This window comes from Syngnathus floridae, chromosome 5 (genome assembly GCF_059516105.1).
Source record: "Syngnathus floridae isolate MCC-2025c chromosome 5, RoL_Sflo_1.0, whole genome shotgun sequence".
NCBI lineage: Eukaryota > Metazoa > Chordata > Actinopteri > Syngnathiformes > Syngnathidae > Syngnathus > Syngnathus floridae.
This window is the reverse complement of record NC_142417.1, coordinates 17,541,550-18,461,690: the sequence shown is the minus strand read 5'-3', so window position 1 is coordinate 18,461,690 and position 920,141 is coordinate 17,541,550. Positions and strand designations below refer to the sequence as shown.

The 920,141-nt window shown below is 45.1% G+C and overlaps 7 protein-coding genes, 5 long non-coding RNA genes and 2 pseudogenes across 22 annotated transcripts; 6 read left to right on the top strand and 8 right to left on the bottom strand.

Moving 5' to 3' along the window:
• Positions 1-79,487: 79,487 nt before the first annotated feature.
• Positions 79,488-121,227, bottom strand: oclnb (occludin b). 4 transcript variants are annotated; one of them, XM_088377378.1, is made up of 9 exons: positions 121,172-121,227; positions 106,422-106,498; positions 103,639-104,347; positions 102,530-102,688; positions 100,945-101,060; positions 92,801-92,902; positions 92,462-92,633; positions 80,150-80,191; positions 79,488-80,035 (listed from the first exon to the last, which is right to left on the bottom strand). In XM_088377378.1, exons 2-9 carry the CDS (start codon positions 106,472-106,474, stop codon positions 79,937-79,939), a joined length of 1,452 nt encoding a protein of 483 aa, XP_088233504.1. In that variant the 5' UTR covers positions 106,475-106,498; positions 121,172-121,227; the 3' UTR covers positions 79,488-79,936. The 4 variants fall into 4 exon arrangements, with proteins under 4 accessions (XP_088233504.1, XP_088233503.1, XP_088233505.1 ...); XM_088377377.1 differs by lacking the exon at positions 121,172-121,227 and adding an exon at positions 117,343-117,459; XM_088377379.1 differs by lacking the exon at positions 121,172-121,227 and adding an exon at positions 115,612-115,674.
• A 1,418-nt stretch (positions 121,228-122,645) lies between these two features.
• Positions 122,646-201,209, top strand: gtf2h2 (general transcription factor IIH, polypeptide 2). Of its 3 annotated transcripts, XM_088374959.1 has the most exons (16): positions 122,646-122,807; positions 128,072-128,135; positions 128,223-128,300; positions 144,014-144,050; positions 147,110-147,196; positions 147,278-147,328; positions 151,402-151,456; positions 158,693-158,798; positions 158,885-158,975; positions 175,675-175,873; positions 180,754-180,817; positions 180,997-181,100; positions 181,548-181,650; positions 196,801-196,840; positions 198,864-198,977; positions 199,684-201,209. In XM_088374959.1, the coding sequence occupies exons 2-15, from the start codon at positions 128,080-128,082 to the stop codon at positions 198,942-198,944; spliced, it is 1,152 nt and encodes a 383-aa protein (XP_088231085.1). In that variant the 5' UTR covers positions 122,646-122,807; positions 128,072-128,079; the 3' UTR covers positions 198,945-198,977; positions 199,684-201,209. The 3 variants fall into 3 exon arrangements, with proteins under 3 accessions (XP_088231085.1, XP_088231084.1, XP_088231083.1); XM_088374958.1 differs by having other exon boundaries at positions 198,864-201,209; XM_088374957.1 differs by lacking the exon at positions 198,864-198,977 and having other exon boundaries at positions 122,647-122,807.
• Positions 196,999-206,453, bottom strand: LOC148398439 (uncharacterized). Of its 2 annotated transcripts, none has more exons than XR_015858448.1 (2): positions 205,803-206,453; positions 196,999-199,802 (listed from the first exon to the last, which is right to left on the bottom strand). It is a non-coding gene; the product is annotated as an uncharacterized LOC148398439 (long non-coding RNA). The 2 variants fall into 2 exon arrangements; XR_015858447.1 differs by lacking the exon at positions 205,803-206,453 and adding an exon at positions 205,637-205,793.
• On the top strand, positions 204,737-245,421 carry dhfr (dihydrofolate reductase). 2 transcript variants are annotated; one of them, XM_088374962.1, is made up of 6 exons: positions 204,737-205,149; positions 207,216-207,265; positions 212,014-212,119; positions 217,336-217,459; positions 225,506-225,621; positions 240,902-245,421. In XM_088374962.1, the coding sequence occupies exons 1-6, from the start codon at positions 205,058-205,060 to the stop codon at positions 240,915-240,917; spliced, it is 504 nt and encodes a 167-aa protein (XP_088231088.1). In that variant the 5' UTR covers positions 204,737-205,057; the 3' UTR covers positions 240,918-245,421. The 2 variants fall into 2 exon arrangements, with proteins under 2 accessions (XP_088231088.1, XP_088231087.1); XM_088374961.1 differs by lacking the exon at positions 240,902-245,421 and adding an exon at positions 235,644-235,765.
• On the bottom strand, positions 224,519-225,274 carry LOC148398438 (uncharacterized; annotated as a pseudogene).
• pdzd2 (PDZ domain containing 2) lies at positions 240,120-533,891 on the bottom strand. The gene is made up of 20 exons (XM_088374954.1): positions 533,498-533,891; positions 524,876-525,025; positions 503,857-504,317; positions 501,805-502,309; positions 493,861-494,006; positions 430,338-430,470; positions 415,428-415,527; positions 414,919-415,070; positions 404,261-404,380; positions 396,042-396,156; positions 386,284-386,357; positions 373,695-373,917; positions 367,127-367,244; positions 364,249-364,381; positions 352,187-352,274; positions 352,014-352,087; positions 324,249-324,405; positions 317,400-318,172; positions 313,357-313,501; positions 240,120-245,575 (listed from the first exon to the last, which is right to left on the bottom strand). The coding sequence occupies exons 1-20, from the start codon at positions 533,567-533,569 to the stop codon at positions 245,517-245,519; spliced, it is 3,798 nt and encodes a 1,265-aa protein (XP_088231080.1). The 5' UTR covers positions 533,570-533,891; the 3' UTR covers positions 240,120-245,516.
• On the top strand, positions 303,023-306,907 carry LOC148398436 (uncharacterized). Of its 2 annotated transcripts, XM_088374956.1 has the most exons (3): positions 303,025-303,487; positions 303,627-305,590; positions 305,703-306,907. In XM_088374956.1, the coding sequence occupies exons 2-3, from the start codon at positions 304,154-304,156 to the stop codon at positions 305,715-305,717; spliced, it is 1,452 nt and encodes a 483-aa protein (XP_088231082.1). In that variant the 5' UTR covers positions 303,025-303,487; positions 303,627-304,153; the 3' UTR covers positions 305,718-306,907. The 2 variants fall into 2 exon arrangements, with proteins under 2 accessions (XP_088231081.1, XP_088231082.1); XM_088374955.1 differs by having other exon boundaries at positions 303,023-303,487; positions 303,627-306,907.
• LOC148398435 (L-threonine 3-dehydrogenase, mitochondrial pseudogene) lies at positions 416,059-430,055 on the bottom strand (annotated as a pseudogene).
• On the bottom strand, positions 473,820-483,198 carry LOC148398434 (uncharacterized). The gene is made up of 2 exons (XR_015858449.1): positions 478,880-483,198; positions 473,820-477,367 (listed from the first exon to the last, which is right to left on the bottom strand). It is a non-coding gene; the product is annotated as an uncharacterized LOC148398434 (long non-coding RNA).
• LOC148398433 (uncharacterized) lies at positions 497,330-505,885 on the top strand. 3 transcript variants are annotated; one of them, XR_015858450.1, is made up of 3 exons: positions 497,330-497,765; positions 502,082-502,269; positions 503,851-505,885. It is a non-coding gene; the product is annotated as an uncharacterized LOC148398433 (long non-coding RNA). The 3 variants fall into 3 exon arrangements; XR_015858452.1 differs by lacking the exon at positions 497,330-497,765 and adding an exon at positions 497,782-498,085; XR_015858451.1 differs by lacking the exons at positions 502,082-502,269; positions 503,851-505,885 and adding an exon at positions 498,985-499,629.
• An 8,137-nt stretch (positions 533,892-542,028) lies between the features above and the next one.
• On the top strand, positions 542,029-545,611 carry LOC148398431 (uncharacterized). The gene is made up of 2 exons (XR_015858808.1): positions 542,029-542,977; positions 545,200-545,611. It is a non-coding gene; the product is annotated as an uncharacterized LOC148398431 (long non-coding RNA).
• A 3,703-nt stretch (positions 545,612-549,314) lies between these two features.
• LOC148398430 (endogenous retrovirus group FC1 Env polyprotein-like) lies at positions 549,315-551,249 on the bottom strand. Its single transcript, XM_088375371.1, has 3 exons — positions 551,229-551,249; positions 549,460-550,408; positions 549,315-549,352 (listed from the first exon to the last, which is right to left on the bottom strand). Exons 1-3 carry the CDS (start codon positions 551,247-551,249, stop codon positions 549,315-549,317), a joined length of 1,008 nt encoding a protein of 335 aa, XP_088231497.1.
• A 5,552-nt stretch (positions 551,250-556,801) lies between these two features.
• On the top strand, positions 556,802-560,336 carry LOC148398429 (uncharacterized). Its single transcript, XR_015858807.1, has 2 exons — positions 556,802-557,702; positions 559,925-560,336. It is a non-coding gene; the product is annotated as an uncharacterized LOC148398429 (long non-coding RNA).
• Positions 560,337-564,038: 3,702 nt separating this feature from the next.
• LOC148398428 (endogenous retrovirus group FC1 Env polyprotein-like) lies at positions 564,039-565,973 on the bottom strand. Its single transcript, XM_088375369.1, has 3 exons — positions 565,953-565,973; positions 564,184-565,132; positions 564,039-564,076 (listed from the first exon to the last, which is right to left on the bottom strand). Exons 1-3 carry the CDS (start codon positions 565,971-565,973, stop codon positions 564,039-564,041), a joined length of 1,008 nt encoding a protein of 335 aa, XP_088231495.1.
• Positions 565,974-920,141: the final 354,168 nt, after the last annotated feature.

Below are 920,141 nucleotides of genomic sequence, written 5' to 3'. Positions count from 1 at the left end.
TGTACGGAATTATGTGAACTTTTGGCTGTGACATCATCAATTTGTTATTGATTATGCAAAATTCTTACTCACCACTTACCATGCATTTGTTTGTTTGTTCTTTTGACACTATCTTTTGACACATATCTTTTCATTGTTAGGCAAAACATTTCCCTCTGTCCAGAACGTTCAGTAGTAATCCAAACCTGACGTCTAGCATTAATCAAAACACAAGATATAATCAAGTACTGAACATTTTTAGACAACTTTGGCAGTGTCCGTGATGTAGAAAATCATCAGGCATGCATTAAACAGTTCCTTAAGGGTGTCAAGCTACATGGTGGATAGGATGGTACAAGATGGTGCGTGAGTGTGTATTGGATTTGGCCCAGACGAATTGGCTCAGATGAAATTCCAAATTTCACCAGAAACTGGTGACAAAGCTTGACATGGAAGACCTGAAGAAGGGGGCCTGAGTAAGGGTTACTTAAAAGTTAGTTCTTCAAAATTAACTATTATTAAATTGGTAAAGGGGAGTTTGTGGGTTAAACCAGTCAACCTCCATTCCTGTTTCAAATTTTACCAGAAGATGGTGCGAAAGTCAGATTGACCTAACATAGTAAATTGATAGTTTAAAAAATCATCGGTTAGATGAAGACTTGTTCTGAAACACAGCAACACACAATTTTGGATTATGTTATATTATAGAATATTATATTAAACATTGAATAATACTTTATATTATTTTGTTTTGCTATAATATACATACTTTGAAACTGAGTATTTTAATTTGCTAACTAGAGAAGCCCATCCTCATGGTTAGGTGATGAGAATGAGACATGTTAATCACAGTTAGAGTAAGCTGCAATATACTTTATTTTATTCTGCTTTGCCATATTATATAGTTCGTAGCAACTTGAGCAGCATCATAGCACTGATGTTTCATTTACACAAGAATGTATTAAGAGTTGAGTAAGGACGGGGGTTGACAGATACTGTTGGTGGAAGACTGCGATCCCACGCTTGAGCTTGACCTGGAGGTCACCAGCTTGTCAAAATACGTTTTGAAGCTGCTTGAGTATTATAATCTGCTAACTAGGAGAACCCACGATCATAGTTATGATTATGTGTTAAGTTGACTATTGTGAAAGTACGTGTTGTTATTGTCACGATGTTAATTACTATCCAACATGTATGTAATATTGATGTTCCATTTACACATGAAGTATAAATGTGAGCAGAGACAAGGAGGCGGCAAGGGTTAATGGTGATACTAAGTGGTGGAAGGGGGCAAACGGAGCATTGTTCTCCTTGCGCCCCCTATCAGTACCCGGGCTTGCCCAGGGAAGCAAATGATCCTACCAGCAGACTAAATTTTGAGAGACGACGCCTGAGAGCCAAGTCAAAGAATCCTAGTCAAGTCAAGTTTATTTATTGATGGATGGCTGGTTTCTGTAAAAAGCAGGGACTGTATTTTATAGATAACTGGTCCTCCTTCTGGGGCTGCCCTGACCTGCTGAGGAAGGACGGCCTTCACCCTAACCGTGAAGGCGCCTTCACTCTTTCTAGGAATATAGATTACTGTTTGAGCCACTCATGACAGGTCACTTTAGAGCAGGCCAGGGCACAGGTGATTAGACCACCGGTGATGATGGGTTTGGAGTCTGTTAAGTTAAAGTTAACTAGCGCTAGGCTAGACTTTCAGCATACACATAGCTCCTCGTGTAGACTAGAGCGCGACAGTTTGAATAGTGCTCCAGTACACATAAACACACTTTCTACTGGGGTAGTAGACAAATCCAATCACTCCGTCCCGACCGGTCTTGCTGATGAAACGGTGCCTGTTTTAGATAACTTTACATGTGTAACAAATATTCACCATCAAATTCCCACGGTCGTTTCATCCCACCGCGCTAATAAACTTTTGAGAGGTGATGTTAGGCCTAGAGAACACAATTTTACTCGCATCCCGTTTAAAAATCCTTCGATAGATACGCACCCTGATCGGCCGATTACACTTAAACTCGGTTTTATGAATATTAAATCGCTTCATACGAAAGCAGTTCTTGTTAATGACCTTATCACGGAACATAATCTAAACGTTTTTGGTCTTTGCGAGATCTGGTTAAAACCTAATGAACTGCTGCCACTTAACGAGGCCTCGCCTCCAAATTTTGTGAGCTCGCATGTGGCGCGTCCTCGAAAAAAGGGTGGGGGTGTCACCCTCATCTCAAATTCTGAGCTTAGATTTAGGCCTCGCTCAATTCACGTATTTAAAACATTTGAAGTTCTCATTGTGCGATCCACTGCTTTACCGTCATTCTATCTTGCTGTTATTTACCGTCCACCCGGGGCTTACTCTGGCTACCTGGATGAATTTTCAGAATTTGTGGCTGATCTAGTGACAAATGCAGATAATATAGTTATCATGGGTGATTTCAACATCCACATGAATTCACCGTCAGAACCACTGACTTCGGCATTTCAGACTTAAATCGACACGTTTGGTTTTACGCAAGCCGTACAGGCAGCAACGCATAAGAATGAAAATACCTTAGATCTGGTATTATCCCGGGGACTAGCAACCTCAAATATAGCAGTACTGCCATACACTACTGTTTTGTCTGATCATTTTTTAATAAAATTTGAAATTTTAGTTCCTTGTCAAAGACAAGAGAGCAATCAGAATTATAGCAGCCGTAATTTTAACTCCATGACTGCAACTGCGCTATCTGAGTTACTGTCGCCGGCAACCGCCATGTTTCCCGCATACATCGCCCAATCTTACAAATGAATTCAATGCGACATTATTAAAAGCCATCGACTCTGTGGCGCCGCTACGTCTGAAAACTTGCCGTAGATGGCCAACTCCGTGGTTCACAGACGAAACATGTACGCTTAAACAATTATGTAGAAAGCATGAGCGCAGATGGCGTTTAACCAAACTTGAGGTTTTCCATCAGGCATGGAAGGACAGCCTCCTGAAATATAAAGATGCGCTTATCTTAGCAAAAACTCGTTATTTTTCGCAAGTCATTAATGTCAATAAAAACAATCCTAAATACCTATTTGATACAGTGGCAAAGCTAACTCTGCGCCGGCCGACACCCGATAGCTCCATCCACTCAGCTGACGAGTTTATGAAATTTTTTGCTCAAAAGATTGAGTCCATTAGGGACGAGATCAAGAATACCATTCCAATCGCTCCGCCGGTTACTGGCGTTGGGGATCATGCAATAACCCTCTCAAATTTTAAAAGTGTGTCCCTTGAAATGCTTACACAATTGGTTAGTGCGGCTAAACAAACAACATGTTTACTCGACCCGCTTCCAGCCAAACTACTTAAAGAATTATTTCCAATTTTAGGATCGTCCGTCTTAAATATAATCAATCTGTCTGTTTCCTCTGGGATAGTGCTATTGTTAAACCGCTACTTAAGCGAGCAAATCTTGACCCGAACTGTCTCAGTAATTATAGGCCAGTTTCAAACCTCCCATTCACAGCAAAACTTCTTGAAAAAGTAGTAGCGCAGCAGCTTATTGATTACATGGTCGCTAATAATCGATATGACTCTTTTCAGTCTGATTTTAGAGCTAATCATTCCACAGAGACAGCACTTGCTAAAGTGACTAATGATCTCCTCATAGCTATGGATTTAAATACGTCGTCTGTATTGTTATTACTCGATCTTAGTGCTGCCTTTGACACTGTAGACTTCGATATTTTATTAGGGCGTCTTAAAAGTTGTGTTGGTATCTCAGGGTCAGCACTAAGCTGGTTCTATTCCTATCTATCAGACAGGACTCACCGAGTGGTCCATGGCAATACGTCCTCTGAGCTCTATAATGTTATGTGTGGTGTCCCACAGGGATTGGTACTCGGACCGATTGTATTTAATATTTATATGATTCCGCTTGGGGACATAATACGTAAATATAATATTAATTTTCAATGCTACGCGGATGACACCCAATTTTATATGCCGTTATCGATGACATATCCGCGGGACTGTTGTAATCTTGAGGCGTGCCTTGCGGAGATCAAGCAATGGATGTCTCTCAACTTCCTTCGCCTTAACCCAGATAAAACTGAGATGTTGATAATTGGTCCTACTCGTTATCAACACTTATTTAAGGAAACCACTATATACTATATAACCGTACTATCACTCAGAGAGATAGTGTAACTAATCTCGGGGTAATATTTGACCAAACGCTCTCCTTTCAAAAACACATTAAGAATATAACCAGGATTGCGTTTTTTCACCTTCGTAAGATTGCTAAGATTCGTCCGATCCTCTCGACCGGGGATGCGGAAACTATTATACATGCGTTCGTCACGTCGCGCCTGGACTACTGTAATGTATTATTCTCTGGTCTTCCTAAGTCCAGTATCAAAAGTCTACAGTTAGTGCAAAATGCCGCTGCGAGGCTGCTCTCACGGTCAAGAAAATTTGATCACATTACCCCAATATTAGCCAACTTACATTGGCTCCCGGTCCATTTAAGATGTGACTTCAAGGTTCTTCTACTAACCTATAAATCACTGCATGGCTGAGCGCCTTCATATCTCATCGACCTAGTCGTTCCTTATGTTCCGTCTCGTAACCTTCGTTCGCAAAACGCTAGTCTTTTAGTTACACCGAGGGCCAAGAAAATGTCTGCAGGTTCTAGAGCATTCTCTATTTGGGCTCCAGAGCTTTGGAATGTCCTACCGATGGATATTAGAACTACTACCTCAGTAGAAACCTTTAAGACGTAACGTTTAAAGACACATTTCTATGAGATGGCCTTTAACTAACTTGTAGTGGCCGATTCGGCCGGAGTTTGTTTTATTCTCTCTGCCCACCCCCTCCCTGGCTGGGGAGGGGGTTAGGTGGCGCAAAAGCTGATAGCGGCTAGCTGGATTCTCTGGGACCAATTCAAGATGAAGAAACTACAGCTCAACCTCCTTGAAGACACTGCCAGGACAATCGAGGGCACCTCCGACATCCATTTTTTCATTGATTTTCATATTATGTATTACTTGTGCCCTCTCTGCATCCATTACAACCTGGTGATCCTGAAAGGGGGATCCTTCCATCTGTGGTCCCTTCTCAAAGTTTCTCATTTTCCCCTGGCAAGGTTTTTTTGAGTTTTTCCTTGCCCTTTTGGGAGCTTAAGATCAGGGGATGCTTTGAGAATAATTGTCAATTTTTGGCTATGTGAAGCCCTGTGAGACTGTTTGTGATTTAGGGCTATACAAATAAACTTGACTTGACTTGACTTGACTTGACTTGACTTGACTTGACTTGACTTGACTTGACTTGAGTCACAGTCCCAAAGCCAATAGCAAACAGCTTCAAGAGCACCTCACGGTGGGAACTGCCCTTCGAATACTGCAACAAAAGCGAAGCCTTATTGAAGTCCTCACCTTCCAACACTCGATTGACGTTATCTGCCTCCAAGAGACTCACATTGGCACAGAGGAAGCAGGCTGCTTCACCATCAAAGGCTTTGACCTCTTGTGCCACACCCCACATGCCAAACATGGACGGGCCACCTATGTGCGCGCTGACATAGTTGAAGCAAACCACTTAACAACAACACATTTCTCTGACACCATCACTATCGGTGGTTTCAATATTGTCAATGTGTACAAGCCCCCTAGTGCCAACTGGCATCTGCAGGTCCCACCCACACTAGCCCACCCTGCCATCTACGTGGGAGATTTTAACAGCCACCACCCTGACTGGGGATACCCAGCAGCGGATAGCAATGGAGAGGCACTTTCAGACTGGGCATCTAGAAATGACCATGCCCTGATACACGATCCCAAACAAAGAGGAACCTTCCACTCCGCCAGGTGGAAGAAAGACTATTCTCCTGACCTGTGTTGGGTCAGCTCTTTGAATGGAACACCCTATCCTGCTCAGATCCTCATCCTTGACAACGTTCCACACAGTCAACACCGCCCCTTGCTCGTACACGTTGGCCTACTGCTCCCAGTCATAAACAGCCCAAGGAAGATGCGCTGGAACTTCCGCAAAGCCAACTGGAAGAAATACAGTGAAACTCTGGATAGGAGTGTTGTCACCATCTCACTCCACACCATCACTGTAGATGAAGCCACAACCGCTTCTGCAGCACCATCTACAAAGCTGCCCACTCAGCCATCCCACGAGGCTACCGACCCCTGTACGTCCCATGCCTGGACAAAGAAAGCGCTGCACTCCTACGAGCCTACAAAACATCATCCGCCGTCTAGGAGCTGCACAAAAGCCCCCCCCCAGCCAAAACTGAGCATCCGTCACACCCAATCAAGTTGCATCACACCTACTGTCTATTGCAAAAGTAACTCAAGACAAACCCACCAGAAGAGTAGTTTCATCTGAGCTAAAGAAACACTAACAAGTGCTCAGAGAGGATAGAATTCCAGAGCCTTTTGAAGTTGCTGAACTAGAGAAAGTCCTGCAGGGCCTGAAATGTGGAAAGGCAGCAGGATATGACAACATCTCTCCAGAGTTCATGAAACACCGCGGCCCCAGAGCCCAAACCTGGCTGACACGATTCTACACTAGGATTGTAAAAACAAACTCAATCCCGAAGAAATGGCGGACAGCAAAAGTTATTGCCATACCAAAACCTGGCAAAGACCACAAACTGCCAGCCAGCTACCGCCCAATCTCCCTACTCAGCGTTGCTTTCAAAATAGAATAGAATAGAATAGAATAGAATAGAATAGAATAGAATAGAATAGAATAGAATGCCCTTTATTGTCATTTTACAACTTAGTTGTACAACGAAATTCGGATAGCTGCTCCCTTCCTAGTGCAAACATACAAAATTTTAAAAAGTATAAAACGAAGTCTGAGAATAAAAGTGAAAGATCTTATTTACAGTATAGCTATTAGAAGAATGAAGGTTAAAAAATCTTATTTACAGTATGTTCAGTGTGGGAATATGAATGAGGTTTGTACAAAAAGTAAATAATAAATAGTAAATAGTTATTGCACGTAGTTTTTAAAGGAGTGTCGTTGTATTATAGCTGGTAGTGTTTTCTCTCAGAGTTCAGAGCGGTGATGGCTCTTGGGAAGAAACTGTTTTTCAGTCTGGTAGTCCTTGAATGCCTCTGTAGCACCTCCCAGAAGGAAGCAGTTTAAACAGCTGGGAGGCGGGATGTGTGTTGAGGATGTTGTGAGCTCTGCTGACGCACCGGGTGTTGTATATGTCCATCAGGGAGGGGAGAGGGGAGCCGATGATCCTTTGCACTGCTTTGACTGTCCTCTGTAGCCTCCCTCTATCTGCAGCAGTGCAGCTCCCGTACCAGGTGGTGAGGCAGTACGTCAGCAGGCTCTCAATAGAGGAATGGTAGAAGGCGAGCAGAAGCTTCCGATCCATACTGCTCTTCCTGAGGACTCTTAAGAAGTGTAGACGCTGCTGAGCCTTCTTGATGACAGCTGAGGTGTTGCGTGTCCAGGAGTGGTCATCAGAGATCTGGACTCCCAGGAATCTGATGTTGTGGACCCTCTCCACAATCTCGCTGTTGATGCATAGAGGGGGTGGGGATGTATTTTTTTCCTTCTGAAGTCCACGATGAGCTCCTTTGTTTTCTTGATGTTCAGAACCAGGTTATTTGCAGAGCACCAGTTCGTGAGCTTCTGGACCTCCTCCCTATAGGCTATCTCGTAACCATTCGAGATCAGCCCGACCACTGTGGTGTCATCAGCAAATTTTACAATCATGTTGTTGCCGTGAGCCGGACTGCAGTCATGGGTATAAAGACAGTAGAGGAGAGGGCTCAGCACGCAGCCTTGTGGTGAACCAGTACTCAGTGTGCGTGGAGAGGAAAGGCCAAGTCTCACCGTCTGGGGCCTGTTGGTCAAGAAGTCTTTGATCCAGGTGCAAGTGAGAGGGGGGAGGCCCAGAATGTCCAGCTTTGTGACCAGAACGTTTGGGATGATTGTATTGAAAGCCGAGCTGTAGTCCACAGAGCATTCTCGCATAGCTCTGCTGCTGTTCCAGGTGTCTCAACACAGCATGCAGAGCTATGGTGATGGCGCCCTCTGTGGATCTGTTCGCCCGGTATGCGAACTGATGTGGGTTGAGTGTGGGGGGAGGCAGTCCTTGATGTGTTGGAGAAACAGTCTCTCGAAGCACTTCATTATTACTGGGGTGAGGACAACAGGGCGGTAGTCGTTGAGGCTGGTTGGGGGTGAATTTTTTGGTAAGGGGATTATTGTGGCTGACTTCAGGCAGGTAGGAATGACTGCTTGTGCCAGCGAGAGGTTAAAGATCCTGCAGAAAATTGGGGACAACTGGTGGGCGCAGGCTCTGAGCACTTTGCCAGGTACTCCATCTGGACCAGGAGCCTTCCTGGGGTTTACTGCCTGGAGTACACGCCTCACCTCCTGCTCCTTTACAGTGAGTGGAGGGGTGCTGGGATCTTGTGTGGATTGGGGTGGGGGGAGGGCTACAGCAGGTGAGTGAGGCTGTGGTGATTCAAAGCGGGCAAAGAAGCCGTTGAGCTCCTCTGCCAGCGACACACTTGGGTCTGACATTACCTCACAGTCCCTGAAGTTGGTCTGGATGCCCTGCCACACCTCTCATGGTCTGTTGCTGGCGAGGTGGGACTCCATCTTCCTCATGTACTCCGCTTTGGCTTATTTAATCCCTTTCTTCTGGTCAGCCCAAGTTGAGCTGTCAAGGGCTCTGTTGCCTGACCTGAAGGCAGAGTCACGGGCCCTGAGGAGTGAGGGGACCTGGCTGGTCATCCAAGGTTTCTGGTTGGGAAAGACCCGAATGGTTTTGTCCACACATACGGTTCCCATGCAGAATTTGATGTAGTCCAGGACTGACTCCGTGAACATGGCCAGGTCTTGGTGGTGAAATAGGTGTCCGTGTTTTGAAGGCAGTCCTGGAGTTGACCGAGTGCATTTCCAGGCCAAGTTGTTACAGTCCTTATGGTGGGGCTGGATCTGCGTCTGAGAGGAGTGTATGCGGGGATGAGTAGCAAGGCGAGATCAACATATTTCGCCAAGAGTGGAGGAACTTCTTTGTGTGGATCAGGCAGGTTTCCGCAAGGACCGCAGCACAGGAGAACAAGTACTGGCCCTATCCACCTTCATCGAAAATGGTTTCGTGAGCAGACTGAAGACAGGGAATGTGTTCCTCGAGCTCACGGCCGCCTATGATACTGTCTGGCACAAAGGCCTCCTACTCAAACTCAAAAGCGCTCCCTGCCTGGGCAATGGCAATAATACAAACTCTGCTGACAAACAGATGGTTCAGAGTTCACCTCGGTCAGAACACGAGTGCATGGAAAAGGCAGACAAACGGGCTACCACAAGGCTCAGTCCTAGCTCCAACATTGTTCAACCTCTACATAAATGACCTACCCACCACCAAATCCCGGATATTCATCTATGCAGATGACATCTGTCTGGCATTTCAAGCAGCAGACTTCGACCAACTGGAACGGGTGCTCACAGAAGATCTTGTTAAACTGGACCAGTTCTGTAAAACCTGGCGCCTAAAGCCAAGCCCAGCAAAAACTGTATCCAGCGTATTCCATCACCATAATGCAAAAGCTGCCAGAGAACTAAACATCTACCTGGGTGGACTCAAGCTGAAGCACGCCTCCAACCCAACCTACCTTGGAGTGACCCTTGACCAGACCCTATCTTTTAAGGAACACCTAAAGGGGATGGCAGCCAAAGTTAAATCAAGAAACAATCTGCTCTGCAAACTTGCTGGTGTGAAATGGGGGGCAGCAGCATCCATGCTGCGCACCTCTGTTCTTGTATACGCTGCAGCTGAATATTGTGCTCCTGTCTGGTCAAGGTCCCCCCACACTCACTATGTGGACACCCAGCTCAACACAACCAAGAGGACCATAACCGGGACTGTCCGCTCAACACCACTCCCCTGGCTTCCTGTCCTATCACGCCAAACACACACATATCTGGCGAGAAGCATCCACTCATAAGATGCTTCAAAAGATCAAAGACTCTCCCCATCCACACAGACATCTTCAACCCACCCACTGCTCGACTCCCGTCCAGATAACCAATCTGGAAGAACACCCCACCAACCGACTTCACCATCCAGTTGGCTTGGAAAACGGAATGAGAGTCCAAGAAGGTCCCAAACAAACACTTGGTGCCAGACCCCAACCATCAGGTCCCTGGCACCAACCTCTCAAGAAGGCAGTGGTCCACACTCAATCGTTTCAGGACTGGACATGGCCCCTGCTTGGCCAGCCTTCACAAATGGGGCAGTAGCCCCACCCCACTGTGTCCTTGCGGAGAGGAGCAAACCATGGAACACATCATAGAAGTTTGTCCTTTCCACAGACTTAAAGGAGGGTTAGTCACCCTCCATACAGCTAACCAGGAGGCAACTGCTTGGTTTAGGGACTTTGCAGTCGCTAAATTTATAAGTGGTGGAAGACTGAGATGCCACACATGAGCGTGACCCGAGGTCACGTTCATCCAGTTAAGACCCAAACAAAATGCTGTTTGATGGAACACAAGTAAGAGAAAGGACCAATTGCAAATGTCACGTTGACACAAGTTGACGGACATCACATGCTAAATTGAGCATCAGAAAATTTGGAAGTGGGAAAAAGGATGAAGCATCCCTGAGAAAACGGTTGCAACCCTGAGAACATGGTCACCTCATCTGGTTGAATCTGGTTGAGACCGGCTGAGATGCACTTGGGAAGCACTTCTGGAAGCACTTGGGTCATCTGGGGACAATGTATGACGTCGCAGAAAAAAAACTAATACGTGACCAAGCGGGCATAGGACCCATGGACTGAACCGGTATAAAAGGTTCGTTCTGACAAAGAGCGGGGCTCACTCTCTCTCGGGCGACTGCCCGTGGGTCGAGAACGCCGATTAGACAAAAATAGTTTTCATTCTTTCTGAAATTAACCCAAGGTCTGTTAGGATGAATTTATACTATCTTCAAATTGGGTTTAGTCAAATTTTAGGCTTAAAGAGAGGCTAGGAGATGCAGACCTCGGTGCAGGAGAGAGGAGCCATTTTTAGGGCGTCGTCATCTCCCTTCTTTAGGCCAGCCTGTTCTTTTAAACAGAATTCGGATTTTTGGAACAAGGAGAACTGATCACTCGACTTTTCCACCAAACAGTACTTTAGACCTCTAGCCTCTTAACCTATTTTACTGTATTTTTGAGTTTTCAATTGAGAGAACTTCGAGACTTAATAATTTTTGCTCTATTGAGAGTGGTGAGTGGAATTATTGTTAGTTGTTCGAACAGTTGAGACTTGTAATTCTTTTTCTTGCTTATTCATTAAATTTCTACTTTATTATCATTTAATTTCGATTAATGATTATTTTGACCTTTTATGCTTTAAATCTCTTTTGTTTCTCTATCATAGTCACACTGTAAACCGTTCAGTTATTTTTTAAATGAAGGCATCTTTAATCCTTGACATCAGGGAGTGCTAGATCTGGTTCGAAACAGTTAACTTAAGCTCAGCTAGTGTGGGTGCACCCTAGTGTAAATAAACAAGTTCCCGCGGTCTTAACAAAGACAGCTAAATCTATTCTGAGCGGTTAACAAAAGCCCCAAATCTTATAGGAAAGAAGAGGCGCTAAAACGGCCACGATCAATTTGATCCCGGGTCTCGAAAAGGAAATTACTCAACACTGGGGTCTTTTTGCTTTAAAAGGGACTGGCGTCCGTAAATGATGGAATTAATCTAACAATAGATTGGTTACCTGAAAAGCAGTTAGACTCGGAACGAATCTTCTTTCCGTACCGGCTTAAATAAATTCTCGTCTCCCCTGCACGCTGCGTTACAGCGGAGGGGCTAAAGTACAGAATTTTGCCCTTATAAATGGCGAGCCGGTCACTTACATTAGATAAGTGCATGATTTGACAAGGGTCATTAAGCTATTCAGGCAATATATCAAAAAACATTTGTTATTTCAAAGTGCACAGAAATACATATCAGATCTTATAAAAACCTTTGTCATTACCACCAATCAAAAATGTCTAGTTATGTCTTCTTTATTGATTTGGTGTGTAGGTATATTTATATGCTTAAAATGTTTCTTTTATTGATTTAATATGTGAACATACTTGTCTGCTTATGTACTTTATTCAATGAGGTTTGAGCATATCTGTTTTTATAGCTAGGCAGGACTTTTTGTATTTCGACCCCATTTCTTCACTCCCTGTGTTGACCTCACCAAAACCGTTGATACTACCAGGGTCCCTCTGTTGGCACACCACGTCCCTCTGTGGAGCCGCTTCAAGTCCCTCTGTGGAGCCGCCAATGAGTGAGAAAAATAAATATAGATAAAATTCATACCCAGATATTTGTAAAAGATGGAGAGTGGAAAGGCAATTGGCCTAGACGACATCCCAGTGGCAGCATAGAACTATCAAGGAGCGATGGCAGGTGAGATTCCTCAGAAGATGCCTGAGGAAAGGTTCCTATTTTTTATTTCAGACCACGGCGATGCGCAGAACTGCATTAGCTACAGAGGTGTTATGTTGGTCATGCAAAGCATGAAGTTATGGGAAAGAATGTTAGAAGCAAGGCTTGGAAATCTCTACTGGCCCAAATAATGGAGAGTGTGGCAGAGATGAAGATGTTGCATTTTAATTTTATAGAAGTGGTGCGGGAGGACATGCCGATGGTTGGTTTGACAGGACAGAAAGATTTGGAAACGATTGCTCTGCTGTCCCGGCCCCAAACAGTAGCAGCCGAAAGAAGAGGAAGAAGAGGAAAAAAATGCGAGAGAAAAATACATTGTTAGAAAAATTGTATATATATGTTATCATGCGTTCTCTAATGAGTACTTATTCATAATGTTACTGTTCAGTATGCTTGCTGCTTTGCCTTGCTTATTCTTATCTTGTGTAACAGAACAGAAGGATTACGGCTGAGTCAGGGGCGAGATGACGGTTGTGTCAAACAAGTTACTGCTGACTTCTCAGCAGAAAAACGACATCCACCAGAACAGATCACATCAAATGATGCGTCATGAACCTTCTGATTTTCCTTAAAGAACATCACTTTCTCTTTTTATCTCTCGGAATATTGCTTAAACTGTTTTGCTGATATAGCCATATCTGCACGCAACACTTTGTACGTTACTTTTTGTTTCTTTTCTTACGAGACGAAGCCACAATCTCTTCCCCCCCGCCCCTCAAGGGCTAATCGTCTCACACTGTGGGTAGGGCATTCTAAATAAAAAGAGCGAGGTGTGTAAACAGATTTTTAGTGTAGTTGGATTGCTGTAAGTCTGAATGCACTCCTCGCGAGAAAAAGACTCAATATTCTACCTCACTTGTTTTTTTTGTCTGCTGATCCTTTTCTCTTATTCAGATATTCAGTTAGCACTTTGAACCTAACAGAAATTTGGGGGCTCGTCCGGGATTCTCAACAGACCTATTTTGGGGTTCCAGCTGACTTTTCGACGCAGGACAAGTCCTTGGCCAAGGCACATAAAGAAACCCTTTTCACGGGGCTGACTCGATCAGTCAGCTGGACGCCGGAGTGGTTGACGAGAACATCCGAGGAAAAGAACCAGCAGACTGTGAGTACGAATATTGATTCTGTTAAAAGGAATCAAAGTGCGGTGACAAGAGGTCACTTAAAACCTTCACAATTCTAGACCCTATCAAGTGCAATTAGAAACAGTTAAATTCTGCATGGGGTGGTGGAGTCCCCTGACGTAAAAGTCAGTTAAATTCCACGGGAGGGCGGACTCCTCTGTTTTCTAAAAAAGTACAGGTAATTTGGAGCAGTTAAATTCCACTGAGGTGTCGTGGGGCCTCCTAACTTAACCTTCCTAATGTGTTAGCTTTCTGCTGCCATCTGTGGTGTTTTTCTTAACTCTTGTTTAGCTGGTTTGGCTCCCTTATCCATGAAAAGATAGGTTTTATATCTACTTCAAGAAAAAGGCAAAATAAGTTTTTTCTTACACAATAGGAAGGTTAAAGAGTTTGTTAAAATCCACTGGAGGGTGGACTCCCCTGCTTGCCTGTGAGACGATAAAAGTGCGCATTGTGTGTGTGTGTGTATGGTTTGACTGAGAGTGACCTCATTTGAGCTCTCCTCTATATAAACACAGGATTGTAAACAGTGGCTTTGTGTGGATGAAAGCAAGGACTCTCTGCTTCCTCTGGGAAGGTGAAAAGAGACTTGCCACACATCAAACATTTAACCACTTGTCCTGTGAATAAAGTTGGCTTTAGGACACTGTAGGTGCCATTCGAATTGCCAACTCCGAAATTTAGAAAATAAACCATGGGAAAATCAAATAGCAAACAAAAGCCGCTACCCCGACATGAATTAAAATGCAAAGATTGGAAATTGATGGAAGAGGTCGACCCTGAAAATGTAAAATATCTTGACAAATGGATAACCGATTACAAATTTGATGGTCAGCTGAAAACGAATTCGTTGAATAACCTAAAGCAATCAATTGATGCTAAATGTGGCGTAAAGAAGAATAAAGACGGATATTATCTAATAGTACAATGGGAATTGGAAGCTGAGAAGAGAAAATGTGGGCAGATGAGAGGAAAATTGAAAGATAAGGAAGACGAAGAAAAGATAAAAAAGAACTTGCTGTTGCACAGGCAGGAAGATGATGAGACAGTGTCAGCGCGGGCTCGCTTGAAGGCCGAAGCTGACAATGCAATGAATGAGGATGAGAAAAATGATCAAATCAAGTTCAAGTTCAAGTTTACTTTATTGTCAAAAATTCTATGTAACAGGGTTAGCACAGAAGTTTGAAATTGCGTTTGACCAGTCTCCAATGTGCAGTTTAACTAAAAACATTTAAATAAGACATTGACATAAATCTCTTTCTTTCTCACACACACATACACACAACACACACAACACACACACACACAGCTAACTTACTCATACTGAATTTACAATTCTTTCTCTGACATATTCATTCACAACATAAACACAGACAATGCACACTTACACATTGCAGTCATTCAGACACTAACATGCTGATAAGACATGTGCAATACTATACAATAAAATACTCTCTCTCACATTCACACACACGCACACACACACACACACACACACACACAGTGTGTAACAAGAGTATTGACATAATACAGACATAACACACAACCCCCCCCCCCCCCCCACACACACACACACACATACATACACAGCAGCAGAAGTACAATCAGTGGTCATAGAAGTAAAGTGAAAAAGTGTAGATCTGTGTATAAGGTGCAAGAGTAAACTGCCAAGTGGCATGGTGACTTTGGAATGTTCAAGTGGTTTTCCTCAGTGTGTTCATGAGTCTGATGGCTTGAGGAAAGAAGCTGTTACTCAGTCTGCTTGTGCGGGACCGCAGGTTGCGGTACCGCTTCCCTGATGGTAGAAGGGAGAACAGTCTGTGTGCAGGATGAGTAGTGTCTTTGATGATGTTCATTGCCCTCTTGGAACAGTGTGAAGTGTACAGTTCCTGAATGGCTGGAAGGGGTGACCTGATGATCTTTTCTGCTGTCCTCACCACCCTTTGCAGCGCCTTTTTGTCTGCAGCTAGGCAGCTGCCATGCCAAACAGAGACGCTGCTGGTCAGGATGCTCTCAATAGCACCTCTGTAGAAGGTGGTGAGTGCAGAGGTGGGGAGGTCGGCTCTTCTCATCCTTCTCAGGAAGTGGAGTCGTGTCTGCGCCTTCTTGACCAGCGCAGTGATGTTGGTAGTCCATGAGAGGTCATCAGTGATGTGCACTCCCAGGAACTTTGTGCTTTTCACAGACTCTACTGCACTGCCGTTGATGATGAGTGGGATGTGTGTTGGTTGTTTCTTTCTGAAGTCCACAGTGATTTCTTTTGTTTTGTTTACGTTGAGAAGCAGATTGTTCCTATCACACCAGGTGATGAGTTGCTGTACCTCCTCTCTGTATGCTGAGTCATCGTTGTCTTTGATGAGGCCCACCACTGTTACGTCATCTGCAAATTTGATGATGTGATTCGTTTCAAATCTGGCAGAGCAGTCGTGGGTCATCAGCATGAACAGCAGGGGGGATAGCACACATCCTTGCGGCACCCCGGTGTTTATGATGGTGGTCGCTGAGGAGTTGTTTCCGACTCTGACTGTCTGCGGTCTGTTCGTTAGAAAGTCCAGCAGCCAGTTGCACAATGAAGTGCTGACGCCTATTGTACTCAGCTTATTCACCAGATGTTGGGGGATGACTGTGTTGAACGCAGAGCTGAAGTCAATGAACAGCATCCGTGCGTGACTGTTTTTGTTCTCCAGATGAGCCAGGCAGAGGTGGAGTGCTGTTGCTATGGCGTCATCAGTGGAGCGCTTGGGGCGGTAGGCAAATTGGTATGGGTCCAGAGTAGTGGGGAGGGTGGATGTTAAGTGGGCCTTCACCAGTCTCTCAAAGCACTTCATCATGATGGGAGTGAGTGCTATGGGTCTGTAGTCATTCAGTGATGATGCTGGTGGCTTCTTGGGTAGTGGTACGATGGTGGTAGCTTTGAAAGTTGCTGGTATGATGGCTTGGTTCAGAGAGGTGTTGTAGATGTCTGTGAGGACGTCAGTAAGTGAGTCTGCACAGTCTCTGAGCACGCGCCCGGGTATGTTGTCTGGACCTGCAGCTTTCCTGGGGTTCACCTTGAGTAGGGTCCTCTTCACGTCCGCTGGGTCCAGTTGAAGTGTTGTGCTGTCTGGGTGTACTGGGGTTTTTGTGGGTGTTGTGGTGTTGTTTTCTTCAAACCGGCTGAAGAAGGTGTTGAGAGAGTTGAGGAAGTCTGTGTTGTCCTCACACGGTAGGGGGGATGGTTTGTAGTCTGTGACTGACTGGATGCCTTGCCACAGGCGTCTTGGGTCCTTTGTGTCTGTGAAGTGTGAGTTGATTTTTTGACCATATGCACGCTTGGCTACTCTCACGCCCCGGTGCAAGTTGGTCCTGGCAGTCTTGAGGGCCTCCTTGTCCCCAGACTTGAAAGCAGCGTTGCGTGCCCTCAGGAGCTCACGTACCTCCCTGGTGAACCAGGGTTTTTCATTTGCTCTCACTGTAATGTCTTTGGTGATGGTTACATCTTCCATGCACTTCGTTATGTATCCAGTTGCAGAGTCTGTGTAATAAATTATAAAGACGGAGATTGCAGCACGCCAAAGCGAACCAATTTTTCCGTTTCTGTACCCCAAATTACCAAGCACAGATCATCCTCCTGAGTATAGTGATTCTGCTCGTGTTATGTTGACGCGGAGCCGTGCTAAGTTGGGTACCTCGGCTGACGCATACCCGATGATTGAAGTGGCCAATCCTCATGATGATGGAGGACCCACAATTTTAGTATACAGAACATGGACCCAAGCTGATATAAAATCAGCAATTGAGGGCATAGCGTTGCCCACTGAAGATGTTGATCAATACTGTATCGACATGAAACAACTCATTGCTTCCTATAATTTGAGAGGCGATGAAGTACAACAGGCTTTCATGGCATCTTTAACCAAACATTGGGCAAGCGTTAAAGGCACCTGGAATCCCTTTGATTCCCGGGGCCGTCCATTGGAATGTAACGGGTTGTCATTACAAACAGAAATTGACCAACTATTGGGCAGGATAAAAATAAAATTCGAACGTAGAGCAAATTACACAGACATTGGCCGAACCAAACAAAAAGAAGATGAGTTGTTTGAAGACTTTAGACACAGACTAGAAAGAGTGTTCAAAGCCAATAGTGGCTTGGAGCATGGAACTGATGTTTATGACCAACAACTCAAAAATGCTCTACATGCAAATTCGCGACCAGCAATCCAAAACTGGATCACTAAACATATGATCACTTTCCCGACATCCACCTTGCCACAGTTCATTGATCATGCTATACACGCCGAAAAAGTTGTCAATTCAAAAAGAGCAAAAGAGAAAGGGAAAACAGGCACCATTTTTTTGGTTAATGGAGAGCAGTCTGAAATGTTCTATCAAAATAAGATCTTCGAACCACGCCTAGGGGGGCGTGGTCGTGACAAATTCCGTGGCAAAGGTAGCGGGGGGTATAGTCGTGGTTCTCCCAATTATAAAACAAATGACCAGCCCGCCTCAGGTCAGTCAAAACGATACAATGCTGAACCTCCTATTTGCTGGTCATGTGGGAAAAAAGGCCATATAGCAAGAAACTGCCCAGGCAAGGGCGAGAGTAAACCTCCCTTATGACTAGCCAACAGTCAAACTACAGTTGAAACAACTGCCTTGCCAACAGCTCCCCCTGTTGATGTAGATTTGAACATTCAAGATTTGTTGATGAACAATATTGAGAAGCCAGTGATAACTCTAATGGTAAACGCGACATGTCGTGACATACCTCCAGATGTGCAAAAAAGCGGTAAAACTTTTTGGGTGAGAGCAGCAAATGGGCTGGCAACCCCAGTTCCCCAGTCTCGACCAGTTTGGATACGGGACCCAGAAGGGGGAAGTTGTTGCATTCCCATTTTGCTGATGCCCAGTTGCCCTATTAATTTGCTAGGTAGAGATGCTCTCACTGCCCTTGGGCTTTCCCTTGTGTCTCTTAACGATCAAATTGTTGTCAAAAGGCGACACCAGTTACAGATTTTTGGTCAATTTCACTGCTACTACTTTTATTCATTGGATTTGGCTGATGCAGAAGTGATGGAATTTGGTTCCCCTCTTTTGGCCCGTGTGGCCACTCTTTTGCACTGCCCTGAACAGGCAATGGAAGCAAATAAACTACACATAACTATGTGGCATAAAGACACACCTGGTCCTGATCACAACTACGAGAACATGCTTGAGGCTGCTACACCTGCCACTTTGACAACATCTTTCCTTCTACATGATGGTGAAAGCCGTGCTTGTGTAGTCATACAAACGGCTCCCCCTGCTGTTCAGAAGTTGCACGTGTCTCCCACTCCGCTCCACATCTCTCTCTACAGGCCTCACACTGCAACGTGGCAAAGTTTGGGGTTTTATGGCTGGTGATGCCTTGGCACCTTCTGACTGGACTCAGGTTAATCCTGACTCCTTTTATAGTCCTTCCACCAAGCTCTTCAAACAAAATATGACTCAGGACTTGTCATTTATTAGTGGAATCCACGCTGATTCTTGTGTTGAACAAACACCCTCATTTTGAGATTTTGTGTGATGACGAGCACATCCTCGCTGAGGTCCCAAGTCATCTTTGGTCTACGGGTCCTTCTGACGTTGGTTTAGTGAAAGGTGCGCTTCCTGTTGTCATAAGACCTCGAACTGAATACCGCCCTTGTGTGAGGCAGTATCCTTTAAAACCTGATGCTTTACAGGGTATTGCACCTGTTGTTCCTTGCCCTGATTCTCCTTGCAATACTCCAATTTTCCCTGTAAAGAAGGCGCCCCCTTCTGTGGGGTGGAGAATGGTGCAGGACTTGCAAGCTGTAAACAATGCTGTTATTCAGAGAGCACCTTGTGTCCCTGACCCACATACCTTGTTGAATTCATTGACACCTGATGCGAAAATCTTTACAGTGATTGACATTAGCAATGCTTTTTTCTCTGTCCCTATTGCAGAAGAGAGTGAGTTTTGGTTTGCATTTACATATGCTGGCTCAGGGTACACCTTTACAAGGTTACCACAAGGGTACTGTGAAAGCCCGACAATTTACTCGCAGGTGATGGCAGCCAGCATGGCTAAATTTGTCCCGCCAATGGGAAGTCAAATCTTGCTCTATGTTGATGACATTTTAATAGCATCTCCTGATTTTGCCTCTTGCCAGAAAGACACACTTGCAGTGCTGCATCACGTCGTCACTCGCGCGAACTGGAAGCCGTGGCTGACGGGGGCTGTCCTCAGACTGTTGAGGGCCAGGGACAAGGCTTTCAGAGCGGGGGATGAGGCTGGCTTGAGGACAGCGAGGGCCGACCTGTCCCGAGGCATCAAAGAAGCGAAGAAGGCGTTCTTGTGCAAGGTCTCCACCCACTTCAAGGACAGCAAGGACGCACGTAGCCTTTGGCGGGGCATTCAGACCATCACGGACTACAAGCCCGCGCCGAGGAGCTGTGAGGGTGACGTCCGTCTGCTGAACGATCTTAACCGCTTCTTTGCTCGCTTCGACGCCCCGAACAGCACTTGCCCGCTGAAGACCACTCCCCCCCCACACGAGCAGCCCCTGCGCCTCTCTGCCAACGGTGTGAGGAGGGCGCTTGCCGCTATTGACACCCGTAAGGCGGCGGGCCCTGACAACATCCCATCGCTGAAGGACTGCGCTGGGGAGCTGTCGGGTGTCTTCACGGACATCTTTAACATTTCCCTGCAGCAGGCCATCGTCCCCTCGTGTTTCAAGGCTGCCACCATCGTTCCTGTGCCGAAGAAACCTGCACCGTCCTGCTTCAATGACTACCGCCCCGTGGCACTGACGCCCATCATCATGAAGTGCTTTGAGCGGCTTGTCATGGAGCACATCAAGTCCGTTCTCCCCCCCACCATTGACCCTTTCCAGTTTGCGTACCGTGCCAAGCGGTCCTCTGAGGATGCCATCTGCTCTGCCCTCCACTCGGCCCTCACCCACCTGGAGAGAAAGGACTCATATGTGAGGTTGCTGTTTGTGGACTTCAGCTCTGCCTTCAACACCATTGTGTCGCAGCGACTCATCTGCAAACTCGACGAGCTGGGCCTCAGTACCTCCCTCTGCAACTGGCTACTGGACTTCCTCTGTCAGAGGCCTCAGGTGGTGCGTGTTGGCGACAAAATCTCCGCCAGCATCACGCTGAGCACGGGGGCCCCCCAGGGCTGCGTGCTCAGTCCATTGCTCTTCACCCTGCTGACGCATGACTGCACTGCGACCTACAGCGACAACCGCATAGTGAAGTTTGCTGACGACACGACTCTGGTGGGTCTCATCACGAAGGGCGACGAGACTCGGTACAGGTCGGAAGTCGACCTTCTGACCACGTGGTGCAGGGACAACAACCTGCTGCTGAACGTCAATAAGACCAAGGAAATCGTTGTTGACTTCCGGAAGGGTCACACAACACACCTGCCGCTGATCATCGACGGTGCTGTGGTGGAGAGGGTGAGCTGCACCAAGTTCCTGGGGGTGCACATCAGTGAGGACCTCTCCTGGTCCGCAAACACCTCGTCACTGGCAAAAAAAGCTCAGCGCCGCCTGTACTTCCTGCGGAAGCTCAGGCGTGCATGTGCTCCTCAGGCAGTCCTGTCTACATTCTACCGTGGCACCATTGAGAGCGTCCTCACCAGTTGCATCGCTGTCTGGGGTGGTAACTGCACTGAACAGAACTTGAAGGCCCTGCAGCGCATAGTGAATACGGCTAGTAAGATTATTGGTGCTTCGCTCCCCTCCCTGAAGGACATTTACACCTCCCATCTCGCCCGCAAGGCAACCTCGATTGCCAGAGATGTGAGTCACCCGGCTTACTCTTTGTTTGACCTTCTGCCCTCTGGGAAGAGGTACAGGAGCCTGCGCTCCCGCACCACCAGACTCGCCAACAGCTTCTTTCTCCAGGCTGTTAGTGCCCTGAACTCGCTACCCCCTTCTGCGTAGCGTGCGGCACTGTTGCGCTATTTTTGGGAATGTCTGCTGTATGCGCACTTGCTCCTTTTTTTTTTTTTGCTCCTCTTATTTATTTATTTATTTGTTGTGTTATTTATTCATTATTTATTCAGCACGCTTTTGTTATACTTGTTTACTTGTTTGTCTGTTGTGAGCCATGTCTTGTCACCGTGGGATAGGGGGGAACGAAATTTCGGTTTCTTTGTGTGTCTTTGGCATGTGGAGAAATTGACAATAAAGTTGACTTTGACTTTGACTTTGACAAGGTCAGCAAGAACAAGCTTCAACTGTGGTCCACTGAAATTAAGTATTTAGGCCACAATCTAAGTTCCCAAGGTCAATCTATAGTTGAGAGCAGAAATGCCTCTATTTTGCAAGCTCCTAAGCCACTCACAAAGAAACAAATGATGTCTGACAAATTTCGGTTTCTTTGTGTGTCTTTGGCATGTGGAGAAATTGACAATAAAGCTGACTTTCACTTTGACTTTGACTTTTTTGGGTCTCACAGGTTATTGTAGAAGCTGGATACTTGATTATGCCCAAATTGTTGCTCCTCTGTCCAAATTGATGTATGTGGAAAACATCTCAATGTCCACTCACTTAAAATGGACTCCTGAAGCTGAGGAGGCTTTTGTGTTGATCAAACAGACTTTGGTATCCAGCTCCACTCCAGCCTTACCCAACTATGATAAGGCATTTGTCCAAACTGTTGACTGCAAAGATCATTACATGACCTCTGTTTTGCTCCAATCACATGGCTCAAAGTTGCGACCTATTGCTTTTTATTCCTCTAAACTGGACAGTGTTGCATGTGCTCTCCCACCATGCGTGAGGGCCGTGGTGGCGGCCTCCATGGCTGTGGAGAGCAGTGCTGGTGTTGTGTTGTTTCATCCTTTAACACTGAAAGTTCCTCATGCTGTCTCGGCCCTTCTGCTACAGACTAATATGACCTTTCTGTCACCTGCACGTCATCTTTCTTGCATGGCTACGTTGCTGTCTCAGCCGCACCTGACCATTGAAAGATGCACGACACTCAATCCTGCCACTCTCATTCCCCTTCCTGACGACGGCGAATTCCATGATTGTGTCGATGCTGCCCAACAGATTGCAAAGGCTCGGCCTGATTTGGAAGATACGCCTCTGCCAGATGGTCATGTGGTTTTTGTTGATGGGTCTTCTAAGAAAAATGAATCTGGTGTGACCCTTACTGGGTATGCCATTGTTACTGCCGACGAAGTCTTGGAGGCTGCTAAACTGCCATCCTATATGTCAGCACAGGCCGCTGAGCTCATTGCTTTGACTGGGGCCTGCAAATTGTTTGCAAACAAGTCTGTCACTATCTGGACTGATAGTCAGTATGCTTTTGCTACAGTGCACGTTTTTGCTCAGCAGTGGAGCAACCGTGGCATGATAACTTCTACAGGGAAGCCCGTCACCCATTCCACATTACTAACTCAACTTTTGGATGCTGTCCAGCTACCTTTAAAGGTGGCGGTTTGCAAATGTGCTGCTCACACTGCAAGATCTGATCCTGTTTCTCTTGGTAATGCTTTTGCTGACAAATCCGCTAAGGCCGCTGCAGAAGGCCTGCTCCATGTCCTCTCGTCTCTCACTGATCATGATTCGATGTCACACATCTCCCCTGATGTGTTGCTTGACATGCAGTCTCAGAGCCCCTCCCAGGAACGACTCTCTTGGGAAAAACGGGGTGCAACTAAAAACACTGATGGTCTTTTTGTGTGACCTTTGGGCAAACCTATCTTGCCTCGTAACTTGTTCAAATGGACTGCTATTTCGAGTCATGGGGTCACCCATGTCTCGACGGGGGGTATGGTGAAACAAGTTGAAGCTATTTATACAACATACGGCTTTGCAGCTTTCTCACAACAATTTTGCAGAGCGTGTTTGATCTGTGCTAAACACAACCCACAAGGCAATTTAAGACCTCAGAGAGGGAAATTCCATTGTATCAGTTTCAGACAATACATATGGATTATATTCAATTACATAAATGTGAAGGGAAAGAATATTGTTTGGTCATAATAGACGCATTTTCTAAATGGGTAGAAACATTTCCTACCAAACATGCTGATGCACTCACAGTGGCAAAAGCCTTATGCAAAGACATCATTCCAAGGTACGGTATTCCAGAAAAAAATTACAGTGACAATGGTCCACACTTTGTAAATCAAATTCACATTGGGAGAATGTTCCACATAAATTTAAAGAACCATTGTTCTTATCATCCACAATCAGCTGGCCTTGTTGAGAGATCTAACGCGACTATAAAAAACAGATTAAAGAAATGTATGGAAGAAACCAAACGACCATGGATTCAGTGCTTATTACAAGTACAACAGGGCTAACTCCCTATGAAACTATGTTTGGAAGACCTTACAGGCTTCCTCAGTTCAAGAACACATGGGAGATCCCCGAGGAAGCCACATTAGCTGATTACATGAGAAAAATGTTGGAACGTCAAAAGAATCTAACCAATAATACTGATGATGAACCCATTTCTCCGCAGGAAGACCCCAAAGTGGTACCGGGAGACTGGGTTTTGATCAAGAGTATCAAGAGGAAGAATTGGCATTCACCCAAGTGGGAAGGTCCCTTTTTGGTACTACTCACGACACCTAATGCTTTGAAAATAGCCGAACGCAACACATGGATTCATTTATCTCATTGTAAAAAGTTGATCTCCGCAGACCCAACCTAAGTACGGAAGGTGAGCAAAGTCTGGTAATAGTGCCTGATCCTGGTGCCAAGATCCAGGGTTGACACGAAAGCTAGCAGAAGCCAATTTCCAAGACACCAACCCGAAGCTCAGGGTGTTGACTCTGAGGAGATCCAAAAACATGAGCATTAGAGAGTCATTTGGTGAGTGCTTTAATCGGGCTGTAGCCTGTGCAAAGTCTACCATGCGCTTTTGGTTGCTTTTGCTGATTTGTGTTACCATTATATTTTTTCGGGGGTTATTTTATTCGTATGGATAGAGTACAATGAGCCTCGAACATTCTTCTCTCAGGCAACTACCAACACTGATTCTAATCAATATGGCTCATGGGAAAAAATTGCTAGACATAAGCGCAACACAAAATCCCCTTTCGATCATGTTGTTTGTACACCAGAAACCGTCCGCGTTCCAACTTGCGTACCATGGCTTTTGTCTTGGACTTACAATAACTCATTAATGTTTACTGTGGCTCCTAATACATCTTCTATTATTTTACCTATGAAAAGTTTGAAAGGTTTTCGAAATGGTCACCCCACTACTGGGGATAAATGGCTCGGATATTGGTGGTATTTAACTGGTCACCCGGTTAGCACCGACTGGGGCACCCTTGTCACCACACAAACGCAAGATTTTTGGCCCTCTGGTTCCAGTGAAGAGGCTGTGTTCTTTGCTAAACGAGTAACTTTGAAGAATCAGGGCACAAGCCTCCTTTTGACTCTTACACTCCCTGATGGTCAAATTCGTCCTCCAAATGCCACTTTGTTTAACACTTTTTGTTGGGGTTTTCAACTGTGGGCTTGGTCCTCTGGAATCGATCCTCACTTTCCTATTGCTATTTGCATTAACAAAACAATGTCGATCGCAGACCGTCCCGTTACAAATAATTACACCCTGTCAGCAGGAGCAAAAATCACAAGTATGCTCCTCACTGATGTAGACAGCTATTTTGTAGCCTCCACAGGAATAAGCGGTCAAACCAACAACTGGCTTCTTATGGCTGAGCAAGCCGCAAAGATGGCTAACACCAGTTGCATTGCATGTATGGGTCCAAGACCTCTTTTGAAAATCATACCTGCAAATATAGTTCCTAAGTGTGCTGTTGTTTTAATGTTAAACTCATCCATTTCACCCACTCATGATTGTTTTAAACGGGATAAGGTTTACCCTGTTGCCTCTATGACAAAATATAAACCCCTTTTTTCGTCCGATGTCGCTAAGGGTAATTTTACATGCATTAGATTACCTGGTACCGGTGAGAAGCTCGGCGCCCTACCTACTCCATGGTGTGGGTCCATGACCAATGTCACTGCCCCTTTTTTGCCCATTGCTCGTAGTGATATTTGGTTTTGGTGTAATAGTAACAAACTTTATGATAGGTTGCCTTTAAACAGCTCTGGAATTTGCACTTTGGTAACCCTATTGTTTTCTGTTCATTTGATACCAATGTCCTCTTATGATTTAACATCTTTTGCTAAGTCCGTAGTGCCCGAATACTGGCCAAGAACGAAGCGAAACGCTGAATGGCAGGGCGCAGCTAATCCAACTTACATAGACGCCATAGGTGTTCCTAGAGGAGTACCAGATGAGTATAAGCTGGTGAATCAGATAGCAGCTGGTTTTGAATCCGCCCTGTGTTGGTGGTGTACTCTTAACAAAAATGTTGACAGGATTAACTACATCCACTACAACGTGCAGAGGCTTGGAAACTGGACCGAGGCGGGTTTCAAGGCGGTCCACTCCCAACTGGCCGCTACTTCCCTCATGGCTTTCCAGAATCGAATGGCCCTTGACAGGCTACTCTCAAAAGAGGGCGGTGTCTGCGCCATGTTTGGTAAGCAATGTTGCACATTTATTCCAAATAATACTGCAGCCGACGGAAGCCTGTCTGAGGGTCTGAGGACCTTGAATGGGAGGATGAAGGAACACAGTGGGGTGAACACGGAGGTTTGGACCGACTGGTTGAACGTGTTCGGAAAGTACCGCACCCTGGTTTCCTCGGTCCTGGTCTCCATTGCCGTTTTCTCTGCCATTTTGACCCTGTGTGGATGTTGCTGCATTCCTTGTCTCCGATCCTTAATCAATAAGCTAATTACAACTGCTATCTCTCCACCAGCTGAGACTTTTCCGTTACTCCAAAGGGATAACCTTTCGATCGACGGGAGTTCTTTCTCTAGTGACGACTCTGTCAGCGAATCTACTGTGGTAAACCTGTCCGATTTGTTTCCTGACTCTGGCTTTGACGATTAAGACTCAATTTCCTCCCAAGTGTAAGTTAGTTCTTGCGAAATGTGATCCCTTGGCTGAAAATCTTTTGAAGTGGCCATATGGGTGATAAGTTAGTCCCCGAGAACTTATGATAAACAGGGGGGAATTGTTAGAAAAATTGTATATATATGTTATCATGCGTTCTCTAATGAGTACTTATTCATAATGTTACTGTTCAGTATGCTTGCTGCTTTGCCTTGCTTATTCTTATCTTGTGTAACAGAACAGAAGGATTACGGCTGAGTCAGGGGCGAGATGACGGTTGTGTCAAACAAGATACTGCTGACTTCTCAGCAGAAAAACGACATCCACCAGAACAGATCACATCAAATGATGTGTCATGAACCTTCTGATTTTCCTTAAAGAACATCACTTTCTCTTTTTATCTCTCGGAATATTGCTTAAACTGTTTTGCTGATATAGCCATATCTGCACGCAACACTTTGTACGTTACTTTTTGTTTCTTTTCTTACGAGACGAAGCCACAATCTCTTCCCCCCCCCCCCAAGGGCTAATCGTCTCACACTGTGGGTAGGGCATTCCAAATAAAAAGAGCGAGGTGTGTAAACAGATTTTTAGTGTAGTCGGATTGCTGTAAGTCTGAATGCACTCCTCGCGAGAAAAAGACTCAATATTCTGCCTCACTTGTTTTTTTTTGTCTGCTGATCCTTTTCTCTTATTCAGATATTCAGTTAGCACTTTGAACCTAACATACATAAATAATGAAACACATACATACATATATATGTACCTATAGACAGACATCAAACGATCGCCCACTCAGTCACTTGGTCTCGGTCATTCTTTCATTCGGTCACTCAGTCATTCAGTCAGTCAGTCAATCAATCAATCAATCAATCAATCAATCAATCAATCAATCAATCAATCAATCAATCAATCAATCAATCATAAGTGTTAACTAATTTGTAATAGTATTGCAATCAGTTTAAACTCTAATGGAATATGTGAATGTCCATATCAGTTTAATCAAATTCTAAACCTACTTTACCTTTGTATAAGGGATAGCCTTCTCAAAGCATAGTCATTGTAATTTATTCAATTCGTGTTTTTACTAACATTTAATCATTGATCAAGCACGTATCTTAAATCATGCTTTTCCTCCACCGAAGTGACTATGAACTTCAAACCCAAACGCCACCATTTTATAGGGAAAGAAAATTGTTGAATTTATTTGTTTGTATGTTCATTCATTTCTCTTTGTCTCATGTCCCAATCACGGCACTGTTTAAATGATCACTTATTTTCGACATAATACTCCTGCAGTCATCTTAAATTTGTTCAATTTATTAATCCCTTCCATTGTTTATTCTGCAAATAAATCACGTGAATAATGTGTTATTCAAACTTTAATGTTCAAAAGCCGCTTTAAGTTATCCACCTGTTCCCAATTCGTTTCTAGTCTGTATGTTATTGTTCCAATTTTTTTTACATTTAATACTCTCCCACCTATTTTATCCTATCTTGTAAAGGTCTACAATATATTATAAGCTATTTTAAAACTCTCCCCACTTGTTACCAGGCTTTGGCTCCATTTCACGATGTTGTCTCCTGTTCACTTCATTTCTGCCGAGCTGCCACTTCTCCTCCGTTTAGCATGTTGAAGACTTAAAAAGACTTAAAAACCATCAAATCTGAAAACACTTAAAATCTCACAATTCTCCCTTTTGTTTTTTTAGGGGGTTTTATTTTTTCCCCTCCCCTTTTTGACACATTCTAAAAAATGTGTGACTATGGATAAAAAGTAAAACTAAACATGTCCATGGTAACATACCCATTGCCAAATGGACTTCGATGTACCTCCAGATGCCATCCTGGCCTAGAATCACCAATTCTCAGTCCCTGAAACTTGACTGGCACCATCTCACATGGCTGTATGAACAAAAGCCATCACCCTCCTGTTGCTGTGCATGCAGCTCTCCTTACAATAAACATCCATAATACCAGAAAGTAAAAGTAAAATTCACAATGATAAACAAAAGATAATCCACACACAGACGCATGTCAAACATATCAAATTTAAAACTGGAGCCTGCTGAGCCTGTCCTGAAAACGATCACATTTACAAACTCATTATGAAAAGTAAGGGGTTAGTGTTAATGCATTCACAGACATGACACAAAATGCTCCAAGACTGCAGTTGACAAGCTGCAAAGTAAACACCAGTTTAACAAATAAAGCACAATCTGCTCCCTGGGTTGCTGTTAGAGGCTGCAATACAATTAGGTAAAACAGCAAAACAAAGCAAGTCATCACAAATTCCGTCACATACATTTCGACACACTGTCAGGTAAGTCCAGAGTTGTTGTCATGCACTGTCTTGGCTCAGAGTCTTGATGGTAAATTCTGGTATAGTCACGTCTGGTCACAATCTTGAAATGGGCTTTCTCCATTGAACTCTTTTGTTGTCAATGGTGCCCCAGAGTAAACCTAAACCCATATTTAGTCCAAAATTAGCCCTGATCAATCTTGTTTTTTCAAATCTGTAGTATCTATATATTTTTCAGGTGAGAGGAATGTTATCCTCTGCTGTGGTCACATCACCACAACTTTGAATCACTTTAACCATTCACATTACACAAACACCACACCACAAGCACAGACTTGACATTCATACACCATTACAGACAAACTGTCATCCCACAACACAAAAAAACCATACAATATTAAATTGTAAAAGGAACCCATTCTTACGCAAAAGTTTCTCCTCAATAAAAATTTCCCTTTTTTATTTTAAATCCAAAATTAATATCTAATTGTCTGGTCTCCTGTCTTCTCATTGCTTGCCAATATGCATAATGCTGGAACATGATTTAACTCCCCATTTAGTTTGCTCACATCTCACACTTAGACTATTTGACACTTTGTGTTGAGCCGTAACTTCAATATTTCCACCTTCCCATATTTCTTCCACTAAAACATTTCCATTTTGGTTTCAGTTTAAATTCATCCCTCCAAATCACGACCTCTGGCAAAGAACCAAAAATTTATAGAACACTCCCTTTTAGTTTTACCTCGTTCCTTCATTCATCTCCTCACACGCATTACCGACCCTCCTCCTAAAAAATAATGATGCTAAAAATAATGTTTAAAAAAACAATATACACAGTTTCCTCCTGCCACTTACACTATCACTGTCAGGTTCAGAATCAGCAAAAGGATCAGCAGACAAAACCAGTGAGGCAGAATGTTGAGTCTTTTCTCGCGAGGAGTGCAATCAGACTTACAGCAGTCCCGAAATACACTAAAAATCTGTTTTACACTCCTCGCTCTTTTTATTTGGAAATGCCCTACCCACAGTGTGAGACGATTAGCCCTTAAGGGGGGGGGGGGAAAGAGATTGTGGCTTCGTCTCGTAAGAAAAGAAACAAAAAGTAACCCACAAAGTGTTGCGTGCAGATATGGCTATATCAGCAAAACAGTTTAAGCGGTATTCCGAGAGATAAAAAGAGAAAGTGACGTTCTTTAAGGAAGATCAGAAGGTTCATGACGCATCGTTTGACGTGTTGTTTTCACGATCTGTTCTGGTGGACGCTGAGCTGTCAGCAGCATCTTGTTTGACACAACCGTCATCTCGCCCCTGACCCAGCCGTAATCCTTCTGTTCTGTTGTACAAGATAAGAATAAGCAAGGCAAAGCAGCAAGCATACTGAACAGTAACATTGTGAATAAGTACTCATTAGAGAACGCATGATAACATATATATACAATTTTTCTAACAATTCCCCCCTGTTTATCATAAGTTCTCGGGGACTAACTTATCACCCATATGGCCACTTCAAAAGATTTTCAGCCAAGGGATCACATTTCGCAAGAACTAACTTACACGTGGGAGGAAATTGAGTCTTAATCGTCAAAGCCAGAGTCACGAAACAAATCGGACAGGTTTACCACAATGGATTCGCTGACAGAGTCGTCACTAGAGAAAGAACTCCCGTCGATCGAAAGGTCATCCCTTTGGAGCAACGGAAAAGTCTCAGCTGGTGGAGAGATAGCAGTTGTAATTAGCTTATTAATTAAGGATCGGAGACAAGGAATGCAGCAACATCCACACAGCGTCAAAATGGCAGAGAAAACGGCAATGGAGACCAGGACCGAGGAAACCAGGGTGCAGTACTTTCCGAACACGTTCAACCAGTCGGTCCAAACCTCCGTGTTCACCCCACTGTGTTCCTTCATCCTCCCATTCAAGGTCCTCAGACCCTCAAGGGCCTGGGACAGGCTTCCGTCGGCTGCAGTATTATTTGGAATAAATGTGCAACATTGCTCACCAAACATGGCGCAGACACCGCCCTCTTTTGAGAGTAGCATGTCAAGGGCCATTCGACTCTGGAAGGCCATAAGGGAAGTAGCGTCCAGTTGGGAGTGGACCGCCTTGAAACACGCCTCGGTCCAGTCTCCAAGCCTCTGCACGCTGTAGTGGATGTAGTTAATCCTGTCAACATTTTTGTTAAGAGTACACCACCAACACAGGGCGGATTCAAAACCAGCTGCTATCTGATTCACCAGCTTATACTCATCTGGTACTCCTCTAGGAACACCAATGGCGTTTATGTAAGTTGGATTAGCTGCGCCCTGCCATTCGGCGTTTCGCTTCGTTCTCGGCCAGTATTCGGGCACTACGGACTTAGCAAAAGATGTTAGATCATAAGAGGACATTGGTATCAAATGAACAGGAAACAATAGGGTTACCAAAGCGCAAATTCCAGAGCTGTTTAAAGGCAACCTATCATAAAGTTTGTTACTATTACACCAAAACCAAATATCACTACGAGCAATGGGCAAAAAAGGGGCAGTGACATTGGTCATGGACTCACACCATGGAGTAGGTAGGGCGCCGAGCTTCTCACCAGTACCAGGTAATCTAATGCATGTAAAATTACCCTTAGCTACATCGGACGAAAAAAGGGGTTTATATTTTGTCATAGAGGCAACAGGGTAAACCTTATCCCATTTAAAACAATCATGAGTGGGTGAAATGGATGAGTTTAACATTAAAACAACAGCACACTTAGGAACTTCGGACGAATTTGACCATCAGGGAGTGTAAGAGTCAAAAGGAGGCTTGTGCCCTGATTCTTCAAAGTCACTCGTTTAGCAAAGAACACAGCCTCTTCACTGGAACCAGAGAGCGGGGTGACCATTTCGAAACCTTTCAAACTTTTCATAGGTAAAATAATAGAACAAGATGTATTAGGAGCCACAGTAAACATTAATGAGTTATTGTAAGTCCAAGACAAAAGCCATGGTACGCAAGTTGGAACGCGGTCTGGTGTACAAACAACATGATCAAAAGGGGATTTTGTGTTGTGCTTATGTCTAGCAATTTTTCCCCATGAGCCATATTGATTAGAATCAGCGTTGGTAGTTGCCCGAGAGAAGAATGTTCGAGGCTCATGGTACTCCATCCCTCCCAATAAAATAACCCCCGAAAAAAAAAAAAAAATACAATGGTAATACAAACCAGCAAAAGCAACCAAAAACACATGGCAGACTTTGCGCAGGCCACAGCCCGCTTAAAGTACTCACCAAATGACTCTCTAATGCTCATGTTTTTGGATCTCCTCAGAGTCAACACCCTGAGCTTCGGGTTGGTGTCTTGGAAATTGGCTTCTGCTAGCTTTCGTGTCAACCCTGGATCTTGGCACCAGGATCAGGCACTATTACCAGACTTTGCTCACCTTCCGTACTTAGGTTGGGTCTGCGGAGATCACCTTTTTACAATAAGATAAATGCAGAAAACAAATAAATGCAGAAAAAACAATATTCTTTCCCTTCACATTTATGTAATTGGATATAAACCATATGTATTGTCTGAAACGGATACAATAGAGTCGGGAACTTTCCTCTCTGAGGTCTTAAATTGCCTCGTGAAAAAGCTGCAAAACCGTATCACTCACTCACTCACTCACTCACTCACTCACTCACTCACTCACTCACTCACTCACTCACTCACTCACTCACTCACTCACTCACTCACTCACTCAATCTGACAATCAATTAATCAATCAATCAATCAATCAATCAATCAATCAATCACACAGGTGTTAACTAATTTGTAATTATATTGCAAGCAATTCCTAATCCTACTTTACCTTTGTATAAGGCACAGGTGTCAAATTGTGCTTCATATTCATGTCATTACTCGAATTGCAAATTATCTTCCCTCTTAATAATGTTGTAAGTTTCTATATTAGACCAGTTCGTATTTGTCTGATTTGAAAGCGAGTTACTCGTCAGCTTGTTTTGCAACTCCCACAATATGAGGCGCTCACACATCTACTCGGGTATACCAGTCATACCAGCCCTCCAAAAGAAGCCATGACTACACCGCGGCCCGCGAACAAATGAGTTTGACACCCCTGGCACAAGGGATAGCCTTCTCATTGATCAATCGCGTATCTTAAATCATGCTTTTCCTCCTTTGAAGCGACCATATACTTCAAACCCAAACGGCACCATTTTATAGGGAAAAAATTTGTCGAATTTATTCGTTGTCGACATAATACTGGTCGCAAATTTGCATGTAGAGCATTTTTGAGTTGTTGATCATAGACATAAGTTGAACACTCTTTCTGGTCTGTGTCTAAAGTCTTCAAACAACTTATCTTGTTTTTGTTTAGTTCGGCCAATGTCTGTGTAATTTGCTCTACGTTGGAATTTTATTTTTATCCTGCCCAATAGTTGGTCAATTTGTATTTGTAATGGCACCCTGTTATATTCCAATGGACGGCCCTGGAGATCAAAAGGACTCCAGGTGCCTTTAACGCTTGCCGAATGTTTGGTTAAGGATGCCATGAAAACCTGTTGTACTTCATCACCTCTCAAATTATAGGAAGCAATGAGTTGTTTAATTTGGGGTACAAAGACGGAAAGGATGGTTCGCTTTGCCGTGCCACAACATCTGTCTTTGTAATTTGATCATTTTTCTCATCTTCATTCATCACATTCTTAGCTGCGATTCTTAAGCGAGCTCGCGTTGACACTGTGTCATCATCTTCCTGTCAGTGCAACAGCAAGTTCTTTTTTATCTTTTCTTCGTCTTCCTTATCTTTCAATTTTCCTCTCATCTGGGAAAATGAGAATGTAATTTTGCTTTTTAATTTTTAATTTTAAGTCTTGCAAAATTGCTATATCCTTACTGCACCGAGATAAACTGTTAAACATATCTTTAAACAAAAACAATCTATGCTCCTGCAGAGACTCTTCAAAATGGGACCCAAATGTAAGATTACAAATCAAACCTCCTTCACTCTCACATTTTTTGATAGAACAGTCTACTTAGCTAGACACTGTCATATCATACTAAATAATGGCCTGCAAATTAAATATAGTGTTGTTGCTGTGGTCCCTCAAAACATGTGACTAGAATTCGGACAATTACTAACCCCCATCAATTGATAAATTATCTCCTCACTAAAGTCCTAGCCTGTTAACCTATCTGCATCAAGAAGACATTTGCAATGCAGGGGATTAGAGAATAATAATGACACCATTGATTTCTAATCATTAACCTAATTTTATCCAGTTCTACAATGTATGTTTTCTCTTACTCTCACATTTTTATGAGGGTTGGGCACTCTCCTCGTCGGATGAGTTTCTGCCCACAACCGTCATATTATTCTATAATTTCTAATTTTTACATTTAACAATGCAAATCTGATAAACCATTGTCTAGCACACCGTTTTCGTGCACCAATTTAACGCAATTCCAACCTTTATAACGAACTGATACACAAAGACAAACATACACAGAAACAAACACACGGGCCCACAACATAGACATGACAATCTTCCCAGCTGATAACAAGGGTGGGGGGAGCAACTGAAGTGCGGAGAGCCTCGCCACCGCCACGTCGCATAATGCAACCACCTCTGTCCAAAATATGCATTTGTCAAGATATTTTATATTTTCGGTGTCGACCCGTTGCATTTTAATTCATGTCGGGGTAGCGGCTTTTGTTTGCTATTTGATTTTCCCATGGTTTATTTCTCTAAATTTCGGAGTTGGCAATTCGAATGGCACCTACAGTGTCCTAAAGCCAATTTAATTCACAGAACAGTGGTTAAATGTCTCCTTTCCTCTACTCTCACAAAACCACTGTTTACATAAAGGAGAGCTCAAATGAGATCACTCTCAGTCAAACCATACACACACTCACACAATGCGCATTCTTATCGTCTCACAGGCAAGCAGGGGAGCCCGCCCTCCCGTGGATTTTAACAAACTCTTTAACCTTCCTATGGTGCAAGGAAAACTTATCTTTACCTTTTTCTCAAAGTAATATAAAACCTATCTTTTCATGGAGAAAGTAGCCAAACCAGCTAAACAAGGGTTAAGGAAAACCCACCACAGATGGCAGCAGAAAACTAACACATTAGGAAGGTTAGTGAGGAGGCCCCACGACACCTCAGCGGGATTTAACTGCTCCAACTACCTGTACGTCTTTACTTCTTTAGAAAACAGAGGAGTCTGCCCTCCTATGGAATTTAACTGACGTTTACGTCAGGGGACTCCAGCATCCCATACAGAATTTAACTGTTTCTAAATGCACTTGATAGGGTCTAGAATTGTCAAGGTTTCAAGTGACCTCTTGCCACTACACTTTCATTCCTTTCAACAGAATCAAGATTCGTACTCACAGTCTGCTGGGCCTTCTCCTCGGATGATCTCGTCAACCACTCCGGTGTCCAACCGACTGATCGAGACAGCCCCGTGAAAAGGGTTTCTCTATCTATATGCCTTGGCCAAGGACTTGTCCTGCGTCGAAAAGTCGGCCGGAACCCCGAAATAGGTCTATTGAGATCCCGGACGAGCCCCCAAAAATCTGTCAGGTTCAGAATCAGCAAAAGGATCAGCAGACAAAACCAGTGAGGCAGAATGTTGAGTCTTTTCTCGCGAGGAGTGCAATCAGACTTACAGCAGTCCCGAAATACACTAAAAATCTGTTTTACACTCCTCGCTCTTTTTATTTGGAAATGCCCTACCCACAGTGTGAGACGATTAGCCCTTAAGGGGGGGGGGGAAAGAGATTGTGGCTTCGTCTCGTAAGAAAAGAAACAAAAAGTAACGCACAAAGTGTTGCGTGCAGATATGGCTATATCAGCAAAACAGTTTAAGCGGTATTCCGAGAGATAAAAAGAGAAAGTGACGTTCTTTAAGGAAGATCAGAAGGTTCATGACGCATCGTTTGACGTGTTGTTTTCACGATCTGTTCTGGTGGACGCTGAGCTGTCAGCAGCATCTTGTTTGACACAACCGTCATCTCGCCCCTGACCCAGCCGTAATCCTTCTGTTCTGTTGTACAAGATAAGAATAAGCAAGGCAAAGCAGCAAGCATACTGAACAGTAACATTGTGAATAAGTACTCATTAGAGAACGCATGATAACATATATATACAATTTTTCTAACAATCACCTTGAAGATTATCGTTCTCATTTTTGTTGATGCCAATTCTTAGAATTAAAAGGAAATGCTTACTCTTGATAATGGAGTCACACTATATCACAAATTTTGAAAACCTTCTTCCACGTTCCCACTTTGTACCTATAAAAAACAATTAGAAAGATTTTTGCTGTCATGATCATCATTGTGGCATTAACACATGTTATCCCTGTACTTTAAATTGTCCGTTTTTGTACATTTGAAGCCCTTTGAGACTTGCTTGTGGGCTATATGAATAAACTTGACTTGACTTTATTATTATTCAACTTCTTCTGCATTCTTCTGCCTTTTATCTTATTTTTTTTATCTTAACTACTTCCACATACCGTATTTTTCGCACCATAAGGCACACTGAATTATAAGGCGCACCCTCATTGAATTTTTTATTTTAGAAATTATTTCATATATAGGGTGCACCGGATTAAAAGGCGGATAAAATAGAAGCTATACTGCAACAAACTGAGGTTGACTAGGGTTGCGGTACGCATCCACTAGCCAATAACCAATGCGCCCTCTGTAAACAATCGCGTTTCTCAAACTATCTCCTATAAAATGATCGGAACTGACTAAAGTTCGATCTAACACATTGGTACTGCTTACTTCTGTTTCCCTTCCATATCGATCCCTACATTTACTCGAAACATTAACAGAGCATCCTATTTTGAAATGAAATAGCCTCGTGCGTATAGCAGCTCTCATTATAGCATTAGCAGCCTGCAAACTCCCATGAGCCTCAGCTTGCAGACTCCCATGAGCCTTAGCAAAGTGTCGTGGCAGCCCCCTGTAAACAATCATGTTTCTCAAACTCTCTCCCACAAAAGTGATCGGAACTGACTAAAGACTGATTTAACACATTGGTGCTGCTTATTTATGATTCCGTTGGATATTGATCCGTAAACGCACTCGCAAACATTAACGGAACAGCCTATTTTGAAATGAAATAGCCTCGTGGGTACAACAGCTATTCAGTGACGCCTCCTGACCACGGTTGCCGTAATGCTGGGAAGTGATGTGACCTTGTAATTTACTAGTCATACTAAAACGTACTGAAACATTTTGGCAGAGAGTTGTGTACAACCAGTATGAATCAACAAATTCATCAATTGATCCATACATAAGGCGCTCTGCATTATAAGGCACACTTAGGGTCTTTGAGTAAATTTCAAGTTTTTAAGTGCGCCTAATAGTGCAGAAAATACGGTAATTCATCTGATTTACTCCATTCCACTTTTAACGCATTTCAAATATTCATGCCAAATATTCCAAATATTTACTTTTTTTTTGTTGAGAAATTCACAAATTTTAAGCCAAAATTTTATTCATTCTTAATGACACATTCAACATTTCTCATTTTCTTCCACATAATTCATCCAATTCACCTTCTTTCATTTCCTAGATTAAAATTTCACATTTTCACTTTTGACATTACAGAAAATTTTTGCAAAATTTCATTTAATTTTTCCCTTCTAATTTCTAAGTAACATTTTCATCGACTCAACCTGTTTCAATTTTTAACTGTTCATTTTATGCCTACCTATTCCAAAACTTCCCACTTGTGAAAAATTTCAAATTTTCAACTTTAAAATTCACGCCCAATTTTACAAAATTATTTTTGTATTTTCATACATTTTCCGACCAATTCAACACGTTCCAAATTCAAACATAATTTTGTTGTCAAGATCTGTCACAGTTTGTTTCCTTGTTTTAAAGTCTTAGTTTCGGTTCGCGTCTGTGTGCTCGCCCCTCCCCTCCTGTGTCTGCTTACAATCTATGTAATCGCCGTCACTTGCCTCTCGTTACCTGTCATGTATTTAAATCCTGTCTGCGTGTCAACCCCTGTCGGATTGTTCTCGTCTCTCGTCTCATGTCTTCTTGTTTTTTTTTTTTTTAGTTCCTGTCTTTGCCAGTTCTGTTCAGTTATTCACGTCCCTAGTCGAGCATCTATAATTTGTCTTTTGAGTTCGTCCAATAAATCCTGGTCCAAGCTGCATTTGGTTGCTGAGCCCCATTCCCTCCATGACATTTGTAGCATTCACCGAATTTTTATTCATCCCTCTTCGCCTTCACACGCAATTTCCACAGAAATTAATAATTCTAGTTATCATTGTTAATCCTACGTGACCCCCGTAAAGACAAGCCGCACCAATAATGGATGGGTGGATGGATTGTTAATCCTAACCCCAAGTGCCTATCATAAATTGCCATTTAAATTAATTGTCGCAAGGGTAATGTCAATGTACAGGTAAACCTCGGTTTTCGAACGTCCTGGTTCTCGAACAAATCGGAATTCGATCGAAAAATTCGAGATCTTTTTGCTTCGGGTGTCGAACAAAATTCGGGGGTCGAACCTCGCGAGATGAGCCGAAAGGACCCGAGAAAACCCGACCGCGCGGCCCGGATGCCGACTGATCCCGTTCGTTATTGTATTTTCGTTACTTTGAGGATTGTATTAACCCCTAATCATGCCTCCAAAGAAAGCAAGTGGGAGCAGTAAAGCTATCCTAAAACACAAAGACGCTCTTAAAGCAATGCGACAGTGAGTGCCCAGCGCGCTGCGGTTGCGCGATCGGACCAAATTAAGCTCCCAGGTCCACTTAAATTTTGGAAAGTACATCAGGACTTTAAAAATATATTCTAAATTTCAGCGAAGGCTCTGTCACAATAATGCAACCAGCGCGGTGCAGTTGCACGGTCTGCGGCGCGCTACTGTTGCGCGTTCGGCGGTGCGCTGCAGTTGCGCGATCGGAAAAAAATTTGCAAATGAACAGAAACAGATTAAAATTGTTTCAATTATTTGTAATGGGAACAATTGATTTAGAATTCGACCGATTCTCTTCTCAAACCGCCTTCTGGAACGGATTGTGGTCAAAAAGCAAGGTTTGACTGTATTTGTTATTTAAAGCCCTACTGTATTCTTTTTGAATTAAGTATTGCCCTGTATTACTATTTAGCTGACTATCGAGAATTCCAAATTTCTTATGGCCCCTCACCCCTTCAAGCTCAAATATGCATCCCATGAATCAGTCGCAATTGATGTGTAATTAAATCGTTTTGATAAAGGTCAATTAAGTTTAGCAATTCAGCCTCCTGTTGCCCGAATCCAAATGTTCACTGGTCCAATTATAATATTTCATTATTTCAATTAGATTCATCATGTCTTTGAAATGCTTTGTTACATATAAAAATTTTATGATTCAAATGATTTAATTTCTATTGCACAATGTCCACTTTGCAAAGTTTCTAATCACGCTGTCATGATTTGTTATTATTAGTGTATCTTCACTGTCCATATCTATGTATTTTGGTTTTTATCCCTGTTTTAGTGTCAATAAGCAGACTTATTATACGCTCTTTTATCAAAACTCCTCAGTTATGTCCGTCCCAGCACCCAAACACGCTTCCATCCCTTTTGTCCCATACTTCACCAACTTTGTAATGCTTCAGCAGTCTGTAGCAATGTGTTCAGTTTGACTTCATGTGACTCGTGCAAGTCTTCAGCAGCCTCTCCTCTTAGATTCTCATGATGATGATTCAGGGCTGGACCGCCCGCCACTCTCAAATGCGTCCATCTTTTCTTTGTTCTTTGAGTCCATTTTCTTTTTGATCTGCAACTGTGTGTATTCCACCAACTGTATGGTTCTTGTCCTGTGTGAAGAGCTGTGCTTGCCCCCTTCAAGCATGATAATAGTTCCTGTTGTTCTCTCAAAGGTCAAAGGTGTCTCATGACCAGGGACAGTCCTCTGTTGCTTTTGACATAGCGAGTGGAGTAATAGGACTCAGTTCAGGAATTGTGCCACGCACTAGGGCAGAACACACTGGGACACAAATTTCACAAAACTATCTTTTTGTTATCAGTCTTCCTGTGTAGCATTTGTTTATTACAACCCAACTCCTCCTATTACCATTTGTTTTCTATCAGTTGGGCACACATCACACAATAGAATAAGGTACTATGGTTTGATGTCTATTCATATGCAAATGAGTTAGGGGTCATAAAATTTTATGACCTTTTTATGACTTGTTATGGTATCATAAATCACCCTCTTTTGAATTGTGCCGGGGTTGGAGGCATCAAGATGGCGCCAGTCGTGACGGCGCCATCTTTGACTGTCGCCATTTTGGTTTGCTAGCACCATTTTTTTTAAGATGTGGATATGTATGGGTATGTATTTTTATGAATCAAAACAGGTGCAGCACCTGAGCTAGCTTTGCTACCAGCCCTCTGAGCTACCTTTGCTTCCGGCCCGTACGTGTGAGATTGAAGGGGACCCTTTTTGTTGAGAAGCCGAAGGGGAGGGGGTGTTTGTGATTGAGTGGGGGGTCACGAGAGGGAGGGGTCACGAGAGGCGGCATTACAGGTGCCAATGTTGGCTGGAAGAGAGTCGCATATAGTTTGAGAAACAATAGCTCAGCCAAAGTTATCTGAAAGCGAGAGACGCATGTAATTTGACAAACATTACTTTAGAGGATCAAGGGGGGTTTGTTGAGAAAATCACATTGTTACAAGTCACAAGTTATCTGTAATGTAATTTGACAAACAATAGTGGAGTCGGCATTACTGGGTCCAAGGATATGAGGTAGAGACTGTTGGAACCGTTTAATTTTGGAGGGAGACAGACGAAGGCCTCTGTTTTTTATGAAGGCTGTCTAAGTTTAAAACATATCCTGATTTAAAAAAAAACAAAAAAAAAAAACACGTGATACTCAGAGGTGTGGTTTGAGAGAAGGGCCGGACCTGTTGTTCGTATATTTACGCGAGAGTATCGTGCTGATAGTTCATAGAAAAAAGAGCTAAAGCCGTGGTGTTAAACTGCAAACCTGAAGCTCAAATCATGATAGCAGAAACGCCGGTCAGTATCCATCTTTGCCGCAGAGGCCCCGATGGTTTGCTAGATGCCCCTAGGAAGAAACAAATGTATCTAAGTCGTATGCAACAAAGGCCTACAGAAAAACTTGAGCGGAGCTGGCATCTAACAACAGAGACTCTATGGGGATTTAATTTTTTTTACGAGACTGGTGAGTTGTCTTTCTTTATGAGAAACCAAGAGAGCTCTGGATCAAACAACAGCAACTATGAGCAAGCCGGTGCGTATGGTACTCTGAACTCGAATGACTGGGGTGTTTTAAATCAACTCCTGCCAGAGGTTTTGACTGAATTTCTCAATGAATACGGGTTAGAAGGTGAGCTGAATGCAACTTGGATTTCAAAAATCACAGCCGGCGGGAGATGTTTTTTCCGGCTGAAAGTTTCTCCTCAAACTGTTGATGGGGCAGAAGATGGAGAGCTAATCGATCTAATGTTTCTAAAACTTGAAGTGTTTAACAGCGAATGCGGCCTTTTCCAGACAATTTTGAATATACCATTAACAGAGTGGTATGAAAAGATGCAAGCATATGGTGAGAGTATTACGGGGCTTTTTCTATCAAGCCGTGTCTGGACAAACGTCGTCGGAGTGAAACGTAAACTGGCTTTAGATTAACCCTTACTAAAAAATTAAGTTTAAACCCCTGGCCCTCTTCAGCACACAAGACTGTGTTCCTCCTCCTACCCCCTCCTAGCCTCCATCTTTTTCTCACCTGCAGTCACAGAAAGGTGGGGTTATAGTCATTAGCATAACTATCTAAAATGTATAAGAGCGGGCCTGCAGACGTCTCTTTCACACACGCACAAGAGAGAAAGAAGATGGCTCAAAAAATGCTTGCCAGAAGACTTTTACCACGTTTTGTACCTATGGGCAATGAGCCGGGCATCTAATAGGGTCCAAAGTAACACCATCTATGTTATCTTCATTCATGCGTTATGTTAAACCTTAGGGTTTATAGAAAAACATTTTTTTACCATGTTTTTATTTTTACCATGTTTTATACTTGTTTCTGTTTATTAGTAATGTTTTTTAAGAACTAGTTTGATTTTTTTCTGTAATAAACTATTGTGACCGGAAAAGTGACTGTTTCTCTGTGTTTATTCAATGGCGAGAGATGTCTTCAGAGACTCTATTATTGTGCTAAGAATCCAGCTAGTTTTGGGGGAGAGACACGCCTACACAGAGGAAAAAAGCCAAATCGAAAGCGAAAGTCCGCCCAAAGCAGCAGTGCGTTCGGACCTCTCATCTCGCGCATTTACTAACTTCTCGACTTAATTCCCCGCTAAAAATTTGAAATAATGCCCACTAAAAAGGGGCTCGTGATGGACGCGCTGGAAAACCTGTCCAAGGAAAACTTCAAAAGGTTTGTTAAGGCTCTGGTGGACCGCCGCGGTAACGTAAAGGTGGCGAAAAACAAGGTGCAAGATAAGGACTTTATGGACGTAACCGAGGTGCTGGTGTCCACTTTCACCGAGGACAAAGCTCCAGCCGTGGTCTCCGAATTGCTCATCTCCATTAAGTGCGCCGACGAGGCCGAAAAGCTCGGTAAATAATCGGTGTGTGAGTCAGTGTGCGTGTGTGAGGACAAAGGGGGGCAGCTAAAGAAGTTTAAAACTCTAATGGGGTCCAAAGTAACACCATCTATGTTATCTTCATTCATGCGTTATGTTAAACCTTAGGGTTTATAGAAAGACGTTTTTTACCATGTTTTTATTTTTACCATGTTTTATACTTGTTTCTGTTTATTAGTAATGTTTTTTAAGAACTAGTTTGATTTTTTCTGTAATAAACTATTGTGACCGGAAAAGTGACTGTTTCTCTGTGTTTATTCAATTCAAAATCGCAAGATATCATTTTATTAACAGCGTCACAATCTGACATCCAGCAGAACTTAGCTAACAATGGATGGCAATAGGTGTCTTCAGAGACTCTATTATTGTGCTAAGAATCCCGCTAGTTTTGGGGGAGAGACACGTCTACACAGAGCAGCGGCTGTTAGCTGTAAAAACATTAACATTAAAAAAGTGAAAGCTTTTTTATCCGATCAAGATGCTTACACTTTACACAAACCAGCCAGAATAACTTTTCCTAGAAATAAAGTTTTTGTTCGAGGTCCTATGAGACAATTCCAAGCAGATTTATGCGATATGCAATCACTAGCACGCTACAACGATGGTTATAAATATTTACTAACCGTAATCGATATCTTCTCGAAACGTGCATATGTACGCGTTTTGAAAGCTAAAACAGGTACACAGGTCACCAAAGCATTTGAAGATATCCTATCAGTTAGCGGTTCACCATTACGCCTTCAAACAGATAAAGGGGCGGAGTTTTTTAACAAACATTTCCAGAAATTAATGAGAAAGCACAATATTACACATTTTTCCACCGTCTCAGACACTAAAGCGCAAACGATCGAAAGGTTCAACAAAACGTTGAAAACGCGCATGTGGAGGTATTTCACAGCTAAGTACACACAACGATACGTGGATGTAATTCAGGATTTTATTGTCAGTTATAACGACAGTTTTCACAGCAGTATAAAAATGACACCGAACGCTGTAAACGAAGGGAATAAGGATACCGTTTTCACCAACCTGTACGCCAAAAATCCTTTCCGACGGGGGTACAAGTTCCGGTTCACACCGGGTGAAACTGTGAGAATTTCCAAAATAAAAGGCAATTTTGAAAAAGGTTATTTACAAAGTTACACGGATGAAATTTTCAGAATAAGACAACGTCTCCACCGCGTTCCTCCCGTCTATAAAATATCGGACTTGGATGGTATGCCTGTAGAAGGTAGCTTTTACGAAGCGGAATTACAAAAAGTAAAAGTAAAAAAAAAAAAAAAATTTCGCATACAGAAAATTCTTAAATCACGCACCGTGTCAGGTAAAAGCGAGTCCCTCGTCCACTGGGTGGGCTGGCCAGCCAAATTCGACAGTTGGGTACCCACAAAGAGTATTAAAAACATCTGACGATCTCTAAAACGGCCATTCTGTGGAAATTACAAGATGGGTGAACACCAGAGAGAATTCTACGTAACATTAGCGTCAAATGCTAGTATACATCTATTTAGCTCAAACGCCCTCACAGAATTTAAAACCGAACTGGCTCAACATATCGATTTAAAAGGTTCGTGGGAGGTCGGTTTATGTGAGATTTCATACATCAACTCAATACCCACCATTCCTGAGAAAAAACGGAATTTCTATCTAAAACATCCTAAAAATCCGCTCCCTAGAGGTGATACGTTTCAAGATGAGTCAGAAGTCCGGACCATGCTCAAAACAAGAGGCGGGGTTTATCAAAATCATGACTCGTTAGCTTTGGACATTCAAACTCTATTAACTAAAGCGAGTAACAAAAAGATTGACGTCCGATTTGATCAACATAAACAGAGGTTCATGTTTTCGGGCGAAGAAGGATTGAGAATTATGTTCAAGAGCCCCCTGGCGTACATTGTCGGAATGAATCCTGAGCATTGGCTCTCACTCAAACCGGAAGGCGTAAACGCACAACATCCTGCCGACAGACGGGCCGGATCATATTTCATGTTCATCTACACTGACGTCATACATCATCAGACTGTTGGTGATGCCTACGCCCCAATGCTTAGGACCCTGCCTCTTGAGGGTAACTATGGCGACGTTGTAAACAAAACTTTTAATCCTGTTTACTATTTAGATGTGTGCAGAAGCCATATTGAAACCATTTCGGTTTACCTGCGAACAGACCAGAACAATCCGATAGATTTCGAATACGGGAAGGTCATTCTCACTCTGCATTTTAGATCGAAATAATAATAATAAAAAATAAATAAATAAATAAAAAATGACGTCATCGTCAATGCATCCCAACTTATATCGTTTTGTTGATTATTATGAAACACAAGTGGGGGGCTCGTTTCAAGGTTATGCAGGGGCGCCAGTGCAATACGGGCGTGGGATAGGGTCGATTTTTACAAAATTATTCCGTTTTGTGATGCCTATGTTCAAAAACGGGTTTAACTTGGCGAAGCCGCATCTTCAAGCCGCCGCTAAAAACATAGCAACGGATGTAGCGGGGCGCGTCATTCAAAGAATCCACCAGAAACAATAATTAAAATAAAAAAAAATAAATAAAAAAAGACGTCATCGTCAATGCATCCCGACTTGTATCGTTTTGTTGATTATTATGAAACACAAGTGGGGGGCTCGTTTCAAGGATATGCAGGGGCGCCAGTGCAATACGGGGGTGGGATAGGGTCTATTTTTGCAAAATTATTCAGTTTTGTGATGCCTATGTTCAAAAACGGGTTTAACTTGGCGAAGCCGCATCTTCAAGCCGCCGCTAAAAACATAGCAATGGATGTAGCGGGGCGCGTCATTCAAAGAATCCACCAGAAACAAGGCCCCAAGCAAGAAGGTTCCAGGCTAGCTGTATTGTCACGTGGGGGGCTACATCCTGGTGGGCGGAGAAAAAGGAGCGTTAAAAGGAAAAGGCGCTCCACAGGTCTCAGGTCAGTCGTTAAAAAAAAGCGAACTAGATGCCGGGTGGATATTTTCTCTTAAAAAAATGGCCCTTCTACATTTTAAAAGTCAAGAGGCGACGTTATAAAGTCTTGACCTGTTTACGGCACCTCTGACGCAATTCTCCATAGAAGATAGCTCATATGTCGAATTTCAGCCTTTGTCCGCAATTGTGGACCAGGGGCCCATAGAGCTTTTTATACCCGGGGACGGCTCAAAATATTTAGATTTATCCGACACTTTACTACATCTCCGTGCAAAGGTGACGCGTAGGGATGGGACAAATATTCCACCGCAAGAACAAGTTGGCATCGTGAATTTTCCTATAAACACAATTTTTAGTCAATTAGATATTTCGTTGGGTGGGCGGCTAATCTCACAATCTAGTGCCACACACGCCTACAGATCCATCATCGAGCTGCTGTTAAACTTTTCAAACGATTCTTTGGAGTCACAATTCACAGCAGGAATGTTCGCAAAAGACACTAGGGGGCGTATGGACTCCATCGCTCTCGAAGGGGCGGGGGCCAACAATGGTTTTGTGCGGCGCGCACAGCAGATTGCAGGCTCACGTGAATTCCATCTAACGGGACCGCGTCATGGAGATATTTTCTTTTCCGAACGCCATCTATTGAATAATGTGGATCTGCGTCTAAAGTTAACTAGAGCTTCTGATGATTTCTGTCTCATGAGCGCTCCAGACAGCGATTCGTGTCTCAAAATACTAGGAGCATCCTTATTTGTGAAAAAAGTATCAATTTCACCGGCTGTAGCAATAGGTCACGCCGCCGCATTACAGAAAGCTAACGCACTGTATCTGTTAACTCGCGTCAACATGAAGACCTACAGCATACCACAAAACTCACGAATTTGTCATCAGGATAATCTCTTCCTCGGACATATCCCCAAGCAAATTGTAATAGCGCTCGTAAACCACAACAGTTTCATGGGACGGAGAGATTTAAACCCGTTTAATTTTTTGCATTATAACAGAGTATTTAGCTCTCAGCCACGAAGGTCGACAGATTCCTGCCAGAGCTTTTCAGCCCAATTTCGAAGCTGGGATATGTACACGTGAATTTCATAATTTATACACAGCAACAGGGCGTTTTCTGAAAGATCTACCTCTCTGTATCGATCAACAGGATTTTAGTCAGGGCTACTCGCTTTTTGTTTTCAATTTAAGTCAGGTAGATGACTCAGGCGCGTTAACGCCGATCAATAGCGGGGTCCTGAGACTCAATTTGCGTTTCAGAACCCCGTTACCACACACAGCCACTCTTATTGTATACGCGGCTTACGATTCGCTTATTGAGATTAATGCTAAGAGGGAAGTATTGATGGACTATTATTAACGCTATGAACGGTCGTGAATTGGACATGATTATGACCCGGATGCAGAGAACCTTATTTGGAGGCGTTTTCGCATCGGATGAGTTAGCTGACGTCAGAGACACGCCTCCAAAATATTACATCGTCAACACGCATCCAAGACATTTACCCGGAGAGCACTGGCTCGCTTTGACTTTAGAAGCGAACGGTTCGGCCACATTCTTTGATCCTTTTGGTTTTTTTTTTGATTTTTGAAGAAGCATTCTAAACGGGTCGAATATCAGAACGGGCAGGTGCAACACGAGCTGTGTGTATTATTTAAGCCAACGTGGATGGAGGCTCACCTATCGTGAAGTGCTGACTCATTACAATTCCGATCCTCTCCATAACGACGCCATGGTTAGTGAGTTTGTCAAAAAATGTCGAAGACCGGACCGGATGTGCGGCGGGCAAACATCATGTTCATTGCATAAATTTAAAAAATGCCATTGTCTGAAACCGTGTTAATGTTTTATAAAATCTCTTTTATTCAATAAACATTGTTAAAGAGAGTTACAGAGTCATGCGTTTTTTTTCACTAACAACAATAGAGTATCATCTAATAACTAACCCATTTTACTACCGGCGATGTCCTCTTTCTTTTTTTTTTTATTCATCATGCTTACATCTTCTACATAAGAAACATCCCCATCTTCACCTGTAGCGTATTTCAAACATTTAAAATCTGCGCGAGCCAAGGTGTTGGAGATGCTTGTTTCCGGCAAGTTTAATCGGGCTAGCGTCCGAAGAAATTCACTCCATCCTACCGGTTTCTCGTTGATTTTTTCCCCACTCGCACACAAATGTCTCAACAGATCGCTCATATGGGAGTCTTTGATAGTTTTTCCTCTAAGAATAAATTCACTTAACGGCGTCCAGCTTACATCTTCTGCCGACAGTCTTTTCAGCACATAGTTGTCGTTGCGCCGGAAACGTGGACCTATGGCGTCCAAGATATCCTCATAGCGTCTACCTGTCACCTCGATTGTGATCTCATCTGCGGTCTTTCTTTCACCCCCCTCATTGGCTTCGTTGCGAATCGTAACAGGAATTTGCTCGGAGTCTTTTTGTTTGACCAACCCCATGTAACGCTGCATTAAGGTTTGATAAATTTTGATCTTTTCATATTGATTTAAATTTTTATTATCCAAAACCTGTTTCATCTCTTCATCCAAAGAATGCTCTGCTGTATCACGGATGGTCGGAGCGGGTCGATTCAGCCTCTCGAACTGATAAGGTGAAATCAGGAACATTTTCTGAGCCGTTTTCAAACTCATTTTATGATTTGCTCATAAAGCCACTAATGACACTTCCGAGAACAGGTGCGAAAGCGGCCAGTAACGGTAATATAAAACCACCTTTCTGAACTAACACAGCTCTTTTCTTCTTCAAAGTATTTTTCTTATCAGCCAAAAAGCGGATATTTTTCTTTTGCTTTTTAAGTCTCTTGTAAAGTTTTGATTTTAAGGGTACATGTCCTTTAAGAAGATTTAGAGCAATCTCACATAACACTTTCACCAAACTACTGGGGCCTCTGAGTAGCAAATGCTTACGTTTGGCCGGTTTGGATGTAAACAGAGATTTGAGTAACGGTGCGTTTGTTTTTAAAAGCTTCGTCATCGTTTTATTGTTTGGGTATATGAACGACAGGCCACTGGTTATGTAGTACACCTGTACGTAGTCTATATTGTTCTGGACATGAAGGTGTCAAATCTACCAGTAAATACCCATGCGGCTCTCTTGTAGCATCTTCAAAGCATTCCAGGAAAAACTTCCGGTTGCTGGGAGAAATTTGATTCGCCAGGACACTCACCTGCAGTTTATCGCGGGGGTTTTTGAACAAAATCAAATAATTACTGTTTAAACTAATAGTACGGCTGAATTTGCCCTGATGGAATACATTCTGCGTTAGCATTATAACGCTTAAATTTTTATGATGTCTATATTGGGTGAATATTCGGACCACTTCCGGGTTATCCGAAGCTTGGAAGATGACGTCATCCAAAATCAGTAGATGGTGCTGCTGTGGCGGGAACAGCTTCTCGTCATCAAAAGATTCAGGCAGCCCCTTGATAAAAACAATGTCTTTATTCAGGTTTTTGAGCTCATCGTACATTGGTTGATATGAAGTATAAACCCAGACAATATTATCAGGTTTTTTTCTCAGAACATGTTCAGGATTTTGTAATACATTTTTTACAAAGAAAGTCTTGCCACAACCTGAAGGCCCTGCTACTAGAGATGAAAAAGGAAGTTCTAATCTGGGGTCGAATTCAATCTGATTAAAAGCCATTTCCGCACACAGACACACGTATGGATAGATAGAAATATCAGTAGCCAAACGGTTCAGTGGTGCCTCGCTCTAGCAGCCTTCTTTTATCGTACACCACACGAAGCCGCTTGGAAAATGACATATTTCTGAGATGAAACCCTCTCTTATCGCGAACGATATTATGTTGGGGAGCGTATAGCACATCTGAGGTTGCACCTGCTGTATCGATGTACCCTTGAACCAAACTGAGCATGCTATCGAGATTGATGCTCTGACCGCTTTCGTGACTTTGTGTGATACCCTTCACTTTCATGACCGTCTGAGATGATCCTCGTGTTTTGTAAGCGTATGTTTTGGGACCGGCTGAGACAATTTCTAAAATGCTGTCGTTCGAAAGCTCATCTGTCAAATCACCCAGATAATCACCTAGAGGGAGAACACTTTCACTTGGCTTCACAGTGTACACGAGGCTGTCTGTATCGGTGTAAAGGACACGCCTCTGTAAAATTTCTAAATAGCTGTACATTTCTAGGCGTGCATAGGCTGTTGTGAAACACGCTGCAGCCCCGTTTGATGTTTTTGAGGCGGGGATCTCATTGTTTATGTTGATACAATACTGCACAATTGAGAGCTTCTCATTGATAAAATGGAAGAATTTCACATTGTACAGACCTGAAAACAGAAGTTCAAAAAAATCCTCTGATTTTGTCACAATTTTTGTGTTTGTCATGTTGTCACGTTGTGCGAGTTTTCCCCACAGATTGTTAAGACAGAGTTTTGACACTTGCCTTTTGCCAGGGTTTACAGCAATTTTGGAAGGGTCTAGTTGGATACCCTGATGAATGGCATACCCTTCTATGTATCTTTCTCTGTCAGCCTGGTTGACCACGTGAGCCGTATAACCTGAAGATTCCTGTTTACCTTTTAGAAATGTTCGCATGTAATCACGGAAAATTGTGTCGCTCGTTCTTGTGTAATGCCACACTTCTGTAATTTCTGCAACCGTGTACCTGAGATCAAGTGCCTTAACAAATTCAGGGGTTGTCCAAACACCTGTCAACGATCTTTGCTCATCACTATGTGTACACGCCGTCTGCTGGTTGTTACACTCGGCGCATGTACGGCACAGTGTGAAGACGAGTTTACCTTTAGCTGTTTTGAACGGTAGAACGGGAAAATACAAACCACGGGGTGGGTTGACTGTGGCGCTGATGAAACCAAAATACGACCTAGGGTCTTTAAAATCACCGTGGATAATCGTTGGATAGGGTAGGTGCCTGTACTGTTGATGAAAGGGTATAATGACGTCACATCAACATACAACACACGCTCGTTCGGCTCTGCCGTGTATCTTAAAACGAATGCGTTTGTTCGGCCCCCGAAAAGAGCCTGTCTCGGTTTGAGCGGTGTAGGAAATTTGTTTTTTTTAAGGAATTCCTTCACCTCTACATCCATCTTTTTCATTTGCAACCATTCATGCTCCCACATAATTACAAGGTGCACATCCTGTCTAAGCTGTAGATCCTGAATTTTCTTTTGTGTTTTATCAAACCTCTCCTGAAAAGGGCGTTTTGTTGTCGGGCATATTTTAGAGAGGTCGAAGCATTCTGCGCAGCCGTGGTGATAACAACCAAAATACTCAAACACTATTTTTACGCCCGCAATTTCACAATAACCATCTACAGTGTAGTTGCCTATCCTAACTTCACCACCGTTCAATGCATGTCTAATTTGGATATTTTGGCTGTGCATGACCCATTGCATGTACTGAATAGAGTCGTGCGAGAAAGCTTTGTGCTGACGCATATAGTTGTCTGATGGTGTAATGGCAAGTGTTTGCGGGGTTAGAAAATTAGCTCGAAAAACTTTCATGCACGCCGGCGCAATTGTTACCGCATTGAATGGATCTGTTCCGGTGGCCTCAAAAAACTCGCTCCTGAATTTTTCACACCCTTGCATTAACAGATCAACGTCATTCTCGCAGTAGGCTATTGCCTGTTTAGCAAAATCAAACACATTGTTAGCTTCTTTGGCATACCACTCGTCAAACTTTAATCGTTGCGAGGGTGACATTCGCTCGGTACCGTAGTACGCGGGGTCAGGGTGAGACCCGACGTAGATTAGATGCTCTAAAGAGCTGAATTTGTGTGGGAAGTAACCCTTTGATTTGTCTTCAAACCCCAGGGCCTTAGGCATTGCACTTAGAGGCATCGTCAAGAATGAGAGAGAGTCTATGAATCGAGATTTTGTGTCTAAATCGACAAATGATAGAACTTTACTCCCTTGCATCAGAATGTCAAGTTTGAGACCTAATTCAAGCGTTCTCCTTATCAGTATGTATGAATCAAAACCTCTCGCATTATGTGCAACAAACGTAGTTTGTTTAAACCGTGGCCTTCGGAAAAATCTGAGAAATTCATCAACACAATCTGTGCCATACCAATGCTTCGCCAGTCTATTCGATTTGCAGCAGATGAGAAAAGGTTTGTGTAAACCGTCTGTGTCTACATAGGTTTCGAAATCGTAGTAGACTACATTTTTGCACGGTGGTTGAGGCCTGATGGGCTGAATGTAGCACATGTGGGGGTTCAGCAAGGCGTCATCTTGATTTATGATCTCATCACACACTGTGCACTTTTTAACAGGGCAGCGATGTTTAGCACCGGTACCATCAGCTTTCACATAATACTGAAGACCACACTGTAAGCATTTTTTGTATGAAGCGCAGTTGCTCACACGATTTATTGATCGAAACTGTTTATGTTTGGTAAAGCATTCTTCATTACGACAAGTTTTGTTACAGTCGGGGCAGATGACAGGTTTAATCCGCCGTTGTTTACAACATGGATCAAGACAAACGCTACAGTGTCCTTCACACTGATGCTGTTGCCAATTCTCATGCCCTTTGTAACAAAGTCTGCAAAAGAATGCATGGCCAACGAATGCCTCAATCGCTTTCACGCCGTAATAATGACCCTCAAGGTGTAAGACAAATAAAGTGTCATCTGTTTTGGGATAATGCGTGTCAAAAAAGGTCATGGGGCGGCAGTCCTCTTTTCGATACATTACAGTTATTTTCCGTTTGAGGACTTTCTCAAATTTATGGACATCGCCCAGACTCAGTTGTTTGACAATCCAATCCTACACTCTCATGTAAGAGCCGTGCGTGTCTTGTGGCCTGTTTTGTTGTGAGTGTGTCATTTAGCAGATAGGTTAGTGAGAGAGCGAAACACAAATTATTGTCTTTATTACGAGGTATGTGTAGGTGTCGTTTTTTCAACCTCAAAATCTCTCTGTTGGTAGTGTTCAACAGCCTGCGACGCATTCCACCGCGCAATGGAGTGACTATTTGTACAATGAGCTCTAAGCCCTCATCAGCCAGAAGCTCTGTATTTGATTGGGCTAAACGTTCAAGCATGTCTGATACATTATCTCTGATAGAGTTTATACCACTAGTTTGCTGGTAGATGTGAGCTCTATCGTTACCAGCCACTAGCTCTATCTGAATTACATCACCTGTTTGCGCCCTGCTAGCTACCTCTTGCATGACATCATCTATTTTATCTTCAATCTGGAGGTAGAAGGTTGCAAAATCATTAATGTTCTGTTGCGATGGTATATTTAACTGTCGCCTTACCTCTACATTATTGAAATGCGGCCTATTGATTACAACAGAACCGCCGCGTTGGTCAGCTAATACAGAACCGTTGTTAGATTGCTGGGGCGTGTGTTGAAATGCTGGTGTGTTGTCATCAATAACGTCTATTTCGTGATCAATTATAACAGAGCAGTTGTTAGGCTGAAATATCGGTGGAACGTCGTCAATAGCAACCGGTGATGAATCGACAGTGTTATTATTATTTGTTATTATTATTATTATCATTATTATTGTGAGAAATGTAGTAAAATGACTTACCTTTAACCATTCTCGAAAACAGCTTTTTGACACGCTTCAACTCCGTTGCTCAGAGCGATGGCTTGTCTTGTCTTGTCTTCTCCAAAATGATGCTCGTCCATACGAAACTTTAAATTCGGCGGGGATAAGACCACGCCATGGGCTCACGTGTCGCGGGAAATCGGATAACTTTGGCCGTATGTTGATGACGCATCAAAGGGGTCTACCGCATATCCTTGGACCCAGTAATGCCGACTCCACTATTGTTTGTTAAATTACATTACAGATAGCTTGTGACTTGTAACAATGTGATTTTCTCAACAAAACCCCCTTGATCCTCTAAAGTAATGTTTGTCAAATTACATGCGTCTCTCGCTTTCAGATAACTTTGGCTGAGCTATTGTTTCTCAAATTATATGCGACTCTCTTCCAGCCAACTTTGGCACCTGTAATGCCGCCTCTCGTGACCCCTCCCTCTCGTGACCCCCCACTCAATCACAAACACCCCCTCCCCTTCGGCTTCTCAACAAAAAGGGTCCCCTTCAATCTCACACGTACGGGCCGGAAGCAAAGGTAGCTCAGAGGGCTGGTAGCAAAGCTAGCTCAGGTGCTGCACCTGCTTTGATTCATAAAAATACATACCCATACATATCCACATCTTAAAAAAATGGCGCTAGCAAACCAAAATGGCGACAGTCAAAGATGGCGCCGTCACGACTGGCGCCATCTTGATGCCCCCAACCCCGCCACAATTCAAAAGAGGGTGATTTATGATACCATAACAAGTCATAAAAAGGTCATAAAATTTTATGACCCCTAACTCATTTGCATATGAATAGACATCAAAGCTTAGTACCTTATTCTATTGTGTCACATCATCTTGTATCAAGCCGCCCTTATAAAAATGCTTTCTCCTTTTCCTTCTGAGTAATCCGTCTACCCATTAACACGGCTAAAATCCTCATTCTTCTATTTTTTTTCTTTCTTCCAGTGTTTATCATAAAATAAAGTTACGAAATCCTTTGTAATAAACTGTAATGTAATTTAACATTCTACCAACATGGTTTTATATGCGGAAAATTTTATTGTTCAATCCATAGGTCATACAGTGCCTGTGTTTCAAATATGACACTCCTTGATTTAACATCTCATAAGTTATTGTTGTCAGCAGCGCTGAAGGATAGTGCTTGAAAGTGAATGTCTTATCGCCCAATTTAAAACACATGCCACATTTGAGCTAGTATCTATTCATTTATTTATTTGCCATCCTCATGTTAGCTGGCATATGTCAGAATTAAAATGTAATTTTGCTTTTAATTTTAAGTTCTTTAAAATTGCTATATACTTACTGCACTGAGATAAACTGTTAAATAAATCTTTAAAAAACTAATAAAAAACTATCTATGCTCCTGCACAGACCTTGCATGTTGACTCTTAAAAGTGGCACCCAAATGACAGATTACAAATCAAACCTCCTCTTTCACGCTCACAATTTTTGATAAAACAATCTACTCATCTAGACACTTTCATCACATACTAAATAACGACCTGCAAATTAATCATATTGTTGCTGTCCCGCAAAAGATGTGACTAGAATTTACACAATTATTAACCCTTATCAATTGATCAATTATCTCCTCACTAAATTCCTAGCCTGTTAACCTATCTGCATGAAAAAGACATTTACAATTCAGGGGATAAGAGAATAACAAGGAACACCTGAACCCTAACCCAAGAACACAAGGAAAACCTAACAATAAACAAAACAAACCCAAACCACAATCAAAACTAAATTAACTGGGACCATGACATATACAGGACTGTCTCAGAAAATTTGACTATTGTGATAAAGTTCTTTATTTTCTGTAATGCAATTAAGAAACAAAAATGTCATACATTCTGGATTCAGTGCAAATCAACTGAAATATTGCAAGCCTTTTATTATTTTAATATTGCTGATTATGGCATACAGCTTAAGAAAATTCAAATATCCGATTTCAAAATATTAGAATATCGTGAAAAAGTATACTATTAGGGCAGTGTTTCTTAACCTTTTTGGAGGTATCGAACCCCATCAGTTTCATACGCGCATTCACCGAACCCCTCTTTACGGGGGGGGGTGTTGGGTGGTACCGAACACCATCAGTTTCATGTGTGCATTCACCGAACCCCTCAATAGGGGGGGGGGGGGGGAATGACATACCAGTGTAACTTCTGCTGTTGCTTTTGCAAGACCAGTTCAGATATGCGTTATCGCGAATTTACACGACATTCAGGTGTGTTCGGCCATCCGCGGGGGGGAATGACATACCAGCTCTGCCGAACCCCTGAAGCCGACTCACCGAACCCCTAGGGTTCGATCGAACCCAGGTTAAGAACCACTGTATTAGGGTATTCAACTAATCACTTAAATCGTCTATTTAACTCGAAACACCTGCAAGGGTTTCCTGAGACTTGAAAAACACTCAGCTTGGTTCAGTAAACTAAATCACAAGTATAGGGAAAACTGCTGATCTGACTGCTGTCCAGAGGACCATCATTGACACCCTTCATCAAGAGGGTAAGATACAAAGAGAAATTTCTCAAAGAGCAAGCTGTTCACAGAGTGCAGTTTCAAAGCACAACCACAAAAAGTCTGTTGGAAGGGGGAAATGTGGCAGGAAATGCTGCACAACCAAGAGAGCAGCATTGTGAAGAAGAGTCGCTTTCAGAATTTGGGGGAGCTTCAAAGACAGTGGACTGAAGCTGGAGTCCAGGTATCAAAAGGCACTGTTCACAGACGTGTCTGGGAAATGGGCTACAAGAGCCGTATTCCCATGGTCAAGCCACTTCTGAACTCAAGACAACGGAAGAAGCGTCTGACCTGGGCTATGGAAAAGAAGCACTGGACAGTTGCAGAGTGCTCCAAAGTCCTCTTTTCAGACGAAAGCAAGTTTTGTATTTCATTTGGAAGTCAAGGCGCCAGTATCTGGAGAAAGGCTGGAGAGGAGCAAAATCCAAGTTGCTTGAAATCCAGTGAGAAGTTCCCACAGTCAGCGATGGTTTGGGAAGTCATGTCAGCTGCTGGTGTTGGTCCACTGTGTTTCCAGTCCACAGCAAATGCAGCTGTGTACCAAGAGATTTTAGAGCACTTCATGCTTCTGTCTGCTGAAAAGCTCAATGGAGATGATTTCATTTTCCACCATGATCTGGCACTTCCCACAGTGCCCAAACCACCAGTAAATGGTGTCCTGACCATGGCATTACTGTCCTCGATTGGCCTAACAATTCCCCTGACCTGAAGCCCATAGAGAATTTGCGAGGTATTGTGAAGAAAAAGCTGAAAGACACCAGACCCAACAATGCAAATGAACTAACGGCCGCTATTGAAGCATCCTGGGCATCCATAACACCTCAGCAATGCCACAGGCTGATTGCCTCCATGCCACGCCGCATTGATGCAGTAATCCGTGCAAAAGGATTCCCAACCAAGTACTGAGTGCATTAATGGACATTTTCAAATGTTTGATTTCAAAGTCAAAGTCAGCTTTATTGTCAATTTCTCCACATGCCAAAGACACACAAAGAAACCGAAATTTCGTTCCCCCCTATCCCACGGTGACAAGACATGGCTCACAACAGACAAACAGTAAACAAGTATAACAAAAGCGTGCTGAATAAATAATGAATAAATAACACAACAATAAATAAATAAATAATTAATTAAGAGGAGCGTAAAAACGCGTACAGCAGACAATCCCGAAAATAGCGCAACAGTGCCGCACGCTACGCAGAAGGGGGTAGCGAGTTCAGGGCCCTAACAGCCTGGAGAAAGAAGCTGTTGGCGAGTCTGGTGGTGCGGGAGCGCAGGCTCCTGTACCTCTTCCCAGAGGGCAGAAGGTCAAACAAGGAGTGAGCCGGGTGACTCACATCTCTGGCAATCGAGGTTGCCTTGCGGGCGAGATGGGAGGTGTAAATGTCCTTCAGGGAGGGAAGCGAAGCACCAATAATCTTACCAGCCGTATTCACTATGCGCTGCAGGGCCTTCAAGTTCTGTTCAGTGCAGTTACCACCCCAGACAGCGATGCAACTGGTGAGGACGCTCTCAATGGTGCCACGGTAGAATGTAGACAGGACTGCCTGAGGAGCACATGCACGCCTGAGCTTCCGCAGGAAATACAGGCGGCGCTGAGCTTTCTTTGCCAGTGACGAGGTGTTCGCGGACCAGGAGAGGTCCTCACTGATGTGCACCCCCAGGAACTTGGTGCAGCTCACCCTCTCCACCACAGCACCGTCGATGATCAGCGGCAGGTGTGTTGTGTGACCCTTCCGGAAGTCCACAATGATTTCCTTGGTCTTACTGACGTTCAGCAGGAGGTTGTTGTCCCTGCACCACGTGGTCAGAAGGTCAACTTCCGACCTGTACCGAGTCTCGTCGCCCTTCGTGATGAGACCCACCAGAGTCGTGTCGTCAGCAAACTTCACTATGCGGTTGTCGCTGTAGGTCGCAGCGACAACTGTCATAATTTTTTTCTTGTACTTAGTCTGAGGAAATATATAATATTAAAATAATAAAAGGCTTGCAATATTTCAATTGATTTGTAATGAACCCAGAATGTATGACATTTTTGTTTTTTTAATTGCATTGCATAAAATAAAGAACTTTATCACAATATTCAAATTTTCTGACAGTCCTGTATAGACCAACACAGTACTCCAAATATTTTCTCATTAAAATTTTAGCCTTTTTGTGTGGAGCACCATTGATTTCTAATCATTGACCTAATTTCATCCTTAATTTAACCCCAATCACGAATGCCCCCTACTTAATACTTCACTTGGTGTTCTTTTAATAAAAAGTGCCCCCTTGCAATGTCATTTTTATTTGTTGTTTTTAACAGTAAGTGATTCAAATCTTTGACTTATCCTTTCATGTAACCTTGTATAGTCTTATGTCATAATTAATAATTCCTCCTAAATTTAACATCTGCAATCATGATTCAATTTTATCCAATTCTACAATGCATGTTCTCTCTTATTCTCACATTTTTTATGAGGGCTGGGCACGCTCCCCGTTGAACCAGTTTCTGCCCACAACCCCCAGATCATTCTATAATTTCCAAGTTTCACATTTAACAGTGCAAATCTGATGAACCATTGTCTCGCACACAATTTCCATGCACCATTTTAGCCCAATTCCATCATTTATAACGAACTGGTACACAAAGACAAACATAGATAACACACAGGCCCACAACATAGACATGACTCACAACATGGCAATCTTCCCAGCCGATGACAAGTGGAGGGGGGGGTGTCAGCTGAAGTGCGGAGAGCCTCACCACCACCACGTCACACAATGCGACCCCCCTCCTCTGTCCTAAATATGCATTTGTGCCCACATGACTGTTTGGCCCGAACTATAGAGCCACACTCTTTTGAAAACAAAAATAGTTACCCACCAGGGGTGGGCAATTAATTTTTACAAGGGGCCACATGAAAAACCTGAGTTGTGTCAGAGGGCCACACCTACGATAACTTAAACCTGCTCAATTTTCTTCCATTGTAAAATGCACTAAATTATTTATTTTAAATAGTTGGTACTGGTAATTAGAAGAATACAATTATTCTGTTTATATTTATATTAAGCTATGTGAAATTGTGGTGTAAAGGTGAAATAAAAAAACAATTATTAATCAGTACAATTTATTCTTAACTTCTTTAACTTTTCCTCAAATAACAAAGCCGCTCCATCTCTGGGTGTGAAGTTTGATAAAAAGTCCTTGTTGGGCTTGCAGTTTTGCTAGCAATGCATCAGCCTCTGATGCGCCCTGTTTATCAGACACATGTATTTTTTCTCATGCTTGGTCGTGTAGTGGCGAAAAGATTATATTCTTTAAACACAGCAATCTGTGTACCACAAATCAGGCACATGGCTTTACCTTTCATTTCTGTAAAGAAATACTTGGCAGTCCATGTCTTGTTGAAAACGGCGCTCCTTGTCAACTTTTCTTTTCTTCGCGTCAGCACACATTTTGAGGGCAGCATTACTTAGCGCTGTTCACCTACACGCACAGCTCACATGCACGCACGCTACACGGAAGTGCGACGCCTTTCAAAATAAAAGCGAAACAGTTGTATTGTACGCACGACACAATTTTTATTTTATTTTTTTAAAATCACGATTGGCCTCATGCGGGCCAGACAGGGACGTACAAAGGGCCGGATGTGGCCCGCGGGCCGTAATTTGCCCAGGTTTGCTCGAGTGTGACGCCCTGACACAGAAAGGTAAACCAATTGCATTTGGTAGCAGGGCACTCACATCGACTGAAAAGGGCTATGCTCAAATAGAAAAATAATGCTTGGCCATAGTGTTTGGAATGGAAAAGTTTCCTCAGTATTGTCAGGTCTAAATACCATCAGGCATCAATTCACACAATGAAACAAAGAAGAGAAGACAACCAGTACTTGTTTTACTCGCGAGGAGAACCAGGGGAACGCTCAGCCACAGTCTCCGACAACTCTGAGTTCTTACTCTGCGTTCTCCTCTTTTTAATGTTTTAGGTTGCCCTGGTTACAAAGGCGTTGGTACACTAAAGGGAGGGGAGATTGTGGCTGTAGCAACACTGATTAGCTAACGAATGTTATGTGGTGCGAGGCCTTGGCCGATTCGTGACTCCAGCAGTGCAGAGACTGTCCTGTTACTCCTCAGCTGGTTGGCAGCCGGTTGTCTGACTCGTCTTTGATTAGATATCTCAAAGCGTGTTGAGTGCCATTTTCCTGTGGAACAACGCAACTAGACTTTCTTGCTAAGTTTCACACAATAGTAATGTTGAGTAAATATGGGATAACTTATATGCAACTACTTCAACAGATATGTCTTTTCTGTAACACTTACAGACGAACAGTCTCGATCAACAACAATCCATAGATAAAAGCGACAGAATTGATTAAAAGAGAAAGAAGTTCCTTTGAACTAAACTGAGTAGTTTTTCAGGTACGAGGGAGCTCTGCTCATAGCTAGTGAGATAAGAAAGGAAGTTAAAGGAATTCTCTGGAGCTAGCTTCGTTGAACTAACTCCAACTCGTAAATTATGAGGCCCTTGGTCAGGCCGACCATCTGTGTTCATTATGTCTTCAGTACTAATAGCCTTTTGTTTTCATTTGTTCAGGCAAAATATGTAGGTCTTACCTTAAAACGTTTTTTGACAGTTTCGGCGGCAACTTCCGCCTTCATCAGGGCACACAATCCAACTATTACGCATAAACTATGGAGAAAAATGCGTCAAAGACGTTTGCCAAATTGAAAACACCCTTAAAAAACGAGCACGTCATAGAAACTACCTCAGATTTAACCTCCGTTGTCGAGATGAAGGTATCATCCCGAATAGCCTAAATATAAAAAACCCCATCCCAACAAAAAACTCTGAAAAAATAATAAGCAAAGTGCGGATGACTCTGGTAAAAGAAAGAATCAGGTGCACAACGAACAAACTACACAACATTAACACGGATTTACAGCAACAGCTGGAGGACTTCAAACGCTGTGTTAGGTTACGGATTCTAGTTATTGATCTGACTCCAAATTGCGATCAACACTTAACACATAAATTGCTATGTCCTAATCCACACACTGGCGCACCTAACAATTTTGCGAGTTCGTTCTGTCAAAGAGAAGACCAGTAGATCAATCAGACCAAATTTACCAATTGTTTATTCCTGACAAAGCGCACTAATACAGGCCTGGGTCCCGGGTCCCTCACACTAAAACTCGTGCGTTTTTGTGACCACCAAAAGACGACACATTCTTCCGGGTTGCCCAGTTTTAAAGAAACACAATATGAATATTAAAGCATGCAAAATATTGTGAGATGATTGGTCGATGGCCATCTCCTCCCCGTCCAGGTGTTGCTGAGGTCAGGCGGTTGGGTTTTCCCCTCGAAGCCCGGTCTCATAGACGTGCTGTTGTTCTCATTCGTCACCGACCTTGAGGTGGTCTCCTCCGGTACTCCCTATCCGGGCCTATTCCACAACACTTCGAAGAAAACAAGTTCATGCAGTTTGCCTGCACATTCTTCGGCCCCCACCAATCCACACGAGCACTCCAATACTAGATATTAATATGATTATAAGTTTAACACAACCTTAAAAAATATGTTTGCAAACTCCCAAAAGCACATTTCCCTTTATTCCCTCTCATGACCTCATTTATGAGGTCATCACCCGTTACCCTAGCAAACAGCTACCAGCGCGCTGTCGGTCCTTCCTTCCCCCCGCTGCTCATGTTGAGTCACCAGGGTATATTGGCCCATCGGTGGCAACGGGCCAACGGTTTTCTCGATCAACCGGACAGTGAGTGACCTAATACATGGAATACAACAACAACTGTATAAAATCATAACTGTAGTAAAAATAGCCACAGCAACAAGCACAGACATGATGAGGCTTTTCTAGCTTCCAAACGTTTTTATCCAATCAGACCAAATATCGGTGTGTACACCTGAATGATCTTTCATCTTTTTGTTCAGTGTCCTTAGTCCTTCCAATGCCTTGGTCAGTCGGCCTCCTGGTGCCGTGTTGTTTGGGATGAAAGTACAACATGCATCACCAAACATTCCACACACATCATGTTCCCTAGTCAATAGCCTGTCCAACGCAATTCTATTTTGGAACGCCATTAACGACATTGCAGCCAATTGTTCATGAACTGCGGCAAATGATTCAGCTGTATAATTACCCAGTCGTTGGACATTGTAATTAAAGTAATTAGTACGGTCTACATTTTTATTGGGAGTGATCCATAGGAAGATACTTTCGAATCCCGAGAACACTTGATTAACGAGTTTATACTTATCTGGAACACCCGGGGCACTCCTATAGTGTCAATATATGTTGGATCGTCGTCGCTCAACCACTGGGGCAAAACGTCTCTTTTGCTTGCTTCAGGAGCCCCGCCAGTGGGGACTCCAGGTTCCAATTGAGATTCTGTATTTAAATGGGGACAACCACCACAGGCATTATCAACGACACGAGGGCACAGATACCTGATGCATTCTTCGGCAAGCGATCCTATAATTTGTCATCTCCACACCACAACCAGATGTCACTGGTCTTCCTCTGCTCCTTCCATCACTGCTGGGTGAATTCTGGCATGTCCTGTTAAAGCTTGAAAGCAAGTGAATTTGGAAAAAAACTTTGTATATCACAATTACAAATTGAAACCTACTCACCCATTTCTATTTTACCACTCCCCCCCTTTGACACATTCACCCAATGTGTCATTACGTATCAAAAGGAACCTGCAAAGCGTCCCCTCTCATCACCACACTCATTGTAGCCAGGCCCGCGGAACCTCTAGTTACCATCTGGGCCCCGGGACCATCACCCCAAGTCCTTGAAACTTGACTGTCCACCACACACACTCGGCAACACAAACAAAAATCATCGCACTCCTGTCAGTGAGCTTATAGCCCGGCTGACAGCGGACATTTGTACACACAAAAACAGACATCAAGTATCAAAATAGAAACAGTCATAAAATTAATCCTGGCGCCCACGGATCATGTCCTGAAAACCACGTCATCAACAAGTTCATCATAAAAACCAAAAGGGCAAGGGTTAACATATTCTTGTAAATCCAACACAAACTTTCCACGAATGCAATCGACAACCTGCAAGAAGGAAAACAAGTTACGCAAGCAACGCGCAATCCGCTCCTTGGCTGGTGGCTGATGCTGCAAAAAAAAATCAAGTCACACAGAAAAACAAAGCAGAGCGTGCTATTGTCGCAAACACGTTCAAGCGTCAAACAATTGGTCACTGTCCACCTAGTCCATCACCCCGTCGGGTGAGCTCAAAGTCGTCACACTCAAATCGTCCAAAGTCTTGCTGTTCGATACTAGTTCTGTCTTGTCTGACCATATCACTGAAATGGGCCTTCTCCATCACACCGTTTTGTTGTCGATGGTGCCCCTGATTGATCATTGAGCCATGGTTACGGTCAGAACTCATCACTTACCAGTTCCAGACCCTCCAGTCTGTACCACCCCTTCAGGTGAGAGGAATTTTATCCTCAATTGCAAACACATCACCCCAACTTCAGACCTCTCTGGCCAATCATACTGCGCACACACAGTCATAGATGATCTCATGCGCACGCACCCATACACACACTCACAGACACACACATCCGTCTCTATCACTCAGCTCTCCTCCCACACTAAGCAAAGTTAGCATGTTAGTGTGCAGGCAAACATTGACTCCTAATAGTAACTCTTCACATTTGGACATACTTGTCAACATGACCTATTGTAAAATCTCCAATTCAATTTTCCATAAACTCGCCCATCAGATTCATCGCAAATTGTCATATATGTCTATCTGGGGGGGGACGACTGTGGGACCCGCGTGTCAGGGGAGCCTCCATAACCTCAGATTGCTCCTACAAACTCGATCTCTATTAATTATCCTAATTAAATTCAATAAAGATGGGTCCGACTATTCCCTCTGGATTTTTACGTCATCATTTGGCTCTCCCCCTTTTTCCTGTTGTCTAGCTCAAATATGTTTCTCAGTCTGCTTCTCTTTATTGCCCCTCTTGGCGAGTCTCACTCCCCCCTTTTTCTCTTCCTAAAAATCCTGCCTGTCACACCATCCAGCACCTCTCCCTGCTTCCTTAAATCGTCACCTATTTCCACTCCTTTCATACACTCCCTCGCGCGGTCTGCCCCCCTCTGCAAAGCTGCAGCTCCACACAGGGAGCGCCAAGCCCTCTCCCTAGAATGGGCAGTTTTTAATGTAATTTACGTCATTACTGTCCAGATCTTCTATCCTCAATCTCCCTTGCTGTCAATCCCTGTTAAAATGCCAAAATGCCCCTGTTCCTCTTGACTGAATCCACTTTAGTCCAAATGTCCTATTCTAAAATGTATCTAACTCGACTTCTACTTCTTAAGCCTGACGAGCCAAAATATCAGATCTCGCTCTTGTTTCTTACCGTTTTAGCCTATTTGTTTTATCCAAATCTGTTCAATCTCTGACTATGATGCTTTTCTCTGTAGCGCTACGCATTATTCATTTTTTTATCAAATCTCCTCAGTTCTGTCAATTTCAGTGCACAACGAAGCTCCTGTCCACCTTGACCCAAGCTCCACCCAGTTTGGTAACGCCACAGCAAGGAGTGCGATTTGGCCGTCGGACACTTCCAACACCCCTGCGTCCCAGAGGCCACACAGAGTGTCTTCCATGCCTTGGTCCGCCTCTTTCGGCCAACGATATTGAGGCCGTTTGATAGGCTGCGTCTCATCTATTTGGAGCTCAATAGGGGCCACCGAATGACAAAACCCGACATCCAATGGACCCTGGGACCACAGTGTGTCGGGCAAGGCCGCCAGCATTACTTCAGCGTCCTCATGATCAGTTAACTCCCTACCGTGTGTGCGGGACACCAACATCATCTCCAGCAATCCTGTGTCTGCCATGGGTTGTTTAATTTGGTATGCATTCTGAGACTCAGACCAGTACAAATTAGGAATGTGAGTTTTCCGCCAATCGGTCTGTTGCAACAACTGCTTGACCATTGAGCCCAATTGTCTGGCCTCGTGTCCTGGGGCAAGAGCCAGCGAAATGTGTGGCACCCCTTTCTCTGTCATTTTGAACCACTGCATTTGTTCATATGTCAATTCAGTTGCCGCTGCGACTCCCTCTTTACCAATCAAAATGGATGATGAAGTGAAATCCCACATGTGCCCTTCAATTTCTTCAAACAAATCATCACTTTTTCGGTCATAATATAGAGTGCAATGCAAAGGATCAACAGGTGGGTGGTATGGCGCCAGTGAGCAGATCCAGGGCTTCCACAGTAGGTAGGTCGAGAACACACCGCCACCAGCAGGGGTCTCTGGCTCCAGCCTGGCCCAGTAGATGGTTGCAGTTTCTGCTTCTGCCGGTAGGGGCGCCATCAGCCACTGACCATGTTGTTGTAGCTGCTGTGAGCACTGGATGATGACGTCATCTGGAAATTAAATAATCACTCCCTCTGGCCCACACAGAATTCTGGCTTGAACGGCTGACAGCAAGTCCCTTCCCATCAAATTGATCGGAGTGTCTGTGGAATGGATGTATTTGTGCCACAGTCTACACCCTGTCCGGGTGATCACAGTTTCAAGTGGTTTGGTAAAAGGCAGAGTACGTGGTTGTCCCGAGAAGTCGACTAAAGTCGTTGTTTTCTTTGACAGTGAGGATACAGGAAGGGCAGTGTTTATTGATGAATAAGTTGCTCCCGTGTCCACCAGCATCTTCACAGGTTTTCCTTCCACTGTCACATGAAGCATTGGCTCCGCCGGGCCACTGCTTTCCTGGCTCCCCGGGCAGCCCTATTCAAATTGTCCACACCAGAGATCATCATGTTGGTAGTACTGACCTCCGTGCGTTTGTGGCTGTTGCCAGGGCCGTCCACCTGATGGAGCTGTTCCTGCCTGTTGCATCGGCGCCCTGGGTTAGTATGGCGGGCCTCCGGCTGGGCGGGTGGCTCCGCGCGGTCGATACTGTGGGCATTCTTTTGCCCAGTGATCGGTTTCGCCGCAGATGAAACATGCGTTTGTTGAATGGGGCTTGTATGTTGCCCTCCCCGGGTAAGCAGGTGCACTCCCTCCCCGGCCTCTGTATCCGCCCCGGAACTGGCCCCTTCCGCGCCCCACCACCTGAAGAGCCTGTGACATTTGCATTTCCTTTTTCTGTGATTTAGACTGTTTAGCTTCACCATGCATTTTTGCCAACTGTAATTTCAACAACTGTTTAGATAATGCATCTGTCTCGTTTTCAACTTTAGCTTGTGACTCAGTGAACATTCTGCAGTGATGCAAAAGATGACGTTTAAATCGTTCTTCGGCACAAACCAGAATGTCAGGATATGACATTAGCTGCTTCTTCACATCTGGCGGAAGTCCATCCACCAGCGCCGTTCGGAAGAGCACCTCTTCCTCGTGCGTGAGAGCCGGATGGCGACCTGTGGCTTCAATCCAACTCTCCACACATGTTACATAATGTTGTGCAGGTGACATTTTCACATCTTAAGGAAACATAGTGGGGGCCAGATCGGTGGGTTGTGGGAAAGTCAATTTAATGTTTTCAAACAGGGGCGCTGCTACTTGTGGCAAGGGCACCTCCCTCCCCAGTCTCGCTGTGCCTGCTGCTTCCTCAATCGCCTGCAATTGCACTAGGGAGCATGCTCCTGCCAACATCTGGCGCATGTCACCGAGTGTTCAGCTCTGACCACTCATCAGAGCCAAAAATTTGCTCAGCCACACCTTGCCTCCTCTGTGAAGTGGGGGCATCTTTTCCATCATCGCGGTCACATCACGGAGCACCATGGGCTCGTAGTGCTGACCGCCCGATGTGGTCACCAGCGGACACATCAATTCATTTTTCTGCACCTCGACCTGTGTCATCTGTCCCTGACCACTCCGCAAATTATATTTTCTCCGTGTCTCTCTCTCTCTCTCTCTCTCTCTGTTGCCCATTTTAACATCTGCGCTTCCTGTCTACGCTGCTCATCGGCTTGATCAATTTTCTTTTTTAGCTCCTCATTCTTGGCAGTAAGTCATTGCCAGCTTTCTCCTTTTGTCACATTGAACGGTTGAGGGCTCGGACCGGGGGTGGAGGTGTCCACGCGGGATGTATCCACGCGGGAGGTGTCCCCCTCCCGGGCCCGTCGCCTCTCTTTATTTACTGCTTGTTCAATCAACTGTACAATACTCCGATCCGCCCTTTCGCCTTCGCCCTCGACATCCACTACCATCCTGCCACCCAACGTCACCACCGGAGCCATTACTCCGGGGTCGCCGTACGGCGGCGGTCCAACATAGCTCTCTCCGAGTGTCGGGGCACTCGGGTGTGTCACATCATGCAAAGATGGATAAATGCCCTTGTATTCATTTCTTTCCTTGTCTATTTTCACCGCTTTCTCTACCCTTCTTTCTCATGCTCTTGTTAGCCTGCAATTGTCCAAATCAAAAATGTTATTTTCTTTTAACTGTCTTTCTTTTGAACCTCTAAATCGCTCGTGTTGCTAACCTAACCTAACCTTAAAGAAAGGACAAACAGATTACTCCCAATAGCTCCTCATTATTTACAAGTTAGCCCCCCTTTCTTGAACATTCTCTGATCCATGCCGTCTTCCTCCTCACACGCCTGCACCCACACAGGGTGTGCACATAAACGCACACACCGAGCGCGCACACAACCGCACGTACACACACACACGCATCCGCACGCACGCACACACAGACCAAGGGATTCGAATCCATCTCTCATGTAGCTTCTTTGCCACTTTCTATCGGTCAATACCACTCACAATTTGCGCTTCCACATCAGCATACACATTCCTTCAATCTCACTGCTTCAAACATTCACTGAGAAACTCACACTGTCCCTGCCCCGCCCGGGCCATAGCACCCCCCCCCCCCCCCCCCCCCGTGCGAGGGGGGGTCGCGACATCAATGTTGACCGGTTACAGGCTGGCCATTTCCTGCAACAATCATGATGCCGGCCCACCACCCGCACGAGCATAGCACAGGCCCACGCGCACAGCCCAGACCCGCGACTACGCGCAAGTGCAGGCACGCTCATCAGTCTCAACCTCTCAAAGGGCAGGCCAACTTTGCTGTTGCGCCCTTCATCATGTTCACATTCGACATCTTTCAATGTCTTCTACACAACATTTGTTGTCTCTTATTCTCATCCTATCAAGCCACCGTTCTAGTAACTTTCTGTCACACGCCTTATTTTCTCTACTGCCACACCTTGCTCATCTTAGTTTCTCTAACCAACTTAAACACACCATTGTCCACTTCTCAATTTCCCTATTATCGCTCAAAAGCCTCCTAAACATTCTCCATTACTGATTTCTTCCATAGAACACACATCTCACTCACACACACTGATATACACACCCACTCATGAGGATCCTCTGCGCGCACACACACTCTCCCCCCAATTTGGTTCATTTTGGATATTTTAGCGGTCTGATCTCTCACAGGAGGAACTGTTACCACCGGATATTTTTTTGAGGAAGCCTCACTTCCCCTCGGGGATCTCTTTATTAACCCCAGCTATTTGAATACGATCGTCACCGCACCCTTGTCCGCCACGACGAAGCACTAGGTCCCTGACCTATCCGTAGTACGCGTAAGTCTCTGACTTTACCGTACACGTTACACACGTAAGTTCCAAACTTGTTCACCGCATGTATCTTAACTTCATGCACATCTTATTTGATCTGAACGACAGTCTCCCCTTAAATTTCCTCTTTCAATTTGCAGCATTTCGACTTATAGTAACAGGTATTTTGCTTACCTTATCGGTGATGAGCTCAGGGCAGAGGAGACGTCGTGCCAGCTCAACGTTGTGCGCTTATTCCAAACGGTTCGCCGACCGGGAGACAGTGTCCCTGACACTGTCCGGTGTCTTGGCTAAAGACCACGAGTTGTCAATTACCCTTCTCTTGACATCACGTCGGGGTCACCAAGAAATTGTTAGGCTACGGATTCTAGTTATTGATCTGACTCCAAATTGCGATCAACACTTAACACATAAATTGCTATGTCCTAATCCACACACTGGCGCACCTAACAATTTTGCAAGTTTGTTCTGTCAAAGAGAAGACCAGTAGATCAATCTGACCAAATTTACCAATTGTTTATTCCTGACAAAGTGCACTAATACAGGCCTGGGTCCCGGGTCCCTCACACTAAAATTCGTGCGTTTTTGTAACCACCAAAAGACGACACATTCTTCCGGGTTGCCCAGTTTTAAAGAAACACAATATGAATATTAAAGCATGCAAAATATTGTGAGATGATTGGTCGATGGCCATCTCCTCCCCGTCCAGGTGTCGCTGAGGTCAGGCGGTTGGGTTTTCCCCTCGAAGCCCGGTCTCATAGACGTGCTGTTGTTCTCATTCGTCACCGACCTTGAGGTGGTCTCCTCCGGTACTCCCTATCCGGGCCTATTCCACAACACTTCGAAGAAAACAAGTTCATGCAGTTTGCCTGCACATTTTTCGGCCCCCACCAATCCACACGAGCACTACAATACTAGATATTAATATGATTATTAGTTTAACACAACCTTAAAAAATATGTTTGCAAACTCCCAAAAGCACATTTCCCTTTAGCTGGTACCCCAGAATAAGGAGACGGAAGAAAAAATAGAAGAGCACCAACAAAACACACGAAGACGAATTCATAGCCACAAAAACACGACACATAAAGAAAATAAAGAAACTGATGGAAAAGACACGAAAACAAGTACAACAAAAAACACCCGTTAACAACAAGTGGATACACAACGCATCGGAGCATACCCTGACAACTTTGCCATCACACCAAAAAATATCCCATACAAAGACAGTTGACATCCTGGCAACTGAACTCGCTTGTGAGAAAATACCGGACATGGGAAAAAAAGCCGCACTGCACAACAAGGTGACAGGCATTTTAAAAACAGTGCGACCACCACCCAGCAACATTACCAAAAAGGAAGCAAGAGCCATTAACTCATTAACAAAAAAACGAAGAGATCACTATTTTACCGGCGGATAAAGGCAGAACCACTGTCATTATGGACACAAAAAACTATGAAAAACAAATGCAGGACATGTTAAACGACACCAACACCTACGAGATCCTCAAGAAAGATCAAGTCAAGTCAAGTCAAGTTTATTTGTATAGCCCTAAATCACAAACAGTCTCAAAGGGCTTCACATAGCCAAAAATTGACAATTATTCTCAAAGCATCCCCTCATCATAAGCTCCCAAAAGGGCAAGGAAAAACTCAAAAAACCCCTGCCAGGGGAAAATGAGAAACCTTGAGAAGGGACCACAGATGGAAGGATCCCCCTTTCAGGATCACCAGGTTGTAATGGATGCAGAGAGTGCACAAGTAATACATAATATGAAAATCAATGAAAAAATGGATGTCGGAGGTGCCCTCGATTGTCCTGGCCGTGTCTTCAAGGGGGTTGAGCTGCAGTTCCTTCATCTTGAATTGGTCCCCGAGAATCCAAGATCCAGCAGAAGAAAACAAACTCAAGGCAACATTAAAACCACTACTGACCAACAACAAAATAAATAAGCAAACATACAACCATCTCATACCCACAGTAAACATTACACCACGCATATACGGCACAACAAAAATCCACAAACCAGGAACACTACTACGCCCAATAGTTGACAGTATCGGTTCAGTCACCTACAATTTATCAAAGGCTATCACAGAAATAATAAAACCCATACTAGGACAAACAGAATAACACTGCAGGAACTCAAAAGAACTGGCAAAAGAACTAAAAATCATTAAGGTGGGCAGGGGGGAAATATTCATATCACATGATGTCATTTCACTTTTCACCAAAACACCAGTACAAGCAACATTAAAAATAGTGCAAGACCAACTTCAAAAGGACAGGACTCTCAAAAAACGCACTAACCTCACCACCCGGGACATAATACAGTTACTACAGTTCATTGCCACATCCACATACTTTACATTCAGAAAACAAATTGACAGACAAAAAGAAGGCTTTGCGATGGGGGACCCACTGTCGGCCATCATGTGCAGCTTTAATATGGAGGACTTAGAGGAGAAAGCCATTACAACAGCACCCGAAGCACTCAGGCCCACGCTGTGGAAAAGATACGTAGACAACATCCTAGAAAAAATAACAACCGGTCATACGCAGCAGCTCACAGATCACCTCAACACAATAGACACCACCAGAAACATATAATTCCCCCACGAAGAAGAAACAGACAACACCATCGAATTTTTAGACATCAAAATACAGCACACAGACAGCGGGGACATAAAAACAAAAATCGACAGGAAACCCACCCACACCGATCAATATTTATTATGGACATCAGAACACCCCACAGCACACAAATGTCAGTCATCAGAACACTATATGAACGCGCAACAATAATCACGGACCCAGAAGACAGAACAACAGAAGAGAAGCACATTCAACAAGCACTGAAAACATGTCAATATCCACAATGGCCAATAAAGGAGCAGCACAAGTCAAGAAAAAAGAAACTGAATCAAAGAAGAAGAAGAAACCCACCAACGAGACGGAGAACAGAGGAATGGTGACGCTACCGTACATCAGAGGAGTCACAGAAAAAATACAGAGAGCCATGCGCAAATACCATATCAACACACCGGTCAAACCACAAAAAAATGAGGCAGTTATTAGTACACCCCAAGGACGAATTAGAACAAAACAAAAAGTACAATGTAATACAGTGGAGCCTCGGTTTTCAATCACAATCCGTTCCAGAAGGCTGTTGGAGAAGTGAATCGTTCGAATTCCGAATCATGTTTTTCCCATTACAAATAATGGAAAAAAACTAATTCGTTCCAAGCAACAAAAAACCCCCCCAAAAAACGCTTTTTTTAAGCATTTTTTCATTTGTGCATTTTTGTCCGATCGCGCAACTGCAACGCACCGGCGAACGCGCAACTATAGCGCGTCACCGACCGCGCAACGTCACCGCGCTGGTCACATTATTGTGACAGAGCCGTCGCTGAAATTTAGAAAATATTTTTAAAGCCCTGATGTACGTACTTTCCAAAATTTAAGTGGACCTCAGTGCGCGGGGAGCAAAATTTTGTCCAATCGCGCAACAGTAGTGCAACAGTAGCGCAACTGCAACGCGCTGGTCGCATTATTGTGACAGAGCGGTTGCTATAATTTAGAAAACATTTTTAAAGTCCTAATGGACTTTCCAAAAATTCAAGTGGACCTCAGCCAAAGGCAGCTTAATTTGGTCTGATCGCGCAACCGCAGCGCGCCGGGCGCTCACTGTCGCATTGCTTTAGGAGCGTCTTTGTGTTTTAGGATGGCTTTACTGCTCCCACTTGCTTCCTTTGGAGGCATGATTAGAGTTGATGCAATTCTCAGAGTAACGAGAATGTAATAACGAACGGAGTCAGTTGGCATGCGGGTCCTCTCGGCTCATCTTGCGACGTTCGACAACCGAATTTCGTCCGACATCCGAAGCAAAAAAATCTCACATTTTTTATTCGAATACCGATTTGTTTGAGAACTGAGCCGTTTGAAAACCGAGGCTCCGCTGTATATGAAATACCCTCTCAATCATACGATAAAACATACATCAGAGAAACAGGAAGGAGCTTCAGGACAAGGTAAAAAGAACACCAAAAGGAATGTGAGAAGGAGACGGGAAAAATACATACAAGAGCAACAAAGGAAAAGGCACTGCAAGAGACCCACAAATCAGCCATAACAGATCATTGTAAAAGGGAAAACCACATCATGAACTGGGACAGAGTCATCCGCACAGAAGAAAACCGACACCACCGCTGGATTATGGAGGCTATAGAAATCAGAAAACATGGACAATCCACAATGAACAGAGATGAGGGAGCATTCATGCTCTCACACACCTGGACCAGCAATTTGGAGCGGCGAGAAGACAGCAAGGGACGTGACCCACATGTCAAATCTGACAGGTGGGTCATGCCCTCATGGTAACGACAGCTGAAAAAGACATGACACACACCATCATGTGACACTCCCTGACGAAGGCGGAAGTTGCTGCCGAAACTGTCGAAAAAAGTTTTAAGGTAAGACCTACATATTTTTTTCTGAACAAAAGTGAACACGATTAGCTACGTACCTACCCATTTCAGCAGAGAGGCTGAACGCCATCAGGGCTGCAACCAAAGAGGACACAAAACTACAGAGTGTGGCAAACAGAATACTGGGGTGGCCTATGAGGAAAAAGGACTTACCAAATGACATACGGCACTTTCACAACTTCCAAGATGAACCGAGTTTGCAGGATGGCATAGTGTTCCAGGGAGAAAGAACTGTGATACCAGGTGCTCTCAGGGTAGACATGACACACAGAATTCACCCCTCACACCTGGGAGTGGAGGGATGTTTGAGGAGAGTGAGAGTGTCTATATTGCCTGGGGATGAACGAGGATATCAAGACGTTCATCTCGAAATACGACATCTGCAGGTCAGTGGACCCAAAACAACAGAAAGAGACACTACATCCACATGATATGTCCAGCAGACCCTGGGCCAAGGTAGAAGCAGATTTTTTATTTTTTTATTTTTTATCTTCCTGGGGGTCTGTTCAGGTAGTGTGGCAAATTTGAACATGTTGCCTCATTTGTAGCCCAAGTTACAGGGGGGGAACACATCCTCACGGGGTGCCCCGTGAGAATATGTTCCCCTCCCCCATTTAAAACGGTGTATATGTAAATACCGTAATTTTCAGACTATAAATCGCTCTGGAGTATAAATCGCACCAGCCATAAAATGCCCCAAAAAGTGAAAAAAAAACATATAAGTCGCTCCGGAGTATAAGTCGCATTTTGGGGGGCAATTTATTCGACAAAATCCGACAAAAAAGTCATGAACGAGCAACAACAGACTAAACGATAGCAACAACAGGCTAAACGATAGGTATGCTAACGTGACAAACACAAACAAAGATCTGAGAACGGGCCTGACGTAACATATAGAGTTATTAAAGACAACTATTACATAAATAACATGTTTATAAAACCATCTGTGTCACTCCAATTCATTAAATCCATCGATCGTTCAATACGATAGCAACAACAGGCTAAACGATAGGTATGCTAACGTGACAAACACAAACGAAGAGCTGAGAATGGGCCTGACGTAACATATAGAGTTATTAAAGAGAACTATTACATAAATAACACGTTTATAAAACCATCGGTGTCACTCCAATTCATTAAATCCACCGATCATTCTTTATCAACAATGGGTGCGCGCGGCTGACGGCGCTTGCACTTCAAAATATTCCACAGGCCCTTATAACGATATATAAATTATATTTCAAATAACTATTATATAAGCAATATTATCAAACCATCTGTGCACTTTAAATCATTAAATCCATCGATCAAATTCCTCGTCCTTTGTCAACAACGCCGCGCGTGCGTCCTGACGTCAGCCTCGTCGTTATTCCACAGATCTACTATATAACTATATTGTAGCGTTAACAAAGTACAAGGAAAGATGTGGGTTTAGTAAACGGCTCTTTATTTAACAAAACAAACTTCCAAGCGTGTGGTGGCGTGGACTTCCAGCCACCGATGTAGAAGAGAGCTCCATACAATAGGACCGGGCGTGCGTAAAAGCCATGTCCGAGCCCCATGTACCGTCCGCGGACAGCTCAGTAGAGTAGGACCGGGCGTCCGTAAAAGCCATAATAGTTTTTCAACCCTTCTATGTCACTCTAAAACAGGGGTGGCCAATTAATTTTTACAAGGGGCCACATGAAAAATCGGAGTTGTGTCAGAGGGCCACACCTACGATAACTTAAACCTGCTCAATTTTCTTCCATTGTAAAATGCACTAAATTATTTATTTTAAATAGTTGGTACTGGTAATTAGAAGAATACAATTATTCTGTTTATATTTATATTAAGCTATGTGAAATTGTGGAGTAAAGGTCAAATAATAAAACAATTATTAATCAGTACAATTTATTCTTAACTTTTTTAACTAACTTTTCCTCAAATGACAAAGCCGCTCCATCTCTGGGTGTGAAGTTTGATAAAAAGTCCTTGTTGGGCTTGCAGTTTTGCTCGGAATGCATCAGCCTCTGATGCGCCCTGTTTATCAGACAGATGTATTTTTTCTCATGCTTGGTCGTGTAGTGGCGACTCAAATTATATTCTTTAAACACAGCGACCTGTGTACCACAAATCAGGCACATGGCTTTACCTTTCATTTCTGTAAAGAAATACTTGGCAGTCCATGTCTTGTTAAAAACACGGCGCTCCTTGTCAACTTTTCTTTTCTGAAGGTCAGCACACGTTTCTCGGGCAGCATTACTTCGCACTGTTCACCTTCACGCACAGCTCACATACACGTACGCTACACGGAAGTGCGACACCTTTCAAAATAAAAGCGAAACAGCTGTATTGTACGCACGACACAATTTTTATTTTATTTTTTTTAAATTACGATTGGCCTCATGCGGGCCGGACAGCGACGCTCAAAGGGCCGGATGTGGCCCGCGGGCCGTAATTTGCCCAGGTTTGCTCTAAATCCTTAATTCCTTCAATCTCTGCGTCCTCCGTGTCACTTCGAAACAAACCCGCTAATGATGCCGGCAGTCCTTAGGTACGTTTGTCCTTTATGTAAACAACCGCCGCGCCGCGCCGTGCCACTGACGTCACTTGAAATAGTAATCCCTTGGTACATCACGGTTCTCCAAACTTTCTTTCTGCTGCTCGATTACTGTTTTCGGCTGCATATTTTACAACTTGAAGTTTGTTACGTGCAAAATATGAGTTTCTTTTTGGTGCCATTTTTCTTAAGCCCTTCCAATTTAGAGCGCCCTCATCCAGTTTCGTCTGAAAATATATATTTTTTTCAGATGTAGTTTTTGGTTTTGTTTATTTGGTTGTTTCATCAAAGTCAAAGTCTGCTTTAGTGTCAACTTCTTCATATGCCAAGACACACAAAGAGATCGAAATTACGTTCCCACTATCCCACGGTGACAAGACATAGTACACAATATGCATACAAGTAAACAACAACAACAAAAAACCAAGAAGGAACAAACAATGAATAAAGAGTGATGAATAAATAATAAATAAACAAATAACATAATAAATATAAGAGGAGAAAAAATGGAGCAAGTGTGCATACAGCAGACAGTGGACTTGGATATGGCGCTTTAAAGTGTTAATTGCTTTATTTGATTTTTTTTCTATTTTTTGTTTTGAATATGTTCAAAATAAAGATATAAAAGTAAGTGTAAGTAAGTGATGTGTTAATGATCAAGTAAAAATTTGTGAAAAAAAACATATATAAGTCGCTCCTGAGTATAAGTCGCCCTCCCACCCAAACTATGAAAAAAACGCGACTTATAGTCCGAAAATTACGGTAAATGATATGTGCACTGATAACTTTACAGTATTGGATACTAAATAAATAAATAAACAAATAGATAATTTTGTTTTCCTTCTTTTGGTCAAACAATATTGTCTTGAATTCAAACTTGTCACCGAAGCACCCATTTTATCCCACCATGCGCACTTAATGTCATTTTGCCATTTCTTTCCTGACAACAATACGCTGCCGCACAATGGACCCAACTATTTACCAACAAATTATTGCCTACAAAACAAAACGTGAATACCCAAATGGTATTACGAAAAAGGAGAAGTATGTTATGAGAAGGAAAGCTTCTTTTTACAACATTGAGGGTAAGATACACATCGTACGTACAGAAATCAAGCAAATTAGATCCAGAGACGCACCAAAAATCCACATTGCAGAACCTGCTAATTTCTACACGAACGTCAGAAACTTAAGTTTTAGAGTAATTACTCTATAAGACAAATAATTGACTCATAAAATGTTGAATGCAATATATATTTGAATGCGACCTGACCCCCCGGATAAGCGGAAGATGGATGGATGGATGGATGGATGGATGGATGGATGGATGGATGGATGGATGGATGGATGGATGGATGGATGGATGGATGGATGGATGGATGGACGGACCGATGGATTTTAGACTCAAGGTCCAATAATTGTTCACAAAGTAGGGCATCTCAAAACTATGTAAAATTAAATCCTAAAGCTGCCGCCCAGCACAACCTGACCCGGATAAGCGGAAGAAGATGGATGGATGGATGGATGGATGGATGGATGGATGGATGGATGGATGGATGGATGGATGGATGGATGGATGGATGGATGGATGGATGGCAATATATATAACACACCGCACTATGAAGGAAATTGTTGAATTTGTTGAGTGCAACTCAAGCTAATGTTTTTTTTCAAGTAACTGTAGATCTATTGAGTAAATATTTGATAAATTATCAGGGAAGTACTATTGCATTCCTTCTGTCTTTGTTTTCACAGATGATTTATCTAACTTATGCTTTTTTGTGGGGAAGCTACACATGACAGACAACAGATGGGTAATTATGTCAGGTCTTGTTAACTAATGCATGTGATGATTAAGAAATATATTGAATTACACATTCATTGTAAATTATTGTCTGTTGTTCTATGTTTTCAACAGTACGCATTTTGATGTTTTTAACTTCCTAACGTGTAATATTTTAAAATGCATGTGGTGCATTGTATAATCTTGCTTTTTTCTTTGTTTACCAGATTCAGTGGGACAAGTGTTGCAGGTGGTTCCATCTTGTATGTGTCGGGGAGCCTCCAACCGAAGGCTCTTTTTTGTGTACAACATGTACAGAGATTGAATGCTAAATATTTTAAGCTTGCTTGAAGAAGATTTTGCTTTTTTTCATTTCTTAATAAAGTTTAAAGTTATTATTTTTGATGTATGTTATATGATTAAGAAACAAAGTTGTTTGACCAAAATGAGGACAACGAAATTGATAAAGTGCAGTAATAAAGGTATCACTGCACAAATCATTTATTTATTTTTTCTTCTCCGTTATTATTAAGTTCGAACTGCACAATGCATTCAATAATTTCTTCACTATGAGTACTCAGTCATACAACAATTAAAAAGAACATTTGTAACCCCCTCCTAAAATATTTATTGGTTTAGTTTTTCAAACATGTAAATCGAAGTGCACCTCATTAATTAAACACACATACACCGTTTCGAATGGGGGGAACACATCCTCACGGGGCCACCGTGAGGATGTGTTCCCCCCTGTAATTTGGCCTAGGAATGAGGGAACCTGTTCAAATTTGCCACACTACCTGAACAGACCCCCAGGAAGCCAGAAAAAAAAGCCAGTTGGAGTCCAGGACTCACCATTCTCAAAATGAGGGGGGGGGGAACATTTCCTCACGGAGCTGCTGTGAGGATCTGTTCCCCCTCTGTAATTTGGGCTAGAAATCAGGCAACCTGTTCAAATTTGCCACACTAAATGAACAGACCCCCGGGAAGACAGAAAAAAAGCCAGTTGGAGTCCAGGACTCACCGTTCTCAAAATGTGGGGGGGGGACATATCCTCACGGGGCCGCCGTGAGGATGTGTTCCCCCCCTGTAATTTTGCCTAGGAATGAGGAAACCTCTTCAAATTTGCCACACTACCTGAACAGACCCCCAGGAAGTCAGAAAAAGAGGCAGTTGGAGTCCAGGACTCACCGTTCTCAAAATGGGAGGGGGGGGGCATATCCAAAAGAAGGAAAACAAAATTATCTATTTGTTTATTTATTTATTTAGTATCCAATATTGTAAAGTTATCAGGGCACAAATCATTTATTTACATATACACCATTTTAAATGGGGGCAGGGGGGAACATATTCTCACGGGGCACCCCGTGAGGATGTGTTCCCCCCTTCTAATTTGGCCTAGGAATGAGGGAATCTGTTCAAATTTGCCACACAACCTGAACAGACCCCCAGGAAGACAGAAAAAAAGCCAGTCGATGTCCAGGACTCACCGTTCTCAAAATGGGAGGGGAGCACAAATTGTCACAGGTTGACATTTTTTATAGAGTTCCTGTTACAATTTTTATCCCCCCTACCCACCACCTATCACTTTGCTTGGAACAAAAGGAGCCAAACCCCGCGTGTGCGCACACACACACACACACACACACACACACACACACACACACACACACACACACACACACACTTGCGCGCACACACTAATCCAGTGGTTCTTAACCTGGGTTCGATCGAACCCTAGGGGTTCGGTGAGTCGGTCTCAGGGGTTCGGCAGAGCCTCCATTGAGGACGTCCGAACAAACCTAATTTATTGTGTAAATTCTGATTTCCCAGTTTGTAATTTGTTGTGAGTTCATGCATTGTGTTGATTTTGTTATTTGAACAAGGGGATGTTCATGCACGGCTTATTTTGTGCACCAGTAATAAACATCGATGTCTTGAATTTAAAAAAAATAATTTTATTTTTCACTAAAGAGGGGTTCGGTGAATGCACATATGAAACTGGTGGGGTTCAGTACCTCCAACAAGGTTAAGAACCACTGCACTAATCCATCCATCCATTAATTTTCTGAACAGCTTACTCCAATAGCAGGTCACACGTAAGGGGCTTTCAGACCACAGGACACTACTCAGAAATTTCCCCATTTACCCTGGTAGTTTGTGTGGTTCTTGTTCACAAACACGCAACAAAGGTTCCGGTTCTGGAAGGTTCCACCAGGGTCTTCCTGAGTACATACTCGCTGCCAGGGTCTTTGTTTAACTTCCTGGATCAGTTGAGGGGACATGCTGTGGCCGTGCTGTACTAACAAACGCTGCTTGGTTTCTTCAACTTGGGGGTGAGTTGTTTTGGATGTGGGTTGTTCTCATTACAAATATGCACAATTGTAAAACTTTTTTTTTTTTCATGGGTGAAGCCACAGGGCAAAGAAAATCGGTTAAGAAAACCAACTCCCTAAATCTTTCCCAAAAGAAATGATGGTACATTCTTAATGTGTGTCGTGCTAGTATTCCACATTTGATTATCATAATTTGTTTTCTATGTGTGCGTTTAGTTAATCGTTTTAACTTAATTTTCTGAGGAAATGAAAGCTGAATTCGGCAATATGATTTAAAAATCCAAGTTGACAAACAATTCAACAGAATCTAGAGAAACATTTTATTTCACTTATACTAAAAACTATTAAAAACATGTACAATTGTAAACTAAATATTGTTTACAAGAGATGAATGATTTTAAATGCTGTAATTAATAGAGTAGATGGCATGTCACCTTTGCTTTTAAGAAAGTGTTTTTAAATTGCTTTAAAAATAAAAAGCGGTATTCATTAAATATTGCTTGAAATTAAATCAGATATTTATATTTACAGTACTTGTAAAAAATTGACATCCTATTCTCAATTTTTTTTCATAGTTCAATTTAAAAAAAATCCATAATCAAGAAAAGCCACACAAATCCCTGCTACCTTGACTCCGAAAAGTATATTATTTTTTGTATCCACTTGTGATGAGTCTTGAAAAATTTGAAAATCGGTTGCGAGACACTGCAGGTTTGCATCATTCACTGGGATGCCAACTTGAGATTCAAGGTCGATGATCATAATCACTGATCATCCTTTTGATGTGGGACAGCTTGGACCTGAGATACTTGCACCGCTTCCTATTGATCAGGTAATCAGGGGACTGAAGGAAAGGAATGAAAAAACAAAAGTGAAACAATATCAAATTACAAACAAAAAAACTGAAACAATATCATATTACAAACAAAAAAAACCAATGGCATTTTTAATGACTTACTTTCTTTAAGTTTTTTAGTCTGGTGTACTGTTCCATGGCATCCTGTAAATGAAAACAAAAAAAAAGAATTTAAATAACAAAAAAGAATTAAAGGTTTGACCATCATACAATCATGTGCACGATGAAATTGCCAATTCACTACGGTTCCGTATATTAGCAAGGACTAACCAACATAATTTTCTTCATACACAGGTACTGTAGCTATATTTATATTTATATTGTGCAGCAGCTGCATTTATGGGTGTATTATTTTATTATCATGTTGTGCAATCAAGCTGCTTTTTTCAGCAGCTAAGGAGAGAGTAAACATAATTAGATTTGACATTTACCAGCTTGTACCTTTCACACAGCAATGCATTCTACTACTGAATTTTTAAATTCGCAAATGTACTTCTAATATTTAGGATAAATTCATTTCCTAATATATTATTTATTTATTCTTGAGTTAATAAGGCCTCAAAATGTTGATCTTCTGAAGTAACAAAGAAATTGACTACACCCAACCCTCTTCTAAGTCAACTGTCCATATAAATTTGAGAAAAATACTGAGGCTGTTTCTTGCCATGAGTCGATATTTTACTGACTTTATCTCACCACAGAATGTAAGGCCCATATTTCTGCTTTTTAATAGTAATTATCATTGGACACAGACAACGGCATCCAATTTTCTTTTTCAAAACATGTCCACTGTGGAGTGTGGCCGGGTGCGTCACAGCAACGCCAGAGAGACAACATTCTACATTCTGTTTTTGTACTTCCCCTCACTCGCGTCCTAACTTTTTACTTTACTATTGGGAGTCTACTATCTTTATCTTTGTAAGCTGCAAACCATCAATCCTTGCCAGTTTCGACCACGTCACTGCTTGCAATTCAGCGGGGCTCCGTGACTATTTGTCTACTGTCGTTCACCGGACATTAACTGCAACATCACGCTTAAAAGTCCAGGCACGGTAATGTGTGTTCCTGAAGCCAGAGCACCTGACATTGAAGCTAACCTTAGGAAGCTGACTCGCAAAAGGCCTAGTCAACAGCAAAGCACCGACACTTGTTATTCAAACATAGTGATACACGTCGGCTCCATTGATACTAGGATAGGCAATCAGAGATCACAAAGAAACATAGCGAGGGCTTGCAGTCTCGCCAGAAAGATGAGTCGGCATCGAGTAATTATCTCTGGCCCTTTGGCTGCAAGAGGCAACGATGAGAGGTTTAGCAGATTATTCTTGCTTAACCGGTAGATGGCTGGTTTCTGCGAAATTTAAGGATTGTAGTATGTCGATAACTGTTCCTCTTTCTGGGGCTGCCCAGACCTGCTGAGGATGGACAGCCTTCACCCTAACCATGAAGGCGCCATCACTCTTTCTAGAAACATAGATTACTGTTTGAGCTGTTCATAACAGTCCACAGTAGAGCAGGCAGGGTCACAGGTGGCTAGGCCACCTGTTAGAATGGTTTGGAGTCTGCAAAGTTAAAGTTAACTAGTGCTAGGCTAGAGTCACATAATGCACATAGCTGTTTGTGTAGACTAGAGTGTCGTGATTTGCCACACTTTCTGCTGAGGTAGTAGACAAGTCTAGTCACTCCTCCCTGACTGGTCTCATTGATGATATGGTGCTTGCTCCCAATAACGCATGTGCTGAAAATTAACTATCAAATTTCTACGATTGTCTCCTCTCGTTGCGTTAATAATATAATAATAATAATAATAATGGATCGGTTTTATATAGTGCTTTTCTAAATACTCAAAGCCGTTTTACGGAGAAAATTCACACGCACACACACACACACACACACACACACACACACACACACACACACACACACACACACACACACACACACACACACACTACGAGTTAGGGGTTATATGCAGAGTTGAAGAAGTGGGTCTTGAGATGGTGTTCGAAGGAGTGCAGGGAGTTAGCATTACGGATGGTCAGGGGGAGAGAGTTCCACAGAGTGGGGGCAGCAATGGCAAAGGCTCTATCCCCAATGGTCCGGTATTTGGTCGAGGTAAAGGGGGTGAGCAATTGGTGTCAGCAGAGCGGAGTCGGCGGGTGGGGGTATAGCGGTGCAAGAGTTCAGATAGGTAGGTGGGGGCAAGGTTGTTTTGGGCCTTATATGTGGTGACAAGAATCTTGAAAGGTATGCGCTGTTTTATGGGGAGCCAGTGAAGATGATGGAGGACAGGGGTGATGTGCTGTCTGCTGGGTGAGCGGGTGAGCAGTCGGGCAGCAGAGTTTTGAACATATTGCAGTTTGTGAAGGACAGTTGAGGGGAGACCGTACAGGATGCTGTTGCAGTAATCCAGTCTGGAGGTAATAAATGCATGAACTAATGTCTCTGCTGCAGGGGTGGAAAGAAAGGGACGTAGGCGTGCAATGTTACGTAGATGGCATAAGGATGCTTTGGTGACGTGGTTGATATGTGGTTTGAAGGAGTGTGTGGGATCCATATAAAGTCCAAGATTTCTGACTCGAGGGGAGGGAGTGACAGAGTGGCCATCAATCCAGAGTGTGAAGTTGTGGTAGGTGGGGAGTCTGGATTTAGGACCAAAGATGATAAATTCTGTTTTGTTACTGTTTAGTTTGAGAAAGTTTTGAGTTATCCAGTCTTTAATGTCTGTGAGGCAGCGAGTGAGAGTGGAGAGACTGGCAGGGGAGATAGTTTTGGTGGAGAAGTAGAGTTGAGTATCATCAGCGTAACAGTGGAAATTGAAACCATGGCAGCGGATGATGTGTCCTATGGAAGCATGTACAGAGTGAAAAGAATGGGGCCCAGAACTGATCCTTGAGGGACTCCATGTGCAACAGGATTTGTGTTGGTCAATGGTGATGTAGTGAAATCTGTCAGACAGGTAGGATTTGAACCAGGAGAGGGCAGTGTTGGTGATGCCGATGGATTCGAGGCGGTTGAGAAGAATGGAATAGTTTACTGTGTCGAAGGAAGCACTGAGGTCAAGGAGGAAAAGGATAGTGAGAGAACCAGAGTCAGAGGAAAGCAGTGGCTTGTTAGTGACTTTAAGTAGGGCCGTTTCAGTGCTGTGGTGTGTACGGAAACCAGATTGGATTGGTTCATACAGGTTAGTTGAAAGGAGGTGGGTCTTGAGTTGAGATGTGATGGCTCTTTCCAGTAGTTTTGATAGAAATGTGAGATTAGAGATGGGTCTGTAGTTGTTGGGGTCCTCAGGGTCAAGGCCGGGTTTTTTGAGGAGAGGAGTGATGGCTGCACGCTTAAGGGGTGAGGGGACTGTGCCAGAGGTGAGGGAGGAATTGATGCGTGAGGCAATGGGGGTGAGGCAGTCTTTACCTAATTGGGATGGCATGGGGTCCAGGGGGGAGTTAGAGGATTTCATGGTGGAGAGTATTTGGGAGAGGTCAGCAGAAATTATGGGGGAAAAAGTTGATAGCCAGGGGACGGATGATGAAAAGAATGTCGATTCAGGTTGTGAGGTACTAGAGGGGGAGGATAAGAGCTGGTGGTAGATGTTTTCTATTTTTGAGTTGAAAAATGACTAAAGAGTGTCGCATTTCTCTGGGGTGAATGATGATGAAGTATTGTCGTGAGGTTTGAGGAGTTTGTTTATGGTCGAAAACAGGGAACGTGGGTTTGAAGAACCAGAGTGGATGATACCAGAGTAGTAAGATGAGCGGGCTTTGTTGAGGGCTGATTTGTAGTAATGCATAAGGTCTTTGTAGGCGAGGGCATGGACTGTGAGACCGGTTTTCTTGCATAGTCGTTCTAGCTGTCTAAGTTGTTTAAGTTTATGGAGTTCCGGGTTGAACCAGGGTGCAGAGTGAGTTTTGGTTTTCAGAGGAGGCACTGTGTTGAAGGAGGTAGACATAATATTGTTTTAGGAGTTGACAAGGTCCGTGGGCGTTGGGTTTTCCGGGGGGGGGGGGGGGGGCGGAAAGGGTTTTTGATATGCAGGTGGAGAGAGTGTCTAAGCAGATGGACTTAAGGTTGCGAAAGATGATTGTGCGGTTTTGTTTAGGTTCGAGGGTGGGGGTGTCAATGTCAAATAAGATAGCGAGGTGGTGAGGTCGAAGCTAGAAATGTTGTGGATGTGGAGGCCAGTGCTGCAGACCAGGTCTAGGGTGTGTCCATGCTTGTGGGTAGGGAAAGTAATGTGTTGAGTGAAGCCGGAGCAGTTGAGGAAATCCAGGAAGTCCCTAGAACAGTGGTTCTTAACTTGGGTTCAGTGAGTCGGCTTCAGGGGTTTAGCAGAGCTGGTATGTCATTGCCCCGCCCCCGCCCCGACGTGATGAAGAGGGCGATTTTCAAGGGCTTTTTTTTTAAGGCTGTTGGAGAGGTGATTGCGAATGTCAGGAGGTTGAAAAGGTTCGCAAAGGACGAGTTCTGATGACGTGGGTTGGTGTGATGACGTAAGGAGGAAGTGTGGAAGGTGTGGAAGCTGTTGTGTGAGCTGCGGTCAGTCCAAATTGTTGGAATACATTTTTCAGTATTTGAGGTGTAAATGAATTTTCGGCGAGATCCGCAGTGGATGTAGGGGGATTGGCGTAGAAGGGCAAGATCTCGGAGTGTGCTAACCAACTCCCTGGAAGGAGGGAGTGCGGGAACGAGTCGGCGAAGTTCGGCGGGCGTGTAATGGAGTAGTACCATGACGAACGTGGGGAAGTGGCGGATCCTGGAGATGAGTGGGAGCGTTAGCCGCAGCCGAAAGTTAGATGGTGAGTAGTGCGAGCGGCAACGACATCGTCCTTGACGGCGGCGCGCCGGGCAAAGGCCTGGGGGCAGGAAGCCGCGGCAGCGCCGGCCGGCGATGCAGGGCCACCAAGGAGCCCACCTCGTCCAGGTCGCGTCGATGGCTCCCACGCCAAGCCTCACGGCACCAACAAGTCCAGCCAGCACACAGCAGACACAGATCACGCCGAGGTTCTTGAAACTGTAACCTCGGTATTTCGGCGGGTAATCCGGTTTGAGATCGAGGTAGAAATCTGACGAAGTCGGCGCAGCGAGAAGTGGCAGCCAGGTGCGCCCGAGTCCTCACGCATGCTCAGTCAATAATCATTTCAAATGTAATGTGGGACTTGGACAACGCATTCTCACTCAAATTTAACCTAAAAATTCTCTCATGGGTAAGAAATCTCATCAACCTTTTAGATTCAAACTCTGTTTTATTAATATGAGATCACTCTCCACAAAAGCGCTACTAGTTAATGACCTCATAAGAGACCATAATCTTAATGTGATTGGTCTTTGTGAGACCTGGTTAAAACCTAATGAATTGTTGCGGCTTAATGAGGCCTCGCCTCCAAACTTTGCAAGCTTTCATGTTGCGCGTCCTCGTAAGAAGGGTGGGGGTGTAGCCCTCATTTCCGATTCTGATCTCAGATTTAGCCCTCGCTTGAAGGCATTTAAAACATTTGAAGTTCTCGTCATCCGATCCACAGCCTTACTGTCGTTTTATCTTGTAGTTATCGACTGTCCACCCAGCGCCAACTCTGGCTTTTTAGACGAATTTTCAGAATTCATGGCTGACTTGGTGACCCACACAGATAATATATAATTATTACTAATTATTATCAATTATTAATAATGACTCCGTAGTACACGGATGAAACTCGCACACAAACAATTACCGTATGTGCCGGTGTATTGGTCGACCTTTTTCGATCCAAAATCGACCGAAAAAAATCGACCTCGACTTATACACCGAGTTATAAAATTTAACTTCGTATTCATCGCTTCAAATGTGATGGTAACCAAGGCCATTTCTCATGCATCTCATTGTGCGTTGAACCCGGGCGGCGTGCGCGAGTGCATGGCCCGCTGGAAGTCGAATGAGGCTCCGCGATCTCCTCCGCGATGCTTATAAACAGCCGATCCGCTCGGCGGGGGCTATTTTCGGCCACTTGGCGCGTGCGCACGGCCTCCCGGATGTGCCGGGCGGGTGCGCGAGCTCGCCTGCCGCTGGAAGTCGAATGAGGCTCCGCGATCTCCTCCGGGGTGCTTATAAACAGCCGATCCGCTCGGCGGGGGCTATTTTCGGCCACTTGGCGCGTGCGCACGGCCTCCCGGATGTGCCGGGCGGGTGTGCGAGCTCGCCGGCCGCTGGAAGTCGAATGAGGCTCCGCGATCTCCTCCGTGGTGCTTATAAACAGCCGATCCGCTCGGCGGGGGCTATTTTCGGCCACTTGGCGCGTGCGCACGGCCTCCCGGATGTGCCGGGCGGGTGCGCGAGCTCGCCGGCCGTTGGAAGTCGAATGAAGCTCCGCGATCTCCTCCGCGGTGCTTATAAGCAGCCGATCCGCTCGGCGGGGGCTATTTTCGGCCACTTGGCGCGTGCGCACGGGCTCCCGGATGTGCCGGGCGGGTGCGCGAGCTCGCCGGCCGCTGGAAGTCGAATGAAGCTCCGCGATCTCCTCCGCGGTGCTTATAAACAGCCGATCCGCTCGGCGGGGGCTATTTTCGGCCACTTGGCGCGTGCGCACGGCCTCCCGGATGTGCCGGGCGGGTGTGCGAGCTCGCCGGCCGCTGGAAGTCGAATGAGGCTCCGCGATCTCCTCCGTGGTGCTTATAAACAGCCGATCCGCTCGGCGGGGGCTATTTTCGGCCACTTGGCGCGTGCGCACGGCCTCCCGGATGTGCCGGGCGGGTGCGCGAGCTCGCCGGCCGTTGGAAGTCGAATGAAGCTCCGCGATCTCCTCCGCGGTGCTTATAAGCAGCCGATCCGCTCGGCGGGGGCTATTTTCGGCCACTTGGCGCGTGCGCACGGCCTCCCGGATGTGCCGGGCGGGTGCGCGAGCTCGCCGGCCGCTGGAAGTCGAATGAAGCTCCGCGATCTCCTCCGCGGTGCTTATAAACAGCCGATCCGCTCGGCGGGGGCTATTTTCGGCCACTTGGCGCGTGCGCACGGCCTCCCGGATGTGCCGGGCGGGTGCGCGAGCTCGCCGGCCGCTGGAAGTCGAATGAGGCTCCGCGATCTCCTCCGCGGTGCTTATAAACAGCCGATCCGCTCGGCTTGGAGCTATTTCCGGCCTCCCGTTGGTGCCGGGCGGCGTGCGCGAGCTCGCCGGCCGCTGGAAGTCGAATGAGGCTCCGCGGTCTCCTCCGCGGTGCTTATAAACAGCCGATCCGCTCGGCTGGAGTTATTTCCGGCCACTGCGCATGCGCACGGCCTCCCGGAATTTGAACACATTTCGTCAATACATTTCGCATATTTCTGATTGAATTTTGAAGTTTAATATAATGCAACAATTGAGCTCGACTTATACAAAGGATATATCATAAAATCGTAAATTTCCGTCGAATTTTAGGGGGTCGACTTATACACCGAGTTGACCTATACACCGGCAAATACGGTACTTCGGAAGCATGAGCGCAAATGCCGTGAAAATAAAATTTGAGGTCTTCCGTCAGGCATGGTGTGACAGTCTGCTGAAATACAAAGAATCGCTCGTTTTAGTAATTTTAGTTATTTCTCTTGAATTATCGGTCTCAACAACCCTAAATACTTATTTTATACTGTGTCTAAGCTAAAGCAACAGCAGTCGACCTCCGACTGCTCCCCACACTCAGCCGACAATTTCATGAATTTTTTTACTGCAGAGACAGTTCCAAAACCACAGTCAAGACCTACGATTACCGAAGTTAATATAAATACGGCTGACAATCATGTGACAATCATGTGACAACCCTTTCCCATTTTCAAAACGTGTCTCTTGAAAGTCTTACAAAACTGGTTAGTGCAGCAAAAAAGACCCGCTTCCTGGCAAACTATTTCAGATTCTAGGACCTTACTTAAATATAATTAATTGGTCAATCTCCTCTGGAAGTGCGCAAACAGCCTCTAAGCTATTATTCAACCACTAATTAAGCGACCAAACCTTGACCCAGAATGTCTCAGTAATTATAGGCCAGTTTCAAATCCCCTGTGCATTGCAAAAATTCTTGAAAAAGTCATATCACAACAACCTAATGATTATATGGTTGCTAACAATTGATTTGAACCTTTTCTGCCTGGCTGACCACTCTACTGAGACAACCCTTGCTAAAGTGACTAATGATCTCCTCTTAGCTATGGACTCCAACACTTCGTACAACACTGATGAGCTCCTCTTAGCTATTGACTCCAACACTCCATCAGTACTCTTCTTACTCGATCTCAGTGCTGCCTTTGACACTGTCGATCAAAAAATATTATTAGATAGTCTTGAAACATACGTTGGTATTTTGGGGTCAGCACTGTCTTGGTTTAGTTCTTATCTCTCAGCGAGGACCCACCGTGTCAACATGAGCTTAATAATGTTACATTTGGTGTCCGATTCAGTGATAGAAAAACTATGTACTTAATTATTGTAATATTTTGTTTTCTGGTACTCCTATGTCTAGTACTAAAAGTTTACAGTCAGTAAAAACAAATTTCTATGCTATAGCCTTTAATTAACCCAGTGTTTCTGAACCTGGGTTCGATCGAACCCCAGGGGTTCGGTGAGTCGGCTTCAGAGGTTCGGCAGAGCTGGTATGTCATTGCCCCGCCCTCGCCCCCCCGTCCGCAGATGGCCGAACACACCGGTACCACCCCCTCCCCTCGTCTGCGGATGGCCGAATACACCGGTAGCACCAATGCACGATATAAAATTGTATTTGTAGTTTTAGTTGCAATTTGTAATTACGTATATTGTAATTTGTATTTATATTGTGATTTGTATTTGTATTGTAATTAGAATTATTTCTATTTGTATTATTATATGTATTGTTATACGTATGTATGTATTTGTATAGTTATTTGTATTGTATTGCTATTCGTATCATTTGTATTGTATAGTTATTCATATTGTTATTTGTATTGTATTGTCATTCAAACTGTATTATTTATATTGTATTGTTACAGTAATCCCTCGCAACATCGCGGTTAGATTATTGCGGCTTCAGTACATCGCAGATCCCCCCCCAAAAACATTCACAAATTCAAAATAAACCTTCTAAATTGAGGAATTATGGCACAAAAGTTGCCCATACGCCAGCAGACGGCAGGGAGTGTCCACACCATTGCAGTACATACACTTTTTATAAAAAAAGTTGTTATAATAAGAGACCTAAAAACATTTTCAGTATTGTACCTTGTTATAAAAAAAATTATAATAAAAGAGTTCTAAAAACATATTTACAGTATGTACACTTGTACCTTGTTATAAAAAAGTTGTTACAATAATAATAAAAGAGTTCTAAAAACATATACATGTCACACACACACGCGCACACACACACACACACACACACACACACACACACACACACACACGCGCACACACACACACACACACACACACACAGGTATCATATTTAGATTATTTATACATTATTTTCTGTATGTCCTTTTGTTAGAAAAATTGTATATATATATATATATATATATATATATATATATATATATATATATATATGTGTGTATATATGTTATCATGCGTTCTCTAATGAGTACTTATTCATAATGTTACTGCTCAGTATGCTTGCTGCTTTGCCTTGCTTATTCTTATCTTGTGCAACATAACAGAAGGATTACGGCTGGGTCAGGGGCGAGATGACGGTTGTGTCAAACAAGATACTGCTGACATATCAGCAGAAAAATGAGGTCCACCAGAACAGATCGTGAAAACAACACGTCAAACGATGCGTCATGAACCTTCTGATCTTCCTTAAAGAACGTCACTTTCTCTTTTTATCTCTCGGAATCCAAGAAAGTTATTGATTGCTTAAACTGTTTTGCTGATATAGCCATATCTGCACGCAACACTTTGTGCATTACTTTTGTTTCTTTTCTTACGAGACGAAGCCCACGCGCTTCTCCCCACCCTTAGGGGCTAATCGTCTCACACTGTGGGTAGGGTGTTCCAAATAAAAAGAGCGAGAGTGTAAACAGATATTTAGTGTAGTGAGATTGTAGAAAGCAATCTGAACGCACTCCTCGCAAGAAAAACTCAATATTCTGCCTCACTTGTCTTTGTCTGCTGATCCTTTTCTTTTATACAGATATTCAGTTAGTACTTTGAACCTGACACCTTTATACTACGTATTAATGTAGTATTTACATGTTTGAAACTATTATTTAATGTAATAACATACCGTATTTATCAGACTAAAAGTCGCTCCGGAATATCGGTTCCATTAGCCATAAAATGCACAATAACGTGAAAAAAAACATATATAAGTCGCTCGGAGTCTAAGTCACATTTTGGGGGAAATTTATTCGACAAAACCCAACACCAATAACAGACATGAACGAGCAACAACAGGCTAAACAATAGGTATGCTAACGGGACATAAACACAAACGAAGAGCTGAGAACGGGCCTGACGTAACATTCAGAGTTATTCAAATAACTATTGCATAAATAACACGTTTATAAAACCATCCGTGTCACTCCAATTTATTAAATCCATCGATCGTCTTTTATGTCAACATAAATGCGCGCCGCTGACGGCGGTTGCACTTCAAAATATTCCACACGCCCATATAACGATATATAAATTATATATCAAATAACTATTATATAAGCAATAATGTTATCAAACCATCTGTGTCACTCCAAATCATTAAATCCATCGATTGTCCTTTATGTCAACAATTCCGGCCGGGTGCGCGCAGCAGACGGCGCTTGCACTTCAAAATATTCCACACGGCCATATAACGATATATAAATTACATATCAAATAACTATTATATAAGCAATAATATTGTCAAACCATCTGTGTCACTCCAAATCATTAAATCCATGGATCAAATTCCTCGTCCTTTGTCAACAATGCCGCGCGTGCGCCCTGACGTCAGCATCGTCGTTATTCCACAGATCTAGTATATAACTACATTGTAGCGTTAACAAAGTACAAGGAAAGACGTGGATTTGGTAAACGGCTCTTTATTTAACAAAACAAACTTCCAGGCGTGTGGCGGCGTGGACTTCCATCCCCGGAGGTGGCACTTCCAGCCACGGAGGTGGAAGAGAGCTCCATAGAATAGGACCGGGCGTACGTAAAAGCCATGTCCGAGCCCCATCCACCGTCCCCGGACAGCCACCGGGCCGAGCGCCGGCCCCGGACTTCCATCCACGGAGGTGAAAGAGAGCTCCGTAGAGTAGGACCGGGTGTGCGTAAAAGCCACGTCCGAGCCCCATCCACCGTCCCCGGACAGCCACCCGGCCGAGTGCCGGCCCCTGACTTCCATCCACGGAGGTGAAAGAGAGCTCCGTAAAGTAAGACCGGGCGTACGTAAAAGCCATAATAGTTTTTCAAACCTTCTGTGTCACTCCAGATCATTAAATCCTTCAAACTTTTCGTCCTCCGTGTCACTTACAAACAAAGCCGCTAATGATGCCGGTAGTACGTGGGGCCCTTCGTCATCCCGTGATGGAATCTTTGTCCTTTATGTAAACAACCGCCGCTGACGTCACTTGAAATTCAAATGACAATAATCGCGTGCTACATCGTCGTTCGTTTATCGCGGTTTTACCTTTTTTTTTTTAATTTTGAAAATTTGCGAAGAAATTCACATACAAGTCGCTCCTCAGTCGCCCCCCCCAAACTATGAAAAAACCCGCGACTTATAGTCTGAAAAATACAGTATTTAATTATATGGTTTAATGTACACTGATTGATACACAAACAATGTTAGGGTTTTTCAGATTATCCTTATCGTATGATTATGTTGGAATGCAACCGGTAATAAATAAGATAGCTGTCCCATCCTACACAAGGTCGTAAAACACCCCCTGATATGTTTTGACTAGAGCACAAGGGTTTTCCTATTCAGCCTACTCTTCCCCCCACTCTGTTTCTCTCTTAATAAATATGTCCTTGCAGTTGGGAGAGTTTAGACCTCCATTCGAACATCGCTGTACGCACAGCGACGAATGGACTCTCCACCTGCAGGTGTCTAAAAGGACTTATTTGTCTCCCGTGTGGTTCTTGCAAAATAAGTTGGAGTGGGCGAATCTCTAACAAACAATGTCTGTGAAAGGGTGACATTACTTCACGGATTTTCACATATTGCGGGGTGGTCTTGTTACCAATTATCCGCAATAAATGAGAGATTACCGTATTGTATTGCACTGTACTGTACTGTACTGTACTGTACTGTACTGTATTGTTTTAAACATGTTATGCCAGCTGTCATCTTCTATTTGTCTAGAAATATGGTAATTCTAATACAAATTAAAGATAAAAAGAAAGTGGATGTATAAAGTATATTTTTTCAAAGATGATAGCTGACGTAATCCATGTAAAATTAGAGCAGGGTCCAGATAAAATTAGCCCAGGAGCCAGACTTTGAGATGGGCTGGAGTAGCCTTACCAGAAACTGAGGGCTGCCATCTAGATGTTTGTCCAGTTCTCGATCCAAATGAGCAAGTTTCTGGTTTATATTGTCCAGCTCAACTTGAATTCTTTTGTACTCATGGTAATCCTGCTCAAATTCGTGTTTGTAGTTCAGACGCTCCTCCTCATCCACAATAGAAGGAAACAGTCTACAGAGGGAAGGAAGTTATATGCACATATTTTTAGTACATGGAAAGTATGCTCCAGAAATACCAGGAATAGGCCGCCTGCAATCAGTATAATGACTGAAGTTCTCAAAGAAGCCTTCAGTCATATTAATAGAAAAAAAAAATCCAAATATTGTCCATGTACTAACTGGCTAAAGTTCTCCTCAAAGTCATCTCCTGAATCTGGACCAGTGTCATAATCGTTCAGTCTGGGCTTTAGGCCATCCATGGTGCTGGAGATATCGGAATTCCTGCAAAGAAAATTCACATGTATATTTGGCTTTTCCATCCCATTAAGAGATAGATGATTGTACTTGGGTGTCCAAACTATGGCCCCATTGTGGCAGAAGAGAGGAACACGTCTTTATTCCATGACTGTCTGCCAACAACGATGGCTTGAGACAATTCACCAAAGAAACAAAGAGACATGACATCACAAAGGACAAACATCACCCCACCACTAACTGTAGGCCTGCTGGGTGAGAGGCCTGATACTGAGGTCTGCCACAGAGCGCCCCCCCCCCCAAAAAAAAACACACACAAAAAGCATCAAAGAAACAAAAAGACATGACATCACAAAGGACAAACCTGACCCCACCACTAACTGTAGGCCTGCTGGGTGAGAGGCCTGGTACTGAGGTCTGCCCCCCCCCCCACCCCCCCAAAACACCCAGGAGGACACTCAAAACACACAAAAAGCACCAGGATCCGACACTATCCCTGCTTAAGAGTACAAGGCAGGAGGCCCTGCTATGATACAGAAACTGACTTTGCTATTCCGGTCTTTGTGGCTTGAGGAAAAGGTCCCACAACAGTTCAGGGATGCCAGTGTCGTCTGCATCTACAAGAGGAAGGGTAACCGCCAGTCTTGTGACAACCACAGAGGTATCTTCCTCCTGTCTGTAGCCGGGAAGCTCTTGGTTCGAGTTCTGCTCAACCATCTCCTGCAACACCTAGAACAAGGACACCTTCCAGAAAGCCAGTGCGGCTTCCGTGCCAGTCGTGGGACAGCGGACATGATATTTGCTGCGCACTAACTCCAGGAAAAATGACAAGAGCAACACTGCGACCTCTACATGACTTTTGTCGACTTAACATAGGCCTTCGATACAGTCAGCAGGGACGGCTTATGGAAGATCGTGGAGAAATTTGGCTGTAACTTCGGTCTCACAATCATTACCAAAAAGACTGAAGTAGTATACCAGCCTGCCCCAGGAAAGCAGTACCAGGAGCCTCATAGGCTCAAAGCCAAAGGGCAGAAGCGACAGGCAGTGGACAACTTCACCTATCTAGGCAGTACCCTCTCACGAGCGGTGAACATCGACGTTGAGGTCAACAACAGGATCGCTAAGGCCAGCGCTGCTTTCGGGTGACTCCGTGAGAACGTGTGGGAGCGAAGGGAACTCGATCGGTTCACCAAGTTCAAGGTCTACCCTGCAGTGGTTCCAACCACCCTTCTCTACGCTAGCGAGACCTGGACGGTCTACAGCAATGCCCGACCATCTCCACCTGAGTTGCCTCCGCAGACTCCTCTGCATCAGATGGCATGCCCAGCGTCTACACCAGTGGTTCTTAACCTGGGTTCGATCGAACCCTAGGGGTTCGGTGAGTCGGTCTCAGGGGTTCGACAGAGCCCCCACTGAGGAGGTCCGAACAAACCTGTTTTATCGTGTAGCTTCTGATTTGCCAGTATGTAATTTGTTGCGAGTTCATGCATTGTGTTGGTTTTGTTCTTTGAACAAGGTGATGTTCATGCACAGCTCATTTTGTGCATTAGTAAAAAACATCTATGTCTTGAATTAAAAAAAAAAAAAAATTCACTAACGAGGGGTTCGGTGAAGGCGCATATGAAACTAGTGGGGTTTGGTACCTCCAACAAAGTTAAGAACCACTGGTCTACATGCTCTTGCAGAAGGCACAGGTCAGATCTCAGCTGATGCAGATTGGTTCATTGATCAAGTGACATTTGTCCGGATTTTTGGCACGAATGCCATCGGACCATCACTGTAGCTGAATGCCATCTAGCGGTGTGCCAATTTACATATCCAGTGCACTAATACTGACCAGGATAATTTACTAAAATTATACAGTCATCCCTCGCTATATCACGGTTCACCTTTCACGGCCTCGCTGCTTCACGTATTTTTTTCACTGTACATTGTGTTATGGCTTCAGATGAAAAAGACACTGCAGAGTGGAGTCAGGCTGCAGAGCTGCATTATATAGTATGTACTTTGTATTGATGATTAAAATTATTATATTACTGTAGTTATCTGGAAGAAAGTGTTTACTTCTCTTTGTTGAACAAATGTTTGGACCCGAAAACAAGTTTTATACTTTGGTTTCAATGTTATACCTGCATAATACTACTATAATACTACTTGGATTTCACCTATCAAGGGTTCTTTTCGGAACGGAACCCCAGCGAAAAACAAGGGATTACTGTATACACTTCTGTTACGTCCAATTCAGTCTGTTAATGTTAACCATTTAAATGAACGTTAACAGGTGTGATGTTCAGCCGAATAACTTAAATAATGACCTTGAAATTTACCCGTTCTATTTTCACCTTTATCTCTGTAAATCTTATGTCGAAGAAGAAATCTGAGGCTGCTGTTCTTAAAATGAGGTACACAATTTTTTTGTAATAAATCAATCATCCATCCATCCATTTTCTGTACCGCTTTGTCCCCACGGTGGTCGCAGGCATGCTGGAGCCTATCCCAGGCATCATTGAGCAGTAGGCGGGGGACACCCTGAAAAGGTTGCCAGCCAATTGCAGGGCACACAGAGACAAACAACCATCCGCACTTGCACGCACACCTAGGGGCAATTTGGAGTGCTCAATCAGCCTATCAAGCATGTTTTTGAGATGTGGGAGGAAACCGGAGTGCCGGGAGAAAACCCACGCGGGCACGGGGAGAACATGCAAACACACGGAAGCCCGCACCCTCCTAACTGTGAGGCGGACGTGCTAATCAGTGCGCCACCGAGCCGCCAATGAATGCAGTGTTGAATTTAATTATATTCAACAGTATAACATATTTGACCACTTAATTTACATATTTTTCCAAGTTTAATACTCAATAATAATAACTAATTATACTTTATAATTTAATAAAGTTTAAAAAAGTTAAGGCTATACCTAATTTCTGTTAAGTACCCCACCTGTATATGTTTATGCATGTGGCCCTCATGGAAAAAAGTTTGGACACCCCTGTTATAGTATGTATACTTGCCTGAACTAACTATGTAACCTGAGTTGTTAATCATGAATGTTGATACTGGTTTGTAATACAAACATGCATGTGAAATTATGAATAATTATTGGCTACAGTATCATTGTAGTAGAACAATGTCTATATTATCATACAGTCAAACTAAAATATGAGAAAGTATGCACACTACTTGACAGAAGTTTGGGGAGCTACACCACTATTTAGTACATTGTATTCAAAACGTCTACACACCCATGATCAAAGGCTAGGATTTCATGGCATATATTTGTGAGCCCATAATAAAGCCTTTCAAAACTTTCCTCCTGAGGTTTTCTCAGGCTAAATGAATGAGTCTCTTCAGCGTGTCGCGGGTCCTCCCCAGAGCCTGCTCCAATGGAAAGTGTCCAGGAGTCATCCTAATTACACCCGAGCCACCTCATCCTTACTTGGATGACTTTTCACTAAAGAGCCCAGATACTCTGCAGAGTAAAACAAATTTTGGTTGTTTGTATCCGGGATCTTGTTTTTTGTTTCACGACCCACAGCTTGTGACCATAGGTGAGTGTAGAAACGTAGATCAAGCAGTAAATCAATTTTTTCACCTAACCCTAACCGTTTTCACAGACTGATACAGAGTCCACATCACTGCACTGATCCGCCTGTTGATAGCTTGCTCCATTCTTCTGCATTTGTCACTCATACATAAAGCATCAAAACATCTGAACTCCTCCAGTTGGGGCAGGATCTTCTCAACATGTAAAGGGCACTCAACCTTTTTCCAACTTTGCACCATGATCTTAGATTTGGAGTTGCTGACCCTCATCTCAACAGTTTAACACTCAACTGCTAAACATTGAAGAGCTGTAAAACACAGTGAGATGAAGCTAACAAAGCCACATCGTCTGCAAAAAGCAGACATAATACTGAGGGCACGAAAGTGGACACTCTCAACACCTCGGCTGCGCCTAGAAATTCCGTCGATATATATTCTGAACAGAATCAGCGTCAAACCGCAATCTTGGCACAGACTCACTGGAATCAAATACAACTTGCTGGAATACGGAACAACCTCAAACACTGGTCAAACTGGGTCCAAACAGCTCATAATCAGGGCTTCAGCACCCCATACTCTCAAAGTATTACCCACGGAACTCTGCAAAGAGGACAGTCAAACGTCCACAAAACACAAACTGGTTGGGCGAACTCCCATGCACCCTTGAGGTTTCTGTCAAGGGTATAGAGCCAGGCTACTGTTCCACATCGAAGACAAAAAACACACTTCTGAATCTCAGTTTCGACTACTCTTACCACAAAGGCTGATGAATGCGATGCCCCTGGAGTTTGAACACCCCATCCGGTCCCCCTTCTTAAAAAGAAGAACCAACTACCAAACCAGAGACGAACGACACCCACATGCACACCGTCACTAAGCAGGTATTGATCCCACTCGCCCGCACACAAGTCAGGCGAGTGTACACCATCAGCGACACAATTTTTTATTTTGCATATATGTAATATGATGAGGTTATTGAATGTTTAGATGGTTTTAAAGTCATAACAGCCCTTTGACAGAAACCACAAGTATGTTGCTGCCAACAAAAATGAGTTTGACAGATCTGTCTCTAAGGACTGGTTTCGGTTTACTGATGCAAGGAGTACTGAATTAGCCTGTCATGTCAAAGGTATGCGATGTCTCTTATGCAGCTTTCAAATTTTTGTTGTTGTTTTTTTTCCTAATATCCTCGGTGTAGGCGTGTACTTAGGAAAATTCTGGTTCCCTTGAAATTTTTGACTTGCTGTTGAACGGCTGATTTATCCTTCAACCTCAGTGGTTTCACCACCACTGGCCTCAATCTATCCCCTATAGGTGTCCCAGTGCAGGGATCCCTTTCCAGCTTCACTTCTTGCTTTAAGTTATTCACTACAAATGGAATTTGTCTTTTCAGAATCCAGCTATCCAATCATAGTATTTTTATATATATGGTCCATCGTTCTACTGGGTGACTTCAATGCTCTATTCTATTATTGGACTTCTGTGCTCGACACGGATTGTCTATAATGAACACCATGTTCAAACATAAGGGTGTCCATGTATGCACTTGGCACCAGGACACCCTAGGCCGCAGTTCGATGATCGACTTTGTAGTCGTGTCATTGGATTTGCGGCCGCATGTTTTGAACACTCAGGTGAAGAGAGGGTCGGAGCTGTCAACTGATCACCACCTGTTGGTGGGTTGGATCCAATGGTGGGGGAAGATGCCGGTCCGACCTGGCAGACCCAAACGCTCTGTGAGGGTCTGCTGGGAACATCTGGCAGAATCCCCTGTCAGGAAGAGCTTCAACTCCCACCTCCGGCAGAGCTTTTCCCACGTCCCTGGGGGAGGCGGGGACATTGAGTCTGAGTGGACCATGTTCCATGCCTCCATTGTTGAGGCGGCCGACCGGAGCTATGGCCGTAAGGTCAATGGTGCCTGTTGTGGCGGCAATCCCCGAACCCGCTGGTGGACACAGGCGATAAGGGATGCCGTCAAGCTGAAGAAGGAGTCCTATCGGGCCGTTTGGCCTGCGGGACTCTGGAGGCAGCTGACAGGTACCGGATGGCCAAGCGGAACGCGGCTTTGGCGGTTGCTGAGGCAAAAACACGGGCGCGGGAGGAGTTTGGTGAGGCCATGGAGAATGACTACCGGACAGCTTCGAGGAAATTCTGGTCCACCATCCGGCATCTCAGGAAGGGGGAGCAGTGTCAACACTGTTTACAGTGGGGATGGCGTGCTGCTGACCTTGGCTCGGGACGTCGTGAGTCGGTGGGGAGAATACTTCGAAGTTCTCCTCAATTCCACCTACACGCCTTCCATTGTGGAAGCAGGGCCTGGAGACTCTGAGGTGGACTCTCCAATCTCTGGGGTCGAAGTCACCGAGGTAGTTAAAAAACTCCTCGGTGGCAAGGCCCCGGGGGTGGATGAGATCCGCCCGGAGTTCTTAAAGGCTCTGGATGTTGTGGGGCTGTCATGGCTGACACGCCTCTACAACACTGCATGGACATCAGGGACGGTGCCTCTGGATTGGCAGACTAGGGTGCTGGTTCACCACTTTAAGAAGGGGGACCAGAGGGTGTGTTCCAATTACAGGGGAATCACACTCCTAAGCCTCCCTGGTAAGGTCTATTCAGGGGTGTTGGAGAGGAGGGTCTGTCGGGAGGTCGAACCTCGGATTCAGGAGGAGCAGTGTGGCTTTCGTCCTGGCCGTGGAACAGTGGACCAGCTCTACACCCTTGGCAGGATTCTCGAGGGAGCATGGGAGTTCGCCTAACCAGTGCACATGTGTTTTGTGGACTTGGAGAAGGCGTTCGACCGTGTCCCCCGGGAGGTTCTGTGGAGGGTGCTTCGGGAGTACGGGGTGCCGAGCCAACTGATAAGGGGGGTCCGGTACCTGTATCACCGATGCCAGAGTTTGGTCCGCATTTCCGGCAGTAAGTCGGATTCGTTCCCAATGCGGGTTGGACTCCGCCAAGGCTGCCCTTTGTCACCGATTCTGTTCATAATTTTTATGGACAGAATTTCTAGGCGCAGCCGAGGAGTTGAGGGGGTCCTCAGCATCGCGTCTCTGCTTTTTGCAGACGACGTGGTGCTGTTGGCTTCTTCAGGCCGTGATCTCCAGCTCTCACTGGAGCGGTCTGCTTCCGAGTGTGAAGCGGTCGGGATGAGGGTCAGCACCTCCAAATCCGAGACCATGGTCCTCGGTTGGAAAAGGGTGGAATGCCCTCTCTGGATCGGGGATGAGATCCTGCCCCAAGGGGAGGATTTCAAGTATCTTGGGGTCTTGTTCACGAGTGAGGGCAGGATGGAGCGCAACATCGACAGGCGGATCAGTGCAGCGTCGGCAGTAATGCGGACTCTGTACTGGTCCGTCGTGGTAATGAGAGAGCTGAGCCAAAAGGCAAAGCTCTCGATTTACCGGTCGATTTATGCTCCTACCCTCACCCATGGTCACGAGCTATAGATTGTGACCGAAAGAATGAGATCCAGGATACAAGCGGCCAAATGAGTTTCCTCCGCAGGGTGTCCGGGCTCTCCCTTAGAGATAAGGTGAGAAGCTCGGTCATCCGGGAGAGACTTGGAGTAGAGCTGCTGCTCCACCATATTGAGAGGAGCCAGATAAGGTGGCTCGGGCATCTCGTTAGGATGCCTCCTTGACGCCTCCCTGGGGAGGTGTTCTGGGCATGTCCAGCCGTTAGGAGACCCTGGGGACGACCCAGGACGTGCTGGAGAGACTATGTCTCTCAGCTGGCCTGGGAACGCCTTGGGATCCCCCGGGATGAGCTGGATGAAGTGGCTGGTGAGAGGGAAGTCTGGGAGTCCCTCCTAAAGCTGCTGCCCCCGCAACCCCACCCCGGATAAGCGGAAGAAGATGGATGGATGGATGTTTCTTTACCTAAAAGCAGAAACTACATGTGTGCATTAACAAAACCCTTCAAATGTGCTGAAGCCAAAATTGAACTTTTTGGCCAGAATTCCAAAGGGTAATATTTGCTAGTGAGGCAGTTAACATTGAGTAAAGCCTTGTTTTTTTTAACCTTGTATATAATGGGAAAAGTTAACTATAAGTAAAAAATACTTAAATGTTTACATGTTAAATCCCTATCCCACTGAGAGGCAAAAAATTGTGACTATTGGTGAAGGAAGCAAAATGCACGTTCACGTCAGTTTGTCTGGGTTTGTTCCAGGTCGCAAATTTTCATGTTCGCAGCTCAACAGGATAAGGGGCTTTTGGATACATCTTACTGACTAGAAATAATACATTACTATATTAATAAGTGGGAAGAGCTACAACAAATACCCATAGTGACCTGTAACATATTTTATTTGTCGCCACAATATGTTCTTTCCTGTTCAAAACCAGTTATTACAGTGGAAGCTACCATTAAAAGCACTTTCATGTTAGATTGGGACATGATTGCTACTTATTATTGTTGTTTTCAGTTCATCAACACAATTATTATGGAACACTGACAACATTCTGATTTGGAAACTCTTTTTTTTTTTTTTTCAATGTGCTCATTATAATGCAAGGCTTACCCTGGCATGTAAAGAGGCTTGTTTTGTTCCATTTGGTCCATGTCACTCTGAGGTGCCCCGACTTGATCATTATAATCATTCAGCATTGTTTCTGGCTCGCCTGACACATTTTTCACCTGGAGCAAGAGACAATGTCACACAATTGTTTATACTACAGCATTTTTTTTACTCCTGAGATGGTAGAAAACTTGTTCAGCAAGTCAAACATGTCCCATTGCTCCACACATGTCTGAATACCAATGCACAAACATGTTGCCAAAGAGAGCCATTACAGACATGTAAATGTCAGCTTTGGGCTTTTTGAGTGGGATGAGAAATCAACCAGGCAGGATAAGTACATGAATGGAAGTATTTTTGTGTTTATACTTGAATATAAATCAAAGTTTTTTTCTAATTACAGAAATCATATTGTTCCAAGCATGTCCACACATAAAAAAAAAAAATCTCAATCGACCACGCCCAGAAACTGCTCATGAAACCACTTGTATATCACTCTCTGGAAACAGAATAGCATTTTAGACTCCAAAGCACATTGCATAAACCTAAAAGTATAACTGAAATATAAAAAAACAGGCTAAAATGTGGTGGAATGCCGGGATTAAGAAAACATTTAGGGCAGGAGAGCTAAATTAAAACAACAACGTCAAATATTTTTTACTCAGAAAGGCATATATCTATCCATATATACACTACCGTTCAACAGTTTAGGGTCACTAAGAAATGTCCTTATTTTTTAAATAAAATCACCTATTTTCAATGAGGATAACATTAAACGAACCCGGAATACACTGTATCCATTGTTAATGTGGTAAATGACTATTCTAGCTGCAAACGTCTGTTTTTTGATGCAATAGCTAGGTGTATAAAGGCTCATTTAAAGAAACCATCCATCCAGTTCTAATGGTCCATTTTGTTTGCGAATTGTGTTAGAAGGCCAATGGATAATTTGAAAACCCTTGAAAACCCTTGTGCAATTATGTTATTTTTCATGGAATACACTAAATTGTGTGCGTGTGTGTGTGTGGGGGGGGGGGGGGCGTGAACAGTGTGGATCAGTGATAATCTGATGACATACCATCTGGGGACCCCTGAGTTGGGCTCAGATGAGGAAGAAGTGTGAATCGCTTTGAGGTACCAAAGGTGGAAAAACGCCATAAACCTACAGCTCTTTATCCACTTAATACAGACATATTTTTGTGAGAATAGGCTTCCCTATATTGAGCAATGTTTTTTTATTTTACACCCCATGCCCTAAAAACGTCCGTGTGTATTTTTTTCCTGTTTCTTTTTCTTTTTTTGAACATGCAATCATTATCTTTCCACCATCATCTATGCCAGTGGTTCTTAGCCTTGTTGGAGGTACCGAACCCCACTAGTTTCATATGCGCCTTCACCGAACCCCTCGTTAGTGAAAAATTAATATTTCTAAATTCAAGACATCGATGTTTTTTCCTAATGCACAAAATGAGCTGCTCTGTCGAACCCCTGAGACCGACTCACCGAACCCCTAGGGTTTGATCGAACCCAGGTTAAGAACCACTGGTCTATGCCATTCTGATTCTACCATACAAATTTATGCACTCACCCACTCTCCAATGCTGTGACTATCGTTGACAACCTTAACCTCCTCCCATAGAATACGGTCTCTGCCCCAGCGCCTGATGCTGGAGCGTGTCTTAACAGCGAACACCAGAAGAATGATGAGGGCTATAAACACCAGGAAGCCCAAGACTATTGCTATAGCCTGCAAAAAAAACAAATAACCAATTGTCAGTGTCAAGCCAATTCTAACCCACGTCAGGGATTGTTGAGACACCTGAACCTGGATTTTGCACGCTTCAATTCCATGCTGTCTAATGCAGTTTGGTCATGTACCCCAATTTTTTTCATTTTAAATACATTTTCAAGTAGTATTTTAAATTGATGATATATGGACCGTAAAGCTAAATGACTAGCGCGTAAACCTTAGCACTAGTGATTTGATGAATTTCCGTGACCAATATAAAGGCGTTTTATAATAATAAGTCATGCTGTTTGAGCTTCATGACTGCTTTATTACAGTGTTACGGATAGCTAGGATTGTTTTTGATTCGGAAAGGGGGAAGTTTGTGGAAACACCTCATCCACACAGTCACTCTCAAGTAAGAGCGTGGCCGGACACAGTAGTAGAATAACTGACTGCTTTATTCTCTCTTCTTTCCAATTCACAGAGCATCCAAAGGATTTAGTTAATCTGCCTGAGATTGTCATCTGCGTATTGCTTCTCTTTTAATAAAATGCCAACAGACTTCGATGTGTGGGGAGCATTCACGGTGACATATGGCTGCACAACAACATGCCTGATGTAAGTTAATGTGACACAGGACCCCTTCAGCTGCCTAAAAACATGCATTTCTAAAAAGAAAATACTTTCTATACAACTCGCTTTCGGGGTTAAGGCAATTCCCAAATTCTGGACCCCAAAGTCCGCGTAAAATCGAGATTTTGGTGTATCTTGCACAACATTAAATTTCTCTATATTCCATTAACTGAGGAGAGGCAGAGCCATAAGCATTCCAAAAGCATCAACTTCATACAAACAATTCATTTTAATACTCGTTCGAATTTCAAACAATGTAAGCATACACACTTTACACATACTGAAAAAGTGCTCACGAAAGCTTGAGCTCAAGCACAACAATGACGGTATCTCACCTCTTGGGGTTCCACCACACAGTAATGGTACAGATACTGGTTGAGAAAAATACCCTGGGCCTGGTTCTGGTTTTGATATTGAGCACACAGCTGTCGAACTTGATTGTAGTAAATAGACCCTGAGGACTGGGCGGTTGGGTTTACGGCGCACAGGTACACAATAGTGGCGATGATCATCAAAAATGCCAAGATGGCACAGATGATGATTGTTGCTAGGTAGAACTTTGGTGAATGAGCAGCGCGTTGTCTTGACACAACCAACACAAAAATGATGAGCACAGCTATAAAGGTGATGGCAGAAATGGCAATAATGAAGCCTTTTCCAGCAACAGGATCTATTTGTGTTGATCCTCCATAGCCACCGTAGCCACTATAGGAACCGCCAATGCCTCCTCCAAAGGCGCCACCATAACTGCCACCATAATTGCCACCGTATGCACCACCGTATGCGCCACCATATGAGGAGCCATAGCCTGGCAGCAAGCTGCTGCTCCCACCCAGACCAATGGCATTCATATCATAGTCCCAGGCAAGGGTGGAGGCTACACAAGCAAACACAGCCACACACATGATGATGATCAAGATGCAAAGTATCTTCATCACGCCCGGTGGTGAACTCCAGCGATAGAAATGTAGCATGGTGTCTGCTGGATGGTAGGAAAATGCAGGATTGGACATGAGCTCACTATGCCTGTGTCTGTTGCTGTGGCTGCAACAAAAGAAAACAGAAATTGAGATTACATTTTGCAATATTAAAGGAGCAATATGAAACTACATCCCCTTTTTTTAGATTTTAGCAATGTTAAAATGCTAATTCTTCACTAAAGTGGTGCTTTCCTCTATTCACTCATCTTCGAGCATCATAATGTGAAGAGCCACCCTGTGCCACCCCTGCAGACTCAACACACGGCCAGTTTCTCCAAGCAGCTGTCCCTGCAACTTGAGTTGACATGCAGCTGTTCTAATTTTAATGCATCAAATAAATTATAAAATATTTTCAGTGCCTGCTTTAATGTGCTCAAGTACAAGTCATTGCACTAGATGCCTTAAATGAGATTTTTTTAATTTTACGTAGTTTTGAGATGCCCTACTTTGTGAACAGTTATTGGACCTTGAGTCTAAAATCCATCAGTCCGTCCATCCATCCATCCATCCATCCATCCATCCATCCATCCATCCATCCATCCATCCATCCATCCATCCATCCATCCATCCATCCATCACCTAATTTACTTTAATCTCTATTATCCCAAATCAAACACTGGCCAAGGACAGATCTCAGTGTGTCTTTTACCATTGAGTCATTTGCTCAACTGGCTATTGTTTTGGTCCAATTGTTAATCTATTGTGTTGTACAATTTATTAGTGTAATGCAGTGTTTCCCAACCTTTTTTCATTCACGGCACACCTTTTCATTGGAAAAAATCTCGCGGCACACCGCCAACAAAAATCTGTTAAGCTCCTACATTAAAATCAGTTATATTACAACGAAAGACGTGAAGTCCTATTCCTATATATGTATGGAGAGTCGAATAACTTAATAGAAATAAATACTAAGTATTCTTTAAATTGTATTCCTTTTTTAAAATTAAAGTGACAGTTTTTTTAAAAAGGTTTTAGACGGTGTAAGAAATAAACTATTTAAAGTGATTGTGATTAAAATAAAAGAATCAACGTGATTTTGTTTACCGTTTTATACTAGGTCTATAAATATTGCAACAATAAGAAAAAAGTCACTTGCTGTTCTGACAGCAGCTCAGTGGCTATCACAGTCGAGGTGTCTCAACTTGACTGTTTATTTTATGTATGTGAAAAATAACCAATCCAGGTTCTCCGGATGAACTGTATGCTCTGATTTCCATTGGACCACAAACGCACCACAACCCTCATAGTTGTCTGTCACTGTTGGCAAAAGCACACATCATAAACTGAACATGTGCCGATGCAATACAATCAGACCGAGACAATATGAAATCTCAAGATTCTCCGATTCTCGATTAGCAAGTGGCTGACCAGGCCTTGCGCGAACTGACGAGTGGTTTGGCGATCCTGTTTACAATGCGCTCCATAATTAATATTGGACAATCCCACAGTGGTTGGGAAACACTGTCCACGTGTGTCCTTGCTCACTCCAGTGATTTCCCAATAGTGATCAATTTCCCTTTAATGGCAACTTTTATGTAAGCCTCTTCGCTATATGAGTAGGACGCAGGATTTCCTAGTAGGAAGCAGGTCTACTGCCATTTTCCACACAGGCTGGTCTGTAACTGTCTGATGACTAGTGCTAACAACAAAACAGCAGTTCTTAGGGCATACCATCTCATCCCAGTGGTTTTAGTAGTTTTTATTCTCATACATTAAGAAATACAATAGATTACAATATAATAGAGTCTGCAAATTATAAATCGATTATTAATATGCCAATATCCCAATCCAAGGAGTAAATTCCGACTTATTTGTGCACAGCAAATAAAGGTATATATTTTCCTGTCATAATTAATATTTTCTCCCTCATTAATTCATAATGAATAATGAAACTGGGGACCAAATGCAAAATAGTAATGTGTATAGGGAGCTGCTCTCATCTTCGCTTGACTAAAGGCCTCTTTATACTCGCACGGGCGACTAAGGCCGCATTGCATCATGTGACCAGCCATGGCTGGGGATGAAAACCCTCTGGGGGCCCACCGCTCTAGCACTGAGCCACACCACCCAATCACATTCCATAAAATACGTATTAGTATATCATATATCCTGTTATATAAAAATAATAATACACTCACTGTTTGTTGCCACTTGGCTGGTACGGAGGGATGCTGACTTTATCGCGTGGCATTGTGAAATCCACTTAGAATGCACTCTATAACAAAATCACATAGGTTCACTTCAAGGGGAACGAACTCAAGGCAAAGATTTTCTTTGAAATAATATACAAGTGTAAACATGTATTCTGGTTAACATCACATTTATGGACTAATAATTAAGCAGCTTAATCCATCCATTTTCATCAGTAAGAGGGTGCTGCCATTTTGCTCTGCACCATCCTCTGTTTTCAACTGAAATTGACATCACATGACCAAACACAGAAAACAGATATACAGTGACGTTTACAATGCGAATTCGAGGGCACCTTTACATATGTCGATGTCAGGCATGTTTGATATATTATTGCAAAAATAATGAAAGCAGTTTCCCTTTTAAAAAGGGAAAAACAGTGACTATGTCAACAACACCAAGCAACTTTAATGACTCCCTGAGCTCTAAATATCCCTTTTATCAACAAATAAACATCCATAAATTCAAAGATGACAAATTGTCCAATATTTTGACTCCCATATTTCTAACTGAGACAATGCAAATATGAAAAGCACCTGCAACATGATACAGCACAATTTGACACCACTGTAAACTATAACCACAATAATAAACAGTGAAACCGACTGTTGGTTGCCCATTGGTAGAGCAGATGTATCATCACAGGTTCATGCTCAACTGAGTTTAAGTTTTGTATATCATAACTTTATGATTCACGGTACAATAAAAAGACACTGTTTGATTTACCTTGTCTCCTCGATTAATGTCCGGATGTTACTTTATTGAAATCTTTGACCATGGCCAACAGACTTCGATTGACCATGATTTATATCTTGTTATACTCGATTTAGCAGTATTGTGAGAGAAAGTAATTTTTATAAAGGGGCAATTGAAACTGAGGTTATGAAACAATGGAACTAGAGCATGGCCAGTATTTTCATGAAATCAGACATGAAATCACAGTGGACTGTTTGTGGCATGCAGTTTTTTTACTTTAACCCAGTAGCTTCAAATCCAGCTGGCTCTCCTTTTCATTCTTTTTATTGTTATTTTAATCATGCTTGTATTACTTTCTAGCAACAAATTGTGCATACTAGTTGATGTTATTGTTAATGTTGTTAAAGTAATGAGAAAAAGTAATGGTGTTCTGTGCACAGGGACGCAGCCTGCATTTCAGAGGTAGGGCAGCGAGGGCGTACAAATGGTCAGAAGTAAACCAACTTCTGTGAGAAAATGATCATCCACTCACATTGAACTGCTACTTTCCATAGTGACCCAAAAAACTCAAAAACCGAGCTGCTTGTCTGGTTGAGGTAAAACACTGACATCAATAGTTGGACAATTAAATGACCAAGGCAACAATTAACACAAAAATTCAGTCACCGCCCTCTTTCAAATAAACTAATCTAATCTAATTTAAAACCTAATTACTGCCACGAAATGGAAATTAAGCGAGATGTGTAGGAACCCTTTTAAAATAAATAATTGATTGATAATTGAATAAATAATTCATATCTCAAATGTGATTGTCAATGCCTTTTGATTTCCTAAATCCTCCGTAAAAGCAGACATGTTGTCTTTGCCTTACCATACTTTCTTAGGTTTTACTCCAGTCATCTGAAAACTCAGAGTCACATTCCAGTCATACACTTAGCCCTTGTATTATGTGGAGAATAAAATACATTTATTATTTTGCGGGTCATTTTGAAGTGGTGAACTATACTTGTAAGTAAGTGATGTCTTAATGATCAAGTAAAAATTTGTGAAAAAAAACATATATAAGTCACTCCTGAGTATAAATCGCCCCCCCACCCAAACGATGAAAAAAACCACGACTTGTAGTCCGGAAATTACGGTACCTAAATAAAGAAGCGAATAATTAAAATATTAAAATACAGTACTATGAAGAAGAAATCACACAATTTACTGACTGCGAGTATTTCATAGCACAGATTTTATATATTGCAATCAATCACAGCTTTATAATTCTTAGATTATAAATACCGTGTTGGCCCGAATATAAGACAACCCTGATTATAAGACGACCCCCTCTTTTTCAAGACTCAAGTTTGAAAAAAATACTTTTTGAACACCTAATTAAATTTGTAAAATGATTACAACTGAAACAAATGATTACAACAATATATTCGAGAGAAAAAGCATTATTTTGCCTCATTCAAATCATGGAAAAACTGTCTATCACATCTTAATATCTGAACATTTCAATATGTAAACTGAAAAGGGAGCAGCAGCAATGTCTAAATATTCTATATTAATTCTATATTAATTTATACAAACATAGTTGCTCCATCAGAGCACAGATACGGCACACACAGCTAACTTTTGCATGACACATAATGCAGAGCTCATTAACGTCATGACACATTGATACAAAACATTCAGTAGATAACAAGACATTCTTATGAGCATATGTTTTTCCTTCTTTTCCCCTCCCTTTTCTTCCCTTCCGTATCCGTGCTTGCAGAGAGTATAAAACCTTCTGATCTGGAGTCTGACGTTGTTGTTCTCACCTGCTGAAGTGCACTTGTACTGACTGCCGTGAAGCAACCCAAGATCTTTCAAATAAAGTACCAACTATTACTCCACATCTTTGTTTTCTTTCTCAACGATGGATATCTTGAACAAAACGCAACAATTGGTGACCCCGATGTGATGTCCAGTTAAGTGGTTTTAGGACTTCTGTGGGGGAGAGCTTCTTCTGCGGTCTGGAGGCCCTATGCCCCACCTTTGACAAGAAGGCTTTTTCCTTCATAAACTGTGGCCTCCGCACCGTAGAGGAATTGTGTTTCCTGACCCCAAATTTGATACTTTAATGATTTATGTGGAGGTGGTTGTTTCTTTATGGTTTTCTTTCTTCCGTGGGGGAATCTGGAGTTTTCTTTCTTTTGTGTTAAAACTTCCGAGGGGGAATCCGGAGTTTTATTTCTAATGTGTTAAAACTTCAGAGGGGGAATCCGGAGTTTTCTTTTTAATGTGTTAAAACTTCTGAGGGGGAATCCGGAGTTTTCTTTTTATTGTGTTAAAACTTCCGAGGGGGAATTCGGAGTTTTCTTTATATTGTGTTAAAACCTCCGAGGAAGAATCCGGTTTTCTTTCTATTGTGTTAAAACTTCCGAGGGGGAATCCGGAGTTTTCTTTATATTGTTAAAACTTCCGAGGGGAAATCCGGGGTTTTCTTTTATGTTATGTCATTTGTGAGTGTTTTTGTGCTGTTTGTATTGTGGAGGGCGGTCGGGTGTTGGCTTAACCCTAACCCTTGCTATCAAGCAGAGCAGACATATTTAGGATGTTGGCCCTTGAATGTTTGGTTGTAACATTGTTGCAGTTTTTTTATTCATAATTGTTACAATAGTTGTTTTTATTATTATATATTATTAATAGTATTCATTTGGATTAATTGTGAGAACGGAAGGTGAATTTGATTGAGAGAAGGATTGGTTTGATCTGAAAGCACTCCCATTGGCAGATAAGAGTGTGAGAGATCAACTGATTGCCACTGTTGCAATTCAAGTGGAAAACATTCCGCCAAAAGAGCGCGATGAAAAACGAAAATAAATGACTGATTGGATTAAGAACTTTCAAAGATCTGGACACTTCCCTACTGATAATCACAAAACTGAAGCTAAATTGGTTGTCAGATTGGAAGAATTGACTGCTGTTATGTGTTTGTGCGTGATGTCTGTGAAATTTTAATGTCAGTCTGTTGTCGTCCTATTATGTGTTTGTCCTCATGAGTGGGTGTGTATATGAGTGTGTGTGAGTGAGATGTGTGTTCTATGGAAGAAATCAGTAATGGAGAATGTTCAGCAGGCTGTTGAGCGATAATAGGGAAATTGAGAAGTGGACGATGGTGTGTTTAAGTTGGTTAGAGAAACTAAGATGAGCAAGGTGTGGCAATAGCGAAAATAAGACGTGAGTGGCAGAAAGTGACTAGAACAGTGGCTTGATAGGATGAGAATAAGAGACAACAAATTTCGTGTAGAAGACAGTGAAAGATGTCGAATGTGAACATAACGAAGGGCGCAACAGCAAATTGGCCTGCCCTTTGAGAGTGGGAGACTGATGAGTGTGCATGCGCTCCTCCCCAGGCATGTGGCCTGGCCTCTGCGCGTGGTCGTATGCTGTGCGCGCGAGGTGGAGGCCGGCGGCATGATCGCTACAGGGGTGGCCAACCTGTGATGTATCAATGTTGCAAGGCCGGGCCCTCTCTCACTTGGGTGGGGCTGTGGCTGCGCGCGGGGTCGGGATGTGCCCGCTTCGGGGGCTGTGTGTGATGGCGAGTGAGACTAAGACAGGATGATGAGAGAATGAATGTTGACGGGCAAAGAATTCATACACAACATTGACTATTGAAAGCGCCGCCCAGAGAGATGAACGTTTAACTGCTTGCCAACAGGTGTGAAAGAAGCATGCTTGGACTAATCATTGCAATACTATGTGTAGCTGTGGGCCTAACGAACGCCCACATGATATATATTTTTATATAATGCGATACAATAATAATTTCCAAAAGACGGTTAGATAGGCTTTTGCAACAGTAATATATAGTAGTAGTAGAGAGGAAGGGAGGAATCAGATAAGAGCTACAGCTCCGGCTGGGAGTTCAAGGAATTTTCTGGAGCTAGACAATGAGCTGAGTTGGAGCAAGTGGGGGTCTGCTCGTGAATTGCAGCACAAATCCAATTGATCTATCTATCCTATTGATATCTGGAAATATTAGGCAGTAAAGAGTTGAAAAGAACAAATTAATACTACATTTGGAACACAGACGCAAGATGAGTTAATTGACTAGAAAACCGTCAGCTACAATGTAGCTTGAAAACAGAATGAGTTTGCAGAACTTACAGTATGCAAAAGAGATCAATGTCACTAGGGGAATTTGATAAACAGAAGTTATTTGGGAATGAATGGCAACTAAATTTGTAGACAATCTTATGAGTTTGGTGTCCCAGTCTGTCTCTCCCGTGCCCTGGAACTCGGTCCCAAAACTCCACCTGCAGCCTTGACCAACAAGATAACGGTCCCTGGCTTTGAGCATTGCAAGAACAAAGAAAGAACAAAGTTTTTGTGCTTGGGGGGAGGCAAGCACTGTGTTCTGGAAGAAAGACATCATCCTCAGAGATAGGTACAGCTGTTGAGAGGTGGAGGAGCTCACAAGATGAAAATGGACATTTTGGAAAATTGACTCAATCAAGAGTGTTGGACAGGTTGGCTCTGAGACGACTAAAGCAGAACTTGAGACAGTGAGGTGCTGCGAAAGACACTTGAAACATGAGGTGTCCAACAACCGAACTGGACTCCTTGCTGAAGCATTGCCAAACTTGGTGGGGCTTGGGTCAAAGTGGATGGAAGCTTGTTTGGCACTGAGTTTGACATAACTGAGGAGTTTTGATAAAATGGGAATTATGTGTGGCATAGATTTGGATAACACAGATAGTATACTAAAACAGTAGGAAACAAGCAGTGGGATCAGATATTTTGGCTCGTCAAACTTAAAAGGAGTTGAAATTTAGCCAATGAAAAGTTTTAAATTATAATAAATATAATAAATAAATATAATAAGAGAAGCGGCTCGGTGGTGCACTGGGTAGCATGTCCACCTCACAGTTAGGAGGGTGCAGGTTCGATTCCACCTCTGGCCCTCCCTGTGTGGAGTTTGCATGTTCTCCCCGGGCCCGCGTGGGTTTTCTCCGGGCACTCCGGTTTCCTCCCACATCCCAAAGACATGCTTGGTAGGTCGATTGAAGACTCCAAATTGTCCCTCGGTGTGAGTGCGAGTGGTTGTTTGTCTCTGTGTGCCCTGTGATTGGCTGGCAACCGGTTCAGTGTGTCCCCCGCCTACTGCCCGATGACGGCTGGGATAGGCTCCAGTACGCCCGCGACCCCCGTGGGGACTAAGCGGTTCAGAAAATGGACGGATGGATGGTAATAAGACATTTGGACCCAATTGAATTCAGTCAAAAGGGGGCTAGGTTGCTCAATGTCCCTCATCAATACAATAGTTATTAGTTAATTACACCTTAGTGGAAATTATGTTGTCAGAGAGTTGTGTCCATTAAGTTAAAAGTGCCGTAAGAACTTTTGACCTTTAATTATGCATAAAAGCGACAGTTAAAAACATGCCAAAGTAAAACATCAGACAAAGTAAAGAGCCAGAGGAATTAGTCTATTTGTTTTTAGTTTTTGATGAGAATAATTGATTAGGATAATTTTTTTGGGAGCCATAACAGACCCATACTTAGCCTCTCGAGTAGAAATATTTATTGATAATTTTATTGAAACCAGCTCAGTGGCCTAGTAGTAGAGTGTCCGCCCTGAGACTGGAAGGTTGTGGGTTCAAACCCCTGCCGGGTCATACCAAAGACTATAAAAATGGGACCCATTGCCTCCCTGCTTGGCACTCAGCATTAAGGGTTGGAATTGGGGGGTTAGATCACCAAATGATTCCCGAGCGCGGCACCGCTGCTGCTCACTGCTCCCCTCTCCCCCAGGGGATGGATTAAAATCACATGGGGATGGGTTAAATGCAGAGGAAAAATTTCACCACACCCAGATGTGTGTGTGACGATGATCATTGGGACTTTAACTTTAACTGGGAAACTTGGATTGATGTATTTATGAAAGATTTAATAGGGGAGACTGTCCAAACAGGTAGAATTATTTTTAGGATTCAATGTTTGCTTGCTCACTTACATACTAAATTTGCTTGTTGTGGGATGAGATTTGAGCTGTAAGGGTGAATGAATGGGCGCCCGTATGTCTGTGAGTGTGTAGGTGTGTGCGTGCGCAATATGATTGGCCTGGATGGTTTGGAGTTGGGGTGTCGTTGTCACGATGGGGGATGGAATTCCTCTCACCTGAAAGTATAGTACAGATTAGAATACCTAGGATTTGATGATTGATCAGGGGCACCATTGACAACAAAATGGTTCAATGTGGAAGGCCCATTTCAGTCCTATGACCGGACAGGACTGGATCAGCTAGTCCAGCTATGATCAGTTATGGCTTCTGGTTTTTGAAATGGAAATGAACCAATCTACTGAGATAAAACAAAATTGCAATAACTGCATTAACCATTAAAGTGAAGTCTAACTGTAACTGAAGTCTTGAAACAAATCTGAATAAGGAAAAACATTGCAATAAAATAATGCAAACTGCTAGCGCTATTGTTGGGGAGCCTGAGAACTGTATAGGGCAGGTATGTCCAAAGTCCGGCCCGCGGGCCAAATCCGGCCCCCGGTTAGATTTCATACGGCCCGCAGCTACGGTCTTATAATGTATTATTTATGGCTCGCCTGCACTGTCAAATCGAAAACAAAAAATCATGGAACTTGAAACTATAATTCATCCTATTACCAAAAGTTGGCAGCACCACCCCTCTCCGCTCATTTCTCCCATGGCGACTGCAAAGAAAACGAATCAAGTTGATATTGAAGGCCGTTGCTTTCAAGAGAAATGGGAATTACAATACTTCTTCACTGAAAATCAAGGCAATTGTGTTTGTCCAATTTGTAAAGAGACAGTTGTCTTGTTTAAGGATTTCAAGCTAAAGAAACATGTGTTAGCATGTTTAGTCTAATATATTAGACTAAACATGCTAACACATACGATAAGCTAACAGGGAGTGACCGAGCTGATAAAGTGAAACAGCTCCAAGCTGAACTGGCATCACAACAGCGATTCTTCATTTGGGGCTGTGAGTCAAAAGTAAATCAAAAGTAAATATTACTTAATATGGGCGGCTTGGTGGGCACTGGGTAGCACGTCCGCCTCACAGTTAGGAGGGTGCGGGTTCGATTCCACCTCCGGCCCTCCCTGTGCGGAGTTTGCATGTTCTCCCCGGGCCCGCGTGGGTTTTCTCCGGGCACTCCGGTTTCCTCCCACATCCCAAAAACATGCTTGGTAGGCCGATTGGAGACTCCAAATTGTCCCTAGGTGTGAGTGCGAGTGCAAATGGTTGTTTGTCTCTGTGTGCCCTGCGATTGGCTGGCAACCGGTTCAGGGTGTCCCCCGCCTACTGCCCGATGACGTCTGGGATAGGCTCCAGCACACCCGCGACCCCCGTGGGGACTAAGCGGTTCGGAAAATGGATGGATGGATATTAATATTAAATAATTCGAAGTGGCCATGGTACTGTTGATGTTATGAACCTGTAGACGTGACACAAACTATTACTTTCTGAAAGATATTGTAAATGACAAGAGCAAAATTCACTTCTTTTAAGTTTTAATAATAACAGACAACTTTGCATTACTTATAACTCCTGTTTAAAATGTTCATGAGGCAAAAATAATTGTACAGTCATGTAAATTTAAGGTATTACATACAATTTGTTCAATGTTACCTGACTCTTCAGATATGGATGAAAGGCAGAATTTGTGTTTTTAGAGTTGTTCACATCTGCCTGAGTGTCTTGTATTTGGTTATTTTGTCATTTAAAAAATAAAAACTGTTGGGACAGTGAAATTTGTTTTCATGCATTTGCATGAAATTTTTGTGGTTAAGAAATGTCCGAAAAAACTATTGGCCCCCAGGCCCCTTCACTTTATCAAATCTGGCCCTCCTTGCAAAACGTTTGGACACCCCTGGATAGGGGGTTGGCTCGGATGGTTATGCTTTTTTCGCCCCCAGGTGTCGGTCAGAACACAGGAGGGAAGACATGGTTCAGTTGTGATTGCTTTACTGAATTATTGGCAAAAAAAGTAACAGGCACTGTGGCTCATAGGGGCATACAGGCAAACTGGCAAAAAGATTTTGTGTGAAGCGTGTGAAGGGTGTGTGTGGTTTGTGGGGTGTGTATGTGTGGTTCTTCAACAGACAGAACGTTAACGCTCAACTTCTGACGTCACACAACACTCGTAGACAGCACACATTACATAACTAACTGCGCGTAACGGTTCCGCTATACTAAATAACCATACATGAAATACTCTCTGCAACACACCAAACCTAAGTCATCGAGACAACAAAATACATTTGCTGGCGACCGTTAGCCGCCGTGCCGCTGCGTAACGGCTACATGTACGATGCGAGGAGCGCGCCGGAGCTGTCAATCAAACGGCGCGCACACGAAGCAAACCGCGATCGGACAAACGGCACAACAGTGGACAGTAGTAACAATGAAATGTATATACTCACTTTGTGTGAAAGACGCACACGATCACAGCAACATACTCAGTCGATACCAGCAACCTTTAATTTACCGCTGCACACAAGTGAATGGGTATAATGTCTAGACCCCGAATGTAAGACGACCCCCACTTATTTCAATGCAAAAAACATCGTCTCATATTCGGGCCAATACGGTACTACATGTAGTATAGCACATGGTGTTTATGACGAATGTGTAGAAATCTGAAAACAGATGAGAACACATTCCAAGAAGAGAATATAGGATTATTTTGTAGCATTAAAATTCTATTTTTTTCCTATTTCTTCAATGTGATATATTTTTTAATTGGCTATGAGAACAGATTTGTGTCATAATTATTCACACAAATATTGTACATGAATTTCACATTTTTAAGGTCGACAAATGCATCTGTGATTTTCACGTGTTTTCAAATCCACAAATACATGTGTAATTTTCACACAATTCTCCACAAAAATATGCGGAATGTTTCTTTTATTGTTGTGTGTGCATTTATCATGACTTCCATCCATCCGTCCATCTTCTTTACTGTTTGTCCCCACGGGGGTCGCGGGCGTGCTGGAGCCTATCCCAGCTGTCATCGGGCAGTAGGCGGGGGACACCCTGAACTGGTTACCAGCCAATCGCAGGGCACACAAAGACGATCAACCATCCACACTCGCACTCACAACTACTATGGGCGATTTGGAGTGCTCAATCGGCCTACGAGAAACGGGAGATGGCTCGTCCCCGTTCAAATGGAGACAGCAACACTGCCTTTTAACAAATGAAGATCTGAGACCCATCTGTACGTGTGCATCTGTGTGAGTCAAAAATGAATGCGCATTTCTGCTGATCCACAAACGCACAGTCAGTAATTCAAGCACATACTTGAATATTTTCAAATGATAAAGTCATGATAAATGCACATACAAAAATAAAAACAGCATGTGAAAATCGCCCATTTAATTTTAGTTACCACATGTGAAAATCACGAATATATTCGTGGATCTGAAAAACGTGAAAATCACAAATACGTGGATCTGAAAAACACATGAAAATAGCAGAAGTATTTGTGTGAATAATTTTGACACAAATCTCTCCTCAAACGTTGCAGTTACTTAAATGTTCAATTGCCCCACTGTTTTAAATACAAAATTTTAGTACAGGCTACAGATCAATCAATGGTCCTTGTTTGTCTGCTTCAGTTCGCAGAGACAACTGCGCACCACGAATATAGCTCAATAATTTGGTAGGAGTTCGCAAATGATAAATTAGGTGTCGTGTCATGGCGTTAGCAAACAGCTGATTAACAGCTCAGTGGACTAGTGGTAGAGTGTCCGCCCTGAGACTGGAAGGTTGTGGGTTCAAACCCCGGCCGGGTCATACCAAAGACTATAAAAATGGGACCCATTGCCTCCCTGCTTGGCACTCAGCATTAAGGGTTGGAATTGGGGGGTTAGATCACCAAATGATTCCCGAGCGCGGCACCGCTGCTGCTCACTGCTCCGCTCTCCCCCAGGGGATGGATCAAAATCACATGGGGATGGGTTAAATGCAGAGGACAAATTTCACCACGCCCGGATGTGTGTGTGACGATCATTGGGAATTTAACTTCAACTTTAAACAAGCGAAAAAGAGCAAGTTAGAAATAGCATCCTTGAGCGTGCTAAAACAAATAGATTTTTATTTCTGTTAAATTGAGATTATCCTTATGAAGGAAATATTTTTAAACTCACCTTTTAATGCTCTATATCCGAATCACAACGACGTCGTGAAAAATGATACCTGTTCTTTGTACCTGAGGGAAAATAAGGTTTCAAGGCGTGTGCTCGTGACACTTGCTCCTCCTTAATGCTACTGGACTAACCTGTTTGTCCCTCTCTCATCGACACAACAGCACACTGCTTTCATAAAAGCATAAGTACGTACTTATGCTTGCATTTCACCAGTAGCTCTCATTTCTGAGTGTGCTTGGTACTTATGTTTGCATTTCACTAGTGGCTTTATCATTTCTGATTTTTTTTTTTTTTTTTGCCCAAAACATTTCCCCAAAACTGTAATTGTTATATTAAAAACAAGAACAACAACATGCAACATCGTCATTATCATTTCCAACATGCTATTTGGCATAAAAAAAACTACCTAAATAAACTAACTCAGTTTGTGTCTCTTTCAGAACCAGTTATTAAGGCTTTTACTATCAGGCCGCCCCCCCTCAAACCTTCCTCTGAGTTGCCACTATCTTCAATGACAACAAGTGTGGTGCAGTACAGAATGGAGACATCCACCCAACAAAACAAAAATATGAACTATACTATGTAGTGGGTGTGTGTAATTCATTGGTGTACCCGGTGTGAACGATGAAACCTGTGGAGCACATGAGCAACCTAAATCAACAAACCATATCTTAATCAGTTATCGTGGATGCTAAAGACTTTCTCAATGTCGCTCTCTTTGTTGAATTCCTCCAGTCAAGGAACCCCGGAGGTTCCTCCCACACCGGGTGGCCTGGTAGGCCGGGTGTCCCCCGTGATTGCCCACCGCAGAATAGATATTCCTAATAAGGCCATCATGCCAGCAACAAAAATACAAACATGCCTGACACTACACCTATGCAATTAGTCAGTTATGGTCGCCATTAAGATGACTATTATTGCTTTTCTTTCATTAAAATCAACTCAGTAATAACATCTTTCTATGGGTAAAAATTCCCTGAGCAATTTTCTTCAGTTTGTTCGCTTATTCTCATTGAAACTGATACATATAAATAATTCAAACTCCCATCCATCCATCCATCCATCCATCCATCCATCCATCCATCCATCCATCCATCCATCCATCCATCCATCCATCCATTTTCTGTACCGCTTGTCGCGGGCGTGCTGGAGCCTATCCCAGCGGCCATCGGGCAGTAGGCGGGGGACACCCTGAACCGGTTGCCAGCCAATTGCAGGGCACACAGAGACGAACAATCATCTGCACTTGCACTCACACCTATGGGAAAATTGGAGTGCTCAATCAGCCTACCATGCATGTTTTTGGGATGTGGGAGGAAACCGGAGTGCCCGGAGAAAACCTACGCTGGCACGGGGAGAACATGCAAACTCCACACAGGGAAGGCCGGAGCTGGAATCAATTCCGCACCCTCCGAACTGTGAGGCGGACGCTCCACCGAGCCGTCTCTTAGCCTATTATTCCTTGTCAAATCTTCAACCAATGTATTGTGGCATCACAAGAGGGCAGGTGGTAGAGGGCTGCTACATCCCTGACAAGATGGTTGCCGCAGGGTAATGCTGATGGTGTAGTGGTACACTTGCCTGTCTTGTGTGCAGGCACCATGAGTTCGATTCCCACATATGACGGTGTGCATGTGTGTGACTTAAAAAAAAGAAAAAAAAGATGGTCGCTGCATACACTACACTTCCCAGAAGACGTCACTGCTCTGACAGGTGTAGGTGGTTAGGTCCCTTGATTAAGGCAGCGGATAGGAGATCAGAGAGACAGCGGTCAGATAGCAGGAGGTGCTGGAGGTGGAAGGAGCTGAATAGCCACTGCCAGAATGAAGCCATCAACAAGGAAAGTGATTTAAGGAAAGAAAGAAAGACAGACATGTTTTGTTGGGTATTTGTTTGCGTTCTGGGGAGTCACAGGATCCTCCTCCTCCTATGGGAGTGTTTTCAGCTGGACTGAAATGGGACTTCGCGTGGAAGAATGAACGGCCTGCATTTGATGTGTGACTCTCGCTTTTTTTTTTTTTTTCCCCCATTCCTCCAACCTTACTTGCCTGGGTTACCTCACAATATGCTTTTACTTGCAAATGAATATTTAGTAATTTATTCAGTTTTTCTTTTTTATTAGAATAACAATAAAAAAGAAATACTTGAGGCAAGTTCTTTCCACAAAGGAGTTGAAGTTTACCCACTTTGGGCTGGTATGGGGTGCAGTCTGTTGTGCAACTTTGCATGAAGCATCACTGAACACAATACTGTTTTAAAAAGATCTGTTCTTTTTTTTCCAATTCAGGTATTGTAATCTTGTTGTGCAACCTGGGCTGCAGAGAAACGGCACATTTGCACTGCTGTTATTGTGCGTCAACGATACTCTAAAGCAGTGGTCCCCAACCTTTTTTGCGCCACGGACCGGTTACGCGTCAGAAATATTTTTGCGGACCGGCCTTTATATAAATAAATAATAAATTTATATAAATGAATACTACATGTATAATGAATGTATAAACATGATTAAATAAAATGTTATGACTGGCATAAAAACAAGTATAAACTACATAAAAATAAAACTCACCATTACGTTGAATTAGTGGGAGCACTGAGCTCGTTTCTCAGAAACGTGCCGGCCCCATCTAGGCGTAATCGGAAACAATGACACCCGAAGTGGTTAAGGTTTTCTGTTAATGCAGGATGCTTGGTCTCCATGTGCCGAAGCAGTTTTGAAGGCTTCATTGCCTCGTTAGCTAGCCTGTCGCCACATATGCCGAGCGCGCTTGGCGCCTCAGAGTCACCTGTGGCGATAAATCCATATTTTAAATACGACTCCAGAAATGTTCTTTTAAATGCAGCTTTTCTTTTCTTAGAAGTGGTAGCCACTTCTTCTTCAGTCTCCTCATTGGGCTTTTTTCCCTTTCCAAAGCTTTCCGAACTTCCCTGTTTCTTGCTCAGTTTTGCTTGCCTCGCAGGCTCGACTGGGGTGACATGTCACGTGACCGAGATGAGCGTCTTGTGTCAAGGGACACAGCGACTTTTTAAAATAATTTTTATATATTTTTTCAAAATAAATTCTTACTGATTTTTGCAGACTCGACTCGGAAAACATATCACGTGACCGGGACGAGCGTCTTGACCAGAATGAATAGTCGATTAAAAAAAAAACATTAAAAAAAACATTAAAAAAAAGTTTTCCTTTTCCTGTGCGGCTTGGCGGCCCGGTACCAAGTGACCCACGGACCGGTACCGGTTCATGGACCGGGGGTTGGGGACCCCTGCTCTAAAGAATGGCTTTCACAAAACATCTATATTAATGTAGGAAGAAGTGACCACCACCTTCCCCATCAGCAGCAGCACAGACAGCACCTCCACCTGCACCAGCAGCACAGGTAGCACTTCCTTCACCAGCAGCACGGTTCCTACCAGCAGCACAGACAGTACCTCCACCAGCACCAGGATCACAGACTGCACCTCCTCCATCACCAGCAGTACAGGCAATACCCCAACCTGCACCAGTAGAACAGATGCCACCTGCAACCGCAGCACGGACAGCACCTCTACCTGCACCAGCAGCACAGACAGCACCTTCTCCATCACCACCCGACCCCTGTCTGTCACGCGCCGGTGTCATCCAGCCACGCCCCACCAATCACCGGGATCATTCTCACCTGTCGCGTGCTCATTGGGAGCATTATATTAGTGCGGCAAGCGCTACAGCCCGCGTCAGTTTGTCTCGTGATGTCTCCGTGTACACCGGTCCACGTAAGCTTGACTCCCCGTTTCTTTACGATTCGGTCCTTCTCCTGTCTGTCCAGTGCTACCTTGTCAGTCCGCAGTTGCTCACCTCGGAGATCACCCGTCTGCCACGTCCAGTACTCGCTAGTGAGAAGTCCAGCCGCCAGCTCCTTCCCCTACCCACACCCGACGAGCGCAGCCTCGCCCGTTCCCCGCTTCAGCCCTCCACCGTTCCCCTCCACAATAAAGTCTGCTTCGCTTTGCATTTGGCTGTACTGTCCAATCTCGCACACTGACAGTAATACTTGGCTCTGTAGCACTGATAGTCAACATGACTGTGTTTCAATGTAGCCTCTCCATTTGGTTTCATTTAGTGTTTACTCATTGTTTTTTAAGTTATGTTATTTTTTTGTTTATTGTTCAGTTTAGTTTACTGATGTCATCAATGTAAAATAAAGTTATCAATATTGATGTTTATATTAAACATTCATTTATTTATCTTCAATGTACTTTTCAATAGGGCTGTATGTCTGTCTATAAATATCCTCATAATCCATGCCGATATTTAATTCCATGAGACAAAATTACAAAATAACTTGTAATTTTCCTTTCTCAAAGAAATAATTTTAGAAAAACAAGACTGGTACCCCAAACTACATAATCAATAATGCATACAAATAAAATAATAAATTATAAGTTATTAGTTCATTAATTATAAATTATTTCATTAATAATATTGATAGCCTGAAAGTGTTTCAGAAACCTAACCTACTGTATCTGATCCCAAGATGGGGGATTACAATGCTGCAGAAGTATTATGGTGACAATATAGGAATAAACTATACATTCAAAATAGCAATGCAAAATGTAATATTAGATGGCATGGGGCAGGAAAGATTATAGCCTGCGAGGACATTGTGTTAGATATTTGTTGAGGAAGGGACATCGGCATTAATAATCTTGCCGTTGATGTGAGTATTCAATTTTGATAAACATTCTAAGGCTTATTTATACATGAAATCTCTTTGTCCATCTGACCTAGTGTGGTTATAGAAATTAAATAGAAAATGCAAAAGGAGAACTCAATTCCTGGCCGCATGCTTCCCTGCCCAGGTAACGTGTCTACTAAATGCAATAAAATGTACAGAACTTGAAAACTACTTGTCTGCTTCATTTATCACCATATTTACCAAATTAATATGATTTGTAAGCTTATTTTGTACGTGAAATGCAATTCTAAATACTCCCCCATTACCAACAAATAAAAAAAGCGTTTAATACAAACAATTTATAACAGTTTAACCTTTGTGTGTGTTTTTTAATTATTAAAAGTATTTTCAATAAAAATAAACAAAAACATTATTTGCTCGACTAGATTGTGTAAAACCAATAAATAAATAAATAAATAAATAAATAAATAAATAAATAAATAAATAAATAAATAAATAAATAAATAGGCGGAACTGTCTTTGATGAAAAGTGGGCGGGATTGATTCTGGTGGGCTGCACTGTTTCTAGAGCAGCTCCATCTCTCGACTCAACGGCGCTGTCCTATCCTTGTGTCGAGCACCTCCTACTGTCGTTTCTGGCGGTTGGCATGTTCAGGCACAGGAGCGGAATCTTGTTTCGCCGTTCACGTTTCGCACGGATTATTGAAATGAAGCACTCGTTGTTGAATTTGCCGAACACGCTCGAGAAAGGTACCAGGGACAGATGCATACTTCCATTGCGTTGTTGAATTCTAGGTATGTTCACTGTTTTTTCCCCGCCTCACCAGAAGTAACTGAATATAATAATAGATGAGCTATATTTATCCTCAGACCCCTCAATTCTAGGCTTTAACACCAATGATAGCTGAACAAACGATTCCACAGACTCCTACTTTGTACTTGACTAGGTAATTAGCGGCACACTACGGCTTGAATTTACAGTTTAGCATCAATGATAATTTACTCCTGACTGAATTGCACTTTTTGAAGTCTATTGTGTGGCCCCATTGATACTGTTGACTTGAAGACAAACAGAAACGTGATCTTGAACTTGTCCCACATATGGTAAAAATGCTCACTGGTAGGTCCACATGCACCTTCCTAAGATATTTTAATACAAATCTGCATCAAACAGTTTGCATTTATTGAGATGAATGTAATGAATGAAAGTATTGAATGGTATATTCAGAGATGTACAGGGTCCGGCAAAATGATCTGACACATTTGTAGGTTTAACAAATTAAATTAATTAGCAATTAAATTAAAGAAACACAAAAGTTATTTTTTATTTTCGAAATGTGCAAAATTCCATTTTGTTGTGGTTTGTTTTCGTTTCATTTTATTTTCGTTTCGTTTTCGAATAATGTACCCTGTATATGATTTTCAGCAATGGAGAGTAATCCATATTGTTTCAAGCTGAGAAATGGTTTTGTGTGACTTAATTCGCTAGGTGAGAGTGGAAAAGTCACTCGCAGATACATTTACAATTGAACAAGTTTGCAACTGAAATATTGCAAGCCTTTTATTATTTTAATATTGCTGATTATGGCATACAGCTTAAGAAAACTCAAATATCCTATCTCAAAATATTTGAATATTTCCTCAGATCAAGTAAAAAAAAAAGATTTATAACAGCAAAACAAAATCAAACATTTGAAAATGTCCATTAATGCACTCAGTACTTGATTGGTAATCCTTTTGCACGGATTACTACAACCAATGCGGTGTAGCATGGAGGCAATCAGCTTGTGGCATTGCTGAGGTGTTATGGATGCCCAGGATGCTTCAATAGCGGCCTTTAGCTCATTTGCATTGTTGGGTCTGGTGTCTTTCAGCTTCTTCTTCACAATACCCCACACATTCTCTATGGGGTTCAGGTCAGGGGAATTGGCAGGCCAATCGAGGACAGTAATGCCATGGTCAGTACACCATTACCTGGTGGTTTTGTCACTGTGGGCAGGTGCCAGATCATGCTGGAAAATGAAATCATCATCTCCATAGAGCTTTTCAGCAGACGGAAGCATGTAGTGCTCCAACATCTCTTGGTACACAGCTGCATTTACTCTGGACTTGATGAAACACAGTGGACCAACACCAGCAGCTGACATGGCTCCCCAAACCATCGCTGACTGTGGGAACTTCACACTGGATTTCAAGCAACTTGGATTTTGCTTCTCTCCAGCCTTTCTCCAGACTCTGGCGCCTTGACTTCCAAGTGAAATACAAAACTTGCTTTCGTCTGAAAAGAGGACTTTGGAGCACTCTGCAACTGTCCAGTGCTTCTTTTCCATAGCCCAGGTCAGACGCTTCTTCCGTTGTCTTGAGTTCAGAAGTGGCTTGACCATGGGAATACGGCTATTGTAGCCCATTTCCCGAACACGTCTGTGAACAGTGGCGTGTTGGCGACAAAATCTCCGCCAGCATCACGCTGAGCACGGGGGCCCCCCAGGGCTGCGTGCTCAGTCCATTGCTCTTCACCCTGCTGACACATGACTGCTCTGCGACCTACAGCGACAACCGCATAGTGAAGTTTGCTGACGACACGAAGGGCGACGAGACTCGGTACAGGTCGGAAGTTGACCTTCTGACCACGTGGTGCAGGGACAACAACCTCCTGCTGAACGTCAATAAGACCAAGGAAATCATTGTTGACTTCCGGAAGGGTCACACAACACACCTGCCGCTGATCATCGACGGTGCTGTGGTGGAGAGGGTGAGCTGCACCAAGTTCCTGGGGGTGCACATCAGTGAGGACCTCTCCTGGTCCGCAAACACCTCGTCACTGGCAAAGAAAGCTCAGCGCCGCCTGTACTTCCTGCGGAAGCTCAGGCGTGCATGTGCTCCTCAGGCAGTCCTGTCTACATTCTACCGTGGCACCATTGAGAGTGTCCTCACCAGTTGCATCGCTGTCTGGGGTGGTAACTGCACTGAACAGAACTTGAAGGCCCTGCAGCGCATAGTGAATACGGCTAGTAAGATTATTGGTGCTTCGCTCCCCTCCCTGAAGGACATTTACACCTCCCATCTCGCCCGCAAGGCAACCTCGATTGCCAGAGATGTGAGTCACCCGGCTCACTCTTTGTTTGACCTTCTGCCCTCTGGGAAGAGGTACAGGAGCCTGCGCTCCCGCACCACCAGACTCGCCAACAGCTTCTTTCTCCAGGCTGTTAGGGCCCTGAACTCGCTACCCCCTTCTACGTAGCGTGCGGCACTGTTGCGCTATTTTCGGGAATGTCTGCTGTACGCGCACTTGCTCCTTTTTTTTCTGCTCCTCTTATTTATTTATTTATTGTTGTGTTATTTATTCATTATTTATTCAGCACGCTTTTGTTGTACTTGTTTACTTGTTTGTCTGTTGTGAGCCATGTCTTGTCACCGTGGGATAGGGGGGAACGAAATTTCGGTTTCTTTGTGTGTCTTTGGCATGTGGAGAAATTGACAATAAAGCTGACTTTGACTTTGACTTTTGATACCTGGACTCCAGCTTCAGTCCACTGTCTTCGAAGCTCCCCCAAATTATGGAAGCGACTCTTCTTCACAATGCTGTTAAGGCTGCGGTCATCTCTCTTGGTTTTGCAGTGTTTCCTGCCACATTTCCCCCTTCCAACAGACTTTTTGTGGTTGTGCTTTGAAACTGCACTCTGTGAATAGCTTGCTCTTTGAGGAATTTCTTTTTGTGTCTTACGCTCCTGATGGAGGGTGTCAATGATGATCCTCTGGACAGCAGACAAATCAGCAGTTTTCCCCATACTTGTGATTTAGTTTACTGACCCAAACTGAGTGTTTTTCAAGGCTCAGGAAACCCTTGCAGGTGTTTCGAGTTAAATAGACGATTCAAGTGATTAGTTGAATACCCTACTAGTATACTTTCTCATGATATTCTAATATTTTGAGGTAGGATATTTGAGTTTTTTTAATTGTATACTGTTGGATTTTGTCCACAATTTAGGGAGCGCGCTATCTGCGCCTCACGGCAAAAGCCATTGCCAATCACCTGTTATCCAATTTACTCACTGCGTGCTCGTTTGATTTCTTCAGATTTAGGAAAATGTTAAGACACTGAAGCAAAAATTAGGCTTACACAGCTTGGTTGAGTTCAATCACAATTCTTGTTCAGAAAGCTCTGTCTTCAGGAAAGTACAATACAGCGCTGGGCCCTTCAAGAGCGGAAAGTGTCCATTTAGAAAAGGCAACGTTCAAGGTTCTTTGGTCAGCTTATATTCAGTCGGCCAGTGTGGGCCGAGTTTGATGGGTGATGAGTCTTTGGGGCGGGGCAGGTTCGCAGGAGAGTCTGATTCCATGGGAGTGGGTGCTGGTTCGGTGAGAGCTGGTTCCGTGGGGTTGGGTGCTGATTATGGGCGATTCGATGTGTGGGGTCTGTTGTTTTCCTTTCCGTCCTTCAGCCTTGATGATCATCTTTGGCTGGGCTGTCTACCTCTGGCACCTGCTGGTTTTATCTCCAAGTGACCTTCCTGCAAACATTCTCCTCCATTCTTGCACATACACTGTTCCACCTCATCTATTCATCATTCTTTCAATTTTGTCATTTTGTACGGGATTATGTGAGTTTTTGGCTGACATCATCTACGTATTTATTAATGTTCCCTGACTATGTAAAGTTTGTACTCAACATGTTTTTGTTTGTTTGTTCTTTTGATCTCCATGTACTTGCTTACGTCATCATATTCTTAGTTTAATCATGCTTTCAACCATATCTTTTCTTTGTTAGGCAAAATATTTCCCTCTGTCCAGAACGTTCAGTAGTAATTGAAAACTGGTGTCTAGCATTAGTCAAAACATAAGATACAATCAAGTACTGAACATTTTTAGACGACTTTGGCAGTGTCCGTGATTTAGAAAATCATCAGGCATGTATTAAACAGTTCTTTAAGGGTCATTAAGCTATTCAGGCAATATATCAAACAACATTTGTTATTTCAAAGTGCTCCGAAATATATAGATCAGATCATAAAGTTATAAAAACCTTTCTCATGGTGTAAATGTTTCTTTTATTTATTTAATATGTGAATATACTTGTCTGCTTATGTTCTTTATTCAATGAGGTTTGAGCACATCTGTTTTTGTAGCTAGGCAGGACTTTTTGTATTTTGACCCCATTCTTTCACTACCATAATCAGCAATATTAAAATAATAAAAGGCTTGCAATATTTCAGTTGGTTTGTAATGAATTGGCCTGCCAATTCCCCTGACCTGAACCCCATTAGAGAATGTGTGGGGTATTGTGAAGAAGAAGCTGAAAGACACCAGACCCAACAAGGCAAATGAGCTAAAGGCCGCTATTGAAGCATCCTGGGCATCCATAACACCTCAGCAATGCCACAGGCTGATTGCCTCCATGCGACGCCGCATTGGTTGCAGTAATCCATGCAAAAGGATTACCAATCAAGTACTGAGTGCATTAATGGACATTTTCAAATGTTTGATTTTGTTTTGCTGTTATAAATCTTTTTTTTTTTACTTGATCTGAGGAAATATTTAAATATTTTGGGATAGGATATTTGAGTTTTCTTAAAAGGCTTGCAATATTTCAGTTGATTTGCAATGAATCCAGAAAGTATGACATTTTTTTAATTGCATTACAGAAAATAAAGAACTTTATCACAATATTCAAAGGATTCCCAACCAAGTACTGAGTGCATTAATGGATATTTTCAAATGTTTGATTTTTGTTTTGCTGTTTTAAATCTTTTTTTTTTTTTTTTAACATGGTCTGAGGAAATATTCTAATATTTTGATAGGATAATCGCATTTTCTTAAGCTGTAAGCCATAATCAGCAATATTAAAATAATAAAAGGCTTGCAATATTTCAGTTGGTTTGCAATGAATCCAAAATGTATGACATTTTTGATTTATTTAATTGCACTACAGCAAATAAAGAACTTTATCACAATATTCTAATTTTCTGAGACAGTCCTGTATACCCACAACTATACACAGTAAACATAATTCTTCAGGAAAAGTATGACTTTCATACCTGCAACCGCTTTGTTTTTTGTAGGAGTCATAATGGATGAAGAACCAGAGAGAACTAAACGCTGGGAAGGTGGCTATGAAAGGACATGGTAAGACGTGCACTATAAGACCATTTTAAAACATGCTTCTTTCTTAATGTTTTTGCTTCTTTTTTTTTTTTTTTTTATTTAAAACAGGGAAATTTTGAAGGAGGATGAATCAGGATCACTCAAGGCCACAGTTGAGGAGATCCTTTTTCAGTCCAAAAGGGACAGGTATGTTTTTGAATGCTAATCGTCCACCAAATATTCATAACATTTTCAAAATTTAATTTATTTTAACATTCCTCATCGAAGTTTAGAATAAAACACAGTTGTAGGTGTGTCAGTAAATTTCACCTGTCTGTCATTATTCAGTCGCCATCTGCTGGCCTGTCAGTTTGTCCGTTAATATTTCAAGCCGGCTTAGTGAAATTGCTCTTTCGTCATCTCTAAAATACAGTTCTTCGCTGCTGTTTTGGGAGGATCAAAAACTGTTTAACTGGGTAACAGCACGCACATTTAGGCTATGTTCAGACTGCAGGCCTTAATGCTCAATTTAGATTTTTTGGGTGAAAGTGATGCAAAGCAGAATTACCACATCACTGTCAACTGTGAGCACCGTGAGTGCAGCGGTTCATCACTTCCTTGTTGTGCTTTGTTACTCAGGTCCTCCCCGAGTCTCTCATGTTTAGATTTGTACAACTTAACTCAAGTGTGTACTCTCTGCCTTTTGTGCCTCTGCCTATACCCGTTGGTAATGCGTGGCCAAGAATGCATATGTAAGAAAACATTATGCTTCGCATCATGGTAGGAGGAGAAAGGGATCATGCACCAGAGTGTTGTTTGAAGCTAATGCGAGCCAACAAGTCATCACCACACCTATTTTAGCTGTGGTGCAAGTTTTATAAAATGATGTATTTCTAACAAACATAGGATTAAAAAAAAAAAAAAGTAAAACACCTTTTTACCAAGTAACATAGATGGGGCTAGTCACTATTTCAGCACATTGACGTCCAATGACACGTTAGTATATTCTAGTTGGAACTACAGTAAAATAGTACAGTACCGTATTTTTTGGACTAAAAGTCGCTCCGGAATATACGTCGCATTAGCCATAAAATGCACAATAAAGTGAAAAAAAACATAAATAAGTCGCTCCGGAGTATGAGTCGCATTTTGGGGGAAATTTATTAGACAAAATCCAACACCAAGAACAGACATGAAAGAGCAACAACAGGCTAAACAATAGGTATGCTAACGGGACATAAACACAAACGAAGAGCTGAGAACGGGCCTGACGTAACATTCAGAGTTATTCAAATAACTATTACCTAAATAACACGTTTATAAAACCATCTGTGTAACTCCAATTCAGTAAATTCATTGATCCTCCTTTATATAAACGATGCCGTGTATGCGCCGCGCCGCTGACGTCGGACTCGTCGTGAGTTGCAGTTCTAAATATTCCACAGACCCATATAACGATATATAAAGTATATATCAAATAACTATCATATAAACAACAATATTATCAAACCATGTGTCACTCCAAATCATTAAATCCATCGATCAAATTCCTTGTCCATTGTCAACAACGCCGCGCGTGCGCCGCTGACGTCAGCCTCGTCGTTATTCCACAGATCTAGTATATAAGTATATTGTAGTGTTAACAAAGTACCAAGAAAGACGTGGGTTTGTAAACGGCTCTTTATTTAACAAAACAAGAGTTCAACGAGCCAACAACTACTGAACTGTAACGATAAAAACATATGGAGGATTTGCACTGACGTCACAGATCGGGGCGGCCATTATTGTTTGGGTGGCAAAAAGCCTCGTCCGCTGCCACTAGACTCGTGAGGATGGCGGCCTGGGTGGGTGTTGTGAGTGATTATTTCATCCAGTTGGACCAAGAAGGCTGCAACCGATACATTGAAAAGTTGAAAAAATATACGTAACATTCGTGTTGATCCGCTGTGGAAACCAAGAACGCCACCAGCTCAAGCGTAGCAGGAGCAGGGACAGCAAGCTTTTGGTCCTCTGATAAGGCGACTTTTCCGCCAGTAACATATCCTGACATTTACAACTATTTAATAGATTGTTCAAGTCCATATACCAAGGAAGACCTCAGAGCCTACAAGAGTTTGCGACGATACCGTTACCTGACTGCTGTTTATGTCCATTCCGTTGAGTCACAGCCAGTGGAGCGAAACGGAGAAGATGCCAGCCATGGCAGCACATAATATAATAGTGTATTTTAATTGTAGATATGTGAACAATGTAATTATTAGAAACTAGCAATTGGACAAACATACTGTAATGAAGCTGTGTAAATATGCATTCCTTAGGTCATGGCCGAGTAGCAGCAAGAAAAAAGGAATATCCGAGCAATAATAATAAATTTTATTACAGGCTCTTGGCCAACAGGGTAAAAAACAAACATCACATACATTAAAATAAATAAAAAGAGTACATTTCAAATGTTATGAGAGGCACTCATGCCAGCGTCCTCTGATGGTGGATGTGTACCTTATAGCACTACATCCAGTATACCTCACAGATGAATGTTGACGTCAATAAAACAAAATTACGTACTTCCTACTAAGTGATCTGAGCAGATGTAAGAATGGATAGTTGGCTTCCAAAGCTTGGAGCTGTTGCGGCCATGTTCCGCCCTACGAAGCGCCGCCACCCAGCTATCCTTTCTGGTCTGGTCCGCAGGGAACCGATATAACTTTTTGGTATCGCTTTTTTGGAAGCGATAAGCACACGCTATGGCACAACAACTCTTCACAGTGGTTTAAGTTGCCTACGTAACACCTCCGCCACGATCTGCAACCGATAAACTGCTAAAAAAATGCTCCAGTACCAGCCTTGGACCTATTCGCGTCTGCCGCTTTTTGCCACCCAAACCAACCGTCGGCCGGTCTCTGATGTCACGTGCATATCCTCCATACAAGTTGCTACCCAAAATAAAATATATCAAATAACTATAACATAAATAGTTCACCGCCACACGGCCCCAAGCACCGGCGTCGACTTCCAGGCGTATGGCGGTGTGGACTTCCATCCCCGGAGGTGGCACTTCCAGCCGCGAAGGTGACTGGGACCTCCGTAGAGTAGGACCGGGCGTGCGTAGGAGCAGTGTCCGACCCCCATCCACCGTCCTCGGACAACCAGCTGCCGAGCGCTGACCCCCGATTTCCAGCCACGGAGGTGGAAGAGAGCTCCATAGAATAGGACCGGGCGTGCGTAAAAGCCATCTCCGAGCCCCATCCACCGTCCCCGGAAAGCCACCCGGTTCGTTTATCGCGGTTTCACGTGAAAAAATTCACATATAAGTCGCTCCTCAGTATAAGTCGCCCCCCCACCCGAACTAGGAAAAAACAACGACCCCAAACACACCTCCAAGACGACCACTGCCTTCCTAAAGAAGCTGAGGGTAAAGGTGATGGACTGGCCAAGCATCTCCCCAGACCTAAACATCTGTGGGGCATCCTCAAACGGAAGGTGGAGGTGCGCAAGGTCGCCAACATCCGTGATGTCATCATGGAAGAGGATTCCAGCGGCGACTTGTGAAGCTCTGGTGAACTCCATGCCTAAAAGGGTTACGGCGGTGCTGGAAAATAATGGTGGCCACACAAAATATTGACATTTGGGTCCAATTTTGAGATTTTCAGTTAGGGTGTACTCTTGTTGCCAGCATTTTACACATTCATTGTTGTATTTTGAGTTACATTGAAGTAACAATAAATTTACTTTGCTATCCAAGCTCTACAGTGACTATTTAACATTAGATCAAAGTGTAATTTATTCAGTATTGTCCCATGACAAGATATAATTAAAACAATGCAGAAATGAGAGGGGTGTACTCACTTTTGTGAGATACTGTAGATGTGACGTTCTGTTGTTAACCTTGGTTAAACAGGGACCTCTAGTGGTCACAAGTTACCATAGCAGCGCTATGCGCATTTTGGAGATGTATATGTAGATGTAGCTAAAGTATACATTCTGTAAATATGATGTTAGGCATCTTTTATTATTATAACAACTTATAACTAACTACAACTATAACAAGGTACAATACTGTAAATATGTTTTCAGAAGTCTTTTATTATAAAAACTTCTTTTATAACGAAGTACAACACTGGAAATATGTTTTTAGAAATCTTATTATAACAACTTTTTTTTTTCTTTTGGCTGGAAAAAATCCGCGATACAGTGAAGCCGCGATAAACAAACCGCGGTAAACAAATGTGAAATTTTGAATGTGCCATTAAGAATAAATGGGGAAAAATTTGCCATAAATTTGCGAATTTTGCGAAAACGGAATATTTGTGGAATGAGAAAAATGCAAGCGCTCATCTCGTGAATATTTGGAATACCTCAAAAGATTCAAGATTCAAGAGTTTTTATTCGCCATGTTTGAGCGTGCCAAACAAGGAGTTTGACTTCGGTACATCACAGCCTCTGTTCAACATTTAGTGGAATGGAGTGAATTGGTTGCATTACTATGTGGAAGGAGTAGCAGGACAGACAAGTGAGGAGAAAATAATATAATAACTAGAAAATGCAATTTCTGGAGAAATTGCGTGTGAAGGCGAAGACTATGAATAACTTCTTGGGGAATGCTGCCGAATGATGTTGAAATGAGTTGAATTGCTTTTGAGAAATGTAGAAAATAGAAGTGTAAAACACAATTTTGTAGAATTTGTGGTGAATTTCAAAATTGAAAATTTGTCATTTTTGGTAAGTGGGAAGTTGTAGAATAGGTAGGAAAATGATGAAGAGTTGAAAGTTGGAACGGGTTAAATTGGTTGCAAAAGATCAGTGGCCTAGGAGGAGAGTGAGACTGGAAGGTTGTGGGTTCAAACCCCGGCCGGGTCATACCAAAGACTATAAAAGTGGGACCCATTGCTTCCCTGCTTGGCACTCAGCATTAAGGGTTGGAATTGGGGGGTTAGATCACCAAATGATTCCCGAGCACGGCACCACTGCTGCTCACTGCTCCCTTCTCCCCCAGGGGATGGATCAAAATCACATGGGGATGGGTTAAATGCAGAGGACAAATTTCACCACACCCAGATGTGTGTGTGACGATGATCATTGGGACTTTAACTTTAAATGTAGAAATTTGAATTTGGCGTAAATTTCAAAATTGAAAATTTTGAACTTTTGGTAAGTGGAAAGTTGTGGAATAGGTAGGAAAAAGATGAACAGTTGAAACTTGGAACGGGTTGAATCGGTTAAAAAATGTAGATGTTTGAGTAAATGATGATTGCCTTATAGAGAATGAATGGAAATTTAAATAAAAATTGCGCCCAAAATTTTGAAAATTTGGAACAAAACAAAAACTACAGGTTCAAGAGGTTCACTTTGGAGTTCAAAAGTTCAAACGGGTTGAATCGGACAAAAATTGTAAATATTAAAACAAATGTTAAATTTAGGTCACTTCTGGTTTCATTTAGGGCACTTTTTGTTGAAATAAGGTCACTTCTGGTTTATTTAGGGCACTTCCGGTTTAGCGGAGGTCACTTCTGGTTTATTTGGGTCACTTCTGGTTTGATTAGGGGCACTTCCGGTTTACTTGAGGTCACTTCCGGTGTATTTGGGCTCACCTTCGGTTTACCTGAGGTCACTTCCGGGTTATTTGGGGTCACTTCCGGTTTGATTTGGAGCACTTCCAGTTCATTCAGAGTTCATTGGGGCACTTCAGGGTCAATCCAAGATGGCCACCACACTGGAAGTGGGGTTCAAGAGTTGAATTGTGTAAGCATAGTGGAAGTGGGGGTGAAGGGGGTGAATATGGTAAGCATGAGGTGAACAAAGTGAATTAAGTTGGAATGGGTTGAATCGGTTGAAAAATATAGGAATTAGAGTAGAAAAATGAAATTTTTGAGAATTTGGTTGAATTTCAAATTTGAAAGTTTGGAATTTTCGGTAAATGAGAAGTTGTGGAATAGGTAGACAAAAGATGAAGAGTTGAAAGTTGGAATGGGTTTAATCGGTAGAGAAATGCAGAAATTAGAGTAGAAAAATTTAATTTGGGAGAATTTGGTTGAATATCAAATTTGAAAATTTGGAATTTTTGGTAAATGGGAAGTTGTGGAATAGGTAGGCAAGAGATGAAAAATTGAAAGTTGGAATGGGTTGAAAAATGGAGAAATTAGAGTAGAAAAATGAAATTTTTGAGAATTTGGTTGAATTTCAAATTTGAAAATTTGGAATTTTTGGTAAGTGGGAAGTTGTGGAACAGGTAGGCAAAAGATGAACAGTTGAAATTTGGAATGGGTTGAATCGGTTGAAAAATGTCAAGTCAAGTTTATTTGTATAGCCCTAAATCACAAGCAGTCTCAAAGGGCTTCGCATAGACAAAATATTTGACAATTTTTCTCAAAGCATCCACTGATCTTAAGCTCCCAAAAGGGCAGGGAAAAACTAAAAAAAACCCTTCCAGGGGAAAATGAGAAACCTTGAGAAGGGACCACAGATGGAAGGATCCCCCTTTCAGGATCACCAGGCTGCAATGGATGCAGAGAGGGCACAAATAATACATAATATGAAAATCAATGAAAAATTGGATGTCTAAGTCAAAGCGAAGAGCTGCCGGAGGTGCCCTCGATTGTCCTGGCAGTGTCTTCGAGGAGGGTAAGCTGCAGTTCCCTCATCCTGAAGTGGTCTACGAGAATCCAGATAGCCGCTGTCAGCTTGGGTGTCACCTAACCACCTCCCCAGCCAGGGAGGGGTGGGGGGAGAGGGGATGGGGAGAGGGGATGGGGAAAGGGAGCGAAAACAAACTCCAGCCGAATCGGCCACTACAGGTTAATTGAAGGCCATATCATAGAAATGTGTCTTTAAACGTGTCTTAAATGTTTCTAGTGAGGTAGCAGTTCCAATATTCATTGGTAGGGCATTCCAAAGCTCTGGAGCCCGAACAGAAAATGCTCTAAACCCTGCAGACATTTTCTTGGACCTCAGTGTCACTAAAAGACTCGCGTTTTGCGAACGAAGGTTACGAGACGGAACATAAGGAACGACTAGGTCGACGAGATATGAAGGCGCTAAGCCATGCAGTGATTTATAGGTTAATAGAAGAACCTTGAAGTTTCATCTTAAATGGACAGGGAGTCAATGTAAGTTGGCTAATATTGGGGTAATGTGATCAAATTTTCTTGTCCGTGAGAGCAGCCTTGCAGCAGCATTTTGTACTAACTGTAGACTTTTGATCCTGGACTTAGGAAGACCAGAGAATAATGCATTACAGTAGTCCAGGCGCGACGTGATGAACGCATGTATAATAGTTTCCACATCACCGGTCGAGAGGATCGGACGAATCTTAGCAACATTACGAAGGTGAAAAAACGCAATCCTGGTTATATTCTTAATGTGTTTTTGAAAGGAGAGCGTTTGGTCAAATATTAACCCGAGATTAGTTACAGTATCGCTCTGAGTGATAGTACGGTTATCTATAGTTATAGTGGTTTCCTTAAATAAGTGTTGATAACGACTTGGACCAATTATCAACATCTTAGTTGTATCTGGGTTAAGACGAAGGAAGTTGAGACATCCATTCCTTGATCTCCGCAAGGCACGGCTCAAGATTACAACAGTCCCGCGGATCTGTCATCGATAATGGCATATATAGTAACATTGAAAACTAACATTATATTTATGTATTATGTCCCCAAGCGGAATCATATAAATATTAAATAGAAATGGTCCGAGTACCGATCCCTGTAGGACACCACACGTAACATTATAGAGTTCAGAGGACGTATTGCCATGAACCACTCGGTGCGTCCTGTCTGATAGATAGGAATAGAACCAGCCTAGTGCTGACCCTGAAATACCAACACAACTTTTAAGACGCTCTAATAAAATATTGAAGGCAGCGTCGAAGGCAGCACTAAGATCGAGTAGTAACAATACAGATGAATTGTTTGAATCCATAGCTATGAGGAGATCATTAGTCAGCAAGTGCTGTCGCAGTGGAATGATTAGCTCTAAAACCAGACTGAAAAGATTCATATCGATTATTGGCGACCATGTAATCAATAAGCTGCTGCGCTACTACTTTTTCAAGACGTTTTGCTATGAATGGGAGGTTTGAAATTGGCTTATAATAACTGAGACAGTCCGGGTCAAGATTTGGTCGCTTAAGTAACGGTTTAATGATAGCGGTTTTAAAGGCTGTTGGCACTATCCCAGAGGAGACAGACAGACTATATTTAAGACGGACAGTCCTAAAATTTGAAATAATTCTTTAAGTAGTTTGGCTGGAAGCGGGTCGAGTAAACATGTTGTTTGTTTAGCCACACTAACCAATTGTGTAAGCCTTTCAAGGGACACGCTTTTAAAATTTGAGAGGGTTATTGCACGATCATCAGCGCCGGTAATCGGCGGTCTCGACTGAGCGATTCGAATGGTATTCTTGATCTCATCCCTAATGGATTCAATCTTTCGAGCAAAAAATTTCATGAACTCGTCAGCTGAGTGGAAGGAGCTATCGGGGGGTCAGCTGGCGTAGTCAAAGTCAAAGTCAAAGTCAGCTTTATTGTCAATTTCTTCACATGCCAAAGACACACAAAGAAACCGAAAATTTGTTCCCCGCTATCCCACGGTGACAAGACATGGCACACAATAGACAATCAAGTAAACAACAGCGTGCTGAATAAATAATGAATAAATAACATAACAAATAAATAAGAGGAACAAAAAGGAGCAAGTGAGTGTACAGCAGACATTCCAGAGAATGGCGCAAAAGTGCAGCACGCTACGTAGAAGGGGGTAGCGAGTTCAGGGTCCTAACAGCCTGGAGAATGAAGCTGTTGGCGAGTCTGGTGGTGCGGGAGCGCAGGCTCCGGTACCTCTTCCCAGAGGGCAGAAGGTAAACAAAGTCTGAGCTGGGTGACTCAGATCACTCACAATGTCGGTTGCCTTGCGGGTGAGATGGGAGGTGTAAATGTCCTTCAGGGAGGGGAGCGAAGCACCAATAATCTTACTAGCCGTATTCACTATGCGCTGCAGGGCCTTCAAGTTCTGGTCAGTGCAACTACCACCCCAGACAGCGATGCAACTGGAGAGGACGCTCTCAATAGTGCCACGGTAGAATGTAGACAGGACCGCCTGAGGAGCACAAGCACGCCTGAGTTTCCGCAGGAAGTACAGGCGGCGCTGAGCTTTCTTTGCCAGTGACGCGGTGTTTGCCGACCAGGAGAGGTCCTCACTGATGTGCACCCCCAGGAACTTGGTGCTGCTCACCCTCTCCACCACAGCACTGTCGATGATCAGCGGCTGGTGTTTTGCTTGACCCTTCTGGAAGTCAACAACGATTTCCTTGGTCTTGTTGACGTTCAGCAGGAGGTTGTTGTCCCTGCACCACGTGGTCAGAAGGTCAACCTCCGACCTGTACCGAGTCTTGTCGCCCCCCGTGATGAGACCCACCAGAGTCGTGTCGTCAGCAAACTTCACTATGCGGTTGTCGCTGTAGGTCGCAGTGCAGTCATGCGTCAGCAGGGTGAAGAGCAGTGGACTGAGCACGCAGCCCTGGGAGGCCCCTGTGCTCAGCGTGATGCTGGCGGAGATTTTGTCACCAACACGCACCACCTGAAGCCTCTGACGAGGAAGTCCAGTAGCCAGTTGCAGAGGGAGGTACTGAGGCCCAGCTCGTCGAGTTTGCAGATGAGTCGCTGCGGCACAATGGTGTTGAAGGCAGAGCTGAAGTCCACAAACAGCAACCTCACATATGAGTCCTTTCTCTCCAGGTGGGTGAGGGCCGAGTGGAGGGCAGAGCAGATGGCATCCTCAGAGGACCGTTTAGCACGGTACGCAAACTGGAAAGGGTCAATGGTGGGGGGGGAGAACAGATTTGATGTACTCCATGACAAGCCACTCAAAGCGCTTCATGATGATGGGCGTCAGGGCCACGGGGTGGTAGTCATTGAAGCAGGACAGTGCAGGTTTCTTCGGCACAGGAACGATGGTGGCAGCCTTGAAACACGAAGGGACGATGGCCTCCTGCAGGGAAACGTTAAAGATGGCCGTGAAGACACCCGGCAGCTTGCCAGCACAGTCTTTCAGTGCACGACCCGGGATGTTGTCAGGGCCCGCCGCCTTACGGGTGTCAATAGCGGCAAGCGCCCTCCTCACCCCGTCGGCAGAGAGGCACAGGGGCTGCTCGTGTGGGGGGGAGAGGTCTTCAGCGGGCAAGTGCTGTTCTGGGCGTCGAAGCGAGCAAAGAAGCGGTTAAGATCGTTCAGCAGACGGACGTCGCCCCCACAGCTCCACGGCGCGGGCTTGTAGTCCATGATGGTCTGAATGCCCTGCCAAAGGCTCCGTGCGTCCTTGCTGGCCTTGAAGTGGGTGGAGACCTTGCAAGAGAACGCCTTTTTCGCTTCTTTGATGCCCCGGGACAGGTCTGCCCTCGCTGTCCTCAAGCCAGCCTCATGACCCGCTCTGAAAGCTTTGACCCTGGCCCTCAGCAGTCTGAGGACAGCCCCTGTCAGCCACGGCTTCCAGTTTGCTAGAGTGACGACGGATTTTGAGCGAGTCACATCATCGATGCACTTCACGACGTAAGAGGAAACAGAGTCAGCATACTCCTCTATGTCCGTCCGATCGTTGTAGGTGGCCGCCCGCCTAAACATGTCCCAGTCAGTAGTACCAAAGCAGTCACGAAGGGCATCGGAGGCACCCTCAGGCCACACCCGAACCCGCTTCCGAACCGGCCTGGATGCCCTTACCAATTGTCTGTATGCGGGCTAAAGCAAAACGGTGAGATGGTCAGAAAGCCCAATATGGGGGAGGGGGGTGGCTTTGAAAGCTCCTTTATGCGCAGAGTAGACCAGGTCCAGGAAGCTGTCTCCACGTGTCGGAAAAGTATCATGCTGGTGAAGCCTCAGGAAAACAGACTTCAGGTTGGCATGATTAAAGTCTCCAGCGAAGATGGTGAAACCGTCAGGGTGCGCTGTCTGTTGTTCACTGACAGCCTGGTACAGTTCACCAAGCGCCGCGATCCTGTCGCCTTCGATGTTGGAAGGCGGGATATACACCGCGACTAGCAGGGTCGCAGTAAATTCCCTCGGCAGGTAAAAAGGACGGCACTTGATCACAAACTCCGCTAGTGGCTTTGCCACTGTATCAAATAGGTATTTAGGATGGTTTTTATTGAGATTAATGACGAGGTTTTTGCTAAAAATAAGCGGATCTTTATATTTCAGGAGGCTGTCATGCCATGCCTGATTGAAAACCTCAAGTTTGGTTAAACGCCATCTGCGTTCCTGCTTTCTACATAATTGCTTAAGCGTACGTGTTTCATCTGTGAACCACGGAGTAGGCAATCTATGGCGAGTTTTCAAACGTAGCGGCGCCACAGAGTCGATGGCATTTAACAATGTTGCATTGAATTCATTTGTAAGATTATCAATAGAGCCGATATATGTGGTAAATATGGCAGTTGCCGGCAACAGTAACTCGGATAGCGCAGTCGCAGTTACGGAGTTAATATTACGGCTGCTGTAATTCTGATTGCACTCTTGTGTTTGACAAAGAACTGAAATTTCAAATTTTATTAAGTAATGACCAGACATAACAGTAGTGTATGGCAGTACTGTTATATTTGAGGTTGCAAGTCCTTGGGATAATAACAGATCTAAAGTATTTCCATTCTCATGCGTTGCTGCCTGTACGGCTTGCGTAAAATCAAACATATCAGTTAAAGTCTGAAACGCCGAAGTAAGTGGATCTGACGGTAAATTCATGTGGATATTGAAATCGCCCATGATTATTATATTATTTGCATTTGTCACTAGTTCAGCCACAAATTCTGAAAATTCATGCAGGAAGCCAGAATAAGCCCTGGGTGGACGGTAAATAGCAGCAAGATAAAATGACGGTGAAGCGGTGGATCAGACAATGAGAACTTCAAATGTTTTAAATACGTTAATCGAACGAGGCCTAAATCTAAGCTCAGAATTTGAGATGAGGGCGACACCCCCAACCTTTTTTCGAGGACGCGCCACATGCGAGCTCACAATATTTGGAGGCGAGGCCTCGTTAAGCGGCAACAGTTCATTAGGTTTTAACCAGGTCTCGCAAAGACCAAAAACTTTTAGATTATCTTCCGTGATGAGGTCATTTACAAGAACTGCTTTCGCATGAAGCGATCTAATATTCATAAAACCGAGTTTAAGTGTAATCGGTCGATCAGGGTTCGTATCAATCGAAGGATTTTTAAACGAAATGCGAGTAAGATTGTGTTCTCTTGGCCTGACATCACCTCTCAAATAATTATTAGCGCAGTGGGACGATACGATCGTGGGAATTTGAATAGATTAAGAATAAATATTTGTTACACATGTAAAATGATCTGAAACAGGCACCGTTTCATCAGCCATACCGTTCGGGTGGAGTGATTGGATTTGTCTACTACCTCAGTAGAAAGTGTGTTCACGTGTACTGTAGCACTATTCAAACTGTGGCGCTCTAGTCTACACAAGGAGCTATGTGCATGCTGGAAGTCTATCCTAGCGCTAGTTAACTTTAACTTAACAGACTCCAAACCCATCCTAACAGGTGGTCTAATCACCTGTGTCCCGGCCTGCTCTAAAGTTACCTCTCATGAGTGGCTCAAACAGTAATCTATATTCCTAGAAAGAGTGAAGGCGCCTTCACGGTTAGGCCTTCCTTCCTCAGCAGGTCAGGGCGGCCCCGGAAGGAGGACCAGTTATCTATAAAATATAGTCCCTGCTTTTTACAGAAACCAGCCATCCATCGATTAAGGGAGACTAATCTACTAAACCTCTCATCAGTGCCTCTCCCAGGCAGGGGGCCAGAGACAAATACTCGATGCCGACTATCTTTCTGGCGAGATCACAAGTCCTCGCTATGTTTTTCTTTGTGATCTCTGATTGTCTCATCCTAACATTATTGGCGCCGACGTGTTTCACTATGTCCGAGTAGCTAGTGTTGTTGGAACTACGCTGTTGACTAGGCCTATTGTGAGTCAGCTCCCTAAGATTAGCTTCTATGTCGGGTGCTCTGCCCCCAGGATTACACATTACCGTGGCTGGATTTTTAAGCGTAATATTTCGGGTAATGGAGTCACCTATGACCAAATGCGAGGGCCAGCAGACCGAGATGACTTTGGACGGCTATGCGTCTTACCTGGCTCATCGCAATTAGCAAGCCGCTTGGGGCTAATGCTAACTGGGCTAGCGGGCTACAGTCCGCGTCTGTGTCCGTCACATCTACTGTTATCACACTATTCTGCTCTAGCTGGCGGACACGTCCCTCTAGCAGGCACAACCTCTCTAAGAGAAGGGTGCAATTGGTGCACGAAGCCGTACAAAACCTCATGATCCGCAGCCATACTTTGTGTCCGAAGATCGACGGTAGACAAATGGCCACAAAGCCTCCGCTCTCTCACTCCCTCTGAAGAAGCAGGAAATGCAGAAATTAGAGTAGGAAAATGAAATTTTGGAGAATTTGGTTGAATTTCAAATTTGAAAATTTGGAATTTTTGGTAAGTGGGAAGTTGTGGAATAGGTAGGCAAAAGATGAACAGTTGAAAATTGGAATGGGTTGAATCGGTTGAAAAATGTAGAAATTAGAGTAGAAAAATGAAATTTTGGAGAATTTGGTTGAATTTCAAATTTGAAAATTTGGAAATTTTGGTAAGTTGAAAGTTGTGGAATACGTAGGCAAAAGATGAACAGTTGAAAGTTGGAACGGGTTGAATCGTTGAAAAATGTAGAAGTTAGAGCAAATGTTCAATCCCCATAGAGAATGAATAATAATTTAAAACAAAAATTGAGGGAAAAAATTTTGAACAAAACGAAATATACGGGTTCAGACGAAATATACGTGTTCAGGAGGTTCACTTTGGGGGTTAAAATGTTGAAACGGGTTGAATCGGATGAAAATTGTAAAAGTCAGAACAAATTTAGTTATTTAGGGCACTTGTTAAGTTCACTTCCAGTTTATTTGGGGCACATCCGGTTAAATTTAGGGCACTTCCGGTTTATTTTAGGTCACTTATGGTTTGAAAAGGTCACTTCCGGTTCATTTGGGTCATTTCCAGTTTGATATGGGGCACTTCCGGATTGCATTAGGTAACTTCCGATTTAATTTACGCCAGTTTAGCTGAGGTCACTTCCGGTTTATTGGGTCACTTCCGGTTTTAAAAGGTCACTTCCGTTTTTTTTGGGGTCACTTCTGGTTTGATTTGGGGCGCTTCCGGTTCATTCTGGGTACGTTGGGGGCACTTCAGGGTCAATACAAGATGGCCGTCACACTGGAAGTGGGGGTCAAGGGTTGAAATGTGTAAGCATAGTTGAAGTGGGGGTGAAGGGGGTGAATAAAGGACCAAGATTCGATCACGGGAGGATGAAGATGACGAAGGGCCCCACGTACTACCAGCATCATTAGCAGCTTTGTTTGTAAGTGACACGGAGGACGAAGAGTTTGAAGGATTTAATGATTCGGATTCGGATTTTACGCACAACCGGTCCTATTCTATGGAGCTCTCTTCCACCTCCGTGGCTGGAAGGGCCACCTCCGGGGATGCAAGTCCACGCCCCCACACGCTTGGAAGTCCACGCCGGTGCTTGGGGCCGTGTGGCGGTGAACAATTTATGTTATAGTTTTTTGATATATTTTATTTCGTGTAACAATTTGTATATGTTATCATTGCAGTTCAGTAGTTGTTGGCTCTATGAACTCTTGTTTGAATAAAGAGCCGTTTGCCAAACCCACGTCTTTCCTTGTACTTTGTTAATGCTACAATATAGTTATATACTAGATCTGTGGAATAACGACGAGGCTGACGTCAGGGCACACGCGCGGCATTGTTGACAAAAGATGAGGAATTTGATCGATGGATTTAATGATTTGGAGTAACACATGGTTTGATAGTATTATTGCTTATATATTAGTTATTTGATATATAATTTATACATCGATATATGGGCCTGTGGAATATTTTGAAGTGCAAGCGCCGTCAGCTGTCCGCACCCGGCCGGCATTGTTGACATAAAGGACGATCGATGGATTTAATGATTTGGAGTGACACAGATGGTTTGATAACATTATTGCTTATATAATAGTTATTTGATATATAATTTATATATCGTTAAATGGGCCTGTGGAATATTTTGAAGTGCAACCGCCGTCAGCGTTATGTTGACATAAAGGACGGTCGATGGATTTAATGAATTGGAGTGACACAGATCAATGTGTTTATATGCAGTAGTTATTTGAATAACTGAATGTTACGTCAGGCCCATTCTCAGCTCTTCGTTTGTGTTTATGTCACGTTAGCATACCTATTGTTTAGCCTGTTGTTACTCGTTCATGTCTGTTATTGGTGTTTGATTTTGTCGAATAAATTTCCCCCAAAATGCGACTTATACTCCGGTGCGACTTATATATGTTTTTTTCATGTTAATGTGCATTTTATGGCTAATGCGACCTAAATTCCGGAGCGACTTTTAGTCAGAAAAATACGTTCATAAAGGACAGGAATAACAATAGTGTGAAGGTCTTCACCTTCACTCTAATAATGAAGGACAGGAATAAAAATAGTGTGAAGGTCTTCATCTTCACACTAATAAAGTAGAATATTATATGTCTGAAGGCCATCACCTTCACACAATAATAAAGTGAATGGTGTAGAATAACATGTGTGAAGGCCATCGCCTTCACACAATATTAAAGTCAATGGTGTAGAATATTATAAGCGTGAAGGCCTTCGCCTTCACACTAATTATGCCAGAAACAAACTCCCTGCTGGCATCCCCTCTGAATAGCTGAATGGAATGACTGAGAAGACTGGCAGTCTGTGCTTCTCTTTTTAAGCTACTGCCCCTGCGACCCGATCCTGAATAAGTGTAAGAAAATCAAAGGATGGATGATTTACATATTTAAATTGTGTTTAATTTCTTTCTTCACAGGATAATAAAAAGCTGTGGCCAAATAAGACTCGGAATGGTGAGTGGAACTTTTTCATCTTCCCGATATTTATAGTTCATGAGAATCTTTAAAATAAATATTCTTCATTTCTACTTTTAGATCATATGTTAGATTGTGGAATTTCTTCACAGTTGTTCACAAATTTGAATCTTCACTTTTTTTAATATTAGGTGTTACGTTGGCATTTGTTCTGAAACAAAACTGATATTTTCACATAATTGGTGTTGTTATCCTCTTATCAAGTCTGAAAAGTGAAAAATCTAAAAGGAAATAGAAAATGGGTAATTTCTACTTGCACTTAAAGTAGAGCTGCAGAGACTTTTTGTCGGTCATGGTCTGTTACATTCCCGTATGTCTCCAAATTTTTTTGAACCATTCAACAATTTTGTTCAATATTTGTAGAGGGTGCAACTACCGTATTTTCCGGACTATAAGCTGCTTCGGAGTACAAGTCGCACCGGCCATAACATGTATAATAAAGAAGAAAAAGACATACAGTAATCCCTCATTTATTGCGGATAATTGGTTCCAAGACCATCCGCGGTATGTGAAAATCCGCTAAGTAGTGTCACCCTTTTTTTTAAACATACATACATTGTTGTGTGAGACACATGTACGTATATGTACCTAAAGTATACATACTATCATGTTTTTAGAACTCTTTTATAATTACAACAACTTTTTTATAACAAGGTACAAGTGTACATACTGTAAATATGCTTTTAGAACTCATTATTATGACAATTTTTTATAACAAGGTACAATACTGTAAATATGTTTTTAGAACTTATTATTATAACAACTTTTTTTATAAAAAGGTACAAGTGTATATACTGCAATTGTGTGGACACTCCCTGCCTTCTGCTGGCGTGTGAGCAACTTTCGTGCCATAATTCCTCAATTTAGAACAGACCTGGGCAAAATACGGCCCGCGGGCCATATCCAGCCCTTTGTGTGTCCCTGTCTGGCCCGCATGAGGCCAATCCTAAATTATATTTGATTACAACTTAATTTAAGAAAAAAAAAAATCTGTGTCATGCAATACAACTGTTTTGCTTTTTGAAAGGCGTCGTACTTCCGTGTAGCGTACGTGTATGTGAGCTGTGCGTGAAGGTGAACAGTGCGAAGTAATGCTGCCCTCAAAATGTGTGCTGACGCGAAGAAAAGAAAAGTTGGCAAGGAGTGCCGTGTTTTCAACAAGACATGGACTGCCAAGTATTTCTTTACAGAAATAAAAGGTAAAGTCGTGTGCCTGATTTGTGGTACACAGGTCGCTGTGTTTAAAGAATATAATTTGAGTCGTCACTACACGACCAAGCATGAGAAAAAATACATCTGTCTGATAAACAGCGCGCAACAGAGGCTGATGCATTGCTAGCAAAACTGCAAGCCCAACAAGGACTTTTTATCAAACTTCACACCCAGAGATGCAGTGGCTTTGTCATTTGAGGAAAAGTTAAAGAAGTTAAGAATAAATTGTACTGATTAATGATTGTTTTTTTATTTGACCTATACACCACAATTTTATGTAGCTTAATATAAATATAAACAGAATAATTGTATTCTTCTAATTACCAGTACCAGCTAGGTGTGGCCCTCTGACACAACTCAGGTTTTTCATGTGGCCCCTTGTAAAAATTAATTGCCCACCCCTGATTTAGGTTTATTTTGAATTTGTGAATTTTTTTGGGGGAAAAAAATCTGCGATGTACTGAAGCCGCGATAATTGAACCGCGATGTAGCGAGGGATTACTGTATATAAGTCATACTGACGTATAAGTCGCATTGTTAGGGGAAATTTATTTTATAAAGTCCAACACCAAGAACAGACATGTCTTCTTGAAAGTCAGTTTAAAATAAAAATAGAATAGAGGCAACAACAGGCTGAATAATTGTAGAGTATGCTAACGTTACATGACTCATAAACAACGAACTGAGAACGTGCCTGACGTAACATATTAAGTGTTATTCGGATAACTATGGCATAAATAACATGCTAACAAGTTTACCAAACTATCCGTGTCACTCCATACCACTAAGTCCAATAAAATCTTCATCCTCTGTCATTTTTAAACAACTCCGCTAACTCCGGAAGTAGAAAATACAGCGCATCCTCTTCTACGTGCCTTACGTCAGATTCAACGTCAGGTGCAATTCCAATTATTCCACAGGCCTAGAGCAACCTCTTGTGGTTTAGTGTGAAAATAACGTGAAATGATATAATAATGTGTTCAGAATTTCACATATAAGTCGCTCCTCAGTACAAGTCACACCCCCAGCCAAACTATGAAAAAATTGCAATTTATAATCTGGAAAGTACAGTAATCAAGTTTTTGCAATAAACCCATTACGTAATGATGAATTTACCAGGTGGAATGTGTGCACCAAGTTTCATATGTTTTCAAGAACGTGAAGACCATCAAAATCCATTCATTTTCTCGGTTGCGGGCGTGTCTCAGGGTGGTAGGCGGCATACACCCAGAACTGGTCGCCATCAACAACCAACCATACACAGTCACACCGGCGCACAAGTTGGAGAAGTTGATTGGCCTATGTGCACTATGGGTGTCTTTGGAATTTGGGAGGAAACCCACAGGGAGAGCATGCAAACTCCACACAGGAAGGCTGGAGGTGGAATCAAACCCGGCACCTCAGAACTGTGAGCCAAACAATAGTTTTTAATGATGTATCACATGACTGGGAAGATAGCCACAAGGTGGCGCAAATTTCCCAGCAAAGACTACAAAGCTGTTGTCTCGCATCCAGTATGCTGGACCACTAAAGGGATTGTGGGTGACTTGCACCACCTTGTGGCTACATGCCCGGTCATGTGATGCACTTTAAAAACATTCCTAGAGATTTGAATAAAGTCAAACATTTTATGATACAATCATATCTGTTAGCTCAATGAGCCAGACAGTCGCACAAAATAGGCATTTTAAGGAGTATTATATACTTTTCAAGTGTTTTACAGGTTGTTATTATTAAGCAAGTAATTCCTCACTGTGTCATCAGTGGTGATTGTTTTGTGTTGTCTCGTTTAAATTTATAATCATAATGTGTGTCTTGTCTCGTAGATGCGACATCTTTTTTTAGTAATTGACTGCTCTAGAAGTATGGAGGATCAAGACTTAAAACCAAACCGCCTCACTGCAACTCTAAAGGTTAGTGGTTATGAGTTCTTCACACATTTCTGCAGTGACTCAAATGACTCAGTTAAATGAATGTCATTCCTCTTGCTTCAGCTGATGGAAGCTTTTATTGAAGAATATTTTGACCAGAATCCCATAAGCCAGGTGAGTGATAATAATGACAGCTCTATTATAGTCAATTCCATGTGTCAGTCACTGCACAACTATGGCAACTGTTGCTTGCAAGATGGTACTGTGAGGAGATGCAGCTTTTTTTTTTTTTTTTTTTTTTAATGTGCACAAATGCTTATGGTAATTCGTTCTGTATGTGTTTTGCATATGGCTGTTGGGCAAATGTCTTTCTAACTTTTTCCCTTGTACTTTTGGTTTTTGCGCAACCGTGTTAAAAGGATTCGTTGCACAGATCCTCCGTTTGGGATATATTGCACTTAGGATGCCAGATATACATCCTCTGCATGACAATGTAATGGTTAATCATTTAGAAATGATAGTCAGTGAGGCACTGCTCTTCAAGCCAGGATGCAGTTGGACATCCCACCTGGATGCAGCAGCCATTCATATCGCTGCAGGGCAGATGCAACGGCCAATCATATTGCAGTGGGGCTTGTCCTGCAACTAAAGTTGCCTTCCTCCTATGCTCATATGTACAGTAGTGTTTGGAATAATAGTAGTGATATGTGACTAAAAAGATTATTCCAGGGTTTGAGTTCATTTTTATGCTTACATGGAAAACAAGGTACCAGTAGATTCTCCCAAATCCAATATTCATATGCACATTCATTCGTTTGTTTGTTCGTCTGTTTTTTCGTTCATTCATTCATAAATTCATAATAGGTACTGGTATTGACCCCAAAAACGAACAATTATTATGTTCAAATTGCTGTTTTTGTTTTAGCAATCTGTGAATCACCGAAGTATTATTTAGGTGTGTCAACTCAGTTTTTAATGACTTCTTCTCGGGCTGCACAATATTGGAAAAATATGCGATATGGGTGTTGGATTTTGTGATATCAATATTATTGCCCATAAAGAAATTAAACTTTTACCATCTGTTGAAATATATTGTCTTTAGTGCTGTCAGACAATTACAGATATCTAATTTATTACAGGATTTTAATTAATTTACCAAATTATTCGTATTTCAATCTCATGACTGATAAAGATCCCAAAATAAAGATTTTGAATTCTAGGACATTACAAAATTTTAGCGCTTGACTAATATACAAAGAAGAGAAGATTTGAATGCCACATTTTTATTGGTGAAGTGTGCTTGATGAATGAAATTCAAAAGAAAAAAGGTCAAGCACATCAGCTAACTAATTAGGCCAGGTGCATTTTTCAAAAAACACTGAAATAAAAGCTGACTCGATACCGCAATTCAAAATTCTGTGAAGGAATGGGCAGTACAGCCAAATGCAGAGCGACGCAGACTTTATTGCGGGAAAGGAAGGGAGCAGTGGCGCGCTGGAGCGGCGATCGGACGGGAGGGTTGTTGTCACAGGAGAGTGGCTGGATGACGGACGAGGCGGAGTAGCGTTCAGCTGCGCTCCTCCGCGGGACGGCCTGGCTGTGGGCTGGGACACAAGTAAGATGATCGACCGTGCAAACGGGCGATTGAGGCAGACGGAACAAGGAACGTGCCAAATAGGCAAGGAGAGTCAGATGTACGAGGACCGGTGAGCGAACTAGTGGCGTCACGAGACAGACTGACAGGGAGTAACCGGATGACAGGGTTTAAATAGAGGGGCTAACAGGTAACAGGTGTGGGTGATTCAACTGATACTGGAGACGTGGCTAAGTGACAGGCCCGATGACAGCGCCGGACACAGGCCAGGGCCAACGGGCACGCCGCACTTCGCTCCTGGTGGGTGAACAAGGGCGGTTGGTACCCGAAGACGCAGTGGAAGGGCGAAAGACCCATGGCTGAGCTGGAGAGTGCGCTGTTTGCATACTCCACCCAGGGAAGTTGTTTGGCTCACCTGTGCTGATCTCTGGAAGCCATGCACCAGAGGGACTTGCCCAGCTCCTGATTCAAGCGCTCCGCTTGCCCGTTAGACTGCGGGTGAAAGCCAGAGGAAAGGCTGGCCGTGGCGCAGAGGAGTCGACAGAACTCCACCCAGAAGGCGAAGGCGAATTGCGGACCGCGGTTCGACACAACGTCCTGTGGGAGACCGTGATGTCGAAACACCTCCCGCTGCAAAATTGACGCAGGGGAGCTTAGGCAAGGGAATACAATGTGCCATCTTGCTAAAATGGTCCACGACTGTGAGGACTACTGTGTTCCCTTCTGAGGACAGGAGACCCGTGACAAAGTCGACAGACAAATGGGACCAGCGACGTTGGGGAACTGGCAAGGGTTGAAGCAGCCCAGCCGGCAGACGGTTGGATGATTTAAAGCGGTTGCAGACGGGGCAGGCCTGGGCGTAATCGCGGGTGTCCTTCTTCCAGGTGGGCCACCAAAAACGTTGAGCCACCACGTACTTCGTGGGGGAAGCCCGGGATGACAGGCGAGATGGGAGTCGTGCACCCACTGGAGGACGGATGCCCAAAGGTTTTCAAGGACAAACAGGAGACCCTCGGGCAGTTGCTGGGGCCGGGTTGGTCACGTGAGGCTCTCTTCACCTGGCGCTCAATGTCCCATGAAAGGGTAGCGACCCGAACTGAGCTCGGGAGGATCGTGGGAGCCGGCCCCCGCTCCTCCTCCCCTCCAGGAAATACTCGTGACAGAGCGTCCGCTTTCTCGTTGCAGGAAGCCGGTCTGTAAGAGAGCAAGAAATTAAACCGATCGAAAAAGAGAGACCACCGAGGTTGCCTTGCATTCAGTCTTTTAGCTGTTTTCAAATACTCCAAGTTTTGGTGGTTCGTCCAGACGATGAACTGGTGGCGCCTTCCAGCCAATGTCTCCGTTCCTCCAGGCCCAGCTTAACTGTGAGGAGTTCTCGATTGCCGATGTCGTGATTTCGTTCAGCAGACAACAGGTGGCGAGAGAAGAAGGCGCACGGGTGGAGTCGACTGTCCTGGCTGCTTGCTGCCTGGCTGTACAATGTTCACTTGTACGGTGGGGCGGGGCTGGTAAGGGCGGTGAGAGGAGCAGCCACCGTACTGTAACCGCAAATGAAGCAGCGATAAAAGTTTGCAAAACCCAAAAATTGTTGCAGCCGCTTGCACGCCCCGGGGACAGGCCATGACGTGACCGCCCTCACCTATCCGGGATCCATTTCGATGGACCCCTCCCGTACCACGTACCCAAGGAACTTGACCGACGGGGCGTGGAACTCGCATTTCTCTGCCTTCACAAACTGTGAATTTTCAAGAAGACTTCACTGTGATTACCAGAAAGGAGTAACCGGTTCAGTGATGGAGGTCACTTTGCCGATCAGCCGACCATCAATGGCACGGGCCGGAATGTAGGTACTTAGAGGCAGGAACTTGATACACCACTGATGGGCCAGACCGATGTCCATGAGGTTGCCCTCCGCCCCGGAGGCCACCAGGGCTGCCACGTTCTGGTCGCCTGCCGCAAGATGGGCACACGCCTGCAGCGTGAATGCACTGGGAATGGGGGAGCTGGTGCCGGTCGAGCTCACGCAAATTCACCCGACACGGTGGGGGCTCTGGCCCTTTAACGAACACTTTTCTGCCCGATGTCCTTCCCCTCTGCAATACAGACACAAGCCTTGTGTGAGGTGTCGAACGCACTCCTCAGCGGGAAGGAGAGCTTGCCGCAGCTCCCTGTTCAGTCGGCGGATCTTGGACAGGTGGGAGAGGGTGGCTGTGCGAGTCCCGCTGTGATCTCCATTCACGATCGCGCCACCGGTTTCGGATCTGTCGATTCACTCAGGCTGCCAGGTCCATCGCATCCTCCAAGGTCCGCGGACGCTCATAGGACACCATTTTGTCCTTAATATAGTCGGCGAGCCCGTGGAAGAAGGTGCTCACCAGCGCCGGGGTGTTCCACTTGCTGCTGCCAGCCAACGTCTGGAACTTCAGGGCGTACTCCGCTACCGATCGGCTGTCCTGACGTAGAGTGACCAGTTCTTCGGCGGCCACTCAAAAAATGGCACTGTCCACTTTGGATAGTGCTTTTTCTAATTGTATTCTTTTTAATATATGAAAAGTTTTGACATGGTGTAATTTTTGACAACAAAGTACAACGCTTCTAGTCCCAGTACCCGTATGAAGCCTACTGACCAATATTTGTGTTTTATTATTTGCAGGTGGGAATTATATTTACAAAGAATAAGAGAGCCGAAAAGCTCACTGACCTATCAGGTAAGGCCAGGATGACAATGACAAGCTTGTGTGCAAAGAATTGTAATAAGGTGTAATATTTTCATTTCAGGGTTGAAAATAAAAAAAAAAAAAAAACATAAAACAACACAAAACCTATTTTCAGGACTATAAGTCACTCCGGAGTACAAGTCACATCAGCCATAAAATGCATAATAAAGAAGAAAAAAATATTTAAGTCGCACTGGAGTACAAGTCGCATGTTTGGAGGAACTTTATTTGACAAAATACAACACCCAGAACAGACATGAATAGGCAACAACAGGCGAAACCAGGGGTGGGCAAACTTTTTGACTTACAGGCCGAATTGGGTTCTAAATTTTGATAGGGGGGCCAAACCAGGATATAATAAACTATATATATCAAATAACTATAATATAAATAACAAGTTTATCGAACCATCCGTGTCACTCCAAATCATTAAATCCATTGAAATCTTTGTCCTCTCTGTCACTTATAAACAACTCCGCTGACTCCAGACGTCAGTGGATGGATTCAGTTTCCTCACCAATTGCAGTTCCAATTGTTCCACAGTCCTAGAGCGTGTCCCTCCAAATCATTAAATCCATCGAAATCTTCATCCTTAGTGTAAACAACGCTGCTTCTGCATGTGGCGCTGACGTTGGACTCGTCGTCAGTTACAGTTCAAATTATTCCACAGGCCTGTAAAAATATATATAAACTATACATCAAATAACTATAACATAAATAACAAGTTTTTCTAACCATCCGTGTTACTCCAAATCATTAAATCCATCGAAATCTTTGTCCTCTGTCACTTATAAATAACTCTGCTGACTCCAGAAGTCGTTGGATGGATTCAGATTCCTCATCAATTGCAGTTCCAATTATTCCACAGGCCTAGAGCGCCCTCATGCCGTTCCGTGTGAAAATTACGTGAAGTGATCTACTACGAAGTTAGTAATGTGTTAATGATCAAATAATAATAATGTGTTAATAATTTCACATACAAGTTGATCCCGAGTATAAGTCGCACCCCCGGCTAAACTATGAAAAAAAACTGCGACTTATAGTCCAGAAAATACGGTAAAATAAAAAATATTTTTCATTATGAATTTCAAATGTACAACAAAACTTGATTTAATTTTATATTTCCTCATTCATGAAGTTTTAAATAGTGAAAGACCCCATTCTTAACTGGCAAAAAAGTAACTGCTGACTTACTATATTGTGAGGTGTCCTCCAGGTTATGCTATACAGTGGAGCCTCGGTTTTCGAAAGTCCCGGTTCTTGAACAAATCGGCATTCAAACAAAAAATTCGAGATTTCTTTGCTTCGGATGTTGGACGAAATTCGGTTGTCGAAGTCAAGTCAAGTCAAGTCAAGTTTATTTGTATAGCCCTAAATCACAAACAGTCTCAAAGGGCTTCACATAGCCAAAAATTGACAATTATTCTCAAAGCATCCCCTGATCATAAGCTCCCAAAAGGGCAAGGAAAAACTCAAAAAACCCCTGCCAGGGGAAAATGAGAAACCTTGAGAAGGGACCACAGATGGAAGGATCCCCCTTTCAGGATCACCAGGTTATAATGGATGCAGAGAGTGCAAAAGTAATACATAATATGAAAATCAATGAAAAAATGGATGTCGGAGGTGCCCTCGGTTGTCCTGGCCGTGTCTTCAAGGGGGTTGAGCTGCAGTTCCTTCATCTTGAATTGGTCCCCGAGAATCCAGCTAGCCGCGATCAGCTTTTGAGCCACCTAACCCCCTCCCCAGCCGGGGAGGGGGTGGGCAGAGAGAACAAAACAAACTCCGGCCAAATCGGCCATCACAAGTTAGTTAAAGGCCATCTCATAGAAATGTGTCTTTAAACGTGTCTTAAATGTTTCTACTGAGGTAGTAGTTCTAATATCCATTGGTAGGGCATTCCAAAGCTCTGGAGCCCGAATAGAGAATGCTCTAGACCCTGCAGACATTTTCTTGGCCCTAGGTATAACTAAAAGACTAGCGTTTTGCGAACGAAGGTTACGAGACGGAACATAAGGAACGACTAGGTCGACGAGATATGAAGGCGCTAAGCCATGCAGTGATTTATAGGTTAGTAGAAGAACCTTGAAGTCACATCTTAAATGGACCGGGAGCCAATGTAATTTGGCTAATATTGGGGTAATGTGATCAAATTTTCTTGACCGTGAGAGCATCCTCGCAGCGGCATTTTGCACTAACTGTAGACTTTTGATACTGGACTTAGGAAGACCAGAGAATAATACATTACAGTAGTCCAGGCGCGACGTAACGAACGCATGTATAATGGTTTCCGCATCCCCGGTCGAGAGGATAGGACGAATCTTAGCAATATTACGAAGGTGAAAAAACGCAATCCTGGTTATATTCTTAATGTGTTTTTGAAAGGAGAGCGTTTGGTCAAATATTACCCCGAGATTAGTTACCGTATCACTCTGAGTGATAGTCCGGTTATCTATAGTTATAGTGGTTTCCTTAAATAAGTGTTGATAACGAGTAGGACCAATTATCAACATCTCAGTTTTATCTGGGTTAAGACGAAGGAAGTTGAGAGACATCCATTGCTTGATCTCCGCAAGGCACGCCTCGAGATTACAACAGTCCCGTGGATCTGTCATCGATAACGGCATATATAATTGGGTGTCATCCGCGTAGCATTGAAAGCTAATATTATATTTACGTATTATGTCCCCAAGCGGAATCATATAAATATTAAATAAAATCGGTCCGAGTACCGATCCCTGTGGAACACCACACGTAACATTATAAAGCTCAGAGGACGTATTACCATGGACCACTCGGTGCGTCCTGCCTGATAGATAGGAATTGAACCAGCTGAGTGCTGACCCTGAGATACCAACACAACTTTTAAGACGCCCTAATAAAATATCAAAGTCTACAGTGTCAAAGGCAGCACTAAGATCGAGTAGTAACAATACAGACGACGTATTTGAATCCATAGCTATGAGGAGATCATTAGTCACTTTAGCAAGTGCTGTCTCTGTAGAATGATTAGCTCTAAAACCAGACTGAAAGGAGTCATATCGATTATTAGCGACCATGTAATCAATAAGCTGCTGCGCTACTACTTTTTCGAGAAGTTTTGCTATGAATGGGAGGTTTGAAACTGGCCTATAATTACTGAGACAGTCCGGGTCAAGATTTGCTCGCTTAAGTAGTGGTTTAATAATAGCGGTTTTAAAGGCTATTGGCACTATCCCAGAGGAAACAGACAGATTGATTATATTTAAGACGGACGGTCCTAAAATTGGAAATAATTCTTTAAGTAGTTTGGCTGGAAGCGGGTCGAGTAAACATGTTGTTTGTTTAGCCGTACTAACCAATTTTGTAAGCATTTCAAGGGACACGCTTTCAAAATTTGAGAGGGTTATTGCATGATCCCCAGCGCTAGTAACCGGCGGAGCGATTGGCATGGTATTCTTGATCTCGTCCCTAATGGACTCAATCTTTTGAGCAAAAAATTTCATAAACTCGTCAGCTGAGTGGAAGGAGCTATCAGGGGTCGGCTGGCGCAGAGTTAGCTTTGCCACTGTATCAAATAGGTATTTAGGATTGTTTTTATTAAGATTAATGACTTGCGAAAAATAACGAGTTTTTGCTAAAATTAGCGCATCTTTATATTTCAGGAGGCTGTCCTTCCATGCCTGATGGAAAACCTCAAGTTTGGTTAAACGCCATCTGCGCTCATGCTTTCTACATAATTGTTTAAACGTACGTGTTTCATCTGTGAACCACGGAGTTGGCCATCTACGGCGAGTTTTCAGACGTAGCGGTGCCACAGAGTCGATGGCTTTTAATAATGTCGCATTGAATTCATTTGTAAGATTATCGATAGAGCCGCTGTATGCGGGAAACATGGCGGTTGCCGGCGACAGTAACTCAGACAGCGCAGTTGCAGTCATGGAGTTAAGATTACGACTGCTATAATGCCGATTGCTCTCTTGTCTTTGACAAGGAACTAAAATTTCAAATTTTATTAAGAAATGATCAGACAGAACAGTAGTGTATGGCAGTACTGCTATATTTGAGGTTGCTAGTCCCCGGGATAATACCAGATCTAAGGTATTTCCATTCTTATGCGTTGCTGCTTGTACAGCTTGCGTAAAACCACACGTATCGATTAAAGTTTGAAATGCCGAAGTCAGTGGTTCTGACGGTGAATTCATGTGGATGTTGAAATCACCCATGATAACTATATTATCTGCATTTGTCACTAGATCAGCCACAAATTCTGAAAATTCATCCAGGAAGCCAGAGTAAGCCCCGGGTGGGCGGTAAATAACAACAAGATAGAATGACGGTAACGCAGTGGATCGCACAATGAGAACTTCAAATGTTTTAAATACGTGAATTGAGCGAGGCCTAAATCTAAGCTCAGAATTTGAGATGAGGGCGACACCCCCACCCTTTTTTCGAGGACGTGCCACATGCGAGCTCACAAAATTTGGAGGCGAGGCCTCGTTAAGTGGCAGCAATTCATTAGGTTTTAACCAGGTCTCGCAAAGACCAAAAACGTTTAGATTATGTTCCGTGATAAGGTCATTAACGAGAACTGCTTTCGTATGAAGTGATCTAATATTCATAAAACCGAATTTAAGTGTAATCGGTTGATCAGGGTGCGTATCTATCGAAAGATTGTCGAACCTTGCGAGATGAGCCGAGAGGACCTCCATGACAACTGACTCCGTTCGTTATTACATTCTCATTACCCTGAGGATTGCATCAACTCTAATCATGCCTCCAAAAGAAGTAAGTGGGAGCAGTAAAGCCATCCTAAAACACAAACACGCTCCTAAAGCAATGCGACAGTGAGCGCCCAGCGCGCTACGGTTGCGCGGTCGGACCAAATTAAACTCCCTGCGTACTGAGGTCCACTTAAATTTTGGAAAGTCCATTAGGGCTTCAAAAATATTTTCTAAATATTAGCGACCGCTAAATAATCACAATAATGCGACCACCGCAGTGAAGTTGCCCGGCCGGCCGCGCACTACGTTGCGTGTTTGGTGGTGCGCTGCAGTTGCGCGATCGGACAAAATTAAGCTCCCTGCACACTGAGGTCCACTTAAATATTGGAAAGTACATCAGGACTTTAAAAATATTTTCCAAATTTCAGCGACGGCTCTGTCACAATAATGCGACCAGCGCGGTGCAGTTGTGCGGTGGGCGACACGCTACGGTTGCACGTTCGGCAGTGCGCTGCAGTTGCACGATTGGACAAAAATGCGCAAATGAAAAAAATGCTTAAAAAAGCGTTTTTTTTTTGCTTGGAACAGATTCATTATTTTTCCATTATTTGTAATGGGAAAACATGATTCGGAATTCGAACGATTCACTTCTCGAACCGCCTTCTGGAACGGATTGTGGTCGAAAACCGAGGTTCCACTGTACTTGAATAAAGTATCTTGATAGCGTTATTGAAATGGTACCATGGGATGTAACACATCACTAAAAAGCTGTGGAATTATAGTTCACAGTTTTATGACTCAACATTATTTTTATCTCTTTTATTACATCAAACAATTAATATAAAGATATAAATACATTTGCTAAAATAAAAGTTTCGAAAATTTTAGAAAAACCGAAGAGAAAATATTGGATTCTTTTTTTTTAACATTAATACATTTGTTTGTTTATTTTTTAAGCCTTCAGGCAATATAAAATCTCAGTGACTAGTTAACATTTAACATCTAGTTAACATCCCAACCATGAATACTGGGACAACTTGAAGAATAGGGGATGGAAGCCCGGTGATTTATGTACTTTACATAACATAGGTGACCAGATCGACCATTGATTGGAATAAAGTAAATAACCATGTGATTTCACCCTCATCCTCATTCTTGATACATGTCAGTTTTCCTAGAATGTTGGAAAAACCCACTTTGTTTGGATATTTTTTTATATTATTATTTTTTATATTATATTATGTATTTAAACAGCTCAATGGACCCTGGATTGCACAAAACATTTTTGAATGCCCCCATCTCTTGCAAAAAAAACAAAAACAAAGTAGTGAGTGACTGCCACGCTGAAACAAGCGACTCGATGAGGAGAACTGTGCTTTTCTATGAATGCATGAAAAATAAGGATAATCAAGCGCTTTCACAAGAGAGAAAGTGGCCAGGGTCTCTGAAGGACAATGTTCCATAGCATGAAAATACTGAATACCAAAGACAGGTGCACATTTTCTATGATACTGGATTTTATTTCATGTGTCGTCACAACAAGTTTGCCCTTGAAGAGCTCACCCCTAAGTAACATAATTCATTTGATTTTTAAGTAGTTGGACTAAGACACATTTAGCAAAAGTACAATGAATAACCCAATCGAGTTGATGTAAAAAAATTTTTATTGTTGACACAAACAGCAAATGGGGCACATCTGGACCCTCCTTTTAATCAATAGTGTGAAAGTGTAAAAAAGTACAGAGACAACAAACAACACGGGCAAAAACAACTCCACAACAGACCCACACGATGCACAATAAACACCAAGCAACAAAAAAGGATGGAAAAGCACCATCAGGCATGTCATCATAAGTATGAAGTAACTTCCACCCCTCACATTCATAAACTTTATTCTGTCAACATATTTTGCTTTGAATTTATATTATAAATTAATCCTTTGATTTAGATGTTTTCTAATTTTTCTCAATACTCGGTTTTTCTCATCAAACAAGTCAAATATAGACCGGATCAAATGGAATAAAAAGAAAACAGAAAGACGAAACAATATACTGGGGTCACCAGAATTACACTGGGATCACCAGAATTACAAAATCAGAAGGATCAAAATAAGTAAACACCGAGTTGGAAAACAGCATCAACAACATGAAAACAATTATTTCCACTCTGGAAAAGTTTGACAAGTTTGCCAGTCTACTTTTTGAAATCTTGGATTAAAAATCAGTTAGATTGCTTCATCTCTTCTGCTTTCTATTGGGGCCCAATGTCCCAAAAGGAATTAACACAAGTACCCAAAGAATCCGTAACTCAACAAACTTCTGTCCTATTGCTATAGTATCTGAAAATAAAAAAGCAGTGCCAATATTTGAGAAGAAATAAACATTATGCTAGGCTAAAGCAAATGTTCCATTTATTCTTCGGGTTAACTGTCCCATTACTTAGAAAAATAAAATGACAAGGTCTCAAGACGAAACAGATTTTGATGGATTATGGCTTGCCATAATTTATGTCTTTGATTGACAAACAGGGAACCCAAAGAAACATATTGCTGTTTTGAAGAAAGAAGTGGACACTGTGTGTGTAGGAGAACCGTCCTTGTACAATTCCCTGAACTTGGCCTTACAAACCCTGAAGTAGGTCGCCCGACTGTGTGTGCATTTGAATGAGCTTTTCTAGTGACGTAATTTACAAGTTAGCTCTTTTGTTTTAATAAATGAAGACACATGCCTGGACACACAAGTCGAGAGATTTTGATCATCCTCAGCAGCCTCACCACATGTGACCCAGCCAACATCTATGAGATGATTCAGGTGATATCATACTGTATCATTTACTCGTTTCTACACTGCAAATTTGCCAGTGTTAAAGGTTCACAACATATGTTGTCGAGGATGCAACAGTCTTGAATGGTTAAAATGCAGTCAGGTGTCACCTGGATTTGACACTCATTATACTATTTGAAATTATACTATATTTCAAATTGAAACCACATCCTTCGGTAAAGATTGAAGTTGACTGATTAGAATCGAGACCATTTCTTTTAGCATGTTCCGCTTTGCTTGCAAGTTGGAATCAAACTTGGCAAAACCTTCAGATGTATTTGATAAAGAAATTGCTTCATTGGTTTCCACTTGATTTTTCCAGTTAATATTTTTTAAAGCAAATTGGCCAATAGTTGAATTTCTTGTGATGTCACGTGCTCACTTGGGCTACAACACCAATTAGGTTCATTCATATGTTTTGGGTGATGCAGGTGAAGGCAGTTGGAGTGATGCGTGCAGCTGACTCCGTTCAGTCTATTGGGTGTCATTTATCAGATGCTTGACAAACACAATGCCTTTTCTCCCAAATGTAACATGTAAATATGATATGCAAAGCCAAGTGTGCTTGAAGGAATTTCATAGCAAGTGTTTGTGTTTTGGAAGACAATCCCTCACCAACCTGTGTGAGTATTGAGTTGCAGAAAAAAACACTCAGGCTTTCTCATTTGATCAGGTAAATGGACTTGCCTTGTTTTGTGTCCATATTTTTCTGTTTTGCTGTGATATAATTTTGAAGATGGCCCGACTGCAAATACCACTCATTATCTGAACAGCCATCACCTAATTAAAGCTTGTCCATGATTAAATGTAAAGGCAACATTTTCACACAGAGAGATGCTACACGATCTAGACCAAGGGGGTATTTCAGAAAGCGGGTTTTTTGAAAAATCTGAGTAAATTAACCCTAAAATGAGGGAAACTCCAAGTTATCCGTTCCAGAAAGAGAGGTAACTGAAACTCTGGGTCAGTTACTGCGGTAACTTACTCTTTGAACATAACTTGCTCGCTGGCAGGTTTACTAAAAGAGACCCAGAGTTTCTACCTGTCTCCTCCCACACAAAGAAAGTGGTTTATCATGGATTGGCCGCTCATTCAAAATCTGATCGACATCGAAGCCGTAATAATTCGAAACGCTTCACATCACGAGAGAATCTTCCGACCCAGATTAGACGTTTTATCATTTCTAGAAGAATATCTTTTTTGAATGCTACTACTTTTGTTTGAACAGTATAATTCATCTCAATAACCTTCTCCGGCCATGGAATAGCTGATGGTGTAGAGCAGGGGTCTCAAAGTCCAGTCCTAGGGGGCCGCATTCCTACATGTTTTCCAAGTTTCCCTTGTTAAACACACCTGATTCAATTATCAAGCTGCTGCAGAACGTGAGGATGAAATGATGATTTGAATCAGGTGTGTTTAACAAGGGAAACTTGGAAAACATGTAGGAATGCGGCCCCCGAGGACTGGACTTTGAGACCCCTGGTGTAGAGGAACACACATCTGTCTTGTGTGCAGGTACCATGAGTTTGATTCCCACATATGACGGTGTGCGAATTATTATTATTATTTATTTAAACCCTTTTCCGGCCATATTGCTCCAACCTCACACACCGTGAACGAGCACTCACTCCAGAGCAAACTTATGCATAGCACTAAGTTTTTTTGCAAACGGCATTTTCTTTAGAATATCAGGGATGCAGAGCATTTTTGTCTGTTGGCCGAGCTGAACTCAATGTTTGTTTTAAAATAGTATTTTATTGATTGTTGGTGTAGGCTAAAGCGTCACATTTTAAATGACTTCAATACCGTATTTTCCGGACTATAAGTCGCTCCGGAGTATAAGTCGCACCAGCCATAAAATGCCCAAAAAAGTGAAAAAAAACATATAAGTTGCTCCGGAGTATAAGTCGCATTTTGGGGGGCAATTTATTCGACAAAATCCCACACCAAAAACAGTCATGAACGAGCAACAACAGGCTAAACGATAGCAACAACAGGCTAAACGATAGGTATGCTAACGTGACAAACACAAACAAAGAGCTGAGAACTGGCCTGACGTAACATTAGTGATTAAGGACAACTATTACATGAATAACATGTTTACAAAACCATCGGTGTCACTCCAATTCATTAAATCCATTGATCGTCCGATACGATAGCAACAGGCTAAACGATAAGTATGCTAACGTGACAAACACAAACCAGGAGCTGAGAACGGGCCTGACGTAACATATAGAGTAATTTAGGACAACTATTACATAAATAACATGTTTATAAAACCATCGGTGTCACTCCAATTCATTAAATCCATTGATCGTTCGATAGATAGCAACAGGCTAAACGATAGGTATGCTAACGTGACAAACACAAACGAAGAGCTGAGAATGGGCCTGACGTAACATATAGAGTTATTAAAGAAAACGATTACATGAATAACACGTTTATAAAATCATCGGTGTCACTCCAATTCATTAAATCCATCGATCACTCTTTGTCAACAATGGGTGCGCGCGGCTGAGGGCGCTTGCACTTCAAAATATTCCACAGGCTCATATAACGATAGATAAACTATATTTCAAATAACTATAATATAAGCAATAATATTATCAAACCATCCGTGCACTTTAAATCCATTAAATCCATCGATCAAATTCCTCGTCCTTTGTCAACATCGCCGCGCGTGCGCCCTGACGTCAGCCTCGTCTTTATTCCATAGATCTAGTATATGACTATATTGTAGCGTTAACAAAGTACAAGGAAAGACATGGGTTTGGTAAACGTCTCTTTATTTAACAAAACAAACTTCCAAGCGTGTGGCGGCGTGGACTTCCAGCCACCGATGTGGAAGAGAGCTCCATGGCATAGGACCGGGCGTGCGTAATGGCCATGTCCGAGCCCCATGCACCGTTCGCTGACGGCCGAGCGCCGGCCCCCGACTCAGGAGAGTAGGACCGAGCGTGCGTAAAAGCCATAATAGTTTTTCAAACCTTCTATGTCACTCCAAATCCTTAATTCCCTCAAACTCTTTGTCTTCTGTGTCACTTAGAAATGATCACCGCTAATGATGCCGGTAGTCCTTACGTGGGTACGTTTGTCCTTTATGTAAACAGACGCCGCGCCGTGCCACTGACGTCACTTGAAATAGTAATCCATTGGTACATCACGGTTCTCCAAACTTTCTTTCTGCTGCTCGATTACTGTTTTCAGCTGCATATTTTACAACTTGAAGTTTGTAACCTGCAAAATATGAGTTTCTTTTTGGTGCCATTTTTCTTAAGCCCACCCAGTTGATGAGTCACGGCCAACGGTGAAATTTAGAGCGCCCTCATCCAGTTTCGTCTAAAAATATATATTTTTTCGGATGTAGTTTTTGTTTTATTTGGTTGTTTTATCAAAGTCAAAGTCTGCTTTATTTTCGATTTTTTTTCATATACCAAGACACACAAAGAGATTGAAATTACGTTCCCACTATCCCTCGGTGAGATAGTACAGCATACAAGTAACAAACCAAGAAGGCACAAACAATGAATAAATAAGAGTGTTGAATAAATGATAAATAAACAAATTATAATAAATAATAATTACAAATATAAGAAAAGCAAAAATGGAGCAAGTGTACATATAGCAGACAGTGGACTTGGATATGGTGCTTTAAAGTGTTAATTGCTTTATTTGATGTTTTCTCTATTTTTTATGTTTTGGATATGTTCAAGATAAAGCTATAAAAGCATGTGAAGTGGTCAACTATACTTGTAAGTAAGTGATGTCTTAATGATCAAGTAAAAATTTGTGAAAAAAAAAACATAAGTCGCTCCTGAGTATAAGTCGCCCCCCCACCCAAACTATGAAAAAAAAACGCGACTTATAGTCCGGAAATTACGGTATATACAAAAGGACCAATTTTGAATTAGAAGGATATAATTTCAACTTTGTGAATAGGGCAAATAAAAAGGGTGGAGGAGTTGCACTGTATATAGACAGTAGGTTAAAGTATAGGATTGTAGAAAGCATGACAACTGTTATTGATGACTTATGTGAATGTATTACTGTTGAAATTGATATGGGTAAAATGAAGAATGTCATTGTTAGCTGTGTTTATAGAGCACCCAACTCTAGTATTGAAAATTTCAAAGAAGTATTTGAGGCCATGGTTTCAAACACCGTGCAGAAGGTAGCCTTTTTATGTGGGGACTATAATATAGACTTCTTAAATCCAAATAAAACACCTGCGATAGAAGATTTTATAGATGCAATGTATAGTAAAGGCTTATATCCTACCATAACCAAACCAAGCAGAATTACCACCCACTCGGCATCAGTAATAGACAATATCCATCCGTCCATCCGTCCATCCATCTTCTTCCGCTTATCCGGGGTCGGGTCGCGGGGGCAGCAGCTTTAGGAGGGACTCTCAGACTTCCCTCTCCCCAGCCACTTCATCCAGCTCATCCCGGGGGATCCCAAGGCGTTCCCAGGCCAGCTGAGAGACATAGTCTCTCCAGTGTCTCCTGGGTCATCCCCGGGGTCTCCTACCGGCGGAACATGCCCAGAACACCTCCCCAGGGAGGCGTCCAGGAGACATCCTGATAAGATGCCCGAGCCACCTCATCTGGCTCCTCTCAACGTGGAGGAGTAGCGACTCTACTCGGAGTCTCTCCCGGATGACCGAGCTTCTCACCCTATCTCTAAGGGAGAGCCCAGACATCCTGCGGAGAAAACTCATTTCGGCCGCTTGTATCCGGGATCTCGTTCTTTTGGGTGACTTCAATGGTCACGTGGGCAATGACAGTGAGACCTGGAAGGGCGTGATTGGGAGGAATGGCCCCCCTGATCTGAACCCGAGCGGTGTTCTATTGTTGGACTTCTGTGCTCGACACGGATTTTCAATAATGAACACCATGTTCAAACATAAGGGTGTCCATGTGTGCACTTGGCACCAGGACACCCTAGGCCGCAGTTCGATGATCGACTTTGTAGTCGTGTCATCGGATTTGCGGCCGCATGTTTTGGACACTCGGGTGAAGAGAGGGGCGGAGCTGTCAACTGATCACCACCTGGTGGTGGGTTGGCTCCGATGGTGGGGGAAGATGCCGGTCCGACCTGGCAGACCCAAACGCTCTGTGAGGGTCTGCTGGGAACGTCTGGCAGAATCTCCTGTCAGGAAGAGCTTCAACTCCCACCTCCGGCAGAGCTTTTCCCACGTCCCGGGGGAGGCGGGGGACATTGAGTCTGAGTGGACCATGTTCCGCGCCTCCATTGTTGAGGCGGCCGACCGGAACTGTGGCCGTAAGGTCGTTGGTGCCTGTCGTGGCGGAAATCCCCGAACCCGCTGGTGGACACCGGCGGTAAGGGATGCCGTCAAGCTGAAGAAGGAGTCCTATCGGGCCGTTTTGGCCTGCGGGACTCCGGAGGCAGCTGACAGGTACCGGATGGCCAAGCGGAACGCGGCTTCGGCGGTTGCTGAGGCAAAAACCCGGGCGTGGGAGGAGTTCGGTGAGGCCATGGAGAATGACTTTCGGACGGCTTCGAGGAAATTCTGGTCCACCATCCGGCGTCTCAGGAGGGGGAAGCAGTGCAACGTCAACACTGTTTACAGTGGGGATGGCATGCTGCTGACCTCGACTCGGGACGTCGTGAGTCGGTGGGGAGAATACTTCGAAGACCTCCTCAATTCCACCTACACGCCTTCCATTGAGGAAGCAAGGCCTGGAGACTCTGAGGCGGATTCTCCAATCTCTGGGGTCGAAGTCACTGAGGTAGTCAAAAAACTCCTCGGTGGCAAGGCCCCGGGGGTGGATGAGATCCGCCCGGAGTTCTTAAAGGCTCTGGATGTTGTGGGGCTGTCATGGCTGACACGCCTCTACAACGTTGCGTGGACATCGGGGACAGTGCCTCTGGATTGGCAGACTGGGGTGGTGGTTCCCCTCTTTAAGAAGGGGGACCGGAGGGTGTGTTCTAATTACAGGGGAATCACACTCCTCAGCCTCCCTGGTAAGGTCTATTCAGGGGTGCTGGAGAGGAGGGTCCGTCGGGAGGTCGAACCTCGGATTCAGGAGGAGCAGTGTGGCTTTGGTCCTGGCCGTGGAACAGTGGACCAGCTCTACTCCCTCGGCAGGATCCTCGAGGGTGCATGGGAGTTCGCCCAACCAGTCCACATGTGTTTTGTGGACTTGGAGAAGGCGTTCGACCGTGTCCCTCGGGAGGTTCTGTGGAGGGTGCTTCGGGAGTACGGGGTGCCGAGCCAACTGATAAGGGCGGTTCGGTCCCTGTATCACCGATGCCAGAGTCTGGTCCGCATTTCCGGCAGTAAGACGGATTCGTTCCCAGTGAGGGTTGGACTCCGCCAAGGCTGCCCTTTGTCACCGATTCTGTTCATAATTTTTATGGACAGAATTTCTAGGCGCAGCCGAGGCGTTGAGGGGGTCCGGTTTGGGGACCTCAGCATCGCGTCTCTGCTTTTTGCAGATGACGTGGTGCTGTTGGCTTCTTCAGGCCGTGATCTCCAGCTCTCGCTGGAACGATTCGCAGCCGAGTGTGAAGCGGTCGGGATGAGGGTCAGCACCTCCAAATCCGAGTCCATGGTCCTCAATCGGAAAAGGGTGGAATGCCCTCTCCGGATCGGGGATGAGATCCTGCCCCAAGTGGAGGAGTTCAAGTATCTTGGAGTCTTGTTCACGAGTGAGGGGAGGATGGAGCGTGAGATCGACAGGCGGATCGGTGCAGCGTCGGCAGTAATGCGGACCCTGTACCGGTCCGTTGTGGTGAAGAGAGAGCTGAGCCAAAAGGCAAAGCTCTCAATTTACCGGTCGATTTACGCTCCTACCCTCACCTATGGTCACGAGCTATGGGTCGTGACCGAAAGAACGAGATCTCGGATACAAGCGGCCGAAATGAGTTTTCTCCGCAGGATGTCCGGGCTCTCCCTTAGAGATAGGGTGAGAAGCTCGGTCATCCGGGAGAGACTCGGAGTAGAGTCGCTACTCCTCCACGTTGAGAGGAGCCAGATGAGGTGGCTCGGGCATCTTATCAGGATGCCTCCTGGACGCCTCCCTGGGGAGGTGTTCCGGGCATGTCCCACCGGTAGGAGACCCCGGGGACGACCCAGGACGCGCTGGAGAGACTATGTCTCTCAGCTGGCCTGGGAACGCCTTGGGATCCCCCGGGATGAGCTGGATGAAGTGGCTGGGGAGAGGGAAGTCTGGGAGTCCCTCCTAAAGCTGCTGCCCCCGCGACCCGACCCCGGATAAGCGGAAGAAGATGGATGGGTGGATGGATGGATAGTAGCTATAGCAGATCCCATAGCACATATCTGAAACCTTTCGCTGAAACTGGGCTCCTTTCCCACAAAAATGAAAATAGCCAAAGTCGTTCCCATCTATAAGGATGGTGAGAAGAATTTTTACACCAACTACAGGCCGGTCTCATTGCTTCCTCAATTTTCCAAAATCTTGGAGAAGATATTTGCTGTTAGATTGGACAGTTTTATTGATAAATGTGAGATATTAATTGATACTCAATATGGTTTTAGGCCAAAGCGATCTGCATCTTTAGCTTTAATTGACTTTGTGGAAGAACTGTCAACAAGCATTGACGACAAGAAGTTTGCCATAGGAGTTTTTGTTGACCTTAAACAGGCCTTTGATACAATTAATCATGACATTTTGCTTCAAAAACTGGAAAGGTATGGGATTAGAGGAATAGGGTTCAGTTGGATAAAAAGCTACTTAGAACAGGCAACAGTTCGTGCAGATGGGAGAGTTAAAAAATCAACGCTTTTAAATATAACCTGCGGTGTTCCACAAGGATCAATATTGGGACCAAAATTATTCATATTATATATTAATTATATAATTAACACCTCTACTATTTTGAAATTCGTCATTTTTGCTGATGACACAAATATCTATTGTGAAGGAGAGAACTTACAGCAACTAATGAAGACTGTCTCTGATGAGCTTGCCAAGCTAAAACTGTGGTTTGACTCAAATTATCTCTTAACATAAAGAAAACCAATTTTAGGATTTTTGGGAAACGAAAAATCCCAGAAGACATAACTATTGAAGTATTGTGTGATAACACCAGATTAGATACTTACTAATACTTATTACTGATTGTAATAGAATAGATATGTCACTTGTTAAAAATATTATTGAAAGTGTGGTGAAACCCCTAACACATATTTGCAACCAATCCCTGACAAATGGTGTTTTTCCGAGTGAAATGAAAACAGCTAAAATTATTCCGATATATAAAGCTGGGGACAAACACATATTCTCAAATTACAGGCCAATATCTTTACTCCCACAATTTTCCAAAATACTAGAAAAAATATTTCATAAAAGGCTTGATGATTTCATCACAAAACAAAATATTCTATGTGACCAACAGTATGGATTTCGGAAAAATAGAACCACCACAATGGCTTTCTTAGATTTCGTAGCTGAAATAACAACAGCTATTGAAAATAAACGATATGCTGTAGGTGTCTTCTTGGATCTTAAGAAAGCTTTTGATACTGTAAATTATAAAATACTGTTAACAAAACTTGAGAGATATGGCATACAAGGTATGCCACTCACTTGGTTAAACAGTTATTTATCAAACAGGAATCAATATGTGCAATTAATGGACTTCAAATCAAAACTAAAGCAGGTAAAGTGTGGGGTTCCTCAGGGCTAAATATTAGGCCCCTTGTTATTTATTTTGTATGTTAATGATATGTGCAAGGTCTCCAGGTTACTCAAGGCCGTAGTTTTTGCAGATGACACGAATCTGCTCTGTAGTGGGGACGACCTGGACCAACTACTGGATACTGTGGGTATTGAAATGGAAAAATTACAGAGTTGGTTTGACACAAATAAACTTACATTGAATTTAAGTAAAACAAGGTATATTATATTTGGAAACCGTCCGACAAACACAGACAAAATTCTTACAATAAATAATATAGATATTCACTCTTTCTAGTGAATGAAGTAAAATTTCTTGGAGTGCTCATAGATAAAAAATTAAGTTGGAAACCACATATAATGTATATCAAACTAAAGATCTCAAAATCACTGGCAGTATTGTATAAAGTAAAAGATCTTATAAACCAAACATCATTATATTCCTTGTACTGCTCCTTCATACTCCCATACATTATGTACTGTGTGGAGGTGTGGGGCAACACATACAAAACAAACACAGATCCAATCTACATTCTACAAAAAAAGCAATACGACTTGTAAATAATGTTGATTACAGAGAACCATCTTACCATCTTTTTGTAAAACTGAATGCACTGAAATACAATGATCTAGTCGATTTTAAAACCATCCAACTCATGTACAAAATAAAAAATAATCAATTACCAAACAGTATCCAGAGGTTGTTTGAGTGGAGGGAAAGTACCTATTATTTAAGAGGAACACTTATGTTTAAAAAAGATTTGGTGAGAACAACTTTAAAGTTGCATTGTATAACAGCTAAAGGTGTGGAATTATGGAACACCAGCAGTGACGAACTAAAGAATTTTAGTACTTTACCTCAGTTTAAAAAAATGTATAAAGGCAAAATACTGATGGGATACCGTAGCATGCTGTGAGGTATTTAAACTGCTTTTGTATTTATCTAAAGGAGGTGTATGTATGTATAAGTGTGTGTATGTATAATATCTATATGTATGCATGTGTGTGTGTGTGTGTGTGTGTGTGTGTGTGTGTGTGTGTATATGTATATATGTGTGTAGTATGTATGTGTATATGTGTATATGTGTATGTATGTATGTGTACATGCATGTATATATGTATGTATCAGGGCTGTGGACTCGGGGACTCGGACTCGGTCATTTTTGCCGGACTCGGACTCGGATTCGGGGACTCGGACTCGGTCGGACTCGGTCATTTTTGCCGGACTCGGACTCGGTGCTGATTTTGACCGAGTCCATCGAGTCCGCCAATAAAAAAAAATACGTTAAATTTTATTTTCATCATGCTGCTGAGAATGCGCGTAGGAATACTGTCCACGGCCCTGCTTACGATCAATGCGGCCACGTTGAGTTGCACTTAGGCTAATGTTTACATTATGTACCAATGTCAAGGATGATTATGTCACCCAGCTTATATCATTATTTTGATTTTGATCTAAATTAGCCTTGAATAAAGACTAAGCAGTCACATGAATTAACAGAAAAAATGGACAGCCGGACTCGGACTTGGACACGGACTCGGTGGTCAAGAGGCCGGACTCGGACTCGGTGCAAAAATCCGACCGAGTCCACAGCCCTGGTATGTATGTGTATGTATATATATATATATATATATACATATATATATATATATACATGTATATATATATGTATATATATATATACATATATACATGTATATATATATATATATATATATATATATATACATGTATATATATATATACATGTATATATATATATATATATATATATATATATATATATATGTATATATATATATATATATACATGTGTGTATATATATATATATATGTATGTATATATATATATATATGAAAAAAAAAAAAAAAAAAACTTTTCCCCACCCCCCGTGGGTGGTCTCTTTTTCCCTTCAAGCTCGGGTCCTCTACCAGAGGCCTGGGAGTTTGAGGGTTCTACGCAGTATCTTTGCTGTTCCTAGTACTGCACTTTTCTGGACTGAGATGTCAGATGTTTTTCCTGGGATCTGTTTCAGCCACTCCTCCAGTTTGGGGGTTACTGCCCCTAGTGCTCCAATGACCACAGGTACCACTGAAGTCTTAACTCTCCAGGTCTTCTCCAGCTCTTCTCTGAGCCCTTGATATTTCTCAAGTTTCTCATGTTCCTTTTTCCTAATGTTACCATCATTTGGGATGGCTATGTCAACCACAACGGCTTTCCTCTGCTCTTTGTCCACCACCACAATGTCCGGTTGGTTCGCCATTACCATTCTGTCTGTCTGGATCTGGAAGTCCCAGAGGATCTTGGCTTGGTCATTCTCTACCACCTTTGGAGGTGTTTCCCACTTGGATCTTGGGACTTCCAGTCCATACTCTGCACAGATGTTCCTGTACACGATTCCAGCTACTTGGTTATGGCACTCCATGTATGCTTTACCTGCCAGCATCTTACACCCTGCAGTTATGTGCTGGATTGTCTCAGGACCTTCTTTGCACAATCTACACCTGGGGTCTTGTCTGGTGTGGTAGATTTGGGCCTCTATTGCTCTGGTGCTCAAGGCCTGTTCTTGTGCAGCCAGGATCAGTGCCTCTGTGTTGTCCTTCAGACCAGCTCTTTCTAGCCATTGGTAGGATTTCTGGATATCAGCTACTTCAGCTATGTTTCGGTGGTACATCCCATGTAGGGGCTTGTCCTCCCATGATGGTCCCTCCAGCACCTCATCTTCCTTTGATGCCCATTGTCTGAGACATTCACTGAGCACGTGATCCGTTGGGGCCTTATCCCTGATGTACTTATGGATCTTGGATGTTTCATCTTGGATAGTGGCTCTCACGCTCGCTAGTCCTCGGCCTCCTTCTTTACGGCTAGTGTACAGTCTCAGGGTGCTGGACTTGGGATGGAACCCTCCATGCATGGTTAGGAGCTTCCGTGTCTTGATATCTGTGGTCTGTATATCTTCCTTTGGCCACCGTATGATTCCTGCAGGGTATCTGATTACTGGTAGGGCGTAGCTGTTAATGGCTAGGGACTTGTTCTTGCCATTGAGCTGACTTCTTAGGACTTGCCTTACTCGATGGAGGTATTTGGCTGTGGCTGCTTTCCTTGTTTCCTCGTCAAGGTTGCCATTTGCCTGTGGAATTCCAAGGTATTTGTAGCTGTCCTCAATGTCTGCTATTGTTCCTTCTGGGAGTGAGACCCCCTCTGTGTGGATTACCTTTCCTCTTTTAGTCACCATGCGGCCACATTTCTCAAGTCCGAATGACATTCCGATGTCAGAGCTGTAGATCCTGGTAGTGTGGATCAGGGAGTCAATGTCCCGCTCGTTCTTAGCGTACAGCTTTATGTCATCCATGTAGAGGAGGTGGCTGATGGTGGCCCCATTCCTGAGTTGGTATCCATAGCCCGTCTTGTTGATTATTTGGCTGAGGGGGTTCAGTCCTATACAGAACAGCATTGGGGACAGAGCGTCTCCTTGGTATATACCACATTTGATGGTCACGTGTGCAAGTGGCTTGCCATTGGCTTCAAGTGTGGTTTTCCACTGTTTCATCGAGTTGGCGATGAAGGTTCTCAGAGTCCCATTGATGTTGTACAGCCTCAAGCATTCAGTGATCCAAGTATGTGGCATTGAGTCATATGCTTTCTTGTAATCAATCCAGGCAGTGCTCAGGTTGGTACGTCTAGTTCTGCAGTCTTGGGTGACTGTTCTATCCACCAGGAGTTGATGTTTTGCTCCTCTGGTATTTTTACCAATCCCTTTCTGAGCAGTGCTCATGTATTGATCCATGTGCCTGCCGATCCTCTCTGATATTATGCCCGACATCAGCTTCCATGTTGTGGAGAGGCAGGTGATTGGCCGGTAGTTGGATGGGACTGTACCCTTTGATGGATCAGGATCGTACGCCCTTGGGTTAGCCATTCAGGGTGAGTCCCATCCCTTAGCAGCTGGTTCATTTGTGCTGCCAGGCGCTCATGGAGAGTTGTAAGTTTCTTGAGCCAGTAGCTGTGGATCATGTCAGGGCCTGGTGCTGTCCAGTTTTTCATTCCTGAGACTCTTCTCTGGATGTCTGCCACTGTGATGGTTACTGGGTTCTGTTCAGGGAGCTTGCTGTGGTCCTTTCTCAAAGCCACCAGCCACTGTGCATCCTTCTTATGTGATGCCTCCCGCTCCCATATATCCTTCCAGTACTGTTCAGTTTCCAGCCTTGGTGGGTCTGCTCTGCTATTATTCCCCTGCCACTGAGCGTACACTTTCGCTGGTTGTGTTGTGAACAACCTGTTTATTCGTCTGGCTTCATTCTCTCTTGTGTACCTCTTTAGGCGGCTGGCCAAGGCTTGGAGTCTTTGTTTGGCAGTTTCGAGTGCTTCAGGTATGGGCATCTGGCTGTATTTCTTGGGAACTTGCTTTTTCATTGCACCTTTCTGGGCCTCTGTCATTTGGCTCACTTCTCTCCGTGCTATCTTGATTTTGGCCTCCAGCCTTCTCTTCCATGGTGGGCACTGTTGTGGTCGCATATGGTCATTCTTCTTGTAGCCAAGCATTTCTAGGATCACTGCTGCTGAGGTGTATATCAGCTCATTGGTTTCAGTGATGGTAGCCGTAGGAATTGTTGTCAATGCTGCATTCACATCCTCTAGGAGACTTTCTGAGGGTACTTCACTTAGCCTCTGCAGTGTGTATCTAGGTTCCCGAGCATTCATTCTCACCGTGATCTTATTCTTCAGGTCAGTTGCTGCCTCGTTCAGCTTGATTGTGCTTATTGGGGTTTCGTCCTCAACCTCTGGACTTTTACATGGATTTAACTCGTCTCTGACCTGGTGCTCTGGTTGGCCTTCGCTATGGCATTTGTGTTGTATCTCATCAATCTCGAGGTGTGATAGCAGGTGCCGTTTATGGATATTGGAACATTGAGCTACTAGTTGCTTGGCCGATAGTGTTGACTGTGGGTATTGAAGTTGCCATTGTTCCCGCATTCTCCGCATGTAACCCCTCTCGCTCGGGTTGCTGGAGTAGTAGCATTCCAACAGATCCTTATTCTCGCATCTCGCCCATTTGTGTCTTGTTCCAGTAGCCCATTTTTCATCAGGGTGCTCTGCTTCCCCAGCACCTGACGCAGACCTTGTTTGTCCGGGCGACGTCTGAGCCGGCATGTCTTTCGTTTCTTGTACTCTCATTATCTCTGAGGTAGGCGGTATCGTTAAGGGTCTTGCCTAAGGACCCACACTGACTGTTGGTAAGGTAATCGCTCATTGCTCATATTGTGCCCCTGCCGGGAATCGAACCCGGGTTTGTAAGTCATGTCACTTACTGATTGAGCTAGTCAGCCGTATATATATATATACATATATATATATATATATATATATATATATATATATACATATATATATATATATATATATATATATATATATATATATATATATATGTATACATGTATATATATATATATATATACATATATATATATACATGTATATATATGTATGTATATGTACGTGTATGTGTGTATATGTGTATGTATATATATGTATATATATATATGTATATCTTTAACATATCTGAAAATGGACAAATCTTGACGGAATCAAGCAAACATGTGGTTACAAGGGTTAGAGGTAGATAAGCCTAGGCTTCCTTCTACTCCCTTTTGAACAAATAAGATTCTTATGATAAAGTGAAAATTTATAACGCAATGTTTTTTTCTTTTCTTTCTTCTCTATTGTACTATGGAGTTATTATTTTCAGTATTTTTTACTTTCTCTTCTTGTATTTCTTTAAATGTTCGAAATAAATAAACAAACAAACAAACAAAGATAGAGTTTATGAAAACTCCTTTCTGGGAGTAATAATTGACCACAGTCTCAGCTGGAAACCGCAAGTCAAACGCATCTGTTCAAAATTGGCAAAGACCCTGTGTACTGTAAAGTCAGACGCTTACTGAACCAGAAAACAATGTACGTACAATTTATACTGCTCGCTGTTTCTTCCTTACATGTCCTATGGTGTTGAGGTATGGGGTACCTCGAAAAAACTAATCAGCAACCATGTTAAGAATTATGATGTATAAAAGGGGTAGGAAAAAACAAGCAATAGCTTCTTCCTTCTCCCTTTTTGAACATGTTGATTTATTTCTCTTATTGGCATAACATAATTATGTGAAAATGTGAAAAAAATTATTTTGTGTTTGGTCGATCTCATGTTTAAAAATAAACTTCAACATTTTTCAACCGATTCAACCCGTTCCAACTTTCAACTGTTCATCTTTTGCCTACCTATTCCACAACTTCCCACTTACCAAAAATTCCACATTTTCAATTTTGAAATTCACGCCAAATTCTCCAAAATTTCATTTTTCATTTCTAAGTTCTACATTTTTCAACTGATTCAACCTGTTCCAACTTCAAACATAGCATTCCCCAAATATTTATTCAGCTTCTTTGCCTTCACACGCAATTTCTCCGGAAATTGGATTTTCTAGTTTTTATTACCGTTCATCTTTTTGAACTACCGTATTTGCCGGTGTACAGGTCGACTCTGTGTATAAGTCGACCCCCTAAAATTCGACGGAAATTTACGATTTTATGATATATCCTTTGTATAAGTCGAGCTCAATTGTTGCATTATATTAAACTTAAAAATTCAATATGCGAAATTTATTGACGAAATGTGTTCAAATTCCGGGAGGCCGTGCGCATGCGGCTGTTTATAAGCACCGCGGAGGAGATCGCGGCCGGCGAGCTCGCGCACGCCGCCCGGCACCAACGGGAGGCCGGAAATAGCTCCAAGCCGAGCGGATCGGCACTTTATAAGCACCCCGGAGGAGATCGCGGCGCCTCATTGGACTTCCAGCGGCCGGCGAGCTCGCGCACCCGCCCGGCACATCCGGGAGGCCGTGCGCACGAGCCAAGTGGCCGAAAATAGCCCCCGCCGAGCGGATCGGCTGTTTATAAGCACCGCGGAGGTGGTCGCGGCGCCTCATTCGACTTCCAGCGGCCGGCGAGCTCGCGCACCCGCCCGGCACATCCGGGAGGCCGTGCGCACGAGCCAAGTGGCCGAAAATAGCCCCCGCCGAGCGGATCGGCTGTTTATAAGCACCGCGGAGGTGGTCGCAGCGCCTCATTCGACTTCCAGCGGCCGGCGAGCTCGCGCACCCGCCCGGCACATCCGGGAGGCCGTGCGCACGAGCCAAGTGGCCGAAAATAGCCCCCGCCGAGCGGATCGGCTGTTTATAAGCACCGCGGAGGTGGTCGCGGCGCCTCATTTGACTTCCAGCGAGCCGCGCACTCGCGCACGCCGCCCGGTTCAAATTTTCTAAGTGCAACGCACAATGAGATGCATGAGAAACGGCCTTGGTTACCATCACATTTGAAGCGATGAATACGAAGTTAAATTTTATGACTCGGTGTATAAGTCGAGGTCGATTTTTTTCGGTCGATTTTGGATCGAAAAAGGTCGACCAATACACCGGCAAATACGGTATTTGAAGAAATTTTACTAGTCTCTGATTTCAAAACTAGTTATTCATCAGTTTGTTGTGTAGCCGTTGACGTCATAATGGCCCTTCAAGGGAAACTATGACTACAATGCGGCCCGCGACACAAATGAGTTTGTCACCCCTGCACAAAACGGACCAATCACGAGAGATAATACACAGGGTATACCACAGGCCGTGACAATTTTTCACGTGTGCGCTTCATGTCATATGCGTCTGTCATATGCGTCTGTCATGTGCGTCTGTCATGTGATGCAATGCAGCCGTTGTCATTTGCAGGATTATGAAATGGTCTTTGCGGAATGTGAGGAGAAAATCATAAGAAGTGCAGCAAGAATATAGTCAAATATAAATAACTCCTCTTGGTTGTAGCTGATAGTTCTAAAATAAACTGATATACCATGTGAAAAAATCCACCTAACATGTCTGGTTTAATACATGATTTTTTTTATTTGAATTTTCCTATGCCATCATTTGTAATTGTGGTTTTTTTCCCATTGCTGTTTCATGCCATTGTCAGACCATGAAATCACTGAAGGTTCGAGTGTCTGTAATCGGCCTGTCTGCGGAAGTTCGGGTGTGTACTATATTGACGAGGGAAACTGGTGGGTCATACCATGTCATCCTGGATGAGAGCCATTTCAAAGAGCTGCTACTGACGCTGCATGTGAAGCCTCCCCCTGCCAGCTCCTCATCTGAATGCTCATTAATACGTATGGGTTAGTATACTGATGTTTACCTTTGTTCATTTTCTATCTTGTCTCTGCTGCAAATGAGAATATGTACAGGGTCCGGCAAAATGATTGGACAAATTTGTAGGTTTAATCAAATGCAAATAAATTAAAGAAACAAAAATGTTTTTTTTGAAAATCATGAAATTTTTTTGAAAATAATAAAATAATGTTATTTTGGTCTTACCGCTGCCACATTTTCTGGAGTTCTGGAAGTGCGAGGTTGGCCAGTTGATTTTGTTTCAATGCTGATCCACTGGCTCTGAAGTTAGTAACCCACAACAAGATCGTGTTTCGAGCAGGTACGGGGTCATGTCTACTAAGTCTGAAGCGTAAACGGAACGCTCGTTGTGTTGCAGCTACAGATTCGTTCTTGATAAACGTTTCCACAATGAAAGCGCGATGCTCACCGGTCCAATTCATGGTAGCAACTTAAAAGAAACAAAATAACATTATTCAAAAAAGAAACGAAAATGAAACGAAATAAAACAAAATGGCATCATATGTACTTTTCGAAAATAAAAAAAAACTTTTTTGTTTCTTTAATTTATTTGCATTTTATTAAACCTACAAATGTGTCAGATCATGTAGTTCTAGCTAAGTCCTTATAGGTCTACGTAGCTAATTACTGATAAGCAGTGAGGACAATTTGTCCAGTATATACATTTGCAATAACTATAATTGTTAAAAGGGACGGCATGTTGGTGCACTGGTTAGCACGTTCACCTCACAGGTCAGAGTGGGGTTTGCATTTTCTCACATTGCCTGCATGGGTTTTCTCTGGGTACTTCGATTTCCTCCCACATTCCACAAACATGCACGGTAGGCCGATTGACCTCTCCAAATTGTCTGTTGGTGTGATTGTGAGTGTGAATGTTTTACCCTGTGGTTGGTTGGCGACCACTTCAGGGTGTACCCCGTCTACCGCCCAAAGACCACTGTGATAGGCTCCAGCACGTCCACAACCCTCATGAGGCGAAGCGGTATATCGTGGAAAATTGGTTCCAAAACCACCCCGTGATAAGTGAAATCTGCAAAGCAGGGTCACCCTCTCATCTGTACATTTTTTGTGTGTCAATAACTGTATATGAAACCATTTAAGTGCATATGTTATTATTAGAACATCAAATAATAGTTTCAAACATGTAAATAATACATTAATAGTATAAATAACATATGGAAAATATTGTATAAATATTGAAAATATAAATATTATACAGTATCTCAAAAGTGAATACACCCCTCTCATTTCTGCAATGTTTTAATTATATCTTGTCATGGGACCACACTGAAGAAATGACACTTTGATCCAATGTTAAGTAGTCACTGTAGCGCAAAGTAAATTTATTGTTACTTCAAAGTAACTCAAAATACAACAATGAATGTGTAAAATGCTGGCAACAAAAGTGAGTACACCCCAACTGAAAATGTCAAAATTGGACCCAAATGTCAATATTTTGTGTGGCCACCCTTATTTTCCAGCACAGCCGTATCCCTTTTAGGCATGGAGTTCACCAGAGCTTCACAGGTCGCCACTGGAATCCTCTTCCATGGTGACATCAAGGAGCTGGTGGATGTTGGAGACCTTGCACTCGTCCACCTTCCGTTTGAGGATGCCCCACAGATGTTTAGGTCTGGGGACATGCTTGGCCAGTGCATCACCTTCACCCTCAGCTTCTTTAGGAAGGCAGTGGTCGTCTTGGAGGTGTGTTTGGGGTCGTTATCGTGTTGGTATACTGCTCCGCGGCCCAGTTTACAGAGGGAGGGGATCATGCTCTGCTTCAGTATTCCACCGTACATGTTGGCATTCATTGTTCCTTCAATGAACTGTAGCTCCCCAGTGCCAGCAGCACTCATACAGCCCCAGACCATGACGCTCCCACCACCATGCTTGACTGTAGGCAAGACACTTGTCTTTGTACTCTTCACCTGGTTGCCGCCACACACGCTGGACAGCGTCTGAACCAAGTATGTTTATCTTGGTCTCATCAGACCACAGGACATGGTTCCAGTAACCCAGTAATCCTTAGTCTGCTTGTCCTCAGCAAACCTTTTGCGAGATTCCTTGTCCATCTTTTTTAAAAGAGGCTTTTTTCCTGGGACGACAGCCATGCAGACCAATTGAATGCAGTGTGTGGCGTATGGTCTGAGCACTGACATACTGAACCCCCACCCCTTCAACCTCTACAGCAATGCTGGCAGCACTCATACGCCTATTTTCCAAAGCCAACCTCTTAATGTGACACTGAGCGCGTGCACTCAACTTCTTTGGTCGACCATGCCGAGGCCTGTTTTGAATGGAACTTGTCCTCTTAAACCGCTGTATGGTCCACCGTGCTACAGCTCAGTTTCAGGGTGTTGGCAATCTTCTTGTAGCCTCGGCCATCTTTATGTAGAGCAATAATTATTTTTTTTAAATCCTCAGAGAGTTCTTTGCCATGAGGTGCCATGTTGAACTTCCTGCGACCAGTATGACAGTGAAAATACCTAATTTAATACACCTACTAGTCGCATTACACAGGGAGGAAAAATGCCTAATTGGTTCCAATTTTGGCTTATTTTGAGATTTTCAGTTGGGGTGTACTCACTTTTGTCGCCAGCATTTTACACATTCATTGTTGTATTTTGAGTTACTTTGAAGTAACAATACATTTACTTTGCTATCCAAGCTCTACAGTGACTACTTAACATTGGATCAAAGTGTCATTTCTTCAGTGTTGTCCCATGACAAGATATAAATAAAACATTGCAGAAATGAGAGGGGTGTACTCACTTTTGTGAGATACTGTACGTGTGTGGGTGTGCAACATACAGTATGTAGACGTGACGTTCTGTTGTTCACCTTGGTTAAACAGTGACTTCTAGTGGGCCCAAGTTACCATAGCAGCACTACGCACATTTTGTAGCTGTAATGTAGATGTAGCGAAAGTATACATACTGTAAATATCATTTTAGGACTCTTTTATTATGATAACCATTTTTTATAACAAGGTACAATACTGTAAACATGTTTTCAGAAGTCTTTTATTATAACAACTTCTTTTATAACAAAGTACAACACTGCAAATATGTTTTTAGAACTCTTATTATAACAACTTTTTTTTGGCTGGAAAAAATCCGCGATGCAGGGAAGCCGCGATAAATGAACCGTGAAGTAGCGAGGGATCACTGTAATCCTTTAATCCTGTTACTGAAAATACACACAGGGAATTTCAAGTATTTATATTCAGTGTGTTTACAGTATTTTCTGTACACATTAAAACAGTCCACCACCATTTCCCTGGACTTCGTGGTGTTTAGGTGCACGTGGTTGGAGCCACACCATCGCCGAAGCACCGGACCAGGCCCCTGTACTCCTCTTCCTGTCCACCTCTAATACAGCCAACAATGGTAGTGTCGTTCCCAAACTTCTGGATGGATACAGGAATCACATGAGCCCATTCGCAAGCTGATTCTGCCTCCTCAATTGCAAACATCATCTCCCTTTCCCCATACCTGGACCAGAGTTTGGACTGCACTGTTCACCCAACTTTGTTCAGTTTGATGTTGCAGTCCTCTATGGTCTTTGCCAGGTCCATCTGTTGCTGCTTATCCAATGTCACTTCTTCCAGTTCACCCAGTAGGCCGAGTTCATAGCTGTCATTGATTCTGCCTCCTCAATTGCAAACATCAGCTCACTTTCCCCATACCTGGACCAGAGGTTGGGCTGCACTGTTCACCTAACTTTGTTCAGGCTGATGTTGCAGTCCTCTATGGTCTTTGCCAGGTCCATCTGTTTCTGCTTATCCAATGTCACTTCTTCCAGTTCAGCCAGTAGGTTCATAGCTGTCATTGGTACGGTTAACATCCCGTGCAAGTGAACTGAGAACTTGTCAGGTGTCCAACAGCTCTGTTTTTTAAGTTGGCCTGCTTGGAGAAAGCAATTTTAGCTGAGGTTCTCTCCTGCTTCAGCTGCTTGATTGTTTTACCACTGGGTTCTTCCGGCATACTAGCAGTTGTTCTTTGCGTTGACTGCGTTGACTTAAGGCCGTTTATCCTTTGTCTTTGCTGCCACACTGGTGATCAACTGTCAAGTTGTCCTGATTTTCCTTAGTTCTTTGCCCAAACTTGAAAAAGGGCCTTGGTCTTTTGAATGCAAAAACAACTCAGATCTTGCTCTTTTCTTTTTCCTTTTGCAGTTTATTGCACAATTAATGAGAGGGTGATTAGTTAGGTTGATAACCAGTTGTGTGTGACCAAGAACTGAGGAGTCGCTTTGTGTTTCTTGTCTTTGCATTCTCTGTTTAAGTTTTCTTTCTTTCCCTTCCCTTCTTTGTTACCCAGCTCTTATACTGGTCTCTAGGCAATATGGCCGTTCCCTGGCACCTGACAGGAGGTTTGGTGAATAGTGATGTGGCTGTTTTTTTTTTCTGCCCCCTGCAGGTCTGGAGGGGAACTAGTGGATATTTTGTCTGAATGATCTCTGAATCTGTTATTTGATGGGACAGTGGCTCCAACCACCTGTACTTAAACACCGTCAAGTCCAGGAAAATAGCGGTGGACTTCAGGAGGCCCAGGCCTCGTCCTGAGCCAGTGACTATCAATGGAGACTGTGTGGAGATAGTGCAGACCTGTAAATATCTTGGAGTGTTGCTGGATGACAAACTTGACTGGTCTGCGCATGTGGACGCTTTGTGCAAGAAAGGGCAATGTACTGTACTTCCTCAGGCCCCAAGCCAGTCGTTTAAAATCCGAGCCAGAGCACCACATTGGGTACTTAAGTCTTAAAAATAAAAAATAATTTGATATGATGTTAATGATGACGACATCTTGATGAACTGAATATTTGTTTAACATTATCATTTAATCTTTTTCCTTTCTTTAATCAGGGTTCCCCCAGCATACCTTTAGCTCTTTGACTGATCAGAACGCCAAACCCTCTTTCAGCATGGCGTAAGTAAACCACTTGAAACAAGATAATACAAGAGAGCATGTACTGTACCCATCAAAACACATTAATTTATTGCCCCCAAAACTATAACTATGTTCTAATTCAGGGTCTGACTTTGTGTAGTTAACGAACCTTTTCACCAGAATTTAAAATCTTGTAATGTCAGTTGTTTGTCTTACAGTCTGTTAGATGGTACCAATGATCGAGGTCTCTCTTTGGGAGGGTATCTGTGTCCGCAGTGCCATGCAAAGTACTTGGAGCTTCCAGTGGAATGTAAAGTCTGTGGTATGTCTGGCTGAAGCTATGTGTTATTAGGTTACATGATTTCAATTTTATAATGACGAGACAGTAAGAATGCTAATGTTAATGCTAAGGCTGCATGCTGCTTTTGCATTATAAAATCGCAGTGTCCAATATCATTTTCAGTGATAATAACGGCTTGTTATGTGTCTGTTGGCAGGCAGCATTGGGACACATGCTGCCTTTGATGGTTGTCATTACTGCTTCCTTTATTGCCATCACTAGTAACCTTAGTGGTAGTCATCAGTAAAAGAAGACTGTGGCGCTTGCGCCCAGTTTGGTCATGGACTGTACTGGGTAAAATTCCAAACTCCACCAATTTTAGGATGTTTGACTTTAGTGATTCCACTATAGCCACGTATATATTGCTTTAAATATGTTTAGGCTTAAAAGAAGCTCATTATTTTTATGTCATGTTATTTTGTCTCCAAGGTTTGACTCTTGTGTCAGCCCCACACCTCGCCAGATCCTTTCACCACCTCTTTCCTCTACATGTCTTCATTGAAACACCAGTCGAAAACACCCCAGAAAAAAGGTTAGTTACAAATTGTTAGTGCCACAATTAATACCGGTATTTCTATTCACCCTCTCTGAGAAGCTGTGTATGTTGTTCCCAAAGTCCAACACTGAGGCTTTGTCTGGTACTGTTCGGTTATTCGGTGTGAACCAAAATAGGAGTGCTGGGATGCGCTCTAGAGCAGCGGTCCCCAACCTTTTTTGTGCCACGGACCGGTTACATGTCAGACAGTTTCACGGACCGGCCTTTATATAAATAAATAAATAAATACATTTATTGGAAATATATAAATACGATGAAATGCTCAAACATGATCAATAAAGATTCTTGAATCTTGAATTAAAACGATACGACTGGCATAAAAAGAAGTACAAACCCCATAAAAATAAAACTCACCATTAAGTATCTGCTCCGTAGCTTTGTTTTGGCTGCTGTAAAATCCCGCTTCATAAAAATAGGATGTTGGAAAGGGAAGCAGGGTTTTCAGTGCTTTTGTGGCGATCTCTGGATATTCTGCCTTGATTTTAATCCATCTTTCTTTTTCTTGGAAGTTGTAGCCTCTTCTTCTGTCTCCACATTGGGCCTTTTCCTCTTTCCAAAGATGTTTTCCAAACATTTCTTTTTCGTACTCATTTTTGCTAGCTTCGCGGGCTCGACTGGGGTAACATGTCACGTGACCGGGACGAGCGTTTTGACCTGAATTAACCTTTGTCAAGAAGCACAGATGCACCGACAGATGTAATTGGGAGAGAATCCCCAATTTTTTTACATTTTTCAAACTAAATTCATACTTAGTTTTGCTAGCTTTGTGAGCTCGACTGAGGAAACATGTTACGTGACCAGGATGAGCGTCTTGACCTGAATTAATTGATCATTGATAAAAAAAATATATATACACATATATTTTTTTTCTGTGTAGCTCGGTACCAAATGACCCGTGGACCGGTCTGCGGCCCGGTGATTGGGGACCGCTACTCTAGAGCTCCTTTTCCATTGTATCTGTTCTACCCCAAAACAGCCTAGTTCTGCCCTGCGTAGTTGCTTCTTCATTACACTGTTTTGGGGCCATGCGGTTACTACCGTAATTTTCGGACTATAAGTCGCTCCGGAGTAGAAGTCGCACCAGCCATAAATTGCCCCAAAAAGTGAAAAAAAAACATATAAGTCGCTCCGGAGTATAATTCGCATTTTGGGGGGCAATTTATTCGACAAAATCCCACACCAAGAACAGTCATGAACGAGCGTTTAACAACAAGCTAAACGATAGCAACAACAGGCTAAACGATAGGTATGCTAACGTGACAAACACAAACAAAGAGCTGAGAACGGGCCTGACGTAACATATAGAGTTATTAAAGAGAACTATTACATAAATAACACGTTTATAAAACCATCGGTGTCACTCCGATTCATTAAATCCATCGATCATTCTTTGTCAACAATGGGTGCGCGCGGCTGACGGCGCTTACACTTCAAAATATTCCACAGGCCCTTATAACGATATATAAATTATATTTCGAATAACTATTATATAAGCAATATTATCAAACCATCTGTGCACTTTAAATCATTAAATCCATCGATCAAATTCCTCGTCCTTTGTCAACAACGCCGCGCGTGCGTCCTGACGTCAGCCTCGTCGTTATTCCACAGATCTACTATATAACTATATCGTAGCGTTAACAAAGTACAAGGAAAGACGTAGGTTGGGTAAACGGCTCTTTATTTAACAAAACAAACTTCCCAGCGTGTGACGGCGTGGACTTCCAGCCACCGATGTGGAAGAGAGCTCCATACAATAGGACCGGGCGTGCGTAAAAGCCATGTCTGAGCCCCATGCACCGTCCACGGACAGCCACCCGGCCGAGCGCCGGCCCCCGACTTCGATCCACGGAGGTGAACAAGAGCTCAGTAGAGTAGGACCGGGCGTCCGTAAAAGCCATAATAGTTTTTCAAACCTTCTATGTCACTCCAAATCCTTAATTCCTTCAATCTCTGTGTCCTCCTGTCACTGAGAAACAAAGCCGCTAATGATGCTGGTAGTACGTACGTGCGTACGTTTGTCCTTTATGTAAACAATCGCCGCGCCGTTCCGCGCCGCGCCGTGCCACTGACGTCTCTTGAAATTCAAATTACAGTAATGCTTTGGTACATCACGGTTTTCCAAACTTTCTTTCTGCTGCTCGATTACTGTTTTCGGCTGCATATTTTACAACTTGAAGTTTGTTACCTGCAAAATATGAGTTTCTTTTTGGTGCCATTTTTCTTAAGCCCTTCCCATTTAGAGCCCCCTTATCCAGTTTCGTCTGAAAATATTTTTTTTTTCAGATGTAGTTTTTTTGTTTTATTTGGTTGTTTCATCAAAGTCAAAGTCTGCTTTATTGTCGATTTCTTCATATGCCAAGACACACAGAGATCGAAATTACGTTCCCACTATCCCACGGTGACAAGACATAGTACACAATATGCATACAAGTAAACAACACAAAAACAACCAAGAAGGCACAAACAATGAATAAATAAGGGTGGTGAATAAATAATAAATAAACAAATAACATAATAAATATGAGGAGCAAAAATGGAGCAAGTGTGCATACAGCAGACAGTGGACTTGGATATGGCGCTTTAAAGTGTTAATTGCTTTATTTGATTTTTTCTCTATTTTTTTATGTTTTGAATATGTTCAAGATAAAGATATAAAAGCATGTGAAGTGATCAACTATACTAAAAACATGTGAAGTGGTCAACTATACTTGTTAGTGATTTGTTAATGATCAAGTAAAAATTTGAGAAAAAAAAACATATACAAGTCACTCCTGAGTATAAGTCGCCCCCCCCTCAAACTATGAAAAAAAACGCGACTTATAGTCCGAACATTACGGTACATTGGTTACTGTTCCTGTGAATGAAACAAGTGAAGCTTGTGGTAAAGACTTTTGCAAGCCGTATGTACTTTGCCATGTCCATATTGAGCAAAGCAAACGAGAGTGAGTTTCCTCTTACCAATAAATGTACAAATTACCAATGAACAATACTAATTAAGCTCAATGTAAATCAACAACATTTTGCATTTTGCAATTTTGTGAATACCCTGGACATGAGCTCATAGTTTCCTTATTTAAGACTTTTGCAGAAATCTCTGCAAATACATTTCCATATTGTCATTAGACTGTCGGGTGTTGTGTATAGAATGTTGAGAAAACAAATTAATTTACCGTATTGGCCAGAATATAAGACGGCCCCGATTATAAGACGACCCCCTCTTTTTCAAGACTCAAGTTTGAAAAAAGACTTTTTGAACACAAAATTTTATTTTTATACAGAAAATAATTACATCTGAAACAAATGATTATAACAATGTATTCGAGAGAAAAAGCATGTTATTTTGCCTCATTCAAATCATGCAAAAACTGTCTATCACATCTTAATATCTGAACATTTAAATATGTTTTAAAGTGAAATCACATTTGTAAATGAATGGCTTCTGGTTTTTGAAATGTAAATAAGCCAATCTACTGTGATAAAACAACAAAATTGCAATAACTGCATTAACCATCAAAGTGAAGTCTAACTGTCGTCTTGAAACAAATCTGAATAAGGAAAAACATTGCTGTTAGAGATTTGCTCACTCCAACTTATTTTGCAAGAACCACACGGGAGACAAGTAAGTCCTTTTAGACACCTGCAGGTGGAGAGTCCATTCGTCGCTGTGCGTGCAGCGATGTTCGAATGGAGGTCTGAAATCTCCTTCCTGCAAGAGGATATTTATTAAGAGAAACAGAGTGGGGGTATGAGTGGGCTGAATAGAAAGCCCTTGTCCTCTAGTCTAAACATCTCAGGGGATGTTTTACGACCTTGTGATAAGGAGGACAAGGTAAGGTATTTATTACCTGTTGCATTCCAACATAATCCTATGATAAAGATAACCTGGAAAACACTAACAATTGCAATAAAATAATGCAAACTGCTACCGCTATTGTTGGGGAGCCTGAGGACTGTATAGGGGGTTGGCTTGGATGGTTATGCTCATTTCGCCCCCCGGGTGTTGGTCAGAACACAGGAGGGAAGACGTGGTTCCATTTTGATTGCTCTATTGGCAAGAAAAATAATAATAAATAACATAAATGAAATACTCTCGGCAACACACCAAACATAAGTCATCAATCGAGACAACAAAATACATTTACTGGCGACCGTTAGTCGCCGTGCCGCTGCGTAACGGCTACATGTCCGATGCGAGGCAAACTTAAAGGAGCGCGCCGGAGCTGTCAATCAAACGGCGCGCACATGAAGCAAACCGCGATCGGACAAACGGCACAACAGTGTAGAGTAGTAACAATGAAATGCATTTACTCAATTTGTGTCAAAGACGCGCACGATCACAGCAACATAGTCAGTCGATACCAGCAACCTTTAATTTACCGCTGCGCACAAGTGAAAATCGGTATAATGTCTCAACCCCGAATATAAGACGACCCCCACTTTTTCAGTCTTATTTCAGTGCAAAAAACATCGTCTTATATTCGGGCCAAAACGGTAATCCTTAAAGCTGTAAACGAACAAAATGTGGATAGTGCTTTTGACCCACTGTGTATGCACACTAATCGGGATAATGAAATACCTGAAATACTGTAGTCCCATGGAACTCCACTGTGTGCAGAATTATTAGGCAAGTGAGTATTTTGCCTGTATGATCATTTTTTATGAATATTTTCCAACTTCATGCTGTATAAGCTTGAGCGTTTACTCAATACAAGCATAACAAAGTGATGTGTATTTGTGTTATGAGGGATGGTGGGGCAGCAGCAAATCAACACCCTATATCACCGTGTGCATAGTTATTACGCAGCTTGTTTTCCTCAAGTAAAATGGGACAAAAAATAGATAAAGTGACTGAAAAATCAAAAATTGTAAAATGTCTTTTAGAGGGATGCAGCACTCTTGAAGTTGCTAAGATATTGGGGTGTGATCACAGACCCATTAAACGTTTCAATGCAAATAGTCAACAATGTAGCAAGAAACGTATTAAGGAAAAAAAAGACGCAAATTAACTGCCAAAAATTTGCAAAGACTCAAACATGAAGCTACCAGGAACCCACCAACCTCCAGTTCTACCATATTCCACAACTGCAATCTACCTGGAGTGCCCAGAAGTACCAGGTGTTAAGTGCTCAGAGACATGGCCAAGATACGGAAGGCTTGACACCTGACCACCATTGAACAAGACATGCATGTTTAAACGTCAAGACTGGGCCAGGAAATATCAGAAGACACATTTTACAAAGAGCTTATCGACTGATGAAATGCGTGAATCTTGATAGACCACCTGGACACGTGGCTGGATCAGTAACGGCCACAGAGCTCCACTTCAAATCAGACGGCAGCAAGGTGGAGGCGGGGCACTGGTATTGGCTGGTATTATTTAAGATGAGTTGGTTGGACCTTTTTGAGTTAAAGGTGGACTTAAAATTAACTCTAAAATTAAAACAAAAATTAATTCAAATTAACTAACTGCCAGTTTTCTAAAGACACTTTCTTCAAGCAGTGGTACGGTAAAAGTGGGATGGTAAAAGTTTTTTTCCTTTCAAGAAGACCTTGATTTTTATGCAGGACAATACTCCATCACATGCATCAAAGTACTCCACTGTGTGGCTTGCCAGTAAAGGCCTTAAAGATGATAGAATAATGGTGTGGCCCCCTTCTTCACCTGACCTAAATTCTATTGAGAACTTGTGGGCCCTTCCTAAATGTCTGGGAGGCTTTGCTGCACAAAAAGTTCATCTTCAACAGATCAAGAAGCTGGCAAACTCCATGAATGGATGTCTTATAACTGTTATTAAAAAAAAGGATATAGCGGTCACTAAATTTTGAGTTGTTTGTTTTTTATTCTCACTTTAACAAATGAATAGAAACCGAATAGGGAAAATATCTGATTTTACTTTAGTTGCGTAACAATTGTGCGCACACAGGAATTTTCCCAAGATAGACAAAATCTCACTTTGACTCTCTTAAATATTCAAGATAGACAAAATCTCACTTTGACTCTCTTAAATATTCAAGTTTAAGGTTTATCAAGATTTTGGTTGACCGAGAGCACTGTCGTTGAAAAACAAAGTTAATCCTCAAAAATACAATTTGCATACTAATTCTGCCCACAGTGAAATAGTTACCAGAAAATTCAAATTCTTTGAAAATTTAGCCTTAATTGTTCTTTTTGAACAAGAACATTTGGGGCGGAGGAAATCATCTTCCACATACGTATGTCTTTTGATTATTATATTTGATGCATCTGGTTACAATGCCTCAAAATAAATTTTCCCACAGTAATTCATAGTACAGTATTTTCCGCACCATAAGGCACACTTAAAAGGCTATAATTTTCTCAAAAACCTTAAGGTGCGCCTTGTAATAAGGTGCGCCTTTTGCGTAGGCCCAATTCCAAAATCTATATGATGCTTTGGTTATTGTGAACATGGTGGTGATGTGTGATGTTCAGTTGTCGTTTGTAGATAATGTATCTTTGTTGTATATTAAACTGTCTTGTTAATATTGTACAGCTTGCATATTTTCTAAAATATACACATTTGGTAAAATATACTTTTGTAAATATTTGTGATTGTACTGTATGCATGTGGGTTAGGGGCGGCTCCTGGGGACTGAAAAGAGAGCTGGGCCTTTTACCACCCCAGCGTCGGGGGCTGGAGCTTGCACCCCCACCAGCTCAGTGGCCTAATAGTAGAGTGTCCGCCCTGAGACTGGAGGGTTGTGGATTCAAACCCCGGCCGGGTCATACCAAAGACTATAAAAATGGGACCCATTGCCTCCCTGCTTGGCACTCAGCATTAAGGGTTGGAATTGGGGGGTTAGATCACCAAATGATTCTCGAGCGCGGCATCGCTGCTGCTCACTGCTCCCCTCTCCCCCAGGGGATGGATCAAAATCACATGGGGATGGGTTAAATGAAGAGGACAAATTTCACCACACCCAGATGTGTGTGTGACGAGGATCAGTGTGACTTTGGGACTTTGACTTTGACCTGTACCCTAAATTTCTCGGAACAAAACAACTAAAGCCATTTCCAAACCCGCTCCGAGGGAGTACCTCTGATGTCAAACTCTAGCGCCGCATGAAGGCGGCGGGTCAAAGCCTTCGGGGACCCCTGCAACCTAATTGGGGGAAACTTCGGAGCAGCAAGGCTAGTGTGGGTGCGGTGTTGCGTTGCGGCAGTGCTGAGAAGTCGCACACAGGATCGCGAAGCCCTCGGTTGAACCTGAGGCGTCCGATCTGTGCAGCCGCTTGGAACATGCTCTCACTCAAGGAAGACTCCGACGTGCCTTACTTGTCTGCAGAACTCTGCAGGTTGTGCATTGTGGTGGCGGCCTTCTCTGAGGTGAGGCGGCCTCGTTCGGCCAAAACCAGAGTGGGTGGTTACATCTACTACTGGTCGGACCGGAGCGACGGCCAGCACCTCCAGGGGTTGGCCTTGGTGGTGGCCGAGTGGTCTTGCAGGTGAAGGAAGTTACGCCGGTCTCGGAGCATAATATGCGACTGCACCTCGCTCACTCGTTGGGCATGGTGTCGTTCGTCGCAGTACAAGCTCCCACCAGGGTGTGTGAACATAGGAAGCCTTCTATGCCGAGCTCAACTCGGCAGTTGTTAGGGTTGATAGATTAGTTTGATTCTATGCTTATGTTGGAATGTAACCTGTAATAATTAACCAAACGTATCCTGTCTTAACAAAGTAGTAGAACAAAGTGCTAAGATCCTTTGAACTGATTGACCAGCTGCAGAGGAAGCAATCTAAGTTGTTCTGTTTCCCCCGACGTTGTAAAGTACCCCCTGCTATGCTTTGACCAGAGGCCAGGGGTTCACCTCCACCCTGACCACTCTCACCCCACCCTGCCTTCTCTCAATAAATACTCTCTTGCAAGAATCCAAAGTCAGACTTCATTCGATCATCGCTGTATGCACAGTATCGAACAAGCTCTCCACTTGCAAGTGTTCAAAAGGTATACTGTCTCCCGTGTGGTTCTTGCAAAATAAGTTAGAGTGAGCACCACTCTAACAGTGATGAATCTGATTGTCCTTGGGGACTTCAATGCTGTCACAGGCACCTCGAGGAGTGGTTCAGGGGCGGGCATCTGTCCTCATGGCTCTGGAACATTCCCCGACAGGGAACGCGACACCAACTCCTCCCTGATGCTGGGCTGGGGGATGGTGGTGTTGGACTTGACATTCTAATACCACACCACGAAGGAGATCGACCACATTAATGGGTCGATGGTCCCTGCTGCGGGCCTGTCAGGTGTTCCGGGGTGCTCAGTTCTTCGATAATGACCACCGGCTCCTCGTTGCTATGCTACAGCTTCGTCTCAAAGCCCCGAGAAGGGCGGTGCTTGGCCAAGTAAGGCCGAACGACGGCCGGCTATGGGAGCCTGACTTGGCTGCGGCATACGTTGCGAGTCTGGCTGGGAGGCTTGGGGGGCTGGGCTCCCCGGGGGATCCACAGGTGCTGTGGGAGGGGTTCAGAGTCAATCCTGGGGCCGCGAAGCTCAGTGGTGCGGATGGTACAGTCCTGCCAAAGAGGACAGACTGAAGCGCTGGGTCGAGTATTTTCAGGGGTTGTATCGAGTCGACGCCCCCAGCCGCGAGATATCCACAGATGGTATCCAGGCCACAGCGCCTTTCCCCTCCCATCAGCACTGATGTGCCCAGCCTCAAGGAAGTCCAAAAAGCCCTGGGCCAGCTGGGGGATGGAAGGGTGCCGGGGAACTGCAGTGTCTACTCGGAGATGCTCAAGGCAGGGTGGAAGTCCGCCCTCGAAGGGTTGCACTCCCTGCTCTGCTCTGTGTGGAGCTCGGGTGTCGTTCCAACCGACCGGAAATGTTGAAGGGGAAGTGCGACATCCGGGAACTATCGGGGGGTTACCCTTCTCTCAGTGGCTTGCAAAGTCTTCGCCCATGTACTTCTGAACAGGATGCGCCACCACTTAGAGCACCAGCGACCTGAGCAATCCGGCTTCACGCCAAAGAGATCCATCGTCAACCGTATCCTCGCTCTTTGCGTCCTGACAGAGCGCCCCTGAGGATTCGATAGAAAGCTGCCAGCAGCCTATATCAACTTCAAGAAGGCGTTCGACTCGGTTAGTTGAGATGCCCTGTGGAGACTCCTAGAGCTCTGGGGGATCCCGTCTGCTTCACCTTGGCTCTGTATTCCGGTACTGAGAGTGTTGTGAGGCTCTGACTTCTTCTCAGTTGATACTGGGGTGATGCAGGGGTGTGTGCCCCCATACCTGACCTGACCTGAGTATGCATGCAGGATGTGGTGAAATAGCTAGGGGAGAGTGGGGTTAGTAGCAGGGATGAGAATCTTCCGCGGATTTCCATGTTTTTTCCGTCAGGAGTATCATTTTCGTGAATCGTGTAGATCCGTTGAGAAAATTGTTTTTATATGGGGGGCGGCTGGAAGCAGTATTGCAACAACAGCCACCTTTTTTTCAGCAGCATTTTGGCGCTACTTTCGTCACATCATTTGCCTAATCATTTGCTTAATTAGCAAACGTTTTAGCCAGCATGGCGAAGGTTTTAGAGGTAAAAGACGAAGATCGTGCCAGGTAAATAGACAAGTCGAACGGGGTCAGGAACTGCTTCAGATGGGCATAGCTCGAGAGCAGTGTCATCTTACAACTCGGAACACAAAGACGCTCTTAAAGCAATGCGACAGTGAGCACCTGGCGCGCTCCGTGATCGGACTAAATTAAGCTCCCTGCGCACTAAGGTCCACTTCAATTTTGGAAAGTACAACAGGACTTTAAAAATATTTTTTAAATTTTAGCGACAGCTCTGTCACAATAATGCGAGCAGCGCAGTGCAGTTGCGCGGTCGGTGACGCACTACGTTTGCGCGTTCGGCGGTGCGCTTCAGTTGCGCGATCGGACAAAATTAAGCTCCCTGCGCACTTAGGTCCACTTGAATTTTGGAAAGTACATCAGAAATTTAAACTTATTTTCTAAATTTCAGCGACGGCTCAGTCACAATAATGCAACCAGCGCGGTGCAGTTGCGTTGCCGACGACGCACTATGGTTGCGCGTTCGGCGGTGCGCTGCACTTGCGCGATCGGACAAAAATGCGCAAATGAAAAAAATGCGTAAAGGCTTGGATCGGATTAAAAATGTTTCCATTATTTGTAAATAGATTCGGAATTCAACCGATTTGCTTCTGGAACGGATTGTGGTCGAAAACCGAGGCTTGACTGTATTGTATTCACCTTGGTAGCCCACCAAGCAAGAATATTCTTTTAACAAAACTGTTGAAATTGAGTGATGAAAATAATTGTTTTGGGGTTGCTTTACTGCCAAAATCCAGGAGTTTCCAGGGAACTTTGCCCCCTGAGCCCCCTCCAGGGCGTTGCCCCGGCCCCCTGCGGCTCCCAATGCGGGCCTGTGGGCCCTGTGGCCCCCAATAGGGGCCTGTGGCCCCTGGCCCCCTGCAGCAAGGGGCCCCAGCTACTTTTCAGTGTTTTTTTTCATTTGCCGTTCTCATTCCTGAAGTAGTGCCAATTTTTACTTAACGTGCCCTTAAAGCAAGGGGATAACAGTAATGCCTCCAACTAAGATATGTACATATAGTTTAGGATGTTGTGCATCCCTGGGAACAATTACTTTGGATTTTAAACAAACTGTTTGAGAAATACAGTTTTAGAAAAAAAAGTGGTTTTGTGGCACAACCATACCTGGGGCAAGTTGTGCCACAAAACCACTTTTTAGAGAATATTAGCTATTAGAGAAAATACACTGGGATAAATTGTGCCATTGATAATTGAAGTAAAACAGATCATTTTAATCTCAAATGATACTATATAAAAGAAAGACAAATTCAATACAAATTACTTGTTTAACTTTTATTTAAAGTTTTAGCAACATCAAAGGACACTTTTCAATAACAAGGCCTATACAGTCACATGAACACCTAATTGAGTCTTGGAAATATGAACTTCTGCTCTTTTCTGGCTGTACCACCAAGTTTTGTGGTGCGGTGTGAACACATAGGCTACTCAGAACCAAATCAAAATTCCAAAATGAGCACCTAATCCTCTGCAGCTGAATCTCATCAGATCCGGCCTACTACTGAACATCCCACGAGTCAATGCTGGAGGGGAATGTAAATTTATGCTCCCTTCTGTTGTTGTGGTGTGGGTAATTTCTTGAGCACATCACCTCTAGGGATGACATGTCAAGTCAAGTTTATTTGTATAGCCCTAAATCACAAGCAGTCTCAAAGGGCTTCACATAGACAAAAATTGACAATTATTCTCAAAGCATCCCCTGATCTTAAGCTCCCAAAAGGGCAAGGAAAAACTCAAAAAAATCCTGCCAGGGGAAAATGAGAAACGCTTGAGAAGGGACCACAGATGGAAGGATCCCCCTTTCAGGACCACCAGGTTTTAATGGATGCAGAGAGGGCGCAAGTAATACATAATATGAAAATCAATGAAAAAATGGATGTCGGAGGTGCCCTCGATTGTCCTGGCAGTGTCTTCAAGGAGGTTGAGCTGCAGTTTCCTCATCTTGAATTGGTCCCCGAGAATCCAGCTAGTCCGCTATCAGCTTTTGCGCCACCTAACCCCCTCCCCAGCCAGGGAGGGGGTGGGCAGAGAGAACAAAACAAACTCCGGCCGAATCGGCCACTACAAGTTAGTTAAAGGCCATCTCATAGAAATGTGTCTTTAAACGTGTCTTAAATGTTTCTACTGAGGTAGTAGTTCTAATATCCATTGGTAGGGCATTCCAAAGCTCTGGAGCCCAAATAGAGAATGCTCTAGAATCTGCAGACATTTTCTTGGCCCTCGGTGTAACTAAAAGACTAGCGTTTTGCGAACAAAGGTTACGAGACGGAACATAAGGATCGACTAGGTCGACGAGATATGAAGGCGCTAAGCCATGCAGTGATTTATAGGTTAGTAGAAGAACCTTGAAGTCACATCTTAAATGGACCGGGAGCCAATGTAAGTTGGCTAATATTGGGGTAATGTGATCAAATTTTCTTGTCCGTGAGAGCAGCCTCGCAGCAGCATTTTGTACTAACTGTAGACTTTTGATACTGGACTTAGGAAGACCAGAGAATAATACATTACAGTAGTCCAGGCGCGACGTGACGAACGCATGTATAATAGTTTCCGCATCCCCGGTCGAGAGGATCGGACGAATCTTAGCAATATTACGAAGGTGAAAAAAACGCAATCCTGGTTATATTCTTAATGTGTTTTTGAAAGGAGAGCGTTTGGTCAAATATTACCCCGAGATTCGTTAGTGTCACTCTGATAGTACGGTTATCTATAGTTATAGTGGTTTCCTTAAATAAGTGTTGATAACGAGTAGGACCAATTATCAACATCTCAGTTTTGTCTGGGTTAAGACGAAGGAAGTTGAGAGACATCCATTGCAGGATCAGACGAATCTTAGCAACATTACGAAGGTGAAAAAACGCAATCCTGGTTATATTCTTAATGTGTTTTTGAAAGGAGAGCGTTTGGTCAAATATTAACCCGAGATTAGTTACAGTATCGCTCTGAGTGATAGTACGGTTATCTATAGTTATAGTGGTTTCCTTAAATAAGTGTTGATAACGACTTGGACCAATTATCAACATCTTAGTTGTATCTGGGTTAAGACGAAGGAAGTTGAGAGACATCCATTCCTTGATCTCCGCAAGGCACGGCTCAAGATTACAACAGTCCCGCGGATCTGTTATCGATAACGGCATATATAATTGGGTGTCATCCGCGTAGCATTGAAAACTGAGATTATATTTACGTATTATATCCCCAAGCAGGATAATATAAATATTAAATAAAATCGGTCCGAGTACCGATCCCTGTGGGACACCACACGTAACATTATGGACCACTCGGTGCGTCCTGTCTGATAGATTGGAATAGAACCAGCTTAGTGCTGACCCTGAGATACCAACACAACTTTTAAGACGCCCTAATAAAATATCGAAGTCTATAGTGTCAAAGGCAGCACTAAGATCGAGTAGTAACAATACAGACGACGTATTTGAATCCATAGCTATGAGGAGATCATTAGTCACTTTAGCAAATGCTGTCTCTGTGGAATGATTAGCTCTAAAACCAGACTGAAAAGAGTCATATCGATTATTAGCGACCATGTAATCAGTAAGCTGATGCGCTACTACTTTTTCAAGAAGTTTTGCTATGAATGGGAGGTTTGAAACTGGCCTATAATTACTGAGACAGTCCGGGTCAAGATTTGCTCGCTTAAGTAACGGTTTAATAATAGCGGTTTTAAAGGCTGTTGGCACTATCCCAGAGGAAACAGACAGATTGATTATATTTAAGACTGACGGTCCTAAAATTGGAAATAATTCCTTAAGTAGTTTGGCTGGAAGCGGGTCGAGTAAACATGTTGTTTGTTTAGCCGCACTAACCAATTGTGTAAGCATTTCAAGGGACACACTTTTAAAATTTGAGAGGGTTATTGCATGATCCCCAGCGCTAGTAAGCGGCGGAGCGATTGGAATGGTATTCTTGATCTCGTCTCTAATGGACTCAATCTTTTGAGCAAAAAAATTCATAAACTCGTCAGCTGAGTGGAAGGAGCCATCGGGGGTCGGCTGGCGTAGAGTTAGCTTTGCCACTGTATCAAATAGGTATTTAGGATTGTTTTTATTGACATTAATGACTTGCGAAAAATAACGAGTTTTTGCTAAGATAAGCGCATCTTTATATTTCAGGAGGCTGTCCTTCCATGCCTGATGGAAAACCTCAAGTTTGGTTAAACGCCATCTGCGCTCATGCTTTCTACATAATTGCTTAAGCGTACATGTTTCATCTGTGAACCACGGAGTTGGCCATCTACGGCGAGATTTCAGACGTAGCGGCGCCACAGAGTCGATGGCTTTTAATAATGTCGCATTGAATTCATTTGTAAGATTATCAATAGAGCCGCTGTATGCAGGAAACATGGCGGTTGCCGGCGACAGTATCTCAGATAGCGCAGTTGCAGTCATGGAGTTAAAATTACGACTGCTATAATTCTGATTGCTTTCTTGTCTTTGACAAGGAAGTAAAATTTCAAATTTTATCAAGAAATGATCAGACAAAACAGTAGTGTATGGCAATACTGCTATATTTGAGGTTGCTAGTCCCCGGGATAATACCAGATCTAAGGTATTTCTATTCTTACGCGTTGCCATCTGTACGGCTTGCGTAAAGCCAAACGTATCGATTAAAGTCTGAAATGCCGAAGTCAGTGGTTCTGACGGTGAATTCATGTGGATGTTGAAATCACCCATGATAACTATATTATCTGCATTTGTCACTAGATCAGCCACAAATTCTGAAAATTCATCCAGGAAGCCAGAGTAAGCCCCGGGTGGACGGTAAATGAGGACTTCAAATGTTTTAAATACGTGAATTGAGCGAGGCCTAAATCTAAGCTCAGAATTTGAGATGAGGGCGACACCCCCACCCTTTTTTCGAGGACGCGCCACATGCGAGCTCACAAAGTTTGGAGGCGAGGCCTCGTTAAGTCGCAGCAGTTCATTAGGATTTAACCAGGTCTCACAAAGACCAAAAATGTTTAGATTATGTTCCGTGATAAGGTCATTAACGAGAACTGCTTTCGTATGAAGCGATCTAATATTCATAAAACCAAGTTTAAGTGTAATCGGTCGATCAGGGTGCGTATCTATCGAAGGATTTTTAAACGGGATGTGAGTAAAATTGTGTTCTCTAGGCCTAACATCACCTCTCAAAAGTTTATTAGCGCGGTGGGATGAAACGACCGTGGGAATTTGATGGTGAATATTTGTTACACTTGTGAAGTTATCTAAAACAGGCACCGTTTCATCAGCAAGACCGGTCGGGACGGAGTGATTGGATTTGTCTACTACCCCAGTAGAAAGTGTGTTTATGTGTACTGCAGCACTATTCAAACTGTCGCGCTCTAGTTTACACGAGGAGCTATGTGTATGCTGAAAGTCTAGCCTAGCGCTAGTTAACTTTAACTTAACAGACTCCAAACCCATCCTCACAGGTGGTCTAATCACCTGTGCCCTGGCCTGCTCTAAAGTCATGAGTGGCTCAAACAGAATTATGTAGAATTTTGTGAAAATACAACAATATTAATCCTGCTCTGATTTCAGGTTCTGTGAGTCTTGTCAAGGAGAATTAAAAGATAAAAGGGTAAGTGCTGCCTGTTTATTATATCAGCTCTGTATTTCTGTTGTAGTTACTATGAATTTGCCTCAGGACAATAGCATAATTCAAATTTGATAATGTTGGGTCTAAATACGATTAGACATTAAATCACTCGCTGGAATGAAGAGAAGAAGACAACCAGAACAGGTTTACTCGCGAGGAGAACGATAGAGAAAGCAATCTCAGTTACAACCTCCATCAGTTCTGAGTCCTTACTCCACGTGCCCCTCTTTTTAATGTTATGGTTGCCCTGGTTACAGAGGCGTTGCTACACTAAAGGGAGGGGGGATTGTGTCTGTAGCAACGCTGATTAGCAAAAGAATGTAGTGTGGTGTGAATTAGCACTTCGTTGTTGGCTCGTGACCCCCCGCAGAGGCCGTCCCCAGCTGTCTTCCCTCACAGTTGGCTGACTCGTCGTCGACTGTGATCAAATACCTTGAAGCACGTTGATTGCCGCTTTGCTGTGGAACAAATGCAACTAGACCTTTGCTAACTTTATCTACTTCGTAAAGTAACACATAATAATAAGTAACTTGTCCTAAACACTTCAACACACATTAAGCAAATGTGAGGTAACCGGTATGCAGTTCCTTAAACAAACATTGAGTAAATATGGGATAACTTTTATGCAACTACTTCTAACTGTATGTAACCTTTAACAAAGAAAAACAGGTCTGATAAACTACAATCTATGAACCAAACCTATATCTAAATGAAAAGGAATGAAGTTCCTGTGAATCAAACAAAGCCCATGTCACCTATGCAAAGAAGCCCTGCTCATTGTTAGTGAAGGCCTCTTACGGGAACCAAAACACACAGACAACATAAGGACAGGAAGGATACAAATGGCTGACAGGGATCAAAAGACATCCCTATCACTAAAAAGGAAGAACCTAGATAAAAGGAAAGATAAACTCGTAAAGGCGAGGCCTCCAGGTCTGGCAGGCCAAAGCTTCACTTAAAATTATTCCAACAGATAATTAACCCATGTATCCTGAGCCTTAATATTAATGAGTAGCACTTCTAGTGTCATCATCAGTACATGCTACAACCTATTATGCGGATGACGCAGGTTTGGTTCCTGGTAAGCGCACCAATTCCTGGATCAAAAAGGCTGGGTTCCATCAGGTATGGCTGAATAAAATCTGTGCTCCACAAATCATGCGAGGGACTTAACTGTGGCGATTCCCTGACAGGGAAAAGCCAAAAGTCACATCTTCGTACCCTTAACTGTTCAATGCAGTATTTTACTGCACAACCTTTTGATGCAATAACTGTCATCAAACTATTTCTATAACTCTCATTTATGACCACAACTTCTCCAGACTGTATTTTTCAACTTCTTTGACTGATGTCCAATCGTTTTTTTTAAATCAGGGCTCCTCTGAGTTGTCCATCAGTTTGTTCTTTACCCTTTGTTAGCCATGTGTTTGTGATTTTATCCTGTTGGAAGACACAAGACCCATTTCATTGACGCAACAAGCGTGCCAACAGTTTTCCCCGTGTCACAAGTACAGAATAATCATAATAATGCAGGATGTGCTGAACAAGGTAGAATAAAATACAAAAACATAGTGGAGAGGACACTGACTTCAGGAAAGGCAAGGCAATAGAATGATGGACAGGTTTGCCAAGCCGGAAACAGCTGTCTGTCCGGACCCTGGCTCTCTTACAGGGCAGCTATGGAGGTCCCACATTGAGGTCTTGCTGGAGAAAGGGACCAATAATGGTTCCACGTTGAGGTCCTGCTGAGGAAATTGATCAATCATGTAAGATTTGGTCAATATTTGGTGTCCCCATTTTTGTGTGTAGTCTCATATTTGCCAAAATACTCCCCCTCTCTACCTTTAATGGCGCCATGTTGTAACGGGTGATGTCATGTAGTTGACAGGATCCATTTCACCTACCTGCTCTTGAGTGGATAGCCAGATTGCGTGCCTATAAATGGAAAACTTTACTTTCACGACGTGATATTATTTTCACTAGGTGATTTTAATATTTTCAATAGATGACTTATGAGAGAGAAAGTCCACTGTACACCAGGCAGGCCGCCGAGCAAGCTCGTCACCACTGCTGCCACAGCACCTAATTCCTCGATGGACCCAAAATCCACACAGTCCAGGCAGTAGACAACATTTAGTTTCGCAATTTTGCAGCGTCAATATTGACGAAAGGTTCGTCAAGCTGTCATTGAAAAGCAGCCGCACAAAAACAAACCCCGCTGCCTGCCAACTTGTAGGCGCTGCCATCACAGTGCTGCCGTCACTGCGTTGCTGTGCCACCTCGTTCAGCATGCCCAGTGTTGTCTACACCCGATTCCAACGGGTTATTAAAAAAAAGGTCTCTCAATGTTGTTGTCAATGACGAGCTCTTTCTGTCTGAGTGTAGATCACACGATCAACAAGGTCTCAAATGAATTTGTTATTTATTCCTTGGACCTCCATTCAACGTGACTTGGATTTATTATTTACTCCTTGGACATTGAACGTAGGATCTCGACTTGGGTGTATTTATTACGCATGCCGGGCTGATTATGTGCTGCACCTGTTTGATTCAGACAGCGTGACAGAGAATGAGCACGCCATCACTGACGCATTGACAGACCCTCTTTCAATATTGACACTCCAAAATCACGAGAACAGATTAAGTTATTTAATAAATGTGTATTAAATAGATAGCCCGTCGCATTGATCAGCACCTTTTCTAAACCTAAAACGTTGCAAAGTTGCTATAACTAGTAAATGTTCACATATATATTATTTCTCATTCAAATATGTAAATGTTTGTTGCAGTATTTTAAACTTGCTGTATTTCTCTTTTGTTTCTAGATGTTCACCTGCCCATCCTGTCGCAGTGCATTTTGTGTAGACTGCGATCACTTCATTCATGATACACTACACTGCTGCCCTGGTTGTGTTCATTGTCAGCGCACCCCTTAAAACCACACCTAGAGGAGAAAAGAGAAGGAAAGAATTGATGATAATTGTAATAGATCATGATCAAGAGGAGCCCTATAAGATATGTACAAAGACCATGACCGATAGGAGCCCCATAAAATGAGTACAGTAGTATACTTTGCAGCATTTAAGCGATGGGTTCTTTGGTGATCTAAAACATCTTGGGCTGCGCCCCAAACACACGAACCAATCCATAGATTAGGTTGTTCTTTAAAGCAATTTTTAATATTTGATGTTGATTAAAGGCTATAGTTTACATTAGTAAATCTGACACAAAAACTGTGCCAAAAAAATCATGCTAGTAACTTGCTGTCGTGACCCCTGACAGGAAAATCCCCCCAAATCAGTCCTGTCCTGTGCACGGACATTTATATGAATGGACTAACTATGCCTCTTACTTGCCGTCATGTAGTCAGTACAAACCACATTTTGTCACCTTTTGTCATGTGCAGTTATTTTCAATGACTAAATTAGTATTATAAATAAAGCTAAATATATGTTAATGATGTTGTAACTTAGATTTTGCCATTCACGGACTGCATCTCCACGTGGTCGCCATTGTTGAGTGTGACATTGTAGTTTGTTGGTGAACTCAGGGTCTTTTTTTTTTCTTCAAGTTTGCAACTCTTACACCCGAGTTCAAAGTAGTGCGCTTTTCCAAGTTGGACGTTTGGTAGGTCCAACTTGTCACTCAAATGCAGCAGTAGTCCATTCATATGTTTGTCCGGGGTCTTGTGGGTGGCATACTTTGTGTGTGTGTGTGTGCGCGCGTGCGTGCGCGCGTGCACGTGTGTAATATAAAAACTTTGAATGGCTGATTTGGCCATTAGTTCACTAACAGTTACTGTTAGAGATTCGCTCACTCCAACTTATTTTGCAAGAACCACACGGAGACAAGGCAAGTTCTTTTAGACACCTGCAGGTGGAGAGATCACTCGCTACAGGAATGAAATCTAAAAGTCTCCTCCCTGCAAGGGCATATTTATTAGGAGGAACAGAGTGGGGGTGGGAGTGGACAGGTTTGGTGAACCCCCGGCCTCTGATAAGATCAGAGCAGGGGGTGTTTTACACTGTTGTGGGAAACAGAACAACTTTGATTGCTTCCCCTGCAGCTGGTCAATCAAGCAGAGGAAGCAACCACTTCATCTTACTCTGCATTGTGAGGGCAAGACAAGATTGATTTAATCATTACATTGTGAGGGCAAGACAAGATTGATTTAATCATTATAGTCTACATTCCAACATAATCCTACGATAAAGATAACCTGGAAAACCCTAACAGTTACGGTATACCTGCCTGTTGTTAAAAACTTTCATCTAAGCTTCCGTACAACAGTGCATCTAGTAACCATCGTGATGTGACATCAATTACAATGAATAAAGTGGAAATGGTTTAATTTCTTTGAGTTTGGTGCAGTCTGATTTTCAGATGTTTTTTTTTTTCAACCTCATGCCGATGTGATGGTGTTCAGACCAGTGTCGTGTGGTGTGGCGCGTTTAGGATGTGGGCCTTAAGTGGGGATTTAAGGGACCTAATCCACTTAGCAATGCAGCCATTTTTTTATTATTTGTTTAAATTAGATTTTTTTTATTTAGGCAAGTACAACACACCCTAACCCTAACACTACAGCTTCATTTCACATTTTGTTTTACATGACTTGTCGAAAAGGGATGCGGGTTGAAGCAATTCTGCTTATCTAGTCCCGTCCCAAATACAAACAAGGTTTTTACTGCCAGACACACAATCTATATTACTACATACAGTACTACTTATAACATATAGTATGTTTTTTTCTTCTTTATTGTGCCTCTTATGGCTGGTACGATTTGTACTCCGGAGCGACTTATAGTCCAGAAAATACGGTACATAAATAATATTGTGGTTGTGGAATGTAATTGTTGAGCGTATAATACTTAAACGAGAGTGAGTTGCAGATCCCCTTACGGCAGGAACAGGCACTTCCCCAAATGTATCATAAGATATGGATCTCCTGAGCTGGAATTATGGTATAAATCGCACCGGGGTACAAATCTCATTTTTGGGGGGGACTTTATTTTTCTTAATCCAACACCAAGAACAGACATGAATAGGCAACAACAGGCTAAACAATATAGTATGCTAATGTTACATAAACAAACGAGGAACTGAGAATGTCCCTGATGTAACATATAAACAGTTATTCAAATAACTATAACATAAATAACACGATTATCAAACCCTCCATGTCACTCCAAATCATTAAATCCATTGAAATCTTCGTCCTCTGTGACACTTGAAAAAACGCCGCTGCTGATTCCGGAAGTACATGCAGTGCTGACGTCGGGCTCATCGTCAGTTACGGGTCCAATTATTCCACAGGATGTTGTGGGGCTGTCCTGGCTCACACGCCTCTACAATATTGTGTGGACATTGAGGACGGTGCCTCTGGATTGGCAGACTGGGGTGGCGGTTCCCCTCTTTAAGAAGGGGGACTGGAGGGTGTGTTCCATCTAAAGAGGAATCGCACACCTCAGCCTCCCTGGTAAGGTCTATTCAGGGGTGCTGGAGAGGAGGGTCTGTCGGGAGGTCAAATCTCGGATTCAGGAGGAGCAGTGTGGTTTTTGTCCTGGCCGTGGAACAGTGGACAAGCTCTATACCCTCGGCAGGATCCTCGAGGGTGCATGGGAGTTCGCTCAACCAGTCCACGTGTTTTGTGGACTTGGAGAAGGCGTTCGACCGTGTCCCTCGGGAAGTTCTGTGGAGGGTGCTTCAGGAGTACAGGGTGTCGAACCAACTGATAAAGGCGGTTCGGTCCCTGTATCATTGATGCCAGAGCTTGGTCCGCATTTCCGGCAGTAAGTCGGATTCATTTCCAGTGAGGGTTGGTCTCCGCCAAGGCTGCCCTTTGTCACTGATTCTGTTCCTAACTTTTATGGACAGAATTTCTAGGCGCAGCTGAGGTGTTGAGGGTGTCCGGTTTGGAGACCTCAGTATTGCATTTCTGCTTTTTGCAGACGATGTGGTGCTGTTGGCTTCTTCAAGCCGTGATCTCCAGCTCTCACTGAAGCGGTTCACAGCCGAGTGTGAAGCGGTCGGGATGAGCACCTCCAAATCTGAGTCCATGGTCCTCAGTTGGAAAAGGGTGGAATGCCCTCTCTAGATCGGGGATGAGATCCTGCCCCAAGTGGAGGAGTTCAAGTATCTTGGGGTCTTGTTCATGACCGAGGGCAGGATGAAGCATGAGATCGACAGGCAGCTCGGTGCAGCTACGGCTGTAATGCGGACTCTGTACCGGTCCGTCATGGTGAAGAGAGAGCTAAGCCAAAAGGCAAAGCTCTCAACTTAACGGTCTATCTACGGTCCTAACCTCACCTATGGTCACGAGCTATGGGTCGTGACCGAAAGAACAAGATCCCGGATACAAGCGGCCGAAATGAGTTCCCTCCGCAGGGTGTCCGGGCTCTCCCTTAGAGATAGGGTGAGAAGCTTGGTCTTCCGGGAGAGACTCGGAGGAGAGCCGCTGCTTCTCCACGTTGAGAGGAGCCAGATGAGGTGGCTGGGGCATCTCACCAGGATGCCCCTTGGACCCCTCCCTGGGGAGGTGTTCCAGGCATGTCCCACTGGCAGGAGACCCCGTGGACAACCCAGGATGCGCTGGAGAGACTATGTCTCTCAGCTGGCCTGGGAACGCCGAGGGATCCCCAGGATGAGCTGGACGAAGTGGCTGGGGAGAGGGAAATCTGGGAGTCCCCTCTAAAGCTGCTGCCCCCGCGACCCGACCCCAGATAAGCATAAACAGATGGACGGATGGATAGATATTCATGCTGTTTTTTTTTGTTTGTTTGTTTTTAAATCAAAATGAGGCAGCATGACAGAGACCATTTCCATGGCTGCAGGTGGTATCAGCTCTTCTGTGATGCTGTGGTTTATTTTAGTTTTGTTTTTTTCACTGAGATTGTTGGCAATATTCAGCAAGTTTTCGCTGAAAAAACGTAAGAATCTTATCAGCGCAATTGGTGTGCAATGTCTTTAAGTGCCGCCTTAATATTTTTTGCTTCATACTGTCCGCTGCCAACAGTTTAAGGCACAGTAAACACACCGGTCTTTCCTCGTCTACCACCGTAGTCACACTGAAGCCGAGTGCTACGTACGCTTCGTCATATTTCCTTGTCTTAGCTTTCGGGTGACTCTCATTTCTCTCATCTCCGTCACTCTCTGCCGTTCTTTTCAACCCTGTTAAATATTTTTCCATGGTGTCCCACTGCACTTTTTATCGCCTGCTCTGTACTGCGTGCTCGCATGTTCCGTGCGCTCTACACTATAGCGCAAATACTCCTTGCGCACACTCTTACAATAATACCGCCACTCCCATCTACTGCCGTGGATGTCTAATCACCCTTTACTCTAGTACATCGGGTCCGATGTTTATATTATCTATCTGTTTATTTACATATATAGTAATTCATTTATTCTGCTGGCAACTGAATCTCCCCCTGGGGATCTTTGAACATCAAATTTTTAAATGAAAAAAAAACTCGAGCTGAGTTATGCTTTCAGTGCACATGTATGCTGACTATAACACAATGTATTTATTATTATTCTCCTTTCCTCCAACCAAAACCACGACAAGATGACTTTTTTTTTTTTACTTAAACTAATTACTGCTGACTTCTCTACTTTTGCGTCTAATACCACGACGGCATTGCTACAATAGCCCAACCCGGTGGTCACCCGGCTACAGCACATTCATCGGACAGTATGAAAACCACAAAAAAATATTTTTAAAATTTAATGATAATGACATGCGATCTCATTTTAGAAGGGCATCAAAAACATGAAGCAAATTTGGGTGGGCCGAGTTTGGAGGGACTCACGATGGCCTCGCCCTATAATCCACCAATCCTCACGGTAGCGGTGATGCGGCTAAATGCTGTTTGCCAGCCGTTGCTTTTCAAAGAAGACGGGTCATCAGCTGTTTGAATGAGACGCTGCATACAATGGGCAAACATGTTGATGGGAAATGTGAGCCTGCGATAGGGAATGTTCAGGGCCAGTTATTCGAGTTCCTTGAGAGAACCGAAGGATATAGTTTTTTTTAATTTATTTATCATCATTATTATTATTAAGCATTTAGTCTGTAACTGCCGTATGTCTTGTCATCACCTTCGACCCAGCAACGCCCCATAGATCAGGAGGTATACTGCCAAAAAAAAAGGAAAGAAGAAGAAGAAGAAGAAGAAGAAGAAGAACTGTCGATACAATAATATGCCTCGAGTATTGAACGGTATTGTGGCAATGTGTCCAGATCTGGGAATAGGCAGAGACGGACATCTCCCATGGCACCCTACAAGACTAAAGTAAGTGGGGGAAAAAACTGTGTGCGGATCTTTGTAGTGTTAAAAACGCGTTCCCATGGCACCCCACAAGATTAGAGTGAAAAAAAAAAAAACTGCGGATCTTTGTAGTATTAAAAACGTGTACACAGATTGAGTGAACGATGAATGTATAAAAATGATTTCGAACTGACAACAAAAGACAAAGAAAGAAAGAAAATAGCCGTTTTAACGAGATGTGAACTAGCCGACCGCTCACCCCCTCTTTTCTTTGTTCCCATCGAAAAATGAGTGTCCGCTCCATGAATGATTTTCAGAGAGACAAATGAAATATTTAAACTAGTGCCGTAATAATAAACGTGACACGTTTAATAAAGTTAATATTATTAAAGTTTAGTTATCGGGTATAATACAACCTGCATCCGAGAACTCTTGGAAAACCATGTTTCGTTTGCTTGATGGGTGACTTGCACAAAATCCATGATACAAAAGTAGATACAAATATACTTACTGAGGAATAGTGAATGAGTGAATCTCCCAGCCTTAATGCTACATTTTCTTCATCTTTTTGGGTTATATCTATTCAAGATGAAAAGGCGCTTGCCTTCCAACAACAGCTCTGTTTCAAATGAAGGCGACACACACAAACACATTCCAAAAACATTCTATTTACTCACCTACTTGGACAGTGAGCAAATGCTCAACGCTTGCACTTGCTTCCGATCGGAACCATGGAGACAAAACTGACAACTTGCTTTGTTTTGTTGTTTTAAATAATTTTATTGCAGCCCCAATCGCAGTCCAGGGAGCAGATTATGAGTTGTTTGTGAATCTTGTATTTACTTTGCAGGTTGATGATTGCTGTCTGGGAGAATTTTGTATCATGTCTGTAAAAATGTGTTAATGCTAACCCTTTGCTTTTTGTGAACGGGATGGTTTTCAGGCTCCAGTTTACAATTACTGTAATTTCACAACCATAGGGCGCACACCTTTAATTTTCTCGAAAAATGAAGGTGCGCCTTTAATGTGGACCAAATTAAAAAATTCGTAAAGTTGTTTTGTGTGGCTTCCGTAATATACAAGCGTAGCTGTAGCTCGGGACAAAAAAAAAAAAAAAAAACATCAGAGGACGAGACGTAACACGTCGAGGTGTACATACCTTTGCCGCCATTGTTTAGTGTGGCTTTCGCCACATAGATCAGGACAAAAAAAAAAAACAATCACAGGACTAGACGTGTCACGTAAAGAGTACATACCTTCGCCGCCATTGTTTTGTGTGGCTTCCGCCACATAGAGACATAATATACAGGCATCCAATGAACCAATCAGAGGACATTACGTTTTACGTCAGTTGGGGCCGTAAACCAATCAGACGACTGGATGTAACGCGTAGAGGAGTACATACCTCTGCCGCCATTGGCCTCTGCTTTACAGAGACGTGATATACAGGCACCCGTTTGCTTACGTTTACGTTTGCTTAGGAGGCACATTCAGAGGACTGGACGTGACACATAGAGGAATACGTACCTCCGCATAGACAGAGACATGCTTACGAGGCACAATTCAAGCTTCCTGGAAAGCCGGGATCATTGCCGAAGAGCAACGTGACAACGACAAGATAATGACAAGGGAAATTGGTGCGCCCTATGTGTGTGAAATACAGTAATGGCACACATAACTGAGACTGCACCTTTTAGTACGGGTGCACCCTTTGGTTGTGAAATTACGGTAACTCTGATTGGATATGTTTGAGTGTCCTTGTATAGGTTGTATTTTGTGTAACATTGTAAAATTTACTAGTACACCTATACCTCGATAGAGCACGCTTCGATTCTTTGTGACTTCCTGATGTACATAAAGAAAAAATCCACTTCCATTGTGTCAGTATCCCACTGTACTAATAGCCCAATGTTACCAGGGTTGCCTTTTATTATTGCTTTTTAAAATAAGAAAAACTAAACCCGAAACCCTTTTATCAATAAGATGCCGTCTTATATTTATATGCAGAAGCTGGTGCAAGCTATGCACTTTGTTTTAAAATAATGTGTATGAATTAATATATGTCTCCAATAAATGCTTTTCTTTTCCAGTGAAGAATTCAAATACTTTCGGAAGATGACTGCCATGGCATCTGTGGAAGGTAACTATCAAAGTCTTCAAGTGTAAGGGAGGGCCCAAGGGATATGAACACGTAGACGCAGAGAACAAAGAGAGAGGCGCTCTGTGCATTATAGCAGCTGAGGTCTCTTTAAATATTTTCTGAATCAGACTGACGTGACAGCAGAAGTAACTACATTGTACATACACTATAATGGTATCATATATTATTTGTGTTTTCTGTGTAAATACAATGAAAACGGCAAAGCTAGAGATTGTATACCAGAGGTGTCTAAATGAATGAATGGATCAACAACTAATCCATTATCAAATTAATTGAGAACCATTTGAATATTTGAGTAATGGTTCAGACTCTAAACTTTAGATCCATAGTTTATTTTCAAATTTTCCAAATCCTCTGATTTTAGCCTCTCAACAGCAACAATTCTCAGATTCTTTTAGTCCTTCATAAAAATTGGCAATTGTCTTTTGTGTTTAATCACACCAAGACATTTATGCAATATTCACTTTTACTTTGGAAAACAAGACCAAACCTGTAAGTTGATATATTTCAGAAAGTTTGGAGTACAACACAAATCCCTCTTGTGTGATATTGCGTTTTGTTGTTTATCTGGTCTTGTTTGGTGATTAAAAACTACAACAACTAATTAATGGTAATCAGGAAAAGTGACTTGGTAATACATATTGCCAAATAACATTTTGTCAGATAATCCAATTAATTGTTGGAGTAATTGATAGGGGTCAATTAGTGGTGCTCACAGTTCAAAGTCAACACAGTGAGTGCGTGCACACACACACACACACACACGGGCCAGGCAGGAATAACAACCGATAGTCGAATAATTTAACCCAACACAGACAAAAACTATACAGTAGTCCCTCGCTACTTCGCACTTCACCTATCGCGGCCTCGCTCTATCATGGATTTTTTTTTTAAACAAATATTGCGGATATATTTGGTGCATCGTGGAATTTTCTATTTTTTTTTGGTCTGCCACACTCACCCACACGCTCACATGTTTCTGGCAAATGAAGGTGCCAATGCACCCCGCAAGAGGAGGACTGAAAAGGAGCCCTTTTTTCTTTTCTTCAAATGCTGAACCGATGGCCGTATTTTGTCTTTTTTTACTTAGTGTACCACTACAAAACTAAAAAATGTCAGTGTACATATGTTTTTGTTAGTGTGTTTTTGTTATTGTACATATGTTGTGTATTATTTGGGCCAATAAATGCAATTGCTATACAGACACCATGTCATTTTTGTCACAACATCCACCGATACACCGATGAATCCCCCCGGCCCCACATAAAAGGTGTCCTCTTTTTCAGAAACCCAAATCTTGTCAACCTATTTTAACACTTTCAGAGACTCTAATGGGGCTGACCATTTCTATCATGATTCAGGAGAGGATGATGGTTACAGCTTCAGATTGTGCATTTTCATGCATGAAAATAATTTTGCAATGGAAAGCACGCTTTCCTATTTTTGTACCATGATAGAAATTGGTAATTCAGAATCTCCACATATACTTTAGAGAGGTTATTTTAACACCAAACTAAATACTAAAGCATAAAGGGGATGACCATCTCGCTCCTCATGATTCCAGCTAAAAACTGGACCTCCTTTCTGACGTCGTAGCCCAATTGAGACATGATAGTAAGGACACCTACCAAGCATCCACCACTTCTTCCATTTGGACCATCCGGGGTTGCATGGCACTTAATGGTGAACAAGACAGTTCGGAAGTTAGTCTTCATGTATTTCTGGGCCCGCTGTAGTCACTTCTGTTTGTGAGCATTGGATAATGGTGGCCAAATAGAAGGTTCATGCTGTTTATGATGTTTATTTTTATTTTGTTCATGGGACTCCAGAGGCACCAGCAGCTTCAAACACCTAGCTTCTTAATCCAGTGCAATTGTCTGTCAGAAGCAACTCTCATTTTTCCTTTAGCTCAACGAACCTGTGTGTGTGTTCTAAATCAGCAACAAATAGCTTAATTGTACAATGAGCCTGCTTTAGTTTCTTTTCATTATCTATGGTTTCATACCTATTTTTTTCTGCTTTTCAGCATCAGAGAAATCCTTTTTCTTTACCATGTTGCTTTAAAATGGTGATCTGCTTAATACAGGACTGTCTCAGAAAATTAGAATATTGTGATGAAGTTCTTTATTTTCTGTATTGCAATTAAAAAACCAAAACTATCATACATTCTGGATTCATTACAAATCAACTGAAATATTGCAAGCCTTTTAATATTTTAATATTGCTGATTATGGCATACAGCTTAAGAAAACTCAAATATCCTATCTCAAAATATTAGAATATCATGAAAAAGTATACTCGTAGGGTATTCAACTAATCACTTAAATGGTCTAATTAACTCGAAACACCTGCAAGGGTTTCCTGAGCCTTGAAAAACACTCCGCTTGTTTCCGTAAACTAAATCACAAGTATGGGGAAGACTGCTGATCTGACCGCTGTCCAGAGCGGTGTTTCCCAACCACTGTGCCGCGGCACACTGGTGTGCCGTGAGAGACGTTCAGCTGTGCCGTGGGATTGTCCAATATTAATTACGGAGCGCATTGTAAACAGGATCGCCAAACCACTCGTCAGTTCGCGCAAGGCCAAGACTTGCTAATCGAGAATCGGAGAGTCTTGAGATTTCATATTGTGTCGGTCTGATTGTATTGCATCAGCACATATTCAGTTTATGCTGTGTGCTTTTGCTAACAGTGACAGACAACTATGACGGTTGTGGTGCGTTTGCGGTCCAATGAAAATCAGAGCATACAGTTTATCCGGAGAACCTGGATTGGTTATTTTTCACATGCATTAAATAAACAGTCAAGTCGAGACACCTCGACTGTGATAGCCACTCAGCTGCTGTCAGAACAGCAAGTGACTTTTTTCTTATTGTTGCAATATTTATAGACCTAGTATAAAACGGTAAACAAAATCACGTTGATTCTTTTATTTTAATCACAATCACTTTAAATAGTTTATTTCTTACACCGTCTAAAACCTTTTTAAAAAAAACTGTCACTTTTATCTTAAAAAAGGAATACAATTTAAAGAATACTTAGTATTTATTTCTATTAAGTTATTCGACTCTCCATACATATATAGGAATAGGACTTTACGTCTTTCGTTGTAATATAACTGATTTTAATGTAGGAGCTGAACAGATTTTTGTTGGCGGTGTGCCGCGAGATTTTTTCCAATGAAAAGGTGTGCCGTGAATGAAAAAAGGTTGGGAAACACTGGTCCAGAGGACCATCCACCCTCCATCAGGAGGGTAAGACACAAAAAGAATTTTCTCAAAGAGCAAGCTGTTCACAGAGTGCAGTTACAAAGCACATCCACAAAAAGTCTGTTGGAAGGGGGAAATGTGGCAGGAAACGCTGCACAACCAAGAGAAATGACTGCAGCCTTAACAGCACTGTGATGAAGACTTCCAGAATTTGGGGGAGTTTCAAAGACAGTGGACTAAAGCTGGAGTCCAGGTATCAAAAGCCACTGTTCACAGGCGTGTCCGGGAAATGGGCTACAATAGCCGTATTCCCATGGTCAAGCCATTTCTGAACTCAAGGCAGCAGAAGAAGTGTCTGACTTGGGCTATGGAAAAGAAGCACTGGACAGTTGCAGAGTGGTCCAAAGTTCTCTTTTCAGATGAAAGCAAGTTTTGTATTTCATTTGAAAGTCAAGGCGCCAGAGTCTGGAGAAAGACTGGAGAGGAGCAAAATCCAAGTTGCTTGAAATCCAGTGTGAAGTTCCCACAGTCAGCGATGGTTTGGGGAGCCATGTCAGCTGCTGGTGTTGGTCCACTGTGTTTCATCAAGTCCAGAGTAAATGCAGATTTTAGAGCACTACATGCTTCCGTCTGCTGAAAAGCTCTATGGAGATGATGATTTCATTTTCCAGCATGATCTGGCACCTGCCCACAGTGCCAAAACCACCAGTAAATGGTGTACTGACCATGGCATTACTGTCCTCGATTGGCCTGCCAATTCCCCTGACCTGAACCCCATTAGAGAATGTGTGGGGTATTGTGAAGAGCTGAAAGACACCAGACCCAACAATGCAAATGAGCTAAAGGCTGCTATTGAAGCATCCTGGGCATCCATAACACCTTAGCAATGCCACAGGCTGATTGCCTCCATGCGACGCTGCATTGGTTGCAGTAATCCATGCAAAAGGATTCCCAACCAAGTACTGAGTGCATTAATGGACGTTTTCAAATGTTTGATTTTTGTTTTGCTGTTTTAAATCTTTTTTTTTTTTTACTTGGTCTGAGGAAATATTCTAATATTTTGATAGGATAATCGCGTTTTCTTAAGCTGTATGCCATAATCAGCAATATTAAAATAATAAAAGGCTTGCAATATTTCAGTTGATTTGTAATGAATCCAGAATGTATGACATTTTTGGTTTTTTAATTGCATTACAGAAAATAAAGAACTTTATCACAATATTCTATTATTCTGAGACAGTCCTGTAATGTGGAACAAACTTCTAAAGTACTTATTCCTTAATTTCTACTCACCTCTCAAAATAATTCGCTCAGGTGTCTGAGATTGATTTCAGCGAACCAAACTTTAACTGACAAGATTTTACTTTTATGAACACAGTTTGTACTATAACTAGCGACACAGTGTAATTACAATGACACTTGAAGTCATGCCACAGAATTCTAAAAATATTTTGAAGGTTTATGAATGACAAACAGTGCTGTATTGAAGTGTCTTTTCATAATCTGTTGTCTACTGCAGCTAAGAAAAATGTGGTGATAATGGGCAGGAAGACATGGTTTTCCATCCCAGAAAAAAACAGACCTTTAAACAAAAGGATCAACATCGTCCTCAGTCGACAACTGAAGTATGTTTTGCACACACACACGCACACATTTACCGTATTTTTTGGACCAAAAGTCGCTCCGGAGTACAAGTCGCATCAGCCATAAAATGCACAATAAAGAGAAAAAAAACATATATGTCGCACTGGAGTTTAAGTCGCATTTTGGGGGAAATTTATTTGACAAAAATCCAACAAGACCAGACATGAACCAGCAACAACAGGCTAAACGATACAGTATGCTAACGTGACAGGAACACAAACGAGGAGCTGAGAGCAGGCCTGATGTAACATTAACAGTTAACCAAATAACTATAACATAAATAACACCTTTATTGAACCATCTGTGTCACTCCAAATCATTAAATCCATCGATCAAATTCTTCCTCCTTTATGTAAACAACGCCGCATGTGCGCCGCGGCGCTGACGTCGGACTCGTCGTCAGTTGCCGTTCAAATTATTCCATAAGCCCATATAACAATATAGAAACTAAATATCAAATAACTATTATATAAACATTATCAAAACATCTGTGTCACTCCAAATCATTAAATCCATCCATCCTCTTCCGCTTATCCGGGGTCGGGTTGTAGCGGCAGCAGCTTTAGGAGGGACTCCCGGACTTCCCTCTCCCGAGCCACTTCATCCAGCTCACCCCTGGGGATCCCAAGGTGTTCCCAGGCCGTTCGAGAGACATAGTCTCTCCAGCGCATCCTGGGTCGTCCACGGGGTCTCCTGCCGGTGGGACATGCCCGGAACACCTCCCCAGGGAGGCGTCCAGGAGGCATCCTGATGATATGTCCGAGCCACCTCATCTGGCTCCTCTGAATGTGGAGGAGCAGCGGCTCTACTCCAAGTCCCTCCCGGATGACCGAGCTCCTCACTTTATCTCTAAGGGAGACCCCGGACACCCTGCGGAGGAAAGCTCATTTCGACCGCTTGTATCCGGGATCTTGTTCTTTCGGTCACAACCCATAGCACGTGACCATAAGTGAGTGTAGGAGCGTAGATCGACCGGTAAATTGAGAGCTTTACCTTTTGGCTCAGCTCTCTCTTCACCATGACGGACCGGTACAGAGTCCGCATTACTGCCGACACTGCACCGATCCACCTGTCGATCTTGCGCTCCATCCTGCCCTCACTCGTCAACAAGACCCCAAGATACTTGAACTCTTCCACTTGGGGCATGATCTCATTCCTGATCCGGAGAGGGCATTCCACCCTTTTCCGACCGAGGACCATGGCCTCGGATTTGGAGGTGGTGACCCTCATCCCGACCGTTTCACACTCGGCTGCGAACCTCCCCAGTGAGAGCTGGAGATCATGGCTTGAAGAAGCCAACAGCACCACATCGTCTGCAAAAAACAGAGATGCAATGCTGAGGTCCCCAATCCGGACATCCTCAACGACTCGGCTGCACCTAGAAATTCTGTCCATCAAAGTTATGAACAGAATCAGTGACAAAGGGCAACTTTTGCGGAGTCCAACCCTCACTGGGAATGAATCCAACTTACTGCCGGAAATGCGGACCAAACTCTGGCATCGGTGATACAGGGACCGAACGGGCCTTATCAGTTGGCTCGGCACCCCGTACTCCCGAAGCAAACTCCACAGAACTTCCCGAGGGACATGGTCGAACGCCTTCTCAAAGTCCACAAAACATGTGGACTGGTTGAGCGAACTCCCATGCACTCTCGAGGATCCTGCCGAGGGTGTAGAGCTGGTCCACTCTTCCACAGCCAGGACGAAAGCCACACTGCTCCTGAATCCGAGGTTCGACCTCCTGATGGACCCTCCTCTCCAGCACCCCTGAATAGACCTTACCAGGGAGGCTGAGGAGTGTGATTCCCCTATAGTTGAAACACACCCATTGGTCCCCCTTCTTAAAGAGGGGAACCACTACCCAAGTCTGCCAATCCAGAGGCACTGTCCCCGGTGTCCACGCAATGCTGTAGAGGGGTGTCAGCCATGACAGCCCCACAACATCCAGAGCCTTTAAAAACTTTAGGCGGATCTCATCCACCCCCGGGGCCTTGCCCCCGAGGACTGTTTTAACTACCTCAGTGACTTCGTCCCCAGAGATTGGATTGTCCACCTCCAGAGTCTCCAGGCCCTGCTTCCACAACAGAAGGCGTGTCTGTGGAATTGAGGAGGTCTTCAAAGTACTCTCCCCACCGGCTCACGACGTCCCAAGTCGAGGTCAGCAGCACGCCATCTCCACTGTAAACCGAGTTGACGGTGCACTGCTTCCCCCTCCTGAGACGCCGGATGGTGGACCAGAATTTCCTTGAAGCCGCCCGGAAGTCGTTCTCCATGGCCTCACCAAACTCCTCCCACACCCGGGTGTTTGTCTCAGAAACCGCCGAAGCCGCGTTCCGCTTAGCCATCCAGTACCTGTCAGCTGCCTCCGGAGTACTGCAGGCCAAAACGGCCCGATAGGACTCCTTCTTCAGCTTGACGGCATCCCTTACCGCCGGTGTCCACCAGCAGGTTCAGGGATTGCCGCCACGACAGGCACCAACTACTTTACGGCCACAGCTCTGGTCGGCTGCCTCAACGATGGAGGCACGGAACATGGTCCACTCGGACTCAATGTCCCCCGCTTCCTCCAGAATGCAGGTAAAGCCCTGCCGGAGGTGGGAGTTGAAGCTCTTCCTGGCCGGGGACGTTCCCAGCAGACCCTCACAATACGTTTGGGTCTGCCAGGTCGGACCGGCATCTTCCCCCACCATCGGAGCCAACCCACCACCAGGTGGTGATCAGTTGACAGCTCCGCCCCTCTCTTCACCCGAGTGTCCAAAACATGGCACGGCTACAAAGTCGATCACCGAACTGCGGCCTAGGGTGTCCTGATGCTAAGTGTACACATGGACACCCTTATGTTTGAACATGGTGTTCATTATTGAAAATCCGTGTTGAGCACAGAAGTCCAATGATAGAACACCGCTTTGGTTCAGATCAGGGGGGCCATTCCTCCCAATCACGCCCTTCCAGGTCTCACTGTCAATGCCCACGTGAGCATTGAAATCACCCAGTAGAACAATGGAGTCCCCAGAAGGAGCGCTCTCCAGCACTTCTTCCAAGGACTCCAAAAAGGTGGGTACTCTGAGCTACTGTTTGATGCATAGACACAACAGTCAGGACTCGTCCCCCAACCCAAAGGCGGAGTGAGGCTAACCTCTCGTTCACCGGGGTGAACCCCAATGTGCTGGCGCCCAGCCGGGGGGCAATAAGTATACCCACACCTGCTCGACACTTCTCACCTTGGGCAACTCCAGAGTGGAAGAGAGTCCAGCCCCTCTCGAGAGGGCTTGTACCGGAACCCAAACTGTGTTTGGTGGCAAGTTCCACTATGTTTAGTCGGAACTTTTCTGCCTTGCACACCAGCTCGAGCTCCTTTTCAGCCAGAGAGGTCACATTCCATATCCCAAGAGCCAGCTTCTGCAGCCGGGGATCGGACCGCCAAGGTCCCTGCCTGTGGTTGCTGCCCAGCTTACACTGCACCTACCCCTTTGGCCCCTCTCACAGGTAGTGAGCCCATGGGAAGGGGGACCCACGTTTCCTTTTCGGACTGTGCCCGTCTGCGCCCCATGGGCAAAGGCTTGGCGTCCAGACGCTCGCCTTCGAGCCCCACCCGCCGCCAGGCCTGGCTCCAGATGTCGGCCCCAGTGACCCGCGTCTGGGCGAGGGAAAAAAAGTCCAGTTATGTTTTTCTTCATAAGGGGCTTCTGTGAGCCGTGCATTGCCTGGCCCCTCACCTAGGACCCTTTTGCCATGGGTGACCATACCAGGGGCATGAAGCCCCAGACAACATGGCTCCTAGGATCATTGGGGCGCGCAAACCCCTCCACCACGATAAGGTGACGACTCACGGAGGGGATTATTAAATCCATCGATCGAATTCTTCGTCCTTTATGTAAATAACGCCGCGTGTGTGCCGCGCCATTGACGTCGGACTCGTCAGTTGCAGTTCAAATTATTCCACAGGCCCATATAAGGATATATAAACTATATCAAATAGCTATAATATAAACAACAATTTTATCAAACCATCTGTGTCACTCCAAATCATTAAATCCATCGATCAAATTCTTCGTCCTATATGTAAACAACACCGCGTGTGCGCCGCGCCGCTGACGTCGTCAGTTGCAGTTGAATTTAGCAAGTAATCCCTCCCTACATCGCAGTTCGTTTATCGCGGTTTCACTACATCGCGGATTTTGGAATTTTGAAAATTTGTGAATAATTTCTCATACAAGTCGCTCCTGAGTATAAGTATCCCCCCCACCCAAACTATGTAAAAAGCCGCGACTTATACTCCAAAAAATACGGTATTCTTTTTTTCAGTGCCTTTAAGTGATGTTAAAGTCAAGATGGTTAATTTTTTCATGAACAAGCCCAATTTCTGTATTTTTTTATCAGGAAAATTTAATAGGTTAGCATTTTCCATTTTATCCATTCGTTTTGGACAAATAATGAAACAATGAATGCCTTTAGAAAAGCCCACTTTTAATGAGGAATAGGGCCACACACCCCATCCCATGTTTTGGTTGATGACGTCACAGAAGGAAGCAGTCACAACTTCCTCATTTAAAATGTCCAAAAACAGCTATCAATTGGCACCCAAATTTACATAGACATCTCAACATGACTACTTCAAATATCACAAGTATTAGCCCCTTCGTGGCTGATTTAAGAGCAACAAATGAGAAGTCCACGTATGGGGTACCACCTCTACCGCCCAGCCGAAAAGTTGGCGCTTTAAACGGCCACACTCATCTGAAGGGTCGGCCTACTCGCTGGAAGTCACATGCTCCCAGTCTTCCAACTGGGGATTGTGACGCAGTATGGGGTGAGCCTTGAGCTGGCTGACACTTTTGTGTTTTTGGACATTTTAGCGATAGTCTGTACATTAATTTCCAGTGAGGAAATTGTGATCGATCGTGATGTTGTTGATAATTAGTTATATTGACTTGGGTTGTAACAAAAACTAAGTTGTCACAATCACAATGTCCCATCACTGGGTAACTAGTTTTAGAACAGGTCAGCGAGCTATTCCCGTGGTCCTTGGAGTTTATCCTGTGGCTACGGGCATGTTGGTAACCCCTGCGTTAGGAGCTTAGGGTTAAGTAGCTGCTCCAATTATGCAATGATTAATTGCAATGATTTGGTTTCATATAGTACATTTAAATGTAATGAACCTTTCTCAGTTTCAACAATAATGTTTCTTGACCGTCAGGGTTCCCCCTACTGGTGCCCATCATCTGGCTCCTGATTTTTGCTCAGCTCTCAGGCTGATTGACACTGAACTGTCAGGCCAGGCTGATCAGGTCTGGGTTATTGGAGGTAGCTCACTGTACAAGGTAACCATGTTCATTTGATGGGTTTAATTTTTTTGCTGTCTTTCCGGGTGTGGGTCTCGGTGCAGGCAAAGTGATACACCCTCTCCCTCTCGTCATTGGTGCGAGAAGCCAATGAGGGGTACATAGGCTTGGCATCGCGCTGCTCATTACTCTAACTCAAAGTGATGTTAATATATTATTATAACCCTGTCTTGAAATGAACATTTGCAACCATCAAGCATTAATGTGTCAAAAAAATACCATAGACTCTATAATGAAGCAGATAACTAGCATTGAAATTTTCTGAGAAATAATCACTGTTACTGTTGCACTCAGGTTTAATTTACTTTTCCTATTTTTCTTATTGCTGTGGCTTCAATTATGTTTTTTTACAGAAACGTATCAAAATTAAACACCCAATATTTTTTGCTCACGGTTATCATAACTACAGTCAGCATTATAATACAAGTTGAAGATTCAAGTCAAGTTTATTTATATAGCCCTAAATCACAAGCCATCTCAAAGGGCTTCTCATACACAAAACAAATTGACAATTATTCTCAAAGCATCCCCTGATCTTAAAGGCCTAGAGACATCCCTTTTTTTTTTCAATTAGAATGGAATTTGATAGAATGTATAAAGAGAACACATTTGCCGCATTGGAAATTAAAAATGGACACAGATTACTAAGCTTAAAGCTAAAATTAAATGCCAGTTTATCGATCGGGTTCCACACGCAGCCACACTGGTGGCGCCATTACTGTGACGTCACAAGTTGTGCATCCGGATCTCAACAAACCCAAACAACATGGCAGATGATAGCGGCAGCTCCATTTCTAGCGGCAATATTAGCATCATTTTATCCGATTCAGAAACCTCTTTTGACGCAGAATATGATGAATCTAGCAGTTCACTTGGGCTGGGCTGAGCACGTTTTCTGAATTGTGCCCCTCCCGTCACTCTGGTTAGGTTGGCATCGTAAAAAGTGCTCTTGAGGGCTTTAGAGTGCCGAGTTGATCTCGGCACATGAAGAACTGCAACATTTGGTTTAGGTTTTATAAGCATTTTTAATTTTATTGCTTAAATCGCATTTTCTCGACGAGCTGAGCACGTTTTCTGAGATGTGCCTCTTCCGTCACTCTAGTTAGGTTGGCATAGTCAAAGGTTCTCTACGGGGCTTTAGAGTGCCGAGTTGACCACGGCGCATGAAGAAATGACCATCTGCAGCGTTTGGTTTAGGTTTAAATCGCATTTTTAATTTTATTGCTTAAATCACATTTTCTCGACGAGCTGAGCACGTTTTCTGATTTGTGCCCCTCCCGTCACTCTGGTTAGGTTGGCATAGAAAAAAGTGCTCTTGGGGGCTTAAGAGTGCCGAGTTGACCACGGCACATGAAGAAATGACCACCCGCAACGTTTGGTTTAGGTTTTTTGCGTTTTTTAATTTTATTGCTTAAATCGCATTTTCTTGTCGAGCTGAACACGTTTTCTGAATTGTGCCTCTCCCGTCACTGTGGTTAGGTTGGCATAGTAAAAAGTTCTCAGGGGGCCTTAGAGTGCCGAGTTGACCACTGCGCATGAAGAAATGAACATCTGCAGCGTTTGGTTTAGGTTTTAGGCGCATTTTTAATTTTATTGCTTAAGTCGCATTTTTTCGACGAGCTGAGCACGTTTTCTGAATTTTGCCCCTCCCGTCACGCTTCGACATACTTTTCAAAGTCAAAGTCTCAAAGTCAAAGCCTCCTTTATTGTCAATTTCTCCGCATGTCAAGACACACAAAAAGATCGAAATTACGTTTCTCACTATCCCAGGGTGACAAGACAGAGTTCACAACGCACATACAAGTAAACAACACAGGAAAAATAAAACAAGAAGTCAACATCAATGAACAATAAGAGTGATAGCACGCTAGCCGCTCCCGATGCACAGCAGAGTCCGGAAAGATGACAGTCAACCAGGCCACTGTGAACACGAGCACACAGCAGGCACGCACTGTCCGGTTCGTGGATCCTATCAGGCGAACGCAACCCATCTTGTCGTCCCGCAAACGAACGTTCACCAGGAGAATGGAAGGCACGGCTGGGCGAGTTGAGTTGGCCGCAAGCCTGGCCCGACGTCTCCGCGCTGGCCCCTCTTCTCTTTTTGTTTACATTCCCTGAAGCTAAACGCGAACAACTTGAAACGTCACTTCCGGCTTCTTCGCCAGTCTAGAAGGAGGCGGCTCGGTGCAGTCAAAGTCGTCTGCGCAGCAAATTTAAATTATATTTTTCAGAGCAACAGCTTCCTTTTCGTTGTTTCGATCGTCAATTTATACTTATAAGCCCATAAGCTAACTAAAACCGATTTATACATATACCGGTGTCTCTGGGCCTTTAAGCTCCCAAGAGGGCAAGGAAAAACTAAAAACAAAAAACTAGTAGAGGAAAAATGAGAAACCTTGAGAAGGGACCACAGATGGAAGGATCCCCCTTTCAGGATCACCAGGCTGCAATGAATGCAGAGAGGGCACATAAAATACATAATATGAAAAAAAATCAATAAAAAAAGTGGATGTCCAAGTCAAAGCAAAAAGCTGCAGGAGGTGCCCTCGATTGTCCTGGCAGTGTCGTTGAGAAGGGTAATCCGCTGCAGTTCCCTCATCTTGATTTGTCCGCAAGAATTCAGACAGCCGCTGTCAGTTGGGTGTCACCTAATCACCTCCCCAGCCGGGGAGGGGTGGGAGGGATAGGGGGAGGTGGCGAAAGCACAAACTCCAGCCGAATCGGCCATTACAAGTTAATTAAAGGCCATATCATAGAAATGTGTCTTTAAACATGTCTTAAATGTTTCTACTGAGGTAGCAGTTCTAATAACCATTGGTAGGGCATTCCAAAGTTCTGGAGCCTGAATAGAAAATGCTCTAGACCAGCCTGAGTTGTGTCAGAGGGCCACACCTACGATAACTTAAACCTGCTCAATTTTCTTCCATTGTAAAATGCACTAAATTATTTATTTTAAATAGTTGGTACTGGTAATTAGAAGAATACAATTATTCTGTTTATATTTATATTAAGCTATGTGAAATTGTGGTGTAAAGGTCAAATAAAAAACAATTATTAATCAGTACAATTTATTCTTAACCTCTTTAACTTTAACCTCAAATGAAAAGCCGCTCCATCTCTGGGTGTGAAGTTTGATAAAAAGTCCTTGTTGGGCTTGCAGTTTTGCTAGCAATGCGTCAGCCTCTGATGTACCCTGTTTATCGGACAGATGTATTTTTTCTCATGCTTGGTCGTGTAGTGGCGACTCAAATTATATTCTTTAAACACAGTGTACCACAAATCAGGCACATGGCTTTACCTTTCATTTCTGTAAAGAAATACTTGGCAGTCCATGTCTTGTTGAAAACACGGCGCTCCTTGTCAACTTTTCTTTTCTGAGGGTCAGCACACGTTTTTCGGGCAGCATTACTTCGCACTGTTCACCGTCACGCACAGCTCACATACACGTACGCTACACGGAAGTGCGACGCCTTTCAAAATAAAAGCAAAACTGTTGTACGCACGACATTTTTTTTTTTTTTTTTTTTTTTAAATTACGATTGGCCTCATGCGGGCCGAACAGGGATGCACAAAGGGCTGGATGTGGGCCGTAATTTTCCCAGGTTTGCTCTAGATCCTGCAGACATTTTTTTTGGCCCTCAGGGTCACTAAAAGACTAGCGTTTTGCAAGCGGAGGTTACGAGACGGAACGTAAGGAACAACTACGGTCGACGAGATATGAAGGCGCTAAGCCATGCAATGATTTGTAGGTTAATAGAAGAACCTTGAAGTCACATCTTAAATGGACCGGGAGCCAATGTAAGTTGGCTAATATTGGGGTAATGTGATCAAATTTTCTTGTCCGTGAGAGCAGCCTTGCAGCAGCATTTTGTACTAACTATAGACTTTTGATACTGGACTTAGGAAAACCAGAGAATAATGCGTTACAGTAGTCCAGGCGCGACGTAATAAACGCATGTATAATAGTTTCCGCATCACCGGTCGATAGGATCGGACGAATCTTAGCAATATTACGAAGGTGAAAAAACACAATTCTAGTTATGTTCTTAATGTGCGTTTGAAAGGAGAGCGTTTGGTCAAATATTACCCCGAGATTAGTTACAGTATCGCTCTGAGTGATAGTATGGTTATCCATAGTTATAGTGGTTTTCTTAAATAAGTGGTGATAACGAGCTGGACCAGTTATCAACATCCCAGTTTTATCTGGGTTAAGACGAAGGAAATTGAGACATCCATTGCTTGATCTCAAGAAGGCATGCCTCAAGATTACAACAGTCCCGCAGATTTGTCATCGATAACGGCATATATAATTGAGTGTCATCCGCGTAACACTGAAAGCTAATATTTACGTATTATGTCCCCAAGCGGAATCATATAACTATTAAATAGAATTGGTCCGAGTGCCGATCCCTGTGGGACACCACACGTAACATTATAGAGCTCAGAGGTCGCATCACCATGGACCACGCGGTGCATCCTGTCTGATAGATAGGAATAGAACCAGCCTAGAGCTGACCCTGAAATACCAACACAGCTTTTAAGACGCTCTAATAAAATATCGAAGTCTACAGTGTCGAAGGCAGCACTAAGATCGAGTAATAACAATACCCATGAAGTGTTTGAATCCATAGCTATGAGGAGATCATTAGTCCCTTTAGCAAGTGCTGTCTCGGTGGAATGATTAGCTCTAAAACCAGACTGAAAAGATTCATATCGGTTATTGGCGACCATGTAATCAATAAACTGCTGCGCTTCTACTTTTTCAAGAGGTTTTGCTATGAATGGGATATTTGAAACTGGCCTATAATTACTGAGACAGTCCGGGTCGGGATTTGGTCGCTTAAGTAGCGGTTTAATGATCGCGGTTTTAAAGGCTGTTGTCACTATCTCAGAGGAGACAGACAGATTAATTATATTTAAGAAGGACGGTCCTAAAATTTGAAATAATTCTTTAAATAGTTTGTCTGGAAGCGGGTCGAGTAAACATGTTTAGCCACACTAACCAATTGTTTAAGCCTTTCAAGGGACACGCTTTTAAAATTTGAGAGGGTTGTTGCATGATCATCAGCGCCGGTATTGGCGGTCTCGACTGAGCGATTGGAATGGTCATCTTGATGTCATCCCTAATGGATTCAATCTTTCGAGCGAAAAATTTCATAAACTCGTCAGCTTAGTGGAAGGAGCTATCGGAGGTCGGAGTGTTACCTTTGCCACTGCATCAAATAAGTATTTAGGATTGTTTTTATTGAGATTAATAACTTGCGAGAAATAATTAGATTTTGCTAAGATTAGCGCATCTTTATATTTCAGGAGGCTGTCACGCCATGCCTGATGGAAAACCTCAAGTTTAGTTAAACGCGATTTGCGATCATGCTTTCTACATAATGGCTTAAGCGTACGTGTTTCATCTGTGAACCACGGAGTAGGCATACTACGGCATTTAACAATGTCGCATTGAATTAATTTGTAAGATTATATAGAGCCGATATATGCGGGAAATATGGCAGTTGACTGCAACAGTAACTCGGATAGCGCAGTCGCAGTTACGGAGTTAATATTACGGCTGCTGTAATTCTGATTGCACTCTTGTCTTTGACAAAGAACTGAAATTTCAAGTTTTATTAAGTAATGACCAGACATAACAGTAGTGTATGGCAGTACTGTTATATTTGAGGTTGCCAGTCCTCGTTACAATACTATATCTAAGGTATTTCCATTCTTACGCGTTGCTGCCTGTACGGTTTGCGTAAAACCAAACGTATCGATTAAAGTCTGAAATTCCGAAGTCAGTGGTTCTGACGGTGAATTCATGTGGATGTTGAAATCACCCATGATAACTATATTATCTGCATTTGTCACTAGATCAGCCACAAATTCTGAAAATTCATCCAGAAAGCCAGAGTAAGCCCCGGGTGGACGGTAAATAACGGCAAGATAAAATGACGGTAAAGCTGTGGATCAGACAGTGAGAACTTCAAATGTTTTGAATACGTTAATCAAACGAGGTCTAAATCTAAGATCGGAATTAGAGATGAGGGCGACATCCCCACCCTTTTTTCAAGGACGCTCCACATGCGAGCTCACAAAATTTGGAGCCGAGGCCTCATTAAGCGGCAGCAGTTCATTAGGTTTTAACCAGGTCTCGCAAAGATAGAAAACGTTTAGATTATGTTCTGTGATGAGGTCATTAACGAGTACTTCTTTTTAATGAAGTGATCTAATATTCATAAAACCGAGTTTGAGTCTAATCGGTACATCAGGGTTCGTATCTATCGGAGGATTTTTAAACGGAATAAGAGTAAGATTGTGTTGTCTCGGCCCAACATTACCTCTAAAACAGTGGTTCTTAACCACTTCACTGGTTTCTTTTATATCAAACAAATTGTTTTAGGTTATTCACCTGACATGTTTCGGCGGTTTCTTCCGCCTTCATCAGAGTGTCCGAAAAACAAAATGAACTTAGTACAATTAGTGGTTCTTAACCTTGTTGAAGGTACCGAACCCCATCAGTTTCATATGCGCATTCACCAAACCCCTCTTTAGTGGAGGTGGGGGGGGAAATGACATACCAGCAAATCAGTGTGACCTCTGCTGTTGCCTTGCAAGACCAGTTCAGATATGCGTTATCGCGAATTTACACGACATTCAGGTGTGTTCGGCCCTCCGCAGTGGAGGCTCTGCCGAACCCCTGAAGCCGACTCACCGAACCCCTAGGGTTCGATCGAACCCAGGTTAAGAACCACTGCTCTAAAATATTTATTAGCGCAGCGGGCAGATACAGCCATAGGATTTTGATAGTCAATATTCGGCAAATATGTAATATTATCTGGAACAGGCATCGTTCCATCAATGAGACCGGTCAGGGTAGAGTGATTGGATTTGTCTACTACCTCAGTAGAAAGTGTGTCAATGTATACTGTTGCACTATTCAAACTGTGACGCTCTAGTCTACACAAGGAACTATGTGCATGCTGGGAATCTAGCCTAGCGCTAGTTAACTTTAACTTAACTGACTCCAAACCCATCCTAACAGGTGGCCTAGTCACCTGTGACGCAGCCTGCTCTAAAGTGACCTGTAATGAATGGCTCAAACAGAAATCTATATTCCATGAAAGAGTGAAGGCCGTCCTTCCTCAGCAGGTCGGGGCGGCCCCAGAAGGAGGACCAGTTATCTATAAAATACAGTCCCTGCTTCTTACAGAAACCAGCCATCCATCGAGTAAGGGAGACTAATCTACTAAACCTCTCATCAGTGCCTCTCGCAGGCAGGGGGCAAGAGACAAATACTCGATGCCAACTCATCTTTCTGGCGAGATCACAAGTCCTCGCTATGTTTTTCTTTGTGATCTCTGATTGCCTCATCCTAGCATCATTGGAGCCAACGTGTATCACTATATCTGAGTAGCTAGTGTTGTTGGACCTACGCTGTTGACTAGACCTATTGCGAACCAGCGCCCTAAGATTAGCTTCTATGTCAGGTGCTCTGGCTCCAGGGATACACATTACCATGGCTGAATTTGTAAGCAAGTTTCGGGTAATGGAGTCACCTATGATCAAGGTGCGAGAGCCAGTAGACCAAGATGGCTTAGGACGACTATGCGTTTTAACTGGCTCATCGCAGTTAGCAAACTACTTTGGGCTAATGCTAACTGGGCTAGCGGGCTGACTACAGCCCGCATCTGTGTCCGTCACATCTACGGTTATCGCACTATTCTGCTCTAGCTGGCGGACACATCCCTCTAGCAGGGACAACCTCTCTAAGAGATCTCTAAGATCTTGTTCAAATCCGGCAAATATTTCCCAGCTTCAGCGGTAGCTGTCTTTGTATTGCAACTGTGTCAATTGTCTGATTTGAAAATTGGATTAGACAGCCAAAATAATGTCAAAAGTTGAAAACCTTGTTTAATTCAAGCAGCTCACTTTTCAGGAATACTATTGGTAGTGCACTGTGGAATGTCCTGTATTAAAAAGACCTGTAAAAAGTTGTCTCACTCGCTAATGTTGCTTTTTATGATAATGTTGTAGGAGTTGATGCAGAGCCAAGGCACCAAACGGTTATTTGTCACGCAAGTCCTGAAACAGTTTCCATGTGACACATTCTTCCCTGAATTCTGCTCAGACAAGTACAATCTTCTACCTGGGTAAGATGAGCATGGTAGTTAGCACTTCGAGATTTCTTTAAACTGTAAAGGGCATTATAAATTAAATGTGTTATATATGTATTATTTTGAATGTGAAAGATGAGGTTGGTCATTTTTCAGTTGTGATAAATTCCAACACAAGGCTTAAAACATTATTTTTTCATTGCACCGCAGTTTTGCAAATCAATGACTTCTTTTGAAGCAAGTTTCTAATTTTGGAGAGCATTATTTCTTGCAGGTTAATCCCAAGAACCTGAACCAAAGGTCTTTATTAAACAGTAAATACAATACTGTTTATTTTATTAAACAGTAAATAAAATACAATACTAAGAACATGTCCGGTTGTGGCAGGTGAGGCACGAAAAGCGGAGCTCCACAGACATTTTACTAATACTAATTCCTGGTATAGAAACAATTTTGATGCGAGAAAAGATGGAATACAAAATGGAATAGTATAGCAACTAAAGTGACTTGAAGTAGCACTATGACAAAAGGAAGGAAGGATACAAAGAATGACAATCCGATGGACTGGTCTTGTGCATCTGAGGACGCACCTGTGACTAATCAGTGCCCGCAGGTAACAATGGCAACATCAGAAAAAAGTTTCATCGAAACTCAAAGTAAAATGCAGATTACTATGAGAGCGATCATACGGGAGGAAATTACTGCTGCAATTAATGCCATCCAGCCGCAAATTACAGCAGTGAAAGCAGAAGTGAAGCAATGTAACAAAAGGCTCACTCACGCTGAGGAGTGCATTGCAGCGCTTTGAGACCTCACAGGAGCAACTTCAAAGAGAGAATGAGAAGCTGAAAGATAAAGTGGAGAAACTTGAAGAAAAGGCTGAAAAGTTGGAAGCACATAATCGTGAATATAATGTGCGAGTGTTTGGACTGAAACAGAATGTGGAAAAGGGCAACCCAACTGAATATGTGGCACAACGTTTCAAAACAATCTTTAAGGAGAAACTTCGAAATGAGCCGGTGATGGAAGTAGCCCATAGAGTTGGCCCAGCCGATCCATCTGGAAATAGAACAATGATTGTCAGATTGCAGACACAGTTGTCACGAGAAGCCATTGAAATAATGGCAAAAGAAGAAGGAGAAATTGCGTTTGAGGACATGAAAATAAGGATATTCTCTGATCTGACAACTGCAGTTGCCAAGCAGAGAGCCCAGTTTACGGATATAAGGAAGAAACTACGAGATCAGAACATCAGAAATTGAATAATTCATCCAGCCACTCTCGTTGTCACCTACAAAGAAGAAAATAAATACTTCAAGGATTACGAGAGCGCGGAGAGATATTTCCACACTGTGATCAAGCCCATCTAACACTGAGTGTCGGTGTTTGTAAGTGCTACCCCCTCCCCCTTCTGTGCCCAACTTAATCCCCTTTATCCTCTGTTCATCTGCAAACATCGGTCAGAGACCACCCTTACCTCCGCCCCTCCCAGCCCTGTCCCATCCACTTCACCCTGGAACTGTAAAACAATGGAAGAGACGATTGAACTTGGCCAAAAATATCTGACTGCTACCCCCGCCCCCCTTCTGTGGACAATTTCAAGAAAGAGCGATCCAGGGCGCTTGTGTGTGTTGGCTCACATGTTGAGCTTGATTTGTGAAATAAATAGCCGGTTACAAAAACAACGTCTTGCCTAGTACTTTGTTAACGCTACAATATAGTTACATACGTAGATCTGTGGAATAATTAGAGCCGCTAACTGACAACGAGGATGACGTCAGCGGCGCACGGAGGTCCGGAATCGACAGCTGTTTTTTTTTTTTTGTTTGTTTGTTTGTTTTTTGATATATGCAGTTATAAACAATATGGAAACAATATCCGAAACACATTTAGATTCGACATTTGAGGATTCAGCATTGACAATGCAAGGATATAACATATTTAGAAGAGATAGAGATGCCTTTGGAGGAGGAGTTGCTTTTTATATACAGGAGTCAGAAAATCACCTCTCTGGCTGGAAGTCACCTCTCTGGCTGGAAACGAGCCCGAGCTGGTGTGCGAGGCAGAAAAATTCAGACTAGATATAGTCGGACTAGCCTCCACGCACAGTTTGGGTTCCGGTACAAGCCCTCTCGAGAGGGGCTGGACTCTCTTCCACTCTGGAGTTGCTCACGGTGAGAGGCGTCGAGCAGGTGTGGGTATACTTATTGCCCCCCGGCTGGGCGCCTGCACATTGGGGTTCACCCCGGTGAACGAGAGGGTAGCCTCCCTCCGCCTTCGGGTGGGAGGACGGGTCCTGACTGTTGTTTGTGTCTATGCACCAAGCGGCAGCTCAGAGTACCCACCCTTCTTGGGGTCCCTGGAGGAAGTGCTGGAGAGCGCTCCTTCTGGGGACTCCATGGTTCTACTGGGTGACTTCAATGCTCATGTGGGCAATGACAGTGAGACCTGGAAGGGCGTGATTGGGAGGAACGGCCCCCCCGATCTGAACCCGAGCGGTGTTCTATTGTTGGACTTCTGTGCTCGACACGGATTTTCAATAATGAACACCATGTTCAAGCATAAGGGTGTCCATGTGTGCACTTGGCACCAGGACACCCTAGGCCGCAGTTCGATGATCGACTTTGTAGTCGTGTCGTCGGATTTGCGGCCGCATGTTTTGGACACTCGGGTGAAGAGAGGGGCGGAGCTGTCAACTGATCACCACCTGGTGGTGGGTTGGCTCCAATGGTGGGGGAAGATGCCGGTCCGACCTGGCAGACCCAAACGCTCTGTGAGGGTCTGCTGGGAACGTCTGGCAGAATCTCCTGTCAGGAAGAGCTTCAACTCCCACCTCCGGCAGAGCTTTTCCCACGTCCCGGGGGAGGCGGGGGACATTGAGTCTGAGTGGACCATGTTCCGCGCCTCCATTGTTGAGGCGGCCGACCGGAGCTGTGGCCGTAAGGTCGTTGGTGCCTGTCGTGGCGGCAATCCCCGAACCCGCTGGTGGACACCGGCGGTAAGGGATGCCATCAAGCTGAAGAAGGAGTCCTATCGGGCCGTTTTGGCCTGCGGGATTCCGGAGGCAGCTGACAGGTACCGGATGGCCAAGCGGAACGCGGCTTCGGCGGTTGCTGAGGCAAAAACCCGGGCGTGGGAGGAGTTTGGTGAGGCCATGGGAAATGACTTTCGGACGGCTTCGAGGAAATTCTGGTCCACCATCCGGCGTCTCAGGAGGGGGAAGCAGTGCAACGTCAACACTGTTTACAGTGGGGATGGCGTGCTGCTGACCTCGACTTGGGACGTCGTGAGTCGGTGGGGAGAATACTTCGAAGACCTCCTCAATTCCACCTACACGCCTTCCATTGAGGAAGCAGGGCCTGGAGACTCTGAGGCGGATTCTCCAATCTCTGGGGTCGAAGTCACTGAGGTAGTTAAAAAACTCCTCGGTGGCAAGGCCCCGGGGGTGGATGAGATCCGCCCGGAGTCCTTAAAGGCTCTGGATGTTGTGGGGCTGTCATGGCTGACACGCCTCTACAACGTTGCGTGGACATCGGGGACAGTGCCTCTGGATTGGCAGACTGGGGTGGTGGTTCCCCTCTTTAAGAAGGGGGACCGGAGGGTGTGTTCCAATTACAGGGGAATCACACTCTTCAGCCTCCCTGGTAAGGTCTATTCAGGGGTGCTGGAGAGGAGGGTCCGTCGGGAGGTCGAACCTCGGATTCAGGAGGAGCAGTGTGGCTTTCGTCCTGGCCGTGGAACAGTGGACCAGCTCTACACCCTCGGCAGGATCCTCGAGGGTGCATGGGAGTTCGCCCAACCAGTCCACATGTGTTTTGTGGACTTGAAGAAGGCGTTCGACCGTGTCCCTCGGGAGGTTCTGTGGAGGGTGCTTCGGGAGTACGCGGTGCCGAGCCAACTGATAAGGGGGGTCCGGTACCTGTATCACCGATGCCAGAGTCTGGTCCGCATTTCCGGCAGTAAGTCGGATTCGTTCCCAGTGAGGGTTGCACTCCGTCAAGGCTGCCCTTTGTCACCGATTCTGTTCATAATTTTTATGGACAGAATTTCTAGGCGCAGCCGAGGCGTTGAGGGGGTCCGGTTTGGGGACCTCAGCATCGCGTCTCTGCTTTTTGCAGATGATGTGGTGCTGTTGGCTTCTTCAGGCCGTGATCTCCAGCTCTCGCTGGAACGGTTCGCAGCCGAGTGTGAAGCGGTCGGAATGAGGGTCAGCACCTCCAAATCCGAGTCCATGGTCCTTGATCGGAAAAGGGTGGAATGCCCTCTCCGGATCGGGGATGAGATCCTGCCCCAAGTGGAGGAGTTCAAGTATCTTGGAGTCTTGTTCACGAGGGAGGGGAGGATGGAGCGTGAGATCGACAGGCAGATTGGTGCAGCGTCGGCAGTAATGCGGACCCTGTACCGGTCCGTTGTGGTGAAGAGAGAGCTGAGCCAAAAGGCAAAGCTCTCAATTTACCGGTCGATATACGCTCCTACCCTCACCTATGGTCACGAGCTATGGGTTGTGACCGAAAGAACGAGATCTCGGATACAAGCGGCCGAAATGAGTTTTCTCCGCAGGATGTCCGGGCTCTCCCTTAGAGATAGGGTGAGAAGCTCGGTCATCCGGGAGAGACTCGGAGTAGAGTCGCTACTTCTCCACGTTGAGAGGAGCCAGATGAGGTGGCTCGGGCATCTTATCAGGATGCCTCCTGGACGCCTCCCTGGGGAGGTGTTCCGGGCATGTCCCGCCGGTAGGAGACCCCGGGGACGACCCAGTACGCGCTGGAGAGACTATGTCTCTCAGCTGGCCTGGGAACGCCTTGGGATCCCCCGGGATGAGCTGGACGAAGTGGCTGGGGAGAGGGAAGTCTGGGAGTCCCTCCTAAAGCTGCTGCCCCCGCGACCCGACCCCGGATAAGCGGAAGAAGATGGATGGATGGATGGAATCAGAAAATCAGAAATTATTTGATGCCGTTAGAAGTAGAAGCGTTATGGATACAAATAGTTACCTCATCTAAAACCCGTGTTAGTAGGATGCTACTATAGACCACCGAGCGCTAATATTTCATATTTTGAAAATGTATGTGAAATGTTAGAAAAACCATGCGACTTAGGTGTAGAAATGTATTTCCTGAGGGATTTGAACATAGATTGGCAGGGGATGTGCCCAATGAGAAATAAGCTTCAGGCTATGGCAAGTGTGTGTAAGGTAGTAAATAAAGCAACTAGAATAACGATGAAAAGTGATGGGACGCAAAAATTAACTTGTAGTGATCTTATTTTTACAAATGTAGCTGAATTATGTTCATCAGTAACTGTTGGTTGCAGTGATCACAATGTAGTGGCCCTTGCTAGAAAAACAAAAATGCCAAAGCTGGGTGCTAAGGTAATTATGAAAAGATCATACAAGAATTTTGATCAGCTTAAATTTAGAGAGTGGCCTCTGCTGGACACATGTTTTAATGGATACCAATCCAAAATCAGCGCTGATGACGCTCAATGATGTTTTCATGAAAGTGGTCGAAAAACATGCGCCAATGAAGAAGTTTACCGTCAGAAGTATCAGTATTAAGGAATTTTGTGAGCAAATTAAATAAAAAGAAAAAGAAATTGTTTTATGAAGAAAGGATAGATGAAATAAAGAATGACAGCAGGAAAATATGGAGTACACACAACAATCTCATGGGAAGGAGTCAAAGAACTACATCATTCTTGGAGACGCAAGGTCTTTTTCTTTCTAAACAAAGGAGGTAACGAACCATTTGAATAATTACTTCATTAAAAAAATAAATGATTTAAGAAACTACTTTAAACAAATGGATAATGAATCATCATATTCATTAATAAAGGAAAAAATCATGTTGGGTAAAAATTGTACATTTAATTTTGATACTGTAAATGTTATATGGAAAAAATGTTGTTAAATTGTAAAGATAAGCCACCAGGTATGGATGGATTAGACCAGTGGTCCCCAAACTTTTTTGCGCCACGGACCAGTTACGTGTCAGAAATATTTTCGCGGACCTGCCTTTATATCAATAAATTATACATCTATATAAACAAATAATACATTTATGATAAATATATGAATACGATGAACTAAAATGATACGACTGGCATAAAACAAGTATAAACGACATAAAAATAAAACTCACCATTACCCTGTAATTAATTTTGAATAATTACGAAGGCTATTTAATTCTCTAAAATTGTTCAATGTTGCTTTTGACGCGGCCCGACAGAAATGGGAACGGGCCTGCGCCCTTCAAAGAATTAAATTACTTTCAATTCTACACCAATACAATAATTTGATTTAAACACCTTCGTTACTTTTATTTATTACGGTCTTATTTTATACCATAATAACCACCCGTCCATCAATCAAATTGTCAAATCAACCCCAAACAATCGATTGCACATTCCGTACAGATTGGCGCACAACAGAGTCGATGAATATACAAGACACATTTATTGAAGAAACATGAAATAGAATTACAAATCTCAATTACTCCAAAAACTGAACAACTTCACTCACTGATACCCATGCTAATAAAATCATTCAATCCCAGAGCAATTCGACTGCAAGACACAGTACTATTTTTTGGTGGAAGCAAAGTCGAGTGATCAGCTCGATCTTACTTCTAAAATCCAAATTATGGAAATAGGTTGGCCTCGAGAGGACCAACGACCCGATGACTTCCCCCCCCCTCGCGTAAATACAGAAAAGTCGTTCCCCTCTCCTAGTTCCTCATGCAAAGTTGTCCAGTCCAATTCTTTTGAGTAAATCCAAGTTAATCCAAGCAAACGGTCCTGCGTCTCACACAAAGATCCTGGGACTTGGAAAAATCTTGAAACTCCTTTGGGCTTCTTCACGTATGAGCGCTCTTTGGGGGGAAAAGCCGTAGCTGCCCCTGCAGGTCTTTTTATAGACTTCTCTGCCTCCCCCCCCTCTTTCTTCTGGTACCTATACCACGTGACCGAGACGAGCGTCTTGACCTGACCCGATGGATGTAATTGGGAAAGAATTGCCTTTTTTTCTTTTTTCAAAATAAATTTTAAATAATTTTTGCTAGCTTTGCGGGCTCAACTGGGTAAACATGTCACGTGACCGGGACGAGCGTCTTGACCTGAATTAATTGATCGTCAATAAAAAATGAATAAATAAATAAATAAAATTCTGTGCGGCTTGGTACCGTTCGGCGGACCGGGGTTTGGGGACCACTGGATTAGACGGTAGACTGCTGAAAATGGTGGCAGATTTGATTGCCCCGGTTATTTGTCATATTATTAATCAAAGCTTAATAAAAAAGTTGTGTCCACAAAAATGGGAAAAAAAAAGCAAAAATAACACCACTGCCAAAGAATGCAAAACAGTCATTTTCTGGACCAAATACTTTTGTTGAGCAAAATCATGGAAACTGTTGTTTGTCATCAAATCAAATGTTATTTTTCTTTGAATGATTTAAACACAGAATATCAACATGCATATAGAGCAGGGTTCTCCACAGCTACAGCCCTAACTCAAATGACAGATAATTGTTTGATGAATATAGAAGAAAGGAAATTAGTTGGAGCAGTTAGATTTCACAGCAGCTTTTTAATTAAATTTGGAATGTTATGGTTTCTCACATGCACATGCACAAGTGTATTTCAATGGTAGTTATTCTGATGAGAGGGAAATCAGCTGTCCAGTGCCTCAAGGGAGTTGTTTGGGACCTTTATTGTATACTATCTTTCCAAATGACTTACCACTGGTGTTAAACAAAGCCTCAATATCAATGCATGCTGATGATTCTACTGTATGATTGTCATCAACTAAATGTTCAGAGATAAATATGTACTTAAAGTATGAAGTACAATCGATGGTGGAGTGGATTAGTAAAAACAAGCTGGTTCTTAATGTCTTAAAAACAAATTGGATAATATTTGGCACAACCCATACCTTAAAAACAACAGCCTGAACTAAATCTCATAATAAATAATGTAGGTGTGAAACAAGTACAAGAAACAAAACTACTTGGTGTTGTGTTAGATAATAAACTGTTGTGGACTAAACATATTGATATGATGGTATCAAAAATGGGCTGTTTCTGTTGTAAGAAGATGTGCAGCTTTTACGTCATTAAGGTTAGCTGGGATAGTGGTACAGTCTTTGGCTTTGTCTGTTTTAGAGTATTGTCCAATGGTATGGTCTAACACATCACAAGAAAACATAAAAAAAATTACAAATTGTGCAAAACAGAGCAGCAAGAACAGCCCTGCATTGCAATTATAGAACAAACAAGAGTTATGCATGATCATTTGGGCTGGCTATTGGTTAAGAATAGATTATTTTATTCACTTATGGTTTTCTTTAAAAACATTCTAATAACAAAAAAGCCATCAATCATATACAATAAGTAATATTATAGTTCCGATAGACATAGCATGAAACGAGACATGCTATGAGAGGTAAGTTTACACTACCAACAGTGAAAACAAATGCAATTAAACAAATGGTAACCTATAGAGCGATGAATCAATGGAACAGATTACCACATAGTATAACAAGAAAATAGTAAAATCATGTTTAAAAAGTTAATTAAAGCATAACCATTAAACATAATGGATAAGTATAAGTGTATAACATCTTAGAACAGAAACAGTTCTTTGTAAGTAATAATGTTGTTGTCAAGTCTGTATTTGTTCTGGGCCAGATTGATCTGGAAATTATGATGGTAAAATATATATACTATTGGGCTGTTGAGGCGTGTAAGGTATGTGAAAGAAAGAAAAAAAAACATTGAATGAGTAAGAAATGTATTATGTAAATTGACTGAGGGAGCTCTGTGTTGTTTGTTTAGTGTGTTGTGTAACTATGTATCTTTATTTTAGTTTTGTTAAGTTATGAATGTGACTGTGTTGTATTTGACTATGTGAAGAATGGTTTAAGGACCCCAGGAAGAGTAGCGCTGGCATTGCCAGAGCTAATGGGGATCCTAATTTAAGCAAACAAACAAACATCAGTGTAACAAATGATTTTTTTTTTTTTTAACTATTTGTATTTCTTAAATTCATATTGTGTATAGCAGCAATATATGGGGTGTTCCATTCTTGGGCACATTTCATGTAGTCGTATCTGCTGAACTAAGAATGGTAATAAGATACAACTGCTACCATTTTAAAGCTATTTTTTTGTAATGCCAATGATTTTCTTATTTTTAACATCCAGTTATGGCGTTCACTCAACCAGAACAGGCATTTTGCATGTGGCCAATGGTGCTCACATTGAACAGCTTGAGATTGCAAGCGTTCAAAATTTTTCACATGCATTTTTATATTCTTTATAGTTTTCGACATTCAATGTGGCCAATACTTCTAAAACACCCCATATTATTATTTGTATGTAGAAAAAAAAAATTTCCTTCATTTATTTAACCAGATAAAAAACTCATTGAGATTAAAAATCTTGTTTCCAAGAATGACCTGGCCATTTTTCAGTTTAGACTCAGTATTTCTGAATGTGTTTTATGGTACAGTAAACTGAAGTTGATTTAGAAAAGTCAATTTAGTCAATTTATTTTATCTCTGCAGTTTGTCTGAAACATTGTAAGCAGTGAAATCTGGTAACTAATTGTAAATGGAAGAAAATACTGACTCTCAAAGTTGGTCAGCGTTTGACTATTTGGCTTGACCATGCTTTCTGAAAAGAACCGAGGTCTAGTCTGCAACTACAGGAAGCATTTTTCTGAGGTCATAGCTGCCAAGCGGCTGAAGCAGTTTAAAGACACACATTTAAATTTTTCCACACTGCAATTTACTTTTGCATGTCATGTTCAGTAAAAATACGGAAACATTCAGTAAAAACATGGAACTGTGTAATAAAATTTGATTTCTTATATGAAGCCTCTGCAGTCAGACAGAAGTTGGAACTATTATTTCACAATATAGTACATAAAATGATGTGCATTTTTGGTATAAACCCAGAAGTATTTCTATAGATTTTTTACACATTTTCTGATTATAGTTATAAAGGTTAGTTGGATTTTAAAATCGATATGAAATCCTGAGTGCAGTAAGTTTTATTTTGCTTTCAGGTTTCCAGGAGTGCCACAGGGCCTGCAAGAAGAAAATGGTATCCAGTACAGATTTGAAGTCTATGAGAGCATTGCACATTGATGTCAATTATTTAGTGAATAAACCTCTGAAAAGCTGAAAATTCATCTTTGTACTTATTATAACTGTGTATTCTGTTATAAATGGTAATTTTAAATGAAATGAAAAGTATTTTTTGCAGGTATGTTGTATGATTTCCACAATATACTGTATTTTTCGGACTATAAGTCGCGTTTTATACTCAGGAGCGACTTATATGTGTAATTATTCACAAATTTTACTTGATCATTAACACTTTACTTACTAGTATAGTTGATCACTTCACGTGTTATTTTCACTTTAAACCACATGAGGGCGCACTATGGCTGTGGAATAATTGGAGCCTCACTGACAATGAGTTCCATTCACTGACTTCCAGAGTCAGGAGATTTTATGATTTGGAGTGACACGGATGGTTCGATAAACTTGTTATTTATGTTATAGTTATTTGATACATAGTTCATTTAGAGTAGCAACGTCTACGTTGTTACGTATATTTCAGTAGTTTCCAATTGTCTAGCAAGGCCGTGAAGGCAGCGAGGGGAGGGGGGGGACGGTAAGTGAAGGCAGCAGGGGGAGGGGGGTACGGGAAGCGCGATCCAGGGCGCTTGCTTATAGCACTGTGTTGGCTCATGTTGAGGTCTTGTTTTGTAAAATAAAGAGCCGGTTACCAAACCCACGTATTGCCTGGTACTTTGGTAGCACTGCATATAGTTATACACGTAGATCTGTGGAATAATTGGAGCTGCAACTGACGACGAGGCTGATTTCAACAGCTGTTTTTTGTTTTTTGTTTTTTTTAAGTGATACAGCGGATTAAGATTCCGATGGCTTTAATGATTTGGAGTGACATGGATGGTTCGTTAAAATTGTTTATATTACATTTATTTGATATATCGAGTCTGACGTCAACAGCTGTGTTTTTTTTTATTTTAAGTGACACAAAACAAAGATTCCGATGGATTTAATGATTTGGACATGGATGGTTCGATAAAATTGTTGTTTAAATTATTGCTATTTGATGTCGTTTAAATATTGTTATATGGGCCTGTGGAATAATTTGAACTGCAACTGACGACAAGTCCGACGTCAGCGGCACGCCGCACGTGCCGTTGTTTACATTAAGGACGAACAATTTGATCAATGGATTTAATGATTTGGAGTGATACAGATGGTTTGATAAAATTGTTGTTTGTATTATAGTTATTTGATATATAGTTTATTTATCGTTATATGGGCCTGTGGAATAATTCGAACTGCAACTGACGACGAGTCCGACGTCAGCGGCGCGCCGCACATGCGCCGTTGTTTACATAAAGGAGGAAAAATTCGATCGATATTTAATGATTTGGAATGACACAGATGGTTTGATAAAATTGTTGTTTATATTGTGGAATAATTTGAACTGCAACTGACAACGAGTCCGACGTCAGTGGTGCGCTGCACACGCGGCTTTGTTTACATTAAGGACGAAAAATTCCATCCATAGATTCATTGATTTGGCGTAACAGATGGTTTAATAAAATTGTTGTTTATATTATAGTTATTTGATATATAGTTTATAGATCGTTATATGGGCCTGTGGAATGATTTGAACTGCAACTGACGACGAGTCTGACGTCAGCGGCGCGCCGCACACACGGCGTTGTTTTCAGAAAGGACGAAGAATTCAATCGATGGATTCAATGATTTGGAGTGACACAGATGGTTTGATAAACGTATTATGTATGTCATAGTAATTTGAATAACTGTTAATGTTACGTCAGGCCCATTCTCAGCTCCTCGTTTGTGTTTGTCACGTTAGCATACCGTATCGTTTAGCCTGTTTTTGCTGGTTCACGTCTGTACTTGGTGTTGGATTTCGTCAAATAAATTTCCCTCCAAATCATTAAATCCATCTGAATACCACTGCTGCGGCTTGGCCTTCTCAGGCAACATACAGAGACGCATGCAGGCCAAAATTTACAACACTTTGTTCAAAAAATACCTTTTAAATGACTTTATTTGCAAATCACATTTATGATCAATATTAAATACATTGTAAACAAAGCTTGAAACACATCACGCATGCTACATTACAAATATCAGGTAATGACAATATGGAGTAAAATCACACAAAATTAGACATTTGGATAATAACATTATTGTTGAGAAAATACCATTGGCTCTACTACTTAATTTTGTAGTATTCAGATTTCTTTCTTGAGAGAGTTTAAAATAACTTTCTACACATTACAGCCAGGCACCAAGCTTGCGAATGACAAGATGAATGGGCCCTTAATGAGTTGCTTTAATGATTTTCCAGGCATCATGATGCTTAAGACCTTCCACGGAGAATCCATTTATTGACAAAACCTCATCACCAACCTCCAGTCGACCAGACAGCTCAGCAGCCCCTCCTGTTGTGGAGTGCACAGCAATTCAGTGTAAACCTGTATTCCCAAATTTGAGCTCCCCCAAATTAACTTTCAGCTTCCAATAACACCCCTCACCCTTCCAAAAATAATAATGATAATAGAACTAATCACCTTTAAAGATGCATTTTACAGTAAGTGGTTAGTCCGGCCATCCAGGTTGAAACCCAAGCCAGCAGTCGTCTTGTGAAGCTCAACTTTTAGAACGCCATTTGGACCTAGATTTTTAGGTATTAACAGGACATGCTGAATTAAAACATTTTGAACAAGTACAATAAACCCCCCTCCATCATGGGTTCCTTGTTTGCTGTCCCGGTATTTTGCATTTTTTTTGTAAGCGTTACCACAATAAGTGTATTTTTGCAATTCACCAGAATTAGGTGGTGTAGTATTTTAATCTGGCATGTCACGATAAAATACCCTCATCTACTGATTCATCCAATCAAACCACCGCTATTATTTATAATCAGATTAGTTATGTTCTGTCAGTAAACACATTGCACACTGCTCACCTTGCTTATCACTTTGGCATTCCCCATGCTGTATGCAACATCATGTTAGCAGACTGGCATCTTGACATATGCTATGTACAGCATTGGTGAAGTACTTGCGAGTGTGCATGTATACAAAAGAAGAGAAACAGCCAGCCAACAACTGCTCATAACAATGTTCGCAACAACAACAAAAAAAGAAGTCACTGATGATGAATGGTTGTGGCCATGTTAATGTGCAATTTTAGTATTATGCTCATGCAATGAAATATTTTTGATGTTCGATTCCAAAACATAACATGTTTGGTGATTTTTTTAGGAGACACTTCAGCATTAAAACAGGAGTATTGTATCATGGCAGCTTCATCATCTTACACTCACGTTAAAATGTGTTTGTCCATCCATCCATTCATTATCTGGACCGTTTGTCCCCATGGGCGTCGCAGGCATGCTGGATTCTATCCCAGCCGTCATCGGGCAGTCAGCGGACACCCTAAGCCGGTTGCCAGCCAATTGCAGCGTACACAGTAACGAACAACCATCCGCACTCACACTCGCACCTATGGGCAATTTGGAGTGCTCAATCAGCCTACCTACCAAGCAGGTTTTAGGGACGTGGGACGGAATCTGAGTGCCTGGAGAAAACACACGCAGCCACGGGGAGAACAAGCAAACTCCACACAGGGAGGGCCGGAGGTGGAATCAAACCTGCACCCTCTGAACTGTGAGGCGGACGTGCTAACCAGTGCTCACTGTGCCGCCCTAAATGTGTATTTATCATTTTAAATGCTATAATAACATGTAGTATGTATTTCCATATCGTGCTCTTGCTGGACGGGTGTGAGGGTTTGTAACGTAATCCCCATGATGGAGGGGAATTTACTGTAATCGTGACAGGTGACATGCAACGTTATGATTTTCGGCATCTTTGTGAGTAAAGAAATGACACATTTTTGCTGTTTGGCTTAAGTCTATCATATGGACCATGAATTCATGTACTGGTAGTTTCATTATTACCATTAGTGTAAATCAGTTGTCAAAATCCGTTCATCGAAGGCCATTATTAAGCACATTTTAAATGTTTCCCTTGTTCAACAAACCTGATTCAAATGGTCAGCTCATCAGCCGAATCCTGATCCTTTCAATCAGGTGTCTATGAGGGAAATATCTAAAACATGCAGGAAAGTGCCCCCTGAGGGACCAGATTTGGACACCACAGCTGTAAATGTAAATCAAGATCTTACCTGTATTCTTCTCCAACGGCATCTTAGTGGCAGAGTACTTCATCTGTGGCTGACTAGCTGAGTCAAGCTTTTCAAGCATATTCTTTTCACTGACCGTGTGTCTGAAAATAACTACTAAGGCTTGCTTGGATAGTTTAGCCCAGGGGAATCCAAACTTTTTGCAAGGAGGGCCAGATTTGATAAAGTGAAGGGGGCCGGGGGCCAATAATTTTTTCGGACATTTCTTAACTACAAAAATTTCATGCAAATGCACACTGTTATAAAACAAATTTCACTGTCTCGACTGTCTTTATTTTTTAAATGACAAAATAACCAAATACAAGACACTTAGGCAGATGTGAACAACTCTAAAAACACAAATTCTGCCTTTCATTCATATCTGAAGAGTCAGATAACATTGAACAAACTGTATGAAATACATTAAATTTACATGACTTTACAATTAATTTTGCCTCATGAACATTTTAAACAGGAGTTATAAGTAATGCAAAGTTGTCTGTTATTATTAAAACTTAAAAGAAGTGAATTTTGCTCTTGTCATTTACAATATCTTTCAGAAAGTAATAGTTTGTGTCACGTCTACAGGTTCATAACATCAACAGTACCATGGCCACTTCGAATTATTTAATATTAAGTAATATTTACTTTTGATTTACTTTTGACTCACAGCCCCGCATGAAGAATCGCTGTTGTGATGCCAGTTCAGCTTGGAGCTGCTTCACTTTATCAGCTCGGTCACTCCCTCTTAGCTTATCGTATGTGTTAGCATGTTTAGTCTAATATATTCGACTCTAGTGACTCTTTAGGTTGAAATCCTTAAACAAGACAACTGTCTCTTTACAAATTAGACAAACACAATTGCCTTGATTTTCAGTGAAGAAGTATTTCTCCCATTTCTCTTGAAAGCGATGGCCTTCAATATCAACTTGACTCGTTTTCTCTGCAGTCGCCATGGCAGAAATGAGCGGAGAGGGGTGGTGCTGCCAACTTTTGGTAATAGGATGAATTATAGTTTCAAGTTTAATGATTTTTTTTGTTTTCGATTTGACAGTGCAGGCGGGCCATAAATAATACATTATAAGACCGTAGCTGCAGGCCGTATGAAATCTGACCGAGGGCCGGATTTGGCAGCGGACCAAGAGGTATGTACGGCTTCGTGCACCAACTGCACCCTTCTCTTAGAGAGGTTGTCTCTGCTAGAGGGACGTGTCCGCCAGTTAGAGCAGAATAGTGCGATAACAGTAGTTGCGGCGGACACAGACGCGGGCTGTAGTCAGCCCGCTAGCCCGGTTAGCATTAGCCCCAAGCGGTTTGCTAATCGCGATGAGCCAGTTAAGACGCATAGCCGTCCAAAGTCATCTCGGTCTACTGGCCCTCGCACTTTGGTCATAGGCGACTCCATTACCCGAAACATTACGCTTAAAAATCCAGCCACGGTAATGTGTATTCCTGGGGGCAGAGCACCCGACATAGAAGCTAATCTTAGGGAGCTGACTCGCAATAGGCCTAGTCAACAGCGTATTTCCACCGCCACTAGCTACTCGGACATAGTGATACACGTCGGCTCCAATGATGTTAGGATGAGACAATCAGAGATCACAAAGAAAAACATAGCGAGGACTTGTGATCTTGCCAGAAAGATGAGTCGGCATCGAGTATTTGTCTCTGGCCCCCTGCCTGGGAGAGGCACTGATGAGAGGATTAGTAGATTAGTCTCCCTTAATCGATGGATGGCTGGGTTCTGTAAAAAGCAGGGACTGTATTTTATAGATAACTGGTCATCCTTCTGGGGCCGCCCCGACCTGCTGAGGAAGGACGACCTTCACCCTAACCGTGAAGGCGCCTTCACTCTTTCTAGGAATATAGATTACTGTTTGAGCCTCTCATGACAGGTCACTCTAGAGCAGGCCAGGGCACAGGTGATTAGACCACCTGTGAGGATGGGTTTGGAGTCTGTTAAGTTAAAGTTAACTAGCGCTAGGCTAGACTTTCAGCATACACATAGCTCCTCGTGTAGACTAGAGCGCGACAGTTTAAATAGTGCTGCAGTACACATAAACACACTTTCTACTGGGGTAGTAGACAAATCCAATCACTCCGTCCCGACCGGTCTTAGTGATGAAACGGTGCCTGTTTTAGATAACTTCACATGTGTAACAAATAGTCATCATCAAATTCCCACGGTCGTTTCATCCCACCGCCCTAATAAACTTTTGAGAGGTGATATTAGGCCTAGAGAACACAATTTTACTCGCATCCCGTTTAAAAATCCTTCGATAGATACGCACCCTGATCAACCGATTACACTTAAATTCGGTTTTATGAATATTAGATCACTTCATACGAAAGCAGTTCTCGTCAATGACCTTATCACGGAACATAATCTAAACGTTTTTGGTCTTTACGAGACCTGGTTAAAACCTAATGAACTGCTGCCACTTAACGAGGCCTCGCCTCCAAATTTTGTGAGCTCGCATGTGGCACATCCTCGAAAAAAGGGTGGGGGTGTCGCCCTCATCTCAAATTCTGAGTTTAGATTTAGGCCTCGCTCAATTCACGTATTTAAAACATTTGAAGTTCTCATTGTGCGATCTACTGCGTTACCGTCATTCTATCTTGTTGTTATTTACCGCCCACCCGGGGCTTACTCTGGCTTCCTGGATGAATTTTCAGAATTTGTGGCTGACCTAGTGACAAATGCAGATAATATAGTTATCATGGGTGATTTCAACATCCACATGAATTCACCGTCAGAACCACTGACTTCGGCATTTCAAACTTTAATCGATACGTTTGGTTTTACGCAAGCTGTACAGGCAGCAACGCATAAGAATGGAAATACCTTAGATCTGGTATTATCCCGGGGACTAGCAACCTCAAATATAGCAGTACTGCCATACACTACTGTTCTGTCTGATCATTTCTTAATAAAATTTGAAATTTTAGTTCCTTGTCAAAGACAAGAGAGCAATCAGAATTATAGCAGCCGTAATTTTAACTCCATGACTGCAACTGCGCTATCTGAGTTACTGTCGCCGGCAACCGCCATGTTTCCCGCATACAGCGGCTCTATTGATAATCTTACAAATGAATTCAATGCGACATTATTAAAAGCCATCGACTCTGTGGCACCGCTACGTCTGAAAACTCGCCGTAGATGGCCAACTCCGTGGTTCACAGATGAAACACGTACGTTTAAACAATTATGTAGACAGCATGAGCGCAGATGGCGTTTAACCAAACTTGAGGTTTTCCATCAGGAATGGAAGGACAGCCTCCTGAAATATAAAGATGCGCTTATTTTAGCAAAAACTCGTTATTTTTTCGCAAGTCATTAATCTTAATAAAAACAATCCTAAATACCTATTTGATACAGTGGCAAAGCTAACTCTGCGCCAGCCGACCCCTGATAGCTCCTTGCACTTAGCTGACGAGTTTATGAAATTTTTTGCTCAAAAAATTGAGTCCATTAGGGACGAGATCAATAATACCATGCCAATCGCTCCGCCGGTTACTAGCGCTGGGGATCATGCAATAACCCTCTCAAATTTTAAAAGCGTGTCCCTTGAAATGCTTAAAAAATTGGTTAGTACGGCTAAACAAACAACATGTTTACTCGACCCGCTTCCAGCCAAACTACTTAAAGAATTATTTCCAATTTTAGGACCGTCCGTCTTAAATATAATCAATCTGTCTGTTTCCTCTGGGATAGTGCCAATAGCCTTTAAAATCGCTATTATTAAACCACTACTTAAGCGAGCGAATCTTGACCCGGACTGTCTCAGTAATTATAGGCCAGTTTCAAACCTCCCATTCATAGCAAAACTTCTCAAAAAAGTAGTAGCGCAACAGCTTATTGATTACATGGTCGCTAATAATCGATATGACTCTTTTCAGTCTGGTTTTAGAGCTAATCATTCTACAGAGACAGCACTTGCTAAAGTGACTAATGATCTCCTCATAGCTATGGATTCAAATACGTCGTCTGTATTGTTACTACTCGATCTTAGTGCTGCCTTTGACACTGTAGACTTCGATATTTTATTAGGGCGTCTTAAAAGTTGTGTTGGTATCTCAGGGTCAGCACTAAGCTGGTTCAATTCCTATCTATCAGACAGGACGCACCGAGTGGTCCATGGTAATACGTCCTCTGAGGTTTATAATGTTACGTGTGGTGTCCCACAGGGATCGGTACTCGGACCGATTTTATTTAATATTTATATGATTCCGCTTGGGGACATAATACGTAAATATAATATTAGCTTTCAATGCTACGCGGATGACACCCAATTATATATGCCATTATCGATGACAGATCCACGGGACTGTTGTAATCTCGAGGCGTGCCTTGCGGAGATCAAGCAATGGATGTCTCTCAACTTCCTTCGTCTTAACCCAGATAAAACTGAGATGTTGATAATTGGTCCTACTCGTTATCAACACTTATTTAAGGAAACCACTATAACTATAGATAACCGTACTATCACTCAGAGTGATACGGTAACTAATCTCGGGGTAATATTTGACCAAACGCTCTCCTTTCAAAAACACATTAAGAATATAACCAGGATTGCGTTTTTTCACCTTCGTAATATTGCTAAGATTCGTCCTATCCTCTCGACCGGGGAGGCGGAAACTATTATACATGCGTTCGTTACGTCGCACCTGGACTACTGTAATGTATTATTCTCTGGTCTTCCTAAGTCCAGTATCAAAAGTCTACAGTTAGTGCAAAATGCCGCTGCGAGGCTGCTCTCACGGTCAAGAAAATTTGATCACATTACCTCAATATTAGCCAAATTACATTGGCTCCCGCTCCATTTAAGATGTGACTTCAAGGTTCTTCGACTAACCTATAAATCACTGCATGGCTTAGCGCCTTCATATCTCGTCGACCTAGTCGTTCCTTATGTTCCGTCTCGTAACCTTCGTTCGCAAAACGCTAGTCTTTTAGTTATACCGAGGGCCAAGAAAATGTCTGCAGGGTCTAGAGCATTCTCTATTCGGGCTCCAGAGCTTTGGAATGCCCTACCAATGGATATTAGAACTACTACCTCAGTAGAAACATTTAAGACACGTTTAAAGACACATTTCTATGAGATGGCCTTTAACTAACTTGTGGTGGCCGATTTGGCCGGAGTTTGTTTTGTTCTTTCTGCCCACCCCCTCCCCGGCTGGGGAGGGGGTTAGGTGGCCCAAAAGCTGATAGCGGCAAGCTGGATTCTCGGGGACCAATTCAAGGTGAAGGAACTGCAGCTCAACCCCCTTGAAGACACTGCCAGGACAATCGATGGCACCTCCGACATCCATTTTTTCGTTGATTTTCATATTATGTATTACTTGTGCACTCTCTGCATCCATTACAACCTGGTGATCCTGAAAGGGGGATCCTTCCATCTGTGGTCCCTTCTCAAGGTTTCTCATTTTCCCCTGGCAGGGGTTTTTGAGTTTTTCCTTGCCCTTTTGGGAGCTTAAGATCAGGGGATGCATTGAGAATAATTGTCAATTTTGGCTATCTGAAGCCCTTTGTTTGTGATTTAGGGCTATACAAATAAACTTGACTTGACTTGACTTTGAACATGCCTGGTTTAGCCTGATGCAGGCAAGAAACAGCCTCTCCATGGGTTTTACCATCCAGACTTGTGCCATTGATTGATACAATTCTGTCACCTCTCAGAATTGTGCCTTCTTGGCTCGCTGCACCTTTGCTGACGACTCGATGAACCTGTTGACACACACAAATACAATTTTTCACCTTCACAAAATAGCTAATACTGCATACCACTTCAACCGTATGCTTATGGAGACATGAGTATTCTAAAATTTCTGACCTGCATTATAATGGTGTTTGTGTGTGTGTGTGTGTGTGTGCGCGTGCGTGCGTCTAAGTCAGTGTTTCTTAACCTTGTTGGAGGTGCCGAACTCCACCAGCTTCATATGCGCATTTACAGTGAAACCCCTTTATAATGAAAAATAAAACAATTTATATTTCAAATTCGACATAGGTGTTTTTTACTGGTGCACAAAATAAGCCGTGTATGAACATCACCTTGTTCAAAAACACAAAACCAACACAATGCATGAACTCATGAACAAAATAATGACTTCACTTGCGTCTTTCGTGACGTGACTTTTCCCCAGCAAAGGCTTACTTGGGACTCGCTTGAACCTTGAAGACTACGACTTGAGACTTGCCTGTATGTGATTTACCCTTGGAAGGTACCAATGCCATTCAATGGAAGTGCATTTGATACTTCTTTATATCACTATATGCTTCTGGCATGGATAGTCTACCAAAGCCATATTTCTGAAATACGTAGATATTAACAACAAATAACGTTTATTAATACGTCTGAGAATCCGTCGTGTGCATTCTTTCACTTTCTACCGAACAAAATCTGTGTATCAAACCGAACCAAAAACTACAACAAAACTGAGAATCAAATATAACCGTATATACTATATAGTACACATAGTGTCTATACAAATTAAAAAAAAATAATGATGAGATTTTTATATTTAGATGCATGAAAGGTGTTCTTGTGGGGAAATTAGGATTAGGCCTCTCACACAGCAGGCATGCAGTTGGAGGCGGGTTTATACGTATGTTCTTCATTGTATAATATTGTCTTTGTTCGCTTGTGTCTGGACTCACTTGTTTGCAGGCAAGTCAGAAATTAAAATTATGCTTCTTACTTTTCTTTCATATTGGTGACTCTCATTCAAGATTCAAGAAGTTTATTGGCTATGTTTGGGCATGCCAAACAAGGAATTGGACTCCGTTAGATCTCAGCCTCTGTTCAACAGTTTAGGTGACTGACAACATTTAGGACACGTGCGAAAATTGACAATTATTCTCAAACATCCCCTGATCTTAAACTCCCAGGAGGGCAAGGAAAAACTCAAAACTCCTACTAGGGGAAATGAGAAACCTTGAGAAGAGACCACAGATGGGAAGATCCCTCTTCCAGGATGACCAGGCTGCAATGGATGCAGAGAGGACACAGTACACAAAATATGGACAATTCAAAGATAAAGCATTGAGAGCAGGCTCTGAGACTCTGAGTGGTGTGAGTTCATCAGAACAACAGCCTGAGGGAAGAAGCTGTGTCTGTGTCTGCTAGTTTTGGCGTACAGCGCTTTGTAACGCCGTCCGGAGGGGAGTAGTGAGAAGGGTCTGTAGAGATGTTACTTGCACGTTTCCTGGTCCTGGACAGGTACAAGTGTTGGATAGATGGGAGGTTGGTCCCGATTATCTTTTCTGCAGTCCTGATTGTCCGTTGCAGTCTATGCTTGTCTTGTTTGGTGGCCATATTGGTAACTTTTGGCCATCTTACTTTAAATCGCTGGTGTCAGGTAGAATCCTCATACCTCCAAATTAATCAGTTTTCAGGAGACTCATACCTCCAAAATAATCAGTTTTCAGAAGATCCCAAAAACGTCATATTTGTTCACCCATTAACATTGCATCGTCAAAAGTGTATGTCAGTTTTAACATTGCAAATTGGTCAATAATTTAGTGTGGACTGACCATTAGTAAAGATCAAATTATATGCAAATTACGACACAGGAGGTTTCAGCACAATTGCAGTGACCTATGTTACCTCAAGCATCCAGTGTTAGATATTTTTTAAATGTTTAAATTCATAGAAACAGCAAGAGTTGCTGGATGTTTTAAGATCAGATGAAACAGACCAGGCATGGTGTGCTGGGCACAAATTCTGTTGATGTGGATTAATGTTGTTTCTGAATGTCAACATATCCTTGAGTTTGAGTGGATACCCAGTTGACGCTGATACTGTCTGTTGGAATGTGGTAATTTAGTAACGTATTATCTTCTGTTCAAGGTCACTCCCACCAGCAATACTAAATCCAAGTCCTGAGCCTTCTTCTTCATTAAGGACCACAAGTTTAGCATCACTTTTTACCTGTACAAATCAGTCAGGGAAAAAATAATTAAAAGGGCTAGTAACTGTGCATGCAATAATATGAAAATAAGCTTTTATGTGATACCTCTATGAAATCATTCATTTCCTGGAGTTGTGCAGGAATGCTCATCAAAATTTTCTGAAATGCTTGCAATTTACTCACAGGAGAAGCATGTAGATCTTTTAACCTGAACACAAAATATATTTAATTTACTTAGTTTTCATCCTTTAACAATCCTACTAGGGGAATTTTTGATATCTTGGTACCAGGGGCACTTCAACAATAGACGAACCACTATGATGCCATTCTATCCCTTCGGGCGTGCAATTTGTTTCAGTCAATTTGATGGCAGTCTAATTTATTAACGGGGGCAAGAGTCTGGACTTCTCTGAACAATAGTTGTGAGTGTGTTTGAAATGGAATTATTTGTTTTGATTGAGGGATTCAAATGACAATGGGAAGAACCCATAATTTTGTCACGAGCCAATATTTACCTGGGTTAGTTTTGATTCATGCATACTATTGAATGCCTGTTTTAGGGTGTTTTTTTTTCTTCGTGTTGATTTTTGAGATATTTAAATGACTATGTGGGCTGATGCGTCAAATCTAGCCTACTCCGCCCAAAAAGTGGGTGTCAGTAAGTGTATCGCCCTTATCTTCCCAAATACCGTTAAATCTCTTTTTTTTCAGGAGGAAATGTAGCACTGACATAATTTTTTCAATACAGTTCTATCACATAAGTGCGAATGTTGGTCACCTGATGTCTAAAGAGACGTTCGTATTCTGGAACTACGGTATAATAGTATTAAGGTTGGTTGTACAGTACATAGTAAACAAAGTGTTTTCTACTCAAAAGAGGAAAAAAATTGCAGCGGTACAACTAATGCAGGAGATCCCTGGATTTTGACTTGCAATATTGTGTCAACTTTTTATTTTATTTAAGTTTTTTTTTTTTGCATTTTTGAATAATGCACCAGGTTTACCGTAATTTCCGGTGTATAAGCCGCACCCGTGAATAAGCCGCACCAGCTAAAATTCGGGGATATTTTAGTTTTTTTCTTACATAAACCGTACCGGACTATAAGCCGCACGTGCACACGAGTTTTTTTACAAAGAAAGACAGTACACAGAAAGCCTTTTTGAAGTTTGAATAACATGCTTTAACGTGCCTTTCTAAACATTGCCTGTGACGCAGCAGTAGTACCGCAGCAACACGGAAGTGTGCACGCGAGTTATTAACAAAGAAATACTGGACACAGAAAGCTTTTTTAAAGTTTTAATAACAAAACTTAACATTTCTTTCCAAACACTGCCTGTGACGTGGCAGTAATACCGCAGCAACACGGAAGTAACACAGCACTAATAGGGTTTGATTAAATAAAACATACTGGTAAAAGTCACTGAGACGCGGCAGTAACACAGCAGCAACACGGTCGCACAGCACTAACAGGGCTGGTTAAAGTAAAAGTAAAAAAAAGAGCTTCACCGTCTTCATCTTCTTCCTGTGCACTGAAACCATCGAAGTCTTCCTCCTCACTTTCCGATTGGAATAGCGTTAGATATCCTTCGCCACACACTTTATCAGTATCTCTTTTGTCGTCGTTTTTATCCATTTCTTCTAGCATTTTCCATGATGAGGGTCTGTTCATGCTAATCTTATTCATGCACAAAGCGCTAAATTACATCAAACTAGCAAGCGACACGTATAGCTCCAGAGTAGACGGGACCACGAAATAAAGAAAAGGGAGCCGTAACACAATGTCATCAACATCGACTGCCTTTAGCTTAAAAGCGGCATCATATGCATTTCTTTTGTCCCCCATAATGACGGTTTGTGTATAAAAGCTTCCTTTCAGTAATGTCCGTCTTGATCGCGTTCTGCGTGATGCGCGAAATGTTGTAAACACAAACTAGCACGTCTTCTTCGGCGCATTATCTCTTCTTCGCCTGTCTCACTCTTGCTTCCTGCTGGAGCGCACCCTGGAGGCCGGAGGCCGTAAAAATCCATAAGTACGCCGCGCTGCAATTTAAGCCTCAGGGTTCAAAGTAACCTTCTGAATAAAATGCATTAAAAGTTCACATTCATTACAACTTGTTTTTGGTGAGCAAAATGTCAGAAGAATTGAATTTAAATGCTGATTGATTGGGTTTTAATACAATGCAGATGGTCCAAACAGCGTCACTGCTTTGTGTAATCTCTGAGTCACATGGCAGAGTAAGAGAAAGGGTTTAGAGGACAGGTGTCAAACTCAAGGCCCGGGGGCCAGATACGGCCCGCCACATCATTCTATGTGGCCCGCGAAGACAAATTGTGCATCAAATTCGTGTGTCATTACTAGAATTGCAAATTGTCTTCACTTTTAATACCTTTTTAAAATAATATTTGACCAGTTTTTACTCGTCTGATTTGAAAACGAGTTATTTGTCAGTTTTGTAGCTTTTACTGTATATAATAGTGTTAAGAGTAAAAGTGATCAAGTCATCACAAAAATCACGAAAAAAATCTTATATAAGCCGCACCTGACTATAAGCCGCAGGGTTCAAAATTTTGGAAAAAAGTCGCGGATATTCCACCGGAAAATACAGTAATTAGTTGGCTGATGTGATTGACCTTTTTTCTTTTAGAGTTCATTGTCAGTCACACTTTATTAATAAAAATGTGGCTTTCAAATAGTCTCATCTCTCTCATTCAATTGATTGTGTTTTTCTTTTGCATTTTTGAATAATGCGCCAGGCTTAATTAGTTGGCTGATGTGCTTGACCTTTTTTCTTTTAAATTTCATTGTCAGTCACACTTCATTAATAAAATTGTGGATTTCAAATATTCTCGTCCCTCTCATTCAATTGATTAGTCATGCACTATCATTTTGTAATGTCCTAGAATTTAAAATCTGCATTTGTGGACTTTAATCAGGTATGAGAATAAAATGTGATTAATTTATTACAAATCTTGTAGTTGATTAGCTTATTTTCAAGTGTCTGATAGCACTCGTTTATATATTAAATAATGTATAGTTTTCATTTCACAGTTTTTTTTAAACAAGTTTATTGATTAATCTTTTATTCCCCGGGTCTAAAGTGTCTTTCTGACTCAAGCGAGGCCCCGTTGAACTGCCACAGATGAAACACCGTGGCTTAAATTAATTGCAGGCAATCACGAGTTAAGGTGGGCTGCAAAGGCTTGCAAACAGGCTGTTTTACAAAATGGCATGTGGTGGCAGCTGCCACTCCTACCAAATGTTTTGCCACTCTACTTGCCGTCTCGTTGGCAATTATTAATACTATCGTATCAATACTAAATAAAAAAAAAATATGATCAATGTTCCTTAAATTTTCTCCATGGTGTGCAGAAATAGTGGGTTTAGAATTTACTCCTACTATGATGTACCACCCCCTTTCAAAACAAAATGCTTTCATCCTACACGCCACGTATAGAATTCTGAAAATCACGTGACATCCATGTTTATTGCTCATAGTGCAAGTGGGCATAGTGAATACAATAGTTTATGGTTCTAATTTCAAATACACTAAATTTAAACAGCTAAAAATGTTAAGGCCACAGTATCGCCTTCAATTTAAGTTGCACGATCATTTACAGGTGGCCAGTCAACTAGCAAAATAATCATTTGTGACAGTAGTAGGTGAGAGTTGTTCTTGAATAGCCGACAGGGATTGGATTAATGCTCAAAATTAATTTGTTATTCACATTACATGCACAAAATGTGTTACGAAATGCAGAATATGATACCTGAATTAGAAATAAGTGTGTGTTAGAGAGAGAGAGAGAGAGAGAGAGAGAGAGAGAATTTATTGATCCCCTTTTTGATGCCCTAGTGGCCAACTGGACCAAGCTTGTGATGTTTAAAGTCTTACTAGTAATCTAATAAGATACAAAAGCGGCTACATGTTTACTTGTCAAACGTGAATTGATCTCACATGTGAACTGTGTGACCTGTGACTTTTTGTGCCAGTTAAATAGTGAAAACTGTAATAACCACTTAGATAAAAAAGCATAAACACTGACTAGTTTACTAGCGAAAGCCCCTTAAATCTGCCCAAAATTTTTTTTCTAAAAAGGTGCATATTTTCTGGGTCCTTAGGTGTCCCTAAGTACGAATATACTGCTTCTTTGGTTATGACGTCGCGTACACGAGATATGCAGCATCTATATATAGACTATGGGCTGACACGTGCACAAAAATCGGAGCATTCTGACGATTTACAAGTGTAACGTGATGTAATTTATTTGAATGTTCAGAGTTAGTTGTGTTTTACACGTAACAGCTGTCTGCAACATGAAAGGGACCATTTCCGCAATTTTCAATGGGCATGCATGTGCAACGCCTCCAGTCAACGGCGGCCGCCATCCCCAGGGTATAGGGACCAGTCGTAAGAAAATGCCAAAGTTTCTATGAACACAAGTTGGCTTTCATAGCCGTATGTATTTGCAACAAACTTTCAGGGAAAACGGTACAAAACCACGGTACAATAAGCGCAGTGGACTGAAGATTGCGGTACCATAAACGCAGTGGACGGCCGTGATTTGTAACTCAGCAGTGATCATGCTCAGCCTTGCGCCGCCACTTCCGGTCAGAAAACGGATCACGCGACCAGTGCTTCTCACACATTCTGTTCCGGCTGGTGGTAACCACGGAAACACTTCATGCACAGTGCCACGCGGCACTTGGAGCACGCACTGGACGGACGCAACTTGCAAGACGGGAGTAGGCACTTTCGGCCTTGCTCCGCCACTTCCGGCCAGTGCTCCATGCCGTTGAAGCGGGAGTCATCAGCAACTGCGCACAGGCGTGGTCTGCCCACTCTCCGAGCTTGAGTGACGCCTGGTGCTGCAAGCAGAGTTCGGGCCACCTCGCGTCGGAACTCAAGCAGAGATATCCAGCTGTGCTCATCCAGCCGGTGCAGCACCCATGCATTGAAGACGGCCGCGTCCAGCATCCAGGTGAATATCGGCCACCACCCTTCTTCCGGCGCATGTTGATGCGGTAGAGCCCGATGCTCTGGTTGGCGCGGTCAGTGCCGCCCATGCTGCGGTTGTACAGCTGGACAACAAATGGCTTGTCCACTGCCACCCTCTTCTTCTCCTTCGCTGACCAGCGTGACGCCTTCTGCAGAGGATGCTCGGCGGCGAGGGTGGAGGCGATGGTGACCACGGCGTTATCCTATCACCGAGTGAGCGCAATCTTGTTTGCCGTGTCGTACACGACAGACACGGCACCACGCGGCTTGCTCTTCATAGCCTTCTGATCTGCGATCGGGTAGAAGCGTGGGATGCGGTTTTCTCGGATCGTCCCCGTGCAAGCGTAGCCCCGCCTGTGCAGCTCTGCAACTAGCGGTAGGCTGGTGAAGTAGTTGTCGATGCAGACGCGTAGCGGAAGTGCACGCACAGCATCGGTGAGGTTGTCCAGAAGTCAAAGGAGCGTGCCACCGCCCTTGCCGAACTTGCGTTCCACTTCAGAGGCATCTTCACTCGCCCCCTGGTAGATGTCGAAGCGGAGCAGGAAGCCGTTGGTCCCACTTTTCAGGCACCAGGCCTTGAAGCCGAACCGCACCGGCTTGTTTCGGATTGCTTGCTTGCATCCGTGTTCCAAAATATTCAATCATTGCCTCGTCCAGATCAACATTGCAGTCCATTGGATATGCCTCCCTGAACCGAGCGTTGAGGATGTCCATCATGAGAGGCAGCTTTGTCATCCGGTCGCTGAGGTTCAGGTGCGCGTTGTCGGCGCAGTGAATGTAGCGGATGATCTCCTCGAACCTGTTGCGTGATATGGCCCCAGCAACGAGGGCGCACTGGAGATCTTCATCTGTGCTCCAGTAGTGTCGGCGACTGGGGAGAGAGTGGTAATCCGAGAGCACCGAGATCCCCAACGCGCTTCAATTCTCCGATGGTGAGCTGGAAGTTGGAGTCAGTCACCGCCGCATACTTGATGGTCTCTCGAACAAGGTGAGGATATACATCAGAAAGGAAGAAGTCCAGCTTCTGATTTGTGCTCTTTCCGACGACAATTGTGGGGGCGGCGAGAGGCCTGGCGTCCGGGAATTTTGTCAGGCGCAGACTCCACACTGACCGCGGGGGGAGCAATGAAGATTTCATCCACAGCTGCGTCTTCATCTTCACCTTCGATTGCATCGAGGACATCCAGCACCGATTTTGTACCCATAGACGCCCATAGTCTATATATAGATGTTTTGCATAAAATAATACATGGAGGAAATACGTCAGGGCGAATCATCACTGCAATCACATCAGTCAATAACCATTATATGATAATTGTTCCCTAAAGGTTTCACCGCCCTATCTCGAGTCTATCATAATATCCCGGAGCTCACCTTTGATCATGTTCCATCGTGAATCGCAACCGTCCGGCTTCACTCACCTAGCACGACTGACTCATACACTGGGCAGATGGCGGCGATTCCAGTTTCGATAGGTCAAAGACTGGTTGTAACTGTATACAACTGGCACGAATGCTGGTCGTCATTTGAGGACGACAGATGTTACGGAAATTGGAGCATCTATATATGCAAGTCTAGCAAGTCTAAAAAAATGTTACTTGGTATGCCCCAAATATCCACAAGAACATTAGTGTGACATTTTGACTAGTCAGATCCAAAATGTCCACTAGTAGAACTAGTAGATGCCGACCTGCTTACTAGTAAAATAGTCAAAAGGCTCTTTTGATTTAACTAGTTAACTAGTGATGCCCAAATGTTCACTCGTAGAATAAATAAATTGAACACTAAAAGACGCTTCACTATTGTACTCAGAGCACACCCATTCACACTCTAGTGGTGGTAATCTTCATGTGTCGTCACAGCTGTCCTGAGACAGCCTGGCAGAGGCGTGGCTGCCAGTGCCCCTCTGACCTCCATCTAACAGTGTGAGTGGCACTGGAGGTAAGGTGTGTAAAGTGTCCTGCCCAAGGACCCAACGACACGTGACTCGGACAGAGCTGGGTGTAACTCTCACCTCCAACAGAACTTTTCCCACATCCTGGGGTAGGCGGGGGACACTGAGTCTGAGTGGACCACGTTCTATGCCTCCATTGTTTAGGCGGCCGACCGGAGCTGTGGCTGTAAGGTGGTCGGTGTCTGTTGTATCGGTCCGTTGTGGCGAAGAGCTGAACCAAAAGGTGAATCTACCTATGGGTCAAACCGACCTATGAGTCATGACCAAAAGAACGAGCCCGGATACAAGCGACCGAAATGAGTTTCCTCCGCAGGGTGTCCGGGCTCTCCCTTAGAGATAGGGTAAGAAGCTCAGTCATCTGTGAGGGACTCTGAGTCAAGATGCTGCTCCTTGACGTTGAGAGGAGCCAGATGAGATGGCTCAGGCATCTCATTAGGATGCCTCTCACCAGCAGCAGACCCCGGTGACGACCCAGGACGCGCTGGAGAGACTGTGTCTCAGCTGGCCTGGGAATGCCTTGAGATCCCCCGGTGTTAGAGTTTTGCACACTCCAACTTATTTTGCAAGAACCAAACAGGAGACAAGTCCTTTTAAGCACCTGCAGGTGGAGAGTCCATTCGTCGCTGTATGAACACCGATGATCGAATGAAGTCTGACTCAGGCCTCTTGCAGGACCATTTTTATTGAGAGAAACAGAGCGGGGGTGAGAGTGGGGGTCAGAGTTGACAGGATGGGGCCGAAGCCCCTGGCCTGCTGATCAAAGTACAGCAGGGGGTCTTTCACGATGTTGTGTAAACAAAACAACTTTGATTGCTTCCTCTGCAGCTAGTCAATCAGTTCAAAAGATCTTATCACTTTTTTCTACTACTTTTGTTAATTAGTAGTTTAATTATTACAGGTAACATTCCAACATAAGCATAGGATCAAACTAATCTATCAACCCTAACACCCGGGATGAACTTGACGAAGTGGCTGGGGAGAGGGAGGTCTGGGCGTCCCTCCTAAAGCTGCTGCCCCCGCAACCCAACCCAGGATAAGCGGTAGAAGATGGATGGAGTTTACTTGATGGCGTGCGTCATCACCTCGGCTCGCCTACAAAAGATCGTCGCTTGTGAAAATCAACAGAACAAAACACAGACACAGCCCTACCTTATGTTTTATCACAAAACCAATTAATTTGTTTACATTATGAGGTTGGGTTTTCTCCGGGCATTCCGGTTTCCTCCCGCATCTCAAAATCATGCATGGTAGGCTGATTGAGCACTCCAAAATGTCCCTACGTGTGAGTAGTTCTTCGCCTCTATGTCCCCTGCGATTGGCTGGCAACCGGTTCAGGCTGTCTTCCGCCTGCTGCCTGATGACTGCTGTGCTGTCCACCACGCCCGCGTCCCCGTGGGGACAAGCGGTATAGAAAATGGATGGATGGTTGGATGAAGTGATGAAATCACAAATTTCCAGTATGTACAAAAGATTCACATAGATGAAAAATTAATTACATGGCGAATGCACAGTATCATTAATGCAATATTGAATAAACATATTCAACACAAAATAAGTGTTGTACACGTTTTGTCTTTATACAACTGAACAGTACATCTACTTTTTCACCCCATTGTCTTTCGAGAGAGATAGATTGATCATAAGTTTTTACATAACCACTATTCTCTGCAAGTGTTACTGGCACTTAAGGGTTTAAGTTTCTAGAATTGTCAACTGAATATTGACATATCAAAATTATTGTCCCGTGCTGGTGTTTCAATCGCAATAACGCCATTGGTGGTCATATCTTACAGATTTCATGTTGACTAGTAAGGGCTGGTTGCATCAGTTAAGTTTTTTCCTGATTCAGGTTTAGAATTGCTTACGAGTTCACGAGTAAGGTATAAAATTTCCTGTTAAACCTGCAATATTTATTAAAGCGACCGGCCTCCCATGAAAGGGTTGAATAAGCCGGGGGTGAAGGGACTCGTCTGAATGCTACCCACCTTTGTTAAATTAATTCTAAAAGAATCAATATAATCTCTTTATGACGCCAATCCCTCTGAAGTCAAACGGCGCTCGTGCTGAGTGATTTAAATTTGAGGCATGTCGTCAGAATAACCGCGCCATACTGATGGCTCCCTTCGATGATTTGAGGCTTTTGTTATATTTCGGATATTTTTAGATGTTTTTGTTAAGACCTCAGGGATTTGTTGATCTAGCGCACACTTGCCCTAGTTGTGCCGCAGTAACTATTTATATGGGTCAGCTCTACTTCATTGTCAAAGTAGCGGGCCTACACGTCTTCATTCAATGAAGAGTCTAGTTTATGGAAGTATGACAGTAATAGTATTTGAGAGGAAATTTGATACATTAATCATTAATTCTAACCGTATATAAACTCCTTACTGTTGAAATGCTTCAAATAAATCAATTATTCAAACGAATGATATTTTCAAACGGTTTAAGTATTTAGACAGAATAAAATTATCCTTCAAATAATTTTGAAGGCGATTTAATGCGTCAATGGACCAAGTTAGAGTTAAGCGCGGCCCGACAAATACAGAACGGGCCCGCAGCGGATGAATTACGTAATTGAAGTAAATATTTAAACGAATTAAATATTTAAGCGGAATTAGATTATCCTTCGAATAATTTTGAAGGCGATTTAATGCGTCAATTGTCCGAGTTAGACTTAAGCGCGGCCCGACAAGTACAGAACGGGCCCGCAACCAACGAACAATTGAATGGATTTGAATCCAACAATAATCCGACTAATCTAATTTAAACGTGTTTATTAATTGTATTTATCACGGTCCGATTTTATACCATAATAAGTACCTGTAACCGAATCGAATTGTCAAATCAAAATGAAACAATCGATCGCACATGCCATACAAATTAGCGCACAACAAATTAAATTATTATACAAAGCCACATTTATTGAAATAGAATTACAAATATTAATTCCTCCAACAACTTGAACAATTTCACTCACTGATACCTGTTCAAATAAAATCATTCAGTCACAGAGTCTTTTTGATTATAAAACAAAAAACAGTAGAGTAGGAAAAGGTAGCTACAAGTTGTATGCTATTTTTGGTGGAAATAAAGTCGAGTGATCAGTTCGCTTTTATTTGTAAAATTCAAATTTGGGAAATAGGTTGGCCCTGAGGGGACCGGCGTTCGCCCCCACGGCTGTACTCCCCCCGGGTTAAACACAGAAAAATCCGTTCCCCTCACCTAGTTCCATGTGAAATGTCGTCAAGTCCAATTCTTTGAGTAAATCCAAATTAATCCAAGCAAGCGATCTTGCGTTTTACACTAAGATTCCTGAGGCTGGAAAAGGTCTTGGAACTCTTGCGGGCTTCTTCACGTATTATTGCTCTTTGGGAGAGAGAAGCCCCGCAGTTGTCTGTGGTGGCTTTTTTAATAGGCCTTTCTGCCCCTCCCCTCTCTTACTGGCATCTATACTTCCCATTGCATAGGATCGCACAATCTCAGTTGATCAGTGAGGGTTGCGCAATCCCCTCCTGCCTCTCAGCTGGGAACTACTGCTGGCTCAGCGTCCTTGCTTTGGATTGCTCAATCCATGTTTTTCCCACATTGTGCAAGCCTGCTGCCACCCTGGCAGCTGTTTCCGCTCTTTCATTTTCCCCAAAAACTATATTCCACCAAAACTATGGCTAATAACCTTCTGAGCCTCAAAACACTTTTCCATGAAAATAAAACTTCAATAATGCATGTCAATAAAACATAAAATCATGAATCATTGACTCTGTTAGGGTTTTCCAGGTTATCTTTATCATAGGATTATGTTGGAATGCAACAGGTAATAAATACCTTACCTTGTCCTCCTTATCACAAGGTCATAAAACATCCCCTGACATGTTTAGACTAGAGGACAAGGGCTTTAGCCAGTTTACCCAAACCCCCACTCTGTTTCTCTTAATAAATATCCCCTTGCAGGAACGAGGGTTCAGACTTCATTCTGGAGCGAGTGAACTCTCCATCTGCAGGTGTCCAAAAGGACTTACTTGTCTCCCGTGTGGTTCTTGCAAAATAAGTTGGAGTGAACAAATCTCTAACATTTTGGTGCCGTGACCCGGATCCCTCATACCCGCTATCTGGCTGACGAAGGAGGACGTGCTGCATTGTCGACAAGCCAGCGTCCATTTGGAGGACCTGGAAAAGAAAGTCCTGGGAAGAGAATTCTTCGCTGGGCCAGCATCTTAGGTCTGCCTTCGTCTGACAGAGGTGGATTGACGGGACCCGGCAGTGCAACGAACCAAGGGGACAAGTAAGTTAAAGGCCTGAAGTTGTGTGATTGTGTTGTTGTTTGTGAAACGCGTAAAAAGGTAGAAGTGCACAGGAAAAAGTAAATTTTGTGGAAGGAGGGGGTGTTGTAGAGTCCCCCTCTGGATGAGGTGTCTCTTTTGGAGCAGTGGTTCTCAAACTGTTTTAAAATCTCAGTACCTCCATGGATCATTATTTGACGACCACTGTTCTAAAGAGTACAACCTCGCGTTGGCAGGGCTGGGGACAAGGACTTTTGTCTTTAGTTCCCAGGGAAGGTGGGGGGTGTTGTAGAGTCCCCCCACTGGATGAAGCAGCTCCTTTTTTTTAAAAGGAGGACTTCGCGTAGGCAGGGATAACTTGTGTGATTGAGTGTGTGACTGGTAGAATAAATTGACTAAATAGCAGTTCTAGCATTGATCCACGGCATTAATACAGGCTAGTAATTTGTTGAAAGGTCAATTTAAACCTGCATTGAGGATCCTCAAAGAAAAAAAAATTGTAAAACCTTAAACTACTAAAATTAAGATGGGAAATAAGAACAGTAAATCTCTTGCTCTGCTCTTCTTTGAGATGAGAAGTTCATGGCAAGTAGATTTCTTAATTGTATGCAATACATGCTGAAGTGGAAGAAAATGTATGGAGTACAAGAAAATTTGAAATGTGGAAGAAGTAGTAGAAGTGCTAGAGTGTGGTTGAAATCTTCACAAAGAGATGAGAACAAATTCAAGAGACAAAAGCTAGAAAGATGAAAACTGATGAGGTCATAAGTGTTCGTCAGACCAGGACACAATAAGGCCCCTGTGAGCGGGTGCAAGGCCGCAGCTCAAACCGCGGCTCAAGCGAGGGGCAAGAGGAGTTTAATAATAATAACAATAATAATAAGGTGGCAAATTACAAATGACTAGAGATCAATTTGTGTTACACTAAAGTTAAAATATGCAAATCAAGTGGTAAAGAAATGCAACTTGCTTCTAGAAGATAAATAAATAAAATTAGAATGTGCTGTCCTCGTGTGCATGGGAGGGACCAGCTCATGATCGACCACAGGAAATGGCCAGCCTGTGACGAATCATTGTTGCTGAGACCTACCTTCCGCACGCGAGAGCTGTGCATGTGTGTGCGTATGTGTTAAAGTTAAAGTCCCAAATTGATGAAGATTGGCTAAACTTTTAGTATAAAGAAATTTGCTAGACTGTTGTCTATTCAATTTACACCGCAGAACAGAAACAATTTTGACAGATAAAAATGAGAGGAAAAGAGAGAAACCTGTTTGCGAGCAGAAACTAATCCACACTAGTGCATGTTAAGTGTCAAGCCCACATGAGAAATTCGAAGAATGAAAAAAAAATGACAGAACATGCTTTCAGGAATTGGAAGAAGCTAAATTGTGAATTTAAGATTTTGCAATGCTACATTTAATAGGAATAATTGATTGGTTGTGTTATAAGATTATACAAACTTCTAAATGCAAGCTAAATCTGAGAGATTGAGTTCTTCAAATTTAAAAACAAAGAAAAAATTCAGATTAATTTGCCAGTTGTTTGTTTTAGTTAAGTTTTTTTTGGACTGGTGGATTGTTCTACCAGGAAACCTGAATTGAAAATGATATATGAATGTTGTGTGGTGAGCTTGGATGAATTGGGACCAATGTGATAGTATGACTCCTTTTTGGAGACTGTGTGAGATGCATATGATGAGCATTGATGAATGATTGCCTGAATGAGAGGTTGAATGGTTGAAGTCGTTGGCGACTACTATAGAAAATTAGTAGAGCGACTTTGATGAAAGAGTGATTTTGAGCAGGTTGAATGTTAGAAAGAAACACGTAGCTTTTGGATTGATAATTAACTAGAGAAAAAACTGGAGAACCAGTAACACATGTAGAAGATGTGTGAACTGAGAAATTGAGAAGCGTTTTAGAAAGAAAGTCAAATTAAATGATGATGGAATCGTATGTAGTAAAGAACGCATCCTCCCAAAAAGTTTGTCAAGGTGTGAGGCATGGGCGTTGCCAAGCCTTAAAAGGAGGGAGTGAGTAGGACAGATAGTGGAAGATAGTAATAATACAATACTTTATGACAATGAATTTTCGAATACATTTGGTGTTATACTGTGGTAAATTTTTTGTTCTGGTGTAGATAGGTTAGCAACACAAGAGATTTAGAGGTTCAAAAGAAAGACAGTTAAAAGAAAACATTTTTGATTTGGACAATTGCAGGCTAACAGGAACATGAGAACGATAAGAACTACGAGGTGGGATTCAATTTCATTGGGGAGATTGAGAATTCACAGCACCATACTCTAAGTCACATTTTTGAGCAAGCATGACAATAACATGTGAGAGGTCAAGACATACAGATCAGGGCTTGATGTGGAAAGCAGACCTCAATGAGTTGATTTTCAATAAGGATACTGAAGACAACATACTGTCCGATTAAATTGGAACTATAGATAAAATGTAGCTCAAAAAATAGGATGAGTTGCAGGATTTACAATATAAAAACGAGACCGCTGTTATTAGAATAATTTGAAGTTTGGTAAATAAATGTTACCAGCAAATTGATGGCAGCAGCTACATTTGGAGATATTCTTACAAGTTTGACGTCCCAGCCTGTCATTCTCAGTGTCAGGGTCCCTGAAACCCAATCCGAGTCTTTGCCTGCAGCCGTGAACAACTACAAAATGGTGCCTGGCTCTGAAGCACCTTTGACCTTTGGCGAAGGACAAGAAAAGACTCCTGTGCTTGGAGGGGGACAAGTACACTCCGGAGGACAGACAACATCCTCGGGGACGAGAAAAGACAGTGAAAAGCGGAGGAACTCACAATGATGAAAATTGACTCATTTGAACAATGGACTCATTCAAGAGTGATGGATGGGGTCGCTCTGAAGCAACAACAAAAGAACACCAACTTGAGAGGGTGACGTGCGGCAAAAAGATATGGACTTGGAGTGTCCGACAACCAAATCGCACTCCTTAGTACGGCGTTACCAAATTTGGTGAAGCTTGGTTCAAAGTGGAAAGGAGATTCATTGTGCACTGAGTTTGACAGAACTGAGGAGATTTGATAAATAAATAAATAAAAATTTGACAAATACGTAGGGCTACAGAGAAAAGCATTATAATCAGAGATTGAACGGATTTGGATAAAACAAATAGGCTAAAACGGTAGGAAACAAGAGCAAGATCTGATATTTTGGCTCATCAACCTTAAGACGTAGAGGTCGAGTTATATAAATTTTAGAACAGGACATTTGGCAGTCAGGAGGAAGCTAGGTTGCTCAATGTACCTACTCAATACAATAGTAAGGTTTTTTGTACCACAGTGGAGGTTGGATGGTCAGAAAGTTAGGTACGTTCAATTTTTGACATTCACACAATCATGCATAGGAGTCACAAGGCGACAGTTAACAAGACAATGACTGCAATAGGGGCCACCTACGACTGCACCGACATGAAAAAGTAGAAGTGAGAGAGCAGAGTATGGGATTATATGCTAAAACGTCTGCTATACAGTTACCGATAGGAGATTCTATCAAAAGAAGCTACATGAGAGATGGATTAGAATCCCTTTGTCTGTGTGTTCTGTTTGTGAGTAATCTCTGTAAAATTGTGACAGTCTTGTTGTCGTTCGTCTGAACTTTGTATGCCGTTTTGTGTATGTGTGCGTGCAGATGTGTGTGTGTGTGTGTGTTCACACCCTGTGTGGGTGCGAGCGTGTGAGGAGAAAGAAGGCATGGGTAAGACAATCTCTTTCAAACCAGGAGGCAATAAATGGGAACGCCCCTGTCATAAATAGTTTTTGGTTAAAGGGAATCATTAGGAGGTGTTCAAACTCTTCCCGCAAACACTCCTATTTACCAGTTAAATGGGCACTACAATTGACTACGAGAGTTGCAAGCAACAGATAAAGAGCAGTCCTTGGCAGATTATATGATCAGGACGCTCAAACTGTGTCAAAGACAAATTTACTGCCGCTTGATCTTTCCTCCTCACAGGTCGACAACCCCATCAATCCAGGAGACTGGGTCTACATCGAGGTCATCAAAAGAAGGAACTGGGCCAGCCACGACGGGAGGGATCATTCCAAGTCTTGCTGACTACACATGTTGCATCCAAGGTTGCAGCACCCACAAATGCATTAACGACGACTGCTCTCCAGGAGGAAACTGGATGGGAGCTTTGGACATCACCGCTGTGTGCCAGGATGGGAGAGCCGTTTTCAAGGTGTAAGGGCTCTACTACCAACATGGCTGCACCATCGGACGGGACCTACTTCATCCAGAAGTTCAGAGGCACTGCCTCACCTGCATCCTATGAGTGCACGTGCCTGTTCAGTACGGATCATGGTTTTGTGGTCACAAGAGTTGTCCGATGCTGCCTGCCAAGTGGACACGAGTGTGTGCGCCAGTGTGTGTGACAGACCTCACCTACAGACTAGAACATCATCAGCTGACGAAAACGCGAGCACATATACAACTTCTTAGACGTGACAGATGTGATGATGATAATGAGACGTGGATTGCGTAGATGCTGTTCTGTTGAGCATGTATTACGGAAACTTGTTGATTTGACCATCGAAAATGCTTCGCAAGTGATGGATACAATGATGTACTGTTTCTGTGTTTTTCTTTTTCTTATTATTGATAGCATTCTGGTCGCCTGTGGCAAAGGGGCCGTGTAAGAATTTTCCTGCTAATGACATCTGGCCAGCAGGTTTTTCGCTTACGCAATAAGTTTGATCTGGGGTGTTGAGGTAATGCCTCATCTTCACTGGAAAGTGTTGCTATCATTGTTTGTTGTTTTTTATTTTTCCTATTCTTCTTTCTTCATTATACATATATATGTGTTTTTTTTCTTACTTGTCTTTGTTATTTGGGGTAGCATAATCATATGATAAAACAGGAGGGAGATGTTAGGGTTTTCCAGGTTATCTTTATCATAGGATTATGTTGGAATGCAACAGGTAATAAATACCTTACCTTGTCCTCCTTATCACAAGGTCATAAAACATCCCCTGACATGTTTAGACTAGAGGACAAGGGCTTTAGCCAGTTTACCCAAACCCCCACTCTGTTTCTCTTAATAAATATCCCCTCGCAGGAACGAGGGTTCAGACTTCATTCTGGAGCGAGTGAACTCTCCACCTGCAGGTGTCCAAAAGGACTTACTTGTCTCCCGTGTGGTTCTTGCAAAATAAGTTGGAGTGAACAAATCTCTAACAGACTCTACTGCTGAACGCATCTCAAAACATTTAAATCAATGTGCGACCATGCTCAAGAGCAGAAAGTCTCCATTCAGAAAAGGCAACGTTCAAGGTTCTTTGGTCAGTTTATATTCAGTTGCACATGCCAGTGTGGGCCGAGTTTGATGGGTGATGAGTCAGGGGGTGTGGCAAGTTTGCAGGAGATTTTGAGTCCATGGGAGTGGGTGCTGGTTCGGTGAGAGCTGGTTCCGTGGTGGTAGGTGCTGATTATGGCCGATTTGGTGTGTGTGGGGGCTGTTGTCTTCCATACCGTCTTTCGGCCTTGGCGATCACCTTTGGCTGGGTTCTTGGTTGTTTTTCCTCCTGCCGCTCTTCCTCTGGCACCTCTACCGGTTTTATCTCCAAGTGTCCTTCCTGTAAACCATTCTTGCACATACATCCACTTCGCCCACTGTCGCACACCGCCCATTCATCATTCTTTCAATTTTGTCATTTTGTACGGAATTATGTGAGCTTTTGGCTGTGACATCATCAATTTATTAATGTTCCCTGACTATGCAAAGTTTGTACTCACCACTTACCATGTTTTTGTTTGTTCTTTTGATACTCCATGTACTTGCTTACGTCATCATATTCTTAGTTTAATCATGCTTCCAACCATATATTTTCTTTGTTAGGCAAAATATTTCCCTCTGTCCAGAAAGTTCAGTAGTAATCGAAAACTGGCGTCTAAGCATTAGTCAAAACATAAGATATAATCAAGTACTGAACATTTTTAGACAACTTTGGCAGTGTTCGTGATTTAGAAAATCATCAGGCATGCATTAAACAGTTCCTTAAAGGTCATTAAGCTATTCAGGCAATATATCAAAAAACATTTGTTATTTCAAAGTGCTCAGATATACATATCAGATCATAAAGTTATAAAAACCTTTGTCATTACCCCCTTTCAAAAATGTCTAGTTATGTCTCCTTTATTGATTTGGTGTGTAGGTATAATTACATGCTTAAAATTTTTCTTTTATTGATTTAATATGTGAATATACTTGTCTGCTTATGTACTTTATTCAATGAGGTTTGAGCATATCTGTTTTTGTAGCTAGGCAGGACTTTTTTATTTCAAACCCATTCCTTCAATAACCATACTGATTAATACATCATAAAACGTTTAAATCAACCTTTTTTGACTATTTCTTAACACACCACCGTAGTATCTAATGGCAGTGGGCTCTCTTGGTCCAATTATGTGATAATATTGGTTTAAGCTGTTACTGAATATATGGTAGCCAAGCAAAACAATAAAATCTAAAATCTAAACATGTGCTTCCATGTGTGACTCAGAACTGACCCCGTGCCATTCTATTAATCCATATTTTTGCTAGTTCAGCTTCTTTACTCGATTGCCCCTTCTGGTCTCATGTAAAGGTTGGGCACCATCTCTTGGAAAAATTTGGAATTTCAGCAATGCCAATTTATTCAATGATTCCATCTCACATTTTGCACCACCTGCTGCTAACATTTGGAATTCCAGCCATGCCAATTTATTCCTGGGAACAATCCAATACTCACATTTTGCACCATCTGTATGCCTCATCCACCATCTTACTTGACATTGTCAATTATTGGTGTACCCGGTGCAAGCGGTGAAACCTGTTTAGCACATGAGCAAGCAAAATAACTACGTATATATTCATCATCAATTATCGTGGACTCTACATCTAACGAATCACACAACATCGCCCTCCTCGACCACATCCTCCAATCTAGGAACCACAAGGACCGGCAAAAATCCCACGCCTGCCCCACTGGATGGCCCAGTATGGTGGGGGCCTTCTATGATTCCCCACTGCACGCTCGACAGGTCCAATGATCCTAATGCAAGGAACACAGCAAAAAACACAAAACACAAACTCTCCCAAGACCAGCCCACCAGAAAATTCACACTCGTGACTACCCCTTACGCTTATCGAACCACTTTTCCAACATGTCAGTAAACGAGTTAGACACACCAGAGCATGATTTTAATTCATACGACAGACCCCAACTGCTAAACTCTAATGCGGGAGTCGTATTATAGAACAGTAAAAATTAATATCAGTAAATATATACATACATACAAAAATATACGCAAACAAATGTTAAAAAATAAAAACAAACCAAAAATATCACGTCCACACTGTCAAACATTTGCAATTTTCCAAAGACTTTGTTTTCCAGTTTTATTCTCTAACTTCAGATAATGATTTTCAGATCATTTTGGGTATAACGACAAATAGTCATTCTCAGAATGGATTATTTGATTGTTCAATTACCGTATTTTTCGGACTGTAAGTCGCAGTTTTTTTCATACTTTGGGTGGGGGGGGCGACTTATACTCAGGCGCGACCTATATGTGAATTTTTCACAAATTTTTACTTGATCATTAACACTTAGTATAGTTGATCACTTCATGTTATTTTCACTTCAAACTGCATGAGGGCGCATCATGGCTGTGGAATAATTGGAGCCTCACTGACAATGAGTTCCATTCACTGACTTCCGAAGTCAGGAGATTTAATGATTTGGAGTGAAACAGATTGTTCGATAAACTTGTTATTTAAGTTAGTTACTTGTTATATAGTCGTTTATTTAGAGTAGCAATGTGTATGTTGCTAGACTTCAGTACTTTCCGATTTTCTAGGGAGTTCGTGAAGGCAGCGGGGGGCGGAAAGAGTGATCCAGGGCACTTGCATGTGTTGGCTCACATGTTGAGCTCTTGATTTGTGAAATAAAGAGCTGGTTATCAAACCCATGTCTTGCCTGGTACTTTGGTAACACTACAATATAGGTATATACGCAGATCTGTGGAATAATTGGAGCCGCCAACTGACAACGAGGCTGTCGTCAGCGCAAACGTAGGTTTTCATCCATCGTGGACTGGTTGGGCGAACTCCCATGCACCCTCGAGGAACCTGCTGAGGGTATAGAGCTGTCCACTGTTCCACGGCCAGGACGAAAGCCACACTGCTCCTCCTGAATCCGAGGTTCAACCTCCCGACGGACCCTCCTCTCCAGCACCCCTGAATAGACCTTACCAGGGAGGCTGAGGAGTGTGATTCCCCTGTAATTGGAACACACCCTCCGGTCCCCCTTCTTAAAGAGGGGAACCACCACCCCAGTCTGCCAATCCAGACGTACTGTCCCCGATGTCCACGCAATGTTGTAGAGGCGTGTCAGCCATAACAGCCCCACAACATCCAGAGCCCTTAAGAACTCCGGGCGGATCTCATCGACCCCCGGGGCCTCGCCACCGAGCAGTTTTTTAACTACCTCAGTGACTTCGACCCCAGAGATTGGAGAGTCCGCCTCATAGTCTCCAGGCCCTGCTTCCACAATGGAAGGCGTGTAGGTGGAATTGAGGAGATTTTCGAAGTATTCTCCCCACCGACTCGCGACGTCCCGAGTCGAGGTCAGCAGCACGCCATCCCCATTGTAAACAGAGTTGACGTTGCACTGCTCCCCCTTCCTGAGATGCCGGATAGTGGACAAGAATTTCCTCGAAGCCGTCCGGAAGTCATTCTCCATGGCCTCGCCAAACTCCTCCCACGCCCGGGTTTTTGCCTCAGCAACTGCAGAAGCCGCGTTCCGCTTTGCCATTCGGTACCTGTCAGCTGCCTCCGGAGTCCCGCAGGCCAAAACGGCCCGATAGGACTCCTTCTTCAGCTTGACGGCATCCCTTACCACTAGCGGGTTCGGGGATTGCCGCCACGACAGGCACCAACAACCTTACGGCCACAGCTCCGGTCGGCCGCCTCAACAATGGAGACGCGGAACATGGTCCACTCAGACTCAATGTCCCCCCACCTCCCCCGGGACGTGGGAAAAGCTCTGCCGGAGGTGGGAGTTGAAGCTCTTCCTGACAGGGGATTCTGCCAGAAGTTCCCAGCAGACCCTCACAGAGCGTTTGGGTCTGCCAGGTCGGACCGGCATCTTCCCCCACCATCGGATCCAACCCACCACCAGGTGGTGATCAGTTGACAGCTCCGACTTGCTCTTCACCCGAGTGTCCAAAACATGCGGCGGCAAATACAATGACACAACTACAAAGTTGATCATCGAACGGCGGCCTAGGGTGTCCTGGTGCCAAGTGCACACATGGACATCCTTATGTTTGAACATGGTGTTCATTATAGAAAATCCGTGTCGAGCACAGAAGCCCAATACTAGAACACCGCTCGGGTTCACATTAGGGGGGGCATTCCTCCCAATCACGCCCTTCCAGGTCTCACTGTCATTACCCACGTGATCATTGAAGTCACCCAGTAGAACGATGGAGTTCCCAGAAGGAGGGCTCTCCAGCACTTCCTCCAGGGACTCCAAGATGGGTGGGTACTCTGAGCTGCCGTTTGGTGCATAGACACAAACAACAGTCAGGACCCATCCCCCCACCTGAAGGCGGAGGGAGGCTACCCTCTTGTTCACCGGGGTGAACCCCGTATACCCACACCTGCTCGACGCCCCTCACCGTGGGCAGCTCCAGAGTGGAAGACAGTCCAGCCCCTCTCGAGAGGGCTTGTACCAGCACCCAAACTGTGTGTGGAGGCTAGTCCGACTATATTTAGTCAGAATTTTTCTGCCTCGCACACCAGCTCGGGCTCCTTTCCAGCCAGAGAGGTGACATTCCATGTCCCAAGAGCCGGCTTCTTCAGCCGGGGATCAGACCGCCAAGGTCCCTGCCTTTGGCCGCCGCCCAGCTCACACTGCACCCGACCCTTTTGGCCCCTCGCAGAGGTGGTGAGCCCATGGGAAGGGGGACCCACGTTTCCTTTTCGGGCTGTGCCCGGCCGGGCCCCATAGGTGAAGGCCCGGCCACCAGACGCTCGCCTTCTAGCCCCGCCTCCAAGCCTGGCCCCAGAGGGGGGCCCCGGTGACCCGCGTCCTGACGAGAGAAAATGCAATCCATTTATTTTATTCATCATAAGGGGCTTGTGAGCCGTGCTTTGTCTGGCCCCTCACCTAGGACCCGTTTGCCATGGGTGACCCTACCAGGGGCATGAAGCCCCAGACAACATGGTTCCTAGAATCATAGGGGCACGCAGACCCCTCCACCACGATCAGGTGACGACTCACGGAGGGACACGTAGGGTTTTTTTTTTCTCATCCTGTGTCAAAAAAAACAAAAAAAACCACGTAGGTTGTTTTGTTTTTTTGACACAGAGGATGAATATTTCGGTGGATTTAATGATTTGGAGTGACACGGATGGTTTGTTAAAATTGTTGTTTATATTACATTTATTTGATATATCTAGTCTGACGTCAGTAGCGCACGTAGTTCCGGTGTCAACAGCTGTATTTTTATTTTTTTTTCAAGTGACACGGAAGACGAAGATTCTGATGGATTTATTGATTTGGAGCGACACGGCGGGTTCATTAAAATTGTCGTTTATATTATTGTTATTTCATACATAGTTTATATATTATTATATTGGCCTATAGAAAATTTTGAACTGCAACGTGCCACTGACGTCGGAGTTGTTTACTTAAAGGAGGACCAACTCGACCGATGGCTTTAATGATTTGGAGCGTTTCAGATGGTTTGATAAAGGTGTTATTTATGTTATAGCTATTTGAATAACTGTTATTGTTACATCAGGCCCGTTCTCAGCTTCTCGTTTGTGTTCATGTCACGTTAGCATACCGTATCGTTTAGCCTGTTGTTGTTCGTTCATGTCTGTTCTTGGTGTTGGATTTTGTCGAATAAATTTCTCCCAAAATGCGACTTATACTCCGGAGCGACTTATTCATGGTTTTTTTCACTTTATTGTACATTTTATGGCTGATGCGACTCATATTCCGGAGCGACTTTTAGTCCGAAAAATACGGAACGTTTCCAAAGAGGAAAATGTAAGATCAGTCCCCACAAGTGCAATGAGAGCTCAGGTTGATCAGACCTGTTAGCTCATTGCATCTCTAGGGGTATAAAGGGCTTGTCGGTACCCCAATTAGGGTTATTTCTAGGGCCCGTTGCATACTCCAATTGCATCCACCTTCACACGCTCATATAGGTGTGGCCAATCCCTCACTGTAACCCCTTTCGTGGCGCGTCTGCCTCATTTTCACCCAAATTGGTGGTACCACATGTTTAATTCAACTGGCGTCTGCAAAATTTTATTGTTGTCAGAGGATTTTTCCCTTCCAGTCACTGTGACATAGCTTCTCTGGTTCCTCCTGGACACGGCTGATAATGCTGGATCTGTGACGTCAAAAAACTCAGAGATGACCTTGTTAGCAACCCAGCATGTTATAAAAATGATATCCTTACTAATCACAATTACAAGTTACAAGTTGTAGATGTCTAATCACAAATGATATTATATTCAAGCTAATTAGTCCATCAAATGGTAAACACATAAACCTTCATCTCCACTATAATACTCAAATGCTTTTTATTTTGTTAATTTAGCAACCCCTCACGAGTTGCTCAAGTGTCTCACTGACTCAAAGATCTTAAAAGATGGATAGAGAACTTATCAATTCAAACCTGAAACATGAAAATATTAAATTCCAAAACACGGCTCCAAAGAAAACAAACTCCTGCACAATTTACTTGACCCCCCCATTGTTAAAATCACAATAAAGAGAAAGAAAAACAAAAAGAAAAATTGCATACTCAAGAATTAATGTTTTCTCAAAATGGTATTTAGTCCCACTTCTGCTAATTCAATTAAGAAAATTAAATCAAATCAAAGAAAACAAACTCCTGCACAATTTACTTGACCCCCCCATTGTTAAAATCACAATAAAAAGAGAAAGAAAAATAAAAAGAAAAATTGCAGACTCAAGAATTAATGTTTTCTCAAAATGGTATTTAGTCCCACTTCTGCTAATCCAATTAAGAAAATCTAACATGTCAGAATTCGACACATCCACAATTCAAACAGATACAATAAACGTTGATTTATAGCCTTTGAAAGTTGTCGACTCATTCAACAATACTCCCGCAATAGTACCCGACACCTTCTATATTCTGTATCTGTTCATGATGAACACAGACACACCCACTTCCAGTTACATAAAACAAAACTCCACATCAGTAAATAATTTGTCAAATGTAAAACGACATTACTTTTTTTCTTTCTTTCAACAATAACCAACTTATGCCGTGAAAACTGAGCCCCCACAATCAATATCATCTGATGTGACCAACTAATCAAGCAGTTGTCTTCTTTGTGAACTGGACAACAATATTTAGCCGGTAAATAGTAATAGGGAAAATTCCCAAAGCACTTTATGCAAAATAAAACCTTATGGAAGAGATGGGTAACCTTTTATACTCAAACAGGAAAAACAGTAAAATTGGCCTTCTCCCACTGAAAAAAAAACAAAAACCAACACCAAATAGTCATTTTTCTTAACAATATCACATTTCGTTTCCCTTTCTACAAACAAACGAATACTTCCACCCATTGCCTGCGATGTTTTGTCTGAAGAACCATCATCCTTCAGCTCACTGTCCAAGCCCTTGCCGTTGGAAGCCCATATCTCAGAGATTGCCACAATCCCAAATTTTAAAACTATAGTTGGTCATCCTCGACTTTGGCAAAGTTCTTACTGAGAGTCATGCTATTAAAGCAGACTCTCACGTTCAAAAATGTTTGCATTCAGAATTCCACATCTATAGTGTCAAGCACTTTTATGTATATGATGAATAAATTACCACTACTTCAACACTTTGCATATCATGTCCTTGTCCGAGCACAACCAATTACAAAATAAAATAATCCCGACACATAACAACAAACCCGTAACCTCCTTTACATATCGGGTCATCATATTAAAAAATATTACAACACTCTTGTATAACGTATGCCCCACTCTTTTCAACGTTTAATGTATTACAAATAGAATATCATGTGTAAAAAGTCACCATTTGTTTAATCCGCCCAACAATGCCCTACATCAGAGCACTTATTTCCTAATGCAAACAAGCTCCTGTAATTTCTCTTTCTAGCAGTCACCCATTGAAGCTACTCATCGTAGCTTTATAATTTAGCAAAAATTGAATATCTACTAACCCACAGTTTGTTGTCATCCCAATTCTTACATCCACCAAAAGTTTCAAATCACAATGACCAAATTTGCTTTTACTCACTCATCAGGAGAGAACGACATAAGGTGGATATTAGTGAAGCGGTGGGGTTGGGGGGGGTTGGTAAAATAAATAGAAATATGCGAATGAATGAACGAGAGAGAAAGAAAAATACAAATGCTTTGAATCCTTTTAGTAGTATTAGATACATGGACCCTATATAGTAACTGTATGTGTATTGGTTTCAATAGGACAAATTAATAATAAAATTGATCAGGTCTTATCAGGAGATACAGTATATCAGTGGCCAGTGCTTATATCACTAGAAAGTCCTTAACTGATCACTCATCAGTTCCGCAAAAGATTTGCTGAATGATGCCACTATGACTCAGTCCAGGATCATTGATTTCTTATGGGGTTAATAATCTCCTTTATTGACCTTTATTGTCACCAATGGAATCATTGTGTGAAGGCGATGGCCTTCACACATGTTATTCTACTCCATTCTCTATTATTATTTTTGTGAAGGTGAAGACCTTCACACTATTGTTATTGTTGTACTTTATTATTAGTGTGAAGGTGAAGACCTTCACACTATTGTTATTCGTGTCCTTTATTATTATTGTTAGTGTGAAGGTGAGGACCTTCACACTATTGTTATTCCTGTCCTTTATTATTATTATTAGTGTGAAGGTAAAGACCTTCACACTATTGTTATTACTGTCCTTTATTATTATTATTATTATTAGTGTGAAGGTGAAGACCTTCACACTAATAATGTCTGCTGTACGCGCACTTGCTCTTTTTTGTTTTTTTCTTTTTGTGCTCCTCTTAATTATTTATTTATTTATTTATTGTTGTGTTATTTATTCATTATTTATTCGGCACGCTTTTGTTATACTTGTTTACTGTTTGTCTGTTGTGAGCCATGTCTTGTCACCGTGGGATAGGGGGGAACGAAATTTCGGTTTCTTTGTGTGTCTTTGGCATGTGGAGAAATTGACAATAAAGCTGACTTTGACTTTGACTTTGACTTTGACTTTGAAAATTGATATTGCTGTCCTTCTTCACACTATTGTTATTGCTGTCCTGTATTGTGTGAAGGCGAAAGCCTTCACACATTGTTATTCTACTTTATTGTGTGAAGGCGATGGCCTTCACACATATGTTATTCTACACCATTCTCTATTATTATTATTATTGTGTGAAGGCGATGGCCTTCACACATATGTTATTCTACACCATTCTCTATTATTGTGTGAAGGCGATGGCCTTCACACATATGTTATTCTACACCATTCTCTATTATTATTATTATTGTGTGAAGGCGATGGCCTTCACACATATGTTATTCTACACCATTCTCTATTATTGTGTGAAGGCGATGGCCTTCACACATATGTTATTCTACACCATTCTCTATTATTATTATTATTATTCTATTTTATTCCCGCCACTTTTTTGTCCCGCTTCTTCTTCCACATAATTCATCCGATTCACTCCGTTCCACTTTTGACGTATTCCAAATATTCACGAGATGAGCGCTTCCATTTTTCTCGTTCCGAAAATTTTCCGATTTCGCAAAATTCGCGAATTTACGACAAATTTTTCCCCATTCATTCTCAATGGCAGATTCGACATTTCACATTTACGTCATTCCCCTTTTAAATTCACCTCATTCAGCACATTCAAACCACATTCGGAATGATTCTCGACATTCCCAAAATTCCCAAATTCAAAAATTTCACGTTTTCACGTTAAAAATTCCGACAAAATTTCACGAAATTTCGTTTTTCACCTCTAATTTCTACATTTTTCGACCGATTCAACCCGTTCCAATTTCCAACTGTTCATCTTTTGCCTACCTATTCCTCAACTTCCCACTTACAAAAAAATTCCAAATTTTCAAATTTGAAATTCAACCAAATTCTTCGTAATTTCGCTTTTCTACTCTAATTTCTACATTTTTCAACCGATTCAACCCATTCCAACTTTCAACTGTTCATCTTTTGCCTATTCCACAACTTCTCACCTACCAAAAATTCCAAAATTTCAAATCTGAAATTCAACCAAATTCTCCAAAATTTCGTTTTTCTACTCTAACTTCTACGTTTTTCAACCGATTCAACCCATTCCAACTTTCAACTGTTCATCTTTTGCCTACCTATTCCACACTTTCCCACTTACCAAAATTTCCAAATTTTCAATTTTGAAATTCAACCAAATTCTACAAAATTTGGTTTTTCTACTCTAATTTCTACATTTTTCAACCGATTCAACCCATTCCAACTTTATTCACTTTGGTCACCTCATCCTTACCATATTCACCCCCTTCACCCCCACTTCCACTATGCTTACAAAATTCAACCCTTGACCCCCACTTCCAGTGTGGCGGCCATCTTGGATTGACCCTGAAGTGCTCCCAATGAACCTAGAATGAACCGGAAGTGCCCCAAATCGAACCGGAAGTGACCTTAGGTAAACAGGAAGTGACCTCAGGTAAACCGGAAGTGACCCCAAATCAAACCGGAAGTGACCTTTTTAAACCGGAAGTGACCTTTTTAAACCGGAAGTGACCCCCAAATAAACCGGAAGTGACCTCAGCTAGACCGGAAGTGCCTCTAATCAAACCGGAAGTGACCCAAATAGACCGGAAGTGACCCAAATCAAACCGGAAGTGACCCCAAATGACCCGGAAGTGACCTCAAGTAGACCGGAAGTGACCCCAAATCAAACCGGAAGTGACCTTTTTAAACCGGAAGTGACCTTTTTAAACCAGAAGTGACCCCAAATAAACCGGAAATGACCTCAGCTAGACCGGAAGTGCCTCTTATCAAACCGGAAGTGACCCAAATAGACCGGAAGTGACCCAAATCAAACCGGAAGTGACCCCAAATGAACCGGAAGTGACCTCAAGTAAACCGGAAGTGACCCCAAATCAAACCGGAAGTGACCTTTTTAAACCGGAAGTGACCTTTTTAAACCGGAAGTGACCCCAAATAAACCGGAAGTGACCTCAGCTAGACCGGAAGTGCCTCTTATCAAACCGGAAGTGACCCAAATAGACCGGAAGTGACCCAAATCAAACCGGAAGTGACCTTATTTCAACATTAACTGCCCTAAATAGCTACATTAGGCGCTAACTTTTGCATTTATTGTCCGATTGAACCCGTTTCAACATTTTAACCCCAAAAGTGAACCTCCTGAAGCCGTTTTTTATCGTTTTGTTCCAAATTTCAAAAAATTTGTTTTTTCTTTTAATTCCCACTCATTCTCTATGGGGATTCAAGATTTGCTCTAACTTCTACATTATTTAACCGTTTCAACCCGTTCCAACTTTCAACTGTTCATCTTTTGCCTACCTATTCCACAATCTCCCACTTACCAAAAATTCCAAACTTTCAAATTTGAAATTCAACCATATTCACCAAAATTCTGTAGTACACTTCTATTTTCCACATTTCTCAAGAAATTCAACTAATTTCAACATCATTCGGCATCATTCCCCAAGAAGTGATTCAAAGTATTCGCCTTCACACGCAATTTCTCCAGAAATTGCATTTTCTAGTTATTATTGTGTGAAGGCGATGGCCTTCACACATATGTTATTCTACACCATTCTCTATTATTATTATTATTCTTCTATTTTATTCCCGCCACTTTTTTGTCCCGCTTCTTCTTCCACATAATTCATCCGATTCACTCCGTTCCACTTTTGACGTATTCCAAATATTCACGAGATGAGCGCTTCCATTTTTCTCGTTCCGAAAATTTTCCGATTTCGCAAAATTCGCGAATTTACGACAAATTCTTCCCCATTCATTCTCAATGGCAGATTCGACATTTCACATTTACGTCATTCCCCTTTTAAATTCACCTCATTCAGCACATTCAAACCACATTCGGAATGATTCTCGACATTCCCAAAATTCCCAATTTCAAAAATTTCACGTTTTCACGTTAAAAATTCCGACAAAATTTCACGAAATTTCGTTTTTCACCTCTAATTTCTCCATTTTTCGACCGATTCAACCCGTTCCAACTTCCAACTGTTCATCTTTTGCCTACCTATTCCACAACTTCCCACTTACAAAAAAATTCCAAATTTTCAAATTTGAAATTCAACCAAATTCTTCGTAATTTCGTTTTTCTACTCTAATTTCTACATTTTTCAACCGATTCAACCCATTCCAACTTTCAACTGTTCATCTTTTGCCTGCCTATTCCACAACTTCTCACATACCAAATATTCAAAATTTTCAAATTTGAAATTCAACCAAATTCTCCAAAATTTCGTTTTTCTACTCTAACTTCTACATTTTTCAACCGATTCAACTCATTCCAACTTTCAACTGTTCATCTTTTGCCAACCTATTCCACAACTTCCCATTTGCCAGAAATTCCAAATTTGAAATTCAACCAAATTTTTCTAAATTTCGTTTTTCTACTCTAATTTCTACATTTTTCAACCGATTCTAACCATTCCAACTTTCAACTGTTCATCTTTTGCCTACCTATTCCACAACGTCCCACTTACCCAAAATTCCAAATTTGAAACTCAACCAAATTCTCCAAAATTTCATTTTTCTACTCTCATTTCTACATTGTTCAACCGATTCAACCCATTCCAACTTTCAACTGTTCATCTTTTGCCTACCTATTCCACAACTTCCCGTTTACCAAAAATTCCAAATTTGAAATTCAACCAAATTTTTCAAAATTTCGATTTTCTACTCTAATTTCTACATTTTTCAACCAATTCTACCCATTCCAACTTTCAACTGTTCATCTTTTGCCTACCTATTCCACAACTTCCCACTGATCAAAAATTCCAAATTTGAAATTCAACCAAATTCTCAAAATTTTCGTTTTTCTACTCTAATTTCTACATTTTTCAACTTATTCAACTCATTCCAACTTTCAACTGTTCATCTTTTGCCAACCTATTCCACAACTTCCCATTTGCCAAAAATTCCAAATTTGAAATTCAACCAAATTTTTCTAAATTTCGTTTTTCTACTCTAATTTCTACATTTTTCAACCGATTCTACCAATTCCAAGTTTCAACTGTTCATCTTTTTTCTACCTATTCCACAACTTTCCACTTACCAAAAATTCCAAACTTTCAAATTTGAAATTCAACCAAATTCTCCAAAATTTAGTCTTACACTTCTATTTTCCACATTTCTCAAGAAATTCAACTCTTTTCAACATCATTCGGCATCATTCCCCAAGAAGTGATTCAAAGTCTTCGCCTTCACACGCAATTTCTCCAGAAATTGCATTTTCTAGTTATTATTATTATTATTATTCTATTTTATTCCCGCCACTTTTTTGTCCCGCTTCTTCTTCCACATAATTCATCCGATTCACTCCGTTCCACTTTTGACGTATTCCAAATATTCACGAGATGAGCGCTTCCATTTTTCTCGTTCCGAAAATTTTCCGATTTCGCAAAATTCGCGAATTTACGACAAATTTTTCCCCATTCATTCTCAATGGCAGATTCGACATTTCACATTTGCGTCATTCCCCTTTTAAATTCACCTCATTCAGCACATTCAAACCACATTCGTAATGATTCTCGACATTCCCAAAATTCCCAAATCCAAAAATTTCACGTTTTCACGTTAAAAATTCCGACAAAATTTCACGAAATTTCGTTTTTCACCTATAATTTCTACATTTTTCGACCGATTCAACCCGTTCCAACTTCCAACTGTTCATCTTTTGCCTACCTATTCCACAACTTCCCACTTACAAAAAAATTCCAAATTTTCAAATTTGAAATTCAACCAAATTCTTCGTAATTTCGTTTTTCTACTCTAATTTCTACATTTTTCAACCGATTCAACCCATTCCAACTTTCAACTGTTCATCTTTTGCCTGCCTATTCCACAACTTCTCACCTACCAAAAATTCCAAAATTTCAAATTTGAAATTCAACCAAATTCTCCAATATTTCGTTTTTCTACTCTAACTTCTACGTTTTTCAACCGATTCAACCCATTCCAACTTTCAACTGTTCATCTTTTGCCTACCTATTCCACACCTTCCCACTTACCAAAATTTCCAAATTTTCAATTTTGAAATTCAACCAAATTCTACAAAATTTGGTTTTTCTACTCTAATTTCTACATTTTTCAACCGATTCAACCCATTCCAACTTTATTCACTTTGGTCACCTCATCCTTACCATATTCACCCCCTTCACCCCCACTTCCACTATGCTTACAAAATTCAACCCTTGACCCCCACTTCCAGTGTGGCGGCCATCTTGGATTGACCCTGAAGTGCTCCCAATGAACCTAGAATGAACCGGAAGTGCCCCAATTCGAACCGGAAGTGACCTTAGGTAAACAGGAAGTGACCTCAGGTAAACCGGAAGTGACCCCAAATCAAACCGGAAGTGACCTTTTCAAACCGGAAGTGACCTTTTTAAACCGGAAGTGACCCCAAATAAACCGGAAGTGACCTCAGCTAGACCGGAAGTGCCTCTAATCAAACCGGAAGTGACCCAAATAGACCGGAAGTGACCCAAATCAAACCGGAAGTGACCCCAAATGAACCGGAAGTGACCTCAAGTAAACCGGAAGTGACCCCAAATCAAACCGGAAGTGACCTTTTTAAACCGGAAGTGACCTTTTTAAACCGGAAGTGACCCCAAATAAACCGGAAGTGACCTCAGCTAGACCGGAAGTGCCTCTTATCAAACCGGAAGTGACCCAAATAGACCGGAAGTGACCCAAATCAAACCGGAAGTGACCTTATTTCAACATTAACTGCCCTAAATAGCTACATTAGGCGCTAACTTTTGCATTTATTGTCCGATTGAACCCGTTTCAACATTTTAACCCCAAAAGTGAACCTCCTGAAGCCGTTTTTTATCGTTTTGTTCCAAATTTCAAAAAATTTTGGCGCAATTGTTTTTTCTTTTAATTCCCACTCATTCTCTATGGGGATTCAAGATTTGCTCTAACTTCTACATTATTTAACCGTTTCAACCCGTTCCAACTTTCAACTGTTCATCTTTTGCCTACCTATTCCACAATCTCCCACTTACCAAAAATTCCAAATTTGAAATTCAACCAAATTCTCCAAAATTTAGTTTTTCTACTCTAACTTCTACATTTTTCAACCGATTCAGCTCATTCCAACTTTCAACTGTTCATCTTTTGCCAACCTATTCCACAACTTCCCATTTGCCAAAAATTCCAAATTTGAAATTCAACCAAATTTTTCTAAATTTCGTTTTTCTACTCTAATTTCTACATTTTTCAACCGATTCTACCCATTCCAACTTTCAACTGTTCATCTTTTGCCTACCTGTTCCACAACGTCCCACTTACCAAAAATTCCAAATTTGAAATTCAACCAAATTTTCAAAAATTTCATTTTTCTACTCTCATTTCTACATTGTCCAACCGATTCAACCCATTCCAACTTTCAACTGTTCATCTTTTGCCTACCTATTCCACAACTTCCCGTTTACCAAAAATTCCAAATTTGAAATTCAACCAAATTTTTCAAAATTTCGTTTTTCTACTCTAATTTCTACATTTTTCAACCAATTCTACCCATTCCAACTTTCAACTGTTCATCTTTTGCCTACCTATTCCACGACTTCCCACTGATCAAAAATTCCAAATTTGAAATTCAACAAAATTCTCCAAATTTTCGTTTTTCTACTCTAATTTCTACATTTTTCAACTTATTCAATTCATTCCAACTTTCAACTGTTCATCTTTTGCCAACCTATTCCACAACTTCCCATTTGCCAAAAATTCCAAATTTGAAATTCAACCAAATTTTTCTAAATTTCGTTTTTCTACTCTAATTTCTACATTTTTCAACCGATTCTACCCATTCCAACTTTCAACTGTTCATCTTTTTTCTACCTATTCCACAACTTTCCACTTACCAAAAATTCCAAACTTTCAAATTTGAAATTCAACCAAATTCTCCAAAATTTAGTATTACACTTCTATTTTCCACATTTCTCAAGAAATTCAACTCATTTCAACATCATTCGGCATCATTCCCCAAGAAGTGATTCAAAGTCTTCGCCTTCACACGCAATTTCTCCAGAAATTGCATTTTCTAGTTATTATTATTATTCTATTTTATTCTCCACACTTTTTTGTCCCGCTTCTTCTTCCACATAATTCATCCGACTCACTCCATTCCACTTTTGACGTATTCCAAATATTCACGAGATGAGCGCTTGCATTTTTCTCGTTCCAAAAATCTTCCGTTTTCGCAATATTTGCAAATTTACGACAAATTTTTCCCCTTTCATTCTTAATTGCACATTTGACATTTCACATTACGTCGTTCCAATTTGAAATTCACATCCTTCAGCACATACGAATCACATTCGGAAAGATTTTCGACATTCGCAAAATTGCCAAATTCAAAAATTTCACATTTTCACGTTTAAAATTTCGACAAGATTTCACAAAATTTCATTTTTCACCTCTAATTTCTAAATTTTTCAACCAATTCAACCCATTTCAAGTTTCAACTGTTCATCTTTTGCCTACCTATTCCACAACTTCTCGCCTACTAAAAACTCCAAATTTTCAAATTTTAAATTCAACCAAATTCTCCAAAATTTCTTTTTTCTACTCTAACTTCTACGGTTTTCAACTGATTCAACTCATTTCAACTTTCAACTGTTCATCTTTTCTCTACCTATTCCACAACTTCCCACTTACAAAAAATTCCAAATTTTCAAATTTGAAATTCAACCACATTCTCCGAATTTTCGTTTTTCTACTCTAATTTCTACATTTTTCAACCGATTCAACCCATTCCAACTTTCAACTGTTCATATTTTGCCTACCTATTCCACAACTTCCAACTTACCAAAAATTCCAAATTTGAAATTCAACCAAATTCTCCAAAATTTCATTTTTCAACTCTAATTTCGACATTTTTCAACCGATTCAACCCGTTCAAACTCAACTGTTCACCATTTTCCAACATATTCCACAACTTTCCACTCACCAAAAGTTTACTAATTTTCACCACAAATTCTCCAAAATGTCTTCTATTTTCCACTATTCTCAAGTAATTCAATTCATTTCAACATCATTCTGCATCATTCCCCAAGAAGTTATTCAAAGTTTTTACCTTCACACGCAATTTCTCCAGAAATTGCATTTTCTAGTTACAAATGGAATGTTATTTAAATAAAATACCAACAGCTAGAGGAAATAAAATAAAATACAACTTGTAGACAAAACAAACCAGCCATACCGGCTGAAATAAAACAGAGAGAAACACAGTTAGTTGGAGGGTGTGTCAAAGGGGAGGGGAATGAATGAATACGATTGTTTCAAACATGTAAACTATACATCAATCAGCCAAATGAAAAAATAAAAAATAAGATAAAAACAAGGTGAAAATTACTTGAACTATGACTTTGTAGAAATGCTCTGTACAAACAGTTTACAGTTTAGAGTTTACTCGTCTACAACGGAGTGGGAAGAAATAGGATTCATTTAATTCCACACCCTATGCAATTTAAGACAGAAATAACAACACAATCTTTAGTTACCTTTAATAACGTTGTTACTTTACGTATTATTGTCCGTGACTTTCACATGAACAGAAGATAAAAATCCAATCAAACTATGCAATTTCAATGTGGTTATAGCTCACAAGTGTCAATTCTTTAAAGGTTTAAAAGGATGGTTCACCCTCCTCAGTGGAGTCCCAGCATCCTTATTAGGGATATTCAACTTGATTCATGTATGGTTGACTATTCTGCGCTGAAGGCAAAAAATGTGGGTTCGGTGGCTGATAGCATGTATGACCTGCATTATTTTGGGGTTCCCATATGTCAATGCTGGTTGTGGTTTGGTGGGGGCAGTCTGTTGAAATAATGGCAGTGAACTAACCTGTGATATAAATCTAGGACAGTTTCGAGCTATGTCTCCATACTGATTACACACATAACATTGGTAGTTTTGATATGGATTGTAATATACATAAAATTGATTCCTGTTGTTTGAAGTTTTACCTCTGCCTTTCCCACGGCCCTGCACACGGCTCCCCTGGCCATTATTGCAAAAAGAGTTACTTTGCTGATCCTCTGTTTGTGTCAATTGCAATCTTGAACCATCCTTCTCTTTTTTCTCAAGTTGTTCCTTCAACACTCACAGCTGCATGTTTTTTATTTCTCGATCAAGGTCCGCATCCTGTTTATTTTCTTCCTTCCTCCTCTTATCACAGCGGGTTAAAAAATGGCACAAATGCTTTCCCCAGCTCTCCAGAGACAATGAGTCTGGGTCCACAATGCTGTCTAATGCATCCTGTATCTTTTTTGGTTGGGTTTTGTAAATTGCCTGCTTCATCAGAGACTGTAGTGTGCCTGACAACGGATATTCACCCGTCTCAGCCTCCCATAAGAGACGAACACGTTCAAAATACTTGGCAGGGTTTTCCCCCTTCTCACGCCCTACTTCACCCATAGCCTTGGTAGAGGGCCGGGAAGGGTACATCAAGTAAAGTGCATCCCACACACGTTGAGAAATGGGGGAGAAAGGGTGACTGTCCCTCAAATCTGCAGTGTTAGCCTGCCTCTCAAGAACCTGCAAATCTCCCGGTGTCAAATGTGCTAAAAGACATATACGTACATCTCCCAGTGCAGCGTTCATAGGCAGAACCAGTTTACAAAAAGCCACAGCCCATTTTGTTCCTCCTTCCGAAGGAGAGGGCAACTGGCTACGCAACATATCAGCTTCAGTCAACGAAAGAGGATTATATTGTCTACAAATTATTCTGCCCGTCCTATCAGTGGCTTCCACTAACGGGGCTTGGAAATGCCTGTTTTGGTCACCATCTCTTTTCGCATTCATTGCTCTAGTAACAACCTGTGATGCACGTGTGTTAGATACCGAAGGTTCACTCCTGTACGCATCAGGCATGCTTGGCTTCATGGACGATGAAGGATATGCAGTGAAGCCAGCGCTAGGCTGTCCCTTATCACGTTTTTGTTGTTTTAATGGTGTACTAGTGATGTCTGTATAACCCTTATCTGGTTGTCTCAATGGCACAAAACAATCGGCAGGCGCCCGGCCCATCCCATCTGTTATTACATCCTGTACCACAAACACTTTCTCATCCAATGTACCTTCTTCTGCCACAATTTTGTAAATATCTCCTTTTCAGAGAGGAATAGTATTATCATTGCCACAATCTGTGTTGCCTGTGACCGTTACTAAATCCTCGACAAACGGTTCATCCAGCTCCATACAATGTGGTCCCTCATCGTCACTGTCATCTAGCCCAATGCAGGGCCTTCCACCCCCCTTTTCTTTTGTCAGCTCTCTCACTTTGTCACTTAGATGGCGTACCGTATCAGATAAGGCGGCCAGCTCATCTTTGTATTTCCCTTGGCCCCACACCGTAGTCATTGGGCCTTCTATCTCACACGTCAAAGTCCCTTGCTTAATGTCAATCACAGGTGCTTGCATGACATCAACAAGCGAATGACCCTGGGCCTTCAGCACCTCAGGGCCACGCTGTGCAATATTTTGGCGGTTACTTCTACCAACTATCTGCCCTTTCCTCTGTTAAGCAGAAGCTTCAAACTCACTTTCAGTTTTATCCCCCTCACAAAAAGCTGGATGTGTAAACACATCCCAACAAAATCTGGTTAAGTCCTGTATGTTTCTGACCCCCTTTTGTTTTTTACCTCGATCTCCTTGATTTGCACTGACCATCTCATTTATAGCCAACTGTTCTTTGGTTCTTAACTCCCTTAAAATGGCCCTTCTGGCCTCCTTATTTGGGAGTTCCCCCTCTAGGGCAGTGGTTCTCAAACTTTTTTCAGTGATGTACCCCCTTTGAAATATTTTTTCAGCCATGTACCCCCTGACCAGCGCAACACATTTCTGGTCGAAAAGAAAGAGGTACAGGATTGTGCCATTGGTGTTTGATTTATTAAAGTTAAACAACTTGTAGCAATGTACCTGGCAGACACATTTATGTTTCAAACAATGCATATAGAAACAAAAAAGATAAACAGTAAACAGTGACCACCAAGAAGGCATAAACCCTTTCAATACTCAAATACTGTATGCAGAACACTGCTAATTTATATGAATCTTTCTTGTAATAATTTCTTGCAAGGAAATAAAACTATACATAACTAAAAATGTGCTCACAAAAATAAATTAACTTAATTATAAATAAATATCTTGTTTACAAAATAAATTGATAACTTAATAATAAATAAAGATTTGCTCATAAAAAATAATCAACTTTACCTCTTTTGGGATACAAAAATGAAACTTTTTTCTCTAAAAATTGAATTGTTGCATTGAACATTTGATTTTGATTTGACAAGCATTGAACAAGCATTGAACAGTCTTGAAGCTTGAATGAGTCTTTTGCACCCATACAACATTTTAGTGAGAAACATGGGCTTGTACCTCACTGAGGATCTTTGTCATCCTTGGTGGCGGGGAGGCAACCACTGTGATCAAGTTCTTCTCCAGGCTCAGTCTGTATCTTTGCTTTGTTTTGATCACAGTCATTGCAGAGGAGGTCTCACATAAATATGTGGAGGCAAAGTGCAGCAACTGCTCCAAAGCTTTCTGTCCCATCTCAGGATGCTCCTGCCTCACACACACACACAAAACTGTGTGAGAGTGAATGCGCCAAACTTCATCTGGTCAGATGCCACTTCCATCAGTTTTTCCTGGTGAGTGACAGGAAGCTTGCTTCTCTTTGCTTCAGACAAGAGAAATGGGTTTCACACCCAATTCAGCTGTGCAGATTTCTCCTCCATGTCAGCAAAGTAGCAATGAAAGCCCTTTATCAAGTTAGCCAAATGTCCCACTATGACTAACTTCACTGGAGCTGTCTCCACATCTTCACTGGAGAGAAAAGCATCCACCTGAGGAAAGCAGGTGAAATTCTCCTGACCACATGCCCTTTTCCAGAGCTCTGCTTTCCACCTTGTCATACAGGTTCAGGATGCTGGTGTCTTTGCCCTGCAGAAACACATTCAGTTCGTTCAGTTTGCTGAATATATCTGCCAGATAGCAAAGCTTTGCAAGCCAGTTTGTGCTCTCGAACAAGGTGGCATGGGGAGATCCGTGCTCTGTCGGAAAGGTGTGCACTTCAGCTCGTAACTCCAACAGCCTGTTGTGTATCTTCCCTCGAGAGAGCCAGCACACTTCTGTATGGAGGAGGAGTTGTGTGTGTTTAGCTCCCATGTTTTCACAGAGGCGGCGGAACAAACGTGCATTAAGTGGCCTTGACTTTATGAAGTTGATCACTTTGATGCTGTCGTTCAAAACATCATGCAACACGGGGCTCATTTTCTTGGACGCTAACGTTTCCCTGTGAATAACACAGTGCGTCCACTTAATGTCGGGATTTTCCTTTTTAATCCGCGCAATGACCCCTTTCGCACTGCCCATCATTTATGCAGCCGCATTTGTACACACGCTGCTGCAGGATTTCCAGCTGATACCATTTTCAGAGAAAAATGTGTTAACGACATTAAAAATGTCCTCTCCGGTTGTTCTCCCCTCCAGACTTTTGCAGAAAAGTATGTGTTCACAAATGTCGTGAGTCTCAATGTATCTCACAAAAGCAACAATCTGTGCATTCCCGCTGACATCTGTGGATTCATCCAGCTGGAGTGAAAAAGAGTCTCCAAATTTTTCCACAACTTGTTCGACAATGTCTGCACCCATTTTGTCTATTCTGCGGCAAACGGTGTCATTAGACAAAGGCACAGTTTTTAATGTATCCGCAGATTTTTTTGTCTCGCATAGTTTCGGCCAATACAACAGTGGCGGGGAGCAGCAGCTCTTCAGCTACGGTAAATGCTTTTTGGCTTTAGCTACGAGCAAAGAAACCGTATAAGAAGCCTCCAGGGCTTTGGCTAATATAGTGGAGGCTTTTCACATTGTGTCTTGGGATGACTTGAAGTCAGAAAGTTTCCTCCTGAAGAACTCCGGTGGCTTACCAACATGGCATCCGTGTTTTGTGGTGAGATGCCACTGGAGATGTGCCGGCTTCATGCTAGTGTTGGCTAATTTCTCCTTGCAGAAAAAGCACAGCGCTTTGGGTGGGTTACAACTTGTGGACATGAATCCCATCAAACAATAGTCTTCCATGTACTGTAGGTACTTTGTCGGCTTTGGTTTTGCCTTCTGTTTTACTTGTTTCTCCGTGTTTTCAACAGCAGCATCGCTGCTACGCTTTAGCCACATCTCCTTGTTACAGTGCGTCGTCAAGGCAACGGCAGGTGACTGCTATTGGTTTGTGGAGAGTCCGTTTTTTAAGGATTAAAATTGAATACTGAATATAAAACATACATTTGTATTTCATCAAACTTTTTATAAATAATTCTCAAGACAATCAGGCTTGCTGTTTTTTTTTTTTTTAAATACCGGTATATATATATATTTAAATCTCACGTACCACCTGGAGTACCTCCACGTACCCCCAGGGGACGCGTACCCCCATTTGAGAACCAATGCTCTAGAGGACCAAGCCCTCCCAACTCTAACAATTTCTGTGTCCAAATCTGGCACTTTTCTTCATGTTTTCTGGTATTCATGGGGATAATTTAATTTTAACAATCTCACAACAACATCAATTTTCTCCCCTAGCGTTCTCTTTCCACCTTCTGTCACTCCTCTATTTTTCGCCGCGTTTTCTTTTCCCCGTCTTCACTTGCAATCTCCCCTACACTATTCCCCAAGCCTTTCACTCAAAATTTACACCAAAGTAATGATAATTCTTCTAGACAAAACAAAATCTCATATCATGATAATTTCACTAGACAAATAAAAAACATCCATGAATTGAAATGTATTGGCCGAACACAGTGGTCAATTATGACCTCACAACCACCAGAGCAACCAAAGAGCAACAAAACTCAGCAGTAAGTTGATTAGCTAGAGGCTAATTATAAACCCCACAAGGTCAAAATCGGACCTTACAATCACCACGGCAATCTCAAAAGAAAGTACTTGATTTTGACGTTATTAAGTGGCCACAGAGCTCTTTCAATTTATCCAGACCTAACATGGTCATCCGTGACCTCACACAGTGGTCACAAGCGCTTTTTTTTTTCCAACGTACGTAACCAGATTCCACACAGTGACCTTTCGTGACCTCACACAGTGGACACAGAGCTCTTTTAACTTAACCAGACCCCACACAGTGGCCTTCGGTGACCTCACACAGTAGACAGAGCTCAGAACTTTACCAGACTCAGAACACAGAACTTTACCAGACAAAACAGTGGCCTTCCGTGATTCCACACAGAGATCACAAGCGCTTTTAAAAGAACATAAACTCAGATAATTCTGGCATTTACCACAACTCACACTATTTTATCTTCAATATTTTTAGTAGTTTATAGCAGATATTTAACCATAAAACACAATCCTCGTTCTCAGAAATTTCAACAATCTACCCCCGTAGGGTTAGGCAGAATTTTTTCTTATCAAAAAGTAGGTATTCTGCTCACCTTATATTTGGGCCCAGTTGAATTGTTGAAATTTCCGTGAGGATGGCGTGATGTCGAAAAACAGGATCAACGAGCACAAGATCACGGGTCACGGCACCGTCTGTTAGGTTCGTTCCCAGTTCTTTATCTTTAATGCTCGATATGCTAACAGTAATTATCAAGAGGCAGATGTTAGGGTTTTTCAGATTATCCTTATCGCATGATTATGTTGGAATGCAACCGATAATAAATAACCTACCTTGTCTCATCCTACACAAGGTCGTAAAACACCCCCTGACTAGAGCAAGGGCTTCCTATTCAGTCTACTCTTGCCCCCACTCTTTCTCTTAATAAATATGTCCTTGCAGTTGGGAGGGTTCTCAGACTTCATTCCTGTAGCGAGTGAACTCTCCACCTGCAGGTGTCTAAAAGAACTTGCTTGTCTCCCGTGTGGTTCTTGCAAAATAAGTTGGAGTGAGCAAATCTCTAACATTTTGGTGCCGTGACCCGGATCCCTCATACCCGCTATCTGGCTGACGAAGGAGGACGTGCTGCATTGTCGACAAGCCAGCGTCCATTAGGAGGACCTGGAGAAGAAAGTCCTGGGAAGAGAATTCTTCACTGGGCCAGCATCTTAGGTCTGCCTTCGTCTGACAGAGGTGGATTGACGGGACCCGGCAGTGCAACGAACCAGGGGACAAGTAAGTTAAAGGCCTGAAGTTGTGTGATTGTGTTGTTGTTTGTGAAACGCGTAAAAAACCACAGGTGCACGAGAGATACGGCTTTGGTTTGTCCGCGCTATGAGATACGGCTTTGGTTTGTCCGAGCTATGAGATACGGCTTTGGTTTGTCCGAGCTATGAGATACGGCTTTGGTTTGTCCGAGCTATGAGATACGGCTTTGGTTTGTCCGAGCTATGAGATACGACTTTGGTTTGTCCGAGCTATGAGATACGGCTTTGGTTTATCCGAGCTATGAGATACGGCTTTGGTTTATCCGAGCTATGAGATACGGCTTTGGTTTATCTGAGCTAGGAGATACAGCTTTGGTTTGTCCGAGCTATGAGATACGGCTTTGGTTTGTCCGAGCTATGAGATACGGCTTTGGTCGTAAAGCGCTGGAGTTTGTGTGATTGAGTGTGTGACTGGTAGGATAAATTGACTAAAAAGCAGTTCTAGCGTTTATCCACGGAAATAAAACAGGCTAGTAATTTGTTGAAAGGTCAATTTAAACCTGCATTGAGGATCCTCAAAGAAAAAAAACTGAGAAAAAGAAATTGTAAAACCTAAAACTACTAGAATTAATATGGGAAATAAGAACGGTAAATCTCTTGCTCTGCTCTTCTTTGAGATGAGAAGTTCATAGCAAGTAGATTTCTTAATTGTATGCAATACATGCTGAAGTGGAAGAAAATGTATGGAGTACAAGGAAATTTGAAATGTGGAAGAAGTGGTAGAAGTGCTAGAGTGTGGTTGAAATCTTCACGAAGAGATGAGAACGAATTCAAGAGACAAAAGCTAGAAAGATGAAAACTGATGGGGTCACAAGTGTTTGTCAGACCAGGAGACAATAAGGCCCCTGTGAGCAGGTGCAAGGCCGAAGCTCAAGCCGCGGCTCAAGTGACGGGGCAAGAGGAGTGTTAGAAAAATTGTATATATATGTTATCATGCGTTCTCTAATGAGTACTTATTCACAATGTTACTGTTCAGTATGCTTGCTGCTTTGCCTTGCTTATTCTTATCTTGTACAACAGAACAGAAGGATTACGGCTGGGTCAGGGGCGAGATGACGGTTGTGTCAAACAATATGCTGCTGACAGCTCAGCGTCCACCAGAACAGATCGTGAAAACAACACGTCAAACGATGTGTCATGAACCTTCTGATCTTCCTTAAAGAACGTCACTTCCTCTTTTTATCTCTCGGAATACCGCTTAAACTGTTTTGCTGATATAGCCATATCTGCACGCAACACTTTGTGCGTTACTTTTTGTTTCTTTTCTTACGAGACGAAGCCACAATCTCTTTCCCCCCCCCTTAAGGGCTAATCGTCTCACACTGTGGGTAGGGCATTTCCAAATAAAAAGAGCGAGGAGTGTAAAACAGATTTTTAGTGTAGTCAGATTGCTGTAAGCCTGAATGCACTCCTCGCGAGAAAAGACTCAATATTCTGCCTCACTGGTTTTGTCTGCTGATCCTTTTGCTGATTTTGAACCTGACAGATTTTTGGGGGCTCGTTCCGGGGTCTCAATAGACCTATTTCGGGATTCCAGCTGACTTTTTGACCCAGGACAAGTCCTTGGCCAAGGCATATAGAGGAAACCCTTTTCACGGGGCTGACTCGATCAGTCAGCTGGACACCGGAGTGGTTGACGAGATCATCCGAGGAGAAGGCCCAGCAGACTGTGAGTACGAATCTTGATTCTGTTGAAAGTAATGAAAGTGCAGTGACAAGAGGTCACTTAAAACCTTGACAATTCTAGACCCTATCAAGTGCAATTAGAAACAGTAAATTCCGCTGGGATGATGGAGTCCCCTGACTGATAAGTCAGTTAAATTCCATGGGAGAGCGGACCCATCTGTTTTCTAAAGAAGTACAGGTAATTTGGAGCAGTTAAATTCCGCTGAGGTGTCGTGGGGCCTCCTAACTTAACCTTCCTAATTGTTAGCTTTCTGCTGCCATCTGTGGTGTTTTTCTTAACTCTTGTTTAGCTGGTTTGGCTTCTTTATCCATGAAAAGATAGGTTTTATATCTACTTTAAGAAAAAGGCAAAAATAAGTTTTTTCTTACACAATAGGAAGGTTAAAGAGTTTGTTAAAATCCACGGGAGGGCGGACTCCCCTGCTTGCCTGTGAGACGATAAGAGTGCGCATTGTGTGTGTGTGTGTGTGTGTGTGTGTGTATGGTTTGACTGAGAGTGATCTCATTTGAGCTCTCCTTTATATAAAACAGGATTGTAGACAGTGGCTTTGTGTGGAAGCAGAGGAAAGGAGACTTATATTTTAATATTTTACCACTGTCCTGTGAATTAAATTGGCTTTAGGACACTGTAGGTGCCATTCGAATTGCCAACTCCGAAATTTAGAGAAATAAACCATGGGAAAATTAAATAGCAAACAAAAGCCGCTACGCCGACATGAATTAAAATGCAAGGGGTCGACACCGAAAATATAAAATATCTTGACAAATGCATATTTTGGACAGAGGTGGTTGCATTATGCGACGTGGCGGTGGCGAGGCTCTCCGCACTTCAGTTGCTTCCCCCACCCTTGTTATCAGCTGGGAAGATTGTCATGTCTATGTTGTGGGCCCGTGTGTTTGTTTCTGTGTATGTTTGTCTTTGTGTATCAGTTCGTTATAAAGGTTGGAATTGCGTTAAATTGGTGCACGAAAACGGTGTGCTAGACAATGGTTTATCAGATTTGCATTGTTAAATGTAAAAATTAGAAATTATAGAATAATATGACGGTTGTGGGCAGAAACTCATCCGACGAGGAGAGTGCCCAACCCTCATAAAAATGTGAGAGTAAGAGAAAACATACATTGTAGAACTGGATAAAATTAGGTTAATGATTAGAAATCAATGGTGTTATTATTATTCTCTAATCCCCTGCATTGCAAATGTCTTCTTGATGCAGATAGGTTAACAGGCTAGGACTTTAGTGAGGAGATAATTTATCAATTGATGGGGGTTAGTAATTGTCCGAATTCTAGTCACATGTTTTGAGGGACCACAGCAACAACACTATATTTAATTTGCAGGCCATTATTTAGTATGATATGACAGTGTCTAGCTAAGTAGACTGTTCTATCAAAAAATGTGAGAGTGAAGGAGGAGGTTTGATTTGTAATCTGACATTTGGGTCCCATTTTGAAGAGTCTCTGCAGGAGCATAGATTGGTTTTGTTTAAAGATATGTTTAACAGTTTATCTCAGTGCAGTAAGGATATAGCAATTTTGCAAGACTTAAAATTAAAAATTAAAAAGCAAAATTACATTCTCATTTTCCCAGATGAGAGGAAAATTGAAAGATAAGGAAGACGAAGAAAAGATAAAAAAGAACTTGCTGTTGCACAGACAGGAAGATGATGACACAGTGTCAGCGCGAGCTCGCTTAAGAATCGCAGCTAAGAATGTGATGAATGAAGATGAGAAAAATGATCAAATTACAAAGACAGATATTGTGGCACGGCAAAGCGAACCATCCTTTCCCTCTTTGTACCCCAAATTAAACAACTCATTGCTTCCTATAATTTGAGAGGTGATGAAGTACAACAGGTTTTCATGGCATCCTTAACCAAACATTGGGCAAGCGTTAAAGGCACCTAGAGTCCTTTTGATCTCCAGGGCCGTCCATTGGAATATAACAGGGTGCCATTACAAATACAAATTGACCAACTATTGGGCAGGATAAAAATAAAATTCCAACGTAGAGCAAATTACACAGACATTGGCCGAACTAAACAAAAACAAGATAAGTTGTTTGAAGACTTTAGACACAGACCAGAAAGAGTGTTCAACTTATGTCTATGATCAACAACTCAAAAATGCTCTACATGCAAATTTGCGACCAGTATTATGTCGACAACGAATAAATTCGACAAATTTTTTCCCTATAAAATAGTGCCGTTTGGGTTTGAAGTACATGGTCGCTTCAAAGGAGGAAAAGCATGATTTAAGATACGCGATTGATCAATGAGAAGGCTATCCCTTGTGCCAGGGGTGTCAAACTCATTTGTTCGCGGGCCGCGGTGTAGTCATGGCTTCTTTTGGAGGGCTGGTATGACTGGTATACCCGAGTAGATGTGTGAGCGCCTCATATTGTGGGAGTTGCAAAACAAGCTGACGAGTAACTCGCTTTCAAATCAGACAAATACGAACTGGTCTAATATTTAAACTTACAACATTATTAAGAGGGAAGATAATTTGCAATTCGAGTAATGACATGAATATGAAGCACAATTTGACACCTGTGCCTTATACAAAGGTAAAGTAGGATTAGGAATTGCTTGCAATATAATTACAAATTAGTTAACACCTGTGTGATTGATTGATTGATTGATTAATTAATTGATTGTCAGATTGAGTGAGTGAGTGAGTGAGTGAGTGAGTGAGTGAGTGAGTGAGTGAGTGAGTGAGTGAGTGAGTGAGTGAGTGAGTGAGTGACTTTTCTGTCGCCTGCACGTCATCTTTCTTGCATGGCTACGTTGCTGTCTCAGCTGCATCTGACCGTTGAAAGATGCACAACACTCAATCCTGCCACTCTCATTCCCCTTCCTGACGACGGCGGATTCCATGATTGTGTCGATGCTGCCCAACAGATTGCAAAGGCTCGGCCTGATTTGGAAGATACGCCTCTGCCAGATGGTCATGTGGGTTTTGTTGATGGGTCTTCTAAGAAAAATGAATCTTGTGTGACCCTTACTGGGTATGCCATTGTTACTGCCGACGAAGTCTTGGAGGCTGCTAAACTGCCATCCTATATGTCAGCACAGGCCGCTGAGCTCATTGCTTTGACTGGGGCCTGCAAATTGTTTGCAAACAAGTCCGTCACTATCTGGATTGATAGTCAGTATGCTTTTGCTACAGTGCACGTTTTTGCTCAGCAGTGGAGCAACCGTGGCATGATAACTTCTACAGCGAAGCCCGTCACCCATTCCACATTGCTAACTCAACGTTTGGACGCTGTCCAGCTACCTTTAAAGGTGGCGGTTTGCAAATGTGCTGCTCACACTGCAAGATCTGATCCTGTTTCTCTTGGTAATGCTTTTGCTGACAAATCCGCTAAGGCCGCTGCAGAAGGCCTGCTCCATGTCCTCTCGTCTCTCACTGATCATGATTCGATGTCACACATCTCCCCTGATGTGTTGCTTGACATGCAGTCTCAGAGCCCCTCCCAGGAACGACTCTCTTGGGAAAAACGGGGTGCAACTAAAAACACTGATGGTCTTTTTGTGTGACCTTTGGGCAAACCTGTCTTGCCTCGTAACTTGTTCAAATGGGCTGCTATTTCGAGTCATGGGGTCACCCATGTCTCGACAGGGGGTATGGTGAAACAAGTTGAAGCTATTTATACGACATACAGTTTTGCAGCTTTTTCACGAGGCAATTTAAGACCTCAGAGAGGAAAGTTCCCGACTCTATTGTATCCGTTTCAGACAATACATATGGTTTATATCCAATTACATAAATGTGAAGGGAAAGAATATTGCTTTTTCTGCATTTATTTGTTTTCTGCATTTATCTTATTGTAAAAAGGTGATCTCCGCAGACCCAACCTAAGTACGGAAGGTGAGCAAAGTCTGGTAATAGTGCCTGATCCTGGTGCCAAGATCCAGGGTTGACACGAAAGCTAGCAGAAGCCAATTTCCAAGACACCAACCCGAAGCTCAGGGTGTTGACTCTGAGGAGATCCAAAAACATGAGCATTAGAGAGTCATTTGGTGAGTACTTCAATCGGGCTGTGGCCTGCGCAAAGTCTGCCATGTGTTTTGGGTTGCTTTTGCTGGTTTGTGTTACCATTGTATTTTTTTCGGGGGTTATTTTATTTGGAGGGATGGAGTACCATGAGCCTCGAACATTCTTCTCTCGGGCAACTACCAACACTGATTCTAATCAATATGGCTCATGGGGAAAAATTGCTAGACATAAGCGCAACACAAAATCCCCTTTTGATCATGTTGTTTGTACACCAGACCGCGTTCCAACTTGCGTACCATGGCTTTTGTCTTGGACTTACAATAACTCATTAATGTTTACTGTGGCTCCTAATACATCTTCTTCTATTATTTTACCTATGAAAAGTTTGAAAGGTTTCGAAATGGTCACCCCGCTCTCTGGTTCCAGTGAAGAGGCTGTGTTCTTTGCTAAACGAGTGACTTTGAAGAATCAGGGCACAAGCCTCCTTTTGACTCTTACACTCCCTGATGGTCAAATTTGTCCTCCAAATGCCACCTTGTTTAACACTTCTTGTTGGGGTTTTCAACTGTGGGCTTGGTCCTCACTTTCCTATTGCTATTTGCATTAACAAAACAATGTAGATCGCAGACTGTCCCGTTACAAATAATTACACCCTGTCAGCAGGAGCAAAAATCACTGCTCCTCACTGATATAGACAGCTATTTTGTAGCCTCCACAGGAATAAGCGGTCAAACCAACAACTGGCTTCTTATGGCTGAGCAAGCCACAAAGATGGCTAACACCAGTTGCATTGGATGCAGGGGTCCAAGACCTCTTTTGAAAATCATACCTGCAAATATAGTTCCTAAGTGTGCTGTTGTTTTAATGTTAAACTCATCCATTTCACCCACTCATGATTGTTTTAAATGGGATAAGGTTTACCCTGTTGCCTCTATGACAACATATAAACCCCTTTTTTCGTCCGATGTAGCTAAGGGTAATTTTACATGCATTAGATTACCTGGTACTGGTGAGAAGCTCGGCGCCCTACCTACTCCATGGTGTGAGTCCATGACCAATGTCACTGCCCCTTTTTTGCTTTTTTTTTGCCCATTGCTCGTAGTGATATTTGGTTTTGGTGTAATAGTAACAAACTTTATGATAGGTTGCCTTTAAACAGCTCTGGAATTTGCGCTTTGGTAACCCTATTGTTTCCTGTTCATTTGATACCAATGTCCTCTTATGATCTAACATCTTTTGCTAAGTCCGTAGTGCCCGAATACTGGCCGAGAACGAAGCGAAACGCCGAATGGCAGGGCGCAGCTAATCCAACTTACATAGACGCCATTGGTGTTCCTAGAGGAGTACCGGATGAGTATAAGCTGGTGAATCAGATAGCAGCTGGTTTTGAATCCGCCCTGTGTTGGTGGTGTACTCTTAACAAAAATGTTGACAGGATTAACTACATCCACTACAACGTGCAGAGGCTTGGAAACTGGACCGAGGCGGGTTTCAAGGCGGTCCACTCCCAACTGGCCGCTACTTCCCTCATGGCTTTCCAGAATCGAATGGCCCTTGACATGCTACTCTCAAATAGGGCGGTGTCTGCGCCATGTTTGGTGAGCAATGTTGCACATTTATTCCAAATAATACTGCAGCCGACGGAAGCCTGTCCCAGGCCCTTGAAGGTCTGAGGACCTTGAATGGGAGGATGAAGGAACACAGTGGGGTGAACACGGAGGTTTGGACCGACTGGTTGAACGTGTTCGGAAAGTACTGCACCCTGGTTTCCTCGGTCCTGGTCTCCATTGCCGTTTTCTCTGCCATTTTGACCCTGTGTGGATGTTGCTGCATTCCTTGTCTCCGATCCTTAATTAATAAGCTAATTACAACTGCTATCTCTCCACCAGCTGAGACTTTTCCGTTGCTCCAAAGGGATGACCTTTCGATCGACGGGAGTTCTTTCTCTAGTGACGACTCTGTCAGCGAATCCATTGTGGTAAACCTGTCCGATTTGTTTCGTGACTCTGGCTTTGACGAGTAAGACTCAATTTCCTCCCAAGTGTAAGTTAGTTCTTGCGAAATGTGATCCCTTGGCTGAAAATCTTTTGAAGTGGCCATATAGTTAGTCCCCGAGAACTTATGATAAACAGGGGGGAATTGTTAGAAAAATTGTATATATATGTTATCATGCGTTCTCTAATGAGTACTTATTCACAATGTTACTGTTCAGTATGCTTGCTGCTTTGCCTTGCTTATTCTTATCTTGTACAACAGAACAGAAGGATTACGGCTGGGTCAGGGGCGAGATGACGGTTGTGTCAAACAAGATGCTGCTGACAGCTCAGCGTCCACCAGAACAGATCGTGAAAACAACACGTCAAACGATGTGTCATGAACCTTCTGATCTTCCTTAAAGCACGTCACTTTCTCTTTTTATCTCTCGGAATACCGCTTAAACTGTTTTGCTGATATAGCCATATCTGCACGCAACACTTTGTGCGTTACTTTTTGTTTCTTTTCTTACGAGACGAAGCCACAATCTCCCCCCCCCCCTTAAGGGCTGATCGTCTCACACTGTGGGTAGGGCATTTCCAAATAAAAAGAGCGAGGAGTGTAAAACAGATTTTTAGTGTAGTCGGATTGCTGTAAGCCTGAATGCACTCCTCGCGAGAAATGACTCAATATTCTGCCTCACTGGTTTTGTCTGCTGATCCTTTTGCTGATTTTGAACCTGACAAGGAGCTTCCGCTCCTATGCGAATCATGTATCAAAATTTAAAAGATCTGAAACCTCTCCCATATGACAGCAAAACATGTCATTGTCAGGTTATCAAAAATCTTTTTAGATTGTTAGAGCTCCTGTCCATACAAGAAGTATGACAATGCTGTTTGTATGCCCAATTACAAATGACTAGAGATCAAATTGTGTTACACTAAAGTTAAAATATGCAAATCAAGTGGTAAAGAAATACAACTTGCTTCTAGAAGATAAATAAATAAAATTAGAATGTGCTGTCCTCGTGTGCATGGGAGGGACCAGCTCATGATCGACCACAGGAAATGGCCAGCCTGTGACGAATCATTGGTGCTGGGACCTACCTTCCGCACGTGAGAGCTGTGCATGTGTGTGCGTATGTGTTAAAGTTAAAGTTAAAGTCCCAAATTGATGAAGATTGGCTAAACTTTTAGTGTAAAGAAATTTGCTAGACTGTTGTCTATTCAATTTACACCGCAGAACAGAAACAATTTTGACAGATAAAAATGAGAGGAAAAGAGAGAAATCTGTTTGCGAGCAGAAACTAATCCACAAGCCATAGTGCCTGTTAAGTGTCGAGCTCACATGAGAAATTCGAAGAAGAAAATAAAAAAAAAACGACAGAACATGCTTTCAGGAATTGGAAGGAGCTAAATTGTGAATTTAAGATTTTGCAATGCTACATTTAATAGGAATAATTGATTGGTTGTGTTATAAGATTATGCAAAATTCTAAATGCAAGCTAAATCTGAGAGATTGAGTTCTTCAAATTTAAAAACAAAGAAAAAATTCAGATTAATTTGCCAGTTGTTTGTTTTAGTTAAGTTTTTTTGAATTGGTGGATTGTTCTACCAGGAAACATGAGATAAAAATGATATATGAATGTTGTGTGGTGAGCGTGGATGAAATGGGACCAATGTGATAAGAAGACTCCTTTTTGGAGACTGTGTGAGATGCATATGATGAGCATTGATGAATGATTGCCTGAATGAAAGTTTGAATGGTTGAAGTCGTTGGCGACTACAATAGAAAATTAGTAGAGTGATTTTGAGCAGGTTGAATGCTAAAAAGAAAACGTAGCTTTTGGATTGATAATTAACTAGAGAAAAAACTGGAGAACCAGTAACACATGTAGAAGATGTGTGAACTGAGAAATTAAGAAGCGTTTTGGAGAGAAAGTCAAATTAAATGATGATGAAATCATATGTAGTAATACAACACTTTACTACATATGGGTTCTCTAAATCATACAATTGAGAAAAATAAAACATATACATTTTGATTTGTATTCAAATCTCTAAGATTCTTGTGATAAACAATTAGAAAACGATTGAAAAGTAACTAAAGAAACTACAAGAAAGTGAAAATGTCTAATCATTTGCTAGCTGAGTCGCTCCCCATTCGGGGAGGCCATCCATTTACTTGCTAAGCTAGTTGTCAAAACAGTCCAATTGCCACGAAAAGTAGCTATGTGCACGTGTGCAGTACACACACACACGAGACTAATAAGGTGTCAAGAGGTAACAAGCTTGCAGACAGAACCACAAAGCTGCAGCGCAAAAAACACTTCAAATTTTATACACACAAGAAGCAGATTAAATCACTGAAACATTTTTAAAGATGTGCAGCGACAAAGTCCATAGAGTGAAATTCAATTATGGACGAAAATAGGGGCAAGATTAGAGAATGGCATCTATAAATGACCTACCCCACCAAAGAACCTATGCAAATGGTGAGCAATATTGAGCCATGGTGCGTGTCACATGGCTCAAGAGGAGGGATAGTGGGGCAGGTCAGTCAGCTTTATACAACATATGGATTTGATTCATATTCAAAACATTTTCAAAACAAAACAATTTTTTTGTAGAGCTTGTTTCAACAAAAACAAAAACACTGAATGCCTCCAATTTAAAAGATCAATTTGACCTTTGCAGGATGATCTGCTGTGTCGGATCTGGACTGCCATGAAAGTATGATGTTTATATGTGTACTTTGTCAACAACCTCTGTAGATGTTAAAGAATGGGATGAATATCTAGAATGAATGTGGATAATTTGTTTCAGGTAACTAACTGTAAGAGTAACTGAAAAAAGAAACAATTGATTGCTTATGGCAAAACAAGCTGCAAAGACAGAAAAAAATTGAATATGTCATATGTATGGATTTGCGACCGATTATTTATGTTGTACCGTTGCCATTGACCAAAGATTGTGTGAAATCTGTCACGTCTACTGGATTGTGAAGTGTGTGACAGAGCAGTCTATATAATATCCATTGAGAGAAAAAAGAAAAAAAAGAAGCCATTGCTTTCAGAGAATGTAGTCAAGTGAAATTGTATATACATCAACATGCCAAGATCTGGGGAAAAAGCTGGTAAAAACCAAAATATCTTTAAATTTGAGAGGCGACGATGATTTGACTGAAATTGATACTATTGGAGTCCCTAGAGGAGTTCCTGATTAATAAGAATTAAATGACCAAATTGCAGCGGGATGGGAGTCCTCCATTTGCTGCTGGTGAACGATGAACAAGAACGTAGACAGGATAAATTACATCCATTACAACATGCAGAAATTGGGCAAACGGACACAAGCGGGGCTCGAGGCAGTGCATGAACAGCTAGCCACGCCTTCCCTAATGTCGATCCAGAACCACAATGCTCACGATATGTTGTTGTCTGAGAAAGGAGGCGTCTGCGCAATGTTTGGAGAACAATACTGCACCTTCATCCCCAACAACACCGCCCCTCATGGGAGCCTGACGGATTGCAGGCCTGCGATCCCTCAAAACGAGGATGAAAGAGCACTACAAGTGGATGACGGCTTTTGGGAAGTATAACGCCATTGTGTCCTCAATTGTACCATCAGTTGCAGTATTGCTGCTATGCTCACCTTGTATGGATGTTGCATACCGTGTTTTCGTGCTCTGTTTAATCGTCTCGCCACTACAGTAATATCGCCCATGGAGGACGAGATTGCTCAGATATACCTAATGTCTGAGCGGCAACATGATGATGTTGATGGCAAAATTCCTGCATCTGTGTTACCAGACTTTTCCCAGATCCATGGGATTCTGAATGATGACATCGCAACGTTTACTTTGACTTTGACTTTATCCTTTGGTGTAAACATATTTGTCCTCATGAATGTGATCCGACGACTGAGAGTCGAGAAAAGGGGTTGTTTACGGTGATGTGTGAATTTGAGCAAATATGTGATAAACAGTGGGGAAATGTCAGGATAATTAGTTTTGTAGAAGCGCTGGCCGGCCTGAACCGGAGGTCTCATACCTTCGCTCAAGGCCAACACATCTGCCAGGTTTTAGGGAGTTCTTATACTCCCTTCCTTGTCTTATCTGTGAGAGGCCCTCACTAGTTATGAACAGAACACCTTTGTTCTTTGTCTAGTTAAAGAGAAGTTCTTTATCTATTATGCCTTGTAGTTTCTATTTACGAATTGTTGTTGACCGGGACAATTTTTAAGTTATCCCATATTTACTCAATGTTTAGTTAAGTAGACTTCATGCAAGTTATCTCACATCTGCTTAACGTTTGTTGGAGTGTATGCACGAGAGGTATCTGATGATTTACTCATCATTATTATTGTGTGAAACATAGCAAGAAAGTCTAGAGCATTGTTTTACAGGGACACGGCATCCAGGAGTTGGATATCAACACCGTGCTGTCACAGTCAAAGATGCCGACCCTTACCGCCCTGGACTTGCAGACGGTGCCTGTGATCAGCTATTCTGGGCAAATCTCAATGTGACTGTTAAGGGATGAACAATACCACAAGTGGCCTACACAGAGAGACCAGCTGGAGTGAATTACACGTGTTGCATCCAAGGTAACGTGACCCACGTCTGCGTTAACGATGACTGCTCTCCAGGACGAGACTGGATGGGAGCTTTGGACATCGCCGCTGTGTGCCAGGATGAGAGAGCCGTTTTCAAGGTGTAAGGGCTCTACTACCAACATGGCTGCACCATCGGACGGGACCTACTTCGTCCAGAAGTTCGGAAGCACTGCCTCACCTGCATCCTATGAGTGCACGTGCCTGTTCAGAACGGATCATGGTTTTGTGGTCACAAGAGTTGTCCGATGCTGCCTGCCAACTGGACACGAGTGTGTGCGCCAGTGTGTGTGACAGACCACACCTACAGACTAGAACATCATCAGCTGACGAAAACACGAGCACATATACAACTTCTTAGACGTGACAGATGTGATAATGATAATGAGACGTGGATTGCGTAGATGCTTTTCTGTTGAGCATGTTTTACAGAAACTTGATGATTTGACCATCGAAAATGCTTCGCAAGTGATGGATACAATGATGTACTGTTACTGTGTTTTTCTTTTTATTTCTTTTTTTATTGATAGCATTCTGGTCGCCTAAGGCAAAGGGACCGTGTAAGAATTTTCCTGCTAATAACATCTGGCCGGCAGGTTTTTCGCTTACACAATAAGTTTGATCTTGGGGTATTAAGGTAATGCCTCATCTTCACTGGAAAGTGTTGTTATCATTGTTTGTTGTTTTTTATTTTTACTATTCTTCTTTCTTCATTATGCATATATATGTGTGGTTTTTTTTACTTGTCTTTGTTGTTTGCAGTGGCATAATCATATCATAAAACAGGAGGGAGATGTTAGGGTTTTTCAGATTATCCTTATCGTATGATTATGTTGGAATGCAACCGATAATAAATAACCTACCTTGTCCCATCCTACACAAGGTCATAAAACACCCCCTGACTAGAGCAAGGGCTTCCTATTCAGTCTACTCTTGCCCCCACTCTTTCTCTTAATGAATATGTCCTTGCAGTTGGGAGGGTTCTCAGACTTCATTCCTGTAGCGAGTGAACTCTCCACCTGCAGGTGTCTAAAAGAACTTGCTTGTCGCCCGTGTGGTTCTTATAAAATAAGTTGGAGTGAGCAAATCTCTAACAGCAGCCTTCAAGTTTAACTACAGTGGAGCCTCGGTTTTTGAACACAATCCGTTCCAGAAGGTGTTCGAGAAGTGAATCGTTCAAATTCCGAATCATATTTTTCCATTACAAATAATGAAAGAAAATTAATCCGTTCCAAGCCCCCCAAAAAACTCCTTTTTAAGTATTTTTCCATTCGCGCATTTTTGTCCAATCGCGCAAATGCAGCGCACCGCCGAACGCGCAACCGTAGCGCGTTGCTGACCGCACAACTGCACCGCGCTGGTCGCATTATTGTGACAGAGCGGTCGCTAAAATTTAGAAAATATTTTTAAAGTCCTAATGGACTTTCCAAAATTTAAGTGGACAGGGAGCTTAATTTGGACCGATCGCGCAACCACAGCGCGCCGAGCGCTCAGTGTCGCATTGTTTTAGGAGCGTCTTTGTGTTTTAGGATGGCTTTACTGCTTCCACTTGCTTCCTTCGGAGGCATGATTAGAGTTGATGCAATCCTCAGAGTAACGAGAACGTAATAATGAACGGAGTCAGTTGGCATGCGGGTCCTCTCGGCTCATCCCGCGAGGTTCGACAAGCGAATTTCATACGACATCCAAAGCAAAAAAATCTTGTATTTTTTGTTCGAATACCGATTTGTTCAAGAACCGGGACGTTCGAAAACCGGGGCTCCACTGTATTTAATGTATGCCAGAATGATCGATGCACAGCTGTGGAGCCCTTTCTGCAAGATGCGGAAGAAGTTCTAACTCCCAGCGTCAAGGTTCCTGCTCTTATACGACTCTGGGCTGCCTTCCTGCAAGGAGGCGACTCTGCCTCGCCTGTGTAATAATGTGTGACCTTGTAGTCTTAACTGAGAGCGACTTCTACATATGTGCAAAGAGTGTCATAGAGAAGAGAAAGCTAATGAAGCAAGTGAAGGGTGACAGCGATATAATGGCATAGCTCAAGCTACCTAGCTAATCACATGTGCCAAAGAGGCTTATTTTAACATAGTGAACGAGTGGAATGCATTTTGGCTCATAAGTCAGGTTTGATGTTTTACCGACATGTTGAGATTTGCAACAATTTTCTATTAAAGTGACCGGCTTCCCATTAAAGGGTTCGATAAGCCGGGGTGAAGGGACTCGTCTGTCTCTGACCACCTGAGTTAAATTAATTCTAAAAGAATCAATATAATCACTTTATGACGCCAATCCCTCTGAAGTCAAACGACGCTCGTGCTGAGTAACTTAAATTTGAGACACGTCGTCAGAATAACCGCGCCATAACGATGGCTCCCTTCGGTGATTTGAGGCTTTTGTTATGTTCCGGATATTTTTACATATCTTTGTTAAGACCTCAGGGATTCGTTGATTTACTAGAGCGCACTCGCCCTAGCTGAGCTCAAGATAACTACTTCGAATCAGATCTGACAATTCCTGATGTTAAGGATTAAAGCTGTCTTCACTTTAAAAAGAATTGAACGGATTTAAAGAATGACTATGATAGGGAAATAAAGAAATTTTAAAGTTCTAATTGCTGCATATAAAACCATGCTCAACATAGTTAATATGAAATAATCGCTAACCGAATTAAGAATTAAGAAGATTTAATGAATAAGCAAGAAAAACGTCATGATGGCGCCGTGGATGGCCGCCACGGTGAGTCGCTCTCTGTTTCTTTGTCTTATTTTGTGAGTTTTGCTGTGTCCTCGCTGTCCATCCCGAATCACTTTTACTAGAGAAGCACTGTAAAACATCGGTCAGTCTGGTATTTTCTCTCCTGTTCTCTCTGATTTAGACTGTTTGTCGGAGATTTTAGCCGGAGCGGCGGTGCTATATAAACTAACGCGACGGCGGCGACGCGGAAAACGAGCCGGAGCCCTCGTAAAGCTGAGGCAGAGAGGGTTCCGTTCTGCCCTACCGTCAATTCATCTAGCGAATGTCCGCTCCCTGGCGAACAAGATGGACGAACTGCTGCTCCTCACTTCAAGGCACACGGACTTCAGCAGATCCGCCGCGCTGTGTTTTGTTGAAACGTGGCTTAGCGAACGAACCCCCCACCACGCCATGGAGTTAGCTGGGTTTCGGCTAACGCGTGCAGATCGCAGCGCGGAGCTCTCCGGAAAATCAAAGGGAGGTGGTCTCTGTTTCTACATTAATGAACGTTGGTGTACTGATGTCACGGTGTTGAAAGAGTTTTGCAGCCCTCTCCTAGAAACACTTTTCATAAACTGCCGGCCGTTCTATTCACCACGGGAGTTCTCCTCGATCGTCATGGCGGCTGTTTAGATTCCACCACACGCACGTGCGAGTGAAGCCACGCAGATGCTGGCTGACCAGGTGACAGACATGGAAAAACTTCTACCAAATTCACTAATCATTGTTCTGGGTGATAACAGGGCAAACCTCGCACACGAACTCCTCAGATACCGACAGCACATAACGTGTCCCACCAGAGGGGCACAGATACTTGACCACTGCTACACCGTAATTAAGGATGCATACCACTCTGTGGCTCATGCAGCTTTAGGACTCTCGGACCACTGTCTAGTTCATCCGGCCTACAGACAGAAACTAAAAACTTCTAAGCCCGTGGTGAGGACTGTGAGAAAGTGGACGGTGGAGTCAAGGCAGGACCTCGAAGTCTGCTTTGACTGCACCGATTGGAGAGTTTTTGAAGCTGCAACTTCAGACCTGCATGAACTCACTGACACTGTCACATCATACATCAATTTTTGTGAGGACCTGTGTGTGCAGACTAAGACCTTCTGCACGTACAACAACGACAAACCTTGGTTTACACCGAACCTCAGGAGGCTGCACAAAGTCAAGGAGGAGGCCTACAGGAGCGGTGACCGGGACCTGTTCAAGCAGACCAGAAACACACTGAACCAAGAGGTCAGGAGAGCCAGGAGGTGTTACGGGGAGAGCCTGGAGAGACACCTCTCTGCCAATCCTGATCCCTCAACAGTGTGGAAACGTCTGCAGAGCATCACGGGCTTCAAGAAACGAACCCCCCGTACTGTGGAGTGCCCAAGGCTTGCTAACCAGCTAAACAGGTTCTACTACAGGTTTGATCGGTCCTCCCACACAACGGGACCTCCTGCAGCACAATCACCTCCCCCCACAAATGCTCTGTCCACACCTTCATCACCGTGGTCACCGACTCTCTCTCTTGCAGAGGCCGCGCCCGCACTCCAGCTCCGCGAGGAGGAAGTGCGCCAGATGTTCCAGAGACAAAAGATCAGGAAGGCACCGGGCCCAGACGGCGTGTCACCATCCTGCTTGAAAGTCTGCGCTGAGCAGCTGGCGCCCACCTTTGCACAGATCTTCAATCGTTCCCTGGAGCTGTGTGAGGTTCCCTCGTGCTTCAAGAGCTCCACCATCGTTCCAGTGGCAAAGAAGCCCGCCATCACAGGTTTGAATGACTATAGACCTGTCACACTGACATCTGTGGTCATGAAATATTTCGAGAGGTTAGTGCTGAACCACCTGAAGGATGTCATGGGCCCCCTGCTTGACCCCCTCCAGTTTGCCTACCGGGCAAACAGGTTGGTGGATGATGCGGTCAACATGGGACTGCACTACATCCTACAACATCTGGACACCCCAGGAACGTACGCCAGGATCTTGTTTGTGGACTTCAGCTCGGCGTTCAACACCATCGCTCCTGACATCCTCCAACAGAAGCTCACCCAGCTCACGGTGCCTGCCTCCACCTGTCAGTGGATCACCAGCTTCCTGACGAACAGGAGACAGCATGTGAGGCTGGGAAGCATCACATCTGACACCCGGACCACCAATACTGGAGCCCCTCAGGGGTGCGTCCTCTCCCCACTGCTCTTCTCTCTCTACACCAACGATTTCTCCGCAGGTGACTCTCCTGTGAAGCTCCTGAAGTATGCAGACGACACCACTCTCATCGGACTGATCCAGAACGGTGATGAGACTGCGTACAGATAGGAGGTGGAGCGGCTGGTCCACTGATGCAGCCGAAACCACCTGGAGCTGAACCCGCTCAAGACCGTGGACTTCAGGCGAGGCCCTTCACCACTTTCATCGCAGTAATACTATTCTCTCCACAGACACCTTCAACTTCCTTGGAACCACAATCTCTCGGGACCTGAAATGGACTGGCCACATAGACTCTGTCCGGAAGAAGGCCCAGCAGAGGCTGTACTTCCTGAGACAGCTCAAGAAGTTCAACCTGCCGCGGGAGCTGCTGAAGACCTTCTACACTGCCATCATCCAGTCTGTCCTCTGCACCTCCATCACTGTCTGATTTGGATCGGCCTCCAAACAAGACAAGCACAGACTGCAACGGACAATAAGAACTGCAGAAAAGATAATTGGAATCAACCTCCCATCTATCCAAGACTTGTACCTGTCCAGGACCAGGAAACGTGCAAGTAACATCTCTACAGACCCTTCTCACCCAGGTTGCAGTCTGTTTGAACTACTCCCCTCCGGACGGCGTTATAGAACTCTGTACACTAAAACCAGCAGACACAGAGACAGTTTCTTCCCCCAGGCTGTTGCTCTGATGAACTCACACCACTCTTAGAGTCTCAGAGTCATTACTGTACAATAACATCCTGCTCTCCGCAGTTTTTTTGAATTGTCTACACTGTTTGCACTATGTGTCCTCTCTGCATCCATTGCAGCCTGGTCATCCTAGAAGATGGACCCTCCCATCTGTGGTGTCTTCTCAAGGTTTCTCATTTCCCCTAGCTGGAGTTTTGAGTTTTTCCTTGCCCTCTTGGGAGTTTAAGATCAGGGGATTTTTGAGAATATCTGCCATTTTTCACATGCCCTGAGTGTTGTTGTTAGTCACCCAAATGTTGAACTGAGGCTGTGATTTACCGAAGTCAAATTCCTTGTTTGGCACGCTTAAACATGGTGAATAAAAAACTCTTGAATCTCTTGAATATAGCATGTAGGAAATAGCATCCTCCACGCCTACCTTCTCCTGATACGCAAACTGTAGAGCAGGGGTGCCCAAACTTTTTCAGTTCGCGAGCTACTTTTGAAATAACCAAGTCACATATGTACAATGTATTTTAATGCACCTTACATCAGTGGTTCTTAACCCCAGGGTTTCGGTGAGTCGGCTTCAGCAGAGCAGGTATGTCATTGCCCCGCCCCCGCCCCGCCGTCCGCGGATGGCCGAACACACCGGTAGCACCCCCCGCGTCGTCCGCGGATGGCCAAACACACCGGTAGCACCCCCCCACCTGTCCGCGGATGGCCGAACACATCGGTACCCCCCCCCCCCCAAGGGGTTCGGTGAATGCACATATGAACCTGATGGGGTTCCGTACCTCCAAAAAGGATAAGAACCACTGCCTTACATATTGCACAACACAACACATTTAACTATGTGCATTTTTTGTCATTGTCTGAGGTTACTCTGACGACTGGCACTGAATGGAATCAACCAGGGATGCATAGTGTGGACTGTAGCTGCTGACAGCCAGCCTCAAGCACACTTCCAAATGATCATCAGTCATGGTGGAACAGCACTTGGACTTAATGATCTTTATGTGGGAAAAGGCTGACTCACATAAATAAGTGGAGCTGAATAATGCAGTCAAGGAGGTAGCACATTTCCTCAAGTTGTGATTGAACATTTATTGATCCCAGGGGTGGAGAAATTCAGGCCCCAGCTGTTTCCATACCACAGAGCGGGTATACTAAAGACACACAGATAAGGCTGCCGCACAACGGCGCCACAAAGAAAGCGAGAAAGTGCGAAAGATAAAAGCCGTCAAAGCAAAGCAAAGAAAAGCAAAGCAAAGCAAAGCAAAAAGACAAAGGAAAAGAAATAACAGTGGCCAACCAGCATCCCTCAATATTAGAAAACACCCCAAAACATACAAAATGGCCTCCATGAGGTCCATAGACAGGTGTAAGGGCAGTCCAGTTCAACGGCGCCCAATGGACCGTGGTCTTGAATCGGTGAAAACGTCACAAAGCAAGCAAACGTGTGAGCAGCGTCCTGGGCACCCAGCAGGGGCACGTGCAGATGGTCACCACGGGGCTAGCATGGCGAAGGTCGTTGGTTCCGACGAGCGCGAGGGAGCGGACTCCCCACGGGGGTCGCGGCTGCGAGGCTAAGGCGAGGGACCCGGTCAGCCCCGGCCGGATAAGCAGGAAGCCATCGTAGAGTTACGCCGGTCTCGACCGATGTGCGCAGCCATCCCGATCCCAGGGAAAAAAAATATCCGATCCGTAGTGATACCGAGGTGCGGTAGAAGGCACCAGCATCGCCGAATGGACAAAAAGACAGAAAGAAAAAGGAGAAAAGAAGGAAATAAAGAGGAAAAGAGAGAACACTGCTGGGGGGCTGCCACTCACATTGGCGCCATACCAAAAAAAAAAAAAAAAGTTGGGATACTTTTCCTCTGTGAGTAAGTTCCAGAACTGTCCATGAGCTCTGGACTTCAGCTGAATGTCGGCTTGTAGTGTCAAAATCTCCTTCAACCTCCCTTTAACCTTACCAGTTACCACTAGCTTCAATCTGTTGAGCTCATTCTCACTCTGCAACATTTTTATATTTTCAAAATAAAAGGCTCAAATTATGTTTTTTGTTCGTATCAGACATTTAAATTTACCATTTGAAACAACTTTCCATACGACCAAACAAATTAATATGTAACTAATAATTTTTTAAAGTCTTCAAACACTGAAAAGCATATTACAGTAGAATACTTTGCCACAGAGATCATCATTCCACAAATGGATCCTCCTAACAAATGTGGCATACTTGAAGAGGGAAATTAACAGGCTTGGAATCATGGCATCTCACATACACACATTTAACAACTCTTTGTTTTATGTTTCTATGCAGGAAGTAAAAGAACAGGCAAAAGTTAGCATTGACTACTACCGTATTTTTGGGACTAAAAGTCGCTCCAGAATAAAGGTCACATTAGCAATAAAATGCACAATAATGTGAAAAAAAACCATATAAGTCGCTACGGAGTATAAGTCGCATTTTGGGGGAAATTTAGTCGACAAAATCCAACACCAAGAACAGACATGAACAAGCAACAACAGGCTAAATGATAGGTATGCTAACGTGACATAAACAGAAACGAAGCGCTGAGAACGGGCCTGACGTAACATTAAGAGTTATTCAAATAACTATTACATAAATAACACGTTTATAAAACCATCTGTTTCACTCCAATTCATTAAATCCATCGATCGTCTTTTATGTCAACAATGGATGCGCGCCGCTGACGGCGCTTGCACTTCAAAATATTCCACAGGCCCATATAACGATATATAAATTATATATCAAATAACTATTATATAAGCAATTATATTATCAAACCATCTGTGTCACTCCAAATCATTAAATCCATCGATCAAATTCCTCGTCCTTTGTCAACAATGCCACGCGTGCGCCCTGACATCAGCCTCGTTGTTATTCCACAGATCTAGTATATAACTATATTGTAGCGTTAACAAAGTACAAGGACCCAAGCACCGGCGTGGACTTCCAGGCGTGTGGCAGTGTGGACTTCCATCCCCGGAGGTGGCACTTCCAGCCAGGGAGGTGGAAGAGAGCTCCATAGAATAGGACCAGGCGTGCCTAAAAGCCATGTCCGAGCCCCATCCACCGTCCAAGGACAGCCACCCGGCCGAGCACCGGCCCCCGACTTCCATCAAGTCAAGTCAAGTCAAGTTTATTTGTATAGCCCTAAATCACAAACAGTCTCAAAGGGCTTCACATAGCCAAAATTGACAATTATTCTCAAAGCATCCCCTGATCTTAAGCTCCCAAAAGGGCAAGGAAAAACTCAAAAAACCCCTGCCAGGGGAAAATGAGAAACCTTGAGAAGGGACCACAGATGGAAGGATCCCCCTTTCAGGATCACCAGGTTGTAATGGATGCAGAGAGGGCACAAGTAATACATAATATGAAAATCAATGAAAAAAATGGATGTCGGAGGTGCCCGCGACTGTCCTGGCAGTGTCTTCAAGGGGGTTGAGCTGCAGTTTCTTCATCTTGAATTGGTCCCCGAGAATCCAGCTAGCCGCTATCGGGGAGGGGGTGGGCAGAGAGAACAAAACAAACTCCGGCCAAATCGGCCACTACAAGTTACTTAAAGGCCATCTCATAGAAATGTGTCTTTAAACGTGTCTTAAATGTTTCTACTGAGGTAGTAGTTCTAATATCCATTGGTAGGGCATTCCAAAGCTCTGGAGCCCGAATAGAGAATGCTCTAGACCAGGGGTCACCAAACTTTCTTAAACCGAGAGCTACTTCCTGGGTACTGATTAAGGCAAAAGGGCTACCAGTTTGACATACACTTCTGAAATAGCCAATTTTCTCAATTCGGCTTTCACTGTGTTATTATTGTCATTTGCAGTTAACATGTAAGTGTGATTTTAACAAAAATAGCAGAAATACAGTCAAACCTTGGTTTTTGACCACAATCCGTTTCAGAAGGCGGTTCGAGAAGCGAATCGGTCGAATTCCGAATCTATTTTTCCCATTACAAATAATGGAAACATATTTAATCCGTTTCAAGACAAAAAACCCGCGTCTTTTTTAAGCATTTTTTCACTTGCGCATATTTGTCTGATCGCTCAAATGCAGCGCACCGCCGAACGCGCAACCGTAGCGCGTCGCCCACCGCGCAACTGCACCGCGACGATCGCATTATTGTGACAGAGCCGTCGCTGAAATTTAGAAAATATTTTTAAAGTCCTGATGTACGTAGTTTCCAAAATTGAAGTGGACCTAAGTGCGCAGGGAGCTTAATTTTGTCCGATCGCGCAGCTGCAGCGCACCACCGAACGCGCAACAGTAGCGCATCGCCGACCGCGCAACTGCACCGCGCTGGTCGCATTATTGTGACAGAGCCGTGGCTAGAATTTAGAAAATATTTTTAAAGTCCTGATGTACTTTCCAAAATTTAAGTGGACCTCAGTGCGCAGGGAGCTTAATTTGGTCCGATCGCGCAACCACAGCGCGCCGGGTGCTCACTGTCGCATTGCTTTAAGAGCGTCTTTGTGTTTTAGGATGGCTTTACTGCTCTCACTTGCTTTCTTTGGAGGCATGATTAGGGGTTAATACAATCCTAAAAGTAACGAAAATACAATAACAACGGAGTCAGTCGGCATCCGGGCGGCGCGGTCGGGTTTTCTCGGTTCCTCCCGGCTCATCTCGCGAGGTTCGACCTCCGAATTTTGTTGGACAACCGAAGCCAAAAAATCTCGAATTTTTTTGTTCGAATTCCGATTTGTTCAAGAACCAGGACATTCGAAAACTGAGGTTCGACTGTAAAATAAATAGATGCAGCTCACTGACAAGTGCCGCTATTTGAGCTAATTTTGGAATAGTCCTGCGGGCGACTCATGCGGTCCTCACGGGCGACCTGGTGCCCGCGGGCACCGTGTTGGTGACCCCTGCTCTAGACCCTGCAGACATTTTCTTGGCCCTCGGTGTAACTAAAAGACTAGCGCTTTGCGAACGAAGGTTACGAGACGGAACATAAGGAACGACTAGGTCGACGAGATATGAAGGCGCTAAGCCATGCAGTGATTTATAGGTTAGTAGAAGAACCTTGAAGTCACATCTTAAATGGACTGGGAGCCAATGTAATTTGGCTAATATTGGGGTAATGTGATCAAATTTTCTTGACCGTGAGAGCAGCCTCGCAGCGGCATTTTGCACTAACTGTAGACTTTTGATACTGGACTTAGGAAGACCAGAGAATAATACATTACAGTAGTCCAGGCGCGACGTGACGAACGCATGTATAATAGTTTCCGCATCCCCGGTCGAGAGGATAGGACGAATCTTAGCAATATTACGAAGGTGAAAAAAACGCAATCCTGGTTATATTCTTAATGTGTTTTTGAAACGAGAGCGTTTGGTCAAATATTACCCCGAGATTAGTTACCGTCTCACTCTGAGTCCACAGAGGTGAAAGAGAGCTCCGTAGAGTAGGACCGGGCGTGCGTAAAAGCCATGTCCGAACCCCATCCACCGTCCCCGGGCATCCACCCGGCCGAGTGCCGGCCCCCGACTTCCATCCACGGAGGTGAAAGAGAGCTCCGTAGAGTAGGACAGGGCGTGCGTAAAAGCCATAATAGTTTTTCAAACCTTCTGTTTCACTCCAAATTCTTAAATCCTTCAAACTCTTCGTCCTCCGTGTCACTTACAAACAAAGCCGCTAATGATGCAGGTAGTACGTGGGGCCCTTCGTCATCTTTGTCATCCCCTGATCGAATCTTTGTCCTTTAAGTAAACAACCGCCACGCCGCGCTGCTGACGTCACTTGAAATTCAAATTACAGTAATCCCTTGCTACATCGCGGTTCGTTTATCGCGGTTTCACTTTTTTTTATATTTAATTTTTGAAAATTTATGAAAAAATTCACATATAAGTCACTCCTCAGAATAAGTCGCCCCCCCCCACCCAAACTATGAAAAAAAATGCGACTTATAGTCCGAAAAATACGGTAATAGCAAAATATACAAACATAGTCACCATTGATAGAAAGCCAGAGGCCAGCAGGCTGTTTTGAGGACGTGACAAAGTGAGATTTAAACCTAAATCTTAGGGTAGAATTTAAGGGAAAACATCATTACAGGGTTTATTAGTACATATGTGTTTAAAGAAGAGAAACAAAGCCATTTAGAAAATCACAAGTGGATCTTCATCTTATCAAACATTTTAAAATAGGAAACCATTGTACTCTGGCTGAAATAATACTTTAGTTACAAACAAAGTAACATAAACCACAATTTGTATTTATTTCACCGCTTAAAGGAAATCATTTTCAGACAACGGGAATTTTAGGTCAAATTTAAATCAATGCTTAGTCAGCAGTGGCCAGTGATACTGGTGCTTGCAGTGGATTCATACGTATGTCCAACTGAGGAGACACACACACACACACACACACACACACACACACACACACACACACATACACACACACACACACACACACACACACACACACGTGTGCTAATCCCCTCACACAATTGCAGATGATCGGTGGGAAAAGTGTTGCAGCACTCAAACGGAAAATAAGATCCAATAAATAATTAAGGATTTCACACTTCCAGATCAATATACACATTTATCGATGTCTACAATTACAGATCAATGTGTCAATTTGGAGATATATTTCACAAATTTGTGATTTTATTTTAAATTTTACAGGTTTGTGAATTGAAAAACACATGTATTTTGGTGGATGTTTTTTGAGCCAGGTGGCAATTTTATTGCCAATTTTATAATGGCCCTATACAAGTAAAATAAAACAAATCTATGTTCTTAACGGACCTTCGTCAATTGTTTGTTTTGAGAAATAAAAATGATTCTGTTTAAATTTTTTTTTAAAAAAAGTGTCGCTCGTTTGTTCCACAAACTGAGTTCTTACAAATCAATCTTGAAAAGACTGACACATCTATGGCACTGTTGTCACCATTTACTATTTCAATGTGAATTTGCATAGACAAAAAAAAAAAAAAAACGATGGATTTGTTAGACGGCTTACCTGAGACAGTTTTCTTGACTTCCAAAGACAGTGTCGTGGGAAGGTTATGCATGAGTTCACATAATCCCTGGTATCCACAGGCGTTCACCAGTTTTCCACCAATGGTTACAATCTCATCACCCGGACACAAGACTCCTTTTGATTGCTGGTAAGTAGGACACCAAGGATCACACTTATTATTACAGAGCATATTTTTATTGGCACATTTTGAAAAATGCAACTGCACACATTTTGAAGCAGTATAAAAATTGTACCTGCCTTTGACCAGTACTCTTTGTTTGCCAAAATTGGTTATTTGAACTTGGAGCATTACTTCATTGGGTTGGTAAGAAGCCGGAGATTGTACATGAAATAACCTACTTTACATAGGGCAATGACACCTGGTCTCATAAGTGGGGGCGGACTAAACATCTCTATGATGGCAAAGTCTGTTATTGGTGTTTTCTGCTAAATTATCAGCATAAGCATAGCTAATTTAGTGTATGTTGCAATTGCGACAGATTAGCACTGATGCAAATGAAGTTCTTAAATTGAAGGTGGGTGACTCATGCCTGACTCAATTTTATTTATCCTAAAAATGAGACCCTTCACCACTTCCAACCCTCACTATCCTCAGTAATGCTATTCCCTCCACAGACACCTTCAAGTTCCTGGGATCCACAACCTCTCGGGACCTGAAATGGACCGGCCACATAGACTCTGTCCGGAAGAAGGCCCAGCAGAGGCTGTACTTTCTGAGACAGCTCAGGAAGTTCAAACTGCCACAGGAGCTGCTGAAGACCTTCTACACTGCCATCATCCAGTCTATCCTCTGCACCTCCATCACTGTCTGGTTTGGATCGGCCACCAAACAAGGCAAGCACAGACTGCAACGGACAATCAGGACTGCGGAAAAGATAATCGGGACCAACCTCCCTTCTATCCAAGACTTGTACCTGTCCAGGACCAGGAAACGTGCAAGCAACATCTCTACAGACCCTTCTCACCCAGGTCACAGTCCGTTCGAACTACTCCCGTCTGGACAGCGTTACAGAGCGCTGTACGCCAAAACAAGTAGACAGACACAGCTTCTTTCCCCAGGCTGTCGCTCTGATGAACTCACACCACTCATAGAGTCTCAGAGACATCACTGGGCAATAACATCCCATTCTTGCCACTTAAATGTTGTTAAGTCACCTTAATGTTGTTAGTCACTTAAATGTTGTACAGAGGCTGAGGTCAACTGGAGTCAAATTCCCTGTTTTTGCATGCACAAACTTGGTCAATAAAGCTGATGCTAATTCTGATGCCCACAACATCAGGAAAACTGAAACAGTGAAAAACAGTTTAATAATTAGGTTCCACACCTCAGTATTACTCAGTTCTCATTTTTCAACATAATTTCAGCAATTATATCCAGAAACAAATCTCTTGATTCACTTTACAAGGTACCAGCTAGTGGTAGAGTGTCCGCCCTGAGACCGGAATGTTGTAGGTTCAAACCCCGGCTGGGTCATACCAAACACTATAAAAATGGGACCCACTGCCTCCCTGCTTGGCACTCAGCATTAAGGGTTGGAATAGGGGGGTTAGATCACCAAATGATTCCCGAGCATGGCACCGCGGCTGCTCACTGCTCCCCTCTCCCGCAGGGGATGGATCAAAATCAAATGGGGATGGGTTAAATGCAGAGGACAAATTTCACCACACCCAGATGTGTGTGTGATGATCTTTGGGACTTTAACTTAACTTTAAAAATGAAACTCTTGATTTTGAGCTTTATTCTTAATTAATTAATTAATTAATTAACACTCTTTGCAGCTCCAGGGGCGGCTCGGTGGCACACTGGGTAGCACGTCCGCCTCACAGTTAGGAGGGTGCGGGTTCGATTCCACCTCCGGCCCTCCCTGTGTGGAGTTTGCATGTTCTCCCCGGGCCCGTGTGTGTTTTCTCTGGGCACTCCGGTTTCCTCCCACATTCCAAAAACATGCTTGGTAGGCCGATTGAAGACTCCAAATTGTCCCTAGGTGTGAGTGTGAGTGCGATTGGTTGTCTGTCTCTGTGTGCCCTGCGATTGGCTGGCAACCAGTTCAGGGTGTCCCCCGCCTACTGCCCGATGACGGCTGGGATAGGCTCCAGCACGCCCGCGACCCCCGTGGGGACTAAGCGGTTCAGAAAATGGATGGATGGATGCACCTCCAGGATATTCTTAACAAACTCAAACAAAACCCCTGCTCAATATCTCTCCCTAACTACACCATAGTAAAATAATTTGAAGCCTGCTCTTGACCTTCTAGCCTGCCTTTCCACATGCTCTCCCAGACAAACAATACCTTTAGCATCTCCTAATTAGACCTGTGGACAAATTCAGAATTTTTTACTTCAAGTCACAACACATTTCCTCGTCAGAGGCGAATAATTTGAATATGACTGTACGTGTGACATATCTATGCAGGGAGTGTATCTGCAATAAAGCATGAACAGTAATCCCTTGCTACATCTTGGTTCATTTATCGCGGCTTCGGTATATTGCGGGTTCCCCTTCCCCCCAAAAAAACCCATCAAAAATTCAAAATAAAAAGTCAAAATTGAAGAATTATGGCGCGTAAATTGCCCACACACCAGAAGGCAGGGAGTACCCACACAATTGCAGTATGTACACTTGTAACTTGTTATTAAAAAAGTTGTTATAATGACATATTTACAGTATTGTACCTTATTATAATTTTTTTATAATAAAACAGTTCTAAAAACATGTTTACAGTATAAACACTTGTACCTTGTTATAAAAAAGTTGTAATAATAAAAGGGTTCTAAAAACATATTTACAGTATGTATACTTTAGCTATACATACTGCATAGTGAAGAGCATAGCATAGTGAAGTTTGCTGACGACACGACTCTGGTGGGTCTCATCACGAAGGGCGACGAGACTCGGTACAGGTCGGAAGTTGACCTTCTGACCACGTGGTGCAGGGACAACAACCTCCTGCTTAACGTCAGTAAGACCAAGGAAATCATTGTGGACTTCCGGAAGGGTCACACAACACACCTGCCGCTGATCATCGACGGTGCTGTGGTGGAGAGGGTGAGCTGCACCAAGTTCCTGGGGGTGCACATCAGTGAGGACCTCTCCTGGTCCGCGAACACCTCGTCACTGGCAAAGAAAGCTCAGCGCCGCCTGTATTTCCTGCGGAAGCTCAGGCGTGCATGTGCTCCTCAGGCAGTCCTGTCTACATTCTACCGTGGCACCATTGAGAGCGTCCTCACCAGTTGCATCGCTGTCTGGGGTGGTAACTGCACTGAACAGAACTTGAAGGCCCTGCAGCGCATAGTGAATACGGCTGGTAAGATTATTGGTGCTTCGCTTCCCTCCCTGAAGGACATTTACACCTCCCATCTCGCCCGCAAGGCAACCTCGATTGCCAGAGATGTGAGTCACCCGGCTCACTCCTTGTTTGACCTTCTGCCCTCTGGGAAGAGGTACAGGAGCCTGCGCTCCCGCACCACCAGACTCGCCAACAGCTTCTTTCTCCAGGCTGTTAGGGCCCTGAACTCGCTACCCCCTTCTGCGTAGCGTGCGGCACTGTTGCGCTATTTTCGGGAATGTCTGCTGTACGCGTTTTTACGCTCCTCTTAATTAATTATTTATTTATTTATTTTTGTGTTATTTATTCATTATTTATTCAGCACGCTTTTGTTATACTTGTTTACTGTTTGTCTGTTGTGAGCCATGTCTTGTCACCGTGGGATAGGGGGGAACGAAATTTCGGTTTCTTTGTGTGTCTTTGGCATGTGGAGAAATTGACAATAAAGCTGACTTTGACTTTGACTTTGACTTTGACACACACACCCACACGCACACACACACACACACACACACACACACACACACACACGCACGCACGCACGCACGCACGCACGCACGCACGCACGCACGCACACACACACACACACACACACACACACACACACACACACACACACACACAAACTGAGATTTATTACTTTAATTTTAATTCTGAGGTCTGTATTAATAAACGTAAAAATTAATAAAGACCTACCGTTTCTGCTGCACCACCAGGTTTTAACCCATTGATGACAACTTTCAGAGGGGATGACATGATCTCCAGGTCCAGCCCAAAAGATTCATCCTTCTTCCTTGTCATAGTTACAGTCTCAAGAGTACAAACACCCAAAATGTCACTTGTAGCCCCCTTTGTACAGCGCTGATTTTTTACCAGTACACTTGCAGTCATGCATTTTTTTCCACGCAGTGTACAATTAAACTGGAATGGGTTAGCACTGGAAGCCTCACTAGCACTGTGGTTCTGCTGCTCAGTGAAGTTGGGAGCATCAACACACAACATATTTCTCACCAGCGTTGCTGCTTTATCTTGAGTCTTGGTGGGATGTTTCAATACCAATTGTTCATTTCTTTCCACTGCTTTGTGTTTTAAAAGACAACGGTTAGGCATAGTGGGTGATTCTGAACCAGATATTTCATAACCGGTTATATAGCCTTCCTGATACACATTGCAATTACTATAAAATGGTGTGGTCTCATCACTGCTTATACATGTCTGTAATTCCCCCCAATTGCTATCTGCATCTAGGGACAATGCAGCAAATCCCGTCGTTGAATCCTCATCTTTTCGCAGGTCATCTTCATAATGAACTATCATTTGGTGATGACGTGGACTCTGCACCAAAGTGGGATTGGGCACAACAGTGGGCAGGCCAACTGCATCCTGAGAATGATTAGAAAGGAGGTAGGTCTTTTGTTGTACATTGTAGATTGTGTCACATTCCACTTCAGTTCCAGAAGTGGGGGTTTCTGAGAACAAGGAACATCTCAATGTTAAAACAGTGTTTAAATTATTAGTCACCCAAACTAAATCCAAAATGACATTTATAGACAGAGACCCTAATTCGTTTACAAGCAAAGTAATTGAAAAAAAATATACACTTGCAGTCAAAGTTTAAAATTTAACGCAAAGACTGAACAAAACAAAGCATTGCTGAATGAAGTGCGAGCGAAATATGCCAATGATCAAAGCAAATACATCAAAAAACAATATTCCATCTAAACCAGGGATAGGCTACTGGCAGCGGCCAGTGACAATTTGAGTGGTGATGATAAACGATTTATTTTTAAAGTGATGCTCATCACTTTTGAAATATGTTTAGAGTGTTACTGCTAAGTAAGTAGCAAATGAATTTCAAATGTTCTCGTTACTTTCAAGACGATCTGGTATGGTAGGGCACATAACAACCACTTGTAGAACTAACAGGCAAAATGTAAAGACAAAAAGTTTTTGTTGACAAAAAGCTGATGTTCCATACAAAACTGGCACGTAAAATTAAACAACGGACGTCTGTGAATTATATGGTAATACAGTTGATGGCAGGCATGCTAATCAAAATTAGCGCCGATGTTACAGTAAATTACAAATCTTCAAACAACACACAGGGAGCAATCCAGGGTGCCCGGAAAATCTCTCCAAGGAGGTGTCCAGGAGGCATCCTAGTGAGATGCCCGGGCCACCTCATCTGGCTCCTCTCAATGTGAAGGAGCAGTGGCTCTACTCCGAAGTCTCTCCCGGATGACCGAGCTTCTCAACCTATCTCTCAGGGAGAGCCCGGACACCCTGCAGAGGAAACTCATTTTGGCCGCTTGTATCCGGGATCTTGTCACGACCCATAGCTCCTGACCATAGGTGGGGGAAGGAGCGTCGATCGACCGGTACATTGAGAGCTTTGCCTTTTGGCTCAGCTTTCTCTTCACCACGACAAACAGGTACAGAGTCCAGATTACACCTGACGCTGCACCGATCCTCCTGTCGATCTCACGCTCCATCCTGCCCTCACTCGTGAACAAGACCCCAAGATACTTGAACTCCTCCACTCGGGGCAGGATCTCATCCCCGATCCGGAGACGGCGTTTCACCCTTTTCCGACTGAGGTCCATGGACTCAGATTTGGAGGTGCTGATCCTCATCCCGACCGCTTCACACTTGGCTGTGAACTGCTCCAGTGAGAACTGGAGGTCACGGCTTCAACAAGCCAACAGCATCACGTCGTCTGCAAAAAAGCAGAGATTTAATGCTGAGGACACTCTCAACACCTCGGCTGCGCCTAGAAATTCTGTCCATAAACGTTATGAACAGAATCGGTGACAAAGGGCAGCCTTTGCGGAGTCCAACTCTCACTGGGAACAAATCCGACTTACTGCCGGAAATGCGGACCAAACTCTGGCATTGATGATACAGGGACCGAACCGCCCTTATCAGTTGGTTTGGCACCCCAAACTCCCCCACGGAACTTCCCGAGGGAAATCGTTGAAAGCCTTCTCCAAGTCCACAAAACACGTGGACTGGTGAGTGAACTCCCATGCATCCTCGAGGATCCTGCCAAGGGTATAGAGCTGGTCCACTGTTCCATGGCCTGGATGAAAACCACACTGCTCCTCCTCAAGCGGAAATTCGACCTCCGACGGACCCTCCTCTCTAGCACCCCTGAATAGACCTTACCAGGGAGGCTGAGGAGTGATTCCTCTTTAGTTGGAACACACCCTCCAGTACCCCTTCTTAAAGAGGGGAACCACCACCTCAGTCTGCCAATCCAGAGGCACCGTCCCCGATGTCCACATCATGTTGTAGAGGCGTGTCAGCCAGGACAGCCCCACAACGTCCAGAGCCTTTAAAAACTCCGGGCGGATCTCATCTACCCCCGGGGCCTTGCCTCCGATGAGTTTTTTAACTACCTCAGTAACTTCGACCCCAGAGATTGGCGAGTCCACCTCAGAGTCTCCAGGCCCTGCTTCCACAATGGAAGGCGTGTCGGTGGAATTGAGGAGGTCTCAAAGTATTCTCCCCACCAACTCATGATGTCCCGAGTCGAGGTCAGCAGCACGCCATCTCCACTGTAAATAGTGTTGGCGGTGCACTGCTTCCCCCTCCTGAGACGCCGGATGGTGGACCAGAATTTCATCGAAGCTGTCCAGAAGTCATTCTCCATGGCCTCGCCAACTCCTCCTACGCCCGGGTTTTTGTCTCAGCAACCGCCAAAGCCGCATTCCGCTTGGCCATCCGGTACCTGTCAGCTGCCTCCGGAGTCCCACAGGCCAAAACGGCCCGATAGGACTCCTTCTTCAGCTCGATGGCAACCCTTCCTGCCTGTGTCCACCAGCGGGTTCGGGGGTTACCGCCACGACAGGCGCCGACATCCAGCTCCTGTCAGCTGCCTAAACAATGAAGGCACGGAACATGGTTCACTCTGACTCAATGTACCATGCCTCCTCCAGGATGTAGGAAACGCTCTGCAGGAGGTGGGAGTTGAAGCTCTTCCTGACATGGGATTCTGCCAGATGTTACCAGCAAACCCACACAGTAGGTTTGGGTCTTCCAGGTTGGAGCCAACCCACCACCAGGTGGTGATCAGTTGGCAGCTCCGCCCCTCTCATCACCCAAGTATTCAAAACATGCGGCCGGAAATCCAATGACTAGACTACAAAATTGATTATCTAACTACGGTCTAGGGTGTTCTGGTGCCAAGTGCACACATGGACACCCTTATGCTTGAACATGGTGTTCGTTTTTGACAATACGTGTTGAACACAGAAGTCCAATAATAGAACACATCTCTGGTTCAGATTGGGGTGGGGGGCGTTCCTCTCAATTACGCCCTTCCAGGTCTCACTGTCTTTGCCCACGTGAGCATTGAAGTCACCCAGTAGAACAATGGAGTCCCCAAAAGGAGCGCTATCCAGCACTTCTTCCAAGGACTCCAAAAAGGGTGGGTATTCTGAGCTGCTGTTTGGTGCATAGACACAAACAACAGTCAGGAAAGGCAGAGGGAGGCTCCCCTCTTTTTCACCGGGGTGAACCCTAATGTGCAGGCGCCCAGCCGGGGGGCAATAAGTATACCCACACCTGCTCGACGCCTCTCACCGTGGGCAACTCCAGAGTGGAAGAGAGTCCAGCACCTCTCAAGAGGGCTTGTGCCAGAACCCAAACTGTGTGTGGAGGCAAGTGCGACGATGTCTAGCCGGAACCTTTCTGCCTCGCACACCAGCTCGGGTTCCTTTCCAGCCAGAAAGATGACATTCCATGTCCCTAGAGCCAGCTTCTGCAGCCGGGGATCGGACCGCCAAGCCAAGAGCCCCGCTCCCCGGCCACCCAGCTCACGAGGCAGCAGCTTCAGCAGGTAATCCCAAACTTCCATCTCCTCAGCTACTTCTTCCAGCTTTCCAGAGGGATCCCAAGGTGGTCCCAGGCCAGCCATGAGACATAGTTTCTCCAGCCTGTCTGGAGTTGTCCCTGGGTCTCCAGCCAGTGGGACGTGCACAGAACACCTCACCGTGGAGGCGTTCAGGACAATTTTTCAACCATTAATACTGTTGGCGAATGTCTCGTCTTTGCAACCATATGCGACCTTGAATGATTACTGCCCCTCCCCAAAAAAATTCTATATTGGTGCCATGTGCAAACACTCACTAATCTTCGCTGTTCGCTTTGAGTGGAAGAATACTACCTGTGTGAAGCTGGGCCCCCACCCCACGCAAAATTTAAGGAAAATAGTCTGTTTCGTTTGTGCTTCGTTTGTGCTGGTTTGTGGCGTAAAATTTTTCGTTTGTGCTGCAACGATTTTTGCGTTATGAAAGATTATTTTATCGGTCATCCAGAGTTCACCCATCCCCCCATCTGCTCAAAATAAACCCAAAATGGTACCGTTGAGCTTCGTTTGTGCTGGTTTGTGCTGCAAAAACCTTCGTTTGTGCTGCTACGGTTTCGTAAATATTACACATTTAATTTATAGCGATGACGTCACGTAGCCCCTCCCCTCCATTCACTTCCAAATGGACCCAAAATGGTACCGTTTGTTTGTGCTTCATTTGTGCTGGTTTGTGCCGCAAAAACTTTGTTTGTGCTGTTACGGTTTCGTAGATATTACCGTATTTTTCGGACTATAAGTCACGTGGTTTTTTTTTTCAGTTTGGGTGGGGGGGCGACTTATACTGAGGAGCGACTTATATGTGAATTTTTACATAAATTTTCAAGACAAAAAAAAAGGTGAAACCACGATAAACGAACCGCGATGTAGCAAGGGATTACTGTAATTTGAATTTCAAGTGACGTCAGCAGCGCGGCATGACGTCAGCAGCGCGGCGGTTGTTTACATAAAGGACAAAGATTCAATCACGGGATGACGAAGATGACGAAGGGCCCCACGTAACTACCGGCATCATTAGCGGCTTTGTTTGTAAGTGACACGGAGGACGAAGAGTTTGAAGGATCTAAGGATTTGGAGTGACACAGAAGGTTTGAAAAACTATTATGGCTTTTACGCACGCCCGGTCCTACTCTACGGAGCTCTCTTTCACCTCCATGGATGGATGTCGGGGGCCGGCGCTCGGCCGGGTGGCTGCCCGGGGACGGTGGATGGGGCTCGGACGTGGCTTTTACTCACGCCCGGTCCTACGCTACGTAGCTCTCTTTCACCTCCGTGGATGGAAGTCGGGGGCCGGTGCTCGGCCGGGTGGCTGTCCGGGGACGGTGGATGGGGCTCGGACATGGCTTTTACGCACGCCCGGTCCTATTCTTTGGAGCTCTCTTCCACCTCCGTGGCTGGAAGTGCCACCTCCGGGGATGGAAGTCCACGCCGCCACACGCCTGGAAGTTCACGCCGGTGCTTGGGGTCGTGTGGCGGTGAACTATTTATGTTACAGTTATTTGATATATTTTATTTCGTGTAGCAACTTGTATATGTTTGTATCGTTACAGTTCAGTATTTGTTGGCTCGTTGAACTGTTGTTTTGTTAAATAAAGAGGCGTTTACCAAACCCACGTCTTTCCTTGTACTTTGTTAATGCTACAATATAGTTACGTATATACTAGATCTGTGGAATCAGGGCGCATGCGCGGCGTTGTTGACAAAGGACGAGGAATTTGATCGATGGATTTAATGATTTGGAGTGACACAGATGGTTTGATAATATTATTGCTTATATAATAGTTATTTGATATACAATTTATATATCATGGGCCTGTGGAATATTTTGAAGTGCAAGCACCGTCAGCGGCGCGCACCCATTGTTGACATAAAGGATTATCGATGGATTTAATGAGATGGAATGACACAGATGGTTTTATAAACGTGTTATTTATGTAATAGTTATTTGAATAACTCTGAATGTTACGTCAGGCCCGTTCTCAGCTCTTCGTTTGTGTTTGTGTCACGTTAGCATACCTATCGTTTAGCCTGTTGTTGCTCGTTCATGTCTGTTCTTGGTGTTGGATTTTGTCGAATAAATTTTCCCCAAAATGCAACTTATTTATGTTTTTTTTCACATTATTGTGCATTTTATGGCTAATGCGACCTGTATTCCGGAGCGACTTTTAGTCTGAAAAATACGGTACACATTTAATTTATAGTGATGACGTCACTCAGCCCCCCATTTACTGCCAAATGGACCCAAAATGGTACCGTTTGTTTGTGCTTCGTTTGTGCTGCTTGTGCTGCAAAAACATTCGTTTGTGCTGCTATGGTTTCGTAGATATTGCACATTTAATTTATAGCGATGACGTCACGTAGCCCCACCCCTCTATTAACTTCCAAATGGACTCAAAATGGTATCGTTCTTTTGTGCTTCATTTGTGCTGGTTTGTGCCGCAAAAACTTTCGTTTGTGCTGTTACGGTTTCGTAGATATTACACATTTAATTTATAGCGATGACTGTTGGAGCACAAATGAAATTTTTTACGGCACAAACCAGCACAAACGAAGCACCACGGAAACAAACTATTTACCTTAAATTTTGCGTGGAGTCTTACTTTGTTTCTGTAACCAGACATTATCATCTGGCCTTGACTGTTATCTGCATGCTAATGTATGTATTTCAATAATTTTACCTGGAGGCTGCGATGCGACGTCATCAATGGAGATGTTGCTGCTTTGTTGGTGTGCCTCATCTGTATTTGAGCCCAATGATTTTGTCAGAATCAGGTGGCTGGAAATATCCGGTGATAAGTATTGTGATAACGCTTTCTCTGAGCTGAGAGACCCCTGCTAAATTTATTCAGGAGAAGAAAAAAATGGAAGATCAAATGAACAAAACAATGATATTGTTTGACTTCAGAGGTTTTACAATTTCAAAAATATAGTACGGAAAACACTCTTGATGCATATACTTGAAATACTATTTGACCATATTATCATAAGATAATTTAGTATGAAAGAATTTAAAGCTGAAACAGTAATCTTTTTGCTGCCTTTTGGTGCTTTAGAATGGGAAATAAATTTCAGCCCAATACATGCAAAATCCATTTTCACACTGAATTCCCAATAAATTGGTGTTATCAAAAATGTAACAGTAAAGATTCATTCCCCCATACCTTTCAGACTGAACTTGCCTCGTGACGTTTTGAAAGACCAGGTGAATCAGTTATGTCAGTGATTTTTTTTTTTTGGGATGTCGACTCATTGTGTGAGCTTTAATCAAATAAGAAACGGAGGTGACTTTTGGCTTTTTGCTTGTGGGGTCACCACAGCGTGTCACTCACATGATATTGATTGGCAATGCAACCCACCCATTTTTGTTCAGACTAGGGACTGACTGTGCAGTTTTGGGTTGTTGTGAAAATTTTAAAAGACGCGACAGTCTAATACCATAGAGGTGCCTGTGACTTGTGATTGCATAAATGAGTCAGAGTACGGCAACATGGAAGGAGAAAGAGACTATGTATGTGTTGAGAGAATTGCTCTATTTTGGTTGTTTTTTGGTGACATTAATTTTTACAAGAGAGATTATTATGAAATACCACAGTATATGAAAAACAAATACAATACAAGCCTATTGTTATAGTGCATCTCACAACAGCTGTAGTTATAATATAAAGTATACTCCAAAATGTCTCACAGTTCCGTTTTTTGCCACTAGAAGACAATGTCAGTACATTTTCTAAATTGCTGCACTGCAGCCCTCTGAGCCATATTTGCCAATTTTGGTTTGTGAAAAATTGTGAGATTTTTATTTTTATTTTACTAGAGTTCTTAAAAGCTCTGAATGTTGTGGGGCTGTCCTGGCTGACACGCCTCTACAACATTGCGTGGACATCGGGGATGGTGCCTCTGGACTGGCAGACTGGGGTGGTGGTTCTCCTCTTTAAGAAGGGGTACTGGAGGGTGTGTTCTATTATTGGACTTCTGTGTTCGACACGGAGTGTCAAAAACGAACACCATGTTCAAGCATAAGGGTGTCCATGTGTGCACTTGGCACCAGGACACCCTAGGCCACAGTTAGATAATCAATTTTGTAGTCTAGTCATTGGATTTCTGGCCGCGTTTTGAATACTTGGGTGATGAAAGGGGCGGAGCTGTCAACTGATCAACACCTGGTGGTGGGTTGGCCCCAACCTGGCAGACCCAAACGTACTGTGGGGGTTTGCTGGTAACGTCTGGCAGAATCCCATGTTAGGAAGAGCTTCAACTCCCACCTCCTGCAGAGCGTTTCCTACATCCTGGAGGAGGCATGGTACATTGAGTCCGAGTGAACCATGTTCCGTGCCTTCATTGTTTAGGCAGCTGACAGGAGCTGTGGCTGTAAGGATGTCGGTGCCTGTCGTGGCGGTAACCCCCGAACCCGCTGGTGGACACAGGCAGGAAAGGTTGCCATCGAGCTGAAGAAGGAGTCCTATCGGGCCGTTTTGGCCTGTGGGACTCCGGAGGCAGCTGACAGGTACCGGATGGCCAAGCGGAATGCGGCTTTGGCGGTTGCTGAGACTTTTGTTTTTACCCGGGCGTGGGAGGAGTGGCGAGGCCATGGAGAATGACTTCTGGACAGCTTCGATGAAATTCTGGTCCACCATCCGGCGTCTCAGGAGGGGGAAGCAGTGCACCGCCAACACTATTTACAGTGGAGATGGCGTGCTGCTGACCTCGACTCGGGACATCATGAGTTGGTGGGGAGAATACTTTGAGACCTCCTCAATTCCACCGACACGCCTTCCATTGTGGAAGCAGGGCCTGGAGACTCTGAGGTGGACTCGCCAATATCTGGGGTCGAAGTTACTGAGGTAGTTAAAAAACTCATCGGAGGCAAGGCCCCGGGGGTAGATGAGATCCGCCCGGAGTTTTTAAAGGCTCTGGACGTTGTGGGGCTGTCCTGGCTGACACGCCTCTACAACATTATGTGGACATCGGGGACGGTGCCTCTGGATTGGCAGACTGAGGTGGTGGTTCCCCTCTTTAAGAAGGGGTACTGGAGGGTGTGTTCCAACTAAAGAGGAATCACTCCTCAGCCTCCCTGATAAGGTCTATTCAGGGGTGCTAGAGAGGAGGGTCCGTCGGAGGTCAAATTTCCGCTTGAGGAGGAGCAGTGTGGTTTTCATCCAGGCCATGGAACAGTGGACCAGCTCTATACCCTTGGCAGGATCCTCGAGGATGCATGGGAGTTCACTCACCAGTCCACGTGTTTTGTGGACTTGGAGAAGGCTTTCAACGATTTCCCTCGGGAAGTTCCGTGGGGGAGTTTGGGGTGCCAAACCAACTGATAAGGGCGGTTCGGTCCCTGTATCATCAATGCCAGAGTTTGGTCCGCATTTCCGGCAGTAAGTCGGATTTGTTCCCAGTGAGAGTTGGACTCCGCAAAGGCTGCCCTTTGTCACCGATTCTGTTCATAACGTTTATGGACAGAATTTCTAGGCGCAGCCGAGGTGTTGAGAGTGTCCTCAGCATTACATCTCTGCTTTTTTGCAGACGACGTGATGCTGTTGGCTTGTTGAAGCCGTGACCTCCAGTTCTCACTGGAGCAGTTCACAGCCAAGTGTGAAGCGGTCGGGATGAGGATCAGCACCTCCAAATCTGAGTCCATGGACCTCAGTCGGAAAAGGGTGAAACGCCGTCTCCGGATCGGGGATGAGATCCTGCCCCGAGTGGAGGAGTTCAAGTATCTTGGGGTCTTGTTCACGAGTGAGGGGAGGATGGAGCGCGAGATCGGCAGGCGGATCGGTGAAGCGTCGGCAGTAATGCGGACTCTGTACCGGTCCGCCGGGGTAAAGAGAGAGCTGAGCCAAAAGGCAAAGCTCTTGATATACCAATCGATTTACGCTCCTACCCTCACCTATGGTCACGAGCTGAGATCGACAGGAGGATCGGTGCAGCGTCAGGTGTAATCTGGACTCTGTACCTGTTTGTCGTGGTGAAGAGAAAGCTGAGCCAAAAGGCAAAGCTCTCAATGTACCGGTCGATCGACGCTCCTTCCCCCACCTATGGTCAGGAGCTATGGGTCGTGACAAGATCCCGGATACAAGCGGCCAAAATGAGTTTCCTCTGCAGGGTGTCCGGGCTCTCCCTGAGAGATAGGTTGAGAAGCTCGGTCATCCGGGAGAGACTTCGGAGTAGAGCCACTGCTCCTCCAAGTTGAGAGCAGCCGGATGAGGTGGCTTGGGCATCTCATCAGGATGCCTCCTGAACGCTTCCGGGCATGTCCCACCGGTAGGAGACCCCATGGACAACCCAGGACACGCTGGAGAGACTATATCTTTCAGTTGGCTTCGGAACGCCTTGGGATCCCCGGGATTAGCTGGACGAAGTGGCTGGGGAGTGGGAAGTCTCGGCATCCCTTCTAAAGCCGTTGCCCCAGCGACCCAACCCCTGATAAGCAGAAGATGGATGGATTGATGGTTGGGTGGATGGATAGATTTTTTTTTTTATTAAAATTTTAACCCCCCAGCTACAGTGGTCTGCAACCACCGGCCCTCCCCGGTACCATTCTGTGGACCACTCAGTAACAGGCCATAGGATATTAAAAAAGCAATCACACACGCACATACACAGACACACACACACACGTATGCGCACACGCGTGCACATACACACACACACACATACACACACACACACACACACACACACACACACACACACACACACACACACATACACTCTCTCACACACACACACACACACACACACACGCACGCACACACACACACACACACACACACACACACACACACACACACACACACACACACACAGCTTGCTTCAATGTAGTGCAAGTACACTAAGTACGTTTCATGAACGTGTACAACTGCATTTGCCAATGAGCTGTATAACACTGAGATCTCAATAGAATAATGAGCAGCCATATGCAGTAATGTAATATAAACGAATGCCTCATGCTAATATTTTGTGTAATGTAACATTTAACCACTGCCAGAAAATTCCAGGATATATATATACCGTATTTTCCGAGCTATAAGTCGCAGTTTTTTTTATAGTTTGGCCAGGGTGCGAATTATAATCAGGAGTGACTTATAGTATGTGAAATTATTAACACATTGTTACTTGATCATTAACACATTACGTACTTACCAGTAGTTTATCACTTCACATGTTATTTTCACTTCAAACCGCATGAGGGCACTCCAGGCCTGTGGAATAATTGGAACTGCAACTGACGATGAGTCTGAATCCAGAGTCAGCGGAGTAGTTTATAACACAGAGGACGAAGATTTCGATGGATTTAATGATTTGGAGTGACACGGATGGTTCGATAAACTTGTTATTTATGTTAGTTATTTGATGTATGGTTTATATGGTGTAGCAACTTGTATATTGTTAGAGTTCTGTAGTTTCTGATTGCCTCGGGAGGCCATGACGGCAGCAGGAGGGAGGAGATGGGAAGAGAGTGCCAGGGCGCATTGTTAGTGAGGCGAAACACACTGTGTCTTGGCGCCCATGTTGAACTCTTGTTTTGTGAAATAAAGTGCCGGTTACTAGCTCACGATTTGCCTGGTACTTCGGTAACGCTAAAATATAGTTATATAGGTCTGTGGAATAATTGGAACCGCAACTGACGATGAGTCTGACGTCAGTGCCGCATGTACTTACAGAGTCAGCAGCGGCGTTTTTTACACAGAAGAAGAAGAATTCGATGGATTTAATGATTTTGAGTGAAACAAATGGTTTGATAAACTTGTTATTTAAGTTATAATTATTTGAATAACTGTTAATATGTTAGTTCAGGCATGTTCTCAGTTCCTCATTTGTGTTTATGTAACGTTAGCATACCGTATTGTTTAGCCTGTTGCCTATTCATGTCTGTCCTTGGTGTTGTATTTTGTCAAATAAAGTACCGTGAAAAATGCGACTTGTACTCCGGTGCAACTTATACGTTTTTTATTTCTTTATTATGCATTTTATGGCTGGTGCGACTTGTACTCTGGAGTGACTTGTAGTCCAGAAAATACGGTATATATATATATTTTTATCCGGGCACACATTTGTACGTGTTTGGACAGACCAAGCTGACAGAAATGTTGGGTTTGGTATCAATTTTATCATTTGACAGCAAATGCATTATTCTGCTGAGAGGAGAAAGCATCATCTTGCAGCATGGCTAATAACGGACACAACATGGGGCAAATTAGCAGCAGAACTTTGATGTAAAATAAAACATTCACATCCATCACCTGGTTCTTTCCATAATCCCCTTTATTTAAAGTCCTTTTTTTGTTGCTTAAATACAGTCTTGTTTTGATCGACATATTTTTCGATACCCACTATAGGGGGCTCCCCAGTGCCAGATGTCAGGGTTTTCCAGATTATCCTTATCGTATGATTATGTTGGAATGCAACCTGTAATAAATAACCTGGTTATATTAGTTTTATGCTTATAGTGGAATGTAACCAGTAATAAATAACCTAGCTTGTCCCATCCTACACAACGTCGTAAAACACCCCCTGATATGCTTTAACTAGAGGTCAAGGGCTTCAACCCTATCCAGTCCACTCTTACCCCCACTCTGTTTTTCTTAATAAATATGCTCTTGCGGGAGGGAGAGTCAGACTTCAATCAATCATCGCTGTATGCACAGCAACGAATGGACTCTCCACCTGCAGGTGTCTAAAAGGACTTGCTTGTCTCCCGTGTGGTTCTTGCAAAACAAGTTGGAGTGAGCACAACAACATTTTGGTGCCGAAACCCGGGATCTCTCATACCCACCATCTGGCTGACGGAGGACGACACGCTGTACACCGTCGACGGGCCAGCGTCCATTAGCAGGACCTGGTAAAGAAAGACCTGGGAAGGAAATTCTTCGCTGGGCCAGAATCTTAGGTCTGCCTTCGTCTGATAAGGGTGGATTAACGGGACCCAGCAGTGCAACGAACCAGGGGACAAGTAAGTTAAGGGCCTGAAGTTGTGTGATTGTGTTGTTGTGAAACGCGTAAAACGTAGAGGTGCATGAGATACAGCTTGGGTTCAAATCCCAGTGGAATGAACAGGCTAAGAAAAGCAGAGCTTCTTTTTTGTTCATTGAAGAGGTGCGTAGACTCTTCTTTGTCTGTTCTTCCAAGCTGAGGGATCTGGCTTGGGTTAGAGTCCCAGTGGAAGGAACGTGCTAAGAAACACAGAGCTTCTTTTTTGTGAATCAAAGAAGGGCGTAGATTTTTCTTTGTATGTTTTTCCGGCCAAAGAACAGCTTGGGTTCAAGTCCCAGTGGAAGGAACGGACTAAGAAAAACAGAGCTACTTTTTCTTAATTGAAGAAGGGCGTAGATTCTTTCTTTTGTCCGTTTTTCCAAGCTGTTTGGGAGGGTTTTACACCCATCCTTGGATAGGCCTAAAAAAGCGCTGGAGTTTGTGTGATTAAGTGTGTGACTGGTAGGATAAATTGACTAAATAGCAGTTCTAGCATTGATACAGGCTAGTAATTTGTTGAAAGGTAAATTTGAACCTGCATTGAGGATCCTCAAATAAATAAATAAATAAATAAATAAATAAATAAATAAATAAATAAATAAATAAATAATAATACTATTTTTGAGAAAAATAAATTGTAAAACCTAAAACTACTAAAATTAAAATGGGAAATAAAACGGTAAATCTCTACCTCTTGACGGAGATGAGAAGTACATACCGAGTAGATTTCTTAATTGTATGCAATGTATGCCGAAGTGGAAGAAAAAGTATGGAGTCGAAGGGAAGTTGAAAGTTGAAGTGTGGAAGATAGTGGTTGATGTTTTGGAGGAGAGTGTGGATAGGAAAACAAAGGGACTGAAAAAGAAAAGAAAAGAGAGAGAATTGGATTGTGCTAGAATGTGGTTGAAGGCTTCACAAGAGAGAAGAGAACAAATCCAAAAGGCAAAAGATAGAAAGATGAAAAGTGATGAGTCTGCGACTATGTTTGTCAGGCCAGAAGACAATGAGGCCACAGGCGCACTGTCGCGGCCACAGCTCCAGCCGAAGCTGAAGGCGCAGCTCAAGCAGAAGAGCAAGAGGGGCTTTCCGCTCGTACGCAAAACTTGTATCCAAGCTTAACAGACCTGCACCCTCCCCCATATAACAGCAAAAAAGGTCAGGGTCACATTATTAGACGTCCTGTGCAAATAAGAAGTATGACCAATGCTGCTAGATTTTCCCAAAATTTGGACAATGCTGATGTGTGCCCAATGATACAGGTGCCAAACCCTAGTGTAGGGAAAGCCAACCTCCAGATACATATGTTTTCCGGCCATGGACTTTGGAAGAGGCAAGAAAAGCAGTCGAAGGGGTTACCCCTGTTGCAGAAGACCCAGATAAATGGGCAGAGGACATGGCTGGAATCATACATTCCTATAGACTGAATGTACATGAGGCAGGAAAAGCTGCAATGTCTTCCTTGGGAAAAGACTGGGCAAAGGTTAGAAGAAATTATACAGGTAGAAATAATCAAGGGCCTTTTCCCTATCCCGTAGAGGGAAATCAATTGGGAGGGGAGTATGCAGCACAATGGAATGATCTTGTGCAAAGAGTGCGAACTATATTCCAAAAACGAGCGAATTATGGTCATTTGGCAGGAATAAAACAGAAGCCTGGCGAAGATACTGATGATTTTCTTTTGAGATTTGAAAAATAATTCAGGGTGCATAGTGGCATCCCATTCAATGATGCAGCTGAGAGTGCTTATCAACAACAGCTTAAAAATGCGCTCCTCACTAATTTCCGCCCTGAAATAGGCAACTGGGTGAGGGAACATTTGGTAGAAGAGAATATTGCAAGTGTGACAACAACTATTCAATGGGCCAGACATGCTGAAAAAGTGATCAAAAAAGGCAAAAGTTCTGATGTATTTCATCTAGACAATGATGATGAACTAGATGAAGATACAATAGTCTTCTTCCAAGGGTCCCAGCAGGACAGAGGAGGAGGTAGAGGCCAACAAGGTCGCAGGCCGCCATATAATTCAAAACCCCCATCAGATTCTAACAACTGTTGGAACTGTGGGAGACGAGGACACCTTGCAAAGGAGTGTCGTCGGGCAAAACAATACCAATCAAAGGGTGCAGGAAGGGGCAGAGGAAAAGCCACATTTTCAGCATGACTAGATCCCCCCCTTTGACCTCTGATGCTCCTACAGAGGAAGAAATAGTAGATGTCCATACAGCATGGGACACTCTGAGTGCATTAAAAGAAAAACTATATGTTACTTTAACATTGGAGGAAGTGATGTCGAGTTTTTGTGTGATACCGGGGCTTGTAAAACCGTAATAAAAACTAAAGTCCCAGATCTAAAGGCCTCCCAAAATACTATTTGGGTGAAATCTGCTGATGGGCAGGTACACAAGGAGAGTATCTCCAATCCAGTTGAAGTGAGAGATAAGGAAACTGGAAGCATGGCTTCAGTTTCGATTGTCCTATCCCCAAAATGTCCCATAAACCTGCTGGGACGAGATCTGATGACCTGGTTGGGAATTGCAATAATTCCAGTAAAAGATGGCATGCGAGCATGTAGAGTGAGAGAAATGGACTCATATGCTGCACAAGCAGGTGAACAGATTTGCTGCTCCTATGCCATCCCTCCTGAACGGAATCCTAAGCTGCCAAGCAGATTGCTGAGTGAAGCTCGAAAACAATTGTCCCAACCTGAATCAGAAATGACTTGTAATGAATTGCATGTCACCATGAATATTCTCACTGATCCACAAGATGACTATATTGGAAGTTTTCTCAGCGACACAGAAGTAACTTTAACAATCACTGCTCTGTACACTGATCGCAGGTCATCTGCAGCTGCTGCTGTGCTCCTGCCTGCTCCTCAGAAAGACAGATAAAAGTTGTTGGCTGTACCCCACATCTCATTGTTTAAACCTCACAGTATAACATGGGCAGATGTGGGTTGCCGAATTAAACTTGCTGGATCTGTGACTGATTATGTGGACAAAGGTGATGGGTGGAGCTACAGTACCAGTTGTGACGTGTGGAAGCAAATAGTGTGTGAAGTAGCTGTAGGCAGAGCATGCGCTTGTGCGCTTCCCTGACTAGTTGACATTAGTTTGAATGAAGAGGAGGAGGGAGAATTGGCTGGGCTTCCTGAAAAACTGTGGACCAAGGGCCCATCTGATGTAGGACTTTTAAAGTCCATTTCCCCAGTACAGATCAAACCAAGATCAGAGTGGCGTCCAAGAGTTAAGCAATATCCTTTAAAACAGGAGGCAATAAATGGGATTGCCCCTGTTATAAATGATCTTTTGACAGGAGGAATCATTAGCGAGTGCTTGGATTTTCAGTGCAACACTCCCATTTTTCCAGTCAAAAAGGCCAACAAAATTGATTGGCGAATGATACAAGATTTACGTGCAGTGAATGACGCAATGCAAACAAGAGCACCTGATGTGCCTGACCTACACACACTTCTAAACACTTTGAAACCTAATCAGATGTTTTTCACAGTAATTGATCTCAGCAATGCATTTTTCCTCAGTGCCAATTCACCCAGACTCACAGTTTTGGTTCGCTTTTACATACCTTTAAAGGACAAAGCTATACATACACCAGATTGCCACAAGGATTTGCTGATAGTCCAACTATTTTCATTCAAGCTATCATGGGCTGTTTGGCTGATTTTCAGATGTCAAACAAAAGCCAACTTCTAGTTTATGTAGATGATCTCCTGGTAGCCACTGAAACTGAAGCTGCTTGCAAGGCAGACTCCTTAGCATTGTTACACTATCTCTGCAAAACAGGGAATAAAGTGAGCAAAAATAAGTTACAACGGGTCAGACAGGAAGTGAACTATTTAGGTCACACTTTGTTGGCTTCTGGAAGACAGATACAGAGAACCAGAAAGCAGATTATTCCAGATGCATCAAAACCTGAAACAAAAAAACAAATGATGTCGTTTTTGGGGCTCTGCAATTACTGCAGAGCATGGATCCCACATTGTCCGGAAAAAACAAAACCGCTGCTGGATATTGTGCATGGAGTCCCCATGGCAATGACAGAAAAAATAATGTGGACACCAGTAGCGGATGATGCTTTTGTAGTGCTGAAACAGGCTCTAATAGAAACTTAGAGTCTAAAAGACTCTTGTCTTGCCAGACTACAATGAAACCTTTGTGCAAACGGCAGACTGCAGGAATGGTTTTATGACCTCAGTGTTGTTGCAGCGTCATGGCAGCAAACTAAGACCAATTGCATTTTATTCGAAAAAATTGGATCCAGTGGCTCTATCTTTGCCAGACTGTGTCCAAGCAGTATGCGCGGCAGCGCTTGCAGTGAGACAATCTGCAGATGTGGTGCTCTTTCACAAAATGGAGCTACTAGTTCCACATGCTGTAGATGTGTTGCTGCTGCAAAGCAAAATGAACTTTTTGTCACCCGCCAGACACCTGTCCTACACTGCTATACTTCTGTCACAACCACACATTGTGATAAAGAGATGCACAATCCTTAACCCAGCAACGTTGATCCCGTTGCCAGGGGATGGAACCCCACATAACTGTTTGGATGCTACAGAACATCTACAGCTGCCCAGAGAAGATTTAAGTGACACGCCACTTGACAAAGGGGAAAAGTGATTTGTGGATGGATCATGTTCAAAGGATCCTAAAGGAAACAATCAAAGTGGTAATGCAATTGTGAAATTACCAAACCAGATTGTTGAAGCAGAGAAGCTTCCATACAACAGGTCAGCACAGGCTGCTGAGCTAATTGCACGAACAAGAGCTTGTCAATTAGCGGAAGATAAGGAAGTCACTGTATACACAGTCAGTATGTGTTTTCTACTCTGTTCTATTTTGCGAAACAATGGGAGCGCAGAGGGATGACAACATCAACCGGTAAGCCGGTTACCCATGCCTCCTTGTTAAAAGACATGTTGCAGGCCATTCTTTTACCTGCTAAACTAGCTGTGTGTAAATGTGCTGCTCACACCACAGGCAGAGATGAAGTCTCAAATGGAAACAGATTAGCAGACAAAATTGCGAAAGAAACAGCAGCAGGGAGACATGGCCATGAATTTTTTTTAATGGATTCAGAGGACACGCAACTCATAGATAAAACTATACTGACAGATATGCAGGGCAATGCTCCAATGGTGGAAAAATGAATGTAGACTCCAAAAGGTGCAATAGTGGATTCAGATAATATCCACCGCATAGATGACAAACCTGTTTTACCAAAAACACTTTTTAAGGCAGCAGCGCTTGCGACACATGGGCCTTGCCATGTGTCGACAGGAGGGATGAAGTCCATCATACATCAACAGTTCACTACCTTTGGTTTAGATGCTTACTTAAAAAAATAATTGTAAAGCATGTCCTGTTTGTGTGAAACATAATCCTCTAGGAAACATGATGTTAGGGTTTTCCAGGTTATCTTTATCATAGGATTATGTTAGAATGTAGACTATAATGGTTAACCAATCTTGTCTTGCTCTCACAACGCAGTAAAATAATGTGGTTGCATTCTCTGCTTGATTGACCAGCTGCAGAGGAAGCAATCAAAGTTGTTCTGTTTCCCACAACATCGTAAAACACCCCCTGCTCTGATCTTACCAGAGGCCGGGGGTTCACCAAACCTGTCAACTCTCAACCCCCACTCTGTTTCTCTTAATAAATATCCGCTTGCAGGAAGGAGAGTCCAGAGATCTATTCGAACATCGCTGCACGCACAGCGACGAATGGACTCTCCACCTGCAGGTGTCAAAAAGGACTTACTTGTCTCCCGTGTGGTTCTTGCAAAATATTGTTTGAGTGAGCAAATCTCTAACATTTTGGTGCCGAAACCCGGGATCCCTCATACCCGCTATCTGGCTGACGAAGGAGGACGTGCTGCATTGTCGACAAGCCAGCGTCCATTAGGAGGACCTGGAGAAGAAAGTCCTGGGAAGAGAATTCTTCGCTGGGCCAGCATCTTAGGTCTGCCTTCGTCTGACAGAGGTGGATTGACGGGACCCGGCAGTGCAACGAACCAAGGGGACAAGTAAGTTAAAGGCCTGAAGTTGTGTGCACGAGAGATACGGCTTTGGTTTGTCCGAGCCATGAGATACGGCTTTGGTTTGTCCGAGCTATGAGATACGGCTTTGGTTTGTCCGAGCTATGAGATACGGCTTTGGTTTGTCCGAGCTATGAGATACGGCTTTGGTTTATCCGAGCTATGAGATACGGCTTTGGTTTATCCGAGCTATGAGATACGGCTTTGGTTTGTCCGAGCCATGAGGCCTAAAAAAGCGCTGGAGTTAGAGTGATTGAGTGTGTGACTGGTAGGATAAATTGACTAAAAAGCAGTTCTAGCGTTGATCCACGGCAATAAAACAGGCTAGTAATCTGTTGGAAGGTCAATTTAAACCTGCATTGAGGATCCTCAAAGAAAAAAAAAAAATTGAAAAAAATAATTTTAAAACCTTAAACTACTAGAATTAAGATGGGAAATAAAAACGGTAAATCTCTACCTCTTGACGGAGATGAGAAGTACATGGCGAGTAGATTTCTTAATTGTATGCAATATATGCCGAAGTGGAAGAAAAAGTATGGAGTAGAAGGGAAGTTGAAAGTTGAAGTGTGGAAGATAGTAGTTGATGTTTTAGAAGAGAGTGTGGATAGAAAGAAAAATGGACTGAAAAAGAAAAGGAAAGAGAGAGAATTGGATTGTGCTAAAATGTGGTTGAAAGCTTCACAAGAAAGAAGAGAACAAATCCAAAAGACAAAAGATAGAAAGTTGAAAAGTGATGAAGCCGCCATTCAATTGAGATTTGAAAAAGAATTCTGGGTACATAGTGGCATCCCATTCAATGATGCAGATGAGAGTGCTTATCAGCAACATCTTAAAATTCCGCTCCTCACTGGTTTCCCCCCTGACTTGGGCAGTTGGGTGAGAAAACACTTGGTGGAAGCGGACACTGCTTGGTTTACAAAAAACATGCAGTGGCCCAGAGACGCTGACAAAGGGATTGAGAAAAGCAGAAGTTTTGATGTATTTCATCTAGATGATGATAATGATCTAAATGAAGATACAACAATCTTCTACCAAAGTTCCCAAAGGGGCAGAGGAAGAGTTAGATACCAACAACGTCGCAAGCCACCATTCAAATCAAAACCCCCATCAGATTCAGACAACAGTTGGAACTGTGGGAGACGAGGACACTTTGCACGAGAGTGTCGTTCTGCAAAGCAATATCAATCAAAGGGTGCAGGAATGGGCAGAGGAAAAGCCAAATTTTTAGCATGACAAGCTTCCTCCTCTTTGACCGCTTATGCTCATACAGAGAAAGAAAGAATAGATGCCCATATGACAGCAAAACATGTCATTGTCAGATTATTATTCTTGTCCATCCAAGAAGTATGACAATGCTGTTTGTATGCCCAAATTACAAATGACTAGAGCTCAATTTGTGTTACACTAAAGTTAAAATATGCAAATCAAGTGGTAAAGAAATGCAACTTGCTTCTAGAAGATAAATAAATAAAATGTGCTGTCCTCGTGTGCATGGGAGGGACCAGCTCATGATCGACCACAGGAAATGGCCAGCCTGTGACAAATCATTGTTGCTGAGACCTACCTTCCGCACGCGAGAGCTGTGCATGTGTGTGCGTATGTGTTAAAGTTAAAGTTAAAGTCCCAAATTGATGAAGATTGGCTAAACTTTTAGTATAAAGAAATTTGCTAGACTGTTGTCTATTCAATTTACACCGCAGAACAGAAACAATTTTGACAGATAAAAATGAGAGGAAAAGAGAGAAGTCTGTTTGCGAGCAGAAACTAATCCACACTAGTGCATGTTAAGTGTCAAGCCCACATGAGAAAACAGAACATGCTTTCAGGAATTGGAAGGAGCTAAATTGTGAATTTAAGATTTTGCAATGCTACATTTAATAGGAATAATTGATTGGTTGTGTTATAAGATTATACAAAATTCTAAATGCAAGCTAAATCTGAGAGATTGAGTTCTTCAAATTTAAAAACAAAGAAAAAAATTCAGATTAATTTGCCAGTTGTTTGTTTTAGTTAAGTTTTTTTGGAATTGGTGGATTGTTCTACCAGGAAACCTGAGTTGAAAATGATATATGAATGTTGTGTGGTGAGCTTGGATGAATTGGGACCAATGTGATAGTATGACTCCTTTTTGGAGACTGTGTGAGATGCACATGATGAGCATTGATGAATGATTGCCTGAATGAGAGGTTGAATGGTTGAAGTCGTTGGCGACTACTATAGAAAATTAGTAGAGCGACTTTGATGAAAGAGTGATTTTGAGCAGGTTGAATGTTAGAAAGAAACACGTAGCTTTTGGATTGATAATGAACTAGAAAAAAAACTGGAGAACCAGTAACACCTGTAGAAGATGTGTGAACTGAGAAATTGAGAAGCAATTTGGAAAGAAAGTCAAATTAAATGATGATGGAATCGTATGTAGTAAAGAACGCATTCTCCCAAAAAGTTTGTCAAGGTGTGAGGCATGGGCGTTGCCAAGCCTCAAAAGGAGGGAGTGAGTAGGACAGATAGTGGAAGATAGTAAGAATACAACACTTTATGACAATGAATTTTCAAATACATTTGGTGTTATACTGTGGTAAATTTTTTGTTCTGGTGTAGATAGGTTAGCAACACGAGAGATTTTGAGGTTCAAAAGAAAGACAGTTAAAAGAAAACATTTTTGATTTGGACAATTGCAGGCTAACAGGAACATGAGAACGATAAGAACTACGAGGTGGGATCCAATTTCATTGGGGAGATTGAGAATTCACAGCACCATTCTCTAAGTCACATTTTTGAGCAAGCATGACAATAACATGTGAGAGGTCAAGACATACAGATCAGGGCTTGATGTGGAAAGCAGACCTCGATGAGTTGATTTTCAATAAGGATACTGAAGACAACATACTGTCCGATTAAATTGGAACTATAGATAAAATGTAGCTCAAAAAATAGGATGAGTTGCAGGATTTACGATATAAAAACGAGACCGCTGTTATTAGAAGAATTTGAAGTTTGGTAAACAAACGTTACCAGCAAATTGATGGAAGCAGCTACATTTGGAGATAGTCTTACAAGTTTGATGTCCCAGCCTGTCATTCTCAGTGTCAGGGTCCCTGAAACCCAATCCGAGACTTCGCCTGCAGCCGTGAACAACTACAAAATGGTGCCTGGCTCTGAAGCACCTTTGACCTTTGGCGAAGGACAAGAAAAGACTACTGTTGTGCTTGGAGGGGGACAAGTACACTCCGGAGGACAGACAACATCCTCGGGGACGAGAAAAGACAGTGAAAAGCGGAGGAACTCACAATGATGAAAATTGACTCATTTGAACAATGGACTCATTCAAGAGTGATGGATGGGGTCGCTCTGAAGCAACAACAAAAGAACAACAATTTGAGAGGGTGAAGTGCGGCAAAAAGATATGGACTTGGAGTGTCCGACAACCAAATCGCACTCCTTGCTACGGCGTTACCAAATTTGGTGAAGCTTGGTTCAAAGTGGAAGGGAGGTTCATTGTGCACTGAGTTTGACAGAACTGAGGAGATTTGATAAATAAATAAATAAAAATTTGAAAAATACGTAGGGCTACAGAGAGAAGCATTATAATCAGAGATTGAACGGATTTGGATAAAACAAAGAAACAAGAGCAAGATCTGATATTTTGGCTCATCAAGCTTAAGACGTAGAGGTCGAGTTATATAAATTTTAGAACAGGACATTTGGCAGTCAGGAGGAAGCTAGGTTGCTCAATGTACCTACTCAATACAATAGTAAGGTTTTTTGTACCACAGTGGAGGTTGGATGGTCAGAAAGTTAGGTACGTTCAATTTTTGACATTCACACAATCATGCATAGGAGTCACACGGCGACAGTTAACAAGTCAATGACTGCAATAGGGGCCACCTACGACTGCACCGACATGAAAAAGTAGAAGCGAGATAGCAGAGTATGGGATTATATGCTAAAACGTCTGCTATACAGTTACCGATAGGAGATTCTATCAAAAGAAGCTACATGAGAGATGGATTAGAATCCCTTTTTTTGTGTGTTCTGTTTTTGTGCGTAATCTCTGTAGAATTGTGACAGTCTGTTGTTGTTCGTCAGAACTTTGTATGCCGTTTTGTGTATGCGTGCGTGCAGATGTGTGTGTGTGTGTGTGTGCACACCCTGTGTGGGTGCGAGCGTGTGAGGAGAAAGAAAGCATGGGTAAGACAATCTCTTTTAAACCAGGAGGCGTTAATGGGAACGCCCCTGTCATAAATAGTTTTTGGTTAAAGGAAATCATTAGGAAGTGTTCAAACTCTTCCCGCAAACACTCCTATTTGCCAGTTAAATGGGTACTACAATTGACGACGAGAGTTGCAAACAACAAATAAAGAACAGTCCTTGGCAGATTATATGATCAGGACGCTCAAACTGTGTCAAAGACAAATTTACTGCCGCTTGATCTTTCCTCCTCACAGGTCGACAACCCCATCAATCCAGGAGACTGGGTCTACATCGAGGTCATCAAAAGAAGGAACTGGGCCAGCCACGACGGGAGGGACCATTCCAAGTCTTGCTGACTACACATGTTGCATCCAAGTTTGCAGGACCCACAAATGCATTGACGACGACTGCTCTCCAGGAGGAAACTGGATGGGAGCTTTGGACATCACCGCTGTGTGCCAGGATGAGAGAGCCGTTTTCAAGGTGTAGGGGCTCTACTACCAACATGGCTGCACCATCGGACGGGACCTACTTCATCCAGAAGTTCAGAGGCACTGCCTCACCTGCATCCTATGAGTGCACGTGCCTGTTCAGAACGGATCGTGGTTTTGTGGTCACAAGAGTTGTCCGATGCTGCCTGCCAACTGGACACGAGTGTGTGCGCCAGTGTGTGTGACAGACCTCACCTACAGACTAGAACATCATCAGCTGACGAAAACACGAGCACATATACAACTTCTTAGACGTGACAGATGTGATGATGATAAAGAGACGTGGATTGCGTAGATGCTGTTCTGTTGAGCATGTATTACGGAAACTTGTTGATTTGACCATCAAATATGCTTTGCAAGTAATGGATATGCTGATGTACTGTTTCTTTGTTTTTCTTTTTGTTTTTTTATTGATAGCATTCTGGTCGCCTAGGCCAAAGGGACCGTGTAAGAATTTTCCTGCTAATAACATCTGGCCAGCAGGTTTTTCGCTTACACAATAAGTTTGATTTGGGGTATTGAGGTAATGCCTCATCTTCACTGGAAAGTGTTGCTATCATTGTTTGTTGTTTTTTATTTTTCCTATTCTTTTTTCTTCATTATACATATATATGTGTTTTTTTTTTCTTACTTGTCTTTGTTGTTTGGGGTGGCATAATCATATGATAAAACAGGAGGGAGATGTTAGGGTTTTCCAGGTTATCTTTATCATAGGATTATGTTGGAATGTAGACTATAATGATTAACCAATCTTGTCTTGCTCTCACAACGCAGAAAAATAATGTGGTTGCATTCTCTGCTTGATTGACCAGCTGCAGAGGAAGCAATCAAAGTTGTTCTGTTTCCCACAACATCGTAAAACACCCCCTGCTCTGATCTTACCAGAGGCCGGGGGTTCACCAAACCTGTCAACTCTCAATCCCCACTCTGTTTCTCTTAATAAATATCCGCTTGCAGGAAGGAGAGTTCAGAGATCTATTCGAACATCGCTGCACGCACAGCGACGAATGGACTCTCCACCTGCAGGTGTCAAAAAGGCCTTACTTGTCTCCCGTGTGGTTCTTGCAAAATATTGTTTGAGTGAGCAAATCTCTAACACATGAGACCTAAGAGAAGCTCATTTCCAAAACCGTCTTATCCATTTCAAATCATGCATATGGATTTTATTGAACTCACACAAAGTGGACCTCACAAATACTGCCTAGTGATGATTGATGCATTTTCCAAATGGGTGGAAATAGTTCCATCTAAACGCGCAGATGCCTTAACAGTGGCAAAAGCCATTTGCAAAGCCATCATACCGACTCATGGCATCCCCCAAACCATTTACAGTGACAATGGTCCACACTTTGTGAACCAAGTTGTACAGAACATGGCTGTACACCCTGGGATAACGTTAAAAAACCACTGCGCTTGGCATCCTTCGAGCGCTGGCCTGGTTAAACAAGCAAACTCCACCATCAAAAGCAGGTTGAAGAAATGCATCGAAACAACAGGCAGACCTTGGCCAGAGTGCCTAAACTTAGTGAAGCTCTATATGAGAATTACTCCCACTTCAGAAGGACTAACACCTTTTGAAATCATCCATGGGAGACCATATAGACTACCCGTGTTCCCTGCAGATTTGCAAAAAGCAGATGAAGAACAGTCTTTGGCAGATTATCTAATCAGGACGATCAAACTGAAAGATGTGTCAAATGCAAATTTACTGCCGCCTGATCTTTCCTCCTCACAGGTCGACAACCCCATCAATCCAGGAGACCGCAATAAAGATTTCTCAATGGCCCAGCTGGATTCACCTCAGCCACTGCAAGTTGCAGAGAGTGCTGGACCCCTAATTCGGAGTGGTGTTGAAGGCTGACTACAAAGGGGCCTCATCATTTAGGGTGGGGCGTCTCAATGTTGGTGAAGAATCTATCGATCCCCACTCCGCTAGGCGATGGGATGTCCCGGTGTCTCTGCCATCCTAGTAGCAACGGGGCTCCATATGCCAGATGGATCCTCTGCTGCGTTGTGGTCGGAGCGTGCTATGGTCTATGGACTCATCTGAACAGACCAAGTGACAATGTTGACCGTGAAAAACGATGGTCACATGATGAGAACTTTGAGGACTGGTCATGGGACCCCAGAAACCCATACAAAACCAACACTTGGTACCAGTATGTGAAGTTCACTGTGAGAGCTCACACACAGGAGGGGTGTTATGTGTGTTCGAAACTCCCCCCTTCCTCCACGCAAGTTCACTTGGAGGCCAGAGCAATGAATGTCACTGAAGCAAAATGTATGGCATCCATGGGAGGCGTTGGATATCAACACCGTGCAGTCAGGGATGCCGACCCTTCCTGCCCTGGATTTGCAGACGGTGCCTGTGATCAGCTATTCTGGACAAATGTCAATGTGACTGTTAAAGGACGAACAATACCGCAAGTGGCCTACACAAAGAGACCAGCTGGAGTGAATTACACGTTACATCCAAGGTAACGGGACCCACGTCTGCATTAACGATGACTGCTCTCCAGGAGGAAACTGGATGGGAGCTTTGGACATCACCGATGAGTGTCAAGATGGGAGAGCCATTTCAGGTGGTGAGGGCTCTCTGACCAACATGGCTGCACCATCGAACGGAACATACTTCATACAGAATGCCTGGTGGTTTTGTGGTCACAAGGTTTATCCGATGCTGCCCGCCAACTGGACAGGAGTGTGGGTGACGGACCACACCTACAGGATACGACATCATCAGCTGACAGAAGCACACAACTCTTCTGGACGTCGACGCAGGGCAGTTGCAACCTTTGACCCTCATGACCCTGTCTGGGGTGCGAATGTTCCAGACGACCATAAAGTATGGTCCGTCGGAGACAAAGTTGTTCTTGCACTCTTTCCTCAGATTGGGGTTGTCTCTTCATCGAGACACTGAACTATCGTTTTCAATCCTTTGTGAGTCTCTCACTGCAAGTCGACGATGGACAAAATAGAGAGATTCAGGCTATTAGGCTGATGGTCTTGCAAAACAGGATGGTTCTGGACTTGTTGACGGCAGCACAAAGTGGTGTGTGCCACATCATTGGGACTTCCTGTTGCACATACATACCAGGAGAAAATGACACCCACATCAACGACGCCATGAATTCACTGAAGAACTTACAGCAGGCCATGTCTAATGACAAGGTTGAAATTGCTGTCTCCTGTGCTTGTTGTGCTGGTGGTGTTGTGCTTGTTTACGACCTGTGTTATCCCATGTTTGAAGTCTGCTGTGACGAGGTTTGTGTCTTCTACCGTAGCCCAAGTACATATACAACTTCTTAGGGATGACGGATGTGATAACATTAATGAAACATGGATTGCGTAGATGCTGTTCTGCTGGGCATGTTTTACAGAAACTTGATGATTTGACCATCAAAAATGCTTCGCAAGTGATGGATACAATGATGTACTGCTTCTGTGTTTTTGTTTTTATTTTTTTGTTGATAGCGTTCTGGTCGCCTAAGGCAGAGGGACCGTGTGAGACTTTTCCTGCTAAAAATGTCTGGCCGGCCGGTTTTTCACTTACACAATAAGTTTGTTCTGGGGTATTGAGGGAATACCTCATTTTCACTGGATAATTATTGCTATCATCGTTTGTTGTTTTTATTATTGTTTTTACTATTCTTCTTACTTCGTTTTATTTTCTTGCTTGTCCTTGTTGTTTGGGGTGGCATACTCATATGATAAAACAGGAGGGAGATGTCAGGGTTTTCCAGATTATCCTTATCGTATGATTATGTTGGAATGCAACCTGTAATAAATAACCTAGTTAGATTAGTTTTATGTTTATAGTGGAATGTAACCAGTAATAAATAACCTAGCTTGTCCCGTCCTACACAACGTCGTAAAATACCCCCTGATATGCTTTAACTAGAGGTCAAGGGCTTCAACCCTATCCAGTCCACTCTTACCCCCACTCTGTTTTTCTTAATAAATATGCTCTTGCGGGAGGGAGAGTCAGACTTCAATCAATCATCGCTGTATGCACAGCAACGAATGGACTCTCCACCTTCAGGTGCCTAAAAGGACTTGCTTGTCTCCCGTGTGGTTCTTGCAAAATAAGTTTTAGTGAACACAACTCCGGTCCTCAAGGGCTCCTATCCAGCCTATTTTAAGTGCAGCCCTACTACAACCCACCTGTTTCAACTGATCAGCTCATTACCATGCTCTATAAAAGCCTGATAATCCTGATTATTTTAATCGTGTGTGTTGCAGTGTGGATGCATCTAAAGCAAGCCGGATCGGGGCCCTCGAGGACCGGACTTGGTGACCCATAATGTAGACAAATATCAGCTGTTCGAACGGAGCCCACCTGCTTGTGTTGCTCGACACACGAGTACGGGAGGGGACCCTTCGCCGTGAGCAGGTCACATGGCCACGGAGGGAAACACTTCGAGTGTCTGTGCAGTGCGCAGGGAGGAGGAGCCGTGTTGCGACACATTCCTCAAAATATAAACTCTTCACTTTAAAATCTGAAGATTAGCGGGAGAAATGACACATTGGGGGCAGGCGGAAGATATTTTGGAAAATCGGGAGGATGCGCTTAAAGTATGTACAGTCAGTCAAACACGGATCCCGTTGTAAACACGATCAGACAAGCAATCAGGGAATATTTGTGAGTTTTTTTAAGCAAATGTGTCTTGACAACAATTGGGATACCTTGGGGTCTTGCTCACGAGTGAGGGCTGGATAGAGTGGAGCTCAACAGCCAAACTGGAGCAGTGTCTGCTGTGATCTGGACTCTATCGATCTGTCGTGGTGAAGAAGTTGAGTTAAAAGGTGAAGTCCTCAATTTACAGGTCAATCTATGTTTCCTACCCTCACCTATAGGCACAAGCCGTCGGCCGTGACCGAAAACATGATCCGACAAAGCGGCTGAAACTAGTTTCCTCCGCAAGGTGTCCGGGATCTCGCTTGAGATAGGGTGAGCTCGGTCATCTGGGAGGGACTCAGAGTGCTCCTGTATGTTTAGAGGAGTCAGATGAGGTGGCTCAAACATCTGATTAGGGTGCCACCTAGACGCCTCCTTGGTGTGGTGTTCCGAGCAAGTCCCATTGGAGGAAGGCCCCATGAAAGACTCAGGACACACTTGAGAGACTATGTCGCTCGGCTAGCCGAGGAATCCTTAGGATCCCTCCAGAAGAGTTGAATAGGGGAAATCTGGGGTTCCCTGCTGAAGCTACTGCCCCTGCGACCGAACTACGAATAATTAGTAGATCATGGATGGCTGGAAGAATACACTATAAATTAGGGCATGGACCCGCTCCTATAATCCCCGGTCACTTGTGACAACTTTTATTTTTCATATGTTTATCCACCCTACGGCAAAACTTTCTGTTACCAAAGAACACATAAAGGGAACATGTTTATAAGTTGATTTCTCCTGATGACCCCAAATTTGTAATGGGTGATTTCAATCATTGCTCTTTTGATAAATGTCAGACAAATTTCCACCAATATGTAACTTGTACTACTAGACAAGGTAAATTATTTGATACGTTTTATGGATCTATTACAGGCGCTTTTAAATATGTCCCCCTTCCTTCCACTGGTTCGGCTGACCATCACACTATCTTCTCTGGCACCCACCTATTTTCCGATTTAAAACGTCTTGTTATCAAAAACATCAAGCAGTGGCTGTGACAATTGATGAGCTCCAGGGATTGGGTTTTGAATCCACTGACTGTTTAACATCCTCAGTTGACCTTAATGACCACATGGAGACTGCCACCTTCCATCACATTCTGCATTATTCCCAGAAAGACTGACATCTGTGGATGAACCCTGAGACACTGCTGAGCAGCTGGAAGAGTAGCTCAACAAAGGTCGTAAATGTCTTGATACCGGTCGTTTTAACATCCCTAGTGATGAAGACCCTGGAGCGGATTCTCAAGAGCTTTATAAATTAAAATCATCATGTTGACCCTCGCGGCTCGGTGGGGCACTGGGTAGCACGTCTGCCTCACAGTTAGGAGGGTGCGGGTTCGATTCCACCTCCGGCCCTCCCTGTGTGGAATTTCTCACCGGACCTACGTGGGATTTCTCCGGGCACTCCAGTTTCCTCCCACATCCCAAAAACATGCCTAATAGGCCGCTTGACGACTCCAAATTGTCCTTAGGTGTGAGTGCAAGTGCGAATGGTTGTTTGTTTCTGTGTGCCCTGCAACTGGTTCAGGGTGTCCCCCGCCTACTGCCCGATGACGGCTGAGACAGGCTCCAGGACACCCGCGACCCCCGTGGAGACTAAGCGGTACAGAAAATGGATGGATGGATGTTGACCCTCTGCAATTCGCTTACAGGTGTGGTAGGGGTGTGGACGATCTTCATTATAGACACCGTACCCAAACATTGTCAAGCATGGTTTTACGTCAGCCTAGTCATCAGCTGCGGCCCAATTATTCCAAAGATCTAGTATATAACTATATTGTAGCTTAACCAAAGTACCAGGCAAGACATGGGTTTGGTAACTGGCTCTTTGTTTCACAAATCAAGAGTTCATCTTTCCGCCGTCCCCCCGCTGCCTTCACGGCCTTGCTAGACAATTGGAAATTGCTGAAGGCAAACAACATACACATTGCTACTCTAAATAAACTATATGTCAAATAACTATGACATAAATAACAAGTTTATCGAATCATCTGTGTCACTCCAAATCATTAAATCTCCCGACTTCGGAAGTCAGTGAATGGAACTCATTGTCAGTGAGGCTCCAATTATTCCACAGCCATAGTCCGCCCTCATGCGGTTTAAAAATGAAAGTAACATGTGAAGTGATCAACTATACTAGTAAGTAATGTGTTAATGATCAAGTAAAAGTTTGTGAAAAAATTCACATATAAGTCACTCCTGAGTATAGGTCGCCCCCCCCACCCAGACTATGAAAAAAAACACGACTTATAGTCAAAAAAATACGACATGTATGTTAAAAATAAGAGGGTGACACTACTTCACGGATTTTCACCGAACGTCGGTGGTCTTGGAACCAATTATCCGCGATAAATGAGGGATTGCTGTACTCAACATCTCCCTCACGATAAACGAGAGAAGACCGTCACTTTGAGCATTAAATATCTTTTCTTTGTACTGAATTCCACGGAATAAAGTTTATGAAGAATTTTTAATTGTCTCGATTTATATTTTACACAATTCCCCAACTTCATTGAAACTGCAGTTTGTACGTCTGTCATCCATCCATCCATCCATCCATCCATCCATCCATCCATCCATCCATCCATCCATCCATCCATCCATCCATCCATCCATCCATCTTCTTCCGCTTATCCAGGGTCGGGTCGCGGGGGCAGCAGCTTCAGGAGGGATTCCAAGACTTCCCTCTCCCCAGCCACTTCATCCAGCTCATCCCGGGGGATCCCAAGGCGTTCCCAGGCCAGCTGAGAGACATAGTCTCTCCAGCGCGTCCTGGGTCGTCTCCGGGGACATGCCCGGAACACCTCCCCAGGGAGGCATCCAGGAGGCATCCTGATGAGATGCCCGAGCCACCTCATCTGGCTCCTCTCAACGTGGAGAAGGAGCAACTCTACTCCGAGTCTCTCCCAGATGACCGAGCTTCTCACCCTATCTCTAAGGGAGAGTCTGGACATCCTGCCGAGAAAACTCATTTCGGCCGCTTGTATCCGGGATCTCGTTCTTTCGGTCACGACCCATAGCTCGTGACCATAGGTGAGGGTAGGAGCGTAAATCGATTGGTATATCAAGAGCTTTGCCTTTTGGCTCAGCTCTCTCTTTACCCCGGCGGACCGGTACAGAGTCCGCATTACTGCCGACGCTTCACCGATCCGCCTGCCGATCTCGCGCTCCATCCTCCCCTCACTCGTGAACAAGGCCCCAAGATACTTAAACTCCTCCACTTGGGGCAGGTTCTCATCCCCGATCCGGAGAGGGCATTCCACCCTTTTCCGATCGGGGACCATGGACTCGGATTTGGAGGTGCTGACCCTCATCTCGACCGCTTCACACTCGGCTGCGAACCGCTCCAGTGAGAGTTGGAGATCACGGCCTGAAGAAGCCAACAGCACCACGTCGTCTGCAAAAAGCAGAGACGCAATGCTGAGGTCCCCAAACCAGACCCCCTCTACGCCTCGGCTCCGCCTAGAAATTCTGTCCATAAAAATTATGAAGAGAATAGGTGACAAAGGGCAGCCTTTGCGGAGTCCAACCCTCACTGGGAACAAATCCGACTTACTGCCGGAAATGCGGACCAAACTCTGGCATCGATGATACAGGGACCGAACCGCCCTAATCAGTTGGCTCTGCACCCCGTACTCCCGAAGCACCCTCAACAGAACCTCCCGAGGGACACGGTCGAAAGCCATCTCCAAGTCCACAAAACACATGTGGACTGGTTGGGCGAACTCTCGAGGATCCTGCTGTGTGTGTAGAGCTGGTCCACTGTTCCACGGCCAGGACGAAAGCCACACTGCTCCTCCTGAATCCGTGGTTCGACCTCCCGACGGACCCTCCTCTCCAGCACCCCTGAATAGACCTTACCAGGGAGGCTGAGGAGTGCGATTCCCCTGTAATTGGAACACATCCTCTGGTCCCCCGTCTTAAAGAGGGGAACCGCCACCCTAGTTTGCCAATCCAGGGGTACTGTCCCAGATGTCCACGCACTGTTGTAGAGGTGTGTCAGCCATGACAGCCTCACAACATCTAGAGCCCTTAAGAACTCCGGGCGGATCTCATCCACCCCCGGGGCCTTGCCACCGAGAAGTTTTTTTAACTACCTCAGTGACTTCGACCCCAGAGATTGGAGAATCCGCCTCAGAGTCCCCAGGCCCTGCTTCCACAATGGAAGGTGTGTAGGTGGAATTGAGGAGGTCTTAGAAGTATTCTCCCCACCGACTCACGACGTCCCGAGTCAAGGTCAGCAACACGCCATCCCCACTGTAAAGAGAGTTGACGTTGCACTGTTTCCCCCTCCTGAGACGCCGGATGGTGGACCAGAATTTCCTCGAAGCCGTCCGGAAGTCATTCTCCATGGCCTCGCCAAACTCCTCCCACGCCTGGGTTTTTGCCTCAGCAACCGCCGAAGCTACGTTCCGCTTGGCCATCCGGTACCTGTCAGCTGCCTCCGGAGTCCTGCAGGCCAAAACGGCCCGATAGGACTCCTTCTTCAGCTTGACGGCATCCCTTACCGCCGGTGTCCACCAGCGGGTTCGGGGATTGCCGCCATGACAGGCACCAACGACCTTACGGCCACAGCTCCGGTCGGCCGCCTCAACAATGGAGGCGCGGAACATGGTCCACTCGGACTCAATGTGGGAAAAGCTCTGCCGGAGGTGGGAGTTGAAGCTCTTCCTGACAGGGGATTCTGCCAGACGTTCCCAGCAGACCCTCACAGAGCGTTTGGGTCTGCCAGGTCGGACCGGCATCTTCCCCCACCATCGGAGCCAACCCACCACCAGGTGGTGATCAGTTGACAGCTCTGCCCCTCTCTTTGCCCGAGTGTTCAAAACATGCGGCCACAAATCCGATGACACAATTACAAAGTCGATCATCAAACTGCGGCCTCGGGTGTCCTGGTGCCAAGTGCACACATGGACATCCTTATGTTTGAACATGCTGTTCATTATAGAAAATCCGTGTCGAGCACAGAAGTCCAATAATAGAACACCGCTCGGGTTCAGATCAGGGAGGCCGTTCCTCCCAATCACGCCCTTCCAGGTCTCACTGTCATTGCCCACGTGAGCATTGAAGTCACCCAGTAGAACAATGGAGTCCCCAGAAGGAGCGTTCTCCAGCACTTCCTCCAGGGACCCCAAGAAGGGTGGGCACTCTGAGCTGCCGTTTGGTGCATAGACACAAACAACAGTAAGGACCCGTCCCCCCCACCCGAAGGCGGAGGGAGGCTACCCTCTCGTTCACCGGGGTGAACCCCAATGTGCATGCGCCCAGCCGGGGGGCAATAAGTATACCCACGCCTCTCACCGTGGGCAACTCCAGAGTAGAAGAGAGTCCAGCCCCTCTCGAGAGGGCTTGTACCGGGACCCAAACTGTGCGTGGACGCAAGTCCGACTAGGTCTAGTTGGAACTTTTCTGCCTCGCACACCAGCTCGGGCTCCTTTCCAGCCAGAGAGGTGACATTCCATTTCCCAAGAGCCAGCTTCTGCAGCCGGGGATCAGACCGCCAAGGTCCCTGCCTTTGGCCACCGCCCAGCTTACACTGCACCCGACCCCTTTGGCCCCTCCCACAGGTGGTGAGCCCATTGGAAGGGGGGCCCACGTTTCCTATTCAGGCTGTGCCCGGCCGGGCCCCATGGGTGAAGGCCCGGCCACCAGATGCTCACCTTCGAGCCCCACCTCCAGGCCTGGCTCCAGAGGGGGGCACCGGTGACCCGCGTCCGGGCGAGGGAAAACGCAATCCATTTGTCTTATTCATCATAAGGGGCTTGTGAGCCGTGCTTTGTCTGGCCCCTCACCTAGGACCCGTTTGCCATGGGTGACCCTACCAGGGGCATGTAGCCCCAGACAACATGGGTCCTAGGATCATAGGGGCACACAAACCCCTCCACCACGTCTGTCATTTTGCCTGTTATTGATTGAGATTACCGTTCTATTCATTGAAATTGTCAGAGGATATTTTCTGTGTCTATATTTTGGCCACTTTAACTTTTCAGCTTCTGTCTGTAAAAAGTGCTATAGAAATAAATTATGCGTGCTTGCCCAAAATTCTAAATTAATACTTACCCTACTGGCCGGTTCAAGAAATCTCTTCATAGTCCAGCTGAGAGCAAGTGATCCATCTCTCTTACAAGAAAAACCTGCCAATTTCAATAGCAGCTCAGAAAACTTGGCATGCTCCAGGAGAATTTATGTCAACAATTTTTTTTTGAGAGCATTAAAAGGTTAAGGTATCAGACCTTGGGAATGAGATGAATGTTGACTCGTGTTTATTTTGCCCTTGAGTGTGGATTGAGCTATGAAATGATCCATTTCCTGTTCTGATACCTGAGAAAACACATTGAATGAGACATTTTATCAGACTTGATAAAATGCTCTATGATCTTTCTCACTTTCATTATCAGCCCCATTCAGCTGGACAAAAACATGTGACGATTCAGGACATTTATTGGCCACGTGGGGTGATTGAAAGTCATGCACTTCTTCTTGTGTAAGGTCAATTGATGGGTTACAACCCAAAAAATGCTTTGCTGAATTGTTCTGGTGGTGTCTGGTCGTTCCATAAGTGTGATTCTGTGCTATGTTTAAGTTCACCGTGTTTGTTTAGTTCTGCTCACCTATTTATGAGATGAGATGCGCACCAGATGCAGGAGTCTTATACGAGTTTTTAAAAACCTGAAAATATTCACGTTTTGTGTACCGTAATTTCCGGACTATAAGTCGCGTTTTTTTTCATAGTTTGGGTGGGGGGGCGACTTATACTCAGGAGCGACTTATATATGTTTTTTTTCACAAATTTTTACTTGATCATTAAGACATCACTTACAAGTATAGTTGACCACTTCCCATGTTATTTTTAGTATAGTTGATCACTTCACATGCTTTTATAGCTTTATCTTGAACATATTCAAAACATAAAAAATAGAGAAAACATCAAATAAAGCAATTAACACTTTAAAGCACCATATCCAAGTCCACTGTCTGCTGTATGTACACTTGCTCCATTTTTGCTCCTCTTATATTTATTATTATTATTTATTATTATTTGTTTATTTATCATTTATTCAACACTCATTGTTAGTGCCTTCTTGTTTTTTTTGTGTTGCTTGTATGCATATGTGTACTATCTCACCGAGGGATAGTGGAAACGTAATTTCAATCTCTTTGTGTGTCTTAGTATATAAAAAAAAAAAAAAAATCGACGATAAAGCAGACTTTGACTTTGATAAAACAACCCAAAAAAATTATATTTTCAGACGAAACTGGATGAGGGCGCTCTAAATTTTACCGTTGGCCGTGACTCATCAACTGGGTGGGTTTAAGAAAAATGGCACCAAAAAGAAACTCATATTTTGCAGGTTACAAACTTCAAGTTGTAAAATATGCAGCTGAAAACAGTAATCGAGCAGCAGAAAGAAAGTTTGGAGAACCGTGATGTAACAATGGATTACTATTTCAAGTGACGTCAGTAGCGCGGCGCGCAGGTTGTTTACATACAAAGTGCCCACACAAGGACTACCGGCATCATTAGCGGTGATCATTTCTAAGTGACACGGAGGACAAAGAGTTTGAAGGAATTAAGGATTTGGAGTGACATAGAAGGTTTGAAAAACTATTATGGCTTTTACGCACGCCCGGTCTCCGCTTAGTCGGGGGCCGGCGCTCGGCCGAGTGGCTGTCCGCGAACGGTGCGCCGGGCTCGGACATGGCCATTACGCACGCCCGGTCTGTCTGGAAGTCCACGCCGCCACACGCTTGGAAGTTTGTATTGTTTAATAAAGAGCCGTTTACCAAACCCACTTCTATCCTTGTACTTTGTTAACGCTACAATATAGTTATATAGTAGATCTGTGGAATAAAGACGAGGCTGACGTCAGGGCGCACGCGCGGCGATGTTGACAAAGGACGAGGAATTTGATCGATGGATTTAATGGAATTAAAGTGCACGGATGGTTTGATAATATTATTGGCTTGTATTATAGTTATTTTAAATGTAGTTTATCTATCGTTATATGAGCCTGTGGAATATTTTGAAGTGCAAGCGCCCTCAGCCGTGCGCACCCATTGTTGACAAAGAACGATCGATGGATTTAATGAATTGGAGTGACACCGATGGTTTTATAAACGTGTTATTCATGTAATAGTTGTCCTTAATCACTCTATATGTTACGTCAGGCCCCTTCTCAGCTCTTTGTTTGTGTTTGTCACGTTAGCATACCTATCGTTTAGCCTGTTGTTGCTATTTAATGAATTGGAGTGACACCGATGGTTTTATAAACATGTTATTCATGTAATAGTTGTCCTTAATCACTCTATATGTTACGTCAGGCCCGTTCTCAGCTCTTTGTTTGAGTTTGTCACGTTAGCATACCTATCGTTTAGCCTGTTGTTGCTATTTAATGAATTGGAGTGACACCGATGGTTTTATAAACATGTTATTCATGTAATAGTTGTCCTTAATCACTCTATATGTTACGTCAGGCCCGTTCTCAGCTCTTTGTTTGAGTTTGTCACGTTAGCATACCTATCGTTTAGCCTGTTGTTGCTATTTAATGAATTGGAGTGACACTGATGGTTTTATAAACATGTTATTCATGTAATAGTTGTCCTTAATCACTCTATATGTTACGTCAGGCCCGTTCTCAGCTCTTTGTTTGTGTTTGTCACGTTAGCATACCTATCGTTTAGCCTGTTGTTGCTATCGTTTAGCCTGTTGTTGCTCGTTCATGACTGTTTTTGGTGTGGGATTTTGTCGAATAAATTGCCCCCAAAATGCGACTTATACTCCGGAGCGACTTATATATGTTTTTTTTTCACTTTTTGGGGCATTTTATGGCTGGTGCGACTTATACTCCGGAGCGATTTATAGTCCGGAAAATACGGTAATACAATGTGTAATGTTAAGGTTTTTAAAGTGTGCATGACTACATGTAGACGTAATGTGTATGATCATGAATCAGAACTTCTTCTAAATGACTGCACGTGCACAGGGCACACAATTTGCATAACCCAGGTCCATTTCCCCCCAAAAATGGCCTCTGTTTGATGGATTTTTCGCCAATGCGTGGAGGTTGAAAATAAATGAAAGAAAAACAGCTGCAAGAGACGTTCGTAAATTTTTCAGTCTTTAACCTATTTTTAAACGACTTGTATCAAAAGATTTGCATCATCGGAAAGCTTGCTGAAACATAACTTGACAACATATTATAACGATGACATCATTTGTAATTTAACTCCAAACTTAAATCAGAAATTTAAAACACATACGAAAAAAAAATATGACGCAATCAATAAACAAACAAAGAAAAGTACAAACCGAATTCGGTTGAAGTTGGGAAATTGTGTAAAATGTAAAGAAAAATAAAATACAACGATTTAAAATCCTTCTCAACCCATATTCAATTGAATACACTACAAAGACAACATATTTAATGTTCAAACTGATAAATTTAATTGTTTTTTGCCAAATAATAATTAACTATTAATTGAAATTAATAGAATTTCATGGCTGCAACACGTCCAGCAGAAGTTGGGAAAGGCGACAAGAAATACTGAGAAAGCTGAGAAAAGCTCATCAAACACCTATTTGGAACATCCCATATGTGACCAGGCTAATTGGGAACAGGTGGGTACCATGATTCGGTATAAAAGGAGTCTCCCCAAACATGCTCAGTCATTCACAAGCAAGGATGGGGCAAGGTTCACCACTTAGTCCACAACTGCGTGAGAAAATAGTTGAACAGTTTAAGAACAACATTTTTCAAAGCAAAATTGCAAGGAATTTAGGGATTTCAACATCTACGGTCCATAATATCATCAAAAGGTTCAGAGAATCTGGTGAAATAACTGCACGTAAGCGCCATGGCCGGAAACCAAGACTGAATGACCGTGACCTTCGATCCCTCAGATGGCACTGCCTTAAAAAACGACATGACTGTGTAAAGGATATCACCAAATGGGCTCAGGAAAACTTCAGAAAACCACGGTCAGTAAATACAGTTTGTCACTACATCAGTAAGTGCGGGTTAAAACTCTACCATAAAAGGCAAAAGCCATTTATGAACAACATCCAAAAACACCACTGGGTTCTCTGGGCCTGAGCTCATGTAAAATGGACTGATGCACAATGGAAAAGTGTTTTGTGGTCTGATGAGTCCACTTTTCAAATTGTTTTTGGAAACACTGGACGTCGTGTCCTCCGGACCAAAGAGGAAGCGGACCATCCGGACTGTTATCAACGCAAAGTTCAAAAGCCAGCATCTGTGATGGTATGGGGGTGCATTAGTTCCCATGGCATAGGTGACTTACATTTCTGTGAAGGTAACATAAATGCTGAAAAGTACATACAGATTTTGGAGCAACATATGCTGCCATCCAAGCGACGTCTTTTTCATGGACGCAGCTTATTTCAGCAAGACAATGCCAAGCCACATTCTGCACGTGTTATAACAGCGTGGCTTTGAAGTAAAAGAGTATAGGTTCTCCCCTGGCCCGCTTGCAGTCCAGACCTTTCTCCCATTGAAAATGTGTGGCGCATTATGAAGCGTAAAATACGACAGGGAAGACTCCGGATTGTTGAACAATGGAAGTGGTTCATCAAGCAAGAATGGGAAAGAATTCCACATGAAAAGCTAAGAGAATTAGTCTCCTCTCTTCCAAAACGTTTATTGAGTGTTATTAAAAGGAAAGGTGATGTAACAAAGTGGTAATGCCCTTTCCCAACTTCTACTGCACGTTTTGCAGCCATGAAATACTAAGTTAATAATTATTTGAAAAATAAAATAAAGTTTCTGAGTTTGAGCATTAAATATGTTGTCTTTGTAGTGTATTCAATTGAATATAGGTTGAAAAGGATTTTCAAATCATTGTATTTTGTTTTCCTTTACATTTTACACAATTTCCCAACTTCAACCGAATCCGGTTTGTAATAAATAAGTTCAAACGTTTGGGGTCACTTAGAAATGTCCTTATTTTTAAAATAAAATCACTAGTTTTTTCAATGAGGATAACAAGCTAATGAGGAATACACTCTATACATTGCTAATGTGGTAAATTACTATTCTAGCTGCAAATGTCTATTTTTTACAGTTGCAGTTCAAATTATTCCTCAGGCCTATTTAGCTATAGCATAATAAAAATTTTATCTAACCATCCGTGTCACTCCAAATCATTAAATCCATCAAAATCTTCGTCCTCTGTGTCACAAAAAAAGAAAAAAAAAAAAAAAAAAACAACACTGCTGCTGACTCCGGAAATACATGTGGCGAGTCGTGGGTTTGGTAACCGGCTCTTTATTTCTCTCAGCGAGCCGTGGGATGAATTTCCCCAGCTGGTTCACCATGCCGAGAAAGCTTCTCAGCCCGCTCACATTTGTCGGCTCTTTCATTACCCGGACCGCTTCCGTCTTGGTTGGGTCAGGACTGATGCCGCTGGTGGAGATCACGTGACCCAAGAAAGTCACTTCAGTCTTGGAAAAATCGCAATTCTCAACATTCAGTGTGATGCCAGCCTTTTCTATCCTCCCCAGCACGTCGTGTAGACGAGCGTCGTGCTCCTCTTGTGTACGTCCCTACACCAGCACGTCGTCGATGTGGCAAACAACGCCCTCAAGTCCTTCTGTGACCTCAGTCACCATCCTGTTTTGGAAGTACTCAGGGGCAGAGCTAATACCGAAGGGCAAACGATTGAAATGGAAATGGCCGAAGGGTGTGATGAACGTCGTATACTTGGATGAGTCCTCAGTCAGTGGAATTTGCCAGAAGCCCATGTTAGCGTCCAACTTGCTGAATACGGTAGCTCCGGCCAGCATCCCTAGTGTCTCTGTAACTGATGGCAGGGTGTATTTTTCCCGACACACCGATTCATTGAGCTTGGTTAAGTCCACACATATGCACACAGCACCTGACGGTTTGAGCACCACCACAATGACCGCACACCACTCCGTTGGTTCATCCACTTTGCTGATCACCCCAACGTGCTCCATACGGGACAGTTCCTACTTCACTTTGTCCATCGGTGGCAGCGGGATCCCCCTTGGTGTTTTGAGTGAGAATGATTGGGCACCTGGTTTCAGCCTGATTTTGTATGGCTGTCACATCTCCCCAAGACCTCTGCATGTCTTTGGGTAGTTTTCCTTCACCGCCTCAATCGTGATGGTGTCTGGATGTGCCACCAGCTGCAGCCTGTTGATTGCAGGCCTCCCAAGCAATGCAGTGTGCAGGTGTCGGATGACATACACAACCTCTCTCACCTCTTTCTCTCCTCTCCTCAGCAACAGTTTGGCCACGCCCACAACGTCAAGTGGACGGCCCCCTGGTCATTTCAGGGGTTTGTTGTCTCTTGGCGAGTGGGTGGGTCTTTGTCTCTGTAGATCTCCTTGAACAAAGTGTGAGGTATGACTGGGATGTCAGCACCCGTGTCAATCTTGAACTGCACTTGTCTGTCATTGATGTCTATGTCAACCATCCATGGATCACCTTCCTCTGCTGACACGCTACCAAGGAAGCGTTCATGGTCCTCCTCTTGTACCTCATGGACAGCCTTAGCAGACTTGCACACGTGGCGGTAATGTCCCTTCTTGCCACATGAATGGCATGTCACATCATTTACGGGGCACTCTCGCGGCATGTGGGACTGTGAGCTTCCACATTTGTAACACTGGAGGCCTCTTCCCTTCTCCTGTTGCATGCTCTGTGCCCTAGCCTGGCTGTTTTCATATTTTTTTTATGTTTTATTTGACCTATTGCCGTTCTTATGCACTCGGTCTACAGACAAAGCGTCACTTGTTTCTTTAGCCCCTCGAAGAGCACTGTTGCCGTTTCACCTCTTCACTCTGTCTTGCCATGATTGTAGCGCTCTCTAGCGTCAGCTTAGGATCCAGCTGCATTCGTTGACAACTTGGCATCCAACAGCCCTACAACAAGCCTATCTCTAATTAACTCGTCATGTAGCTGCCCGTAATTGTAATGTTCAGCCAGCACATAAAGAGAAGTTAGAAAAGAGTCCACCGTTTCATCCTCCCCCTGCTTGCGCAAGTTGAATTTTGCCCGCTCGTAGATCACATTCCTTTTCACAACAAAGAAGCTCTCCAGCCCATCCTGCACTGCCGTAAATTTAAGCCTTTCATCCTCCGTCAGAGCCAGTCAACGCAAAATATCATCGGCTTCATCGCCCATGCAATACACTAGCATGTTTAACTGATTTTCCTCCGGACTAGCATGTAGGCTACTTGCCACTCGAAATCTCTCGAACCTCGTTATCCATTTGGGCCACTCCTGTGGTTTGGAAAAATCGAAGGGTTCAGACGGCTGGATAATGAAGGTAGCACTCGGTCCCGCCATTGGACAAGGTGCTCTTTGTCGTTCCTGCGTCCACCTCCAGAAGGAAAGAAACTTCGGTCTTCTAAACCTTCTTTGCTGTCACTACCAGACATTCCACACAACCACGCCACATCTACAGGACTTCTGACACCATGTCGTGTTATCAAAGATACCAGTGAGTCCAACTGTTGTTTGATGGGACGAGAGCCACTTTATTAACCTCCAGCCTCATGCTCTGCGATCACTCCACTCCCCGTCCCCAGTCTATGACATCATCTTAAAGTGCCCCCTCTAGGGATTTCAAAATAAGAGCTGTTATTAACAATAACACCACAGTCAGTTGCGTTTCCAATTATTCCACAGGCCTAGTGCGACCTCATGCAGTTTAAAGTGGAAATAATATGTGAAGTGATCAACTATACTAGTAAGTAAGTAATGTGTTAATGATCAAGTAATAATGTGTTAAGAATTTTCCATATAAGTCACTCCTGATTATAAGTTGCACCAAACTATGAAAAAAACTGCGACTTATAGTCCGGAAAATACGGTACTATGTGTAAAAAGACCCATTTCCATCAACCATCCCCCCAGTGTTCTAATGGTCAATTGTGTTTGCTAATTGTGTTAGAAGACTAATTGAAAATTAGAAAACCCTTGAAAACAATTGTGCAATTATGTTAGTATTCATGGAAAACACTAAATTGTCTGAGTGACCCCAAACTTGAAAAAAAGTAGTGTATATTACAGAAAACTGATATTTCTTTTCATGTCAGTCGGAGTTGCATCAAGCAAGCGTGCCTATAGAATTTAATGATTGTCGATAATGATTGTCGTTTGTCAAATCTGTGGAAAGGTTGTCTTAAATTTGTTACATGCAGTTAATGGAATTATACGAAAACTCTGTATCAAATAATTTCTGGGTCAAGTGTACTGATCTGCTCGCAAGCGACATGAGCTCAACCGACAACATTACTGTACATATCCAAGCACTTGAACGTAACGAGACTAAACATGACAAGTGTTGTCCTAGATCTTTATTGTGCGGTCACTGCATCCATACAAGTACTGACACTTTGTATTAATGCGGGTGGCTCGATGGATTTCTGGATTCAGTGTACTGGTCTGCTTGCATGCGTAACAGGAGCTCAACTTGTCACGACTCGTCCCCGATCGTGTCATAGTTTTGTTCGTGTGTCTGTGTGCTCGCCCCTCCCCTTCTGTGTGCCCATGATCAGTGTGATTATTCCCACCTGCCTCTCGTTACCTGTCGTGTATACAAGTCCTGTCTGCCCCTCACTCCCTGTCGGATCGTCGATGTCGTCACGTTTGCTGTCCTTGCGGTTCCTGTCTGTTTCGAGTCTGTTTCTGTTTGCCATCCCTGTCGGTCAGTCTGTCATGTTATTAGTTTGCCAGTTCTCATCTGTTTCCCTCGATGCCTCGTTCCACTTCCCTTTTCCCTCAATAAACCCGGGTCCAAGCTGCACTTGGTCGTCCTGCTCCATGTCCCACTCCGATCCGTGACACAACTGATATGTATCACGGTGGATTACACTCACATACTTTAATCATGCCAACCTGAAGTCTGTTTTCCCGATGCTTCACCAGCATGTTACTTTTCCGACAAGTGGAGACAGCTTCCTGGACCTAGTCTACTCTGCGCATAAGGGAGCTTTCAAAGCCACCCCCCTCCCCCATCTTGGGCTTTCTGACCATCTCACCGTTTTGCTTTTGCCCACATACAGACAATTGGTAAAGGCATCCAGGCCGGTTCGGAGGCGGGTTCGGGTGTGGCCTGAGGGTGCCTCCGATGCACTTCGTGACTGCTTCGACACCACTGACTGGGACTTGTTTAAGCAGGCGGCCACCTACAACGATCGGACGGACATAGAGGAGTATACTGACTCTGTTTCCTCTTACATCGCGAAGTGCAACGATGATGTGACTCGCTCAAAATCCGTCGTCACTCGTGCGAACTGGAAGCCGTGGCTGACAGGGGCTGTCCTCAGACTGCCAGGGACAAGGCTTTCAGAGCGGGGAATGAGGCTGGTTTGAGGACAGCGAGGGCCGACCTGTCCCGGGGCATCAAAGAAGCGAAAAAGGCGTTCTCGTGCAAGGTATCCACCCACTTCAAGGACAGCAAGGACGCACGGAGCCTTAGGCAGGGCATTCAGACCATCACGGACTACAAGCCCGGGCCGAGGAGCTGTGAGGGCGACGTCCATCTACCGAACGATCTTAACCGGTTCTTTGCTCGCTTCGACGCCCAGAACAGCACTTGCCCGCTGAAGACCACTCCCCCCCCCACACGAGCAGCCCCTGCGCCTCTCTGCCGACGGAGTGAGGAGGGCGCTTGCCGCTATTACACCCGTAAGGCGGCGGGCCCTGACAACATCCCGGGTCGAGCGCTGAAGGACTGCGCTGGGGAGCTGTCGGGTGTCTTCACGGACATCTTTAACGTTTCCCTGCATCAGGCCATCGTCCCCTTGTGTTTCAAGGCTGCCGCCATCTTTCCTGTGCCGAAGAAACCTGCACCTTCCAGCTTCAATGACTACCGCCCCGTGGCACTGACGCCCATCATCATGAAGTGCTTTGAGCGGCTTGTCATGGAGCACATCAAATCCGTTCTCCCCCCCACCATTGACCCTTTCCAGTTTGCGTACCGTGCCAAACGGTCCTCTGAGGATGCCATCTGCTCTGCCCTCCACTCGGCCCTCACCCACCTGGAGAGAAAGGACTCATATGTGAGATTGTTGTTTGTGGACTTCAGCTCTGCCTTCAACACCATTGTGCCGCAGCGACTCATCTGCAAACTCGACGAGCTGGGCCTCAGTACCTCCCTCAGCAACTGGCTACTGGACTTCCTCTGTCAGAGGCCTCAGGTGGTGCGGGTTGGCGACAAAATCTCCGCCAGCATCACGCTGAGCACAGGGGCCCCCAGGACTGCGTGCTCTCAGTCCATTGCTCTTCACCCTGCTGACGCATGACTGCACTGCGACCTACAGCGACAACCGCATAGTGAAGTTTGCTGACGACACGACTCTGGTGGGTCTCATCACGAAGGGCGACGAGACTCGGTACAGGTCGGAAGTTGACCTTCTGACCACGTGGTGCGGGGACAACAACCTCCTGCTGAACGTATACAAGACCAAGGAAATCGTTGTTGACTTCCGGAAGGGTCACACAAAACACCTGCCGCTGATCATCGGCGGTGCTGTGGTGGAGAGGGTGAGCTGCACCAAGTTCCTGGGGGTGCACATCAGTGAGGACCTCTCCTGGTCCGCAAACACCGCATCACTGGCAAAGAAAGCTCAGCGGCGCCTGTACTTCCTGCGGAAGCTCAGGCGTGCATGTGCTCCTCAGGCAGTCCTGTCTACCTTCTACCGTGGCACCATTGAGAGCATCCTCACCAGTTGCATCGCTGTCTGGGCTGGTAGCTGCACTGAACAGAACTTGAAGGCCCTGCAGCGCATAGTGAATACGGCTGGTAAGATTATTGGTGCTTCGCTCTCCTCCCTGAAGGACATTTACACCTCCCATCTCACCCGCAAGGCAACCACGATTGCGAGTGATGCGAGTCACCCAGCTCACTCTTTGTTTGACCTTCTGCCCTCTGGGAAGAGGTACAGGAGCCTGCGCTCCCGCACCACCAGACTCGCCAACAGCTTCTTTCTCCAGGCTGTTAGGACCCTGAACTCGCTACCCCCTTCTGCGTAGCGTGCGGCACTGTTGCGCTATTTTCTGGAATGTCTGCTGTACGCTCACTTGCTCCTTTTTTGCTCCTCTTATTTATTTATTTGTTGTGTTATTCATTATTTATTCAGCACACTGTTGTTTACTTGTTACTTGATTGTCTATTGTGAGCCGTGTCGTGTCACCGTGGGATAGCGGGGAATGAAATTTTGGTTTCTTTGTGTGTCTTTGGCATGTGGAGAAATTGACAATAAAGCTGACTTTGACTTTGACTTGACTTTGACATACCGTACAAAAGCACATCAAAGCACTTGAATGGATTGAGGCTAAATGTGACAAGTGTTCTTTTCATGTTTATTTAGAACATTAGTGACCTCATAAATGAATATTCGATTTAACTGCTGTTAACTGCTGTTAAAATTACTATTATTGTTTCTATATAAATGACTGTAGTTTCGATAAGTTTTGCATCTTGCGTAACTTATTGTCACATGTCCATGCCAAATTCCACCCAGTCGGCAACTTTCCCTCAGCCACACCCACCTAATCGCTGTTAAGACTGTCACCTGCTCCCTCTTGTTAACATTTGTATTTAAACCCTGCCCGCGTGTTTCTCCCTGTCGGTGTTAATGTACTGTTAATGTTCGTCTGTTCCTGTTCCTGTCCCGTCATGCATTTCCCCTGGTCTCGTTTGTAGGCTCACGGTCAGTAAACGCTTCCTGTCTCTGTTCCTGGTCCAAGTGGACTTCTGTTCCCTGCCCGCTGTCCGTAAGCCTCTGTCTCGCCTGTGTCTCTGTTCTCCACTACCCCCTTCCCTTCAATAAGACCTGGTTCAAGCTGCACATGGTCGCCCTGCTTGATTCATACATGACACCTATTTTTAGTCAGCAACTGATTCTTCATTGGTTGTACTTACACATGGTCTGGGAATGTTCTAAATTTATTTGCAGAATATGCTCAAATTCAGTGATGAACATATTGATGAATCAGTCATTACAAGCGCACAAATTAGTGCGTGCGCATGTTAGCAAGTGAGATGCAATTTCTCCTGTCAGGAAAATACAGAATGCTTTAGATTGAAGGCAATTGATACTGAAGCTGCAACAGCTTTGAAGAGGGCACAACAGACACTTGAATGTTCTGCTTTTGATGAGTTCTATCAAAAAATGCACAAGCAAATAAACAATGGTTCCACAGTTATGCAGCAAAATGGTAAAAGGGCAGTATTCATTTTATTTTGAAAGGAAGAGCTCACAAAAAACTTGACCTGCTGAATGAAAATTAAAACTTACTTTGGGATTAGGGTGCCGACTAATAATGAGACTGACTGGTCCAGGGCCACATTCACTGAGGATGGCATAGGCTTCACTGAGGGCAGCAAAACGAAGACTGACTGAATCCACCTCCAGTATCTGATCTCCTCGACTTATGTAAAGAAGCATAGTTATGACATAATAGGTAAGTATAGGATTATATTACTGTCCAAGCACAGGTTAATACATATACTGTAGACGAAATGTAAATATTTATCTAGTGGATCTTAGGAATTCAAATGGTTCAGTGGTCGAACAACTCAAAGAGACAAAAGTGGGTCAGGTCAGCTTGTCTTTGTGTTTTTTGCAATTGTGTAGGAAAAGTGTTCCCTTGATTACCTTGGGGATTACTATCCAAGAAATGTCTGCAATAAGTCTGCAAACTAGAGGTTGACTTTTTGGTATTTTTTATTTTTTTTTTACGGGACATTTACGCCGCTATTAGTTTGTTACAAGCCTAGACCTGCAAATGGTTCTCTTCATTCTAAATGCTTATTACACTTAATACATTTAAATATTAAAATGAAGATTAGTGAGCTGCAGGCTTTGAGTGGAGTGTGCTCTGCTCCCCGCTCCTTGGTAGAGGACGAGTAACACACAAGTATGGCTAATTGGCTGAATGTTTAAGTTTTGTAAATTATTTTTTAATATCCTAAATTGGCTGACCTCAACTAGAATCCCACAATTATTTTCATCTGAAGGTACAATTCTGGTCGGTTAATGCGACTTTACACCCTTGTTTTGGCATTGTCGTCTTACTTTTGGTTGTCATCGTCTTCTTCTTCTTTATCTTCTTTTAAAAGAAGCACTTCCGTCATAGTTAGTCAAGGTAACTTACTTTCGCTTTGACCAACAACATCAGCAAGCACTTAAAACACACATTAATCCACTAGGACAGTGTCTTTGGCTAAAGATGCAGGATTGCAGTTAAGGTAAGATGTTTTAATACTAACTTTAACAAAAACTTTATCATTGTTATTTGGCGATGTTTCATCGGCCTTGTCTTACGTCTGGTTCTACACAACTGTTTTCTATAAGGCTTATACGAGCCGTACTGACAGAGTCAATGGCACTTTTTTTAGTTTCCGAACAGAACGTTGTTCAAAAGTGCTGTTTGGTCTACAGAATGCACCAAAAACAGAGTGCCAGTGGGCACTGTATCTGCTCCAAATGGGGACACAGCGCATCAGGCTGTCCAGATGGAAACAGTTCAAGCAACAACTGCTGTGAAACCCATTTCAGCTATGAATGGGTGAGTGAACTACCATTTTCCGTTTACCATTCCTACACTGTGAAACAAATAAATGAATAAATACTAATTAATTAATAGCATCATACGATGACACTGCAAAAATCTGCAAAACACCAAGGAAGGCCACAAAGGGTTACCTGCAATAAAGCTCATTTCACACCACACTTATTGTGAAGGAGTCGTGAGACATGAAATTTATGGTTTTCAGTCATATTGTACATATTCGGAAGTGTTGACTTAGCAGCCAACCAGGAAGTAAAGAGTGAGATTCACTGCTTTTTTGACCCACTGATTTATATACTAATATACAAGTCAATAGTTGGATCTCACCTCCAAGATATATTGTTCACTGTTACAAAGAAAGCCCTGACTGTTCATTTTAAATAGGACGCGAGCAACAGAGAAAATCTAATGGTAAGTTAGTTTAACCAAGCCAGCACCAAAATAATACAAAATAACTGCCATATCCTCGCCAATCGGAGGTGTGCGTATGACACGGACAGGTCGCATATTTCATTGCAATATCATTATGCTCTCCGCGCAGGCTGGAAAGACAGACTGCTTGGGAGGGAGAGTGACTGTTTTGATTGTTTGTGTATCTGGAAATTTGATTTGAGTAACAGTATTTACTTTATATTTTAACTTTAATTTAATCCCGCCTAAAGCATGAAGCATAAATTTGTGGTGTTAGTAGCAGCCACATACCGTATTTTTCGGACTGTAAGTCGCGTTTTTTTTCATAGTTTGGGTGGGGGGCGATTTATACTCTGAAGCGATTTATGTGAAATTATTCACAAATTTTCAAAGTTAAAAAATCCGCGCTGTAGTGAAACCGCGATAACCGAACCGTGATGTAGGAAGGAATTACTGTAATCTGAACTGCAACTGCGGCGCGGCGCATACACGGCGGTGTTTTACATAAAGGACAAAGGTTTTCGATCACGGGATTTAATGACTTGGAGTGACAGAGATTGTTTGATAAAATTCTTGTTTATAATTATATGGGCCTGTGGAATATTTTGAAGTGCAACCGCCATCAGCGGGGCACACCCGGCCGGCATTGTTGACATAAAGGACGATCGATGGATTTAATGATTTGGAGTGACACAGATGGTTTGATAAAGGTGGTATTTATGTTATAGTTATTTGGATAACTGTCAATGTTATGTTAGGCCCGTTCTCAGCTCTTCATTTGTGTTTAAGTCACGTTAGCATACCTATCGTTTAGCCTGTTGTTGCTCGTTCATGTTTGTTCTTGGTGTTGGATTTTGTCGAATAAATTTCCCCCAAAATGCGACGTATATCCCGGAGCGACTTTTAGTCCGAAAAATACGGTAGGTTTATTTGCATCTTGTTATGTCTCCATGAAATGCGATCAAAAAGCCTTGCCTCATTCACCCAAAATACTGTCTTCCTGAATCGCTCTTTTATGTTGCACATTTTCCCCTCTGTATTACAGTTATAATATAGTTACAGCACTCAGACCATCTCATAAATATGAAGTCTTAAGTCTTAAAATTGGCAATTAAAGCCTGACTTGTGTTAAATCGTTTGACTCATGTCCCCAACTTGATTAATATCCAGAAGAAATCAAAATCTTTTTACCTTAGCCTTCCATCCATCTTGGCAACAGATCCCAGAGATAGGCTATGGATGTAGATGCCAGGAGCAGAGTTATCTAGGGTAAGAAAACAAACTCCAATCCCCAGGCCAACACCAGGTTCTATGTATAGGGGAAAAGAATATACATACGTACTATTTTAGTTCTGTCAGGTGATCAAAAAATCTAATTAATTACAACATTTGTAATTAATTTTAATCTCATGTCTGATGAAGGTCCCCAAATAAAGATTTTAAATTCTCAGACATTACAACATTTAAGTGACTAATCAGTTGAATACACCAAGAAGAAAAGATTTGGAATCCACATTTGTATTGGTGAAATGTGTTTGATAAATGAGATTTAAAAGAAAAAACATTTGCAAACTAATTAGACGTAACCTTTTTTTTCAGTAGAAATGTGTTTACTATGCACTCTACAACCAACCTTAATACTACTATTATACTAAAGTTCCAGCTTGAAAATATGAACGTCTCTTGAGACATTAATGTGCTGAAAACGTGACTTGGCCCAAAAAAAACCCCACGTGATTTAGCGCATGAGTGACGACTGGGTGGCGATGACTTCTACATAATGTACATAATTATTTCATGGTCCATAATGAAAACTTGTTTGTTGTGTGCATGTCAGTTGCTAAAAAAGGTGTGTTTACCATTTTTATCTAATGATGTTTGTTAGAAAGTAATAGCTTGGTAAAACTTGCACCATAGCTGAAATAGGTGTTTTCAGAGATGACTTGTTGGCTCATGTTAGTTTCAAACTGCACTCTGGTGAGTGATGCCTTCCTCCTACAACCATAATGCAATATTTAATTATGATTATGTACATATCCATAGCCAGGCATTACCAGCGAATAGGGGCTGAGAGGCAAAGAGTGCATACTTGAGGTATGTGGTACAAATCTAATCGTGAGAGACTTGGGGAGGAGCTGAGTAATGCAGCTCAACAAGAAAGTGATGAGTTCCTGCAGTCTACAGGTAACGTAATGGGCTAAATCTGAAAAGTTTGCATATAGACTTGTCAATCACAATTAATTTTTATAGCCTCTTAATTTGCAATGTAATTAATTACTGAATTAACTCTTGTATACTGCTTGGACCGTGTGAATTTTAGGTACATTTCAAGCCGAACGAGGAAGCTGGTGCAATAGCAGCTACAAGCTTGCTCGGTGGCTTGTCTAGCTGGCAAAAGATGTTTTCTCTCATATGGTAGCCTATTAAGATCAAGAAAAGATTTCCATCAATAGGCAATCAGGGGTTGTCCTTAATATCTGTCAACTGTGAATACATAAAGCCATTTGAGCGATTTCTGTGATTAATGGGTATATAAATGAATTTAACTTGACATCTCGACCAAGATCTGTCGGATGCTCATGGCATTGTGAGCAGGATCGTTAGTAAAACATGATAAAGCAGCCATGAGTTGTTCCACCACAAGGATCACCTCTTCTCACACACAGTATGATGGTTGGCTTTGAAACACATCTTTTGTGACACCAGTCCTGCAAATATACTTACACACCTCGGATGTATGCAGCTAATGTACAATGCAAATTCGATTAAATTTAATTAAAAGTAAGTATTTATTATCTGGTGAAGAGTGAAGGCACACAGTCACTCATAGCTACATATCAGTTTCATTATACAGCATGAAAAATTGTAACAGGAACTGTATGAAAAATGTCAACCTGTGAGAATGTGTGCCCCCCTCCCATTTTGAGAACGGTGAGTCCTGGACATCGACTGGCTTTTTTTCTGTCTTCCTGGGGGTCTGTTCAGGTAGTGTGGCAAATCTGAACAGATTCCCTCATTCCTAGGCCAAATTACAAGGGGGGAACAGATCCTCACGGCGGCCCCGTGAGGCAAGGCAAGGCAAGGCAGATTTATTTATATAGCGCATTTCACACACAAGGCAACTCAGTGTGCTTTACATAAAAAGGATTAAAAAACAAAGAACATAGAGCATAAAAGAGGGAAAATATACAGAATATAATGCATACAAAATCAATAATAAAAAAATTAGAAAGAGAGGATATAATTTAAGAATACGCTGCGGTAAACAGTAACGTTTTTAGCCCTGATTTAAAGGAGCTGACAGTTTGAGCAGACCTCAGATCTATGGGAAGTTTGTTCCACAGGTGAGGAGCATAATAACTGAATGCTGCTGCTCCTTGCTTGGTTTTTGTTCTTGGGACACACAATAAGCCAATTCCAGATGACTTGAGAGGTCTGGATGCTCCATTAGGAACAAGTAGACCAAGCATGTATTTTGCGTTTTGTAGACCAGCAGTAGGATTTTAAAATCTATCCTTTGAGTCACAGGAAGCCAGTGTAGCAATCTAATGACCGGTGTAATATGGTCCAGTTTCCTGGTGTTTGTGAGGACTCTGGCAGCAGCATTCTGGATCAGCTGCAGCTGCCTGAGGGATTTTTTGTTAAAGCCTGTAAAGATGCTGTGGTAATTTTTTATGCTGGTATCATGCAATGTGTATCTCACTAGTAAGCTTAAGTGTGACCGGGTCATGTTCGGGTCAGGTTCGTGCGGGATTGTTTGGGACTTGGTCCAGGAATGTAGACTCATTGGCATCAGACAAATCCGGTTTCCATTAACAACTGATAAGATATACACCGTGTAGAGTTAGGGAGGCTAACTGGGGGGTCATAGATCATCCAACAGCCCCGTGTGCGCGCACCCGAGTGAAGGGAAGCGCGGGGGTATAAGTTTTAGGGCAAGAGTAGACAAAGGGACTCGAGATCTTGGCTAGGGCACGAGACACTTCTCTCTGACATCGGTTGAATAAAATCTTTCCCCAATCAGTCGTGTGTGACTGAAGTTTTCCTTACCCAAGCCAGCCACTTTTTCACCGTTTGTTTGGAAGACCAGCTGAGCACCGAAGAATATTCACCACAATGCCATTACAATAATCTAACCTACTAAAAATGAATGTATGAATACGTTTTTCCATATCTTGTTGAGACAGAAACCCCTTAATTCGAGTTATGTTTTTCAGGTGGTACTAGGCAGATTTAGTGATAAACTTAAGATGGCTGTTGAAGTTCAGGTCTGAGTAAATAATTACACTAAGATTTCTGGCTTGATTTATAGCTGTCAATGACATAGAGCGAAGGTGAACGCTGATATTTTCCTTTTCAGTTTTAGGTCCAAAAATGATCACCTCTGTCTTTTCTGCATTTCGCTGGAGGAAATTCTGGCACATCCACTTATTGATTTGATGAATAAAGTTACCCAGCGCGAGTAGGGGACTGTGGTCATGTGATGACACTGAGATATAGAGTTGAGATGTTCCATAATCTGAGCTAGGGGTAGTTTATAGATGTTAAAAAATAGCAGTCCCAGAATGGACCTTTGGGGAACCCCACATGTGATCTCAGACTCATGGTTTCCCATCCATCTATCCATTTTCTGAACCGCTTAGTCACCACGGGGGTCGCGGGTGCGCTGGAGCCTATCCCAGCCGTCATCGGGCAGCAGGCGGGGGACACCCTGAACCGGTTGCCAGCCAATCGCAGGGCACACAGAGACAAACAACCATTCGCACTCGCACTCACACCTAGGGACAATTTGGAGTCTTCAATCGGCCTACCAAGCATGTCTTTGGGATATGGGAGGAAACCGGAGTGCCCGGAGAAAACCCACACGGGCCCGGGGGAGAACATGCAAACTCCACACAGGGAGGTGCCGGAAGTGGAATCGAACCCGCACTTCGAAGCGTCGACATTAAAGGCGCTCGGACTGCTACGTCCTGAAACTCTGCCTTCAACACCATTGTGCCGCAGCGACTCATCTGCAAACTCGACGAGCTGGGCCTCAGTACGCCATCTGCTCTGCCCTCCACTCGGCCCTCACCCACCTGGAGAGAAAGGACTCATATGTGAGATTGTTGTTTGTGGACTTCAGCTCTGCCTTCAACACCATTGTGCCGCAGCGACTCATCTGCAAACTCGACGAGCTGGGCCTCAGTACCTCCCTCAGCAACTGGCTACTGGACTCCCTCTGTCAGAGGCCTCAGGTGGTGCGTGTTGGCGACAAATTCTCCGCCAGCGTCACGCTGAGCACGGGGCCCCCCCAGGGCTGCGTGCTCAGTCCATTGCTCTTCACCCTGCTGACGCATGACTGCACTGCGACCTACAGCGACAACCGCATAGTGAAGTTTGTTGACGACACGACTCTGGTGGGTCTCATCACGAAGGGCGACGAGACTCGGTACAGGTCGGAAGTTGACCTTCTGACCACGTGGTGCAGGGACAACAACCTCCTGCTGAACGTCAATAAGACCAAGGAAATCATTGTTGACTTCCGGAAGGGTCACACAACACACCTGCCGCTGATCATCGATGGTGCTGTGGTGGAGAGGGTGAGCTGCACCAAGTTCCTGGGGGTGCACATCAGCGAGGACCTCTCCTGGTCCGCAAACACCTCGTCACTGGCAAAGAAAGCTCAGCGCCGCCTGTACTTCCTGCGGAAGCTCAGGCGTGCATGTGCCCCTCAGGCAGTCCTGTCTACATTCTACCGTGGCACCATTGAGAGCGTCCTCACCAGTTGCATCGCTGTCTGGGGTGGTAACTGCACTGAACAGAACTTGAAGGCCCTGCAGCGCATAGTGAATACGGCTGATAAGATTATTGGTGCTTCGCTCCCCTCCCTGAAGGACATTTACACCTCCCATCTCACCCGCAAGGCAACCTCGATTGCGAGAGATGAGTCACCCGGCTCACTCTTTGTTTGACCTTCTGCCCTCTGGGAAGAGGTACAGGAGCCTGCGCTCCCGCACCACCAGACTCGCAGACAGCTTCTTTCTCCAGGCTGTTAGGGCCCTGAACTCGCTACCCCCTTCTGCGTAGCGTGCGGCACTGTTGCGCTATTTTCTGGAATGTCTGCTGTACGCGCACTTGCTCCTTTTTTTTTTTTGCTCCTCTTGTTTATTTATTTATTTGTTGTTATTAATTCATTACTTATTCAGCACGCTTTTGTTATACTTGTTTACTTGTTTGTCTGTTGTGGGCCATGTCTTGTCACCGTGGGATAGGGGGGAACGAAATTTCGGTTTCGTTGTGTGTCTTTGGCATGTGGAGGAATTGACAATAAAGCTGACTTTGACTTTGACTAACTGTGAAGCGGGCGTGCTACCCAGTGTGCCACCAAGCCGCCCTCATGGTTTCCCATTGACACAAAAAGTCTATCTTGTAAGTAAGATTTGAACGATTGTAGCACAGTGCCGGTAAGACGCACCCACTTTTCCAATCTGCTGAGTGGTATGTTATGATCAACTGTATCACAGCGGCCCCGTGAGGATATGTTACCCCCCTGTAATTTGGCCTAGTAATGAGGGAACCTGTTCAAATTTTCCACACTACCTGAACAGACCCCCAGGAAGACAGCAAAAAAACAGCTGGAGTCCAGGACTCACCGTTTTCAAAATGGGGGTGGGGCAAATCCTCACGGGGCCTCTGTGCGGATCTTTTCCCCCCCTGTAATTTGGGCTAGAAATGAGGCAACCTGTTCAAATTTGCCACACTACCTGAACAGACCACCAGGTAGACAGAAAAAGATCCAGTTGGAGTCCAGGCCTCACCGTTCTCAAAATGGGGGGTGGGGTGGGGACAAATTGTCACAGGTTGACATTTTTTATAGAGTTCCTGTTACAATTTTTATCCCCAATGTTTTATTTGATGGTCACAATTAAGTATAAAGTCTCCTTTGTAATATATACTCCTTGTAGCATGTAATGGTACTCAAAAAGAGGAGTTCCTTTGCATCGAGGTTTATACAAAACGCTCACGTAATTATATCGTTGCTTTTTGGTGTGTTCTTCATGTTATTGAAAACAGCACAGTGCTGACGCCGTACAACGCCGTACAGCATCGATTTTTCGCTTTCTAAACAAGGCGTGCGTGCTCCCGCGGCAGGGGGAACAAATCCTCACGGGGGAACCAAATCGAGCACAACACCTGTATCACTAGCACCCCCTGCCATAAGCCTGGAGAACCTTTTTTCGTAGCCTCCGTAAGATCTCTTTTCAAAGCCGTTTTGTTCATCTAAAGAAACACGACGTTACAGACAGATGACAAAAAACACAAGATATTATATACACCATCTTAACTACGGAAATTAATTAATATAGCTACAGTGTTTGAACACTTAAACAGCGACAAAAAGACAGAGAGCAGTTCAGTCTAACTGCATAGCCTGTCAACATAGGCAGCCGTGTGATCACGCAATCCTCAGAGAAGGCTACACATGACGTTGGCTCCTCCGAACGAATCGTCTTCGGTTTAAAATAACTATAAAAATTCAGCGATTTTGGTTCAGAATGATACAAAATTATTGAGATTATAAGGAAAATTACTTTATATTAAAAACAATTGAATTTGTCTTTTCCCTTTTTATGATGGCAGGGGAGGCGTTGCCTCCTCTGACCGCACGTCCCTGAGCATGTAGTGGTGTAATATATATATATATATATATATATATATATATATATATATATATATATATATATATATATATATATATATATATATATATATATACCTTTATCAAGTATGACCTCCATGATGATGCAGTCCTTTGGACCTGGACCAGGAACCCTTTGGCCATCAGTCTCATCAATCCCAGAGGGAAATGGTGTTCCCTCACTGGTATTGGAGTTGGGTGAGCTGGAGCGGCTACGAGTACTTGGGGTTGCACAGGGTGTAAGACTGGGGCTCCGCAGGTGTGTTCGAATGGTCAGTGTCACAACACCTTTTTTGAGTTGCTAGAGGAACAACAGAAATATGTCTTACTTTTGAAGATAAGTCAATTCAAAAGAAGGTAGGAGTATTTAAATCCAAACATAACATAACACATTTATTGACACGAAATTAGCAAGTATTCTAAAATGGTCACTTCGGATACCTTCCACGTTCAAAAAACATGCATGGTAGGCTGAAGGACCACTCCAAATTGCCCATGATTGTTAGTGTGAATGGTTGTACAGGACAGTCGCAGAAAATTAGAATATTGTGATAAAGTTCTTTATTTTCTGTAATGCAGCTAAAAAAAAAAAGTCATACATTATGGATTCATTACAAATCAACTGAAATCTTGCAAGCATTTTATTATTTTAATATTGCTGATTATGGCATACAGATTAAGAAAACTCAAATATCCTATCTCAAAATATTAGAATATCATGAAAAAGTAAATTAGTAGGGTATTCAACTAATCACTTGAATTGTCTAATTAACTCGAAACACCTGCAAGGGTTTTCTGAGCCTTGAAAAACACACAGCAGTATAGGGAAGACTGCTGATCTGACTGCTGTCCAGAGGACCATTATTGACACCCTCCATTAGGAGGGTAAGACACAAAAAGAAATTTCTCAAAGAGCAAGCTGTTCACAGAGTGCAGTTTCGAAGCACATCCACAAAAAGTCTGTTGGAAGAGGGAAATATGGCAGGAAACGCCGCACAACCAAGAAAGATGACCGCAGACTTAACAACATTGTGAAGAAGAGTCGCTTCCAGAATTTGGGGGAGCTTCAAACACAGTGGACTGAAGCTGGAGTCCAGGTATCAAAAGCCACTGTTCACAGATGTATCCGGGAAATGGCCTACAATAGCCGTATTCCCATGGTCAAGCAACTTCTGAAGCGTCTGACTTAGGCTATGGAAAGGAAGCACTGGACAGTTGCAGAGTGGTCCAAAGTCCTCTTTTCAGATGAAAGCAAGTTTTGTATTTCATTTGGAAGTCAAGGCGCCAGAGTCTGGAGAAAGGCTGGAGAGGAGCAAAATCCAAGTTGCTTGAAATCCAGTGTGAAGTTCTCACAGTTAGCGATGGTTTGGGGAGCCATGTCAGCTGCTGGTGTTGGCCCACTGTGTTTCATCAAGTCCAGAGTAAATGCAGCTGTGTACCAAGATATTTTAGAGCACTACATGCTTCCGTCTGCTGAAAAGCTCTATGGAGATGATGATTTCATTTTCCAGCATGATCTGGCACCTGCTCACAGTGCCAAAACCACCAGTAAATGGTATACCGACCATGGCATTACTGTCCTCGATTGGCCTGCCAATTCCCCTGACCTGAACCCCATTGTTAGAGTTTTGCACACTCCAACTTATTTTGCAAGAACCAAACAGGAGTCAAGTAAGTCATTTTAAGCACCTGCAGGTGGAGAGTCCATTCGTCGCTGTGCGTACAGCGATGTTCGAATGCAGGCCTCTTGCAGGAGCATTTTATTGAGAGAAACAAAGTGGGGGTTGAGAGTCGTGGTCAGAGTAGACAAATGGCCAAAGCCCCTGGCCTGCTGATCAAAGCACAGCAGGGGGTCTTTCACGAAGTTGTGTGAACAAAACAACTTTGATTGCTTCCTCTGCAGCTAGTCAATCAGTTCAAAAGATCTTAGCACTTTGTTCTACTACTTTTGTTAAGACAGGACAAGCGAGTTTAATTATTACAGGTTACATTCCAACATAAGCATAGGATCAAACTAATCTATCAACCCTAACACCCATAGATAACTTGTGGGGTATTGTGGAGAAGAAGCTGAAAGACACCAGACCCAACAATCCAAATGAGCTAAAGGCTGCTATTGAAGCATCCTGGGCATCCATAACACCTCCAGCAATGCCACAGGCTGATTGCCTCCATGCCACGCTGCAATATTATAATAATGAAAGGCTTGCAATATTTCAGTTGATTTGTAATGAATCCAGAATGTTAGGGTTTTCCAGGTCATCTTTATCATAGGATTATGTTGGAATGTAGACTATAATGATTAACCAATCTTGTCTTGCTCTCACGACGCAGTAGAATAAAGTGGTTGCATTCTCTGCTTGATTGACCAGCTGCAGAGGAAGCAATCAAAGTTGTTCTGTTTCCCACAACATCGTAAAACACCCCCTGCTCTGATCTTACCGGAGGCCGGGGGTTCACCAAACCTGTCAACTCTCAACCCCCACTCTGTTTCTCTTAATAAATATCTTCTTGCAGGAAGGAGAGTCCAGAGCTCTATTCGAACATCGCTGCACGCACAGCGACGAATGGACTCTCCACCTGCAGGTGTCCAAAAGGACTTACTTGTCTCCCGTGTGGTTCTTGCAAGATAAGTTGGAGTGAGCAAATCTCTAACATTTTGGTGCCGAAACCCGGGATCCCTCATACCCGCTATCTGGCTGACGAAGGAGGACGTGCAGCATTGTCGACAAGCCAGTGTCCATTAGGAGGACCTGGAGAAGAAAGTCCTGGGAAGAGAATTCTTCGCTGGGCCAGCATCTTAGGTCTGCCTTCGTCTGACAGAGGTGGATTGACGGGACCCGGCAGTGCAACGAACCAGGTGACAAGTAAGTTAAAGGCCTGAAGTTGTGTTGTGTTGTTAAACGCGTAACACGTAGAGGTGCACGAGAGCCAGCTTGGGTTCAAGTCCCAGTGGAATGAACAGGCTAAGAAAAGCAGAGCTTCTTTTTCGTTCATCGAAGAAGTGTGTAGACTCTTTTGTTGTCTGTTTGTCCGAGCTGAGGGATCTGGCTTGGGTTAGAGTCCCAGTGGAAGGAACGTGCTAAGAAACACGGAGCTTCTTTTTTGTTAATCAAAGAAGGGCGTAGATTTTTCTTTGTATGTTTTTCCAAGCCAAAGAATAGCTTGGGTTCAAGTCCCAGTGGAAGAAACGGGCTAAGAAAAACAGAGCTTCTTTTTCTTAATTGAAGAAGGGAGTAGATTTTTTCTTTTGTCCGTTTTTCCAAAGCTGTTTGGGAGGGTTTTACACCCATCCCTGGATAGGCCTAAAAAAGCGCTGGAGTTAGTGTGATTGAGTGTGTGACTGGTAGGATAAATTGACTAAAAAGCAGTTCTAGCGTTGATACAGGCTAGTAATCCGTTGAAAGGTCAATTTAAACCTGCATTGAGGATCCTCAAAGAAAAAATTTGAAAAAAAAATTGTAAAACCTTAAACGACTAAAATTAAGATAGGAAATAAGAACGGTAAATCTCTTGCTCTGCTCTTCTTTGAGATGAGAGGTTCATGGCAAGTAGATTTCTTAATTGTATGCAATAGATGCTGAAGTGGAAGAAAATGTGTGGAATACACGGAAATTTGAAATGTGGAAGAAGTGGTAGAAGTGCTAGAGTGTGGTTGAAATCTTCACAAAGAGATGAGAACGAACTCAAGAGACAAAAGCTAGAAAGATGAAAACTGATGAGGTCACAAGTGTTTTTCAGACCAGGAGACAATAAGGCCCCTGTGAGCGGGTGCAAGGCCGCAGCTCAAGCCGCGGCTCAAGCGAGGGGCAAGAGGAGTTTAATAATAATAATAATAATACTAATGAGGTGGCAAATTACAAATGACAAGAGATCAATTTGTGTTACACTAAATTAAAATATGCAAATCAAGTGATAAAGAAATGCAACTTGCTTCTAGAAGATAAATAAATAAAATTAGAATGTGCTGTCCTCGTGTGCATGGGAGGGACCAGCTCATGATCGACCACAGGAAATGGCCAGCCTGTGACGAATCATTGTTGCTGAGACCTACCTTCCGCACGCGAGAGCTGTGCATGTGTGTGCGTATGTGTTAAAGTTAAAGTTAAAGTCCCAAATTGATGAAGATTGGCTAAACTTTTAGTATAAAGAAATTTGCTAGACTGTTGTCTATTCAATTTACACCGCAGAACAGAAACAATTTTGACAGATAAAAATGAGAGGAAAAGAGAGAAATCTGTTTGCGAGCAGAAACTAATCCACACTAGTGCATATTAAGTGTCGAGCCCACATGAGAAATTCGAAGAAAAAAAAAAACAAAAAACAACAGAACATGCTTTCAGGAATTGGACGGAGCTAAATTGTGAATTTAAGATTTTGCAATGCTACATTTAATAGGAATAATTGATTGGTTGTGTTATAAGATTATACAAAATTCTAAATGCAAGCTAAATCTGAGAGATTGAGTTCTTCAAATTTAAAAACAAAGAAAAAAATTCAGATTAATTTGCCAGTTGTTTGTTTTAGTTAAGTTTTTTTTGAATTGGTGGATTGTTCTACCAGGAAACCTGAGTTGAAAATGATATATGAATGTTGTGTGGTGAGCTTGGATGAATTGGGACCAATGTGATAGTATGACTTTTTTGGAGACTGAGTGAGATGCATATGATGAGCATTGATGAATGATTGCCTGAATGAAAGGTTGAATGGTTGAAGTCGTTGGAGACTACTATGGAAAATTAGTAGAGCGACTTTGATGAAAGAGTGATTTTGAGCAGGTTGAATGTTAGAAAGAAACACGTAGCTTTTGGATTGATAATTAACTAGAGAAAAAACTGGAGAACCAGTAACACATGTAGAAGATGTGTGAACTGAGAAATTGAGAAGCGTTTTGGAAAGAAAGTCAAATTAAATGATGATGGAATCGTATGTAGTAAAGAACGCATTCTCCCAAAAAGTTTGTCAAGGTGTGAGGCATGGGCGTTGCCAAGCCTCAAAAGGAGGGAGTGAGTAGGACAGATAGTGGAAGATAGTAATAATACAACACTTTATGACAATGAATTTTCGAATACATTTGGTGTTATACTGTGGTAAATTTTTTGTTCTGGTGTAGATATGTTAGCAACACGAGAGATTTAGAGGTTCAAAAGAAAGACAGTTAAAAGAAAACATTTTTGATTTGGACAATTGCAGGCTAACGGGAACATGAGAACGATAAGAACTACGAGGTGGGATCCAATTTCATTGGGGAGATTGAGAATTCACAGCACCATACTCTAAGTCACATTTTTGAGCAAGCATGACAATAACATGTGAGAGGTCAAGACATACAGATCAGGGCTTGATGTGGAAAGCAGACCTCGATGAGTTGATTTTCAATAATGATACTGAAGACAACATACTGTCCGATTAAATTGGAACTATAGATAAAATGTAGCTCAAAAAATAGGATGAGTTGCAGGATTTACGATATAAAAACGAGACCGCTGTTATTAGAAGAATTTGAAGTTTGGTAAACAAATGTTACCAGCAAATTGATGGAAGCAGCTACATTTGGAGATAGTCTTACAAGTTTGATGTCCCAGCCTGACATTCTCAGTGTCAGGGTCCCTGAAACCCAATCCGAAACTTCGCCTGCAGCCGTGAACAACTACAAAATGGTGCCTGCCTCTGAAGCACCTTTGACCTTTGGCGAAGGACAAGAAAAGACTGCTGTTGTGCTTGGAGGGCGACAAGTACACTCCGGAGGACAGACAACATCCTCGGGGACGAGAAAAGACAGTGAAAAGCGGAGGAACTCAAAATGATGAAAATTGACTCATTTGAACAAAGGACTCATTCAAGAATGATGGAATGGGTCGCTCAGTAGCAACAACAAAAGAACACCACTTGAGAGGGTGAAGTGCATCAAAAAGATATGGACTTGGAGTGTCCGACAACCAAATCGCACTCCTTGCTACGGCGTTACCAAATTTGGTGAAGCTTGGTTCAAAGTGGAAGGGAGGTTCATTGTGCACTGAGTTTGACAGAACTGAGGAGATTTGATAAATAAATAAATAAAAATTTGAAAAATACTAGGGCTACAGAGAAAAGCATTATAGTCAGAGATTGAACGGATTTGGATAAAACAAATAGGCTAAAACGGTAGGAAGAAGAGCAAGATCTGATATTTTGGCTCATCAAGCTTAAGACGTAGAGGTCGAGTTATATAAATTTTAGAACAGGACATTTGGCAGTCAGGAGGAAGCTAGGTTGCTCAATGTACCTACTCAATACAATAGTAAGGTTTTTTGTACCACAGTGGAGGTTGGATGGTCAGAAAGTTAGCTACGTTCAATTTTTGACATTCACACAATCATGCATAGGAGTCACACGGCGACAGTTAACAAGTCGATGACTGCAATAGGGGCCACCTACGACTGCACCGACATGAAAAAGTAGAAGCGAGAGAGCAGAGTATGGGATTATATGCTAAAACGTCTGCTATACAGTTACCGATAGGAGATTATATCAAAAGAAGCTACATGAGAGATGGATTAGAATCCCTTTGTTTGTGTGTTCTGTGTTTGTGCGTAATCTCTGTAAAATTGTCTGTTGTCGTTCGTCTGAACTTTGTATGCCGTTTTGTGTATGTGTGCGTGCAGATGTGTGGGTGTGTGTGTGCGCACACCCTGTGTGGGTGCGAGCGTGTGAGGAGAAAGAAGGCATGGGTAAGACAATCTCTTTTAAACCAGGAGGCAATAAATGGGAACGCCCCTGTCATAAATAGTCTTTGGTTAAAGGGAATCATTAGGAAGTGTTCAAACTCTTCCCGCAAACACTCCTATTTGCCAGTTAAATGGGCACGACAATTGACTACGAGAGTTGCAAACAACAGATGAAGAGCAGTCATTGGCAGATTATATGATCAGGACGCTCAAACTGTGTCAAAGACAAATTTACTGCCGCTTGATCTTTCCTCCTCACAGGTCGACAACCCCATCAATCCAGGAGACTGGGTCTTCATCAAGGTCATCAAAAGAAGGAACTGGGCCAGCCACGACGGAGGGACCATTCCAAGTCTTGCTGACTACACATGTTGCATCCAAGTTTGCAGGACCCACAAATGCATTAACGACGACAACATCACCGCTGTGTGCCAGGATGAGAGAGCCGTTTACAAGGTGTAGGGGCTCTACTACCAACATGGCTGCACCATCGGACGGGACCTACTTCATCCAGAAGTTCAGAGGCACTGCCTCACCTGCATCCTATGAGTGCACGTGCCTGTTCAGAACGGATCGTGGTTTTGTGGTCACAAGAGTTGTCCGATGCTGCCTGCCAACTGGACACGAGTGTGTGCGCCAGTGTGTGTGACAGACCTCACCTACAGACTAGAACATCATCAGCTGACGAAAACGCGAGCACATATACAACTTCTTAGACGTGACAGATGTGATAATGATAATGAGACGTGGATTGTGTAGATGCTGTTCTGTTGAGCATGCTTTACGGAAACTTGTTGATTTGACCATCAAATATGCTTCGCAAGTAATGGATATGCTGATGTACTGTTTTTTTGTTTTTCTTTTTGTTTTTTATTGATAGCATTCTGGTCGCCTTAGGCAACGGGACCGTGTAAGAATTTTCCTGCTAATAACATCTGGCCAGCAGGTTTTTCGCTTACACAATAAGTTTGATCTGGGGTATTAAGGTAATGCCTCATCTTCACTGGAAAGTGTTGCTATCGTTGTTTGTTGTTTTTTTATTTTTCCTATTCTTCTTTCTTCATTATACATATATATGTGTTTTTTTCTTACTTGTCTTTGTTGTTTGGGGTAGCATAATCATATGATAAAACAGGAGGGAGATGTTAGGGTTTTCCAGGTTATCTTTATCATAGGATTATGATGGACTGTAGACTATAATGATTAACCAATCTTGTCTCGCTCTCACGACGCAGTAGAATAAAGTGGTTGCATTCTCTGCTTGATTGACCAGCTGCAGAGGAAGCAATCAAAGTTGTTCTGTTTCCCACAACATCGTAAAACACCCCCTGCTCTGATTTTACCAGAGGCCGGGGGTTCACCAAACCTGTCAACTCTCAACCCCCACTCTGTTTCTCTTAATAAATATCTTCTTGCAGGAAGGAGAGTCCAGAGCTCTATTCGAACATCGCTGCACGCACAGCGACGGATGGGCTCTCCACCTGCAGGTGTCCAAAAGGACTTACTTGTCTCCCGTGTGGTTCTTGCAAAATAAGTTGGAGTGAGCAAATCTCTAACACAGAATGTATGACATTTTTGTTTTTTAAATTACATTACAGAAAATAAAGAACTTTATCACAATATTCTAATTTTCTGAGACAGTTCTGTATGTCTGTGTGCCATGTGATTGGCTGGCAAACAAAGACTGCTGGGATAGGCTTCAGCACACACAGCACCATCATGAGGATAAGCAGTTCGGAAGTTAAATATTATATTATTATAGTATATTAATTAATGGAATTAATGAAATAATACATTAAATATTTGCTTTTTTATTTATCGTCATGTACACATGCAAAATTTTTTTCTTGGAAAATTAATAAAAAATGCCCTAGTATTTGACTTATTGACTATTTCAGATTGAACAAAATACGTACTGTACAGTTCGTGCTTTGGTCACATAACGCTTGTTGGCACGAGTTGGTGTTGTTGTTTAGCGACTAGGTCGTGTGCAGTTGAGTCCAGAAAGCTTCACCGACGAGCCCACAAGATAATGGGGGTTCATGCTGAAGAGTTGTGTTCATGCGATAATAACCGTGTAAAAAGAGAGCTACTGTATTTGTTATTAATGGCCATCCTTTCGTTCACATTGATACGCTTTTGGGACACTTCTACCATGGGTTAAAAATTGTGTGTTTAAATACTGTTAATTTGTATATAATTTATTTTGGGTTCATTACTATTCATTTAAATGTTTGACACATCAAGCGCGGCATGGACTGTGCTTCAAGCTTTTGCTGTCCTGTATTTTCTATTTTTTCTGTGTGGTTTTATCTACTCTTTCAAAAAAATTTTGACAAATTGCTTCGGAACTTGGCTGCTTCGCATCTCGATGCTCCTTCTGGAACAAATCAGCGTTGAGTTTCTAATGTACTGTATTAGAACATCGTTAACAAGAAAGTAAATAAACTAGTTTTATAAATCGTATTTACAATATAAGTTGGGAGTCAAAACAATGTACTGAGCTGTGTGCTTTTCATGGCCTAGTAGTGAGTAACATCAGAAACATGGCCACTTCGTCTCAGTGAGCCTCTGGATGCGAGTTCAGGGCAGCTGCTAGTCTTCTCTGTGGTAGGGAGGAGACCAAAGTTCTCCTTACTCACTTATAAATACTGATATGCTTTGTTACCGTCATTTTAAAAATAAGTGTCCATTAAACAATTAAAGATCCACTGCATTATCGATGACATTGTTACATTAATATTGTATTACTTCTCTGCGTGTCCGTGTGTGCGCATGCATGAGTGCATATGTAGCTGTTGGTCACTTTTTCTCTTTATTTAACCACAAAACATCGTGAATATAACTAAAGTTGTATTAAAGTCTCTGTGGGATCTCTGTGGAACTGTTCCTTAGCATTAAGATAACAGAATGTCTGGTTATATATGACTGGATATGGCTGGACCACTGGTACATGAATATTTTAAACTTGTTTGCCTTGGATCCTTGGAAAAATGTCAAACATTAAAAGTTTTTAAATGCCTTTCAATTAAATTATCATTGGTGATAATTGTGATTGTATGCTCCATGTACAGCGTAGGTCCACCTCTGGAGTTAAATGCACCAGACCCACCAGACAAGCTCACTTGTGGTAATTGTATTTTGATGTTGTTGTTACCTGTCAGGCTTTATAAAAAGAAAAATGACAGCCTACAACAACAAGTGTCGCAAAAATCAGTAAAGGTAATGAAATGCTTTAAAGGAGGGACAATTAGGTCAAGGGGAACCTGTCAGGTCTTCTTTGTCTTTTTGTGAGGTCTGGAATCAACTTCGATTTTTTTTTTATACTTAGTCGTGTCTTTTGCTGTTTGCTTTTCTTTCCTACTTAATGTGGACAGATCAATAACTAAGATTTGTCTTATCACTGCCAAGTGGCACAAAGCGCAATTGCAACTATAATTTATCGTAACTCCTTGACAATTACAACAGCTCAGATGCACTGAATGGTTAATATACCCTTTAGGCCACAGGAACAAAGCAGAGATTATTTAATTAATTAAATTATTAATCTCAATAAAAACAATCCTAAATACTTTTTCGATACGGTGGCAAAGCTAACACTACGCCAGCCGACCTCCGATAGCTCCTTCCACTCAGCCGACGAAATTTTTCGCATGAAAGAATCAATCCATTAGGGATGAAATCAAGATGACCGTTCCAATCACTCAGTCAAGACCACCGATTACAGGCGCTGACGATCATGCAATACCTATCTCAAATTTTAAAAGCGTGTCCCTTGAAAGGCTTACACAATGGTTAGTGCAGCTATACAAACAACGTGTTTACTCGACCTGCTTCCAGCCAAACTCGTTCAAGAATTATTCCAGATTTTAGGACCGTCCTTCTTAAATATAATTAATCTGTCTGTCTCTGCTGGTATAGTGCCAACAGCCTTTAAAACCACCATCATTAAACCGCTATTTAAGCGACCAAATTTCGACCAGGACTGTCTCATTAATTATAGGTCGGTTTCAAATCTCCCATTCATAGCAAAAATTCTTGAAAAAGTAGTAGCGCAGCAGCTTATTGATTACATGGTCTACATAAATTTGAATCTTTTCAGTCTGGTTTTAGAGCTAATAATTCCACCGAGACAGCACTTGCTAAAGTGACTAATGATCTCCTCATAGCTATGGATTCAAACACCTCATCGATATTGTTACTACTCGATCTTAGTGCTGCCTTCGACACTGTAGACTTCAATATTTTATTAGAGTGCCTTAAAATCTTTGTTGGTATTTCAGGGTCAGCACTTCGCTGGTTTAATTCCTATCTGTCTGACAGGACCCACCGAGTGGTCCATGGCAATACGACCTCTGAGCTCAATAACGTTACGTGTGGTGTCCCGCAGGGATCGGTACTCGGACCAATACTCTTTAGTATTTATATGATTCTGTTGGGGATATAATACGTAAATACAACATTTGTTTTCAATGTTACGCAGCTGACACCCAGTTATACGTATATGCCGTTATCGATGACAAATCTGTGGGGCTGTTGTAATCTTGAGGCGTGCCTTGCAGAGAGTAAACAATGGATGTCTCTCAATTTCCTTCGTCTTAACCCAGATAAAACTGAGATGTTGATAATTGGTCCTGCTTGTTATCATCACTTATTTAAGGAAACCACTATAAATATAGATAAATGTACTCTCACTCATAGTGATACTGTAACTAATCTCGGGGTTATATTTGACCAAACGCTCTCCTTTCAAAAACACATTAAGAACATAACTAGATTTGCATTTTTTTCACCTTTTCTTTCAACTTGTAATGCGGAAACTATTATACGTGCGTTTATTACGTCACACCTTGACTACTGTAACGCATTATTCTCTGGTCTTCCTAAGTCCAGTATTAAAAGTCTACAGTTAGTACAAAATGCTGCGGGGAGACTGCTTTCACGGACAAGAAAATTAGATCACATTAACCCAATATTAGCCAACTTACATTGGCTCCCGGTCCATTAAGATGTGAATTCAAGGTTCTTCTATTAACCTATAAATCCTTGTATGGCTTGGCACCTTCGTATCTCATCAACCTAGTTGTTCCTTACGTTCTGTCCCATAACCTCCGCTCGCAAAACGGTACTCTTTTAGTGACCCCGATGTCTGCAGGGTCTAGAGCATTTTCTATTTGGGCTCCAGAGCTTTGGAATGCCTTACCGATAGATATTAGAACTGCTACCTCAGTAGAAACATTTAAGACACGATTAAAGACACATTTTTATGACATGGCCTTCAATTAACCTGTGGTGGCCAATTCATCTGGAGTTTGTGTTTTCGCCATCCACCCCCCACCCCTCCCTAGCTAGGGAGGTGGTTAGGTGACACCTAAACTGAAAACAGCTGTCTGGAATTCTCGTGGACCAATCGGGATGAGGGAACTGCCGCGGATTACCACCCTCGAAGACACTGCCAGGACACCTCCTGCAGCTCTTCACTTTGAATTGGACATCCACTTTTTCTTTAGATTGTTTCATATGATGTGTTCTATTTGCCCTCTCTGCATCATTGCAGCCTAGTCATCCTGAAAGGGCGATCCTCCCATCTGTGGTCTCTTCTCAAGGTTTCTCATTTTTCCCCCAGTAGTTTTTTTTTGAGTTTTTCCTTGCCCTCCTGGGAGTTTAAGATCAGGGGATGTTTGAGAATAACTGTCAATTTTTGTACATGTGAAGCCCTTTGAGACTTGCTTGTGATTTAGGGCTATATAAATAAACTTGACTTGACTTTTACCCAGCCCACTCGTCTGTTTCTGCTGCCCAAGGTTGGCCCATGGGCAGTGCAGCCGCATTGCTAAGAATCACTGATTTAGGCGTTTCAAATATGAACTTATGGACACCAGAATGAAAAAATATCTGGCTACGCCCCTGTTTAAAATTGGATGTTTTACATTGTAATTCAAATAGACCATTGATTGAACCTTGAAAGTCTGGATGGCTTGTTGATGTGTCATTCCTTGGAGAGACTCTCTGTTTACCTCCAGAATCTCATCTCCTATGTAAAAAAAAGAACACAATAAATACAGATTTCAATTAATACAGTTAACATCACTATATATACATTTTTTTTTTGTCTTTTTACAAGTACTGTACTGTATACAGTTAACGTGCACAATACAGTGGATCACAAAATGATCACACAACAAAATCCAATGCTAATGTGGTGGAACTCGGACTGTCACCCAAAATTAAAATCTCTTCCCAGGCCAGCTGAGAGACAGTCTGTCCAGCGTGTCCTGGGTCGCCCGCGTGGTCTCCTGCCGGTGGGACATGCCCTGAACACCTCCCCAGGGAAGCATCCAGGAGGAATCCTAATGAGATGCCTGAGCTACCTCATCTGGCTTCTTTCAACGTGAAGGTGCAGCGGCTCGACTATGAGTCCCTCGCGGATGACCGAGCTTTTCACCTCATCTCTAAGGGAGAGTACGGACACCCTGCAGAGGAAACTCATTTCAGCCCCTTGTATCCGGACTTTTGTTCTTTGGGGACTATGGTCTCAGTTTTTTGCTGATTTTCATCCCAACTGCTTCACACTCAGCTGCGAATCACTCCAGTGTGAGTTGGGGATCACAGCTTGAAGAAGCCCACAGTACTACATCATCTGAAAAAAGCAGATATGCTCCTGAGGCTGCCAAACCCTCAATGCCTTAGCCTAGCCTAGAAATTCTGCCCATAAAAGTTATTGACAACATATAGTGATCCTTCATTTTTCGCGAAGTAGAAACGGTACAATAGATTTAGAAATTTAAGTCCAGATGCACTGAAATTTTCAACACAGTGTTTCTTGTTGGCCACGAGAGGACATGGGTCAAGTCAATTAGAAGACGCCTTAGCCCCAGCTGTTCCACTAAGTGTCGGTTGTCTTGGTTTCTGTCTGTGTGCTCGCCCCTCCCTTCCTGTGTGCCCATGATGAGTTTGATTATTCCCACCTGCCTCTTGTTACCTGTCGTGTATATAAGTCCTGTCTGCCCCTCACTCCCGGTCGGATTGTTGTGTGTTAATGTCATGATTCTTTTGTCTCACGTCTCAGTTCAGTTTCTGTGGTTGACTTTGTTAGTAAGTTACGCCAGTTTACCGAGTCTGTTAGTGTCAATAAACCCTGGTCCAAGCTGCACTTGGTCGCCCTGCTCCATCCGTTTCGTGACAATTCACTCATCATTATTACTGTGAAATGTAGCAAGAAAGTCTAGAGTATTGTTTTACAGGGACACGGCATCCAGGTTTGGAGATCGCAGCCGAGAACGAGGCTGCCAACCACCTAAGAACAGACTCTGGGGTCATGAATCAGCCAAGGCCATGCGGCCTCACACCCCACAACATTGTTAGCTAGCTAATCAGCGTTGCTACAGCCACAATCACCCCTCCCTTTAGTTTAGCAACGCCTCTTGTAACCAGTGCAACCCAAAATAAAAAGAGAAGGTAGCGGAAGAGGAGTCCAGAATTGGTAGAGGACTGTAACTGGGCCTTCTACGGAATTCTCCTTGCGAGCAAAAGGAATACTGGTTGTCTTTTCCTCTTCTTTCAGTGTATAAAATATGGTACTTAGACCTGACACAATGTAACCGTGGTCACCTGCCGCGTGTTTCGTGTTTTGTATTTAAGTCCTGTCTGCCCCTCACTCCCCGTCGGATCATTGTGTTGTTGTTGTCCTAATGTCTTCACGTCCTTTGTGTCACGTCCCTGTCGGTTAGTCCTCTAGTTATTTTGTTAAGTCATGTCAGTTTGCCGAGTCTGTCTTTGAGTTCTCCAATAAACCCTGGTCCAAGCTGCATTTGGTCGCCCTGCTCCATCCGATCCGTGACACAAGTAAATTACATTAGACCTAAAGTTGCTCGGAGTGTTGGGATATTGGGGAAAATTAAAGGTATCTTAAATCACAATTGTATGCACACACTGTACTGCACACTGGTATTACTGTCTCTTTCCTATTGTGTGGAGGTGTGGGGAGCACTGTACAGTTATCCCTCGTTTATCGCAGATAGTTGATTCCAAGACCATCCGCGACAGGTGAAAATCCACAATGTAGAGAAAATATATTGTTGCAATACAAAATACTTTTATGAACCTTTATTGTAGTTTTATACACTTTGTTTTTTTAAACACAGTTTTTTTCTATTTCAAAACACTTTTGTAAAAATTTCAAAGTCAAAGTGACTTTCAGAAACATTCTTATTTTTTATAAAAAAAATATTGTTACAATATCCACACAACGGTTTTATGAATCTTTAATGAAGTGTAAACGTGTCAGGCTCCTCTCTGCCAGCGCAAGGGCATCTGCACAAGACTTTTATAATTTTAAACATTTTAAAGTGTGTTAGGGTTGATAGATTACTTTGATCCTATGCTTATGTTGGAATGTAACCTGTAATAATTAATTAAAACTGTCTTAACAAAAGTAGTAGAACAAAGTGCCAAGATCTTTTGAACTGATTGACTAGCTGCAGAGGAAGCAATAAAAGTTGTTTTGTTTACACAATTTCGTGAAAGACCCCCTGCTGTGTTTTGATCAGCAGACCAGGGGCTTCGGCCCCATCCTGTCTATTCTCACCCCCACTCTCAACCCCCACTCTGTTTCTCTCAATAAAATGCTCCTGCAAGAGGCCTGAGTCAGACTTCATTCGATCCTCGCTGTCCACACAGCGACGGATGGACTCTCCACCCGCAGGTGCTTAAAATGACTTATTTGTCTCCTGTTTGGTTCTTGCAAAATAAGTTGGAGTGTGCACAACTCTAACATTTTGGTGCCGAAACCCGGGATCCTCATACCCACCATCTGACCGGCGAAGGGAGACAGGCTGTACACCGTCGACGGGCCAGCGTCCATTGGGAGGAACTGGTAAAGAAAGACCTGGGAAGGAAATTCTTCACTGGGCCAGCATCTTTGGTATGCCTTCGTCTGACAGAAGTGGATTGACGGGATCCGGAAGTGCAACGAACCAGGGGACAAGTAAGTTAAAGCGCTAAAGATACGGCTTTGGTTTGTCCGAGCTCCAAGATACGGCTTTGGTTTGTCTGAGCTATGAGATATGGCTTTGGTTTGTCCGAGCTATGAGATACGGCTTTGGTTTGTCCGAGGTATGAGAATACGGCTTTGGTTTGTCCGGGCTATGAGAATACGGCTTTGGTTTTTCCAAGCCATGAAACAGTTGGGATTCTAGTCCCAGTGGAAGGAACGGGCTAAGAAAAAACAGAGCTTCTTTTTTACTAATTGAAGAAGGGCGTGGATTCTTTTTTTTGTCCGTTTTTCTAAGCTGTTTGAAAGGGTTTTATACCCATCCTGAATAGGCCTAAAAATAAAAAGCGCTTGAGTTTGTGTGGTTGAGAGTGTGACTGGTAGGATAAATTGACTTAAAAGCAGTTCTAGCATTGATCCACGGCAATAACACAGGCTAGTAATTTGTTGAAAGGACAATTTAAACCTGCATTGAGGATCCTCAAAGAAAAAATAAATAAATAATAATATTTTTAGAAAAAAAAATCGGAAAAGCTAAAACTACTAAAATTAAGATGGAAAATAAAAATGGTAAATCTCTAGCTCTTGACGAAGATGAGAAGTACATGGCGAGTAGATTTCTTAATTGTATGCAATACATGCCAAAGTGGAAGAAAAAGTATGGTGTAGAAGGGAAGTTGAAAGTTGAAGTGTGGAAGATAGTGGTTGAAGTTTTGGAGGACAGTGTCGCTAGGAAGGTAGGACTGAAAAAGAAAGAAAAAGAGAGAATTGTATTGTGCTAGAGTGTGGTTGAAAGCTTCACAAAAAAGAAGAGAACAAATCCAAAAGACAAAAGATAGAAAGTTGAAAAGTGATGAGGCCGCCATTCAATTGAGATTTGAAAAAGAATTCTGGGTACATAGTGGCATCCCATTATATGATGCAGATGAGAGTGCTTATCAGAAACATCTTAAAATTGCGCTCCTCACTGGTTTCCCCCCTGACTTAGGCAATTGGGTGAGGAAACACTTGGTGGAAGCGGACACTGCTTGGTTTACAAAAAAAACATGCAGTGGCCCAGAGACGCTGACAAAGGGATTGAGAAAGGCAAAAGTTCTGATGTATTTCATCTGGATGATGATAATGATCTGAATGAAGATAAAACAATCTTCTTCCAAAGTTCCCAAAGGGGCAGAGGAAGAGTTGGATACCAACAAGGTCGCAAGCCACCATTCAAATCAAAACCCCCATCAGATTCAGACAACTGTTGGAACTGTGGGAGACAAGGACACTTTGCACGAGGGTGTCATTTTGCAGAACAATACCAATCAAAGGGTGGAGGAAGGGGCAGAGGAAAAGCCAAATTTTCAGCATGACTAGATTCCCCCCCTTGTTCTCCTGTGCTCCCACGGAGGAAGAGATAGTGGAAATCCATGCAGCACGGGACATTTTGAATGCATTAAAAGAAAAACCATATGTTACCTTAAACATTGGAGGAAGTGAAGTAGCGTTTTTGTGTGATACCGAGGCTTGTAAAACAGTAATAAAATTATTAGAGCTCCTGTCCATACAAGAAGTATGACAATGCTGTTTGTATGCCCAATGACAAATGACTAGAGATCAAATTGTGTGTGTACACTAAAGTTAAAATTTGCAAATCAAGTGGTAAATAAATACAACTTGCTTCTAAAAGATAAATGAAAAATTAGAATGTGCTGTCCTCGTGTGCGTGGGAGGGACCAGCTCATGATCGACCACAGGAAATGGCCAGCCTGTGACGAATCATTGGTGCTGGAACCTACCTTCCGTGCGCGAGAGCTGTGCATGTGTGTGCGTATATGTTAAACTGATGAACATTGGCTAAAGTTTTAGTATAAAGAAATTTGCTAGTCTTTGGTCTATCCAATTTGCACCGCAGAACAGAAACAATTAGGAAAGATAAAAATATGAGAAGAAGAGAGAAATCCGTTTGCGAGCAAAAACTGATCCACACTAGTGCATGTTAAGTGTCAAGCCCTCATGAGAAATTGGAGAGAAAAAAAAAAAAAAAACGACAGAACATGCTTTCAGGAATTGGAAGACGAGAATTGTGAATTTAAGATATTGTAATGCTACATTTAATAGGAATAATTGATTGGTTGTGTTATAAGATTATACAAACTTCTATATGCGAGCTAAATATGAGCAATTGAGTTCTTTAAAATTAAAAACAAAGAAAATTTCTGAATAATTTGCCAGCAGTTTTTTTTGTGTTGAGTTTTTTTTTGGATTGGTGGATTGTTCTATCAGGAACGTTGAGTTGAAAATGGTATACGAATGTTGTGTGGGGGGCTTGGATGAATTGGGACCAATGTGATAGACAGACTGTGTGTGAGATGCAAATGAGCATTGACGAATGATTACCTGAATGAAAGGAAAATACAGGTTGAATGGTTGAAGTTGTTGGTGACTGCTATGGAAGGTTGGTAGAGCGACTTTGAAGAAAGAGTGATTTTGAGTAAGTTAAATGCTGAGAAAAAAACGGATGTTTTTGGATTGATGAAAAAAAAACTGGAGAACCTGTAACACATGCAGGAGATGTGTGAACTGGGAAATTGAGAAGCGTTTTGGGAAAAAAAAGTCAAATTAAATGATGATAGAATCATATGTCGTAAAGCACACGTTCTCCCAAAAGATTTGTCAAGGTGTGAGGCATGGGTGTTGCCAAGCCTCGGAAGGAGGGAGGGAGTAGGACAGATAGTGAAAGATAGTAAAACTACAACACTTTATGACATATGGATTCTCTAATACATGTGGCGTCATACCATTAAGTTAACATTTTCTCAAGCTTTTCAAAGTTTTGCTGTAAACAATTGGAAGATTATTGAAAAATGACTAAAGAAGCTATGAGGAAGTGGTGTATGTGTTTGGAAGCGCACACGCTTATGCGCTTACCTGGCTAATCAACATTTGTTTGACTGATCAGAGGAACCATTTGCTACAGGATTTAACATCCATTCACCCAGCCCAAATCCGACCAAGACCAGAGCGTCTCTTTTAAAACAGGAGGCAATAAATGGGATAGCCCCTGTCATAAATGGTCTTTGGTTCGGAAGAATCATTAGGAAGAGCTGAAACTCTTCCTGCAAACACTCCTATCTGCCCATTTCAAAAAGGGCAGTAAAATTGACTACAAGAGTTACAAAAGGCAGATGAAGAACAGTCCTTAGCAGATTACATCATCAGAACGCTTAGACTGATAAAGGTGTCAAATGCAAATTTACTGCCGCCTGATCTTTCCTCCTCACAGGTCGACAACCCCATCAGGCCAGGAGACTGGGTCGACATCAAGGTCATCAAAAGAAAGAACTGGGCCAGCCCACGGTGGGAGGGACCATTCCAAGTTTTGCTGGCTACCCCCACCGCAATAAAGATTTCTCAACGGCCCAGCTGGATTCACCTCAGCCACTGCAAGTTGCAGAGAGTGCTGGACCCCTAATTCGGAGTGGTGGGGAAGGCTGACTACAAAGGGGCCTCATCATTTAGGGTGGGGCGTCTCAATGTTGGTGAAGAATCCATCGATCCCCACTCCGCTAGGTGAGGGGATGTCCCGGTGTCTCTGCCATCCTAGTAGCAACGGGGCTCCATATGCCAGATGGATCCTCTGCTGCGTTGTGGTTGGAGCGTGCTATGGTCTATGGACTCATCTGAACAGACCAAGTCACAATGTTGACCGTGGAAAACGATGGTCACACGATGAGAACTTTGAGGACTGGTCATGGGACCCCAAAAACCCCTACAAAACCAACACTTGGTACCGGTACGTCAAGTTCACTGTGAGATCACACACAGGAGGGTTGCTATGTGTGTTCCAAACTTCCTCCTTCCTCTACACAAGTTCACTTGGAGGCCAGAGCAATGAATGTCACTGAAGCTAAATGTATGGCATCCATGGGAGGAGTTGGACATAAACACCGTGCTGTCACAGTCAGTGATGCCGACCCTTCCCGCCCTGGACTTGCGGAAGGTACCTGTGATCAGCTTTTCTGGACAAATCTCAATGTGGCTGTTAAAGGACGAACATTGGCGCAGGTGGCCTACACAGACCGGCCACCTGGAGTGAACTATACGTGTTACATACAAGGAAATGAGACCCACGAATGCATTGACAGCGACTGCTCTCCATGAGGAAACTGGATGGGAGCTTTGAACATCACCGCTGAGTGTCAGGATAAGAGAGCCATTTCAGGTGGTGAGGGCTCTCCGACCAACATGCCTGCACCATCAAACGGAACATACTTCATAAAGAATGGCTGGTGGCTTTGTGGTCACAAGGTTTATCCGATGCTTCCCGCCAACTGGACAGCAGTGTGTGCACGAGTGTGGGTGACAGACCACACCTACAAGATACAACATCATCAGGTAACAAAAGCACACAACTCTTCTGGACGTCGACGCAGGGCAATTGCAACCTTTGACCCCCACGACCCTGTCTGGGCTGCGAATGTTCCAGACGATCATAAAGTATGGTCCGTTAAAGTTGTTCATGCACTTTTTCCTTGGATCGGAGTTGGAAAACAATCTCCCTTCATCGAGACACTGAACTATCGTTTTCAATCCTTTGTGAATCTCTCACTGCAAGTCAACAATGGACAAAATAGAGTGATTTAGGCTATCAGGCTGATGGTCTTGCAAAACAGGATGGTTCTGGACTTGATGACTGCAGCACAAGGTGGTGTGTGCCACATAATTGGGACTTCCTGTTGCACATACATTCCAGGAGATAACGACACGCACATCAAAGATGCCATGGACTCATTGAAGAATTTACAGCAGGCCATGGCGGAGGATAAAATCCCACATCAATGAGATTTCTTTTCATGGCTTTTCTCTGGTGCTTGGTTGCAGTTGCTGTTGAAACTTGTGACTCCTGTGCTTGCTGTGCTGGTATTGTTGTGCTTATTTACGACCTGTGTTATCCCATGTTTGAAGTCTGCTGTGACAAGGGTTGTATCTTCTACCATGGCACAAGTGCATATACAACTTCTAGGACATGACGGATTGGATGACTATAATGTGCTGCGAAACGTGGATTGCATAGATGCTGTTTAGCTCAGCATTATTTTACGGAAACCTGATGATTTGACGATCGAAAATGCCTTGCAAGTGATGGGTACAATGATGTATTGTTTCTGTGTTGTTCTTTTTCTTTTTATTATTTTTTTTATTGATAACATTCTGGTCGCCTAAGGCAGAGGGACCGTGTGAGGCTTTTCCTGCAATTATCTGGCCGCAGGTTTTTCACTCATACAATAACTTTGGACTGGAGTATTGAGGAAAAAGAAACTCAACTTCACTAGAAATTATTGCTGTCATTGTGTTTTCCTAATTGTGTTTGATTGATCAGGGTTAACATAATTATATGATAATAAGAAGGGATATGTTAGGGTTGATGGATTAGTTTGATCCTATGCTTATGTTGGAATGTAGCCTGTAATAATTAAACTCGCTTGTCCTGTCTTAACAAAAGTAGTAGTCCAAAGTGCTACTAAGATCTTTTGAACTGATTGACTAGCTGCAGAGGAAGTAATCAAAGTTGTTTTGTTTACACAACTTCGTGAAAGACCCACCCTTCGGCCCCATCCTGTCTACTCTCACCCCCACTCTCAACCCCCACTCTGTTTCTCTCAATAAAATGCTCTTGCGAGAGGCCTGAGTCAGACTTCATTCGATCATCGCTGTCCACACAGCGACAAATGGACTCTCCACCTGCAGGTGCTTAAAAGGACTTACTTGTCTCATGTTTGGTTCTTGCAAAATAAGTTGGAGTGGGCACAACTCTAACAAAGTGTATACGTGTCACGGCTCCGCTCTGCTCTCGCTGTTTTGGCGGGTTGACACGCCCCTGCAGCCTAGCGTGAGGTCATCCGCACAAGACTTTTGTCATTTTATTTTTAAACACTTTATTGTATTTTCAAACATTTTGAAGTGTAAACGTGGCCCGGTTCTGCTCTTGCCGTGCTGACGCGCCCTCGCGGACCAGCGCGAGGGCATCAGCACAAGACTTTCATAATTTTATTTTCAAACACTGTATTTTTACATTTTTTAAACGTTTTAAAGTATCCAGTAATCCCTCGCTACATCACAGTTCATTTATCGCGGCTTCAGTACATCGCGGATCTTTTTTCTAAATTAAAAAAAACATCAAAAATTCAGAATACAACTTCTACATTGAGGAATTATGGCACAAAAGTTGCCCACACGCCAGCAGAAGGCAGGGAGTGCCCACACAATTGCAGTACGTATAATAATAAAAGAGTTTTAAAAACACATTTACAGTATGTACACTTGTACCTTGTTATAAAAGTGTTGTTATAGTTCTAAAACATATTTACAGGATGTATACTTTAGCTACATCTACATGTTACACACGCACACGCACGCACACACACACACACACTCACATACACACACACACACACACACACACACTCACACACACAGTATACATGTATTTCTTGTATGCACATATTATATACATAGTATATTTGTTTTATGCATGTGTTTCTTGTATGCACATATTCGTTGCATGCATATAGTTTTTGTACGCATATATTTCTTATATGCATGTATTTCTTGTTTGTATGCATGTATATATATATACATGCATACAAAAAAAATGATTTGTAACAATTTGCCTTACTGTTTGTTTGTTTGTTTGTTTGTTCGTTTTCTGTCAGGATAAATAATATGGAAGATAAATGTTACCCTCTTTTAGGCGTCCATCAGCAGCTGCAGCACCATGTGCAAAAATGGTCTTCACAAAAATTCCCATTTGACCACGAGCTGAATCCTGGCCACCAACAATGCTGAATCCTAGGCCCTATGAAATTAAAATGCCAAAATAGTTACAATATAAATAGCAAACACATACACATTGTAAATGGAGTTTACAAATTGTGGTTTTATACGTATTATTTCAGTTTTATATATATTATATGGTTAATTTTATATGTACGTTTACAGGACTGTCTCAGAAAATTTGAATATCGTGATAGAAAAACAAAAATGTCACATTCTGGACTCATTACAAATCAACTGAAATATTGCAAGCCTTTTATTATTTTAATATTGCTTATTATGGCTTACAGTTTAAGAAAACTCAAAAATCCTATCTCAAAATATTAGAATATTTCCTCAGACGAAGTAATAAAAAAAAGATTTATAACAGCAAAACAAAATCAAATATCTGAAAATGTCCCTTATTGCACTCAGTACTTGGTTGGGAATCATTTTGCACGGATTACTGCATCAATGCGGTGTGGCATGAAGGCAATCAGCCTGTGGCATTGCTGAGGTGTTATGGATGCCCAGGATGCTTCAGAAGCGGCCTTTAGCTCATTTGCATTGTTGGGTCTGGTGTCTTTCATCTTCTTCTTCACAATACCCCACAAATTGTCTATGGGGTTCAGGTCAGGGGAATTGGCAGGCCAATCGAGGACAGTAATGCCATGGTCAGTACACAATTTACTGGTGGTTTTGGCACTGTGGGCTGGTGCCAGATCATGCTGGAAAATGAAATCATCATCTCCGTAGAACTTTTCAGCAGACGGAAGCATGTACTCTGCATTTACTCTGGACTTGATAAAACACAGTGGACCAACACCAGCAGCTGACGGCTCCCCAAACCATCGCTGACTGTGGGAACTTCATACTGGATTTCAAGCAACTTGGATTTTACTCCTCTCCAGTCTCTCTCAAGACTCTGGCGCCTTGACTTCCAAAGGAAATACAAAACTTGCTTTCGTTTCAAATGAGGACTTTGGACCACTCTGCAACTGTCCAGTGCTTCTTTTCCATAGCCCAAGTCAGACACTTCTTCCGTTGTCTTGAGTTCAGAAGTGGCTTGACCATGGGAATACAGCTATTGTAGCCCATTTCCTGGACAGGTTTGTAAACAGTGGCTTTTGACTCCAGCTTCAGTCCACTGACTTGGAAGCTCCCCCAAATTCTAGAAGCGACTCTTCACAATGCTGTTAAGGCTGCGGTCATCTCTCTTGGTTTCCTGCCACATTTCTCCAGATCAGCAGTCTTCCCCATACTTGTGATTTAGTTTACTGAACCAAGCTGAGTGTTTTTCAAGGCTCAGGAGTTAATTAGATGATTCAAGTGATTAGTTGAATACCCTACTAGTATACATTTTCATGATATTCTAATATTTCAGATAGGATATTTTGACAAGGATCCTGAGGATTTGAATCAGTGTGTTGCAGTGAGGATGCATCTAAAACAGGCTGGATAGTCCCTTCGAGGACCGGACTCGGTGAACTCTGCATTACATTATGAAAATCCTTGAGGGCTTCATAATTCTGGGAACACATTTTGTAAGTCTATTAAAAAAAAAAAAAAAACTATAGCAGGTTTCAGATCATGTCTTACAATTGTTAATCATGTACCTCTTGTGAGTTTATAATAAAAGTACTCTAATCCTTAGTCCTTCATAATCGTGGTAACACTGAAGTGAAGGCCCACATTTTGTAAGTTTAGAAAAAAAAACAATAACAGGTTGCAGATTATGTATTGTTAATCATGTACCTTTTTTGAGTTTATCATAAAAGTACTGTAGTCCTTCTACTATGCAGTATATCCACCAGTGTCCCGATGGATCGGCACCTTATTGTGGTGAGGAAATGTCTCCATGACCCCCTAGAGCTATGTCGGTGGGAGTCTCTTACTGTTGACAGGGTTACCCAAGCCGAACTGGTCGAAGGGTAGAGGCCAGACTAAGAGTGATCCAGTGCTCCGGGATACACATATGGGCAGGTTTCTGATAGACTGGATCTCTGGCAGTCCCCTGCAACTGCGCTCACCTGAAGGTCGTCTCGAGCTTCTCGTGCCACTGGAATATGGTGGTTGTGGCCTATCCCCATGCCACAAGATAAAGCGACGAGGGCGGGCCAAGGATATGAAAGGAAGCTCCTAGCTTGAGTCCTGCACAGAGGCGGCGTGGGTGTGACAGTTGTTGGAAGATTGTGATTCAGGAAAAATATCTTTTTTAGGCACCTGCCCATGTGACTGAGCAGCCCTACTCAGGGTCCGCACTGCTCACCCCAAATTGGGGATGGGTCTGGAAAAGGTGACCCAAAAAATGCTTGTTCCTCATACCAGGGTGGTCAGCCGCAGCCACCAAAGCACCCCCCACTGTGGTCGCAAACATTACAAAGGAGAACACTTGACTATGAATCTGGCTACCTAGGATGTCCGCACCCTGCTCAACACTCAAGATGGGACAGAGAGACCTCATAGACGGACGGTGCTCATTGCACATGAGTTCAGGAGGTACAATGTCAACATTGCAGTACTCAGTGAGACTCCGATCTCTGGCGAAGATTCCTTGACAGAAGTTGGTGAAGGCTACACCTTCTGGAAAAGTCTCTACTCAATAACATCTCGGAGTCCCCCCCAATGCATCAGTGAACGGCTCATGACCTGGTGTATCTCCCTGGTGAAAGGGCATTTTGCGACGCTACTCGGTGCATATGCCCCCACCCTGGATGTTGATAACATCAAAGATGCCTTCAACGAGTCTCTTGCAGCTGCCCTATCCAGAGTCCTTAAGTCTGATAAACTTCTCCTCATGGGTGATTTCAACGCCCGAGTTGGCACAGATGCCAACAGCAGTGGACTAAGATAATTGGAACCCATGGGTCTGGAAAGATAAACAACAATGGCATTCGACTCCTCTCCCTGCGCTCTGAGCACCAACTTTTCATCACCAAGACAATTTTTCATCTGTAAAAGAAATAGATAACATCTTGGATGCACCCTCGGTCCAAACATTGGCACTTGCTGGACTACATAATCACACGACAACAAGACGTCTGCATAACCAGGGCCTTACGTGAGGCTGAATGCTGGACTGAATCGAAGCTGAGGATGAAATTCTAACCACCCATCCATTTTCTTCCGGTTATCCAGGGTCTGGTCGCGGGGGCAGCAGCTTTAGGAGGGACTCCCAGACTTCCCTCTCCCCAGCCACTTCAGCCACCTAATCCCGGGGGATCCCAAGGTGTTTCCAGGCCAGCCGAGAGCATAGTCTCTCCAGCGCGTCCCGGGTCGTCCATGGGGTTTCTTACTGGTGGGACATGCCCGGAACACCTCCCCAGGAGGCATCTTGATGAGATGCCCGAGCAACTTCATCTGGCTCCTCTATACGTGGAGGAGCAGCGGCTCAACTCCGAGTCTCTCCCGGATGACCGAGCTTCTCACCTTATCTCTAAGGGAGAGCCCGGATACCCTGCGGAGGAAACTCATTTCGGCCACTTGTATCTGGGATCTCGTTCTTTCGGTCATGAACCATAGCTCGTGACCATAGGTGATGATCGACCGGTAAATTGAGAGCTTTGCCTTTTGGCTCAGCTCTCTCTTTACCACGACGGACCGGTACAGAGTCCGCATTATTGCCGACGCTGCACCGATCCGCCCGTTGATCTCGTGCTCCATCCTGCCCTCACTTGTGAACAAGACCCCAAGATACTTGAACTCCTCCACTTGGGGCAGGATCTCATCCCCGATCCGGAGAGGGCATTCCACCCTTTTCTAACCGAGGATCATGGAGGTGCTGACCCTCGTGCCGACCGCTTCACACTCGGCTGCAAACCGCTCCAGTGAGACCTGGTGGTCACGGCTTGAAGAAACCAACTGCACCACGTCGTCTGCAAGAAGCAGAGACGCGATGCTGAGGTATCCAAACCGGACACCCTCAACACCTTGGCTGCGCCTAGAAATTCTGTCCATAAAAATTACCTAACAGAATCAGTGACAAAGGGCAGCCTTGGCGGAGACCAACCCTCACTGGGAACGAATCCGACTTACTGCCGGAAATGCGGACCAAACTCTGGCATCAGTGATACAGGGACCGAACCGCCCTTATCAGTTGGCTCGGCACCCCGTACTCTCGAAGCACCCTCCACAGAACTTCCCGAGGGACACAGTCGAACACCTGCTCCTCCTGAATCCGAGGTTTGACCTCCCGATAGACCCTCCTCTCCAGCACCCATGGATAGACCTTACCGGAGAGGCTGAGGAGTGTGATTCCCCTGTAATTGGAAAACACCCTCTGGTCCCCCTTCTTAAAGAGGGGAACCACCACCTCAGTCTGCCAATCAAGAGGCACTGTCCCCGATGTCCACGCAATGTTGTAGATAAGTATCAGCCATGACAGCCCCACAACATCAAGAGCCTTTAAGAACTCCGGGCGGATCTCATCCACCCCCAGGGCCGTGCCACCGAGGAGTTTTTTAACTACCTCAGTGACTTCGACCCCAGAGATTGGAGAATCCGCCTCAGAGTCTCCAGGCCCTGTTTCCTCAATGGAAGGCGTGTAGGTGGAATTGAGGTCTTCGAAGTATTCTCCCCACCGACTCACGACGTCCTGAGTCGAGGTCAGCAGCACGCCATCCCCACTGTAAACAGCGCTGACGTTGCACTGCTTCCCCCTCCTGAGACTCCAGATGGTGGACAGTGTCCGCCCTGAGACTGGAAGGTTGTGGGTTCAAACCCTGACCAGGTCATACCAAAGGCTATAAAAATGGGACCCATTGCCTCCCTGCTTGGCACTCAGCATTAAGGGTTGGAATTGGGGGGGTTAGATCACCAAATGATTCCCGGGCGCGGCACCGCTGCTGCCCACTGCTCCCTTCGAGGATGGGTTAAATGCAGAGACAATTTTCACCGCACTCAGTTGTGTGTGTGACAATCATTGGGACTTTAACTTTGACTTTAACTTTAAGAATTTCCTCGAAGCCGTCCAGAAGTCATTCTCCATGGCCTCACCAAACTTGTCCCACGCCCGGGTTTTTGCCTCAGCAACCACCGAAGTCGCGTTCCGCTTGGCCATCCGGTACCTGTCAGCTGCCTCCGGAGTCCCGCAGGCCAAAACCGCCCAATAGGACTCCTTCTTCAGCTTGACGGCATCCCTTACCGCCAGTATCCACCAGTGGGTTCGGGGATTGCCGCCACGACAGGCACCAACGACCTTCCGGCCACAGCTCCGGTCGGCCACCTCAACAATGGAGGAGCGGAACATGGTCCACTCAGACTCAATGTCCCCTGCCTCCCCCGGGACATGGGGAAAGCTCTGCTCCGGCAGTGGGAGTTGAAGCTCTTCCGGACAGGGGATTCTGCCAGACGTTCCCAGCAGACCCTCACAGAGCGTTTTGGTCTGCCAGGTCGGACCGGCATCTTCCCCCACCATCGGAGCCAACCCACCACCAGGTGGTGATCAGTTGACAGCTCCGCCCCTTTCTTCGCCCGAGTGTCCAAAACATGCGGCCGCAAATCCGATGACACGACTACAAAGTCGATCATCAAACTGCGGCCTCGGGTGTCCTGGTGCCAAGTGCACACATGGACACCCTTTTATTTGAACATGGTGTTCATTATAGAAAATCCGTGTCGAGCACAGAAGTCCAATAATAGAACACTGCTCGGGTTCAGATCGGGGGAGGCGGTGGCGTTCCTCCCAATCACGCCCATCCAGGTCTCACTGTCATTGCCCACGTGAGCATTGAAGTCACCCAGTAGAACAATGGAGTCCCCAGAAGGAGCGCTCTCCAGCACTTCTTCCAGGGACTCTAAGAAGGGTGGGTACTCTGAGTCAGGACCCGCCCTCCGCACCCGAAGGCGGAGGGAGGCTACCCTCTCGTTCGCCTGGGTGAACCCCAATGTCCAGCCCCTTTCGAGACGGCTTGTACTGGAACCCAAACTGTGTGTGGAGTTAAGTCCGACTATGTCTTGTCGGAACTTTTCTGCCTCACACACCAGCTCGGGCTCCTTTCCAGACAGAGAAGTGACATTACATGTCCCAAGAACCAGCTTCTGCAGCCGGGGATTGGACCGCCAAGGTCCCTTGTCTTTGGCCGTCGCCCAGCTCACAATGCACCTGACCCCTTTGGCCCCTCCCACAGGTGGTGAGCCCATGGAAAGGGGGACCCACATTTTCTTTTCGAGCTGTGCCCGGCTGGGTCCCATGCGCAAAGGCCTGGCCACCAGACGCTCGCCTTCGAGCCCCACCTCCGGGCCTGGCTCCAGAGGGGGGCCCCGGTGAGGGAAATCTGTCCATATAGCTCATGAAAATGTAACCCCCACACAAAAAAAACAACAGCCAAGAAAGCGATTGAACTGCAGAGCTCTTGACTCTCCAGAGTCACTACCGCAGCAACCTGGCTATGGGGCTTCCCACCTTGGAGGACAGTGAGTAGGCAAAACTGAGGTCAACACTACACCAAGGTGCCTCTGAAACCATTGGCTTTACTCAGAAGTGCTATCAAGACTGGTTCAAGAACAGCTTGGTAGAAATACAGGAGCTGTTGGACGCCAAGCGTAAAGCCCATGCTGAGAAGGAGGCTACCTTCTCAAGCGGAATCTGTTCCACTTCTTAGCAACTATCCGGCACAATAAGACCCTGCCTCAAAAATGGAAAGACAGCAACATTGTCACTATCTACAGGAAGAAAGACCAACTGAAAGGGACACTGAAGAGTTGCAGCATCAAACCCAATGAACTTGAGGCAGCTGCAGCTAACTGATCGCTGTGCCGCCTGTTGTGCCATGACGAGGTCATGTACCTGGAGGAGTGTTGAAATCGAGACCGGAGGGACCTGCGGAGACGAAGACACCATCCTGCAGATCCAGAACCATACCAGCCCCCTGATCCAGAGCACTGTGGCAGGACATGTGGCTCCAGGATCGGACTTCATAGTCACATGGAATGGCATCGTCGCCAGCAACGATAGCCACCAACCAGATCAACAAAATGAAAGCTACGTCATCTTAGACTATGATGGACCGCCTAAGCACGCAATCAATACCCACCAACAAAAACTGAAAAACTCTTTCTATCTACTATAGCCAGTTTAGTTATGAGTGATAAAGCTGTTCGGAATTAGAGTCGGAGCTACAACGTTTAAAATTTAATGCTTGACTTCAGATTCAAAGCATTTATTGTCATATGTACAATGAAAGCACTTTCTTTGTACAATGAAATCCTTTTGCTTTCCGTTAGAATGCCAGTGAAAAAGATAGAATTGAAGAATAAATAATGAACTAAAATAATATAAATCAAAGTAAAATAAAATAGGGTCCCGGTTCTCAGACAAAGTTTTGGAAACCAACCCGACTCACGTGGCTATTGTGAACAACGACGTTGTTTGTTCCACCTGCCGCTAGTCGGCGTTGGTTGACGATGGTAAGGCTGCACTGTACAAGACAATAAACATGGGCCCTAAGAAAGATGCAGGAGAAAAGCAAAAGAGGAAATTGGAGAGGACAAAAATACAGCTGAAAAAGACAATCATAGAAAAGTATGAAAGGAGTTCGGGCGACGGACTTGGCACCAGAATACAAAGTGCCAAGATCGACCATAAATTCATTTCTGAGGACTAGAGAAGCAATAAAAACTGGCAGTGTTGCTAAGGGGGTTACGAAGGGTTACAAGCCAGGTCCCAGTGATAAAAACAAAGAAAGGAAAACACAGAGAAAATGCAGCAACCGTACTTTTTTTTTTTGGAAGTGGATTCCTCTTACAATGACTCCCTCCCCCCGCACCTCCCCTCCACCCACGCGTTGATAGATTCATCAATGTCAAAGTATGTAGATCTTGAATTTACAGTTTTAATTATATTTCTTTTTTTAATTTATATTGCATCTTCAACTCTGCGCATTTTTGCTCCACAATTGTGGTATAAAAAAGTTAACGTTAGGGTAAAAAACTTGCTGCCTAAGAGACCGGATTATTGTGTTTTCAGTTATTTCTAATGGGAGAAATTGCTTTGGAATTCAACAGTTTCACTTCTCAACGCTTCTTCTGGAACGAATTAACATTGAGATTCGATGTTTCACTGTATTGATTTGTTGCTGGGAACATCGATACTTCAATTACACTTTACAGGCTTTATTGCATATTACATGACAGGAGTGCACACCCACCTTTCCTTGGCCTTTCATCAGTACTATACTGGAGATAATGGATGGCTGTGCAAGTCGCCATGGGGATTCCACTTGAATGGTGCTCAATGAACGTGCTGACTTCTTAACTATCTGATATTCCTGGAAGGGAAAAGCAGTTTAACAACAAAATAAAAAAGAAAAGAAAAGTTAAACTGCCAAAACTCATTTGTGCCAACTTCTTATACTTCTTAATACAAACTGGCGTTGCTGTCTTTACTTATCTTTTGATAAATTTTACCCATTTTAAATTTCTACTCAATTCCTTGCAGTTACCGATTCATTCAAATGTATATATTACCATGAATTAACGCTGGGATTGGTTTGGTTACCCGTCACGCTGCCAGGAAACAGTTTGCCTTTTTTATTGTTTTAGTTCCTCATTAACAGAGCAATTGGTGGCCATTTCTAAGTCATTCTTATCACGATAGCCAGAATGAAATGAAATAGGCTTTGATGTGACACTGTGTAGAATCCTAAAATGAATAATTTCATTGCTTTTGGTCATCATTACTCAAGAGTCATAATTTCAAGTTCTAAACCACATAGAGACACATTCCCAAAGCCCCATATACAGACATGACACAAAAACTTTATTCGGCTCAAAACTACAACTCGTGCATATTTATCAGCACGGCAATGATATACAATAGCAATAGGTTAGACAAGTTTAAATGTTTTGATCAACAAAACTAACATCAGTGTAAATAGACTTGTGAGGGCGATATTACAAAGTTTCATATTCAGTATACAAAAAATGTAACTCCATTCCAGTAATAGAAAAAAAAGACGTGGTGGAAGTAAGAAACACATCTTTAATCTCTCACTGACACAAGTGAACAAAGTCAATACAATGCAAAAAAGAACATACGTACAAACCCGCCCTTAACTGCCGGCCTTCTGAGTGAGAGGGCTGGTCCTAAAGTCTGCCACAACGTAATCCAATTACAGATAAATCTAATTGTGTTTTCTGCATCTCCTGCTGCCCATCCCGGATCACTTTTAGCAGAGAAGAACTATTAAACATCGGACAGTCTTCTCCTGGCACTTTCTTTCCGGTTTTCACTGACGCAGGCAGTTTGACGGAGATTCTAGCCGGAGCGGCAGCACTCTACAAGTTCTGCTGGAGACGGCGTCGTGGCAAGCGCACCGGAGCCCACGTAAAGTTGAAGCAGAGAGGGTTCCCCATGCTCCCCTACCATCAATTCTTCTGGCGAATGTCGGCTCCCTGGCGAACAAGATGGACGAACAACTGCTTCTCATCCCAAGGAACCCGTACGTTAGCAGATCCGCTGCCCTGTGCTTCACCGAAACGTGGCTCAACGAACACATCCCCCACCATGCCGTACATCCTACGTGCGGATCGCATCACGGAGCTCACGGGAAAAACAAAGGGAGGTGGTCTATGCTTCTACATTAATGAAGCTTGGTGTACTGATGTCACAGTGTTGAAAGAGTCTCGCAGCCCTCTCTTAGGACACTTTTCATAAACCGACGAGCGTTTTATTCACCAAGGGAGTTCTCCTCGATCGTAATGGCGGCTGTTTACATTTCACCACACGCACGTGCGATTGAAGCCATGCAGCTCCACATGAAGAAAAAACTACCTACTAAACTCACTTATTTATCATTGTTTTGAGTGATTTTAACAAAGCGAACCTTACATACGAACTTCCCAAATACAGCACATAACGTGTCCCACCAAAGGCACACAGACACTGGTCCACTGCTACTCCGTAATAAAGGACGCATACCGCTCTGTGCCCCGTGCAGCTTTAGGACTCTCGGACCACTATCTAGTTCATCTGATCCCAACCTACAGGCAGAAATTAGACATTTCTAAGCCTGTGGTGAGGACTGTGAGGTATGGACAGTCGAGTCAAAGCAGGACCTCCAAGCCTGCTTTGACGGCACCGATTGGGGTGTTTTTGAAGCTGCAACTTCAGACCTGCATGAACTCACCGACACTGTGACATCATCACATTCAGCTTTTGTGAGGACTTGTGTGTGCAGACCAAGACCTTCTGCACGTACAACAACACGTCAAGTCAAGTTAAGTCAAGTTCATTTGTATAGCCCTAAATCACAAGCAGTCTCAAAGGGCTTCACATAGACAAAAAATTATAATTATTCTCAAAGCATCCCCTGATCTTAAGCTCCCAAAAGGGCAAGGAAAAACTAAAAAAAACCCTACCAGGGGAAAATGAGAAACCTTGAGAAGGGACCACAGATGGAAGGATCCCCCTTTCAGGATCACCAGGTTGCAATGGATGCAGAGAGGGCACAAATAATACATAATATGAAAATCAATGAAAAAGTGGATGTCTAAGTCAAAGCAAAGAGCTGCTGGAGGTGCCCTTGGCAGTGTCTTCTAGGAGGTTGAGCTGCAGTTCCCTCATCCTGAATTGGTTCACCAGAATCCAGATAGCCACTGTCAGCTTGGTTGCCACCTAACCACCTCCCCAGCCGGGGAGGGGTGGGGGGTGGGGAGAGGGAGCGAAAACAAACTCCAGCCGAATCGGCCACTGCAGGTTAATTAAAGGCCATATCATAGAAATGTGTCTTTAAACGTTTCTTGAACGTTTCTACTAAGGTAGCAGTTCTAATATCCATTGGTAGGGCATTCCAACGCTCTGGAGCCTGAATAGAAAATGCTCTAGACCCTGCAGACATTTTCTTGGCCCTCGGGGTCACTAAAAAGCTAGCGTTTTGCAAACGAAGGTTACGAGACGGAACATAAGGAACAACTAGGTCGACGAGATATGAAGGCGCTAAGCCATGCAGTGATTTATAGGTTAATAGAGGAACCTTGAAGTCACATCTTAAATGGACCGGGAGCCAATGTAAACTGGCTAATATTGGGGTAATGCGATTAAATTTTCTTGTTCGTGAGAGCAGCCTCGCAGCAGCATTTTGTACTAACTGTAGACTTTTGATGCGGGACTTAGGAAGACCAGAGAATAACACATTACAGTAGTCCAGGCGCGACGTAGCAAACGCATGTTTAATAGTTTCCGCATCACCGGTCGAGAGGATCGGACGAATCTTAGCAATATTACGAAGGTGAAAAAACGCAATTCTGGTTATATTCTTAATGTGCTTTTGAAAGGAGAACGTTTGGTCAAATATTACCCCGAGATTAGTTACAGTATCGCTCTGAGTGATAGTACGATTAACGATTAATGACTTGCGAAAAATAGCGAGTTTTTGCTAAGATAAGTGCGTCTTTATATTTCAGGAGGCTGTCCTGCCATGCCTGATGGAAAACCTCAAGTTTGGTTAAACGCCATCTGCGGTCATGCTTTCTACATAATTGCTTAAGTAGGCAATCTATGGCGAGTTTTCAGACGTAGCGGCGCCACAGAGTCGATAGCATTTAACAATGTCGCATTGAATTCCTTTGTAAGATTATCAATTGGGCCGATGTATGCGGGAAATATGGCGGTTGCCGGCGACAGTAACTCAGATAGTGCAGTTGCAGTCATGGAGTTAAAATTACAGCTGTTATAATTCTGATTGCTCTCTTGTCTTTGACAAGGAACTAAAATTTCAAATTTTATTAAGTAATGATCAGACAAAACAGTGGTGTATGGCAGTACTGCTATATTTGAGGTTGCAAGTCCTTGGGATAATACCAGATCTAAGGTATTTCCATTCTTATGCGTTGCTGCCTCTACGGCTTGCGTAAAACCAAACGAATCAGTTAAAGTCTGAAACGCCGAAGTAAGTGGCTCTGACGGTAAATTCATGTGGATGTTGAAATCGCCCATGACAATTATATTATCCGCATTTGTCACTAGATCAGCCGCGAATTCTGAAAATTCATCCAGGAAGCCAGAGTAGGCCCCGGGTGGACGGTAAATAACAGCAAGATAAAATGACGGTAAAGCGGTGGATCGGACAGTGAGAACTTCAAATGTTTTAAATATGTTAATCGAACGAGGCCTAAATCTAAGCTCGGAATTTTAGATGAGGGCGACACCCCCACCCTTTTTTCGAGGACGGGCCACACGTGAGCTCACAAAATTTGGAGGCGAGGCCTCGTTAAGCGGCAGCAGTTCATTAGATTTTAACCAGGTCTCGCAAAGACCAAAAACGTTTAGATTATGTTCCGTGATCAGGTCATTAACAAGAACTGCTTTCATATGAAGCGATCTAATATTCATAAAACTGAGTTTAAGTGTAATTGGTTGATCAGGGTGCGTATCTATCGAAGGATTTTTCAACAAGATCCGAGTAAGATTGTGTTCTCTAGGCCTGACATCACCTCTCAAATATTTATTAGCGCGGTGGGACGATACGACCGTGGGAATTTAATAGTAAATATTTGTTACACACGTAAAATTATCTGAAGCAGGCACCGTTTCATCAGCAAAACCGGTCGGGGTGGAGTGATTGGATTTGTCTACGACCCCAGTAGAAAGTGTGTTTATGTGTACTGCAGCACTATTCAAACTGTTGCGCTCTAGTCTACACGAAGAGCTATGTGCATGCTGGAAGTCTAGCCTAGCGCTAGTTAACTTTAACTTAACAGACTCCAAACCCATCCTAACAGGTGGTCTAATCACCTGTGCCCCGGCCTGCTCTAAAGTGACCTTTCATGAGTGGCTCAAACATTAATCTATATTTCTAGAAAGAATGAAGGCGCCTTCACGGTTAGGGTGAAGGCCGTCCTTCCTCAGCAGGTCGGGGCGGCCCCGGAAGGAGGACCAGTTATCTATAAAATACAGTCCCTGCTTTTTACAGAACCCAGCCATCCATCGATTAAGGGAGACTAATCTACTAAACCTCTCATCAGTGCCTCTCCCAGGCAGGGGGCCAGAGACAAATATTCGATGCCGACTCATCTTTCTGGCGAGATCACAAGTCCTCGCTATGTTTTTCTTTGTGATCTCTGATTGCCTCATCCTAAAATCATTGGGGCCGACGTGTATCACTATGTCCGAGTAGCTAGTGTTGTTGGAACTACGCTGTTGACTAAGCCTATTGCGAGACAGCTCCCTAAGATTAGCTTCTATGACGGGTGCTCTGCGCCCAGCAATACACATTACCGTGGCTGGATTTTTAAGCGTAATATTTCGGGTAATGAAGTCACCAATGACCAAAGTGCGAGGGCCAGTAGACCGAGATGACTTTGGACGGCTATGCGTCTTACCTGGCTCATTGCGATTAGCAAGCCGCTTGGGGCTAATGCTAACCGGGCTAGCGGGCTGACTACAGCCTGTGTCCGCCACAACTACTGTTATCGCACTATTCTGCTCTAACTGGCGGACACGTCCCTCCAGCAGGGACAACCTCTCTAAGAATAGAGTGCAGTTGGTGCACGAAGCCGTACAAACCTCTTGATCTGCAGCCATAATTTTGTGTCCGATGATCGACGGTAGACAAACGGCCACGAAGCCTCCGCTCTCTCAGACACTTCCGGAATCCACCCACCAAAGTTGTCAAACTTTGGAGGGTGGTGGAGGGTGAACACTAAACCTCAGAATGCTGCGTGAAGACAAGGAGGAGGCCTACAGGAGTGGGGACCGTGACTTGTTCAGGCAGGCCAGGAACACTGACCCGAGAGATCAGGAAAGCTAAGAGGAGCTATGGGCAGAGCTTGGAGAGACAACTCTTTGCCAACCCTTATCCCTCATCAATGTGGAAAGGCCTGCAGAGCATCACGGGCTTTAAGAGACCAACCCACCATCCTGTGGAGAACCCAAGGCTTGCAAACAGCAAAACAGGTTTTACTGCAGGTTTGAACGGTCCAACCACTCAACAGGACCTCCTGCATCACAATCAACATCTACACCTCTCCCCACAACCCCCCTCTTCACACCTCCACCACCGTTATCACCTACTCTCTCTCTTCCAGAAGCCGCGCCCGCGCTTCAGATCCATGAGGAGGAGGTGTGTCAGATTTTCCTGAGACAGAAGGTCAGGAAGGCACCAGGCCCAGAAGGCGTGTCCCCCTCCTGCCTGAAAGTCTGTGCTGAACAGCTGGCACCCACCTTTGCACAGATCTTCAAACCGTTACCTGGAGCTGTGTGAGGTGCCCTCGTGCTTTAAAAGCTCCACCATTGTACCGGTGGCCAAGAAGCCCGCCATCACAAGATTGAATGATTACAGACTCATCCCCCTGACATCTGTGGTCATGAAATCCTTTGAGAGGCTAGTGTTGAGCCACCTGAAGGACATCACAGGCCCCCTGCCTCCACCTGTCAGTGAATCACCAGCTTCCTGACCAACAGGAGACAGGAGGTGAGGCTGGGGACCATCACATCCGACACCCGGTTTACCAGCACTGGCGCCCCCCAGGGGTGTGTACTGTCCCCATTGCTCTTCTCTCTCTACACCAACGATTGTTGTTCAGGTGACTCTTCTGTGAAGCTCCTGAAGTATGCGGACGACACCACTCTCATCGGACTGATCCGGGACGGTGACGAGACTGCGTATAGACAGGAGGTGGAGCGGCTGGTCCACCGGTGCAGCCAAAACCACCTGGAGCTGAACCTGCTCAAGACCGTGGAAATGACAGTGGACTTCGGAAGAGACCCTTCGCCATTTCCACCCCTCACCATCCTCAGTAATGCTATTCCCACCTCAGACAGTTCCTGGGATCCACAATCTCCCGGGACATGAAATGGAACAGCCACATAGGCTCTGTCCAGAAGAAGGCCCAGCAGAGGTTGTACTTTCTGAGACAGCTCAGGAAGTTCAACCTGCCACAGGAGCTGCTGAAGACGCCGTTAGCCTGGAGGGGCTCGCTACATTCTGCGCCGACAGAAACAGCGAACTAAGCGGTAAATCCCGAGGGGGTGGGATGTGTGTTTACATCAACAACAACTGGTGTAAAAATGCTAGATCTGTCGCCAGCTTCTGCTCTTCGGACATCGAGGTTTTGACTAACTGCAGACCCTTCTACCTGCCCAGGGAGTTTACTGTTATTAGCATCACTGCTGTGTATGTGCCTCCCAGCGCTAATACTAATGAGGCCATGAGTGTTCTCTATCGGACAATCGGCGAGCTGCAATCCACGCACACAGAGGGTGTTTTCATCATTGCTGGGGACTTTAACCAGGCTAATATGAAGACTATTCTCCCTCATTTTTACCAACACGTGGATTTTCCAACTCGGGGAGAGAACACTCTCGACTTAGTTTACACCAATATAAAAGATGCATTCAGAGCAAAACCCACAGTGAAGCAGGTGAGGGTGTGGTGTGAGGGGGCCATGGAGGCACTCCAGGACTGCTTTAAGTGCTCTGACTGGGACATGTTCAAATCAGCAGCAACATATGACAACCAGATCAACATTGATGAGCACGCCATGACTGTGTCAGCCTACATCAACAAATGCACCGAGGATGTCAGCACCACTAAGAACATCATCACCCGGGCCAACCAACGACCCTGGATGACTGAGGATGTACGTCAAACGCTACGAGCACGGAACTCAGCCTTCAAGGCTGGCGACAAGGAGGCACTGAGGACAGCGATAGCCAACTTGAACCGTGCCATCAGGTTAGCTAAGCGGAGCCACAGTCGGAAAATTCAGGATCTTTTCCACGGCGCCAACAACACCAGGAGTATGTGGCAAGGCATACGGGGCGATTACAGACTACAACTCACCCTCCCCCCCCCGTTGGGTGAAGTTGATGCTGACTTCCTAAATAGACTAAATAACTTATTTGGGAGGTTCGAGGCACTAAACAGCACTCCAGCAGTTAAAACTGTTCCCCATCAGGAAGAGGAGGCACTCTGCCTTGACTCAGTCGACGTGTTGAAGACTCTGAGGAGAGTCAACCCACGTAAGGCCCCAGGCCCCGACAACATACCTGGGCGGGTGTTCAGGGAATGTGCAGGTCAGCTGGCTGGTGTCATCACAGACATTTTTAACACCTCGCTGGGCCAAGCCACTGTGCCAGCATGCTTCAAGACTGCCTACATCATTCCGGTGCCGAAGAAACCTCAAATCACCTCATTTAATGACTACCGGCCTGTTGCACTGACTCCCATCATGATGAAGTGCTTCGAAAGGCTGCTTAAAGAACACATCGTCTCCAGACTCCCCTCAACATTCGACCCGTTCCAGTTTGCCTACCGGCAGAACCGCTCCACTGAGGATGCCATCTCCTCCACTCTTCATCTGAGCCTGGCTCACCTGGAGGAGAAGAACACCCATGTGCAGATGCTGTTCCTGGACTTCATTCAGTTCAGCGTTTAACACCATCATCCCACAGCATCTGATAGGAAAACTGGAACACCTGGGCTTCAGCACCCCTCTTCGCAACTGGCTGCTAGACTTCCTCACCAACAGACCTCAGTCAGTCTGGGTCGGACAGAACACCTCCGATGTCATTACCCTCAGCACAGGCTCCCCTCGGGGTTGCGTCCTGAGCCCCCTGCTGTTCACCCTGATGACACACGACTGCATCCCCAGGTTCACCACCAATCACATCGTGAAGTTCGCAGACGACACAACGGTGGTGGGCCTCATCAGAGACAACAACGACCTGGACTACAGAGAGGAGGTGGAGCAGCTGGTGGGCTGGTGCAAAGACAACAGCCTGATCCTGAATGTGGAGAAGACAAAGGAGATCATCGTCGACTTCAGGAAAAACCAGCCTCACCACGCTCAGCTGTGGAGGTGGTCAGCAGCACCAAATTCCTGGGGTCCACATCACAGACGACCTCACCTGGACTGTGAACACCACGGCACTGGTCAAGAGGGCACAGAAGCGCTCGTACTTCCTGCGGAGGATGAGGAGAGCCCACCTGCCCCCACCCATCTTGAGGACGTTCTACAGAAGCACCATAGAGAGCATTCTGACAAGCTGTCTCTCTGTGTGGTGTGGAGGCTGCAGCGCCTCCGATTGGAAGAACGTGAGGAGCGTGGTGAGGACAGCAGAGAGGATCATCGGGGCTCCTCTTCCCTCCATTCAGGACATTTCATCTCAGCGCTGCGTGTCCCGAGCCCGTAACATCATCAGTGACCCATCACACCCCCACCATGGACTGTTCTCCCTGCTGCCCTTTGGAAAGAGGTTTCGCAGCATCCGCTGCAGGTCCACCAGGTTCTGCAACAGCTTTTTCCCTGCTGTCATCAGACTGTTGAACATTTGAACTGTTAAACTCTAAACTGGACTCTGCATCACACATACACAGAACTGAACATTGTGACACTACGAACCACTATCTTGCACTGCCAACTTTGCTGAACTTTTATAATACATGTAAATTTAAAAGTATGCAACCTGATTTAGCATTCCTCTGCACACTTTTTAGATACTGTTTTGTCTCCTTGCACTATTACATACTTATCACTGCTGCACTTTATACTTGTTTTATTTTATATTTTTATATAGTATGTTATTTTTATTCAACCGCAATATCACTGCATTGTTGTAAACTGTATGCAACGGAATTTTGTTTTGTATGCACCCTGTGCAGACAAAATGACAATAAAGTTTGTCTAAGTCTAAGACCTTCTACACTGCCATCATCCAGTCTATCCTTTGCACCTCCATCACTGTCCGGTTTGGATCGGCCACCAAACAAGGCAAACACAGACTGCAACGGACAATCAGGTCTGTGGAAAAGATAATGAGAAACAATCTCTCATCTATCCAAGACTTGTACCTGTCCAGGACCAGGAAACGTGCAAGTAACATCTCCGCAGACCCTTCTCACGCAGATCACAGTCTGTTCAAACTCCTTCCCTCCGGACGGCGTTACAGAGTGCTGTACACCAAAACCAACAGACACAGCTTCTTGCCCCAGGCTGTCGCTCTGATGAACTCACACCACTCAGAAGCTCAGCGACATCACTGTGCAATAACATCTTTCTCTCTGTCACGGAACAGAGACAGGACGACCAAGTGCGCACGATCCTTTATTGAAAAGGGGGAAAGGGGAAGTGGAACGCTGGACTTGCAGTCTGGCGTGGCCGAGCAGCAGAGCACAGCGCGTAGTCGGAGGCAGGCAGGTTGTCGAGACAGGCGGCGATCAGGAGCGTGGTCAAAGGACGAGCAAGTAGTCGGGGCAGGCGCCGATCAGGCGTGGTCGGTCAGTTTACGGAAGCAGTTGGCAACAGAGATCGTTCAGGGGACAAAAAGGCAGTGGTGTCACGGGCAGGGTAAGGAGACGAACTGACAACCACTGGCACAATGCACAGAGGTTAAGTAGTGGACCTAAGGAGCTGTAGCAGGTGCTGGCAATTCCTTGATTGGGGCTTGGCTGGGAGTCAGGTGACGCTGGAACGTGAAACTCTCGCCACTTACTAAATGTTGTTAGTTACCTGAATATTGTCAGTCACTTAAATGTTGTACAGAGGCTTTGATCAACCGGAGTCAAATTCCCAGTTTGGCATGCACAAACTTGGTCAATATAGATGATTCTGATTCTGATTCCCAGAGTTAAGCAAACAAGTGGTCACAAGATAGATCAACAGTTGTTCCACATATGGGTTCATCCATCCGTCCGTCCGTCCGTCCATCCATCCATCCATCCATCCATCCATCCATCCATCCATCCATCCATCCATCCATCCATCCATCCATCCATCCATCTTTCTTCTTCTAACTGAGTTTGTTAGTGAAAAATGAAACAGCTCTTTAAAGAAAAAAAGTTTTTTCAAGCCTTGTGTCACTGACCAATCGATCTCCAGCAGTATCTAGCTGTTGTGGTAAGGAATGTTTTCGTCTGCCTGGCTTTGAGGACTTCTCCACAATGTCACAGCGCCTCACAACATTCTCCAGAGAGAGCTCATCATCTTCACCAACTGACTCCAAGCGATTGCTACTCCCTATGACATGGGAAGAATAATGAGCTCAATCAATCCTGTGTTTGGAATGAGCAGTTATTTTGTGTGTAGTTTAAGTCTAAGTACTTCCGTGAAACACCAAACAAACAAAAAACACACCCATAATATAAACTTGTTGGCAGAGCAAATTTATGTAATAATAACAATAATAATATAATAATAATATAAGACAATAATTGTGCAGACAGAAAGAAAGAAAGAAAGAAAGAAAGAAAGAAAGAAAGAAAGAAAGAAAGAAAGAAAGAAAGAAAGAAAGAAAGAAAGAAACATTTTTTTTTTAGCAGCTTCAGTCATTCTTGTAACTTCTGTATTGTTAGTATGTCAGTCAGTATTACTAACCTTGGGATTTATTGCAAAGCTTTATGGGTGCAGGACTGGAGCAAGACCTTTGGATGGGGTCTCTCTGACATACGTGCTCTAGTTTTTTCAGGTTAGTCAACTGTAAGCAAAAAACAATCTGGTTACAGGTAGTTTTAATAGATTTCAATTTCTCTTTAATTCTGATTATCAGATTCTGAATCAGATATCTGAATAACATTCATTTAAGAAAATGGGGAAAAAAATGAGAGATGCCTGAGTGGAGAGGCTTTAGATTTGAGCTCTGCTCAGTCCCTTCTGTATGGCATTTGCATAGGGTTTCGCCAGGCACTGCGACTTCTTTCCTCATTTTAAAAACATCCAAGCTAAAAGTAACAATCAGTTCATAAGTGTGTGGTATTCAATATGGTTTATCAAACATGGTTTGACAAAGGCCATCATACATGAGGGAATGCAGATTTTTGTGACATGCTACCCACATTTAGTCTGTGGCTCATTAAAGAGAAGCATGATGTGTGCCGGTACCTATGTACCTGGTTGTAAAAATGATGAATTGGACTTTTGAGCAATATAAAATGAATTGGTATTATAATAATAATAATAATAATAATAATAATAATACATTTTATTTATAAGGCGCCTTTCGAGGCACTCAAGGTCGCTGTACAGACATAAAATAGCATAAAAAAAAAAACGGTGAGCAGCGGCAACAAGTCGCACCAGCGTTCACTCACATCCGGTAGACACAATTACAACATTTTATCAGTATAAAAAAAAAAAAACGTAACGCAAACGTACATACAGTATGTACAAAAAAGCTGCGTTAGCTTAGCTCAGGCGCCGCGCGGCTAGTTAGCGTGGGCCATGCGCGTGTCGCGGCTGAGGAAGTTGAGCATAGTCTGCACCAGCTCGGGCAGGTCGTAACTGTGCTACCAGGCCCAGTCGCGTTTGGCATTGGAGTCGTCAAAGTCCATCGGCCAGGAGTCGGCCGGACGGGGTCCACGTTGTACGAGACCTCCAGCTCGGGCACGTGCTTGCGCAGCTCCCGCACCAGCTCTTCGGGCGAGAAGCTCATGGCGTTGATGTTGTATGTGCGCATGTTGAGCATGTCGGCCGGCGCCTCCAGCACCTCCAGGGTGGCGCGCAAGCAGTCGTCGATGTACATCATGGGAAGCCGTATGTCGGGCTGCAGGAAGCACTCAAACTTGCCCGTCTTGAAAGCCAGGCTAGCGTTGGCGGGGCTGCTAGCAGGCAGCCAGCTGGTAGTGGAGGTTGTTGCTATTGCTGGCAGCCAAAAGATGCAGGGAGTTGCAGAGAGTTGCCAAAAAGTAGGAAAAAACACGCTAAAATACTAACTTTAAAATTGATTTAAAATAAGTTAAGAAAGAAAATGACTAAAACTAAGCTAACTCTGGTGGAGAAGCGGCGAACATTGAGCGCCTGCGTCCTCTCCGACCTGGAAGCGGATGTCTTTAGTTTAGATAATAATACAAATAATCGACCATGACACCATTTCCAAATTGTACCAATTGGCAGAAAAAAACATCTGAATCCGTAGTGTTTCATCTAGTATATATAAGACAGTCAAATAAGTTGGAGACGCTGACCAGATCTGGAAAACTGGTGGATGGGTGGTGTTTGAATCCTACATCAGATTCCTCCTGTGTGGGAAAGAAGAAAGTTTTAATGTGTGTGGGACTGTGCATCACTGGCAATGGTCTGTGGCCCATCAGAATAGGGATTTAGATGCAAACTTTTGCCATTTGAAGAACCTGATGGAGACTTAGTAATAATTACAATGTTGGTAAAGCATTGATAGACGCAGAATACTACAAGTGTTATTTTAAATACCATATTTTCCAGACTATATGTCACAGTTTTTTCATAGTTTGGCTGGGGGTGCGACTTATATTCAGGAATATATATATGTATAGTATAATGCATACTTATACTCAGGAATATATATATATATATATATGTAATAATGTGAAATTATTAACACATTATTACTTCATCATTAACATATTACTTACTTACTAGTATATCACTTCACATGATATTTTCACACTGAACCACATAAGGGCGCTCTAGGCCTGTGGAATAATTGGAACTGCAACTAACGATGAGTCTGACGTCAGGAGTGAGCTGAGTGTTTATAAGTGACACAGTGGACGAAGATTTTGATGGATTTAATGATTTGGAGTGACACGGATGGTTCGCTAACTTATTTATGTTATAGTTATTTGATATATACCATATTTTTCAGACTAAAAGTTGCTCCTGAGTACAAGTTGCATCAGCCATAAAATGCACAATAAAGGGGGAAAACATATATAAGTCGCACTGGAGTTTAAGTCGCATTTTGGGGGAGATTTATTTGACAAAATCCAACACTAAGTACAGACATGAACCAGCAAAAACAGGCTAAACGGTACGGTATGGTAACGTGACATAAACACAAACGAGGAGCTGAGAACGGGCCTGACGTAACATTAACATTATTCAAATAACTATAACATAAATGATACATTTATCAAACCATCTGTGTCACTCCAAATCATTGAATCCATCGTTCGTCCTTTCTGTAAACAATGCGGCGTGTGTGGCGCGCCGCTGATGTCGGACTCGTCATCAGTTGCAGTTCAAATTATTGCACAGGCCCATATAACGATATATAAACTATACAGTCTCAGAAAATTAGAGTATTGTGATGAAGTTCTTTATTTTCTGTAATGCAATTAACAGGGATGAGAATGGCAAATGAAACAAAACACTGAAAAGTAGCCGGGGGGGCAGTGGGCCAGGGTCCACAGGCCCCTATTGGGGGCCACAAGGCAACGCCCCAGAGTGGGCTCAGGGGGCAGAGCTCCCTGGAAACTCCTGGATTTTGGCAGTATAGCAAACTCAAAACCATTAATTTCATCACTCAATTTCAACAGTTCAGGTGAATATAATACATCAAAATGGCACAATCAAGTCTGGAGTTTTTCCTTTTGATGAAAACTGTTAATTTTTTGCAACATCTATCTATCTATCTATCTATCTATCTATCTATCTATCTATCTATCTATCTATCTATCTATCTATCTATCTATCTGTCATTGAAATTTTATTCTTTAACGATATCATGACAATAGCCTAACATTAGCTTGCATGTAACATCATGTTTCCCACATGCTTGTAAAAGTAAAAACGTACCTTTGTGTTTTTTTGTTTTGATGTGCTCCTTAATGTTCGAAGCGCCTCGACCTCCATAGCTTATCACATCTTGACAAAGAATGCACAAAACCTTCCGCGGGACATCTAATTTAGGGATATGTTCCGTCAGGCAGGTGGTTACGGACTGTGTTCCAAGGTGTAAGATGACGCTACCCTCGAGCCATGCCCATCTGAAGGAGTTCCTGATCCCATTCGACTTGTCTATTTCCCTGGCACGATCCTTGTCTTTTTTCTCTAAAACTTTCGCCAAGCTGGCTAAAACTTTAGCTATTTAGGGAAATGAGTAGGCAAATGATGTGACGAAAGTTGCGCCAAAATGCTGCCGAAAATAAGGCGGCTGTTGTCACATACTGCTGCCAGCCCTCCCCCCCTCCCCCCACATATAAAAACAGTTTTCTCAACAGATCTACACGATTCATGAAAACGATGCTCCCGACGGACAAAAAACACGGGAATCTGCGGATACGCGGAAGATTCTCATCCCTAAATTAAAAAACCAAAAATGTTATACATTCTGGATCCATTACAAATCAACTGAAATATTGCAGGCCTTTTATCATTTTAATATTGCTGATTATAGCATACAGCTTAAGAAAACTCAAATATCCTATTCCAAAATATTAGAATATCATGAAAAAGTATACTCGTAGGATATTCAACTGATCACTTGAATCTTCTAATTAACTCGAAACACATGCAAGGGTTTCATGAACCTTGAAAACCACTCAGCTTGGTTCAGTAAACTAAATGACAAGTATGGGGAATACTGCTGATCTGACTGTTGTCCAGAGGACCATCATTGACACCCTCCATCAGGAGGGTATGACACGAAAAGGATTCTCTAAAGGAGCAAGCTGTTCACGGAGTGCAGTTTCAAAGCACATCCACAAAAACTTTAACTTTTTTTTTTTTTTTAAAGTCTGTTGGAAGGGGGAAATGTGGCAGAAAACGCTGCACAACCAAGAGAGATGACCGCAGCCTTGTGAAGAAGAGTCGCTTCCAGAATTTGGGGAAGCTTCAAAGACAGTGAACTGAAGCTGGAGTCCAGGTATCAAAAGCCATTGTTCACAGACGTGTCCGGGAAATGGCCTACAATAGCCGTATTCCCATGGTCAAGCCACTTCTGAACTCAAGACAACGCAAGAAGCGTCTGACTTGGCCTATGGAAAAGAAGCACTGAACAGTTGCAGAGTGGTCTAAAGTCCTCTTTTCAGACGAAAGCAAGTTTTGTATTTCATTTGGAAGTCAAGGTGCCAGACTCTGGAGAAAGGCTGGAGAGGAGCAAAATCCAAGTTGCTTGAAATCCAGTGTGAAGTTCCAACAGTCAGCGATGATTTGGAGAGCCATGTCAGCTGCTGCTGTTGGTCCACTGTGTTTCATCAAGTCCAGAGTAAATGCAGATTACAGAGCACTACATGCTTCCGTTTCATTTTCCAGCATGATCTTGCACCTGCCCATAGTGCCAAAACCACCAGTAAATGGTGTACTGACCATGGCATTACTGTCCTCGATTGGCCTGCCAATTCCCCTCCTGAACCCCATAGACAATTTGTGGGGTATTGTGAAGAAGAAGATGAAAGACACCAGACCCAACAATGCAAATGAGCTAAAGGCCGCTTCTGAAGCATCCTGGGCATCCATAACACCTCAGCAATGCCACAGGCTGATTGCCTTCATGCCACGCCGCATTGATGCAATAATCCGTGCAAAATGATTCCCAACCAAGTACTGAGTGCATTAAGGGACATTTTAAAATATTTTATTTTGTTTTGCTGTTGTAAATATTTTTTTTTACTTGGTCTGAGGAAATATTCTAATATTTTGAGAAAGGATTTTTGAGTTTTCTTAAGCTGTAAGCAATAATCAGCAATATTAAAATAATAAAAGGCTTGCAGTATTTCAGTTGATTTGTAATGAGTCCAGAATGTATGACATTTTTATTTTTTCAATTGCATTTCAGAAAATAAAGAACTTTATCACAATATTCTAATTTTGCTGAGACAGTCCTTTATGTATAAAACTAACCATATAATATATATGAAACCAAAATAATACGTGTAAAACCACAATTTGTAAACTCCATTTACAATGTGTATGTGTTTGCTATTTGTATTGTAACTATTTTTGCATTTTAATTTCATAGGGCCTAAGATTCAGCATCGTTGGTGGCCAGGATTCAGCTCGTGGTCAAATGGGAATTTTTGTGAAGACCATTTTTGCACATGGTGCTGCAGCTGCTGATGGACGCCTAAAACAGGGTAACATTTCTCTTCCATATTGTTTACCCTGACAGAAAACAAACAAACAAACAAACAAACAAACAAACAAACAAACAAACAAACAAACAAACAAAAAACAGTAAGGCAAATTGTTACAAATCATTTTTTTGTATGCATGTATATATACATACATGCATACAAACAAGAAATACATGCATATAAGAAATATATGCGTACAAAAACTACATGCATGCAACGAATATGTGTATACAAGAAACACATGCATAAAACAAATATATGTATATAATATGTGCATACAAGAAATACATGCATACAACAAGATTCAAGATTTAAGAGTTTTTATTAGCCATGTTTGAGCATGCCAAACAAGGTAAATCACAGCCTCTGTTCAACGTTTACGTACATACATGCATACATACGTAGGTACATGCATGCATACAACAAATATGCACGGCAACAGCAGAGCAGGAGCCGTGACACGTTTATAGTAATCCCTCGCTTATCGCGGATAATTGGTTCCAAGACCACCCGCGATATGTGAAAATCCGCGAAGTAGTGTCACCTTCTCATTTTTAATACACTGTGATTTCCGGACTATAAGTCACGTTTTTTTTTCATAGTTTTGGTGGGGGGGCGACTTATACTCAGGAGCGATTTATATATGTTTTTTTTCCACAATTTTTTACTTGATCATTAACACATTACAAGTATAGTTGACCACTTCCCATGTTATTTTTAGTATAGTTGATCACTTCACATGCTTTTATATCTTTATCTTGAACATATTCAAAACAAAAAATAGGGAAAAAAATCAAATATAGCAATTAACACTTTAAAGTGCCATATCCAAGTCCACTCTCTGCTGTATGCACACTTGCTCCATTTTTGCTCCTCTTATATTTATTGTTATTTGTTTATTTATCATTTATTCAACACTCTTATTTCTTCATTGTTTGTGCCTTCTTGTTTTTTTTGTGTTGTTTACTTGTATGCATATTGTGTACCATGTCTTGTCACCGTGGGATAGTGGAAACGTAATTTTGATCTCTTTGTGTTTCTTGGCATATGAAAAAATCGACAATAAAGCAGACTTTGACTTTGGTAAAACAACCAAATAAACAAAACAAAAAACTACATTTGAAAAAAATTATATTTTCAGACGAAACTGGATGAGGGCGCTCTAAATTTCACCGTTGGCTGTGACTCATCAACTGGGAAGGGCTTAAGAAAAATGGCACAAAAAAGAAACTCATATTTTGCAGGTTACAAATTTCAAGTTGTAAAATATGCAGCTGAAAACAGTAATCGAGCAGCAGAAAGAAAGTTTGGAGAACCGTGATGTACCAAGGGATTACTATTTCAAGTGACGTCAGTGGCGCGGGGCGGCGGTTGTTTACATAAAGGACAAACGTACCTAAGGACTACCGGCATCATTAGCGGCTTTGTTTCTAAGTGACACGGAGGACAAAGAGTTGGAAGGAATTAAGGATTTGGAGTGACATAGAAGGTTTGAAAAACTATTATGGCTTTTACGCACACCCGGTCCTACTCTACTGAGTCGGGGGCCGGCGCTCGGCCGAGTGGCTGTCCGCAGACGGTGTATGGGGCTCGGACATGACCATTACGCACGCCCGGTCCTATTGTATGGAGCTCTCTTCTACATCAGTGTCTGGAAGTCCATGCCGCCACACGCTTGGAAGTTTGTTTTGTTAAATAAAGAGCCGTTTACCAAACCCACGTCTTTCCTTGTACTTTGTTAACGCTAAAATATAGTTATATACTAGATCTGTGGAATAAAGACGAGGCTGACGTCAGGGCGCACACGCAGCGTTGTTGACAATGGACGAGGAATTTGATCGATGGATTTAATGATTTAAAGTGCACGGATGGTTTGATAATATTATTGCATATATTATAGTTATTTGAAATATAGTTTATCTATCGTCATATGGGCCTGTGGAATATTTTGAAGTGCAAGCGCCGTCAGCTGTGCGCACCTATTGTTGCCAAAGAACGATCGATGGATTTAATGAATTGGAGTGACACAGATGGTTTTATAAACGTGTTATTTATGTAATAGTTAACAAGTTTATAACTCTGTTACGTCAGGCCCATTCTCAGCTCTTCGTTTGTGTTTGTCACGTGAGCATACCTATCGTTTAGCCTGTTGTTGCTATCATTTAGCCTGTTGTTGCTTGTTCATGACTGTTCTTGGTGTGGGATTTTGTCGAATAAATTGCCCCCCAAAATGCGACTTATATTCCGGAGCGACTTGTTTATGTTTTTTTTTTCTTTCACTTTTTGGGGCATTTTATGGCTGGTGCGACTTATACTCCGGAGCGACTTATAGTCCGAAAATTACGGTACATAATGTTTTTGTGTATCAGTAAGTGTATATTAAACCATTTAAGTATATATGTTATCATTATAACATTAAATAATTGTTTCAAACGTGTAAATACTCTATTAATATGTAGTATAAATGACATACAGAAAATAATGTATAGATAATATAAATATAAATATGATAAGTGTGTGTGTGTGTGTGTGTGTGTGTGTGTGTGTGTGTGTGTGTGCGCATGCGTGTGTGTGTGTAAGATGTAGATGTAGCTAAAGTATACATACTGTAAATATGTTTTTAAAACTATTATAACATCTTTCTTATAACAAGGTACAAGTGTACATACTGTAAATATGTTTTTAAAACTATTCTATTATTATACGTACTGCAATCGTGTGGGCACTCCCTGCCTTCTGCTGGCGTGTGGGCAACCTTCGTGCCAGCGTCCTGGTTCTCGAACAAATCGGAATCCTAACGAAAAATTAGAGATTTTTTTGCTTCAGTTGTGGAACAAAATTCGGAGATGAGCCTTAAGGACGCGAGAAAACCCGACCGCGCGGCCCGGATGCCAACTGACTCCATTCGTTATTGTATTTGCGTTACTTTGAGGATTGTATTAACCCCTAATCATGCCTCCAAAGAAAGCAAGTGGGAGCAGTAAAGCCATCCTAAAACACAAAGACGCTCTTAAAGCAATGCGACAGTGAGCGCCCGGCGAGCTGCGGTTGCGCGATCGGACCAAATTAAGCTCCCTGCGCACTGAGGTCCACTTAAATTCTGGAAAGTACATCAGGACTTTAAAAATATTTTCTAAATTTCAGCGACGGCTCTGTCACAATAATGCGTCCAGCGCGGAGCAGTTGTGCGGTCGGCGGCACGCTACGGTTGCGCGTTCGGCGGTGTGCTGCAGTTGGGCGATCGGACAAAAATGCGCAAATGACAAAATGCTTAAAAAAGGTTTTTTTTTTTAGTCTTGGAACGGATTACATTTTTTTCCATTATTTGTAATGGGAAAAATAGATTCGGAATTCGACCGATTCACTTCTCGAACCGCCTTCTGGTTTGACTGTACCAGGCAAGATGTGGGTTTGGTAACCGGCTCTTTGTTTCACAAAACAAGAGCTCAACATATGAGCCAACACAGTGCTATAAGCAAGCGCCCTGGATTGCTCTTCCTGGCTCCCGCCCCCTGCTGCCTTCACGGCCTTGCTAGACAATCGGAAACTACTGAAGTCAACATAGACGTTGCTACTCTACATAAACTACATATCAAATATCTATAAATAACAAGTTTATCGAACCATATGTGTCACTCCAAATCATAAAATCTCCTGACTCCGGAAGTCAGTGAATGGAACCCATTGTCAGTGAGGCTCCAATTATTCCACAGCCATAGTGCACCCTCATGCAGTTTAAAGAAAAAATTAACATGTGAAGTGATCAACTATACGAGTAAGTCAGTAATGTGTTAATGATCAAGTAAAAATGTGTGAATAATTACACATATAAATCACTCCTGAGTATAAGTCGCTCCCCCACCCAAACAATGAAAAAAGTCGCGACTTATAGTCCGAAAAATACGGTAGTTTATTTATAGTTATATAGGCCTGTGGAATAATTGGAACCGAAACTGACGACGAGTCTAACGTCAGTGCCACAGTTACTTCCGGAGTCAGCAAAGTTGTTTATAAGTGACACAGAGGATGAAGATTTTGATGGATTTAATGATTTGGAGTGACACAGATGGTTCGATAAACTTATTTATGTGATAGTTATTTGAATACCTCTTAATATGTAATGTCAGGCACATTATCAGTTCCTCTTTTATGTGTTTGTCACGTTAGCATACCGTACCGTTCAGCCTCTTGCCTATTGATGTGTGTTCTTGATGTTGGATTTTGTCAAATTTCCGTCAAAAATGTGATTTATTCTCAGGTGCGATTTATATGGGTTTGTTTCCCCTTCATTGTGCCTTTTATGGCTTGTGCGACTTATATTTCGGTGCATTTTATGGAAAATACGGTACTAAAGTCAAGTCTGTTTTCTTACACATTTGAAATTAGAAATGGAAATTGGGAAAACTGCATGGTGAAAAACAGTTTCATTAACTTAATTGTTAATATCTCCACAATTAAGTATCACATAGTTTTTTGTCTTGGCATGTTTTCAGGAATTATCTAAACCTGTAATGTATTTAAAAACATTCTCTGAATTCACTAAACAGGGGTTTAATCCCTGTCTTCCTAATTTATTGTACTGCCATCTTTCAACTTTGCCTAGCACATTCTTAACATGTGTTCAATGAGTCCGTCTTCAGGGATGAGTGAAGGACAAGAATGCACAAGTACGCATGCACACACACACAAACACACGCATGCACACACAAACACACGCACACACACACGCACACACACACGCACACGCACACACACACGCACACACATACAGCATAGACGCACACACAGGCACACACACTAAGGGTGAGTGTCCGTTCCCTTCATCCCATTCGTATTATTGATGCCGTCCCGCTCCACTTGACCATCTTTGTTTGTAACTTTTTTGGAACATTACGACTTTGCAAACGCTATTTTTTTCCCTCTTTGGTAGACATACAAATGAAGAAAAGGAAGAATTTACTGATATGAAGGAAGAATTTATTGATATGAAATGATATGAAAGCTGTAGCCAAACAGGAAACAGAATGGAAACAGACGAAGTGACTGATTGGCAGTAAACAGAGCACTCCCATCAGCACTGACGGCTTTTTTGCTGACGAACGGAGATGTCAAATCCAGAACCAGAAAGTATAATCCCAGCCAAATTTTAACTTTAGACATAGGTGCTTCTAATTAACCAGCAGATAAAAGGGCTTGGGGATCCAGCAAGCGGCTAGGTTGACAAGAAGCACCTGTAGCGAGCCAAACTGTGCCAGATTTTTATTTTCTGGATCTAGATTTGCCACCGATGCTGACGAATAGCGAATGAGAGCAAACTTAAAAAAATGAGGGCCTAAGCACCGATGCAGCCCGTCAATGTCATCTTTGCTAACCGTGTCAAGTACAAACGAACTTCTTCCGGCTCATTCACTCTGACTGCTGAAGGGATGCGTTATGGTGTCTGTATGAAAGACGTATGAGAGAATAACACAAAGTGAAGAGTTTACGCAATAACAACCACATATCTAGAGAGATTTGTAAATTGCCATCCTTTCGTTCACATTGATACGCTTTTTGGACATTATTTCTGGGACTTTGGCTCTTCTAACATGGATAAGTACATTTTGTGTTTAAACAGTGTGATTTGTGTTATGCTAAAAAATCGCGAGGCTCCGGTTCGTATCTCGAAAAGTTCATAAGTATATACACTGCAGAGTGGTACTTCTACTTAGGAACGCTTATACTTTTTAAGACTGGAGCCTGGTGATTTTTTTGCATCTACTTATGAACCAATTTTCGACTTCCGAACCGCGATGCCAGCCCCCCCGCTTGGTCTCCTTTGCTCTGCCATTCCCTGTTTGTCTTGTACGTAAGTCTCGTATTGTATGTCTACTAAGACTATCAATATGAAACTCTAAATCATAATGGAGCGAGGCAAATTCATGCGTATCATCGAGCTTGCGACAGATGATCTGTATCTCCTGCTGCAGGCGCATGCATTGAATGAAAGGCAGAAGCCGTCGTCGTGCGGCAGACAGTAACAGTTTGTTTTCAATAAAAACATGAAGAACACATTTTTGTGTTTATCAATTTCCATCTATAGAAGCTACTTTTCTTTTCCTTTATTTTCTTTTTTTACATTCTCACTCTGCGCAAGTTGCATTCAATAACCACTGACACAGTCGAAAATGTATTAATTGCACCAAAAAGTAATGACAAATACGAGAACAAGAGAGTAGGTGGAAGAATCAGTAATCTCTAAGCCTGATTTTTCTGTCTTCTCGGGGGTATTTTTAGCAAGTGTATAAAATTAGAACCGGTCACCCCCCATCCCCAAGCAAAGTCAGGAAGTCAAGAAAGTGACATTTATTTTTTTGTTATAAAGGTTTGAAAAATCAAAAATAAAACTGTTGTTAACTTTTTTGTGTGTTTTACACAGAGTAACAGGGCAAAAATTGTGTGACACTTGGGATAGTCCGGCACGCATTATTTGATTTTGCATTGATTCCTATGGGAACCATTGCTTTTACTTACAAAGGTTTGTAATTACAAACCCCATCGTGGAACCAATTAAGTTTGTAACTAGAGGTACCACTATAAATTTATACGGTTCTGGTTTTCTGTTAAATCCTAATACTATTTATTCCAAGAAAATTTTATAAAGACCCCTCCATGAGCCGTCACCTTACTATGGTGGAGGGGTTTGCCTGTCTCAGTGATCCAAGGGATTAAGTTGTCTGTGGCTTTATGCTCCTGGCAGAGTCACCTATTGCAAAAAGGCCTTAGGTGAGGGACCAGACAAAGTGGGGCTCAAAAAAAACTTATGATGAATAAAATAAATAGAATCAGTTTTCCCTTCCCCGGACGCAGGTCACTGGGGCCAATGCTCGCGTGGGTAACGACAGTGAAACCTCGAGGGGCGCGATTAGGAGGAACGCCTCACCCCGATCTGAACCGGAGTGACGTTCTGAAATTGAACTTCTGTGTGCGACATGAATTGTCCATGAAGAACATCATGTTCAAGCATAAAAGTGTCCATTTGTGCACCTAGCAACAGGACACCCTAGGCCGCGGTGTGATGATCGACTTTATGGTCGTGTCATCGAATTTGCGGCCGCATGTTTTGGACAATCGGGTAAAGAGAGGGGCGGGGTGTTGGCTCAAATGGTTGGGGAAGATGCCGGTCCAACCTGGCAGACCCAAACGTATTGTGAGTTTACATGTGCTTTGGGGACTTGGAGAAGGTATTCAACCGTGACCCTCTGGGAGTTTGGGGTGCTTTGGGAGTACCGGGTACCGAACCCACTGATCAGGGCAGATCGGTCCCTGTATCACCAATACCAGAGTTTGGTCTGCATTTCTGGCAGTAGGCCAGACTTGTTTTTCAGTGAGAGTTGGTCTCCGGTGAGGCTTCCCTTTGTCACTGATTCTGCTCATAACTTTTATGGACAGAATTCCTAGGTGCAGCAGAGGCATTGAGAGTGTCCGGATTGGTGACCTAAGTATTGCATCTCTGCTTTTTGCTGATGATGTGGTGCTGTTGGCTTCTTCAAGCTGTGATCACCAGCTCTCACTGAAGCATACCACAGACGGTTGTAAGCGATTGGGATGAAAATCAACACCTCCAAATCTGAGACCATGCTCTTCAGTCGGAAAAGGGTAAAATTCAAAGTCAAAGTCAAAGTCAGCTTTATTGTCAATTTCTCCACATACCAAAGACACACAAAGAAACCGAAATTTCGTTCCCCCCTATCCCACGGTGACAAGACATGGCCCACAATAGACAATCAAGCAAACAAGTAAACAACAGCGTGCTGAATAAATAATGAATAAATAACACAACAAATAAATAAATAAGAGGAGCAAAAAGGAGCAAGTGAGCTTAAAGCAGACATTCCAGAAAAAAGTGCAACAGTGCCGCACGCTACGCAGAAGGGGGTAGCGAGTTTAGGGTCCTAACAGCCTGGAGAAAGAAACTGTTGGCGAGTCTGGTGGTGCGGGAGCGCAGGCTCCTGTACCTCTTCCTAGAGGGCAGAGGGTCAAACAAAGAATGAGCCGGGTGACTCACATCACTCGCAATCGAGGTTGCCTTGCGGGCGAGATGGGAGGTGTAAATGTCCTTCAGGGAGGGGAGTGAAGCACCAATAATCTTACCAGCTGTATTCACTATGCGCGGCAGGGCCTTCAAGTTCTGTTCAGTGCAGTTACCACCCCAGACAGCGATGCAACTGGTGAGGACGCTCTCAAAGTAGACAGGACTGCCTGAGGAGCACATGCACGCCTGAGCTTCCGCAGGAAGTACAGGCGGCGCTAAGCTTTCTTTGCCAGTGACGCAGTGTTTGCGTACCAGGAGAGGTCCTCACTGATGTGCACCCCCAGGAACTTGGTGCAGCTCACCCTCTCCACCACAGCACCGTCGATGATCAGCGGCAGGTGTTTTGTGTGACCCTTCCGCAAGTCAACAACGATTTCCTTGTTTACGTTCAGCAGGAGGTTGTTGTCCCTGCACCACGTGGTCAGAAGGTCAACTTCCGACCTGTACCGAGTCTCGTCGCCCTTCGTGATGAGTCTGATTGTTTATATGAGTCCTTTCTCTCCAGGTGGGTGAGGGCCGAGTGGAGGGCAGGGCAGATGGCATCCTCAGAGGACCGTTTGGCACGGTACGCAAACTGGAAAGCGTCAATGGTGGGGGGAGAACGGATTTGATGTGCTCCATGACATCTCTGGATGAGATTTTGTCCCAAGTGGACAGTTAAAGTATCTTATTGTCGTTCACGAGTTCGGGTGGGATGGAGCGCGAGAACGACAGGTGGATTGGTGCAGTGAGATGTGTGATGTGGACTCTGTTCCAGTCCGTTGTGGTGAAGAGGGAGGTGAGCCGAAAGGCGAAGCTCTCGATTTACCGGTCAATCTATGTTACGACTCTCACAAGCTATGGGTAATGACCGAAAAAGATCCCAGACACAAGCAGCTGAAATGTCTTTCCTTCGCAGGCTGTCTTAGCTGCTGCTGCTCCAGGTTGAGAGGAGCCAGATGACCTTGGTCGGTAAGGATGCCTCCTGGACGTTTCCCTGTGGAAGTGTTCCGGGCATGTCTCACTAGAAGGACGCCCCAAGTACAACCCAGGACATACTGGAGAGACAATCTTTTCCAGTTGGCCTGGGAAGACCTTGGGCTCCTCCAGGATGAGCATCTAAGTGGCTGGGGAGAGGGAAGTCTGGGCTTCCTTTATGAAGCTAATGCCCCGCGACCCGACCCCGGATAAGCAATAGAGGATGGATGAATGGATGTTACAAACAATTACAATTGTGTGTGTGAGACAGAGCAAGAGAGAGAGAGAAATACTCAGATCCCATTGTCTTGATCCAGGGTTCTGTGTGGTTTATGGTTTATTTGCACTACAAATCACGACGTGATGGATGAAGGCAATAACTGATCAAGTTGGTTGATCACCTGTATTGTGTATTTGAGCTACCTTGCTGTCAATGACAAGCTGGACGAGACCAGATGAAGAGCGGAGGATAGAAACAGCCTCTTGATGCGTAAGACCCACTAGTGACTGACCATTAATCATAAGCAACTCATCACCAGCTTGAAGACGGCCATCCCTGTAATACAGACACAAATGTAAATGCATGGAAACAGATATGTGCATGCATGTATAGATTACAAATAACACACAAGAACCAATAGTTCCATCACATTTTAGTCATTAAAGTCAGTAGCATATGCAGGTAGCGTAATGGGAAGGATACAGTTAAGAATGCTATTATATGCCTATGAAAAAAATCTCTACATATTTACTAGAGTGAGAGGACATGAGTCTTCCAGGGATAAACTACCCCAATATCGAGTAAGCAGTGAGTAACTTTTTTTAATCATAGCTTGAACATACAAATACAAATATAAAATAGCAATATGCAAATGTAATACCGTTATTGCCCAACAATATCTTTTTAACTAAAACAATAATACATTCAATCTTTTATAAAATAACATTATGGCAAATTAAGACATAAGAAATGGTCTTCAATGAACTTAACCAGGCAGAGATTATATAGAAATACAGGCAATTCAGCACATCACATAGCTGATAAGTTTTGTAGTCTTTTTTTTAATCTCTTACAATTGTGCCTGCCTTTACTTTGCCTAGCTGTTTGCTGTCATTTCTAACTGCCTTAACGGCTTCTCTTTTGATTTGTATTCACTAAGACTTCTTTGAATTGAAAAGAGCATCAGGAATAAAATGTATAACAATGATGATAGTGATTATCTTTCGGCTGCTCTCATTAGGGGTCGCCCCAGCAGCTCAAGTGTTTCCATCTCATTCTGTCCTCTATATCCTCCTCTCTCACCAACCACCTACATGTCCTGCCTTGCCACATCCATAAACTTCCCCTTTCGCCTCGCTCTTCTCCCCTTGCCTGGTGGCTGCATCCTTCTCCCTATATACCCCGAGTCCCTCCACAGCACATGTCCAAACCATCTCAATCTTGCCTCTCTGGCTTTAGCTCCAAAAAATCCCACCTGAGCTGTCCCTCTGATATGTTCATTTCTAATCCTGTCCATCCTCATCACTCCCAAAGAGAATTGCAACAGCTTCATCTCTGCCACCTCCAGTTCTGTTGGTGTCACCGTCTCTGAGCCGTACAACATAGCTGGTCGCACTACTGCCTTGCAGCTTTCCCCTTCACTCTTGCAGATATTCTTTGGTCATAAATCACTCTTGCCACCTTTCTCCAACCACTCCACCCGGTCTGCACTCTTTTCTTCACCTCTCTCTATTACTCTATTACTTTGGACAGTTGACCCCAAGTATCTAAACTCATCTACTTTCACCATCTCTATTCGTAACCGCACTATTCCATCAGGCTCCCTCTCATTCACACACATACTCAGTCTTACTCCCACTGACTTTCATTCCCCTGCTCTCCAGAGTGTACCTCCACCTCTCCAGGCTAGACTCAGCCTGCTCTCTCCTCTCACTACAGATCACAATGTCATCTGCAAACATCATAGACCACGAAGACTCCTGTCTCATCTGTCAACCTATCCATTAAAACTGCGAACAAGAAAGGACTCAGGGCTGATCCTTGAATGGAGCTGGATCTATCATTCCTATTGCGCATCTCACTGCTATCACACTATCCTTGTAAAAATCCTGCACTACCCTAACATACATCTCTGCAAGTCCAAACTTTTTCATACAATACCACAACTCTTCTCTTGTTACCATGTCATAAACTCTCTCAACAAACAGGCAATGTAACTCCTGGCATTCGCTATACTTCTCCATCCGTATTTTCAGAGCAAACAATGTATCGGGAGTGCTCTTCCTCGGCATGAAACTGCACAAAGATCTTCATTTGTTTTGTAAGTCTCACTTCTACTACTCCTTCCCATAACTTCATGCTGTGGCTGATCAATTTTATTCCCCTGTGGTTACTGCAGTTCTGCACATCACCCTAGTTTTTAAATATAGGAACCAGCACATTGCGTCTTGACTTCTCAGGCATCCTCTCACTTACTATGATTTTATTAACCAATCTGGTTAGAAACTCCATTGCCATCTCTCCTTGATGATGATAAGGTTTATGATGATGATGATGATGATGATTACCAGAGGTGGACACGACCAAATTTTGCCGGTCCATCCTCCGTCATTCGTCAGTTTGTTTTTATTCATAACACTGTAATCCCTACTTCATGGTTCACCTATCGCGGCTTTGGTCCATCGTGGATTTTTTTAAAACCAATTATTGTGGATAGACTTAGTGCATTGCGGAATTCAAGTCTCACACACACACACACACACACACACACACACACACACGCACGCGCGCGCACGCACGCGCACACACACGCACGCACGCACACACGCACACACACACCGGAAGACGCTTACACTGAAGCCGAAGTTTGAGCAATGGGACCAAAGCCATTCCTGGGGGAAATCAGTGATCATAAACAGTTGCTTGAGTCCCTTATGTCGGATGTTTTTGAGGTTAAAAAAGAACCAACAGGATATTTTAAAGTTGGTTGGGGAAATGAAAGCGCTGCGATTAATGTGCGAGGAGAAGGCTAAGCGCATTTCACACCTGGAGAGCAGGGTGGCGGACCTCGAACAGTACACGAGGATGAACGACATGATCATTACGGGGATTCACATTAAACCCCGGTCCTATACCCGTGCTGTGACGCCCGATGAAAATGGAGGTGAGATCACCGAACAGGAAGCTAACGCATCAGATAGTCACCTTCCTCAACTCCTAAGGCATTTCTGTGGATTATGACAGCATCAAGGCCTGTCACTTGCTACCCAAAAGGAACACAAATAGAAAACAAGCAGTAATTATAAGGTTTGCCGACAGAAAACACAAGATCGTCTTGTTAAAACAGGGTAGAATGTTAAAGGGAACTAACGTGTAAATGAATGAACACCTGACAAAAATCAACGCTGAAATCGCCTGGAAAGCACGAACTTTGAGAAAACAAGGAAAAATTCAAAGCACATGGACAACAAACTGCAAAGTCTTCATCAAACGAAAGGGAACACCAGAGGAGGCAAAGGTTCTGATTATTAAAAAGCTGGAAGATCTGGATCAATTCACATGAACAATTGACTAAGGTAACTAACTCATCAACAAACCATAATATGGATCATTTCTCTGAAAGGGACTGTTAGGGTTTTCAGGTTAGTTTGATCCTATGATTATGTTGGAATGTAACCTGTAATAATTAAACTCGCTTGTCCTGTCTTAACAAAAGTAGTAGAACAAAGTGCTAAGATCTTTTGAACTGATTGACTAGCTGCAGAGGAAGCAATCAAAGTTGTTTTGTTCACACAACATCGTGAAGGACCCCCTGCTGTGCTTTGATCAGCCAGGGGCTTCGGCCATTTGTCTACTCTGACCCCCACTCTCAACCCCCACTCTGTTTCTCTTAATAAATATCCCCTCGCAGGAACGAGGGTTCAGACTTCATTCTGGAGCGAGTGAACTCTCCACCTGCAGGTGTCCAAAAGGACTTACTTGTCTCCCGTGTGGTTCTTGCAAAATAAGTTGGAGTGAGCAAATCTCTAACATTTTGGTGCCGAAACCCGGGATCCCTCATACCCGCTATCTGGCTGACGAAGGAGGACGTGCTGCATTGTCGACAAGCCAGTGTCCATTAGGAGGACCTGGAGAAGAAAGTCCTGGGAAGAGAATTCTTCGCTGGGCCAGCATCTTAGGTCTGCCTTCGTCTGACAGAGGTGGATTGACGGGACCCGGCAGTGCAACGAACCAAGGGAACAAGTAAGTTGAAGGCCTTAAGTTGTGTGCACGAGAGATACGGCTTTGGTTTGTCCGAGCTATGAGATACGGCTTTGGTTTATCCGAGCTATGAGATACGGCTTTGGTTTATCCGAGCTATGAGATACGGCTTTGGTTTGTCCGAGCTATGAGATACGGCTTTGGTTTGTCCGAGCTATGAGATACGGCTTTGGTTTGTCCGAGCCATGAGGCCTAAAAAAAGCGCTGGAGTTAGTGTGATTGAGTGTGTGACTGGTAGGATAAATTGACTAAAAAGCAGTTCTAGCGTTGATCCACGGCAATAAAACAGGCTAGTAATCTGTTGAAAGGTCAACTTAACCTGCATTGAGGATCCTCAAAGAAAAAAAAAAAAATAGAAAAAAAAAATTGTAAAACCTTAAACTACTAGAATTAAGATGGGAAATAAAAACGGTAAATCTCTACCTCTTGACGGAGATGAGAAGTACATGGCGAGTAGATTTCTTAATTGTATGCAATATATGCCGAAGTGGAAGAAAAAGTATGGAGTAGAAGGGAAGTTGAAAGTTGAAGTGTGGAAGATAGTAGTTGATGTTTTAGAAGAGAGTGTGGAAAGAAAGAAAAATGGACTGAAAAAGAAAAGAAAAGAGAGAGAATTGGATTGTGCTAAAATGTGGTTGAAAGCTTCACAAGAAAGAAGAGAACAAATCCAAAAGACAAAAGATAGAAAGTTGAAAAGTAATGAAGCCGCCATTCAATTGAGATTTGAAAAAGAATTCTGGGTACATAGTGGCATCCCATTCAATGATGCAGATGAGAGTGCTTATCAGCAACATCTTAAAATTCCGCTCCTCACTGGTTTCCCCCCTGACTTGGGCAGTTGGGTGAGAAAACACTTGGTGGAAGCGGACACTGCTTGGTTTACAAAAAACATGCAGTGGCCCAGAGACGCTGACAAAGGGATTGAGAAAGGCAGAAGTTTTGATGTATTTCATCTAGATGATGATAATGATCTAAATGAAGATACAACAATCTTCTACCAAAGTTCCCAAAGGGGCAGAGGAAGAGTTAGATACCAACAACGTCGCAAGCCACCATTCAAATCAAAACCCCCATCAGATTCAGACAACTGTTGGAACTGTGGGAGACGAGGACACTTTGCACGAGAGTGTCGTTCTGCAAAGCAATATCAATCAAAGGGTGCAGGAAGGGGCAGAGGAAAAGCCAAATTTTTAGCATGACAAGCTTCCTCCTCTTTGACCGCTTATGCTCATACAGAGAAAGAAAGGATAGATCCCCATATGACAGCAAAACATGTCATTGTCAGATTATTAGAATTTTTTTTAGATTATTAGAAGTCTTGTCCATCCAAGAAGTATGACAATGCTGTTTGTATGCCCAAATTACAAATGACTAGAGCTCAATTTGTGTTACACTAAAGTTAAAATATGCAAATCAAGTGGTAAAGAAATGCAACTTGCTTCTAGAAGATAAATAAATACAATTAGAATGTGCTGTCCTCGTGTGCATGGGAGGGACCAGCTCATGATCGACCACAGGAAATAGCCAGCCTGTGACGAATCATTGTTGCTGAGACCTACCTTCCGCACGCGAGAGCTGTGCATGTGTGTGCGTATGTGTTAAAGTTAAAGTCCCAAATTGATGAAGATTGGCTAAACTTTTAGTATAAAGAAATTTGCTAGACTGTTGTCTATTCAATTTACACCGCAGAACAGAAACAATTTTGACAGATAAAAATGAGAGGAAAAGAGAGAAACCTGTTTGCGAGCAGAAACTAATCCACACTAGTGCATGTTAAGTGTCAAGCCCACATGAGAAATTCGAAGAAGAAAAAAAAACGACAGAACATGCTTTCAGGAATTGGAAGGAGCTAAATTGTGAATTTAAGATTTTGCAATGCTACATTTAATAGGAATAATTGATTGGTTGTGTTATAAGATTAAACAAACTTCTAAATGCAAGCTAAATCTGAGAGATTGAGTTCTTCAAATTTAAAAACAAAGAAAAATTTCAGATTAATTTGCCAGTTGTTTGTTTTAGTTAAGTTTTTTTTGGACTGGTGGATTGTTCTACCAGGAAACCTGAGTTGAAAATGATATATGAATGTTGTGTGGTGAGCTTGGATGAATTGGGACCAATGTGATAGTATGACTCCTTTTTGGAGACTGTGTGAGATGCATATGATGAGCATTGATGAATGATTGCCTGAATGAAAGGTTGAATGGTTGAAGTCGTTGGCGACTACTATAGAAAATTAGTAGAGCGACTTTGATGAAAGAGTGATTTTGAGCAGGTTGAATGTTAGAAAGAAACACGTAGCTTTTGGATTGATAATTAATTAGAAAAAAAACTAGAGAACCAGTAACACATGTAGAAGATGTGTGAACTGAGAAATTGGGAAGCGTTTTGGAAAGAAAGTCAAATTAAATGATGATGGAATCGTATGTAGTAAAGAACGCATTCTCCCAAAAACTTTGTCAAGGTGTGAGGCATGGGCGTTGCCAAGCCTCAAAAGGGGGGAGTGAGTAGGACAGATAGTGGAAGATAGTAAGAATACAACACTTTATGACAATGAATTTTCGAATACATTTGGTGTTATACTGTGGTAATTTTTTTTTTTTTTGTTCTGGTGTAGATAGGTTAGCAACACGAGAGATTTAGAGGTTCAAAAGAAAGACAGTTAAAAGAAAACATTTTTGATTTGGACCGTGGGGACTAAGCGGTTCAGAAAATGGATGGATGGATGAACAATTGCAGGCTAACAGGAACATGAGAACGATAAGAACTACGAGGTGGGATCCAATTTCATTGGGGAGATTGAGAATTCACAGCACCATACTCTAAATCACATTTTTGAGCAAGCATGACAATAACATGTGAGAGGTCAAGACATACAGATCAGGGCTTGATGTGGAAAGCAGACCTCGATGAGTTGATTTTCAATAATGATAGTGAAGACAACATGCTGTCCGATTAAATTGGAACTATAGATAAAATGTAGCTCAAAAAATAGGATGAGTTGCAGGATTTACAATATAAAAACGAGACCGCTGTGATTAGAAGAATTTGAAGTTTGGTAAACAAACGTTACCAGCAAATTGATGGAAGCAGCTACATTTGGAGATAGTCTTACAAGTTTGATGTCCCAGCCTGTCATTCTCAGTGTCAGGGTCCCTGAAACCCAATCCGAGTCTTCGCCTGCAGCCGTGAACAACTACAAAATGGTGCCTGGCTCTGAAGCACCTTTGACCTTTGGCAAAGGACAAGAAAAGACTCCTGTGCTTGGAGGGGGACAAGTACACTCCGGAGGACAGACAACATCCTCGGGGACGAGAAAAGACAGTGAAAAGCGGAGGAACTCACAATGATGAAAATTGACTCATTTGAACAATGGACTCATTCAAGAGTGATGGATGGGGTCGCTCTGAAGCAACAACAAAAGAACACCAACTTGAGAGGGTGACGTGCGGCAAAAAGATATGGACTTGGAGTGTCCGACAACCAAATCGCACTCCTTAGTACGGCGTTACCAAATTTGGTGAAGCTTGGTTCAAAGTGGAAGGGAGATTCATTGTGCACTGAGTTTGACAGAACTGAGGAGATTTGATAAATAAATAAATAAAAATTTGAAAAATACGTAGGGCTACAGAGAAAAGCATTATAATCAGAGATTGAACGGATTTGGATAAAACAAATAGGCTAAAACGGTAGGAAACATGTGCAAGATCTGGTGTTTTGGCTCATCAAGCTTAAGACGTAGAGGTCGAGTTATATAAATTTTAGAACAGGACATTTGGCAGTCAGGAGGGAGCTAGGTTGCTCAATGTACCTACTCAATACAACAGTAAGGTTTTTTGTACCACAGTGGAGGTCTGATGGTCAGAAAGTTAGGTACGTTCAATTTTTGACATTCACACAATCATGCATAGGAGTCACACGGCGACAGTTAACAAGACAATGACTGCAATAGGGGCTACCTACGACTGCACCGACAGGAAAAAGTAGAAGCGAGAGAGCAGAGTATGGGATTATATGCTAAAACGTCTGCTATACAGTTACCAATAGGAGATTCTATCAGAAGAAGCTACATGAGAGATGGATTATAATCCGTTTGTCTGTGTGTTCTGTGTGTGTGTGTGTGTGTGTGTGTGTGTGTGTGTGTGTGTGTGTGTGTGTGTGTGTGTGTGTTCACACCCTGTGTGGGTGTGAGCTTGTGAGGAGAAAGAAGGCATGGGTAAGACAATCTCTTTCAAACCAGGAGGCAATAAATGGGAACGCCCCTGTCATAAATAGTTTTTGGTTAAAGGGAATCATTAGGAAGTGTTCAAACTCTTCCCGCAAACATTCCTATTTGCCAGTTAAATGGGCACTACAATTGACGACGAGAGTTGCAAACAACAGATAAAGAACAGTCCTTGGCAGATTATGTGATCAGGACGCTCAAACTGTGTCAAAGACAAATTTACTGCTGCCTGATCTTTCCTCCTCACAGGTCGACAACCCCATCAATCCAGGAGACTGGGTCTACATCGAGGTCATCAAAAGAAGGAACTGGGCCAGCCACGACGGGAGGGACCATTCCAAGTCTTGCTGACTACACATGTTGCATCCAAGGTTGCAGGACCCACAAATGCATTGACGACGACTGCTCTCCAGGAGGAAACTGGATGGGAGCTTTGGACATCACCGCTGTGTGCCAGGATGAGAGAGCCGTTTTCAAGGTGTAAGGGCTCTACTACCAACATGCCTGCACCATCGGACGGGACCTACTTCATCCAGAAGTTCAGAGGCACTGCCTCACCTGCATCCTATGAGTGCACGTGCCTGTTCAGTACGGATCATGGTTTTGTGGTCACAAGGTTTATCCGATGCTGCCCGCCAACTGGACACGAGTGTGTGCGCCAGACCTCACCTACAGACTAGAACAGGGGTCACCAACCTTTCTTAAACCGAGAGCTACTTCCTGGGTACTGATTAAGGCAAAGGGCTACCACTTTGACACAGACTTCTGAAATAGCCAATTTGCTCAATTTGGCTTTCACTATGTGTTAGTATTGTCATCTCCAGTTCACATGTAAGTGTGATTTTAACAAGAATAGCAAAGATACAGTCAAACATTGTTTTTTTTTTTTAACCACAATCTGTTCCAGAAGGCGGTTCGAGAAGCGAATCGGTCGAATTCCGAATCTATTTTACCATTACAAATAATGGAAATTTTTAAAATCCGTTTCAAGACAAAAAAACCTTGCCTTTTTTAAGCATTTTTTTCATTTGCGCATCTTTGTCCGATCGCGCAACTGCAGCGCACCGCCGAACGCGCAACCGTAGCGTGTCGCCCACTGCGCAACTGCACTGCGCTGGTCGCATTATTGTGACAGAGCCGTCGCTGACATTTTGAAAATATTTTAAAAGTCCTGATGTACTTTCCAAAATTTAAGTGGACTTAAGTGTACAGGGAGCTTAATTTTGTCCGATCGCGCAACTGCACCGCGCTGATCGCATTATTGTGACAGAGCCGTCGCTAAAATTTAGAAAATATTTTTAAAGTCCTGATGTACTTTCCAAAATTTAAGTGGACCTCAGTGCGCAGGGAGCTTAATTTCGTCCAATCGCGCAACCGCAGGGCGCCGGACGTTCACTGTCGCATTGCTTTAAGAGCGTCTTTGTGTTTGAGGATGGCTTTACTGCTCCCACTTGCTTTCTTTGGAGGCATGATTAGGGGTTAATACAATCCTCAAAGTAACAAAAATACAATAACAACGGAGTCAGTCGGCATCCGGGCCACCCGGTCGGGGTTTCTCGGGTACTCCCGAAGAGCCGAAGCAAAAAAATCTGTTCGAGAAGCGGGACGTTCGAAAACCGAGGTTTGACTGTAAAATAAATAGACTCAGCTCACTGACAAGTGCCGCGATTTGAGCTAATTTTAGAACAGTCCTGCGGGCGACTCATGCGGTCCTCACGGGCGACCTGGTGCCCGCGGGCAACGTGTTGATGACCCCTGGACTAGAACATCATCAGCTGACGAAAACACGAGCACATATACAACTTCTTAGACGTGACAGATGTGATGATGGTAATGAGACGTGGATTGCGTAGATGCTGTTCTGTTGAGCATGTATTACGGGAACTTGTTGATTTGACCATCAAAAATGCTACGCAAGTGATGGATACAATGATGTATTGTTTCTGTGTTTTTCTTTTTCTTTTTTATTGATAGCATTCTGGTCGCCTAGGCCAAAGGGACCGTGTAAGAATTTTCCTGCTAATAACATCTGGCCAGCAGGTTTTTTGCTTACACAATAAGTTTGATCTGGGGTATTATGGTAATGCCTCATCTTCACTGGAAAGTGTTGCTATCATTGTTAGTTGTTTTTATTTTTACCATTCTACTTTCTTCATTATACGTATATATGTTTTTTTTGCTTGTCTTTGTTGTTTGGGGTGGCATAATCATATGATAATTCAGGAGGGAGATGTTAGGGTTTTCAGGTTAGTTTGATCCTATGATTATGTTGGAATGTAACCTGTAATAATTAAACTCGCTTGTCCTGTCTTAACAAAAGTAGTAGAACAAAGTGCTAAGATCTTTTGAACTGATTGACTAGCTGCAGAGGAAGCAATCAAAGTTGTTTTGTTCACACAACATCGTGAAGGACCCCCTGCTGTGCTTTGATCAGCCAGGGGCTTCGGCCATTTGTCTACTCTGACCCCCACTCTCAACCCCCACTCTGTTTCTCTTAATAAATATCCCCTCGCAGGAACGAGGGTTCAGACTTCATTCTGGAGCGAGTGAACTCTCCACCTGCAGGTGTCCAAAAGGACTTACTTGTCTCCCGTGTGGTTCTTGCAAAATAAGTTGGAGTGAGCAAATCTCTAACATTTTGGTGCCGAAACCCGGGATCCCTCATACCCGCTATCTGGCTGACGAAGGAGGACGTGCTGCATTGTCGACAAGCCAGTGTCCATTAGGAGGACCTGGAGAAGAAAGTCCTGGGAAGAGAATTCTTCGCTGGGCCAGCATCTTAGGTCTGCCTTCGTCTGACAGAGGTGGATTGACGGGACCCGGCAGTGCAACGAACCAAGGGAACAAGTAAGTTGAAGGCCTTAAGTTGTGTGCACGAGAGATACGGCTTTGGTTTGTCCGAGCTATGAGATACGGCTTTGGTTTATCCGAGCTATGAGATACGGCTTTGGTTTATCCGAGCTATGAGATACGGCTTTGGTTTGTCCGAGCTATGAGATACGGCTTTGGTTTGTCCGAGCTATGAGATACGGCTTTGGTTTGTCCGAGCCATGAGGCCTAAAAAAAGCGCTGGAGTTAGTGTGATTGAGTGTGTGACTGGTAGGATAAATTGACTAAAAAGCAGTTCTAGCGTTGATCCACGGCAATAAAACAGGCTAGTAATCTGTTGAAAGGTCAACTTAACCTGCATTGAGGATCCTCAAAGAAAAAAAAAAAAATAGAAAAAAAAAATTGTAAAACCTTAAACTACTAGAATTAAGATGGGAAATAAAAACGGTAAATCTCTACCTCTTGACGGAGATGAGAAGTACATGGCGAGTAGATTTCTTAATTGTATGCAATATATGCCGAAGTGGAAGAAAAAGTATGGAGTAGAAGGGAAGTTGAAAGTTGAAGTGTGGAAGATAGTAGTTGATGTTTTAGAAGAGAGTGTGGAAAGAAAGAAAAATGGACTGAAAAAGAAAAGAAAAGAGAGAGAATTGGATTGTGCTAAAATGTGGTTGAAAGCTTCACAAGAAAGAAGAGAACAAATCCAAAAGACAAAAGATAGAAAGTTGAAAAGTAATGAAGCCGCCATTCAATTGAGATTTGAAAAAGAATTCTGGGTACATAGTGGCATCCCATTCAATGATGCAGATGAGAGTGCTTATCAGCAACATCTTAAAATTCCGCTCCTCACTGGTTTCCCCCCTGACTTGGGCAGTTGGGTGAGAAAACACTTGGTGGAAGCGGACACTGCTTGGTTTACAAAAAACATGCAGTGGCCCAGAGACGCTGACAAAGGGATTGAGAAAGGCAGAAGTTTTGATGTATTTCATCTAGATGATGATAATGATCTAAATGAAGATACAACAATCTTCTACCAAAGTTCCCAAAGGGGCAGAGGAAGAGTTAGATACCAACAACGTCGCAAGCCACCATTCAAATCAAAACCCCCATCAGATTCAGACAACTGTTGGAACTGTGGGAGACGAGGACACTTTGCACGAGAGTGTCGTTCTGCAAAGCAATATCAATCAAAGGGTGCAGGAAGGGGCAGAGGAAAAGCCAAATTTTTAGCATGACAAGCTTCCTCCTCTTTGACCGCTTATGCTCATACAGAGAAAGAAAGGATAGATCCCCATATGACAGCAAAACATGTCATTGTCAGATTATTAGAATTTTTTTTAGATTATTAGAAGTCTTGTCCATCCAAGAAGTATGACAATGCTGTTTGTATGCCCAAATTACAAATGACTAGAGCTCAATTTGTGTTACACTAAAGTTAAAATATGCAAATCAAGTGGTAAAGAAATGCAACTTGCTTCTAGAAGATAAATAAATACAATTAGAATGTGCTGTCCTCGTGTGCATGGGAGGGACCAGCTCATGATCGACCACAGGAAATAGCCAGCCTGTGACGAATCATTGTTGCTGAGACCTACCTTCCGCACGCGAGAGCTGTGCATGTGTGTGCGTATGTGTTAAAGTTAAAGTCCCAAATTGATGAAGATTGGCTAAACTTTTAGTATAAAGAAATTTGCTAGACTGTTGTCTATTCAATTTACACCGCAGAACAGAAACAATTTTGACAGATAAAAATGAGAGGAAAAGAGAGAAACCTGTTTGCGAGCAGAAACTAATCCACACTAGTGCATGTTAAGTGTCAAGCCCACATGAGAAATTCGAAGAAGAAAAAAAAACGACAGAACATGCTTTCAGGAATTGGAAGGAGCTAAATTGTGAATTTAAGATTTTGCAATGCTACATTTAATAGGAATAATTGATTGGTTGTGTTATAAGATTAAACAAACTTCTAAATGCAAGCTAAATCTGAGAGATTGAGTTCTTCAAATTTAAAAACAAAGAAAAATTTCAGATTAATTTGCCAGTTGTTTGTTTTAGTTAAGTTTTTTTTGGACTGGTGGATTGTTCTACCAGGAAACCTGAGTTGAAAATGATATATGAATGTTGTGTGGTGAGCTTGGATGAATTGGGACCAATGTGATAGTATGACTCCTTTTTGGAGACTGTGTGAGATGCATATGATGAGCATTGATGAATGATTGCCTGAATGAAAGGTTGAATGGTTGAAGTCGTTGGCGACTACTATAGAAAATTAGTAGAGCGACTTTGATGAAAGAGTGATTTTGAGCAGGTTGAATGTTAGAAAGAAACACGTAGCTTTTGGATTGATAATTAATTAGAAAAAAAACTAGAGAACCAGTAACACATGTAGAAGATGTGTGAACTGAGAAATTGGGAAGCGTTTTGGAAAGAAAGTCAAATTAAATGATGATGGAATCGTATGTAGTAAAGAACGCATTCTCCCAAAAACTTTGTCAAGGTGTGAGGCATGGGCGTTGCCAAGCCTCAAAAGGGGGGAGTGAGTAGGACAGATAGTGGAAGATAGTAAGAATACAACACTTTATGACAATGAATTTTCGAATACATTTGGTGTTATACTGTGGTAATTTTTTTTTTTTTTGTTCTGGTGTAGATAGGTTAGCAACACGAGAGATTTAGAGGTTCAAAAGAAAGACAGTTAAAAGAAAACATTTTTGATTTGGACCGTGGGGACTAAGCGGTTCAGAAAATGGATGGATGGATGAACAATTGCAGGCTAACAGGAACATGAGAACGATAAGAACTACGAGGTGGGATCCAATTTCATTGGGGAGATTGAGAATTCACAGCACCATACTCTAAATCACATTTTTGAGCAAGCATGACAATAACATGTGAGAGGTCAAGACATACAGATCAGGGCTTGATGTGGAAAGCAGACCTCGATGAGTTGATTTTCAATAATGATAGTGAAGACAACATGCTGTCCGATTAAATTGGAACTATAGATAAAATGTAGCTCAAAAAATAGGATGAGTTGCAGGATTTACAATATAAAAACGAGACCGCTGTGATTAGAAGAATTTGAAGTTTGGTAAACAAACGTTACCAGCAAATTGATGGAAGCAGCTACATTTGGAGATAGTCTTACAAGTTTGATGTCCCAGCCTGTCATTCTCAGTGTCAGGGTCCCTGAAACCCAATCCGAGTCTTCGCCTGCAGCCGTGAACAACTACAAAATGGTGCCTGGCTCTGAAGCACCTTTGACCTTTGGCAAAGGACAAGAAAAGACTCCTGTGCTTGGAGGGGGACAAGTACACTCCGGAGGACAGACAACATCCTCGGGGACGAGAAAAGACAGTGAAAAGCGGAGGAACTCACAATGATGAAAATTGACTCATTTGAACAATGGACTCATTCAAGAGTGATGGATGGGGTCGCTCTGAAGCAACAACAAAAGAACACCAACTTGAGAGGGTGACGTGCGGCAAAAAGATATGGACTTGGAGTGTCCGACAACCAAATCGCACTCCTTAGTACGGCGTTACCAAATTTGGTGAAGCTTGGTTCAAAGTGGAAGGGAGATTCATTGTGCACTGAGTTTGACAGAACTGAGGAGATTTGATAAATAAATAAATAAAAATTTGAAAAATACGTAGGGCTACAGAGAAAAGCATTATAATCAGAGATTGAACGGATTTGGATAAAACAAATAGGCTAAAACGGTAGGAAACATGTGCAAGATCTGGTGTTTTGGCTCATCAAGCTTAAGACGTAGAGGTCGAGTTATATAAATTTTAGAACAGGACATTTGGCAGTCAGGAGGGAGCTAGGTTGCTCAATGTACCTACTCAATACAACAGTAAGGTTTTTTGTACCACAGTGGAGGTCTGATGGTCAGAAAGTTAGGTACGTTCAATTTTTGACATTCACACAATCATGCATAGGAGTCACACGGCGACAGTTAACAAGACAATGACTGCAATAGGGGCTACCTACGACTGCACCGACAGGAAAAAGTAGAAGCGAGAGAGCAGAGTATGGGATTATATGCTAAAACGTCTGCTATACAGTTACCAATAGGAGATTCTATCAGAAGAAGCTACATGAGAGATGGATTATAATCCGTTTGTCTGTGTGTTCTGTGTGTGTGTGTGTGTGTGTGTGTGTGTGTGTGTGTGTGTGTGTGTGTGTGTGTGTGTGTGTTCACACCCTGTGTGGGTGTGAGCTTGTGAGGAGAAAGAAGGCATGGGTAAGACAATCTCTTTCAAACCAGGAGGCAATAAATGGGAACGCCCCTGTCATAAATAGTTTTTGGTTAAAGGGAATCATTAGGAAGTGTTCAAACTCTTCCCGCAAACATTCCTATTTGCCAGTTAAATGGGCACTACAATTGACGACGAGAGTTGCAAACAACAGATAAAGAACAGTCCTTGGCAGATTATGTGATCAGGACGCTCAAACTGTGTCAAAGACAAATTTACTGCTGCCTGATCTTTCCTCCTCACAGGTCGACAACCCCATCAATCCAGGAGACTGGGTCTACATCGAGGTCATCAAAAGAAGGAACTGGGCCAGCCACGACGGGAGGGACCATTCCAAGTCTTGCTGACTACACATGTTGCATCCAAGGTTGCAGGACCCACAAATGCATTGACGACGACTGCTCTCCAGGAGGAAACTGGATGGGAGCTTTGGACATCACCGCTGTGTGCCAGGATGAGAGAGCCGTTTTCAAGGTGTAAGGGCTCTACTACCAACATGCCTGCACCATCGGACGGGACCTACTTCATCCAGAAGTTCAGAGGCACTGCCTCACCTGCATCCTATGAGTGCACGTGCCTGTTCAGTACGGATCATGGTTTTGTGGTCACAAGGTTTATCCGATGCTGCCCGCCAACTGGACACGAGTGTGTGCGCCAGACCTCACCTACAGACTAGAACAGGGGTCACCAACCTTTCTTAAACCGAGAGCTACTTCCTGGGTACTGATTAAGGCAAAGGGCTACCACTTTGACACAGACTTCTGAAATAGCCAATTTGCTCAATTTGGCTTTCACTATGTGTTAGTATTGTCATCTCCAGTTCACATGTAAGTGTGATTTTAACAAGAATAGCAAAGATACAGTCAAACATTGTTTTTTTTTTTTAACCACAATCTGTTCCAGAAGGCGGTTCGAGAAGCGAATCGGTCGAATTCCGAATCTATTTTACCATTACAAATAATGGAAATTTTTAAAATCCGTTTCAAGACAAAAAAACCTTGCCTTTTTTAAGCATTTTTTTCATTTGCGCATCTTTGTCCGATCGCGCAACTGCAGCGCACCGCCGAACGCGCAACCGTAGCGTGTCGCCCACTGCGCAACTGCACTGCGCTGGTCGCATTATTGTGACAGAGCCGTCGCTGACATTTTGAAAATATTTTAAAAGTCCTGATGTACTTTCCAAAATTTAAGTGGACTTAAGTGTACAGGGAGCTTAATTTTGTCCGATCGCGCAACTGCACCGCGCTGATCGCATTATTGTGACAGAGCCGTCGCTAAAATTTAGAAAATATTTTTAAAGTCCTGATGTACTTTCCAAAATTTAAGTGGACCTCAGTGCGCAGGGAGCTTAATTTCGTCCAATCGCGCAACCGCAGGGCGCCGGACGTTCACTGTCGCATTGCTTTAAGAGCGTCTTTGTGTTTGAGGATGGCTTTACTGCTCCCACTTGCTTTCTTTGGAGGCATGATTAGGGGTTAATACAATCCTCAAAGTAACAAAAATACAATAACAACGGAGTCAGTCGGCATCCGGGCCACCCGGTCGGGGTTTCTCGGGTACTCCCGAAGAGCCGAAGCAAAAAAATCTGTTCGAGAAGCGGGACGTTCGAAAACCGAGGTTTGACTGTAAAATAAATAGACTCAGCTCACTGACAAGTGCCGCGATTTGAGCTAATTTTAGAACAGTCCTGCGGGCGACTCATGCGGTCCTCACGGGCGACCTGGTGCCCGCGGGCAACGTGTTGATGACCCCTGGACTAGAACATCATCAGCTGACGAAAACACGAGCACATATACAACTTCTTAGACGTGACAGATGTGATGATGGTAATGAGACGTGGATTGCGTAGATGCTGTTCTGTTGAGCATGTATTACGGGAACTTGTTGATTTGACCATCAAAAATGCTACGCAAGTGATGGATACAATGATGTATTGTTTCTGTGTTTTTCTTTTTCTTTTTTATTGATAGCATTCTGGTCGCCTAGGCCAAAGGGACCGTGTAAGAATTTTCCTGCTAATAACATCTGGCCAGCAGGTTTTTTGCTTACACAATAAGTTTGATCTGGGGTATTATGGTAATGCCTCATCTTCACTGGAAAGTGTTGCTATCATTGTTAGTTGTTTTTATTTTTACCATTCTACTTTCTTCATTATACGTATATATGTTTTTTTTGCTTGTCTTTGTTGTTTGGGGTGGCATAATCATATGATAATTCAGGAGGGAGATGTTAGGGTTTTCAGGTTAGTTTGATCCTATGATTATGTTGGAATGTAACCTGTAATAATTAAACTCGCTTGTCCTGTCTTAACAAAAGTAGTAGAACAAAGTGCTAAGATCTTTTGAACTGATTGACTAGCTGCAGAGGAAGCAATCAAAGTTGTTTTGTTCACACAACATCGTGAAGGACCCCCTGCTGTGCTTTGATCAGCCAGGGGCTTCGGCCATTTGTCTACTCTGACCCCCACTCTCAACCCCCACTCTGTTTCTCTTAATAAATATCCCCTCGCAGGAACGAGGGTTCAGACTTCATTCTGGAGCGAGTGAACTCTCCACCTGCAGGTGTCCAAAAGGACTTACTTGTCTCCCGTGTGGTTCTTGCAAAATAAGTTGGAGTGAGCAAATCTCTAACATTTTGGTGCCGAAACCCGGGATCCCTCATACCCGCTATCTGGCTGACGAAGGAGGACGTGCTGCATTGTCGACAAGCCAGTGTCCATTAGGAGGACCTGGAGAAGAAAGTCCTGGGAAGAGAATTCTTCGCTGGGCCAGCATCTTAGGTCTGCCTTCGTCTGACAGAGGTGGATTGACGGGACCCGGCAGTGCAACGAACCAAGGGAACAAGTAAGTTGAAGGCCTTAAGTTGTGTGCACGAGAGATACGGCTTTGGTTTGTCCGAGCTATGAGATACGGCTTTGGTTTATCCGAGCTATGAGATACGGCTTTGGTTTATCCGAGCTATGAGATACGGCTTTGGTTTGTCCGAGCTATGAGATACGGCTTTGGTTTGTCCGAGCTATGAGATACGGCTTTGGTTTGTCCGAGCCATGAGGCCTAAAAAAAGCGCTGGAGTTAGTGTGATTGAGTGTGTGACTGGTAGGATAAATTGACTAAAAAGCAGTTCTAGCGTTGATCCACGGCAATAAAACAGGCTAGTAATCTGTTGAAAGGTCAACTTAACCTGCATTGAGGATCCTCAAAGAAAAAAAAAAAAATAGAAAAAAAAATTGTAAAACCTTAAACTACTAGAATTAAGATGGGAAATAAAAACGGTAAATCTCTACCTCTTGACGGAGATGAGAAGTACATGGCGAGTAGATTTCTTAATTGTATGCAATATATGCCGAAGTGGAAGAAAAAGTATGGAGTAGAAGGGAAGTTGAAAGTTGAAGTGTGGAAGATAGTAGTTGATGTTTTAGAAGAGAGTGTGGAAAGAAAGAAAAATGGACTGAAAAAGAAAAGAAAAGAGAGAGAATTGGATTGTGCTAAAATGTGGTTGAAAGCTTCACAAGAAAGAAGAGAACAAATCCAAAAGACAAAAGATAGAAAGTTGAAAAGTAATGAAGCCGCCATTCAATTGAGATTTGAAAAAGAATTCTGGGTACATAGTGGCATCCCATTCAATGATGCAGATGAGAGTGCTTATCAGCAACATCTTAAAATTCCGCTCCTCACTGGTTTCCCCCCTGACTTGGGCAGTTGGGTGAGAAAACACTTGGTGGAAGCGGACACTGCTTGGTTTACAAAAAACATGCAGTGGCCCAGAGACGCTGACAAAGGGATTGAGAAAGGCAGAAGTTTTGATGTATTTCATCTAGATGATGATAATGATCTAAATGAAGATACAACAATCTTCTACCAAAGTTCCCAAAGGGGCAGAGGAAGAGTTAGATACCAACAACGTCGCAAGCCACCATTCAAATCAAAACCCCCATCAGATTCAGACAACTGTTGGAACTGTGGGAGACGAGGACACTTTGCACGAGAGTGTCGTTCTGCAAAGCAATATCAATCAAAGGGTGCAGGAAGGGGCAGAGGAAAAGCCAAATTTTTAGCATGACAAGCTTCCTCCTCTTTGACCGCTTATGCTCATACAGAGAAAGAAAGGATAGATCCCCATATGACAGCAAAACATGTCATTGTCAGATTATTAGAATTTTTTTTAGATTATTAGAAGTCTTGTCCATCCAAGAAGTATGACAATGCTGTTTGTATGCCCAAATTACAAATGACTAGAGCTCAATTTGTGTTACACTAAAGTTAAAATATGCAAATCAAGTGGTAAAGAAATGCAACTTGCTTCTAGAAGATAAATAAATACAATTAGAATGTGCTGTCCTCGTGTGCATGGGAGGGACCAGCTCATGATCGACCACAGGAAATAGCCAGCCTGTGACGAATCATTGTTGCTGAGACCTACCTTCCGCACGCGAGAGCTGTGCATGTGTGTGCGTATGTGTTAAAGTTAAAGTCCCAAATTGATGAAGATTGGCTAAACTTTTAGTATAAAGAAATTTGCTAGACTGTTGTCTATTCAATTTACACCGCAGAACAGAAACAATTTTGACAGATAAAAATGAGAGGAAAAGAGAGAAACCTGTTTGCGAGCAGAAACTAATCCACACTAGTGCATGTTAAGTGTCAAGCCCACATGAGAAATTCGAAGAAGAAAAAAAAACGACAGAACATGCTTTCAGGAATTGGAAGGAGCTAAATTGTGAATTTAAGATTTTGCAATGCTACATTTAATAGGAATAATTGATTGGTTGTGTTATAAGATTAAACAAACTTCTAAATGCAAGCTAAATCTGAGAGATTGAGTTCTTCAAATTTAAAAACAAAGAAAAATTTCAGATTAATTTGCCAGTTGTTTGTTTTAGTTAAGTTTTTTTTGGACTGGTGGATTGTTCTACCAGGAAACCTGAGTTGAAAATGATATATGAATGTTGTGTGGTGAGCTTGGATGAATTGGGACCAATGTGATAGTATGACTCCTTTTTGGAGACTGTGTGAGATGCATATGATGAGCATTGATGAATGATTGCCTGAATGAAAGGTTGAATGGTTGAAGTCGTTGGCGACTACTATAGAAAATTAGTAGAGCGACTTTGATGAAAGAGTGATTTTGAGCAGGTTGAATGTTAGAAAGAAACACGTAGCTTTTGGATTGATAATTAATTAGAAAAAAAACTAGAGAACCAGTAACACATGTAGAAGATGTGTGAACTGAGAAATTGGGAAGCGTTTTGGAAAGAAAGTCAAATTAAATGATGATGGAATCGTATGTAGTAAAGAACGCATTCTCCCAAAAACTTTGTCAAGGTGTGAGGCATGGGCGTTGCCAAGCCTCAAAAGGGGGGAGTGAGTAGGACAGATAGTGGAAGATAGTAAGAATACAACACTTTATGACAATGAATTTTCGAATACATTTGGTGTTATACTGTGGTAATTTTTTTTTTTTTTGTTCTGGTGTAGATAGGTTAGCAACACGAGAGATTTAGAGGTTCAAAAGAAAGACAGTTAAAAGAAAACATTTTTGATTTGGACCGTGGGGACTAAGCGGTTCAGAAAATGGATGGATGGATGAACAATTGCAGGCTAACAGGAACATGAGAACGATAAGAACTACGAGGTGGGATCCAATTTCATTGGGGAGATTGAGAATTCACAGCACCATACTCTAAATCACATTTTTGAGCAAGCATGACAATAACATGTGAGAGGTCAAGACATACAGATCAGGGCTTGATGTGGAAAGCAGACCTCGATGAGTTGATTTTCAATAATGATAGTGAAGACAACATGCTGTCCGATTAAATTGGAACTATAGATAAAATGTAGCTCAAAAAATAGGATGAGTTGCAGGATTTACAATATAAAAACGAGACCGCTGTGATTAGAAGAATTTGAAGTTTGGTAAACAAACGTTACCAGCAAATTGATGGAAGCAGCTACATTTGGAGATAGTCTTACAAGTTTGATGTCCCAGCCTGTCATTCTCAGTGTCAGGGTCCCTGAAACCCAATCCGAGTCTTCGCCTGCAGCCGTGAACAACTACAAAATGGTGCCTGGCTCTGAAGCACCTTTGACCTTTGGCAAAGGACAAGAAAAGACTCCTGTGCTTGGAGGGGGACAAGTACACTCCGGAGGACAGACAACATCCTCGGGGACGAGAAAAGACAGTGAAAAGCGGAGGAACTCACAATGATGAAAATTGACTCATTTGAACAATGGACTCATTCAAGAGTGATGGATGGGGTCGCTCTGAAGCAACAACAAAAGAACACCAACTTGAGAGGGTGACGTGCGGCAAAAAGATATGGACTTGGAGTGTCCGACAACCAAATCGCACTCCTTAGTACGGCGTTACCAAATTTGGTGAAGCTTGGTTCAAAGTGGAAGGGAGATTCATTGTGCACTGAGTTTGACAGAACTGAGGAGATTTGATAAATAAATAAATAAAAATTTGAAAAATACGTAGGGCTACAGAGAAAAGCATTATAATCAGAGATTGAACGGATTTGGATAAAACAAATAGGCTAAAACGGTAGGAAACATGTGCAAGATCTGGTGTTTTGGCTCATCAAGCTTAAGACGTAGAGGTCGAGTTATATAAATTTTAGAACAGGACATTTGGCAGTCAGGAGGGAGCTAGGTTGCTCAATGTACCTACTCAATACAACAGTAAGGTTTTTTGTACCACAGTGGAGGTCTGATGGTCAGAAAGTTAGGTACGTTCAATTTTTGACATTCACACAATCATGCATAGGAGTCACACGGCGACAGTTAACAAGACAATGACTGCAATAGGGGCTACCTACGACTGCACCGACAGGAAAAAGTAGAAGCGAGAGAGCAGAGTATGGGATTATATGCTAAAACGTCTGCTATACAGTTACCAATAGGAGATTCTATCAGAAGAAGCTACATGAGAGATGGATTATAATCCGTTTGTCTGTGTGTTCTGTGTGTGTGTGTGTGTGTGTGTGTGTGTGTGTGTGTGTGTGTGTGTGTGTGTGTGTGTGTGTTCACACCCTGTGTGGGTGTGAGCTTGTGAGGAGAAAGAAGGCATGGGTAAGACAATCTCTTTCAAACCAGGAGGCAATAAATGGGAACGCCCCTGTCATAAATAGTTTTTGGTTAAAGGGAATCATTAGGAAGTGTTCAAACTCTTCCCGCAAACATTCCTATTTGCCAGTTAAATGGGCACTACAATTGACGACGAGAGTTGCAAACAACAGATAAAGAACAGTCCTTGGCAGATTATGTGATCAGGACGCTCAAACTGTGTCAAAGACAAATTTACTGCTGCCTGATCTTTCCTCCTCACAGGTCGACAACCCCATCAATCCAGGAGACTGGGTCTACATCGAGGTCATCAAAAGAAGGAACTGGGCCAGCCACGACGGGAGGGACCATTCCAAGTCTTGCTGACTACACATGTTGCATCCAAGGTTGCAGGACCCACAAATGCATTGACGACGACTGCTCTCCAGGAGGAAACTGGATGGGAGCTTTGGACATCACCGCTGTGTGCCAGGATGAGAGAGCCGTTTTCAAGGTGTAAGGGCTCTACTACCAACATGCCTGCACCATCGGACGGGACCTACTTCATCCAGAAGTTCAGAGGCACTGCCTCACCTGCATCCTATGAGTGCACGTGCCTGTTCAGTACGGATCATGGTTTTGTGGTCACAAGGTTTATCCGATGCTGCCCGCCAACTGGACACGAGTGTGTGCGCCAGACCTCACCTACAGACTAGAACAGGGGTCACCAACCTTTCTTAAACCGAGAGCTACTTCCTGGGTACTGATTAAGGCAAAGGGCTACCACTTTGACACAGACTTCTGAAATAGCCAATTTGCTCAATTTGGCTTTCACTATGTGTTAGTATTGTCATCTCCAGTTCACATGTAAGTGTGATTTTAACAAGAATAGCAAAGATACAGTCAAACATTGTTTTTTTTTTTTAACCACAATCTGTTCCAGAAGGCGGTTCGAGAAGCGAATCGGTCGAATTCCGAATCTATTTTACCATTACAAATAATGGAAATTTTTAAAATCCGTTTCAAGACAAAAAAACCTTGCCTTTTTTAAGCATTTTTTTCATTTGCGCATCTTTGTCCGATCGCGCAACTGCAGCGCACCGCCGAACGCGCAACCGTAGCGTGTCGCCCACTGCGCAACTGCACTGCGCTGGTCGCATTATTGTGACAGAGCCGTCGCTGACATTTTGAAAATATTTTAAAAGTCCTGATGTACTTTCCAAAATTTAAGTGGACTTAAGTGTACAGGGAGCTTAATTTTGTCCGATCGCGCAACTGCACCGCGCTGATCGCATTATTGTGACAGAGCCGTCGCTAAAATTTAGAAAATATTTTTAAAGTCCTGATGTACTTTCCAAAATTTAAGTGGACCTCAGTGCGCAGGGAGCTTAATTTCGTCCAATCGCGCAACCGCAGGGCGCCGGACGTTCACTGTCGCATTGCTTTAAGAGCGTCTTTGTGTTTGAGGATGGCTTTACTGCTCCCACTTGCTTTCTTTGGAGGCATGATTAGGGGTTAATACAATCCTCAAAGTAACAAAAATACAATAACAACGGAGTCAGTCGGCATCCGGGCCACCCGGTCGGGGTTTCTCGGGTACTCCCGAAGAGCCGAAGCAAAAAAATCTGTTCGAGAAGCGGGACGTTCGAAAACCGAGGTTTGACTGTAAAATAAATAGACTCAGCTCACTGACAAGTGCCGCGATTTGAGCTAATTTTAGAACAGTCCTGCGGGCGACTCATGCGGTCCTCACGGGCGACCTGGTGCCCGCGGGCAACGTGTTGATGACCCCTGGACTAGAACATCATCAGCTGACGAAAACACGAGCACATATACAACTTCTTAGACGTGACAGATGTGATGATGGTAATGAGACGTGGATTGCGTAGATGCTGTTCTGTTGAGCATGTATTACGGGAACTTGTTGATTTGACCATCAAAAATGCTACGCAAGTGATGGATACAATGATGTATTGTTTCTGTGTTTTTCTTTTTCTTTTTTATTGATAGCATTCTGGTCGCCTAGGCCAAAGGGACCGTGTAAGAATTTTCCTGCTAATAACATCTGGCCAGCAGGTTTTTTGCTTACACAATAAGTTTGATCTGGGGTATTATGGTAATGCCTCATCTTCACTGGAAAGTGTTGCTATCATTGTTAGTTGTTTTTATTTTTACCATTCTACTTTCTTCATTATACGTATATATGTTTTTTTTGCTTGTCTTTGTTGTTTGGGGTGGCATAATCATATGATAATTCAGGAGGGAGATGTTAGGGTTTTCAGGTTAGTTTGATCCTATGATTATGTTGGAATGTAACCTGTAATAATTAAACTCGCTTGTCCTGTCTTAACAAAAGTAGTAGAACAAAGTGCTAAGATCTTTTGAACTGATTGACTAGCTGCAGAGGAAGCAATCAAAGTTGTTTTGTTCACACAACATCGTGAAGGACCCCCTGCTGTGCTTTGATCAGCCAGGGGCTTCGGCCATTTGTCTACTCTGACCCCCACTCTCAACCCCCACTCTGTTTCTCTTAATAAATATCCCCTCGCAGGAACGAGGGTTCAGACTTCATTCTGGAGCGAGTGAACTCTCCACCTGCAGGTGTCCAAAAGGACTTACTTGTCTCCCGTGTGGTTCTTGCAAAATAAGTTGGAGTGAGCAAATCTCTAACAGGGACAACTGCTCCTCAACAAACATCCAGCGGGTAGAACATAAACTGGATCTGACGATTGCTGCATCTCGGAACCCTAATGACTTTGACCACAACATAGACCCTGATATTAACTTTTTTTTCTCTAAAAATAAATGTGCATACTACGATGCGAATGAACTTAATCAAAGTAAAAACATAGAAGGGAAAACGTCCTTAATACACTTCAACAGCCGAAGCATGTATGCTAATTGTACCCTTATCAAAGAATATCTTCGCCAGTTCGATTATCCTTTCAACATAATATAGGTGACAGAAACATGGATGGATGTGGATAGAGGAACTGAGTTTGTTTTGGAGGGTTATGAATCGTAATATATCAATAGACCGAATAAAATGGGAGGAGGTGTTGCTCTATTTATTGAGAGCTCTCATAAATATAAAATCATTAAGAAAATGTCAACTACTATCGAAAATGTTTTGGAGTGCACTTCAATTGAAATCTGTTATGAAAAAAAGAAAAACGTCATTATTAGTTTTGTTTATAGAGCTCCAGGCTCTTGCCTCAAGAACTTTAGCAACTGGATAGACTACCTTTTCACTCACCTCAGATAAAACAATGTATATTTGTGGGCATTTTAACATTGATTTGTTAAAAGCAAATGAACATAAACCCACCTATGATTTTTTTAAACACCATGTATTGTTTACACTTGCACCCTAAAATTACAAGACCTACCAGAATAACATCTGGAAGTGCTACATTGATTGATAATATGCAGGACTGTCTCAGAAAATTAGAATATTGTGATAAAGTTCTTTATTTTCTGAAATGCAATTAAAAAAATAAACGTCATACATTCTGGACTCATTACAAATCAACTGAAATATTGCAAGCGTTTTATTATTTTAATATTGCTGATTATGGCTTACAGCTTAAGAAAACACAAAAATCCTATCTCAAAATATTAGAATATTTCCTCGGACCAAGTAAAAAAAAAAGATTTATAACCGCAAAACAAAATCAAGCATCTGAAAATGTCCCTTAATGCACTCAGTACTCAGTACAGGTCAGGGGAATTGGCAGGCCAATTGAGGACAGTAATGCCATGGTAATGCAACCATTTACTGGTTGTTTTGGGACTGTGGGCAGGTGCCAGATCATGCTGGAAAATGAAATCATCATCTCCATAGAGCTTTTCAGCAGACGGAAGCATGTAGTGCTCTAAAATCTCTTGGTACACAGATGCATTTACTCTGGACTTGATGAAACACAGTGGACCAACACCAGCAGCTGACATCGCTCCCCAAACCATCGCTGACTGTGGAAACTTCATACTGGATTTCGAGAAACTTGGATTTTACTCCTCTCCAGTCTTTCTCAAGACTGTGGCGCCTTGACTTCCAAAGAAAATACAAAACTTGCTTTCATTTGAAAAGAGGACTTTGGACCACTCTGCAACTGTCCAGTGCTTCTTTTCCATAGCCCAAGTCAGACGTTTCTTCCGTTGTCTTGAGTTCAGAAGTGGCTTGACCATGGGAATACAGCTATTGTAGCCCATTTCCCGGACAGGTTTGTGAACAGTGGCTTTTGATACCTGGAGTCCAGCTTCAGTCTTTGAAGCTCCCCCAAATTCTAGAAGCGACTCTTCTTCACAATGCTGTTAAGGCTGCGGTCATCTCTCTTGGTTGTGCGGCGTTTCCTGCCACATTTCCCCCCCTTCCGACAGACTTTTTGTGGATGTGCTTTGAAACTGCACTGTGAACAGCTTGCTCTTTGAGAAATTTCTTTTTGTGTCTTACCCTCCTGATGGAGGGTGTCAATGATGGTCCTCTGGACAGCAGTCAGATCAGCAGTCTTCCCCATACTTGTGATTTAGTTTACTGAACCAAGCTGAGTGTTTTTCAAGGTTCAGGAGTTAATTAGATGATTCAAGTGATTAGTTGAATACCCTACTAGTATACATTTTCATGAAATTCTAATATTTGAGATAGGATATTTTAGTTTTCTAAAGCTGTATGCCATAATCAGCAATATTAAAATCATAAAAAGCTTGCAATATTTCAGTTGAGTTGTAATGAATCCAGAATTTATGACATTTTTGGTTTTTTTAATTGCATTTCAGAAAATAAAGAACTTTATCACAATATTCTAATTTTCTGAGACAAAATGATGTAGCCAATGATTCTGTTAGTGGACTTCTAGTCACCGATATCAGTGATCACTTGCCAATATTTACCTCTTTCAATGCTGAATCTAATCTGCAGGAGATTAGAATTCAAATGCTTTTTTATATAAAAAAACAGCGACTACAAACTCGGAGATAATGACACCAAATACATTCTGCCTGAACACAAATCAACCAGGAAAAGCTTTTATATTTCCGTTGCAGGCGTTAAACTCTGGGATAATATGAGTCAACATCTCAAACAATGCTCAAGTATGGTGATGTTCAAAAAGAAATCTAAAGAACTGACACTTCTGAGCTATGAACTCCTTGAAATCTCACAATTTAATGGCATTTTCTTTAATTGACTATTGCATGTGTATGCGTATGTATGTACATGACTGTCTCAGAAAATTCAAAAATTGTGATGAAGTTCTTTATTTTCTGTAATGCAATTAAAAAAACAAAAATGTCATACATTCTGGATTCCTTACAACCCAACTGAAACATTACGAGCCTTTTATTATTTTAATATTGCTGATTATGGCATACAGCTTTAGAAAACTTAAATATCCTGTCTCAAAATATTAGAATATCATGAAAAAGTATACTAGTAGGGTATTCAACTAATCACTTGAATCATCTAAATAACTCCTGAGCCTTGAAAAACACTCAGCTTGGTTCAGTAAACTAAATCACAAGTATGGGGAAGACTGCTGATCCGACTGCTGTCCAGAGGACCATCATTGACACTCTCCATCAGGAGGATAAGACACAAAAATACATTTCTCAAAGAGTAAGCTGTTCACAGAGTGCAGTTTCAAAGCACATCCGCAAAAAGTCTGTTGAAAGGGGTAAATGTGGCAGGAAACGCTGCACAACCAAGAGAGATGACTACAGCCTTAACAGCATTGTAAAGAAGAGTTGCTTCCAGAATTTGGCGGAGCTTCAAAGACATTGGACTGAAGCTGGAGTCCAGGTATCAAAAGCCACTGTTCACAGACGTGTGCGGGAAATGGGCTACAATAGCCGTATTTCCATGGTCAAGCCACTTCTGTACTCAAGACAACGGAAGAAGCGTCTGACTTGGGCTATGGAAAATAAGCACTGGACAGTTCCAGAGTGGTCCAAAGTCCTCTTTTCAGACGAAAGCAAGTTTTGTATTTTATTTGGAAATCAAGGCGCCAGAGTCTGGAGTAAGGCTGGAGAAGCAAAATCCAAGTTGCTTGAAATCCAGTGTGAAGTTCCCACAGTCAACACTGGTTTGGGGAGCCATGTCAGCTGCTGGTGTTGGTCCACTGTGTTTCATCAAGTCCAGAGTAAATGCAGATTTTAGAGCACTACATGCTTCTGTTTGCTGAAAAGCTCTATGGAGATGATGATTTCATTTTCCAGCATGATCTGGCACCTGCCCACAGTTTCAAAACCACCAGTAAATGGTGTACTGACCGTGGCTTTACTGTCCTCAATTGGCCTGCCAATTCCCCTGACCTGAACCCCATAGAGAATTTGTGGGGTATTGTGAAGAAGAAGCTGAAATACACCAGACCCAACAATGCAAATGAGCTAAAGGCTGCTCTTGAAGCATCCTGGGCATCCATAACACCTCAGCAATGCCACAGGCTGATTGCCATGCCAGCCACATTGATGCAGTAATTCGTGCAAAATGACTCCCAACCAAGTTCTGAGTGCATTAATGGACATTTTCAAATGTTTGATTTTGTTTTGCTGTTTTAAATATTTTTTTTACTTGGTCTGAGGAACTATTCTAATATTTTGAGATAGGATTTTTGAGTTTCCTTAAGCTGTAAGCCATACTTAGCAATATTAAAATGATAAAAGGCTTGCAATATTTCAGTTGATTCGTAATAAATCCAGAATGTGTCATTTTTGTTTTTTAATTGCAGAAAATAAATATGTATGTATGTATCTATGTATGTATGTATGTATGTATGTATGTATACTGTATGTGTGTGTATGTAGGTATGTGTATATATATATATATGTATGTGTATGTATGTGTGTATGTATGTATGTACAGATGCGATGTATATGTGTATGTAAGTGTATATATAAATATTTTTGGTACTTTATTATTCTATTACTATTATTTTTTTGTTCTTTTCTTTTCTCCTTCTCTTCTTCATTGTTATTCACAGGAAAGACAACAATAAGGAAAAGTAATGCTATTAGAGGTGACTGCAAATCTTTCCTTTCTTAAATTTCACAGGGGGTGGGATTAAATACATTTTACTTCTTCCCACTCCTTTTCAAACAGGTAGGCTCTACTTATTTGGTACAGTGGATTGTTTTCTGTTTGTATTTGTTGTTTGTATAGAGTCATAGTTTTTCACCTTGCTTGTGCTTTTGAATGTATGTGTCTTAATTTGATTGGTTATGTGTGGTTTGCCTGTGTGAAATGAATTAAATAAAATTCATCAACACTGTATCAAAGTGTCATTTCTTCAGTGTTGTCCCATGACAAGATATAATTAAAACATTGCAGAAATGATGATGATTATGATGATGATGTTGATGATGATGATAATAGAACATTATTCATCCCACAGCAGGGAAATTTACTTGTCACAGCAGCGCATACGAGTGCAAGAAAACAAGTGCCAAAATATCAAAAAGAATAAATAACAGACAAAGATAAGTGCCGCTAATAGAGAAGAAACAATTTTTATCGGGTGCCACGCATGTTGTAAAGTCTGACAGCAGAGGGAATGTAGGACCTGTGGAACCGTTCCTTCCTACACCGTGGGTGTCACAGTCTGCTGCTAAAGGAGCTGCTCAGGGACCGCACAATGTCATGGAGGGGGTGAGAGGTGTTGTCCATAATGGATTTCAGATTAATCAACGTCCTCCTCTCACCCACAATCTCAATGGAGTCCAGGGGACAGCCCAGGACAGAGCTCGCTCTCTTGACCATCTTATTCAGTCTCCCCCTGTCCTGGTCCGTACTGCCCCCACCCCAGCAGACCACAGCTTAGAGGATGGCAGAGGTCACCACAGAGTCATAGAAGGTCCTGAGGAGAGCCCTGCACACACCGAAGGACCTCAGTCTCCTCAGCAGGTGGAGGCGACTCTGGCCCTTCTTGTACAGGGCGTGGGTGTGATCAGTCAAGTCCAGTTTGTTGTTTAGGCGAACACCCAGGAATTTGTAGTTCTCCACTATCTCAATGTCCGATCCCTGGATGTTCACCGGAGTGAAGTGGGGTGCTGTCCTCCCGAAGCTCAAAATCATCTCCTCCGTCTTGCCGGTTTTCATCTGAAGCTGGTTGAAGTCACACCAGCTGACAAAGTCCTTGATGACTGTCCTGTATTCCAGATAGTTCCCATCCGAAACATATCCAACAATGGCCGTGTCGTCGGAGAACTTCTGGATGTGCCAGTGTGCGGTGTCGTGGGTAAAGTACGAAGTGCACCCAATGAGAGGGGCGTACTCACTTTTGTGAGATACTGTACCTGTCAGCAGAACTTCCTAACTTTGTCCAACAAGTCACCTGCCCAAGTAGAGGTGCTAAGACCCTGGACCGCTGCTACGTCCCAATTAGCGGTGCCTGCCGCTCTTGTCCGAGGGCTCCGGTGGGGAGGTCGGACCACGCCACCTCCTGCTCATCCCGAAATACCGGCAGAAACTAAAATCAAACAGCGGAAAATCTAAAACTGAAACTAAAATCAAACAGCGGAGAATCTAAAACTGTCCCATGCTGGTCCAGCACCTGCATCGACACCTTGAGAGGCTGCTTCGAGTGCATGAATTGGGACGTATTCAGTGCAGCTGCGGCCAGTCTGGACGAGTTGACAGAGACAGTGACGTCACACGTCAATTTTCTTGTGGAGATGTGCATCCCCACCAAAACAGTTAAAATATACAGCAATAACAAGCCATGGTTCACAAAAGACATACAGTTATAATAAAAGACATACAGTTATAATAAAAAGCACACTGCCCTCCCCCCCCCCCCCCCCAGCATCACCTCAGTTCCTTATTGAGGATGAGAAGGTCAGAGCCTCCTTTAGTAAAAAATAAAAAGAGGAAAGCAGCGGGGCCTGACGGGGTCTGTCTAGCTGTCCTGAAGCACTGTGCAGCCTAGGGAGCCCCATCTTCACTTTCATCTTCAACAGGTCCCTCAATCACTGTATGGTCCCCAAATGCTTTAAGGACTCTTGTTATCATTCCGGTACCCAAATCCAACAAAATATCCTGCCTCAACAACTACAGACCAATAAGTCTCACTTCTGTTATAATAAAATAATTTGAATACATCAGACTCACACACCTGAAAGAACTCATCTCCCCCATCATGGACAGCCACCAGTTTGCCTACCGAACTAATCGATCGGTTGAAGATGCAATAAACATAGCCATTCACTACATCACCCAACACCTGGAATGCCCCCACACATACGCCTGGATATTATTCATTGATTTCAGCTCTGCTTTTAACACAACCCTGCCAATCTCTTCAATAAAATCATGGGCATTGGCACCACTCTCTCCCACTGGATCCATAACTTTCTGTCACAAAGGACACAGAGCGTCAGGATGGGTAGCCTCCTGTCCCAGCCTCTGACCCTCAGCACAGGTGCCCCTCAGGGTTGTGTTCTTTCCCCATAGCTCTTCTCCATCTATACAAACACCCTCATATCCACCCACAGCTCAGTCTCCATCATCAAATATACTGAGGATACTACAATAATTGGACTCCTCAGCAACAATAATGAACAACATTACCGTGAACAGGTCACCAAAGCAGTCACTAGGTGCCGAAACAACTATCTATAGCTCAACACATAAAAAACATAAGAACTCATAGTCGAATTTTCACGCTCACCCACTTAAAAAAAAACCATTTCCATCTCCACTCATCTCCACTCAATTCCTAGGTACACACATCAGTAACACACTCAAATGGAAACAATATTCGAACAAAATCTACAAAAAGGCCAATAAACAATTATTTTTTCAAAGACAACTCAATAAATTCAGTCATGCACAACATCCTACTTCAGTTTTACACCGCCATCATTCAAAGCATACTCACCTCATCTATAACAGTCTAGTATGGAATGTTTGACTCCCATTTACACAAAACACAACAACGTTTAATAGACAAGTGATCTAAAATCACAGGTCACACCCTCCCTTCTATTAAAGTGGTGCTCACTCTAATTTATTTTTTGCAAGAACCACACGGGAGACAGTATGCCCTTTTAAACACTTGCAAGTGGAGAGTCATTCTTTGCTGTGCATACAGCGGTGATCGAATGAGGTCTGACTTTGGATTCTTGCAAGAGAGTATTTATTGAGAGAAAGCAAGTGGGGGTGACATTGGACATGTTTGGTGGTCACCTCAGCAACTGGTTAATCAGTGCGGAGGGTCCCAGCTCATTGTTTTACAAGGTCGTGGAAACAGAAACTAGTGAAGCATTTTAGATGACTAACTAAGTAAGAATGTTTCCACACCATTTGGAAAGTTTCAACAACTGAATGGTTAAACTTTTCAGAGTCAAGGAAAGGTAAAAGGTTTAAACAAAGTTAATAATTCTCGTCTACATTCCAACCTAATCATACGATCAAGATAATCTGTAAACCCTAACATATCCCTCCTGTTTATCATATGATTATGCCAACCCCGATCAATCAAACATAAGTAAGAAAATACAATGAAGAAGAATAGTAAAAATAATAATAAAAAAGATCAATAAAAAAACAGACATGATAGGGGCCGGGTTGGGGATCGTGAAGGGTGATACATGATAAAAACAACAAACAATGACAGCAAAAATTTCCAGTGAAGATGAGTTTTTTCCTCAATACTCCAGTCCAATGTTAGTGTGTGAGTGAAAAACCTGCGGCAAGATGTTTTAATGCAGGAAAAGTCTCATACGGTCCCTCTGCCTTAGGCGACCAGAATGCTAGCAATAAAAAAAGAAAAAGAAAAACACAGAAAAAGTACATCATTGTATCCATCACTTGCGAGGCATTTCTCAGTTTTGTCCATCATTGACTTGCAGTGAGAGATTCACAAAGGATTGAAAACGATAGTTCAGTATCTTGATGAAGACTGTTGATTGTTTTCCAACTCCGATCCAAGGAAAAAAGCGCATAAACGACTTTGTCTCCGACGGACCACACTTGTGGCTGTCAGGGACATTCGCACCCCAGACGGGGTAACGTGGTTCAAAGGTTGCAACAGCCCTTCGTTGATGTCCAGGAGAGTTGTGTGCTGTCGTCAGCTGATGATGTATCCTGTAGGTGTGGTCGGTCCCCCACACTCGTGCACACACTCGTGTCCAGTTGGCGGGCAGCATCGGACAACTCTTGTGACCACAAAGCCACGAGCCATTCCGAATGAAGCAGGTCCCGTCCGATGGTGCAGCTATGTTGGTAGGAGAGCCCTGACGCCTTGAAATGGCTCTCCTTCCTTGGCACTCAGCCGTGATGTCCAAAGCTCCCATCCAGTTTCCTCTTGGAGAGCAGTCGTTAATGCATTCGTCGGTTTCATTTTCTTGGTTGAAACACGTGTAGTCCATTCCAGGTAGCCTTTTTGTTTAGGCCACTTGTGGCATCTATCGTCCTTCAACAGTCACATTGGGACTAATCCAAAAGAGTTCGATCACAGGTTCTTTTCTGTGAGTCCAAGGCGGGAGGGGTAGTGTCACTAACTGTGAGCATGGAGTTGAAATCCAATTCCTCCCACAGAGGTCATGCATTTTGCTTCGGTGACAGTCATTGTTCTGGCCTCCAGGTGAACTTGCGTGGAGGGGAGGAAGGGGGGGGGGGGGAGTTTGGACCACACAGCATCCCTCCTGTGTGTGGGATCGCACAGTGAACTTAACATACTGGTACCAAGTGTTGGTTTCGTACGGGTTTCTGGGGTCCCATGACCAGTCCTCAAAGTTCTCATCATGTGACCATTTCTTTGCTCGGTCAACATTGTCACTTGGTCTATTCAGACGAGCCCATAGACCATAGCACGCTTCAACCACAACGCAGCAGAGGATCCACCTGGCATGTGGAGCCCCGTTGCTACTAGGATGGCAGAGACACCGATATTTCCCATTGCCTAGTCAGAGTAGGGATCTTATGGATTCCATTCTTCACCAACATTGAGACACCCTGCCCTAAACGGCGATGCCCCTTTGTAGTCAGACTTCCCCCGACTCCGAAAATGGGGTACAGCACTCTCTGTAACGTCCAGTGGTTGAGGTGAAATTTCGCTGGGCCTTCCAGCAATGTTCAGTGCAATGGGGGTAGTCAGCAAGACTTAGAATGGTCCCTCCCACCATGGCTGGCCCAGTTTGTCCTTTTTGACGACCTTTATGTCGTCTCAGTCTCCTGGCTTGGAGCGGTTGTTGACCTGTGGGGAAGAGAGATCAGGCGACAGTAAATTTGCATTTGTCACATCTTTCAGTTTGAGTACTCTGATCATGCTATCTGCCAAGGAATGTTCTTCGTCTGCATTTTGTAACTCTTGGAGTAAATTTTATTGCCTTGTTGAACTGGGCAAATAGGAGTGTTTGCGGGAAGAGTTTGAGCACTTCCTAATGATTCCTCCTAACCAAAGACCATTTATGACAGGGGATATCCCATTTATTGCCTCCTGTTTTAAAGGAGATTATCTGATCTTGGTTGAATTTGTACTGGGGTAATGGACATTAAATGTCCTACATCAGATGGGCACTTTGTCCACAATTTTTCAGGAAGCCCAGCCAATTCCCCCTCCTCCTTTTCATTCAAACAAGTGTTGATTAGCCAGGGAAGCGCATAAGTGTGTGCCCTTAACACCTACACCACTTCCTCATAGCTTATTTAGTCACTTTTCAATCATCTTCCGATTGCTTCAAGCAAAAGTTTGAAAAGCTTGAGAAAATTTTAACTTAATGGTATAACGCCAAATGTATTAGAGAATCCATATGTCGTAAAGTGTTGTATTATTACTATCTTTAACTATCCTTCTGAAGCTTGACAACGCCCATGCCTCACACCTTGACAAACGTTTTGGGAGAATGTGTTTTTTACTACATATGATTCTATCATCATTTAATTTGACTTTCTTTCCAAAACGCTTCTCAATTTCCCAGTTCACACATCTTCTGCATGTGTTACTGGTTCTCCAGTTTTTTCTCTAGTTAATTATCAAACCAAAAACAACTTTTTTTTCTTAGCATTTAACTCACTAAAAATCACTCTTTCTTCAAAGTCGCTCTACTGGAGTCGCTCTCCATAGTAGTCTCCAACAACTTCAACCATTCAACCTGTATTTTCCTTTCATTCAGGCAATCATTCATCAATGCTCATTTGCATCTCACACACAGTCTCCAAAAAGGAGTCTTTCTATCACATTGGTCCCAATTTATCCAAGCTCTCCACACAACATTCATATACCATTTTCAACTCAAGGTTCCTGATAGAACAATCCACCAGTTCAAAAAAAACTTAACTCAAAATAAACTGCTGGCATATTAATCTGAATTGTTTTCTTTGTTTTTTAATTTAAAGAACTCAATCGCTTAGATTTAGCTCACATATTGAAGTTTGTATAATCTTATAACACAACCAATCAATTATTCCTATTAAATGTAGCATTGCAATGTCTTAAATTCACGATTTTGCTTCTTCCAATTCCTGAAAGCATGTTCTGTCATTTGTTTTTTTGGGGGGAATTTCTCATGAGGGCTCGACACTAACATGCACTAGTGTGGATCAGTTTCTGCCCGCAAACAGATTGCTCTCTTTTTCTCTCATTTTTATTTTTCAAAATTGTTTCTGCTTTGCGGTGCAAATTGAATAGACCAAAGTCTAGCAAATTTCTTTGCCCTAAAAGTCTAGCCAATTTTCATCATTTTAACACATACGCACACACATGCACAGCTCTCACGCGCAAAAGGCAGGTCCCAGCACCAATGATTCGTCACAGGCTGGCAATTTCCTGCAGTCGATCATGAGCTGGTCCCTGCCCACACACGCAAGGACAGCACATTCTAATTTAGTATTTTTCTTTTAGAAGCAATTTGCAATTCTTTACCACTTGATTTTCAAATTTTAACTTTAGTGTGCACACAATTTGGTCATTTGTCATTGGGCATACAAACAGCATTGTCATACTTCTTGTACGGACAGGAGCTTTAATAATCTGACAATGACATGTTTTGTTGTATGGACATCTATTATTTCTTTCTCTGTATGAGCATGAGCGGTCAAAGGGGAGGAAGCTTGTAATGCTGAAAATTTGACTTTTTCCTCTGCCTCTTCCTCCGCCCTTTGATGGGTTTTGTTTTTTATGACGACACTCTCTTGACCAGTGTCCATGTTTCCCACAGTTCCAACAGTTGTCTGAATCTGATGGGGGGTTTGATTTAAATGGTGGCTTGCGACCTTGTTGGTCTCTAACTCTTCCTCTGCCCCTTTGGGAACTTTGGAAGAAGACCGTTGTATCTTCATCTAGAGCATTACCATGATCATCTAGATGAAATACATCAGAACTGTCACCTTTTTTGATCACTTTATCAGTGTCTCTGACCCACTGCATGGTCGTTGTAACACAAGGAGTGTCCGCTTCCACCAAGCGTTTCCTCACCCAGTTGCCTAAGTCAGGGGGGAGACCAGTGAGGAGTGCATTTTTAAGATGTTCCTGATAAGCACTCTCAGCAGCATCATTAAATGGGATGCCACTGTGCACCATGAATTAAAATCTTAATTGAATGGCGGCCTCATCACTTTTTTTATCTTTCTATTTTTCGTCTTTTTTGTCTTCTCTCTTGTGATGCTTTCAACCACACTCTAGCACAATGCACTTCTCTCTCTTTTCTTTCCTTTCTCAATCCCTTTGGCTTCTTAGCCACACTCTCCTCCAAAATGTCTACCACAACGTTCCACATTTCAACTTTCCTTGTACTCCATACTTTTTCTTCCACTTCGGAATGTATCGCATAAAATTAGAAAATCTACTCGCTATATACTTCTCATCTTCTTCAAGAGCTAGAGATTTACTGTTTTTATTTCCCATCTTAATTTTAGTCGTTTTGGTTTTTACAGTTTTTTTTTTCTTTGAGGATCCCCAATGCAGGTTTAAATTGACCTTTCAACAAATTACTAGCCTGTGTTATTGCCGAGAATCAATGCTAGAACTCCTATTTAGTCAATTTATCCTACCAGTCTCACTCTCAACCACACAAGTTTTTTATCCATGCCTACGCGAAGTCCTCTTTAAAAAAAGAGCTGCTTCATCCGCAGGGGGGACTGTATAACACCCCCTCCTTCTCTGGGAACTAAAGACAACAGTCCTGTTACCCAGCCCTGCCAACACGAAGTTGTACTTTTTAGAACAGTGGTTGTCAAATGCCCCTCCGTGAGTCGTCACCTTACCGTGGTGGAGGTGTTTGCGTGCCCCTATGATCCTAGGAGAAATGTTGTCGGGGGCTTCATGCCCTTGGTAGGGTCACCCATGGCAAACGGGTCCTAGGTGAGGGGCCAGACAAAGCACAGCTCACAGAAGCCCCTTATGAGTAAAATGAATGGACTTCGTTTTCCCTCGCCCGGACGCGGGTCACCTGGGCCCACCTCTGGAGCCAGGCCTGGAGGCGGGGCTCGAAGGCGAGCGTCTGGTGGCCGGGCCTTCGCCCATGGGGCCTGGCCGGGCATAGCCTGAAAAGGAAACGTGGGTCCCCCTTCCCATGGGCTCACCACCTGTGGGGGGGGCCAAAGGGGTCAGGTACAGTGTGAGCTGGGCGGCAGCCAAAGGCAGGGACCTTGGCGGTCTGATCCCCGGCTGCAGAAGCTGGCTCTTGGGACATGGAATGTCACCTCTCTGGCTGGAAAGGAGCCCGAGCTGGTGTGCGAGGCAGAAAAATTCCGACTAGATATACTCGGCCTAGCCTCCACGCACAGTTTGGGTTCCGGTACAAGCCCTCTCGAGAGGGGCTGGACTCTCTTCCACTCTGGAGTTGCCCACGGTGAGAGCAGGTGTGGGTATACTTATTGCCCCCCGGCTGGGCGCCTGCACATTGGGGTTCACCGCGGTGAACGGGAGGGTAGCCTCCCTCCGCCTTCGGGTGGAGGGATGAGTCCTGACTGTTGTTTGTGTCTATGCACCAAACGGCAGCTCAGAGTACCCACCCTTCTTGGAGTCCCCGGAAGAAGCGCTGGAGAGAGCTCCTTCCGGGGACTCCATCATTCTACTGGGTGACTTCAATGTTCACGTGGGCAATTACAGTGAGACCTGGAAGGGTGTGATTAGGAGGAACGGCCCCCCTGATCTGAACCAGAGCGGTGTTCTATTATTGGATTTCTGTGATCGACACGGATTTTCAACAATGAACACCATTTCAAACATAAGGGTGTCCATGTTTGCACTTGGCACCAGGACACCCTAGGCCGCAGTTTGATGATCGACTTTGTAGTCGTGTAATCAGATTTGCGGCCGCATGTTTTGGACACTCGGGTGAAGAGAGGGGCGAAGCTGTCAACTGATCACCACCTGATGGTGGGTTGGCTCCGATGGTGGGGGAAGATGCCGGTCCGACCTGGCAGACCCAAACGCTCTGTGAGGGTCCGCTGGAAACGTCTGGGGGAATCTCCTGTCAGGAAGAGCTTCAACTCCCACCTCCGGCAGAGCTTTTCCCACATCCCGGGAGAGGCGGGGGACATTGAGTCTGAGTGGACCATGTTCTGCGCCTCCATTGCTGAGGCGGCCGACCGAAGCTGTGGCCGTAAAGTCGTTGGTGCCTGTCATGGTGGCAATCCCTGAACCCGCTGGTGGACACCGGCGGTAAGGGATGCCGTCAGGCTGAATAAGGAGTCCTATCGGGCCGTTTTGGCCTGCGGGACTCCGGAGGCAGCTGACAGGTACCGGATGGCCAAGCGGAACGCGGCTTCGGCGGTTGCTGAGGCAAAAACCCAGGCGTGGGAGGAGTTTGGTGAGGCCATGGAGAATGACTTTCAGACGGCTTCGAGGAAATTCTGGTCCACCATCCGGCGTCTCAGGAGGGGGAAGCAGTGCAACGTCAACACTGTTTACAGTGGGGATGGCGTGCTGCTGACCTCGACTCGGGACGTCGTGAGTCGGTGGGGAGAATACTTCGAAGACCTCCTCAATTCCACCTACACGTCTTCCATTGAGGAAGCAGGGCCTGGAGACTCTGAGGAGGATTCTCCAATCTCTGGGGTCGAAGTCTCTGAGGTAGTTAAAAAAACTCCTCGGTGGCAAGGCCCGGGGGTGGATGAGATCCACCCGGAGTTCTTAAAGGCTCTGGATGTTGTGGGGCTGCCATGGCTGACACGCCTCTACCACACTTTGTGGACATTGGGGACAGTGCCTCTGGATTGGCAGACTGGGGTGGTGGTTCCCCTCTTTAAGAAGGGGGACCGGAGTGTGTGTTCCAATTACAGGGGAATCACACTCCTCAGCCTCCCCGGTAAGGTCTATTCAGGGGTGCTGGAGAGGAGGGTCTGTTGGGAGGTCGAACCTCCGATTCAGGAGGAACAGTGTGGCTTTCGTCCTGGCCGTGGAACAGTGGACCAGCTCTACATCCTCGGCAGGATCCTCGAGGGTGTATGGGAGCTCGCCCAACCAGTCCACATGTGTTTTGTGGACTTGGAGTAGGCGTTCGACCGTGTCCCTCGGGAGGTTCTGTGGAGGGTGCTTCGGGAGTACGAGGTGCCGAGCCAACTGATAAGGGCGGTTCGGTCGCTGTATCAGCGATGCCAGAGTCTGGTCCGCATTTCCGGCAGTAAGTCAGACTCCGCCAAGGCTGCCCTTTGTCACCGATTCTGTTCATAGATTTTATGGACAGAATTTCTCGGCGCAGCCGAGGAGTTTAGGGTGTCCGGTTTGGGGACCTCAGCATCCCGTCTCTGCTTTTTGCCGATGACGTGGTGCTGTTGGCTTCTTCAGGCCGTGATCTCCAGCTCTCGCTGGAACAGTTCGCAGCCGAGTGTGAAGCGGTTGGGATGAAGGTCAGCACCTCCAAATTCGAGTCCATGGTCCTCGATTGGAAAAGGGTGGAATGCCCTCTCAAGTTCAAGTACGTATCTTGGAGTCTTGTTCACGAGTGAGGGGAGGATGGAGCGCGAGATCAACAGGCGGATCGGTGCCGCGTCTGCAGTAATGCGGACCCTGCACCGGTCCGTTGTGGTGAAGATAGAGCTAAGCAGAAAGGCAAAGCTCTCAATTTACCGGTCGATTTACGTTCCTACCCTCACCTATGGTCATGAGCTATGGGTCGTGACCGACAGAACGAGATCCCGGATACAAGCGGCCGAAATTAGTTTTCTCCGCAGGATGTCCGGGCTCTTCCTTAGAGATAGGGTGAGAAGCTCGGTCATCCGGGAGAGACTCGGAGTAGAGTCGCTACTCCTCCACGTTGAGAGGAGCCAGATGAGGTGGCTCGGGCATGTTATCAGGATGACTTCTGGACGCCTCCCTGGGGAGATGTTCCGGGCATTTCCCACCTGTAGGAGACCCCGGGGATGACCCAGGACGCGCTGGAGAGACTATTTAATTTTATTGCTTAAATCGCATTTTCTCGACGAGCTGAGCACGTTTTCTGAATTGTGCTCCTCCCGTCACTCTGGTTAGGTTGGCATAGTAAAAAGTACTCTTGGGGGCTTTAGAGTGCCGAGTTGACCACTGCGCATGAAGAAATGGCCTGGGAACGCCTTGGGATCCCCTGGGATGAGCTGGATGAAGTGGTTGGGGGAGGGAAGTCTGGGAGTCCCTCCTAAAGCTGCTGCCCCCGCGACCCGACCCCGGATAAGCGGAAGAATATGGATGGATGGATGGATGGATGGATGGATGGATGGATGGATGGATGGATGGATGGATGGATGGATGGATGGATGTAAAATGGGGGTACACGGAGGTACTCTAGGGGGTACGTGAGATTTTACAAAAATACATAAAACAGTTTGAGAACCACTGCTCCAGAAGAGCCACTTCATCCGGAGGGGGACTCTACAACACCCCCTCCTTCCACAAGACTTAAGATCTTCCGTCCTGCCTATTTACTTGTACTTTTCTCTGTGCAGTTACCTTTTACGCGTTTCACAACAACACAATCACAAAACTTTAGGGCTTTAACTTACTTGTCCCCTGGTTCATTGCACTGCCGGATCCCGTCAATCAACCTCTGTCAGACGAAGGCAGAATTAAGATGCTGGGCCAGCGAAGAATTTTCTTCCCAGGTCTTTCTTTTCCTGGTCCTCCTAATGGACCCTGGCTTGTCGACAATGCAGCACGTCGTCCTCCGTCGGCCAGATGGCGGGTATGAGAGAATCCAGGTCACGGCACCAAAACGTTAGAGTGGTGCTCACTCTAACTTATTTTTGCAAGAATCACACGGGAGACAGTATGCCCTTTTAAACACTTGCAAGTGGAGAGTCATTCTTCGCTGTGCATACAGCGGTGATCGAATGAGGTCTGACTTTGGATTCTTCCAAGAGAGTATTTATTGAGAGAAAGCAGGGTGGGGGTGACATTAGACATGTTTGGTGGTCACCTCAGCAACTGGTTAATGAGTGCGGAGGGTCCCAGCTCATTGTTTTACAAGGTCGTGGAAACAGAGACTAGTGGAGCATTTTAGATGACTAACTAAGCAAGAATGTTTCTACACCATTTGGAAAGTTTCAACAACTGAATGGTTAAACTTTTCAGAGTCAAGGAAAGATAAAAGGTTTAAACAAAGTTAATAATTCTAGTTTACATTCCAACATAATCATACGATCTAGATAATCTGTAAACCCTAACACCTTCCATTGACACACTGTGCCATAGACGCGTCACACAACGGGCAGTGAAAATCACCTCTGACCCCTCTCATCCTGCATATAACGTGTTCACACTTTTGCCCTCTGGAAGACGCTACAGAGACATGAGCATGTCATGCTGTACCAAAAACAAATTCCACCCACTTGTTGTGTGGTCATTAATAAATGAATCTGAATCTGAATGCACACTGTGATAAAGGGTGTTGATCCGTTGAGGCCAGACCATCCCTCATAACACAAATACATACGTATCACTTGGTATGCTTTATTGAGTAAGCATTCAAGCTTACACAGCATGGAGTTGGAACATATGGATAACAATGATCACACGGTCAAAATACGCACTTGCCTAATACTTTTGCACAGAGTTTAATGGTCTATCCATCCTTGTCATTTTAAAAGAGCTTATGTCACCAGTCCGTCTCTCCGTCCATCGCCAGTCCGTGGGGGAGGTGTGAACCTGTGGTCGAGTTTCTTTCATCAGGTGACGTAGACGTATACACTTGGCAATAATCATGTCCCTACCAAGATTTAGTATTTTATTCTTAGTTTTTGACATCTTCAATCAATTCCTTCCAGTTCGATTATCGCGGCTTCAGCAGATTTTTTTCCCAAAAAGAAATTCACAAATTCAAAAATAAACCACCTAAATTGAGGAATTATGGCACGAAAGTTGCCCACACGCCAGCAGAACGCAGGGAGTGTCCACACAATTGCAGTATGTCCACTTGTACCTTTTCATAAAAAAATGTTGTTATAATAATAATTCTAAAAACATATTTACAGTATTTTATCTTGTTAGAAAAAATGTTATAATAATAAAAAAGTTCAAAACACATTTATAGAATGTACATTTGTACCTTGTTATAAAAAAGTTGTCAGAATAATAAAAGAGTTCTAAAAACATATTTACAGTATGTATACTTTAGCTACATATATGTACATACATATGTCACACACACACACACGTGCGCGCGCACACAAACACACACGCACACACACGTACACACACGCACGCACACGGCCACACGCACACACGCACACACAAACACACACACACACACACACACACACACACACACTCGTATGATATTTATATCTATATTATATATGCATTGTTTTCTGGATATCATTTATACATCATATTAATATACTATTTACATGTTTGAAACCATTTAATGTTATAATGATAACATATGCACTTATATGGTTTAATATACCGTAATTTCCGGACTATAAGTCGCGTTTTTTTTCATAGTTTGGGTGGGGGGGCGACTTATACTCAGGAGCGACTTATATATATATTTTTTCACAAATTTTTACTTGATCATTAAGACATCACTTAAAAGTATAGTTGACCATTTCCCATGTTATTTTTAGTATAGTTGATCACTTAACATGCTTATATATCTTTATTTTGAACATATTCAAAACATAAAAAATAGGGAAAACATCAAATAAAGCAATTAACACTTTAAAGCACCATATCCAAGTCCACTGTCTGTTTGCTCCTCTTATATGTATTATTATTATTTATTATTATTTGTTTATTTATCATTTATTCAACACTCTTATTTATTCATTGTTTATGCCTTCTTGGGTTTTTTGTGTTGCTTGTATGCATATGTGTACTATCTCACCGAGGGATAGTGGGAACGTAAACGACTCTTTGTGTGTCTTGGTATATGAAAAAAAAATCGACAATAAAGCAGACTTTGTCTTTGATAAAACAACCAAATAAACAAAACAAAAAACTACATCTGAAAAAAATTATATTTTCTGACGAAACTGGATGAGGGCGCTTTAAATTTCACCGTTGGCCGTGACTCATCAACTGGGTGGGCTTAAGAAAAATGGCACCAAAAAGAAAGTCATATTTTGCAAGTTACAAACTTCAAGTTGTAAAATATGCAGCTGAAAACAGTAATCGAGCAGCAGAAAGAAAGTTTGGAGAACCGTGATGTACCAATGGATTACTATTTCAAGTGACGTCAGTGGCACCGCGCGGCGCGACCCACGTAAGGACTACCGGTATCATTAGCGGTGATCATTTCTAAGTGACACGGAGGACAAAGAGTTTAAAGGAATTAAGGATTTGGAGTGACACAGAAGGTTTGAAAAACTATTATGGCTTTTACGCACACCCGGTCCTACTCTACTGAGTTGGGGGCCGGCGCTCGGCCGAGTGGCTGTCCGCCAACGGTGCATGGGGCTCGGACATGGCCATTACGCACGCCCGGTCCTCTGCCATGGAGCTCTCGTGTCTGGAAGTCCACACCCCCACACGCTTGGAAGTTTGTTTTGTGGAATAAAGAGCCGTTTACCAAACCCAAGTCTATCCTTGTACTTTGTTAACGCTACAATATAGTTATATACTAGATCTGTGGAATAAAGACGAGGCTGACGTCAGGGCGCACGCGCGGCGATGTTGACAAAGGACGAGGAATTTGATCGATGGATTTAATGGATTTAAAGTGCACGGATGGTTTGATAATATTATTGCTTATATTATAGTTATTTGAAATATAGTTTATCTATCGTTATATGAGCCTGTGGAATATTTTGAAGTGCAAGTGCCCTCAGCCGCGCACAGCCATTGTTGACAAAGAACGATCGATGGATTTAATGAATTGGAGTGACACCGATGGTTTTATAAACATGTTATTTATGTAATGGTTGTCCTAAATCACTCTACATGTTACGTCAGGCCCGTTCTCAGCTCCTCATTTGTGTTTGTCACGTTAGCATACCTATCGTTTAGCCTGTTGCTATCGTATCGAACGATTGATGGATTTAATGAATTGGAGTGACACCGATGGTTTTATAAACATGTTATTCATGTAATAGTTGTCCTTAATCACTCTATATGTTACATCAGGTTTGTCCAGGTCCCACTCAGCTCTGTTTGTGTTTGTCACGTTAGCATACCTATCGTTTAGCCTGTTGTTGCTATCGTTTAGCCTGTTGTTGCTCGTTCATGACTGTTTTTGGTGTGGGATTTTGTCGAATAAATTGCCCCCCAAAATGCGACTTATACTCTGGAGCGACTTATATATGTTTTTTTTCACTTTTTGGGGCAATTTATGGCTGGTGCGACTTGTACTCCGGAGCGACTTATAGTCCGGAAAATACGGTACACTTATTGATACACAAACAATGTATGTATGTTAAAAAAAAGGGTGACGCTACTTCATGGATTTTCACATATTGCGGGTGGTCTTGGAACCAATTATCCGCGATAAACGAGGGATTACTATGAAGAGGTGTTGCCTCTCTCTACTGTCCAACAAGGAATGGACAAGGTATATGGGGCGGGCGTGTCCTTCATGATTTCTCCAACTCACACAGTATAGTATTCAGAAGGCCTTCACCACAGAGCAGCTGAGTTTAGCAGAGCATTCCCACCCAGTTGCTTCGCTTCAACAGAATTATAAACATCTGGCAGGTTTGTGCTCCTGCTGCTGGGTAGAGTCCGTCCCCTGCTGCTTATTGGCTCAGACTATTTGCACCTCATTTCACCTATGTATAGAGCCAGACTAGGACCACCTGGTGGACCAGCAGCTGTCAAGATACGCCTTGGGTGGACTCTACAAGGTCCAGCTCAAGCCATTGAGTCAAGCGCCAATGTGAGTCACTGTCTCTTTACATCCGCACCATCACCCACAGAGATGTTCACATGTGTTGAGAAGTTATGGCAGATGGATGTGCTCACTTACCGCAGTGAGAAGCTAGCTGTTAGGTCGAGACTGGACCAAGAAGCAGTTAAACTCCTCCAAGAGCAGACGGTGCGAGTCAATGTCGCTGGCACTGAATGTTACGCCACACCCCTCCTCCGAGTGAAGAACATGCTTCTCCTCACAACCCGTCCCGAAGCAGTATTGCCACTCTTGAAAAGTACAGAGAAGCGCTTAGCCAAATCGCCAGAACAAGCAGCTGCCTACCAAGAAGAGATAAAGAAGCTTGTAGATTCTGGCTATGTTGTGAGGTTGGATGACCATCAAGTAGAGCGGAGCAGAAGCCTGGTATATATACCACCATCTGGTCCAACATAATGGAAAGAATCGGGTGGTGTACAACTGCTCATTTCAGCACCAAGGTCACAACCTCAACCAGCTCCTACTACCTGGTCCCACTCTCGACCCCCCCACCCCTTGCTTGCTGTGCTCCTACGCTCCAGAGAATATGCCATTGACTTTAGCAGTGACATCCACAACATGTTCCATCAGGTGAGGCTCTTACCAGCAGATCGACCACTACTGCGATTCTTATGGAGGGACATGCAGAGGGACCGACCACCTGATGTGTACGATTGGCAGGTGCTTCCATTTGGAACAACTTGCAGCCCCTGCTGTGCAACATTCGTGCTACAGAAGCACGTCACTGACCACAGCCAAGCAGATGATCACCCCAGTGTATGAGATGCCATCAACAAGTCCTTTTATGTGGATAACTGTCTACTGAGTCTCACTTGTCCAGGAGCTGCAAAGGCTCTTGTGGACACACTCTGCCACCTGCTGGTCGATGGTGGATTCGAGCTGAGGCAGTGGGCAAGCAACATCCCTAGTGTTATCGACCATTTGCCACCCACCATCAGGTCATCCAGTTGTGAGCTGTGGCTTAGCGAAGGCCAACCTGACGTACAAGAACCGGATTACACGTGGACTACAATGGAACTGTAAGTCTGACACACTCACCTATAGACAAATAATAATAATAATAATAAATCGGTTTTATATAGAGCTTTTCTAAAGACTCAAAGCCGCTTTACATAGAAAATTCACACGCACACACACACACACACACGCACACACACACACACACACACACACACACACACACACATACACACACACACACACACACACACACACACACATACAGGCATCAAGATGGTGGCGCGTGCACACGCAGCGACCTCTCTCTGTCCCGCCCGTACGGTGTTTTGTTCGTTTAATGAGTGTTTGTCCGACAGTTTCATGTCTTCGTCTCGTCGTGATACGTCGTGCTACAGGTACAGCAGGCAGGTTCTGCTCGACATCGGCGAAAGTGGGTTTTGTGGCGTTCTGGACTTTGATGCGGAGACTGCTCCGTCCTGGTGCGTCGCCGGTCTTGCCTGCTATTCCTCCCCCGGTCGGAATGCGTCGGTAGCGGTGTGCAAGGAGGCGTCCGGGCCAGGCTGGCGGCCAACCCAGCTCGCCCGGCCGTGCCTTCCATTCTTCTGGCGAATGTTCGTTCGCTGGACAACAAGATGGATTACATTCGGCAGCTGACATCCACGAACCGGACAGTGCGTAACTGCTGTGTGCTCGTGTTCACTGGAGCGGCTAGTGTGCTATCGGGCGGACCGTGCCATGGTGAGAGGGGGAAAGTCGCGAGGAGGAATATGCGTCTACGTCCGTGACGAATGGTGCCGGGACTCCGTAGTGCTATGCAGGCACTGCTCGCCACTGGCGGAGTTTGTGGTCATTAAGTGCCGTCCTTTTTACCTGCCGAGGGAATTTACTGTGATTCTGCTAGTCGCGGTATACATCCCGCCTTCCAACATCGAAGGCGACAGGATCACGGCTCTTAGTGAACTGTACCAGGCCGTCAGTGAACAACAGACGGCGCACCCTGACGGTTTCACCATCTTCGCTGGGGACTTTAATCATGCTAACCTGAAGTCTGTTTTTCCGAGGCTTCACCAGCATGTTAATTTTCCAACACGTGGTGACAGCTTCCAGGACCTGGTCTACTCTACACATAAAGGAGCTTTCAAGGCTGCCCCCCTCCCCCATCTTGGACTTTCTGACCATCTCACTGTTATGCTTTTGCCTGCATACAGACAAAGGGTGAAGGCGTCCAGGCCGGTTCGCAGGCGGGTACGGGTGTGGCCTGAGGGTGCCTCTGATGCGCTTCGAGACTGCTTTGGCCCTACTGACTGGGACATGTTTAAGTGGGCGGCCACTTGCAACGATCAGACAGACATAGAGGAGTATACTGACTCTGTTTCCTCTTACGTCACAAATTGCATTGATGATGTGACTCACTCGAAGTCCATCATCACTCGGGCTAACTGGAAGCCATGGCGTATGGGGGCTGTCCTCAGGCTGCTGAGGGCCAGGGACGATGCCTTCAGAGCGGGGGATGAGGCTGGCTTGAGGGCAGCGAGGGCCGGCCTGTCCCGGGGCATCACGGGAGCGAAAAGGGCGTTCTCTTGCAAGATTACCCCCCACTTCAAGTACAGCAGGGACGCACGGAGCCTATGACAGGGCATTCAGACCATGACGGACTACAAGCCCACGCCGCAGAGCTGTGAGGGCGATGTCCGTCTGCTCAACGATCTTAACCGCTTCTATGCTCGCTTCGACGCTCAGAACAGCACTTGCCCACTGAAGACCACTCCCCCTCCACACGAGCAGCCCCTGTGCCTCTCTGCTGACAGCGTGAGGAGGGCGCTTGCCGCTATCAACACCCGTAAGGCGACGGGCCCTGACAACATCCCAGATCGAGCGCTGAAGGACTGCGCTGGGGAGCTGGCGGGTGTCTTCACGGACGTCTTTAACATTTCCCTGCGGCAGGCCATCGTCCCTTCGTGTTTCAAGGCTGCCACCATCATACCTGTGCCGAAGAAGCCTGCTCCGTCCTGCTTCAATGACTACCGCCCCGTGGCACTGACGCCCATCATTATGAAGTGCTTTGAGCGGCTTGTCTTGGAGCACATCAGATTCATTCTACTCTCCACCTTAGACCCTTCCAGTTTGCGTACCGGGCCAAACGGTCCTCTGAGGATGCCATCTGCTCTGCCCTTCACTCGGCCCTCTCCCACCTGGAGAGAAGAAACTCGTATGTGAGATTGCTGTTTGTGGACCTCAGTTCTGCCTTTAACACATTGTGCCACAAAAACTCATCTGCAAACTCGACAAGCTGGGCCTCAGTACCTACCTCTGCAACTGGCTACTGGACTTCCTCTGTCAGAGGCCTCAGGTGATACGTGTTGGCGACAAAATCTCCGCCAGCATCACGATGAGCACGGGGGCCCCCCAAGGCTGTGTGCTCAGTCCGCTGCTCTTCACCCTGCTGACGCATGACTGCACTGCGTCCTACAGCGACAACCGCATAGTGAAGTTCGCTGATGACACGGCTCTGGTGGGTCTCATCACCAAGGGCGACGAGACTCAGTACAGGTTGGAGGTTGACCTTCTGACCGCGTGGTGCAGGGACAACAACCTCCTGCTGAACGTCAACAAGACCAAGGAAATTGTTGTTGACTTCCGGAAGGGTCACACCAAACACTTGCCACTGACCATCGACAGTGCTGTTGTGGAGAGGGTGAGCAGCACCAAATTCCTGGGGGTGCCCATCGGTGAAGACCTCACCTGGTCCGCCAACACCGCGTCACTGGCGAAGAAAGCTCAGCGCCGCCTGTACTTCCTGTGGAAACTCAGGCGAGCAAGGGCTCCTCCGGCCGTCATGACTACATTCTACCGTGGCACCATTGAGAGCGTCCTCTCCAGTTGTATCGCTGTCTGGGGTGGTGGCTGCACTGAATACAACATGAAGGCCCTGCAGCGCATAGTGAACACGGCTGGTAAGATTATTGGTGCTTCACTCCCCTCCCTGAAGGGCATTTACACCTCCCATCTCGCCCGCAAGGCGGCCACGATTGTGGGGGCAGCAATGGCAAAGGCTCTATCCGCAATGGTCCGGTATTTGGTCGAGGTAAATGGGGTGAGCAAGTTGGCGTCAGCAGAGCGGAGTCGGGGGGTGGGGGTATAGCTGTGCAGGACTTCAGATAGGTAGGTGGGGGCATGGTTGTTTAGGGCCTTATATGTGGTGACAAGGATCTTGAAATGTATGTGCTGTTTTATGGGGAGCCAGTGAAGATGACGGAGGACAGGGGTGATGTGCTGTCTGCTGGGTGAGCGGGTGAGCAGTCGGGCAGGAGAGTTTTGAACATATTGCAGTTTGTGAAGGACAGTTGAGGGGAGACCGTATAGGATGCTGTTGCAGTAATCCAGTCTGGAGTCAATAAATGCATGAACTAATGTCTCTGCTGCAGGGGTGGAAAGAAAGGGACGTAGGTGTTCAATGTTTTGTAGATGGAAGAAGGATGTTTTGGTGACGTGGTTGATATGTGGTTTGCTCTTGTGGGATTCATTTAAAGTCGAAGATTTCTGACTAGAAGGGAGGGAGTGACAGAGTGGCCGTCAATGCAGAGTGTGAAGTTGTGGTAGGTGGGGAGGCTGGATTTAGGACAGAAGATGATGAATTCCATTTTGTTACGGTTTAGTTTGAGAACGTTTTGAGTCTTCCAGTCTTTAATGTCTGTGAGGCAGCGAGTGAGGGTGGAAAGAATGGCAGGGGAGATGGTTTTGGTGGAGATGTAGAGTTGATTATCATCAGCGTAACAGTGGAAATTGAAACCATGGCGTTGATGATGTGTCCAATGGGAAGCATGTACAGAGTGAAAAGAATGGGGCCCAGAACTGACCCTTGAAGGACTCCGTGTGCAACAGGGTTGGTGTAGGATTTGTGTTGGTCAATGGTGATGAAGTGAAATCTGTCAGACAGGTAGGATTTGAACCAGGAGAGGACGGTGTTGGTGATACCAATGGATTCTAGGCGGTTGAGAAGAATGGAAGGGTTTACTGTGTCGAAAGCACCACTGAGGTCAAGGAGGAGAAGGATAGTGAGAGAACCAGAGTCAGAGTAAAGCAGGGGATCGTTAGTGACTTTAAGTAGGGCCGTTTCAGTGCTGTGGTGTGTACGGAAACCAGATTAGAATGGTTCATACAGGTTATTTGAAAATAGGTGGGTCTTGAGTTGAGATGTGACGGTTCTTTCCAGTAGTTTTGATAGAAATGTGAGATTAGAGATGGGTCTGTAGTTGTTGGGGTCCTCAGGGTCAAGGCAGGTTTTTTTGAGGAGAGGAGTGATGGCTGCAAGCTTAAGAGGTGAGAGGACTGTGCCAGAGGTGAGGGAGGAATTGATGATGTCTATGATGAGTGGAGCAATGGGGGTGAGGCAGTCTTTAACTAATTGGGATGGCAGGGGGGCGAGTTAGAGGATTACATGGTGGAGAGTATTTGGGAGACATAAGCAGAAGTTATGGGGGAAAAGTTGATAGCCAGGGGACGGATGATGAAAAGACTGTGGGTTTAGGTTGTGGGGTACTAGAGGGGGAGGATAAGAGCAGGTGGTAGATGTTTTCTATTTTTGAGTTGAAAAACGACAAAAGAGTGTTGCATTTCTCTGGAATTGAATGATGATGAAGTATTGTCGTGGGGTTTGAGGAGTTTGTTTATGGTCGAAAACAGGGAACGTGGGTTTCAAGAACCAGAGTGGATGATACCAGAGTAGTAAGATGAGCGGGCTTTGTTGAAGGCTGATTAGTAGTGATGCATAAGGTCTTTGTAGGCAAGGGCATGGACTGTGAGACTGGTTTTCTTGCATAATCGTTCTAGCTATCGAAGTTGTTTCCTACGTTTATGGAGTTCTGGGTTGAACCAGGGTGTGGAGTGAGTAAAGGTGACTGTTTTGGTTTTCAGAGGAGCCACTGTGTTGAAGGAGGTAGACATAATGTTGTTGTAAGTGTTGACAAGGTCCGTGGGCGTTGGGTTTTCCGGGGTGGCGAAGGCGGAAAGGGGTTTTAATATGCAGGTGGAGAGAGTGTCTAAGCAGATGGACTTAAGGCTGTGACAGATGATTGTGCGGTTTTGTTTTGGTTTGAGGGTGGGGGTGTCAATGTCAAATAAGATGGCTAGGTGGTCAGATCTTGTGAGGTCAAAGCTAGAAATGTTGTGGATGTGGATGCCAGTGCTGCAGACCAGGTCTAGGGTCTGTCCATGCTTGTGGGTAGGGAAGGTAATGTGTTGAGTGAAGCCGGAGCAGTTGAGGAAATCCAGGAAGTCCATAGAATGTTTACAGTCAGGGGAGTCAATGTGCAGGTTAAAATCACCAAGAAGCAGGAGGGATGACGAAACAGAGAAGAGTGCAGTGATGAAGCCGCAGCAGCGCTGGGCGGCGATGCAGGGCCGCCAAGGAGCCCACCACTTCCAGGTCGCGTCGATGGCTCCCACGCCAAGCCTCATGGCACCAACAAGTCCAGCCAGCACACAGCAGACACAGATCACGCCGAGGTTTTTGAAACTGTAACCTCGGTATTTTGGCGGCTAATCCAGTTTGAGATTGAGGTAAAAATGTGTCGAAGTCATAGTCGGAGCAGCGAGAAGCAGCAGCCAGGTGCACCCCCGTCCTCACGCATGCTCAGTGAGACACGTTGACTGCTTGGTGGTTACAATGAGAAACATTTATAAAGTTTTAGCCAGCCAGTATGACCCTCTTGGCTACATTGTGCCTTAGACCACCCGAGCCAAAGTTATCGTATGGGACAGTGACGAGAATGCGTACGGACAGGAGGTGGAGCGGCTGGTCCACTCGTGCAGCCAAAACCACCTGGAGCTGAACCCGCTCAAGACTGCGGAGATGACAGTGGACTTCAGGAGAGACCCTTCACCATTTCCACCCCTCACTATCCTCAGTAATGCTATTTCCTCCACAGGCACCTTCAAGTTCCTGGGATCCACAATCTCTCGGGACCTGTAATGGACCGGCCACATGAACTCTGTCCGGAAGAAGGCCCAGCAGAGTCTGTACTTTCTGAGACAGCTCAGGAAGTTCAACCTGCCACAGGAGCTGCTGAAGACCTTCTACACTGCCATCATCCGGTCTATCCTCTGCACCTCCATCATTGTCTGGTTTGGATCGGTCACCAAACAAGACAAGCACAGACTGCAACGGACAATCAGGACAGGAAAACCAGGAAAAGATAATCGAGATCAACCTCCCATGTTAGGGTTTTCCAGGTTATCTTTATCATAGGATTATGTTGGAATGCAACAGGTAATAAATACCTTACCTTGTCCTCCTTATCACAAGATCGTAAAACATCCCCTGAGATGTTCAGACTAGAGGACAAGGGCTTTCTACTCAGCCTACTCATCCCCCCACTCTGTTTCTCTTAATAAATATCCTCTTGCAGGAAGGAGAGTCCAGAGCTCTATTCGAACATCGCTGCACGCACAGCGACGAATGGACTCTCCACCTGCAGGTGTCCAAAAGGACTTACTTGTCTCCCGTGTGGTTCTTGCAAAATAAGTTGGAGTGAGCAAATCTCTAACATCCCATCTATCCAAGACTTGTACCTGTCCAGAACTAGGAAATGTGCAAGCAACATCTGTACAGACCCTTCTCACTCAGGTCACAGTCTGTTCGAACTACTCCCCTCCGGACGGCGGTACAGAACGGTGTACGCCAAAACCAGCAGACACAGACACAGCTTCTTTCCCCAGGATGTCGCTCTGATGAACTCACACCACTCATAGAGTCTCAGAGACATCACTGGGCAATCATATCCTGTTCTTGCCACTTAAATGTTGTTCGTAACCTGAATGTTGTTAGTCACTTAAAAGACTAAGATCAACCGGAGTCAAATTCTTTGTTTTTGCATGCACAAACCTGGCCAATAAAGTTTATTCTGATACTGTGGAAGAAGAATAGAGAATGGGATGACCCACAGCTTCCACAGGAGCTGATGAAGAGGTGGCATGCATGGGAGACTGAACTAGTGCACCTGTCCAAGATAACCCTGCCCAGGTGCTACACTCATCCTCGCCTGGATCAATCTAGCTGTAAGAGCCTGTGAGCAGGCATATGGCTCAGTGGCATATTTGAGGACAGAGAATTTGGAGGGAGAAATCGAAGTTGCAGCCCAATCACGAGTTGTCTCCAAGAAGCAACAATCTATCCCCCGGTTCGAGTTGTGCGCTGCCCTGACAGGTGCACAACTCTATAAGGTCATCAGCACAGAGTTAACTCTGACCATGCGAAACTGTACCTTCTTGTCAGACTCCACTAATGTGCTATCCTGGTTGAGCTCAGACTCATGCAGGTACAAGGTCGTCATGGGTACACGTGTGGCAAAAATACAAGAGTTAACAGACGCTGGCACATGGAGGTACGTGCAATCACGAGACAACCCGGCAGACAATATAACCCTTGGCCTCACCCTCAAAGACAGCAGCCAGAGAAGGCTCTGCACTTCTGAGACAACCACCTTGTTACTGGCCTAAGCTAACTCCTGCATCTCAGAGCGACACAGAAGGTGAGCTGAAGAGACACATTGTGTTGACCATGTCTACAATACGAGACTTGGGACGGCTTCCTGGAGGCCATTGGCCATCAGCTTCATGGCGTGGCCGATTCCATGAGCCCCCTCACTGCTGAGTCCTATGCTACTGCCGAGCTGGAAGCCTTACAACAAGCTCAAAGGGAGTCATTCCCTGAGGACGTCACCCAGTTAAAGGCCAAAAAAAGTCACCTTCTTCTACTCTCACCTGAACTTGATGAGAAAACAGCGCTCATCAGAGCAGGAGGCTGTCTTTGCTATAATTCTGACCTAGCCATGGAGGAAGCGTACCCTATTGTTCTAGATGCCAAACATGATCAGAATCATCACACAGGGCTATGATGTAAAGCTTCAGCATCTAGGCCCAGAACAAGTATTTGCAGAGATCAGGAGAAAATACTGGGTGCTATGAGGGCGCGAAGCTGTTCGCCGACACCAGAAATCCTGTGTGGAGTGTAAGAAGTGAAAGGGTCAACCAAATCTTACTTTTCCTCCAGCCAGAGTACGTCTCTTCAAACCAGCATTCCATTCTACAGGTGTAGACACCATGAAGAAAAGAAACTAAAAGAGGTGGGGAATATTAATGTCTAATAACAAGGGGAGTCCACCTCGACCTGATCCCCAGCCTGGACACAGATACATTCCTGATGGCCCTGAGGCATTTTGTAGCCCGACGAGGTAAGCCCAAGGAGATTCTCTGTGACCAGGGAACAAACTTCCAAGGAGGAGAACGGGAACTACAGGAAGCATTTCAAGAGCTTCATCTTGACTCGGCTACAGATCGCAGCATGGAGCGCACGGGGAAAAACAAAGGGAGGTGGTCTATGTTTCTACATTAATAAAGTTTGGTGTTGAAAGAGTCTTGTAGCCCTCTCCTTTTTATTAACTGCCGGCTGTTTTATTCACTACGTGAGTTCTCCTCGACGGTAATGGCGACTGTTTACATTTCACCGCACGCACGTGCGATCGAAGCTACGAAGCTGCTGGCTGACCAGGTAACAGACATGGAGGAAAAAACTACCAAACTCACTGTTAGAGTGGTGCTCACTCTTATTTGCAAGAACCACACGGGAGACAGTATGCCCTTTTAGCACTTGCAAGTGGAGAAAACGTTCGTCACTGTAGCATACAGAAATGTTCAAACGCAGCCTGCCTTTGGTCTCTTGCAAGAGCATATTTACTGAGAGAAAGCAGGGTGGGGGTGACAAGTTTGGTGAACCCCCGGCGTTTGGTGAGATAAGAGCAGGGAGTGTTTTACGATCTAATGTAAACGAAACTTTGATTGCGTCCTCTGCAGCTGGTCAACCACTGCAGAGGATGCAAGCACTTTATTTTACTGCGTTGTGAGAACAGGGCAAGTTTGGTTAATCATTATAGTCTACATTCCAACATAATCATACGATCAAAATAATTTATCAACCCTAACACTCACTGATGATTGTTTTGGGTGATTTTAACAGAGCAAACCTCACACACGAACCCCCCAAATACAGACAGCACACAACGTGTCCCACCAGAGGGACACAGACACTGGACCACTGCTACTCCGTAATAAAGGACTCATACCGCTCTGTGCCCCGTGCAGGTTTAGGACTCTCGGACCACTGTCTAGTTTATCTGATCCCAACCTACAGGCAGGAATTAAAAACTTCTAAGCCTGTGGTGAGGACTGTGAGGAAATGGACAGTGGAGTCAAAGCAGGACCTCCAAGCCTGCTTTGACTGCACCGATTGGGGTGTTTTTGAAGCTGCAAGTTCTGACCTGCATGAACTCACAGACACTGTGACATCATACATCAGCTTTTGTGAGGACTTGTGTGTGCAGACTAAGACCTTCTGTTAGTACAACAACGACAAACCGTGGTTTACACCAAACCTCAGGATGCTGCGCGAAGCCAAGGAGAGGCCTAGAGGAGTGGGGACCGTGACCTGTTCAGGCAGCCCAGGAACACACTGACCCGAGAGATCAGGAAAGCTAAGAGGAGCTATGGGTAGAGTTTGGAGAGACACCTCTCTGCCAATCCTGATCCCTCATCAGTGTGGAAAGGCCTGCAGAGCATCATGGGCTTCAAGAGACCAACCCTCTTGTCCTGTGTAGAACCCAAGGCTTGCAAACCAGCTAAACGGGTTTTACTGCAGGTTTGAACGGTCCAGCCACACAACGGGACCTCCGGCATCACAATAGACTTCCACACCTCCCCCCACAACCCCCCTGTTCACACCTCCAACGCTGCTATCACCTACTCACTCTCTTTCAGAAGCTGCACCCGCACTTCAGATCGGCAAGGGGGAGGTGTGTCAGATGTTCCGGAGACAGAAGGTCGGGAAGGCACCTGGCCCAGACAGTGTGATCCCCTCCTGCCTGAAAGTCTGTGCTGAACAGCTGGCACCCACCTTTGAATGGATCTTCCCTGGAGCTGTGTGAGATGTCCTTGTGCTTCAAAAGCTCCACCATCGTACCGGTGGCAAAGAACCCCGCCATCACAGGATTGAATGATTACAGACCCATTGCCCTGACATCTGTGGTCATAAAATCCTTTGAGAGCCGAGTGTTGAGCCACCTGATGCACATCACGGGCCCCCTGCTTGACCCCCTGCAGTTTGCCTACGAGGCAAACAGGTCGGTGGACGATGCAGTCAACATGGGGCTGCACTACATCCTGCGCCACCTAGACACCCCAGATACGTACGCCAAAATCCTGTTTGTGGACTTCAGCTCGGCGTTCAACACCATTGCTCCTGACATCCTCCACCAGACGCTCATCCAGTTTGCGGTGCCTGCCTCCACCTGTCAGTGGATCACCTGCTTCCTGACCAACAGGAAACAGCATGTGAGGCTGGGGACCATCACATGAGACACCCGGACCACCAGTACTGGTGCCCCACCTAGGGCTGCGTACTCTCCCCACTGCTCTTCTCTCTCTACACCGCTCTTCTCTCTACACCAGGGGTGCTCAAACTTTTTCAGCTTACGAGCTACTTTTAAAATGACCAAGTCACAAAGATCTACCCACTACAATAAATAAATAAATAAATAAATAAATAAATAAATAAATAAATAAATAACACAGTGCGTGTATTTTTGAAACGCACTTAGAAAATGACATTGTGAGAAAAAAGTCCAACTCCCATTCCGTATGAAAGTGATACGTTTTTGGCTTCTTACTTGGTCCAGCAACCCCACTCATTTTTGATGGTCATAAACTTTCTTTTGTTTAAAAGAAAAAAACGAGTGCGTGCGTTGATTAGCTTATAAACTTTGGCGGTTTGTGTGTGTGTGCGGCCGTTAAACAAGCTGCGGTGAGGGGTTGTAGTCACTGTCTATTACGCATGTGCGGTTCACTGTGATTGCCTCCCGACAGGCGTACCTGTATGTCAATCAAGCGATGGGCTGAATTCTAGCATACAGTATTTTTTTTTTAAACGTCATGCGATCAACCAGTAGTAGCTTGGCAATCGACTGGTCGATCGCGATCGACGTATTGAGCACCCCTGCTCTACACCAATGATTACTCTTCAGGCGACTCTTCTGTGAAGCTCCTAAAGTATGTGGATGACACCACTCTCATCGGACTGATCCAGGACAGTGACGAGACTGCGTACAGACAGGAGATGGGGCGGTTGGTCCACTGGTGCAGCCAAAACCACCTGGAGCTGAACCCGCTCAAGACTATGGAGATGAAAGTGGACTTCAGGAGAGACCCTTCGCCACTTCCACCCCTCACCATCCTCAGTAATGCTATTCCCACCACAGACACCTTCAAGTTCCTGGGATTCACAATCTCCCGGGATCTGAAATGGACCGGCCACTTCAGGAGAGACCCTTCACCATTTCCACCCCTCACTATCCTCAGTAATGCTATTTCCTCCACAGGCACTTTCAAGTTCCTGGGATCCACAATCTCTCGGGACCTGTAATGGACCGGCCACATGAACTCTGTCTGGAAGAAGGCCCAGCAGAGGTTGTATTTTCTGAGACAGCTCAGGAAGTTCAACCTGCCACAGGAGCCACTGAAGACCTTCTACACTGCTATCATCCAGTCTATTCTCTGCACCTCCATCACTGTCTGGTTTGGATCGGCCACCAAATAAGACAAGCACAGACAGCAACGGACAATCAGGTCTGCAGAAAAGATAATCCAGAGCAACCTCCCATATACTGTCCAGGACCAGGAAACGTGCAAGTCACATCTCTGCAGACCCTTCTCATCCAGGTCACAGTCTGTTCAAACTACTCCCCTCCAGATGGCGTTTCAGATCGGTGTACGCCAAAACCAGCACACACAGACACAGCTTCTTCCCGCAGGCTGTTGCTCTGATGAATTCACACCACTCATAGAGACTCAGAGACATCACTGTGCAATAAGATCCTGATCTCATTTTTTTTTTTTATTATTATTCGGTGTTTTACCTGGTAAGCCAATTGAGAACATTTACAATGGCGACCTGGAGGCAAGGTGTGTGAAGTGTCTTGCCCAAGGACACAACGACATGTGACTGTGAAAGATTTGGGAACCACCAACCCTCCGGTTACTAAACGACCCGCTCTACTGCCTGAGCCACAGCTGCCACACTCCCTTTCGCCACTTAAATGTTGTTAGTTGCCTGAATGTTGTCACTCAAATGTCGTACAGAGGTTGAGATCAACCGGAGTCAAATCGCCTCTTTGGCATGTACAAATTTGGTCAATAAAGCTTATTCTGATTCTGTTTCTGAAGCAACAGCTTGCTGGACAGTAAATCAAGTTTGCCTTCAACCCTCCCGGAGCCCCACACTTCGGAGGATGCTGGGAATGAGAAATCCGCTCGTTGAAGACCGCTCTTAGAATCACCATTGGAACCCAGATAGTGACCAATGAGGTGCTGCGCACAGTGTTGATTGAAGCAGAGGGGTTGCTCAATTCAAAGCCCTTCGGCTACACCTCGTCAGAGGTAGCAGACCCCGAACCCATTACTCCCAACTGTCTCCTCATGGGGTGGCGGGATGCATCGCTGCCACAAGTCGTCTATGAAGATTCACAGATTGTTGAGTGGAAAAGATGGAGGCACAGTCAAGTGCTTGCTGACCACTTTTGGCGGCATTTCCCGAGGGACTACCTGCCAGGACTTCAAGCACACCAGAAGTGGCAGTCTGAATCAGCAAATATACACGTTGAAGATGTGATGATCGTTGACAACCAGCTACCACGAGCCTTTTGGCCCGTAGGGAGAGTCTCTCAGGTGATTCCCGGACCGGACACCCAAGTCAGATCAGCAGAAGTGAGTGTGAAGGGAAGAACCTACGTCAGACCTGTGGCAAGACTTGTTTGCCTGCCCTACCTAAGGACAATTAATCACACCTTGGAGTATCCTTTTCTGTTGTTCATATTCACAAGTGAATAGGGGGGCAGGTGTAGAAAAGAAGGCTAGAGGACTATGAGACTGTCTCTGTTAGAGATTTGCTCACTCCAACTTATTTTGCAAGAACCACACGGGAGACAAGCAAGTCCTTTTAGACACCTGCAGGTGGAGAGCTCACATTTTGAAGGAGTGAAGTCTAAAACTCTCCCTCCTGCAAGGGCATATTTATTAAGAGAAACAGAGTGGGGGTAAGAGTAGGCTGAATAGGAAGCCCTTGTGCTCTAGTCAAAACATATCAAGGGGTGTTTTACGACCTTGTGTAGGATGGGACAAGTTATCTTATTCATTACCGGTTGCATTCCAACATAATCATACGATAAGGATAATCTGAAAAACCCTAACAGTCTCCTTTAAGAGGGCAGAGCTTAGAGCCCGCGCGGTGTCATATGTGAAGGAGAAATGAGGAAGAGAAAAGAGACAGTGGCGATAGTTTGCGAGTTCGGATTTCAGTAAGTTTAAGTTTAGTTCAGCCTAGTAGTTTACCCCGCTTCAGAGTGTGGGTAAAGAAATTAAGTTTCACACGTTCCTCTTTGGCTGCCAGTTAGTAATACGAAATGTCCTTGCGCATGTTTAAAAGAGCTATTGTCGTGGTTTTGCATCCGCGTGTACAACTTTGAGTTGCACTATCTTACATATATTTTTGTGATATTTACATTATTGTAGATAATATATGATTAACACTATAATAATATTATATAATTATTATTTGTTTTATAGAGTCACCCACACCCACATAGGCACAGTTGTACTGAGGCTGCCAATCTAATTAAAACTTTAGAAACCCTTAAACCACCTCTCTTTCTTGGACTTGCTACAGTGTTCGGCATTACCCCACCAGCGCATAAGTGTTACGTTTGTTCCCAGTTCTTTATCTTTAATGCTCGCTATTCTAACAGAAATTACCAAGAGGCAGCCTTCACAGTTTAACTATTTAATGTATGCCAGACTCCCACCTCCGGCAGAGCTTTTCCCACGTCCCGGGGGAGGCGGGGGACATTGAGTCTGAGTGGACCATGTTCCGCGCCTCCATTGTTGAGGCGGCCGACCGGAGCTGTGGCCGTAAGGTCGTTGGTGCCTGTCGTGGCGGCAATCCCCGAACCCGCTGGTGGACACCGGCGGTAAGGGATGCCGTCAAGCTGAAGAAGGAGTCCTATCGGGCCGTTTTGGCCTGCGGGACTCCGGAGGCAGCTGACAGGTACCGGATGGCCAAGCGGAACGCGGCTTCGGCGGTTGCTGAGGCAAAAACCCGGGCGTGGGAGGAGTTCGGTGAGGCCATGGAGAATGACTTTCGGACGGCTTCGAGGAAATTCTGGTCCACCATCCGGCGTCTCAGGAGGGGGAAGCAGTGCAACGTCAACACTGTTTACAGTGGGGATGGCGTGCTGCTGACCTCGACTCGGGACGTCGTGAGTCGGTGGGGAGAATACTTCGAAGACCTCCTCAATTCCACCTACACGCCTTCCATTGAGGAAGCAGGGCCTGGAGACTCTGAGGCGGATTCTCCAATCTCTGGGGCCGAAGTCACTGAGGTAGTCAAAAAACTCCTCGGTGGCAAGGCCCCGGGGGTGGATGAGATCCGCCCGGAGTTCTTAAAGGCTCTGGATGTTGTGGGGCTGTCATGGCTGACACGCCTCTACAACGTTGCGTGGACATCGGGGACAGTGCCTCTGGATTGGCAGACTGGGGTGGTGGTTCCCCTCTTTAAGAAGGGGGACCGGAGGGTGTGTTCCAATTACAGGGGAATCACACTCCTCAGCCTCCCTGGTAAGGTCTATTCAGGGGTGCTGGAGAGGAGGGTCCGTCGGGAGGTCGAACCTCGGATTCAGGAGGAGCAGTGTGGCTTTCGTCCTGGCCGTGGAACAGTGGACCAGCTCTACACCCTCGGCAGGATCCTCGAGGGTGCATGGGAGTTCGCCCAACCAGTCCACATGTGTTTTGTGGACTTGGAGAAGGCGTTCGACCGTGTCCCTCGGGAGGTTCTGTGGAGGGTGCTTCGGGAGTACGGGGTGCCGAGCCAACTGATAAGGGCGGTTCGGTCCCTGTATCACCGATGCCAGAGTCTGGTCCGCATTTCCGGCAGTAAGACGGATTCGTTCCCAGTGAGGGTTGGACTCCGCCAAGGCTGCCCTTTGTCACCGATTCTGTTCATAATTTTTATGGACAGAATTTCTAGGCGCAGCCGAGGCGTTGAGGGGGTCCGGTTTGGGGACCTCAGCATCGCGTCTCTGCTTTTTGCAGATGACGTGGTGCTGTTGGCTTCTTCAGGCCGTGATCTCCAGCTCTCGCTGGAACGATTCGCAGCCGAGTGTGAAGCGGTCGGGATGAGGGTCAGCACCTCCAAATTCGAGTCCATGGTCCTCGATCGGAAAAGGGTGGAATGCCCTCTCCGGATCGGGGATGAGATCCTGCCCCAAGTGGAGGAGTTCAAGTATCTTGGAGTCTTGTTCACGAGTGAGGGGAGGATGGAGCGTGAGATCGACAGGCGGATCGGTGCAGCGTCGGCAGTAATGCGGACCCTGTACCGGTCCGTTGTGGTGAAGAGAGAGCTGAGCCAAAAGGCAAAGCTCTCAATTTACCGGTCGATTTACGCTCCTACCCTCACCTATGGTCACGAGCTATGGGTCGTGACCGAAAGAACGAGATCTCGTATACAAGCGGCCGAAATGAGTTTTCTCCGCAGGATGTCCGGGCTCTCCCTTAGAGATAGGGTGAGAAGCTCGGTCATCCGGGAGAGACTCGGAGTAGAGTCGCTACTCCTCCACGTTGAGAGGAGCCAGATGAGGTGGCTCGGGCATCTTATCAGGATGCCTCCTGGACGCCTCCCTGGGGAGGTGTTCCGGGCATGTCCCACCTGTAGGAGACCCCGGGGACGACCCAGGACGCGCTGGAGAGACTATGTCTCTCAGCTGGCCTGGGAACGCCTTGGGATCCCCCGGGATGAGCTGGATGAAGTGGCTGGGGAGAGGGAAGTCTGGGAGTCCCTCCTAAAGCTGCTGCCCCCGCGACCCGACCCCGGATAAGCGGAAGAAGATGGATGGATGGATGGATGGATGTATGCCAGGAAGATCACAGCTGTGGAGCCTTCTCTGCGAGATGCGGAAGAAGGTCTAACTCCCATCACCAAGGTTCCTGCTCTTATACTACTCTGGGCCGCCTTCCTGCAAGGAGGTGGCTCTGCCTAGCCTGTGTGATAATGTGCGACCTTGTAGTCTTAACTGAGAGTGACTTCTACGTATGTGCAAAGAGTGTCATAGAGAAGAGAAAGCTAATGAAGCAAGAGAAAGGTTACAGCTAATGAAGCAAGAGAAAGGTTACAGCAATATAACGGCATAGTTCAAGCTACCTAGGTAATCACGTGTCAAAGAGGCCTATTCTAACATAAGCCAACAATATTTTTCACCTGGGATGAATAAAGTTTGGTCTAAGGAAAAACCAAACAAACAAAAACTTGGATTGGCAGATTGCATGCATGAGACAAAAGAGTGTGTTTTCATTTGCAATGTACGTAAACAAACCCCTTTCTTTGGCAGACTTCAATGGTTGTGTGCCAAAACAATACGTCGGATGGACTGAGATGTTAGTCTGCACTAGACCCAAAATGCGATGATTCCACAGATAGACAAAAAAAAAACTTCAGTCCTCAATCCTTTTTGATCTGTCCCTGGGAGAAAAATGCCCACCTCTGTATTATTATTGTTATAATTATTGTCTGTAAGATACACATATTTTTGATGTAATGGAGTAGAAGTAGTATTTCTTCTCATTCATACTCAAGTAAAAACAAATTGTTGGATGAAAACTACATCAATCAAAAAAGTAACTTAAATGTAGTGCATTACAGCCATCTCTGGCCAATAGTCTTACTTTAAGTACAGTATTCCCTTCGCATTTTCAAAGATTCACTATTGTATTAAGCATTATGTATGTATGTATGTATGTATGTATGTATGTATGTATGTATGTATGTATGTATGTATGTATGTATGTATGTATGTATTGATTTATTTATTTATCTATTTTTTTGAATAAGGATAAAGCACATTAACGACCATTAATGATAATTACAAATACTAATAAACATCAGGTTTAAAAAAACAAAAAAACATAGCTACAGAAAGCATGCCCAAGAAAACACACGAGACAAGGCAGTAGAAAAACAAACCTGTGAATTGTTCCTCCCTCTTCAATATGAGCTATATTAATACCATGAGGAGAGCGCTTGGAACCACGCCCACCAGTTATCTGTATGCCCAAACCCTCTTGGCCTTTCACCAGGTGCATTTTCCAGATGTGGCAAGCTTCCCTTGGCTTTAAGAAAAAAGAAAAACAAAAACAAACCATGTAAATGTGTTTTGCTTGTATTTCAATACAATACAAATGTATTGATATGGTGCATTTGTCAACAGCTGCAGCTGCAACAAAGCACTTCACATATAGCAATGAGACAACCACAAGTTAAAGTCAAAAAACAAAAACGGGTCTTGAAATGAGTTCTAAAAATGGGCAGTGGCCTAACATTTGTGGGGAGTGCCATTTCAGAGGAAAGGACCAGGAACAAAAAAAGATCCCCCTGAGGCTCCACTTGGTCTTTGGCACGTCCAGTAGCGCCTGGTCTGCGTAAAGGTGGAGGAGATCAGTGAGGTTAACTGGGGCAAGGCCATTTAACAATTTTAAAACAAATAGAAGTATTCTAAAATAATAATTGATTTGTACATGTGGTTTTTGGCATCCTGGAGTCCACTCTTCTTTGGAGTTACAGGGGGATAAACCTAGAAGTTATAGCATGGAGGCCTTGATCCAGCAGTTTAACTGGGTCAAAAGATGAGTACCACCCTATGACAAGTCCTTTTACAGTTCCTCAACTGTCATTCAGGGACTTTTTCAGCACCTTTTGTTTTACGTACCATATTGCATTTGCCATCTTCGACGTGCAAAAAGTTGCATTTCACTGTGCCTTTAGTTTAAAAGGGACCACGCGGGTGGGATAGTCCATTTTTGTCAATTACGCTTCCTATTATTTGTCTTGAAACGTGTCCTTGCTTTTTAAATTTACTTAAGTTTTGACTGTTGCGGCTCTGTTCACACCTGTTTTCAAAACCTGATTGAAAACATTTTGTTGAAACCTCTGAAAAATGTACAGCAGTGAGAGGGACAAACTGGCATTAACTTCCACCCTGCTACAACAACAAAGCGCTCTGTGGTAATGAAAGAAATACAAAGCATAATATTCACAAACCGAATGCTTACCATAAAAATGAAGTGTACATTTGCCGCAGGAAAAGTTATAAAAGGGAAGCTAAAGCTGTTCGTTTTATCAAAATTAAGCAATTTCCACTGAGAAGTCAAAGCATCTATGTTTAAATATTTAATAATAATAATAATAATACATTTTATTTATAAGGCGGCTTTCAAGGCACTCAGGGTCGCCGTACAGACGTATAACATAAAAAATGACCGGCGAGCAGCGGCAGCAAGTCGTGCCAGCGTTCACTCACCAGTAGACACAATTACAACATATTATCAAGATAAAAAAAAATGTGACCTACTTATACACTATGTACAAAAAAGCTGCGTTAGCTTAGCTTAGGCGCTGCGCAGCCAGTTAAATTAGGATTTAATTTTGCCAGTTGATAAATACAGAAGGCATAAGCATGCAACAAACACAGAGATTAATATAATAGACATTTTATTATTTTTCATATAGTGTAAGATATTATTTGTTATTTATTTCTATTTTTAATGTTTTTGTCTTAACTGTATGAAAATGTTAAATGTATGCTGAATTTGGAAAAGCAATAATAAAAATGTTCTTGAAAAAATTAAAGTCCCAATGATTGTCACACACACAACTGGGTGCGGTGAAATTTGTCTCTGCATTTAACCCATCCCCGAAGGGAGCAGTGAGCAGCAGCGGTGCCGCACTCGGGAATCATTTGGTGATCTAACCCCCCAATTCCAACCCTTAATGCTGAGTGCCAAGCAGGGAGGCAATGGGTCCCATTTTTATAGTCTTTTTGGTATGACCCGGTCAGGGTTTGAACCCACAACCTTCCAGTCTCAGGGCGGACACTCTACCACTGGGCCACTGAGCTGTTCTGCTGAGTATGAACGTGTCTGGTTGTGTACACATTAAGTCACGTTATGGTTGGGGGTAGGGGGTAGTAATTGTAATGTCCCTACCAAAGCTTAGACCAAACCTACGCCATTGGTCATGGGTTTAGTTTGCACATCAGAAAAATTGTCTGTTTAGGAACATTAAAGCGTTTCCAGTGATTTCAACATGCCAGGAGATCCTAGTGTAGACAACGTACGTCAAAAATATGGACAAGGAATGCCCCCTTTGTTTTAAAATGTCAGAATTTCCTGGGATTGAGTGAGTCTCATTGACAGCATAGCTACAAATATTAGATCTCGCAAATATTTTTGACACTGTGATCCATTGGTGGTGATGGAATAATTTATTATGAGCTACGTATATACAAGCTTTAAAAACTATACTATAATAATGAACCATGGGTTGGATTTACCTCATTGTAGCGATGCATTACATCACACAGGACAGATGGCAGAAATCCTCCTAATTCCATTATGGTTATAATCCATGATAGAGCCTCATGTCTACGCCAATCACTGCTTACAGTAAGGGATGAAAATCCAGTGTTCATGTTTGGTTGGCCATGTGATTAACAATAACACTGAAAAAACAATGCGATATGTAATACTACAAGTTAAAAATACTGCCACAAGCTCTAGAAATAATGGATCTATGTTTATGTCAAAATGAAAATACATCACTTAACAATAAAGGTGTGCAAAATATATCAAATTAAATGAGCTTTAACAGTTGGTTTAAAATAAATCGAAATGACGATATGCATTATGATAAAAAGTCAAAAATAGTTTTTAACCATGTAGGCCAGATCAGTGTGAAGTTATTTTTTCATCAAATCAAATATTTTGTGTAATACTGATTTGAGGTAATTAAATCAACTTCTATTCAACTGCTAATGCGGAGAAACCAGCTCAGTAGTGGTAAACATGTGGGTTAGAGAAAGACAGCTAACCCTAACCCATACCAGAGGATTGTTTATATACCGTAATTTTCGGACTATAAGTCGCTGTTTTTTTCATAGTTTGGGTGGGGGGGCGACTTATACTCAGGAGCGACTTATATATGTTTTTTTTCACAAATTTTTACTTGATCATTAACATATCACTTACTTACAAGTATAGTTGACCACTTCACATGTTATTTTTAGTATAGTTGATCACATGCTTTTATATCTTTATCTTGAACATATTCAAAACATGAAAAATAGAGAAAAAATCAAATAAAGCAATTAACACTTTAAAGCGCCATATCCAAGGCCACTGTCTCCTGTATGCACATTTGCTCCATTTTTGCTCCTCTTATATTTATTATGTTATTTGTTTATTTATTATTTATTCATCACTCTTATTTATTCATTGTTTGTGCCTTCTTGTTTTTATTTTTTTGTGTTGTTTACTTGTATTCATATTGTGTACTATGTCTTGTCACCGTGGGATAGTGGGAACGTAATTTCGATCTCTTTGTGTGTCTTGGCATATGAAGAAATTGACAATAAAGCAGACTTTGACTTTGACTTTGATGAAACAACCAAATAAACAAAACAAAAAACTACAGCTGAAAAAAGAAAACTGTTATTTTCAGACGAAACTGGATGAGGGCGCTCTAAATTTCACCGTTGACCGTGACTCATCAACTGGGAGGGCTTAACAAAAATGGCACCAAAAAGAAACACATATTCTGCAGGTTACAAACTTCAAGTTGTAAAATATGGAGCCGAAAACATTAATCGAGCAGCAGAAAGAAAGTTTGGAGAACCGTGATGTAGCAAGGGATTACTGTAATTTGAATTTCAAGTGACGTCAGTGGCGCGGCGCGGCGGTTGTTTACATAAAGGACAAAGATTCGATCAGAGGATGACGAAGGGCCCCACTACCGGCATCAGTCGCGGCTTTGTTTGAAAGTGACATGGAGGACGAAGCGTTTGAAGGATTTAATGATTAGGAGTGATGCAGAAGGTTTGGAAAAAAATGTTGTTTTTGTTATAGTTATTTGATATATACTTTATTTCGTGTAGCAATTTCTATATGTTTTTATCGTTACAGTTCATAGTTGTTGGCTCGTTGAACTCTTGTTTTGTTAAATAAAGGGCCGTTTACCAAACCCACGTCTTCCCTTGTACTTTGTTAACGCTACAGTATATTTATATACTACATCTGTGGAATAAAAGGAGTCGCAACTGACCCACAAGGCTGATGTCAGCTGCTCACGCGCGGCGTTGTTGACAAAGGACGAGACATTTGACCGATGGATTTAATGATTTGGAGTGACACAAATGGTTTGATAATATTGTTGTTTATGTGATAGTTATTTAAAATGTAGTTTATATATTATGGGCCTGTGGAATAATTTGAACTGCGGTGCGGCACACGGCATTGTTGACAAAGGACGATCGATAAAAGACGAGAAATTTGATCGCTGGATTTTATGATTTGGAGTGACACAAATGGTTTGATAATATTTTTGTTTATGTGATAGTTATTTAAAATATAGTTTATATATCGTTGTATGGGCCTGTGGAATAATTTGAACTGCGGCGCGGCACACGGTATTGTTGACAAAGGACGATCGATGGATTTAATGAATTGGAGTGACACAGATGGTTTTATAAACGTGTTATTTATGTAATAGTTTTTTTAAATAACTCTGAATGTTACGTCAGGCCCGTTCTCAGCTCCTCGTTTGTGTTTGTCACGTTAGCATACCGTATCGTTTAGCCTGTTGTTGCTCGTTCATGTCTGTTCTTGGTGTTGGATTTTGTCAAATAAATTGCCCCCCAAAATGCGACTTATACTCCGGAGCGACTTACATATGTTTTTTTTTCACTCTTTTGGGCATTTTATGGCTGGTGCAACTTGTACTCCGGGGCGACTTATAGTCCGAAAATTATGGTAAATCATTTGTGGAATATCTTATGAACCCAAAAGCTAAAGAAAAAATCATGTTCATACCACTTTAAGTCAGTACTGTGCTTGGAAGAGTAAAAAGATGCTTATTGGCTATTCCTATTTGTTTGACAGTTTTATTTAATTTATTCATTTTTTTTGGTATGGCGCCGCTGTGAGTGGCAGCCTCCCAGCAGTGTTCTCTCATTTCCTTTTTATTTCATTCTTTTCTCCTTTTTCTTTCTTTCTATTTGTCCATTCGGCGATGCTGGTGCCTTCTACCGCTCTTCAGGGTCTGCAGATCGCTTCGGATGGGATATTTTTTTTCCCTGGGTCCGGGATGGCTACGTACATCGGTCGGGACCGGCGTGACTCTACGACGGCTTTCTGCTCATCTGGCCGGTGCTGACCGGGTCCCACGTCTTGGCCTCGCAGCCGCGACCCCTGTGGGGAGTCCGCTCCCTCGCGCTCGTCGGAACCAACGACCTCCGCCGTGCCAGCCCCATGATAACCATCTGCACGTGCCCCGACTGGGTGCCCAGGACGCTGCTCACACGTTTGCCTGTTTTGGGATGTTTAACCGATTCACGACCACGGTCTATTGGGCGCCGTTGAACTTGGCTGCCCTTACACCTGTTTATGGACCCCGTGGAGGCTATTTTGTGTGTTTTGGGGTGTTCTTTGGTGTTGGGGTGGCTGGTTGGCCGCTGTTACTTTTTTTTCCTTTGTCTTATTGCTTTGCTTTGATGGCTTTTAACTTTCGCACTTACTGGCTTTCTTTGTGGCGCCGTTGTGTGGCAGCCTTATAATAGCCTATCAAGTTGCGCTCATGCCATCTGTGTGTCTTTTATATACCCACTCTGTGGTATGAATACTGCTGGGGCCTGAATTTCCCCATCCCCGGGATCAATAAATGATCAATCAATCAATCAATCAATCAATCAATCAATCAATCAATCAATCAATTACTGACTTTTCTTCTGACATGACAACATGCGTATGGTCTTCTTACTGTTAAATTGTCCCTTGAGGCATTAAAATTACAAATATAGCTCAATTATAAATAAATTATGAGAAGAAAGCACACTTGACAATATAAAATAGGTCGACCATTCATTTGCATTTTAAATGTGTATCTAGACACAGCAGCATGGGGTGTTTAGTAAGCGTCCTCCTCAGGATGTTGTCTTGGCGACTGTGAGATTAAACTTTAACTGTCATTCATGTATGCAGTCTATACAGAACAAAACTTTATGCATTTGGCACATACTGTATGTAGTCTGCATATAGTATATAGTGTACATGGCTAGTTCTCCCAAACTGTGGTCCAGTTCCATGCTCATATGCTAACTCATGTAAAGGCTCATTATTTTCTTCCCTTCAGAACTAATCGCCGGATTCACTGCTTATAATATTCCAGACGTGCTGGGATAAAATAAACATTTTGGATTTGATTTGTGTGTGACTGTATTTGAGCGGTAGAAAAATAGCTCTTGCGACCACTTACTGATGCCAACACAGTCATTCAATTAGGAACGCTTTCTACCTTGAAATATATCAGCTTCAGTTGTTACCAATGAACTGACAGTATAGCAATAAAACACAATAGCTTTTAATAGTCACACGCACGCTATCCGAAATTCATGATACATTGTCATTAAAAAAATGTATCAATTAATTACCAATGTAAAATAGTAACTTAAAAGTAATAACTGACCTATGCCGACAGTAATATTGGAAAGACACTTGGGTAACACTTTATTTGAATTTTGTTCATAACACTGTCATAAGACTTTCATATTCATGACATGACAACTGTTATGAACATTAATAAATCCTTATGACAGATGTCATTAAGTGTCAGTCTTTAAATTATGTCACTTTTGATCCAAAGTTGACATAGTTTCATGTCTTTGTCATGACAACTTGACATATAAATTGTCATTTTTTATGCTAAATTGACATTGTTGAAGATGTCTTTGTGGTCATAATTTGAGATAAACGAAACAATGTATGTCATAAACATGACGTAGCAGACCTAATTTTAAAACGTCAAAAAAAAAATCTTTCTATATCTTAACATGACATTAAACTGTCATACATGGAAGGTTTTGATGGTGCTTGCGTAAATTCTTTGGCAGTACAGTGCTCTCTTGTTTTTCGCGGGAGATGCATTCCAGAACCACCCGCGAAAAATCCGATGGATGGATGGATGGATGGATGGATGGATGGATGGATGGATGGATGGATGGATGGATGGATGGATGGGGTGGATGGATGGATGGATCGATGGATGGATGGATGGATGGATGGATGGATGGATGGATGAATGGATGGATGGGGTGGGTGGATGGATGGATGGATGGATGGATGGATGGATGGATGGATGGATGGATGGATGGATGATGGATAGGGTGAGTGGATGGATGGATGGATGGATGGATGGATGGATGGATGGATGGATGGATGGATGGATGGATGGATGGATGGGGTGGGTGGATGGATGGATGGATGGATGGATGGATGGATGGATGGATGGATGGATGGATGGATGGATGGATGGATGGGGTGGGTGGATGGATGGATGGATGGATGGATGGATGGATGGATGGATGGATGGATGGGGTGGGTGGATGGATGGATGGATGGATGGATGGATGAATGGATGGATGGATGGATGGATGGATGGATGGATGGGGTGGATGGATGGATGGATGGATGGATGGATGGATGGATGGATGGATGGATGGATGGATGGATGGATGGCTTGCCTTGGCTAGATGGGTTGTGTGAGTCGGTAGGTGTGTTGGTGGTTGAATGACGGATGGCTTTCAAATGGTCACAATTAATAATACGAAATAATACGTTGAAGAATCTGAGTTCGAAGATGAGACAACTAAAGATGATGTTTTAGATCCGCTCTAATATCAAAGCAGTAGAAACTTAGTGATCACTGCAAGGGACCAGTAATTTGTTAAATAAATTGAGATAACATATTGGCAAAAGCAGGAGCATCACATAAAAATAATGCTACTGACAAGAAAATGAGAAATATATGGAACTGAAAATAACACACAATCATCCATTACAGATCTAAAGATGCCTTCATTACCTGGTTATAAAGACGACTGGAAAAATAATTCCTTTCGCTCTCCAACAGTTGACTGTGACTCCTTATAGGCAGCGCAGCAGTGCCTCTGCAATGATGATGGGGAACTTTGAAATGAGGAAAGGTGCAATCACTTTCCTGTGTTGGCATATGCGTGGCGAATATATGCCTTGTTTTTTCATTTGAGGGGCTGACTTCTTTATCGACGAAGTGAGACAAGCTGAAGTCACTATAACGCTGAAATTCTGAGTCAGTGTCATCTTTGTTCTCTCTTCTGCAGCGCGACCTTGACGTGACACCAAGTTTGCGTGTACGTTTGCACGTTACTGGACTGCCAATGGAGTCGGAGGAAGTTATGCACTGTGGCTGGTCATCACAAGAGTCATTACTGATGGGAGTACTAAGACTGTCATCAACACCACAAGGGGGAAGAGGAGCTTTTCGCTTGACTCGCCGCAGCAGGACAAGGTAAATATATCCTCCATTCCAGCATTGATCTGCCAGGTAACTGGAAATAAACATTCAAATATAGGGAAAGGTTAAGTGAGGTTAAATACACTGTACATAGCTTTTCACAGCAGGCACTCTAACATTGGACAGTGTCACCAGTGCCAGTGGTGAAACAACAAGAACTTTAGCCTTCTCTGCAGCTTTAGTCGATTGGTGTAATGAATAACAATAACTACAACAATAGGACATTTGATTTGATCATCGTCAATCAAACTGTCAAAGTTGAGAATGTGATGTGAATGTCCTCTAATAATTATAATTTTAAATGTTCAGGGGTTGAATCTGAACCAGGATTTGATACAGTGGGAGAATGCACAGAATAGAAGTCCATTTATGCATAATATAAGATGTTCAAAAGACTGACAAAAATCTATGGCATGACACAACTCAGATATTCTGTGCACAAAGAACCTCTGCAGTTACGCAATGAAAGCTATTACACCAAGGTAAAGCCCTAGTTATACAAGTAGTAGACAATTTGATTTACAGTGGTACCTCTACTTATGAACGCCTATATGAACTTACAAACTTTTTGAGATACAAACCAGAGCCTTGCGATTTTTTTGCATCTACTTACGAACCAATTTTTGACTTCCGAACCAACACCCAAGCCCCCCCACCCCCTCCTTGTCTCCTTTGCTCTGCCAATCCCTGTTTGTCTTGGCACGTTAGGAGTGTAAAAAACAAGTAGTGTAGTCGAGTATGTCTCTTACGACGATCTATATGAAACTCGAAATCATGAAGGAGCATGGCAAAAGCATGTGTATCGTCAAGCTCGCAAGGGAGTATGGCAGGTGTTGTGCCAAAGTTGGTACCTCTGTGAAAATTAGTATTCCGTCGCAGGAAAACGCACACAGATTGAGTGAAAGGTGGAAGCTGTTGCCGTGCAGCAGACAGTACTAACTTGTTTTCAATAAAAACATGAGGAACACACTTTTGTGTTTGTCAATTTCATCTTTAGAAGCTCGGTTCCTTTTCTTTTCTTTTCTTTTTTTAAGTTCTCACTAGCGTTCCGCGCGAGGCACATTCAATGACCACTCACCTGGTCGGAAAACTCAATAATAAAACCAAAAAGTAATGTACCTACGTGAGCACATTACAGGGAGTACATGGAAGCATACAAAAATTTATTAGCCAGATTTTTTTTTGTCTTCTCAGGGGTATTTCTAGCAAGTGTCGAAAGTTAAAACAGGTTCCCCTCTCCCCAAGCAAAGTTAGGAGGTCAAGAAAAAAGTGACATTTATTTGTTGTTATGAAGGTTTGAAAAAGCAAAATCAAAACTGTTGTTTAGGTTTTCTGTGTCTTTTACACCGAGTAATAGGGCAAAAAGTGTGACTTTTGGGATAGTTTAACATGCATAATTTGCTTTTACATTGATACCTATGAGAAACGTTGCTTCTACTTACAAACATTTCTACTTACAAACCCAATCGCGGAACCAATTAAGTTCATAAGTAGAGTTACCATTGCATTAGTAAGTATTTAATCTTTGCAATCTTCACACAAAATGTGGTTGACTGGTAATACTTTCTTCTGTAGACATACCTGGCTCCATTAACATCCACTCCCACCATGAGCTGTCCATTCAGTGACAGCAATTCATCTCTCAGTTTGATTCTGCCAGAGCAGGCTGTTGGGCTTCCTTTTCTCACTTCTGTTACCCAGATGCAGCCCACGTGCATGATGGGGCTCTGATCTCTTCTCCTCCTTGGCCCTCCCTTTTTTCTTCCATCAGGATCCCCAAAAATTGGAATATTTCCAAAGCTAAGACCAAAATCAGGTGCATCGTTTTCATTTTTCCTGATAGAAATAGTATGAACTTCAACATCTGATCCTTCGTTGTAGGATGACAGGTTCGCTGATAAAACTGAGTGATCCTCAATAAAGTTGAAGTTGATGTATTCTACTAGCTTCTTGATAGCAGCAACACACAGGGACAAGTTCTCCAATTGAAGAATATTGTTATTGGAACCACTGCAAACTTTATCGACATTTTGGTCACATCCCTGTGAAAAAAAAAAACATAATCAAACAATCCAGTCAATTGAATGTTAATAGATTTAAACCATTGTAAATCCTTTGTCTTGTCTTTCAGGTCAATTTTACCCTATTCAGTGTTTAAAATCTTTAAATATATTATTTACATAATTCTGCATGAATTTTTATTCACATTTCATTTTCATTCATCATTTTCAAATTACCATATTTTTCGGACAATAAGTCGCGGGTTTCTTTTCATAGTTTGGGTGGGGAGACGACTTATACTGAGAAGTGACTTATATGTGAATTTTTTCCTACATTTTCAAAATTAAAAAAATAAAGTGCAACCGCGATAAACGAACCGCGATGTAGCAAAGGATTACTGTAATTTGAATTTCAAGTGACGTCAGCAGCGCGGCGCGGCGGTTGTTTGCATAAAGGACAAAGATTCGATCACGGGATCACAAAGATGACGAAGGGCCCCACCACTACCGGCATCATTAGCGGCTTTGTTTGTAAGTGACACGGAGAACGAAGAGTTTGAAGGATTTAATGATTTGGAGTGACACAGAAGGTTTGAAAAACTATTATGGCTTTTACGCACGACGGGTCCTACCCTACAGAGCTCTCTTTCACCTCCGTGGATGGAAGTCGGGGGCCGGTGCTCGGCCGGGTGGCTGTCCGGGGACGGTGGATGGGGCTCGGACATGGCTTTTATGCATGCCCGGTCCTATTCTACGTAGCTCTCTTTCACCTCCGTGGGTGGAAATGCCACCTCCGGGGATGGAAGTCTACGCCGCCACACGCCTGTTTTTATCGTTACAGTTCAGTAGTTGTCGGCTCGTTGAACTGTTGTTTTGTTAAATAAAGAGCCGTTTACCAAACCCACATCTTTCCTTGTACTTTGTTAACGCTACAATATAGTTATATACTAGATCTGTGGATTAACGACGAGGCTGACGTCAGGGCGCACGCGCGGCGTTGTTGACAAAGGATAAGGAATTTGATAGATGGATTTAATGATTTAGAGTGACACAGATGATTTGATAATATTATTGCTTATATAATAGTTACTTGATATAAAATTTATATATCGTTATATGGGCCTGTGGAATATTTTGAAGTGCAAGTGTCATGCGGTCACGTTTATTTTTCCGGTTTTCTGTCTCGTCGGTGTCGTAACTTTACTTCCTGTTTTATTTTGTCATCCCTTCCGTTTCAGTTCGAGTTTCCTTCCTCTGTGTTTGGTTGTCTTGTCTTCCCCGATCCCGATTGTGGCACCTGCGTGATTGGCGCTAATTGTCAGCACCTGCGTCCCAGCCCTTTTGTGTGTATTTAGTCCGCGTCTTCCCCTTGTCTTGTGCCAGTGTGTCTTGCCTCGTCCCGACCACCAGCGATTCTTTGACGTCCGAGCTCTCAGTAAGATTCCTCCTTTTTGTCTTGCCACAGAGCAACGCTTTTTGTTAGTGCCTTGATCCCCATAGCCTTTTTTGTCTCGCCCCAGTGCGACGCTTTTGTTTGAACTTTTTGCCACGTGTTTCCCTCGCAAGAGGCGTTTTGAGTTGTACTTTTGATCAGTGTGTGTGCTGGAATAAATCCGAGAAAAAACGACTCTGCATCCGAGTCCTCCGCCTTGTTCCCTGCCTGACAGCAAGTGCCGTCAGCGTCCTTGTTGACATAAAGGACGATCGATGGATTTAATGAATTGGAGTGACACAGATGGTTTTATAAACTTGTTATTTATGTAATAGTTATATGAATAATGAATGTTACGTCAGGCCCGTTCTCAGCTCTTCGTTTGTGTTTATGTCACGTTAGCATACCTATTGTTTAGCCTGTTGTTGCTCGTTGATGTCTGTTCTTGGTGTTGGATTTTGTTGAATAAATTTCCCCCAAAATGCGACTTATACTCCGAGTGACTTATATGTTTTTTTTTCCACGTTGTTGTGCATTTTATGGCTAATGCGACCTATATTCTGGAGCGACTTTTAGTCCGAAAAATACGGTAAATCGCCTTCTATTATGGATAAATTTTTAGTTTGAAATAAAAACAGGAAAATGCAATCCTTGCCCTGCATCATTTTGTTGTTTCTTTTCACAAGTATTCTTGTTATAATAATGATGTACGTCCAAAGAAAACATTTTTGATAATATTGACTAGTGGGCGGATCAATAGAGCACCTGTTAGCACGTCTGCTTCACAGTTAGTAGGGTGAGGGTTCGATTCCACCTACGGCCCTCCCTGTGTGGAGTTTGCATGTTCTCCCCGTGCCCGCGTGGGTTTTCTCCGGGCACTCCGGTTTCCTCCCACATCCCAAAAACATGGTTGGAATGCCAATTGAGCACCCCAAACTGCCCCGAGGTGTGAGTGCGAGTGCGGATGGCTTTTTGTCTCTGTGTGCCCTGCGATTGGCTGGTAACCGGTCCAGGGTGTCCCCTGCCTACTGCTTGATGACTGCTGGGACAGGGTCCAGCATGCCCGCGACCCCCATGGGGACAAGCAGTATAGAAAATGTATGTATGTATGTATGGATGGATGGATGTATGTATGGATGGATGGACATTTCATTAGGCAAATAAGTGCCTATCTCCTCTCCAAGCTGGGCCACAGGTACGGATATAGCGACTATTCAATAACAGTCTTCTTGCCCTTCTGTAAGTCGTCACCTTACTGTGGTGGAGCGGTTTGCTTGTCTGGAGTGTTAATCCCTTGGCGGGGTCATCCATTGCAAACAGCTTTTAGGTGAGGGACTAGACTAGGGCTGCGTAATTAATTGAATTTTAATCATGATTACAATTTTGACTGCAGACAATCTCAAAATTCATATAGAAATCGAGGAAAAACGATTACCCTATTGGCCCGAATATACAACGGTGTTTTTTTACATTGAAATAAGTGGGGGTCGTCTTACATTTGGGGTCTAGACATTATACATTAGACATTCACAACGCTAGATGGCGCCAGAATCTTTAAAGCGAATGCTGAACTTAACTCCCCAGACCAAAGCAAACCCCTGTCACGAAGAAGAAAACTAAAAATAGCGGTAGCATGGAGAAGAAAAATAAAAAATAGCAGTAAGAAAGAAAAGAGAAGAAAATAAGAGAAGAGATAACAGAAAATGGAGAAACATAGCGACAATCTGGAGAAAAGTGGGTCAAAGATCGGCCAAGTTAACCGGCAGCTGAGGAGAAGTTATGATGCAAACTTCAAGATGATGGTGATAAATGAGGCAGAGTCTTCAAACAATTGCAAAGCGGCTGTGAAATATGGTGTCACTAAGTGTAATGTACGGAGATGGAGAGCTCAAAAAGATCGCCTAAAAATACTCACAATCAGAGAAAAGCTTTCTGTGCTCCTCAAAGCGGCCGCTTTCAAGAGCTTGACAGAAGAGTGTGCGCGTACGTGAATGAGAAACGAAAAGGACAGGATCCCCATCAGCAGAGCTGTCATTCAGCTCAAGGCCGTGGAAATAGACAAAGAGCTAATCATACCCACCGCTGACTTCAAAGCAAGTGTTGTCTGGTGTAAAAGAATGATGCGGCGTAACGGACTAATGATGCGGTGTAACGGACTAACGCTGCGACGCAGAACAAGTCTAGCCCTGCGCCTGACCTCTGACTTTGGAGAGAATCTGTTTTCATTTCAGTGCTATATGATCAGCATTCTCACCCACTGGAACAGATTGGCAATGCTGATCAGACACCTGTGTTTTTTTGACATGCCAACACCTGTTACTGTACACAAGAAAGGTGAGAAATACGTTGTTATAAAATCCACTGGAAATGAGAAGAGCCGCGTTACCGTCATGTTAGCCTGCCTCGCAGACGGAACCAAACTCCCTCCGTATGCGGTTTTAAAACGTAATACAGTACCTAAGAAGGCGATGCCAGCTGACATTATGTACGTGCCCAGGAAAAGGTCTGGATGGAGACCGAGCTTACAGTGGACTGGCTCAAGGTTGTGTGGGGCAGACAGCGTGGGGGACTCAGAAAAAAAGGGAACATGCTGATTGGATGCATTTCGTGGACACTTGTCTGATCCAGTAAAAAAACAGGTGAAGGCAATGAACGGCTTAGTGATCATTCCGGGGAGAATGACAAGTCAGTTGCAGGTGTTGGATGTTGGGGTCAACAAACGATTCAAAGACAATCTGCAAAAGAAATACACAGAATGGCTCTTGTCTGGTGATCATGCACGCACACCGATGGGAAAGATTCAGAAGTACGTTTGCTCTGTGAGTGGATCCTCCCCACGTATGGGATGCAGTTTCCCCAAAGAGCATCATCCACAGGTTTAAAAAATGTTGCATATCAAATGCCCTGGACGGCAGTGAGGATGACATGCTAAGAGCAATGGACTGAGCACGTAGCCCTGGGGGGCCCCCGTGCTCAGCGAGATGCTGGCGGAGATTTTGTCGCCAACACGCACCACTGGCTACTGGACTTCCTCTGTCAGAGGCCTCAGGCGGTGCGTGTTGGCGACAAAATCTCCGCCAGCATCACGCTGAGCACGGGGGCCCCCCAGGGCTGCGTGCTCAGTCCATTGCTCTTCACCCTGCTGACGCATGACTGCACTGCGACCTACAGCGACAACCGCATAGTGAAGTTTGCTGACGACACGACTCTGGTGGGTCTCACCACGAAGGGCGACGAGACTCGGCACAGGTCGGAAGTTGACCTTCTGACCACGTGGTGCAGGGACAACAACCTCCTGCTGAACGTAAACAAGACCAAGGAAATGTTGTTGACTTCCGGAAGGGTCACACAAAACACCTGCCGCTGCTCATCAACGGTGCTGTGGTGGAGAGGGTGAGCTGCACGAAGTTCCTGGGGGTGCACATCAGTGAGGACCTCTCCTGGTCCGCAAACACCGTGTCACTGGCAAAGAAAGCTCAGCGCCGCCTGTACTTCCTGCGGAAGCTCAGGCGTGCATGTGCTCCTCAGGCAGTCCTGTCTACATTCTACCGTGGCACCATTGAAAGCGTCCTCACCAGTTGGATCGCTGTCTGGGGTGGTAGCTGCACTGAACAGAACTTGAAGGCCCTGCAGCGGATAGTGAATACGGCTGGTAAGGTTATTGGTGCTTCGCTCCCCTCCCTGAAGGACATTTACACCTCCCATCTCGCCCGCAAGGCAACCACGATTGCGAGTGATGTGAGTCACCCAGCTCACTCTTCGTTTGACCTTCTGCCCTCTTGGAAGAGGTACAGGAGCCTGCGCTCCCGCACCACCAGACTCGCCAATAGCTTCTTTCTCCAGGCTGTTAGGACCCTGAACTCGCTACCCCCTTCTGCGTAGCGTGTGGCACTTTTGCGCTATTTTCTGGAATGTCTGCTGTACGCTCACTTGCTCCTTTTTGCTCCTCTTATTTATTTGTTGTGTTATTTATTCATTATTTATTCTGCACGCTGTTTACTTGATTATCTATTGTGAGCCGTGTCTTGTCACCGTGGGATAGCGGGGAACGAAATTTCGGTTTCTTTGTGTGTCCTTGGCATGTGGAGAAATTGACAATAAAGCTGACTTTGACTTTGACTATGGGAGGAGCCAGCGGAGCCAAAGGATGGGAGTGAAAACAGTGACACTAAGCACAGCGAGGCGGAGGATGTTTGTGAGGAGTAATGTTCTGACATGACAGATCTCAGCTACTCTCAAGTTTACACCAGTTTGTATTATTTTATTGCAATGTTTTTCCTTATTCAAATTTGTTTCAAGATTACAGTTACAGTTAGACTTCACTATGATGGTTAATGCAGTTATAGCAATTTTGTTGTTTTATCACAATAGATTGGTTTATTAAACCAGAAGCCATCCATTTACAAATGTGACTGCACTTTATTTTACATATTTAAATGTTCAGATATTAAGATATGATAGACAGTTTTTGCATGATTTGAATGAGGCAAAATAACATCCATTTTCTCTCGAATATATTGTTATAATCATTTGTTTCAGATGTACTGTAATTATCTTCTGTATAAAAAATAAATTTGGTATAAAAAAAAGTATTTTTTGAGCACTTCTTCTCATAATCAGGGTCGTCTTATATTCGAGCCAATACGGTATTTCATGTTTCTGTTCTGAGACGTGCATGCGCAACTCGACCGCTGCGCCCCTGCGTGTGTGGAGAGTGGAAATCCAAGACATATTCAACAGGCAGTGCCTGAATGCGAAAGACCATGTCACTGGTTTATATTTGGACGATCGTGAACTGTAACACATTTTTGCTCCATTTTAAATGGCAGTTTACTTTCGTTCAAGGATGCCAGATTTTCTCTTCCTAGATTTCAAAATAAAACCCAGCTGAACACACTGTAAACAAGGGGGGAGGATTTGGCAACTCCAGTCACAAACCATCGCGTGGCGCGTGCGTCATCAAAATGCAACGAAAGCGCGACAGCAGACGATGAAAACTCATTCCGCCAGAAGAGCGGCCTCACTCGGCCATTTCTTGTCAAACGGCAACAATAAGTTATCATCCTGTGAGAGCATTCAGGAATTTGGCGTTCAACCATGAGCTACACCGAATGAGATTGTTTTTGTAGTTTTAGTCATTTATTTGGACTTTGCAGCTTTACCTTTGCACTTTTATGTCCCAAATTCTAAACACTGGTTCTTTGAGCAAATACATTCACTAAAAATTAAAAGTTAGGTAAATACAATGTAATTTTATTTTGCACATTGAATATTCCTCATGCTATTTAAATGTCATGTTATATAAATATGAAAGAAAGATTAATGATGGTGTGAAGACAAAGTTTCATTCATTCATTCATTCATTCATTCATTCAATAACTAATAGCTAACTAGCTAACTAACTAGCTAACGCTCGCCACGCAGCTAACGCTCGCCACGCAGCTGCTTTCAAGAGTGAAAGAAATGAACGTGGAGAGGAATTAATAACCCCAAGGATCTCAAGAGTGAAAGGAAAATACGCTTGTAGCAGTATTTTCCGCCTAGCTTGGACGCACTGCCATCACGGCGCCTCTGAACCAGTGTTGAAATGCTGTTGGACACTCGTTTTACCACCTTTTTACCATGCCGACGAAAGTGGAAAAAGATCTTAAGGAAGAGCTCGATTTTCTGACTGCGGAGATGGAGGCCGTCAGACTGGAGCAGAAAACAATTCTCAACTTGGTTGAAGAAGTTAAAACGCTACGACTACAACTCAATGAGAAGGAGAAAACAATTGCACATTTGGAAAATCGAGTGTCAGTACACAAGAATGAACGACATAATTGTCACTGGATTTGAGATTAAATCCCGGTCATTTGCCAGGGCGCTGGCGGGTTTTATTGAGACCAACCAGGCCGACTCAACCAGCGCGGAGCAACAGGTGACAGCCTTTTTCCTGTCCAAGGGCATAGAACTGGATGGGCGTAGCATAGAGGCCTGTCACCCACTCCCGCAGAGAAGGACAAGCGACAAGCCTGCTGTAATACTGAGATTTGTAAACCGAAAACATAAGACGGCACTGTTAAAACAAAAGAAAATGCTGAGAGGATCCGACGTTTACCTGAATGAGCACTTGACCAAAAAGAATGCGGATATCGCCAAGAAAGCTTGCTTTTACGAAATGTCAGAAAGATCCAATCCACATGGACAGCAAACTGCAAAGTGTATATAAAGCTGAACGGAAAGCCAGAGGAATCCAAAGGGATCCAGAGGGATGGTCGTCACAAGTATAGAAGAACTGAACAAGTATCAGTGACAATCAGACGACAACTACACAAGGTAACAATGCTGTCTACTTATGGACTGGCTACCTGTGGAAATGACTGTGGACCGAAATGGCATTAGACTCTTCTGATATAGTTGAACTCACTGAACATAACATGCATGGATTTGAATAAAACATTGACCCTAATAGCAACTTCTTTAAGAATGTAAACAGCAATTGTGGTTATTCTACAGATGACCAATTTAATGCCAAAATCAATGTAAATCAAGGACTGTCAATTATCCATTTTAATAGCAGAAGCCTTTACGCCAACGTTCAACATATTAAGGAGTACTTATACCTTTTTAAGAATCGATTCTATATTGTAGCTATTTCTGAGACTTGGATTAACTCCGAGAAGGGTGCATATTTTGAGTTAAAAGGTTATGAACTCAAGTACAAGAGTAAGATGGATAAAAAGGGAGGGGGAGTGGCCTTGTTTGTAGACCAGAATCTCAACTTCAAGGTGATCGAAAATATGACTAACTATTGCTGATGTAATGGAATGTATTAGCATAGAAATCGACATGGGTAAAAAAATAAATGTAATTGTTGTGTTTATCGAGCTCCTGGCTCCAGCATTGACATTTTTAAGGATATTATGGAGGGATTATTTGCCATTACAAATCAGAAACTGAACTTCATCTGTGGTGATCTCAATATAGATCTTCTGAATCCCAACAAACATAAACAGACTGACGAGTTCTATGATACATTGTTTAGTATGAGTCTCTTTCCCATGATCACCAAGCCAAGCAGAGTAACATCACATTGTGCCACTCTCATTGATAACATATTCACAAATAGCTTGGAGAACAATATCATTACTGGGTTGTTGCTGAATGATGAACCGTATTTTTCTGACTAGGAGTCGCTCCGGAATATACATCGCATTAGCCATAAAATGCACAATAAAGTGAAAAAAAACATATATAAGTCACTCCGGAGTATAAGTCGCATTTTGGAGGAAATTTATTTGACAAAATTCAACACCAAGAACAGACATGAACGAGCAACAACAGGCTAAACGATATGGTGTGCTAACGTGACAAACACAAACAAAGAGCTGAGAACGGGCTTGACGTAACATTGACAGTTATCCAAATAACTATCACATAAATAACACCTTTATCAAACCATCTGTGTCACTCCAAATCATTAAATCCATCGATCGTCCTTTATGTCAACAATGCCGGGTGCGCGCCACTGATGGCGGTTGCCCTTCAAATTATTCCACAGGCCCATATAACGATATATACATGATATATCAAATAACTATTATATAAGCAATAATATTATCAAACCATCTGTGTCACTCCAAATCATTAAATCCATTGATCGTCCTTTATGTCAACAATGCCGGCCGGTTGCGCACCTCTGACGGCGGTTGCGCTTCAAATTATTCCACAGGCCCATATAACAATATATAAATTATACATCAAATAACTATTATATAAGCACTAATATTATCAAACCATCTGTGTCACTCCAAATCATTAAATCCATCGATCGTCCTTTATGTCAACAATGCCGGCCGGGTGTGCACCGCTGACGGCGGTTGCACTTCAAATTATTCTACAGGCCCATATAACGATATATAAATTATATATCAAATAACTATTATATAAGCAATAATATTATCAAACCATCTGTGTCACTCCAAATCATTAAATCCACCGATCGTCTTTTATGTCAACAATGCCGGGTGCGCGCCGCTGACGGCGGTTGCACTTCAAAATATTCCACAGGCCCATATAATCATAAACAACAATTTTATCAAACAATTTCTGTCACTCCAAGTCATTAAATCCCGTAATCGAATCCTTTGCCCTTTATGTAAAACACCGCCGCGTATGCGCCGCAGTTGCAGTTCAGATTACAGTAATCCCTTGCTACATCGCGGTTCATTTATCCCGGTTTCACTACATCACGGATTTTGAATGTCACTTCTCTAACAGGGAAGGAACCTGAACTGGTGTGCGAGCCAGATAAATTCAGACAAGATAAAGTCGGACTCACCTTCACACACAGTTTGGGTTCTGGTACAAGTCCCTACGAGATGGTGTGGACATAATTATTGCCGTTCCCCCGGCTTGGCGCATGTACAGTTGACGAGAGGGTAACCTCCCTCTGCTTTTGGGTGGGCGATGTGGGTTATGACTATTGTTTGTATCAATGCAACAAACAGCAGTGCCTCTTGATGGGCATGACTTTTTAAGAGGGGGGACCGTAGTGTATAGTCCAACTACAGAATCACACTCCTGAGCCTCCCTGGTAAGGTCTATTTGGGGGTGATGGAGAGGAGGATCGGTTGGGAGGTCGAATCTCAGATTGTTTTTGTGTGGTTTTTGTGCCGGCCGTGGAACCACTGTTCAGCGAAGGTGCATGGTAGTTCACCCAACCAGTGCTTTGTAGATTTGGAGGAGTTTGGCCGTGTCTCTTGGGTACTTCTGTAGGGGGTGTTTCAAAAGTACCGAACCCATTAATCATGTCTTTTCTGCCCCTGTATCACCGATGCCAGAGTTGGATCCGCACTGCTCACAGTAAGTTAGATTCGGTTTCAGTGAGAGGAGATCTGCAAGGCTGCCCTTTGTCAGTGATCCTGTTCATAACTTTTATGGACAGAATTTCTAGGTGCAGCTGAGGTGTTGAGGGTGTTCGGTTTGGTGACCTCAGTATTGCATTCCTGCTTAATGCTGATGATCTGATGCTGTTGTCTTATTCAAGCTGTGATCTTGAGCTCTTACTGGACAGTTCACAGCTGGTTGTGAAGCTGTTGTGATTAAAATCATCCATCCATCCATCCATCCATCCATCCATCCATCCATCCATCCATCCATCCATCCATCCATCCATCCATCCATCTTCTTCCGCTTATCCGAGGTCGGGTCGCAGTGGCAGCAGCTTTAGGTGGGACTCCCAGACGTCCCTCTCCCCAGCCACTTCATCCAGCTCATCCCAGGGGATCCCAAGGCGTTCTCAGGCCAGCTGAGAGACATAGTCTCTCCAGCGCGTCCTGGGTCGTCCCCGGGGTCTTTTACCAGTGGGACATGCCCGGAACACCTCCCCAGGGAGGCGTCCAGGAGGCATCCTGATAAGATGCCTGAGCCACCTCATCTGGCTCCTCTCAACGTGGAGGAGTAGTGAATCTACTCCGAGTCTCTCCCGGATGACCGAGTATCTCACCCTATCTCTAAGGGAGAGCCCGGACATCCTGAGGAGAAAACTCATTTCGGCCGCTTGTATGCGGGATCTCGTTCTTTCAGTCATGACCCATAGCTCGTGACCATAGGTGAGGGTAGGAGTGTAAAGAGCTTCGCCTTTTGGCTCAGGTCTCTCTTCAACACGACGGACCGGTAGAGGGTCCGCATTACTGCCGACGCTGTACCGATCCGCCTTTCGATCTCGCGCTCCATCCTCCCCTCACTCGTGAACAAGACTCCAAGACACTTTAACTCCTCCACTTGGGGCAGGATCTTATCCCCGATCCGGAGAGGGCATTCCACCCTTTTCCGACCGAGGATTTGGAGGTGCTGACCCTCATCTCGACCGCTTCACACTCGGCTGCGAACCGTTCCAGTGAGAGCTGTAGATCACAGCCTGAAGAAGCCAACAGCACCACGTCATCTGCAAAAAGCAGAGACGCGATGCTGAGGTCCCCAAACCGGCCCCCCTCAACGCTTCGGCTGAGCCTAGAAATTCTGTCCATAAAAATTATGAACATGAATCGGTGACAAAGGGCAGCCTTCACGGAGTCCAACACTCACTGGGAATGATTCTGACTTACTGCCGGAAATGCGGACCAGACTCTGGCATTGGTGATACAGGGAGCGAACCGCCCTTATTAGTTGGCTTGGCACGCCGTACTCCCGAAGCACCCTCCAAAGAACCTGCCGAGGGACACGGTTGAACGCCTTCTCCAAGTCCACAAAACACATGTGGACTGGTTGGACGAACTCCCATGCACCCTCGAGGATCCTGCCCAGGGTGTAGAGATGGTCCACTGTTCCACGGCCAGGACAAAAGCCACACCTCCTAAATCCGAGGTTTGACCTCCCGACGGACCCTCCTCTCCAGCACCCCTGAATAGACCTCACCGGGGAGGCTGAGGAGTGTGATTCCCCTTTAATTGGACCACACCCTCCGGTCTCCCTTCTTAAAGAGGGAAACCACCACCTCAGTCTGCCAATCCAGAGGCACTGTCCCCGATGTCCACGCAATGTTGTAGAGGCGTGTCAGCCATGACACCTGCACAACATCAAGAGCCTTTAAGAATTTGGGGCGGATCTCATCCGCCCCCGGGGCTGTGCCACCGAGGAGTTTTTTAACTACCTCAGTGATTTCGACACCAGAGATTGGAGAATCTGCCTCAGAGTCTCCAGGCCCTGCTTCCTCAATGGAAGGCATGTAGGTGGAATTGAGGAGCTCTTCGAAGTATTCTCCCCACCGACTCATGACGTCCTGAGTCGAGGTCAGCAGCATGCCATCCCCACTGTAAACAGTGTTGATGTTGCACTACTTCCCCCTCCTGAGATGCCGGATGGTGGACCAGAATTTCCTCGAAGCCGTCCGGAAGTCATTCTCCATGGCCTCACCAAACTCCTCCCATGCCCGGGTATTTGCCTCAGCAACCGCCGAAGTTGCGTTCCGCTTGGCCATCCGGTACCTGTCAGCTGCCTCCGAAGTCCCGCAGGCCAAAACGGCCCGATAGGACTCCTTCTTCAGCTTGACGGCATCCCTTACCGCCGGTGTCCACCAGAGGGTTCGTGGATTGCCGCCACGACATGCACCAACGACCTTACGGCCACAGCTCCGGTCGGCCACCTCAACAATGGAGGAGCGGAACATGGTCCACTCAAACTCAATGTCCCCCGCCTTCCCAGGGACATGGGAAAGGTGGGAGTTGAAGCTCTTCCTGACAGGAGATTCTGCCAGACGTTCCCAGCAGACCCTCACAGAGCGTTTGGGTTTGCCAGGTCGAACCGGCATCTTCCTCCACCATCGGAGCGTACCCACCACCAGGTGGTGATCAGTTGACAGCTCCGCCCCTCTCTTCGCCCGAGTGTCCAAAACATGCGGCCGCAAATCCAATGACACGAGTACAAAGTCGATCATTGAACTGCGGCCTAGGGTGTCCTTGGTGCCAAGTGCACACATGGACACCCTTATGTTTGAATATGGTGTTCATTATAGAAAATCCGTGTCGAGCACAGAACTCCAACAATAGAACACCGCTCGGGTTCAGATCGAGGGGGACGTTCCAGGTCTCACTGTCATTGCCCACGTGAGCATTGAAGTCACCCAGTAGAACAATGGAGTACCCAGAAGGAGCGCTCTCCAGCACTTCCTCCAGGGACCCCAAAAGGGTGGGTACTCTGAGCTGCTGTTTGGTGCATAGACACAAACAACTGTCAAGACCCGTCCCTCCACCCAAAGACGGAGGGAGGCTCCCCTCTCGTTCACCGGGGTGAACCCCAATGTGCAGGCGCCCAGCTGGGGGGCAATAAGTATACCCACACCTGCTCGACGCCTCTCACCGTGGGCAACTCCAGAGTGGAAGAGAGTCCAGCCCCTCTCAAGAGGGATAGTACTATATCTAGTCGGAACTTTTCTGCCTCACCGACCAGTTCGGGCTCCTTTCCAGCCAGAGAGGTGACATTCCATGTCCCTAAAGCCAGCTTCTGCAGCCGGGGATCAGACCGCCAAGGTCCCTGCTTTTGGCCGCCGCCCAGCTCACAATGCACCCGACCCCTTTGGCCCCTCCCACAGGTGGTGAGCCCATGGAAAGGGGGACCCACGTTTCCTTTTCGGGCTGTGCCCGGCCGGGCCCCGTGATTAAAAATCAGCACCACCAAACCTGAGACCATGATCCTTAGTTGGAAAAGGGTCGGGGATAAGACCTTACCCCAAGTAGATGAGTTCCAGTATCTTGGGGTCTTGTTCACAAGTGAGGGTAGGATGGAGCAGATGCGGACTCTGTACTGGTTTGTCGTTGTGAAGAAGGAGCTGAGCCAAAAGGCAAAGCTCTCGATTTACCGGTCAATCTACATACCTACCCTCACCTTTGGTCACGAGCTATGGGTCGTGACCGAAAAAACAAGATCCCAGATAAAAGCAGACAAAATGAGTTTCCTCCACAGCCTCTCCGGGGTTTCCCTTAGAGATAAGGTGAGAAGCTCTGTCCTCCAGGAGTGACTCGGAGTTGAGCCGCTGCTCCTCCGCGTTGAGAGGAGCCAGATGACCTGGCTCGGGCATCTGATTAGGATGCCTCCTTCACACCTCTCTGGTGAGATGTTCTGGGTATGTCCCACCAGAAGGAGGCCCCGGGGACAACCCAGGACACACTGTAGAGCCCATCAGCTGAAGCATTTTAACCACAGTTCACGTCACAATTCACTAAAACAGCGGAAAACTAAAATTTCTGTGCCAAAAAACGTATTTTTAAGTAACTATTAAATTGTAAAATATTCCAACCATTAGTAAATGTGCAATTTAAGTGAAGTCACCATTTTTACCTAGGTTTTTTACGTAAGCTACAATATGTATTGTGACCTGGGTATGTCGTTAAACGGCATCTAACTTGATGGTTTTGGAGAGCGAGTTGGGACAGAGTGGTGGACCACCTGTTTCTATGAAATACCTCCAGTGCTCTTTGAATACGTGAAGTAGGGTCACACTCTCATCTGTAATTTTTTTCTGTCAATAAATGTAAATTACACCATTTAAGTGCATATATTATTATTAGAACACTAAATAATTGCTTCAAACATGTAAATAATATATTAATAGTATAAATAACACACAGAAAATATTGTATAAATATTCCAAATATAAATATTATCCGTGTGTGTGTGCGTGTGTGTGTGTGTGTGTGTGTGTGTGTGTGTGTGTGTGTGTGAGTGTGCGCGTGTGCATGTGTGTGTGTGTGTGTGTCAATGTGTGTGTCAATGTGTGTGGGTGGGTGGGTGTGGGTGTAACATATGTAGATGTGACGTTCTGTTGTTAACCTTGGTTAAACAGGGATCCCTTTCGTCACAAGTTACCATAGTAGCACAATGCGCATTTTGTAGATGTGTATGTAGATGTAGGTAAAGTATGCATACTGTAAATGTGATTTTAGGACTCTTTTATTATTATAGAAAAAAAATATAACAAGGTTCAAGTGTACACACTGTAATATGTTTTTAGAACTCTTTTATGATTATAACAATGTTTCTATAACAAGGTACAACACTGTAAATATGTTTTTAGAACTCTTATTATTATAACATTTTATTTTATAAAAAGGCACAGGCGTACGCACTGCAATTGTTTGGGCACTCCCTGCCTTTTGTTGGCATGTGGGCAACTTTTGTGCCATACATATTTCTTCAATTTAGAAGTTTTATTTGGATTTTTTTTTTTTAAATTTGGAAAAAATATCTGCGATGTAGTGAAACCGCGATAAATGAACCACAAAGAAAAACCATGGATCACTGATGACATCCAATATGACCTTAGAAGGGCCCTCAAAAAGACAAAGAAGGATGACCCAGAGGCAACAAAGAAACATACCTCTGTCAACAAAAACATCAGGAAGATGATGAAGGAAGCAAAAGAGAAGAGGCTCACATCAACCACAAAATGGACGAGTTGGAGCTAGAGATGGCCACAACGGGTTTTGTGCGGAACTACAGCATTATTTTCATCACAGAGTCGTGGCTTCACCCAATGATTCCCGACGCTGCAGTCGAGCTAAAAGGCCGCACGCTACATCGGCAGGACAGAAACCGGGACTCGGGTAAGAGCAAAGGAAGGGGTCTCTGCATTTACGATCACAACGAGTTGTACAACGGTGTTGTAACAGCAGGATCATTGACAAACACTGTTCTCCTGATTTAGAGGTTCTGGCAGTCTTATGCAGACCTTTTTATCTCCAGAGGAAGTTCACAGTAGTCATTGCATTTGTTGATTACATCCCACCCGATGCTAACATTAGTACAGCTCTCAGCCTGTTGTTTAACACCATAAACAAACACCTGCTCGCCCATCCTGACGCAGTCCTCATTGTCGCCGGTGATTTCAACCAGGCAAACCCAGTTTGTGGATTTTGCCACCAAGGGGAAGAACATTTTGGATCATATTTATTCCAATATTAAGCATGCATAGAAAGCGTCCCCCCTCCCCCACCTGACTGGATCTGATCACCTCTGCTTGTCGCTCACCCCCAACTACACCCCCCTGCTGAGGAATTCAAAATCTGAAAGAAAGACAATTAAGACCTGGCCCGAAGGAGCCCTCCCTCAGCTCCAGGACTGTTTTGCCACTACCATATGGCATTTATTCTACAGCAATAACCTTCAGGAGTACACAGACACTGTACACCCTTACATCAGAAGCTGTGTTGACATCATCACCATCAACAAAAGGTTCAGGGTTTTTGCAAACAAAAAACCCTGGATGAACAGCAAAGTGCAATCCCTTCTAAAACAATGCAACACTGCCTTCAAGTCAGGGGACAGGGCAGCGTACAGCAAGGCCAGAGCGGACCTGAAAAGGGATGTCAGGGAAGCCAAAGCAGCCTACAGAAGGATTGAAGATCACTCCGCTGAAAATACCGTATTTATTCTAATTATCGCCCATACTCTAATAATCGCCAAGTGTGTGTTAGCGATGACATAAATAAAAGACATTGATACCACTAATTATCGCCCATGCTGCTAAAACTTCCCCCAAAACTTACGTTTTCCTCCGCGACTGCCTGACGACGTCATTGCAGAAGTTTAAATATGACTGATTTGACAGCACGTCGAATGTCCCTTTTAAATTGTTTTTCTCCATAAACTATGATACAATTACATTCGTCACTCCGCTACAATATCCTCACACAATTACGTTATCGGGGCGTGCCCTCGAACAAGACGATCGCGCTAACATGACGTGCGCAACATGTGATGTGTGACGGTAACGTGTCGCATCGATGAAGTGTCAATTGACACACCCCGCTGTTAGAGGTAGATCTAAACAGCCGCTGTTCTAATGTTAAGAACACCAGTGAGATGCAGGTATTGCATACTACATTAGGAAAATATACATATCATCGCCCATTTCAGTGCCCCTTGGCGATCAGACAAAAAGTGTTCTCTATTAATCGCCCACCCACCCCTGTTGGACATAAACCTTCTCTAATTATCTCCCTGGGCGATAATTAGAATAAATACGGTAATCTGAGAAGGATGTGGCAGGGAATAAATCACAGCACGAATTATAGAGGCAACCACCAGACGACTGTGAGGACCGACGCCTCGCTGGCAGAAGACTTAAATCGATTTTTTGCTTTGAGAACATCAGGCCCCTAGCGGTCACATCACCCCCAACTCCCCCAAGCATCAGCACAGTGACACTCCAGGAGCAGGAAGTCAGACGTGTGGTAAGGACAGTGAACACCAGAAAGGCGGCCGGCCCAGACGAAGTACCCAGTAAGGTACTCAGAGTGTGTGCTGACCAACTGGCTGGAGTGTTCACGAGAATCTTCAACCTGTCCGTGTCCTTGACCACCGTCCCTCCCTGCCTCAAGACCTCCACTATCATCCCCATCCCCAAGAAAAAAGTGGTGGGCAACCCCAACAACTACAGGTCTGTCGAACTTACGCCTGTAGTCATGAAATACTTTGAGAGACTGGTCTCTCAGCACATCAAGACCTGTCTGTCTCCGACTCTGGACCCACCAGTTGGCCTACAGGGCAAACCGATCAACTATCACCATCGCGTTCCACACCGCGCTGAACCATCTGGAGCAACCGGGAAACCACGTAAGAATGCTCTTCCTGGACTCGAATCAAGGGCTTCCTGACAAAGTCTGTCAGACTCTGCCCCCACAATCACACTCAACACCGGTTCTCCACAAGGCTGTGATCTGAGTCGCCTCCTGTACACGCTATACAAGTTTGACTGTCTCCCGACCCATCTCTCAAACATCTACATAAAGTTTGCAGATGACACCACCGTGGTCGGACTCATCTCAGGGGGAAACGAGTCCAACTATAGCGATGAGGTCAACAGACTGATTTGTGTTTAGTTAACAGCCTTCAACTGAACACCACAAAAACAAAGGGAACCATCATAGACTTTAGGAAGGGCAGAGCGGAACCGGCCCCACTTCACATCCACGGGGACTGTGTAGAAAGGGTCCACACCATCAGATTCCTGAGAGTGCAGAAATCCAAGGACCTTTCCTGGATCACGAGCACTTTGACGGTGGTGAGGAAAGCCCAGCAGCGTCTCCACTTCCTGAGTACTCAGATGGAACAACCTGGAGGAGAGGGTGCTGGTGACCTACAGAGCCACCATAGAAAGCATCCTGGCGTACTGCATCACAGCGTGGTACGCGGGGTGTTCTGCAGCTGACAGTAGAGCACTACAGACGGTCATCTGCACAGCCCAGAAGATCACAGGCTGCCCCCTGCCCAGCCTGGGGGACATTGCCAACTCTTGCTACCTGACCAGAGCTGGCAACATCATCAAGGACTCCTACCACCCCGGTAATCATCTGTTTTACCTGTTACCATCGGGCCGAAGGTACAGGTCACACAAAACAAGGACAAGCAGACTCAGGGATATCATACACAAATTAAAAGGAAAAATCTCTCTGAAACTATATTTCAAGCAGTGTGAAGTGTAGGTGTGTATTTGTCTAGAAAAAAAATCATATAATTACCGTATTTTTTGGACTATAAGTCGCGTTTTTTTTCATAGTTTGAGTGGGGGGCGACTTATACTCAGGAGCAACTTATATGTGTAATTATTCACAAATTTTTACTTGATCATTAACACATTACTGATTTCCTAATATAGTTTATCACTTCACATATTATTTGCACTTTAAACCGCATGAGGGCGCACTATGGGTGTGGAATAATCAAAGTCAAAGTCAAAGTCAGCTTTATTGTCAATTTCTCCACATGCCAAAGACACACAAAGAAACCGAAATTTCGTTCCCCCCTATCCCACGGTGACAAGACATGGCTCACAACAGACAAACAAGTAAACAAGTATAACAAAAGCGTGCTGAATAAATAATGAATAAATAACACAACAATAAATAAATAAATAAGAGGAGCAGAAAAAAAGGAGCAAGTGCGCGTACAGCAGACATTCCCGAAAATAGCGCAACAGTGCCGCACGCTACGCAGAAGGGGGTAGCGAGTTCAGGGCCCTAACAGCCTGGAGAAAGAAGCTGTTGGCGAGTCTGGTGGTGCGGGAGCGCAGGCTCCTGTACCTCTTCCCAGAGGGCAGAAGGTCAAACAAAGAGTGAGCCGGGTGACTCACATCTCTGGCAATCGAATAATTGGAGCCTCACTGACAATGAAATTCACTGACTTCCATTTTATGATTTGGAGTGACACAGATGGTTCGATAAACTTGTTTTTTATGTTATAGTTATTTGAATATAGTTTATTTAGAGTAGCAACGTCTATGTTGTTAGACTTCGGTAGTTTCCGATTGTCTAGCAAGGCTGTGAAGGCAGCAGGGGGCGGGGGAGACGGGAAGAGTGATCCAGGGTGCTTGCTTATACCACTGTGTTGGCTCTTATGTTGAGCTCTTGTCTTGTGAAATAAAGAGCCGGTTACCAAACCCACATTTTGCCTGGTACTTTGGTAACGCTACAATATAGTTATATACGTAGATCTGTGGAATAATTGGAGCCGCAACTGACGACGAGGCTGGCGTCAGCGGTGCACATACTTCTGGAGTCAACAGCTTTTTTTTTTTCTTTTTTTTAAGTGATACAGCGGATGAAGATTCGGACGGATTTAATGATTTGGACTGACACGGATGGTTCGTTAAAATGATTACATTTATTTGATATATCTAGTCTGACGTCAGCGGCGCACTTAGTCAACAGCTGTGTTTTTTTTTTTTGAGTAACACAAGACGAACATTTCGATGGATTTAATGATTTGGAGTGACACGGATGGTTCGATAAAATTATTGTTTATATTATTGTTATTTGATATATAGTTTACATATTGTTATATGGGCCTGTGGAATAATTTGAACTGCAACTGACGACGAGTCCGATGTCAGCAGCGCACCACACACGCGCCTTTGTTTACATAAAGGACGAAGAATTCGATCGATGGATTAAATGATTTGGAGTGATACAGATGGTTTGATAAAATTGTTGTTTATATTATAGTTATTTGATATATAGTTTATATATCGTTATGTGGGCCTGTGGAATAATTTGGACTGCAACTGACGACAAGTCCGACGTCAACGGCATGCCGCACACGCGGCGTTGTTTACAGAAAGGACGAAGAATTCGATGGATGGATTCAATGATTTGGAGTGACACAGATGGTTTGATAAACATATTTATATTATAGTTATTTGAATAACTTAATGTTACGTCAGGCCCGTTCTCAGCTCCTCGTTTGTGTTATGTCACGTTAGCATACTGTATCGTTTAGCCTGTTTTTGCTGGTTCATGTCTGTACTTGGTGTTGGATTTTGTAAAATAAATTTCCCCTAAAATGCGACTTAAACTCCGGTGCGACATAAATATTTTTTTCCCCTTTATTGTGCATTTTAAGGCTAATGCAAATTGTACTCCGAGCGACTTTTAGTCCGAAAAATACGGTATTATTATTAGGCTATTAACAGCCACCACAAATGTACATCATCTGACTTGTAACTTTGGACAAAAAATAATAATGTTTGAATTGCAATGATCAAATTGATGCCAAAGATAAAGGATTTGAAGGTAAGAATGTGCTTCACCCATAGTCCTATAGCAGGTACTGATTATGGCAGATAGAAGAATGTAGGAAGATGGAAAAATACAATCAACAAACGACACACATACAGAAAGAGGCGAAATACCTTGCTGACACAGTTTGCACTATCCAGTTTCAAGTTGTCCTTCTGGTGTGATCTTTCGCCATGAGCTCCGAGCCACTCCTTAAGGAGTGAAAGGATGCTGTGGGCGTTGTCCTGGGATATGGGCATTCTGGCATTTTTGGCCTGTTGAGACTATTTCACCAACAATGTTAATGCGGCTAAATATCCTTGCAAGCACAACGATTAAGTTTATTCTGCTGGCCTTAAATCAATCTCCAGTACACCATAATACAGCCAACATCATCAATGTCAGTATGTATCAAAGCCAATCAAACTCGTATTAAATATTCCGGATAGCAGAGGATGATTGGAGAACTGTGTTGGTCTTGTGAGGCTTTTGTAGCATGTCAAGAATACCTGAAAGTGCAAAAAAAAAAAGAAAATTACATTTATACAATACAATTAATCATGCAAGCAACAACAAAAGTGATAAAATGCCCAGCTCCAGAAGACTAGTGTGAAAGAAGCTAAAGTGTACTTTCCCCTTATTTTTCGAGTCATGCCGTTTTCTTTTGACATGTTGAGACTTTTCACATCTCAAGTCAAAGTCAAAGTCTGCTTTATTGTCAATTTCTTCACATGCCAAGACACACAAAGAGACCAAAATTACGTTCCCACTATCCCACGGTGACAAGACATAGTTCACAATATACATACAAGTAAACAACACAAGAAAAATAAAACAAGAACGCAAGATCAATGAATAAATAAGAGTGATGAATAGATAATAAATAAACAAATAACACAATAAATAAGTACAGGACGCTACGCAGAAGGGGGAAGAGAGTTCAGGATCCTAACAGCCTGGAGAATGAAGCTGTTGGTGAGTCTGGCGGTGCGGGAGCGCAGGCTCCTGTACCTCTTCCCAGAGGGCAGAAGATCAAACAAAGAGTGAGCGGGGTGACTCACATCACTCACAATCGTGGTCGCCTTGCGGGTGAGATGGGATGCGTAAATGCTCTTCAGGGAGGGGAGTGAAGCACCAATAATCTTACTAGCCGTGTTCACTATGCGCTGCAGGGCCTTCATGTTTATTCAGTGCAGCTACCATCCGAGACAGCGATACAACTGGAAAGGACGCTCTCAATGGTGCATCTGATACTGTTATGCTATGAGACTTTACAAATGTTGAAATGTTGCTTTTATGATGGGGCAGGGTTTCTAGACAAACAGTTTTGAAATGGGAATGCATTAACCAGTCTTTGTTCCATGTTTCAGATTGACCTATATTTCTCATCCAATCCTATCATCCCCTCCCCCCGATATTGTGACCATATGGTCAAAGATTAGAAAGAGCCCCTTTTTTGTTTGTTTCAAATGCAAAGTATTGACAGCGTACAGGTTGTAAGCTCAGTGGTTGTGACCCCAATATTGATCCACCAGAATTTTGGTATTAGTGAATCAGATTTTTTCAATACTTTATAAACTAGATATTAGATATTAGGTCAGTAACGACCAAAAAGTCAAATAAACTTGCGTTAGGTTACTGGATCAACAATAAAAGCATGAGGAATTGGCTGCACAGAGTCAAAGTCCCTTGGGCATTCAGAATCATCCTTATTCACCAAGTATGTTGAAAACACACAAGAAATTTGTCTCATGGTTCGAGCCACACAAATACTACAGTAATGTAGTAATGTTGATAAAATGACAACCACGAAAATGGTGCAGAAATTCATCAAGTTATTTAAAGAGACCGGTAGTGCAGTAATTCTGCTTGGTTAAGATCAGGGAATGTCAAGAATATTTGTCAACTGTGGGTATGCGAAGCCTTTGATATCCTCAAGGGTGCATGGGAGTTCGCTCAACCAGTCCACGTGTTTTTTGGACCTGGAGAAGGCGTTTGATCGTGTCCCTCGGTGAGTTCTGTGGGGGGTGCCTCAGGAGTACGAGGTGCCGAATCCACTTGGTAGGGCGGTTTGGTCCCTGTATCACTGATGACCGTAAGTCCGATTCGTTTCTACTGAGGGTTGGACTTTAATTTTAAAGTTTATTTTACCATATTTTTCGGACTAAAAGTCGCTCCGGAATATAGGTCGCATTCGCCATAAAATGCACAATAATGTGAAAAAAAACATAAATAAGTCGCTCCGGAGTATAAATTGCATTTTGGGGGAAATTTATTCAACAAAATCCAACACCAAAAACAGACATGAACGAGCAACAACAGGCTAAACGATAGGTATGCTAACGTGACATAAACACAAACGAAGAGCTGAGAACGGGCCTGACGTAACATTCATTATTCATATAACTATTACATAAATAACAAGTTTATAAAGCCATCTGTGTCACTCCAATTCATTAAATCCATCGATCGTCCTTTATGTCAACAAGGACGCTGACGGCACTTGCACTTCAAAATATTCCACAGGCCCATATAACGATATATAAATTATATATCAAATAACTATTATATAAGCAATAATATTATCAAACCATCTGTGTCACTCCAAATCATTAAATCCATCGGTCAAATGTCTCGTCCTTTGTCAACAACGCCGCGCGTGCACCCTGACGTCAGCCTCGTCGTTATTCCACAGATCTAGTATATAACTATATTGTAGCGTTAACAAAGTACAAGGACCGAAGCACCGGCGTCGACTTCCAGGCGTGTGGCGGCGTGGACTTCTATTCCCAGAGGTGGCACTTCCAGCCACAGAGGTGGAAGAGAGCTCCATAGAATAGGACCGGGCGTGCGTAAAAGCCATGTCCGAGCCCCATCCACCGTCCCCGGACAGCCACCCGGCCGAGAACCGGCCCCCGACTTCCATCCACGAAGGTGAAAGAGAGCTCCGTTGAGTAGGACCGGCCGTGCATAAAAGCCATGTCCGAGCCCCATCCACCGTACCCGGGCAGCCACCCGGCCGAATGCCGGCCCCCGACTTCCATCCACGGAGGTGAAAGAGAGCTCCGTAGAGTAGGACCGGGCGTGCGTGAAAGCCATAATAGTTTTTCAAACCTTCTGTGTCACTCCAAATTCTAAAATCCTTTAAACTCTTCGTCCTCCGTGTCACTTACAAAGCCGCTAATGATGCCGGTAGTACGCGGGGCCCTTCGTCATCTTCGTCATCCCGTGATCGAATCTTTGTCCTTTAAGTAAACAACCACCGCGCCGCGCTGCTGACATCACTTGAAATTCAAATTACAGTAATCACTTGCTACATCGCTGTTCGTTTATTGCAGTTTCACTTTTTTTTTTTTTTTTTGAAAATTTATGAAAAAATTCACATATAAGTAGCTTCTCAGTATAAGTCGCCCCCCAACCCAAACTATGGGGAAAAAAAACGCGACTTATAGTCCGAAAAATATGGTAATATAATATATAATATTGGGGATGCACAGCATTACTTTATTTCTGTTGGCTTAGCGGAACTCAGCGTTTGTTTTAAAATCGTATTTTAATGAGTGCTGGTGTAGACTACAGCGTCACATTTACAGTGACTACAATTGTTATAAAGCATAATTGCATTTGTGTCTCGTCTCCTCTTCAGGACAATAGTATACTGTAAAGTCATATGGGCAGACAGAGCCCCGCGCTCCAAGTCATGCAACAAAAACACGCGATGTGTTAGGGTTTTCCAGGTTATCTTTATCATAGGGTTATGTTGGAATGTAGACTATAATGATTAACCAATCATTAACCCTCACAACGCAGTAAAATAAAGTGGTTGCATTCTCTGCTTGATTGACCAGCTGCAGACGAAGCAATCTAAGTTGTTCTGTTTCCCACAACATCGTAAAACACCCCCTGCTCTGATCTTACCAGAGGCCGGGGGTTCACCAAACTTGTCCACTCTCACCCCCACTCTGGTCCTCCTAATAAATATGCCCTTGCAGGAAGGAGGGTTCAGACTTCATTCCTTGAACGAGTGAACTCTCCACCTGCAGGTGTCTAAAAGGACTTGCTTGTCCCCCGTGTGGTTCTTGCAAAATAAGTTAGAGTGAGCAAATCTCTAACACGATGCACCGAAATATCTGTAATATTATATATTCTTAACACCCGCGATACACAGAGGCCGCAATAGGTGAAGCTCTAGTCGCAAGGGATCACTGTACAGTCAAACCTCGGTTTTCGAACGACCTGGTTCTCGAACAAATTGGAATTCGAACAAAAAATTCTACATTTTTTTGCTTCGGTTGTCGAACAAAATTCAGAGGTCGAACCTCGTAAGTTGAGCCGGGAGGACCCAATAAAACCCGACCGCGCGGCCCAGATGCCGACTGACTCCGTTCGTTCTTATTGTATTTTTGTTACTTTGAGGATTGTATTAACCCCTAATCATGCCTCCAAAGAAAGCAAGTGAGAGCAGTAAAGCCATCCTAAAACACAAAGATGCTCTTGAAGCAATGCGACAGTGAGCGCCCGGCACGCTGCAGTTGGGTGATCGGACCAAATTAAGCTCCCTGCGCATTGAGGTCCACTTAAATTTTGGAAAGTACATCAGGACTTTAAAAATATTTTCTAAATTTCAGTAACGGCTCTGTCACAATAATGCGACCAGCGCGGTGCAGTTGCGCGGTCGGCGACGCGCTACGGTTGCGCGTTCGGCGGTGTGCTGCAGTTGCGTGACCGAACAAAATTAAGCTCCCTGCGCACATAAGTCCACTTAAATTTTAAAAACTACATCAGGACTTTAAAAATATTTTCTAAATTTCGGCGACGGCTCTGTCACAATAATGCGACCAGCGCGTTGCAGTTGCGCGGTCGGCGACGCGCTATGGTCGCACGTTCGGCAGTGCGCTGCAGTTGCGTGATCGGACAAAAATGCGAAAATGAAAAATGCTTAAAAAAGGCGTTTTATTTAGTCTTGGAACGGATTAAAAAAAATTCCATTATTTGTAATGGGAAAAATAGATTCGAAATTCGACCAATTCGCTTCTCGAAGCGTCTTCTGGAACGGATTGTGGTCAAAAACCCAAGTTTGACTGTATTCAAAATCTGAGTGGAGTGGAAGACGTGTGATGACGCACTCCAATTGGACAAAACTACATAACATTGCACCAATAAATAAGAGTCCATTGTTATCGTTTATCCTTTCCATTTGCTCCTTCAATTCAACTTGAACCTGTCTCTATGCAGTAAAGCGAATCACAAACTCAGAATTGTGCTTTAACACTATACAGTTCAAGAGAGAGAGAGAGAGAGAGTGTGTGTGTGTGTGTGTGTGTGTGTGTGTGTGTGTGTGTGTGTGTGTGTGTGTGTGTGTGTGTGCGTGTGTGTGTCTGTGCGTGTCTGTGCGTGTGCGCGTGGGTGTGACATTACATGGATGCAAAGACAAATCCAACAATTTATGGCAAATTACTAATTCATATCAGCAACAGAAGAGTTTTGCAGGTTTCTAATTGTGTACATCGCTTGCCCCCTCCGTGAGTCATCACCTTATCGTGGTGGAGGGGTTTGCGTGCCCCTATGATCCTAGGAGCCATGTTGTCGGGGGCTTCATGCCCCTGGTAGGGTCACCAATGGCAAACGGGTCCTAGGTGAGGGGCCAGACAAAGCACGGCTAAGAGAAGCCCCTTATGATGATTGAAATAAATGGACTTCGTTTTCCCTCGCCCGGACGCAGGTCACCGGGGTCTCCCTCTGGAGCCAGGCCTGGAGGCGGGGCTCGAAGGCGAGCGTCTGGTGGCCGGGCCTTCGTCCATGGGGCCCGGCCGGGCATAGCCCGAAAAGGAAACGTGGGTCCCCCTTCCCATGGGCTCACCACCTGTGGGAGGGGCCGAAGGGGTCGGGTGCAATGTGAGCTGGGCGGCAGCCAAAGGCAGGGACCTTGGCGGTCTGATCCCCGGCTGCAGAAGCTGGCTCTTGGGACATGGAATGTCACCTCTCTGGCTGGAAAGTAGCCCGAGCTGGTGTGCGAGGCAGAAAAATTCCGACTAGATATAGTCGGACTAGCCTCCTCGCACAGTTTGGGTTCCGGTACAAGCCCTCTCAAGAGGGGCTGGACTCTCTTCCACTCTGGAGTTGCCCACGGTGAGAGGCGTCGAGCAGGTGTGGGTATACTTATTGCCCCCCGGCTGGGCGCCTGCACATTGGGGTTTACCCCGGTGAACGAGAGGGTAGCCTCCCTCCGCCTTCGGGTGGGGGGACGGGTCCTGACTGTTGTTTGTGTCTATGCACCAAACGGCAGCTCAGAGTACCCACCCTTCTTGGGGTCCCTGGAGGAAGTGCTGGAGAGCGCTCCTTCTGGGAACTCTATCGTTCCACTGGGTGAACGCCCCCCCCGTTCTGAACCCGAGCGGTGACTTCTGTGCTCGACACGGATTTTCAATAATGAACACCATGTTCAAGCATAAGGGTGTCCATGTGTGCACTTGGCACCAGGACATCCTAGGCCGCAGTTCGATGATCGACTTTGTAGTCGTGTCATCGGATTTGCGGCCGCATGTTTTGTTTTGGTGAAGAGAGGGGCGGAGCTGTCAACTGATCACCACCTGGTGGTTGGTTGGCTCCGATGGTGGGGGAAGATGCCGGTCCGACCTGGCAGACCCAAACGCTCTGTGAGGGTCTGCTGGGAACGTCTGGCAGAATCTCCTGTCAGGAAGAGCTTCAACTCCCACCTCCGGCAGAGCTTTTCCCAGGCAGAGGCGGGGGACATTGCGTCTTAGTGGACCATGTTCCGCGCCTCCATTGTTGAGGCGGCCGACCGGAGCTGTGGCCGTAAGGTCGTTGGTGCCTGTCGTGGCGGCAATCCCCGAACCCGCTGGTGGACACCGGCGGTAAGGGATGCCGTCAAGCTGAACCTCGGATTCAGGAGGATCAGTGTGGCTTTCGTCCTGGCCGTGGAACAGTGGACCAGCTCTACACCCTCGGCAGGATCCTCGAGGGTGCATGGGAGTTCGCCCAACCAGTCCACATGTGTTTTGTGGACTTGGAGAAGGCGTTTGACCGTGTCCCTCGGGAGGTTCTGTGGAGGGTGCTTCGGGAGTATGGGGTGCCGAGCCAACTGATAAGGGCGGTTCGGTCCCTGTATCACCGATGCCAGAGTCTGGTCCGCATTTCCGGCAGTAAGTCGGATTTGTTCCGAGTGAGGGTTGGATTCCATCAAGGCTGCCCTTTGTCCCCGATTCTGTTCATAATTTTTATGGACAGAATTTCTAGGCGCAGCCGAGGCGTTGAGGGGGTCCAGTTTGGGGACCTCAGCATCGCGTCTCTGCTTTTTGCAGATGACGTGGTGCTGTTGAGCGGAATGGAGCGCGAGATCGACCACTGCGCATGAAGAAAAAAACACCTGCAACGTTTGGTTTAGGTTTTAGGTGCATTTTTAATTGTATTGCTTAAATCGCATTTTCTCAACGAGCTGAGCACGTTTTCTGAATTGTGCTCCTCCCGTCACTCTGGTCGGGTTGGCATAGTAAAAAGTGCTCTTGGCGGCTAGAGAGTGCCGAGATGACCACTGCGCATGAAGAAATGACCATCTGCAGCGTTTGGTTTAGGTTTTAGGTGCATTTTTAATTTTATTGCTTAAATCGCATTTTCTCAACGAGCTGAGCACGTTTTCTGAATTGTGCTCCTCCCGTCACTCTGGTTGGGTTGGCATAGTAAAAAGTGCTCTTGGCGGCTAGAGCGTGCCGAGTTGACCACTGCGCATGAAGAAATGACCATCTGCAGCGTTTGGTTTAGGTTTTAGGTGCATTTTTAATTTTATTGCTTAAATCGCCTTTTCTCAACGAGCTGAGCACGTTTTCTGAATTGTGCTCCTCCCGTCACTCTGTTTGGGTTGGCATAGTAAAAAGTGCTCTTGGCGGCTAGAGAGTGCCGAGTTGACCACTGCGCATAAAGAAATAACCACCTGCAACGTTTGGTTTGGGTTTTAGGTGCATTTTTAATTTTATTGCTTAAATCGCATTTTCTAGACGAGCTGAGCACGTTTTCTGAATTGTGCTCCTCCCGTCACTCTGGTTAGGTTGGCATAGTAAAAAGTACTCTTGGGGGCTTTAGAGTGCCGAGTTGACCACTGCGCATGAAGAAATGGCCTGGGAACGCCTTGGGATCCCCCGGGATGAGCTGGATGAAGTGGCTGGGGAGAGGGAAGTCTGGGAGTCCCTCCTAAAGCTGCTGCCCCCGCGACCCGACCCCGGATAAGCGGAAGAAGATGGATGGATGGATGGATGGATGGATGGATGGATGGATGGATGGATGGATGGATGGATGGATGGATGGATGGATGGATGGATGGATGGATGGATGGATGGATGGATACATCGCTTGCATTCATACTTCCAACTAAGTTAATTTATCATCCAGACATACCCAGGTGAGCAAATTAATATGAATCTTGAAACCTGACATGAAACAAGAATTATATTTACAAAATAAAAGATTAAAAACAGATTGTTTACGTTGCAGACCTCACTCAAATACTATCTAAAGAAATCTTCCGGAATTTAAAAAGAAAGAAAAAAAAAGTATGTTAGAACAGTTAACACGCCTTAGGCTGGTTAGATGTTCTTGGAAAAATACATTTGAATCTCATTAATCGTTTCCCAAGACGCTAGAACAAACTGTCACAACTCACTTGCTGTGTTTCACCAGAGAAAGCCAGACTGTATTGAAAAAGAAAAGAAAAAGGAAAAATATTAAAAAGTTTTACACTATACCTTGCTTGGGCTGCAGGGCGATGAATTTCGAAGCTTAGTCCATTTTTGTCTGAAACCCCGCGGAAAGCTCATGCTCGCGTAGAAAACAAAACAACATACACTTCGAGCATCAAACTCAACGACCAGTATATAAGTACCGAATTCTCACATAGTTGGAAAAGCGACACCAGACGCAAAAACCTTAGTCAAACAAAAGCACGCCGGCGGCCGAAAATAACCCCATTCAGAAACTTTTTTAAGTTCCAGTCGCTGCTTTGCTTCCAATGTGTTGCTTTATCCAAAGGTATGATTAAAATTCTTTTGGGATTCGAGCGGCTTTTAGCAGCCTCTCTGTCCGCTACAGGCGGGACCATATCATACAGACTGCTACGTTGTTATTATCCTGGACTCCGCCTCCGAGACGGTTTCCTCTTCAAGCTCGAAAACTGTTCGGTAGATTATACTACTGTGAAAAACGTACCTCACGGATAGCATTGTAAAAGGTCACTTAGTTTTGCCTCATACTCATTTTCTTTATTGTTACTATTGTAATTTTATTTGTTTATTCTACTTCTTTACATTCAATTTATTTTTGTTATTATTGAGTAAGTAAAATGTTGATCTTACGACTGTGTCTTTCTCTCTCCCTCCACCTATACATAAGAAAATAATGAACCAAAGTTGTGTTGAATAAACAAATGATAGAAGATTATGGAAAGGCTCTTTTTTTTCTTTTTTTAAATTTTAAACAAGAAACGGGAGACGGCTCCCATTTCATGGTGGGAGCAACACTGCCTCCCGGCGGATGGAAGAAGGTTTACCTTTCAACATATGTGTGCGTGTGTGTGTGTGTGTGTGTGTGTGTGTGTGTGTGTGTGTGTGTGTGTGTGTGTGCACGCGCGCGTGCGTGCGTGTGTGTCAAAAGTTAAACAGTACATGGATGCAAAGACAAATCAAACAATTTGCATGCATGCATGTGCGTGTGTTTGTGAGCGTGTGCACGTGTGTGTGTGTGTGTTTGTGTGTATGCGTGCGTGTGTGTAACCCTTCCAGGAGTACAAAACTAGCTCTAGGGGTCATGGAGACGCGCAAAGTGCCCCACCACGATAAGGTGATGATGATGATGATGATGATGATGATGATGATGATGATGATGATGATGATGATGATGATGATGATGATGATGATGATGGAACTTTATTCATCCCACAGCGGGTGTTAGAGATTTGCTCACTCCAACTTATTTCGCAAGAACCACACGAGAGACAAGCAAGTTCTTTTAGACACCTGCAGGTGGAGAGTTCACACGTTGAAGGAGTGAAGTCTGAAACTCTCCCAACTGCAAGGACATATTTATTAAGAGAAAGAGTGGGGGCAAGAGTAGACTGAACAGGAAGCCCTTGTGCTCTAGTCAAAACATATCAGGGGGTGTTTTACGACCTTGTGTAGAATGGGATTCATTACCGGTTGCATTCCAACATAATCATACGATAAGGATACTCTGTAAAACCCTAACATCTCCCTCCTGTTTTATCATATGATTATGCCACCCCAAACAACAAAGACAAGTAAAGAACAAACATATATGTATAATGAAGAAAGAAGAATAGTAAAAATAAAAAACAACAAACAATGATAGCAACATTTTCCAGTGAAGATGAGGCATTACCTTAATACCCCAGATCAAACTTAATGTGTAAGCGAAAAACCTGCCGGCCAGATGTTATTAGCAGGAAAATTCTTACACGGTCCCTTTGCCTTAGGCGACCAGAATGCTACCAATAAAAAAAGAAAAAGAAAAACACAGAAACAGTACATCATTGTATCCATCACTTGCGAAGCATTTTCGATGGTCAAATCATCAAGTTTCTGTAAAACATGCTCAACAGAACAGCATCTACGCAATCCATGTTTCATTATCGTCATCACATCCGTCATCCCTAAGAAGTTGTATATGGACTTGGGCTACAGTAGAAGACACAAACCTCGTCACAGCAGACTTCAAACATGGGATGACGCAGGTTGTAAACAAGCACAACACCACCAGCACAACAAGCACAGGAGACAGCAATTTCAAAAGCAGTTGCCACCAGTTGCCAGAGAACAGCCATGAAAAGAAATCAAACTGATGTGGGACCTTGTTATTAGACATGGCCTGCTGTAAGTTCTTCAGTGAATTCATGGCGTCGTTGATGTGGGTGTCATTTTCTCCTGGTATGTATGTGCAACAGGAAGTCCCAATGATGTGGCACACACCACCTTGTGCTGCCGTCAACAAGTCCAGAACCATCATGTTTTGCAAGACCATCAGTCTAATAGCCTGAATCACTCTATTTTGTCCATCGTTGATTTGCAGTGAGAGATTCACAAAGGATTGAAAATGATAGTTCAGTGTCTCGATGAAGAGCGATAGTTTCCCAACCCCAATCTGAGGAAAGACCGCAAGGACAACTTTGTCTCCGACGGACCATACTTTATGGTCGTCTGGAACGTTTGCACCCCAGACAGGGTCATGAGGGTCGAAGGTTGCAACTGCCCTGTGTCGACGTCCAGAAGAGTTGTGTGCTTCTGTCAGCTGATGATGTCGTATCCTGTAGGTGTGGTCCGTCACCCACACTGGTGCACACACTCCTGTCCAGTTGGCGGGCAGCATCGGATAAACCTTGTGACCACAAAGCCACCAGCCATTCTGTATGAAGTATGTTCCGTTCGATGGTGTAGCCATGTTGGTTGGAGAGCCCTCACCACCTGAAATGGCTCTCTTATCTTGACACTCATCGGTGATGTCCAAAGCTCCCATCCAGTCTCCTCCTGGAGAGCAGTCATCGTTAACGCAGACGTGGGTCACGTTACCTTGGATGTAACATGTGTAATTCACTCCAGCTGGTCTCTCTGTGTAGACCACTTGCGGTATTGTTCGTCCTTTAACAGTCACATTGTTTGTCCAGAATAGCTGATCACAGTACAAGTCCAGGGCGGTAAGGGTCGGCATCCTTGACTGTGACAGCACAGTGTTGATATCCAACTCCTGGATGCCGTGTCCCTGTAAAACAATGCTCTAGACTTTCTTGCTACGTTTCACACAATAATAATGATGAGTAAATCATCAGATACCTCTCGTGCATACACTCCAACAAACGTTAAGTAGATGTGAGATAACTTGCATGAAGTCTACTTAACCAAACATTGAGTAAATATGGGATAACTTAAAAACTGTCCCGGTCAACAACAATTCATAAATAGAAACTACAAGGTATAATAAAGAACTTCTCTTTAGCTAAACAAGGAACAAAGGTGTCCTGTGCATAGCTAGTGAGGGCCTCTCACAGATAAGACAAGGAAGGGAGTATAAGAACTCCCTAAAACCTGGCAGATGTGTTGGCCTTGAGCGAAGGTATGAGACCTCCGGTTCAGGCTGGCCAGCGCTTCTACAAAACTAATTATCCTGACATTTCCCCACTGTTTATCACATATTTGCTCAAATTCACACATCACCGTAAACAACCCCTTTTCTCGACTCTCAGTCGTCGGATCACATTCATGAGGACAAATATGTTTACACCAAAGGATAAACGTTGCGATGTCATCATTCAGAATCCCACGGATTTGGGAAAAGTCTGGTAACACAGATGCAGGTATTTTGCCATCAACATCATCATGTCGCCGCTCAGACATTAGGTATATCTGAGCAATCTCGTCCTCCATGGGCGATATTACTGTAGTGACGAGACGATTAAACAGAGCACGAAGACACGGTATGCAACATCCATACAAGGTGAGCATAGCAGCAACACTGCAACTGATGGTAAAATTGAGGACACAAGGGCGTTATACTTCCCAAAAGCAGTCATCCACCTGTAGCGCTCTTTCATCCTCGTTTTGAGGGATCACAGGCCTGCAATCCGTCAGGCTCCCATCAGGGGCGGTGTTGTTGGGGATGAAAGTGCAGCATTGTTCTCCAAACATTGCGCAGACGCCTCCTTTCTCAGGCAACAACATATCATGAGCATTGTGGTTCTGGATCGACATTAGGGAAGGCGTGGCTAGCTGTTCATGCACTGCCTCGAGCCCCACTTGTGTCCGTTTGCCCAATTTCTGCATGTTGTAATGGATGTAATTTATCCTGTCTACGTTCTTGTTCATCGTTCACCAGCAGCAAATGGAGGACTCCCATCCTGCTGCAATTTGGTCATTTAATTCTTATTAATCAGGAACTCCTCTAGGGACTCCAATTGTATCAATTTCGGTCAGAGCATCGTCGCCTCTCAAATTTAAAGATATTTTGGTTTTTACCAGCTTTTTTCCCAGATCTTGGCATGTTGATGTATATACATTTTTGTTTGACTATATTCTCTGAAAGCAATTGTTAGGGTTTTCCAGGTTATCTTTATCATGGGATTATGTTGGAGTGCAACAGGTAATAAATACCTTACCTTGTCCTCCTTATCACAAGGTCGTAAAACATCCCCTGACATGTTTAGACTAGAGGACAAGGGCTTTAGCCAGTTTACCCAAACCCCCACTCTGTTTCTCTTAATAAATATCCCCTCGCAGGAACGAGGGTTCAGACTTCATTCCTTAAACGAGTGAACTCTCCACCTGCAGGTGTCTAAAAAGGACTTGCTTGTCTCCCGTGTGGTTCTTGCAAAATATTGTTTGAGTGAGCAAATCTCTAACATTTTGGTGCCGAAACCCGGGATCCCTCATACCCGCTATCTGGCTGACGAAGGAGGACGTTGTTAGAAAAATTGTATATATATGTTATCATGCGTTCTCTAATGAGTACTTATTCACAATGTTACTGTTCAGTATGCTTGCTGCTTTACCTTGCTTATTCTTATCTTGTACAACAGAACAGAAGGATTACGGCTGGGTCAGGGGCGAGATGACGGTTGTGTCAAACAAGATGCTGCTGACAGCTCAGCGTCCACCAGAACAGATCGTGAAAACAACACGTCAAACGATGCGTCATGAACCTTCTGATCTTCCTTAAAGAACGTCACTTTCTCTTTTTATCTCTCGGTTAAACTGTTTTGCTGATATAGCCATATCTGCACGCAACACTTTGTGCGTTACTTTTTGTTTCTTTTCTTACGAGACGAAGCCACAATCTCTTCCCCCCCCCCCCCCCTTAAGGGCTAATCGTCTCACACCGTGGGTAGGGCATTTCCAAATAAAAAGAGCGAGGAGTGTAAAACAGATTTTTAGTGTATTTCGGGACTGCTGTAAGTCTGATTGCACTCCTCGCGAGAAAAGACTCAACATTCTGCCTCACTGGTTTTGTCTGCTGATCCTTTTGCTGATTCTGAACCTGACAGATTTTTGGGGGCTCGTTCCGGGGTCTCAATAGACCTATTTCGGGGTTCCGGCCGACTTTTCGACGCAGGACAAGTCCTTGGCCAAGGCATATAGATAGAGAAACCCTTTTCACGGGGCTGTCTCGATCAGTCGGTTGGACACCGGAGTGGTTGACGAGATCATCCGAGGAGAAGGCCCAGCAGACTGTGAGTACGAATCTTGATTCTGTTGAAAGGAATGAAAGTGTAGTGGCAAGAGGTCACTTGAAACCTTGACAATTCTAGACCCTATCAAGTGCATTTAGAAACAGTTAAATTCTGTATGGGATGCTGGAGTCCCCTGACGTAAACGTCAGTTAAATTCCATAGGAGGGCAGACTCCTCTGTTTTCTAAAGAAGTAAAGACGTACAGGTAGTTGGAGCAGTTAAATCCCGCTGAGGTGTCGTGGGGCCTCCTCACTAACCTTCCTAATGTGTTAGTTTTCTGCTGCCATCTGTGATGGGTTTTCCTTAACCCTTGTTTAGCTGGTTTGGCTTCTTTCTCCATGAAAAGATAGGTTTTATATTACTTTGAGAAAAAGGTAAAGATAAGTTTTCCTTGCACAATAGGAAGGTTAAAGAGTTTGTTAAAATCCACGGGAGGGCGGGCTCCCCTGCTTGCCTGTGAGACGATAAGAATGCGCATTGTGTGAGTGTGTGTATGGTTTGACTGAGAGTGATCTCATTTGAGCTCTCCTTTATGTAAACAGTGGTTTTGTGAGAGTAGAGGAAAGGAGACATTTAACCACTGTTCTGTGAATTAAATTGGCTTTAGGACACTGTAGGTGCCATTCGAATTGCCAACTCCGAAATTTAGAGAAATAAACCATGGGAAAATCAAATAGCAAACAAAAGCCGCTACCCCGACATGAATTAAAATGCAAGGGGTCGACACCGAAAATATAAAATATCTTGACAAATGCATATTTTGGACAGAGGTGGTTGCATTATGCGACGTGGCGAGGCTCTCCGCACTTCAGTTGCTCCCCCCACCCTTGTTATCAGCTGTCATGTCATGTCTATGTTGTGGGCCCGTGTGTTTGTTTCTGTGTATGTTTGTCTTTGTGTATCAGTTCGTTATAAAGGTTGGAATTGCGTTAAATTGGTGCACGAAAACGGTGTGCTAGACAATGGTTTATCAGATTTGCATTGTTAAATGTAAAAATTTGAAATTATAGAATAATATGACGGTTGTGGGCAGAAACTCATCCGACGAGGAGAGTGCCCAACCCTCATAAAAATGTGAGAGTAAGAGAAAACATACATTGTAGAACTGGATAAAATTAGGTTAATGATTAGAAATCAATGGTGTCATTATTATTCTCTAATCCCCTGCATTGCAAATGTCTTCTTGATGCAGATAGCTTAACAGGCTAGGACTTTAGTGAGGAGATAATTTATCAATTGATGGGGGTTAGTAATTGTCCGAATTCTAGTCACATGTTTTGAGGGACCACAGCAACAACACTATATTTAATTTGCAGGCCATTATTTAGTATGATATGACAGTGTCTAGCTAAATAGACTGTTCTATCAAAAAATGTGAGAGTGAAGGAGGAGGTTTGATTTGTAATCTGACATTTGGGTCCCATTTTGAAGAGTCTCTGCAGGAGCATAGATTGTTTTTTTTTAAAGATATGTTTAACAGTTTATCTCGGTGCAGTAAGGATATAGCAATTTTGCAAGACTTAAAATTAAAAATTAAAAAGCAAAATTACATTCTCATTTTCCCAGATGAGAGGAAAATTGAAAGATAAGGAAGACGAAGAAAAGATAAAAAAGAACTTGCTGTTGCACTGACAGGAAGATGATGACACAGTGTCAGCGCGAGCTCGCTTAAGAATCGCAGCTAAGAATGTGATGAATGAAGATGAGAAAAATGATCAAATTACAAAGACAGATATTGTGGCACGGCAAAGCGAACCATCCTTTCCCTCTTTGTACCCCAAATTAAAAAACTCATTGCTTCCTATAATTTGAGAGGTGATGAAGTACAACAGGTTTTCATGGCATCCTTAACCAAACATTGGGCAAGCGTTAAAGGCACCTAGAGTCCTTTTGATCTCCAGGGCCGTCCATTGGAATATAACAGGGTGCCATTACAAATACAAATTGACCAACTATTGGGCAGGATAAAAATAAAATTCCAACGTAGAGCAAATTACACAGACATTGGCCGAACTAAACAAAAACAAGATAAGTTGTTTGAAGACTTTAGACACAGACCAGAAAGAGTGTTCAACTTATGTCTATGATCAACAACTCAAAAATGCTCTACATGCAAATTTGCGACCAGTATTATGTCGACAACGAATAAATTCGACAAATTTTTTCCCTATAAAATGGTGCCGTTTGGGTTTGAAGTACATGGTCGCTTCAAAGGAGGAAAAGCATGATTTAAGATACGCGATTGATCAATGAGAAGGCTATCCCTTGTGCCAGGGGTGTCAAACTCATTTGTTCGCGGGCCGCGGTGTAGTCATGGCTTCTTTTGGAGGGCTGGTATGACTGGTATACCCTAGTAGATGTGTGAGCGCCTCATATTGTGGGAGTTGCAAAACAAGCTGACGAGTAACTCGCTTTCAAATCAGACAAATACGAACTGGTCTTATATTTAAACTTACAACATTATTAAGAGGGAAGATAATTTGCAATTCGAGTAATGACATGAATATGAAGCACAATTTGACACCTGTGCCTTATACAAAGGTAAAGTAGGATTAGGAATTGCTTGCAATATAATTACAAATTAGTTAACACCTGTGTGATTGATTGAGTGAGTGAGTGAGTGAGTGAGTGAGTGAGTGAGTGAGTGAGTGAGTGAGTGAGTGAGTGAGTGAGTCAGTGAGTGAGTGAGTGAGTGAGTGAGTGAGTGAGTGAGTGAGTGAGTTTTCTGTCGCCTGCACGTCATCTTTCTTGCATGGCTACGTTGCTGTCTCAGCTGCATCTGACCGTTGAAAGATGCACAACACTCAATCCTGCCACTCTCATTCCCCTTCCTGACGACGGCGGATTCCATGATTGTGTCGATGCTGCCCAACAGATTGCAAAGGCTCGGCCTGATTTGGAAGATACGCCTCTGCCAGATGGTCATGTGGGTTTTGTTGATGGGTCTTCTAAGAAAAATGAATCTGGTGTGACCCTTACTGGGTATGCTGTTGTTACTGCCGGCGAAGTCTTGGAGGCTGCTGAACTGCCATCCTATATGTCAGCACAGGCCGCTGAGCTCATTGCTTTGACTGGGGTCTGCAAATTGTTTGCAAACAAGTCCATCACTATCTGGACTGATAGTCAGTATGCTTTTGCTACAGTGCACGTTTTTGCTCAGCAGTGGAGCAACCGTGGCATGACAACTTCTACAGGGAAGCCCGTCACCCATTCCACATTACTAACTCTACGTTTGGACGCTGTCCGGCTGCCTTTAAAGGTGGCGGTTTGCAAATGTGCTGCTCACACTGCAAGATCTGATCCTGTTTCTCTTGGTAATGCTTTTGCTGACAAATCCGCTAAGGCCGCTGCAGAAGGCCTGCTTCATGTCCTCTCGTCTCTCACTGATCATGATTCGATGTCACACATCTCCCCTGATGTGTTGCTTGACATGCAGTCTCAGAGCCCCTCCCGTGGACGACTCTCTTGGGAAAAACGGGGTGCAACTAAAAACACTGATGGTCTTTTTGTGTGACCTTTGGGCAAACCTGTCTTGCCTCGTAACTTGTTCAAATGGGCTGCTATTTCGAGTCATGGGGTCACCCATGTCTCGACGTGGGGTATGGTGAAACAAGTTGAAGCTGTTTATACAACATACGGTTTTGCAGCTTTTTCACGAGGCAATTTAAGACCTCAGAGAGGAAAGTTCCCGACTCTATTGTATCCGTTTCAGACAATACATATGGTTTATATCCAATTACATAAATGTGAAGGGAAAGAATATTGTTTTTTCTGCATTTATTTGTTTTCTGTATTTATCTTATTCTAAAAAGGTGATCTCCGCAGACCCAACCTAAGTACGGAAGGTGAGCAAAGTCTGGTAATAGTGCCTGATCCTGGTGCCAAGATCCAGGGTTGACACGAAAGCTAGCAGAAGCCAATTTCCAAGACACCAACCCGAAGCTCAGGGTGTTGACTCTGAGGAGATCCAAAAACATGAGCATTAGAGAGTCATTTGGTGAGTACTTTAATCGGGCTGTGGCCTGCGCAAAGTCTGCCATGTGTTTTTGGTTGCTTTTGCTGGTTTGTGTTACCATTGTATTTTTTTTTTCGGGGGTTATTTTATTTGGAGGGATGGAGTACCATGAGCCTCGAACATTCTTCTCTCGGGCAACTACCAACGCTGATTCTAATCAATATGGCTCATGGGGAAAAATTGCTAGACATAAGCGCAACACAAAATCCCCTTTTGATCATGTTGTTTGTACACCAGACCGCGTTCCAACTTGCGTACCATGGCTTTTGTCTTGGACTTACAATAACTCATTAATGTTTACTGTGGCTCCTAATACATCTTCTTCTATAATTTTACCTATGAAAAGTTTGAAAAGTTTTGAAATGGTCACCCCGCTCTCTGGTTCCAGTGAAGAGGCTGTGTTCTTTGCTAAACGAGTGACTTTGAAGAATCAGGGCACAAGCCTCCTTTTGACTCTTACACTCCCTGATGGTCAAATTCGTCCTCCAAATGCCACCTTGTTTAACACTTCTTGTTGGGGTTTTCAACTGTGGGCTTGGTCCTCACTTTCCTATTGCTATTTGCATTAACAAAACAATGTAGATCACAGACTGTCCCGTTACAAATAATTACACCCTGTCAGCAGGAGCAAAAATCACAAGTATGCTCCTCACTGATATAGACAGCTATTTTGTAGCCTCCACAGGAATAAGCGGTCAAACCAACAACTGGCTTCTTATGGCTGAGCAAGCCACAAAGATGGCTAACACCAGTTGCATTGCATGCATGGGTCCAAGACCTCTTTTGAAAATCATACCTGCAAATATAGTTCCTAAGTGTGCTGTTGTTTTAATGTTAAACTCATCCATTTCACCCACTCATGATTGTTTTAAATGGGATAAGGTTTACCCTGTTGCCTCTATGACAAAATATAAACCCTTTTTTTCGTCCGATGTAGCTAAGGGTAATTTTACATGCATTAGATTACCTGGTACTGGTGAGAAGCTCGGCGCCCTACCTACTCCATGGTGTGAGTCCATGACCAATGTCACTGCCCCTTTTTTGCCCATTGCTTGTAGTGATATTTGGTTTTGGTGTAATAGTAACAAACTTTATGATAGGTTGCCTTTGCGCTTTGGTAACCCTATTGTTTCCTGTTCATTTGATACCAATGTCCTCTTATGATCTAACATCTTTTGCTAAGTCCGTAGTGGCCGAATACTGGCCGAGAACGAAGCGAAACGCCGAATGGCAGGGCGCAGCTAATCCAACTTACATAGACGCCATTGGTGTTCCTAGAGGAGTACCGGATGAGTATAAGCTGGTGAATCAGATAGCAGCTGGTTTTGAATCCGCCCTGTGTTGGTGGTGTACTCTTAACAAAAATGTTGACAGGATTAACTACATCCACTACAACGTGCAGAGGCTTGGAAACTGGACCGAGGCGGGTTTCAAGGCGGTCCACTCCCAACTGGCCGCTACTTCCCTCATGGCTTTCCAGAATCGAATGGCCCTTGACATGCTACTCTCAAAAGAGGGCGGTGTCTGCACCATGTTTGGTGAGCAATGTTGCACATTTATTCCAAATAATACTGCAGCCGACGGAAGCCTGTCCCAGGCCCTTGAGGGTCTGAGGACCTTGAATGGGAGGATGAGGGAACACAGTGGGGTGAACACGGAGGTTTGGACCGACTGGTTGAACGTGTTCGGAAAGTACTGCACCCTGGTTTCCTCGGTCCTGGTCTCCATTGCCGTTTTCTCTGCCATTTTGACCCTGTGTGGATGTTGCTGCATTCCTTGTCTCCTATCCTTAATTAATAAGCTAATTACAACTGCTATCTCTCCACCAGCTGAGAATTTTCCGTTGCTCCAAAGGGATGACTTTTCGATCGACGGGAGTTCTTTCTCTAGTGACGACTCTGTCAGCGAATCCATTGTGGTAAACCTGTCCGATTTGTTTCGTGACTCTGGCTTTGACGATTAAGACTCAATTTCCTCCCAAGTGTAAGTTAGTTCTTGCAAAATGTGATCCCTTGGCTGAAAATCTTTTGAAGTGGCCATGTGGGTGATAAGTTAATCCCCGAGAACTTATGATAAACAGGGGGGAATTGTTAGAAAAATTGTATATATATGTTATCATGCGTTCTCTAATGAGTACTTATTCACAATGTTACTGTTCAGTATGCTTGCTGCTTTACCTTGCTTATTCTTATCTTGTACAACAGAACAGAAGGATTACGGCTGGGTCAGGGGCGAGATGACGGTTGTGTCAAACAAGATGCTGCTGACAGCTCAGCGTCCACCAGAACAGATCGTGAAAACAACACGTCAAACGATGCGTCATGAACCTTCTGATCTTCCTTAAAGAACGTCACTTTCTCTTTTTATCTCTCGGTATACCGCTTAAACTGTTTTGCTGATATAGCCATATCTGCACGCAACACTTTGTGCGTTACTTTTTGTTTCTTTTCTTACGAGACGAAGCCACAATCTCTTCCCCCCCCCCTTAAGGGCTAATCGTCTCACACTGTGGGTAGGGCATTTCCAAATAAAAAGAGCGAGGAGTGTAAAACAGATTTTTAGTGTATTTCGGGACTGCTGTAAGTCTGATTGCACTCCTCGCGAGAAAAGACTCAACATTCTGCCTCACTGGTTTTGTCTGCTGATCCTTTTGCTGATTCTGAACCTGACAGACGTGCTGCATTGTCGACAAGCCAGTGTCCGTTAGGAGGACCTGGAGAAGCAAGTCCTGGGAAGAGAATTCTTCGCTGGGCCAGCATCTTAGGTTTGCCTTCGTCTGACAGAGGTGGATTGATGGGACCCGGCAGTGCAACGAAGCAAGGGAACAAGTAAGTTAAAGGCCTGAAGTTGTGTGCACGAGAGATACGGCTTTGGTTTGTCCGAGCCATGAGATACGGCTTTGGTTTGTCCGAGCCATGAGATACGGCTTTGGTTTGTCCGAGCTATGAGATACGGCTTTGGTTTGTCCGAGCTATGAGATACGGCTTTGGTTTGTCCGAGCCATGAGATACGGCTTTGGTTTGTCCGAGCCATAAGATACGGCTTTGGTTTGTCCGAGCTATGAGATACGGCTTTGGTTTGTCCGAGCTATGAGGCCTAAAAAAGCGCTGGAGTTTGTGTGATTGAGTGTGTGACTAGTAGGATAAATTGACTAAATAGCAGTTCTAGCATTGATCCACGGCAATAATACAGGCTAGTAATTTGTTGAAAGGTCAATTTAAACCTGCATTGAGGATCCTCAAAGACATAAAAGAAATAAATAAGTAATAATAATAATAATATTTTTGAGAAAAAGAAATTATATAACCTAAAACTACTAGAATTAAGATGGGAAATAAAAACGGTAAATCTCTACCTCTTGACGGAGATGAGAAGTACATGGCGAGTAGATTTCTTAATTGTATGCAATATATGCCAAAATGGAAGAAAAAGTATGGAGTAGAAGGGAAGTTGAAAGTTGAAGTGTGGAAGATAGTAGTTGATGTTTTAGAAGTGTGGATAGAAAGAAAAATGGACTGAAAAAGAAAAGAAAAGAGAGAGAATTGGATTGTGCTAAAATGTGGTTGAAAGCTTCACAAGAAAGAAGAGAACAAATCCAAAAGACAAAAGATAGAAAGTTGAAAAGTGATGAAGCCGCCATTCAATTGAGATTTGAAAAATAATTCTGGGTACATAGTGGCATCCCATTCAATGATGCAGATGAGAGTGCTTATCAGCAACATCTTAAAATTCCGCTCCTCACTGGTTTCCCCCCTGACTTGGGCAGTTGGGTGAGGAAACACTTGGTGGAAGCGGACACTGCTTGGTTTACACAAAACATGCAGTGGCCCAGAGACGCTGACAAAGGGATTGAGAAAGGCAGAAGTTTTGATGTATTTCATCTAGATGATGATAATGGTCTAAATGAAGATACAACGATCTTCTACCAAAGTTCCCAAAGGGGCAGAGGAAGAGTTAGATACCAACAACGTCGCAAGCCACCATTCAAATCAAAACCCCCATCAGATTCAGACAACTGTTGGAACTGTGGGAGACGAGGACACTTTGCACGAGTGTGTCGTTTTGCAAAACAATACCAATCAAAGGGTGGAGGAGGGAGCAGAGGAAAAGCCAAATTTTTAGCATGACAAGCTTCCTCCTCTTTGACCGCTTATGCTCATACAGAGAAAGATAGAATAGATGCCCATATGACAGCAAAACATGTCATTGTCAGATTATTAGAATTTTTTAGATTATTAGAAGTCCTGCCCATCCAAGAAGTATGACAATGCTGTTTGTGTGCCCAAATTACAAATGACTAGAGATCAAATTGTGTTCCACTAAAGTTAAAATATGCAAATCAAGTGGTAAAGAAATGCAACTTGCTTCTAGAAGATAAATAAATAAAATTAGCATGTGCTGTCCTCGTGTGCATGGGAGGGACCAGCTCATGATCGACCACAGGAAATAGCCAGCCTGTGACGAATCAATGTTGCTGAGACCTACCTTCCGCACGCGAGAGCTGTGCATGTGTGTGCGTATGTGTTAAAGTTAAAGTTAAAGTCCCAAATTGATGAAGTATTGGCTAAACTTTTAGTATAAAGAAATTTGCTAGACTGTTGTCTATTCAATTTACACCGCAGAACAGAAACAATTTTGACAGATAAAAATGAGAGGAAAAGAGAGAAATCTGTTTGCGAGCAGAAACTAATCCACACTAGTGCATGTTAAGTGTCGAGCTCACATGAGAAATTCGATGAAGAAAAAAAAAAAAAAGGAACGACAGAACATGCTTTCAGGAATTGGAAGGAGCTAAATTGTGAATTTAAGATTTTGCAATGCTACATTTAATAGGAATAATTGATTGGTTGGGTTATAAGATTATACAAAATTCTAAATGCAAGTTAAATCTGAGAGATTGAGTTCTTCAAATTTAAAAACAAAGAAAAAATTCGGATAAATTTGCTAGTTGTTTGTTTTAGTTAAGTTTTTTTTGGACTGGTGGATTGTTCTACCAGGAAACGTGAGTTGAAAATGATATATGAATGTTGTGTGGTGAGCTTGGATGAATTGGGACCAATGTGATAGGAAGACTCCTTTTTGGAGACTGTGTGAGATGCATATGATGAGCATTGATGAATGATTGCCTGAATGAAAGGTTGAATGGTTGAAGTCGTTGGCGACTACTATGGGAAATTAGTAGAGCGACTTTGATGAAAGAGTGATTTTGAGCCGGTTGAATGTTAGAAAGAAACACGTAGCTTTTGGATTGATAATTAACTAGAAAAAACTGGAGAACCAGTAACACATGTAGAAGATGTGTGAACTGAGAAATTGAGAAGCGTTTTGGAAAGAAAGTCAAATTAAATGATGATGGAATCGTATGTAGTAAAGAACGCATTCTTCCAAAAAGTTTGTCAAGGTGTGAGGCATGGGCGTTGCCAAGCCTCAAAAGGAGGGAGTGAGTAGGACAGATAGTGGACGATAGTAATAATACGACACTTTATGACAATGAATTTTCGAATACATTTGGTGTTATACTGTGGTAAATATTTTGTTCTGGTGTAGATATGTTAGCAACACGAGAGATTTAGAGGTTCAAAAGAAAGACAGTTAAAAGAAAACATTTTTGATTTGGACAATTGCAGGCTAACAGTGTTAGGTTACGGATTCTAGTTATTGATCTGACTCCAAATTGCGATCAACACTTAACACATAAATTGCTATGTCCTAATCCACACACTGGCGCACCTAACAATTCTGCGAGTTCGTTCTGTCAAAGAAAAGAACAGTAGATCAATTAGACCAAATTTACCAATTATTTATTCCTGACAAAGCGCACTAATACAGGCCTGGGTCCCGGGTCCCTCACACTAAAACTCGTGCGTTTTTGTGACCACCAAAAGACGACACATTCTTCCGGGTTGCCCAGTTTTAAAGAAACACAATATGAATATTAAAGCATGCAAAATATTGTGAGATGATTGGTCGATGGCCATCTCCTCCCCGGTCCAGGTGTCGCTGAGGTCAGACGATTGGGTTTTCCCCTCGAAGGCCGGTCTCATAGACGTGCTGTTGTTCTCGTTCCTCACCGACCTTGAGATGGTCTCCTCCGGTACTCCCTATCCGGGCCTATTCCACAACACTTCGAAGAAAACAAGTTCATGCAGTTTGCCTGCACATTCCTCGGCCCCCACCAATCCACACGAGCACTCCAATACTAGATATTAATATGATTATAATTTTAACACAACCTTAAAAATATGTTTGCAAACTCCCAAAAGCACATTTCCCTTTATTCCCTCTCATGACCTCATTTATGAGGTCATCACCCGTTATCCTAGCAAACAGCCACCAGCTGTCGATCCTTCCTTCCCCCTGCGGCTCATGTTGAGTCAACAGGGTATATTGCCCCATCGGTGGCAACGGGCCAACGGTTTTCTCGATCAACCGGACAATGAGCGATCTAATACATGGAATACAACAACAACCGCATAACATCATAAATGTAGTGAAAATAGCCACAGCAACAAGCACAGACATGATGAGCCCTTTCCAGTTTCCAAACGTTTTCATCCAATCAGACCAAATATCGGTGTGTACACCTGAATGATCTTTCATCTTTTTTTTCAGTGTCCTTAGTCCTTCCAACGCCCTGGTCAGTCGGCCCCCTGGTGCCGTGTTGTTTGGGATAAAAGTACAACATGCATCACCAAACATTCCACATACACCATGTTCCTTAGCCAATAGCGTGTCCAACGCAATTCTATTTTGGAACGCCATTAACGACGTTGCAGCCAATTGTTCATGAACTGCGGCGAATGATTCAGCTGTATAATTACCCAGTCGTTGGACATTGTAATGAACGTAATTAATACGGTCTACATTTTTATTGGGGGTGATCCATAGGAAGATACTTTCGAGTCCCGAGGCCACTTGATTAGCGAGTTTATACTCATCTGGTACACCCCGGGGCACTCCTATAGCGTCAATATATGTTGGATCGTCGTCGTTCAACCACGGGGGCAAAACGTCTCTTTTGGCTCGCTTCAGGAGCTCCGCCAGTGGGAACTCCAGGTCCCAATTGAGATTCTGTATTTCAATGGGGACAACCACCACAGGCATGATCAAAGACACGAGGGCACAGGTACCTGATGTGTTCTTCGGCAAGCGATCATATAATTTGTCATCACCACACCACAACCAGATGTCTGCACGAGAGAGAGGAGAGGTTACATTCAGTGACAAATTGACTTTGCACCATGTGGGATCTATTGTCCCAATACTTATGCCGGTTCCCTTTAACTTTAAACATGTCATATTTTGTTGAGTCACATGGTTGTTAAAAATGGGCTTTCTTTTTTCCAAGCCTACGACTGGGAAAATATCCTCATAAATCAAACAATTACCACTAGTACTGGGCTGGGTCAACACCTGTAAGATACAAGATGATTCTACTGCCGCTGGTACAATTTTTAACACTACTTTTGCCTTAAGACAGACCACACAATCTTCACCAGTAGTATTAGCAGCTTGTTCTGCCATCAAAAGCCAATTATTATTTATAGCAGTGACTCCCGTGGTGATCCTAAACTAATCATCTACGCTCCTGACTGCTTTTGCGAGGATTCGAGGGTTTGTCGAGGGACTCAAGGATATTTCTTGTTCGGCATCCTCACCTTGACATAGGAACACCTGCCAATACGGGTATCCATACATATATATGTTTAACTGGAAACCCCAGCATCCAATTGTGCGGCTTCCCAAATGTAAATCGTGCGAAGTATTAACCCACAAGGTGATGCCTGTCTGTGTTTTGTCCCCTTTTATCATTTGCTGATGTTGTTTTGCTTGAACACTAGTCCCCCCATGATTTATACCAATCTTTGGTGTCCCATACCAAATTTTTCCAAACCCTGTTTACCAACTCGTTGGTCAAATACCAATCATAATCCCGATAATCTTGTCCTCTAATCTGCCCGTTTACCAAACTATCAAACGGTATGGTAATTTGTACTGTCACATTTTTAGGGATGCAAACCTGGATCCCCCATTTGAATGATTGAACCGGTTCGCAGAGTCCGCGGTGTGTCTGAGTGACCCCAGTCACCACTTGTCTTTTGGACCGGATGTTTAAATGGTACTCAGACACATTGTAATATGCTGTGGGGCACCCTGTTCCATTACAGTACCACAACGGTTCCTTGATTGGGGCGGGGTTTTTCAATTTATCGTTCAACCTCCCTTGACTTACCTTCACCGCCATCTGCGTCATCTGAGTGGATAATTGTATGCCGTGACTCTCCAATGCCCTCTCAACCGAGAACAAACCAAACTCATTCCCTGAGCATTGAGAATAAAACAACCACATTTCTCCATATGTTAACTTCTTTTGTCCATGACATGAAGCAACAACAAACTGTCCATCTTCTTTACATTGGTAAATACATGTCCCTTCTCTATCGGGTGGGGCTGAATCCAATACTTTCTTTACTTGTTGAATTTGGTTCCTCCACACCCTTCTCTGGTACTTTTCCAATTTGTCATGAAATGTTTGGTTGGTCTCTGTCCAATTAGACAACGTGACATACGTTTGCCAATTTTTGCTGTCACATCTCTGTCTCAAACCTTCCTGTTCCTCTCGTGAGAGCTCTTCTGTTGTGTTCACCTCAGCTTCATAGACTACTTTTCCTCTGCATCGGTATTGTCTGTTGGTGGGTGAATTTTGAATTTGGGACGTTTTCTGCTGGATGGTCTCATCAATTGTCATCAATGCCCACACAAAAAGACAACTCACACATAGCACTCCTACTAAAAATAATTCTGAAAATTCCGAAAAATCTTTCCTTTTCCGTATTGTTCCTTCTGTCCCCCCCCCTTTTGGCCGGGTCCGGGACACGGCCAAACAGGAATACCTTCATCCTGACGGAACAAACTCTGGGGCCGGACGGAGTTGTGAGTAGTGATACCACCGGCGTCCTTTGAAGTCGAGCTGGGCCGCGTGAGACGTCCTGGCCAAGACATGAAAGGGGCCCTTCCACCGGGGGTCCGTCCACTTTCTGTAGATGACTCGGACGTACACGTACGGCGTGAGCTGTTTCTCCGCCGACACGCCTTCCTCCGCCGCGGCCGCAGCGGATTTCTCTCCAATCTGTGCAGAAACACTGGACACCAAAGCAGACAAATAGGACCAGTATGTTGCATGAGACAAATTTGGTACCGTAACATCCTCTGGTGGGACGAGCGTCGTTGCTGGTCCCGGCATTAGACGACCCGTCATCAATTCAAACGGTGCGAATCCAGTGCGCCTGTTAACGGATTGCCGCACAGACAACAAGGCAAGCGGGAGCGCTTGGAGCCAATTCATTGTCGTTTGAGCCATAATTTTGGCTAATTTCTCCTTTAGTGTTCGATTCATACGTTCAACTCCGCCCTGACTCTGAGGATGGTAGACACAGCCGAATCGATGCTTCAACCCCAAAATTGATTCTACCTTGGCCAAGGCTTTGTTGTTAGTGTGTACCATTGTCAGAGCGGATTAGGGCCGGGAAACCATGCGTGGGGATGTAATGGGTGATCAAAGCCTTGATCACAGCAGTAGAATCTTCTTTCGAGCACGGATATGCCTCAGGCCAGCCTGAGTAAGCGTCAACCATCACAAGCAAAAAGCGTTTCCCATTCACTCTTGTACTCATGTCGGTAAAATCAATGATCACCTCTGCCCCCGGCCACGGGGCCGGCTGAAACAGGCCGGGCTTTGGCTTCAACGTAGGGCGTGCATTGAACGTCTGGCAGGACTCACAATCCGCAACGAAATTCCAGACCACGTCCGAGAGTCTGGGATGCCACCAACTCCGGAGACGGATCATCATGGCATGGTGGCCCACATGGGAAGGTGTGTGTGCTTGTGCCAGGACCTCCGCCATTAGCTTCTCTTCTGCTCTTCCGGAAGAGCGGGCTGGCCTTTGGGTCCTACCCACAAGCCATCTGATCGTTTGACAGCCTTTGCTGCCAGCCAGACTGATTTTTGTTGCGGGGACGCGGCATCCTGGGCGGCACACAGATCGGCATGTGAAAGCGACAGAGGCAAACAGGAGTCGGGGTGTTCCCCGTCCACAATCACTGGACCGTGGGACACCATCATGTCCGCTGCCCTGCCGTACCCGGCCGTCTGTTTGGCCAATTCATCAGCCGCTTGGTTTCCCCTGGCCACTAGGGTGTCAGCTTTAGAGTGACCAGGCACTTTGACAACGGCCACCTCGCTTGGGTATTTCAACGCCTCAAACAGCTGCAACATCAAGTCCTTGTGTGCAATCTCTGGGCCTCTGGCCGTTGTGAACCCGTTCTGTAGCCACCCTACCAGATCGATTAAGGCCGCCGACACCGCATAGGCAGAGTCAGAATAGATGGTCACGGCTTCCCCCTTACACTGCCGCAAGGCTAACACCAAGGCAAAGACTTCTGCCGCCTGGGCTGATCGGCGGGTGGTGAGCTTCATCACTTTAAGAGGCTGGAAGGAACCATCCCTCCACTCGACCGCAGCCGCGGGCGCATGGAGGGAGCCCTCTTTGTCTCTCCAACAGCAGCCATCAGTGAACACCACCCGACCGTGCCCGAGCGGAGTGGAATAGAGGTCAGGTCGGACTTTTGTCACTGTCTGGACCTTTAATGCACACTCATGTGGACCCACCAACAATTGATCCGCCATGTTCACTCCGGAATGGACATAGTTGACATTTGGAGCAGTCAATATTTTCAACAACCGTGTTTGTCGCAGCGGAGTCAACGTGAATGCCGCTGACGCGACAAATGAGGATACCACATGATCAGTTAACACATAGATGGGATGTCCCATGACTGTGTGGGCTGTTTTGAGTAAGATCTTCGCCAGACCAGCAGCATATCTGGAACAGTCGGGTTGTCGTTGCTCAATGTTGTCCAAGGGGACGCTGCAATACATCAGCACTGCACGTCCATGCTGCATTTTCTGGTACAGAGCTCCATTCACAACTTTTCCTGAAACGGAGACATCTAAATGGAAGGGCAGGGTGTAATCAGGAGTGGCCAAAGCCGCAGCAGAGGCCAGCTCCTGCACCAGTGACACAAAGACCTCGGCAGCCTCCGGTGTCCAAACCAGGCAAGCCTTGAGATTCCTGGCCCCCTGTTCGCGGACCAGGGCTCGGAGGACACCGGTTTTGTCGGCAAAGCAGGGTATGTAGTGTCTGCTATAGCCGCATAACCCCAGGAATGATAGCATCTCCTGGACAGTGGCGGGCCGTGGATGACGGAGAATGGAGTTTCTATGCTCAGGCGACATGGCGAGGCCACTAGGGGTCAACACTCGACCTAGAAAAGTGACCTGTTGGCGACAGCATTGCAGTTTCTTCCTTGACACCTTGAACCCTTTCTCTCCTAACCACAACAACACTTTCTTTGTTCCTGCAAGACACGCCTGCTCGTCTTTTGCTGCAATCAACAGATCATCAACATACTGCAACAACAAAGTGCCATCCGGCATTTGGCATGGTTCAAGGAGTTCCTTGAGGACCTGATTGAACAAACCTGGCGAGTTTTTGAATCCCTGCGGCATGCGAGTGTATTGCAGTTTCACTCCATTGTAGGTGAATGCGAACACGTGCCGCACTGAGGGGGAAAGCGGAAGGCAGAAGAAGGCATTGGCCAAATCAATCACTGTGAACCACTGGTAGGCAGGGTTCAATGACGCTAGGATCCGGTGCGGGTCCGGCACGGGAAGAACAGGAGTGATGGTGACATCATTTACTGCTCTCAGATCATGTCCCATGCGCCATGTTTTCCCATCTGCTTTCCGCACTGGCCTCAGCGGGGTATTCCATTCGGAACACGACACTTCCAACACCCCTGCGTCCCAGAGGCCACACAGAGTGTCTTCCATGCCTTGGTCCGCCTCTGTCGGCCAACGATATTGAGGCCGTTTGATAGGCTGCGTCTCATCCATTTGGAGATCAATAGGGGCCACCGAATGACAAAACCCGACATCAAATGGACCCTGGGACCACAGTGTGTCGGGCAAGGCCGCCAGCATTACTCCAGCGTCCTCATGATCAGTTAACTCCCCACCGTGTGTGCGGGACACCAACATCATTTCCAGCAATCCTGTGTCTACCATGGTTTGTTTAATTTGGTATGCATTCTGAGACTCAGACCAGTACAAATTAGGAATGTGAGTTTTCCGCCAATCGGTCTGTTGCACTGTTCACTGCTTGACCATTGAGCCCAATTGTCTGGCCTCGTGTCCTGGGGCAAGAGGCAGAGAAATGTGTGGCACCCCTTTCTCTGTCATTTTGAACCACTGCATTTGTTCATATGTCAATTCAGTTGCCGCTGCGACTCCCTCTTTACCAATCAAAATGCATGATGAAGTTAAATCCCACGTGCCCTTCAATTTCTTCAAACAAATCCCGATATACATCATCACTTTTTCAATCATAATATAGAGTGCAATGCAAAGGATCAACAGGTGGGTGGTATGGCGCCAGTGAGCAGATCCAAGGCTTCCACAGTAGGTAGGTCGAGAACACGCCGCCACCAGCAGGGGTCTCTGGCTCCAGCCTGGCCCAGTAGATGGTTGCAGTTTCTGCTTCTGCCGGTAGGGGCGCCATCAGCCACTGACCATGTTGTTGTAGCTGCTGTGAGCACTGGATGCTGATGCCATCTGGAAATTGAATAATCACTCCCTCTGGCCCACACAGAATTCTGGCTTGAACGGCTGACAGCAAGTCCCTTCCCATCAAATTGATCGGAGTGTCTGTGGAATGGATGTATTTGTGCCACAGTCTACACAGTGTCAGGGTCCCTGAAACCCAATCCGAGACTTCGCCTGCAGCCGTGAACAACCACAAAATGGTGCCTGGCTCTGAAGCACCTTTGACCTTTGGCGAAGGACAAGAAAAGACTGCTGTTGTGCTTGGAGGGGGACAAGTACACTCCGGAGGACAGACAACATCCTCGGGGACGAGAAAAGACAGTGAAAAGCGGAGGAACTCACAATGATGAAAATTGACTCATTTGAACAATGGACTCATTCAACAGAGATGGATGGGGTTGCTCTGAAGCAACAACAAAAGAACACCAACTTGAGAGGCTGAAGTGCGGCAAAAAGATATGGACTTGGAGTGTCCGACAACCAAATCGCACTCCTTGCTACGGCGTTACCAAATTTGGTGAAGCTTGGTTCAAAGTGGAAGGGAGGTTCATTGTGCACTGAGTTTGACAGAACTGAGGCGATTTGATAAATAAATAAATAAGAATTTGAAAAATACTTAGGGCTACAGAGAAAAGCATTATAATCAGAGATTGAACGGATTTGGATAAAACAAATAGGCTAAAACGGTAGGAAACAAGAGCAAGATCTGATATTTTGGCTCATCAAGCTTAAGACGTAGAGGTCGAGTTATATAAATTTTAGAACAGGACATTTGGCAGTCAGGAGGGAGCTAGGTTGCTCAATGTGCCTACTCAATACAATAGTAAGGTTTTTTGTACCACAGTGGAGGTTGGATGGTCAGAAAGTTAGGTACGTTCAATTTTTGACATTCACACAATCATGCATAGGGGAGTCACACGGCGACAGTTAACAAGTCGATGACTGCAATAGGGGCCACCTACGACTGCACCAACATGAAAAAGTAGAAGCGAGAGAGCAGAGTATGGGATTATATGCTAAAACGTCTGCTATACAGTTACCGATAGGAGATTCTATCAAAAGAAGCTACATGAGAGATGGATTAGAATCCCTTTGTTTGTGTGTTCTGTGTTTGTGCGTAATCTCTGTAAAATTGTGACAGTCTGTTGTCTTTCGTCTGAACTTTGTATGCCGTTTTGTGTATGCGTGCGTGCAGATATGTGTGTGTGTGTGTGCAACCGTGGCATGACAACTTCTACAGGGAAGCCCGTCACCCATTCCACATTACTAACTCTACGTTTGGACGCTGTCCGGCTGCCTTTAAAGGTGGCGGTTTGCAAATGTGCTGCTCACACTGCAAGATCTGATCCTGTTTCTCTTGGTAATGCTTTTGCTGACAAATCCGCTAAGGCCGCTGCAGAAGGCCTGCTTCATGTCCTCTCGTCTCTCACTGATCATGATTCGATGTCACACATCTCCCCTGATGTGTTGCTTGACATGCAGTCTCAGAGCCCCTCCCGTGGACGACTCTCTTGGGAAAAACGGGGTGCAACTAAAAACACTGATGGTCTTTTTGTGTGACCTTTGGGCAAACCTGTCTTGCCTCGTAACTTGTTCAAATGGGCTGCTATTTCGAGTCATGGGGTCACCCATGTCTCGACGTGGGGTATGGTGAAACAAGTTGAAGCTGTTTATACAACATACGGTTTTGCAGCTTTTTCACGAGGCAATTTAAGACCTCAGAGAGGAAAGTTCCCGACTCTATTGTATCCGTTTCAGACAATACATATGGTTTATATCCAATTACATAAATGTGAAGGGAAAGAATATTGTTTTTTCTGCATTTATTTGTTTTCTGTATTTATCTTATTCTAAAAAGGTGATCTCCGCAGACCCAACCTAAGTACGGAAGGTGAGCAAAGTCTGGTAATAGTGCCTGATCCTGGTGCCAAGATCCAGGGTTGACACGAAAGCTAGCAGAAGCCAATTTCCAAGACACCAACCCGAAGCTCAGGGTGTTGACTCTGAGGAGATCCAAAAACATGAGCATTAGAGAGTCATTTGGTGAGTACTTTAATCGGGCTGTGGCCTGCGCAAAGTCTGCCATGTGTTTTTGGTTGCTTTTGCTGGTTTGTGTTACCATTGTATTTTTTTTTTCGGGGGTTATTTTATTTGGAGGGATGGAGTACCATGAGCCTCGAACATTCTTCTCTCGGGCAACTACCAACGCTGATTCTAATCAATATGGCTCATGGGGAAAAATTGCTAGACATAAGCGCAACACAAAATCCCCTTTTGATCATGTTGTTTGTACACCAGACCGCGTTCCAACTTGCGTACCATGGCTTTTGTCTTGGACTTACAATAACTCATTAATGTTTACTGTGGCTCCTAATACATCTTCTTCTATAATTTTACCTATGAAAAGTTTGAAAAGTTTTGAAATGGTCACCCCGCTCTCTGGTTCCAGTGAAGAGGCTGTGTTCTTTGCTAAACGAGTGACTTTGAAGAATCAGGGCACAAGCCTCCTTTTGACTCTTACACTCCCTGATGGTCAAATTCGTCCTCCAAATGCCACCTTGTTTAACACTTCTTGTTGGGGTTTTCAACTGTGGGCTTGGTCCTCACTTTCCTATTGCTATTTGCATTAACAAAACAATGTAGATCACAGACTGTCCCGTTACAAATAATTACACCCTGTCAGCAGGAGCAAAAATCACAAGTATGCTCCTCACTGATATAGACAGCTATTTTGTAGCCTCCACAGGAATAAGCGGTCAAACCAACAACTGGCTTCTTATGGCTGAGCAAGCCACAAAGATGGCTAACACCAGTTGCATTGCATGCATGGGTCCAAGACCTCTTTTGAAAATCATACCTGCAAATATAGTTCCTAAGTGTGCTGTTGTTTTAATGTTAAACTCATCCATTTCACCCACTCATGATTGTTTTAAATGGGATAAGGTTTACCCTGTTGCCTCTATGACAAAATATAAACCCTTTTTTTCGTCCGATGTAGCTAAGGGTAATTTTACATGCATTAGATTACCTGGTACTGGTGAGAAGCTCGGCGCCCTACCTACTCCATGGTGTGAGTCCATGACCAATGTCACTGCCCCTTTTTTGCCCATTGCTTGTAGTGATATTTGGTTTTGGTGTAATAGTAACAAACTTTATGATAGGTTGCCTTTGCGCTTTGGTAACCCTATTGTTTCCTGTTCATTTGATACCAATGTCCTCTTATGATCTAACATCTTTTGCTAAGTCCGTAGTGCCCGAATACTGGCCGAGAACGAAGCGAAACGCCGAATGGCAGGGCGCAGCTAATCCAACTTACATAGACGCCATTGGTGTTCCTAGAGGAGTACCGGATGAGTATAAGCTGGTGAATCAGATAGCAGCTGGTTTTGAATCCGCCCTGTGTTGGTGGTGTACTCTTAACAAAAATGTTGACAGGATTAACTACATCCACTACAACGTGCAGAGGCTTGGAAACTGGACCGAGGCGGGTTTCAAGGCGGTCCACTCCCAACTGGCCGCTACTTCCCTCATGGCTTTCCAGAATCGAATGGCCCTTGACATGCTACTCTCAAAAGAGGGCGGTGTCTGCACCATGTTTGGTGAGCAATGTTGCACATTTATTCCAAATAATACTGCAGCCGACGGAAGCCTGTCCCAGGCCCTTGAGGGTCTGAGGACCTTGAATGGGAGGATGAGGGAACACAGTGGGGTGAACACGGAGGTTTGGACCGACTGGTTGAACGTGTTCGGAAAGTACTGCACCCTGGTTTCCTCGGTCCTGGTCTCCATTGCCGTTTTCTCTGCCATTTTGACCCTGTGTGGATGTTGCTGCATTCCTTGTCTCCTATCCTTAATTAATAAGCTAATTACAACTGCTATCTCTCCACCAGCTGAGAATTTTCCGTTGCTCCAAAGGGATGACTTTTCGATCGACGGGAGTTCTTTCTCTAGTGACGACTCTGTCAGCGAATCCATTGTGGTAAACCTGTCCGATTTGTTTCGTGACTCTGGCTTTGACGATTAAGACTCAATTTCCTCCCAAGTGTAAGTTAGTTCTTGCGAAATGTGATCCCTTGGCTGAAAATCTTTTGAAGTGGCCATGTGGGTGATAAGTTAATCCCCGAGAACTTATGATAAACAGGGGGGAATTGTTAGAAAAATTGTATATATATGTTATCATGCGTTCTCTAATGAGTACTTATTCACAATGTTACTGTTCAGTATGCTTGCTGCTTTACCTTGCTTATTCTTATCTTGTACAACAGAACAGAAGGATTACGGCTGGGTCAGGGGCGAGATGACGGTTGTGTCAAACAAGATGCTGCTGACAGCTCAGCGTCCACCAGAACAGATCGTGAAAACAACACGTCAAACGATGCGTCATGAACCTTCTGATCTTCCTTAAAGAACGTCACTTTCTCTTTTTATCTCTCGGTATACCGCTTAAACTGTTTTGCTGATATAGCCATATCTGCACGCAACACTTTGTGCGTTACTTTTTGTTTCTTTTCTTACGAGACGAAGCCACAATCTCTTCCCCCCCCCCTTAAGGGCTAATCGTCTCACACTGTGGGTAGGGCATTTCCAAATAAAAAGAGCGAGGAGTGTAAAACAGATTTTTAGTGTATTTCGGGACTGCTGTAAGTCTGATTGCACTCCTCGCGAGAAAAGACTCAACATTCTGCCTCACTGGTTTTGTCTGCTGATCCTTTTGCTGATTCTGAACCTGACAGACGTGCTGCATTGTCGACAAGCCAGTGTCCGTTAGGAGGACCTGGAGAAGCAAGTCCTGGGAAGAGAATTCTTCGCTGGGCCAGCATCTTAGGTTTGCCTTCGTCTGACAGAGGTGGATTGATGGGACCCGGCAGTGCAACGAAGCAAGGGAACAAGTAAGTTAAAGGCCTGAAGTTGTGTGCACGAGAGATACGGCTTTGGTTTGTCCGAGCCATGAGATACGGCTTTGGTTTGTCCGAGCCATGAGATACGGCTTTGGTTTGTCCGAGCTATGAGATACGGCTTTGGTTTGTCCGAGCTATGAGATACGGCTTTGGTTTGTCCGAGCCATGAGATACGGCTTTGGTTTGTCCGAGCCATAAGATACGGCTTTGGTTTGTCCGAGCTATGAGATACGGCTTTGGTTTGTCCGAGCTATGAGGCCTAAAAAAGCGCTGGAGTTTGTGTGATTGAGTGTGTGACTAGTAGGATAAATTGACTAAATAGCAGTTCTAGCATTGATCCACGGCAATAATACAGGCTAGTAATTTGTTGAAAGGTCAATTTAAACCTGCATTGAGGATCCTCAAAGACATAAAAGAAATAAATAAGTAATAATAATAATAATATTTTTGAGAAAAAGAAATTATATAACCTAAAACTACTAGAATTAAGATGGGAAATAAAAACGGTAAATCTCTACCTCTTGACGGAGATGAGAAGTACATGGCGAGTAGATTTCTTAATTGTATGCAATATATGCCAAAATGGAAGAAAAAGTATGGAGTAGAAGGGAAGTTGAAAGTTGAAGTGTGGAAGATAGTAGTTGATGTTTTAGAAGTGTGGATAGAAAGAAAAATGGACTGAAAAAGAAAAGAAAAGAGAGAGAATTGGATTGTGCTAAAATGTGGTTGAAAGCTTCACAAGAAAGAAGAGAACAAATCCAAAAGACAAAAGATAGAAAGTTGAAAAGTGATGAAGCCGCCATTCAATTGAGATTTGAAAAATAATTCTGGGTACATAGTGGCATCCCATTCAATGATGCAGATGAGAGTGCTTATCAGCAACATCTTAAAATTCCGCTCCTCACTGGTTTCCCCCCTGACTTGGGCAGTTGGGTGAGGAAACACTTGGTGGAAGCGGACACTGCTTGGTTTACACAAAACATGCAGTGGCCCAGAGACGCTGACAAAGGGATTGAGAAAGGCAGAAGTTTTGATGTATTTCATCTAGATGATGATAATGGTCTAAATGAAGATACAACGATCTTCTACCAAAGTTCCCAAAGGGGCAGAGGAAGAGTTAGATACCAACAACGTCGCAAGCCACCATTCAAATCAAAACCCCCATCAGATTCAGACAACTGTTGGAACTGTGGGAGACGAGGACACTTTGCACGAGTGTGTCGTTTTGCAAAACAATACCAATCAAAGGGTGGAGGAGGGAGCAGAGGAAAAGCCAAATTTTTAGCATGACAAGCTTCCTCCTCTTTGACCGCTTATGCTCATACAGAGAAAGATAGAATAGATGCCCATATGACAGCAAAACATGTCATTGTCAGATTATTAGAATTTTTTAGATTATTAGAAGTCCTGCCCATCCAAGAAGTATGACAATGCTGTTTGTGTGCCCAAATTACAAATGACTAGAGATCAAATTGTGTTCCACTAAAGTTAAAATATGCAAATCAAGTGGTAAAGAAATGCAACTTGCTTCTAGAAGATAAATAAATAAAATTAGCATGTGCTGTCCTCGTGTGCATGGGAGGGACCAGCTCATGATCGACCACAGGAAATAGCCAGCCTGTGACGAATCAATGTTGCTGAGACCTACCTTCCGCACGCGAGAGCTGTGCATGTGTGTGCGTATGTGTTAAAGTTAAAGTTAAAGTCCCAAATTGATGAAGTATTGGCTAAACTTTTAGTATAAAGAAATTTGCTAGACTGTTGTCTATTCAATTTACACCGCAGAACAGAAACAATTTTGACAGATAAAAATGAGAGGAAAAGAGAGAAATCTGTTTGCGAGCAGAAACTAATCCACACTAGTGCATGTTAAGTGTCGAGCTCACATGAGAAATTCGATGAAGAAAAAAAAAAAAAGGAACGACAGAACATGCTTTCAGGAATTGGAAGGAGCTAAATTGTGAATTTAAGATTTTGCAATGCTACATTTAATAGGAATAATTGATTGGTTGGGTTATAAGATTATACAAAATTCTAAATGCAAGTTAAATCTGAGAGATTGAGTTCTTCAAATTTAAAAACAAAGAAAAAATTCGGATAAATTTGCTAGTTGTTTGTTTTAGTTAAGTTTTTTTTGGACTGGTGGATTGTTCTACCAGGAAACGTGAGTTGAAAATGATATATGAATGTTGTGTGGTGAGCTTGGATGAATTGGGACCAATGTGATAGGAAGACTCCTTTTTGGAGACTGTGTGAGATGCATATGATGAGCATTGATGAATGATTGCCTGAATGAAAGGTTGAATGGTTGAAGTCGTTGGCGACTACTATGGGAAATTAGTAGAGCGACTTTGATGAAAGAGTGATTTTGAGCCGGTTGAATGTTAGAAAGAAACACGTAGCTTTTGGATTGATAATTAACTAGAAAAAACTGGAGAACCAGTAACACATGTAGAAGATGTGTGAACTGAGAAATTGAGAAGCGTTTTGGAAAGAAAGTCAAATTAAATGATGATGGAATCGTATGTAGTAAAGAACGCATTCTTCCAAAAAGTTTGTCAAGGTGTGAGGCATGGGCGTTGCCAAGCCTCAAAAGGAGGGAGTGAGTAGGACAGATAGTGGACGATAGTAATAATACGACACTTTATGACAATGAATTTTCGAATACATTTGGTGTTATACTGTGGTAAATATTTTGTTCTGGTGTAGATATGTTAGCAACACGAGAGATTTAGAGGTTCAAAAGAAAGACAGTTAAAAGAAAACATTTTTGATTTGGACAATTGCAGGCTAACAGTGTTAGGTTACGGATTCTAGTTATTGATCTGACTCCAAATTGCGATCAACACTTAACACATAAATTGCTATGTCCTAATCCACACACTGGCGCACCTAACAATTCTGCGAGTTCGTTCTGTCAAAGAAAAGAACAGTAGATCAATTAGACCAAATTTACCAATTATTTATTCCTGACAAAGCGCACTAATACAGGCCTGGGTCCCGGGTCCCTCACACTAAAACTCGTGCGTTTTTGTGACCACCAAAAGACGACACATTCTTCCGGGTTGCCCAGTTTTAAAGAAACACAATATGAATATTAAAGCATGCAAAATATTGTGAGATGATTGGTCGATGGCCATCTCCTCCCCGGTCCAGGTGTCGCTGAGGTCAGACGATTGGGTTTTCCCCTCGAAGGCCGGTCTCATAGACGTGCTGTTGTTCTCGTTCCTCACCGACCTTGAGATGGTCTCCTCCGGTACTCCCTATCCGGGCCTATTCCACAACACTTCGAAGAAAACAAGTTCATGCAGTTTGCCTGCACATTCCTCGGCCCCCACCAATCCACACGAGCACTCCAATACTAGATATTAATATGATTATAATTTTAACACAACCTTAAAAATATGTTTGCAAACTCCCAAAAGCACATTTCCCTTTATTCCCTCTCATGACCTCATTTATGAGGTCATCACCCGTTATCCTAGCAAACAGCCACCAGCTGTCGATCCTTCCTTCCCCCTGCGGCTCATGTTGAGTCAACAGGGTATATTGCCCCATCGGTGGCAACGGGCCAACGGTTTTCTCGATCAACCGGACAATGAGCGATCTAATACATGGAATACAACAACAACCGCATAACATCATAAATGTAGTGAAAATAGCCACAGCAACAAGCACAGACATGATGAGCCCTTTCCAGTTTCCAAACGTTTTCATCCAATCAGACCAAATATCGGTGTGTACACCTGAATGATCTTTCATCTTTTTTTTCAGTGTCCTTAGTCCTTCCAACGCCCTGGTCAGTCGGCCCCCTGGTGCCGTGTTGTTTGGGATAAAAGTACAACATGCATCACCAAACATTCCACATACACCATGTTCCTTAGCCAATAGCGTGTCCAACGCAATTCTATTTTGGAACGCCATTAACGACGTTGCAGCCAATTGTTCATGAACTGCGGCGAATGATTCAGCTGTATAATTACCCAGTCGTTGGACATTGTAATGAACGTAATTAATACGGTCTACATTTTTATTGGGGGTGATCCATAGGAAGATACTTTCGAGTCCCGAGGCCACTTGATTAGCGAGTTTATACTCATCTGGTACACCCCGGGGCACTCCTATAGCGTCAATATATGTTGGATCGTCGTCGTTCAACCACGGGGGCAAAACGTCTCTTTTGGCTCGCTTCAGGAGCTCCGCCAGTGGGAACTCCAGGTCCCAATTGAGATTCTGTATTTCAATGGGGACAACCACCACAGGCATGATCAAAGACACGAGGGCACAGGTACCTGATGTGTTCTTCGGCAAGCGATCATATAATTTGTCATCACCACACCACAACCAGATGTCTGCACGAGAGAGAGGAGAGGTTACATTCAGTGACAAATTGACTTTGCACCATGTGGGATCTATTGTCCCAATACTTATGCCGGTTCCCTTTAACTTTAAACATGTCATATTTTGTTGAGTCACATGGTTGTTAAAAATGGGCTTTCTTTTTTCCAAGCCTACGACTGGGAAAATATCCTCATAAATCAAACAATTACCACTAGTACTGGGCTGGGTCAACACCTGTAAGATACAAGATGATTCTACTGCCGCTGGTACAATTTTTAACACTACTTTTGCCTTAAGACAGACCACACAATCTTCACCAGTAGTATTAGCAGCTTGTTCTGCCATCAAAAGCCAATTATTATTTATAGCAGTGACTCCCGTGGTGATCCTAAACTAATCATCTACGCTCCTGACTGCTTTTGCGAGGATTCGAGGGTTTGTCGAGGGACTCAAGGATATTTCTTGTTCGGCATCCTCACCTTGACATAGGAACACCTGCCAATACGGGTATCCATACATATATATGTTTAACTGGAAACCCCAGCATCCAATTGTGCGGCTTCCCAAATGTAAATCGTGCGAAGTATTAACCCACAAGGTGATGCCTGTCTGTGTTTTGTCCCCTTTTATCATTTGCTGATGTTGTTTTGCTTGAACACTAGTCCCCCCATGATTTATACCAATCTTTGGTGTCCCATACCAAATTTTTCCAAACCCTGTTTACCAACTCGTTGGTCAAATACCAATCATAATCCCGATAATCTTGTCCTCTAATCTGCCCGTTTACCAAACTATCAAACGGTATGGTAATTTGTACTGTCACATTTTTAGGGATGCAAACCTGGATCCCCCATTTGAATGATTGAACCGGTTCGCAGAGTCCGCGGTGTGTCTGAGTGACCCCAGTCACCACTTGTCTTTTGGACCGGATGTTTAAATGGTACTCAGACACATTGTAATATGCTGTGGGGCACCCTGTTCCATTACAGTACCACAACGGTTCCTTGATTGGGGCGGGGTTTTTCAATTTATCGTTCAACCTCCCTTGACTTACCTTCACCGCCATCTGCGTCATCTGAGTGGATAATTGTATGCCGTGACTCTCCAATGCCCTCTCAACCGAGAACAAACCAAACTCATTCCCTGAGCATTGAGAATAAAACAACCACATTTCTCCATATGTTAACTTCTTTTGTCCATGACATGAAGCAACAACAAACTGTCCATCTTCTTTACATTGGTAAATACATGTCCCTTCTCTATCGGGTGGGGCTGAATCCAATACTTTCTTTACTTGTTGAATTTGGTTCATCCACACCCTTCTCTGGTACTTTTCCAATTTGTCATGAAATGTTTGGTTGGTCTCTGTCCAATTAGACAACGTGACATACGTTTGCCAATTTTTGCTGTCACATCTCTGTCTCAAACCTTCCTGTTCCTCTCGTGAGAGCTCTTCTGTTGTGTTCACCTCAGCTTCATAGACTACTTTTCCTCTGCATCGGTATTGTCTGTTGGTGGGTGAATTTTGAATTTGGGACGTTTTCTGCTGGATGGTCTCATCAATTGTCATCAATGCCCACACAAAAAGACAACTCACACATAGCACTCCTACTAAAAATAATTCTGAAAATTCCGAAAAATCTTTCCTTTTCCGTATTGTTCCTTCTGTCCCCCCCCCTTTTGGCCGGGTCCGGGACACGGCCAAACAGGAATACCTTCATCCTGACGGAACAAACTCTGGGGCCGGACGGAGTTGTGAGTAGTGATACCACCGGCGTCCTTTGAAGTCGAGCTGGGCCGCGTGAGACGTCCTGGCCAAGACATGAAAGGGGCCCTTCCACCGGGGGTCCGTCCACTTTCTGTAGATGACTCGGACGTACACGTACGGCGTGAGCTGTTTCTCCGCCGACACGCCTTCCTCCGCCGCGGCCGCAGCGGATTTCTCTCCAATCTGTGCAGAAACACTGGACACCAAAGCAGACAAATAGGACCAGTATGTTGCATGAGACAAATTTGGTACCGTAACATCCTCTGGTGGGACGAGCGTCGTTGCTGGTCCCGGCATTAGACGACCCGTCATCAATTCAAACGGTGCGAATCCAGTGCGCCTGTTAACGGATTGCCGCACAGACAACAAGGCAAGCGGGAGCGCTTGGAGCCAATTCATTGTCGTTTGAGCCATAATTTTGGCTAATTTCTCCTTTAGTGTTCGATTCATACGTTCAACTCCGCCCTGACTCTGAGGATGGTAGACACAGCCGAATCGATGCTTCAACCCCAAAATTGATTCTACCTTGGCCAAGGCTTTGTTGTTAGTGTGTACCATTGTCAGAGCGGATTAGGGCCGGGAAACCATGCGTGGGGATGTAATGGGTGATCAAAGCCTTGATCACAGCAGTAGAATCTTCTTTCGAGCACGGATATGCCTCAGGCCAGCCTGAGTAAGCGTCAACCATCACAAGCAAAAAGCGTTTCCCATTCACTCTTGTACTCATGTCGGTAAAATCAATGATCACCTCTGCCCCCGGCCACGGGGCCGGCTGAAACAGGCCGGGCTTTGGCTTCAACGTAGGGCGTGCATTGAACGTCTGGCAGGACTCACAATCCGCAACGAAATTCCAGACCACGTCCGAGAGTCTGGGATGCCACCAACTCCGGAGACGGATCATCATGGCATGGTGGCCCACATGGGAAGGTGTGTGTGCTTGTGCCAGGACCTCCGCCATTAGCTTCTCTTCTGCTCTTCCGGAAGAGCGGGCTGGCCTTTGGGTCCTACCCACAAGCCATCTGATCGTTTGACAGCCTTTGCTGCCAGCCAGACTGATTTTTGTTGCGGGGACGCGGCATCCTGGGCGGCACACAGATCGGCATGTGAAAGCGACAGAGGCAAACAGGAGTCGGGGTGTTCCCCGTCCACAATCACTGGACCGTGGGACACCATCATGTCCGCTGCCCTGCCGTACCCGGCCGTCTGTTTGGCCAATTCATCAGCCGCTTGGTTTCCCCTGGCCACTAGGGTGTCAGCTTTAGAGTGACCAGGCACTTTGACAACGGCCACCTCGCTTGGGTATTTCAACGCCTCAAACAGCTGCAACATCAAGTCCTTGTGTGCAATCTCTGGGCCTCTGGCCGTTGTGAACCCGTTCTGTAGCCACCCTACCAGATCGATTAAGGCCGCCGACACCGCATAGGCAGAGTCAGAATAGATGGTCACGGCTTCCCCCTTACACTGCCGCAAGGCTAACACCAAGGCAAAGACTTCTGCCGCCTGGGCTGATCGGCGGGTGGTGAGCTTCATCACTTTAAGAGGCTGGAAGGAACCATCCCTCCACTCGACCGCAGCCGCGGGCGCATGGAGGGAGCCCTCTTTGTCTCTCCAACAGCAGCCATCAGTGAACACCACCCGACCGTGCCCGAGCGGAGTGGAATAGAGGTCAGGTCGGACTTTTGTCACTGTCTGGACCTTTAATGCACACTCATGTGGACCCACCAACAATTGATCCGCCATGTTCACTCCGGAATGGACATAGTTGACATTTGGAGCAGTCAATATTTTCAACAACCGTGTTTGTCGCAGCGGAGTCAACGTGAATGCCGCTGACGCGACAAATGAGGATACCACATGATCAGTTAACACATAGATGGGATGTCCCATGACTGTGTGGGCTGTTTTGAGTAAGATCTTCGCCAGACCAGCAGCATATCTGGAACAGTCGGGTTGTCGTTGCTCAATGTTGTCCAAGGGGACGCTGCAATACATCAGCACTGCACGTCCATGCTGCATTTTCTGGTACAGAGCTCCATTCACAACTTTTCCTGAAACGGAGACATCTAAATGGAAGGGCAGGGTGTAATCAGGAGTGGCCAAAGCCGCAGCAGAGGCCAGCTCCTGCACCAGTGACACAAAGACCTCGGCAGCCTCCGGTGTCCAAACCAGGCAAGCCTTGAGATTCCTGGCCCCCTGTTCGCGGACCAGGGCTCGGAGGACACCGGTTTTGTCGGCAAAGCAGGGTATGTAGTGTCTGCTATAGCCGCATAACCCCAGGAATGATAGCATCTCCTGGACAGTGGCGGGCCGTGGATGACGGAGAATGGAGTTTCTATGCTCAGGCGACATGGCGAGGCCACTAGGGGTCAACACTCGACCTAGAAAAGTGACCTGTTGGCGACAGCATTGCAGTTTCTTCCTTGACACCTTGAACCCTTTCTCTCCTAACCACAACAACACTTTCTTTGTTCCTGCAAGACACGCCTGCTCGTCTTTTGCTGCAATCAACAGATCATCAACATACTGCAACAACAAAGTGCCATCCGGCATTTGGCATGGTTCAAGGAGTTCCTTGAGGACCTGATTGAACAAACCTGGCGAGTTTTTGAATCCCTGCGGCATGCGAGTGTATTGCAGTTTCACTCCATTGTAGGTGAATGCGAACACGTGCCGCACTGAGGGGGAAAGCGGAAGGCAGAAGAAGGCATTGGCCAAATCAATCACTGTGAACCACTGGTAGGCAGGGTTCAATGACGCTAGGATCCGGTGCGGGTCCGGCACGGGAAGAACAGGAGTGATGGTGACATCATTTACTGCTCTCAGATCATGTCCCATGCGCCATGTTTTCCCATCTGCTTTCCGCACTGGCCTCAGCGGGGTATTCCATTCGGAACACGACACTTCCAACACCCCTGCGTCCCAGAGGCCACACAGAGTGTCTTCCATGCCTTGGTCCGCCTCTGTCGGCCAACGATATTGAGGCCGTTTGATAGGCTGCGTCTCATCCATTTGGAGATCAATAGGGGCCACCGAATGACAAAACCCGACATCAAATGGACCCTGGGACCACAGTGTGTCGGGCAAGGCCGCCAGCATTACTCCAGCGTCCTCATGATCAGTTAACTCCCCACCGTGTGTGCGGGACACCAACATCATTTCCAGCAATCCTGTGTCTACCATGGTTTGTTTAATTTGGTATGCATTCTGAGACTCAGACCAGTACAAATTAGGAATGTGAGTTTTCCGCCAATCGGTCTGTTGCACTGTTCACTGCTTGACCATTGAGCCCAATTGTCTGGCCTCGTGTCCTGGGGCAAGAGGCAGAGAAATGTGTGGCACCCCTTTCTCTGTCATTTTGAACCACTGCATTTGTTCATATGTCAATTCAGTTGCCGCTGCGACTCCCTCTTTACCAATCAAAATGCATGATGAAGTTAAATCCCACGTGCCCTTCAATTTCTTCAAACAAATCCCGATATACATCATCACTTTTTCAATCATAATATAGAGTGCAATGCAAAGGATCAACAGGTGGGTGGTATGGCGCCAGTGAGCAGATCCAAGGCTTCCACAGTAGGTAGGTCGAGAACACGCCGCCACCAGCAGGGGTCTCTGGCTCCAGCCTGGCCCAGTAGATGGTTGCAGTTTCTGCTTCTGCCGGTAGGGGCGCCATCAGCCACTGACCATGTTGTTGTAGCTGCTGTGAGCACTGGATGCTGATGCCATCTGGAAATTGAATAATCACTCCCTCTGGCCCACACAGAATTCTGGCTTGAACGGCTGACAGCAAGTCCCTTCCCATCAAATTGATCGGAGTGTCTGTGGAATGGATGTATTTGTGCCACAGTCTACACAGTGTCAGGGTCCCTGAAACCCAATCCGAGACTTCGCCTGCAGCCGTGAACAACCACAAAATGGTGCCTGGCTCTGAAGCACCTTTGACCTTTGGCGAAGGACAAGAAAAGACTGCTGTTGTGCTTGGAGGGGGACAAGTACACTCCGGAGGACAGACAACATCCTCGGGGACGAGAAAAGACAGTGAAAAGCGGAGGAACTCACAATGATGAAAATTGACTCATTTGAACAATGGACTCATTCAACAGAGATGGATGGGGTTGCTCTGAAGCAACAACAAAAGAACACCAACTTGAGAGGCTGAAGTGCTGCAAAAAGATATGGACTTGGAGTGTCCGACAACCAAATCGCACTCCTTGCTACGGCGTTACCAAATTTGGTGAAGCTTGGTTCAAAGTGGAAGGGAGGTTCATTGTGCACTGAGTTTGACAGAACTGAGGCGATTTGATAAATAAATAAATAAGAATTTGAAAAATACTTAGGGCTACAGAGAAAAGCATTATAATCAGAGATTGAACGGATTTGGATAAAACAAATAGGCTAAAACGGTAGGAAACAAGAGCAAGATCTGATATTTTGGCTCATCAAGCTTAAGACGTAGAGGTCGAGTTATATAAATTTTAGAACAGGACATTTGGCAGTCAGGAGGGAGCTAGGTTGCTCAATGTGCCTACTCAATACAATAGTAAGGTTTTTTGTACCACAGTGGAGGTTGGATGGTCAGAAAGTTAGGTACGTTCAATTTTTGACATTCACACAATCATGCATAGGGGAGTCACACGGCGACAGTTAACAAGTCGATGACTGCAATAGGGGCCACCTACGACTGCACCAACATGAAAAAGTAGAAGCGAGAGAGCAGAGTATGGGATTATATGCTAAAACGTCTGCTATACAGTTACCGATAGGAGATTCTATCAAAAGAAGCTACATGAGAGATGGATTAGAATCCCTTTGTTTGTGTGTTCTGTGTTTGTGCGTAATCTCTGTAAAATTGTGACAGTCTGTTGTCTTTCGTCTGAACTTTGTATGCCGTTTTGTGTATGCGTGCGTGCAGATATGTGTGTGTGTGTGTGTGTGTGTGTGTGTGTGTGTGTGTGTGTGTGTGTGTGTGTGTGTGTGTGTGTGCACACCCTGTGTGGGTGCGAGCGTGTGAGAAGAAAGAAGGCATGGTAAGACAATCTCTTTTAAACCAGGAGGCAATAAATGGGAACGCCCCTGTCATAAATAGTCTTTGGTTAAAGGGATTCATTAGGAGGTGTTCAAACTCTTCCCGCAAACACTCCTATTTGCCAGTTAAATGGGCACGACAATTGCCTACGAGGGTTGGAAACAACAGATGAAGAGCAGTCCTTGGCAGATTATATGATCAGGACGCTCAAACTGTGTCAAAGACAAATTTACTGCCGCTTGATCTTTCCTCCTCACAGGTCGACAACCCCAATAATCCAGGAGACTGGGTCTACATCGAGGTCATCAAAAGAAGGAACTGGGCCAGCCACGACGGGAGGGACCATTCCAAGTCTTGCTGACTACACATGTTGCATCCAAGGTTGCAGGACCCACAAATGCATTAACGACGACTGCTCTCCAGGAGGAAACTGGATGGGAGCTTTGGACATCACCGCTGTGTGCCAGGATGAGAGAGCCGTTTTCAAGGTGTAGGGGCTCTACTACCAACATGGCTGCACCATCGGACGGGACCTACTTCATCCAGAAGTTCAGAGGCACTGCCTCACCTGCATCCTATGAGTGCACGTGCCTGTTCAGTACGGATCGTGGTTTTGTGGTCACAAGAGTTGTCCGATGCTGCCTGCAAACTGGACACGAGTGTGTGCGCCAGTGTGTGTGACAGACCTCACCTACAGACTAGAACATCATCAGCTGACGGGAACACGAGCACATATACAACTTCTTAGACGTGACGGATGTGATAATGATAATGAGACGTGGATTGCGTAGATACTGTTCTGTTGAGCATGTATTATGGAAACTTGTTGATTTGACCATCAAATATGCTTCGCAAGTAATGGATACGCTGATGTACTGTTTCTTTGTTTTTCTTTTTCTTTTTTATTGATAGCATTCTGGTCGCCTTAGGCAAAGGGACCGTGTTTTCCTGCTAATAACATCTGGCCAGCAGGTTTTTCGCTTGCACAATAGGTTTGATCTGAGGTATTAAGGTAATGCCTCATCTTCACTGGAAAGTGTTGCTATCATTATTTGTTGTTTTTTTATTTTTCCTATTCTTCTTTCTTCATTATACATATATATATATGTTTTTTTTTTTTTTTACTTGTCTTTGTTGTTTGGGGTAGCATAATCATATGATAAAACAGGAGGGAGATGTTAGGGTTTTCCAGGTTATCTTTATCATAGGATTATGTTGGAATGCAACAGGTAATAAATACCTTACCTTGTCCTCCTTATCACAAGATCGTAAAACATCCCCTGAGATGTTTAGACTAGAGGACAAGGGCTTTCTATTCAGCCCACTCATACCCCCACTCTGTTTCTCTAAATAAATATCCTCTTGCAGGAAGGAGAGTTCAGAGCTCTATTCGAACATCGCTGTACGCACAGCAACGAATGGACTCTCCACCTGCAGGTGTCTAAAAGGACTTACTTGTCTCCCGTGTGGTTCTTGCAAAATAAGTTGGAGTGAGCAAATCTCTAACATCTCACACAGTCTCCAAAAAGGAGTCTTCCTATCACATTGGTCCCAATTCATCCAAGCTCACCACATAACATTCATATATCATTTTCAACTCAAGTTTCCTGGTAGAACAATCCACCAATTCAAAAAAAAAAACTTAACTAAAACCAACAACTGGCAAATTAATCTGAATTTTTTCTTTGTTTTTAAATTTGAAGAACTCAATCTCTCAGATTTAGCTTGCATTTAGAATTTTGTATAATCCCATAACACAATCAATCAATTATTCCTATTAAATGTAGCATTGCAAAATCTTAAATTCACAATTTAGCTTCTTCCAATTCCTGAAAGCATGTTCTGTCGTTTTTTTTTTTTTTTTTTTTTTTCTTCTTCGAATTTCTCATGTGGGCTTGACACTTAACATGCACTAGTGTGGATTAGTTTCTGCTCGCAAACAGATTTCTCTCTTTTCCTCTCATTTTTATCTGTCAAAATTGTTTCTGTTCTGCGGTGTAAATTGAATAGACAACAGTCTAGCACATTTCTTTATACTAAAAGTTTAGCCAATCTTCATCAATTTAACACATACGCACACCCATGCACAGCTCTCGCGTGCGGAAGGTAGGTCTCAGCAACAATGATTCGTCACAGGCTGGCCATTTCCTGTGGTCGATCATGAGCTGGTCCCTCCCATGCACACGAGGACAGCACATTCTAATTTTATTTATCTATCTTCTAGAAGCAAGTTGCATTTCTTTACCACTTGATTTGCATATTTTAACTTTAGTGTAACACAATTTGATCTCTAGTCATTTGTAATTTGCCACCTCAAAAATATTATTATTATTATTATTATTATTAAACTCCTCTTGCCCCTCGCTTGAGCTGCGGCTTGAGCTGCGGCCTTGCACCTGCTCACAGGGTCCTGGTCTGACAAACACTTATGACCTCATCAGTTTTCATCTTTCTAGCTTTTGTCTCTTGAATTCGTTCTCATCTCTTTGTGAAGATTTCAACCACACTCTAGCACTTCTACCATTTCTTCCAACTTTCAAATTTTCTTGTACTCCATACATTTTCTTCCACTTCAGCATCTATTGCATACAATTAAGAAATCTATTCGCCATGAACTTCTCATTTCAAAGAAGAGCAGAGCAAGATATTTACCGTTCTTATTATTGTTCTTAATTTAGTTTTACATTTTTCTTTCAAAATGTTTTCTTTGAGGATCCTCAATGCAGGTTTAAATTGACCTTTCAACAAATTACTAGCCTGTATTAATGCCGTGGATCAATGCTAGAACTGCTATTTAGTCAATTTATCCTACCAGTCACACACTCAATCACACAAGTTATCCCTGCCTACGCGAAGTCCTCCTTTTAAAAAAAAGGAGCTGCTTCATCCAGTGAGGGGACTCTACAACACCCCCCACCTTCCCTGGGAACTAAAGACAACAGTCCTTGTCCCCAGCCCTGCCAACGCGAAGTACTCCTTTTTTAAAAAAAGGAGCTGCTTCATCCAGTGAGGGGACTCTGCAACACCCCCCACCTTCCCTGGGAACTAAAGACAACAGTCCTTGTCTCCAGCCCTGCCAACGCGAAGTACTCCTTTTTTTAAAAAAAGGAGCTGCTTCATCCTGTGAGGGGACTCTACAACACCCCCCACCTTCCCTGGGAACTAAAAACAACAGTCCTTGTCCCCAGCCCTGCCAACGCGAAGTTGTACTCTTTAGAACAGTGGTCGTCAAATAATGATCCACGGAGGTACTGAGATTTTAAAACAGTTTGAGAACCACTGCTCCAAAAGAGACACCTCATCCAGAGGGGGACTCTACAACACCCCCTCCTTCCACAAAACTTACTTTTTCCTCTGCACTTCTACCTTTTTACGCGTTTCACAAACAACAACACAATCACACAACGTCAGGCCTTTAACTTACTTGTCCCCTGGTTCGTTGCACTGCCGGGTCCCGTCAATCCACCTCTGTCAGACGAAGGCAGACCTAAGATGCTGGCCCAGCGAAGAGTTCTCTTCCCAGGACTTTCTCCTCCAGGTCCTCTTAATGGACGCTGGCTTGTCGACAATGCAGCACGTCCTTCTTCGTCAGACAGATAGCGGGTATGAGGGATCCCGGGTTTCGGCACCAAAATGTTAGAGATTTGCTCACTCCAACTTATTTCGCAAGAACCACACGAGAGACAAGCAAGTTCTTTTAGACACCTGCAGGTGGAGAGTTCACACGTTGAAGGAGTGAAGTCTGAAACTCTCCCAACTGCAAGGACATATTTATTAAGAGAAAGAGTCAGGGCAAGAGTAGACTGAATAGGAAGCCCTTGTGCTCTAGTCAAAACATATAAGGGGGTGTTTTACGACCTTGTGTAGAATGGGATTCATTACCGGTTGCATTCCAACATAATCATACGATAAGGATACTTAAAACCCTAACAGCGGGGAAATTCACTTGTCACTGCAGCGCATAATGAGTGCAAGAGCAATACGAGTGCAAATAAAAACAAGTGCCAGAATTACAAAAAAGGGGAAATAACAGACAAGGACAAACACAAGCGCTGCTAGCAGAGACGAAACACATTCACTTTATCAGGTGGCATGCATGTTGTAAAGTTTGACAGCAGAGGGAATGAAGGACCTGCGGAACCGTTCCTTCCTACACAGAGGGTGCAAAAGTCTGCCGCTAAAGGAGCTGCTCAGGGACCTCACAATGTCATGGAGGGGGTGAGAGGTGTCCACAAAGGATTTAAGCTTAATCAACGTCCTCCTCTAGCCCACTACCTCAATGGAGTCCAGGGGTTAGTGCGTTAATTAAGTTGTAATCAAATATAATTTACGATTGGCCTCATGCTGGCCGGACAGGGACACACAAAGGGATGTGGCCCGCGGGCCGTATTTTGCCCAGGTCTGGCGTAGAGGATGGCTGAGGCCACCACAGAGTCATAGAAGGTCCGGAGGAGAGCCCTGCAGACACCGAAGGACCTCAGTCTCCTCAGCAGGTGGAGGCGACTCTGGCCCTTTTTGTACAGGGCGTGGGTGTGATCAGTTCAGTCCAGTTTATTGTTAAGGCGAACACCCAGGAATTTGTAGTTCTCCACTCAATAAGATCCGCCGGGACACTGTATCCGTCCGGGGATAATGGGATACACCTTCAGGTTAATACAGTTGCAGGCTGCCAGAGATCCAGTCTACCAGAAATCTGCCCATATGTGTACCCCCGGAGCAGTGGATCGCTCTTAGTGTGGCCTCTACCCATCGACCTGTTTGGTTTGGGTAACACTGCCAGGAGTAGCGGAAGAGGTCGAAGGATAGAGGCCAGACTAAGAGCGATGCAGTGCTCCGGGGAAACACATATGGGCAGATTTCGGATAGACTGGATATCTGGCAGTCCCCTGCAACTGCACTCACCTGAGCTTCACGTGCCACTGGAATATGGTGGGTGTGGCTTTATGTGGATTGTGGGGGAAGGAAATGCGTGCCCCATTCCTCACAGAAATCTACTCTTTGAGCAAGCTTCAGCTTCTTCTGTAAAGTCCTCTGGCGACAGGATAAAGCGCAGGGGGCAGATCAAGGATGTGACTGGATATTCCGAGCTTGAGTCCTTCACAGGGGCAGAGCGGGTGTGATGATCGTTGGAAGATTGGGATTCAGGAACAAGATCTTGCTTCAGCACCTGCTGGACTGAGCAGCCCTATTCAGGGTCTGCATTGCTCACCCGAAATTGGAGAAGGGTCTGGAAAGAGTGACCCAAAATTTGCTTGTTCCTCATACCTGGGTGGCCAACTGCAGTCACCAAGGCATCCCCCACTGCGGTCGAAAACGTTAGCAGAGTTATTTCAATAAAATGAGTAATACTGTGGAGACAGAACAAAATGACGACCATCACAACTCATTTCGGTTTGCCAGTGCCAATCAACACGTTGGTAACAACATTTTTTTTTTTTTTTAATTTAGCACATTTGTCAAACAGAAATAGGACCACCGGGAGGCCTGGTGCACGCGCCAGGTGGCCAAAAATAGCTCCAGCCGAGCGGATCGGCACTTTATAAGCACCGAAGATGAGATCGCGGAGCCCTATTCGACTTCCGGCGGCTGGTGCACTCACGCACGCCGCCCAGGACCACCGGGAGGCCGTGCGCTTGCGCCGGGTGGCCGAAAATAGCTCCAGCCGAGCGGATCAGCACTTTGTAAGAACCGCGGATGAGATCGCGGAGGCTCATTCGACATCCGGCGGCCGGCACTCACGCGCGCCGCCCAGGACCACCGGGAGGCCGTGCGCTTGCGCCGGGTGGCCGAAAATAGCTCCAGCCGAGCGGATCAGCACTTTATAAGCACTGCGGATGAGATCGCTGACTTTTATTCGACTTCCGGTGGCCGGCGCACTCACGCACGCCGCCCAGGACAACCGGGAGGCCGCGCAGGGTAGGCGAAAATAGCTCCAGCCGAGCGGATCGGTGCCTTCTAAGCACCGCGGATGAGATTGTTGAGCCTCATTCGACTTTCGGCGGTCGGCGCGCTCACACACGCCGCCCGGGACCACCGGGAGGCCGTGCGCTTGCGCCGGGTGGCCGAAAATAGATCCAGCCGAGCAGATCGGCACTTTATAAGCACCGCGGATGAGATCGCGGAGCCTTATTCGACTTCCTTCGGCCGGCGCACTCACGCACGCCGCCCAGCACCACCGGGAAGCCGTGTGCACGCGCCAGGTGGCCGAAAATAGCTCCAGCCGAGCGGATCTGCACTTTATAAGCATTGCGGATGAGATCGCGGAGCCTCATTCGACTTCTGGTGGCCGGCGCACTCACGCACGCCGCCCGGGACCACCGGGAGGCCGTGCGCACGCGCCAGGTGGCCGAAAATAGCTCCAGCCGAGCGGATTGGATCTTTATAAGCACCGCGGATGAGATCGCGGAGCCTTATTTGACTTCCAGCGGGCCGCGCGCGCACGACGAGCAGCGCCGGCGATCGTCCAGCTCCATCTGGTACCTTGCACTGCCCGCTTCTCCCCCCGTGCGGACTTCCAAGCGCTCGGGGAGACATTCGGAAGCTGCCGGTGAAGCTGTGGCGGGAATTACCTCCATCTGGCGGAAACGGCGAAAAATTACACCACCTCTCGCACTTAGCGCACACTCGCATTGCTCCGCGTCCGATGACACTTTAAGCGGCCAAACGGCGGGAGTAATGGAGTGTAATTTGGAATTCCCTCTATTTCTGTAGTTAGCCTTAGAATGTCCACCTGGCGTCAGTGATACGATTCTATTCTATATTTGCTGGTCAGGGAGACTTCAGTTTCAGCAATGTATGCAATCCTATAATAAGGTAAAGTGGCTGTTGTCGTCCATCACCAACAGTAGATTGAAAACCGCAGATGGTCCACAAAGCCATGACATCAGCTCCTTGCCAGGTATAAAAGATACGGGTCTGACAGGGGTTGGGGGCTTTTACATCCATGCCTTGGGGCCACTCAATTTTTTGGAAAGAGTTCACCCTGATATCGGTTGAATAAACTCTTTTCCCAATCAGCCGTGTGTCCCTGAAGTGTTCATTTGTCTGGAACCAGCCACCGACCACCGAGTGTTTTTTGGAGACCAGCGAAGCAACAAAAACCATATACCGCAGTAATTATAACTCTCTTAAGGTAGGCTAATTTGACATTTTTTTAACGGTTTGTGGAAGCGATCGGCACCACCGGGAAGCCGTGCGCACGAGCGATGTGGCCGAATAATGTTCCAGCAGGCCCGGGTGATTACTATTAGGATCCCCGGCCGGCGTCGTGGAGCTCTGATGATCCTCCGCGGGACTTGGGGCAGCCAGTGCGCTCACGCACGCCGCCCGGCACCACCGGGAGGCCATGCGCACGCGCCAGGTTGCCGAAATAAGCTCCAGCCGAGCGGATCGGCACTTTATAAGCACCGCGGATGAGATTGCGGAGCCTTATTCGACTTCCGGTGGCCGGCGCACTCACGCACGCCGCCCGGTACCACCGAGAGGCCGTGCGCACGCGCCGGGTAGCCAAAAATTGCTCCAGCCGAGCGGATCCGCACTTTGTAATCACCGCGGATGAGATTGAGGAGCCTCATTCGACCTCAGGCGGCCGGCGACCTCACGCACGCCGCCCGGCATCACCGAGAAGCCGTTTGCACGTGCCAGGTGGCCGAAAATAGCACCAGCCGAGCGGATCGGCACTTTATAGGCACTGCGAATGAGATTGCGGAGCCTCATTCGATTTCCGGCGGCCGGTGCACTCACGCACGCCGCCCGGGACCACCGGGAGGCTATGTGCACGCGCAAGGGGCCCGAAAATAGCTCCAGCCGAGCGGATCGGCATTTTATAAGCACCGTGGATGAGATCGCGGAGCCTTATTTGACTTCCAGTGGGCCACGCGCACGACGAGCGGCGCCGGTCACCGGTGATGCTTTGGCGGGGAATTACCTCCCTCTGGCGGACACGGTAAAAAAATACACCACCTCTCGCACTTAGCGTACACTCGCAATGCTCCACGTCCAATGACACTTTAAGCGGCCAAACGGCGGGAGAACTATAACTCTCTTAAGGTAGGCTCATTTGACATTTTTTTAACGGTTCGTGGAGGCGACCGGAAACACCGGGAGGCCGTGCGCACAAGCGATATGGCCGAATAATGTTCCAGCACGCCCGGGTGATGACTATTAGGCTCCCCGGCCGGCGTCGTGGAGCTCTGATGGGCCTCCGCGGGACTTGAAGCAGCCAGTGCGCTCACGCGCGCCGGCCGGCACCACAGGGAGGCCGTGTGCACGCGCCAGGTGGCCGAAAATAGCTCCAGCCGAGCGGATCGGCACTTTATAGCACCAGCTCAGTGGCCTAGTAGGAGAGTGTCCCCCCTGAGACTGGAAGGTTGTGGGTTCAAACCCCGGCCGGGTCATACTAAAGACTATAAAAATGGGACCCATTGCCTCCCTGCTTGGCACTCAGCAATAAGGGTTGGAATTGGGGGGTTAGATCACCAAATGATTCCAGAGCGCGGCACCGCTGCTGCTCACTGCTCCCCTCTCCCCCAGGGGATGGATCAAAATCACATGGAGATGGGTTAAATGCAGAGGACGAATTTCACCACACCCAGATGTGTGTGTGATGATGATCATTGGGATTTTAACTTTTAACTTTAACTTTATAAGCACCACCGATGAGATCGCGGAACCTTATTCGACTTCCAGCAGCCGGCACACTCACGCACGCCGCCGGGACCACCGGGAGTCTGTGCGCTCGCGCCGGGTGGCCGAAAACAGCTCCAGCCGAGCGGATCGGCACTTTATAAGCACTGCGGATGAGATTGCGGAGCCTCATTCGACTTCCGGCCGCCGGCGCACTCACGCGCGCCGCCCGGGACCACTGGGGTGCCGTGCGCACGCGCCATGTGGCCGAAAATACCTCCAGCCGAGCGGATCAGCAAATTATAAGCACCTCAAATGAGATTGTGGAGCTTTATTCGACTTCCAGCGGCCGACTCACTCACGCGCGCCGCCCGGCACCACCGGGAGGCCGTGTGCACGCGCCAGGTGGCCGTAAATAGCTCCAGCCGAGCGGATCGGAACTTTATAAGCACCGCGGATGAGATCGCTGAACCTTATTCGACTTGAAGCAGCCAGTGCGCTCACGCACGCTGCCCGGGACCACCGGGAGGACGTGCGCACGCGCCAGTTGGCCGAAAATAGCTCCAGCCGAGCGGATCGGCACTTTATAAGCACTGTGGATGAGATCGCGGAACCTTATTCGACTTCTGGCGGCCAGTGCACTCACGCACGCCAAGTTGCGCTTGAGAGAAGGTAAAGGCCGCGTTGTGGATATGTTCCTGATGGAGGCGCTCTATGTGCCATAATTTTCCCAGGACATCTTTTCTGTTAAATTGGCTACAGCGCAAGGAGCGACAGTCATCTTCAAGGAGGGACAGAATCAGCTCATCCATAAAAATGGTACGGGTTTTGATATTCATATGAATTTGTTTGCTATGACCAAAACAGTTCAGCATATCGTATTTTCTATCCAGAGACAGAGAAAGTAACCAAAAATAGACTGGTGAAGTTTGTTACAAAAAGTTTTATTGAATGTGACACAGATGACCTGTATGAACATTTTGAGTCTAGAAAGAGGGTTAAGACCCCTCAACCAAAACCGGATGAGACACAACCAATCCCACCTGATGTAAAAATAAAGTTTTGTGATTCAAACTTAAAATGTGATGGTGAGAGCAGCCAGAGTGGTCGTTATCCAAAGCGAGAGGAGAGCCCCTCAATATTATTCAGATTGTGATTATGAGGTCAAATGTGATGAAGCATTCACAAGTTCATTACTGTTATCGTGTGACTTGTGATGTCCCACGAACCCCAAAAGAAGCTTTGAGCTCTTCTAAATCAAAGCAGTGGGCCACAGCTATGAAAGAGGAAATGGAGTCTCTAATAGAGAACGATACTTTTACTTTGACGAGCAGGTTAAAGTCAAGTGGCAGGATCAGACTATAAGCAGTGGGCCAAAGCTATGAAAGAGGATATGGACTCTCTAATAGAGAACAATACTTTTACTTTGACGACTTTACCAGATATGTAGCAAAAGGTTGTAGTCAAATGGCAGGATTAGACTATAATGAAACCTTCTCAACAACTGCTGATATGACTTCTGTTCCTATTTTGATGCAGCTCGCAGTACAGTACAATTTAGTGCTACATCGGATGAATGTTAAACTGAAGTTCTCCATGCTCTACAGACTGTGTGATTTACATGGAGCAGCCTGAAGTGTTTGAGGTTAAATCTAAAACAGGAGAGAAACTAGTGTGTAAGCTCAATAAGTCACTGTATGGTTTGAAACAGTCAAGACGAAAGTGGAATAGGATGTTACACGATTTTCTTAATGAAAATGGTTTTGTTCAAAATATTGCTGACTATTGTTTTTACTGTAAAAATGTTGGAAATGACAGAATCATGTTGATTATTTGGGTTGACGATTTTCTTGCAGTGAGTAATGTTGTGAAGTTTTGTTGTTGGTAAATTATCCCAATACTTGTCTGAACTTAAAGAACAGCACTGGGTGGGAGGTAAACATGTTCTGAGAAGTTTTGAAATGCACTCTGGACCAGGAGTTGTGCTATAAAAAGAAAAATGTAAACTTGAAGCTTGTTGCCTATAGTGATGCAGACTGGGCAGCTGACCAGAATGACTGGCGCAGTGTTACTGGTTACTGATTTAGTTTGTCCGAGGCTGGGGCTATTGTTTCCTTGAAATCTCAGAAACAGCCCACAGTCGCCTTATCTACCTGTGAGGCCGAATACATGCAGGGTGGTATTGCTCTCTCCAAAAATCTTATGCGTTGACAGCGATGCATACATATTGACATCAGATACCATTTTGTTCGCTCTGTTATTTCAGAAGGCAAAATTCTTCTTTTCTATTGCCCTACGTGTGATATAGTGGCCGATGTTTTTACTAAGTCTGTTGATAAAGTCAGGATGGAGAAATTTATATGTTTTCTATTTGGTAACTGAACTATGGACAATGGATATGTCATGTCCCTAATTGACTCTGTGACCCAGTGAGTGTGGGTGTGGTTACACACCTGTGTGCAATCCATAAATGGCAGCAGCTCATTCACATGCCGGCCAAACCAAATTCATGTCTATGCCTTATATTTGTCCTCCGTATTTATCCGTCTGCACCGGCTCTTACCGCGATGGCTGGGCCAAAAATAGTTCATAGTTCATGTATTATATGCTTATAAAAAGCATTTAGATTTTTGATGCTCCAGACAGTTATTTCTTTTTTTCGGGAGGGGGGAGGGTCAATATGGCTCTTTGAACATTTTTGGTTGCCGACCCCTGATCAAGGCGGTCAAAGACACGCTCCAGACAGACAGGTCCGCCAGGAAGTTTACCCAGAATGAAGCCAAACAGTACCACATCCATCAAGGTTTTGTGGTTTAATGCAAAATGTGCACAATATCAGAGCAAATCTTTAAAGAAAATGACCGGAGAACAGCGGCAGCAAGACGCGCCAGCGTTCGCTCACATACGGTTCGCTCCAATATATTTACTTTTACAGTCAAACCTCGGTTTTGGAATGTCCCGGTTCTCGAACAAATCGGATTTCGAACGAAAAATTCGAGATTTCTTTGCTTCGGCTGTCAAACAAAATTCAGCGGTCGAACCTCGCGAGATGAGCCGAAAGGACCCGAGAAAATTGGATTGCACGGCCCGGATGCAGACTGATTCCGCTCGTTATTGTATTTTCGTTACTGTGAGGATTGTATTAAACCCCAATCATGCCTCTAAAGAAAGCAAGTGGGAGCAGTAAATCCATACTCAAACACAAAGATGCTCTTAAAGCAATGCGACAGATAGTGCCCGGCGCTTTGCGGTTGCCCGATCAGACCAAATTAAGCTCCCTTCACCCTGAGGTCCACTTAAATGTTGGTTCGTACATCAGGACTATAAGAGTATTTTCTAAATTTCAGCGACGGCTCTGTCACAATAATGCAGTGTTGCCGTCGGCGGCGTCCTAAGGTTGCGTGTTCGGTGGTGCGCTGCAGTTGCGTGATCAGACAAAATAGCGCAACTTAAAAAATGCTTAAAAAAGGTGTTTTGTTTTAGTCTTGGAACAGATTAAATCTTTTTCCATTATTTGTAATGGGAAAAATAGATTCGAAATTTGACCGATTCACTTCTCGAACCGCCTTCTGGAACGGATTGTGCTGCGCTGTGTCATGTAACATGGGGGGAAGAGATGATGCAAATGCTAAAATATGGATTGTTCACAGGAATAAATTGGCAGAGCTGAAATTCCAAATTTGTCCAAAAGATGGCGCCAGACCGAAACATGAGACCAAAAAAGGGGCCAAAATAAGCTAAGCAAGTTAAAATAGAAATAAAACAGGAACACGGTGTCGGATTGTGAGTCACGCATGGACGCACAAATGTGATTTTTACTTTTTGATTTCTTTGCTTGGCTAAAAATGTATTCTGTAACAGCTTAAAGCAATATTGTTAGTCAATTCGATCAAGGGACCCGTCACTATGAGAAAAGTGGCGTGACATAAATTGTTTGGAGAAGCACAAATGTGATTTTTACTTTTTGATTTCTTTGCTTGGCTAAAAATGTATTCTGCAACAGCTTAAAGCAATATTGTTAGTCAATTCGATCAAGGAACCGTCACTATGAGAATAGTGGCGTGACATAAATTGTTTGTAGAAGCACAAATTTGATTTTTACTTTTTGATTTCTTTGCTTGGCTAAAAATGTATTCTGTAACAGCTTAAAGCAATATTGTTAGTCAATTCGATCAAGGGACCCGTCACTATGAGAATAGTGGCGTGACATATATTGTTTAAAAAAAATAGATCAAAGGTTTGGATTTTTATTTCAGAGTTAATTGAAGCGTAACTTTAAAAAGTTGAAACAGGAAGTGAAGAAAAGAGGAAGTGAAAGGTTTTACCAGGGGCTAGCTGTACATTTGGCTGAAAGTAATGCGTGGTCAGCGCGGAAACAGCTGCTGAAAGGCAGCAGGTGTACGAGCGTGGGAAAACTGACCAAGTCTTACCCCTATAGGAGCGGGGGGAAAAAACTGACCAAATCCTACTGGGGCGTGGGAAACTAGGCGGTCTTACCCTATAGAGAGGATATAGGTACCAGACAAGTCTATAAAAAGTCCTGCAGGGGCAGCTACGGGGCTTTTTCCCCCAAAGAGCGCTCATACGTGAAGAAGCCCGAGGGAGTTTCAAGATTTTTTCCAAAGTCCCGGGATCTTTGTGTGAGACGCAGGATCGCTGGTGAATTAACTTGGATTTACTCCAAAGAATTGGACTGGACAACTTTGCATGAGGAACTAGGTGAGGGGAACGATTTTTCTGTATTTTAGCGAGGGGGGGTAGCCATCGGGTCGCCGGTCCTCTCGAGGCCAGCCTGTTTCTCTAATTTGGATTTTAGAAGTAAGATCGAATTGATCACTCGACTTTGCTTCCACCAAAAATAGCACCTAGTTGGTATCTACTTTTTCCCTCTTTCATGAACTGTGTTTTGCAATCGAATTGTTCTGGGATTGAATGATTTTATTAACACGGGTATCAGTGAGTGAAATTGTTCGGTTTCTGGAATAATTGAGATTTGTAATTCTATTTCATGTTTCTTCAATAAATGTGTTTTGTATATTCATCTACTTTCAAAGTCAAAGTCAAAGTCAGCTTTATTGTCAATTTCTCCACATGCCAAAGACACACAAAGAAACCGAAATTTCGTTCCCCCCTATCCCACGGTGACAAGACATGGCTCACAACAGACAAACAGTAAACAAGTATAACAAAAGCGTGCTGAATAAATAATGAATAAATAACACAACAATAAATAAATAAAAACGCGTACAGCAGACATTCCCGAAAATAGCGCAACAGTGCCGCACGCTACGCAGAAGGGGGTAGCGAGTTCAGGGCCCTAACAGCCTGGAGAAAGAAGCTGTTGGCGAGTCTGGTGGTGCGGGAGCGCAGGCTCCTGTACCTCTTCCCAGAGGGCAGAAGGTCAAACAAGGAGTGAGCCGGGTGACTCACATCTCTGGCAATCGAGGTTGCCTTGCGGGCGAGATGGGAGGTGTAAATGTCCTTCAGGGAGGGAAGCGAAGCACCAATAATCTTACCAGCCGTATTCACTATGCGCTGCAGGGCCTTCAAGTTCTGTTCAGTGCAGTTACCACCCCAGACAGCGATGCAACTGGTGAGGACGCTCTCAATGGTGCCACGGTAGAATGTAGACAGGACTGCCTGAGGAGCACATGCACGCCTGAGCTTCCGCAGGAAATACAGGCGGCGCTGAGCTTTCTTTGCCAGTGACGAGGTGTTCGCGGACCAGGAGAGGTCCTCACTGATGTGCACCCCCAGGAACTTGGTGCAGCTCACCCTCTCCACCACAGCACCGTCGATGATCAGCGGCAGGTGTGTTGTGTGACCCTTCCGGAAGTCCACAATGATTTCCTTGGTCTTACTGACGTTCAGCAGGAGGTTGTTGTCCCTGCACCACGTGGTCAGAAGGTCAACTTCCGACCTGTACCGAGTCTCGTCGCCCTTCGTGATGAGACCCACCAGAGTCGTGTCGTCAGCAAACTTCACTATGCGGTTGTCGCTGTAGGTCGCAGTGCAGTCATGCGTCAGCAGGGTGAAGAGCAATGGACTGAGCACGCAGCCCTGGGGGGCCCCCGTGCTCAGCGTGATGCTGGCGGAGATTTTGTCGCCAACACGCACCACCTGAGGCCTCTGACAGAGGAAGTCCAGTATCCAGTTGCAGAGGGAGGTACTGAGGCCCAGCACTACTTCGTTGTGCGCTGATCTGTACTGGATGTGCAATCGATTGTTTGGGGTTGATTTGACAATTTGATTAATGTGCGGGGGGTTATTATGGTATAACATAGGACCGTAATAAATAAAAGTAACATCAGACAATTTTAGAGAATTAAATAACTTTCGTAGTTATTTGAGACACGACTGAATTTCAATGCGTTTGAAAGTTTGCTTCGTCTGAATAAATTAACGGAAGTGTTTAGATCGGATTATTGGTTTGGTGTAGAACTGAAAGTAATTTAATTATTTGAAGGGCGCAGGCCCGTTTCCCCTTTTGACGGGCCGCGTAAAAAGTAACTCCGAACATGTTAGAGAATTAAATAACTTTCGTAAATATTTAAGGGAAGAGTGAATTTCGTTAAATGTTAATTCGTTTGAAAATGTACTTCCTCTAAATAAAATAACAACGATGGTTAAATTAGATTATTTGAGTTGGTGAAGGATAACAGTATTTCGATTGTCCGTCGGGCGCGGCCCAGTTCCTAATTTTGTCGGGCCGCGTCAAAAGTTAAACAGGACACGATCAAAAAATAGACTTGCCTTCCAAATTAATTACTGGACAAATCTAAATAGAGTAAGACACTTTTATTCGTTTTAAGAAAGTTATTATCCTTTTTAAAGCAATCAAGTGGGGTGAAGCACTCCGACAATTAAGTGCTAGATCTACATATAAGAAGTTAGAATTAATAATGTAAAGTGCATTAATTTTCTTCTTAAATGCTATCATTGTCACACTTTTATTAATTCGATTCTCTTTCGAATAAACAAGTTGGTCGGCTCGCTGCTTGAGTGACCAAGTAGAACGGACCCATATCAACATTTACTTCGGCAAAACTAGTGCTAGGGTCGGGTGACTTGAGAGGGATTGGCGTCGTACAGAAATTAGATTGATTCCGGTGGAGTTAATTTAACTCGGGTGGTTAGATTACGGACGAATCTCCGAACCCGGCTAAGACAAACCCGTTACCGGGAAGCCGGGGGCACCTTATAGATAGAGGTGCGTTTGACATTTTGGCGCCCAACGAGCAGGAGGGGGGTTGTGATTAAAAGTTTAGAAAAGAAAAAAAGAAAAAACATTTTTTTTTGCTTTGCTCACAGCTCCAAAATGAACCTGTGTGGAGTTTTTTCAGTTTTTTCTTCCCAGAAACTGTCCTAATTCCGCTCACTGATACAAACAAATGTCAGAACGGCCTTGAGTGACATAAGTACAGTCTCTTTAAGGAATAGAGTGTCCTAGAAAAGAACCTTGATAGCACGGGAGGATTAGAACTGTATTGTGTCATGGTAAACGGTGACCGTTACCCCTCAGCACATTACTTTAAGCATGAATAAGGAGGAGTTCCTTCACAGCTTGTACTTGTATGGGGTGCTAAAAGTAATGTTGGTAGTATACGCAGAGTATTCGGCAGAACTTGCAAAAGCCAGAGGGGCCGGTACATGGGCACGGATATTGGGTATAAATAGAGAAGATGAACCAGTCGACGAGGAGCCGTCTTTGCCGGAAGAATCAACCAAGAAAGTGATTGTGGGCAACGGAGTGCTGATGTGCCAGTTTGTCGGAGATATTTGGTCACTGACAGGAGACGCCCTCATTGTTTTCACCAACGACAAATTCCGTGCATGGAACCAGACCTTTGGTTCACGGTTGAGATTGATGGCCGGTGAAAAATATATTGAGGACCTACAAGATGCAAGATGGAGCATGACCCGGAGGATCTTACTTTCATCTTCACAAGTGGGGGAAGATCAAAATACCACATGATAATACATGCCGTCGTGCAGAAGTGGAGTGCAGACCTGGACCAGCAGGACTACCTGAAGATGATGACAAAAATTCTGGAGAGAGCGGTGGATGCTGCCATTGAGAGGGGAGCCAGAAGAATAGTTACGGAAGTAAATGGCGTTAGATCTGGACGGATGTCATGGAAAATTGCAGAAACAGCAATTGCAGGGGCTTATAAGCTGCAGATATCCACCCCGATCACAGCAGTGGAAGGGCTGGAGTTTGTGTTGGCGATATCAGCCTCTCAAAGAAGAGAAAGAGAGTTAGTAGCCCTGGAAGCCACGTATGACCAAGCGCTACAGGTGGCTCGGAAAGAGCAGAAAATTGAACAGCAAACACAACATAAGGTGACAGTCCTGCCTCATCCATCGGCCAAAACAATTCGAACAGAAGAGGAAAAAGGGGCAGCCTCAAGTGCTACCCCAGTATTGCAAGAGAAGACCGTACGGTCAAGGACACCATCCCCAACTACAGGGGATGAGGACGAAACCGTGACCAACGAAATCAACATGGAGATAACTAAACCAGGGGGACCGAATCCGGCACCAACCGAGATCCCGGCTCCACCAAAGAAACCACCTCAGGAACGAGGGAGAAGAATTGAAAAGGGGAGGAGAGTGGTTTTAAAATCAAACCGAGAGGTGGCAGGCACCTCTTACCGAGCACGCCTGACGTCTACTCCCAAAAATAGACCCTCCACGGTTCAGGGCCCACGTCAACAAATAGAATCAAGGAACACCAAAGTTGGCGCCATTGAGCATGCTCCTGCATCCAACGAGGAAGGAGGTAACAATGATGGAGATGCGGAAGAAAGGGAGGCGGCCACCTCAAGTGATGACGTGGTCTCCGAAGAGGAAAATCAGGCTTCGGTGATGTCGGCAGTAGGCCCTCCTGATCCTAATGATCCCCCACCGAGAGTTGTGCGAGGAGCAACCCGGAAAGGATTCAAGAAGCAACAGCCGGTGATAAGCATCTTCCAGGCTTCGGAAAGGCTGGCAAGGGAGGTTCAATTAGGATGGGTGGAAACCAAGGATGGAAGAAAAACCTACATCCCAGAAGTTAGGCAGAAAGAATACCCCTTCCCGCCAGCCTTGTGGGAAAAAATAGAAAGAAATATAGACGTCCCGGTGAAACTAACTTACAGGGAGGCAATAAATGTGTTAAACACACCAGCCTACCACACCCTAGTAAGTTACACAGACTTGACAAAAGATTTTAGGGAAGGCTTTGTGACTGTAATGTATGACGTATTGTTGCGAAGGATGAAGCAGGGTGTGTATGATGCCGCTCAAGCAGAACTGAGAGCGTGTGAGGATTTGGACACATACACTGTTAATCCCGCAACGTCCACACAAACCAACATAATTGGAAACTCCATCCAACAAGCTCAGCCGAGCACCACGCAACTGGGAGCGACTTATCTGGATAATACAGGGATGCCGGGAAATGATCCGGAAAGAGAGACAAGAGCCTTTAAAACTCTAAAAGGAATGGTACGCGTAAAGTACCAAAAGGAAAGCGTCAAAGAATATTTATTGGCAACCTGGCCAGTAATCAAAGACGGTCCGGGCGGAGAGTTGTCAAAAAAGATGTGGCTGCAATATATTACAGCCGAGCCCATTGGGAGGGATGAGACAGCCCAGGAAGCCTACCAGAGGTGGGTGGATGATGAAGAAGATGACGAAGATGTACATATAACCAGAGCTAAAGAAGCACTGAAACAGGGTCTCACCTTGCTGAATGTGTGGCATAAGTTGAAGCAAGTGATAAGCCCAAACAGATACGTGCGAGTTTTGAGAGCAGGTACCGAGGACAAGGACACCACTTTTGTGAAGCTGGGTGCGGAGGCAACTCTGGCACGAATCGAAGAATCCATAAAGAAATGGGACAGAGTAACAAAACACTACATGGAGAGACAAAAGCCAAATCCATCGGGCAGCACTCGTGCTCGCACAGAGGAGACACAAGCAGGGCGGAAACCACCACCACGGCCAACTTATGGGAAAGGGCAAAAATCTAATGATAATCAGAGACAAAACACCCAGGATAAGCCCAAACCACTATATATCCATCCATCCATCTTCTTCCGCTTATCCGGGGTCGGGTCGCGGGGGCAGCAGCTTCAGGAGGGACTCCCAGACTTCCCTCTCCCCAGCCACTTCGTCCAGCTCATCCCAGGGGATCCCAAGGCCTTTCCAGGCCAGCTGAGAGACATAGTCTCTCCAGCGCGTTCTGGGTCGTCCCCGGGGTCTCCTACCGGTGGGACATGCCCGGAACACCTCCCCAGGGAGGCGTCCAGGAGGCATCCTGATAAGATGCCCGAGCCACCTCATCTGGCTCCTCTCAACGTGGAGGAGTAGCGACTCTACTCCGAGTCTCTCCCGGATGACCGAGCTTCTCACGCTATCTCTAAGGGAGGGCCCGGACATCCTGCGGAGAAAACTCATTTCGGCCGCTTGTATCCGAGATCTCGTTCTTTCGGTCACGACCCATAGCTCGTGACCAGGGTAGGAGCGTATATCGACCGGTAAATTGAGAGCTTTGCCTTTTGGCTCAGCTCTCTCTTCACCACAACGGACCGGTACAGGGTCCGCATCACTGCCGACGCTGCACCGATCCGCCTGTCGATCTCACGCTCCATCCTCCCCTCACTCGTGAACAAGACTCCAAGATACTTGAACTCCTCCACTTGGGGCAGGATCTCATCCCCGATCCGGAGAGGGCATTCCACCCTTTTCCGATCAAGGACCATGGAGTCGGATTTGGAGGTGCTGACCCTCATCCCGACCGCTTCACACTCGGCTGTGAACCGTTCCAGCGAGAGCTGGAGATCACGGTCTGAAGAAGCCAACAGCACCACGTCATCTGCAAAAAGCAGAGACGCGATGCTGAGGTCCCCAAACCGGACCCCCTCAAAACCTCGGCTGCGCCTAGAAATTCTGTCCATAAAAATTATGAACAGAATCGGTGACAAAGGGCGGAGTCCAACCCTTACTGGGAACGAATCCGACTTACTGCCGGAAATGCTGACCAGACTCTGGCATCGGTGATACAGGGACCGAACCACCCTTATCAGTTGGCTCGGCACCCTGTACTCCCGAAGCACCCTCCACAGAACCTCCCGAGGGACACGGTCGAACGCCTTTTCCAAGTCCACAAAACACATGTGGTTGGGCGAACTCCCATGCACCCTCGAGGATCCTGCCGAGGGTGGAGAGCTGGTCCACTGTTCCACGGCCAGGACGAAAGCCACACTGCTCCTCCTGAATCCGAGGTTCGACCTCCTGACGGACCCTCCTCTCCAGCACTCCTGAATAGACCTTACCAGGGAGGCTGAGGAGTGTGATTCCCCTGTAATTGGAACACACCCCCCGGTCCCCCTTCTTAAAGAGGGGAACCACCACCCCAGTCTGCCAATCCAGAGGCACTGTCCCCGATGTCCACGCAATGTTGTAGAGGCGTGTCAGCCATGACAGCCCCACAACATCCAGAGCCTTTTAAGAACTCCGGGCGGATCTCATCCACCCCCGGGGCCTTGCCACCGAGGAGTTTTTTAACTACCTCTGTGATTTCGACCCCAGAGATTGGAGAATCCGCCTCAGAGTCTCCAGGCCCTGCTTCCTCAATGGAAGGCGTGTAGGTGGAATTGAGGAGGTCTTCGAAGTATTCTCCCCACCGACTCACGACATCCCGAGTCGAGGTCAGCAGCACGCCATCCCCACTGTAAACAGTGTTGTCGTTGCACTGCTTCCCCCTCCTGAGACGCCGGATGGTGGACCAGAATTTCCTCGAAGCCGTCCGAAAGTCATTCTCCATGGCCTCACCAAACTCCTCCCACGCCCGGGTTTTTGCCTCAGCAACCGCCGAAGCCGCGTTCCGCTTGGCCATCCGGTACCTGTCAGCTGCCTCCGGAGTCCCGCAGGCCAAAACGGCCCGATAGGACTCCTTCTTCACCTTGACGGCATCCCTTACCGCCGGTTGTCCACCAGCGAGTTCGGGATTGCCGCCACGACAGGCACCAAGACCTTACGGCCACACCTCCGGTCGGCCGCCTCAACAATGGAGGCGCGGAACATGGTCCACTCAGACTCAATGTCCCCCGCCTCCCCCGGGACGTGGGAAAAGCTCTGCCGGAGGTGGGAGTTGAAGCTCTTCCTGACAGGAGATTCTGCCAGATGTTCCCAGCAGACCCTCACAGAGCGTTTGGGTCTGCCAGGTCGGACCGGCATCTTCCCCCACCATCGGAGCCAACCCACCACCAGGTGGTGATCAGTTGACAACTCCGCCCCTCTCTTCACCCGAGTGTCCAAAACATGCGGCCGCAAATCCGACGACACGACTACAAAGTCGATCATCGAACTGTGGCCTAGGGTGTCCTGGTGCCAAGTGCACACATGGACACCCTTATGCTTGAACATGGTGTTCATTATTGAAAATCCGTGACGAGCACAGAAGTCCAACAATAGAACACCGCTCGGGTTCAGATCGGGGGGGCCGTTCCTCCCAATCACGCCCTTCCAGGTCTCACTGTCATTGCCCACGTGAGCATTGAAGTCACCCAGTAGAACGATGGAGTCCCCAGAAGGAGCGCTCTCCAGCACTTCCTCCAGGGACCCCAAGAAGGGTGGGTACTCTGAGCTGCCGTTTGGTGCATAGACACAAACAACAGTCAGGACCCGTCCCCCCACCCGAAGGCGGAGGGAGGCTACCCTCTCGTTCACCGGGGTGAACCCCAATGTGCAGGCGCCCAGCCAGGGGGCAATAAGTATACCCACACCTGCTCGACGCCTCTCACCGTGGGCAACTCCAGAGTGGAAGAGAGTCCAGCCCCTCTCGAGAGGGCTTGTACCGGAACCCAAACTGTGCGTGGAGGCTAGTCCGACTATATCTAGTCGGAATTTTTCTGCCTCGCACACCAGCTCGGGCTCCTTTCCAGCCAGAGAGGTGACATTCCATGTCCCAAGAGCCAGCTTCTGCAGCCGGGGATCAGACCGTCAAGGTCCCTGCCTTTGGCTGCCGCCCAGGTCACATTGCACCCGACCCCTTCGGCCCCTCCCACAGGTGGTGAGCCCATGGGAAGGGGGACCCACGTTTCCATTTCGGGCTATGCCCGGCCGTGCCCCATGGGCGAAGGCCCGGCCACCAGAAGCTTGCCTTCGAGCCCCGCCTCCAGGCCTGGCTCCAGAGGGAGGCCCCGGTGACCCGCGTCCGGGCGAGGGAAAACAAAGTCCATTTGTCTTTCTCGTCATAAGGGGCTTGGGTGAGCCGTGCTTTGTCTGACCCCTCACCTAGGACCCGTTTGCCATTGGTGACCCTACCAGGGGCATGAAGCCCCCGACAACATGGCTCCTAGGATCATAGGGGCACGCAAACCCCTCCACCACGATAAGGTGACGACTCACGGATATATTACCTCTATATAGTAATGTAAATTCAACTGGTTATGTGGCAAAAGACGTGTATGACAAGATGTCACCAGAAGAAAGAAAGGCCCTGGCAGAGAGGCGCAAGGTTGCGGCCCCTGCTGGGCCCAGAAAATAAGTGATGAAGAGGCGCGGGTCACCCTGACGGGCGTGTACAGAGAAGGAGACAATCTCTACGCTGATATCGAAGGAGCTCCCTATTTGGTAGATACCGGAGCTGAGGTGTCGATCCTAACCCTAACCCTAACTCGCAAAGCCTTGAAAGTAATAAGACACCTAACTGTTATGGTGGCAGATGGATCAGTGACCAGTATGCCGATTGGCGTCTGGAAAAGAATTATTTGGGTCAAAGGGCCCCACAATTTACTGACATTAAGAGACGCAGAGGATCTGAAAAAACCAGCACACCAGCGTCAGCCAGTAAAAGCAAGATTGGAAAAAAATAAAAGCAAAAACAGTCCGAGTGGGTCCAACAAAAAGCATGCCACTCAATGAGTGGTACAAACCTGTGGATGTGGAGTCCGTCAAGGTCCAAAACAGCGACCCGTCTCCAGATGGGAAGCGGAAACTGACCGGTATATTGGAGAAGGCAGCTGTGGCGCATTTCAAGAACGACTGTGGTGACCTTGGATCAAAATACATCCACACAATTGAAGGAGGAGTGCATCCACCAGTAAGACAATATCCCTTGAATCCCGAGGCAGTGGCTGAAATGGAAACCATTGTGAAGGAACTTCTACAGCTTGACATCATTCGGGAAGAACCAAGTCCTGTGACCAACAGCCCAATTCAGGCAGTGAAAAACCCAGAGGCGTCCGGGGGAGGATGGAGGCCAGTTATCAACTTTAAAGCTCTTAACCGCCGGACGGTGGCTAATCGAGCGAGCCTCATAAATCCCCAGGCATCCCTAAAGATTCTGAGAGTGAAAAAATACAAATCATGCATTGACTTAGCAAATGGGTTCTTTTCACTACGACTGGCCAAAACATCACAGGGAAAAACAGCATTCACACACAGGGGGAAATCGTACGTGTGGCAAAGATTGCCACAAGGATACAAAAATTCCCCAAATGTGTTTCAATCAGCGGTCTTACAAGTTCTGAGTGGTTTGGAAGTTGCGGTGTACATTGATGATGTGTTTGTTTCAAATGACGAAGAGGAGGAACATTTGGGCTTGCTGCAGAAAGTGGTGGAACGAGTCTCCGCTGCCGGTCTCAAGCTGAATCTCAAGAAATGCCAACTAGCCCGATTCCAAGTGGATTACTTGGGATTCCAAGTGACTGAGAACCTAGGCATCTCAGAAGGATTTCGACAAAAAATCGAACAGATCTCGCCTCCGAGATCAGAGACAGAGTTGCAGCGAATACTTGGACTGTGCAATTATGTGCGGGATCATGTTACTCACTATCAGAGGCATGCAAGGCCACTGTACAGCTGCTTGAAGAAGACTCCGGAGAGCCAAAAACCAGCAAAGTGGCAGTGGTCAGACAGTGACAATCAGAACTTGAATAACTTGAAACAAGCCGTCCGAGAAGCCATGCGGCTTGAGCCACAAAGTTTGACAGCAAGACTGGTCGCAAAGGTGCATTGCGAAGAAAATGATGCAATGGTGTCGGTCAGCAACGAAGGTGCCGGTTTGGTGGCTTTGTGGACCTACACCCTCTCCAGCGTCGAGAAAAAATTTCCCCAGGAGGAGAAAGAACTTGTAGTGTTGGCAAAGTACTGGAGTAATTTCGAAGACCTGGCCCAAGGACAAGGTATCAAAGTCCAAACCTGAAGTAACATGCATCGTTTTCTAAGAAAGTCTACGATCGAGAGCACTAAAGCGACCAACATCCGATGGCGCAGATGGGAAGACATCCTACTAGACCCCGACTTGGAAATTGGACCAACTACAACCTCCACAAAGAAGCCAATACTCAAAAAGAGTATGGACAAGGAGAAGCCCTATGAATGGACTCTTTACACCGATGGGTCAAAAAAGGAAGGAGAGCAGAATGCCCACTGGGGTTTTATTCTGAAGCAAAATGGAGTGGAGAGTTGCCGCCGCAAAGGTAAGACACCCGGCAGCGCGCAAGCAGGAGAGGCCACGGCAGTGCTGGAAGGACTGGACGCGTAAGGCTTATAACTGACAGTCATTATTGCGCGCAAGTTCTCAAATTCGATCTAGCCATTTGGGAAGAAAATGGCTTTGAGGGCGCGAAAGGGAAACAAGTGGCCCACTATGAAGTGTGGAAGAAAATAGCCGAGTTACGGCTAAATTTGAGTTTGGATGTGGTTCACCAGAAATCTCATGTGAAAGAAGGAGCTCATTGGAGAGGGAATAACGAAGTTGATCGATACGTCCAGGAAAGAAAAATAATAGTTGTAGGAGCAGAAAAATGGGACAAGACCCCTCGCGGAAGAGTGGTCCCAGATGAGTGCGTGAGGCAAGTCGTGTCGGCAGTGCATGAAGCACGAGGCCACGCGGTTCCACTGCCTACGCGAAAAAAGTTAGAGAAGCTGGAACTCTGGGTCCCTGACCGAATGATTCGTGCGGTTCTGTGGGATTGTAATCCGTGCAACAAATACAACGCAGGGCGAAGAGGACGACGCACGGACGGATTGACGATCAGGAGTACTGTGCCGTGGGGCTCGGTTTGTATGGACGTAGCTGGCCCCATAGGAATAAGTGGCGCAAAGGGTGAGAAAGACCTTGTTGTGCTGGTTGACTCGATGTCAGGACACGTCGGGCTGAAAGCAGTAAGAAAAGCCAATGCAAACAGTGTGATCAAGACACTAGAAGACGGGTGCATGTGGCTAGGAATCCCAAAAGAGCTGAGAACAGACAATGGAACTCATTTCAAAAACGCCCAGGTGGACGAGTGATGTCGTAGGTGGGGAATAGTCAGAGTCTATTCGCCCCCTTACACGCCACAAGCAAACGGGGTGGCAGAGAGAACCATTGGTCTAGTCAAAACCTGGTTGGGGAAAAATGCAAACGGGAAAGAGTGGAGTACTAAACTACTTGATTTGGTTGCAGACCTGAACGGGAGGAGTAGGAGCAGCCGGCCCTCCCCGTCCGAAGAACTCAACCAACGACTCTTTGTGTCACAGGAAGTGGGCAGAACCCAAGACGGCTCGTCCCAGAATAAAGAGAAGTGTCAGTTCAGCGTTGGACAGAAGGTGTGGATCAAGTCGAGGGACCTGAACAGCAACACGGCAGTGAAGGCCAAGTACGACTGCTCGGACATCGTTAGTGAAGTTTTGGATAAAAACACAGTACGACTGAGGAAGAAAGGCATCCAAGGAGTTGAACAGCTGAAGCCGTTATCGGCTGACCCAATTCAAGCCAAGAAGTTTTTCAAAGAAAACATATGGCAACGGACTACAGAACAATCCCGGCCTTCGTGCGCATGGCCGCACACAAAGGTGCGGTCATCATAAGAAGAACACCGAATGGGATTCAGACCGGAAGGGCCCTAAATCTAGTAAAATTGGCCAAGCGGGGTTGCACACCCGGTGGACCAGAACATTTTCACTGGACATGGGTCGACGAAGCTTGTGTCATTTGTTTGACACCCAACCTGTTGCCTACTGTGTGGTCGGGAGTAGGCTTCATGATGCCACCTGTACTGACCACTGATGTAAGAGACCTGGAATTTGCCCAAAGGAATGAGGACAAGCTTCCAGTCAAAGTACTAGATGCCATGGTGTGCCACCAGTGTCGAATTACCATTTTGACAAGAATGGTGTTCTTTTCACAATGGGAGATCGGACCAACTACGGATGTACGGGCTCGACAAATTGCCTCGTGCACGTGTGTTTGGGACGGCGGTGAGCTGAAATATTGCCCCATGTGTTTAGATCGCATGGCAAGAGGAAAATTATTGAAAGTCAGAGAAGCAGAGGGATGGCAAATCACCTGGCGACCCTCTATCCAGTGTTGGGAGGAGCATCTTGGCCGGCATATGATAATAATCAAGCCATGAAGAACCTTTATGTGGCCTTGGGCCATTGTTGGCCTTGGCCAAGGCCAGACGGCCGGCCTGCCCCCGACAGTTATACAGAAAAGGCCAACGCAATGGCCTTGTTTGCTCATGAGTCGGTCCTTTCGGCAGGGGGGACCGCAGCCCTGGGGGACCTGCTTGAGGGACCTTGGAAGCCCATGACTTGGGCTCGGGCTATAGCCCAGTTGGTGGCATGCAAAGACGCACCATTGGTCAAAGTGGTGGCAGCCCCTGCAGAAACAAGCCTGACCGTGAGCAACATGTACTGCTATCGAAGTGTTTTGGACATGAGTAACAAAGACTTCCAGTATGTGACAAAAAAGGGAATATACTGTTTTGCCCCTGGAAATAAGGTCGGATCAGTCCTTTTGGTGAATGAGGGTGAAGCAGCACTGGTAGGGATTACAGTGAAAATGGCAATCATTCCCTACGAAGGAATATATTCACTGGGAATCAAATTGGAGGCCCAAAGGCTTAGCCAAATTGTAGCCATAAGAAACACCGGATCCCAGATACGGGATATTCTTGGTGAACAAATACAAACAAGAAAGGAGCAAGACACAGTAGCGGCGATGGAACCTCAAGAAAAGGCCAAGGAGACGGATAACCTTGACCGGTCGGAAGCAAGAGAATGGGAAAAAGGTCCCAGCCAGGAGTTGGCACAGGGATGTCCAGCTGTAGGGAGCCTGCTCCGGTCATTGTTGATGGAGGGAAACAACGTTGGAAAACGCAGCACGGAAGTGGGAAGTTTAACCACTTCTCTCCCGCCAGAAGCAGGAGTCCAAGTGGAAAGTCAAACCACTTCTCTCCCGCCAGAAGCAGGAGTCCAAGTGGAAAGTTTAACCACTTCTCTCCCGCCAGAGGCAGGAGTCCAAGTGGAAAGTCAAACCACTTCTCTCCCGCCAGAAGCAGGAGTCCAAGTGGAAAGTTTAACCACTTCTCTCCCGCCAGAAGCAGGAGTCCAAGAGCAAAAACTAACCACCTCTCTTCCCCCGAAGACAGGAGTCCAGGAGGAAAATCTAGCCACCTCTCTCCCCCCGGAGACAGGAGTCCAAGAGGGAAACTTATCATCATGTCCAAATGCAGAGGGCGGTGGCGTAAGTGACCGACCCGGGAAGATTCTACAGGACTGGACCCCTTTTGATTGGACAAAGTTGTATCCGGCAAATTTCCCTACTCCTGGCTGCGACGGGAGCGGTAGCACCCGACCAGGGGCGACTTACCACCGCTCATTTAGAGCTTGTCCGGTATATGTGGGGAGCCTCGAGGTGTCTCCCACGCCGGGATGTGATGGAAAAGGAAACACCAGATGGGGTCCGGAGCGCTGCAAAAGGGCCCGCGCACTCCGCCGACAAGGAGCCGCCCCGAGTTGGTGCTCCGCCGAGAAGACTACGCGCAATGAGGGTGCTGCACCATGAGGGTGTCGCCCATTTGGGGTGCCCTCCAGGCTTTGAAGCACCCTCGGGGCGCCCTTGCGGCAACCTCTCCACCTTCTCGGCGCAGCGCCAACTCTGCACTGCGCCGCCTGGGCGCAGAACGCACGCGCACCCTCCCGGCACCGAAGAGACGCAGTGCCAAGAGGGCCCTGTGCAGAGAAGGTGCGCGCGCTGCGCCCCAACGGCCCGCGTGCTCCGCTGACAGGGCACCGCGCCAAGTTGGCCATCTCAGCGCAGCGCCAACTCGGTGCAGCGCCGTCTCAGCTGTCAAACGCACCTCTATCAATAAGGTGCCCCCGGCTTCCCGGTAACGGGTTTGTCTTAGCCGGGTTCGGAGATCCGTCCGTAATCTAACCACCCGAGTTAAATTAACTCCACCGGAATCAATCTAATTTCTGTACGACGCCAATCCCTCTCAAGTCACCCGAAGCTCGAGCCGAGTAACTCAATTCGAGGCAAGACTTCGAAGTGACCGCATCGTATTGATGGCTCCCCACTACTGTTTGAAGTTCTTGTTATGTTACGGATATTTTTAGATGTCTTTGTTAAGACCTCAGGGATTCGTTTGTATAGCGCACCCTAGCACTAGTTTTGCCGGAGTAAATGTTGATATGGGTCCGTTCTACTTGGTCGCTCAAGCAGCGAGCCGACCAACTTGTTTATTCGAAAGAGAATCGAATTAATAAAAGTGTGACAATAATAGCATTTAAGAAGAAAATTAATGCACTTTACATTATTAATTCTAACTTCTTATATGTAGATCTAGCACTTAACTGTTGGAGTGCTTCACCCCACTTGATTGCTTTAAAAAGAATAATAACTTTCTTAAAACGAATAACGAATAATAGCGGTGCAGCGCGTTGCAGCGCGGTGCAGCGCGTTGCAGCGCGGTGCAGCGCGGTGCAGCGCGGTGCAGCGCAGTGCAGCGCGGTGCAGGAGGATGCAGCGCAGTGCAGCGTGGCGCCTTCTCGGCATGGCGCCCTCTCTGCGCGGCGCCCTGGCGCTGCAATCCTCTTGCCGCCACGCAGGGCACTATGATCGCGGCGCCCTCTCACCGAGTTGTTCTTTGAGCGCTGCGCACATTCGCCACCACGCCGAGAAGGAGCAGCTCCCTGGCAGTGCGACGCCCTCTCACGGTGAGGCGCTTTTAAGGCAGCGTCGCCCGCTTTCGTGATGGCACCCTCTTGGCGCCCTCTTTCGGGAATGCGCCATCTAGGCGTGGCGCCCTTTCGGGAAGGCGCCCTTTCCAGCGGTTTCCTCTTGGCGCAGTGGTCTCTCGGCGCAGTGACCTCTCAGCACAGCCCGCATGCCCTTTCGACACGACACCTTCATGGTGCGGCACACTTCTGGCCCCCTATCGTTGCGACAACTTTGTGCAGAGTTCTCTTTTTCTCGGTGCCCTCGCGCTACCCTCGTAGCACGGCACCCTCTTGGCGCGGCTGACTCCAAGGATGAGAACGGCAAGTATGAAAAACCACTGAAAAGTAGCCGTGGTTCGAGGTCCACATGACCCAATTGGGGAGCCACATGCCCCATTGAGGAGCCGCATGACTCCATTGGTGTATTTGAGTGGAGAATATTCCGTGCCTCCATTGTTGAGGCAGCCGACCTGAGGTGTTGCCATAAGGTTGCCGGTGCCTGTTGTAGCGACAATCCCCGAACCCGCTGATGGAACTTGGCAGTAAGGGATGCCGTCAAGCTGAAGAAGGAGTCCTATCAGGCCGTTTTGGCCTGTAGGACTCCAGAGGCAGCCGACAGGTACCGGTCGGCCAAGCGGAACGCGGCTTTGGCAGTTGCTGAGGCATGGGAGGAGTTTGGCCACGCCATGGAGAATGACTTCTGGATGGCTTCGAGGATGTTCTTGTCCACCATCCGGCGTCTCAGGAGGGGGAAGCAGTTTACAGTGGAGATGGCTTGCTGCTGACATCAACTTGGAAGGTCGTGAGTCAGAGGAGAGAATACTTTGAAGACCTCCTCAATCCACCAATAACCCTTCCATTGTGGAAGCAGGGCCTGGAGACTCTCAGGTGAACTCACCAATCTCTGGTCTCGAAGCCACTGAGGTAGTTAAAAAAACTCCTCGGGGCAAGGATGAGATCCGTCCGGAGTTTTTAAAGGCTCTGGATGTTGTAGGGCTGTCATTGTGGACACGCCTCTACAGCATTACGTGGACATCGGGAATGGTGCATTTGGATTGGCAGACTGGGGTGGTGCTTCCCCTCTTTGAGAAGGAGGACCAAAGGGTGTGGACCAACTACAGAGAAAATACTCCCCAGCCACCCTGGTAAGGTCTATTCAGGGGTGCTGGAAAGGAGGGTCCGTCGAATCACGGATTCAGGAGGAGCAGTTTTGCAGACGATGTGATGCTGTTGGCTTTTTCAAGTTGTGATCTCCAGCTCTCTTTGGAGCGGTTCACAGTCGAGTGTGAAGCGGTCGGGATGAGGTTCAGCACCTCCAAATCTTAGTCCATGGTCCTCAGTCGGAGAAGGGTGGAATGCCCTCTCCGGATCCAGAAAGAGATCCTGCCCCAAGTGGAGGAATCAAGTATCTTGGGGTGTTGTTCACGAGCGAGGGCAGGATGGAGCGTGAGATCGACAGGCGGATCGGTGTAGTCGGCTGTCGGCTGTAATGTACCGGTCCGTCGTGGTGAAGAGAGAGCCGAACCAAAAGGCAAAGCACTCAATTTACCGGTCAATCTGTGCTCCCGCCCTCACCTATGGTCACAAGCTATGGGTCGTGACCGAAAGAATAAGATCCCGAACGCAAGCGGCAGAGATGAGTTTCCTCCGCAGGGTGTCCGGGCTTTCCCTTAGAGATAGGGTGAAAAGCTTGGTCATCCTGGAGAGAATCTGAGTAGAGCCGCTGCTCCTCCACGTTGAGAGGAGCTAGATGAGGTGGCTCGGGCATCTCATCAGGATGCCTCCTGGATGCCTCGTTGGGGAGATGTTACGGGCATGTCCCACCGGCAGGGGACCCCGTGGACTCCCCAGGACGCACTGGAGAAACTATGTCTCAGCTTGCCTGGGAACGCCTTGGGATCCCCTGGATGAAGTGGCTGGGGAGAGGGAAGTCTGGGAGTCCCTCCTAAAGCTGCTGCCCCCATGACCCGACCCCAGATAGTTTATTTTTTGTGTTGTTTACTTGTATGTATATTGTGTACTATGTCTTGTCACCGTGGGATAGTGGGAACGTAACTTCGATCTCTTTGTGTGTCTTGGCATGTGAAGAAATTGACAATAAAGCAGACTTTGACTTTGACTTTTGAAATCCTTCCACCATATCTGTTTTCTTAGTGATTGTTTTACCATTTTCCATGAAGAAGTCTGAGAAATAGGAGCTAGTCTTTTTGTTTCTAATTGAATTTGATATAGTCCATGTACCCTTTACATTGTCTTTGTTGTTTTCTAGCACTCTATTATAATAATCCTTCTTACATTTTCTTAGTATATCAGTTTGTATAAGGAATTTATAAAACATAGAACAAGAGAAAAAGAAACCAAATATAAAATATATAAAAACGAACGGTTTTTTTTACAGGTCCCTTTGTGATCCATGGTTTGTCAGTATTTTTTGTTGTGTATCTACTTTCTGTCATAAATGGTCATAATCGTTTTCAAGAAAGAGTCATACACAGACTCAATATCCATTGCTTTGTATACGTTTTGCCAATCCTGGCTCAGCAGTTCAGATCTCAATACTTCAAGGGTATCCTCCGTTCTTACTCTCCTCTGTCTTAGTAAGTTTTTCTCCTTAGGCCTTTTATAATCACAGTCATAAATAACAAACACTGGCAGATGGTGACATATCATTTATTAGTAGTCCACTTATCATGTTGTCTTCCAATTTATTATTAAATACGTTATCTATAATTGTAGCTGATTGAGATGTTATTCTGCTGGGTTTTGTAATGGTCGGTTAAAGGACCATACGGTACATTGTAGCAGTGAATTCATCAATGGCTGGTAAATTATTAGGATTTAATAGATCTATGTTGTACTCACCACAAATAAAAGTGACCTTCTGCTCAATGTTTGTAAAGATAGTTTCCATTATTTCCTTAAATTTATCTATACCAGGGGTCACCAACACGGTGCCCGCGGGCACCAGGTCGCCCGTGAGGACCGCATGAGTCGCCCGCAGGACTATTCCAAAATTAGCTCAAATAGCGGCACTTGTCAGTGAGCTGCATCTATTTATTTTACAGTCGAACCTCAGTTTTCGAATGTCCTGGTTCTTGAACAAATCGGAATTCGAACAAAAAAATTCGAGATTTTTTGGCTTCGGTTGTCCAACAAAATTCGGAGGTCGAACCTCGCGAGATGAGCCGGGAGGAACCGAGAAAACCCGACCGCGCCGCCCGGATGCCGACTGACTCCGTTGTTATCAAAGTCAAAGTCAAAAGTCAAAGTCAGCTTTATTGTCAATTTCTCCACATGCCAAAGACACACAAAGAAACCGAAATTTCGTTCCCCCCTATCCCACGGTGACAAGACATGGCTCACAACAGACAAACAGTAAACAAGTATAACAAAAGCGTGCTGAATAAATAATGAATAAATAACACAACAATAAATAAATAAAAACGCGTACAGCAGACATTCCCGAAAATAGCGCAACAGTGCCGCACGCTACGCAGAAGGGGGTAGCGAGTTCAGGGCCCTAACAGCCTGGAGAAAGAAGCTGTTGGCGAGTCTGGTGGTGCGGGAGCGCAGGCTCCTGTACCTCTTCCCAGAGGGCAGAAGGTCAAACAAGGAGTGAGCCGGGTGACTCACATCTCTGGCAATCGAGGTTGCCTTGCGGGCGAGATGGGAGGTGTAAATGTCCTTCAGGGAAGGAAGCGAAGCACCAATAATCTTACCAGCCGTATTCACTATGCGCTGCAGGGCCTTCAAGTTCTGTTCAGTGCAGTTACCACCCCAGACAGCGATGCAACTGGTGAGGACGCTCTCAATGGTGCCACGGTAGAATGTAGACAGGACTGCCTGAGGAGCACATGCACGCCTGAGCTTCCGCAGGAAATACAGGCGGCGCTGAGCTTTCTTTGCCAGTGACGAGGTGTTCGCGGACCAGGAGAGGTCCTCACTGATGTGCACCCCCAGGAACTTGGTGCAGCTCACCCTCTCCACCACAGCACCGTCGATGATCAGCGGCAGGTGTGTTGTGTGACCCTTCCGGAAGTCCACAATGATTTCCTTGGTCTTACTGACGTTCAGCAGGAGGTTGTTGTCCCTGCACCACGTGGTCAGAAGGTAAACTTCCGACCTGTACCGAGTCTCGTCGCCCTTCGTGATGAGACCCACCAGAGTCGTGTCGTCAGCAAACTTCACTATGCGGTTGTCGCTGTAGGTCGCAGTGCAGTCATGCGTCAGCAGGGTGAAGAGCAATGGACTGAGCACGCAGCCCTGGGGGGCCCCCGTGCTCAGCGTGATGCTGGCGGAGATTTTGTCGCCAACACGCACCACCTGAGGCCTCTGACAGAGGAAGTCCAGTATCCAGTTGCAGAGGGAGGTACTGAGGCCCAGCTCGTCGAGTTTGGAGATGAGTCGCTGCGGCACAATGGTGTTGAAGGCAGAGCTGAAGTCCACAAACAGCAACCTCACATATGAGTCCTTTCTCTCCAGGTGGGTGAGGGCCGAGTGGAGGGCAGAGCAGATGGCATCCTCAGAGGACCGCTTGGCACGGTACGCAAACTGGAAAGGGTCAATGGTGGGGGGGAGAACGGACTTGATGTGCTCCAAGACCAGCCGCTCAAAGCACTTCATGATGATGGGCGTCAGTGCCACAGGGCGGTAGTCATTGAAGCAGGACGGTGCAGGTTTCTTCGGCACAGGAACGATGGTGGCAGCCTTGAAACACGAGGGGACGATGGCCTGCTGCAGGGAAACGTTAAAGATGTCTGTGAAGACACCCGACAGCTCCCCAGCGCAGTCCTTCAGCGCTCGACCCGGGATGTTGTCAGGGCCCGCCGCCTTACGGGTGTCAATAGCGGCAAGCGCCCTCCTCACACCGTCGGCAGAGAGGCGCAGGGGCTGCTCGTGTGGGGGGGGAGTGGTCTTCAGCGGGCAAGTGCTGTTCTGGGCGTCGAAGCGAGCAAAGAAGCGGTTCAGATCGTTCAGCAGGCGGACGTCGCCCTCACAGCTCCTCGGCGCGGGCTTGTAGTCTGTGATGGTCTGAATGCCCCGCCAAAGGCTACGTGCGTCCTTGCTGTCCTTGAAATGGGTGGAGACCTTGCACGAGAACGCCTTCTTCGCTTCTTTGATGCCTCGGGACAGGTCGGCCCTCGCTGTCCTCAAGCCAGCCTCATCCCCTGCTCTGAAAGCCTTGTCCCTGGCCCTCAACAGTCTGAGGACAGCCCCCGTCAGCCACGGCTTCCAGTTCGCGCGAGTGACGACGGATTTCGAGCAAGTCACATCATCGATGCACTTCGTGATGTAAGAGGTAACAGAGTCAGTATATTCCTCTATGTCCGTCCAATCGTTGTAGGTGGCTGCCTGCTTAAACAAGTCCCAGTCAGTGGTGTCGAAGCAGTCACGAAGTGCATCGGAGGCACCCTCAGGCCACACTCGAACCTGCCTCCGAACCGGCCTGGATGCCTTTACCAATTGTCTGTATGCGGGCAAAAGCAAAACGGTGAGATGGTCAGAAAGCCCCAGATGGGGGAGGGGGGTGGCTTTGAAGGCTCCCTTTTGTGCCGAGTAGACCAGGTCCAGGAAGCTGTCTCCACGTGTCGGAAAAGGAACATGCTGGTGAAGCCTCGGGAAAACAGACTTCAGGTTGGCATGATTGAAGTCTCCAGCGAAGATGGTGAAACCGTCAGGGTGCGCCGTTTGCTGTTCACTGACGGCCTGGTACAGTTCGCCAAGCGCCGCGGTCCTGTCTCCTTCGATGTTGGAAGGCGGGATGTATTTGTATTTTCGTTACTTTTAGGATTGTATTAACCCCTAATCATGCCTCCAAAGAAAGCAAGTGAGAGCAGTAAAGCCATCCTAAAACACAAAGACGCTCTTAAAGCAATGCGACAGTGAGCACCCGGCGCGCTGTGGTTGCGCGATCGGACCAAATTAAGCTCCCTGCGCACTGAGGTCCACTTAAATTTTGGAAAGTACATCAGGACTTTAAAAATATTTTCTAAATTCTAGCCACGGCTCTGTCACAATAATGCGACCAGCGCGGTGCAGTTGCGCGGTCGGCGATGCGCTACTGTTGCGCGTTCGGTGGTGCGCTGCAGCTGCGCGATCGGACAAAATTAAGCTCCCTGCGCACTTAGGTCCACTTCAATTTTGGAAACTACGTACATCAGGACTTTAAAAATATTTTCTAAATTTCAGCGACGGCTCTGTCACAATAATGCGATCGTCGCGGTGCAGTTGCGCGGTGGGCGACGCGCTACGGTTGCGCGTTCGGCGGTGCGCTGGATTTGAGCGATCAGACAAATATGCGCAAATGAAAAAATGCTTAAAAAAGACGCGGGTTTTTTGTCTTGAAACGGATTAAAAATGTTTCCATTATTTGTAATGGGAAAAATAGATTCGGAATTCGACCGATTCGCTTCTCGAACCGCCTTCTGAAACGGATTGTGGTCAAAAACCAAGGTTTGACTGTATTTCTGCTATTCTTGTTAAAATCACACTTACATGTTAACTGCAAATGACAATAATAACACAGTGAAAGCCGAATTGAGAAAATTGGCTATTTCAGAAGTGTATGTCAAACTGGGAGCCCTTTTGCCTTAATCAGTACCCAGGAAGTAGCTCTCGGTTTAAGAAAGGTTGGTGACCCCTGATCTATACTGAGGCTAGGAGCTCTATAAACACAGCTGACAGTGATATGTTTCTTTTTCCATGTTTATGTCTATGGTAATACATTCACATATATCCTTAATGGCAGCAGTCATACGGTTGACAATCCTGAAACCTGGTTGTGTTTTCCAGAAAGGTGTGCAATGTCCACTGTGAATTCCGAGATGTAAGTCAGCTGCCGCTGTTGCCTGCCAGAGCATGGTTGAACGACTTCGGACATTGCGAAAGTCAAAGCCTCGTGGTCCACAAAAACAGTGAACCGGCGTGCCTCCAGCAGTGAATGAAAGTGTGGGATGGCGAGGTACACACCAAGTGGCTCCCGGTTGAAGGTGCTATACTTCCGTTCACTGGGACACAACTGCCTTCTGAAACAGGCGAGCGGCTGCCAAGCATTACCCACCCATAGTTTGTAAACTGCACCAACTGCGTAGTCTGAGGCATCCGTGGTAAGTTGGTTGGACAGAGGAGGCGGGATGGGCCAACATGGCAGCCTTAGCCAGGGCAGTTATAGCGTCTGCAAAAGCCTTGTCCGTTTCTGGGTTCCAGTCCACAGGGGTACATGGTTTCGGCAGCCCCGTGGAGAAAACGGTGGTAAAAGTTAACCATGCCAAAGAACTCCTGTAAGGCTTTGACAGTGACTGGGCACGAGAAAATAGTGATGACCTCTACTTTTGATGGGAGAGGACCGATCCCATCCTTGGTGACTCTGTGCCCCAGAAAGTCCATGGTGGAAAGGTCAAACTCACACTTGACAGGATTGATGATGCTCTGTAAGGTGCTCAAACAGAGTGCGAAGGTGCAAAAGGTGCTCTGAAGGCGATGAACTGGCCACCCGGATGTTGTCAAGGTACACAAACACAAAAGGCAGATCCCGTAACACGTTGTCCATGAGCCGCTGGAAAGTTTGAGCAGCATTTTCGAGCCAAACTGGTTTGCGCAGGAACTCAGAAAAACCAAATGATGTGATCACAGCTGTGTTTGGGATGTCGAGAGGGTGTGCGGGAACCTGAAGGAAACCGTTTTGCCAATGACCTTGCCAGCCGGGTGTGCTGAAAAATCCTGGATATGGGGCATCGCGTAGCGGTCAGTCGTTGTCACGTCATTGACCCGTCGGTAGTCCCCGCAAGGACTTCAGCCCCCTCCTGGTTTGTGGACGAGGTGCAGGGGGAGGCCCAAGGACGGTTGGAGCGTCGAACAATCCCCAGGGGCTACATGGACTCGAACTCCGTCTTGGCTACGGCAAGCTTGTTGGGCTTGAGGCAACGAGCGCGGGCGTATACAGTGGTGTCAATGTTGTGCAGCGTGTTGCTGCGCGGTGCAGCGCGGTGCAGCAAGGTGCAGCTTGGTGCAGCTTGGTGCAGCGCGCCGACACCGTGCTTTGCTGTGGAAGAGAAGGTGGGCAGCGACCTTGGCCATCACAAAGTCCCAGCCAAAGTGATGCCCCCAACTACACAGTTCGACACGCCTTGTGCCGTACGTACGGATAGGGCTTCTATTGGCAGCTTCCATGGGGGGATCATGGGTGTCCGCCACCTCGTCCTCCTGTGAAGCAGGCAGTAGACTCCGCTGCGCCCCTGTGTCGCAGAGGAAACGTCGGCCGGGGTCTTTGATGCAGAGCAGCCTGCCAGCATGGCCGACGCTCACGGCCACTAGTGAGCGCCAGCCTTGATGTTTCCCACACCACCGAAGCTAGATAGAGAGCGGCATCGTTTTGTCTTGGAGCCAAACTTGGCATGGTAAAAGCACACACCCGAAGACTTTTGACGGGGCAGCTGCACCGCGCTGCACTGCGCAGCAGCACTGCTCCGTGCTGCACCGCGCTGCACCACGTTATGGTGCTGCACCGCGCTGCACCACACTGCAACGCGCTGCACCGCGCTGCACCGCGCTGCACCAAGCTGCACCAAGCTGCACCTTGCTGCACCGCGCAGCACCACGTTGCAGCGGTGCACCGCGCTGCACCACGCTGCACCGCGTTGCATCGCGCTGCACTGCGCAGCGGCGCTGCTGCGCGCTGCACCGCGCTGCACCGTGCTGCACCGCGCTGCACCGCGCTGCACCGCGTTGAACCGCGCTGCACCGGGCTGCGATGACAGGGCGCTGCACCGAGAGGGCAATGTGCCGAGAGGGCGCGCGCGTGCGCTGTGCGGAAGGGCACTGTTCCGAGAGGGTGCCGCGAGGCGAGAGCAACGCCCACTCGGCGCTGCTGCCTTTTGGTGCGGCACCCTCTCGGTGCAACCCCTCGACACTGCGCGCGCGCCCTCTCGGCGCAAAGCCCTCTCGGCGCAGGGCCCTCTCGGCACTACGCCGAGAGGGCGCGCATCGAGTGGTCGCTGCGTTGCATTAAGAGGGAGCTGTGCCGCGGCAAAACGGGCCACACGGCGAGAAGGCACCACACCTAGAGGTTGCGCATCGTAAGGGCGCAGCGCCGAGAGGGCGCTCCACCGAAAGGGCCCTGCACCAAGAGGGTGCTGGACTGAGAGGGTGCGCGCACTATGAGCGCTGCGCCGAGAGGGCGGGCCGAGGTTGCGCCGAGATGGCGAATGCGTGCTGCACCAAGAGGGCACTGCGCCGACAACCCAGGCATGCTGCGCCAAGAGGGCGCTGCACTGACAGGTCAAGCGCGCTGCGCAGAGTGTGCGCTGCACCCAGAGAACGTGCGCGCGCTGCGCTGGGAGGGCATGGTGTCTATAGGGCGCCGTGCTGCATCAAGAAGGCGCCACGCTGCGACGACAGGGCTCCGCGTCTCGCTGTGCCGAGAAGGTGCCGTGTTGCGTCAAGAGAGCACAGCTCTGAGTGGACGCCACGCTGAGAGGACGCCGCACCGAGAAGGCGCCGCACCGACAGTGTGCGAACTGCGCAGAGAAGACACGAGCCCTGCGCGCACTTCGCCTGCTGCGCCGGCAGAGTGGGCCGAGGGTGTAACGCGCCGAGAGGGCGCCGCGCTGAGCAGGCACTGTGCCGAGAGAGTGCTGCGTCGCGCAAAGAGAAAGCTGTGTCGCTTCAAGAGAGTGACGCGAGGATGCCGAAAGGTTGCCACGCCAAGAGGGTGCCGTGCTGCACCACACCGACAGAGAGCCGCGTCGATAGGGTGCCGCACCATGGCGAAAGCGTGCGTCACGGCGTCACGAGGATGCCGCGGATAGAGGGAGCCGCTGCGAGAAGGCGCCGCACCGAGAGAGGTCACGGCGAGAGGGCACCATGCCAAGAATGCGCCGCCCCGCGTCAAGGGGGTGCGCGCGCTGCATGGGCTGTGCTGTGATGGCGGGCCGAGGGTGCGATGCTGCAAGATCGAGCTGTGCGGCAAGGGCGCCGCGCCGAGAGGGTGTTGCGCCAAGAGAACGCTGCGTCGAGAGAGCGCTGCGTCGAGAAGGATCCCGCACTGCGAGCGCTGATGCGAGAGGCTGCGCCGAGGGTCCGCTGCGCCGAGAGGGCGCGTGCGCAGCACCGAGAGGGTGCTACAGCGAGTGGGCGCCGTGCCCCGCCAAGAGGTACCTGGGATGACAGGGCGCCCCCCTGTGCCGAAAGGGTGCTGCACCGCAGCGCTTGGGCGCTGTGAGGGCACTCCGAGGGCGCCCTCTCGGCGCAGTGTGTGCGTGTCCTCTCGGCGCACACTCGGCGCGGCTTCTCGCAGCAGCGCTCGAAGCGTGGGATCCCTCTCATCGCAGCGCTCTGTTGACGCAGCGTCCTCTTGGCGCAACACCCTCTCGGCGCAGCGCTCTTGCCGCACAACTCCGTCTTGCCGCAACGCACCCTCGTCCCGCCATCACAGCGCAGTGTGTGCAGTGCGCGTATCTCGCGCAGCGCATGCAGCGCGCGCGCCTCCTCGACGCAGCGCGGCACCCTCTCGGTGCGGCACCCTCTTGCCGTGCGCTCTCTCAACGAGGCGCCTTGTCACGGCGGTGCCCTCTATCCACGGCAACCTCGTGGCGCCATGCCACACTCTTCCACCAGGGCGCGGCCCCCGATGGGCGCGGCTCTCTCTCGACGCAGCGCAGCAGGGCGCCCTCTCGGCGCGGCAACCTTTCGGCATCCTCACGTCAATCTCTCGGCGCGACACAGCTTTCTCTCGGCGCGACACAGAGTTCTGTCTGCACAGTGCCCTCTCAGCGCAACGCCCTCTCGGCGCGTCAGAACCTCGGCCCACTCTTCCGGCGCAGCGCGCGGAGCGCGTGCAACGCTCGTGTCTTCTCGGCGCAGTTCGCACCCTGTCGGTGCGGCACCCTCTCAGTGCGGCGTCCTCTCAGCGCAGTGTCCAACCAGAGCGGCGCACCCTTGACGCAACACGGCGCCTTCTCGGCGCGGCGTGACACGGTGCCCTGTCGGAGCAGCGTGGCGCCTTCCTGGTGGGGCACCGCGCCCTCTAGACACCGTGCCCTCCCGGCGCAGCGCACGCACGTTCTCTGGGTGCAGCGCACACTCTGCGCAGCATGCTTGACCTGTCAGAACAGTGCCCTCTCGGCACAGCGTGCCTGTGCTGTCGACGCAGTGCACTCCTGGTGCAGCACGCGTGCGCCATCTTGGCGCACCCTGGGCCCGCCCTCTAGGCGCAGCGCTAACAGCTCTCGGTCCAGCACCCTATTGGTGCAGGGCCCTCTGGGTGCAGCGTTCTCTCAGCGTGGCGCCCTCACGGCGCGCGGCCTCTAAGTGCGGTGTCTCTCGCCCCAAGGCCCATTGCCACAGTCCGGCTCATTCTCGGTGCGACATGGTGACCTCTCGACACGCACCCCCTCGGCGCACCGCTCGGGCCCTCTAGCTGCTGCGCCCTTTCGGCGCCGCGCAGTGCCGTTTCGGCCCTGCGTTGAGAGGGTGCACGAGCTGCGAGCGCGGCGTTGCAAGCGCCGCGCCGAAAAGGCATCGCGTCACACCTGCACCCATCGGTGCAGCCCATGTGCCCTCTCGGCTCATTGCCCACTCGGCGTAGCGCTCTTGGCACAGCGCTGAGAGGGAGCTTCGCCAAGTGAGCACTGCGCCGAGAGAGCTTGCATGCTCCGCCGAGAGGATGATGGGCCAAAAGGTCCCACACGCTCCGCCGACAGGGCGCCATGCCGAGTTACCGCTGCGGTGAGAGGACTATGCGCCATGAGGGTGCTGCGCCATGAGGGCGCTGCCCCTTTGGGACGCCCTCGCGGTGCACTCACGGCACCCTTTGCAGCACCCTCGTGCCACCTTCTCCGTCTCTGCGCAGCGCCAACTCGGCGCAGCGCCGTCTCGGCTCAGCACGCGCGCGCGCCCTTTCGGCGCCGGGAGGACCTAGTGCTAGGAGGGCCCCGCGCCGAGAGGGCGTGCGCGCTGTGCCAAAAGGGCCTGCGCACTCTGCCGACAAGGTGCCGCGCCGAGTTGGCGCTCCGCCGAGAGGACTACGCGCAATGAGGGTGTCGCACATTTGGGGCGCCCTCCAGGCTTTGCAGCACCCTCGGGGCGCCCTTGCGGCACCCTCTCCGCCTCGGCGCAGCACGCGCGCGCACCCTCCCGGCACCGAGAAGACGCAGTGCCAAGAGGGCCCTGTGCCGAGAGGGTGCGCGCGCTGCGCCAAAACGGCCCACGCGCTCCGCCGACAGGCGCTGAGTTGGCCATCTCAGTGCAGCGCCGATTCGGCGCAGCGCCGTCTCAGCGCAGCACAATCCGTTCCAGAAGGCAGTTCGAGAAGTTAATCGGTCAAATTCCGAATCTATTTTTCCCATTACAAATAATGGAAAAAGATTTAATCCGTTCCAAGACTAAAACAAAACACCTTTTTTAAGCATTTTTTAAGTTGCGCTATTTTGTCTGATCACGCAACTGCAGCGCACCACCGAACGCGCAACCTTAGGACGCCGCCGACGGCAACACTGCATTATTGTGACAGAGCCGTCGCTGAAATTTAGAAAATACTCTTATAGTCCTGATGTACAAACCAAAATTTAAGTGGACCTCAGGGTGAAGGGAGCTTAATTTGGTCTGATTGGGCAACCGCAAAGCGCCGGGCACTATCTGTCGCATTGCTTTAAGAGCATCTTTGTGTTTCAGGATGGCTTTACTGCTCCCACTTGCTTTCTTTAGAGGCATGATTGTGGTTTAATACAATCCTAACAGTAACGAAAATACAATAACGAGCGGAATCAGTCTGCATCCGGGCCGTGCAATCCCTTTCGGCTCATCTCGCGAGGTTCGACCGCCGAATTTTGTTTGACAGCCGAAGCAAAGAAATCTCAAATTTTTCGTTCGAAATCCGATTTGTTCGAGAACCGGGACATTCCAAAACCGAGGTTTGACTGTAAAAGTAAATATATTGGAGCGAACCGTATGTGAGCGAACGCTGGCGCGTCTTGCTGCCGCTGTTCTCCGGTCATTTTCTTTAAAGATTTGCTCTGATATTGTGCACATTTTGCATTAAACCACAAAACCTTGATGGATGTGGTACTGTTTGGCTTCATTCTGGGTAAACTTCCTGGCGGACCTGTCTGTCTGGAGCGTGTCTTTGACCGCCTTGATCAGGGGTCGGCAACCAAAAATGTTCAAAGAGCCATATTGACCCTCCCCCCTCCCGAAAAAAAGAAATAACTGTCTGGAGCATCAAAAATCTAAATGCTTTTTATAAGCATATAATACATGAACTATTTTTGGCCCAGCCATCGCGGTAAGAGCCGGTGCAGACGGATAAATACGGAGGACAAATATAAGGCATAGACATGAATTTGGTTTGGCCGGCATGTGATCACCTTTGTGAATGAGCTGCTGCCATTTATGGATTGCACACAGGTGTGTAACCACACCCACACTCACTGGGTCACAGAGTCAGTTAGGGACATGACATATCCATTGTCCATAGTTCAGTTACCAAATAGAAAACATATAAATTTCTCCATCCTGACTTTATCAACAGACTTAGTAAAAACATCGGCCACTATATCACACGTAGGGCAATAGAAAAGAAGAATTTTGCCTTCTGAAATAACAGAGTGAACAAAATGGTATCTGATGTCAATATGTATGCATCGCTGTCAACGCATAAGATTTTTGGAGAGAGCAATAGCACCCTGCATGTATTCGGCCTCACAGGTAGATAAGGCGACTGTGGGCTGTTTCTGAGATTTCAAGGAAACAATAGCCCCAGCCTCGGACAAACTAAATCAGTAACCAGTAACACTGCGCCAGTCATTCTGGTCAGCTGCCCAGTCTGCATCACTATAGGCAACAAGCTTCAAGTTTACATTTTGCTTTTTATAGCACAACTCCTGGTCCAGAGTGCATTTCAAAACTTCTCAGAACATGTTTACCTCCCACCCAGTGCTGTTCTTTAAGTTCAGACAAGTATTGGGATAATTTACCAACAACAAAACTTCACAACATTACTCACTGCAAGAAAATCGTCAACCCAAATAATCAACATGAATCTGTCATTTCCAACATTTTTACAGTAAAAACAATAGTCAGCAATATTTTGAACAAAACCATTTTCATTAAGAAAATCGTGTAACATCCTATTCCACTTTCGTCTTGACTGTTTCAAACCATACAGTGACTTATTGAGCTTACACACTAGTTTCTCTCCTGTTTTAGATTTAACCTCAAACACTTCAGGCTGCTCCATGTAAATCACACAGTCTGTAGAGCATGGAGAACTTCAGTTTAACATTCATCCGATGTAGCACTAAATTGTACTGTACTGCGAGCTGCATCAAAATAGGAACAGAAGTCATATCAGCAGTTGTTGAGAAGGTTTCATTATAGTCTAATCCTGCCATTTGACTACAACCTTTTGCTACATATCTGGTAAAGTCGTCAAAGTAAAAGTATTGTTCTCTATTAGAGAGTCCATATCCTCTTTCATAGCTTTGGCCCACTGCTTATAGTCTGATCCTGCCACTTGACTTTAACCTGCTCGTCAAAGTAAAAGTATCGTTCTCTATTAGAGACTCCATTTCCTCTTTCATAGCTGTGGCCCACTGCTTTGATTTAGAAGAGCTCAAAGCTTCTTTTGGGGTTCGTGGGACATCACAAGTCACACGATAACAGTAATGAACTTGTGAATGCTTCATCACATTTGACCTCATAATCACAATCTGAATAATATTGAGGGGCTCTCCTCTCGCTTTGGATAACGACCACTCTGGCTGCTCTCACCATCACATTTTAAGTTTGAATCACAAAACTTTATTTTTACATCAGGTGGGATTGGTTGTGTCTCATCCGGTTTTGGTTGAGGGGTCTCAACCCTCTTTCTAGACTCAAAATGTTCATACAGGTCATCTGTGTCACATTCAATAAAACTTTTTGTAACAAACTTCACCAGTCTATTTTTGGTTACTTACTCTGTCTCTGGATAGAAAATAAGATATGCTGAACTGTTTTGGTCATAGCAAACAAATTCATATGATAATCAAAACCCGTACCATTTTTATGGATGAGCTGATTCTGTCCCTCCTTGAAGATGACTGTCGCTCCTTGCGCTGTAGCCAATTTAACAGAAAAGATGTCCTGGGAAAGCTATGGCACATAGAGTGCCTCTATCAGGAACATATCCACAACGCGGCCTTTACCGTCTCTCAAGCGTAACTTGGCTTGCGTGAGTGCACCGGCCGCTGGAAGTTGAATAAGGTTCCGCGATCTCATCCGCGGTGCTTATAAAGTGCTGATCCGCTCGGCTGGAGCTATTTTCGGCCACCTGTCGCGTGCGCACGGCCTCCCAGTGGTGCCGGACGGCGCGCGTGATTGCACCGGCCGCCGGAAGTCGAATAAGGCTCTGCGATCTCATCCGCGGTGCTTATACAGTGCCGATCCGCTCGGCTGGAGCTATTTTCGGCCACCTGGCGCGTGCGGACGGCCTCCGGGTGGTCCCGGGCGGCGTGCGTGAGTGCGCCAGCCGCCGAAAGTCGAATAAGGCTCCGCGATCCGCATAGTGAAAAGTACTCTTGGGGGCTTTAGAGTGCCAAGTTGACCACGGCACATGAAGAACTGACCACCTGCAACGTTTGGTTAAGGTTTTATAATGATTTTTAATTTTATCGCTTAAATCGCATTTTCTTGACAAGGTGAGCACATTTTCTGAATTGTGCCCCTCCCGTCACTCTGGTTAGGTTGGCATAGTAAAACGTACTCTTGGGGGCTTTAGATTGCCGAGTTGACCACTACACAACAAGAAATTACCATCTGCAGCGTTTTTTTTTTTTTTAGGTTTTAGTCGCATTTTTAATTTTATCGCTGAAATTGCAATTTCTCGACGAGCTGAGCACATTTTCTTAATTGTGCCCCTCCCGTCACTCTGGTTAAGGTGGCATAGTAAAAAATATTCTTGCGGGCATTAGAGAGCCGAGTTGACCTCGGCACATGAAGAAATCACCACCTGCAACGTTTGGTTTAGGTTTTAGGCCCATTTTTAATTTTATTGCTTGAATCGCTTTTTATCGATTAGCTGAGCACGTTTTCCGAATTGTGCCCCTCCGGTCGCTCCGGTTAGGTTGGCATTGTAAGAAGTGCTCTTGGTGGCTTTAGAGTGCTGAGTTACCCACTGCACATGAAGAAATGACCACTTGCAACGTTCGGTTTAGGTTTTTTGCGCTTCTTTAATTTTATTGCTTGAATCGCATTTTCTCGACAAGCTGAGCACGTTTTCGGAATTGTGCCCCTCCCGTGACTCTGGTTAGGTTGGTGTTAGGGTTTCACAGGTTATCTTTATCATAGGATTATGTTGGAATGCAACAGCTAATAAATACCTTACCTTGTCCTCCTTATCACAAGATCGTAAAACATTCCCTGAGATGTTTAGACTAGAGGACAAGGGCTTCCTATTCAGCCCACTCATACCCCCACTCTGTTTTCTCTTAATAAATATCCTCTTGCAGGTAGGAGAGTTCAGAGCTCTATTCGAACATCGCTGTACGCACAGTGACGAAAGGACTCTCCACCTGCAGGTGTCCAAAAGGACTTACTTGTCTTTCTTTCTTTCTTTCTTTCTTTCTTTCTTTCTTTAGCCAGCCAGTCATATAACGAGCTCATTAGGTACACCACAATGACAATAGCATCTTCAATTCAATCAATACAGCATAGCGAGTAGTTATTGGATATCTATGTCATGACACCGCATGGTGAACAATGGAATGGCATGGCGGGGGAGGGTATGGGCCCATTGGGCCACTAATAATCCCCCCCTCTCAAAAATCTCGAGAGATCTACAGCTAACAATCTTTGTTTGAACACAGCCAAGTTAGGTGAAGAAACCAAATCCTCAGATAAAAAGTTCCAAGGGTTAACTACCCTATTTGAAAAAAAGTATTTTCGACAGTCTAGCCTCGATTGCTTTCATTGCGAGCTTGTGTGTATTTGACCTGGTCGCGGCATAGGGTGCCCACTCGAAAAGCGAATTGAAAGGTATGTCAACTAACCCATGAATAATTTTATAGACCATGTGTAAATCAAAACGTAATCTTCTAAGTTCTAACAACTCAAGTTTTGCAACCTCCAAGCGAACTGCGTACGGTACTTCCGACAACCCAGGTAGTCGCCTTGTGAACAGTTTCTGCACGCTTTCAAGTTTCTTTATGTCTCCGAGCAAGTATGAATTCCAAACTTGCGTTGAACTTTCAAGTATGGGCCTGATGCAGGACTTGTAAATCGAAACGAGAGTGTCTATATTTCTTGACTTGAACGATCGATAGAGGAAACAAATCATTTGCTTAGCGTTCCTGCTGATGTTCGAAACATGCGCTGAAGATTTCAAATTTTCTGTGATCGTAAATCCTAGATCCTTGAATTGGTTTACCGAGCGTATTAAATTTCCATTGATGAAGTATTCTTTTTTCGGGTTGCTACGTCCTAGATGCAAAACTGCGCACTTAGAGTATGACAAATTCAGTTGAAATTTTCTTGACCATTCGAAAATACTTGTCAGGTCATTTTCTGCAAACGCAGTGTCATTCAAATCTTCAAATACAAAAGAGAGCTTCGCATCATCTGCAAACATTTTTACATCACAATAATTGACACTACTAGGAAGATAGTTGATAAATAAGGAACAAAGCAGAGGACCTAACTTCCCACCCTGTGGTATCCCTGATCCAATAGATAAATTACCAGATTTTTCTCCGTCTACGAACACGAATTGAAAACGGTCACGAAGGCACTCTACCGTGTGGTTCTTACAAAATAAGTTGGAGTGAACAAATCTCTAACAGTTGGCATTGTAAAAAGTCATCTTGGGGGCTTTAGAGTGCCGAGTTGAAAACTGCACATGAAGAAATGATCATCTGGAGCATTTGGTTTAGATTTTTTTTCAGTTTTTAAATTATGTTGCTTCAATCACATTTTATCGACGAGCTGAGCACGTTTTCTGAATTTTGCCCCTCCCGTCACTCTGGTTGGGTGCGCATAGTAAAAAGTGCTCTTGGCAGCTAGAGAGTGCCGCGTTGACCACTGCGCATGAAGAAATAACCACCTGCAACGTTTGGTTTAGGTTTTAGGTGCATTTTTAATTTTATTGCTTAAATCGCATTTTCTCGACAAGCTGAGCACGTTTTCTGAAATGTGCTCCTCCCGTCACTCTGGTTGAGTGCACATATTAAAAAGTGCTCTTGGCAGCTAGAGAGTGCCGAGTTGACCACTGCGCATGAAGAAATAACCACCTGCAACGTTTGGTTTAGGTTTTGGGTGCATTTTTAATTTTATTGCTTAAATCGCATTTTCTCGACGAGCTGAGCACGTTTTCTGAAATGTGCTCCTCCCGTCACTCTGGTTGGGTGCGCATAGTAAAAAGTGCTCTTGGCAGCTAGAGAGTGCTGCGTTGACCACTGCGCATGAAGAAATAACCACCTGCAACGTTTGGTTTAGGTTTTAGGTGCATTTTTAATTTTATTGCTTAAATCGCATTTTCTCGACGAGCTGAGCACGTTTTCTGAAATGTGCTCCTCCCGTTACTCTGGTTGGGTGCGCATAGTAAAAAGTTCTCTTGGCAGCTAGAGAGTGCCGCGTTGACCACTGCGCATGAAGAAATAACCACCTGCAACGTTTGGTTCAGGTTTTAGGTGCATTTTTAATTTTATTGCTTAAATCGCATTTGCTCGACGAGCTGAGCACGTTTTCTGAATTGTGCCCCTCCCGCCACTCTGGTTGGGTTGGCATAGTAAAAAGTGCTCGTGGCGGCTTGAGAGTGCCGAGTTGACCACTGCGCATGAAGAAATGACCATCTGCAGCATTTGGTTCAGGTTTTAGGTGCATTTTTAATTCAATTGCTTAAATCGCATTTTCTCGACGAGCTGAGCACATTTTCTGAATTGTGCCCCTCCCGTCACTCTGGTTAGGTTGGCATAGTAAAAAGTACTCTTGGGGGCTTTAGAGTACAGAGTTGACCACTGCGCATGAAGAAATGACCATCTGCAGCGTTTGGTTTCGGTTTAAGGTGCATTTTTAATTTTATTGCTTAAATCGCATTTTCTCGACGAGCTGAGCACGTTTTCTGAATTGTGCCGCTTCCGTCACTCTGGTTGGGTTGGCATAGTAAAAAGTGCTCTTGGTGGCTAGAGAGTGCCGAGTTGACCACTGCGCATGAAGAAATGACCATCTGCAGCGTTTGATTTAGATTTTAGGTGCATTTTTAATTGTAATGTTTAAATCGCTTTTCTCGATGAGCTGAGCACGTTTTCTGAATTGTGCTCCTCCCGTTACTCTGGTTAGGTTGGCATAGTAAAAAGTGCTCTTGACGGCTCGAGAGTGCTGAGTTGACCACTGCGCATGAAGAAATAACCACCTGCTATGTTTGGTTTAGGTTTTAGGTGCATTTTTTATTTTATTGCTTAAATCGCATTTTCTCGACGAGCTGAGCACGTTTTCTGAATTGTGCCCCTCCCGTCACTCTGGTTGGGTTGGCATAGTAAAAAGTGCTCTTGGCGGCTAGAGAGTGCCGAGTTGACCACTGCGCATGAAGTAATGACTATCTGCAGCGTTTGGTTTAGGTTTTAGGTGCATTTTTAATTTTATTGCTTAAATCGCATTTTCTCGACGAGCTGAGCACGTTTTCTGAATTGTGCCCCTCCCGTCACTCTGGTTGGGTTGGCATTGTAAAAAGTGCTCTTGGCGGCTAGAGAGTGCCAAGTTTACCATTGCGCATGAAGAAATGACCATCTGCAGCGTTTGGTTTAGGTTTTAGATGCATTTTTAATTTTATTGCTTAAAACGCATTTTCTCGACGAGCTGAGCACGTTTTCTGAATTGTGCTCCTCCCGTCGCTCTGGTTGGGTTGGCATAGTAAAAAGTCCTCTTGGCGGCTAGAGAGTGCCGAGTTGACCACCGCGCATGAAGAAATGACCATCTGCAGCGTTTGGTTTAGGTTTCAGTTGCATTTCTAATTTTATTGCTTAAATCGCATTTTCTCGACGAGCTGAGCACGTTTTCTGAATTGTGCTCCTCCCGTCACTCTGGTTAGGTTGGCATAGTAAAAAGTACTCTGGGGGGCTTTAGAGTGCCGAGTTGACCACTGCGCATGAAGAAATAACCACCTGCAACGTTTGGTTTGGGTTTTAGGTGCATTTTTAATTTTCATGCTTAAATCGCATTTTCTCGACGAGCTGAGCACGTTTTCTGATTTGTGCCCCTACCGTCACTCTGGTTGGGTTGGCATAGTAAAAACTGCTCGTGGCGGCAAGAGAGTGCCGAGTTGACCACTCCGCATGAAGAAATGACCATCTGCAGCGTTTGGTTTAGGTTTTAGGTGCATTTTTAATTTTATTGCTTAAAATCGCACTTTCTCGACGAGCTGAGCACGTTTTCTGAATTGTGCCCCTCCCGTCACTCTGGTTGGGTTGGCATAGTAAAAAGTGCTCGTGGCGGCTAGAGAGTGCCGAGTTGACCACTGCACATGAAGAAATTACCATCTGCAGCGTTTGGTTTAGGTTTTAGGTGCATTTTTAATTTTCTTGCTTAAATCGCATTTTCTCGACGAGCTGAGCACGTTTTCTGAAATGTGCTCCTCCCGTCACTCTGGTTGGGTCTGCATAGTAAAAAGTGCTCTTGGCAGCTAGAGAGTGCCGAGTTGACCACTGCGCATGAAGAAATAACCACCTGCAACGTTTGGTTTAGGTCTTAAGGTGCATTTTTAATTTTATTGCTTAAATCGCATTTTCTCGACGAGCTGAGCACGTTTTCTGAAATGTGCTCCTCCTGTCACTCTGGTTGGGTGCGCATAGTAAAAAGTGCTCTTGGCAGCTAGAGAGTGCCGCGTTGACCACTGCGCATGAAGAAATAACCACCTGCAACGTTTGGTTTAGGTTTTAGGTGCATTTTTAATTTTATTGCTTAAATCGCATTTTCTCGATGAGCTGAGCATGTTTTCTGAAATGTGCTCCTCCCGTCACTCTGGTTGGGTGCGCGTAGGAAAAAATGCTCCTGGCAGCTAGAGAGTGCCGCGTTGACCACTGCGCATGAAGAAATAAGCACCTGCAACGTTTGGTTTAGGTTTTAGGTGCATTTTTAATTTTATTGCTTAAATCCCATTTTCTCGACGAGCTGAGCACGTTTTCTGAAATGTGCTCCTCCCGTCACTCTGGTTGGGTGCGCATAGTAAAAAGTGCTCTTGGCAGCTAGAGAGTGCCGCGTTGACCAATGCGCATGAAGAAATAACCACCTGCAACGTTTGGTTTAGGTTTTGGGTGCATTTTTAATTTTATTGCTTAAATCGCATTTTCTCGACGAGCTGAGCACGTTTTCTGAAATGTGCTCCTCCCATCACTCTGGTTGGGTGCGCACAGTAAAAAGTGCTCCTGGCAGCTAGGGAGTGCCGCGTTGACCACTGCGCATGAAGAAATAAGCACCTGCAACGTTTGGTTTAGGTTTTAGGTGCATTTTTAATTTTATTGCTTAAATCGCATTTTCTCGACAAGCTGAGCACGTTTTCTGAAATGTGCTCCTCCCGTCGCTCTGGTTGGGTGCGCACAGTAAAAAGAGCTCCTGGCAGCTAGGGAGTGCTGCGTTGACCACTGCGCATGAGAAAATAAGCACCTGCAACGTTTGATTTAGGTTTTAGGTGCATTTTTAATTTTATTGCTTAAATCGCATTTTCTCGACGAGCTGAGCACGTTTTCTGAAATGTGCTTCTTCCGTCACTCTGGTTGGGTGCGCACAGTAAAAAGTGCTCCTGGCAGCTAGGGAGTGCCGCGTTGACCACTGCGCATGAAGAAATAAGCACCTGCAACGTTTGCTTTAGGTTTTAGGTACATTTTTAATTTTATTGCTTAAATCGCATTTTCTCGACGAGCTGAGCACGTTTTCTGAAATGTGCTCCTCCCGTCACTCTGGTTGGGTGCGCATAGTAAAAAGTGCTCTTGGCAGCTAGAGAGTGCCGCGTTGACCACTGCGCATGAAGAAATAAGCAACTGCAACGTTTGCTTTCGGTTTTAGGTGCATTTTTAATTTTATTGCTTAAATCGCATTTTCTCGACGAGCTGAGCACGTTTTCTGAAATGTGCTCCTCCCGTCACTCTGGTTGGGTGCGCACAGTAAAAAGTGCTCCTGGCAACTAGGGAGTGCCGCGTTGACCACTGCGCATAAAGAAATAAGCACCTGCAACGTTTGGTTTAAGTTTTAGGTGCATTTTTAATTTTATTGCTTAAATCGCATTTTCTCGACGAGCTGATCACGTTTTCTGAAATGTGCTCCTCCCGTCGCTCTGGTTGGGTGCGCACAGTAAAAAGAGCTCCTGGCAGCTTGGGAGTGCTGCGTTGACCACTGCGCACGAAGAAATAAGCACCTGCAACGTTTGGTTTAGGTTTTAGGTGCATTTTTAATTTTATTGCTTAAATCGCATTCTCTCGACGAGCTGAGCACGTTTTCTGAAATGTGGTCCTCCCGTCACTCCGGTTGGGTGCGCGTAGGAAAAAGTGCTCCTGGCAGCTAGAGAGTGCCGCGTTGACCACTGCGCATGAAGAAATAAGCACCTGCAACGTTTGGTTTAGGTTTTAGGTGCATTTTTAATTTTATTGCTTAAATCGCATTTTTCGACGAGCTGAGCACGTTTTCTGAAATGTGCTCCTCCCGTCACTCTGGTTGGGTGCGCAGAGTAAAAAGTGCTCTTGGCAGCTAGAGAGTGCCGAGTTGACCACTGCGCATAAAGAAATAACCACCTGCAACGTTTGGTTCAGGTTTTAGGTGCATTTTTTATTTTATTGCCTAAATCGCATTCTCTCGACGAGCTGAGCACGTTTTCTGAAATTTGCTCCTCACGTCGCTCTGGTTGGGTGCGCGTAGTAAAAAGTGCTCCTGGCAGCTAGAGAGTGCCGCGTTGACCACTGCGCATGAAGAAATAAGCACCTGCAACGTTTGGTTTAGGTTTTAGGTGCATTTTTAATTTTTTTGCTTAAATCGCATTTTCTCGACGAGCTGAGCACGTTTTCTGAAATGTGCTCCTCCCGTCACTCTGGTTGGGTGCGCACAGTAAAAAGTGCTCCTGGCAGCTAGGGAGTGCCGCGTTGACCACTGCGCATAAAGAAATAAGCACCTGCAAAGTTTGTTTTAAGTTTTAGGTGCATTTTTTATTTTATTGCTTAAATCGCATTTTCTCGATGAGCTGAGCACGTTTTCTGAAATGTGCTCCTCCCGTCACTCTGGTTGGGTGCGCACAGTAAAAAGTGCTCCTGGCAGCTAGGGAGTGCCGCGTTGACCACTGCGCATAAAGAAATAAGCACCTGCAACGTTTGGTTTAAGTTTTAGGTGCATTTTTAATTTTATTGCTTAAATCGCATTTTCTCGACAAGCTGAGCTCGTTTTCTGAAATGTGCTCCTCCCGTCGCTCTGGTTGGGTGCGCACATAAAAAAGAGCTCCTGGCAGCTAGGGAGTGCTGCGTTGACCACTGCGCACGAAGAAATAAGCACCTGCAACGTTTGGTTTAGGTTTTAGGTGCATTTTTAATTTTATTGCTTAAATCGCATTCTCTCGACGAGCTGAGCACGTTTTCTGAAATGTGCTCCTCCCGGCTCTCTGGTTGGGTGCGCATAGTAAAAAGTGCTCTTGGCAGCTAGAGAGTGCCACGTTGACCACTGCGCATGAAGAAATAAGCACCTGCAACGTTTGGTTTAGGTTTTAGGTGCATTTTTAATTTTATTGCTTAAATCGCATTTTCTCGACGAGCTGAGCACGTTTTCTGAAATGTGCTCCTCCCGTCGCTCTGGTTGGGTGCGCACAGTAAAAAGAGCTCCTGGCAGCTAGGGAGTGCTGCGTTGACCACTGCGCACAAAGAAATAAGCACCTGCAACGTTTGGTTTATTTTAGGTGCATTTTTAATTTTATTGCTTAAATCGCATTCTCTCGACGAGCTGAGCACGTTTTCTGAAATGTGCTCCTCCCGTCACTCTGGTTGGGTGCGCATAGTAAAAAGTGCTCTTGGCAGCTAGAGAATGCCGCGTTGACCACTGCGCATGAAGAAATAACCACCTGCAACGTTTGGTTTAGGTTTTAGGTGCATTTTTAATTTTATTGCTTAAATCGCATTCTCTCGACGAGCTGAGCACGTTTTCTGAAATGTGCTCCTCCCGTCACTCTGGTTGGGTGCGCATAGTAAAAAGTGCTCTTGGCAGCTAGAAATTGCCGCGTTGACCACTGCGCATGAGGAAATAAGCACCTGCAACGTTTGGTTTAGGTTTTAGGTGGATTTTTAATTTTATTGCTTAAATCTTATTTTCTCGACGAGCTGAGCACGTTTTCTGAAATGTGCTCCTCCCGTCACTCTGGTTGGGTGCGCGTAGGAAAAAGTGCTACTGGCAGCTAGAGAGTGCCGCGTTGACCACTGCGCTTTAAGAAATAAGCACCTGCAACGTTTGGTTTAGGTTTTAGGTGCATTTTTAATTTTATTGCTTGAATCGCATTTTCTCGACGAGCTGAGCACGTTTTCTGAAATGTGCTCCTCCGGTCGCTCTGGTTGGGTGCGCACAGTAAAAAGTGCTCTTGGCATCTAGGGAGTTCCGCGTTGACCACTGCGCACGAAGAAATAAGCACCTGCAACGTTTGGTTTAGGTTTTAGGTGCATTTTTTTTATTTTATTGCTTAAATCGCATTCTCTCGACGAGCTGAGCACGTTTTCTGAAATGTGCTCCTCCCGTCGCTCTGGTTGGGTGCGCGTAGTAAAAAGTGCTCCTGGCAGCTAGAGAGTGCCGCGTTGACCACTGCGCATGAAGAAATAAGCACCTGCAACGTTTGGTTTAGGTTTTAGGTGCATTTTTTATATTATTGCTTAAATCGCATTCCCTCGACGAGCTGAGCACGTTTTCTGAAATGTGCTCCTCCCGTCACTCTGGTTGGGTGCGCACAGTAAAAAGTGCTCCTGGCAGCTAGGGAGTGCCGCGTTGAGCACTACGCACGAAGAAATAAGCACCTGCAACGTTTGGTTTAGGTTTTAGCTGCATTATTAATTTTATTGCTTAAATCGCATTTTCTCGACGAGCTGAGCACGTTTTCTGAAATGTGCTCCTCCCGTCGCTCTGGTTGGGTGCGCACAGTAAAAAGAGCTCCTGGCAGCTAGGGAGTTCCGCGTTGACCACTGCGCACGAAGAAATAAGCACCTGCAACGTTTGGTTTAGGTTTTAGGTGCATTTTTAATTTTATTGCTTAAATCGCATTCTCTCGACGAGCTGAGCACGTTTTCTGAAATGTGCTCCTCCCGTCGCTCTGGTTGGGTGCGCACAGTAAAAAGTGCTCTTGGCAGCTCGGGAGTGCCGCGTTGACCACTGCGCATGAAGAAATAAGCACCTGCAACGTTTGGTTTAGGTTTTAGGTGCATTTTTAATTTTATTGCTTAAATCGCATTTTCTCGACGAGCTGAGCACGTTTTCTGAAATGTGCTCCTCCCGTCGCTCTGGTTGGGCGCGCATAGTAAAAAGTGCTCCTGGCAGCTAGAGAGTGCCGCGTTGAGCACTGCGCATGAAGAAATAAGCACCTGCAACGTTTGGTTTAGGTTTTAGGTGCATTTTTAATTTTATTGCTTAAATCGCATTTTCTCGACGAGCTGAGCACGTTTTCTGAAATGTGCTCCTCCCGTCACTCTGGTTGGGTGCGCACAGTAAAAAGTGCTCCTGGCAGCTAGGGAGTGCCGCGTTGACCACTGCGCACGAAGAAATAAGCACCTGCAACGTTTGGTTTAGGTTTTAGGTGCATTTTTTTATTTTATTGCTTAAATCGCATTCTCTCGACGAGCTGAGCACGTTTTCTGAAATGTGCTCCTCCCGTCGCTCTGGTTGGGTGCGCGTAGTAAAAAGTGCTCCTGGCAGCTAGAGAGTGCCGCGTTGACCACTGCGCATGAAGAAACAAGCACCTGCAACGTTTGGTTTAGGTTTTAGGTGCATTTTTAATCTTATTGCTTAAATCGCATTTTCTCGACGAGCTGAGCACGTTTTCTGAAATGTGCTCCTCCCGTCACTCTGGTTGGGTGCGCACAGTAAAAAGTGCTCTTGGCAGCTAGAGAGTGCCGCGTTGACCACTGCGCATGAAGAAATAAGCACCTGCAACGTTTGGTTTAGGTTTTAGGTGCATTTTTAATTTTATTGCTTAAATCGCATTTTCTCGACAAGCTGTGCACGTTTTCTGAAATGTGCTCCTCCCGTCGCTCTGTTTGGGTGCGCATAGGAAAAAGTGCTCTTGGCAGCTAGAGAGTGCCTGCGCTTGAAGAAAAAACCACCTGCAACGTTTGGTTTAGGTTTTGGGTGCATTTTTAATTTTATTGCTTAAATTGCATTTTCTCGACGAGCTGAGCACGTTTTCTGAAATGTGCTCCTCCCGTCACTCTGGTTGGGTGCGCATAGTAAAAAGTGCTCTTGGCAGCTAGGGAGTGCCGCGTTGACCACTGCACATGAAGAAATAAGCACCTGCAACGTTTGGTTTAGGTTTTAGGTGCATTTTTAATTTTATTGCTTAAATCGCATTTTCTCGACGAGCTGAGCACGTTTTCTGAAATGTGCTCCTCCCGTCACTCTGGTTGGGTGCGCACAGTAAAAAGTGCTCTTGGCAGCTAGAGAGTGCCGCGTTGACCACTGCGCATGAAGAAATAACCACCTGCAACGTTTGGTTTAGGTTTTAGGTGCATTTTTAATTTTATTGCTTAAATCGCATTTTCTCGACGAGCTGAGCACGTTTTCTGAAATGTGCTCCTCCCGTCACTCTGGTTGGGTGCGCATAGTAAAAAGTGCTCTTGGCAGCTAAAGAGTGCCGCGTTGACCACTGCGCACAAAGAAATAAGCACCTGCAACGTTTGGTTTAGGTTTTAGGTGCATTTTAAATTTTATTGCTTAAATCGCATTTTCTCGACGAGCTGAGCACGTTTTCTGAAATGTGCTCCTCCCGTCGCTCTGGTTGTGCGCGCATGGTAAAAAGTGCTCCTGGCAGCTAGAGAGTGCCGCGTTGACCACTGCACATGAAGAAATAAGCACCTGCAACGTTTGGTTTAGGTTTTAGGTGCATTTTTAATTGTATTGCTTAAATCGCATTTTCTCGACGAGCTGAGCACGTTTTCTGAAATGTGCTCCTCCCGTCGCTCTGGTTGGGTGCGCACAGTAAAAAGTGCTCTTGGCAGCTAGAGAGTCCCGTGTTGACCACTGCGCATGAAGAAATAAGCACCTGCAACGTTTGGTTTAGGTTTTAGGTGCATTTTTAATTTTATTGCTTAAATCGCATTTTCTCGGCGAGCTGAGCACGTTTTCTGAAATTGGCTCCTCCCGTCACTCTGGTTGGGTGCGCACAGTAAAAAGTGCTCCTGGCAGCTAGGGAGTCCCGCGTTGAGCACTGCGCACAAAGAAATAAGCACCTGCAACGTTTGGTTTAGGTTTTAGGTGCATTTTTAATTTTATTGCTTAAATCGCATTTTCTCGACGAGCTGAGCACGTTTTCTGAAATGTGCTCCTCCCGTCACTCTGGTTGGGTGCGCACAGTAAAAAGTGCTCCTGGCAGCTAGGGAGTGCCGCGTTGAGCACTGCGCACGAAGAAATAAGCACCTGCAACGTTTGGTTTAGGTTTTAGGTGCATTTTTAATTTTATTGCTTAAATCGCATTTTCTCGACGAGCTGAGCACGTTTTCTGAAATGTGCTCCTCCCGTCACTCTGGTTGGGTGCGCACAGTAAAAAGTGCTCTTGGCAGCTAGAGAGTGCCGCGTTGACCACTGCGCATGAAGAAATAAGCACCTGGAACGTTTGGTTTAGGTTTTAGGTGCATTTTTAATTTTATTGCTTAAATCGCATTTTCTCGACGAGCTGAGCACGTTTTCTGAAATGTGCTCCTCCCGTCTCTCTGGTTGGGTGCGCACAGTAAAAAGAGCTCCTGGCAGCTAGGGAGTGCCGCGTTGACCACTGCGCACGAAGAAATAAGCACCTGCAACGTTTGGTTTAGGTTTTAGGTGCATTTTTAATTTTATTGCTTAAATCGCATTCTCTCGACGAGCTGAGCACGTTTTCTGAAATGTGCTCCTCCCGTCGCTCTGGTTGGGTGCGCACAGTAAAAAGTGCTCTTGGCAGCTCGGGAGTGCCGCGTTGACCACTGCGCATGAAGAAATAAGCACCTGCAACGTTTCTTTTAGGTTTTAGGTGCATTTTTAATTTTATTGCTTAAATCGCATTTTCTCGACGAGCTGAGCAAGTTTTCTGAAATGTGCTCCTCCCGTCGCTCTGGTTGGGCGCGCATAGTAAAAAGTGCTCCTGGCAGCTAGAGAGTGCCGCGTTGACCACTGCGCAAGAAGAAATAAGCACCTGCAACGTTTGGTTTAGGTTTTAGGTGCATTTTTAATTTTATTGCTTAAATCGCATTTTCTCGACAAGCTGAGCACGTTTTCTGAAATGTGCTCCTTCCGTCGCTCTGGTTGGGTGCGCACAGTAAAAAGAGCTCCTGGCAGCTAGGGAGTGCCGCGTTGACCACTGCGCATGAAGAAATAAGCACCTGCAACGTTTGGTTTAGGTTTTAGGTGCATTTTTAATTTTACTGCTTAAATCGCATTTTCTCGACGAGCTGAGCACGTTTTCTGAAATGTGCTCCTCCCATCACTCTGGTTGGGTGCGCACAGTAAAAAGTGCTCCTGGCAGCTAGGGAGTGCCGCGTTGAGCACTGCGCACGAAGAAATAAGCACCTGCAACGTTTGGTTTAGGTTTTAGGTGCATTTTTAATTTTATTGCTTAAATCGCATTCTCTCGACGAGCTGAGCACGTTTTCTGAAATGTGCTCCTCCCGTCGCTCTGGTTGGGTGCGCGTAGTAAAAAGTGCTCCTGGCAGCTAGAGAGTGCCGCGTTGACCACTGCGCATGAAGAAATAAGCACCTGCAACGTTTGGTTTAGGTTTTAGGTGCATTTTTAATTTTATTGCTTAAATCGCATTTTCTCGACGAGCTGAGCACGTTTTCTGAAATGTGCTCCTCCCGTCGCTCTGGTTGGGTGCGCACAGTAAAAAGAGCTCCTGGCAGCTAGGGAGTGCCGCGTTGACCACTGCGCACGAAGAAATAAGCACCTGCAACGTTTGGTTTAGGTTTTAGGTGCAATTTTAATATTATTGCTTAAATCGCATTTCCTCGACGAGCTGAGCACGTTTTCTGAAATGTGCTCCTCCCGTCACTCTGGTTGGGTGCGCACAGTAAAAAGAGCTCCTGGCAGCTAGGGAGTGCCGCGTTGACCACTGCGCACGAAGAAATAAGCACCTGCAACGTTTGGTTTAGGTTTTAGGTGCATTTTTTATTTTATTGCTTAAATCGCATTCTCTCGACGAGCTGAGCACGTTTTCTGAAATGTGCTCCTCCCGTCGCTCTGGTTGGGTGCGCGTAGTAAAATGTGCTCCTGGCAGCTAGAGAGTGCCGCGTTGACCACTGCGCATGAAGAAATAAGCACCTGCAACGTTTGGTTTAGGTTTTAGGTGCATTTTTAATTTTATTGCTTAAATCGCATTTTCTCGACGAGCTGAGCACGTTTTCTGAAATGTGCTCCTCCCGTCACTCTGGTTGGGTGCGCACAGTAAAAAGTGCTCGTGGCAGCTAGGGAGTGCCGCGTTGAGCACTGCGCACGAAGAAATAAGCACCTGCAACGTTTGGTTTAGGTTTTAGGTGCATTTTTAATTTTATTGCTTAAATCGCATTGTCTCGACGAGCTGAGCACGTTTTCTGAAATGTGCTCCTCCCGTCGCTCTGGTTGGGTGCGCACAGTAAAAAGAGCTCCTGGCAGCTAGGGAGTTCCGCGTTGAGCACTGCGCACGAAGAAATAAGCACCTGCAACGTTTGGTTTAGGTTTTAGGTGCATTTTTAATTTTATTGCTTGAATCGCATTCTCTCGACGAGCTGAGCACGTTTTCTGAAATGTGCTCCTTCCGTCGCTCTGGTTGGGTGCGCACAGTAAAAAGTGCTCTTGGCAGCTCGGGAGTGCCGCGTTGACCACTGCGCATGAAGAAATAAGCACCTGCAACGTTTGGTTTAGGTTTTAGGTGCATTTTTAATTTTATTGCTTAAATCGCATTTTCTCGACGAGCTGAGCACGTTTTCTGAAATGTGCTCCTCCCGTCGCTCTGGTTGGGCGCGCATAGTAAAAAGTGCTCCTGGCAGCTAGGGAGTGCCGCGTTGAGCACTGCGCACGAAGAAATAAGCACCTGCAACGTTTGGTTTAGGTTTTAGCTGCATTTTTAATTTTATTGCTTAAATCGCATTTTCTCGACGAGCTGAGCACGTTTTCTGAAATGTGCTCCTCCCGTCGCTCTGGTTGGGTGCGCACAGTAAAAAGAGCTCCTGGCAGCTAGGGAGTTCCGCGTTGACCACTGCGCACGAAGAAATAAGCACCTGCAACGTTAGGTTTAGGTTTTAGGTGCATTTTTAATTTTATTGCTTAAATCGCATCTCTCGACGAGCTGAGCACGTTTTCTGAAATGTGCTCCTCCCGTCGCTCTGGTTGGGTGCGCGTAGTAAAAAGTGCTCCTGGCAGCTAGAGAGTGCCGCGTTGACCACTGCGCATGAAGAAATAAGCACCTGCAACGTTTGGTTTAGGTTTTAGGTGCATTTTTAATTTTATTGCTTAAATCGCATTTTCTCGACGAGCTGAGCACGTTTTCTGAAATGTGCTCCTCCCGTCGCTCTGGTTGGGTGCGCACAGTAAAAAGAGCTCCTGGCAGCTAGGGAGTGCCGCGTTGAGCACTGCGCACGAAGAAATAAGCACCTGCAACGTTTGGTTTAGGTTTTAGGTGCATTTTTTATTTTATTGCTTAAATCGCATTCTCTCGACGAGCTGAGCACGTTTTCTGAAATGTGCTCCTTCCGTCGCACTGGTATGGTGCGCACAGTAAAAAGAGCTCCTGGCAGCTAGGGAGTGCCGCGTTGACCACTGCGCACGAAGAAATAAGCACCTGCAACGTTTGGTTTAGGTTTTAGGTGCATTTTTAATTTTATTGCTTAAATCGCATTCTCTCGACGAGCTGAGCACGTTTTCTGAAATGTGCTCCTCCCGTCGCTCTGGTTGGGTGCGCGTAGTAAAAAGTGCTCCTGGCAGCTAGAGAGTGCCGCGTTGACCACTGCGCATGAAGAAATAAGCACCTGCAACGTTTGGTTTAGGTTTTAGGAGCATTTTTAATTTTATTGCTTAAATCGCATTTTCTCGACGAGCTGAGCACGTTTTCTGAAATGTGCTCCTCCCGTCACTCTGGTTGGGTGCGCATAGTAAAAAGTGCTCTTGGCAGCTAGAGAGTGCCGCGTTGACCACTGCGCTTGAAGAAATAACCACCTGCAACGTTTGGTTTAGGTTTTGGGTGCATTTTTAATTTTATTGCTTAAATCGCATTTTCTCGACGAGCTGAGCACGTTTTCTGAAATGTGCTCCTCCCGTCACTCTGGTTGGGTGCGCACAGTAAAAAGTGCTCCTGGCAGCTAGGGAGTGCCGCGTTGAGCACTGCGCACGAAGAAATAAGCACCTGCAACGTTTGGTTTAGGTTTTAGGTGCATTTTTTATTTTATTGCTTAAATCGCATTCTCTCGACGAGCTGAGCACGTTTTCTGAAATGTGCTCCTTCCGTCGCACTGGTATGGTGCGCACAGTAAAAAGAGCTCCTGGCAGCTAGGGAGTGCCGCGTTGACCACTGCGCACGAAGAAATAAGCACCTGCAACGTTTGGTTTAGGTTTTAGGTGCATTTTTAATTTTATTGCTTAAATCGCATTCTCTCGACGAGCTGAGCACGTTTTCTGAAATGTGCTCCTCCCGTCGCTCTGGTTGGGTGCGCGTAGTAAAAAGTGCTCCTGGCAGCTAGAGAGTGCCGCGTTGACCACTGCGCATGAAGAAATAAGCACCTGCAACGTTTGGTTTAGGTTTTAGGAGCATTTTTAATTTTATTGCTTAAATCGCATTTTCTCGACGAGCTGAGCACGTTTTCTGAAATGTGCTCCTCCCGTTGCTCTGGTTGGGCGCGCATAGTAAAAAGTGCTCCTGGCAGCTACAGAGTGCCGCGTTGACCACTGCGCATGAAGAAATAAGCACCTGCAACGTTTGGTTTAGGTTTTAGGTGCATTTTTAATTTTATTGCTTAAATCGCATTTTCTCGACGAGCTGAGCACGTTTTCTGAAATGTGCTCCTCCCGTCGCTCTGGTTGGGCGCGCATAGTAAAAAGTGCTCCTGGCAGCTAAAGAGTGCCGCGTTGACCACTGCGCATGAAGAAATAAGCACCTGCAACGTTTGGTTTAGGTTTTAGGTGCATTTTTAATTTTATTGCTTAAATCGCATTTTCTCGACGAGCTGAGCACGTTTTCTGAAATGTGTCCTCCCGTCACTCTGGTTTTGTGCGCACAGTAAAAAGTGCTCCTGGCAGCTAGGGAGTGCCGCGTTGACCACTGCGCACGAAGAAATAAGCACCTGCAACGTTTGGTTTAGGTTTTAGGTGCATTTTTTATTTTATTGCTTAAATCGCATTCTCTCGACGAGCTGAGCACGTTTTCTGAAATGTGCTCCTCCCGTCGCTCTGGTTGGGTGCGCGTAGTAAAAAGTGCTCCTGGCAGCTAGAGAGTGCCGCGTTGACCACTGCGCATGAAGAAATAAGCACCTGCAACGTTTGGTTTAGGTTTTAGGTGCATTTTTAATCTTATTGCTTAAATCGCATTTTCTCGACGAGCTGAGCACGTTTTCTGAAATGTGCTCCTCCCGTCGCTCTGGTTGGGTGCACACAGTAAAAAGAGCTCCTGGCAGCTAGGGAGTGCCGCGTTGACCACTGCGCACGAAGAAATAAGCACCTGCAACGTTTGGTTTAGGTTTTAGGTGCATTTTTTATTTTATTGCTTAAATCGCATTCTCTCGACGAGCTGAGCACGTTTTCTGAAATGTGCTCCTCCCGTCGCTCTGGTTGGGTGCGCGTAGTAAAAAGTGCTCCTGGCAGCTAGAGAGTGCCGCGTTGACCACTGCGCATGAAGAAATAAGCACCTGCAACGTTTGGTTTAGGTTTTAGGTGCATTTTTAATTTTATTGCTTAAATCGCATTTTCTCGACGAGCTGAGCACGTTTTCTGAAATGTGCTCCTCCCGTCGCTCTGGTTGGGTGCGCACAGTAAAAAGAGCTCCTGGCAGCTAGGGAGTGCCGCGTTGACCACTGCGCACGAAGAAATAAGCACCTGCAACGTTTGGTTTAGGTTTTAGGTGCATTTTTTATTTTATTGCTTAAATCGCATTCTCTCGACGAGCTGAGCACGTTTTCTGAAATGTGCTCCTCCCGTCGCTCTGGTTGGGTGCGCGTAGTAAAAAGTGCTCCTGGCAGCTAGAGAGTGCCGCGTTGACCACTGCGCATGAAGAAATAAGCACCTGCAACGTTCGGTTTAGGTTTTAGGTGCATTTTTAATCTTATTGCTTAAATCGCATTTTCTCGACGAGCTGAGCACGTTTTCTGAAATGTGCTCCTCCCGTCACTCTGGTTGGGTGCGCACAGTAAAAAGTGCTCTTGGCAGCTAGAGAGTGCCGCGTTGACCACTGCGCATGAAGAAATAAGCACCTGCAACGTTTGGTTTAGGTTTTAGGTGCATTTTTAATTTTATTGCTTAAATCGCATTTTCTCGACGAGCTAAGCACGTTTTCTGAAATGTGCTCCTCCCGTCACTCTGGTTGGGTGCACACAGTAAAAAGTGCTCCTGGCAGCTAGAGAGTGCCGCGTTGACCACTGCGCATGAAGAAATAAGCACCTGCAACGTTTGGTTTAGGTTTTAGGCGCATTTTTAATCTTATTGCTTAAATCGCATTTTCTCGACGAGCTGAGCACGTTTTCTGAAATGTGCTCCTCCCGTCGCTCTGGTTGGGCGCGCATAGTGAAAAGTGCTCCTGGCAGCTAGAGAGTGCCGCGTTGACCACTGCGCAAGAAGAAATAAGCACCTGCAACGTTTGGTTTAGGTTTTAGGTGCATTTTTAATTTTATTGCTTAAATCGCATTTTCTCGACAAGCTGAGCACGTTTTCTGAAATGTGCTCCTCCCGTCGCTCTGGTTGGGTGCGCACAGTAAAAAGAGCTCCTGGCAGCTAGGGAGTGCCGAGTTGACCACTGCGCACGAAGAAATAAGCACCTGCAACGTTTGGTTTAGGTTTTAGGTGCATTTTTAATTTTATTAATTAAATCGCGTTTTGTCGACGAGCTGAGCACGTTTTCTGAAATGTGCTCCTCCCGTTGCTCTGGTTGGGCGCGCATAGTAAAAAGTGCTCCTGGCAGCTAGAGAGTGCCGCGTTGACCACTGCGCATGAAGAAATAAGCACCTGCAACGTTTGGTTTAGGTTTTAGGTGCATTTTTAATTTTATTGCTTAAATCGCATTTTCTCGACGAGCTGAGCACGTTTTCTGAAATGTGCTCCTCCCGTCGCTCTGGTTGGGCGCGCATAGTAAAAAGTGCTCCTGGCAGCTAGAGAGTGCCGCGTTGACCACTGCGCATGAAGAAATAAGCACCTGCAACGTTTGGTTTAGGTTTTAGGTGCATTTTTAATTTTATTGCTTAAATCGCATTTTCTCGACGAGCTGAGCACGTTTTCTGAAATGTGCTCCTCCCGTCACTCTGGTTGGGTGCGCACAGTAAAAAGTGCTCTTGGCAGCTAGAGAGTGCCGCGTTGACCACTGCGCATGAAGAAATAAGCACCTGCAACGTTTGGTTTAGGTTTTAGGTGCATTTTTAATTTTATTGCTTAAATCGCATTTTCTCGACGAGCTGAGCACGTTTTCTGAAATGTGCTCCTCCCGTCACTCTGGTTGGGTGCGCACAGTAAAAAGTGCTCTTGGCAGCTAGAGAGTGCCGCGTTGACCACTGCGCATGAAGAAATAACCACCTGCAACGTTTGGTTTAGGGTTTAGGTGCATTTTTAATTTTATTGCTTAAATCGCATTTTCTCGACGAGCTGAGTACGTTTTCTGAAATGTGCTCCTTCCGTCACTCTGGTTGGGTGCGCACAGTAAAAAGTGCTCCTGGCAGCTAGGGAGTGCCGCGTTGACCACTGCGCACGAAACAATAAGCACCTGCAACGTTTGGTTTAGGTTTTAGGTGCATTTTTAATTTTATTGTTTAAATCGCATTTTCTCGACGAGCTGAGCACGTTTTCTGAAATGTACTCCTCCCGTCACTCTGGTTGGATGCGCACAGTAAAAAGAGCTCCTGGCAGCTAGGGAGTGCCGCGTTGACCACTGCGCACGAAGAAATAAGCACCTGCAACGTTTGGTTTAGGTTTTAGGTGCATTTTTAATTTTATTGCTTAAATCGCATTCTCTCGACGAGCTGAGCACGTTTTCTGAAATGTGCTCCTCCCGTCGCTCTGGTTGGGTGCGCACAGTAAAAAGTGCTCTTGGCAGCTCGGGAGTGCCGCGTTGACCACTGCGCATGAAGAAATAAGCACCTGCAACGTTTGGTTTAGGTTTTAGGTGCATTTTTAATTTTATTGCTTAAATCGCATTTTCTCGACGAGCTGAGCACGTTTTCTGAAATGTGCTCCTCCCGTCGCTCTGGTTGGGCGCGCATAGTAAAAAGTGCTCCTGGCAGCTAGGGATTGCCGCGTTGAGCACTGCACACGAAGAAATAAGCACCTGCAACGTTTGGTTTAGGTTTTAGGTGCATTTTTAATTTTATTGCTTAAATCGCGTTTTCTCGACGAGCTGAGCACGTTTTCTGAAATGTGCTCCTCCCGTCACTCTGGTTGGGTGCGCATAGTAAAAAGTGCTCTTGGCAGCTAGGGAGTGCCGCGTTGAGCACTGCACACGAAGAAATAAGCACCTGCAACGTTTGGTTTAGGTTTTAGGTGCATTTTTAATTTTATTGCTTAAATCGCATTTTCTCGACGAGCTGAGCACGTTTTCTGAAATGTGCTCCTCCCGTCACTCTGGTTGGGTGCGCACAGTAAAAAGTGCTCCTGGCAGCTAGGGAGTGCCGCGTTGAGCACTGCGCACGAAGAAATAAGCACCTGCAACGTTTGGTTTAGGTTTTAGGTGCATTTTTAATTTTATTGCTTAAATCGCATTTTCTCGACGAGCTGAGCACGTTTTCTGAAATGTGCTCCTCCCGTCACTCTGGTTGGGTGCGCACAGTAAAAAGTGCTCCTGGCAGCTAGGGAGTGCCGCGTTGACCACTGCGCACGAAGAAATAAGCACCTGCAACGTTTGGTTTAGGTTTTAGGTGCATTTTTTATTTTATTGCTTAAATCGCATTCTCTCGACGAGCTGAGCACGTTTTCTGAAATGTGCTCCTCCCGTCGCTCTGGTTGGGTGCGCGTAGTAAAAAGTGCTCCTGGCAGCTAGAGAGTGCCGCGTTGACCACTGCGCATGAAGAAATAAGCACCTGCAACGTTTGGTTTAGGTTTTAGGTGCATTTTTAATCTTATTGCTTAAATCGCATTTTCTCGACGAGCTGAGCACGTTTTCTGAAATGTGCTCCTCCCGTCACTCTGGTTGGGTGCGCACAGTAAAAAGTGGTCTTGTCAGCTAGAGAGTGCCGCGTTGACCACTGCGCATGAAGAAATAACCACCTGCAACGTTTGGTTTAGGTTTTAGGTGCATTTTTAATTGTATTGCTTAAATCGCATTTTCTCGACGAGCTGAGCACGTTTTCTGAAATGTGCTCCGCCCGTCACTCTGGTTGGGTGCGCACAGTAAAAAGTGCTCCTGGCAGCTAGGGAGTGCCGCGTTGAGCACTACGCACGAAGAAATAAGCACCTGCAACGTTTGGTTTAGGTTTTAGCAGCATTTTTAATTTTATTGCTTAAATCGCATTTTCTCGACGAGCTGAGCACGTTTTCTGAAATGTGCTCCTCCCGTCGCTCTGGTTGGGTGCGCACAGTAAAAAGAGCTCCTGGCAGCTAGGGAGTTCCGCGTTGACCACTGCGCACGAAGAAATAAGCACCTGCAACGTTTGGTTTAGGTGCATTTTTAATTTTATTGCTTAAATCGCATTCTCTCGACGAGCTGAGCACGTTTTCTGAAATGTGCTCCTCCCGTCGCTCTGGTTGGGTGCGCACAGTAAAAAGTGCTCTTGGCAGCTCGGGAGTGCCGCGTTGACCACTGCGCATGAAGAAATAAGCACCTGCAACGTTTGGTTTAGGTTTTAGGTGCATTTTTAATTTTATTGCTTAAATCGCATTTTCTCGACGAGCTGAGCACGTTTTCTGAAATGTGCTCCTCCCGTCGCTCTGGTTGGGCGCGCATAGTAAAAAGTGCTCCTGGCAGCTAGAGAGTGCCGCGTTGACCACTGCGCATGAAGAAATAAGCACCTGCAACGTTTGGTTTAGGTTTTAGGTGCATTTTTAATTTTATTGCTTAAATCGCATTTTCTCGACGAGCTGAGCACGTTTTCTGAAATGTGCTCCTCCCGTCACTGTGGTTGGGTGCGCACAGTAAAAATTGCTCCTGGCAGCTAGGGAGTGCCGCGTTGAGCACTGCGCACGAAGAAATAAGCACCTGCAACGTTTGGTTTAGGTTTTAGGTGCATTTTTAATTTTATTGCTTAAATCGCATTTTCTCGACGAGCTGAGCACGTTTTCTGAAATGTGCTCCTCCCGTCACTCTGGTTGGGTGCGCACAGTAAAAAGTGCTCTTGGCAGCTAGAGAGTGCCGCGTTGAGCACTGCGCATGAAGAAATAAGCACCTGCAACGTTTGGTTTAGGTTTTAAGTGCATTTTTAATTTTATTGCTTAAATCGCATTTTCTCGACGAGCTGAGCACGTTTTCTGAAATGTGCTCCTCCCGTCACTCTGGTTGGGTGCGCACAGTAAAAAGTGCTCTTGGCAGCTAGGGAGTGCCGCGTTGACCACTGCGCATGAAGAAATAAGCACCTGCAACGTTTGGTTTAGGTTTTAGGTGCATTTTTAATTTTATTGCTTAAATCGCATTTTCTCGACGAGCTGAGCACGTTTTCTGAAATGTGCTCCTCCCGTCACTCTGGTTGGGTGCGCACAGTAAAAAGTGCTCCTGGCAGCTAGGGAGTGCCGCGTTGAGCACTGCGCACGAAGAAATAAGCACCTGCAACGTTTGGTTTAGGTTTTAGGTGCATTTTTAATTTTATTGCTTAAATTGCATTTTCTCGACGAGCTGAGCACGTTTTCTGAAATGGGCTCCTCCCGTCGCTCTGGTTGGGTGCGCACAGTAAAAAGAGCTCCTGGCAGCTAGGGAGTTCCGCGTTGACCACTGCACACGAAGAAATAAGCACCTGCAACGTTTGGTTTAGGTTTTAGGTGCATTTTTTTTTTTATTGCTTAAATCGCATTCTCTTGACGAGCTGAGCACGTTTTCTGAAATGTGCTCCTCCCGTCGCTCTGGTTGGGTGCACACAGTAAAAAGAGCTCCTGGCAGCTAGGGAGTGCCGCGTTGACCACTGCGCACGAAGAAATAAGCACCTGCAACGTTTGGTTTAGGTTTTAGGTGCATTTTTTATTTTATTGCTTAAATCGCATTCTCTCGACGAGCTGAGCACGTTTTCTGAAATGTGCTCCTCCCGTCGCTCTGGTTGGGTGCGCGTAGTAAAATGTGCTCCTGGCAGCTAGAGAGTGCCGCGTTGACCACTGCGCATGAAGAAATAAGCACCTGCAACGTTTGGTTTAGGTTTTAGGTGCATTTTTAATTTTATTGCTTAAATCGCATTTTCTCGACGAGCTGAGCACGTTTTCTGAAATGTGCTCCGCCCGTCACTCTGGTTGGGTGCGCACAGTAAAAAGTGCTCCTGGCAGCTAGGGAGTGCCGCGTTGAGCACTACGCACGAAGAAATAAGCACCTGCAACGTTTGGTTTAGGTTTTACAGCATTTTTAATTTTATTGCTTAAATCGCATTTTCTCGACGAGCTGAGCACGTTTTCTGAAATGTGCTCCTCCCGTCGCTCTGGTTGGGTGCGCACAGTAAAAAGAGCTCCTGGCAGCTAGGGAGTTCCGCGTTGACCACTGCGCACGAAGAAATAAGCACCTGCAACGTTTGGTTTAGGTTTTAGGTGCATTTTTAATTTTATTGCTTAAATCGCATTCTCTCGACGAGCTGAGCACGTTTTCTGAAATGTGCTCCTCCCGTCGCTCTGGTTGGGTGCGCGTAGTAAAATGTGCTCCTGGCAGCTAGAGAGTGCCGCGTTGACCACTGCGCATGAAGAAATAAGCACCTGCAACGTTTGGTTTAGGTTTTAGGTGCATTTTTAATTTTATTGCTTAAATCGCATTTTCTCGACGAGCTGAGCACGTTTTCTGAAATGTGCTCCTCCCGTCGCTCTGGTTGGGTGCACACAGTAAGAAGAGCTCCTGGCAGCTAGGGAGTGCCGCGTTGACCACTGCGCACGAAGAAATAAGCACCTGCAACGTTTGGTTTAGGTTTTAGGTGCATTTTTTATTTTATTGCTTAAATCGCATTCTCTCGACGAGCTGAGCACGTTTTCTGAAATGTGCTCCTCCCGTCGCTCTGGTTGGGTGCGCGTAGTAAAAAGTGCTCCTGGCAGCTAGAGAGTGCCAAGTTGACCATTGCACATGAAGAAATAAGCACCTGCAACGTTTGGTTTAGGTTTTAGGTGCATTTTTAATCTTATTGCTTAAATCGCATTTTCTCAACGAGCTGAGCACGTTTTCTGAAATGTGCTCCTCCCGTCACTCTGGTTGGGTGCGCACAGTAAAAAGTGCTCTTGGCAGCTAGAGAGTGCCGCGTTGACCACTGCGCATGAAGAAATAAGCACCTGCAACGTTTGGTTTAGGTTTTAGGTGCATTTTTAATTTTATTGCTTAAATCGCATTTTCTCGACGAGCTGAGCACGTTTTCTGAAATGTGCTCCTCCCGTCACTCTGGTTGGGTGCGCACAGTAAAAAGTGCTCGTGGCAGCTAGGGAGTGCCGCGTTGAGCACTGCGCACGAAGAAATAAGCACCTGCAACGTTTGGTTTAGGTTTTAGGTGCATTTTTAATTTTATTGCTTAAATCGCATTGTCTCGACGAGCTGAGCACGTTTTCTGAAATGTGCTCCTCCCGTCGCTCTGGTTGGGTGCGCACAGTAAAAAGAGCTCCTGGCAGCTAGGGAGTTCCGCGTTGACCACTGCGCACGAAGAAATAAGCACCTGCAACGTTTGGTTTAGGTTTTAGGTGCATTTTTAATTTTATTGCTTAAATCGCATTCTCTCGACGAGCTGAGCACGTTTTCTGAAATGTGCTCCTTCCGTCGCTCTGGTTGGGTGCGCACAGTAAAAAGTGCTCTTGGCAGCTCGGGAGTGCCGCGTTGACCACTGCGCATGAAGAAATAAGCACCTGCAACGTTTGGTTTAGGTTTTAGGTGCATTTTTAATTTTATTGCTTAAATCGCATTTTCTCGACGAGCTGAGCACGTTTTCTGAAATGTGCTCCTCCCGTCGCTCTGGTTGGGCGCGCATAGTAAAAAGTGCTCCTGGCAGCTAGGGAGTGCCGCGTTGAGCACTGCGCACGAAGAAATAAGCACCTGCAACGTTTGGTTTAGGTTTTAGCTGCATTTTTAATTTTATTGCTTAAATCGCATTTTCTCGACGAGCTGAGCACGTTTTCTGAAATGTGCTCCTCCCGTCGCTCTGGTTGGGTGCGCACAGTAAAAAGAGCTCCTGGCAGCTAGGGAGTTCCGCGTTGACCACTGCGCACGAAGAAATAAGCACCTGCAACGTTTGGTTTAGGTTTTAGGTGCATTTTTAATTTTATTGCTTAAATCGCATTCTCTCGACGAGCTGAGCACGTTTTCTGAAATGTGCTCCTCCCGTCGCTCTGGTTGGGTGCGCGTAGTAAAAAGTGCTCCTGGCAGCTAGAGAGTGCCGCGTTGACCACTGCGCATGAAGAAATAAGCACCTGCAACGTTTGGTTTAGGTTTTAGGTGCATTTTTAATTTTATTGCTTAAATCGCATTTTCTCGACGAGCTGAGCACGTTTTCTGAAATGTGCTCCTCCCGTCGCTCTGGTTGGGTGCGCACAGTAAAAAGAGCTCCTGGCAGCTAGGGAGTGCCGCGTTGAGCACTGCGCACGAAGAAATAAGCACCTGCAACGTTTGTTTTAGGTTTTAGGTGCATTTTTTATTTTATTGCTTAAATCGCATTCTCTCGACGAGCTGAGCACGTTTTCTGAAATGTGCTCCTCCCGTCGCTCTGGTTGGGTGCGCGTAGTAAAAAGTGCTCCTGGCAGCTAGAGAGTGCCGCGTTGACCACTGCGCATGAAGAAATAAGCACCTGCAACGTTTGGTTTAGGTTTTAGGTGCATTTTTAATTTTATTGCTTAAATCGCATTTTCTCGACGAGCTGAGCACGTTTTCTGAAATGTGCTCCTCCCGTCACTCTGGTTGGGTGCGCACAGTAAAAAGTGCTCCTGGCAGCTAGGGAGTGCCGCGTTGAGCACTGCGCACGAAGAAATAAGCACCTGCAACGTTTGGTTTAGGTTTTAGGTGCATTTTTAATTTTATTGCTTATATCGCATTGTCTCGACGAGCTGAGCACGTTTTCTGAAATGTGCTCCTCCCGTCGCTCTGGTTGGGTGCGCAGAGTAAAAAGAGCTCCTGGCAGCTAGGGAGTTCCGCGTTGACCACTGCGCACGAAGAAATAAGCACCTGCAACGTTTGGTTTAGGTTTTAGGTGCATTTTTAATTTTATTGCTTAAATCGCATTCTCTCGACGAGCTGAGCACGTTTTCTGAAATGTGCTCCTCCCGTCGCTCTGGTTGGGTGCGCACAGTAAAAAGTGCTCTTGGCAGCTCGGGAGTGCCGCGTTGACCACTGCGCATGAAGAAATAAGCACCTGCAACGTTTGGTTTAGGTTTTAGGTGCATTTTTAATTTTATTGCTTAAATCGCATTTTCTCGACGAGCTGAGCACGTTTTCTGAAATGTGCTCCTCCCGTCGCTCTGGTTGGGCGCGCATAGTAAAAAGTGCTCCTGGCAGCTAGGGAGTGCCGCGTTGAGCACTGCGCACGAAGAAATAAGCACCTGCAACGTTTGGTTTAGGTTTTAGGTGCATTTTTAATTTTATTGCTTAAATCGCATTCTATCGACGAGCTGAGCACGTTTTCTGAAATGTCCTCCTCCCGTCGCTCTGGTTGGGTGCGCGTAGTAAAAAGTGCTCCTGGCAGCTAGAGAGTGCCGCGTTGACCACTGCGCATGAAGAAATAAGCACCTGCAACGTTTGGTTTAGGTTTTAGGAGCATTTTTAATTTTATTGCTTAAATCGCATTTTCTCGACGAGCTCAGCACGTTTTCTGAAATGTGCTCCTCCCGTCACTCTGGTTGGGTGCGCATAGTAAAAAGTGCTCTTGGCAGCTAGAGAGTGCCGCGTTGACCACTGCGCTTGAAGAAATAACCACCTGCAACGTTTGGTTTAGGTTTTGGGTGCATTTTTAATTTTATTGCTTAAATCGCATTTTCTCGACGAGCTGAGCACGTTTTCTGAAATGTGCTCCTCCCGTCACTCTGGTTGGGTGCGCACAGTAAAAAGTGCTCCTGGCAGCTAGGGAGTGCCGCGTTGAGCACTGCGCACGAAGAAATAAGCACCTGCAACGTTTGGTTTAGGTTTTAGCTGCATTTTTAATTTTATTGCTTAAATCGCATTTTCTCGACGAGCTGAGCACGTTTTCTGAAATGTGCTCCTCCCGTCGCTCTGGTTGGGTGCGCACAGTAAAAAGAGCTCCTGGCAGCTAGGGAGTTCCGCGTTGACCACTGCGCACGAAGAAATAAGCACCTGCAACGTTTGGTTTAGGTTTTAGGTGCATTTTTAATTCTTATTGCTTAAATCGCATTTTCTCGACGAGCTGAGCACGTTTTCTGAAATGTGCTCCTCCCGTCACTCTGGTTGGGTGCGCACAGTAAAAAGTGCTCTTGGCAGCTAGAGAGTGCCGCGTTGACCACTGCGCATGAAGAAATAAGCACCTGCAACGTTTGGTTTAGGTTTTAGGTGCATTTTTAATTTTATTGCTTAAATCGCATTTTCTCGACGAGCTGAGCACGTTTTCTGAAATGTGCTCCTCCCGTCGCTCTGGTTGGGCGCGCATAGTAAAAAGTGCTCCTGGCAGCTAGAGAGTGCCGCGTTGACCACTGCACAAGAAGAAATAAGCACCTGCAACGTTTGGTTTAGGTTTTAGGTGCATTTTTAATTTTATTGCTTAAATCGCATTTTCTCGACAAGCTGAGCACGTTTTCTGAAATGTGCTCCTCCCGTCGCTCTGGTTGGGTGCGCACAGTAAAAAGAGCTCCTGGCAGCTACGTAGGGAGTGCCGCGTTGACCACTGCGCACGAAGAAATAAGCACCTGCAACGTTTGGTTTAGGTTTTAGGTGCATTTTTAATTTTATTGCTTAAATCGCGTTCTCTCGACGAGCTGAGCACGTTTTCTGAAATGTGCTCCTCCCGTTGCTCTGGTTGGGCGCGCATAGTAAAAAGTGCTCCTGGCAGCTAGAGAGTGCCGCGTTGACCACTGCGCATGAAGAAATAAGCACCTGCAACGTTTGGTTTAGGTTTTAGGTGCATTTTTAATTTTATTGCTTAAATCGCATTTTCTCGACGAGCTGAGCACGTTTTCTGAAATGTGCTCCTCCCGTCGCTCTGGTTGGGCGCGCATAGTAAAAAGTGCTCCTGGCAGCTAAAGAGTGCCGCGTTGACCACTGCGCATGAAGAAATAAGCACCTGCAACGTTTGGTTTAGGTTTTAGGTGCATTTTTAATTTTATTGCTTAAATCGCATTTTCTCGACGAGCTGAGCACGTTTTCTGAAATGTGTCCTCCCGTCACTCTGGTTTTGTGCGCACAGTAAAAAGTGCTCCTGGCAGCTAGGGAGTGCCGCGTTGACCACTGCACACGAAGAAATAAGCACCTGCAACGTTTGGTTTAGGTTTTAGGTGCATTTTTTATTTTATTGCTTAAATCGCATTCTCTCGACGAGCTGAGCACGTTTTCTGAAATGTGCTCCTCCCGTCGCTCTGGTTGGGTGCGCGTAGTAAAAAGTGCTCCTGGCAGCTAGAGAGTGCCGCGTTGACCACTGCGCATGAAGAAATAAGCACCTGCAACGTTTGGTTTAGGTTTTAGGTGCATTTTTAATCTTATTGCTTAAATCGCATTTTCTCGACGAGCTGAGCACGTTTTCTGAAATGTGCTCCTCCCGTCACTCTGGTTAGGTGCGCACAGTAAAAAGTGCTCTTGGCAGCTCGAGAGTGCCGCGTTGACCACTGCGCATGAAGAAATAAGCACCTGCAACGTTTGGTTTAGGTTTTAGGTGCATTTTTTATTTTATTGCTTAAATCGCATTCTCTCGACGAGCTGAGCACGTTTTCTGAAATGTGCTCCTCCCGTCGCTCTGGTTGGGTGCACACAGTAAAAAGAGCTCCTGGCAGCTAGGGAGTGCCGCGTTAACCACTGCGCACGAAGAAATAAGCACCTGCAACGTTTGGTTTAGGTTTTAGGTGCATTTTTAATTTTATTGCTTAAATCGCATTCTCTCGACGAGCTGAGCACGTTTTCTGAAATGTGCTCCTCCCGTCGCTCTGGTTGGGTGCGCACAGTAAAAAGTGCTCTTGGCAGCTCGGGAGTGCCGCGTTGACCACTGCGCATGAAGAAATAAGCACCTGCAACGTTTGGTTTAGGTTTTAGGTGCATTTTTAATTTTATTGCTTAAATCGCATTTTATCGACGAGCTGAGCACGTTTTCTGAAATGTGTCCTCCCGTCACTCTGGTTTTGTGCGCACAGTAAAAAGTGCTCCTGGCAGCTAGGGAGTGCCGCGTTGACCACTGCTCACGAAGAAATAAGCACCTGCAACGTTTGGTTTAGGTTTTAGGTGCATTTTTTATTTTATTGCTTAAATCGCATTCTCTCGACGAGCTGAGCACGTTTTCTGAAATGTGCTCCTCCCGTCGCTCTGGTTGGGTGCGCGTAGTAAAAAGTGCTCCTGGCAGCTAGAGAGTGCCGCGTTGACCACTGCGCATGAAGAAATAAGCACCTGCAACGTTTGGTTTAGGTTTTAGGTGCATTTTTAATCTTATTGCTTAAATCGCATTTCCTCGACGAGCTGAGCACGTTTTCTGAAATGTGCTCCTCCCGTCACTCTGGTTAGGTGCGCACAGTAAAAAGTGCTCTTGGCAGCTAGAGAGTGCCGCGTTGACCACTGCGCATGAAGAAATAAGCACCTGCAACGTTTGGTTTAGGTTTTAGGTGCATTTTTAATCTTATTGCTTAAATCGCATTTTCTCGACGAGCTGAGCACGTTTTCTGAAATGTGCTCCTCCCGTCACTCTGGTTAGGTGCGCACAGTAAAAAGTGCTCTTGGCAGCTAGAGAGTGCCGCGTTGACCACTGCGCATGAAGAAATAAGCACCTGCAACGTTTGGTTTAGGTTTTAGGTGCATTTTTAATTTTATTGCTTAAATCGCATTCTCTCGACGAGCTGAGCACGTTTTCTGAAATGTGCTCCTCCCGTCACTCTGGTTGGGTGCGCACAGTAAAAAGTGCTCTTGGCAGCTAGAGAGTGCCGCGTTGACCACTGCGCATGAAGAAATAAGCACCTGCAACGTTTGGTTTAGGTTTTAGGTGCATTTTTAATTTTATCGCTTAAATCGCATTTTCTCGACGAGCTGAGCACGTTTTCTGAAATGTGCTCCTCCCGTCACTCTGGTTGGGTGCGCACAGTAAAAAGTGCTCCTGGCAGCTAGGGAGTGCCGCGTTGAGCACTACGCACGAAGAAATAAGCACCTGCAACGTTTGGTTTAGGTTTTAGGAGCATTTTTAATTTTATTGCTTAAATCGCATTTTCTCGACGAGCTGAGCACGTTTTCTGAAATGTGCTCCTCCCGTCACTCTGGTTGGGTGCGCATAGTAAAAAGTGCTCTTGGCAGCTAGAGAGTGCCGCGTTGACCACTGCGCTTGAAGAAATAACCACCTGCAACGTTTGGTTTAGGTTTTGGGTGCATTTTTAATTTTATTGCTTAAATCGCATTTTCTCGAGGAGCTGAGCACGTTTTCTGAAATGTGCTCCTCCCGTCGCTCTGGTTGGGTGCGCATAGTAAAAAGTGCTCCTGGCAGCTAGAGAGTGCCGCGTTGACCACTGCGCATGAAGAAATAAGCACCTGCAACGTTTGGTTTAGGTTTTAGGTGCATTTTTTATATTATTGCTTAAATCGCATTCTCTCGACGAGCTGAGCACGTTTTCTGAAATGTGCTCCTCCCGTCGCTCTGGTTGGGTGCGCATAGTAAAAAGTGCTCTTGGCAGCTAGGGAGTGCCGCGTTGACCACTGCACATGAAGAAATAAGCACCTGCAACGTTTGGTTTAGGTTTTAGGTGCATTTTTAATTTTATTGCTTAAATCGCATTTTCTCGACGAGCTGAGCACGTTTTCTGAAATGTGCTCCTCCCGTCACTCTGGTTGGGTGCGCACAGTAAAAAGTGCTCCTGGCAGCTAGGGAGTGCCGCGTTGAGCACTACGCACGAAGAAATAAGCACCTGCAACGTTTGGTTTAGGTTTTAGGTGCATTTTTTTATTTTATTGCTTAAATCGCATTCTCTCGACGAGCTGAGCACGTTTTCTGAAATGTGCTCCTCCCGTCGCTCTGGTTGGGTGCGCGTAGTAAAAAGTGCTCCTGGCAGCTAGAGAGTGCCGCGTTGACCATTGCGCATGAAGAAATAAGCACCTGCAACGTTTGGTTTAGGTTTTAGGTGCATTTTTAATCTTATTGCTTAAATCGCATTTTCTCGACGAGCTGAGCACCTTTTCTGAAATGTGCTCCTCCCGTCACTCTGGTTGGGTGCGCACAGTAAAAAGTGCTCTTGGCAGCTAGAGAGTGCCGCGTTGACCACTGCGCATGAAGAAATAAGCACCTGCGACGTTTGGTTTAGGTTTTAGGTGCATTTTTAATTTTATTGCTTAAATCGCATTTTCTCGACGAGCTGAGCACGTTTTCTGAAATGTGCTCCTCCCGTCACTCTGGTTGGGTGCGCACAGTAAAAAGTGCTCCTGGCAGCTAGGGAGTGCCGCGTTGAGCACTGCGCACGAAGAAATAAGCACCTGCAACGTTTGGTTTAGGTTTTAGGTGCATTTTTAATTTTATTGCTTAAATCGCATTCTCTCGACGAGCTGAGCACGTTTTCTGAAATGTGCTCCTCCCGTCGCTCTGGTTGGGTGCGCGTAGTAAAAAGTGCTCCTGGCAGCTAGAGAGTGCCGCGTTGACCACTGCGCATGAAGAAATAAGCACCTGCAACGTTTGGTTTAGGTTTTAGGTGCATTTTTAATTTTATTGCTTAAATCGCATTTTCTCGACGAGCTGAGCACGTTTTCTGAAATGTGCTCCTCCCGTCGCTCTGGTTGGGTGCGCACAGTAAAAAGAGCTCCTGGCAGCTAGGGAGTGCCGCGTTGACCACTGCGCACGAAGAAATAAGCACCTGCAACGTTTGGTTTAGGTTTTAGGTGCAATTTTAATATTATTGCTTAAATCGCATTTCCTCGACGAGCTGAGCACGTTTTCTGAAATGTGCTCCTCCCGTCACTCTGGTTGGGTGCGCACAGTAAAAAGAGCTCCTGGCAGCTAGGGAGTGCCGCGTTGACCACTGCGCACGAAGAAATAAGCACCTGCAACGTTTGGTTTAGGTTTTAGGTGCATTTTTTATTTTATTGCTTAAATCGCATTCTCTCGACGAGCTGAGCACGTTTTCTGAAATGTGCTCCTCCCGTCGCTCTGGTTGGGTGCGCGTAGTAAAATGTGCTCCTGGCAGCTAGAGAGTGCCGCGTTGACCACTGCGCATGAAGAAATAAGCACCTGCAACGTTTGGTTTAGGTTTTAGGTGCATTTTTAATTTTATTGCTTAAATCGCATTTTCTCGACGAGCTGAGCACGTTTTCTGAAATGTGCTCCTCCCGTCACTCTGGTTGGGTGCGCACAGTAAAAAGTGCTCGTGGCAGCTAGGGAGTGCCGCGTTGAGCACTGCGCACGAAGAAATAAGCACCTGCAACGTTTGGTTTAGGTTTTAGGTGCATTTTTAATTTTATTGCTTAAATCGCATTGTCTCGACGAGCTGAGCACGTTTTCTGAAATGTGCTCCTCCCGTCGCTCTGGTTGGGTGCGCGTAGTAAAATGTGCTCCTGGCAGCTAGAGAGTGCCGCGTTGACCACTGCGCATGAAGAAATAAGCACCTGCAACGTTTGGTTTAGGTTTTAGGTGCATTTTTAATTTTATTGCTTAAATCGCATTTTCTCGACGAGCTGAGCACGTTTTCTGAAATGTGCTCCGCCCGTCACTCTGGTTGGGTGCGCACAGTAAAAAGTGCTCCTGGCAGCTAGGGAGTGCCGCGTTGAGCACTACGCACGAAGAAATAAGCACCTGCAACGTTTGGTTTAGGTTTTACAGCATTTTTAATTTTATTGCTTAAATCGCATTTTCTCGACGAGCTGAGCACGTTTTCTGAAATGTGCTCCTCCCGTCGCTCTGGTTGGGTGCGCACAGTAAAAAGAGCTCCTGGCAGCTAGGGAGTTCCGCGTTGACCACTGCGCACGAAGAAATAAGCACCTGCAACGTTTGGTTTAGGTTTTAGGTGCATTTTTAATTTTATTGCTTAAATCGCATTCTCTCGACGAGCTGAGCACGTTTTCTGAAATGTGCTCCTCCCGTCGCTCTGGTTGGGTGCGCGTAGTAAAATGTGCTCCTGGCAGCTAGAGAGTGCCGCGTTGACCACTGCGCATGAAGAAAAAAGCACCTGCAACGTTTGGTTTAGGTTTTAGGTGCATTTTTAATTTTATTGCTTAAATCGCATTTTCTCGACGAGCTGAGCACGTTTTCTGAAATGTGCTCCTCCCGTCGCTCTGGTTGGGTGCACACAGTAAGAAGAGCTCCTGGCAGCTAGGGAGTGCCGCGTTGACCACTGCGCACGAAGAAATAAGCACCTGCAACGTTTGGTTTAGGTTTTAGGTGCATTTTTTATTTTATTGCTTAAATCGCATTCTCTCGACGAGCTGAGCACGTTTTCTGAAATGTGCTCCTCCCGTCGCTCTGGTTGGGTGCGCGTAGTAAAAAGTGCTCCTGGCAGCTAGAGAGTGCCAAGTTGACCATTGCACATGAAGAAATAAGCACCTGCAACGTTTGGTTTAGGTTTTAGGTGCATTTTTAATCTTATTGCTTAAATCGCATTTTCTCAACGAGCTGAGCACGTTTTCTGAAATGTGCTCCTCCCGTCACTCTGGTTGGGTGCGCACAGTAAAAAGTGCTCTTGGCAGCTAGAGAGTGCCGCGTTGACCACTGCGCATGAAGAAATAAGCACCTGCAACGTTTGGTTTAGGTTTTAGGTGCATTTTTAATTTTATTGCTTAAATCGCATTTTCTCGACGAGCTGAGCACGTTTTCTGAAATGTGCTCCTCCCGTCACTCTGGTTGGGTGCGCACAGTAAAAAGTGCTCGTGGCAGCTAGGGAGTGCCGCGTTGAGCACTGCGCACGAAGAAATAAGCACCTGCAACGTTTGGTTTAGGTTTTAGGTGCATTTTTAATTTTATTGCTTAAATCGCATTGTCTCGACGAGCTGAGCACGTTTTCTGAAATGTGCTCCTCCCGTCGCTCTGGTTGGGTGCGCACAGTAAAAAGAGCTCCTGGCAGCTAGGGAGTTCCGCGTTGACCACTGCGCACGAAGAAATAAGCACCTGCAACGTTTGGTTTAGGTTTTAGGTGCATTTTTAATTTTATTGCTTAAATCGCATTCTCTCGACGAGCTGAGCACGTTTTCTGAAATGTGCTCCTTCCGTCGCTCTGGTTGGGTGCGCACAGTAAAAAGTGCTCTTGGCAGCTCGGGAGTGCCGCGTTGACCACTGCGCATGAAGAAATAAGCACCTGCAACGTTTGGTTTAGGTTTTAGGTGCATTTTTAATTTTATTGCTTAAATCGCATTTTCTCGACGAGCTGAGCACGTTTTCTGAAATGTGCTCCTCCCGTCGCTCTGGTTGGGCGCGCATAGTAAAAAGTGCTCCTGGCAGCTAGGGAGTGCCGCGTTGAGCACTGCGCACGAAGAAATAAGCACCTGCAACGTTTGGTTTAGGTTTTAGCTGCATTTTTAATTTTATTGCTTAAATCGCATTTTCTCGACGAGCTGAGCACGTTTTCTGAAATGTGCTCCTCCCGTCGCTCTGGTTGGGTGCGCACAGTAAAAAGAGCTCCTGGCAGCTAGGGAGTTCCGCGTTGACCACTGCGCACGAAGAAATAAGCACCTGCAACGTTTGGTTTAGGTTTTAGGTGCATTTTTAATTTTATTGCTTAAATCGCATTCTCTCGACGAGCTGAGCACGTTTTCTGAAATGTGCTCCTCCCGTCGCTCTGGTTGGGTGCGCGTAGTAAAAAGTGCTCCTGGCAGCTAGAGAGTGCCGCGTTGACCACTGCGCATGAAGAAATAAGCACCTGCAACGTTTGGTTTAGGTTTTAGGTGCATTTTTAATTTTATTGCTTAAATCGCATTTTCTCGACGAGCTGAGCACGTTTTCTGAAATGTGCTCCTCCCGTCGCTCTGGTTGGGTGCGCACAGTAAAAAGAGCTCCTGGCAGCTAGGGAGTGCCGCGTTGAGCACTGCGCACGAAGAAATAAGCACCTGCAACGTTTGTTTTAGGTTTTAGGTGCATTTTTTATTTTATTGCTTAAATCGCATTCTCTCGACGAGCTGAGCACGTTTTCTGAAATGTGCTCCTCCCGTCGCTCTGGTTGGGTGCGCGTAGTAAAAAGTGCTCCTGGCAGCTAGAGAGTGCCGCGTTGACCACTGCGCATGAAGAAATAAGCACCTGCAACGTTTGGTTTAGGTTTTAGGTGCATTTTTAATTTTATTGCTTAAATCGCATTTTCTCGACGAGCTGAGCACGTTTTCTGAAATGTGCTCCTCCCGTCACTCTGGTTGGGTGCGCACAGTAAAAAGTGCTCCTGGCAGCTAGGGAGTGCCGCGTTGAGCACTGCGCACGAAGAAATAAGCACCTGCAACGTTTGGTTTAGGTTTTAGGTGCATTTTTAATTTTATTGCTTATATCGCATTGTCTCGACGAGCTGAGCACGTTTTCTGAAATGTGCTCCTCCCGTCGCTCTGGTTGGGTGCGCAGAGTAAAAAGAGCTCCTGGCAGCTAGGGAGTTCCGCGTTGACCACTGCGCACGAAGAAATAAGCACCTGCAACGTTTGGTTTAGGTTTTAGGTGCATTTTTAATTTTATTGCTTAAATCGCATTCTCTCGACGAGCTGAGCACGTTTTCTGAAATGTGCTCCTCCCGTCGCTCTGGTTGGGTGCGCACAGTAAAAAGTGCTCTTGGCAGCTCGGGAGTGCCGCGTTGACCACTGCGCATGAAGAAATAAGCACCTGCAACGTTTGGTTTAGGTTTTAGGTGCATTTTTAATTTTATTGCTTAAATCGCATTTTCTCGACGAGCTGAGCACGTTTTCTGAAATGTGCTCCTCCCGTCGCTCTGGTTGGGCGCGCATAGTAAAAAGTGCTCCTGGCAGCTAGGGAGTGCCGCGTTGAGCACTGCGCACGAAGAAATAAGCACCTGCAACGTTTGGTTTAGGTTTTAGGTGCATTTTTAATTTTATTGCTTAAATCGCATTCTATCGACGAGCTGAGCACGTTTTCTGAAATGTGCTCCTCCCGTCGCTCTGGTTGGGTGCGCGTAGTAAAAAGTGCTCCTGGCAGCTAGAGAGTGCCGCGTTGACCACTGCGCATGAAGAAATAAGCACCTGCAACGTTTGGTTTAGGTTTTAGGAGCATTTTTAATTTTATTGCTTAAATCGCATTTTCTCGACGAGCTCAGCACGTTTTCTGAAATGTGCTCCTCCCGTCACTCTGGTTGGGTGCGCATAGTAAAAAGTGCTCTTGGCAGCTAGAGAGTGCCGCGTTGACCACTGCGCTTGAAGAAATAACCACCTGCAACGTTTGGTTTAGGTTTTGGGTGCATTTTTAATTTTATTGCTTAAATCGCATTTTCTCGACGAGCTGAGCACGTTTTCTGAAATGTGCTCCTCCCGTCACTCTGGTTGGGTGCGCACAGTAAAAAGTGCTCCTGGCAGCTAGGGAGTGCCGCGTTGAGCACTGCGCACGAAGAAATAAGCACCTGCAACGTTTGGTTTAGGTTTTAGCTGCATTTTTAATTTTATTGCTTAAATCGCATTTTCTCGACGAGCTGAGCACGTTTTCTGAAATGTGCTCCTCCCGTCGCTCCGGTTGGGTGCGCACAGTAAAAAGAGCTCCTGGCAGCTAGGGAGTTCCGCGTTGACCACTGCGCACGAAGAAATAAGCACCTGCAACGTTTGGTTTAGGTTTTAGGTGCATTTTTAATTCTTATTGCTTAAATCGCATTTTCTCGACGAGCTGAGCACGTTTTCTGAAATGTGCTCCTCCCGTCACTCTGGTTGGGTGCGCACAGTAAAAAGTGCTCTTGGCAGCTAGAGAGTGCCGCGTTGACCACTGCGCATGAAGAAATAAGCACCTGCAACGTTTGGTTTAGGTTTTAGGTGCATTTTTAATTTTATTGCTTAAATCGCATTTTCTCGACGAGCTGAGCACGTTTTCTGAAATGTGCTCCTCCCGTCGCTCTGGTTGGGCGCGCATAGTAAAAAGTGCTCCTGGCAACTAGAGAGTGCCGCGTTGACCACTGCACAAGAAGAAATAAGCACCTGCAACGTTTGGTTTAGGTTTTAGGTGCATTTTTAATTTTATTGCTTAAATCGCATTTTCTCGACAAGCTGAGCACGTTTTCTGAAATGTGCTCCTCCCGTCGCTCTGGTTGGGTGCGCACAGTAAAAAGAGCTCCTGGCAGCTAGGGAGTGCCGCGTTGACCACTGCGCACGAAGAAATAAGCACCTGCAACGTTTGGTTTAGGTTTTAGGTGCATTTTTAATTTTATTGCTTAAATCGCGTTCTCTCGACGAGCTGAGCACGTTTTCTGAAATGTGCTCCTCCCGTTGCTCTGGTTGGGCGCGCATAGTAAAAAGTGCTCCTGGCAGCTACAGAGTGCCGCGTTGACCACTGCGCATGAAGAAATAAGCACCTGCAACGTTTGGTTTAGGTTTTAGGTGCATTTTTAATTTTATTGCTTAAATCGCATTTTCTCGACGAGCTGAGCACGTTTTCTGAAATGTGCTCCTCCCGTCGCTCTGGTTGGGCGCGCATAGTAAAAAGTGCTCCTGGCAGCTAAAGAGTGCCGCGTTGACCACTGCGCATGAAGAAATAAGCACCTGCAACGTTTGGTTTAGGTTTTAGGTGCATTTTTAATTTTATTGCTTAAATCGCATTTTCTCGACGAGCTGAGCACGTTTTCTGAAATGTGTCCTCCCGTCACTCTGGTTTTGTGCGCACAGTAAAAAGTGCTCCTGGCAGCTAGGGAGTGCCGCGTTGACCACTGCACACGAAGAAATAAGCACCTGCAACGTTTGGTTTAGGTTTTAGGTGCATTTTTTATTTTATTGCTTAAATCGCATTCTCTCGACGAGCTGAGCACGTTTTCTGAAATGTGCTCCTCCCGTCGCTCTGGTTGGGTGCGCGTAGTAAAAAGTGCTCCTGGCAGCTAGAGAGTGCCGCGTTGACCACTGCGCATGAAGAAATAAGCACCTGCAACGTTTGGTTTAGGTTTTAGGTGCATTTTTAATCTTATTGCTTAAATCGCATTTTCTCGACGAGCTGAGCACGTTTTCTGAAATGTGCTCCTCCCGTCACTCTGGTTAGGTGCGCACAGTAAAAAGTGCTCTTGGCAGCTCGAGAGTGCCGCGTTGACCACTGCGCATGAAGAAATAAGCACCTGCAACGTTTGGTTTAGGTTTTAGGTGCATTTTTTATTTTATTGCTTAAATCGCATTCTCTCGACGAGCTGAGCACGTTTTCTGAAATGTGCTCCTCCCGTCGCTCTGGTTGGGTGCACACAGTAAAAAGAGCTCCTGGCAGCTAGGGAGTGCCGCGTTAACCACTGCGCACGAAGAAATAAGCACCTGCAACGTTTGGTTTAGGTTTTAGGTGCATTTTTAATTTTATTGCTTAAATCGCATTCTCTCGACGAGCTGAGCACGTTTTCTGAAATGTGCTCCTCCCGTCGCTCTGGTTGGGTGCGCACAGTAAAAAGTGCTCTTGGCAGCTCGGGAGTGCCGCGTTGACCACTGCGCATGAAGAAATAAGCACCTGCAACGTTTGGTTTAGGTTTTAGGTGCATTTTTAATTTTATTGCTTAAATCGCATTTTATCGACGAGCTGAGCACGTTTTCTGAAATGTGTCCTCCCGTCACTCTGGTTTTGTGCGCACAGTAAAAAGTGCTCCTGGCAGCTAGGGAGTGCCGCGTTGACCACTGCTCACGAAGAAATAAGCACCTGCAACGTTTGGTTTAGGTTTTAGGTGCATTTTTTATTTTATTGCTTAAATCGCATTCTCTCGACGAGCTGAGCACGTTTTCTGAAATGTGCTCCTCCCGTCGCTCTGGTTGGGTGCGCGTAGTAAAAAGTGCTCCTGGCAGCTAGAGAGTGCCGCGTTGACCACTGCGCATGAAGAAATAAGCACCTGCAACGTTTGGTTTAGGTTTTAGGTGCATTTTTAATCTTATTGCTTAAATCGCATTTTCTCGACGAGCTGAGCACGTTTTCTGAAATGTGCTCCTCCCGTCACTCTGGTTAGGTGCGCACAGTAAAAAGTGCTCTTGGCAGCTAGAGAGTGCCGCGTTGACCACTGCGCATGAAGAAATAAGCACCTGCAACGTTTGGTTTAGGTTTTAGGTGCATTTTTAATCTTATTGCTTAAATCGCATTTTCTCGACGAGCTGAGCACGTTTTCTGAAATGTGCTCCTCCCGTCACTCTGGTTAGGTGCGCACAGTAAAAAGTGCTCTTGGCAGCTAGAGAGTGCCGCGTTGACCACTGCGCATGAAGAAATAAGCACCTGCAACGTTTGGTTTAGGTTTTAGGTGCATTTTTAATTTTATTGCTTAAATCGCATTCTCTCGACGAGCTGAGCACGTTTTCTGAAATGTGCTCCTCCCGTCACTCTGGTTGGGTGCGCACAGTAAAAAGTGCTCTTGGCAGCTAGAGAGTGCCGCGTTGACCACTGCGCATGAAGAAATAAGCACCTGCAACGTTTGGTTTAGGTTTTAGGTGCATTTTTAATTTTATCGCTTAAATCGCATTTTCTCGACGAGCTGAGCACGTTTTCTGAAATGTGCTCCTCCCGTCACTCTGGTTGGGTGCGCACAGTAAAAAGTGCTCCTGGCAGCTAGGGAGTGCCGCGTTGAGCACTACGCACGAAGAAATAAGCACCTGCAACGTTTGGTTTAGGTTTTAGGAGCATTTTTAATTTTATTGCTTAAATCGCATTTTCTCGACGAGCTGAGCACGTTTTCTGAAATGTGCTCCTCCCGTCACTCTGGTTGGGTGCGCATAGTAAAAAGTGCTCTTGGCAGCTAGAGAGTGCCGCGTTGACCACTGCGCTTGAAGAAATAACCACCTGCAACGTTTGGTTTAGGTTTTGGGTGCATTTTTAATTTTATTGCTTAAATCGCATTTTCTCGAGGAGCTGAGCACGTTTTCTGAAATGTGCTCCTCCCGTCGCTCTGGTTGGGTGCGCATAGTAAAAAGTGCTCCTGGCAGCTAGAGAGTGCCGCGTTGACCACTGCGCATGAAGAAATAAGCACCTGCAACGTTTGGTTTAGGTTTTAGGTGCATTTTTTATATTATTGCTTAAATCGCATTCTCTCGACGAGCTGAGCACGTTTTCTGAAATGTGCTCCTCCCGTCGCTCTGGTTGGGTGCGCATAGTAAAAAGTGCTCTTGGCAGCTAGGGAGTGCCGCGTTGACCACTGCACATGAAGAAATAAGCACCTGCAACGTTTGGTTTAGGTTTTAGGTGCATTTTTAATTTTATTGCTTAAATCGCATTTTCTCGACGAGCTGAGCACGTTTTCTGAAATGTGCTCCTCCCGTCACTCTGGTTGGGTGCGCACAGTAAAAAGTGCTCCTGGCAGCTAGGGAGTGCCGCGTTGAGCACTACGCACGAAGAAATAAGCACCTGCAACGTTTGGTTTAGGTTTTAGCTGCATTATTAATTTTATTGCTTAAATCGCATTTTCTCGACGAGCTGAGCACGTTTTCTGAAATGTGCTCCTCCCGTCGCTCTGGTTGGGTGCGCACAGTAAAAAGAGCTCCTGGCAGCTAGGGAGTTCCGCGTTGACCACTGCGCACGAAGAAATAAGCACCTGCAACGTTTGGTTTAGGTTTTAGGTGCATTTTTAATTTTATTGCTTAAATCGCATTCTCTCGACGAGCTGAGCACGTTTTCTGAAATGTGCTCCTCCCGTCGCTCTGGTTGGGTGCGCACAGTAAAAAGTGCTCTTGGCAGCTCGGGAGTGCCGCGTTGACCACTGCGCATGAAGAAATAAGCACCTGCAACGTTTGGTTTAGGTTTTAGGTGCATTTTTAATTTTATTGCTTAAATCGCATTTTCTCGACGAGCTGAGCACGTTTTCTGAAATGTGCTCCTCCCGTCGCTCTGGTTGGGCGCGCATAGTAAAAAGTGCTCCTGGCAGCTAGGGAGTGCCGCGTTGAGCACTACGCACGAAGAAATAAGCACCTGCAACGTTTGGTTTAGGTTTTAGCTGCATTATTAATTTTATTGCTTAAATCGCATTTTCTCGACGAGCTGAGCACGTTTTCTGAAATGTGCTCCTCCCGTCGCTCTGGTTGGGTGCGCACAGTAAAAAGAGCTCCTGGCAGCTAGGGAGTTCCGCGTTGACCACTGCGCACGAAGAAATAAGCACCTGCAACGTTTGGTTTAGGTTTTAGGTGCATTTTTAATTTTATTGCTTAAATCGCATTCTCTCGACGAGCTGAGCACGTTTTCTGAAATGTGCTCCTCCCGTCTCTCTGGTTGGGTGCGCACAGTAAAAAGTGCTCTTGGCAGCTCGGGAGTGCCGCGTTGACCACTGCGCATGAAGAAATAAGCACCTGCAACGTTTGGTTTAGGTTTTAGGTGCATTTTTAATTTTATTGCTTAAATCGCATTTTCTCGACGAGCTGAGCACGTTTTCTGAAATGTGCTCCTCCCGTCGCTCTGGTTGGGCGCGCATAGTAAAAAGTGCTCCTGGCAGCTAGAGAGTGCCGCGTTGACCACTGCGCATGAAGAAATAAGCACCTGCAACGTTTGGTTTAGGTTTTAGGTGCATTTTTAATTTTATTGCTTAAATCGCATTTTCTCGACGAGCTGAGCACGTTTTCTGAAATGTGCTCCTCCCGTCACTCTGGTTGGGTGCGCACAGTAAAAAGTGCTCCTGGCAGCTAGGGAGTGCCGCGTTGACCACTGCGCACGAAGAAATAAGCACCTGCAACGTTTGGTTTAGGTTTTAGGTGCATTTTTTTATTTTATTGCTTAAATCGCATTCTCTCGACGAGCTGAGCACGTTTTCTGAAATGTGCTCCTCCCGTCGCTCTGGTTGGGTGCGCGTAGTAAAAAGTGCTCCTGGCAGCTAGAGAGTGCCGCGTTGACCATTGCGCATGAAGAAATAAGCACCTGCAACGTTTGGTTTAGGTTTTAGGTGCATTTTTAATCTTATTGCTTAAATCGCATTTTCTCGACGAGCTGAGCACGTTTTCTGAAATGTGCTCCTCCCGTCACTCTGGTTGGGTGCGCACAGTAAAAAGTGCTCTTGGCAGCTAGAGAGTGCCGCGTTGACCACTGCGCATGAAGAAATAAGCACCTGCGACGTTTGGTTTAGGTTTTAGGTGCATTTTTAATTTTATTGCTTAAATCGCATTTTCTCGACGAGCTGAGCACGTTTTCTGAAATGTGCTCCTCCCGTCACTCTGGTTGGGTGCGCACAGTAAAAAGTGCTCCTGGCAGCTAGGGAGTGCCGCGTTGAGCACTGCGCACGAAGAAATAAGCACCTGCAACGTTTGGTTTAGGTTTTAGGTGCATTTTTAATTTTATTGCTTAAATCGCATTCTCTCGACGAGCTGAGCACGTTTTCTGAAATGTGCTCCTCCCGTCGCTCTGGTTGGGTGCGCGTAGTAAAAAGTGCTCCTGGCAGCTAGGGAGTGCCGCGTTGACCACTGCGCATGAAGAAATAAGCACCTGCAACGTTTGGTTTAGGTTTTAGCTGCATTTTTAATTTTATTGCTTAAATCGCATTTTCTCGACGAGCTGAGCACGTTTTCTGAAATGTGCTCCTCCCGTCGCTCTGGTTGGGTGCGCACAGTAAAAAGAGCTCCTGGCACCTAGGGAGTGCCGCGTTGACCACTGCGCACGAAGAAATAAGCACCTGCAACGTTTGGTTTAGGTTTTAGGTGCATTTTTAATTTTATTGCTTTAATCGCATTCTCTCGACGAGCTGAGCACGTTTTCTGAAATGTGCTCCTCCCGTCGCTCTGGTTGGGTGCGCACAGTAAAAAGAGCTCCTGGCAGCTAGGGAGTTCCGCGTTGACCACTGCGCACGAAGAAATAAGCACCTGCAACGTTTGGTTTAGGTTTTAGGTGCATTTTTAATTTTATTGCTTAAATCGCATTTTCTCGACGAGCTGAGCACGTTTTCTGAAATGTGCTCCGCCCGTCACTCTGGTTGGGTGCGCACAGTAAAAAGTGCTCCTGGCAGCTAGGGAGTGCCGCGTTGAGCACTGCGCACGAAGAAATAAGCACTTGCAACGTTTGGTTTAGGTTTTAGGTGCATTTTTAATTTTATTGCTTAAATCGCATTTTCTCGACGAGCTGAGCACGTTTTCTGAAATGGGCTCCTCCCGTCGCTCTGGTTGGGTGCGCACAGTAAAAAGAGCTCCTGGCAGCTAGGGAGTTCCGCGTTGACCACTGCGCACGAAGAAATAAGCACCTGCAACGTTTGGTTTAGGTTTTAGGTGCATTTTTTATTTTATTGCTTAAATCGCATTCTCTCGACGAGCTGAGCACGTTTTCTGAAATGTGCTCCTCCCGTCGCTCTGGTTGGGTGCACACAGTAAAAAGAGCTCCTGGCAGCTAGGGAGTGCCGCGTTGACCACTGCGCACGAAGAAATAAGCACCTGCAACGTTTGGTTTAGGTTTTAGGTGCATTGTTTATTTTATTGCTTAAATCGCATTCTCTCGACGAGCTGAGCACGTTTTCTGAAATGTGCTCCTCCCGTCGCTCTGGTTGGGTGCGCGTAGTAAAAAGTGCTCCTGGCAGCTAGAGAGTGCCGCGTTGACCACTGCGCATGAAGAAATAAGCACCTGCAACGTTTGGTTTAGGTTTTAGGTGCATTTTTAATTTTATTGCTTAAATCGCATTTTCTCGACGAGCTGAGCACGTTTTCTGAAATGTGCTCCTCCCGTCGCTCTGGTTGGGTGCGCACAGTAAAAAGAGCTCCTGGCAGCTAGGGAGTGCCGCGTTGACCACTGCGCACGAAGAAATAAGCACCTGCAACGTTTGGTTTAGGTTTTAGGTGCATTTTTTATTTTATTGCTTAAATCGCATTCTCTCGACGAGCTGAGCACGTTTTCTGAAATGTGCTCCTCCCGTCGCTCCGGTTGGGTGCGCGTAGTAAAAAGTGCTCCTGGCAGCTAGAGATTGCCGCGTTGACCACTGCGCATGAAGAAATAAGCACCTGCAACGTTCGGTTTAGGTTTTAGGTGCATTTTTAATCTTATTGCTTAAATCGCATTTTCTCGACGAGCTGAGCACGTTTTCTGAAATGTGCTCCTCCCGTCACTCTGGTTGGGTGCGCACAGTAAAAAGTGCTCTTGGCAGCTAGAGAGTGCCGCGTTGACCACTGCGCATGAAGAAATAAGCACCTGCAACGTTTGGTTTAGGTTTTAGGTGCATTTTTAATTTTATTGCTTGAATCGCATTTTCTCGACGAGCTGAGCACGTTTTCTGAAATGTGCTCCTCCCGTCACTCTGGTTGGGTGCACACAGTAAAAAGTGCTCCTGGCAGCTAGAGAGTGCCGCGTTGACCACTGCGCATGAAGAAATAAGCACCTGCAACGTTTGGTTTAGGTTTTAGGTGCATTTTTAATCTTATTGCTTAAATCGCATTTTCTCGACGAGCTGAGCACGTTTTCTGAAATGTGCTCCTCCCGTCGCTCTGGTTGGGCGCGCATAGTAAAAAGTGCTCTTGGCAGCTAGAGAGTGCCGCGTTGACCACTGCGCATGAAGAAATAAGCACCTGCAACGTTTGGTTTAGGTTTTAGGTGCATTTTTAATTTTATTGCTTAAATCGCATTTTCTCGACGAGCTGAGCACGTTTTCTGAAATGTGCTCCTCCCGTCGCTCTGGTTGGGTGCGCACAGTAAAAAGAGCTCCTGGCAGCTAGGGAGTGCCGCGTTGACCACTGCGCACGAAGAAATAAGCACCTGCAACGTTTGGTTTAGGTTTTAGGTGCAATTTTAATATTATTGCTTAAATCGCATTTCCTCGACGAGCTGAGCACGTTTTCTGAAATGTGCTCCTCCCGTCACTCTGGTTGGGTGCGCACAGTAAAAAGTGCTCTTGGCAGCTAGAGAGTGCCGCGTTGACCACTGCGCATGAAGAAATAAGCACCTGCAACGTTTGGTTTAGGTTTTAGGTGCATTTTTAATTTTATTGCTTAAATCGCATTTTCTCGATGAGCTGAGCACGTTTTCTGAAATGTGCTCCTCCCGTCACTCTGGTTGGGTGCGCACAGTAAAAAGTGCTCCTGGCAGCTAGGGAGTGCCGCGTTGAGCACTACGCACGAAGAAATAAGCACCTGCAACGTTTGGTTTAGGTTTTAGGAGCATTTTTAATTTTATTGCTTAAATCGCATTTTCTCGACGAGCTGAGCACGTTTTCTGAAATGTGCTCCTCCCGTCACTCTGGTTGGGTGCGCATAGTAAAAAGTGCTCTTGGCAGCTAGAGAGTGCCGCGTTGACCACTGCGCTTGAAGAAATAACCACCTGCAACGTTTGGTTTAGGTTTTGGGTGCATTTTTAATTTTATTGCTTAAATCGCATTTTCTCGACGAGCTGAGCACGTTTTCTGAAATGTGCTCCTCCCGTCACTCTGGTTGGGTGCGCACAGTAAAAAGTGCTCCTGGCAGCTAGGGAGTGCCGCGTTGAGCACTGCGCACGAAGAAATAAGCACCTGCAACGTTTGGTTTAGGTTTTAGCTGCATTTTTAATTTTATTGCTTAAATCGCATTTTCTCGACGAGCTGAGCACGTTTTCTGAAATGTGCTCCTCCCGTCGCTCTGGTTGGGTGCGCACAGTAAAAAGAGCTCCTGGAAGCTAGGGAGTTCCGCGTTGACCACTGCGCACGAAGAAATAAGCACCTGCAACGTTTGGTTTAGGTTTTAGGTGCATTTTTAATTTTATTGCTTAAATCGCATTCTCTCGACGAGCTGAGCACGTTTTCTGAAATGTGCTCCTCCCGTCGCTCTGGTTGGGTGCGCACAGTAAAAAGTGCTCTTGGCAGCTCGGGAGTGCCGCGTTGACCACTGCGCATGAAGAAATAAGCACCTGCAACGTTTGGTTTAGGTTTTAGGTGCATTTTTAATTTTATTGCTTAAATTGCATTTTCTCGACGAGCTGAGCACGTTTTCTGAAATGTGCTCCTCCCGTCGCTCTGGTTGGGTGCGCATAGTAGAAAGTGCTCCTGGCAGCTAGAGAGTGCCGCGTTGACCACTGCGCAAGAAGAAATAAGAACCTGCAACGTTTGGTTTAGGTTTTAGGTTCATTTTTAATTTTATTGCTTAAATCGCATTTTCTCGACAAGCTGAGCACGTTTTCTGAAATGTGCTCCTCCCGTCGCTCTGGTTGGGTGCGCACAGTAAAAAGAGCTCCTGGCACCTAGGGAGTGCCGCGTTGACCACTGCGCACGAAGAAATAAGCACCTGCAACGTTTGGTTTAGGTTTTAGGTGCATTTTTAATTTTATTGCTTAAATCGCATTCTCTCGACGAGCTGAGCACGTTTTCTGAAATGTGCTCCTCCCGTCGCTCTGGTTGGGTGTGCGTAGTAAAAAGTGCTCCTGGCAGCAAGAGAGTGCCGCGTTGACCACTGCGCATGAAGAAATAAGCACCTGCAACGTTTGGTTTAGGTTTTAGGTGCATTTTTAATCTTATTGCTTAAATCGCATTTTCTCGACGAGCTGAGCACGTTTTCTGAAATGTGCTCCTCCCGTCACTCTGGTTGGGTGCGCACAGTAAAAAGTGCTCCTGGCAGCTAGGGAGTGCCGCGTTGAGCACTGCGCACGAAGAAATAAGCACTTGCAACGTTTGGTTTAGGTTTTAGGTGCATTTTTTATTTTATTGCTTAAATCGCATTCTCTCGACGAGCTGAGCACGTTTTCTGAAATGGGCTCCTCCCGTTGCTCTGGTTGGGTGCACACAGTAAAAAGAGCTCCTGGCAGCTAGGGAGTGCCGCGTTGACCACTGCGCACGAAGAAATAAGCACCTGCAACGTTTGGTTTAGGTTTTAGGTGCATTTTTTATTTTATTGCTTAGATCGCATTCTCTCGACGAGCTGAGCACGTTTTCTGAAATGTGCTCCTCCCGTCGCTCTGGTTGGGTGCGCGTAGTAAAAAGTGCTCCTGGCAGCTAGAGAGTGCCGCGTTGACCACTGCGCATGAAGAAATAAGCACCTGCAACGTTTGGTTTAGGTTTTGGGTGCATTTTTAATTTTATTGCTTAAATCGCATTTTCTCGACGAGCTGAGCACGTTTTCTGAAATGTGCTCCTCCCGTCGCTCTGGTTGGGTGCGCATAGGAAAAAGTGCTCCTGGCAGCTAGAGAGTGCCGCGTTGACCACTGCGCATGAAGAAATAAGCACCTGCAACGTTTGATTTAGGTTTTAGGTGCATTTTTAATCTTATTGCTTAAATCGCATTTTCTCGACGAGCTGAGCACGTTTTCTGAAAGGTGCTCCTCCCGTCACTCTGGTTGGGTGCGCACAGTAAAAAGTGCTCCTGGCAGCTAGAGAGTGCCGCGTTGAGCACTGCGCATGAAGAAATAAGCAGCTGCAACGTTTGGTTTAGGTTTTAGGTGCATTTTTAATTTTATTGCTTAAATCGCATTTTCTCGACGAGCTGAGCACGTTTTCTGAAATGTGCTCCTCCCGTCGCTCTGGTTGGGCGCGCATAGTAAAAAGTGCTCCTGGCAGCTAGAGAGTGCCGCGTTGACCACTGCGCATGAAGAAATAACCACCTGCAACCTTTTGTTTAGGTTTTAGGTGCATTTTTAATCTTATTGCTTAAATCGCATTTTCTCGACGAGCTGAGCACGTTTTCTGAAATGTGCTCCTCCCGTCACTCTGGTTGGGTGCGCACAGTAAAAAGTGCTCTTGGCAGCTAGAGAGTGCCGCGTTGACCACTGCGCATGAATAAATAAGCACCTGCAACGTTTGGTTTAGGTTTTAGGTGCATTTTTAATTTTATTGCTTAAATCGCATTTTCTCGACGAGCTGAGCACGTTTTCTGAAATGTGCTCCTCCCGCCACTCTGGTTGGGTGCGCACAGTAAAAAGTGCTCTTGGCAGCTAGAGAGTGCCGCGTTGACCACTGCGCATGAAGAAATAAGCACCTGCAACGTTTGGTTTAGGTTTTAGGTGCATTTTTAATTTTATTGCTTAAATCGCATTTTCTCGACGAGCTGAGCACGTTTTCTGAAATGTGCTCCTCCCGTCACTCTGGTTGGGTGCGCACAGTAAAAAGTGCTCCTGGCAGCTAGGGAGCGCCGCGTTGAGCACTGCGCACGAAGAAATAAGCACCTGCAACGTTTGGTTTAGGTTTTAGGGGCATTTTTAATTTTATTGCTTAAATCGCATTTTCTCGACGAGCTGAGCACGTTTTCTGAAATGTGCTCCTCCCGTCACTCTGGTTGGGTGCGCGTAGTAAAAAGTGCTCCTGGCAGCTAGAGAGTGCCGCGTTGACCACTGCGCATGAAGAAATAAGCACCTGCAACGTTTGGTTTAGATTTTAGGTGCATTTTTAATCTTATTGCTTAAATCGCATTTTCTCGACGAGCTGAGCACGTTTTCTGAAATGTGCTCCTCCCGTCACTCTGGTTGGTTGCGCACAGTAAAAAGTGCTCTTGGCAGCTAGAGAGTGCCGCGTTGACCACTGCGCATGAATAAATAAGCACCTGCAACGTTTGGTTTAGGTTTTAGGTGCATTTTTAATTTTATTGCTTAAATCGCATTTTCTCGACGAGCTGAGCACGTTTTCTGAAATGTGCTCCTCCCGTCGCTCTGGTTGGGTGCGCATAGTAAAAAGTGCTCCTGGCAGCTAGGGAGTGCCGCGTTGAGCACTGCGCACGAAGAAATAAGCACCTGCAACGTTTGGTTTAGGTTTTAGGAGCATTTTTAATTTTATTGCTTAAATCGCATTTTCTCGACGAGCTGAGCACGTTTTCTGAAATGTGCTCCTCCCGTCGCTCTGGTTGGGTGCGCGTAGTAAAAAGTGCTCCTGGCAGCTAGAGAGTGCCGCGTTGACCACTGCGCATGAAGAAATAAGCACCTGCAACGTTTGGTTTAGGTTTTGGGTGCATTTTTAATTTTATTGCTTAAATCGCATTTTCTCGACGAGCTGAGCACGTTTTCTGAAATGTGCTCCTCCCGTCGCTCTGGTTGGGTGCGCATAGGAAAAAGTGCTCCTGGCAGCTAGAGAGTGCCGCGTTGACCACTGCGCATGAAGAAATAAGCACCTGCAACGTTTGATTTAGGTTTTAGGTGCATTTTTAATCTTATTGCTTAAATCGCATTTTCTCGACGAGCTGAGCACGTTTTCTGAAAGGTGCTCCTCCCGTCACTCTGGTTGGGTGCGCACAGTAAAAAGTGCTCCTGGCAGCTAGAGAGTGCCGCGTTGAGCACTGCGCATGAAGAAATAAGCAGCTGCAACGTTTGGTTTAGGTTTTAGGTGCATTTTTAATTTTATTGCTTAAATCGCATTTTCTCGACGAGCTGAGCACGTTTTCTGAAATGTGCTCCTCCCGTCGCTCTGGTTGGGCGCGCATAGTAAAAAGTTCTCCTGGCAGCTAGAGAGTGCCGCGTTGACCACTGCGCATGAAGAAATAAGCACCTGCAACCTTTTGTTTAGGTTTTAGGTGCATTTTTAATCTTATTGCTTAAATCGCATTTTCTCGACGAGCTGAGCACGTTTTCTGAAATGTGCTCCTCCCGTCACTCTGGTTGGGTGCGCACAGTAAAAAGTGCTCTTGGCAGCTAGAGAGTGCCGCGTTGACCACTGCGCATGAATAAATAAGCACCTGCAACGTTTGGTTTAGGTTTTAGGTGCATTTTTAATTTTATTGCTTAAATCGCATTTTCTCGACGAGCTGAGCACGTTTTCTGAAATGTGCTCCTCCCGCCACTCTGGTTGGGTGCGCACAGTAAAAAGTGCTCTTGGCAGCTAGAGAGTGCCGCGTTGACCACTGCGCATGAAGAAATAAGCACCTGCAACGTTTGGTTTAGGTTTTAGGTGCATTTTTAATTTTATTGCTTAAATCGCATTTTCTCGACGAGCTGAGCACGTTTTCTGAAATGTGCTCCTCCCGTCACTCTGGTTGGGTGCGCACAGTAAAAAGTGCTCCTGGCAGCTAGGGAGCGCCGCGTTGAGCACTGCGCACGAAGAAATAAGCACCTGCAACGTTTGGTTTAGGTTTTAGGGGCATTTTTAATTTTATTGCTTAAATCGCATATTCTCGACGAGCTGAGCACGTTTTCTGAAATGTGCTCCTCCCGTCACTCTGGTTGGGTGCGCGTAGTAAAAAGTGCTCCTGGCAGCTAGAGAGTGCCGCGTTGACCACTGCGCATGAAGAAATAAGCACCTGCAACGTTTGGTTTAGATTTTAGGTGCATTTTTAATCTTATTGCTTAAATCGCATTTTCTCGACGAGCTGAGCACGTTTTCTGAAATGTGCTCCTCCCGTCACTCTGGTTGGTTGCGCACAATAAAAAGTGCTCTTGGCAGCTAGAGAGTGCCGCGTTGACCACTGCGCATGAATAAATAAGCACCTGCAACGTTTGGTTTAGGTTTTAGGTGCATTTTTAATTTTATTGCTTAAATCGCATTTTCTCGACGAGCTGAGCACGTTTTCTGAAATGTGCTCCTCCCGTCGCTCTGGTTGGGTGCGCATAGTAAAAAGTGCTCCTGGCAGCAAGGGAGTGCCGCGTTGAGCACTGCGCACGAAGAAATAAGCACCTGCAACGTTTGGTTTAGGTTTTAGGAGCATTTTTAATTTTATTGCTTAAATCGCATTTTCTCGACGAGCTGAGCACGTTTTCTGAAATGTGCTCCTCCCGTCACTCTGGTTGGGTGCGCATAGTAAAAAGTGCTCCTGGCAGCTAGAGAGTGCCGCGTTGACCACTGCGCTTGAAGAAATAACCACCTGCAACGTTTGGTTTAGGTTTTGGGTGCATTTTTAATTTTATTGCTTAAATCGCATTTTCTCGACGAGCTGAGCACGTTTTCTGAAATGTGTCCTCCCGTCACTCTGGTTTTGTGCGCACAGTAAAAAGTGCTCCTGGCAGCTAGGGAGTGCCGCGTTGACCACTGCGCACGAAGAAATAAGCACCTGCAACGTTTGGTTTAGGTTTTAGGTGCAATTTTTATTTTATTGCTTAAATCGCATTTTCTCGACGAGCTGAGCACGTTTTCTGAAATGTGCTCCTCCCGTCACTCTGGTTGGGTGCGCACAGTAAAAAGTGCTCTTGGCAGCTAGAGAGTGCCGCGTTGACCACTGCGCATGAATAAATAAGCACCTTCAACGTTTGGTTTAGGTTTTAGGTGCATTTTTAATTTTATTGCTTAAATCGCATTTTCTCGACGAGCTGAGCACGTTTTCTGAAATGTGCTCCTCCCGCCACTCTGGTTGGGTGCGCACAGTAAAAAGTGCTCCTGGCAGCTAGAGAGTGCCGCGTTGACCACTGCGCATGAAGAAATAAGCACCTGCAACGTTTGATTTAGGTTTTAGGTGCATTTTTAATCTTATTGCTTAAATCGCGTTTTCTCGACGAGCTGAGCACGTTTTCTGAAATGTGCTCCTCCCGTCACTCTGGTTGGGTGCGCATAGTAAAAAGTGCTCTTGGCAGCTAGGGAGTGCCGCGTTGACCACTGCACATGAAGAAATAACCACCTGCAACGTTTGGTTTAGGTTTTAGGTGCATTTTTAATTTTATTGCTTAAATCGCATTTTCTCGACGAGCTGAGCACGTTTTCTGAAATGTGCTCCTCCCGTGACTCTGGTTGGGTGCGCACAGTAAAAAGTGCTCTTGGCAGCTAGAGAGTGCCGCGTTGACCACTGCGCATGAAGAAATAAGCACCTGCAACGTTTGGTTTAGGTTTTAGGTGCATTTTTAATTTTATTGCTTAAATCGCATATTCTCGACGAGCTGAGCACGTTTTCTGAAATGTGCTCCTCCCGTCACTCTGGTTGGGTGCGCATAGTAAAAAGTGCTCTTGGCAGCTAAAGAGTGCGGCGTTGACCACTGCGCACAAAGAAATAAGCACCTGCAACGTTTGGTGTAGGTTTTAGGTGCATTTTTAATTTTATTGCTTAAATCGCATTTTCTCGACGAGCTGAGCAGGTTTTCTGAAATGTGCTCCTCCCGTCGCTCTGGTTGGGTGCGCACAGTAAAAAGAGCTCCTGGCAGCTAGGGAGTTCCGCGTTGACCACTGCGCACGAAGAAATAAGCACCTGCAATGTTTGGTTTAGGTTTTAGGTGCATTTTTAATTTTATTGCTTAAATCGCATTTTCTCGACAAGCTGAGCACGTTTTCTGAAATGTGCTCCTCCCGTCGCTCTGGTTGGGTGCGCATAGGAAAAAGTGCTCTTGGCAGCTAGAGAGTGCCGCGTTGACCACTGCGCTTGAAGAAATAACCACCTGCAACGTTTGGTTTAGGTTTTGGGTGCATTTTTAATTTTATTGCTTAAATCGCATTTTCTCGACGAGCTGAGCACGTTTTCTGAAATGTGCTCCTCCCGTCGCTCTGGTTGGGTGCGCATAGGAAAAAGTGCTCCTGGCAGCTAGAGAGTGCCGCGTTGACCACTGCGCATGAAGAAATAAGCACCTGCAACGTTTGATTTAGGTTTTAGGTGCATTTTTAATCTTATTGCTTAAATCGCATTTTCTCGACGAGCTGAGCACGTTTTCTGAAATGTGCTCCTCCCGTCACTCTGGTTGGGTGCGCACAGTAAAAAGTGCTCCTGGCAGCTAGAGAGTGCCGCGTTGAGCACTGCGCATGAAGAAATAAGCAGCTGCAACGTTTGGTTTAGGTTTTAGGTGCATTTTTAATTTTATTGCTTAAATCGCATTTTCTCGACGAACTGAGCACGTTTTCTGAAATGTGCTCCTCCCGTCGCTCTGGTTGGGCGCGCATAGTAAAAAGTGCTCCTGGCAGCTAGAGAGTGCCGCGTTGACCACTGCGCATGAAGAAATAAGCACCTGCAACGTTTGGTTTAGGTTTTAGGTGCATTTTTAATCTTATTGCTTAAATCGCATTTTCTCGACGAGCTGAGCACGTTTTCTGAAATGTGCTCCTCCCGTCACTCTGGTTGGGTGCGCACAGTAAAAAGTGCTCTTGGCAGCTAGAGAGTGCCGCGTTGACCACTGCGCATGAATAAATAAGCACCTGCAACGTTTGGTTTAGGTTTTAGGTGCATTTTTAATTTTATTGCTTAAATCGCATTTTCTCTACGAGCTGAGCACGTTTTCTGAAATGTGCTCCTCCCGCCACTCTGGTTGGGTGCGCACAGTAAAAAGTGCTCTTGGCAGCTAGAGAGTGCCGCGTTGACCACTGCGCATGAAGAAATAAGCACCTGCAACGTTTGGTTTAGGTTTTAGGTGCATTTTTAATTTTATTGCTTAAATCGCATTTTCTCGACGAGCTGAGCACGTTTTCTGAAATGTGCTCCTCCCGTCACTCTGGTTGGGTGCGCACAGTAAAAAGTGCTCCTGGCAGCTAGGGAGTGCCGCGTTGAGCACTGCGCACGAAGAAATAAGCACCTGCAACGTTTGGTTTAGGTTTTAGGTGCATTTTTAATTTTATTGCTTAAATCGCATTTTCTCGACGAGCTGAGCACGTTTTCTGAAATGTGCTCCTCCCGTCACTCTGGTTGGGTGCGCGTAGTAAAAAGTGCTCCTGGCAGCTAGAGAGTGCCGCGTTGACCACTGCGCATGAAGAAATAAGCACCTGCAACGTTTGGTTTAGATTTTAGGTGCATTTTTAATCTTATTGCTTAAATCGCATTTTCTCGACGAGCTGAGCACGTTTTCTGAAATGTGCTCCTCCCGTCACTCTGGTTGGTTGCGCACAGTAAAAAGTGCTCTTGGCAGCTAGAGAGTGCCGCGTTGACCACTGCGCATGAATAAATAAGCACCTGCAACGTTTGGTTTAGGTTTTAGGTGCATTTTTAATTTTATTGCTTAAATCGCATTTTCTCGACGAGCTGAGCACGTTTTCTGAAATGTGCTCCTCCCGTCGCTCTGGTTGGGTGCGCATAGTAAAAAGTGCTCCTGGCAGCTAGGGAGTGCCGCGTTGAGCACTGCGCACGAAGAAATAAGCACCTGCAACGTTTGGTTTAGGTTTTAGGAGCATTTTTAATTTTATTGCTTAAATCGCATTTTCTCGACGAGCTGAGCACGTTTTCTGAAATGTGCTCCTCCCGTCACTCTGGTTGGGTGCGCATAGTAAAAAGTGCTCTTGGCAGCTAGAGAGTGCCGCGTTGACCACTGCGCTTGAAGAAATAACCACCTGCAACGTTTGGTTTAGGTTTTGGGTGCATTTTTAATTTTATTGCTTAAATCGCATTTTCTCGACGAGCTGAGCACGTTTTCTGAAATGTGTCCTCCCGTCACTCTGGTTTTGTGCGCACAGTAAAAAGTGCTCCTGGCAGCTAGGGAGTGCCGCGTTGACCACTGCGCACGAAGAAATAAGCACCTGCAACGTTTGGTTTAGGTTTTAGGTGCATTTTTTATTTTATTGATTAAATCGCATTTTCTCGACGAGCTGAGCACGTTTTCTGAAATGTGCTCCTCCCGTCACTCTGGTTGGGTGCGCACAGTAAAAAGTGCTCTTGGCAGCTAGAGAGTGCCGCGTTGACCACTGCGCATGAATAAATAAGCACCTGCAACGTTTGGTTTAGGTTTTAGGTGCATTTTTAATTTTATTGCTTAAATCGCATTTTCTCGACGAGCTGAGCACGTTTTCTGAAATGTGCTCCTCCCGCCACTCTGGTTGGGTGCGCACAGTAAAAAGTGCTCCTGGCAGCTAGAGAGTGCCGCGTTGACCACTGCGCATGAAGAAATAAGCACCTGCAACGTTTGATTTAGGTTTTAGGTGCTTTTTTAATCTTATTGCTTAAATCGCGTTTTCTCGACGAGCTGAGCACGTTTTCTGAAATGTGCTCCTCCCGTCACTCTGGTTGGGTGCGCATAGTAAAAAGTGCTCTTGGCAGCTAGGGAGTGCCGCGTTGACCACTGCACATGAAGAAATAAGCACCTGCAACGTTTGGTTTAGGTTTTAGGTGCATTTTTAATTTTATTGCTTAAATCGCATTTTCTCGACGAGCTGAGCACGTTTTCTGAAATGTGCTCCTCCCGTCACTCTGGTTGGGTGCGCACAGTAAAAAGTGCTCTTGGCAGCTAGAGAGTGCCGCGTTGACCACTGCGCATGAAGAAATAACCACCTGCAACGTTTGGTTTAGGTTTTAGGTGCATTTTTAATCTTATTGCTTAAATCGCATTTTCTCGACGAGCTGAGCACGTTTTCTGAAATGTGCTCCTCCCGTCACTCTGGTTGGGTGCGCATAGTAAAAAGTGCTCTTGGCAGCTAAAAAGTGCCGCGTTGACCACTGCGCACAAAGAAATAAGCACCTGCAACGTTTGGTTTAGGTTTTAGGTGCATTTTAAATTTTATTGCTTAAATCGCATTTTCTCGACGAGCTGAGCACGTTTTCTGAAATGTGCTCCTCCCGTCGCTCTGGTTGTGCGCGCATAGTAAAAAGTGCTCCTGGCAGCTAGAGAGTGCCGCGTTGACCACTGCACATGAAGAAATAAGCACCTGCAACGTTTGGTTTAGGTTTTAGGTGCATTTTTAATTTTATTGCTTAAATCGCATTTTCTCGACGAGCTGAGCACGTTTTCTGAAATGTGCTCCTCCCGTCGCTCTGGTTGGGTGCGCACAGTAAAAAGTGCTCTTGGCAGCTAGAGAGTGCCGCGTTGACCACTGCGCATGAAGAAATAAGCACCTGCAACGTTTGGTTTAGGTTTTAGGTGCATTTTTAATTTTATTGCTTAAATCGCATTTTCTCGACGAGCTGAGCACGTTTTCTGAAATGTGCTCCTCCCGTCACTCTGGTTGGGTGCGCACAGTAAAAAGTGCTCCTGGCAGCTAGGGAGTGCCGCGTTGAGCACTGCGCACGAAGAAATAAGCACCTGAACGTTTGGTTTAGGTTTTAGGTGCATTTTTAATTTTATTGCTTAAATCGCATTTTCTCGACGAGCTGAGCACGTTTTCTGAAATGTGCTCCTCCCGTCACTCTGGTTGGGTGCGCACAGTAAAAAGTGCTCCTGGCAGCTAGGGAGTGCCGCGTTGAGCACTGCGCACGAAGAAATAAGCACCTGCAACGTTTGGTTTAGGTTTTAGGTGCATTTTTAATTTTATTGCTTAAATCGCATTTTCTCGACGAGCTGAGCACGTTTTCTGAAATGTGCTCCTCCCGTCACTCTGGTTGGGTGCGCACAGTAAAAAGTGCTCTTGGCAGCTAGAGAGTGCCGCGTTGACCACTGCGCATGAAGAAATAAGCACCTGCAACGTTTGGTTTAGGTTTTAGGTGCATTTTTAATTTTATTGCTTAAATCGCATTTTCTCGAAGAGCTGAGCACGTTTTCTGAAATGTGCTCCTCCCGTCACTCTGGTTGGGTGCGCACAGTAAAAAGAGCTCCTGGCAGCTAGGGAGTTCCGCGTTGACCACTGCGCACGAAGAAATAAGCACCTGCAACGTTTGGTTTAGGTTTTAGGTGCATTTTTAATTTTATTGCTTAAATCGCATTGTCTCGACGAGCTGAGCACGTTTTCTGAAATATGCTCCTCCCGTCGCTCTGGTTGGGTGCGCACAGTAAAAAGAGCTCCTGGCAGCTAGGGAGTTCCGCGTTGACCACTGCGCACAAAGAAATAAGCACCTGCAACGTTTGGTTTAGGTTTTAGGTGCATTTTTAATTTTATTGCTTAAATCGCATTCTCTCGACGAGCTGAGCACGTTTTCTGAAATGTGCTCCTTCCGTCGCTCTGGTTGGGTGCGCACAGTAAAAAGTGCTCTTGGCAGCTCGGGAGTGCCGCGTTGACCACTGCGCATGAAGAAATAAGCACCTGCAACGTTTGGTTTAGGTTTTAGGTGCATTTTTAATTTTATTGCTTAAATCGCATTTTCTCGACGAGCTGAGCACGTTTTCTGAAATGTGCTCCTCCCGTCGCTCTGGTTGGGCGCGCATAGTAAAAAGTGCTCCTGGCAGCTAGGGAGTGCCGCGTTGAGCACTGCGCACGAAGAAATAAGCACCTGCAACGTTTGGTTTAGGTTTTAGCTGCATTTTTAATTTTATTGCTTAAATGGCATTTTCTCGACGAGCTGAGCACGTTTTCTGAAATGTGCTCCTCCCGTCGCTCTGGTTGGGTGCGCACAGTAAAAAGAGCTCCTGGCAGCTAGGGAGTTCCGCGTTGACCACTGCGCACGTAGAAATAAGCACCTGCAACGTTTGGTTTAGGTTTTAGGTGCATTTTTAATTTTATTGCTTAAATCGCATTCTCTCGACGAGCTGAGCACGTTTTCTGAAATGTGCTCCTCCCGTCGCTCTGGTTGGGTGCGCGTAGTAAAAAGTGCTCCTGGCAGCTAGAGAGTGCCGCGTTGACCACTGCGCATGAAGAAATAAGCACCTGCAACGTTTGGTTTAGGTTTTAGGTGCATTTTTAATTTTATTGCTTAAATCGCATTTTCTCGACGAGCTGAGCACGTTTTCTGAAATGTGCTCCTCCCGTCGCTCTGGTTGGGTGCGCACAGTAAAAAGAGCTCCTGGCAGCTAGGGAGTGCCGCGTTGACCACTGCGCACGAAGAAATAAGCACCTGCAACGTTTGGTTTAGGTTTTAGGTGCATTTTTTATTTTATTGCTTAAATCGCATTCTCTCGACGAGCTGAGCGCGTTTTCTGAAATGTGCTCCTCCCGTCGCTCTGGTTGGGTGCGCGTAGTAAAAAGTGCTCCTGGCAGCTAGAGAGTGCCGCGTTGACCACTGCGCATGAAGAAATAAGCACCTGCAACGTTCGGTTTAGGTTTTAGGTGCATTTTTAATCTTATTGCTTAAATCGCATTTTCTCGACGAGCTGAGCACGTTTTCTGAAATGTGCTCCTCCCGTCACTCTGGTTGGGGGCGCACAGTAAAAAGTGCTTTTGGCAGCTAGAGAGTGCCGCGTTGACCACTGCGCATAAAGAAATAAGCACCTGCAACGTTTGGTTTAGGTTTTAGGTGCATTTTTAATTTTATTGCTTAAATCGCATTTTCTCGACGATCTGAGCACGTTTTCTAAAATGTGCTCCTCCCGTCACTCTGGTTGGGTGCACACAGTAAAAAGTGCTCCTGGCAGCTAGAGAGTGCCGCGTTGACCACTGCGCATGAAGAAATAAGCACCTGCAACGTTTGGTTTAGGTTTTAGGTGCATTTTTAATCTTATTGCTTAAATCGCATTTTCTCGACGAGCTGAGCACGTTTTCTGAAATGTGCTCCTCCCGTCACTCTGGTTGGGTGCGCACAGTAAAAAGTGCTCTTGGCAGCTAGAGAGTGCCGCGTTGACCACTGCGCATGAAGAAATAAGCACCTGCAACGTTTGGTTTAGGTTTTAGGTGCATTTTTAATCTTATTGCTTAAATCGCATTTTCTCGACGAGCTGAGCACGTTTTCTGAAATGTGCTCCTCCCGTCACTCTGGTTGGGTGCGCACAGTAAAAAGTGCTCTTGGCAGCTAGAGAGTGCCGCGTTGACCACTGCGCATGAAGAAATAAGCACCTGCAACGTTTGGTTTAGGTTTTAGGTGCATTTTTAATTTTATTGCTTAAATCGCATTTTCTCGACGAGCTGAGCACGTTTTCTGAAATGTGCTCCTCCCGTCACTCTGGTTGGGTGCGCACAGTAAAAAGTGCTCCTGGCAGCTAGGGAATGCCGCGTTGAGCACTGCGCACGAAGAAATAAGCACCTGCAACGTTTGGTTTAGGTTTTAGGTGCATTTTTTATTTTATTGCTTAAATCGCATTGTCTCGACGAGCTGAGCACGTTTTCTGAAATGTGCTCCTCCCGTCGCTCTGGTTGGGTGCGCACAGTAAAAAGAGCTCCTGGCAGCTAGGGAGTTCCGCGTTGACCACTGCGCACGTAGAAATAAGCACCTGCAACGTTTGGTTTAGGTTTTAGGTGCATTTTTAATTTTATTGCTTAAATCGCATTCTCTCGACGAGCTGAGCACGTTTTCTGAAATGTGCTCCTCCCGTCGCTCTGGTTGGGTGCGCGTAGTAAAAAGTACTCCTGGCAGCTAGAGAGTGCCGCGTTGACCACTGCGCATGAAGAAATAAGCACCTGCAACGTTTGGTTTAGGTTTTAGGTGCATTTTTAATTTTATTGCTTAAATCGCATTTTCTCGACGAGCTGAGCACGTTTTCTGAAATGTGCTCCTCCCGTCGCTCTGGTTGGGTGCGCACAGTAAAAAGAGCTCCTGGCAGCTAGGGAGTGCCGCGTTGACCACTGCGCACGAAGAAATAAGCACCTGCAACGTTTGGTTTAGGTTTTAGGTGCATTTTTTATTTTATTGCTTAAATCGCATTCTCTCGACGAGCTGAGCACGTTTTCTGAAATGTGCTCCTCCCGTCGCTCTGGTTGGGTGCGCGTAGTAAAAAGTGCTCCTGGCAGCTAGAGAGTGCCGCGTTGACCACTGCGCATGAAGAAATAAGCACCTGCAACGTTTGGTTTAGGTTTTAGGTGCATTTTTAATTTTATTGCTTAAATCGCATTCTCTCGACGAGCTGAGCACGTTTTCTGAAATGTGCTCCTCCCGTCGCTCTGGTTGGGTGCGCACAGTAAAAAGTGCTCTTGGCAGCTCGGGAGTGCCGCGTTGACCACTGCGCATGAAGAAATAAGCACCTGCAACGTTTGGTTTAGGTTTTAGGTGCATTTTTAATCTTATTGCTTAAATCGCATTTTCTCGACGAGCTGAGCACGTTTTCTGAAATGTGCTCCTCCCGTCACTCTGGTTGGGTGCGCACAGTAAAAAGTGCTCTTGGCAGCTAGAGAGTGCCGCGTTGACCACTGCGCATGAAGAAATAAGCATCTGCAACGTTTGGTTTAGGTTTTAGGTGCATTTTTAATTTTATTGCTTAAATCGCATTTTCTCGACGAGCTGAGCACGTTTTCTGAAATGTGCTCCTCCCGTCACTCTGGTTGGGTGCGCACAGTAAAAAGTGCTCCTGGCAGCTAGGGAGTGCCGCGTTGAGCACTGCGCACGAAGAAATAAGCACCTGCAACGTTTGGTTTAGTCTTTAGGTGCATTTTTAATTTTATTGCTTAAATCGCATTCTCTCGACGAGCTGAGCACGTTTTCTGAAATGTGCTCCTCCCGTCGCTCTGGTTGGGTGCGTACAGTAAAAAGAGCTCCTGGCAGCTAGGGAGTTCCGCGTTGACCACTGCGCACGAAGAAATAAGCACCTGCAACGTTTGGTTTAGGTTTTAGGTGCATTTTTAATTTTATTGCTTAAATCGCGTTCTCTCGACGAGCTGAGCACGTTTTCTGAAATGTGCTCCTTCCGTCGCTCTGGTTGGGTGCGCACAGTAAAAAGTGCTCTTGGCAGCTCGGGAGTGCCGCGTTGACCACTGCGCATGAAGAAATAAGCACCTGCAACGTTTGGTTTAGGTTTTAGGTGCATTTTTAATTTTATTGCTTAAATCGCATTTTCTCGACGAGCTGAGCACGTTTTCTGAAATGTGCTCCTCCCGTCGCTCTGGTTGGGCGCGCATAGTAAAAAGTGCTCCTGGCAGCTAGGGAGTGCCGCGTTGAGCACTGCGCACGAAGAAATAAGCACCTGCAACGTTTGGTTTAGGTTTTAGGTGCATTTTTAATTTTATTGCTTAAATCGCATTTTCTCGACAAGCTGAGCACGTTTTCTGAAATGTGCTCCTCCCGTTGCTCTGGTTGGGTGCGCACAGTAAAAAGAGCTCCTGGCAGCTAGGGAATGCCGCGTTGACAACTGCGCTTGAAGAAATAACCACCTGCAACGTTTGGTTTAGGTTTTGGGTGCATTTTTAATTTTATTGCTTAAATCGCATTTTCTCGACGAGCTGAGCACGTTTTCTGAAATGTGCTCCTCCCGTCGCTCTGGTTGGGTGCGCGTAGTAAAAAGTGCTCCTGGCAGCTAGAGAGTGCCGCGTTGACCACTGCGCATGAAGAAATAAGCACCTGCAACGTTTGGTTTAGGTTTTAGGTGCATTTTTAATTTTATTGCTTAAATCGCATTTTCTCGACGAGCTGAGCACGTTTTCTGAAATGTGCTCCTCCCGTCACTCTGGTTGGGTGCGCACAGTAAAAAGTGCTCCTGGCAGCTAGGGAGTGCCGCGTTGAGCACTACGCACGAAGAAATAAGCACCTGCAACGTTTGGTTTAGGTTTTAGGTGCATTTTTTATTTTATTGCTTAAATCACATTTTCTCGACGAGCTGAGCACGTTTTCTGAAATGTGCTCCTCCCGTCGCTCTGGTTGGGTGCGCGTAGTAAAAAGTGCTCCTGGCAGCTAGAGAGTGCCGCGTTGACCACTGCGCATGAAGAAATAAGCACCTGCAACGTTCGGTTTAGGTTTTAGGTGCATTTTTAATCTTATTGTTTAAATCGCATTTTCTCGACGAGCTGAGCACGTTTTCTGAAATGTGCTCCTCCCGTCGCTCTGGTTGGGTGCGCACAGTAAAAAGTGCTCCTGGCAGCTAGGGAGTGCCGCGTTGAGCACTGCGCACGAAGAAATAAGCACCTGCAACGTTTGGTTTAGGTTTTAGGTGCATTTTTAATTTTATTGCTTAAATCGCATTGTCTCGACGAGCTGAGCACGTTTTCTGAAATGTGCTCCTCCCGTCGCTCTGGTTGGGTGCACACAGTAAAAAGTGCTCCTGGCAGCTAGGGAGTGCCGCGTTGAGCACTGCGCACGAAGAAATAAGCACCTGCAACGTTTGGTTTAGGTTTTAGGTGCATTTTTAATTTTATTGCTTAAATCGCATTGTCTCGACGAGCTGAGCACGTTTTCTGAAATGTGCTCCTCCCGTCGCTCTGGTTGGGTGCGCACAGTAAAAAGAGCTCCTGGCAGCTAGGGAGTTCCGCGTTGACCACTGCGCACGAAGAAATAAGCACCTGCAACGTTTGGTTTAGGTTTTAGGTGCATTTTTAATTTTATTGCTTAAATCGCATTCTCTCGACGAGCTGAGCACGTTTTCTGAAATGTGCTCCTCCCGTCGCTCTGGTTGGGTGCGCACAGTAAAAAGTGCTCTTGGCAGCTCGGGAGTGCCGCGTTGACCACTGCGCATGAAGAAATAAGCACCTGCAACGTTTGGTTTAGGTTTTAGGTGCATTTTTAATTTTATTGCTTAAATCGCATTTTCTCGACGAGCTGAGCACGTTTTCTGAAATGTGCTCCTCCCGTCGCTCTGGTTGGGTGCGCATAGTAAAAAGTGCTCCTGGCAGCTAGGGAGTGCCGCGTTGAGCACTGCGCACGAAGAAATAAGCACCTGCAACGTTTGGTTTAGGTTTTAGGTGCATTTTTAATTTTATTGCTTAAATCGCATTTTCTCGACAAGCTGAGCACGTTTTCTGAAATGTGCTCCTCCCGTCGCTCTGGTTGGGTGCGCACAGTAAAAAGAGCTCCTGGCAGCTAGGGAGTGCCGCGTTGACCACTGCGCACGAAGAAATAAGCACCTGCAACGTTTGGTTTAGGTTTTAGGAGCATTTTTAATTTTATTGCTTAAATCGCATTTTCTCGACGAGCTGAGCACGTTTTCTGAAATGTGCTCCTCCCGTCACTCTGGTTGGGTGCGCACAGTAAAAAGTGCTCCTGGCAGCTAGAGAGTGCCGCGTTGAGCACTGCGCACGAAGAAATAAGCACCTGCAACGTTTGGTTTAGGTTTTAGGTGTATTTTTAATTTTATTGCTTAAATCGCATTTTCTCGACGAGCTGAGCACGTTTTCTGAAATGGGCTCCTCCCGTCGCTCTGGTTGGGTGCGCACAGTAAAAAGAGCTCCTGGCAGCTAGGGAGTTCCGCGTTGACCACTGCGCACGAAGAAATAAGCACCTGCAACGTTTGGTTTAGGTTTTAGGTGCATTTTTAATTTTATTGCTTAAATCGCATTTTCTCGACGAGCTGAGCAGGTTTTCTGAAATGTGCTCCTCCCGTCACTCTGGTTGGGTGCGCATAGTAAAAAGTGCTCTTGGCAGCTAAAGAGTGCTGCGTTGACCACTGCGCACAAAGAAATAAGCACCTGCAACGTTTGGTTTAGGTTTTAGGTGCATTTTAAATTTTATTGCTTAAATCGCATTTTCTCGACGAGCTGAGCACGTTTTCTGAAATGTGCTCCTCCCGTCGCTCTGGTTGGGTGCGCAAAGTAAAAAGTGCTCTTGGCAGCTCGGGAGTGCCGCGTTGACCACTGCACATGAAGAAATAAGCACCTGCAACGTTTGGTTTAGGTTTTAGGTGCATTTTTAATTTTATAGCTTAAATCGCATTTTCTCGACGAGCTGAGCACGTTTTCTGAAATGTGCTCCTCCCGTCGCTCTGGTTGGGCGCGCATAGTAAAAAGTGCTCCTGGCAGCTAAAGAGTGCCGCGTTGACCACTGCGCATGAAGAAATAAGCACCTGCAACGTTTGGTTTAGGTTTTAGGTGCATTTTTAATTTTATTGCTTAAATCGCATTTTCTCGACGAGCTGAGCACGTTTTCTGAAATGTGTCCTCCCGTCACTCTGGTTTTTTGCGCACAGTAAAAAGTGCTCCTGGCAGCTAGGGAGTGCCGCGTTGACCACTGCTCACGAAGAAATAAGCACCTGCAACGTTTGGTTTAGGTTTTAGGTGCATTTTTTATTTTATAGCTTAAATCGCATTCTCTCGACGAGCTGAGCACGTTTTCTGAAATGTGCTCCTCCCGTCGCTCTGGTTGGGTGCGCGTAGTAAAAAGTGCTCCTGGCAGCTAGAGAGTGCCGCGTTGACCACTGCGCATGAAGAAATAAGCACCTGCAACGTTTGGTTTAGGTTTTAGGTGCATTTTTAATCTTATTGCTTAAATCGCATTTTCTCGACGAGCTGAGCACGTTTTCTGAAATGTGCTCCTCCCGTCACTCTGGTTAGGTGCGCACAGTAAAAAGTGCTCTTGGCAGCTAGAGAGTGCCGCGTTGACCACTGCGCATGAAGAAATAAGCACCTGCAACGTTTGGTTTAGGTTTTAGGTGCATTTTTAATTTTATTGCTTAAATCGCATTTTCTCGACGAGCTGAGCACGTTTTCTGAAATGTGCTCCTCCCGTCACTCTGGTTGGGTGCGCACAGTAAAAAGTGCTCCTGGCAGCTAGAGAGTGCCGCGTTGACCACTGCGCATGAAGAAATAAGCACCTGCAACGTTTGATTTAGGTTTTAGGTGCATTTTTAATCTTATTGCTTAAATCGCATTTTCTCGACGAGCTGAGCACGTTTTCTGAAATGTGCTCCTCCCGTCACTCTGGTTGGGTGCGCACAGTAAAAAGTGCTCCTGGCAGCTAGAGAGTGCCGCGTTGAGCACTGCGCATGAAGAAATAAGCAGCTGCAACGTTTGGTTTAGGTTTTAGGTGCATTTTTAATTTTATTGCTTAAATCGCATTTTCTCGACGAGCTGAGCACGTTTTCTGAAATGTGCTCCTCCCGTCACTCTGGTTGGGTGCACACAGTAAAAAGTGCTCCTGGCAGCTAGGGAGTGCCGCGTTGAGCACTGCGCACGAAGAAATAAGCACCTGCAACGTTTGGTTTAGGTTTTAGCTGCATTTTTAATTTTATTGCTTAAATCGCATTTTCTCGACGAGCTGAGCACGTTTTCTGAAATGTGCTCCTCCCGTCGCTCTGGTTGGGTGCGCACAGTAAAAAGAGCTCCTGGAAGCTAGGGAGTTCCGCGTTGACCACTGCGCACGAAGAAATAAGCACCTGCAACGTTTGGTTTAGGTTTTAGGTACATTTTTAATTTTATTGCTTAAATCGCATTCTCTCGACGAGCTGAGCACGTTTTCTGAAATGTGCTCCTCCCGTCGCTCTGGTTGGGTGCGCATAGGAAAAAGTGCTCCTGGCAGCTAGAGAGTGCCGCGTTGACCACTGCGCACGAAGAAATAAGCACCTGCAACGTTTGGTTTAGGTTTTAGGAGCATTTTTAATTTTATTGCTTAAATCGCATTTTCTCGACGAGCTGAGCACGTTTTCTGAAATGTGCTCCTCCCGTCACTCTGGTTGGGTGCGCACAGTAAAAAGTGCTCCTGGCAGCTAGAGAGTGCCGCGTTGAGCACTGCGCACGAAGAAATAAGCACCTGCAACGTTTGGTTTAGGTTTTAGGTGTATTTTTAATTTTATTGCTTAAATCGCATTTTCTCGACGAGCTGAGCACGTTTTCTGAAATGGGCTCCTCCCGTCGCTCTGGTTGGGTGCGCACAGTAAAAAGAGCTCCTGGCAGCTAGGGAGTTCCGCGTTGACCACTGCGCACGAAGAAATAAGCACCTGCAACGTTTGGTTTAGGTTTTAGGTGCATTTTTAATTTTATTGCTTAAATCGCATTTTCTCGACGAGCTGAGCAGGTTTTCTGAAATGTGCTCCTCCCGTCACTCTGGTTGGGTGCGCATAGTAAAAAGTGCTCTTGGCAGCTAAAGAGTGCTGCGTTGACCACTGCGCACAAAGAAATAAGCACCTGCAACGTTTGGTTTAGGTTTTAGGTGCATTTTAAATTTTATTGCTTAAATCGCATTTTCTCGACGAGCTGAGCACGTTTTCTGAAATGTGCTCCTCCCGTCGCTCTGGTTGGGTGCGCAAAGTAAAAAGTGCTCTTGGCAGCTCGGGAGTGCCGCGTTGACCACTGCACATGAAGAAATAAGCACCTGCAACGTTTGGTTTAGGTTTTAGGTGCATTTTTAATTTTATTGCTTAAATCGCATTTTCTCGACGAGCTGAGCACGTTTTCTGAAATGTGCTCCTCCCGTCGCTCTGGTTGGGCGCGCATAGTAAAAAGTGCTCCTGGCAGCTAAAGAGTGCCGCGTTGACCACTGCGCATGAAGAAATAAGCACCTGCAACGTTTGGTTTAGGTTTTAGGTGCATTTTTAATTTTATTGCTTAAATCGCATTTTCTCGACGAGCTGAGCACGTTTTCTGAAATGTGTCCTCCCGTCACTCTGGTTTTTTGCGCACAGTAAAAAGTGCTCCTGGCAGCTAGGGAGTGCCGCGTTGACCACTGCTCACGAAGAAATAAGCACCTGCAACGTTTGGTTTAGGTTTTAGGTGCATTTTTTATTTTATAGCTTAAATCGCATTCTCTCGACGAGCTGAGCACGTTTTCTGAAATGTGCTCCTCCCGTCGCTCTGGTTGGGTGCGCGTAGTAAAAAGTGCTCCTGGCAGCTAGAGAGTGCCGCGTTGACCACTGCGCATGAAGAAATAAGCACCTGCAACGTTTGGTTTAGGTTTTAGGTGCATTTTTAATCTTATTGCTTAAATCGCATTTTCTCGACGAGCTGAGCACGTTTTCTGAAATGTGCTCCTCCCGTCACTCTGGTTAGGTGCGCACAGTAAAAAGTGCTCTTGGCAGCTAGAGAGTGCCGCGTTGACCACTGCGCATGAAGAAATAAGCACCTGCAACGTTTGGTTTAGGTTTTAGGTGCATTTTTAATTTTATTGCTTAAATCGCATTTTCTCGACGAGCTGAGCACGTTTTCTGAAATGTGCTCCTCCCGTCACTCTGGTTGGGTGCGCACAGTAAAAAGTGCTCCTGGCAGCTAGAGAGTGCCGCGTTGACCACTGCGCATGAAGAAATAAGCACCTGCAACGTTTGATTTAGGTTTTAGGTGCATTTTTAATCTTATTGCTTAAATCGCATTTTCTCGACGAGCTGAGCACGTTTTCTGAAATGTGCTCCTCCCGTCACTCTGGTTGGGTGCGCACAGTAAAAAGTGCTCCTGGCAGCTAGAGAGTGCCGCGTTGAGCACTGCGCATGAAGAAATAAGCAGCTGCAACGTTTGGTTTAGGTTTTAGGTGCATTTTTAATTTTATTGCTTAAATCGCATTTTCTCGACGAGCTGAGCACGTTTTCTGAAATGTGCTCCTCCCGTCACTCTGGTTGGGTGCACACAGTAAAAAGTGCTCCTGGCAGCTAGGGAGTGCCGCGTTGAGCACTGCGCACGAAGAAATAAGCACCTGCAACGTTTGGTTTAGGTTTTAGCTGCATTTTTAATTTTATTGCTTAAATCGCATTTTCTCGACGAGCTGAGCACGTTTTCTGAAATGTGCTCCTCCCGTCGCTCTGGTTGGGTGCGCACAGTAAAAAGAGCTCCTGGAAGCTAGGGAGTTCCGCGTTGACCACTGCGCACGAAGAAATAAGCACCTGCAACGTTTGGTTTAGGTTTTAGGTACATTTTTAATTTTATTGCTTAAATCGCATTCTCTCGACGAGCTGAGCACGTTTTCTGAAATGTGCTCCTCCCGTCGCTCTGGTTCGGTGCGCACAGTAAAAAGTGCTCTTGGCAGCTCGGGAGTGCCGCGTTGACCACTGCGCATGAAGAAATAAGCACCTGCAACGTTTGGTTTAGGTTTTAGGTGCATTTTTAATTTTATTGCTTAAATTGCATTTTCTCGACGAGCTGAGCACGTTTTCTGAAATGTGCTCCTCCCGTCGCTCTGGTTGGGTGCGCATAGTAAAAAGTGCTCCTGGCAGCTAGAGAGTGCCGCGTTGACCACTGCGCAAGAAGAAATAAGAACCTGCAACGTTTGGTTTAGGTTTTAGGTTCATTTTTAATTTTATTGCTTAAATCGCATTTTCTCGACAAGCTGAGCACGTTTTCTGAAATGTGCTCCTCCCGTCGCTCTGGTTGGGTGCGCACAATAAAAAGAGCTCCTGGCACCTAGGGAGTGCCGCGTTGACCACTGCGCACGAAGAAATAAGCACCTGCAACGTTTGGTTTAGGTTTTAGGTGCATTTTTAATTTTATTGCTTAAATCGCATTCTCTCGACGAGCTGAGCACGTTTTCTGAAATGTGCTCCTCCGGTCGCTCTGGTTGGGTGCGCGTAGTAAAAAGTGCTCCTGGCAGCAAGAGAGTGCCGCGTTGACCACTGCGCATGAAGAAATAAGCACCTGCAACGTTTGGTTTAGGTTTTAGGTGCATTTTTAATCTTATTGCTTAAATCGCATTTTCTCGACGAGCTGAGCACGTTTTCTGAAATGTGCTCCTCCCGTCACTCTGGTTGGGTGCGCACAGTAAAAAGTGCTCTTGGCAGCTAGAGAGTGCCGCGTTGACCACTGCGCATGAAGAAATAAGCACCTGCAACGTTTGGTTTAGGTTTTAGGTGCATTTTTAATTTTATTGCTTAAATCGCATTTTCTCGACGAGCTGAGCACGTTTTCTGAAATGTGCTCCTCCCGTCACTCTGGTTGGGTGCGCACAGTAAAAAGTGCTCCTGGCAGCTAGGGAGTGCCGCGTTGAGCACTGCGCACGAAGAAATAAGCACTTGCAACGTTTGGTTTAGGTTTTAGGTGCATTTTTAATTTTATTACTTAAATCGCATTTTCTCGACGAGCTGAGCACGTTTTCTGAAATGGGCTCCTCCCGTCGCTCTGGTTGGGTGCGCACAGTAAAAAGAGCTCCTGGCAGCTAGGGAGTTCCGCGTTGACCACTGCGCACGAAGAAATAAGCACCTGCAACGTTTGGTTTAGGTTTTAGGTGCATTTTTTATTTTATTGCTTAAATCGCATTCTCTCGACGAGCTGAGCACGTTTTCTGAAATGTGCTCCTCCCGTCGCTCTGGTTGGGTGCACACAGTAAAAAGAGCTCCTGGCAGCTAGGGAGTGCCGCGTTGACCACTGCGCACGAAGAAATAAGCACCTGCAACGTTTGGTTTAGGTTTTAGGTGCATTTTTTATTTTATTGCTTAAATCGCATTCTCTCGACGAGCTGAGCACGTTTTCTGAAATGTGCTCCTCCCGTCGCTCTGGTTGGGTGCGCGTAGTAAAAAGTGCTCCTGGCAGCTAGAGAGTGCCGCGTTGACCACTGCGCATGAAGAAATAAGCACCTGCAACGTTTGGTTTAGGTTTTAGGTGCATTTTTAATTTTATTGCTTAAATCGCATTTTCTCGACGAGCTGAGCACGTTTTCTGAAATGTGCTCCTCCCGTCGCTCTGGTTGGGTGCGCACAGTAAAAAGAGCTCCTGGCAGCTAGGGAGTGCCGCGTTGACCACTGCGCACGAAGAAATAAGCACCTGCAACGTTTGGTTTAGGTTTTAGGTGCATTTTTTATTTTATTGCTTAAATCGCATTCTCTCGACGAGCTGAGCACGTTTTCTGAAATGTGCTACTCCCGTCGCACTGGTTGGGTGCGCACAGTAAAAAGAGCTCCTGGCAGCTAGAGAGTGCCGCGTTGACCACTGCGCTTGAAGAAATAACCACCTGCAACGTTTGGTTTAGGTTTTGGGTGCATTTTTAATTTTATTGCTTAAATCGCATTTTCTCGACGAGCTGAGCACGTTTTCTGAAATGTGCTCCTCCCGTCACTCTGGTTGGGTGCGCATAGTAAAAAGTGCTCTTGGCAGCTAGGGAGTGCCGCGCTGACCACTGCACATGAAGAAATAAGCACCTGCAACGTTTGGTTTAGGTTTTAGGTGCATTTTTAATTTTATTGCTTAAATCGCATTTTCTCGACGAGCTGAGCACGTTTTCTGAAATGTGCTCCTCCCGTGACTCTGGTTGGGTGCGCACAGTAAAAAGTGCTCTTGGCAGCTAGAGAGTGCCGCGTTGACCACTGCGCATGAAGAAATAACCACCTGCAACGTTTGGTTTAGGTTTTAGGTGCATTTTTAATTTTATTGCTTAAATCGCATTTTCTCGACGAGCTGAGCACGTTTTCTGAAATGTGCTCCTCCCGTCACTCTGGTTGGGTGCGCATAGTAAAAAGTGCTCTTGGCAGCTAAAGAGTGCGGCGTTGACCACTGCACACAAAGAAATAAGCACCTGCAACGTTTGGTTTAGGTTTTAGGTGCATTTTTAATTTTATTGCTTAAATCGCATTTTCTCGACGAGCTGAGCAGGTTTTCTGAAATGTGCTCCTCCCGTCGCTCTGGTTGGGTGCGCACAGTAAAAAGAGCTCCTGGCAGCTAGGGAGTTCCGCGTTGACCACTGCGCACGAAGAAATAAGCACCTGCAATGTTTGGTTTAGGTTTTAGGTGCATTTTTAATTTTATTGCTTAAATCGCATTTTCTCGACAAGCTGAGCACGTTTTCTGAAATGTGCTCCTCCCGTCGCTCTGGTTGGGTGCGCATAGGAAAAAGTGCTCTTGGCAGCTAGAGAGTGCCGCGTTGACCACTGCGCTTGAAGAAATAACCACCTGCAACGTTTGGTTTAGGTTTTGGGTGCATTTTTAATTTTATTGCTTAAATCGCATTTTCTCGACGAGCTGAGCACGTTTTCTGAAATGTGCTCCTCCCGTCGCTCTGGTTGGGTGCGCATAGGAAAAAGTGCTCCTGGCAGCTAGAGAGTGCCGCGTTGACCACTGCGCATGAAGAAATAAGCACCTGCAACGTTTGATTTAGGTTTTAGGTGCATTTTTAATCTTATTGCTTAAATCGCATTTTCTCGACGAGCTGAGCACGTTTTCTGAAATGTGCTCCTCCCGTCACTCTGGTTGGGTGCGCACAGTAAAAAGTGCTCCTGGCAGCTAGAGAGTGCCGCGTTGAGCACTGCGCATGAAGAAATAAGCAGCTGCAACGTTTGGTTTAGGTTTTAGGTGCATTTTTAATTTTATTGCTTAAATCGCATTTTCTCGACGAGCTGAGCACGTTTTCTGAAATGTGCTCCTCCCGTCGCTCTGGTTGGGCGCGCATAGTAAAAAGTGCTCCTGGCAGCTAGAGAGTGCCGCGTTGACCACTGCGCATGAAGAAATAAGCACCTGCAACGTTTGGTTTAGGTTTTAGGTGCATTTTTAATCTTATTGCTTAAATCGCATTTTCTCGACGAGCTGAGCACGTTTTCTGAAATGTGCTCCTCCCGTCACTCTGGTTGGGTGCGCACAGTAAAAAGTGCTCTTGGCAGCTAGAGAGTGCCGCGTTGACCACTGCGCATGAATAAATAAGCACCTGCAACGTTTGGTTTAGGTTTTAGGTGCATTTTTAATTTTATTGCTTAAATCGCATTTTCTCGACGAGCTGAGCACGTTTTCTGAAATGTGCTCCTCCCGCCACTCTGGTTGGGTGCGCACAGTAAAAAGTGCTCCTGGCAGCTAGGGAGTGCCGCGTTGAGCACTGCGCACGAAGAAATAAGCACCTGCAACGTTTGGTTTAGGTTTTAGGTGCATTTTTAATTTTATTGCTTAAATCGCATTTTCTCGACGAGCTGAGCACGTTTTCTGAAATGTGCTCCTCCCGTCACTCTGGTTGGGTGCGCGTAGTAAAAAGTGCTCCTGGCAGCTAGAGAGTGCCGCGTTGACCACTGCGCATGAAGAAATAAGCACCTGCAACGTTTGGTTTAGATTTTAGGTGCATTTTTAATCTTATTGCTTAAATCGCATTTTCTCGACGAGCTGAGCACGTTTTCTGAAATGTGCTCCTCCCGTCACTCTGGTTGGTTGCGCACAGTAAAAAGTGCTCTTGGCAGCTAGAGAGTGCCGCGTTGACCACTGCGCATGAATAAATAAGCACCTGCAACGTTTGGTTTAGGTTTTAGGTGCATTTTTAATTTTATTGCTTAAATCGCATTTTCTCGACGAGCTGAGCACGTTTTCTGAAATGTGCTCCTCCCGTCGCTCTGGTTGGGTGCGCATAGTAAAAAGTGCTCCTGGCAGCTAGGGAGTGCCGCGTTGAGCACTGCGCACGAAGAAATAAGCACCTGCAACGTTTGGTTTAGGTTTTAGGAGCATTTTTAATTTTATTGCTTAAATCGCATTTTCTCGACGAGCTGAGCACGTTTTCTGAAATGTGCTCCTCCCGTCACTCTGGTTGGGTGCGCATAGTAAAAAGTGCTCTTGGCAGCTAGAGAGTGCCGCGTTGACCACTGCGCTTGAAGAAATAACCACCTGCAACGTTTGGTTTAGGTTTTGGGTGCATTTTTAATTTTATTGCTTAAATCGCATTTTCTCGACGAGCTGAGCACGTTTTCTGAAATGTGTCCTCCCGTCACTCTGGTTTTGTGCGCACAGTAAAAAGTGCTCCTGGCAGCTAGGGAGTGCCGCGTTGACCACTGCGCACGAAGAAATAAGCACCTGCAACGTTTGGTTTAGGTTTTAGGTGCATTTTTTATTTTATTGCTTAAATCGCATTTTCTCGACGAGCTGAGCACGTTTTCTGAAATGTGCTCCTCCCGTCACTCTGGTTGGGTGCGCACAGTAAAAAGTGCTCTTGGCAGCTAGAGAGTGCCGCGTTGACCACTGCGCATGAATAAATAAGCACCTGCAACGTTTGGTTTAGGTTTTAGGTGCATTTTTAATTTTATTGCTTTAATCGCATTTTCTCGACGAGCTGAGCACGTTTTCTGAAATGTGCTCCTCCCGCCACTCTGGTTGGGTGCGCACAGTAAAAAGTGCTCCTGGCAGCTAGAGAGTGCCGCGTTGACCACTGCGCATGAAGAAATAAGCACCTGCAACGTTTGATTTAGGTTTTAGGTGCATTTTTAATCTTATTGCTTAAATCGCGTTTTCTCGACGAGCTGAGCACGTTTTCTGAAATGTGCTCCTCCCGTCACTCTGGTTGGGTGCGCATAGTAAAAAGTGCTCTTGGCAGCTAGGGAGTGCCGCGTTGACCACTGCACATGAAGAAATAAGCACCTGCAACGTTTGGTTTAGGTTTTAGGTGCATTTTTAATTTTATTGCTTAAATCGCATTTTCTCGACGAGCTGAGCACGTTTTCTGAAATGTGCTCCTCCCGTCACTCTGGTTGGGTGCGCACAGTAAAAAGTGCTCTTGGCAGCTAGAGAGTGCCGCGTTGACCACTGCGCATGAAGAAATAACCACCTGCAACGTTTGGTTTAGGTTTTAGGTGCATTTTTAATTTTATTGCTTAAATCGCATTTTCTCGACGAGCTGAGCACGTTTTCTGAAATGTGCTCCTCCCGTCGCTCTGGTTGGGTGCGCATAGTAAAAAGTGCTCTTGGCAGCTAAAAAGTGCCGCGTTGACCACTGCGCACAAAGAAATAAGCACCTGCAACGTTTGGTTTAGGTTTTAGGTGCATTTTAAATTTTATTGCTTAAATCGCATTTTCTCGACGAGCTGAGCACGTTTTCTGAAATGTGCTCCTCCCGTCGCTCTGGTTGTGCGCGCATAGTAAAAAGTGCTCCTGGCAGCTAGAGAGTGCCGCGTTGACCACTGCACATGAAGAAATAAGCACCTGCAACGTTTGGTTTAGGTTTTAGGTGCATTTTTAATTTTATTGCTTAAATCGCATTTTCTCGACGAGCTGAGCACGTTTTCTGAAATGTGCTCCTCCCGTCGCTCTGGTTGGGTGCGCACAGTAAAAAGTGCTCTTGGCAGCTAGAGAGTGCCGCGTTGACCACTGCGCATGAAGAAATAAGCACCTGCAACGTTTGGTTTAGGTTTTAGGTGCATTTTTAATTTTATTGCTTAAATCGCATTTTCTCGACGAGCTGAGCACGTTTTCTGAAATGTGCTCCTCCCGTCACTCTTGTTGGGTGCGCACAGTAAAAAGTACTCCTGGCAGCTAGGGAGTGCCGCGTTGAGCACTGCGCACGAAGAAATAAGCACCTGAACGTTTGGTTTAGGTTTTAGGTGCATTTTTAATTTTATTGCTTAAATCGCATTTTCTCGACGAGCTGAGCACGTTTTCTGAAATGTGCTCCTCCCGTCACTCTGGTTGGGTGCGCACAGTAAAAAGTGCTCCTGGCAGCTAGGGAGTGCCGCGTTGAGCACTGCGCACGAAGAAATAAGCACCTGCAACGTTTGGTTTAGGTTTTAGGTGCATTTTTAATTTTATTGCTTAAATCGCATTTTCTCGACGAGCTGAGCACGTTTTCTGAAATGTGCTCCTCCCGTCACTCTGGTTGGGTGCGCACAGTAAAAAGTGCTCTTGGCAGCTAGAGAGTGCCGCGTTGACCACTGCGCATGAAGAAATAAGCACCTGCAACGTTTGGTTTAGGTTTTAGGTGCATTTTTAATTTTATTGCTTAAATCGCATTTTCTCGACGAGCTGAGCACGTTTTCTGAAATGTGCTCCTCCCGTCACTCTGGTTGGGTGCGCACAGTAAAAAGAGCTCCTGGCAGCTAGGGAGTTCCGCGTTGACCACTGCGCACGAAGAAATAAGCACCTGCAACGTTTGGTTTAGGTTTTAAGTGCATTTTTAATTTTATTGCTTAAATCGCATTGTCTCGACGAGCTGAGCACGTTTTCTGAAATGTGCTCCTCCCGTCGCTCTGGTTGGGTGCGCACAGTAAAAAGAGCTCCTGGCAGCTAGGGAGTTCCGCGTTGACCACTGCGCACGAAGAAATAAGCACCTGCAACGTTTGGTTTAGGTTTTAGGTGCATTTTTAATTTTATTGCTTAAATCGCATTCTCTCGACGAGCTGAGCACGTTTTCTGAAATGTGCTCCTTCCGTCGCTCTGGTTGGGTGCGCACAGTAAAAAGTGCTCTTGGCAGCTCGGGAGTGCCGCGTTGACCACCGCGCATGAAGAAATAAGCACCTGCAACGTTTGGTTTAGGTTTTAGGTGCATTTTTAATTTTATTGCTTAAATCGCATTTTCTCGACGAGCTGAGCACGTTTTCTGAAATGTGCTCCTCCCGTCGCTCTGGTTGGGCGCGCATAGTAAAAAGTGCTCCTGGCAGCTAGGGAGTGCCGCGTTGAGCACTGCGCACGAAGAAATAAGCACCTGCAACGTTTGGTTTAGGTTTTAGCTGCATTTTTAATTGTATTGCTTAAATGGCATTTTCTCGACGAGCTGAGCACGTTTTCTGAAATGTGCTCCTCCCGTCGCTCTGGTTGGGTGCGCACAGTAAAAAGAGCTCCTGGCAGCTAGGGAGTGCCGCGTTGACCACTGCGCACGAAGAAATAAGCACCTGCAACGTTTGGTTTAGGTTTTAGGTGCATTTTTTATTTTATTGCTTAAATCGCATTCTCTCGACGAGCTGAGCACGTTTTCTGAAATGTGCTCCTCCCGTCGCTCTGGTTGGGTGCGCGTAGTAAAAAGTGCTCCTGGCAGCTAGAGAGTGCCGCGTTGAACACTGCGCATGAAGAAATAAGCACCTGCAACGTTCGGTTTAGGTTTTAGGTGCATTTTTAATCTTATTGCTTAAATCGCATTTTCTCGACGAGCTGAGCACGTTTTCTGAAATGTGCTCCTCCCGTCACTCTGGTTGGGTGCGCACAGTAAAAAGTGCTTTTGGCAGCTAGAGAGTGCCGCGTAGACCACTGCGCATGAAGAAATAAGCACCTGCAACGTTTGGTTTAGGTTTTAGGTGCATTTTTAATTTTATTGCTTAAATCGCATTTTCTCGACGAGCTGAGCACGTTTTCTGAAATGTGCTCCTCCCGTCACTCTGGTTGGGTGCACACAGTAAAAAGTGCTCCTGGCAGCTAGAGAGTGCCGCGTTGACCACTGCGCATGAAGAAATAAGCACCTGCAACGTTTGGTTTAGGTTTTAGGTGCATTTTTAATCTTATTGCTTAAATCGCATTTTCTCGACGAGCTGAGCACGTTTTCTGAAATGTGCTCCTCCCGTCACTCTGGTTGGGTGCGCACAGTAAAAAGTGCTCTTGGCAGCTAGAGAGTGCCGCGTTGACCACTGCGCATGAAGAAATAAGCACCTGCAACGTTTGGTTTAGGTTTTAGGTGCATTTTTAATTTTATTGCTTAAATCGCATTTTCTCGACGAGCTGAGCACGTTTTCTGAAATGTGCTCCTCCCGTCACTCTGGTTGGGTGCGCACAGTAAAAAGTGCTCCTGGCAGCTAGGGAGTGCCGCGTTGAGCACTACGCACGAAGAAATAAGCACCTGCAACGTTTGGTTTAGGTTTTAGCTGCATTTTTAATTTTATTGCTTAAATCGCATTTTCTCGACGAGCTGAGCACGTTTTCTGAAATGTGCTCCTCCCGTCGCTCTGGTTGGGTGCGCACAGTAAAAAGAGCTCCTGGCAGCTAGGGAGTTCCGCGTTGACCACTGCGCACTAAGAAATAAGCACCTGCAACGTTTGGTTTAGGTTTTAGGTGCATTTTTAATTTTATTGCTTAAATCGCATTCTCTCGACGAGCTGAGCACGTTTTCTGAAATGTGCTCCTCCCGTCGCTCTGGTTGGGTGCGCACAGTAAAAAGTGCTCTTGGCAGCTCGGGAGTGCCGCGTTGACCACTGCGCATGAAGAAATAAGCACCTGCAACGTTTGGTTTAGGTTTTAGGTGCATTTTTAATCTTATTGCTTAAATCGCATTTTCTCGACGAGCTGAGCACGTTTTCTGAAATGTGCTCCTCCCGTCACTCTGGTTGGGTGCGCACAGTAAAAAGTGCTCTTGGCAGCTAGAGAGTGCCGCGTTGACCGCTGCGCATGAAGAAATAAGCACCTGCAACGTTTGGTTTAGGTTTTAGGTGAAATTTTAATCTTATTGCTTTAATCGCATTTTCTCGACGAGCTGAGCACGTTTTCTGAAATGTGCTCCTCCCGTCACTCTGGTTGGGTGCGCACAGTAAAAAGTGCTCTTGGCAGCTAGAGAGTGCCGCGTTGACCACTGCGCACGAAGAAATAAGCACCTGCAACGTTCGGTTTAGGTTTTAGGTGCATTTTTTTATTTTATTGCTTAAATCGCATTCTCTCGACGAGCTGAGCACGTTTTCTGAAATGTGCTCCTCCCGTCGCTCTGGTTGGGTGCGCGTAGTAAAAAGTGCTCCTGGCAGCTAGAGAGTGCCGCGTTGACCACTGCGCATGAAGAAATAAGCACCTGCAACGTTTGGTTTAGGTTTTAGGTGCATTTTTAATCTTATTGCTTAAATCGCATTTTCTCGACGAGCTGAGCACGTTTTCTGAAATGTGCTCCTCCCGTCACTCTGGTTGGGTGCGCACAGTAAAAAGTGCTCTTGGCAGCTAGAGAGTGCCGCGTTGACCACTGTGCATGAATAAATAAGCACCTGCAACGTTTGGTTTAGGTTTTAGGTGCATTTTTAATTTTATTGCTTAAATCGCATTTTCTCGACGAGCTGAGCACGTTTTCTGAAATGTGCTCCTCCCGCCACTCTGGTTGGGTGCGCACAGTAAAAAGTGCTCCTGGCAGCTAGAGAGTGCCGCGTTGACCACTGCGCATGAAGAAATAAGCACCTGCAACGTTTGATTTAGGTTTTAGGTGCATTTTTAATCTTATTGCTTAAATCGCATTTTCTCGACGAGCTGAGCACGTTTTCTGAAATGTGCTCCTCACGTCACTCTGGTTGGGTGCGCATAGTAAAAAGTGCTCTTGGCAGCTAGAGAGTGCCGCGTTGACCACTGCGCATGAAGAAATAAGCACCTGCAACGTTTGGTTTAGGTTTTAGGTGCATTTTTAATTTTATTGCTTAAATCGCATTTTCTCGACGAGCTGAGCACGTTTTCTGAAATGTGCTCCTCCCGTCACTCTGGTTGGGTGCGCACAGTAAAAAGTGCTCCTGGCAGCTAGGGAGTGCCGCGTTGAGCACTGCGCACGAAGAAATAAGCACCTGCAACGTTTGGTTTAGGTTTTAGGTGCATTTTTAATTTTATTGCTTAAATCGCATTTTCTCGACGAGCTGAGCACGTTTTCTGAAATGTGCTCCTCCCGTCACTCTGGTTGGGTGCGCGTAGTAAAAAGTGCTCCTGGCAGCTAGAGAGTGCCGCGTTGACCACTGCGCATGAAGAAATAAGCACCTGCAACGTTTGGTTTAGGTTTTAGGTGCATTTTTAATCTTATTGCTTAAATCGCATTTTCTCGACGAGCTGAGCACGTTTTCTGAAATGTGCTCCTCCCGTCACTCTGGTTGGGTGCGCACAGTAAAAAGTGCTCTTGGCAGCTAGAGAGTGCCGCGTTGACCACTGCGCATGAATAAATAAGCACCTGCAACGTTTGGTTTAGGTTTTAGGTGCATTTTTAATTTTATTGCTTAAATCGCATTTTCTCGACGAGCTGAGCACGTTTTCTGAAATGTGCTCCTCCCGTCGCTCTGGTTGGGTGCGCATAGTAAAAAGTGCTCCTGGCAGCTAGGGAGTGCCGCGTTGAGCACTGCGCACGAAGAAATAAGCACCTGCAACGTTTGGTTTAGGTTTTAGGAGCATTTTTAATTTTATTGCTTAAATCGCATTTTCTCGACGAGCTGAGCACGTTTTCTGAAATGTGCTCCTCCCGTCACTCTGGTTGGGTGCGCATAGTAAAAAGTGCTCTTGGCAGCTAGAGAGTGCCGCGTTGACCACTGCGCTTGAAGAAATTACCACCTGCAACGTTTGGTTTAGGTTTTGGGTGCATTTTTAATTTTATTGCTTAAATCGCATTTTCTCGACGAGCTGAGCACGTTTTCTGAAATGTGCTCCTCCCGTCGCTCTGGTTGGGTGCGCGTTGTAAAAAGTGCTCCTGGCAGCTAGAGAGTGCCGCGTTGACCACTGCGCATGAAGAAATAAGCACCTGCAACGTTTGGTTTAGGTTTTAGGTGCATTTTTAATTTTATTGCTTAAATCGCATTTTCTCGACGAGCTGAGCACGTTTTCTGAAATGTGCTCCTCCCGTCACTCTGGTTGGGTGCGCACAGTAAAAAGTGCTCCTGGATGCTAGGGAGTGCCGCGTTGAGCACTGCGCACGAAGAAATAAGCACCTGCAACGTTTGGTTTAGGTTTTAGGTGCATTTTTAATTTTATTGCTTAAATCGCATTGTCTCGTCGAGCTGAGCACGTTTTCTGAAATGTGCTCCTCCCGTCGCTCTGGTTGGGTGCGCACAGTAAAAAGAGCTCCTGGCAGCTAGGGAGTTCCGCGTTGACCACTGCGCACGAAGAAATAAGCACCTGCAACGTTTGGTTTAGGTTTTAGGTGCATTTTTAATTTTATTGCTTAAATCGCATTTTCTCGACGAGCTGAGCACGTTTTCTGAAATGTGCTCCTCCCGTCGCTCTGGTTGGGCGCGCATAGTAAAAAGTGCTCCTGGCAGCTAGGGAGTGCCGCGTTGAGCACTGCGCACGAAGAAATAAGCACCTGCAACGTTTGGTTTAGGTTTTAGGTGCATTTTTAATTTTATTGCTTAAATCGCATTCTCTCGACGAGCTGAGCACGTTTTCTGAAATGTGCTCCTCCCGTCGCTCTGGTTGGGTGCGCGTAGTAAAAAGTGCTCCTGGCAGCTAGAGAGTGCCGCGTTGACCACTGCGCATGAAGAAATAAGCACCTGCAACGTTTGGTTTAGGTTTTAGGTGCATTTTTAATTTTATTGCTTAAATCGCATTTTCTCGACGAGCTGAGCACGTTTTCTGAAATGTGCTCCTCCCGTCGCTCTGGTTGGGTGCGCACAGTAAAAAGAGCTCCTGGCAGCTAGGGAGTGCCGCGTTGACCACTGCGCACGAAGAAATAAGCACCTGCAACGTTTGGTTTAGGTTTTAGGTGCAATTTTTATTTTATTGCTTAAATCGCATTCTCTCGACGAGCTGAGCACGTTTTCTGAAATGTGCTCCTCCCGTCGCTCTGGTTGGGTGCGCGTAGTAAAAAGTGCTCCTGGCAGCTAGAGAGTGCCGCGTTGACCACTGCGCATGAAGAAATAAGCACCTGCAACGTTCGGTTTAGGTTTTAGGTGCATTTTTAATTTTATTGCTTAAATCGCATTTTCTCGACGAGCTGAGCACGTTTTCTGAAATGTGCTCCTCCCGTCGCTCTGGTTGGGTGCGCACAGTAAAAAGAGCTCCTGGCAGCTAGGGAGTGCCGCGTTGACCACTGCGCACGAAGAAATAAGCACCTGCAACGTTTGGTTTAGGTTTTAGGTGCATTTTTTATTTTATTGCTTAAATCGCATTCTCTCGACGAGCTGAGCACGTTTTCTGAAATGTGCTCCTCCCGTCGCTCTGGTTGGGTGCGCGTAGTAAAAAGTGCTCCTGGCAGCTAGAGAGTGCCGCGTTGACCACTGCGCATGAAGAAATAAGCACCTGCAACGTTCGGTTTAGGTTTTAGGTGCATTTTTAATCTTATTGCTTAAATCGCATTTTCTCGACGAGCTGAGCACGTTTTCTGAAATGTGCTCCTCCCGTCACTCTGGTTGGGTGCGCACAGTAAAAAGTGCTTTTGGCAGCTAGAGAGTGCCGCGTTGACCACTGCGCATGAAGAAATAAGCACCTGCAACGTTTGGTTTAGGTTTTAGGTGCATTTTTAATTTTATTGCTTAAATCGCATTTTCTCGACGAGCTGAGCACGTTTTCTGAAATGTGCTCCTCCCGTCACTCTGGTTGGGTGCACACAGTAAAAAGTGCTCCTGGCAGCTAGAGAGTGCCGCGTTGACCACTGCGCATGAAGAAATAAGCACCTGCAACGTTTGGTTTAGGTTTTAGGTGCATTTTTAATCTTATTGCTTAAATCGCATTTTCTCGACGAGCTGAGCACGTTTTCTGAAATGTGCTCCTCCCGTCACTCTGGTTGGGTGCGCACAGTAAAAAGTGCTCTTGGCAGCTAGAGAGTGCCGCGTTGACCACTGCGCATGAAGAAATAAGCACCTGCAACGTTTGGTTTAGGTTTTAGGTGCATTTTTAATTTTATTGCTTAAATCGCATTTTCTCGACGAGCTGAGCACGTTTTCTGAAATGTGCTCCTCCCGTCACTCTGGTTGGGTGCGCACAGTAAAAAGTGCTCCTGGCAGCTAGGGAGTGCCGCGTTGAGCACTACGCACGAAGAAATAAGCACCTGCAACGTTTGGTTTAGGTTTTAGCTGCATTTTTAATTTTATTGCTTAAATCGCATTTTCTCGACGAGCTGAGCACGTTTTCTGAAATGTGCTCCTCCCGTCGCTCTGGTTGGGTGCGCACAGTAAAAAGAGCTCCTGGCAGCTAGGGAGTTCCGCGTTGACCACTGCGCACTAAGAAATAAGCACCTGCAACGTTTGGTTTAGGTTTTAGGTGCATTTTTAATTTTATTGCTTAAATCGCATTCTCTCGACGAGCTGAGCACGTTTTCTGAAATGTGCTCCTCCCGTCGCTCTGGTTGGGTGCGCACAGTAAAAAGTGCTCTTGGCAGCTCGGGAGTGCCGCGTTGACCACTGCGCATGAAGAAATAAGCACCTGCAACGTTTGGTTTAGGTTTTAGGTGCATTTTTAATCTTATTGCTTAAATCGCATTTTCTCGACGAGCTGAGCACGTTTTCTGAAATGTGCTCCTCCCGTCACTCTGGTTGGGTGCGCACAGTAAAAAGTGCTCTTGGCAGCTAGAGAGTGCCGCGTTGACCGCTGCGCATGAAGAAATAAGCACCTGCAACGTTTGGTTTAGGTTTTAGGTGAATTTTTAATCTTATTGCTTTAATCGCATTTTCTCGACGAGCTGAGCACGTTTTCTGAAATGTGCTCCTCCCGTCACTCTGGTTGGGTGCGCACAGTAAAAAGTGCTCTTGGCAGCTAGAGAGTGCCGCGTTGACCACTGCGCACGAAGAAATAAGCACCTGCAACGTTTGGTTTAGGTTTTAGGTGCATTTTTTTATTTTATTGCTTAAATCGCATTCTCTCGACGAGCTGAGCACGTTTTCTGAAATGTGCTCCTCCCGTCGCTCTGGTTGGGTGCGCGTAGTAAAAAGTGCTCCTGGCAGCTAGAGAGTGCCGCGTTGACCACTGCGCATGAAGAAATAAGCACCTGCAACGTTTGGTTTAGGTTTTAGGTGCATTTTTAATCTTATTGCTTAAATCGCATTTTCTCGACGAGCTGAGCACGTTTTCTGAAATGTGCTCCTCCCGTCACTCTGGTTGGGTGCGCACAGTAAAAAGTGCTCTTGGCAGCTAGAGAGTGCCGCGTTGACCACTGCGCATGAATAAATAAGCACCTGCAACGTTTGGTTTAGGTTTTAGGTGCATTTTTAATTTTATTGCTTAAATCGCATTTTCTCGACGAGCTGAGCACGTTTTCTGAAATGTGCTCCTCCCGCCACTCTGGTTGGGTGCGCACAGTAAAAAGTGCTCCTGGCAGCTAGAGAGTGCCGCGTTGACCACTGCGCATGAAGAAATAAGCACCTGCAACGTTTGATTTAGGTTTTAGGTGCATTTTTAATCTTATTGCTTAAATCGCATTTTCTCGACGAGCTGAGCACGTTTTCTGAAATGTGCTCCTCACGTCACTCTGGTTGGGTGCGCATAGTAAAAAGTGCTCTTGGCAGCTAGAGAGTGCCGCGTTGACCACTGCGCATGAAGAAATAAGCACCTGCAACGTTTGGTTTAGGTTTTAGGTGCATTTTTAATTTTATTGCTTAAATCGCATTTTCTCGACGAGCTGAGCACGTTTTCTGAAATGTGCTCCTCCCGTCACTCTGGTTGGGTGCGCACAGTAAAAAGTGCTCCTGGCAGCTAGGGAGTGCCGCGTTGAGCACTGCGCACGAAGAAATAAGCACCTGCAACGTTTGGTTTAGGTTTTAGGTGCATTTTTAATTTTATTGCTTAAATCGCATTTTCTCGACGAGCTGAGCACGTTTTCTGAAATGTGCTCCTCCCGTCACTCTGGTTGGGTGCGCGTAGTAAAAAGTGCTCCTGGCAGCTAGAGAGTGCCGCGTTGACCACTGCGCATGAAGAAATAAGCACCTGCAACGTTTGGTTTAGGTTTTAGGTGCATTTTTAATCTTATTGCTTAAATCGCATTTTCTCGACGAGCTGAGCACGTTTTCTGAAATGTGCTCCTCCCGTCACTCTGGTTGGGTGCGCACAGTAAAAAGTGCTCTTGGCAGCTAGAGAGTGCCGCGTTGACCACTGCGCATGAATAAATAAGCACCTGCAACGTTTGGTTTAGGTTTTAGGTGCATTTTTAATTTTATTGCTTAAATCGCATTTTCTCGACGAGCTGAGCACGTTTTCTGAAATGTGCTCCTCCCGTCGCTCTGGTTGGGTGCGCGTAGTAAAAAGTGCTCCTGGCAGCTAGAGAGTGCCGCGTTGACCACTGCGCATGAAGAAATAAGCACCTGCAACGTTTGGTTTAGGTTTTAGGTGCATTTTTAATTTTATTGCTTAAATCGCATTTTCTCGACGAGCTGAGCACGTTTTCTGAAATGTGCTCCTCCCGTCGCTCTGGTTGTGTGCGCACAGTAAAAAGAGCTCCTGGCAGCTAGGAAGTGCCGCGTTGACCACTGCGCACGAAGAAATACGTAAGCACCTGCAACGTTTGGTTTAGGTTTTAGGTGCATTTTTAATTTTATTGCTTAAATCGCATTCTCTCGACGAGCTGAGCACGTTTTCTGAAATGTGCTCCTCCCGTCGCTCTGGTTGGGTGCGCGTAGTAAAAAGTGCTCCTGGCAGCTAGAGAGTGCCGCGTTGACCACTGCGCATGAAGAAATAAGCACCTGCAACGTTCGGTTTAGGTTGTAGGTGCATTTTTAATTTTATTGCTTAAATCGCATTTTCTCGACGAGCTGAGCACGTTTTCTGAAATGTGCTCCTCCCGTCGCTCTGGTTGGGTGCGCACAGTAAAAAGAGCTCCTGGCAGCTAGGGAGTGCCGCGTTGACCACTGCGCACGAAGAAATAAGCACCTGCAACGTTTGGTTTAGGTTTTAGGTGCATTTTTTATTTTATTGCTTAAATCGCATTCTCTCGACGAGCTGAGCACGTTTTCTGAAATGTGCTCCTCCCGTCGCTCTGGTTGGGTGCGCGTAGTAAAAAGTGCTCCTGGCAGCTAGAGAGTGCCGCGTTGACCACTGCGCATGAAGAAATAAGCACCTGCAACGTTCGGTTTAGGTTTTAGGTGCATTTTTAATCTTATTGCTTAAACCGCATTTTCTCGACGAGCTGAGCACGTTTTCTGAAATGTGCTCCTCCCGTCACTCTGGTTGGGTGCGCACAGTAAAAAGTGCTTTTGGCAGCTAGAGAGTGCCGCGTTGACCACTGCGCATGAAGAAATAAGTACCTGCAACGTTTGGTTTAGGTTTTAGGTGCATTTTTAATTTTATTGCTTAAATCGCATTTTCTCGACGAGCTGAGCACGTTTTCTGAAATGTGCTCCTCCCGTCACTCTGGTTGGGTGCACACAGTAAAAAGTGCTCCTGGCAGCTAGAGAGTGCCGCGTTGACCACTGCGCATGAAGAAATAAGCACCTGCAACGTTTGGTTTAGGTTTTAGGTGCATTTTTAATCTTATTGCTTAAATCGCATTTTCTCGACGAGCTGAGCACGTTTTCTGAAATGTGCTCCTCCCGTCACTCTGGTTGGGTGCGCACAGTAAAAAGTGCTCTTGGCAGCTAGAGAGTGCCGCGTTGACCACTGCGCATGAAGAAATAAGCACCTGCAACGTTTGGTTTAGGTTTTAGGTGCATTTTTAATTTTATTGCTTAAATCGCATTTTCTCGACGAGCTGAGCACGTTTTCTGAAATGTGCTCCCGTCACTCTGGTTGGGTGCGCACAGTAAAAAGTGCTCCTGGCAGCTAGGGAGTGCCGCGTTGAGCACTGCGCACGAAGAAATAAGCACCTGAACGTTTGGTTTAGGTTTTAGGTGCATTTTTAATTTCATTGCTTAAATCGCATTCTCTCGACGAGCTGAGCACGTTTTCTGAAATGTGCTCCTCCCGTCGCTCTGGTTGGGTGCGCACAGTAAAAAGTGCTCTTGGCAGCTCGGGAGTGCCGCGTTGACCACTGCGCATGAAGAAATAAGCACCTGCAACGTTTGGTTTAGGTTTTAGGTGCATTTTTAATTTTATTGCTTAAATCGCATTCTCTCGACGAGCTGAGCACGTTTTCTGAAATGTGCTCCTCCCGTCGCTCTGGTTGGGTGCGCACAGTAAAAAGTGCTCTTGGCAGCTCGGGAGTGCCGCGTTGACCACTGCGCATGAAGAAATAAGCACCTGCAACGTTTGGTTTAGGTTTTAGGTGCATTTTTAATCTTATTGCTTAAATCGCATTTTCTCGACGAGCTGAGCACGTTTTCTGAAATGTGCTCCTCCCGTCACTCTGGTTGGGTGCGCACAGTAAAAAGTGCTTTTGGCAGCTAGAGAGTGCCGCGTTGACCACTGCGCATGAAGAAATAAGCACCTGCAACGTTTGGTTTAGGTTTTAGGTGCATTTTTAATTTTATTGCTTAAATCGCATTTTCTCGACGAGCTGAGCACGTTTTCTGAAATGTGCTCCTCCCGTCACTCTGGTTGGGTGCGCACAGTAAAAAGTGCTCTTGGCAGCTAGAGAGTGCCGCGTTGACCACTGCGCATGAAGAAATGAGCACCTGCAACGTTTGGTTTAGGTTTTAGGTGCATTTTTAATTTTATTGCTTAAATCGCATTTTCTCGACGAGCTGAGCACGTTTTCTGAAATGTGCTCCTCCCGTCACTCTGGTTGGGTGCGCACAGTAAAAAGTGCTCCTGGCAGCTAGGGAGTGCCGCGTTGAGCACTACGCACGAAGAAATAAGCACCTGCAACGTTTGGTTTAGGTTTTAGCTGCATTTTTAATTTTATTGCTTAAATCGCATTTTCTCGACGAGCTGAGCACGTTTTCTGAAATGTGCTCCTCCCGTCGCTCTGGTTGGGTGCGCACAGTAAAAAGAGCTCCTGGCAGCTAGGGAGTTCCGCGTTGACCACTGCGCACGAAGAAATAAGCACCTGCAACGTTTGGTTTAGGTTTTAGGTGCATTTTTAATTTCATTGCTTAAATCGCATTCTCTCGACGAGCTGAGCACGTTTTCTGAAATGTGCTCCTCCCGTCGCTCTGGTTGGGTGCGCACAGTAAAAAGTGCTCTTGGCAGCTCGGGAGTGCCGCGTTGACCACTGCGCATGAAGAAATAAGCACCTGCAACGTTTGGTTTAGGTTTTAGGTGCATTTTTAATCTTATTGCTTAAATCGCATTTTCTCGACGAGCTGAGCACGTTTTCTGAAATGTGCTCCTCCCGTCGCTCTGGTTGGGCGCGCATAGTAAAAAGTGCTCCTGGCAGCTAGGGAGTGCCGCGTTGAGCACTGCGCACGGAGAAATAAGCACCTGCAACGTTTGGTTTAGGTTTTAGGTGCATTTTTAATTTTATTGCTTAAATCGCATTTTCTCGACAAGCTGAGCACGTTTTCTGAAATGTGCTCCTCCCGTCGCTCTGGTTGGGTGCGCACAGTAAAAAGAGCTCCTGGCAGCTAGGGAGTGCCGCGTTGACCACTGCGCTTGAAGAAATAACCACCTGCAACGTTTGGTTTAGGTTTTGGGTGCATTTTTAATTTTATTGCTTAAATCGCATTTTCTCGACGAGGTGAGCACGTTTTCTGAAATGTGCTCCTCCCGTCGCTCTGGTTGGGTGCGCGTAGTAAAAAGTGCTCCTGGCAGCTAGAGAGTGCCGCGTTGACCACTGCGCATGAAGAAATAAGCACCTGCAACGTTTGGTTTAGGTTTTAGGTGCATTTTTAATTTTATTGCTTATATCGCATTTTCTCGACGAGCTGAGCACGTTTTCTGAAATGTGCTCCTCCCGTCACTCTGGTTGGGTGCGCACAGTAAAAAGTGCTCCTGGCAGCTAGGGAGTGCCGCGTTGAGCACTACGCACGAAGAAATAAGCACCTGCAACGTTTGGTTTAGGTTTTAGGTGCATTTTTTATTTTATTGCTTAAATCACATTCTCTCGACGAGCTGAGCACGTTTTCTGAAATGTGCTCCTCCCGTCGCTCTGGTTGGGTGCGCGTAGTAAAAAGTGCTCCTGGCAGCTAGAGAGTGCCGCGTTGACCACTGCGCATGAAGAAATAAGCACCTGCAACGTTCGGTTTAGGTTTTAGGTGCATTTTTAATCTTATTGCTTAAATCGCATTTTCTCGACGAGCTGAGCACGTTTTCTGAAATGTGCTCCTCCCGTCACTCTGGTTGGGTGCGCACAGTAAAAAGTGCTTTTGGCAGCTAGAGAGTTCCGCGTTGACCACTGCGCATGAAGAAATAAGCACCTGCAACGTTTGGTTTAGGTTTTAGGTGCATTTTTAATTTTATTGCTTAAATCGCATTCTCTAGACGAGCTGAGCACGTTTTCTGAAATGTGCTCCTCCCGTTGCTCTGGTTGGGCGCCCATAGTAAAAAGTGCTCCTGGCAGCTAGAGAGTGCCGCGTTGACCACTGCGCATGAAGAAATAAGCACCTGCAACGTTTGGTTTAGGTTTTAAGTGCATTTTTAATTTTATTGCTTAAATCGCATTTTCTCGACGAGCTGAGCACGTTTTCTGAAATGTGCTCCTACCGTCGCTCTGGTTGGGCGCGCGTAGTAAAAAGTGCTCCTGGCAGCTAAAGAGTGCCGCGTTGACCACTGCGCATGAAGAAATAAGCACCTGCAACGTTTGGTTTAGGTTTTAGGTGCATTTTTAATTTTATTGCTTAAATCGCATTTTCTCGACGAGCTGAGCACGTTTTCTGAAATGTGTCCTCCCGTCACTCTGGTTTTGTGCGCACAGTAAAAAGTGCTCCTGGCAGCTAGGGAGTGCCGCGTTGACCACTGCGCACGAAGAAATACGCACCTGCAACGTTTGGTTTAGGTTTTAGGTGCATTTTTTATTTTATTGCTTAAATCGCATTCTCTCGACGAGCTGAGCACGTTTTCTGAAATGTGCTCCTCCCGTCGCTCTGGTTGGGTGCGCGTAGTAAAAAGTGCTCCTGGCAGCTAGAGAGTGCCGCGTTGACCACTGCGCATGAAGAAATAAGCACCTTCAACGTTCGGTTTAGGTTTTAGGTGCATTTTTAATCTTATTGCTTAAATCGCATTTTCTCGACGAGCTGAGCACGTTTTCTGAAATGTGCTCCTCCCGTCACTCTGGTTGGGTGCGCACAGTAAAAAGTGCTTTTGGCAGCTAGAGAGTGCCGCGTTGACCACTGCGCATGAAGAAATAAGCACCTGCAACGTTTCATTTAGGTTTTAGGTGCATTTTTAATTTTATTGCTTAAATCGCATTTTCTCGACGAGCTGAGCACGTTTTCTGAAATGTGCTCCTCCCGTCACTCTGGTTGGGTGCACACAGTAAAAAGTGATCCTGGCAGCTAGAGAGTGCCGCGTTGACCACTGCGCATGAAGAAATAAGCACCTGCAACGTTTGGTTTAGGTTTTAGGTGCATTTTTAATTTTATTGCTTAAATCGCATTTTCTCGACGAGCTGAGCACGATTTCTGAAATGTGCTCCTCCCGTCACTCTGGTTTTGTGCACACAGTAAAAAGTGCTCCTGGCAGCTAGGGAGTGCCGCGTTGACCACTGCGCACGAAGAAATAAGCACCTGCAACGTTTGGTTTAGGTTTTAGGTGCATTGTTTATTTTATTGCTTAAATCGCATTTTCTCGACGAGCTGAGCACGTTTTCTGAAATGTGCTCCTCCCGTCGCTCTGGTTGGGTGCGCGTAGTAAAAAGTGGTCTTGGCAGCTAAAAAGTGCCGCGTTGACCACTGCGCACAAAGAAATAAGCACCTGCAACGTTTGGTTTAGGTTTTAGGTGCATTTTAAATTTTATTGCTTAAATCGCATTTTCTCGACCAGCTGAGCACGTTTTCTGAAATGTGCTCCTCCCGTCGCTCTGGTTGTGCGCGCATAGTAAAAAGTGCTCCTGGCAGCTAGAGAGTGCCGCGTTGACCACTGCACATGAAGAAATAAGCACCTGCAACGTTTGGTTTAGGTTTTAGGTGCATTTTTAATTTTATTGCTTAAATCGCATTTTCTCGACGAGCTGAGCACGTTTTCTGAAATGTGCTCCTCCCGTCGCTCTGGTTGGGTGCGCACAGTAAAAAGTGCTCTTGGCAGCTAGAGAGTGCCGCGTTGACCACTGCGCATGAAGAAATAAGCACCTGCAACGTTTGGTTTAGGTTTTAGGTGCATTTTTAATTTTATTGCTTAAATCGCATTTTCTCGACGAGCTGAGCACGTTTTCTGAAATGTGCTCCTCCCGTCACTCTGGTTGGGTGCGCACAGTAAAAAGTGCTCCTGGCAGCTAGGGAGTGCCGCGTTGAGCACTGCGCACGAAGAAATAAGCACCTGCAACGTTTGGTTTAGGTTTTAGGTGCATTTTTAATTTTATTGCTTAAATCGCATTTTCTCGACGAGCTGAGCACGTTTTCTGAAATGGGCTCCTCCCGTCGCTCTGGTTGGGTGCGCACAGTAAAAAGAGCTCCTGGCAGCTAGGGAGTTCCGCGTTGACCACTGCGCACGAAGAAATAAGCACCTGCAACGTTTGGTTTAGGTTTTAGGTGCATTTTTTATTTTATTGCTTAAATCGCATTCTCTCGACGAGCTGAGCACGTTTTCTGAAATGTGCTCCTCCCGTCGCTCTGGTTGGGTGCACACAGTAAAAAGAGCTCCTGGCAGCTAGGGAGTGCCGCGTTGACCACTGCGCACGAAGAAATAAGCACCTGCAACGTTTGGTTTAGGTTTTAGGTGCATTTTTTATTTTATTGCTTAAATCGCATTCTCTCGACGAGCTGAGCACGTTTTCTGAAATGTGCTCCTCCCGTCGCTCTGGTTGGGTGCGCGTAGTAAAAAGTGCTCCTGGCAGCTAGAGAGTGCCGCGTTGACCACTGCGCATGAAGAAATAAGCACCTGCAACGTTTGGTTTAGGTTTTAGGTGCATTTTTAATTTTATTGCTTAAATCGCATTTTCTCGACGAGCTGAGCACGTTTTCTGAAATGTGCTCCTCCCGTCACTCTGGTTGGGTGCGCACAGTAAAAAGTGCTCCTGGATGCTAGGGAGTGCCGCGTTGAGCACTGCGCACGAAGAAATAAGCACCTGCAACGTTTGGTTTAGGTTTTAGGTGCATTTTTAATTTTATTGCTTAAATCGCATTGTCTCGACGAGCTGAGCACGTTTTCTGAAATGTGCTCCTCCCGTCGCTCTGGTTGGGTGCGCACAGTAAAAAGAGCTCCTGGCAGCTAGGGAGTTCCGCGTTGACCACTGCGCACGAAGAAATAAGCACCTGCAACGTTTGGTTTAGGTTTTAGGTGCATTTTTAATTTTATTGCTTAAATCGCATTCTCTCGACGAGCTGAGCACGTTTTCTGAAATGTGCTCCTCCCGTCGCTCTGGTTGGGTGCGCACAGTAAAAAGTGCTCTTGGCAGCTAAAGAGTGCCGCGTTGACCACTGCGCACAAAGAAATAAGCACCTGCAACGTTTGGTTTAGGTTTTAGGTGCATTTTAAATTTTATTGCTTAAATCGCATTTTCTCGACGAGCTGAGCACGTTTTCTGAAATGTGCTCCTCCCGTCGCTCTGGTTGGGTGCGCACAGTAAAAAGTGCTCTTGGCAGCTCGGGAGTGCCGCGTTGACCACTGCACATGAAGAAATAAGCACCTGCAACGTTTGGTTTAGGTTTTAGGTGCATTTTTAATTTTATTGCTTAAATCGCATTTTCTCGACGAGCTGAGCACGTTTTCTGAAATGTGCTCCTCCCGTCGCTCTGGTTGGGCGCGCATAGTAAAAAGTGCTTCCTGGCAGCTAAAGAGTGCCGCGTTGACCACTGCGCATGAAGAAATAAGCACCTGCAACGTTTGGTTTAGGTTTTAGGTGCATTTTTAATTTTATTGCTTAAATCGCATTTTCTCGACGAGCTGAGCACGTTTTCTGAAATGTGTCCTCCCGTCACTCTGGTTTTGTGCGCACAGTAAAAAGTGTTCCTGGCAGCTAGGGAGTGCCGCGTTGACCACTGCTCACGAAGAAATAAGCACCTGCAACGTTTGGTTTAGGTTTTAGGGGCATTTTTTATTTTATAGCTTAAATCGCATTCTCTCGACGAGCTGAGCACGTTTTCTGAAATGTGCTCCTCCCGTCGCTCTGGTTGGGTGCGCGTAGTAAAAATTGCTCCTGGCAGCTAGAGAGTGCCGCGTTGACCACTGCGCATGAAGAAATAAGCACCTGCAACGTTTGGTTTAGGTTTTAGGTGCATTTTTAATCTTATTGCTTAAATCGCATTTTCTCGACGAGCTGAGCACGTTTTCTGAAATGTGCTCCTCCCGTCACTCTGGTTAGGTGCGCACAGTAAAAAGTGCTCTTGGCAGCTAGAGAGTGCCGCGTTGACCACTGCGCATGAAGAAATAAGCACCTGCAACGTTTGGTTTAGGTTTTAGGTGCATTTTTAATTTTATTGCTTAAATCGCATTTTCTCGACGAGCTGAGCACGTTTTCTGAAATGTGCTCCTCCCGTCACTCTGGTTGGGTGCGCACAGTAAAAAGTGCTCTTGGCAGCTAGAGAGTGCCGCGTTGACCACTGCGCATGAAGAAATAACCACCTGCAACGTTTGGTTTAGGGTTTAGGTGCATTTTTAATTTTATTGCTTAAATCGCATTTTCTCGACGAGCTGAGTACGTTTTCTGAAATGTGCTCCTTCCGTCACTCTGGTTGGGTGCGCACAGTAAAAAGTGCCCCTGGCAGCTAGGGAGTGCCGCGTTGACCACTGCGCACGAAGAAATAAGCACCTGCAACGTTTGGTTTAGGTTTTAGGTGCATTTTTAATTTTATTGTTTAAATCGCATTTTCTCGACGAGCTGAGCACGTTTTCTGAAATGTGCTCCTCCCGTCGCTCTGGTTGGGTGCGCACAGTAAAAAGAGCTCCTGGCAGCTAGGGAGTGCCGCGTTGACCACTGCGCACGAAGAAATAAGCACCTGCAACGTTTGGTTTAGGTTTTAGGTGCATTTTTTATTTTATTGCTTAAATCGCATTCTCTCGACGAGCTGAGCACGTTTTCTGAAATGTGCTCCTCCCGTCGCTCTGGTTGGGTGCACACAGTAAAAAGTGCTCCTGGCAGCTAGGGAGTGCCGCGTTGAGCACTGCGCACGAAGAAATAAGCACCTGCAACGTTTGGTTTAGGTTTTAGGTGCATTTTTAATTTTATTGCTTAAATCGCATTGTCTCGACGAGCTGAGCACGTTTTCTGAAATGTGCTCCTCCCGTCGCTCTGGTTGGGTGCGCACAGTAAAAAGAGCTCCTGGCAGCTAGGGAGTTCCGCGTTGACCACTGCGCATGAAGAAATAAGCACCTGCAACGTTTGGTTTAGGTTTTAGGTGCATTTTTAATTTTATTGCTTAAATCGCATTCTCTCGACGAGCTGAGCACGTTTTCTGAAATGTGCTCCTCCCGTCGCTCTGGTTGGGTGCGCACAGTAAAAAGTGCTCTTGGCAGCTCGGGAGTGCCGCGTTGACCACTGCGCATGTAGAAATAAGCACCTGCAACGTTTGGTTTAGGTTTTAGGAGCATTTTTAATTTTATTGCTTAAATCGCATTTTCTCGACGAGCTGAGCACGTTTTCTGAAATGTGCTCCTCCCGTCACTCTGGTTGGGTGCGCATAGTAAAAAGTGCTCTTGGCAGCTAGAGAGTGCCGCGTTGACCACTGCGCTTGAAGAAATAACCACCTGCAACGTTTGGTTTAGGTTTTGGGTGCATTTTTAATTTTATTGCTTAAATCGCATTTTCTCGACGAGCTGAGCACGTTTTCTGAAATGTGCTCCTCCCGTCGCTCTGGTTGGGTGCGCGTAGTAAAAAGTGCTCCTGGCAGCTAGAGAGTGCCGCGTTGACCACTGCGCATGAAGAAATAAGCACCTGCAACGTTTGGTTTAGGTTTTAGGTGCATTTTTAATTTTATTGCTTAAATCGCATTTTCTCGACGAGCTGAGCACGTTTTCTGAAATGTGCTCCTCCCGTCGCTCTGGTTGGGTGCGCACAGTAAAAAGAGCTCCTGGCAGCTAGGGAGTTCCGCGTTGACCACTGCGCACGAAGAAATAAGCACCTGCAACGTTTGGTTTAGGTTTTAGGTGCATTTTTAATTTTATTGCTTAAATCGCATTCTCTAGACGAGCTGAGCACGTTTTCTGAAATGTGCTCCTCCCGTTGCTCTGGTTGGGCGCGCATAGTAAAAAGTGCTCCTGGCAGCTAGAGAGTGCCGCGTTGACCACTGCGCACGAAGAAATAAGCACCTGCAACGTTTGGTTTAGGTTTTAAGTGCATTTTTAATTTTATTGCTTAAATCGCATTTTCTCGACGAGCTGAGCACGTTTTCTGAAATGTGCTCCTACCGTCGCTCTGGTTGGGCGCGCGTAGTAAAAAGTGCTCCTGGCAGCTAAAGAGTGCCGCGTTGACCACTGCGCATGAAGAAATAAGCACCTGCAACGTTTGGTTTAGGTTTTAGGTGCATTTTTAATTTTATTGCTTAAATCGCATTTTCTCGACGAGCTGAGCACGTTTTCTGAAATGTGTCCTCCCGTCACTCTGGTTTTGTGCGCACAGTAAAAAGTGCTCCTGGCAGCTAGGGAGTGCCGCGTTGACCACTGCGCACGAAGAAATACGCACCTGCAACGTTTGGTTTAGGTTTTAGGTGCATTTTTTATTTTATTGCTTAAATCGCATTCTCTCGACGAGCTGAGCACGTTTTCTGAAATGTGCTCCTCCCGTCGCTCTGGTTGGGTGCGCGTAGTAAAAAGTGCTCCTGGCAGCTAGAGAGTGCCGCGTTGACCACTGCGCATGAAGAAATAAGCACCTTCAACGTTCGGTTTAGGTTTTAGGTGCATTTTTAATCTTATTGCTTAAATCGCATTTTCTCGACGAGCTGAGCACGTTTTCTGAAATGTGCTCCTCCCGTCACTCTGGTTGGGTGCGCACAGTAAAAAGTGCTTTTGGCAGCTAGAGAGTGCCGCGTTGACCACTGCGCATGAAGAAATAAGCACCTGCAACGTTTCATTTAGGTTTTAGGTGCATTTTTAATTTTATTGCTTAAATCGCATTTTCTCGACGAGCTGAGCACGTTTTCTGAAATGTGCTCCTCCCGTCACTCTGGTTGGGTGCACACAGTAAAAAGTGCTCCTGGCAGCTAGAGAGTGCCGCGTTGACCACTGCGCATGAAGAAATAAGCACCTGCAACGTTTGGTTTAGGTTTTAGGTGCATTTTTAATCTTATTGCTTAAATCGCATTTTCTCGACGAGCTGAGCACGTTTTCTGAAATGTGCTCCTCCCGTCACTCTGGTTGGGTGCGCACAGTAAAAAGTGCTCTTGGCAGCTAGAGAGTGCCGCGTTGACCACTGCGCATGAAGAAATAAGCACCTGCAACGTTTGGTTTAGGTTTTAGGTGCATTTTTAATTTTATTGCTTAAATCGCATTTTCTCGACCAGCTGAGCACGTTTTCTGAAATGTGCTCCTCCCGTCACTCTGGTTGGGTGCGCACAGTAAAAAGTGCTCCTGGCAGCTAGGGAGTGCCGCGTTGAGCACTGCGCACGAAGAAATAAGCACCTGCAACGTTTGGTTTAGGTTTTAGGTGCATTTTTAATTTTATTGCTTAAATCACATTTTCTCGACGAGCTGAGCACGTTTTCTGAAATGTGCTCCTCCCGTCGCTCTGGTTGGGCGCGCATAGTAAAAAGTGCTCTTGGCAGCTAGAGAGTGCCGCGTTGAGCACTGCGCATGAAGAAATAAGCACCTGCAACGTTTGGTTTAGGTTTTAGGTGCATTTTTAATTTTATTGCTTAAATCGCATTTTCTCGACGAGCTGAGCACGTTTTCTGAAATGTGCTCCTCCCGTCACTCTGGTTGGGTGCGCACAGTAAAAAGTGCTCCTGGCAGCTAGAGAGTGCCGCGTTGACCACTGCGCATGAAGAAATAAGCACCTGCAACGTTTGATTTAGGTTTTAGGTGCATTTTTAATCTTATTGCTTAAATCGCATTTTCTCGACGAGCTGAGCACGTTTTCTGAAATGTGCTCCTCCCGTCACTCTGGTTGGGTGCGCACAGTAAAAAGTGCTCCTGGCAGCTAGAGAGTGCCGCGTTGAGCACTGCGCATGAAGAAATAAGCAGCTGCAACGTTTGGTTTAGGTTTTAGGTGCATTTTTAATTTTATTGCTTAAATCGCATTTTCTCGACGAGCTGAGCACGTTTTCTGAAATGTGCTCCTCCCGTCACTCTGGTTGGGTGCGCACAGTAAAAAGTGCTCCTGGCAGCTAGTGAGTGCCGCGTTGAGCACTACACACGAAGAAATAAGCACCTGCAACGTTTGGTTTAGGTTTTAGGTGCATTTTTAATTTTATTGCTTAAATCGCATTTTCTCGACGAGCTGAGCACGTTTTCTGAAATGTGCTCCTCCGGTCGCTCTGGTTGTGCGCGCATAGTAAAAAGTGCTCCTGGCAGCTAGAGAGTGCCGCGTTGACCACTGCACATGAAGAAATAAGCACCTGCAACGTTTGGTTTAGGTTTTAGGTGCATTTTTAATTTTATTGCTTAAATCGCATTTTCTCGACGAGCTGAGCACGTTTTCTGAAATGTGCTCCTCCCGTCGCTCTGGTTGGGCGCGCATAGTAAAAAGTGCTCCTGGCAGCTAGAGAGTGCCGCGTTGACCACTGCGCATGAAGAAATAAGCACCTGCAACGTTTGGTTTAGGTTTTAGGTGCATTTTTAATTTTATTGCTTAAATCGCATTTTCTCGACGAGCTGAGCACGTTTTCGTAAATGTGCTCCTCCCGTCACTCTGGTTGGGTGCGCACAGTAAAAAGTGCTCCTGGCAGCTAGGGAGTGCCGCGTTGACCACTGCGCACGAAGAAATAAGCACCTGCAACGTTTGGTTTAGGTTTTAGGTGCATTTTTTATTTTATTGCTTAAATCGCATTCTCTCTACGAGCTGAGCACGTTTTCTGAATTGTGCTCCTCCCGTCGCTCTGGTTGGGTGCGCGTAGTAAAAAGTGCTCCTGGCAGCTAGAGAGTGCCGCGTTGACCACTGCGCATGAAGAAATAAGCACCTGCAACGTTTGGTTTAGGTTTTAGGTGCATTTTTAATCTTATTGCTTAAATCGCATTTTCTCGACGAGCTGAGCACGTTTTCTGAAATGTGCTCCTCCCGTCACTCTGGTTGGGTGCGCACAGTAAAAAGTGCTCTTGGCAGCTAGAGAGTGCCGCGTTGACCACTGCGCATGAATAAATAAGCACCTGCAACGTTTGGTTTAGGTTTTAGGTGCATTTTTAATTTTGTTGCTTAAATCGCATTTTCTCGACGAGCTGAGCACGTTTTCTGAAATGTGCTCCTCCCGCCACTCTGGTTGGGTGCGCAAAGTAAAAAGTGCTCCTGGCAGCTAGAGAGTGCCGCGTTGACCACTGCGCATGAAGAAATAAGCACCTGCAACGTTTGATTTAGGTTTTAGGTGCATTTTTAATCTTATTGCTTAAATCGCGTTTTCTCGACGAGCTGAGCACGTTTTCTGAAATGTGCTCCTCCCGTCACTCTGGTTGGGTGCGCATAGTAAAAAGTTCTCTTGGCAGCTAGGGAGTGCCGCGTTGACCACTGCACATGAAGATATAAGCACCTGCAACGTTTGGTTTAGGTTTTAGGTGCATTTTTAATTTTATTGCTTAAATCGCATTTTCTCGACGAGCTGAGCACGTTTTCTGAAATGTGCTCCTCCCGTCACTCTGGTTGGGTGCGCACAGTAAAAAGTGCTCTTGGCAGCTAGAGAGTGCCGCGTTGACCACTGCGCATGAAGAAATAACCACCTGCAACGTTTGGTTTAGGTTTTAGGTGCATTTTTAATTTCATTGCTTAAATCGCATTTTCTCGACGAGCTGAGCACGTTTTCTGAAATGTGCTCCTCCCGTCACTCTGGTTGGGTGCGCATAGTAAGAAGTGCTCTTGGCAGCTAAAAAGTGCCGCGTTGACCACTGCGCACAAAGAAATAAGCACCTGCAACGTTTGGTTTAAATTTTAGGTGCATTTTAAATTTTATTGCTTAAATCGCATTTTCTCGACGAGCTGAGCACGTTTTCTGAAATGTGCTCCTCCTGTCGCTCTGGTTGTGCGCGCATAGTAAAAAGTGCTCCTGGCAGCTAGAGAGTGCCGCGTTGACCACTGCACATGAAGAAATAAGCACCTGCAACGTTTGGTTTAGGTTTTAGTTGCATTTTTAATTTTATTGCTTAAATCGCATTTTCTCGACGAGCTGAGCACGTTTTCTGAAATGGGCTCCTCCCGTCGCTCTGGTTGGGTGCGCACAGTAAAAAGAGATCCTGGCAGCTAGGGAGTTCCGCGTTGACCACTGCGCACGAAGAAATAAGCACCTGCAACGTTTGGTTTAGGTTTTAGGTGCATTTTTTATTTTATTGCTTAAATCACATTCTCTCGACGAGCTGAGCACGTTTTCTGAAATGTGCTCCTCCCGTCGCTCTGGTTGGGTGCGCGTAGTAAAATGTGCTCCTGGCAGCTAGAGAGTGCCGCGTTGACCACTGCGCATGAAGAAATAAGCACCTGCAACGTTTGGTTTAGGTTTTAGCTGCATTTTTATTTTTATTGCTTAAATCGCATTTTCTCGACGAGCTGAGCAGGTTTTCTGAAATGTGCTCCTCCCGTCGCTCTGGTTGGGTGCGCACAGTAAAAAGAGCTCCTGGCAGCTAGGGAGTTCCGCGTTGACCACTGCGCACGAAGAAATAAGCACCTGCAACGTTTGGTTTAGGTTTTAGGTGCATTTTTAATTTTATTGCTTAAATCGCATTTTCTCGACGAGCTGAGCACGTTTTCTGAAATGTGCTCCTCCCGTCACTCTGGTTGGGTGCGCATAGTAAAAAGTGCTCTTGGCAGCTAGAGAGTGCCGCGTTGACCACTGCGCTTGAAGAAATTACCACCTGCAACGTTTGGTTTAGGTTTCCGGTGCATTTTTAATTTTATTGCTTAAATCGCATTTTCTCGACGAGCTGAGCACGTTTTCTGAAATGTGCTCCTCCCGTCGCTCTGGTTGGGTGCGCGTTGTAAAAAGTTCTCCTGTCAGCTAGAGAGTGCCGCGTTGACCACTGCGCATGAAGAAATAAGCACCTGCAACGTTTGGTTTAGGTTTTAGGTGCATTTTTAATTTTATTGCTTAAATCGCATTTTCTCGACGAGCTGAGCACGTTTTCTGAAATGTGCTCCTCCCGTCGCTCTGGTTGGGTGCGCACAGTAAAAAGAGCTCCTGGCAGCTAGGGAGTTCCGCGTTGACCACTGCGCACGAAGAAATAAGCACCTGCAACGTTTGGTTTAGGTTTTAGGTGCATTTTTAATTTTATTGCTTAAATCGCATTCTCTCGACGAGCTGAGCACGTTTTCCGAAATGTGCTCCTCCCGTTGCTCTGGTTGGGCGCGCATAGTAAGAAGTGCTCCTGGCAGCTAGAGAGTGCCGCGTTGACCACTGCGCATGAAGAAATAAGCACCTGCAACGTTTGGTTTAGGTTTTAGGTGCATTTTTAATTTTATTGCTTAAATCGCATTTTCTCGACGAGCTGAGCACGTTTTCTGAAATGTGCTCCTACCGTCGCTCTGGTTGGGCGCGCGTAGTAAAAAGTGCTCCTGGCAGCTAAAGAGTGCCGCGTTGACCACTGCGCATGACGAAATAAGCACCTGCAACGTTTGGTTTAGGTTTTAGGTGCATTTTTAATTGTATTGCTTAAATCGCATTTTCTCGACGAGCTGAGCACGATTTCTGAAATGTGCTCCTCCCGTCACTCTGGTTTTGTGCGCACAGTAAAAAGTGCTCCTGGCAGCTAGGGAGTGCCGCGTTGACCACTGCGCACGAAGAAATAAGCACCTGCAACGTTTGGTTTAGGTTTTAGGTGCATTGTTTATTTTATTGCTTAAATCGCATTTTCTCGACGAGCTGAGCACGTTTTCTGAAATGTGCTCCTCCCGTCGCTCTGGTTGGGTGCGCGTAGTAAAAAGTGGTCTTGGCAGCTAAAAAGTGCCGCGTTGACCACTGCGCACAAAGAAATAAGCACCTGCAACGTTTGGTTTAGGTTTTAGGTGCATTTTAAATTTTATTGCTTAAATCGCATTTTCTCGACCAGCTGAGCACGTTTTCTGAAATGTGCTCCTCCCGTCGCTCTGGTTGTGCGCGCATAGTAAAAAGTGCTCCTGGCAGCTAGAGAGTGCCGCGTTGACCACTGCACATGAAGAAATAAGCACCTGCAACGTTTGGTTTAGGTTTTAGGTGCATTTTTAATTTTATTGCTTAAATCGCATTTTCTCGACGAGCTGAGCACGTTTTCTGAAATGTGCTCCTCCCGTCGCTCTGGTTGGGTGCGCACAGTAAAAAGTGCTCTTGGCAGCTAGAGAGTGCCGCGTTGACCACTGCGCATGAAGAAATAAGCACCTGCAACGTTTGGTTTAGGTTTTAGGTGCATTTTTAATTTTATTGCTTAAATCGCATTTTCTCGACGAGCTGAGCACGTTTTCTGAAATGTGCTCCTCCCGTCACTCTGGTTGGGTGCGCACAGTAAAAAGTGCTCCTGGCAGCTAGGGAGTTCCGCGTTGACCACTGCGCACGAAGAAATAAGCACCTGCAACGTTTGGTTTAGGTTTTAGGTGCATTTTTTATTTTATTGCTTAAATCGCATTCTCTCGACGAGCTGAGCACGTTTTCTGAAATGTGCTCCTCCCGTCGCTCTGGTTGGGCGCGCATAGTAAAAAGTGCTCCTGGCAGCTAAAGAGTGCCGCGTTGACCACTGCGCATGAAGAAATAAGCACCTGCAACGTTTGGTTTAGGTTTTAGGTGCATTTTTAATTTTATTGCTTAAATCGCATTTTCTCGACGAGCTGAGCACGTTTTCTGAAATGTGTCCTCCCGTCACTCTGGTTTTGTGCGCACAGTAAAAAGTGCTCCTGGCAGCTAGGGAGTGCTGCGTTGACCACTGCTCACGAAGAAATAAGCACCTGCAACGTTTGGTTTAGGTTTTAGGTGCATTTTTTATTTTATAGCTTAAATCGCATTCTCTCGACGAGCTGAGCACGTTTTCTGAAATGTGCTCCTCCCGTCGCTCTGGTTGGGTGCGCGTAGTAAAAAGTGCTCCTGGCAGCTAGAGAGTGCCGCGTTGACCACTGCGCATGAAGAAATAAGCACCTGCAACGTTTGGTTTAGGTTTTAGGTGCATTTTTAATCTTATTGCTTAAATCGCATTTTCTCGACGAGCTGAGCACGTTTTCTGAAATGTGCTCCTCCCGTCACTCTGGTTAGGTGCGCACAGTAAAAAGTGCTCTTGGCAGCTAGAGAGTGCCGCGTTGACCACTGCGCATGAAGAAATAAGCACCTGCAACGTTTGGTTTAGGATTTAGGTGCATTTCTAATTTTATTGCTTAAATCGCATTTTCTCGACGAGCTGAGCACGTTTTCTGAAATGTGCTCCTCCCGTCACTCTGGTTGGGTGCGCACAGTAAAAAGTGCTCCTGGCAGCTAGAGAGTGCCGCGTTGACCACTGCGCATGAAGAAATAAGCACCTGCAACGTTTGGTTTAGGTTTTAGGTGCATTTTTAATCTTATTGCTTAAATCGCATTTTCTCGACGAGCTGAGCACGTTTTCTCAAATGTGCTCCTCCCGTCACTCTGGTTGGGTGCGCACAGTAAAAAGTGCTCCTGGCAGCTAGAGAGAACCGCGTTGAGCACTGCGCATGAAGAAATAAGCAGCTGCAACGTTTGGTTTAGGTTTTAGGTGCATTTTTAATTTTATTGCTTAAATCGCATTTTCTCGACGAGCTGAGCACGTTTTCTGAAATGTGCTCCTCCCGTCACTCTGGTTGGGTGCGCACAGTAAAAAGTGCTCCTGGCAGCTAGTGAGTGCCGCGTTGAGCACTACGCACGAAGAAATAAGCACCTGCAACGTTTGGTTTAGGTTTTAGGTGCATTTTTAATTTTATTGCTTAAATCGCATTTTCTCGACGAGCTGAGCACGTTTTCTGAAATGTGCTCCTCCCGTCGCTCTGGTTGTGCGCGCATAGTAAAAAGTGCTCCTGGCAGCTAGAGAGTGCCGCGTTGACCACTGCACATGAAGAAATAAGCACCTGCAACGTTTGGTTTAGGTTTTAGGTGCATTTTTAATTTTATTGCTTAAATCGCATTTTCTCGACGAGCTGAGCACGTTTTCTGAAATGTGCTCCTCCCGTCGCTCTGGTTGGGCGCGCATAGTAAAAAGTGCTCCTGGCAGCTAGAGAGTGCCGCGTTGACCACTGCGCATGAAGAAATAAGCACCTGCAACGTTTGGTTTAGGTTTTAGGTGCATTTTTAATTTTATTGCTTAAATCGCATTTTCTCGACGAGCTGAGCACGTTTTCTGAAATGTGCTCCTCCCGTCACTCTGGTTGGGTGCGCACAGTAAAAAGTGCTCTTGGCAGCTAGAGAGTGCCGCGTTGACCACTGCGCATGAAGAAATAAGCACCTGCAACGTTTGGTTTAGGTTTTAGGTGCATTTTTTATATTATTGCTTAAATCGCATTCTCTCGACGAGCTGAGCACGTTTTCTGAAATGTGCTCCTCCCGTCGCTCTGGTTGGGTGCGCATAGTAAAAAGTGCTCTTGGCAGCTAGGGAGTGCCGCGTTGACCACTGCACATGAAGAAATAAGCACCTGCAACGTTTGGTTTAGGTTTTAGGTGCATTTTTAATTTTATTGCTTAAATCGCATTTTCTCGACGAGCTGAGCACGTTTTCTGAAATGTGCTCCTCCCGTCGCTCTGGTTGGGTGCGCATAGTAAAAAGTGCTCCTGGCAGCTAGGGAGTGCCGCGTTGAGCACTGCGCACGAAGAAATAAGCACCTGCAACGTTTGGTTTAGGTTTTAGGTGCATTTTTAATTTTATTGCTTAAATCGCATTTTCTCGACGAGCTGAGCACGTTTTCTGAAATGTGCTCCTCCCGTCACTCTGGTTGGGTGCGCACAGTAAAAAGTGCTCTTGGCAGCTAGAGAGTGCCGCGTTGACCACTGCGCATGAAGAAATAACCACCTGCAACGTTTGGTTTAGGTTTTAGGTGCATTTTTAATTTCATTGCTTAAATCGCATTTTCTCGACGAGCTGAGCACGTTTTCTGAAATGTGCTCCTCCCGTCGCTCTGGTTGGGTGCGCGTAGTAAAAAGTGCTCCTGGCAGCTAGAGAGTGCCACGTTGACCACTGCGCATGAAGAAATAAGCACCTGCAACGTTTGGTTTAGGTTTTAGGAGCATTTTTAATTTTATTGCTTAAATCGCATTTTCTCGACGAGCTGAGCACGTTTTCTGAAATGTGCTCCTCCCGTCACTCTGGTTGGGTGCGCATAGTAAAAAGTGCTCTTGGCAGCTAGAGAGTGCCGCGTTGACCACTGCGCTTGAAGAAATAACCACCTGCAACGTTTGGTTTAGGTTTTTGGTGCATTTTTAATTTTATTGCTTAAATCGCATTTTCTCGACGAGCTGAGCACGTTTTCTGAAATGTGCTCCTCCCGTCGCTCTGGTTGGGTGCGCGTAGTAAAAAGTGCTCCTGGCAGCTAGAGAGTGCCGCGTTGACCACTGCGCATGAAGAAATAAGCACCTGCAACGTTTGGTTTAGGTTTTAGGTGCATTTTTAATTTTATTGCTTAAATCGCATTTTCTCGACGAGCTGAGCACGTTTTCTGAAATGTGCTCCTCCCGTCGCTCTGGTTGGGTGCGCACAGTAAAAAGAGCTCCTGGCAGCTAGGGAGTGCCGCGTTGTCCACTGCGCACGAAGAAATAAGCACCTGCAACGTTTGGTTTAGGTTTTAGGTGCATTTTTTTATTTTATTGCTTAAATCGCATTCTCTCGACGAGCTGAGCACGTTTTCTGAAATGTGCTCCTCCCGTCGCTCTGGTTGGGTGCACACAGTAAAAAGTGCTCCTGGCAGCTAGGGAGTGCCGCGTTGAGCACTGCGCACGAAGAAATAAGCACCTGCAACGTTTGGTTTAGGTTTTAGGTGCATTTTTAATTTTATTGCTTAAATCGCATTGTCTCGACGAGCTGAGCACGTTTTCTGAAATGTGCTCCTCCCGTCGCTCTGGTTGGGTGCGCACAGTAAAAAGAGCTCCTGGCAGCTAGGGAGTTCCGCGTTGACCACTGCGCACGAAGAAATAAGCACCTGCAACGTTTGGTTTAGGTTTTAGGTGCATTTTTAATTTTATTGCTTAAATCGCATTCTCTCGACGAGCTGAGCACGTTTTCTGAAATGTGCTCCTCCCGTCGCTCTGGTTGGGTGCGCACAGTAAAAAGTGCTCTTGGCAGCTAAAGAGTGCCGCGTTGACCACTGCGCACAAAGAAATAAGCACCTGCAACGTTTGGTTTAGGTTTTAGGTGCATTTTAAATTTTATTGCTTAAATCGCATTTTCTCGACGAGCTGAGCACGTTTTCTGAAATGTGCTCCTCCCGTCGCTCTGGTTGGGTGCGCACAGTAAAAAGTGCTCTTGGCAGCTGGGGAGTGCCGCGTTGACCACTGCACATGAAGAAATAAGCACCTGCAACGTTTGGTTTAGGTTTTAGGTGCATTTTTAATTTTATTGCTTAAATCGCATTTTCTCGACGAGCTGAGCACGTTTTCTGAAATGTGCTCCTCCCGTCGCTCTGGTTGGGCGCGCATAGTAAAAAGTGCTCCTGGCAGCTAAAGAGTGCCGCGTTGACCACTGCGCATGAAGAAATAAGCACCTGCAACGTTTGGTTTAGGTTTTAGGTGCATTTTTAATTTTATTGCTTAAATCGCATTTTCTCGACGAGCTGAGCACGTTTTCTGAAATGTGTCCTCCCGTCACTCTGGTTTTGTGCGCACAGTAAAAAGTGCTCCTGGCAGCTAGGGAGTGCCGCGTTGACCACTGCTCACGAAGAAATAAGCACCTGCAACGTTTGGTTTAGGTTTTAGGTGCATTTTTTATTTTATAGCTTAAATCGCATTCTCTCGACGAGCTGAGCACGTTTTCTGAAATGTGCTCCTCCCGTCGCTCTGGTTGGGTGCGCGTAGTAAAAATTGCTCTTGGCAGCTAGAGAGTGCCGCGTTGACCACTGCGCATGAAGAAATAAGCACCTGCAACGTTTGGTTTAGGTTTTAGGTGCATTTTTAATCTTATTGCTTAAATCGCATTTTCTCGACGAGCTGAGCACGTTTTCTGAAATGTGCTCCTCCCGTCACTCTGGTTAGGTGCGCACAGTAAAAAGTGCTCTTGGCAGCTAGAGAGTGCCGCGTTGACCACTGCGCATGAAGAAATAAGCACCTGCAACGTTTGGTTTAGGTTTTAGGTGCATTTTTAATTTTATTGCTTAAATCGCATTTTCTCGACGAGCTGAGCACGTTTTCTGAAATGTGCTCCTCCCGTCACTCTGGTTGGGTGCGCACAGTAAAAAGTGCTCTTGGCAGCTAGAGAGTGCCGCGTTGACCACTGCGCATGAAGAAATAAGCACCTGCAACGTTTGGTTTAGGTTTTAGGTGCATTTTTTATATTATTGCTTAAATCGCATTCTCTCGACGAGCTGAGCACGTTTTCTGAAATGTGCTCCTCCCGTCGCTCTGGTTGGGTGCGCATAGTAAAAAGTGCTCTTGGCAGCTAGGGAGTGCCGCGTTGACCACTGCACATGAAGAAATAAGCACCTGCAACGTTTGGTTTAGGTTTTAGGTGCATTTTTAATTTTATTGCTTAAATCGCATTTTCTCGACGAGCTGAGCACGTTTTCTGAAATGTGCTCCTCCCGTCACTCTGGTTGGGTGCGCACAGTAAAAAGTGCTCTTGGCAGCTAGAGAGTGCCGCGTTGACCACTGCGCATGAAGAAATAACCACCTGCAACGTTTGGTTTAGGGTTTAGGTGCATTTTTAATTTTATTGCTTAAATCGCATTTTCTCGACGAGCTGAGTACGTTTTCTGAAATGTGCTCCTTCCGTCACTCTGGTTGGGTGCGCACAGTAAAAAGTGCCCCTGGCAGCTAGGGAGTGCCGCGTTGACCACTGCGCACGAAGAAATAAGCACCTGCAACGTTTGGTTTAGGTTTTAGGTGCATTTTTAATTTTATTGTTTAAATCGCATTTTCTCGACGAGCTGAGCACGTTTTCTGAAATGTGCTCCTCCCGTCGCTCTGGTTGGGTGCGCACAGTAAAAAGAGCTCCTGGCAGCTAGGGAGTGCCGCGTTGACCACTGCGCACGAAGAAATAAGCACCTGCAACGTTTGGTTTAGGTTTTAGGTGCATTTTTTATTTTATTGCTTAAATCGCATTCTCTCGACGAGCTGAGCACGTTTTCTGAAATGTGCTCCTCCCGTCGCTCTGGTTGGGTGCACACAGTAAAAAGTTCTCCTGGCAGCTAGGGAGTGCCGCGTTGAGCATTGCGCACGAAGAAATAAGCACCTGCAACGTTTGGTTTAGGTTTTAGGTGCATTTTTAATTTTATTGCTTAAATCGCATTGTCTCGACGAGCTGAGCACGTTTTCTGAAATGTGCTCCTCCCGTCGCTCTGGTTGGGTGCGCACAGTAAAAAGAGCTCCTGGCAGCTAGGGAGTTCCGCGTTGACCACTGCGCATGAAGAAATAAGCACCTGCAACGTTTGGTTTAGGTTTTAGGTGCATTTTTAATTTTATTGCTTAAATCGCATTCTCTCGACGAGCTGAGCACGTTTTCTGAAATGTGCTCCTCCCGTCGCTCTGGTTGGGTGCGCACAGTAAAAAGTGCTCTTGGCAGCTCGGGAGTGCCGCGTTGACCACTGCGCATGAAGAAATAAGCACCTGCAACGTTTGGTTTAGGTTTTAGGTGCATTTTTTATTTTATTGCTTAAATCGCATTCTCTCGACGAGCTGAGCACGTTTTCTGAAATGTGCTCCTCCCGTCGCTCTGGTTGGGTGCGCGTAGTAAAAAGTGCTCCTGGCAGCTAGAGAGTGCCGCGTTGACCACTGCGCATGAAGAAATAAGCACCTTCAACGTTCGGTTTAGGTTTTAGGTGCATTTTTAATCTTATTGCTTAAATCGCATTTTCTCGACGAGCTGAGCACGTTTTCTGAAATGTGCTCCTCCCGTCACTCTGGTTGGGTGCGCACAGTAAAAAGTGCTTTTGGCAGCTAGAGAGTGCCGCGTTGACCACTGCGCATGAAGAAATAAGCACCTGCAACGTTTCATTTAGGTTTTAGGTGCATTTTTAATTTTATTGCTTAAATCGCATTTTCTCGACGAGCTGAGCACGTTTTCTGAAATGTGCTCCTCCCGTCACTCTGGTTGGGTGCACACAGTAAAAAGTGCTCCTGGCAGCTAGAGAGTGCCGCGTTGACCACTGCGCATGAAGAAATAAGCACCTGCAACGTTTGGTTTAGGTTTTAGGTGCATTTTTAATCTTATTGCTTAAATCGCATTTTCTCGACGAGCTGAGCACGTTTTCTGAAATGTGCTCCTCCCGTCACTCTGGTTGGGTGCGCACAGTAAAAAGTGCTCTTGGCAGCTAGAGAGTGCCGCGTTGACCACTGCGCATGAAGAAATAAGCACCTGCAACGTTTGGTTTAGGTTTTAGGTGCATTTTTAATTTTATTGCTTAAATCGCATTTTCTCGACCAGCTGAGCACGTTTTCTGAAATGTGCTCCTCCCGTCACTCTGGTTGGGTGCGCACAGTAAAAAGTGCTCCTGGCAGCTAGGGAGTGCCGCGTTGAGCACTGCGCACGAAGAAATAAGCACCTGCAACGTTTGGTTTAGGTTTTAGGTGCATTTTTAATTTTATTGCTTAAATCACATTTTCTCGACGAGCTGAGCACGTTTTCTGAAATGTGCTCCTCCCGTCGCTCTGGTTGGGTGCGCATAGTAAAAAGTGCTCTTGGCAGCTAGAGAGTGCCGCGTTGAGCACTGCGCATGAAGAAATAAGCACCTGCAACGTTTGGTTTAGGTTTTAGGTGCATTTTTAATTTTATTGCTTAAATCGCATTTTCTCGACGAGCTGAGCACGTTTTCTGAAATGTGCTCCTCCCGTCACTCTGGTTGGGTGCGCACAGTAAAAAAGTGCTCCTGGCAGCTAGAGAGTGCCGCGTTGACCACTGCGCATGAAGAAATAAGCACCTGCAACGTTTGATTTAGGTTTTAGGTGCATTTTTAATCTTATTGCTTAAATCGCATTTTCTCGACGAGCTGAGCACGTTTTCTGAAATGTGCTCCTCCCGTCACTCTGGTTGGGTGCGCACAGTAAAAAGTGCTCCTGGCAGCTAGAGAGTGCCGCGTTGAGCACTGCGCATGAAGAAATAAGCAGCTGCAACGTTTGGTTTAGGTTTTAGGTGCATTTTTAATTTTATTGCTTAAATCGCATTTTCTCGACGAGCTGAGCACGTTTTCTGAAATGTGCTCCTCCCGTCACTCTGGTTGGGTGCGCACAGTAAAAAGTGCTCCTGGCAGCTAGTGAGTGCCGCGTTGAGCACTACGCACGAAGAAATAAGCACCTGCAACGTTTGGTTTAGGTTTTAGGTGCATTTTTAATTTTATTGCTTAAATCGCATTTTCTCGACGAGCTGAGCACGTTTTCTGAAATGTGCTCCTCCGGTCGCTCTGGTTGTGCGCGCATAGTAAAAAGTGCTCCTGGCAGCTAGAGAGTGCCGCGTTGACCACTGCACATGAAGAAATAAGCACCTGCAACGTTTGGTTTAGGTTTTAGGTGCATTTTTAATTTTATTGCTTAAATCGCATTTTCTCGACGAGCTGAGCACGTTTGCTGAAATGTGCTCCTCCCGTCGCTCTGGTTGGGCGCGCATAGTAAAAAGTGCTCCTGGCAGCTAGAGAGTGCCGCGTTGACCACTGCGCATGAAGAAATAAGCACCTGCAACGTTTGGTTTAGGTTTTAGGTGCATTTTTAATTTTATTGCTTAAATCGCATTTTCTCGACGAGCTGAGCACGTTTTCGTAAATGTGCTCCTCCCGTCACTCTGGTTGGGTGCGCACAGTAAAAAGTGCTCCTGGCAGCTAGGGAGTGCCGCGTTGACCACTGCGCACGAAGAAATAAGCACCTGCAACGTTTGGTTTAGGTTTTAGGTGCATTTTTTATTTTATTGCTTAAATCGCATTCTCTCTACGAGCTGAGCACGTTTTCTGAATTGTGCTCCTCCCGTCGCTCTGGTTGGGTGCGCGTAGTAAAAAGTGCTCCTGGCAGCTAGAGAGTGCCGCGTTGACCACTGCGCATGAAGAAATAAGCACCTGCAACGTTTGGTTTAGGTTTTAGGTGCATTTTTAATCTTATTGCTTAAATCGCATTTTCTCGACGAGCTGAGCACGTTTTCTGAAATGTGCTCCTCCCGTCACTCTGGTTGGGTGCGCACAGTAAAAAGTGCTCTTGGCAGCTAGAGAGTGCCGCGTTGACCACTGCGCATGAATAAATAAGCACCTGCAACGTTTGGTTTAGGTTTTAGGTGCATTTTTAATTTTGTTGCTTAAATCGCATTTTCTCGACGAGCTGAGCACGTTTTCTGAAATGTGCTCCTCCCGCCACTCTGGTTGGGTGCGCAAAGTAAAAAGTGCTCCTGGCAGCTAGAGAGTGCCGCGTTGACCACTGCGCATGAAGAAATAAGCACCTGCAACGTTTGATTTAGGTTTTAGGTGCATTTTTAATCTTATTGCTTAAATCGCGTTTTCTCGACGAGCTGAGCACGTTTTCTGAAATGTGCTCCTCCCGTCACTCTGGTTGGGTGCGCATAGTAAAAAGTTCTCTTGGCAGCTAGGGAGTGCCGCGTTGACCACTGCACATGAAGAAATAAGCACCTGCAACGTTTGGTTTAGGTTTTAGGTGCATTTTTAATTTTATTGCTTAAATCGCATTTTCTCGACGAGCTGAGCACGTTTTCTGAAATGTGCTCCTCCCGTCACTCTGGTTGGGTGCGCACAGTAAAAAGTGCTCTTGGCAGCTAGAGAGTGCCGCGTTGACCACTGCGCATGAAGAAATAACCACCTGCAACGTTTGGTTTAGGTTTTAGGTGCATTTTTAATTTCATTGCTTAAATCGCATTTTCTCGACGAGCTGAGCACGTTTTCTGAAATGTGCTCCTCCCGTCACTCTGGTTGGGTGCGCATAGTAAGAAGTGCTCTTGGCAGCTAAAAAGTGCCGCGTTGACCACTGCGCACAAAGAAATAAGCACCTGCAACGTTTGGTTTAAATTTTAGGTGCATTTTAAATTTTATTGCTTAAATCGCATTTTCTCGACGAGCTGAGCACGTTTTCTGAAATGTGCTCCTCCTGTCGCTCTGGTTGTGCGCGCATAGTAAAAAGTGCTCCTGGCAGCTAGAGAGTGCCGCGTTGACCACTGCACATGAAGAAATAAGCACCTGCAACGTTTGGTTTAGGTTTTAGTTGCATTTTTAATTTTATTGCTTAAATCGCATTTTCTCGACGAGCTGAGCACGTTTTCTGAAATGGGCTCCTCCCGTCGCTCTGGTTGGGTGCGCACAGTAAAAAGAGATCCTGGCAGCTAGGGAGTTCCGCGTTGACCACTGCGCACGAAGAAATAAGCACCTGCAACGTTTGGTTTAGGTTTTAGGTGCATTTTTTATTTTATTGCATAAATCACATTCTCTCGACGAGCTGAGCACGTTTTCTGAAATGTGCTCCTCCCGTCGCTCTGGTTGGGTGCGCGTAGTAAAAAGTGCTCCTGGCAGCTAGAGAGTGCCGCGTTGACCACTGCGCATGAAGAAATAAGCACCTGCAACGTTTGGTTTAGGTTTTAGCTGCATTTTTATTTTTATTGCTTAAATCGCATTTTCTCGACGAGCTGAGCAGGTTTTCTGAAATGTGCTCCTCCCGTCGCTCTGGTTGGGTGCGCACAGTAAAAAGAGCTCCTGGCAGCTAGGGAGTTCCGCGTTGACCACTGCGCACGAAGAAATAAGCACCTGCAACGTTTGGTTTAGGTTTTAGGTGCATTTTTAATTTTATTGCTTAAATCGCATTTTCTCGACGAGCTGAGCACGTTTTCTGAAATGTGCTCCTCCCGTGACTCTGGTTGGGTGCGCACAGTAAAAAGTGCTCTTGGCAGCTAGAGAGTGCCGCGTTGACCACTGCGCATGAAGAAATAACCACCTGCAACGTTTGGTTTAGGTTTTAGGTGCATTTTTAATTTTATTGCTTAAATCGCATTTTCTCGACGAGCTGAGCACGTTTTCTGAAATGTGCTCCTCCCGTCACTCTGGTTGGGTGCGCATAGTAAAAAGTGCTCTTGGCAGCTAAAGAGTGCCGCGTTGACCACTGCGCACAAAGAAATAAGCACCTGCAACGTTTGGTTTAGGTTTTAGGTGCATTTTTAATTTTATTGCTTAAATCGCATTTTCTCGACGAGCTGAGCACGTTTTCTGAAATGTGCTCCTCCCGTCGCTCTGGTTGGGTCCGCATAGTAAAAAGTGCTCTTGGCAGCTAGAGAGTGCCGCGTTGACCACTGCACATGAAGAAATAAGCACCTGTAACGTTTGGTTTAGGTTTTAGGTGCATTTTTAATTTTATTGCTTAAATCGCATTCTCTCGACGAGCTGAGCACGTTTTCTGAAATGTGCTCCTCCCGTCGCTCTGGTTGGGTGCGCGTAGTAAAAAGTGCTCCTGGCAGCTAGAGAGTGCCGCGTTGACCACTGCGCATGAAGAAATAAGCACCTGCAACGTTTGGTTTAGGTTTTAGGTGCATTTTTAATTTTATTGCTTAAATCGCATTTTCTCGACGAGCTGAGCACGTTTTCTGAAATATGCTCCTCCCGTCGCTCTGGTTGGGTGCGCACAGTAAAAAGAGCTCCTGGCAGCTAGGGAGTGCCGCGTTGACCACTGCACACGAAGAAATAAGCACCTGCAACGTTTGGTTTAGGTTTTAGGTGCATTTTTTATTTTATTGCTTAAATCGCATTCTCTCGACGAGCTGAGCACGTTTTCTGAAATGTGCTCCTCCCGTCGCTCTGGTTGGGTGCGCGTAGTAAAAAGTGCTCCTGGCAGCTAGAGAGTGCCGCGTTGACCACTGCGCATGAAGAAATAACCACCTGCAACGTTTTTTTTAGGTTTTAGGTGCATTTTTAATTTTATTGCTTAAATCGCATTTTCTCGACGAGCTGAGCACGTTTTCTGAAATGTGCTCCTCCCGTCACTCTGGTTAGGTGCGCATAGTAAAAAGTGCTCTTGGCAGCTAGAGAGTGCCGCGTTGACCACTGCGCATGAATAAATAAGCACCTGCAACGTTTGGTTTAGGTTTTAGGTGCATTTTTAATTTTATTGCTTAAATCGCATTTTCTCGACGAGCTGAGCACGTTTTCTGAAATGTGCTCCTCCCGTCGCTCTGGTTGGGTGCGCATAGTAAAAAGTGCTCCTGGCAGCTAGGGAGTGCCGCGTTGAGCACTGCGCACGAAGAAATAAGCACCTGCAACGTTTGGTTTAGGTTTTAGGAGCATTTTTTATTTTATTGCTTAAATCGCATTTTCTCGACGAGCTGAGCACGTTTTCTGAAATGTGCTCCTCCCGTCACTCTGGTTGGGTGCGCATAGTAAAAAGTGCTCTTGGCAGCTAGAGAGTGCCGCGTTGACCACTGCGCTTGAAGAAATTACCACCTGCAACGTTTGGTTTAGGTTTCCGGTGCATTTTTAATTTTATTACTTAAATCGCATTTTCTCGACGAGCTGAGCACGTTTTCTGAAATGTGCTCCTCCCGTCGCTCTGGTTGGGTGCGCGTTGTAAAAAGTTCTCCTGTCAGCTAGAGAGTGCCGCGTTGACCACTGCGCATGAAGAAATAAGCACCTGCAACGTTTGGTTTAGGTTTTAGGTGCATTTTTAATTTTATTGCTTAAATCGCATTTTCTCGACGAGCTGAGCACGTTTTCTGAAATGTGCTCCTCCCGTCGCTCTGGTTGGGTGCGCACAGTAAAAAGAGCTCCTGGCAGCTAGGGAGTGCCGCGTTGACCACTGCGCACGAAGAAATAAGCACCTGCAACGTTTGGTTTAGGTTTTAGGTGCATTTTTAATTTTATTGCTTAAATCGCATTCTCTCGACGAGCTGAGCACGTTTTCCGAAATGTGCTCCTCCCGTTGCTCTGGTTGGGCGCGCATAGTAAAAAGTGCTCCTGGCAGCTAGAGAGTGCCGCGTTGACCACTGCGCATGAAGAAATAAGCACCTGCAACGTTTGGTTTAGGTTTTAGGTGCATTTTTAATTTTATTGCTTAAATCGCATTTTCTCGACGAGCTGAGCACGTTTTCTGAAATGTGCTCCTACCGTCGCTCTGGTTGGGCGCGCGTAGTAAAAAGTGCTCCTGGCAGCTAAAGAGTGCCGCGTTGACCACTGCGCATGACGAAATAAGCACCTGCAACGTTTGGTTTAGGTTTTAGGTGCATTTTTAATTTTATTGCTTAAATCGCATTTTCTCGACGAGCTGAGCACGATTTCTGAAATGTGCTCCTCCCGTCACTCTGGTTTTGTGCGCACAGTAAAAAGTGCTCCTGGCAGCTAGGGAGTGCCGCGTTGACCACTGCGCACGAAGAAATAAGCACCTGCAACGTTTGGTTTAGGTTTTAGGTGCATTGTTTATTTTATTGCTTAAATCGCATTTTCTCGACGAGCTGAGCACGTTTTCTGAAATGTGCTCCTCCCGTCGCTCTGGTTGGGTGCGCGTAGTAAAAAGTGGTCTTGGCAGCTAAAAAGTTCCGCGTTGACCACTGCGCACAAAGAAATAAGCACCTGCAACGTTTGGTTTAGGTTTTAGGTGCATTTTAAATTTTATTGCTTAAATCGCATTTTCTCGACCAGCTGAGCACGTTTTCTGAAATGTGCTCCTCCCGTCGCTCTGGTTGTGCGCGCATAGTAAAAAGTGCTCCTGGCAGCTAGAGAGTGCCGCGTTGACCACTGCGCATGAAGAAATAACCACCTGCAACGTTTGGTTTAGGTTTTAGGTGCATTTTTAATCTTATTGCTTAAATCGCATTTTCTCGACGAGCTGAGCACGTTTTCTGAAATGTGCTCCTCCCGTCGCTCTGGTTGGGCGCGCATAGTAAAAAGTGCTCCTGGCAGCTAGGGAGTGCCGCGTTGAGCACTGCGCACGAAGAAATAAGCACCTGCAACGTTTGGTTTAGGTTTTAGGTGCATTTTTAATTTTATTGCTTAAATCGCATTTTCTCGACAAGCTGAGCACGTTTTCTGAAATGTGCTCCTCCCGTCGCTCTGGTTGGGTGCGCATAGTAAAAAGTGCTCTTGGCAGCTAGAGAGTGCCGCGTTGACCACTGCGCTTGAAGAAATAACCACCTGCAACGTTTGGTTTAGGTTTTGGGTGCATTTTTAATTTTATTGCTTAAATCGCATTTTCTCGACGAGCTGAGCACGTTTTCTGAAATGTGCTCCTCCCGTCACTCTGGTTGGGTGCGCACAGTAAAAAGTGCTCCTGGCAGCTAGGGAGTGCCGCGTTGAGCACTGCGCACGAAGAAATAAGGACCTGCAACGTTTGGTTTAGGTTTTAGCTGCATTTTTAATTTTATTGCTTAAATCGCATTTTCTCGACGAGCTGAGCACGTTTTCTGAAATGTGCTCCTCCCGTCGCTCTGGTTGGGTGCGCACAGTAAAAAGAGCTCCTGGCAGCTAGGGAGTTCCGCGTTGACCACTGCGCACGAAGAAATAAGCACCTGCAACGTTTGGTTTAGGTTTTAGGTGCATTTTTTATTTTATTGCTTAAATCGCATTCTCTCGACGAGCTGAGCACGTTTTCTGAAATGTGCTCCTCCCGTCGCTCTGGTTGGGTGCGCACAGTAGAAAGTGCTCTTGGCAGCTCGGGAGTGCCGCGTTGACCACTGCGAATGAAGAAATAAGCACCTGCAACGTTTGGTTTAGGTTTTAGGTGCATTTTTAATTTTATTGCTTAAATCGCATTTTCTCGACGAGCTGAGCACGTTTTCTGAAATGTGCTCCTCCCGTCGCTCTGGTTGGGTGCGCACAGTGAAAAGTGCTCCTGGCAGCTAGGGAGTGCCGCGTTGACCACTGCGCACGAAGAAATAAGCACCTGCAACGTTTGGTTTAGGTTTTAGGAGCATTTTTAATTTTATTGCTTAAATCGCATTTTCTCGACGAGCTGAGCACGTTTTCTGAAATGTGCTCCTCCCGTCACTCTGGTTGGGTGCGCACAGTAAAAAGTGCTCCTGGCAGCTAGAGAGTGCCGCGTTGAGCACTGCGCACGAAGAAATAAGCACCTGCAACGTTTGGTTTAGGTTTTAGGTGTATTTTTAATTTTATTGCTTAAATCGCATTTTCTCGACGAGCTGAGCACGTTTTCTGAAATGTGCTCCTCCCGTCACTCTGGTTAGGTGCGCACAGTAAAAAGTGCTCTTGGCAGCTAGAGAGTGCCGCGTTGACCACTGCGCATGAAGAAATAAGCACCTGCAACGTTTGGTTTAGGATTTAGGTGCATTTCTAATTTTATTGCTTAAATCGCATTTTCTCGACGAGCTGAGCACGTTTTCTGAAATGTGCTCCTCCCGTCACTCTGGTTGGGTGCGCACAGTAAAAAGTGCTCCTGGCAGCTAGAGAGTGCCGCGTTGACCACTGCGCATGAAGAAATAAGCACCTGCAACGTTTGGTTTAGGTTTTAGGTGCATTTTTAATCTTATTGCTTAAATCGCATTTTCTCGACGAGCTGAGCACGTTTTCTCAAATGTGCTCCTCCCGTCACTCTGGTTGGGTGCGCACAGTAAAAAGTGCTCCTGGCAGCTAGAGAGTGCCGCGTTGAGCACTGCGCATGAAGAAATAAGCAGCTGCAACGTTTGGTTTAGGTTTTAGGTGCATTTTTAATTTTATTGCTTAAATCGCATTTTCTCGACGAGCTGAGCACGTTTTCTGAAATGTGCTTCTCCCGTCACTCTGGTTGGGTGCGCACAGTAAAAAGTGCTCCTGGCAGCTAGTGAGTGCCGCGTTGAGCACTACGCACGAAGAAATAAGCACCTGCAACGTTTGGTTTAGGTTTTAGGTGCATTTTTAATTTTATTGCTTAAATCGCATTTTCTCGACGAGCTGAGCACGTTTTCTGAAATGTGCTCCTCCCGTCGCTCTGGTTGTGCGCGCATAGTAAAAAGTGCTCCTGGCAGCTAGAGAGTGCCGCGTTGACCACTGCACATGAAGAAATAAGCACCTGCAACGTTTGGTTTAGGTTTTAGGTGCATTTTTAATTTTATTGCTTAAATCGCATTTTCTCGACGAGCTGAGCACGTTTTCTGAAATGTGCTCCTCCCGTCGCTCTGGTTGGGCGCGCATAGTAAAAAGTGCTCCTGGCAGCTAGAGAGTGCCGCGTTGACCACTGCGCATGAAGAAATAAGCACCTGCAACGTTTGGTTTAGGTTTTAGGTGCATTTTTAATTTTATTGCTTAAATCGCATTTTCTCGACGAGCTGAGCACGTTTTCTGAAATGTGCTCCTCCCGTCACTCTGGTTGGGTGCACACAGTAAAAAGTGCTCTTGGCAGCTAGAGAGTGCCGCGTTGACCACTGCGCATGAAGAAATAAGCACCTGCAACGTTTGGTTTAGGTTTTAGGTGCATTTTTTATATTATTGCTTAAATCGCATTCTCTCGACGAGCTGAGCACGTTTTCTGAAATGTGCTCCTCCCGTCACTCTGGTTGGGTGCGCACAGTAAAAAGTGCTCCTGGCAGCTAGGGAGTGCCGCGTTGAGCACTGCGCACGAAGAAATAAGCACCTGCAACGTTTGGTTTAGGTTTTAGGTGCATTTTTAATTTTATTGCTTAAATCGCATTTTCTCGACGAGCTGAGCACGTTTTCTGAAATGGGCTCCTCCCGTCGCTCTGGTTGGGTGCGCACAGTAAAAAGAGCTCCTGGCAGCTAGGGAGTTCCGCGTTGACCACTGCGCACGAAGAAATAAGCACCTGCAACGTTTGGTTTAGGTTTTAGGTGCATTTTTTATTTTATTGCTTAAATCGCATTCTCTCGACGAGCTGAGCACGTTTTCTGAAATGTGCTCCTCCCGTCGCTCTGGTTGGATGCACACAGTAAAAAGAGCTCCTGGCAGCTAGGGAGTGCCGCGTTGACCACTGCGCACGAAGAAATAAGCACCTGCAACGTTTGGTTTAGGTTTTAGGTGCATTTTTTATTTTATTGCTTAAATCGCATTCTCTCGACGAGCTGAGCACGTTTTCTGAAATGTGCTCCTCCCGTCGCTCTGGTTGGGTGCGCGTAGTAAAAAGTCCTCCTGGCAGCTAGAGAGTGCCGCGTTGACCACTGCGCATGAAGAAATAAGCACCTGCAACGTTTGGTTTAGGTTTTAGGTGCATTTTTAATTTTATTGCTTAAATCGCATTTTCTCGACGAGCTGAGCACGTTTTCTGAAATGTGCTCCTCCCGTCACTCTGGTTGGGTGCGCACAGTAAAAAGTGCTCCTGGATGCTAGGGAGTGCCGCGTTGAGCACTGCGCACGAAGAAATAAGCACCTGCAACGTTTGGTTTAGGTTTTAGGTGCATTTTTAATTTTATTGCTTAAATCGCATTGTCTCGACGAGCTGAGCACGTTTTCTGAAATGTGCTCCTCCCGTCGCTCTGGTTGGGTGCGCACAGTAAAAAGAGCTCCTGGCAGCTAGGGAGTTCCGCGTTGACCACTGCGCACGAAGAAATAAGCACCTGCAACGTTTGGTTTAGGTTTTAGGTGCATTTTTAATTTTATTGCTTAAATCGCATTTTCTCGACGAGCTGAGCACGTTTTCTGAAATGTGCTCCTCCCGTCGCTCTGGTTGGGCGCGCATAGTAAAAAGTGCTCCTGGCAGCTAGGGAGTGTCGCGTTGAGCACTGCGCACGAAGAAATAAGCACCTGCAACGTTTGGTTTAGGTTTTAGCTGCATTTTTAATTTTATTGCTTAAATGGCATTTTCTCGACGAGCTGAGCACGTTTTCTGATATGTGCTCCTCCCGTCGCTCTGGTTGGGTGCGCACAGTAAAAAGAGCTCCTGGCAGCTAGGGAGTTCCGCGTGGACAGCTGCGCACGTAGAAATAAGCACCTGCAACGTTTGGTTTAGGTTTTAGGTGCATTTTTAATTTTATTGCTTAAATCGCATTCTCTCGACGAGCTGAGCACGTTTTCTGAAATGTGCTCCTCCCGTCGCTCTGGTTGGGTGCGCGTAGTAAAAAGTGCTCCTGGCAGCTAGAGAGTGCCGCGTTGACCACTGCGCATGAAGAAATAAGCACCTGCAACGTTTGGTTTAGGTTTTAGGTGCATTTTTAATTTTATTGCTTAAATCGCATTTTCTCGACGAGCTGAGCACGTTTTCTGAAATGTGCTCCTCCCGTCGCTCTGGTTGGGTGCGCACAGTAAAAAGAGCTCCTGGCAGCTAGGGAGTGCCGCGTTGACCACTGCGCACGAAGAAATAAGCACCTGCAACGTTTGGTTTAGGTTTTAGGTGCATTTTTTATTTTATTGCTTAAATCGCATTCTCTCGACGAGCTGAGCACGTTTTCTGAAATGTGCTCCTCCCGTCGCTCTGGTTGGGTGCGCGTAGTAAAAAGTGCTCCTGGCAGCTAGAGAGTGCCGCGTTGACCACTGCGCATGAAGAAATAAGCACCTGCAACGTTCGGTTTAGGTTTTAGGTGCATTTTTAATCTTATTGCTTAAATCGCATTTTCTCGACGAGCTGAGCACGTTTTCTGAAATGTGCTCCTCCCGTCACTCTGGTTGGGTGCGCACAGTAAAAAGTGCTTTTGGCAGCTAGAGAGTGCCGCGTTGACCACTGCGCATGAAGAAATAAGCACCTGCAACGTTTGGTTTAGGTTTTAGGTGCATTTTTATTTTTATTGCTTAAATCGCATTTTCTCGACGAGCTGAGCACGTTTTCTGAAATGTGCTCCTCCCGTCACTCTGGTTGGGTGCACACAGTAAAAAGTGCTCCTGGCAGCTAGAGAGTGCCGCGTTGACCACTGCGCATGAAGAAATAAGCACCTGCAACGTTTGGTTTAGGTTTTAGGTGCATTTTTAATCTTATTGCTTAAATCGCATTTTCTCGACGAGCTGAGCACGTTTTCTGAAATGTGCTCCTCCCGTCACTCTGGTTGGGTGCGCACAGTAAAAAGTGCTCTTGGCAGCTAGAGAGTGCCGCGTTGACCACTGCGCATGAAGAAATAAGCACCTGCAACGTTTGGTTTAGGTTTTAGGTGCATTTTTAATTTTATTGCTTAAATCGCATTTTCTCGACGAGCTGAGCACGTTTTCTGAAATGTGCTCCTCCCGTCACTCTGGTTGGGTGCGCACAGTAAAAAGTGCTCCTGGCAGCTAGGGAGTTTCGCGTTGAGCACTACGCACGAAGAAATAAGCACCTGCAACGTTTGGTTTAGGTTTTAGCTGCATTTTTAATTTTATTGCTTAAATCGCATTTTCTCGACGAGCTGAGCACGTTTTCTGAAATGTGCTCCTCCCGTCGCTCTGGTTGGGTGCGCACAGTAAAAAGAGCTCCTGGCAGCTAGGGAGTTCCGCGTTGACCACTGCGCACGAAGAAATAAGCACCTGCAACGTTTGGTTTAGGTTTTAGGTGCATTTTTAATTTTATTGCTTAAATCGCATTCTCTCGACGAGCTGAGCACGTTTTCTGAAATGTGCTCCTCCCGTCGCTCTGGTTGGGTGCGCACAGTAAAAAGTGCTCTTGGCAGCTCGGGAGTGCCGCGTTGACCACTGCGCATGAAGAAATAACCACCTGCAACGTTTGGTTTAGGTTTTAGGTGCATTTTTAATCTTATTGCTTAAATCGCATTTTCTCGACGAGCTGAGCACGTTTTCTGAAATGTGCTCCTCCCGTCGCTCTGGTTGGGCGCGCATAGTAAAAAGTGCTCCTGGCAGCTAGGGAGTGCCGCGTTGAGCACTGCGCACGAAGAAATAAGCACCTGCAACGTTTGGTTTAGGTTTTAGGTGCATTTTTAATTTTATTGCTTAAATCGCATTTTCTCGACAAGCTGAGCACGTTTTCTGAAATGTGCTCCTCCCGTCGCTCTGGTTGGGTGCGCATAGTAAAAAGTGCTCTTGGCAGCTAGAGAGTGCCGCGTTGACCACTGCGCTTGAAGAAATAACCACCTGCAACGTTTGGTTTAGGTTTTGGGTGCATTTTTAATTTTATTGCTTAAATCGCATTTTCTCGACGAGCTGAGCACGTTTTCTGAAATGTGCTCCTCCCGTCACTCTGGTTGGGTGCGCACAGTAAAAAGTGCTCCTGGCAGCTAGGGAGTGCCGCGTTGAGCACTGCGCACGAAGAAATAAGGACCTGCAACGTTTGGTTTAGGTTTTAGCTGCATTTTTAATTTTATTGCTTAAATCGCATTTTCTCGACGAGCTGAGCACGTTTTCTGAAATGTGCTCCTCCCGTCGCTCTGGTTGGGTGCGCACAGTAAAAAGAGCTCCTGGCAGCTAGGGAGTTCCGCGTTGACCACTGCGCACGAAGAAATAAGCACCTGCAACGTTTGGTTTAGGTTTTAGGTGCATTTTTTATTTTATTGCTTAAATCGCATTCTCTCGACGAGCTGAGCACGTTTTCTGAAATGTGCTCCTCCCGTCGCTCTGGTTGGGTGCGCACAGTAGAAAGTGCTCTTGGCAGCTCGGGAGTGCCGCGTTGACCACTGCGAATGAAGAAATAAGAACCTGCAACGTTTGGTTTAGGTTTTAGGTGCATTTTTAATTTTATTGCTTAAATCGCATTTTCTCGACGAGCTGAGCACGTTTTCTGAAATGTGCTCCTCCCGTCGCTCTGGTTGGGTGCGCACAGTGAAAAGTGCTCCTGGCAGCTAGGGAGTGCCGCGTTGACCACTGCGCACGAAGAAATAAGCACCTGCAACGTTTGGTTTAGGTTTTAGGAGCATTTTTAATTTTATTGCTTAAATCGCATTTTCTCGACGAGCTGAGCACGTTTTCTGAAATGTGCTCCTCCCGTCACTCTGGTTGGGTGCGCACAGTAAAAAGTGCTCCTGGCAGCTAGAGAGTGCCGCGTTGAGCACTGCGCACGAAGAAATAAGCACCTGCAACGTTTGGTTTAGGTTTTAGGTGTATTTTTAATTTTATTGCTTAAATCGCATTTTCTCGACGAGCTGAGCACGTTTTCTGAAATGTGCTCCTCCCGTCACTCTGGTTAGGTGCGCACAGTAAAAAGTGCTCTTGGCAGCTAGAGAGTGCCGCGTTGACCACTGCGCATGAAGAAATAAGCACCTGCAACGTTTGGTTTAGGATTTAGGTGCATTTCTAATTTTATTGCTTAAATCGCATTTTCTCGACGAGCTGAGCACGTTTTCTGAAATGTGCTCCTCCCGTCACTCTGGTTGGGTGCGCACAGTAAAAAGTGCTCCTGGCAGCTAGAGAGTGCCGCGTTGACCACTGCGCATGAAGAAATAAGCACCTGCAACGTTTGGTTTAGGTTTTAGGTGCATTTTTAATCTTATTGCTTAAATCGCATTTTCTCGACGAGCTGAGCACGTTTTCTCAAATGTGCTCCTCCCGTCACTCTGGTTGGGTGCGCACAGTAAAAAGTGCTCCTGGCAGCTAGAGAGTGCCGCGTTGAGCACTGCGCATGAAGAAATAAGCAGCTGCAACGTTTGGTTTAGGTTTTAGGTGCATTTTTAATTTTATTGCTTAAATCGCATTTTCTCGACGAGCTGAGCACGTTTTCTGAAATGTGCTTCTCCCGTCACTCTGGTTGGGTGCGCACAGTAAAAAGTGCTCCTGGCAGCTAGTGAGTGCCGCGTTGAGCACTACGCACGAAGAAATAAGCACCTGCAACGTTTGGTTTAGGTTTTAGGTGCATTTTTAATTTTATTGCTTAAATCGCATTTTCTCGACGAGCTGAGCACGTTTTCTGAAATGTGCTCCTCCCGTCGCTCTGGTTGTGCGCGCATAGTAAAAAGTGCTCCTGGCAGCTAGAGAGTGCCGCGTTGGCCACTGCACATGAAGAAATAAGCACCTGCAACGTTTGGTTTAGGTTTTAGGTGCATTTTTAATTTTATTGCTTAAATCGCATTTTCTCGACGAGCTGAGCACGTTTTCTGAAATGTGCTCCTCCCGTCGCTCTGGTTGGGCGCGCATAGTAAAAAGTGCTCCTGGCAGCTAGAGAGTGCCGCGTTGACCACTGCGCATGAAGAAATAAGCACCTGCAACGTTTGGTTTAGGTTTTAGGTGCATTTTTAATTTTATTGCTTAAATCGCATTTTCTCGACGAGCTGAGCACGTTTTCTGAAATGTGCTCCTCCCGTCACTCTGGTTGGGTGCGCACAGTAAAAAGTGCTCTTGGCAGCTAGAGAGTGCCGCGTTGACCACTGCGCATGAAGAAATAAGCACCTGCAACGTTTGGTTTAGGTTTTAGGTGCATTTTTTATATTATTGCTTAAATCGCATTCTCTCGACGAGCTGAGCACGTTTTCTGAAATGTGCTCCTCCCGTCGCTCTGGTTGGGTGCGCACAGTATAAAGAGCTCCTGGCAGCTAGGGAGTGCCGCGTTGAGCACTGCGCACGAAGAAATAAGCACCTGCAACGTTTGGTTTAGGTTTTAGGTGCATTTTTAATTTTATTGCTTAAATCGCATTCTCTCGACGAGCTGAGCACGTTTTCTGAAATGTGCTCCTCCCGTCGCTCTGGTTGGGTGCGCGTAGTAAAAAGTGCTCCTGGCAGCTAGAGAGTGCCACGTTGACCACTGCGCATGAAGAAATAAGCACCTGCAACGTTTGGTTTAGGTTTTAGGAGCATTTTTAATTTTATTGCTTAAATCGCATTTTCTCGACGAGCTGAGCACGTTTTCTGAAATGTGCTCCTCCCGTCACTCTGGTTGGGTGCGCATAGTAAAAAGTGCTCTTGGCAGCTAGAGAGTGCCGCGTTGACCACTGCGCTTGAAGAAATAACCACCTGCAACGTTTGGTTTAGGTTTTGGGTGCATTTTTAATTTTATTGCTTAAATCGCATTTTCTCGACGAGCTGAGCACGTTTTCTGAAATGTGCTCCTCCCGTCGCTCTGGTTGGGTGCGCGTAGTAAAAAGTGCTCCTGGCAGCTAGAGAGTGCCGCGTTGACCACTGCGCATGAAGAAATAAGCACCTGCAACGTTTGGTTTAGGTTTTAGGTGCATTTTTAATTTTATTGCTTAAATCACATTTTCTCGACGAGCTGAGCACGTTTTCTGAAATGTGCTCCTCCCGTCGCTCTGGTTTGGTGCGCACAGTAAAAAGAGCTCCTGGCAGCTAGGGAGTGCCGCGTTGTCCACTGCGCACGAAGAAATAAGCACCTGCAACGTTTGGTTTAGGTTTTAGGTGCATTTTTTTATTTTATCGCTTAAATCGCATTCTCTCGACGAGCTGAGCACGTTTTCTGAAATGTGCTCCTCCCGTCGCTCTGGTTGGGTGCACACAGTAAAAAGTGCTCCTGGCAGCTAGGGAGTGCCGCGTTGAGCACTGCGCACGAAGAAATAAGCACCTGCAACGTTTGGTTTAGGTTTTAGGTGCATTTTTAATTTTATTGCTTAAATCGCATTGTCTCGACGAGCTGAGCACGTTTTCTGAAATGTGCTCCTCCCGTCGCTCTGGTTGGGTGCGCACAGTAAAAAGAGCTCCTGGCAGCTAGGGAGTTCCGCGTTGACCACTGCGCACGAAGAAATAAGCACCTGCAACGTTTGGTTTAGGTTTTAGGTGCATTTTTAATTTTATTGCTTAAATCGCATTCTCTCGACGAGCTGAGCACGTTTTCTGAAATGTGCTCCTCCCGTCGCTCAGGTTGGGTGCGCACAGTAAAAAGTGCTCTTGGCAGCTAAAGAGTGCCGCGTTGACCACTGCGCACAAAGAAATAAGCACCTGCAACGTTTGGTTTAGGTTTTAGGTGCATTTTAAATTTTATTGCTTAAATCGCATTTTCTCGACGAGCTGAGCACGTTTTCTGAAATGTGCTCCTCCCGTCGCTCTGGTTGGGTGCGCACAGTAAAAAGTGCTCTTGGCAGCTCGGGAGTGCCGCGTTGACCACTGCACATGAAGAAATAAGCACCTGCAACGTTTGGTTTAGGTTTTAGGTGCATTTTTAATTTTATTGCTTAAATCGCATTTTCTCGACGAGCTGAGCACGTTTTCTGAAATGTGCTCCTCCCGTCGCTCTGGTTGGGCGCGCATAGTAAAAAGTGCTCCTGGCAGCTAAAGAGTGCCGCGTTGACCACTGCGCATGAAGAAATAAGCACCTGCAACGTTTGGTTTAGGTTTTAGGTGCATTTTTAATTTTATTGCTTAAATCGCATTTTCTCGACGAGCTGAGCACGTTTTCTGAAATGTGTCCTCCCGTCACTCTGGTTTTGTGCGCAAAGTAAAAAGTGCTCCTGGCAGCTAGGGAGTGCCGCGTTGACCACTGCTCACGAAGAAATAAGCACCTGCAACGTTTGGTTTAGGTTTTAGGTGCATTTTTTATTTTATAGCTTAAATCGCATTCTCTCGACGAGCTGAGCACTTTTTCTGAAATGTGCTCCTCCCGTCGCTCTGGTTGGGTGCGCGTAGTAAAAATTGCTCCTGGCAGCTAGAGAGTGCCGCGTTGACAACTGCGCATGAAGAAATAAGCACCTGCAACGTTTGGTTTAGGTTTTAGGTGCGTTTTTAATCTTATTGCTTAAATTGCATTTTCTCGACGAGCTGAGCACGTTTTCTGAAATGTGCTCCTCCCGTCACTCTGGTTAGGTGCGCACAGTAAAAAGTGCTCTTGGCAGCTAGAGAGTGCCGCGTTGACCACTGCGCATGAAGAAATAAGCACCTGCAACGTTTGGTTTAGGTTTTAGGTGCATTTTTAATTTTATTGCTTAAATCGCATTTTCTCGACGAGCTGAGCACGTTTTCTGAAATGTGCTCCTCCCGTCACTCTGGTTGGGTGCGCACAGTAAAAAGTGCTCTTGGCAGCTAGAGAGTGCCGCGTTGACCACTGCGCATGAAGAAATAAGCACCTGCAACGTTTGGTTTAGGTTTTAGGTGCATTTTTTATATTATTGCTTAAATCGCATTCTCTCGACGAGCTGAGCACGTTTTCTGAAATGTGCTCCTCCCGTCGCTCTGGTTGGGTGCGCATAGTAAAAAGTGCTCTTGGCAGCTAGGGAGTGCCGCGTTGACCACTGCACATGAAGAAATAAGCACCTGCAACGTTTGGTTTAGGTTTTAGGTGCATTTTTAATTTTATTGCTTAAATCGCATTTTCTCGACGAGCTGAGCACGTTTTCTGAAATGTGCTCCTCCCGTCACTCTGGTTGGGTGCGCACAGTAAAAAGTGCTCTTGGCAGCTAGAGAGTGCCGCGTTGACCACTGCGCATGAAGAAATAACCACCTGCAACGTTTGGTTTAGGGTTTAGGTGCATTTTTAATTTTATTGCTTAAATCGCATTTTCTCGACGAGCTGAGTACGTTTTCTGAAATGTGCTCCTTCCGTCACTCTGGTTGGGTGCGCACAGTAAAAAGTGCCCCTGGCAGCTAGGGAGTGCCGCGTTGACCACTGCGCACGAAGAAATAAGCACCTGCAACGTTTGGTTTAGGTTTTAGGTGCATTTTTAATTTTATTGTTTAAATCGCATTTTCTCGACGAGCTGAGCACGTTTTCTGAAATGTGCTCCTCCCGTCGCTCTGGTTGGGTGCGCACAGTAAAAAGAGCTCCTGGCAGCTAGGGAGTGCCGCGTTGACCACTGCGCACGAAGAAATAAGCACCTGCAACGTTTGGTTTAGGTTTTAGGTGCATTTTTTATTTTATTGCTTAAATCGCATTCTCTCGACGAGCTGAGCACGTTTTCTGAAATGTGCTCCTCCCGTCGCTCTGGTTGGGTGCACACAGTAAAAAGTGCTCCTGGCAGCTAGGGAGTGCCGCGTTGAGCACTGCGCACGAAGAAATAAGCACCTGCAACGTTTGGTTTAGGTTTTAGGTGCATTTTTAATTTTATTGCTTAAATCGCATTGTCTCGACGAGCTGAGCACGTTTTCTGAAATGTGCTCCTCCCGTCGCTCTGGTTGGGTGCGCACAGTAAAAAGAGCTCCTGGCAGCTAGGGAGTTCCGCGTTGACCACTGCGCACGAAGAAATAAGCACCTGCAACGTTTGGTTTAGGTTTTAGGTGCATTTTTAATTTTATTGCTTAAATCGCATTCTCTCGACGAGCTGAGCACGTTTTCTGAAATGTGCTCCTCCCGTCGCTCTGGTTGGGTGCGCACAGTAAAAAGTGCTCTTGGCAGCTCGGGAGTGCCGCGTTGACCACTGCGCATGAAGAAATAAGCACCTGCAACGTTTGGTTTAGGTTTTAGGAGCATTTTTAATTTTATTGCTTAAATCGCATTTTCTCGACGAGCTGAGCACGTTTTCTGAAATGTGCTCCTCCCGTCACTCTGGTTGGGTGCGCATAGTAAAAAGTGCTCTTGGCAGCTAGAGAGTGCCGCGTTGACCACTGCGCTTGAAGAAATAACCACCTGCAACGTTTGGTTTAGGTTTTGGGTGCATTTTTAATTTTATTGCTTAAATCGCATTTTCTCGACGAGCTGAGCACGTTTTCTGAAATGTGCTCCTCCCGTCGCTCTGGTTGGGTGCGCGTAGTAAAAAGTGCTCCTGGCAGCTAGAGAGTGCCGCGTTGACCACTGCGCATGAAGAAATAAGCACCTGCAACGTTTGGTTTTGGTTTTAGGTGCATTTTTAATTTTATTGCTTAAATCGCATTTTCTCGACGAGCTGAGCACGTTTTCTGAAATGTGCTCCTCCCGTCGCTCTGGTTGGGTGCGCACAGTAAAAAGAGCTCCTGGCAGCTAGGGAGTTCCGCGTTGACCACTGCGCACGAAGAAATAAGCACCTGCAACGTTTGGTTTAGGTTTTAGGTGCATTTTTAATTTTATTGCTTAAATCGCATTCTCTAGACGAGCTGAGCACGTTTTCTGAAATGTGCTCCTCCCGTTGCTCTGGTTGGGCGCGCATAGTAAAAAGTGCTCCTGGCAGCTAGAGAGTGCCGCGTTGACCACTGCGCATGAAGAAATAAGCACCTGCAACGTTTGGTTTAGGTTTTAGGTGCATTTTTAATTTTATTGCTTAAATCGCATTTTCTCGACGAGCTGAGCACGTTTTCTGAAATGTGCTCCTACCGTCGCTCTGGTTGGGCGCGCGTAGTAAAAAGTGCTCCTGGCAGCTAAAGAGTGCCGCGTTGACCACTGCGCATGAAGAAATAAGCACCTGCAACGTTTGGTTTAGGTTTTAGGTGCATTTTTAATTTTATTGCTTAAATCGCATTTTCTCGACGAGCTGAGCACGTTTTCTGAAATGTGTCCTCCCGTCACTCTGGTTTTGTGCGCACAGTAAAAAGTGCTCCTGGCAGCTAGGGAGTGCCGCGTTGACCACTGCGCACGAAGAAATAAGCACCTGCAACGTTTGGTTTAGGTTTTAGGTGCATTTTTTATTTTATTGCTTAAATCGCATTCTCTCGACGAGCTGAGCACGTTTTCTGAAATGTGCTCCTCCCGTCGCTCTGGTTGGGTGCGCGTAGTAAAAAGTGCTCCTGGCAGCTAGAGAGTGCCGCGTTGACCACTGCGCATGAAGAAATAAGCACCTTCAACGTTCGGTTTAGGTTTTAGGTGCATTTTTAATCTTATTGCTTAAATCGCATTTTCTCGACGAGCTGAGCACGTTTTCTGAAATGTGCTCCTCCCGTCACTCTGGTTGGGTGCGCACAGTAAAAAGTGCTTTTGGCAGCTAGAGAGTGCCGCGTTGACCACTGCGCATGAAGAAATAAGCACCTGCAACGTTTCATTTAGGTTTTAGGTGCATTTTTAATTTTATTGCTTAAATCGCATTTTCTCGACGAGCTGAGCACGTTTTCTGAAATGTCCTCCTCCCGTCACTCTGGTTGGGTGCACACAGTAAAAAGTGCTCCTGGCAGCTAGAGAGTGCCGCGTTGACCACTGCGCATGAAGAAATAAGCACCTGCAACGTTTGGTTTAGGTTTTAGGTGCATTTTTAATCTTATTGCTTAAATCGCATTTTCTCGACGAGCTGAGCACGTTTTCTGAAATGTGCTCCTCCCGTCACTCTGGTTGGGTGCGCACAGTAAAAAGTGCTCTTGGCAGCTAGAGAGTGCCGCGTTGACCACTGCGCATGAAGAAATAAGCACCTGCAACGTTTGGTTTAGGTTTTAGGTGCATTTTTAATTTTATTGCTTAAATCGCATTTTCTCGACGAGCTGAGCACGTTTTCTGAAATGTGCTCCTCCCGTCACTCTGGTTGGGTGCGCACAGTAAAAAGTGCTCCTGGCAGCTAGGGAGTGCCGCGTTGAGCACTGCGCACGAAGAAATAAGCACCTGCAACGTTTGGTTTAGGTTTTAGGTGCATTTTTAATTTTATTGCTTAAATCGCATTGTCTCGACGAGCTGAGCACGTTTTCTGAAATGTGCTCCTCCCGTCGCTCTGGTTGGGTGCGCAGAGTAAAAAGAGCTCCTGGCAGCTAGGGAGTTCCGCGTTGACCACTGCGCACGAAGAAATAAGCACCTGCAACGTTTGGTTTAGGTTTTAGGTGCATTTTTAATTTTATTGCTTTAATCGCATTCTCTCGACGAGCTGAGCACGTTTTCTGAAATGTGCTCCTCCCGTCGCTCTGGTTGGGTGCGCACAGTAAAAAGTGCTCTTGGCAGCTCGGGAGTAACGCGTTGACCACTGCGCATGAAGAAATAAGCACCTGCAACGTTTGGTTTAGGTTTTAGGTGCATTTTTAATCTTATTGCTTAAATCGCATTTTCTCGACGAGCTGAGCACGTTTTCTGAAATGTGCTCCTCCCGTCGCTCTGGTTGGGCGCGCATAGTAAAAAGTGCTCCTGGCAGCTAGGGAGTGCCGCGTTGAGCACTGCGCTTGAAGAAATAAGCACCTGCAACGTTTGGTTTAGGTTTTAGGTGCATTTTTAATTTTATTGCTTAAATCGCATTTTCTCGACAAGCTGAGCACGTTTTCTGAAATGTGCTCCTCCCGTCGCTCTGGTTGGGTGCGCACAGTAAAAAGAGCTCCTGGCAGCTAGGGAGTGCCGCGTTGACCACTGCGCACGAAGAAATAAGCACCTGCAACGTTTGGTTTAGGTTTTAGGTGCATTTTTAATTTTATTGCTTAAATCGCATTCTCTCGACGAGCTGAACACGTTTTCTGAAATGTGCTCCTCCCGTCGCTCTGGTTGGGAGCGCGTAGTAAAAAGTGCTCCTGGCAGCTAGAGAGTGCCGCGTTGACCACTGCGCATGAAGAAATAAGCACCTGCAACGTTTGGTTTAGGTTTTAGGAGCATTTTTAATTTTATTGCTTAAATCGCATTTTCTCGACGAGCTGAGCACGTTTTCTGAAATGTGCTCCTCCCGTCACTCTGGTTGGGTGCGCATAGTAAAAAGTGCTCTTGGCAGCTAGAGAGTGCCGCGTTGACCACTGCGCTTGAAGAAATAACCACCTGCAACGTTTGGTTTAGGTTTTGGGTGCATTTTTAATTTTATTGCTTAAATCGCATTTTCTCGACGAGCTGAGCACGTTTTCTGAAATGTGCTCCTCCCGTCACTCTGGTTGGGTGCGCACAGTAAAAAGTGCTCCTGGCAGCTAGGGAGTGCCGCGTTGAGCACTGCGCACGAAGAAATAAGGACCTGCAACGTTTGGTTTAGGTTTTAGCTGCATTTTAAATTTTATTGCTTAAATCGCATTTTCTCGACGAGCTGAGCACGTTTTCTGAAATGTGCTCCTCCCGTCGCTCTGGTTGGGTGCGCACAGTAAAAAGAGCTCCTGGCAGCTAGGGAGTTCCGCGTTGACCACTGCGCACGAAGAAATAAGCACCTGCAACGTTTGGTTTAGGTTTTAGGTGCATTTTTAATTTTATTGCTTAAATCGCATTCTCTCGACGAGCTGAACACGTTTTCTGAAATGTGCTCCTCCCGTCGCTCTGGTTGGGTGCGCGTAGTAAAAAGTGCTCCTGGCAGCTAGAGAGTGCCGCGTTGACCACTGCGCATGAAGAAATAAGCACCTGCAACGTTTGGTTTAGGTTTTAGCTGCATTTTTATTTTTATTGCTTAAATCGCATTTTCTCGACGAGCTGAGCAGGTTTTCTGAAATGTGCTCCTCCCGTCGCTCTGGTTGGGCGCGCATAGTAAAAAGTGCTCCTGGCAGCTAGGGAGTGCCGCGTTGAGCACTGCGCACGAAGAAATAAGCACCTGCAACGTTTGGTTTAGGTTTTAGGTGCATTTTTAATTTTATTGCTTAAATCGCATTTTCTCGACGAGCTGAGCACGTTTTCTGAAATGTGCTCCTCCCGTCACTCTGGTTGGGTGCACACAGTAAAAAGTGCTCCTGGCAGCTAGAGAGTGCCGCGTTGACCACTGCGCATGAAGAAATAAGCACCTGCAACGTTTGGTTTAGGTTTTAGGTGCATTTTTAATTTTATTGCTTAAATCGCATTTTCTCGACGAGCTGAGCACGTTTTCTGAAATGTGCTCCTCCCGTCGCTCTGGTTGGGCGCGCATAGTAAAAAGTGCTCCTGGCAGCTAGGGAGTGCCGCGTTGAGCACTGCGCACGAAGAAATAAGCACCTGCAACGTTTGGTTTAGGTTTTAGGTGCATTTTTAATTTTATTGCTTAAATCGCATTCTCTCGACGAGCTGAGCACGTTTTCTGAAATGTGCTCCTCCCGTCGCTCTGGTTGGGTGCGCGTAGTAAAAAGTGCTCCTGGCAGCTATAGAGTGCCGCGTTGACCACTGCGCATGAAGAAATAAGCACCTGCAACGTTTGGTTTAGGTTTTAGGTGCATTTTTAATTTTATTGCTTAAATCGCATTTTCTCGACGAGCTGAGCACGTTTTCTGAAATGTGCTCCTCCCGTCGCTCTGGTTGGGTGCGCACAGTAAAAAGAGCTCCTGGCAGCTAGGGAGTGCCGCGTTGACCACTGCGCACGAAGAAATAAGCACCTGCAACGTTTGGTTTAGGTTTTAGGTGCATTTTTAATTTTATTGCTTAAATCGCATTTTCTCGACGAGCTGAGCACGTTTTCTGAAATGTGCTCCTCCCGTCACTCTGGTTGGGTGCGCACAGTAAAAAGTGCTCCTGGCAGCTAGGGAGTGCCGCGTTGACCACTGCGCACGAAGAAATAAGCACCTGCAACGTTTGGTTTAGGTTTTAGGTGCATTTTTTATTTTATTGCTTAAATCGCATTCTCTCTACGAGCTGAGCACGTTTTCTGAATTGTGCTCCTCCCGTCGCTCTGGTTGGGTGCGCGTAGTAAAAAGTGCTCCTGGCAGCTAGAGAGTGCCGCGTTGACCACTGCGCATGAAGAAATAAGCACCTGCAACGTTTGGTTTAGGTTTTAGGTGCATTTTTAATCTTATTGCTTAAATCGCATTTTCTCGACGAGCTGAGCACGTTTTCTGAAATGTGCTCCTCCCGTCACTCTGGTTGGGTGCGCACAGTAAAAAGTGCTCTTGGCAGCTAGAGAGTGCCGCGTTGACCACTGCGCATGAATAAATAAGCACCTGCAACGTTTGGTTTAGGTTTTAGGTGCATTTTTAATTTTGTTGCTTAAATCGCATTTTCTCGACGAGCTGAGCACGTTTTCTGAAATGTGCTCCTCCCGCCACTCTGGTTGGGTGCGCAAAGTAAAAAGTGCTCCTGGCAGCTAGAGAGTGCCGCGTTGACCACTGCGCATGAAGAAATAAGCACCTGCAACGTTTGATTTAGGTTTTAGGTGCATTTTTAATCTTATTGCTTAAATCGCGTTTTCTCGACGAGCTGAGCACGTTTTCTGAAATGTGCTCCTCCCGTCACTCTGGTTGGGTGCGCATAGTAAAAAGTGCTCTTGGCAGCTAGGGAGTGCCGCGTTGACCACTGCACATGAAGAAATAAGCACCTGCAACGTTTGGTTTAGGTTTTAGGTGCATTTTTAATTTTATTGCTTAAATCGCATTTTCTCGACGAGCTGAGCACGTTTTCTGAAATGTGCTCCTCCCGTCACTCTGGTTGGGTGCGCACAGTAAAAAGTGCTCTTGGCAGCTAGAGAGTGCCGCGTTGACCACTGCGCATGAAGAAATAACCACCTGCAACGTTTGGTTTAGGTTTTAGGTGCATTTTTAATTTCATTGCTTAAATCGCATTTTCTCGACGAGCTGAGCACGTTTTCTGAAATGTGCTCCTCCCGTCACTCTGGTTGGGTGCGCATAGTAAGAAGTGCTCTTGGCAGCTAAAAAGTGCCGCGTTGACCACTGCGCACAAAGAAATAAGCACCTGCAACGTTTGGTTTAAATTTTAGGTGCATTTTAAATTTTATTGCTTAAATCGCATTTTCTCGACGAGCTGAGCACGTTTTCTGAAATGTGCTCCTCCCGTCGCTCTGGTTGTGCGCGCATAGTAAAAAGTGCTCCTGGCAGCTAGAGAGTTCCGCGTTGACCACTGCACATGAAGAAATAAGCACCTGCAACGTTTGGTTTAGGTTTTAGGTGCATTTTTTATTTTATTGCTTAAATCGCATTCTCTCGACGAGCTGAGCACGTTTTCTGAAATGTGCTCCTTCCGTCGCTCTGGTTGGGTGCGCACAGTAAAAAGTGCTCTTGGCAGCTCGGGAGTGCCGCGTTGACCACTGCGCATGAAGAAATAAGCACCTGCAACGTTTGGTTTAGGTTTTAGGTGCATTTTTAATTTTATTGCTTAAATCGCATTTTCTCGACGAGCTGAGCACGTTTTCTGAAATGTGCTCCTCCCGTCGCTCTGGTTGGGCGCGCATAGTAAAAAGTGCTCCTGGCAGCTAGGGAGTGCCGCGTTGAGCACTGCGCACGGAGAAATAAGCACCTGCAACGTTTGGTTTAGGTTTTAGGTGCATTTTTAATTTTATTGCTTAAATCGCATTTTCTCGACAAGCTGAGCACGTTTTCTGAAATGTGCTCCTCCCGTCGCTCTGGTTGGGTGCGCACAGTAAAAAGAGCTCCTGGCAGCTAGGGAGTGCCGCGTTGACCACTGCGCTTGAAGAAATAACCACCTGCAACGTTTGGTTTAGGTTTTGGGTGCATTTTTAATTTTATTGCTTAAATCGCATTTTCTCGACGAGCTGAGCACGTTTTCTGAAATGTGCTCCTCCCGTCGCTCTGGTTGGGTGCGCGTAGTAAAAAGTGCTCCTGGCAGCTAGAGAGTGCCGCGTTGACCACTGCGCATGAAGAAATAAGCACCTGCAACGTTTGGTTTAGGTTTTAGGTGCATTTTTAATCTTATTGCTTAAATCGCATTTTCTCGACGAGCTGAGCACGTTTTCTGAAATGTGCTCCTCCCGTCACTCTGGTTGGGTGCGCACAGTAAAAAGTGCTCTTGGCAGCTAGAGAGTGCCGCGTTGACCACTGCGCATGAAGAAATAAGCACCTGCAACGTTTGGTTTAGGTTTTAGGTGCATTTTTTATATTATTGCTTAAATCGCATTCTCTCGACGAGCTGAGCACGTTTTCTGAAATGTGCTCCTCCCGTCGCTCTGGTTGGGTGTGCATAGTAAAAAGTGCTCTTGGCAGCTAGGGAGTGCCGCGTTGACCACTGCACATGAAGAAATAAGCACCTGCAACGTTTGGTTTAGGTTTTAGGTGCATTTTTAATTTTATTGCTTAAATCGCATTTTCTCGACGAGCTGAGCACGTTTTCTGAAATGTGCTCCTCCCGTCACTCTGGTTGGGTGCGCACAGTAAAAAGTGCTCTTGGCAGCTAGAGAGTGCCGCGTTGACCACTGCGCATGAAGAAATAACCACCTGCAACGTTTGGTTTAGGGTTTAGGTGCATTTTTAATTTTATTGCTTAAATCGCATTTTCTCGACGAGCTGAGTACGTTTTCTGAAATGTGCTCCTTCCGTCACTCTGGTTGGGTGCGCACAGTAAAAAGTGCTCCTGGCAGCTAGGGAGTGCCGCGTTGACCACTGCGCACGAAGAAATAAGCACCTGCAACGTTTGGTTTAGGTTTTAGGTGCATTTTTAATTTTATTGTTTAAATCGCATTTTCTCGACGAGCTGAGCACGGTTTCTGAAATGTGCTCCTCCCGTCGCTCTGGTTGGGTGCGCACAGTAAAAAGAGCTCCTGGCAGCTAGGGAGTGCCGCGTTGACCACTGCGCACGAAGAAATAAGCACCTGCAACGTTTGGTTTAGGTTTTAGGTGCATTTTTTATTTTATTGCTTAAATCACATTCTCTCGACGAGCTGAGCACGTTTTCTGAAATGTGCTCCTCCCGTCGCTCTGGTTGGGTGCGCGTAGTAAAAAGTGCTCCTGGCAGCTAGAGAGTGCCGCGTTGACCACTGCGCATGAAGAAATAAGCACCTGCAACGTTCGGTTTAGGTTTTAGGTGCATTTTTAATCTTATTGCTTAAATCGCATTTTCTCGACGAGCTGAGCACGTTTTCTGAAATGTGCTCCTCCCGTCACTCTGGTTGGGTGCGCACAGTAAAAAGTGCTCTTGGCAGCTAGAGAGTGCCGCGTTGACCACTGCGCATGAAGAAATAAGCACCTGCAACGTTTGGTTTAGGTTTTAGGTGCATTTTTTATATTATTGCTTAAATCGCATTCTCTCGACGAGCTGAGCACGTTTTCTGAAATGTGCTCCTCCCGTCGCTCTGGTTGGGTGCGCATAGTAAAAAGTGCTCTTGGCAGCTAGGGAGTGCCGCGTTGACCACTGCGCACGAAGAAATAAGCACCTGCAACGTTTGGTTTAGGTTTTAGGTGCATTTTTAATTTTATTGTTTAAATCGCATTTTCTCGACGAGCTGAGCACGTTTTCTGAAATGTGCTCCTCCCGTCGCTCTGGTTGGGTGCGCACAGTAAAAAGAGCTCCTGGCAGCTAGGGAGTTCCGCGTTGACCACTGCGCACGAAGAAATAAGCACCTGCAACGTTTGGTTTAGGTTTTAGGTGCATTTTTAATTTTATTGCTTAAATCGCATTCTCTCGACGAGCTGAGCACGTTTTCTGAAATGTGCTCCTCCCGTCGCTCTGGTTGGGTGCGCGTAGTAAAAAGTGCTCCTGGCAGCTAGAGAGTGCCGCGTTGACCACTGCGCATGAAGAAATAAGCACCTGCAACGTTTGGTTTAGGTTTTAGGTGCATTTTTAATTTTATTGCTTAAATCGCATTTTCTCGACGAGCTGAGCACGTTTTCTGAAATGTGCTCCTCCCGTCGCTCTGGTTGGGTGCGCACAGTAAAAAGAGCTCCTGGCAGCTAGGGAGTGCCGCGTTGACCACTGCGCACGAAGAAATAAGCACCTGCAACGTTTGGTTTAGGTTTTAGGTGCATTTTTTATTTTATTGCTTAAATCGCATTCTCTCGACGAGCTGAGCACGTTTTCTGAAATGTGCTCCTCCCGTCGCTCTGGTTGGGTGCGCGTAGTAAAAAGTGCTCCTGGCAGCTAGAGAGTGCCGCGTTGACCACTGCGCATGAAGAAATAAGCACCTGCAACGTTCGGTTTAGGTTTTAGGTGCATTTTTAATCTTATTGCTTAAATCGCATTTTCTCGACGAGCTGAGCACGTTTTCTGAAATGTGCTCCTCCCGTCACTCTGGTTGGGTGCGCACAGTAAAAAGTGCTTTTGGCAGCTAGAGAGTGCCGCGTTGACCACTGCGCATGAAGAAATAAGCACCTGCAACGTTTGGTTTAGGTTTTAGGTGCATTTTTAATTTTATTGCTTAAATCGCATTTTCTCGACGAGCTGAGCACGTTTTCTGAAATGTGCTCCTCCCGTCACTCTGGTTGGGTGCGCACAGTAAAAAGTGCTCTTGGCAGCTAGAGAGTGCCGCGTTGACCACTGCGCATGAAGAAATGAGCACCTGCAACGTTTGGTTTAGGTTTTAGGTGCATTTTTAATTTTATTGCTTAAATCGCATTTTCTCGACGAGCTGAGCACGTTTTCTGAAATGTGCTCCTCCCGTCACTCTGGTTGGGTGCGCACAGTAAAAAGTGCTCCTGGCAGCTAGGGAGTGCCGCGTTGAGCACTACGCACGAAGAAATAAGCACCTGCAACGTTTGGTTTAGGTTTTAGCTGCATTTTTAATTTTATTGCTTAAATCGCATTTTCTCGACGAGCTGAGCACGTTTTCTGAAATGTGCTCCTCCCGTCGCTCTGGTTGGGTGCGCATAGTAAAAAGTGCTCCTGGCAGCTAGGGAGTGCCGCGTTGAGCACTGCGCACGAAGAAATAAGCACCTGCAACGTTTGGTTTAGGTTTTAGGTGCATTTTTAATTTTATTGCTTAAATCGCATTTTCTCGACAAGCTGAGCACGTTTTCTGAAATGTGCTCCTCCCGTCGCTCTGGTTGGGTGCGCACAGTAAAAAGAGCTCCTGGCAGCTAGGGAGTGCCGCGTTGACCACTGCGCTTGAAGAAATAACCACCTGCAACGTTTGGTTTAGGTTTTGGGTGCATTTTTAATTTTATTGCTTAAATCGCATTTTCTCGACGAGCTGAGCACGTTTTCTGAAATGTGCTCCTCCCGTCGCTCTGGTTGGGTGCGCGTAGTAAAAAGTGCTCCTGGCAGCTAGAGAGTGCCGCAGTGACCACTGCGCATGAAGAAATAAGCACCTGCAACGTTTGGTTTAGGTTTTAGGTGCATTTTTAATTTTATTGCTTAAATCGCATTTTCTCGACGAGCTGAGCACGTTTTCTGAAATGTGCTCCTCCCGTCACTCTGCTTGGGTGCGCACAGTAAAAAGTGCTCCTGGCAGCTAGGGAGTGCCGCGTTGAGCACTACGCACGAAGAAATAAGCACCTGCAACGTTTGGTTTAGGTTTTAGGTGCATTTTTTATTTTATTGCTTAAATCACATTCTCTCGACGAGCTGAGCACGTTTTCTGAAATGTGCTCCTCCCGTCGCTCTGGTTGTGTGCGCGTAGTAAAAAAGAGCTCCTGGCAGCTAGAGAGTGCCGCGTTGACCACTGCGCATGAAGAAATAAGCACCTGCAACGTTCGGTTTAGGTTTTAGGTGCATTTTTAATCTTATTGCTTAAATCGCATTTTCTCGACGAGCTGAGCACGTTTTCTGAAATGTGCTCCTCCCGTCACTCTGGTTGGGTGCGCACAGTAAAAAGTGCTCTTGGCAGCTAGAGAGTGCCGCGTTGACCACTGCGCATGAAGAAATAAGCACCTGCAACGTTTGGTTTAGGTTTTAGGTGCATTTTTTATATTATTGCTTAAATCGCATTCTCTCGACGAGCTGAGCACGTTTTCTGAAATGTGCTCCTCCCGTCGCTCTGGTTGGGTGCGCATAGTAAAAAGTGCTCTTGGCAGCTAGGGAGTTCCGCGTTGACCACTGCACATGAAGAAATAAGCACCTGCAACGTTTGGTTTAGGTTTTAGGTGCATTTTTAATTTTATTGCTTAAATCGCATTTTCTCGACGAGCTGAGCACGTTTTCTGAAATGTGCTCCTCCCGTCACTCTGGTTGGGTGCGCACAGTAAAAAGTGCTCTTGGCAGCTAGAGAGTGCCGCGTTGACCACTGCGCATGAAGAAATAACCACCTGCAACGTTTGGTTTAGGGTTTAGGTGCATTTTTAATTTTATTGCTTAAATCGCATTTTCTCGACGAGCTGAGTACGTTTTCTGAAATGTGCTCCTTCCGGCACTCTGGTTGGGTGCGCACAGTAAAAAGTGCTCCTGGCAGCTAGGGAGTGCCGCGTTGACCACTGCGCACGAAGAAATAAGCACCTGCAACGTTTGGTTTAGGTTTTAGGTGCATTTTTAATTTTATTGTTTAAATCGCATTTTCTCGACGAGCTGAGCACGGTTTCTGAAATGTGCTCCTCCCGTCGCTCTGGTTGGGTGCGCACAGTAAAAAGAGCTCCTGGCAGCTAGGGAGTCCCGCGTTGACCACTGCGCACGAAGAAATAAGCACCTGCAACGTTTGGTTTAGGTTTTAGGTGCATTTTTTTATTTTATTGCTTAAATCGCATTCTCTCGACGAGCTGAGCACGTTTTCTGAAATGTGCTCCTCCCGTCGCTCTGGTTGGGTGCACACAGTAAAAAGTGCTCCTGGCAGCTAGGGAGTGCCGCGTTGAGCACTGCGCACGAAGAAATAAGCACCTGCAACGTTTGGTTTAGGTTTTAGGTGCATTTTTAATTTTATTGCTTAAATCGCATTGTCTCGACGAGCTGAGCACGTTTTCTGAAATGTGCTCCTCCCGTCGCTCTGGTTGGGTGCGCACAGTAAAAAGAGCTCCTGGCAGCTAGGGAGTTCCGCGTTGACCACTGCGCACGAAGAAATAAGCACTTGCAACGTTTGGTTTAGGTTTTAGGTGCATTTTTAATTTTATTGCTTAAATCGCATTCTCTCGACGAGCTGAGCACGTTTTCTGAAATGTGCTCCTCCCGTCGCTCTGGTTGGGTGCGCACAGTAAAAAGTGCTCTTGGCAGCTCGGGAGTGCCGCGTTGACCACTGCGCATGAAGAAATAAGCACCTGCAACGTTTGGTTTAGGTTTTAGGTGCATTTTTAATTTTATTGCTTAAATCGCATTTTCTCGACGAGCTGAGCACGTTTTCTGAAATGTGCTCCTCCCGTCGCTCTGGTTGGGTGCGCATAGTAAAAAGTGCTCCTGGCAGCTAGGGAGTGCCGCGTTGAGCACTGCGCACGAAGAAATAAGCACCTGCAACGTTTGGTTTAGGTTTTAGGTGCATTTTTAATTTTATTGCTTAAATCGCATTTTCTCGACGAGCTGAGCAGGTTTTCTGAAATGTGCTCCTCCCGTCACTCTGGTTGGGTGCGCATAGTAAAAAGTGCTCTTGGCAGCTAAAGAGTGCCGCGTTGACCACTGCGCACAAAGAAATAAGCACCTGCAACGTTTGGTTTAGGTTTTAGGTGCATTTTAAATTTTATTGCTTAAATCGCATTTTCTCGACGAGCTGAGCACGTTTTCTGAAATGTGCTCCTCCCGTCGCTCTGGTTGGGTGCGCACAGTAAAAAGTGCTCTTGGCAGCTCGGGAGTGCCGCGTTGACCACTGCACATGAAGAAATAAGCACCTGCAACGTTTGGTTTAGGTTTTAGGTGCATTTTTAATTTTATTGCTTAAATCGCATTTTCTCGACGAGCTGAGCACGTTTTCTGAAATGTGCTCCTCCCGTCGCTCTGGTTGGGCGCGCATAGTAAAAAGTGCTCCTGGCAGCTAAAGAGTGCCGCGTTGACCACTGCGCATGAAGAAATAAGCACCTGCAACGTTTGGTTTAGGTTTTAGGTGCATTTTTAATTTTATTGCTTAAATCGCATTTTCTCGACGAGCTGAGCACGTTTTCTGAAATGTGTCCTCCCGTCACTCTGGTTTTGTGCGCACAGTAAAAAGTGCTCCTGGCAGCTAGGGAGTGCTGCGTTGACCACTGCTCACGAAGAAATAAGCACCTGCAACGTTTGGTTTAGGTTTTAGGTGCATTTTTTATTTTATAGCTTAAATCGCATTCTCTCGACGAGCTGAGCACGTTTTCTGAAATGTGCTCCTCCCGTCGCTCTGGTTGGGTGCGCGTAGTAAAAAGTGCTCCTGGCAGCTAGAGAGTGCCGCGTTGACCACTGCGCATGAAGAAATAAGCACCTGCAACGTTTGGTTTAGGTTTTAGGTGCATTTTTAATCTTATTGCTTAAATCGCATTTTCTCGACGAGCTGAGCACGTTTTCTGAAATGTGCTCCTCCCGTCACTCTGGTTAGGTGCGCACAGTAAAAAGTGCTCTTGGCAGCTAGAGAGTGCCGCGTTGACCACTGCGCATGAAGAAATAAGCACCTGCAACGTTTGGTTTAGGATTTAGGTGCATTTCTAATTTTATTGCTTAAATCGCATTTTCTCGACGAGCTGAGCACGTTTTCTGAAATGTGCTCCTCCCGTCACTCTGGTTGGGTGCGCACAGTAAAAAGTGCTCCTGGCAGCTAGAGAGTGCCGCGTTGACCACTGCGCATGAAGAAATAAGCACCTGCAACGTTTGGTTTAGGTTTTAGGTGCATTTTTAATCTTATTGCTTAAATCGCATTTTCTCGACGAGCTGAGCACGTTTTCTCAAATGTGCTCCTCCCGTCACTCTGGTTGGGTGCGCACAGTAAAAAGTGCTCCTGGCAGCTAGAGAGAACCGCGTTGAGCACTGCGCATGAAGAAATAAGCAGCTGCAACGTTTGGTTTAGGTTTTAGGTGCATTTTTAATTTTATTGCTTAAATCGCATTTTCTCGACGAGCTGAGCACGTTTTCTGAAATGTGCTCCTCCCGTCACTCTGGTTGGGTGCGCACAGTAAAAAGTGCTCCTGGCAGCTAGTGAGTGCCGCGTTGAGCACTACGCACGAAGAAATAAGCACCTGCAACGTTTGGTTTAGGTTTTAGGTGCATTTTTAATTTTATTGCTTAAATCGCATTTTCTCGACGAGCTGAGCACGTTTTCTGAAATGTGCTCCTCCCGTCGCTCTGGTTGTGCGCGCATAGTAAAAAGTGCTCCTGGCAGCTAGAGAGTGCCGCGTTGACCACTGCACATGAAGAAATAAGCACCTGCAACGTTTGGTTTAGGTTTTAGGTGCATTTTTAATTTTATTGCTTAAATCGCATTTTCTCGACGAGCTGAGCACGTTTTCTGAAATGTGCTCCTCCCGTCGCTCTGGTTGGGCGCGCATAGTAAAAAGTGCTCCTGGCAGCTAGAGAGTGCCGCGTTGACCACTGCGCATGAAGAAATAAGCACCTGCAACGTTTGGTTTAGGTTTTAGGTGCATTTTTAATTTTATTGCTTAAATCGCATTTTCTCGACGAGCTGAGCACGTTTTCTGAAATGTGCTCCTCCCGTCACTCTGGTTGGGTGCGCACAGTAAAAAGTGCTCTTGGCAGCTAGAGAGTGCCGCGTTGACCACTGCGCATGAAGAAATAAGCACCTGCAACGTTTGGTTTAGGTTTTAGGTGCATTTTTTATATTATTGCTTAAATCGCATTCTCTCGACGAGCTGAGCACGTTTTCTGAAATGTGCTCCTCCCGTCGCTCTGGTTGGGTGCGCATAGTAAAAAGTGCTCTTGGCAGCTAGGGAGTGCCGCGTTGACCACTGCACATGAAGAAATAAGCACCTGCAACGTTTGGTTTAGGTTTTAGGTGCATTTTTAATTTTATTGCTTAAATCGCATTTTCTCGACGAGCTGAGCACGTTTTCTGAAATGTGCTCCTCCCGTCGCTCTGGTTGGGTGCGCATAGTAAAAAGTGCTCCTGGCAGCTAGGGAGTGCCGCGTTGAGCACTGCGCACGAAGAAATAAGCACCTGCAACGTTTGGTTTAGGTTTTAGGTGCATTTTTAATTTTATTGCTTAAATCGCATTTTCTCGACGAGCTGAGCACGTTTTCTGAAATGTGCTCCTCCCGTCACTCTGGTTGGGTGCGCACAGTAAAAAGTGCTCTTGGCAGCTAGAGAGTGCCGCGTTGACCACTGCGCATGAAGAAATAACCACCTGCAACGTTTGGTTTAGGTTTTAGGTGCATTTTTAATTTCATTGCTTAAATCGCATTTTCTCGACGAGCTGAGCACGTTTTCTGAAATGTGCTCCTCCCGTCGCTCTGGTTGGGTGCGCGTAGTAAAAAGTGCTCCTGGCAGCTAGAGAGTGCCACGTTGACCACTGCGCATGAAGAAATAAGCACCTGCAACGTTTGGTTTAGGTTTTAGGAGCATTTTTAATTTTATTGCTTAAATCGCATTTTCTCGACGAGCTGAGCACGTTTTCTGAAATGTGCTCCTCCCGTCACTCTGGTTGGGTGCGCATAGTAAAAAGTGCTCTTGGCAGCTAGAGAGTGCCGCGTTGACCACTGCGCTTGAAGAAATAACCACCTGCAACGTTTGGTTTAGGTTTTTGGTGCATTTTTAATTTTATTGCTTAAATCGCATTTTCTCGACGAGCTGAGCACGTTTTCTGAAATGTGCTCCTCCCGTCGCTCTGGTTGGGTGCGCGTAGTAAAAAGTGCTCCTGGCAGCTAGAGAGTGCCGCGTTGACCACTGCGCATGAAGAAATAAGCACCTGCAACGTTTGGTTTAGGTTTTAGGTGCATTTTTAATTTTATTGCTTAAATCGCATTTTCTCGACGAGCTGAGCACGTTTTCTGAAATGTGCTCCTCCCGTCGCTCTGGTTGGGTGCGCACAGTAAAAAGAGCTCCTGGCAGCTAGGGAGTGCCGCGTTGTCCACTGCGCACGAAGAAATAAGCACCTGCAACGTTTGGTTTAGGTTTTAGGTGCATTTTTTTATTTTATTGCTTAAATCGCATTCTCTCGACGAGCTGAGCACGTTTTCTGAAATGTGCTCCTCCCGTCGCTCTGGTTGGGTGCACACAGTAAAAAGTGCTCCTGGCAGCTAGGGAGTGCCGCGTTGAGCACTGCGCACGAAGAAATAAGCACCTGCAACGTTTGGTTTAGGTTTTAGGTGCATTTTTAATTTTATTGCTTAAATCGCATTGTCTCGACGAGCTGAGCACGTTTTCTGAAATGTGCTCCTCCCGTCGCTCTGGTTGGGTGCGCACAGTAAAAAGAGCTCCTGGCAGCTAGGGAGTTCCGCGTTGACCACTGCGCACGAAGAAATAAGCACCTGCAACGTTTGGTTTAGGTTTTAGGTGCATTTTTAATTTTATTGCTTAAATCGCATTCTCTCGACGAGCTGAGCACGTTTTCTGAAATGTGCTCCTCCCGTCGCTCTGGTTGGGTGCGCACAGTAAAAAGTGCTCTTGGCAGCTAAAGAGTGCCGCGTTGACCACTGCGCACAAAGAAATAAGCACCTGCAACGTTTGGTTTAGGTTTTAGGTGCATTTTAAATTTTATTGCTTAAATCGCATTTTCTCGACGAGCTGAGCACGTTTTCTGAAATGTGCTCCTCCCGTCGCTCTGGTTGGGTGCGCACAGTAAAAAGTGCTCTTGGCAGCTTGGGAGTGCCGCGTTGACCACTGCACATGAAGAAATAAGCACCTGCAACGTTTGGTTTAGGTTTTAGGTGCATTTTTAATTTTATTGCTTAAATCGCATTTTCTCGACGAGCTGAGCACGTTTTCTGAAATGTGCTCCTCCCGTCGCTCTGGTTGGGCGCGCATAGTAAAAAGTGCTCCTGGCAGCTAAAGAGTGCCGCGTTGACCACTGCGCATGAAGAAATAAGCACCTGCAACGTTTGGTTTAGGTTTTAGGTGCATTTTTAATTTTATTGCTTAAATCGCATTTTCTCGACGAGCTGAGCACGTTTTCTGAAATGTGCTCCTCCCGTCGCTCTGGTTGGGTGCGCACAGTAAAAAGAGCTCCTGGCAGCTAGGGAGTTCCGCGTTGACCACTGCGCATGAAGAAATAAGCACCTGCAACGTTTGGTTTAGGTTTTAGGTGCATTTTTAATTTTATTGCTTAAATCGCATTCTCTCGACGAGCTGAGCACGTTTTCTGAAATGTGCTCCTCCCGTCGCTCTGGTTGGGTGCGCACAGTAAAAAGTGCTCTTGGCAGCTCGGGAGTGCCGCGTTGACCACTGCGCATGAAGAAATAAGCACCTGCAACGTTTGGTTTAGGTTTTAGGAGCATTTTTAATTTTATTGCTTAAATCGCATTTTCTCGACGAGCTGAGCACGTTTTCTGAAATGTGCTCCTCCCGTCACTCTGGTTGGGTGCGCATAGTAAAAAGTGCTCTTGGCAGCTAGAGAGTGCCGCGTTGACCACTGCGCTTGAAGAAATAACCACCTGCAACGTTTGGTTTAGGTTTTGGGTGCATTTTTAATTTTATTGCTTAAATCGCATTTTCTCGACGAGCTGAGCACGTTTTCTGAAATGTGCTCCTCCCGTCGCTCTGGTTGGGTGCGCGTAGTAAAAAGTGCTCCTGGCAGCTAGAGAGTGCCGCGTTGACCACTGCGCATGAAGAAATAAGCACCTGCAACGTTTGGTTTAGGTTTTAGGTGCATTTTTAATTTTATTGCTTAAATCGCATTTTCTCGACGAGCTGAGCACGTTTTCTGAAATGTGCTCCTCCCGTCGCTCTGGTTGGGTGCGCACAGTAAAAAGAGCTCCTGGCAGCTAGGGAGTTCCGCGTTGACCACTGCGCACGAAGAAATAAGCACCTGGAACGTTTGGTTTAGGTTTTAGGTGCATTTTTAATTTTATTGCTTAAATCGCATTCTCTAGACGAGCTGAGCACGTTTTCTGAAATGTGCTCCTCCCGTTGCTCTGGTTGGGCGCGCATAGTAAAAAGTGCTCCTGGCAGCTAGAGAGTGCCGCGTTGACCACTGCGCATGAAGAAATAAGCACCTGCAACGTTTGGTTTAGGTTTTAGGTGCATTTTTAATTTTATTGCTTAAATCGCATTTTCTCGACGAGCTGAGCACGTTTTCTGAAATGTGCTCCTACCGTCGCTCTGGTTGGGCGCGCGTAGTAAAAAGTGCTCCTGGCAGCTAAAGAGTGCCGCGTTGACCACTGCGCATGAAGAAATAAGCACCTGCAACGTTTGGTTTAGGTTTTAGGTGCATTTTTAATTTTATTGCTTAAATCGCATTTTCTCGACGAGCTGAGCACGTTTTCTGAAATGTGTCCTCCCGTCACTCTGGTTTTGTGCGCACAGTAAAAAGTGCTCCTGGCAGCTAGGGAGTGCCGCGTTGACCACTGCGCACGAAGAAATACGCACCTGCAACGTTTGGTTTAGGTTTTAGGTGCATTTTTTATTTTATTGCTTAAATCGCATTCTCTCGACGAGCTGAGCACGTTTTCTGAAATGTGCTCCTCCCGTCGCTCTGGTTGGGTGCGCGTAGTAAAAAGTGCTCCTGGCAGCTAGAGAGTGCCGCGTTGACCACTGCGCATGAAGAAATAAGCACCTTCAACGTTCGGTTTAGGTTTTAGGTGCATTTTTAATCTTATTGCTTAAATCGCATTTTCTCGACGAGCTGAGCACGTTTTCTGAAATGTGCTCCTCCCGTCACTCTGGTTGGGTGCGCACAGTAAAAAGTGCTTTTGGCAGCTAGAGAGTGCCGCGTTGACCACTGCGCATGAAGAAATAAGCACCTGCAACGTTTCATTTAGGTTTTAGGTGCATTTTTAATTTTATTGCTTAAATCGCATTTTCTCGACGAGCTGAGCACGTTTTCTGAAATGTGCTCCTCCCGTCACTCTGGTTGGGTGCACACAGTAAAAAGTGCTCCTGGCAGCTAGAGAGTGCCGCGTTGACCACTGCGCATGAAGAAATAAGCACCTGCAACGTTTGGTTTAGGTTTTAGGTGCATTTTTAATTTTATTGCTTAAATCGCATTTTCTCGACCAGCTGAGCACGTTTTCTGAAATGTGCTCCTCCCGTCACTCTGGTTGGGTGCGCACAGTAAAAAGTGCTCCTGGCAGCTAGGGAGTGCCGCGTTGAGCACTGCGCACGAAGAAATAAGCACCTGCAACGTTTGGTTTAGGTTTTAGGTGCATTTTTAATTTTATTGCTTAAATCACATTTTCTCGACGAGCTGAGCACGTTTTCTGAAATGTGCTCCTCCCGTCGCTCTGGTTGGGTGCGCATAGTAAAAAGTGCTCTTGGCAGCTAGAGAGTGCCGCGTTGAGCACTGCGCATGAAGAAATAAGCACCTGCAACGTTTGGTTTAGGTTTTAGGTGCATTTTTAATTTTATTGCTTAAATCGCATTTTCTCGACGAGCTGAGCACGTTTTCTGAAATGTGCTCCTCCCGTCACTCTGGTTGGGTGCGCACAGTAAAAAAGTGCTCCTGGCAGCTAGAGAGTGCCGCGTTGACCACTGCGCATGAAGAAATAAGCACCTGCAACGTTTGATTTAGGTTTTAGGTGCATTTTTAATCTTATTGCTTAAATCGCATTTTCTCGACGAGCTGAGCACGTTTTCTGAAATGTGCTCCTCCCGTCACTCTGGTTGGGTGCGCACAGTAAAAAGTGCTCCTGGCAGCTAGAGAGTGCCGCGTTGAGCACTGCGCATGAAGAAATAAGCAGCTGCAACGTTTGGTTTAGGTTTTAGGTGCATTTTTAATTTTATTGCTTAAATCGCATTTTCTCGACGAGCTGAGCACGTTTTCTGAAATGTGCTCCTCCCGTCACTCTGGTTGGGTGCGCACAGTAAAAAGTGCTCCTGGCAGCTAGTGAGTGCCGCGTTGAGCACTACGCACGAAGAAATAAGCACCTGCAACGTTTGGTTTAGGTTTTAGGTGCATTTTTAATTTTATTGCTTAAATCGCATTTTCTCGACGAGCTGAGCACGTTTTCTGAAATGTGCTCCTCCGGTCGCTCTGGTTGTGCGCGCATAGTAAAAAGTGCTCCTGGCAGCTAGAGAGTGCCGCGTTGACCACTGCACATGAAGAAATAAGCACCTGCAACGTTTGGTTTAGGTTTTAGGTGCATTTTTAATTTTATTGCTTAAATCGCATTTTCTCGACGAGCTGAGCACGTTTGCTGAAATGTGCTCCTCCCGTCGCTCTGGTTGGGCGCGCATAGTAAAAAGTGCTCCTGGCAGCTAGAGAGTGCCGCGTTGACCACTGCGCATGAAGAAATAAGCACCTGCAACGTTTGGTTTAGGTTTTAGGTGCATTTTTAATTTTATTGCTTAAATCGCATTTTCTCGACGAGCTGAGCACGTTTTCGTAAATGTGCTCCTCCCGTCACTCTGGTTGGGTGCGCACAGTAAAAAGTGCTCCTGGCAGCTAGGGAGTGCCGCGTTGACCACTGCGCACGAAGAAATAAGCACCTGCAACGTTTGGTTTAGGTTTTAGGTGCATTTTTTATTTTATTGCTTAAATCGCATTCTCTCTACGAGCTGAGCACGTTTTCTGAATTGTGCTCCTCCCGTCGCTCTGGTTGGGTGCGCGTAGTAAAAAGTGCTCCTGGCAGCTAGAGAGTGCCGCGTTGACCACTGCGCATGAAGAAATAAGCACCTGCAACGTTTGGTTTAGGTTTTAGGTGCATTTTTAATCTTATTGCTTAAATCGCATTTTCTCGACGAGCTGAGCACGTTTTCTGAAATGTGCTCCTCCCGTCACTCTGGTTGGGTGCGCACAGTAAAAAGTGCTCTTGGCAGCTAGAGAGTGCCGCGTTGACCACTGCGCATGAATAAATAAGCACCTGCAACGTTTGGTTTAGGTTTTAGGTGCATTTTTAATTTTGTTGCTTAAATCGCATTTTCTCGACGAGCTGAGCACGTTTTCTGAAATGTGCTCCTCCCGCCACTCTGGTTGGGTGCGCAAAGTAAAAAGTGCTCCTGGCAGCTAGAGAGTGCCGCGTTGACCACTGCGCATGAAGAAATAAGCACCTGCAACGTTTGATTTAGGTTTTAGGTGCATTTTTAATTTTATTGCTTAAATCGCATTTTCTCGACGAGCTGAGCACGTTTTCTGAAATATGCTCCTCCCGTCGCTCTGGTTGGGTGCGCACAGTAAAAAGAGCTCCTGGCAGCTAGGGAGTGCCGCGTTGACCACTGCACACGAAGAAATAAGCACCTGCAACGTTTCATTTAGGTTTTAGGTGCATTTTTAATTTTATTGCTTAAATCGCATTTTCTCGACGAGCTGAGCACGTTTTCTGAAATGTGCTCCTCCCGTCACTCTGGTTGGGTGCACACAGTAAAAAGTGCTCCTGGCAGCTAGAGAGTGCCGCGTTGACCACTGCGCATGAAGAAATAAGCACCTGCAACGTTTGGTTTAGGTTTTAGGTGCATTTTTAATCTTATTGCTTAAATCGCATTTTCTCGACGAGCTGAGCACGTTTTCTGAAATGTGCTCCTCCCGTCACTCTGGTTGGGTGCGCACAGTAAAAAGTGCTCTTGGCAGCTAGAGAGTGCCGCGTTGACCACTGCGCATGAAGAAATAAGCACCTGCAACGTTTGGTTTAGGTTTTAGGTGCATTTTTAATTTTATTGCTTAAATCGCATTTTCTCGACGAGCTGAGCACGTTTTCTGAAATGTGCTCCTCCCGTCACTCTGGTTGGGTGCGCACAGTAAAAAGTGCTCCTGGCAGCTAGGGAGTGCCGCGTTGAGCACTGCGCACGAAGAAATAAGCACCTGCAACGTTTGGTTTAGGTTTTAGGTGCATTTTTAATTTTATTGCTTAAATCGCATTTTCTCGACGAGCTGAGCACGTTTTCTGAAATGTGCTCCTCCCGTCGCTCTGGTTGGGTGCGCAGAGTAAAAAGAGCTCCTGGCAGCTAGGGAGTTCCGCGTTGACCACTGCGCACGAAGAAATAAGCACCTGCAACGTTTGGTTTAGGTTTTAGGTGCATTTTTAATTTTATTGCTTTAATCGCATTCTCTCGACGAGCTGAGCACGTTTTCTGAAATGTGCTCCTCCCGTCGCTCTGGTTGGGTGCGCACAGTAAAAAGTGCTCTTGGCAGCTCGGGAGTAACGCGTTGACCACTGCGCATGAAGAAATAAGCACCTGCAACGTTTGGTTTAGGTTTTAGGTGCATTTTTAATCTTATTGCTTAAATCGCATTTTCTCGACGAGCTGAGCACGTTTTCTGAAATGTGCTCCTCCCGTCGCTCTGGTTGGGCGCGCATAGTAAAAAGTGCTCCTGGCAGCTAGGGAGTGCCGCGTTGAGCACTGCGCTTGAAGAAATAAGCACCTGCAACGTTTGGTTTAGGTTTTAGGTGCATTTTTAATTTTATTGCTTAAATCGCATTTTCTCGACAAGCTGAGCACGTTTTCTGAAATGTGCTCCTCCCGTCGCTCTGGTTGGGTGCGCACAGTAAAAAGAGCTCCTGGCAGCTAGGGAGTGCCGCGTTGACCACTGCGCACGAAGAAATAAGCACCTGCAACGTTTGGTTTAGGTTTTAGGTGCATTTTTAATTTTATTGCTTAAATCGCATTCTCTCGACGAGCTGAACACGTTTTCTGAAATGTGCTCCTCCCGTCGCTCTGGTTGGGAGCGCGTAGTAAAAAGTGCTCCTGGCAGCTAGAGAGTGCCGCGTTGACCACTGCGCATGAAGAAATAAGCACCTGCAACGTTTGGTTTAGGTTTTAGCTGCATTTTTATTTTTATTGCTTAAATCGCATTTTCTCGACGAGCTGAGCAGGTTTTCTGAAATGTGCTCCTCCCGTCGCTCTGGTTGGGCGCGCATAGTAAAAAGTGCTCCTGGCAGCTAGGGAGTGCCGCGTTGAGCACTGCGCACGAAGAAATAAGCACCTGCAACGTTTGGTTTAGGTTTTAGGTGCATTTTTAATTTTATTGCTTAAATCGCATTTTCTCGACGAGCTGAGCACGTTTTCTGAAATGTGCTCCTCCCGTCACTCTGGTTGGGTGCGCACAGTAAAAAGTGCTCCTGGCAGCTAGAGAGTGCCGCGTTGACCACTGCGCATGAAGAAATAAGCACCTGCAACGTTTGGTTTAGGTTTTAGGTGCATTTTTAATTTTATTGCTTAAATCGCATTTTCTCGACGAGCTGAGCACGTTTTCTGAAATGTGCTCCTCCCGTCGCTTTGGTTGGGCGCGCATAGTAAAAAGTGCTCCTGGCAGCTAGGGAGTGCCGCGTTGAGCACTGCGCACGAAGAAATAAGCACCTGCAACGTTTGGTTTAGGTTTTAGGTGCATTTTTAATTTTATTGCTTAAATCGCATTCTCTCGACGAGCTGAGCACGTTTTCTGAAATGTGCTCCTCCCGTCGCTCTGGTTGGGTGCGCGTAGTAAAAAGTGCTCCTGGCAGCTAGAGAGTGCCGCGTTGACCACTGCGCATGAAGAAATAAGCACCTGCAACGTTTGGTTTAGGTTTTAGGTGCATTTTTAATTTTATTGCTTAAATCGCATTTTCTCGACGAGCTGAGCACGTTTTCTGAAATGTGCTCCTCCCGTCGCTCTGGTTGGGTGCGCACAGTAAAAAGAGCTCCTGGCAGCTAGGGAGTGCCGCGTTGACCACTGCGCACGAAGAAATAAGCACCTGCAACGTTTGGTTTAGGTTTTAGGTGCATTTTTAATTTTATTGCTTAAATCGCATTTTCTCGACGAGCTGAGCACGTTTTCTGAAATGTGCTCCTCCCGTCGCTCTGGTTGGGTGCGCACAGTAAAAAGAGCTCCTGGCAGCTAGGGAGTGCCGCGTTGACCACTGCGTACGAAGAAATAAGCACCTGCAACGTTTGGTTTAGGTTTTAGGTGCATTTTTAATTTTATTGCTTAAATCGCATTCTCTCGACGAGCTGAGCACGTTTTCTGAAATGTGCTCCTCCCGTCGCTCTGGTTGGGTGCGCGTAGTAAAAAGTGCTCCTGGCAGCTAGAGAGTGCCGCGTTGACCACTGCGCATGAAGAAATAAGCACCTGCAACGTTTGGTTTAGGTTTTAGGTGCATTTTTAATCTTATTGCTTAAATCGCATTTTCTCGACGAGCTGAGCACGTTTTCTGAAATGTGCTCCTCCCGTCACTCTGGTTGGGTGCGCACAGTAAAAAGTGCTCTTGGCAGCTAGAGAGTGCCGCGTTGACCACTGCGCATGAAGAAATAAGCACCTGCAACGTTTGGTTTAGGTTTTAGGTGCATTTTTAATTTTATTGCTTAAATCGCATTTTCTCGACGAGCTGAGCACGTTTTCTGAAATGTGCTCCTCCCGTCACTCTGGTTGGGTGCGCACAGTAAAAAGTGCTCCTGGCAGCTAGTGAGTGCCGCGTTGAGCACTACGCACGAAGAAATAAGCACCTGCAACGTTTGGTTTAGGTTTTAGGTGCATTTTTAATTTTATTGCTTAAATCGCATTTTCTCGACGAGCTGAGCACGTTTTCTGAAATGTGCTCCTCCGGTCGCTCTGGTTGTGCGCGCATAGTAAAAAGTGCTCCTGGCAGCTAGAGAGTGCCGCGTTGACCACTGCACATGAAGAAATAGGCACCTGCAACGTTTGGTTTAGGTTTTAGGTGCATTTTTAATTTTATTGCTTAAATCGCATTTTCTCGACGAGCTGAGCACGTTTTCTGAAATGTGCTCCTCCCGTCGCTCTGGTTGGGCGCGCATAGTAAAAAGTGCTCCTGGCAGCTAGAGAGTGCCGCGTTGACCACTGCGCATGAAGAAATAAGCACCTGCAACGTTTGGTTTAGGTTTTAGGTGCATTTTTAATTTTATTGCTTAAATCGCATTTTCTCGACGAGCTGAGCACGTTTTCTGAAATGTGCTCCTCCCGTCACTCTGGTTGGGTGCGCACAGTAAAAAGTGCTCCTGGCAGCTAGGGAGTGCCGCGTTGACCACTGCGCACGAAGAAATAAGCACCTGCAACGTTTGGTTTAGGTTTTAGGTGCATTTTTAATTTCATTGCTTAAATCGCATTTTCTCGACGAGCTGAGCACGTTTTCTGAAATGTGCTCCTCCCGTCACTCTGGTTGGGTGCGCATAGTAAGAAGTGCTCTTGGCAGCTAAAAAGTGCCGCGTTGACCACTGCGCACAAAGAAATAAGCACCTGCAACGTTTGGTTTAAATTTTAGGTGCATTTTAAATTTTATTGCTTAAATCGCATTTTCTCGACGAGCTGAGCACGTTTTCTGAAATGTGCTCCTCCCGTCGCTCTGGTTGTGCGCGCATAGTAAAAAGTGCTCCTGGCAGCTAGAGAGTTCCGCGTTGACCACTGCACATGAAGAAATAAGCACCTGCAACGTTTGGTTTAGGTTTTAGGTGCATTTTTTATTTTATTGCTTAAATCGCATTCTCTCGACGAGCTGAGCACGTTTTCTGAAATGTGCTCCTTCCGTCGCTCTGGTTGGGTGCGCACAGTAAAAAGTGCTCTTGGCAGCTCGGGAGTGCCGCGTTGACCACTGCGCATGAAGAAATAAGCACCTGCAACGTTTGGTTTAGGTTTTAGGTGCATTTTTAATTTTATTGCTTAAATCGCATTTTCTCGACGAGCTGAGCACGTTTTCTGAAATGTGCTCCTCCCGTCGCTCTGGTTGGGCGCGCATAGTAAAAAGTGCTCCTGGCAGCTAGGGAGTGCCGCGTTGAGCACTGCGCACGGAGAAATAAGCACCTGCAACGTTTGGTTTAGGTTTTAGGTGCATTTTTAATTTTATTGCTTAAATCGCATTTTCTCGACAAGCTGAGCACGTTTTCTGAAATGTGCTCCTCCCGTCGCTCTGGTTGGGTGCGCACAGTAAAAAGAGCTCCTGGCAGCTAGGGAGTGCCGCGTTGACCACTGCGCTTGAAGAAATAACCACCTGCAACGTTTGGTTTAGGTTTTGGGTGCATTTTTAATTTTATTGCTTAAATCGCATTTTCTCGACGAGCTGAGCACGTTTTCTGAAATGTGCTCCTCCCGTCGCTCTGGTTGGGTGCGCGTAGTAAAAAGTGCTCCTGGCAGCTAGAGAGTGCCGCGTTGACCACTGCGCATGAAGAAATAAGCACCTGCAACGTTTGGTTTAGGTTTTAGGTGCATTTTTAATCTTATTGCTTAAATCGCATTTTCTCGACGAGCTGAGCACGTTTTCTGAAATGTGCTCCTCCCGTCACTCTGGTTGGGTGCGCACAGTAAAAAGTGCTCTTGGCAGCTAGAGAGTGCCGCGTTGACCACTGCGCATGAAGAAATAAGCACCTGCAACGTTTGGTTTAGGTTTTAGGTGCATTTTTTATATTATTGCTTAAATCGCATTCTCTCGACGAGCTGAGCACGTTTTCTGAAATGTGCTCCTCCCGTCGCTCTGGTTGGGTGTGCATAGTAAAAAGTGCTCTTGGCAGCTAGGGAGTGCCGCGTTGACCACTGCACATGAAGAAATAAGCACCTGCAACGTTTGGTTTAGGTTTTAGGTGCATTTTTAATTTTATTGCTTAAATCGCATTTTCTCGACGAGCTGAGCACGTTTTCTGAAATGTGCTCCTCCCGTCACTCTGGTTGGGTGCGCACAGTAAAAAGTGCTCTTGGCAGCTAGAGAGTGCCGCGTTGACCACTGCGCATGAAGAAATAACCACCTGCAACGTTTGGTTTAGGGTTTAGGTGCATTTTTAATTTTATTGCTTAAATCGCATTTTCTCGACGAGCTGAGTACGTTTTCTGAAATGTGCTCCTTCCGTCACTCTGGTTGGGTGCGCACAGTAAAAAGTGCTCCTGGCAGCTAGGGAGTGCCGCGTTGACCACTGCGCACGAAGAAATAAGCACCTGCAACGTTTGGTTTAGGTTTTAGGTGCATTTTTAATTTTATTGTTTAAATCGCATTTTCTCGACGAGCTGAGCACGGTTTCTGAAATGTGCTCCTCCCGTCGCTCTGGTTGGGTGCGCACAGTAAAAAGAGCTCCTGGCAGCTAGGGAGTGCCGCGTTGACCACTGCGCACGAAGAAATAAGCACCTGCAACGTTTGGTTTAGGTTTTAGGTGCATTTTTTATTTTATTGCTTAAATCACATTCTCTCGACGAGCTGAGCACGTTTTCTGAAATGTGCTCCTCCCGTCGCTCTGGTTGGGTGCGCGTAGTAAAAAGTGCTCCTGGCAGCTAGAGAGTGCCGCGTTGACCACTGCGCACGAAGAAATAAGCACCTGCAACGTTCGGTTTAGGTTTTAGGTGCATTTTTAATCTTATTGCTTAAATCGCATTTTCTCGACGAGCTGAGCACGTTTTCTGAAATGTGCTCCTCCCGTCACTCTGGTTGGGTGCGCACAGTAAAAAGTGCTCTTGGCAGCTAGAGAGTGCCGCGTTGACCACTGCGCATGAAGAAATAAGCACCTGCAACGTTTGGTTTAGGTTTTAGGTGCATTTTTTATATTATTGCTTAAATCGCATTCTCTCGACGAGCTGAGCACGTTTTCTGAAATGTGCTCCTCCCGTCGCTCTGGTTGGGTGCGCATAGTAAAAAGTGCTCTTGGCAGCTAGGGAGTGCCGCGTTGACCACTGCGCACGAAGAAATAAGCACCTGCAACGTTTGGTTTAGGTTTTAGGTGCATTTTTAATTTTATTGTTTAAATCGCATTTTCTCGACGAGCTGAGCACGTTTTCTGAAATGTGCTCCTCCCGTCGCTCTGGTTGGGTGCGCACAGTAAAAAGAGCTCCTGGCAGCTAGGGAGTTCCGCGTTGACCACTGCGCACGAAGAAATAAGCACCTGCAACGTTTGGTTTAGGTTTTAGGTGCATTTTTAATTTTATTGCTTAAATCGCATTCTCTCGACGAGCTGAGCACGTTTTCTGAAATGTGCTCCTCCCGTCGCTCTGGTTGGGTGCGCGTAGTAAAAAGTGCTCCTGGCAGCTAGAGAGTGCCGCGTTGACCACTGCGCATGAAGAAATAAGCACCTGCAACGTTTGGTTTAGGTTTTAGGTGCATTTTTAATTTTATTGCTTAAATCGCATTTTCTCGACGAGCTGAGCACGTTTTCTGAAATGTGCTCCTCCCGTCGCTCTGGTTGGGTGCGCACAGTAAAAAGAGCTCCTGGCAGCTAGGGAGTGCCGCGTTGACCACTGCGCACGAAGAAATAAGCACCTGCAACGTTTGGTTTAGGTTTTAGGTGCATTTTTTATTTTATTGCTTAAATCGCATTCTCTCGACGAGCTGAGCACGTTTTCTGAAATGTGCTCCTCCCGTCGCTCTGGTTGGGTGCGCGTAGTAAAAAGTGCTCCTGGCAGCTAGAGAGTGCCGCGTTGACCACTGCGCATGAAGAAATAAGCACCTGCAACGTTCGGTTTAGGTTTTAGGTGCATTTTTAATCTTATTGCTTAAATCGCATTTTCTCGACGAGCTGAGCACGTTTTCTGAAATGTGCTCCTCCCGTCACTCTGGTTGGGTGCGCACAGTAAAAAGTGCTTTTGGCAGCTAGAGAGTGCCGCGTTGACCACTGCGCATGAAGAAATAAGCACCTGCAACGTTTGGTTTAGGTTTTAGGTGCATTTTTAATTTTATTGCTTAAATCGCATTTTCTCGACGAGCTGAGCACGTTTTCTGAAATGTGCTCCTCCCGTCACTCTGGTTGGGTGCGCACAGTAAAAAGTGCTCTTGGCAGCTAGAGAGTGCCGCGTTGACCACTGCGCATGAAGAAATGAGCACCTGCAACGTTTGGTTTAGGTTTTAGGTGCATTTTTAATTTTATTGCTTAAATCGCATTTTCTCGACGAGCTGAGCACGTTTTCTGAAATGTGCTCCTCCCGTCACTCTGGTTGGGTGCGCACAGTAAAAAGTGCTCCTGGCAGCTAGGGAGTGCCGCGTTGAGCACTACGCACGAAGAAATAAGCACCTGCAACGTTTGGTTTAGGTTTTAGCTGCATTTTTAATTTTATTGCTTAAATCGCATTTTCTCGACGAGCTGAGCACGTTTTCTGAAATGTGCTCCTCCCGTCGCTCTGGTTGGGTGCGCATAGTAAAAAGTGCTCCTGGCAGCTAGGGAGTGCCGCGTTGAGCACTGCGCACGAAGAAATAAGCACCTGCAACGTTTGGTTTAGGTTTTAGGTGCATTTTTAATTTTATTGCTTAAATCGCATTTTCTCGACAAGCTGAGCACGTTTTCTGAAATGTGCTCCTCCCGTCGCTCTGGTTGGGTGCGCACAGTAAAAAGAGCTCCTGGCAGCTAGGGAGTGCCGCGTTGACCACTGCGCTTGAAGAAATAACCACCTGCAACGTTTGGTTTAGGTTTTGGGTGCATTTTTAATTTTATTGCTTAAATCGCATTTTCTCGACGAGCTGAGCACGTTTTCTGAAATGTGCTCCTCCCGTCGCTCTGGTTGGGTGCGCGTAGTAAAAAGTGCTCCTGGCAGCTAGAGAGTGCCGCAGTGACCACTGCGCATGAAGAAATAAGCACCTGCAACGTTTGGTTTAGGTTTTAGGTGCATTTTTAATTTTATTGCTTAAATCGCATTTTCTCGACGAGCTGAGCACGTTTTCTGAAATGTGCTCCTCCCGTCACTCTGCTTGGGTGCGCACAGTAAAAAGTGCTCCTGGCAGCTAGGGAGTGCCGCGTTGAGCACTACGCACGAAGAAATAAGCACCTGCAACGTTTGGTTTAGGTTTTAGGTGCATTTTTTATTTTAATGCTTAAATCACATTCTCTCGACGAGCTGAGCACGTTTTCTGAAATGTGCTCCTCCCGTCGCTCTGGTTGTGTGCGCGTAGTAAAAAAGAGCTCCTGGCAGCTAGAGAGTGCCGCGTTGACCACTGCGCATGAAGAAATAAGCACCTGCAACGTTCGGTTTAGGTTTTAGGTGCATTTTTAATCTTATTGCTTAAATCGCATTTTCTCGACGAGCTGAGCACGTTTTCTGAAATGTGCTCCTCCCGTCACTCTGGTTGGGTGCGCACAGTAAAAAGTGCTCTTGGCAGCTAGAGAGTGCCGCGTTGACCACTGCGCATGAAGAAATAAGCACCTGCAACGTTTGGTTTAGGTTTTAGGTGCATTTTTTATATTATTGCTTAAATCGCATTCTCTCGACGAGCTGAGCACGTTTTCTGAAATGTGCTCCTCCCGTCGCTCTGGTTGGGTGCGCATAGTAAAAAGTGCTCTTGGCAGCTAGGGAGTGCCGCGTTGACCACTGCACATGAAGAAATAAGCACCTGCAACGTTTGGTTTAGGTTTTAGGTGCATTTTTAATTTTATTGCTTAAATCGCATTTTCTCGACGAGCTGAGCACGTTTTCTGAAATGTGCTCCTCCCGTCACTCTGGTTGGGTGCGCACAGTAAAAAGTGCTCTTGGCAGCTAGAGAGTGCCGCGTTGACCACTGCGCATGAAGAAATAACCACCTGCAACGTTTGGTTTAGGGTTTAGGTGCATTTTTAATTTTATTGCTTAAATCGCATTTTCTCGACGAGCTGAGTAAGTTTTCTGAAATGTGCTCCTTCCGGCACTCTGGTTGGGTGCGCACAGTAAAAAGTGCTCCTGGCAGCTAGGGAGTGCCGCGTTGACCACTGCGCACGAAGAAATAAGCACCTGCAACGTTTGGTTTAGGTTTTAGGTGCATTTTTAATTTTATTGTTTAAATCGCATTTTCTCGACGAGCTGAGCACGGTTTCTGAAATGTGCTCCTCCCGTCGCTCTGGTTGGGTGCGCACAGTAAAAAGAGCTCCTGGCAGCTAGGGAGTCCCGCGTTGACCACTGCGCACGAAGAAATAAGCACCTGCAACGTTTGGTTTAGGTTTTAGGTGCATTTTTTTATTTTATTGCTTAAATCGCATTCTCTCGACGAGCTGAGCACGTTTTCTGAAATGTGCTCCTCCCGTCGCTCTGGTTGGGTGCACACAGTAAAAAGTGCTCCTGGCAGCTAGGGAGTGCCGCGTTGAGCACTGCGCACGAAGAAATAAGCACCTGCAACGTTTGGTTTAGGTTTTAGGTGCATTTTTAATTTTATTGCTTAAATCGCATTGTCTCGACGAGCTGAGCACGTTTTCTGAAATGTGCTCCTCCCGTCGCTCTGGTTGGGTGCGCACAGTAAAAAGAGCTCCTGGCAGCTAGGGAGTTCCGCGTTGACCACTGCGCACGAAGAAATAAGCACTTGCAACGTTTGGTTTAGGTTTTAGGTGCATTTTTAATTTTATTGCTTAAATCGCATTCTCTCGACGAGCTGAGCACGTTTTCTGAAATGTGCTCCTCCCGTCGCTCTGGTTGGGTGCGCACAGTAAAAAGTGCTCTTGGCAGCTCGGGAGTGCCGCGTTGACCACTGCGCATGAAGAAATAAGCACCTGCAACGTTTGGTTTAGGTTTTAGGTGCATTTTTAATTTTATTGCTTAAATCGCATTTTCTCAACGAGCTGAGCACGTTTTCTGAAATGTGCTCCTCCCGTCGCTCTGGTTGGGTGCGCATAGTAAAAAGTGCTCCTGGCAGCTAGGGAGTGCCGCGTTGAGCACTGCGCACGAAGAAATAAGCACCTGCAACGTTTGGTTTAGGTTTTAGGTGCATTTTTAATTTTATTGCTTAAATCGCATTTTCTCGACGAGCTGAGCAGGTTTTCTGAAATGTGCTCCTCCCGTCACTCTGGTTGGGTGCGCATAGTAAAAAGTGCTCTTGGCAGCTAAAGAGTGCCGCGTTGACCACTGCGCACAAAGAAATAAGCACCTGCAACGTTTGGTTTAGGTTTTAGGTGCATTTTAAATTTTATTGCTTAAATCGCATTTTCTCGACGAGCTGAGCACGTTTTCTGAAATGTGCTCCTCCCGTCGCTCTGGTTGGGTGCGCACAGTAAAAAGTGCTCTTGGCAGCTCGGGAGTGCCGCGTTGACCACTGCACATGAAGAAATAAGCACCTGCAACGTTTGGTTTAGGTTTTAGGTGCATTTTTAATTTTATTGCTTAAATCGCATTTTCTCGACGAGCTGAGCACGTTTTCTGAAATGTGCTCCTCCCGTCGCTCTGGTTGGGCGCGCATAGTAAAAAGTGCTCCTGGCAGCTAAAGAGTGCCGCGTTGACCACTGCGCATGAAGAAATAAGCACCTGCAACGTTTGGTTTAGGTTTTAGGTGCATTTTTAATTTTATTGCTTAAATCGCATTTTCTCGACGAGCTGAGCACGTTTTCTGAAATGTGTCCTCCCGTCACTCTGGTTTTGTGCGCACAGTAAAAAGTGCTCCTGGCAGCTAGGGAGTGCCGCGTTGACCACTGCTCACGAAGAAATAAGCACCTGCAACGTTTGGTTTAGGTTTTAGGTGCATTTTTTATTTTATAGCTTAAATCGCATTCTCTCGACGAGCTGAGCACGTTTTCTGAAATGTGCTCCTCCCGTCGCTCTGGTTGGGTGCGCGTAGTAAAAAGTGCTCCTGGCAGCTAGAGAGTGCCGCGTTGACCACTGCGCATGAAGAAATAAGCACCTGCAACGTTTGGTTTAGGTTTTAGGTGCATTTTTAATCTTATTGCTTAAATCGCATTTTCTCGACGAGCTGAGCACGTTTTCTGAAATGTGCTCAGTGCTCCTGGCAGCTAGAGAGTGCCGCGTTGACCACTGCGCATGAAGAAATAAGCACCTGCAACGTTTGGTTCAGGTTTTAGGTGCATTTTTAATCTTATTGCTTAAATCGCATTTTCTCGACGAGCTGAGCACGTTTTCTGAAATGTGCTCCTCCCGTCACTCTGGTTGGGTGCGCACAGTAAAAAGTGCTCCTGGCAGCTAGAGAGTGCCGCGTTGAGCACTGCGCATGAAGAAATAAGCAGCTGCAACGTTTGGTTTAGGTTTTAGGTGCATTTTTAATTTTATTGCTTAAATCGCATTTTCTCGACGAGCTGAGCACGTTTTCTGAAATGTGCTCCTCCCGTCACTCTGGTTGGGTGCGCACAGTAAAAAGTGCTCCTGGCAGCTAGTGAGTGCCGCGTTGAGCACTACGCACGAAGAAATAAGCACCTGCAACGTTTGGTTTAGGTTTTAGGTGCATTTTTAATTTTATTGCTTAAATCGCATTTTCTCGACGAGCTGAGCACGTTTTCTGAAATGTGCTCCTCCCGTCGCTCTGGTTGTGCGCGCATAGTGAAAAGTGCTCCTGGCAGCTAGAGAGTGCCGCGTTGACCACTGCACATGAAGAAATAAGCACCTGCAACGTTTGGTTTAGGTTTTAGGTGCATTTTTAATTTTATTGCTTAAATCGCATTTTCTCGACGAGCTGAGCACGTTTTCTGAAATGTGCTCCTCCCGTCGCTCTGGTTGGGCGCGCATAGTAAAAAGTGCTCCTGGCAGCTAGAGAGTGCCGCGTTGACCACTGCGCATGAAGAAATAAGCACCTGCAACGTTTGGTTTAGGTTTTAGGTGCATTTTTAATTTTATTGCTTAAATCGCATTTTCTCGACGAGCTGAGCACGTTTTCTGAAATGTGCTCCTCCCGTCACTCTGGTTGGGTGCGCACAGTAAAAAGTGCTCTTGGCAGCTAGAGAGTGCCGCGTTGACCACTGCGCATGAAGAAATAAGCACCTGCAACGTTTGGTTTAGGTTTTAGGTGCATTTTTAATTTTATTGCTTAAATCGCATTTTCTCGACGAGCTGAGCACGTTTTCTGAAATGTGCTCCTCCCGTCACTCTGGTTGGGTGCGCACAGTAAAAAGTGCTCCTGGCAGCTAGAGAGTGCCGCGTTGACCACTGCGCATGAAGAAATAAGCACCTGCAACGTTTGATTTAGGTTTTAGGTGATTTTTTAATCTTATTGCTTAAATCGCATTTTCTCGACGAGCTGAGCACGTTTTCTGAAATGTGCTCCTCCCGTCACTCTGGTTGGGTGCGCACAGTAAAAAGTGCTCCTGGCAGCTAGAGAGTGCCGCGTTGAGCACTGCGCATGAAGAAATAAGCAGCTGCAACGTTTGGTTTAGGTTTTAGGTGCATTTTTAATTTTATTGCTTAAATCGCATTTTCTCGACGAGCTGAGCACGTTTTCTGAAATGTGCTCCTCCCGTCACTCTGGTTGGGTGCGCACAGTAAAAAGTGCTCCTGGCAGCTAGTGAGTGCCGCGTTGAGCACTACGCACGAAGAAATAAGCACCTGCAACGTTTGGTTTAGGTTTTAGGTGCATTTTTAATTTTATTGCTTAAATCGCATTTTCTCGACGAGCTGAGCACGTTTTCTGAAATCTGCTCCTCCCGTCGCTCTGGTTGTGCGCGCATAGTAAAAAGTGCTCCTGGCAGCTAGAGAGTGCCGCGTTGACCACTGCACATGAAGAAATAAGCACCTGCAACGTTTGGTTTAGGTTTTAGGTGCATTTTTAATTTTATTGCTTAAATCGCATTTTCTCGACGAGCTGAGCACGTTTTCTGAAATGTGCTCCTCCCGTCGCTCTGGTTGGGCGCGCATAGTAAAAAGTGGTCCTGGCAGCTAGAGAGTGCCGCGTTGACCACTGCGCATGAAGAAATAAGCACCTGCAACGTTTGGTTTAGGTTTTAGGTGCATTTTTAATTTTATTGCTTAAATCGCATTTTCTCGACGAGCTGAGCACGTTTTCTGAAATGTGCTCCTCCCGTCACTCTGGTTGGGTGCGCACAGTAAAAAGTGCTCTTGGCAGCTAGAGAGTGCCGCGTTGACCACTGCGCATGAAGAAATAAGCACCTGCAACGTTTGGTTTAGGTTTTAGGTGCATTTTTTATATTATTGCTTAAATCGCATTCTCTCGACGAGCTGAGCACGTTTTCTGAAATGTGCTCCTCCCGTCGCTGTGGTTGGGTGCGCATAGTAAAAAGTGCTCTTGGCAGCTAGGGAGTGCTGCGTTGACCACTGCACATGAAGAAATAAGCACCTGCAACGTTTGGTTTAGGTTTTAGGTGCATTTTTAATCTTATTGCTTAAATCGCATTTTCTCGACGAGCTGAGCACGTTTTCTGAAATGTGCTCCTCCCGTCACTCTGGTTGGGTGCGCACAGTAAAAAGTGCTCTTGGCAGCTACAGAGTGCCGCGTTGACCACTGCGCATGAAGAAATAAGCACCTGCAACGTTTGGTTTAGGTTTTAGGTGCATTTTTTATATTATTGCTTAAATCGCATTCTCTCGACGAGCTGAGCACGTTTTCTGAAATGTGCTCCTCCCGTCGCTCTGGTTGGGTGCGCATAGTAAAAAGTGCTCTTGGCAGCTAGGGAGTGCCGCGTTGACCACTGCGCACGAAGAAATAAGCACCTGCAACGTTTGGTTTAGGTTTTAGGTGCATTTTTAATTTTATTGTTTAAATCGCATTTTCTCGACGAGCTGAGCACGTTTTCTGAAATGTGCTCCTCCCGTCGCTCTGGTTGGGTGCGCACAGTAAAAAGAGCTCCTGGCAGCTAGGGAGTTCCGCGTTGACCACTGCGCACGAAGAAATAAGCACCTGCAACGTTTGGTTTAGGTTTTAGGTGCATTTTTAATTTTATTGCTTAAATCGCATTCTCTCGACGAGCTGAGCACGTTTTCTGAAATGTGCTCCTCCCGTCGCTCTGGTTGGGTGCGCGTAGTAAAAAGTGCTCCTGGCAGCTAGAGAGTGCCGCGTTGACCACTGCGCATGAAGAAATAAGCACCTGCAACGTTTGGTTTAGGTTTTAGGTGCATTTTTAATTTTATTGCTTAAATCGCATTTTCTCGACGAGCTGAGCACGTTTTCTGAAATGTGCTCCTCCCGTCGCTCTGGTTGGGTGCGCACAGTAAAAAGAGCTCCTGGCAGCTAGGGAGTGCCGCGTTGACCACTGCGCACGAAGAAATAAGCACCTGCAACGTTTGGTTTAGGTTTTAGGTGCATTTTTTATTTTATTGCTTAAATCGCATTCTCTCGACGAGCTGAGCACGTTTTCTGAAATGTGCTCCTCCCGTCGCTCTGGTTGGGTGCGCGTAGTAAAAAGTGCTCCTGGCAGCTAGAGAGTGCCGCGTTGACCACTGCGCATGAAGAAATAAGCACCTGCAACGTTCGGTTTAGGTTTTAGGTGCATTTTTAATCTTATTGCTTAAATCGCATTTTCTCGACGAGCTGAGCACGTTTTCTGAAATGTGCTCCTCCCGTCACTCTGGTTGGGTGCGCACAGTAAAAAGTGCTTTTGGCAGCTAGAGAGTGCCGCGTTGACCACTGCGCATGAAGAAATAAGCACCTGCAACGTTTGGTTTAGGTTTTAGGTGCATTTTTAATTTTATTGCTTAAATCGCATTTTCTCGACGAGCTGAGCACGTTTTCTGAAATGTGCTCCTCCCGTCACTCTGGTTGGGTGCGCACAGTAAAAAGTGCTCTTGGCAGCTAGAGAGTGCCGCGTTGACCACTGCGCATGAAGAAATGAGCACCTGCAACGTTTGGTTTAGGTTTTAGGTGCATTTTTAATTTTATTGCTTAAATCGCATTTTCTCGACGAGCTGAGCACGTTTTCTGAAATGTGCTCCTCCCGTCACTCTGGTTGGGTGCGCACAGTAAAAAGTGCTCCTGGCAGCTAGGGAGTGCCGCGTTGAGCACTACGCACGAAGAAATAAGCACCTGCAACGTTCGGTTTAGGTTTTAGCTGCATTTTTAATTTTATTGCTTAAATCGCATTTTCTCGACGAGCTGAGCACGTTTTCTGAAATGTGCTCCTCCCGTCACTCTGGTTGGGTGCGCACAGTAAAAAGTGCTCTTGGCAGCTAGAGAGTGCCGCGTTGACCACTGCGCATGAAGAAATAAGCACCTGCAACGTTTGGTTTAGGTTTTAGGTGCATTTTTTATATTATTGCTTAAATCGCATTCTCTCGACGAGCTGAGCACGTTTTCTGAAATGTGCTCCTCCCGTCGCTCTGGTTGGGTGCGCATAGTAAAAAGTGCTCTTGGCAGCTAGGGAGTGCCGCGTTGACCACTGCACATGAAGAAATAAGCACCTGCAACGTTTGGTTTAGGTTTTAGGTGCATTTTTAATTTTATTGCTTAAATCGCATTTTCTCGACGAGCTGAGCACGTTTTCTGAAATGTGCTCCTCCCGTCACTCTGGTTGGGTGCGCACAGTAAAAAGTGCTCTTGGCAGCTAGAGAGTGCCGCGTTGACCACTGCGCATGAAGAAATAACCACCTGCAACGTTTGGTTTAGGGTTTAGGTGCATTTTTAATTTTATTGCTTAAATCGCATTTTCTCGACGAGCTGAGTACGTTTTCTGAAATGTGCTCCTTCCGTCACTCTGGTTGGGTGCGAACAGTAAAAAGTGCTCCTGGCAGCTAGGGAGTGCCGCGTTGACCACTGCGCACGAAGAAATAAGCACCTGCAACGTTTGGTTTAGGTTTTAGGTGCATTTTTAATTTTATTGTTTAAATCGCATTTTCTCGACGAGCTGAGCACGGTTTCTGAAATGTGCTCCTCCCGTCGCTCTGGTTGGGTGCGCACAGTAAAAAGAGCTCCTGGCAGCTAGGGAGTCCCGCGTTGACCACTGCGCACGAAGAAATAAGCACCTGCAACGTTTGGTTTAGGTTTTAGGTGCATTTTTTTATTTTATTGCTTAAATCGCATTCTCTCGACGAGCTGAGCACGTTTTCTGAAATGTGCTCCTCCCGTCGCTCTGGTTGGGTGCACACAGTAAAAAGTGCTCCTGGCAGCTAGGGAGTGCCGCGTTGAGCACTGCGCACGAAGAAATAAGCACCTGCAACGTTTGGTTTAGGTTTTAGGTGCATTTTTAATTTTATTGCTTAAATCGCATTGTCTCGACGAGCTGAGCACGTTTTCTGAAATGTGCTCCTCCCGTCGCTCTGGTTGGGTGCGCACAGTAAAAAGAGCTCCTGGCAGCTAGGGAGTTCCGCGTTGACCACTGCGCACGAAGAAATAAGCACTTGCAACGTTTGGTTTAGGTTTTAGGTGCATTTTTAATTTTATTGCTTAAATCGCATTCTCTCGACGAGCTGAGCACGTTTTCTGAAATGTGCTCCTCCCGTCGCTCTGGTTGGGTGCGCACAGTAAAAAGTGCTCTTGGCAGCTCGGGAGTGCCGCGTTGACCACTGCGCATGAAGAAATAAGCACCTGCAACGTTTGGTTTAGGTTTTAGGTGCATTTTTAATTTTATTGCTTAAATCGCATTTTCTCGACGAGCTGAGCACGTTTTCTGAAATGTGCTCCTCCCGTCGCTCTGGTTGGGTGCGCATAGTAAAAAGTGCTCCTGGCAGCTAGGGAGTGCCGCGTTGAGCACTGCGCACGAAGAAATAAGCACCTGCAACGTTTGGTTTAGGTTTTAGGTGCATTTTTAATTTTATTGCTTAAATCGCATTTTCTCGACGAGCTGAGCAGGTTTTCTGAAATGTGCTCCTCCCGTCACTCTGGTTGGGTGCGCATAGTAAAAAGTGCTCTTGGCAGCTAAAGAGTGCCGCGTTGACCACTGCGCACAAAGAAATAAGCACCTGCAACGTTTGGTTTAGGTTTTAGGTGCATTTTAAATTTTATTGCTTAAATCGCATTTTCTCGACGAGCTGAGCACGTTTTCTGAAATGTGCTCCTCCCGTCGCTCTGGTTGGGTGCGCACAGTAAAAAGTGCTCTTGGCAGCTCGGGAGTGCCGCGTTGACCACTGCACATGAAGAAATAAGCACCTGCAACGTTTGGTTTAGGTTTTAGGTGCATTTTTAATTTTATTGCTTAAATCGCATTTTCTCGACGAGCTGAGCACGTTTTCTGAAATGTGCTCCTCCCGTCGCTCTGGTTGGGCGCGCATAGTAAAAAGTGCTCCTGGCAGCTAAAGAGTGCCGCGTTGACCACTGCGCATGAAGAAATAAGCACCTGCAACGTTTGGTTTAGGTTTTAGGTGCATTTTTAATTTTATTGCTTAAATCGCATTTTCTCGACGAGCTGAGCACGTTTTCTGAAATGTGTCCTCCCGTCACTCTGGTTTTGTGCGCACAGTAAAAAGTGCTCCTGGCAGCTAGGGAGTGCCGCGTTGACCACTGCGCACGAAGAAATAAGCACCTGCAACGTTTGGTTTAGGTTTTAGGTGCATTTTTTATTTTATTGCTTAAATCACATTCTCTCGACGAGCTGAGCACGTTTTCTGAAATGTGCTCCTCCCGTCGCTCTGGTTGGGTGCGCGTAGTAAAAAGTGCTCCTGGCAGCTAGAGAGTGCCGCGTTGACCACTGCGCATGAAGAAATAAGCACCTGCAACGTTCGGTTTAGGTTTTAGGTGCATTTTTAATCTTATTGCTTAAATCGCATTTTCTCGACGAGCTGAGCACGTTTTCTGAAATGTGCTCCTCCCGTCACTCTGGTTGGGTGCGCACAGTAAAAAGTGCTCTTGGCAGCTAGAGAGTGCCGCGTTGACCACTGCGCATGAAGAAATAAGCACCTGCAACGTTTGGTTTAGGTTTTAGGTGCATTTTTTATATTATTGCTTAAATCGCATTCTCTCGACGAGCTGAGCACGTTTTCTGAAATGTGCTCCTCCCGTCGCTCTGGTTGGGTGCGCATAGTAAAAAGTGCTCTTGGCAGCTAGGGAGTGCCGCGTTGACCACTGCGCACGAAGAAATAAGCACCTGCAACGTTTGGTTTAGGTTTTAGGTGCATTTTTAATTTTATTGTTTAAATCGCATTTTCTCGACGAGCTGAGCACGTTTTCTGAAATGTGCTCCTCCCGTCGCTCTGGTTGGGTGCGCACAGTAAAAAGAGCTCCTGGCAGCTAGGGAGTTCCGCGTTGACCACTGCGCACGAAGAAATAAGCACCTGCAACGTTTGGTTTAGGTTTTAGGTGCATTTTTAATTTTATTGCTTAAATCGCATTTTCTCGACGAGCTGAGCACGTTTTCTCAAATGTGCTCCTCCCGTCGCTCTGGTTGGGTGCGCGTAGTAAAAAGTGCTCCTGGCAGCTAGAGAGTGCCGCGTTGACCACTGCGCATGAAGAAATAAGCACCTGCAACGTTTGGTTTAGGTTTTAGGTGCATTTTTAATTTTATTGCTTAAATCGCATTTTCTCGACGAGCTGAGCACGTTTTCTGAAATGTGCTCCTCCCGTCGCTCTGGTTGGGTGCGCACAGTAAAAAGAGCTCCTGGCAGCTAGGGAGTTCCGCGTTGACCACTGCGCACGAAGAAATAAGCACCTGCAACGTTTGGTTTAGGTTTTAGGTGCATTTTTAATTTTATTGCTTAAATCGCATTCTCTAGACGAGCTGAGCACGTTTTCTGAAATGTGCTCCTCCCGTTGCTCTGGTTGGGCGCGCATAGTAAAAAGTGCTCCTGGCAGCTAGAGAGTGCCGCGTTGACCACTGCGCATGAAGAAATAAGCACCTGCAACGTTTGGTTTAGGTTTTAGGTGCATTTTTAATTTTATTGCTTAAATCGCATTTTCTCGACGAGCTGAGCACGTTTTCTGAAATGTGCTCCTACCGTCGCTCTGGTTGGGCGCGCGTAGTAAAAAGTGCTCCTGGCAGCTAAAGACTGCCGCGTTGACCACTGCGCATGAAGAAATAAGCACCTGCAACGTTTGGTTTAGGTTTTAGGTGCATTTTTAATTTTATTGCTTAAATCGCATTTTCTTGACGAGCTGAGCACGTTTTCTGAAATGTGTCCTCCCGTCACTCTGGTTTTGTGCGCACAGTAAAAAGTGCTCCTGGCAGCTAGGGAGTGCCGCGTTGACCACTGCGCACGAAGAAATAAGCACCTGCAACGTTTGGTTTAGGTTTTAGGTGCATTTTTTATTTTATTGCTTAAATCGCATTCTCTCGACGAGCTGAGCACGTTTTCTGAAATGTGCTCCTCCCGTCGCTCTGGTTGGGTGCGCGTAGTAAAAAGTGCTCCTGGCAGCTAGAGAGTGCCGCGTTGACCACTGCGCATGAAGAAATAAGCACCTTCAACGTTCGGTTTAGGTTTTAGGTGCATTTTTAATCTTATTGCTTAAATCGCATTTTCTCGACGAGCTGAGCACGTTTTCTGAAATGTGCTCCTCCCGTCACTCTGGTTGGGTGCGCACAGTAAAAAGTGCTTTTGGCAGCTAGAGAGTGCCGCGTTGACCACTGCGCATGAAGAAATAAGCACCTGCAACGTTTCATTTAGGTTTTAGGTGCATTTTTAATTTTATTGCTTAAATCGCATTTTCTCGACGAGCTGAGCACGTTTTCTGAAATGTGCTCCTCCCGTCACTCTGGTTGGGTGCACACAGTAAAAAGTGCTCCTGGCAGCTAGAGAGTGCCGCGTTGACCACTGCGCATGAAGAAATAAGCACCTGCAACGTTTGGTTTAGGTTTTAGGTGCATTTTTAATCTTATTGCTTAAATCGCATTTTCTCGACGAGCTGAGCACGTTTTCTGAAATGTGCTCCTCCCGTCACTCTGGTTGGGTGCGCACAGTAAAAAGTGCTCTTGGCAGCTAGAGAGTGCCGCGTTGACCACTGCGCATGAAGAAATAAGCACCTGCAACGTTTGGTTTAGGTTTTAGGTGCATTTTTAATTTTATTGCTTAAATCGCATTTTCTCGACGAGCTGAGCACGTTTTCTGAAATGTGCTCCTCCCGTCACTCTGGTTGGGTGCGCACAGTAAAAAGTGCTCCTGGCAGCTAGGGAGTGCCGCGTTGAGCACTGCGCACGAAGAAATAAGCACCTGCAACGTTTGGTTTAGGTTTTAGGTGCATTTTTAATTTTATTGCTTAAATCGCATTGTCTCGACGAGCTGAGCACGTTTTCTGAAATGTGCTCCTCCCGTCGCTCTGGTTGGGTGCGCAGAGTAAAAAGAGCTCCTGGCAGCTAGGGAGTTCCGCGTTGACCACTGCGCACGAAGAAATAAGCACCTGCAACGTTTGGTTTAGGTTTTAGGTGCATTTTTAATTTTATTGCTTTAATCGCATTCTCTCGACGAGCTGAGCACGTTTTCTGAAATGTGCTCCTCCCGTCGCTCTGGTTGGGTGCGCGTAGTAAAAAGTGCTCCTGGCAGCTAGAGAGTGCCGCGTTGACCACTGCGCATGAAGAAATAAGCACCTGCAACGTTTGGTTTAGGTTTTAGGTGCATTTTTAATTTTATTGCTTAAATCGCATTTTCTCGACGAGCTGAGCACGTTTTCTGAAATGTGCTCCTCCCGTCACTCTGGTTGGGTGCGCACAGTAAAAAGTGCTCTTGGCAGCTAGAGAGTGCCGCGTTGACCACTGCGCATGAAGAAATAACCACCTGCAACGTTTGGTTTAGGGTTTAGGTGCATTTTTAATTTTATTGCTTAAATCGCATTTTCTCGACGAGCTGAGTACGTTTTCTGAAATGTGCTCCTTCCGTCACTCTGGTTGGGTGCGCACAGTAAAAAGTGCTCCTGGCAGCTAGGGAGTGCCGCGTTGACCACTGCGCACGAAGAAATAAGCACCTGCAACGTTTGGTTTAGGTTTTAGGTGCATTTTTAATTTTATTGTTTAAATCGCATTTTCTCGACGAGCTGAGCACGTTTTCTGAAATGTGCTCCTCCCGTCGCTCTGGTTGGGTGCGCACAGTAAAAAGAGCTCCTGGCAGCTAGGGAGTGCCGCGTTGACCACTGCGCACGAAGAAATAAGCACCTGCAACGTTTGGTTTAGGTTTTAGGTGCATTTTTTATTTTATTGCTTAAATCGCATTCTCTCGACGAGCTGAGCACGTTTTCTGAAATGTGCTCCTCCCGTCGCTCTGGTTGGGTGCACACAGTAAAAAACGCTCCTGGCAGCTAGGGAGTGCCGCGTTGAGCACTGCGCACGAAGAAATAAGCACCTGCAACGTTTGGTTTAGGTTTTAGGTGCATTTTTAATTTTATTGCTTAAATCGCATTGTCTCGACGAGCTGAGCACGTTTTCTGAAATGTGCTCCTCCCGTCGCTCTGGTTGGGTGCGCACAGTAAAAAGAGCTCCTGGCAGCTAGGGAGTTCCGCGTTGACCACTGCGCACGAAGAAATAAGCACCTGCAACGTTTGGTTTAGGTTTTAGGTGCATTTTTAATTTTATTGCTTAAATCGCATTCTCTCGACGAGCTGAGCACGTTTTCTGAAATGTGCTCCTCCCGTCGCTCTGGTTGGGTGCGCACAGTAAAAAGTGCTCTTGGCAGCTCGGGAGTGCCGCGTTGACCACTGCGCATGAAGAAATAAGCACCTGCAACGTTTGGTTTAGGTTTTAGGAGCATTTTTAATTTTATTGCTTAAATCGCATTTTCTCGACGAGCTGAGCACGTTTTCTGAAATGTGCTCCTCCCGTCACTCTGGTTGGGTGCGCATAGTAAAAAGTGCTCTTGGCAGCTAGAGAGTGCCGCGTTGACCACTGCGCTTGAAGAAATAACCACCTGCAACGTTTGGTTTAGGTTTTGGGTGCATTTTTAATTTTATTGCTTAAATCGCATTTTCTCGACGAGCTGAGCACGTTTTCTCAAATGTGCTCCTCCCGTCGCTCTGGTTGGGTGCGCGTAGTAAAAAGTGCTCCTGGCAGCTAGAGAGTGCCGCGTTGACCACTGCGCATGAAGAAATAAGCACCTGCAACGTTTGGTTTAGGTTTTAGGTGCATTTTTAATTTTATTGCTTAAATCGCATTTTCTCGACGAGCTGAGCACGTTTTCTGAAATGTGCTCCTCCCGTCGCTCTGGTTGGGTGCGCACAGTAAAAAGAGCTCCTGGCAGCTAGGGAGTTCCGCGTTGACCACTGCGCACGAAGAAATAAGCACCTGCAACGTTTGGTTTAGGTTTTAGGTGCATTTTTAATTTTATTGCTTAAATCGCATTCTCTAGACGAGCTGAGCACGTTTTCTGAAATGTGCTCCTCCCGTTGCTCTGGTTGGGCGCGCATAGTAAAAAGTGCTCCTGGCAGCTAGAGAGTGCCGCGTTGACCACTGCGCATGAAGAAATAAGCACCTGCAACGTTTGGTTTAGGTTTTAGGTGCATTTTTAATTTTATTGCTTAAATCGCATTTTCTCGACGAGCTGAGCACGTTTTCTGAAATGTGCTCCTCCCGTCGCTCTGGTTGGGCGCGCGTAGTAAAAAGTGCTCCTGGCAGCTAAAGACTGCCGCGTTGACCACTGCGCATGAAGAAATAAGCACCTGCAACGTTTGGTTTAGGTTTTAGGTGCATTTTTAATTTTATTGCTTAAATCGCATTTTCTTGACGAGCTGAGCACGTTTTCTGAAATGTGTCCTCCCGTCACTCTGGTTTTGTGCGCACAGTAAAAAGTGCTCCTGGCAGCTAGGGAGTGCCGCGTTGACCACTGCGCACGAAGAAATAAGCACCTGCAACGTTTGGTTTAGGTTTTAGGTGCATTTTTTATTTTATTGCTTAAATCGCATTCTCTCGACGAGCTGAGCACGTTTTCTGAAATGTGCTCCTCCCGTCGCTCTGGTTGGGTGCGCGTAGTAAAAAGTGCTCCTGGCAGCTAGAGAGTGCCGCGTTGACCACTGCGCATGAAGAAATAAGCACCTTCAACGTTCGGTTTAGGTTTTAGGTGCATTTTTAATCTTATTGCTTAAATCGCATTTTCTCGACGAGCTGAGCACGTTTTCTGAAATGTGCTCCTCCCGTCACTCTGGTTGGGTGCGCACAGTAAAAAGTGCTTTTGGCAGCTAGAGAGTGCCGCGTTGACCACTGCGCATGAAGAAATAAGCACCTGCAACGTTTCATTTAGGTTTTAGGTGCATTTTTAATTTTATTGCTTAAATCGCATTTTCTCGACGAGCTGAGCACGTTTTCTGAAATGTGCTCCTCCCGTCACTCTGGTTGGGTGCACACAGTAAAAAGTGCTCCTGGCAGCTAGAGAGTGCCGCGTTGACCACTGCGCATGAAGAAATAAGCACCTGCAACGTTTGGTTTAGGTTTTAGGTGCATTTTTAATCTTATTGCTTAAATCGCATTTTCTCGACGAGCTGAGCACGTTTTCTGAAATGTGCTCCTCCCGTCACTCTGGTTGGGTGCGCACAGTAAAAAGTGCTCTTGGCAGCTAGAGAGTGCCGCGTTGACCACTGCGCATGAAGAAATAAGCACCTGCAACGTTTGGTTTAGGTTTTAGGTGCATTTTTAATTTTATTGCTTAAATCGCATTTTCTCGACGAGCTGAGCACGTTTTCTGAAATGTGCTCCTCCCGTCACTCTGGTTGGGTGCGCACAGTAAAAAGTGCTCCTGGCAGCTAGGGAGTGCCGCGTTGAGCACTGCGCACGAAGAAATAAGCACCTGCAACGTTTGGTTTAGGTTTTAGGTGCATTTTTAATTTTATTGCTTAAATCGCATTGTCTCGACGAGCTGAGCACGTTTTCTGAAATGTGCTCCTCCCGTCGCTCTGGTTGGGTGCGCAGAGTAAAAAGAGCTCCTGGCAGCTAGGGAGTTCCGCGTTGACCACTGCGCACGAAGAAATAAGCACCTGCAACGTTTGGTTTAGGTTTTAGGTGCATTTTTAATCTTATTGCTTAAATCCCATTTTCTCGACGAGCTGAGCACGTTTTCTGAAATGTGCTCCTCCAGTCACTCTGGTTGGGTGCGCACAGTAAAAAGTGCTTTTGGCAGCTAGAGAGTGCCGCGTTGACCACTGCGCATGAAGAAATAAGCACCTGCAACGTTTGGTTTAGGTTTTAGGTGCATTTTTAATTTTATTGCTTAAATCGCATTTTCTCGACGAGCTGAGCACGTTTTCTGAAATGTGCTCCTCCCGTCACTCTGGTTGGGTGCACACAGTAAAAAGTGCTCCTGGCAGCTAGAGAGTGCCGCGTTGACCACTGCGCATGAAGAAATAAGCACCTGCAACGTTTGGTTTAGGTTTTAGGTGCATTTTTAATCTTATTGCTTAAATCGCATTTTCTCGACGAGCTGAGCACGTTTTCTGAAATGTGCTCCTCCCGTCACTCTGGTTGGGTGCGCACAGTAAAAAGTGCTCTTGGCAGCTAGAGAGTGCCGCGTTGACCACTGCGCATGAAGAAATAAGCACCTGCAACGTTTGGTTTAGGTTTTAGGTGCATTTTTAATTTTATTGCTTAAATCGCATTTTCTCGACGAGCTGAGCACGTTTTCTGAAATGTGCTCCTCCCGTCACTCTGGTTGGGTGCGCACAGTAAAAAGTGCTCTTGGCAGCTAGGGAGTTTCGCGTTGAGCACTACGCACGAAGAAATAAGCACCTGCAACGTTTGGTTTAGGTTTTAGATGCATTTTTAATTTTATTGCTTAAATCGCATTTTCTCGACGAGCTGAGCACGTTTTCTGAAATGTGCTCCTCCCGTCGCTCTGGTTGGGTGCGCACAGTAAAAAGAGCTCCTGGCAGCTAGGGAGTTCCGCGTTGACCACTGCGCACGAAGAAATAAGCACCTGCAACGTTTGGTTTAGGTTTTAGGTGCATTTTTAATTTTATTGCTTAAATCGCATTGTCTCGACGAGCTGAGCACGTTTTCTGAAATGTGCTCCTCCCGTCGCTCTGGTTGGGTGCGCAGAGTAAAAAGAGCTCCTGGCAGCTAGGGAGTTCCGCGTTGACCACTGCGCACGAAGAAATAAGCACCTGCAACGTTTGGTTTAGGTTTTAGGTGCATTTTTAATCTTATTGCTTAAATCCCATTTTCTCGACGAGCTGAGCACGTTTTCTGAAATGTGCTCCTCCAGTCACTCTGGTTGGGTGCGCACAGTAAAAAGTGCTTTTGGCAGCTAGAGAGTGCCGCGTTGACCACTGCGCATGAAGAAATAAGCACCTGCAACGTTTGGTTTAGGTTTTAGGTGCATTTTTAATTTTATTGCTTAAATCGCATTTTCTCGACGAGCTGAGCACGTTTTCTGAAATGTGCTCCTCCCGTCACTCTGGTTGGGTGCACACAGTAAAAAGTGCTCCTGGCAGCTAGAGAGTGCCGCGTTGACCACTGCGCATGAAGAAATAAGCACCTGCAACGTTTGGTTTAGGTTTTAGGTGCATTTTTAATCTTATTGCTTAAATCGCATTTTCTCGACGAGCTGAGCACGTTTTCTGAAATGTGCTCCTCCCGTCACTCTGGTTGGGTGCGCACAGTAAAAAGTGCTCTTGGCAGCTAGAGAGTGCCGCGTTGACCACTGCGCATGAAGAAATAAGCACCTGCAACGTTTGGTTTAGGTTTTAGGTGCATTTTTAATTTTATTGCTTAAATCGCATTTTCTCGACGAGCTGAGCACGTTTTCTGAAATGTGCTCCTCCCGTCACTCTGGTTGGGTGCGCACAGTAAAAAGTGCTCTTGGCAGCTAGGGAGTTTCGCGTTGAGCACTACGCACGAAGAAATAAGCACCTGCAACGTTTGGTTTAGGTTTTAGATGCATTTTTAATTTTATTGCTTAAATCGCATTTTCTCGACGAGCTGAGCACGTTTTCTGAAATGTGCTCCTCCCGTCGCTCTGGTTGGGTGCGCACAGTAAAAAGAGCTCCTGGCAGCTAGGGAGTTCCGCGTTGACCACTGCGCACGAAGAAATAAGCACCTGCAACGTTTGGTTTAGGTTTTAGGTGCATTTTTAATTTTATTGCTTAAATCGCATTCTCTCGACGAGCTGAGCACGTTTTCTGAAATGTGCTCCTCCCGTCGCTCTGGTTGGGTGCGCACAGTAAAAAGTGCTCTTGGCAGCTCGGGAGTGCCGCGTTGACCACTGCGCATGAAGAAATAAGCACCTGCAACGTTTGGTTTAGGTTTTAGGTGCATTTTTAATCTTATTGCTTAAATCGCATTTTCTCGACGAGCTGAGCACGTTTTCTGAAATGTGCTCCTCCCGTCGCTCTGGTTGGGCGCGCATAGTAAAAAGTGCTCCTGGCAGCTAGGGAGTGCCGCGTTGAGCACTGCGCACGAAGAAATAAGCACCTGCAACGTTTGGTTTAGGTTTTAGGTGCATTTTTAATTTTATTGCTTAAATCGCATTTTCTCGACAAGCTGAGCACGTTTTCTGAAATGTGCTCCTCCCGTCGCTCTGGTTGGGTGCGCACAGTAAAAAGAGCTCCTGGCAGCTAGGGAGTGCCGCGTTGACCACTGCGCACGAAGAAATAAGCACCTGCAACGTTTGGTTTAGGTTTTAGGTGCATTTTTAATTTTATTGCTTAAATCGCATTCCCTCGACGAGCTGAACACGTTTTCTGAAATGTGCTCCTCCCGTCGCTCTGGTTGGGAGCGCGTAGTAAAAAGTGCTCCTGGCAGCTAGAGAGTGCCGCGTTGACCACTGCGCATGAAAAAATTAGCACCTGCAACGTTTGGTTTAGGTTTTAGGAGCATTTTTAATTTTATTGCTTAAATCGCATTTTCTCGACGAGCTGAGCACGTTTTCTGAAATGTGCTCCTCCCGTCACTCTGGTTGGGTGCGCATAGTAAAAAGTGCTCTTGGCAGCTAGAGAGTGCCGCGTTGACCACTGCGCTTGAAGAAATGACCACCTGCAACGTTTGGTTTAGGTTTTGGGTGCATTTTTAATTTTATTGCTTAAATCGCATTTTCTCGACGAGCTGAGCACGTTTTCGGAAATGTGCTCCTCCCGTCACTCTGGTTGGGTGCGCACAGTAAAAAGTGCTCCTGGCAGCTAGGGGGTGCCGCGTTGAGCACTGCGCACGAAGAAATAAGGACCTGCAACGTTTGGTTTAGGTTTTAGCTGCATTTTAAATTTTATTGCTTAAATCGCATTTTCTCGACGAGCTGAGCACGTTTTCTGAAATGTGCTCCTCCCGTCGCTCTGGTTGGGTGCGCACAGTAAAAAGAGCTCCTGGCAGCTAGGGAGTTCCGCGTTGACCACTGCGCACGAAGAAATAAGCACCTGCAACGTTTGGTTTAGGTTTTAGGTGCATTTTTAATTTTATTGCTTAAATCGCATTCTCTCGACGAGCTGAGCACGTTTTCTGAAATGTGCTCCTCCCGTCGCTCTGGTTGGGTGCGCGTAGTAAAAAGTGCTCCTGGCAGCTAGAGAGTGCCGCGTTGACCACTGCGCATGAAGAAATAAGCACCTGCAACGTTCGGTTTAGGTTTTAGGTGCATTTTTAATCTTATTGCTTAAATCGCATTTTCTCGACGAGCTGAACACGTTTTCTGAAATGTGCTCCTCCCGTCGCTCTGGTTGGGTGCGCACAGTAAAAAGAGCTCCTGGCAGCTAGGGAGTGCCGCGTTGACCACTGCGCATGAAGAAATAAGCACCTGCAACGTTTGGTTTAGGTTTTAGGTGCATTTTTAATTTTATTGCTTAAATCGCATTCTCTCGACGAGCTGAGCACGTTTTCTGAAATGTGCTCCTCCCGTCGCTCTGGTTGGGTGCGCAGAGTAAAAAGAGCTCCTGGCAGCTAGGGAGTTCCGCGTTGACCACTGCGCACGAAGAAATAAGCACCTGCAACGTTTGGTTTAGGTTTTAGGTGCATTTTTTATTTTATTGCTTAAATCGCATTCTCTCGACGAGCTGAGCACGTTTTCTGAAATGTGCTCCTCCCGTCGCTCTGGTTGGGTGCGCACAGTAGAAAGTGCTCTTGGCAGCTCGGGAGTGCCGCGTTGACCACTGCGAATGAAGAAATAAGCACCTGCAACGTTTGGTTTAGGTTTTAGGTGCATTTTTAATTTTATTGCTTAAATCGCATTTTCTCGACGAGCTGAGCACGTTTTCTGAAATGTGCTCCTCCCGTCGCTCTGGTTGGGCGCGCATAGTAAAAAGTGCTCCTGGCAGCTAGGGAGTGCCGCGTTGAGCACTGCGCACGAAGAAATAAGCACCTGCAACGTTTGGTTTAGGTTTTAGGTGCATTTTTAATTTTATTGCTTAAATCGCATTCTCTCGACGAGCTGAGCACGTTTTCTGAAATGTGCTCCTCCCGTCGCTCTGGTTGGGTGCGCGTAGTAAAAAGTGCTCCTGGCAGCTAGAGAGTGCCGCGTTGACCACTGCGCATGAAGAAATAAGCACCTGCAACGTTTGGTTTAGGTTTTAGGTGCATTTTTAATTTTATTGCTTAAATCGCATTTTCTCGACGAGCTGAGCACGTTTTCTGAAATGTGCTCCTCCCGTCGCTCTGGTTGGGTGCGCACAGTAAAAAGAGCTCCTGGCAGCTAGGGAGTGCCGCGTTGACCACTGCGCACGAAGAAATAAGCACCTGCAACGTTTGGTTTAGGTTTTAGGTGCATTTTTAATTTTATTGCTTAAATCGCATTTTCTCGACGAGCTGAGCACGTTTTCTGAAATGTGCTCCTCCCGTCACTCTGGTTGGGTGCGCACAGTAAAAAGAGCTCCTGGCAGCTAGGGAGTGCCGCGTTGAACACTGCGCACGAAGAAATAAGCACCTGCAACGTTTGGTTTAGGTTTTAGGTGCATTTTTTATTTTATTGCTTAAATCGCATTCTCTCGACGAGCTGAGCACGTTTTCTGAAATGTGCTCCTCCCGTCGCTCTGGTTGGGTGCGCGTAGTAAAAAGTGCTCCTGGCAGCTAGAGAGTGCCGCGTTGACCACTGCGCATGAAGAAATAAGCACCTGCAACGTTCGGTTTAGGTTTTAGGTGCATTTTTAATCTTATTGCTTAAATCGCATTTTCTCGACGAGCTGAGCACGTTTTCTGAAATGTGCTCCTCCCGTCACTCTGGTTGGGTGCGCACAGTAAAAAGTGCTTTTGGCAGCTAGAGAGTGCCGCGTTGACCACTGCGCATGAAGAAATAAGCACCTGCAACGTTTGGTTTAGGTTTTAGGTGCATTTTTAATTTTATTGCTTAAATCGCATTTTCTCGACGAGCTGAGCACGTTTTCTGAAATGTGCTCCTCCCGTCACTCTGGTTGGGTGCACACAGTAAAAAGTGCTCCTGGCAGCTAGAGAGTGCCGCGTTGACCACTGCGCATGAAGAAATAAGCACCTGCAACGTTTGGTTTAGGTTTTAGGTGCATTTTTAATTTTATTGCTTAAATCGCATTTTCTCGGCGAGCTGAGCACGTTTTCTGAAATGTGCTCCTCCCGTCGCTCTGGTTGGGCGCGCATAGTAAAAAGTGCTCCTGGCAGCTAGGGAGTGCCGCGTTGAGCACTGCGCACGAAGAAATAAGCACCTGCAACGTTTGGTTTAGGTTTTAGGTGCATTTTTAATTTTATTGCTTAAATCGCATTCTCTCGACGAGCTGAGCACGTTTTCTGAAATGTGCTCCTCCCGTCGCTCTGGTTGGGTGCGCGTAGTAAAAAGTGCTCCTTGCAGCTAGAGAGTGCCGCGTTGACCACTGCGCATGAAGAAATAAGCACCTGCAACGTTTGGTTTAGGTTTTAGGTGCATTTTTAATTTTATTGCTTTAATCGCATTTTCTCGACGAGCTGAGCACGTTTTCTGAAATGTGCTCCTCCCGTCGCTCTGGTTGGGTGCGCACAGTAAAAAGAGCTCCTGGCAGCTAGGGAGTGCCGCGTTGACCACTGCGCACGAAGAAATAAGCACCTGCAACGTTTGGTTTAGGTTTTAGGTGCATTTTTAATTTTATTGCTTAAATCGCATTTTCTCGACGAGCTGAGCACGTTTTCTGAAATGTGCTCCTCCCGTCGCTCTGGTTGGGTGCGCACAGTAAAAAGAGCTCCTGGCAGCTAGGGAGTGCCGCGTTGACCACTGCGCACGAAGAAATAAGCACCTGCAACGTTTGGTTTAGGTTTTAGGTGCATTTTTAATTTTATTGCTTAAATCGCATTCTCTCGACGAGCTGAGCACGTTTTCTGAAATGTGCTCCTCCCGTCGCTCTGGTTGGGTGCGCGTAGTAAAAAGTGCTCCTGGCAGCTAGAGAGTGCCGCGTTGACCACTGCGCATGAAGAAATAAGCACCTGCAACGTTTGGTTTAGGTTTTAGGTGCATTTTTAATCTTATTGCTTAAATCGCATTTTCTCGACGAGCTGAGCACGTTTTCTGAAATGTGCTCCTCCCGTCACTCTGGTTGGGTGCGCACAGTAAAAAGTGCTCTTGGCAGCTAGAGAGTGCCGCGTTGACCACTGCGCATGAAGAAATAAGCACCTGCAACGTTTGGTTTAGGTTTTAGGTGCATTTTTAATTTTATTGCTTAAATCGCATTTTCTCGACGAGCTGAGCACGTTTTCTGAAATGTGCTCCTCCCGTCACTCTGGTTGGGTGCGCACAGTAAAAAGTGCTCCTGGCAGCTAGGGAGTTTTGCGTTGAGCACTACGCACGAAGAAATAAGCACCTGCAACGTTTGGTTTAGGTTTTAGCTGCATTTTTAATTTTATTGCTTAAATCGCATTTTCTCGACGAGCTGAGCACGTTTTCTGAAATGTGCTCCTCCCGTCGCTCTGGTTGGGTGCCCACAGTAAAAAGAGCTCCTGGCAGCTAGGGAGTTCCGCGTTGACCACTGCGCACGAAGAAATAAGCACCTGCAACGTTTGGTTTAGGTTTTAGGTGCATTTTTAATTTTATTGCTTAAATCGCATTCTCTCGACGAGCTGAGCACGTTTTCTGAAATGTGCTCCTCCCGTCGCTCTGGTTGGGTGCGCACAGTAAAAAGTGCTCTTGGCAGCTCGGGAGTGCCGCGTTGACCACTGCGCATGAAGAAATAAGCACCTGCAACGTTTGGTTTAGGTTTTAGGTGCATTTTTAATCTTATTGCTTAAATCGCATTTTCTCGACGAGCTGAGCACGTTTTCTGAAATGTGCTCCTCCCGTCGCTCTGGTTGGGCGCGCATAGTAAAAAGTGCTCCTGGCAGCTAGGGAGTGCCGCGTTGAGCACTGCGCACGAAGAAATAAGCACCTGCAACGTTTGGTTTAGGTTTTAGGTGCATTTTTAATTTTATTGCTTAAATCGCATTTTCTCGACAAGCTGAGCACGTTTTCTGAAATGTGCTCCTCCCGTCGCTCTGGTTGGGTGCGCACAGTAAAAAGAGCTCCTGGCAGCTAGGGAATGCCGCGTTGACCACTGCGCACGAAGAAATAAGCACCTGCAACGTTTGGTTTAGGTTTTAGGTGCATTTTTAATTTTATTGCTTGAATCGCATTCTCTCGACGAGCTGAACACGTTTTCTGAAATGTGCTCCTCCCGTCGCTCTGGTTGGGTGCGCGTAGTAAAAAGTGCTCCTGGCAGCTAGAGAGTGCCGCGTTGACCACTGCGCATGAAGAAATAAGCACCTGCAACGTTTGGTTTAGGTTTTAGGAGCATTTTTAATTTTATTGCTTAAATCGCATTTTCTCGACGAGCTGAGCACGTTTTCTGAAATGTGCTCCTCCCGTCACTCTGGTTGGGTGCGCATAGTAAAAAGTGCTCTTGGCAGCTAGAGAGTGCCGCGTTGACCACTGCGCTTGAAGAAATAACCACCTGCAACGTTTGGTTTAGGTTTTAGGTGCATTTTTAATTTTATTGCTTAAATCGCATTTTCTCGACGAGCTGAGCACGTTTTCTGAAATGTGCTCCTCCCGTCACTCTGGTTGGGTGCGCACAGTAAAAAGTGCTCCTGGCAGCTAGGGAGTGCCGCGTTGAGCACTGCGCACGAAGAAATAAGCACCTGCAACGTTTGGTTTAGGTTTTAGCTGCATTTTTAATTTTATTGCTTGAATCGCATTCTCTCGACGAGCTGAGCACGTTTTCTGAAATGTGCTCCTCCCGTCGCTCTGGTTGGGTGCGCACAGTAAAAAGAGCTCCTGGCAGCTAGGGAGTTCCGCGTTGACCACTGCGCACGAAGAAATAAGCACCTGCAACGTTTGGTTTAGGTTTTAGGTGCATTTTTAATTTTATTGCTTAAATCGCATTCTCTCGACGAGCTGAGTACGTTTTCTGAAATGTGCTCCTCCCGTCGCTCTGGTTGGGTGCGCACAGTAAAAAGTGCTCTTGGCAGCTCGGGAGTGCCGCGTTGACCACTGCGCACGAAGAAATAAGCACCTGCAACGTTTGGTTTAGGTTTTAGGTGCATTTTTTATTTTATTGCTTAAATCACATTCTCTCGACGAGCTGAGCACGTTTTCTGAAATGTGCTCCTCCCGTCGCTCTGGTTGGGTGCGCGTAGTAAAAAGTGCTCCTGGCAGCTAGAGAGTGCCGCGTTGACCACTGCGCATGAAAAAATTAGCACCTGCAACGTTTGGTTTAGGTTTTAGGAGCATTTTTAATTTTATTGCTTAAATCGCATTTTCTCGACGAGCTGAGCACGTTTTCTGAAATGTGCTCCTCCCGTCACTCTGGTTGGGTGCGCATAGTAAAAAGTGCTCTTGGCAGCTAGAGAGTGCCGCGTTGACCACTGCGCTTGAAGAAATGACCACCTGCAACGTTTGGTTTAGGTTTTGGGTGCATCTTTAATTTTATTGCTTAAATCGCATTTTCTCGACGAGCTGAGCACGTTTTCTGAAATGTGCTCCTCCCGTCACTCTGGTTGGGTGCGCACAGTAAAAAGTGCTTTTGGCAGCTAGAGAGTGCCGCGTTGACCACTGCGCATGAAGAAATAAGCACCTGCAACGTTTGGTTTAGGTTTTAGGTGCATTTTTAATTTTATTGCTTAAATCGCATTTTCTCGACGAGCTGAGCACGTTTTCTGAAATGTGCTCCTCCCGTCGCTCTGGTTGGGTGCGCACAGTAAAAAGAGCTCCTGGCAGCTAGGGAGTGCCGCGTTGACCACTGCGCACGAAGAAATAAGCACCTGCAACGTTTGGTTTAGGTTTTAGGTGCATTTTTTATTTTATTGCTTAAATCACATTCTCTCGACGAGCTGAGCACGTTTTCTGAAATGTGCTCCTCCCGTCGCTCTGGTTGGGTGCGCGTAGTAAAAAGTGCTCCTGGCAGCTAGAGAGTGCCGCGTTGACCACTGCGCATGAAGAAATAAGCACCTGCAACGTTTGGTTTAGGTTTTAGGTGCATTTTTAATCTTATTGCTTAAATCGCATTTTCTCGACGAGCTGAGCACGTTTTCTGAAATGTGCTCCTCCCGTCACTCTGGTTGGGCGCGCACAGTAAAAAGTGCTCTTGGCAGCTAGAGAGTGCCGCGTTGACCACTGCGCATGAAGAAATAAGCACCTGCAACGTTTGGTTTAGGTTTTAGGTGCATTTTTAATTTTATTGCTTAAATCGCATTTTCTCGACGAGCTGAGCACGTTTTCTGAAATGTGCTCCTCCCGTCGCTCTGGTTGGGTGCGCACAGTAAAAAGAGCTCCTGGCAGCTAGGGAGTGCCGCGTTGACCACTGCGCACGAAGAAATAAGCACCTGCAACGTTTGGTTTAGGTTTTAGGTGCATTTTTTATTTTATTGCTTAAATCACATTCTCTCGACGAGCTGAGCACGTTTTCTGAAATGTGCTCCTCCCGTCGCTCTGGTTGGGTGCGCGTAGTAAAAAGTGCTCCTGGCAGCTAGAGAGTGCCGCGTTGACCACTGCGCATGAAGAAATAAGCACCTGCAACGTTCGGTTTAGGTTTTAGGTGCATTTTTAATCTTATTGCTTAAATCGCATTTTCTCGACGAGCTGAGCACGTTTTCTGAAATGTGCTCCTCCCGTCACTCTGGTTGGGTGCGCACAGTAAAAAGTGCTCTTGGCAGCTAGAGAGTGCCGCGTTGACCACTGCGCATGAAGAAATAAGCACCTGCAACGTTTGGTTTAGGTTTTAGGTGCATTTTTAATTTTATTGCTTAAATCGCATTTTCTCGACGAGCTGAGCACGTTTTCTGAAATGTGCTCCTCCCGTCACTCTGGTTGGGTGCACACAGTAAAAAGTGCTCCTGTCAGCTAGAGAGTGCCGCGTTGACCACTGCGCATGAAGAAATAAGCACCTGCAACGTTTGGTTTAGGTTTTAGGTGCATTTTTAATCTTATTGCTTAAATCGCATTTTCTCGACGAGCTGAGCACGTTTTCTGAAATGTGCTCCTCCCGTCACTCTGGTTGGGCGCGCACAGTAAAAAGTGCTCTTGGCAGCTAGAGAGTGCCGCGTTGACCACTGCGCATGAAGAAATAAGCACCTGCAACGTTTGGTTTAGGTTTTAGGTGCATTTTTAATTTTATTGCTTAAATCGCATTTTCTCGACGAGCTGAGCACGTTTTCTGAAATGTGCTCCTCCCGTCGCTCTGGTTGGGTGCGCACAGTAAAAAGAGCTCCTGGCAGCTAGGGAGTGCCGCGTTGACCACTGCGCACGAAGAAATAAGCACCTGCAACGTTTGGTTTAGGTTTTAGGTGCATTTTTTATTTTATTGCTTAAATCACATTCTCTCGACGAGCTGAGCACGTTTTCTGAAATGTGCTCCTCCCGTCGCTCTGGTTGGGTGCGCGTAGTAAAAAGTGCTCCTGGCAACTAGAGAGTGCCGCGTTGACCACTGCGCATGAAGAAATAAGCACCTGCAACGTTCGGTTTAGGTTTTAGGTGCATTTTTAATCTTATTGCTTAAATCGCATTTTCTCGACGAGCTGAGCACGTTTTCTGAAATGTGCTCCTCCCGTCACTCTGGTTGGGTGCGCACAGTAAAAAGTGCTCTTGGCAGCTAGAGAGTGCCGCGTTGACCACTGCGCATGAAGAAATAAGCACCTGCAACGTTTGGTTTAGGTTTTAGGTGCATTTTTAATTTTATTGCTTAAATCGCATTTTCTCGACGAGCTGAGCACGTTTTCTGAAATGTGCTCCTCCCGTCACTCTGGTTGGGTGCACACAGTAAAAAGTGCTCCTGTCAGCTAGAGAGTGCCGCGTTGACCACTGCGCATGAAGAAATAAGCACCTGCAACGTTTGGTTTAGGTTTTAGGTGCATTTTTAATCTTATTGCTTAAATCGCATTTTCTCGACGAGCTGAGCACGTTCTCTGAAATGTGCTCCTCCCGTCACTCTGGTTGGGCGCGCACAGTAAAAAGTGCTCTTGGCAGCTAGAGAGTGCCGCGTTGACCACTGCGCATGAAGAAATAAGCACCTGCAACGTTTGGTTTAGGTTTTAGGTGCATTTTTAATTTTATTGCTTAAATCGCATTTTCTCGACGAGCTGAGCACGTTTTCTGAAATGTGCTCCTCCCGTCACTCTGGTTGGGTGTGCACAGCAAAAAGTGCTCCTGGCAGCTAGGGAGTGCCGCGTTGAGCACTACGCACGAAGAAATAAGCACCTGCAACGTTTGGTTTAGGTTTTAGCTGCATTTTTAATTTTATTGCTTAAATCGCATTTTCTCGACGAGCTGAGCACGTTTTCTGAAATGTGTCCTCCCGTCACTCTGGTTTTGTGCGCACAGTAAAAAGTGCTCCTGGCAGCTAGGGAGTGCCGCGTTGACCACTGCGCACGAAGAAATAAGCACCTGCAACGTTTGGTTTAGGTTTTAGGTGCATTTTTTATTTTATTGCTTAAATCGCATTCTCTCGACGAGCTGAGCACGTTTTCTGAAATGTGCTCCTACCATCGCTCTGGTTGGGTGCGCGTAGTAAAAAGTGCCCCTGGCAGCTAGAGAGTGCCGCGTTGACCACTGCGCATGAAGAAATAAGCACCTGCAACGTTTGGTTTAGGTTTTAGGTGCACTTTTAATCTTATTGCTTAAATCGCATTTTCTCGACGAGCTGAGCACGTTTTCTGAAATGTGCTCCTCCCGTCACTCTGGTTAGGTGCGCACAGTAAAAAGTGCTCTTGTCAGCTAGAGAGTGCCGCGTTGACCACTGCGCATGAAGAAATAAGCACCTGCAACGTTTGGTTTAGGTTTTAGGTGCATTTTTAATTTTATTGCTTAAATCGCATTTTCTCGACGAGCTGAGCACGTTTTCTGAAATATGCTCCTCCCGTCACTCTGGTTGGGTGCGCACAGTAAAAAGTGCTCCTGGCAGCTAGGGAGTGCCGCGTTGAGCACTACGCACGAAGAAATAAGCACCTGCAACGTTTGGTTTAGGTTTTAGCTGCATTTTTAATTTTATTGCTTAAATCGCATTTTCTCGACGAGCTGAGCACGTTTTCTGAAATGTGCTCCTCCCGTCGCTCTGGTTGGGTGCGCACTGTAAAAAGAGCTCCTCGCAGCTAGGGAGTTCCGCGTTGACCACTGCGCACGAAGAAATAAGCACCTGCAACGTTTGGTTTAGGTTTTAGGTGCATTTTTAATTTTATTGCTTAAATCGCATTCTCTCGACGAGCTGAGCACGTTTTCTGAAATGTGCTCCTCCCGTCGCTCTGGTTGGGTGCGCACAGTAAAAAGTGCTCTTGGCAGCTAGAGAGTGCCGCGTTGACCACTGCGCATGAAGAAATAAGCACCTGCAACGTTTGGTTTAGGTTTTAGGTGCATTTTTAATCTTATTGCTTAAATCGCGTTTTCTCGACGAGCTTAGCACGTTTTCTGAAATGTGCTCCTCCCGTCACTCTGGTTGGGTGTGCATAGTGAAAAGTGCTCTTGGCAGCTAGGGAGTGCCGCGTTGACCACTGCACATGAAGAAAAAAGCACCTGCAACGTTTGGTTTAGGTTTTAGGTGCATTTTTAATTTTATTGCTTAAATCGCATTTTCTCGACGAGCTGAGCACGTTTTCTGAAATGTGCTCCTCCCGTCACTCTGGTTGGGTGCGCACAGTAAAAAAAGTGCTCTTGGCAGCTAGAGAGTGCCGCGTTGACCACTGCGCATGAAGAAATAACCACCTGCAACGTTTGGTTTAGGTTTTAGGTGCATTTTTAATTTTATTGCTTAAATCGCATTTTCTCGACGAGCTGAGCACGTTTTCTGAAATGTGCTCCTCCCGTCACTCTGGTTGGGTGCGCATAGTAAAAAGTGCTCTTGGCAGCTAAAAAGTGCCGCGTTGACCACTGCGCACAAAGAAATAAGCACCTGCAACGTTTGGTTTAGGTTTTAGGTGCATTTTAAATTTTATTGCTTAAATCGCATTTTCTCGACGAGCTGAGCACGTTTTCTGAAATGTGCTCCTCCCGTCGCTCTGGTTGTGCGCGCATAGTAAAAAGTGCTCCTGGCAGCTAGAGAGTGCCGCGTTGACCACTGCACATGAAGAAATAAGCACCTGCAACGTTTGGTTTAGGTTTTAGGTGCATTTTTAATTTTATTGCTTAAATCGCATTTTCTCGACGAGCTGAGCACGTTTTCTGAAATGTGCTCCTCCCGTCACTCTGGTTGGGTGCGCACAGTAAAAAGTGCTCTTGGCAGCTAGGGAGTGCCGCGTTGACCACTGCGCTTGAAGAAATAACCACTTGCAACGTTTGGTTTAGGTTTTGGGTGCATTTTTAATCTTATTGCTTAAATCGCATTTTCTCGACGAGCTGAGCACGTTTTCTGAAATGTGCTCCTCCCGTCACTCTGGTTGGGTGCGCACAGTAAAAAGTGCTCCTGGCAGCTAGGGAGTGCCGCGTTGAGCACTGCGCACGAAGAAATAAGCACCTGCAACGTTTGGTTTAGGTTTTAGCTGCATTTTTAATTTTATTGCTTAAATCGCATTTTCTCGACGAGCTGAGCACGTTTTCTGAAATGTGCTCCTTCCGTCGCTCTGGTTGGGTGCGCACAGTAAAAAGAGCTCCTGGCAGCTAGGGAGTTCCGCGTTGACCACTGCGCACGAAGAAATAAGCACCTGCAACGTTTGGTTTAGGTTTTAGGTGCATTTTTAATTTTATTGCTTAAATCGCATTCTCTCGACGAGCTGAGCACGTTTTCTGAAATGTGCTCCTCCCGTCGCTCTGGTTGGGTGCGCACAGTAAAAAGTGCTCTTGGCAGCTCGGGAGTGCTGCGTTGACCACTGCGCATGAAGAAATAAGCACCTGCAACGTTTGGTTTAGGTTTTAGCTGCATTTTTAATTTTATTGCTTAAATCGCATTTTCTCGACGAGCTGAGCACGTTTTCTGAAATGTGCTCCTCCCGTCGCTCTGGTTGGGTGCGCACAGTAAAAAGAGCTCCTGGCAGCTAGGGAGTTCCGCGTTGACCACTGCGCACGAAGAAATAAGCACCTGCAACGTTTGGTTTAGGTTTTAGGTGCATTTTTAATTTTATTGCTTAAATCGCATTCTCTCGACGAGCTGAGCACGTTTTCTGAAATGTGCTCCTCCCGTCGCTCTGGTTGGGTGCGCACAGTAAAAAGTGCTCTTGGCAGCTCGGGAGTGCCGCGTTGACCACTGCGCATGAAGAAATAAGCACCTGCAACGTTTGGTTTAGGTTTTAGGTGCATTTTTAATTTTATTGCTTTAATCGCATTTTCTCGACGAGCTGAGCACGTTTTCTGAAATGTGCTCCTCCCGTCACTCTGGTTGGGTGCGCACAGTAAAAAGTGCTCCTGGCAGCTAGAGAGTGCCGCGTTGACCACTGCGCATGAAGAAATAAGCACCTGCAACGTTTGATTTAGGTTTTAGGTGCATTTTTAATCTTATTGCTTAAATCGCGTTTTCTCGACGAGCTGAGCACGTTTTCTGAAATGTGCTCCTCCCGTCACTCTGGTTGGGTGCGCATAGTAAAAAGTGCTCTTGGCAGCTAGGGAGTGCCGCGTTGACCACTGCACATGAAGAAATAAGCACCTGCAACGTTTGGTTTAGGTTTTAGGTGCATTTTTAATTTTATTGCTTAAATCGCATTTTCTCGACGAGCTGAGCACGTTTTCTGAAATGTGCTCCTCCCGTCGCTCTGGTTGGGTGCGCACAGTAAAAAGAGCTCCTGGCAGCTAGGGAGTGCCGCGTTGACCACTGCGCACGAAGAAATAAGCACCTGCAACTTTTGGTTTAGGTTTTAGGAGCATTTTTAATTTTATTGCTTAAATCGCATTCTCTCGACGAGCTGAGCACGTTTTCTGAAATGTGCTCCTCCCGTCGCTCTGGTTGGGTGCGCGTAGTAAAAAGTGCTCCTGGCAGCTAGAGAGTGCCGCGTTGACCACTTCGCATGAAGAAATAAGCACCTGCAACGTTTGGTTTAGGTTTTAGGTGCATTTTTAATCTTATTGCTTAAATCGCATTTTCTCGACGAGCTGAGCACGTTTTCTGAAATGTGCTCCTCCCGTCACTCTGGTTGGGTGCGCACAGTAAAAAGTGCTCTTGGCAGCTAGAGAGTGCCGCGTTGACCACTGCGCATGAAGAAATAAGCACCTGCAACGTTTGGTTTAGGTTTTAGGTGCATTTTTAATTTTATTGCTTAAATCGCATTTTCTCGACGAGCTGAGCACGTTTTCTGAAATGTGCTCCTCCCGTCACTCTGGTTGGGTGCGCACAGTAAAAAGTGCTCCTGGCAGCTAGGGAGTTTCGCGTTGAGCACTACGCACGAAGAAATAAGCACCTGCAACGTTTGGTTTAGGTTTTAGGTGCATTTTTAATTTTATTGCTTAAATCGCATTCTCTCGACGAGCTGAGCACGTTTTCTGAAATGTGCTCCTCCCGTCGCTCTGGTTGGGTGCGCACAGTAAAAAGTGCTCTTGGCAGCTCGGGAGTGCCGCGTTGACCACTGCGCATGAAAAAATAAGCACCTGCAACGTTTGGTTTAGGTTTTAGGTGCATTTTTAATCTTATTGCTTAAATCGCATTTTCTCGACGAGCTGAGCACGTTTTCTGAAATGTGCTCCTCCCGTCGCTCTGGTTGGGCGCGCATAGTAAAAAGTGCTCCTGGCAGCTAGGGAGTGCCGCGTTGAGCACTGCGCACGAAGAAATAAGCACCTGCAACGTTTGGTTTAGGTTTTAGGTGCATTTTTAATTTTATTGCTTAAATCGCATTTTCTCGACAAGCTGAGCACGTTTTCTGAAATGTGCTCCTCCCGTCGCTCTGGTTGGGTGCGCACAGTAAAAAGAGCTCCTGGGAGCTAGGGAATGCCGCGTTGACCACTGCGCACGAAGAAATAAGCACCTGCAACGTTTGGTTTAGGTTTTAGGTGCATTTTTAATTTTATTGCTTGAATCGCATTCTCTCGACGAGCTGAACACGTTTTCTGAAATGTGCTCCTCCCGTCGCTCTGGTTGGGTGCGCGTAGTAAAAAGTGCTCCTGGCAGCTAGAGAGTGCCGCGTTGACCACTGCGCATGAAGAAATAAGTACCTGCAACGTTTGGTTTAGGTTTTAGGAGCATTTTTAATTTTATTGCTTAAATCGCATTTTCTCGACGAGCTGAGCACGTTTTCTGAAATGTGCTCCTCCCGTCACTCTGGTTGGGTGCGCATAGTAAAAAGTGCTCTTGGCAGCTAGAGAGTGCCGCGTTGACCACTGCGCTTGAAGAAATAACCACCTGCAACGTTTGGTTTAGGTTTTAGGTGCATTTTTAATTTTATTGCTTAAATCGCATTTTCTCGACGAGCTGAGCACGTTTTCTGAAATGTGCTCCTCCCGTCACTCTGGTTGGGTGCGCACAGTAAAAAGTGCTCCTGGCAGCTAGGGAGTGCCGCGTTGAGCACTGCGCACGAAGAAATAAGCACCTGCAACGTTTGGTTTAGGTTTTAGCTGCATTTTTAATTTTATTGCTTAAATCGCATTCTCTCGACGAGCTGAGCACGTTTTCTGAAATGTGCTCCTCCCGTCGCTCTGGTTGGGTGCGCACAGTAAAAAGAGCTCCTGGCAGCTAGGGAGTTCCGCGTTGACCACTGCGCACGAAGAAATAAGCACCTGCAACGTTTGGTTTAGGTTTTAGGTGCATTTTTAATTTTATTGCTTAAATCGCATTCTCTCGACGAGCTGAGTACGTTTTCTGAAATGTGCTCCTCCCGTCGCTCTGGTTGGGTGCGCACAGTAAAAAGTGCTCTTGGCAGCTCGGGAGTGCCGCGTTGACCACTGCGCACGAAGAAATAAGCACCTGCAACGTTTGGTTTAGGTTTTAGGTGCATTTTTTATTTTATTGCTTAAATCACATTCTCTCGACGAGCTGAGCACGTTTTCTGAAATGTGCTCCTCCCGTCGCTCTGGTTGGGTGCGCGTAGTAAAAAGTGCTCCTGGCAGCTAGAGAGTGCCGCGTTGACCACTGCGCATGAAGAAATAAGCACCTGCAACGTTCGGTTTAGGTTTTAGGTGCATTTTTAATCTTATTGCTTAAATCGCATTTTCTCGACGAGCTGAGCACGTTTTCTGAAATGTGCTCCTCCCGTCACTCTGGTTGGGTGCGCACAGTAAAAAGTGCTCTTGGCAGCTAGAGAGTGCCGCGTTGACCACCGCGCATGAAGAAATAAGCACCTGCAACGTTTGGTTTAGGTTTTAGGTGCATTTTTAATTTTATTGCTTAAATCGCATTTTCTCGACGAGCTGAGCACGTTTTCTGAAATGTGCTCCTCCCGTCGCTCTGGTTGGGTGCGCACAGTAAAAAGAGCTCCTGGCAGCTAGGGAGTGCCGCGTTGACCACTGCGCACGAAGAAATAAGCACCTGCAACGTTTGGTTTAGGTTTTAGGTGCATTTTTTATTTTATTGCTTAAATCACATTCTCTCGACGAGCTGAGCACGTTTTCTGAAATGTGCTCCTCCCGTCGCTCTGGTTGGGTGCGCGTAGTAAAAAGTGCTCCTGGCAGCTAGAGAGTGCCGCGTTGACCACTGCGCATGAAGAAATAAGCACCTGCAACGTTCGGTTTAGGTTTTAGGTGCATTTTTAATCTTATTGCTTAAATCGCATTTTCTCGACGAGCTGAGCACGTTTTCTGAAATGTGCTCCTCCCGTCGCTCTGGTTGGGTGCGCACAGTAAAAAGAGCTCCTGGCAGCTAGGGAGTGCCGCGTTGACCACTGCGCACGAAGAAATAAGCACCTGCAACGTTTGGTTTAGGTTTTAGGTGCATTTTTTATTTTATTGCTTAAATCACATTCTCTCGACGAGCTGAGCACGTTTTCTGAAATGTGCTCCTCCCGTCGCTCTGGTTGGGTGCGCGTAGTAAAAAGTGCTCCTGGCAGCTAGAGAGTGCCGCGTTGACCACTGCGCATGAAGAAATAAGCACCTGCAACGTTCGGTTTAGGTTTTAGGTGCATTTTTAATCTTATTGCTTAAATCGCATTTTCTCGACGAGCTGAGCACGTTTTCTGAAATGTGCTCCTCCCGTCACTCTGGTTGGGTGCGCACAGTAAAAAGTGCTCTTGGCAGCTAGAGAGTGCCGCGTTGACCACTGCGCATGAAGAAATAAGCACCTGCAACGTTTGGTTTAGGTTTTAGGTGCATTTTTAATTTTATTGCTTAAATCGCATTTTCTCGACGAGCTGAGCACGTTTTCTGAAATGTGCTCCTCCCGTCACTCTGGTTGGGTGCACACAGTAAAAAGTGCTCCTGTCAGCTAGAGAGTGCCGCGTTGACCACTGCGCATGACGAAATAAGCACCTGCAACGTTTGGTTTAGGTTTTAGGTGCATTTTTAATCTTATTGCTTAAATCGCATTTTCTCGACGAGCTGAGCACGTTTTCTGAAATGTGCTCCTCCCGTCACTCTGGTTGGGCGCGCACAGTAAAAAGTGCTCTTGGCAGCTAGAGAGTGCCGCGTTGACCACTGCGCATGAAGAAATAAGCACCTGCAACGTTTGGTTTAGGTTTTAGGTGCATTTTTAATTTTATTGCTTAAATCGCATTTTCTCGACGAGCTGAGCACGTTTTCTGAAATGTGCTCCTCCCGTCACTCTGGTTGGGTGTGCACAGCAAAAAGTGCTCCTGGCAGCTAGGGAGTGCCGCGTTGAGCACTACGCACGAAGAAATAAGCACCTGCGACGTTTGGTTTAGGTTTTAGCTGCATTTTTAATTTTATTGCTTAAATCGCATTTTCTCGACGAGCTGAGCACGTTTTCTGAAATGTGTCCTCCCGTCACTCTGGTTTTGTGCGCACAGTAAAAAGTGCTCCTGGCAGCTAGGGAGTGCCGCGTTGACCACTGCGCACGAAGAAATAAGCACCTGCAACGTTTGGTTTAGGTTTTAGGTGCATTTTTTATTTTATTGCTTAAATCGCATTTTCTCGACGAGCTGAGCACGTTTTCTGAAATGTGCTCCTACCATCGCTCTGGTTGGGTGCGCGTAGTAAAAAGTGCCCCTGGCAGCTAGAGAGTGCCGCGTTGACCACTGCGCATGAAGAAATAAGCACCTGCAACGTTTGGTTTAGGTTTTAGGTGCACTTTTAATCTTATTGCTTAAATCGCATTTTCTCGACGAGCTGAGCACGTTTTCTGAAATGTGCTCCTCCCGTCACTCTGGTTAGGTGCGCACAGTAAAAAGTGCTCTTGTCAGCTAGAGAGTGCCGCGTTGACCACTGCGCATGAAGAAATAAGCACCTGCAACGTTTGGTTTAGGTTTTAGGTGCATTTTTAATTTTATTGCTTAAATCGCATTTTCTCGACGAGCTGAGCACGTTTTCTGAAATATGCTCCTCCCGTCACTCTGGTTGGGTGCGCACAGTAAAAAGTGCTCCTGGCAGCTAGGGAGTGCCGCGTTGAGCACTACGCACGAAGAAATAAGCACCTGCAACGTTTGGTTTAGGTTTTAGCTGCATTTTTAATTTTATTGCTTAAATCGCATTTTCTCGACGAGCTGAGCACGTTTTCTGAAATGTGCTCCTCCCGTCGCTCTGGTTGGGTGCGCACAGTAAAAAGAGCTCCTGGCAGCTAGGGAGTTCCGCGTTGACCACTGCGCACGAAGAAATAAGCACCTGCAACGTTTGGTTTAGGTTTTAGGTGCATTTTTAATTTTATTGCTTAAATCGCATTCTCTCGACGAGCTGAGCACGTTTTCTGAAATGTGCTCCTCCCGTCGCTCTGGTTGGGTGCGCACAGTAAAAAGTGCTCTTGGCAGCTAGAGAGTGCCGCGTTGACCACTGCGCATGAAGAAATAAGCACCTGCAACGTTTGGTTTAGGTTTTAGGTGCATTTTTAATCTTATTGCTTAAATCGCGTTTTCTCGACGAGCTTAGCACGTTTTCTGAAATGTGCTCCTCCCGTCACTCTGGTTGGGTGTGCATAGTGAAAAGTGCTCTTGGCAGCTAGGGAGTGCCGCGTTGACCACTGCACATGAAGAAAAAAGCACCTGCAACGTTTGGTTTAGGTTTTAGGTGCATTTTTAATTTTATTGCTTAAATCGCATTTTCTCGACGAGCTGAGCACGTTTTCTGAAATGTGCTCCTCCCGTCACTCTGGTTGGGTGCGCACAGTAAAAAAAGTGCTCTTGGCAGCTAGAGAGTGCCGCGTTGACCACTGCGCATGAAGAAATAACCACCTGCAACGTTTGGTTTAGGTTTTAGGTGCATTTTTAATTTTATTGCTTAAATCGCATTTTCTCGACGAGCTGAGCACGTTTTCTGAAATGTGCTCCTCCCGTCACTCTGGTTGGGTGCGCATAGTAAAAAGTGCTCTTGGCAGCTAAAAAGTGCCGCGTTGACCACTGCGCACAAAGAAATAAGCACCTGCAACGTTTGGTTTAGGTTTTAGGTGCATTTTAAATTTTATTGCTTAAATCGCATTTTCTCGACGAGCTGAGCACGTTTTCTGAAATGTGCTCCTCCCGTCGCTCTGGTTGTGCGCGCATAGTAAAAAGTGCTCCTGGCAGCTAGAGAGTGCCGCGTTGACCACTGCACATGAAGAAATAAGCACCTGCAACGTTTGGTTTAGGTTTTAGGTGCATTTTTAATTTTATTGCTTAAATCGCATTTTCTCGACGAGCTGAGCACGTTTTCTGAAATGTGCTCCTCCCGTCACTCTGGTTGGGTGCGCACAGTAAAAAGTGCTCTTGGCAGCTAGGGAGTGCCGCGTTGACCACTGCACATGAAGAAATAAGCACCTGCAACGTTTGGTTTAGGTTTTAGGTGCATTTTTAATTTTATTGCTTAAATCGCATTTTCTCGACGAGCTGAGCACGTTTTCTGAAATGTGCTCCTCCCGTCGCTCTGGTTGGGCGCGCATAGTAAAAAGTGCTCCTGGCATCTAGGGAGTGCCGCGTTGAGCACTGCGCACGAAGAAATAAGCACCTGCAACGTTTGGTTTAGGTTTTAGGTGCATTTTTAATTTTATTGCTTAAATCGCATTTTCTCGACAAGCTGAGCACGTTTTCTGAAATGTGCTCCTCCCGTCGCTCTGGTTGGGTGCGCACAGTAAAAAGAGCTCCTGGCAGCTAGGGAGTGCCGCGTTGACCACTGCGCACGAAGAAATAAGCACCTGCAACGTTTGGTTTAGGTTTTAGGTGCATTTTTAATTTTATTGCTTAAATCGCATTCTCTCGACGAGCTGAACACGTTTTCTGAAATGTGCTCCTCCCGTCGCTCTGGTTGGGTGCGCGTAGTAAAAAGTGCTCCTGGCAGCTAGAGAGTGCCGCGTTGACCACTGCGCATGAAGAAATAAGCACCTGCAACGTTTGGTTTAGGTTTTAGGAGCATTTTTAATTTTATTGCTTAAATCGCATTTTCTCGACGAGCTGAGCACGTTTTCTGAAATGTGCTCCTCCCGTCGCTCTGGTTGGGTGCGCACAGTAAAAAGAGCTCCTGGCAGCTAGGGAGTTCCGCGTTGACCACTGCGCACGAAGAAATAAGCACCTGCAACGTTTGGTTTAGGTTTTAGGTGCATTTTTAATTTTATTGCTTAAATCGCATTCTCTCGACGAGCTGAGCACGTTTTCTGAAATGTGCTCCTCCCGTCGCTCTGGTTGGGTGCGCGTAGTAAAAAGTGCTCCTGGCAGCTAGAGAGTGCCGCGTTGACCACTGCGCATGAAGAAATAAGCACCTGCAACGTTTGGTTTAGGTTTTAGGTGCATTTTTAATTTTATTGCTTAAATCGCATTTTCTCGACGAGCTGAGCACGTTTTCTGAAATGTGCTCCTCCCGTCGCTCTGGTTGGGTGCGCACAGTAAAAAGAGCTCCTGGCAGCTAGGGAGTGCCGCGTTGACCACTGCGCTTGAAGAAATAACCACTTGCAACGTTTGGTTTAGGTTTTGGGTGCATTTTTAATCTTATTGCTTAAATCGCATTTTCTCGACGAGCTGAGCACGTTTTCTGAAATGTGCTCCTCCCGTCACTCTGGTTGGGTGCGCACAGTAAAAAGTGCTCCTGGCAGCTAGGGAGTGCCGCGTTGAGCACTGCGCACGAAGAAATAAGCACCTGCAACGTTTGGTTTAGGTTTTAGCTGCATTTTTAATTTTATTGCTTAAATCGCATTTTCTCGACGAGCTGAGCACGTTTTCTGAAATGTGCTCCTTCCGTCGCTCTGGTTGGGTGCGCACAGTAAAAAGAGCTCCTGGCAGCTAGGGAGTTCCGCGTTGACCACTGCGCACGAAGAAATAAGCACCTGCAACGTTTGGTTTAGGTTTTAGGTGCATTTTTAATTTTATTGCTTAAATCGCATTCTCTCGACGAGCTGAGCACGTTTTCTGAAATGTGCTCCTCCCGTCGCTCTGGTTGGGTGCGCACAGTAAAAAGTGCTCTTGGCAGCTCGGGAGTGCTGCGTTGACCACTGCGCATGAAGAAATAAGCACCTGCAACGTTTGGTTTAGGTTTTAGGTGCATTTTTAATTTTATTGCTTAAATCGCATTTTCTCGACGAGCTGAGCACGTTTTCTGAAATGTCCTCCTCCCGTCGCTCTGGTTGGGTGCGCATAGTAAAAAGTGCTCCTGGCAGCTAGAGAGTGCCGCGTTGACCACTGCGCAAGAAGAAATAAGAACCTGCAACGTTTGGTTTAGGTTTTAGGTTCATTTTTAATTTTATTGCTTAAATCGCATTTTCTCGACAAGCTGAGCACGTTTTCTGAAATGTGCTCCTCCCGTCGCTCTGGTTGGGTGCGCACAATAAAAAGAGCTCCTGGCACCTAGGGAGTGCCGCGTTGACCACTGCGCACGAAGAAATAAGCACCTGAGACGTTTGGTTTAGGTTTTAGGTGCATTTTTAATTTTATTGCTTAAATCGCATTCTCTCGACGAGCTGAGCACGTTTTCTGAAATGTGCTCCTCCCGTCGCTCTGGTTGGGTGCGCGTAGTGAAAAGTGCTCCTGGCAGCTAGAGAGTGCCGCGTTGACCACTGCACATGAAGAAATAAGCACCTGCAACGTTTGGTTAAGGTTTTAGGTGCATTTTTAATCTTATTGCTTAAATCGCATTTTCTCGACGAGCTGAGCACGTTTTCTGAAATGTGCTCCTCCCGTCACTCTGGTTGGGTGCGCACAGTAAAAAGTGCTCTTGGCAGCTAGAGAGTGCCGCGTTGACCACTGCGCATGAAGAAATAAGCACCTGCAACGTTTGGTTTAGGTTTTAGGTGCATTTTTAATTTTATTGCTTAAATCGCATTTTCTCGACGAGCTGAGCACGTTTTCTGAAATGTGCTCCTCCCGTCACTCTGGTTGGGTGCGCACAGTAAAAAGTGCTCCTGGCAGCTAGAGAGTGCCGCGTTGACCACTGCGCATGAAGAAATAAGCACCTGCAACGTTTGGTTTAGGTTTTAGGTGCATTTTTAATTTTATTACTTAAATCGCATTCTCTCGACGAGCTGAGCACGTTTTCTGAAATGTGCTCCTCCCGTCGCTCTGGTTGGGTGCGCACAGTAAAAAGTGCTCTTGGCAGCTAGAGAGTGCCGCGTTGACCACTGCGCATGAAGAAATAAGCACCTGCAACGTTTGGTTTAGGTTTTAGGTGCATTTTTAATTTTATTGCTTAAATCGCATTTTCTCGACGAGCTGAGCAAGTTTTCTGAAATGTGCTCCTCCCGTCACTCTGGTTGGGTGCGCACAGTAAAAAGAGCTCCTGGCAGCTAGGGAGTGCCGCGTTGAGCACTACGCACGAAGAAATAAGTACCTGCAACGTTTGGTTTAGGTTTTAGCTGCATTTTTAATTTTATTGCTTAAATCGCATTTTCTCGACGAGCTGAGCACGTTTTCTGAAATGTGCTCCTCCCGTCGCTCTGGTTGGGTGCGCACAGTAAAAAGAGCTCCTGGCAGCTAGGGAGTTCCGCGTTGACCACTGCGCACGAAGAAATAAGCACCTGCAACGTTTGGTTTAGGTTTTAGGTGCATTTTTAATTTTATTGCTTAAATCGCATTCTCTCGACGAGCTGAGCACGTTTTCTGAAATGTGCTCCTCCCGTCGCTCTGGTTGGGTGCGCACAGTAAAAAGTGCTCTTGGCAGCTCGGGAGTGCCGCGTTGACCACTGCGCATGAAGAAATAAGCACCTGCAACGTTTGGTTTAGGTTTTAGGTGCATTTTTAATTTTATTGCTTTAATCGCATTTTCTCGACGAGCTGAGCACGTTTTCTGAAATGTGCTCCTCCCGTCACTCTGGTTGGGTGCGCACAGTAAAAAGTGCTCCTGGCAGCTAGAGAGTGCCGCGTTGACCACTGCGCATGAAGAAATAAGCACCTGCAACGTTTGATTTAGGTTTTAGGTGCATTTTTAATCTTATTGCTTAAATCGCGTTTTCTCGACGAGCTGAGCACGTTTTCTGAAATGTGCTTCTCCCGTCACTCTGGTTGGGTGCGCATAGTAAAAAGTGCTCTTGGCAGCTAGGGAGTGCCGCGTTGACCACTGCACATGAAGAAATAAGCACCTGAAACGTTTGGTTTAGGTTTTAGGTGCATTTTTAATTTTATTGCTTAAATCGCATTTTCTCGACGAGCTGAGCACGTCTTCTGAAATGTGCTCCTCCCGTCACTCTGGTTGGGTGCGCACAGTAAAAAAAGTGCTCTTGGCAGCTAGAGAGTGCCGCGTTGACCACTGCGCATGAAGAAATAACCACCTGCAACTTTTGGTTTAGGTTTTAGTTGCATTTTTAATTTTTTTGCTTAAATCGCATTTTCTCGACGAGCTGAGCACGTTTTCTGAAATGTGCTCCTCCCGTCACTCTGGTTGGGTGCGCATAGTAAAAAGTGCTCTTGGCAGCTAAAAAGTGCCGCGTTGACCACTGTGCACAAAGAAATAAGCACCTGCAACGTTTGGTTTAGGTTTTAGGTGCATTTTAAATTTTATTGCTTAAATCGCATTTTCTCGACGAGCTGAGCACGTTTTCTGAAATGTGCTCCTCCCGTCGCTCTGGTTGTGCGCGCATAGTAAAAAGTGCTCCTGGCAGCTAGAGAGTTTCGCGTTGACCACTGCACATGAAGAAATAAGCACCTGCAACGTTTGGTTTAGGTTTTAGGTGCATTTTTAATTTTATTGCTTAAATCGCATTTTCTCGACGAGCTGAGCACGTTTTCTGAAATGTGCTCCTCCCGTCACTCTGGTTGGGTGCGCACAGTAAAAAGTGCTTTTGGCAGCTAGGGAGTGCCGCGTTGACCACTGCACATGAAGAAATAAGCACCTGCAACGTTTGGTTTAGGTTTTAGGTGCATTTTTAATTTTATTGCTTAAATCGCATTTTCTCGACGAGCTGAGCACGTTTTCTGAAATGTGCTCCTCCCGTCGCTCTGGTTGGGCGCGCATAGTAAAAAGTGCTCCTGGCAGCTAGGGAGTGCCGCGTTGAGCACTGCGCACGAAGAAATAAGCACCTGCAACGTTTGGTTTAGGTTTTAGGTGCATTTTTAATTTTATTGCTTAAATCGCATTTTCTCGACAAGCTGAGCACGTTTTCTGAAATGTGCTCCTCCCGTCGCTCTGGTTGGGTGCGCACAGTAAAAAGAGCTCCTGGCAGCTAGGGAGTGCCGCGTTGACCACTGCGCACGAAGAAATAAGCACCTGCAACGTTTGGTTTAGGTTTTAGGTGCATTTTTAATTTTATTGCTTAAATCGCATTCTCTCGACGAGCTGAACACGTTTTCTGAAATGTGCTCCTCCCGTCGCTCTGGTTGGGTGCGCATAGTAAAAAGTGCTCTTGGCAGCTAGAGAGTGCCGCGTTGACCACTGCGCTTGAAGAAATAACCACCTGCAACGTTTGGTTTAGGTTTTGGGTGCATTTTTAATTTTATTGCTTAAATCGCATTTTCTCGACGAGCTGAGCACGTTTTCTGAAATGTGCTCCTCCCGTCGCTCTGGTTGTGCGCGCATAGTAAAAAGTGCTCCTGGCAGCTAGAGAGTTTCGCGTTGACCACTGCACATGAAGAAATAAGCACCTGCAACGTTTGGTTTAGGTTTTAGGTGCATTTTTAATTTTATTGCTTAAATCGCATTTTCTCGACGAGCTGAGCACGTTTTCTGAAATGTGCTCCTCCCGTCACTCTGGTTGGGTGCGCACAGTAAAAAGTGCTTTTGGCAGCTAGGGAGTGCCGCGTTGACCACTGCACATGAAGAAATAAGCACCTGCAACGTTTGGTTTAGGTTTTAGGTGCATTTTTAATTTTATTGCTTAAATCGCATTCTCTCGACGAGCTGAACACGTTTTCTGAAATGTGCTCCTCCCGTCGCTCTGGTTGGGTGCGCGTAGTAAAAAGTGCTCCTGGCAGCTAGAGAGTGCCGCGTTGACCACTGCGCATGAAGAAATAAGCACCTGCAACGTTTGGTTTAGGTTTTAGGAGCATTTTTAATTTTATTGCTTAAATCGCATTTTCTCGACGAGCTGAGCACGTTTTCTGAAATGTGCTCCTCCCGTCACTCTGGTTGGGTGCGCATAGTAAAAAGTGCTCTTGGCAGCTAGAGAGTGCCGCGTTGACCACTGCGCTTGAAGAAATAACCACCTGCAACGTTTGGTTTAGGTTTTGGGTGCATTTTTAATTTTATTGCTTAAATCGCATTTTCTCGACGAGCTGAGCACGTTTTCTGAAATGTGCTCCTCCCGTCACTCTGGTTGGGTGCGCACAGTAAAAAGTGCTCCTGGCAGCTAGGGAGTGCCGCGTTGAGCACTGCGCACGAAGAAATAAGGACCTGCAACGTTTGGTTTAGGTTTTAGCTGCATTTTTAATTTTATTGCTTAAATCGCATTTTCTCGACGAGCTGAGCACGTTTTCTGAAATGTGCTCCTCCCGTCGCTCTGGTTGGGTGCGCACAGTAAAAAGAGCTCCTGGCAGCTAGGGAGTTCCGCGTTGACCACTGCGCACGAAGAAATAAGCACCTGCAACGTTTGGTTTAGGTTTTAGGTGCATTTTTAATTTTATTGCTTAAATCGCATTCTCTCGACGAGCTGAGCACGTTTTCTGAAATGTGCTCCTCCCGTCGCTCTGGTTGGGTGCGCGTAGTAAAAAGTGCTCCTGGCAGCTAGAGAGTGCCGCGTTGACCACTGCGCATGAAGAAATAAGCACCTGCAACGTTTGGTTTAGGTTTTAGGTGCATTTTTAATTTTATTGCTTAAATCGCATTTTCTCGACGAGCTGAGCACGTTTTCTGAAATGTGCTCCTCCCGTCGCTCTGGTTGGGTGCGCACAGTAAAAAGAGCTCCTGGCAGCTAGGGAGTGCCGCGTTGACCACTGCGCATGAAGAAATAAGCACCTGCAACGTTTGGTTTAGGTTTTAGGTGCATTTTTAATTTTATTGCTTAAATCGCATTTTCTCGACGAGCTGAGCACGTTTTCTGAAATGTGCTCCTCCCGTCACTCTGGTTGGGTGCGCACAGTAAAAAGTGCTCCTGGCAGCTAGGGAGTGCCACGTTGAGCACTACGCACGAAGAAATAAGCACCTGCAACGTTTGGTTTAGGTTTTAGCTGCATTTTTAATTTTATTGCTTAAATCGCATTTTCTCGACGAGCTGAGCACGTTTTCTGAAATGTGCTCCTCCCGTCACTCTGGTTGGGTGCGCACAGTAAAAAGTGCTCCTGGCAGCTAGGGAGTGCCGCGTTGAGCACTGCGCACGAAGAAATGAGCACCTGCAACGTTTGGTTTAGGTTTTAGGTGCATTTTTAATTTTATTGCTTAAATCGCATTGTCTCGACGAGCTGAGCACGTTTTCTGAAATGTGCTCCTCCCGTCGCTCTGGTTGGGTGCGCAGAGTAAAAAGAGCTCCTGGCAGCTAGGGAGTTCCGCGTTGACCACTGCGCACGAAGAAATAAGCACCTGCAACGTTTGGTTTAGGTTTTAGGTGCATTTTTAATTTTATTGCTTAAATCGCATTCTCTCGACGAGCTGAGCACGTTTTCTGAAATGTGCTCCTCCCGTCGCTGTGGTTGGGTGCGCACAGTAGAAAGTGCTCTTGGCAGCTCGGGAGTGCCGCGTTGACCACTGCGCATGAAGAAATAAGCACCTGCAACGTTTGGTTTAGGTTTTAGGTGCATTTTTAATTTTATTGCTTAAATCGCATTTTCTCGACGAGCTGAGCACGTTTTCTGAAATGTGCTCCTCCCGTCGCTCTGGTTGGGCGCGCATAGTAAAAAGTGCTCCTGGCAGCTAGGGAGTGCCGCGTTGAGCACTGCGCACGAAGAAATAAGCACCTGCAACGTTTGGTTTAGGTTTTAGGTGCATTTTTAATTTTATTGCTTAAATCGCATTTTCTCGACAAGCTGAGCACGTTTTCTGAAATGTGCTCCTCCCGTCGCTCTGGTTGGGTGCGCACAGTAAAAAGTGCTCCTGGCAGCTAGGGAGTGCCGCGTTGAGCACTGCGCACGAAGAAATAAGCACCTGCAACGTTTGGTTTAGGTTTTAGGTGCATTTTAAATTTTATTGCTTAAATCGCATTTTCTCGACGAGCTGAGCACGTTTTCTGAAATGTGCTCCTCCCGTCGCTCTGGTTGTGCGCGCATAGTAAAAAGTGCTCCTGGCAGCTAGGGAGTGCCGCGTTGAGCACTGCGCACGAAGAAATGAGCACCTGCAACGTTTGGTTTAGGTTTTAGGTGCATTTTTAATTTTATTGCTTAAATCGCATTGTCTCGACGAGCTGAGCACGTTTTCTGAAATGTGCTCCTCCCGTCGCTCTGGTTGGGTGCGCACAGTAAAAAGAGCTCCTGGCAGCTAGGGAGTGCCGCGTTGAGCACTGCGCACGAAGAAATAAGCACCTGCAACGTTTGGTTTAGGTTTTAGGTGCATTTTTAATTTTATTGCTTAAATCGCATTTTCTCGACGAGCTGAGCACGTTTTCTGAAATGTGCTCCTCCCGTCGCTCTGGTTGGGTGCGCGTAGTAAAAAGTGCTCCTGGCAGCTAGAGAGTGCCGCGTTGACCACTGCGCATGAAGAAATAAGCACCTGCAACGTTTGGTTTAGGTTTTAGGTGCATTTTTAATTTTATTGCTTAAATCGCATTTTCTCGACGAGCTGAGCACGTTTTCTGAAATGTGCTCCTCCCGTCGCTCTGGTTGGGTGCGCACAGTAAAAAGAGCTCCTGGCAGCTAGGGAGTGCCGCGTTGACCACTGCGCTTGAAGAAATAACCACTTGCAACGTTTGGTTTAGGTTTTGGGTGCATTTTTAATCTTATTGCTTAAATCGCATTTTCTCGACGAGCTGAGCACGTTTTCTGAAATGTGCTCCTCCCGTCACTCTGGTTGGGTGCGCACAGTAAAAAGTGCTCCTGGCAGCTAGGGAGTGCCGCGTTGAGCACTGCGCACGAAGAAATAAGCACCTGCAACGTTTGGTTTAGGTTTTAGCTGCATTTTTAATTTTATTGCTTAAATCGCATTTTCTCGACGAGCTGAGCACGTTTTCTGAAATGTGCTCCTTCCGTCGCTCTGGTTGGGTGCGCACAGTAAAAAGAGCTCCTGGCAGCTAGGGAGTTCCGCGTTGACCACTGCGCACGAAGAAATAAGCACCTGCAACGTTTGGTTTAGGTTTTAGGTGCATTTTTAATTTTATTGCTTAAATCGCATTCTCTCGACGAGCTGAGCACGTTTTCTGAAATGTGCTCCTCCCGTCGCTCTGGTTGGGTGCGCACAGTAAAAAGTGCTCTTGGCAGCTCGGGAGTGCTGCGTTGACCACTGCGCATGAAGAAATAAGCACCTGCAACGTTTGGTTTAGGTTTTAGGTGCATTTTTAATTTTATTGCTTAAATCGCATTTTCTCGACGAGCTGAGCACGTTTTCTGAAATGTCCTCCTCCCGTCGCTCTGGTTGGGTGCGCATAGTAAAAAGTGCTCCTGGCAGCTAGAGAGTGCCGCGTTGACCACTGCGCAAGAAGAAATAAGAACCTGCAACGTTTGGTTTAGGTTTTAGGTTCATTTTTAATTTTATTGCTTAAATCGCATTTTCTCGACAAGCTGAGCACGTTTTCTGAAATGTGCTCCTCCCGTCGCTCTGGTTGGGTGCGCACAATAAAAAGAGCTCCTGGCACCTAGGGAGTGCCGCGTTGACCACTGCGCACGAAGAAATAAGCACCTGAGACGTTTGGTTTAGGTTTTAGGTGCATTTTTAATTTTATTGCTTAAATCGCATTCTCTCGACGAGCTGAGCACGTTTTCTGAAATGTGCTCCTCCCGTCGCTCTGGTTGGGTGCGCGTAGTAAAAAGTGCTCCTGGCAGCTAGAGAGTGCCGCGTTGACCACTGCGCATGAAGAAATAAGCACCTGCAACGTTTGGTTTAGGTTTTAGGTGCATTTTTAATCTTATTGCTTAAATCGCATTTTCTCGACGAGCTGAGCACGTTTTCTGAAATGTGCTCCTCCCGTCGCTCTGGTTGGGTGCGCACAGTAAAAAGAGCTCCTGGCAGCTAGGGAGTGCCGCGTTGACCACTGCGCACGAAGAAATAAGCACCTGCAACGTTTGGTTTAGGTTTTAGGTGCATTTTTAATTTTATTGCTTAAATCGCATTTTCTCGACGAGCTGAGCACGTTTTCTGAAATGTGCTCCTCCCGTCGCTCTGGTTGGGTGCGCACAGTAAAAAGAGCTCCTGGCAGCTAGGGAGTGCCGCGTTGACCACTGCGCACGAAGAAATAAGCACCTGCAACGTTTGGTTTAGGTTTTAGGTGCATTTTTAATTTTATTGCTTAAATCGCATTCTCTCGACGAGCTGAGCACGTTTTCTGAAATGTGCTCCTCCCGTCGCTCTGGTTGGGTGCGCGTAGTAAAAAGTGCTCCTGGCAGCTAGAGAGTGCCGCGTTGACCACTGCGCATGAAGAAATAAGCACCTGCAACGTTTGGTTTAGGTTTTAGGTGCATTTTTAATCTTATTGCTTAAATCGCATTTTCTCGACGAGCTGAGCACGTTTTCTGAAATGTGCTCCTCCCGTCACTCTGGTTGGGTGCGCACAGTAAAAAGTGCTCTTGGCAGCTAGAGAGTGCCGCGTTGACCACTGCGCATGAAGAAATAAGCACCTGCAACGTTTGGTTTAGGTTTTAGGTGCATTTTTAATTTTATTGCTTAAATCGCATTTTCTCGACGAGCTGAGCACGTTTTCTGAAATGTGCTCCTCCCGTCACTCTGGTTGGGTGCGCACAGTAAAAAGTGCTCCTGGCAGCTAGGGAGTTTTGCGTTGAGCACTACGCACGAAGAAATAAGCACCTGCAACGTTTGGTTTAGGTTTTAGCTGCATTTTTAATTTTATTGCTTAAATCGCATTTTCTCGACGAGCTGAGCACGTTTTCTGAAATGTGCTCCTCCCGTCGCTCTGGTTGGGTGCGCACAGTAAAAAGAGCTCCTGGCAGCTAGGGAGTTCCGCGTTGACCACTGCGCACGAAGAAATAAGCACCTGCAACGTTTGGTTTAGGTTTTAGGTGCATTTTTAATTTTATTGCTTAAATCGCATTCTCTCGACGAGCTGAGCACGTTTTCTGAAATGTGCTCCTCCCGTCGCTCTGGTTGGGTGCGCACAGTAAAAAGTGCTCTTGGCAGCTCGGGAGTGCCGCGTTGACCACTGCGCATGAAGAAATAAGCACCTGCAACGTTTGGTTTAGGTTTTAGGTGCATTTTTAATCTTATTGCTTAAATCGCATTTTCTCGACGAGCTGAGCACGTTTTCTGAAATGTGCTCCTCCCGTCGCTCTGGTTGGGCGCGCATAGTAAAAAGTGCTCCTGGCAGCTAGGGAGTGCCGCGTTGAGCACTGCGCACGAAGAAATAAGCACCTGCAACGTTTGGTTTAGGTTTTAGGTGCATTTTTAATTTTATTGCTTAAATCGCATTTTCTCGACAAGCTGAGCACGTTTTCTGAAATGTGCTCCTCCCGTCGCTCTGGTTGGGTGCGCACAGTAAAAAGAGCTCCTGGCAGCTAGGGAATGCCGCGTTGACCACTGCGCACGAAGAAATAAGCACCTGCAACGTTTGGTTTAGGTTTTAGGTGCATTTTTAATTTTATTGCTTGAATCGCATTCTCTCGACGAGCTGAACACGTTTTCTGAAATGTGCTCCTCCCGTCGCTCTGGTTGGGTGCGCGTAGTAAAAAGTGCTCCTGGCAGCTAGAGAGTGCCGCGTTGACCACTGCGCATGAAGAAATAAGCACCTGCAACGTTTGGTTTAGGTTTTAGGAGCATTTTTAATTTTATTACTTAAATCGCATTTTCTCGACGAGCTGAGCACGTTTTCTGAAATGTGCTCCTCCCGTCACTCTGGTTGGGTGCGCATAGTAAAAAGTGCTCTTGGCAGCTAGAGAGTGCCGCGTTGACCACTGCGCTTGAAGAAATAACCACCTGCAACGTTTGGTTTAGGTTTTAGGTGCATTTTTAATTTTATTGCTTAAATCGCATTTTCTCGACGAGCTGAGCACGTTTTCTGAAATGTGCTCCTCCCGTCACTCTGGTTGGGTGCGCACAGTAAAAAGTGCTCCTGGCAGCTAGGGAGTGCCGCGTTGAGCACTGCGCACGAAGAAATAAGCACCTGCAACGTTTGGTTTAGGTTTTAGCTGCATTTTTAATTTTATTGCTTGAATCGCATTCTCTCGACGAGCTGAGCACGTTTTCTGAAATGTGCTCCTCCCGTCGCTCTGGTTGGGTGCGCACAGTAAAAAGAGCTCCTGGCAGCTAGGGAGTTCCGCGTTGACCACTGCGCACGAAGAAATAAGCACCTGCAACGTTTGGTTTAGGTTTTAGGTGCATTTTTAATTTTATTGCTTAAATCGCATTCTCTCGACGAGCTGAGTACGTTTTCTGAAATGTGCTCCTCCCGTCGCTCTGGTTGGGTGCGCACAGTAAAAAGTGCTCTTGGCAGCTCGGGAGTGCCGCGTTGACCACTGCGCACGAAGAAATAAGCACCTGCAACGTTTGGTTTAGGTTTTAGGTGCATTTTTTATTTTATTGCTTAAATCACATTCTCTCGACGAGCTGAGCACGTTTTCTGAAATGTGCTCCTCCCGTCGCTCTGGTTGGGTGCGCGTAGTAAAAAGTGCTCCTGGCAGCTAGAGAGTGCCGCGTTGACCACTGCGCATGAAAAAATTAGCACCTGCAACGTTTGGTTTAGGTTTTAGGAGCATTTTTAATTTTATTGCTTAAATCGCATTTTCTCGACGAGCTGAGCACGTTTTCTGAAATGTGCTCCTCCCGTCACTCTGGTTGGGTGCGCATAGTAAAAAGTGCTCTTGGCAGCTAGAGAGTGCCGCGTTGACCACTGCGCTTGAAGAAATGACCACCTGCAACGTTTGGTTTAGGTTTTGGGTGCATTTTTAATTTTATTGCTTAAATCGCATTTTCTCGACGAGCTGAGCACGTTTTCTGAAATGTGCTCCTCCCGTCACTCTGGTTGGGTGCGCACAGTAAAAAGTGCTTTTGGCAGCTAGAGAGTGCCGCGTTGACCACTGCGCATGAAGAAATAAGCACCTGCAACGTTTGGTTTAGGTTTTAGGTGCATTTTTAATTTTATTGCTTAAATCGCATTTTCTCGACGAGCTGAGCACGTTTTCTGAAATGTGCTCCTCCCGTCGCTCTGGTTGGGTGCGCACAGTAAAAAGAGCTCCTGGCAGCTAGGGAGTGCCGCGTTGACCACTGCGCACGAAGAAATAAGCACCTGCAACGTTTGGTTTAGGTTTTAGGTGCATTTTTTATTTTATTGCTTAAATCACATTCTCTCGACGAGCTGAGCACGTTTTCTGAAATGTGCTCCTCCCGTCGCTCTGGTTGGGTGCGCGTAGTAAAAAGTGCTCCTGGCAGCTAGAGAGTGCCGCGTTGACCACTGCGCATGAAGAAATAAGCACCTGCAACGTTCGGTTTAGGTTTTAGGTGCATTTTTAATCTTATTGCTTAAATCGCATTTTCTCGACGAGCTGAGCACGTTTTCTGAAATGTGCTCCTCCCGTCACTCTGGTTGGGTGCGCACAGTAAAAAGTGCTCTTGGCAGCTAGAGAGTGCCGCGTTGACCACTGCGCATGAAGAAATAAGCACCTGCAACGTTTGGTTTAGGTTTTAGGTGCATTTTTAATTTTATTGCTTAAATCGCATTTTCTCGACGAGCTGAGCACGTTTTCTGAAATGTGCTCCTCCCGTCACTCTGGTTGGGTGCACACAGTAAAAAGTGCTCCTGTCAGCTAGAGAGTGCCGCGTTGACCACTGCGCATGAAGAAATAAGCACCTGCAACGTTTGGTTTAGGTTTTAGGTGCATTTTTAATCTTATTGCTTAAATCGCATTTTCTCGACGAGCTGAGCACGTTTTCTGAAATGTGCTCCTCCCGTCACTCTGGTTGGGCGCGCACAGTAAAAAGTGCTCTTGGCAGCTAGAGAGTGCCGCGTTGACCACTGCGCATGAAGAAATAAGCACCTGCAACGTTTGGTTTAGGTTTTAGGTGCATTTTTAATTTTATTGCTTAAATCGCATTTTCTCGACGAGCTGAGCACGTTTTCTGAAATGTGCTCCTCCCGTCGCTCTGGTTGGGTGCGCACAGTAAAAAGAGCTCCTGGCAGCTAGGGAGTGCCGCGTTGACCACTGCGCACGAAGAAATAAGCACCTGCAACGTTTGGTTTAGGTTTTAGGTGCATTTTTTATTTTATTGCTTAAATCACATTCTCTCGACGAGCTGAGCACGTTTTCTGAAATGTGCTCCTCCCGTCACTCTGGTTGGGTGCGCACAGTAAAAAGTGCTCCTGGCAGCTAGGGAGTGCCGCGTTGAGCACTGCGCACGAAGAAATAAGCACCTGCAACGTTTGGTTTAGGTTTTAGCTGCATTTTTAATTTTATTGCTTGAATCGCATTCTCTCGACGAGCTGAGCACGTTTTCTGAAATGTGCTCCTCCCGTCGCTCTGGTTGGGTGCGCACAGTAAAAAGAGCTCCTGGCAGCTAGGGAGTTCCGCGTTGACCACTGCGCACGAAGAAATAAGCACCTGCAACGTTTGGTTTATGTTTTAGGTGCATTTTTAATTTTATTGCTTAAATCGCATTCTCTCGACGAGCTGAGTACGTTTTCTGAAATGTGCTCCTCCCGTCGCTCTGGTTGGGTGCGCACAGTAAAAAGTGCTCTTGGCAGCTCGGGAGTGCCGCGTTGACCACTGCGCACGAAGAAATAAGCACCTGCAACGTTTGGTTTAGGTTTTAGGTGCATTTTTTATTTTATTGCTTAAATCACATTCTCTCGACGAGCTGAGCACGTTTTCTGAAATGTGCTCCTCCCGTCGCTCTGGTTGGGTGCGCGTAGTAAAAAGTGCTCCTGGCAGCTAGAGAGTGCCGCGTTGACCACTGCGCATGAAAAAATTAGCACCTGCAACGTTTGGTTTAGGTTTTAGGAGCATTTTTAATTTTATTGCTTAAATCGCATTTTCTCGACGAGCTGAGCACGTTTTCTGAAATGTGCTCCTCCCGTCACTCTGGTTGGGTGCGCATAGTAAAAAGTGCTCTTGGCAGCTAGAGAGTGCCGCGTTGACCACTGCGCTTGAAGAAATGACCACCTGCAACGTTTGGTTTAGGTTTTGGGTGCATTTTTAATTTTATTGCTTAAATCGCATTTTCTCGACGAGCTGAGCACGTTTTCTGAAATGTGCTCCTCCCGTCGCTCTGGTTGGGTGCGCGTAGTAAAAAGTGCTCCTGGCAGCTAGAGAGTGCCGCGTTGACCACTGCGCATGAAGAAATAAGCACCTGCAACGTTCGGTTTAGGTTTTAGGTGCATTTTTAATCTTATTGCTTAAATCGCATTTTCTCGACGAGCTGAGCACGTTTTCTGAAATGTGCTCCTCCCGTCACTCTGGTTGGGTGCGCACAGTAAAAAGTGCTCTTGGCAGCTAGAGAGTGCCGCGTTGACCACTGCGCATGAAGAAATAAGCACCTGCAACGTTTGGTTTAGGTTTTAGGTGCATTTTTAATTTTATTGCTTAAATCGCATTTTCTCGACGAGCTGAGCACGTTTTCTGAAATGTGCTCCTCCCGTCACTCTGGTTGGGTGTGCACAGCAAAAAGTGCTCCTGGCAGCTAGGGAGTGCCGCGTTGAGCACTACGCACGAAGAAATAAGCACCTGCAACGTTTGGTTTAGGTTTTAGCTGCATTTTTAATTTTATTGCTTAAATCGCATTTTCTCGACGAGCTGAGCACGTTTTCTGAAATGTGTCCTCCCGTCACTCTGGTTTTGTGCGCACAGTAAAAAGTGCTCCTGGCAGCTAGGGAGTGCCGCGTTGACCACTGCGCACGAAGAAATAAGCACCTGCAACGTTTGGTTTAGGTTTTAGGTGCATTTTTTATTTTATTGCTTAAATCGCATTCTCTCGACGAGCTGAGCACGTTTTCTGAAATGTGCTCCTACCATCGCTCTGGTTGGGTGCGCGTAGTAAAAAGTGCCCCTGGCAGCTAGAGAGTGCCGCGTTGACCACTGCGCATGAAGAAATAAGCACCTGCAACGTTTGGTTTAGGTTTTAGGTGCACTTTTAATCTTATTGCTTAAATCGCATTTTCTCGACGAGCTGAGCACGTTTTCTGAAATGTGCTCCTCCCGTCACTCTGGTTAGGTGCGCACAGTAAAAAGTGCTCTTGTCAGCTAGAGTGCCGCGTTGACCACTGCGCATGAAGAAATAAGCACCTGCAACGTTTGGTTTAGGTTTTAGGTGCATTTTTAATTTTATTGCTTAAATCGCATTTTCTCGACGAGCTGAGCACGTTTTCTGAAATATGCTCCTCCCGTCACTCTGGTTGGGTGCGCACAGTAAAAAGTGCTCCTGGCAGCTAGGGAGTGCCGCGTTGAGCACTACGCACGAAGAAATAAGCACCTGCAACGTTTGGTTTAGGTTTTAGCTGCATTTTTAATTTTATTGCTTAAATCGCATTTTCTCGACGAGCTGAGCACGTTTTCTGAAATGTGCTCCTCCCGTCGCTCTGGTTGGGTGCGCACTGTAAAAAGAGCTCCTGGCAGCTAGGGAGTTCCGCGTTGACCACTGCGCACGAAGAAATAAGCACCTGCAACGTTTGGTTTAGGTTTTAGGTGCATTTTTAATTTTATTGCTTAAATCGCATTCTCTCGACGAGCTGAGCACGTTTTCTGAAATGTGCTCCTCCCGTCGCTCTGGTTGGGTGCGCACAGTAAAAAGTGCTCTTGGCAGCTAGAGAGTGCCGCGTTGACCACTGCGCATGAAGAAATAAGCACCTGCAACGTTTGGTTTAGGTTTTAGGTGCATTTTTAATCTTATTGCTTAAATCGCGTTTTCTCGACGAGCTTAGCACGTTTTCTGAAATGTGCTCCTCCCGTCACTCTGGTTGGGTGTGCATAGTGAAAAGTGCTCTTGGCAGCTAGGGAGTGCCGCGTTGACCACTGCACATGAAGAAAAAAGCACCTGCAACGTTTGGTTTAGGTTTTAGGTGCATTTTTAATTTTATTGCTTAAATCGCATTTTCTCGACGAGCTGAGCACGTTTTCTGAAATGTGCTCCTCCCGTCACTCTGGTTGGGTGCGCACAGTAAAAAAAGTGCTCTTGGCAGCTAGAGAGTGCCGCGTTGACCACTGCGCATGAAGAAATAACCACCTGCAACGTTTGGTTTAGGTTTTAGGTGCATTTTTAATTTTATTGCTTAAATCGCATTTTCTCGACGAGCTGAGCACGTTTTCTGAAATGTGCTCCTCCCGTCACTCTGGTTGGGTGCGCATAGTAAAAAGTGCTCTTGGCAGCTAAAAAGTGCCGCGTTGACCACTGCGCACAAAGAAATAAGCACCTGCAACGTTTGGTTTAGGTTTTAGGTGCATTTTAAATTTTATTGCTTAAATCGCATTTTCTCGACGAGCTGAGCACGTTTTCTGAAATGTGCTCCTCCCGTCGCTCTGGTTGTGCGCGCATAGTAAAAAGTGCTCCTGGCAGCTAGAGAGTGCCGCGTTGACCACTGCACATGAAGAAATAAGCCCTGCAACGTTTGGTTTAGGTTTTAGGTGCATTTTTAATTTTATTGCTTAAATCGCATTTTCTCGACGAGCTGAGCACGTTTTCTGAAATGTGCTCCTCCCGTCACTCTGGTTGGGTGCGCACAGTAAAAAGTGCTCTTGGCAGCTAGGGAGTGCCGCGTTGACCACTGCACATGAAGAAATAAGCACCTGCAACGTTTGGTTTAGGTTTTAGGTGCATTTTTAATTTTATTGCTTAAATCGCATTTTCTCGACGAGCTGAGCACGTTTTCTGAAATGTGCTCCTCCCGTCGCTCTGGTTGGGCGCGCATAGTAAAAAGTGCTCCTGGCAGCTAGGGAGTGCCGCGTTGAGCACTGCGCACGAAGAAATAAGCACCTGCAACGTTTGGTTTAGGTTTTAGGTGCATTTTTAATTTTATTGCTTAAATCGCATTTTCTCGACAAGCTGAGCACGTTTTCTGAAATGTGCTCCTCCCGTCGCTCTGGTTGGGTGCGCACAGTAAAAAGAGCTCCTGGCAGCTAGGGAGTGCCGCGTTGACCACTGCGCACGAAGAAATAAGCACCTATAACGTTTGGTTTAGGTTTTAGGTGCATTTTTAATTTTATTGCTTAAATCGCATTCTCTCGACGAGCTGAACACGTTTTCTGAAATGTGCTCCTCCCGTCGCTCTGGTTGGGTGCGCGTAGTAAAAAGTGCTCCTGGCAGCTAGAGAGTGCCGCGTTGACCACTGCGCATGAAGAAATAAGCACCAGCAACGTTTGGTTTAGGTTTTAGGAGCATTTTTAATTTTATTGCTTAAATCGCATTTTCTCGACGAGCTGAGCACGTTTTCTGAAATGTGCTCCTCCCGTCGCTCTGGTTGGGTGCGCACAGTAAAAAGAGCTCCTGGCAGCTAGGGAGTTCCGCGTTGACCACTGCGCACGAAGAAATAAGCACCTGCAACGTTTGGTTTAGGTTTTAGGTGCATTTTTAATTTTATTGCTTAAATCGCATTCTCTCGACGAGCTGAGCACGTTTTCTGAAATGTGCTCCTCCCGTCGCTCTGGTTGGGTGCGCGTAGTAAAAAGTGCTCCTGGCAGCTAGAGAGTGCCGCGTTGACCACTGCGCATGAAGAAATAAGCACCTGCAACGTTTGGTTTAGGTTTTAGGTGCATTTTTAATTTTATTGCTTAAATCGCATTTTCTCGACGAGCTGAGCACGTTTTCTGAAATGTGCTCCTCCCGTCGCTCTGGTTGGGTGCGCACAGTAAAAAGAGCTCCTGGCAGCTAGGGAGTGCCGCGTTGACCACTGCGCTTGAAGAAATAACCACTTGCAACGTTTGGTTTAGGTTTTGGGTGCATTTTTAATCTTATTGCTTAAATCGCATTTTCTCGACGAGCTGAGCACGTTTTCTGAAATGTGCTCCTCCCGTCACTCTGGTTGGGTGCGCACAGTAAAAAGTGCTCCTGGCAGCTAGGGAGTGCCGCGTTGAGCACTGCGCACGAAGAAATAAGCACCTGCAACGTTTGGTTTAGGTTTTAGCTGCATTTTTAATTTTATTGCTTAAATCGCATTTTCTCGACGAGCTGAGCACGTTTTCTGAAATGTGCTCCTTCCGTCGCTCTGGTTGGGTGCGCACAGTAAAAAGAGCTCCTGGCAGCTAGGGAGTTCCGCGTTGACCACTGCGCACGAAGAAATAATTACGTGCAACGTTTGGTTTAGGTTTTAGGTGCATTTTTAATTTTATTGCTTAAATCGCATTCTCTCGACGAGCTGAGCACGTTTTTTGAAATGTGCTCCTCCCGTCGCTCTGGTTGGGTGCGCACAGTAAAAAGTGCTCTTGGCAGCTCGGGAGTGCTGCGTTGACCACTGCGCATGAAGAAATAAGCACCTGCAACGTTTGGTTTAGGTTTTAGGTGCATTTTTAATTTTATTGCTTAAATCGCATTTTCTCGACGAGCTGAGCACGTTTTCTGAAATGTCCTCCTCCCGTCGCTCTGGTTGGGTGCGCATAGTAAAAAGTGCTCCTGGCAGCTAGAGAGTGCCGCGTTGACCACTGCGCAAGAAGAAATAAGAACCTGCAACGTTTGGTTTAGGTTTTAGGTTCATTTTTAATTTTATTGCTTAAATCGCATTTTCTCGACAAGCTGAGCACGTTTTCTGAAATGTGCTCCTCCCGTCGCTCTGGTTGGGTGCGCACAATAAAAAGAGCTCCTGGCACCTAGGGAGTGCCGCGTTGACCACTGCGCACGAAGAAATAAGCACCTGAGACGTTTGGTTTAGGTTTTAGGTGCATTTTTAATTTTATTGCTTAAATCGCATTCTCTCGACGAGCTGAGCACGTTTTCTGAAATGTGCTCCTCCCGTCGCTCTGGTTGGGTGCGCGTAGTGAAAAGTGCTCCTGGCAGCTAGAGAGTGCCGCGTTGACCACTGCACATGAAGAAATAAGCACCTGCAACGTTTGGTTAAGGTTTTAGGTGCATTTTTAATCTTATTGCTTAAATCGCATTTTCTCGACGAGCTGAGCACGTTTTCTGAAATGTGCTCCTCCCGTCACTCTGGTTGGGTGCGCACAGTAAAAAGTGCTCTTGGCAGCTAGAGAGTGCCGCGTTGACCACTGCGCATGAAGAAATAAGCACCTGCAACGTTTGGTTTAGGTTTTAGGTGCATTTTTAATTTTATTGCTTAAATCGCATTTTCTCGACGAGCTGAGCACGTTTTCTGAAATGTGCTCCTCCCGTCACTCTGGTTGGGTGCGCACAGTAAAAAGTGCTCCTGGCAGCTAGAGAGTGCCGCGTTGACCACTGCGCATGAAGAAATAAGCACCTGCAACGTTTGGTTTAGGTTTTAGGTGCATTTTTAATTTTATTACTTAAATCGCATTCTCTCGACGAGCTGAGCACGTTTTCTGAAATGTGCTCCTCCCGTCGCTCTGGTTGGGTGCGCACAGTAAAAAGTGCTCTTGGCAGCTAGAGAGTGCCGCGTTGACCACTGCGCATGAAGAAATAAGCACCTGCAACGTTTGGTTTAGGTTTTAGGTGCATTTTTAATTTTATTGCTTAAATCGCATTTTCTCGACGAGCTGAGCAAGTTTTCTGAAATGTGCTCCTCCCGTCACTCTGGTTGGGTGCGCACAGTAAAAAGAGCTCCTGGCAGCTAGGGAGTGCCGCGTTGAGCACTACGCACGAAGAAATAAGCACCTGCAACGTTTGGTTTAGGTTTTAGCTGCATTTTTAATTTTATTGCTTAAATCGCATTTTCTCGACGAGCTGAGCACGTTTTCTGAAATGTGCTCCTCCCGTCGCTCTGGTTGGGTGCGCACAGTAAAAAGAGCTCCTGGCAGCTAGGGAGTTCCGCGTTGACCACTGCGCACGAAGAAATAAGCACCTGCAACGTTTGGTTTAGGTTTTAGGTGCATTTTTAATTTTATTGCTTAAATCGCATTCTCTCGACGAGCTGAGCACGTTTTCTGAAATGTGCTCCTCCCGTCGCTCTGGTTGGGTGCGCACAGTAAAAAGTGCTCTTGGCAGCTCGGGAGTGCCGCGTTGACCACTGCGCATGAAGAAATAAGCACCTGCAACGTTTGGTTTAGGTTTTAGGTGCATTTTTAATTTTATTGCTTTAATCGCATTTTCTCGACGAGCTGAGCACGTTTTCTGAAATGTGCTCCTCCCGTCACTCTGGTTGGGTGCGCACAGTAAAAAGTGCTCCTGGCAGCTAGAGAGTGCCGCGTTGACCACTGCGCATGAAGAAATAAGCACCTGCAACGTTTGATTTAGGTTTTAGGTGCATTTTTAATCTTATTGCTTAAATCGCGTTTTCTCGACGAGCTGAGCACGTTTTCTGAAATGTGCTCCTCCCGTCACTCTGGTTGGGTGCGCATAGTAAAAAGTGCTCTTGGCAGCTAGGGAGTGCCGCGTTGACCACTGCACATGAAGAAATAAGCACCTGCAACGTTTGGTTTAGGTTTTAGGTGCATTTTTAATTTTATTGCTTAAATCGCATTTTCTCGACGAGCTGAGCACGTTTTCTGAAATGTGCTCCTCCCGTCGCTCTGGTTGGGTGCGCACAGTAAAAAGAGCTCCTGGCAGCTAGGGAGTGCCGCGTTGACCACTGCGCACGAAGAAATAAGCACCTGCAACTTTTGGTTTAGGTTTTAGGAGCATTTTTAATTTTATTGCTTAAATCGCATTCTCTCGACGAGCTGAGCACGTTTTCTGAAATGTGCTCCTCCCGTCGCTCTGGTTGGGTGCGCGTAGTAAAAAGTGCTCCTGGCAGCTAGAGAGTGCCGCGTTGACCACTTCGCATGAAGAAATAAGCACCTGCAACGTTTGGTTTAGGTTTTAGGTGCATTTTTAATCTTATTGCTTAAATCGCATTTTCTCGACGAGCTGAGCACGTTTTCTGAAATGTGCTCCTCCCGTCACTCTGGTTGGGTGCGCACAGTAAAAAGTGCTCTTGGCAGCTAGAGAGTGCCGCGTTGACCACTGCGCATGAAGAAATAAGCACCTGCAACGTTCGGTTTAGGTTTTAGGTGCATTTTTAATTTTATTGCTTAAATCGCATTTTCTCGACGAGCTGAGCACGTTTTCTGAAATGTGCTCCTCCCGTCACTCTGGTTGGGTGCGCACAGTAAAAAGTGCTCCTGGCAGCTAGGGAGTTTCGCGTTGAGCACTACGCACGAAGAAATAAGCACCTGCAACGTTTGGTTTAGGTTTTAGCTGCATTTTTAATTTTATTGCTTAAATCGCATTTTCTCGACGAGCTGAGCACGTTTTCTGAAATGTGCTCCTCCCGTCGCTCTGGTTGGGTGCGCACAGTAAAAAGAGCTCCTGGCAGCTAGGGAGTTCCGCGTTGACCACTGCGCACGAAGAAATAAGCACCTGCAACGTTTGGTTTAGGTTTTAGGTGCATTTTTAATTTTATTGCTTAAATCGCATTCTCTCGACGAGCTGAGCACGTTTTCTGAAATGTGCTCCTCCCGTCGCTCTGGTTGGGTGCGCACAGTAAAAAGTGCTCTTGGCAGCTCGGGAGTGCCGCGTTGACCACTGCGCATGAAGAAATAAGCACCTGCAACGTTTGGTTTAGGTTTTAGGTGCATTTTTAATCTTATTGCTTAAATCGCATTTTCTCGACGAGCTGAGCACGTTTTCTGAAATGTGCTCCTCCCGTCGCTCTGGTTGGGTGCGCGTAGTAAAAAGTGCTCCTGGCAGCTAGAGAGTGCCGCGTTGACCACTGCGCATGAAGAAATAAGCACCTGCAACGTTTGGTTTAGGTTTTAGGTGCATTTTTAATTTTATTGCTTAAATCGCATTTTCTCGACGAGCTGAGCACGTTTTCTGAAATGTGCTCCTCCCGTCGCTCTGGTTGGGTGCGCACAGTAAAAAGAGCTCCTGGCAGCTAGGGAGTGCCGCGTTGACCACTGCGCTTGAAGAAATAACCACTTGCAACGTTTGGTTTAGGTTTTGGGTGCATTTTTAATCTTATTGCTTAAATCGCATTTTCTCGACGAGCTGAGCACGTTTTCTGAAATGTGCTCCTCCCGTCACTCTGGTTGGGTGCGCACAGTAAAAAGTGCTCCTGGCAGCTAGGGAGTGCCGCGTTGAGCACTGCGCACGAAGAAATAAGCACCTGCAACGTTTGGTTTAGGTTTTAGCTGCATTTTTAATTTTATTGCTTAAATCGCATTTTCTCGACGAGCTGAGCACGTTTTCTGAAATGTGCTCCTTCCGTCGCTCTGGTTGGGTGCGCACAGTAAAAAGAGCTCCTGGCAGCTAGGGAGTTCCGCGTTGACCACTGCGCACGAAGAAATAAGCACCTGCAACGTTTGGTTTAGGTTTTAGGTGCATTTTTAATTTTATTGCTTAAATCGCATTCTCTCGACGAGCAGAGCACGTTTTCTGAAATGTGCTCCTCCCGTCGCTCTGGTTGGGTGCGCACAGTAAAAAGTGCTCTTGGCAGCTCGGGAGTGCTGCGTTGACCACTGCGCATGAAGAAATAAGCACCTGCAACGTTTGGTTTAGGTTTTAGGTGCATTTTTAATTTTATTGCTTAAATCGCATTTTCTCGACGAGCTGAGCACGTTTTCTGAAATGTCCTCCTCCCGTCGCTCTGGTTGGGTGCGCATAGTAAAAAGTGCTCCTGGCAGCTAGAGAGTGCCGCGTTGACCACTGCGCAAGAAGAAATAAGAACCTGCAACGTTTGGTTTAGGTTTTAGGTTCATTTTTAATTTTATTGCTTAAATCGCATTTTCTCGACAAGCTGAGCACGTTTTCTGAAATGTGCTCCTCCCGTCGCTCTGGTTGGGTGCGCACAATAAAAAGAGCTCCTGGCACCTAGGGAGTGCCGCGTTGACCACTGCGCACGAAGAAATAAGCACCTGAGACGTTTGGTTTAGGTTTTAGGTGCATTTTTAATTTTATTGCCTAAATCGCATTCTCTCGACGAGCTGAGCACGTTTTCTGAAATGTGCTCCTCCCGTCGCTCTGGTTGGGTGCGCGTAGTGAAAAGTGCTCCTGGCAGCTAGAGAGTGCCGCGTTGACCACTGCACATGAAGAAATAAGCACCTGCAACGTTTGGTTAAGGTTTTAGGTGCATTTTTAATCTTATTGCTTAAATCGCATTTTCTCGACGAGCTGAGCACGTTTTCTGAAATGTGCTCCTCCCGTCACTCTGGTTGGGTGCGCACAGTAAAAAGTGCTCTTGGCAGCTAGAGAGTGCCGCGTTGACCACTGCGCATGAAGAAATAAGCACCTGCAACGTTTGGTTTAGGTTTTAGGTGCATTTTTAATTTTATTGCTTAAATCGCATTTTCTCGACGAGCTGAGCACGTTTTCTGAAATGTGCTCCTCCCGTCACTCTGGTTGGGTGCGCACAGTAAAAAGTGCTCCTGGCAGCTAGAGAGTGCCGCGTTGACCACTGCGCATGAAGAAATAAGCACCTGCAACGTTTGGTTTAGGTTTTAGGTGCATTTTTAATTTTATTACTTAAATCGCATTCTCTCGACGAGCTGAGCACGTTTTCTGAAATGTGCTCCTCCCGTCGCTCTGGTTGGGTGCGCACAGTAAAAAGTGCTCTTGGCAGCTAGAGAGTGCCGCGTTGACCACTGCGCATGAAGAAATAAGCACCTGCAACGTTTGGTTTAGGTTTTAGGTGCATTTTTAATTTTATTGCTTAAATCGCATTTTCTCGACGAGCTGAGCAAGTTTTCTGAAATGTGCTCCTCCCGTCACTCTGGTTGGGTGCGCACAGTAAAAAGAGCTCCTGGCAGCTAGGGAGTGCCGCGTTGAGCACTACGCACGAAGAAATAAGCACCTGCAACGTTTGGTTTAGGTTTTAGCTGCATTTTTAATTTTATTGCTTAAATCGCATTTTCTCGACGAGCTGAGCACGTTTTCTGTAATGTGCTCCTCCCGTCGCTCTGGTTGGGTGCGCACAGTAAAAAGAGCTCCTGGCAGCTAGGGAGTTCCGCGTTGACCACTGCGCACGAAGAAATAAGCACCTGCAACGTTTGGTTTAGGTTTTAGGTGCATTTTTAATTTTATTGCTTAAATCGCATTCTCTCGACGAGCTGAGCACGTTTTCTGAAATGTGCTCCTCCCGTCGCTCTGGTTGGGTGCGCACAGTAAAAAGTGCTCTTGGCAGCTCGGGAGTGCCGCGTTGACCACTGCGCATGAAGAAATAAGCACCTGCAACGTTTGGTTTAGGTTTTAGGTGCATTTTTAATTTTATTGCTTTAATCGCATTTTCTCGACGAGCTGAGCACGTTTTCTGAAATGTGCTCCTCCCGTCACTCTGGTTGGGTGCGCACAGTAAAAAGTGCTCCTGGCAGCTAGAGAGTGCCGCGTTGACCACTGCGCATGAAGAAATAAGCACCTGCAACGTTTGATTTAGGTTTTAGGTGCATTTTTAATCTTATTGCTTAAATCGCGTTTTCTCGACGAGCTGAGCACGTTTTCTGAAATGTGCTCCTCCCGTCACTCTGGTTGGGTGCGCATAGTAAAAAGTGCTCTTGGCAGCTAGGGAGTGCCGCGTTGACCACTGCACATGAAGAAATAAGCACCTGAAACGTTTGGTTTAGGTTTTAGGTGCATTTTTAATTTTATTGCTTAAATCGCATTTTCTCGACGAGCTGAGCACGTCTTCTGAAATGTGCTCCTCCCGTCACTCTGGTTGGGTGCGCACAGTAAAAAAAGTGCTCTTGGCAGCTAGAGAGTGCCGCGTTGACCACTGCGCATGAAGAAATAACCACCTGCAACTTTTGGTTTAGGTTTTAGTTGCATTTTTAATTTTATTGCTTAAATCGCATTTTCTCGACGAGCTGAGCACGTTTTCTGAAATGTGCTCCTCCCGTCACTCTGGTTGGGTGCGCATAGTAAAAAGTGCTCTTGGCAGCTAAAAAGTGCCGCGTTGACCACTGTGCACAAAGAAATAAGCACCTGCAACGTTTGGTTTAGGTTTTAGGTGCATTTTAAATTTTATTGCTTAAATCGCATTTTCTCGACGAGCTGAGCACGTTTTCTGAAATGTGCTCCTCCCGTCGCTCTGGTTGTGCGCGCATAGTAAAAAGTGCTCCTGGCAGCTAGAGAGTTTCGCGTTGACCACTGCACATGAAGAAATAAGCACCTGCAACGTTTGGTTTAGGTTTTAGGTGCATTTTTAATTTTATTGCTTAAATCGCATTTTCTCGACGAGCTGAGCACGTTTTCTGAAATGTGCTCCTCCCGTCACTCTGGTTGGGTGCGCACAGTAAAAAGTGCTTTTGGCAGCTAGGGAGTGCCGCGTTGACCACTGCACATGAAGAAATAAGCACCTGCAACGTTTGGTTTAGGTTTTAGGTGCATTTTTAATTTTATTGCTTAAATCGCATTTTCTCGACGAGCTGAGCACGTTTTCTGAAATGTGCTCCTCCCGTCGCTCTGGTTGGGCGCGCATAGTAAAAAGTGCTCCTGGCAGCTAGGGAGTGCCGCGTTGAGCACTGCGCACGAAGAAATAAGCACCTGCAACGTTTGGTTTAGGTTTTAGGTGCATTTTTAATTTTATTGCTTAAATCGCATTTTCTCGACAAGCTGAGCACGTTTTCTGAAATGTGCTCCTCCCGTCGCTCTGGTTGGGTGCGCACAGTAAAAAGAGCTCCTGGCAGCTAGGGAGTGCCGCGTTGACCACTGCGCACGAAGAAATAAGCACCTGCAACGTTTGGTTTAGGTTTAAGGTGCATTTTTAATTTTATTGCTTAAATCGCATTCTCTCGACGAGCTGAACACGTTTTCTGAAATGTGCTCCTCCCGTCGCTCTGGTTGGGTGCGCATAGTAAAAAGTGCTCTTGGCAGCTAGAGAGTGCCGCGTTGACCACTGCGCTTGAAGAAATAACCACCTGCAACGTTTGGTTTAGGTTTTGGGTGCATTTTTAATTTTATTGCTTAAATCGCATTTTCTCGACGAGCTGAGCACGTTTTCTGAAATGTGCTCCTCCCGTCGCTCTGGTTGTGCGCGCATAGTAAAAAGTGCTCCTGGCAGCTAGAGAGTTTCGCGTTGACCACTGCACATGAAGAAATAAGCACCTGCAACGTTTGGTTTAGGTTTTAGGTGCATTTTTAATTTTATTGCTTAAATCGCATTTTCTCGACGAGCTGAGCACGTTTTCTGAAATGTGCTCCTCCCGTCACTCTGGTTGGGTGCGCACAGTAAAAAGTGCTTTTGGCAGCTAGGGAGTGCCGCGTTGACCACTGCACATGAAGAAATAAGCACCTGCAACGTTTGGTTTAGGTTTTAGGTGCATTTTTAATTTTATTGCTTAAATCGCATTTTCTCGACGAGCTGAGCACGTTTTCTGAAATGTGCTCCTCCCGTCGCTCTGGTTGGGCGCGCATAGTAAAAAGTGCTCCTGGCAGCTAGGGAGTGCCGCGTTGAGCACTGCGCACGAAGAAATAAGCACCTGCAACGTTTGGTTTAGGTTTTAGGTGCATTTTTAATTTTATTGCTTAAATCGCATTTTCTCGACAAGCTGAGCACGTTTTCTGAAATGTGCTCCTCCCGTCGCTCTGGTTGGGTGCGCACAGTAAAAAGAGCTCCTGGCAGCTAGGGAGTGCCGCGTTGACCACTGCGCACGAAGAAATAAGCACCTGCTACGTTTGGTTTAGGTTTTAGGTGCATTTTTAATTTTATTGCTTAAATCGCATTCTCTCGACGAGCTGAACACGTTTTCTGAAATGTGCTCCTCCCGTCGCTCTGGTTGGGTGCGCGTAGTAAAAAGTGCTCCTGGCAGCTAGAGAGTGCCGCGTTGACCACTGCGCATGAAGAAATAAGCACCTGCAACGTTTGGTTTAGGTTTTAGGAGCATTTTTAATTTTATTGCTTAAATCGCATTTTCTCGACGAGCTGAGCACGTTTTCTGAAATGTGCTCCTCCCGTCACTCTGGTTGGGTGCGCATAGTAAAAAGTGCTCTTGGCAGCTAGAGAGTGCCGCGTTGACCACTGCGCTTGAAGAAATAACCACCTGCAAGTTTGGTTTAGGTTTTGGGTGCATTTTTAATTTTATTGCTTAAATCGCATTTTCTCGACGAGCTGAGCACGTTTTCTGAAATGTGCTCCTCCCGTCACTCTGGTTGGGTGCGCACAGTAAAAAGTGCTCCTGGCAGCTAGGGAGTGCCGCGTTGAGCACTGCGCACGAAGAAATAAGGACCTGCAACGTTTGGTTTAGGTTTTAGGTGCATTTTTAATTTTATTGCTTAAATCGCATTTTCTCGACGAGCTGAGCACGTTTTCTGAAATGTGCTCCTCCCGTCGCTCTGGTTGGGTGCGCACAGTAAAAAGAGCTCCTGGCAGCTAGGGAGTTCCGCGTTGACCACTGCGCACGAAGAAATAAGCACCTGCAACGTTTGGTTTAGGTTTTAGGTGCATTTTTAATTTTATTGCTTAAATCGCATTCTCTCGACGAGCTGAGCACGTTTTCTGAAATGTGCTCCTCCCGTCGCTCTGGTTGGGTGCGCGTAGTAAAAAGTGCTCCTGGCAGCTAGAGAGTGCCGCGTTGACCACTGCGCATGAAGAAATAAGCACCTGCAACGTTTGGTTTAGGTTTTAGGTGCATTTTTAATTTTATTGCTTAAATCGCATTTTCTCGACGAGCTGAGCACGTTTTCTGAAATGTGCTCCTCCCGTCGCTCTGGTTGGGTGCGCACAGTAAAAAGAGCTCCTGGCAGCTAGGGAGTGCCGCGTTGACCACTGCGCATGAAGAAATAAGCACCTGCAACGTTTGGTTTAGGTTTTAGGTGCATTTTTAATTTTATTGCTTAAATCGCATTTTCTCGACGAGCTGAGCACGTTTTCTGAAATGTGCTCCTCCCGTCACTCTGGTTGGGTGCGCACAGTAAAAAGTGCTCCTGGCAGCTAGGGAGTGCCGCGTTGAGCACTACGCACGAAGAAATAAGCACCTGCAACGTTTGGTTTAGGTTTTAGCTGCATTTTTAATTTTATTGCTTAAATCGCATTTTCTCGACGAGCTGAGCACGTTTTCTGAAATGTGCTCCTCCCGTCACTCTGGTTGGGTGCGCACAGTAAAAAGTGCTCCTGGCAGCTAGGGAGTGCCGCGTTGAGCACTGCGCACGAAGAAATGAGCACCTGCAACGTTTGGTTTAGGTTTTAGGTGCATTTTTAATTTTATTGCTTAAATCGCATTGTCTCGACGAGCTGAGCACGTTTTCTGAAATGTGCTCCTCCCGTCGCTCTGGTTGGGTGCGCAGAGTAAAAAGAGCTCCTGGCAGCTAGGGAGTTCCGCGTTGACCACTGCGCACGAAGAAATAAGCACCTGCAACGTTTGGTTTAGGTTTTAGGTGCATTTTTAATTTTATTGCTTAAATCGCATTCTCTCGACGAGCTGAGCACGTTTTCTGAAATGTGCTCCTCCCGTCGATGTGGTTGGGTGCGCACAGTAGAAAGTGCTCTTGGCAGCTCGGGAGTGCCGCGTTGACCACTGCGCATGAAGAAATAAGCACCTGCAACGTTTGGTTTAGGTTTTAGGTGCATTTTTAATTTTATTGCTTAAATCGCATTTTCTCGACGAGCTGAGCACGTTTTCTGAAATGTGCTCCTCCCGTCGCTCTGGTTGGGCGCGCATAGTAAAAAGTGCTCCTGGCAGCTAGGGAGTGCCGCGTTGAGCACTGCGCACGAAGAAATAAGCACCTGCAACGTTTGGTTTAGGTTTTAGGTGCATTTTTAATTTTATTGCTTAAATCGCATTTTCTCGACAAGCTGAGCACGTTTTCTGAAATGTGCTCCTCCCGTCGCTCTGGTTGGGTGCGCACAGTAAAAAGTGCTCCTGGCAGCTAGGGAGTGCCGCGTTGAGCACTGCGCACGAAGAAATAAGCACCTGCAACGTTTGGTTTAGGTTTTAGGTGCATTTTAAATTTTATTGCTTAAATCGCATTTTCTCGACGAGCTGAGCACGTTTTCTGATCTGTGCTCCTCCCGTCGCTCTGGTTGTGCGCGCATAGTAAAAAGTGCTCCTGGCAGCTAGGGAGTGCCGCGTTGAGCACTGCGCACGAAGAAATGAGCACCTGCAACGTTTGGTTTAGGTTTTAGGTGCATTTTTAATTTTATTGCTTAAATCGCATTGTCTCGACGAGCTGAGCACGTTTTCTGAAATGTGCTCCTCCCGTCGCTCTGGTTGGGTGCGCACAGTAAAAAGAGCTCCTGGCAGCTAGGGAGTGCCGCGTTGAGCACTGCGCACGAAGAAATAAGCACCTGCAACGTTTGGTTTAGGTTTTAGGTGCATTTTTAATTTTATTGCTTAAATCGCATTTTCTCGACGAGCTGAGCACGTTTTCTGAAATGTGCTCCTCCCGTCGCTCTGGTTGGGTGCGCGTAGTAAAAAGTGCTCCTGGCAGCTAGAGAGTGCCGCGTTGACCACTGCGCATGAAGAAATAAGCACCTGCAACGTTTGGTTTAGGTTTTAGGTGCATTTTTAATTTTATTGCTTAAATCGCATTTTCTCGACGAGCTGAGCACGTTTTCTGAAATGTGCTCCTCCCGTCGCTCTGGTTGGGTGCGCACAGTAAAAAGAGCTCCTGGCAGCTAGGGAGTGCCGCGTTGACCACTGCGCTTGAAGAAATAACCACTTGCAACGTTTGGTTTAGGTTTTGGGTGCATTTTTAATCTTATTGCTTAAATCGCATTTTCTCGACGAGCTGAGCACGTTTTCTGAAATGTGCTCCTCCCGTCACTCTGGTTGGGTGCGCACAGTAAAAAGTGCTCCTGGCAGCTAGGGAGTGCCGCGTTGAGCACTGCGCACGAAGAAATAAGCACCTGCAACGTTTGGTTTAGGTTTTAGCTGCATTTTTAATTTTATTGCTTAAATCGCATTTTCTCGACGAGCTGAGCACGTTTTCTGAAATGTGCTCCTTCCGTCGCTCTGGTTGGGTGCGCACAGTAAAAAGAGCTCCTGGCAGCTAGGGAGTTCCGCGTTGACCACTGCGCACGAAGAAATAAGCACCTGCAACGTTTGGTTTAGGTTTTAGGTGCATTTTTAATTTTATTGCTTAAATCGCATTCTCTCGACGAGCTGAGCACGTTTTCTGAAATGTGCTCCTCCCGTCGCTCTGGTTGGGTGCGCACAGTAAAAAGTGCTCTTGGCAGCTCGGGAGTGCTGCGTTGACCACTGCGCATGAAGAAATAAGCACCTGCAACGTTTGGTTTAGGTTTTAGGTGCATTTTTAATTTTATTGCTTAAATCGCATTTTCTCGACGAGCTGAGCACGTTTTCTGAAATGTCCTCCTCCCGTCGCTCTGGTTGGGTGCGCATAGTAAAAAGTGCTCCTGGCAGCTAGAGAGTGCCGCGTTGACCACTGCGCAAGAAGAAATAAGAACCTGCAACGTTTGGTTTAGGTTTTAGGTTCATTTTTAATTTTATTGCTTAAATCGCATTTTCTCGACAAGCTGAGCACGTTTTCTGAAATGTGCTCCTCCCGTCGCTCTGGTTGGGTGCGCACAATAAAAAGAGCTCCTGGCACCTAGGGAGTGCCGCGTTGACCACTGCGCACGAAGAAATAAGCACCTGAGACGTTTGGTTTAGGTTTTAGGTGCATTTTTAATTTTATTGCTTAAATCGCATTCTCTCGACGAGCTGAGCACGTTTTCTGAAATGTGCTCCTCCCGTCGCTCTGGTTGGGTGCGCGTAGTAAAAAGTGCTCCTGGCAGCTAGAGAGTGCCGCGTTGACCACTGCGCATGAAGAAATAAGCACCTGCAACGTTTGGTTTAGGTTTTAGGTGCATTTTTAATCTTATTGCTTAAATCGCATTTTCTCGACGAGCTGAGCACGTTTTCTGAAATGTGCTCCTCCCGTCGCTCTGGTTGGGTGCGCACAGTAAAAAGAGCTCCTGGCAGCTAGGGAGTGCCGCGTTGACCACTGCGCACGAAGAAATAAGCACCTGCAACGTTTGGTTTAGGTTTTAGGTGCATTTTTAATTTTATTGCTTAAATCGCATTTTCTCGACGAGCTGAGCACGTTTTCTGAAATGTGCTCCTCCCGTCGCTCTGGTTGGGTGCGCACAGTAAAAAGAGCTCCTGGCAGCTAGGGAGTGCCGCGTTGACCACTGCGCACGAAGAAATAAGCACCTGCAACGTTTGGTTTAGGTTTTAGGTGCATTTTTAATTTTATTGCTTAAATCGCATTCTCTCGACGAGCTGAGCACGTTTTCTGAAATGTGCTCCTCCCGTCACTCTGGTTGGGTGCGCATAGTAAAAAGTGCTCTTGGCAGCTAGAGAGTGCCGCGTTGACCACTGCGCTTGAAGAAATAACCACCTGCAACGTTTGGTTTAGGTTTTAGGTGCATTTTTAATTTTATTGCTTAAATCGCATTTTCTCGACGAGCTGAGCACGTTTTCTGAAATGTGCTCCTCCCGTCACTCTGGTTGGGTGCGCACAGTAAAAAGTGCTCCTGGCAGCTAGGGAGTGCCGCGTTGAGCACTGCGCACGAAGAAATAAGCACCTGCAACGTTTGGTTTAGGTTTTAGCTGCATTTTTAATTTTATTGCTTGAATCGCATTCTCTCGACGAGCTGAGCACGTTTTCTGAAATGTGCTCCTCCCGTCGCTCTGGTTGGGTGCGCGTAGTAAAAAGTGCTCCTGGCAGCTAGAGAGTGCCGCGTTGACCACTGCGCATGAAAAAATTAGCACCTGCAACGTTTGGTTTAGGTTTTAGGAGCATTTTTAATTTTATTGCTTAAATCGCATTTTCTCGACGAGCTGAGCACGTTTTCTGAAATGTGCTCCTCCCGTCACTCTGGTTGGGTGCGCATAGTAAAAAGTGCTCTTGGCAGCTAGAGAGTGCCGCGTTGACCACTGCGCTTGAAGAAATGACCACCTGCAACGTTTGGTTTAGGTTTTGGGTGCATTTTTAATTTTATTGCTTAAATCGCATTTTCTCGACGAGCTGAGCACGTTTTCTGAAATGTGCTCCTCCCGTCACTCTGGTTGGGTGCGCACAGTAAAAAGTGCTTTTGGCAGCTAGAGAGTGCCGCGTTGACCACTGCGCATGAAGAAATAAGCACCTGCAACGTTTGGTTTAGGTTTTAGGTGCATTTTTAATTTTATTGCTTAAATCGCATTTTCTCGACGAGCTGAGCACGTTTTCTGAAATGTGCTCCTCCCGTCGCTCTGGTTGGGTGCGCACAGTAAAAAGAGCTCCTGGCAGCTAGGGAGTGCCGCGTTGACCACTGCGCACGAAGAAATAAGCACCTGCAACGTTTGGTTTAGGTTTTAGGTGCATTTTTTATTTTATTGCTTAAATCACATTCTCTCGACGAGCTGAGCACGTTTTCTGAAATGTGCTCCTCCCGTCGCTCTGGTTGGGTGCGCGTAGTAAAAAGTGCTCCTGGCAGCTAGAGAGTGCCGCGTTGACCACTGCGCATGAAGAAATAAGCACCTGCAACGTTCGGTTTAGGTTTTAGGTGCATTTTTAATCTTATTGCTTAAATCGCATTTTCTCGACGAGCTGAGCACGTTTTCTGAAATGTGCTCCTCCCGTCACTCTGGTTGGGTGCGCACAGTAAAAAGTGCTCTTGGCAGCTAGAGAGTGCCGCGTTGACCACTGCGCATGAAGAAATAAGCACCTGCAACGTTTGGTTTAGGTTTTAGGTGCATTTTTTATTTTATTGCTTAAATCGCATTCTCTCGACGAGCTGAGCACGTTTTCTGAAATGTGCTCCTACCATCGCTCTGGTTGGGTGCGCGTAGTAAAAAGTGCCCCTGGCAGCTAGAGAGTGCCGCGTTGACCACTGCGCATGAAGAAATAAGCACCTGCAACGTTTGGTTTAGGTTTTAGGTGCACTTTTAATCTTATTGCTTAAATCGCATTTTCTCGACGAGCTGAGCACGTTTTCTGAAATGTGCTCCTCCCGTCACTCTGGTTAGGTGCGCACAGTAAAAAGTGCTCTTGTCAGCTAGAGAGTGCCGCGTTGACCACTGCGCATGAAGAAATAAGCACCTGCAACGTTTGGTTTAGGTTTTAGGTGCATTTTTAATTTTATTGCTTAAATCGCATTTTCTCGACGAGCTGAGCACGTTTTCTGAAATATGCTCCTCCCGTCACTCTGGTTGGGTGCGCACAGTAAAAAGTGCTCCTGGCAGCTAGGGAGTGCCGCGTTGAGCACTACGCACGAAGAAATAAGCACCTGCAACGTTTGGTTTAGGTTTTAGCTGCATTTTTAATTTTATTGCTTAAATCGCATTTTCTCGACGAGCTGAGCACGTTTTCTGAAATGTGCTCCTCCCGTCGCTCTGGTTGGGTGCGCACTGTAAAAAGAGCTCCTGGCAGCTAGGGAGTTCCGCGTTGACCACTGCGCACGAAGAAATAAGCACCTGCAACGTTTGGTTTAGGTTTTAGGTGCATTTTTAATTTTATTGCTTAAATCGCATTGTCTCGACGAGCTGAGCACGTTTTCTGAAATGTGCTCCTCCCGTCGCTCTGGTTGGGTGCGCACAGTAAAAAGTGCTCTTGGCAGCTAGAGAGTGCCGCGTTGACCACTGCGCATGAAGAAATAAGCACCTGCAACGTTTGGTTTAGGTTTTAGGTGCATTTTTAATCTTATTGCTTAAATCGCGTTTTCTCGACGAGCTTAGCACGTTTTCTGAAATGTGCTCCTCCCGTCACTCTGGTTGGGTGTGCATAGTGAAAAGTGCTCTTGGCAGCTAGGGAGTGCCGCGTTGACCACTGCACATGAAGAAAAAAGCACCTGCAACGTTTGGTTTAGGTTTTAGGTGCATTTTTAATTTTATTGCTTAAATCGCATTTTCTCGACGAGCTGAGCACGTTTTCTGAAATGTGCTCCTCCCGTCGCTCTGGTTGGGCGCGCATAGTAAAAAGTGCTCCTGGCAGCTAGGGAGTGCCGCGTTGAGCACTGCGCACGAAGAAATAAGCACCTGCAACGTTTGGTTTAGGTTTTAGGTGCATTTTTAATTTTATTGCTTAAATCGCATTTTCTCGACAAGCTGAGCACGTTTTCTGAAATGTGCTCCTCCCGTCGCTCTGGTTGGGTGCGCACAGTAAAAAGTGCTCCTGGCAGCTAGGGAGTGCCGCGTTGAGCACTGCGCACGAAGAAATAAGCACCTGCAACGTTTGGTTTAGGTTTTAGGTGCATTTTAAATTTTATTGCTTAAATCGCATTTTCTCGACGAGCTGAGCACGTTTTCTGAAATGTGCTCCTCCCGTCGCTCTGGTTGTGCGCGCATAGTAAAAAGTGCTCCTGGCAGCTAGGGAGTGCCGCGTTGAGCACTGCGCACGAAGAAATGAGCACCTGCAACGTTTGGTTTAGGTTTTAGGTGCATTTTTAATTTTATTGCTTAAATCGCATTGTCTCGACGAGCTGAGCACGTTTTCTGAAATGTGCTCCTCCCGTCGCTCTGGTTGGGTGCGCACAGTAAAAAGAGCTCCTGGCAGCTAGGGAGTGCCGCGTTGAGCACTGCGCACGAAGAAATAAGCACCTGCAACGTTTGGTTTAGGTTTTAGGTGCATTTTTAATTTTATTGCTTAAATCGCATTTTCTCGACGAGCTGAGCACGTTTTCTGAAATGTGCTCCTCCCGTCGCTCTGGTTGGGTGCGCGTAGTAAAAAGTGCTCCTGGCAGCTAGAGAGTGCCGCGTTGACCACTGCGCATGAAGAAATAAGCACCTGCAACGTTTGGTTTAGGTTTTAGGTGCATTTTTAATTTTATTGCTTAAATCGCATTTTCTCGACGAGCTGAGCACGTTTTCTGAAATGTGCTCCTCCCGTCGCTCTGGTTGGGTGCGCACAGTAAAAAGAGCTCCTGGCAGCTAGGGAGTGCCGCGTTGACCACTGCGCTTGAAGAAATAACCACTTGCAACGTTTGGTTTAGGTTTTGGGTGCATTTTTAATCTTATTGCTTAAATCGCATTTTCTCGACGAGCTGAGCACGTTTTCTGAAATGTGCTCCTCCCGTCACTCTGGTTGGGTGCGCACAGTAAAAAGTGCTCCTGGCAGCTAGGGAGTGCCGCGTTGAGCACTGCGCACGAAGAAATAAGCACCTGCAACGTTTGGTTTAGGTTTTAGCTGCATTTTTAATTTTATTGCTTAAATCGCATTTTCTCGACGAGCTGAGCACGTTTTCTGAAATGTGCTCCTTCCGTCGCTCTGGTTGGGTGCGCACAGTAAAAAGAGCTCCTGGCAGCTAGGGAGTTCCGCGTTGACCACTGCGCACGAAGAAATAAGCACCTGCAACGTTTGGTTTAGGTTTTAGGTGCATTTTTAATTTTATTGCTTAAATCGCATTCTCTCGACGAGCTGAGCACGTTTTCTGAAATGTGCTCCTCCCGTCGCTCTGGTTGGGTGCGCACAGTAAAAAGTGCTCTTGGCAGCTCGGGAGTGCTGCGTTGACCACTGCGCATGAAGAAATAAGCACCTGCAACGTTTGGTTTAGGTTTTAGGTGCATTTTTAATTTTATTGCTTAAATCGCATTTTCTCGACGAGCTGAGCACGTTTTCTGAAATGTCCTCCTCCCGTCGCTCTGGTTGGGTGCGCATAGTAAAAAGTGCTCCTGGCAGCTAGAGAGTGCCGCGTTGACCACTGCGCAAGAAGAAATAAGAACCTGCAACGTTTGGTTTAGGTTTTAGGTTCATTTTTAATTTTATTGCTTAAATCGCATTTTCTCGACAAGCTGAGCACGTTTTCTGAAATGTGCTCCTCCCGTCGCTCTGGTTGGGTGCGCACAATAAAAAGAGCTCCTGGCACCTAGGGAGTGCCGCGTTGACCACTGCGCACGAAGAAATAAGCACCTGAGACGTTTGGTTTAGGTTTTAGGTGCATTTTTAATTTTATTGCTTAAATCGCATTCTCTCGACGAGCTGAGCACGTTTTCTGAAATGTGCTCCTCCCGTCGCTCTGGTTGGGTGCGCGTAGTAAAAAGTGCTCCTGGCAGCTAGAGAGTGCCGCGTTGACCACTGCGCATGAAGAAATAAGCACCTGCAACGTTTGGTTTAGGTTTTAGGTGCATTTTTAATCTTATTGCTTAAATCGCATTTTCTCGACGAGCTGAGCACGTTTTCTGAAATGTGCTCCTCCCGTCGCTCTGGTTGGGTGCGCACAGTAAAAAGAGCTCCTGGCAGCTAGGGAGTGCCGCGTTGACCACTGCGCACGAAGAAATAAGCACCTGCAACGTTTGGTTTAGGTTTTAGGTGCATTTTTAATTTTATTGCTTAAATCGCATTTTCTCGACGAGCTGAGCACGTTTTCTGAAATGTGCTCCTCCCGTCGCTCTGGTTGGGTGCGCACAGTAAAAAGAGCTCCTGGCAGCTAGGGAGTGCCGCGTTGACCACTGCGCACGAAGAAATAAGCACCTGCAACGTTTGGTTTAGGTTTTTGGTGCATTTTTAATTTTATTGCTTAAATCGCATTCTCTCGACGAGCTGAGCACGTTTTCTGAAATGTGCTCCTCCCGTCACTCTGGTTGGGTGCGCATAGTAAAAAGTGCTCTTGGCAGCTAGAGAGTGCCGCGTTGACCACTGCGCTTGAAGAAATAACCACCTGCAACGTTTGGTTTAGGTTTTAGGTGCATTTTTAATTTTATTGCTTAAATCGCATTTTCTCGACGAGCTGAGCACGTTTTCTGAAATGTGCTCCTCCCGTCACTCTGGTTGGGTGCGCACAGTAAAAAGTGCTCCTGGCAGCTAGGGAGTGCCGCGTTGAGCACTGCGCACGAAGAAATAAGCACCTGCAACGTTTGGTTTAGGTTTTAGCTGCATTTTTAATTTTATTGCTTGAATCGCATTCTCTCGACGAGCTGAGCACGTTTTCTGAAATGTGCTCCTCCCGTCGCTCTGGTTGGGTGCGCGTAGTAAAAAGTGCTCCTGGCAGCTAGAGAGTGCCGCGTTGACCACTGCGCATGAAAAAATTAGCACCTGCAACGTTTGGTTTAGGTTTTAGGAGCATTTTTAATTTTATTGCTTAAATCGCATTTTCTCGACGAGCTGAGCACGTTTTCTGAAATGTGCTCCTCCCGTCACTCTGGTTGGGTGCGCATAGTAAAAAGTGCTCTTGGCAGCTAGAGAGTGCCGCGTTGACCACTGCGCTTGAAGAAATGACCACCTGCAACGTTTGGTTTAGGTTTTGGGTGCATTTTTAATTTTATTGCTTAAATCGCATTTTCTCGACGAGCTGAGCACGTTTTCTGAAATGTGCTCCTCCCGTCACTCTGGTTGGGTGCGCACAGTAAAAAGTGCTTTTGGCAGCTAGAGAGTGCCGCGTTGACCACTGCGCATGAAGAAATAAGCACCTGCAACGTTTGGTTTAGGTTTTAGGTGCATTTTTAATTTTATTGCTTAAATCGCATTTTCTCGACGAGCTGAGCACGTTTTCTGAAATGTGCTCCTCCCGTCGCTCTGGTTGGGTGCGCACAGTAAAAAGAGCTCCTGGCAGCTAGGGAGTGCCGCGTTGACCACTGCGCACGAAGAAATAAGCACCTGCAACGTTTGGTTTAGGTTTTAGGTGCATTTTTTATTTTATTGCTTAAATCACATTCTCTCGACGAGCTGAGCACGTTTTCTGAAATGTGCTCCTCCCGTCGCTCTGGTTGGGTGCGCGTAGTAAAAAGTGCTCCTGGCAGCTAGAGAGTGCCGCGTTGACCACTGCGCATGAAGAAATAAGCACCTGCAACGTTCGGTTTAGGTTTTAGGTGCATTTTTAATCTTATTGCTTAAATCGCATTTTCTCGACGAGCTGAGCACGTTTTCTGAAATGTGCTCCTCCCGTCACTCTGGTTGGGTGCGCACAGTAAAAAGTGCTCTTGGCAGCTAGAGAGTGCCGCGTTGACCACTGCGCATGAAGAAATAAGCACCTGCAACGTTTGGTTTAGGTTTTAGGTGCATTTTTTATTTTATTGCTTAAATCGCATTCTCTCGACGAGCTGAGCACGTTTTCTGAAATGTGCTCCTACCATCGCTCTGGTTGGGTGCGCGTAGTAAAAAGTGCCCCTGGCAGCTAGAGAGTGCCGCGTTGACCACTGCGCATGAAGAAATAAGCACCTGCAACGTTTGGTTTAGGTTTTAGGTGCACTTTTAATCTTATTGCTTAAATCGCATTTTCTCGACGAGCTGAGCACGTTTTCTGAAATGTGCTCCTCCCGTCACTCTGGTTAGGTGCGCACAGTAAAAAGTGCTCTTGTCAGCTAGAGAGTGCCGCGTTGACCACTGCGCATGAAGAAATAAGCACCTGCAACGTTTGGTTTAGGTTTTAGGTGCATTTTTAATTTTATTGCTTAAATCGCATTTTCTCGACGAGCTGAGCACGTTTTCTGAAATATGCTCCTCCCGTCACTCTGGTTGGGTGCGCACAGTAAAAAGTGCTCCTGGCAGCTAGGGAGTGCCGCGTTGAGCACTACGCACGAAGAAATAAGCACCTGCAACGTTTGGTTTAGGTTTTAGCTGCATTTTTAATTTTATTGCTTAAATCGCATTTTCTCGACGAGCTGAGCACGTTTTCTGAAATGTGCTCCTCCCGTCGCTCTGGTTGGGTGCGCACTGTAAAAAGAGCTCCTGGCAGCTAGGGAGTTCCGCGTTGACCACTGCGCACGAAGAAATAAGCACCTGCAACGTTTGGTTTAGGTTTTAGGTGCATTTTTAATTTTATTGCTTAAATCGCATTCTCTCGACGAGCTGAGCACGTTTTCTGAAATGTGCTCCTCCCGTCGCTCTGGTTGGGTGCGCACAGTAAAAAGTGCTCTTGGCAGCTAGAGAGTGCCGCGTTGACCACTGCGCATGAAGAAATAAGCACCTGCAACGTTTGGTTTAGGTTTTAGGTGCATTTTTAATCTTATTGCTTAAATCGCGTTTTCTCGACGAGCTTAGCACGTTTTCTGAAATGTGCTCCTCCCGTCACTCTGGTTGGGTGTGCATAGTGAAAAGTGCTCTTGGCAGCTAGGGAGTGCCGCGTTGACCACTGCACATGAAGAAAAAAGCACCTGCAACGTTTGGTTTAGGTTTTAGGTGCATTTTTAATTTTATTGCTTAAATCGCATTTTCTCGACGAGCTGAGCACGTTTTCTGAAATGTGCTCCTCCCGTCACTCTGGTTGGGTGCGCACAGTAAAAAAAGTGCTCTTGGCAGCTAGAGAGTGCCGCGTTGACCACTGCGCATGAAGAAATAACCACCTGCAACGTTTGGTTTAGGTTTTAGGTGCATTTTTAATTTTATTGCTTAAATCGCATTTTCTCGACGAGCTGAGCACGTTTTCTGAAATGTGCTCCTCCCGTCACTCTGGTTGGGTGCGCATAGTAAAAAGTGCTCTTGGCAGCTAAAAAGTGCCGCGTTGACCACTGCGCACAAAGAAATAAGCACCTGCAACGTTTGGTTTAGGTTTTAGGTGCATTTTAAATTTTATTGCTTAAATCGCATTTTCTCGACGAGCTGAGCACGTTTTCTGAAATGTGCTCCTCCCGTCACTCTGGTTGGGTGCGCACAGTAAAAAGTGCTTTTGGCAGCTAGAGAGTGCCGCGTTGACCACTGCGCATGAAGAAATAAGCACCTGCAACGTTTGGTTTAGGTTTTAGGTGCATTTTTAATTTTATTGCTTAAATCGCATTTTCTCGACGAGCTGAGCACGTTTTCTGAAATGTGCTCCTCCCGTCGCTCTGGTTGGGTGCGCACAGTAAAAAGAGCTCCTGGCAGCTAGGGAGTGCCGCGTTGACCACTGCGCACGAAGAAATAAGCACCTGCAACGTTTGGTTTAGGTTTTAGGTGCATTTTTTATTTTATTGCTTAAATCACATTCTCTCGACGAGCTGAGCACGTTTTCTGAAATGTGCTCCTCCCGTCGCTCTGGTTGGGTGCGCGTAGTAAAAAGTGCTCCTGGCAGCTAGAGAGTGCCGCGTTGACCACTGCGCATGAAGAAATAAGCACCTGCAACGTTCGGTTTAGGTTTTAGGTGCATTTTTAATCTTATTGCTTAAATCGCATTTTCTCGACGAGCTGAGCACGTTTTCTGAAATGTGCTCCTCCCGTCACTCTGGTTGGGTGCGCACAGTAAAAAGTGCTCTTGGCAGCTAGAGAGTGCCGCGTTGACCACTGCGCATGAAGAAATAAGCACCTGCAACGTTTGGTTTAGGTTTTAGGTGCATTTTTTATTTTATTGCTTAAATCGCATTCTCTCGACGAGCTGAGCACGTTTTCTGAAATGTGCTCCTACCATCGCTCTGGTTGGGTGCGCGTAGTAAAAAGTGCCCCTGGCAGCTAGAGAGTGCCGCGTTGACCACTGCGCATGAAGAAATAAGCACCTGCAACGTTTGGTTTAGGTTTTAGGTGCACTTTTAATCTTATTGCTTAAATCGCATTTTCTCGACGAGCTGAGCACGTTTTCTGAAATGTGCTCCTCCCGTCACTCTGGTTAGGTGCGCACAGTAAAAAGTGCTCTTGTCAGCTAGAGAGTGCCGCGTTGACCACTGCGCATGAAGAAATAAGCACCTGCAACGTTTGGTTTAGGTTTTAGGTGCATTTTTAATTTTATTGCTTAAATCGCATTTTCTCGACGAGCTGAGCACGTTTTCTGAAATATGCTCCTCCCGTCACTCTGGTTGGGTGCGCACAGTAAAAAGTGCTCCTGGCAGCTAGGGAGTGCCGCGTTGAGCACTACGCACGAAGAAATAAGCACCTGCAACGTTTGGTTTAGGTTTTAGCTGCATTTTTAATTTTATTGCTTAAATCGCATTTTCTCGACGAGCTGAGCACGTTTTCTGAAATGTGCTCCTCCCGTCGCTCTGGTTGGGTGCGCACTGTAAAAAGAGCTCCTGGCAGCTAGGGAGTTCCGCGTTGACCACTGCGCACGAAGAAATAAGCACCTGCAACGTTTGGTTTAGGTTTTAGGTGCATTTTTAATTTTATTGCTTAAATCGCATTCTCTCGACGAGCTGAGCACGTTTTCTGAAATGTGCTCCTCCCGTCGCTCTGGTTGGGTGCGCACAGTAAAAAGTGCTCTTGGCAGCTAGAGAGTGCCGCGTTGACCACTGCGCATGAAGAAATAAGCACCTGCAACGTTTGGTTTAGGTTTTAGGTGCATTTTTAATCTTATTGCTTAAATCGCGTTTTCTCGACGAGCTTAGCACGTTTTCTGAAATGTGCTCCTCCCGTCACTCTGGTTGGGTGTGCATAGTGAAAAGTGCTCTTGGCAGCTAGGGAGTGCCGCGTTGACCACTGCACATGAAGAAAAAAGCACCTGCAACGTTTGGTTTAGGTTTTAGGTGCATTTTTAATTTTATTGCTTAAATCGCATTTTCTCGACGAGCTGAGCACGTTTTCTGAAATGTGCTCCTCCCGTCACTCTGGTTGGGTGCGCACAGTAAAAAAAGTGCTCTTGGCAGCTAGAGAGTGCCGCGTTGACCACTGCGCATGAAGAAATAACCACCTGCAACGTTTGGTTTAGGTTTTAGGTGCATTTTTAATTTTATTGCTTAAATCGCATTTTCTCGACGAGCTGAGCACGTTTTCTGAAATGTGCTCCTCCCGTCACTCTGGTTGGGTGCGCATAGTAAAAAGTGCTCTTGGCAGCTAAAAAGTGCCGCGTTGACCACTGCGCACAAAGAAATAAGCACCTGCAACGTTTGGTTTAGGTTTTAGGTGCATTTTAAATTTTATTGCTTAAATCGCATTTTCTCGACGAGCTGAGCACGTTTTCTGAAATGTGCTCCTCCCGTCGCTCTGGTTGTGCGCGCATAGTAAAAAGTGCTCCTGGCAGCTAGAGAGTGCCGCGTTGACCACTGCACATGAAGAAATAAGCACCTGCAACGTTTGGTTTAGGTTTTAGGTGCATTTTTAATTTTATTGCTTAAATCGCATTTTCTCGACGAGCTGAGCACGTTTTCTGAAATGTGCTCCTCCCGTCACTCTGGTTGGGTGCGCACAGTAAAAAGTGCTCTTGGCAGCTAGGGAGTGCCGCGTTGACCACTGCACATGAAGAAATAAGCACCTGCAACGTTTGGTTTAGGTTTTAGGTGCATTTTTAATTTTATTGCTTAAATCGCATTTTCTCGACGAGCTGAGCACGTTTTCTGAAATGTGCTCCTCCCGTCGCTCTGGTTGGGCGCGCATAGTAAAAAGTGCTCCTGGCAGCTAGGGAGTGCCGCGTTGAGCACTGCGCACGAAGAAATAAGCACCTGCAACGTTTGGTTTAGGTTTTAGGTGCATTTTTAATTTTATTGCTTAAATCGCATTTTCTCGACAAGCTGAGCACGTTTTCTGAAATGTGCTCCTCCCGTCGCTCTGGTTGGGTGCGCACAGTAAAAAGAGCTCCTGGCAGCTAGGGAGTGCCGCGTTGACCACTGCGCACGAAGAAATAAGCACCTGCAACGTTTGGTTTAGGTTTTAGGTGCATTTTTAATTTTATTGCTTAAATCGCATTCTCTCGACGAGCTGAACACGTTTTCTGAAATGTGCTCCTCCCGTCGCTCTGGTTGGGTGCGCGTAGTAAAAAGTGCTCCTGGCAGCTAGAGAGTGCCGCGTTGACCACTGCGCATGAAGAAATAAGCACCTGCAACGTTTGGTTTAGGTTTTAGGAGCATTTTTAATTTTATTGCTTAAATCGCATTTTCTCGACGAGCTGAGCACGTTTTCTGAAATGTGCTCCTCCCGTCGCTCTGGTTGGGTGCGCACAGTAAAAAGAGCTCCTGGCAGCTAGGGAGTTCCGCGTTGACCACTGCGCACGAAGAAATAAGCACCTGCAACGTTTGGTTTAGGTTTTAGGTGCATTTTTAATTTTATTGCTTAAATCGCATTCTCTCGACGAGCTGAGCACGTTTTCTGAAATGTGCTCCTCCCGTCGCTCTGGTTGGGTGCGCGTAGTAAAAAGTGCTCCTGGCAGCTAGAGAGTGCCGCGTTGACCACTGCGCATGAAGAAATAAGCACCTGCAACGTTTGGTTTAGGTTTTAGGTGCATTTTTAATTTTATTGCTTAAATCGCATTTTCTCGACGAGCTGAGCACGTTTTCTGAAATGTGCTCCTCCCGTCGCTCTGGTTGGGTGCGCACAGTAAAAAGAGCTCCTGGCAGCTAGGGAGTGCCGCGTTGACCACTGCGCTTGAAGAAATAACCACTTGCAACGTTTGGTTTAGGTTTTGGGTGCATTTTTAATCTTATTGCTTAAATCGCATTTTCTCGACGAGCTGAGCACGTTTTCTGAAATGTGCTCCTCCCGTCACTCTGGTTGGGTGCGCACAGTAAAAAGTGCTCCTGGCAGCTAGGGAGTGCCGCGTTGAGCACTGCGCACGAAGAAATAAGCACCTGCAACGTTTGGTTTAGGTTTTAGCTGCATTTTTAATTTTATTGCTTAAATCGCATTTTCTCGACGAGCTGAGCACGTTTTCTGAAATGTGCTCCTTCCGTCGCTCTGGTTGGGTGCGCACAGTAAAAAGAGCTCCTGGCAGCTAGGGAGTTCCGCGTTGACCACTGCGCACGAAGAAATAATTACGTGCAACGTTTGGTTTAGGTTTTAGGTGCATTTTTAATTTTATTGCTTAAATCGCATTCTCTCGACGAGCTGAGCACGTTTTTTGAAATGTGCTCCTCCCGTCGCTCTGGTTGGGTGCGCACAGTAAAAAGTGCTCTTGGCAGCTCGGGAGTGCTGCGTTGACCACTGCGCATGAAGAAATAAGCACCTGCAACGTTTGGTTTAGGTTTTAGGTGCATTTTTAATTTTATTGCTTAAATCGCATTTTCTCGACGAGCTGAGCACGTTTTCTGAAATGTCCTCCTCCCGTCGCTCTGGTTGGGTGCGCATAGTAAAAAGTGCTCCTGGCAGCTAGAGAGTGCCGCGTTGACCACTGCGCAAGAAGAAATAAGAACCTGCAACGTTTGGTTTAGGTTTTAGGTTCATTTTTAATTTTATTGCTTAAATCGCATTTTCTCGACAAGCTGAGCACGTTTTCTGAAATGTGCTCCTCCCGTCGCTCTGGTTGGGTGCGCACAATAAAAAGAGCTCCTGGCACCTAGGGAGTGCCGCGTTGACCACTGCGCACGAAGAAATAAGCACCTGAGACGTTTGGTTTAGGTTTTAGGTGCATTTTTAATTTTATTGCTTAAATCGCATTCTCTCGACGAGCTGAGCACGTTTTCTGAAATGTGCTCCTCCCGTCGCTCTGGTTGGGTGCGCGTAGTGAAAAGTGCTCCTGGCAGCTAGAGAGTGCCGCGTTGACCACTGCGCATGAAGAAATAAGCACCTGCAACGTTTGGTTTAGGTTTTAGGTTCATTTTTAATTTTATTGCTTAAATCGCATTTTCTCGACAAGCTGAGCACGTTTTCTGAAATGTGCTCCTCCCGTCGCTCTGGTTGGGTGCGCACAATAAAAAGAGCTCCTGGCACCTAGGGAGTGCCGCGTTGACCACTGCGCACGAAGAAATAAGCACCTGAGACGTTTGGTTTAGGTTTTAGGTGCATTTTTAATTTTATTGCTTAAATCGCATTCTCTCGACGAGCTGAGCACGTTTTCTGAAATGTGCTCCTCCCGTCGCTCTGGTTGGGTGCGCGTAGTGAAAAGTGCTCCTGGCAGCTAGAGAGTGCCGCGTTGACCACTGCACATGAAGAAATAAGCACCTGCAACGTTTGGTTAAGGTTTTAGGTGCATTTTTAATCTTATTGCTTAAATCGCATTTTCTCGACGAGCTGAGCACGTTTTCTGAAATGTGCTCCTCCCGTCACTCTGGTTGGGTGCGCACAGTAAAAAGTGCTCTTGGCAGCTAGAGAGTGCCGCGTTGACCACTGCGCATGAAGAAATAAGCACCTGCAACGTTTGGTTTAGGTTTTAGGTGCATTTTTAATTTTATTGCTTAAATCGCATTTTCTCGACGAGCTGAGCACGTTTTCTGAAATGTGCTCCTCCCGTCACTCTGGTTGGGTGCGCACAGTAAAAAGTGCTCCTGGCAGCTAGAGAGTGCCGCGTTGACCACTGCGCATGAAGAAATAAGCACCTGCAACGTTTGGTTTAGGTTTTAGGTGCATTTTTAATTTTATTACTTAAATCGCATTCTCTCGACGAGCTGAGCACGTTTTCTGAAATGTGCTCCTCCCGTCGCTCTGGTTGGGTGCGCACTGTAAAAAGTGCTCTTGGCAGCTAGAGAGTGCCGCGTTGACCACTGCGCATGAAGAAATAAGCACCTGCAACGTTTGGTTTAGGTTTTAGGTGCATTTTTAATTTTATTGCTTAAATCGCATTTTCTCGACGAGCTGAGCAAGTTTTCTGAAATGTGCTCCTCCCGTCACTCTGGTTGGGTGCGCACAGTAAAAAGAGCTCCTGGCAGCTAGGGAGTGCCGCGTTGAGCACTACGCACGAAGAAATAAGCACCTGCAACGTTTGGTTTAGGTTTTAGCTGCATTTTTAATTTTATTGCTTAAATCGCATTTTCTCGACGAGCTGAGCACGTTTTCTGAAATGTGCTCCTCCCGTCGCTCTGGTTGGGTGCGCACAGTAAAAAGAGCTCCTGGCAGCTAGGGAGTTCCGCGTTGACCACTGCGCACGAAGAAATAAGCACCTGCAACGTTTGGTTTAGGTTTTAGGTGCATTTTTAATTTTATTGCTTAAATCGCATTCTCTCGACGAGCTGAGCACGTTTTCTGAAATGTGCTCCTCCCGTCGCTCTGGTTGGGTGCGCACAGTAAAAAGTGCTCTTGGCAGCTCGGGAGTGCCGCGTTGACCACTGCGCATGAAGAAATAAGCACCTGCAACGTTTGGTTTAGGTTTTAGGTGCATTTTTAATTTTATTGCTTTAATCGCATTTTCTCGACGAGCTGAGCACGTTTTCTGAAATGTGCTCCTCCCGTCACTTTGGTTGGGTGCGCACAGTAAAAAGTGCTCCTGGCAGCTAGAGAGTGCCGCGTTGACCACTGCGCATGAAGAAATAAGCACCTGCAACGTTTGATTTAGGTTTTAGGTGCATTTTTAATCTTATTGCTTAAATCGCGTTTTCTCGACGAGCTGAGCACGTTTTCTGAAATGTGCTCCTCCCGTCACTCTGGTTGGGTGCGCATAGTAAAAAGTGCTCTTGGCAGCTAGGGAGTGCCGCGTTGACCACTGCACATGAAGAAATAAGCACCTGCAACGTTTGGTTTAGGTTTTAGGTGCATTTTTAATTTTATTGCTTAAATCGCATTTTCTCGACGAGCTGAGCACGTTTTCTGAAATGTGCTCCTCCCGTCGCTCTGGTTGGGTGCGCACAGTAAAAAGAGCTCCTGGCAGCTAGGGAGTGCCGCGTTGACCACTGCGCACGAAGAAATAAGCACCTGCAACTTTTGGTTTAGGTTTTAGGAGCATTTTTAATTTTATTGCTTAAATCGCATTCTCTCGACGAGCTGAGCACGTTTTCTGAAATGTGCTCCTCCCGTCGCTCTGGTTGGGTGCGCGTAGTAAAAAGTGCTCCTGGCAGCTAGAGAGTGCCGCGTTGACCACTTCGCATGAAGAAATAAGCACCTGCAACGTTTGGTTTAGGTTTTAGGTGCATTTTTAATCTTATTGCTTAAATCGCATTTTCTCGACGAGCTGAGCACGTTTTCTGAAATGTGCTCCTCCCGTCACTCTGGTTGGGTGCGCACAGTAAAAAGTGCTCTTGGCAGCTAGAGAGTGCCGCGTTGACCACTGCGCATGAAGAAATAAGCACCTGCAACGTTCGGTTTAGGTTTTAGGTGCATTTTTAATTTTATTGCTTAAATCGCATTTTCTCGACGAGCTGAGCACGTTTTCTGAAATGTGCTCCTCCCGTCACTCTGGTTGGGTGCGCACAGTAAAAAGTGCTCCTGGCAGCTAGGGAGTTTCGCGTTGAGCACTACGCACGAAGAAATAAGCACCTGCAACGTTTGGTTTAGGTTTTAGCTGCATTTTTAATTTTATTGCTTAAATCGCATTTTCTCGACGAGCTGAGCACGTTTTCTGAAATGTGCTCCTCCCGTCGCTCTGGTTGGGTGCGCACAGTAAAAAGAGCTCCTGGCAGCTAGGGAGTTCCGCGTTGACCACTGCGCACGAAGAAATAAGCACCTGCAACGTTTGGTTTAGGTTTTAGGTGCATTTTTAATTTTATTGCTTAAATCGCATTCTCTCGACGAGCTGAGCACGTTTTCTGAAATGTGCTCCTCCCGTCGCTCTGGTTGGGTGCGCACAGTAAAAAGTGCTCTTGGCAGCTCGGGAGTGCCGCGTTGACCACTGCGCATGAAGAAATAAGCACCTGCAACGTTTGGTTTAGGTTTTAGGTGCATTTTTAATCTTATTGCTTAAATCGCATTTTCTCGACGAGCTGAGCACGTTTTCTGAAATGTGCTCCTCCCGTCGCTCTGGTTGGGCGCGCATAGTAAAAAGTGCTCCTGGCAGCTAGGGAGTGCCGCGTTGAGCACTGCGCACGAAGAAATAAGCACCTGCAACGTTTGGTTTAGGTTTTAGGTGCATTTTTAATTTTATTGCTTAAATCGCATTTTCTCGACAAGCTGAGCACGTTTTCTGAAATGTGCTCCTCCCGTCGCTCTGGTTGGGTGCGCACAGTAAAAAGAGCTCCTGGCAGCTAGGGAATGCCGCGTTGACCACTGCGCACGAAGAAATAAGCACCTGCAACGTTTGGTTTAGGTTTTAGGTGCATTTTTAATTTTATTGCTTGAATCGCATTCTCTCGACGAGCTGAACACGTTTTCTGAAATGTGCTCCTCCCGTCGCTCTGGTTGGGTGCGCGTAGTAAAAAGTGCTCCTGGCAGCTAGAGAGTGCCGCGTTGACCACTGCGCATGAAGAAATAAGTACCTGCAACGTTTGGTTTAGGTTTTAGGAGCATTTTTAATTTTATTGCTTAAATCGCATTTTCTCGACGAGCTGAGCACGTTTTCTGAAATGTGCTCCTCCCGTCACTCTGGTTGGGTGCGCGTAGTAAAAAGTGCTCCTGGCAGCTAGAGAGTGCCGCGTTGAGCACTGCGCACGAAGAAATAAGCACCTGCAACGTTTGGTTTAGGTTTTAGCTGCATTTTTAATTTTATTGCTTAAATCGCATTCTCTCGACGAGCTGAGCACGTTTTCTGAAATGTGCTCCTCCCGTCGCTCTGGTTGGGTGCGCACAGTAAAAAGAGCTCCTGGCAGCTAGGGAGTTCCGCGTTGACCACTGCGCACGAAGAAATAAGCACCTGCAACGTTTGGTTTAGGTTTTAGGTGCATTTTTAATTTTATTGCTTAAATCGCATTCTCTCGACGAGCTGAGTACGTTTTCTGAAATGTGCTCCTCCCGTCGCTCTGGTTGGGTGCGCACAGTAAAAAGTGCTCTTGGCAGCTCGGGAGTGCCGCGTTGACCACTGCGCACGAAGAAATAAGCACCTGCAACGTTTGGTTTAGGTTTTAGGTGCATTTTTTATTTTATTGCTTAAATCACATTCTCTCGACGAGCTGAGCACGTTTTCTGAAATGTGCTCCTCCCGTCGCTCTGGTTGGGTGCGCGTAGTAAAAAGTGCTCCTGGCAGCTAGAGAGTGCCGCGTTGACCACTGCGCATGAAGAAATAAGCACCTGCAACGTTCGGTTTAGGTTTTAGGTGCATTTTTAATCTTATTGCTTAAATCGCACTTTCTCGACGAGCTGAGCACGTTTTCTGAAATGTGCTCCTCCCGTCACTCTGGTTGGGTGCGCACAGTAAAAAGTGCTCTTGGCAGCTAGAGAGTGCCGCGTTGACCACTGCGCATGAAGAAATAAGCACCTGCAACGTTTGGTTTAGGTTTTAGGTGCATTTTTAATTTTATTGCTTAAATCGCATTTTCTCGACGAGCTGAGCACGTTTTCTGAAATGTGCTCCTCCCGTCACTCTGGTTGGGTGCACACAGTAAAAAGTGCTCCTGTCAGCTAGAGAGTGCCGCGTTGACCACTGCGCATGAAGAAATAAGCACCTGCAACGTTTGGTTTAGGTTTTAGGTGCATTTTTAATCTTATTGCTTAAATCGCATTTTCTCGACGAGCTGAGCACGTTTTCTGAAATGTGCTCCTCCCGTCACTCTGGTTGGGCGCGCACAGTAAAAAAGTGCTCTTGGCAGCTAGAGAGTGCCGCGTTGACCACCGCGCATGAAGAAATAAGCACCTGCAACGTTTGGTTTAGGTTTTAGGTGCATTTTTAATTTTATTGCTTAAATCGCATTTTCTCGACGAGCTGAGCACGTTTTCTGAAATGTGCTCCTCCCGTCGCTCTGGTTGGGTGCGCACAGTAAAAAGAGCTCCTGGCAGCTAGGGAGTGCCGCGTTGACCACTGCGCACGAAGAAATAAGCACCTGCAACGTTTGGTTTAGGTTTTAGGTGCATTTTTTATTTTATTGCTTAAATCACATTCTCTCGACGAGCTGAGCACGTTTTCTGAAATGTGCTCCTCCCGTCGCTCTGGTTGGGTGCGCGTAGTAAAAAGTGCTCCTGGCAGCTAGAGAGTGCCGCGTTGACCACTGCGCATGAAGAAATAAGCACCTGCAACGTTCGGTTTAGGTTTTAGGTGCATTTTTAATCTTATTGCTTAAATCGCATTTTCTCGACGAGCTGAGCACGTTTTCTGAAATGTGCTCCTCCCGTCACTCTGGTTGGGTGCGCACAGTAAAAAGTGCTCTTGGCAGCTAGAGAGTGCCGCGTTGACCACTGCGCATGAAGAAATAAGCACCTGCAACGTTTGGTTTAGGTTTTAGGTGCATTTTTAATTTTATTGCTTAAATCGCATTCTCTCGACGAGCTGAGCACGTTTTCTGAAATGTGCTCCTCCCGTCACTCTGGTTGGGTGCACACAGTAAAAAGTGCTCCTGTCAGCTAGAGAGTGCCGCGTTGACCACTGCGCATGAAGAAATAAGCACCTGCAACGTTTGGTTTAGGTTTTAGGTGCATTTTTAATCTTATTGCTTAAATCGCATTTTCTCGACGAGCTGAGCACGTTTTCTGAAATGTGCTCCTCCCGTCACTCTGGTTGGGCGCGCACAGTAAAAAGTGCTCTTGGCAGCTAGAGAGTGCCGCGTTGACCACTGCGCATGAAGAAATAAGCACCTGCAACGTTTGGTTTAGGTTTTAGGTGCATTTTTAATTTTATTGCTTAAATCGCATTTTCTCGACGAGCTGAGCACGTTTTCTGAAATGTGCTCCTCCCGTCGCTCTGGTTGGGTGCGCACAGTAAAAAGAGCTCCTGGCAGCTAGGGAGTGCCGCGTTGACCACTGCGCACGAAGAAATAAGCACCTGCAACGTTTGGTTTAGGTTTTAGGTGCATTTTTTATTTTATTGCTTAAATCACATTCTCTCGACGAGCTGAGCACGTTTTCTGAAATGTGCTCCTCCCGTCGCTCTGGTTGGGTGCGCGTAGTAAAAAGTGCTCCTGGCAGCTAGAGAGTGCCGCGTTGACCACTGCGCATGAAGAAATAAGCACCTGCAACGTTTGGTTAAGGTTTTAGGTGCATTTTTAATCTTATTGCTTAAATCGCATTTTCTCGACGAGCTGAGCACGTTTTCTGAAATGTGCTCCTCCCGTCACTCTGGTTGGGTGCGCACAGTAAAAAGTGCTCTTGGCAGCTAGAGAGTGCCGCGTTGACCACTGCGCATGAAGAAATAAGCACCTGCAACGTTTGGTTTAGGTTTTAGGTGCATTTTTAATTTTATTGCTTAAATCGCATTTTCTCGACGAGCTGAGCACGTTTTCTGAAATGTGCTCCTCCCGTCACTCTGGTTGGGTGCGCACAGTAAAAAGTGCTCCTGGCAGCTAGAGAGTGCCGCGTTGACCACTGCGCATGAAGAAATAAGCACCTGCAACGTTTGGTTTAGGTTTTAGGTGCATTTTTAATTTTATTACTTAAATCGCATTCTCTCGACGAGCTGAGCACGTTTTCTGAAATGTGCTCCTCCCGTCGCTCTGGTTGGGTGCGCACAGTAAAAAGTGCTCTTGGCAGCTAGAGAGTGCCGCGTTGACCACTGCGCATGAAGAAATAAGCACCTGCAACGTTTGGTTTAGGTTTTAGGTGCATTTTTAATTTTATTGCTTAAATCGCATTTTCTCGACGAGCTGAGCAAGTTTTCTGAAATGTGCTCCTCCCGTCACTCTGGTTGGGTGCGCACAGTAAAAAGAGCTCCTGGCAGCTAGGGAGTGCCGCGTTGAGCACTACGCACGAAGAAATAAGCACCTGCAACGTTTGGTTTAGGTTTTAGCTGCATTTTTAATTTTATTGCTTAAATCGCATTTTCTCGACGAGCTGAGCACGTTTTCTGAAATGTGCTCCTCCCGTCGCTCTGGTTGGGTGCGCACAGTAAAAAGAGCTCCTGGCAGCTAGGGAGTTCCGCGTTGACCACTGCGCACGAAGAAATAAGCACCTGCAACGTTTGGTTTAGGTTTTAGGTGCATTTTTAATTTTATTGCTTAAATCGCATTCTCTCGACGAGCTGAGCACGTTTTCTGAAATGTGCTCCTCCCGTCGCTCTGGTTGGGTGCGCACAGTAAAAAGTGCTCTTGGCAGCTCGGGAGTGCCGCGTTGACCACTGCGCATGAAGAAATAAGCACCTGCAACGTTTGGTTTAGGTTTTAGGTGCATTTTTAATTTTATTGCTTTAATCGCATTTTCTCGACGAGCTGAGCACGTTTTCTGAAATGTGCTCCTCCCGTCACTCTGGTTGGGTGCGCACAGTAAAAAGTGCTCCTGGCAGCTAGAGAGTGCCGCGTTGACCACTGCGCATGAAGAAATAAGCACCTGCAACGTTTGATTTAGGTTTTAGGTGCATTTTTAATCTTATTGCTTAAATCGCGTTTTCTCGACGAGCTGAGCACGTTTTCTGAAATGTGCTCCTCCCGTCACTCTGGTTGGGTGCGCATAGTAAAAAGTGCTCTTGGCAGCTAGGGAGTGCCGCGTTGACCACTGCACATGAAGAAATAAGCACCTGCAACGTTTGGTTTAGGTTTTAGGTGCATTTTTAATTTTATTGCTTAAATCGCATTTTCTCGACGAGCTGAGCACGTCTTCTGAAATGTGCTCCTCCCGTCACTCTGGTTGGGTGCGCACAGTAAAAAAAGTGCTCTTGGCAGCTAGAGAGTGCCGCGTTGACCACTGCGCATGAAGAAATAACCACCTGCAACTTTTGGTTTAGGTTTTAGTTGCATTTTTAATTTTATTGCTTAAATCGCATTTTCTCGACGAGCTGAGCACGTTTTCTGAAATGTGCTCCTCCCGTCACTCTGGTTGGGTGCGCATAGTAAAAAGTGCTCTTGGCAGCTAAAAAGTGCCGCGTTGACCACTGTGCACAAAGAAATAAGCACCTGCAACGTTTGGTTTAGGTTTTAGGTGCATTTTAAATTTTATTGCTTAAATCGCATTTTCTCGACGAGCTGAGCACGTTTTCTGAAATGTGCTCCTCCCGTCGCTCTGGTTGTGCGCGCATAGTAAAAAGTGCTCCTGGCAGCTAGAGAGTTTCGCGTTGACCACTGCACATGAAGAAATAAGCACCTGCAACGTTTGGTTTAGGTTTTAGGTGCATTTTTAATTTTATTGCTTAAATCGCATTTTCTCGACGAGCTGAGCACGTTTTCTGAAATGTGCTCCTCCCGTCACTCTGGTTGGGTGCGCACAGTAAAAAGTGCTTTTGGCAGCTAGGGAGTGCCGCGTTGACCACTGCACATGAAGAAATAAGCACCTGCAACGTTTGGTTTAGGTTTTAGGTGCATTTTTAATTTTATTGCTTAAATCGCATTTTCTCGACGAGCTGAGCACGTTTTCTGAAATGTGCTCCTCCCGTCGCTCTGGTTGGGCGCGCATAGTAAAAAGTGCTCCTGGCAGCTAGGGAGTGCCGCGTTGAGCACTGCGCACGAAGAAATAAGCACCTGCAACGTTTGGTTTAGGTTTTAGGTGCATTTTTAATTTTATTGCTTAAATCGCATTTTCTCGACAAGCTGAGCACGTTTTCTGAAATGTGCTCCTCCCGTCGCTCTGGTTGGGTGCGCACAGTAAAAAGAGCTCCTGGCAGCTAGGGAGTGCCGCGTTGACCACTGCGCACGAAGAAATAAGCACCTGCAACGTTTGGTTTAGGTTTTAGGTGCATTTTTAATTTTATTGCTTAAATCGCATTCTCTCGACGAGCTGAACACGTTTTCTGAAATGTGCTCCTCCCGTCGCTCTGGTTGGGTGCGCATAGTAAAAAGTGCTCTTGGCAGCTAGAGAGTGCCGCGTTGACCACTGCGCTTGAAGAAATAACCACCTGCAACGTTTGGTTTAGGTTTTGGGTGCATTTTTAATTTTATTGCTTAAATCGCATTTTCTCGACGAGCTGAGCACGTTTTCTGAAATGTGCTCCTCCCGTCGCTCTGGTTGTGCGCGCATAGTAAAAAGTGCTCCTGGCAGCTAGAGAGTTTCGCGTTGACCACTGCACATGAAGAAATAAGCACCTGCAACGTTTGGTTTAGGTTTTAGGTGCATTTTTAATTTTATTGCTTAAATCGCATTTTCTCGACGAGCTGAGCACGTTTTCTGAAATGTGCTCCTCCCGTCACTCTGGTTGGGTGCGCACAGTAAAAAGTGCTTTTGGCAGCTAGGGAGTGCCGCGTTGACCACTGCACATGAAGAAATAAGCACCTGCAACGTTTGGTTTAGGTTTTAGGTGCATTTTTTATTTTATTGCTTAAATCGCATTCTCTCGACGAGCTGAGCACGTTTTCTGAAATGTGCTCCTCCCGTCGCTCTGGTTGGGTGCACACAGTAAAAAGAGCTCCTGGCAGCTAGGGAGTGCCGCGTTGACCACTGCGCACGAAGAAATAAGCACCTGCAACGTTTGGTTTAGGTTTTAGGTGCATTTTTTATTTTATTGCTTAAATCGCATTCTCTCGACGAGCTGAGCACGTTTTCTGAAATGTGCTCCTCCCGTCGCTCTGGTTGGGTGCGCGTAGTAAAAAGTGCTCCTGGCAGCTAGAGAGTGCCGCGTTGACCACTGCGCATGAAGAAATAAGCACCTGCAACGTTTGGTTTAGGTTTTAGGTGCATTTTTAATTTTATTGCTTAAATCGCATTTTCTCGACGAGCTGAGCACGTTTTCTGAAATGTGCTCCTCCCGTCACTCTGGTTGGGTGCGCACAGTAAAAAGTGCTCTTGGCAGCTAGAGAGTGCCGCGTTGACCACTGCGCATGAAGAAATAAGCACCTGCAACGTTTGGTTTAGGTTTTAGGTGCATTTTTAATTTTATTGCTTAAATCGCATTTTCTCGACGAGCTGAGCACGTTTTCTGAAATGTGCTCCTCCCGTCACTCTGGTTGGGTGCGCACAGTAAAAAGTGCTCCTGGCAGCTAGAGAGTGCCGCGTTGACCACTGCGCATGAAGAAATAAGCACCTGCAACGTTTGATTTAGGTTTTAGGTGCATTTTTAATCTTATTGCTTAAATCGCATTTTCTCGACGAGCTGAACACGTTTTCTGAAATGTGCTCCTCCCGTCACTCTGGTTGGGTGCGCACAGTAAAAAGTGCTCTTGGCAGCTAGAGAGTGCCGCGTTGACCACTGCGCATGAAGAAATAAGCACCTGCAACGTTTGGTTTAGGTTTTAGGTACATTTTTAATTTTATTGCTTAAATCGCATTTTCTCGACGAGCTGAGCACGTTTTCTGAAATGTGCTCCTCCCGTCACTCTGGTTGGGTGCGCACAGTAAAAAGTGCTCCTGGCAGCTAGGGAGTGCCGCGTTGAACACTACGCACGAAGAAATAAGCACCTGCAACGTTTGGTTTAGGTTTTAGCTGCATTTTTAATTTTATTGCTTAAATCGCATTTTCTCGACGAGCTGAGCACGTTTTCTGAAATGTGCTCCTCCCGTCGCTCTGGTTGGGTGCGCACAGTAAAAAGAGCTCCTGGCAGCTAGGGAGTTCCGCGTTGACCACTGCGCACGAAGAAATAAGCACCTGCAACGTTTGGTTTAGGTTTTAGGTGCATTTTTAATTTTATTGCTTAAATCGCATTCTCTCGACGAGCTGAGCACGTTTTCTGAAATGTGCTCCTCCCGTCGCTCTGGTTGGGTGCGCACAGTAAAAAGTGCTCTTGGCAGCTCGGGAGTGCCGCGTTGACCACTGCACATGAAGAAATAAGCACCTGCAACGTTTGGTTTAGGTTTTAGGTGCATTTTTAATTTTATTGCTTAAATCGCATTTTCTCGACGAGCTGAGCACGTTTTCTGAAATGTGCTCCTCCCGTCGCTCTGGTTGGGCGCGCATAGTAAAAAGTGCTCCTGGCAGCTAGAGAGTGCAACGTTGACCACTGCGCATGAAAAAATAAGCACCTGCAACGTTTGGTTTAGGTTTTAGGTGCATTTTTTATATTATTGCTTAAATCGCATTCTCTCGACGAGCTGAGCACGTTTTCTGAAATGTGCTCCTCCCGTCGCTCTGGTTGGGTGTGCATAGTAAAAAGTGCTCTTGGCAGCTAGGGAGTGCCGCGTTGACCACTGCACATGAAGAAATAAGCACCTGCAACGTTTGGTTTAGGTTTTAGGTGCATTTTTAATTTTATTGCTTAAATCGCATTTTCTCGACGAGCTGAGCACGTTTTCTGAAATGTGCTCCTCCCGTCACTCTGGTTGGGTGCGCACAGTAAAAAGTGCTCTTGACAGCTAGAGAGTGCCGCGTTGACCACTGCGCATGAAGAAATAACCACCTGCAACGTTTGGTTTAGGGTTTAGGTGCATTTTTAATTTTATTGCTTAAATCGCATTTTCTCGACGAGCTGAGTACGTTTTCTGAAATGTGCTTCTTCCGTCACTCTGGTTGGGTGCGCACAGTAAAAAGTGCTCCTGGCAGCTAGGGAGTGCCGCGTTGACCACTGCGCACGAAGAAATAAGCACCTGCAACGTTTGGTTTAGGTTTTAGGTGCATTTTTAATTTTATTGTTTAAATCGCATTTTCTCGACGAGCTGAGCACGTTTTCTGAAATGTGCTCCTCCCGTCGCTCTGGTTGTATGCGCACAGTAAAAAGAGCTCCTGGTAGCTAGGGAGTGCCGCGTTGACCACTGCGCACGAAGAAATAAGCACCTGCAACGTTTGGTTTAGGTTTTAGGTGCATTTTTTATTTTATTGCTTAAATCGCATTCTCTCGACGAGCTGAGCACGTTTTCTGAAATGTGCTCCTCCCGTCGCTCTGGTTGGGTGCACACAGTAAAAAGAGCTCCTGGCAGCTCGGGAGTGCCGCGTTGAGCACTGCGCACGAAGAAATAAGCACCTGCAACGTTTGGTTTAGGTTTTAGGTGCATTTTTTATTTTATTGCTTAAATCGCATTCTCTCGACGAGCTGAGCACGTTTTCTGAAATGTGCTCCTCCCGTCGCTCTGGTTGGGTGCGCGTAGTAAAAAGTGCTCCTGGCAGCTAGAGAGTGCCGCGTTGACCACTGCGCATGAAGAAATAAGCACCTGCAACGTTTGGTTTAGGTTTTAGGTGCATTTTTAATTTTATTGCTTAAATCGCATTTTCTCGACGAGCTGAGCACGTTTTCTGAAATGTGCTCCTCCCGTCGCTCTGGTTGGGTGCGCACAGTAAAAAGAGCTCCTGGCAGCTAGGGAGTGCCGCGTTGACCACTGCGTACGAAGAAATAAGCACCTGCAACGTTTGGTTTAGGTTTTAGGTGCATTTTTTATTTTATTGCTTAAATCGCATTCTCTCGACGAGCTGAGCACGTTTTCTGAAATGTGCTCCTCCCGTCGCTCTGGTTGGGTGCGCGTAGTAAAAAGTGCTCCTGGCAGCTAGAGAGTGCCGCGTTGACAACTGCGCATGAAGAAATAAGCACCTGCAACGTTTGGTTTAGGTTTTAGGTGCATTTTTAATCTTATTGCTTAAATCGCATTTTCTCGACGAGCTGAGCACGTTTTCTGAAATGTGCTCCTCCCGTCACTCTGGTTGGGTGCGCACAGTAAAAAGTGCACTTGGCAGCTAGAGAGTGCCGCGTTGACCACTGCGCATGAAGAAATAAGCACCTGCAACGTTTGGTTTAGGGTTTAGGTGCATTTTTAATTTTATTGCTTAAATCGCATTTTCTCGACGAGCTGAGCACGTTTTCTGAAATGTGCTCCTCCCGTCACTCTGGTTGGGTGCGCATAGTAAAAAGTGCTCTTGGCAGCTAGAGAGTGCCGCGTTGACCACTGCGCATGAAGAAATAAGCACCTGCAACGTTTGGTTTAGGTTTTAGGTGCATTTTTAATCTTATTGCTTAAATCGAATTTTCTCGACGAGCTGAGCACGTTTTCTGAAATGTGCTCCTCCCGTCGCTCTGGTTGGGTGCGCGTAGTAAAAAGTGCTCCTGGCAGCTAGAGAGTGCCGCGTTGACCACTGCGCATGAAGAAATAAGCACCTGCAACGTTTGGTTTAGGTTTTAGGTGCATTTTTAATCTTATTGCTTAAATCGCATTTTCTCGACGAGCTGAGCACGTTTTCTGAAATGTGCTCCTCCCGTCGCTCTGGTTGGATGCGCACAGTAAAAAGAGCTCCTGGAAGCTAGGGAGTGCCGCGTTGACCACTGCGCACGAAGAAATAAGCACCTGCAACGTTTGGTTTAGGTTTTAGGTGCATTTTTAATTTTATTGCTTAAATCGCATTTTCTCGACGAGCTGAGCACGTTTTCTGAAATGTGCTCCTCCCGTCGCTCTGGTTGGGTGCACACAGTAAAAAGAGCTCCTGGCAGCTCGGGAGTGCCGCGTTGAGCACTGCGCACGAAGAAATAAGCACCTGCAACGTTTGGTTTAGGTTTTAGGTGCATTTTTTATTTTATTGCTTAAATCGCATTTTCTCGACGAGCTGAGCACGTTTTCTGAAATGTGCTCCTCCCGTCGCTCTGGTTGGGTGCGCATAGTAAAAAGAGCTCCTGGCAGCTAAAGAGTGCCGCGTTGACCACTGCGCACAAAGAAATAAGCATCTGCAACGTTTGGTTTAGGTTTTAGGTGCATTTTAAATTTTATTGCTTAAATCGCATTTTCTCGACGAGCTGAGCACGTTCTCTGAAATGTGCTCCTCCCGTCGCTCTGGTTGGGTGCGCACAGTAAAAAGAGCTCCTGGCAGCTAGGGAGTTCCGCGTTGACCACTGCGCATGAAAAAATAAGCACCTGCAACGTTTGGTTTAGGTTTTAGCTGCATTTTTTATATTATTGCTTAAATCGCATTCTCTCGACGAGCTGAGCACGTTTTCTGAAATGTGCTCCTCCCGTCGCTCTGGTTGGGTGCGCATAGTAAAAAGTGCTCTTGGCAGCTAGGGAGTGCCGCGTTCACCACTGCACATGAAGAAATAAGCACCTGCAACGTTAGGTTTAGGTTTTAGGTGCATTTTTAATTTTATTGCTTAAATCGCATTTTCTCGACGAGCTGAGCACGTTTTCTGAAATGTGCTCCTCCCGTCACTATGGTTGGGTCCGCACAGTAAAAAGTGCTCTTGGCAGCTAGAGAGTGCCGCGTTGACCACTGCGCATGAAGAAATAACCACCTGCAACGTTTGGTTTAGGGTTTACGTGCATTTTTAATTTTATTGCTTAAATCGCATTTTCTCGACGAGCTGAGTACGTTTTCTGAAATGTGCTCCTCCCGTCACTCTGGTTGGGTGCGCACAGTAAAAAGTGCTCCTGGCAGCTAGGGAGTGCCGCGTTGACCACTGCGCACGAAGAAATAAGCACCTGCAACGTTTGGTTTAGGTTTTAGGTGCATTTTTAATTTTATTGTTTAAATCGCATTTTCTCGACGAGCTGAGCACGTTTTCTGAAATGTGCTCCTCCCGTCGCTCTGGTTGGGTGCACACAGTAAAAAGAGCTCCTGGCAGCTCGGGAGTGCCGCGTTGACCACTGCGCACAAAGAAATAAGCATCTGCAACGTTTGGTTTAGGTTTTAGGTGCATTTTTAATCTTATTGCTTAAATCGCATTTTCTCGACGAGCTGAGCACGTTTTCTGAAATGTGCTCCTCCCGTCGCTCTGGTTGGGTGCGCACAGTAAAAAGAGCTCCTGGCAGCTAGGGAGTGCCGCGTTGACCACTGCGCACGAAGAAATAAGCACCTGCAACGTTTGGTTTAGGTTTTAGGTGCATTTTTAATTTTATTGCTTAAATCGCATTTTCTCGACGAGCTGAGCACGTTTTCTGAAATGTGCTCCTCCCGTCACTCTGGTTGGGTGCGCACAGTAAAAAGTGCTCCTGGCAGCTAGGGAGTGCCGCGTTGAGCACTACGCACGAAGAAATAAGCACCTGCAACGTTTGGTTTAGGTTTTAGCTGCATTTTTAATTTTATTGCTTAAATCGCATTTTCTCGACGAGCTGAGCACGTTTTCTGAAATGTGCTCCTCCCGTCGCTCTGGTTGGGTGCGCACAGTAAAAAGAGCTCCTGGCAGCTAGGGAGTTCCGCGTTGACCACTGCGCACGAAGAAATAAGCACCTGCAACGTTTGGTTTAGGTTTTAGGTGCATTTTTAATTTTATTGCTTAAATCGCATTCTCTCGACGAGCTGAGCACGTTTTCTGAAATGTGCTCCTCCCGTTGCTCTGGTTGGGCGCGCATAGTAAAAAGTGCTCCTGGCAGCTAGAGAGTGCCGCGTTGACCACTGCGCATGAAGAAATAAGCACCTGCAACGTTTGGTTTGGGTTTTAGGTGCATTTTTAATTTTATTGCTTAAATCGCATTTTCTCGACGAGCTGAGCACGTTTTCTGAAATGTGCTCCTCCCGTCGCTCTGGTTGGGCGCGCATAGTAAAAAGTGCTCCTGGCAGCTAAAGAGTGCCGCGTTGACCACTGCGCATGAAGAAATAAGCACCTGCAACGTTTGGTTTAGGTTTTAGGTGCATTTTTAATTTTATTGCTTAAATCGCATTTTCTCGACGAGCTGAGCACGTTTTCTGAAATGTGTCCTCCCGTCACTCTGGTTTTGTGCGCACAGTAAAAAGTGCTCCTGGCAGCTAGGGAGTGCCGCGTTGACCACTGCTCACGAAGAAATAAGCACCTGCAACGTTTGGTTTAGGTTTTAGGTGCATTTTTTATTTTATAGCTTAAATCGCATTCTCTCGACGAGCTGAGCACGTTTTCTGAAATGTGCTCCTCCCGTCGCTCTGGTTGGGTGCGCGTAGTAAAAAGTGCTCCTGGCAGCTAGAGAGTGCCGCGTTGACCACTGCGCATGAAGAAATAAGCACCTGCAACGTTTGGTTTAGGTTTTAGGTGCATTTTTAATCTTATTGCTTAAATCGCATTTTCTCGACGAGCTGAGCACGTTTTCTGAAATGTGCTCCTCCCGTCACTCTGGTTAGGTGCGCACAGTAAAAAGTGCTCTTGGCAGCTAGAGAGTGCCGCGTTGACCACTGCGCATGAAGAAATAAGCACCTGCAACGTTTGGTTTAGGTTTTAGGTGCATTTTTAATTTTATTGCTTAAATCGCATTTTCTCGACGAGCTGAGCACGTTTTCTGAAATGTGCTCCTCCCGTCACTCTGGTTGGGTGCGCACAGTAAAAAGTGCTCCTGGCAGCTAGAGAGTGCCGCGTTGACCACTGCGCATGAAGAAATAAGAACCTGCAACGTTTGATTTAGGTTTTAGCTGCATTTTTAATCTTATTGCTTAAATCGCATTTTCTCGACGAGCTGAGCACGTTTTCTGAAATGTGCTCCTCCCGTCACTCTGGTTGGGTGCGCACAGTAAAAAGTGCTCTTGGCAGCTAGAGAGTGCCGCGTTGACCACTGCGCATGAAGAAATAAGCAGCTGCAACGTTTGGTTTAGGTTTTAGGTGCATTTTTAATTTTATTTCTTAAATCGCATTTTCTCGACGAGCTGAGCACGTTTTCTGAAATGTGCTCCTCCCGTCACTCTGGTTGGGTGCGCACAGTAAAAAGTGCTCCTGGCAGCTAGGGAGTGCCGCGTTGAGCACTACGCACGAAGAAATAAGCACCTGCAACGTTTGGTTTAGGTTTTAGCTGCATTTTTAATTTTATTGCTTAAATCGCATTTTCTCGACGAGCTGAGCACGTTTTCTGAAATGTGCTCCTCCCGTCACTCTGGTTGGGTGCGCACAGTAAAAAGTGCTCTTGGCAGCTAGAGAGTGCCGCGTTGACCACTGCGCATGAAGAAATAAGCACCTGCAACGTTTGGTTTAGGTTTTAGGTGCATTTTTAATTTTATTGCTTAAATCGCATTTTCTCGACGAGCTGAGCACGTTTTCTGAAATGTGCTCCTCCCGTCACTCTGGTTGGGTGCGCACAGTAAAAAGTGCTCCTGGCAGCTAGAGAGTGCCGCGTTGACCACTGCGCATGAAAAAATAAGCATCTGCAACGTTTGGTTTAGGTTTTAGGTGCATTTTTTATATTATTGCTTAAATCGCATTCTCTCGACGAGCTGAGCACGTTTTCTGAAATGTGCTCCTCCCGTCGCTCTGGTTGGGTGCGCATAGTAAAAAGTGCTCTTGGCAGCTAGGGAGTGCCGCGTTGACCACTGCACATGAAGAAATAAGCACCTGCAACGTTTGGTTTAGGTTTTAGGTGCATTTTTAATTTTATTGCTTAAATCGCATTTTCTCGACGAGCTGAGCACGTTTTCTGAAATGTGCTCCTCCCGTCACTCTGGTTGGGTGCGCACAGTAAAAAGTGCTCCTGGCAGCTAGGGAGTGCCGCGTTGACCACTGCGCACGAAGAAATAAGCACCTGCAACGTTTGGTTTAGGTTTTAGGTGCATTTTTAATATTATTGTTTAAATCGCATTTTCTCGACGAGCTGAGCACGTTTTCTGAAATGTGCTCCTCCCGTCGCTCTGGTTGGGTGCGCACAGTAAAAAGAGCTCCTGGCAGCTAGGGAGTGCCGCGTTGACCACTGCGCACGAAGAAATAAGCACCTGCAACGTTTGGTTTAGGTTTTAGGTGCATTTTTAATTTTACTGCTTAAATCGCATTTTCTCGACGAGCAGAGCACGTTTTCTGAAATGTGCTCCTCCCGTCGCTCTGGTTGGGTGCGCATAGTAAAAAGTGCTCCTGGCAGCTAGGGAGTGCCGCGTTGAGCACTGCGCACGAAGAAATAAGCACCTGCAACGTTTGGTTTAGGTTTTAGGTGCATTTTTAATTTTATTGCTTAAATCGCATTTTCTCGACAAGCTGAGCACGTTTTCTGAAATGTGCTCCTCCCGTCGCTCTGGTTGGGTGCGCACAGTAAAAAGAGCTCCTGGCAGCTAGGGAGTGCCGCGTTGACCACTGCGCACGAAGAAATAAGCACCTGCAACGTTTGGTTTAGGTTTTAGGTGCATTTTTAATTTTATTGCTTAAATCGCATTCTCTCGACGAGCTGAGCACGTTTTCTGAAATGTGCTCCTCCCGTCGCTCTGGTTGGGTGCGCGTAGTAAAAAGTGCTCCTGGCAGCTAGAGAGTGCCGCGTTGACCACTGCGCATGAAGAAATAAGCACCTGCAACGTTTGGTTTAGGTTTTAGGAGCATTTTTAATTTTATTGCTTCAATCGCATTTTCTCGACGAGCTGAGCACTTTTTCTGAAATGTGCTCCTCCCGTCACTCTGGTTGGGTGCGCATAGTAAAAAGTGCTCTTGGCAGCTAGAGAGTGCCGCGTTGACCACTGCGCTTGAAGAAATAACCACCTGCAACGTTTGGTTTAGGTTTTGGGTGCATTTTTAATTTTATTGCTTAAATCGCATTTTCTCGACGAGCTGAGCACGTTTTCTGAAATGTGCTCCTCCCGTCGCTCTGGTTGGGTGCGCGTAGTAAAAAGTGCTCCTGGCAGCTAGAGAGTGCCGCGTTGACCACTGCGCATGAAGAAATAAGCACCTGCAACGTTTGGTTTAGGTTTTAGGTGCATTTTTAATTTTATTGCTTAAATCGCATTTTCTCGACGAGCTGAGCACGTTTTTTGAAATGTGCTCCTCCCGTCGCTCTGGTTGGGTGCGCACAGTAAAAAGAGCTCTTGGCAGCTAGGGAGTTCCGCGTTGACCACTGCGCACGAAGAAATAAGCACCTGCAACGTTTGGTTTAGGTTTCAGGTGCATTTTTAATTTTATTGCTTAAATCGCATTCTCTCGACGAGCTGAGCACGTTTTCTGAAATGTGCTTTTTCCGTCGCTCTGGTTGGGTGCGCACAGTAAAAAGTGCTCTTGGCAGCTCGGGAGTGCCGCGTTGACCACTGCGCATGAAGAAATAAGCACCTGCAACGTTTGGTTTAGGTTTTAGGTGCATTTTTAATTTTATTGCTTCAATCGCATTTTCTCGACGAGCAGAGCACGTTTTCTGAAATATGCTCCTCCCGTCGCTCTGGTTGGGTGCGCATAGTAAAAAGTGCTCCTGGCAGCTAGGGAGTGCCGCGTTGAGCACTGCGCACGAAGAAATAAGCACCTGCAACGTTTGGTTTACGTTTTAGGTGCATTTTTAATTTTATTGCTTAAATCGCATTTTATCGACAAGCTGAGCACGTTTTCTGAAATGTGCTCCTCCCGTCGCTCTGGTTGGGTGCGCACAGTAAAAAGAGCTCCTGGCAGCTAGGGAGTGCGGCGTTGACCACTGCGCACGAAGAAATAAGCACATGCAACGTTTGGTTTAGGTTTTAGGTGCATTTTTAATTTTATTGCTTAAATCGCATTCTCTCGACGAGCTGAGCACGTTTTCTGAAATGTGCTCCTCCCGTCGCTCTGGTTGGGTGCGCACAGTAAAAAGTGCTCTTGAGAGCTCGGGAGTGCCGCGTTGACCACTGCGCATGAAGAAATAAGCACCTGCAACGTTTGGTTTAGGTTTTAGGTGCATTTTTAATTTTATTGCTTAAATCGCATTCTCTCGACGAGCTGAGCAGGTTTTCTGAAATGTGCTCCTCCCGTCACTCTGGTTGGGTGCGCACAGTAAAAAGTGCTCCTGGCAGCTAGGGAGTGCCGCGTTGAGCACTACGCACGAAGAAATAAGCACCTGCAACGTTTGGTTTAGGTTTTAGCTGCATTTTTAATTTTATTGCTTAAATCGCATTTTCTCGACGAGCTGAGCACGTTTTCTGAAATGTGCTCCTCCCGTCGCTCTGGTTGTGCGCGCATAGTAAAAAGTGCTCATGGCAGCTAGAGAGTTCCGCGTTGACCACTGCACATGAAGAATTAAGCACCTGCAACGTTTGGTTTAGGTTTTAGGTGCATTTTTAATTTTATTGCTTAAATCGCATTTTCTCGACGAGCTGAGCACGTTTTCTGAAATGTGCTCCTCCCGTCACTCTGGTTGGGTGCGCACAGTAAAAAGTGCTTTTGGCAGCTAGGGAGTGCCGCGTTGACCACTGCACATGAAGAAATAAGCACCTGCAACGTTTGGTTTAGGTTTTAGGTGCATTTTTAATTTTATTGCTTAAATCGCATTTTCTCGACGAGCTGAGCACGTTTTCTGAAATGTGCTCCTCCCGTCGCTCTGGTTGGGCGCGCATAGTAAAAAGTGCTCCTGGCAGCTAGGGAGTGCCGCGTTGAGCACTGCGCACGAAGAAATAAGCACCTGCAACGTTTGGTTTAGGTTTTAGGTGCATTTTTAATTTTATTGCTTAAATCGCATTTTCTCGACAAGCTGAGCACGTTTTCTGAAATGTGCTCCTCCCGTCGCTCTGGTTGGGTGCGCACAGTAAAAAGAGCTCCTGGCAGCTAGGGAGTGCCGCGTTGACCACTGCGCACGAAGAAATAAGCACCTGCAACGTTTGGTTTAGGTTTTAGGTGCATTTTTAATTTTATTGCTTAAATCGCATTCTCTCGACGAGCTGAACACGTTTTCTGAAATGTGCTCCTCCCGTCGCTCTGGTTGGGTGCGCATAGTAAAAAGTGCTCTTGGCAGCTAGAGAGTGCCGCGTTGACCACTGCGCTTGAAGAAATAACCACCTGCAACGTTTGGTTTAGGTTTTGGGTGCATTTTTAATTTTATTGCTTAAATCGCATTTTCTCGACGAGCTGAGCACGTTTTCTGAAATGTGCTCCTCCCGTCGCTCTGGTTGTGCGCGCATAGTAAAAAGTGCTCCTGGCAGCTAGAGAGTTTCGCGTTGACCACTGCACATGAAGAAATAAGCACCTGCAACGTTTGGTTTAGGTTTTAGGTGCATTTTTAATTTTATTGCTTAAATCGCATTTTCTCGACGAGCTGAGCACGTTTTCTGAAATGTGCTCCTCCCGTCACTCTGGTTGGGTGCGCACAGTAAAAAGTGCTTTTGGCAGCTAGGGAGTGCCGCGTTGACCACTGCACATGAAGAAATAAGCACCTGCAACGTTTGGTTTAGGTTTTAGGTGCATTTTTTATTTTATTGCTTAAATCGCATTCTCTCGACGAGCTGAGCACGTTTTCTGAAATGTGCTCCTCCCGTCGCTCTGGTTGGGTGCACACAGTAAAAAGAGCTCCTGGCAGCTAGGGAGTGCCGCGTTGACCACTGCGCACGAAGAAATAAGCACCTGCAACGTTTGGTTTAGGTTTTAGGTGCATTTTTTATTTTATTGCTTAAATCGCATTCTCTCGACGAGCTGAGCACGTTTTCTGAAATGTGCTCCTCCCGTCGCTCTGGTTGGGTGCGCGTAGTAAAAAGTGCTCCTGGCAGCTAGAGAGTGCCGCGTTGACCACTGCGCATGAAGAAATAAGCACCTGCAACGTTTGGTTTAGGTTTTAGGTGCATTTTTAATTTTATTGCTTAAATCGCATTTTCTCGACGAGCTGAGCACGTTTTCTGAAATGTGCTCCTCCCGTCACTCTGGTTGGGTGCGCACAGTAAAAAGTGCTCTTGGCAGCTAGAGAGTGCCGCGTTGACCACTGCGCATGAAGAAATAAGCACCTGCAACGTTTGGTTTAGGTTTTAGGTGCATTTTTAATTTTATTGCTTAAATCGCATTTTCTCGACGAGCTGAGCACGTTTTCTGAAATGTGCTCCTCCCGTCACTCTGGTTGGGTGCGCACAGTAAAAAGTGCTCCTGGCAGCTAGAGAGTGCCGCGTTGACCACTGCGCATGAAGAAATAAGCACCTGCAACGTTTGATTTAGGTTTTAGGTGCATTTTTAATCTTATTGCTTAAATCGCATTTTCTCGACGAGCTGAACACGTTTTCTGAAATGTGCTCCTCCCGTCACTCTGGTTGGGTGCGCACAGTAAAAAGTGCTCTTGGCAGCTAGAGAGTGCCGCGTTGACCACTGCGCATGAAGAAATAAGCACCTGCAACGTTTGGTTTAGGTTTTAGGTACATTTTTAATTTTATTGCTTAAATCGCATTTTCTCGACGAGCTGAGCACGTTTTCTGAAATGTGCTCCTCCCGTCACTCTGGTTGGGTGCGCACAGTAAAAAGTGCTCCTGGCAGCTAGGGAGTGCCGCGTTGAACACTACGCACGAAGAAATAAGCACCTGCAACGTTTGGTTTAGGTTTTAGCTGCATTTTTAATTTTATTGCTTAAATCGCATTTTCTCGACGAGCTGAGCACGTTTTCTGAAATGTGCTCCTCCCGTCGCTCTGGTTGGGTGCGCACAGTAAAAAGAGCTCCTGGCAGCTAGGGAGTTCCGCGTTGACCACTGCGCACGAAGAAATAAGCACCTGCAACGTTTGGTTTAGGTTTTAGGTGCATTTTTAATTTTATTGCTTAAATCGCATTCTCTCGACGAGCTGAGCACGTTTTCTGAAATGTGCTCCTCCCGTCGCTCTGGTTGGGTGCGCACAGTAAAAAGTGCTCTTGGCAGCTCGGGAGTGCCGCGTTGACCACTGCACATGAAGAAATAAGCACCTGCAACGTTTGGTTTAGGTTTTAGGTGCATTTTTAATTTTATTGCTTAAATCGCATTTTCTCGACGAGCTGAGCACGTTTTCTGAAATGTGCTCCTCCCGTCGCTCTGGTTGGGCGCGCATAGTAAAAAGTGCTCCTGGCAGCTAGAGAGTGCAACGTTGACCACTGCGCATGAAAAAATAAGCACCTGCAACGTTTGGTTTAGGTTTTAGGTGCATTTTTTATATTATTGCTTAAATCGCATTCTCTCGACGAGCTGAGCACGTTTTCTGAAATGTGCTCCTCCCGTCGCTCTGGTTGGGTGTGCATAGTAAAAAGTGCTCTTGGCAGCTAGGGAGTGCCGCGTTGACCACTGCACATGAAGAAATAAGCACCTGCAACGTTTGGTTTAGGTTTTAGGTGCATTTTTAATTTTATTGCTTAAATCGCATTTTCTCGACGAGCTGAGCACGTTTTCTGAAATGTGCTCCTCCCGTCACTCTGGTTGGGTGCGCACAGTAAAAAGTGCTCTTGACAGCTAGAGAGTGCCGCGTTGACCACTGCGCATGAAGAAATAACCACCTGCAACGTTTGGTTTAGGGTTTAGGTGCATTTTTAATTTTATTGCTTAAATCGCATTTTCTCGACGAGCTGAGTACGTTTTCTGAAATGTGCTTCTTCCGTCACTCTGGTTGGGTGCGCACAGTAAAAAGTGCTCCTGGCAGCTAGGGAGTGCCGCGTTGACCACTGCGCACGAAGAAATAAGCACCTGCAACGTTTGGTTTAGGTTTTAGGTGCATTTTTAATTTTATTGTTTAAATCGCATTTTCTCGACGAGCTGAGCACGTTTTCTGAAATGTGCTCCTCCCGTCGCTCTGGTTGTATGCGCACAGTAAAAAGAGCTCCTGGTAGCTAGGGAGTGCCGCGTTGACCACTGCGCACGAAGAAATAAGCACCTGCAACGTTTGGTTTAGGTTTTAGGTGCATTTTTTATTTTATTGCTTAAATCGCATTCTCTCGACGAGCTGAGCACGTTTTCTGAAATGTGCTCCTCCCGTCGCTCTGGTTGGGTGCACACAGTAAAAAGAGCTCCTGGCAGCTCGGGAGTGCCGCGTTGAGCACTGCGCACGAAGAAATAAGCACCTGCAACGTTTGGTTTAGGTTTTAGGTGCATTTTTTATTTTATTGCTTAAATCGCATTCTCTCGACGAGCTGAGCACGTTTTCTGAAATGTGCTCCTCCCGTCGCTCTGGTTGGGTGCGCGTAGTAAAAAGTGCTCCTGGCAGCTAGAGAGTGCCGCGTTGACCACTGCGCATGAAGAAATAAGCACCTGCAACGTTTGGTTTAGGTTTTAGGTGCATTTTTAATTTTATTGCTTAAATCGCATTTTCTCGACGAGCTGAGCACGTTTTCTGAAATGTGCTCCTCCCGTCGCTCTGGTTGGGTGCGCACAGTAAAAAGAGCTCCTGGCAGCTAGGGAGTGCCGCGTTGACCACTGCGTACGAAGAAATAAGCACCTGCAACGTTTGGTTTAGGTTTTAGGTGCATTTTTTATTTTATTGCTTAAATCGCATTCTCTCGACGAGCTGAGCACGTTTTCTGAAATGTGCTCCTCCCGTCGCTCTGGTTGGGTGCGCGTAGTAAAAAGTGCTCCTGGCAGCTAGAGAGTGCCGCGTTGACAACTGCGCATGAAGAAATAAGCACCTGCAACGTTTGGTTTAGGTTTTAGGTGCATTTTTAATCTTATTGCTTAAATCGCATTTTCTCGACGAGCTGAGCACGTTTTCTGAAATGTGCTCCTCCCGTCACTCTGGTTGGGTGCGCACAGTAAAAAGTGCACTTGGCAGCTAGAGAGTGCCGCGTTGACCACTGCGCATGAAGAAATAAGCACCTGCAACGTTTGGTTTAGGGTTTAGGTGCATTTTTAATTTTATTGCTTAAATCGCATTTTCTCGACGAGCTGAGCACGTTTTCTGAAATGTGCTCCTCCCGTCACTCTGGTTGGGTGCGCATAGTAAAAAGTGCTCTTGGCAGCTAGAGAGTGCCGCGTTGACCACTGCGCATGAAGAAATAAGCACCTGCAACGTTTGGTTTAGGTTTTAGGTGCATTTTTAATCTTATTGCTTAAATCGAATTTTCTCGACGAGCTGAGCACGTTTTCTGAAATGTGCTCCTCCCGTCGCTCTGGTTGGGTGCGCGTAGTAAAAAGTGCTCCTGGCAGCTAGAGAGTGCCGCGTTGACCACTGCGCATGAAGAAATAAGCACCTGCAACGTTTGGTTTAGGTTTTAGGTGCATTTTTAATCTTATTGCTTAAATCGCATTTTCTCGACGAGCTGAGCACGTTTTCTGAAATGTGCTCCTCCCGTCGCTCTGGTTGGATGCGCACAGTAAAAAGAGCTCCTGGAAGCTAGGGAGTGCCGCGTTGACCACTGCGCATGAAGAAATAAGCACCTGCAACGTTTGGTTTAGGTTTTAGGTGCATTTTTAATTTTATTGCTTAAATCGCATTTTCTCGACGAGCTGAGCACGTTTTCTGAAATGTGCTCCTCCCGTCGCTCTGGTTGGGTGCACACAGTAAAAAGAGCTCCTGGCAGCTCGGGAGTGCCGCGTTGAGCACTGCGCACGAAGAAATAAGCACCTGCAACGTTTGGTTTAGGTTTTAGGTGCATTTTTTATTTTATTGCTTAAATCGCATTTTCTCGACGAGCTGAGCACGTTTTCTGAAATGTGCTCCTCCCGTCGCTCTGGTTGGGTGCGCATAGTAAAAAGAGCTCCTGGCAGCTAAAGAGTGCCGCGTTGACCACTGCGCACAAAGAAATAAGCATCTGCAACGTTTGGTTTAGGTTTTAGGTGCATTTTAAATTTTATTGCTTAAATCGCATTTTCTCGACGAGCTGAGCACGTTCTCTGAAATGTGCTCCTCCCGTCGCTCTGGTTGGGTGCGCACAGTAAAAAGAGCTCCTGGCAGCTAGGGAGTTCCGCGTTGACCACTGCGCATGAAAAAATAAGCACCTGCAACGTTTGGTTTAGGTTTTAGCTGCATTTTTTATATTATTGCTTAAATCGCATTCTCTCGACGAGCTGAGCACGTTTTCTGAAATGTGCTCCTCCCGTCGCTCTGGTTGGGTGCGCATAGTAAAAAGTGCTCTTGGCAGCTAGGGAGTGCCGCGTTCACCACTGCACATGAAGAAATAAGCACCTGCAACGTTAGGTTTAGGTTTTAGGTGCATTTTTAATTTTATTGCTTAAATCGCATTTTCTCGACGAGCTGAGCACGTTTTCTGAAATGTGCTCCTCCCGTCACTATGGTTGGGTCCGCACAGTAAAAAGTGCTCTTGGCAGCTAGAGAGTGCCGCGTTGACCACTGCGCATGAAGAAATAACCACCTGCAACGTTTGGTTTAGGGTTTACGTGCATTTTTAATTTTATTGCTTAAATCGCATTTTCTCGACGAGCTGAGTACGTTTTCTGAAATGTGCTCCTCCCGTCACTCTGGTTGGGTGCGCACAGTAAAAAGTGCTCCTGGCAGCTAGGGAGTGCCGCGTTGACCACTGCGCACGAAGAAATAAGCACCTGCAACGTTTGGTTTAGGTTTTAGGTGCATTTTTAATTTTATTGTTTAAATCGCATTTTCTCGACGAGCTGAGCACGTTTTCTGAAATGTGCTCCTCCCGTCGCTCTGGTTGGGTGCACACAGTAAAAAGAGCTCCTGGCAGCTCGGGAGTGCCGCGTTGACCACTGCGCACAAAGAAATAAGCATCTGCAACGTTTGGTTTAGGTTTTAGGTGCATTTTTAATCTTATTGCTTAAATCGCATTTTCTCGACGAGCTGAGCACGTTTTCTGAAATGTGCTCCTCCCGTCGCTCTGGTTGGGTGCGCACAGTAAAAAGAGCTCCTGGCAGCTAGGGAGTGCCGCGTTGACCACTGCGCACGAAGAAATAAGCACCTGCAACGTTTGGTTTAGGTTTTAGGTGCATTTTTAATTTTATTGCTTAAATCGCATTTTCTCGACGAGCTGAGCACGTTTTCTGAAATGTGCTCCTCCCGTCACTCTGGTTGGGTGCGCACAGTAAAAAGTGCTCCTGGCAGCTAGGGAGTGCCGCGTTGAGCACTACGCACGAAGAAATAAGCACCTGCAACGTTTGGTTTAGGTTTTAGCTGCATTTTTAATTTTATTGCTTAAATCGCATTTTCTCGACGAGCTGAGCACGTTTTCTGAAATGTGCTCCTCCCGTCGCTCTGGTTGGGTGCGCACAGTAAAAAGAGCTCCTGGCAGCTAGGGAGTTCCGCGTTGACCACTGCGCACGAAGAAATAAGCACCTGCAACGTTTGGTTTAGGTTTTAGGTGCATTTTTAATTTTATTGCTTAAATCGCATTCTCTCGACGAGCTGAGCACGTTTTCTGAAATGTGCTCCTCCCGTTGCTCTGGTTGGGCGCGCATAGTAAAAAGTGCTCCTGGCAGCTAGAGAGTGCCGCGTTGACCACTGCGCATGAAGAAATAAGCACCTGCAACGTTTGGTTTGGGTTTTAGGTGCATTTTTAATTTTATTGCTTAAATCGCATTTTCTCGACGAGCTGAGCACGTTTTCTGAAATGTGCTCCTCCCGTCGCTCTGGTTGGGCGCGCATAGTAAAAAGTGCTCCTGGCAGCTAAAGAGTGCCGCGTTGACCACTGCGCATGAAGAAATAAGCACCTGCAACGTTTGGTTTAGGTTTTAGGTGCATTTTTAATTTTATTGCTTAAATCGCATTTTCTCGACGAGCTGAGCACGTTTTCTGAAATGTGTCCTCCCGTCACTCTGGTTTTGTGCGCACAGTAAAAAGTGCTCCTGGCAGCTAGGGAGTGCCGCGTTGACCACTGCTCACGAAGAAATAAGCACCTGCAACGTTTGGTTTAGGTTTTAGGTGCATTTTTTATTTTATAGCTTAAATCGCATTCTCTCGACGAGCTGAGCACGTTTTCTGAAATGTGCTCCTCCCGTCGCTCTGGTTGGGTGCGCGTAGTAAAAAGTGCTCCTGGCAGCTAGAGAGTGCCGCGTTGACCACTGCGCATGAAGAAATAAGCACCTGCAACGTTTGGTTTAGGTTTTAGGTGCATTTTTAATCTTATTGCTTAAATCGCATTTTCTCGACGAGCTGAGCACGTTTTCTGAAATGTGCTCCTCCCGTCACTCTGGTTAGGTGCGCACAGTAAAAAGTGCTCTTGGCAGCTAGAGAGTGCCGCGTTGACCACTGCGCATGAAGAAATAAGCACCTGCAACGTTTGGTTTAGGTTTTAGGTGCATTTTTAATTTTATTGCTTAAATCGCATTTTCTCGACGAGCTGAGCACGTTTTCTGAAATGTGCTCCTCCCGTCACTCTGGTTGGGTGCGCACAGTAAAAAGTGCTCCTGGCAGCTAGAGAGTGCCGCGTTGACCACTGCGCATGAAGAAATAAGAACCTGCAACGTTTGATTTAGGTTTTAGCTGCATTTTTAATCTTATTGCTTAAATCGCATTTTCTCGACGAGCTGAGCACGTTTTCTGAAATGTGCTCCTCCCGTCACTCTGGTTGGGTGCGCACAGTAAAAAGTGCTCTTGGCAGCTAGAGAGTGCCGCGTTGACCACTGCGCATGAAGAAATAAGCAGCTGCAACGTTTGGTTTAGGTTTTAGGTGCATTTTTAATTTTATTTCTTAAATCGCATTTTCTCGACGAGCTGAGCACGTTTTCTGAAATGTGCTCCTCCCGTCACTCTGGTTGGGTGCGCACAGTAAAAAGTGCTCCTGGCAGCTAGGGAGTGCCGCGTTGAGCACTACGCACGAAGAAATAAGCACCTGCAACGTTTGGTTTAGGTTTTAGCTGCATTTTTAATTTTATTGCTTAAATCGCATTTTCTCGACGAGCTGAGCACGTTTTCTGAAATGTGCTCCTCCCGTCACTCTGGTTGGGTGCGCACAGTAAAAAGTGCTCTTGGCAGCTAGAGAGTGCCGCGTTGACCACTGCGCATGAAGAAATAAGCACCTGCAACGTTTGGTTTAGGTTTTAGGTGCATTTTTAATTTTATTGCTTAAATCGCATTTTCTCGACGAGCTGAGCACGTTTTCTGAAATGTGCTCCTCCCGTCACTCTGGTTGGGTGCGCACAGTAAAAAGTGCTCCTGGCAGCTAGAGAGTGCCGCGTTGACCACTGCGCATGAAAAAATAAGCATCTGCAACGTTTGGTTTAGGTTTTAGGTGCATTTTTTATATTATTGCTTAAATCGCATTCTCTCGACGAGCTGAGCACGTTTTCTGAAATGTGCTCCTCCCGTCGCTCTGGTTGGGTGCGCATAGTAAAAAGTGCTCTTGGCAGCTAGGGAGTGCCGTGTTGACCACTGCACATGAAGAAATAAGCACCTGCAACGTTTGGTTTAGGTTTTAGGTGCATTTTTAATTTTATTGCTTAAATCGCATTTTCTCGACGAGCTGAGCACGTTTTCTGAAATGTGCTCCTCCCGTCACTCTGGTTGTGTGCGCACAGTAAAAAGTGCTCCTGGCAGCTAGGGAGTGCCGCGTTGACCACTGCGCACGAAGAAATAAGCACCTGCAACGTTTGGTTTAGGTTTTAGGTGCATTTTTAATATTATTGTTTAAATCGCATTTTCTCGACGAGCTGAGCACGTTTTCTGAAATGTGCTCCTCCCGTCGCTCTGGTTGGGTGCGCACAGTAAAAAGAGCTCCTGGCAGCTAGGGAGTGCCGCGTTGACCACTGCGCACGAAGAAATAAGCACCTGCAACGTTTGGTTTAGGTTTTAGGTGCATTTTTAATTTTACTGCTTAAATCGCATTTTCTCGACGAGCAGAGCACGTTTTCTGAAATGTGCTCCTCCCGTCGCTCTGGTTGGGTGCGCATAGTAAAAAGTGCTCCTGGCAGCTAGGGAGTGCCGCGTTGAGCACTGCGCACGAAGAAATAAGCACCTGCAACGTTTGGTTTAGGTTTTAGGTGCATTTTTAATTTTATTGCTTAAATCGCATTTTCTCGACAAGCTGAGCACGTTTTCTGAAATGTGCTCCTCCCGTCGCTCTGGTTGGGTGCGCACAGTAAAAAGAGCTCCTGGCAGCTAGGGAGTGCCGCGTTGACCACTGCGCACGAAGAAATAAGCACCTGCAACGTTTGGTTTAGGTTTTAGGTGCATTTTTAATTTTATTGCTTAAATCGCATTCTCTCGACGAGCTGAGCACGTTTTCTGAAATGTGCTCCTCCCGTCGCTCTGGTTGGGTGCGCGTAGTAAAAAGTGCTCCTGGCAGCTAGAGAGTGCCGCGTTGACCACTGCGCATGAAGAAATAAGCACCTGCAACGTTTGGTTTAGGTTTTAGGAGCATTTTTAATTTTATTGCTTCAATCGCATTTTCTCGACGAGCTGAGCACTTTTTCTGAAATGTGCTCCTCCCGTCACTCTGGTTGGGTGCGCATAGTAAAAAGTGCTCTTGGCAGCTAGAGAGTGCCGCGTTGACCACTGCGCTTGAAGAAATAACCACCTGCAACGTTTGGTTTAGGTTTTGGGTGCATTTTTAATTTTATTGCTTAAATCGCATTTTCTCGACGAGCTGAGCACGTTTTCTGAAATGTGCTCCTCCCGTCGCTCTGGTTGGGTGCGCGTAGTAAAAAGTGCTCCTGGCAGCTAGAGAGTGCCGCGTTGACCACTGCGCATGAAGAAATAAGCACCTGCAACGTTTGGTTTAGGTTTTAGGTGCATTTTTAATTTTATTGCTTAAATCGCATTTTCTCGACGAGCTGAGCACGTTTTTTGAAATGTGCTCCTCCCGTCGCTCTGGTTGGGTGCGCACAGTAAAAAGAGCTCTTGGCAGCTAGGGAGTTCCGCGTTGACCACTGCGCACGAAGAAATAAGCACCTGCAACGTTTGGTTTAGGTTTCAGGTGCATTTTTAATTTTATTGCTTAAATCGCATTCTCTCGACGAGCTGAGCACGTTTTCTGAAATGTGCTTTTTCCGTCGCTCTGGTTGGGTGCGCACAGTAAAAAGTGCTCTTGGCAGCTCGGGAGTGCCGCGTTGACCACTGCGCATGAAGAAATAAGCACCTGCAACGTTTGGTTTAGGTTTTAGGTGCATTTTTAATTTTATTGCTTCAATCGCATTTTCTCGACGAGCAGAGCACGTTTTCTGAAATATGCTCCTCCCGTCGCTCTGGTTGGGTGCGCATAGTAAAAAGTGCTCCTGGCAGCTAGGGAGTGCCGCGTTGAGCACTGCGCACGAAGAAATAAGCACCTGCAACGTTTGGTTTACGTTTTAGGTGCATTTTTAATTTTATTGCTTAAATCGCATTTTATCGACAAGCTGAGCACGTTTTCTGAAATGTGCTCCTCCCGTCGCTCTGGTTGGGTGCGCACAGTAAAAAGAGCTCCTGGCAGCTAGGGAGTGCGGCGTTGACCACTGCGCACGAAGAAATAAGCACATGCAACGTTTGGTTTAGGTTTTAGGTGCATTTTTAATTTTATTGCTTAAATCGCATTCTCTCGACGAGCTGAGCACGTTTTCTGAAATGTGCTCCTCCCGTCGCTCTGGTTGGGTGCGCACAGTAAAAAGTGCTCTTGAGAGCTCGGGAGTGCCGCGTTGACCACTGCGCATGAAGAAATAAGCACCTGCAACGTTTGGTTTAGGTTTTAGGTGCATTTTTAATTTTATTGCTTAAATCGCATTCTCTCGACGAGCTGAGCAGGTTTTCTGAAATGTGCTCCTCCCGTCACTCTGGTTGGGTGCGCACAGTAAAAAGTGCTCCTGGCAGCTAGGGAGTGCCGCGTTGAGCACTACGCACGAAGAAATAAGCACCTGCAACGTTTGGTTTAGGTTTTAGCTGCATTTTTAATTTTATTGCTTAAATCGCATTTTCTCGACGAGCTGAGCACGTTTTCTGAAATGTGCTCCTCCCGTCGCTCTGGTTGTGCGCGCATAGTAAAAAGTGCTCATGGCAGCTAGAGAGTTCCGCGTTGACCACTGCACATGAAGAAATAAGCACCTGCAACGTTTGGTTTAGGTTTTAGGTGCATTTTTAATTTTATTGCTTAAATCGCATTTTCTCGACGAGCTGAGCACGTTTTCTGAAATGTGCTCCTCCCGTCACTCTGGTTGGGTGCGCACAGTAAAAAGTGCTCTTGGCAGCTAGAGAGTGCCGGGTTGACCACTGCGCATGAAGAAATAAGCACCTGCAACGTTTGGTTTAGGTTTTAGGTGCATTTGTAATTTTATTGCTTAAATCGCATTTTCTCGACGAGCTGAGCACGTTTTCTGAAATGTGCTCCTCCCGTCACTCTGGTTGGGTGCGCACAGTAAAAAGTGCTCCTGGCAGCTAGGGAGTGCCGCGTTGAGCACTGCGCACGAAGAAATAAGCACCTGCAACGTTTGGTTTAGGTTTTAGGTGCATTTTTAATTTTATTGCTTAAATCGCATTTTCTCGACGAGCTGAGCACGTTTTCTGAAATGGGCTCCTCCCGTCGCTCTGGTTGGGTGCGCACAGTAAAAAGAGCTCCTGGCAGCTAGGGAGTTCCGCGTTGACCACTGCGCACGAAGAAATAAGCACCTGCAACGTTTGGTTTAGGTTTTAGGTGCATTTTTTATTTTATTGCTTAAATCGCATTCTCTCGACGAGCTGAGCACGTTTTCTGAAATGTGCTCCTCCCGTCGCTCTGGTTGGGTGCACACAGTAAAAAGAGCTCCTGGCAGCTAGGGAGTGCCGCGTTGACCACTGCGCACGAAGAAATAAGCACCTGCAACGTTTGGTTTAGGTTTTAGGTGCATTTTTTATTTTATTGCTCAAATCGCATTCTCTCGACGAGCTGAGCACGTTTTCTGAAATGTGCTCCTCCCGTCGCTCTGGTTGGGTGCGCCTAGTAAAAAGTGCTCCTGGCAGCTAGAGAGTGCCGCGTTGACCACTGCGCATGAAGAAATAAGCACCTGCAACGTTTGGTTTAGGTTTTAGGTGCATTTTTAATTGTATTGCTTAAATCGCAGTTTCTCGACGAGCTGAGCACGTTTTCTGAAATGTGCTCTTCCCGTCGCTCTGGTTGGATGCGCACAGTAAAAAGAGCTCCTGGCAGCTAGGGAGTGCCGCGTTGACCACTGCGCACGAAGAAATAAGCACCTGCAACGTTTGGTTTAGGTTTTAGGTGCATTTTTTATTTTATTGCTTAAATCGCATTCTCTCGACGAGCTGAGCACGTTTTCTGAAATGTGCTCCTCCCGTCGCTCTGGTTGGGTGCGCGTAGTAAAAAGTGCTCCTGGCAGCTAGAGAGTGCCGCGTTGACCACTGCGCATGAAGAAATAAGCACCTGCAACGTTTGGTTTAGGTTTTAGGTGAATTTTTAATCTTATTGCTTTAATCGCATTTTCTCGACGAGCTGAGCACGTTTTCTGAAATGTGCTCCTCCCGTCACTCTGGTTGGGTGCGCACAGTAAAAAGTGCTCTTGGCAGCTAGAGAGTGCCGCGTTGACCACTGCGCATGAAGAAATAAGCACCTGCAACGTTTGGTTTAGGTTTTAGGTGCATTTTTAATTTTATTGCTTAAATCGCATTTTCTCGACGAGCTGAGCACGTTTTCTGAAATGTGCTCCTCCCGTCACTCTGGTTGGGTGCGCACAGTAAAAAGTGCTCCTGGCAGCTAGAGAGTGCCGCGTTGACCACTGCGCATGAAAAAATAAGCATCTGCAACGTTTGGTTTAGGTTTTAGGTGCATTTTTTATATTATTGCTTAAATCGCATTCTCTCGACGAGCTGAGCACGTTTTCTTAAATGTGCTCCTCCCGTCGCTCTGGTTGGGTGCGCATAGTAAAAAGTGCTCTTGGCAGCTAGGGAGTGCCGCGTTGACCACTGCACTTGAAGAAATAAGCACCTGCAACGTTTGGTTTAGGTTTTAGGTGCATTTTTAATTTTATTGCTTAAATCGCATTTTCTCGACGAGCTGAGCACGTTTTCTGAAATGTGCTCCTCCCGTCACTCTGGTTGGGTGCGCACAGTAAAAAGTGCTCTTGGCAGCTAGAGAGTGCCGCGTTGACCACTGCGCATGAAGAAATAACCACCTGCAACGTTTGGTTTAGGGTTTAGGTGCATTTTTAATTTTATTGCTTAAATCGCATTTTCTCGACGAGCTGAGTACGTTTTCTGAAATGTGCTCCTTCCGTCACTCTGGTTGGGTGCGCACAGTAAAAAGTGCTCCTGGCAGCTAGGGAGTGCCGCGTTGACCACTGCGCACGAAGAAATAAGCACCTGCAACGTTTGGTTTAGGTTTTAGGTGCATTTTTAATATTATTGTTTAAATCGCATTTTCTCGACGAGCTGAGCACGTTTTCTGAAATGTGCTCCTCCCGTCACTCTGGTTGGGTGCGCACAGTAAAAAGTGCTCCTGGCAGCTAGGGAGTGCCGCGTTGAACACTACGCACGAAGAAATAAGCACCTGCAACGTTTGGTTTAGGTTTTAGCTGCATTTTTAATTTTATTGCTTAAATCGCATTTTCTCGACGAGCTGAGCACGTTTTCTGAAATGTGCTCCTCCCGTCGCTCTGGTTGGGTGCGCACAGTAAAAAGAGCTCCTGGCAGCTAGGGAGTTCCGCGTTGACCACTGCGCACGAAGAAATAAGCACCTGCAACGTTTGGTTTAGGTTTTAGGTGCATTTTTAATTTTATTGCTTAAATCGCATTCTCTCGACGAGCTGAGCACGTTTTCTGAAATGTGCTCCTCCCGTCGTTCTGGTTGGGTGCACACAGTAAAAAGAGCTCCTGGCAGCTCGGGAGTGCCGCGTTGAGCACTGCGCACGAAGAAATAAGCACCTGCAACGTTTGGTTTAGGTTTTAGGTGCATTTTTTATTTTATTGCTTAAATCGCATTCTCTCGACGAGCTGAGCACGTTTTCTGAAATGTGCTCCTCCCGTCGCTCTGGTTGGGTGCGCGTAGTAAAAAGTGCTCCTGGCAGCTAGAGAGTGCTGCGTTGACCACTGCGCATGAAGAAATAAGCACCTGCAACGTTTGGTTTAGGTTTTAGGTGCATTTTTAATTTTATTGCTTAAATCGCATTTTCTCGACGAGCTGAGCACGTTTTCTGAAATGTGCTCCTCCCGTCGCTCTGGTTGGGTGCGCACAGTAAAAAGAGCTCCTGGCAGCTAGGGAGTGCCGCGTTGACCACTGCGTACGAAGAAATAAGCACCTGCAACGTTTGGTTTAGGTTTTAGGTGCATTTTTTATTTTATTGCTTAAATCGCATTCTCTCGACGAGCTGAGCACGTTTTCTGAAATGTGCTCCTCCCGTCGCTCTGGTTGGGTGCGCACAGTAAAAAGAGCTCCTGGCAGCTAGGGAGTGCCGCGTTGACCACTGCGTACGAAGAAATAAGCACCTGCAACGTTTGGTTTAGGTTTTAGGTGCATTTTTAATTTTATTGCTTAAATCGCATTCTCTCGACGAGCTGAGCACGTTTTCTGAAATGTGCTCCTCCCGTCGCTCTGGTTGGGTGCGCGTAGTAAAAAGTGCTCCTGGCAGCTAGAGAGTGCCGCGTTGACAACTGCGCATGAAGAAATAAGCACCTGCAACGTTTGGTTTAGGTTTTAGGTGCATTTTTAATCTTATTGCTTAAATCGCATTTTCTCGACGAGCTGAGCACGTTTTCTGAAATGTGCTCCTCCCGTCACTCTGGTTGGGTGCGCATAGTAAAAAGTGCACTTGGCAGCTAGAGAGTGCCGCGTTGACCACTGCGCATGAAGAAATAAGCACCTGCAACGTTTGGTTTAGGTTTTAGGTGCATTTTTTATTTTATTGCTTAAATCGCATTCTCTCGACGAGCTGAGCACGTTTTCTGAAATGTGCTCCTCCCGTCGCTCTGGTTGGGTGCGCGTAGTAAAAAGTGCTCCTGGCAGCTAGAGAGTGCTGCGTTGACCACTGCACATGAAGAAATAAGCACCTGCAACGTTTGGTTTAGGTTTTAGGTGCATTTTTAATTTTATTGCTTAAATCGCATTTTCTCGACGAGCTGAGCACGTTTTCTGAAATGTGCTCCTCCCGTCGCTCTGGTTGGGTGCGCACAGTAAAAAGAGCTCCTGGCAGCTAGGGAGTGCCGCGTTGACCACTGCGTACGAAGAAATAAGCACCTGCAACGTTTGGTTTAGGTTTTAGGTGCATTTTTTATTTTATTGCTTAAATCGCATTCTCTCGACGAGCTGAGCACGTTTTCTGAAATGTGCTCCTCCCGTCGCTCTGTTTGGGTGCGCACAGTAAAAAGAGCTCCTGGCAGCTAGGGAGTGCCGCGTTGACCACTGCGTACGAAGAAATAAGCACCTGCAACGTTTGGTTTAGGTTTTAGGTGCATTTTTAATTTTATTGCTTAAATCGCATTCTCTCGACGAGCTGAGCACGTTTTCTGAAATGTGCTCCTCCCGTCGCTCTGGTTGGGTGCGCGTAGTAAAAAGTGCTCCTGGCAGCTAGAGAGTGCCGCGTTGACAACTGCGCATGAAGAAATAAGCACCTGCAACGTTTGGTTTAGGTTTTAGGTGCATTTTTAATCTTATTGCTTAAATCGCATTTTCTCGACGAGCTGAGCACGTTTTCTGAAATGTGCTCCTCCCGTCACTCTGGTTGGGTGCGCATAGTAAAAAGTGCACTTGGCAGCTAGAGAGTGCCGCGTTGACCACTGCGCATGGAGAAATAAGCACCTGCAACGTTTGGTTTAGGGTTTAGGTGCATTTTTAATTTTATTGCTTAAATCGCATTTTCTCGACGAGCTGAGCACGTTTTCTGAAATGTGCTCCTCCCGTCACTCTGGTTGGGTGCGCATAGTAAAAAGTGCTCTTGGCAGCTAGAGAGTGCCGCGTTGACCACTGCGCATGAAGAAATAAGCACCTGCAACGTTTGGTTTAGGTTTTAGGTGCATTTTTAATCTTATTGCTTAAATTGCATTTTCTCGACGAGCTGATTACGTTTTCTGAAATGTGCTCCTCCCGTCGCTCTGGTTGGGTGCGCGTAGTAAAAAGTGCTCCTGGCAGCTAGAGAGTGCCGCGTTGACCACTGCGCATGAAGAAATAAGCACCTGCAACGTTTGGTTTAGGTTTTAGGTGCATTTTTAATCTTATTGCTTAAATCGCATTTTCTCGACGAGCTGAGCACGTTTTCTGAAATGTGCTCCTCCCGTCGCTCTGGTTGGATGCGCACAGTAAAAAGAGCTCCTGGTAGCTAGGGAGTGCCGCGTTGACCACTGCGCACGAAGAAATAAGCACCTGCAACGTTTGGTTTAGGTTTTAGGTGCATTTTTAATTTTATTGCTTAAATCGCATTCTCTCGACGAGCTGAGCACGTTTTCTGAAATGTGCTCCTCCCGTCGCTCTGGTTGGGTGCACACAGTAAAAAGAGCTCCTGGCAGCTCGGGAGTGCCGCGTTGAGCACTGCGCACGAAGAAATAAGCACCTGCAACGTTTGGTTTAGGTTTTAGGTGCATTTTTTATTTTATTGCTTAAATCGCATTCTCTCGACGAGCTGAGCAGGTTTTCTGAAATGTGCTCCTCCCGTCGCTCTGGTTGGGTGTGCACAGTAAAAAGTGCTCCTGGCAGCTAGGGAGTGCCGCGTTGAGCACTACGCACGAAGAAATAAGCACCTGCAACGTTTTGTTTAGGTTTTAGCTGCATTTTTAATTTTATTGCTTAAATCGCATTTTCTCGACAAGCTGAGCACGTTTTCTGAAATGTGCTCCTCCCGTCGCTCTGGTTGGGTGCGCATAGGAAAAAGTACTCTTGGCAGCTAGAGAGTGCCGCGTTGACCACTGCGCTTGAAGAAATAACCACCTGCAACGTTTGGTTTAGGTTTTGGGTGCATTTTTAATTTTATTGCTTAAATTGCATTTTCTCGACGAGCTGAGCACGTTTTCTGAAATGTGCTCCTCCCGTCACTCTGGTTGGGTGCGCATAGTAAAAAGGTCTCTTGGCAGCTAGGGAGTGCCGCGTTGACCACTGCACATGAAGAAATAAGCACCTGCAACGTTTGGTTTAGGTTTTAGGTGCATTTTTAATTTTATTGCTTAAATCGCATTTTCTCGACGAGCTGAGCACGTTTTCTGAAATGTGCTCCTCCCGTCACTCTGGTTGGGTGCGCACAGTAAAAAGTGCTCTTGGCAGCTAGAGAGTGCCGCGTTGACCACTGCGCATGAAGAAATAACCACCTGCAACGTTTGGTTTAGGGTTTAGGTGCATTTTTAATTTTATTGCTTAAATCGCATTTTCTCGACGAGCTGAGTACGTTTTCTGAAATGTGCTCCTTCCGTCACTCTGGTTGGGTGCGCACAGTAAAAAGAGCTCCTGGCAGCTAGGGAGTGCCGCGTTGACCACTGCGCACGAAGAAATAAGCACCTGCAACGTTTGGTTTAGGTTTTAGGTGCATTTTTAATTTTATTGCTTAAATCGCATTTTCTCGACGAGCAGAGCACGTTTTCTGAAATGTGCTCCTCCCGTCGCTCTGGTTGGGTGCGCGTAGTAAAAAGTGCTCCTGGCAGCTAGAGAGTGCCGCGTTGACCACTGCGCATGAAGAAATAAGCACCTGCAACGTTTGGTTTAGGTTTTAGGTGCATTTTTAATTTTATTGCTTAAATCGCATTTTCTCGACGAGCTGAGCACGTTTTCTGAAATGTGCTCCTCCCGTCGCTCTGGTTGGGTGCGCACAGTAAAAAGTGCTCTTGGCAGCTAGAGAGTGCCGCGTTGACCACTGCGCACGAAGAAATAAGCACCTGCAACGTTTGGTTTAGGTTTTAGGTGCATTTTTAATTTTATTGCTTAAATCGCATTCTCTCGACGAGCTGAGCACGTTTTCTGAAATGTGCTCCTCCCGTCGCTCTGGTTGGGTGCGCGTAGTAAAAAGTGCTCCTGGCAGCTAGAGAGTGCCGCGTTGACCACTGCGCATGAAGAAATAAGCACCTGCAACGTTTGGTTTAGGTTTTAGGTGCATTTTTAATCTTATTGCTTAAATCGCATTTTCTCGACGAGCTGAGCACGTTCTCTGAAATGTGCTCCTCCCGTCACTCTGGTTGGGTGCGCACAGTAAAAAGTGCTCTTGGCAGCTAGAGAGTGCCGCGTTGACCACTGCGCATGAAGAAATAAGCACCTACAACGTTTGGTTTAGGTTTTAGGTGCATTTTTAATTTTATTGCTTAAATCGCATTTTCTCGACGAGCTGAGCACGTTTTCTGAAATGTGCTCCTCCCGTCACTCTGGTTGGGTGCGCACAGTAAAAAGTGCTCCTGGCAGCTAGAGAGTGCCGCGTTGACCACTGCGCATGAAGAAATAAGCACCTGCAACGTTTGGTTTAGGTTTTAGGTGCATTTTTAATCTTATTGCTTAAATCGCATTTTCTCGACGAGCTGAGCACGTTTTCTGAAATGTGCTCCTCCCGTCACTCTGGTTGGGTGCGCACAGTAAAAAGTGCTCTTGTCAGCTAGAGAGTGCCGCGTTGACCACTGCGCATGAAGAAATAAGCACCTGCAACGTTTGGTTTAGGTTTTAGGTGCATTTTTAATTTTATTGCTTAAATCGCATTTTCTCGACGAGCTGAGCACGTTTTCTGAAATGTGCTCCGCCCGTCACTCTGGTTGGGTGCGCACAGTAAAAAGTGCTCCTGGCAGCTAGGGAGTGCCGCGTTGAGCACTACGCACGAAGAAATAAGCACCTGCAACGTTTGGTTTAGGTTTTAGGTGCATTTTTAATTTTATTGCTTAAATCGCATTTTCTCGACGAGCTGAGCACGTTTTCTGAAATGTGCTCCTCCCGTCGCTCTGGTTGGGTGCGCACAGTAAAAAGAGCTCCTGGCAGCTAGGGAGTTCCGCGTTGATCACTGCGCACGAAGAAATAAGCACCTGCAACGTTTGGTTTAGGTTTTAGGTGCATTTTTAATTTTATTGCTTAAATCGCATTCTCTCGACGAGCTGAGCACGTTTTCTGAAATGTGCTCCTCCCGTCGCTCTGGTTGGGTGCACACAGTAAAAAGAGCTCCTGGCAGCTCGGGAGTGCCGCGTTGAGCACTGCGCACGAAGAAATAAGCACCTGCAACGTTTGGTTTAGGTTTTAGGTGCATTTTTTATTTTATTGCTTAAATCGCATTTTCTCGACGAGCTGAGCACGTTTTCTGAAATGTGTCCTCCCGTCATTCTGGTTTTGTGCGCACAGTAAAAAGTGCTCCTGGCAGCTAGGGAGTGCCGCGTTGACCACTGCGCACGAAGAAATAAGCACCTGCAACGTTTGGTTTAGGTTTTAGGTGCATTTTTAATTTTATTGCTTAAATCGCATTCTCTCGACGAGCTGAGCACGTTTTCTGAAATGTGCTCCTCCCGTCGCTCTGGTTGGGTGCGCGTAGTAAAAAGTGCTCCTGGCAGCTAGAGAGTGCCGCGTTGACCACTGCGCATGAAGAAATAAGCACCTGCAACGTTTGGTTTAGGTTTTAGGAGCATTTTTAATTTTATTGCTTCAATCGCATTTTCTCGACGAGCTGAGCACGTTTTCTGAAATGTGCTCCTCCCGTCACTCTGGTTGGGTGCGCATAGTAAAAAGTGCTCTTGGCAGCTAGAGAGTGCCGCGTTGACCACTGCGCTTGAAGAAATAAGCACCTGCAACGTTTGGTTTAGGTTTTGGGTGCATTTTTAATTTTATTGCTTAAATCGCATTTTCTCGACGAGCTGAGCACGTTTTCTGAAATGTGCTCCTCCCGTCGCTCTGGTTGGGTGCGCGTAGTAAAAAGTGCTCCTGGCAGCTAGAGAGTGCCGCGTTGACCACTGCGCATGAAGAAATAAGCACCTGCAACGTTTGGTTTAGGTTTTAGGTGCATTTTTAATTTTATTGCTTAAATCGCATTTTCTCGACGAGCTGAGCACGTTTTCTGAAATGTGCTCCTCCCGTCGCTCTGGTTGGGTGCGCACAGTAAAAAGAGCTCTTGGCAGCTAGGGAGTTCCGCGTTGACCACTGCGCACGAAGAAATAAGCACCTGCAACGTTTGGTTTAGGTTTCAGGTGCATTTTTAATTTTATTGCTTAAATCGCATTCTCTCGACGAGCTGAGCACGTTTTCTGAAATGTGCTTTTTCCGTCGCTCTGGTTGGGTGCGCACAGTAAAAAGTGCTCTTGGCAGCTCGGGAGTGCCGCGTTGACCACTGCGCATGAAGAAATAAGCACCTGCAACGTTTGGTTTAGGTTTTAGGTGCATTTTTAATTTTATTGCTTAAATCGCATTTTCTCGACGAGCTGAGCACGTTTTCTGAAATGTGTCCTCCCGTCATTCTGGTTTGTGCGCACAGTAAAAAGTGCTCCTGGCAGCTAGGGAGTGCCGCGTTGACCACTGCGCACGAAAAAATAAGCACCTGCAACGTTTGGTTTAGGTTTTAGGTGCATTTTTTATTTTATTGCTTAAATCGCATTCTCTCGACGAGCTGAGCACGTTTTCTGAAATGTGCTCCTCCCGTCACTCTGGTTGGGTGCGCACAGTAAAAAGTGCTCTTGGCAGCTAGAGAGTGCCGCGTTGACCACTGCGCATGAAGAAATAACCACCTGCAACTTTTGGTTTAGGTTTTAGGTGCATTTTTTATTTTATTGCTTAAATCGCATTCTCTCGACGAGCTGAGCACGTTTTCTGAAATGTGCTCCTCCCGTCGCTCTGGTTGGGTGCACACAGTAAAAAGAGCTCCTGGCAGCTAGGGAGTGCCGCGTTGACCACTGCGCACGAAGAAATAAGCACCTGCAAAGTTTGGTTTAGGTTTTAGGTGCATTTTTTATTTTATTGCTTAAATCGCATTCTCTCGACGAGCTGAGCACGTTTTCTGAAATGTGCTCCTCCCGTCGCTCTGGTTGGGTGCGCGTAGTAAAAAGTGCTCCTGGCAGCTAGAGAGTGCCGCGTTGACCACTGCGCATGAAGATATAAGCACCTGCAACGTTTGGTTTAGGTTTTAGGTGCATTTTTAATTTTATTGCTTAAATCGCATTTTCTCGACGAGCTGAGCACGTTTTCTGAAATGTGCTCCTCCCGTCGCTCTGGTTGGGTGCGCACAGTAAAAAGTGCTTTGGCAGCTAGAGAGTGCCGCGTTGACCACTGCGCATGAAGAAATAAGCACCTGCAACGTTTGGTTTAGGTTTTAGGTGCATTTTTAATTTTATTGCTTAAATCGCATTTTCTCGACGAGCTGAGCACGTTTTCTGAAATGTGCTCCTCCCGTCACTCTGGTTGGGTGCGCACAGTAAAAAGTGCTCCTGGCAGCTAGAGAGTGCCGCGTTGACCACTGCGCATGAAGAAATAAGCACCTGCAACGTTTGATTTAGGTTTTAGGTGCATTTTTAATCTTATTGCTTAAATCGCATTTTCTCGACGAGCTGAGCACGTTTTCTGAAATGTGCTCCTCCCGTCACTCTGGTTGGGTGCGCACAGTAAAAAGTGCTCTTGGCAGCTAGAGAGTGCCGCGTTGACCACTGCGCATGAAGAAATAAGCAGCTGCAACGTTTGGTTTAGGTTTTAGGTGCATTTTTAATTTTATTGCTTAAATCGCATTTTCTCGACGAGCTGAGCACGTTTTCTGAAATGTGCTCCTCCCTTGGCTCTGGTTGGGTGCGCACAGTAAAAAGTGCTCTTGGCAGCTCGGGAGTGCCGCGTTGACCACTGCGCATGAAGAAATTAGCACCTGCAACGTTTGGTTTAGGTTTTAGGTGCATTTTTAATTTTATTGCTTAAATCGCATTTTCTCGACGAGCTGAGCACGTTTTCTGAAATGTGCTCCTCCCGTCACTCTGGTTGGGTGCGCACAGTAAAAAGTGCTCTTGGCAGCAGAGAGTGCCGGGTTGACCACTGCGCATGAAGAAATAAGCACCTGCAACGTTTGGTTTAGGTTTTAGGTGCATTTGTAATTTTATTGCTTAAATCGCATTTTCTCGACGAGCTGAGCACGTTTTCTGAAATGTGCTCCTCCCGTCACTCTGGTTGGGTGCGCACAGTAAAAAGTGCTCCTGGCAGCTAGGGAGTGCCGCGTTGAGCACTGCGCACGAAGAAATAAGCACCTGCAACGTTTGGTTTAGGTTTTAGGTGCGTTTTTAATTTTATTGCTTAAATCGCATTTTCTCGACGAGCTGAGCACGTTTTCTGAAATGGGCTCCTCCCGTCGCTCTGGTTGGGTGCGCACAGTAAAAAGAGCTCCTGGCAGCTAGGGAGTTCCGCGTTGACCACTGCGCACGAAGAAATAAGCACCTGCAACGTTTGGTTTAGGTTTTAGGTGCATTTTTTATTTTATTGCTTAAATCGCATTCTCTCGACGAGCTGAGCACGTTTTCTGAAATGTGCTCCTCCCGTCGCTCTGGTTGGGTGCACACAGTAAAAAGAGCTCCTGGCAGCTAGGGAGTGCCGCGTTGACCACTGCGCACGAAGAAATAAGCACCTGCAACGTTTGGTTTAGGTTTTAGGTGCATTTTTTATTTTATTGCTCAAATCGCATTCTCTCGACGAGCTGAGCACGTTTTCTGAAATGTGCTCCTCCCGTCGCTCTGGTTGGGTGCGCCTAGTAAAAAGTGCTCCTGGCAGCTAGAGAGTGCCGCGTTGACCACTGCGCATGAAGAAATAAGCACCTGCAACGTTTGGTTTAGGTTTTAGGTGCATTTTTAATTGTATTGCTTAAATCGCATTTTCTCGACGAGCTGAGCACGTTTTCTGAAATGTGCTCCTCCCGTCGCTCTGGTTGGATGCGCACAGTAAAAAGAGCTCCTGGCAGCTAGGGAGTGCCGCGTTGACCACTGCGCACGAAGAAATAAGCACCTGCAACGTTTGGTTTAGGTTTTAGGTGCATTTTTTATTTTATTGCTTAAATCGCATTCTCTCGACGAGCTGAGCACGTTTTCTGAAATGTGCTCCTCCCGTCGCTCTGGTTGGGTGCGCGTAGTAAAAAGTGCTCCTGGCAGCTAGAGAGTGCCGCGTTGACCACTGCGCATGAAGAAATAAGCACCTGCAACGTTTGGTTTAGGTTTTAGGTGAATTTTTAATCTTATTGCTTTAATCGCATTTTCTCGACGAGCTGAGCACGTTTTCTGAAATGTGCTCCTCCCGTCACTCTGGTTGGGTGCGCACAGTAAAAAGTGCTCTTGGCAGCTAGAGAGTGCCGCGTTGACCACTGCGCATGAAGAAATAAGCACCTGCAACGTTTGGTTTAGGTTTTAGGTGCATTTTTAATTTTATTGCTTAAATCGCATTTTCTCGACGAGCTGAGCACGTTTTCTGAAATGTGCTCCTCCCGTCACTCTGGTTGGGTGCGCACAGTAAAAAGTGCTCCTGGCAGCTAGAGAGTGCCGCGTTGACCACTGCGCATGAAAAAATAAGCATCTGCAACGTTTGGTTTAGGTTTTAGGTGCATTTTTTATATTATTGCTTAAATCGCATTCTCTCGACGAGCTGAGCACGTTTTCTTAAATGTGCTCCTCCCGTCGCTCTGGTTGGGTGCGCATAGTAAAAAGTGCTCTTGGCAGCTAGGGAGTGCCGCGTTGACCACTGCACATGAAGAAATAAGCACCTGCAACGTTTTGTTTAGGTTTTAGCTGCATTTTTATTTTTATTGCTTAAATCGCATTTTCTCGACGAGCTGAGCACGTTTTCTGAAATGTGCTCCTCCCGTCGCTCTGGTTGGGTGCGCATAGGAAAAAGTACTCTTGGCAGCTAGAGAGTGCCGCGTTGACCACTGCGCTTGAAGAAATAACCACCTGCAACGTTTGGTTTAGGTTTTGGGTGCATTTTAAATTTTATTGCTTAAATCGCATTTTCTCGACGAGCTGAGCACGTTTTCTGAAATGTGCTCCTCCCGTCACTCTGGTTGGGTGCGTATAGTAAAAAGGTCTCTTGGCAGCTAGGGAGTGCCGCGTTGACCACTGCACATGAAGAAATAAGCACCTGCAACGTTTGGTTTAGGTTTTAGGTGCATTTTTAATTTTATTGCTTAAATCGCATTTTCTCGACGAGCAGAGCACGTTTTCTGAAATGTGCTCCTCCCGTCGCTCTGGTTGGGTGCGCATAGTAAAAAGTGCTCCTGGCAGCTAGGGAGTGCCGCGTTGAGCACTGCGCACGAAGAAATAAGCACCTGCAACGTTTGGTTTAGGTTTTAGGTGCATTTTTAATTTTATTGCTTAAATCGCATTTTCTCGACAAGCTGAGCACGTTTTCTGAAATGTGCTCCTCCCGTCGCTCTGGTTGGGTGCGCACAGTAAAAAGAGCTCCTGGCAGCTAGGGAGTGCCGCGTTGACCACTGCGCACGAAGAAATAAGCACCTGCAACGTTTGGTTTAGGTTTTAGGTGCATTTTTAATTTTATTGCTTAAATCGCATTCTCTCGACGAGCTGAGCACGTTTTCTGAAATGTGCTCCTCCCGTCGCTCTGGTTGGGTGCGCGTAGTAAAAAGTGCTCCTGGCAGCTAGAGAGTGCCGCGTTGACCACTGCGCATGAAGAAATAAGCACCTGCAACGTTTGGTTTAGGTTTTAGGAGCATTTTTAATTTTATTGCTTCAATCGCATTTTCTCGACGAGCTGAGCACGTTTTCTGAAATGTGCTCCTCCCGTCACTCTGGTTGGGTGCGCATAGTAAAAAGTGCTCTTGGCAGCTAGAGAGTGCCGCGTTGACCACTGCGCTTGAAGAAATAACCACCTGCAACGTTTGGTTTAGGTTTTGGGTGCATTTTTAATTTTATTGCTTAAATCGCATTTTCTCGACGAGCTGAGCACGTTTTCTGAAATGTGCTCCTCCCGTCGCTCTGGTTGGGTGCGCGTAGTAAAAAGTGCTCCTGGCAGCTAGAGAGTGCCGCGTTGACCACTGCGCATGAAGAAATAAGCACCTGCAACGTTTGGTTTAGGTTTTAGGTGCATTTTTAATTTTATTGCTTAAATCGCATTTTCTCGACGAGCTGAGCACGTTTTCTGAAATGTGCTCCTCCCGTCGCTCTGGTTGGGTGCGCACAGTAAAAAGAGCTCTTGGCAGCTAGGGAGTTCCGCGTTGACCACTGCGCACGAAGAAATAAGCACCTGCAACGTTTGGTTTAGGTTTCAGGTGCATTTTTAATTTTATTGCTTAAATCGCATTCTCTCGACGAGCTGAGCACGTTTTCTGAAATGTGCTTTTTCCGTCGCTCTGGTTGGGTGCGCAGAGTAAAAAGTGCTCTTGGCAGCTCGGGAGTGCCGCGTTGACCACTGCGCATGAAGAAATAAGCACCTGCAACGTTTGGTTTAGGTTTTAGGTGCATTTTTAATTTTATTGCTTAAATCGCATTTTCTCGACGAGCAGAGCACGTTTTCTGAAATATGCTCCTCCCGTCGCTCTGGTTGGGTGCGCATAGTAAAAAGTGCTCCTGGCAGCTAGGGAGTGCCGCGTTGAGCACTGCGCACGAAGAAATAAGCACCTGCAACGTTTGGTTTACGTTTTAGGTGCATTTTTAATTTTATTGCTTAAATCGCATTTTATCGACAAGCTGAGCACGTTTTCTGAAATGTGCTCCCCCCGTCGCTCTGGTTGGGTGCGCACAGTAAAAAGAGCTCCTGGCAGCTAGGGAGTGCGGCGTTGACCACTGCGCACGAAGAAATAAGCACCTGCAACGTTTGGTTTAGGTTTTAGGTGCATTTTTAATTTTATTGCTTAAATCGCATTCTCTCGACGAGCTGAGCACGTTTTCTGAAATGTGCTCCTCCCGTCGCTCTGGTTGGGTGCGCACAGTAAAAAGTGCTCTTGAGAGCTCGGGAGTGCCGCGTTGACCACTGCGCATGAAGAAATAAGCACCTGCAACGTTTGGTTTAGGTTTTAGGTGCATTTTTAATTTTATTGCTTAAATCGCATTCTCTCGACGAGCTGAGCAGGTTTTCTGAAATGTGCTCCTCCCGTCACTCTGGTTGGGTGCGCACAGTAAAAAGTGCTCCTGGCAGCTAGGGAGTGCCGCGTTGAGCACTACGCACGAAGAAATAAGCACCTGCAACGTTTGGTTTAGGTTTTAGCTGCATTTTTAATTTTATTGCTTAAATCGCATTTTCTCGACGAGCTGAGCACGTTTTCTGAAATGTGCTCCTCCCGTCGCTCTGGTTGTGCGCGCATAGTAAAAAGTGCTCATGGCAGCTAGAGAGTTCCGCGTTGACCACTGCACATGAAGAAATAAGCACCTGCAACGTTTGGTTTAGGTTTTAGGTGCATTTTTAATTTTATTGCTTAAATCGCATTTTCTCGACGAGCTGAGCACGTTTTCTGAAATGTGCTCCTCCCGTCACTCTGGTTGGGTGCGCACAGTAAAAAGTGCTCTTGGCAGCTAGAGAGTGCCGGGTTGACCACTGCGCATGAAGAAATAAGCACCTGCAACGTTTGGTTTAGGTTTTAGGTGCATTTGTAATTTTATTGCTTAAATCGCATTTTCTCGACGAGCTGAGCACGTTTTCTGAAATGTGCTCCTCCCGTCACTCTGGTTGGGTGCGCACAGTAAAAAGTGTTCCTGGCAGCTAGGGAGTGCCGCGTTGAGCACTGCGCACGAAGAAATAAGCACCTGCAACGTTTGGTTTAGGTTTTAGGTGCATTTTTAATTTTATTGCTTAAATCGCATTTTCTCGACGAGCTGAGCACGTTTTCTGAAATGGGCTCCTCCCGTCGCTCTGGTTGGGTGCGCACAGTAAAAAGAGCTCCTGGCAGCTAGGGAGTTCCGCGTTGACCACTGCGCACGAAGAAATAAGCACCTGCAACGTTTGGTTTAGGTTTTAGGTGCATTTTTTATTTTATTGCTTAAATCGCACTCTCTCGACGAGCTGAGCACGTTTTCTGAAATGTGCTCCTCCCGTCGCTCTGGTTGGGTGCACACAGTAAAAAGAGCTCCTGGCAGCTAGGGAGTGCCGCGTTGACCACTGCGCACGAAGAAATAAGCACCTGCAACGTTTGGTTTAGGTTTTAGGTGCATTTTTTATTTTATTGCTCAAATCGCATTCTCTCGACGAGCTGAGCACGTTTTCTGAAATGTGCTCCTCCCGTCGCTCTGGTTGGGTGCGCCTAGTAAAAAGTGCTCCTGGCAGCTAGAGAGTGCCGCGTTGACCACTGCGCATGAAGAAATAAGCACCTGCAACGTTTGGTTTAGGTTTTAGGTGCATTTTTAATTGTATTGCTTAAATCGCAGTTTCTCGACGAGCTGAGCACGTTTTCTGAAATGTGCTCTTCCCGTCGCTCTGGTTGGATGCGCACAGTAAAAAGAGCTCCTGGCAGCTAGGGAGTGCCGCGTTGACCACTGCGCACGAAGAAATAAGCACCTGCAACGTTTGGTTTAGGTTTTAGGTGCATTTTTTATTTTATTGCTTAAATCGCATTCTCTCGACGAGCTGAGCACGTTTTCTGAAATGTGCTCCTCCCGTCGCTCTGGTTGGGTGCGCGTAGTAAAAAGTGCTCCTGGCAGCTAGAGAGTGCCGCGTTGACCACTGCGCATGAAGAAATAAGCACCTGCAACGTTTGGTTTAGGTTTTAGGTGAATTTTTAATCTTATTGCTTTAATCGCATTTTCTCGACGAGCTGAGCACGTTTTCTGAAATGTGCTCCTCCCGTCACTCTGGTTGGGTGCGCACAGTAAAAAGTGCTCTTGGCAGCTAGAGAGTGCCGCGTTGACCACTGCGCATGAAGAAATAAGCACCTGCAACGTTTGGTTTAGGTTTTAGGTGCATTTTTAATTTTATTGCTTAGATCGCATTTTCTCGACGAGCTGAGCACGTTTTCTGAAATGTGCTCCTCCCGTCACTCTGGTTGGGTGCGCACAGTAAAAAGTGCTCCTGGCAGCTAGAGAGTGCCGCGTTGACCACTGCGCATGAAAAAATAAGCATCTGCAACGTTTGGTTTAGGTTTTAGGTGCATTTTTTATATTATTGCTTAAATCGCATTCTCTCGACGAGCTGAGCACGTTTTCTTAAATGTGCTCCTCCCGTCGCTCTGGTTGGGTGCGCATAGTAAAAAGTGCTCTTGGCAGCTAGGGAGTGCCGCGTTGACCACTGCACATGAAGAAATAAGCACCTGCAACGTTTGGTTTAGGTTTTAGGTGCATTTTTAATTTTATTGCTTAAATCGCATTTTCTCGACGAGCTGAGCACGTTTTCTGAAATGTGCTCCTCCCGTCACTCTGGTTGGGTGCGCACAGTAAAAAGTGTTCTTGGCAGCTAGAGAGTGCCGCGTTGACCACTGCGCATGAAGAAATAACCACCTGCAACGTTTGGTTTAGGGTTTAGGTGCATTTTTAATTTTATTGCTTAAATCGCATTTTCTCGACGAGCTGAGTACGTTTTCTGAAATGTGCTCCTTCCGTCACTCTGGTTGGGTGCGCACAGTAAAAAGTGCTCCTGGCAGCTAGGGAGTGCCGCGTTGACCACTGCGCACGAAGAAATAAGCACCTGCAACGTTTGGTTTAGGTTTTAGGTGCATTTTTAATATTATTGTTTAAATCGCATTTTCTCGACGAGCTGAGCACGTTTTCTGAAATGTGCTCCTCCCGTCACTCTGGTTGGGTGCGCACAGTAAAAAGTGCTCCTGGCAGCTAGGGAGTGCCGCGTTGAACACTACGCACGAAGAAATAAGCACCTAGAACGTTTGGTTTAGGTTTTAGCTGCATTTTTAATTTTATTGCTTAAATCGCATTTTCTCGACGAGCTGAGCACGTTTTCTGAAATGTGCTCCTCCCGTCGCTCTGGTTGGGTGCGCACAGTAAAAAGAGCTCCTGGCAGCTAGGGAGTTCCGCGTTGACCACTGCGCACGAAGAAATAAGCACCTGCAACGTTTGGTTTAGGTTTTAGGTGCATTTTTAATTTTATTGCTTAAATCGCATTTTCTCGACGAGCTGAGCACGTTTTCTGAAATGTGCTCCTCCCGTCACTCTGGTTGGGTGCGCACAGTAAAAAGTGCTCCTGGCAGCTAGAGAGTGCCGCGTTGACCACTGCGCATGAAGAAATAAGCACCTGCAACGTTTGATTTAGGTTTTAGGTGCATTTTTAATCTTATTGCTTAAATCGCGTTTTCTCGACGAGCTGAACACGTTTTCTGAAATGTGCTCCTCCCGTCACTCTGGTTGGGTGCGCATAGTAAAAAGTGCTCTTGGCAGCTAGGGAGTGCCGCGTTGACCACTGCACATGAAAAAATAAGCACCTGCAACGTTTGGTTTAGGTTTTAGGTGCATTTTTAATTTTATTGCTTAAATCGCATTTTCTCGACGAGCTGAGCACGTTTTCTGAAATGTGCTCCTCCCGTCACTCTGGTTGGGTGCGCACAGTAAAAAAAGTGCTCTTGGCAGCTAGAGAGTGCCGCGTTGACCACTGCGCATGAAGAAATAACCACCTGCAACGTTTGGTTTAGGTTTTGGTGCATTTTTAATTTTATTGCTTAAATCGCATTTTCTCGACGAGCTGAGCACGTTTTCTGAAATGTTCTCCTCCCGTCACTCTGGTTGGGTGCGCATAGTAAAAAGTGCTCTTGGCAGCTAAAAAGTGCCGCGTTGACCACTGCGCACAAAGAAATAAGCACCTGCAACGTTTGGTTTAGGTTTTAGGTGCATTTTAAATTTTATTGCTTAAATCGCATTTTCTCGACGAGCTGAGCACGTTTTCTGAAATGTGCTCCTCCCGTCGCTCTGGTTGTGCGCGCATAGTAAAAAGTTCTCCTGGCAGCTAGAGAGTGCCGCGTTGACCACTGCACATGAAGAAATAAGCACCTGCAACGTTTGGTTTAGGTTTTAGGTGCATTTTTAATTTTATTGCTTAAATCGCATTTTCTCGACGAGCTGAGCACGTTTTCTGAAATGTGCTCCTCCCGTCACTCTGGTTGGGTGCGCACAGTAAAAAGTGCTCTTGGCAGCTAGAGAGTGCCGCGTTGACCACTGCGCATGAAGAAATAAGCACCTGCAACGTTTGGTTTAGGTTTTAGGTGCATTTTTAATTTTATTGCTTAAATCGCATTTTCTCGACGAGCTGAGCACGTTTTCTGAAATGTGCTCCTCCCGTCGCTCTGGTTGGGTGCACACAGTAAAAAGAGCTCCTGGCAGCTCGGGAGTGCCGCGTTGAGCACTGCGCACGAAGAAATAAGCACCTGCAACGTTTGGTTTAGGTTTTAGGTGCATTTTTTATTTTATTGCTTAAATCGCATTCTCTCGACGAGCTGAGCACGTTTTCTGAAATGTGCTCCTCCCGTCGCTCTGGTTGGGTGCGCGTAGTAAAAAGTGCTCCTGGCAGCTAGAGAGTGCTGCGTTGACCACTGCGCATGAAGAAATAAGCACCTGCAACGTTTGGTTTAGGTTTTAGGTGCATTTTTAATTTTATTGCTTAAATCGCATTTTCTCGACGAGCTGAGCACGTTTTCTGAAATGTGCTCCTCCCGTCGCTCTGGTTGGGTGCGCACAGTAAAAAGAGCTCCTGGCAGCTAGGGAGTGCCGCGTTGACCACTGCGTACGAAGAAATAAGCACCTGCAACGTTTGGTTTAGGTTTTAGGTGCATTTTTTATTTTATTGCTTAAATCGCATTCTCTCGACGAGCTGAGCACGTTTTCTGAAATGTGCTCCTCCCGTCGCTCTGGTTGGGTGCGCACAGTAAAAAGAGCTCCTGGCAGCTAGGGAGTGCCGCGTTGACCACTGCGTACGAAGAAATAAGCACCTGCAACGTTTGGTTTAGGTTTTAGGTGCATTTTTAATTTTATTGCTTAAATCGCATTCTCTCGACGAGCTGAGCACGTTTTCTGAAATGTGCTCCTCCCGTCGCTCTGGTTGGGTGCGCGTAGTAAAAAGTGCTCCTGGCAGCTAGAGAGTGCCGCGTTGACAACTGCGCATGAAGAAATAAGCACCTGCAACGTTTGGTTTAGGTTTTAGGTGCATTTTTAATCTTATTGCTTAAATCGCATTTTCTCGACGAGCTGAGCACGTTTTCTGAAATGTGCTCCTCCCGTCACTCTGGTTGGGTGCGCATAGTAAAAAGTGCACTTGGCAGCTAGAGAGTGCCGCGTTGACCACTGCGCATGAAGAAATAAGCACCTGCAACGTTTGGTTTAGGGTTTAGGTGCATTTTTAATTTTATTGCTTAAATCGCATTTTCTCGACGAGCTGAGCACGTTTTCTGAAATGTGCTCCTCCCGTCACTCTGGTTGGGTGCGCATAGTAAAAAGTGCTCTTGGCAGCTAGAGAGTGCCGCGTTGACCACTGCGCATGAAGAAATAAGCACCTGCAACGTTTGGTTTAGGTTTTAGGTGCATTTTTAATCTTATTGCTTAAATCGCATTTTCTCGACGAGCTGATTACGTTTTCTGAAATGTGCTCCTCCCGTCGCTCTGGTTGGGTGCGCGTAGTAAAAAGTGCTCCTGGCAGCTAGAGAGTGCCGCGTTGACCACTGCGCATGAAGAAATAAGCACCTGCAACGTTTGGTTTAGGTTTTAGGTGCATTTTTAATCTTATTGCTTAAATCGCATTTTCTCGACGAGCTGAGCACGTTTTCTGAAATGTGCTCCTCCCGTCGCTCTGTTTGGATGCGCACAGTAAAAAGAGCTCCTGGTAGCTAGGGAGTGCCGCGTTGACCACTGCGCACGAAGAAATAAGCACCTGCAACGTTTGGTTTAGGTTTTAGGTGCATTTTTAATTTTATTGCTTAAATCGCATTCTCTCGACGAGCTGAGCACGTTTTCTGAAATGTGCTCCTCCCGTCGCTCTGGTTGGGTGCACACAGTAAAAAGAGCTCCTGGCAGCTCGGGAGTGCCGCGTTGAGGACTGCGCACGAAGAAATAAGCACCTGCAACGTTTGGTTTAGGTTTTAGGTGCATTTTTTATTTTATTGCTTAAATCGCATTTTCTCGACGAGCTGAGCACGTTTTCTGAAATGTGTCCTCCCGTCATTCTGGTTTGTGCGCACAGTAAAAAGTGCTCCTGGCAGCTAGGGAGTGCCGCGTTGACCACTGCGCACGAAAAAATAAGCACCTGCAACGTTTGGTTTAGGTTTTAGGTGCATTTTTTATTTTATTGCTTAAATCGCATTCTCTCGACGAGCTGAGCACGTTTTCTGAAATGTGCTCCTCCCGTCACTCTGGTTGGGTGCGCACAGTAAAAAGTGCTCTTGGCAGCTAGAGAGTGCCGCGTTGACCACTGCGCATGAAGAAATAACCACCTGCAACTTTTGGTTTAGGTTTTAGGTGCATTTTTTATATTATTGCTTAAATCGCATTCTCTCGACGAGCTGAGCACGTTTTCTGAAATGTGCTCCTCCCGTCGCTCTGGTTGGGTGCACACAGTAAAAAGAGCTCCTGGCAGCTAGGGAGTGCCGCGTTGACCACTGCGCACGAAGAAATAAGCACCTGCAAAGTTTGGTTTAGGTTTTAGGTGCATTTTTTATTTTATTGCTTAAATCGCATTCTCTCGACGAGCTGAGCACGTTTTCTGAAATGTGCTCCTCCCGTCGCTCTGGTTGGGTGCGCGTAGTAAAAAGTGCTCCTGGCAGCTAGAGAGTGCCGCGTTGACCACTGCGCATGAAGAAATAAGCACCTGCAACGTTTGGTTTAGGTTTTAGGTGCATTTTTAATTTTATTGCTTAAATCGCATTTTCTCGACGAGCTGAGCACGTTTTCTGAAATGTGCTCCTCCCGTCGCTCTGGTTGGGTGCGCACAGTAAAAAGTGCTTTGGCAGCTAGAGAGTGCCGCGTTGACCACTGCGCATGAAGAAATAAGCACCTGCAACGTTTGGTTTAGGTTTTAGGTGCATTTTTAATTTTATTGCTTAAATCGCATTTTCTCGACGAGCTGAGCACGTTTTCTGAAATGTGCTCCTCCCGTCACTCTGGTTGGGTGCGCACAGTAAAAAGTGCTCCTGGCAGCTAGAGAGTGCCGCGTTGACCACTGCGCATGAAGAAATAAGCACCTGCAACGTTTGATTTAGGTTTTAGGTGCATTTTTAATCTTATTGCTTAAATCGCATTTTCTCGACGAGCTGAGCACGTTTTCTGAAATGTGCTCCTCCCGTCACTCTGGTTGGGTGCGCACAGTAAAAAGTGCTCTTGGCAGCTAGAGAGTGCCGCGTTGACCACTGCGCATGAAGAAATAAGCAGCTGCAACGTTTGGTTTAGGTTTTAGGTGCATTTTTAATTTTATTGCTTAAATCGCATTTTCTCGACGAGCTGAGCACGTTTTCTGAAATGTGCTCCTCCCTTGGCTCTGGTTGGGTGCGCACAGTAAAAAGTGCTCTTGGCAGCTCGGGAGTGCCGCGTTGACCACTGCGCATGAAGAAATTAGCACCTGCAACGTTTGGTTTAGGTTTTAGGTGCATTTTTAATTTTATTGCTTAAATCGCATTTTCTCGACGAGCTGAGCACGTTTTCTGAAATGTGCTCCTCCCGTCACTCTGGTTGGGTGCGCACAGTAAAAAGTGCTCTTGGCAGCTAGAGAGTGCCGGGTTGACCACTGCGCATGAAGAAATAAGCACCTGCAACGTTTGGTTTAGGTTTTAGGTGCATTTGTAATTTTATTGCTTAAATCGCATTTTCTCGACGAGCTGAGCACGTTTTCTGAAATGTGCTCCTCCCGTCACTCTGGTTGGGTGCGCACAGTAAAAAGTGCTCCTGGCAGCTAGGGAGTGCCGCGTTGAGCACTGCGCACGAAGAAATAAGCACCTGCAACGTTTGGTTTAGGTTTTAGGTGCGTTTTTAATTTTATTGCTTAAATCGCATTTTCTCGACGAGCTGAGCACGTTTTCTGAAATGGGCTCCTCCCGTCGCTCTGGTTGGGTGCGCACAGTAAAAAGAGCTCCTGGCAGCTAGGGAGTTCCGCGTTGACCACTGCGCACGAAGAAATAAGCACCTGCAACGTTTGGTTTAGGTTTTAGGTGCATTTTTTATTTTATTGCTTAAATCGCATTCTCTCGACGAGCTGAGCACGTTTTCTGAAATGTGCTCCTCCCGTCGCTCTGGTTGGGTGCACACAGTAAAAAGAGCTCCTGGCAGCTAGGGAGTGCCGCGTTGACCACTGCGCACGAAGAAATAAGCACCTGCAACGTTTGGTTTAGGTTTTAGGTGCATTTTTTATTTTATTGCTCAAATCGCATTCTCTCGACGAGCTGAGCACGTTTTCTGAAATGTGCTCCTCCCGTCGCTCTGGTTGGGTGCGCCTAGTAAAAAGTGCTCCTGGCAGCTAGAGAGTGCCGCGTTGACCACTGCGCATGAAGAAATAAGCACCTGCAACGTTTGGTTTAGGTTTTAGGTGCATTTTTAATTGTATTGCTTAAATCGCAGTTTCTCGACGAGCTGAGCACGTTTTCTGAAATGTGCTCCTCCCGTCGCTCTGGTTGGATGCGCACAGTAAAAAGAGCTCCTGGCAGCTAGGGAGTGCCGCGTTGACCACTGCGCACGAAGAAATAAGCACCTGCAACGTTTGGTTTAGGTTTTAGGTGCATTTTTTATTTTATTGCTTAAATCGCATTCTCTCGACGAGCTGAGCACGTTTTCTGAAATGTGCTCCTCCCGTCGCTCTGGTTGGGTGCGCGTAGTAAAAAGTGCTCCTGGCAGCTAGAGAGTGCCGCGTTGACCACTGCGCATGAAGAAATAAGCACCTGCAACGTTTGGTTTAGGTTTTAGGTGAATTTTTAATCTTATTGCTTTAATCGCATTTTCTCGACGAGCTGAGCACGTTTTCTGAAATGTGCTCCTCCCGTCACTCTGGTTGGGTGCGCACAGTAAAAAGTGCTCTTGGCAGCTAGAGAGTGCCGCGTTGACCACTGCGCATGAAGAAATAAGCACCTGCAACGTTTGGTTTAGGTTTTAGGTGCATTTTTAATTTTATTGCTTAAATCGCATTTTCTCGACGAGCTGAGCACGTTTTCTGAAATGTGCTCCTCCCGTCACTCTGGTTGGGTGCGCACAGTAAAAAGTGCTCCTGGCAGCTAGAGAGTGCCGCGTTGACCACTGCGCATGAAAAAATAAGCATCTGCAACGTTTGGTTTAGGTTTTAGGTGCATTTTTTATATTATTGCTTAAATCGCATTCTCTCGACGAGCTGAGCACGTTTTCTTAAATGTGCTCCTCCCGTCGCTCTGGTTGGGTGCGCATAGTAAAAAGTGCTCTTGGCAGCTAGGGAGTGCCGCGTTGACCACTGCACATGAAGAAATAAGCACCTGCAACGTTTGGTTTAGGTTTTAGGTGCATTTTTAATTTTATTGCTTAAATCGCATTTTCTCGACGAGCTGAGCACGTTTTCTGAAATGTGCTCCTCCCGTCACTCTGGTTGGGTGCGCACAGTAAAAGGTGCTCTTGGCAGCTAGAGAGTGCCGCGTTGACCACTGCGCATGAAGAAATAACCACCTGCAACGTTTGGTTTAGGGTTTAGGTGCATTTTTAATTTTATTGCTTAAATCGCATTTTCTCGACGAGCTGAGTACGTTTTCTGAAATGTGCTCCTTCCGTCACTCTGGTTGGGTGCGCACAGTAAAAAGTGCTCCTGGCAGCTAGGGAGTGCCGCGTTGACCACTGCGCACGAAGAAATAAGCACCTGCAACGTTTGGTTTAGGTTTTAGGTGCATTTTTAATATTATTGTTTAAATCGCATTTTCTCGACGAGCTGAGCACGTTTTCTGAAATGTGCTCCTCCCGTCGCTCTGGTTGGGTGCGCACAGTAAAAAGAGCTCCTGGCAGCTAGGGAGTGCCGCGTTGACCACTGCGCACGAAGAAATAAGCACCTGCAACGTTTGGTTTAGGTTTTAGGTGCATTTTTAATTTTATTGCTTAAATCGCATTTTCTCGACGAGCAGAGCACGTTTTCTGAAATGTGCTCCTCCCGTCGCTCTGGTTGGGTGCGCATAGTAAAAAGTGCTCCTGGCAGCTAGGGAGTGCCGCGTTGAGCACTGCGCACGAAGAAATAAGCACCTGCAACGTTTGGTTTAGGTTTTAGGTGCATTTTTAATTTTATTGCTTAAATCGCATTTTCTCGACAAGCTGAGCACGTTTTCTGAAATGTGCTCCTCCCGTCGCTCTGGTTGGGTGCGCACAGTAAAAAGAGCTCCTGGCAGCTAGGGAGTGCCGCGTTGACCACTGCGCACGAAGAAATAAGCACCTGCAACGTTTGGTTTAGGTTTTAGGTGCATTTTTAATTTTATTGCTTAAATCGCATTCTCTCGACGAGCTGAGCACGTTTTCTGAAATGTGCTCCTCCCGTCGCTCTGGTTGGGTGCGCGTAGTAAAAAGTGCTCCTGGCAGCTAGAGAGTGCCGCGTTGACCACTGCGCATGAAGAAATAAGCACCTGCAACGTTTGGTTTAGGTTTTAGGAGCATTTTTAATTTTATTGCTTAAATCGCATTTTCTCGACGAGCTGAGCACGTTTTCTGAAATGTGCTCCTCCCGTCACTCTGGTTGGGTGCGCATAGTAAAAAGTGCTCCTGGCAGCTAGGGAGTTCCGCGTTGAGCACTGCGCACGAAGAAATAAGCACCTGCAACGTTTGGTTTACGTTTTAGGTGCATTTTTAATTTTATTGCTTAAATCGCATTTTCTCGACAAGCTGAGCACGTTTTCTGAAATGTGCTCCTCCCGTCGCTCTGGTTGGGTGCACACAGTAAAAAGAGCTCCTGGCAGCTAGGGAGTTCCGCGTTGACCACTGCGCACGAAGAAATAAGCACCTGCAACGTTTGGTTTAGGTTTTAGGTGCATTTTTAATTTTATTGCTTAAATCGCATTCTCTCGACGAGCTGAGCACGTTTTCTGAAATGTGCTCCTCCCGTCGCTCTGGTTGGGTGCGCACAGTAAAAAGTGCTCTTGGCAGCTCGGGAGTGCCGCGTTGACCACTGCGCATGAAGAAATAAGCACCTGCAACGTTTGGTTTAGGTTTTAGGTGCATTTTTAATTTTATTGCTTAAATCGCATTCTCTCGACGAGCTGAGCAGGTTTTCTGAAATGTGCTCCTCCCGTCACTCTGGTTGGGTGCGCACAGTAAAAAGTGCTCTTGAGAGCTCGGGAGTGCCGCGTTGACCACTGGGCATGAAGAAATAAGCACCTGCAACGTTTGGTTTAGGTTTTAGATGCATTTTTAATTTTATTGCTTAAATCGCATTCTCTCGACGAGCTGAGCAGGTTTTCTGAAATGTGCTCCTCCCGTCACTCTGGTTGGGTGCGCACAGTAAAAAGTGCTCCTGGCAGCTAGGGAGTGCCGCGTTGAGCACTACGCACGAAGAAATAAGCACCTGCAACGTTTGGTTTAGGTTTTAGCTGCATTTTTAATTTTATTGCTTAAATCGCATTTTCTCGACGAGCTGAGCACGTTTTCTGAAATGTGCTCCTCCCGTCGCTCTGGTTGTGCGCGCATAGTAAAAAGTGCTCATGGCAGCTAGAGAGTTCCGCGTTGACCACTGCACATGAAGAAATAAGCACCTGCAACGTTTGGTTTAGGTTTTAGGTGCATTTTTAATTTTATTGCTTAAATCGCATTTTCTCGACGAGCTGAGCACGTTTTCTGAAATGTGCTCCTCCCGTCACTCTGGTTGGGTGCGCACAGTAAAAAGTGCTCTTGGCAGCTAGAGAGTGCCGGGTTGACCACTGCGCATGAAGAAATAAGCACCTGCAACGTTTGGTTTAGGTTTTAGGTGCATTTGTAATTTTATTGCTTAAATCGCATTTTCTCGACGAGCTGAGCACGTTTTCTGAAATGTGCTCCTCCCGTCACTCTGGTTGGGTGCGCACAGTAAAAAGTGCTCCTGGCAGCTAGGGAGTGCCGCGTTGAGCACTGCGCACGAAGAAATAAGCACCTGCAACGTTTGGTTTAGGTTTTAGGTGCATTTTTAATTTTATTGCTTAAATCGCATTTTCTCGACAAGCTGAGCACGTTTTCTGAAATGTGCTCCTCCCGTCGCTCTGGTTGGGTGCGCGTAGTAAAAAGTGCTCCTGGCAGCTAGAGAGTGCCGCGTTGACCACTGCGCATGAAGAAATAAGCACCTGCAACGTTTGGTTTAGGTTTTAGGAGCATTTTTAATTTTATTGCTTCAATCGCATTTTCTCGACGAGCTGAGCACGTTTTCTGAAATGTGCTCCTCCCGTCACTCTGGTTGGGTGCGCATAGTAAAAAGTGCTCTTGGCAGCTAGAGAGTGCCGCGTTGACCACTGCGCTTGAAGAAATAACCACCTGCAACGTTTGGTTTAGGTTTTGGGTGCATTTTTAATTTTATTGCTTAAATCGCATTTTCTCGACGAGCTGAGCACGTTTTCTGAAATGTGCTCCTCCCGTCGCTCTGGTTGGGTGCGCGTAGTAAAAAGTGCTCCTGGCAGCTAGAGAGTGCCGCGTTGACCACTGCGCATGAAGAAATAAGCACCTGCAACGTTTGGTTTAGGTTTTAGGTGCATTTTTAATTTTATTGCTTAAATCGCATTTTCTCGACGAGCTGAGCACGTTTTCTGAAATGTGCTCCTCCCGTCGCTCTGGTTGGGTGCGCACAGTAAAAAGAGCTCTTGGCAGCTAGGGAGTTCCGCGTTGACCACTGCGCACGAAGAAATAAGCACCTGCAACGTTTGGTTTAGGTTTCAGGTGCATTTTTAATTGTATTGCTTAAATCGCAGTTTCTCGACGAGCTGAGCACGTTTTCTGAAATGTGCTCCTCCCGTCGCTCTGGTTGGATGCGCACAGTAAAAAGAGCTCCTGGCAGCTAGGGAGTGCCGCGTTGACCACTGCGCACGAAGAAATAAGCACCTGCAACGTTTGGTTTAGGTTTTAGGTGCATTTTTTATTTTATTGCTTAAATCGCATTCTCTCGACGAGCTGAGCACGTTTTCTGAAATGTGCTCCTCCCGTCGCTCTGGTTGGGTGCGCGTAGTAAAAAGTGCTCCTGGCAGCTAGAGAGTGCCGCGTTGACCACTGCGCATGAAGAAATAAGCACCTGCAACGTTTGGTTTAGGTTTTAGGTGAATTTTTAATCTTATTGCTTTAATCGCATTTTCTCGACGAGCTGAGCACGTTTTCTGAAATGTGCTCCTCCCGTCACTCTGGTTGGGTGCGCACAGTAAAAAGTGCTCTTGGCAGCTAGAGAGTGCCGCGTTGACCACTGCGCATGAAGAAATAAGCACCTGCAACGTTTGGTTTAGGTTTTAGGTGCATTTTTAATTTTATTGCTTAAATCGCATTTTCTCGACGAGCTGAGCACGTTTTCTGAAATGTGCTCCTCCCGTCACTCTGGTTGGGTGCGCACAGTAAAAAGTGCTCCTGGCAGCTAGAGAGTGCCGCGTTGACCACTGCGCATGAAAAAATAAGCATCTGCAACGTTTGGTTTAGGTTTTAGGTGCATTTTTTATATTATTGCTTAAATCGCATTCTCTCGACGAGCTGAGCACGTTTTCTTAAATGTGCTCCTCCCGTCGCTCTGGTTGGGTGCGCATAGTAAAAAGTGCTCTTGGCAGCTAGGGAGTGCCGCGTTGACCACTGCACATGAAGAAATAAGCACCTGCAACGTTTTGTTTAGGTTTTAGCTGCATTTTTATTTTTATTGCTTAAATCGCATTTTCTCGACGAGCTGAGCACGTTTTCTGAAATGTGCTCCTCCCGTCGCTCTGGTTGGGTGCGCATAGGAAAAAGTACTCTTGGCAGCTAGAGAGTGCCGCGTTGACCACTGCGCTTGAAGAAATAACCACCTGCAACGTTTGGTTTAGGTTTTGGGTGCATTTTAAATTTTATTGCTTAAATCGCATTTTCTCGACGAGCTGAGCACGTTTTCTGAAATGTGCTCCTCCCGTCACTCTGGTTGGGTGCGCATAGTAAAAAGGTCTCTTGGCAGCTAGGGAGTGCCGCGTTGACCACTGCACATGAAGAAATAAGCACCTGCAACGTTTGGTTTAGGTTTTAGGTGCATTTTTAATTTTATTGCTTAAATCGCATTTTCTCGACGAGCAGAGCACGTTTTCTGAAATGTGCTCCTCCCGTCGCTCTGGTTGGGTGCGCATAGTAAAAAGTGCTCCTGGCAGCTAGGGAGTGCCGCGTTGAGCACTGCGCACGAAGAAATAAGCACCTGCAACGTTTGGTTTAGGTTTTAGGTGCATTTTTAATTTTATTGCTTAAATCGCATTTTCTCGACAAGCTGAGCACGTTTTCTGAAATGTGCTCCTCCCGTCGCTCTGGTTGGGTGCGCACAGTAAAAAGAGCTCCTGGCAGCTAGGGAGTGCCGCGTTGACCACTGCGCACGAAGAAATAAGCACCTGCAACGTTTGGTTTAGGTTTTAGGTGCATTTTTAATTTTATTGCTTAAATCGCATTCTCTCGACGAGCTGAGCACGTTTTCTGAAATGTGCTCCTCCCGTCGCTCTGGTTGGGTGCGCGTAGTAAAAAGTGCTCCTGGCAGCTAGAGAGTGCCGCGTTGACCACTGCGCATGAAGAAATAAGCACCTGCAACGTTTGGTTTAGGTTTTAGGAGCATTTTTAATTTTATTGCTTCAATCGCATTTTCTCGACGAGCTGAGCACGTTTTCTGAAATGTGCTCCTCCCGTCACTCTGGTTGGGTGCGCATAGTAAAAAGTGCTCTTGGCAGCTAGAGAGTGCCGCGTTGACCACTGCGCTTGAAGAAATAACCACCTGCAACGTTTGGTTTAGGTTTTGGGTGCATTTTTAATTTTATTGCTTAAATCGCATTTTCTCGACGAGCTGAGCACGTTTTCTGAAATGTGCTCCTCCCGTCGCTCTGGTTGGGTGCGCGTAGTAAAAAGTGCTCCTGGCAGCTAGAGAGTGCCGCGTTGACCACTGCGCATGAAGAAATAAGCACCTGCAACGTTTGGTTTAGGTTTTAGGTGCATTTTTAATTTTATTGCTTAAATCGCATTTTCTCGACGAGCTGAGCACGTTTTCTGAAATGTGCTCCTCCCGTCGCTCTGGTTGGGTGCGCACAGTAAAAAGAGCTCTTGGCAGCTAGGGAGTTCCGCGTTGACCACTGCGCACGAAGAAATAAGCACCTGCAACGTTTGGTTTAGGTTTCAGGTGCATTTTTAATTTTATTGCTTAAATCGCATTCTCTCGACGAGCTGAGCACGTTTTCTGAAATGTGCTTTTTCCGTCGCTCTGGTTGGGTGCGCACAGTAAAAAGTGCTCTTGGCAGCTCGGGAGTGCCGCGTTGACCACTGCGCATGAAGAAATAAGCACCTGCAACGTTTGGTTTAGGTTTTAGGTGCATTTTTAATTTTATTGCTTAAATCGCATTTTCTCGACGAGCAGAGCACGTTTTCTGAAATATGCTCCTCCCGTCGCTCTGGTTGGGTGCGCATAGTAAAAAGTGCTCCTGGCAGCTAGGGAGTGCCGCGTTGAGCACTGCGCACGAAGAAATAAGCACCTGCAACGTTTGGTTTACGTTTTAGGTGCATTTTTAATTTTATTGCTTAAATCGCATTTTATCGACAAGCTGAGCACGTTTTCTGAAATGTGCTCCCCCCGTCGCTCTGGTTGGGTGCGCACAGTAAAAAGAGCTCCTGGCAGCTAGGGAGTGCGGCGTTGACCACTGCGCACGAAGAAATAAGCACCTGCAACGTTTGGTTTAGGTTTTAGGTGCATTTTTAATTTTATTGCTTAAATCGCATTCTCTCGACGAGCTGAGCACGTTTTCTGAAATGTGCTCCTCCCGTCGCTCTGGTTGGGTGCGCACAGTAAAAAGTGCTCTTGAGAGCTCGGGAGTGCCGCGTTGACCACTGCGCATGAAGAAATAAGCACCTGCAACGTTTGGTTTAGGTTTTAGGTGCATTTTTAATTTTATTGCTTAAATCGCATTCTCTCGACGAGCTGAGCAGGTTTTCTGAAATGTGCTCCTCCCGTCACTCTGGTTGGGTGCGCACAGTAAAAAGTGCTCCTGGCAGCTAGGGAGTGCCGCGTTGAGCACTACGCACGAAGAAATAAGCACCTGCAACGTTTGGTTTAGGTTTTAGCTGCATTTTTAATTTTATTGCTTAAATCGCATTTTCTCGACGAGCTGAGCACGTTTTCTGAAATGTGCTCCTCCCGTCGCTCTGGTTGTGCGCGCATAGTAAAAAGTGCTCATGGCAGCTAGAGAGTTCCGCGTTGACCACTGCACATGAAGAAATAAGCACCTGCAACGTTTGGTTTAGGTTTTAGGTGCATTTTTAATTTTATTGCTTAAATCGCATTTTCTCGACGAGCTGAGCACGTTTTCTGAAATGTGCTCCTCCCGTCACTCTGGTTGGGTGCGCACAGTAAAAAGTGCTCTTGGCAGCTAGAGAGTGCCGGGTTGACCACTGCGCATGAAGAAATAAGCACCTGCAACGTTTGGTTTAGGTTTTAGGTGCATTTGTAATTTTATTGCTTAAATCGCATTTTCTCGACGAGCTGAGCACGTTTTCTGAAATGTGCTCCTCCCGTCACTCTGGTTGGGTGCGCACAGTAAAAAGTGCTCCTGGCAGCTAGGGAGTGCCGCGTTGAGCACTGCGCACGAAGAAATAAGCACCTGCAACGTTTGGTTTAGGTTTTAGGTGCATTTTTAATTTTATTGCTTAAATCGCATTTTCTCGACGAGCTGAGCACGTTTTCTGAAATGGGCTCCTCCCGTCGCTCTGGTTGGGTGCGCACAGTAAAAAGAGCTCCTGGCAGCTAGGGAGTTCCGCGTTGACCACTGCGCACGAAGAAATAAGCACCTGCAACGTTTGGTTTAGGTTTTAGGTGCATTTTTTATTTTATTGCTTAAATCGCATTCTCTCGACGAGCTGAGCACGTTTTCTGAAATGTGCTCCTCCCGTCGCTCTGGTTGGGTGCACACAGTAAAAAGAGCTCCTGGCAGCTAGGGAGTGCCGCGTTGACCACTGCGCACGAAGAAATAAGCACCTGCAACGTTTGGTTTAGGTTTTAGGTGCATTTTTTATTTTATTGCTCAAATCGCATTCTCTCGACGAGCTGAGCACGTTTTCTGAAATGTGCTCCTCCCGTCGCTCTGGTTGGGTGCGCCTAGTAAAAAGTGCTCCTGGCAGCTAGAGAGTGCCGCGTTGACCACTGCGCATGAAGAAATAAGCACCTGCAACGTTTGGTTTAGGTTTTAGGTGCATTTTTAATTGTATTGCTTAAATCGCAGTTTCTCGACGAGCTGAGCACGTTTTCTGAAATGTGCTCTTCCCGTCGCTCTGGTTGGATGCGCACAGTAAAAAGAGCTCCTGGCAGCTAGGGAGTGCCGCGTTGACCACTGCGCACGAAGAAATAAGCACCTGCAACGTTTGGTTTAGGTTTTAGGTGCATTTTTTATTTTATTGCTTAAATCGCATTCTCTCGACGAGCTGAGCACGTTTTCTGAAATGTGCTCCTCCCGTCGCTCTGGTTGGGTGCGCGTAGTAAAAAGTGCTCCTGGCAGCTAGAGAGTGCCGCGTTGACCACTGCGCATGAAGAAATAAGCACCTGCAACGTTTGGTTTAGGTTTTAGGTGAATTTTTAATCTTATTGCTTTAATCGCATTTTCTCGACGAGCTGAGCACGTTTTCTGAAATGTGCTCCTCCCGTCACTCTGGTTGGGTGCGCACAGTAAAAAGTGCTCTTGGCAGCTAGAGAGTGCCGCGTTGACCACTGCGCATGAAGAAATAAGCACCTGCAACGTTTGGTTTAGGTTTTAGGTGCATTTTTAATTTTATTGCTTAGATCGCATTTTCTCGACGAGCTGAGCACGTTTTCTGAAATGTGCTCCTCCCGTCACTCTGGTTGGGTGCGCACAGTAAAAAGTGCTCCTGGCAGCTAGAGAGTGCCGCGTTGACCACTGCGCATGAAAAAATAAGCATCTGCAACGTTTGGTTTAGGTTTTAGGTGCATTTTTTATATTATTGCTTAAATCGCATTCTCTCGACGAGCTGAGCACGTTTTCTTAAATGTGCTCCTCCCGTCGCTCTGGTTGGGTGCGCATAGTAAAAAGTGCTCTTGGCAGCTAGGGAGTGCCGCGTTGACCACTGCACATGAAGAAATAAGCACCTGCAACGTTTGGTTTAGGTTTTAGGTGCATTTTTAATTTTATTGCTTAAATCGCATTTTCTCGACGAGCTGAGCACGTTTTCTGAAATGTGCTCCTCCCGTCACTCTGGTTGGGTGCGCACAGTAAAAAGTGTTCTTGGCAGCTAGAGAGTGCCGCGTTGACCACTGCGCATGAAGAAATAACCACCTGCAACGTTTGGTTTAGGGTTTAGGTGCATTTTTAATTTTATTGCTTAAATCGCATTTTCTCGACGAGCTGAGTACGTTTTCTGAAATGTGCTCCTTCCGTCACTCTGGTTGGGTGCGCACAGTAAAAAGTGCTCCTGGCAGCTAGGGAGTGCCGCGTTGACCACTGCGCACGAAGAAATAAGCACCTGCAACGTTTGGTTTAGGTTTTAGGTGCATTTTTAATATTATTGTTTAAATCGCATTTTCTCGACGAGCTGAGCACGTTTTCTGAAATGTGCTCCTCCCGTCACTCTGGTTGGGTGCGCACAGTAAAAAGTGCTCCTGGCAGCTAGGGAGTGCCGCGTTGAACACTACGCACGAAGAAATAAGCACCTGCAACGTTTGGTTTAGGTTTTAGCTGCATTTTTAATTTTATTGCTTAAATCGCATTTTCTCGACGAGCTGAGCACGTTTTCTGAAATGTGCTCCTCCCGTCGCTCTGGTTGGGTGCGCACAGTAAAAAGAGCTCCTGGCAGCTAGGGAGTTCCGCGTTGACCACTGCGCACGAAGAAATAAGCACCTGCAACGTTTGGTTTAGGTTTTAGGTGCATTTTTAATTTTATTGCTTAAATCGCATTCTCTCGACGAGCTGAGCACGTTTTCTGAAATGTGCTCCTCCCGTCGTTCTGGTTGGGTGCGCATAGTAAAAAGTGCTCTTTGCAGCTCGGGAGTGCCGCGTTGACCACTGCGCATGAAGAAATAAGCACCTGCAACGTTTGGTTTAGGTTTTAGGTGCATTTTTAATTTTATTGCTTAAATCGCATTTTCTCGACGAGCTGAGCACGTTTTCTGAAATGTGCTCCTCCCGTCACTCTGGTTGGGTGCGCACAGTAAAAAGTGCTCCTGGCAGCTAGAGAGTGCCGCGTTGACCACTGCGCATGAAGAAATAAGCACCTGCAACGTTTGATTAAGTTTTAGGTGCATTTTTAATCTTATTGCTTAAATCGCGTTTTCTCGACGAGCTGAGCACGTTTTCTGAAATGTGCTCCTCCCGTCACTCTGGTTGGGTGCGCATAGTAAAAAGTGCTCTTGGCAGCTAGGGAGTGCCGCGTTGACCACTGCACATGAAGAAATAAGCACCTGCAACGTTTGGTTTAGGTTTTAGGTGCATTTTTAATTTTATTGCTTAAATCGCATTTTCTCGACGAGCTGAGCACGTTTTCTGAAATGTGCTCCTCCCGTCACTCTGGTTGGGTGCGCACAGTAAAAAAAGTGCTCTTGGCAGCTAGAGAGTGCCGCGTTGACCACTGCGCATGAAGAAATAACCACCTGCAACGTTTGGTTTAGGTTTTGGTGCATTTTTAATTTTATTGCTTAAATCGCATTTTCTCGACGAGCTGAGCACGTTTTCTGAAATGTTCTCCTCCCGTCACTCTGGTTGGGTGCGCATAGTAAAAAGTGCTCTTGGCAGCTAAAAAGTGCCGCGTTGACCACTGCGCACAAAGAAATAAGCACCTGCAACGTTTGGTTTAGGTTTTAGGTGCATTTTAAATTTTATTGCTTAAATCGCATTTTCTCGACGAGCTGAGCACGTTTTCTGAAATGTGCTCCTCCCGTCGCTCTGGTTGTGCGCGCATAGTAAAAAGTTCTCCTGGCAGCTAGAGAGTGCCGCGTTGACCACTGCACATGAAGAAATAAGCACCTGCAACGTTTGGTTTAGGTTTTAGGTGCATTTTTAATTTTATTGCTTAAATCGCATTTTCTCGACGAGCTGAGCACGTTTTCTGAAATGTGCTCCTCCCGTCACTCTGGTTGGGTGCGCACAGTAAAAAGTGCTCTTGGCAGCTAGAGAGTGCCGCGTTGACCACTGCGCATGAAGAAATAAGCACCTGCAACGTTTGGTTTAGGTTTTAGGTGCATTTTTAATTTTATTGCTTAAATCGCATTTTCTCGACGAGCTGAGCACGTTTTCTGAAATGTCCTCCTCCCGTCGCTCTGGTTGGGTGCACACAGTAAAAAGAGCTCCTGGCAGCTCGGGAGTGCCGCGTTGAGCACTGCGCACGAAGAAATAAGCACCTGCAACGTTTGGTTTAGGTTTTAGGTGCATTTTTTATTTTATTGCTTAAATCGCATTCTCTCGACGAGCTGAGCACGTTTTCTGAAATGTGCTCCTCCCGTCGCTCTGGTTGGGTGCGCGTAGTAAAAAGTGCTCCTGGCAGCTAGAGAGTGCTGCGTTGACCACTGCGCATGAAGAAATAAGCACCTGCAACGTTTGGTTTAGGTTTTAGGTGCATTTTTAATTTTATTGCTTAAATCGCATTTTCTCGACGAGCTGAGCACGTTTTCTGAAATGTGCTCCTCCCGTCGCTCTGGTTGGGTGCGCACAGTAAAAAGAGCTCCTGGCAGCTAGGGAGTGCCGCGTTGACCACTGCGTACGAAGAAATAAGCACCTGCAACGTTTGGTTTAGGTTTTAGGTGCATTTTTTATTTTATTGCTTAAATCGCATTCTCTCGACGAGCTGAGCACGTTTTCTGAAATGTGCTCCTCCCGTCGCTCTGGTTGGGTGCGCACAGTAAAAAGAGCTCCTGGCAGCTAGGGAGTGCCGCGTTGACCACTGCGTACGAAGAAATAAGCACCTGCAACGTTTGGTTTAGGTTTTAGGTGCATTTTTAATTTTATTGCTTAAATCGCATTCTCTCGACGAGCTGAGCACGTTTTCTGAAATGTGCTCCTCCCGTCGCTCTGGTTGGGTGCGCGTAGTAAAAAGTGCTCCTGGCAACTAGAGAGTGCCGCGTTGACAACTGCGCATGAAGAAATAAGCACCTGCAACGTTTGGTTTAGGTTTTAGGTGCATTTTTAATCTTATTGCTTAAATCGCATTTTCTCGACGAGCTGAGCACGTTTTCTGAAATGTGCTCCTCCCGTCACTCTGGTTGGGTGCGCATAGTAAAAAGTGCACTTGGCAGCTAGAGAGTGCCGCGTTGACCACTGCGCATGAAGAAATAAGCACCTGCAACGTTTGGTTTAGGGTTTAGGTGCATTTTTAATTTTATTGCTTAAATCGCATTTTCTCGACGAGCTGAGCACGTTTTCTGAAATGTGCTCCTCCCGTCACTCTGGTTGGGTGCGCATAGTAAAAAGTGCTCTTGGCAGCTAGAGAGTGCCGCGTTGACCACTGCGCATGAAGAAATAAGCACCTGCAACGTTTGGTTTAGGTTTTAGGTGCATTTTTAATCTTATTGCTTAAATCGCATTTTCTCGACGAGCTGATTACGTTTTCTGAAATGTGCTCCTCCCGTCGCTCTGGTTGGGTGCGCGTAGTAAAAAGTGCTCCTGGCAGCTAGAGAGTGCCGCGTTGACCACTGCGCATGAAGAAATAAGCACCTGCAACGTTTGGTTTAGGTTTTAGGTGCATTTTTAATTTTATTGCTTAAATCGCATTTTCTCGACGAGCTGAGCACGTTTTCTGAAATGTGCTCCTCCCGTCGCTCTGGTTGGGTGCGCACAGTAAAAAGTGCTTTGGCAGCTAGAGAGTGCCGCGTTGACCACTGCGCATGAAGAAATAAGCACCTGCAACGTTTGGTTTAGGTTTTAGGTGCATTTTTAATTTTATTGCTTAAATCGCATTTTCTCGACGAGCTGAGCACGTTTTCTGAAATGTGCTCCTCCCGTCACTCTGGTTGGGTGCGCACAGTAAAAAGTGCTCCTGGCAGCTAGAGGGTGCCGCGTTGACCACTGCGCATGAAGAAATAAGCACCTGCAACGTTTGATTTAGGTTTTAGGTGCATTTTTAATCTTATTGCTTAAATCGCATTTTCTCGACGAGCTGAGCACGTTTTCTGAAATGTGCTCCTCCCGTCACTCTGGTTGGGTGCGCACAGTAAAAAGTGCTCTTGGCAGCTAGAGAGTGCCGCGTTGACCACTGCGCATGAAGAAATAAGCAGCTGCAACG

Coding starts and splice junctions, on each gene's coding strand:
- oclnb (XM_088377378.1), bottom strand. CDS start 106,474: ATGCCACGCGATAAAGTCAGCATCCCTCCGTACCAGCCAAGTGGCAAC. Junction 102,689..103,638: donor GTGTGGTGGAACCCCAAGAG/GTGAGATACCGT, acceptor TTTTTTTTGCAG/GCTATAGCAATAGTCTTGGG. Junction 101,061..102,529: donor GTCACAGCATTGGAGAGTGG/GTGAGTGCATAA, acceptor CTCTTGCTCCAG/GTGAAAAATGTGTCAGGCGA.
- gtf2h2 (XM_088374957.1), top strand. CDS start 128,080: ATGGATGAAGAACCAGAGAGAACTAAACGCTGGGAAGGTGGCTATGAA. Junction 151,457..158,692: donor AAAGCTCACTGACCTATCAG/GTAAGGCCAGGA, acceptor ATTGACAAACAG/GGAACCCAAAGAAACATATT. Junction 175,874..180,753: donor ATGCTCATTAATACGTATGG/GTTAGTATACTG, acceptor TTCTTTAATCAG/GGTTCCCCCAGCATACCTTT.
- dhfr (XM_088374961.1), top strand. CDS start 205,058: ATGCCTCGAGTATTGAACGGTATTGTGGCAATGTGTCCAGATCTGGGA. Junction 207,266..212,013: donor TGCCATGGCATCTGTGGAAG/GTAACTATCAAA, acceptor TGTCTACTGCAG/CTAAGAAAAATGTGGTGATA. Junction 217,460..225,505: donor GAGGTAGCTCACTGTACAAG/GTAACCATGTTC, acceptor ATAATGTTGTAG/GAGTTGATGCAGAGCCAAGG.
- LOC148398436 (XM_088374955.1), top strand. CDS start 304,154: ATGCTGGCTGACCAGGTGACAGACATGGAAAAACTTCTACCAAATTCA.
- pdzd2 (XM_088374954.1), bottom strand. CDS start 533,569: ATGAGCTTTCCGCGGGGTTTCAGACAAAAATGGACTAAGCTTCGAAAT. Junction 352,275..364,248: donor GTCGGCACCCTAATCCCAAA/GTAAGTTTTAAT, acceptor GTGTTTTCTCAG/GTATCAGAACAGGAAATGGA. Junction 318,173..324,248: donor CGTCGCATCGCAGCCTCCAG/GTAAAATTATTG, acceptor CCTTGTTCTCAG/AAACCCCCACTTCTGGAACT.
- LOC148398430 (XM_088375371.1), bottom strand. CDS start 551,249: ATGACGCAGATGGCGGTGAAG. Junction 550,409..551,228: donor TGACGCAGATGGCGGTGAAG/GTAAGTCAAGGG, acceptor TGTATCTTACAG/GTGTTGACCCAGCCCAGTAC. Junction 549,353..549,459: donor TATGATGTTATGCGGTTGTT/GTTGTATTCCAT, acceptor CATGAGCCGCAG/GGGGAAGGAAGGATCGACAG.
- LOC148398428 (XM_088375369.1), bottom strand. CDS start 565,973: ATGACGCAGATGGCGGTGAAG. Junction 565,133..565,952: donor TGACGCAGATGGCGGTGAAG/GTAAGTCAAGGG, acceptor TGTATCTTACAG/GTGTTGACCCAGCCCAGTAC. Junction 564,077..564,183: donor TATGATGTTATGCGGTTGTT/GTTGTATTCCAT, acceptor CATGAGCCGCAG/GGGGAAGGAAGGATCGACAG.